This window comes from Megalopta genalis, unplaced genomic scaffold (assembly GCF_051020955.1).
Source record: "Megalopta genalis isolate 19385.01 unplaced genomic scaffold, iyMegGena1_principal scaffold0020, whole genome shotgun sequence".
In the NCBI taxonomy this organism is placed as follows: Eukaryota; Metazoa; Arthropoda; class Insecta; order Hymenoptera; family Halictidae; genus Megalopta; species Megalopta genalis.
The window spans coordinates 527,979-1,428,591 of record NW_027476090.1 but is presented as its reverse complement, the minus strand read 5'-3'; the positions used below and the strand labels follow the sequence as shown (position 1 = coordinate 1,428,591).

Sequence of the window (900,613 nt, the reverse complement as noted above, 5' to 3'; positions counted from 1 at the left end):
AAATGTGTATTAATAACCGTTGTTGACGATACATGATTGACATCGATCGAAGATTTTTTTTTATTTTTTATTTTTTTTTTAGTTGATTACATAACATTTTTTTCTTACTTTGTGCCATAGAATATACTGAGAAAGTTTGAACATTAAAACCTAGGATACCCTGTATAAATTAGCTATAAACTCGATCGACTGCAACGAATGTTGGCTCACGTCAAAAAATACGTCTCGCATTTTACGTCGAGATACAGATGAATATATACGTATATATACATATAATATATATACAGGGTGTCCCAAAAATGTCTCGCAATCCGAAAGTGGCGGGTTCTTCAGGCCATTCGAAGCAACTTTTTCCTTTAGAAAAATTTTCTCCGAAGCACCGTTAACGAGTTACTAACGAAGAACAGTGACCAATGAGAGGCGAGCTCGGCTGGCGCGAGGCGACCGAGCCAATAAGCGGAACTGGGCTTCGCGCGCTGATTGGCTAGGCCGCCTCGCGTCAGCCGTACTCGATTCTTATTGGTCGCTGTTTTTCGTTAATAACTCGTTAACGGTGCCTCGGAGAAATTTTTTGTAAAGGAAGAACTTGCTCCAAATGACTTGAGGAACCCGCCATTTCCGGATTGCGAGACATTTTTGGAACATCCTGTATACACATACATTAAACTTGCTTTGTTATGGGAAAGCATAATCACCACCCTGCTCCGTGCCTTTCTATAACATTTCCCGATATTTTTTTCTTGGTTGAGATATACCACCGGTGTAGAATCTTTTAAGATTTTTTAATTACAGAATTCGTAAAGGAGGGCAGTGTTACATGTGTTCAACGTTACTAAATACCTTTTTCTTTTCCAAACTTAACTTGTTAACTATAACTTGTTTTATAATTGTACCAAACGATCGAATTTTTGTCGAGATGTTAGAGTGATTAGTTTACTAGACAATTGTTAAAAAAAATTGTTTTTAAAAATTGTAATTGCTTCGGACGATAACAAAATTGAAAGAATGATGGTCTTTTTCGTTAGCTTTCGTTAGTTGTAGTTTCGAATGATGCGATCTTAGCGTTTGACCCGGGCTTGTAATGAAATTTAATTTTTAGTTAAAACAAAAATTAACTTAAATTACGTTAAAAAATGCGTCTTCCAGATATCTCGGTGACTTGTAACACGTGCTGAAAAAATTCATTGAAATCGACTGACGCATATTACCGGAAATTAAAGGGGAGCGTCGATTGACAAAAGTCGGTTGCGGTGATTTTCCATTGAAATTCGCGTCGAACGTCGGCAGATATCTTGTTTTAAGAATTACACCGTTCGACAAAATCAAACTTTTCTTCTAGGTTCCTATAGCCATCACCCTCAGTTTGTTAAATAAACGAACTTTTGTAAAAACCCAAAATTTTCGACAAAAATGAGGTATTGCATGAAAAGTAAAAACGTTAGAAAGTTCTAATCGGTGTTAGAAGATAGAGGAGAGTTTCCCGAATATAGTGGAATGCAATTTATTAATTGTTTTTGGTCCTACATAGCAATAAATTAATGTCAAAGTTTAAAAAAGCGTCGACTTGAGCAGTTTCTGCGCAATATTTTTGTATTTTTACGAAAAGTTTTGGTTCGGCACGAAAACTCTACCCAGGATCGGATTCTGTAGACATTTCTAAAGAAGAAAGGGCCCGATAGAAGTGTCAGAACGATGTACATTTTGAGTAGGTCGAGAAAATGTTCGTCGGCGACAAGTACACGATATTTTGCCGCCATGTGCTTCGCTGCTCACTTCTCTCTGTCCGACAGGGCCGAAGCTATGCGTAATCAACACCGATGGAGGGATCCAATGGGGCACCCACTTAGCGTTTGGGGCGTGCCATTTTTTTTAGTACCTCAATGTGCTGTCTTCTTTTACATATTTTTATGGATAATAATCACCAACCTGTGAATCATAAATTAAAAATAGAGAAATAATAAAAGAAAAATAATGAACAAAAAATATTCATTTTATTCTGAATTTGTTCGAATTACAAGTATATCATGTATACAGTTATCATTTAAATTATAGCGATAATACGATCATGAATAAATAATCATTTTCGAAACGTTAAACTTCTTGAAACATATCGTTAAATATATATTTAAATATTTATTTAATTATATGGCGTAGGAGTCAAAATTATACTAGTGTTAGAATACTTTCGTTACCAACTCCAAATACTCTGGTGTGATTTTTTGTGTGAAATATATCACACTTTGGTGATTATTATCAACAGAAATATGTAAAAAAAAACAGAACATTGAGGTACCAAAAAAAATTCAAATATTATTTACGAAAAGTGGGTGCCCCATTGGATCCCTCCATCGGTGTTGATTACGCGTAGCTTCGGCCCTGTCGGACAGAGAGAAGCGAGCAGCGAAGCTCATGGCGGCAAGACGTCGTGTACATGTTGCCGTCGAACATTTTCTCGACCTACTCGAAATGTACATCGTTCCGACACTTCTATCGGGCCGTTTCTTCTTCAGAAATGTCTACAGAATCCGATCCTGGGTAGAGTTTTCGTGCTGAACAAAAAACTTTTCGTAACAATACAAAAATATTGCGCAGGAACTGCTCACGACGACGCTTTTTTAAACTTTGACATTAATTTATTGCTATTTAGGACCAAAAACAATGAATAAATTGCATGCCACTATATTCGGGAAACTCTCCTCTATCTTTTCACACCGATTAGAACTTCCTAACGTTTGTACTTTTCATGCAATACCTCATTTTTGTCGAAAATGTTGGGTTTTTACAAAAGTTCGTTTATTTAAAAAACTGAGGGTGATGGAGCAATTCGGTTTTCGGATTCTTGTTCAGGGAGTGAAGCTCTATAAGAATTTCACAGTGGCTATAGGAACTCAAAAATCGTATCGGACAGTGTTATCAATCGTTCAACGGCTCGACTGTAGCGCGTCTCGGCAAGAAGAAACGCTTGTTCGACGTGTTCCAGAGGGTTCGCGCAACCGGCCACGAAATTACGGGTCCCGTTCCTCGCCGATTGGAGAACGGAAGTTTGACGATCGGCGAACGAAACGCTCAGCTTCCGGCGGATACGTGTCACCATCACGTCGGTTTGCCGAAAAGTGGAACGCGGTTTGCCGGCCGCGCGCGGCATCGTTGTCCGAGCGATTCCACAATGAGCCTGTCTCCCAGGAGGACTAAGCACTTCCGTTGAACCTCGCGGAGATAATTTGAGGTTTTCGGCACCGTTACTTCATTAAAAATGAACAGAAACGGAATGTCCTCTTGTGCTTGCTGCGTTCTAAATTTCAAGCCGCCGCCGCCGCCGCCGCGTTTCTGTACGCGTTTCTGTGCCTACATATGCAGCCGCGGTGACGTTCCGTCCATTATGTTCCCTCCATCCGTCCGCCGGTAATTACGCCAATCCATGACGGTCCATTATAATCGTCCGACGAACGTGCGCACGCGGTATGTTTCAACGCTTGTCAGCCGTTTAACAAGTTGGATCTCGATTCGCCGCACCTGGCTGATGCGTTACGGCTAAGTTTTTTTTCAAGGATACTCGCCGCTCTGCAGCAGAGTCGTCGTTCCGCGCCGGAAACTTCGGCTGAGAAAAGCAATTCAGAGGACTTAGCAACGAAAAAGGGCTCAGAATTGAGTAAATAGCATCGGGAATCATTTAGCGTCAGCTTCTTAACATATTGCTGTTCATGTGGCACTTTAAGGATAAACACGTTTTCATGGGGGTTTTCCTATGAACTATGTGATATAAATTTCTGCTCGACACTAACAACGTATCGAAAATAATGGACTGAATTGCTACAATTATACGGGTACTTTTGTCATAAGAGGAAAGTAGAATAATCGAGTAATAAATATTGGCTTGGCAACTAAGTAATTGCCGATTTCAATTATAGATGTCTCTCACTCCCATTTTTATGATATCCGTAAATGTTATATTATAAAATTATTATTATTATTATTATGTTATTTGTTATTATCCGTGAACGTTCACTTCTTCCATTTTTAATTATTATCTGTCGTTATTTTTCTTTAGTTTTATTTCACGCACGTTGTAGTGAATCCCAAAATAGCAGAAATCAATATTTCGAAAGGCTCAATATATATATCTCTTTGGTAATTATCAATCATGTGGGTGGGTTTTTTAAAACACGTTGACTGTTAATCTAACGATCATAAAAATGGTATAAAACCTAGGCATTTTATTTGATTGCATCGAAATCAAATAAAAAATGTTAACTGAAATGTTACATGAAACGAAATTAAAATCTGTTTATACTGTTTATACTGTTGATCTAACGATTGTAAAAACTGTATAGAATCGAGACATTCTATTTAATCGCATCGAAATTGTAAGTTAATCGAAATATGCAAAAGTAAAGTCTGTTTATAATTTTCGATGTTAGAAGATTCGTTTATCGATTAAAAGAAAACAGTATTGTCGCAATACGTCAAAATTTAACATATGCATATGAAACAGTTAATACGATAACAAATAAATTGAAAGTTCCAATGAAGTTTCAAAAGTTTCAACGAAGAGTCTGTTATTCCTTTAGGTTTACTTGATTATGTTGTACCTTTTTAATTTATCTCACTTAGAATCGAATCAAAACAACATTTTGTCAGAGACACATCGATAATATTCGACGGTAGAGCTTCAGTTTTATTTTAATAATATGAAAAATCTGTGCGATCAATGTATCTGCATAAACGCATTTGCTGTTACAAAATGCTTGTTATTATATTGGATTGGCAACTAAGTAATTGCCGATTTCAGTTATAGATGTCTCTCACTCCCATTTTTATGATATCCGTAAATGTTAGATTATAAAATTATTATTATTATTATTATGTTATTTTTTATTGTTCGTGAATGTTAGCAACTGGACAAATTGAAAGCAGCGGTCAAGGAAAAGCGACCAGAATTGGTCAATCGTAAAGATGTCATTTTCCAGCAGGACAATGCTAGGCCGCACACGTCTTTGTCCACTCGGCAAAAATTCATGGATATTGGTTGGGAATTGATGTTACACCCACCATATAGCCCTGATCTCGCGCCATCGGATTACCACTTGTTTCGATCCCTGGACAACGCCTTTCGTGGTAAAACTTTTAATGACGACGACGCTGTAAAATCTCACTTAACTCAGTTTTTGGCCGAAAAGGATCAGACTTTCTACGAGCGTGGAATTTTTAAGTTGTCAGAGAGATGGCAAAAGGTCATCGAAAAGAAATTTTGTATTTCATTGAACAAATCGGCAATTACTTAGTTGCCAACCCAATACATTGAAAGTGTATACAGTAATGTCTCTCTAATTGACGCTCAGATTGTCCATAAAAATGGACAATTTGAGAAGAGGAGATACGATTAATTCGAGTCTTGCGTCTTGTTTTTATAATTACCGATTCTCAACAATTATAGAAACGAGGCGCAAGACTCGAATAATCGTGTATCTCCTCTTCGCAAATTGTCCATTTTTCTGCACAATCTGAGCGTCGGTTAGACATTATTACTGTATGTTGATAACGTAAAAATACGGAAGAAATATATTTAATTCAACTGTTTCGGGAGAAAAAGGAAGGAGATCGTTGCGAACCGCGATTTTAGAGGAGAATCATTTTTCTGAAGTCTTTGCCAACCAATTTGCTTGATTCGCAAATTCCAACACAGAATATTGTCGACTATGAAACAACAAATAACATCATAAATTCGACTGTTCGACTGAAAAATCTGACAGTTATCCTTGAAGGAAAAAGTACCGAGAACTTGTTCACGCGCCGGTATGTTCAATAATAACAGTAGCTCATCGAGCGAGTTTACAGACGGTTTTTAACGACGATGATACAATTAATTGATAATTAATGAATGATTAATAATTTTGTTTTCCCGCGATCTATGCCTGAAAGGCTCTTAAGAACTTGGTAAAACGGCCATTAAGTGTACGAAGCCTACAAAACAACACTAAATTATTCATTAAGGTGGAACAAAGCCTGATCCGATAGATTCTATCGTCTTGCAAAAGCGTTCTCACGGGGCCAGGTAACCGTGAAATCATTCGCAGTGGAAAGTCTGCCGTTGGATACGAGCTATTACACAGTTAATATTTTAATCATTGGGAATCCGAGACTCCATTTCAGGATTAATCATCGATCCGTGCCTCTGGCATCGTCCGCCGTGGATATCTGAGTGCTTGTGAACCGGATGGCACTCAGTACCCACTGAATCGAGTTAATCGATTTTATTTTTTTTATTTTTTAGCCCTGAAGTAGGCATAGTGATCTCACGGAACTTCGCATTTCTTCTGATTAGATGTAGCAAGCAGCGATGATCAGATGCACCACCGTGTTTCCAATGGCCGTTGGCGGTACATGTGTACTCTGTAAAATAGTAGTCGAGATAAAAGATACACACATCTCGAAACGGTGAGCAGCATTAGTTAATTTGAAATACAGTTACTCGCAAAATTGAGCGTACACCTTTTGAAACGCAATGATTTTTTAACATTGGATTTACGGAGCACGGAAACGAGCTGTTTTATGTTAGTTTATTAAAGTAACAATGAGACATTTTATTCGGATTTTTAACAAGCGTTATTGCAACATTTGCCGCAAGTAACATAAATGCAGCTTTACGATATGAATTCATCGTAAATGAAAAAATTAGTGATCCGTCATTTTGACGGGTGAATACGTGAATCTAGTGTTAAAACCGGACTAACCGACTTGAATTTTTTTTTTTAGATGATAGAGGGACTAGTCTACTAGATGGTGATCAAAATGCTTTTTTCAAATTTTGCTATTACTTGAAATGACAAAAACAAACATAAAAAACCCTCGTGTTTTAACTTTTTCATCTGAGCCTATAAAATTTATAAATATTGATAGAGTAAGTGTAATAATATTAATATATAATATAATATAATAATAATAATAATAATAATATATAATATAATATAATAATAATAATAATATAATAATAATAATAATAATAATAATAATATATAATATAATATAATATAATAATAATAATAATAATATATATAATATAATATAATAATAATAATAATAATAATAATAATATATAGTATAATGATATTAATAGAGTAACTATTTAGTTTTGTGTTAATATAAATATTAATTCGAAGTCCTCATTTGTTTTTACAAACATGTACAATAGAGGGATTCGAATTATTTTATTTACTTTTATACTAAAGGAAATATTAATCGAGATATTTGTTTGATCTAACACGCAAAATGGATACGAAGTTCCATTAAAAGATTGATTTGTTTACGTACTCTGGATCCAGATGTGGTAAAATTTACTTTCGGAATAATCAAACATTGAAAATAAAATGAATTGTTCTTTAAAGAGAACGAAAGGATTTTTAACACTAAACCCACCGAACGATAGATATGATTGCCGTGCGTTGTCTCGTAAGTATGACAATACTGAATTTACTTAAATATTTCATCATTTACATCACATTTATATTCGTATGCTCGTATTGAGAGATTTATACGATCAATTTCAATAAACGAATCTTTTTAATGTCAACAATCTTAAGACAACAAATGCTGGTCAAAATACTCGGCAGGTTTAGCGTTAAACGGTCACTTGGAGGTATTTGTCAAATTTAGGTTTAGTTTAGGCATTTAGAGTCTTGTACAGCATTAATTAATTAGAGCTACACGCTTCATTACGACAGGCGTCGATCGCCTTTTGTATATTCTCCTCACTATACGAACCATGTATGCTCTTCGACATGCTCTGGTAAAAAAGAAGAACACTTGCGGTTTCCGAAAATATGATCTCACCCTTAAATCGACCTAGGACGATTTAAGAAACCGCGAGCTGGTATCGCGTGGAAAATTTTTCGACGACTGTCGAAATAGTTTCATTGGAAACACTACATTGGAACACTACATTAATAATAATAATAATAATAATAACAATAATAATAATAATAATAATTTTATAATATAACATTTACGGATATCATAAAAATGGGAGTGAGAGACATCTATAATTGAAATCGGCAATTACTTAGTTGCCAAGCCAATATTTATTACTCGATTATTCTACTTTCCTCTTATGACAAAAGTACCCGTATAATTGTAGCAATTCAGTCCATTATTTTCGATACATTGTTAGTGTCGAGCAGAAATTTATATCACATAGTTCATAGGAAAACCCCCATGATCGCACAGATCGCACAGATTTTTCATATTATTAAAATAAAACTGAAGCTCTACCGTCGAATATTATCGATGTGTCTCTGACAAAATGTTGTTTTGATTCGATTCTAAGTGAGATAAATTAAAAAGGTACAACATAATCAAGTAAACCTAAAGGAATAACAGACTCTTCGTTGAAACTTTTGAAACTTCATCGGAACTTTCAATTTATTTGTTATCGTATTAACTGTTTTATGTGCATATGTTAAATTTTGACGTATTGCGACAATACTGTTTTCTTTTAATCGATAAACGAATCTTTTAACATCGAAAATTATAAACAGACTCTAATTTTGCATATTTCGATTAACTTACAATTTCGATGCGATTAAATAGAATGCCTCGATTCTATACCATTTTTACATTCGTTAGATCAACAGTATAAACAGTATAAACAGATTTTAATTTCGTTTCATGTAATATTTCGGTTAACTTACAGTTTCGATGCAATCAATTAAAATGCCTAGGTTTTATACCATTTTTATGATCGTTAGATTAACAGTCAACGTGTTTTAAAAAATCCACCCACATGATTGATAATTACCAAAGATAATTACCATATATATATATATTGAGCCTTTCGAAATATTGATTTCTGCTATTTTGGGATTCACTACAAGGTGCGTGAAATAAAACTAAAGAAAAATAACGACAGATAATAATTAAAAATGGAAGAAGTGAACGTTCACGGATAATAACAAATAACATAATAATAATAATAATAATAATAATTTTGTAATATAACATTTACGGATATCATAAAAATGGGAGTGAGAGACGTCTATAACTGAAATCGGCAATTAATTAGTTGCCAACCCAATACATAAAAATTCGACCTATATTTTTGAATATCGCTCTTTATAAATTCACTCGCACAAATACCGTTCGTAACAATCAGCTGTAAAAAATATTGTTCATTCGAATACGAGCGTTTCTAAACAATAGCGTACTGTTCCATATTGTGTACTTCAATTTCTTCATCGTCCGGATTTATTGAACAGCTGATTCAATGCCTCTATTTTGGAAAGAACATTTGAAGTAGGCGTTTCAAAATAGGGACAATCAATCCGAAACACGGGAATACGATATAAAAATGCCGTTTCATATTAGATGCACGCTCGTACAATCTTGGCAATCTTTTACCTTACATTAAATACTCGTATTTTAATATTCAACTCTTCCGCGCAGTATCGCAGTGGCCACGACATGATCGTTCCACTGATTTCGACCGAGTAGGAATCGAAAGACTGTAACAAGAGGGATCGGGCGATATCGAAGGGGAGAGGAACGGTTGAAATTTCCTGTCGGGTGCGCTAATGAAAGCTGTCGCGATAAAGTCTGGCCGCTGCTTACTCGATGATACCGTTTCGCGGAAACGTGCTTGTGCGGGAAACGACTGGATTCCATAAAGATCCGAGTTTGCACGGTGTCTTCGATGCGTCTCGCGTCGTTACGCCAAAAGACGCCGGCGCACATCGCGAAACTGGGCTACGCACGTGCAAATGTACCGCAATAATAATTGTTTCCTTAATTATAGGCTCGTTGTACGTGCGTGTGTACGTTCATTGCTCTTTTTTTCACGAGCACTCGTACTCCGCAGGCTGGAGCACCGTCTCTCTCTCTCTCTCTTCGCGCAAAGGAAGATCACGCGATGGTCCGTCGTCGTCGTTGCGAGCGATTCGCTCGCTGCCATTAGCGAGCGCTGCCGCGAAAACGGCACGCTGCCGATTGGCGTCGGGTGTCGTTAAATAATTTCGCTTCTGACATTGCGAACGAGCGCCAGCTGACGCGCGTGTACTCGAAATCGCCTCGGGGTACTAATTATGAGAACCAAGAGCTCTATTGTAACTTTAAAAGCACTCGAGATTGGGCGCGATTTCGCGCGAACATGGACAAAAATGGCACCCGATATACAGTTGCCCGTAAAAGTGTTCGTATACCGTTTAAAACGCAATAACGTTTTTTTAGAACTGGACTAAACGACTTGAATTTTTCTTAGATGCTAGAGGGAGACCGGTCACTAGACCATAACTGGAATACTTTCTCTAAATTTTGCTACTCCTCAGAACGACAAAAGAAAATAAACGTTCTCACTATTTAACTTTTTTTTATCCGCGGATCTCGGTAATTTATGTCCATGTTGAACAATCCATCGAAATTGATCGATCTTTCGTACGAGCTGTAAGCAATTAAGGATCGCGAGAATCGCAGTTTCGTCCCGATTTTGAACAGTTTTTGACCGATAAGTGCGAGAAATCTGCAGCTTTTCAAATTTTTTCAACGCTGATAACTTGACTTCGCGTAAAACGATTTTTTTAGATGAAATTTTCAACCCTTACCGAGATGAGAGTTTCCCATTTCCTTTAGTCATTCTAAACAATAGCAAAATTTAGAAAAATTCTAGTCGTAGTTTAGTAGACGGATCTCAAAAATTCAAGTCGTTTAGTCCAGTTCTAAGAAAGTTATTGTGTTTTAAAAGGTGCGCGAATATTAATCGGAGTCGTTGTATAATTTGCTTGAAATCAAATAATCTTCCATGTTAACGTTTTAACACGTTCCGTGCCACGTGTACCATCGATGGTACACGCTTGCATGTTTACTTAGTGAACTGAACAAATTGTTTACAAGAAATTTAGAACCGAAGAATCAATTTCCACCGCAAGAATGGGCGTTGATAAGTTTTTGTTACGTTGTTATGTGTACGAGAATTAATAATTGCACGTAATACATCAAGTTTTAGTAAAATATCAAAGTGTGAAGATTCGAGTAAAAAAAGCTCGGCAAGCGGAACGTGTTAACTTACAACTGGATAATGTTGAAAACATATGGTGGCATCTGAAAAAGATAAGGTAATGCTGATTTCTTGTTGTTTCTGAGCATCGTCGAATCTGTTTAATAAAATTAGTTTAGCAATCTCGGTGTTGTTTTGACATACAATGACTCTAATATGAGTCGTTTAGTCCAGTTCTAAAAAAGTTATTGCGTTTTAAAAGGTGCGCGAATATTAATCAGAGTCACTGTAAATGAATAATGTTGAAAACATATGGTTGGATCTGAAAGGGATGAGGTAATCCTGATTTCTTGTTGACCGAAAATATTTCTGTTAAATAATCGGGAAAGCCTGAAAAATGGTGGTTAATCATAAATGATGTACCCTTTGTATGTTTATGCAGCCATGTAATCTTGATATGAATGATTCGCAAATTAATCTTCCAGAATATAAATTGCTCAGGAAACATCTGTACGCGGTAGTCGAGCATCTAGATACTTGTGAGACATATAGGTTTGCGGTTGGAGTTTATGGACCGTATGGTAGTGGTCCTTTGAGCTTTGCACATCATGTGCATACGAGTTTCAATCCACGTGCCGCACCAACAGATGTACGTGTACTGCCGTCTGACAAGGATGATACTATAACTATTATTTGGGCTGCCAGTTGTCATGTAATCGATTCGCCTATCGCATATACGGTGAGTTTTTTCATTTTGCGATTTTGTTAACAATACATAAAAAAACATAGATGGAATATGTTCTTCTATTAAAAGTGAATTCTACATAATGTGTGCGAGGTTTACCTTATTGTTTTAAAAAGTTACCTATCTTCGTCAAATTGCTTTAGTATAATACTTATTTATACAGTGTATGGTTTAATTCGGAACACGTGAATCTCCTGTAAACTCTTGCAAAAATCTTTCAGACAAAACTTGTGTGATGTGGTAGTGCAAGAGGAGACGGAGGGTAATACACAATTGCTAATACAAGTGCATTGTTGTTATTTTTGTTGTAGATCACTGTCACTGAGCTAACGTTGAATAAGCATTTTGCGGTAACTCTGCCACCAACAGATAAAACAATAATGAATCACACGTTTAATTCTATAAATTATGGCAGCACGTATAATATAGTTATAGCCACGGACGTTGAAAATGCCGTGCCAAGTCGACCGGTCATCTACACGGCCATTGCGATACCGCCACCCCATCAGCTGTTGATTGTACCCGAGAAGTCGGCGTACGTTCTGTTTTGGCAGGAGCATGATCTACCTGGAGATTTGGAGAACTCGAAGTACCATTATGAAATTTTAGTGATGGAAGGATCGAAAAAAATGAACGAATCCACTGCTACAATCTTCAAGGTTCATAACGTGTGCGAGGCTTACCTTATTGTTTTAAAAAGTTACCTATCTTTGTCAAATTGCTTTAGAATAATGCTTATTTATACAGTGTATGGTTTAATTCGGAACACGTAGATCTCTTGTAAACTCTTGCAAAAATCTTTCAAACAAAACTTGTGCGATGTGATAGGGCAAGAGCACACGAAGGGTAGTTCTTACAGTAATACACAATTGCTAATACAAGTGCATTGTTGTTAATCGCCTGTCGCATGTACGGTGAGTTTTTACAAATTAAAGATCGTAAAAATTGCAACTTTAACACGGTTTTGACAAAAAAACTGGAAGATATCTGCAGTTTTTAAAATCCTTCAGCGCCGAATTTTCAGTAAAAAACGGAGGTTTTTAATTTTTTTTTTTCATTCCAAGTAATAGACAAGTAGACTGGTCTCTCTGTCATCTGAAAAACATTCGAGTGATTTAGTTTAGTTAAAAAATGTTCATTTTGAAAATGTCATTGCGTCTTAAAAGGTGTACGAATACTTTTGTATAGGCCGCTTTTTTTGGATTCTTGCATACCGTGCTCACGGATTTGTAACAATGCCGTCGTGTAAAGATGGTACCGTTTGAAATAAGGATATTAATCCTTCCGAATGAAAGTTAACGTGTAATGGTTTCATTGAACCTTCTGGAAATGTTAACTCGCCTGTACTTCCGGTGATCAACTTCGACGTAAGAATTTCACGTGAAACGCCAGCGCGTTCCGAAATATTCTTGTTCTACTATTATTATTACTGTTAATTATAGTGTATCAGCTGTCCAATGGAACGTCTATTAAAATGATTATGCAATGGTCACGCCCGTTGCGCGCGGTATATCAGAGCAACAAGTAAATAAATTTATAATTGATAGGTGCAAAACGCAGCTTCGTGACTGGCATCTTAGCCAGCTGACTCGACTCGTTGGGTTCCTGGTTGCAGTCGACGAGCATTTGCACTACAATTAAACAAATGTTCCATTTGTCTAAACGTGATGCTCTAACATCTACGTTTCAAATGGAAGTTGATAAATGCTTGTATTGGGTTGGCAACTAAGTAATTGCCGATTTCTTCAATGAAATAAAACTTTTTTTTTACTTGGAACGAAGTTTAATCTGTAATGTATTTTCCATTTTGTTCGATGACCTTTTGCCATCTCTCTGACAACTTGAAAATTCCACGCTCGTAGAAAGTCTGATCCTTTTCGGCCAAAAACTGAGTTAAGCGAGATTTTACAGCGTCATCGTCATTCAAAATTTTACCACGAAGGGAGTTGTCCAGGGATCGAAATAAGTGGTAATCCGATGGCGCGAGATCAGAGTTATATGGTGGGTGTAACATCAATTCCCAACCAATATCCATCAATTTTTGCCGAGTGGACAAAGACGCGTGCGGCCTAGCATTGTCCTGCTGGAAAATGACACCTTTACGATTCACCAATTCTGGTCGCTTTTCCTTGACCGCTGCATTCAATTTGTCCAGTTGCCGACATTCACGGATAATAAAAAATAACATAATATTAATAATAATAATAATTTTATAATATAACATTTACGGATGTCGTAAAAATGGGAGTGAGAGACATCTATAACTGAAATCGGCAATTACTTAGTTGCCAACCCAATATTTCAAGTAATTAGCTGCTCGACTCGAACGTCAGTACAGCGAATTATACACGTTTGTTCGTGTTCTTCCCAAAAAATAATAAAATCGTTATAACAAAATCGTATTTATAATAATCTTATTTATTTGTGTTCGTTATCTTTTATCTAAGAATATTCTTTTATAACGTCTTTTTTAAGTTATTGCATAAAATTGAATATTGTATCTACGCGTAATTTGAACAAATAAATGGAAGGATAAATAACTACATTAATGAACATTGACACTTTGATAAATATTGACGAATATTGACACTTGTACAGCTCTATTTGTTTCAAGTATCGTGTGAACAGTAATGTAAACAATGTTGTCAACATATGAAGTTGTTCATTTGTTTCAGTCAAATATAATCTCGACTTATTGTCTCTTTTGTGAAATAATACACGGTTCTATGAATTAATAGTCGCCTTATTTTATATACATTTTTAAACATAGAAACACGATGAAAAGCATTATTTTCCACATTTTTTTTTCTTATTATTTCCGGAAAAGTATCGTTTGTTATAATTTAAATTGCTTTGTCACAGGATCAGTGCCAGCGGTCGAACTATCTCGATCTTATCCTGCTACATCGTAAAACATGCGTGTACGTAATTCATGAAGCCTAATTACACGCTCCGAGTTCTTCGATGTGGGTGGAAACACTAAAACAATCGAATAAGACAGGATGAGCTATTACGGTTCGTTAATGTATAATTATTCAAATCAGAAAGGTGTTTACACAGGTATGGAATTCATATTTTTATTACTAATAGTATTAATAATAATAATAATAATAATATATATATAACATATATAATAATATTATTATAATAATACTAATAATATTTTTACTAGCTTACTACTACTTTTACATATTTTTATAATATATTATATATGTATTATATATATAGTATAATGTATATATATATATATATATATATATATATATATATATATATATATTATATATATATTATATATATATATTATATATTATACATTATATTTACATATTTTATTATAATAAAAATCGCACAAAAGGCGATTCAAATTCCATCTCCGAAAGCCTTCCTTTTCAGCGCTTATTCGAAATGAAATCAATTATATGATCTGAAAAAATTAATGTAATTGTTTCGAAAGGTTAGTAGCAAAGTAATCAGAATTTTATAAAAGGATTCAAGCAAAATAAAAATAAAGTAAGAACAAAGTAAAAACAACGTAGAAACTGTCCATATAAAAAGATGCACTTTTCACTTGCTGCAACAAATAGTATTTCTTGATTAAAACAATTCATAACGTTGTCATGTTAAGTTGGACATTACGTATGTAACAATTCAATATTATAAATTTCAACTGTCACGAATAGACTGCTACTAGATTGCTTTAAGCAGCGAAGATTGATTAGGGGACAAAAAATGTGACAGCTGTTTTCCCCGGAAATGATGAGAAAGTTATGAAAAACACGGTCATAGGTGAGTGTGTGACCGTGCTTATGATCTTATTTAATTGCTATTTTTCCTGCTCGTTCCCATAAATTACATCGCGTAGAAACTCACGTCAATTATTATATACAAAAATTGTTGATCATCGGTGTTTCGAATAAAGTAGGTCTTCGTGGTAATTCTCGACCATTTATAATAAACGAAAATTAATCGTTCACAACAAATATCCTCGCAAGTAATATTTATGAAACAATGTAATTTTGTATACAATTATTATAATACAAAATAAATGATACAACTATAATACAAAATAATAGAAAATGTGATTAATATAATATTGTTATCAGAAAATTATTCTTCGCATTGGTGTTAACATTTCAAAGTAACGAATACACTGCATAAATGTGCAAGGGCTGCGCAATGTGCCTTTTTGTCTCACGAGATCTTTTCTCTAATTGTCTACGTGTTTCTGTATTTTATTATTTCCATATTTCACTTTTGATTATAGCAATCAGATAATTTAGATTTCGAGATCACATTCGCCGATGGAAACAATTAAAATGTAAAAGCGTTTTTTTTCGCAAAGGCGGCATGCCATAAAAAAATATCTTATATTTTTTATATAGATATTATATATAATATATTATTATTATATATTATATATAATATCTTATATAGATATTATATATTATAAATAATATATAATGTAATGTTATATTATATATAATATATAATATCTATATGAGATGTAAGAGATATATAGATATATATACAATATATATATTGTATATACAATATAAATTGTAAATACAATATATACAATTACAATATAATACAATACAATATAAAATATAAATTGTATATACAATATATATATTGTATATATATCTATATATCTCTTACATCTCATATAGATATTATATATTATATATAATATAACATTACATTATATAGTATTTATAATATATAATATCTATATAAGATATTATATATAATATATAATAATAATATATTATATATAATATCTATATAAAAAATATAAGATATTTTTTTATGGCATGCCGCCTTTGCGAAAAAAAACGCTTTTACATTTTAATTGTTTCCATCGGCGAATGTGATCTCGAAATCTAAATTATCTGATTGCTATAATCAAAAGTGAAATATGGAAATATATATATATATATATAGAGAGAAAGAGAGAGAGAGAGAGAGAGAGAGAGAGATAGAGATATAAGAGATATAAGATATATAATATATAATATCTCTACTTAAAGAATAAAGAAAAAATTATGCGAATCGAAGTAAAATGCCGTTCAACGAAAATAAAATTCATATCGGTCCGTAATGATCAGTGCAGACCGTACGAGCATTAATTAGGAAACGGCCGATGCAGTTCCGTGTAGCGCGAACTATGTATACCATTCGGAGTGATTTCAACGCTTGTACAGACGGTTATGTCGTTTCTACAAGTCACGGCACAATACGATGTCGATAGTTTCGCAATGCATTATTGTTAACGGTATCGCCGTAACTATACGTTCGGCTTAAACGATCCGCTGACACTAACATTTCTGTTAGAGCTTTAGCCTATTAACCTTTCACAATCATGCGTAATATTGAAATTACGTCTTTATTACTTGCATCTTCCAGGCCGCGGTTCGTCTTATAGCTAAAGCTCGGCGCAACATTTTCTCTCGTTCCTTCAACTTCTGGTAAGCAAAGAATTTGTTCGTTGCGATTTTCTAGTATTTGTCACGTAATTTCGTATATTATATTTTTCACGTATTTTCCACACCATTTTTGCATCGTACATATTTCGTTCAATTATTCCTTAATTATAAGGAATATAAAAGCCATTTTTTTAAATGGCAATTTTATGTGCGATTTGTTCATTTAGGAGAAGAATTGGTATTGTTATATGATATGTTTGACATGTAATTGTTGTTATGAGATGGGTAATGCGTTCAGATATACGCTAACTAACTAACATTACCAAAATTTTCTTCTTCTTTGTTTTTTTCATTTCAACGAAGTTCGATCATAATCGTTCCACAATCATATAAACTTTGATAAATATCTAAATTATGATATATAAAAATCGACGTATGTATTTATCTAAATTATGACGTATAAAAATCTATATATGTATTTATCTAAATTATGATATATCAAAATCTTCTTATTATTATCTAAATTATGATATATCAAAATCTTCTTCTTATTATCTAAATTATGATATATCAAAATTTAGATAAATACATATATAGATTTTTATACGTCATAATTTAGATTTAATAATATCTATGTATGATATTTAAACATCGATGTACGTATCTATCTAAATTATGATATATCAAAATCGATATATGTATCTATCTAAATTATGATATATTAAAATCTATATATGTACCTATATTAATTATGATTAACTAAAATCCATATATGTATTTATGTTGATTGTGATACATAAAAATCTATATCTGCACTTATATTAATTACGATGTACAAAAATCGATGTACGTATTTATCTAAACAATGATACATTAAAATCCATACATGTATTTGATTATGATACATAAAAATCTATATATGCACTTACATTAATTACGATATACAAAAATCGATGTACGTATTTATCTAAACTATGATGCATTAAAATCCATATATTTATTTATGTTGATTACGATACATTAAAATCTATATACGTGCTTCTATTAATTACGATACATAAAAATCTTGCGAGCGGATAACTTAGCAAAGAAAACAGTTCTGTATAGCTTGTTTAATATGCTAATGAACGCCCATCTTCCCAACGGGAACACGGCACATGCTATGCTCGTAGAGCGAAAAACATCCAGGAAACTTGTATATAGCGAGCAAATACGCATACCGAGTAACAATGGCGTGTTCAATGGTAGAATGATAATGGACTTGCGTCACGGGAAATTAGTCCGTTACCAGGATTAATTAACGCGTAACAACGTAAGCGCGACAGAAACGACAATTTCTTACCGTTCACGACGGTTTCCGTCACCACTTCGGACATCTTCCTCTCGAGCGACTTTCCTCAATTAGAAATCACGCGGATCGTAGAACTAGCGGGATCGAGAGTGGCCATCGTTTCTTCTATCTCTTTTCCCCGAAGAATTTTAAGCAAAATTATGCCGACGCGCTGAATATTTTATCAGCGGAAATGTAACGGTAAAATATTTTCGTCTTTACAACTACGTGATTTCGTGCGTTCGACCATCACGCCATTGATCGCGATTTGCTTTCTGCGAACCTTCTGCTGTTTATTAGTTTGCAAACAAACTAATAAGCTAAAGTAAGACTCCAAAATAGTCACACCGTGCCACATGGGTTCATGAACGCGCTTGCAGCTATTGCAATATATTATTCTATAGAAATGTCCCATTCGTGCATTACCGTGCATCAAAAAGGTGGGACATTTTTAATTCCGCCGCGCCTCAAAGAGTTAAAGAGGTATGACAGTATGTTTCACAAAGGAATGTAACTTTGGAATTTTGTATCCATTCTTCGCTATTTCTACTCACATTTTTTCTACATATTCGTCGTCGTCGACATATTCGAGTGAAATTACGTTAAACACTTTTCATGTTTGTGTTCCTCTCTGTCAAGGTTATTTTGTCCCCCTCTGTCAGTAAACATTCGACTGATCGTGTAGAAATGTGAGTGTTTACTGTTGTTAACCTTTTAGGTACGGCTGAATTCTGCGCGAGGCTATTTTCTCTGGACGGCAGAGTCTGATATGTACTGTACAGAGTCTGATACTGTATATACAGGGTGTCCCAAAAATGTCTCGCAATCCGAAAGTGGCAGGTTCCTCGGGCCATTTGAAGCAACTTTTTCCTTTACAAAAATTTTCTCCGAGGCACCGTTAACGAGTTATTAACGAAAAACAGTGACCAATGAGAGGCGAGCTCGGCTGGCGCGAGGCGATCGAGCCAATGAGCGGAACTAGGCTTCGCGCGCTGGTTGGCTGGGCCGCCTCGCGTCAGCCGTACTCGATTCTTATTGGTCATTGTTTTTCGTTAATAACTCGTTAACGGTGCCTCGGAGAAAATTTTTGTAAAGGAAAAAGTTGCTTCAAATGATCCGAGGAACCCGCCATTTCCGGATTGCGAGACATTTTTGGAACACCCTGTAGACTGTTGTAAATCGATGTGAAGACAAAGGAAGTGTGAAACAATGCATATGAAGACGATTATTTGGTTCAAACGATGAGCGAGTGAGCTACCAGAGCAAGCCACTATAGTGGCGCGTCGTTCAGAGAGATGACATCCGCGAAAGTCACTATAGTGGCGTGTCGTTCTAAAAGATGATATCCGCGAAAGCCACTATAGTGGCGCGTCCTGCCTAAAAGGTTAAAGGTGATACGTGACTTATCCAAAGACTTTTTTTCTACTCGGCCAACAGCCGGATTGGCAACCGAAGATAAGCGCGAACAAAGGCCCGCGGATTCCTAGAATCGTACAACTTCTTCTACTCTATTAGACGCTCTAAAAGTTCAAGGTTGACAGCTGCGATAGATTCCATGGAAAGCGAACCTGAACGAAATTTAGACTGAACTCACTGACAGCGAAACAGGTTTTCTTAACCCTTTACACTCCGCTGTCCCCTCTCGTGGGACATCGTAATTCTAGCATATCACTCGGATGTCCCCTCTCGTGGGACATTAAAGTTTGTTACTGATTACGGGGAATTCAGTTATTTCAGCGCAACTTTTTCAGACATGCATGTTTCCCTGAAGTTTTCTCTTGAAATGGCACAAGAAATCAAATCAAAATATAGTAAAATTACTAAGATATATACAAGAAATGTCAGCAGGTTTTGACGAGAACGTGAGAGGCGTGCTCACGACGGTCCGAGCACTTCAAAGGCGCCATTTGAAAAGAGCGATAAGGCAAGTTTGTAGAAGAAAGATCGGTATGCGAACATAGCACGCACCGTATAGTGAGATTTATAACCATAAAATCTGGAGGAAAAGATTTTCAAAGCTGAACTCAGTCTGGTTTGAAGCATCGAGCGGTATAGATAGATCTAACGAGTGAGAAAATCGGAAAAGTGATTCTTCTCTTGGTAAATAAATTGTTTGGTAAAAGTTTTTTTGGTAAATATCATCTTGTGAGTTAGTAATAACGATTAGAAATTTTCAACCTATGTATTTTTTTATATTTTTTATTGGAACAATGGCAAAACGTTCAAACACGAATGAGTCTCATGGCACAAGTAGTAGCGAAGATGAGCTCCAGATAGACGTTTATACAGATATGTTAGAAAGACTCTAACTGTAGAAGGTTTTCTTCTACAGTTAGTCTATCGTTTCGATAGCAGCGATAGTGATATCGTCCAAGCAACAAGGCGACGAGAGAAAGAGTTCGCATAGATAGCGATTACAACAACGAAACAAAATTATAAAACAAACAATAACAAAATTATAAAAAATAAAATATTGATATTTTTGCAAATTTCTCGATTTCAGCCAAATTCATATAAGTCCAATATCATTATAATATGTTAGTTAGTTCCAAAAGCATACTAAATAATACGAGGGTCTGTAAATGCCCGTTTCTGCCGAAAAGTGGCGCTGAGTAGCTGGTAGCCAACGTCCAGAATGGTTCGGAGTGCTAAGGGTTAACGTTCCTCTGTCTCAAACTCGTCGAAGTTACAAAGATTCTCTCGCAGATTCTCTCACAGCAGACGCTCGAGCGAACATCTCAATTCAAGCAATCGAATGCCCGCTGCGATCGAAACAACAGAAGGTCTCGATAAATCCAGGGTCCCGTCATTCTCCCAAAGCAACGCGCGTCGATCAGTTTCAGAGCTCGGCGGATTGGACCGCCGAGGAACGGGGTCGTCGCCGAAGGAAGGGGCCCGAAAACGGTTGCCGAATCGAAGCGACCGGAAGTCACCGGAGGAACCGCCGCAGAATCGTCGGTTAGAGTTTCTGGCGCAGCCTCGAGCCAACGGAGGACGAAAACGCCGACACGAATCTCCACTTTCGAGGAGCGGTATTTTATTCGCGAGAATGGTGTTACCGGTTAAACGAGAGAATCGTGGGAACAACGTCGTGGCTAGACGAAGAAGACGAAGAAGAAAAAGATGAAGAAGAAGAAGAAGAGGAGGAGGACAAAGAGAAAGAAGTAGAAGAAGAAGAAGCATAAGAAGAAGAAGAAGAAGACGAAGAAGAAGAAGAGGTAACAGAAGCAAGTTAGCAAGCGAACTAGTCGGTGGAGGAGGGCGAAGGAAGGAGGTGAAAGAATACGGGCAGCCAGTAGGGAGAAGGTCTCTGCGACGAGGATATCGCTGTATCGCGAGCACCAAGGACACGAATAGGCCTCCGCGTGGTTGCTTCGAAGCGAAAGAAGGGATATCCGAGTCCCCACTATTAAATGGCTCGACTTCGACGCAGGAAAGGAGAAGCTGCATCGGGGGCGGCGGAACACCATCCAGCCTCAGTGCTATTTCAACACTCGACAGGCGTCAGCTAGGGGAGCGGATAGAGTGTGGTTCGTGCGATCTCTTTGGGCGACTATCGACCGACAGGGAGCCGTCTCTTCATTCTTCTTCAAGCCGACTATTCGTCGGAGAATCGGAAAGAACCTTGGGCGCAGGGAACCGAGAAGCTGAGACGAAGCAACGGCGATAAAACTCCGAGAGGCCAAGATCGTCGCTTCGAAGCGTCGCGATTTCTCGCGAGACGAAGCAGATCGAAACCGTTTCGCGCGGAGAATCAAGTTCGAACGATCGTTCGGACGAAAAAGGACACCGACGCGAGACGCGAGAGTAAGATCCGCGCGGAATTTCGGAGCGAAGAGTTCGAATCGCAGGAAGGTTTACGCATTTTGTTCCCGAAATTGCATCGCGCGGATGTCTCGTGGGAATCTCGGGCGGAGGTAAACGGCCACGAAGGTAAATGGGAAGTGATACGCGAGACAATGACCGAGGAATAACGGCTGGACGGGGAACAATGAGGGGATCCGACGCGCGTAAAAGGTAGAGAGGCGCGTGTAAATCAAGGAATCGGTCCCAGCGGCGCATCCAGAATTGAAGGTTTCCTCGCGGTCTTATTAGAGCACGAAGCCGAGGCGCGCGCGCGGACGATGCAGCGGCGGCACGCGATCGTCGCGAACACGTGTTCTCGGTTTCCCGCCAATTAGTATCGGTACGCGTGGAAACGCGAACGAGCCGAACGAGAATCGCAGCCGCGGTTAATTTGCCCGGGGAATCACGGTCACAGGGACGCCCTGTCGTGCTCGGTGATTAAGGACGCGGCCCAATCGTCGACGTCGGTGATTAAGGACGGCCAGGCACAGGGATCCTGCTCGCGAATTAGAATGGCGTCGTTGCTCCCGTGGTTCCCGTCCATGCCGCACCTCGGACCGTGACGATCCGGCGATCCTAATCGCGGCCGACAAAAACCCTTACGGGAGACTCGGCACCCGGAACCGCGGGAAAAAACGGGCCCCGGCGTCGGCGTCCGCTTGTAAAAGGGGCGCCGCGCGGAGCCGGCCGGCAAAAAGGGAGAAGAACAGGGTCGCGTTTCTGCTATCTGCGAGCCGTGAAATTGGGACCTTGCGCTCCGCCGATGAAAATTTCGGTCGCCGCCGTTCGGGAAAGACGACGCCGGACGCGGACGCCGGAGAAAAAAAAAGAAACGAAGTCGACCGAAAAGTCGTTAAGTCGCGCGGTTTTTCGGCTGGCACCGATGATGGATTTTTAAACGGCAGAGACAACAGCGAACGGATTTTAGTAGCGGCTTCTGGGGCAGAAGCCTCGCTCGGCGAGTTGCGACGACACCGGAGACCGGAGCAGAGGTTTCTCCGATGCGTTTTTTTAGCGAGCGCGAAGCGGATCGCGGACTCTTCGTTATCGATGCAGATCGAACGGCTTCTTTCAACTGTTATCCTGTTATTTACGAGTGAATCGGAGGGAAGAGATCGTTCCCCGAGTGTGAGATCGTTTTTTTCGGAGACGAACGTCGACTCGACACGAATGTCCTTATAGAGCTTGAAATCGTAACAGTGATATATATAGATAGACCGAGGAAAATTATAGCGACGATAAGAAATGAGGAGAGCGCGTCCCGCGAGAAAATATGCAGAACACGCAAACAAGAGCGCAGCGACGACGAGAAACGTTTGGAATTGCGATTGAGAAAACTGGAGCATAATATTTGACGACCCGTGAAAACGGATAATAATTATACGGAAAATACGTGCCGAGAGGATACAACATGGCGGATCAATACGTGGATTAAAAAAGGAACGATCGTGATAGGATCGAAGATCTGGACGATAGAAGACGATCGTTGCTTTGTGTTCCGAAGGAGAGGAATACTCGTTACAAAGTAAGAATTTAGCGAACGTTTCGTAATTGAGCCGTTTATTTTGAAAGTGGCATAAGTCACTTTACCGTAATGAAAAGTGGTGATTTTTTAATGTTTATACGAAATTATTTATGCTGAGAAAAATAGCAGTATGCTGAGGTAACGAATACAAGTAAATCTTCTCGAAAGTTAGCATCCATATTATTATAAATTATTATAATAAATTATAAGTTATATAATAATAATATTATATATATGTATATTAATATATATATCTATATATATATATATATATATATATATATATATATATAATATTATAATAAATTATTATTATAAATTATTATAAACGCAAACCCTTAAATATATCGACTTCAAGACAAAGTGACTTATGCCACTTTCAAAATAAACGGCTCAACTCTTGTACCTTTTTTTCAGCTAAATGGCGCCGTCAATTTTCACGTTTCAGACGACGCAAAATTTGTTTGTTTTTTCTCGTTATCGTGTTCTATCTCGGCGGATTTGTTCGAAACGTGAGAACAGCGCGTCATCGATCGCAGTAACGTGTATAATAAAAATGAAAAATCCATATTGCGGGAGTACGTTTTGTTTAGAAGCATATTTAAAACGCGTACGAGAGTTAACAGAAAATAGAAAGTTCGATTATTGGGTTGGCAACTAAGTAATTGCCGATTTGTTCAAAGAAATAAATTATGATTATATATATTATAATATTATTATTATAATTATATAATATATAATTATAATAAACTTGGTTACAATCAATGGACAATATTATGAGGTACTCTAAAAATTAATCTACTCTAAATATATTATTACAATAATATATATTGTTATAATATATTGGGTTGGCAACTAAGTAATTGCCGATTTGTTCAATGAAATAAAAAATTTCTTTTTACTTGGAACGAAGTTTAATCTGTAATGTATGTTCCATTTTGTTCGATGACGTTTTGCCATCTCTCTGACAACTTGAAAATTCCACGCTCGTAGAAAGTCTGATCCTTTTCGGCCAAAAACTGAGTTAAGTGAGATTTCACAGCGTCATCGTCATTAAAAGTTTTACCACGAAGGGAGTTGTCCAGGGATCGAAATAAGTGGTATTCCGATGGCGCGAGATCAGGGCTATATGGCGGGTGTAACATCAATTCCCAACCAATATCCATCAATTTTTGCCGAGTGGACAAAGACGTGTGCGGCCTAGCATTGTCTTGCTGAAAAATGACACCTTTACGATTGACCAATTCTGGTCGCTTTTCCTTGACCGCTGCATTCAATTCGTCCAGTTGCTAACATTCACGGATAATAAAAAATAACATAATAATAATAATAATAATAATAATAATAATTTTATGATATAACATTCACGGATATCATAAAAATGGGAGTGAGAGACATCTATAACTAAAATCGGCAATTACTTAGTTGCTAACCCAATAGAAGCTGGCATTTCAGCGCAAGTATCTTCTTTCGAGGATACTTATCGCCACCGCAAAAAAAGAAAACGAAGATCGGTTTTCATTCGGACGATTTGGACGCGATCGAACCGCTTAGAGATCTGCGATCGCATACCGCGAGATCTTGGAAAACGTCGAAGACCAGTCGTTGCCAGCAACTTGTTGTCGATTGAAATAACGAACGTTGCCAATGAACGGAATAATTTACATTTCTAACCTGTTGGCGATTAAAGCCGACGAATTTCACCGGTGATAATAAGAGATAAATGATCGACCGTACGGTTGAATGGGAACAAGAGATTGGCTAGTTCTCTTTAAGAAAAATCGTCTATGATTTTGTATATAATAAATTTTATAAAATTTTATATATAATATTTATTATATTATATAATTATTATATATATAACTATATAAAATTATATAATATATAATATATAATATATATATTATATATTATCCTAATTTCTTAAATATATATATATATATATATATATATATATATATATATATATAAAATATAATTTATAATTATATAATAATTATATAAAATTATATAATTTTATATAACGACTTACGTCGTCGTGTCGGAGCTCGTCCCCGTTACAGTGAATTCTACCTCATTAGCGCTCAGGTTCCCTCTAATGATTGCCTAATGATTCCCTAATTCAAATTGCGCAGACATATGGACAATTTGGGCAGTGGAGACACGATTGCTCGATTAATCATCGCCTCGATTTTATAGTTGTCGACAATCTGTACCTATAAAAACGAGCTGCGAGGCTCGAACAATTTTATTAGGAAGAAATTAGGAAGAAATTAGGAAGAATTAAGAAGAAATTAGGAAGAAGTTGGAAGAAATTAGGAAGAATTAGGAAGAAATTACCGTAAATCTGACAGGGATACGCTGTTTTCGTTCCGCGAAGATTGGAAACGTAAAGATGCCAGTATATCCCGATATAGATCTGACAGATAACGACGGTTTTGCATACGAGGTCGATTCCGCCGGCCGGAATGGAAGCAACGGAGACCGTAAAAACTCATAACCCGCAACGATTCCGCGAAATGTAGGTGGACAAGGGAGCAGGAAGTATCGCGGGCCAGTAAACCGACCGATAGAAAGCATGGGAAACGTCGGGCCACGGAGTATCGTTTTCCTTATCGGCCACGGTGGAGGATAGCCGATACTCTTCTTCGCGGCTCGCCGGCAATAAAGTATTCCTAATCGGGCGATTTTATTGAACGAGGCTCGTCTAACGTTTCAGGAGTAGAAAGCGATATCGTCTACGACACCCCGACGCGGAGGCCTAGGTCAGCCCGGCGGGATCGTGTGACATTATTGTTACGCCGGTCGCGGCCGAAACGTCCAGCAGGATCGGCACGAGCCCGCAGAAATAAGGTCGATCGCATTCCCTTGGCCTCGGTGCTGGCGAACAGAGGAGGCTGCCCGCAACATTGCGGATGGTCACGATTCAAAGTGGGTGAGTTTTAACAGCATCGTGGACGCCGATGCTCCAATCGGACACGGACACGTTTCGGGAACGAGCAGATCGAATTCTTGAACTGTGGACATTTCGTATCGGACGAAAAGAAATAAATGAACAGCGATGAATAGCGAATGTAGATGAAAAGCGAGTCTGGTAACTGGGTCATAACGGTGATATATACAGTGCTGGATATATTATATTTCTGCGCGTTTTTCGTTCATTTATCGGACATTCTGTTTACTACTTACCGTTCTCGGAGAAAATGCACACGTTTACAGGTAGATTTGCGACTGTTACGTTTTTATTTAGCTTTCGCTGTCGAAAAGAGTAATCGGGTTATTTATAATTATATATTTATTTATAGTTATATATTTACTTCTAATTATATATAATCGAATTATATGTAATCGGATTATATATAATCGTATTATACGCAATCGAATTATAATTATTAGAATTATTAGAATTAGAATTATCGATTATAATAAATCGAATTATGTATAGTATTATACGTAAGCGAATTATATATAATCAAATTATACGTATTTGAATTATATATATATATAATATATATTATTATAATTATATTATATGATTATATATATATATATATATATAATTGAATTATACGTAATCGAATTATATGTAATCGAATTATACGTGATCGAATTATATATAATCGAACTATCAGGATATGAAAAATAAATTATGCTTAATAGAGCCGTATCATTTTCGGTCCTGATACGTGATTTAAGGGATGAAATCAAGGATAACATAGAGAGAAGATGTAAAACTGTAAACAAATTGTTTAAAGTTCCGCAATATTTTAAATACGCCTATCCCCCTCTGTCTTTTTCTCAAATACGTTTGTAGCTCATGTATAAGCATTTCGTTTTAAAAAAGCGTAGAACCATAATTATCAAATATCAATCTAAAACACATCCGTGATATCTATAAACATTTGCATTGCTTTTGTTTGACACGAACATACCGGACAGCTGTTCATGTATTTCGTCGTGACTAAGTGAACGATAATGGCGCGAATGAAAGAACGAATCATCGTACCTTCGAGAGAAGAGCTGTTAAATGCAATTTTAAATTGAACAACGCCGCGCCGTTTCGCTGAAAGACGATATTTCGCGGTTCGTGGAAACGCGCATTAACCGGCACATCATTAATTACGTCGCTTCTAGAACGAAAGAAGAAGAGTGTTTGTAGACACAGTGAACGTGCTATCATTGGCTCACTGACGATCCTCCATGAAATTCTGATTAGACTGCCTCTAGCTACCATGACCACTGCACTTTTCCGGTTGAATTTTTTTTACCTTAGCGCCTGTTTACTCTGCGAATGAGACTAATCGATTTGGCTAATCGATTACATTTACATTTAATAGACCATTCCTTTCGAGCATTGACAGTTCAGTTCTCTTTTTTTTGTATTCGAATTCGAAGGAATACACTTTCCTTGAAAATTCGGAGACCTTCGAGTTTAAAATTTAGTATTTCATTGGTAGAATATTAGGTCTACCGGAAAGTTCTGTCCGTTTAAGAAATGAAAGGAAATAATAGACTTTTCATAAATTTAGTAATATTTATTGTACAATATAATTTCCGTCGTTACTTGAGCCGTTTATTTTGAAAGTGGCATAAGTCACTTTGTTTTTAAGTCGAGATATTTAAGGGTTTGCGTTTTAACACGTTTCAAAATATGGATGCTAACTTTCGAGAAGATTTACTTGTATTTGTTATCTCAGGATACTGATATTTTTCTCAGTATAAATAATTTCGTATAAACATTACAAAGTCACCACTTTTCATTACGGTAAAGTGACTGAAGCCACTTTCAAAATAAATAGTTTAGAAAAATGACTGACATATATTAATTTTGTCCGACGTATTTTACCGAAGTGATGTTTTGGAAGGACAGTGATTTACTAAAATTGTTGAATAAAGTACATATATAATAATAATTTATACCATGAACATATTTAATATAAAGGTTTGATTTAAGTATTTTTTATTTTAATATTCATAAAATACGAAAATAATTAGTACATTTTGAAACATAAGTATAAGTAATTTATATGAAAATACATCGGTTCAATTTAATTTTCGTCATCAATAGGAGTGATTAAGTCCTCGGAAATCGTGTTTTGTTTCAAATTTTTCAAATAACTGTGGTATAATATAATATAATAATATAATATAATATAATATAATATAATATAATATAATATAATATAATATAATATAATATAATATAATATAATATAATATAATATTATTATTATATTATATATTATTATTATTATTATTATTGTATAATATTAACTGCACTATTCTCTTTCGCACTTATAAAAATAAGTCCAGTGATCACAAGTTTTTTAAAAATACTGAGAATAATTCAAAACAATACTTCACACACACTTATCACACGTTTCTATTTCTTTTACACTAAGCCCCGCAATTAATTTCCTGAGTACGGCGACTTACGCCACTTTCAAAATAAACATGTTTGTTATACCGTTAATTAGCAAAACTTCTCTCGAACAAATGTCAATAGTTCTCAACTTATTGATTGCAAATTTTTAAAAAATGGAAAGATACCGTTCAATTGTAGTTAGTGTTACCATTAACTCTATTTTTTTGAAAAAGTGACTTATGCCACTTTCAAAATAAACGGCTCACTTATGACTTCTGGCCAGCGTGATGGCAATTTATGTGTAACATTTTTCAATAATATATGTCCCAAATGAACATGTGCATACCTATCGAAATTTGCAATGACATTATCGGACGGTAAACCTAATATAACATTCAGAGAGTGCTCGGTAGGTCTGAGAAAAACCTTTTCCAACGTTTTCGGAGACTTTTTAATTTATGTAGTATTCGTATGGAAAGATCTACAATAATTTCTCCCTAATTCGCGCTCAGATTGCGCACAAAAAAATGGACAATTTGCGAAGAGGAGATACAATTATTTGAGCCTTGCGGCACGTTTTTACAGTTACCGATTGTCAACGACTATAAAAGTGAGCCGCAGTGCTCGGTTAATCGTGCCTCCTCTTTCTATTTTTGTGCGCAATCTGAGCGCTAATTAAGGAAAAATTACTGTATCTTCAGTTTTCCATACGCTATGTCATGTACAAAATAAATCAACACCACGTTGTGAAAACAAAAGTTTCGGGCTTTAGAATGGAACTAATTGCTAATTTTATAATTTCGTAAAAAAGAATCTTGTCGTATCCTGTAATAATAAATATAGATCTATTGTTATCAAGATTTATTATTTATTGTGTATCGTGTAACAATAAATCTAGATTTATTATTCATTGTGTATCGTGTAACAATAAATCTAGATTTATTATTTATTATATATTATATATACAAGATTCTTTTTTACGAAATTATAAAATTACCAATTAAAATTTAGATCTGAATACTTTTAGGAGACACGGCGAAAGTATGGAGCATACAAATTTGTTGCACGCGCATTTATTCATCTTAGCAACATCTTCCGTCCTAAAATTCGTTCTGCGACACACTTTTTCTCAACCACGAAGACAAACCGTGAAATGCTCATTCGAATGCTGGTCATTCGAACAAATAAATGCAACAGCTATTTTGCAAGCATACATTTGTGTCACCGTAGTTTCCTTCTTGAAATCATGCTATTCGCACGACTGATAATACATACAACGTGACCGAATAACTAAGGTGAGAAGTTTATTGCATTCTCTTTAAAGGATGTTCCCTACATTTCAAGATGTCATTTACAAATGATGCATCGGCGGAGACACGCGTCAAACTTGGACAGCAACGAAACTATTTCCTCTATGACATTACGAATGTCCTCTGCGAATGACAGTTCGATAAAATTTGCTAAAGTTAACCCCGTTCGTTTCTCTCTCGTTCGAGAGCATCCTGTTCATTCTAGGACAAGATATACGATTCCGCGGGGTCCATTTTATTTGAAAAACTGAAGATGCATGAAAGCATCCTGGATGTCCTGTTCGAGAACGACGTCTACTGCGATTTCTCTTCCGATGTTCCCGACAAACGATGAGCTATTAATAATGCTGTACGATCACCTACTTCATGAAAAACTACATTGTTTTCTCCTTCTTGTAGAAATTCTATTAGAAAATTAATCAATCATCTGTTATAGCTTGTGGGGAAAGTCGGCGTTGCAGCTTACATTCTCTGATGCGCAAAGATTTATCAACAGAACTTTTTTTTTTCGTGAAAATTATTCGTCTCCTTGACATTCGGGGTTATATTTTGTTCGACCTACTAATATATACATTAGCGAGATATCGATATCATTTATAATTAGATCGCAGATTTTTACGAGATGGTTTTAATGAATTTACACGAGGTACAATTAAAACGATATTTCTCTACTCCGAGAAAGATTTTATCGCACTCTAAAAGAGATAAATATCTCGTTATTTGTTGTCGATATTCTTCTCGGTGCAATTTAAAAAGACCAAAGGTGCAATAATCGTACAAAATTGAACTATTCGATTATAACTATTAATGAGAAAATTTTGCATCGACAACGAACGATAATAACGCGCCGAGAACATTTCAAAATTTCATAGAATCAATTAAATTAAATTAAACTTGCAAAGCACACAAAGGTATATGACATCGATTACTATTTCAATATTCTTGCCTCTTGCGAGTCTTAATGAAATTAAGCAATTTTTATGGATTAGCATAGAAATTAGATTTTAAATAATTAATTCAAATAATTATTTCTAAATTTATATTTAAGATAAATTTAATAAATAAATAACTTGATAAATGATTTAATAAAATAATTTAATATATAAATGAATTTAAAATAAATTGGTTTAAATTAAAATGTAAAATTTTTCATCAATTGTAAATAATTTCGCCACCCGCGTACGGGTGACGCGACAGTCGAAGCGTTAAAGATCAATTTTAAACTAGCACTCTCATTCGTCTATTTTTCTTAACGGGTTATACATCGAGTGGTACTTTACAATTAGCCAGTGCGACATGTGCAAACGTCCGCGATGTTTGAACGACGCTAATAACGTCAACCATGAACAGAAACACGGAGTCAGCATCACTTTTTCCTTCATCGGCGTCGCGCCTTCTCGCTTCCTCGAAACTTTCGTTCTCTTCTCGATCAATGACCCCGCCATTGCCATTGCTACGCCACACACACACACACATACACATACACACACAACACACGCGAGACGATCCGATATTTGACAAGTTTTTACGTCGTCACCCATACTCGCAGAGGAGCAATCACAACTGGTTAACGATCGGCTCTGATTTATAGCTCGTTATTAAACTGCGGATATACAGGGTGTCCCGATGTGTATCTGGAAAAGAACGTCGAACATTTTCAGACATAGGAGAAAACCGAAAGTCAGCGAATCCGTTGACAATTGAGCCGTTTATTTTGAAAGTGGCATAAGTCACTTTGTTTTTAAGTCGATATATTTAAGGGTTTGCGTTTTAACACGATTAAAAATATGGATGCTAACTTTCGAGAAGATTTACTTGTATTTGTTATCTCAGGATAGTGAGATATTTTTCTCAGTATAAATAATTTCGTATAAACATTAAAAAATCACCACTTTTCATTACGGTAAAGTGACTGAAGCCACTTTCAAAATAAATAGTTTAGAAAAATGACTGACATATATTAATTTTGTCCGACGTATTTTACCGAAGCGATGTTTTGAAAGGACAGTGATTTACTAAAATTGTTGAATAAATTACATATATAATAATAATTTATACCATGAACATATTTAATATGAAGGTTTGATTTAAGTATTTTTTATTTTAATATTCATAAAATACAAAAATAATTAGTACATTTTGAAACATAAGTATAAGTAATTTATATAAAAATACATCGGTTCAATTTAATTTTCGTCATCAATAGGAGTGATTAAGTCATCGGAAATCGTGTTTTGTTTCAAATTTTTCAAATAACTGGTATATTGGGGGTATATAATTAAGCAAGTCCATCATGTTTTTGTATTTTGCCGAAGAAACAGGACGAGCTCCAGCGTATAACGGATCCATTTCTATTTGTGAATAACGCCTAGGGTCTTCCTCTTTTTGGTGACAAATCCAAAGTTAGAAATTCATCTTTTTCATCTAAAGTTAGTTTATAAAACATTTTATAGCGATCTGCTGGCGGGTCTGGAGGTAGCCGCCACATCACTATAATATAATTTACAAAACTGCACTATTCTTTCGCACTTATAAAAATAAGTCCAGTGATCACAAGTTTTTTAAACATACTGAAGATAATTCAAAACAATACTTCACACACACACTTATCACACGTTTTTATTTCTTTTACACTAAGCCCCGCAATTAATTTCCCGAGTACAGCGACTTACGCCACTTTCAAAATAAACATGTTTGTTATACCGTTAATTAGTCAAACTTCTCTCGAGCAAATCTCAATAGTTCTCAACTTATTGATTGCAAATTTTTTTAAAATGAAAAGATACCGTCCAATTGTAATTAGTGTTACTATTAACTCGATTTTTTTAAAAAAGTGACTTATGCTACTTTCAAAATAAGCGGCTCAATTAGCGATTGGAGTCGTTGGGTCATCGATTTTGACAGAACATTTTTTTGCGAATGTGGAGAAAAAATAGCACAATTGCAACACGTTTCTATCGATCCAGTGATCGTGGATGTCGTAAAGATTAAATGAACGATATCTTCGTAAGTATTGAGTATTTATGAAAGTGGGAAAATATGGGTCCACTCATTTTTACTCCAGTTTCATCCGAGGAAAGTTCTATCGACTCAATGACCCAATGACCCAATAGAAATGGGTCGATCTTTTTACACAAGTTGTAAAAAATAAAATAACATACAACAATAATGATAATGATGTTTAGCGTACAAAAATAATGATAATGATATTTAACGTACAAAAATAATGATTGAATCATTAAGCTTTATTTTACGCTGCAAACAATCGTCTCAACATCGTTTCATCAATATCGTTATTACGTTTCAAAATAAACGAAATGTTTCTCGATTCATTCTTTTTAATATTTCTTAAGTTTCTTAGCGAAAACACTGTTTTAATTTTAGTTCGTGTTTCGTGACGAAACCATGTTCTAATGGATGATTGTTTCATTGTTTCTTCAGACAACACTGCTTTTGTGGTAAAATTAAGTGTATATATTTTCAATATCAATTTCTATAAGCAAGTTAATTAACGGGAAAGCACAAGAAAATGTCTCTTTACTGTTGTAATATTTATACAAATATTTTATTATATATATATAATTATTAATATATATAATATTAATATATAATATATATAATTATTTATTTCCTAAGAAAGGTACAATGGTTCGATCGACTTTTTCAGCTGAACTTTCGAGCTCAAAACTTTTGAGCTTTGTTTTTCCCTTTTTGCGTATTGCGTTACACACACATTTGCATTTTTCATGAAAATTAAGTTGCTCACATGGAATTAAAAAAATAAACGTTTCTGTTCCGTTGTATAACGGAGCAATTTCGTTAAAAGTCGTTTCCGCCCTCTACTCAAGTATTTCCTTTATGATCCACAGTTGGTCACCAAATGTCATTTCCCAGTCGTCTTTTTTAAAGGTATGCATGTTCCACCGAGAAAAGGCATTTTCCGGACTATTGTTCGCTACGGCTAATTCTTGGGACACTCGGATTCTTCGTGTGCGTCACCCGAGGGTGCGAGCACTACCTGCGGGGACCCTTAGTTCGGAGCGGTCACTTTCATAATTTTGCAAACCAATCAGTCAGGACGACCGTTTCCCTCGCTCCTCGCAAGAATTGAATAATCCACGAATCCGACTATCTCAATTTTAGAGCACACCCACACCGAGTTTACCTCCGAGAACACACAACACACAACAGGCAGTCTACCATCAACCCGAACGCAAAACAGTCTATTCGCTGAAAAATCTACTCTGAATCGGTGTTATGTTTGATATTCAAATATATTACAAGTTAAAGATAAAAAAAAGGAAACACAGCTTATTATCCCTACCATCTTAAAAAATCGTAGGGAACCGCGTATATCAAATACGCGGAAAAACAGTTTCTGTTTAATAAGTCTTCGAAACGTAATCCCCCTTTTTGTACTGGCTCCGTGGGTCTTGTATAACACGGTTTCACACGACGCGCCATTTTCTAGGAACCTGTCTACCGTGTTACAGGAGGGTTACCTGTAATTAAGATCTTTCACAGACAGAAAAGTGGATCACAGAGTTCCAGGCGAATTTGCTTGCCGCCGGTAGGAAGTTACGCCACTACAAAGTAACATAATCGAGCTGTTAATTAGTCAATCTCGCCGGCTCCTTGGACCGAAATGGAGGAAGAAGGTATAAACCGCTTATTTGCGAGATCGAGACCGACCGTCCGTTGACTGGTTTCGATCGGCATCGGAATGTTTTGATCGATAACGGTGCATGTCACGGAAGCGTTCCCGTTCAACGATGCGTTGCTTTTAATTATTTATGCTTGGTCTTGACTTAATGCCGCGCAACAGTACGTATCGACTAGTTTGGACGTGCCAGAATATTTGCTGTCACGGTGACTTTTCGCGCGATATTCACTTTCCGGCCGTATACTTTCGATTAATCTTGTCGAAGAAAGAAACAGTTGCCGCATTTCTCGGCGCAAATATCGCAAAACACATTTGTTAGCCTGGAAATAGAAATGTAATTAAGACGTTCACTGCGCAGACTTTTGACATATCGCGGAATATCGACGTTCACTTCTTCCATTTTTAATTAAATCTGTCGTTATTTTTTTTTAGTTTTATTAAATAGCAGAAATCAATATTTCGAAAGGCTCACACACACACACACACACACACACACACACACAACCTCTCTCTTTGGTAATTATCAATCATGTGGGTGGATTTTTTCAAACACTTTGACTGTTAATCTAACGATCATAAAAATTGTATAAAACCTAGGCATTTTATTTGATTGCATCGAAATTGTAAGTTAACTGAAATGTTACATGAAACGAAATTAAAATCTGTTTATACTGTTTATACTGTTGATCTAACGATTGTAAAAATTGTATAGAATCGAGGCATTCTATTTAATCGCATCGAAATTGTAAGTTAATCGAAATATGCAAAATTAGAATCTGTTTATAATTTCCGATGTTAAAAGATTCGTTTATCGATTAAATGAAAACAGTATTGTTGCAATATGTCAAAATTTAACATATGCATATGAAACAGTTAATACGATAACAAATAAATCAAAGTTCCGATGAAGTTTCAAAAGTTTCAACGAAGAGTCTGTTATTCCTTTAGGTTTAGTTGATTATGTTGTACCTTATTAATTTATCGCACTTAGAATCGAATCAAAACAACATTTTGTCAGAGATACATGGATAATATTCGACGGTAGAGCTTCAGTTTTATTTTAATAATATGAAAAATCTGTGCGATCAATGTATCTACATAAACGCATTTGCTGTTACAAAATGCTTGTTATTATATTGGGTTGGCAACTAAGTAATTGCCGATTTCAGTTATAGATGTCTCTCACTCCCATTTTTATGATATCCGTAAATGTTAGATTATAAAATTATTATTATTATTATTATGTTATTTTTTATTATTCGTGAATGTTAGAAACTAGACAAATTGAATGCAGCGGTCAAGGAAAAGCGACCAGAATTGGTCAGTCGTAAAGGTGTGATTTTACTCCCACCATATAGCCCTGATCTCGCGCCATCGGATTACCACTTATTTCGATCCCTGGACAACTCCCTTCGTGGTAAAACTTTGAATGACGGTGACGCTGTAAAATCTCACTTAACTCAGTTTTTGACCGAAAAGGATCAGACTTTCTACGAGCGTGGAATTTTCAAGTTGTCAGAGAGATGGCAAAACGTCATCCAAGTAAAAAAAAAATTGTATTTCATTGAACAAATCGGCAATTACTTAGTTGCCAACTCAATAGCAGGAACGGCTTCCTTATGTGGATAAATCGGAATTGTCCTGATCTTTCTTTTCGCAAAGCTATCCTTCGTTAACGCGTTCCATCCTACTAATACCGTAGTTTCACGGATGCAGTTTACGTCTCTTAATAACGAGCCTGCCGTGTCGTTGATTAACGACAACGGGAATCGTTGGGTCTCTAATCATCGGCGGTGAAATACATTTAAGCCTCAGTTCTACGCGATTTACCATTTCCTCTGTTTCTCCGTTTTTCTATGTGGAACAAAACACACATTGTAATGTGGCGGAAGATGTAAAAACTAACTAACCTATTTAACACGTTTATTTGCTACATATATTGTTTTCGATGAGCGCGGAGGCTCGTTCGTAGATCACGCGATATGTTCGTCGTTGGTAGCTACAATGTAATAAAATTATTATTTGTGCCATTATTACAAACGAGAAGTCGGAATTGTTCTATACAGGGTATCCGAAAATTATTGTACAAGCGAGAAATGAGGGGTTCCTGAGGTCATTTGAGGTAACTTTTTCCTTAGCGAAAATGCAATCTGCGGCTTCGTTTACGAGTTATTCACGAAAAACAGTGTCCAATGAGCGATCGCGTGCGGCTGGCGCCCCGCCCTCGCGACCACTGTCGCTGTGTTAGTCGGCCGACGTGACGAGGTATTGACCGAAAGGGCGGAGCGCTGGCTGCGGTCGCTCTACGATTGGTCAGTGTTTTTCGTTAATAACTCGTAAACGAAGCCGCGAATTGGATTTTCGCTGAGGAAAAAGTTATCTCAAATGATCCCAGGAACCTCTCATTTCTCGCTTGTACAATAATTTTGGGACACCTTGTATTTATAAGACTCTAGTATAGTCACAATTTTAATTTTTTTTTCATTTTGTCAATTAATAAGCGGTTCTCATTATCAAGTATCAGTCTTTATTGTGAACAAAAAAAATGGTGAACTGTTCTAATTACGATGGTTTATTTTTATGTGACAATACAAACATTTTAACGATGTTTAAAGAGAGCGAGACGCGTTTAACGCGTCGATTTTCTCGATGACTGTCTTATTTATCTTCAAAATTAATGGCCTGAAGGAAAACTTAACTACAACACGCGATTGCGTGTACTTTACTTTCTTCTTTCAGAGAGAAAGACTTTTCTTGTGAAGAAAAGTTAGAATGCAGATTTCGTATTTAATTGGGACAGTGAAATAATTTCGCAGTTCATGTCATTCGGTACCTTATAGTACACATGACATATGATCATGTACACATTACAATTAAGTTTCATACGTTGTATTTCATAGATATTTGTTTTAACATTCGTCGAGAATTCCAGCCAGAATTGTAGCCATTAGAATATTTCCTTAAGTACACTTTTTGTTCAGACTTGAAAATATTGCTAAATTTAGTAATTTTGTTATTAATAATAGTAGCAAAAAGTTCAATTAAGGTAATGATACTTAACAGAAATAACGAAGAAGGGGGGAAGACCTATAATAATATAATTTTATATACTTAAAAAGAAGCAAATAATTTTCAATACAATTATCCGAAGGTTTATTTTTGTAATATCCTGACACCAAAACAATCTATTTTCTAACAATTTCATTCAAGTTTTCTGCCAGGTGATAATCTACCTAAATAATACGATGATTAGGTGACAAAACCATTTAGATGCCAGAATATTGTAAAAAATAAACATGCGGATAAGGGAGTCTCCACTGTTACTAATGGCTTTCGTGCAATTACATTAGAAATGATCAAGCAAAATTATTTACGCAATTTTCGCACAAATATTTATATAATAATATAATATTTATAATAATATAATATTTATATAATATTTTTTTTAAAAGGCGAGTTAGGATACGTTCATAACACTCGATATCATAGAATTTGGGTATCATTTCAAGAAGATATCGTCGGAATACAATAATTGCTCTGCTCGCGGCTCGTTTTTATATTAATCGGAATATAAAATCGAGTTAATTAATAAATAAAAAATAATAAATTACGATATATACGAATAAATATATAATAATATATATTATTATTATTATTATTATATTGCTATTATTATAATTATATTATGTAATTATATTATATATTATTATTATATATATTATATTATATATAATAAATATGTAATAATAAATTTATTTATAATAATAATAATAATAATAATAATAAATAATAATATTCGTAATAATATATTACAAAGAGAGAAGAATTTCGTTGAGAAAATTAGCAGTTCACCCGGTATACATCGTCGAACGAACGAACATTCGTGAAACATCGACGTTCCACGAGTATTCTTGTAAACGATTCCAATCGAATTAGTTCGAGACGCTCGGATATGAGAGTTAATAAGTCTTCTCGGCAAAGAGAGAAACGTCGAGATTAATACGCATTCTTTATTTTCCAGGCGGTGCACACTCATGGAAATGGTCTGGCGACAGTAATGTCGATAGGCATCGTTTGCCAACAGATGGGAAAGGTATCCATAGCCGTAAGAAGTGCCGCTATGTCCCACATAGAGCCACGTTTGACTACGATTCTGGGACGGTAAGCACGTTCTCCTATTATATCGTATGTTCGTACATTTTCCGGATGATGATGGTTCCTGCCTGTTTTTCCGCGTATTTGATATACGCGGTTCCCTACGATTTTTTCAGATGGTAGGGATAATAAGCTGTGTTTCCTTTTTTTTATCTTTAACTTGTAATATATTTGAATATCAAACATAACACCGATTCAGAGTAGATTTTTCAGCGAATAGACTGTTTTGCGTTCGGGTTGATGGTAGACTGCCTGTTGTGTGTTGTGTGTTCTCGGAGGTAAACTCGGTGTGGGTGTGCTCTAAAATTGAGATAGTCGGATTTGTGGATTATTCAATTCTTGCGAGGAGCGAGGGAAACGGTCGTCCTGACTGATTGGTTTGCAAAATTATGAAAGTGACCGCCCCGAACTAAGGGTCGCCCGCAGGTAGTGCTCGCACCCTCGGGTGACGCACACGAAGAATCCGAGTGTCCCAAGAATTAGCCGTAGCAAACAATTGTCCGGAAAATGCCTTTTCTCGGTGGAACATGCATAGCATAAAAAAACGACTGGGAAATGACATTTGGTGACCAACTGTGGATCATGAAGGAAATACTTGAGTAGAGGACGGAAACGGCTTTTAACGAAATTGCTTACTACGGGTGGTCTGGAAATTCGGTTGTTTTGTCCAAGTGTATAAAATAAGCTATTTCTTTGGGCCTTCGGTCCCTGGGTTATCCACATCTGGCAAGTTTCGTCTTTCTAGGGACGTGGGCGGCCAGCAATGTTTGAATCGAGGACATCGTATTTCCTCGCTTGATTTATAAAGATTTCGTCATACAACGGAACACTGCCAGTCAACTTCTTTTTACACCCTTGCATAAACTGTCGGCCATGTACAGGAAATTCTGCCTAATTATCGCTCAGATAGCGTATTATTTATTTTATTATTTGCGTATTATATTGTGTGTTTTTAATTCAATTATTATACGAGCCTTGCGGTTCTTTTACGTAGTTACCGATTGTCAACAACTATAAAAAATGAGCCGCGAGGCTCCAACGATCGTGTCTCTCCCCTTCCCAAATTGTCCATTTTTCTGCACAATCGATTGGGCAATTAGTCAATTAATGGGCAATCGTCGATTAGGGAGAATTTACTGTATATCTAATGTTCTCCCGCTCTTTATAGAAACGTATTTAATTGTGTAAGTTAATTCTGAATCGTTCTTGACTGCAATCTTCGAATCTATCGTTCTCTTTATTAGCTAGACCCGTCAAGAGGCTTTCCAGATGAGAGATCTGATTTGATAAACACGGAGTAACGGTTTCGTTTTCTAGCAAAAACATCGTCAGACACGTATCTGTCTATCCATATCGATCGGGAAATATGATAAATTAATTAAAGTCATATGCTAGGACTTAACTATTCGTCGTTCTTTAACGGCTACAGCTGGCCAGATTATAATATAACATAAATATTATAAATATATATTATATTATATATATTAAATATATATATAAATATAATAAATATATATTATATATATAATATGTATATAAATATAATAAATATATATTATATTAAATATAAATATAATAAATAATTATTACATAATAAAAAATAAAAATAAAATAAAGTAAAGTAAAAAAGCTTGTTTAAACTTTGTGTTCTACAAACTTCTCCTGCGATTAAACATTTCGCAAATCGTGGGATTTAACACGTTGGTTGTTTCGTTGGTCAAACGGACATATATTGTATAATAAATGAAACGAATGAAGTAACTATTATTGTTAGGAAAAAGAACAAACGTTTATTGTTAACTGATGATCGTCGGAGTGGCAGCAGAATTATAGAGACACGGTGTTCTTGAAGAAAACAGTTGTATTTAGAAGCGTCTTGAAATAATCTTTTTTTCCGAGGGATAGATTCTTTATCATACAATGGAAATTGTATTCAGTTTGTTATCGCACAATGCGCATAATAGTAACTGTTGTTTCGCGAACGTGTTAAATGCATCATCGAAGGAAATCGCGGTAGCCAGTTGCATAAATAACGGTAAAGGAGCAGAAATAAACTAGGTTCCCTTCCGCGAAATAAATTATAGAGGCAGAGAGGAGGCTGCCTTCGGGCGTCGCGTCGTTTGCCACATCATTTTTCTGCGTTGTTAACGTCAAAATAGATAATTAGCGGATTTCCACGTCTGCCGGACAGGTTTGCGTACGCGTCGCCGAGTGCCGGAAGCGACTGTCCGCCTCCACTTCGCCACATTAGCGCGATTTCTGTGACCGCATACGTTTCGGCCGAACGATTCTATATGTATACCTTCACCGCTCGTTCGAAACAAGTTTCCTCGCCGGTTTCCGTCCCTTTTTCATCGTTTAACCCTTTGCACTCCGCTGTCCCCTCTCGTGGGACATCGTAATTCTAGCATATCACTCGGATGTCCCCTTTCGTGGGACATTCAAGTTTATTAGTGGTTACGGGGAATTCAGTTATTTCAGCGCAACTTTTTCAGACATGCGTGTTTCCCTGAAGTTTTCTCTTGAAATGGCACAAGCAATCAAATCAAAATATAGTAAAATTACTAAGATATATACAAGAAATGTCAGCGGGTTTTGACGAGAACGTGAGAGGCGTGCTCACGACGGTCCGAGCACTTCAAAGGCGCCATTTGAAAAGAGCGATAAGGCAAGTTTGTAGAAGAAAGATCGGTATGCGAACATAGCACGCACCGTATAGTGAGATTTATAATCATAAAATCTGGAGGAAAAGATTTTCAAAGCTGAACTCGGTCTGGTTTGAAGCGTCGAGCGGTATAGATAGATCTAACGAGTGAGAAAATCGGAAAAGTGATTCTTCTCTTGGTAAATAAATTGTTTGGTAAAAGTTTTTTTGGTAAATATCATCTTGTGAGTTAGTAATAACGATTAGAAATTTTCAACCTATGTATTTATTCATATTTTTTATTGGAACAATGGCAAAACGTTCAAACACGAATGAGTCTCATGACACAAGTAGTAGTGAAGATGAGCTCCAGATAGACGTTTATACAGATATGTTAGAAAGACTAACTGTAGAAAGTTTTCTTCTACATTATATATATAATATATATATGTAATAATATTATGATACTATATTATTATATAGTATTATATATTATTATTATATTATATTATTATATTATTATATAGTATTATATATTATTATTATATTATATAGTATTATATATTATTATTATTATATTTATTATTTTATATACGTTACTACAACGCTTTCCACCCACACTCCCCGTTTCGTATTATCGAAACGGAAGTGGATCACTGGGTACACAGCAACAGGCTTGGACGTGTCTCTTTGCAACAAACACTGTGTTTTTACTTGTTCGATGATCTCTATCACAAAGAAGGTATTCTCGGAACCGGTTCCTATCGTCGATGCTGCGTGATCGCGGAGGGAACCACGATCTATTTCTCGTGATCTTAGATCATAGGTCTAGTTCGGGTAACCTTTTGAGTGACACGAAATTCTCAAAAATAATAATTAATAAATAAATAAAATATATATAACATATATAAAATATAATAAAATAAAATATAAAAATAAATAATATAACATATTAAAATATAATATATATATATATATAAAATATAAAATATTAATATAATTATATTTATATTTCGTTCCACGAAACTACTAATCTGCCTATTCAATCGTTAAACTGCGACGATTACGATGATCTTATTTTACTTTTTACGATTGTTTGCATGAACTTAGAACATGCTAAAATGATGTATAAAACTGTAACTTCATTGGATACTTGCTTTTTTATTATTATTCGCGTCCACAAATTGCCTGCTTGTCGAGCCGTTACGAAAGTCTCACACCTCTTAAATTGTTAATGACCCTCGATAATTTATTTTACTGCTAAACGCGTCTCTTTAAACTACGAGAATATGTGTCTCAGACATAACTTTTCGAAATTGTTCGACGTAGGCAAATACTTTAATGCTAAGAAACATGCATTTCTCGTATTTCTCTCGCTTGGTTTACCTCGATCGATCGCCAGTTGATTCGCTTTACAGCCAATAAAGTAGACTTCATTCTCCGAAATAATATTTTTTCTTTTTTTTTTTATTGTTGTTTCACCGTGCCGAAGTCCACCGGCTCGAGAAAGTTATCTCTCACGGTCAGCAACTTCCTGATCGCTCTAGAAAACGTGTGTATATTTTCTAGAATCGTTCGATCGTCTATCAATTTGACTTCTTATTTCGTTTGCTACCGCTGCCCGGTTTTATGTAACCCCAAAGATCTGCGAGAAATTAGAATTAGTTCTAAAACTCTTTCGTTAGCAACCCTTGTTACAGATCAGAATAAATGTCTTATTGTTACCGTTATAAATTAATATAAAACAGCTGGTTTTTGCGCTCCGTAAATCTAGCGTTAACTTTGCAGAAATGTGCGAATTACAAAAATGCGCGAATAATGTTGTTCCCATTTAAAACAACATTCTGTCGCAGTTCTCTACTGTTTTTTCGTAATGTCCATTTTTGTGCACAATCTGAGCGTCAATTAGGAAGAATTTACTGTACCATGTTTCTCGAACGAGCCAATGAGTTCTCACAAGACAAACGACATTAAGAGACATAATAATAAAAATTAAAAGACATAATCTATTGAAATGGACCATTCCACGTTCAATCTAAATCGGAGGAAGCTGTGATGTTTCTTAAATTCGTTACAAGAACGTGACACCATCTTCCTCGTATTTAAAGTTGTTCCTTACCTGCTGGAGTCATTGATAATTCTGAAGGTGCAATTCCACGTTTTCCGGTGTCCTTCCACACGATATCATATCCCTCTAGGACAATTCTCCTACCTCAAATAATCGCAACTAAAACAAACCCTGCCCTGCTAAAATCGTCGATAATTCAAAAGGTGCCGTTCCTCGTTTTATTGATATTACAAAATATTACTTAAAAAATACGGTAAAATATTCCACTAACAATCCAGACAATTCTTTTGCCGAAAATAACCGGCTTTAAAATGAATCCTATCCTGTTAGAATCGTCGATAATTCAGAAAGTGCCATTCCACGTTCCCTTGATATTAGATAATATTATTGCATAAACCCGGTTAAATGTTCCTTCTAGGAAGTCAAACAATCTCTTCTAACGAAAATAACCGGCTCTAAAATAAACTCTGCCTTGCTAGAATCGTCGATAATTCAGAAGGTGCCATTCCACGTTCCCTCGATATTACAAAATATTATTGCGAAAACCCGGTAAAATGTTCTTCTAAGAAGTCAGACAAATTCTTCTGTCTAAAATAACCGGCTCTAAAATGAACCCTATCCCGCTAGAATTGTCGATAATTCAGAAGGTGTTATTCCTTGTTTTATTGATATTATAAAACGTCATTGCAAAATCATGATTAAACGTTCTTCTAACAATCCAGACACTTCTTGATCGATCCAGAACATTGTTGCAAAAATCCGGTAAAATATTCTTCTAACGATCCAGAGAATCTTCCTATTGAAAATAACCGGCTTTAAAATAAACCCTGCTGTGCTAAAATCGTCAATAATTCGGAAGGTGCCACTCCGCGTTTCTTCGATATTATAAAATATTATTCCAAAAACCCGGTGAAATATTCCTCTAACAATCCAAACATTTCTCCTACTAAAAAAATAACTGTCTCCAAAATAAACCCTGCTCAGCTAAAATCATCGACAATTCAGAAGGTGCCGTTCCACGTTTCCTCGATATTACAAAATATTATTCCAAAAAATATATTTATATAAATAAATCAATATAAATATATTTATATACATATATTCCAAAAATATATATTATTCCCAAAACCCGGTAAAATATTCCTCTAACAATCCAAACATTTCTGCTACCAAAAATAACCGTCTCCAAAATAAACCCTGCTCTGCTAAAATCATCGACAATTCAGAAGGTGCCGTTCCACGTTTTCTCGATATTACAAAATATTATTCCAAAAAATATATTTATATAAATAAATAAATATAAATATATATATATATATATATTCCAAAAATATATATTATTCTAAAAACCCGGTAAAATATTCTTCTAACAATCCAGAGAATCTTCCTATTGAAAATAACCGGCTTTAAAATAAACCCTGCTCTGCTAAAATCGTCAATAATTCGGAAGGTGCCACTCCGCGTTTCTTCGATATTATAAAATATTATTCCAAAAAATATATTTATATAAATAAATCAATATAAATATATTTATATATATTATTCCAAAAACCCGGTAAAATATTCTTCCAACAATCCAGACAATCCTCCTACCGAAAACAATTACCCCTAAGAACAGCCCTAGTCACATAAAATCATCGATAATTTCTGAATCAGGTGCCCATTCCATCTCAGCTAGAATAGCCGTCGCCGCTCGATTTGTTCGGAAAAAACACGGTAGAATTTTCCTGAAACGTGTCGAAGAATTCTCGCCGCGGCCGTAAAAACGCGTGGCCGAGTCGCACGGTGATGTTCGGACGCGGCGGGCCCCATTCGGTGCTGGTCGTTCTGCGAACCGAGAAATGCCCGGCGCCCTGTGGACGCCTCGCCGTTGGGCCGATCCTCCCCGTGGCTGTGGCCAGGTTCACCCAGTTCCCGGCCAGATCGGCCAAGGTAGTCACGATTATACACGCTTTAGCATAAGCCCGGCATCGCGCGAAGGTTATTCAACCCGAGCAGATCTCGTTCGTATCCAACAGAGTAACGGGTTCCCGATGACTCGTGCATGAGGCGCCTTCTCCTCCACCTTCCTAGATTACCCGGTGGCCAGCTGCGTGCACGCGGCCAGCCTTCCCCGACGTTCACGGCGAGGACTCAGTCAGCCGTGCACCATTGTCGAAAGATCGTCCACCTGGACGACACTCGCGGTTCTGTTCGCGTCCCTTCAGTCTGTCGCCGCGCCTCGAACTCTCGATCGTCTTCCCGCGATCTCGTGTGTTTATCACAGTTCCCTTATCTTCCCATTATTTTCCGGCCGGGACCCGCCGCGACCCGTTGCATCGATCGATTATTATAATTTCGCGCCGCGCTTCCGCCGTGCACCCGCGGTTCAGTTTCTCCCGTCTCTTTATCTCTCGCGTTCGTTATCCGTGTGTCCGGTGATTAAATGCGGTTTCAACGTGGCCCTTGAGCGTTCGATCCAGGTAAGATCCTTCCTGTCATTCACGCGAACTTCAACGATTCCGGGGAAATTCGTGATAGATCGTCCTGATAGATGCGCTTTGATCGCGTTCTCCACGATTATTCAACGGAACTGCGACGGCTTGCGGCGGCTTAATTCTCCGCGCTCTGATCGAAAGTTTATGTAAAAACATGGGAGGCCAGGGAAAGGTGATTAATCGAGAATCGGCGGATCGGTCAATCGACTGGAAAGGTGTATGGGAAAGTCCGCAATTTCCTGTATTCGTTGTCTTCTTGCCACTGTATCTTTGCTACTTCGGTGTAGTTTTTATCAGTGTATTTTTCGTAGTTTCCGTCGTCGCCGGTTAAATAATTGCGATATGTCTTTCTTGCTTCTTGGTTTTAGGGCGATGATTGTGTTATGGATGATAGGAGTTTTGCTCTAAAAATTCATTCTTGTTGCAGCATGTTTCGCTGAACTGAATTTTCTCAGGAATTTTAGGATCTAGAGGTGTTCAAAGGTGTTTCTCTCGTCCCAGAAGTTCTTTCCGTATAATAATTTTTTTTTTTAAAGGTTTAGTACCTCTTAAGCGTTCACATCGTGTATATTGATTTTAATTAAAAGGTAATTTTATATTTAATTAATGGGTAATTTTGAATTTAATTAGAAGGTAACTTTAAGTTTAATTATAAAAGGTTGTTTTTTTTAAATTTAATTGAAAGGTTATTTTAAATTCAATTGGAAGGCAATTTTAAATTTAATTGAAAGGTAATTTTAAATTTAATTGAAAGGTGATTCTAAACTTAATTAAAAAAGTAACTTTTAAGGTTAAATTAAAGGTACTTTTAAATTTAATTAAAAGGTAATTTTAGATTTAATTGAAAAGTGATTTTAAACTTAATTGAAAGTTGATGTTAAATTTAATTAAAAAGTAATTTTAAAGGTAAAATCGAAGGTAATTTTCAATTTAATTAAAAGGTAATTTTAAAAGTAAAATAAAAGGAACTTTCTGGCAAGAGATCCTAGGCAAACCTAACCGATTAAAATTAAATTCGTCTCTTTTATTTCATTACTATGATCTATTTTACGAAAAATATAGTACACGTCATAATAGCTGTACCGTTCGCTCCTTTATTACAAGTGTGACGTAACAAGGGGTGGCTCTTTATTACGACTTCAGTCATCTTCTTTTCTTCTCCAAAAAACAACGAAATAGATACCTCTTGAACAAAATCGTTATTGATACTATTATTACTATACTATTATTATAAATACTTATCTCATTTCCTCAATCACACTAAAATAATTCTTTCAAATATCGCATAATTTTCCTTATCTTCTAACATACTACGAAATCGCATCGCCTCGAAACTTCCCAATCTCCTACCTCTTATTTACGCTCTTGCAAATTGCACATTAAGCCACCATTCACTATACTGCGATCGCTTTGATAATGTTCTCAGCTCACCTCATTCGTCACCGTCGAGACGACGGTCCTTCCCAAAATCATCTCCTTCGATCATCTTCTTATTTATCCTTCTTCCCTCCCCCCGGGCTCGAGGAATGGCTCGCCGGACAAGCGTCCGGGAAAATTCAAAAGCCTCGAAAACGCGTCGACCCCGAAGACAAGCGAACCGAACGAAACGATAATGTCGCGAAATTCGCTGGAAACGCGGCCCGCCGCGAGGAGGCACCGTGACGGAAGGCTTTGCGGCGGTTTTCATCGGGCGATCGTTCAAACGGCGCTGTCATTTGCGACACATATTAAACATTCTAACGGTACGCCTAGAAATGATACACGGGTCAGTCGCATCGGACTTGTGCAATGTATTGAGTTGGCAACTAAGTAATTGCCGATTTCAGTTATAGACGTCTCTCACTCCCATTTTTATAATATCCGTAAATGTTATATTATAAAATTATTATTATTACTATTATTATTATTATGTTATTTTTCATTATCCGTGAACGTTCACTTCTTCCATTTTTAATTATTATCTGTCGTTATTTTTCTTTAGTTTTATTTCACGCACGTTGCAATGAATCCCAAAATAGCAGAAATCAATATTTCGAAAGGTTCACACACACACACCCCCCCCCCACCCCCCCCCCCACACACACAACCTCTCTCTTTGGTAATTATCAATCGTGTGGGTGGATCTTTTAATACACTTTGACTGTTAATCTAGCGATTATGAAAATTGTATAAAACCTAGGCATATTATTTGATTGCATCGAAATTGTAAGTTAACTGAAATGTTCCATGAAATGAAATTAAAATCTGTTTATACTGTTTATACTGTTGATCTAACGATTGTAAAAATTGTATAGAATCGAGGCGAAATTAATTAATTAATTAATTAAATTAATTATTCGCATTAATCGCATAATTAATTAATAAGAAAAATTAATTAATCGCATCGAAATTGTAAGTGAATCGAAATATGCAAAAGTAGAGTCTGTTTATAATTTTCGATGTTAAAAGATTCGTTTATCGATTAAAAGAAAACAATATTGTCGCAATACGTCAAAATTTAACATATGCATATGAAACAGTTATTTCGATAACAAATAAATCAAAGTTCCGATGAAGTTTCAAAAGTTTCAACGAAGAGTCTGTTATTCCTTTAGGTTTAGTTGATTATGTTGTACCTTATTAATTTATCGCACTTAGAACCGAATCAATACAACATTTTGTCAGAGACACATCGATAATATTCGACGGTAGAGCTTCAGTTTTATTTTAATAATATGAAAAATCTGTGCGATCAATGTATCTGCATAAACGCATTTGCTGTTACAAAATGCTTGTTATTATATTGGGTTGGCAACTAAGTAATTGCCGATTTCAGTTATAGATGTCTCTCACTCCCATTTTTATGATATCCGTAAATGTTAGATTATAAAATTATTATTATTATTATTATGTTATTTTTTATTATCCGTGAATGTTAGCAACTGGACAAATTGAATGCAGCGGTCAAGGAAAAGCGACCAGAATTGGTCAATCGTAAAGGTGTCATTTTCCAACAGGACAATGCTAGGCCGCGCACGTCTTTGTCCACTCGGCAAAAATTGATGGATATTGGTTGGGAATTGATGTTACACCCACCATATAGCCCTGATCTCGCGCCATCGGATTACCACTTATTTCGATCGTGCTAAAACTTTTGATGACGATGACGCTGTAAAATCTCACTTAACTCAGTTTTCGGCCGAAAAGGATCAGACTTTCTACGAGCGTGGAATTTTCAAGTTGTCAGAGAGATGGCAAAAGGTCATCGAACAAAATGGAAAATACATTACAGATTAAACTTCGTTCCAAGTAAAACAAAATTTTTTATTTCATTGAACAAATCGGCAATTATTTAGTTGCCAATCCAATATGCATGCGTGTACCGTGTACAATGTCTTCTGACACGATGGTCGACCCCGTGGCCGACGCCGCCGCCGCCGTTCACGTCGCCGCATGCAAACCGAGGACTTAAAAGACCGATACCCGGTACCGTTACTGGACACGATTATCAACGACTGAAAAATGCAACGGCACGGCAGGAAAAAAAAGGGAAGCGAAGAAACGGCCGAAGCAGCGACGATTTTACAGCGTTATTCAGATTCGAACGGTTCAACGGCGGCGCGTAGGTTAATCGCCGTTAAACGGGAATGGTTCTTTCCGCACCCGTGTGCCCTGGTCCACGGTCAAGGTCTACCGTTGACCTTGGGCATCGAATTCTCTCATGGAGACTCAGCTACGATGTTTTCCGATGTTAGGAAAAGCGAGATACAGGCGTGTCGAGACAAAATTTGTAACCGAGCATAATTCTGTAAATAATGTTTGATTCCGGTGAAATGATGCGTTGACGGAATTGCGTAATGCAGTTGTGCGAACGAAATGTGTTTTCTGCTCGAGAAAAGCGTCGTTTTATTTCAATTTGATATCACCGACTCGTACGTTTATTCGAAATACCTTTCAAATGCAGCGGATACATTTTAAATGTAGAAAATTTCTTCAATTTTTTGATGTCTTTCTGTAACTTGATATCTTACGTTTTTGTAACAAGAACACAATCCGATGTACATTTGTTGTTTGGTAATTTTTTAGAATATTATTAATTAAAGTAGTTTAGCAAAATTTTATTTCATGTAACACTGGTCAAAAGTCGGAGCGAAATAGAGAAATAATAAAGGAGAGTGAATTGAAGTAAAATATTAAATAAAGCTGTAATTATTAATTAGCTGCGATTATTTATAATTTATACAATAATATAAATTATATGTATTATTTAATTAATTATATTATATAATATAATTAATCAAATCATATATTATATATATAATATTATGTAATTATATATTATATATAATACAATATAATTATATATTGTATATAATATATATATATGTATAATTATATATTATGTATATAATAACTTATAATTAATTAGCTAGCTCGGTAACTAATTCGTACCGAATTTATTAAGAGGGGAATAAAACGCGTCAGTCACATAATTATCGAGGGAGGAAGGAAACGCGTGCTAAAAGGAGATAGGTAATAAAAAAAAGAATAGTACGCAGACACGTTTATATATGTGATGAATAAAGAATCACGGGCCAAATAAGGGATCTGTTCGAATATATCGATGGATCAGTTTAATCTGGTCTTCCGGAACGGTTCGAACTGTACAACGTTTCGCCAAACGGCCGCAAATTTTCCCATCTTTATGCGACCTGCGTCGTTGCCCGAGCGATCGATGTATGGGAATCGAATACGAACGATCGCCTCGATCGAGACCTTCGTTCGCAAATCGACGATAAAACATTCGTCTCGCGGTTGCACTTGAAAATTCTTTGTGAACCATCTGCGTCGACGATTGCGTCACGCTTCTTCCGTCGATCAGGGCGGAAGAATTTTCGGCACGTTTGCAGAACCTTGGTTCTCTCAGCGCGGCATTTGTAGTTATTGTTCTGCCCTCATTTCGCGTTTTTGCGTCGAACAGATTCACGATACTAAGCTTTTATGGCGGATTTCGACGGCAATTAGAGACGGTCAGGGAAATTTCTCTCGGGAACGACGAACTTCGGGATCGAATCGATTGAGAGAGGACCGTTTCGAGCAGAAATTTTGAACCTTTGGTATTTCAGATTTCTTTCAATTACGCTGTGTAAGTTTTAACTTCGTTTTGTTTTTCGAAGATTAGTAGACGTGATTCTTGTAGATTTTGATACGCCGAGCACGAAAAATTTGAAAATTGCGACGATTCTTTCTGCTTTGACTGGAAAAAAGGCTATTTTGTACGAGTGATTTCCACGTAGAACGAATCTGAAGGCTTTCAGATAACATTATATTTTCAGATAACGTTATAAGGTTTTAAACCCTTAGCACTCTGAACCATTCTGGACGTTGGCTACCAGCTACTCAGCGCCACTTTCCGACAGAAACGGGCATTTACCGACCATCGTATTATTTAGTATGCTTTTGGAACTAACTAACATATTATAATGATATTGGACTTACATGAATTTGGCAGAAATCGAGAAATTTGCAAAAAAATCAATATTTTATTTTTTATAATTTTGTTATTGTTTGTTTTATAATTTTGTTTTGTTGTTGTAATCGCTATCTATGCGAACTCTTTCTCTCGTCGCCTTGTTGCTTGGACGATATCACTATTGCTGCTATCAAAATGATAGACTAACTGCAGAAGAAAACCTTCTACAGTTAGTCTTTCTAACATATCTGTATAAACGTCTACCTGGAGCTCATCTTCATTACTACTTGTGTCATGAGACTCATTCGTGTTTCAACGTTTTGCCATTGTTCTAATAAAAAATATGAATAAATACATAGGTTGAAAATTTCTAATCGTTATTACTAACTCACAAGATGATATTTACCAAAAAAACTTTTACCAAACAATTTATTTACCAAGAGAAGAATCACTTTTCCGATTTTCTCGCTCGTTAGATCTATCTATACCGCTCGACGCTTCAAACCAGACTGAGTTCAGCTTTGAAAATCTTTTCCTCCAGATTTTATGATTATAAATCTCACTATACGGTGCGTGCTATGTTCGCATACCGACCTTTCTTCTACAAACTTGCCTTATCGCTCTTTTCAAATGGCGCTTTTGAAGTGCTCGGACCGTCGTGAGCACGCCTCTGACGTTCTCGTCAAAACCTGCTGACATTTCTTGTATATATCTTAGTAATTTTACTATATTTTGATTTGCCATTTCAAGAGAAAACTTCAGGGAAACACGCATGTCTGAAAAAGTTGCGCTGAAATAACTCAATTCCCCGTAACCACTAATAAACTTGAATGTCCCACGAGAGGGGACATCCGAGTGATATGCTAGAATTACGATGTCCCACGAGAGGGGACAGCGGAGTGCAAAGAGTTAAATGTCTTTTAACTAAGCTAAAATCAACAAGTTGAAATCTGTCTGCACACTGTAACAAGACTTCCTCCCATCGATAATCATTAGAAAAGTTAGAATTTAAGCAGGTTTATTTACTTTTCTGGTGAAAGTGCGAAATATCAAATTACTTTCGCGTGTACCGCGATTAAAGTTGCAAGCAGTCATTGCGATTTTCTATTCGATTTTGACCATATTTGATGAAATCGCTTCAGCTCACCGGGAACATGTGCTGAAAAACAGATCAACTTTCTTACTTCAACAGTGTCATATGGACATTATGAAACGGTGAAAGTACGGACCACTTGCACAAATTAAATAGTACAAAAACAAAGATCACAGTTGTGTTCAATATCTAAAACCGAAAATAAAGTCATCGAGTTGGTCGATCATATTAATGCTATAATTTACATAGGCTTAACCAAATTGTATTTTGTGAACTAACGAGAACGTTCATTTAATTCTTTTAGTTCGTGCTCTGCGATAAGTTGTTAAAATAATTAGTTTATCCTTGCATTTCTAAATGTTGTCTTCAGAATGATGTCAGAGTTAATGAAAACATTCATTTAAACCTGTTAGTTCATGCTAAGTATAATAAGTTGTCAGAACAATTGGTTTAGCTTTGAATTTCTAAACGTTGTCTTCAGACGTCTGCACGCACGCATAATTATTTAAAATGGCCAATACTTTGGATCCTGAAGCGCGGAAGAGGTATCGATTTATCGATGCAACAAATTTTTCGCAAAGTAAATCTCCAAAAATTTGATTCTGGTTACGAAAAACGGGTTTCCAGTCGACCGTGCGCCGCAGCACATTAACTTTGACCTCCGCAATTATTTCGAATTTAATTTCTACGCTAATCCATAAAAATTTCTGAATTTTATTAACACATACAAAAGGTAAGAATGTTGAAATATTGGGTTGGCAACTAAATAATTGCCGATTTGTTTAATGAAATAAAAGATTTTGTTTTACTTGGAACGAAGTTTAATCTGTAATGTATTTTCCATTTTGTTCGATGACCTTTTGCCATCTCTCTGACAACTTGAAAATTCCAAGCTCGTAGAAAGTCTGATTCTTTTCGGCCAAAATCTGAGTTAAGTGAGATTTTACAGCGTCAACGTCATTAAAAGTTTTATCACGAAGGGAGTTGTCCAGGGATCGAAATAAGTGTAACATCGATTCCCAACCAATATCCATCAATTTTTGCCGAGTGGACCAATTCTGGTCGCTTTTCCTTGACCGCTGCATTCAATTTGTCCAGTTGCTAACATTTACGGATAATAAAAAATAACATAATAATAATAATAATAATAATTTTATAATCTAACATTTACGGATATCATAAAAATGGGAGTGAGAGACATCTATAACTGAAATCGGCAATTACATAGTTGCTAATCCAATAGCAATCGATGTCAAAGAACTTTGCTTTGTGCGAGTTTCTAATCTAATCGTTTAAGATACTTTAATTCTATGAAATTTTGAGACGTTTTCGGCGCGGCCGTCGATGCGTTAAGCAGTCGAAGATGGAGATGCAGTTTCAAGAGTGCTTTAATTTTCTGTTACAGTGCCAAAATGCGGAAGAATCTGGTGAAGATTGTGGTGGTCCTGCTGCTGTGTGGCTCGGGCGGGGCCAGGCCGCAGAAGACCGGTAAGTTCCGCGATTTCTCGCCGATGCAAAATGCGATTCCGCCGATGAGAACCTGACCCCTCGATCGAACGGGTGTTTGAAAAGAAGCGGCACCGAAGGAAACGGTTGCAATAGCGAAAAAAAGAAGAGAACGCAGTCGTCGGGGAGGGGCCACCGTTCGTTCGGTCGCGATTCGGTCGACGCGAATGCTGTCGATTTCCGCGAAAGTCTCGATTCAAGCATCGAAATTAGCCTCTAATCAACCGAAGCGCTTTGCAATCTGTGCTGATGATTCCCTGCCGAGATCCTGCTAGATTGCGGAAATTGGTGTGAACGGGAGAGGTCGGGCGATGTTTCAGCTTCTTCGATGTTTCTTTTGGCCAGCGATCTCCGCTCGGAAGCCAAATAAAGAAAATCAGAGCTCGTTGGAAACTATTTATTCCTGGTTTTCTGCAAGGTTATTTATACACCTTGAACTTCCGAGCTCCATAAAATTCGAAACTTTTGAGCTCTCGAAAGATCCGAGCTTGCAAGTGTGTGAACCACCCGACAATGTTCTTAAATCGAAAATTGACCAGGCTTACGAATTCTTCGAGTTTTTAGATCTGTAAAGTTACAAGCTTCGAAAAACTGAAATTGTAAATTCTCGAAAATTTCAGTTTACCAAATTCTCCAGCTTTTTGTTTATTTATTAAGCTATGAACGCCTTACGGGTTGCATTGTTACAAAATTAATTAATACAGTATTATTGTATTATATTATATACATATATTATAAAATATATTATATATTATACTATATATTATTATTATATATACAATAATAATAATAATAATAATAGTAATAATATTATAGTAAGTTATTACTTACTATAATAATTAATTACAAAATATTATATGTAATATATAATATATTTTATACAGTTCAGTGGCATTTTTTTGTTAAAACATCCCCTTTCTCGTTGAAGTAGATCCCAACGTGGACAAATTTTCCAGTTCCTGATTTATTCCATTTCAATTTATTAAACCGTTTACAATTAGTCTCTTGGCATATTAAGCTTCCAAATTAAGCTCAAATCGTCGAGCTTTTCGAATCTTTTTGCGTTCAGCTTTGTAAACTCTGGAGCCGTAAGCTTTGCAAGCTCAGCCATACATTTCTAAATAACCATGTGAGCTGCTGATCTTTTCGATTTCCAAGTTACAAATCGCGATCATACTCTCGGCAAGTCGTCGAACCTTGTGCTTCTGTAATTTTCTCTTCATCGTAAAGTGGAAGTGTGCTACCCTGAAGCAACAGTTTCCTGTCGATTACAATTTCCCCACGTTTATCGTGTCGAGAGCCATGCCCGGGGGAAATACGTCACGGGACACGTGATTACACGAATCGAACCGAACGCAGATTGCACGTTAACGAAACTTGCAATGCTCTAAGCGGAACTATTGTTGCGCCCGTTACGCCTGCTTCGATTCCGGTTCTACTTCCACAATGTTACAAAATTCAATTTCGTAACCAGGAACTTTCCTTCTTCGTCGGGAATTAATCGTCTCGCAATTTTTTCAGGCTGATCGTCAAATCGTTCGCGTTTCTAAGTAATCATCTCCAATAATATCCGATCATCGAATCAGAATAACGATTCAGTTTCAATCGTAAACACATAATTAATGTCAACAAATGAGCATCTGAATGAGCATCAAATGAACAAACATCTAGTGTTTCTTTTCATCCTCTGGAATCAAAAACGAACTTCCATCAGAATATTAGAAAATCTAAAGAACACAAATCGACCTTCTACCTTTATTTACCAGATCTCGCGTTGTCCTTTTGTTTCCACCAAACAATATACTAACAGAAGATAAATCTATATCTCAAACATTATTGCCCTATTAATCCATACATTTTGATCAAGCGAAAGTTCGACTATTTTCTGTTGCCAGGCACTGCAAATAGTTCCACCACCTTCTAATTAGTATGCAACTTAAATGGATAGACATTAGAGCGTATTTCCAAGCAAGTTCTTCGCGTATTTGAGCCGTTTATTTTGAAAGTGGCATAAGTCACTTTGTTTTGAAGTCGATATATTTAAGGGCTTGCGTTTTAACACGTTTAAAAATATGGATGCTAACTTTCGAGAAGATTTACTTGTATTTGTTATCTCAGGATACTGATATTTTTCTCAGTATAAATAATTTCGTGATTATAAGTCACGTGATTATAAGTAAGTATAAATAATTAAGTGATGTTTTGAAAGGACAGTGATTTACTAAAATTGTTGAATAAATTACATATATAATAATAATTTATACCATGAACATATTTAATATGAAGGTTTGATTTCAGTATTTTTTATTTTAATATTCATAAAATACAAAAATAATTAGTACATTTTGAAACATAAGTATAAGTAAGTTATATGAAAATACATCAGTTCAATTTAATTTTCGTCATCGATAGGAGTGATTAAGTCCTCGGAAATCGTGTTTTGTTTCAAATTTTTCAAATAACTGTGGTATATTGGGGGTATATAATTAAGCAAGTTCATCGTGTCTTTGTATTTTGCTGAAGAAACAGGACGAGATCCAGTGTACAACGGATGCATTTCTATTTGTGAATAACGCCTAGGTCTTCCTCTTTTTGGTGACAAATCCAAAGTTAGAAACTCATCTTTTTCATCTAACGTTAGTTTATAAAACATTTTATAGCCATCTGCTGGCGGGTCTGGAGGTAGCCGCCACATCACTATAATATAATTTACAAAACTGCACTATTCTTTCGCACTTATAAAAATAAGTCCAGTGATCACAAGTTTTTTAAACATACTGAAGATAATTCAAAACAATACTTCACACACACACTTATCACACGTTTCTATTTCTTTTACACTAAGCCCCGTAATTAATTTCCTGAGTACAGCGACTTACGCCACTTTCAAAATAAACATGTTTGTTATACCGTTAATTAGCAAAACTTCTCTCGAACAAATCTCAATAGTTCTCAACTAATTGATTGCAAATTTGTTTAAAATGAAAAGATACCGTTCAATTGTAATTAGTGTTACCATTAACTCGATTTTTTTTGAAACAGTTACTTATGCCACTTTCAAAATAAACGGCTCAAACAATGATCCGTTAGCATAGCAATCTTTGAAAATTTGTTTCCAATATCGCTGAATTGTGAGATCTCGCCGTCAACGATCGTTTCAATCGAATTCTTCGATTTTCCAGGTGAATCTTCGCAAACTGCGAAACCGATCGCCGACCAATGGAAACCCTCCAGCACCCCGGCGAACACTCAAGACATCAGGTACACTTGGAACTCCGGAATTAGCAGAGTTCCATACATTAATCTCTATCACGATAACGTTAATCATACTTCTACCGTTCCCGAGGTAAGTGTCGACAGGTCGACGGAACAGTTAATTCGTCGATCGCCGAGAAACCGATTCATACCGCTTAGCGTCGAGGAATCGAAAGTTCGATCGAACAATTCTCTCCCAGCCGTTGCGAAAAGCTCCGAGAAACCGGTTAGGTCTAACCAGCGACCGTCGAAGATATTCGGGAACGAGGATCGAAACGATTCACCGAGACTGAGACACTTCTTTCGGCGGACAAAGGGCCCGTCCGTTTTGCGCAATTTCACTTCGAAGTCCGGTCACGAGCTCGGCCAGGTTCGATCCTTGGGTCCGAAGGTTTCGAAGCGTTTCGACGGTTCCGCAGGGGACGGCGGGTCGCCGAGAAGGACGGAAATCGTTCTTGACAATTCACCGAAAGCTCCGACCTCGGCCCGCGATCCGGGATTCCCGGACCGAGCGGCGGAGATCGCGCTCGCGAACCGCGCCGAGGTCGAGCCGGCGATCGAGTTCGATCACGTTGCGGCCATCAGGAAGATCACCGACTCGTTGACTCAGCAGAACGCCGGGAAACCGTCCTCGAAAGCCGGCGATCGCGTGGTTTCGGCTGTCCAATCTGCTGCGAGCCCGGCGCCGCCTCCTCGGGCCTCGATTCGTCGCTCGAAGCCCCCGAACTCGAAGAACAGAATCAAGGTCCGTCCACATTCGAGTCAGAGCAAAAAAGGTGCGAGCAAGCACGGCTCGAAGGTTCGCAACAAGAGCAACGCTTCCAGGCCTTTGCATTGGAAGAACTGGCCGAACGGGGCTATCCAAACCGCGAGCGACTATCAGAATTACGAGAAGTATACCTCACTCGTGGAGGACCTGAAGCCCGAGGAGACGGTGAAGCAGCCGGTCTCTCAGCTGGCTAGCAATCACCTTGTGCCGGTCGCGAGCCCCGATCTCCAAGAGATCGTTCACTGGTTGAAAATCCCGGCCTTCGTGACCAACGGTAGCCACATTCTGGAGAGTAACGAGGCGAACGGCCCAGTCAGCGTGGTCTTCGACCCGGTCTATCAGAACCTGCAGCCGAACAAACCGTCGAGGCCGAGCACCGTTCAGAGCTTCGGACCTAACCCGGTCTACACTCTCGCTCCTCGGCCGGTTTACACGACCGAGAGGCCTTCTGGTTGGTTAGGGAACGCGTCCCTCAGAAACAAAACCCAGAGCAGTTCTCAAAGCCAGATCAGTCAGGTGAACGTTCTTCATATTTCGAACAGCGACTCGCGGAAGCCTAACAAAACGGTAGTTGCGACCAGAAGACCTGGGAGCAACGGTCGACCCGGGTCGCTGGCATCTCCAGCGATCGAACCTTATTCTTCGTCGGTCGGCCCGACGCAGTTAGCTCCTTCCCCCACCGCGAAACCAGGCCCCAACGTTCACATAGGTTTCACTTCGCACGAAGAGGAGACCAAAGTACCCAACCAACAAGCGGAGCTCCAACCTCCGTTGGTCACCTACGATCAAAGATGCCCGACGATTCTCATAAATTCCTACACCCGTATCAATAACACCGTTCAGAGCAAGGACGGCTGCACCGACCTGAACATCATCATAAATTCCCACGTGTTCAACTCGAACACGTACAAGCCTACGCCGCCGCCTCTGGACCAGGTCGACGAGAATCTTGAGTCAATCGACAAGTACGACTCTGGTTTACCCGTTTACCAGGCCGATTCTCAGGAGAGCCACGGTCCCCTGAAAGACCCGGTGACCTCTGTGTCCGAAGGTACCGATGGTTCCAACCTGCAGGTCTACCAAGGCACGCACATTAGCATCCTAGGCTCTGGCCCAGCCAGCGAAGCGACCCCGGTCGAGCCTCCAGAACAGACGAACGAGTTGTCGAACGATAATCCAGACACTTCCGTCGCTTCCCCAGATGTCGAAGCAGCTGGCGAGTCGAGCGACGACCCTGGCGTACAGTCTGTAGCTCAGCCGGAAGGCGAGGCGCTGAACAGTCAGAGCTCCGGCTCTTCTTCGGCTGCGCCTACGAGCTTGACTGCCACATCCTCTCCGGCGTCCAGCCAATCCGACGATGACGACGACGACGACGACCTAGACTTGTCCCCTACCGGTATTATGGAGTCTATAGCATCCGTGTTCGCTTATTTCACGTACGTGAACCCTCTGCACTACGGGTTCTTCAGCATTGCCGCCGCCCCGTTCACCGCTCTAGCGGCTGGAATCCTTGGCATGGTCACTTTCGCGTTCCCCTGGTTGTTCCCCAGCTCTTTCGGCTTTCGTCGGTCTAATAACGACGCTGTCGAATTTTGGCGCAACGTCGAGGACGTGATTGGCCAGTCCATGGAGAAGTATGGCAGGCTGAACGAGTGGAAGAGCAGGAAGAAGAAGAGAAAGAGATGAAGGGTTCGCTGGGGATAGTTAGGTTTTTACTCGACGGAGGTCTCGAGGGATTCTCCGAAGCTAGGAGGATTGCTTAGAGTGTATAGTTGTTAGGTCAGCTTAGTGTAGGGGTAAAGATGTCGGACGATGATGCACGTTAGGAGATGCGTCGCAGCGATAGGTCGACAGCTCTGCGTCGGTGTCGCCGGTGATCAGGGCTTTCGTTTCTCTTTCTGCAGGCCGTGTCGTTGTCCTAGCTTTTGTGCTTCCTTCGAATTTAACGAGTCGGCTGATAAAATTGATCCAGGAAACGTGGGAGAGCGTTCCGCGGGCTTCGAGCGCTGTTTTTAACCTTCTAGGCACGACGCGCCACTATAGTGGTTTGCTCTAGTAGCTCACTCGCTCATCGTTTGAATCAAATAATCGTCTTCGTATGCGTTGTTTCACACTTCTTTTGTCTTCGCATCGATTTACAACAGTCTACCAGGGTGTCCCAAAAATGTCTCGCAATCCGGAAATGGCGGGTTCCTCTGATCATTTGAAGCAACTTCTTCCTTTACAAAAATGGTCTCCGAGGCACCGTTAACGAGTTATTAACGAAAAACAGCGACCAATAAGAATCGAGTACGGCTGACGCGAGGCGGCCCAGCCAACCAGCGCGCGGAGCCCAGTTCCGCTCATTGGCTCGATCGCCTCGCGCCAGCCGAGCTCGCCTCTCATTGGTCACTATTTTTCGTTAATAACTCGTTAACGGTGCCTCGGAGAAAATTTTTGTAAAGGAAAAAGTTGCCTCAAATGGCCCGAGGAACCCGCCACTTTCGGATTGCGAGACATTTTTGGGACACTCTGTATATACAGACAGAATATACAGTATCAGACTCTGTACAGTACGCATCAGACTCTGCCGTCCAGAGAAATAGCTTCGCGCAGAATTTAGCCGTACCTAAAAGGTTAACAGCGTCGGAACGCGTCGAAGTAATCTATTTGTTGCTGTTTGTTAAATATTGTTTCTTTCAGGTATTATTATTTATTTCCGACCGAGAACGGTCTTATGCGATAAGGATTGCAATTTCAGAGGATAAACATTGACCTCGCCGAACTTAGCTTTAAAGTTACCAGCTGATATTTCTACGAATTTGCGGTTGGATGGATTAGACGCCGGTGGAACAGTATTAACGAATCCGAACGAGTTCGTGTTGTAATACTGTTTCGTTAGCTCTTTTATTTACGTAATTACAGTCTTGTTTAATTTAATATTAACGTCGTTCTAGGGCATTGCCAGCGTTTGCGCCAGTGAATTGTAACGAAAATAAAACATTCGAACGAATAAATTTGCATTTTTTTCTTCGCATCACCAGTGAAGTTATAATTTACTTATAGCACTGCGATTTGTTGAACACGTTCGTTCTCATCCGTTTCTTGTTGCTGCGGCTTGATCCGTTGTTGTGCGAATGGTTGAACGTCAACACGAAACCTAGATAATTAACTTATAAGTAAATATATATATATATAATATATAATATATAATATAATATAATTATATATAATATATAAAATATATATAAATATATATACTATATAATATAATTATATATAATATATAAAATATATATATATTATATAAATAAGTAAATTGTTTCTTCAAGAATGGAAACCTGAGGATAGTAAGATATTTTTAGAGTGAGATCGTTCGTTTCCTTTATAATAAATAAAACCGTATGACAAAAGATATTAGTTTATCACGTTATACAAGGAAATTGTATCAATTAGACAGAAGGACGGATAAGGTTTGACGCTCCTGTATTCCCGAATGTCCCGTGTTCAGTGATAGTGTCACGTTCAATACGTACTCATGAAGAAAAATCTAGTACAAAAGTTCATTTCGTAGAATTCGATCGTTATAGTTATCGAAGATGATGGTTTGATCTGAAATCCTAGATCTAAAACCTTGATGAAGTTGAAGTTGCATAATAATGATCCGTAAAATATGTTATTAGAAAATTATATTTACTGTTCGATGCTTGTAATAAACGTTGTATTTTTATGTTTTAAAGTTTCAATAATTTTGGATTTCTAAATATTTTACTATTAAATCAATATCGTCAACTATCATTTAATAATTTTGGATTCCTAAATATTATGCCATTAAATCAATATCGTCAACTAACATTTAATAATTTTGGATTTCTAAATATTTTGCCATTAAATCGATATCGTCAACTATCATTTAATAATTTTGGATTCCTAAATATTATGCCATTAAATCAATATCGTCAACTATCATTTAATAATTTTGGATTTCTAAATATTTTGCCATTAAATCGATATCGTCAACTATCATTTAATAATTTTGGATTCCTAAATATTATGCCATTAAATCAATATCGTCAACTATCAGTTTCCAGATTATAAATTAGACGACGCTTGATTATTATTGCGCAGGGTAGAGTTTAATAAAAATCTTTAAGCTAGTGGATAACAAATATGCTGTAACGAGGATAAAAAAATATGTTGAATAGGAGAATTAAGGTCGTTGCCCGTGTAACAGCCTGAACGAGACCATAACAGCATCAACACATTTATTTACTCATAATTTATTCATTTCATTCATCCACATTTTCTATTTGTATTATGAACATATCTACTATTTTTCCTATTTATGTAATGAATACGTTGATGCTTGGCCAATATCATTCAGATATTATGCAATTATACGAGAGATGTCCTTCAACCATAACCTCAGCACACGTTAGCAAGCGTTTGCATGTAGCGATTCTGCTATAACAATTAAATTCGACAAGCGTATTATTAGCTTGATTAAACAATTAAATTTTTGATGCGAACGAGAACAATGGTGTGAAATCAGAAAACTATTGCACTTGCGAAGGTACTTCATTAATTTCAATATAGAAATTCTTCTTTCGTTTCATAAAGTAATCCTAATTTCTATTCAAAATAAACATTGAGAAAAGAAGAAAAAAAGAGAAACAGATCGAAGGATTTTAAATCAAATAATTCTTCGAACATTGTTTATATAATATCGCTTCTACTTACTACATACATACTTGATCTCAACACTACATATACTTTACTTCGTTCATGATTTGTAAGTGAGTTTGGTAACTCGCATAATGGTCTAAGTTCGACAGTAATTACTAGACTGCGGATTTTATGCATTTACGAAAAAAAACAAAACAGAAAGCAAAACAACTACGATATAGTACAAATATTTAAAGAGTTCAAACACACTGCTGCATTACCTTCAACTGATTCAAACAACTAAAAATAAAATGCAGTTCTTGAACTTTGCAGTCAACGCAGTAAATTTGTATGTTGCACGGAAACCCGCGGTTTAGTAATTGAATTACTATTCAAAATAAAACAAGTTAGAATAGAATCCTTCTGACACGTTGACAGAAACGAAAAGGTAAGGAACAACCAGTACCTTCTGGTCTCTAGTGAACAAGCATCTACGACGTGCAGAGTGCAGAGCTTATAACCCTTTGCGCTCCAAAGTATTTTCCACCTTTTATTTCAGAATTTGCTATAATCGAGCATACTCTCGTACGTAACGTTGCGACCTAATTAGAATTAAAAATATTACAATTAGTAGTATTTACAATCCTAAGTGCCGCGCAATTGCGTAATTTACCATGAATATAATATAATATAATATAATATAATATAATATAATATAATATAATATAATATAATATAATATAATATAATATAATATAATATAATATAATATAATATAATATAGTATAATATAGTATAATATAGTATAGTATAATATAGTATAATATAGTATAGTATAGTATAGTATAGTATAATATAGTATAATATAATATAGTATAATATAGTATAATATAGTATAGTATAGTATAATATAGTATAGTATAGTATAATATAGTATAATATAATATAATATAGTATAATATAGTACAATATAGTATAATATAATATAATATAATACAATATAATACAATATAATATAATATAATACAATATTATATAATATAATATAATATAATATAATATAATATAATATAATATAATATAATATAATATAATATAATATAATATAATATAATATAATATAATACAATACAATAATTATATAATATAATATAGTAATTATATAATTATATTAAATAATATAATAAATAATAATAGTATACTAATTTATTCACGAATATAATGCGAATCATAAAAATGAGCTATTAATACCAATCGACATAGGAGCACAAAGGGTTAAAACTACAAGTCCACCCATTCGACCGAGCGACTAATCGAGAAAAATTTCATTTCAGTATGCCGCAGAATGACGGTCAACGCCACCTGAAGGATCTACAGTACATGGACCAGTCCCTGAGAACGGTGGCTACCCAGCTGCTGAACGTGACCAACCCCGAAGATGAGAAAACCGTCGGCAAGATCATAAAGAAGAGCCCGAACGTCCAGAAATCCCCGGAGAAAGACGTCGCTCCGTCGAAAGAGATGACAGTGAACATAGGCTTCGGAAGGCCGGTGAACTCGAAGTTCAGCTTCTTCGAGGCCAGCCACCCAGGTCACGCGATGGCGATCACCGAAGAGGAACTCGAGAAAGAGCTGAGCTCGACGCGTTTGATGACAGCGTACAAGAATCATCCGACGACCACCGGCGGCATCTCCACGTGGATCCTGCTGAATCCTCCGTCGACTACGATCAAAACAATCGATGTAGACAAGAAGTCGAAACAGACCACAGAGAGCGACAAGACGACGACGACGAGGCCAACGACAATGACGGAGAGGATAGACGCGACGGAAAGGGTGACGGAGAAGGTGACGTTGCCTGTCTCGACCATGCTCGTCACGGAGGAACCGCCGAGCACCAAGAAGATCGTCCTCCTGAGCACCACGAAGAGGACAGATCCGAAGGCGGAGAAGCCTTCGGAGGCTCAGGCAACCCTGAAGCCTCCTCAGACGACTCTCAGTTTCGAAAACAAAGAAACCACTATCAGCGCCACCAAGAAGATCCAAACTGTCAGAACGACGCCGAAGCCCAAGTCCTCCACGTCCAAGCCGACCGCGCTCTCGAAACCATCGATCCTGAAGACTTCCAGGCCGAACCAACCGGTCCGTCCTAAGCCAGTAACGAGGAGGACCACGCCGAAGCCGGACACCCTTAAAAACGACACCGCCTCGTCCGCTAAGATCGAGAAGGTCACTTTCAGACCTGTCCAGATGATCACAGTTGCCAAGAGCAAGCCGGACAGCACCGAGAAGCCGATGTTCGTGACGAAGATCAAAGCGTCCGTTCTAATGGACACCCAGAAGGCCACGACGCCGGCGCCTGTCTCCTCGACGATCAGCCAAGAACCGGCGACGACGATGAAATCGATCATCTCAAGCACCAGCAGCAAGCCCGCGGAGATCTTGACTAAGCTGAAACCGATCGGCACCAAGAGCAACGTGCTGAAGGTGCAGCTGAAGAAGCCCGCGGAGGACACTAAGATCGAGATCGAGCCTATCAAAGTGAACGCGCCGGTTTTGAAGATCGAGAAGGTCGAGAAGGACAAGAGGCCGGAGGTGGATACGGAAAAGGACGCGTTGAACGATTCCCAGATAGACCTGAAGTTCGACTTCAATCCCGAGTTAACGAAGATAAACACGGACACGGAGACGTCAACGTCGACCGCCGCGACGGTGTCGTCGACTACGAAGAGGCCTAGGCACAGCTCGAAGCGGAAGAAGAACAAGAGCCGAAGGAGGAAACCGTCCGCGTCCACCACCACGATCAGCCCGCTGACGTCCAGCTCGACGGAGCTCGAGCTGATGACGCTGGATCCGGCCGGCGAGAACGGGATCCAGGAGTCGAAGATCGCGCCGGAGACCAAGGTCTCCGTGAACAGCACCAAGACCAAGAAGAAGCAGGTACAGAAGCCTATCTCCACGCAGATCTACAACTTCCTCAGCCGGGAGGTGATGCCCAGCTTCGGGATGATGTCTCTGGTGGGCCTCGGGCTGGGCCTGGCGTCCTACTTCCTCTACCCGTTCGGCGGGACCATCGCTCGGAGGAACTACGAGGTCGAGCCGAAGTACAAGTACAACCTGGACGAGTACGGCGGGAACTACGGGCAGAGCGAGGAGGAGGTGCTCTCGAAGGTCTTCCAAGGCATGACGACCAACGACGACAACAAGTACCCTGGCGCGAAGGACTACGACAACTACTATCAGTACCAGCACTACGACGGTGGCTACGACTCCCAGACGACGAAGAAGTACGAGCAGAGGTACACCTCGTCGCCCGTCTACAGGCCGGAGAACACTGGCTCCGCTCTGAAGTTCAGGAACACGGATTACAGGTATCCGGACGCGCCCAGCACTCCGAACTATTACGAACGGCCGAAGCACACGGAGTACGCGGCTGGACAGGCGCCGTCGGAGCCAGCCAATCGGCAGTTCGTCGTCGGGAACGTGCCGAAGGAGTATCCGTCGTACGAGGAGAAGGCCCCGGCCCAGCCGACCACGGGCAAGCTGGCCAGCTACGAGCCCACGGAGAGCGGGCCGCTGAAGTTCGATCATGACATCGATCAGAACTTCAATTTCAATAGTCCGGTTCAGAGCTACGGACAGGTGCAGACAAGCAGGCCCGAAGAGGCTTACGAAGAGGTGGAGATCACGCCGACCGCGGTGGCCGTGGAGCACGGGCCCAGATCTCTGAAGTCGAAGAGGTCCGTGGACGGTTCTGCCGACGCCTCTCCGATCGGACATCGTCGATCGAGAGCGAGAAGGGACTCGGTGATCCAGGTGATCCCCTCGAAGAGGGAGCTGGAAGAGGAAGAGAAGGAGGAAGACCTGAGCAACGAGATCCTGAACATCATCGACTCGGCGTTGCCCGGGGAAGAGGACGGGAAGACCAGACGGAAGGAGACCGAGATATCGGAGGAGCTCGAGGCGAAGAAGAGACGGCAGAAGGATGAGGAGAGGATCAAATCGACGGCTCAGGCGTCCACGGAGTCTAGCGTCGACGTTTCCAGCCGTTCGACCGGTTCTTCGACGTTGCAGGAGGCCACCGACTCGTCGATCTCTTCGTCGCCTTCCTCGAACGCCGATCCCGGCAGCATCTCGACGGAGGCCTCGAAGAGCACGGAGCAGAACAACGTCGAATGGATCGACATGACCACGAAGACGCCGGAGGAGCAGGACGGTTTCAGCCTCTTCGGCTTCGTGAAGAAGGTTGCTGAGATCAAGTTCCGGCTTGGGTTGACGCTGCTGAAACACGCCAGCGAGGGCTTCGCCAGATACCTCGGCCACGTGCAGAAGAGGATCAACGGCGAGGAGTGAAGGACCTTCGGGGAGCACGGACAATTGAACTCGAGAGTGGTTCCGATTGGTGGAAACGATTCAGGGGTTTCGGCGAGACAGGGCCGCCTCGATCACGCGCAACGAGCACGTCCCGAATCGATTTAGGGTGTTAACATCCCCCAGCCACGATTTGTCTAGCATTTTATCGCTCGAGAAACGCGTGTCGGGGACGCGCGATTGGGTGGCAGGTGATCTGTGACAGAGTCGATTTCTTAACCTTTTAGGCATGACGCGCCACTATAGTGGCTTCCGCGGATGTCATTCTCTCTGAACGACGCGCCACTGTAGTGGCTTACTCTAGTAGCTCACTCGGTCATCGTTTGAATCAAATAATCGTCTTCATATGCATTGTTTCACACTTCTTTTGTCTTCGCATCGATTTACAACAGTCTACAGGGTGTCCCAAAAATGTCTCGCAATCCGGAAATGGCGGGTTCCTCGGATCATTTGAAGCAACTTCTTCCTTTACAAAAATGTTCTCCGAGGCACCGTTAACGAGTTATTAACGAAAAACAGCGACCAATAAGAATCGAGTACGGCTGACGCGAGGCGGCCCAGCCAACCAGCGCGCGGAGCCCAGTTCCGCTCATTGGCTCGATCGCCTCGCGCCAGCCGAGCTCGCCTCTCATTGGTCACTGTTTTTCGTTAATAGCTCGTTAACGGTGCCTCGGAGAACATTTTTGTAAAGGAAAAAGTTGCCTCAAATGGCCCGAGGAACCCGCCACTTTCGGATTGCGAGACATTTTTGGGATACCCTGTATATACAGACAGAATATACCAGTATCAGACTCTGTACAGTACATATCAGACTCTGCCGTCCAGAGAAATAGCCTCGCGCAGAATTCAGCCGTACCTAAAAGGTTAATGCTAGAGGAACTACTGCCCGTTTCCCTTCCAGCGAGAAGGGAATATTCTAACTAAAAATATTATTTATTCCATTGTTAGCCGATCTTGGAGTCGGCGCGACAATCGATCAGCCGAGGATCTTTCTGATCGAAGGACAATCGCGTCTTTCGCTCTTTTTAACAAAGCGCCGCGGAGGAGACGTCGCAAGAGAGAATGGTAGGTAAATATGTCCATTGTTGTCCATAAATTGCCCTTTTGCAGGTTCTTCTTTCCTTTAAAAAAAACTGTACAGACGATCGAAGCTTTGGAAACGAAGCGTTGGAAATTAATCCACGATAAATCGATCCGTTTTTGGGACTGGATCGTTGTGCCTGCATGCCAATTATGCAACGTTATGTCTTATGTCGTGCGTGTGAAAATGACACCATGTTCTAAAGAATGTTTAATCAGAACATTTTCCTGTTTCAGAATCAAGCACGCTTTTTTTCTCGGATATTTTCTTGTACCGTGAATAGCAATAAAAATACTTCTCTGTTTCTCTCTGTCGCGTTAGATGAGCCATTCTGTACGAAACGACGTCTTTCCTACATTCTACAGAGTGTCCCAGGTTTTAATGTTCAAACTTTGTTAGCGTATTCTATGGCACAAAGTAAGAAAATAATGTTATGTAAACATAGGTCATACAGAGCTTTATTAAGAAGTTATAACAAAAATTCAGAATAGGAATAGTAATCAACTTGCTGTTACTGCGAGCATCGGCTTGAATAGATCAGCACATGCCGTGTGTTTATGTAAGCTGTGTTTATCAATACATTTCGAAATGTATTAATAACCGTTGTTGACGATACATGATTGACATCGATCGAAGATTTTTTTTTATTTTTTATTTTTTTTTTAGTTGATTACTATTCCTATTCTGCATTTTTGTTATAACTTCTTAATAAAACTCTATGTGACCTATGTTTACATAACACTTTTTTCTTACTTTGCGCTATAGAATATACTGACAAAGTTTGAACATTAAAACCTGGGACATCCTGTATAGTCGTCAAGGAAATCGGTTTTCGCTGTTTTCACGCGTAAAGAATCGTGCTCTGTATTTCCTTTCAAGGATCCCGAAATTTTTCCTTCGCGAACGATTCATCGAACGAGTGCTTTTCTTTCTTCCGGCCAACGGGGAATCAGTTGAAGGAAGATAGACGTTCCTCGACGAGAGAACGACTAGCTTTAAAATTTGATAATTAGGGAATAGGATTTCTCGCATGGGATGCGATGCGACGCGGCACGGCGAGCCGCCGCGCGTTCGGGTCCGCATTCTACGCAAGCATTTCGAAAGAACGCACGAACGGACGAAGGGTTTTCGAAAAACTTCCGGCGAAAAGTTCTATTTTTTGATTAGGAACGCGAGTTTCTGTTTTCGACGTCTCTTGTTTCTGGTACTTATACGTTTTATTAAGTATTTTTAAGCGAACGACGAAATATACGAAACACTGTAAAGTATATTATAAATAAATATATTAAATAAATAAATAAATAAATATAATACGTGCTTCCGTATGATATCCTGGCGCGTACGTAAGGTATGTTATGAAAATACACACAGCATCTCTCTCTCCGTTCGATTCCGTCCACGATACACACTGACGTATTATCCTTCTTTCGAGAATTCACTGAGAATCAATATTATAATTAGCGGTGTTAATTTAACGCTTCGTAACGAGCAACAAGGGTTAGCATATGCGAAACGAAGAACGCTGGATCTACGCACGTGCATCCTCTAGTTTTGCTTAAAACAAAAAATCACGCAGGTAACGCGTTCGCGTTCGTGTAACACGAGCATATTCCGATTGCTTGCTTCGTCGTGAAACAATATGAAATTTCGTATGAAACGTTTGATCATCGAACACTGCGGAATCGGTGGTACGATCACCGATAAATTCGATCAAGGAACAACATATCCTTTCTATTCATTTAAAGCGGTTAACGAGCGATGCAACATTAAAGAGAAGATCAGCGAATGGCGAAGAAAATTCGAAATGTTTTGCTCCGTGCGAAAGGAGTTTCGAGTATTTCGAGGCGATTACATTTTCCGGTGATGATGAGTTCAGCGATGAGATTAAAATGGGACCCATGATACAGAGTTTCTCGGTGATTCGAGGCTTATTTCTCCATCGGAACGTTGCCGTTCTTTTCCGTGTTATAAGGAAATTCTGTGTTCTGTGTCGTTGATCGCGCTGACGAAATTGCCACGGAATTTTAAACGCGTATCTTACACCTCGTTTCTCTCGTAAATTAATCGATCGCGATATATTACAAGCTCCATGATCATCGCCGAACACCGGGACTGTTCGTTCTTCTCCATTATCAGAGATTTGTTTGCCCTATCTTAGCCTCGTTCCTCGGATTCGTTTATTCGCGGGGACACGAATATGCATCATTGTGTCACGATGATCGAGCAGTCTTGGGTTCGCAGAAGATACGTCCCTCTTTCGACGGCCAAGTATCATTGGTATCATCATCGCCATTGTTGCCGGTAATATTCCTGAAGAGAACAAAATTGGTACATCAACAAATTCTTAATAAAATATTAATTATGTAATACACAAGGTGGGACATTTTAAACAGGTCACCTGAATAGCTCGCTTGTTTTTGAGGAAAGGAGAAAATGCATTAGACGAAACTCTTACTTGGTATCGGGAGGCTCATATATAATCTGGTATTACCAATTTTTTTGCAGGTAGAGGCGTCAAGGCGATATGAAGGTCAATTCTGTTTTTTTAAATGGAACAGCAAGTTTTTTTTACTTACATTCTGATAGAATGTTTCGAGGCGAATACAATGAACTATTATGAAGGTCATTCAAGGTCACCCAAAGTCAACTGCAAGAGAAAATAAATTGTCTCAGAGTGCTTTTCGAATACTTGTGTATCACGTGTGTGTATTACGTGACACGGGTCACAAAAGATAAACAAACATTCGATCACATTGTACGCTTATCTGTATCCTCAAACGTTATTGATAATTTTAAATTATCTGTTTTAGAAAATAATTTGAAGAAAAATTCAGAGATTTATACATTTCAGCGAAGCAGTAGAAATGTCGTAAATATTTCTGGACTTTTCGTACTAAATGTCGTATGGTCATAGTGTTGTGGTCGTTGCATTGGACTTGATCTTAGCTTTTACATTATGACGATAAAAATTGCACACAAGTAAATAGATGACATTATTTTTCGATTAGATTTATAAACAAATTTGTCTGATTATTTGCCATTTTACTGTATTTTAGCTTTGCTTTTCTGTGTCACTTTGGGTGACCTTGAATGACCTTCAAAATAGTTTATTCGCCTCGGAGCACTTTATCAGTATGTAAGTGAAAAAACTTACTGTTCCATTAAAAAAAACAGAATTGACCTTCATAACTCCTTGACGCCTCCACCTACAGAAAAATTGGTAATACCAGATTATATATATGAGCCCCCCGATACCAAGTAAGTTTGGTCTAATGCATTTTCTCCTATCTTCAAAAACAAGCGAGTTATTCAGGTGACCTGTTTAAAATGCCCCACCCTGTATATAATGTATAAATATATATCATATATATATAAAAAAAACAAACAAATATATATATATACATATAATATATATTATGTTATAACACAATAATAATATAATATTATATAACATAATAATAATAATACATATTATACATATATAATATATAATTATCATAAAAAATAGGAGCATAATAAAAATTACTAAAAGCATGGTACAAAATTGTTAATAATAGTATTTTACACTTTGCGTTTTGTATTTTGTAATTGTATTTTATAATAAGTTCATTATTCTGAAATTATTTTTCCTCGCATTAATTTCAATTAGCAAGATTTTAAGAATCATCTGCATTGATTTTTATAAAATCTTCTAAAAGGATATTACTATATATATATATATATATATATATATATAGTAATATCCTTTTAGAAGATTTTATAAAAATCAATGCAGATGATTCTTAAAATCTTTTTATAATTTCTTAAAATATTTTATCGTTTTATATATATATATATATATATATATATATATATATATATATATACACACGCAGATCCGTAGTTTACGAAGTATGTAAATTATTTTTTGTTAAGCACTTTATGTTTTTTCGTTTCATGTACTATCACTTAAGACACCTATGAAACTGTACTTTTTGCGTGTACACATATCTCTTGATTATGCGGACTATTGATTTACCACTTTTGTTACACATTCCCGCATTACCAAAACGGTTTTTCAATAGCCATAGCAAAACACAAACGACGAGTTAGCTCGCTGTCTCTAGTTAAGAGCGTACGAATTAGAAACTGAATGCAGTAGAGCCTTGATTATGCGAGCTAAATTACAGTACTGTATATTAATCTGTATCGTAAAACTCTTTGCACGTAGGTTGCTTTAGATCCAATTGCTTCGAATACGTGAAACGTATTCGAACAACAGAGTATATATATATATATATATTCTTACACGGACGTTCGGATTGTCGAGGTTCTATTGTAATCGGTTTACCCAGTCTTCCCTATTGCAAAATTCTAAATAAATAGCGACAGACCTGCACCGACAGCCGCCAACACCGCCGAATTAGATGGCTGATTGCCGAGCGTATTTCTGATCGGCCTCCTGTTGAAAATGGCGGGCAGCGTCTGTCTTTCCTGCTCGTACTCCTTCCGGCTCTGATCCACGCTCTTGAAGGTCTTCTCCACTTCGAGCAGCCCTCCGTGAGATGTGGTAGTGTTCGTACCGTTGAGTGACGGTAACACCGTCAGCCTGACCTAGGAAAACGATACTTCATCAAGCGACTGCCATCGTCGGACACTGTTCGTACCGATCGCATCGACGAACAAGCATTCGAACAATAAAACTTTAATAATGGGCCAATGGCAGGTTCGAAACTTAACTGTCGACCTTTGAACTTTCGGAATTGGAAAGTCAATAGGAAACTGATCTTGAATGAGATTTCTGGTTTTAGATGATTTAATGATAGATTTAATGGGATTAAACATAGGTTTAATGGGCCAATAGCAGATTCAAAACTTAAATATCGACCTTTGAACTTTCGGAATTGGAAAGTCAATAGGAAACTGTTCTTGAATGAGATTTCTGGTTTTAGATGATTTAATGATAGATTTAATGGGATTAAACATAGGTTTAATGGGCCAATAGCAGATTCAAAACTTAAATATCGACCTTTGAACTTTTGGAATTGAAAAGTCAATAGGAAACTGTTCTTGAATGAGATTTCTGGTTTTAGATGAGACTCCTTGTATGCTATAATTTTCACAACTTTCTTATTTCATTGTTTTTCATAATTTTCTTATTATAGTTCTTTATTTTTATAGTTCTGTATCTATCGAGCACTGAAAGCTCCACTAAAAGTAGTACAATTGCTTCACAAAAAAAAATAGAGCTGGAAAAATTTTATTTCAAATAAAAATACGAAAACAGCTATTCGAAACAATTGATTTCGAACCGTCATGCTATTATTTGAAAATATAAATAATATTGATACATTTGAAACAAAAGCAATTTCAAATAATCAATTATTTCTTTGTTTTCTTATTTCAAATATGACTAAAGGAATAATCCTCCAAATAATATGCAACGATGAAATTCTTTACTTTAAGAAATCGTCGCATTTAAAAGGTTTTAGCTTCAAAAAGATTTAATCCAAAGAAATCTCGACAGCAATCTTCGAGCAACTAATTTTCTTAGTCATTGATTGTCGAGGTTCTGCCTAATTCTGCCTGATCAACGCTCAGACTGCGCACAAAAATGGACAATTTGGAAAGCGAAGATACGATTATTTGAGCCTCGCGGCTCGTTTCTTCCCAAATTGTTCATTTTTGTGCACAATCTGTGCGTTAATCAGCGAGGATTTACTGTATTTCGACCAAGCACCACGATAGATTCAACGAAATCGTAGCGTTTGCGTGATTAAAATTATAATATGCAACGAATCCAACCATAAGTTTCGCGCCGAAAGTTCGCTAGACAAGCTTCGTATTGTCGACAAAATCTTCAAGATCTAGCCTAACCTGTCTCTTCGATGTCATCACGGCGATAGCTGGATCGTGCTCCTCTTTTCTACCTCCGACGACCTTGGTACCGTTCGTTGACGACGGCGTTGCGTCGATCTTGATCGATCTCTGTCTGGATTTCGAGTAGCCCCTGTTGGTAGACAACAGGACCCATTGTCCGTCGCTGTTCCCGGGATAGCTCTGAGGATGATTGTTCACGTATTGATACTGGGAGAAGCCGGGGCTCTCGGTGGTGGGCCGAGGACGATCGTCGTAGCGATTTGGAAAATCATGCCAATCGTTGTTCTCTTCGGCTTGGTTCTTATCGGAGTACCGATCTAGAAACTGGTAGCTGGGCTTCGTGGGCTGCGGCGGCCTGTTCCAAGTGCTGGGAAAGTTCGCCGGACGATTGTCCGTGATTATGTCGCCGTTCGGGCGGTCGGTGTACTTGTTCCAGGATGGCCTCTCCGGCGGCCATTTCTGCGCCTGGTTCCCTTCGTTCTTGTCCGGATAATAGGAGGGACGTGTGGTGGTGAGCTTCTGCCACGGCTTTTCGTTGCTCGTCTCCGGCCACGTAGGCTTCGGTTTCTCCTGGTACCTGGAACATGCACGGTTCGTTAGAACTGGGGTAGGCGTCCCAGTTTCCATACCTGTCCCAATTTCCGTGACAACGGATTAAAAATGTATAGAGAAGGAGAAAGTTTTATATGTAGATATTTTTTATAATATAAAACTTTCCCTTTCCTGTACGTTTCTAATCCGTTTCTAAACCGGACACGGAAACTGGGACGTCTATCCTATCAGCTCTGGGATCGTTATGCGAAGTAAAATGCGTTCGCGTGTATTGCCAGAAATTGCAGTTAACGCCATAACCGTCGAACTAGACGAAATAATTGGTCCTTGATCTTTTTCTAGAATTTAAGCTTGACATTATAAAAATGTTTCTATGAAACATTTACTTTATATACAATTCCAAGTACTTTGAATATATATTTTAAAAATATTGAAGTAGGTTAAAGTACTTTAAATATATATTTTAAATATATTGAAGTACTTTAGTGTACTTTAAATATATATTTTAAATATATTAAAGTAGGTTAAAGTACTTTAAATAGTAGTATATTAAAGTACTTTAGTGTACTTTAAATATATATTTTAAATATATTAAAGTATTTTAAAGTGCTTTAATATGTTTAAAATATATATTTAAAGTAAGTAATTTAATACATTAAAAATATATACTTAAAGTACTTTAAAATGCTTTAAATATATATTTTAAATATATTCAAGTACTTTAAAGTACTTTAAATATATATTATAAATATACTAAAGTAGTTTAAAGTACTTTAAATAAATATTTTGAATGTATCAAATTACTTTAAAGTACTTTAAATGCATATTTTAAATATATGTGAAAGTATTTTAAAATATATTTAATCTTGTCGTTGTTATAAAACAATATCGCGTTTAGGGCTCAGTAGTTTTTAGTGTCAAATAGAAATTAAATTCGATTGATCTATATGAAACACGAGTCACTGTATAAATCAATAAGAACGGTTTAGCAGTGGTTAGAAAATAGTAAAATATACAATGAATATTACTACAACGATATTAATCAACTATTGCAATGTCAATATATTAAAATGATATACGGAATCCACCTCATTAATTCTTTACCATTGTGTCAATTTTGATATCAAAGGTCAGACTATACTGTAGAAATGAGGGACGGATGAATGTTAAACAATCCGAAGTTTAACCCTTAGCACTCCGAACCATTCTGGACGTTGGCTACCAGCTACTCAGCACCACTTTTTGGCAGAAACGGGCATTTACAGATCCTCGTATTATTTAGTATGCTTTTGGAACTAACTAACATATTATAATGATATTGGACTTATATGAATTTGGCTGAAATCGAGAAATTTGCAAAAAAATTAATATTTTATTTTTTATAATTTTGTTATTGTTTGTTTTATAATTTTGTTTCGTTGTTGTAATCGCTATCTATGCGAACTCTTTCTCTCGTCGCCTTGTTGCTTGGACGATATCGCTATCACTGCTATCGAAACGATAGACTAACTGTAGAAGGTTTCCTTCTACATATCTGTATAAATGTCTATCTGGAGCTCATCTTCGCTACTACTTGTGTCATGAGACTCATTTGTGTTTGAACGTTTCGTCATTGTTCTAATAAAAAATATGAATAAATACATAGGTTGAAAATTTCTAATTGTTATTACTAATTCACAAGATGATATTTACCAAAGAAACTTTTACCAAACAGTTTATTTACCAAAAGAAGAATCACTTTTCCGATTTTCTCACTCGTTAGATCTATCTATACCGCTCGACGCTTCAAACCAGACTGAGTTCAGCTTTGAAAATCTTTTCCTCCAGATTTTATGATTATAAATCTCACTATACGGTGCGTGCTATGTTCGCATACCGACCTTTCTTCTACAAACTTGCCTTATCGCTCATTTCAAATGACGCCTTTGAAGTGCTCGGACCGTCGTGAGCACGCCTCTCACGTTCTCGTCAAAACCCGCTGACATTTCTTGTATATATCTTAGTAATTTTGCTATATTTTGATTTGATTTCTTGTGCCATTTCAAGAGAAAACTTCAGGGAAACATGCATGTCTGAAAAAGTTGCGCTGAAATAACTGAATTCCCCGTAATCGCTAATAAACTTGAATGTCCCACGAGAGGGGACATCCGAGTGATATGCTAAGGGTTATTTAGGTAGTGGCTATAGCATTCGACGGATGAAGTTTCACTCTTAATAAGAATGAGTAGATTACCATGGCTTATTATTTTCATAGATTGGCCTAACAGCATAGTCAGAGGCCCACGGCTTTCCCATGCCGGGTTTCTCCCATGGCTTCACTTCCGGCCAGGGGCGTTGAGTTGTAGCAGTCGCCTGCCACTTGGAAATCTTGCTTTTTGACCAAGGAATTGCTTCCAGAGTGACCCAACCGTTTCGATCTTCGTACGAGTTTGCACCGTAGTACTTGTTCCTCTTCAGGGTGTCGTTCAAACCTTCGGTTAGCTGAAACCGATTTTACGAGCTTAATCGCGGTTCCAAATCTATCCAGGCTGTCCGCAACATGCAGATTGTGCATGTAGAGAAAATGATTTTCTCGTTTTAACAAAAGAAGTTTTTCTTTTTAATAAATGATAGATCGTGTTCGGCAGACCATCTAATTTTAACGAGGAAGCTTTTGCGTTTAATAATTACAACGGGGATCTAAATGGAAGTTAAAAATTGATTAACTTAATTGTCAGAAGCGGACATTAAATAAAAATGTACTTTTTCCAATAATTTTGATAGGTCGAAAATAGTGTAACAATATTCTTAAACTCTCCTCCCCCCTTTCACAATTTCGTATTTCATAATCGTACTAACTTAATTGTCAGAAGCGGAAATTAAATAAATATGTATTTTTTTCGACAATTTTGATAAGTCGAAAATAATATAACAATATTCTTAAACTCTCTCCTCCTCTTTTCCATAATTTCGTGCTTCATAATCGTACTAACTTAATTGTCAGAAGCGAACATGAAATGAAAATGTACATTTTCCAATCATTTTGATAGGTCGAAAATAATATAAAAATATTCTTAAACTCTTTTTTCTTCACAATTTCGTACTTCATCTGTTCATCTTAAATGCCCTGCTTTTATTAAACATTGTTCCAACATTTCTCATGTGGATCGATGGCAAATAAATATTTAAAAGAGAAACAGTTCTTCTCATTTGACAAACTTTCGTAGCCCGAATTTTTGATCAGACGGTCCCCTATCAAAATTCGATTTCTATTTTACAGAATCTCAACTTCTGGCCCAGTTCAATCATTTTTGCGCAATCGTGGTCGAAACTGTCGACCCGAGTGTCTTCCACCGAAACGTCGTCAATAAACCAAAAATCTTACCGCGTCTTCAGCTGACGTAGTGTTCTCCACGTTCGCGTCGAACTTAGTTTCGTGGTCATAGCTGACACTGGTCGGATGCGTGGTAGTGTCGTCCACTTCCAGGAGCAGAGGTTCTGCTGCAGGCTTCACGATCCTGAAGGGATACTTCGGATACTTCTCGGTGCTCCCTTTGATCCTGTTCGCGTATTCCTCGAGAAACTTGTTCAGCACGTCCGGATTGAACGTGGACGTCTCGAACACGTTCTTGTGCTCGTCCTCGAGCTTGATGTCCTTCGTTCTCCTTTCGTCGTCGGCCCGGAAGCTGCGCAGTTGGCTCGACGGAGCCGCCATCGAGTCCTCAAGGATTTCCGGACTCTCCATTCTTGTTCTGAACAGCTCCGACGCGTTCGTCCTCATCTTCACAAAGTATCTGGTGGCGCATTGGCTGCCGCTCAGGGTCAAGGTCACCAGGAGCAGGCAGATCGCTCCTCTCGGCAGCATCTGGAACGGAAGAGGAAAGTTGGAAAGAAACGCTTGCACTTTCGAAACTTTCCGGTCCTTTTCACTTTTTCGCGAAATCGCCGAGAGACTTGCACGTTTAAAATTTATTTATAGAGCTGTCCGGGGAACCCGAAGAGCGCCTTGACGCCTTTATTACCGGGCTGCGCGGCGTTCGCAGCTTTCCTTCTTGTGTCTCTATGTAATTAACTCGTACACATTCGCAACGGGGATAGTTACGCAAAAGATCCTCGGCAACCGCTGATACTTCACCTAGTTTCGGTTTATATACCTTCTTTTATGTTTTAGAGAAACGAGCCGTTTATTTTGAAAGTGGCATAAGTCACTTTTTCAAAAAAATCGAGTTAATGGTAACACTAATTACAATTGAACGGTATCTTTTCACTTTAAGAAAATTTGCAATCAATAAGTTGAGAACTATTGAGATTTGTTCGAGAGAAGTTTTGCTAATTAACGGTATAACAAACATGTTTATTTTGAAAGTGGCGTAAGTCGCTGTACTCAGGAAATTAATTGCGGGGCTTAGTGTAAAAGAAATAGAAACGTGCGATAAGTGTGTGTGAAGTATTGTTTTGAATTATTTTCAGTATTTTTAAAAAACTTGTGATCACTGGACTTATTTTTATAAGTGCGAAAGAATAGTGCAGTTTTGTAAATTATATTATAGTGATGTGGCGGCTACCTCCAGACCCGCCAGCAGATGGCTATAAAATGTTTTATAAACTAACGTTAGATGAAAAATATGAGTTTCTAACTTTGGATTTGTCACCAAAAAGAGGAAGACCTAGGTGTTATTCACAAATAGAAATGGATACGTTATATGCTGGATCTCGTCCTGTTTCTTCAGCAAAATACAAAGACATGATGGACTTGCTTAATTATATACCCCCAATATACCACAGTTATTTAAAAAATTTGAAACGAAACACGATTTCTGAGGACTTAATCACTCCTATCGATGACGAAAATTAAATTGAACTGATGTATTTTCATATAACTTACTTATACTTATGTTTCAAAATGTACTAATTATTTTTGTATTATATGAATATTAAAATAAAAAATACTTAAATCAAACCTTTATGTTAAATATGTTCATGGTATAAATTATTATTATACATGTAATTTATTCAACAATTTCAGTAAATCACTGTCCTTTCAATGCATCACTTCAGTAAAATATAATACGTCGGAAAAAATTAATATATGTCAGTCATTTTTCTAAACTAATTATTTTGAAAGTGGCTTAAGTCACTTTACCGTAATGAAAAGTGGTGATTTTTTTAATGTTTATACGAAATTATTTATACTGAGAAAAATATCAGTATCCTGAGATAACAAATACAAGTAAATCTTCTCGAAAGTTAGCATCCATATTTTTAAACGTGTTAAAACGCAAGCCTTTAAATATATCGACTTAAAAACAAAGTGACTTATGCCACTTTCAAAATAAACGGCTCAAATACGCGAAGAACTTGCTTGAAAATACGCTCTAATGTCTGGCCATTTAAGTTGCATACTAATTAGAAGGCGGTGAAACTTTTTGCAGTGCCTGGCAACAGAAAATAGTCGAACTTTCGCTTGATCAAAATGTATGGATTAATAGGGCAATAATGTTTGAGATATAGATTTATCTTCTGTTAGTATATTGTTTGGTGGAGAGAAACAAAAGAACAACGCGAGATCTGGTAAATAAAGGTAGAAGGTTGATTTGTGTTTTTTAGATTTTCTAATATTCTGGTGGAAGTTCGTTTTAGATTTCAGCGGATGAAAAGAAACACTAGATATTTGTTAAACTTTGATACTTAGAATAATATAATTATATTTTCTATAAATAAAATTTTAGTGACGTTATTGAAAATGATCTTTATATAATAATATTAATAATAATAATAATAATAATAATATAATATATATTATTATAATATTATTATATATATTAATATTTACTAATAATTTACTAATATTATTAGTAAATGCTAATAATTTACCAATATTATTAGTAAATGCCAATAATTTTATATTATATGTGCATGGCTCGGTGAATAATATCGTTCAAATAATTTCTTATTTTTCAATTCAAAGTTTATCCATCCAGAAGCTATATTGTAACGTATTTAAAAATTACAATCTTCGTTTATCAAGACAATTATTATAAATTATAATCTAGAATTGTATAAGTTACGTCATACTTAAAATTAAGACGTTTTAAAATTAAGACAGTCTTAAAATTACAGGCACAAGGATCTGCTTTTTCAAGCCTACAAAAATATTCACGAATGCCATTAACATATTAATAATTGTTACAATAGAAACAAATACCGTTACGATAGCGTTTTCTATACTCTCAACAAAATTGTCCAACAATGCAATAATTGTGGGAACACATATCAACGGTTCTTATTGTACTTTCCTTCCTACAAAATGTTCTTGTAACGAGCTTCAGATTTCCTTCCTACTTTCTTTTTTAATGACATATCCCCAGACGCACTAAAGTTTCTTCTCATAATTTGTATACCTTACTTATTTTATTACTGATTTCTCTATGTATGCGATAGGCCACTTTTCCAACGTGAAATCACAATATTTCCAACTACTGTACTCGTTTCGTTACCTTTAACTAACCATTACTATTCAGTCGTAAAGTATTTACTTTACGCGTCGCCAATTAAGAATACACTATGAGCAATTTAATGGTACTCTTATTATTATACAAAACATAAATACTCGAGGCATGTGCCGTTTTATTTGTGTTACGGAGAAGCTTATATTTTGTTATTGATTCTTTATCTTTATGTTTACGAGAATGTTATTTATTCTACTTTTGCATTAATTGATCATTTACTTCGATCGATGTTTTCTTCTTTGAGTATACAGCGTATTAAAAAAGAAAGTTGTTTATAGTACGTTACTATTCCACTATTTATAGTGCTCACTGAGATACATCGATTGTGAACAGAGAAATTGATTGAGAAGTACGTTCAATATTGTCAGCATAAGATTATTATACCAGCATCAAGATGATTTGTTTCGCGAATGAAAATTTAATAATTCAAATCTACTTTGTCATAGCAAGTAGGTCTTATTATATTAATTGTTATTAATAATTAGAGGTTTTATTATATTAAGAGGTTTTTATTATATTAATTATTATTTTTATTTGTGCGATTTATTTTTATGGGAACACTTAAAAGCAATGGTCTATTCGCCACCCATAAATAATGTGGAATAGAAAATACGTGCATGTAAATATGTATGAATAGAAAATACGTGTCAAACAATAAGCTAATACTTGCAGATCTATGCCGATCAATGATCCGCAGGTGTGAACTTTGCATTGCAACAGAGTTATTAACTATTACTATTTCTTAGAAATTTAGAATCTTATTTTGGCAACGTTCTTTTACCAGGAAACCGCCCTTCTAGAGTGACGAAACTTTGCCGGTTTGGTTAGAATGTGATTCGAAGGAGCTCGAGAATTATAATGTTGCTAATTAGACGTGATTTTGTTGTAATCTTTGGATATCGCGGAGGACTTGTTAGCCTTTCGCAGAAAAGTTTCGGCGAAACTTTCGCGGAGAGGCTTTAAGAAACTTTAGAAAATTTGAGAGAACTTTAAAAAATCTTTAGAAAATGATTTTAGAACAGTTCAAGGATGTCTTTGCATTATTTGCAATTTATTACGGTTACCAAAAAGGCAAAAGACATTCACATGGAAACTATATTCTTTACAATTATCTCAGATAATTTTTATTTTGCACGATGATCCGCGTCATATAGTCACAACTCGAGCCGTATATAGTAGTATATCGTATATCGTATTATAGTTAATTTAAATTTAAATAGTTAATAATAATAGTTAATAATAAATAGTTAATAATAATAAATTTAAATAGTTAATTTCTAAGTTATATGAAATACTTAGGGCGTCAAGGAAAGTTTGTATTATTGCATTTATGCAAAATAAAAAATGTCGATGCTAGTCTAACAACATTATCTCACTTTATCGAATATTCTTGGATACCGAAAGTCGTTTTCTGTCGAAAGGATTCACTTTTGGTCCCATATTGATTCAACATTTTTTACTGGCTCGGGTGATTTCTATAGATCCTTAAAGTCCGAATCACTCTTTTTAACCATTTGTACGATATAATTCAGTATCAATAATGTTGGAACTCACTAAGCATATTATTGATATATTTTCAGGCACGAGGTTCGCGTTGGCTTTCGTTTTAAAATCGTTTTCAGAGCAATAACAATCGAAATTACAGGCTACCGTCACTTGTTTAGAGAGAACGACTTGCTGAATCGCGAAGCAAGTGCTTTGAACTTCTTCCAAAATCAATTTTCTCTCTCACGTTCCTAAATGTACGTCTCGAGTCGTGACTATGACGCGAATCATCATGCAAAATGAAACTTATCTGAGATAATTGTAAAGAATATAGCTTCCATGAGAATGTCTTTTGTCTTTTTGGTAACCGTAATAAATCGAAAATAATACAACAACATCCTTGAACTCTTCTGAAATCATTTTCTAAAGTTTTTTTAAAGTTCTCTCAAATGTTCTAATGTTTCTTAAAGCCTCCCCTAAAGTTTCGCCGAAACTTTTCTGCGAAAGGCTAACAAGTCCTCCGCGATATCCAAAGATTACAACAAAATCACGTCTAATTAGCAACATTATAATTCTCGAGCTCCTTCGAATCACATTCTAACCAAACCGGCGAAGTTTCGTCACTCTAGAAGGGCGGTTCTCCTGGTAAAAGAACGTTGCCAAAATAAGATTCTAAATTTCTGAGACCGGTTTGTTCTAGGATAACCCTTTTAGTAGCCGACGGTCTATATATCCTTTAGAAAAGCGAACGTATCGGGTTTCGGGTACTAAAAGGATTAGCAACGTACAGCTAACAAAGATACGTCCACGTTCTCGGGAGGGGTGGGGGGGGGGAAGCAAATTGACCACTGTGCAGCACTGACCGTGTCGTTGATGGTCGTCGAACTTCCTGGCTAGGTCCAGCGCCGACTCTCGATCACGTGAACGATCAGGATCGGTTTCGGTACGGCCCGTTGGACACCGGAGATCCCGTTTCGAGGATCACGGAACGACGGTGTGCGGCACCGGTGTGGAACGAGTGCGTGTTTCCGCTCGACCTCGACTCTTCAAGGTCCGAGATGGCTCTGTCGCCGAGACGTTGCCCTCGTTTGCTTTTAATCCAGGTCCCCACTTCGTGGTGACTTGGTCCATTTTGTGTCTCGCTCTGTGCCAGCCAGTGCAGCCGGTCGACGCCTCGCGCACCTGGTCACCTGGAGAACGGACACAGTCTACAGTCATCCTTCTCTCCTATCTTGGGATCTATTCTTTCTTCTGTGCCCGGCTCCGCTGATAATTGTTCCGACAGCGGGAGAGGATCCGATCAGGCAATCGACGCGGCTCACGGCCGCCTACGATCTGGATCTCGGTTCATCTAGATCGTGACAAAGAGGAGGAAGTCTTCCGATTTAACTTCTAATTCATGCGGAACACATGATTTATCTTCAAATTCGTGCGAAACACATGATTTAGGTTTACATTATTGTGAAACACACGATTTAGCTTCAAACTCATGCGCGAAACACATGATCCAGCTTCAAATTCTCTCATCGTCGGGTTTACCGGTTCTTTAGTCTCCCGATTGAAATATACGATTTACTTGTTTTTTTTCCTGTTTGTTTGTTTAGCGCAACAAGATAGAAGAGTCGATTCTGTAAGAAGCAGAATTTATACGAATTTTCTTTACTGATCGTTTTAATTAGTCAAAAGTAATGCGGTAATGTTCTTGATATTTTTTTAACGTCTTCACAGTTTTCGGTTTCATTTTCTCATTCTTGTCGCAGATCAAAAAATTTACTATTCTTGTTATACATGCTAAAATAAATAGATACAATTTGCTGTTTTATATGTGCTAATTTTTAAGTATCCGAGAGAAGATATGAAGAATTTCGAATGGTTATTTGTATTATATTCTTGTGTCATATTATTAGTTGATTTAGAAATTTAAAAATCGCCTCGGAATGCCAATATTGGAATGAAGGAGAACATTGTTGTTGTTCTAACATTCTGACAAAATTTGAGTATCGATGAATCCGATCTTTGCGATATTTCAATCCTCAAATCCAATGCAAAATTAGAATAAAAGAGAACATTGTTGTTGTTCTAACATTTTGATAAAATTTGAATTTTGATGAATCCGATCTTTGCGATATTCCAATCCTCAAATCCAATGCAAAATTAGAATAAAAGAGAACATTGTTGTTATTCTAACATTCTGATAAAATTTGAATTTTGATGAATCCGATCTTTGCGATATTCCAATCTTCAAATCCAATGCAAAATTAGAATAAAGGAGAACATTGTTGTTATTCTAACATTCTGATAAAATTTGAATTTTAATGAATCCGATCTTTGCGATATTTCAATCCTCAAATCCAATGCAAAATTAGAATAAAAGAGAACATTGTTGTTGTTCTAACATTCTGACAAAATTTGAATTTTGATGAATCCGATCTTTGCGATATTTCAATCCTCAAATCCAATGCAAAATTAGAATAAAAGAGAATATTGTTGTTGTTCTAACATTTTGATAAAATTTGAATTTTAATGAATCCGATCTTTGCGATATTTCAATCCTCAAATCCAATGCAAAATTAGAATAAAAGAGAATATTGTTGTTGTTCTAACATTCTGATAAAATTTGAATTTTGATGAATCCGATCTTTGCGATATTCCAAACCTCAAATCCAATGCAAAATTAGAATAAAAGAGAATATTGTTGTTGTTCTAACATTTTGATAAAATTTGAATTTTGATGAATCCGATCTTTGCGATATTTCAATCCTCAAATCCAATGCAAAATTAGAATAAAAGAGAACATTGTTGTTGTTCTAATATTCTGATAAAATTTGAATTTTAATGAATCCGATCTTTGCGCGATATTTCAATCCTCAAATCCAATGCAAAATTAGAATAAAAGAGAATATTGTTGTTGTTCTAACATTCTGACAAAATTTGAATTTTGATGAATCCGATCTTTGCGATATTCCAATCTTCAAATCCAATGCAAAATTAGAATAAAAGAGAACATTGTTGTTGTTCTAACATTCTGACAAAATTTGAATTTTGATGAATCCGATCTTTGCGATATTCCAATCCTCAAATCCAATGCAAAATTAGAATAAAAGAGAATATTGTTGTTGTTCTAACATTTTGATAAAATTTGAATTTTGATGAATCCAATCTTTGCAATATTCCAATCTTCGAATCGACATTTGGATAACTAGTAAAAGTTTGAAGACCAATTACAGCACTACCATTATTTCAATAATTAGCACGCAATAATTAGAACGTTTCTGAGATACCTCGGGCATCTAATAAATATCGAGAACACGGAGAAATCTCATATCGAAATAGTTTAGCGAATCCTCTTCGTGCCGATCTTCGAATCCCTCGATTCTCGGCGACGTAAGAAAGAATTTCAACGAATGGAAATACGTTTTTCGCCTCGCGAGTGCTGCCTCCGCGGTGTGAACCGTCGTGAAAAAGCCTGGATTCGTCACGCACTAATTGCACCGGCGTGGACAATCAACGGCTGCTTTACACGCTGGTTTTTCTGGTTATGATTTGGAGTGTCAGTCATCGTCACCGAGTTGTTCCTAATTCCTCGAGAACTTCGGATTTCCTCGGATAGAAACCCGTCCTTTCGAACCAGCTAGAAACTGCTCCACCCTGAAGAAAATCGTTGGACGTCGTCGAGGTTTGTCGCTACATTTTTTAACCCTTTGCACTCGAGTGGTGCACTCCGAGGCAGCGCTAAAATTGTTAATTCACGTTCCAAGATGATTTTTATATTAATAAAGTTTAAATTTAACAAATTGTTAAAAGCATAACTGTCATCACAAGTCGTCGTAAGACTCAATTTCACATGCATAAAATGCACTTTGTCGTGTAAAATGGAAATACCGTAAGGCAGGAAAATTATTTTAAATTTACAGTTAAAATGGCTTCGAGTTCAAAGGGTTAAAGGTAGTGTTCAACGTATTTTTGAACATCGATTCTTTTGCTTATTTATTTAATAAGCAAAGTATATTTGCGATTAAATTGCGAAGGTCGTACAAGGTCGTTCGAAGCTAAAACCGGGACCGTCAAAAGTATAGTAAAAGTATTCAAACTAACAGTCTCTCTCTCTCTCTCTCTCTCTCTCTCTCTCTCTCTCTCTCTCTTGTACACAACTTGAATGAATGAATTTGATACTGTTGTATTTGTTAGAAGACCAGTTTCGCATAATTTTCCAAAATTATTATTACTAAACTTTGACCGTCTATTGACCGTCGCTATTTAGATCACTGCATTCGTCTCTCGAAACGCTATATCGGAACATAAATAATAAAAAAGACATATCGTTTCATTAAATAAAATCTCAGCTCTACACGCAAGGCTGCAATAAACGCGATGAAACAGGCAGAGGAATGAAAATTTTATCATAAAATAGAAAATAATTAAAATCGTATACGGAAATGAGCAATAAAACGAGTTGTGCAAATTACGAGAAGAAACTTTGGTGCGTCCGGATGTGTCGTTAAAAAAGAAAGTAGGAAGGAAGTCTTGAAGCGGGTTGGAGGGAAATTTTGTAGGAAGGAAAGTGCAAGAAGATCCATTGATAAGAGTGTCCCTGCAATTATTGCAATTGTTAGAGAATTTCGTTGGAATATTATAATAATAAAATAATATTAATTATATTATATACATGTTTATATTATAAATATATATATATATAATAAATAATATAATATAATAATATATATATTATATATATTATATTATTATAATTATTATAATATAATAATAATGTATTATATATATATATATATATTTATATTATAAAAATAATATGTCGTTCCAATATTTCTGTGAACTCGAAGAGCTTCATACTTCGTTACGAACCGCCATTATGATTTATTTGCAACGAACGTCCATGTTCTTTTGCATCGTTCAGTTAATTTAGAATACAAGGCGTACGTTGTAAAAGTAAAAGTATTGAAAATCTGATCTTCAAAATTCTATTTTGATTAATTAAATTCTATTTTTCTGCGCGAATGATTTTGAGAGCTGTCGCAGCACTGTGTCACAGCGAAACAGCGAATAGTAAAAACAATACAATAATGGTAACAGAGTGATTAGAATCCGTTTGACAGGCCAGCGTCGTCCATATAATTGGCGTTAGGCGGAGTGTCCCTACAATTATTGCAATTGTTAGAGAATTTCGTGTTGGAATATTATAATAATAAAATATTAATATCATAAAAATAATATTAATTATATTATATATATATAATAATATTATATTATTATATTATATATTATATAATATATTATTATAATATAATAATAATTATATTATAATAGAATATTAATATTATAAAAATAATATGTCGATCCAATATTTCTGTGAACTCGAATCGCTTCATACTTCGTTACGAACCGCCATTTTGATTTATTTGCAACGAACGTCCACGTTCTTTTGCATCGTTCAGTTAATTTAGAATACAAGGCATACGTTGTAAAAGTAAAAGTATTGAAAATCAGATCTTCAAAATTCTATTTTGATTAAATAGCGAATAGTAAAAACAATACAATAATGGTAACAGAGTGATTAGAATCCGTTTGACAGGCCAGCGTCGTCCATATAATTGGAGTTAGACGGACGTGAGATCGTAGGCGAGTTTTATGGCCAATAAATCATCGATTCGACCCTGTTCTCGCTGTAGGTGGCGCGGACCGACCGCGGGGATTCATTCGATCGTTCTCATGATTTTTGCGCTTTCTCGGCCCAGAAACCCATGGCTACATTTTTTGTTGTGCGTAGCAACACGCCGCCGTCGAGAGATTCTTGCTCGTTCGCGCGAGTGAAACGAACGTTTCCGTTTTACGAGCAGCTTCCGACCCGCGGGCCGGATTTTCACCGATCCCACATTTTTGCCATCCCGACCCACAAAACTAGGCTGCGTTCCTCTCTGTTATACAGCGCCCGTTCCGATTTTTATCGCGTCATTGGCTCGCGCGCGGTCTTCCTTTCCACCAACGGAAATCATCGAGGCTTTTTGCGTGGAAAATTGCCGGCTGCCGTGGTGGAATCGTGTACCATGACGGTTGGTAGGCGAATTCGACGATGGAAATTCTTCGACTGCATTGTACAACACCGCGGTTCTGTGGCAAATCGTCGTTTCTCTTCGCCTGGCATTAACACTGGATTTACGGAACCCGACGAAATGACGGGTCACTAATTTTTTCATTTTCATTATTCATATTCGTATCGTAAAGATACACTTATCTGTTATTTATTCAATCTTATACGTTACTTATGGCAAATGTTACACGATAACGCTTGTTAAAAATCAGAATGAATGCCTTATTGTTACCTTTGTAAATCAATATAAAACAGCGTTTGGTTTTTGCGCTCCGTAAATCTAGCGTTAACTTTGCAGAAATGTGCGAATTACGAAAATGCGCGAATAATGTTGTTCCCATTTAAAACAACATTCTGTTCCAGTTCTATGACCGATCTTTCCGACGCCATAGATTAGAACCGGAATGATTTTGTTCATTATTTCGCTACTTTGCTTTTGCGACAAAATATTCCTGTGATAAATCGTGTCATTCCACTACTTTTTTTTCGTAATGTCCATTTTTGTGCACAATCTGAGCGTCAATTAGGAAGAATTTACTGTACCATGTTTCTCGAACGAGCCAATGAGTTCTCACAAGACAAACGACATTAAGAGACATAATAATAAAAATTAAAAGACGTAATCTATTGAAATGGACCATTCCACGTTCAATCCAAACCGGAGGAAGCTGTGGTGTTTCTTAAATTCGTTACAAGAACGTGGCACCATCTCCCTCGTATTTAAAGTTGTTCTTTACCTGCTGGAGTCATTGATAATTCTGAAGGTGCAATTCCACGTTTTCCGGTGTCCTTCCACACGATATCATATCCCTCTAGGAAACCAGACAATTCTCCTACCTCAAATAATCGCAACTAAAACAAACCCTGCCCTGCTAAAATCGTCGATAATTCAAAAGGTGCCGTTCCTCGTTTTATTGATATTACAAAATATTACTTCAAAAATACGGTAAAATATTCCACTAACAATCCAGCCAATTCTTTTGCCGAAAATAACCGGCTTTAAAATGAATCCTATCCTGTTAGAATCGTCGATAATTCAGAAAGTGCCATTCCACGTTCCCTTGATATTAGATAATATTATTGCATAAACCCGGTTAAATGTTCCTTCTAGGAAGTCAGACAATCTCTTCTAACGAAAATAACCGGCTCTAAAATAAACTCTGCCTTGCTAGAATCGTCGATAATTCAGAAGGTGCCATTCCACGTTCCCTCGATATTACAAAATATTATTGCAGAAACCCGGTAAAATGTTCTTCTAAGAAGTCAGATAAATTCTTCTGTCTAAAATAACCGGCTCTAAAATGAACCCCATCCCGTTAGAATTGTCGATAATTCAGAAGATGTTATTCCTTGTTTTATTGATATTATAAAATGTCATTGTAAAATCATGATTAAACGTTCTTCTAACAATTCAGACAATTCTTGATCAATGCAAAACATTGTTGCAAAAATCCGGTAAAATATTCTTCTAACAATCCAGAGAATTTTTCTATTGAAAATAACCGGCTTTAAAATAAACCCTGTTCTGTTAAAATCGTCAATAATTCAGAAGGTGCCATTTCGCGTTTCTTCGATATTATAAAATATTATTCCAAAAACTCGATAAAATATTCTCCTAACAATCCAGAAAATTTTCCTACCGAAAATAATCGGCTCTAAAATGAACCCTATCCTGTTAGAATCGTCGATAATTCAGAAGGTGCCGTTCCACGTTTTATCGATATTGCAAAATGTTATTGCAAAAGCGTTTGACTCGTGAGGACTCTTTGGCTCGTTCGAGAAACAGAGTACAGTAAATTCTCCCTAGTTGACGCCCAGATTGTACGAAAAAGTGGACAATTTGGGAGGAGAAGACATGATTATTCGAGCCTCTCAGCTCGATTTTATATAAACGTTTTTACATAGTTGTTGACAAGCGGTAACTATAAAAACGAGTCGCTAGGCTCGAATAATCGTATCTTCTCTTCCCAAATTGACCATTTTCGTGCAGAATCCGAGCGTCAATTAGGCAGAATTTACTGTACAGTAAAGTCTCCCGAGTTGACGCTTAGATTGTGCACAAAAATGGACAATTATTTAATTATTATTCGAGCCTTGTTGCTCGTTTTTATAATTGTTGACAATCGGTAATTACAAAAAAGAGCCGCTAGGCTCGAATAATCGTATCTTCTCTTCCCAAATTGACCATTTTCGTGCAGAATCCGAGCGTCAATTAGGCAGAATTTACTGTACAATAAAGTCTCCCGAGTTGACGCTTAGATCGTGCACAAAAATGGACAATTATTTAATTATTATTCGAGCCTTGTGGCTCGTTTTTATAATTGTTGACAACCGGTAACTATAAAAAAGAGCCGCGAGACTCAGAATAATCCTATCTGCTCTTCTGAAATTGTGCATTTTCGTGCAGAATCTGAGCATGAATTAGGGAGAATTTACTGTACAATAAAGTCTGAGATGCATCCAGGTGTCCAAGACTGGCATCTTGGCCGATAGGGGGTTGACTTCCGCTTTGACGCGCCGGCAGGAATTTTTCTCTTCCGATTCCGGTCTGTCGTTGCGGTCGGCTGGCCTACTCGAATCTGGAATTGGGTCGTTCGAGGCGTAGATAACCGCGAACACGAGCATCGCGAGGTCGGGCGCCGCGAAAAAAAAAAGAAGAGAAGAACCGACGACTGTCAAGCGTAGGGAACGTATACTTTCATTGTCGGCTGGCTGGAACGGAAGGGGAACGACAGCGGTCTTCTCACGAGGCGAGTTTGCGCGGCGCTCGCACCTTCGGGACGTTACTTTGTTGTGCCGGAGAAATTCAGCCGAGGATTAAAAGGATTAAGAGGATTTGAAGGATTACGACGCACGCGCGTTCTCGCGGGTCATTGGCTTCTGATTGACAGCGCCTTGCTTGCACGCATGACTAATATAAGAAAAGAATCAACTGGCTTGTCGGTGCTTGGAAGTCGACTGTGATTTAAGTGCGTCTGTGATTTAAGTGTGCTAGTTGATCAGTTATCAGTATATTTTTTCATACCATTATCGACGTTATTAAGCGAAGAAGTGAATTTTCTTGCAATTGGTGCAGGCCGTTTTTTAGTTTGTAGAAAGATCGGCGGCGTGCTTGTAAGTATTTCTTGATATAAGTAAACATATAAAATAAAATAATTAATAAAATAATAACGAAACATATAAATAATAAATTCTTTATATAAATAAACAGTGTATTTCTTTGCATAAATGTATACATTATATTTTAGAACATCTTTACCGTAAAGTGCAATAAATACGATATATTTTGTTAATATTTTCTAAAGTAACGGATACTTTTTGTTGAAAACTTGTTAATGCAAAATGCTTGCCAAAATGATAAACGGTTTTAACAGTTTTTAACTATTTATAAGAAAAGTTTTTGTTTAATTGTATATCAGATATGAGACAATTCGCGATTGTTCATGACAATGTGACAGAAAATTCTTGTACACGTATGTCCGCCGTTGAGAATTGAAAATTATATTGTAGAAAAATTGTGAGTGCTATACCATCTTAAGAGTGAAGATTAGATGTATTATAAATTAAAGATTGTGCTCTCGAAAAAATGGCCTTAATTAAGTTTACACAATTACGGTACCACAATTATTATATTACCACATAATATTATAGTATATTATAGTACCACATTTATATAGTATAGTTATATTATAGTACCACAATTACAAATTTTTAATACAAAACAGGCAGCGATTTGACTACAGACGAATTGAAAATTCTACCGATTAATTTATCATAAATGAATGATGAAAAATTGTACGAATTCTGAGTCTCGCAATTCGGATTAAGCGCACGTTGATTTTGTTCCCTTATCCAATTATGAATGTCTTGCAATGCTGAAACGGTGTCGGTGTCGGATTTACTTACTTTGTTATGTTCAGGATCACTTCGTATTAGGAACCTGAAATCAAACCAGTGGAACGGCTTTTCGGTCAGAACCTGTACAAAGGCATTATCTCGCATCTAATGCGCCAGCCGTCATCCAGTTTTCTTCGTCTGACTTGACCTCGCCGTGAAATAAGGTCAGACTCTCGCCGCTCGTTGATAAAACTCGCCTTAGAAAGTCTTTTCACCCCTATTCGTTCTTCGCTTAGATTCTGTGAAGCTGTAATAAACACGTTTTTGCTTCGTCGCGGTGCTTCCTTCGTGGAAATCCTATTTTACTTTGTTTTTATCGTTCCTTGTTATTCTCCTGGTCGATTCCTAGCGAAAACTGCGATTTGCCACTTCCTCCGATTATTCTGACGTAATCATTTAATCTGTTTCTGCTTGATGTATGAACAGATTCTCGTGTGCGTAAATACATTTTACATTTTAAGGGAAAGATTTGAATGTATAAATACATTTTAAGTTTTATAGGAAAAATGTAAATGTATACATGCAAGTATAAATACACTTTAAATTTTAAGGGAAAAATATAAATATATAAATATAGAAAGAAATACAGTTTAAATTTTAAAGCAAAAATATAAATGTGTATACACATAAGTATAAATACGTTTTAAATTTTAAGGGAAATATATAAATGTATACGTATAAGTATAAATACGTTTTCAATTTTAAGGCAAAAATATAAATGTATACACATAAGTATAAATACACTTTAAATTTTAAGGGAAAAATATAAATGGACAAATATAGAAAGAAATACAGTTTAAATTTTAAGGGAAAAATGTAAACGTATACACATAAGTATAAATACATTTTAAATTTTAAGGCAAAAATATAAATGTATACACATAAGTATAAATACACTTTAAATTTTAAGGGAAAGATATAAATGTATACGTATAAGTGTAAATACGTTTTCAATTTTAAGGCAAAAATATAAATGTATACACATAAGTATAAATACACTTTAAATTTTAAGGGAAAAATATAAATGTATACATATAAGTATTATATAAATACGTTTTTAATTTTAAAAGCAAAATATAAATATAAATGTATTTTAAATTCTAAAGGAAGAATGTTTACCCTAATAACAAACGTGAATGAAAATGAAACTATCACTTCTTTACGTGTTTCAGACAACATACGACTGCCCGGCAAAAATATTATATAAATAAATATGTATACTTCCACTTAAAAAAAAAATTCCGAATGTATGCATCAGGCCATAATTTATAGATGAAAGATATTGAAAAAATTTCTAAACAAATTTTGATGTAACCTAATGAAAGTGATATTGTCTTCATGTGTGCACCAATGGTTATGAACGTGGTGTAGAAGAAGAAAACAAGAATGTAAGTTTCCATGTCTTTCGTTACACCGATTTATATTCTTATGTTACGCGATTGCGATATGTTTAAATGTTTTCTTCGACCAAGTTGATAATGATATATCTACAGAATCATTTCGAATCTTCTCTAAGAAACAGTTGATCTCTTCTTTAGCAATTTTATTACTCAAAGCCTGGCAATGACTGACGGTTTCTACTTCAATCAAGATATCTGCAGGCTCGCGCGCGCGCGCGCGATGGAATTTATTACTTAAACGAAATTCTTCTTTAGTTACTCGCTTGTTATTGCGAGTCTGAAGACATCTGGATATTTCTGCTTTGATCAAATCTCTGTAGGTTACTCGGACAGGCATATTGCATGTCAAACATCCAATTAGTAGCAAGTGTGTAAATTCTAATTATCCGAATGTTTCAAGGAACTGTCCAGCTAATGCGTTTATTAATGTAAGAATTAACTAGGTTATTTGGGCGCAAGTTGCTAAATGTCTACTGATTACCTGAATCATAAAAATAGACTTTGCAACGATCGTTGGTACCATTTAAATTGTATGCGGAATAGTTTTTACATCATTGCAACCATAATAGATATCCAATCTGTTCTGCGTCTATATTATAACATATTATATAAATATAATACACATATAAATTTTATCTATTTTTAATTTTAGAATTTTTCAAATTTAATTTTAAAAACGCTTTATATATATATATATATATATATATTTTAGTACATATTAAATTTTATTTTATTTGTTGATAATATAATATAATAGATATAGTATATATATAATATTAATATTATATTATATTAAATTCTAAATTATATAATATATTATATAATATTATTATTATATAATTATATAAATATAATATATAATATAATATATATTATATAATATTATTGTTTGGAATTGTTCAAATTAAATATAAAAACTCAAGCAGCACTGTCAATTATTTCGTATATTTCGAAGAAAAACTAAACGTTTTACAAGACGTCCATAAGTTTCCTAAAAATGGTCGCCATTCTTACAGAATTTCCAAAATCGTCACGGTGTGATTTAATGACTGGATTCAGGAACTGAAAGTTTACTCCTCTCTTTATCGGAACATGTCGAACAGAATTTATGGACTGCGAAATGAGAAGAATACGCAAAAGGCAGTTGATGCCTATTGTAATAAAAGATATGGCTTGAATAAATGATTGAAATTTTGATTGAAATCGGTCAACGTTATTATGAGCTATAAACGATTAAATATCGCGAGGATAGATGATGAAAAATTTTCAGTATATATATAAGATACCGTGATCTACGAAACATATTTGTATATATATATAAATGCATAATTATTATTCTGTACAAATATAATGTATAATTGTTCTTCTTAATAATATTAATAATAATAATAAATTCCTAACAATAATATTCTTCTTAATGATGATAATCTTTTTAATAACAATATTCTTTAATTAATAATAATTTTCTTACTAATAATATTCTTCTTCATAATTATAATTCCTTCCCCACTCCACCAATTTGCAATTTTTATTATACAAAAATATTTCAGACGTTGTTAAACTAGTCTTTCTAACATCTCAAAAAAAAGAAAAAACGAAAAAATCAATTCAGATCATTTGGTCTAGTTGTAGAAAATGAGCAGAATTTAAGTAACCGCAACGATTTCCGTCAAAGAAACCTCAATCGCTTCATGTTCTAAATGACTGACCCATTCTTTCGTAACGAGTCTCTTGATTACACTATGATTTCCTAGTCATCCGAGGAATATTCAGCGAAACGGACCAGACAGTCGCTTCGGTTCTTCGAGTGTTCGATTCATCGAAGCGCGACGAAGTCGCATCATGAAGATCGCTTGTCCACAGTCTTCGGGGAAATGTTCTCTACAGAGAAAGTGGGAATTGACGGGGCTTACCGGGAATCCGATTTTTTCCGGCGTGAAAAGTGTCCCAGAAACATTGGATCGGTCCGCGGCGTTCGTAGGCTAAAACGGTCGAGGCCGGCATCTCTCTGACAGTAAAAACGTTTCATTATTACCGCGTGGACTTTCCTTGGAAACTGGTTGTCGATGCGTGAATATCCCATCCGACATCTAGGCTATCTCTCCTCTCGTAGTTATCCTCTCTTCCCTGCTTTTCCGGCCACTTTCGTTCCGACCTCGGCCAAATGACTCCGCGCACGTCACCGCTGACAACTCACCGACAGTCCCATCGGTCTGTTGAACACGAAACGCCGGATTGTTTAGTGAAATTCTAAGGGAAAACGTATTCGCGCACGATTTTCACCGTCGCGATCGATGTCTAGGCTGCTTCCAACCCTTTCACTGGCTCTTACGTGGGCGAGTCTGACCAAATTCGGACTGGCGTTTCGCTTCGATCTTGCTCGCAACTCACAGTTCATTTAACAGTTCCTTACGGAGATAGGCGTTTCTTCGGAGACAATGAACCGAATGTTTTTTTAACCCTTAGCACTCCGAACCATTCTGGACGTTGGCTACCAGCTACTCAGCGCCACTTTTCGGCAGAAACGGGCATTTACAGACCCTTGTATTATTTAGTATGCTTTTGGAACTAACTAACATATTATAATGATATTGGACTTATATGAATTTGGCTGAAATCGAGAAATTTGCAAAAAAATCAATATTTTATTTTTTATAATTTTGTTGTTGTTTGTTTTATAATTTTGTTGTGTTGTTGTAATCGCTATCTATGCGAACTCTTTCTCTCGTCGCCTTGTTGCTTGGACGATATCACTATCGCTGCTATCAAAACGATAGACTAACTGTAGAAGAAAACCTTCTACAGTTAGTCTTTCTAACATATCTGTATAAACGTCTATCTGGAGCTCATCTTCGCTACTATTTGTGTCATGAGACTCATTCGTGTTTCAACGTTTTGCCATTGTTCTAATAAAAAATATGAATGAATACATAGGATGAAAATTTCTAATCGTTATTACTAACTCACAAGATGATATTTACCAAACAATTTATTTACCAATAGAAGAATCACTTTTCCGATTTTCTCACTCGTTAGATCTATCTATACCGCTCGACGCTTCGAACCAGACTGAGTTCAGCTTTGAAAATCTTTTCCTCCAGATTTTATGATTATAAATCTCACTATACAGTGCGTGCTATTGAAGTGCTTTGAAGTGCTCGGGCCGTCGTGAGCACGGCTCTCACGTTCTCGTCAAAACCCGCTGACATTTCTTGTATATATCTTAGTAATTTTACTATATTTTGATTTGCTTTCTTGTGCCATTTCAAGAGAAAACTTCAGGGAAACATGCATGTCTCAAAAAGTTGCGCCGAAATAACTCAATTCCCCGTAATCACTAACAAACTTTAATGTCCCATGAGAGGGGACATCCGAGTGATATGCTAGAATTACGATGTCCCACGAGAGGGGACAGCGGAGTGCAAAGGGGTAATCGTTTCACTCGACGCTCGATGTCTAATATTTTCGATCCGATATAGTCTCAGTCGAAAAGCTGTTATTAAAACAATTTTTCAAACGCTACGATCGATCGATAACTGAATTTGGATTCGAGGCGTGCGAGATTTTAGAGAAACGATTTTTCTGTGACATCAGGTTTGTTAAGGTCTGTCAGTGTTATTTTTTGTCAATAATCATTCGACAGTTTCAGTTGATTTGACGTGCTCTTACTCTGTTAAGGGTTGAAATTCAGCCTATGGCAGGATTGATAGCATGATCTACAGTGGCCCACAAAAGTGTTTGTACACCTTCTAAAACGTAATAACTATTTTAAAAACATAATTAAATGATGTAAATGCTTTTTTTTAGGTAATAGAGGGTCTAGTCTACTATACGATGATTAGAATGCTTTTTTTTAAATTTTGCTAGAGGCATTCTTTAAATTTCCGTTATTGGCTCAGATAAAAAAGTTAAAAAGCGAGAGCTTTTTCATTTATTTTTGACATTCCAAGTAATAGCGAAATTTAAAAAAAGCATTTTGGTCATCGTCTAGTAGACCAGTTTCGCTATCATCTAAACAAAAATAAAGTCACTTAGTCCAATTTTGAAAAAGTTATTGCGTTTTGAAAGTGTACCATCACTTTTGCGGACCACTGTACATACGATTAACGCGTTAAGAAACTATCTTTCAACCCTCACGCGTTAAGAGAATTTTCTCAGATCTATCATCAATTCGAACACGATTCGTGAAATTATTATATTAAAATTCGTCGTGAGATTGTATTCGTGCAGATTCGATGAAACAAATAGTTCTTTTTTTCGCAACGTTATTTTTCGGCCAATATTTCTCTTCGGAAATATCGGGTTGGCAACTAAGCAATCGCCGATTTCAGTTATAGATGTCTCTCACTCCCATTTTTATGATATCCGTAAATGTTATATTATAAAATTATTATTATTATTATTATTATGTTATTTTTTATTATCCGTGAATGTTAGCAACTGGACAAATTGAATGCAGTGGTCAAGGAAAAGCGAGCAGAATTGGTCAATCGTAAAGGTGTCATTTTCCATCAGGACAATGCTAGGCCGCACACGTCTTTGTCCACTCGGCAAAATTTGATGGATATTGGTTGAGAATCGATGTTACACCCACCATATAGCCCTGATCTCGCGCCATCGGATTACCACTTATTTCGATCCCTGGACAACTCCCTTCGTGGTAAAACTTTTAATGACGATGACGCTGTAAAATCTCGCTTAACTCAGTTTTTGGCCGAAAAGGATCAGACTTTCTACGAGCGTGGAATTTTCAAGTTGTCAGAGAGATGGCAAAAGGTCATCGAACAAAATGGAAAATACATTACGGATTAAACTTCATTCCAAGTAAAAAGAAATTTTTTATTTCATTGAACGAATCGGCAATTACTTAGTTGCTAACCCAATACATGAAGTTGATATCTGCAGTGAAGTCTGGAAAAAAAAGATACGTGGAGTTGATTTATTCTTTTATGCACCGAAAAACATTACCAATTTCTTGAAACTTCGTTGTTTTTTTTCTAGATAAACAGCTGTGAAAAAGTTGTTATATCGACAGTGAGCGTCGGAAAATGGAGAATGGAAGATCGCAAATGAAAGAAAGAGCAACAGAGAAGTGAATTCGCTTCTCCGGAGGTGAAGAGAGAGAGGAGGTAGTGGACACACAGATAAGGGGGAGGTGAGGTTGCAAACGTAGACACGACGTTGTAGCAAAAAAAAAGAGTGTGCTTAGCACAGATATCATGAATTTATTTCGTTCGATGAATGATAACGACAAGTCTGTCTGATGTTAAGATTCGACCGGTGATCGCTGTCCACTTATGGCAAGTGCTGCGGACCGTAGTTGTTCTCAGATGTTTGCCAGCGACTCGAACGTATTTATTCACAAACTAGAAAGTTATACTTCGAATGAGATACGAACTAATATATAAGGTTGAAGATAAATATTTGCAAATATAATTGTTCACGTTTTTAAACGATATTAATAGAATCTTATGGCAAAAATCTTTAAGTATAATTATTCACATAAGATTTGGCATAAAATTCTATTAATATCGTTTAAAAATGTGAATAATTATATTTGCAAATAATTATCGTAAGTATAATTATTCGCGTAAGATTTGCCATAAAATTCTATTAATATCGTTTAAAAATGTGAATAATTATATTTGCAAATATTTATCTTAAGTGTAATTATTCGCGTAAGATTTGCCATAAAATTCTATCAATATCGTTTAAAAATGTGATTAATTATATCTGCAAATAATTATCTTAAGTATAATTATTCGCATAAGATTTGCCATAAAATTCCATTAATATCGATTAAAAATGTGAATAATTATATTTGCAAATAATTATCTTAAGTATAATTATTCGCATAAGATTCGGCATAAAATTCTATCAATATCGTTTAAAAATGTGAATAATTATATTTGCAAATAATTATCGTAAGTATAATTATTCGCATAAGATTCGGCATAAAATTCTATTAATATCGTTTAAAAATTCCTTGGAATAATTTTCTACGATACAAACTGTAACATAACTGCAAAATATCAAGACAACTATAAAATATCTAACTAGCAACGTCGCGGAAACACGTGTCTTATCCTCGCGTTCGCTAAATCACAGAAACGTATTTGTAACATTATTTTCGCGTAATTGCAACAATTACGAGGGGGCTGAATCGAAACTGGCCAGAATAATCGTCTGTCGCCGTTGTCATTGTACCCAAAAGACACCTTGAAGAAGCCACCAGCGAGTCACGAGGACACGCAGCTCCGTAAACTATTACCTCAGACAGAGGCCCAGAGCCCATGCTGACTGCTGGAACTAAACGTATACTTTGTCAACGACAATTGGAGTGAGTCCTAGCGATTAACGAGACGAAATCGCTCTCTCGTGTTCACGCTTTTTAAAATACCTGTCGCGAGTTAAAGCCTTCGAACGAGCGAACGAACAGTTTAGTCGTAACAGTCGCACCGCGATGGAAACGACTTCGTCTCTCCTCGTCGCTGCCGCTCGAAAATAGAATCCCTCCGACAACATGCATTTTCGTATCAACGCTTCAACGCTGTTCTCGTTGTATCTGTTGCTGAACGCAACCTCGGCTTTCGCGAACGACCGCAAAGCGCAGCAGAACGAGTCGCAGGACCGAACAGCGAATCTGCTGGAAGACTTCTTCGAGGAGGCCCCCAGCGAAAACGAGTTCGCCGCGGAATCTGCCACGACCACCGTGTCCTCGACCAGCGACGCCAAGCCCGAACAGTTCAAAATCGTGATCACCGAAGAGAAAAACATCTCCCGGCAGTTCACGCCGAGCACTCACCTAGGGGAGATCACGGAGCCGAGGACAAGCGCGAATCTGTTCAACAACGTCCATCACATCAAATTCGAGAACGAAGTCGACTCCGGCATCCAGCAGCAGCAGCCGTTTAAGAACGTCCAGCTGGTCTACGAGCCGGTCAATCAGCCGATCGGAACGGACCACGTGAATCATCAGCGTTACCAGAATCATCAGGGTCTACAGAACTTCTTCGAGGCTTACGCCGGGTCGTCCGAAGAGGGCAAGAAGGGTGAAAACGTGCCGAGTAACTACGTGAAATTCCAGGACAGCCCTGTCGAGGTTCCGCGGGTTCATTACGTCTATAAGAATCAACCTCTTCAACATCAGTTCGTTCATCCGATCGTGGAAAATGCCGCGGCGTACCCCGCCGGCCTTGGTCAGCAGCAGGCTCTGCAGGGCTTCGAGAAGCCGGCAAACCTGCAGAACTGGCCCGTAATTTTTGGCAAACCGTCCAAGTTTCAGATCGACCCGCAGAAGTATGAATTAGGGGGCTATTCGAGCGCGGAGACGTCGAGGCTGCCGTATCTGGGCGTCCTTCCCGAGCACCAGAACCAACGGCCCGACCTCCAGGATGCGACCGCGCTGAAGAAACCGAATGACGGAGTCGTTTATGTCCAGGAGTCCACCTTCTTGAGGACCAGGAAGTTCCCTTACACGTTTTACCAGCCGGAAGTCGGATACCATCAGATTGAGTTCGTGAACGATGATCAGATGATGTTCCCAGATAGAAGGAGGTACGTCGTTTGCTCCCTGTATTCCCCTTTAATTCAAATAATATTCAAATAATTCAAATACTGTTCAAATGATTCAAATAATATTCAAATGATTCAAATAATATTCAAATGATTCAAATAATATTCAAATGATTCAAATAATATTCAAATGATTCAAATAATATTCAAATGATTTTCAAATAATATTCAAATGATTCAAATAATATTCAAATGATTCAAATAATATTCAAATAATTCAAATAATATTCAAATAATTCAAATAATATTCAAATAATTCAAATAATGTTCAAATAATTCAAATAATATTCAAATAATATTCAAATAATTCAAATAATATTCAAATAATTCAAATAATATTCAAATAATTCAAATAATATTCAAATAATTCAAATAATATTCAAATGATTCAAATAATATTCAAATGATTCAAATAATATTCGAATGATTCAAATAATATTCGAATGATTCAAATAATATTCAAGTAATTCAAATAATATTCAAATAATTCAAATAATATTTGAAATATTCCGCAGAACAGATGCTGTTGCAATGGAAATTTTTCGGTGTTTACTTTTTCGTGAAATATTCAACATTGTTGAAGTATTTCTCGTTGCATAACTTCATTCTTTCGTTCATTTAGATCTGCAATTTCATTAATATTTTGTATCGAACGTGTCCTTTCGTTTTGAAATCTCCATTATTGAATCATTTGGATTCACTTATGAATTGTGCATTTTTTAATACTGTCCTCATCATATATCTCTCTCAAACTTTAATTCTCATTTTTGCGACAATTTTCTCTCTCTCTCTCTCTCTCTCTCTCTGTCTTCTTTGCATTCTTATATTATTATCCGCATATGTCAGAGCACTTCGAACTGGAATATTAATCAAAGACAGTTGATTGATACTAAATTTGATATGCCGTTACGTTATTATGTTATCTGTCATTATTTATATTACATCATTATAATTTATATTATTTTATATTATATATATAATATAAAATAATCTATATAAAATAAATATAAAATCTATAAGCATCGAAATGATAGATAATAATATATATTTAATATATATATATTTATATAATATATAATAATATTATATATTATTATTATATAAATTATATAATAAAAAAAATTATATAAAATATATATCAAATATAACAAAATTGTATAATAACAGCCGGTACACCCTTAAATAAGACTATTTCTTGCATACGCAATAGACGTGCTGATATAATATTAAAATTATATCATAATATATTAATAAATATATATATTATATATATATATATATATATATATATATATATATATATATATATATAATATAATATAGAATAAATAAGAATAAATATATAGAATAAATGTATAGAATAAATATAGAATAAATATATAGAATAAATTATATATTATATTATATTATTATCTATCATTTCTCTCTCTCTCTCTCTCTCTCTCTCTCTCTCTCTCTCTCTCTCTCTCTCTCTCTCCCCATACTTACAGATTTTTATCATGCTTATAAACAAAGAAATTGTTTAAAATCAGCACGTCTATTGCGTATGCAAGAAATAGTCGTATTTAAGGGTTTGCCGTCTCTTTTTGTCGCGGATTATAATTACCGAATCAAATATTTGTTTCGCACAGTTTTCACCCTAGTATCTTCGATAATTTTAAGATCCGCTAGAAATTGAAAATCTTCGCGAACTCGGATCTTGAATCGGATTCGAGAATAAAAAATATTTCAGAATTTGTAGAAACGAAATCGTTAAAGCTTTGGAACTTTAAGATGACCGAAAATTCTTCTAGGCCCAGAAAATTCTCAGCGCCGTAACTTCTCTCTTTTAAGTACTAGTTGTTACTCTTCGATGTTTAATCTTCTGGTTTCGAAACCCATGGAAACAACTTTCTTTTCCGAGTAGCTTGAAACGCATGCATGTAGACATATATAATAGAAAGTATGTGCTCCCCGACGAAACGAAAACGGCACGCTTTAAAGTGATTGCCCCCGTGCTTAGTCACGACAAAGCACTAAATCTCGCCAATTTTCTGCACGTTGATCTTGAAAAATACCCTACAAATTAACAGGTTAATTGCCGGCGTTCTTTTCATTAATCCGCGTTAATTTGCAGAGTTTCACCATGGAGGAAGATCCTGCATTTGATTGGCGCGTTTCTGCCTTTCGGCTTGCTGCTCGCCGCGTTGACACCGAGCGTCGTCAGGGTCGAAAATGTCACGTGAGTGCCACCTTTGTCTTTTCGTCAACGAAACGCGCTCGCGATGTGTCAGCGAATTTCCCATAGAGTTCGCCACTGTCATCGTTTCCCCGAGGATTCGAGTTTTAACAGTTTCGCCGTTCGCGTTGACCGCCGAATCGCAACCCCTATCAAATTCTCACGAAAATAATAATTTTCGAAATCATCTGAATAATTGATAATAAATTCTCAAAATAATTTTGTTCGCGTTGTTTAAGGATATACACGCTTACGTGAATAATTATAGACACCAAGTAACCGTGTTTTTAGCGATATTTAAACGGAAACTTGACAAAACACCGTATTTGTATATTTTTATATTATACATATATTTATATTATAATATATTATACATATTATTGTATAATATATACAATATTATTACATATTATTATACATATTATATATATATATATATATATATATATATATATATAATATTATTACATATTATTATACATATATTATATTTATATAAATAATAGAAAATAGAAATATACGAATATGATATTCTGTTAAGTCTTCGTCTAGATTTCTGTAACAATTGAAAAGTATGGTGGTATATAATAAGTAAACTAATATAATAATATAATAAACTAATAGATTGTACTATTCCCACTCAATACTTATAACTTATTTAGGTATTTGATATTTTTAAATTTAAATGTTTTGATATGAAGTTATCAGACTGATAAATAAATTATTCCTGTTTCATATAATGTTCACTCTAAGAAGATTTATTATAAATTGAATGTTGATTAATTGAACTCGTATATATATATATATATATATATATATATATATATATATATATATATATATAATATTATTATATATTATATATATATTAATTATATATATATTATATATATATATTAATTATATATAACTCGTTGATAGGCAACAATAATAAGTGAATTAATATTTACACGGTAACGAAAGCTTCATTAACATAATTCGTAAACTTAATCGATATTTAAAAATTTTCGATAAGATATGAAACGTTAATTATCTATATCTGCCACAAAAGTTGCTTTCAGTCCATAATTATACACATCGCTGTATTTCTCTTCAAATCCTATCGAATTCTACAAGGTTATATTTATTATTCAAGGTTATTATCCTACTTGATAATGTGAAACAGTGTCAAAGTAAAACATTTTTTAGTTTTCATTTTGTTTCCGATGAACGGAATATTTTTGTCTTCGACGCCCCTTTTTTCTCCAATTTTGTTTCACATTTTCTTTAAAATCCACAACATAGTACATCATGTATTAAGCCTTTGCGCTCGAAGCTATTTGAATTCGAAATCCAAAACTCGTTTTCTGATCTACAGTATTTCTATTTTATATAATTTATTGGGCTCTATCTTATATTTATAAAATATTAACATTAATATTTTAATATTAAGCTTTAATTAATTAATATTAATTAATATATATAATATAATATTATATATTATATATTATTAATATATATAATTATAATATATATATATTATTCATATTAATATAATAATAATTTATATATATAGTAATAATAATAATTTATTAATATTATATATAATATTATAATATATTAATTAATATTAATTAATATTAATAATAATATTATTTAATTATTTCATATTAATATTATTAATATTAATAATAGTTTATTATTTAATTATAAATTTTTAGTGACGCCTCGAGTTTAGTCGCCACTCGGGCGTAAAGAGTTAACACACTATATTAATTTTAAGCAGTCAAAGGGTTTGAAGTTTATAAATAAATAAGCTTTCTATTTAAAATTTTCACTTTCACGAAATTCTACCAACGATATCTATCGACACATTGAAATAATAAAAACACATTCAATTTACGAGGTGACCCAGCTTCTTGCAGCACCATGTGATTTGACCAACGTACTTCTCGCACGTGGTGTTATCATTTTATACAAAAAAAAGGTCGATTCCTTTTGATTGGTTGCACGAGTTGACCCTTAACGGTATTCGAGTACCACAATCATCGTCCGTAGCTTAGTCATCGTGTGGTACATCCCCAGCGAACGAGAGATCATCGTGCAACGATGGAACGGCGCGGGTCGCGCGGTTCTGCATACGCTTGACTCGGAATCAGACACGACTTGAATTTGAATTTTCATTTTATCCAGCCAGCCCAACATCGTCCTATCGAAATGGAGGGTCGCTGACCTGCCAGTGGAGCACAAGCAGGCACGAATTGCTGAGGGACACACGAACGTCTGCGAGGAGAGATCAATCTGCGAGCTGATCTCGGCCGGCGGCAGGCCTGGATCGAGCGTGTTGCAGAACCTTCTATGGAACCTAGCTACTGGGTAATTCCGACTAGAAATTCTGGAATTGCAACTGGCCATTGCAGAACCTTCTGCGACCAGGATCGCGAGAAAGTGTCTCGGGGCGTGAATGATTCTGCACAGTTGCTTTCACGGCTGTTCTAGTTTGCATCCTCTGCACCTTTGCGAAATTTATGCGTGTCCGCGAGATAATCGCTGGACCAGTTAGAGCGCACGTAAGAATCATGGTAACGATAATGGCACTGGAAATGCTCTAAGGCTACGGGGCATAGATACAGTAAATTCTCCCTAATTGACGCTCAGATTCGACGCAAAAATGGACACGATTATTCGAGTCTCGCGTCTCGTTTTTCATAGTCGTAGACAACCGGTGATTGTAAAAAAAACTAATATAACTGCACTAATCTAACATAATCCCGTGGGAAAAAGTATTCGCTCAGAACTGAGCGTCTATCGTTGTAATTACTTACATAGGGTGTTTCATAATTGTAACATCTGGGAAAGGGTGATTCCTGAGGTGATTTGAAGCAAGTTTTTCCTTAGCGAAAATGCAATCCGCGGCTTCGTTTCCGAGTTATTAACGAAAAACAGTGACCAATCAGAGGCGAGATCAGCTGGCGCGAGACGGCCGAGCCAATGAGCGGAACTGGGCTCCGTGCACTCGTCGGCTGGGCCGCCGCTCGCCAGCCGAGCTCGCCTCTTATTGGTCAGTGTTTTTCGTTAATAACTCGTGAACGAAGCCTCGGAGAAAATTTTCGCAAAGGAAAAAGTTACTTCGAATCACCTCAGAAATCGCCCCTTTCCAGTTGTTAACGTAATTATATTATCTAACAAAATATTTCAGTCATTTGGTCGAATTTTGTAAAAAGTTATTGCGTTTTAAACGGTGTCAACACACTTTCCGACGCGACTGTACTAAATACATACAATTTTAACACTACGAAATTGTAGTTTTCAAAGCCTACGCGCTTAGAGAATTTTCTCAGATTTCTGTCGTCAATTCGAACACGATTCGCGAAATTATTGTATTAAAATAGAATTCGTCACACGATTATATTCGTGCAGATTCGCTAAAACAAATAGTTTCCCGCGGTACGTTTAAACGATTTCCAACGGCTCTGTTTAAACATCGAAGATTACTTTTTCTCCACGAGGATGCTTCACTAATGTACACACGACCGGCGCGCAATTCGAGATAATTAACGCTTCGACGTGCACAGGAAAGGAAGGACTAATTTATTCGCACGTGTTTCAATTGGTTTGCTGTTGGAAAGCCGATACCTGAAGTCCTCTCTCTCTCTCTCCACTCTGACTAATTCAAGCGGTCGTTAGAACTTCAGCGTATCCTCTTTCGAAAATCAAACCACAGGTTTACCGTTGTGAATACATACATTTATATACAGTTGCGGACAAAATTGAGTGGACAGACAGTGGAAATGGTTATAAATAAAAAATTTAGTCGAACTAGTATTATTACTATACACACAAGTTCTGTATATTACATATCCTTATGGCACATAGAACATTTTGTGCAAAACTCAAGTTAATGTTTATACTTTTGCACACAGAAATCGTACTTAACGGCAAAGTTAGCAAATTTCTCAGGGACAAAAATGAGTGGACATCTAACAAAGCGCAAAATTAATATTTAGTATGCCCCCGTTTGCTTGAATTACCGCTTCCAAACGTCGTGGAAAACTGTTTATTAGGTTTTCAACATAATCCTTGCTAATTGCTTCAAATGCTGACTGTAAACTTTGAAAACAGTCGATCTTGTTATTCCGTTTGTCCAATGGTACCTTCGAGTCCAATTCACTCCATAAGTTTTCTATTAAATTCAAATCTGGACTCTGTGCGGGCCATTCAAGTAGGTTAATGTGAGAATCCTCGAAAAATTTTTTGCTTTTCTTCGCTGTATGTTTCGGATCATCATCTTGAACCAAAACAAAATCTTCGTCGAGTCCCATTTTTACAACAGCTTCTCCTAAATTTTCGCTTACTATATCGATGTACTTGTCGGCATTCATTATTCCATCGATTGGGACTAAAGTGCCAACACTATACCAAGAGAAGCATCCCCATACCATCAACGACCCTCCACCAAATTTAATCGTTGGCGTTATAAACGGCTTCTTATATGCTTCAGTCTTCTTCCTCCACACTTTCTTCGTCTTCTTTAACTGCCGCAACTCAAATTTACTTTCGTCAGTCCACACTACATTTTTCCAGAATGACAGTGGCATGTTAACATACTTTTTTGCGAATGCTAAACGTTTCTTCGCATTTGCTTGATTAATATGTGGCTCACGTCTAGCTTTGCAGCATTTTAACCCAGCCTCGTGTAATCTCCGCCTTATCCTTTTCGATGACACATTTAATTCTAAGGTTTCTTGAATATTACGCGACGCGATGCTTGGATTTTGACGACATTGTCGAATAATTTGACGATCTTCTCTTACAATGACACAACGTTTCCGACAGCGACCTCTTAAATTTTCCACTGTATTGTGTGATAAATATTTTTTATAAATTTTTTCCACTGCACTCTTTGATACTCCGTATTTTTCTGCTATCACACGATAACTTAATCTTTTGGAACAGTCCGAAGCAATCAAATGTCGAACTTGATACGAAATTTCTTTTCTTCGAGACATTCTGTCAATTGTTCTGCTTTGTACAAAGTCTATACTTCAATTAAATACGTGTGCAGATGTTTTGTTTACGTTTGCAAGTATTACGCATGGTGAATAGCTATATCCTACGTTTGTTTATGTTTCTCGTCGGAATAAGTCGACTGTCCACTCATTTTTGTCCCTGAGAAATTTGCTAACTTTGCCGTTAAGTACGATATTTCTGTGTACAAAAGTATAAACATTAACTTGAGTTTTGCACAAAACGTTCTATGTACCATAAGGATATGTGTAATATACAAAACTTGTGTGTATAGTAATAATACTAGTTCGACTAAATTTTTTATTTATAACCATTTCCACTGCCTGTCCACTCAATTTTGTCCGCAACTGTATATGTGTACATATTTTTCTCAAACGCCGCCGTTTTCGATTCCCGATTTAGGACGTCTTCTCGAGTGGCCAATGAGAACGGTCTCCAGGACGTGTTCGAGGCGGTGAAGAGGAAGGACTGCACGAAATTAGCTTGCCGACGTTAATTTCTCTCTCGTAATTAGAAATCGCGGCGAACGCGCGGGGCCACGGCCGAGGAAAAATCGAGACGCCGCGCGCGCGTCCGATGAAATCGAGGTTGAGAATCCCAGGAAGAGACGGCTCGCTTTTTTCGGTGTTAATTTCGCGCGATCGGACGTTAGAATCGTTAGCTGGGAGCTTCCGGTCGCAACTTCTGGTTCTCTCGATGGAACGGCGGCCGAGAGAAAAAGGGACGAGGAAAGTACCCGAAACGGCTCGGGAAAGGGCGGGGATGGCCAGATGAAGAGATTATTCGGGAATTCTTCGAATGAGTCGCGTGTGCGTCTGGCCGGAGCAAGTGAAAGTAGTTGACGAAGAAGTGGGTCGATGTTATTCTATGCCGCCTCGACCCAGGAATTTATGTCTCCGCGATGAGATACGGGTTATCGGCGACTGCAGCGAGCTTTCACGTGCATCCCGTGCATGCACTCGCCGCCGCCGCGCGAACAACAACCGTCAAGATATCGAGATCCTCCCGTGAAAATCCATCCCCGCCCCGGGCCCCGCCTGTACTCCTGTTGTTCCCGTTTCGAGCGATTTCGACGCTGGAAAAGTGAGCCGTTTGAAAACGAAATTGATAAATCATCGTACGAAACTTTCCCTCTAATCGTTCGACAACCGTGCTCGGAGGAGCGGCTTGCAACTTCGCGGTCATTTATGCGTCAAGATTTTATTATCTCATATTAACGTGTAGCCTGTCAAATTCCTGATCCGATCGCATGGGATTTGTTGTAATTTTAACGGCTTGTTATTTATCACCAGCGAAGTTCGAATGCGCTTTACATTGTTCCTTGCGTTGATGAAATTGCAAAACAGTGGAATGAATTTATGGATACTGGTACATTGTTATTGGCTTAGTGAAATCGTTGGGGGATGAAATACGTTTCCGTTCGACTACAGTTTCCTGCGAACTACATGCGAAATAGGTTTATTTTTCATAAACATTCACGCAACTGGAATACATTGCAAATGCGTATAATTCCGATTAAAAAGACATCGCCTTTAGTTTCAGATTATGGAATTGACTCAACGTAATCATGTACTTTATTAACAGCGAAAGAATATCGAATATTACCGAGCTTGTTTAAGTTGCAATTTAACGATTCTATTATTTCATATTTGTATTATTTTACATTTGTGTTATCGTGATTTCAATGCTAAAAAAGGAAGAGTTTAATGTGAAAATTAATAAACGATTCTTCTGAAGATCTTCGTTTTCAGAAATGCTAGCAGAAGTTAATATAGTTTATAGTAAATAACCTTAACGAACCGTTCGAATTTTATTGATGAAGCATTTAATTTGCAATGAAGAAATATTGAACAACTGTATGTTTATCTCATTATTTTGCAGATTTCAATCCTTCACTTGCGTTCAAAAATTGTAGATTGCAGAGACTTTAGGAAATTCGCAGACCAGTAAATAATTGTTAAAACTTGATTTTCAATCATTGCTAAAAGGAATATTTTACTTTTTAAAAATTTCGACGTTCCAATTTGTGGAATGTGTATTTTTAATTTAATTTTTATATATGTATATGTATATATATAATATATTATAATATATATAATATATACATTATATAATATTATATATAATAATATAATAATATATATAATAATATAATATAAATATAATAATATAATAATATATATAATAATATAATATAAATATAATAATATATTATTATATATATTATTATATATTATATAATATATTATTATATTATATATATACAAATATAGTTATGTATATGTATAGAGCGATTGGAGGGAAAAGGAATCACAGTCTAATTTCGAACGAGACCCGAATTTCGGGTCGCGAGCGAATGCTTGCTTCACCATTTTCACTTCAAGAATGTACGACAGCCCGTGCCGATTAACGTATAGTTTTTCGTAGACTGATTAATGACAGCTTGCGGACTCATCCAAACGCAGTCAGATTATGAACTCGTCGATTAACCTACATCCGTTTTCCCACGACCTATCCTCCCAACCGTGGCGAAATAACTAGGATCTGGCACAAAGATTACTACTACTACCAACATTCATTTCGACAATTATCTAATTTCATGGACTTTTTAGGTACCAGGTACCAAAATAATATCCTTTCCATTCTGCATAATGTTCATATAATTAACACATTTTTAAGTCGGAATTTCACATTCCTTCGAACTTCGTCATAACCAAATATCACCGTTCACGAAATCGAAATTAACGAACGTTTCTTTCTATTTAAATCCGATTAGAGAGTGGTGTTACTGCTACGAAAGAACGAAGATGTTTTAATCATTGTAGAGCTATAATAGAACAACTGGGTTTGTTTTCAGGCATAATTACACTTTATATTTATCGAATAAGACATATACATTTTTTGTGTGTGTTAAAAAGTAAACAAGGTAAATGACTAAGGAAGATTTTTTTATTCAAAGATAAACAAAGTAAAAGAATGGATAAAATTGTAATATACTTTATTGGGTAAATATAAATTTAATTATCTACGAAAATAACTCAAAGGGATAACAATTGATAATCCCACAGTAACTGGCTCCACTACTCTACTGAACCCATATTCGAATCATATATATAATATAATATAATATAACATAACATAATATAATATAATATAATATAATATAATATAATATAATATAATATAATATAATATAATATAATATAATATAATATAATATAATATAATATAATATAATATAATATAATATAATATAATATAATATAATATAATATAATATAATATAATATAATATAATATAATATAATATAATATAATATAATATAATATAATATAATATAATATAATATAATATAATATAATATAATATAATATAATATAATATAATATAATAAATATAATAAAATAAATATAAATACTAAATATAATAACAAAAAAATAATAAATAATAAATATAGCGTGAATGCAAATTGTGTAATATCCAAAAAAACGATATAATATCATTAGAAATATATCAAAATCATTATCAATACCATCTTTCGAAACTCGACAACTTTTTAAAATTGGACCAATTGTCTTGGATATTTACTTATGCCAGACAGACTGGTTTACTGGACAATGTACAAACAGATTTTCGCAAAAATTGCGATCAGCTGGCACGACAGGAAAGATGAAAGAAATGATGATTCATCAACTCTCTTCTCCGAGAGCTTGGAACGAAAATTGAAACAATTACTTTCGAAAGTCAAGCATCTCCGTCTAATATCAAGCAAAAAATCAAGTCATTTGATCGAGTTTGATAAAAAAAAAAAAAGAAAAAATTATCGCGTTTGTAAAGAACGTCCGAGCATTATCGTGTATCGTTCGAGAAGCATAACTGCGGCATATCGCCGGACTAGATACATACTTCGAATTTCACTAACGCCGCAATTACGACGTAGTTGCTCAACGCGAAGGAAAAAGAAGAGCCGGAATAGCAGCGAAAAGAAAGTCCAGCAATTATACCCGTTTACTTCTCCCGTTAGAGCCGACCCTTCTCTCTCTCTCTCTCTCTCTCTCTCTCTCTCTCTCTCTCTCTCGCCTCTAATAAACACACTTTCGGAGAGACGGTGGCGTGCAGCTCGCCGGATCGGTTTGCGTTCGCGTTACGCGAGATCGAACCGTTTCAATGGCAACGAAAGTGAGCCACTTTTTATCGAGCGGGCTCCACTTTGACGGGAGAGTGTCTCGGGGCCACGGTCGAGATCCACGGGATCGTAAAACGGAAGGAACGGCCGGCCTCCGGTTTCCGGTTGCCGCGAGCGACAGCTGTTTTTAACGAGCGACCGGCGCGAAATCATCCGGATCGCTGAACGCCGAAGAACGCTTCGACCCGCCTCTGACGCGCGATAAAACCGCGGCAAGAACGCGAACGAGAGATTCCTAACCGCGATTAGGGTTTCTGGGACGCCAGATTCATCATTTTTTTCTTTCTTTTTTCTTTTGGTATCGGCCGGAACAATTCCGCGATTTCCACGTTTCCGTCGAATCGATATCGTCGTGCGATCGTCCTCTTTCGTACACTGCGAGCCAGAAATCGAAATTCGATTCGCGCAACCTTTTTCTTTATGAAATTATCACTGTTTAGAACAGGAGTGTCAAACTCGCGGCCCGAGATGAACATTTTTGCGGCCCAGTTAATATATCCGGCGCAAAGTAAGAATAAAATAGAAATAGTCTCAGTCAATAAAATTTCTCCCGACATAGGAAAGATAGTATTAGAGATATATATGTTATTGTATATTATATATATAGATATATATTATTATTATATATATAATATATAATATAAATATAATAATATAATGATATATAATAATAATATATAATATATATATATATATATATATATATATATATATATGTATATATATATATATTATATATTATTATTATATATATATATATATATATATATATATATATATATATATATATGTTTATTACAATGTACTAGTCAAAATAAAAATATTTGTTTGTATGAACATTGATTTTTTTTTTGCGGCCCACCTAAAGTTAAGCATTGTTCATTTGGCCCAAGTTAGCTTTTTTGAGTTTGACACCCCTGGTTTAGAATATCGACGATTTGCCAAAAATCGGAAATTTAGCCTCTGTGCAAGAGTGTTTAAGAGTATTATTCCTTGAACAGGAAACAAATATAAAAGAAAGATTATATTTATAATTTGATTTCAATGATAAATTAGATCAACAATGGAAATTTATATTTCAATCATCGTCAGTATTTTTACAGGTGTATCTAGGAATTTATTTATTTATCTAGGAACGGTGACGAAAACTTACAATGGTCTGATATCTTTTATTTTATAAGAAACTTTACGATTTTGGAGTGGTTCCTTAATATTAATAATATTATTAATAATAGTTCATTAATAGTCGAATGATTTTCAATGCCTAGTAATATGTCAATTAAATGTCCAATAAAAAAATGTCCCAATTAAATGTTCGATAGTATGTCAGATGTGCTTGACGAATGTTCTTTGTTAACGCTTCGCAAAAGACAACTTGAAAAGAATTTAAAATGAGAGTTCCTCGAAAACTGCTAAAAACCAGGAGAGCCCACAATTATCGAATCCGATAATGGATTTCTCATACTGAATAGGTACAACTCCATAACAACTTTTGTCAATATCTGAAGTAGGTTCGTAGAAGCAGTAACATATTCATTCAAGTTCGAGAACCCTAAATTCTTCGAATAAGGACATCAAATCTCGTTCTCTTGATAACCGAAAAAGAAAAATTTGACATAAAAATTAAATGAGGTTTCCTCCTTTCGGTAATAGATTTTTAATATTACGAATATTATTACAAATAAAATGAAATTATAATATATAATGTGTGCTATAAATGTACAAATTTTCACAGTCTATTGGGTTGGCAACTAAGTAATTGCCGATTTCAGTTATAGATGTCTCTCACTCCCATTTTTATGATATCCGTAAATGTTATGTTATAATGTTAATTATATATTATATAATTATATATTATATACATTATTATATTATTATTATTATTATTATTATTATTATTATTATATATTATTTGTAAATGTTATTTTTTTATTATCCGTGAATGTTAGCAACTGGACAAATTGAATGCAGCGGTCGAGGAAAAGCGACCAGAATTGGTCAATCGTAAAGCTGATATTTTCCAGCAGGACAATGCTAGGCCGCACACGTCTTTGTCCACTCGGTAAAAATTCATGGATATTGGTTGGGAATTGATGTTACACCCGCCATATAGCCCTGATCTCGCGCCATCAGATTACCACTTATTTCGATCCCTGGACAACTCCCTTCGTGGTAAAACTTTTAATGACGATGACGCTGTACAATCTCACTTAACTCAGTTTTTGGCCGAAAAGGATCAGACTTTCTACGAGCGTGGAATTTTCAAGTTGTCAGAGAGATGGCAAAAGGTCATCGAACAAAATGGGAAATACATTACAGATTAAACTTCGTTCCAAGTAAATAAAAATTTGTTATTTCATTGAACAAATCGGCGATTACTTAGTTGCCAATCCAATAATAATAAAGTTTCCTATTTACCTGTTCGATCTTCGTTAAAAAGACATTTTCAAGTTGTTAAAGCTAATATCCAAGATCTAATGAAATTCAATGAATTGAACCGTTAATTTTGGATGCCTAAATTAGTTCCTCATGCGTAACTCTTAAATTATCATACTACGATCCAAGTTACAGTATTTTAACCCTTTGCACTCGAAGCTATTTGAACTCTAAATATAAAATCATTTTTCTAACTTATAGCATTTCTATTTTATATGACCAAATACATTTTATGCACATGAAATTGACACTTGGAACTCGCACAACGGTTACACTTTAAACAATTTTTTAAATCTAAACTTTTTTAATATAAAAGTTAAAGATAACTTTAAGAAAGCGTGATGTAACAAATTTTTGTGTGGTGCCTCAGAATCACCATTCGAGTGCAAAAGGTTAACAGAACTGGGAGATTCGATCGAACAACAGAAACACAATTTTTCGTTTTTACATTCGAATGTAGATTTATTATTTTTAATTTAAATCGAACGATTCGAATGCGAATTCTTACATTCAAATTTGAGCTCGTCCAACTAATTAAGGATATAATTATCTGATCTGTAATAAAACGGAAGTTTAATCTTTTAAAAAACGAATAAATCGTTCGAATGCTAATTTTAGCACCGAGATGAAAAAACGAACACATAGATACAAATATTCGCGCCTGATTTATCTAGATTTTTTTATCGACACATTCTGTTGTGTTCCAAGTTTTGTATTCTCATTTAAGCATCTCTGTTCTCGCAAACGGGTTTATAATTTGTCCATTTAAGACTTCGAGTGTCTGCGTTTTTGCCGAGATGTATCCTGCAGGATTCACAGATCATTGCATATTTTAATCTCTCCTTGAACCATGTCCGCCTCGAAAGGAATAACCGAGGAGAAACATTGATCGTGGTATCCTAACCTGCATATCAAACCATCTCGAGACACGTTGTTTCCCTGGCCTTTTACGGGACATTAACTCGAAATTATCCTTTCTACACTTATTCTCCTACTTTCCATAATTGCAGAGTGTGCAGATACTTTATTTAAGGGGTTGTGCTCAGTTAGGAGTATTAAAAAATGGCGTGTTTCGGAGATTTCATTATTAAAATTATTCAGACCTTGTTCCTTCGTTTGAAACATCGGGCCTTTTTTTTATTACCGATTGTACGTTTTTTACTTAATAATATGCAGAAATGTGTGAGTTATGGCAGTTCTCCGGATGGCTTTCTAAAAAAAGACATACTCCACGTTGGTCGGTTTCGCTCGGTCTACGGTTATCTGAAATCATGTACGAAAAATATTTCTTTAATTGGTAGCCTAATCTTGTCCTTGAACAAAGGATTTTTCGTAATATTGTTTTCTTTTGACAAGATAAAAGGCGTTCAAGGTGAGAGTTTTGATTTTTGATGAAAGATAGCTAGGTTTTAGGTTATAAAAAACCAAAATACTCAACAGAAACAAAATCCTTCGTTCAAGCATATGTTTTTTGGATGCAAAAAGGATTGCAGAAAATTCGTACAAATCGATACAGTACTTTTTTCGATATATCCCGACCACCGATATCGAAAATGCAGTCTCGAGGAAAACTGAAAAATTGAATTTTTTAAGATTTCTCACTGAACATGACCCCAAAATAGAGAATAGAAAATTTGGAAGAAGAATATGTAATATTTGATATCTTTTAAGTCTGTACAATAGAAAGAAGTATATGAATAAATCGAAATAACCTTGACAAAAGAGTATACCTGATTATAACAATATATAACATATATTGTTATATAATATATAATAATAACCTTGACAAAAGAGTATACCGAATTATAACAATATATTTAATTGTATAGGAGACTACATGACAATTTTGAGTTACAAATGAATGGGTAAAGCTTGAAAACTTTTGAAAATTGTTTAAGTTAACTTAAGCTATACATGGTGTTGATATGGCATATATCTTTTGTATACGTTATCATTTATAATAATCAATAAAACTGTGTACAAAATATTTGGTTATTGATTCATTTTGATTTTATATATTTAAAAAAACAGGCTTCAATGACATAAATGGTGGAATAGAAATTTAAAAAAAGAATATATTACTAGTTTTCTCACTCTTTTTAATTATACGATAGCAAGAATTTTATATATATATATATATATATTTATATAAATAAAATTAAATATATATATATATATATATATATATATATATATATATATATATATATATATTTTATTATTTACGTTGTTCTCGAGACTTAAGCCTGGGTTAAATTCAAATCGAAGTTCTAAATGCTCCGTGTTTCTGTGTTCCATCTAATTGAAAGTGAAACTTACGTAATGAGGATGTACAAAGCGCGTCGGAAGAAACGGAAAAATTTGAATTCCAAATAGACGAATAATGAGAAACACCTGTTTCTCCGGCCGAAGAATTTCTGTAGACGGGCGAAGCGCCCGAGGTGGAACATTTTCTATTCAAATTGGACAAAACTCACGTTCCGCGTACATAAACGAGAAGAAACCCTCGCGTGTCCTATTTACCCCGAAATGGAGACGAGCGGTCGGAAACAGCGCGTCGCTATACATAACAACAGAAACGATGACAAAAATGCTCGAAAAGAAATATTTGACCTCTTCACGGTGTTCATTGGTACTTTCACTTTCATCGAGCTTTCTACGCGGACTAAAAGACAATTTTTCCGTATAAATGAAAATACAAAACTTGGAACACAACAGAATGTGTCGATAAAAAAATCTCGATAAATCAGGCGCGAATATCTGTATCTGTGTGTTCGTTTTTTCATCTCGGTGCTAAAATTAGCATTCGAACGATTTATTCGTTTTTTAAAAGATTAAACTTCCGTTCGATTACAGATCAGATAATTATATCCTTAATTAGTTGGACGAGCTCAAATTTGAATGTTCGCATTCGAATCGTTCGATTTAAATTAAAAATAATAAATCTACATTCGAATGTAAAAACGAAAAATTGTGTTTCTGTTGTTCGATCGAATCTCCCAGTTCTGTTAACCCTTTGCACTCGAATGGTGATTCTGAGGCACCACACAAAAATTTGTTACATCACGCTTTCTTAAAGTTATCTTTAACTTTTATATTAAAAAAGTTTAGATTTAAAAAATTGTTTAAAGTGTAACCGTTGTGCGAGTTCCAAGTGTCAATTTCATGTGCATAAAATGTATTTGGTCATATAAAATAGAAATGCTATAAGTTAGAAAAATGATTTTATATTTAGAGTTCAAATAGCTTCGAGTGCAAAGGGTTAAAATACTGTAACTTGGATCGTAGTATGATAATTTAAGAGTTACGCATGAGGAACTAATTTAGGCATCCAAAATTAACGGTTCAATTCATTGAATTTCATTAGATTTTGGATATTAACTTTAACAGCTTGAAAATGTCTTTTTAACGAAGATCGAACAGGTAAATAGGAAACTTTATTATTATTGGATTGGCAACTAAGTAATCGCCGATTTGTTCAATGAAATAACAAATTTTTATTTACTTGGAACGAAGTTTAATCTGTAATGTATTTCCCATTTTGTTCGATGACCTTTTGCCATCTCTCTGACAACTTGAAAATTCCACGCTCGTAGAAAGTCTGATCCTTTTCGGCCAAAAACTGAGTTAAGTGAGATTTTACAGCGTCATCGTCATTAAAAGTTTTACCACGAAGGGAGTTGTCCAGGGATCGAAATAAGTGGCAATCCGATGGCGCGAGATCAGGGCTATATGGTGGGTGTAACATCGATTCCCAACCAATATCCATGAATTTTTACCGAGTGGACAAAGACGTGTGCGGCCTAGTATTGTTCTGCTGGAAAATGACACCTTTACGATTGTCCAATTCTGGTCGCTTTTCCTTGACTGCTGCATTCAATTTGTCCAGTTGCTAACACTCACGGATAATAAAAAATAACATAATAATAATAATAATAATAATTTTATAATATAACATTTACGGATATCATAAGAAAAGAGAGACATCTATAACTGAAATCGGCAATTACTTAGTTGCCAACCCAATATATTGCTTGCATTATTCTGCCTCACGTTCGGGAACGGGACTTGCCGCACAATATGCGATTTATTATGTTCGACAATAATGAAATTGGATGAGTGTGTGTGTATAACGATTTCTGTTATTTTGAATAGCAGACCTGGTAACATAATATTATTTGAAATATTATTTCGAGTAACATGTTACTTTACTTCATAATTATTTACATGCTTGTGATCACTTTCGGAATATGGTTATTTGAAATATTATTTTCGGTAACATGTTATTTTATTCTAGAATCATTTGAAACGGCCATTTCAGGTTATTGTGAAATGCTTTTTGGAAATTATGTTTTATTATGTCTAGTTTATTCTAACATCCTCATTAACATTTCTGCGAGATAAGAGGATCAATCTGATTATATTAATTAAACGATTAGTCTTAAATGCGACACATTTTTCTGAACAATATTTTTTATTATTATTTATTAATATTATGTTTTGTTATTAACGATATAATTATTATCAATCAATGCATAATGTATATAATAATAATAATAATATACAAATAATATCAATGATACATAATAATAATAATAACGATCAACAATATTCGACAAATCGACAAGTAATTAAACTATTTGTTCTTATTATTCACTTTTGGAAAATTCTAGTTCTATCATTGGAAGACGTTTATTTACGTTTATTTACGTTTATTTACGTTTATTTACGCGATTCACGGTTTTCGGTTCCGTCCGATTAATTCTTAACGTAAAATATTTTCGATAAATCGGCGGATCGATCGAGCCAAGATGCAGTTGGATGTTTGTTCCAAGGGGGGAACAGAATGGCGATCGTAGTGCTTCACGTGGGTCGTTCACTATGAGGACGCGTAGGTTCGTCTTCGAGGTATGTCAAGGAAAACTAGTGTGCAACAGAAGACGACGACCGATATTGGAAAACGTCGAGAGGCCTTCGTCGATCGTATCGAACACAATGGGACGAGCACGCGTTCATAATTCTTAATGGCGATCGCGTCGCGGAGGCCGCCGAATTCTATCGAAGGACGCGCGGATCGATCGACGAGGCGTCAGACGAACAGGCTACGCTGTAACATAGTCGCCGGCACAAATTTTGCCCGATACCGTTTTATTCAGCGACAAATACCCAGACGCTGTATTCAATCTTTTTTCTATGGAAGCCAAAAATGTTGACAGTTCGAATTCTTCGATCTCTTCGAAGGCTGACGTTGACAATTCTAAAAATATATTTGTTTGAGCACGTTGAATGCCACAACGTTGCCCATGCAATTGTCAATAATAATAATTATTTGTTGCTTCTTTTAATAAGTTTAATAAGTTTCATTTTTTTTAACTGCGACTGCCGTCAATCGACGACGATACGATTGGATATACAATGAAGCCTTAATTCGATGACGGTGACATTTGAAAACTAACTAAACAACGTTGCATTCGCAAATTCATACAAGTAAAATAATTACCAAATTCACGAAATTGTTAATTACCTTCCCGATTGTTGTATTATTATTAAAACATTTCTATATAGTCATTAACACATTCGTACATCATCACATTTGGATCCTAATTGAATCAATAACGCGCTTTAATTAATTTCTCTATTTATAATAGAGAATCTCTCTCTATTTATAGAAGATTTATAGATTAATAGAATCTCTATTTATAAATTTCTCTATTTATGAAATAAAGGAAAAATTCTTGACACACTATGTTTGGACAACGAACGAGCCGATGCGAACGTGTGGAACAATAAAATTGCATTTAGAGGCGGTTCGATCAATGCGATCGTTTTTCCATAAAGCGATAAAAAGGGGGGAAGAAACAGTTAACAACGATTTTTAACGGTATCTTCTTCCTCCCACAAACTACATCTCAATTCATAGATTCCGTTGCCGGTGCTGGTTCGCCTACTGATCCATATTACACGACACCTGTTGTTCACCGTTCGTATCGATCCAGAGAAACGCACGGAGTCAGTGGTTCGCGTCAACAGGTCTGCCTCTTCATATTTAATTCGCATACCTCGAATCTCTGGCGGCGTATAGAAGCCGTGATTGCGTAAACGTTTCCTTCCTGCGTGACTGTCCGGTCGCCCTTGGATAGCGAAAGTCTACAAATTTTCACTGCGACGCGATTCTGATCTTGAGGGATCGTTTATGTTTAGTGACGGCGATTGCTCAGTGATTCCCGTTTTATGGACTGCACGCGCGTTAGCCAACCAGCAATCATTTATTATAATAGTACTATAATAATACTGCTATTATATAATAGTACTATTTAATATTAAATTATCTATAATTTATGTTATATATTAATTATAATAATATAATAATATTAATACATATAATATATATATATATATATATATATATATATATATATATATATTATATTATATTGTTAGAATTAATATTATAATTTAATAGTTAATATCATATATAATTAATTTATAATGTAAATTGTATGTGTATATAATAATAATAACATATACAGGGTGTCCCAAAAATGTCTCACAAGCTGGAAATGGCGGGTTCCTCGGATCATTTGAAGAGGTTTCTTCCTTTACAAAAATTTTCTCCGAGACATCGTTAACGAGTTATTAACGAAAAACAGTGACCAATAAGAATCGAGTACGGCTGACGCGAGGCGGCCCAGCCAACCAGCGCGCGAATCCCAGTTCCGCTCATTGGCTCGATCGCCTCGCGTCAGCCGAGCTCGCCTCTCATTGGTCACTGTTTTACGTTAATAACTCGTTAACGGTGCCTCGGAGAACATTTTTGTAAAGGAAAAAGTTGCTTCGAATGGCCTGAGGAACCCGCTACTTTCGGATTGCGAGACATTTCTGGGACACCCTGTATATAAGGGTGGGGCATTTTAAACAGGTCACCTGAATAACTCGCTTGTTTTTGAAGATAGGAGAAAATGTATTAAACCAAACTTACTTGGTATCGGGGGGCTCATAATCTGGTATTACCAATTTTTCTGTAGATGGAGACGTCAAGGAGATATGAAGGTCAATTCTGTTTTTTTAAATGGAACAGTAAGTTTTTTTACTTACATTCTGATAGAGTGTTTCGAGGCGAATACAATGAACTATTATGTGTGAATAGTTAATATATATATTATTATTATATACACATATAATTTACATTATATATACTAAAGAATCAGTTTAACTCGGAATTGTTTCCATGGATCCTTTTGCATCCAACAGGCCTTGGTATGCCACAATAAAATTAAAAACACACACAAAAATATAATCTTGAATCTCTTAAAATCGGCACTTAAATCGGCTCTTAAATCGTGCTTTAATTTTCGAAAATATAGTTGATGTTCTGTGATGCCCTTGGTGCTGTTTGACGCAAAGGGAGCTCTTTCTTTGTGGTGGCGGATCGGGTATTTGCAAGATTTTTATAAATAGATTCATCGTGTGTGTGTGTGCGTGTGTGTGTTCTCGTAGTGCTTGATGCTTTTTAAAAATATTTTTAGAACTCGGTAACGGCGAGTTGTAGTTGCAAGGCGATATATCCGGAGGAAGGTCGAGGAAGGTCGTCGGCTCGGTGTCAGCAAGTTACGTGCCAATAGCCACTTTCCTTTTCGCAGGAGGATGTTCAAATGAATTGCGAGATGATGATAATTCCATTACCATTTACAACTTCCCGATTTCCTGTTTTCCTTGTTTCTTCCTGGTTTTATTGTCTCAGTGACGTTCGTGCATTGCGGAAGGAACTATTTTTCTCGGAGAGCTTGTTACGTCTTTTTCTATTTTTTTTTCCTTTAGTGAAGATGATAACTGGCAACGAGTAGTGTTTATGGCAACAACTTTGAAGGCGGAAAAACATTAGCAAAAGAAACCAAGTTGATCACAGTAGCGATTAGATACAATAAATGATCAGTTCAAGCTATTAACAAATCCATAATGAGTTCTATGCGATTCTGGTTAAATAAAAAGAATGTTTTCTAAGACATCGAGCTAGAAATCAAGCTTTCCAAGAATCTCCGGACAAAAACAAAGAAATTGTTAATTAATGTTATCGTAAAATATTGATTTTACATTTTGCTCAATAGTAGAATGTATTATGCATTTATTCGGTATTTCTTCTGATACGTTAAAAAGATTAAACGATTGATCGAAGATTTTGCATTGAATCTCTTCCGCATCCATCTGTTATCTGTCTTCGTATGCCAACAGAATTCGACCAAATATTGAAATTAATTAATAAATTGGACCAAATTCGATCGAAATCTTCCAACGAGGTAAGCGAGCTTGAAGTTAAGCACTTTTGATTGAGGACTGACACACTGCGCGAGTTAATTCATCGCTCATTCTAACACAAATCACTGACTCATCGTCCAACCAGGTATGCACTTGAAATAGCGAACAAGTGTTACAATACACCGAATAGTTTCTGTAATCGCGCCGTTTCGTTAACTGTTCCAGCGCGAATTAATTCGCCGCTCGTACCGACGACTTCAACGAATTCGATAATTATACGCACGGCATCATACATAATTGACACGCTTGCTTGTATCATTGACGTGCGACAGCTACGATATCGAACTTCGCGAAAAGAAAGTCCGATTAATTTCGCGCACGTTGTTATTCAAATTAATAACGCACAGTGCGTTATTTATAGAGGCTGCGACTTCTCTTCGGTAAATATCGTTCATATTTCACGAGCGAAATACGTTTTATCATATGTTTAAACTGTAATATGTTGTAATACGTTTAAATAGTCAACTTAAGCGTTTTAGATAAAAATGGATAAACGAGATACGAAACAGCGAAAACTTGAAAGTTTAAAAATACCCCAAAATATTAACCCTTAGCACTCCGAACCATTCTGGACGTAGGCTACCAGCTACTCAGCGCCACTTTTCGGCAGAAACGGGCATTTACAGACCCTCGTATTATTTAGTATGCTTTTGGAACTAACTAACATATTATAATGATATTGGACTTATATGAATTTGGCTGAAATCGAGAAATTTGCAAAAAAATCAATATTTTATTTTTTATAACTTTGTTATTGTTTGTTTTATAATTTTGTTTCGTTGTTGTAATCGCTATCTATGCGAACTCTTTCTCTCGTCGCCTTGTTGCTTGGACGATGTCACTATCGCTGCTATCAAAACGATAGACTAACTGTAGAAGAAAACCTTCTACAGTTAGTCTTTCTAACATATCTGTATAAACGTCTATCTGGAGCTCATCTTCGCTACTGCTTGTGTCATGAGACTCATTCGTGTTTGAACGTTTTGCCATTGTTCCAATAAAAAATATGAATAAATACATAGGTTGAAAATTTCTAATTGTTATTACTAACTCACAAGATGATATTTACCAAAACAACTTTTACCAAACAATTTATTTACCAAGAGAAGAATCACTTTTCCGACTTTCTCACTCGTTAGATCTATCTATACCGCTCGACGCTTCAAACCAGACTGAGTTCAGCTTTGAAAATCTTTTCCTCCAGATTTTACGATTATAAATCTCACTATACAGTGCGTGCTATGTTCGGATACCGATCTTTCTTCTACAAACTTGTCTTATCGCTCTTTTCAAGTGGCGCCTTTGAAGTGCTCGGACCGTCGTGAGCACGTCTGTCACGTTCTCGTCAAAATCCGCTGACATTTCCTGCATATATCTCAGTAATTTTATTATATTTTGATTTGATTTCTTGTGTCATTTCAAGAGAAAACTTCAGGAAAACATGCATGTCTCAAAAAGTTGCGCTGAAATAACTGAATTCCTCGTAATCAGTAATAAACTTTAATGTCCCACGAGAGGGGACATCCGAGTGACATGCTAGAATTACGATGTCCCACGAGAGGGAACAGCGGAGTGCAAAGGGTTAACAGCGTTAGTATTGTATATTTTGTTTCAGATATTGCAAGCATATCATCTGATCAGGTATATAACGGTATCAAGCTTTATTGTTCATCTTTCTAATTGTTAAAGACTTCGATACATAATCTATATTTTCTGAGGAAAATATTCTTTGCACAAGTGGCTTATGTTTGTTACTAATCTTTGTTGTTTTAATGTCCCACGAGAGGGGACATCCGAGTGATATGCTAGAATTACGATGTCCCACGAGAGGGGACATCCGAGTGATATGCTAGAATTACGATGTCCCACGAGAGGGGACAGCGGAGTGCAAAGGGTTAAATTGTAATATGTTGTAATACGTTTAAATAGTCAGCTTAAGCGTTCTACATAGATAAAAATGGATAAACGAGATACGAAACAGCGAAAACTTGAAAGTTTAGAAATACCAAAAATATTAAAGTTTAAAGATATTTTTATAATATTTTCGGTACACCAAAATTATCGAGAGAGTGCACACGTTCACATGTAACCTCCTGCGCTTTGAAATTGAACAATTCGCTAATAAGGTCTACGGGGTGTCCTAAAATTATGATACTTTCCGGAAATGAGGGGTTCCCGGGGTCATTTGAAGTAATTTTCTCTGCAGCACAAATGAAATCCGCGGCTTTGTTTGTCGAAAAGGTCGACTTCAAAGTTTGCTTGTCTTTTTAGGAGTAGCTTAACATTTTCTTGTTTTACACTGCATTGAATAAAAAATGCCGTTTCTTCGTGTCTTCTTACTCATTAAAAACTAAACGGAAGATTGTCATCTTTTCACGCAGAGTAATCGACAATACCGCGCTGCGAACCGTGCAGTCCCAAATTTCAGATCGCGCCGAGAACTTTTCGAGAAAAAGAAAGAGAAGCTCGTAGAGAAAAACGAAATGAAATCGCCGCCCAGTGACAACGCGGGCCTGAAACAGAATAATTGAGGGGGCCGTGTAACCAAAGATTTCGCCGCGGGCAGGAGGTTACGCAGGTGTGCATCGTCTTTGTCGCTGTCGAACCGATGGACTTTCACTGGCGGGTCTCTGAACCCGTCCAGCCATCTTAGCGACGTCTTTTCCGGCCCGGCCGGGCCCGACTTGGCGGGTCGTTGTTCGTGAACTTGAAAACCAGGCTTGGCCGGCGAAAAGTTTCGCTTCGCGCGCACCGACCTTTTTCTACTACGACAACCGCCACGTCGCGATATAATTGTAATTATGTGTATGTATATATATGTATATTATAACGTAATATAATATAATTGTTGTTATGCATATGTATATGTATATTATAATGTAATATAATATAACTGTAATTATGCATATGTATATGTACATTATAATGTAATATAATATAATTGTAATTATGCATATGTATATTGTAATGTAACATAATATAATTGTAATTATGTATACGAATATTATAATATAATATAACGTAATATAATAATATAATATACATTATTATAATAACAATATATATTGTATATTATATAATATATTGTTGTATATATTATATAATATAATTGTAATTATGTATATGTATATTATGATGTAACATAATATTATATAATTATGTATACGAATATTATAATATAATATAACGTAATATAATATAATTGTAATTATGTATATGTATATTATAATGTAACATAATATTATATAATTATGTATACGAATATTATATTATAATATAACGCAATATAATAATATAATATACATATCATATACATTATTATAATAATATTATAAATATATATATATATATATATTACCAGTTAAATATGCTGACACACTTATACCGCCAACGTTTTCTAGCTGTAGTTAGAATTTGTGTAGTTGCAATTTGTAGTGTAGTTGCAATTTAAAATAGTAAAAACTTTAAAAGAATTTGAAAGTGCCACTGTGTATTGTATGAATACGATCCGCTAAGATTATTTAAAAAAGGAAAGATCTCTCCGTTTAGTTTCTATTTGCTCAATAATTATGGTTACATGGCGGAACTTAAAAAGTTACAAAATCACATATCCGCAGTTTTGCGGATTTTCGTGAAACTGAATTAACGATTGACAAATGTAAGAAAAGAAGTAGAAAATGTTCGATATATTTTTGTTAAGTATATAATTTGTTAAAATCTTAGTTCACACCGTTATAGATTTTTTTGTTTGAAAGCCATGTACTTTCAATGAAATTTTCAATCTATTTCAATTTGCAAAATATAGCAAAAATAGCACACATTGCTAACTTTTAAAGTTGTTTTTATATTCTTCTCATGGTGGTTATGAAAAAGATATCTGACAAATACGCTTTCGAGAACTAACATTTCACGAAAAAAGCAGCCACGATTATGCTAATATTTACCGAATAAATTCTCAGTTACGGTTATTTGGCACTTTCCCCCTAATTACCTTATTATAGGTCAGCGCAAGAAATTCTCGACGAGTATACAATTCAGAAGCGAATATTTCCGTAGCTGTATTCGGTCGAAAAGCGAACACACTCGTTCGCGATGAACCGTTGCATTTGCTTCGTTACATTTTTTTATTACGAAAGAGACTATGCAATGATTTTCTACTGAATAAGTTACGTCGATTCTATCGCTCTCGACTGTTCTTTTCCATGTACAATGATTCCTCGGTGAAAAGGATCGGCACTTTCATAATCGAAAAATTAGCGTCACGAACGCATTGTTTACAGCCGAAGGCTGTGATTAGAGTGGGTGCGTTTTCTATGGTATACGTATGTCCCAACTGTTCGCCGGACAATCCTAACAAGCGATAGTTACGGTGGATGCGTGTTCTGAACGCAGATTAGTCTGTCATAACGTTCAACATGGATACGCGATCGATGATATTTATTTCTTAGAAAGTTAATTTTTCAAATTTCTCCCTTGAGCGACGAGTATGCGAATAAACGATGCATTTGATTCGAGAACAAAATTCGGAAAAATACGTATACTCTATATAACCTTTTAGGTACGGCTGAATTTTGCGCGAGGCTATTTCTCTGGACGGCAGAGTCTGATACTATACATTCTGTCTGTATATACAGGGTGTCCCAAAAATGTCTCGCAATCCGAAAGTGGCGGGTTCCTCAGGCCATACGAAGCAACTTTTTCCTTTACAAAAATTTTCTCCGAGGCACCGTTAACGAGTTATTAACGAAAAACAGTGACCAATGAGAGGCAAGCTCGGCTGGCGCGAGGCAATCGAGCCAATGAGCGGAACTGGGCTTCGCGCGCTGGTTGGCTGGGCCGCCTCGCGTCAGCCGTACTCGATTCTTATTGGCCGCTGTTTTTCGTTGATAACTCGTTAACGGTGCCTCGGAGAAAATTTTTGTAAAGGAAGAAGTTGCTTCAAATGATCCGAGGAACCCGCCATTTCCGGATTGCGAGACATTTTTGGGACACCCTGTAGACTGTTGTAAATCGATGCGAAGACAAAAGAAGTGTGAAACAATGCATATGAAGACGATTATTTGGTTCAAACGATGAGCGAGTGAGCTACCAGACCAAGCCACTATAGTGGCGCGTCGTCCAGAGGGACGACATCCGCGAAAGCCACTATAGTGGCGTGTCGTTCTGAAAGATGATATCCGCGGAAGCCACTATAGTGGCGCGTCGTGCCTAAAAGGTTAAAGAATTAAAATGTCAATTATTTTTTTTTTAGAAACGGAGTCTCGAATATGATATACATCTTGTAAGTCTAATGGAACGACGCATATTTCGATGTAAAAAATGTAACATTCGATTCCACGTTGCACTTTAAATGTGCAACATTTGTTAAAATTATATTAAATATGTTTGAAGTAATTTTTTCCTTCGCGAAATTGCAATCCACGGCTTCGTTTACGAGTTATTGACGGAAAACAGTGAACAATGAGCGGCGAGATCGGCCGCCTTGCGTCAGCCGAGCTCGCCTCTCATTGGTCAGAGTTTTTCGTTAATAACTCGTAAACGATGTCTCGGAGAAAATTTTTGTAAAGGAAAAAGTTATTCCAAATGACCTCAAGAATCCTTTGTTTCCCGGAAGTACCGTAATTTTGGGATTTCCTGTATAATACTCGTTTGCCTATTTACTAAATATACATTAACACAAAAGATAAACATTACTTCGAATATGCTAATACATTAATCAGAATAAGTATTGCTATTTTTATAAATTAATACAAAATACAATGTCGGTGCTCTGTGAATCTAGCGTATTTATTAATTAGTGGATACAATACCTCTAAACGTTAAATTTTCGTCGGCGCATTTCTGCAGAGACTGGGCAAAATATTCACGATCCTTGAATCGCAAGTGCAACCGTTCGCGTAAATACCCGTTTATTCGGTTGCTCATGCGTGACCGGATGATAAGATCGACACATGGATTTGTCAACAAACTCATCAACTGTAACCGCAGTCTAATGTGCAGCTCATTGCCGATTCGGGCACACACCATACGACCGTTTCCAGCGATTCGCACGCGAGCCGGATGGAAACGTTTTCTTCTCCTTTTTCTGTGCGCTAACGCGGTGAAAGTGGCGAAGGAACGAACGATCATCGGAATCGGCTGGATACGCGATTTTTCATCGCCGAGTTTCTTCGTCCATAGCAATCTAGATTCATGTCAGTGGCCTTAATAATACTCGCGCGTTGATTACGGAAGAGGATTCCCCAGTCTGTGTAAGACCGGCTTCGTTTGAAACGCGAGGAACAACAGATCGGAACGCGGCCGGCATTCATTTTGATCGACAGGTGAATGAATCGACGACTTTTTAATTAAAGCTCGATTGAAATTGTAACGTTAATCTTTCGGCGAATTGTTGCGTACGAGCTAATCGTTTACAATTAGCGTGGTGCCGGTAATTACTGTGACAGAGTTATCAAGATTTTGGTCTATGTTATGACGATTTGTATGAGTATGTATGTAGTTTTGTAATTGCTGTAATTGAGCCGTTTATTTTGAAAGTGGCATAAGTCACTTTGTTTTCAAGTCGAGATATTTAAGGGTTTGCGTTTTAACACGTTTAAAAATATGGATGCTAACTTTCGAGAAGATTTACTTGCATTTGTTATCTCAGGATACTGATATTTTTTTCAGTATAAATAATTTCGTATAAACATTAAAAAATCACCACTTTTCATTACGGTAAAGTGACTTGAGCCACTTTCAAAATAATTAGTTTAGAAAAATGACTGACATATATTAATTTTGTCCGACGTATTTTACCGAAGTGATGTTTTGAAAGGACAGTGATTTACTAGAATTGTTGAATAAATTACATATATAATAATAATTTATACCATGAACATATTTAATATAAAGGTTTGATTTAAGTATTTTTTATGTTAATATTCATAAAATACAAAAGTAATTAGTACGTTTTGAAACATAAGTATAAGTAATTTATATGAAAATATACATCAGTTCAATTTAATTTTCGTCATCGATAGGAGTGATTAAGTTCTCGGAAATCGTGTTTTGTTTCAAATTTTTTAAATAACTGTGGTATATTGGGGGTATATAATTAAGCAAGTCCATCATGTCTTTGTATTTTGCTGAAGAAACAGGACGAGATCCAGCGTATAACGGATCCATTTCTATTTGTGAATAACGCCTAGGTCTTCCCCTGTTTGGTGACAAATCCAAAGTTAGAAATTCTTCTTTTTCATCCAAAGTTAGTTTATAAAACATTTTATAACCATCTGCTGGCGGGTCTGGAGGTAGCCGCCACATCACTATAATATAATTTACAAAACTGCACTATTCTTTCGCACTTATAAAAATAAGTCCAGTGATCAGAACTTTTTTAAAAATACTGAAAATAATTCAAAACAATACTTCACACAGACTTATCACACGTTTCTATTTCTTTTACACTAAGCTCCGCAATTAATTTCCCGAGTACAGCGACTTACGCCACTTTTAAAATAAACATGTTTGTCATACCGTTAATTAGCAAAACTTCTCTCGAACAAATGTCAATAGTTCTCAACTTATTGATTGCAAATTTTTTTCAAATGAAAAGATACCGTTCAATTGTAATTAGTGTTACCATTAACTCGATTCTTTTGAAAAAGTGACTTATGCCACTTTCAAAATAAAAGGCTCAATTAATAAGTTCGCAGCTACGCGTATGCGGTTACGCGATTCGGATCGTTTATAAAGGGAACGTTTATTAAATACCAGTCTTTTGCAGCTCGTATGCCTATCATCGGAAATTGTTTCATAATCGGTATTCGCAGGCTTGCGAAATGCAAGTGGAATATCATTTACTGTTATAGATCATGTATAGTGATTATCCCAGTCTATCGTCATTTTAAGTAGTTGCTTTATTTATTCAGCTCGTTTCGATCGACTTACTTATTTCGATTATTTTGTATCTGTTTCCATATATTTTATCGGCGGAAATAATAGCATGCGCGTGTCATCTTTAATTTCTCTTCGCATCATCTCTTTATTTTCTTTATTTTCTTTACTTTATGTTCTTTATTTTCACTTCTCTTTACTCCATCTCTTTATTTTCTTTATTTTCTTTACTTTATCTCCTTTATTTTCATTTCTCTTTACTTCATCTTTAATGTTACAACATACGGATATTTCGAATAACATATAAACTTTGCCTTGCGTGGATCGTTTACATGTAACCTGGATTCGCACGATCTCGATGAATTCTCCCAGAACAATTTAATTTCAGCCAATTAACGCATAAAATTGCATTATAACCTTATCGGTTTTTAAAACCTGCAATAAATTCTTCCTAATTGACGATTGTGCACAAGAATGGAGAATTTGAGAAGAGGTGACGCGATTATTCGAGCCTTGCGGCTCATTTTTATAACTCGCCGATTATTAACAACTATAAAATGACTGAAAATTGAGGTAAATATTGATAAATGCGAAAGTATAATGTTCACCTTGAAAAAATGTCACGTCATCATATTTTTATATTTTGGTTGAAATTATTACATTTTTCAACATGGCCGTCACGAGATCATCTTTTCAATGTGTCAATTCTTTAATTTTTTATTAGCATGTAAACTTAATCTCTTCTGGTAAAAACAGCTGTTTTGTTTCTTCAAATTGATGACATTTTTACGATTGTTAATATACGCTATATTTTAAATAACAGTTCATAGTTCACGAATCGACAAGATTTTTTTAATTCACGAACTAAAAATCGTTATCTAAAATATAGCCTACGAGTTTCTGAAAATATTAATAATTGTAGAAATGCCGTCTGTTTTAAAGAAGAAAACAAGTGTTTTTTTCCCGAAGAGATCAAGTTTACATGTTAATAAAAAATTAAGCAATTAACATATCGATAAAATTATATCCTACATCGTAGAACACTCTATGCAGAATATCTCCATGAAATTTGGAGTAAATTAGACGCTTATTTCCGTCGATCTCGTAACGGCCAGCTTGAAAAATGTAATTAAAAAAAAAGCAAACAGAATTTATCTCCCTGATAAAGTAAAATTTTTTAAGCTGTACCTTCAGTCGCCAGACGTTCGATTTTCGAAATATAGCTTTGGAGTATCATTCTACACCGGGGTGTCAAACTCAAAAGCTAACTTGAGCCAAATAAACAATGCTTAACTTTAGGTGGGCCGCAAAAAGCAAAAAATCAATGTTCATAGAAACAAATATTTTTATTTTAACTAGTACATTGTAATAAACACACACACACATATATATCTCATATATATATATATATATATATATATATATTATTATATAATATAATATAATATAATATGTATATAATATAATATATAATAATAATAATATAATAATATAATAATTATTATATTATATATAATATATATAATAATAATATATATCTATATACATAATACATAATAACATAAATATCTCTGATACTATCTTTCCTATTTCGGGAGAAATTTTATTGGCCGAGACTATTTCTATTTTATTTTTACATTACGTCGGATATATTGACTGGGCCGCAAAAACGTTCATCTCGGGCCGCGAGTTTGACAGCCCTGTTCTACACATTTGAAACTTTGGGAAAATAAAAATATCGATATTTTTTAGCCGTTTGGGTGCCCCCCCCCCCCCACCCCGCAGGGAAGCATTCTCTCGCCAGGAAACGGCGAACAGTTTCCCCCGAACGTTGACAGATAAACAGTGAAAAACCGAGGGATCCGACAGCCGAAATTCGTTCGATCGCCGTCGACGGGTCCGTCGACAGTTCGGAAAACGTACCGATCGATCGTCGGCGACGGTGGACGTCGCGTCGGAAGAAGGCGAAGGCGAAGGCGAACGCGGGAAGTAGGTCGGTGAGAAATGTCGGTCCTTCGTCGGAGACACGAGGAGCCGCTGACTGAGCGCCTTCGTCAGTCTCGCGAAGATATTCCGGGAGTCAACAGGTGCGTAGGAGCAGGCCGCCTCTTTCTGCTCTTCTCATTTCCTTCCTCGTCGTGCCCCTTTTTTTTTTCTTTATTCGAACGCGACATCGATCGCGACCGTCCGCGAATTTCGTTGCTCGCCCGCGTGTCACGCGGATCTGAGAGGACCGGCCTCGCTCTGTGTCTACTACCCGTCTGCTCCGTCCCATTTTTTCCCCGACCGCCCCGGTTTTTCTACTTGCACCCTTCCGCACCCTTGCGCGATCATTGGATTCGTCGTGACCCGGGGAACAGCGTCGACCGAACACCAGGCCACAGGACACGGGAAAATGGACAAGCCTAAGGTATTTATCCCGCGACACCGACGTTTCTCTGCTTCGACGAGGCTTCTCGCATCGTTTCATGCCTTTTTATGCTCGCGTTTCCTGGACCTTCGTTTCGCTACCATCTCGAAAACGTGTCCGCGAAAGTTCTGTCGAACTTCTGTTCGAGTTCCTGTCCGCTCGGAACTTTTTGCGCGTAAAAGGAACGTCGATTAGGGAGTATTTCGTTGAATTTAATTTCGATGGGTTATTGTATGCAACGTTATTATTATTATTATTGAACTTTTACGTACAGATTCGTGGTTCATGGTTTACGGGAAACATTACCGTAAGTGTGTTAGTTCCTGCGAGTCATTTTACGCGAGGAAGTTGCTCGATTTAGGAATTCTATATAATCTACCGTCGATGGCCGCGAATGGATGGTACTCTTTTACGAGCCGCTTCGTCCTTAATTGTTCAAAATGGTGTCCGTAGCTCATGAAAATCGCTGGTCTATTATAACTGGACTGCAGGATTTCTGTGCAAAATAAGAATCGTGTGAGTCAATTGCTATTTTCCGATGAAAATGTCTCTTCTATTTCTCTGATTTCAACCCTTTGGACTCGACCGGTGACTCTGATTCACCGCTGAAAATTGTTACACGATGTTTCAGAATAATTGTAACGTTGTCAAATCTGTTTATATTTTAACGCTGGATTTACGGAACTTTTAATTTACTATCGTTCGTATCGTAAGAATACATTTATGAGTTATTTATTCAATTTATATCTGTTATTTATATTCAATTTTAACGCTGGATTTACGGAACTTTTAATTTACTATTATTCATATCGTAATGATACATTTATGAGTTATTTATTCAATTTGTATCTGTTATTTATTCAATTTATATATGTCAAAAATGTAAATATAATAAATATATATGGCAAATGTAAAATCAGTATAAATGTCTTATTGTTACTTTTATAAAGCAACAGTTTTTTTATGCACCGTAAATCTAGCGTTAAAAACTGTCGAAAGTGTAATTGTTGCACGAGTCACAATATTCAATTTCATTCATATAAAATGCACATAAGTCATGTTAAATGGAGAAACTATTTCGAATTTGGAGTTAAAATGGCTTCGAGTGTAAAGGGTTAATATGTCGATTATAATATAAAATTAGCTTTAAACTCTATTAACGTTGTCGCGGATCTGTATTTAGACTGGCCTTGTCTGTCGAAGCTGCATAAAATCCACGGTCCGACTGCGAGTGCATTAATTCTTGTAAATTATTATACGTCGCTTCGTCGAAAATCTAATAATTTATTGTCGCTAACGGGGTGCGTAGATAATTTCTACGCGCAGTCGCGTTTGTAATGATCAAAAATATCATTACAATAACGCGATCCATGCCAAACGATCAAGCAAAATCATTTCTATTCTGTGTTCAATTTCGTGCACATTTCGCGCACAGGTGTTTGAACAGTTTCGAGCAACAAATTCAAATTTCCTACCTCCATCGTCGCCTGGCTGATTGATCGAAAGGTGATCCATTAATATCTGTCAAACGCTCGTAGGCCGGGATAGTTCGCGAATTTTCAGAGAACATAATCATATTATTTATAAACGTTCCCTTTATAAACGATCCGAATCGCGTAACCGCATACACGTAGCTGCGAACTTATTAATTGAGCCGTTTATTTTGAAAGTGACATAAGTCACTTTTTCAAAAAAATCGAGTTAATGGTAACACTAATTACAATTGAACGGTACCTTTTCATTTAAAAAAATTTGCAATCAATAAGTTGAGAACTATTGAGATTTGTTCGAGAGAAGTTTTGCTAATTAACGGTATGACAAACATGTTTATTTTAAAAGTGGCGTAAGTCGCTGTACTCAGGAAATTAATTGCGGAGCTTAGTGTAAAAGAAATAGAAACGTGTGATAAGTGTGTGAAGTATCGTTTTGAATTATTTTCAGTATTTTTAAAAAAGTTGTGATCACTGGACTTATTTTTATAAGTGCGAAAGAGAATAGTGCAGTTTTGTAAATTATATTATAGTGATGTGGCGGCTACCTCCAGACCCGCCAGCAGATGGCTATAAAATGTTTTATAAACTAACTTTAGATGAAAAAGAAGAATTTCTAACTTTGGATTTGTCACCAAAAAGGGGAAGACCTAGGCGTTATTCACAAATAGAAATGGATCCGTTATACGCTGGATCTCGTCCTGTTTCTTCAGCAAAATATAATAATGAATTTGCTTAATTATATACCCCCAATATACCACAGTTATTTGAAAAATTTGAAACGAAACACGATTTCCGAGGACTTAATCACTCCTATCGATGACGAAAATTAAATTGAACCGATGTATTTTCATATAAATTACTTATACTTATGTTTGAAAATGTACTAATTATTTTTGTATTTTACGAATATTAAAATAAAAAATACTTAAATCAAACCTTTATATTAAATATGTTCATGGTATAAATTGTTATTATACATGTAATTCATTCAACAATTTTAGTAAATCACTGTTCTTTCAAAACATCACTTCGGTAAAATACGTCGGACAAAATTAATATGTGTCAGTCATTTTTCTAAACTATTTATTTTGAAAGTGGCTCAAGTCACTTTACCGTAATGAAAAGTGGCGATTTTTTAATGTTTATACGAAATTATTTATACTGAGAAAAATATCAGTATCCTGAGATAACAAAAACAAGTAAATCTTCTCGAAAGTTAGCATCCATATTTTTAAACGTGTTAAAACGCAAACCCTTAAAATCTCGACTTCAAAACAAAGTGACTTATTGCACTTTCAAAATAAACGGCTCATTTTAGCATCGGTTTGTTTGCTCTACTTCGGACAGTTTTCACTTTAAGCACCGAGGATCTCGCGCGAACGATTCTATCGCGGCTGCAACGCGTTGAAGTTTATTATCATTTTCATCGTGCTTCGATTCGGGTGCGAGAACCGCTATCAGCGCACTCGTTCCGCACTCTAATTAACGCGCGCGCAACCGACACGATGCTAGGTCGAAAAAAATGCTGTTGTTTCGAAACTCGACGCTAATTATCATTTGCTCTGCACTCGTATCCGAGTGAAATAACACGTCGCTGTTATCAATGATTCATGCTCGGAGAAAGTGCACGCTCTGTCTGGAATACGAACGCGGGTATAAAGCTCTCCGAAAGAAAAATCGAAATGCGACGGGTTCGTTGTTGTTCGTTCGTTCATTCATCGGAGGCACGGCTTCCTACGAACCTGGGATGAATCAATATCGCTGCGAAATTCGACGCGTGGGATGAAAGAAAGTTCTTTGTAATTGCATCGATGATACACGCTCCATTGTGACGCCTTTCATTCCTCTTTTCCGTGAGACCGTCTTCGTGGTTTTTTCTTTTTTAACGATCCTCGTCTTCCTCGACGTCGATCCAAAAGGTCTCGGCGAATATTCTAGCTAGCTTTCGCATAAATTGGTCAATCTGTTCAAGGTTATGCTTGCACGTTGCTGTGCAGTTTCAGTTTAATAGAAGTGACCACTGCAGAGGAGAAACGCCATTAATGTGGTCAGGTTATTTAATTTATTTTTCTTTATTTTTCTTTATTTATTTTTCTTTCTTTATTTATTATTTATTTTTCTTTATTTATTTATTATTTATTTATTTTTATTTATTTAGTTTATTTTTAAATATTTTTTTACTATATTAATCCTTCCAGGATTCACAGAAAAAGAACAGCGAAACTGTGCATCGAAGTTCGAACTCGTAAACACATCCGCGTCGAATTGCAAATTAAATTTCTATCGAATTCGTGTGCAGATTATTTATCGACTGCAATTTAATTTAATTTAATCGTTACCTACATCAAATTTCGAAGCTTCGAATTCGCTATTTAGGAAGTATATACGAAGCTGATGAATATTTGTTGGCCAGCGAAACGATCGTTCGTCGTTCAATAAAAAAAATATACGTCCGAGCTGGAGAAATTAATTCCCGAGAGGGTTACACGATAAGTAAGATTATGCGGGCAGTTACAAAACGAAACGACGAGTTCTCCGTATCGGTGCAACAGAATTTCGTTGTAACAGAATTTACGAACAGAAACTGCCATAACACGCGGACCGACGGAACATATTAGCTAACAGAAAATTCCGCTAAGATTCATTGAAAATCGCCGGGACGAAAGTTTCGACGTTTGGTTAATGATCTTGTATCTGATCGATCGTGAAATCAGCCTAGATCGGCGCCGATTACGGAAAAATAGCCGAGCCCACGTGTAACCGGTCGCGGTTCTCCAAACGAGCCGTTCGAGCATGAAATCGGGGGTGATTCGTGAATTATCGGGCTTATGGGAACATGGAAAATTGCAACATCGTTCGGACTAATGAACGGTGCACGATTAACGTGCATATTACGTCGGAGGAAGTGCAGAACACAACGACGACTGGCCCCGTTCCGTGTCACACTGTATTTCCGCTCTAGAAAGCCCGCGGACGTTAATTTCGCGACGATTAATGTATATCCATCTGTTTTTCTTCATGCGGTTTTTGTCCCTGCCCGCGATTTTTACCCGCCGTCTTTGTCGTCCCGCTCGTATTTTTTCGCTAGACCCCGTGACAGGCTAATTAGAATCGCCGGAAACGAATCCTTCGTTTCCACGTGTGCTCGTCGTGTGGGCAAGTCAGACAAAAATTAGTTAGCCTTTCTCATAATTATCGACTGAAACTGGTCGATCGAATTCGTGGTCTTCGATGTTCTTTGAAAACTTTGTTGCCTCATTCGAAAATGTTAGCATTATGCAAATAACCAGACGATAAAATCTGTTCGCGAAAAATAGTGCATGGAAAATTACAACATCGTCAGGAGATTACGTAGTTTTATTATAATTGAGCCGTTTATTTTGAAAGTGGCATAAGTCCACTTTGTTCTTAAGTTAAGATATTTAAGGGTTTGCGTTTTAACACGTTTAAAAATATGGATGCTAACTTTCGAGAAGATTTACTTGCATTTGTTATCTCAGGATACTGATATTTTTCTCAGTATAAATAATTTTGTATAAACATTAAAAAATCACCACTTTTCATTACGGTAAAGTGACTTAGGCCACTTTCAAAATAAATAGTTTAGAAAAATGACTGACATATATTAATTTTGTCCGACGTATTTTACTGAAGTGATGTTTTGAAAGGACAGTGATTTACTAAAATTGTTGAATGAATTACATGTATAATAATAATTTATACCATGAACATATTTAATATAAAGGTTTGATTTAAGTATTTTTTATTTTAATATTCATAAAATACAAAAATAATTAGTACATTTTGAAACATTAGTATAAGTAATTTATATGAAAATACATCAGTTCAATTTAATTTTCGTCATCAATAGGAGTGATCAAGTCCTCGGAAATCGTGTTTTGTTTCAAATTTTTTAAATGACTGTGGTATATTGGGAGTATATAATTAAGCAAGTCCATCATGTCTTTGTATTTTGCTGAAGAAACAGGACGAGATCCAGCGTATAACGGATCCATTTTTATTTGTGAATAACGTCTAGGTCTTCCTCTTTTTGGTGACAAATCCAAAGTTAGAAATTCATCTTTTTCATCTAAAGTTAGTTTATAAAACATTTTATAGCCATCTGCTGGCGGGTCTGGAGGTAGCCGCCACATCACTATAATATAATTTACGAAACTGCACTATTCTTTCGCACTTATAAAAATAAGTCCAGTGATCACAACTTTTTTAAAAATACTGAGAATAATTCAAAACAATAATAATTATCGCACGTTTCTATTTATTTTACACTAAGCCCCGTAATTAATTTCCTGAGTGCAGCGACTTACGCCACTTTCAAAATAAACATGTTTGTTATACCGTTAATTAGCAAAACTTCTCTCGAACAAATCTCAATAGTTCTCAACTTATTGATTGCAAATTTTTTTCAAATGAAAAGATACCGTTCAATCGTAATTAGTGTTACCATTAACTCGATTTTTTTGAAAAAGTGGCTCTTATGCCACTTTCAAAATGAACGGCTCAATTATCATAGAGTTCTATTGTTTATATTTAAATTCGTAGAAGTTTCTATTGTTTCTATCGTCAAGAATTCTTTTAATGCGAGGTTCCGATCTTCAATTTTTTTTTGTTTAACGTCCTCAAGGGCTTTTAACATTCTGAATATTTGTTTACAAGATTTTCTAGTTTGCTGAACTGCGGCCAATGATTTATCGAAGATTGAATTAATTTCATACAGCAAGAAATTACGTAATGTCTGAATCGAAGCAAAAGAACTTGTACGCAACGTTCAATTGTCTTGCATGGAATTAAACACTGGTACTAGGTCGACAACATTTTTGAACAAATTTTATATTAAATATTTTATATTAAATTTTAAATTTTTAAATTAATTTTATATTTAATAAAACTTGTTAAACAAACCTGTGTCGGTTTAATCATAACAGGTTCGGTGGAAACTTTATAACGTTTCGCGTTACGAAATAATGATCTTATTTTTTAAACAATCGTAAGCATCTCTGTTTGATTGATACATGTTTGGACAGCTATATCAATTTTTTAAGATCATCTATTAAATTTATATATTCACAAAAATTCCCAGTTCTCTGGACATACAAAAGTGACCCACAAAAGTGTTCGTACACCTTTTAAAACGCAATAATTTGCGTTTAAAACTGGACTAAGTGACTTGAATTTTTTTAGACCAAACACAATGAACCACACGATGACCAAAATGCTTTCTTTAAATTTTGCTATTATTTAGAACTCGTTTTTCAACTACTTTATCTTATAAAGAGTTTCTTATTTTTTTTGTCATCCTAAGTAACAGCAAAACTAAAAAAAAACGCATTTTAGTCATCGCTCAGCAGACTAGTAAGAAAATAAAAATCTCGTTTCTTAACTTTTTCATCTGAACCTATAAAGAGTTTCTTATCTTTGTTTGTCATCCCAAGTAACAACAAAACTAAAAAAACTCATTTTAGTCACCGCCTTTTAGTCCCTCCATCGCCTGAAAAAGAAATTCAAGTAATTTACTCGAATTTTAACAAAGTTATTACGTTTTAAATGGTGCACAGACACTTTTGCGGGCCATTGTACTATTGGGTTGGCAACTAAGTAATTGCCGATTTGTTCAATGAAATAAAAATTTTTTTTTTACTTGGAACGAAGTTTAATCTGTAATGTTTTTTCCATTTTGTTCGATGACCTTTTGCCATCTCTCTGACAACTTGAAAATTCCATGCTCGTAGAAAGTCTGATCCTTTTCGGTCGAAAACTGAGTTAAGTGAGATTTTACAGCGTCATCGTCATCAAAAGTTTTACCACGAAGGGAGTTATCCAGGGATCGAAATAAGTGGTAATCCGATGGCGCGAGATCAGGGCTATATGGTGGGTGGAACATCAATTCCCAACCAATATCCATCAATTTTTGCCGAATGGACAAATACGTGTGCGGTCTAGCATTGTCCTGCTGGAAAATGACACCTTTACGATTCACCAATTCTGGTCGCTTTTCCTTGACCACTGCATTCAATTTGTCCAGTTGCTAACATTCAGGGATAATAAAAAATAACATAATAATAATAATAATAATAACAATAATAATAATAATAATATTAATAATAATATTAATAATAATATTAATAATAATATTAATAATAATAATAATAATAATAATAATAATAATAATAATAATAATAATAATAATAATAATTTTATAATATAACATTTACGGATATCATAAAAATGGGAGTGAAAGACCAACCCAGTAGAATTCGTAACGTCTGCTTTCGCATAAACTCAGTCGTGTCCTTTTCGAAGCAACGCCGGCAAGATTTCGCAACCGCGGCAGCTCGCCTCTCGAACGGCACCCCAGTAACTCATTGTCTTCGACAATGTACAATTATGAAGTATTTAAGACCTCGACAAAAATCGCGTTCGAATCGTAAAGTTCACAGAGAGCCGGAGATCCTCCTCGTCCGATAACCGGCGTTCTCTCCATCCCCCCTCCCCCTTTGCCCGGCGGCGCGCGCGCGAATCAGCAAAAGGGTAAGAATTTCCGCGAGGTCGCGAGTTAAGGTCAACGAGACGGCCACCGAGAATTTCTGCGGAGGATCGCCGATCGAAAGTCACCGGATTGGAAAAAGTGGATCGTCCCGTGGCGGACGCGTGCTGTCCATAGACGAGCGAGCGTGGATCGTGATCGTGATCGCGCGAGCGCCGCGATCGTGTGGCCGCTTGCCGGACAAAACGTGCCCGGGGAAAGCATGTCGTTCCATTTCACTTGTCGACGGATCGGCCGCCGCGGCCTCCGGTCCAGTCGGCCGCTTTATTTCGGTCCGGTCTCTCCGTCCTTTTGTTCATTCCTCTCTCGTTCGAAAGTCATTCCCCGGCTATATTCCTTTTTCTCCCGTTTTTACTACGCGCGCCGCGCTCGCCGGTTCCGCGAACCAGCGAAATCGTGGAAAACCGGACGCGACGCGGCTTTTTCCAGAGCTGAGCGAGGGGGATTCCGCGGTGACGTTGATCGCTGCTCCCTCGCGGTTTGATACCTTCGCGATCCAGCGAGATCAAATCGTCGCGTCGATGGGATACAGTAATGTCTCCCTAATTGACGCTCAGATTGCGCACAAATATGGACAATTTGGGAAGAGGAGGTACGATTATTCGACCCTCGCGGCTCGCTTTTATAGTTGTCGACGATTTTGTAACTATAAAAATAAACCGCGAGCCTTGAATAATTGTCCAATAATCGTCGAAAAATTGTCCATTTTCGTGGACAATCTGAGCGCCGATTAGAGAGACATTACCGTATTCATTTGCGACGATTTTATAGGCTTTCAACTTCGGTCGCATTATTTTCGGAGGTTTTAGAGAAGTCTGTCGAAGTTGCCTTCGTAGTCTGGCGAAAGAAGAAAGTGGGGGGAAATTAATTGTTGCCGCGCGTGCTTCTCTTTATAACGAACAACTTTTGATCGGAACTTTTTTTTATGCAACGTGCAGTTTACAAGAAAAATTACTACGCATTTGCATCATTCTTTTTTCTCTCGAGTCACTTGCGAGATGAGTTTTATTGCAAAAGCGTGTATTTGCCTTGAAAAAGAAGGTGAACGGCATATGCATCGTGCGAGAAGATGCGTGTAACATTCGCAATTTATTTATTTACAATAGTTTCAGAAAAACGAGGTAGAAGAACTTCATCTGCGAAAGGATAAATTTGATTCGGAGAAGGCTGAATATAACTTTCAATCGGACTATTGTTATATTAACAAAAAGCATGGTTTTTCATTTAACGCTAGGACTGTGTTAAAGAAACGCGAAAGAAAGGATTGAAGAAAATTGTTGAAAGTTGCAAGAATGGCGGCTCCTTGAAAATCATCCACGAGAGGCATTTTTTAAATTTATTATTTATTATTAATAATTTATTATATTATTATATTATTATTATTATATATATATTACATTATTATTATTATTATATATATATTATATTATTATTATATATATAATAATAATAATAATAATATAATAATATATATATATATTATATTATTATTATTTATAATTTATTAATTTATTTAAAGACTCGGATAAAAAGACGTTATGAAGCGAGTTTTTTATTTATCTTTTCTAAATTTTGTTGACATTCCAAGTAATAGCAAAATTAAAAAGAAACAATTCAAGTCACTTAGTCCAATTTTAAAAGAGTTTAAAGAGTTTTGGAAGGTGTAGGTGGGGGGAATAATTTTGTGAGTAGCTGTAGTCTGTTTCCTCGTGAATACAAAATCGATTGTTATACATCGAGTAATTCAAGTCATGGTTCTGAATTAAAATGTGGCAATCAAACACGCTTAACCCACATTCGGCTATCTTCCTTCAGATATGCGGAATCGGGAAAGTGACTTTTACTCAACCCGCAACACGTTTTACGATATGCGAAACGAACTGCTCTCTTTATACATCATTTTTCCATTCGCGAAACTTCGCGGAAACTGTCTCGCGTTGTTGTTTATCATTCGCAGCATTGTAAATCCCTTTAACGCACAATTTATAATTTAATAGCAATTTGTCCAAAAGATATTCGTGCGGTATAAATTTAGTTCGAACAATTGGTTCACTGTGGGGCCCATTGTTTCGCAAAATCATCTCCTTTATAATGTAACATATTAACGCTAGATTTACGGAGCGCAGAAAACAGCTGTTTTATATTAGTTTATAAAAGTAGCAATAAGACATTTATAATATATATAAGAATACAATAATATATAATATATACAATATAATATATATAATATAAAATATAATATAATAATTATATTATAATTATATATTATCTTTATTATATTTATTATAATTATATTATATATAATATATAATATATATAAGAATAAATGTCTTATTGCTATTTTTCTTATTCTTATTTAAAAATAGGAATAAATGTCTTATTGCTAGAAACGCGAAGCGCTTGTTAAAACAAGCGTTATCGTAACGTTTGCCGTAAGTAACATATATATTGACTAAGCAGCTCAAATAAATAACGATATGAATAATCGTAAATTAAAAAAAATTAGCGACTCCGTAAATCGAGCGTTAATATCGAATACAGAAAGTTCTGTTCCGTTATTGCATGACGTTCTCGAAAGTGAACAGATAATTACAAACACGTTGCTTCCACCTTATGATTCATTAGAGCACCGTTGTGCAGCTATTACTGCATCGCAGAGTGCACCGGATACCTTGGAAAGACCGTTTGTTTGCTTTTTGTTCTCGTAGAACGAACTTTCCGGTTTGCACAATAGAACGTCCACAATTGCTTCACAAGTCAAAGAAACGAAATAACGAACTTGATATTTAACAGCTACTTATGTGGCTGATGCTAAAGTGCAACAAGTCGGCGTAAAGTTGTTAGGGAAGTTGTAAAAAAACGTCGAACGAATCGAAAATTAATTGCGCGTGTGCTCGAAAGACAGAAAGTCTCCGATGTTTGCGGTTTGACAACCGCAAATCAGAACGGAGAAATTCTTAGACGACCGAAGTAACTTCGTCTTCCCGTGTTTGACATTTAATGTAATTGACTTATTAATACACAGTGTTTTTCTGGGACGTCTTTAATGGCGCTGCCACTGTGTACAGCGAGAATCGTAAGGACGAAGAGACGGAAGCGAGATGGAACAAAGAGATCCGGAGGACATCTCGGCATTGATTCGGTCGGTCTCGCAATGAATAAATTCTCCACTTAATAATAGAAAGTACCAACCGGTCGGTTACTGCATCGCTATTTTCTAATCTCGGGAAAGAATGCCGGCAATTTCAGCGAGCTATTAAATTTCTCTCGCCGCGATTACCTTCTCAGATCGAGCAAACCCTCGATTCTCTCGTTACGATCGGTTCAGTTCCGGTAAACTTTTGTCATGCAACAATATTTTCGGCAAGATATATCTAAAACTTTGTCATAAATATTGTGAAATATTCTACTCGAACTCATACATTTCGTTCGACAAAATATCCACGTTTTGGGAACTTTTTCAATAAATGTTCATACGTAATAAAGTTCCACGAGAACAAATTCCTTCTGATCGTTTATTAAAAAATATATTTAACGAAAGTAAAAAAACATGACCAAAATTATTGTTAAATATATCTAAAAATAATTGTCGAACATTATAACAAATGCGAGATAATATTAAATTATTATTCTGCTTATAAAACCAAAATTATCATTAAATATATTTCACAGTAATAAAAAAACAACCAAAATTATTGTTAAATATATTTGACAATGATAAAAAAAAAAAACCAAAATTATTGTTAAATATATTTAGCAATCATTTAATATTATTTGGCACTTGTTACAATGTTCGACAATTCTCTTTGATTAATAAAATATCTGTTCCTGTTACAAAGAAACACTTTTATGTTTGAATTTGATTAATTCTAGCGATTATTTGGCAGCGTTTAAATCATATCTTGTACATTTGTCATAAATTTTTAACAAAGTATCTACGCACTTTTTGCTATATAACATATTAGTCTTATATAAGCCATTTATTTTGAAAGTGGCATAAGTCACTTTTTCAAAAAAATCGAGTTAATGGTAACACTAATTACAATTGAACGGTATCTTTTCATTTAAAAAAAATTTGAAATCAATAAGTTCAGAACTATTGAGATTTGTTCGAGAGAAGTTTTGCTAACTAACGGTATAACAAACATGTTTATTTTGAAAGTGGCGTAAGTCGCTGTACTCGGGAAATTAATTGCGGGGCTTAGTGTAAAAGAAATAGAAACGTGTGATAAGTATGTGTGTGAAGTATTGTCTTGAATTATTTTCAGTATTTTAAAAAGTTGTGATCACTGGACTTATTTTTATAAGTGCGAAAGAATAGTGCAGTTTTGTAAATTATATTATAGTGATGTGGCGGCTACCTCCAGACCCGCCAGCAGATGGCTATAAAATGTTTTATAAACTAACTTTAGATGAAAAAGATGAATTTCTAACTTTGGATTTGTCACCAAAAAGAGGAAGACCTAGGCGTTATTCACAAATAGAAATGGATCCGTTATACGCTGGATCTCGTCCTGTTTCTTCAGCAAAATACAAACACATGATGGACTCGCTTAATTATATACCCCCAATATACCACAGTTATTTTAAAAATTTGGAAAAAAACACGATTTCCGAGGACTTAATCACTCCTATTGATGACGAAAATTAAATAGAGCTGATGTATTTTCATATAAATTACTTACTCATATAAATTAATTATTTTTGTATTTTACGAATATTAAAATAAAAAATACTTAAATCAAACCTTTATATTAAATATGTTCATGGTACAAATTATTATTATACATGTAATTTATTCAACAATTTTAGTAAATCACTGTCCTTTCAAAACATCACTTCAGTAAAATACGTCGGACAAAATTAATATGTGTCAGTCATTTTTCTAAACTATTTATTTTGAAAGTGGCTCAAGTCACTTTACCGTAATGAAAAGTGGTGATTTTTTAATGTTTATACGAAATTATTTATACTGAGAAAAATATCAGTATCCTGAGATAACAAATACAAGTAAATCTCCTCGGAAGTTAGCATCCATATTTTTAAACGTGTTAAAACGCAAACCCTTAAATATGTCGACTTCAAAACAAAGTGACTTATGCCACTTTCAAAATAAACGGTTCATATTCGCTTGTAGAACACACTGTCGAAGTAGATACAGAAAAATACAGTCATCCTGTATATTAATTGCATTTAGAGTTCGGTATTTCTAGGATCACCTTTGAACCGCGGCCAAGAAGTCACGGAATCACACTGCAACCGCTGCACCTCCATTTATAGATACTGTTTAAGACGAGCTAAAAGGGAACATCGGCGGGAGAAAGTTCAGCGACTTGATAAGACACAAGTTCGCGGACCCTTCCCTTTTCTGTTCGATGTAACCACTCACGTAGAAAGTGCGCGATTGCACTTTTTTTTAATGGCCTCGAAAGCCCAGCCGATGATCAAGGATACCGCTAAAATGTGCACCGCGCGCTCTGTCCGTCCGGCCGTGCCCGAAATATCCTACTTTCGAATCTTCGGATTTCGAAGTTGAAATTAAGTGGAAACGGCGCGAGAAACAAAAGTGGGTCACGCGTAAGACGGTGCACTATTTACGGTGTTCTTCGCACGCGTTACATACGCTCGCGATCGAGGAAGTCACGGTGGACTTCCGGTAGGCTCATTACCATCGAGGCGCAGCCGCGTAACGCATTAGGCGTTACATAAAACGAGTTTGTAATTAACGAACTCGCATCGCGTTTCCTAGATCGACTTAACGGTGCCGCAGAGCTGTCCGAAATAGAAAGACGAGACACTCGAAGTAAAATGGTATTTCGAACGAGAAACGAAATTTCGGTAAATAAATTTTGTTTTCATAATGTAAACCGTGTAAAATAAAATGTGTTACTTCGATGATCTAACATGTAAAATGTAAAATAAAATATGTTACTCTGATAATCTAATGTATAAGACAAGACATTTTATTTCGACAATCTGAAACATGGAATAAAATATTTTATCTTGACACAAGATTTAAAAAAAAACTCTAACACTTAAAATACGATATCTTATTTTGTTGTTCTAAAACAAATATAAAAAATATTTCATTTTGATAATATGAAACTTAAAATACAATATCTTATTTTGATGGTCTAAAATACAAAATAAAATATCTCATTTTGATAATCTGAAACTTAAAATACAATATCTTATTTTGATGATCTAAGCCTTGAAATATAATATCTTATATGTATATTTTGATGTCCTATAAAACATAAAATAAAATACTTCACTTTGATAATCTGAAACATAAAATACAATATCTTATTTTGACGATCTAAAACATAAACGAAAATATATCATTTCGATAATCTAAACCATAAAATACAATATTCATGTCAAAAGAAACACTATCCGAAATAATATTTTAAACGATGTTTGCAATAAGTAAAATATTTTATTCTCAAAAGTATAATTTTGCGGATACGTAAAATATCCTATTTGCAAAAATGAAATATTTAATTACTATCTACGATTTAAAATAGTATTTAACTCCAGATCTGCTGTGTCAGATAAAATTATACAATGGAAAAATTAAACTGGATCAACTTGGATTTTTTATTAACGTAATTCCTTTCTGATGAAAAGGATTTTGGCTATTGACATCAAAACCACAAGATAAAATTTATCATTGTACCTTCAACCTCTCTACCTTCTACAATCCCAATCAAAAATAATCTTTCTCGATATGAGCCGCTTTTTATTTTGAAAGTGGCATAAGTCACTTTGTTTTGAAGTCGATATATTTAAGGATTTGCGTTTTAACACGTTTAAACATATGGATGCTAACTTTCGAGGAGATTTACTTGTATTTGTTATCTCAGGATACTGATATTTTTCTCAGTATAAATAATTTCGTATAAACATTAAAAAATCACCACTTTTCATTACGGTAAAGCGACTTGAGCTACTTTCAAAATAAATAGTTTAGAAAAATGACTGACATATATTAATCTTGTCCGACGTAATTTACTGAAGTGATGTTTTGAAAGGACAGTGATTTACTAAAATTGTTGAATAAATTACATGTATAATAATAATTTGTACCATGAACATATTTAATATAAAGGTTTGATTTAAGTATTTCTTATTTTAATATTCATAAAATACAAAAATAATTAGTACATTTTGAAACATAAGTATAAGTAATTTATATGAAAATATATCAGTTCAATTTAATTTTCGTCATCGATAGGAGTGATTAAGTCCTCGGAAATCGTGTTTTGTTTCAAATTTTTCAAATAACTGTGGTATATTGGGGGTATATAATTAAGCAAGTCCATCATGTCTTTGTATTTTGCTGAAGAAACAGGACGAGATCCAGCGTATAACGGATCCATTTCTATTTGTGAATAACGCCTAGGTCTTCCTCTTTTTGGTGACAAATCCAAAGTTAGAAATTCATCTTTTTCATCTAAAGTTAGTTTATTAAACATTTTATAGCCATCTGCTGGCGGGTCTGGAGGTAGCCGCCACATCACTATGATATAATTTACAAAACTGCACTATTCTTTCGCACTTTTAAAAATAAGTCCAGTGATCACAACTTTTTTAAAAATACTGAAAATAATTCAAAACAATACTTCACACACACTTATCACACGTTTCTATTTCTTTTACACTAAGCCCCGCAATTAATTTCCTGAGTACAGCGACTTACGCCACTTTCAAAATAAACATGTTTGTTATACCGTTAGTTAGCAAAACTTCTCTCGAACAAATCTCAATAGTTCTCAACTTATTGATTGCAAATTTTTTTTAAATGAAAAGATACCGTTCAATTGTAATTAGTGTTACCATTAACTCGATTTTTTTGAAAAAGTGACTTATGCCACTTTCAAAATAAACGGCTCATATGTTACAGTAAAAATGTCGTAACGTTTCAGTTATCGTTTCTCCTGTGCCTCTTCGGTCTGGCAGTGATAGTCTCTGCCACGGCGGACGTACCAAAGCCCAGCTACGCCCGGACGATGTTGAAAGTGTCGAGGAGTCTTCCAGGGGAGACGGAGGAGCTAAAAGTGCGCACAAGCGAAGGCAGCGTGGCCACCCTGATCGTGAAACGACGAGAAAAGACAGTTCCTGAAGAGCCGAAGCTCCGTGAACCGGCCATCAAGCCTCTAGAAACGCAGAAGCCGAATCTCGAAGCGAGGAACGCAAGCTCTGTCTCGCTAGAGACATCGAGGTCCAGCAAGAACGAAACGAAGAACAAGGAAGAGGTGAGGAAGCTGGAGGTAGCTCAAATCGAGCAGCTTAGGGCGAAGTTGTCGGAGTCGGACAACAAGAGAGTACCTCCGAGCACGGGGAACAGTTCCAAGGAAGGGAAGCCGCTGGTCTCTGAACGAGAGCAGGCGGTCAGCGAGAAAAACATCGATTATGGCAACTGGACGCCATTGGGAACCGACGGCCGAGCGGTGCGCATAGAAGAGTCGACGACGGAAGAGTATCAGAGCTGGAAGCCTCTTCCCAGCAGCCTGAAAAGTAACGCGGAAGAGAGGAATAGCTACGCAAGGTTCGACTCAGCGTTTCCAACCAGCGGGCTGCTGCTGATGAGACATTTCCAAGACAGAGTCCAGAGGAATTTGCCTATGAACGATCAGTCCGATGAGACTACCCGGTACACGTTTCTACCTCATCAGGTCCGACCGACCAGGACCAACCTAGGCGCGAACCTTTCGAAGAACAGGGACGCCAAGAACGTGCCGCCGGAGGTGATCGTTCGGTCGGAGATCAACGTGAAAACTTCGCAGAAGAGGATGCCGATGACCATCGACAGGGACGGCACGCCTGTGATCCACGGCAAGAGGGTGCCGGATGAGCCCATCGACAAGCTGCAGACCTGGCGCAATGCTAGAGTGATCAACAACAAGCTGATACGCGATGGCATCGCTGCTGATACCTTGGACCCTTCTACGAGCTTCTATCAGACGGAGAATGACCAGAAACAGGGGTTCGAGAGGTTCTTCAGGAATGTTAATAAAAGGTAAATAAAGAGTGGACGAGATTTGTTATAGGGATATTGATATTCTTTAGTAAAAGGGGTTATGTATTCTGTTAAAAAAAAATTGAAAGTTGGTATGATGGAAGAATAAGAAATGAAAAGACAACTTCTTGACGAACAAAAAAGTTCGTCTTACTTTCTTTTTTTTATGAAAATTGCAAAATAATAAAACGCATAAGTATACGGTGATATTTGCATAGGGATAGTCAACTAAAATGTTATAAAAAAAACGAAAATATTATACTAATATTGTACTAATATGCTAATATTAATTGTACTAATATTATACTAATATACTAATATTAATTGTACTAATATTATACTAATATGTTAATATTAATTGTACTAATATTATACTAATATACTAATATTAATTGTACTAATATTATACTAATATGCTAATATTAATTGTACTAATATTATACTAATATGCTAATATTAATTATATTAATATTCTAATATTAATTATACAAATATATTAATATTATACTAATTATACTAATATTTTATATTTACATCTTTCGCACATTTCGTTTGAAAACTGCTGAAATTATAAAGATTCTTTCATAGAAAATAGTAGAATAAATTTGTTAATCCAAGCATACACTGTAATAAAGGACTAAATAAATATAATCTCGTCATTCTTGCAAAGCAATACACGTTAGTTATTTATTTTTAGGCGCAGTCAAGTTTAGTGTTTTTATGAAATTGTTGCATTAAAATCTATAAAAATATTTTATCGATTAACAAAACGCGAACGCGTAACAATTTGTGGAAGTAATTTTCTCATCAATATCTTAAACTCAATAGTTCATTACTTTATGTCAATCGGTTTGTATTAAATAGTGCATAAAAGGTCTCAAAATTATATACTCGAGAAATCAATATATTTATTAATATGATATACTAGATATTGAGATACTAATATTATTAGCATCTGTATCGGGGGGTCAGCGAATGAAAAAATTACATTGCTTCGCTCTAGTAATTTTTTACTAGTTTCCTTTCGCTAGTTCCCAAAATTTTCGCGCGTTCATCAATTAACTTCCGTACGAATTGTCTGTCAAATATTTGCCGACTGAACCTTTTAGGTATGGCTGAATTCTGCGCGAGGCTATTTCTCTGGACGGCAGAGTCTGATGTGTACTGTACAGAGTCTGATACTGTATATACAGGGTGTCCCAAAAATGTCTCGCATTCCGAAAGTGGCGGGTTCCTCGGACCATTCGAAGCAACTTTTTCCTTTACAAAAATTTTCTCCGAGGCACCGTTAACGAGTTATTAACGAAAAATAGTGACCAATGAGAGGCGAGTTCGGCTGGCGCGAGGCGATCGAGCCAATGAGCGGAACTGGGCTTCGCGCGCTGGTTGGCTGGGCCGCCTCGCGTCAGCCGTACTCGATTCTTATTGGTCACTGTTTTTCGTTAATAACTCGTTAACGGTGCCTCGGAGAACATTTTTGTAAAGGAAGAAGTTGCTTCAAATGATCCGAGGAACCCGCCATTTCAGGATTGCGAGACATTTTTGGGACACCCTGTAGACTGTTGTAAATCGATGCGAAGACAAAAGAAGTGTGTAACAATGCATATAAAGACGATTATTTGGTTCAAACGATGAGCGAGTGAGCTACTAGAGCAAGCCACTATAGTGGCGCGTCGTCCAGAGAGACGACATCCGCGGAAGCCGCTATAGTGGCGTGTCGTTCTAAAAGATGATATCTGCGGAAGCCATTATAGCGGCGCGTCGTGCCTAAAAGGTTAAAATATTCGACGTACCGGTTGTCACAGTATCTGAGCAAATAATTCCGCGATTTCCGAGTTAACGCCACAGTTGGCAGCAATAAATTAGCGACAATGTCACCAGGTACGGCAAGGACATTGACGAGGATGGTAAGAACGTGTTCTTCGAATGGGACCCGACGAACTACAAGAACGAGGCCCTGAAGGCGGAGGTGTACGAGCCGCGGAACGACAACTATCGCGCGAGCGTTCACAAGAGGATGCTGCACCCTGACGGGGTGGCCGTGTATCCGGTCTCCCAACTGTACACCCCGGAGAGCCAGAAGATCGCGCCGGTGGCGTTGAAGCCGGGCGCGCGGGCGCCGGTCCTCCAATACGCTCACCCGGAGTTGGGCGTGCAGCCGGCCAAGATCCTGAAGAACGAGAAGAAGCGTCCGGACAACTTCCCGGAGAATCAGTACTCGTTCACGGAGCAACGGCAGAAGAAGAAGTACGTGTTGAACGACAAGAACATCGTCGACAGCTACACGACGAAGAACTACTACCCGAACCAGCACTTCTACGGGCTGAAGAGGCCGAACGAGCCGCCGTTCTGGGTGAAGATATCCGAGAACCTGAGGAGCCAGTTCTCGAACGGGGTGGAGAAGATGTCGCAGCTCACCCGGCCGGTCATCGACCCTCTGGTGGAGGCTACGCACAAGATCTCTCAGAACCTTGGCCTGTCCAAGGGCAAAGAAGCTCAGGAGAAGATAGGCACCGTCGCTACCGGCAGCAGCATTCTGATCCCGGCGTTGGGCCTCGTGGCGTCGGGCGCTGCTCTGGGCATCGGGGCGGTGGCAGTGGGTAGATACCTTGACGTCGACGTTCTGAAGCGGTCGAACGACGAGATCGGGGCCGAGTTGGATTACCAGAGGGCTCTGGACGCTGATCAGCCGTTTCCAAGCAAGCTGGACCAACCGAACAACGGGGACACCATCGGGGAAACGGTTTACTTCCTGGAAAACGCTGCTCGGACCGAAGACGCCGGTCAGAGAGCCGGTGGTGTCGGGTCTTCGAGCAACGAGAACGGCGTCCTCGTGATCCTCCAGGAGGATCAGAAGAAGGAGAAGACAGAGACCGAGGCGAAGAACAGAAGAAGACGGAGCATCGACTATCTGGACGTCTTCCAGGCGAACGGGAACCTGAGGAACCTAGTGCGGAGCAAGCGTTTCCAGCGGAAAGGCTCGGACTCCATCGGCGAGATCGTGGAGATCGATCTGCCGGCTCGAGGCGGGAGCATCGACGTGACCGAGCTGGTCATCCCGAGGAAGACAGCTTCGAGTGAGAGCGCGGGGAAGCGTGATAAGGAAGATGCGTCGATTCTGGTGGTCGAGGACGGCTCCACGCCGACGCAGCTTTTCAAGGATCGGTTCGACGCCGAGGTTTCCTATGGGAACGACAAGCTGTTGGGCGGGAACGACGTCGGCCGGGAACAGAGGAATTCCGTGGACGGAAGGGACGAGAGGAGAAGGCGAAGGAGAAGCGTGGACATCGACCAGGAACTGGAGGACGCTCTTCAGAATCTGGAGAACGCGGAGGTGGCCGAAGTGGGCCACATCGACGGTGACTGGACCAACACGCCTTGCGCGAAGAGGATATTCTGCGACGCGATGATCCAGAGAGACTCCGACGCGGTCATCATGATGGAGAAGAAAATGGCCGCGCTTCTGGGCCTGTGAGTACTCGGATGTTCTGTTTTTCATGGTGGCTGGTTTCTCTGTGGGAATTTCTTTTTACGACGTGAACCGACCGGGCCGCGTATTGCAAAATGGGCAGACGGTAATCTCGTTGTTCTATGCTGGTGATATAATAATGTTGCCCTGGTTAGCATGCAGTTATGTAGCTGACTATGTTTGGCCGATGGATAACGCGCTTTCGTTTTCACGGAAACGGGCAAGCCGATGGGGAAAAAGCGGCACCGAATTTGGTGCTAGGCTAGGGAATGCCTTGGGGAGTTCTTTTCTTTGGCGTATTTTCATTAAAATGGCATATTCAATATTTTTTTATAATATAATAACTAAAGATAATTCGACTCACGTGAAGTGGAAGAAAATACTTGGACTAGAAAGAATATTTTTATGCTAGTGTATAACGATTTTTTCATCAAAGATTATGAAGATTGAAACAGAACGGTTTAAACAAATCCAATTGGCTATGATCGTCGTAAAATAAGGAACCATTATAATTATTCGAAATAGAAAAACGAGGAACATTATCACGCATGATTTTGAAGCCATCACATTTAAAGCTTTCAATATACAGTCGTAAGTGGACTGTGCATCTCTTAAGGGTATATATTTTAATGTCAGTTTTTTCAATAGAGCGTCAATCACTTTGTTTTTCCGCGTATTTGTTACACGCGGTTCCCTACGATTTTTTGAGATGGTAGGAATAATAAGCTGTGTTTCCTTTTTTTTCTTTAACTTGTAATATACTTGAATATCAAACTTAACACCGATTCAGAGTAGATTTTCCAGTGAATAGACCATTTTGTGTTCGGGTTGATGGTAGACTGCCTGTTGCGTGTTGTGTGTTCTCGGAGGTAAACTCGGTGTGGGTGTGCTCTAAAATTGAGATAGTCGGATTCGTGGATTATTCAATTCTTGCGAGGAGCGAGGGAAACGGTCGTCCTGACTGATTGGTTTGCAAAATTATGAAAGTGACCGCCCCGAACTAAGGGTCGCCCGCAGGTAGTGCTCGCACCCTCGGGTGATGCACACGAAGAATCCGAGTGTCCCAAGAATTAGCCGTAGCAAACAATAGTCCGGAAAATGCCTTTTCTCGATGGAACATGCGTACCATAAAAAAAACGACTGGGAAATGACATTTGGTGACCAACTGTGGATCATAAAGGAAATACTTGAGTAGAAGACGGAAACGGCTTTTTACGAAATTGCTTACTACGGGGGGTTTGGAATTTCGGTTGTTTTGTTCAATTATAAAAAATAAGCTATTTCTTTGGGCCTTCGGACCCTGGGTTATCCACATCTGGCATGTTTCGTCTTCGAGGACATCATATTTCCTGATTTATAATGATTCATATATTATATTTATATATATTGTATATTATATATATATTTATATATTATATAATAATAATATATTTATATATTATATAATAATAATATATTTATATATTATATTATATATTATCATATTTCCTTGATTTGTAAAGATTCCGTCATACAACGGAACACCAGGTTTATAGTGATCTTGATGATGAGTCTTTCCATAAAATCACAATAGACAGATCTGAGCAACCATACGGGGATTATTAAAAATAATATATGTAATCTAATCTAGACAGATTGTTAATTTATTTGAAAAATGATAGATCGTATTTTAAGGAATCGAAAATGTTTTATAACGTCGATTGTTATGATTAGCATGTTTTCCATTCACTTAGCGACCACGAAAACTCGACGAAATCGTGGCGATTTATTTAGCAATGCCAGTGCTAAGAAGTTAACATTTACGTTTAATTCCCTCCTCGAATTTCACACGTCGCGATCAAATTTGATCCATTCGATCGATTAGCGTAGAAATCAACTTTCAGGTTATCAAATAATTCTGTTAGCTAATTGCGAGAAGTATGACGGTCAACGTGTCAATTAACACTACAGTCTTGGAAGAAATCATCTATATTTGGGTATCAAAATTATTCTCCTAGATATGGAATGTAATTTCTGCGCTGATTTATTTTTAATAGCGAATTTTTGCACGAGAGAACCGACAGTATAATTAACATCATTTTTAACTTCGTACTTCTTATTTTATCGCGTAAATTGCTTTGTCATGTTGGTTCTTAAAATCGAAATTCGGGTACCAAAATTATTCCCCCAGATTTGAAATGTAATTCCTGCGCTGATTTATTTTTAATGGCGAATTTTCGCACGAGATAATCGACAAAATAATTAACATCATTTCTAACTTCGTACTTCTTATTTTATCGCGTAAATTGCTTCGTCATGTTGGTCCTTAAAATCTATATTCGGGTACCAAAATTATTCCCCCAGATTTGAAATGTAATTCCTGCGCTGATTTATTTTTAATGGCGAATTTTTGCACGACAGTAATAATTAACATCATTTCGTACTTCGTACTACTTTTTTATTTTATTAAGCAAATTTCTCCGTTACGCTGGTCCTTGAAATCGCAATTCGAATATCGTAAAGGAAACACAGTCGCCTCAAAGAGTATACTAACGGAATAAGATATGTTGGAATTACTCAAATATTGAAAAAAAAATTAAAAAGAAAAGGAATTACTCTCAAGTTACTTAAGTTACTCAACTATATTAAATTTACTCAAACTTCTTACGATCTCTATTACAGTATATGCTTGGAAAAGAAAGGAGTATATCAACAAATCAAAATCAATATCAGCCCCAGAACAGTTTCCATTTATTGTTTGTCATTTTTAACAATATATAAAAAAGACGCCTGAAACAATAAACCCGGATCCATGTTGAATCTAAAACGATCTCCTTAACTCGTCGCTATCGCTGAATCTGTAGATCGTTCGAAGCGTGCCGCAGCTCTTTCGAGACACAGTCCAATTTTTTTCATCGGCGAAACACGGTCGAGAGAAAAAGGGAAAGGCAAGAAATGTTTTCGCGGCGGAAGAAGACGCAACGCTGGCTATTAGGAGCAAAACCGTCTTCCTTTGATTCGCGGCGCGCGTTCACGGGCTTTTCCTAACACGCGGGCCTTACTGTACGTGACGCGATACGCGCTGCATGCACGGAGTGAAACTGTGCTAAACCGAGAGGTAAAAGTCGAATCAGTCAGTAGGACGTCGTCGGCGAAAGCTGGAAGAAAGTTATCTGTTTCTCGCTACGGTTCCGTATGACCAGCGCGCCGGCTCCTCGATTTTTCGCGCCTCCCCTCGCCGATTCTAATTTTATGCACTCAGGCACATGTTACGGCAAAGTTCTCCATGTCGCCGCGTACTCGCGTACACGCGAACACCGGAGGAAGCCGGATCTGTCGTGGTTTCACTAATTTTTAACTTATCCGACTTTCATTCGATGCTTCGATCGGTTTCCGCCGTTTATTAACTATTTGGGGCACGGCGGGATTAAAAATCGTGGGATTAAAAAATGTCCCATCTTTTTAATGCATGGCGCGGGACATTTTTAGACCCGACTGAAAATATTGCAATATTTATGTTTCTATATTATGTGATTCCTTTGTTAATGAAAAATATACCAGTTTTGTTTAATTAAAAATGCGATAACATTTCTGTGCAACGTGGGTCTATTCTATTTTCTGATATCCTGGGCCCCGAAGAGTTGGTGAATGGAGGGTTGATCGCAAACTGCGATGTAATGTGCATCTGATGGAACTATAAACAAGATTTACAACTCATTGCTTCTTTTTTTATTTATTGAGCTATGAACCCTCCTTTATTTATTGAGCTATGGAGTTATTAGCAATATATTTTGTAATATATTATTATATGATATATAATTGTTATATAATAATATTACATAGTAATATAATAATAATGTATTACATATCAGATATTATAAATAATAATATATTACTATGTAATATATGACATAACCTTGACATATCAGATATATATATTATTATTATTTATATATCTGATATGTAATACATTATTATTATATTACTATGCAATATTATTATATAACAATTATATATCATATAATAATATGCATAATATGTAATAATATATACATGTAATATATCATATAATATATCATACAATATTATTACATATTACTTTGGATACATGAAACTTATCAAGTACTGTATCTAACGCTTAAAGCTCTATATCGTGCTTTTTAAGGAATTTAATAATTGTTAACAATGATTGAATGTATGGGTTATCAAGTTGATAAAGTATAGCATTCATAGCATTCATTTCGCAGTCATATAGTGAGCTACAACTCATTGTAACAGTATTATACATATCACCTGAATCTAGCATGAACAGCAAACAGTTTCCCCTGACATTGAAAACGTCGAAGTTCCTGCCGACGAAACGACAATTACAACATCGTTTTCCGTCTTCCGCAGGTGTTGCAATTAACACGTTAAACACTACGCTACCGGTTAACCCTTTGCACTCCGCAGTCCCCTCTCGTGGGACATCGTAATTCTAGCATATCACTCGGATGTCCCCTCTCGTGGGACATTCAAGTTTATTAGTGATTACGAGGAATTCAGTTATTTCAGCGCAACTTTTTCAGACATGCGTGTTTCCCTGAAGTTTTCTCTTGAAATGGCAAATCAAAATATAGTAAAATTACTAAGATATATACAAGAAATGTCAGCGGGTTTTGACGAGAACGTGAGAGGCGTGCTCACGACGGTCCGAGCACTTCAAAGGCGCCACTTGAAAAGAGCGATAAGGCAAGTTTGTAGAAGAAAGATCGGTACGCGAACATAGCACGCACTGTATAGTGAGATTTATAATCATAAAATCTGGAGGAAAAGATTTTCAAAGCTGAACTCAGTCTGGTTTGAAGCGTCGAGCGGTATAGATAGATCTAACGAGTGAGAAAATCGGAAAAGTGATTGTTCTCTTGGTAAATAAATTGTTTGGTAACAGTTTTTTTGGTAAATATCATCTTGTGAGCTAGTAATAACAATTAGAAATTTTCAACCTATGTATTTATTCATACTTTTTATTAGAACAATGGCAAAACGTTCAAACACGAATGAGTCTCACGACACAAGTAGTAGCGAAGATGAGCTCCAGATAGACGTTTATACAGATATGTTAGAAAGACTCTACCTATAGAAGGTTTTCTTCTACAGTTAGTCTATCGTTTTGATAGCAGTGATAGTGATATCGTCCAAGCAACAAGGCGACGAGAGAAAGAGTTCGCATAGATAGCGATTACAACAACAAAACAAAATTATAAAAAATAAAATATTGATTTTTTTGCAAATTTCTCGAATTCAGCCAATTCATATAAGTCCAATATCATTATAATATGTTAGTTCCAAAACCATACTAAATAATACGAGAGTCTATAAATGCCCGTTTCTGCCGAAAAGTGGCGCTGAGTAGCTGATAGCCAACGTCCAGAATGGTTCGGAGTGCTAAGGGTTAAACATTTATGCGAGAATTTAGTATTAAAGATCCTTGAATAACACGAATTTATTACATTCGAGGGGCGCGCCAAGTTTTCTTCGACGCGATCAAACGAAATCGGTCGCCTCCGAAAGTTCATCGATCTCCGCGAACGATTGATCGATTCCAACGTCTTCTCTAATACCTGCTGATCCCTCATCCCGGCCCGATCCGATCGACATGAGCGTGATTCAACGCCGGCTTTCGACTCGACCCGACGTGACGGCGACTGTTTTTTTTTCGCCGCGCGATTTATTAACAAGCTGAAACGACACCGTCGCCAATTACAGAGGCATTAACTTATTCCGTCGGCTATCAATTATATCGCTTGGCCGTCGCGCCGCGCCGTTTTGTTCGACGGGCGACGCTGCTCCGGGTGCTTTCTAATGAATTTCTATCGGCCATTAATCGCTCGCCGTTTGCATACCTTCGCAGGATCCAGCCGGGGGCTGCCGTCCAGGTGTCCAGCCACTTCCAGGAGGTCATGGATGCGGTGCGGAGGCACGATTGTTCCAGCTTTCTGTGTCCCCAGGCCAGGCCCGGCAACGTGTTCTTCTAAATCCGTCGCCCCGGGGGCCGCGCACGAAACCGCCTCGATCGTGGAAAGCGACGCTGATAAATCGTTCGCCGTTCGCGGTGAAAGCAGGCCCGGATGGCGTTTTATGAGATCCCGAACGAATTTGATTCCCTTCGGCTGGCGGCTTCTTCCGCGTGATCCGACCGGCGTCGACGTTGCAGACGTCCAATTCGGAGCCCGTGCTGCTCGGATTCCGTCGGATCTTCGACAACTGGCAGAAGTCTTTACAACAGTAGGACACGGTGTTTCAGAATGTGCGTTCTTCGAGAACCGATGGACTGGATGATCGTTCTACGAGATACTAACTCGAATTATTTAACAAAATTCACCGTAGTTTTAGCTTTTACTTTTTTTCTTTTTTAATGAGATCTTTCTGGCATACAAACGATTATTTTCTTCGTCGTTTCAGTTTTTTTTTTTTAATGAGATCTTCTATGAATATGTCTGTGAAATTAAGCATGGGAGAGTATAGTACGAGTACTAATCGTACGAGTTAGTGTCACACGATTTGTGAAATTTTCTTTGCTGCTTTTCTCTAAATGAATATACAGAAATTTCGTTCACATTTTACCTTAACTCGTGAACACAAATGAACGACTTGGGAAGAGGAGATACGATTAGTCGAGCCTTGCGGCTCGTTTTTATAGTTATCGTTGGCAATTGTAGCTATAAAAACGAGTCTCGAATAATCGTATCTTCCAAAGTTATCAATTTTTATTTACAAGCTGAGGGACAATGTGACAGAAATTACTGTACTCTGTGAACCGACAGAGTGACATTTATATTCCAGGAATATTTTACGTTGATTTACTATTTATACAGAGTATCCGAAAATTATGGTGCTTCCAGGAAACGAGAAATTCCTGAGGTCATTTGAAATAACTTTTTCCTTTACGAAAATTTTCTCCGGGGCATCGTTCATGAGTTATTAATGAAAAAACAGTGACCAATGAGAGGTCAGCTCTGTTGACGCAAGGCGGGCGAGGCCCAGTTCCGCTGATTGGCTCGGCAGCCTCGCGTCAGCTGAGATCTCGCCCTCTCATTGGTCACTGTTTTTCGTTCATAACTCGTAAACGGAGCCTCGGATTGCATTTTCGCCGAGAAAAAAGTTACTTGAAATCACCTCAGGAATCCCTCAATTCCCGGAAGTAGCACAATTTTGGGACACCATGTATATCGTTCCACTTTTGTAATTGTTTATAAATTTTTTATTTAATTATAAATCGTACTGATTCGCCTTTGAAGTCGTACATACCTTTGAAATACTGAAAGATTAGGAGATAATTAAATGCGAAAATTGAAATCAATTTTGTGAACAGGATAAATAATCCTTGAAGGGTAATTGAAAAGTGTCCTTATAAGTAGACTCTCCACAGCTTGAAATCATGTGCACTATATTCGGTGAAGCTGTATACTTTATCACGACAAACTTTAACTGCCGTCTGCCTACTTTCGTCATTTCACTGATCGTAAATTCTATTGGACACATTATGGCACAAAAAGGAACGAACTTTCATTTTCTAAAATCGCACTTCGAGGACATAGAAAGCTATATTCAGTTATATTGACTTATATCAACTTATATTAGCCATTTAGAAAACTTTCTGCCCGCCTAATCTTTAATCTGTCGAAGAAATTAACGTCGACGTATTCCGTTGTTCCAAGCGTTTGTTTCTCCTTTCGACTAGCATGATCAGTGAGAATTCAGAATCGAGAAGCAAGATTATATTATATTACATATTTGTTGCAAGATGTTGTATTACATAGCTAATAACAATAAACTAGTTTATAGCGCACGATTTAGGCGAACAACAGTACGCGTTCGATAACTTTCCCTTGCGTTTAATACGCGTCTGGCATTCAGGTCGCTTGAACTAATTAAACTCGGTTAGTCACATTCTGAAACACCGTGTGCACCCGAAGGGTGCCCAAACTTCATGGGAACTTAACGATAATAATTTAGCCGAAGTCGGAGAAGCTACGGAAAGAGAGAAAGAAGAACGAAAGGAAATGGTCGATTCGATGAAATGCGAATGTTTGTTACGCATCGATTGTCTGACGTCAAACGTTGATACCGCGACGTCGCGTTTGTATCGAACGATTATTATTAGGCGGTCAATTATATACCGTTTGCTGTCGTTCTTCCTTTCACGATGTTTTTCGGAGAAGAGATCACGGACCTGGTCTCGAGCCAAAAGTGTACATACCTGCCACTCTATTTAATATCATGCCTAAGCTACTAATTTTAAGATACCTTAGAGAAATAAGGTTCAGGATCGAGAAAGGCGATCGATTCGAAGACTTCCGAGAGGCCTGGGTAGCCTAAACTTGACCTAAACCGTTCAGCCGGCAGATTAACCTTTTAGGTACGGCTGAATTCTGCGCGAGGCTATTTCTCTGGACGGCAGAGTCTGATGTGTACTGTACAGAGTCTGATACTGTATATACAGGGTGTCCCCCAAATGTCTCGCAATCCGAAAGTGGCGGGTTCCTCGGGCCATTTGTAGCAACTTTTTCCTTTACAAAAATTTTCTCCGAGGCACCGTTAACGAGTTGTTAACGAAAAACAGTGACCAATGAGAGGCGAGCTCAGTTGGCGCGAGGCGATCGAGCCAATGAGCGGAACTGGGCTTCGCGCGCTGGTTGGCTGGGCCGCCTCGCGTCAGCCGTACTCGATTCTTATTGGTCACTGTTTTTCGTTAATAACTCGTTAACGGTGCCTCGGAGAACATTTTTGTAAAGGAAGAAGTTGCTTCAAATGATCCGAGGAACCCGCCATTTCCGGATTGCGAGACATTTTTGGGACACCCTGTAGACTGTTGTGAATCGATGCGAAGACAAAAAAAGTGTGTAACAATGCATATGAAGACGACTATTTGATTCAAACGATGACCGAGTGAGCTACTAGAGTAAGCCACTATAGTGGCGCGTCGTGTCTAAAAGGTTAAGTTCGCGCGACGCGACTCGAGCACGAGATTCGGGTCAAATTTGAGTTTCCCAAATGGATGTCTTCACTTTCACTCGATCGCCTGGTTTGCCGACGCGCGCGATCCACGTTCATTCAACGCCGTGAACGACGCGCGACGGTTCGAATCGTTTAACCCTTCGCACTCGAGTGGTGACTCCGAGGCACCACGAAGATTGTTACACCACGTTCCAAGAAAATTTTTATAATAACGAAGCTCACGTGTAAAGAATTGTTAAAAGTCTAACTGTTGTACGAGTCACGAGACTCAATTTCATGTGCATAAAATGCACTTTGTCATTAAAATGGAAATACCGTAAGTCGGGAAAGTTCATTTAAATTTTACAGTTAATATGGCTTCGAGTGTAAAGGGTTAACTCGCGCGGCGCGTTCCGACGCGGAACATTGTTGCAAATGATATTTATTTCGTTCCCATTTCACGGAGGGCGTTCAGGTTTCTCGAAAAAATGCATCGAATGTACGTATAAGTTTAGCAATAAATGTGTTTTTTTACAGTATCTTTTGGAACGGTTCATTTCGCTCGGTACCCTTTCGGAAGAAACGTTTGAATAAAACATGTTTGATTATCCTGTGTATCTTTGTCCTGTGAAGCAGTTTTTTGCGACTTATTTGTGCGTTTCGGTTTCGCGAAACAATCGGATGACACTCGTACGTGAAATTCTATAGGGTCATGCTGAAGGATCCAGTTACAATCAACAAATCCGTGGTGGATTCAGTGAAGAATAATTTCTTTCAATATCATTAAAAGTCATTTGATTTGTAAGCTGAAAGAAAAGATCGTCTTCGGTTTATAACGAAACGAAACATTATTATTGAATTTACTATTTTCCAAAGGAAATACAATGTATTTGTTACGTGAAATTAAATTAGAACCGAAATCCATAACTGAAATTCAGAACCAAAAAATAACAGTTATAGTATCGATATAAAGATTTTTCCCCAATTCGTGCTCAGATTGCACACAAAAATGGACAATTTGGGAAGAGTGGATACGATTATTCTATACATTAATAATTAATATTACTACATAATAATTATTACTATATTATTATTATTATTATATAATTATTATTAATATAGAGTACGATTACTCTATATATTAATAATTAATATATACGATTATTATATATATTTATGTTTTAATAGTTACCGATTGTCAACAACTATAAAAACGTGCCACAAGGCTCGAATAATCGTATCTCCCCTTCCAAAATTGTCCAATCTGAGCGCAAATTAGAGAGAAATTATTGTATTTCACTATCACTGCTATCAAAACGATAGACTAACTGTAGAAGAAAACCTTCTACAGTTAGTCTTTCTAACATATCTGTATAAACGTCTATCTGGAGCTCATCTTCGCTACTACTTGTGTCATGAGACTCATTCGTGTTTGAACGTTTTGCCATTGTTCCAATAAAAAATATGAATAAATACATAGGTTGAAAATTTCTAATTGTTATTACTAACTCACAAGATGATATTTACCAAACAAACTTTTACCAAACAATTTATTTACCAAGAGAAGAATCACTTTTCCGATTTTCTCGCTCGTTAGATCTATCTATACCGCTCGACGCTTCAAACCAGACCGAGTTCAGCTTTGAAAATCTTTTCCTCCAGGTTTTATGATTATAAATCTCACTATACAGTGCGTGCTATGTTCGCATACCGATTTTTCTTCTACAAACTTGCCTTATCGCTCTTTTCAAGTGGCGCCTTCGAAGTGCTCGGACCGTCGTGAGCACGCCTCTCACGTTCTCGTCAAAACCCGCTGACATTTCTTGTATATACCTTAGTAATTTTACTATATTTTGATTTGATTTCTTGTGACATTTCAAGAGAAAACTTCAGGGAAACATGCGTGTCTCAAAAAGTTGCGCTGAAATAACTCAATTCCCCGTAATCACTAATAAACTTGAATGTCCCACGAGAGGGGACATCCGAGTGACATGCTAGAATTACGATGTCCCACGAGAGGGGACAGCGGAGTGCAAAGGGTTAAAGGCGCAGGAAAGTGACAAAGACGGTGTCATCTTAACCCTAGAAAGATAACCATATGACAACGTACGTAAAAGATAACCATACGCTTTAGAGGCGCATGCTTTTCTAAGGCGTCAATTTTATACTAACAATGGATATTTATTTAAGTTAATCTAGTCATTTTAAAGGTTTGGCATTATTGTAAAAATAAAATGCATTTATATTATATTTTTTTATATTTTAAGTAATTTTAAACTTAAATCACTAGACCTCTATGAAAAATTAACAAAAATCAACAGTCTTCGCAGGCGCCTCTGCGACGTAGGTTATCTTTCTCGGGTTAAGGTGCATCGATGCCGATAGGAAAAAGTTCTCCGACGATCATAGTGATAGTTTTTACACAGTTTTTACATAGTTTTTACACAGTTTGGAAAATGAGAGCGTCTCGTTTTTATAATTGTTGACAATCGAGAAGACGAGAAATCGAGCCGTAAGGCTCGAATAATTTCATTGTCTCTTCCAAAGGGTTAATAACTAGTCCCAAAGTAACACAAAATAACCTAAAGAGAGCCAATGGAATCGTCGGCAGAGTCTACACAACACAGTAAAAAAAACCTTGAAATCACGTGTCAAGGAGAGTCGCGGCTCATAAAATTTTCGTTTCGTTTTCCAGCGGCACCAGCCGTAGTTAAATGGTTAGGCGAACGCAAATCGTCGAAAACTGTGCGTATTTATACCGATGCAATCTCTTGGTCATCGCGTACTAAGTTTCGCAGTTATTGTTTCCAGACTTTCACGTTCTAGACTAGTATTTCGGGCACGCCGGACGGACGAAAAGAGTTCGAATTGCAGGGTAGCTTACCCCCGCGAACTTCCAGACTGTCGCTATCAGAACTTCCCATCGGGAAACGTTTTCGTGCGAGAGAACGAATGCGTAATGAAGCTCCTGTTTGGTAACGGGTTGCGCGCAATCCGGCACTCTAGTTGTCGAAACATCCTCGGTCTGCGAGCATTCGTGTAATCTGTACGCGCACCGGGAAATCCTTCGTAAAATTCCGGGGCTCCCAGGAGAATCTCAGCGATAGAGAATCCTTTCGATTATGGTCGAATTCAACGGCAACTTGCGCGAGTTCTGAGTTCCTGGAATTAATCTGGAGAACGAAGCGAAGAAGAATCTTACGAGAGACTTGTGAGATTATTGGTTCGAATTTAGTATTATTATTAGGTCGGTGCACGTGAAATGTCAGATTTCGTTTATTCGCGAAAGCTTCTTTTTACTGATCTCGTCATTCTCTTGTTTCTCGCATAATGCGCTTATTTTTATTTTCATGTTAACGTAACGCGCTTATCGCGAGAGTTTATCGGAGAGTTTTCTGGAGAATAATTTGCTAAAATCGTGCATTTGTGCGGCTTTTAAAGTAATTTTTGGCAAACATGGTATATTCGTCTAATTTCTTTATTCGCCTGGATATAAACTTGGCAACAATGTCGCAGCTTACTGTAATTGACAATATGAACACCATTCTTCTTACTCTCCGAAAAAATCCGAAATTTTATACGCACCAATCCGATACTTATCCAAGCTCAAACAGCGTATCTAATCACAGTATTTATGGATTCTAGAGTATCAAATTGTTGCCTCTGATCGGGAGCTTCGTAAAATCCACTAGCAACATTGCGAATATTTTGCGTTTGGAAATCAACATTCGCGATCGCAATGGGACGAAATCATTGAAACGTGTCCATCGATCGACGTCGATTTGAATGTTACAATGGATTATGCAATGGGATGGACCAAATACAATTTAATACTACTGGGCGTGTGGCCAGAGCCGAGGTCAGAGCATTCGCAGCAAATATCGTCACTCGTGTTCTGGTCGACGGTCTTCGTGACGGTGATGTTCGTCACCGCGCCTCAAATGGCCTATCTGGTCTTAAGGTCGACGAATCTCGACGAGGTGATCGAGAATCTGTCGATCAACGTGCCCATTATGTTCGCTTTGTCGAAGCACGTCGCCCTGCGTTATCACAGGAGGGGTAACCGAAAGTTTATTTGCCAAACTGTTCTCTCTAATGAATTTAAATAATGCTCTAAATTAGGCGTTGCAAATTGCCTTGACATTTTGACGGAGATTAATGCAGATTAATGTTAGATTTTTCAATTTTTTTTCTTCTGTTAGCTTTGGATAAAAGCGAGACTTATCTTTAAATGCTTCAATTTAAAATCTTAATTTATTTTCCAAATTCATTATTTCGTAACTTTTAGACAATAATATTTATTATTTGATAACTTTTAGGTAATTACTAAAATTGTAATTAATCATTACGTAAAAGTTATCAAATAATATATTTGATATATAATAATCAAATAATAATATATATTGTTTAAATAAGAGCAGATTTTTGAGTTTGGGATCCCTCTAAATATAGGGGGGGGGGAATACTAAATATAGTATTAATAGTAAGTAATCAAATAATAATATATTATACTAAATATAGTATTCCCCCCCCCCCACCCCTATATTTAGAGGGATCCCAAACTCAAAAATCTGCTCTTATTTAAACAATATATATTATTATTTGATTATTATATATTATATATAATGTATTATAATTTGATTATTATATATAATAATAATATAATATAATATATTATTATTTGATTATTATATATTATACATATTATTTGATAACTTTTACGTAATGATCAATTACGATTTTAGTAATTACCTTTATTAATAGAGGAAAGTATTATAGTCAAATTCGAGAGTACCACTTCGTTTATTAAAAATCCTTATTGAATTTTTAAAAAGTTATATCTCGAAATAAATACCCAGAAAATCACCTAAAAGATCATCTAAAAATTTCGGCTACAATTAGCAGCGTAGCAATGGATTAAACTGACAAGGGAAGCTTGACAACTCGACAATTTTTAAAACCCTGAATAAATATAATTTTAATACCCTGCATAAATATGGTCCATGCGAAGCTCACAATGGAGACAATTCTACAGGGTGTCCCAGGTTTTAATGTTCAAACTTTGTCAGTATATTCTATGGCACAAAGTAAGAAAAAAATGTTACGTAAACATAGGTCATATAGAGCTCTATTAAGAAGTTGTAACAAAAATTCAGAATAGGAATAGTAATCAACTAAAAATAAAATAAAAAATAAAAAAAAAATCTTCGATCGACGTCAATCATGTATTGTCAACAACGGTTATTAATACATTTCGAAATGTATTAATAAACACAGCTTACATAAACACACGGCATGTGCTGATCTATTCAAGCCAATGCTCGCAGTAACAGCAAGTTGATTACTATTCCTATCCTGAATTTTTGTTACAACTTCTTAATAAAGCTCTGTATGACCTGTGTTTACACAACATTTTTTTCTTACTTTGTGCCATAGAATACACTAACAAAGTTTGAACATTAAAACCTGGGACACCCTGTATATTTACGTAACTTGTTATTCAAGCCCTTCGTGAAGATAACTATATTCGATAACTTGCTTGATTCAAGTAAGTTGTAGAGCTGTTATCATTTTAGAATTGGCACTGTTAGTTCGCGAAATAGTGGACAACTGGTCCGGACCGCTATCGAAATCGGACCGTCAATTAATGTTGAAGAACGCAGAGATAAGTCGTTCGATATCCATCGTCTTGTCGAGTTTCGCCTACACGATGTACTTCGCGTTCGTGGTCCTGCAAGTGATGAGCAGCATCCAGGACTCTTCGAAAGCCGATTTGAAGGGGCTTCTACACCCGTCGATCTTTCCTTACGACACCGGAAAGAGTCCGAACTTGCAGATCAGCTGGCTGGGTCAGTTCATAGGCTCCGGATCGATGGCACTTTGCTACTCCAGCTTCGACACGTTGCTTGCTATCCTCGTGCTACACTTGTGCGGACAATTATCCATTCTCAGGAACGCTCTGGAGGACCTGGCCAACAGAAACCATCAAGCGAAATTCAAGGAAAGGCTCGTCTACGTCGTGCACAGGCACAATGAGCTGTCGAGGTTTGTAATATTCGTTAAATAATATAATATATTATATTAATATAATATAATTAATTAATATTCGTAATATTTCTTTCATGTATTTTTAACACGGTCATGGCAACGTTCGAATCCAACGTAGCCCCTGGACCGTGTCTTTATTGCAATATTGTGGTTCAGTGTATATTTCATTCGTTTGTATCATAAGAAACGATCGCGTCAAATATGTACAGAGCGTCCCAAAATTATTGTACAAGCGGGAAATGAGTTCCTAAGATCGTTTGAAGCAATTTTTTCCTTTACAAAAATGTTCTTCGAAGCTTCGCTTACGAGTTATTAACGAAAAACGCTGACCAATCGTAGAGCGAGTGTGGCCAGTGCCCCGCCCTTTCGGCCAATGCCTCGTCGCGCCAGCCGTCTAACGCGGCGGCGGTGGTCACGTGGGCGGGGCATCACGGTTTTTCGTTAATAACTTGTAAACGAAGCCGCGGATTGCTTTTTCGCAAAGGAAAAAGTTACTTCAAATGACATTAGGAACCCCTCAAACAATAATTTAGGAACATCCTGTTATATGACTATGGTTTCCAGGTTTGGATACTAGATTCCAACTTTGGGAAGCGGGGGACGTGTTCCCACCTGTGTTCACAGCAAAAGGAATTATGCAAGAAGTAACAATTTTACAATTAGACAAACGACCTATATAAATTTTGTCGAGATGTTAGAAGGTCTAATCTACCAGACAATTGAGGAAAAAAATGTTTGTAGAAATTGCGATTGGTCTAAATGACAAAAATAGTAAGGAAATGATATATTTGAGACCATAACAAAAATTTAAGCAATCAAATTACCACGTGTTCAGTGCCCTAAAAAACAATATTATCAGAAATTAGACAATCAAATAACAATGTTTATAGCGTGGCTCCGAATTGACCGAACTGGCTCGCAGCTCGGCCGAAAACATTTGGAGTAGATGTGTTAAACTGGTGAAAAAAGATATTTGACTTTGATATTTTGCATTCAAGGTTGGCCGTGATACTAGAAGAATGCTTTAACGTGATGCTGCTCGTGCAAACCATGATGTGCACGGTGATGTTGTGTATGACTGGATATCGTTTGATAAGTGTGCGTCTATGGAATCTATTGGGTTGGCAACTAAGTAATTGCCGATTTCAGTTATAGATGTCTCTCACTCCCATTTTTATGATATCCGTAAATGTTATATTATAAAATTATTATTATTATTATGTTATTTTTTATTATCCGTGAATGTGAGCAACTGGACAAATTGAATGCAGCGGTCGAGGAAAAACGATCAGAATTGGTCAATCGTAAAGGTGTCATTTTCCAGCAGGACAATGCTAGGCCGCACACGTCTTTGTCCACTCGGCAAAAATTGATGGATATTGGTTGGGAATTGATGTTACACCCACCATATAGCCCTGATCTCGCGCCATCGGATTACCACTTATTTCGATCCTTGGACAACTCCCTTCGTGGTAAAACTTTTAATGACGATGACGCTGTAAAATCTCACTTAACTCAGTTTTTGGCCGAAAAGGATCCGGCTTTCTACGAGCGTGGAATTTTCAAGTTGTCAGAGAGATGACAAAAGGTCATCGAACAAAATGGAAAATACATTACAGATTAAACTTCGTTCCAAGTAAAAAAAAATTGTTTACTTCATTGAACAAATCGGCAATTACTTAGTTGCCAACCCAATAAATATTAATTATTTTTTCCTGAAAACATGAAAACGTTAGTTACATGGTTTTCTTTTAGTCTATCGACCACGAGGAGGAGAGAGTACCTATCTACGTAATGGTCTTTTGTTTTATGCACGTGATATCCACGATGCTACATTTTTTCACTTACTGCTTCGTGGGTGAGATGCTCGTTCGAGAAGTAAGTAACCAGGTTATTGATTTCAATTGCTGTACAAGTGAACAAAGATAATAACGAAGATAATAAGAATGAAATATTTTGTACGGGGTGTCCCAAAAGTCGCTCGCAATCGGGGAATGAAGCATTCCTAAGGTCATTTCAAGTAACTTTTTCCTTAGCGAAAATGCAATCCGCGGCTTCGTTTAGGAGTTATTAACGAAAAACAGTGACCAATGAGAGATCGCGTGCGGCTGACGCCTCGCCCTCGTGACCACTGCTGCTGCGTTAGACGGCCGACGCGACGAGCATTGGTCAAATGGGCGGAGCGCTGGCCGCGCTCGCTCTACGATTGGTCAGTGTTTTTCGTTAATAACTCGTGAACGACGCCTCGGAGAAAATTTTTGTAAAGGAAAAAGATACTTCGAACGACCTCAGGAACCCCTTTTCCCGATTGCAAGTGACTTTTGAGACATCCTGTGTACATAAAAGTAGTTAATGCATATGTTCTAAATTTTAAACTTCTAATCGCGAGCGTTCGAATAAAATTTTGCTGTTATTATATTATACTACAGAATAACATTTTTCTAATTTCTAGAGTACCGGAATTGCTCAGTCAGCGTACGATAGTATCTGGTACGATCTACCGCCGAAACAAGCAGCTATGATGATTATTATAATACATCGGGCAGGAGTGTCGTTAAAGCTAACTGCTGGAAAATTTAGTCCTTTCTCCTTAGAACTTTTTAATTATGTGAGTTACCAACAAAGCGATACAAATAAATACTGTTATAATTTACGACGTTACATGTACTATTTACATTAAGTATATCGAAAAGATCTGCCTTGTTTAAAAATCAATGCTTCACAGAAATTCATCGTTTTATTCCATTTTAGAGATCGTGCAAGCGTCACATTTCTGATAACAAAAAATGAAGTAGTGTAACATTTTTTATGAATGAAATTTTCTTATGAATTTTGTGTACAGAAGTTTATTTTTTAAAAAATAGATAGTACTTTTCAGTAGTCCTAATATTATTAATGTTTCGCTGTCCTAATATCAAGTCTTAATTAAGTCCTAATATTAAGATATTGAAAGAGTTACAGGAATGTAAATTTTCTTCTAGGTTTTAAAAACTTCCGCCGGATATCTGTCGGTTTTACTGGCAATGAAAGATTAATGCATAAGGATAAGTAACCCTTAATTGATTTCCAACAAGTGTTTTGATATTTTTCGTGTGAATACATAAACACTTATGTATTTCATATAATTGTAACCGGCAGAAGATAAGATTGCATCGTTAACGTCATGATTTACTCACTGTTTCCAAATTTGTTCAATTTTCGGTTGCATAAGCTCCCTTGTATCTTGTGTGTGCAATAAATTATGTCCTCTTGTAACAAAACAAATTCTATTTCTTCTCGAAAAAAACGAACAGTTACGAAGATGGTTGTATGCATAGATTAAAATAGAGCACTCTGTATCGTTATAACTATTCACCTGCATTTAAGAAATTTTAATCAACGTTTCAGTTAATTCGAAATACAGCACATTTTCCCAGTAATTGCGGCTTTTACGATGATCTTGGAACAGTCTAGCTGCTCGCAATGTCAGCGTAAGAACTGAAACGCACATTTCGTAAACGTACATCGCGACTTTGAGAACTTCTGATAGCATTTCTTCTCCGCGACCGTTCCAAGTTACGTCTATCAATTAAATGCATGCATAGGAGAGTGCACTTCTCCGAAAGTTTCGGGGTGTCTTCAATAATCGACGAAGTTAAGAGCCATTGCAGGCGAAGTTACAATCGATTGGTAATTTTTTATCATCACGATAGAAGGAAACTATCGAACTACGTGAGAAGCTCCCTCCTATTTGACTTCGTACGCTTATTCAAGGGGGTGGTAACCGACTTTCTTACAAAAAGAGAAAAACGAGCATGCGTCCTTCGAACGAGCCGCGCTTACCAAAAGGCTCTGAAATTCCGTGGCGGTCATTTCGTCGCATAGTCTTCGCGGGAGTAGTGTCGATGGATTTCGAACGGGGTATGTAGTTGAATTTCTAGCTTTCTCGGCGACACGACGATATTTCGACATTTAGCGTACTCAGCGAAACATTTTTTGAATTCCGAACGAAATTTCGAAAAATATGTGCAACGACGTTCGATGATCCGTCAAGTACCAAAATTATGAAACTTCGCACACCGGTGGAGACTCGAGAAAATTCCAACATTTCCTTCATCCCGAAATATTTTAAGAACGGCGAACGTTGTGAGAAGAAGTTGCATCGTTTTATCGTATAACTGTGAAAATAACTTGGAAAACTGTGTAAAAAGATTTGTTGAACTATACACGTTGAAATACCGTCGGACAAACATATCTTTTTTAACGTTGAAAATCATAATCATCAAATGACAAATCAATTGTAGCATTTTATTCTTAACAAGGTGATCTCAAAAAAACAATGCAACAGTTTCATTTATTTGCATGATAGTTATGAATATAAAATTTATTTATACCATTTATATAAACAAACCCGAAGGAATTCCACTAGGTGTAATCCAGTAAATATTTTTCAAAAATAGTAGGCAAAGAAGGCGTATTTAGAACACCATGAATTTAAAAAAGAAAATCGTTTTACACAGTTTCGACTTTCTTTCGTATCATAAAATAACGTAATTGTGCAGGGTGTCCCAGAAATGTCTCGCAATCTGGAAATAAGAGGTACCTAGGGTCATTTGAAGCAACTTTTTCCTCAGCGAAAATGCAATCCGCGGCTTCGTTTACGAGTTATTGACGAAAAACAGTGACCAATGGGAAATCGCGTACGGCTGACGCCCCGCCCTCTCGACCACTGTCGCTGCTAGATGGCCGACGCGACGCGGCATTGTCCGCAAGGGCGGGAGCGCCGACCGCACTCGCTCTCCGATTGGTCACCGTTTTTCGTTAATAACTCGCAAACGAAGCCGCGGATTGCATTTTCGCTAAGGAAAAAGTTGCTCCAAATGACCTCTAGAATCGCCCATTTCCGGATCGCGAGACATTTTCGGGACACTCTGTATTCATTTACATACAAATTGCCATTGCTTTTCGAGATTGCAGTACACATTACATTTATTCAGTTTGTCATCTCGCTGAAAGATGATATGTATCTACTTTCAGGTATTTATAACGAACTCAAAGAAACGTAATTCGATCAACGAATGTGTTCTTTAATAATGCTCTCCGATATTTCCATAGATTTAAGAGACGCGATTGGGTGGAATCGTTTCAATCTGCGTATAGTTGGCATCTGGCCGGAGCCGGCGATGCTGCACGAACGTATAGCAGATCTTCGTGCATTCGCGTCCGTCTTGTTTATAATGATCTTTGCCACCATATGGCAAAGCGTGGATCTGTTTATGGTGAACAACGACCTCAGTCAGATCACGTCGATCTTGTCGCTGGCCAACATACCAGCATATAATTCGGCCATTAAATTACTTTTCGTCTGGTATTATCGAAAAGGTAAGTCTACGGTGTGATCACGGTGTAAGATGGAAAAGTGAATCGATTTCATCCCTACTCCTGTGGTTTTGAAGCTTTTCGTTTGGTACACAGAAAATTCTCCCCAATTCGCGCTTAAATTGAGCACAAAAATGGACAACTTTGGAAGAGAAGATGCAATTATTCGAGCCTAGCGGCTCGATTTCTCGTCTTCTCGATCGTCAACAATTATAAAAACGAGACGCTCTCATTTTCCAAACTGTGTAAAACCACTATGTAAAAACCATCAGTATGATCGTGGGAGAACTTTTTCTTATCGCCATCGATGCACCTTAAGCTGGCACCGTCTTTGCCACTTTTCTGCGCCTTTAACCCTTTGCACTCCGCTGTCCCCTCTCGTGGGACATCGTAATTCTAGCATGTCACTCGGATGTCCCCTCTCGTGGGACATTCAAGTTTATTAGTGATTACGGGGAATTCAGTTATTTCAGCGCAACTTTTTGAGACACGCATGTTTCCCTGAAGTTTTCTCTTGAAATGTCACAAGAAATCAAATCAAAATATAGTAAAATTATTAAGATATGTTTTACTAAGATATAAGTTTTGACGAGAACGTGAGAGGCGTGCTCACGACGGTCCGAGCACTTCAAAGGCGCCACTTGAAAAGAGCGATAAGGCAAATTTGTAGAAGAAAGATCGGTACGCGAACATAGCACGCACTGTATAGTGAGATTTATAAACATAAAATCTGGAGGAAAAGATTTTCAAAGCTGAACTCAGTCTGGTTTGAAGCGTCGAGCGGTATAGATAGATCTAACGAGTGAGAAAATCGGAAAAGTGATTCTTCTCTTGGTAAATAAATTGTTTGGTAAAAGTTTTTTTTAGCAAATATCATCTTGTGAGTTAGTAATAACAATTAGAAATTTTCAACCTATGTATTTATTCATACTTTTTATTAGAACAATGGCAAAACGTTCAAACACGAATGAGTTTCATGACACAAGTAGTAATGAAGATGAGCTCCAGATAGACGTTTATACAGATATGTTAGAAAGACTAACTGTAGAAGGTTTTCTTCTACAGTTAGTCTATCGTTTTGATAGCAGCGATAGTGATATCGTCCAAGCAACAAGGCGACGAGAGAAAGAGTTCGCATAGATAGCGATTACAACAACGAAACAAAATTATAAAACAAACGATAACAAAATTATAAAAAATAAAATATTGAATTTTTTTCAAATTTCTCGATTTCAACCAATTCATATAAGTCCAATATCATTATATGTTAGTTAGTTCCAAAACCATACTAAATAATACGAGGGTCTGTAAATGCCCGTTTCTGCCGAAAAGTGGCGCTGAGTAGCTGATAGCCAACGTCCAGAATGGTTCGGAGTGCTAAGGGTTAATAGTAACAGAAATAATCTAGACGACCGATTCAAGAGAAACACTCTGTGTGCACTTATAAAAAATAACCTTATAACATCCTTGCGCCTAAGTCACGGTCTACCAGAAAGCCTTACTGGCGAGTCTTTTGGCAAGCCTAAGACGAAATGCTCGTCTTTTTCCCCCCGTCTCTTCCATTTCGTATCCACAACCGCCGAATCTTATTGTTTATAATAACCAGGCGTTCCTTGATACGTTTTCGCAGATCTTCAACCGCTTATTAAATCATTTTACGACGACTGGCACGCTCCGAAGACCGAGGATGAAAGAAAGACGATGGTGGACAGCGCTAAGCTCTGCAAAAATTTATCTATCTGGTGCACCGTTTTGACACAATCAATGCTAGTCGCATACGTCGGCACTCGGTCGTTCGCGATAGCCACGTGCGACGTAAACGCGGTGCAAGAAGACCATTTGACCATCTATCCGGCCTACTATCCGTTCGACATGCGACGAACGCCGTTTAGGGTGGCCGCAAACGTGGGCCAAGTAATCGCTGCCTACTGCGCTCTCATTCCGTACACTGCCGTTGACATTTTCATAGCCACCCTCGTGTTGCACACGTGCGGCCAGTTCACGAATCTGAACAAGAGGCTGGCAAAGCTGATGGATGGCCGAAACGGGATCAGAAAATCCAGCGACATCCGGGAGGAACTGGCTTCTATAGTGAAGCGACACGAGCACTTGAACTGGTGAACAACAGATTAATAGTATCTAAATTAACGTTAGATTTACGGAGCACAAAGAACAGCTGTTTTATATCAGTTTACAATAGTAACAATAAGAGATTTATTCGGATTTTGTAACAAGTGTTATTGTAACGTTTGCCGTAAGTAACATATACAGGGTGTCCCAGGTTTTAATGTTCAAACTTTGTTAGCGTATTCTATGGCACAAAGTAAGAAAAAAATGTTATGTAAACATAGGTCATACAGAGCTTTATTAAGAAGTTATAACAAAAATTCAAGATAGGAATAGTAATAATCAACTTGCTGTTACTGCGAGCATTGGCTTGAATAGATCAGCACATGCCGTGTGTTTATGTAAGCTGTGTTTATTAATACATTTCGAAATGTATTAATAACCGTTGTTGACAATACATGATTGACGTCGATCGAAGATTTTTTTTATTTTTTATTTTTCTTTTAGTTGATTACTATTCCTATTCTGAATTTTTGTTATAACTTCTTAATAAAGCTCTGTATGACCTATGTTTACATAACATTTTTTTCTTACTTTGTGCCATAGAATATACTGACAAAGTTTGAACATTAAAACCTGGGACACCCTGTACAGTAATGTCTCCCTTACTGACGCTCGGATTGTCCACTAGAATGGATAATTTGGGAAGATGAGATACGATTTTTCGAGCCTTGCGGCTCGTTTTTATAATTGTGGACGATTTATAATTATAAAAATAAACCGCTAGGCTCGAATAATCGTATCTCCTCTTCACAAATTGTCCATTTTTGTGCGCAATCTGGGCGTCAATTAGAGAGACATTACTGTAAATTGAATAAATAGCTCACACATAAACGTGCCTTTACGGTATGAATAATCGTAAATGAAAAAATTCCGTAAATAAAAAATTTCGTAAATAAAGATTCCGTAAATCTAGTGTTAAGTGGCTGATCACGGCTCGCATTAACATTTCGACTGCCACCTAACCAGCCTTAGAAATTCCACGAAATTAAAGTAAATTCGTTTAACGAAGTTAAAGTTAAAAATTTCATATGAAAATTTGCGATTCTGAACGCACTTTCTGGCTGTGACTTTTTGTTGTGGGATAACCATTTCTGAAATTTTTATTATTGCAATTTGTGGTCTTTGTCACTTCATGGACGACGATTCAAGTAAAAGAAATTTTTATTCAATAAATTGTCAACAATTTCGAATGTAAACTGTTTATGGTCCTATGAAAGAAGTAACGAAAGTCATCGATGACGTTGAACAGCCAATTAATTCCATTATTATAGTAATAAGGTAACAACGTAAAATTAGGAAATTGTTATTTATAATAATAATAATAATAATAATAATCATTCTTTTTTACCAAAGGGTTGCCGGCAGAATTGACGGATGCTTTAGCTTGCTGCTATTCGTGCAGATGCTACTCAGTACCGTCGAAATATGTTTCCAAGGATTTCTATTCTTCAATGTAAGTTACTTCGATTGAGACAAGTCGAATGATTCTAATTGTGCACGTTCGATCTGGGCTTGCAGGTGATACTTAAAAGCAACGATGGCATGCTAAACTTTCAAATGCTGTTTTTCGTGCTTTTCATATCGTTTATTATAGTGCATATGTACGTTTATTGTTACGTGGGTGAATTACTTCGTGTCCAAGTGAGTTTTTCTATATTTCTGCATTTTTATGTTTTCTATATTTGAGCCGTTTATTTTGAAAGTGGCATAAGTCACTTTGTTTTTAAGTCGATATATTTAAGGGTTTGCATTTTAACACGTTTAAAAATATGGATGCTAACTTTCGAGAAGATTTACTTGTATTTGTTATCTAAGGATAGTGATATTTTTCTCAGTATAAATAATTTCGTATAAACATTAAAAAATCACCACTTTTCATTACGGTAAAGTGACTTGAGCCACATTCAAAATAAATAGTTTAGAAAAATGACTGACATATATTAATTTTGTCCGACGTATTTTACCGAAGTGATGTTTTGAAAGGACAGTGATTTACTAAAATTGTTGAATAAATTATATATATAATAATAATTTATATCATGAACATATTTAATATAAAGGTTTGATTTAAGTATTTTTTATTTTAATATTCATAAAATACAAAAATAATTAGTACATTTTGAAACATAAGTATAAGTAATTTATATGAAAATACATCAGTTCAATTTAATTTTCGTCATCGATAGGAGTGATCAAGTCCTCGGAAATCGTGTTTTGTTTCAAATTTTTTAAATAACTGTGGTATATTGGGGGTATATAAGTAAGCAAGTCCATCATGTCTTTGTATTTTGCTGAAGAAACAGGACGAGATCCAGCGTATAACGGATCCATTTCTATTTGTGAATAACGCCTAGGTCTTCCTCTTTTTGGTGACAAATCCAAAGTTAGAAATTCATCTTTTTCATCTAAAGTTAGTTTATAAAACATTTTATAGCCATCTGCCGGCGGGTCTGGAGGTAGCCGCCACATCACTATAATATAATTTACAAAACTGCACTATTCTTTCGCACTTATACAAATAAGTCCAGTGATCACAAGTTTCTTAAAAATACTGAAAATAATTCAAAACAATACTTCACACACACTTATCACACGTTCCTATTTCTTTTACACTAAGCCCCGCAATTAATTTCCTGAGTACAGCGATTCACGCCACTTTCAAAATAAACATGTTTGTTATACCGTTAATTAGCAAAACTTCTCTCGAACAAATCTCAATAGTTCTCAACTTATTGATTGCAAATTTTTTTAAAATGGAAAGATACCGTTCAATTGTAATTAGTGTTACCATTAACTCGATTTTTTTGAAAAAGTGACTTATACCACTTTCAAAATAAACGGCTCATTTATATATACTCGTGCCTAGCATACGTTCATGCTTACGTTCATACTAATCGCACTAGAAATGTTCACTTTTTCGTATGTTTTGATAATATTTGGGCGGATCTGGCGCATTGAACGTGATTTCGAGAGTCATTCCTCTCCGTCTCTCATCCACAGTTTTTGAGTAAACTTCAAAAAAAGTATATTGCTGATTAATTCTAATAATCGCTATCTGTTCCTTCTCTAATTACTTTGATCTCCTTAATTATACATATACTGCGTTATTTCGATTGTTTTGACCGAAAACCACAAAATAGTCGAATTGATACAAAAATTTATCCACCGTTATACCTGAGTCAGAAAATCAAATTGTAAGCAAAAAAAATATGTTCAACGGTATTTAATTATTTGCAACGAATTTGAATCATGTTCTGATGCGTTAGAAATTAAAAAAGAAAAGAAAAACAGATTTTGTAAAAGGGATTTTTAGGATTTCAAATGATTTTTGAAATTTGCAGATTTCAATGATCTTGAAATATATTATCTTTTGACCCCTCCAACCGCGGGCAGCGTGGAATTCGCTTCCTAAATATATTGTAAAATTAAGTAAAAAAAAGCTAAATTTAAAAAGATTAAAAATTTGTTTATTCCTCTTTTTATATCATTTTTTTAATCTAATTCTTAAAACGCATCTCTGTGACAAATAAAACCAGCCCGCTATTTCATACCGAAAAATCAAAAATTCGTCCGCGGTTGGTGGATATAATTTAAGATTTAACCTTTTAGGCACGACGCGCCACTATAGCGGCTTTCGCGGATGTCATCTCTCTGGACGACGCGCCACTATAGTGGCTTGCTCTAGTAGCTCACTCGCTCATCGTTTGAAGCAAATAATCGTCTTCATATGCATTGTTTCACACTTCTTTTGTCTTCATATCAATTTACAACAGTCTACAGGGTGTCCCAAGAATGTCTCGCAATCCGGAAATGGCGGGTTCCTCGGATCATTTGAAGCAACTTCTTCCTTTACAAAAATGTTCTCCGAGGCACCGTTAACGAGTTATTAACGAAAAACAGTGACCAATAAGAATCGAGTACGGCTGACGCGAGGCGGCCCAGCCAATCAGCGCGCGAAGCCCAGTTCCGCTCATTGGCTCGATCGCCTCGCGCCAGCCGAGCTCGCCTCTCATTGGTCACTGTTTTTCGTTAATAACTCGTTAACAACTCGTTAACGGTGCCACGGAGAAAATTTTTGTAAAGGAAAAAGTTGCTTCAAATGGCCCGAGGAACCCGCCACTTTCGGATTGCGAGACATTTTTGGGACACCCTGTATATACAGACAGAATATACAGTATCAGACTCTGCCGTCCAGAAAAATAGTCTTGCGCAGAATTCAGCCGTACCTAAAAGGTTAAAAAAAAGGACTCGTAGAATAGATGATGAGTTGGTGAAATATGTTTCAGAGTAGCAACATGGCTATCGCTGCCTACGACACCAACTGGTACAACGTAGCACCGCCAGAAGCCAAATGCCTTATATTCATCATGCTAAGATCTATGCGACCACTTTGTCTGACTGCAGGCAAATTCGGTATCTTTTCCATGGAAATGTTTAGCACCGTAAGTCTCACCCAATCACAATAATTGAGTAATAAGTCTGTTCGCATTTCTTATAAATACAGGGTGTCCCGAAATTATTGTACAAGCGGGAAATTAGGGGTTCCTGAAGTGATTTGAAGTAACTTTTTCCTTTACAAAAATTTTCTCCAAGGCGTCGTTCACGAGTTATTAACGAAAAACATGGACCAATCGTAGAGCGACCGCAGCCAATGCCTCGTCGCGTCGGCCGTCTAACGCAGCGACAGTGGTCGCGAGGGCGGGGCACCAGCCTCGCGCGATCGCTCATTGGTCACTGTTTTTCGTTAATAACTCGTAAACGAAGCCGCGGATCGCATTTTCGCAAAGGAAAAAGTTACTCAAAATGACCTAAGGAATCCCTCATTTCTCGCTTGTACAATAATTTTAGGACAATTTGTATAAACATCGTCGGTGAAATTCGGTGTCGATGAAAACATTCTCGCTGAAATAATTGTTCGTGATTTCAAGGTAAAATGAAAACGAATATTCCAGTAATATTTAAACATTTTGAACTCGAACAAAGGCTACTTACTGATGCCGAAGAAGCGAGCATCCCTAGGCGATCCTTAATTTGATACGTCCAGCTGTTATTTTATCGCTCAAAGGGAGCAATGTAGTTTCAAACGTCACTATTGCGAACGAACTTATTAGTCAACCCGATATTTCGCGATGAACTACGAAGGAACAGATGCTTGAGAAATCACCGATCCCATCGTTTCAGATCCTAAGAACAGCGATGGGCTATCTGTCGGTACTCGTCACAGTGTCGAGCTTCGACGACTGATCGCATCCGTTGAACGCGATCCCAGAGTCCCGTAGTTTGAATCACTACGATGCTATTTACAAAAGTTCACTAACCCTCGCACGCATTTACAATGTTAGCTATCGGCTCGGGTCTCTCTCTCTCTCTCTCTCTCTCTCTCTCTCTCTCTCTCTCTCTGCGCGATGACAAACGAGAGTTCCCCTGGCAAAAACTGACCACCGAACTTTTAGTTCCACGCGCATGTATCTCTCCGTCCTTCGGGCCGTGCGGAAAGAGTTTTCGAATAACAGGGTAGACCTCCTGGCGAACTTTCAGATTGTGGCGATTAGAACTTCCTATCGGGGAAACGTTTTCGTGCGAGAGGCACGCGAATGCGTAATGAAGGTCATCCCTGGTAACGGGTTACGCGCAATCCGGCAGTTCAGTTCACGAAGTATCCTTGGACAGTAACAAACCGCGGATAGATAGTAGAAATCGTTCGAACACGTTTTAAACTTAAAAAAAAGGAGGATCCTCTTCGTTGCGTTCGAATTTAATAAAACGTTCACCGAGAGCTGCCTTCTATGAGACGAATTTTTCAAATAAAGCATAGCTAATTTCCTATCGTGGGATACTACAGTGTCGTTGTCGTTTTATAGTCTTAGCAGGATGGCTTCCCGAGCGTTGACGGATTGTTCATTGTTGTATTAATGGAATAATCTTGATTATCGTTTCGAGCATTGAGAACAGTAAAATCGATTTAATATACTACGAGCGACGTTTATTCCTCGAGACGATCGCGGCCGAGTTTGACGAGCAATCGAAACGTGGAAATATGGATTTCGCGATGGGATGGAATCAGTTCAACTTGACTCTGCTCGGCGTGTGGCCAGAACCAAGGGTGACCTCGGATCGTTCCCGTCGATTCACGTCTTTCGTGTTCTGGTCGACGTGTTTCGTGACGTTCACGTTCATCTGCGCGCCGCAGACGGCGAATCTGATCTTGAAATCGACCAGTTTGGACGAAGTGATCGAGAATCTGTCGATTAATGTGCCGATCGCTTTTGCTTTGGCCAAGCAGATCGTTCTACACTGCCACAAAAAGGGTAAGGGTGGCAAAGGGTGGGCACTATTCAAATAAAATATAATTCAAATAATTGTTTACGTAAAATTTTTATTTCATTTGTTATTCGGTCTATCACTGTGTTTGAGATAATTAATTGAAATAATCAATATATTCGACAAATATTGGGTTGGCAACTAAGTAATTGCCGATTTCAGTTATAGATGTCTCTCACTCCCATTTTTATGATATCCGTAAATGTTATATTATAAAATTATTATTATTATTATTATTATGATATTTTTTATTATCCGTGAATGTTAGCAACTGGACAAATTGAATGCAGCGGTCAAGGAAAAGCGACCAGAATTGGTCAATCGTAAAGGTGCCATTTTCCAGCAGGACAATGCTAAGCCGCACACGTCTTTGTCCACTCGGCAAACATTGATGGATATTGGTTGGGAATTGATGTTACACCCACCATATAGCCCTGATCTCGCGCCATCGGATTACAACTTATTTCGATCCCTCGACAACTCCCTTTGTGGTAAAACTTTTAATGACGATGACGCTGTAAAATCTCACTTAATTCAGTTTTTGGCCGAAAAGAATCAGACTTTCTACGAGCGTGGAATTTTCAAGTTGTCAGAGAGATGGCAAAAGGTCATCGAACAAAATGGAAAATACATTACAGATTAAACTTCATTCCAAGTAAAAAAAATTTTTTATTTCATTGAACAAATCGGCAATTACTTAGTTGCCAACCCAATAGTTGCCGATCGTTAACAACTGTAAAAACGAGTCACGAGGCTCGATTAATTGTTCCAAAATTGTCCATTTTTCTTCACAAGCTGAGAGACAATTCGAGAGAATTCGCTGTACATTGTCACGTGTCGCCTAAATGGAAAAATAACAAATTAGCTCCGTGTTTTAACGCGTTAACGGAACTCTTACGACAGAATACTCGTGTATTCCAGGATGCATTTTTTATGAAAATCGAAAAATTTTTTATTTCATTGCACAAATCGGCAGTTACTTAGTTGCCAACCCAATAGATCGCTTTCGAATAATTTATCTTGCAAATAATTTTGTTATTTGATGTGGCAGTGCAACATACCAAACAACAATTTCTTGTAATAATTATGTTCATTATTGTCGGTTTTGACATTGTTATATTTATTACATTATTATCATTATATAGTTATTATGGTTATTATTTGGTATATTAATATATAATATATAGTATATATTAATATCTTAATATATTAATGATTATACTATAATATATATAATATATTATATATTATATTATATCATATTATATTATATTATATCATATCATATCATATTATATTATATTATATTATATTATATTATATTATATTATATTATATTATATTATATTATATTATATTATATTATATTATATTATATTATATTATATTATATTATATTATATTATATTATATTAATATATTATATTATATTATATGTTAGATTTACTGTAAACATTGTTTGCCACGTGAAAGAAGTACATGTTAACGTATATATCACTCGTTATTTTGCATTACCGTTTGTAACGACGAGATTATTTGCAAATATTGTTATCTTATATGAGGTAAGTATTTGTCGTTTTCACTTGTTATCATTATTTCAAATAAAAAGTGCCCATCTGTGCTACAGAGATATTCGCTATTCGATGCTCTCTCATTTGATTAGGCTTCGTCAGTGGTCGCTGACACGTAGTATACATATGATATCGTTATCTTCGGTTCTGCCGTAATGCATTTTATACGCGTTTTTAATACCTGAGCAAAATATAATAATACCTGAGCATTTAGGAAAGGTGTTAAACGACAGACGCAATAAAATATACGACCGTCAAAGTGTTTAGAGTCCTCTAAATGGGCAATTGGAGTAGGACAATCGCCTACTTTCTACTTATTTTCTCGCAAAGTGATCATCGCTTACAATTCATTTTTATTCTTATACGTTCGTTGAGATGAAAATACACAGCGCATTTTCATTCTTGAAATCGTTGATCTCGTAAACGATTACATAGTTAAAAAAACAATAAGCTTGATCAAAGTCGTAACTGAAGATTTCGAACAGAATTTATAAAATGTGCACGTTAACAATTCTTTAGAAGAAAAATAAAATGTTTCACTCATCGATATTTAGCAATCGCAGTGAATACGGACATGCAATAAATATAGTTATGAATCTCGAAGGCGGCCAGAAAAGAAATTACAGGACAAGTTAATACATTGTAACAAAATTAATACATTGTGACAAAACTACAACGCGTTCTTGATATATTATAGTTTATATTAGCTATGTAGCTTATATTAGCTATAATAATAGATAATAATAATAGCTCACAATATTAGCTAATATTAGTTATAATAATAGCTAATAATATTAGCTATAATAATAAATAATAATAATAGCTTATAATATTAGATAATATTAGTTGTAATAATAGCTAATAATATTAGCTATAATAATAGATAATAATAATAGCTTATAATATTAGATAATATTAGTTATAATAATAGCTAATAATAATAGCTAATAATATTCGCTATAATAATAGATAATAATAATAGCTTATAATATTAGCTAATATTAGTTATAATAATAGTTAATAATATTAGCTATAATAATAGATAATAATAATAGCTTATAATATTAGCTAATATTAGTTATAATAATAGCTAATAATATTAGCTATAATAATAGATAATAATAATAGCTAATAATATTAGCTATAATAATAGCTAAATATATAAAGGGTGTCCCGAAAATGTCTCGCAATCCGGAAATGGGAGATTCCTGAGGTTATTTGAAGCAACTTTTTCCTTTGCGAAAATTTTCTCCGAGGCTTCGTTTACGAGTTATTAACGAAGAACACTGACCAATAAGAGGCGAGTGCACGGAGCCCAATTCGGCTCATTAGCTCGGCCGTCTCGCGCCAAATGATCTCGCCTCTGATTGGTCACTGTTTTTCGCCAATAACTCGTAAACGAAGCCGCGGGTTGCATTTTCGCTAAGGAAAAAGTTGCTTCGAATGACCTCAGGAATCCCCTACTTTCGGATAGCGAGATATTTTTGTGACACCCTGTATACAAAGCTAATATTAGCCTGCAATTTGTTCATTTTCCTATTATCAGAATGGAGAAAATTTCCATGATTACTATATTGCGTTTCTGTTACCATCTGGTCAAGTTGCTATTCTTCTAGCGCTGACGTTCTTGGTCAGTCAGATATTGCACGACTGGTCGCAGACACTTCCGGATTCGGATCGCCATACGATGCTGAAGAATGCCAGATTGAGTCGAATGATATCCATCGTTTGTTCCACTCTGACCTATATAATGCTTTTCGCGTTCGTGTCGCTGCAAATCTGGAACAATGCGCAGAGCGCTTCCGAGACCGATTTAGGAGGCCTCCTGCACCCAGCCAGCTTTCCCTATGACACTAAGAAGAGTCCTAATTTCGAGATCACCTGGCTAGGACAGTTCATGGGCACCGTGTTGACGGCGATCTGCTATTCCTGCTTCGACACGTTCCTGGCCGTCCTCGTGTTGCATTTGTGCGGGCAACTGTCTGTTCTAAGAAACGCTCTCGAAAATCTCGCCGACATCAGCAGCAAAAACAGCTCCGTGAAGTTCAACGAAAGACTCGGCTACATCGTGTACAGGCACAACGAGCTGTCGAGGTTCGTATCGTTCGGTGACGCTCGACCATCGAACCTGCAAGAAATATTTGCCATGGTTTGCCATTTTCTTTTTTTTATACAGCATGTCTGGTTTATATGTAAATGGTAAAATTTATTATTATTTATTAAATGGTAAAACGCAATTATCTTACATTGCTTCGTAAAAATAAGGAACACATGCCCGTTAAGATATTTTTCTGATTACGTAAGAAAAAGAATGTTTAAGTTAGACAGGCAGTAATTTTTGGTATTTTATCGTGTTATTTAAAAAAAAACGGAGATATTTCGGGCGAAAAGAAAGAATTTCCCGTGAATGAATCTTTACAATTTTAGTAATTAGATATTAAACAATTTTGAATATTAAAAATGCAGAGAGGGAATAAATTATAGCAACCTTCAATTATCGTATTATTATAGCTGTTAAAAAATGGATTGCGAACATGTACCTTAAATGACGTTGTGTAGAAAATTGATGATAATTTGACGTGATATTTAATAAAAATAATAATATTTTATTATTATTATGTTCTTTTTATTATATTATTACTTATTATAATATATATATATATATATATATATATTATAATATAATATTTTAGTATCATATTATTATATTATTGTATATTATTATGTTATTATTATTGATTATTATATTATTACTTATTATTATTATATATATAATATAATATAATATGTTAGTATCATATTATTATATTATTATAGTATTATATTATCATATTAAAAATAATTATATTAAATATTTTGCTACTTGTATAAAAAGGATTGTATTATATTACAAGTAGCAAAATATTGAATATTATATTTTAATATAATAATATAATACTATAATAATATAATAATCAATAATAATGATAATAACATAATAATATATAATAATATAATAATATGATACTAATATATTATATTATATTATATATATATTATAATAATAAGTAAAAATTGATTGAAATAATAAAAATAAGAAAATAAATAAGAAAAATGGATTGTTTATTCCAGATTCCGGAATCCTCGTTATCTATTAACACTTTTAACAATGTTAATAGAAAACGAGGTTTCCGGAATCTGGAATAAACAAACCATTTTTCAAAGTGTCACTGTACATTACGCAATAATAGAGATTGTTTCGAAATATTTTCACGCGATTTTGAGACTTTTCATTGCAGGTACGCCGTGATTGTGGAAGACTGCTTCAATCTGACATTGCTTGTGCAAACTCTGATCTGCACCGCGATGTTCTGTCTGACTGGATATCGTATGATAACCGTATGTTTCAGGAAAATTATATCAACTCGTCGTTTGATTGATCGACAAATGTTTGTTGCATGATCTTTACTGTTTTGTTTTTTGTAGTCTGTAGATCAGGAAGAAGAAGACGTGCCCATTGTAGGGATGGTATTTTTTATCATACACGTGATTTATACGATGCTGCATTTGTTTATATATTGCTATGTGGGAGAAGCGCTCGTTGGCGAAGTAACTAAAACTCTTTAACTATTCTATAGCTAATTATTACCTATTTATTAATTTATTAAATTAAATTGGTGCAGAAAGAATGACCACATTCTGTCGCCTTGGGTTTTACAAATACCTTTTTCTCGCGGATCGTACTGGATTATATCGCTTTGTTGTTTATCTATGTGAAAAATCATTTGTAAAAACATTTGTAAAACACAAAGTAATAGAATTCGTCCAGTTCGTAAAGTTAAACGCTTTAAATGTTTCTTCAAAGTTACGCAATTTTATACAAAAACAAACGACAAATTTTGTTAAATGCGTACCGTCTTTTTTGTTATTAGAAAAACGAATTTTAGTTGTTTTTTTTTTAATAATTAATGAACAATAACAGCACTACAAATTCTAGAGTACCGGAGTTGCTCAGTCTGCATACAACTGCATATGGTATAATTTGCCGTCGAAACAAGCAGTATCGTTGATTATGTTAATACGCCGATCGAGGATATCGTTTCAAATAACCGCCGGCAAGTTTAGTCCCTTCTGTCTGGAATTTTTCAACGCAGTGAGTTCAAACGAGGCAGGACCGCTAAATATCGATAAGTAATCGTTTACTTCTTATTGTGTAATTGGTAATTATAATAAAGAATTATAAAATTTCTTTTAGGTATTGAGAACTTCCGTCGGATATCTGTCCGTGTTATTGGCCATGAAAGAATAATCAAATAATAAAATACGTAATGAAAGATAATAGTAAAACTCGTAAATACGTTTATCTGCATGATTTATATCCATTTCAAAAATAAAACTGTAATGAGCATGGTATATATATATCCCAAAGTAATTCAATTAATACTAAAAGAAATGATCGAGTAATTAACATAGATACTCACTGAGGTGAAGATGAAGATAATGAAATCGAATAAATTTTCACAATTGTTCAATAATAATATGGTATATACATAAAATATTTATATATATATATATTATTATATTATATTATATTATATATATTATTATATATTATATTATATTATATATATTATTATATATTATATTATATTATATATATTATTATATATTATATTATTATATATATTACATTATTAATATATATGTTATATTATATTATATTATATATATTATTACATTGTTCACAGCAGTCATTCAGCTTTAAAGAATGTTAAGAACAAGTGAACAGAGTGACATATATAATATTAATATAATATTAATTTATGTTTTCATTTGTATATTCATTATATTATTGAATTGTTACATAACTCCTGTCGCTTATCTACAACTTTATCATGGAAATACATCTTCCTTGAATGTTTAGAAGTCCACTAAAAGTTTATTTTATTTTAAATCGAGAGCTTTGCAGCATCTAATTTAGCCTTGAAACATGAACGACTGAATGCCAAGTCATAATTGTATTTGTACAAAAAGGTACACAAAATAAAATGAAAAAATTTTACTGCGGTAATTCTCGGTTTTTGTCAATTGTTTCATAATAATTTCAGTTTGCATAATAATACGCAGTCTGCTCGCGTATCGTACAATGCAATTATACAATTTATCGGTTATTTATTATTAATTTAATTAATATATTAATTTATTATTACAATACATCAACAAAATTATTTGCACTATACCTAGAACCAGATGAAATAATTTCGCAGTGCTTTTATCGATGCCTTCGTTCAATTTGCAATGCCAACTTGATTATACGTAAAGAGATCTCTTTTACGTGTCACTTTTTCTCGTAATTTTGAAGAACGCCGTACCATTGCATATTTGAAACGACGCGTTCTATTTATGAGAAACCCTCGGATCACGATGTACTTCGTATTCCCTTGTTCGTACTGATCTAGAGATGGGCGATCATCGTGCCGCGAAGAAGAACGCGTTCGAAAAAGAGCATGCGCGAGAGGAGTAACAGAGGAGGTGGCAGCTTTTCAATAAAAGAACAGCTATCATTTGGTCGAAAAACTTTCCAGCGATGGTCTCGAGATCGGTCGAAAAGGGTCCGTAAACTTTCTTTCCACACGGCTCGATAGTTCTCCTTTACCTTTTCTATTCTCAAACGCCCGTAGACTTGAGATACGTGTACGGATGGAACTATTACACGATGAAATACATGGGCATCTGGCCGGAGGAAAGGCATTGGTACCTGCCATCGAGCTACGTGATCCTGATCCCGGTTCTAACGACGCTATGCTTCTGCTGCATCCCCCAGACCGCCAACATCCCCGTTGTTTACAGCGACATGTACATGCTGGTGGAGAATTTGTCGATGGCGAACATCTCGATCACGATCTCGATGCTGAAGACGACCATCTTCTGGGCTAACGGGAAACGTAAGTACACAAGCAGACATTTATTTCGCTGTTCGGAGCTCGGAGAACGACGAATTTAGCAATACAGCAGTCAATTTACGTTATATAAAAGGCGGTTTCTTCGACGATGTAGAGTAAAAAGTATTTCAACAACTTCGGAAACAATTTCGAAGGTTTATTCGACGATGTTAAAATTAACAACGGACATCGTTTTGCATTTTAACGCTCTGTTCGTGCGACTACTTTTGCATGTAGGGCCGATAATTGCCGATTTTAGTTATAGAATACAGTGTCTATATCTAGCATATTTCTTGCTTTTCAAATAGAAGTACTCTTTTGTTAATAGAGTAAATGCTCAACCAAATGCCCAAATGCCCTCCTTTTTTCCCTTATTATTAAGTCGTTGCATAATTAGTAGATTAATGGAGCAATTAATAGAGCCTTGCAAAGACATTTATTCAATGTATCAAGCACAATGACCGATAATAAACAAAACAATGAACGAAAGTTCTGCATTAATTATTGGGTTGGCAACTAAGTAATTGCCGATTTCAGTTATAGACGTCTCTCACTCCCATTTTTATGATATCTGTAAATGTTATATTATAAAATTATTATTATCATTATTATTATGTTATTTTTTATTATCCGTGAATGTTAGCAACTGGACAAATTGAACGCAGCGGTCAAGGAAAAGCGACCAGAATTGGTCAATCGTAAAGGTGTCATTTTCCAGCAGGACAATGCTAGGCCGCACGCGTCTTTGTCCACTCGGCAAAAATTGATGGATATTGGTTGGGAATTGATGTTACACCCACCATATAGCCCTGATCTCGCGCCATCGGATTACCACTTATTTCGATCCCTGGACAACTCCCTTCGTGGTAAAACTTTTAATGACGACGACGCTGTAAAATCTCACTTAACTCAGTTTTTGGCCGAAAAGGATCAGACTTTCTACGAGCGTGGAATTTTCAAGTTGTCAGAGAGATGGCAAAAGGTCATTGAACAATATGGAAAATACATTACAGATTAAACTTCGTTCCAAGTAAAAATAAATTTTTTATTTCATTGAACAAATCGGCAATTACTTAGTTGCCAACCCAATATTTTTCGAAGAAAGATTATAGTTTTAGGTGTTAAGCTTTTTTTTATTAAGTTTTGACTATTTTTAGATCTCCAGCATTTCACGAGCAGTCAAGAAAATGACCATTTTTAATCATTCGGACGATAATGTCTTAAGAGAGAAAAAATTCTCACAATACCCTGCAATAATTATATAATATTTTATTTGAACAGATTCTACACTGATAAAATGAATTCATATATTATATTATAAGATTAAAAGAGAGATCTATTTTCTCTTCCAAAATTAAAAGCAAAATATATTGTACATTATATACTATATATACAATATATAATATATGCAAAACATATTTACATTACATATTTTAAAACAAAACTATACTTGCTTCGCGAAATGCATCGGAGCTGCATAAGAACTCGTCACTGAATTAAATGTGATTAATATTCCAACAAGTTGAGTGCCGAAAATCAACCCCAAACAGTTCCCAGAAAATCCAAGTAATTCGTTCAATGAAACCGAAACAAGAAAGTTAAAACTTATCATGGAGTATAGCAATTTAACCCTTCAGCATCCTAAATATCCTAGCCAAGTTCGGTTCGTACGAATACATGAGCCGTTTATTTCGAAAAAAAGAAAAAAAAAGTGGCCTAAGTCCATTTATACTTATATTGAGATATTTAAGGGTTTGCGTTTCAATGCAATTAAAAATATACGAACGGGATACTAATGAGTCATACTGCTTAAATGTATCTAAATGAGTTTTTGAATTCATAATTTAAGTATTTATTTAAAATTTATAGTTCCCATTAAAATTATATATAAATATTATTAAGTGAATTATACGCGTTTTCTTACCAAGAATGGACTTGGGCCACTTTCAGAATAAACGGCTCATATTACAATAAAAATGAATTTTTCGAACCGGTCGGAACTTCGTGTCAGCCATAAGCGATGAAAAAAGTTGCACTAAACAAAATTAAACAGTAACAGTCAACGTATAAAACGCTGAAACGTTCGACTGCAAAACGACGGGCCCAGATAGAACACCGTCAACCTTTTCGCGATCCGCTGTGCTTAGTTGTACCGATCACGTGGTCGATCCACCGATTGATTTCCTCATTTGCAAGCAATAAAGTCTCTGCTGAAGTGCATGGCCAGCGACTGGAACCGGCGGTTGAGTTCCAGCGACCGCAAGATCATGACGGACATCGCGAAGATCACGAGGAAGACGATCCTGACGAGCACCGTGGCGGTCAACATTATGGTGATCGCGTATGTCGTTCGGTATACGTTCATCGCGATGTACACGGATCGCAAGCTGTTCTTCCATGCCTACTTTCCGTACGACGTAAAGGCCAGCCCGAACATTCAGCTGACCGTCGCCGCCCAATTGATAGGCGGCATTTATGCTGCTGGCTGCTACACGGCGGTCGACACCTTCATCGCCATGCTGATCCTACACGTGTGCGGACAGCTGACTATACTGAAGCATGACATCATGAACCTCCGAGAGGACGGGGACGAAAAGCTGCGGGTCGTCCTGGGGAGGATCATTGAGAGGCATGAGTATATTAACGCGTCAGTATTAAGAAATCTACGGCTTCATTCTTATTGTCATACTTATGAGTCCAGAAAGAAGTGGATTAGGTTATCCATTTCTTTAACCTTTTAGGTACGGCTGAATTCTGCGCGAGACTATTTCTCTGGACGGCAGAGTCTGATATGTACTGTACAGAGTCTGATACTGTATATTCTGTCTGTATATACAGGGTGTCCCGCAAATGTCTCGCAATCCGAAAGTGGCGGGTTCCTCGGGCCATTTGAAGCAACTTTTTCCTTTACAAAAATTTTCTCCGAGGCACCGTTAACGAGTTATTAACGAAAAACTGTGACCAATGAGAGGCGAGCTCGGCTGGCACGAGGCGATCGAGCCAATGAGCGGAACTGGGCTTCGCGCGCTGGTTGGCTGGGCCGCTTCGCGTCAGCCGTACTCGCTTCTTATTGGTCACTGTTTTTCGTTAATAACTAGTTAACGGTGCCTCGGAGAACATTTTTGTAAAGGAAGAAGTTGCTTCAAATGATCCGAGGAACCCGCTATTTCCGGATTGCGAGACATTTTTGGGACACCCTGTAGACTGTTGTAAATCGATGTGAAGACAAAAGAAGTGTGAAACAATGCATATGAAGACGTTCTGAAAGATGATATCCGCGGTAGCCACTATAGCGGCACGTCGTGCCTAAAAGGTTAAAGAAACGCTAAAAACATTCGGTCGATTTCGTTCGACGCGACGGTGTTTTAACTGATATCTTTGAAAAATAAGAATAAAAAGAATTGCATACTTCAACATAAATAGCTTGGTAGGCTAGAACAGGGCTCGAAATTAACCGGCACGCAGCGTCCGGACCGCGAGGGCTACGCCTCCTGGTTCCCGTCGCGCGTCTCGCTCCCTGTGGGAGCCACTTTCGACTCGCAGTGTGTAGGTGAGTAGTATATATGTGTGCGATCACCGGGGAGCGAGACGCGCGACGCGCGACGAAATCAGGAGGCGTAGCCCTCGCGATCCGGACGCTGCGTGCCGGTTAATTCCGAGCCCTGTTCTAGCCTACCAAGCTATTTATGTTGAAGTATATGCGATTCTTTTTATATCCAGGGTTTAAAGTCGTATAATTATGTGAAATATCGGTTAGGTTATAAAGAAAACGATAAATTGTTGAAATATTATAGCGAACGCAGATTACAAGGTTATTTTCTTCCTTATTTACTATTATTTCTGATATACTTTTATTATTATTTATTGTTTTACTTAATTAACACTTTTATTTAATTTTTATCATTATTATTTATTCTACTCTATTATACTTTTATTATTATTTATTATCGTAGTTATTTCTTCCATTTATCTATTCTATTTTCTTCCTTCATTAGTGGATATTCCGAAATAATGAGAAATAATTACAGGATTAAACTGAAAACTTTTAGCAAAATATTCAGTAGAATTTGTTCACTTTTTTTCCAATAGAGATTATCGCGACCATATGTTGTGTTAGATTGAAAAAACGGAAATGGATTTTGTGGGTGAAGGTTCGCGGGAACAATAGAAAACTGTTTCAACGCGATGCTGCTGCTTCAGATGCTCGGCTGCACGCTGCAGCTCTGTTTTCAGTGTTTCCAAGTTATTATGGTACGAACAATGGTACCTATTTATGAAACGAATGTGGAATACGACGTATGGAATAACAGTGAAGAAATATTTGAATTGCAGACATTCAGCGACGAAGACAAGAATCTTATGTCCGTTCAAATCTCTTTTCTGTCGATCTATGTAGTTTACATCATGGCACAGTTATACTTGTATTGTTACGTAGGCGACAGACTCACAATTGAGGTACGTATGTTTCAACAAATAAACAATACTTCTTGATCAGCCTGCAACATATTCTCGAATACCAGAAAATAGTTGAAAATGTATAACCTTAGAAAATTGTAGAAGCGTCTGAGAGTCGAGTAAAAATTTTTATGCGATATAAACGTATCGACGACTAATTGATTTAATTGTTCATTCGACTTTGTACGAGTAAACGAACAGCATCGATGCGAAGCATTTTTTGTTAGAGATGCTGCACGATTCAAGTTCATTAAGATATTGTCACTTTTCTACAGGGAAGGGAGATAGCCAACGCAGCGTACAACTGCGCATGGTACAATCTGTCGGCTAATAATGCCAGGCTATTGATAATTATCATGTGTCGTGATTTATTACCACTGCGGATCACAGCGGGCAGGTTTTGTTCCTTCACTTTGCAGCTTTACTCCGAAGTAAGTAACCGTGCTCTAAAATTTAGTAATAATTATTATATTATATATTTGTTTATATTATAATTGTTATATACAGGGTGTTCCACAATTATTTTACTAGCCGAAAATGAGAGGCAACTTAGGTCATTTGAAGTAACTTTTTCCTTTGCGCAAATGCGATCTGCGGCTTTGTTTACGAGTTATTAACGGAACACACTGACCAATGAGAGGTGACGGCGCGCAGTTCGAGAGCCCGCAGCACGAGGCTTTGACAGATGGTCGGGACGGACTCGAGCCGCGTTCGAAGTATTGAACAAGTCACGAAGCGAGAACTTTCCGGATTTTTTTTACTACGTAACAGTGATATTTTTAATAAAAACGCTGTCCACCTTTACTCTAGTACGTCTGAAGAATATTTACTAATTTTTCGGATCCGAAATATTATGACGGCCGTTTTAATTTTCTAGTGTGCATGACACTTTGTGTGTAACCTTGACATATCAAGGTTACGTCAAGGTCAACATATGAAATTTTTAAGCAAGGTGTACAGTGAAGATTAACAAAGTACGTAAATGATATTTTAATTTAAATAATTCCGTGTCCGAACACAGTTCGACGAATGATTCGCAAAGCTAATTTAATAAATAATAATCGTGTTAACGGACGTAAGGGATATGTTTGTTTAGAGAAATATGAAGAATATTATCAATAACCTTGACATAACCTTGATATGTCAAGGTTATGCCAAGGACATATCAAGGCTATATCAAGGTTATGTCAAGGACATACCAAGGAAGTTACTACAAATGACCTCATCTACCCCACATTTTTGGCTGTTAAAATAATTGTGGAACACCCTGTATACAGAATTATGGTATGGTAGAATTATGCTTACCCCAAAATTATGGCACGTCCGGGAAATGAGAGGTTCCTGAGGTCATTCGAAGCAACTTTTCCCTTAGCGAAAATTGCAATCCGCAGCTTCGTTTACGAATTATTCACGAAAAACATTGACCAATGAGAGGCGAGCTCGCCTAGCGCTAGGCAGTCGAGCCAATCATCGGAACTGCGCTTCCCCCACTCGTTGGCTCGGCCTCTCGTGCTAGCTGAGGTGATGATCTCAGGAACCCCTCATTTCCTGGAAGCACCATAATTTTTGTACACCCTGTATATATACAGTTGCGGACAAAATTGAGTGGACAGACAGTGGAAATGGTTATAAATAAAAAATTTTAGTTGAACTAGTATTATTACTATACACACAAGTTGGCGACCGAGCCAATGAGCGGAACTGGGCTCGCTGGTTGGCTGGGCCGCCTCGCGTCGGCCGTACTCGATTCTTATTGGTCACTGTTTCTCGTTAATAACTCGTTAACGGCGCCTCGTAGAAAATTTTTGTAGAGGAAAAAGTTGCTTCGAATGATCCGAGGAACCCGCCACTTTGGATTGCGAGACATTTGTGGGACACTCTGTATAATATAACAAATATAGAAATATGTATACAGTTTCACTTGAAGAATATAAATCAGTCTTTTACTTACCATAATATTTGCCTCTTTGAATCAAGTTCACAATGCTTTTCTGTAACTCTGCATTCTTTCGAAGATCCACTTGTTATGTCAGTTGTACATATTTTTTTCTACGGTTAAAGGATTTCAAACGTCTTGTCTCGATCGGGAAAATTGCTTTTATGTTTCAGATCTTAAAAAGGTCGATGGGTTACATTTCTGTATTGTACACAATGCAGAACAAATAGAAGAAATCATTTTAAAAATGCCGTTCCGTTTTGCTATGTTTCTGTTCTCCACAGTCCAAAGGAAATTCGGAACACTAAGAATCAATTGCGTTAGACACACGTTCATATAGAATTGTATTTAACGTAAAATAAAGTACACACCGCGACAAAACTATAAGACAATCCTGAATTTCTAGTGTTTCTTAAAACCAATGTGCCTTTCTCGCACAGTTGTTGATTTTGGACGATCACCGGGGTTCCTTTTAACGTATCTTTCTTTATTTTTTAAACAGTTATGAATTGTACAATGACTTCTCCTTAATTGTATAGGCAATTTTTCGCACTGAATAGTTTTCCTTCTTTAAATTGTTAATGGAGATCAATATAATTAACAATTATATATATAGAGATATATATATAGAGATCAATATACATATATATATATATATATATATATATATATATATATATATGGATATCAATATAATTAATATAATAGCAATATATAAATAGCAATGGATATCAATATAATTAATATAATAGCAATATATATTGCTATAATATATATAGTATATAGTAGTATAGAGTATACACAGTATATAGTATAAAGCAATATATATATAATATATATTGCTATTATATTAATTATATTGATATCCATATATATATACATATATATATATATATATATATATATATATATATATATATATATATATATATATATATATATATATATATGTATATTGATCTCTATTGCGCACACACACACACAACATCACTTTAAATACTGCGATTTTAAATAGCGGCGACTGTCTTGTAATTTTGTCGCAGATCGAGTTACATGTTTGCATTTTTTGTCTCAGCTTTCGAGACCGTTGACTCTTACGTATTTCATACAGCTGAGAGCGATATGCTCTTATAGAGTGTAAACAATACTACTACGACTGAAAGAAAAATAAATTTCTAAGAACACATTCATTCTCGCATAGAATTTTTCATAATTTTCGTGAGCCTTTTATAATTTTGTCACGATGTGTATATGCATAGCGTTAAAGCAAGCGTTAAAGAATTGAAAAATGATCTCACTACCTTATAGAGTAAAAATTGTTAGTTCAGCTATAATTAAATGTAACGAACTATTCTGTGCATCTGAACGATCTACAATATTGCGTAAAATTATTATTTCACTTGTTTTTTGGTTCATTTATTAGCAGCATTGTAAGTAGTTTATAAACAATTGCTTTTTTATAACTTACCTTACATTTCTGCCCAATCCAAATAAACAACAGGTTTCTTAAAACGATTAATAATAATTAAATTGTTCTAGGTTAAAAATTAATATTATTAAATATTCTAGAACTTTTTTCCAACATTTATATCGCCGTGACAAGTATTTACCACGCTCTATTAACAGCACTAAACCGAATGACAATCGATCGAAAACATTTTGTAATTATTCGTGAAATGGAAAAGACGGAAGTTTTTTTATCGATGGTATTATGGACAAAATGAAGTATTTGGACATTTTTTTTTTTAATTTAATTACAAGTGCTATAAATATGGGTATACGTACAGTTTTAAGTTCTATCAAGACAGTGATCCTAAACACAAGGCCAGAATTGTACAGGAATATTTATTAAACAATTGTCCAAAAGTACTGCATCCTCCTTCTCAATCTCCTGATTTAAATCCAACTGAAAATTTATGGGATCAATTGGACCGCAAAATTCGTACAACAGCTACAAAGACAACAACAAAGATAAAACAACGTTTGTTAGACGAATGGAAACGGATTTCGCCGGATTATTTAAATAAAGCTATCTGTAACATGCCCAAGCGATTACATGAAGTAATAAAACAAAAGGGTCAACTGACAAAATATTAATATTATGACAACACGATTAAAAAGATTTTCATTTTATATAAAATCAATGTAATTCATTCACTGTCCGAATATTTCTGCGACGTAAAATTTTGTCACAATCTTGTTTATCGCTTATTATACCAAAAATCATGTGGAATAAATAAACAAAATTTATGTTTCTACTTACTTTGAGAAGTGCTTTATTATATGAGAAAACAATTGATTCAATAATACTGTCTTAAACAATAAAAAGCAGCAATAATTCTTCTAACAATATGGTGTCCGAATATTAATGCGAGTCACTGTACATCGAAAGCGCGGCGATCGGGACAATAAGATGGAAAGTTCATGGCAAAGCATGAAAGTATGAAATATTAACGAGCCCCATCGTAGCATGCGTGATCTGCGCGACAACTATGTATCGAAGGCTCGAAGGCTATTATTTTTTCTGCCTGCAATTCTATGCCAGGGACTGCTCCTGAATATCGAAAAAACCTTGGGTGCATATTTGATCAGCTTTTGGCTTATTTGCAGTCGATTGCTTATGGAGGAATCGAGGACACGCGAGCTCTTTGCGTCGGTGAATATTTAATATCAAACCATTCACGATACTTCAACTGCACCTATTCCTACAATAGTCGGCGCACCATCATCAAGTCGAACTGTTGTAGTTCCCGTGTTTCACTGTCAGTTCTCATGCAATCAATTATGCGATCTTGTGCGTGCCATTCTCGTAATCGCGCATTGAAATATTTAGGATCTTGGAATCTACGATACGTATCCCCGTCTATAAGTAGTCCGGACATGTAACAAATGAGCCGTTTATTTTGAAAGTGGCATAAACTACTTTTTCAAAAAGATCGAGTTAATGGTAACACTAATTACAATCGAGCGGTATCTTTTCATTTTAAAAAGATTTGCAATCAATGAGTTGAGAACTATTGAGATTTGTTCGAGAGAAGTTTTGCTAATTAACGGTATAACAAACGTGTTTATTTTGAAAGTGGCGTAAGTCGCTGTACTCGGGAAATTAATTGCGGGGCTTAGAGTAAAAGAAATAGAAACGTGTGATAAGTGTGTGCGTGAAGTATTGTTTTGAATTATTTTCAGTATTTTTAAAAAACTTGTGATCACTGGACTTATTTTTATAAGTGCGAAAGAATAGTGCAGTTTTGTAAATTATATTATAGTGATGTGGCGGCTACCTCCAGACCCGCCAGCAGATGGCTATAAAATGTTTGATAAACTAACTTTAGATGAAAAAGATGAATTTCTAACTTTGGACTGTCACCAAAAAGAGGAAGACCTAGGCGTTATTCACAAATAGAAATGGATCCGTTATACGCTGGATCTCGTCCTGTTTTTTCGGTAAAATACAAAGACATGATGGACTTGCTTAATTATATACCCTCAATATACCACAGTTATTTGAAAAATTTCAAACAAAACACGATTTCCGAGGACTTAATCATTCCTATTGATGACGAAAATTAAATTGAACCGATGTATTTTCATATAAATTACGTATACTTATGTTTCAAAATGTACTAATTATTTTTGTATTTTATGAATATTAAAATAAAAAATACTTAAATCAAACCTTTATATTAAATATGTTCATGGTATAAATTATTATTATATATGTAATTTATTCAACAATTTTAGTAAATCATTGTCCTTTCAAAACATCACTTCGGTAAAATACGTCGGACAAAATTAATATATGTCAGTCATTTTTCTAAACTATTTATTTTGAAAGTGGCTCAAGTCGCTTTACCGTAATGAAAAGTGGTGATTTTGTAATGTTTATACGAAATTATTTATACTGAGAAAAATATCAATATCCTGAGATAACAAATACAAGTAAATCTTCTCGAAAGTTTGCATCCATATTTTTAAACGTGTTAAAACGCAAACCCTTAAATATATCGACTTTAAAACAAAGCGACTTATGCCACTTTCAAAATAAACGGCTCAAATATGGAAAATGGGCAAAAATAAATCCGATTGATAGTTATACGAACGTAACTAATGAGAAATCGTATTAACAATCGACGATTATGATTAACAAGTAACACAGCAGTTAGGATTGAATAATAATTGAAGTAATTCAAGCAAATATAATCAGTGGACTGACACAATTGAACATCGCGAGTGATTAATACAATCACGTCATTAACCATGATATGATCGCGTTCTTGATTATGATTAATTTAGAAATTTGATATTATACAGGATGTACACGCTATAATTGTCCAGCGAGAATTCGAAAACGATTAAAGATGAAGGTGTTTAATTGTACTTTATAACCGATATAGTGGTGTTTATTGATTTTTTATCGAAGTTATCTATTTATCTTCGAGTCGTTGTAATTTTATCTTTTCAAAGAATTCATATACAGGGTGACCCATTTATATCGATCCAGTCAAATATCTTCGAAACCATCGGTGATACTAAAAAATATTTCAAACTTTATCTTTTCAAATTAGATCGTATATTTTTTTTATTATACTAGTCAATTCAGCTTAGCATTCTCTTCGTGAAAGTATTGAGGTATTTATTGCGAAAAATTATTGCTTTTATATATATATATATATATATATATATATATATATATATATATATATATAAAAGCAATAATTTTTTATATATATATATATATATAGAAGATGTTTTAATATTAATATCTTTTAGAGACATGAGTAAATCTTCGCGTTCATGCTGAAGATCGTATTTTTGAACAAATGCTTTAGATAAGTGAGTGCTAACATTATGTATTAAATAAAGAAATTTATGTGATAATTTCTATACAAATTAGAGAGAGAGAGAGAGAGAGAGAGAGAGAGAAAGAATATTTGACACGTCAATAAAATATTTTTTCGTCGCACAGTTATTAATATAATAGTTAATAATATAATATATATATATATATAATATAATTATTATACATATTATTATTATATTATTATTATATAAATTATATTATATTATTATTGTATGTATTATAATATAATATAATTATATTATATATTTATCATTATATTATATAATAAATATACAATATATAACAATTAATAATTAATAACATAAGAATGGAATTGAACAGATTTATTATGGCAATTGCTCGTAAATCCCGACAAGGTTTGCCTCAGTTAATAGACCGTAACAAAAAAGAATTCTGTCATATACGACTGACGTCATAGTCGAAGCGTTAATTCATTCGGCATATTTTGTTATCGCAACCCGTCCTCTGACCCACAAATTGGGAAATCGCGGCGAAACCAGTGCCCGTTGTTATCGTTACGTTAACATGATTGATGCAGAGCGTGCAGGCAGATGAAACAGATGGCTGACGTTGTGTTAAAGTAAAAGTTCACGGACGCCGGACTTTCACCGCTTATTTCCGTCACCAGCGAGGAAAGAAAGAAAGAAAGAAAGTGCCGCGGCTTCTCTAATAAACGTTATTAATGATTGTGCGTGGGTCACCGTCGGAATAGGAGAAAAGCAAGGGGACGCTTGTTAACCCTCGGTTTGATGCACATGAATGACAACGAGCAGGCTTCACGGTACGCCGAGAGAGCAAACCGCCTTATAAAAATCCCCGAACTTGCCGACCACGGCGTCACTTTGTTTCCTCGCGTACAGGACGCACCCTTGCGACAAAGGATCCCCGGTCCGTGTTCTCGCTCGGTCTGCAAACGTTATCGATCCCTCGATAAGCACGAATTCATCGTCGACGCGCCCGAGATTCTTCGACAAAATCTAGCTCGACAGAGAAGAATGACGTTGAACGCGAAGTTCCTGATAATTATGGCGTTAGTGGCTTACGGTGTTCTCGGACGGACCACGGACAGCAAGTATGACCTTTTTAAGGAGACCTACAACAAGAAACACGGCGGTTCTATGCTGATGGAAATCGCGAAGGAGCTTGTGCAGAGGTCGTCGAGTACCAGTCAAGTAAGTGCTGCGACGTGCACTCGCTGCAGAAAATATGAACAATAAATGTACAACGTCCTTGCAACAAATGAGCCGTTTATTTTGAAAGTGGCATATTTAAGGGTTTGCGTTTTAACAGGTTTAAAAATATGGATGCTAACTTTCGAGAAGATTTACTTGTATTTGTTATCTCAGGATACTGATATTTTTCTCAGTATAAATAATTTCGTATAAACATTACAAAATCACCACTTTTCATTACGGTAAAGTGACTTACGCCACTTTCAAAATAAACGGCTCAAATAATTGCGATTCATGATGAAAACACTTACAATCACGAAAACACCGGAACGAAAAATATTGAAATTATAACTAATAAACTATCTGGTGAACTGCGGATTTTTTTGTTATTATAGCACGTGCAAAGTAAAATATTTACAAATATATTATATTAATATTATATTAATATACAGGGTGGGGCATTTTAAACAGGTCACCTGAATAACTCGCTTGTTTTTGAAGATAGGAGAAAATGCATTGGACCAAACTTACTTGGTACCGGGTGGCTCATATAATCTGGTATTACCAATTTTTCTGTAGGTGGAGGTGTCGAGGAGATATGAAGGTCAATTCTGTTTTTCTAAATGGAACAGTAAGTTTTTTTACTTACGTTCTGATAGAGTGTTTCCAGGCGAATACAACGAACTATTATGAAGGTCATTCAAGGTCACCCAAAGTCAACTGCAAGAGAAAATAAATTGTCTCAAAGTGCTTTTCGAATACCTGTGTATCACGTGTGTGTATTACGTGACACGGGTCGCAAAAGATAAACAAACATTCAATCACATTGTACGCTTATCTGTATCCTCAAACATTATTGGTAATTTTAAATTATCTGTTTTAGAAAATAATTTGAAGAAAAATTCAGAGATTTATACATTTCAGCGAAGCAGTAGAAATGTCGTAAATATTTCTGGACTTTTCGTACTAAATGTCGTATGGTCATAGTGTTGTGGTCGTTGCATTGGACTTGATCTTAGCTTTTACATTATGACGATAAAAATTGCACACAAGTAAATAGATGACATTATTTTTTGATTAGATTTATAAACAAATTTGTGTGATTATTTGCCATTTCACTGTATTTTAGCTTTGCTTTTCTGTGTCACTTTGGATGACCTTGAATGACCTTCATAATAGTTCATTGTATTCGCCTCGAAACACTATCAGAATGTAAGTAAAAAAACTTACTGTTCCATTTAAAAAAACAGAATTGACCTTAATATCTCCTTGACGCCTCCGCCTACAGAAAAATTGGTAATGCCAAATTATATGTATATATATGAGCCCCCCGATACCAAGTAAGTTTGGTCTAATGCATTTTCTCCTATCTTCAAAAACAAGCGAGTTATTCAGATGACCTGTTTAAAATGCCCCACCCTGTATATTAATATTATATAAATATAATATTTTACCTTTGACCGAGAGTGCGGAGTATCGTAAATATGTGTTGGTAGAATATCGGTGCGAGTCAGGAATGACTCAGGCACAGGAGACCACGCTTCGGTAATCGGATGATTAATTTTCGACAAAATCAATGTTTCTTCCATCCTGATTTTCGTAGGGTAATCTATGAAAATCGAAATTTCTATTAAGATCTGAAGTTCGATGAGAGAGAGATAAGCTGAATACACCTAATGTATTGTATTAGTATTGTATTAGCGATTCCAGAGAGAATGAAATCCTTCACAGAAGTGATAATTGCCGATATTAATTTCTCAAACACTTTTGCTGTTCAATAGGTACTGAATCTAAACCTGTCAAACCTGCTGCTTCTTTTGCTGCTGAAAGCAGTGGTATTCGGTGCTGGTTACTTGGGGCACAATGGCAACAAAGGGCGCGAGCTTGAAGAAGGTTAAAACCATAATAAAAATTATGGGTTATTTCACATTATTTTACTATTATTATGGAAACAATAGATAATCTGCGGATATTTCTGTAAATTCATGCTTGTATCGAATAATTGGCGAACAATTTGCCAATGTTTTCAGAGTTGTTCCAATTTGTAGCATTTTCGAGAAAAGCATGTCTTCATTTTTCACACTTACTGTATCATGTAAAAACATCTCAAAACAAAAAAATGGGAGATGCATTGTAAAATTAGAGGATTGAAGCTTTAAAACGAGTGCAGGTTTATTGTTGCACGAAACTATTTTACGAAATTATTATATGCGACGAAAACGTTCTATTTTGTGCCACTGTGCTTGTTCTAATCAGTTTCATTATTGAATAATTTATTTTCCAGAAAGTGTTTTGTCTGAAGGGGAAATAGCTTTGGCTCTGGGATATTTGATGGGCGACACTTGTTTGTATAGAGCGGCCTGTGAAGATCCGCACGTTGCGAAGGAATACCTTGGAGCAGCAGAAATGCTCATCGAAACTGTAAAACTATTGCCACAGTAAGTGATTCCCTAGATCAACAGAAACGTTACTCTTTATTCGATCCTATACGAGTTTACAATAGTTTACGTAATTCGAAGTTAGGACGCATCAATCCATACAGGGTGTCCCAAAAATGTCTCACCTCAAAATGTACTCTTTAATGTAACTTTTTCCCTAAAATTCATTTTTATGGCTACAAATGAAATTAGATCAGGAAACAGAATAAATCATAATTTCAAGTTCGCACTAACCAAAGAAGGTTAACCCTTAGCACTCCGAACCATTCTGGACGTTGGCTACCAGCTACTCAGCGCCACTTTTCGGCAGAAACGGGCATTTACAGACCCTCGTATTATTTAGTATGCTTTTGGAACTAACTAACATATTATAATGATATTGGACTTATATGAATTTGGCTGAAATCGAGAAATTTGCAAAAAAATCAATATTTTATTTTTTATAATTTTGTTATCGTTTGTTTTATAATTTTGTTTTGTTGTTGTAATCGCTATCTATGCGAACTCTTTCTCTCGTCGCCTTGTTGCTTGGACGCGATATCGCTGCTATCAAAACGATTGACTAACTGTAGAAGAAAACCTTCTACAGTTAGTCTTTCTAACATATCTGTATAAATGTCTATCTGGAGCTCATCTTCGCTACTACTTGTGTCATGAGACTCATTCGTGTTTGAACGTTTTGCTATTGTTCCAATAAAAAATATGAATAAATACATAGGTTGAAAATTTCTAATTGTTACTACTAACTCACAAGATGATATTTACCAAAAAAACTATTACCAAACAATTTATTTACCACGAGAAGAATCACTTTTCCGATTTTCTCACTCGTTAGACCTATCTATACCGCTCGACGCTTCAAACCAGACTGAGTTCAGCTTTGAAAATCTTTTCCTCCAGATTTTATGATTATAAATCTCACTATACGGTGCGTGCTATGTTCGCATACCGATCTTTCTTCTACAAACTTGCCTCATCGCTCTTTTCAAATGGCGCCTTTGAAGTGCTCGGACCGTCGTGAGCACGCCTCTCACGTTCTCGTCAAAACCCGCTGACATTTCTTGTATATATCTTAGCAATTTTACTATATTTTGATTTGATTTCTTGTGCCATTTCAAGAGAAAACTTCAGGGAAACATGCATGTCTCAAAAAGTTGCACTGAAATAACTGAATTCCTCGTAATCACTAATACACTTTAATGTCCCACGAGAGGGGACAGCGGAGTGCAAAGGGTTAAATTACCATTTACTCGTATTATGTTGCAGAATACCCTCCATAGAGGGCAAGTACGAAAAAACAATGGTGGAATTCCGGAAGGCCATTGAACACGGTGTAACGGACGGTTGCCCGCCTGAATATACTTGTAAAAAAGATAACATCAGAAACTTTCTGAGGGATGAATGAATATATGACGTCAACCGTGATAAAACATTTCTGAGTACGAAGACGATTACATGAAAAATAACTATTTAAATGAATAAATTATTATCCGAAAATAACCTCCGTTGTTAGCTGTTTGATTGAATGAAAAATAATTTCCGTTTTTATCGTACTTCATGTTAGCGTAAATTATTTAATAAATTATATTCGTAGTAACCATCAGAGTTAACCTTTATTATACTATTTATCCATCTTCGTTGTTTTGTAAAAATTCAATAATCTTTGATTACAAGCAGCTGCAATTTTTTACGATTCGATCAGTAATCGTGCAAGTCGAGATTGTTTCATTATATATTCTTTTGCAGTAAATATACCAAAATTACAAGAGCGATTACTCATAGTAAGAAAAATTGCTTAAAAACAGATGCTAAGTTTCTGAAAAATCAAGTAATCTTCGTAAAATCAATCAAAATAAAGCTTGAATATCTCAAAAAATTTAATAATCACATTCCAATTTTAACAGCTTACGTATTACAATAGTAGCCAACTTTTGCACACTAGAACTCAGCACAAAAAAGATTGTTTAGTCCCTATGTTTCGTTCCATTATTTCGTTTCCATTCCTTATGAAAAAATATGAAAAAATGCAGAATAGTGTTCGAGAAGTATATGTATATGTATATATATACAGGGTATCCTAAAAATGTCTCGTAATCCGGAAATGGCGGGTTCCTCAGATCATTTGAAGCAACTTCTTCCTTTACAAAAATGTTCTCCGAGGCACCGTTAACGAGTTATTAACGAAAAACAGTGAACCAGCCCGGTTCCGCTCATTGGCTCGGTCGCCTCGCGCCAGCCGAGCTCGCCTCTCATTGGTCACTGTTTTTCGTTAATAACCCGTTAACGGTGCCTCGGAGAAAATTGTTGTAAAGGAAAAAGTTGCCTCAAATGGCCTGAGGAACCCGCCACTTTCGGATTGCGAGACATTTTTGGGACACCCTGTATGCACAACAACTATCAAGAAACATTGACATAACCATATCAAAGTCTGTATTTAAACTTTCGCATTATTATACGTTTACTCAGTCACTGTCATGTTATTTGCTTCGACTACGTCATCGGTAAATATAATACTTAGTTTACAATGTGTATTCGGAGTTAAATGAATAAGGCCCTTTGTTCTCAAGTTCACACCGGTCAATGGCGGAAGAAGGAAGATCGTAGAGAATAGATTTTCTGTGAAGTTAAAGCTCTCTTTATTTGAAGTATATGTATATCTGTATTTAATTACATGGTTGTGTTATCGAACGAAACTTCAATGGAATTTTATATGCACAAGCATTCATCGAGGAGTAACAACGGGACAGTGTATATCGCTGTATTTTCGCAGAACGTTATCATTCTTTGTCATGTTGCGCAAGGAACTTCCATCGAGCCTCGGTGGTCACAGGAGAAGTTCGAATTAACCGAAACGCTTATCCCACAAGTCTTTGAAGGTGGTCCTGTAAAAAGACAAACGTCAGAATCCTCGGCAATTCATCGATGCGCAGAGATTTAGCACGAGAATAGCCCGTGTCAATAGTAAATCTAGATAATCAAGAACGTGCTGCTTCTAGATTATTTATAAACTACTTACAATGCTGCTAATAAACGAACCAAAAAATAAGTGAAATAATAATTTTACGCAATATTGTATTGGGTTGGCATCTAAGTAATTGCCGATTTCAGTTATAGATTCGTTTATCGATTAAAAGGAAACAGTATTGTCACAATACGTCAAAATTTAACATATGCATATGAAACAGTTAATACGATAACAAATAAATCAAAGTTCCGATGAAGTTTCAAAAGTTTCAACGAAGAGTCTGTTATTCCTTTAGGTTTAGTTGATTATGTTGTACCTTATTAATTTATCGTACTTAGAATCGAATCAAAACAACATTTTGTCAGAGATACATGGATAATATTCGACGGTAGAGCTTCAGTTTTATTTTAATAATATGAAAAATCTGTGCAATAAATGTATCTACATAAACGCATTTTCTGTTACAAAATGCTTGTTATTATATTGGGTTGGCAACTAAGTAATGGCCGATTTCAGTTATAGATGTCTCTTACTCCCATTTGTATGATATCCGTAAATGTTATATTATAAAATTATTATTATTATGTTATTTTTTATTATCCGTGAATGTTAGCAACTGGACAAATTGAATGCAGCGGTCAAGGAAAAGCGACCAGAATTGGTCAATCGTAAAGGTGCCATTTTCCAGCAGGACAATGCTAGGCCGCTCACGTCTTTCTACACTCGGCAAAAATTGATGGATATTGGTTGGGAATTGATGTTACACCCACCATATAGCCCCGATCTCGCGCCATCGGATTACCACTTATTTCGATCCCTGGACAACTCCCTTCGTGGTAAAACTTTTAATGACGATGACGCTGTAAAATCTCACTTAACTCAGTTTTTGGCCGAAAAGGATCAGTCTTTCTACGAGCGTGGAATTTTCAAGTTGTCAGAGAGATGGCAAAAGGTCATCGAATAAAATGGAAAATACATTACAGATTAAACTTCATTCCAAGTAAAAAAAAATTTTCATTTCATTGAACAAATCGGCAATTACTTCGTTGCTAACCCAATAGATCGTTCAGATGCACAGAATACTTCGTTACATTTAATTACAGATGAACTAACAATTTTTATTCTATAAGATAGTCAGATTATTTTTCAATTCTTTAACGCTATACATGTACACACCATGACAAAACTATAAGACGCACACGAAAATTACGAAAAATTCTATGCGACTTAGAAATTTATTTTTCTTTCACTTGTAAACACTGCGAAAAGAGATTTTTATTTCCAATTGTTGTTATTAGGCGTGCAGTGTTTAAATTGATATTGCGTGCGCAATAGTTTTTGATTATACAAAATGTCGCACGGAAACAAACTAAATGCAACAGAGATCAATATAATTAACAATTTAAAGAAGGAGAACTATTCAATGCGAAAGATTGCCCACATATTAGGGAGAAGTCGTTGTTCAGTTCATAATTTATTCAAAAAATCAACAACTATGCAAGAAAAGAGACAAATTTTAAGACATACTTCGAATTCAACAGTACGGCAAATAGCAGCGGAATCCGGTGTGGGAACGAGTGTTAGGACAGTGCAGAGAATAATAAAGAGTCTAAGCATTTAAAAAGAAATAAAATAAAGGAACAACTATATCCTTGTTGATATATCCCTCCTGAATGAATAGTAGGAGACATTTTTGGGGATTATTTTAAGGAATAATTTATATAATTTATAATAATTAATTATATTATATTATATATATATATATATTATAATATATATAATATAATATATATTATTAATAATATTATTAATATATTATATTATTAATATATTATATTATATATATTATATTATTAATATATATTATATATAATATTATAATATTATATATTACATTATATTATAATTTATAATAATTAATTATTTTTAGGAATAATTTTTAGGAATTGTTTAGGAAATTACTTACGTGCGACAGAGACAGATTCCATTTTCGCAGCGTCCACCAGCTTTGCCCATGGAGAGACAATTGGCAGCGCAAGCACTGTGCTCGGCAATTCCTTTGATCGAGAGAAGATCGCAGGTCACTCTTCTCTGCCTAACAGCACGTTCTTCTACTGCTCCGGAGAATTCTAGTGGCTCGTACTCCTCCTCTGGAATTTGTCAAGCATTTTATTCGTTAATTATTCGGTCGCTGATCTTATTTATAATGATTTATTTATTTCCTTAAGGGGGAAGACTTGAGTAAACCGTTAAAATAAGCCTGATCTCCAGCAATAGTTAGACAGATATTATTGACTTTTCAAGATATATAAATTTATTTTAAAAGACTCAATTATCATATATCCGTAAAATGCACTAACAACAAGTTCGTGCATAAAATGGAAACACTGTAGGTCAATATAATATAATATAGTTATATTGAAACTACCTTAGAAAATTACCTTAGAAAGAAAATACTTTTGCAATATAATGGTTTATTCAAACCGTTCGAATAGCGTACAAAATATTTTTTGTCCACAATGAGAGGAGATATTTAGGTGGCCTTATTTAGATGGACCACCCTAAATGGCGGTGTAGGTTTATACATAATAAATATTATGTGCAATTATTTGAGAAAATGGAACTATATTTGCAGTGGAACAGAAAAAGTTACGTGCAATTATAAATATTATGTGCAATTATTTACGAAGATGGAACTATATTTACAGTGGAATAGAAAAAATTCAATTACCAACGGGGATGGCCACGACAGCGGCAGCAGCCAAGAGCACAAAAGTAGCAAGAACGTAGAACTTCGCCATTTTGATTTTAGGCAGGTTTTCCTTGTACTCTGAGGAGATGCTGGAAGACTGATGATGGATGCGAAGATTTGGCCGCTTTATATACAGTATTCTTCTCCCGATATAGCGTGCCGGGTAATTCCCGCGTCAAATATGTACACAGTCGATACGAAAGGGAAAATAAAGAAATTAAGCGATTGGCGTGCGTAGTCATTCAGTCGTCTTTTATGGTGCAGCAGACACACCAGGATATGTAAAAATTCCCCGTTCTTCCCCGTTCTTCTTTGTTACGTTTATCTCCGGGTTTCCCGGCAGCAGTTTGATCAATCGTTATCTACACTGTAACATAGAACAGGCATCAGCGAGTCATTTTCGACCTCGGGTCACTGTAACTGTAATGCAAAATCGTTTCTCGTGTGAGGCACGTGTCATGGGTCAGATTTGGCCCACGGGTCGCTACTCACCCATGCTTGAGTATAGAAATCTGTACAATGTTAAGAATTTTGAAAAGCTAAAAACTCTAGTATCAAGCTTGTCAAACCCTACTCAAAATATCGGCAATTATTTACTATGTATCAGTTTACATATTTAAGGATTTAGATGAACCTTTAATATCTCACTATACTTCCTATATAACAAAGCAAACCCTACTCGAGATATTGACAATTATTTTCTGTGTATCAGATTACATATTTGAAGGTTTAGATAAACTTTTAATATCTCGCTGTACTCCCTATACAACAAAGCAAACCCTACTCAAGATATTGACAATTATTTTCTGTGTATCAGTTTACATATTTAAGGATATAGACAAACTTCTAATATCTCACTGTACACCCTATATAACAAAGCAAACCTTACTCAAGATATTGACAATTATTTTCTGTGTATCAGATTACATATTTGAAGGTTTAGATAAACTTTTAATATCTCATTGTACTTCCTATACAACAAAGCAAACCCTACTCAAGATATTGACAATTATTTGCTGTGTACCAGATTACATATTTAAAGATTTAGATAAACTTTTAATATCTCACTGTACTTCCTATACAGCAAAGCAAAAAAGATTTCTATTTATTATTATTATTATTATTATTATTATTATCATCATATATCTTTACTTCAGCCTTGCAACCATGAGATTTGAATTTGGTTTTCAATTTGCCAGTCTTATGCAATGGATTTCTATTTATTATTCGGTAGGAATAAATATTAAATATACTGCGCATCTCAGAAGTCTATTTTGAAAATCCACTTAAAGGTTGAAATTTGTTCAATAAAATATTGCAGTAAAAAAACAAGTGACAATAATACAATTTTTAAAAATTTTTCCTTTAATTTTAAATTATCATGTTTGACAGAGTAAAATGGAAAGCATGCTTTGTCTCCAACTGGAGCAGAACGTACGTAAGTGTGAACAAGATAGCCTCAGCAGATAACCGAAGTATAGTTGCTGACATCGTCTGCAGAGATTTTTCGTTATCCGACAAATGTTTCTTTATTTCTTCTCTTTCTGGCCGGAAACTCGACACCAGCATCTCGTGTCGCAATCGAAAGCCGCTAATAATCAATTTACATCGGTTCTGCTTCAATCGCAGTAATCATGCAACCAGGGTCGATAATGCTACTTCAATGGGTACGTTAATCGAATAAAAATTGTATTTCACTACTTTCGAAGAGCAGAATTTTCCATTTTGTTGTAAATAATTGTGTACTTTGTTTCAAAGAGTGTTCGTAAACTCGACAAACAATAGGAAAAGAATAACGGTTTTAATTATCTTCTTTGCAACTTTTGGTAGATCAAGGTTATGCACAGATATTTGAATAAAATTGAATTACTCATAATTGAACTGTTCACTTAAGTCGATATTAGAAAATATTATATTATAATATTAGAAAATAATTTCAGTGCTCGATGATAACGTATCTATAGTAATAATAATAATAATAATAATAATAATAATATAATTTATAATAATATATAATAATACATAATAATAATAATAATAATATAATAATAATAATAATAACGTATCTATAATATTTGGAAATCGTGAGAAGAAATAACATTAATATAAATAAATGTCTGTGTTAATTGCAAGATGCTCTTTTTAATTCTCGCTAATTATCATTTAATGTTACAAATTTAGTATACATAATGCATAGTATACTATGCATAATTATTGCATAGTATTATACATATAAAAATGAAGAAACGAATATGCGTAATAAAAAGCGAGCCATAAAATTTAATATAAATTTAAGCTTTGGATAATGTTTATTATTATCGCTAACTTTATACTCAATAATTTTACTCGACAATCTCGATAATTTTATTCCCTTAATAATCGTATCTTGATTATTTCGTTGTAACCTTTCGATGTTGTTAAAGAAATCATTTTTTAAATATCTAACACTGAATATGTAAGATTAAACTGTTAAGTACGTAACTAAATGACAAAAGTAATTAAAATAATTTTGCTGTATTGTTTTTCAAGCATTTAGCTTCATCTAATTGTTTTTATAGGGGCTTTTATTCGTATAAGATAACATTAAGTATCATTTTTACTATCCAATACTTTCTCTGTATATGAGCCGTTTATTTTGAAAGTGGCATAAGTCATTTTTTCAAAAAAATCGAGTTAATGGTAACACTAATCACAATTGAACGGTATCTTTTCATTTAAAAAAAAAAAAGTGACTTATGCCACTTTCAAAATAAACGGCTCATATTATGCTACAAGAAAAATTATAAGAACAGTTTAGTTAGGTAGTTTCGAATGAAGTAACCATTTATTTCACACTTTATGAATACTATAAACATTCTATAGCCTTTAATTTTTCTCAGAAATAAAAAACAAATGATATTCTTAATTCATTTATCCTTCCATTATTGATAGATTTGTACAATTCAAAGAACTGTATAATATACAAAGTAAAATCGAAGCCGACGTTCTTCGAGCCTCGCGTCTCGCCTTTGTGGTTACCGACATCTCGTGAGAGAGAGAGAGAGAGAGAGAGAGAGAGAGAGAGAGAGAGAACAAAACTCTGATCGAGCAAAACTACCTGGAAAGGCAGCGGCCAGCACCGGCGGTGTACATTACAATAAATACATTGTAATGCTAGAATAAAACCGATGACTTAACTTTTTTATTTCTAATTGTTCATACATGAAAATTTTTTTAATATATTGATCAGATTTTTCCAATTAATATGATACCAAACACGACATGCTTTAGACCATACTTATTCATTATACGTAGCAAGTAACTTACTTTAGTTGCGACAAAAAAGCACTATGAAAACCGATTATTAACATATGAAATATTAAAGGCAACGACAAAGATGGTATTATATACATATGTCGTTCGAAAGAAAATATCAGTGAAATTATGTTATTCGAGCCTATTATATTCGACGATGGGAAGAGGAAGTCATGGCTATTAGATGACAGCAAGGGAGAGTCCATAGCAGGGGTGTCAAACTCAAAAGCTAACTTGGGCAAAATAAACAATGCTTAACTTTAGGTGGGCCGCAAAAAAAGAAATCAATGTTCATAGAAACAAATATTTTTATTTTGACTAGTACATTGTAATAAACATATATAAAGTTAAATTATTGTTTACGTCCTGATACTTGACATCTCTTCTCTGATACTATCATTCCTATCTCGGGAGAAATTTTATTGACCGTCTCGGTCAATACTTTCAAAATTTCTAATTCACATTTCTATTTTATTTTTACTTTGCGTCGGATGTATTGACTGGACCGCAAAAATGTTCATCTCGGGCCGCGAGTTTGACACCCCTGATCCATAGCTGTTAGATGACGGCAAGGGAGAGTCCATGGCTGAAAGTTGACGGCAGGAAGAGGTCATGGCTCGATTCAACTACAGTCTGAGGACAAGCCTACGCTATTCAGCAATATTCCACAAAAACGTGAGACAATGTGGTCTCATTTTAATTAGAAAACCATCAGCAATATATTATATTGTTACGAGCCGAGGGTCAGGCAGGTTGGGTGGCCGGAGGTTGCATGCAATTGGAATTTTTGATAGGGGTGCGTAGACCAGCCGATGTTTATTTCGACACGGGTGGCTACCTTTAAGGTTAGGATGAGGTGTTTGGAGAAACTGGTATTAGGGTGCTCCGTAACTTTTGTAAGGAAAAGAAATAAAGATATATCTCGAGCGGTAAAGATATACCTTTGTAGGTTATACCAACTACTGCTTCGAAGTAGGAGATGGAAATAATTAAACTTGTAACCAAAGAAACTGGTGAAAGCTAATTTACTACTCGTTTTGGGTTGTATAAATGAGCCGTTTATTTTGAAAGTGGCATAAGTCACTTTGTTTTTAAGTCGATATATTTAAAGGTTTGCGTTTTAACACGATTAAAAATATGGATGCTAATTTTCGAGAAGATTTACGTGTATTTGTTATCTCAGGATACTGATATTTTTCTCAGTAGAAATAATTTCGTATAAACATTAAAAAATCATCACTTTTCATTACGGTAAAGTGACTTGAGCCACTTTCAAAATAAATAGTTTAGAAAAATGACTGACATATATTAATTTTGTCCGACGTATTTTACCGAAGTGATGTTTTGAAAGGACAGTGATTTACTAAAATTGTTGAATAAATTACATATATAATAATAATTTATACCATGAACATATTTAATATAAAGGTTTGATTTAAGTATTTTTTATTTTAATATTCATAAAATACAAAAATAATTGGTACATTTTGAAACATAAGTATACGTAATTTATATGAAAATACATCGGTTCAATTTAATTTTCGTCATCCATAGGAATGATTAAGTCCTCGGAAATCGTGTTTTGTTTCAAATTTTTTAAATAACTGTGGTATATTGAGGGTATATAATTAAGCAAGTCCATCATGTCTTTGTATTTTACCGAAGAAACAGGACGAGATCCAGCGTATAACGGATCCATTTCTATTTGTGAATAACGCCTAGGTCTTCCTCTTTTTGGTGACAAGTCCAAAGTTAGAAATTCATCTTTTTCATCCAAAGTTAGTTTATAAAACATTTTATAGCCATCTGCTGGCGGGTCTGGAGGTAGCCGCCACATCACTAAAATATAATTTACAAAACTGCACTATTCTCTTTCGCACTTATAAAAATAAGTCCAGTGATCACAACTTTGTTAAAAATACTGAAAATAATTCAAAACAATACTTCACACACACTTATCACACGTTTCTATTTCTTTTACACTAAGCCCCGCAATTAATTTCCTGAGTACAGCGACTTATGCCACTTTCAAAATAAACATGCTTTTTATACCGTTAATTAGCAAAACTTCTCTCGAACAAATCTCAATAGTTCTCAACTTATTGATTGTAATCAATTCAACCAAATTGAATTGTAATCAATTCAATCAAATCAACCGTTCAATTGTAATTAGTGTTACCATTAACTCGATTTTTTTGAAAAAGTGACTCATATCTTGGTGGGTTATACCAATTACTGCTTCGAAATAGGAGATGGAAATAATTAAACTTGTAACCAAAGAAAACTGGTAAAAGCTAATTTATTACCCGTTTGGGTTTTACAAATGTATGTAAGTGTTCGCGGACTCTAACGCGCTCTCAGCTTTTCGCACTGAGTCGGCGGGGGCTTCTCTCTCTGATTTGATATCTAATTACCTATTAGATTGTTCGAAGGAGAATTGAAACTCGATCACACTAGCGTTTCCACGTCGACGAATGACTCGAAACTAGCCCGATTCCCGGTCGCGTTTGGGCCCTTTATATAGTCAGATTTTCTCTGGAAAAATGGTAGTGAAAATGGTAGACGTTCGTCGTCGTACCCCCTTGGAGGTACTCGACTCACGATATACAAATGTACCCTCGGCTGACTGGCGCCAGCCTGACGTATGCCTTCAGAAAGGAATATAAAAAATTCGTGGGAAGATTCTCCGCACGTTACAATGTATTATATTCAGCAAAGAAGTCATGTCATTGTATTATGAATTCTCTTCCGCGAATTTGAGTCAAAGGAGTCGCGGCGTAGCCAGAAAATACATAGATTATAGAAATTATGCCAGTACGATAGACATTATTGTAATACTAATAATAATAAGGTACGTCATCTAAAGATTAAATAAAATCAGATGGACTAACATCAGAATTTGATTAAAAAGTAAAATAATGTTTTAACGAAAATAATCATTTTATTTATTTGTGTAAAATGTTAACAAAATACATGGTGTACACGAGCAACCCGTTAAATTAAACAGCGATAATTACAGAGGTGGAGCTCTAGAGACGATGCGGTACAAAAGAAGAGAGGGGTAATGGTATCTGTTCACAAGCTGGCTGTCTTGCCGAAAACACTGAGCCTCATCCCGGACTTGCGGAGACCTTCGGTCAGTCTTCTACCAAGGTCAACGTCCACCTCGGAGAAGTTCTTCACTGCTCTCTCTGCGATGAAGGTGGACGCGTTGCGCAGGCTGCTCACCATGTTGTTCACCAGCCTGGTCTTAGCATCAGAGTCGAGGACTTCTCTCCAGAATGTTGTCGCCTGGCCAAAATCGTCCTCGTTCTGAGGTTCGTAGCGGTCCACGTCTCCGCTCACATAGAATTGTGGCGAGCGAACTGCTGGACACTCTTTTGGTCCATTGAAGCTGTTCGGATAGTAATTTGGAGCGCCGCCTTGATTATACAGCGGCATCAGGCCGTCACGTTGATAGTTCATCGCCGAAATTGCCTAGAAAATGACAAGTTCCGTTGTTTCTATTCGAAGTCAACATTGAGGGTAGTAGGCATTTTTTTAGAGTCAAGGTGTGTTCCGTTGTATAACGGAATCATTATAAATTACGCTTGGACAAAACAACCGAAATTCCAAACCCCCCGTAGTAAGCAATTTCGTTAAAAGCCGTTCCGCCCTCTACTCAAGTTTTTCCTTTATGATCCACAGTTGGTCACCAAATGTCATTTCCCAGTCGTTTTTTTATGGTATGCATGTTCCATCGAGAAAAGGCATTTTCCGGACAATTGTTTGCTACGGCTAATTTTTGGGACACTCGGATTCTTCGTGTGCGTCACCCGAGGGTGCGAGCACTACCTGCGGGCGACCCTTAGTTCGGGGCGGTCACTTTCATAATTTTGCAAGCCAATCAGTCAGAACGACCGTTTCCCTCGCTCCTCGCAAGGATTGAATAATCCACGAATCCGACTATCTCAATTTTAGAACACACCCACACCGAGTTTACCTCCGAGAACACACAACACGCAACAGGTAGTCTACCATCAATCCGAACACAAAATGGTCTATTCGCTGAAAAATCTACTCTGAATCGGTGTTAAGTTTAATATTCAAATATATTACAAGTTAAAGATAAAAAAAAGGAAACACAGCTTATTATTCCTACCATCTCAAAAAATCGTAGGGAACCGCGTGTAACAAATACGCGGAAAGACAAGGTGATTGACGCTCTATTGAAAAAACTGACATTAAAATATATAACCTTAAGAGATGCACAGTCCACTTACGACTGTATATTGAAAGCTTTAAATGTGATGGCTTCAAAATCATGCGTGATAATGTTCCTCGTTTTTCTATTTCGAATAATTATAATGGTTCCTTATTTTACGACGATCATGGCCAATTGGATTTGTTTAAACCATTCTGTTTCGATTTCCATAATCTTTGATAAAAAAATCGTTATACACTAGCATAAAAAAAATTCTTTCTAGTCCAAGTATTTTCTTTCACTTCACGCGAGTCGAATTATCTTTAGTTATTATATATATTATAAAAAATATTGAATATGCCATTTTAATGAAAATACGAATATAGTTCTAAATTTTGTCTAAAAAAAAAAACTGAACTAGTTAGACAATATTTGAAAATCCCACAAAATTTCCAAATGTTAATCTTTTGCAGTGTTATATTAACCCAAATTCAACATTCACTGACGCACCATCTATCATACTAATTTACATTACATTCGTGAACAACACCGCAATTACATGGTATGTAACAACAATTGTAGAATTTCTCAACTGTTGAATAAATGATTAATTTTATATAGCATATTCTGAAATAAAAAGGAGATTGCAAAGGGATATATCGATTTCCATGAAATCGCATGAGTTACAAATGGCATGCAAAGAAAAAGAAATCGAGAAATTACTTTGTATGGACAGTTGACGGGCAATTGGAGATGGTTAGGGCCAAGACGATGCCTGTGAGTGTCTCCGTAAGCGAACAGACGGCCTTGCAACATTTTGTCAGGGCTCGGTTCAATGCCAGGTACCATGTGAGCAGGGTCAAAGGCCATTTGTTCCACGTCAGCAAAGTAGCTCTCAGGATTCCGATCCAGCACTAGCTTACCGACGGGGATAAGCGGGAATTCCTTGTGCGGCCATACCTATTGCATTTGAAACCAAGAATTTGTTCATTACTCTACTCTGACGTCATCCTATCCAGGTGTAAAATAATACTTTTCGTTAAAATGCAAATACAAAATGTGACTGATGATGACTATTCTTGCGGAACAACAGGCCGAATTTAAATACATGAAACTACATGGCTAAAAATACATTTGGATAGTTTTTCAGATGTCAATTGTAATATCAGATTGCAATGAAAATGATTGAATAATTATTAACCCTTAGCACTCCGAACCATTCTGGACGTAGACTACTCGGGGCCACTTTTCGGCAGAAACGGGCATTTACAGACCCTCGTATTATTTAGTATGCTTTTGGAACTAACATATTATAATGATATTGGACTTATATGAATTTGGCTGAAATCGAGAAATTTGCAAAAAAATCAATATTTTATTTTTTATAATTTTGTTATTGTTTGTTTAATAATTTTGTTTCGTTGTTGTAATCGCTATCTATGCGAACTCTTTCTCTCGTCGCCTTGTTGCTTGGACAATATTACTATCGCTGCTATCAAAACGATAGACTAACTGTAGAAGAAAACCTTCTACAGTTAAAGTCTTTCTAACATATTTGTATAAACGTCTATCTGGAGCTCATCTTCGCTACTACTTGTGTCATGAGACTCATTCGTGTTTCAACGTTTTGCCATTGTTCTAATAAAAAATATGAATAAATACGTAGGTTGAAAATTTCTAATTGTTATTACTAACTCACAAGATGATATTTACCAAAAAAACTTTTACCAAACAATTTATTTACCAAGAGAAGAATCACTTTTCCGATTTTCTCACTCGTTAGATCTATCTATACCGCTCGACGCTTCGAACCAGACTGAGTTCAGCTTTGAAAATCTTTTCCTCCAGATTTTATGATTATAAATCTCACTATACAGTGCGTGCTATGTTCGCATACCGATCTTTCTTCTACAAACTTGCCTTATCGCTCTTTTCAAATGGCGCCTTTGAAGTGCTCGGACCGTCGTGAGCACGCCTCTCACGTTCTCGTCTAAACTCGCTGACATTTCTGGTATATATCTTAGTAATTTCATTATATTTTGATTTGATTTCTTGTGCCACTTCAAGAGAAAACTTCAGGGAAACATGTATGTCTCAAAAAGTTGCGCTGAAATAACTGAATTCCCCGTAATCACTAATAAACTTGAATGTCCCACGAGAGGGGACATCCGAGTGATATGCTAGAATTACGATATCCCACGAGAGGGGACAGCGGAGTGCAAAGGGTTAAAGCTTTATCTGAATACACCCGCCAGGTAAATTCATCATCAGTCGATGATCGAATGCCTGGGGTTTTTTTTTCATTGAAACTGTTGCACATAGCAAGAGCATAAAATTTAGATGCAACTATTCCTGTTAGTATTCAATTGATCCAGTTTCATAGGCGATCTGTTTGATCCCTGATCGTTCGTAGATCATTACCTTGGTCACGTCGAATGGATTCCATTTGAAGGTCTTCGCCTGGCTGGCAGTCATAACTTGAATGTAGAACGTCCAGCTTGGACATCGGTTACTGGCGATCGCGTTGTAAAGGTCTCTTATAGAATAATCGGGATCGGTGCCGCTCAATTGCGCCGCCTTCTCTGCCAGAAGGTTCTTGATACCTTGATCAGTCTGTATTAAATAACATTTTCAGGCAAAAATATAATTATAAGATTTCCTGAATACAGAATAATGCATTAAATTGATGCAATTGAAACGGTGAATTTTTTAATTATTCGTACAAGTTTTATTTACTAACTTCGTTATTCATTTGTTCCCTTACAAATTACTTAGAAGATTTTATTCTTAGCATTAAAATCCTTAGTCCGCGATATAATATACTTCAGAATTTATCTATCGGCAGTTTTCTACTAATTATTTCAAAATCGAAGACCAACAGTTAAGAATTTAAAAAAAAATTGTTCACTAGACTAATCTCTTCCATAATCTATGAAATTATTTAGATTAATATGATGTGTAATAAGTTCTTTTATAAATTATTATTTGACTCATTTGTGGTTGAAGTGTGGGACATTCCCAACAACAAAATGATACTTGATGATTTTTTATGATTTTTTTTATGATTTTTGATACTAAGATGATTTTCTTGTAGTTCAATAATATCCGGAGATAATTTAGATACCTCCCTTATCCAAAGAGGAAAAACGATCATAACTAACGAGAAATACAAACACACTAAAATAATTCCGACTGCAAAGAGTTAACAGAAAATTATCGAACTTCTTTTACCACATAGCTTGGTCATTGAAAAGCCTATTAATAGGCTCCCAGTAACTATTGGGTTGGCAACTAAGTAATTACCGATTTCAGTTATAGATGTCTCTCACTCCCATTTTTATGATATCCGTATATGTTATATTATACAATTATTATTATTATTATTATTATGTTAGTTTTTATTATCCGTGAATGTTAGCCACTGGACAAATTGAATGCAGCAGTCAAGGAAAAGCGACCAGAATTGGTCAATCGTAAAGGTGTCATTTTCCAGCAGGACAATGCTAGGCCGCACACGTCTTTGTCCACTCGGCAAAAATTGATGGATATTGCTTGGGAATTGATGTTACACCCGCCATATAGCCCTGATCTCGCGCCATCGGATTACCACTTATTTCGATCCCTGGACAACTCCCTTCGTGGTAAAACTTTTAATGACGATGACGCTGTAAAATCTCACTTAACTCAGTTTTTGGCCGAAAAGGATCAGACTTTCTACGAGCGTGGAATTTTCAAGTTGTCAGGAGATGGCAAAAGGTGATCGAACAAAATGGAAAATACATTACAGATTAAACTTCGTTCCAAGTAAAAAGAAATTTTATATTTCTTTGAACAAATCGACAATTACTTAGTTGCCAACCCAATAAAATGTCAATGATTCGCCAGGAAAAATAGAAATTCTGTTAAAATAAAAAATTAAGTATTCCTCTTTTCTCTTATTATTTAAATTAATATAAAATAGACAATGTACCTTGTAGTGGAATTTGCAGTAGACCATCTCGTTTTCAGCGTTTACCAGCTTGAATGTGTGGGATCCGTAGCCGTTCATGTGACGATGACCATCGGGTATACCACGATCGGAAAACAGGAACATGACTTGTTGCGTCGTCTCTGGTCTCAGAGAGATGAAGTCCCAGAACATGTCCGCGTCCTGTAAAAAGAATAGTTTGTCGATTAGACAGATCAATTAGGCAGATCGCATTTAAGACTTGAAGCATAACGTCAAATACAGTGTTACTCGAAAAACAGAAAACCTTGGAGATTGCTGCTTTTTTACCAGAGAAATATTTTATAATTTCTGCATTTGTATCTCATAATAGAAAATTAATTTTTGTCTCAAGTTAGTTTAAAAAGCCATATGCGGTTGACGTATTAATAGGTTTTGTTTAAAATGAACATCTTGATTCAGAATTTGGGAAAATTCTTTTACTGTAAGATATTAAAAATGTGCGATTAAAACGCGAAATATGTGATTTCCTGCTATGAAATTTATTAAGATTTTGCAATGAAGCAATTACTTACAAGTTGTATGATATAGTACTATTTAATAAGCAATTTGTTTAAAAAAAAGGGCGATTAATTTTTCTGAAAAGGTATGCAATAATCATGTTCATTTTAAGTAGTTAACTCTAGTTATGACTCCTTAGATAAAATAATATACTCTTTTCAACTGAAAAAAGTTATAGAGAAAAGTTCCAAACATATGTTATCTTTTTAATCCATTTTATCTTTTTATCCATTTTAAGTGGAGAAGTTGTCTGAAGAGAAGTTATCTAATCAGGTATACTGTGATCGCGCAATAATTATGTATGCGTTGTGTAAGTCAATTCATTTAAGCTATTGGAGAGATTTTGTTATAACCAATTAATCATGTTCACCGGTCCGTATTTTCTGTACAACACTCTAAATGCAAAAGATACATTCGATTAAAAAACTGGACAACCATACGTAATTGAAGATAACGAAGCCTGCGTATGATTCAATCTGGAGATTATCTTCGAAACCAAAGGTAGAACATTATACTTGCAGATTTTGAAAACAGGAATGTAAAGGATAATTGAGAATTACCTTCAGGTGGGTAGCCGGGTTTCTCTTCTGGGTGTGGATGAAGCTAGGGAAGAATATTGGGTCCTTGATGAAGAAGATGGGCGTGTTATTGCCGACCAAGTCCCAAATGCCCTCCTCGGTGTAAAACTTCAGTGCGAAACCGCGTGGATCTCTGAAAGTAGATTTCAGAGACAATTAAATCGTAGACAATTAAATTGCAGGTCAAATGATGATCGACTTGTCGACAGACTAAACGATTCAAGGAATAATTTCCCTACAACGTACACTAAATAATAATAATATTATTAATATTATTATTATAATATATTATATATAATATTAATACTATATATGTAATAATGATATATAATATATAATAATATTACAATTGAAAGCAATAATTTACTTTTGGTTAACTAATATATTATTATATATTATTATATTATATATAATAATAATACTATATATAATATATAATAATATTACAATTGAAATATATATTATATATATATATATATATATACTATTATATTATTATATTATATTTATATTATAAATAATAAAAATATTATTAATATTATTATTATATATTATATATAATGCTAATACTATATATATATAATAATATTACAATTGAAAGCAATAATTTACTTTTGGTTAACTAATATATTATTATATATTATTATATTATATATAATAATAATACTATATATAATATATAATAATATTACAATTGAAATATATATATTATATATATATATATATATATATATACTATTATATTATTATATTATATTTATATTATAAATAATAAAAATATTATTAATATTATTATTATATATTATATATAATGCTAATACTATATATATAATAATATTACAATTGAAAGCAATAATTTACTTTTGGCTCAGATTTATTCGAACAATGCACAAGATTGTACACTACATTATGAGAGTTTAAAGAAACTTAATAAACAAAAAAAAGCTGCCATACTAGCGTCCATAAAAGATACACGAAATCGGAACAACTTGTTCAATAACAGGTGGAAAAGACGATTTGTTACAGCACGGTTTTATAACATTTCGTAAAGCCTAGTTAATAAAAATCAATTTTCAAGTTCGATAGAAGGATTATAGTCTTGTACGAATGACGTAACACTTGAAGCGTTAAAACAGAATTCATTGTTTATTTTAAGTACAAACAGGCGATGAAAAAAGTATCACTCTAACCGGTAATAGAGTGAAATCCTCTTGGTTCGTGACGAACAATGTTTGCCAATGTCACAAGCCCTGATTGCAAATTGGCGTAAATAACGAATTGAGTCATCCGTTGAAGCACGGTTCAGGATAAAAATCTCGCAATCCAGTGATTCATTCGAAACCATTGCTTCGGAAAAGAAACTTTTCTTTTTAAAAAGCGACACGCTCGGTCGCGTTGCCGTCGGTTTTATCGCGTATTTCCGAGCGAATAAATCAGCTGATTCGAAGCGATAGAGCATCGGTGTTGACATCTCCGCGACTTTCCGTGTAATGGGCCGCATCGCGAACAACCACGGTTTTTATCGTGATATCTCGATTTTCTATAATGTTTTACATGTAGACTCTGCAATGGGTTTTGGAACTTTCGAATTTACTCATTGAAACGACACGCTGAATAACCTTCCCACGCTTTCAATATTTAAGCGATTAAGTGATAACAGAGTTGTTCGTTAATTTATTCGAAAACAATAGAGCGCACGTTGCAAACGGTTTTTCTATTTTTTGGTTTGAATAACTCTGGATATATTTGTATATTTGCGCCGGTATTTATGTTGACATCTTTCCTTCGTCTAGGGACAGACAAATAGTTAGGGAAGTTAACAAAAATCCGTTTGTTAGTACCAGAGAATAGAAAGAAAATTGTTAATATTAGAATATATTAATATATATTAATTATTATATTATCCGGTTATTTATAATCTATACATTTTATTTTATATAAACTAGTTATATTTTATTATATAATATTAGAATTACGACCATATTATCATATTATTACATAATATTAGACCATATTAGAATTACGTTATTATTTATATATATAAATAATATATATATAAATAATATATTTTAATATATATTTATATTATTATTTATATATATTTATCAAATTTTTGTATGAACTTTAGTCATTGATTGAACATTTTTTATATTATATCTTTTGTGTACGTATATGGATTCATATTAAACCATACATCATGTTTAGAAACGTTCATGATATATTTGCATGTATGATCGTAAATTTTTACATAACAAAAAAATCTTGTGTCGATTATTTCGATATTTAAAAATGAGACCTCGTATCAGAATTCGTGTCTACTTATCACTTATTCACAAGTAACATAACCGATGCCATAGAACTCTGTTTTTTTTTTTAATGAGAAAAAAACATAATTGCACAGCTTGGCAAATTTTGATCATTATTACCTGACAGTGTCCGCTGAGCCAGACTCACCGCCAACAGTGGAGAATCTCACGGCGATGGGGGTGCGTTTCCCGATGCGGGAAAATACCTTCGCCTTACTGTACTTCGTGATGTCATGGGTAACTTCGAAGTACCCAAAAGCACCTGCGATCAAGAAAAAAAGAACACGATATAACGACTTGTGTCAAAATAGTTATGGGAAATTTTCTGGGCTTTTTCACTCTAGATATTCAAGCTTTCCTGTTCAGAGTTTTCTTCACAATATATTTTTATTTAACCTTTTAGGCCCGACGCGCCACTATAGTGGCTTGCTCTAGTAGCTCACTCGCTCATCGTTTGAACCAAATAATCGTCTTCATATGCATTGTTTCACACTTCCTTTGTCTTCACATCGATTTACAACAGTCTACAGGGTGTCCCAAAAATGTCTCGCAATCCGGAAATGGCGGGTTCCTCGGATCATTTGAAGCAACTTCTTCCTTTACAAAAATGTTCTCCGAGGCACCGTTAACGAGTTATTAACGAAAAACAGTGACCAATAAGAATCGAGTACGGCTGACGCGAGACGGTCCAGCCAACCAGCGCGCGAAGCCCAGTTCCGCTCATTGGCTCAATCGCCTCGCGCCAGCCGAGCTCGCCTCTCATTGGTCACTGTTTTTCGTTCATAACTCGTTAACGGTGCCTCGGAGAAAATTTTTGTAACCGAAAAAGTTGCTTTAAATGGCCCGAGGAACTCGCCACTTTCGGATTGCGAGACATTTTTGGGACACCCTGTATATACAGACAGAATATACAGTATCAGACTCTGTACAGTACACATCAGACTCTGCCGTCCAGAGAAATAGCCTCGCGCTGAATTCAGCCGTACCTAAAAGGTTAAAGTGAATGAACTATCTCGAATTCCAAGATTTCGAAATGCAGTTGTCTGTGTAATTCTTGAATCTTAAATAATTATTAGATCGAACACAACTTTTGTTTACATTGCTTGGAGTCTGTTTGCTTACTGTTTTCTAAGATAATAATTTAATTTTACTGTTACGCGTTCTATTGCTCTGGCTATCCGAAGTTAATAATTGAGTGTAGTATGAAAAATTGCTGACACTAGATTATTTTAAAAAAGCAGTGGTCTACAGGATGTCCCAAAATTATATTACTTCCAGGAAATGAGGGCTTCCTGAGATCATTTGAAGTAACTTTCTCCTTAGCGAAAATGCAAACCGCGGCTTCGTTTGCAAATTATTAATGAAAAACAGTGACCAATGAGAGGCGAGCTTGGCTGGCGCAAAGCGCTTTCGTTCATTGGCTCGGCCGCCTCGCACCAACCGGGCTCGCCTCTCATTGGTCACTGTTTTTCGTTAATAACTCGTAAACGAAGCTTCGGATTGCATTTTCGCTGAGGAAAAAGTTACTTGAAATCACTTCAGGAATCCGTCAATTCCCGGAAGTAACAATTTTAGGACACCCTGTATAATAGCCTTTGCATGTAATAAAACGCTATTTCTCGGCCTCACTTTTCACTTTTCTTCAATTTCGGTAATGTTAGTTTACGGTTGTCGATTCGTGCCATAAACTCTATCGCGTAGTGAGACAATAATGTTTAACATAAAATTTGTTAGTTCTTGGATTTATGGCGAAATATAGCCGAGCGTTTTCCGATGTAAATGTTCGATACCGAGAAAACTGTTTCCATAATGGGACGCGATAAACATCGAACATTGCGACGAGAATGTGATAAGTTAACCCACCTGCTCCCTTCGCGTGCACCACGCGCTCCGGAATCCTTTCTCTGTCGAAGTGCGACATTTCGTCGAGATAAACAAAATCTTGGATTAGCATGGGCCCGCGTGGGCCAACCGTTAAAATGGCCTTCTTCTCGGCGATAGGCGCGCCACTTCCGGTTAATAGCACCGTTGGACATTCTCCCTACGGAAAACAGGAGATCGTTGAGATAAGAATAAAACAAATTAGCGATTTCTGATCCAACATTATTTCATTTTGGAAATCTCCTACTTTCGATCGGTATTGATAATCTTACGAATAGTTTTCGTGCACTCGCGACAACGTATTGTAATCTTTATTCGGGTTCTATTTTCGTATCCTATGCACAATTTATGACGCGACAAGTATAGGTATAACTGAGCCGTTTATTTCGAAAGTGGCATAAGTCACTTTGTTTTTAAGTCGAGATATTTAAGGATTTGCGTTTTAACACGTTTCAAAATATGGATGCTAACTTTCGAGAAAAATTTACTTGTATTTGTTATCTCAGGATACTGATATTTTTCTCAATATAAATAATTTCGTATAAACATTAAAAAATCACCACTTTTCATTACGGTAAAGTGGCTTAAGCCACTTTCAAAACAAATAGTTTAGAAAAATGACTGACATATATTAATTTTGTTCGACGTATTTTACCGAAGTGATGTTTTGAAAGGACAGTGATTTACTAAAATTGTTGAATAAATTACATATATAATAATAATTTATACCATGAACATATTTAATATAAAGGTTCGATTTAAGTATTTTTTATTTTAATATTCATAAAATACAAAAATAATTAGTACATTTTGAAACATAAGTATACGTAATTTATATGAAAATACATCGGTTCAATTTAATTTTCGTCATCAATAGGAGTGATTAAGTCCTCGGAAATCGTGTTTTGATTCAAATTTTTCAAATAACTGTGGTATATTGGAGGTATATGATTAAGCAAGTCCATCATATCTTTGTATTTTGCTGAAGAAACAGGACGAGATCCAGCGTATAACGGATCCATTTCTATTTGTGAAGAACGCCTAGGTCTTCCTCTTTTTGGTGACAAATCCAAAGTTAGAAATTCATCTTTTTCATCTAAAGTTAGTTTATAAAACACTTTATAGTCATCTGCTGGCGGGTCTGGAGGTAGCCGCCACATCGCTATAATATAATTTACAAAACTGCACTATTCTTTCGCACTTATAAAAATAAGTCCAGTGATCACAACTTTTTTAAAAATACTGAAAATAATTCAAAACGATACTTCACACACACTTATCACACGTTTCTATTTCTTTTACACTAAGCCCCGCAATTAATTTCCCGAGTACAGCGACTTATGCCACTTTCAAAATAAACATGTTTTTTATACCGTTAATTAGCAAAACTTCTCTCGAACAAATCTCAATAGTTCTCAACTTATTGATTGCAAATTTTTTTTAAATGAAAAGATATCGTTCAATTGTAATTAGTGTTACCATTAACTCGGCTTTTTTGAAAAAGTGACTTATGCCACTTTCAAAATAAACGGCTCAACTATGAATTGCAACGTTCAGTGATCTCGAGATCGTCTTGATGTATGAATAGAAAAATCGATACTTAACGCGGTAAATCTTTGGATTAAAAATGTCCCATCTTCTTGACGCATGGTGGGACATTTTTAGAACCCGGATGATGAAGCATTAATCCTTTGCACTCGAGACTATTTTTTCATTATTATATGAGACTATATTTTCATTGGTTTTTTTCAATCTACAGTATTTCCAATATATATAATTATTTTTATTTGATGCATATGATACGCGTACACTTATAGAAGAGTTCTATTCTTCGACAACTTATCAAAACAGACAAATTTTTGTCATGTGAAAATACTTTTGAAAATAGTGTAGCAATTTTTAGCGTCGCCTCGGAGTCGCCAGGGTTTAGATTGCAAAGGGTTAAAGTGACAATGAATTGTTCATAATTTCCCAGTTTATTATTTTTCTTCGTCTGTAATATTTAACTCTGATATTAAATAATATTTTAACCTAATCTAGTATTAATTTAATATCAATGTTCGTTCCGTATAATGCATACATGCCGTAGGTTTTTATTAAACGCTTGACGTTCCTGTCGTTCACACGCTTGTATTGCTCAACGAAAGATACTATTTCCTTTATTGATGTTCAATCAAGAAGATCAAATATTAACAAGTATAAAGTAGCGTAAACGTTTTATGGGGAAGAAGTGATATTTATATTTACCGAAGATTTATTGAGAAGATTCAAGATCATTTACCGAAGATTCGAGAGATCCATACTGCGCAAGATATGGACCGTGCATTAATGTTTATACAAAATTTAGATTTATTGGCAATAGTATAAAAACGAAATAAAACAATATCCCGTGCATTTTTCATTATTTCTGCAAATCGAAGCCTACTATTTCAATAAAAGTATTCAAACGCGAACACGCTGTACAGTAATTTCTCCCAAATTCGCGCTGAGATAAAAATGGACAATTTGAGAAGCGGAGATACAATTATTCGAGACTCGCTGCTCATTTGTTATATTGGGTTGGCAACAAAGTAATTGCCGATTTCAGTTACAGATGTCTCTCACTCCCATTTTTATGATATCCGTGAATGTTATATTATAAAATTATTATTATTATTATGTTGTTTTTTATTATCCGTGAACGTTCACTTCTTCCATTTTTAATTATTATTTGCCGTTATTTTTCTTTAGTTTTATTTCACGCATGTTGCAATGAATCCCAAAATAGCTGAAATCAATATTTCGAAAGGCTCAACACACATACACACACACACACACACACACACACACACACACACACACACACACACACACACACACCTCTCTTTCTTTGGTAATTATCAATCATGTGGGTGGATTTTTTCAAACACTTTGACTGTTAATCTAACGATCATAAAGATTGTATAAAACCTAGACATTTTATTTGATTGCATCGAAATTGTAAGTTAACTGAAATGTTACATGAAAGGAAATTAAAATCTGTTTATACTGTTCATACTGTTGATCTAACGATTGTAAAAATTGTATAGAATCGAGGCATTCTATTTAATCGCATCGAAATTGTAAGTTAATCGAAATATGCAAAATTAGAGTCTGTTTATAATTTTCGATGTTAAAAGATTCGTTTATCGATTAAAAGGAAACAGTATTGTCACAATACGTCAAAATTTAACATATGCATATGAAACAGTTAATACGATAACAAATAAATCAAAGTTCCGATGAAGTTTCAAAAGTTTCAACGAAGAGTCTGTTATTCCTTTAGGTTTAGTTGATTATGTTGTACCTTATTAATTTATCGCACTTAGAATCGAATCAAAACAACATTTTGTCAGAGATACATGGATAATATTCGACGGTAGAGCTTCAGTTTTATTTTAATAATATGAAAAATCTGCGCGATCAATGTATCTACATAAACGCATTTTCTGTTACAAAATGCTTGTTATTATATTGGGTTGGCAACTAAGTAATTGCCGATTTCAGTTATAGATGTCTCTCACTCCCATTTTTATGATATCCGTAAATGTTATATTATAAAATTATTATTATTATGTTATTGGTCAATCGTAAAGGTGTGATTTTCCAACAGGACAATGCTAGGCCGCACACGTCTTTGTCCACTCGGCAAAAATTGATGGATATTGGTTGGGAATTGATGTTACACCCACCATATAGCACTGATCTCGCGCCATCGGATTACCACTTATTTCGATCCCTCGACAACTCCCTTCGTGGTAAAACTTTTAATGACGATGACGCTGTAAAATTTCATTTAACTCACTTTTTGGCCGAAAAGGATCAGTCTTTCTACGAGCGTGGAATTTTCAAGTTGTCAGAGAGATAGCAAAAGGTCATCGAACAAAATGATTAAACAGATTAAACTTCGTTCCAAGCAAACAAAAATTTTTTATTTCATTGAACAAATCGGCAATTACTTAGTTGCCAACCCAATAGTTACCGATTGTCAACAATTATAAAAACGAGACGCGAGGCTCGAATCGCCCATTTTTGTGCGCAATTCAAGCGCGAATTAGGGCGGAATTACGGTAATTCGAATCTACGAGTCTTCGCTACTTGTTCAATTGGCGAGGACTGAGCACAGAACTGTTTAGAGATCACTTGTACATAATGAGAAATTAATGCGAGTCGCCAGTAGGCAAACAATTACGCACCTAACTACTTCAACGGAAAATATTCAGTCCCACGGAAACCGTAAAGTATTGTGAACGGGAGCTGATGCGTAATATTTTCCTAGCATTTTGCATTGCACAATGCTTGCGCAGATAATGTAGGTAGCATGAAATAGTAACGAATTACGCAATCGATTTGTGAATTTCAATTTATCCGTATCGAACGTATTCATTCACGTTGCAGAGGATATTGAACGTTGAAGCGAAAGTTTCGATCGAATTTAATCGATAAGGATATACCAAAATTGTTAAAAACGTACCCGAAAACATAAATGCGACTTGAAGCACACGATACTCTATCGTTCGGTAAAATTAAACGTTGAATAGTTAATTCAACGGTTGAAAAATAAATATTTATTACCGCCAGATATAAATACAGAACTACGCGAATCAGGTTCATAAATATTTAAACAATGTGTCAGCCTTATTGACCTTCCTGTTTAGCGCTCGAACAGCGAAGGTTGACTTAAATTTTTAGTTATTTCAGTTGGGTCTAAGAAAAGGATAACTGCGTTTCAATGGCACGGAAATGTATTGAAGGAAACTTGGTAATTATTTATTTAGATTGATAATAATGGCATCTAGAACGCTACAGTCAAATTATACAATACTATTCGAGGATATTTTTCCATTGTTCGAAATGGTTCGATCCATCAAAAGATGTAACTAACTAATTTATATACAATTATTTACAATTATTTAGAATTTATACAACTTTAATAATATTCGTTTATATTTTTCAACGAATTTTCTTGAACCGTTAGACATAAAAATCGGGGCTTTCAAAAAGTTACGACTTTCTTGAAATAATTTCTGTCATCTGTTTTCCCCTAAGATGAGTGTTTATTTACAAATAATCAAAATTACCTTTTAATCGTCGAAGAAAAAACTCATCAGCATCGATGCATCTCCGTCATGTTTCAAGCAGTTGAATTAATTGCAGGATCGAACTCCGTTATTATAATGTTGATGCAACGAGGGAAAAAAGCGGCGGGAACAATAGTTTTAATACAGTAAATTCTCTCCAATTAATATATAGGGTTAGCAACTAAGTAATTGCCGATTTCAGTTATAGATGTCTCTCACTCCCATTTGTATGATATCCGTAAATGTTATATTATAAAATTATTATTATTATTATTATTATGTTATTTTTTATTATCCGCGAATGTCAGCAACTGGTCAAATTGAATGCAGCGGTCAAGGAAAAGCGACCAGAATTGGTCAATCGTAAAGCTGATATTTTCCAGCAGGACAATGCCAGGCCGCACACGTCTTTGTCCACTCGGCAAAAATTGATGGATATTGCTTGGGAATTGATGTTACACCCACCATATAGCCCTGATCTCGCGCCATCGGATTACAACTTATTTCGATCCCTGAACAACTCCCTTCGTGGTAAAACTTTTAATGACAATGACGCTGTAAAATCTCACTTAACTCAATTTTTGGCCGAGAAGGATCAGACTTTCTGCGAGCGTGGAATTTTCAAGTTGTCAGAGAGATGGCAAAAGGTGATCGAACAAAATGGAAAATACATTACAGATTGAACTTCGTTCCAAGTAAAAAAAAATTTTTATTTCATTGAACAAATCGGCAATTACTTAGTTGCCGATCGTTAACAACTGTAAAAACGAGTCACGAAGCTCGATTAATTGTTCCAAAATTGTCCATTTTCCTTTACAAGCTGAGGGACAATTCGAGAGAATTCGCTGTACATTGTCACGTGTCGCCTAAATGGAAAAATAACAAATTAGCTCCGTGTTTTAACGCGTTAACGGAACTCTTACGACAGAATACTCGCGTATTCCAGGATGCATTTTTCATGAAAATCGATCGTCCACCAATCATAATCGGTTTCGCGGCAGACGATAACAATCAAGTTGCAAAATTATCGCGTGGACACCGTCGTTCAGTTTTTTATTTTTTTCGTAACATAATGAAATGAGTTTTTTTTATCGCAATCATAACGCATTCCGAGGCCTCGACACGGCGACAATCATTGTCGTTCATCAGCCTATATATCGCGGGACACCTAAACGTCGGTCTTCTATTTGTGCATCGTGAACTATCGCGTAATTTCTGCAACTTCTGCAATTCCGCGGAGCATTGCGCGCGCTGAGACCGTCGATCATTTCACGTTTGAATTATCCGACCTTGGTAAACACAAATGGCTGGAGCCACTCGGATGTTTATAAACTTATGACAAAAATTAATTGGTCAAATACACACACACACACACACACACAAAACTAAAAAGCCATTTGAAGAATTTCCGGACGCTGTTACATCATCTTCGATTAATTAGAACTGTTGAAAGGAAAATAGAAATTTTCATGTAATTTATATTTCTTACAAATAACTTGCTTGACTTTTATTTCGCAAAAAGATCCACGATCTACAAATGACGTGCAGAAAATACGAAACGTTTTGTTCGTGTAAACAGCAGCTACTACAATCTAATTACATAGTCGCATAATTGTGGATCGAATAATGAAATTGCTTTTTTTTGCGATGAACGATGATCGTTACGCCCCAGAAAACTAGAAATTAAATAAAGCAGATATATAGTATTACATAAGTTGATTAGGTGCACGATGCCACCTTTTTCTTTTTATCGCAAAGCTGTTTAAGTTTTTATCGCAAAAATTGACTGTACAATTAGATAATCGTTGCGGCCTACAGATAAACGTTGGAACGAAATACATTTTACTATCTTATTTCATTATCTATTTATATGAGCTCGTTGATTACATTTTTCGTCTTCAAGGTTTCAATCGTGCGCGACATTGGAATTTTCAGTGGTTCGAAACTCTGGACGTTCAAAAGTTCCAATGTTCCGAAATACAAATTGAACTTTTACATTTTTCATCTTTCTGATTTTTTAACATTCAAAATTTTAGACATCTGCGATCTTAAAATCTATAAATTTTCAAACATTTAAGCATTCAAAAATAAACTTTCAAGTTATTATCTCATAGCGAATATAAAAATTTCTGAAAATTAGATCGGAAGTGTTTGTTTTATCGGAATAAATAGATTAGATAATTTATTTCTCAAATAAAAATTAATTTTTAGTTTTTTCCTATTCGATCTTAATCTAATCATAAATTTTCTAAATTTAGTACCTATTATCAATTATATTATTTATATATTATTATATATATTATTAATATATTATTATATTCAAGATCCACTTATTTTTTATGTTATTTAGTGTTTGTTTCATCGGAATAAATTTATTAGCATAAACTAATCATGTAATACTAGATCGATTCATAGTTTGCAGGTGAAATAAAAAGTAGCGGCCGTAAACAAAGCAAAAACATTACGATATTATTTTCAATTTGTACAAATATTTAAAAAAATGAATTTTTATACAACTTCTGCTTCTTGAAATTGTCGCTGGAAATTTTAGTTTCGCGCGAACATGCGCGGTCTGCAGAAATAAATTAGGCGATTGTTACAAGTAGTTACAAGTAGACGAATCGAAGAGCCATAGTGATCCACTTGCAAGCATGATTGTGCAAATGTAGAATGAGGTACGTAGATGTGTCTAACACTGAGAATATTAGCGGCTCGTCAGCGCAACCTACGCGAACAATTTTTCAAAGTTTTCACTTCTCAACGACCGTGTCCTATTCCTTTCACTGTAGGAGGAAGAAATTCGCACAACCCGACGCGTAGATTTTATTCCAAGCCAGATACTTCTCGTCGACCAAAAAACCGACTTTCCCCTATTGCACGACTCGCATTTACCATCTAAATGGTATAACACGCTTAGCGACGGTACACTATGAAAATGGAAAGTTGCGACATGGACGCCGAGCGAAGATTTTTTTATGGTGTATTGTCATCACGCGGAAAACGTCGATAAGAACGGCAGAAGGATGCCGATAAAATGCTGAAGCATTATGCAAGGTATTATCGGCGACAAGATCTGTTCTGACGACAGAAATTTCTGTTGCAAGCAGTATTGTGAAAGAGCGAACGTCAAACGTTGCACCGTTCTGATAACACTGTCCGACACGATTTTTGAGTTCCTATAGCCACTATGAAATTCTTGCAGAGCTTCACTCCCTGAACAAGAACCCGAAAACCGAATTGCTCCATCACCCTCAGTTTTTTTAAATAAACGGACTTTTGTAAAAACCCAACATTTTCGACAAAAATGAGGTATTGTATGAAAAGTACAAACGTTAGAAAGTTCTAATTGGTGTTAAAAGATAGAGGAGAGTTTCCCGGATATAGTGGCATGCAATTTATAAATTGTTTTTGGTCCCACATAGCAATAAATTAATGTCAAAGTTTAAAAAAGTGTCGACGTGAGCAGTTTCTGCGCAATATTTTTGTATTTTTACGAAAAGTTTTTTGTTCAGCACGAAAACTCTACCCAGGATCGGATTCTGTAGACATTTCTGAAGAAGAAACGGCCCGATAGAAGTGTCGGAACGATGTACATTTCGAGTAGATCGAGGAAATGTTCGACGGCAACATGTACACGACGTTTTGTCGCCATGAGCTTCGCTGCTCGCTTCTCTCTGTCCGACAGGGCCGAAGCTATGCGCAATCAACACTGATGGTGGGATCCAATGGGGCACCCACTTTTCGTAAATAATATTTGAATTTTTTTTTAGTACTTTAATGTTCTGTTTTTGTTTACATATTTCTGTGGATAATAATCACCAAACTGTGATATATTTCACAAGAAAAAATCACACCAGAGTATTTGGAGTTGGTAACGAAAGTATATATTCTAACACTAGTATAATTTTGACTCCTACGCCATATAATTAAATAAATATTGAAATATATATTTAACGATATGTTTCAAGAAGTTTAACGTTTTGAAAGTGATTACTTATTCATGATCGTATTATCGTTATAATTTGAAATGATAACTGTATACATGATATACTTGTAAATCGAACAAATTCAGAATAAAATGAATATTTTTTGTCCATTATTTTTCTTTTATTATTTCTCCATTTTTAATTTATGATTCACAGTTTGATGATTATTATTCATAAAAATATGTAAAAGAAGACAGCGCATCGAAGTACTAAAAAAAATGGCGCGCCCCACACGCTAAGTGGGTGCCCCATTGGATCCCTCCATCTGTGTTGATTACGCATAGCTTCGGCCCTGTCGGACAGAGAGAAGCGAGCAGCGAAGCACATGGCGGCAAAACGTCGTGTACATGTTGCCGTCGAACATTTTCTCGATCTACTCGAAATATATATCGTTCCGACACTTTTACCGGGCCGTTTCTTCTTCAGAAATGTCTACAGAATCCGATCCTGGGTAGAGTTTTCGTGCCGAACAAAGAACTTTTCGTAAAAATACAAAAATATTGCGCAGAAACTGCTCACGTCGACGCTTTTTTAAACTTTGACATTAATTTATTGATATTTAGGACCAAAAACAATTAATAAATTGCACGACACTATATTAGGGAAACTCTCCTCTATCTTTTAACAGCAATTAGAACTTTCTAACGTTTGTACTTTTCATGCAATACCTCATTTTTGTCGAAAATTTTGGGTTTTTACAAAAGTCTGTTTATTTAAAAAACTGAGGGTGATGGAGCAATTCGGTTTTCGGATTCTTGTTCAGGGAGTGAAGCTCTACAAGAATTTCATAGTGGCTATAGGAACCCAGAAAAACAGTTTGATTTTGTCGGACAGTGTAACAGGAACACCTCATGCGCCGATCATTTTCACAGCAATCGTCAATATCATCCTAGATAAACTAATTTGTAGAAGTGTCACTCCTAGCTTCAGATTAGAGAACGATATTAGAAATAATCCAGCAAACACTTCCATTATAAGCTGGTGTAGAGAGTGTGTACAGTAAATATTCTCTAATTCGCACTCAGATTTTCCAGAAAAATGGACAATTTGGAAAGAGGAGATAAAATTGTTCGAGACTTGCGACTCGTTTTTATAGTTACGAATTGTCAACAACTATAAAAACTCAACTATCAAAGCTCGAATAATCGTTTCCCCTCCTCCCAAATTGTCCATTTTCGTGCACAATCTGTGCGTCAATTAAGGAGAATTTACCTTAGAATCCATTCAAAAAGTCGATTCATGTAGCAATAAAGATCTTCTCACTTGCAGTTTACAAAATTTGCACGAATTTTGCAATTATCGGATGTATCGTTTACGCAACGTGAACTTCGACAAATTTATCTCATATATTCAAAATGTTCGAAGATGATATCAGACAAAAAACAACTGATTAAATTCTCTGACGATCGACCATTCGTTCTTGGACCTGTACAATAAACCCATTCATTGCAAGAAAAATGCTTAATTAATTGATCGCGAATTTTTAGTTGCCACTGTTCGAACAATGAGTCCTTCAGAAGCGAATGCAACAAAGTGCTCGTTCAGAAAGAAAATTTTCGATTTCGTGATCCGTGATGGACAAATCGCATGGGAATTCGCATTGTAATCGCGTTCGTTATTGTTCTCAAATTAGTTTTCCGGTACGTCGTAACTTCACAGGTAATTAACATCCTGGGAAAAAGCTACAGGTGATTGATGGCTACAAATTTTACGCGTTTATGATAAGAAAACTGAACGGATGAAATACAAAATTGTATAGACATGATCAAAATTTAGGAAAATTGTCACGTTATTTTTGAGTTGTTTAAATTATCAATAGAAGAAATATATTTTCGCTTTTTAAATTAAAAATTGTGAATATGAATTTCCGTAACAACACCAAAAACACTTTTAATGTGAAAGTATGCATAGAAATATAATAATAATTATTATTGTTATTATACATATATTATATAATAATACTGTTTATTATTATTATTATTATTATTACATTATATTGTATATTATTGTTATTGTTATTATATTGTTATTATATAATAATTCGTTAAAACATCGTTATGTGTCGAACAATGCAGATGCGATATAGAAGAGATTTTATTATCGAAACGATTTTATTAATGATTATATAGGCCGCTATCTTGAGAAAACAAAGTGCTATCTTATTAACTTCTCGAGCGATCAAAGGCCACAGTGATTTAACTTTTATTCGATAGCCCGTTGAATTTTGATTGTAGATCGTTTATTTATTACCGCACAAATATAACCGTGAAAAGGGAACGGTACATTGCGAAATATGTAAATCGAATTTTTCCTATTTCCATTTCCGCTCATGTTTTACTTGCAAGTAGAAACTTATTCGGTGATTCGCGTAATAAATATTCACCATGTCTTTCAGAGTAATTTATCTACGAGCAATTTCGATGTTTTGAACGCTTAATTTCTGGATACTTGGTAGGAAAATTGTGTGGAAAAAAAATTTCGTTCGTTTTCAATTACCAAAATAAATTTTGCGCTATGACTCGGCAAAGTAAAATTATTTTATACGTTGATAATCAATTAAATAAATAAATTATCATGAACTACTATAAACTACTAAACTACTATAAACTACTAAACTACTATAAACTACTAAACTACTATAAACTACTAAACTACTATAAACTACTATATACTACTACATGCTATATATACTATATACTACTACTATAAACTAATATAAACTACTATAAAGTACTATAAAAACGGTGCCGCAAGGCTCGGATAATCGTATCCCCTCTTCCCAATATGTCCATTTTTGTTTACAAGCCGAGGGACAATTGGGGAGAATTTACTAACAAGATATACGTTATCGTTCTTTCCGCGTTTCTAATAAAACAATTTCCTGTTTTTTATTGTTTGTCGTATCTATTCCTTTCTTTTCGGCATTGGGGTGACGCCCCACATGTGGTAAAACATAGATTATTTCAGGAAACCGCACCGTTCCACTCGAAGTCAATGTAAATGTGTTTAAAACGAGCTAATAATAGTAGAATCAGCAAGGTTAATCATATTCCTCGCGTTCTCAGGCATTTCACGGCGCATTTCTACCTACTCGATAGCGCGTCCGTTGTTTTCCGCTTATCCGTGTATCGTGCAAATCACCGCAAGCTGATGCATCTTTTCCATGCATGATGAAACCGATAGGTAAAGCTTACTCAATGATAACGCCGGTAATCGACGAGTAGCATTGCAACGCGAAGAAACCGGATAAGAATAGCACAGAGAGTTTGTAATATAAAGTATCCAAGAAGCACGTCGCTGAAAGACGGAGTATCGAGGTAGCGTCGAATGACTTTGTATTTCATGACTGCATGATAACGTATATGCAAGTAATTATTGTCCGATCGTCGATCTCGAATAGTGATTTATTATTGCGTATACAGATATTACGTTATAAAGTAAGGCAATTCCTATTTGAGCCGTTTATTTTGAAAGTGGCATAAGTCACTTTGTTTTTAAGTGGATATATTTAAGGGTTTGCGTTTGAACACGTTTAAAAATATGGATGCTATAACTTTCGAGAAGATTTACTTGTATTTGTTATCTCAGGATACTGAAAAAATTTAACCATTTTTCATTACGGTAAAGTGACTTATGCCAGTTTCAAAATAAACGGCTCATTTTGGAAGAGATATTTTCAGTAATAATAGTGATAGAGGCAATGTAACGAGCGTTGTTTGCATATTTATTGCATTATTATTATTTATGCATACTTTCATTACTTATTCTTCTTCTTATTAGTATTATTCATTATTTATTATTTCTTCATTATTTTAGTTAAATTTTTAGGCCTGGACATGATTCATTTGAAATTCGTTACACAATCTAGTCACAAAATTGAATTTCTTTGAATTGTTAGACCGACTCATTCACTAAACAATAACTAAACAAAATTTTGTGAAATTTGAAAATTATTGGAGTGACAAAAACAAAATGTATGTGTAATTATACGGAATACTTATTAATATTATCATATTTAGTTTGGAAACTCAGAACGAGTTTAATCGAATACAAATTGATTTGCTTGGTTGATAAATTTACTACGTTGAGAATAATATAAATTTATGAAATTTATTCAATAAAATATACATATATAAATTTTGTCTAATGCAATACGTTGATAATAATCAGGCATTAGGAACAGCATTAGGAACATTATTATTATTATTATGTATGCTCTAAAAGTGACATCGATGAGAAAAATAAATTGAAGCATAATAATTAGTCACGCAACAGTCGTTGTACGATATATATATAAATTGGGACTGTAATATGATAGAAAGCAATTACCAATTATATCTGCAACGAAGTGAGATTTAAGAAACTGGAATTCCGCAGAGAATTGCATCGCTTAGGAAATGTTGCGTTCGACATGTAAAGGTGCATCGAGACCTTATATAATAGGAAGTTTTCTATTCTTAACGTATCGAGAATGATTTAACCAGATTCTCTCCCGAGGCGATGGAGTTTCGAATAAAATCACAAATTTTCTCTTCCATCTCAGGAATTGTTATCATTATACTATTAATTTTTATACAAAATGAAAATTGTTTGTACTGATTACAGGGGACAGGTGCTAGAGAGGCATAGATTTCGTTCTTTAATTATTTTAATAAGATAAAAATAGTGTAACAATATATATTTTCAAATTCTTTTGATGTTTCCACTATACTTTGTATTTGAGCCGTTTATTTTGAAAGTGGCATAAGTCACTTTTTCAAAAAAATCGAGTTAATGGTAACACTAATTACAATTGAACGGTATCTTTTCATTTAAAAAAAATTTGCAATCAATAAGTTGAGAACTATTGAGATTTGTTCGAGAGAAGTTTTGCTAATTAACGGTATAAAAAACATGTTTATTTTGAAAGTGGCATAAGTCGCTGTACTCGGGAAATTAATTGCGGGGCTTAGTGTAAAAGAAATAGAAACGTGTGATAAGTGTGTGCGTGAAGTATTGTTTTGAATTATTTTCAGTATTTTAAAAAAAATTGTGATCACTGGACTTATTTTTATAAGTGCGAAAGAATAGTGCAGTTTTGTAAATTAAATTATAGTGATGTGGCGGCTACCTCCAGACCCGCCAGCAGATGGCTATAAAATGTTTTATAAACTAACTTTAGATGAAAAAGATGAATTTCTAACTTTGGATTTGTCACCAAAAAGAGGAAGACCTAGGCGTTATTCACAAATAGAAATGGATCCGTTATACGCTGGATCTCGTCCTGTTTCTTCAGCAAAATACAAAGACACGATGGACTTGCTTAATTATATACCCCCAATATACCACAGTTATTTGAAAAATTTGAAACAAAACACGATTTCCGAGGACTTAATCACTCCTATCGATGACGAAAATTAAATTGAACTGATGTATTTTCATATAAATTACTTATACTTATGTTTCAAAATGTACTAATTATTTTTGTATTTTATGAATATTAAAATAAAAAATACTTAAATCAAACCTTTATATTAAATATGTTCATGGTATAAATTATTATTATATATGTAATTTATTCAACAATTTTAGTAAATCACTGTTCTTTCAAAACATCACTTCGGTAAAATACGTCGGACAAAATTAATACATGTCAGTCATTTTTCTAAACTATTTATTTTGAAAGTGGTTCAAGTCACTTTACCGTAATGAAAAGTGGTGATTTTTTAATGTTTATACGAAATTATTTATACTGAGAAAAATATCAGTATCCTGAGATAACAAATACAAGTAAATCTTCTCGAAAGTTAGCATCCATATTTTGAAACGTGTTAAAACGCAAACCCTTAAATATATCGACTTAAAAACAAAGTGACTTATGCCACTTTCAAAATAAACGGCTCATTTATTTCTTTACAAACTCATTTTTGTTATAAATGCCTAAAATCCGCAGTCTAGTCGTCATTATTCTAAGCGACTGTTTCGTTCACACAGAGAATCGGCATCTTACAATCAACGGCATACCACCTAGAAATGATGTTTCTTGAAAAATTTTAAATCCCTTCTGATTTGCAATCGAAACGAGAGTGGCAATCAGCGTAAAAATAATACTAATGGAACACTATATAACGTTCAGTTGTCTGCGACGATGTCTCTCGTTACGAATTAGCTACGCGTTTGAACGAGGCATTTTATGGAAATACGGCAACGTGGCAAAATATCGATAAACAGTATGGTCGCGATAATTTATGCGGATTGCTGTACATGTACTTTAACCTTACCGACGAAAGCGTTCGATAAAAGAGTTTTACGGTCAGTGTAAATAGAAAAGGCAGAAATTATTATCATAACAACGCACGGAAACCAAACTTTAACTATAACTATAAACTTTGTTTATAGCATTTGCAAATGTGCTCGGTGCTAAACACGCTAAAAAGCTCGGTCGAACTGTAACTAAATTCTTCTATAATGTTTTATACAAAATGTCCTGCACTTCCTGAAGTGTGATCATTATATATCACCGTTTCAATGCGACGCCCTCCTTTTATAACGCAAACTAGACATCGACGAGTTATCGAATTTATTGTTGATGATTTCAGTTGATTATGATTTCGTGTAATCTCTTCGCAGACGACGTTGATTCCCGTAATTAATTTGCCTCTGGTAACGTTTCGTTATATAACGTTTCAGTCTTACTTTTTACTCGTTAAACACACTCCCGAAGTACGTACGGAAAAATACGGGACACCCTGTATAAAGGTAGCCTACAAAAATCAAAATTCGTGCAATTATTTGCAACATAGTTACGAATTCAGACAAGAATATTAAAAATAAAGCTGACTGTAACCGAACTAACGAATACTATATCCACGTAAAACAATTTTTCTAAACAATCTATAAACAAAAAAATGACTATTTCCTCTGTCAGTATCAATACAGCATATCACAAACGAACGTCTCGACAACGGATCGTCACGCCGATCGTTTCTCAAACGAAAACATCGCCCACTCATGGCGAAACAACTGTGTACAAGCGGGGATCTATAGATCGTTCAATTCGTGGCGCTATTTTACCGACCGAGTGGCGCACGTAAGAAGACAAATAACGGCGGAGAGATGAGAAAAGGAAAGAAAATAGAAGCGCGAAGGGGATAGAGGAAAGCTGAAACGGAAAAGCATAGCCGATTTACAGGAGAAGAGAATTACCTTCGTGTTCTTTTTGTAGTCGTTCAGCTGCTCGGAGGCAGGATCTCGTTTGGTAGCCATGGTGTCGTCGTTCTCGGTGTCTTTCTTGCAGCAGTATCTCCTTAGGGACAGCCGATTTAGAGCCAGTGTGGACGAGAGTTTCTTCGGATGAGGCACACCAGTTCGCGCGCCACGTTCTGAACAGCAACTGATCAGCCGCAATAAGAACGGACTTTTATCATCCCGGCCGGCCGATGGTGTGTGGTAAACCCGACGCGAAACGACGGCGTTGCGTGTTGACGGCCGAGCGGTCGAGACCACCCGAACAAGTTCAACGAGGCCCGAGCTTCTCTTCGACATTCTTCGGCACGGTTCGCCCCGTTCGCCGCTCCACCCACAGCGTCTACCCATCAGACACCATCGTTTATTTACCTTCTGTTTACACGTTCTACGTCTCTACAGTGCCGGACAGAAAGATAGCACACTGTAAAATTAACGGAATTTTGATTCATTTACAATTGAGCCGTTTATTTTGAAAGTGGCATAAGTCACTTTGTTTTTCAGTCGATATATTTAAGGGTTTGCGTTTTAACACGTTTAAAAATATGGATGCTAACTTTCGAGAAGATTTACTTGTATTTGTTATCTCAGGATACCGATATAATTTTCTCAGTATAAATAATTTCGTATAAACATTAAAAAATCACCACTTTTCATTACGGTAAAGTGACTTGATCCACTTTCAAAATAAATAGTTTAGAAAAATGATTGACGTATATTAATTTTGTCCGACGTATTTTACTGAAGTGATATTTTGAAAGAGCAGTGATTTACTAAAATTGTTGAATAAATTACATATATAATAATAATTTATACTATGAACATATTTAATGTAAAGATTTGATTTGAGTATTTTTTATTTTAATATTCATAAAATACAAAAATAATTAGTACATTTCGAAACATAAGTATAAGTAATTTATACGAAAATACATCAGTTCAATTTAATTTTCGTCATCGATAGGAGTGATTAAGTCCTCGGAAATCGTGTTTTGTTTCAAATTTTTCAAATAACTGTGGTATATTGGGGGTATATAATTAAGCAAGTCCATCATGTCTTTGTATTTTGCTGAAGAAACAGGACGAGATCCAGCGTATAACGGATCCATTTCTATTTGTGAATAACGCCTAGGTCTTCCTCTTTTTGGTGACAAATCCAAAGTTAGAAATTCATCTTTTTCATCTAAAGTTAGTTTATAAAACATTTTATAGCCATCTGCTGGCGGGTCTGAAGGTAGCCGCCGCATCACTATAATATAATTTACAAAACTGCACTATTCTCTTTCGCACTTATAAAAATAAGTCCAGTGATCACAACCTTTTTAAAAATACTGAAAATAATTCGAAACAATACTTCACACACACTTATCACATGTTTCTATTTCTTTTACACTAAACCACGCAATTAATTTCCTGAGTACAACGACTTATGCCATTTTCAAAATAAACATGTTTTTTATACCGTTAATTAGCAAAACTTCTCTCGAACAAATCTCAATAGTTCTCAACTTATTGATCACAATTTTTTTTTAAATGAGAAGATACCGTTCTATTGTAATCAGTGTTACCATTAACTCGATTTTGTTGAAAAAGTGACTTATGCCACTTTCAAAATAAACGGCTCAATTATGACCAAGATTTTGTTTCTTGCAAAAAATATCGTTATAAACATACGCAAGTGAAATAAGATTGAATTATTGTCAGTCTGGACAACTTTATTTAGAAAGAAAAGAATTTTTCTAGGGATACAAAAGTGGGACAAAATGATATAAACATTTGACTATAAATCATGTATAGCAATAAATCAAGGAATGATATTTAATGCTCAATATTTTGTGGATCCTTCTTTGCATTTATTATAATAGTCATCATCATCTTTGGCAAAGATTTATGGAACTTTTTTCACAGGTTTTTGCTCTAATTGCTCCTAAGCGTCTTGAATATACAGGGTGGGGCATTTTAAACAGGTCACCTGAATAACTCGCTTGTTTTTCAAGATAGGAGAAAATGCATTAGACCACACTTACTTGGTATCGGGGGGCTCATATAATCTGGTATTACCAAGTTTTCTGTAGGTGGAGGCGTCAAGGAGATATGAAGGTCAATTCTGTTTTTCTAAATGGAACAGTAAGTTTTTTTACTTACGTTCTGATAGAGTGTTTCGAGGCGAATACAACGAACTATTATGAAGGTCATTCAAGGTTACCCAAAGTGACACAGAAAAGCAAAACTAAAATACAGTAAAATGGCAAATAATCACACAAATTTGTTTATAAATGACCTGTTTAAAATGCCCCACCCTGTATATGTATATTTTTTATCTGGCGATGTTTTCTTTTTTTTTTTTTCTTTTTTGAAATTATCTGCAATTTGCATGTACAACTCGGTTAAGATTTCCGGTAGAATTTTCAACGATCTGACCTTGCTGGACAATCAAAAATTTGTCTCGACATTTGTTTCTTTCAAATAAAATTGTTTAGACCAGCGAGATGCAATTTTATTTCACTTGCGCACGTTTATAATATTTTGCAAATTTATTTAGAAATATTACCTGTTGTTGTAATGTTAAATGTAATGTGCTATCTTTATGTCCGGCACTGTCGAGTCTACAGACGCCGTCGGAGAGCACGCGCGCGCGCGTTAACACCTTTCACAACGGAATAACCGTTACCTAATTGGACCAAATGATTTGGATGCTTTCTGAAATGTTAGGCCAGAGACGATTTTACGGAGGAGTAAAAAAAGTTTTTGTAAAAATCGCCTTTGGTTGGAATGGAAATTGAAGGTGTCGTATTCTCAACTTAATTATCTGAATCTGTAACGAAAATTTAAAAATCTCCGTTTTGCAGATCTCGCTGACTATGAAAATTTCATCGAAATCTAGATTTCTTTTTGGTTGAAAGTCGTAAAAAAAAAACAGATTTCGTTGAAATTACCAGTCTAGATTACAGTGTACGAATAATTATAGACTCGAAGTAACTTTTACATTTTTAGCGATATTTAAACAATAACTTAGTAAAAAATATCATATTTGTACATTTCTATATTAGAAATAACAGAAAATAGAAACACACAGATATAGTTTTCGTTGGTTCTTGATTAAATATCGGTGAAAACGTAAAAGTTATTTCTAGTTTATAATTGTTCACAGCACAGCAGATTGCCTACTTTCGCTGAGACACCCCTTGTATATTTAAAAAAGAAAAACTTCATAAAATATCACACCGACATGATTTATTTGTATAAAAACGATTTATCCGAATTGTCTCTGAAATGTCGTTAGAACTAAAATCTAAAATAGCTCTCGGTTACATAAATAACTCCATAAAGAATAGAACAAAGAAGAATGTTAATTATTTTCGCTCGATACAAAATTCATTGTTGCTGAAATCAAACAAGAATGTTACTAATTTTAATTGACTGTTACGTGTTATTATCGTGCAATTACAAGTGCATACACGTCATGCATAAATGCACAATGATCTGCAAGATAGTTATCAATACCACATGTCTGCGAGGCTTATCATCTCATATTTCTAGCGATACTGGAAAAAACAAATGTTATACCAGATCATAACACTCGACGCAACATCAAAAAAAATCAATGTGACTTCCTTCTTATATTAGGTCTACCGGAAAGTTCTGTCCGATAGTGTCACTTCAAGTTTCAATCCATATGCACATGTTGATTTGAGACATATATGACTATTTATCATTGCATTTACACACATGTACTCTCCTACATAAACTGAAACAAAGATGTCTCATGTCATTATTAGCGAGACGCGGTCGTGAAAACATGGCTACCGATGATAATGCCAGACCACATGCTGCTTTGGCGACTCGTCGGAAAATTGCAGAGTAAGGCTGGCAAATTCTGTCGCATCAACCATGCTCCCCAGACCTAGCATCCTCCGATTATCACTTGTTTCTCTCTTTGCAGAACTTTTTACAGGAAAAAAATTCAAAACTGAAGCTGATGTCAACCAAGCACTAGTCGAGTTCTTCGCCTCTAAAAATAAATCATTTTTTAAAAATGGCATTTACAAGTTGCCATCGCGCTGGCAAGAAGTCATAAGTAACGATGGAAAGTATGTTCCACAATAAATATTATTAAACGTATGAAAATTGTGTTATATTTCAATTCAAAAACGGACAGAACTTTCCGGTAGACCTAATATTTCGAAATAGTTGAATATAATACAATATTGTTGTCACACCGCGAATCAAATAATTAACCAGATTAATGAAATGAAATCAGAAATGCTAGAAATATTATTTGTTAACAAAACACACGGTCAAAGTGGTGTAATTCAGAGTTCAACATTTGCAGCGTTGATTCATCGTAAAACTCTTAAAATGCAACGCCGCCGATGTTTCGGAAACCTTTGCATAAAAAATACCTATAAGTATGTAACTTAATAATTAATAATATAACTCACACTGCCTCGTGTCCCGACTTTTTTTTACATATGTGCGTGTCGTAGAATAAATAATTTATCGTAAAAAAATGTGTCTATAGTTGACCTTAAACAATTGTGTTTAATTCGCAGCAGATGGACATTGTTTGCGAAGTTACTCTTTGCATTACGGTTGAATCATCCATGGATACACATTCGATTCATCAAAAGTAGAGCACGGTTCTATTTCGTTCACTGTTCACTTTGGATGTTCATTTTGGAAGAAGTGCGGACGAAAATAATATTTACGTTTTTCACCGCGGATGGATCATCCGGGATGCGCATCCAAAGTGCAACGTCGAAATTTACCCTAACATGCATCGAATGAATGAAACTCAGAAAAATACAGTGTCTATATCTAGCATATTTCTTGCTTTTCAAATAGAAGTACTCTTTTGTTAATAGAGTAAATGCTCAACCAAATGCCCAAATGCCCTCCATTTTTCCCTTATTATTAAGTCGTTGCATAATTAGTAGATTAATGGAACAATTAATAGAGCCTTGCAAAGACATTTATTTAATATATCAAGCACAATGACCGATAATAAACAAAACAATGAACCAAAGTTCTGCATTAACTATTGGATAGGCAACTGAGTAATTGCCGATTTCAGTTATAGACGTCTCTCACTCCCATTTTTATGATATCTGTAAATGTTATATTATAAAATTATTATTATCATTATTATTATGTTATTTTTTATTATCCGTGAATGTTAGCAACTGGACAAATTGAATGCAGCGGTCAAGGAAAAGCGACCAGAATTGGTCAATCGTAAAGGTGTCATTTTCCAGCAGGACAATGCTAGGCCGCACACGTCTTTGTCCACTCGGCAAAAATTCATGGATATTGATTGGGAATTGATGTTACACCCGCCATATAGCCCTGATCTCGCGCCATCGGATTAACACTTATTTCGATCCCAGGACAACTCCCTTCGTGGTAAAACTTTTAATGATGATGACGCTGTAAAATCTCGCTTAACTATGTTTTTGGCCGAAAAGGATCAGACTTTCTACGAGCGTGGAATTTTTAAGTTGTCAGAGAGATGGGAAAAGGTCATCGAACAAAATGGAAAATATATTACAGTTTAAATTTCGTTCCAAGTAAAAAGAAATTTTTTATTTCATTGAACAAATCGGCAATTACTTAGTTGCCAACCCAATAATTATGCAAATTTCCGAGTTCGAAGTTTCCGGTTTTAAGGGTCGAGATAACGTTTGCAACATCGTTAACATTGGTATCTGTACATCTTAAAACTGTGTGTTTTCTGTTCTCGTTTCCATAGCGAGAAAAGTTTGCCCCCACGTTGCGTGCTTAAGAAATCGACGATCTCTCGTTGTTACCGCAACGAGACGTTCTTTAAAATTGGATAAAAAGAATTAACAGAACAGCGTTACGCAAAACGGAGAAAATATTCGTTGCGTTAGAGGAAAAGGAAAACTCGTGTTCACCGAGTTCGACGATGAAACAACTGAAATTACGTTTGAACACGCTTATCTGCCGAGCGAAACTTAAATTGTGCACCGTTGCAGCACAGAATGGACACTGCCGTTTTCGATCGGGTGAAAAACAAAACACTTAGGGAGCAACCATGCGTTAAAACTGTTAACCGATGCAAACTTGCGCAGAGAATTCGCCACTGTACGATCTTCATTAAATTTCTGCTCCCAAATATTTGTATTGTGTTATTTAGAAGGTACCATATTTGCGTCCGTATTGATACCGTTGCATCTTTCCTTTGCCACAGCGAATTGTTATTAAACGAATTACACGATACATGAAGCATCTGATTTATCTATCGATACTCTAAATCCTACTGATACTGAGAAAATTGACGATCATGACGCTTTGATGACGTAGATGGTTGACACAATTTTTCGATCAAGCTCGAAAATTAATTTCGATCACAAACCCACAGGTAAATCAAACTTTACTCAAAAACAAATACAAATGTAATTGTATGTGAGTCTTTTTTATACTATTGAGTGAGTTGTTCCGATTTCGTTACTAATAATCGAGTAGTACCGTTAAATGGAATAACAGTTTGATTACCAACGTCAAGTAAATGAAAATGTTTTAGATTTTCAATAGTTTTAATTATATATGAATCAAATATGACATTAGTAAATTTAAGATATTCATAACTTCAATATCATTGTTTAAAATTCTGCAAATGTAAGAAGGTATTCTAGTGTGAAACGCCTGATCGCTAGTGTTTTCTCCGAACATTTTTTTACAGAAATACTAAAGCGCCGTTCGCAGTAAAAACTTGAAGTATATATTTATACATATTTCAATAGCATATCTAATTTTTCTTTTATTTTCTTTTTTTTGAGAAAAAATAAATATTCATGCCACTTCGTGTCTTCGTATACAGTAGCCTATTTAAAAAAAAAAGGTCGTCTTATGGCGTCCACGATTCGGGCCGATCACAGCTTATCTAAAAAAAAGACCATGGAGATTCTTAATCCAATCGATTTTTGAAACTTTCACACTAGGATACCCGCTTAGAAAATATTCGGTGAATAGACGATTAATTATCAACGGTGACATCCAGTCACGGGAATTGACGTGAAAAGATTATAACAATGATTTTCTAGCAACATAATGGGTTCTAGTGCATACCGAACACGCTGAGAACGGGTTCTACTTTATCTAGATCCGCAAACGTGGTTCGAAGCACCGTTGTCCCGGAGAAACTTGTTGGTTAACCTATTTCTTCACAATATCGTCAAACACGAGCAGAGCTCGCCGAACTATTTTATACTGCGCTTCGTGTATTAAAAGCTTCAGGTCACTCACCAGAATTCGGGCATGGAATGAAGTTGGTAGAATCATGCACAAAATCCACGACAGCAAAATAACTATTGATAAATTATTTGGGTATTCAACGATTTCTAATACGAAATTAATGATTAATTATGATTATTACCTCGTCAGATAATTAATACAATCTGCTTAATTCACTTCAGCAATCTTAAAGTCGTCAATCTAAGTTAAACGTTTTATTTAGTAACATTCGAGGTCTCTCGGATGTCCGGTTCTTTTTTCTTTTTGTATCTATAACGAACTTGGAATATGCTGTAAGATAATTAATAGTAATAGATTTAGTTGAAAAGCTTTCCGGTTTGTTTATGCGCCTAATGATAAAATGGAGAAAGACCATTAGCGTCATCTGCTATGAAATTCCCAAGATTTACGATTACGTTGCGTCGATAAGGTAGGAAATGTGAATATCATATAATGGTAAAAACATTTGTTTTTCTAAAACCACAGACCTAGCCTTAGAATCCGTACAGACATTGCATGCAGTGCTATTTTTTGTCCCAAGCTCTGAATTACCGATTTTTTACAAAATACATACTCTGATACGATATCAGAACGATATATAAGGATATGGAATATATACATATACATTCCATATTATGATATATATATATAAGGATATGGAATAGCAGCATGACGAATAAGCTAATGGAAATAAGGAAGACAATGGAAGAATAAAATATTCTAAAGAGATTACGGGAACATGGACGAATAATTATAATAATATCAGAGGTAATGTTATAAACGACAATTAATCCGAACAAAACAGCAGGCAGAGGTATGGTACTGGTAACAAATAACAATAATAATAATAACAACCATATAGAAGTGGAAAAATGTAAAGAAATGACTTGTATATAAAATCTATATATATTCTATAATAATATAAAATCATTTAATAAATTTAAATATTTAAAAAAATTTTAATATTATAATATTATATAATAATAATATAATTATAATATTATATATATATTATATATTATTATATATATTATATTATAATATTATAATATTATAATTTAAATGAATATGTAGACTATATTATAACATGGGCATATTTAATGAATATACGAACTAATGGGCTTGAAAATTTTCGATCAGAATAATCAGAATAATCGACACTCATTGGTCAGTATTTTTGTTAATAACTCGTAAACGAAGTCGCGGATTGTGATTGCGCTAAAGAAGAAATTAGTTCAAACGACAACAGAAACCGCTCATTGCCCGATTGAGAGTAACTCTCGGGACACACTGTATAATAGCATAATCGTAGGAATCGAAACTGTCAAAACAACTGTAATACATTAATTCTGCCCAACTAAAACAGTTGCCCATAATTCCCCTGTTCAATTGGTATACACGATTTTATCACGTAACGTTGCAATATATGAAAAAATTATGGTTGTTCAAATCTTACCCGATCTAGTAATTTTACATTAGCTTGAATACCACCAGCGGTCCAAATCGTTTTCGAGTTCGAGTCACAAAGAAACACATCGTCCAGGATTATACCAGTGGAAGTCTAATGTTCGAAAGAATATCAGATAGGCACAATGCAGCGTGTATGACATCGAACGAGAGCTGACTTTACTATTTTTACTGGCCGACAGGAAAGGACAAATGTTTCTTGCAAGGGTAAAGCTAATGAAATCGATCGATTGTAGACGGATGTCCATCATTTCAGTTAATTGCGATCACTTTGTCGATGAAATCGTAAGGAAAACTGGAAAGCGTGAATAAACGATGGACACCGAGGTGAAGTCGGACTTCACCACAAATTCTCGTCGCAGACAATCATTTCTATCGGACGAGATGGACGTGTTCCGAAAGAACTTCAGTACTTATTGTTCTGTGTTGTGCTTCGCCGGGCTCTGGCCCTACGCTGATAGTAAACTAGAAAAGATTCGGAGAATCGGTTTTTGTCTGCTTATCCTTTGTTGCATAGGAACCCAGGTGATCGAGTGTCGTCTTGAAATTTTTACTTTACAATAGAAAATGTTGCACTTACCGCGTAAATGAAAAGCGAACACGCGAACTGAAATAATTAAAATTTTTACCAAGGTTGTATATACCTACAACTTGTTTGTGAAGTATGGTGGTAGACAGTTTGCAGAATTAAATTTTTGGGAATTTATTTAGCGACGAACAAGGTGATAACTGGTTTATTTGGTATTAATTTGGTTTATTGGTATCTTTTCTTGGCTGCAATATTTATGGGGAAACGCGTTAACGACAACGAAATTACAGTTCAATGGATCGATTACTCTATTGGACCCTTTCTAACCCTAGTAAAATTAGGTTTATATAATATATATGGCAACAATTAATTTTTGAAGCTAGGCGAAAAATACTGTCATTCACACATAGTGATGCAGGCAGGGACCATATTAGTAGGTTCGACTATTAATATTACAGTATACAACTGCCAACTACACCGCGGTAATGGAAACTATGTATTTCCTGTGAAAATATTAATCTTTCACGGTATAGGAAACACTGTAGTGGCATTAACCTTTTAGGTACGGCTGAATTCTGCGAGGCTATTTCTCTAGAAGGCAGAGTCTGATATGTATTGTACAGAGTCTGAGCCAATGAGCGGAACTGGGCTTCGCGCGCTGGTTGGCTGGCCCGCCTCGCGTCAGCCGTACTCGATTCTTATTGGTCACTGTTTTTCGTTAATAACTCGTTAACGGTGCCTCGGAGAACATTTTTGTAAAGGAAGAAGTTGCTTCAAATGATCCGAGGAACCCGCCGTTTCCGGATTGCGAAACATTTTTGGGACACCTTGTAGACTGTTGTAAATCGATGTCCAGAGAGATGACACCCACGAAAGCCACTATAGTGGCGTGTCGTTCTAAAAGATGATATCCACGGAAGCCACTATAGTGGCGCGTCGTGCCTAAAAGGTTAAGAATTACTATGTTACAGTTCGAGTGAATTTTTATATTACTAAATTAACTAAAAGTAAAAATACTCTTAAACCATTGCAGATCAGAAGTTTTATTGCTAGATTTTTTGCTGAATATTTTCATTTATTCATGTTTTACACTCTAACTGACAAAAATGAAAATACGAGAATTTTCGTGCACCATCCGCAGTGTGTTGTTTCCATGTGCACAATGAAAACAATCGTTTAGAATAAAAGTATTCGAATGTTCAGATTCTGAAAATACAGATAGCTTTGACCGCAAAGGACTAAGTATTGAGATGTCACATCGAATCACAAACTTTAAAAATCAATTTTACCAAGATCAAAAATATAATATAGGATTATTGAAAGCGATTGTAATATTTTTCAGATATCGACTCTAAATTCGGTGGAACTATCACTTTACAACATACTTCTGCTGTTATCGTACACCTGCCCGATGATATTGTATTTTGTACGATACGTTGGTTTTCTCTCCATCTTTCCAGCAGTAAGTTCGAAAACACGCGACCCTCGTTTTCGTCGCATGGAATGAAAGAACAATACATCAGTGAAATTATTACATCCGTTAAGCACGATCATCGTGACATAACGTTGTCTTTTCGTGTGTCTTCAGATAAAAGATACGTTTCGAACTATCGAGAACGATTGGATTACGATAAAAGATCCCGTCGAAGTGAGTCTGATAATGAAACACGTTGCGCAAGCACAACGCGTAATCCAAGCATTTGTGGGTAAAGATTCTTGTCTCTTGATCTAAATTACGTATACAGGGTGTTCCACAATTATTTTAACAGCCGAAAATGAGGGGTAGCTGAGGTCGTTTGAAGTAACTTTTTCCTTTGCGAAAATGCAATCTGCAGCTTTGTTTACGAGTTATTAACGAAAAACACTGACCAATGAGAGGTGACGGCGCGATGTTCGAGAGCCAGCAGCACGAGGCTTTGAGAGATGGTCAGGACGGACTCGAGCCGCGTTCGAAGTATTGAACAAATCACGAATCGAGAACTTTCCGGATTTTTTTAACTACGTAACAGTGATATTTTTAAGAAAAACGCTGTTCACCTTTACTTTAGAACGTCTGAAGATTATTTACTAATTTTTCGGACCCGAAGCAATAAGTAATTTAACCGTGACGGCTGTTTTAATTTTCTAGTGTGCATGACACCTCGTGTGTAATATATGAAATTTTTAAGCAAGGCGTACAGTGAAGATTAACAAAGTACCTAAATGATATTTTAATTTAAATAATTCCGTGTCCGAACACAGTTCAACGAATGATTCTCAAAGGTAATTTAATAAATAATAATCGCGTTAAAGGACGTAAGGGATATGTTTGTTAGAGAAATATGAAGAATATTATCAATAAGATACTCACCCATTTAGTTGTAAAGTGAAAGTGCCTGCCCGGTGTCATCCTTCTGTTCGTCGCCGTCGGATACATGAAGTAGATTTTACAACTACATGAGTGAGCTTTGCGAATCATTCGTTGAACTGTGTTTGGACACGGAATTATTTAAATTAAAATATCATTTACGTACTTTGTTAATCTTCACTGTACACCTTGCTTAAAAATTTCATATATTACACACGAGGTGTCATGCACAATAGAAAATTAAAACAGCCGTCACGGTTAAATTACTTATTATTTCGGGTCCGAAAAATTAGTAAATAATCTTCAGACGTTCTAACGTAAAGGTGAACAGCGTTTTTCTTAAAAATATCACTGTTACGTAGTTAAAAAAAATCCGGAAAGTTCTCAATTCGTGATTTGTTCAATACTTCGAACGCGGCTTGAGTCCATCCCAACCCTCTGTCGAAGCCTCGTGCTTTTTTTTTTTTTTTTTTTACATGGAGGTAATCCCTTTACGGATATCCCGCCCCCTCGTGGGAGAGGCAGCAGGATTATGCGGGGCTCCAATGAACTGTTCGACCCCGGAAGGGGGGACGACCAGCCACGACTACCCGCCAATTCCTCCATGTCCATCTCGCGGGCTTTGCAGGAGAGTCTGGGATCCGCGTCGGCATGCCTACCAGACTCCCCCACCCGTCTTCATGCAATCCCGGGGTACTGAAGGCACCACCTATACCTCGTTCTGTCGAAGCCTCGTGCTGCGGGCTCTCGAACTTCGCGCCGACACCTTTCATTGGTCAGTATTTTTCGTTAATAAATCTTAAACAAAGCTGCAGATTGCACTTTCGCAAAGGAAAAAGTTACTTCAAACGACCTCAGCTACCCCTCATTTTCGGCTGTTAAAATAATTGTGGAACACCCTGTATAAATGAAACAAATCTGCTTATACGATATCGCCATAATTTTACGTGTAACAGTGTCGAAAAGAAGGATTCGATGCGGCTGATTTATAGACGGGCAATAAAATTGTACCATACTACTTTGTATTAAATGAACACTTAATATAGCTGTATTAAATTGCGCAAAATTGAAATATGAAATATGAACACCAGAAACGATATTGCTTATGGTTCGCGGTACGACTTTATTAGTCCTCGCAAGACGGGACGTTTATGACCGCGAGCGTCGTACTCGGGAAGCTTTGTTTGTTTTTAATCGGCCGGACTCGAGTCTCTCGTTTCGTGGAAGTTCAGTATTGCGACTAACTTGAGGCGAATAAGAAGGGATCCTTTCTGTTAACGAGGGGAACGCGTTTATCTTATTTCTATGACAGCGTAGGGGAGTCGGTGGGGATCGAACCTACACTTTTCTCAGCGGACTTCTTCTGGGCAATGGACAGTAGTTTCACCGATATGAAATTTATGTTTACCTGCCAATGGTAGTCATTCAGTACGATTCGCAGGCAAACGTGAAGACGATGTCGGTAAAACGAGTGACGATTAAAACATTGTCGGTTAATTAATATTGCTGGCAAAGTCAATGTCGGTGAAATGGTGCGCGCGTTAAGGCATTCTTCGTGAAATGATCGTCGTTGATTTGATACAAATCCGACTAGATACATGCCGCAGAAATAAATTAACTAAATCATGTTGTGTCAGAATGATACTAAAGCAGCACCGTTCCAAATTCTAGTTTTGTCGTCTATACTAGCGGTCTTCATAAGTGTGATAATACTGGCTCCTACGGTATTGCGCTTGAAGTATCAGTTACGTTACCTGCGCATGTTTGGATTTTTTTACGATAAGAGAAGCCATGAAACTGATTTGGTTTCCGTTCAGCTGGTAGTGGTAAGCGCGATGGGTCTGATATCGATAGCAGGTACGGAATCGACCCTCACTGTTCTTATTTCCTACTTGTGCGGATTGTTCGAAATCTCCAGGTAACGTCGACAGAATTTTTGCCAATTTTGCACTGACCCTTTCCCCTTGGTTCAATTTACAACATCGATCATTGATCACCTTTCTACATGACTGCTAGAAAACAACACAGCATAAAGTTGCGACTGTGTTTACGTATTAAGAGAGTATTCTAGTGTGAACTTTTGAAAAAATCAATTTGTTTTTTTTTGCATTTTCTTAAAGGATATAGTTTCAAAAATACTAATTAGATATACTAATACTAAAATATACTAAATATAGATATACTAAACTTTAAAGGCATTTCCCCCGAAACTATGTTTTTCAGAACGGTGTCCATGATATCTCAAAACCTACTTGACCAATTGAAAATTTGTATTCTTTTCTATTTTTTAGACGTACGAAGTTTAACAAAATGTGCAAAAATCGATAATGGTATTTCAAGGTACAGTAAATTCTTCCCAATTGTTCCTCAGCTTGTGAATAAAAGTGGACAATTTGTGGAAAAAGGGGATACGATTATCCGAAACTCGCAGCTCGTTTTTATAGTTGCGGCTCGAATAATCGTATTTCCTTTTCCCAAATTGTCCAGTTTTATTTACGTGCTGAGGGACAATTGCAGAGAATTTACCGTATCCCTACTTTTTTAATTACCGATTTCTTTTCTTTTCTTCTAGTTCCTAACGTAGACAACATTCATACTAATTAAGGAACTATCGCGTTTTCTATTTCAGACAAGCGGAATGGCCGGAATCATGAACACGTGAGACGACCTTTTTTAAAGGCGACTATGTTTGAGAGTATGCAGTGCCGTTCTAACTTTTTCTTTTTGCTCCAAAAAATTTTAAAACGTCGTTCAAACACGTACAAATAAACCTTGTCACTTTTACTGCCAAAGATATAATAGTTTCATCGCAAAAATTTCCCTAGCGAAGTTAAGAACGCACGCACTTCACGCTAGAATACCCCCTTAAAGCAGAACTTATTTGTAAGCGATTATTTATACACAGTATTGTAGCAATACATGCATAAAAAGTACGCTAGCAAACGAAACAACAAATCAATAGAAATATATACAGTTGCGGACAAAATTGAGTGGACACAGTGGAAATGGTTATAAATAAAATTTATCGAGCCCCACTTCCAACGGGCTGTCGCTCAACGATCACTTACTGACGGGGCCGAAGTTGCAGCGAGACATCTTCTCGGTACTGTTGCGCTGGCGAGTCCCGCGATTCACACTCAAGGCCGGCATCGAGAAGATGTTTCGGCAGATCCGCGTGCACGAGGAGGACGCGGATCTGCAGCGGATCTTATGGCGGTGCGGGCCCGACCAAGAGCTTCGCGAATTCCGGTTCACCACCATCACATACGGGACGGCCTGCGCCCCATACCTAGCTCAGCGCGTCCTACTGCGGCTCGCCGAGGACGAAGGAGCGCACTTCCCTCGTGCGCGAGCGATATTGCGCTCGAATTTTTATGTAGATGACTGTTACGAGCCGAGGGCCACGCAGGTTGGGTGGCTGGAGATTGCATGCAATTGGAATTTTTGATAGGGGTGCGTAGACCAGCCGATGTTTATTTCGCCACGGGTGGCTACATTTAAGGTTAGGATAATGTTTGGAGAAATTGGTTTTAGGCTGCCTCGTAACTTTTGTAAGGAAAAGAAATAAAGTATATCTCGAGGGATAAAGATATATCTTTGTGGGTTATACCAACTACTGCATCGAAGTAGGAGATAGAAATAATTAAACTTGTAACCAAAGAAACTGGTAAAAGCTAATTTATTACTCATTTTGTGTTGTACAAATGTATGTAAGTGTTCGCGGACTCTAACGCGCTCTCAGCTTTTCGCACTGAGTCGGCGGGGGCTTCTGATTTGATATCTAATTACCTATTAGATTGTTCGAAGGAGAATTACGACTCGATCTCACTAGCGTTTCCACGTCGACGAATGACTCGAAACTAGCCCAATTCCCGGTCGCGTTTGGACCCTTTATATAGTCAGATTTTCTCTGGAAAAATGGTAGTGGGGGTGTTCCTATGTGGTCCGATTCCAGAAACGTTCGTCGTCGTACCCCCTTGGAGGTACTCGACTTGCGATATACAAATGTACCCCCGGCTGACTGGCGCCAAGCCTGGCGTATGCCTTCAGAAAGGGATATAAAAAATTCGTGGGAAGATTCTCCGTACGTTACACGACGCTCTCTTCTGCTCTGACGAGGTGGAGGAAACGATATCCTGCCGTGACAAGCTCACACCCTTCCTAGGGCGTGAGGGTTTCAGACTCGGAAAGTGGGCAGCCAACACCCCTCTGGTGTTGGCGAGTAGCCAGAAGTCGGCGGCGGTGGACCTCACGACTGTTGGGTGTGGATCGGAGTCCGGACTCCGACTCCTTCGGGTTCACCGTCGCCCCGAACTCCGCTCCGTCGGTCACGAAGGGAGCGGTCCTATCGGTGATCGCGCGGCTGTACGATCCGCTGGGCTGGGCGGCGCCGGCAGTAATTAAAGCCAAAATGTTGCTGCAGGAGCTATGGTTTGTGGGGTGCGGATTGGGACGCTCCGCTCCCGGAGAGCTCAACCAGGCGTGGCGCGAACTCGTCGCCGAGTTACCGCTCTTATCACTTTACCGACCGGCAGTCGATTAATCGACTTTTTGTTCCCAGCGCTTACCGACCGGTAGCCGATTAATCGACTTTTATTCTACAGAGCTTACCGACCGGTAGCCGATTAATCGACTTTTTTATTTTCCGTTAGATTCGATTAGGTTAGACTGACAAGTAGCAAGCAGCAAGCATTTCTTATTTTGTATTCTGATACTCGTTGCTTTGCACTGAAAGCACCCATATTTTTATACAGTTTATAAAAATTTAGCCTTCACGATGAATGGAAGGGATAGTGTTGGTGAGTTTTATCTCGATGATCTGTCAGATTGTCTTCGCTGCTCTGATGATTTAAATAATAACGTTGAAGACAGCGGCTAGAATATGCGGCTGAGTGGCCGGTGAGAAGGGCATAGGATTCTCGAACCGCTACCGGTCGGTAAAGTGTTAAGCGCTGCACGTGTGTCACGCTGGTTTGGCACCTATCAATACTCTCGCGGGGGGGGGGGGGCGATACGAGTTGCACGGTTTCGCGGACGCGTCTTCGCGCGCGTATGGTGCGGTGGTGTAACTGCTAGCGCGATCGTTCCCGTGCGAACCCTCGGGAACCCAGGTGACTCCCGTCACCTCGCGGACCAAGGTCGCTTCCCGTCAAGACAGTCAGCATTACGCGTTTGGAGCTTTGCGCGGCGGCTCTTCTGGCCGAGCTGTTGAAACGCGTCGCCGACGAGTTCCTCGAGGATCGTCTCGAGATCCACGCGTGGACGGACTCACGCGTGGTGCTCGCGTGGTTGGCCCGGACGCCCTCCACGTGGACCGTCTTTGTGGCAAATCGCGTGGGCCGCATACGCGAACTGTTGCCGGGCACGCCGTGGCGTCACGTGCCCACTCGCGACAATCCCGCGGATGGTGCGTCTCGAGGACTGCTCGTCGGCGAACTGGTCAACCACCCCCTGTGGTGGACGAGACTCCGCTGGCTATCGGGACCGCGGTCCGGCTGGCCGCAGCCGTCGTGCGAAGCTCCCGCGATCATGGAACAGGAGATGCGTGTCCAGACGGCTCGCGTAAGTGGCGAGGAGGAGACCCCTCTGGCTCCCCTCCAGTCCAGCGTTTCGTCCTGGGCGAGGCTCCTGCACGTCACCGCCAATTGTTACCGGTTTGTCGCGGCCGTTCGTCGAAGGAAGAATGGTCCCTCGGATTGCAGTATATGGGGGATGCGGCAGGCACGTTTCTTGTGGCTCCGTTGGCTGCAGGGTAACGCCTTCGCATTGGAGATACGAGCCGTCGCGAAATCCCAACTCGTCGGGCGATCGTCGCCCTTGCGGATAACTCGCCCCGCGCGTACGACGAGAAACACCCCATCCTCCTCCCGAAGCACCCAGTGGTGGATTTGCTGGTGGCGGCTGTACACCTCACGGCCCTCCATAGTGGACCCCAGCTCGCCTTGAGCGTGCTGAGGAGGACGTATTGGCTCCGGGGGGCCCGAGATACGGTAAGACGAGTAACCTGGACGTGCGTAGCTTGCGCAAGGCATCGCGCATCTTCAACGTCTGAACTCATGGGCACGTTGCCCTTATCGCAGGTAAATCCTTCGCGGCCTTTCTCGCACGTGGGCGTCGACTATGCGGGCCCCCTCTGGACCCGCATGGGGAAGGGTCAGGGTTATCGGGCCCAGAAGTCGTACATCGGGGTGTTCGTGTTCTTCGCGACCGGCGCGATCCGCCTCGAGCTAGTAAGCGACTGCACCACGGCGGGCTTGTTGGCTGCACTGCGGAGGTTCGTCTCCCGTCGGGGTCGGCCCTCTGCCATCTATTCCGACAACGGAACGAACTTCCGCGGGACCGCGCGGGAGCTCGCGGCGATGGTCCGGGCGGTCCGCGACTCAGCCGAGGTATCGGCCTTCCTCGGAGAGGCCGAGATCGAGTGGCATTTTTCCTCACCCGGAGCCCCGCATTTCGGCGGTTTGTGGGAGGCCGGGGTTAAGACAGTAAAACGCCATCTAGCCAGGGTTGTAGGTCAGCACACCCTCACCGTTGAGGAGATGTGCACCTTATTGTGCACCTTCGAGGCATGCCTCAATTCCCGCCCCCTCACGTCGATGTCAAACGATCCGACGGACTACGCGGCCCTTACACCTGGGCATTTCTTGACGGGCGCCCCCTTGCTTGCGCTTCCGGGAGAACGTTCGCCGGACACCACCGTCACCCCCTTGTCCCGTTGGCAAGGGGTCGAATCCATGCGCGCCAACTTTTGGAAGCAATGGGACCACGAGTGTCTCCACACGCTGCAGGAACGTAGCAAATGGTGGCATTCCGAAAGGAACCTGCAGGTGGGAGATCTCGTGGTTCTTCGCGACGCGAATTGCCCACCGGCGTGTTGGCGGCTCGCACGCTTGAAGACGTTGCACCCCGGTGAGGACGGCCGAGTTCGAGTCGTAACCATCCGCACTGCCAGCGGAGCAGCTCGTGCGCTTGCCAGTGGACATGCCCGCTGGACCCACCTCAGGATCGGAGCAGCAACGAAGGGAAAGCGAGCGTACACGGCGGGCGATGCGAGCTCGCCATTAGACAGTTATTGTCTATTACATGGAGCACATGGGCCGTAGCCAGTTCTGACCGGGCGAAGCTGATCTAGCTTATGCCGATCGATGGAAAATCAGCGGTGAACAGTTGCGAGGGGACCGGGACGTGGATCCACCGCGCCTTCACTGTTAATTCATTAGGCCGGGTACACAAGACCCAGTCTTGACTCCGTGTCGGCTTCAAGGAGTTTTGTGTATATTTTAAGTTGGATAGGCCGTGTTACCTACTCCAACTATACACATGGCTTTGGTATATCAGCCGCCCGACCGCGGTGGCGGGTGCTCGGCACCGCAAACCACCGCTACGACAGCACTAACAATTATGCAGCGTGCAAGGCCGGCGAGTGACAATCGCCATTAGACAATAAGATCAGCGGAGCTGAGGCAGGCGGAATGTTCCGACCGGATCGCGGCCCGCGGGTCAACGTACGTTCGACATTCGGTGTACGCCGTTTCGCCGTTTTTGTCAAATAAACGGCGAGGCGGCAAGACAATAACACGATCGACGTACGTTGGCCCGACCGTCAAACGCTCGCCTCGGCTGTAAAGTAAACGCGGCGTTTTTGCCTTGCCAAGGCAACGACCGGTCTTCGACACCTGACGATGCTTCCCCTTGTGAACATCGGCCAGGTGTCTATATATACTGCCGCATATTAAGTAACGATTGGTATTGTTAACGATCTCCTGCGAGGTTTCAATTCAAGTATTATTCTGCACCCTTGCGCCCATACGCTGATCGAAGCCGTGCTTCAATTTTTATACACAAATTTACGTGGACTCCGACTCTGTCCACTCAATTTTGTCCGCAACTGTATATGTCAAGTTGATCATTTCAACGATGATAGCATATTTTAATTTTTCCAGTTACCGAATGGAAACTGCAATCCAAAATGCGATACAGTCGGGTTCACGGGAACCGTTAAACGTGCAACCAGCTATCGAATTACATCAACGATCTCTTCAGTTAGTATCATAATACAGGTATTGCATTAACGCTGGCGTATTTCTCACTGTACTGTTATTACGTCTTTTGCCTGTCCTGCATTTGTCGACGGTCAACACGCTGGAACGTTGTGAATTCGTAAACGAAGAATGACCGTAAGTCTCACGGACGACATGATGATTTCATATTTAGTGGCGATCGTAGCAGTTATTATCTCGTTCGCTGTCAATTTATACCGTGTAAGCATTCTTAGAAGTGAGCAAGATGGATTCCAGAAACGATCTATGATCTGATATGATGAATTTCCAACAAAGGAACATATTCAACTTACGCAAGCCGATTTTAATGAGACTCCCGTTAGGTATAGTTCTTAGAAAAATATTCTACAGAGCATAAAACAATAATTTTATTTAATTGTGTGACTTCTATTGTAGATGAATTATGTCTATGATGATTTTAGTCGCTTAGGGAAACTTAAGAACAATTTCTTTGTTTAAATAACATGTGAGAAACTTCGATTTCTTTTGCCTCTATCCCTACTATTTTAATCTATTTTCCCTAATATATTTTAACCTATTTTAATAAAACGATTCGTTTTTGAAATTCGAATATGTTCCTTTCCGCGTGTCAGTTGAACAGGGAATAGAGTAAAATGATTTTTTTATGTGTGACAGTTTCTTCTGGCTACAAATAATATGGACGATTATGAAAATCTTTTCTTCTCTGGGAATATACTTCTATTACATTTTGTAATCATGTTCTTAAACAATTATAGTGGACAGAGATTGATAAACAGTAGTGTGCACATTTTCGACAAAATGTGAGTACATATTTATATTTATAAAATATTTTTGTCAACAATGGTAGAAAAAATGTGATCGAGTTGGTACGGCAGAATAGAACTGTCCAATGATTGCGATATAACTTTGAATTGTCACAGCCACCACGTTTGCTATTGTAACGTCAGAATATCGTGTGGTTTGTATTCAGTGATGCTTGCAAGTAATTGTGAATATATGTACAGTTGCTCAGCGCTTTGAAATTATTAAAAGCCATTTATTAAAAGTCTTGTTCAATTGCTAGACTACCTCGAACAAATATTTCAATTTGAAGTACTAGTTCATCGCTCTTATTAAAAAAAAACCTTTAGTTGAACAATTATTCACAACTTTAAATCATTCGATGCAATTATTAGAATGCTTAATTGAAGGGTAAATCTAAAGTTGTCAATAATTAAATAAAAATTTTCTTATATAGTAATATAACTAACAAGTAAATAATGAGGTATCAATGTTCCATAAAACAGATGCAATTCGTTATGGTACGTCTTACCAGTGAAGTCGCAAAAACTATTACTATTCATATTGGTGAGAGGTATAAAAGAAGTGCGGTGTGATTTAGCTGGTTTGTACACTCCGTCTTACCAGGGATTTTCGATGGTAATTCATAGTACTTACATCCCCGTAACCGGACAGCCAATCTTTATGCAAAATAAAAAGTTCCATCATTGATATCGGAGAAACAGCAGTTGAATAATAATGTATTTTTTCTATTAGTAATTTTAATCACTTGGAAGTCATATGCCTATGCTCTTATATTTTATTACAAATGCTTAAAGATCGGCGGTCTACTCGGAACCCTATTATTAATTTCAAGACTCATAAAGTTGCCCTTTCAGATGATGAGCTCGTCTTTTTCATATTTTACTGTTATCTATTCGACTCAGTAAAATATTCTGAAATGTTGGCCATAGCAGTAGTGATTGTGAAGGATACAAGTTGTAGAAAAACCAAAAATACTCGATTTTGTGATTTGAAAGTTGCCGAGTCGCTATAGAAATGGTGTATAAGTGTAAAATATGGTCGTTTGGCTTTGGAATTGCTTTTAAGAAGAAAAAGCATTTTCTATCTATGCGAAAAAGAAATTGAAAATTAATGAAGCAAATGAAGATGATGTGAAAGCAGATATAAACGATGCTATGGCTCCAGATATAAATGATGCGATGGCTCCAGATATACTGATGCGACGTCCATCAATAAGTGCCGTTTAAAATAATTGGTAAACGGTTTACTTTATGAAAAAAGCGTCAAATGTATTTTTCGTTTTTTTTGTTTACATAGAATGCGTCATTGAAAGGTCATTTGAAGGTTATTTTAATTCTTTTAAATAGGATGCTGTATTTTTGTTTCGCGCACAATGAAAGATCGTAAAGAAACGAATACGACCTATGTTCGTGACAATCGCATTTTCTTCTCTCAAATGGTTAATCAATAATCATTATAAGGAGGATGTAAAGAAGTGTCTGGCATATGCCGGATGCTTATGGTAGCTGCCGGATGGGGGTACGTTAATTGTTCCTACAGTTCATGGAATCGAATAAACAAATGTAAGGGATTATTAATTATTCCTAGCAGAATAATTGACGATATAAATAAAATGCATAAAAACAAATAAAAATAACTTACGCTAAACATTCCAATTTACATGTTCTCATCTCTTTCAATCCTTCTTCTTTCATACCAATACTGTTTCCAAGTACGACATTGTTTATCTGAATTCAATACAATCCACAGTTTACAGCCAATTTGAATATGAATTATTCGGTTGTAAATACCCATCTGCAAGAAAAAGTGTATAAAACAATTCTTCAACTACAATTTAAATATTTGCGCCGTACACTTACGCTTATTGCCTCCAAATAATTTTCGGCACTCGTAGTTGAAAGAAGTATACAGGATATTCGCTTCATGCTGACGTGTCTATTACCGTCGATAACGCAGATAAAGGAAATGATAAGGGTGTTCAAGGTGCCCCCAAAGCTAAGACAAAAAAGTCCATAACATATTATTGGTCACCTCTATTAAATTCGTTATGTATACAGATTGAAATGTGAAATTAAAATTGTTACGTAGCTGTTAATACACACATTCTATTATTCTATGATTGTTATTAATTTGTGAATTTAAATTTTCACGAACGGAATATGTATTACCGGCATGTAAAAATTTGGCTCTCTTTGGTGTATGGACGAAAATGGCGACTAAGAATCGAGAGAACCAACGTAAACGAAAGTTTCGGGAAAATGGAAGTGATGCAGACGGAGATACTGATAGTGAGTATTTAGCGAATCATACTATTATATGTATATGTAGCGAATCACTTTCAACTAGTAGGTCACTATATTATTAAAAAAATATAATATAAATTATTATTATTATTAAATAAATATAATATAAATTATTATATATATATATATTATTATTAAATAAATATGATATAAATTATTATATATAAATTATTATTATTATTCAATAAATATAATATAAAATTATTAAGTAAACGCGGAACGATGATTTCAACTGAGAAGATGTCACGGACACAGTCATAAAAGTGATGTACCATTCATGAAAATTAGGCGTGTTTGCGCAAAAATGAGTATCATATAAGTACAGAGCTTGTATAAAAAGAGGCTAATTGTACTAATTATGATGGAACTTGGTACACAGTTCTATGCAATGCCAAGCATTTAATCGAACGAGTTACCGCCTATGGCCAAATATTCCAAACATATAATGACCCATATTCCGAGTATGGCAAATATCAAAATACACATAACACCACGTTGTTTCGATTGCTATATACCTATCTGACGAAGATAGCCCGGCTTCTCAGCGCGCATTTCCATGCAGTGTCTCTTGCCGGCGGCCGAGGATGCTGACGGCGTGCTCGAAGAAGAGTTGGTACTCTCCTCGGTCTCTTCCGGTTCCTCCACGTCGATTCTCAAGCCGGAGGACGTCGAACACTGTACCGTGAAACGTTTCGAGACCCCTAAGGACACTTCGTCATAGTCGGACAGACGATTTCTCACTCGAAATACGAGAAATAGCAACACATGACGGCGTCAAAAAATTCAGAAAGGGTCCGAAGATCGATGTAAGAATCGGTTCAGAGGTCGAGGTCAAGATCGATATGAACAGAAAATTTTGGTCTCTTGTGACAATTATTTACAATAACATTCCTCCGTAACTGTTCCATTTGAAACCGATACACCGAGTGTATGAAAAAATAGTTGGAGGAAAATATAGTTGAAAGGTTAAATAGTCGACATTTAGCGCAATTAGAGATAAATTTGTCCACATTATGTTGGACTTAAGCTACAAATCCATGCGAAATAGAAGGTTTAGCTTCAAATTCATGCGAAACACATGATTTAGGTTTAAATTATGGGGAAACGCATGCTTTAACTTCAAATTCATGCGAAACAAAAGATTTAGCTTCAAATCCATGCGAAACAAACAACTTAGCTTTGTCCAAACCCACCGATGTTTCACTTCGACAACATGATGGCTAAATATTACAAAATCGCAGTCACCGATTCATTATCAATTCTCAGTTCGTACATGTACAAAACATGACCAAGTATGCTTATTTCGAAGCTAAATGTACAAAACGGAAAGGGAACGTCATTAAAAAAATGCCGCATACTGTTTTAAGGCATTGTCAAGTAATGAACGTATAGACCGTCTTCTTGGTGAACATATTAGGTCTACCGGAAAGTTCTGTCCGATAGTGTCACTTCAAGTTTCAATCCATATGCACATGTTGATTTGAGACAAATACGACTATCTCACTTTATCATTGCATTTACACACATGTACTCTCCTAAATAAACTGAAAAAAGATGTCCCATGTCATTATTAAGCGAGACGCGTTCGTGAAAACATGGCTACCGATGATAATGCCAGACCACATGCTGCTTTGGCGACTCGTCAGAAAATCGCAGAGCTAGGCTGGCAAATTCTGTCGCATCCACCATACTCCCCAGACCTAGCACCCTCCGATTATCACTTGTTTCTCTCTTTGCAAAACTTTTAACAGGAAAAAAATTCAAAACTGAAGCTGATGTCAACCAAGCACTAGTCGAGTTCTTCGCCTCTAAAAATAAATCATTTTTTAAAAATGGCATTTACAAGTTGCCATCGCGCTGGCAAGAAGTCATAAGTAACGATGGAAAGTATGTTCCACAATAAATATTATTAAACGTATGAAAATTGTGTTATATTTCAATTCAAAAACGGATAGAACTTTCCGGTAGACCTAATATTTCGAAATAGTTGAATATAATACAATATTGTTGTCACACCGCGAATCAAATAATTAACCAGATTAATGAAATGAAATCAGAAATGCTAGAAATATTATTTGTTAACAAAACACACGGTCAAAGTGGTGTAATTCAGAGTGAAATAAAATAATTGGAACGCGTTGCTTAACCCGTTCAACATTTGCAGCGTTGATTCATCGTAAAACTCTTAAAATGCAACGCCGCCGATGTTTCGGAAACCTTTGCATAAAAAATACCTATAAGTACGTAACCTAATAATTAATAATATAACTCACACTGTCTCGCGTCCCGACTTTTTTACATATGTGCGTGTCGTAGAATAAATAATTTATCGTAAAAAAATGTGTCTATAGTTGACCTTAAACAATTGTGTTTAATTCGCAGCAGATGGACATTGTTTGCGAAGTTACTCTTTGCATTACGGTTGAATCATCCATGGATACACATTCAATTCATCAAAAGTAGAGCACGGTTCTATTTCGTTCACTGTTCACCTTGGATGTTCATTTCGGAAGAAGTGCGGACAAAAATAATATTTTCGTTTTTCATAGCGGATGGATCGTCCGGGATGCGCATCCAAAGTGCAACGTCGAAATTTACCCTAACATGCATCGAATGAATGAAACTCAGAAAAATACAGTGTCTATATCTAGCATATTTCTTGCTTTTCAAATAGAAGTACTCTTTTGTTAATAGAGTAAATGCTCAACCAAATGCCCAAATGCCCTCCTTTTTTCCCTTATTATTAAGTCGTTGCATAATTAGTAGGATTAATGGAGCAATTAATAGAGCCTTGCAAAGACATTTATTTAATTGTTATCACTATACTGCTGATGTTTATGCAAAATGAAAATTGTTTCTACTGATTACAGGATACAAGTGCTAGAGAGGCATCGATTTCGTTCTTTAATTATTTTAATAAGTTAAAAATAGTGTAACGATATATATATTTTCAAATTCTTTTAATGCCTTTTTTCCCTTATTATTAAGTCGTTGTATTGGAAATGGGTAGATAAATAAAAGTAAAACGCAGTGAATTAAACTTATCCCTTTTTAGTTTATTAATTTGATGTACGAGGAAGGACCGTCTTTACTATCCTGATTGCTCCAAGAGACTGAAGACTATTCACAAAGACGAAACCGAAAACGTCACCCAAAGACAAAGAGCACTCTGTTCTATATACATATGAAATCATTGTTTATCTAATGGTACTCTGGCGAGACTCTCGGCGTCGATTCGTTTTTGTAACTTATATGCTAGAAGGAAAAACTTCTGAGTATTCAAAAGAGAGAAAATAATCCAATACGTTGCATAATTAGTAGATTAATAGAGCAATTAATAGAGCCTTGCAAAGACATTTATTTAATGTATCAAGCACAATGACCGATAATAAACAAAACAATGAACGAAAGTTCTGCATTAATTATTGGGTTGGCAACTAAGTAATTGCCGATTTCAGTTATAGACGTCTCTCACTCCCATTTTTATGATATCCGTAAATGTTATATTATAAAATTATTATTATTATTATTATTATTATTATTATTATTATGTTATTTTTTATTATCCGCGAATCTTAGCAACTGGACAAATTGAACGCAGCGGTCAAGGAAAAGCGACCAGAATTGGTCAATCGTAAAGGTGTCATTTTCCCGCAGGACAATGCTAGGCCGCACACGTCTTTGTCCACTCGGCAAAAATTGATGGATACTGGTTGGGAATTGATGTTACACCCACCATATAGCCCTGATCTCGCGCCATCGGATTACCACTTATTTCGATCCCTGGACAACTCCCTTCGTGGTAAAACTTTTAATGTGATAATGACGCTGTAAAATCTCACTTAACTCAGTTTTTGGCCAAAAAGGATCAGACTTTCTACGAGCGTGGAATTTTCAAGTTGTCAGAGAGATGGCAAAAGATCATCGAACAAAATGGAAATTTATTACAGATTAAACTTCGTTCCAAGTAAAATGAAATTTCTTATTTCATTGAACAAATCGGCAATTACGTAGTTGTCAACCTAATAATTATGCAGATTTCTGAGTGTCTGGTGCGTGCTTAAGAAATCGACGATCTCTCGTTGTTACCGCAACGAGACGTTCTTTAAAATTGGATAAAAAGAATTAACAGAACGGCGTTACGCAAAACGGAGAAAATATTCGTTGTGTTAGAGGAAAAGGAAAACTCGTGTTGACCGAGTTCGACGATGAAACAACTGAAATTACGTTTGAACATGCTTATCTGCCGAGCGAAACTTAAATTGTGCACCGTTGCAGCACAGAATGGACACTGCCGTTTTCGATCGGGTTAAAAACAAAACACATAGGGAGCAACCATGCGTTAAAACTGTTAACCGATGCAAGTGTAAAGCAAGGCTACCCTTAAACCTAAACATAAGATAAGATAAGAACTTCTAAACACTCACCCCCTAAAAACTCTATACAGGGTGTCCCACAATTATTTTAACAGCCGAAAATGAGGGGTAGCTGAGGTCATTTGAAGTAACTTTTTCCTTTGCGAAAATGCAATCCGCGGCTTTGTTTACGAGTTATTAACGAAAAACACTGGCCAATGAGAGGTGACGGTGCGAGAGAGAGAGTCCGCGAGAGAGTCCGCAGTACGAGGCTTTGACAGATGGTCGGGACGGACTCGAGCCACGTTCGAAGTATTGAACAAATTACGAAGCGAGAACTTTCGGGATTTTTTTTTACTACGTAACAGTGATATTTTTAAGAAAAACGCTGTTCACCTTTACTTTAGAACGTCTGAAGAATATTTACTCATTTTTCGGACCCGAAATAATAAATAATTTAACCGTGACGGCCGTTTTAATTTTCTAGTGTGCATGACACCTCGTGTGTAACATGTGAAATTTTTAAGCAAGGTGTACAGTGAAGGTTAACAAAGTACGTAAATGATATTTTACGTAAATGATATTTTAATTTAAATAATTCCGTGTCCGAACACAGTTCGACGAATGATTCGCAAAGCTAATGTAATAAATAATAATCGTGTTAAAGGACGTAAGGAATATGTTTGTTAGAGAAATATGAAGAATATTATCAACAAGAAACTCACCCATTTAGTTGTAAAATCCACTTCATGCACGGAAATGTGTGCAGGAGGATAGTGCATTGACCTCGTACAATGTATGATGAACTGCACAGCTGATCTGTATCCGACGGCGACGAACAGAAGGATATCTCCAGGCAGGCAATTTCAACATTTACTTTCACTGCATTATCACTAAACACTGATCACTTATCAATAATATTTATGGACCAACTTTCCTGGGTTAATATGTATGGCCCTGAAAAGAGCCGATTGTTTTATGCGACGCGTTCGAAGTTCATATCGTTAAGAACACATACCGCGTTGACGGGATAAACTGCGGAAGACTAGCACGATGGCTGACAATGTTCGCGTTCGATGGAAAACAGTTGAAATTCGCTCGTAGGAGAACGAAACACAGTCGGCCATCGTGCCAGTCTTCTGCAGTTCATCTCGACAACGCGGTACATACGTGTCGTTAACAGTGAGAACTTCGAACGCGTCGCATAAAAAAATCGGCTCTTTTCAGAGCTATACATATTAACCCAGGAAAGTTGGTCCATAAATATTATTGATAAGTGATCAGTGTTTAGTAATAATGCAGTGAAAGTAAACGTTGAAATTGCCTGCCCGGAGACATCCTTCTGTTCGTCGCCGTCGGATACAGATCAGCTGTGCAGTTCATCATACATTGTACGAGGTCAATGCACTATCCTCCTGCACACATTTCCGTGCATGAAGTGGATTTTACAACTAAATGGGTGAGTTTCTTATTGATAATATTCTTCATATTTCTCTAACAAACATATCCCTTACGTCCTTTAACACGATTATTATTTATTAAATTAGCTTTGCGAATCATTCGTTGAACTATGTTCGGACACGGAATTATTTAAATAAAATACCATTAACGTAAAATATCATTTACGTACTTTGTTAATCTTCACTGTACACCTTGCTTAAAAATTTCATGTTACACACGAGGTGTCATGCACACTAGAAAATTAAAACGGCCGTCACGGTTAAATTACTTATTATTTCGGGTCCGAAAAATTAGTAAATATTCTTCAGACATTCTAAAGTAAAGGTGAACAGCGTTTTTCTTCAAAATATCACTGTCACGTAGTAAAAAAAAAATCCGGAAAGTTCTCGCTTCGTGATTTGTTCAATACTTCGAACGTGGCTCGAGTCCGTCCCGACCATCTGTCAAAGCCTCGTGCTGCGTACTCTCTCGCGGACTCTCTCTCTCGCACCGTTACCTCTGATTGGCCAGTGTTTTTCGTTAATAACTCGTAAACAAAGCCGCGGATTGCATTTTCGCAAAGGAAAAAGTTACTTCAAATGACCTCAGCTACCCCTCATTTTCGGCTGTTAAAATAATTGTGGGACACCCTGTATATAAGCCAGCCGAACCCGAATAAACCAGTTATTCTGCCGGAACCTCTATGCGTGCCAACTTCATTCTCCCGAAACCTTTTTCGTAGCGTATGCGTACTTTACTTAAAGTTCGGCGCAAGGACTAATTATCAGAATATCACGATCGTGTACTCTTCAGTATAGTAATAAGCAGTCAGTGAAAGCTTAGAGTTCTGCGTTAGCTCATTTTTACGTGTCGCGTCCCGTGACACAAGCTTGTGCAGAGAATTCGCCACTGTACGATCTTCATTAGATTTCTGCTCCCAAATATTTGTATTGTGTTTTATACACAATATATTTTATTTGTGTATTTAGAAGGTACCATATTTGCGTCCGTATTGATACCGTTGCATCTTTCCTTTGCCACAGCGAATTGTTATTAAACGAATTACACGATACATGAAGCATCTGATTTATCTATCGATACTCTAAATCCTACTGATACTGAGAAAATTGACGATGATGAAGCTTTGATGACGTAGATGGTTAACACAATTTTTCGATCAAGCTCGAAAATTAATTTCGATCACAAACCCACAGGTAAATCAAACTTTACTCAAATACAAATACAAATGTAATTGTATGTGAGTCTTTTTTATACTATTGAGTGAGTTGTTCCGATTTCGTTACTAATAATCGAGTAGGACCGTTAAATGGAATAACAGCTTGATTATCAACGTCAAGTAAATAAAAATGTTTTAGATTTTCAATAGTTTTAATTATATATAAATCAAATATGACATTAGTAAATTTAAGATATTCATAACTTCAATATCATTGTTTAAAATTCTGCAAATGTAAGGAGGTATTCTAGTGTGAAACGCCTGATCGCTAGTGTTTTTTCCGAACATTTTTTTACAGAAATATTAAAGCACCGTTCGCAGTAAAACTTGAAGTATGTTTATACATATTTCAATAGCATATCTAATTTTTCTTTTATTTTCTTTTTTTTTTGAGAAAAAATAAATATTCATGCCACTTCGTGTCTTCGTATACAGTAGCTTATTTAAAAAAAAAAAAGGTCGTCTTATGGCGTCCACGATTCGGGCCGATCAGCTTATCTAAAAAAAAGACCATGGAGATTCTTAATCCAATCGATTTTTCAAACTTTCACACTAGGATACCCGCTTAGAAAATATTCGGTGAATAGACGATTAGTTATCAACGGTGACATCCAGACACGGGAATTGACGTGAAAAGATTATAACAATGATTTTCTAGCAACATAATGGGTTCTAGTGCATACCGAACATGCTGAGAACGGGTTCTACTTTATCTAGATCCGCAAACGTAGTTCGAAGCACCGTTGTCCCGACGAAACTTGTTGGTTAACCTATTTCTTCACAATATCGTCAAACACGAGCAGAGCTCGCCGAACTATTTTATACTGCGCTTCGTGTATTAAAAGCTTCAGGTCACTCACCAGAATTCGGGCATGGAATGAAGTTGGTAGAATCATGCACAAAATCCACGACAGCAAAATAACTATTGATAAATTATTTGGGTATTCAACGATTTCCAATACAAAATTAATGATTAATTATGATTATTACCTCGTCAGATAATTAATACAATCTGCTTAATTCACTTCAGCAATCTTAAAGTCGTCAATCTAAGTTAAACGTTTTATTTAGTAACATTCGAGGTCTCTCGGATGTCCGGTTCTTTTTTCTTTTTGTATCTATAACGAACTTGGAATATGCTGTAAGATAATTAATAGTAATAGATTTAGTTGAAAAGCTTTCCGGTTTGTTTATGCGCCTAATGATAAAATGGAGAAAGACCATTAGCGTCATCTGCTATGAAATTCCCAAGATTTACGATTACGTTGCGTCGATAAGGTAGGAAACGTGAATATCATATAATGGTAAAAACATTTGTTTTTCTAAAACCACAGACCTAGCCTTAGAATCCGTACAGACATTGCATGCAGTGCTATTTTTTGTCCCAAGCTCTGAATTACCGATTTTTTACAAAATACATACTCTGATACGATATCAGAACGATATATAAGGATATGGAATATATACATATACATTCCATATTATGATATATATATATATAAGGATATGGAATAGCAGCATGACGAATAAGCTAATGGAAATAAGGAAGACAATGGAAGAATAAAATATTCTAAAGAGATTACGGGAACATGGACGAATAATTATAATAATATCAGAGGTAATGTTATAAACGACAATTAATCCGAACAAAACAGCAGGCAGAGGTATGGTACTGGTAACAAATAACAATAATAATAATAACAACCATATAGAAGTGGAAAAATGTAAAGAAATGACTTGTATATAAAATCTATATATATTCTATAATAATATAAAATCATTTAATAAATTTAAATATTTAAAAAAATTTTAATATTATAATATTATATAATAATAATATAATTATAATATTATATATATATTATATATTATTATATATATTATATTATAATATTATAATATTATAATTTAAATGAATATGTAGACTATATTATAACATGGGCATATTTAATGAATATACGAACTAATGGGCTTGAAAATTTTCGATCAGAATAATCAGAATAATCGACACTCATTGGTCAGTATTTTTGTTAATAACTCGTAAACGAAGTCGCGGATTGTGATTGCGCTAAAGAAGAAATTAGTTCAAACGACAACAGAAACCGCTCATTGCCCGATTGAGAGTAACTCTCGGGACACCCTGTATAATAGCATAATCGTAGGAATCGAAACTGTCAAAACAACTGTAATACATTAATTCTGCCCAACTAAAACAGTTGCCCATAATTCCCCTGTTCAATTGGTATACACGATTTTATCACGTAACGTTGCAATATATGAAAAAATTATGGTTGTTCAAATCTTACCCGATCTAGTAATTTTACATTAGCTTGAATACCACCAGCGGTCCAAATCGTTTTCGAGTTCGAGTCACAAAGAAACACATCGTCCAGGATTATACAAGTGGAAGTCTAATGTTCGAAAGAATATCAGATAGGCACAACGCAGCGTGTATGACATCGAACGAGAGCTGACTTTACTATTTTTACTGGCCGACAGGAAAGGACAAACGTTTCTTGCAAAGGTAAAGCTAATGAAATCGATCGATTGTAGACGGATGTCCATCATTTCAGTTAATTGCGATAACTTTGTCGATGAAATCGTAAGGAAAACTGGAAAGCGTGAATAAACGATGGACACCGAGGTGAAGTCGGACTTCACCACAAATTCTCGTCGCAGACAATCATTTCTATCGGACGAGATGGACGTGTTCCGAAAGAACTTCAGTACTTATTGTTCTGTGTTGTGCTTCGCCGGGCTCTGGCCCTACGCTGATAGTAAACTAGAAAAGATTCGGAGAATCGGTTTTTGTCTGCTTATCCTTTGTTGCATAGGAACCCAGGTGATCGAGTGTCGTCTTGAAATTTTTACTTTACAATAGAAAATTTTGCACTTACCGCGTAAATGAAAAGCGAACACGCGAACTGAAATAATTAAAATTTTTACCAAGGTTGTATATACCTACAACTCGTTTGTGAAGTATGGTGGTAGACAGTTTGCAGAATTAAATTTTTGGGAATTTATTTAGCGACGAACAATGTGATAACTGGTTTATTTGGTAATAATTTGGTTTATTGGTATCTTTTTTTGGCTGCAATATTTATGGGGAAACGCGTTAACGACAGCGAAATTACAGTTCAATGGATCGATTACTCTTTTGGTCCCTTTCTAACCCTAGTAAAATTAGGTTTATATAATATATATGGCAACAATTAATTTTTGAAGCTAGGCGAAAAATACTGTCATTCACACATAGTGATGCAGGCAGGGACCATATTAGTAGGTTCGACTATTAATATTACAGTATACAACTGCCAACTACACCGCGGTAATGGAAACTATGTATTTCCTGTGAAAATATTAATCTTTCACGGTATAGGAAACACTGTAGTGGCATTAACCTTTTAGGTACGGCTGAATTCTGCGAGGCTATTTCTCTGGAAGGCAGAGTCTGATATGTATTGTACAGAGTCTGAGCCAATGAGCGGAACTGGGCTTCGCGCGCTGGTTGGCTGGGCCGCCTCGCGTCGGCCGTACTCGATTCTTATTGGTCACTGTTTTTCGTTAATAACTCGTTAACGGTGCCTCGGAGAACATTTTTGTAACGGAAGGAGTTGCTTCAAATGATCCGAGGAACCCGCCATTTCCGGATTGCGAGACATTTTTGGGACACCCTGTAGACTGTTGTAAATCGATGCGAAGACAAAAGAAGTGTGAAACAATGCATATGAAGACGTTTATTTGATTCAAACGATGAGCGAGTGAGCTACTAAAGCAAGCCACTATAGCGGTGCGTCGTCCAGAGAGATGACATCCGCGAAAGCCACTATAGTGGCGTGTCGTTCTAAAAGATGATATCCGCGGAAGCCACTATAGTGGCGCGTTGTGCCTAAAAGGTTAAGAATTACTATGTTACAGTTCGAGTGAATTTTTATATTAGTAAATTAACTAAAAGTAAAAATACTCTTAAACCATTGCGGATCAGAAGTTTTATTGCTAGATTTATTGCTAAATATTTTCATTTATTCATGTTTTGCACTCTAACTGACAAAAATGAAAATCGTTTAGAACAAAAGTTTTCGAGTGTTCAGATTCTGAAAATACAGATAGCTTTGACCGTAAAGGACTAAGTATTGAGATGTCACATCGAATCTCAAACTTTAAAAATCAATTTTACCAAGATCAAGAATATAATATAGGATTATTGAAAGCGATTGTAATATTTTTCAGATACGGTCTCTAAAATCGGTGGAACTATCACTTTACAATATACTTCTGCTGTTATCGTACACCTGCCCGATGTTATTGTATTTTCTACGATACGTTGGTTTTCTCTTGAACTTGCAACCAGTAAGTTCGAAAACATGCGATCCTCGTTTTCGTCGCATCGAATGAAAGAACAATACATCAGTGAAATTATTACATCCGTTAAGTACGAATCATCGTAACGTTAACGTTGTCTTTTCGTGTGTCTTCAGATAAAAGATACGTTTCGTACTATCGAGAACGATTGGATTACGATAAAAGATCCCGTCGAAGTGTGTCTGATAATGAAACACGTTGCGCAAGGACGACGCGTAGTCCTAGCATTTGTGGGTAAAGGTTCTTGTCTATTGATCTAAATTACGTATACACAATTACGTATTCCACAATAATTTTAACAGCCGAAAATGAGGGGTAGCTGAGGTCGTTTGAAGTAACTTTTTCCTTTGCGAAAGTGCAATCTGCAGCTTTGTTTACAAGTTATTAACGAAAAATACTGACCAATGAGAGGTGACGGCGCGAAGTTCGAGAGCCCGCAGCACGAGGCTTCGACAGATGGTTGGGACGGACTCGAGCCGCGTTCGAAGTATTGAACAAATCACGAATCGAGAACTTTCCGGATTTTTTTTAACTACGTAACAGTGATATTTTTAAGAAAAACGCTGTTCACCTTTACTTTAGAACGTCTGAAGAATATTTACTAATTTTTCGGACCCGAAATATTATGACGGCCATTTTAATTTTCTAGCGTGCATGACACTTTGTGTGTAACCTTGACATATCAAGGTTATTTCAAGGTCAACATATGAAATTTTTAAGCAAGGTGTACAGTGAAGATTAACAAAGTACGTAAATGATATTTTAATTTAAATAATTCCGTGTCCGAACACAGTTCAACGAATGATTCGCAAAGCTCACCCATGTAGTTGTAAAATCTACTTCATGTATCCGACGACGACGAACAGAAGGATGTCACCGGGCAGGCACTTTCAACGTTTACTTATCAATAATATTTATGGAAGAAACTTTCCTGGGTTAATATGTATGGCTCCGAAAAGAGCTGATTTTTTTATGCGACGCGTTCGAAGTTCTCACTGTTAATGACACGTATGTACAGCGTTTTCGAGACGAACTGCAGAAGACAGGCACGACGGCCGACAGTGTTTCGTTTTCCTACGAGCGAATTTCAACTGTTTCCCATTGAACGCGAACATTGCCAACCATCGTACTAGTCTTCCGCAGTTCATCCCGTCAACGCAGGAAAGTTGGTCCATAAATATTATTGATAAGTGATCAGTGTTTAGTGTTAATGCAGTGAAAGTAAACGTTGAAATTGCCTGCCCGGAGATATCCTTCTGTTCGTCGCCGTCGGATACAGATCAGCTGTGCAGTTCATCATACATTGTACGAGGTCAATGCACTATCCTCCTGCACACATTTCCGTGCGTGAAGTGGATTTACAACAAAATGGGTGAGTTTCTTATTGAGAATATTCTTCATATTTCTCTAACAAACATATTCCTTACGTCCGTTAACACGATTATTATTTATTAAATTAGTTTCGCGAATCATTCGTTGAACTGTGTTCGGATACGGAATTATTTAAATTATAATATCATTTAGGTACTTTGTTAATCTTCACTGTACACCTTGCTTAAAAATTTCATATGTTACACGCGAGGTGTCATGCACACTAGAAAATTAAAACGGCCGTCACGGTTAAGTTACTTATTATTTCGGGTCCGAAAAATTAGTAAATATTCTTCAGACATTCTAAAGTAAAGGTGAACAGCGTCTTTTTTAAAAATATCACTGTTACGTAGTAAAAAAAATCCGGAAAGTTCTCACTTCGTGATTTGTTCAATACTTCGAACGCGGCTCGTGTCCGTCCCGACCATCTGTCAAAGCCTCGTGCTGCGGGCTCTCGAACTTCGTGCCGTCACCTCTCATTGGTCAGTGTTTTTCGTTAATAACTCGTAAACAAAGCCGCAGATTGCATTTTCGAAAAGGAAAAAGTTACTTCAAACGACCTCAGCTACCCCTCATTTTCGATATCTGCTTATACGATATCGCCATAATTTTACGTGTAACAGTGTCGTAAAGAGAGATTCGATGCGGCTGATTTATAGACGGGCAATAAAATTGTACCATACTACTTTGTATTAAATGAACACTTAATATAGCTGTATTAAATTGCGCAAAATTGAAATATGAAATATGAACACCAGAAACGATATTGCTTATGATTCGCGGTACGACTTTATTAGTCCTCGCAAGACGGGACGTTTATGACCGCGAGCGTCGTACTCGGGAAACTTTGTTTGTTTTTAATCGGCCGGACTCGAGTCTCTCGTTTCGTGGAAGTTCAGTATTGCGACTAACTTGATGCGAATAAGAAGGGATCCTTTCTGTTAACGAGGGGAACGCGTTTATCTTATTTCTATGACAGCGTAGGGGAGTCGGTGGGGATCGAACCTACACTTTTCTCAGCGGACTTCTTCTGGGCAATGGACAGTAGTTTCACCGATATGGAATTTACGTTTACCTGCCAATGGTAGTCATTCAGTGCAATTCGCAGGCAAACGTGAAGACGATGTCGGTAAAACGAGTGACGATTAAAACATTGTCGGTTAATTAACCCTTTGCACTCCGCTGTCCCCTCTCGTGGGACATCGTAATTCTAGCATATCACTCGGATGTCCCTTGTCGTGGGACATTCAAGTTTATTAGTGATTACGGAGAATTCAGTTATTTCAGCGCAACTTTTTGAGACATGCATATTTCCTTGAAGTTTTCTCTTGAAATGGCGCAAGAAATCAAATAAAAATATAGTAAAATTACTAAGATAAATACAAGAAATGTCAGCGTTTTTTGACGCGAACGTGAGAGGCGTGCTCACGACGGTCCGAGCACTTCAAAGGCGCCATTTTAAAAGAGCGATAAGGCAAGTTTGCAGAAGAAAGGTCGGTATGCGAAATAGCACGCACCGTATAGTGAGATTTATAATCATAAAATCTGGAGGAAAAGATTTACAAAGCTGAACTCAGTCTGGTTTGAAGCGTCGAGCGGTATAGATAGATCTAACGAGTGAGAAAATCGGAAAAGTGATTCTTCTCTTGGTAAATAAATTGTTTGGTAAAAGTTTTTTTGGCAAATATCATCTTGTGAGTTAGTAATAACAATTAGAAATTTTCAACCTATGTATTTATTCATATTTTTTATTAGAACAATGTCAAAACGTTCAAACACGAATGAGTCTCATGACACAAGTAGTATTGAAGATGAGCTCCAGATAGACGTTTATACAGATATGTTAGAAAGACTAACTGTAGAAGGTTTTCTTCTGCAGTTAGTCTATCGTTTTGATAGCAGCGATAGTGATATCGTCCAAGCAACAAGGCGACGAGAGAAAGAGTTCCCATAGATAGCGATTACAACAACAAAACAAAATTATAAAACAAACGATAACAAAATTATAAAAAATAAAATATTGATTTTTTTGCAAATTTCTCGATTTCAGCCAAATTCATATAAGTCCAATATCATTATAATATGTTAGTTAGTTCCAAAACCATACTAAATAATACGAGGGTCTGTAAATGCCCGTTTCTGCCGAAAAGTGGCGCTGAGTAGCTGGTAGCCAACGTCCAGAATGGTTCGGAGTGCTAAGGGTTAATATTGTTGGCAAAATCAATGTCGGTGCGCGCGTTAAGGCATTCTTCGTGAAATGATCGTCGTTGATTTGATACAAATCCGACTTCATACATGCCGCAGAAATAAATTAACTAAATCATGTTGTGTCAGAATGATACTAAAGCAGCACCGTTCCAAATTCTAGTTCTGTCGTCTATACTAGCGGTCTTCATAAGCGTGATAATACTGGTTCCTACGGTATTGCGCTTGAAGTATCAATTACGTTACCTGCGCATGTTTGGATTTTTTTACGATAAGGGAAGCCATGAAACTGATTTGGTTTCCGTTCAGCTGGTAGTGGTAAGCGCGATGGGTATGATGTCGATAGCAGCTACGGAATCGACCCTCACTGTTCTTATTTCCTACATGTGCGGAATGTTAGACATCATCAGGTAACGTCGACAGAATTTTTGAAAATTTTGCGCTGACCCTTTCCCCTTGGATCAATTTACAACATTGATCATTGATCACCTTTACACATGTCTGCTAGAAAAAAAACACAGCATAAAGTTGCGACTCTGTTTACGTATTAAGAGAGTATTCCAGTGTGAACTTTTGAAAAAACCAATTTGTTTTTTTGCATATTCTTATAAAGGATATAGTTTCAAAAATACTAATTAGATATACTAATACTAAAATATACTAAATATAGATATACTAAACTTTTAAAGGCATTCTCCCCGAAACTATGTTTTCCAGAACAGTGTACATGATATCTCGAAACCTACTTGACCAATTGAAAATTTGTATTCTTTTCCATTTTTTAGACGTACGAAGTTTAACAAAACGTGCAAAAATCGATAATGGTATTTCAAGGTACAGTAAATTCTTCCCAATTGTTCCTCAGCTTGTGAACAAAAGTGGACAATTTGAGGAAAAAGGGGATACGATTATCCGAAACTCGCTGCTCGTTTTTATAGTTGCGGCTCGAATAATCGTATTTCCTTTTCCCAAATTGTCCAGTTGTATTTACGTGCTGAGGGACAATTGCAGAGAATTTACCGTATCCCTACTTTTTTAATTACCGATTTCTTTTCTTTTCTTCTAGTTCCTAACATAGACAACATTCATACTAATTAAGGAACTATCGCGTTTTCTAATTCAGACAAGCGGAATGGCCGGAATCATGAACACGTGAGACGACCTTTTTTAAAGGCGACTATGTTTGAGAGTATGCAGTGCCGTTCTAACTTTTTCTTTTTGCTCCAAAAAATTTTAAAACGTCGTTCAAACACATACAAATAAACCTTGTCACTTTTACTGCAAAAGATATAATAGTTTCATCGCAAAAGTTTCCCTAGCGAAGTTAAGAACGCACGCACTTCACGCTAGAATACCTCCTTAAAGCAGAACTTATTTGTAAGCGATTATTTATACACAGTATTGTAGCAATACATGCATAAAAAGTACACTAGCAAACGAAACAACAAATCAATAGAAATATATACAGTTGCGGACAAAATTGAGTGGTCAGACAGTGGAAATGGTTATAAATAAAATTTATCGAGCCCCACTTCCAACGGGCTGTCGCTCAACGATCACTTACTGACGGGGCCGAAGTTGCAGCGAGACATCTTCTCGGTGCTGTTGCGCTGGCGAGTCCCGCGATTCACACTCAAGGCCGGCATCGAGAAGATGTTTCGGCAGATCCGCGTGCACGAGGAGGACGCGGATCTACAGCGGATCTTATGGCGGTGCGGGCCCGACCAAGAGCTTCGCGAATTCCGGTTCACCACCATCACATACGGGACGTCCTGCGCCCCATACCTAGCTCAGCGCGTCCTACTGCGGCTCGCCGAGGACGAGGGAGCGCACTTCCCTCGTGCGCGAGCGATATTGCGCTCGAATTTTTATGTAGATGACTGTTACGAGCCGAGGGCCACGCAGGTTGGGTGGCCGGAGGTTGCACGCAATTAGAATTTTTGATAGGGGTGCGTAGACCAGCCGATGTTTATTTCGACACGGGTGGCTACATTTAAGGTTAGGATAATGTTTGGAGAAATTGGTATTAGGCTGCCTCGTAACTTTTGTAAGGAAAAGAAATAAAGTATATCTCGAGCGGTAAAGATATATCTTTGTGGGTTATACCAACTACTGCTTCGAAGTAGGAGATAGAAATAATTAAACTTGTAACCATAGAAACTGGTAAAAGCTAATTTATTACTCATTTTGGGTTGTACAAATGTATGTAAGTGTTCGCGGACTCTAACGCGCTCTCAGGGGGCGATACGAGTTGCACGGTTTCGCGGACGCGTCTTCACGCGCGTATGGTGCGGTGGTGTACCTGCTAGCGCGATCGTTCCCGTGCGAACCCTCGAGAACCCTGGTGACTCTCGTCGCCTCGCGGACCAAGGTCGCTCCCGTCAAGACAGTCAGCATTCCGCGTTTGGAGCTTTGTATGGCGTCTCTCCTGACCGAGCTGTTGAAACGCGTCGCCGGCTAGTTCCTCGAGGATCGTCTCGAGATCCACGCGTGGACGGACTCACGCGTGGTGCTCGCGTGGTTGGCCCGGACGCCCTCCACGTGGACCGTCTTTGTGGCAAATCGCGTGGGCCGCATACGCGAACTGCTGCCGGGCACGCCGTGGCGTCACGTGCCCACTCGCGACAATCCCGCGGATGGTGCGTCTCGAGGACTGCTCGTCGGCGAACTGGTCAACCACCCCCTGTGGTGGACGAGACCCCGCTGGCTATCGGGACCGCGGTCCGGCTGGCCGCAGCCGTCGTGCGAAGCTCCCGCGATCATGGAACGCGTAAGTGGCGAGGAGGAGACCCCTCTGGCTCCCCTCCAGTCCAGCGTTTCGTCCTGGGCGAGGCTCCTGCACGTCACCGCCAATTGTTACCGGTTTGTCGCGGCCGTTCGTCGAAGGAAGAATGGTCCCTCGGATTGCAGTATATGGGGGATGCGGCAGGCACGGTTCTTGTGGCTCCGTTGGCTGCAGGGTAACGCCTTCGCATTGGAGATACGAGCAGTCGAGAAATCCCAACTCGTCGGGCGATCGACGCCCTTGCGGCGATTCAGCCCATTTCTCGACGAGGCAGGATTGCTCCGCGTGGGTGGGGGGGGGGGGGGACGTCTGGATAACTCGTCCCGCACGTACGACGAGAAACACCCCATCCTCCTCCCGAAGCACCCAGTGGTGGATTTGTTGGTGGCGGCTGTGTACACCTCACGGCCCTCCATAGTGGACCCCAGACGAGTGACCTGGAGGTGCGTAGCTTGCGCAAGGCATCGCGCATCTCCAACATCTCAACTCATGGGCACGTTGTCCTTATCGCGGGTAAATCCTTCGCGGCCCTTCTCGCACGTGGGCGTCGACTATGCGGGCCCCCTCTAAACCCGCATGGGGAAGGGTCAGGGTTATCGAGCCCAGAAGTCGTACATCGGGGTGTTCGTGTGCTTCGCGACCCGCGCGATCCACCTCGAGCTAGTAAGCGACTGCACCACGGCGGGCTTCTTGGCTGCACTGCGGAGGTTCGTCTCCCGTCGGGGTCGGCCCTCTGCCATCTATTCCGACAACGGAACGAACTTCCGCGGGACCGCGCGGGAGCTCGCGGCGATGGTTCGGGCGGTCCGCGACTCAGCCGAGGTATCGGCCTTCCTCGGAGAGGCCGAGATCGAGTGGCATTTTTCCTCACCCGGAGCCCCGCATTTCGGCGGTTTGTGGGAGGCCGAGGTTAAGGCAGTAAAACGCCATCTAGCCAGGGTTGTAGGTCAGCACACCCTCACCGTTGAGGAGATGTGCACCTTATTGTGCACCTTCGAGGCATGCCTCAATTCCCGCCCCCTCACGTCGATGTCAAACGATCCGACGGACTACGCGGCCCCTTACACCTGGGCATTTCTTGACGGGCGCCCCCTTGCTTGCGCTTCCGGGAGAACGTTCGCCGGACACCACCGTCACCCCCTTGTCCCGTTGGCAAGGGGTCGAATCCATGCGCGCCAACTTTTGGAAGCAATGGGACCACGAGTGTCTCCACACGCTGCAGGAACGTAGCAAATGGTGGCATTCCGAAAGGAACCTGCAGGTGGGAGATCTCGTGGTTCTTCGCGACGCGAATTGCCCACCGGCGTGTTGGCGGCTCGCACGCTTGAAGACGTTGCACCCCGGTGAGGACGGCCGAGTTCGAGTCGTAACCATCCGCACTGCCAGCGGAGCAGCTCGTGCGCTTGCCAGTGGACATGCCCGCTGGACCCACCTCAGGATCGGAGCAGCAACGAAGGGAAAGCGAGCGTACACGGCGGGCGATGCGAGCTCGCCATTAGACAGTTATTGTCTATTACATGGAGCACATGGGCCGTAGCCAGTTCTGACCGGGCGAAGCTGATCTAGCTTATGCCGATCGATGGAAAATCAGCGGTGAACAGTTGCGAGGGGACCGGGACGTGGATCCACCGCGCCTTCACTGTTAATTCATTAGGCCGGGTACACAAGACCCAGTCTTGACTCCGTGTCGGCTTCAAGGAGTTTTGTGTATATTTTAAGTTGGATAGGCCGTGTTACCTACTCCAACTATACACATGGCTTTGGTATATCAGCCGCCCGACCGCGGTGGCGGGTGCTCGGCACCGCAAACCACCGCTACGACAGCACTAACAATTATGCAGCGTGCAAGGCCGGCGAGTGACAATCGCCATTAGACAATAAGATCAGCGGAGCTGAGGCAGGCGGAATGTTCCGACCGGATCGCGGCCCGCGGGTCAACGTACGTTCGACATTCGGTGTACGCCGTTTCGCCGTTTTTGTCAAATAAACGGCGAGGCGGCAAGACAATAACACGATCGACGTACGTTGGCCCGACCGTCAAACGCTCGCCTCGGCTGTAAAGTAAACGCGGCGTTTTTGCCTTGCCAAGGCAACGACCGGTCTTCGACACCTGACGATGCTTCCCCTTGTGAACATCGGCCAGGTGTCTATATATACTGCCGCATATTAAGTAACGATTGGTATTGTTAACGATCTCCTGCGAGGTTTCAATTCAAGTATTATTCTGCACCCTTGCGCCCATACGCTGATCGAAGCCGTGCTTCAATTTTTATACACAAATTTACGTGGACTCCGACTCTGTCCACTCAATTTTGTCCGCAACTGTATATGTCAAGTTGATCATTTCAACGATGATAGCATATTTTAATTTTTCCAGTTACCGAATGGAAACTGCAATCCAAAATGCGATACAGTCGGGTTCACGGGAACCGTTAAACGTGCAACCAGCTATCGAATTACATCAACGATCTCTTCAGTTAGTATCATAATACAGGTATTGCATTAACGCTGGCGTATTTCTCACTGTACTGTTATTACGTCTTTTGCCTGTCCTGCATTTGTCGACGGTCAACACGCTGGAACGTTGTGAATTCGTAAACGAAGAATGACCGTAAGTCTCACGGACGACATGATGATTTCATATTTAGTGGCGATCGTAGCAGTTATCATCTCGTTCGCTGTCAATTTATACCGTGTAAGCATTCTTAGAAGTGAGTAAGATGGATTCGAGAAACGATCTATGATCTAATATGATGAATTTCAAACAAAGGAACATATTCAACTTACGGAATAGAGTAAAATGATTTTTTTATGTGTGACAGTTTCTTCTGGCTACAAATAATATGGACGATTTTGAAAATCTTTTCTTCTCTGGGAATATACTTCTATTGCATTTTGTAATCATGTTCTTAAACAATTATAGTGGACAGAGATTGATAAACACTGGTGTGCACATTTTCGACAAAATGTGAGTACATATTTATAATTATAAAATATTTTTGTCAACAATGGTAGAAAAAATGAGATCGAGTTGGTACGTCAGAATAGAACTGTCCAATGATTGCGATATAACTTTGAATTGTCACAGCCACCACGTTTGCTATTGTAACGTCAGAATATCGTGTGGTTTGTATTCAGTGATGCTTGCAAGTAATTGTGAATATATGTACAGTTGCTCAGCGCTTTGAAATTATTAAAAGCCATTTATTAAAAGTCTTGTTCAATTGCTAGACTACCTCGAACAAATATTTCAATTTGAAGTACTAGTTCATCGCTCTTATTAAAAAAAAAAACCTTTAGTTGAACAATTATTCACAACTTTAAATCATTCGATGCAATTATTAGAATGCTTAATTGAAGGGTAAATCTAAAGTTGTCAATAATTAAATAAAAATTTTCTTATATAGTAATGTACCTAACAAGCAAATAATAAGGTATCAATGTTCCATAAAACAGATGCAATTCGTTATGGTACGCCTTACCAGTGAAGTCGCAAAAACTATTACTATTCATATTGATGAGAAGTATAAAAGAAGTGCGGTGTGATTTAGCTGGTTTGTACACTCCGTCTTACGAGGGATTTTCGATGGTAATTCATAGTACTTACATCCCCGTAACCGGACGGCCAATCTTTATGCAAAATAAAAAGTTCCATCATAGATATCGGAGAAACAGCAGTTGAATAATAATGTATTTTTTCTATTAGTAATTTTAATCACTTGGAAGTCATATGCCCATGCTCTTATATTTTATTACAAATGCTTAAAGATCGGCGGTCTACTCGGAACCCTATTATTAATTTCAAGACTCATAAAGTTTCCCTTTCAGATGATGAGCTCGTCTTTTTCATATTTTACTGTTATCTATTCGACTCAGTAAAATGTTCTGAAATGTTGGCCATAGCAGTAGTGATTGTGAAGGATACAAATTGTAGAAAAATCAAAAATACTCGATTTTGTGTTTTGAAAGTTGCCGAGTCGCTATAGAAATGGCGTATAAGTGTAAAATATGGTCGTTTGGCTTTGGAATTGCTTTTAAGAAGAAAAAGCATTTTCTATCTATGCGAAAAAGAAATTGAAAATTAATGAAGCAAATGAAGATGATGTGAAAGCAGGTATAAACGATGCTATGGCTCCAGATATAAATGATGCGATGGCTCCAGATATAATGGTGCGACGTCCATCAATAAGTGCCGTTTAAAATAATTGGTAAACGGTTTACTTTATAGAAAAAGGGGCAAATGTATTTTTCGTTTGTTTTTTTTGTTTACATAGAGTTTACATGGATTTTAATTCTTTTAAATAGAATGCTGTATTTTTGTTTCGCACATACTGAAATATCGCAAAGAAACGAATACGACCTATATTCGTGACAATCGTATTTTCTTCTCTCAAATGGTTAATCAATATCACTCTATAAGGAGGATGTAAAGAAGTGTCTCTGGCATATGCATACATTCCTAGTAGAATAATTAACGATATAAATAAAATGTATAAAAACAAATAAAAATAATTTACGCTAAACATTCCAATTTACATGTTCTCATCTCTTTCAATCCTTCTTTTTTCATACCAATACTGTTTCCGGTACGATATTGTTCATCTGAATTCAATACAATCCACAGTTTACAGCCAATTTGAATATGAATTATTCGGTTGTAAATACCCATCTGCAAGAAAAAATGTATAAAACAATTCTTCAACTACAATTTAAATATTTGCGCCGTACACTTACGCTTATTGCCTCCAAATAATTTTCGGCACTCGTAGTTGAAATGAAGTATACAGGATATTCGCTTCATGCTGACGTGTCTATTTTTCGTGAACCGTCGGTAACGCAGATACAGGAAATGATAAGGGTGTTCAAGGTGCCCCCAAAGCTAAGACAAAAAGGTCCATAACATGTTATTGATCACCTCTATTAAATTCGTTACGTATACAGGTTGAAATGTGAAATTAAAACTGTTACGTAGCTGTTAATACGCACACCCTATTATATTCTATGATTGTTATTAATTTGTGAATTTAAGTTTTCACTAACGGAATATGTATTGCCGGCATGTAAAAATATGGCTCTCTTTGGTGTTTGGACGAAAATGGCGACTAAGAAACGAGAGAACCAACGTAAACGAAAGTTTCGGGAAAATGGAAGTGATTCAGATGGAGATACTGAAAGTGAGTATTTATAATGACAGTTATTATTAGTTACATATGTTTTCCAACTTATAACATTCCTTGTAAGCCGAAATTACGGGGTTAGAATTCATTGTTTACATAGTTCTAATTTGAGGTTAAGTCAGTTTTAAATTGATTATTATATTGAATTTACTTAATAACTTTAGGATTATTATTATATAATATATGTTATACAAGAACTACTCTAACTCAGAGTGATCTTAGATGAAAGAATTGCATTTTTATATATAAATATGTATTACCAATTACTAACCTGCAAACAGATTAAGTTTTAAATTTATTAATTTCTTTTTATTGTAGAAAGTATTAAATTCATGAAAGGAAATTCGGAAGCACCACGATTGTGTCCTTATCTAGACACGATAAATCGCCAATTTTTAGATTTCGATTTTGAAAAGTTATGTTCTGTATCATTATCCAGGATTAATGTATACGCTTGTTTAGTTTGTGGAAAGTATTTTCAAGGTAGAGGTACTAATACTCATGCATATACACATAGTGTGGCAGAAAGTCATCACGTATTTCTTAATCTGCATACTTTAAAATTTTATTGTTTACCTGACAATTATGAAATAATTGGTAAGTTAATTCTCTTATTACCTTATGAATTAATCGAAAGATATGCCAATATCAAATAATACACAATTCTTATCTAGATTCATCATTAGATGACATAAAATATGTTTTAAATCCAACATTTGATAAAGCGCAGATTGCTCAGTTGGATAAAAGTGATAAATTATCGAGAGCTATAGATGGGTCCTTATATTCCCCAGGTATTGTGGGGATGAATAATATAAAAGCAAATGATTACTGCAATGTTATTCTACAAGTGAGTTTTACTTATATATATATATATATAACTTTCATAATTCATAATGATAGAAAAACAAAAATTATGTTATTTAGGCACTTTCTCACGTCACACCTCTAAGGGATTTCTTTTTAAGAGAATCTAACTATTCTCATGTAAAAAGACCACCAGGTGATTCTTCCTACCTTTTAGTTCAACGATTTGGAGAACTAATGAGAAAACTATGGAATCCACGTAATTTTAAAGCACATGTCAGTCCACATGAAATGTTACAAGCTGTTGTTTTGTGGAGTAAAAAAAGATTTCAGTTTACAGAACAGGGTATGTAATTTAATATCTTGATGTAAAAATGTTTATAAATACATTTAATCCTATAGATTAAATTGAATTTTTAGGTGATCCTATTGATTTTCTATCATGGTTTCTAAATGCTTTGCACTTAGCATTGAATGGCACAAAGAAACGTGATTCTAGTATAGTATACAAAACATTTTTGGGACATATGCGTATATATACTCGAAAAATCCCACCGCTTGAATTAGATGAGAATCAAAGGAGCGAATTACTTCATACCGTAGAATATGGTGAAACTGTAACAGAGAGTCCGTTTTTATATTTAACATGTGATTTACCTCCCCCTCCTCTTTTTAAAGACCAATTTACTGAAAATATAATACCCCAGGTAAGTATGTAAGTATGCGCACATGAAATGTATATGTACATCAAAATCTACATCTCTTTCATTTTGGTAGGTAAATTTGTATACACTACTGAATAAGTTTAATGCAGTAACTGAAAAAGAGTACAAGACTTATAAGGAGAATTTTATGAAAAGATTTGAAATTACGGAACTTCCTCCTTATTTAATACTTTATATAAAAGTAGGTATTATTTTAATATAACAGATTGTAAAATTAATCGCTATGCTAACATTAATATTTCCTTTCAGAGATTTACAAAAAATACGTTTTTCGTAGAAAAGAATCCTACTATAGTAAATTTCCCAGTTAAGTAAGTCTTTGTAACATCTTTTATATATATATACGTGAGAAATAATACATGGTGCCAATTTTTATGTATGCATTACTTTCAGGAATGTAGATTTTGGAGATATTTTAACACCTGAAGTAAAACAGAGACATCCTTGTACAACATATGACCTAGTCGCAAATATAGTTCATGACGGTGAGCCTGGTCAAGGAACATACAGAGTTCACATTTTACACAGAGCAACTGGTCAATGGTATGAATTACAAGACCTACATGTAACTCAAATTCTGCCACAAATGATTACATTGACTGAGGCTTATATCCAGGTAAAGTTTTATAGTCATAAATGTTCATGTAAATACTTTAAAGCGATATATTTTTTACTAAATATACATCTTTTCAGATATACGAATTGAAGAAAGACGTAAACATCGAAAATGGTGAAATTAAAAGTAAGAAATCTATATGATAGATACAATTTTTTAAATAAATTGTTTCAATTTTTCACCTTGCATTTTTATTGATATCAAATATCAACTATGTAAACCGTACCACATAACAGCAAACACTACCCAAACATTTCACTTTAAATTTTCGTAGAACTCTTGTATTACAAAATATACATAATAATTACTTATTGCACTTTAAGTTGTTTATATTTTGAAGATGCTTTTAAAATTCATTTCACTTATTGTAATTGTTTTTAACAGTTAATTATGTAAAAATGTTCGTATATGCGCTAGGCATTTAAAATTATTTATACAGATATTTACAGTTTAATGACTTATAGGTTATTCTACGTATGTGTTAGATGTTATAACAAATTTTGGTCCTTTTTATATAGTTGAAAAATTCAACTTTTTGCATAAATATTTCTTGACTATAATACTCTGGGTATTGCGCGTGGTAAATGTTCGAGCTTATATTCACCTTTGAATCAGGTATATACATCTTACAAACAACATACAAAAACAGTCACACAGAAAACTAAACTTTCTCCGGAAGTACTATCTTTAATAAGACAGAGTAACCAAGCGTCTAAATTATAACTAATTGACAAAACCTAGTTATCGAATTTCACTAATACTACTATAAATATTTTTCTTGTTCAAGATATATAGTTCGATCATATTCAAAACATTATTCATAATCAATTAATACCATTAATAATAAGTACATATGTATCTTACTTTCCCAACATAAATGGTTGGTCCAAATATGGCTACACACTCTCGCCTATGTTATGCATCTTTCGAATTATAATCATCAGCAACAGAGTATCGAATAACTGTCGGTCATGTCGCGAATTCCAATAACGAAGATAATAAGGAATATGAATGCAACTTGTTGATATACGGATGCATATTTAGATAACGCAAAATTAGACCAGCAGATTAGAAATTAATTTTCAAATCTGAAACAAATAATTGTATCGTTCACGTACAGGTGACGCTGCAGTCATATATACCTGTGAGCTATGAATCGCATACTCAAAATTTCATAGAAATCGGTTAAATACAAGGTGTACATAGATATTGAACGATGTAAAAATGTACGGACGAAACTGTCGAAAATCGCGACAAAACTGAGACCTTTGCAATATTTAATCGTTCGAAGTTTATAACAACGTCCAACAATTTCGTTCTTTAAGATGCATACAAATAATCAAGTCTTGCAAAACGCATTCTTGAAATTTTCATTATAAGCTCTCGGATAAGAAAGTTCAAAAATTTGAATTTTTAACTTTTTCTATCATTTTCAATCAGTTACAATATTTACAAAAATTTATTTAGACATTGGTCTAGCAAACTACTTTCCTCTCTCTCTCTCTGACATCTCAACAAAATTTCAGTTAATTGATCTTATTCAGTTAATTTTCTCAGAAATATTTCAGTTAATCGATGTTATTATTTTTATGTGTAAAATGAAAATATTTTAAGTCGAGCGACGATCAAACGTAACACAATTACGAGAATGGAAGAAAGAGATGCGAAGACAGGTGAAACCTGTCTATTTTTATGTGTAAAATGAAAATATTTGCAAAATTTCAACCTTTGGAGCGACCGGTTTGCGATAGTTCAGCCAAAATGGTGCAATTGGCTTTTTGATTTAACACGGTCTAGAAAAATTACTCCGATTTTCTTTCCACACGATTTCATTCGATTAAGCTCAGTTAAAAATTTATTTAATTTAAATTTTCAGAACAATCAAAAATTCCTTAGCTTTTTGCGTGATACAAATTTAATGAAGAAATTATATCACACTTTCGAGAGTGTATAGTGTGACATTGAGTTTATACGTATGTGAACATACAGAGCAAAAAAACGATAATATTAATGTCATGTAATTTTTTTACACAACTTTAGAATGTGTCTACCGTGTGAAAACAGAATTGGGTGTATTTAAAATACGCATAAAATGGGTATCTCTAATAGGATACACACGTACCCCCATGACGATTCTTTTTCTACCGAGCGGAACTTGGCGAGACGCCGATCGAGCCGAAAACTGGCGAAAACTGGCGAACTTAGCCGAGAAGATCGGAAGCGTAAACTGGAAGTAGAAGTCGCGTCGACAGTGGGAGAAATCGCTCTGTGGAGGGGAGTCGTCGGAGTGTCGCGTCGCGGCGAAGCCGAAGCGAGCCGGAGTAGAGTCACAGCCGGCCACGCGAAACGGTTATGAGCGTGCGTTTTTTCTTTTCGTCTGCGCTTCGTGTTTTTCCACCTTTTTTCCCGCCGCCCGCGCCGCGCCGCGCCGTGCCTTTTGTTTTCGGAGTGCATGTACATCGAACGCGCGACGTGTTCCGCGTATTGTTCATCCCGCGACGCGCGTTTGTGATACTGACGTTTCACCTCGTCCCCTGGTTCATTGCCGCGAGTGTTTCTGTCTCTCTGTGTGCACGTTGTGTTGTCCAGTGTGTTCTCAGCACGTGGATTATCGCCGGTGGGAGCGACGCGCGTACAGAACGGTGAGTGTCCTGGCTCTCCTTTCATTCGATTTTTCCTTCCCCCGGTTTTTAACGAGAACCACGAACTTCTCTGCCGCAAAACTGTCTGCCGAGTTGTGTCACACAACAGGTGCGGAAGCAGTCGGTGACGAACTTGTTCGTATATACCGGCCGAGAGGATGATCGTTGAAGAGGTTTTGGAAAATCGGTGCCAGCTTGCTGCCGGTAACGGTTCTGTCTCGCGTAAATGGCACCTGACGGAGAATCCCTTATCTTCTATAGAGCGTTCCCGCGTTACTTTTGTATCGAACTCGAATTCTCGATACGCAAGAGCACTCGAATATGCGAATCTAACGCATCAGTTAGACGGGAATGGTATCGCGAGCCGTCGAGAGGACGATTTCGTTCGAATATAAACAATATATTATTATAGATATTATATAATAATAATATTTAATAACGGCTACGGGAAGTTACATAGATGTACACAATGCGAGAGCAGGAAAATTCTATTTTATATCGCTGAATAATTCTTGCTTGTATTTCTGAGAAACTCCCGGTGTGTCCACAGCCTAAAGCCGTTTCTGCATTTTTTGTCACACTCTTGGGGCCTGTCGCCTCGAAGCCAGATAAATTGGGGATAGGGCTGGAGACCATGACACCCCAGCGTGAAACGTAAACCAGACCTCATTACGGACATTGAGGCATTTCAGACTTGCGTTTTATCCAACATTCGTACGCAATTTTTTTTTTATTTCATCGCATACTTAAAAATCTATAAATAGTGTTTCATATATATGTATGCAAGTATATATTTTAATTTGGATTGGAGCGAAATAAATTGAGAGTAGAGTTGCGCATCGAAGAATTAATATTTTCAATACGATGAATTAATGCTTGTGATCGACAAGACTTTATTGTTAAAAATTTGATTGTTTTTAGTCGATCGTAATGACACAACGCTAAAAATATGTATACTGCAATGGACTACGGCTTTAATAAGTTTTGTAGTCAAATATTTATTATCATACTTATTTAATTGGCGATCAAATTCGTAGCGAAGCAGCACCAGACAAATAAAAAATGTGAAAGAACAAATAAATAGCGGAATAGTTGTTAAAAAATTAAGTTGTTTAATTAAATAAAACTGTAAATTGAATAAATTGGAAGGATTACAAGGAATGATAGATCTAATTACAAATTTAATTAAACCGTGAAATAATTACGATTAAAAGTCAAGTTGTTTAATCATAATAGTTAATTACTAACTATCTACAACATTGTCGAAGAGGATATAATTACGTTATATAATAAATGTAGGATTTTAATACTTGTGATTGACACTTACGTTAGTAATTAAAGTACTCAATGATTTTTCAACCGTTCTTTCTAGAATTTTCAACAGGCATTTTCATGCCGTATATGTAACTGAATACGAAATTGTCGAATGCTGTTTTGTAACTGTTTAATGAGAAACACCGACGGTACAGAATTTACACGCAAATAGGAACGAGATACCCGGTTATTGACGTAGGGACTACTAATTGATTTCGCACGCTTATCGGTAGTGCAGCACGACCGAGTAATATTATTGGGTTGGCAAAACTAAGTAATTGCCGATTTGTTCAATGAAATAAAAAATTTTTTTACTTGGAACGAAGTTTAATCTGTAATGTATTTTCCATTTTGTTCGATGACCTTTTGCCATCACTCTGACAACTTGAAAATTCCACGCTCGTAGAAAGTCTGATCCTTTTCGGCCAAAAACTGAGTTAAGTGAGATTTTACAGCGTCATTATCACATTAAAAGTTTTACCACGAAGGGAGTTGTCCAGGGATCGAAATAAGTGGTAATCCGATGGCGCGAGATCAGGGCTATATGGTGGGTGTAACATCAATTCCCATCCAATATCCATCAATTTTTGCCGAATGGACAAAGACGTGTGCGGCCTAGCATTGTCCTGCTGGAAATTCACACCTTTACGATTGACCAATTCTGGTCGCTTTTCCTTGACCGCTGCATTCAATTTGTCCAGTTGCTAAGATTCGCGGATAATAAAAAATAACATAATAATAATAATAATAATTTTATAATATAACATTTACGGATATCATAAAAATGGGAGTGAGAGACATCTATAACTGAAATCGGCAATTACTTAGTTGCCAACCCAATATATAAAAATTCTACCTATATTTTTGAATATCGTTCTTTATAAATTCACTCGCACAAATACCGTTCGTAACAATCAGCTGTAAAAAATATTGTTCATTCGAATACGTGCGTTTCTAAACAATAACATACTGTTCCATATTGTGTACTTCAATTTCTTCATCGTCCGGATTTATTGAACAGTTGATTCAATGCCTCTATTTTGGAAAGAACATTTGAAGTAGGCGTTTCAAAATAGGGACAATCAATCCGAAACACGGGAACATGATACAAAAATGGCGTTCCATATTAGATGCACGCTCGTACAATCTTGGCAATCTTATACCCCCCGAAAAGCGTCCCATAATAGGGTCATAATATTCAATATTAATAACCATAATATTCTGGTCGCTTTTCCTTGACCGCTGCATTCAATTTGTTCAGTTGCTAACATTCACGGATAATAAAAAATAACATAATAATAATAATAATAATAATTTTATAATATAACATTTACGGATATCATAAAAATGGGAGTGAGAGACATCTATAACTGAAATCGGCAATTACTTAGTTGCCAACCCAATACTTGTTCGAAATTTGTGGAACAAGCAACGAAGTTTCTTGTTTCAAATGTTATAGCATAAATATACAGTTTTACAATAAATTGATAATAAAATGATGTACTTGTTACTCGCGGTTTTCAACACAGTTTTTCCCGTGTAAAGATGGATCAGTAGATGTTTTGCAGATGAACAAAATTCAGAAAGACTATGAATGCAATCAAAATAAGTATGAAGTTCTTTCGCCAGATACGCGAGCCTCCTGCTTGGTTGAAACTGACCAAACGGTACCAGTGTAACAGAAATACACATCGCGCTGAAAACGAAATCAAATAAAACGTTCCTCCATAGAACAATGAAAAGAAAACCGTTTGGATTAGGAATGAGAAGCACGTACCTACTGGGACATAAATCTCCTATTTCCCTGCGCAACGAAATATTAATTATTATAATGTACATTGTCGCAATGATTCTAACCTGAACGTACGGCATTTAATTTTTGGAGTTGTGCGAAAAAGAACGATTTGAATACCATTCGAAGATCCGAAAATAAAATCTCTCCAAAGAATTGTACAAGTTAAGTTGCACTATGTGGAAGAACCAATAACAGCTTAGGGGAATATCCTAACGAACTATGTAAGGGGACCGGTTCACTAATTTAAAAAGATCGATTATTTATTTTGCTTGAATCGGTAATAGTATACGTCGAGATTATATCTTTTAAATTGTTAGACAAGTATTACAAGTGTAGTTAATAATTACTAGTTATGTGTTAGATGTCACGAAATGTTAAAATTATAATGTTAATATGTGATTCAGTATTTTCTACGTATAAATATATTAGTTTAATCTCGGATATATAAATTATCTTTAAGTAACGTCCATATCAATTTTCGAATCACGGACACGATCTAGCCGTTTTTATCTAACGACGAAAATATTTTATCAGAACATCGTGTCGCAACAAAAAATATCCACGGAGTCGTCGGCGACCATGTGTTTTACATCTGACCATAGATTAGTGTTACTCACATGTGACCCATGCGACATTGGAACGTCTTGAAAATCATTTTATGGACATTTCGTATGTAATGACGTAACAGAACACACCTCGGAGAACAATAGCTTGCCAGGCAAACAAATAAACCGCGACGCGATGCGCAGAGCGAGTTTTGACACGTAAGATGATTTTAATATTTATACGTTCATAAGACACCGATTCCTGAGCGGTTAAAGCGGAATGCTTGCGCACAAAAAAACGCAATTAACACTTACCCGTCCAACGATACCAACTATGGCGCCATGTAAACATCGACAGTTTTCATCGCCGGTGGCACTGTACATTAAGTGTCCGGTGTATTTTCACGGGTACAGCTTAGACCTTTTTATACTTGTTCAATGTGCAATATTTACTGTGCCTACGTTTCTACTAGCACGCTACATATGTTAAATGAATCGAAGCCATACACGGTAAAAGGGCACATAGACAGTTTTGTTCGTGCTCGAGGCTCATTTGTCAGTTCCTCGCTTGGCGGTCGTACTGTCGCGAAATATTTTTGTGGATTATTGAATCCGCGAGTTAAATTAGAAAATCTAATTTAGAAGTGACAAAATTGATTTGCAAACTTGATGTAAAGAATTGAAGAAATTAACACGTTTTGGAGCGCGAAGTTGTTTAACACGTGAAGTGCCGAAATTCAACCCCAAAAGTGTCTACCAAACCGAAGCAATTTAATGGATGGAACTGAAATTAGGAAATGAAAATTTATCATACCAACTCTGCGTTCTAAATGCGAATTGCGTTATGTGCTTGTACAATTCAATTCGTTCGATTATATTACAATCAAAATGAATTTTGAAGATTAATAAAAAATTAGTGTCACTCCTTTGTAACTTACGAGTTGCTCAACGATTAACGATGTTCCACTAATTTGATGATCGTGAATTTTTTATGCGTAATAGATACGCGACAGAATATTATTTTTGACGTATTTTAAATGGTGGTCACTCAAAGAGTTGTTTGCGAAAACCACCTTGGAGAAATAAATAATTCTTCCGATCCTTAATGATTGATTTCAAATTCTGAGAAAATATTCCGAATAAAGCTATTTTGCAGCTTTATTATCGCTTTCATCTCGTGTAAATTTCTGGGGCATTAACTGAGAAAATAAAAGGTAAAGTTTCGTCTGGTAGAATAGTGGCGCAGGGGTAGTCCTGTGGATTGACCAATTTGCTCTGCCTTCGATTTGTTTCCTGGTAAAATTAATTTGATACTTCTCGAATGAGACATATTATACATTTTCTATTAAAAAATAAACAAAATAAGAAAATACAAAAATTGAGTACATCTTATTCTCGAGAGATATGAAATTACTTATGCCCGAAAACAAATCAGAGTCGTTGCACTCGATCACCCCGCAGCAGCCAACTTAACTATCCCAACGTAAAGATTATTTTATAACATGCTGTGACAATTTTCGGTGGCGCCTGCGTTAAGGGAGATCGAACGACAAGAATAATTTCGCTCGCATCGGTTGAGCCGTTTATTTTGAAAGTGGCATAAGTCACTTTGTTTTTAAGTCGATATATTTAAGGGTTTGTCTGAACAGGAACCGCGCACTATATGCAAGCATTTCTACTTAATACACCACCCACGTCTAAGACATTCCGCAAGAAACTCGCTAATAACATCCTCCACGGTACGGGAGTTCCAATCCCTCGAGTTTGCAAATATGTCCCTCAATTCGATGACACGGGGTTTAGTTGTTGCTTCGTACGTCGGTGTTCGTTAGTTCAATTCGCTGAGGGTGAGAAACGCCGGGACACGTATTCTGCGTTTAAATAATCGTATTCACTTCTTTTTTTTTAGCAATACGATACCTTTTTCTTGGCACGTTAGTCGTGTACGATGGTCGCGATTGTTTTTAACGAACTTGAAACTTCGTTTTTATGGCAATCTTGGTAAACCAAACTTTGTCACTCGCGTTAAACTTAAACACGTTCGCGCCTATTTTTTTCGAACCGTGTTTGTATCAGCGCCACAGTGCGGCCTTCCCTCGCAAAGTATAATGTAGATAACTAAAAAATTATAATGTTAATGTGATTCAGTATTTTCTACGTATAAATATATTAGTTTAATCTTGGATATATAATTATAAATAGATAGATATAAAATAGATATAAATAGTAAATATAAATAATAATATATATATATATATAAATAATATATAATATATAAATATAAATATATATTTATATAGTATATAAATATAAATATATCTATGAATAAATAGATATAAAAAGATAATATATAATTATGTAGATTAGATAATAACAAAAAAATTTGTTTGATTGCCTTAGGTGCTGATGTGCGTCTCCAACCTTTCTTCTCCTAGAATATCTTAAGAAAAGCGTCCTCTTTCTACCGAGTCTTTCTCATTGAGCCGCCATTTTGTATTCTTCTGAAAAATATAACATTCATTCGAGTAGCCAAAGATACGTATAATAAACCCTCCAAACCCCGTTTGTATTGCTTTATACGGATTTTGTGTCGAAAAGAGCGTTATTTTTCGAGCACTGAAAGGGATGATACAACCCTTTAAACAACGAATCGCAATTGCCACATTATATCCGGTGTTCTAAACCGGGTTGCCGGCCGATTTAAGCGAAACTCCGAACAAGCCAGGAGGCAGAGAACGCGCCGGACTCCGCGGAACGTCTTCATTCTAATTCTAATGTTCGCATAGTCCGGTTATTCTCGTGCGCGCGAGCAATTCGGAGTCATGCCGGCGTGCTGCCAATGCCGTGCACCTTCCAGTAACCGTTCTGAATACCTGTTTCACGCGAACCTCGGAAAAAAAACTGATTGCGTGGCCTCCGCGGAAGAAAGGAATGAGCCTCAACGTTCGCCGTTTAAAACGGTAAGGGGGCTGGGGAAGAGAGGACAGAGTGAAAGGGAGGTGGTACTCGTTGCCTCTCGAAGAAGCCACGAGTTTCGGATTCCTAGCGTCTCGTTTTCTGATCGCGGCATCGCGTAAACCAGTTTCCGTACACGAAACAATCCTCGATGACGATGACGGATCGGAAGTGCGGCATCGGCATCGCGCGCCGCGAAACCGCCATGTTCGTACACCCCTTGCGGCGCACAGTGGCACGAAACACGATTTATAACTGAGCCGTTTATTTTGAAAGTGGCATAAGTCACTTTTTCAAAAAAATCGAGTTAATGGTAACACTAATTACAATCGAACGGTATCTTTTCATTTAAGAAAAATTTGCAATCAATAAGTTGTGAACTATTGAGATTTGTTCGAGAGAAGTTTTGCTAATTAACGGTATAACAAACATGTTTATTTTGAAAGTGGCATAAGTCGCTGTACTCGGGAAATTAATTGCGGGGCTTAGTGTAAAAGAAATAGAAACGTGTGATAAGTGTGTGTGAAGTATCGTTTTGAATTATTTTCAGTATTTTTAAAAAACTTGTGATCACTGGACTTATTTTTATAAGTGCGAAAGAATAGTGCAGTTTTGTAAATTATATTATAGTGATGCAGCGGCTACCTCCAGACCCGCCAGCAGATGGCTATAAAATGTTTTATAAACTAACTTTAGATGAAAAAGATGAATTTCTAACTTTGGATTTGTCACCAAAAAGAGGAAGACCTAGGCGTTATTCACAAATAGAAATGGATCCGTTATACGCTGGATCTCGTCCTGTTTCTTCAACAAAATACAAAGACACGATGGACTTGCTTAATTATATACCCCCAATATACCACAGTTATTTGAAAAATTTGAAACAAAACACGATTTCCGAGGACTTAATCACTCCTATCGATGACGAAAATTAAATTGAACCGATGTATTTTCATATAAATTACTTATACTTATGTTTCAAAATGTACTAATTATTTTTGTATTTTATGAATATTAAAATAAAAAATACTTAATTCAAACCTTTATATTAAATATGTTTATGGTATAAATTATTATTATATATGTAATTTATTTAACAATTTTAGTAAATCACTGTCCTTTCAAAACATTACTTCAGTAAAATACGTCGGACAAAATTAATATATGTCAGTCGTTTTTCTAAACTATTTATTTTGAAAGTGGCTCAAGTCACTTTACCGTAATGAAAAGTGGTGATTTTTTAATGTTCATACGAAATTATTTATACTGAGAAAAATATCAGTATCCTTCTTCTCGAAAGTTAACATCCATATTTTTAAACGTGTTAAAACGCAAACCCTTAAATATCTCGACTTAAAAACAATGTGACTTATGCCACTTTCAAAATAAACGGCTCATATATGTTGTTTAACTCTTGTTCCATCCTTCAACGGAATTTTCGGGCTGCATCCGCCTAACTTTCTCCGGGACGAATTACCTTTTCCTTTTATCCCTAAAAAACATTTATTGACGGGGAATCTTCGGCTCAACGAGACAAATTAACAGTCCTTCAACGAACGACGTGCAAACGACAAAAGGTCATGTTCGTTAGGTTTTCAATTTCGTAGAGCCTTCTTCCTTGCAATTTCTAAGTTTATGATTTTCGAGTTACCTGCTACAGTTTCTTGCTATCTGCGGCACTGTGTGCTACGTCACTTTACATCCCCTTCCATCGCGTCACTGGCCAATCAATTTCTAGTCTTCTGTCCACGAAACAGTATAAAAACTCGAAACCGATTCTTCTTTTGGTCTTCTTTTGGTCACTTGTCGGTTCATCGTCATTTAATCTTTAGTCATTCGTCGGTTGCCAGTTGCTCAGTTCACACTTGTTCAGTCAGAATCTTATTCACGCTTGTTGAGCGGCACATTCTAAATCAACCAAACAGTTGTCCCTTTTTTAATGAAACGGACAACGATATCGATCTACTCCGTCGCGCAGCGTAATCGGCTTTACGACCCGAGAGATAGTTTAAATTGCGGAGTGACGATGTCGGGTGCTAATACGACGCACCCAAAACAACCCTTGTACGTGGTTTAACCCGTTGCACTTGAAAAGCAACTTTAACTCGAAATCTGAAATAGTTTCTTCGTCCTATACTATTTCCATTTCATATAACTTGCCGCATTTTATGCATACGACATTGAATTTTGTGACTTTAGCAACATTTGCATTTCGTAATGTTTTTTCAATATAAACAAATTCGATGATGTTAAAGTTATTCTGAAACGTGCTATAACAATTTTTGATATCACCTCTGACTCGCCACTCGAGTGCAAATCGTTAAACCTTGTCTGCCGTGTCACGTATACGATGATGGAATTACTTTCGCTGGGTTCTGAAAATTAATTTTAACGCGAATCCTTGTTACATTTTAATTCGACGAAATGAAATACCTCATCTTCACGAAATCTTTAAGGCTGTCCGTAGCGGTCGAAGAGTTAAAATAGCGTCTTTAGGTATGTATGCAGCGTGACGTGCAGCTCTTTAGGTCGTTTGACCGTGTTTCAAGCGGTTCGATCGGTTGACGATCGTCGCCGATCCGCAGCTACCTGTGTTAAGTCGGATCAGTTATGTTCCACGATCCTTCGTTGACTGTTACACTCCGCTGTACGGGTTGTTTCAATCTCTTTCCAGGCCATTTTACAATTTCGCGCGAAACTGCGAGGGGAAGCTACCCTCAATCCCTCCGCCGCTTTTTAAGCGCGCGACTTCCCGTTCGTGGACGCAAACGTGTCAAGGATGGAGATCATGGCTGTAGTCATCTACGTGAAACAGCCTTGAGGCACTTAAATATCGATTGAGGATGCAGGAGTGCATCGACGAATGCTTCCTGCCGGTGCAATTTAATCGCGTGCAGGCCCGCAACACGCCTAGATCATTGTTTTGTTTCTTACGTTCTCTCTCTCTCTCTCTCTCTCTCTCTCTCTCTCTCTCTCTTCCCCACCAACCTCCTCTCTGTGTCATTTGATCGCGCCTTATTCTTTTTCCAGTCTGTTTCTATTCCTTATTAACCCCTTAACGGTTATGCCCGCGTATGCCATGGGCGCTCTAAATGAACAAGGCATAATTTTAAATCGTGTATACTTTATTAAGTTCGTAACCGTTTCGTTCTCTTTGCATGCACAAATGCTTCTATCGCGAGGGGTTAGAAAGATTTTAATTTTGTTTCTACGTGGTCCAGTGAAAACAACTTTAAAAGTTGTTTTAGTTTATTGCAATACTACGTACAATTACGATTTAACACAATTTAATACACTGTACAACGGCAACTGTCTGTTACTTCCCTAATTAGCCCGAAGCATTTAATTTTCCCGTCGAAATCTCCATTCGCGTTCTTTTCCCAGCCACACTCTACGCTTTCGCTAATATAAAATGTCGAGCGACGATCAAACGTAACACAATTACGAGAATGGAAGAAAGAGATGCGAAGACAGGTGAAACAATTAAAAGCATTTTCATCGTCAAACGAGTATTCGACATCGTAATATTTAATCAATTCACCCTCCTGTACGCTCAATTCTGCAACAATGAGGCATGTTCCGTTTCTTCAATTTTAATAATGATCTTTATTCGCGAAGAAATTTTCCCATTTTTTTGTTTTTTAACCGAGCAAACGAGGGTTTCGTAGCCTGTGTACGTTATAACTCGGAAAAAATTGTTCATTTATTGGGTTGGCAACTAAGTAATTGCCGATTTCACAGTTATAGATGTCTCTCACTCCCATTTTTATGATATCCGTAAATGTTATATTATAAAATTATTATTATTATTATTATTATTATTATTATTATTATGTTATTTTTTATTATCCGTGGATGTTTAATAAAGCAGAATCTTTAATATTAATGACCGTAGGTAGAAAAGCAGAAGAAAGTAAGATTTAGAAACAAATCTGCTGAACACATTACTTGCCGGAAGCAAGTCTATCTATAAGCTTCTAAATAACTACGTTGTGCGTTCACACGAAGTTTGATTTTGATACTTTCATCGCTGTTTTTCACCAGGACGTAAGAAAAGAAAGTCCAAACTCCCTAAATTGAGGGAACAGTGTAATATTTAAAATGGACTTACAATATTTAAAATGTACTTGCAATATTTATAATATACTTGCAACATTTAAAATAATGTTTTCTAATCTCGATGCACGTTTGCATGCTCTGATCTATCAATTTGATATTTAACTCAAAATTTACACGCACGGACCGATGAGAACGTTGAGATTGCTGAGATTACTATGTTTTACAATTTGATTAAAGCTTCTCAGAATACTCGCTACTGCATTTCAATGGATTATTAGCGTTTTATCTCTCACTTTACCTTATGATGGATTATTATTCAACACTTTGACTGCCTCGCCAGTAACTTCAAAATTTCATAAAATCACAGTATTTTATTCGATCGAAACAAAATTAATTACTTTGCCAACGATGTTACATTTTTCGAAACCTAATAGAAATAAAAAGCCATAACAGATAAGCGTACAAATTGATTTTCAATTCTGAGCAAATAGTGAGTGCATGATGAGTCTAAAGTCAGCCAAGTGTTTTGCGAAATTATGTTCCATCTGATGTTTGGTAAATTTGTTATATCGTAATGCTGAAACTTTTAATAACGATATTAATTTCATCGTGACGTCTGTATGTAGTAATTACCGTTGCTAATCGAAAGCTGTTCTTTTCGGTTGGCAACTAAGTAATTGCCGATTTCAGTTATAGATGTCTCTCGCTCCCATTTTTATGATATCCGTAAATGTTATATTATAAAATTATTATTATTATTATGTTATTTTTTATTATCCGCGAATCTTAGCAACTGGACAAATTGAATGCAGCGGTCAAGGAAAAGCGACCAGAATTGGTCAATCGTAAAGGTGTGATTTTCCAGCAGGACAATGCTAGGCCGCACACGTCTTTGTCCACTCGGCAAAAATTCATGGATATTGGTTGAGAATTGATGTTACACCCGCCATATAGCCCTGATCTCGCGCCATCGGATCACCACTTATTTCGATCCCTGGACAACTCCCGTTTTAATGACGATGACGCTGTAAAATCTCGCTTAACTCAGTTTTTGGCCGAAAATGATCAGACTTTCTACGAGCGTGGAATTTTCAAGTTGTCAGAGAGACGGCAGAAGGTCATCGAACAAAATGGAAAATATATTACAGATTAAACTTCGTTCCAAGTAAAAAAAAAATTTTTATTTCATTGAACGAATCGGCAATTACTTAGTTGCCAACCCAATAAATAGTTCTCGGTAATACTTGAAACGATTCCAATTTGATTATTAATTCCAGTTGTCGACCGATATTCGGGAATTCATTTACGCGTGGGATGCTATTTATTGCACTACACTTGTAATGAGAGCTTCCTCCCTGTTCGTCGACCAGTGGGCATTCTGTGTCGGTCATGAACGCGCGTAGGTTACCCGTTCCAGGCACGCCGCTTTTATTTGGAACCACCGGGTTTACAATTTATCCTTTACCGGTGTATTCTCGATAGCAAAAGAAAAAAAGAAAAAAGAACGAAAGAGGAAGATCGCAAGCCAGTTGGTCCGAGATGAATTCGCGATACCTGAAAGCCGGTCAAAAGACGATAACAATCGGCGCATTTTACCGTGAAACTCTTGATTAACGCAGCGTCGACAGGATCGTAATTAAACGCGGAGGAAGAAAGTCCGGTTAAACGTGGCGTCTCTTTTTCCATTCTTCAATGAAATCTCTCCTCGTCGCAGGAAAGCATTTATTGTTTCCTCGGCGCAGGAAGCCGCTCGGCACGGGAAATGAATCTGCATCGGAGAAAGTCTCGCGGGTTCAGTTGTTGTCGCGAGTGTGTCTCGATATTCTCTCGTATTCTTCGACGAACTAAACGATAGGATACACACCGTATGTAACGTATACAATATACACTGTACACTTACCGAGAAAAGTGCATGTTTTTGTGTATAGCAAACCTTTTAATATATGATGCAAAATATTGCGTCGACGAAACTATTGATTTCATTTGCTTTTATATTTTAGTTTTTAACTTTTATATTCTATTTTTGTATTCTTTATTTTCTTCGAATCTTCTTCATGTTTATTATTTCTTTCTATTTGTCGTATGAACTAAATAAAACGATATGTACTTTTAATTTAATATAAGATGTATACAAACATTCATTTATAGGTCATTGTATTCATTTCGAAAGGCTCTAGCGAAATGTGAATAAAAAATTGGGTCATCCCATTTAGAAAAACAAGTTTGATCTTCGTATCTTCTCTACGTCCTCACCTATAAAAAAATCATTGACATCATATAATGTAGCACTCGAAATCAAACAACTTTTGTCTGACACATCTTTTTCTGTTGTCAAAAACAAGCGAGTTATTCAGGTGTCTTGTTTCAAATTCCCGACCAGGGTGTTTAAAAAATGTCTCGCAATCCAGAACTGGGTGGTTCCTGAGGTCATTTGAAGTAACTTTTTCCTTTACAAAAATTAAGGGGCATAATACCGAGGCATCGTTAATGAGTTATTAACGAAACACATTGACCAATAAGAGGCGACCTCGGCCGGCGCTCTTCTCGTCGCGTTGGTCATCCGACGCAACGGCAGTAGTTGCTAGGGCGGGGCGTCAGCCGTACGCGATCTCTCATTGGTCACTGTTTTTCGTTAATAACTCGTGAACGAAGCCGCGGATTGTATTTTCGCTGAGAAAGAAGTTACTTCAAATGACTTCAGGAATCCTTTATTTCCAGATTGCGAGACATTTTTCGAACAGCCTGCATAATAAGCTTCCTCATAATTTTGGCATGTAATGTTCAAATTAGCGCGATTTTTACAAATAAATCCATTAATAAATATTATAAATCGTCGCATAATCGAGTCAGTACGACTTGACCGTATTCCGAGGGTGAAGTATCACAAGTCGATCACCAAGGAAATGCGTTTCTTTGCTGAAAAGAAGAAGCATCGTTAGGGAGATGCATAGTCGGCAGGTAGGAACAGCAGGCGGGCAGCTGTTGCAGCGTGACACGCGTGCATCTGCCTATAAGTGAACGATTAAGACACACGGTGGTTGCCGCAACAAGGTAAATTAGGTTACGCTGGTCACGTTCCTCGCGGAAACGATGAGTTTCTGCGCGAGATGCTACCGCGGCTCGCGAGTTTACGGGACTTGCGGGAGCTGCTCTCCTCGGTTCCCCTGAACAGTTAGAAGTCGATGGTCCGATCAGAATTCCACGCAGAGGCGTATATTATAGCTCGTCCGACCGTGACTTCAACGACGCAAAAAGATCGTTTGGTTTTGCGGAGAATTGTTCTGTAGAAACTGAAACTGAATACGTTGGGTCCTGGGGGATCGTTGGCGGAGTCCAGTGCCACATTTCTTAACCGGATGGCTGCTTGAGTACACCCGTTATAACACGAAATGTTGCCATTTCTGTGACGAGTATACTCGTCAAAAACAACTAGCCGGTTAAAAACGATATACATAACATATGTTTTGATATTCTTTATGAAAGTATTAGGTCTACCTATCAATAACAACTTACTTGTTTGCATTACAATAATCATTTTGTTACTATTTGCACAGGGCACAGCAACAAGACATTCATTCTGATTTTGTAACAAGTGTTATTGTAACATTTGCCGTAAGTAACGTATAAATTGAATAAATAACTCATAAATGTATCTTGACGATACGAATAATCGTAAATTAAAAAATTAGTGACCCGCCATTTTGACGGGTTTCGTGAATCTAGTGTCGAAAAAAGTTTAAGAAATATCCAGCGTCAAGCAGAGAAGGCAACGAAAGTTATGCCGAATCTAGATCAACGATAATCATGAAGTGTCGAGAAGAGATACAAAAAGAATTATGTGAGAAATAGTACAGTTAAATAATAATGCAGTAATTTCTCCTTAATTCGCGCTCAGATTGCGCGGAGAAACGGACAATTTGGGAAGAGGAGGCACGATTATTCGAGCCTTGCGACTCGCTTTTTATATTAGGTCTACCGGAAAGTTCTGTCCGTTTTTGAATTGAAATATAACACAATTTTCATACATTTAATAATATTTCTTGTAGAATATACTTTCCATCGTTACTTATGACTTCTTGCCAGCGCGATGGTAACTTGTAAATGCCATTTTTAGAAAATGATTTGTTTTTAGAGCCGAAGAACTCGACTAGTGCTTGGTTGACATTAGCTTCAGTTTTGAATTTTTGTTCCTGTAAAAAGTTTTGCAAAGAGAGAAACAAGTGATACTCGGAGGGTGCTAGGTCTGGGAAGTATGGTGGATGCGACAGAATTTCCCAGCCTAGCTCTGCGATTTTCCGACGAGTCGCCAAAGCAGCATGTGGTCTGGCATTATCATCGGTAGCCATGTTTTCACGATCGCGTCTCGCTTAATAATGACACGAGACATCTTTGTTTCAGTTTATTTAGGAGAGTACATGCGTGTAAATGCAATGATAAAGAGAGATAGTCGTATATGTCTCAAATCAACATGTGCATATGAATTGAAACTTGAAGTGACACTATCGGACAGAACTTTCCGATAGACCTAAAAGTATTTTATAAAAGTATTATACTTAAGCAAAATATGAAGAAAATCAACCCACCCCCCCCCCACACACACACATTTACAGCATTATTATAGTAACTTACATATTTTTCAAAGCGATTGGTTAATGCAACGCAAAGATCCTAATGTTCGCATTTGTTTTAAGCCTAGAACGGTCCTTTGGGGTTGCCGGCGATCCTATAAAATTATTAATTTGTCTGCAAACGTGTAAATAAATATAACAATAATAGTATTAGTATTTATAATAGTTTTAGTATTTTATACTAAGTTGTACTTTAGTATTATTATAATAGTTTATCCTGGATTTTATCCTGGACCTTGGAATATCTTCGTTATTTTTGCTGATAGGTGTCAAAAACTCTGTCACAATTTTGCTGAGTTCAGTGCTGCGAATAATTATTGTTCATGTTTTTCTTTCTCTTAAGGCCATTAATTTTTCAAGTATTAACGGTCGTCACAATTTTGTTGCACATTGTCCCATTTGTTTTTCTTATAATGCTGCACTACGGTGTACATGAAGACGAATTCAACGACCTCTGACACTGTGACTTTGAATTGACCACACACACACACAACATAAACCATATAATATAATATAACTATAACAAAAATGAATTTTCAAGTTCGATATAAAAACTGTGTCCGTTCCATTCGACTGATCCGGTGCTCGAAGTTTCAACTGACTTTTCGCAAGAAGATGAAACGTGTGTCAAAAATGAACGGTTCATATCTTGGGGGCTGTAAGATGTAGAAAAGCACATTTTCTTTCTTTTTCTTTTTTGAGTAATTGAGAGCAATGTCAGCCGGATTGCTCGAAGAGGGACACGCCACGTTTGGAACTTTGAGGCACGTGGTGAGACACGTTTGAAACGGGAGAATGTCACTCGAGGCAAATCAACTCGCTCGGATAACGATCGCGAATAGGTTTTCCGTTCGAGTTCCCGTGTTTTACCGGCGCGTCGCGTCGTCTTGTGGACGAAATCTAAAGTCGTCTGCGAACTAGGGCGCACTAGCGTGGAATGCCTTTCGTAAATTTTGAAATCTAGGACGGCCGTCTAAAGGGTAAACTTCTTCTTTAAACGGCGAGGGTGGACCGCAGAGGTGCCGGGAGGCCCGCGTTTGCATAACAGAGAAATCGGCGGGTCTGCACGCGCATAATCGCGCCGCTAAATGAGCCAAACATTTGGTCCAATATGCTTCTGCGAGTCACCGACACGACGCGAATTAACGTTAGAATTATCCTAAATGAACCGCGGATCTGTAATCGAAAGAATCAGATGTGCTAATATTGTCGGAAGTTCTAGTGATTTATATCGAGCATCGAAGTACTTGATTTTGCACAATAATTAATTTGATTTTGAACAATAATTCATTTGATTTTAAGCAATAATTCATTTGATTTTGAACAATAATACATTTGTTTTTGCACAATAATGCAAGGAACCGTTCTTAAAAAAAAGAACGATACATGACAAAGTCTACTAATTTGTTTTTAACGTTGTATTATATGTACTGTAAAATATTAGAAACACTTAAATCGACTGTATATAGAGACGTAACGTATTTTAACACAAGTAATAGGGATTGAATAAAAACGAAAGCTTTTTATTTTTTATTCCAAGTAATAACAAAATTAACAAAATGTATCTTAGCCATTGTACAGTAAACTTGCCCCTCCAACATTTAACAAAAATTCAAGTCATCTAGTCCATTATAATTGCAATATAGTATTTGTACCCTAACTTTGTACCCTGCAATGTATTTGACATATCCGTCCATGTTAGAGTACTCATACATTTCGCTACTGAGTATTTTATTTAACAAAAATATATTTTAAAAATATATAAAAATAAATATAATATATAAAAGTATTTATAATATATATAATAATAATATTGCAATTATAATATATATATATAATAATTGCAATTATATAATATATATAATATATATTATAAATAAATATAAATATATAAAATAAAAATATATTTCTCTGAAGAATTTGCATAATAATATATATATGAAGATAGAATAATAACGTTCTCGAATTTCTATAACGTTTTCCCTGTTCTGCGTTTCGCCTATTTATTTCTTTTTCTACATATAGATGCACAAAATACACATTCTAGTAATAAAGTAGGTCATATTGGTGGGAGATGTTTTGAAAATAAACAGAGCTGGAAGTTGAAACGTTTTTATGTACGTTCGTCATTCTCTTCCGTAACCAGAAGTTTCTGTAATGAATCACTTCTTCGTTGAGAAAAAAGAGCAACGTTTGTTATTAATTCCTTGCAAATTTCGCTTGCTTATTTTATGGTATCGATTTATTTCAGTTATAGATTTTACAGATTATATAAACTTCAGATTTTCATAGTAAATTTTCCGGTCTTCGTCAAATTCATTGGTTAGTGTTTTTCGTTAATAACTCGTAAACGAAGCCGCGGATTGCATCTTCGTTGAGGAAAAAGTTACTTCAAACGACCTCGGAAACCTCTCATTTTCTATTTGTCCAATAATTAATTAGACGAACAGCGGCGCCAATCAGTTCCGTTTACGCTTAGCGTAATCGGCTTTACAAACCGAGAGATTTTTTAGAATCGCTGTATCTTGATTTTATGGTATTTCGGAGGACGCGCCAATCGACGCAGCTACACAATAAATCGTGGCAAGCATAATTAATAACGCGTAATTAACAACTACCCCGGAAGTTAAGCGGAGGTTCAGACATTGTATTTCCATCTTTTATCCATGACGGAGGCGACCCATGCACGAAACGTGGTTACTTTTACGATGGACAGGGTATATCATCGAGAGTCGGGGATCAATTAAAATGCCTGGAGTGCAATGTTTCCGACGTGCCCTGTCGCGATCGCATCCACAAGCTGGAACAGGTAGAACAATGAGATGAAATGCAACAAGCTGGAAACAAGCTGGTCCCGTCGGTCTACGTCGCTCGTACTTTCGGCGGCTGTTTTGTCTTTCCGCGCGATGATTAGAACCGGAAGGACATGCGGAGTCGTCGTGACTCGCGCGAATTCAATGCATTTGGTCACGGTGCACCCTCATTTACGTAATGCACTACGAGAAAAGGACAATGCCGTCTGGCGCTCCTCTCGTTTACGATTCGTTGCGCGGGAGACGCGAAAAGAAAGATTACAGGGTTGCTTGTTCGTTCGCTCGCACGCTCGTTCGCTCGTTCGCTCGCTGGCTCATTCGTTTGTTCCTGCATCGTTACCGCCTTTCGAACGCGAAATCTCGCGAGAGCTCTACGATCCCATCGAAGTCTCGCGTGTACCGGCGTAATCGCGTATTCTGCCGCGAATTCAGAAACCAAACGCGCCCGCAGATTGTACGGGCGCAACGGCGCGACACGATCACTCAATTTCTCTGGAGACTTTGTTTCCGAACATTTTTCAGAGGCGAATCGAACCTCGACGATCTACATATATACATACAGGGTGTCCCAAAAATGTCTCGCAATCCGAAAGTAGGGGATTCCTGAGGTAATTTGAAGCAACTTTTTCCTTAGCGAAAATGCAATCCGCGGCTTCTTTTACGAGTTATTAACGAAAAACAGTGACCAATCAGAGACGAGATCATTTGGCGCGAGACGGCCGAGCCAATGAGCGGAACTGGGCTCCGTGCACTCGTTGGCTGGGCCGCCGCGCGTCAGCCGAGCTCGCCTCTTATTGGTCAGTGTTTTTCGTTAATAACTCGTAAACGAAGCCTCGGAGAAAAATTTCGCAAAGGAAGAAGTTGCTTCAAATGATCTGAGAAATCCGCCATTTCCGGATTGCGAGACATTTTTGGGACACTCTGTATATTTGCGCTCAGTAGATGCAACGGCGAAATTGTGATTAATTGAAAAATTGAACGAGCTCGACGAGATGCCGAATGTGCTGCTCGATTTTTCGGAAGTTCTGGGGAAAAATAGAGAGGAGAGAATGTTCAGTTCGTAGAATCTAAAAAGTTAGTAGAATCGAAAAGTTATTAGAATTTCAAGATTTTTATGTTATTTTTGACAGTGCCTTGGGATTACGTAGCTGTATTTCTATTGGGTTGGCAACTAAGTAATTTCCGATTTGTTCAATGAAATCAAAAATTTTTTTTACTTGGAACGAAGTTTAATCTGTAATGTATTTTCCATCTTGTTCGATGACCTTTTGCCATCTCTCTGACAACTTGAAAATTCCACGCTCGTAGAAAGTCTGATCCTTTTCGGCCAAAAACTGAGTTAAGTGAGATTTGACAGCGTCATCGTCGTTAAAAGTTTTACCACGAAGGGAGTTGTCCAGGGATCGAAATAAGTGGTAATCCGATGGCGCGAGATCAGGGCTGTATGGTGGGTGTAACATCAATTCCCAACCAATATCCATCAATTTTTGCCGAATGGACAAAGACGTGTGCGGCCTAGCATTGTCCTGCTGGAAAATGACACCTTTACGATTGACCAATTCTGGTCGCTTTTCCTTGACCGCTGCGTTCAATTTGTCCAGTTGCTAACATTCACGGATAATAAAAAATAACATAATAATAATAATAATAATAATTTTATAATATAACATTTACGGATATCATAAAAATGGGAGTGAGAGACATCTATAACTGAAATCGGCAATTACTTAGTTGCCAACCGAATATTTTGCAAAGCGAACTTAATGCAACGTGCCATATGGAAAGGTAGAAAATCAGACGATAGAAAGATAGAAAGTAAAACGATGGACGTAGATTGATTTTTTTATGAGGTCGCCTTAAGTTTTCTATCTATTTAAAATGGTAGTGCACTACGATTTAACACCTGATTTATGCAGGTGATGCAAGTTGTAATTATTTTGCATCGAAATCTGCAGTGAAGAAGTGTAGTAAATCAGACCCAATGTACACTTCATAATCAATTAATACTAATCAACAAATACGAAATAGCTGATACGTATCTGTAAATATTTCTGTCTTTTTTTCTGTTGTTTGCGACAGGCTAAACATGAAACACATCACAGAAAAACGAAATTGAAAAAGAACTCGGATGCTGTTATAGAAAAATGGCTGTTTCAGAGATGCTCCATGGGGAGAGTCTATAAAATAATTTTATAAAGATCGATACATAAATAATTTGTAATAAAAATATATATATATATATACATATATTACATGGATAATTGTATGATATTTATATATTATTGGATGTTTAAATAAGACGTATATATAATATCTTTTATTAAATGTACAATATAATAAATGCTTAAGTATTTATTATTTATTATTTTAAGTACATTATTATTTAAGCTTGTTATTATTCAATAAGCGCGTCCTTCAATATATTTACAATAACATCTTCTATCATTAACTTGCAAAAAATTTCTGAAATGAAAAATGTGACAAATTTTAAAAGAAAACTACTCGGATACTAAAAGTGTCGCAGACAGACGTTTCGCAAAAAGTAGCAACGACTACAACAGTTATCCACCGGTTTTTGGATCCCAGAAAATAATCCGAAATTTGTTGGACGGTATCGAGCGAGCGTTAGAAGATAAAAAATGCTCAGGTAATAAGGAAACTGGCCGCCATCGATTAAAACGCTACACGATTGCCGCGGTGGTTCGCAAAGCGTTGGACATAGTTCTTTGACCAGGGTAAACGGCTTACCTTGAATTTCAAATCGATAATCGTTAGCCCCGGGACGTACGGCGGCGCGAAATAAAAGTTCTTACGTAATTAGATTCATCGAGCCGCCTCGAGATAACCTCGGGAGCATCGGTAAAAATCGAAATCTCGACCCGTTCGACCCGGCGAGGGCGTTAACATATTCCGTTTCCATTAAAATGCAAAGATTGTTTGGGAGACTTCACGGGAGAATTTTCGCAGAGACCGTCTCGTCTCCTCTGGCTCTCCACGGCCTTCGCTTTTTCAACGATTTATGTGGAACGTTCGAAGCGGCCACGTAGCACAAGGAAAATTCGGGTTGTACTAGCGGTGCTCTGACATCGTATGAAGTTATAACAGAGATTTATATCCGTGCTGGGAAGCTTTATAAGCGAAATATGTATATACACGCAGACTTCCTCCTGTTTACCATGTAACAAGGAGATACGGGAACGGACGACTCGTACAGACGCGGCGCGTGTTGCTACCGAACTTAATCCCTAGGGTTAAAAACCGATTTATGTGGAACACCAAACTTGTATCTTACGGTGATAAATTACAGGTGTGTACATGTGTACGCGTGTCTATTAACCTTTCAGGTACGGCTGAATTCTGCGCGAGGCTATTTCTCTGGACGGCAGAGTCTGACATGTACTGTACAGAGTCTGATACAGTCTATTCTGTGTCTGTATATACAGGGTGTCCCAAAATGTCTCGCAATCCGAAAGTGGCGGGTTCCTCAGGCCATTTGAAGCAACTTTTTCCTTTACAAAAATTTTCTCCGAGGCACCGTTAACGAGTTATTAACGAAAAACGGTGACCAATGAGAGGCGAGCTCAGCTGGCGCGAGGCGATCGAGCCAATGAGCGGAACTGGGCTTCGTGCGCTGGTTGGCTGGGCCGTCTCGCGTCAGCCGTACTCGATTCTTATTGGTCACTGTTTTTCGTTAATAACTCGTTAACGGTGCCTCGGAGAACATTTTTGTAAAGGAAGAAGTTGCTTCAAATGATCCGAGGAACCCGCCATTTCCGGATTGCGAGACATTTTTGGGACACCCTGTAGACTGTTGTAAATCGATGTGAAGAGAAAAGAAGTGTGAAACAATGCATATGAAGACGATTATTTGATTCAAACAATGAGCGAGTGAGCTACTAAAGCAAGCCACTATAGTGGCGCGTCGTCCAGAGAGATGACATCCGCGAAAGCCACTATAGTGGCGCGTTGTGCCTAGAAGGTTAATAGAATCCGTGTAATTCTTTGTACATGGGTACACGTGTATCATCCGTGAATTATCGTGACAACAAAAAGGAGTCGGCGTTTTTTATTGTTCGTCTGTTCGAAACTGTTTCGGTATAGTGTATTGTGATATCTCCGGTATGTAGAATTTTTACGAAAGAGATTTTTAGGCCTCCGATGTTCTCTTTCGCGACATCGGGAACCGAAAGGTTTCTGTTAACAATGCAAAAAGAATCGGCCGCCAAGATGTGTCGATGCGGCTTTCGATACGTTATGTTGTTATATAATGCTATAAATTGTTAAGTGAGACGAAACCAAATTATAAAATTCTTTTGAATAGTTTTTAGTCGTTTTTAGTTTCTTTTACGTTTTTTTAATCAATTTTAAATGGTCATAATTTAAGCCAATATCCGAGATAATGTTGCAGTCACCGTATTTACCATTGCAACACCCTTATTTTACGTTAACATAAAAGAAAATATATATACAGGAAAGTAAATTTAAAAAATATACATACAAAAATATTATACTGTGTCCCAAAAATGTCTCGCAATCCGGAAATGGAGGGTTCCTCGGATCATTTGAAGCAGCTTCTTCCTTTACAAAAATGTTCTCCGAGGCACCGTTAACGAGTTATTAACGAAAAACAGTGACCAATAAGAATCGAGTACGGTTGACGCGAGGCGGCCCAGCCAACCAGCGCACGAAGCCAGGTTCCGCTCATTGGCCCGATCGCCTCGCGCCAGCCGAGCTCGCCTCTCATTGGTCACTGTTTTTCGTTAATAGCTCGTTAACGGTGCCTCTGAGAACATTTTTGTAAAGGAAAAAGTTGCTTCGAATGACCTGAGGAACCCGCCACCTTCGGATTGCGAGACATTTTTGGGATACCCTGTATATATAATTTTAATTGGTAAATATTACAACTATAATTAGTGTACCAACTGTTTCTACAATTAACTTATATTTCATAATTTCGGACTCCTTTATGCTCGTGAAATGTAATTTCAAATTTCGAAACAAAGTGCGGTTTCAAAGTCGCAATCATGTTCGCAGCGACCTAATATTTTCGCGTTCAGGTAGCAGCATGCCTCTCGCGTCGTGCACAACCATCTCTCAGACACCCGCGTCTAATCTCTCGTTCAGAGCAGTTTCTGCCACGAAAGAACGCAATCTTCTGCTTTTCTTCTCGGCGGTGGTGTACTTCTGAACCCCGGTCGGATGTCGTTTATCGATCGTACAGGTAGCAAGCAATCTTCGAGGAATCGGCGCGCATACGTCGCGTCACTTGTACAGCAATCCTCGACAACGTTTCGCTAGCAGAGATTCTTTTTATTTGCAGGGTACGTACACTCACACACGAAAGTACTCGAACGCTTACGTTTCTAACATTCAATTAATAAAATATATGTGTTAAACTGAAGCATTTGATATAATATGACACATATACCAAGGGATGGGTCTTAAAACTGCGTAAGCAAAATTAGAAAATAATTCAACAATATATAGCGTTTTTACAGTACATTGATTGTAAACACGTACCATAAATGGCTCACAAAAGTATTCGAACGAAACAATTAACAGTTATTTAAATTGAACGATTAAAGGTTTTAATAGGAAATTGATCCACCTTTTGTTTTTATAACAGCCCTAAGTCTGTTTTCCATTGAGTGGACCAACTTAGAAGTAACATTTGCATCCATCGATTGCCATATTTCAATAATATTTCGTTTTAACACTTCTTTCGAAGTAATGACCGTATTTCTTAACCATTTTTCTACTTCATCTCATAAATGTTCAATAGGGTTTAAATCGAGACTTCGCGGTGGGGATGTGGCACCACGTGTGGAACGTTATATGTATAATACCCATTTTGTGACTATTTTAGCGGTATGCTTCGGATCATTGTCAGACTGAAACCAATAATCGCTAGGTAAATTCAATTCTGATACAGTGCTTTTTAAATTCTCCTGCAAAATTTTTAAGTATTTCGAATGTCCATTATCCCATCGATGAACACAAGGTTTCCTACTCCACTAGATGCCATGCAGCCCCAAACTAATACAGATCCACCATTATGTTTTATAGTCGGCCGTAGATTTCGCGGTTCTAGTTCTGTGTGATCCAAGAAGAAAGCCATTTATTAGCAAGAAAAATAAAATTGTACGTTTAAAATTCGTCGAAAAAGTTATTTATGAAAATAATTCTTTCTGGGACGAAGTATTATTCTCTGATGAGAGTAAATTTAACGTTTTTGGTAGCGATGGACGTAAAAGTGTTTGGAGGAAAAGGAACACAGAATTAGAACCGCGAAATCTACGACCAACTATAAAACATAATGATGGATCTGTGTTAGTTTGGTGCTGCATGGCATCTAGTGGAATGGAAAACCTTGTGTTCATCGATGGGATAATGGACACATTCGAAATACTTAAAAATTTTGCAGGAGAATTTAAAAAGCAGTGTATCAAAATTGAATTTACCTAGCGATTATTGGTTTCAGTCTGACAATGATCCGAAGCATACCGCTAAAATAGTAAAAAAATGGGTATTATATAACGTTCCACACGTGGTGCCACATCCACCGCAAAGTCCCGATTTAAACCCCATTGAACATTTATAAGATGAAGAAGAAAGATGATTAAGAAATACGGTTATTACTTCGAAAGAAGTGTTAAAACGAAATATTATTGAAATATGGCAATCAATAGATGCAAATGTTACTTCTAAGTTGGTCCACTCAATGGGAAACAGACTTAGGGCTGTTATAAAAGCAAAAGGTGGATCAACTTTCTATTAAAACCTTTAATCGTTCAATTTAAATAACTGTTAATTGTTTCGTTCGAATACTTTTGTGAGCCATTTCTGGTACGTGTTTACAATCAATGTACTGTAAAAACGCTATATATTGTTGAATTATTTTCTAATTTTGCTTACGCAGTCTTAAGACCCATCCCTTGTTATATGCGTCATATTATATCAAATACTTCAGTTTAACACATATATTTTATTAATTGAATGTTAGAAACGTAAGCGTTCGAATACTTTCGTGTACGAGTGTATTTCTGAATCGGGAGCAAGACGTGTGCGTGATTTTGTGCTTTCCGGTAGGCACACTTATTGTTAGTGTTATACGACGACCTCCGAGTGCCGGTTCTGTCAGTCAGGTTAACACCGCTCTAGCGTCTAGCATCGATCGAACCAACCCATTTACGACTTCTTAGTTACCGTCCCGATTACCGCAACTGCAATGACACTTCTATAAGAAGTTATTAAACCTTTGTGTAACGACGTTAGGCGCGAAAACGAATTGCTTTTCATGCCGGGATAAAATTAAAATTTTAAAAGGAAATTATAATTATTAATGTAAATATTATATTATTGTAATTATTAAAATATATATTGTTCAATTATTTTTAGGAATAACTTTTCGCACTTCTCGCTATTTGAACTTTAAATTAGAATTTTTATTTGATTAAAGAAAGTATAAAATATGTTCCCTCTTCATGAGACAGTAAAAACAATAACGATTAGAAAAGACAAAATGAATTATCACACGTCTTCACGATTAAATCGTATCAAGTGGAAAATAAAAAACTACTTGCTAAAAATAGCAAAAACATAACAAATGTTTTGCAATTTTTTGATCGCCTTTAAACTAGCGTGATTGTTTCACTCGAGGTCATTTAAAGGTCATAGTGCCGTAGGTCATTAGATTCGTCTCGATATGCACTAGAATGCTGTATCATAAAAAATAGGCGTTAATACGCAAGAAATGACGATGACCTTTAAAACTCGGAAAAAAGTAACCTTGAAATAAAAAACCCATCGATCGCAATATTCCTATTTGAACCAAACAAATTTGTTACCACACATTTTTTTCGTATAAACAAAATTAACGAAGATATTTGAATGTGCAGGATAAAAGAAACACCCTATATACTCTTTTTAACCAGTTAGCTGGTTTCGACGAGCACATTCGGCGTGAAGAAACGGCAACATTATGCTGTTACGACCGGGTATACGTACATACTCTTCAATAGCAACTAACTGGTTAAAACGTCAAACTGTCAAACGAAGTTGCGCCTTCAAACGAATAATGTGAAATTAATATACCTCGCGTTTCCTTAATAATAACTTATTCGGAATTCTGAAAAAAACGAGCACCTTTGCAAATTTAATTGTTTTTCGATGAACGTGTTTCACAAATGTGCCGTTTATTTTGAAAGTGGCATAAGTCACTTTGTTTTTAAGTCAAGATATTTAAGGGTTTGCGTTTTAACACGTTTAAAAATATGGATGCTAACTTTCGAGAAGTTTTACTTGCATTTGTTATCTCAAGATACTGATATTTTTCTCAGTATAAATAATTTCGTATAAACATTAAAAAATCACCACTTTTCATTACGGTAAAGTGACTTGAGCCACTTTCAAAATAAATAGTTTAGAAAAATGACTGACATATATTAATTTTGTCCGACGTATTTTACCGAAGTGATGTTTTGAAAGGACAGTGATTTACTAAAATTGTTGAATAAATTACATATATAATAATAATTTATACCATGAACATATTTAATATAAAGGTTTGATTTAAGTATTTTTTATTTTAGTATTCATAAAATACAAAAATAATTAGTAGATTTTGAAACACAAGTGTAAGTAAGTTATATGAAACTACATCAGTTCAATTTAATTTTCGTCATCAATAGGAGTGATTAAGTCCTCGGAAATCGTGTTTTGTTCCAAATTTTTCAAATAACTGTGGTATATTGGGGGTATATAATTAAGCAAGTCCCTCATGTCTTTGTATTTAGCTGAAGAAACAGGACGAGATCCAGCGTATAACGGATCCATTTCTATTTGTGAATAACGCCTAGGTCTTCCTCTTTTTGGTGACAAATCCAAAGTTAGAAATTCATCTTTTTCATCTAAAGTTAGTTTATAAAACATTTTATAGCCATCTGCTGGCGGGTCTGGAGGTAGCCGCCGCATCACTATAATATAATTTACAAAACTGTACTATTCTCTCTTTCGCACTTATAAAAATAAGTTCAGTGATCACAACTTTTTAAAAAATACTAAAAATAATTCAAAACAATACTTCACACACACTCATCACACGTTTCTATTTCTTTTACACTAAGCCCCGCAATTAATTTCCCGAGTACAGCGACTTATGCCACTTTCAAAATAAACATGTTTGTTATACCGTTAATTAGCAAAACTTCTCTCGAACAAATCTCAATAGTTCTCAACTTATTGATTGCAAATTTTTTTTAAATTGCAATTAGTGTTACCATTAACTCGATTTTTTTGAAAAAGTGACTTATGCCATTTGCAAAATAAACGGCTCAAATGCGTATTTCTCGCAGATTTTTCGGAAGCGAGATCATTTTGAAGGGAACACGGTATCGCGACGCAGAAAAGAAAAGACCCCGTGGTTGTTGCAGGGATCAGTAGTTCTTGGAGACGTTGCAATTACCAGGCTGAAATATTTCCAAGTTTTCTTGCTGGCTGCGCGGATTTACTGAAACGCGACCGAAGAAAAAAGAATTCGCTTCCGTTAGCCTGTCCTTCTAGCCGCGATCTTGCTTCGAGGTAACCCATATGACGAGCCACCCATACACACTAGCCTTCCCCGCGTCTGTATGCACAACTTGCATAAGTGCACGCGTGCACTCCGGAAACTTTCATACATGGGATTCACGAGCGAGGCACGAAGGGCTCCGTCGGTGCAGCTCCTACCATCGCTGTGGAAGCCAATCGATCCGTACTTTCGTTCTCGTCCGTCGACTCTTTCTTCAAATAGACATCGCGATGCATAACTTAGCGCTGTTTAAAGGTTGCATCGTTTTATTGCGCGACAGGCTCTCGTATAACGCGATTAATATGCTACGCGTTGCGATGATACGCGTTACAGGACATCGCGTTACAAGAAAATTATTCGTGTATAATACGAATAATATTGGAAGTTTCAGAAGTCAAACATTGCGATTCTACTTTTCTTCGAAGATGAGTTATGCAGTGCAAGTAGTGCATTGTTATTGTAGGATCTTCCGGTCGAATTGTTCATAAATAAACGATATACAGTGTCACGGAATTGGCTGAAAAAGTAAAAGATCATATAGTTAAGTATTAATATTAATTTATTTTATTCAGTCATAATAAAAATTGTGCTTCGCAGTATTAGCGGCAGTGTTATTTTTGTTACAGCTAATTTGCAAAATCCTTATTTATCTGAATTCAAAGGTTAATGGACTCGTATTGATTGCCTTCTGAACCGTCCATTATAATTGGTTAGGAGCTTTAAATGTATGTGTTTTACTGAAATAAGTAAAATTCTCGATACCATGCGAATGAACAAAGAAATAATTCACAAATTCATTATACAGAGTTGTAATTAGTTAAGGGTAACTTTCGAATTACTTTTACGCTATTATATGGAAACAGAAATGCATGAGAACCATACGATTTGGAAGAATGGAATAAACAATAATTTTTCGCAAAACGCAATCGATATCTTCTATAAATAGACTGCGGATTTCATACATCGATAACAAAATTGAACAAGTAAAATTTAAAAGAATAAGAATTTTAAAAGAATTAAGAATATCAATATTTTATTAACCTACTAATTATTATACTATATCGCTAAATTAACAGAGAAAATTTTTATTTTGCATACGGATGTGCAATCGACCTATAAATACAAAGAAACGTGATAAAAACATGTATTGTTTTATTGTTGCACAACTATAGCGCCAGAACATAAAATCTAAATCGAGAAGAATAAGAAAAAACATTTCTCCACGGTTCAAAGTTTAAAAAAATACGTTCTACGCGTGTTTAAACACGAACGTTTGTAGAATAACAGATTGCAAAAAACATGTTTTAATGTACCAGTATAATAAAATCTGGTGTTCCAACGGAATAAAATTGTTGTCGCAATACAGCACTGAGATAACCATGCAACTTTTTAGGAAACGCTTTTACGAACTTTTAATTACAATGAAAATATTACAAGCTGAATACTGTATACGCGAGGAACAAACAGAACGGAAACATACGAGTGGGTTAGAATCATAGTGGCGCGGGGTCACATTTTCTTCGTTGTGCGAAACAAGGAGCGGTTTATTGTTTACTAACGTGTCCATTGTTTATTCATCAAATTTATTTTTAAGGTAATTTAGGGCTAAGTTAATTTATAGCAAGTTTATAATTCATTTCACTCGGCGTTTTAGCACATTAAACACATTTACATGACATTTTAAGAGACAAGTCAACATTTTCGAAAACGTGACTTACGCCGCTGTGATTCCAACCCACTCGTATGTAGATGTTTTGGTAGAAGTAACTTTTGTAGAGTTAAATTGGACCCACTATGTATTTCGATTTTAATGGCCGCATTAACGATCGAAGCGCGCGCCGTTTAGTCACGGTTCATCCAAGAACTCGGTACATATTCATAAAATGCTTGAATGCACATTACAGTTTACGCTTCGTTCGCGACGTAGTATGATAAGTAACATTTGAGCCGTTTATTTTGAAAGTGGCATAAGTCACTTTGTTTTTAAGTCGATATATTTAAGTAGGGTTTGCGTTTTAACACGTTTAAAAATATGGATGCTAACTTTCGAGAAGATTTACTTGTATTTGTTATCTCAGGATACTGATATTTTTCTCAGTATAAATAATTTCGTATAAACATTAAAAAATCACCACTTTTCATTACGGTAAAGTGACTTGAGCCACTTTCAAAATAAATAGTTTAGAAAAATGACTGACATATATTAATTTTGTCCGACGTATTTTACCGAAGTGATGTTTTGAAAGGACAGTGATTTACTAAAATTGTTGAATAAATTACATATATAATAATAATTTATACCATGAGCATATTTAATATAAAGGTTTGATTTAAGTATTTTTTATTTTAATATTCATAAAATACAAAAATAATTAGTAGATTTTGAAACACAAGTGTAAGTAAGTTATATGAAACTACATCAGTTCAATTTAATTTTCGTCATCAATAGGAGTGATTAAGTCCTCGGAAATCGTGTTTTGTTCCAAATTTTTCAAATAACTGTGGTATATTGGGGGTATAGCGTATAACGGATCCATTTTTATTTTTGAATAACGCCTAGGTCTTCCTCATTTTGGTGACAAATCCAAAGTTAGAAATTCATCTTTTTCATCTAAAGTTAGTTTATAAAACATTTTATAGCCATCTGCTGGCGGGTCTGGAGGTAGCCGCCGCATCACTATAATATAATTTACAAAACTGCACTATTCTTTCGCACTTATAAAAATAAGTCCAGTGATCACAAGTTTTTTAAAAATACTGAAAATAATTCAGAACGATACTTCACACACACTTATCACACGTTTCTATTTCTTTTACACTAAGCTCCGCAATTAATTTCCCGAGTACAGCGACTTGCGCCACTTTCAAAATAAACATGTTTGTTATACCGTTAATTAGCAAAACTTCTCCCGAACAAATCTCAATAGTTCTCAACTTATTGATTGCAAATTTTTTAAAAATGAAAAGATACCGTTCAATTGTAATTAGTGTTACCATTAACTCGATTTTTTTTTGAAAAAGTGACTTATGCCACTTTCAAAATAAACGGCTCATTTGATTAAGCCATCATTGGGTTATCGCGATGGTGTCACAGTTACACCGTAACTGTAACTGGATCGACGACGTAAATCGAACCGTGTCGATTTTCATCCAGCCAGTTCCTGACAATGTCTCGATTAGAAGTAAACTGCGAATATTATCCATTTATTATCACTTAATCCAGTTAATAATATTTAATCAATTTCCACTTCTTTCTTCTTGTTGCAAACTGTCTCTCATTCTCGTGTCTCGTCAATTCGACGCTCTCAAATGTACAAGCTATGATAAATATGAAAAGTATCAACAAATGTTTAATTAAATTTTTTAATTAAAAATCTCATTCTCGAAATAGAACGGGATTCTATTTAAATTCTCGCCAGATTTATAAATTGGATTTTCCCGTGGACGCGTGATGTTTAAACGAAAAATTTGCGTTACACGTTTCTTTTTTTTTTTACTTGTTTTTTGGCACGTAGAACAGCCGCCTACCGAGTGTACTACGCATGTTTCATTCGCAGATAGCCATGTGTTCGTGTACCGGTTAAATTATTAAATTTAATTTTCTGGAAAATGAGACCTTAAAAGAACAAGTTTCATTTTCTTCCCACATTTTCTGTTTATATACAGTTGCTTCTTCCCGCGTTGCATCTTACATATTTATTCGTTCGAAGAATAACAGAAATATCTAAAAAAAATAAACAAATATTAACAATTTTTCAATCTAATTTAAATTTTTTAAATCTAATTTAAATCTAAATCCAAACTTGCGATGTTACATCATTATTTTAGAGGTTACTCCGAAATCTACGAGAATCACATCAACGATTGCGTTTTCTTCGACTTGAATTCATCGACAGCATGCATTTGGCGACACTATGAAATCATTGACACTCGTTTTCTGTTAGATTTGGGTTAACTCTGACATAACCAAGACCTGATACTGACCTAACCAAGACCTAATCCTGGCCTAATCAAGACCTGATCCTGGCCTAACCAAGATCTAATCCTGGCCTAATCAAGACCTAATCCTGGCTTAACCAAGATCTAATCCTGGCCTAATCAAGACCTAATCCTGGCTTAACCAAGACCTAATTCTGACCTAACACAGAATGACTGTCGACGATTTTTATAATGTAAAAAACTATTTTTGTAATATAAAAAATTGATGAAATTTTACCATTTTAACATTTTACCAACGTCTACTGAAATAATAAATCTCGTTCTCCATGAACCTTCGACGGTATTGACCGGTTTGCTGTCAAGCATTTTTACTTCGATCTTGAGCAAAAAGATAAAGCGATTTTTCTTTCACAATAGAACCACTATCATAATACACGTCGTATATACCTAAATCCCCTTTTAATTTCCCTTGAAATGTCCATGAATATATAGGGAAAGCGACGAAGAGTCTCGTCAATGTTTCATATGTTATAATAAAATTGCCGAAAATAGCCCTTATTTTAACAGTTCGCTCGAGACTGCCCTCTCAATGCGAGCCGCACGTACGAGCAAATAAAATGGGAAAATTGCTATCGAAACAGACGCATTTTCCGCGGAATTATGCGCGGTCTGAAATCGTAATAAAACGTGGTCGCATAAGCAACTATTGTGACCCACAGCCTACGTTTTCCGTTAGACGTTAGTATCCGCACCACCTGTCTTAGCGTGCGCTCTTCCCCTTCTTCCGTTATCTTTCGCCTTATATCTGATCATGCTCTCTCTCTCTCTCTCTCTCTCTCTCTCTCTCTCTCTCTTTCACTTTCTCATTCTCTCTTTCTCCGTTCGCCTGTCTATCCGAACATGTGTATTCCTTTTATCTTCTCTCTCTCTCTCTCTCTCTCTCTCTCTCTCTCTCTCTCTCTCTCTTCTGGCCATACCCGCCGCAGACAGTCAACGCCATTCCTCTTCCAGTCTTCCTTCCTCCTACGGTCTATCCGCTGCCATATTCGCGGCCGTTGTTACACCTGCGACTTTAACCGTTTGCATACCACGAGCCACTTTTGCGCTCTTCAGATTTTCTGTCGAGAAAAGCCAGGGCATTTGGCCGAAACAGACGACTTACGGCCCACCCGAAATTTGTCGAAACGTGCTCAGTCTTTCGGACGCATGTATACGTCGCGCGTCGCATCGCTGTCAGTAATGCAATTTGCATTTTGTTGTTACCTATTCTAAATTAATAGTATATATATTTTCATTCGTAACGTTTTATTTTACGTTTCACGGCTTTTTTCGACACATAATCGAAGGAGCGGTATTGCGCTCTTCGGCGCTTTTCGATCCTGTTTTTTCAGAACCATCTGGTACGCAAACGGTTAAAGGCACCCGGCGATTTTATTTCAATTGCTCGTGTACAGAGTTCCTGTCGCACGGCGAACCTGGCCAAAAATCGGGCGCATCCATAAGTCTTGCTCGAGCCGTAGTAAACCCTTCGACCGATGGAAAGCTGGCTTGTCTCGAGTGACGTCGGTGTTCCCGTTTTGCATTTGATGCGGTACAATTTCTATGAGACGTTACAATTTCGTCTCAACTTCCTCCTGTAACAGTTTCTTCACAGTTACAATTGCAAGCATCCCCCAGAAGAGAAGGAAAATTTATAATTAATATTATTAACCCTTTGCACTACTCGAAGCTGTTTTAACTGCGAATTTGAAATAATTTGTCTGACTTACAGTATCTTTTAATTTCTACGACGAAGTGCATTTTATGCGTATGAAATTGGTTCTTGTGACTCGCGCAACAGTTACGCTCTTAACAATTTTTTAAATCTAAACGTTGTTAATATAACAATTATCTTAGAACACGATATAATAAATTTCAATGGCGCCTCAGGGTCAACACTCGAGTGCAAAGGGTTAATTTGTATTTAATTTATTATTTCATTTGTTTTGCTTTTATCATTTTAAAACGTGAAAGTGCCTCACGTAAGACGGTTGCAACGATCTTTTATGTTTCTTTTTTGTATTTTACAGAACGTTTTATTCATCCTTCATTATCCATAAATGAACTTCTTTCATTCACACCACTCCCTGCTTTCAACGGTTCAGTTTGAGGATCGATGAGAAGGTGATTTGTTCCGACTTAAAAGAACGGAATAACGTTCATATTGAACAGGTTGTTATTGAAAATCTCCGTTACGAGTTGGACAGGTCAAAGCACGGCAAGGTGATTAATAACGATGATGATAATCATCGAGAAAACGTGGCAAAATATACGTCGTTACCAATCGAACTGGAGGATTTGTGTGTACAAACATGATCGAGCCTGTGCGGTTGAAATAATACTGTACTGCGTATAAACACGTTGGAAGTAATCAAATTAATTTTATGCACGTTGGTGTGCAACGTCATAGTACATAGTATAATAATTATATATAACTTTAATTAATAACTTTCGTTTGCTAAATTATTCTGCGAAAGAGACAGCCGCGCCTCGCGAAATATTAGGTCTACCGGAAAGTTCTGTCCATTTTTGAATCGAAATATAACACAATTTTCATACATTTAATAATATTTATTGTAGAATATACTTTCCATCGTTACTTATGACTTCTTGCCAGCGCGATGGCAACTTGTAAATGCCTTTTTTAAAAAATGATTTGTTTTTAGAGCCGAAGAACTCGACTAGTGCTTGGTTGACATCAGCTTCAGTTTTGAATCTTTTTTCCTGTAAAAAGTTTTGCAAAGAAAGAAACAAGTGATAATCGGAGGGTGCTAGGTCTGGGGAGTATGGTGGATGCGACAGAATTTCCCCAGTCTAGCTCTGCGATTTTCTGACGAGTCGCCAAAGCAGCATGTGGTCTGGCATTATCATCGGTAGCCATGTTTTCACGATCGCGTCTCGCTTAATAATGACACGAGACATCCTTGTTTCAGTTTATTTAGGAGAGTACATGCGTGTAAATGCAATGATAAAGAGAGATAGTCGTATATGTCTCGAATCAACACATGTGCATATGGATTGAAACTTGAAGTGACACTATCGGACAGAACTTTCCGGTAGACCTAATATTTGAACGAGGAAGATGAACGACGAAAAATACTTGTTAATTTCAAGGATATTTCACAGGATTTTGTAATTTCTTTACGTATGTTTGATACTCTGTCGAAAGTCAGGAAAATGTATTGCGCATTCAACTGAAAATATTGTAAGAGACTTTGGTGCATTTCAATACAAAAATGAAGGATAGTAAAACACGAATTACATATACAGTGAATAATTTACGTATAATTCTAGATCATCACTTCGGAAGACTCACCTTGTATATTCTCCAGTAAAAAGATAACAAATCGAACGAATAAATTGTTGTTCATCCTGTTAAAGAAACAATAACACAGGGTGGGGCATTTTAAACAGGTCACCTGAATAACTCGCTTGTTTTTGAAGATAGGGGAAAATGCATTAGACCAAACTTATAAAAAAGAGACTGAACTTATAATTATAATCTGGTATTACCAATTTTTCTGTAAGCGCAGGTGTCAAGGAGATATGAAGGTCAATCCTGTTTTTTTAAATGGAACAGTAAGTTTTTTTACTTACATTCTGATAGAGTGTTTCAAGGCGAATACAATGAACTATTTTATGAAGGTCATTCAAGGTCACCCAAAGTCAACTGCAAGAGAAAATAAATTGCCTCGGAGTACTTTTCGAATACTTGTGTGTCACGTGTGTGTATTACGTGACACGGGTCACAAAAGATAAACAAACATTCGATCACATTGTACGCTTATCTGTATCCTCAAACGTTATTGGTAATTTTAAATTATCTGTTTTAGAAAATAATTTGAAGAAAAATTCAGAGATTTATACATATCAGCGAAGGATTAGAAATGTCGTAAATATTTCTGGACTTTTCGTACTAAATGTCATATGGTCATAGTGTTGTGGTCGTTGCATTGGACTTGATCTTAGCTTTTACATTATGACGATAAAAATTGCACACAAGTAAATAGATGACATTATTTTTTGATTAGATTTATAAACAAATTTGTGTGATTATTTGCCATTTTACTGTATTTTAGCTTTGCTTTTCTGTGTCACTTCGGGTGACCTTGAATGACCTTCATAATAGTTCATTGTATTCGCCTCGAAACACTCCATCAGAATGTAACTAAAAAAACTTACTGTTCCATTTAAAAAAACAGAATTGACCTTCATATCTCCTTGACGCCTTCACCTACAGAAAAATTGGTAATACCAGATTATATATATGAGCCACCCGGTACCAAGTAAGTGTGGTCTAATGCATTTTCTCCTACCTTCGAAAACAAGCGAGTTATTCAGGTGACCTGTTTAAAATGCCCCACCCTGTATATATTGCATTGCTTTAGACATTTACGCCTGTGTGTGTGTGTGCTTTAGACATTTGCTTAATATGAATGACAAGATGTTTCGATATATACTTAAATAAATATACTTAAATATACTTTATTATGTTATACAAAGTGTTCGTGTTCCAAACTATTTTTCACAAAAGCTCAAATAAAGAGAAAATATTAAAGATATCTCGAGAATAGAAAAGGATGAGCATAAAAAGATGTTAATACAATATTCCGCAGCTGCATCCTTTTTGCTTTTGCAAGCCTCGACATAAACGTCTCCTTTTTCGCGGCGACAATTAGTCATGCAAATTATAAATAATTTACTGTTATTTCAATCGCATCTTTTAAGAACAGTATAATAAATTAACTTTTACGCAATAAACAATGTGGTATAACGAACGAGTAAAATTCGCAGCCTACGCGTGTCACGTGACGTTTAACTTTAGCGACTGACACACAAAGTGACGACGCTGTTCATAATCCGCTGTTTATGGCAAGTTTTTAGAAATCCGACCTTCGAATTTTTCCACCTACCGTGCGTAACGTTGCGGGACGCAGCGAGTCCTACGCGTGCGACGTGTCACAACCTGGTTCGCATAAATCAATCGCTAAAACGCGTTTTAATCGCCAGGCCTCGTTTACGCTCGCACAATAGATACATATAGTTATGTTAATTCGACCGCTGGAACGGTTTACAAACTGACGAATGCGAATCTGGCCTCGCAATGAATGGAACACGCGTGGTTGGCCGCAGATTATCTTTCATTGTCTCTACTCTGTCGTAATTAATAAATGCAACTCGAATGCTATATTACTAATCAGCGATGAGAGAATCGTGTTACGCAATTCATTTAGTTTATTGTAATTGTTTAAATGAAATGTGATCGAGAAGAGTGAGATTTGAAATGTGATCGATTGTCTTCTTTCCCCTTTTTATTTTAAGAAGCTAATTCTATTAAGTATATTAGTATATTTTATATAGCATTATTATATAATATTGTTACTGTTAGTATTACTATTAATAGTATTACTAATACTATTAGTATTATATAATATTATTACTATTAGTGTTACTATTAATACTATTACCAATACTATTAGTATTATTAGTATTATTACATAACACACTATTACTATTAGTATTATTAGTATTGTTATATAATATTATTACTTTTAGTATTACTAATACTATTAGTATTATTAGTATTACTATTAATACTATTACTAATACTATTAGTATTACTAGTATTACTATTAATACTATTACTAATACTATTAGTATTATTAGTATTATTATATAATATTATTACTATTAGTATTACTATTAATAGTATTACTAATACGATTAGTATTATTAGTATTATTATATAATATTATTACTATTAGTATTACTATTAATAGTATTACTAATACTATTAGTATTATTAGTATTACTATTAATACTATTACTAATACTATTAGTATTATTAGTATTACTATTAATAGTATTACTAATACGATTAGTATTATTAGTATTATTATATAATATTATTACTATTAGTATTACTATTAATAGTAATACTAATACTATTAGTATTATTAGTAGTATTATATAATATTATTACTATTAGTATTATTAGTATTATTATAGTATTATATAGTATTATATTATATAATAGTATGTTATGATATTAACGTGACATGCAACGACATGCATTTGTTCGTCAATAATTGTTGAGATACGCAACGGTATTAAAACATTTACAAGTTGCAATACTTTAATTCTACAAAGAGCAGAATACGCTATTATTGCCACTATTATTACACCGGTTCCGTCAATATATTGATCCATACACGGAAAAGATGCACGAATAAAAGTTTTTATTGGCACATTGGAAAGGTGCTCTTCGGCGTCTGATAGGACAATTTATTATGGATGAAGTTCAGATACTGCGAACGGTCGCTCGAACTATTTTCGGTCTAAAATATTGAAATAATTTATGGCACGCTGTTTCCCAATACCCGCGAAGCCCAGAGACAGATATTCCCTAAAAATAAATCCTAAAATGAATAGCAAATTGTTAGTTATTTTCTGTTACAATTCTATTTGATTTTGACTCTCATATCTTACGTTTATACATATTTATCACTTCGTCAACTTTGTCTAATTTACCATGAAACTTTTTCCAAATGTTTCAATTCTTTATCTTATATTTCTTCTTTTAATGCAAATCATGCAATAAGCGATACGAGCTCGTGCCATACCGACACTGATTGTTGACGCGTTACGAAAGAATTTCTATTCCCAGAACTAAATATTATCAATCGACCATGAATCATATCCTGGTTTGGTCAATGCGTGTACAATTCGGCCTAGAATATTATTATATATACAGGGTGTCCCATTTGAAGCAACGCGCTCAATTATCTACCGCACTATAGTTCGTTTCAAAAAATCTGTCGAGTGAAACTTTTGCTGGATGAACGTGTTATCGAGATTTCAAGATGTCCATGATCTCTTTTTTATTTTTTTTCTTAGTTTTCAAGGCTATAGAAAAATGTAAAATGATTAGAAATGACATGGGTTCCTTCGAAATTACAAGGGTCACGAAAAACACTTAATTATAAGTATTTAATTAGAATTAATTATATTATAATAATTAAACGCGTAAATTATGAACGAGATAATAGCCTAAATCGCCGAAACTTTTTACGTAAATTGTGATCAACGTAATAGCGTAGATTATTAAGAATCGCTTCCACGAATTTGTCTAGCAAATAAAGTTTTAATAATGTTGCCGTTGTGTGCTTAGCTTCAATTCCTGCCTAAATTTCCGACCTCGTGAGAGCACGGTCTAGGAGAACACTTTCGAAAGCTTTCGCAAATTGATCGCTTTTCTTGGTTAATAGCGAAGCAGCAGCTAAGGTTTCCAGGCTCATGAAAAATTGAACGCGGCACAATATTGGGTCACGGTGCACGCGTTAAGAAACACACCAGTCTATAAGCTTTTCATACGAAATAGCCACTCGTTTCGAGTGTAATGTCTTCTTAACATATTCAAGAAGTTGTGCGCGACCTCCTTCGACTCTTGGCTTCTTCAGTCTTCAGCTTCGCTTTGAAACTTCAGTTATCGGATTGCTCGATAATTATCGGGAGAATTTTTCCATAGAATACGAGATACAAACGCGAAGCTTCAAAAAAACCCTTCGATTTATGTTTATTTCGTTCGTGTTTATTTTTAGTTGAAAATGAACAACGAGATGCATTCCCGTGCACTTTCGCTTTTCGATATTAACAAAGATGAAAAATTGTTGTTTAATTTTATATTTAACTTTATATTTAATTAACGAAACATATTAAATTCTTTTATTGACAAATGAACAAAATAAAAGACTTAACCCTTTGCACCCCGCTGTCCCCTCTCGTGGGACATTCAAGTTTATTAGTGATTACGGGGAATTGAGTTATTTCAGCGCAACCTTTTCAGACATGCATGTTTCCCTGAAGTTTTCTCTTGAAATGGCACAAAAAATCAAATCAAAATATAGTAAAATTACTAAGATATATACTCACGACAGTCCGAGCATTTCAAAGGCGCCACTTGATGGATTATTATTCAACACTTTGATTGTCACGCCAGTAACTTCAAAATTTCATAAAATCACAGTATTTTATTCGATCGAAACGAAATTAATTACTTTGCCAACGATGTTACATTTTTCGAAACCTAATAGAAATAAAAAGCCATAATAGATAAGCGTACAAATTGATTTTCAATTCTGAGCAAATAGTGAGTGCATAATGAGTCTAAAGTCAGCCAAGTGTTCTGCGAAATTATGTTCTATCTGATGTTTGGTAAATTTGTTATATCGTAATGCTGAAACTTTTAATAACGATATTAATTTTATCGTGACGTCTGTATGTAGTAATTACCGTTGCTAATCGAAAGCTGTTCTATTGGGTTGGCAACTAAGTAATTGCCGATTTCAGTTATAGATGTCTCTCATTCCCATTTTTATGATATCCGTAAATGTTATATTATAAAATTATTATTATTATTATTATTATGTTATTTTTTATTATCCGTGATTGTTAGCAACTGGACAAATTTATAATCATAAAATCTGGAGGAAAAGATTTTCAAAGCTGAACTCAGTCTGGTTCGAAGCGTCGAGCGGTATAGATAGATCTAACGAGTGAGAAAATCGGAAAAGTGATTCTTCTCTTGGTAAATAGATTGTTTGGCAAAAGTTGTTTTGGTAAATATCATCTTGTGAATTAGTAATAACGATTAGAAATTTTCAACCTATGTATTTATTCATATTTTTTATTAGAACAATGGCAAAACGTTCAAACACGAATGAGTCTCATGACACAATTAGTAGCGAAGATGAGCTCCAGATAGACGTTTATACAGATATGTTAGAAAGACTTGTGACAGTGATAGTGATTATCGTCCAAGCAACAAGGCGACGAGAGAAAGAGTTCGCATAGATAGCGATTACAACAACAAAACAAACAATAACAAAATTATAAAAAATAAAATATTGATTTTTTTGCAAATTTCCCGATTTCAGCCAAATTCATATAAGTCCAATATCATTATAATATGTTAGTTAGTTCCAAAAGCATACTAAATAATACGAGGGTCTGTAAATGCCCGTTTCTGCCGAAAAGTGGCGCTGAGAATGGTTCGGAGTGCTGAGGGTTAAACGTGTCTTGTTCGATGAATGTTAAGTTAATTGTTCCCGAAAACAAACCAAAGGCACAGCCAGTTGGTTATCCCACAGTAACCGGCTCCACTGTCCTGTTCGCGTCTGTTTCGTTCCGATAATTTCGACCTTACTTTTGCCGGACCGTATACGATCTGTATAACAATGTCGCCAGTTTGAAAACGTTGTTTATGTAGAGTCGGTGCAACCGTGCTAAATCTCTGCGAAAGTGGCGTCAAGCGATGGAGTACAATGGCGCGATGAAATTGCACAAGAAACTTAGAGCCCTACTGTCGTTGAGCACTCTCCGGAACTCTGGGAGCCAGTTAGCGAAAGGCGAAACGAAACTCGAGGATAATGTTCCACTGGCTCGGTTCGAGAGCCATCCTCGATCTTATCGAATCCCGCTGGAAAACCTCGAAACGAGTTCATCGTTCGGTGCCGTGCATTACCTTCGAGGGGTCCTTGCTTCCGGCCAATTGTACCATTCGATCGCTTCCGGTCTCACGCCTCGCATAACTTCTCGTCACTCGCATCATCTCCTCCATTTCCTACTACGCGGGTCTTGTCGTTTCACTGTTCGCCTATCGCGCGAATTTTCGACACTTTCCCGGCGCATATTTACCATTCGACGCGCGAATGCGAAAGGCTTTGACCGACCTCGGACTGAAACTGTCACACTGTTACCGTTGATGCAGTTAGGTCGACATCGTGATTACAAGTAACCGGATATTTTCGTCGTCGATAACCAGTATCGGCGATAAACATTTGTTACGGTTGCTTGCAACAATCGTTGGTGAGGCGGACTTTATTTCGGCTGGTCATTAAATAATTATTTATAGTGGAAATTGATCCTAGCTGCTCGTTACAGTTGTTAGTAGAGTGCAGATCTTTAGATAAAAATGCTGAATAAAAATTATGTACATCGATTGCAGTAAACAAGAAATTCGTTGACATTTATTCCCGTTTTGAATAATTTTAATGAGTCATGAGTAATATAATAAAATTGTTGAATTCTTCCGTGTCACTGTTTTGGATCTCAACTATTCAGTTTTGTTATAAATGCGTAAAATCCACGGTCTAATTATTAGTGACGCGAATGCCAGTCATGTTAGAGATTTTATTTTATCTATTAATGATACATATATATTTTTTAAACAATTGTTAATGAGGAAAATCGATTTCGATTGTGCATAGCACACACTGATCAGGTAAACTATTTCAATTGCTCATAATAATTATTGATGTTGCAAATACTATTCAAGCTGCTGATAATAGTTATTGGTAGTGGAAATTGATTTCAGGTATTCATAATTGTTATCGACGATGCACGCACTAGTTCAACTGTAAATAACAATACTTGTTGCTGATAAAACTTTATTTTCATAGCTCGTAACAAGTATTAGCGATGCAAACACTCTTCGAATTATTAATAATAGTTATACATGATGGAATTATGTTTTGGTCGCTCATGATAGTTACTGATGACGGTATCATTTAATCTGCTGGTAATAGTTATCGATGATGAGAATTTACGCGTCGAAAACTTTTCGTTTTAACATTTCCTGCAGACGATTTATTCCCGAATTGAATCTCAACTGTGATCAAATTTTATTCTCCAAATGCGAATCGAACGGAACGCCCTGTATACGTACATCTTCGTTCAATTTCGCGTGGCAATATATCCGTTCATTTTCCGGTCGAATATTTTTTCTCCAAATCCTGTTAGGATATAAGCGCCTAATGTAATTCCGTAAGCGCATCAGTGATGAAAATTTATTAATTTCGTTGGATTCGACGAAAAATTCTCGTACGATGATGGGGGATGAAATTCAATTCAGACTTCCATTATACCATTACGGTTGAGGATATGCCTATACAGGGTGTCCCAGGTTTTAATGTTCAAACTTTGTCAGTATATTCTATGGCACAAAGTAAGAAAAAAATGTTATGCAAACATAGGTCATATAGAGCTTTATTAAGAAGTTATAACAAAAATTCAGAATAGGAATAGTAATCAACTAAAAAGAAAAATAAAAAATAAAAAAAGATCTTCGATCGATGTCAATAATGTATTGTCAACAACGGTTATTAATACATTTCGAAATGTATTAATAAACACAGCTTACATAAACACACGGCATGTGCTGATCTATTCAAGCCGATGCTCGCAGTAACAGCAAGTTGATTACTATTCCTATTCTGAATTTTTGTTATAACTTCTTAATAAAGCTCTATATGACCTATGTTTACATAACATTTTTTTTCTTACTTTGTGCCATAGAATACACTGACAAAGTTTGAACATTAAAACCTGGGACACCCTGTATGCTCGAATTTTACGGCAGATGGGATTTAGCGGTTGCTATATCGGTTGAAAAAAGGTTAGCTAAAAAATTGTGATTCCCCGTGCGGGGGTGGCCGGGGGCGGTTGTGGTAACGCGTTCACGCATTAACGGCGTGTTGCATCAATTTTCGTGTAATTTCATGGCAATTTCCTGATCCCTTCCGAAATTATGTCGGGGGAAAAGGTTCGGGGGATGTTTGCGTCTTCGAATTGGCGCCCTCTCTTTTAGAGGGGGTGACCAAGGTGACGGGAAAGACCGATTATTGCTTTCCGTCGAATAAATTTACAAACGGTTGCCGAATCTCTCCGTTAATATAAACAGTCTGTCGCTCGTAAAGATCACCTTCAAAGCAGTTTAGTTTAATTAACGAGCTGAAACTGAAACAGTAAATATCTTATATAAATATCTTCAGCATGTTTTTATATTAAAAATTTATTCTAACTGACATCTTCTAATTAAATCTACAAAACTTCTGATTAAATTTTTATTAATAGCAAAATAAAACTTAATTTTCTATTTAGAATCTGTTATAATTAAATTTTAAATAGAACATATACCATAATGAAATTTTAAATAATATATATGTATAATAGAATTATTTCCACCAATATTTAAGATTTGTGATTATGATCCTTTCTATGAAAAATCTATTATAATTCAAATTTATAATAAAAATTCATTATAATTACCTTTTAAATAAAACAAATACATACTATAATTAATTTCGATCCTATTTAAAATTAATTATTATCTAAATTTCTATGGAAAGTCTATTTTAATTTCTATTTCTATTAAAAATAACTTAAAATTTCTAATTTAATTTATATTAAAATTATATCAAAATTTAAATTTCTGTCAAAAATCAATTACAAATATTTTTTTATGCATATTGATACATATGTATATTGAATCGAATAAAATTGTATTTAAGTATCAAGTTTATTCGAAAAACAGAAAATTAAAAATAAGCATCGCTTGATCTATCACTTGATTGATATTAAGATAATTAGATCATGATATATACAACGCATGAACGTATTTTTATCTGTCGACACCGAGTCTTCAATTTCACGACAGTCGTAAGGGGTTATTAAATGTACGACAGATTCGCGAGATTGCATGTTTACAGGCTCGCGTTTCACCCGCAGAGGGTTTTCCTACATGGTTCATTTAAATTCCCGTTGCCGCGCAACTGGAAGGTCGTAGACGAAAAGGAGTGAAATCTTAATTACGCACCTGTGCTTGCACCTTTGACGTGAAAAGGGGGTGATGCTTTAATTACAGGGTAAGCCGACGCGCCATATGCGTGTTTATTACTTTCATTCGTGCTGCATTGCCTATCGTTTTCACGAATGTGGAGACCCTATCGTCGGCTGGTTTCATATGCCCTTTTTCCTGCTAACAATGGGGATTACTCAATCGACGCAAGCCAATTCCTCTGCGTTTTTAAACCCTTGCCGCGGTTTGCCGAGCCCGCCTCGGCCGATGGAGATTTTTACTAATACCCCGTGAAATATGAATGTTATTCCGTTCTCTTAACCTTTTAGGCACGACGCGCCACTATAGTGGCTTTCGCAGATGTCATCTTTCAGAACGACACGCCACTTAGTGGCTTTCGCGGATGTCATCTCTCTGGACGACGCGCGTTTGAACCAAATAATCGTCTTCATATGCATTGTTTCACACTTCTTTTGTCTTCGCATCGATTTACAACAGTCTACGGGGTGTCCCAAAAATGTCTAGCAATCCGGAAATGGCGGGTTCCTCGGATCATTTGAAGCGACTTCTTCCTTTACAAAAATGTTCTCCGAGGCACCGTTAACGAGTTATTAACGAAAAACAGTGACCAATAAGAATCGAGTACGGCTATCGCGAGGCGGCCCAGCCAACCAGCGCGCGAAGCCCAGTTCCGCTCATTGGCTCGATCGCCTCGCGCCAGCTGAGCTCGCCTCTCATTGGTCACTGTTTTTCGTTAATAACTCGTTAACGGTGCGTCGGAGAAAATTTTTGTAAAGGAAAAAGTTGCCTCGAATGGCCTGAGGAACCCGCCACTTTCGGATTGCGAGACATTTCTGGGACACCCTGTATATACAGTATCAGACTCTGCCGTCCAGAGAAATAGCCTCGCGCAGAATTCAGCCGTACCTAAAAGGTTATGTCGGAATTCTGTGTTCCCTTCCGAACAATATTTAACCCTTAACTGCTACACGCATTAACATTTATGTAACCACTGTTTTACTGTCTCACGAATCGTTCATGTTTTTGCGTTGTTATTGATATAATATTGGTAAATTAAAAATCAAAATCAATTGTTGTTAACTTTGCATGTCCAATAATGAAGAGGCCCAACTTGGACAGTTCGATTGTAACTGTCAACATCTGTCAAATGTAACTGTAAATTGTTTTATAACGCTAACAACATCGACAAATGTTTATATTTAATGTGTGGAACACCAGTGCAACAAATACGAAAGCCAGATAAAATGAAAGCAGTTCGAACATTGATCAACAAGTCGACTGCCGCGTCGAATTCAATTTCATTACTGTTCAGAGTTTATTACATTACGGTTTGCAGAAACAAAAAGGAATTTTTCATTCTCGGTTTCGCTAAATTCTTTTACTTTTTTAATCAATAATATCGATTTAATCAGTAATATCAGTAGTAATATATATAATTATAATAATATCAGTATATAATAGTAAGTAATATCAGTATATATATATATATATAATATCAGTAATATCAGTACACTTGAATCAGTATTATCGATTTAATCAATAATGTTGAAAAATAATTGCAAAATACGATTAGTAAATTACAGTGACACGCGCGGTATTAGTCTGAAATCTATTTTGTGTGCCGTGAAATGAGCGATTTTTAATTTTTGGCATTTTTTGGTATGGTGTTTCGGCAGACATCCCCTACGCCAGGGGTGTCAATCTCGCGGCCCTAGATGAACATTTTTGATGTCAAGTATCAGGACGTAAACAATAATTCAACTTTATATATGTGTTTATTACAATGTACTAGTCTCCTTTTTTGCGGCCCACCTAAAGTTAAGCATTGTTTATTTGTCCCAAGTTAGCTTTTGAGTTTGACACCCCTGCCCTAACGCAAAGATGTTCTTGCCCACCCGAGTCTCGTCCCGAGCACTCTTCCGTTGTTTTCGAGGGATGCCGCGTGCGTTGTGGTGTGCGAGGAACCGGAAGTGGTCGGCTAAATATGCGCGAGCACGTATCAGCACGGCTCATTGTCGCTGGAACAACGACCGCCGGAGAGTCATTGAAGTGGCATTAAATCGCGTGACCCGTGCACGACATTCTGTCACGATCGACCATCGGCGGAGATCGATCGCGAGCCGTGTCGGGGGCCTAACGTAATCATCGCGTAGCATTTCCACAGGGAAAATATCATTGCTCATGGAATTCTTCGAATACGCGATCAATGACGACGCAGTTCTTCCTCGAAAAATCGAATCGCTTCTTCTTACCGAATAATTTTACTATAACACAGGATCGGTTTATATATAATCGCATGATTACTCGAACAAGTTGAAAATCGGTCAGTTTATAAATTTATATATATATATATATATATATATATATATATATATATATATATATATAAATTTATAAACTGACCAATTTTCAACTATATATATATGTATATACAGGGTGTCCCGAAAATGTCTTGGAATCCGAAAGTGGTAGGTTCCTGAGGTCATTTGAAGCAACTTTCTCCTTTGCGAAAATTTTCTCCGAGGCTTCGTTTACGAGTTATTAACGAAAAACACTGACCAATGAGAGGCGAGCTTGGCTGGCGCGCGGCGACGGCTCATTGGCTCGGCTGTCTCGCGCCAAATGATCTCGCCTCTGATTGGTCACTGTTTTTCGTTAATAACTCGTAAACGAAGCCGCGGATTGCATTTTCGCTAAGGAAAAAGTTGCCTCAAATGACCTCAGGAATCCCCTACTTTCGGATTGCGAGACATTTTTGGAATACCCTGTATATATATTTATAAACTGATCAACGATTTTCAAATTGTTCGAGTAATCATGCGATTTTCGTTTCGCTTCTCGTTCGCATCGGTCACGCTATTGCTCGTTCGTTTTTTATGTCGCACACACACGTCGTCGTGCATTCTGTTATTATTCGCATGAATTTTTCATACTCGTTTCTTTTCCTATTCCAATGCTACAAGACCGAAATCTGTTTCGAGTCGAGTCGGAATACGAATCGATTTGCATTTCTCTATACTTTCGGTTTTCTACGGTCTTGTGGTCCGTCGAGCAATTCCCTGCTGTCAAATTTATCAAATCGAAGGCAATCTCGCAGTATTGTCAGATATTGTTATAAATTAAATATAGGCTGCTGCGGTTTCAGATATTCTTAGCTGAAACATTGTTATTCCGAATTTTTATCGATTTAATTACGAATATTAGAAAACATCTTTTTATCGCTAAAATTATTCGGGAAATTGAAATTAAAGCGAACGCGATATTTTTTAATTAATTTTTTAATTTCTTTATGATTCTACTTTGTATACATAAGTTAGTATCGTATGTTAGTATCGTAATTTAGAAAATGATGGCTTCTATTTTTAAAAAGATAACTCGAATGCGCGACACGTGCAAATGTTACTTTCCACAATTAAGCAAAATTACACTTCGCGTTAAAAGTTGATTCACAATCGAACTTCTATGCTCCCGAAAGAAAATGAATGATTAATAAATTACACAAACCGGTCGATAAGCCTTTAAACGTAATCATGCTGTATCTGGTTCACAGCTGAATGTTGTTATTAAAATGTGAATCTCGTTGCAGTTTAAGCTGAAATAATAACGCGCGAATGATATTGCAGTGGACGCGCTTTGATGAAATTCGAATATAATAGAGTAATTAAATCTCTATTTGATTTTCATATTCATCAATTATTGCATAATAATAACCGCTTGATCAAGAGAGAACGGTAAGTCTCAAAGCTGATAGAAAAACAAATTTTCAAATCATTTATACGTACAGAGTCTTGAAACTTGATTTATATCATTAGGTTAAAAAATTAGTTTTACTAATTAACTTTACTAAAAAAAAATATTCGTTCATCATAAAATAAATTTATATAGCAAAAACGACTTCTAGTTTCGATAGAATTTTTACAAGATCTTTTATTTTATAGTGCGAAAATCAAGACTATCAGAGTGAATCAAATCAAAACTTATAATTTAGAAGTTATTTCTTTCTGCATAAAATAATTTTAGCCAATACTGTACACTGTACATTTAGTGATCTTACCTTCAAGATTATATCTAAGATAGCTACCGACGATTCGCATCGCTTAAATAAGAAAGTATTTCCACGGAACTCGTCGATCGATTGAGACCATATTTCTTTTCCTGTTCCAAGACTCGCCAAAGAAATCAGATCGAGATCAAAGCTTTCGACGATAAAACCTCAGACAGGGGAAACCGAGAGGGGGGAGGAGGAGGAGGCAAGGTGCGCAAAAGGTAAAAGGCGTGGATTCTTTTGGGCGTGTTTGCCAAAAAGTATTCGAATGCGAAACTCGCGCGCACGACCAGGCTCTTCCTTTAATTGCTTCCGGCCCCGAGACCGTCACCATTTTAACAGATACACTCGCGCAACCATTCATGGAATCGTTCGACACCGGTTCCTCGATTGTGCGTCACTTTGTCGCCTTTAGTATTCCACGGTTTCATTGATATTGCTGCGAAACTTTTCTGATCATTTAAGGAACTAACAAAATTCGATTTTGAAACAATTGTTTCTGGCGAACAATCTCAAAAATATTTCGTTGAAATATTTGTAGAATTCCTTCTAATATTTAAAAACGGAAAAAAGCTTCCTTACAGAAGCTTGAAAGCAACAACAACAAATAAATCTTAGAGTTACATATTTTCATGACTATCGTTCTTGTATGTTTTCAGAATTTTTGTGAGGTGCGTTGCCACTTACAAAATTAAAAATCAACACCTAGCTGTTTTACGAAAGAACAATCCACTCTGCGAGCTTTTATATTTCCTTCATTGAGTAAGTACAACACGACGTTTCTAAATATTTATTTGTATTTAGTACATTTTGTACGACTAAACTTTTTAACCCTCTGAATGACTAAATAATGCGTTCTCCATCTGTACAATTTAAAGCGTTCTACGGAATGTAAAATGATTTAGTAGTTGTTCGTTAATCGAGACGGAAGAAAAATTGTCTTATTTTTACCTTGCGTGAAGAAGAATCAAAGCTTTCGAAATCCTCAAAAATATGAGAATGATCGACAATTTTTTCGTTTCGACGAGAACACGTTCTCATTAAATCGTACAAATTTATTTTTCTACGTATTTTAATCTAATTGGGAAAAAATACCGCAGTAAAGCGTACACCCGCAGTAATAGGCACATTCATTTTATACGTTTTCCAGACTAATTTACCGTCGCTATTGTTTTATTTATTTCATTCGTTGAGCTATATTTGAGTCGTTTATTTTGAAAGTGGCATAAGTCACTTTTTCAAAAAAATCGAGTTAATGGTAACACTAATTACAATTGAACGGTATCTTTTCATTTTAAACAAATTTGCAATCAATAAGCTGAGAACTATTGAGATTTGTTCGAGACAAGTTTTGCTAATTAACGGTATAACAAACATGTTTATTTTGAAAATGGCGTAAGTCGCTGTACTCGGGAAATTAATTGCGGGGCTTAGTGTAAAAGAAATAGAAACGTGTGATAAGTGTGCGTGAAGTATTGTTTTGAATTATTTTCAGTATTTTTAAAAAACTTGTGATCACTGGACTTATTTTTATAAGTGCGAAAGGGAGAATAGTACAGTTTTGTAAATTATATTATGGTGATGTGGCGGCTACCACCAGACCCGCCAGCAGATGGCTATAAAATGTTTTATAAACTAACTTTAGATGAAAAAGATGAATTTCTAACTTTGGATTTATCACCAAAAAGAGGAAGACCTAGGCCTTATTCACAAATAGAAATGGATCCGTTATACGCTGGATCTCGTCCTGTTTCTTCAGCAAAATACAAAGACATGATGAACTTGCTTAATTATATACCCACAATATACCACGGTTATTTGAAAAATTTGAAACAAAACACGATTTCCGAGGACTTAATCACTCCTATTGATGACGAAAATTAAATTGAACCGATGTATTTTCATATAAATTACTTATACTTATGTTTCAAAATGTACCAATTATTTTTGTATTTTATGAATATTAAAATAAAAAATACTTAAATCAAACCTTTATATTAAATATGTTCATGGTATAAATTATTATTATATATGTAATTTATTCAACAATTTTAGTAAATCACTGTCCTTTCAAAACATCGCTTCAGTAAAATACGTCGGACAAAATTAATATATGTCAGTAATTTTTCTAAAGTATTTATTTTGGAGGTGGCATAAGTCACTTTACCGTAATGAAAAGTGGTGATTTTTTAATGTTTATACGAAATTATTTATACTGAGAAAAATATCAGTATCCTGAGATAACAAATACAAGTAAATCTTCTCGAAAGTTAGCATCCATATTTTGAAACGTGTTAAAACGCAAACCCTTAAGTATATCGAGTTAAAAACAAAGAGACTTATGCCACTTTCAAAATAAACGACTCATTTCTTGCGAAGAAAATTGGGCGCGGGAACAGTTTTCTTTGCCCCTGTATATTGACTCGGGCCCACGCAGCCGTCATTCATTCTCATTCTATTTGGTAACATAAGCGCGTCCGGTGACATACGAACGGCGCGGTGCGGTGCGGCGCGGCGCGACTCGACGGCGCGGGTCGTAGTTCCGTAGCGAAGACAATTAAGTTTCCTACGGCACGGCGGCAGGTGCGCGAGCCTGGAATTCGATCGTAGCGCAGGTGAGTTCTGCTCGCGTGCTACTCTCTTGGCGACCTCGCGTGCTCCTATTGAAACCGACGCATTATCGATTCGTTAGGGGAGGTTCACGGGCCATTGTACACCGAGCAGAGGGCTAGCTTGCCTCGCGACGTCTGTTCGGGTATTTATAGAACGCGACTGGATTTTTTTTAAACTTTTGGCAAGGCAACCCGGATCGAGGTTTTCGGATCTGCTCGATCGGTGGCTCGGATTCGCAAGATTACGTGGCGAAATAAATCAGAGATTCGACAAAACAACAAGATCGTATTTATGGAGATATTGCTCGATTTTTATTCAACGAAATAAATCGGAACAAATAGATATACAGTAATGTCTCTCTAATCGACGCTCAGATTGTCCACGAAAATGAACGATTTGGGAAGAGGAGGTGCGATTATTCGAGCCTTGCGGTTCGTTTTTATAGCTACGAATTGTCAAGAAATATAAAAACGAGCTGCGAGGCTCGAACAACCGTATCGCCTCTTCCCAAATTGTCCATTTTTGTGCGCAAATCGAGCGTCAATTTGGGAGACTGTATCTAGTAATTATCGGCAAAAGCATCTTCACAATCTTAATAATTATAAGTGGTTGATCCAACTTGGTTGTTCCAGTGCTGCTTTTGTTTATTTAACAGTAGATTTACGAATTCTGCCAAAACGACAAGTTGTTTTATTCAAAATTGTACAAATTTTACACATTTTATACAAAATTTGTTAGTTGTAATTATTCTTTTTTCGTTCAACCAGGAGTATATTAGGGGATTGTATATTAGAATGTATATTATTATATTATTCTATTATAATATTATTGTATTATTATATTATATAATATATTATTGGGAATATATTAAATCAGTCGTTTTTTAAAAAGTTCGTAGGTATTATGAAATATGTCACTGTGCATGTCGACAAATCGTAGGTATAGTATAATAGTATAATAGTAATAACAATAGGATATAGTTTAATAGTATAATAGTAATAACATAATAGCATATAGTATAATAGTAATAGCATAATAGTATATAGTATAAGTTTTTCATCGAATAAAGTAAACGTTGCTCGAAATTTATCAATAGTCCGACGAATAAATTGCTCTGATGGACAATTGTGTATACCATAAAGTTCACAAAGTGCTCTACAAATTTGGCAACACTGGAACACTGATTCCGGAAATAAATTTCCACGATTTGTAAACGTTGTGTCGTGGCTTCGGTTTTTCCACGATGATTCGTCAAAGCTTACCGAACTAAAATGTCGAAACAAAATGTTATATACCAACAGTCAAATGTCAGACAACCTTATCGAAAGTACTATCACTCTAAAAAAAAAACACGCTTTGGATATTTTTTTAACGAACCTAGAAACGTTTGGTGTCCAATGTTTTAGTTCACTGTATTTAGTTTTGGCTCTCTCTAGTATAAATAATATATATATATATATATATATATATTTATATATTATATATTATTTTTTATATATATTATTTTATATATTATATATATAATAGACCGTCTATGGTCTATTCGGTAAATCAAAGTTCATTAAGGCATCGAATTTCCAAAAGAAAAACAAAAACAAAAAGTACAATTAAAGCAAAATTTACATTCCCGGCGGGAAGCTAAACCGAAAATGCGGTGAAATGTTCGTGAAGTTCAGTTTTGTCGGTGAAACTGCATGGACTTTGAATAAATGAAGCGGGGTACGTAATCGTCCGCATTCTCGATTCTACGATATCGATTGGCTTTGGTATTAATATCGCGTCACAGCTAAATGCTCGAAAAAAAATGCAGACTTTAAAGTTCGCAAACAGTGAATGAATCAGATTGTCGCTCGAAATTGATTAAACTAGTAAAACGAAACTGCATAGATTGTATCCTGGTTTAACGGCATCGATTTGCTTCGATATTAATACCATACGAGCCAGCAAAATTTGTTGAAAAATGTCGTCTCATTTATTCATGGACATCGATTAAAAGTTCGTTTGTATTTTATACATCGAATAGCGTTTCGGAAAGATTAGAGTGACAGATAAATCCCTTTCGTTAATTAATTACGTGAATAACTAAAGGATCCATACCGTTTGCAAGATAAAAATTATACAATAATACTTTTAAAATATATAACAAATAAATAATAAAAATATATGATAACGCACGCACGCGCGCGCGCGCGCGCACGCACACACACACGCACACACACATCTAATAAGTTTAGATTAATACAGTCAATTCTCCCTAATTGACTCTCGGATTATACACAAAAGAGGAGATACGATCTTTTTTATAGTTTTTATACTTGCCGATTGTCATTTCCTCTTCCCAAATTGTCAATTTTTACGTCAACGTTCTCAATATCTTCTACTTTTGACACTGTTTTAAATTTTGCCTACTCATGCTTGCCCTAAATGCATAAAATCCGCAGTCCAGTTGCAACGATAATAGCTGTCATCGAAACAGATCCTTGTTGCAATCGCGTTAAATAAAATGGAACTATGACATAATATTTATGGTCGAGATGTATACGATCTAGGATGCCATAAAAATATGAGTCGTTTATTTTGAAAGTGGCTTAAGTCCGTCCATTGGCTCGGTCGCCTCGCGCCAAGCTGATCTCTTCACTCATTGGTCACTGTTTTTCCTTAATAACTCGTAAACGAAGCCGCGGACTGCATTTTCGCTAAGAAGAAAGTTACTTCGAATAACCTGAAGAATCACCTCCTGATTAATTGGGCATTGTTCGAATAAAATTATACTTTGCAAATATTTCAAATAATTTTTTCGAATATAAAATTTGATTCGTGTAATATTTTGTAATATCCAAATTCAATCTCGAATAAAATTGTATTCGAAATATTGCTGGAACAAAATTTGATCCGAAGAATTTATTCGAAATATTTTGTCGAATATAAAATTTTATTCGAAGAATTTCTCCGATTGAACCGTTTATTTTGAAAGTGGCATAAGTCACTTTGTTTTTAAGTCGATATATTTAAGTAGGGTTTGCGTTTTAACACGTTTAAAAATATGGATGCTAACTTTCGAGAAGATTTACTTATATTTGTTATCTCAGGATACTGATATTTTTCTCAGTATAAATAATTTCGTGTGAACATTAAAAAATCACCACTTTTCATTACGGTAAAGTGACTTGAGCCACTTTCAAAATAAATAGTTTAGAAAAATGACTGACGTATATTAATTTTGTCCGACGTATTTTACCGAAGTGATGTTTTGAAAGGACAGTGATTTACTAAAATTGTTGAATAAACTACATATATAATAATAATTTATACCATGAACATATTTAATGTAAGGATTTGATTTAAGTATTTTTTATTTTAATATTCATAAAATACAAAAATAATTAGTACATTTTGAAACATAAGTATAAGTAATTTATATGAAAATACATCGGTTCAATTTAATTTTCGTCATCAATAGGAGTGATTAAGTCCTCGGAAATCGTGTTTTGTTTCAAATTTTTTAAATAACTGTGGTATATTGGGGGTATATAATTAAGCAAGTCCATCATGTGTTTGTATTTTGCCGAAGAAACAGGACGAGATCCAGCGTATAACGGATCCATTTCTATTTGTGAATAACGCCTAGGTCTTCCTCATTTTGGTGACAAATCCAAAGTTAGAAATTCATCTTTTTCATCTAAAGTTGGTTTATAAAACATTTTATAGCCATCTGCTGGCGGGTCTGGAGAGGTAGCCGCCACATCACTATAATATAATTTACAAAACTGCACTATTCTCTTTCGCACTTATAAAAATAAGTCCAGTGATCACAAGTTTTTTAAAAATACTGAAAATAATTCAAAACAATACTTCACACACACTTATCACACGTTTCTATTTCTTTTACACTAAGCCCCGCAATTAATTTCCCGAGTACAGCGACTTACGCCATTTTCAAAATAAACATGTTTGTTATACCGTTAATTAGCAAAACTTCTCTCGAACAAATCTCAATAGTTCTCAACTTATTGATTGCAAATTTTTTTTAAATGAAAAGATACCTTTCAATTGTAATTAGCGTTACCATTAACTCGATTTTTTTTTTAAAGTGACTTATGCCACTTTCAAAATAAACGGCTCATATGAGACTTTATTCATTGCTTCTTACACTTTTCATAAGTTCTATTTCCGTTTACGCGATACTCCCGCAAAATTGTTCGTGTTAAACGTTACGTTTCGCATCGATCAGTCGGGTGCACATTATCTGAAACACTGTTCTTATCAGATTCAATTTCATTTTACGTAACACTTGGACATAACATTATTCGTACCACACTTTATGTTGCGTATCGATCAGGCGGACGCACATTCTCTGAATACGCGCATCAAGCCAATATATTGTACAATGGCATTATTGCGTTCCCCGTGTCGATAACTAATATTCGCTGATTATTGGACAGCGCTATTGTTCTGGCTCTTTGTTTAAGCGCACTTGTAGTTGCATTGTGCTTGCACGATGTATCTACCTTGTTCTGTCTACTCATGTTCCAATAAAGAGACTTCAGCGATTTCAGGAGTGCATTCTTGCGACGGGGACCCCCAAGGGCACTTAATTAAAAGTTCGATAATTGATCGTAATCTCATCGAGGCTCTTCATTCGAGTATTCATTTTACATGCCCTTGTATTACAGTAATAATTCGGGCATCGAACTCACCCACACGCCGAGGCGATATCGACAGTTCTGTCGAAATCTGTGAAGTTTTTGGTAATTCTACGTATTTTATACCACGAGCAGGGATTCATTACGTTGGACGAGCGTCATTTTCGTGCTGTCTAAAATTATTTGAAAAATTTGTGCGCTGCACGCACGTTTGTATCTGAATTTATCGAATTTGTGTAGCTATGCGTGGTTAACTATTTTCTTAAGAGAAACGAATTTGTTGTTTCAAACAACACCAAAAATCTTTACATCGCGCATATATTTATGTTCTATTTAACTGAATTTCTATCGGTATTCGAAATTAATTATTTTTGAGAAAAAAAATGATTTGTTGCTTCAGAGAACCGTCATTTCCGTACTGCAAAAAATTACTTAAAAATCGTACGCTACAAACATATTTACACTTCAGCCGATTGAATTTGTATAAATATTTTATTATTTATTATTACCTCAGACAAACGACGTTCTAACATCAATGCGCGTTTAACGCACGAATTTGATTGCTCAGAACCATCGTAATAACGCAAATTTTGGGAGTAGCAGCTTGTACCCGCGAAACGAGTTGAAATAGGTTTGAAAAATATGTTCTCTCGGCAACTGTTACGCGACAGATGCGTACGAAAGAAAGCGAAAAAATAACAATAGCCTCTATATAACACTTAGTGGTATTCGGAGAATAACGCAGCAGCGAACGACAGGGCAGAGAGAAAGCAGAGTTTCATGGCTCGTTGGATAGAATTTAAAGTAAGGTGGACATAGCAGGACATGTTGAACCTTACGCAAGTCATCGTCGAAAATGCGAGGAACTATGCATTTTTAATTACGCGCGATACAAAACAAGAATTACCTACGCTTTTATTCCATCATTACCCGTTGCGCGTAACATTTGGTGAGCGTAAAGTAAACCTCTGCATTGAATATGTACCGAAACGAGTACCGCAAGTAGACCGCGCATTTTTTGTACTAATTTAAGCTTTTTATACCAGTTAGTTACTGTAATTACGTTGCGTACGTTTGATTTTCTTCATGTTTCGTTTAAATGCAACACTTTTACAAAATACAGTAATGTCTCTCTAATTGACGCTCAGATTACCCACAAAAGTGGACAATTCGGGAAGTGGAGATACGATTGTTCGAGCCTTGCGGTCCGATTTCATAGTTACGAATTGTCAAGAAATATAAAAACGAGCTGCAAGGCTCGAATAGTCGTATCTCCTCTTCCCAAATTGTCCATTTTTGTGCGCAATCTGTGCGTCAATTAGGGAGACATTACTGTATACGATTTAATACAGAATATCAAAGCATGCAGTAAAGAAATGACAATGTTTTGTGTTAGGACGAGTGTTAGCATTCCTAACAAATTAACTGGTTAAGGAGTAATCGATGAAGCAGCAAGTTCACGATGGCTTTAATAAAGATTCTAATTACTAAAGATTCTATTACAGTTTGATGAAATTTGTATTTCATCATATTATTACACTCTGTTACAGTTTTTGATGAAATTTTTATTTCATCATATTTTATTCACTAGAATTTTTAACGAATGTGTGAAGATCTGCAGAAAACATCAAACGTTTCACTCTTATTGAAAGATTTTTTGAACTACACGAAGAAAAAGAATGGGTCGATTTGTTTGAATTATTTCTCGTGATCAAATTGTAAATTTTCAAACATGTTACCAAAACAACCGAGTTTCTGCAAGCCTTTTGTTATTTGAAATGAAACAGTTCTTCTAAAATCCTGTCTCGAGATATTCAAAGTTGAAACTTCTTCGTTTGAGGCCTACACTCAGACACTTATAAAAATAAAAATTTCCACTTTCATTTCAGATACGCAATTTTTAACACTCATTGCTTCCGTCCATCTTACTTTGAACATGCAGTAATGTCTCTCTAATTGATGCCCAGATTGTCCACAAAAATGGACAATTTAGAAAGAGGAGATACGGTTATTCGATCCTGCCGGTTCATTTTTATAGTCACGAATTGTCAACAACTATAAAAACGAGCTGCAAGACTCGAATAATAATCGTATCTCCTCTTCCCAAATTGTCCATTTTTGTGCACGATCTGAGCGCCAGTTAGGAGAATATTACTGTATTTTTCGAATACATCGAGGTCAAAAAGTTTCAATGAAACATTATTTGTGCACGTCTTTGCTCTAATTTCATGCAAACTTTTATTGAACACCATCAGTTTCTAGGAATAGATCCCGAGCAATGAGTACGTATCACTGACTTCCGTGTGCATGTTCAGGTTGAATTATGCTGGAATATCGTATGGTCAGAATGTAGAACAGAGGGACGGCTTGTTCTAGAACGTTAATGCAGTGATTTTGATAGGTCCCGCGATAAGTCAGTTAGGAGCATTTGAATTCCGACGGTGTTTCAGTGACAAATGATCAACGATGATCAGCGGTGATAAATGATTAAACCGGTCACTGGTGGAAAGATGAAGGAGGGCGAAGCAAGCTGGAAAGCGTACGGTTTCGGGTAATTGCTTCGCGAGATAGTCCACGGGAAAGAGGTAAATACCGGTTTGATTGATGATACCTATTCTCCGTATCCTACCGTTACACGCGATTTTTCGCGCCGGTGGATGTTCGAACGCTGATTATCAATGTAAACTTGTCATTATTCTGATTAGGGTTTATACATGATTCGACTGTTCAAGATACGATTCACCCTTGAACCCGGACCATTTTTACAACTTGACGACGTGTATGACGATTTTGAGCTTTATTCGTCTATTTTTTAACAATTTTGTTGTTCCTAGTGCAACAATCGTTTGTTTAAATTGACAAACTAAAACTCCTGGGCGAAAGGTATTCAAAAACCTTCCCAAACGCGATAACTTTTTTAAAATTCAACTAAATTACTTTTTCAACATTTTGATGGCCACTGGAAACATCTCGTAAATTGTACAGCAAATTTATATGGCATACCACCAGGATTTCCAGCCGAAATATTAACGTTTTTAATTGAATCATTTTTACACAGTACTTGTAGAATCGAAAATTCATACAACTAGTTTTAAAACGGTATTCAAATTATGCAAATTTTGCTAAACAAATCGTCTTTTAAACTCGAGTTGTTGAAAGCTGTGTAAAAAATATTGCTGCCCCGGCATCCGAGAAATAAAATAGAAAGTGATCGAGGCGAACAAGAGGTCATATATTGTACTTGATAAAACGTTGCAAAAGTTGCGCGATTTAAGTAAAAAATTGTTCGGACTATTACACGCACGCATTTGTTGATGCACGATCACCACCGAGAATAGAAAATCATCGTTAATGCGTTTCCTTGAAATGAAATTTCCGCTGTCATCGTGCGGAAAGCATGCATCACGGAATGCGCCGCGGTTCCGAACTGGCTACAAAGCTCATTATAATCGCATTTATTTCTTTATATCTTTCCTTTATTATCGTTAATTTTTGCTGCATTTATACGCGGCTCGGTTTATTACTTCTTGTAGCCAGATAAAAAACTGCTACGCGATGATGCCCCTACGATAAAATCGTGGGGTCAAGCAAATCGAGCCTAATAGAAAAATGCGCGTGTATGCAACGACGATAAATCGAAGTTTCTGCGGACTTATTTTTCAGTGTATTCTCCGATACGCATGCTCGAAAGAATTGCATTGGATTGGCAACTAAGTAATTGCCGATTTGTTCAATGAAATAAAAAATTTTTTTCACTTGGAACGAAGTTTAATCTGTAATGTATTTTCCATTTTGTTCGATGACCTTTTGCCGTCTCTCTGACAACTTGAAAATTCCACGCTCGTAGAAAGTCTAATCCTTTTCGGCCGAAAACTGAGTTAAGTGAGATTTTACAGCGTCATCGTCATTCAAAGTTTTACCACGAAGGGAGTTGTCCAGGTATCGAAATAAGTGGTAATCCGATGGCGCGAGATCAGGGCTGTATGGTGGGTGTAACATCAATTCCCAACCAATATCCATCAATTTTTGCCGAGAGGACAAAGACGTGTGCGGCCTAGCATTGCCCTGCTGGAAAATGACACCTTTACGATTGACCAATTCTGGTCGCTTTTCCTTGACCGCTGCATTCAATTTGTCCAGTTGCTAATATTCACGGATAATAAAAAATAACATAATAATAATAATAATATGTAATAATAATATAATAATAATGTATATAATATAATAATAATAATAATAATTTTATAATATAATAATAATAATAATAATAATAATAATTTTATAATATAATAATAATAATAATAATTTTATAATATAATAATAATAATAATAATAATTTTATAATATAATAATAATAATAATAATTTTATAATATAATAATAATAATAATAATTTTATAATATAACATTTATGGATATCATTAAAATGGGAGTGAGAGACATCTATAACTGAAATCGGCAATTACTTAATTGCCACCCAATAGTTTCTTTACTCTATTTTTTGTCCACGCACACTTCACTCGTTAGCGCTTTGAAACGACGCGCGATTTGTACGCGAAGATTTTGAATCGGATTTCTTCCAACAGATTGTTAACACGTTACGTTACGACGACTATTTCTTAAAAATCTACGATTTATCTTTTCCGCAAGGATCTACGAGGAGTTTTGATTATGAATGAACGAGCAATCAAATCAAATAAGATCTTTTTAGCCTGAAACTTCGTGTGAACGCAACATAGTTATTTAGAAGCTTATAGATAGACTTGCTTCCGGCAAGTAATGTGTTCAGCAGATTTGTTTCTAAATCTTACTTTCTTCTGCTTTTCTACCCACGGTCATTAATATTAAAGATTCTGCTTTATTAAACTCAATTTTTTTTTTGAAAGTTGCAGCGAGCAACGCTTTCCATACTTTGAAATCATTAGATATTCCTCTTCGAAAGTGCATTGGAAACAGTAGACTTTATATTGGCATGGTTTTTTTTACTTCATTCTACTTTTCCTATCGTTTTGTTTTGTTTTCTTTTTTTTTGCAAAAGCTTTCCACTTTGCACAAATCTTAATCTATATCTCGTAATTTGATTAATTTTGTACATTTAGTGTAGAATAAGAATTGTGACCAACAATGAGATATTTATATTTTGCTGAGTAAGTTAGAATAAGAGTTGAGGAACAAGCAAAAACTAGCTTTTTTGAGTTCATTCAGGTTTTACATATTTTTTTACCTTCCATTGAAATATATGGATAATATTATATTTAATACTCAGAGTTCAGAATGTTTTAAAGCACTCTGAACGTAAATAGGTAAACATACAAATATTAGTACGAAATATATTTTAATTGATTAAAATTAAATTATTATTAACTAAAATATATACATGTATATTAATATATTATTATTAATTAAAATTGATTATTACAACATGTTTTGAATATTATGAACATATATAATTGAATAAACATATATAATTGTATAATTGCTGATCTAAAAAAAGATAAAGAATTTTTTTCTTCAATATAAGTCTGTGACCACAGTCTGCACCAAAATAACGTAGCAATCTTGATTATGTACAAAATGTTAACATCTCGTATTGCAGTTATCGATTTTTAAAAATATTTTTCGTCTTTGCTATATTGAAAAAATAAGCCAAAAAAAGAAAATGAACGACGAAGGTGAAGAAATTGTGTTCTTGTGGTAAACTGCGCACACGGTCCAGAATACTTGCGCTCGTAGAAAATGAGAGAAATTGATTTTTTGACGGTTCGAAAGGCAAATTGACCCTTAAAAGAAATTGAAATTCACCGGCGAAGTTTTTCGATGGAATGAACCAGCGTTCGCGGCCAGCGTACCTGCGAAGCGGTTGAAGTTGATCAGAGGCTCGGCTGAAAGTAACGTGAAAACGGGATATCCCCCGTGAAAGAACTCCGGGAGATACGATATTGCATGCGGAATATACTTTTCTAGCCAGGAAGGAGAAAATAAAGGGAACGCTGCTCTTGCCATTTCCTGGACAGAAGCCATGTATCACATGGTCACGGGCGTTGCGTACGTCGTGGACAGCAAAAGACAGCACGGAGACCAACACACGGTCACAATTGAAACGTGAAACTTGCCCCGCGAAGCTTTAGCCGTGCTCTCCTCGATTATGGGGATGTAATATCGATTCTACGAGCGTATTACTCGACCGTAGGCTACTAGGCTCAGACCGTGTGCTCGACCATCCTTGACATATCAGCCTTCCGTTTACTTAGGACGACGAATTTCCGCACTCTTTAAACCTATCCGATCGGGCGAGCAATCTTTAATGGAGTATTAGGTTGATTGCGGAAGATAATGCGATCGATTTAGAAAGCCAACGACCGAGGATGAGGTATCCTTAAGGCTGTTGCTCGACGTTATTAACTCTGTTCTCCTGTTTGACCAATTGATCATCCACCTTCGGTTCACCGTCAACTATTGGAAATATTATTAACCTTTCGCCTCGAGTGGCGACTCTTAGGAGACCTTAAAAAATTGTTGTATCACGTTCGAAAATAATTTTCACGTTGTTAACTTCGTATAAACGCGATTTAACCCTTAGCACTCCCAACCATTCTGGACGTTGGCTACCAGCTACTCAGCGCCACTTTTCGGCAGAAACGGGCATTTACAGACCCTCGTATTATTTAGTATGCTTTTGGAACTAACTAATATATTATAATGATGTTGGACTTATATGAATTGGCTGAAGTCGAGAAATTTGCAAAAAAAATCAATATTTTATTTTTTATAATTTTGTTATTGTTTGTTTTATAATTTTGTTTTGTTGTTGTAATCGCTATCTATGCGAACTCTTTCTCTCGTCGCCTTGTTGCTTGGACGATATTACTATCGCTGCTATCAAAACGATAGACTAACTGTAAAAGAAAACCTTCTACAGTTAGTCTTTCTAACATATCTATATAAACGTCTATCTGGAGCTCATCTTCGCTACTACTTGTGTCATGAGACTCATTCGTGTTTGAACGTTTTGCCATTGTTGTAATAAAAAATATGAATGAAAATTTCTAATCGTTATTACTAACTCACAAGATGATATTTACCAAAAAAACTTTTACCAAACAATTTATTTACCAAGAGAAGAATCACTTTTCCGATTTTCTCGGTCGTTAGATCTATCTATACCGCTCGACGCTTCAAAACCAGACTGAGTTCAGCTTTGAAAATCTTTTCCTCCAGATTTTATGATTATAAATCACATTATACAGTGCGTGCTATGTTCGCATACCGACCTTTTTTCTACAAACTTGCCTTATCGCTCTTTTCAAATAGCGCCTTTGAAGCGCTCGGACCGTCGTGAGCACGCCTCTCGCGTTCTCGTCACAACTCGCTGACATTTCTTGTATATATCTTAGTAATTTTACTATATTTTGATTTGATTTCTTGTGCAATTTCAAGAGAAAACTTCAGGGAAACATGCACGTCTCAAAAAGATGCGCTGAAATAACTAAATTCCCCGTAATCACTAACAAACTTTAATGTCCCACGAGAGGGGACATCCGAGTGATATGCTAGAATTACGATGCCCCACGAGAGTGCAGAGGGTTAAACGTTATTGTAAGTGTAACTGTTGTATGAATCACGAGATTCAATTTTGTAAGCGTAAAACGCACTTTGTCGTGTTAAATGTTGGTACTATAAGTCAGAAAAATTACTTTAGTTTCACAGTTAAAATGGCTTCGAGTGCAAAGGGTTAAGTGACTGAAGAAAGCATTTCAGTTATTGTCTAGTAGACTGGTGCCTTTATCGTCTAAAGGAAATTCAGGTCATTCGGTTCAGTTATTGCATTCAGTTCAATTTATTATTTTAAAAGGTGTGCGAACATTTTTGTGGGCCACTGTACATACACTTATGATATCTAGACTATGTAAAATAACCTCCGTTCAGACTGGAATGAATTAATTGAATTTTTTTTTAGATGTTAAAGGGACTGGTTTACTGTGCAATGACTGAAACGCTTTATTTTCAATTTTACTATCGCTTGGAACACGAAATGAAGATGAAAAAACTCGCGTTTTGAAAAGGTTATGTTTTGTGTCCCATGCGGTAGAAGATTTATGAATTTTTTCAGACTTTTCCGATGAGTAGAACAGAAAAAATAGCGCATCATTTGCTACTTCCCCTCCCCCACCCTACCACTGTGGTGGGGACAAGGACTTAAAAATTGAGAGGGTTTTCAATCGATGGCTTATTAAAACATTGAGAGGGTTTTTTAATAATATTATGATATTATTATTATAATATTATGATAATATATAATATAAATATTATATAGATAATATAATAATAATAATAATATTATTATTATAATATTATAATAATATATAAAATTGAAACATGCATGTCTCAAAAAGGTGCGCCGAAATAACTCAATTCCCCGTAATCACTAACAAACTTTAATGTCCCACGAGAGGGGACAGCGGAGTGCAAAGGGTTAAAAACTAAAAACAAAATGGTAAAAATACAGCAAGGAGAAAAATGTGATTAGAAAAACTACTCCAACGCAAATATAAAAACAGAAAAATAGGAATTGTTTACAGAACGTAGTGCTATCAATTGTCACGCGCCGACGTTCACATAAAAATGAAAAATACGCCGAGCAGAAATGGCGCAGCGGTTGCGATCGGTGCATCTGCCGTAAAACAAACAAAAACAAAGCGCAAGTTGGTTTTTTAAATCGTGCCACGGTGTCGGTATCCAATCCCGAAAAGATTCTATCAAAGAGTAAGGTGTACCAAATTTGTCTCCTGATCAATTGTTGTCGTTAAGTGTTGTTCATTAACAATTACTTAGATTTTTAATAGCATCGTCGTTGATAGGTTAACTGACAAAAGCGGATTAATTTGTCTTGAAAGTCTTCTCGCACATTGTCATAAAATTATGCACAGAAATAAGAGGCTACATATATTTATTTAATCAATCTTCGTCGATATTCGAACCTCGATTAACCAAGTTAGTTGTTGCTATTTCTTTGAAAAGCGTATGTGTGGCTGTTACGATACACGTTTAATTAGGTTGTAATGAAATAACTGTTTTATTTTACAATTTTATTATTAACGTTTATTTACTGAATTATCGTAATCAGTTAGCTGTTTACGACGAGTATACATATGGTTAATTGACAATCCAAAGAGACACGAACAAATATGTTTAAAGTTTAATTTAATTTTGAATTCAATCATAAATTGAAGTTGAACGAAATTTTTACAGAGTTTTGTGTGTATCAATCTTGAGATAGTTCACGAAAAAGTAAACACTAAAATTTTTACAAGGACTGATTTTATTCTTTTAACCATGACAGTACCAGCGGTTGAGTGTTCACGTTTGGGAGACCCACGTTTGGGTCCAGGCGGACCCATGACCTTATGTATACATTTTACACTAAAATTTAGCTGTTATTATCGTCATTATTATTATTATCGTCATTATTATTATTATTATTATTATTATTATTATTAATATAATAATTATTATTATCTTACCGTACTTTTTTACATAGTACATAAAATAATAAAAAAATTTAATAACAATAATAAAAAATTGTTATACTGTACACAAAAATGGGCAATTTCGGAGAATTCACTGTACTGCATAACCATGGAAATCGAAGCGTCCGAAATGCGAAAAGGCTTTCCGGTGGCTGAAATATTGAAAAAGCTTCGAGTGGACGAAATTCGAGCACCTTGCCGCAACAGAAATGGTAATGACTTCCACGAACGTCGCAGCTCTCCCGCTCCTACCGGTCTCCATTTTCATTTTCCGATTCGTAGGCAAAGCGACTACCGGTAATAATAGAATTCGTTCCCTCCGCGCGATTCCGTGAATTCGCCTGACGCTTTCCTCTTTAAAATTCATCCGCAGTCCACTTGTCCCGATAAAGGAAAAGACGCGAGCGATGAGCTGTTCGCATGGTTTCGCGGCGATGATCAAGCTATAATTTATTCGAACTACCTGCGTCGTGCCGCCGCGCCGGTTGCGAGTTTCCTGCGCCGCGAGTCCTCAGATTACACGCCTGCGAGTCGACGGACTTACAAGCTGCAAAAAGACGGGGAAAAGATCATTGAGTATGCTCGTAGCAAGCAATGCCCGCGTAAATGGTGATCACTAAACTAGTTCTCCCCGATAATGTCGGCTCGCGTGGTTGGTCTCGATTTTCTATGCGAGATTCTATTCGTCCTTGGTTTCTATCCGTCCTTGCATTCCTTCGGTCTTTTTCTTTAATTTACATTCGTTTCACCAATCTGAAATAATATTTTTCCAACTGTTGCTCCACTGACTTCGTTCCGGGCAGGGGTAAGCGAATTGTTTGCGCTTCGTGTTCGGCGAATGGCGTTTGCGACGAATCTTGTTGCCTGTTCAGGCGCTTCAAAAATTATTGGGTTGGCAACTAAGTAATTGCCGATTTGTTCAACGAAGTAAAAAAATTTTTTTTACTTGGAACGGAGTTTAATCTGTAATGTATTTTCCATTTTGTTCGATGACCTTTTGCCATCTCTCTGACAACTTGAAAATTCCACGTTCGTAGAAAGTCTGATCCTTTTTGGCCAAAAACTGAGTTAAGCGAGATTTTACAGCGTCATCATCATTAAAAGTTTTACCACGAAGGGAGTTGTCCAGGGATCGAAATAAGTGGTAATCCGATGGCGCGAGATCAGGGCTATATGGTGGGTGTAACATCAATTCCCAACCAATATCCATCACACCCTTACGATTGACCAATTCTGGTCGCTTTTCCTTGACCGCTGCATTAAATTTGTCCACTTGCTAACATTCACGGATAATAAAAAATAACATAATAATAATAATAATTTTATAATATAACATTTATGGATATCATAAAAATGGGAGTGAGGCATCTATAACTGAAATACGCAATTACTTAGTTGCCAACCCAATAATTATATATGATAATATTATAATAATAATATTGTTATAACATATATAATAACATATAATTATAATATATATTATTATAATAATATTTTTAGAGTAGATCAATTTTTAGAGTACCTTATAATTTTGTCCATTGATTATAACCAAGTTTATTATAAGTATATATTATTAAATTACATTATTTACAATATTATTAGAATCATTGGACAAAATGATGAGATACTCTAAAATTTTTAGGAATCAACATTTCACCTTAAATCGGATTGTGTGCGAAAAATTACGTGTTCGAAAAATCTGTAGCCATTAAACATGACCGAATAACAAGGATCATTACCAATATTTTAACATTGAAGATTAATATTTGAGAATATCTTAAACGGATAATTAAAAATAACATAATAATAATAATAATAATAATAATAATTTTATAATATAACATTTACGGATATCATAAAAATGGGAGTGAGAGACGTCTATAACTGAAATCGGCAATTACTTAGTTGCCAACCCAATAATTTATTTGTATATTTTAGTAAGCTTTGTTACGTATATTAATTAACTTAACTTACTTTACTGTAACAAGCGTACCACAGTTTTGCAACATTTCGTTTAACCCAACGAACCACCTGCACGCCATTTTCCCCAAAAAACTGTAGCGTATTCTGTCAATTGCGAAACAGCTAATGCAAATTATTCTGAATCCATTCTTTGACAAGCACGTTCCGTTTGGTTTTGACATATAATAATAGTAATATTTTCAACGCAGCAAAGAAATTTACTATTTTCCATAATTTATGGAGATACGTATACCGGGATAGTTTCAAATAAGGATCAAACAATTTGTGGAAATAATTCATCGAATGCTGAACGACATTGAATATCTCTTAAACTATTGATTTTATCAAAGAATATGTCCAACGAAATTTGTAGTTCTGGAAAAACTGCGTTTTTATGTCCCAGCGAATCGAACGATTTTCGAAGAAGATTCACAACCCGATAATTCGTTAAATAACGTTGCCGCGATGTCGGCAATGTTTACCGTATATTATCCCCGCAATTTCCCGTAACACTGTCGCGTTTTCCTTCTTTTTCTTTTTACGAAATAATACATAATGCTTGTAATAATGCTTGTTTGTCGCATTATGTTCCACTTGATTTTGCAACAAGTCGCGACAACGCGACATTTTCTTTCATTTTATTCGCATCGATGCAACTTTGATGGACGATCGAAGGAGTACAAGACGAATTTAAATCATGGTTTTCGATGAACTATCGGTGTTTCTAAATCGAGCATTGTGTGTATTTTATAAGCCTGAGAGTGTTAATCGAAATCGCTGTATGCATTTGATAATACAGTAATGTCTCCCCAATTGACGCCCAGATTGTCCACAAAAATGGACAAGTTTTGAAGAGCAGATACGATTGTTCGAGCCTTGTGGCTCGTTTTTTGTGGTTATCGATTGTCAATAACTATAAAAACGAGCCGCAAGGCTTGACTAATCTTATCTCCTCTTCAAAAATTGTCCATTTTTCTGCACAATCTGAGCGTCAATTAGGGAGACATCACTGTACCCGGCATTTTGTATCACCGAAATTTCACCGAATATCACGAAAACCAAACAAAAATTTCGTTTTACCGAAAAAAATGAGAATAAAATGATTCGCTGTCGCGACGTGCATGCTACAAATTTTTGTATCGAAAATCTAACGAGTGATTTCGCATCGCGATTTAAATTATGTGCTTTTCCAAGCAGCTAGGCAATGTTCGAAACTCATGCCGCCATCTGGCTGTTATTTAAGCCCTGTTCACCGTTGAAAATGAACGATGTTTTAATGAATGACGCCACTAGCCACAGATTTATTGAATTTGATTAAAAATTTTGGACGGAAATTTTGTTCGAACGCGTCTCAATGGAGATTACCTTACGGAAACCTGATCGAAAAATACGCGATCGCTCATACATGATCGATGCGACTTTATAAGTCGCGATACCTTTTTTAAAAGGTATACAGGGTGTCCCAGGTTTTAATGTTCAAACTTTGTCAGTATATTCTATGGCACAAAGCGAGAAAAAAATGTTATGTAAACATAAGTCATATAGAGCTTTATTAAGAAGTTATAACAAAAATTCAGAATAGAAATAGTAATCGACTAAAAAAAAAATAAAAAAAGATCTTCGCTCGATGTCAATCATGTATTGTCAACAACGGTTATTAATACATTTCGAAATGTATTAATAAACACAGCTTACATAAACGCACGGCATGTGCTGATCTATTCAAGCCGATGCTCGCAGTAACAGCAAGTTGATTACTATTCCTATTCTGAATTTTTGTTATAACTTCTTAATAAAGCTCTATATGACCTATGTTTGCATAACATTGTTTTCTTACTTTGTGCCATAGAATACACTAACAAAGTTTGAACATTAAAACCTGGGACATCCTGTATATGGCCCATATTTCGGTGAGAATTTCGTTTGCTACCCCCTCTACCGCCGTTGACAGGGGTAACGACCATCGCACTGTTATCCATCAAAATGACAAAACAAATTATACGCCTGGCCAGCTGTATCGCTTGCATAGAAAGTGCATTAACAGGCGGACGAAAAATATCAAACGAATATCCTGCGAGAGAAATGCAAATAATTTCTGTAATGAAACCTCAACGAAAACAGCGCTTCCTTCGCCCATTAGTAGCCTACAAGTGCTGTGGCAAGAATGAATTTAGATACAAATGAATTTCTAAACCATGGGCGCAAAAAAATTGTGTCACGCGTATGCGACGCGACGCAGCAATCAACGCGTTGACGCCGTACAAGATCATTTTTTACTTATTGTTCGCGGTGTTGCGCCAATACCTCTCGATTTCTATGCATACGACGGTCCCCGGCGCAGTTATAGTAACCTTAATCAATCCGAAAAAAAGGCGCGGCATCTCGTTGCAAAAAGGGGGACCTAATTAACTAGTTCTCCTTGGAACATTCGTTCGCGGCGAAAAAGATAATTGAAATAAGGCAGCCTTAATTGGAACACGCGGTATTACCCCGAGCAGACGCCGAAAGAATCGGGCATATTTCGATATTAACAGTTCCAGAGCCGCGCCGGTCCTGACTGGCCGAGTTCATTTGCGTCTAAATATACCGACTCGGGAACAAGTTCTGCACGGCGTCGTTTCGTTCCGACGTTTTCTATAATTCACGGTCCCGATCCCCGTGACTTTCACGTTAATACGACGACGACGACGGCTTACTTTTATTTCATGCCGAACGACTTCGCAACAACGTAATACCGCTTCCGTCGCGTCCTCTCTTCACCGTATTCTTCTTCTTCTTCTTCGTCTTCGTCTTCTTCTTCTTCTTCCTTCCCTGTAATACCGCCCGCTTTTAGCCGCGCAACTGGTTCGCGATGCGTAAGCAGCGAGTATCGCGCTAGCAATTTTGAGGTAATGGCGCTCCCCGCTGCACTTCCGCTCGGTTTCGCTCGTAACGACCAACTTAACAATTTTCCCCGTTCAGTTCCAATATTTGCGCAACACCACGTAACAACAGAAGAGGCCCGGCCCAACGAACATCCCCAGAAATTATCAACGCCCCGAGCATGGCCGCACTCATGGAGTCGTTTACGCTGGCCCCAGGATTCGACGAACTTCCGAAACATATACTCGGGCTGAATTAGAATTCATTGCGGAGAATTCGTGCGGAGGAAATTATGCTCCTATGTCTGTATATTTATACGCAGTGTGCACGCAGTGATCCTTCTCTAGAGGACTTCTCGAGAAATTTTATAATTGATTATTTTTCGTTTCTCGAGAGATCACAGTATTTCTCGAGGAATTTCGGTATTTCTTGAGAAATTTATATCTAGGAAAATTTGTACGAATTTCGTTTATTTTATAACATATTTTCGGAATTATTATTGTATAGTGGTCATTCTCGAGATATTTTATAATTGGCTATTTTTCGTTTCTCGAGAGATCACAGTATTTCTCCAGGAATTTCGGTATTTCTTGAGAAATTTATATCTAGGAAAATTTGTACGAATTTCGTTTATTTTATAACATATTTTCGGAATTATTATTGTATAGTGGTCATTCTCGAGATATTTTATAATTGGTTATTTTTCGTTTCTCGAGAGATCACAGTATTTCTCGAGGAATTTCGGTATTTCTTGAGAAATTTATATCTAGGAAAATTTGTACGAATTTCGTTTATTTTATAACATATTTTCGGAATTATTATTGTATAGTGGTCATTCTCGAGATATTTTATAATTGGTTATTTTTCGTTTCTCGAGAGATCACAGTATTTCTCGAGGAATTTCAGTATTTCTTGAGAAATTTATATCTAGGAAAATTTGTACGAATTTCGTTTATTTTATAACATACTTTCGGAATTATTATTGTATAGTGGTCATTCTCGAGATATTTTATAATTGGTTATTTTTCGTTTCTCGAGAGATCACAGTATTTCTCCAGGAATTTCGGTATTTCTTGAGAAATTTATATCTAGGAAAATTTGTACGAATTTCGTTTATTTTATAACATACTTTCGGAATTATTATTGTATAGTGGTCATTCTCGAGATATTTTATAATTGGTTATTTTTCGTTTCTCGAGAGATCACAGTATTTCTCCAGGAATTTCGGTATTTCTTGAGAAATTTATATCTAGGAAAATTTGTACGAATCTCATTTATTTTATAACATATTTTCGCGGAATTATTATTGTATAGTGGTCATTCTCGAGATATTTTATAATTGGTTATTTTTCGTTTCTCGAGAGATCACAGTATTTCTCCAGGAATTTCGGTATTTCTTGAGAAATTTATATCTAGGAAAATTTGTACGAATTTCGTTTATTTTATAACATATTTTCGGAATTATTATTGTATAGTGGTCCTTCTCGAGATATTTTATAATTGGTTATTTTTCGTTTCTCGAGAGATCACAGTATTTCTCGAGGAATTTCGGTATTTCTTGAGAAATTTATATCTAGGAAAATTTGTACGAATTTCGTTTATTTTATAACATATTTTCGGAATTATTATTGTATAGTGGTCATTCTCGAGATATTTTATAATTGGTTATTTTTCGTTTCTCGAGAGATCACAGTATTTCTCGAGGAATTTCAGTATTTCTTGAGAAATTTATATCTAGGAAAATTTGTACGAATTTCGTTTATTTTATAACATACTTTCGGAATTATTATTGTATAGTGGTCATTCTCGAGATATTTTATAATTGGTTATTTTTCGTTTCTCGAGAGATCACAGTATTTCTCCAGGAATTTCGGTATTTCTTGAGAAATTTATATCTAGGAAAATTTGTACGAATTTCGTTTATTTTATAACATACTTTCGGAATTATTATTGTATAGTGGTCATTCTCGAGATATTTTATAATTGGTTATTTTTCGTTTCTCGAGAGATCACAGTATTTCTCCAGGAATTTCGGTATTTCTTGAGAAATTTATATCTAGGAAAATTTGTACGAATCTCATTTATTTTATAACATATTTTCGCGGAATTATTATTGTATAGTGGTCATTCTCGAGATATTTTATAATTGGTTATTTTTCGTTTCTCGAGAGATCACAGTATTTCTCCAGGAATTTCGGTATTTCTTGAGAAATTTATATCTAGGAAAATTTGTACGAATTTCGTTTATTTTATAACATATTTTCGGAATTATTATTGTATAGTGGTCCTTCTCGAGATATTTTATAATTGGTTATTTTTCGTTTCTCGAGAGATCACAGTATTTCTCGAGGAATTTCGGTATTTCTTGAGAAATTTATATCTAGGAAAATTTGTACGAATTTCGTTTATTTTATAACATATTTTCGCGGAATTATTATTGTATAGTGGTCCTTCTCGAGAAATTTTATAACTGGTTATTTCTCGTTTCTCGAAAACTTTAAATCTAGGAAAATTCGTGTGAATTTCATTTATTTCATAACATATTTGCGGAAATATTATTATACAATAATATTTATTAGAATCGTTGCAACTTTATCGTATACGACGACAGACATTAATGTTCACAGATGGGCCCAGAATTGCGTCGCCCATATACGAGCAGATTAGCATCACAGTGGCGTAAGCGACATTTTCGAAAATTGTCCACAAATGCCAAAATATTACAAAGAGACAACTGAAAACAATTACGAAGCTATAATATAAACGATCAATTAACTTAACCCGAAATTACCTTAACGATAAATTTGATCAGCGAGCAATACAGTAATTTCTCCCTAATTCGAGCGATTATTATAGTTGTTGGCAATCGGTAACCATAACGCCGCTCACATGTGGCTGACACAATTCTTCTGTTATTGCACTAATTTCTCGCTATCGTTTCCTTGGTCGTTGCGCGAGTATCTGACAGAAACGCGTTTCCGGTCTGGCGGACGAACGTTGGAACAATGTTCGTTACCTACGCAAACGAAAGAAGCAACCGTAAAAATGGGATCCCTTTGTACACACATCGGCTGGCACCAAGTGTCGAGGTAAAAAGTCGCTTCCGTTTGACCATCTGCCGATTTCAGGAGGGAAGCAGCGTTCTCCCTGCTCGCCGCGAACTCTCATACGAGAGGTCGCATAATTCATTTTACACCGGGCAAAAGACCAGCCTTGGGAATTTGTGCAATCTCGTCAGGATTGCGCGCGTTCGCGCTTCTCCCTTTCTCCTTCTCTGGCTCTCTTTGACAATTCCTACGGTCCGTGACCGGGCGACACATGGCCAAATGATTACCATCATCGAAAACATCGCACCTCTCGCACGTTGTTCCGAATTTCTTATTCCGAGGATACCTTTCGCGGTGAAAGAATGTTGAATACGGTAATTTCTCCCTAATTCGCGCTCGGATAGCGCGCAAAAATGGACAATTTGGGAAGAGGAGCAATGCGCACGTTTTTATAGTTATAGATTGTCAACAACTATTAGGTCTACCGGAAAGTTCTGTCCGATAGTGTCGCTTCAAGTTTCAATCCATATGCACATGTGTTGATTTGAGACATATACGACTATCTCACTTTATCATTGCATTTACACGCATGTACTCTCCTAAATAAACTGAAACAAGGATGTCTCATGTCATTATTAAGCGAGACGCGATCGCGAAAACATAGCTACCGATGATAATGCCAGACCACATGCTGCTTTGGCGACTCGTCGGAAAATCGCAGAGCTAGGCTGGGGAAATTCTGTCGCATCCACCATACTCCCCAGACCTAGCACCCTCCGATTATCACTTGTTTCTCTCTTTGCAAAACTTTTTACAGGAACAAAAATTCAAAACTGAAGCTGATGTCAACCAAGCACTAGTCGAGTTCTTCGCCTCTAAAAATAAATCATTTTTAAAAAATGGCATTTACAAGTTGCCATCGCGCTGGCAAGAAGTCATAAGTAACGATGGAAAGTATATTTTACAATAAATATTATTAAATGTATGAAAATTGTGTTATATTTCAATTCAAAAACGGACAGATCTTTCCGGTAGACCTAATATAAGAAGCGAGTCGCAAGGCTCGAATAATCGTGCCTCCTCTTCCCAAATTGTCCGTTTCTCTGCGCAATCTGAGCGCGAATTAGGGAGAAATTACTGTATTATTATTTACTGTACTATTTCTCACATAATTCTTTTTGTATCTCTTCTCGACACTTCATGATTATCGTTGATCTAGATTCGGCATAACTTTCGTTGCCTTCTCTGCTTGACGCTGGATATTTCTTAAACTTTTCTCGACACTAGATTCACGGAACCCGTCAAAATGGCGGGTCACTAATTTTTTAATTTACGATTATTCGTATCGTATAGATACATTTATGAGTTATTTATTCAATTTATACGTTACTTACGGCAAATGTTACAATAACACTTGTTACAAAATCCGAATGAACATCTTGTTGTTACTGTGCCCTATACAAATAGTAACAAAATGATTATTGAAATGCAAGCTACAAGTTTATGTATTTATATATAAATGCAAAATGCAAGTTGTTATTGATATACAAACCCGGAGCTATTAACTACACTTTTTTGTTTAGTAAGCACCGACAGATGGTTCTTTGCACAAGATGGTTCCGTTGTTTTCTATTTGCAGACAACTTAAAAGGCATTTACTTTGATATTTCAGGTTGATGGTGCTGCCAACTGCCATCAATACTGTTATTGGTTACCTCAGAGTCATTGCATAGTTAAGCCATATGCGTCATCTTGCAAAAAGATCAAAATTATTTAATAAAATAACGATGCACTAGCACGTGACCTGAAAGTTACACGGTCCCATAGATGATTAATATATTGGGTTGGCAACTAAGTAATTGCGTATTTCAGTTATAGATGTCTCTCACTCCCATTTTTATGATATCCGTAAATGTTATATTATAAAATTATTATTATTATGTTATCTTTTATTATCCGTGAATGTTAGCAACTGGACAAATTGAATGCAGCGGTCAAGGAAAAGCGACCAGAATATTATGGTTATTAATATTGAATATTATGACCCTATTATGGGACGCTTTTCGGGGGGTACAAGATTGCCAAGATTGTACGAGCGTGCATCTAATATGGAACGCCATTTTTGTATCATATTCCCGTGTTTCGGATTGATTGTCCCTATTTTGAAACGCCTACTTCAAATGTTCTTTCCAAAATAGAGGCATTGAATCAACTGTTCAATAAATCCGGACGATGAAGAAATTGAAGTACACAATATGGAACAGTATGTTATTGTTTAGAAACGCTCGTATTCGAATGAACAATATTTTTTACAGCTGATTGTTACGAACGGTATTTGTGCAAGTGAATTTATAAAGAACGATACTCAAAAATATAGGTAGAATTTTTATATATTGGGTTGGCAACTAAGTAATTGCTGATTTCAGTTATAGATGTCTCTCACTCCCATTTTTATGATATCCGTAAATGTTATATTATAAAATTATTATTATTATTATTATGTTATTTTTTATTATCCGCGAATCTTAGCAACTGGACAAATTGAATGCAGCGGTCAAGGAAAAGCGACCAGAATTGGTCAATCGCAAAGGTGTGATTTTCCAGCAGGACAATGCTAGGCCGCACACGTCTTTGTCCACTCGGCAAAAATTCATGGACATTGGTTGGGAATCGATGTTACACCCACCATATAGCCCTGATCTCGCGCCATCGGATTACCACTTATTTCGATCCCTGGACAACTCCCATCGTGGTAAAACTTTTAATCATGACGACGCGCTGTCAAATCTCACTTAACTCAGTTTTTGGCCGAAAAGGATCAGACTTTCCACGAGCGTGGAATTTTCAAGTTGTCAGAGAGATGGCAAAAGATCATCGAACAAAATGGAAAATACATTACAGATTGAACTTCGTTCCAAGTAAAAAAGAATTTTTTATTTCATTGAACAAATCGGCAATTACTTGCTTGCCAACCCAATAGTTAGACATTATTATACAATGTCCACATTATGCGAGCTCGAACGACAACATATTTTCGGATTTAGCGAATTTATATCGGGCGCTATTGCACGAAATAAATTGTCGATCCTGGTCTCGAGAAAGCAGGTTACCCTGTATGCGAACAAGCGCACGCGTCTTGCCGGGGTTCTGCGCGTGGAATGCATGCGTACGCCGCGCTCTGGAGGACGATAATAACACGATGAGAATTATCCCACGCATCGCGGTTAGGTAGACCGGGGGAGAGTAGCTGGACGTTTTCTAGTTCCACGCCCGGTTTCAACTCGATTTTCCTCCCCCTTCCTCCCTTTGGCGGGACTGCGCATCGCGGACGACACTCGTGGACGGCTACCATGAAATACGTACAATAGTTATTACGGTAAGTTCGATGCCACGCTGAAGGATCGTTCCCGCTTTTCCCTTCGATCAACTTCCCGTGATCCGCGTGAAAACACAAACTTCCTTGGCTCCGTTACTCTCGTGTACTCCTGGAGACACGGTGAATTTTCCGCCAGGCGAAAGGTTGTTCGCTGTCAAAAAGGCTTATTATTATTATTATTATTATTATTTTCGACTTCGTATATTTTTTTGGTCTCGTATTGCGACGCTTGGCGAGGAAACGATGCCCGAAAAATTTGATATCTTGGACGAAGAGAACAACCGGTAAGCCGAATCGCAATGATTCAATATTTGTTATCATTTTAACAAGTTCGCCAAATCCTTTTATTCGTATACCTATATTTTATTCGTCTATCTGTTTAGAGAAACTTTTGCGTAAATGTAAATTTTGCGAAGTTAAGCCTAGTAATGGTAAATATGAAAATAATGATAAATTAATAATAGATGCGATGCAACAAACGATGCAGCTTAGCCTTGCATTTTTTAAACAGAATTTAGGACGAAAAAACGCTAGACTGCGCGCCGAGCAACACCGTCGACCGAGAGATTCGTGGAAAACAAGATTTATTGTTCGGATAAACGTTGATAAAATGCAACGAAAACAAATGGATGCATCTTAAAAAATGTATGGCTCGGCCGTGGCTCTCGCGCTGGCTGATCTCGCTTCTCATTGGTCACTGTTTTTCGTTAATAGCTCGTAAACAGAGCCGCGGATTGCATTTTCGCTAAGAGAAAAGTTGCTTCAAATGACCGGAGGAACCTCTATTTACGAGACATTTTTGGGACACCCTGTATAGTTAGCAAAGAAAGAAAATTCTTTGGTAAAGAGTTAATTGGTTAATTAGTAATTAATAATTACCGAGACTGCCTTCGAATTCCTCGACTGTTGCTTGAAACCTCTACCAATTACTGAACGAATGCGATTCCGTGTACACATAATTCCTTGATTCGCCGCTTATTACCACTGAGCTGTTTGTTTATTTAGCCGTAACGAGCAAAATAAAAAATAAATAAATAATATATATATAATATATTATATTATTATTATTTATATTATATTATTACATTATATTATTATATTATATTATTATATTATATTATATAATAAATAAAGCAAAATTCATCGAGTACGCATAATTATTTCAGACTTGTCCAGGCATAGCTGTCTGTTAATTATTCTTGTAACCGATCTAAGGAAATCGAAGGAATCGTAAATTTGTACGCGCCATCGTGCGTGTAATCAGCGGAGTCCCTCTTTTATTTATGACCGCGTAATAATTCATCGAATGTGTTCGAGGCATTGCCGTTCCGCGATTGCTATAAAAGTTGGAAAACTCCCCGCGGTTAAAATAGTTGCACGTATAACGTCGGTTGTTGAGGTGATCGCCTGAAAATATGTTGAAATTGCATTAATTAGATTCCTCAAGTTTCTTCGATGAAAAGGACGAAAGAAAACGAAACTCGTAATAGCAAACCTGCTGCGACAGAAATAATAATTTTAAGTTCTAATATTAAGAATTTAGCTACGACTCACGAAATATTCACGTATAATTGCAATTAGCAATAGTTGCATTTGCTATTATATATATATTTTCTTATATATATATTTTATATATATTATGTATATTATATATTTAATATATTTAAATTAAATATATTAATAATAATATATGTAATAATATATTTATATATATTATTATATATATTTTTTCATTTATAAAGAAGCTAATAATTTATTTGTTTTTATTATTGCATAATTTATTCGCTAGAAGTCGATTAAACGTGTGACTTGTTATTTACTATGATATTTTTTTACCATTTGTTCATTTCGGACACGGTCACGTGGCTTCAAAGTAGCACATTTCCAAATCGTCCTAAATTTTTATCATCGTTTCCAATTATTTTGTTCTTTGAAAATAAATCATTTTTACAGAATTTAGTGTACACGGTATGTACTTGAATTATGTCACTGGACACTTTTTTTATCTCTCATATTCTTTGGGTGATGTTCAATCGAATAAGTTGAGTTTTTGTTTCATTTTTTATTTACGATTTCGGTGGAGTTCGGTGTTCGCTTTGATCGTATTTTAAAGAACGATGCCTTACATTAATAACATGATAAAAATTGGCTGCTGTTAGCTGTCAATTAGAGAAATCATCTAATAATAATGCGAGACGCTTCTCATTCATCGGCCGATTATTCAATTGGATCAACTTAATGATGTTAACTCCGCAAAACATTGTTGTTCTTGAATATCTTTATTTTCAATTATTATCTCTTTTGGGTTATTTCGATGATATCTAAAGAAGACAATTTGACGATAGATAACATAGATGTTATCTAAAGAACACATTGTTGTCCTTGAATATTTTTATTTTCAATTATTATCTCTTTTGGGTTATTTCGATGTTATCTAAAGACGACAAAAGTCAGTCATTGTTGTCCTTGAATATTTCTTATTTTCAATTATCATCTCTTTTGCGTTATTTCGATGTTATCTAAAGACGACAAAAGTCAGTCATTGTTGTCCTTGAATATTTCTTATTTTCAATTGTCATCTCTTTTGGGTTATTTCGATGTTATCTAAAGACGACAAAAGTCAGTCATTGTTGTCCTTGAATATTTCTTATTTTCAATTATCATCTCTTTTGCGTTATTTCGATGTTATCTAAAGAAGACAAAAGTCAGTCATTGTTGTACTCGAATATTTCTTATTTTCAATTATCATCTCTTTTGCGTTATTTCGATATTATCTAAAGAAGACTAAAGTCAGTCATTGTTGTCCTTGAATATTTTTTATTTTCAATTATCATCTCTTTTGCGTTATTTCGATGTTATCTAAAGAAGAAAAAAGTCAGTCATTGTTGTCCTCGAATATTTTTTATTTTCAATTATCATCTCTTTTGCGTTATTTCGATGTTATCTAAAGAACACAAAAGTCAGTCATTGTTGTCCTCGAATATTTCTTATTTTCAATTATCATCTCTTTTGCGTTATTTCGATGTTATCTAAAGAACACAAAAGTCAGTCATTGTTGTCCTCGAATATTTCTTATTTTCAATTATCATCTCTTTTGCGTTATTTCGATGTTATCTAAAGAAGAAAAAAGTCAGTCATTGTTGTCCTCGAATATTTTTTATTTTCAATTATCATCTCTTTTGCGTTATTTCGATGTTATCTAAAGAACACAAAAGTCAGTCATTGTTGTCCTCGAATATTTCTTATTTTCAATTATCATCTCTTTTGCGTTATTTCGATGTTATCTAAAGAAGAAAAAAGTCAGTCATTGTTGTCCTCGAATATTTTTTATTTTCAATTATCATCTCTTTTGCGTTATTTCGATGTTATCTAAAGAACACAAAAGTCAGTCATTGTTGTCCTCGAATATTTCTTATTTTCAATTATCATCTCTTTTGCGTTATTTCGATGTTATCTAAAGAACACAAAAGTCAGTCATTGTTGTCCTCGAATATTTCTTATTTTCAATTATCATCTCTTTTGCGTTATTTCGATGTTATCTAAAGAAGAAAAAAGTCAGTCATTGTTGTCCTCGAATATTTTTTATTTTCAATTATCATCTCTTTTGCGTTATTTCGATGTTATCTAAAGAACACAAAAGTCAGTCATTGTTGTCCTCGAATATTTCTTATTTTCAATTATCATCTCTTTTGCGTTATTTCGATGTTATCTAAAGAAGACAATATAGTCAGTCGCACGGTATCGATAAGTGTCGCGGGCTCGTTCGTTTCGCGGAAACGGCACAGAAGCCAGCCGCCCGGTAACCTAATTCGCGTGAGCCTGATTTCCGTTTCATTCGTTGCGTTATCGCGTTAATTGCATCGGATCGTCGACCGTCCCAAGGATTACGAACGGAATAAACGAACCCGACGAAAATGGTTGGCCGCGATTATAATTAGATCGCAGCGGACTCGGCTGTGCGCGGCCGAGCGCAGCTTTTTATTCCTGTTTGGCGCGTGCGAACCGCGGAAAACCGAGTCTCGCGGCTGTGGAAAACGCAATAATCGACACTCGGTTGGGAAAATTCGCAGTAATACGGCGAGAGCGGCCCGGTCGCCGTATCTCGCTCTGTGAATCCTGTGCAATTCCGCGGACCGTAATGGCTCTTAGAAACTTCGCCAACAATAGACAATGTGACTCGGTAACGCGCGGCTTATTTGGTGCAGGCTGCTCACGACTGAGACAGTTAGCCAGGCGTTTCTTCCTCATTGAACCGCGATGCTTAATTGTTTCGTTGCTTTTACAACGAAAACGTTTGCGCGGAGATTTTCACGTCTCGTTGTCTGCCGGCCGATTCTCTCGAGCTTGACGGTTTACAAAAGCCGTACCTTCTTTCAGAGTTTGCTCCTCGTGTCTCGATAATCCACGAACCCGGAGTTTTAATTTTCGATTAGAAACACTTTCATTAAAAGCGGATACGCGTTTACGGACTAGGATGTGTATGTTTTTGCGATCTACTGGAAAATGCAGGTAAAAGATCCATTTCTTTGCAATAAAGAAAAATTTAAAATATGCGAGTTCGCAGATTTGAAAAGTGGATTTCTTAATGTATGTCCCATACTTCGATTTCTCCAAACTTTTTGGATCCGACGCACAGTGGTATAAAAGCTCGAAATCATGGTCAAAATCCAAAAAAATCGAAGTTGCCGTTGGGGAGTTCTTGACTTACGGATTGGTTAGTTTAATGATGCGCCCGTGTGTTGGGAAAAACGAAATGACCCATACTTTTAAAACTGAATGGCAATTACACTTCGAATTTCGAGTTTCTCGGGCAGTCATTACTCGTGAGCGAGAGCGACAGTACGAAGTGAATAGTTTAAAGCGTGTACGTTTTTGTGGAAGTGTTTTTTTTTCAGTTGTGTAAAATGGATATTGTTCCTGGTAGTAAGTACAACATTTTGTACCGCCAACATCTCACGAATTGTTAACTATTATATTAGTAAATCGATAAATTATAGATTCAAATTATAAGAGCAAATGGAATGCATTTACTGTAAAGTTATAGTCGAAACTTTTGCGGCCTGTGAGGGCCTGCTTTCAAATTTACAGGAGCCATAGTTTACAGTTTCATCTAGCTGCACTTAAAAAATTGGCTGCATCACGTTGCACTGTTTTCAGTTACAACCATTTTCGTGAGTCAACGTACGGGAAACTGTCTCGTGAGAGTATCTAAGACAGAATAACTTTCTAAAAATCGTGCCAAATTGCTTACATTGTTTTGAGATGTTAGAAAAAACACTTTATTAGGCAATGTCGAAAATTGTTTTGAAAAAACATGAAATTTGTTAGATTGAAAAAAAATGTTTCAATTTTTGGTTTTCTATTTTTAGGAACTCGTGACAGTCGATACTGTCGAACTAGGAAAGAAGCGTCCCTTATTATTAAAGAAAACTTAAATAGTGACAATAATTTAATAATAGAATATTTTAAGCAAAAAACAAGGGAACTGTATACAGGACCTTTGGCTTCGTAGCCGATCGACCATCCCGCATAGCCACGGAACCTTCCTCATTTCCCAATTTTTCAACAACCCATCCGCCATATCTGATCCGCTATTTTGTTCTTGGAATTTTTAAATTCAGATTCGTAATCAGGATTTCCGAAGGTATATGTTCACCAATTTTTGTTAAAATCAAGTCATTTTTTTAACAACCCATCCGTCATATTTGATCCGCCATTTTGTTTTTGGAATTTTTAAATTCAGATTCGTAATCAGCGACCATGAAGACCCTTACATACAAATTTTCAAATAAATCCGTCACTATTTCTTATTTTGACCATGATTTCGAGCTTTTATACCACTGTGCGACGGGACAAAAACAATTTGAAGAAAATCGAACAAAGAATTGGAATGGAAAAACTTACAACGAGCTGTAATGGAATGCATTGTCTTTATCGAGGTGATTCGACGAAATACTAAAAGGTTAATTTAAAATAATAAAGTTGTAGTAGTATGCGATTTTTGCGAAGTTTTTCTAATCTGATAATATAGGGAATCCCAAAGATGTCTCGCAATCCGGAAATGGCGGGTTCCTGAGGTCATTCGAAGTAACTTTTTCCTTTACAAAAATTTTCTCCGAGGCATCATTTATGAGTTATTAACAAAAAAACACTGACCAACAGGACGCGAGCTTGGCCGGCGCGAGGCGGACAAGTCAACGAGCGCACGAAGCGCGGTTCCGCTCGTTGGCTCGGCCGTCTCGCGCCAGCTGATCTCGCCTCTCATTGGTCAGTGTTTTTCGCGAATAACTCGTAAACAAAGCCGCGGATTGAATTTTCGCTGAGGAAAAAGTTACTTCAAATTACCTCAGGAATGCGATTGCGAGACACTTTTGAGCCATCCTGTACAGTTCACGAAAATTAAAATTTCAATACTTTCTTCATTCCTTGATCAATTTTCTTGAAATTTGATATGAAGCAAACTTTATACATGTGTCCATTTGCAGTAAACGATTTATTGCAAAATCTTAGACGCATCGCTTGATTTCAACGAAACTTTTTTTATAAACAGTGAGGGTTCGAACACTTATATTACCGAATGTACATATATCTTCCTTTATTTTCATCCATGTTATGATTTAGGAGAACAACGTACATATTTAATGGAATATTTACGAAATCTTGACCACGAGTCCGACTCGTTGTTACAGTGCAAAAGCTTAAACATAAAACATTTTCTAGTGAGAATACTTTTACTGAAACACTTGCATCACCAATATTTCGACAACAATCGATGCAACGGTGGAAACCAACGTGGACCGTAAGAGTAATTAGCGTTCTGTGTCCGGCCGTTCTTGGATCGCAAGGTCCCGGGTCAAGTGGCCAGAGGAAACGACGCTATTCCCAATATTTGCAGAGGGGAATCGAGTGACACGGTTTCTCAAAGACGGTTCTATCGTCCGCGATTTTTAATACTCCGCGAAACTAACATACAACCCCGGGGGCTATGCGCAACTTTTTTTTTGGCTGACGAATCCCGCGAGGATCGGAAGCGGGGAAAGCGCCTTGAGAGCAGCGAGCGCAAAGGGTGAAGAAAGGGTGGCGACCCTCTGATCTCTGGCGTACCCTCTTTCCCGCCCTTCCTGCTCGAGCTGCGTCGAGTCCTCCAGCCGGAAGGGCACATGCGACAGGTACTTCGTTCGCGTGGAGTGCGGCACTTCGTGTACACTTTAAAGTCGCCGCCAGGGCCGCACTTTGTTCCGTTCCTAGCTAAACTTTTATTTTACTAGGAAATCACGATCCGCGGTGACGCGCGCCGCGACGTTTCGACGACCTACGAGTATTTCACTCTTTTACAGTGGAATACAATTATTCATTCCGATGGAAAGAACGTGTCATTTTTGATATCGTTTTCAACGATTCTGTCGGTGATAATAAGTACAAAAAAGACTTTGGAACATATTGGGTTGGCAAGTAAGTAATTGCCGATTTGTTCAATGAAATAAAAATTTTTTTTTACTTGGAACGAAGTTCAATCTGTAATGTTTTTCCATTTTGTTCGATGACCTTTTGCCATCTCTCTGACAACTTGAAAATTCCACGCTCGTAGAAAGTCTGATCCTTTTCGGCCAAAAACTGAGTTAAGTGAGATTTGACAGCGTCGTCGTCATTAAAAGTTTTACCACGAAGGGAGTTGTCCAGGGATCGAAATAAGTGGTAATCCGATGGCGCGAGATTAGGGCTATATGGTGGGTGTAACATCGATTCCCAACCAATATCCATCAATTTTTGTCGAGTGGACAAAGACGTGTGCGGCCTAGCATTGTCCTGCTGGAAAATGACACCTTTACGATTGACCAATTCTGGTCGCTTTTCCTTGACCGCTGCATTCAATTCGTCCAGTTGCCGACATTCACGGATAATAAAAAATAACATAATATTAATAATAATAATAATTTTATAATATAACATTTACGGATGTCGTAAAAATGGGAGTGAGAGACATCTATAACTGAAATCGGCAATTATTTAGTTGCCAACCCAATATATTGTATATGTAATAGTAATTTTGTAATAATATATTACAAAATATATTGCTAATAATCCTGTACGGGGTTTCATAGTTTGATAAATAAACAAAAAAGAGATCTATTTCTTTGGATAGATCGTTCATTCGTTGCAATAATTGTACAATTTAAATGATAACAAATCATTTTAATGAAATTATTTTAATGCTCTAGCACGAATAGTAATTATTTATTGGTCACATTGTGTATGTAATACGAGCTTCTGCCAACTATAAAGGTGTGTTTGTGCAAATCTGTTTAACAAATTCAAGGGGCGAATGATATCTGCGTCTGTGCGTATGGTTAATTATATGAACAAGTTTCGACATTAGTGAATTTTCGTGGCGTTGGAAAATGTCACGCATTTTTCAACCCCTCCTTCAACCCCTTAACTTAACACACATTTCTTATTATTTCATTTTAAGGCCAGAATCGTGAATCAATGTTCCAAAAATAACAGAATAATAATAATAATAATAATAATAATAATAATAATTTTATAATATAACATTCACGGATATCGTAAAAATGGGAGTGAGAGACATCTATAACTGAAATCGGCAATTACTTAGTTGCCAACCCAATATTTTCGGTCTTCGTAAAATTCTTCTCTAAAATAGTTGCCAAAAGAACTTCCCGTAGTTTTTACTAGATATGCCATTGAGTTCAATATATAGGGTGAGCCTCGTAACACGACGACCTCGAACAGCTAATAAAATGTTCGTTGCACGAGAAAATGTTTCAGACGAAAGTTGCATGGTTTCCAAGGGTGCATACGTGTAGAATTTAATTATATACTGTGACATAATCACGTAGAATAACTACTTTCCAAAGTAACAGAAAGAGCGAAGAATTTTTAATATAATATTGATTAGAGTCTCGGTACTACTCGATTAAGATTCTAGTATACTTAAAAGAACTGCTTTTTTGACAAAATATTTACAAGTATTTCACACTTTGATTCGACTAATTACGTTTGATTTAGAATCTCGTAATAATTATGCACAATAATTACTTTCCAAAGTAACAGAAAGAGCGAAGAATTTTTAATATAATATTCATTAGAGTCTCGGTACTATTCGTTTAAGATTCGAGTATACTTAAAAGAACTGCTTTTTTGACAAAATATTTACAAGTATTTCACACTTTGATTCGACTAATTACGTTTGATTTAGAATCTCGTAATAATTATGCACAATAATTACTTTCCAAAGTAACAGAAAGAGCGAAGAATTTTTAATATAATATTCATTAGAGTCTCGGTACTATTCGTTTAAGATTCGAGTATACTTAAATGAACTGCTTTTTTGACAAAATATTTACAAGTATTTCACACTTTGATTCGACTAATTACGTTTGATTTAGAATCTCGTATTCAAAGCGAATATAAAATAGAGACTCTCTTATTCGAAGTTTTATTTTTGTAATATTTCGATAGCAAAACATTCTATTATTTATAAATTTTATACAAATTCTCTACTAGGCGATAATCTATCTAAATAATACAATGATTAGTTAATGGAACGTTTGGATACCAGAATATTGTAAAATTAAATAAGGGAGTCTCTATTGAATTGCAACGTAGTCAATAATATATAACAATATAAATAATATATAATATAATAATATATTTTTGTTGTATTGCAATTTCAAACATTTTTGTTGCAACATTTAGACATTTTCCGAAAGTAACAAACAATTATATACATTTATATAATTATATTCGGTTAGCCAGAAAATCTTGTTGTTTAATCTGTTAATACCGTGGTTATATTACTTAGAAAAATAAATGTTATAAATAAATGGAAATATACATTGTTATTCTATGTCACCAAAGAGTAACATCATCGAATAAAATGAGCAATAGCTATATTTTACAAGACTGGATTCACAGTCGAGTGAAATTATTCTTTAAATTAAAAACGTATTATGTTAACAATGAATTAACAATGCACCATGTGTAACGATAACTAACGTACGACGATGTAAGTACTCACACACGTAAATCGTCTTATTTCATAGCACGGAACTTCGCGGATTAAACTTTGCACGCATATCCCGCGATTCTGCTCCGACCACAGAAATTAGATAACGTCGCTATCGTGGAACCTAATTTCGCTAAGAAAATTGATGACACCGGCATTCTATATGCTCGATAATCCAGAAGAATACGCTGATAACACTTGGCATCGCGAACACGCGATAAGCGCGGAATACACACACATTTCGTTCGGCTCGTTCCGGCAACAATTCTTTCCGCCGTGAATCATCGACGAGCCCCAATGCATTTTAATTAAAGCCGAGAGCGTATAATTTGCATAAATTATATCGAGGCGACGTGTTTATTAATTTTCTTATTATTGAAAGTGGTCCGCGCGCTTCGATATTAATGCCGCGAACAAATCGATATTGGATTTACAAAACCCGGCCCGATGTTAAACACCCGCGCGTTTCTCGGGGTGAAAATTAATTCGCTGTTTGAAGAAAGAGTAAACAGATAAGATAGCGTTGTCGCTTCTTCTCCTCTGTTTTAGACGGTTGCCCATGCTAGACTCTGGTTCTTAGATCGAAATTTTTGTATCTTGATAAAGTCGTATCCGTAGTTGTAAGAAATAATCGTAATATTTATATTATGAGTATTGTTTATATATTGTTACTATAATCATCATAATAAAATTATTTATCATGATAAATAAAATTGTAAGAAATAATCCGTGGGTATACAGAAATAATATAATTATTAATATAATCATAATAATAATAATAATATATATATATATATATATATATATAAATCTTTTTTGAAATTATGATTATATTATTATTATTATATATAATAATATATATTAATAATAATAATAATAATAATATACAATAATATATATATAATAATAATAATAATATATACATTATATTATTATTTATATTTATATTATATTCGCAATATATAATTATAATTTCAAAAAAGATTAAGTGTAAAACAATTGATTATAAATGGAATTGTAGGATCTATGCAGTTCAGTTTCGCTTTTTTCTTGACGGACAATTCGTAAAGAGATATCATTCTTTCAATAACAGCGGAATGACGGCTATTCTGGTAGATATAATGGAACAAATTACCGACACGGAGAGTTCATGCATCGAGTCAATAGGGCACAGATTTATTTCAAATTACAACCAGCCAACAAATCAAATTACTGTTATCTCATAAATTTGTTATCAATCCAGCGTTATTCCAACGATTCCTAAATCAATTGATGCATTCGTATAGTAGTAGATTCGACTTTGGATTGCGATATCTTTTTTACTGGAAACATGCTAACTGCATTCACGAGAAGCACATTATTCTCACTTTTCCGACCGATGCGATGTGTTACAGCGGTGAAAAATATCGAATTTCAGAACAAAAACGCGATTCATCGTGAATTATTTTCGACTGATTTCATAACAGAATTTAATTTCTGACAGGCAACGGCTCTGTAGTAAAATATCGTGAATATTGTGATCCCGGTTAAAAAATGGCCACGTAGAAAGATCATGCAGGATCATAATAATAATAATAATAATAATAATAATTAATAATAATAATAAATGAAGATGCATCCTAACAGTTCGAATAAGATTTAATGGAAAATCAAAATAATAATTAATATAGAATAAAATCTCAGATATTTGTTTCCTCCGTTGCTAATAAAATTGTCTATAAAAATATTTGTTACCGGTAAATATGGTATATCTATAAATCGAATTATTCAATTGAAATATCTTGTTTCACATTTTTCTCCTATTTTCAAGAAGAATTCCACTACGTGTCTTACCCGATAAAAACAAAAGACAAACTGGGTTTTTCGAACAATACGACCGAGACACGCGACATTGTTATACGACATTGCACTGCTCGCGTTGTCAATTTGAATGGCGACCATAGAGCGTGCTTTATTTGGTTTTTGTCGAATTGCAACAATTTCGCCGTTGTGGGACAGCAAATTAGAACGTAGCCTAACCCCGTGCCCTAATTGAACGTCGCGCAGCAACAAAATCGTTGCCGTCCGATCTAGAATCGTTGTATCAGCGACTTTCTAACACGCTCGTCAACATCCTTGAAGATACGGTTTACGTTTGGAATTGCGATAAAAGCCGCAAGAGCATCGTTCGGAGCGGCGATAAAAGCTGCGGAAGACTTCTTTCTCTGGTTTGTTTAGAATGGAGCTGCGCCAACGACCGCGAATTCCAGACGTTTAACACTTTAACTGCCACGCAACAAGCTTAAACATTTCATGAAAGCATTTTCGGTGAACCAAATCAAATTGGAAAAGTTGCACGATTCGGATCCTAATTAAATTAGGGAAATGCGATAGGTTGACGTAAAAATTTATCTCGAAACCCGAGCAAATAACCCTTTTGCACTCGAATGGCGACTCTAAGGCGCCATTCAAAATTGTTATATCTCAAAATAATGTCAACATTATCAGACAGACAGTGGAAATGGTTATAAATAAAAACTGTAGTCGAACTAGTATTATTACTATACACACAAGTTTTGTATATTACACAGATCCTTATGGTACATAGAACATTTTGTGCAAAACTCAAGTTAATGTTTATACTTTTGCACACAGACATCGCACTTAACGGCAAAGTTAGCAAATTTCTCAGGGACAAAAATGAGTGGACATCTAACAAAGCGCAAGATTAATATTTAGTATGCCACCCGTTTGCTTGAATTACCGCTTCCAAACATCGTGGAAAACTGTTTATTAGGTTTTCAACATAATCCTTGCTAATTGCTTCAAATGCTGACTGTAAACTTTGAAAACAGTCGATCTTGTTATTCCGTTTGTCCAATGGTACCTTCGAGTCCAATTCACTCCATAAGTTTTCTATTAAATTCAAATCTGGTCTCTGTGCGGGCCATTCAAGTAGATTAACGTGAGAATCCTCGAAAATTTTTTTGGTTTTCTTCGCTGTATGTTTCGGATCATCATCCTGAACCAAAACAAAATCTTCGTCGAGTCCTATTTTTACGACAGCTTCTTCTAAATTTTCACTTATTATATCGATGTACTTGTCGGCATTCATTATTCCATCGATTGGGACTAAAGTGCCAACACCATACCAAGAGAAGCATCCCCATATCATCAACGACCCTCCGCCAAATTTAATCGTTGGCGTTACAAACGGCTTCTTATATGTTTCATTCTCCTTCCTCCACACTTTCTTCGCCTTCTTTAACTGCCGCAACTCAAATTTACTTTCGTCAGTCCACACTACATTTTTCCAGAATGACAGTGGCATGTTAACATACTTTTTTGCGAAAGCTAAACGTTTCTTCGCATTTGCTTGATTAATATGTGGCTTACGTCTAGCTTTGCAGCATTTTAATCCAGCCTCGTGCAATCTCCGCCTTATCCTTTTCGATGACACATTTGATTCTAAGGTTTCTTGAATATTACGCGATGCGACGCTTGGATTTTGACAACATTGTCGAGTAATTTGACGATCTTCTCTTACGGTGATACAGCGTTTCCGACCGCGACCTCTTAATTTTTCCACTGTATCGTGTGATAAATATTTTTTATAAATTTTTTCTACTGCTGCACTCTTTGATACTCCGTATTTTTCTTCTATCACACGATAACTTAATCTTTTGGAACAGTCCGAAGCAATCAAATGTCGAACTTGATACGAAATTTCTTTTCTTCGAGACATTCTGTCAATTGTTCTGCTTTGTACAAAGCCTATACTTCAATTAAATACGTGCGCAGATGTTCACGTTTGCAAGTATTACGCATGGCGGATAGCTATATCCTATGTTTGATTATGTTTCTCGCCGGAACAAGTCGACTCATTTTTGTCCCTGAGAAATTTGCTAACTTTGCCGTTAAGTACGATTTCTGTGTGCAAAAGTATAAACATTAACTTGAGTTTTGCACAAAATGTTCTATGTACCATAAGGATCTGTGTAATATACAAAACTTGTGTGTACAGTAATAATACTAGTTCGACTAACTTTTATTTATAACCATTTCCACTATCTGTCCACTCAATTTTGTCCGCAACTGTATATTTAAAAATACTGTGCAAAGTGTAATCACAAAATTCAATATCAAATGTACAAAATACACTGGGTTATATAAAATGGAGATACTATAGGTCGGAAGAACTATTTTGGATTTCGAGTTAAAATGACGTCGAATTCAAAGGGATAAGCTTTTAGAAAGTTGAAAAACGCGGGCCACCCTAATATTACGTACGTTTCGTGTATCGATAGTCTTTTCTACCTTAATTATCAATTCTGAAAAGCAACACGCGAACACGCTCTTACGTTGCATACTGCACACGATAGCCGAAAGTATTTTGACGCAAGTACTACGAATGAATTAGTAACATCGAGGAAAGGGGAACGCGTTATCGCGGCCCGTATTTCACGTTTTCATTGCGTTACACGGGGATATTAGTTGGGGGATGGTATGCAACGCAGCGTAGATTGCGACGATGCACGAAACGAGGGACGCATAACGTGTCGCGGTGTGCAGTCGCACACAAACGGTTCTTTGTGACACCGAACACTGTCCGCAATATCGTTGATAGCATCTCCCGATTCAATCTCGGCCGACTCCCTACGGTGTAGACGCGGCGACAAACTGCTGACAAACACGGACCGTCGCCGTCTCCTAATGCCAATCATTACGAAACCCAATAAAGAGCGTAGCAATACACGATTATGCCGTGCCGAACACTTTGACGCGCGTTCGAAGCTTCCGAAACCATGAAATTTCCACGAAATCGAGGTACAAGAGACTCTAATCTTGAAGTTTTCGCCAAGCGATGTGGATCGAATTAGGCGAAAACGTTAGGATAAAATGTCGAAGCTCTAAACATCATCGGCGGAGACAATCCAATGGAAGCGAGAAGAAAATGAAGGATTTTTATTCGGAATCAAAATTGTCGGAGTTTTCCTCTTTTAACCCTTAGCACTCCGAACCATTCTGGACGTTGGCTTCACGTCGGCGCCACTTTTCGGCAGAAACGGGCATTTACAGACCCTCGTATTATTTAGTATGCTTTTGGAACTAACATATTATAATGATATTAGACTTATATGAATTTGGCTGAAATCGAGAAATTTGCAAAAAAATCAATATTTTATTTTTTATAATTTTGTTATCGTTTGTTTTATAATTTTGTTTTGTTGTTGTAATCGCTATCTATGCGAACTCTTTCTCTCGTCGCCTTGTTGCTTGGACGATATCACTATCACTGCTATCAAAACAATACACTAATTGTAGAAGAAAACCTCCTACAGTTAGTCTTTCTAACATATCTGTATAAACGTCTATCTGGAGCTCATCTTCGCTACTACTTGTATCGTGAGACTCATTCGTGTTTGAACGTTTTGCCATTGTTCTAATAAAAAATATGAATAAATACATAGGTTGAAAATTTCTAATTGTTATTACTAACTCACAAGATGATATTTACCAAAACAACTTTTACCAAACAATTTATTTACCAAGAGAAGAATCACTTTTCCGATTTTCTCACTCGTTAGATCTATCTATACCGCTCGACGCTTCAAACCAGGCTGAGTTCAGCTTTGAAAATCTTTTCCTCCAGATGTTATGATTATAAATCTCACTATACAGTGCGTGCTATGTTATAAAAAGGGTTAATAATCGCTCTATTTGTCATAGCATGTCGTAGCATATCAGGGGCCTCAATTTTGTACTGCGCCTCGGGCCTTGGTACACCTTAATCCATCACTGCTCAAATTCTTATGTCTTTACAATTTCGTTCTTGATCCAGTCAATTTCGTAAAGAAAATCATACAATTCGCAGTCTACGTTATCACAACCTCCAAAGACATTAAATCGGCGATAACTTCTTAACCTCTTGCACTACAATTTCATTCACAACCAAGTTAATTAGCATTTCTTCGTATTTAATAATTCCTCTACTAGAATGAGACAATTTTTTTTTTATATATATTTAGCGCAATAAGATTTGGATTTTAGGAAAAGGCGAATGGTAAATAATTTTTGCTTCTTTTTTATCTGTTATTCTGAATGTACATATTCTATTATATATAAATATCTACTTTATATCTACTTTCTATACATAAATATGATTATTTCAACATTTCAGCATACTGCAAACATAGTTTCGGCTCAATTTGGAGCAATAACTTCTTCGATTTTTGTCCCTGGTTCGAGGCACTGCGTCGTGTGCCGAATAAATAATAAGCGATCAAGTGGTAATTAATGAGTTCCAATTAAAATTGTATTTATGTATAACAAATAAATCTAAATAATTTATCTAAATAATTTATTTAGATCGGTATAAATAATAAGTAATCATTTTCCTCTGTTATTTGAACGTCCAAATAGCAAATAATATTTGATTTAAATAATCATTTATTTGAACGTTTACTTGGACCGTTGAATTTCAACAAATAGATTGAACATAAAAATCAATTTAACAAGTAGTTTTTTATTTATCACCTGATGTGATGATTTAATCGTTAAAGTATGCGATTTTGTATCCTGTCCTTTCTAATCGTTATTGTTTTTACCGAGTTGAATCAGTTAACGCAGACATTTCATAAATAGAGAACATATTTCATACTTCTTCTTTAATACTAGATTTACGAAGCACAAAAAAAACAACTATTTTATATCAGTTTATAAAAGTAACAACAAGACATATATTCTGATTTTGTACAAATGTTATTGTGTAACATTTGCCGCGAGTAACGTATACATTGTATAAACAACTCATAAAAGTATCTCTACGATATGAATATAATCGTAAATTAAGAAATTAGTGATCCGTCATTTTAACGGGTTCCGCGAATCAAGCGTCAATTAAATAAAAGTTCTAACTGAAAGTTGAAATACTGAAATACTTGAGCCGTTTATTTTGAAAGTGGCATAAGTCATTTTTCAAAAAGATCGAGTTAATGATAACACTAATTACAATTAAACGGTATCTTTTCATTTTTAAAAAATTTGCAATCAGTAAGTTGAGAACTATTGAGATTTGTTCGAGAGAAGTTTTGCTAATTAACGGTATAACAAACATGTTTATTTTGAAAGTGGCGTAAGTAGCTGTACTCAGGAAATCAATTGCGGGGCTTAGTGTAAAAGAAATAGAAACGTGCGATAAGTGTGTGTGAAGTATTGTTTCGAATTATTTTCAGTATTTTTAAAAAAGTTGTGAACACTGGACTTATTTTTATAAGTGCGAAAGAGAATAGTGCAGTTTTGTAAATTATATTATAGTGATGTGGCGGCTACCACCAGACCCGTCAGCAGATGGCTATAAAATGTTTTATAAACTAACTTTAGATGAAAAAGGTGAATTTCTAACATTGGATTTGTCACCAAAAAGAGGAAGACCTAGGCGTTATTCACAAATAGAAATGGATCCGTTATACGCTGGATCTCGTCCTGTTTCTTCAGCAAAATACAAAGACACGATGGACTTGCTTAATTATATACCCCCAATATACCACAGTTATTTAAAAAATTTGAAACAAAGCACGATTTCCGAGGACTTAATCACTCCTATCGATGACGAAAATTAAATTGAACCGATGTATTTTCATATAAATTACTTATACTTATGTTTCAAAATGTACCAATTATTTTTGTATTTTATGAATATTAAAATAAAAAATATTTAAATCAAACCTTTATATTAAATATGTTCATGGTATAAATTATTATTATATATGTAATTTATTCAACAATTTTAGTAAATCACTGTCCTTTGAAAACATCACTTCGGTAAAATACGTCGGACATTTTTCTAAACTATTTATTTTGAAAGTGGCTTAAGTCACTTTACCGTAATGAAAAGTGGTGGTTTTTTTAATGTTTATACGAAATTATTTATACTGAGAAAAATATCAGTATCCTGAGATAACAAATACAAGTAAATCTTCTCGAAAGTTAGCATCCATATTTTTAAACGTGTTGAAACGCAAACCGTTAACACGTTCCGTGCCACGTGTATCATCGATGGTACACGCTTGCATGTTTACTTAGTGAACTGAACAAATTGTTTACAAGAAATTTAGAACCGAAGAATCAATTTCCACCGCAAGAATGGGCGTTGATAAGTTTTTGTTACGTTGTTATGTGTACGAGAATTAATAATTGCACGTAATACATCAAGTTTTAGTAAAATATCAAAGTGTGAAGATTCGAGTAAAAAAAGCTCGGCACGGAACGTGTTAAATATCTCGACTTCAAAACAAAGTGACTTATGCCACTTTCAAAATAATCGGCTCACTTAGCGAATAGTGAAAATAGTGAAAAAAAAATAGTGAAAATAATTATTCCCATAACGAAATATCATTCGATATAATAGACGATGCCGAATTCTGCTACTACATATCTATCATCCTTGCACGTCCAGCAAAAGAGAAGAATATCAATACAGAAACGCGATACAATCCGATCGAATCAGGCAGACATCCTGATCGGCCAAACGATTTGGAAACGTGTAATCCAAGATAATCCAAGTCTGGCCAGTACGGCAAGTATATTCCGCGCAGCCGACTATCTTCTTTATTAAAAACTTCGAAGGTTAGACGGAGAAGCATCAGCATCAGCTTGTATCCGATTGGAAAAGTTTCGGAAAAACTCGTCGACCGCGGAATACGTACGCCGACGCGCGACGAGATGAGACGAGACGAGACGGGACGGGAGGACTTCCACGAAGCCCCCGTCTTCGGTTGGGTCTCCACAGCTTGTCTTAGCTTAGGCTTGCTCGCTTCACGCGGTTTCGAAAGCGTCTCGTTACGCAAATTATCCCAGATTTCTAGGACACTCGGTCTCGAAGCGACGCTCGCCCCCGTCGCGATCTAACGCGGCTATCGAACGTAAGTCTTTGATAGTCCGGCAAGTCGAGGCTCGACCTCTGAAGAGATCCTTGGCCTACTACGACGCGTCTGCATCGCTGTCAACATAATAAGCCGACGCTACCGTTACCATTAACGCTGGCTAACGTATACACCGGCCAGCGATTAGAAACGCAACGACCGACCTACGCCACCATAATATACGCACATCCTCATTAACGGGGCGGCGCGCGTTCCTCCCTGCTGGCTATCTACGCGGCTCTCCGGTTTTTCTATAACATTTTATTAATTCGACTTTGCACGCCCTCGTTGCATCTCGACAAACACGGCGCTACGGCACGATAATAACGAAACGCTCTGCGATTCTGCACTGCGATGATGTTAGGGGTTCCGCGCGTGCGAAACTGTTGAATTCCGAATTGGAAGGAGAAAATCGGCGAGTATTGTTTTATTGGTGAGATCGAGTCACGGGACGTTTTATTGTTTATCACGTCCAAGCATTATTCGAGCGAGAATTAGAGAGATATTATTAATGTGATAGTTGTATTGTTATATATATAATATGATAGTAGAGTTGACGATGTTTATTAAATATATTTATGAACAGAGTTGATCACATTGTTCGAATAAAATTTCTTATGCGAACAATCCGAATAAATTTGTTCGAATAAATTTGTTCGGATAAAATTTTATTCGAACTATCCGAATAAATTTGTTCGGATAAAATTTGATTCGAACTATCCGAATAAATTTGACTCGAATAATCCGAATAAATTTGTTCGGATAAAATTTGATTCGAACTATCCGAATAAATTTGATTCGAATAATCCGAATAAATTTGTTCGAATAAAATTTTATTCGAACTATCCGAATAAATTTGTTCAGATAAAATTGATTCGAACAATCCGAATAAATTTGTTCGAATAAAATTTGATTCGTTTAATCTTTCGAATAAATTGTTCGGCATAAAAGTAGCAGAACTTTCAAATTCGCGACAGACGCAAACTTTTAATCTTCAGGATATTGGTATGTATAATTAAAAGTTCTTCGATTTTGTGCGATTATGTTTCGCGAACTATCGTCTGTTTTTCACGTGGACAATTTTCGAATAAAAAATATTAAATAGCCTATGAAATAACTTTGACCGACTCCGTCGACCCTTAGCAATAAATTATAATACATAGACACTCTACATATGTACTTACATACACTCTATTTTACACAATTTTATGATTTGTTCATAGTACGAATTCCATATGTTCCTAATTTGTAAAATTAGAATGCATTCTTAGCCCATTTACCTGCTATTATTGATACAATATGAGAAAAATCAACTAGAAATGCATTCCAATATTTCTTCAGATGCATTAACAAATTAAGATAACAAATTATACTTGCACGTCTCTTATGCATGTCATACAAACGACATCGATCGTAAGTAAATAATAATTTTTGAAGTTCGAACAGCAAACTTCTTGAAACATATTGTTAAACGATAGAGATGTGAAACTATGTAGTACCAAAAATTGGAAAAGAATTCATTTTTATAACTTTTTAACTTAATTTTATAAGGCGTCCGAATTCTTTTTGTATTCTTGTCAATTACGGAGGTAACGTTTTATACTAAATCGAAAGTTTGTCGTACTTTCACATATACTATATATTCTACTATATTTATTTAAATATATGACGTATAGTATATATTATTTAAATATAGAAGTTAAAATTATACCAGTATTCGAATACTTTTGCAAGCAACTGTATATGCAATTGAATATTAACTTTTCCTCAATAACATACATAAAATATTGGGTTCTTCGCTCTTTCTGTTACTTTGGAAAGTAATTATTCTACGTGATTATGTCGCAGTATATAATTAAATTCTACACGTATGCACCCTTGGAAACCATGCAACTTCCGTCTGAAACATTTTCTCGTGCAACGAACATTTTATTAGCTGTTCGAGGTAAAAACTACGGGAAGTTCTTTTGGCAACTATTTTAGAGAAGAATTTTACGAAGACCGAAAATATTGGGTTGGCAACTAAGTAATTGCCGATTTCAGTTATAGATGTCTCTCACTCCCATTTTTACGATATCCGTGAATGTTATATTATAAAATTATTATTATTATTATTATTATTATTATTATTCTGTTATTTTTGGAACATTGATTCACGATTCTGGCCTTAAAATGAAATAATAAGAAATGTGTGTTAAGTTAAGGGGTTGAAGGAGGGGTTGAAAAATGCGTGACATTTTCCAACGCCACGAAAATTCGCTAATGTCGAAACTTGTTCATATAATTAACCATACGCACAGACGCAGATGTCATTCGCCCCTTGAATTTGTTAAACAGATTTGCACAAACACACCTTTATAGTTGGCAGAAGCTCGTATTACATACACAATGTGACCAATAAATAATTACTATTCGTGCTAGAGCATTAAGATAATTTCATTAAAATGATTTGTTATCATTTAAATTGTACAATTATTGCAACGAATGAACGATCTATCCAAAGAAATAGATCTCTTTTTTGTTTATTTATCAAACTATGAAACCCCGTACAGGATTATTAGCAATATATTTTGTAATATATTATTACAAAATTACTATTACATATACAATATATTTGGCAACTAAATAATTGCCGATTTCAGTTATAGATGTCTCTCACTCCCATTTTTACGATATCCGTAAATGTTATATTATAAAATTATTATTATTATTATTAATATTATGTTATTTTTTATTGTCCGTGAATGTCGGCAACTGGACAAATTGAATGCAGCGGTCAAGGAAAAGCGACCAGAATTGGTCAATCGTTAAAGGTGTCATTTTCCAGCAAGACAATGCTAGGCCGCACACGTATTTGTCCACTCGGCAAAAATTGATGGATATTGGTTGGGAATTGATCTTACACCCACCATATAGCCCTGATCTCGCGCCATCGGATTACCACTTATTTCGATCCCTGGACAACTCCCATCGTGGTAAAACTTTTAACGACGATGACACACTGTAAAATCTCACTTAACTCAGTTTTTGGTCGAAAAGGATCGAACTTTCTACGAGCGTGGATTTTCAAGTTGTCAGAGAGATGGCAAAAGGTCATCGAACAAAATGGAAAATACATTACAGATTAAACTTCGTTCCAAGTAAAAAAACATTTTTTATTTCATTGAACGAATCGGCAATTACTTAGTTGCCAACCCAATACATTGTCTACATTTTCCGTAAACAGTGAAACGGTAACGCGCATCGATCTTTCCCAAACTTGATAGCAGACACATTATCGTAGCATGCGAATGCTGAAATGGAAATCTGTATGCATCAAACCCACCGCAAATAGCTTTGAATCCACAACACCGAGGACGATGACTGGTACTATTTAGAGAATTAGTACCGTTTGGTTAGGCATTTGTTGATGCCAACTCTCTAGTTGCGAACACATTAAGTAGTGGATAGCGCAACGAATTCTAACGCGATTTTCCTGGGAACTCGTGATTTTATGTGCGACACCATACGAACGAAACGGAATAGAATTCGCTAAAAATGTTAGTACATTGCGATTTGGCTTGGCAAATCGAGGAATCGTCGATGCTTCCTATTAGGACGGGATTTTTCATTTTCTATTTAATTTGTTGTGCACGCAATAACGAGATTTCGGGGGAAACGACCATGGTTCCTTATCGCAAATAATTTGATACGATTCTAATAAATTACTTTTTATGTTTTTTTTTCTAAATTGTGCACAATGAAATGCACTCTATCTGGCATGCATTTTCAATATTATTTGCGATATATAATAATTATGTTTAAATAAAGAACATTGCCAATTATTTCTACAGAAGTCAGAATGAATTGGAAAACGTTTCTTTCAACTAATGAACCGTTTATAGCACTTCCTTAATTTTTATTTGCGACAGATAATATCATATAGATAGTAAAAATTTGTATAATCGCAGCAGAATCTTCGAAATGTGTCTACATGTTCTATATTGAAACTAAATGCTGTATTTATTCGTGGATTTACACGCAAAAGAACAATTTTCTGTAATAGTTGCAACATTCAAGAACTACGTAAATATTTATTTCTTTTTTTAAACGTGAGTTGACAATAGTGCAACAGTATTTCTAAATTCCTAGGTATATTAAATAATATACATATTGAATTAAAATAGAAAGAAATATTAAAAAATATACATATAACACTAAACAATAGAGAGTATTTCTAAAACCTAGTTGTAACGAAACAACTTATAGATACGATTACGCAACAATTGCCCACGATATACGCGAGAAACAGCGAGGATAGAAAATTTAGTTAAATACTAATATGAACTAATTTTAGTCCAAATTCCGTTCCCGATTATTTCCGACTGGACAAACAGATCATGATATCGAACCGTGTTACGACGGTAATTACTCGTGCTCTCCCAGCGTTGGTCCTACATTCGGCGTCTTTAACGAGGCGCGTTAACCAGTCACCGGTAAAAATATCTTTATATAGAGGGTGTCCCAAAATATTCGCTTAAATGGGCCGATTCGTGAGACGATTTGAAGTAACTTCTCCCTCAGCGAAAATCTTCTTCGTGGCTTTGTGAACGAGTTATTAGCGAAAAGCGCGGACCAATCAGAGAGCCAGAACGACTTACTTACCACGATGCGACATTGGTCGGAAAGGCAGGGCGTCGCCATCATGAAAATCTCGTTTTTTATTTAAGCGTATTAACACTCAGTCAACCGAATGGGAAGATCTCGCTATTTTAAATTCAGTCGATTGATGACCGAATGGCGAAATGAAATTATAGAAATTATAGAAATCTAATTTTTCAAAATTAAGAATGATTTCTTAATTTTATTCAGATTTGCAAGAGGTACGAATGTACCTTAATTGAATTGAACACTTTAATTTTATGAAGTTTTTTAGGTTTTTGGCGCGATCATGAATGTGTTAAGATTATTTAATTATACACATATATAATAATTATAGTTATACATATATATAACTATAATTACATACATATAAACATACATATATATATATATATATATATATATATATATATATATATATATATATAACTATAATTATTATATATGTGTATAATTAAATATATATATGTATAACTATAATTATTGTCATGAATGTGTTAAGATTATATAGTTATACACATATATAATAATTATACGTATATATAATTATTATATATAATCTTTCCAATCTTTCCGAAGATCCTGTGTCTACCATGCAGAGATGCTACACGGCGAATAATGCATATTAATGTCTACTGCACCGACAGGCTTGCAGAATTGTCTATTCGATGTAATAGGTATCGTCGCCTAAAGTTGCAACGCGAGCTCGAGAATCATTGCCCTTCTAAGAATAAAATTAGCGGTGCAGGTGTATATTTCAGGTTCTTATGTTACAAACGGTACAGGTGCGATCTAGCGGCCAGTACCGTATGCCTGGAGTTCAGAGTTTATTTAATGTCTTTGTACGGAGAACGTCGCACAACTTCGACGAAATCATATGAATGCGTAAAGTTTAAACACCGCGTAAATTACATATATATATATTATATATTATTATATATATATAATTACTATTGTACTTACTTATATACATATATTATTACTTATATATACTCACTTACTATATATAGTAAGTAAGTATATATAAGTAATAATATATGTATATAAGTTTTTTGTATTATATATAACTGTATAATATATAATTACTATACAGTAATTCTATGTATAGTAATTCTCTTATTCTATGTATTAATAATTAATATATATGATTATATATATTATAATGCATATTAATGTTTTAATAGTTACCGATTGTCAACAACTATAAAAATGAACCTCAAGTTCCATTTTTGTGCGCAATCTGAGTGCGAATTAAGGAGAAATTACTGTGCATTGCCGTTGTTTCACTGTAAAAACAATTCAAACAAGAGTGACGAGTTGAGTGATTTTGTTTGTCGTTCATTTAAGCTTTATTTTGGCACCCGCGTACCCATTTGCTATAATCCGTTCAACGATCTTCGGTGTTCTTCTAAAACTATCAAAAATCGCTTCGATTTACACTGTCACTGATTTTCGCAAAGGTAAATGCTCCGAATTACTCACTTGGTTGCCGGCATAGAAATTGCAACAGAAAATATTACGATCGACAAACAATTTTTCTCGAGAGCACATTTCCCGAGATTTTGTCACTTCGTTGCCATGACGAATTTCATAATCCATAACATCTCACGTGTCGTTAATAGCAGCAATAATATTCGAATCAGAATTGGGCAAAATAATTGTATTCGGATGACGGCTAAAAAAATAAAAAATGAAATCAAATAAAAAACGAATTCGACGCTATCGAGTAAAAATTTATCTAGATAAAAATTTATCCGAGTGCAATTCGATTCGACGCTATCGAATAAAAATTTATCCGTGTGAAATTTATTTTGAAAGTGGCATAAGTCACTTTGTTTTCAAGTCAAGATATTTAAGGGTTTGCGTTTTAACACGTTTAAAAATATGGATGCTAACTTTCGAGAAGATTTACTTGTATTTGTTATCTCAGGATACTGATATTTTTCTCAGTATAAATAATTTCGTATAAACATTAAAAAATCACCACTTTTCATTACGGTAAAGTGACTAGAGCCACTTTCAAAATAAATAGTTTAGAAAAATGACTGACATATATTAATTTTGTTCGACGTATTTTACTGAAGTGTTTTGAAAGGACAGTGATTTACTAAAATTGTTGAATAAATTACATATATAATAATAATCTATACCATGAACATATTTAATATAAAGGTTTGATTTAAGTATTTTTTATTTTAATATTCATAAAATACGAAAATAATTGGTACATTTTGAAACATAAGTATAAGTAATTTATATGAAAATACATCAGTTCAATTTAATTTTCGTCATCGATAGGAGTGATTAAGTCCTCGGAAATCGTGTTTTGTTTCAAATTTTTTAAATAACTGTGGTATATTGGGGGTATATAATTAAGCAAGTCCATCGTGTCTTTGTATTTTGCCGAAGAAACAGGACGAGATCCAGCGTATAACGGCTCCATTCCTATTTGTGAATAACGCCTAGGTCTTCCTCTTTTTGGTGACAAGTCCAAAGTTAGAAATTCATCTTTTTCTTCTAAAGTTAGTTTATAAAACATTTTATAGCCATCTGCTGACGGGTCTGGAGGTAGCCGCCACATCGCTATAATATAATTTACAAAACTGCACTATTCTTTCGCACTTATAAAAATAAGTCCAGTGATCACAAGTTTTTTAAAAATACTGAAAATAATTCAAAACAATACTTCACGCACACTTATCACACGTTTCTATTTCTTTTACACTAAGCCCCGCAATTAATTTCCTGAGTACAGCGACTTATGCCACTTTCAAAATAAACATGTTTGTTATACCGTTAATTAGCAAAACTTCTCTGGAACAAATCTCAATAGTTCTCAGCTTATTGATTGCAAATTTAAAAAAAATGAAAAGATACCGTTCAATTGTAATTAGCGTTACCATTAACACGATTTTTTTGAAAAAGTGACTTATGCCACTTTCAAAATAAACGGCTCGTATATTCGATCGAATGAAAATTCATCCGATTGAAAAAATTTCCGTGCACAGAGATATTCTCCTGCATTATCGAAGTTTCACCTTATTCGTAAATCAGCGAATTTAGGGCCGAATATTTCGACAAGTCCCCGCGTGGTTCTTACTTTAATGAATGACGAGAACGTTAGCAGAATAGAACCCTCGACCGTTTCTTACGGTGTGCAGCCCGCGTTTTCTTCCTTGACATTCCGTTTCACGCGAGTCGCCGTGCATATACGGCCACGGACGAGTTGTGAACGAGACGCCGGCTCAGCAAGTTTCTTTTGGGAAGGAAGAAAGAGCGGCGCGGGACCACGGGAAGATGAAGAAGCGGAGGAAGAACAAAACGAGAAACAGGAGTCCAAACAGATACGATGTGCAAGGTCGTTGTAGCCCGTTCTTCTCCCGAGTCGAATACTTGTGCTCCCTTCGCGACGTTTCCTGCGATCGTCGTCCTTTTATCGGCTCCACGGTTCCATTTTCTGCCTCGGTTTAGATTACGAAAACGATTTTCCGGCGATCTATTACCGAGACACTGCATATCGCGATCCTGCGTACGAAATGTCGGGCTTTTTCTCATAATGACAGCACCTATGGTTCCGTTTTCTGTGATATGAACATCATATGGACGCCTCAGACGCCTCAGAAGACAATTACTAAAGTAGTTGGTTAACATTAAAATTTAGATAAATGAGGATTTTGCAAAGTAGCTGTGAAAAATAATAAAGCACAGTTTTAATTCTAGGATAACATAGAAATGAATTTAACCGGAAGAGAAGCAAAAGAAAAATGTCAATGTTTGTTTTTCTTCTGGAAGAAAATTCTTTTCCCATTGAATAATTTTGTTTAGTCATTTCGTGGTCGATACAAGTCACTATTGTTTATTTGCGAAGAAATCGTTTACAGTAAGTTCTCTTCAATAATCATTCAGATCGTACAGAAAAATTTGGGAAGATGAGATACGATTATTCTATATATTAATAATTAATACATAGAATTATTCTATATAATCGAATAATCGTATTTCCTCTTACGAAATTGTTCATTTTTGTTTACAAATTGAAGAAAAATTAGGCAGAATTTACTGTGAATCTTAAAGTTCGAATAGCTGCACTGGTTACAGTAATTTCTCCCTAATTCGCGCCTAGATTGCACACCGAAATGGACAATTTGGAAAGATGAGATACCATTGTTCTATATATTAATAATTAATACATACAATTATTCCATATGTTAACAATTAATATATACGATTATTCTATATATTAATGTTTTAATAGTTACCAATGATCAACAACTATAAAAAGGCAGAAACAATCGTATCTCCTCTTCCCAAATTGTCCATTTTCGTGCGCGAATTAGGGAGAAATTACTGTCTATCGCGACATGTGGCTGGATTTGTATAGAGAAGGAGACACTGGAAGCTCGTCGGTTGATTAAACGGAGGTCTGCCGAGTTCGGAAAAATGGCTGTTTACGATCGGGAAAGGTTAATCATCCGTGAATGATGTCTCGAAGGCTTGCAGAAAAGTTCAGCAGACAGCGCATCGGAGATTAAAACTGTCTCACCGAAAAACCATTGTTGCGAAACTCGGTCTCCCCGCACAGCTTATTATCGGGCTCCGCTTTTTCCGTCTCCGTTTTCAGCAGCGACCCGGACGGCAAATTCCCATAGGCCTCCTCTCTCCGTTATAAACGCGATTCACCATTTTAGATCCCGCAAAATTGCGTCCCGTTCACAGAATCGTCGGACCTGGGGAAAAAAAAACTGATGGTCGCCCGGCTCTTCGCCGGCTGAATTTCCCAAGCCGCTGGCTCTATTGTCGAAACCAGATATTATTTCCAAACCGCTGTCTATTGTTGATCAAATCGCAGGGGGACCGAGACCGATAGTTCGATAAAACGATCTTTCAATGCGTTCTCCATTCGCGTCTGTTTAAAACTGTTAGTCCGGGTCAGGACTCGAGTTCGATCGTAATTTAACGGTGAACTTTTGTAAACGTATGTTGTTCGGTAATGCTTCGATATATTTCTGTACGATTTCTTTTTCTATTCTAGGTCGACTTTGAATATTAATATACTTTAATTTCGGTTTCAAAGTTCGATATTAGCAGTTATTTTGTGGCTCGTTGAATTAAAACTCGGAACAGTTATTTCTCAACAGGTATTTTCGAGCGAAATTTAATTGCTTGTGCTATTTTTCAATTTAATTAGCATTAATCTTGCTATGACAAAAATTCTTGCCAACTATGGCAAAAATTCGTACTTCATTGTTAATTACAATACATAGATAAGTACGTAAATATTAATTAAATGTTCTAAGAAGTGGTAAAAGAGAAAAGGTAAAGGTGAAAAAGAAAAGCTATTTACTTCGTCGAAAACTTCGGACGTCCCGTTAATTGGCACAGTAATTGACATGTTTGCCCTAATACGAATAAACCATATAAATGTTTTAATGTTATAACAAATATTATATACAGTACATACTATACATATAATAAGTTCTTAGAGTTTGTAACGGGTGTCTCACTTCGAATTTCCGAATTTTGCCTTCAATTTGTCGTTCCTGCACACGTAATCGTCCAAAATGGCCGATATCGTATGGATTCTAAGCGAAAATATAACACTTCGAAGATCGAAACACTTGGCCATGGGAATCGGATTTCCAGTCCACTTTTACGCCGCCGCGAATAAAATCGTTCAGCATCGATCGTTTCCCTGAAATCGTTCCGCCGGAGGCGGATGGCTCGATCCGCAGTCGAGCAGCCGCGACGCAAGGGAAAAAGACGATACCGTTAGAAATTATGAATGAATCGCGAAATACGCAGGATGAATTATAAGCGCGACGGAAGCCGCTTGTTAAGGCGTGCTACACCTGCAGACAGATGCAGGGAAATGATAGTGAACGCGAACTGGAAATAGGCTCGACGACCTTTCGCGACCCGATCCGACCCGATCCGATCGGAGGTCGATTTAAATCAGGAACAGGATGGCGGAGCGCTCGATACGAGACGAAAACAAATGCTCGAAGGAAGAACCGTCGATTTCTTGGTTCATTCGCCGACCTTGGGCGTGTAACGTCACGCGAGTAACAGCGTCTACCTAACTGCCTTGGCAGAAGGCGAGTCGAGGACGCGAGCCGCGTCGTTGCTCCGGTATTCGCCGCGCGCCTCCGTTGGATCCCAGCCACATCGATATCTGTTATCTTTTGTAAATCAGACTTTGTAAATCAGGGTCAAACTTTATACAGAAATTTAGGACACTCTAATGCAAACAAATTTGTCCTCCGAAAGCGTACTCGTTTCCTTCTAAGAGACACAACGAGGAGCGAAATTGAACCAATGAACGTGCTTTTGTAGAAAATAATATTGGGTTGGCAACTAAAAAAAAAAAAAAAAAGTAATTGCCGATTTGTTCAATGAAATAAAAAATTTCTTTTTACTTGGAATGGAGTTTAATCTGTAATATATACAGTTGCGGACAAAATTGAGTGGACAGACAGTGGAAATGGTTATAAATAAAATTTAGTCGAACTAGTATTATTACTATACACACAAGTTTTGTATATTACACATATCCTTATGGTACATAGAACATTTTGTGCAAAACTCAAGTTAATGTTTATATACTTCTATGTAACATATAACATACTTTTGCGCACAGAATATACTTCTATGTAACATATAACATACTTTTGCGCACAGATATATACTTCTATGTAACGTATAACATACTTTTGCGCACAGAATATACTTCTATGTAACATATAACATACTTTTGCGCACAGAATATACTTCTATGTAACGTATAACATACTTTTGCGCACAGAATATACTTCTATATAACATATAATATACTTTTGCGCACAGAAATCGTACTTGACGGCAAAGTTAGTAAATTTCTCAGGGACAAAAATGAGTGGACATCTAACAAAGCGCAAGATTAATATTTAGTATGCCCCCCGTTTGCTTGAATTACCGCTTCTAAACGTCGTGGAAAACTGTTTATTAGGTTTTCGACACAATCCTTGCTAATTGCTTCAAATGCTGACTGTAAACTTTGAAAACAGTCGATCTTGTTATTCCGTTTGTCCAATGGTACCTTCGAGTCCGATTCACTCCATAAGTTTTCTATTAAATTTAAATCTGGACTCTGTGCTGGCCATTCAAGTAGGTTAATGTGAGAATCCTTGAAAATTGTTTTGGTTTTCTTCGCTGTATGTTTCGGATCATTATCCTGAACCAAAACAAAATCTTAAACTCAGTCTAACCTTGACAATTATTGTTCTAAAACCTGTAAAGAAAAAAGAAACGGTCGAATTCTACAAGAGTACAACTTAGCTCCAATGTAACACACAACTATATTTCATATTTCTTCTGTGTTCTGTTACAGGTCCTGCGACGATCAGCAGGTGGCACAGTGAAGCAGAAGAGAGTGACAATTCGATATGACAATAGAAAGATAGAAGACGCCGCAGACCCTGACGAGATGTCCTACGATGGTCGACGTTTAAACGAACACGTTACTGCCGATCGTGCACGGATGATCCTTTGATCGGCGACAAACGCGAAAGTCGTTCGTAACGAAAATGAAACGTTCCGCGATGATTAATGACGCGAGACAGTCGGCAGTTTAAATGACTGGAAAGAGGTCGGAAGGCCCGTAAGAGTGGCCAGGTAGTCGGAAGCGGCGACCTTTCAGTGGCGATGTCCAGAAAGAAGTCCTTTATCGGGACAAGGGAGGACCACGCTGATAAAAGGATCGCAGAGTAGTCTATAGGTAGGCTACTATGACGGACTATTTGGATCCGCATTTCGTCAGGGCTCTTTGCCGCGATCCGGAACGTCGGACGCTTCAGGTAAGTCGAACTGTACACAGATTACTTGTATTATACTTACGTTTCCATTAACCCTTTCCACTGTAAAAATGTGTCGGACTCGCGACGAAGATTTCGTGTACATGTGGTGGATCACGCAACCTGATCGGCTCGATTTATTCTAAAATAACATGGTTTAAGGACTCTGTCCGCTGTCCCATCTCGTGGGACATCGTAATTCTAGCATATCACTCGGATGTCCCCTCTCGTGGGACATTCAAGTTTATTAGTGATTACGAGGAATTCAGTTATTTCAGCGCAACTTTTTCAGACATGCATGTTTCAATTTTTCAATAAGCCATCGATCGAAAACCCTCTCAATTTTTAAGTCCTTGTCCCCATCACAGTGATAGGGTGGGGGAGGGGAAGTAGCAAATGATGCGTTATTTTTTCTGTTCTACTCATCGGAAAAGTCTGAAAAAATTCATAAATCTTCTACCGCATGGGACACAAAACATAACCTTTTCAAAACGCGAGTTTTTTCATCTTCATTTCGTGTTCCAAGCGATAGTAAAATTGAAAATAAAGCGTTTCAGTCATTGCACAGTAAACCAGTCCCTTTAACATCTCGAAAAAAATTCAATTAATTCATTCCAGTCTGAACGGAGGTTAGTTTACTTAGTCTAGATATCATAAGTGTATGTACAGTGGCCCACAAAAATGTTCGCACACCTTTTAAAATAATAAATTGAACTGAATGCAATAACTGAACCGAATGACCTGAATTTTCTTTAGACGACAAAGGCACCAGTCTACTAGACAATAACTGAAATGCTTTCTTCAGTCACTTAAGAAGGTTTTCTTCTACAGTTAGTCTATCGTTTTGATAGCAGTAATAGTGATATCGTTCAAGCAACAAGGCGACGAGAGAAAGAGTTCGCATAGATAGTGATTACAACAACGAAACAAAATTATAAAACAAACAATAACAAAATTATAAAAAATAAAATGTTGATTTTTTTGCAAATTTCTCGGTTTCTCAGCCAAATTCATATAAGTCCAATATCATTATAATATGTTAGTTAGTTCCAAAAGCATACTAAATAATACGAGGGTCTGTAAATGCACGTTTCTGGCGAAAAGTGGCGCTGAGTAGCTGGTAGCCAACATCCAGAATGGTTCGGAGTGCTAAGGGTTAAGACCAAACTTTTTGTTAATCCTTTCCACTCGAATGGCGACTTAATTTTATTAATCGAATTTGTTCATATTTGAAGAACTGTTGAAAGGATAACTGTTGCAAGAATCACAAAATAAAATGGAAATACAGTGTGCCAGGAAAACTGTATTAAATTTTGCGCCGAACTTAGCTTCGAGTGCAAAGGGTTAACTCTTTATTCCCCGGAGTTGTCAATGTCACGTTCAGTTTTTTATAGGTTGATCTACAATTTTTTTGTGCCCCTCCTTTAGGGGATGCTGAGACGAATTCGACAAGTACCATAAAATATAGTTGTTGTTTTTTTAGAATAATATAAACCTCCTATAAAAAACTTTGATAATTTCGAAAAAAGGATTGACAACAAATTTGGTCAATTCAGGAAACATTTTGAGCTAAAATAACGTGGTTTAAGAAAAGAGCTATTTCGAAGTTATCAAGGTTTTTTATAGGTGAACCTACAATTTTTTTCATTTAGATTCTGAAAATACTACAGGGTGTCCCAAAAATGTGAATGGGTGTCCGAAAAAGTCCAAGAAGCTCCGATTTCCGGATTTTCGAGACATCCTGTATTTGTTATAGTGCTTGTCGTCTCAACATCCCTTCAACGATGGGTACAGAAAGATTGTAGGTCAACCTATGAAAAACTGAATGTGATCTTGATAACTCCGGAGGGAAAAAGGGTTAACCACAAATTTGGTACAATCATCTTTAAAGCTCTCCTTAAACCATATTATTTTAGCTCAAAAAGATACCGATCGAACCACTAGCAACAGAATAAATTGAGCTGATCACATTGCGTGGTCCACCCTGTATAATCCACAACCGCTGGAAAAATGTATTCGAACACCTTTTAAAACGCGAGAACTCTTTTTAAAGCTGAGCCAAGTGACGTGAATGTTTTTCCATGTTAGAAGGTTTCGGTAACTTCGGTTATGCTTGTAACTCGTGACAACGTTAATCATGCAGCATGGGTTCGCCGCATATTATCACTTTGATTTACGCGACTGTTATTATGCGAAAATAGCAAATTCTCGATTTCATAGTAATCTTCTAATTACCGTGAATTTTCTACACGGGGTCGTTTCAAGGTCCGCGCGTCCACATGTTTAAAATTCATTTATTTATCAGCTACGATAACGCGACGATAAAAAATGTGTCGTTACTAAAAATAACCTTGAAGAGAGAAAACCTGGGTCGCGAAAACCTATTTTTTCAAACATCGCTTCGTACGTGCAGAAGTAAGGAAGATCATGAAAGGCGCGAGATATAAATGAACATATCCGTGTTTCGTTTAATATTTTGTTTAAACTCTTGCAGAAGTATTTCTCGAAATTCATTATTGGCACGGCGTACTGTATGGATTCAAGATTGAAAGTATAATTAAAGACCTCGTTAAAAGCATTTTTTGACACACGTGGGAAACGTGTGTACGATGCTCGAGAAAAATGATGAATATTCTGAAAATTATTAAATAACGCAAGCCATGTTCCCATGTGCTTCTATTTACATGAGAATTAATCTTTCACACAGAAGGTACACGAACAACTGAAATCGCGTTACCATAAATTAATGGAGCCAAGAAAATGCAGTTTCGATGCTTAATTTCTGGCTCGTACCATCTTTTTCATCGGGTTGCCTAACCCAGGCCGTTCTTAATTTAGTTGGAAAGTAATTAAATGTTTTTGCAAGAAAGATCTCAAAAGCCTGCATATTTTTGTCGTCATGAATTTGTATGAAGAAAAAGTTGCGCGCTGTATGAATTAGATTTCGAATGACTGCCTTAAATTACAACCACGCGATTCGAATACAAAAACAAGTGTCTCCGATTAACTTTCGCCGTGCGAGGCGCGAAAGGAAGAAACGTGCGTTTAATTAAAATCGCAAACTATAGGTTTCGATGATGTTAACTGTTGTAGAATGAAAGGATACTCAAAGGCACTTTATTTAGAGTTACAAATTCTACTCCAGAACATTCGCGTATCCAGTAAAATAAGTGATGGTGGTATATTGCAAAACTACAGAGATACAGAAATCTGGTGTTGGTGAAAATCCCGAGGTGGCAACCTCACGGTTCGGTGTCTACTTTTGAACTATCGTCTGGGCCCACCTGGGCCTCTGTAGGCAACGGCTCACCCTCGCAAGGGGCCATAAAACTGTTAGGTGGGTCATCGTTGAAATTCCAACATTAACATTTCACGGTAACAATTTCCTTCTGTCTCCATAGAAAACAGATTTCCCGATTAAATGGGAATTTACGCGGACCGGAAGATTGCGTAACTAACAAATAAATACCCACCGACTACGGCCGTAAATTCGATGAGTCGTTAAATCAAGTATAAAATATAAATCCTTATACGGTAGTATAAGCAATAGACGAGCAATAAATCGATGAACTTGCGAACAATAGGGACTATACATATTATAAATGCATTTGACTATTCGAAGAACTTACAGCATTAATTTTGCCAACGGAAAAGAGTAATTGCCGATTATATTATAACGTCAAGATAATGGCATCGTTCAACATGACAATGCGTGTAATTAAAAAAATAAATGTAATTAATACAGCAGTATAATTTATATTCGTTTTGAATGCTGTAATTTATAATATGTAAAAATGTAAAATATAATAATATAATATAATAATAATAATAATAATATAATAATAATATAATTAATTTAATATAATATATTATAATATATTATAATATAATACAATACAATATAATTTATATAATAAATAAAAATAAAATATAATATGTATAAATAACTTATGATATGAAATAATGTAATCAATAATAATTTGTAATATTATAATATTTTCATATATCTTACTCGAATAGATCTATACAAACTACTATAAATACTTCAATTTATAAGAGTTTCACTTTAAAGAAATCTAACATGTTTACAACTTTTCATTCCATCATATTTCATTATTTATAACCATAACCCCTTCCATTGCAAGAAATAGAAACTTTACACGAAAACTAAATGCAAAGTTTTCCCGCCTTAATATTATTAACTGACTGCACTTCAATGATAATTTAAATAAATTATAATTAAATAAAATATAAATAATTTTAATTTAATAATTATAATAATTATAATTATAATATAATATAATTATAATAATGATTATAATAGTAATTATAATTTAAATAAATTATAATTTTAATAAAAGTTAAACTCAACCTGAACTAATTAAACTCGATTAATCATAATTTCATTTGTCTCATCTCGCTTCCAAGCCTAAACTGGTTTAAGCCGTTTCTGCACCGAACGGCTTATTTCACAATAACGCGTATTGTCCTTTTCGTTGTCCGTATAATCCGCGAATTTAAGGCTACGTATGCACCAGCCCAAGGTGCATTGGTGCACCGCGTTTACAGTGGCCGAAAGGTTAAAGGGCACCATCAATATCCGTGAGTAGAGCCGCTTGAACTTTCGAAAGGTACAACCTGCTGTTTCTTATGTTCGCATAATCATGTCGGACTCCGACGCGCATCGCGTCGAAGAATTCCTATACTGAAAAATTGTAATATCTCCGGCGATTATGTTGATCCCGAGAATGCTCTTCGTGGTTTCAGTGCCAATTAGAAGAGCGAGGGTTAAAAGGGTTCCGCCAGCGTTCGGTTCGGCGATTACTTTCGATGAAGGTAGACCCTTTGATGGGGTGGCCGAAACGTTTCGTTGAAAATGAAATTCTTCAATTTGTCTAGAGTCGAATAGCATTTCAGGCTGAATGTTAAACATTGTATTTTAGCGCTACGTCGAACACATATGAGTAGATTAGAGGCATAGCTGCGTAAGTCACTCCGTGACTCATTGTGAGAAACAAGGAATGTTATTCTTGCTAACACGTGTATTTCTTTTAGCGGCCAAATTTATTGTTCAGTTAATTCAGGGTTGAGTTAATTTATAATTTAATTTAATACTTTATATTAATACTAATATGGTATGTATGATTTTCATTTGAAGATTTTTTAGATAATCTTGTAGTCTATTCCAAGACGATAATATACTTATTATAAAGTATCATATATTATATTATATTATATCATATTATATTATATTATATTATATTATATTATATTATATTATATTATATTATATTATATTATATTATATTAAATTATATTATATTATATTATATTATATTATATTATATTATATTATATTATATTATATTATATTATATTATATTATATTATATTATATTATATTATATTATATTATATTATATTATATTATATTATATTATATTATATTATATTATATTATATTATATTATATTATATTATGTCATATCATATCATATCATATTATATTATATTATATTATATTATATTATATTATATTATATTATATTATATTACATAGTAATAATAATAACAACATAATAATACTAATCTATAATTTGATACTTCATAATTTATTTCACTTGTCTTTTTACCATTTTGGCACGTATTGATTACATTTGACGACATAAGTAAAAATTTTCGAAACTGTGGCTCACGTCGCTGTGATTCTAATCCATTCATATGATCGACACAATTTCTCTATTAACCTTGAAATTTCTCATTTTCGTTACAATCTTGTTAAGTCATACTTTAACTAGGGCCTATACACAACGTAGCGGAATTGCGAACGCAATTGCTATACTAAATCTTGTCTTTTTTAATCTTCTAGTCTTGAACAAGTCGTTCCGGTTTCATGTATCTTCTCATGGATACCGAGAAGCAGCAGTTAAGATGTTAAATGAATGAAACAGAACAGAGAGAGAGAGAGAGAGAGAGAGAGAGAGAGAGAGAGAGAGAGATTAATAGTAGCGAGAAGTTTCGTGGACCTAATGGGCCTCGAAAGACGAATGAAATAAACGCAGACGTTAAAGGATATTAATCGGATTAGCTAAGAGAGAAAAGAATTCACGTTTTAATGCGAACGAATTGTGTTTATTTTTGCAAGCGCGTCTCCGACAAGGTAATTCCTCTGTCGTAGAAATAATTCCTCGCGAAATTAGTCGGACGCTAATTCCGATTTTTGAAATATCGCCGTCGTTTGAACTGCTGCTGTTATTTACAGAAGAATTAAACCGTAATAAACTGCGACACCAACCCTCTACTTTCGCGATCCATCGTTCATTATCTTGCAACTTGTTTTACATGGCGCGATAGACGAGAAACTGAAGAAGACACGTTTTCCCCTCGAAGATGCTGCAAATTGTAACATCTCCGAGAACACCGGAAAATTGTTTTCGTAACTGAATCTGTCTGGCATTTTAAGAGTCCCCTTCGCAACGATCACCTGATGTAACTTGATGCGCGATTCTTTTTAGTCGTTTCACGAAGCCGAAATGAGAATTATTATCATGATATTATATCTATATGTAGAATTATATATTATTATATATATATTAATAATAATATATAATATAATAATACATATATATATATATATATATATATATATATATATATATATATATATATATATATATATATATAATATAATATTATAATATTATATAATAATAATATAATATATAATATAATGTATATATACATTATTATATATATTATTATTATATATTATATCTATATGTAGAATTATTATCATTATCATTATATTCTATACGAAGCTCCGCATAACGATTAAAAGCGTCGTCAAGTTCGACGGGATCGTTGCAAAGCTTGGATCTGCAAATTCACGGTAGAAAAATCACGAAAAAAATTTTCGAAATGTCTTTAGTTTGCCATTCGCTATGTCGTGCAAAAACGTGTTAACCCTCTATGGGCCCATGTAACTTTCAAGTCGCAAGCTAATATATCCACATTTTACCAAATAGTTTTAGTTTTTTTCACAAGATGATGTATACGTCTTGATTATATAATGCCTTTGAAATAACCAATAACAATATTGACGACGGTTGGCCGCACCATCAACCTGAAATGTCAAAATAAATACCTTGCAAGTTGCCTGCAGATAGAAACCAGAGGGACCATATTGTGCAATTGAGATTATTTGTGCTTTTGTCGGTATAATAGTATAATAGTATAATAGCTCTGGGTTCGTATGTCAATAACAATTTATTTATTTGCATTTCAATAATCATTTTGTTACTATTATAACAAAATTTGTTACTATTATGTATATGATACAGTTTTGTAACTTTCAGGTTACATTGGGATATTGTGGTAGATTTTAGTGTATTTAGGATAATAGTTGTACTTTCTTCTATTTTCAAATTTATATATCAAATACCCCCAAAATGTGGATACAAAATCATGTAAAAATAAAAGAGGAATTAGAATTAGACGCATTAGCGGTAATAGATCCGAAGATTTTTTATTAGATTCTGAGTCCGATGAAGATCATCCAGTAGCATTTATCAGACGACGCATAAATATTATTGACAGTGACGATGAATTTAGTACCGAATTATCATCGGATGAGGAAAATTCAGGACCACAAAAAACTATTTGGCAACCAGTTCCAAATGCAACGTACATCAATTTTTAACGCCAAATTCAAACTGTTTTATGGAATTTCACGCTTAAGCATTTATGCACAGAAGTGGAAACATTGTAAGCCGTTGTTACTTTAAAGTTACAAATTGAATTAATTATAATAAAGTTGTTTAAACTGTTAAATATTTTTTTAATTAACGTATATAGGTTTATAATAATAGATTTTCCGTTGCATAAATTTTTTTATATTTAAGGAAAAAATTCGGCCCATAGAGGGTTGAAGAAAGTAAACGATTTGTTGGAAAAGTGGTGATGCAAAAGCTTCAAAATGAGCTCGGATTCAATATTGTACGATTCTTGTTTACGAAATTGTAGGAGCTTAAACTTTCGAACAGTTTAAATGCTTAATAAACATCGTGAATTTTCCAAAAATTAAAAAGTGTGCGAATCGTTCGGCGAAAAAGAAACAAAATAAATGTCTGATAAAAGGACGCAAATTATCCGAAAAAATTGAATTCGACGCTATCGAATAAATGTGCGATCGAATAAAAATTGATCTAGACAAAAATGTATCCGAATAAGAGATTTGATTCGAGTAAGAATTCATTCATACAGGAATTTATAGATAATTGATTTGAATAAAAATTATAGAACATCGCAACGTTCGCATTATCGTTCGAATAATTTTACAATCGCTATTCGAATAAATAGATCGATGAATAATTTATGATGACCAACGAATGATTGTTATTCGAATAAAATATTCGACCGAAGAGTATTCACTCGAATAATTATCTTAGACTTAGGGTATTCACTCGAATAATTATCTTAGACTTAGGGTATATTCACTCGAATAATTATCTTAGACTTACAGTATTCACTCGAATAATTATCTTAAACTTAGAGTATATTCACTCGAATAATTATCTTAGACTTAGGATATTCACTCGAATAATTATCTTAGACTTACAGTATTCACTGGAATAATTATCTTAAACTTAGGGTATTCACTCGAATAATTATCTTAGACTTAGGGTATTCACTCGAATAATTATCTTAGACTTACAGTATTCACTGGAATAATTATCTTAGACTTAGAGTGTTCACTCGAATAATTATCTTAGACTTAGGGTATTCACTCGAATAATTATCTTAGACTTACAGTATTCACTCGAATAATTATCTTAAACTTAGAGTATACTCACTCGAATAATTCTCTTAGACTTACAGTATTCACTGGAATAATTATCTTAAACTTAGGGTATATTCACTCGAATAATTATCTTAGACTTAGAGTGTTCACTCGAATAATTATCTTAGACTTAGGGTATTCACTCGAATAATTATATTAGACTTACAGTATTCACTCGAATAATTATCTTAAACTTAGAGTATATTCACTCGAATAATTATCTTAGACTTACAGTATTCACTGGAATAATTATCTTAAACTTAGGGTATATTCACTCGAATAATTATCTTAGACTTAGGGTATTCACTCGAATAATTATCTTAGACTTACAGTATTCACTGGAATAATGATCTTAGACTTAGAGTATTCACTCGAATAATTATCTTAGACGTAGATAATTATCATAGAATATTTATTCGAAACGATTCGTACAATGAAAAAACTCTGATACGATCCGCACGGAAACGAGAGAATATGCTGGCGAGCGCTGGCTAAAAATCTGCGGACGTCAAGGTGTGTAAACCGACGATGTATTTTCCCTCCGAATTCATTACTGCGCCAGTAATTTCTAATTGGGAGATTTACGAGACGACGCAATTATGGAACGCGTGCACCGGGGGCCGGCCGGTTTGCATTGCCCGGACAAATGCGGAGTCGCCGAAATTCAGAGAAATCCGAGCACAATGCGAGTCTCAGATATTGTACGAGTTATCGATCCGGGACCGGTGCCCCCGCTAGTTTTAAACAAATAATGGCGTCTATGCCGACGGCTCCGATCGGGGAATATAATTGACAAGTTTTTCTTTTTTTCTTTTTTGTTCGGTTCGTTATTGTCTGTGTCAGAACGGAACGAGCCCGGCTAAAAGTCTTTGAAATATTTTATTCTCGCGCGCGTCTCGCGTACAATCAGATTTCTCGATATCAGATACGAACGATTCCGTAATCGTCGGAACACGGTTCCGCCTCTGTTCCGCGTGATCGTTTCGATTAACGCCGGCTTTTGGAAATTTCGGAAATTTGATTTTCTCCTTTGCCGTGGAATGTAATTCAGCACGCGTTCTATAAAACAGAAATGGCTTTATAATTATTAGGTCTACCGGCAAGTTCTGTTCGATAGTGTCGCTTCAAGTTTCAATCCATATGCACATGTTGATTGGAGACATATACGACTATAATCATCAACCTCGTAATTGGATTTTTATGCAAAATAAAAATTGTCTGCATCTGTTGCGAGAAATAGAAACAATATAGGGTAGATTTCCCTATTCCCCACATTACAAAACGTGTAGAAAAAGAAAAGTTTCACATATAAATCGATGATCCATACTTTTTTATTATGTTTACCTATCAACATGTAAGATTCAGGGAGAGGTATCACTTTGCATATAAAACTTTTCTTTTTCTATACTAAACTGGGACATCTATCCTAGTCAGTTCACTCTTTCTTTAATCACTTTAACAGATTAAGGATAAGAGTTTGGCATTTTTCAGTTCTTTTAACCTTTCTTCTGTTTTAAATCGCAACCGTCCAATTTTGTCATAAACGCATCACAGTCTGCCCGTAATTCTGTCATTTCAAAATATTAAGTCTACCGGAATGTTTAACATTTTCAAGATTTATATGGGAAAGTCGTTCAGTACCGATTGCTCCACGTTCTATTATTATGTCTTGGGATCAAAAGAACAAAATTAAAATTTTACTGTTTTAGTGTTTTTGTAAAATTTAACGATAATAACTGAAAACGAACAAGAACGCGAAAATTATCATCTGAACGGAGTGAAAAATTGTCGTTCAGTACCGACCGGATCATATTTTTAATTTTAACCGATTATAATGTTAATAATAAGACATTCAATCGTTAGGATAACGTTCAAGCTTTGTTTTTATTAGGTCTACCGGAAAGTTCTATCCGATAGTGTCACTTCAAGTTTCAATTCATATGCACATGTTGATTTGAGACATATGCGACTATCTCTCTTTATCATTGCATTTACACGCATGTACTCTCCTAAATAAACTGAAACAAAGATGTCTCGTGTCATTATTAAGCGAGACGCGATCGTGGAAACATGGCTACCGATGATAATGCCAGACCACATGCTGCTTTGGCGACTCGTCGGAAAATCGCAGAGCTAGACTGGCAAATTCTGTCGCATCCACCATACTTCCCAGACCTAGCACCCTCCGATTATCACTTGTTTCTCTCTTTGCAAAACTTTTTACAGGAACAAAAATCCAAAACTGAAGCTAATGTCAACCAAGCACTAGTCGAGTTCTTCGGCTCTAAAAACAAATCATTTTTTAAAAATGGCATTTACAAGTTGCCATCGCGCTGGCAAGAAGTCATAAGTAACGATGGAAAGTATATTCTACAAGAAATATTATTAAATGTATGAAAATTGTGTTATATTTCGATTCAAAAACGGACAGATCTTTCTGGTAGACCTAATATAAAAAGCGAGTCGCAAGGCTCGAATAATCGTGCCTCCTCTTCCCAAATTGTCCGTTTCTCTGCGCAATCTGAGCGCGAATTAGGGAGAAATTACTGCATTATTATTTACTGTACTATTTCTCACATAATTCTTTTTGTATCTCTTCTCGACACTTTATGATTATCGTTGATCTAGATTCGGCATAACTTTCGTTGCCTTCTCTGCTTGACGCTGGATATTTCTTAAACTTTTCTCGACACTAGATTCACGGAACCCGTCAAAATGGCGGGTCACTAATTTTTTAATTTACGATTATTCGTATCGTAAAGATACATTTATGAGTTATTTATTCAATTTATATGTTACTTACGGCAAATGTTACAATAACACTTGTTACAAAATCAGAATGAATGTCTTGTTGTTACTGTGCCCTGTACAAGTAGTAACAAAATGATTATTGAAATGCAAACAAGTACTTTCCGGTAGACCTAATACATGCTTCGTTCTTCTCGGTTTTAAGACGAACTTTTCACAGATTCTATGGCGAAAGAGTGTTTTATAATTGCATCGTTGCTTCTGTTTTCAGTGGGAAATACTCTCGGTTTTTGTACTCGTTAAAACGAGACGAGAAATTTACTGCTTTTTTATGCGACATATTGCTTATATCTATGTTATTGCAAATATATTTGCTTGTCGATATAGCATTATTGTATATTGTTTCTGGCAGGCTTGCTTTTTATATTGTAAATAGATGTAGATATTTAAATTGCTGATTTTCGAAGAAATAGATTGAATACAGAAATCAATCTAACAAATAATTTTTTATTTGCCACCTGATATGATCTAATCGTAAAAGCATGGGATTTATTTTGTCTTTTCTAGTCGTTATTGTTTTTATCCGATTGAATCGTGTTAGCTAACGCAGACATCTCACAAAGAGAGAACATTTTATACCTTCCTTAATTAAATAAAAATGAAAATTGAAAGTTCAAATAGCGAAAAGTATTAAAGTTATTTCCATGATTAAATATAATTCAATATAAATAAACGTTGAATATAAGAGTTGAATATAAGAGAGTTAAAAATAGTAATCGTTAATAAAAGTAAGTGACTGCATTTACTGTTAATTCAATCGTGATCATTGACCACGACCACGTCAGGTCAAGCGTAATCGTTGAATCATTAATTAGACAACATTTGGTGCAACTTTGTTCGAAAGTAGTACGCAATTTAGCGGTCCTCATTAAATTGTCCAATTAATCAAATCCTTGTTAAAAGTTGAATTACCATTTAATTCACATTTTTGCAAAAAGAAAAAAAGATGATCGATATCGTGTTTATATTTATTTGAACACCGTAATATCGACAATTAGCACTAAATTTACGGAGCACAAAAAACAGCTGTTTCATATTAGTTTATAGAAGTAACAATAAGACATTTATCCTGATTTCCAACAAGTGTTATTGCAACATTTTCCTTAAGTAATATATAAATTGAGAATAAATAACTCATAAATAAATGTATCTTTACGATACGAATAATCGTAAATTAAAAAATTAGCGATCCGTCATTTTGACGGCTCCCGTAAATCTAGTGTTAACATCGACGATAATTCAAGAACGGAGACAAACGCACGCGAGTTCTACGCTTCCGGAACACTGAATCACTGTTATTCCAGGAAACTGTAATATTTAATCTATCGTTTACACGACAGTCTCGATTCACTGTTATTCCAGGAAACTATAATATTTAATACTATACTTATATACTATACTATACTAAGTAACTAACTTATATAATTTACTATATATAATATACTATAATATATAAATATATATAACTCTCTCTCTCTCTCTCTCTCTCTCTCTCTCTCTCTCTCTCTCTCTCTAACTTATATAATATACTATACTAAGTAACTAACATATATAATATACTATAATATATAAATATATATAACTAACTTATATAATATACTATACTTATATACTATACTAATATTTAATACTATAATATTTAATCTATCGTTTACACGACAGCGCCGGGTTCTTCCAATTTCTACAGATCGTAAATCCCATTTGGAGCACAGCTAAGCAGCCAAGCGGCTGTGAAAAAAAAACAATATCGAGCTGGCAAGGCTTAGAAAGCTGCCAGGCATTTTTCGCAGCGAGAGATCATGAATATTCCAAGCTGCCGTTTGATTAGCAAAATAAGCGTACTCCTGTTTCAATGGTTGAACAATCCGCCTAGTTAGCATTCGCGTTTGTTTGAGATTATTTCCCTCCCCACGTTCCCCCTGCCCTAGGTTGAATTTAAACGAGCTGTGCAGAATAAACCGGGAAGTAGGAATACATTTTCCGCAATATTGCAGGTGAGCTGCCCATTTTCGTTCCGTTTCTCATAAAATGCGCTCGACGATTCATAGTGACTCACCCATTTATGTACTCATGTAATTTTCGTCGTAACAGTTCGGTGTACAAATTGTTGCGCGATTCTCCTCTATTTCCCCTGGCTTCCTTTGTTTTAACATTTTCGCCCGTTCATGCTGCCACGCCTAGTTTCAAAAGGAGAATTACAACTTCTTTTTCGTATTAATATACTATTAAAACTGTATAATAATTACGCTCACGATTGAAACAGATTTTTTTTGTACAAGTAAGATATATTTCGATTAGCATTATATTGTTAACGAGGAACGTGATTCCTTAATTCATCGAATGTGACCATTGGAAACTTACATTAATTCAGTTTTATTAAGTTTTAAATTTTGGCTACGTAGCAGCTAATTTAAGTTAATTAAGTTAACTTAAATGAAAATTTAAGATTATAAATAAAATTTTGTTTCGAAGTATGTAGTTCGATCGATGTTCGAAGTATGTAATCGCAGCGAATTTTTACTCGATTTCGAACGCAATCGATACAATTACGCGGCGCTCTCTAATTATTAGTCGTCTCGCAAATTCCCGTAAAATCGAAGTAATTTAATTAATGATACCAAACGTGAAAAGGTAAAATCGATCGCAGTGAAAAGGCTACCTTAAATCTTTCGCATTTCAAGAATTCTAGAAAAATTCAATTTGTTCGATTTGTGGAGAAAGTACAATTTGTTGAGTATCAATAACGCAATAACAATATAATATATATATATTATATTATAATATTATAATATATAATATTATATAATAAAATAGAATAGAATTCAGAATATAATACAGTATAATACTATAATAGGCTTTAGGTCTTAGCTTTTAACTGAAGAGAATGAGCAGGAGAAAATGAGAGAGAAAATAATGCGCGTCGTTTCATGGTATAAAGATATTAATAATTCTATTAACACTGGATTTACGGAGCACTAAAAACAGCTGTTTTATAAAACAGTAACAATAGGACATTTACCCTGATACATTTGCCGTAACTAACATATACATTGAACAAAATAACTCATAAATGAGCCTCATAAGTCACTTTTTCAAAAAAATCGAGTTAATGATAACACTAATTACAATTGAACGGTATCTTTTCATTTTTTTTAAATTTGCAATCAATAAGTTGAGAACTATTGAGATTTGTTCAAGAGAAGTTTTGCTAATTAACGGTATAACAAACATGTTTATTTTGAAAGTGGCGTAAGTCGCTGTACTCAGGAAATTAATTGCGGAGCTTAGTGTAAAAGAAATAGAAACGTGCGATAAGTGTGTGTGAAGTATTGTTTTGAATTATTTTCAGTATTTTTAAAAAACTTGTGATCACTGGACTTATTTTTATAAGTGCGAAAGTATAGTGCAGTTTCGTAAATTATATTATAGTGATGTGGCGGCTACCTCCAGACCCGCCAGCAGATGGCTATAAAATGTTTTATAAACTAACTTTAGATGAAAATGATGAATTTCTAACTTTGGATTTGTCACCAAAAAGAGGAAGACCTAGGCGTTGTTCACAAATAGAAATGGATCCGTTATACGCTGGATCTCGTCCTGTTTCTTCAGCAAAATACAAAGACACGATGGACTTGCTTAATTATATACCCCCAATATACCACAGTTATTTGAAAAATTTGAAACAAAACACGATTTCCGAGGACTTAATCACTCCTATCGATGACGAAAATTAAATTGAACTGATGTATTTTCATATAAATTACTTATACTTATGTTTCAGAATGTACTAATTATTTTTGTATTTTCTGAATATTAAAATAAAAAATACTTAAATCAAACCTTTATATTAAATATGTTCATGGTATAAATTATTATTATATATGTAATTTATTCAACAATTTTAGTAAATCACTGTCCTTTCAAAACATCACTTCGGTAAAATACGTCGGACAAAATGAATATATGTCAGTCATTTTTCTAAACTATTTATTTTGAAAGTGGCTCAAGTCACTTTATCGTAATGAAAAGTGGTGATTTTTTAATGTTTATACGAAATTATTTATACTGAGAAAAATATCAGTATCCTGAGATAACAAATACAAGTAAATCTTCTCGAAAGTTAGCATCCATATTTTGAAACGTGTTAAAACGCAAACCCTTAAATATATCGACCTAAAAACAATGTGACTTATGCCACTTTCAAACTAAACGGCTCAAATGTATCTTTACGTTACGAATAATCGCAAATTAAAAAATTAGTGACCCGTCATTTCGACAGTGAGTTTCGTAAATCTAATGTTAATAACTGAATAAGAGTGAATTTCTCAGCAAAAAGTCAGTGTTCAAAATCACTGTCCTGAACAGTTCGCATCGGCCAGCGAATCGAAACGAAAATGTTTCATCAGTTTCGTCGTTTCTGCTACGTATAGCAATTGCCACTGGATTTTCTGCGAGCAATAAATACGTGTCAAGGGCCATAAGAGATGGGCAGGAACGCAGGAAATAGTTCTCTTACCTTTCTATGATACATCTGAATGGTCAATTGAGCAACTTGACAGGCTTCATGCCAGGCTATCGAGGAACCTCGCTCGCAGCGGCGGAGCTCAATTAAAGGTTCTGCTGATTCAGATGAGGAAATTGTCGATTTGTTGCACTTCGCCGCAACATAGTTTAGCAACACCTAACACCGAGACCTATAGAACATCCGAACCTGTTCATTAATCTTGCGGAACACGAGTTTTTCCTCGGACAGGTGTCCACTCTACGGATTGCAAAAGCATCGTCGACCGATATTTTAATGTGACATTTGGGTGAGACCACTTTAATCGATGAATTGCTAGAGTTTTAAGGGCTTTAGCCCCTTGACCACGTCTTTGAGACGCATCGATTGTGCCATACGTCGTGCCTTTGGGTAGGGATGCATTTTTCTTAAAACATATTTCAATAAACTGAATTTCACTACGTTAAAACAATACTGTTTATATCTTAATATCATATTTAATATTAATATAAAACATTTTTCTCGTATGTGCACTCATCTGAAATAACCGTTTCAAGTAATTCTAAAATAAAATAACATGTTAGTGAAAATAATATTTGAAATAATATTATATCAAAAGTGATCGCAGGCATGTAAACAATTATGAAGTAAAATAACATGTTAGTGAAAATAATATTTGAAATAATATTGTGTCAAATGTGATCGCAAGCATGTAAACAATTATGAAGTAAAATAACACGTTATTCGAAGCAATATTTCAAATAATGTTATGTCAAAAGTGATCGCAGGCATGTAAACAATTATGAAGTAAAATAATTTATTTTACTTATAATATAATAATTTATTATATTTTATTTATTCGAAACAATATTTCAAATAACGTTATGTCAAAAATGATCGCAACCATGTAAACAATTATAAATTAAAATAACATGTTACTCGAAACAATATTTCAAATAATATTATCTCAAATATGCCGAGGTCTTGTAACAGGTACCTTTACCCTATATGTACGAAACATCGTTTCTTTGATATAAATCTCTTATTGCCTTTTCGAATTCAAAAGTTCACCAGCCTCGAGCATAAAACTCGCTACTAAAAGTACTGTCGTCGTCGTCTCTCTCTCTCTCCCTCTCTCTAAAAAAAAAGAAAAGAAAGTTACAGTTTACTGTTATTTATATCAAGGAACACGGTAAAGGAATATTATCCGTTTGGGGTACGGGAATAAAATGTTTACTTTCGGATTGCTCTCCCAGGCAAATGGCCCACAGCGCGACGCTTAAGCGGCCTTTGAAAATCTTATGAGACGCGCTCGTAATTTCGCTTCATACGATCCATACGCGAAGGTCGTCCAGTGTTCGCTCTACTTTTCGTGTGAAAAAAAAAGAAGGGCGGTAAAGTTCGAGCAGGGCTCCCCTCTTCTGGAACGCTCGCTGCGTTTTGGACACCGTATGCTGCGCCCATCATCTTGCATGTGCCCACGGTATTAAATTATGGGGATCGTCTTCCAGGTTGACCATCGACGAAGTTCGACAAACTTCGGCGCGATTTCCAACGGAAAATCGGCAGCGTTTTCTGCGAATTTTATGGAGAACGCATTTCCGAAATAACGATTTATCGTCGCGAGCGATGAGAAATGAAATCGAAGTAAAGTGTTTTTTAAAGTCTTCTAAATTTTCGTTATGGGCTCGAATCAGAAAGTTGGAAAAGGCATCATTTTTTTAATTCTTTTGTCATTCCAATCAATTGCAAGCTAAAACATTTGTTGTGTACTCCTTTCGAAGGAAACTCTAGTCGGTCTAACGCGTCTCAAAAATATTAAGGTTCTTTGAATCAATTTGAAAAAAGTTATTCCGAAGTATTAAATGAAATAAAAGTTAATATTTTAAACAAATCTTAGTTATTTCAATTTTTCCTTATTTTATATTGTACGAAGCATATCTGTCTTATATTTTCGTAATTCCATGGATATTAAATAATTCTCAAAATTCTACAGATTTTCGTTATTTCAGTTTATTTTTACCTGCTTGAAAATAAACTCAAATAACGTTTTAGGTTCACCGCTTTACCGGAAGTCAAAATAAAATCCAGCTCGACGAAGAATTGTTCTCTGTTAAAGTTTTCATTTTGCTACCATTTTTTCCAGAAATACATAAATTACGACCCTGGAGCAACTAATGCTACTATTACGGAGTACAAAAAAAACAGCTGTTTTATATCAGTTTATAAAAGTAACAATAAGACATTTTCCCTGATTTTGAACAAGAGTGTTAGTGTAACATTTGCCGTAGTGATAATCGTAAATTAAAAAATTAGTTTTTTCCTTTTTATTTAGAATAGAGTATCTTTACAGTCAATTCCTTCATGGAATTATGAGCAAATTTGTTGGCGATTTATTGCGACATGAGAAGTAACTTGCATGGTTACATCAGATAGATGCAATGATAGATATAATGTATAGTATAATTATATATTATATAATATATATTATATAGTAATTATAGTATTATATTATAGTATTATATATTATATAATATATATTATAGTAATTATAGTATTATATTGTAGTATTATATATATTATAGTAATAAAATGTATAGTATAATTATATATTATATAATATATATTATATAGTAATTATAGTATTATATATATTATAGTAATAAAATGTATAGTATAATTATATATTATATAATATATATTATATAGTAATTATAGTATTATATTATAGTATTATATATTATATAATATATATTATAGTAATTATAGTATTATGTCATAGTGTTATATATATTACAGTAATAATGTATAGTATAATTAGTATAGGTTATGTTATGTCAAGGTTATTCTAATGTTAAGCACAATGGAATGCGAGAAACGAATTTCGTTCAACGACAATTCCGTAAGATTCAACGTTATTTATCGTCGGACTTCCGAGAAACATAATAATATTCTCGACGTAAATGGGAGAAACAACCGCCCCCCCCCCCCGTTTCTCTTTAACGATCCACGAGTTATATCGATACACAGCTCGACTGTTAATGTTGATTGCGGCTGGCGTTAGCAAACAATCTAGACGAAACGGCGCGGCGTCGTGAAGTTTGCGAGTTTCGGTTAAACATACATCGAAGTAGACGGGTGAATTTGATTAGAAATTTAACACGATGTTGCCAGGATGTAGGCGGCGCAGCGATCAATATCTAACAGAGCAATTGATATAAACTCGCTGCCCGTAGCTCTACGTAAAACCGAAAGGTGAAGATACGTGTTTCCGGCTTAAACGAATATCTCGAATCTTCATATTAGACACGTGGAGCAATTGCGCAAAAAACGAAGATAAATAATAGTATCTTTGTCTGCTTTAATCGTTCCGATTAGTTGGAAATAATGCACGTACATCAAATTAAATGTGAGAATATACTTTTATATTTGTTACATATTCTCTACAATGATACGAGTAAACAAACGCTAAAATTGTGCAAATACTATAAATTGCGCAAAACGAAGATAAATAATGGGATCTTTGTATTTTTTAATCGTTCCGATTAGTTGGAAATAATGCACGTACATCAAATTAAAGGTGGGAATATACTTTTATATTTGTTACATATTCTCTACAATGATACGAGTAAACAAACGCTAAAATTGTGCAAATACTATAAATTGCGCAAAACGAAGATAAATAATGGGATCTTTGTATTTTTTAATCGTTCCGATTAGTTGGAAATAATGCACGTACATCAAATTAAAGGTGGGAATATACTTTTATATTTGTTACATATTCTCTACAATGATACGAGTAAATAAACGCTAAAATTGTGCAAATACTATAAATTGCGCAAAACGAAGATAAATAATAGGATCTTTGTATTTTTTAATCGTTCCGATTAGTTGGAAATAATGCACGTACATCAAATTAAATGTGAGAATATACTTTTATATTTGTTACATATTCTCTACAATGATACGAGTAAATAAACGCTAAAATTGTGCAAATACTATAAATTGCGCAAAACGAAGATAAATAATAGGATCTTTGTATTTTTTAATCGTTCCGATTAGTTGGAAATAATGCACGTACATCAAATTAAATGTGAGAATATACTTTTATATTTGTTACATATTCTCTACAATGATACGAGTAAACAAACGCTAAAATTGTGCAAATACTATAAATTGCGCAAAACGAAGATAAATAATGGGATCTTTGTATTTTTTAATCGTTCCGATTAGTTGGAAATAATGCACGTACATCAAATTAAAGGTGGGAATATACTTTTATATTTGTTACATATTCTCTACAATGATACGAGTAAATAAACGCTAAAATTGTGCAAATACTATAAATTGCGCAAAACGAAGATAAATAATAGGATCTTTGTATTTTTTAATCGTTCCGATTAGTTGGAAATAATGCACGTACATCAAATTAAATGTGAGAATATACTTTTATATTTGTTACATATTCTCTACAATGATACGAGTAAATAAACGCTAAAATTGTGCAAATACTATAAATTGCGCAAAACGAAGATAAATAATAGGATCTTTGTATTTTTTAATCGTTCCGATTAGTTGGAAATAATGCACGTACATCAAATTAAATGTGAGAATATACTTTTATATTTGTTACATATTCTCTACAATGATACGAGTAAATAAACGCTAAAATTGTGCAAATACTATAAATTGCGCAAAACGAAGATAAATAATAGTATCTTTGTCTTTTTTAATCGTTCCGATTAGTTGGAAATAATGCACGTACATCAAATTAAATGTGAGAATATACTTTTATATTTGTTACATATTCTTTACAATGATACGAGTATACATAATTATGTAATGTTATTTAATCCACTTACCGTATTTCTCATTTACTCGTTTTTGTATAGATGCATGAAATGCGCAATTGAAATGCTCGTAAGAAGTACGCAGTTTTCAGACACTTTTCTTTTAGCATTTATCCATTTCTTTTTTCCATTTCCTTTTTTACCTTTCAATTATATACGCAAATGTTTTATTTAGAATTTTATGTTTTATGCGAATACATCGAATTAGAAAAGAATAATAGAGAATCGACTTCCTCAATCTGCTCGAAGCAAATTGCTACGAATAATTAAATAAAATTAATTAAGTAAAAATAAATAAAATCTTTTTGCTGCATATTATTTCGAGGAGCACAATTATCCTTTTGAGAAGGGAGATTCCCACAAAGCTAACTCATATGAATATTTCTCAAAATAAAATCTCATTGCTGCATATTATGTCGAGGGGCACAATTATCCTTTTGAGAAAAGAGTTTCCTACAAAGCTAACTCATATGAAGATTTCTCAAAATAAAACCTCTTTGCTGCATATTATTTCGAGGGGCACAATTACCCTTATGAGAAGAGAGTTTCCCACAAAGCTAACTCATATGAATATTTCTCAAAATAGAATCTCTTTGCTGCATATTATTTCGAGGAATACAATTAACCTTATGAGAAGAGAGTTTCCTACAAAGCTAACTCGTATGAATATTTTTCAAAATAGAATCTCTTTGCTGCATATTACTTCGAGGGGCACAATTACCCTTATGAGAAGAGAGTTTCCCACAAAGCTAACTCATATGAACATTTCTCAAAATAGAATCTCTTTGCTGCATATTATTTCGAGGAATACAATTAACCTTATGAGAAGAGAGTTTCCTACAAAGCTAACTCGTATGAATATTTTTCAAAATAGAATCTCTTTGCTGCATATTATTTCGAGGAGCATAATTATCCTTTTGAGAAGGGAGATTCCCACAAAGCTAACTCATATGAATATTTCTCAAAATAAAATCTCATTGCTGCATATTATGTCTATTATGTCGAGGGGCATAATTATCCTTTTCAAAAGAGAGTTTTCCACAAAGCAAACTCATACAAACGTTCCTCAAAATAAAATCTGCTGCATATTATTTGCAGCTTCTCTTGTCACAGTTTCAATAAAAAGAAAAGCATTGCCGTCACGTCGAACGAATCGGCGTTATTTTCACGTTCGGACAACATTGTTTGCAATGAATTATTTCGAACCGTTATTTCTCTATTTTCATTTCAAACGAAATGACGCGAAATGCCGGTAGCGAACAACGTGTCAATAAGTTTTACGCTTTACCTTTGTTCCGTTTCCCAGCATTTATTGGCAAGTGTACGTATGTTACGGATGATAAGCCCACGCTAAACCGGGTGTTGTTACGAAAAACCATGATATCGATTTGGCCTGCCTACGCCAACGATGCCATTGCACGCGAGTGCCCACCGCCGTGTTTTGTGCATGACGATGCCAATTTCTGTAATCTTCGAAATTATCGGTCCAAAAGCACCGTGATCTCTCTCTCTCTCTCGGCCTCCCTAATGCAGCGAAATGGGCCTGGCGACCATGGCGCCGGCTAAGATAAGGGAGCCCGTAAGGGGGTTCGCGCCATCGTTGCACCGGTCTTTCCCTGCAATCTAAGGACAGATAAATGACTGTTCCACGAAAATCCGAAACTAAATACCCTGCACCGAGGGCCGGACCACCCTCGAACCGGGGACGCGGTGCCGGAAAATGCACTGCGGACACGCTTCTCTTCGAAACGACCCCGCCGCTTTTTCTTAGCCCAGCTATCTCGCGAAAACAGGTGGTTAGGAATAGCACGACCGTGCGCTCTCCGAAGCTGCGTTAAGATTCCTCGGTTTCGTGTTATCAGAATTTCATATGACGCGCCGCGAACGCGTTTTTTATATCGTCACAGGGGAAAAAAATATTGTGACCGACTGAAATATAGATGCGTTTCCTGGAATTCCTTTTTGACGAACCGTTGCGAGTAAATCAGTTTTTCATACCGGGTGTCCCGGGATTTTCCGGTCGGACGGTATCGGCATACTCTGCGAACGAGAATAGGAAGAAAATATCGCGTAAACACGTGCTGAGAAATGGTCGTACTAAGATTATGATATTTTAACATTATTATTATTAATATTATTATTATATTATTATTATTATATTATTATTATATTATTATTATTATATTATTATATTATATTATTATTATTAATATTATTATTATTGATATTAAAATTAACCTTGACTATTATTTGTTTATTTATTTACTCAGTTCGCGCTGTAATGGTCAAATAACGAAGGAAACTATTTTACTGTTTTTTAGAACCGTATACAGAGGGTCCCTGAAAGGTATGTACAAGCAGGCACCACGTGATTCCTCGTAAGAAAGCATGGAAAAAATATAGAATAACTTTTTCGAATTAGAATAACTTTTTTATTCGCCTTATAATCGCAAAATCGTATGTACAAAGTGAATTTGCAACCTTATTTTTCCCGAAAACTGTGTCTCAAGCAAAAAAAAGTTATTCTATATTTTTTTATGTTTCTCTTTTTTTACCTGGTGCTCGCTCGTACACACTTTTCAGTGACACCTTGTATATGGTCATAAAAAACAGTGAAATAGTTTTTTCAATTACAGTGGGAACTGAATGAATAAATAAATAATAGTCAAGATTAATACGAATTCGACAATCTGAAATGTATTGTAATCTTTGTGCAATCTTGAACAGAAGAAAAAACAAATCTTGCACATAACATTTCTCAGTCTATGTTTATGCGACATATTTTCTGATATAATTCTTTTTAAAAATTCAATAGCGATTCTTCGAAATATTTCTTTCATTTCTGATATTGTGTACCGCTGATAGCCGTTCTGCAACATACTAAATTAAACATAATAAATTACTTGTTGTATATTATATATTTATATATATTATTTATATATTTATACATTATTTATATATTTATATATTACATATTTTTGTAACTAAAAGATAGTTTTCTACTCCCTACCAGCATTCATTATGTCGATATTAGCAATATCAATAATCAAAAAATAAATAAATCAATGCAAGTGGAACGCAACAGATGCTGGCACGGGTCACGCGAGACTCGGCCGCTATGAAAGGTATATACAGGGTGTCCCAGGTTTTAATGTTCAAACTTTGTCAGTATATTCTATGGCACAAAGTATGAAAAAAATGTTATGTAAACATAGGTCATATAGAGCTTTATTAAGAAGTTATAACAAAAATTCAGAATGGGAATAGTAATCAACTATAAAAAAAATAAAAAATAAAAAGAAATCTTCGATCGATGTCAATCATGCATTTTCAATAACGGTTATTAATACACACATTTCGAAATGTATTAATAAACACAGCTTACATAAACACACGGCATGTGCTGATCTATTCAAGCCAATGCTCGCAGTAACAGCAAGTTGATTACTATTCCTATTCTGAATTTTTGTTATAACTTCTTAATAAAGCTCTATATGACCTATGATTACATAACATTTTTTTCTTACTTTGTGCCATAGAATACACTAACAAAGTTTGAATATTAAAACCTAGGACACCCTGTATATTTATGGTCCGTCATGGGAGGTTTAACCTTTTAGGTACGGCTGAATTCTGCGCGAGGCTATTTCTCTGGACGGCAGAGTCTGATATGTACTTTACAGAGTCTGATATTGTATATTCTGTCTGTGTATATACAGGGTGTTCCAAAAATGTCTCGCAATCCGAAAGTGGCGGGTTCCTCGGGCCATTTGAAGCAACTCTTTCCTTTACAAAAATGTTCTCCGAGGCACCGTTAACGAGTTATTAACGAAAAACAGTGACCAATGAGAGGCGAGCTCAGCTGGCGCGTGGCGATCGAGCCAATGAGCGGATCTGGGCTTCGCGCGCTGGTTGGCTGGGCCGCCTCGCGTCAGCCGTACTCGATTCTTATTGGTCGCTGTTTTTCATTAATAACTCGTTAACGATGCCTCGGAGAAAATTTTTGTAAAGGAAGAAGTTGCTTCGAATGATCCGAGGAACCCGCCATTTCCGGATTGCTAGACATTTCTGGGGCACCCTGTAGACTGTTGTAAATCGATGTGAAGACAAAAGAAGTGTGAAACAATGCATATAAAGACGATTATTTGGTTCAAACGATGAGCGAGTGAGCTACTAGAGCAAGCCACTATAGTCGTCCAGAGAGATGACATCCGCGGAAGCCACTATAGTGGCGCGTCGTGCCTAAAAGATTAATACATGCTTTTACGTGACACACAAAAATAAACGCCATCCAAATTGAAAAATTGAAAATCACCTTCACGTTTCTTTCGCATATTTCTAACTACGATCATTTGAGCAACTAATTATTCGCGCCTTGCGTCTCGTTTTCATAATTGTTGACAATCGGTAACTATAACAAACGAGCTGCAAGGCTTGGACAATCGCATCTCCTCTTCTCAAATCGTCCATTTTCGTGCGCAATCTGAACGCGAATTAGGGAGAAATTACTGTACCGCGTACCAAAATTGGAAAATTTATTTATTTCTCCGCATCTCACGATCCCCGTTTCTTTCGACTCCGTTTTGGACCCTCCTGCGCTAGAATATCGTTTGCAAGATGTCTTCCGGCGTCACTTCCGACGTTAGGTACACCGTAATCGTGTAATATCGATTATGACGAAGGTCGTCTTGCATTAACGTACACGCCGCGCGACGAGGGTTTAACCCTTTGCACTCGAAGCTATTTTAACTGTAAATATAAAATCATTTTTTTTAACTTATAGTATTTCTATTATACGTGACAAAATGCATTTTATGCGCATGAAATTGTCTCTTGGGACTCGCGCAATAATTGCACTGTTAGCAATCTTTTAAATCGAAATTTTCTTAATATAAAAATGATCTTGAAACGTGATATAACAAATTTTAGTGGTGCCTCAGAGTCACCACTCGAGCGCAAAGGGTTAATCATATCGTAACGATAACGTTGTTCGTCCGCTAAACTTGGCGTTACGCCGATGAAAGTTCGTACGCGCTTTCTATGGAAGTCGATCGACGGGTTCGTCGTAGATCATGCGTAGAAATTATGTTCTTACTTCCCCCGATCCCTTACATCATCGGTCGGTTCCGCGACGTCTTGCTCTATCGGACGCCCAAAGAAGGGTTGTACACTTTCACCGGCAATTTGGCAATCCTGGAACAGACTTAAGCCTTATTAAAATAAAAAAAATGTAAAATATAGATAATACAAATAATAATACACACGCGTTGGTGTACATTATTTGGTATATTATACTATATATATATTATACTTTTGTACATATTATTTGAAGTAATCAGTCTATTAACTTATTTGAACGTTCGAGTAATTTGTTTCTTTATAGTATGTATTCGAAATGTATAGAATGTATTCGAAATAATTTTCTCATTTTATCTTTTATTTTGAAAGATATTTTTTTTAAACGAAATCTCAAATATTCTATTTCCATCGCGCCAACGTCGTCGACGTCTTCGTTTGCTACGACGGTACGCGTACACTTTTTAAAGCAACATCTGCTTTGAACGACAAACACGGTAAAACTGCAAATATTCTCTTATTTTTAATATCTATTTCGTTACACAATTATTTAATTCAACATCTTACATCAATTCGCGTCGAATATCGGAAATAAAAATTCGTTTGGATGCGCTAAAAAATCAAGCTACTCTTCGTAGCTATTTTATTTGTGAAATAAAAATAATAAAGCATTCGACATAATCTACTATTTTAAATGCTTATTTGAGCCGTTTATTTTGAAAGTGGCATAAGTCACTTTTTCAAAAAAATCGAGTTAATGGTAACACTAATTACAATTGAACGGTATCTTTTCATTTAAAAAAATTTGCAATCAATAAGTTGAGAACTATTGAGATTTGCTCGAGAGAAGTTTTGCTAATTAACGGTATAACAAACATGTTTATTTTGAAAGTGGCATAAGTCGCTTTACTCAGGAAATTAATTGCGGGGTTTAGTGTAAAAGAAATAGAAACGTGTGATAAGTGTGTGTGAAGTATTGTTTTGAATTATTTTCAATATTTTTAAAAAACTTGTGATCACTAGACTTATTTTTATAAGTGCGAAAGTATAGTGCAGTTTTGTAAATTATATTATAGTGATGTGACGGCTACCTCCAGACCCGCCAGCAGATGGCTATAAAATGTTTTATAAACTAACTTTAGATGAAAAAGATGAATTTCTAACTTTGGATTTGTCACCAAAAAGAGGGAGACCTAGGCGTTATTCACAAATAGAAATGGATCCGTTATACGCTGGATCTCGTCCTGTTTCTTCAGCAAAATACAAGGACATGATGATGGACTTGCTTAATTATATACCCCCAATATACCACAGTTATTTGAAAAATTTGAAACAAAACACGATTTCCGAGGACATAATCACTCCTATCGATGACGAAAATTAAATTGAACCGATGTATCTTCATATAAATTACTTATACTTATGTTTCAAAATGTACCAATTATTTTTGTATTTTATGAATATTAAAATGAAAAATACTTAAATCAAACCTTTATATTAAATATGTTCATGGTATAGATTATTATTATATATGTAATTTATTCAACAATTTTAGTAAATCACTGTCCTTTCAAAACATCACTTCAGTAAAATATGTCGGACAAAATTAATATATGTCAGTCATTTTTCTAAACTATTTATTTTGAAAGTGGCTCAAGTCACTTTACCGTAATGAAAAGTGGTGATTTTTTAATGTTTATACGAAATTATTTATACTGAGAAAAATATCAGTATCCTGAGATAACAAATACAAGTAAATCTTCTCGAAAGTTAGCATCCATATTTTGAAACGTGTTAAAACGCAAACCCTTAAATGTATCGACTTGAAAACAAAGTGACTTATGCCACTTTCAAAATAAACGGCTCATTTGTTACATTATTTCAAATACAATGTGCCTGATCCTGTCTCAAGCATTCCATTTGAAGTTTTCTCAAGCATTCCAGTTTCGATGAACTGAACATTGGCAAATTTTCACGATTCTCGCATTTTGCACATAGATATCGATTTTAGTGCACCGAATGCAACAACGGAAAAGTTCCAAAAATTTCAATCTGTACACATAATTGCTCCATCTATTTTTGGGCAGCACTGAAAGGTACTAATATACGTCCATCGCGATAGTGAGTCTCGTTCTTGATTGCACGAAACGTAGGAAAACGTGACGGCAACGTGTGGCAGTGAGGTATTGTAAAATGATTCCCTGGTGCAACGTCGTAACCGAGGCGAACAATGCTCCGCCGACAATGCCAGGCTATTATTGCGATTGCTCCGAAACTACGTTTACTTATTAATTTTTTGAAAGACTTTAATTAGGGACGCTTGGGCAACCCGTGGGAAGCGGTCGCGGCGAATCAGTCGCTATTGAAAAATTCGAGGCCCGTACGCGTGACGTATAACGGAAATAATTGTGGAAGAATGTTCCTTCTCTCGGCGACGGACACCGTCATTCTACGGCTTCCTGGCATGCTTCATTGACCAGCGCGAAATGCAACTATTTTAAAGGCGTGCAGCAGGCGAGAAATAACAAGAGCAAATCCCGAAAGATAAATCGTCAATGGACTGCGGATCTCGTGCATATTTTATAAAAGTGACTGGGCCAAACGCAAAACTGTAAATGAATTTAAGAATATTTTTATACCATGTACAACTTGCTAAAATGATTAAAAGATTAAATAAATTTAAATAATTAAAAGATTGTTTTTATCTAACTTACGGTTCTTACAATTTTTATTCTGCATTAAACTATTAATTTGAATTTTGTAATTCCATGGTGGGTCTTTTGAACATTCAAAAGACTATACGTCTATACTACAACGCTATAATTTATATTAATATATAATTATATTATATATTATATTATTACATTTATATAATATTAATATATAATTATATTATATATTATATTATATTAATATTTTATTATATATTATATTATTACATTTATATTATATATTATATTAATCTATAACGCGCTATATAATTTATAATTTTATATTTCGAAGATTTATATCTTACAACACGAACAGAAAAAGGTCCAACATATTTGTTATATTTACAAGAAAAATATTATGAAATAGTATATAAAATAATGAATAAAAAAGTAGATTTCGTAGCGAGAATAATAAATTGTATCGATTCTATTTTGACAAAAATTGAATGCTTGTAGAATTGAAAATTTTGTTGTCATAATTAAATATCAAGATGTCTATTATTTAGGTAATTGACGAGTGTGATCCATTTCTCTCTGCTACAACTAATAATCCAAAAAAAAAGTAGATTTCTAAACGAGAACGATGAATATGGCGTTATTTAATTTTTAATAAAGTTCGAATGATAGCAGGGTGATAAATGTTTATTTCAATGATTTCGTGTTTTGCTAATTAATAAATGCGATTCTTGCAACTTCTCGAAATTCAAGAATGCCTAAATAACCTTTTACGAATAATTGCATTTACTTTCGCTTGTTCACTTGACCAAGCAACGCTTACGACTGATCCCCTTTGTCTTTTCAGGATCTACAGATCATATACTATGGTCTGTTAGGTCTGGAAGCATTGCGTCCGTGCAGGGATTCCATTCTTCGAGGACTTTGCAAAGTTGTACGCTACGAAAGGCATCATGCGAACCACGTGCTCTATTAGTAAGTATTTTATTACATATCAAGTTATATTATAATTACAATTTATATAATTTATTATATATATAATAATATACATAATAATAATATATAATAAGATTAAATAAATAATAATTATGTATATATATATTATATACTTATATAATTACAATTTTCAATCGTTTCAATCGTTTCGCATGTTTTTACTTTTTGTCTTTTATTGTCTTAATTCTCTTTCGTTAGCCTCGTTTCAAGCAAGATATATTTGACCATCGTCCATCCAAAGATTAATGATTGAGATTTATTAATAAATCTTCACACTGCTTTCCTGCTGGCGAATAAATCAGTTCGCTGGCTTTTCACCGACAGATTTCTGTCGTATCCGGAGAAGATGGCGTGTAAAAAAAAAATCTGCAGACAGTTTCTTTATCGACAGCATTTTTCTTGTCACTTACTACTTTATCGACGTGTTTCCCTTACGTACCATAGACGAGATATCAGAGTAGACCCCGGGCACCGTATGGCGTTTCGTGTCACGTGTTCTGAAATACCGACGTCGCTAAAAATCGAAGGTTTTCTCGCGCCCTCTACTGAAATGGAACAGTCAGGTAGGGAACTACGTAAGACTGCAGCACAGAAATTTCATTTTTATCTTACAGTGTTGCCGACTCTAAGAATACGGTGTACAATGTTTGCTGCGCGAGCACGAGACTTTCCAGCTCGTCGCATCGTCGAGGCGAACATTGTACAGCAAATATATTGTATCTATATAATTATTATATTATCTGTATAATTATTCTGTCACCAAACATTATTTTATAAATATCGAGAAGCTCGTAATATCGCAAAATCTTGTAAATTTAATTTTGGCTAATAGACTTTGACCAGTCCACAGTCCTGTTATCCTTTCTTATGAAAACAGAATTAAGAAAGAATTTCCAAAAAGTTTTGAAAAGATATCTTAAAGATGTCTTAAGATATCTTACTATATTTTGAACAATGTTTATTGTAACAACAGTATCAAAATTGTCTGATTGTTATCATTTCGTAATGTTTACTTTACGTGCATATTGAGATCACCAATACATAGTTCTGCAAATTATTTTCGGCATTTTTATTATAACTTCTATTTATATATTAATAAACATTACTTGGCCTATAAAGCAACTTTCTACTATATTTCTATTTTTTTTAATAAATTTTTGTCATCATCTCTTAATATAATATATAATATATATAATAATATATATATATATATATATATATTATTATTAATTACTATTGAAGATTATATTAAGATTATATTATATTATATTAATATATATATATATATATATATATATATATAATATAAAATATATAATAATATAATATAATATAATCTTAATATAATCTTCAATAGTAATTTGGCTATCTCGTATACATTATTTAATTGAATTATTGTGTTTAACTATTTAATTTAATGATTGAGCAATAATGTTAATAATTCGATCAAAATATTTCAGCACCGGCGAATTGGCAACGAGCTGGTATATCCTGCTCTCCGGTTCTGTGTTCATCGATGGATCCATGTTCCTGCCCTGCTCAAGGTAGGATTTATATAAACAAATTCATTTAAGGAATAGTTGCTGTTTTTATTACGTTTGTTTATCTAACACTCTTCGCAGTTTCCGTTTATAGACGAACAGATTGGAAGAAAAATGGAAAGTTACATATTTCCCTTTATTTTTCTTACACGAGAATAAAATACAACGTATTTCAATATGTTGGTAACACTTGATGACAAGCATACATATAAATAACTATGCGTATAAAAATGGATAATTTGGGAAGAGGAGATACGATTGACGATGACCTAAAATTACACGAATGCTAATAACATTCAAACTTACAGGCCACATTGTCATGCATTCAGTTCTACAGGATGTCTCAGAATCCCAAAAATGTCTCGCAGTTCGGAAATGTAGGTTCCTCAGATCGTTCGAAGCAACTTTTTCCTTAGCGAAAATGCAATCCGCGGCTTCGTTAACGAGTTATTAACGAAAAACAGCGACCAATGAGAACCGAGCTCTTGGCTGGCGCGAGGCGGGCCGAGCCAGTGGGCGGAACTGCGTTTCGTGCGCTCGCTCGTTGGCTCGGCCGCCCTGCGTCAACCGAGCTCCCCTCTCATTGGTCACCGTTTTTCGTCAATAACTCGTAAACGAAGCCGCGGATCGCATTTTCGCTAAGGAAGAAGTTGCTTCAAATGACGTCAGGAATCACCCGTTTGCGGATCGCGAGACATTTTTGGGACTCACTGTATATATCGCTTTAGTGTTATTTTTTTTATTATCCCAACTTCTCGAAATAGACGCACAAGTTGATTTATGTGATCGGCTTTCGGTCTCGTCACTTTTCTTCATTCTCGCTCGTAAGATTTACATTTCAAATATGGCTCGAACGGCATCGCAATAAATTGTGCAGCAATTTTTTCCATGCCCCGGCGACTCCTATAAACCACTTTTATCCTGCTCGGGGGCTCACGGTATTCGAAGTTCCGTTTCAAATACAACCAAAAGTTCTACTATAAATCGCTGCCACCGGAGAACGCGCGCTGTTCAACCATATATAGATCGCCTCCAAAATTTATTGCCATTATTGCCGTGGAATTTATTTATTATGGATGTTTCCCACAGTGAAGTTATTCGTTTGCTTTTCTCTTGTTCTCAATATCTGGCGGATCCGTCTTTCGCGAAGGAGCAGCCGCCGAGATAGGAATCGATTGCAGCACATCTATTTCGAAGGAAACTGTATGTGTACCAGGTGTTCGTTAAGAGTGCACGACACTGTACGCGCATCGCAATTTTATATTTTTAATTGTATTTGGCAATTGCAGTTAACGTTAACAACTAGATTTACGGAGCGCAAAAGACCGCTGTTTTATATTAATTTGTAAAAGCAACAATAAGACGTTTATTCTGATTTTTAACAAACATTATTGTATAAAATTTGCCGTAAGTAACATATAAATTGAATGAATAATTCGTAAATGTATCTTTACGATATGAATAATTGTAAATTAAAAAATGTATCATTAGTTCCGTAAATCTGGTGTTAAACGACAATCTATGTAATCCTTCGCTGTCTATCGAATTTCGCAACGTTATAAAACGCGATTAATTTATCGACTCATTATTAAACTGAAAATTATGCAAAATAAAAAATAAGGTAAAGAATGAAAATTTCCTGTCAGTTGCAACAAACAGAAACCGGATAGAAATTTCTTTCCTTGATCGTTCTTAGTCGATCGATCATTATAGACAGATATTATCATTTGAATCTTCCTTCGATCTTAAATATTAATTTTTTGCACGTAAACGCACAGGTAAAATTTGCAGTATGCTTTTTTTTATTATTTAATAATACCTATATTAATAATTATATTATCATTTATAATATGATTTATTTATTCTTATTTTTTTAATAGAATTTCAATGAGAATAGGGTTAATATTATTATTAAGTTTATTGGGGATTAATGTTTATCCAGTAATATTGATGGGTTGATCTTCAAGTTCTAATTATTCAAGATGGCGACGATCCCGGTAAATGGGACGAGGATCGATGAGGATTATTCATGGTAGACTTAAATTCAATACAGCACGCATAAAGTTCAATTTCAGATTTTGCTTTCTGTTTTAATTAACTAAATTAATGGCAGGGAAAGCACGGTTCCACATAGCAATCGCTTTTTTACGTTAATCTGTACACGATTCGGTTCACACAAATACGTATAGTCTCCAATGATTGGATCTAGTAATTTGATAATCGTGGTAAATAATTTTGACGGATTTATAAAGATCGACGATGTTGTTTGTCGAAACTTTTCAATGAATTTTCGATCAAAGATAATACTCTACGATTCGAGAAGTATGAAAACAAGCAAGCGGTCGTCGGCCGGGGCTGTCCCGTCGACATTCATTTTTAATTCTTGGGCCACGGTGTACATTACACACTCGTCGATCCTGCTCGTAAATCGTCTCGAGCCAGGGTTACGGTCGCAGTTTTCTCTCTTTGTGTCCCTCGGAAATTCTCATTAATCGTGTAACCTCGATCCATCAACGTGCGTACGTGTGCGGAACATTGTGAGAGTAAATGTATTAGATAATCTACTTTTAATGAAATTCAATCGCTCTGAAAAGGAAAAGTCAATTTTCACTGCCATCAATTTAATGGATACGTCTTTCCTCTCCCCTCCCCACCGCCCCATGGCTTCGAACATTTACCTCGAAGCGGGCTTCCACCTTTGATCAGGTATGACCGATTATCAAACGCGACAAAATCGAGGCATTGACGACGATCGGCCGATTTTACCGCTTGCGCTATGATTTCTTTCACAGCTGCATTGAGCATACAGCAGTTCGTTGTCCGTAACCTTTTAGGCACGACGCGCCACTATAGTGGCTTCCGCGGATGTCATCTTTCAGAACGGCACGCTACTATAGTGGCTTCATTTAGTAGCTCACTCGCTCATCGTTTGAACCAAATAATCGTCTTCATATGCATTGTTTCACATTTCTTTTGTCTTCGCATCGATTTACAACAGTCTACAGGGTGTCCCAAAAATGTCTCGCAATCCGGAAATGGCGGGTTCCTCGGATCATTTGAAGCAACTTCTTCCTTTACAAAAATGTTCTCCGAGGCACCGTTAACGAGTTATCAACGAAAAACGGTGACCAATAAGAATCGAGTACGGCTGACGCGAGGCGCCCAGCCAACCAGCGCGCGAAGCCCAGTTCCGCTCATTGGCTCGATCGCCTCGCGCCAGCCGAGTTCGCCTCTCATTGGTCACTGTTTTTCGTTAATAAATCGTTAACGGTGCCTCGGAGAACATTTTTGTAAAGGAAGAAGTTGCTTCAAATGATCCGAGGAACCCGCCATTTCCGGATTGCGAGACATTTTTGGGACACTCTGTATATACAGTATCAGACTCTGTACAGTACACATCAGACTCTGCCGTCCAGAGAAATAGCCTCGCGCAGAATTCAGCCGTACCTAGAAGGTTAACCGAGCTGCTGTATTTTCCTTCGACACAAGTGGTTTCTTGCATGCTTTGCGTGAAAAAAAGACTATTTTCATCTAAACGACGGTTAATTGTCCTGTTGCTAATATTTTTTCCAGACACAGTTGATTTTTCATTTCAGAAGCAATGTAAAGTGGATTCGACTTAGAAAGTCTTGCAATTCGACGATCTAGTTTTTCATATGTTCTTCGCGGTCTGTTCGTGGTGACGTTTTAACAGTTCCATATTCGTCGAATCGTTTTATAATTTTGGCGATAAGTCACTCTTTTAACAATAAAGCAGAATTAATGGAAACACAATCACGAAAATATGGTCAGAAATACCGACTGAGTTTTGTGTTCGATTAATTGAATCTGTACCATGCAGATGCAATGCAGTCCTCAAATCCAAGGGTTATCCAACATCTTATTAGACTGTTATGAAAACTACAGACATTGACACATCGTTGTTTTTCATTTAAAGTGATTATATAACATCAGCGATGTATGTTTCTTAACTTGTTTTGTCCGTACATTCGGTTAGTCGCCTAACGTACATGCGCGACCGAACTATTGTACGCTCGATTCACGCTTCCTACGGCAAACTAATGACGTGGAAGGGTCTCTAGTAGTCTTAGAGAACTTTATTTTTTGTGTTGCACTCTCTGCGAGCGCTGGTGGAAGAATGCTCTTCCAACGCTGGAAAGTCGTGGAAGAGCACCGTGGATGGGGGTAGATTGTTTATTATTGGTCAAGGCACGAATCACCCCTTGGAGGGGGGTGTCTGCCTTGACCCTTGTTGGGGCCTGAGAGGGTTTCCCCAATGGTGGGACCTTTTTATGGCCCTTGTCTCTGGACGCAACATAACTTATCTCGCGCAACTTTTGCCTTATTTCTTCGATTCGATTTAATTGTGGCTCTCGTACAAGTATGTTTGAGAAGAAATTCATTGATCATTGATGTATAGGTTGCTATCTCATTATGCTATTTTTAGTTCCAACCTATGTATCTTAGAAGACAGAGAATATACCGAAATGTATCAAACGACTACGTTGTTTCTTAACTTTTGTCAGTAAGCGTATGTATATGTATTATATACGTATATGTATATATGTATTCGCGATAAAAATTTCAGTCTCGTGGTATTCCCAGAAATATGCTTCGGGTATAAACATGCAATTCGTTTGCACAACACATCCACCAGAGTTCTAACGTTAAATAGAATTCGCCATTGTTCACGGCGGCATAACAATTGCCCGACAAGCGAGTGTCTCGTTGCGTCGAGAGCGTGAAAGTTCAGTTCAATTTGACATCTAGCTTTCTTCAATTTCCATTAGCACGCTGATTCATTCGATGCATCGACAACCGACTGCACCGAACGAACGTTCTTCGCATAAAGGTGCATACTCTTGTCGAAGTCGCTCCACCTCGAACATGTCTTATTTGTTTCATTACCGTTTCTCGACAGCCTTTGTGTTCAAAACGCAGATCTCACAATGTGTGCACCAGCACTTCACACGTTCCAGGCTCCCACAGTGTAAACAGAAAAATTTTGCTGACGAGCGTCGGGCGTGGCTCTGTTTCCCTCTTCCGTTGCTCCTCGATACAGTTCTCCCTTTCTCTCTCTCTCTCTCTCTCTCTCTCTCTCTCTCTCTCTCTCTTTTTCTCTTTTGTCCCCCCTCCTACTCAACGAAGTAAGAGCCTCGGCTCTTGTTCTTCGCTTGCCTTTTTCTTTATTACGCTACGTAGCCATTCAAAAGTTACTCTCAGATCTCAAATGACTGGTGGAACGATCGTAGGTTTAGCGATTGTCAGACTCGATTCTTTTAGAATTATTCGCACTCATAGAGAATTTAACAGTTTGATTGTCACGTTGGTCATGTACAGGCTGAATGAAACTGCTAAAACTTTTAAAACTTTTTCGTTCCGGCGTAACATTTATTTTTTGACGTTGAACTGTTCTGTTCTAAGAAAACAGTTCCAAATCCACTGAAACTTGTATTCCATGTACATTTGAGCCGTTTATTTTGAAAGTGGCATAAGTCACTTTGTTTTTAAGTCGAGATATTTAAGGGTTTGCGTTTTAACACGTTTCAAAATATGGATGCTAACTTTCGAGAAGATTTACTTGTATTTGTTATCTCAGGATACTGATATTTTTCTCAGTATAAATAATTTCGTATAAACATTAAAAAATCACCACTTTTCATTACGGTAAAGCGACTTGAGCCACTTTCAAAATAAATAGTTTAGAAAAATGACTGACATATATTAATTTTGTCCGACATATTTTACTGAAGTGATGTTTTGAAAGGACAGTGATTTACTAAAATTGTTGAATAAATTACATATATAATAATAATCTATACCATGAACATATTTAATATAAAGGTTCGATTTAAGTATCATTTATTTTAATATTCGTAAAATACAAAAATAATGAGTACATTTTGAAACATAAGTATAAGTAATTTATATGAAAATACATCGGTTCAATTTAATTTTCGTCATCGATAGGAGTGATTAAGTCCTCGGAAATCGTGTTTTGTTTGAAATTTTTAAAACAACTGTGGTATATTGGGGGTATATAATTAAGCAAGTCCATCGTGTCTTTGTATTTTGCGGAAGAAACAGGACGAGATCCAGCGTATAACGGATCCATTTTTATTTTTGAATAACGCCTAGGTCTTCCTTTTTTTGGTGACAAATCTAGAGTTAGAAATTCATCTTTTTCATCTAAAGTTAGTTTATAAAACATTTTATAGCCATCTGCTGGCGGGTCTGGAGGTAACCGTCACATCGCTATAATATAATTTACAAAACTGCACTATTCTTTCGCACTTCTAAAAATAAGTCCAGTGATCACAAGTTTTTTAAAAATGCTGAAAATAATTCAAAACAATACTTCACACACACTTATCACACGTTTCTATTTCTTTTACACTAAGCCCCGCAATTAATTTCCTGAGTACAGCGACTCACGCCACTTTCAAAATAAACATGTTTGTTATACCGTTAATTAGCAAAGCTTCTTTCGAACAAATCTCAATAGTTCTCAACTTATTGCAAATTTTTTTAAAATGAAAAGATACCATTTAATTGTAATTAGTGTTACCATTAACTCGACTTTTTTGAAAAAGTGACTTATGCCACTTTCGAAATAAACGGCTTATTTGTGCATAAACAGAGAATTTTTACTTTTTCTGAAATGGGGGATAGTTCTGGTTGGAATTCTTGTTGCAGTTATTCTGCCTTGAAAAAATTGAAGTACTTTCAAACAAGTTTATCCTTTAGCATCGAGGGTAGTTGAGACTTCCAAAGGCTTGATTTAAATGTAAACATAGTGGAATATTAGGTTGATCGGAGACTTAAAAACCCGTTTCCAGGTCAACCGGCAGGAGCAATGTTCCTGCTACGCAATAGAATTTGTGGCAATTTCTTGCGGAAAATACAGTTGATCAAACAGTATAACTACGAACAAAAGATTCGCGTTGTTAAAAAATTTTTTGCTTTTTATGTGAAAGCAATGGCTTCTGGTAATATAATTTTTAGATTGTGGATTTTATGTTTGTGATTTATTAAAATTATTATAAAGAAGAAAAGTATGTTCTCCTATGTTTGGCTCCTATGTTTTGCAATACATATATACAGACAATTTTTACACAGATATTTATGTATGTATCTTGGCAGAACTCTATCATTTCGAGCAAAAACCATTATAATGTAGTTTTCTTCAAAATCAGAATTTCGACGTTGTTAAAATTTTTGATTTTTTTTTAAAAGCTTGACTTCGAGATACAATTTGAAAGTCACTGTTACAAGATACTGAAAAGAAACAGTCGGTCATCGGAGTACTATTGTGGAAATAAAATCAGGTGTCCAAAAGACTGCTGTCTCGAGACTATTTTGGTCGGAAAGGTATTTCCTCTCGAGCATTTTAAAGCAATATGAGTAATGAGAAACTCGATAACGTGATACAGGTCGGAACATTCAATCTAGTTTAGACTGCGTCGCAGCTCTTGAAGCATTCGATCTTCTTCGTGTTCCCAATTGTCAAACAAAAATCATTAATCATTAATGCGACTGAGATACTAGAACGAGCTTTTGACTCTGGTTGTTCAGTGTAAAAATGTTGTCACTTATTCTCGTTAACGATAATTATTTATCTAATGATAAATAATCTGACAGTAGTTTATCTAACAATAGTATGAAACTGCGTTCACGTTTTCTTTATCAAGAGAGATCTTTATCACATTATACAACCTGTTTCGTGGCAAGTATAATCATTTATTGGATACGCGGATTAACCTTTTAGGTGCGGCTGAATTCGGCGCGAGGCTATTTCTCTGGACGGCAGAGTCTTATATGTACTGTACAGAATCTGATACTGTATATTCTGTCTGTATATACAGGGTGTCCCAAAAATGTCTCGCAATCCGAAAGTGGCGGGTTCTTTAGGCCATTTGAAGCAACTTTTTCCTTTACAAAAATTTTCTCCGAGGCACCGTTAACGAGTTATTAACGAAAAACAATGACCAATGAGAGGCGAGCACGGCTGGCGCGAGGCAATCGAGCCAATGAGCGGAACTAGGCTTCGCGCACTGGTTGGCTGGGCCGCCTCGCGTCAGCCGTACTCGATTCTTATTGGTCGCCGTTTTTCGTTAATAACTCATTAACGGTGCCTCGGAGAACATTTTTGTAAAGGAAGAAGTTGCTTCAAATGATCCGAGGAACCCGCCATTTCTGGATTGCGAGACATTTTTGGGACACCCTGTAGACTGTTGTAAATCGATGCGAAGACAAAAGAAGTGTGAAACAATGCATATGAAGACGATTATTTGGTTTAAACGATGGGCGAGTGAGCTACTATAGTGGCGCGTCGTGCCTAAAAGGTTAAATTTCTATCTAAAGAGAAATAAGCTTCACTTATTCTCTACAGTCTAGTTATTTTCTCGCTTACATTTCCAATACAGAGATTACTTTAATTCCTCTCGAACGTTCGATTTCTCTTTAAAATTTTCTAGAACATTTGGCTATCAAACAAGATATACAGGGTGTTCCAAAATTACATTACTTCCGAGAAACGAGGGCTTCCTGAGATCATTCGAAGCATCTTTTTCTTTAGCGAAAATTCAATCCGCAGCTTCGTTTACGAGTTATTACCGAAAAAGAGTGACCAATGAGAGATCGCGTGCGGCTGATGCCCCGCCCTCGCGACCACTGTCGCTGCGTTAGACGGCCGACGCGACGCGACATTGTCCGTAAGGGCGGAGCACCGGCCGCACTCGCTCTCCGATTGGTCCACGTTTTTTGTTAATAACTCGTAAACGAAACCGCGGATCGCATTTTCGCTAAGGAAAAAGTTACTTCAAATGACCCGAGGAATCTCTTATTTCCAGATTGCGAAACTTTTTTGGCACATACTGTATAGTATTCGGTCCGAGAGTCGAAGCGAGAAGGAATTGATTCCCGGAAGTTCGTGAACCGTGCTTAAATTACGCAAATCTGGAGAAATCTATTAGTCGGACTGTACGCGAATATCTAGATCGGAACGACCATATTCATGTGTCTCGCTCTCATAGCGATAATAATCATTTCGAATACCTCTCATTCTTAGGGCGTACTGTACGCGATCGGACCGAATCGACAGCCACTGAAATTTCACGTATCCCTGGCTAGGCCGTCTAGCTACTGGATTCGGGAGATCGTTAGCCAAGGATATGCATGCGAGTATACGTCGCGCGCCTTGTCCTCAGCTTCGACCCGAACGGAGTAAGCGGGTCAAGCAACGACTCCGGCGTATCCTCGCCTGAAAACATACCGCTAGGACTCGGAGACCTAACCCAGATCTAGACGAAACTCTCCGGCTTAAGGCGTAGCGCATTGCATCCTTCTCTGCGCCACGATATCTTCACCTTTACGCCGCTTTTCTTTTTTACTATCGTGCCGACCTCCGCCTCGCATACATTTCCACTTACTCGCCTCGGTTAATCTTTTACATTCATTCGCCAGCTCCTCGGCTGGAACGGGAATAGAAAATATCCGGGATACACTCGGCGACAAAAAGACCGCGCAACCTATAAATTTGTTGTACTCCTTTTTATCTGACACTTTATCTACCGGCAATTTTCTGTAACAGTCATTTTAACGCGGAACGCACCGTCGCTAGCTAAATGACCGGTTTCTGATTTTTACCGAGTGAACGCAATCTTGTAATTATTATACGATCGTTCAAACCGGTCGCTTTTAGCGCTCGATACGTTCGGTGTGAAGATCGGGGATCAGCGGTGTGCGGCGTCTTAAAAAAAATTGACAATTTATTTCGATCGGTATTATTTGTATGAGCCGTTTATTTTGAAAGTGGCATAAGTCACTTTTTCAAAAAAGTCGAGTTAATGGTAACACTAATTACAATTAAATGGTATCTTTTCATTTTTTAAAAATTTGCAATCAATAAGTTGAGAACTATTGAGATTTGTTCGAGAGAAGTTTTGCTAATTAACGGTATAACAAACATGTTTATTTTGAAAGTGGCGTAAGTCGCTGTACTCAGGAAATTAATTGCGGAGCTTAGTGTAAAAGAAATAGAAACGTGTGATAAGTGTGTGTGAGGTATTGTTTTGAATTATTTTCAGTATTTTTAAAAAACTTGTGATCACTGGACTTATTTTTATAAGTGCGAAAGAGAATAGTGCAGTTTTGTAAATTATATTATAGCGATGTGGCGGCTACCTCTCCAGACCCGCCAGCAGATGGCTATAAAATGTTTTATAAACTAACTTTAGATGAAAATGATGAATTTCTAACTTTAGATTTGTCACCAAAAAGAGGAAGACCTAGGCGTTATTCACAAATAGAAATGGATCCGTTATACGCTGGATCTCGTCCTGTTTCTTCAGCAAAATACAAAGACACGATGGACTTGCTTAATTATATACCCCCAATATACCACAGTTATTTAAAAAATTTGAAACAAAGCACGATTTCCGAAGACTTAATCACTCCTATCGATGACGAAAATTAAATTGAACCGATGTATTTTCATATAAATTACTTACACTTATGTTTCAAAATGTACCAATTATTTTTGTATTTTATGAATATTAAAATAAAAAATACTTAAATCAAACCTTTATATTAAATATGTTCATGGTATAAATTATTATTATATATGTAATTTATTCAACAATTTTAGTAAATCACTGTCCTTTCAAAACATCACTTCGGTAAAATACGTCGGACAAAATTAATATATGTCAGTCATTTTTCTAAACTATTTATTTTGAAAGTGGCTCAAGTCACTTTACCGTAATGAAAAGTGGTGATTTTTTAATGTTTATACGAAATTATTTATACTGAGAAAAATATCAGTATCCTGAGATAACAAATACAAGTAAATCTTCTCGAAAGTTAGCATCCATATTTTGAAACGTGTTAAAACGCAAACCCTTAAATATCTCGACTTAAAAACAAAGTGACTTATGCCACTTTCAAAAGAAACGGCTCATATATATAATTATTTACATCGATACTATTCTTCTGAAATTGTCATTATCGTGCTTCTTTTACGCGCAGCATTATCATTGGAAAGTCTATACAAGGTGTCCCAAAATTATGTCAACACCCGGAAAGGAATGATTCCTGAGATCATTTAAAGTAACTTTTTCCTTTGGGAAAATTCAATCCGCGGCTTCGTTTACGAGTTATTAATAAAAAAAACACTGGGCAATCAGAGGCGAGCTCGCCTAGCGCTAGGCGACCAAGCCAGTGGGCGGAACTGGGCTTCGACCGTTCGTTGGCTTGGCCGTCTCCCGCCAGCATATCTCGCCTTTCATTGGTCAGTGTTTTTCGTTGATAACTCGTAAACGAAGCCGCGGATTGCATTTTCGCTGAGGAAAAAGTTACTTCAAATCACCTCAGGCATAATAATATAACCTCCTTTCCGGATGTTATTATAATTATGGAACACCCTGTGTAATTGGCTGTCAAATCAATAAGATTTATAAACAAAGTTAATCATGCAAAAATCATTTTGAAAAATGATACAGCTATTTCTAGCGCTGCCTCGGGCTCGTTATTTGAGTGTGAACACTGCCATGCCGGCCATTTCAGCCGATTGTTGACATCATGACGACTCTTTGACAGGAAATAATCGAACAGACGTAGACACGCGTTACACCGAATATAAAATCTTGAAATAAATTTGCTTTCGTCATTGTCCCAAACGAACAAACGTCGGTCACTTTTAGCGCTCGGTAGGTTTACAATTAGCATTAAGGGTGTGCCGTCGTTCTGTCGCGGAGTGTACCGCGGTCTCGCTCGCTCCGACACCGTTTCCCATTTTTACGCTGATTCGCGCGCTCATTCTACTCCGTGCCCATTCATTCGCTCGCTTTCTCTCACGCGCATTGGCGTACTCGCTCGCGCTTCGGTGTTCCTTACGCTCGCGCCGCTTCTTTCATTGCGCCACTGTCACTGTCTTATCCCGTGGGTGGGGAGGCAAGCCGGCTCACCCTCTCTATCGTCGCACAACCTTACCCCCCTCCCCCTCCCACTCTTTCGCTCCGGCAATCGTGCCGAGAATTTACGAATCTGGCCGAACCGCATCTCGGTGCAGCGACGAGGAACAGTGGTTTCGGAGTAAATGCGGGATGAAGAAGGACGGTTGCATGAGTTAATAAACGGAGACCGGTTGCCGGGAGCGACGGAGAGGCCAATAGGGAGTAGTAACGTAGTACGTGACCGAGGGAGAGCACTTCAGAGAGTGGGAGAGAGGAGGAGGGCCTCGATTACAGGGCCGTCGGAAGGCCGGAAATAGCGGGCGCCTTCTAACGTTTCTGTCAGTCCTCTACACCTGCTTCTTTTTCTTATATTTCAGTCTATTCTGTAAACGTATTAGCACAGATGTTGTCACAAATGATAAGCGGAAAAGGTGTTTCAGATGTTATTTGACTCGGACGAGAATGTCAATATTTTCGAGAAATTGTACTCTTTAATTCTTCTGCGCACATTCATTTCACTTTGCTTTGCAGTTGCTTCTGTTGCAAAGCAATTTTTGCATTAATTTTATTCGTGTGAAAAAGAGAGGTTAATGTGTTTACAGATAACGATGCGCATGTTTGTAATATTAAAATATCGGCGGCTCTTTTTCATCGATGCTGCTTTTCGTCGTTGAATTTTATGCAATATTTTTATGCATTATTTTGTCTCCAATAATGTCAGCCACACATTTTGTATATAAGTAGGCTGTGGATTTTTGTGCAAAATAAACATTTGTCAAGACGTTTGCGAGGAACAGAGATTAAATAAAATTAATCGTTTTTGTTTTATTAATTTTAATAAATAGTGTGACTATATTATCAATTTTTTCCTACGTGTTCACAATTTTCTGTTTTCGTTGCACATTTTTCTCATAAATGCATCAAATCCGCCGTCTAGTTTACAAGCGATATTTTCTACGACATTTTGTTACGATCGTTTATTACTAATGAAATATTAACGTTCGCGAACTATTCGATAAAAATACAGAGTCCGCGAATGTAAATCTTGCGGACCACAGTCGAAACGCGTCGTGCGTCACAAGTAAAGGATAAAACTAAATGTGAGCACAGGGCATTGAATCCTAGGTAAATTTATCTCCCATGAACTAGTTCGCGCAAATTGAAAATCAATACCGCGAACGATTTTATACGGTTGGAAATAGAATAAAAATCACAAAATAGGATAACGAAATTCATTACTGGAGTGCAGTGCCTCATCCGGCATTGCATACGAGTAATCCACGAAGATAAAGACGGCACACATATTTTAACGTTACCCTATTGCTTCATTTTTTAAAGATTTCCAATCGGCCTAATTTTTCTGTGTTGTATTACGTTGCCATAAGATGTAACTGCTGGCAGTTACATCGGTGCTGACTGTAAATCAGCCAAAGATGATACAATTGAATCAGTTATTTTAAATCTATTAATGAATTTATGTTCATATATAAATATAATATATAATAATAATAATATAATAATATTATAATAAATATATAACATATAAAATATAAATATATTAATAATATATTAATAATAATATAAATATATATATAAATATAAATTAATAATAATATAAATATATTAATAATATATTAATAATAATATAAATATATATATAAATATAAATTAATAATAATATAAATATATTAATAATATATTAATAATAATATAAATATAACAAATATAAATGTAAATATAAATATCTAGTAATAAATATACTGTATACTAATGAGTTTTTGCCGCGGAAATTATTGCTAAATTATCCATCAGAACATGTACATTCTATGAGCTAGTAATGAATAAATAAATTATCGTGCAATGAATAAATAAAGAAATAAATTTGAAACGGTAGAAAGAGATTAAAAGAATTCCAGAACTTCTCGAAATAATCACAACAAGAAAGAAATATCTATTTCGACGCTGCGCGATCCGGGGATTAAAAACCAGCTGCTCCAATAATTCCGTCCACGATTATTTTCGTGAAGTCTGTTCGAAATCTCGCCGAGGCCAATTAAACTGGAAAACGAAAGGAAAAAGTTCCCGGTCGAAACGAATATGAATACCGTGAACCGCGTCGAATATGGTAAAGGTACCTATTATGAAACACCGCTTAATTGTAATTCCTTCTTGAAACAGTAGCACAAATAATAAAATAAAAAATAGACAGAGCATATGAAAGTGAATGTAAAAATTCGTCCTATATTTTTGAACTTTGTTCTTTCTAAATTCGCTCGCGCAAATACTGTTACATCAAAATCGGCTTTAAAATAAATATTCAAATACGGGTGTTTCTATGCAAGAACATACTGTTCCATATTGTGTACTTCAATTGTCCCCGTAGTCCCTAATTATGGAACAGTTGGTACCCGTGTTTCATATTCAATTTCATTTTCATTTAAAACGCCCGTTCCAAAATAGGGGCATCGAATATGGAAAACGGGCAGATGGTTCGAAGACGGTGATTTATATACAGGGTGTTCGGAAAATCGTGGTGCAACCGGCAAGGGGGTGATTCTACCTGCGAAAATAAGTCGAGAAAGGAGAATAACATTTTTTTATTTAAAGCTTGGTTTCTGAGAAAAATTAGGTTGAAAAAGTGATACCATTGAATAGAAATCAACTGCCGCGTCTGGTCATGAAATGCCGATTCTACTTCTCGTCGTATTGCTACAAGCCACGCGAATTTGACGCATCTTTCAACTCAGTTTCGTTATTTAATCATTCGACTAAATGCAGACGTGCGATAATTATAAATTGTCTTGTTTCTGAAAAATTATTAGAACTGAAAAGTAGCTTAAAATTGTTTCCACCAATCACCACGTCTGTTTAGCTTGTTGAACCCACTATCGAAGCGTGTGTTCATGTATCGAATTATTCTTAAAAAAAAGATAATATAAATGTTTAAATAACTCGCGAATCACTATTTAACCCTTTGCACTCGAAGCCATTTTAACTGTAAATCTAAAATAATTTCTCTGACTTATAGTATTTCCATTTTATACGACAAAGTGCATTTTATAACAATCTTTTCTTAATAATTTTTTTTTTCTTTTTTACAAGATAATGATTTTTTAAATCTAAGCTTTGTTCATATAAAAATGATCTTAGAACGCGATATAACGATTTTAACGGTGCCTCAGAGTCACCACTCGAGTACAAAGGGTTAACATTTATGTTCAAATATACATTCGTTTCACTGTACAGCGACTAAATCTCATCTGACATTCGAAAACTTATAATAATAATAATAATCAAAAAAAAAAGAAAAAGAAAGTTCCTTCGTCCATTTTTTTTATTTTTCCACTAACCTTCATTGCGATGGCATCGCACGCATGCCATGCGAGCGGTCATTAAATTGAGCCGTTTCTTTTGAAAGTGGCATAAGTCACTTTGTTTTGAAGTCGAGATATTTAAGGGTTTGCGTTTTAACACGTTTCAAAATATGGATGCAAACTTTCGAGAAGATTTACTTGTATTTGTTATCTCAGGATACTGATATTTTTCTCAGTATAAATAATTTCGTATAAACATTAAAAAATCACCACTTTTCATTACGGTAAAGTGACTTGAGCCACTTTCAAAATAAATAGTTTAGAAAAATGACTGACATATATTAATTTTGTCCGACGTATTTTACTGCAGGGATCTTTTGAAAGGACAGTGATTTACTAAAATTGTTGAATAAATTACATATATAATAATAATTAATACCATGAACATATTTAATATAAAGGTTTGATTTAAGTATTTTTTATTTTAATATTCATAAAATACAAAAATAATTGGTACATTTTGAAACATAAGTATAAGTAATTTATATGAAAATACATCGGTTCAATTTAATTTTCGTCATCAATAGGAGTGATTAAGTCCTCGGAAATCGTGTTTTGTTTCAAATTTTTTAAATAACTGTGGTATATTGGGGGTATATAATTAAGCAAGTCCATCGTGTCTTTGTATTTTGCTGAAGAAACAGGACGAGATCCAGCGTATAACGGATCCATTTCTATTTGTGAATAACGCCTAGGTCTTCCTCTTTTTGGTGACAAATCCAAAGTTAGAAATTCATCTTTTTCATCTAAAGTTAGTTTATAAAACATTTTATAGCCATCTGCTGGCGGGTCTGGAGGTAGCCGCCACGTCGCTATAATATAATTTACAAAACTGCACTATTCTGTCGCACTTATAAAAATAAGTCCAGTGATCACAATTTTTTTAAAAATACTGAAAATAATTCAAAACAATACCTCACATACACTTATCACACGTTTCTATTTCTTTTACACTAAGCCCCGCAATTAATTTCCTGAGTACAGCGACTTACGCCACTTTCAAAATAAACATGTTTGTTATATCGTTAATTAGCAAAACTTCTCTCGAACAAATCTCAATAGTTCTCAACTTATTGATGGCAAATTTTTTTAATATGTAAAGATACCGTTCAATTGTAATTAATGTTACCATTAACTCGATTTTGTTGACAAAGTGACTTATGCCACTTTCAAAATAAACGGTTCAAATATAGCTCAACGAATAAAATAAATAAAACAATATCGACGGTAAATTAGTCTGGAAAACGTATCAAATAAATGTACCTATTACTGCGGGTGTACGCTTTACTACGGTATTTTTTCCCAATTAGATTGTTGTTCTCGTCGAAACGAAAGAATTGTCAATCATTCTCATATTTTTGAGGATTTCGAAAGCTTTGATTCTTCACGCAAGGTAAAAATAAGACAATTTTTCTTCTGTCTCGATTAACAAAGAACTACTAAATCATTTTACATTCTGTAGTACGCTTTAAATTGAGCAGATAGAGAATGCATTGATACCGTTCAATTGTAATTAGTGTTACCATTAATTCGATTTTTTTGACAAAGTGACTTATGCCACTTTTAAAATAAACGGCTCAATTGTTGACCGCGCTTTGAAAACGATTCGAGCAACACCGGACACGAGTAGCACGTGATCCGGGGGAGCACCGGTGGCCAGGAACCGCTGGCTACGACACTGAAAGAGTACAAGAGAGAAAGAAGGGGGAGGGGACCTCACCTACAGAGAGAGACTCCAGTCTCCTCGAGTATATCGTGGCGGTTGGCGAGTGTTGCGATTAATACCCGGCTGCACCCGCGAGTCGCATTCCAATCCCGGCGATTCCCATCCGCACGGCCTCTCTCCTCCAGGAAACCGAACGGGGATCGTTCCTGGGAGAATGTGGAGGCGTCCGCGAAACGGCGTCGGCTTCGATTCAGGCTAACTCGATCGGCTGACACGGGACAACCGAGTCAACGGGTGTCGCTTCTGTCTACGTGCGTCTCTCTCTCTCTCTCTCTCTCTCTCTCTCTCTCTCTCTCTCATCTCTCCCTATTCTGTCCTACGTGTTCGTGAACGTGTCAGTGTTTATGGTGTCGGTGGTCACTCGTGCACGCGTCCAGCCCGGTGTGTCACTCGATGCAGCGTGTCTTAACGATCGATTTTCGGGATAAGAAAGAAAAGAACGTGGCCGTTCCGGCACTGCACGTGCGCGCCGCCCGTCCCTCGCCCCTCTAGCCGACGATCCCCTTTCCCCAGCACTCGAGAACGCGGCGCGAGTAACATTGCGAGGGCGAACGCGGACACCCTTGGACCTCTCGTCGGCCGAACTTTCGTCGCGCCTACGCGCCCGGTGACGTCACCGCGCACACACGTCCCCAGTTTGACCGTCATCGACTACGCGCCACGGAAAACTACGAGAGAGAGAGAGCACCGTAGTCGGAGAACAAGCCGCGAGAAGCGACTCGCCCATGTGCTCGATACGCCGAACTTCGGCTTGTCGCTGGTTGCACCGTCGTTGTTCGCAGCTAGAAATCTCTGCATTATATCCAGTCGCCTTCGACACGCGGACGTAACACGAGGCCGAAGAAGAACCGAAGTGTTTCCATCGGCGTTCCCAGCTGGAAGTTACAGCGACAGAATCATCGCAGTGCCGAGTGACCGCGATCGCGAAACCGTTGTCGCGAGGCGAACCGATCGATCCAACCGGTGCATCGTCGGCGACGTCGAATCGCGCGGTTGCCGACGAACAAGAGTGAATCGCGTTGCTTTCACGGATGCGAGAGGATCACGACGTTGCTCTCTGTCCGGCGAATCGTCGAGCGACTAGGTTTGTTTCGGAGTCCAGAGCGAATTTTTTAAGCGGCTCGAACTCGCTGGGCCGTCTTCGACGGGTGTTCCGACGAAGATTGGAAGGAGAATTGGTCGCGGAGGAAGGCGACGATTACCGAACGCTCTTTCCAGAAGGGAAAGACCCGAAGGGGGCCGGGTTTCCGGAGATTCCCCGAGGCGCGGCGTCGAAAAAAAGTAGCGCGGATCAGCGCGACTCGAGGAACTCGTTTCGCGGGTACAAGGCCCCGAAATCCTGAGACCAGTGACCCGTGCGCGACCATCGGCCACCGGCTAAGCCCGTCTCGACCGTCCGGTTCTTATTCTCGGCATCGACGATCGGTTCCCGATCCGGAGTTACGAACTTCTTCTCGCTGTTTACGGAGACGCCCGCGCGATCCGCTCGAGGACAAGCTATAGAGTTGCCTGGGCTGCACGGTAATTGCCATTCGCTTTCACCTAAGATGCAAGCCGGGGCTCGGCGGGAGCAGGCTGTTCCCCGTAATAAATCTAATAATCGAGGCTAACGGTCCGCAGTGTGTCGGCGAGGGAGGAGGAGGAGGAGACCCAGGTCGGAGAGCGGCAAGACAGTCGTGTCGCACTTGGCGTCGTCGCGGAAAGGACGGGCTGCGATCCTTCGAAGGTTGCCGAGGGACACGTGACGACCGTTTACGGTGGGCCAGGAGACGCGTCGCGTTCGAGATACCTCGGAGCGGCTGGCAAGCGGCGGCACACAGTCGAATTCGGTCGCTCGAGGTGAATCGGGCCGGAGCGAGTTGGAGGAGACACCGTTCCGGAGAGGAGAGGCTCGTTCGCGGGGACTCTTGCGGACGGATTCGGACGGTGAAAGTGGCGTGGGAATGTTCGAAAGTACCGCGGCGAGGCGAGAACGCTGAACAAGAAGGAATAGAAACAGTGAAAAGATATCGGGCTTGCCGAGTCAAGCCTGCTGGTTTTCGCAGCCGTGCGAATCGGTGCGCCGTGTACAGTTGGATCTAGAGCCGGTCGAGCACCGGCGAACTCTATCCACCATCTAGGATAAACCGGGACACGTCCGCGATGCGTTCGCCGCGAGCTTCCCGGTTCTGAATCGTGTTCGAAGCGTGGTTCTCACCTGAGCGCGGTGTCCGAGGACGAATTTCAAGCGACCAGGCCCGAGGTAACAGCCGGCAAACTGGATGCTCCAGACGGTGCCTCGCCTTCCGCGACTCCGCCCGACATCACTGTCACCCAGGATGACCGGTGAGATTCTTAATCGTCAGCTCGATCGTCGTCGATCTCGATCTCGGTCGTAGGCGACCGGGGCTGAATCGAGGAGAGACGCGTGATAGACCTCCGACTAACAGCGTTCTAACGAAATCTTGCTGTTCTAAACTTGCAGCCTCGATGAATGCCCCACGGTCAAATTTCACTCATTATCCGCCATTGTCCCATTTTTTGGGACTCCACTTTTTCAAAAGCTTTTCTTTTAAAGATTGCAACTTCTGAATAAAATACAGGCGTTAATGTAGCGAGGATATGCTCCATTCGCGTGCTCCATGAAAGTATTAACTCTTAGCACTCCGAACCATTCTGGACGTTGGCTACCAGCTACTCGGCACCACTTTTCGGCAGAAACGGGCATTTACAGACCCTCGTATTATTTAGTATGCTTTTGGAACTAACTAACATATTATAATGATATTGGACTTATATGAATTGGCTGAAATCGAGAAATTTGCAAAAAAATCAATATTTTATTTTTTATAATTTTGTTATCGTTTGTTTTATAATTTTGTTTTGTTGTTGTAATCGCTATCTATACGAACTCTTTCTCTCGTCGCCTTGTTGCTTGGACGATGTCACTATCACTGCTATCAAAACGATAGACTAACTGTAGAAGAAAACCTTCTACAGTTAGTCTTTCTAACATATCTGTATAAACGTCTACCTGGAGCTCATCTTCATTACTACTTGTGTCATGAGACTCATTCGTGTTTGAACGTTTTGCCATTGTTCTAATAAAAAATATGAACAAATACATAGGTTGAAAATTTCTAATTGTTATTACTAACTCACAAGATGATATTTACCAAACAATTTATTTACCAAGAAAAGAATCACTTTTCCGATTTTCTCACTCGTTAGATTTATCTATACCGCTCGACGCTTCAAACCAGGCTGAGTTCAGCTTTGAAAATCTTTTCCTCCAGATTTTATGATTATAAATTTGTCCAGTTGCTAACAATCACGGATAATAAAAAATAACATAATAATAATAATAATAATAATAATAATAATAATTTTATAATATAACATTTACGGATATCATAAAAATGGGAATGAGAGACATCTATAACTGAAATCGGCAATTACTTAGTTGCCAACCCTTTCGAATTAGCAACGGTAATTACTACATACAGACGTCACGATAAAATTAATATTGTTCTTAAAAGTTTCAGCATTACGATATAACAAATTTACCAAACATCAGATGGAACATAACTTCGCGAAACACTTGGCTGACTTTAGACTCATTATGCACTCACTATTTGCTCAGAATTGGAAATCAATTTGTACGCTTATCTATTATAGCTTTTTATTTCTATTAGGTTTCGAAAAATGTAACATCGTTGGCAAAGTAATTAATTTTGTTTCGATCGAATCAAATACAGTGATTTTATGAAATTTTGAAGTTACTGGCGAGGCAATCAAAGTGTTGAATAATAATCCATCATAAGGTAAAGTGAGAGATAAAACGCTAATAATCCATTGAAATGCAGTAGCGAGTATTCTGAGAAGCTTTAATCAAGTTGTAAAACATAGTAATCTCAGCAATCTCAACGTTCTCATCGGTCCGTGCGTGTAAATTTTGAGTTAAATATCAAATTGATAGATCAGACCATGCAAACGTGCATCCAGATTAGAAAACATTACTTTAAATGTTGCAAGTATATTATAAATATTGCAAGTACATTTTAAATATTGCAAGTTCATTTTAAATATTGCACTGTTCCCTCAATTTAGGGAGCTTGGACTTTCTTTTCTTACGTCCAGGTGAAAAACAGCGAGGAAAGTATCAAAATCAAGGAGAATGAAAAATAATAATAATATATAAAATAAAATATGCGAGAGATCGCATACACGATTTGTAAATTGCAAAAGCGACAACATCGCGAAATAAAAATACACAATTTAAAAGAAGTTAAATTTTCATCGATGCACTTCTATGGACAAATTGTCCATTTTAATGCGTAATCTAAGCGCGAATTAGGGAGGAATTACAATATTAAATGGCTCCTTTGAAGTGCTCGGACCGTCGTGAGCATGCCTCTCGCGTTCTCGTCAAAACCTGCTGACATTTCTTGTATATATCGTAGTAATTTTACTATATTTTGATTTGGTTTCTTGTGCCATTTCAAGAGAAAACTTCAGAGAAACATGCATGTCTCAAAAAGTTGCGCAGAAATAACTGAATTCCCCGTAATCACTAATAAACTTGAATGTCCCACGAGAGGGGACATCCGAGTGATATGCTAGAATTACGATGTCCCACGAAAGGGGACAGCGGAGTGCAAAGGGTTAACACTATGCCGTCCGGTGGCACCACGCTGGTGCCATGCAAAAACTATCTGTTGTATGCCGGTGGTACCACTTTGGTGCCATTTTAAGAAACTGAAATAACATTTGAACTATATTTCTTGGGTGTTAAAAGGCAACAAACTAACTATAGCATTGTGCTCATTTAACTAAGAATTAAGTACGAAAACTTCTTGGATGACTTAGCTTAATTTTAGGAATTTATATGACCGCCATCTCCGAAATTTTTTTTTAAATCTAAAATTTCTAAGCTATTATGCCGACGTGAAACAAAAGAATCGTATCTAAGATCTGCGGACGGCATAGTGTTAAGATTTCCCGCTATTTTGTTTGAAATCATTGTACACTTCAGGTTGGAACTAATGATCTCAATTTAATCTTCTTTTTTTTTTTTGTATTTTTGAATTGCGGCGGGTAATGAGTTAACAATAGATTTACGGAGCATAAAAGCTGAAGAAACTACTCTAAAACTAAAGAATCATTTCACATTATATGGCGACCATAACAGAGTAAACAGGGTTTTTTCTTTTTTTAAATGTTAACATCTCCTGAGAATAGTTGGATTTCTTTTATACCCTAGAGTGCTTTGAACGTGTTGATTGCGCCGTTTTTTTCGGCTCCTATTGTCAACAGGTAACTTGTAATCTATTGTTTGTTATCCGATGGGATTTCTTCTTGTGGATCAATAAATATGAAATCATTAAATATTAAATTTTAACGTTCCATTTAGACATTCCAGATATCCAATACTTGCGGATCCCAGTTTATAAAAAAATCTCTCGCTTTATCGGATCTAATAAATAACTGAGATAACCAGAGTATGAAAGGCAACGCTCATTAGAGTCTAAATAAAAAAATAAAAAAATAATTTGTGTTTGGCATTTCGGACATCCTTCGCGAGAAAAGTCGGTCAGAGTCGTCTGATCACGATCTACCGATTCTACTTCGTCTGAATGCAGTAAATTTTTCCTAATTGACACTCAGCTTGGAAACGAAAATGGACAATTTGGGAAGAGGAGGCACTTATTATTCGATCCTTGCTGCTTGTTTTTATAGTTGTTGACAATCGGTAACTATAAAAACGAGTCGCAAGTCTCAAATACTGTAATTTCTCCCTAATTCGAGCTTTTAGATTACGCATTAAAATGGACAATTTGTCCATAGAAGTGCATCGATGAAAATTTAACTTCTTTTAAATTGTGTATTTTTATTTCGCGATGTTGTCGCTTTTGCAATTTGCATATCGTGTATGCGATCGCTCGCATATTTTATTTTTTACATATTATTATTATTATTTTGCATTTTTCATTCTCCTTTTGATTTTGATACTTTCTTCGCTGTTTTTCACCTGGACGTAAGAAAAGAAAGTCCAAGCTCCCTAAATTGAGGGAACAGTGCAATATTTAAAATGAACTCGCAATATTTAAAATGTACTTGCAATATTTATAATATACTTGCAACATTTAAAATAATGTTTTCTAATCTCGATGCACGTTTGCATGCTCTGATCTATCAATTTGATATTTAAATCAAAATTTACACGCACGGACCGATGAGAACGTTGAGATTGCTGAGATTACTATGTTTTACAATTTGATTAAAGCTTCTCAGAATACTCGCTACTGCATTTCAATGGATTATTAGCGTTTTATCTCTCACTTTACCTTATGATGGATTATTATTCAACACTTTGATTGCCTCGCCAGTAACTTCAAAATTTCATAAAATCACAGTATTTGATTCGATCGAAACGAAATTAATTACTTTGCCAACGATGTTACATCTTTCGAAACCTAATAGAAATAAAAAGCCATAACAGATAAGCGTACAAATTGATTTTCAATTCTGAGCAAATAGTGAGTGCATAATGAGTCCAAAGTCAGCCAAGTGTTTCGCGAAATTATGTTCCATCTGATGTTTGGTAAATTTGTTATATCGTAATGCTGAAACTTTTAATAACGATATTAATTTTATCGTGACGTCTGTATGTAGTAATTACCGTTGCTAATCGAAAGCTGTTCTATTGGGTTGGCAACTAAGTAATTGCTGATTTAAGTTATAGATGTCTCTCACTCCCATTTTTATGATATCCGTAAATGTTATATTATAAAATTATTATTATTATTATTTTTTATTATCCGCGAATGTTAGCAACTGGACAAATTGAATGCAGCGGTCAAGGAAAAGCGACCAGAATTGGTCAGTCGTAAAGGTGTCATTTTCCAGCAGGACAATGCTAGGCCGCACACGTCTTTGTCCATTCGGCAAAAATTGATGGATATTGGTTGGGAATTGATGTTACACCCACCATATAGCCCTGATCTCGCGCCATCGGATCACCACTTATTTCGATCCCTGGACAACTCCCTTCGTGGTAAAACTTTTAATGAAAATGTCGCTGTAAAATCTCACTTAACTCAGTTTTTGGCCGAGAAGGATCAGACTTTCTACGAGCGTGGAATTTTCAAGTTGTCAGAGAGATAGCAAAAGGTGATCGAACAAAATGGAAAATACATTACAGATTGAACTCCATTCCAAGTAAAAAAGATTTTTTATTTCATTGAACAAATCGTCAATTACTTAGTTGCCAACTCAATAGAAAGCATGGGGGGGTGGAATATCCTGTTATAATACCGAAAATGTCAGAACTACTTGCCGGAGTGGGTCAACTTCGCGTTAATTTTATCGTCGGCGATATTTTTAACAGAACTCATGGGTAGCGTCTTTCGACAGAAGGAGTCACCGAGTGAAAGCATTTCATTTTCTTCAATATAATACCGTTATAATAGACTACGTAGTATATCTACGTAGGAGACTTTGAAAATAATTTGCTATAATATGTTTCTCCGTTTTATGTCTTTACAATAATTTTATAATTTCCGTGTTGCCATCTCCCGATTTTCTTTCTTCCCCGTTCTCTCTTCTCCGACGTTTTGACAATTTTATTTTCCGTCGAGATCAGTTGCGATTGTTTATAATTAAGAAGTAAATCGCATATTCGCGTAATCGTCATTATTCATTCGTGCAGCATCACACGGTATTATTCGATCAACAGCGAAACCGATTTTTCAATCGTATTTTTCCGCGACTGTGGATTTGTCGGGGCGCTGCATTCGAAATGTAGATAACACCGATATTTATATTTTCCATTGTTCGTGAATATTCATATTCGTGCTCCGCAATAAATATAATATTCGGGTTCGAGGCAGCTGAATAAGAACGTAAGTTCTTCTTCCGATAATATCGCGATATAAGTTAACAACAATATAATATTATTTCTTAATGCTTCGTAATATTTTTACTGCAATTAATATTCCACGAACGATATGCCGAACGCCTACATCCTTATTTCTTAGCCGATTTATTTTTGTTGTTGCTCCACAGTTAACGTACATTTAATTTCAGCCCAGTTTCGAAACGGACGCGAACGAGCAAAGGGACGACATTAATGAGAACGTGCGAACCCATAATTTGCACTTCGAAGGAAATCGAAATGTCAAACGTAACAAGTAGACTCGCGAAGTGGTGGATTATTAAAGTGAAAAATAATGACCGTGTCAAGTGTGCGTACTAATTGAGAAAGGAATGGTTGGAATAGAGAAACTGCCGATAAGTTGTTGGTCGCGAGCTTGCTTGCGGCAACTGTGCAAATGCAGCGAAGTATTTGATAGCAATTTCTGCTTGGTTCAATAAGTTTTTCCAAATTATAATATGTGGAATCTGAGGAAATCGAAATCTCCTAATTTCTAAGTAAAGAAATTCTAATTAAAGAATTAAAATCTCCTACATTCAAACATAAAATAAAATAACTTAAATATAATCTAAATATATATTTATATATTATATAAAAAATATAAATATATATATGATAAAAATATATAAATAATATAATAAATATATATATAATAAAAATAAATAAATATGTATATAAATATATAAATAAATATATAATAAATAATATATATATATATATATAAATATATAGTTATATATATATTATATCCAAGTATATAATATAGGATATAATATAATCAAAATCTTAAATATAATCTAAACAATTTAATACGGAATATTTCACGTTATTACATTTCTGTTGTATAATTATTTTTACCAAGAACTGATCACGGTAATTGAGGCAGAGTAATTAGATCGGTGTACAGAAATTGGCACACGGTAATTAGATCAGCGTACAGAAATTTACATACAGTAACCAGAAAATGCACTTATCCGAGGTCTTGCGGGACCCCGTGACAAAAGCTATATAAAATCATCGGGACACGGCCTCCGTGAAATCGAAGTCGATTAGCCTGTGCGCGGCTTTATAGAATTATCGATTGCCGAGGTTTTCGGGCGGGCATTGTTGTTTCCGCAGCCTGTCATGATTGTGTACACGTGACACAGGATTGTCAATACTACGCGTCATGATTCAATCCTCTGCTCGATAAACGCGCGAGCAAAATCGCATTACGGCGATGCTTTGCGATCCAATGAAAATCCTCGAGCCCGGATAACGCAGCACCGGAACCATTGCTTCTCGACAATGATCCGCGCAAAATGCATCCTTCGGTCTTCTCGCTTGATCGGCTCTCGCATTTTTCATCGAGGCGACCGCTACACATTAGCCTGAATAAAACTGTGTGAAATGGAAATAAAATAATAGCCGCGCGAATCGCTCGCTTGCTTCAACCATTTCGCGGTCCAAAGTGTAATATTTCATTTGAGAATCTGTTACGACTGTTATTGAATTTCCTGTAATAATCTATATTTTGACGTACATGTACTTTCTACAGTGCGGCATATTTTTTTTGGACACTTTTAGGATGACGATCGTTCCACTTTTGAGAATCCTTTACGATTGAAGGAAATATTTAGCTTTTAGATGGACCACATTATACATGTATACAAGATGTCTCAAAATTATGGTACTTCCCGGAAATGACGGATTCCTCAGGTCATTTGAAGTAACTTTTTCCTTTACAAAAATTTTCTCCGAGGCATCGTTCACGAGTTATTAACGAAAAACAGTGACCAATGAGAGGCGAGCTCGGCTGCCGCGAGACGGTCCAGTAAACGAGCGCACGAAGCCCAGTTCCGCTCATTGGTTCGGCCGTATCGCGCCAGCTGTATCGCGCTTCTCATTGGTCGCTGTGTTTCGTTAATAACTCGTAAACGAAGCCACGGATTGCATTTTCGCTAAGGAAAAAGTTTCTGCAAATGATTCCAGGAATCTCCCATTTCCGGATTGCGAGACATTTTTGGGACACCCTGTTTACAATCGATGCGACGTTAATATTGTTCAGAACATTCCAGCAATTCTGAAATTTGTTATCTTGGGCAGAAGTGATTCACTGGAAACTTGATTTTTGATGTATTTCACATAGCTGTCTTTAAATTCTGGAATTACGAGACATTCTCAGACATTTCTGTAATTAATTGTGAGACATTCGTCAGAGACAGTGCACAGACGCTGTCCCTAAGGGGCTTATTAATATATCGCTCGAATGCACGAGTTCATTGTACCTGCTGATGAACCTCGCGTGGATAAACAAAACATTTTTTTTATAAAATTCCTGATATGAGCCGTTTATTTTGAAAGTGGCATAAGTCACTTTGTTTTGAAGTCGATATGTTTAAGGGTTTGCATTTTAACACATTTAAAAATATGGATGCTAACTTTCGAGAAGATTTACTTGTATTTGTTATCTCAGGATACTGATATTTTTCTCAGTATAAATAATTTCGTATAAACATAAAAAAAATCACCAGTTTTCATTACGGTAAAGTGACTTGAGCCACTCTCAAAATAAATAGTTTAGAAAAATGACTGACATATATTAATTTTGTCCGACGTATTTTACCGAAGGGATGTTTTGAAAGGACAGTGATTTATTAAAATTGTTGAATAAATTACATATATAATAATAATTTATACCATGAACATATTTAATATAAAGATTTGATTTAAGTATTTTTTATTTTAATACTCATAAAATACAAAAATAATTAGTACATTTCGAAACATAAGTATAAGTAATTTATATGAAAATACATCAGTTCAATTTAATTTTCGTCATCGATAGGAGTGATTAAGTCCTCGGAAATTCAAATTTTCAAAATAACTGTGGTATATTGTGGGTATATAATTAAGCAAGTCCATCATGTCTTTGTATTTTGCTGAAGAAACAGGACGAGATCCAGCGTATAACGGATCCATTTTTCTGTTATATTATTATATTATTATTATCACTATAATATAATTTACAAAACTGCACTATTCTTTCGCACTTATAAAAATAAGTCCAGTGATCAGAACTTTTTTAAAAATGCTGAAAATAATTCAAAACAATACTTCACGCACACTTATCACACGTTTCTATTTCTTTTACACTAAGCCCCGCAATTAATTTCCTGAGTACAGCGACTTACGCCACTTTCAAAATAAACATGTTTGTTATACCGTTAATTAGCAAAACTTCTCTCGAACAAATCTCAATAGTTCTCAACTTATTGATGGCAAATTTTTTTAATATGTAAAGATACCGTTCAATTGTAATTAGTGTTACCATTAACTCGATTTTTTTGACAAAGTGACTTATGCCACTTTCAAAATAAACGGCTCATATATTCATCCTTTTGTCAGTCATATTAGGCTGACAAAATTATACCTTATCGCAGACTCTGAAAATTTTCTCCCTTTTTTTTTGAAAATTATGACTTCTATTATTTTGGCCAAAATTCGACCGATACTCTTTCGAAAATTTTTTGAAACACAATTTTTTTTTCATCCAGTGGTATAAGTTGTTTATGTCCGCTGCAGCTTCATTTTGATCGAACAGTTTTAAACGACGGAATCTTTACGCTTTTACACGGACTACAGCGCGAAAGTTTCTTTTATCCTAAACGCGTTGATGCGGCGAGAATTCTTTTCGTTCGATTACATAATTATAGTTGTTCTGTATCGGCACATTGATGTAACCACTTTCAAGAGAAGCCTTTATATAAACGATTCACGTAATTCTTGAGGAAGAAAGCAGCTGGTTTTATGGAACGTTATAAAACGTCGTGACCCATCGATCGTGTTTACTCTTAACATTTTTTTTAGCATAGACCTCTTACCTTGTGTCTTTCATCGGCTTTGAAATATCCGTGCGCTTTTATTGTGAAAATTCTAGCGTAACAAAGCATTACTAAACTTCGAAATTTTAACCTCAAAAACGTTTTACATTTTAATAGCAATAATCGTACTGTTATTATTTTTACAATGTTATGCTACAAACTGCAATGCAAATATAGTATTAAATTGATTAAATATTTAATAATAAATAAATAAATTGTATATTATTAATATTAATAACATACACACACAATTAAATATATTTGTGAACAGAACTTTGACAACACATTTTAAAAGCTTAGAATACAGAGGAAACAAGTAAAAATAAACATGGTAAAAAATAGTAAAAAAGTAAAAATAACTCGAACAAATATATTGGAAAGAATTGTTACCTCTTTCAGCTCTATTTTTGTCGCGAAGCCCGCCGTTCGAGCGTTAAACAATTGTTACATTCCCATTCGACGGTTTCCAACGAATGAATTACAATTACGTTACGTTTGTTACAAAATTGTAATCGAGACACCACGCGAATTTCAACGCGGCGCAATAATCGTGGCGAATCGTATCACGGTATATTTCCGTCGATTAATTGACCCGCAATGGCGGAATTCACGAAACGATGTTCCCGAATCGCATCAAGGGAGATCCGAAGTAGTGGAACCAATTCTATTTTCATTAATTCCACGTGGCATCCTCGATTTCCTATTTCGATAAAGGGTGCGCCGCTACCCTCGCGAGGGTTCCTGTCAGTTTTTATAATTAAATTTCTCGGCAGGGGAAAACCGTTCACGGACGATACCCCCCCCCCACCCACCCCCTGCTACGACATCAGAATCCACGTTGCTTTCGACTATATTTTAATGGCATCTATCCATCGACCATTCCTTTGGTAACGTTTATAGAATCACTTATCGATTTCCTATTGGTCACCGGAGCCCGCGTGTCGTCTCACTTCGTGGCCAATGTTTTCTGACGACTTGGGGCGAAAAAGGATAGAGGAGGAAGGAAAGACGTGGGAACACGTAGCAACCTATACGTGCGAACGCGCGCGCACAGTTTTCTTCAAAGCGGGGTGAGAATAAATTTAGCCCCCGGAATTACAGTCTAACGAGAAGATTTCATTCTCCCATTCATCCATTCATTCGTACGCTTTGTATTCCCCTGGAAGCTTATCATTGTCGTGTTTGAATGAAACTGTAAATACCAATTACAATTATTGGGTTGGCAACTAAGTAATTGCCGATTTCAGTTATAGATGTCTCTCACTCTCATGTTTATGATATCCGTAAATGTTATATTATAAAATTATTATTATTATGTTACTTTTTATTATCCGTGAATGTTAGCAACTTTAGAATGTTAGATAGTTTCTTCGCTGTTTTTCACCTAGACGTAAGAAAAGAAAGTCCAAGCTCCCTAAATTGAGGGAACAGTGCAATATTTAAAATGAACTTACAATATTTAAAATGTACTTGCAATATTTATAATATACTTGCCACATTTAAAATAATGTTTTCTAATCTCGATGCACGTTTGCATGCTCTGATCTACCAATTTGATATTTAACTCAAAATTTACACGCACGGACCGATGAGAACGTTGAGATTGCTGAGATTACTATGTTTTACAATTTGATTAAAGCTTCTCAGAATACTCGTTACTGCATTTCAATGGATTATTAGCGTTTTATCCCTCACTTTACCTTATGATGGATTATTATTCAACACTTTGATTGCCTCGCCAGTAACTTCAAAATTTCATAAAATCACAGTATTTGATTCGATCGAAACGAAATTAATTACTTTGCCAACGATGTTACATTTTTCGAAACCTAATAGAAATAAAAAGCCATAACAGATAAGCGTACAAATTGATTGTCAATTCTGAGCAAATAGTGAGTGCATAATGAGTCTAAAGTCAGCCAAGTGTTTCGCGAAGTTATGTTCCATCTGATGTTTGGTAAATTTGTTATATCGTAATGCTGAAACTTTTAATAACGATATTAATTTTATCGTGACGTCTGTACGTTGTAATTACCGTTGCTAATCGAAAGCTGTTCTATTGGGTTGGCAACTAAGTAATTTCCGATTTCAGTTATAGATGTTTCTCACTCCCATTTTTATGATATCCGTAAATGTTATATTATAAAATTATTATTATTATTATTATGTTATTTTTTATTATCCGTGAATGTTAGCAACTGGACAAATTGAATGCAGCGGTCAAGGAAAAGCAACCAGTGTGTCATTTTCCAGCACGACAATGCTAGGCCGCACACGTCTTTGTCCACTCGGCAAAAATTGATGGATACTGGTTGGGAATCGATGTTACGCCCACCATATAGCCCTGATCTCGCGCCATCGGATCATCACTTATTTCGATCCCTGGACAACTCCCTTCGTGGTAAAACTTTTAATGATGATGACGCTGTAAAATCTCGCTTAACTATGTTTTTGGCCGAAAATGATCAGACTTTCTACGAGCGTGGAATTTTTAAGTTGTCAGAGAGATGGCAAAAAGTGATCGAACAAAATGGAAAATACATTACAGATTAAACTTCGTTCCAAGTAAAAAAAAATTTTTTATTTCATTGAACAAATCGGCAATTACTTGCCAACCCAATACAATCCCGTTGCTCGATGTATCGTTTTGGTTCCAAGCTTGCATTCCCATTTGATTTACCGCTCCGCTTCAATTTAAACATCGATTTCGATTTATTCCCCGAACGCGGTTCAACCAGTTATTTCCGCTTTCTATTTAGATTTTACGTTACCGAGATCGTAAATATATTTCTGACAGAACGATCTGCGGTTTCGTGCAGAAAATTCTTGCAACCTTGACTGCTCTCTCTCTCTCTCTCTCTCTCTCTCTCTCTCGCTCTCTCTATCTATCTATCTATCTATCTCTCTCTCTCTCTTTCTCTCTCCCGCAGCCACTGTTCTTCCCTTTCTGACAAAGAAATTTGCTTAATGTCGTCCGCAAAGCTTTCGGTTCAAATCACGTCACATTTGATAATCTTATCCGCTTTTTATTTACTGCTATAAAATTCGGGTTCTGCAATGTTAGTCTGCTTCTGGCCATCTTCCATTTCATCGTGGAAACGAAGGAATTTATTTAATAAGACCGAAATCTAGATGGTTATAGCGTATCACAGTAGTTTGTCCCGGAATCTTCTTTTCAGATCTCGTAAATATAAATAAAAATCGATTCACTCGCGTGTATCGCGACAAAAATTGGTTTTCGATCGAACTGAACCTACGGAGCCCGATGAAAAGACTGTATTTATTTAGACATTTCGACATTTTTATTATAGTGTAAGGTAGAGGAATCAATTGCTGTGCCCTGATTGTGGACTTCGGAAGCTCTTGCTAGTAAAGATAACTTTAGCAATGTAATTGGCAATTCTTGAGAATTTAAAGGTACATTTCAAAGTTCCTTTTATCGATATAAATTTTCCCATGGAATAAATATCGCACCTTCTCTGTGAATATTAGGATGAAAGAAGGAAGTTTTGAAGACAATTACTGTGTACGTATAATATACGAAGTCAGTTACTGTGCTTCAATTATTGTGTGCCTATAATCTACAAACTGAGTTTCTGTGTTTCAATTACTGTGCTCCCTCCCAAAAATACTGTGCTTTAGTTACTGTGCTCTCTCACTCTTGGTCTTGGTGTTAATTTTAACCTTAAACTCATTATTTTGTCTTAACGCGCCAAAAACCTCAGAAAATTTAATAGAATTAAGGGATTTTATTCAGTGAAGTTCAAACTGCAAAGCAAAGTTATACGACATCAATTACTTTTCCAACTTTCTCGGCCTCTTGTGAATCTTAATAAAATTTAGAAATTGTAATGGACTATAGTGTAAAAATTAAATTTTAAATGAGTATCAATATTGCAATTATGATACACTTTTTTAAATACCAATTATGATATATATACACAGTTGCGGACAAAATTGAATGGACAGACAGTGGAAATGGTTATAAATAAAATTTAGTCGAACTAGTATTATTACTGTACACACAAGTTTTGTATATTACATATCCTTATGGTACATAGAACATTTTGTGCAAAACTCAATTTAATGTTTATACTTTTGTACACAGAAATCGTACTTAACGGCAAAGTTAGCAAATTTCTCAGGGACAAAAATGAGTGGACAATCGACTTATTCCGGCGAGAAACATAAACAAACGTAGGATATAACTATTCGCCATGCGTACAAACATCTGCACACGTATTTAATTGAAGTATAGACTTTGTACAAAGCAGAACAATTGACAGAATGTCTCGAAGAAAAGAAATTTCGTATCAAGTTCGACATTTGATTGCTTCGGACTGTTCCAAAAGATTAAGTTATCGTGTGATAGCAGAAAAATACGGAGTATCAAAGAGTGCAGTAGAAAAAATTTATAAAAAATATTTATCACACGATACAGTGGAAAAATTAAGAAGTCGCGGTCGGAAACGCTGTATCACTGTAAAAGAAGATCGTCAAATTACTCGACAATGTTGTCAAAATCCAAGCATCGCATCGCGTAATATTCAAGAAACCTTAGAATCAAATGTGTCATCGAAAAGGATAAGGCGGAGATTACACGAGGCTGGATTAAAATGCTGCAAAGCTAGACGTAAGCCACATATTAATCAAGCAAATGCGAAGAAACGTTTAGCTTTCGCAAAAAAGTATGTTAACATGCCACTGTCATTCTGGAAAAATGTAGTGTGGACTGACGAAAGTAAATTTGAGTTGCGGCAGTTAAAGAAGACGAAGAAAGTATGGAGGAAGAAGAATGAAACATATAAGAAACCGTTTATGAAGCCAACGATTAAATTTGGCGGAGGGTCGTTGATGGTATGGGGATGCTTCTCTTGGTATGGTGTTGGCAATCGATGGAATAATGAATGCTGACAAGTACATCGATATAATAAGTGAAAATTTAGAAGAAGCTGTCGTAAAAATGGGACTCGACAAAGATTTTGTGTTGGTTCAAGATGATGATCCGAAACATACAGCGAAGAAAAGCAAAAAATTTTTCGAGGATTCTCACATTAACCTACTTGAATGGCCTGCACAGAGTCCAGATTTAAATTTAATAGAAAACTTATGGAGTGAATTGGACTCGAAGGTACCATTGGACAAACGGAATAACAAGATCAACTGTTTTCAAAGTTTACAGTCAGCATTTGAAGCAATTAACAAGGATTATGTTGAAAACCTAATAAACAGTTTTTCACGACGTTTAGAAGCGGTAATTCAAGCAAACGGAGACATACTAAATATTAATCTTTGCTTATTAATCAGCGCTGAATCGATTTTTTTCAAGATAAAATGAGTGATCTCTGGTTAAGACTAGCAGTCCCTTTATATCCGAAATGTGCGAAAGCAGTTGGCACAATGCGCCGCAACAGCGACGAAACATGATCGATAGATCAGCCACGGATCGGGTCGGTTACTGTTCCAAATACGGGGACGTTTTAATACCGGAGGTTAGCGAGAAACGGTGCTGGACGCGCGCCAAAGGTCGAAGAGTCGCCCGAGCCGGTACAACTGTCTTCCCTAAGGTGATCATCAGCCACGGTCCGGTGTCAAAGAAGATTCTGTTTGCAGGGAATAGTGCGGCGTTGATTTTCCCCCGGCCGTCTAAGCAATATCGCGCGGGGCATTTTAATTTAGTTAGAGATCGATGTGGTGTGTGGAACAGCATGTGCCGCCGGCAAACAAGCTTCTCCCCGGGGTGTGACCCTCCTTCGCGTTTACGCGGTCGCATTCTAGCTGCGTTACCCTCCTATGTACATATACAGGCTGATGAAGAACGCGCGCAACTATTATTAGAGAATCCAGCGAGTCTTTCAGTTTTTAATCAGCGTTGCGACGGAGATCGCTATCGAAATCGGCGACCATAAGATCGCGGCTCACGGTGCTGCTATTTTTTCGACGAGTTCGCCAAAATGATACTTTCGAAGTATTATACATATGTACAGTGACGTGCAAAAGTTCTCGGACACCTCTCAAAACGGTATAACCTTTTTAACCCTTTGTACTCTAGTGGCGACTCCGAGACGCCATTAAAAATTACGTCGCGTCTCAAAAGTAATTTTATTAACGAAATTTGTTTATATTTAAAGAGCTGTTGGAAGCGTAACTGTTGCATGGGTTGCAATATTCAATTTCATATGCAGAAAATGCAGATAAAATGGAAAAACCGTGGGTCGGAATAACTATTTGAAATTTTTCGTTCATTCGGCTTCGAGTGCAAAAGGTTAGAACTGTTGTAAACCACCCGAATGTTTTCATCAATTTATTGTTAGTAGTCCTTCGTAACGATTGCTAGCTGCGCACAAAAATTGCAAATGTTTAAGTAACAATGTTCTATCTGGCTGGCACAACTTTCTAACGCTACGTTCTATTGGGTTGGCAACTAAGTAATTGCCGATTTGTTCAAAGAAATAAATTATGATTATATATATTATAATATTATTATTATAATTATATAATATATAATTATAATTATATAATATATAATTATAATAAACTTGGTTACAATCAATGGACAATATTATGAGGTACTCTAAAAATTAATCTACTCTAAATATATTATTATAATAATATATATTGTTATAATATATTGGGTTGGCAACTAAGTAATTGCCGATTTGTTCAATGAAATAAAAAATTTCTTTTTACTTGGAACGAAGTTTAATCTGTAATGTATTTTCCATTTTGTTCGATGACCTTTTGCCGTCTCTCTGACAACTTGAAAATTCCACGCTCGTAGAAAGTTTGACCCTTTTCGGCCAAAAACTGAGTTAAGTGAGATTTTACAGCGTCATCGTCATTAAAAGTTTTACCACGAAGGGAGTTGACCAGGGATCGAAATAAGTGGTAATCCGATGGCGCGATATCAGGGCTATATGGTGGGTGTAACATCGATTCCTAAGCAATATCCATCAATTTTTGCCGAGTAGACAAAGACGTGTGCGGCCTAGCATTGTCCTGCTGGAAAATGACACCTTTACGATTGACCAATTCTGGTCGCTTTTCCTTGACCGCTGCATTCAATTTGTCCAGTTGCTAACATTCGCGGATAATAAAAAATAACATAATAATAATAATAATTTTATAATCTAACATTTACGGATATCATAAAAATGGGAGTGAGAGACATCTATAACTGAAATCGGCAATTACTTAGTTGCCAACCCAATACAATTTATATGCAAGATCGTAGCCTTCGTGGAGGACAATGTTAACCAGTCGAGGTCACAGTCGAGGTCGAAAGTAAGCGAGCAACTCTCGCGAATTATGGTCATCTAATGAAACGCTTTAACACAGGATGAAGTAATCAATTAGGAAGAGTTTACACCAGACCTGGTCGAATCTCTTCGCGAAGCGCGTGTCTTAGTTGTGCATAAAATTCGCGGTCTACTTACGAATATATAAAACACGTTGATTTAATAATAACCGAGCGAAGAAGCTTTCATTTTATAACCCATCTCTTTGCATTACGCTCTCTTTCACAGCTACGTGGATTAAGTCGCCTCTTTGTCACTATTAAATTCCTATATGAGGGAGAAAATTAATATTAATTTCATGGCAGGTTTTGCTTTAATGTTTATACACTGATAATAAACCGTTTATTTAGCAAATACAAGATTCTTATATGTATATATGCTAGATTTTATTTATTATTAATTTCTAAACGGAACAATGTTGAGGAAATTATAAATTATTCTTAGTCCTTCTAATACCTGGATTACGTAGAAATAACTTTTTTATTTAGCATGTACATAGATTATCTGTTCTAAAAAAAAATATTATAAATAATAAGAGAAATAATTTAGTAATATAAAAAATACATAAATTATATATTACTGTATTATTTCTCTTATTATTTATAATTTTTTTTTTTAAACAGATAATCTATAATAATTTATTATTATTATTATTATTATTATTTAATATTTATTTATTTATTATATATGTATATATATATATTATTTAATATTAATTTATTATATATATAATATTAAATAATAATAATAATAAATTATTATAAATATTATTATAAAAAAATGAAAAACATGTGTTGCTTTACAAGAAGCAAGGTTGAATTTATTTAGACCGCTCCCAATTTTTATTATTATATAACATATGCTTGAATCAAGAAATTAATTTTCATTTAACCTTCATTTCCGACGAAAGGATTCTTGCAATTTCAGCAATCTCAAAACGAAAACTACGAACTCGGTCATTTCGGCTGGCACGGCGGGTTCGGCGTTGAACGCGTTCGTTCACCTTCGTTCTTTTCGAGACTCTTCAATTTAAGTGCGACTTGCATCTGCATTTCTTGGATTGTATGAATGAAGAAAAAAACAAAAAAACAGAAAAAGAAAAATCAAAGTCGCAGGGAAACACGCATCGGGGAAGTGGCTTGTCGAACGAGAGAGAGCCGGATGCAACTGCATCTCGGCCGGGATTACGTTGCGCGTGCACGCGAGGCCCGAGAGGATGCAGTTGTGCAGGCGCGCAACTAGAACCCGTCTTACGAGCCAAGGCTATCGAGTGCATTCCGCCGGTGCCCTTCCCGCCGAACGATTTCTTCTAAGCTTCTAATTTTCGCGATTCGATCGTTTTATGGCCGGCAGGTTCGCGGAATCGGGGCCGCACGGTTTCTTTCCTGCTTCGTTTCCCCGCAACGGTATTTTCCGCGTTTTCAGCCACCCAGAGGAATGCACTTGTTGCGGAGATCGACGGTTAGACGCTTCTCCTCCTGGCTGCCGCTGTTGCATCGGTTTATCGGACGCTTACGCGTGGCGGATAATACGGTGACTCGAGAAAGAAACTGGCTCCTTGAAACTTGAATTCCCGAACATCGGAAAATTATTTACGATTATTTCGTAAGAAAGTGGACACGAGTGAACGGCGGCTCATTTTCAGGCTAGAGGGATACTACTTTCACATTTCATCGTTTATTTTTCTTGCGCGATGTTACGCGTTGGCGGGAGAAACCGAAGAATTTCGCGGAAAGCGATGCAAATTATCGTAATCGTTTTTGAATGTACTGGCAAATTTTTGGGGCGATTGAATTCGATATTGATTCGAAACAGTATCAAGGAAGGGCCTGATGCAAGACCCGTTCTTTTCTTAAATCATAATTTTCAATTAAAAACGCTTTTGTTAAATGTAAATACCCCTGTTTAGAAACTAAAATATAATATTTTTTCACAGTCTGGAAAATACAGGAATAAAAATTCCGTTTCTACGTATAGTAACGGGATTAATTTTTTAACTAGGTTTTTGAAATTCATTTTTGTGAATAATACACATAATATAATATATTAAATAAATTGAATGTTAGTAGGATTTATAGAATACAAAATAGCTGATATTATAATATTTCCTATGGATAAATTTTCACGTTCTAGTTTCGGTGTCATTGATTAAATGACTTTGATATTGCGTGAATTTTTCGAGTTAATATTAAATAACTACTTATTGTTAAGTAAATAACTTAACGTGTTCGGGAATTTTGAGGATTACTCTTTCAATCTGTTATGGTATATATAACTAGTAAATCGTAAAATTCATAGAATGCACTATACAATAGGCTTTATGAGAAAATAATTATAAACTTAGCAATTATAATCGAACTCCTTCAAAAGGTTTTCTCAACGTATTTTACAAATATGGTTGCCCACACACGATGCTGGATTAATCTGGACACCAACGAGTGTTGATTTGCAGAATGAATTGCTCGAATGAATTTTTTAGATAGCAGAATATTTTGATATCAGGAAATCACAAAAAAGAAACCTCCAGATAAAAGAGTCTCGACCGTAATTGGTGCTTTATTGTATGAAAATTCAAGCCAATTGAGGTCTGCAGGCTAAAATCAAGCTCATAATTTCGACTTTTCATTTCTATACCCTAATTGTCTGCAGCGGCCAAGTCGGCAAGTTCCGTTCGCCTAAGGACCATTGAAATAGAAGCTCGCATTTCCCGCGGATATAAAAGTTATTTATCCGCAATGCAGGAACGACCATTGCCAGAACGAATCGCGCAGTGTATCGCGAATTAAACTGAAAGGACCATAATAGCGTTGCAGCGCCAAGAATTTCGAAATTTTCTGGGAACGGGAAAAGGTCAAGGTTATGTCTCGTGTTTCTTCCTTAAAACGTTCACACTTTTTCAAGAGAAAATTGTTTATTAAGCTCTTCGTTCGTGTCCGAGTAACGAATGGGAAATCACTAAAAATTACTAAACGACTATGACTAAAAACCATTTGAAATATGATCAAGGTAGTGTGTTGTACTCTCAAAGTATTATGTTGATACGAGCAATGATATTTATTATACACGAATTGTTCGCAAAACGAAGCGAAAGAGTACGAGGATTGCTTTTGCACCGAGTTAAAAATTAATGGGACCGTCGGATAAAAATTAATTAAAAGTTAAAATAATGATGTGGCATTATAATCTCTCTGTTTCGTGGAGTCGGTGAACTTTGTCATAATCGCTTTTTTAATAGCGACACTTAACACTTTAATGGCTGCACGTCTACGCAGTCGAACGTCGCCAGGGGCCGACAATATTTGAGCCGTTTATTTTGAAAGTGGCATAAGTCACTTTTTCAAAAAAATTGAGTTATTGGTGACACTAATTACAATTGAACGGTATCTTTTCATTTTAAACAAATTTGCAATCAATAAGTTGAGAACTATTCAGATTTGTTCGAGAGAAGTTTTGCTAATTAACGGTATAACAAACATGTTTATTTTGAAAGTGGCATAAGTCGCTGTACTCGGGAAATTAATTGCGGGGCTTAGTGTAAAAGAAATAGAAACGTGTGATAAGTGTGTGTGAAATATTGTTTTGAATTATTTTCAGTATTTGCAAAAAACTTGTGATCACTGGACTTATTTTTATAAGTGCGAAAGAGAATAGTGCAGTTTTGTAAATTATATTATAGTGATGTGGCGGCTACCTCCAGACCCGCCAGCAGATGGCTATAAAATGGTTTATAAACTAACTTTAGATGAAAAAGATGAATTTCTAACTTTGGATTTGTCATCAAAAGGAGGAAGACCTAGGCATTATTCACAAATAGAAATGGATCCGTTATACGCTGGATTTCGTCCTGTTTCTTCAGCAAAATACAAAGACACGATGGACTTGCTTAATTATATACCCCCAATATACCACAGTTATATAAAAAATTTGAAACAAAACACGATTTCCGAGGACTTAATCACTCCTATCGATGACGAAAATTAAATTGAACCGATGTATTTTCATATAAATTACTTATACTTATGTTTCAAAATGTACCAATTATTTTTGTATTTTACGAATATTAAAATAAAAAATACTTACATCAAACATTTATATTAAGTATGTTCATGGTATAAATTATTATTATATATGTAATTTATTCAACAATTTTAGTAAATCACTGTCCTTTCAAAACATCACTTCAGTAAAATACGTCGAACGAAATTAATATATGTCAGTCATTTTTCTAAACTATTTATTTTGAAAGTGGCTTAAGTCACTTTATCGTAATGAAAAGTAGTGATTTTTTAATGTTTATACGAAATTATTTATACTGAGAAAAATATCAGTATCCTGAGATAACAAAAACAAGTAAATCTTCTCGAAAGTTATAGCATCCATATTTTGAAACGTGTTAAAACGCAAACCCTTAAATATATCGACTTCAAAACAAAGTGACTTCTGCCACTTTCAAAATAAACGGCTCATTTATGTGTATTCGTGAAATAATTCAGCATGTGCTAACATGCACGTAAAATAAAAGAAAGAACAACAACGCCAATAACAACACATTTAGTACAACAATTTTAATACTTTTCCTTTGTGCGATAATTGTTAAAGCGATCGCCTACATAATTATTAATTAGTAAAGCAATTAACTACATAATTATTCATTATTAATCACATGTTGCGTGAGCGGCGATTAAAGTGTTAATAACAAAATTAACATTAAGATATTATATTTTAATTCCGAACGTTGAATTTTAGCTTGCAGTTACATAGACAAACCGAATTGGCCAGCGATAACAATATTATTGCAAATAGTAATATCTGCTCAGTAGACAAATATACGAACGACCCAAAAAGTTATTAAAATCTTCGATTAAATGATTGATTCAATGGAATGTCTAGTGAGCGCAGCGTACACGAAGCAGATATTCATTCGATCATCTTTGCCTAGTAATTCGTGGAACACGAGGTCTGACGTTGTCATGCAACGAAGCCACGTGACTCTTTAATCACGTCGATTGCATCGTCTTCAAATTTTTCCTCCACTTCCTAGAATCTGAATTTTCTTTCACTCGTATAATTATCTTAACCGTTTTTATCCGTACCCTCGCTACAAACGACTAGAAACTAAAATCAGGAATCGCGAAACAAAAAGTTCTCTCTCGCCACGAAAGAATTTCTGTTGGAACGCGCGTGTGTGCGCGCGTTTCGTGCATGAAACGATCTGTTTATAGTTAGTTCAGTCATCGTAGAGTTAATCGAGCATCGGAGCGCAGTCGGTTGCTCTCAACTGTAGTCTCCCTTTGTTGAAAGTCGTTCTTATTTATCGACACGTGACGCGCGAATTTCACAAAGCTTCTCGATCGATCTTTTTAAAATCTTTTGAAATAGTTTTGCACAAGCTTGTCTCGTCTACGATCTCGTAGAATAAAAAGATAAAACTCGGAGACGGCTGCAGTTGCACGAAGATATCGCAAGAAATAATCTTTTCAGATTACCGAATGATTGCTAAAACAATTCTTAACATTCTACGCTACATCTGATATTTGAACAAACAGGTTCGCTTGGCGTTGTCTGTCATCTTCGACGTAATTGCAACTGTTATTCGTGCTCGATTGTCATCCGATGCACCGTCTATAATGTCACCGAACGTCGTTCCGAAGCAGCGAAGCTCATTAATGATTGACTCATTTGAGCTCATTTGATTAACCGACAGAGGGTATTTATCGATACGCAAATTGAATCGGCGGCCCGTTCACACGGTTAATCAAAGAGCGTGGCTTAAAATTTCATAATTGAGCAAGATGAAGCGCGACAATCTCCGCGGCCACGTCGACAATTCCATCGAATTAGTTGGCTCAATTTATAGTCGCCCACGTTATCGGTTCCACGCATTGCGCGCCGTGCCCGCGTAATATTTCGAGGTCGACGTTCTCTGCAGCTTTCGGTATTCCACTGTCACAGCCGGGACTCCATATATTCGAGGGTGTGCTTAACCCTTTGCACTCCGCTGTCCCCTCTCGTGGGACATTAAAGTTTATTAGTGATTACGGGGAATTCAGTTATTTCGATTTCAAATTCAATAAGCAATCGATTGAAAACCCTCTCAATTTTTAAGTCCTTGTCCCCACCACAGTGATAGGGTGGGGGAGGGGGAGTAGCAAATGATGCGCTATTTTCTCTGTTCTACTCATCGGAAAAGTCTGAAAAAATTCATAAATCTTCTACCGCATGGGACACAAAACATAACCTTTTCAAAACGCGAGTTTTTTCATCTTCATTTCGTGTTCCAAGCGATAGTAAAATTGAAAATAAAGCGTTTCAGTCATTGCACAATAAACCAGTCCCTTTAACATCTCGAAAAAAATTCAATTAATTCATTCCAGCCTGAACGGAGGTTATTTTACTTAGTCTAGATATCATAAGTGTATATACAGTGGCCCACAAAAATGTTCGCACACTTTTTAAAATAATAAATTGAATTGAATGCAATAACTGAACCGAATGACCTGAATTTTCTTTAGACGATAAAGGCACCAGTCTACTAGACAATAACTGAAATACTTTCTTCAGTCACTTAACCCTTTGCACTCGAAGCCATTTTAACTGTGAAACTAAAGTAATTTTTCTAACTTATAGTACCAACATTTAACACGACAAAGTGCGTTTTACGCTTACAGAATTGAATCTCGTGATTCATACAACAGTTACACTTACAGTAACGTTTAATCCTTTGCACTCCGCTGTCCCCTCTCGTGGGACATCGTAATTTTAGCATATCACTCGGATGTCCCCTCTCGTGGGACATTAAAGTTTGTTAGTGATTACGGGGAATTGAGTTATTTCGGCGCAACTTTTTGAGACATGCATGTTTCCCTGAAGTTTTCTCTTGAAATGGCACAAGAAATCAAATCAAAATATAGTAAAATTACTAAGATATATACAAAAAATGACAGCGAGTTTTGACGAGAACGTGAGAGGCGTGCTCACGACGGTCCGAGCACTTTAAAGGCGCTATTTGAAAAGAGCGATAAGGCAAGTTTGTAGAAAAAAGGTCTGTATGCGAACATAGCACGCACTGTATAATGTGATTTATAATAATAAAATCTGGAGGAAAAGATTTTCAAAGCTGAACTCAGTCTGGTTTGAAGCGTCGAGCGGTATAGATAGATCTAACGAGTGAGAAAATCGGAAAAGTGATTCTTCTCTTGGTAAATAAATTGTTTGGTAAAAGTTTTTTTGGTAAATATCATCTTGTGAGTTAGTAATAACAATTAGAAATTTTCAACCTATGTATTTATTCATATTTTTTATTAGAACAATGACAAAACGTTCAAACACGAATGAGTCGCATGACACAAGTAGTAGCGAAGATGAGCTCCAGATAGACGTTTATACAGATATGTTAGAAAGACTCTAACTGTAGAAGGTTTTCTTCTACAGTTAGTCAATCGTTTTGATAGCAGTGATAGTGATATCGTCCAAGCAATAAGGCGACGAGAGAAAGAGTTCGCATAGATAGCGATTACAACAACGAAACAAAATTATAAAACAAACAATAACAAAATTATAAAAAATAAAATATTGATTTTTTTGCAAATTTCTCGATTTCAGCCAAATTCATATAAGTCCAATATCATTATAATATGTTAGTTAGTTCCAAAACCGTACTAAATAATACGAGGGTCCGTAAAAAGTGGCGTTGAGTAGCTGGTATGTCCAGAATGGTTCGGAGTGCTAAGGGTTAATATTGGGGAGAGAACGGATCGAGAGCATTTAATGTTCACGGATTTATTGGCGACAAGTACGAACCAATAGTAGAATTTAAAAAACGGAATAGAATGAAAAGACCGTTCGTTTGGCTGTCTTTTTTGTAAAGATTGACAAGGTTTAAGCTGTTAATAATTATGTAGGTGATCGCTTTAATAATTACCACATAATGGAAAAATATTAAATTTGTTATATTAACCCTTTGCAGTCGGAGTTATTTTAATTGGAAATCCAAAAGATGCTTTCTGATCTGCAGGATTTTTATTTTACATGATTCAGTGCAGTTTATGCATCTGAAATTGTGCCTATTGGCAAGTACAATAATTGCAATCTTAACAGTTTTTTTAAATACAACGAATCTGGTACTGTTACAATTATTGAATGGAAAATGGTATAACAATTTTTAGTGGCGCCTCAGACTTGCCGCTCGAGTGCAAAGGGTTAACCCCTTGACATTGGATTTTCTTCGGAGTTGCTGCGATTAGAAACTTTTCGATTGCAACTTTTTCTTTGAAGGGAAAGAAAATTGATGCTTATTACGTGTCTAAATTTGCTTGAAAAAATGCTTAAATAAAAAATTATTATTATTATATATTTTGACGACCAATTGGACTCGTCAAAGTACGGCAAGGGGTTAAATAGTAAAATTTTTTATAGAAACATCAAATCAAAGCGGTGTAATTAGAAAAAGGAAACCGAAACTGCGAATCGCAGTGATTATTTCTTTGAACCTTTTAAATTCTACAAATGCCAATTAATTAATGCGTTAGAAATTCGTTCGTATAACGGAAGACAGAAAATACAAAACGACGTTTTCGCTATGCGAAATCTTAACAACGATTGACTATAACTATGGCTATGACTATGAAATCGTAAGTGTAAAATCAAATACGAAATGGTTTCAAATGAACGTTTTAAATGATTGCCTCAATTTGAATAGAATTTGGTATAAAAGTATATTGATACAAATTCTGTGAAATGAAAATTTGTTGTCGCGACAGCACTATAATTAGCAGCAGGCTGTACCCTCATTTACCACAATCATTCGAAGTATGTATGTACTATCCAATTTACCTATATACGATGTACAAATTACACCGATTATTTTCTGTGCAATTTCCATCAACTTTTCTTTCTGCAATATATGTTTTACGTTTTAAGCTCGTTTGTAGCGCATCTTTATGCAAAATGAAAATTGTTCATGTCGATCGTAAGAATCAGAAACGTAAGAAAAATGAATCTATTCTTTTAATAATTTTACTAAGTCGAAAATAGTGCAACAATGTTATTGTATTCTTTTAATGTTTCCAATATTTTGTATTTCACCCACTCGTTTTTCTTTCATTATAAATGCATAAAATCCGCGGTTTGCTCGTTATGTTACATGTACATTATACATGTATTTAATATAATATTATGTAACATATTACACAATGTAACATATTACGTATTAATTATATGTTATATTGCAATATAACATTATAACATAAAAGAATGACGAGGTTTGACGTAAACAAATGAAATCGAAAAGAGACGATAAAAGAACTCTATCGTTGATGGCAGAAACCATGAAAATTATATTTTGGTAATATCGATGTTATTTGTTTAACTCTGGTGTGAGCAGCAGTACTAACTTTCACGTAAAGAGAACGGAGAAATGAAAGTTGCACGTACGTAATAAATTAAATGTATTTAATGATTCCATGAAGGAAAGAAGCAACAAGGAACTTTGGTATTAAAGGGGATGTGTTGAAACAACTAAATTCGTGATTCTATTGTACATATTACATGCACAGTACATAGTACATAGTACATAGTACATAGTACATAGTACATAGTACATAGTACATAGTACATAGTACATAGTACAATAATTCATTAACTTTTTAAGGTAAATCTTTCTAGTGCCCGCACAATTCAATTAATTTCTACCTATCTTAGCGAATAATTATAAGCTTTCTTCGAGTACAATGGAATCCATTTTACATTCCAGTATTCATATTTACAACACGTACATGCACGCTTAAATGAATTACGTAAAAAGAAGCGAGCAACAATTATTCAAATTCGATTATTAAATTCGAATAATTTTACAATTCCCATTCGAGTAAAGGAGGAATTATTCGAACAAATAGATAGAATAATTTGTTATACGAATAACGAATGATTGAGTCGTTAATTTTGTAAGCGGTGAGTCAATTGAGTCAATTTTCGAAAAACACCGAGCTAGCTATTATAATGTGCACGTTTCTGCGTTATGTATAATTTGTGATTTCAGCAAAGTTACTTTTAAGACGCAGTAAGCCTCAGAAACATAAAAAAACATTGTACTACCATGTTATCGGTTAACAATATTTTCAAACTGATTAAAACGCAAAATCCTTAAATATCTACGTTTTAAAATGAATAGATTTAGGCCACTTGCAAAATAAACGGCTCAATTGTTATTCGGGTGAAATATTCGACTAGAAAGAAATCCTACGAATAATTATTCTTGATATAAATATTTATGATTTCGACTCCGATTCGCGTCTATTCGCATATTTTCCTTCCGCGCATCTCCGTTAATAATTCCCTCGTAGCCGAACCAGCTGCCGGTAGCGTTTTCACACACACACACACACACACACACACACACACACACACACACACACACACACACACACAATTTACACTTTTCTTACCATTACAACATATACAGGGTGGGGCATTTTGAACAGGTCACCTGAATAACTCGCTTATTTTTGAAGATAGGAGAAAATGCATTAGACCAAACTTACTTGGTATCGGGGGACTCATATATATATAATCTGGCATTACCAATTTTTCTGTAGGCGGAGGCGTCAAGGAGATATGAAGGTCAATTCTGTTTTTTTAAATGGAACAATAAGTTTTTTTACTTACATTCTGATAGAGTGTTTCGAGGCGAATACAATGAACTATTATGATGGTCATTCAAGGTCAGCCAAAGTGACACAGAAAAGCAAAGCTAAAATACAGTAAAATGGCAAATAATCACACAAATTTGTTTATAAATCTAATCAAAAAATAATGTCATCCATTTACTTGTGTGCATTTTTTATCGTCATAATGTTAAAGCTCAGATCAAGTCCAATGCAACGACCACAACACTATGACCATACGACATTCAGTACGAAAAGTCCAGAAATATTTACGACATTTCTACTGCTTCGCTGAAATGTATAAATCTCTGAATTTTTCTTCAAATTATTTTCTAAAACAGATAATTTAAAATTACCAATAACGTTTGAGGATACAGATAAGCGTACAATCTGATTCAATGTTTGTTTATCTTTTGTGACCCGTGTCACGTAATACACACACGTGACACACAAGTATTCGAAAAGTACTCCGAGACAATTTATTTTCTCTTGCAGTTGACTTTGGGTGACCTTGAATCACCTTCATAATAGTTCATTGTATTCGTCTCGAAACACTCTATCAGAATGTAAGTAAAAAAACTTGCTGTTCCATTTGAAAAAACAGAATTGACCTTCATATCTCCTTGACACCTCCACCTACAGAAAAATTGGTAATACCAGATTATATATATATATGAGCCCCCCGATACCAAGCAAGTTTGGTCCAATGCATTTTCTCCTATCTTCAAAAACAAGCGAGTTATTCAGGTGACCTGTTTAAAATGCCCCACCCTGTATACATATATACTTGAAAAAATTGCCATTTGATTTAACCAATGACTCGCGAATAGCATTTCTCGCGAGAGAAGGACATCCGAGTGCGAAAGGTTAAATTCGCCGGATGGTATAACCGAGGACGTTTCACTGCACTCTCCGCGTTGCACTTTCGCTGATCCAGTAAGTGGACCCGGAATCGCGGTCTAGTTGCAATGTCCGCATACCAAAGTGGCCCCATTAAAATTCACCGACGCTTCAGATTCGCTACGAGCCGCGTCCTCGAATGGTATCGTCGCGATAACTGGGCTGTCCGTGAAACGCGTTGTCCACGTGGCCGAGTGTCCTCTTCGCGGTCTGTTGGCGCGGCACGCAGGTACATACCGCGCGCGGTTAACAACAAGCGCGGGGAGCTGCTGCGTCTCGCGTGGATAATAGGAAAAAACGGCCGTTGGAAGGGGGAAACGGTGAAAAAGTTGGCCGGAGGGGTCTCCCGGGCTATTGTCTCGCGCGATCATATGCTCTGTTGCCTCGCGTTCATATTATCCTCTGCTGCCCTTTCGGGACTCGCTGCCAGGAGGCCCTTGGGACCGCCGAATTCGATGAAATGTTTGCCGGCACTTGGGGCCCCGAGCACCTTTTCACCCACTGTAAAATATCCTTTGTCTGGCTCGAGTGCCTTGCAACCGATTGCAAACATTCGCGGATCCCCGCCAACCGAAAGGATTATATTGTTCTCTCCTTTTGTTAATTATATCTGCTCTCTCTCTCTCTCTCTCTCTCTCTCCCCTTCTCTTCTCCCCCCCTCTCTCTCTCTCTCTTGTTAATTCCTGTAGGATTTCACGCCGGATATTGCATATTGTTCCGGGAGATAAGGGCTGGCTAGATGTATACAGCGGCTCTAAAAAGTATAGTAAATTCTCCGTAATTGACGCTCGGATTGCGCACAAATGTGGACAATTTCGGGAGAGGAGATTATTTTTTTTTAATTAAAATAAGTAGTTCTTTATTCCCTGCTACCTTTCATTATGTCAATATTAGCAATGTCAATAATCAAAAAATAAATCAATCAATGGAAGTGAAACGCAATAGATGATGGTATGGGTCATGCGAGACCCAGCTGCCGACCACTATGGTCCATCATGGTAGCTCGTTGCGGCTTGTTTTTATAATTGATGACAATTCGTAACTATAAAAACGAGCCGCGAGGCTTGAACAATCGTACCTCCTCTTCCCAAATTGTCCATTTTTGTTTCCAAGCTGAGCGTCGATTAGGGAGAATTGTATTAAACTGAACTGTATTATTATTATTATTAATTAGAACTGTATTATTATTTACTGTATAGTTACTGTATTATTGGTTGATTGATTATATTTGATTATATTACATTGATATATATAATATAATATAATATAATATATAATATATTATATTAATATATAATATAATACATAATTTGATTATATTATATTATTATTGTATTATTAATTTCCGATTTCAACGGAAATATTCTTAAAGTCTTTTATCACATGCGTGTTGGTTTTAACCCTTTGCAGTCGAAGCTATTTTAATTCAAAATCCAGATGTTCTCTGGTCTACAGTATTTCCATTTTATATGATTCGATGCACTGTATACATATGAAATTGAGTTTATTGGAAAGCACGATAATTACACAATTTTAACAGTTCTTTTAAATATAACAAATCTGGCATTGTTACGATTATTTCGAAAAATGGTAAAACATTCTTTAGTGGCGGTATAACATTCTTAGACTCGCCACTCGATTGCAGAGTCACGTTGCACCACAAGATCATTGGACAGTTAATCGTTTCCGCTTTTCAGGATCGGCCACGTGCAATCGGATTTCCGTGATTCAATGGGAAGTTTCCGCGGCGATTTGTCCGCGAGAGCGAAAAACGAGCCGCGAGACGAGTTTCGCGAGGGTTGTTGAAGCGGAAACTTTTTTAATATAAGGATCCAGGCTAACTGTTTACCACCCACGCATACCCCCTCTCTGTATCTTTCTCTCTCTCTCTCTCTCTCTCTCTCTCTCTCTCTCTCTCTCTCTCTCTCTCTCTCTCTCTCTCTCTCTCTTCTCATCTTTTTCCATGGAAACTCCGCCCCTCCATCAGAGTTGTCTACAGTTAATAAAAGATCTGTTGGCGTAAGAATATATTTGACAAAGAATGATTTACATCATTTATAAATTATTTAAATCATTAAGTCGTTCTTCTCCGTATACTTACACGTGTAATAATAAATTGTCTAATATACATATGTAATAAATTGTCCAATACACATGTGTAATAAACTGTCCAATACACATGTGTAATAAACTGTCTAATACGTATGTGTAATAAATTGTCCAGTGCACACGTTTAATAATGAATTGTCTAATATACATGCATAATAATGCATTGCCCAATGCACTCGTACAATAATAAACTGTCTAATGCATTTGTGTAATAATAAAGTAATCGACGCGCACGCACGACAACATATTGTCTATTATTGTATTATAGTAGGAAGAATTAATTCGAGAAATTGTTCGAATAAAATTTGATTCGACAAATATTTCGAATAAATTCTTCGAACGAAATTAGAGAATTCGTTTGAAATATTATACGTGTCAAATTTTATTCGAAAAAATTATTTGAAACATTTGTCGAGTAAAAAATTTTATTCTAATTTAATCGAGGAGCGATTCTTCAGGTCATTTGAAGCAACTTTTTCCTTAGCGAAAATGCAATCCGCGGCTTTGTTAACGAGTTATTAACGGAAAAACAGTGACCAATGAGTGACGAGATCAGCTTGACGCGAGGCGGCCTAGCCAATCAGCGGAACTGGGCTTCGTGTGCCCGTCGGCTCGGCCGTCTCGCGCCAGCTGATCTTGCCTCTCATTGGTCACTGTTTTTCCGTTAATAACTCGTAAACAAAGCAACGGATTGCATTTTCACTAAGGAGAAAGTTGCTTCGAATGACCTCAGGAACCCTTCATTTTTTTGGACACCCTGTATATCGAACCTGATCTCGTCTTCGGTGACACGCAGCGAACGCGCTTTAAATCGCGTAACTATACCCGCAACTTTGGTACGCGCTGTACCCGTCCTATTATTTTGCAATCGCGAAGAACTTTTCACCGTTCGCTCCTTCGAGAAGAAAGAGCGGTCGATCGGTTCGAGGGATCGGTGGCGAACGATCGAGTCGAGGGAACTTCTCAATGGCCACTCGACGACTCTCTTACCTCTCGAGATGGCTCGCGGATCGCTCGAATGTAAATTCTAACGCTCGAAAGTCGGTCCATATCGGCTCCTCGAGCCTTTTAAAGAGCCACCCATTCCCGCGGCCTGTCTTGTTAATTGGGGGTTGGGGGGAGGGAGGGAGCGAGAAAGCGGCGGTCTGAGGTGGGTCGAAGAGGGGGGGGGGGGGGGAACGCGCGACGCGAAAATGAAAAAATTTCGTATTCAAAGAGCTCTTTGTCCGAGGCAGCGTTTCCCCGGCCGCGTGATCCACCTTTGACACGGATACGGATACGGCTACCGGTGCCGAAAGTTTCCGTTTTAATTACCAGGCCGGCCTTTTTCCCCCTTCGTTTCGACGGTATTAGGGGAATGAAATCCGTTGGCGAACGCGCTGTGCCGGTTTTTGAACGCGGTTTATCAACTTCGACCCGAAAATCTATTTGTGCGAGACGTGCTATGCGATTTATGCAAGGTGAACAATCATCCATGAGAAGTTAATTTCATGACACAGTAATTGATGTTTGAATTTTTTTCTTTCTCTCCTTGGTATGTTAATGAAACACAATGATCGGGCGTGGAAGTTTAAAATCGAAACGATATATTATGATTAAATATTTACATATTTACAATATCTTTTCACGAGCTTCTTACACAGTATTGCTATAATTATGTGTCTGGAAGACGTCGAAGTCGAAAATAGAGGGGACTTCGAATCAATTAAAAATGTGTTTTTAATGACAGAATTGTATCATCGACTTGACGGTCAACTTGTTCGTAAAGTCGAACCTCTACGTAACTTAAAATTCTCTGTAAAACACCTGTGAATACCTTCTTTACTTATTGAACGAGGTATTGTAGTATAATTTTTCTTAATTTCCCGAAAATTTTGGAAATTTGTTTCAACTCTTTACGCCTTTACGCTGTAATATGAGCCGTTTATTTTGAAAGTGGCATAAGTCACTTTGTTTTTAAGTCGATATATTTAAGGGTTTGCGTCTTAACACGTTTAAAAATATGGATGCTAACTTTCGAGAAGATTTACTTGTATTTGTTATCTCAGGATACTGATATTTTTCTCAGTATAAATAATTTCGTATAAACATTAAAAAATCACCACTTTTCATTACGGTAAAGTGACTTGAGTCACTTTCAAAATAAATAGTTTAGAAAAATGACTGACGTATATTAATTTTGTCCGACGTATTTTACCGAAGTGATGTTTTGAAAGGTCAGTGATTTACTAAAATTGTTGAATAAATTACATATATAATAATAATTTATACCATAAACATATTTAATATAAAGGTTTGATTTAAGTATTTTTTATTTTAATATTCATAAAATACAAAAATAATTAGTACTTTTTCAAACATAAGTATAAGTAATTTATATGAAAATACATCAATTCAATTTAATTTTCGTCATCGATAGGAGTGATTATATCCTCGGAAATCGTGTTTTGTTTAAAATTTTTTAAATAACTGTGGTATATTGGGGGTATATAATTAAGTAAGTCCATCGTGTCTTTGTATTTTGCTGAAGAAACAGGACGAGATCCAGCGTATAACGGATCCATTTCTATTTGTGAATAACGCCTAGGTCTTCCTCTTTTTGGTGACGAATCCAAAGTTAGAAATTCATCTTTTTCATCCAAAGTTAGTTTATAAAACATTTTATAGCCATCTGCTGGCGGGTCTGGAGGTAGCCGCCGCATCACTATGATATAATTTACAAAACTGCACTATTCTTTCGCACTTATAAAAATAAGTCCAGTGATCACAAGTTTTTTAAAAATACTGAAAATAATTCAAAACAATACCTCACATACACTTATCAGACGTTTCTATTTCTTTTACACTAAGCCCCGCAATGAATTTCCTGAGTACAGCGACTTACGCCACTTTCAAAATAAACATGTTTGTTATACCGTTAATTAGCAAAACTTCTCTCGAACAAATCTCAATAGTTCTCAACTTATTGATTGCAAATTTGTTTAAAATGGAAAGATTGTAATTATTGTTACCATTAACTCGATTTTTTTGAAAAAGTGACTTATGCCACTTTCAAAATAAACGGCTCATATCGCATCAGGCTCGTCTTTTGAATCGATATAAAATTCTGCCCTTCTATTGTAAATATTTAAACATTGAAATAAATATTAACGTACGACAAATATAAATTATTTGCCTCGCGTGCAGAATTTCTCACGTAACTCTTTCATGGAAATCTTTCAAGTTCGTTGCAAGTGAAATGACAATACGTACAACGAATACGTAAAAGATAAAAATTAATTCGAATCGTTCCGAGAAATTATGTGAATTGGAGAATGCCCTAGTCTGCGGTACAAGCTATAATTTAAACAACTAAAGAGAACAATAAAATGTTAAGTAACATGACAAGAGCGTAATAGAATGCTCGCGAAGTTTCGGACTACATAATTCGTTCAATGTATGTTTCATCAAAAAATTAAAGTTTAAAAGTCGATAGTTTTGTTTTGCTAGCGAGCAAAGACAATTCCTCTTTCAACTCGTATTGCAATTCATCGCGGGAGCTGTGCACTTTCTTGGAACAAAAGGAAATTGTGTGCGCGGCGCACTGTATACAGATAGATATATATAGTTGTCTTCTTCGTGCTAACGGATTCTCCGCTGACGGAAGTAATAGAGGGGTATAATTTTCCGAATGAAACACATTACTGCTATCCCCCGAGGGCATTATAAGAGTAATTTCTGAATCATGAAAACTGGGTATCAGGAACAGAGGTAACTACGGTGCATTCGTCTGTTAAGCGTTGTAATTGAGAATGCCTGGCCGAGTTATTTTCCTAACGACGAGGTCGGCGCGATTTTCTTGATTGCGTTTAAACGTTCTCGCTGTGTACCAAGTTTTCTACGGATAAGAAATCGCTTTAACGCACTCGCAGGTTTGAATTGGAGATTCGTAAAACTTTTAAAATCATTGTTATTTATACCAGCTATTATATGTATATTCAATGGGAAATGTTTGAAGATTTTGTAAGGCAAAAGTATTTAATTATGAAATATATACCTCAATCGTGACCTACCTTCTTGGTAAATGTAAAAGTAATGAAATTACATTAATTACGAATTACGATATAAATAAATTAAAATACAGGAGAAAATGCGCAGAAGAGAGAAAAAACATAAAAGATGTATCTAAATTCTTCAAAGTTCTGGGCTCTGTGATTTAAAGAACTGCATTTCAATTATTATTGTATTTCGATTACACTGTATTTCAATTACATTGTAAATATATTGTATATATATATATATATATATATATATATATATATATATATTGTATATTTTATATATTGTATTCCAATTACATTGTATTTCAATTACATTGCATTTCACACTTACACTGCATTTCAATTTCATTGCATTTTAAGTACATTGTATTCCAATTAAATCGTATTTCAATTACATCGTACTACAATTACATCGTATTTCAATCACATTATAATATTTCAACTGCATTGTATTTGAACTACAGTCGCGGTTAAAATAATTAGCAATTGTATGAACTACGAATTTTAAATTATGCAAATGAATTACAACGTATTTGAATTGCCATGTAATTGAAAAATAATGTAATTAAATTGTGAAATTGCATTACAATATAAATTTCATTAAAAAATTGAATTACAACTCTGGTCTAGAAGAAGTAGTGACGTTCTTTTTCATAGGGAAAGTCAATTCGCCCCTTAAATGGACTTAATTACTCTGCTCTCTCTAATGCAGAATCGTGAAAAGCGACGAATACGTTCCGAGCCAGAATTCCGAAGGTATTTTAATGTGAATGTCATTTAACGGTACAACACACATACCATCTTAAAGTTAACGTTCGAAAGCACACATCGCGAACACGTCGTTTAAATGATCTGCCAGCCGTTTCCAGCGGATCCGGGGAAATTCGTTGACATTCCTGGAGAATTTTCTGCCTCGAATCGTCCTGTGATGTACATTCTTCTCTGCACGAATTTTGCTTCGTCTCGCAACAAAAAATTCAGCACTTGCGCTCGCAATCGTACAATTACGATGACGTTAATTTTTCAATTATACGTCACCAATAATTGCAAACAATACGTTATAAGTCTATAACTATAATCACAAACGACTTGTTCGAATTGATCATTTTGGAACACACGTGACACTTTCACGATCGTCCGTTATTAATATTTACTTGGGTAGCCTAACGTCGTAGAGTGGCTGTACACAATTTTTCAACGCGACGGTATAAATTAATAGCTGAACGCGTGTATTTTGATACGATAATAAAGGCTTTTTTTTATGGAGCGTTACATAGTGTAAAAAAAGAAATACCTTGAAAATAGCTTTTTCATTGATCGTCGCGGTAGCTTCTCCCTTAATGCTTCGTTAATATTCCGAGCAGCTTCCCGCCCTAATCAGAGTTGATATAATATCGCATAAATTTTCATGTTCTCCTATTTTCATTGTGGCAGCAAACGTAATCTTTGGTAAACAGTTCGAACAAATAGACAAAGCACAAATCGGTGGATAGAATTTTATGCCTAAAATTACGCTTAAGAAATAATCGCTTGCAGTTCGAGCCGACGTCAACCATAATTACTGTTGCTCAATCCTAACGCAAAGCACTCAAAATTAATCCTTTCGTAGATCACAGTCATCTTTTCAGAAATCGGATTAATCCTGTCGCAGCCTTCGTTCTCCTTTTCGCAAATGAAATTCACTCTTTTGCAAATGAAATTCGCTTATTCGTAATTATTTTTGTTACAATAAAGTTGACGTGAAATTTAAAAAATCTATAAAACAGTTTCGTATATTTATATATATACGATACTTATACTTATACTTTATATATATATACGATATTTATATATATTCGTATATATATAATAAGTTTCGTACGAATTGTATAAAAGTTGTCATCTTTGAGCGGATTAATTTTATTTGTGCAAGCAGCTGCATTTGATTTGTAAAAGGACGAATGAAACCTGCAGAAGGGTGAAGTCGATGTTCAAAAAGCTGACCAGAGTTTGCAGAGGGATTAGTTTGCTTTGCGAAAAACTTGAACGGAACTTGCAAAAGAATGAATTAGATTTGCGAAAAGGTGGATAGAATTTGCGAAAGGATTGGGGTGCAAAGAGGTGAATATGATCCGCGAAAGGATCGATTTCGATTGCGGAGCCCGTGGTTCGCGCGACGAACCTACCACCGTAATTTATCAGCGAACAAACCCGCAGCCTCGCTTCAGAAAAATCTGAATATTACACTGTTCGACATGATTTTTTGGTTCCTATAGCCAGTATGAAATTCTTGTAGAGCTTCATTACCTGAACAAGAATCCGAAAACCGAATTGCTCCATCACCCTCAGTTTTTTAAATGAACAAACTTTTGTAAAAACCCAAAATTTTCGACAAAAATGAGGTATTGCATGGAAAGTACAAACGTTAGAAAGTTCTAATTGGTGTTAAAAGATAGAGGAGAGTTTCCCGGATATAGTGGCATGCAATTTATAAATTGTTTTTGGTCCTAAATAGCAATAAATTGATGTCAAAGTTTAAAAAAGCGTCGACTTGAGCAGTTTCTGCGCAATATTTTTGTATTTTTACGAAAAGTTTTTTGTTCGGCACGAAAACTCTACCCAGGATCGGATTCTGCAGACATTTCTGAAGAAGAAACGGCCCGATAGAAGTGTCGGAACGATATATATTTCGAGTAGGCCGAGAAAATGTTCGTCGGCAACATTACACGATATTTTGCCGCCATGTGCTTCGCTGCTCACTTCTCTCTGTCCGACAGGGCCGAGGCTATGGGTAATCAACACCGATGGAGGGATCCAATGGGGCACCCACTTTTCGTAAATAATATTTGAATTTTTTTTAGTACTTCAATGTTCTGTTTCTTTTTCACATATTTCTGTGGCTAATAATCACCAAACTGTGATATATTTCACACAAAAAATCACACCAGAGTATTTGGAGTTGGTAACGAAAGTATTCTAACACTAGTATAATTTTGACTTCTACGCCATATAATTAAATAAATGTTTAAATATATATTTAACGATATGTTTCAAGAAGTTTAACGTTTTGAAAATGATTATTTATTCATGATCGTATTATCGTTATAATTTAAATGATAAATGTATACATGATATACTTGTAATTCGAACAAATTCAGAATAAAATGAATATTTTTTGTTCATTATTTTTCTTTTATTATTTCTCCATTTTTAATTTATGATTCACAGTTTGGCGATTATTATCCATAAAAATATGTAAAAGAAGACAGCACATTGAAGTACTAAAAGAAATGGCACGCCCCACACGCTAAGTGGATGCCCCATTGGATTCCTCCATCGGTGTTGATTACCCATAGCCTCGGCCCTGTCGGACAGAGAGAAGCGAGCAGCGAAGCACATGGCGGCAAAATATCGTGTACATGTCGCCGACGAACATTTTCTCGGCCTACTCAAAATGTACATCGTTCCGACACTTCTATCGGGCCGTTTCTTCTTCAGAAATGTCTACTGAATCCGATGCTGGGTAGAGTTTTCGTGCCGAACAAAGAACTTTTCGTAAAAATACAAAAATATTGCGGAGAAACTGCGCACGTCGACACTTTTTTAAACTTTTACATCAATTCGTTGCTATTTAGAACCAAAAACAATTAATAAATTGCATGCCACTATATTCGGGAAACTCTCCTCTATCTTTTAACACCAATTAGAGCTTTCTAACGTTTGTACTTTCCATGCAATACCTCATTTTTGTCGAAGATTTTGGGTTTTTACAAAAAAGTTCGTTTATTTAAAAAACTGAGGGTGATGGAGCAGCTCTACAAGAATTTCATAGTGGCTATAGGAATCCAGAAAAAAAGTTTGATTTTGTCGGACAGTGTTATCGGAAACGTGGCGTGCCAGCAAATTCGTTCTCTGACCATAGGAATCATCTCCTCCCCGGCCGTCGCGAGTTCACTCTTTCGCCGACGGTTCTGCATAAAACCGAGTCGATTTTCCGGTCCCATTCACGGCGGCCGCACCGGCGCGGCATAGTTCGCGATGAAAATAAAAAGCAGAGAGGACCGTGATTGTTCGGAGCATGACACCGGAGCTACGACGAGACGCGTCTCGCGCTAATGGCAGCGCGGTGTAAGCGCGCGCGAGCCAAAGGTTGCCTCGCCTGCAGGCGTGCCTCGACGCGAATCGGCACACCGCGCCGGTGGCATCGGCGATCGTCCGAGACCGGCATAGTTGCGGGATAGAACATGATACACTATAAAACGTCCGCGATGGCTCCGTAGCCAATCGGCCGTTTCGCTGCACCTCGATGCACGTTACTTTGTGCGCCGCGGCGGCTCGCGGCGCGACGATGCACGCGACGAGACGGCTGCACACAACGCTCCCGTTGCCGTGGGACCCGGGATTCCTTCGGGAATGCACCGCTGCAACATCTCCGCGATGCACTCTGCCAGTTGAATTTGTTTCAACAGTAGTCGCTGTCCCAATTTCTGATCAATTAAGGGTCGCTCGTACAGCATTTTGTAGTATGAACAGAATGTAAAAGAAAGTTTTTTTCTGACAATAACTGAAAGCTTTTTAGGTACTTTTACGCTATTGCAGATTGTTAATTTCTATCAATATTTTAGAAAACCGAAATTTGAAGATGCGCCGTCATTGTATCAATTCCTGATCATCCGGTTCACTGAATAACTGAAAGCTTTTTCTGTACTTTTATGCTGTTGCAGATTGTTAATTTGCATCAATATTTTAGAAGACAGAAATTTGAAGATGCGCTGTCGTTAGGATCGATTTTTGATCATTCGGTTCACCCATAATTTCTGATCAAAGCAGATCGCATTTGCAAGTATGTATAATAGGTATGCAAAAGTGGTGCACGAGATTTATGATCCATCGAAAAATCTAAACAAAAGTCAATTTAATCAGGGGGCATATTTTACCATTTTATCTTTAACCCGTCCAACGCCGCGTCGGTCAAATATGGTTAAATAGCAAGAAGATTAATTTTTGATCAATTTTGAAAATTCATTTGCATTGTAATATATTCGAACAAACTGGATTTGACTAGGATGTTTCGGATACAAAGGATCTAATATCATTCGATATGATCAATTTTAACTTTTTAGTTTCGGTTCGATTAGTTAAATTGTTTTGACTTTGCGGAAATTTTTAGTGGCCGATTGCGAGCACTGAATGTGTTAAATATAGAAAAAATGTATTTTTTTATTAGGTACTAGAGTTTTAACAAGGGTTAAAACTCTAGTACTTTTAGTACTTACTTATTACGTAACCCTTGTTACGTAATACTTAATAAAAAATATACTTTAATATACTGAATGTGCTCTATTATCAAATTGACTTTTGTTTAAACTTTTCAATAAGCGATCGTTTCAAAACCCTCTCAATTTTTAAGTCCTTGTCCCACCACAGTGATGGGGGTGGGGGTAGCAAATGATGCGCTATTTTTTCTGTTCTACTCATCGGAAAAGTCTGAAAAAATTCATAAATCTTCTACCGCATGGGACACAAAACATAACCTTTTCAAAACGCGAGTTTTTTCATCTTCATTTCGTGTTCCAAGTGATAGTAAAATTGAAAATAAAGCGTTTCAGTCATTGCACAGTAAACCAGTCCCTTTAACATCTCGAAAAAAATTCAATTAATTTATTCCAGTCTGAACGGAGGTTATTTTACTTAGTCTAGATATCATAAGTGTATATACAGTGGCCCACAAAAATGTTCGCACACTTTTTAAAATAATAAATTGAATTGAATGCAATAACTGAACCGAATGACCTGAATTTTCTTTAGACGATAAAGGCACCAGTCTACTAGACAATAACTGAAATGCTTTCTTCAGTCACTTAACCCTTTGCACCCGAAGCCATTTTAACTGTGAAACTAAAGTAATTTTTCTAACTTATAGTACCAACATTTAACACGACAAAGTGCGTTTTACGCTTACAGAATTGAATCTCGTGATTCATACAACAGTTACACTTACAGTAACGTTTAATCCTTTGCACTCCGCTGTCCCCTCTCGTGGGACATCGTAATTCTAGCATATCACTCGGATGTCCCCTCTCGTGGGACATTAAAGTTTGTTAGTGATTACGGGGAATTGAGTTATTTCGGCGCAACTTTTTGAGACATGCATGTTTCCCTGAAGTTTTCTCTTGAAATGGCACAAGAAATCAAATCAGAACATGAGAGGCGTGCTCACGACGGTCCGAGCACTCCAAAAGCGCCATTTGAAAAGAGCGATAAGGCAAGTTTGTAGAAGAAAGATCGGTATGCGAACATAGCACGCACTGTATAGTGAGATTTATAATCATAAAATCTGGAGGAAAAGATTTTCAAAGCTGAACTCAGTCTGGTTTTGAAGCGTCGAGCGGTATAGATAGATCTAACGAGCGAGAAAATCGGAAAAGTGATTCTTCTCTTGGTAAATAAATTGTTTGGTAAAAGTTTTTTTGGTAAATATCATCTTGTGAGTTAGTAATAACAATTGGAAATTTTCAACCTATGTATTTATTCATATTTTTTATTAGAACAATGACAAAACGTTCAAACACGAATGAGTCTCATGACACAAGTAGTAGCGAAGATGAGCTCCAGATAGACGTTTATACAGATATGTTAGAAAGACTAACTGTAGAAGGTTTTCTTCTACAGTTAATCTATCATTTCGATAGCAGTGATAGTGATATCGTCCAAGGAACAAGGCGACGAGAGGAAGAGTTCGCATAGATAGCGATTACAACAACAAAACAAAATTATAAAACAAACAATAACAAAATTATAAAAAATAAAATATTGATCTTTTTGCAAATTTCTCGATTTCAGTCAATTCATAAAAGTCCAATATCATTATAATATGTTAGTTAGTTCCAAAACCATACTAAATAATACGAGGGTCTGTAAATGCCCGTTTCTACCGAAAAGTGGCGCTGAATAGCTGGCTTGGAGTGCTAAGGGTGAAAATCTGAACTTGGATAATACAAAAATTATCGTAGAATGTAACATGATAATTTTAGTGGTGCCTCAGAGTCACCGATCAACTGCAAAGGGTTGAAAAACGAGGGTTTTCAATTGCTTGAACAAATAGCAAAATTAGGAAAAGGACATTCAAGTCATTTGGTTTAACTTTAAAATAATCATTACGTTTTGAAATATGTACGAACTATATCTATACAAAGTTACATCCCGGAATCCTTTTTAGGGTTTGCATCCATTTCAGACTCGCCGAAGTTAGAAAGCCCTCGACGAATATGAAAAAATGCATGAAAAGCGATGCCGCAAGAAAAGTGCAGCTCGGTAGCCGCGAATATAATTGCCAGCACGGTTGTCCAGTAGCCACGGCATTCCTCGTTCGAATTCTCTATTCGTCGACCCATGGAAGAGTTCCCGTTGCTTCAGCCGTTGGGTGAACGCGACGTTGTAATCGTATTAGTCGTTTGATTGTCGGCAAAGGGTGTCACCGTGAAATATGCGTTCGGGGCTAACATAGAAACGGTCACGTTCCGACGGGCTCCGGGCCGTTCTTTCTTTCGTTTTTCCGCTCACGTTCCCGTCGCGGGCTGTCGAAAGCAGAACACGAGCGGTGTCGTCCCCAATTTCGTTTTCGCAGCCCGCGTTCGTCGCGTAAACCGGCTCTCCTTTGTTGGCCGCGAGGGCGCCGATCGAATCGGGAACGTAGCTGTTCCGTCCTTCAACGGAATTTTCGTGCCGCATCCGCCGTCACTTTTTCCGGGACGAATTACCTTTTCTGTTTATCCCTAGAAAACATTTATTGACGGGGAATCTTCGGGTCAACGAGACAAATTAACAGTCTTTCAACGAACGACGTGCAATCGACAAAAGGTCACGTTCGTTAGGCTTTCAATTTCGGAGAGCCATAGCCTTCTTCATTGCAGTTTCTAAGTTTGTGATTTTTCGAGCTGTCTTCTGTCCGGCAATAAAGTCATTTCTGCATTTTCGAATAATGCACACCTTCATCGGAAGCATTTTTTATAACAGGGTCGCTAGCACGCACCGCTTCGGACGCCCGTCCAGGATTTCTTGCTACGTGCTACGTCACTTTACATTCCCTTCCACCGCGTCACTGGCCAATCAATTTCTATTCTTCTATCCACGAAACAGTATAAAAACTCGAAACCGATTCTTCATTTAGTCAGTTGTCACTTGTCAGTTCATCGTCATTTAGTCTTTAGTCATTCGTCGGTCACCGATCGGTCGGTGTCAGTTCAACTCAATTCATTCTAAGCAAAGTACAATTAGTCACCCCAGTGTTAACCCTTAGCACTCCGAATCATTCTGGACGTTGGCTACCAGCTACTCAGCGCCACTTTTCGGCAGAAACGGGCATTTACAGACCCTCGTATTATTTAGTATGGTTTTGGAACTAACTAACATATTATAATGATATTGAACTTATATGAATTTGGCTGAAATCGAGAAATTTGCAAAAAAATCAATATTTTATTTTTTATAATTTTGTTATTGTTTGTTTTATAATTTTGTTTCGTTGTTGTAATCGCTATCTATGCGAACTCTTTCTCTCGTCGCCTTGTTCCTTGGACGATATCACTATCACTGCTATCAAAATGATAGACTAACTGTAGAAGAAAACCTTCTACAGTTAGTCTTTCTAACATATCTGTATAAACGTCTATCTGGAGCTCATCTTCGCTACTACTTGTGTCATGCGACTCATTCGTGTTTGAACGTTTTGCCATTGTTCTAATAAAAAATATGAATAAATACATAGGTGGAAAATTTCTAATTGTTATTCCTAACTCACAAGATGATATTTACCAAAAAAAACTTTTACCAAACAATTTATTTACCAAGAGAAGAATCACTTTTCCGATTTTCTCGCTCGTTAGATCTATCTATACCGCTCGACGCTTCAAAACCAGACTGAGTTCAGCTTTGAAAATCTTTTCCTCCAGATTTTATGATTACAAATTTGTCCAGTTGCTAACATTCACGGATAATAAAAAATAACATAATAATAATAATAATAATAATAATAATAATAATAATTTTATAACATAACATTTACGGATATCATAAAAATGGGAGTGAGAGACATCTATAACTGAAATCGGCAATTACTTAGTTGCCAACCCAATAGAACAGCTTTCGATTAGCAACGGTAATTACATCATACAGACGTCACGATAAAATTAATATCGTTATTAAAAGTTTCAGCATTACGATATAACAAATTTACCAAACATCAGATGGAACATAACTTTGCGAAACACTTGGCTGACTTTAGACTCATTATGCACTCACTATTTGCTCAGAATTGAAAATCAATTTGTACGCTTATCTGTTATGGCTTTTTATTTCTATTAGGTTTCGAAAAATGTAACATCGTTGGCAAAGTAATTAATTTTGTCTCGATCGAATAAAATACTGTGATTTTATGAAATTTTGAAGTTACTGGCGAGGCAGTCAAAGTGTTGAATAATAATCCATCATAAGGTAAAGTGAGAGATAAAACGCTAATAATCCATTGAAATGCAGTAGCGAGTATTCTAAGAAGCTTTAATCAAATTGTAAAACATAGTAATCTCAGCAATCTCAACGTTCTCATCGGTCCGTGCGTGTAAATTTTGAGTTAAATATCAAATTGATAGATCAGAGCATGCAAACGTGCATCGAGATTAGAAAACATTATTTTAATTTTTGCAAGTATATTATAAATATTGCAAGTACATTTTAAATATTGTAAGTTCATTTTAAATATTGCACTGATCCCTCAATTTAGGGAGCTTGGACTTTCTTTTCTTACGTCCAGGTGAAAAACAGCGAAGAAAGTATCAAAATCAAGGAGAATGAACAATGAAATATAATAATAATATATAAAATAAAATATGCAAGAGATCGCATACACGATTTGCAAATTGCAAAAGCGACAACATCGCGAAATAAAAATACATAATTTAAAAGAAGTTAAATTTTCACCGATGCTCTTCTATGGACAAATTGTCCATTTTAATGCGTAATCTAAGCGCGAATTACGGAGGAATTATAATATTAAATGGCATTATAATATATAAATTATATATATCTTAGTAATTTTACTATATTTTGATTTGATTTCTTGTGCCATTTCAAGAGAAAACTTCAGGGAAACATGCATGTCCCAAGCAGGGAACATCCGAGTGATATGCTAGAATTACGATGTCCCACGAGAGGGGACAGCGGAGTGCAAAGGGTTAAAACCATTCTTCATCAACCTATCATCCGTATCACTGGAAAGAGTCATAGGGAATCGCGCAAACTCGTTGTCATACAAATTTGAATCGGAGACTTACGACCTCCGTAGATCTAACAGATTCACTGTTCGATCTCACCGAGAAAACGTGAAATAACAGTAGCTCTGCGATCGTAGCTGCGACATCAGCCCCCGCGCGCGCGCGACAATAATTGAGAACAAGTTGGCAACGCGCGATAATTGGAAATAAGTCGGCGACGCGTTCCCGCTTCGATTCATGGAAAATTGATCCCGGCCGTCGCGAGTCTCCGGGACGAGAGACCTCGGCCCGCTCCGTTTAATCTCCGCGTGTATAGTCTTTGTTAATGAAGTTACGATCGTGCCGCGCGACCCGGTTAATCGCATCAGATTAGCGGGAACCTTCGAGGTCGCGGAACAATGGCCGGTTGCGAGCGGAATTATTGCGAGCGGACTACTGCTGCTGCTAGAGATAGCTGTAATTCCTTAAATCCGATCGAATCGCCGTTTTGTGGGGCAACCGTCGGTTCGGCCTGCTAATTAGCTGGAGAAACCATGGGAAAAAGTGCGTCGGATTTTCATGTCGGAGAAAGTATCAAGGAAGGATGCGGCGCGAGCGAACAATCGCGATGAAAAGGCAACGAAACGCGCGAGAAATGGAGAAGCAGAGGCGTATTTTGCCGTGACAACGGTCGTTTAACCATTGTCGCGTTGATGCTGTGCTCTTGTTACGATCTTTTTCAGCGTATTTCCCCGTGGAACGTTCGTCCTCGTTTTTACATACATTTGTCAGCGTTTTTTTATGGGCTTTTATACGCGGCGTTCGTTCGAAAATGTTAAGTGTCTCGGAAACATCTCGTTTCTGGGGAAAATGTTAAATACAAAAGTCGCTCGATTTCAAGGGGGATAAAATCATTTTTTAACGTGCCGAACGTTGTCTTTCGGTTCGCGAATAGTTTGAGAAACGTGGTCACGTGTCATGTTTCACGTAATTCTGAACAAATAATCAAATAAAGTTAAGTCTTCGAGTTTTATTTTTAATTGTAATAATTTTTCGGTGCGTAAAAATTCTTTTTCGTTCACGAAAAACGATCTCTTTTCACTTAATTGATTATCTTCCAAACAAGGAAAGAAAAGAAAAAAATAAAAACATTCGAAAGGACTAAGACTAACTTATAATTTCATTAAACAATGCTCAATTAGAATTCGAAACTCGGTTATAAATAACATCGAACATTGTCACGTAGCAATCCTGTACTCGTTAAATAAACCATCTGGTTTAAAGCGAGAAAGATATCTGGACTTTTGCGAGAAGTCTGACTTTTGAGAATTTCTGTCAATTTTCATTCGAATAAGAGGATTTGTCAACTGCAAATCTAATGGAACAACTTCGTTTTCCAGAAGAAGAATCGTTAACTGTGAAATTAATGAGATGCCTCAAAGAAAAATTGTCAATTGAGTGTAGCAGAGGTCATGATAAAGTTCAAAGCAGAATCGTTAATTGACTGTGAAACTGATGAACATTATCAATAACCTGTTCGTCAAATCTGACAAAATTCTTGGCGATCCGCTATTCGAAAGGTTATTCGTTGGCAACACGATGTTGAAGACATTTTGACCTTTCTCCACATTTTTATTATACAGGGTGTTCCACAATCATTTTAACAGCCGAAAATGAGAGGTAGCTGAGGTCATTCTAAGTAAATTTTTCCTTTGCGAAAATGCAATCTGCGGCTTTGTTTACGAGTTATTAACGGAAAACACTGACCAATGAGAGGTGACGGCGCGAAGTTCGAGAGCCCGCAGCACGAGGCTTTGACAGATGGTCAGGGCGGACTCGAGCCGCGTTCGAACTATTGAACAAATCACGAAGCGAGAATTTTCCGGATTTTTTTTTACTACGTAACAGTGATATTTTTAAGAAAAACACTGTTCACCTTTGCTTTAGAACGTCTGAAGAATATTTACTAATTTTTCGGACCCGAAATAATAAGTAATTTAACCGTGACGGCCGTTTTAATTTCCTAGTGTGCATGACACCTCGCGCGTAACATATGAAATTTTTAAGCAAGGTGTACAGTGAAGATTAAGAAAGTACGTAAATGATATTTTAATTTAAATAATTCCGTGTCCGAACTCAGTTCAACGAATGATTCGCAAAGCTAATTTAATAAATAATAACCGTGTTAAAGGACGCAAGGGATATGTTTGTTAGAGAAATATGAAGAATATTATCAATAAGAAACTCACCCATTTAGTGAAAAAAATCCACTTCATGTATCCGACGGCGATGAACAGAAGGATGTCACGTTGACAGTATGTTACACGTACATACCATCTGTTAAATAAAATTTATACAGTGTGTTCGGAAAATCGTGGTACAACTGCCAAGGGGGGTGATTCTACATGCAAAAATAAGTCGAGAAAGCGGAATAACATTCTTTTTATTTAAGGCTCTGTTTTCGTGAAAATTGAGTTGAAAGATGCGTCAAATTCGCGTGGCTTGTAATACGGCGAGAAGTAGAATTGGCATTTCATGACCAGTTGCGCCAGTTGATTCTCATTCAATGGTATTGCTTTCTCAACCTAATTTTTCTCAAAAACCGAGCCTTAAATAAAAAAATATTATCCCTCTTTCTCGACTTATTTTTGCAGGTAGAATCACCCCCTTGCCGGTTCTACCACGATTTTCCGAACACCCTGTATATAGATCACCGTTTCCGAACCATCTACCCGTCTTCCATATTCGATGCCCCTATTTTGGAACGGGCGTTTTAAATGAAAATGAAATTGAATATGAAACACGGGTACCAACTGTTCCATAATTAGGGACAACGGGGACAATTGAAGTACACAATATGGAACAGTATGTTCTTGCATAGAAACACCCGTATTTGAATATTTATTTTAAAGCCGATTTTGATGTAACAGTATTTGCGTGAGCGAATTTATAAAGAACAAAGTTCAAAAATATAGGACGAATTTTTACATTCACTTTCATACGCTCTGTCTATTTTTTATTTTATTATTTGTGCTATTGTTTCAAGAAGGAATTACAATTAAGCGGTGTTTCATAATAGGTACCTTTACCATATTCGACGCGGTTCACGGTATTCATATTCGGTGTGAATTTATAAAGAACAATGTTCAAAACTGTGGGTCGATATGTTATTATTTATTTATTATTATTATTTTTATTTTTGCAGTTAGAACCACCACTTTGCCGGTTGTACCATGATTTTCCGAACATCCTGTATATTGATAGTGCCAACTGTCTACTCGTGCGCATTCGTCGAACTTAATCGAAGATTAGGATTAAGCCGAATTAAAGTGTATTACGGCTGTTTCGATGCTTACAAAGATATGAAAATGAGACCTGTTATCTATGATTGGAGTTAATAAATCCAATTTCGTCTTGTATCCATCTGCATCTCGTTTCGTTGCGTTCAAGTTTCGTTAGCCGATTAATTATTTGGCTCGGCTATTTGTTAACTTGTCGAGTATCGTTACACGCGCGCGATTACAAATATCGACGACTCTCAAATTGTGAGTTCTCGCGCAAATATGTAGTTTATTTAGCGAAATAACGAAAACCGATTTCCATGTGCTCCGTTATAATTACAACAATTTCGTTCCTCAAGTTCCCGACTGTTCCGACAGATTCCATTCATCGGTTAGAAACGGACCGCGGAATTTATGCGTTTATGAGAAAATTGTGCAGCTGTTTCTGAGCTAGCAGAAAAATTCGAATAATTACAGGCCATTAATGGCTCCTGTTTCTTCGAGGTAAATGCAGAGGATTATTATTTTGCATGATATTCCGCAGGCTAGTTGTAACATTACTTCTGATAAAAGTAAAATGAAAACACAGTAGAACTTAAGTTATCTAAATTAATCAGAACCTTCGTTGGTTCGTACAATAAATTATTGCAATGGCCTTCGATTAAACTGTTTACATGCGAAGCATAAATGCATGAACATCTACCATTACGTTCTATTTCCCTAAATTTGTAAGAAATACTCTTGAAAACTACACAATACTGCTTGCAAAACAGCAATATGAACTCTGGGAGCTTTATCTTCTAAAAATATCAAATCCTCTTTGCGCGAACAATTGTAAATAAATTGATAAAAATTGTAACATTAAAAACGTTTAATAATGTTATTATTAAAAGTAATATCAATATATAATGTATTATATTATATATTATTATTATAACATATTATATTATCATAATATTATATGTATATTGTAATATTATATTACATATTATAATATTACAATATATTATATTATGATATTATATATTATATTATATAATATTATTATATATATTATATTGTAATATTATATTACATATTATAATATTACAATATATTATATTATAATAACAATAATATATTAACGTAACATTTTATCGTATTAATAATGTTACAGTTCTCTCGTCCCGCGGAGTTGCGGTAAAACGCGAAAAAAAAGTCAGGTTGCTGTCTCTGACGCTACACAAACGTCGAAAAATGCCGCATAATCCTCTCGCCAGCATCCGGAACGAAATTCGCTTGAAGGAAAATGAAGGAAATCCTCCGAGCGACCGGGTATCTCGGTCTCTTTCGTGTTTCTACATGACGGAGAATAATTACAGGGGATTAAAACGAGGACGAGGAAGAACCGGGGAGATGTTGTCTCGTTGCTTCTCGTTCGCTTGGCTTGCGTTTATTTTTCTCTTCCCTTCCGATCATTATCATTCCCGCGAACGGGATCCCGATTTTTCCAAATAAACCGTTCCGATAATTAAGGAAAACACATGCCGCAAGGAAAAACGACGCGACTCGCGACTTGCAACGAATTCAAGTCGACGCGTTAATTGAGCCGTTTATTTTGAAAGTGGCATAAGTCACTTTTTCAAAAAAATCGAGTTAATGGTAACACTAATTACAATTGAACGGTATCTTTTCATTTTAAACAAATTTGCAATCAATAAGTTGAGAACTATTGAGATTTGTTCGAGAGAAGTTTTGCTAATTAACGGTATAACAAACATGTTTATTTTGAAAGTGGCGTGAGTCGCTGTACTCAGGAAATTAATTGCGGGGCTTAGTGTAAAAGAAATAGAAACGTGTGATAAGTGTGTGTGAAGTATTGTTTTGAATTATTTTCAGTATTTGCAAAAAACTTGTGATCACTGGACTTATTTTTATAAGTGCGAAAGAGAATAGTGCAGTTTTGTAAATTATATTATAGTGATGTGGCGGCTACCTCCAGACCCGCCAGCAGATGGCTATAAAATGTTTTATAAACTAACTTTAGATGAAAAAGATGAATTTCTGACTTTGGATTCGTCACCAAAAAGAGGAATACCTAGGCGTTATTCACAAATAGAAATGGATCCGTTATACGCTGGATCTCGTCCTGTTTCTTCAGCAAAATACAAAGACATGATGGACTTGCTTAATTATATACCCCCAATATACCACAGTTATTTAAAAAATTTTAAACAAAACACGATTTCCGAGGATATAATCACTCCTATCGATGACGAAAATTAAATTGAACTGATGTATTTTCATATAAATTACTTATACTTATGTTTGAAAAAGTACTAATTATTTTTGTATTTTATGAATATTAAAATAAAAAGTACTTAAATCAAACCTTTATATTCAATATGTTCATGGTATAAATTATAATTATATATGTAATTTATTCAACAATTTTAGTAAATCACTGTCCTTTCAAAACATCACTTCGGTAAAATACGTCGGACAAAATTAATATACGTCAGTCATTTTTCTAAACTATTTATTTTGAAAGTGGCTCAAGTCACTTGTCCGTAATGAAAAGTGGTGATTTTTTAATGTTTATACGAAATTATTTATACTGAGAAAAATATCAGTATCCTGAGATAACAAATACAAGTAAATCTCGAAAGTTAGCATCCATATTTTTAAACGTGTTAAAACGCAAACCCTTAAATATATCGACTTCAGAAGAAAGTGACTTATGCCACTTTCAAAATAAACGACTCAATTGTACCGTAGCATACAGGATTTGCACATTCATCGCGGGGGGGAGGGGCAAATTCTAGACTCGAAAGAAATTCTGCAATTTGAAGCACTATCAATAAGAAGCATCGACGATTTATCTCGGAAGCGAGAACACGCGACTTACGGCGATCTTCCTCGCGGCTCCGATATTAATTCCGACGCGTAAACGGCGGAGAACTTGAACGCCACGCGATCATAGAACTCGGCTGAAACTATTTTGTCGCGATTCCGGCGACGCCCGTGGTTTTAATTAACCCTTTGCACTCGAGTGGTGACTCTGAGGCACCGCTAGAATCGTTATATCACGTTCCAAGATAATTTTTATATGAACAAAGTTTAGATTTAAAAAATTATTATGTTATAAAAAAGAATAATAAAGAAATTATTTTTAAACAATTATTATAAAATGCACTTTGTCGTATAAAATGGAAATACTATAAGTCAGAGAAATTATTTTAGATTTACAGTTGAAGTGGCTTCGAGTGCAAAGGGTTAACTTTTCCACTAGCCGGCCAGTTTCGCGACGCGCCGGAATGCGCGCATTAATTCTCGGCTGCTCGCGCTGTTCCACTTGCGCGGCCGTGGATAAAAGTTCTTGGAAAAGCTTCGATGTAACCGCGACCACCGAGGCCGTCTCTTATTTTATGAAATAAATCTTTGTTCGCTCGGTGGACGCTGCCCTTTCGCGGGACCAAAGCCAAGGACTGTTTTCATTGAGCCGCGATTACGTTGACAATTATCATCTCACGTCTCGCAGTTTTCTATCGAGTGAACGCGCGTTGTTGTGGCATTCGTAACCTTAGCGGGAACCGCTCGAATCGATTATTCGCTATTTTTCGAAATTATTTTAGAAAAGTCGGAGAGAGAGAGAGAGAGAGAGAGAGAGAGAGAACTGTCTCTCTCATCGATCGAATGGTTTTCTGTTTTAAGGACTATTGTTGATGATGGAGTACCGTTGATCTTAGTTGACATTTTATTCTATATTATTCTATATCTTAAATGTTATTTTAAATTATTTTTTTTGCAATCTGACATATAAATACCTAAATATATAATATACAGGGTGTCCCGAAAATGTCTCGCAATCCGGAAATGGGAGGTTCCTGAGGTGATTTGAAGCAACTTTTTCCTTTGCGAAAATTTTCTCCGAGGCTTCGTTTACGAGTTATTAACGAAAAACACTGACCAATAAGAGGCGAGCTCGGCTGGCGCGCGGCGGCCCAGCCAACGAGCGCACAGAGCCCAGTTCCGCTCATTGGCTCGGCCGTCTCGCGCCAAATGATCTCGCCTCTGATTGGTCCACTGTTTTTCGTTAATAACTCGTAAACGAAGCCGCGGATCGCATTTTCGCTGAGGAAAAAGTTGCTTCGAATCACCTCAGGAACCCCCTACTTTCGGATTGCGAGACATTTTTGGGACACCCTGTATAAATACCTAAACAGTCGCAGTCTACGTGCAACAAATATTTTATGAGAGTTTTTACAGGTCGTCGTGTTACGCGACGCGTCCTGTATATTAGAAACAATATACTATAAACAATGTACTGTAATTATAATTTTATTGTACGAGGACAGTTTGATCGAAATGTTTGTGACACACCGACATAAGGTAGTCGAACTGTAGAACAATAAAAGAGGAATTATCTTTTGTTGTACAATATAATAATACTGTGTGCATTACGTGAAACACAAATGCAGGATACACAATAAAATATACGATTCATTATTTAATATCGCGTGCAGCTGGACCTGAAGATATTCGGATCGTCGACTCAAGCTGGCAGTACAGATTCTTGCGACTTCGTTCCGTATAAATCATCTTCGATAAAATTCTGTTTCACGGGAAGATCGCCGGTCTACAAACAACATTAACAGTTACAGGGACTCCGACTCGCGATAAAACGACTCCGTAGTATGTACTCGTTCCATTAAACGACCATAATGAAGTGGAACATTTGAAGTAAGTATTCACGTTACTTCCTGCTCCGACTTGCAAAACCAGTTGCCCAGGTGATTATACATATACACACACATATATATATATTCTCCTGTAAACTCTGATAATAAATAGACTTTTTCAAACGGTACTAATAAGGAAAATAATAATTATACTCGCAGAAAATTGTCCGAACTTTCATTCTGCAACGGTTTGCGATCTATATTGCGCGAACTATATTTATAATTAGGTGAAAGTTGCGAACTACATAGTGGTCATCTGAATTATACGCCGTGAAGTAATTTATTGTTACTATCATTTGTGACGTGCATCTGTGCCCCGATACGCCATCTACGGTTTCATTTCACCCAGAAATGTACGGAGATCGGAATCGAAACCGGCAAATCTGAGAATACTAAAGTTGCGATTCTTCGTTTCTACAGAAACTCGGGGCAACCGGCAAAAAAGACAGCGGCTAGCATGCCGTACATTAATATGAACACATAATAATGCTAGGGTAAAAACGATGACTCGACTTTTTTATTTTTTATTTTTTGCCACGATTCGAAGGCAATTCGGAGACAGCGTGACACGATCCGAAGGCAATTCGGAGGTCACAAGCCACAATTCGAAGGCAATCAGATAAGTTTTTAACATACGCGTCTTCATTTTATAAAGAGTTTTTTAACGGTGGGTAAAATTAATGGGGAAAACATTTCTCCCCATTTTAAAATCGGTGATTGTCGTATTTAATTATTTTTTTATTTAAGTATTTATTAATTATTTTTATCATTAACGCAATTTGCCAGCACACGAGGCGGAAAAAAAATGAAAAGATGTGGAAATTGTGCTAAACGCCGCATAGAAAATAGTACGCATAATATTTGTACCATGTGCAATGTTCATCTTTGCTTCGCAACCAAAAGAAATTGCTTTGCAGAATATTATAGCTGAATATTAGCACATCATTTTGTATAGTAATTTTATTTCATAATTTCGTATTATTCTAGTTAACATTTTGTTACAATAAACCAAGAAATAAAAGACATTGCACAACAAGCCTAACCATAATTTTTGTTACAACCATAATTGCAGTCCATTGGGAAACATATTTTCCATAAAATTCCAAAGAAAAACTATACACATTGTTATATATTTTTCTCATGATATTTATTTATTTTACGTGTGAACAAACTAAAATACATAAATAAACAGTTACACGCTAATATTTACTCTCGACAACCTTATCGCCCTGTGTAACTGTTAAAATAGAAAAATTGAAAATATAATTTTGATCACAATCGCATAGAAAAACTTGTTGGCTTGTGTCGATTATGATAATGCATGTTTTAACGAATAAGCTTTGTTTGGGCAAGCATTGTGGTCAGGTTAACCCTTAAATGCATATTGTTGCCAATTGTCTCCACCAGTTGTCTGCTGACGAGAGTCCGCGTCCTCGTAGTAACTGGTAGCTCCTGCATGGCTTCGCATGTGGGAGCGCGCTTATTGAGCGTATCTCAATTCCGCGCCCATGGGGGCCGTGTGGATAAGCCTTTGGGCAGGTGCTGCACGTAAAATCACTAGAGACTATGTTGCCAATTGTCTACATTTCAGTTCCACTTAATTTTATTCAAAAACCTGAGTATGTGCGTTTCCGAACACACGTTGATAACAATAGACAATAGAGCATGTGTGAAATAAAAGATTTGACATTTACTTTTGGCGAGTAAGTTATATGTTTTTTGACATTTGAATGTGGTGGGTGGGCAACCCTCAATGTGTTACTTGGAGAGATATTTTCTTTTCTCGAATTTAAAAATTGCTTTGTGTCACAACAAAAATCGCAATTGCTTTGCTGCGTTTAATTTATAAATAATATGAAAATTCCTATACTAATAGATAATATAAATACATGACCATTTGTTTACGTCTACAATAATTTTAGTAATAAACGAATATTGTTGCCAAGAGTCTACATACAACTTTTTTTCAAAATAAACACTCAATATTATTACCTAGATATTTTTATTTATGTTTTACGTAACCTATGACTACATTCCTATGAAAAACGATTTTAAAAAATTCAAAACAAACAATCATGCATTTAAGGGTTAAAGGAACCGCTAAAAGTCGGTTATCTCGTGCGTGACAAACTCTACATACGCAAACACGGTCGTTCGATGACATCGTGATCAATGATGACTATCGTAATCGGATTGAAGATCGATAATTGTTGCGGTTAATATTAGGTTGGCAATTAAGTAATTGCCGATTTCAGTTATAGATGTCTCTCACTCCCATTTTTATGATATCCGTAAATGTTATATTATAAAATTATTATTATTATTATTATGTTATTTTTTATTACCCGTGAATGTTAGCAACTTTAGAATGTTAGATAGTTTCTTCGCTGTTTTTCACCCAGACGTAAGAAAAGAAAGTCCAAGCTCCCTAAATTGAGGAAACAATGCAATATTTAAAATGAACTTACAATATTTAAAATGTACTTGCAATATTTATAATATACTTGCCACATTTAAAATAATGTTTTCTAATCTCGATGCACGTTTGCATGCTCTGATCTATCAATTTGATATTTAACTCAAAATTTACACGCAGGGACCGATGAGAACGTTGAGATTGCTGAGATTACTATGTTTTACAATTTGATTAAAGCTTCTCAGAATACTCGCTACTGCATTTCAATGGACTATTAGCGTTTTATCTCTCACTTTACCTTATGATGGATTATTATTCAACACTTTGACTGCCTGGCCAGTAACTTCAAAATTTCATAAAATCACAGTATTTTATTCGATCGAAACGAAATTAATTACTTTGCCAACGATGTTACATTTTTCGAAACCTAATAGAAATAAAAAGCCATAACAGATAAGCGTACAAATTGATTTTCAGTTCTGAGCAAATAGTGAGTGCATAATGAGTCTAAAGTCAGCCAAGTGTTTCGCGAAGTTATGTTCCATCTAATGTTTGGTAAATTTGTTATATCGTAATGCTGAAACTTTTAATAACGATATTAATTTTATCGTGACGTCTGTATGTTGTAATTACCGTTGCTAATCGAAAGCTGTTCTATTGGGTTGGCAACTAAGTAATTGCCGATTACAGTTATAGATGTCTCTCACTCCCATTTTTATGATATCCGTAAATGTTATATTATAAAATTATTATTATTATTATGTTATTTTTTTATTATCCGCGAATGTTAGCAACTGGATAAATTGAATGCAGCGGTCAAGGAAAAGCGACCAGAATTGGTCAATCGCAAAGGTGTGATTTTCCAGCAGGACAATGCTAGGCCGCACACGTCTTTGTCCACTCGGCAAAAATTCATGGATATTGGTTGGGAATCGATGTTACACCCACCATATAGCCCTGATCTCGCGCCATCGGATTACCACTTATTTCGATCCCTGGACAACTCCCTTCGTGGTAAAACTTTTAATGATGATGACGCTGTAAAATCTCACTTAACTCTGTTTTTGGCCGAAAAGGATCAGACTTTCTACGAGCGTGGAATTTTCAAGGTGTCAGAGAGATGGCAAAAGGTGATCGAACAAAATGGAAAATACATTACAGATTAAACTTCGTTCCAAGTAAAAAATAAATTTTTATTTCATTGAACAAATCGGCAATTACTTAGTTGCCATCCCAATAGCACTCTTACTTCAAGGAGAACTTAATTCACGGTTAATACGACGCGATCGATCGGTGTTCGATGAAGTCGTGGAGAGGAGCACGAGTAACGGAATATGTGCATCGGCGATGATTTCGCGAAATTATCTCTTTGTGGGTTGCCGGGATGTGTGCCAAGTTTCCAGGACTGGAAGTGACATTCGCTCGCCCCACTTTCGTAGAGCCCTTGAACTCCTTTTTGAGTTCCCACGCGATCGACGGTGTTTGCACGATCCGCGTCTGTCTCTTGATAGATCGTCTTTCAACCAGAATGATTGCATTAACCCGTGCTCGCATTCGCCTAATCTCGTCACTCCTCGCAGAACATTTTGAACTCGTGCGCAAATGTTCTTCGATCGTTCGCTATCGATTTTCACCAGTTTCCTACTGCTTCCGCCGTGGGCCAGTGGAGCCGGTTACTGTGGGGTGACCAATTACTGTGCCTTTAGTTTGTTTTCGGGCATAATTGACTGCACATTCATCGAATAAGACATGTTACGTTTTTTTATTCTCTTATTTTCTTTATCTTTTTGGATTAAGTTTATATTTATCGAATAAGTCATATTACACGTCTTTTTATTCTCTTATTTTCTTTATTTTTGGATTAACTTTTCATTGGTCGAATAAGACGTGTTACATTATTTTTATACAGAATTAAACAAAATAGAAGAATAAACAAATTTGATACGTCTTATTCGATAAATATATAGTGAATTATGTCCGAAAACAGATCAAAGGCACAGCAAATGGTCACCACGCCGCAGTAACCGGTTCCGCAGTCTATTCTCGAAATTCGCTTTTCATTCAGGAAAGTTCAAGCGTTATTAATTGATATTAGTTAACCGTCATTATTTTTTTATTTATCCAATACTTTGAACACCGCGTTGCGTCATGCTAGGCGGGCATTAAATAAAAACATTGCCGTAATTAACTGATTCATTCCGGGACGTTGCACTTTTATTTTTATAACACTTTTACTAGACTGTGCACACCTGCCACCGAAATTGTTAACAAGCGCGTGGCATTTCTGGTTGCATCGAATATATCATGTTTCCCTATATCCCGATTGTTTATTTAACGAGTGTTCCTTCATATTTTTATACGGCGATTTGTAACAATTTCATAAAACTCAATTTTCAAAAGCTGCCAGAAGCAATGGCAATTCCCTTCCGATTTCTCAGCGAAGAATTTCATATGTCATTTTTTAAATTATCGATAGATTTCCGTGACCTTTTCCCATTTTTTAATTCCCACCGTTTCCCACTTTCGACGAATGTTCGTGGTTTTTGGGTTAAAAAATTCGTTTGGAGCTTCTTTAGTATCTCGAGTGGAGATTCGAATGACAGCCAATTTTTCAATACGTGGGCGTTTTCAAGGTTATTAAAAAGTTATCTTGCATTTTTTTTATCACGAACCTAGATTTTTTATTCCGGAATCATATTCTACGTGAAAAAAATGCACAACTCTTGCTCGAAACCTTTTTTTTTGGAAGTTCGGCATTTTTTAAGATACTTAGCTGACTTTTCATGTCTATGTCTAAGATAATTTCGCTTTTCTATTAAAAAATGAGAACGTTACTTTCTTCTGGAAGGCATTTTATTTCATTTAAGAACATCATATTACAACAAAATGTTTCAAACAAAAGTTGTGCATTTTTTAACGTAGAATATAATTCCGAAATAAAAAGCCTAGGTTAATGATTAAAAAGAAAAAAAAAACAAGATGACTTTGAGTTAACCTTGAAAACGCCCACGTACATATTAAAAAACCAGCACTGCCGTTTAATTCCCTACTCGAAATACTAAAGGACATGTATCAGTTTTTTCTTCTTTTTTTTTAAATCACGTGTCCACGAGATTTCTCTACAATCCCAACTTAAAGGGGACACCCTGTATATACCGGTCAGGAAGTAGTCCACGAACACCTGTTGTGTGTTCGTGGGTGTTGCGCGACATCCATTGGTGAAAGAGACCTCGACCAGATCACGATTACTGTGATCGTGATTACTACAGCCGATGATGAATTAGCCGTCGACTAGTCCGCGACACGCATGATCCCAAAAAACCGAAGAATCTTTCAGCCACGCAGAGCCGCTTAGCACTCGACTCGCAACGAAGCGATCAGCCGATCGGATCGGCCGAAGGATCTCGGTGCACGATGCATGCAGCAGGAGTGCAGCGCGCGCGAGATAGCTCGAACTTGTGTAGCCTTGCGCGCAGGAAAGTTTGCTCGATAGTCGAGTCGTGTTCGTGTGGGTCCGAGGGAACGAATAATGTGCATCGCGGCAGCAGGCCGCGGGCTAGAAAGTAGCCGGCGACTTATTGCGTTTTCTTGGGCTGCAGCGCGCATATCTCGGTGCAGCGAACAGAGCGCCTCCTCGGGCCGGCTGCAACGGCATTCGCCGCGAACAGGACCGCCGCCGCTCTGGAATCGGACCACGGCGGCCTGCGGTTCCCGGGTGCTGTTAACATTGACACCGCGGAATCCTCGACGCGTTCTTATCCGACATCGCGGACATTCTTAAACCCTTTACACTCCGCTGTCCCCTCTCGTGGGACATTGTAATTCTAGCATATCACTCGGATGTCCCCTCTCGTCGGACATTAAAACAACAAAGATTAGTAACAAACATTAAGCCACTTGTGCAAAGAATATTTTCCTCAGAAAACATAGATTATGTATCGAAGTCTTTAACAATTAGAAAGATGAACAATAAAGCTTGATACCGTTATATACCTGATCAGATGATATGCTTGCAATATCTGAAACAAAATATACAATACTAACGCTGTTAACCCTTTGCACTCCGCTGTTCCCTCTCGTGGGACATCGTAATTCTAGCATGTCACTCGGATGTCCCCTCTCGTGGGACATTCAAGTTTATTAGTGATTACGGGGAATTCAGTTATTTCAGCGCAACTTTTTCAGACATGCATGTTTCCCTGAAGTTTTCTCTTGAAATGGCACAAGAAATCAAATCAAAATATAGTAAAATTACTAAGATATATACAAGAAATGTCAGCGGGTTTTGACGAAAACGTGAGAGGCGTGCTCACGACGGTCCGAGCACTTCGAAGGCGCCATTTGAAAAGAGCGATAAGGCAAGTTTGTAGAAGAAAGATCGGTATGCGAACATAGCACGCACTGTATAGTGAGATTTATAATCGTAAAATCTGGAGGAAAAGATTTTCAAAGCTGAACTCAGTCTGGTTGGAAGCGTCGAGCGGTATAGATAGATCCAACGAGTGAGAAAATCGGAAAAGTGATTCTTCTCTTGGTAAATAAATTGTTTGGTAAAAGTTTTTTTGGTAAATATCATCTTGTGAGTTAGCAATAACAATTAGAAATTTTCAAGCTATGTATTTATTCATATTTTTTATTAGAACAATGGCAAAACGTTCAAACACGAATGAGTCTCATGACACAAGGAGTAGCGAAGATGAGCTCCAGATAGACGTTTACACAGATATGTTAGAAAGACTAACTGTAGAAGGTTTTCTTCTACAGTTAGTCTATCGTTTTGATAGCAGTGATAGTGATATCGTCCAAGGAACAAGGCGACGAGAGAAAGAGTTCGCATAGATAGCGATTACAACAACGAAACAAAATTATAAAAAATAAAATATTGATTTTTTTGCAGATTTCTCGATTTCAGCCAATTCATATAAGTCCAATATCATTATAATATGTTAGTTAGTTCCAAAAGCATACTAAATAATACGAGGGTCTGTAAATGCCTGTTTCTGCCGAAAAGTGGCGCCGAGTAGCTGGTAGCTAACGTCCAGAATGATTCGGAGTGCTAAGGGTTAACCCTCGCCGAAAGTTGCAGCATCCCGGCCGGACGCGTTGGAAATAGGTCATCGTGTTATTTTCAACCTTCGATCGGCACCGTTTGCGCGAAACAATCGATCCATCGCTGTCCCTGGTGCTGACCGGACAAATGCACTCTATTCTTATAAGTTCCGAGCGACGACGATTTGTTGACCCGTCGCGCGGTGCTCGCTTTCCATTCAGAAAGCGGAGAACAGTCGGCTTTGAAAAATATCCCTGTAATGCATAATTTATTCAGTCGATTAAACGTGTGGCTTATTATTTGCTATGATCTTTTGTACCGTTCGTTCATTTTGGACACGGCTGCGTGGCTTCGAAGTAGCCCACCTTCCAAATCGTCTTGAATTTATATCATCAATTTATTTATTTAAACAAATAATATCATGCATATATATCATAATATCATCATCATATATCATAATATCTTCCAAACATTAGTTTATTTATATCATAATATCATATAATGTCATTATATCATGATATCATTTATTTATATCATCAATTATTTTGCTCTTTAAAAATAATTTTTGCAGAATTTAATGTATGTACTTAAGTATGTATGTGTGTATGTATGTACTCAGTATGTACTTAAATTACGTCACAGGACACTTTTTTATCTCTCACATTTTTTGGGTGATGTTCAATCGAATATGTTGAATTTTCATTTCATTTTTCTTTTTTTAATTACGAGTTCGGTGGAGTTCAGGGTTCGCTTTAGTCGCATTTTAAAGAGCGATTTGTTACGTTAATATACAATAAAATTAAAAGGGATAAGAACTTTTTGACAACCGTCGATAGACAGACAAAGTGTTAACCATCTACCAGGTTTACGAATCATCAAAAGCAATTTTATGTTTCTTTCCAAAAGTAAAAATAATATATTTATTCGAATTGTACAGCGATTTTTATAATTTATCCCGAGCACAATCTGGAACATGCAATCTTGCATTGCAGATCTATTGGGTTGGCAACTAAGTAATTGCCGATTTGTTCAATGAAATAAAAAATTTTTTTTTACTTAGAACGAAGTTTAATCTGTAATGTATTTTCCATTTTGTTCGATGATCTTTTGCCATCTCTCTGACAACTTGAAAATTCCACGCTCGTAGAAAGTCTGATTCTTTTCGGCCAAAAACTGAGTTAAGTGAGATTTTACAGCGTCATCGTCGTTAAAAGTTTTACCACGAAGGGGGTTGTCCAGGGATCGAAATAAGTGGTAATCCGATGGCGCGAGATCGGGGCTATATGGTGGGTGTAACATCAATTCCCAACCAATATCCATCAATTTTTGCCGAGTGGACAAAGACGTGTGCGGCCTAGCATTGTCCTGCTGGAAAATGACACCTTTACGATTGACCAATTCTGGTCGCTTTTCCTTGACCGCTGCGTTCAATTTGTCCAGTTGCTAACATTCACGGATAATAAAAAATAACATAATAATAATAATAATAATAGTTTTATAATATAACATTTACGGATATCATAAAAATGGGAGTGAGAGACATCTATAACTGAAATCGACAATTACTTAGTTGCCAACCCAATAGAACAGCTTTCGATTAGCAACGGTAATTACAACATACAGACGTCACGATAAAATTAATATCGTTATTAAAAGTTTCAGCATTACGATATAACAAATTTACCAAACATCAGATGGAACATAACTTCGCGAAACACTTGGCTGACTTTAGACTTATTATGTACTCACTATTTGCTCAGAATTGAAAATCAATTTGTACGCTTATCTATTATGGCTTTTTATTTCTATTAGGTTTCGAAAAATGTAACATCGTTGGCAAAGTAATTAATTTCGTTTCGATCGAATCAAATACTGTGATTTTATGAAATTTTGAAGTTACTGGCCAGGCAGTCAAAGTGTTGAATAATAATCCATCATAAGGTAAAGTGAGAGATAAAACGCTAATAGTCCATTGAAATGCAGTAGCGAGTATTCTGAGAAGCTTTAATCAAATTGTAAAACATAGTAATCTCAGCAATCTCAACGTTCTCATCGGTCCGTGCGTGTAAATTTTGAGTTAAATATCAAATTGATAGATCAGAGCATGCAAACGTGCATCGAGATTAGAAAACATTATTTTAATTTTTGCAAGTATATTATAAATATTGCAAGTACATTTTAAATGTTGCAAGTTCATTTTAAATATTGCACTATTCCCTCAATTTAGGGAGCTTGGACTTTCTTTTCTTACGTCTGGGTGAAAAACAGCGAAGAAACTATCTAACATTCTAAAGTTGCTAACATTCACGGGTAATAAAAAATAACATAATAATAATAATAATAATTTTATAAAATAACATTTACGGATATCATAAAAATGGGAGTGAGAGACGTCTATAACTGAAATCGGCAATTACTTAGTTGCCAACTCAATAGTTTCACAGTGTGCAAACATTTCATGTTATATACTATTTTACGTGTACACCGTGGGCTATAACAATTACGCTGCTAGAATGAGTTGGTTGCTGACTATTGCCGAACGGATGTCCGGAAGCTAATTCTCATTAAATAAAGTGTTGCAATTTTCTTGCGATGACATCATGCACGATGCAGGATAACTGCTGTGGGAAAAATACGAACCAGTAATTATGTATAAGTAACGACTAGACTGCGAATTTTACGCGTCTGTGATAAAAATAAGTAGGCGAAACAGTTGGAAAATTTAGAGTATTTCAGGGGAAAGAAGGAAACAAATTTTCCTTAATTGCAATATCTTGGAGTCCCGCTGAATATTGCCATTTTTTTATAAATATTCGCGATCTAGTAATAGCCAATTACAACAAAAATAATTAATAATAATAAATTATTATATATTATTTGGCGGCTGCGCCACAATTATATAATTAAGAATAATAAATTATTGTGTATTATATAATTAATAAATAATAATCAATTATTATATATTATTTGATGGCTGCTCCGCAATTATGTAATTAATAATTAATAACAATTAATTATTATAATTATTATATATTACGTTGGTCGTTGGACTTATTAAAATAATATGGTTATACATCGGACATTGGATCGCAAGAGATTAATCCTTTACAATTTAATGTCCGATAAACATTACTGTGTCGTTTAATTAATTATTATATATTACTTATTAATTACATATACAGGGTGTCCCACAATTATTTTAACAGCCGAAAATGAGGGGTAGCTGAGGTCATTTGAAGTAACTTTTTCCTTTGCGAAAATGCAATCCGCGGCTTTGTTTACGAGTTATTAACGAAAAACACTGGCCAATGAGAGGTGACGGTGCGAGAGAGAGAGTACGCGAGAGAGTACGCAGCACGAGGCTTTGACAGATGGTCGGGACGGACTCGAGCCACGTTCGAAGTATTGAACAAATCACGAAGCGAGAACTTTCGGGATTTTTTTTACTACGTAACAGTGATATTTTTAAGAAAAACGCTGTTCACCTTTACTTTAGAACGTCTGAAGAATATTTACTCATTTTTCGGACCCGAAATAATAAATAATTTAACCGTGACGGCCGTTTTAATTTTCTAGTGTGCATGACACCTCGTGTGTAACATGTGAAATTTTTAGCAAGGTGTACAGTGAAGATTAACAAAGTACGTAAATGATATTTTACGTTAATGGTATTTTATTTAAATAATTCCGTGTCCGAACATAGTTCAACGAATGATTCGCAAAGCTAATTTAATAAATAATAATCGTGTTAAAGGACGTAAGGGATATGTTTGTTAGAGAAATATGAAGAATATTATCAATAAGAAACTCACCCATTTAGTTGTAAAATCCACTTCATGTATCCGACGGCGACGAACAGAAGGATGTTTCCGGGCAGGCAATTTCAACGTTTACTTTCACTGCATTATTACTAAACACTGATCACTTATCAATAATATTTATGGACCAACTTTCCTGGGTTAATATGTATAGCTCTGAAAAGAGCCGATTTTTTTATGCGACGCGTTCGAAGTTCTCACTGTTAACGACACGTATGTACCGCGTTGTCGAGATGAACTGCAGAAGACTGGCACGATGGCCGACTGTGTTTCGTTCTCCTACGAGCGAATTTCAACTGTTTTCCATCGAACGCGAACATTGTCAGCCATCGTGCTAGTCTTCCGCAGTTTATCCCGTCAACGCGGTATGTGTTCTTAACGATATGAACTTCGAACGCGTCGCATAAAACAATCGGCTCTTTTCAGGGCCATACATATTAACCCAGGAAAGTTGGTCCATAAATATTATTGATAAGTGATCAGTGTTTAGTAATAATGCAGTGAAAGTAAACGTTGAAATTGCCTGCCCGGAAACATCCTTCTGTTCGTCGCCGTCGGATACATGAAGTGGATTTTACAACTAAATGGGTGAGTTTCTTATTGATAATATTCTTCATATTTCTCTAACAAACATATCCCTTACGTCCTTTAACACGATTATTATTTATTAAATTAGCTTTGCGAATCATTCGTTGAACTATGTTCGGACACGGAATTATTTAAATAAAATACCATTAACGTAAAATATCATTAACGTACTTTGTTAATCTTCACTGTACACCTTGCTTAAAAATTTCATATGTTACACACGAGGTGTCATGCACACTAGAAAATTAAAACGGCCGTCACGGTTAAATTACTTATTATTTCGGGTCCGAAAAATTAGTAAATATTCTTCAGACATTCTAAAGTAAAGGTGAACAGCGTTTTTCTTCAAAATATCACTGTCACGTAGTAAAAAAAAAATCCGGAAAGTTCTCGCTTCGTGATTTGTTCAATACTTCGAACGTGGCTCGAGTCCGTCCCGACCATCTGTCAAAGCCTCGTGCTGCGTACTCTCTCGCGGACTCTCTCTCTCGCACCGTCACCTCTCATTGGCCAGTGTTTTTCGTTAATAACTCGTAAACAAAGCCGCGGATTGCATTTTCGCAAAGGAAAAAGTTACTTCAAATGACCTCAGCTACCCCTCATTTTCGGCTGTTAAAATAATTGTGGGACACCCTGTATATTATATATTATATGTATTATATATGTATATATTATTATATATTAATTATTATATATTACTTAATTAAAGACACAGTAATGTTCATCGGACATTAAATTGTAAAGGATTAATCTCTTGCGATCCAATTTCCGATGTATAACAATATTATTTTAATAAGTCCAACGACCAATTTTCGTGACCAACGATTTTATTTCGTAAGCGAATCTTTATCATTTATACTAGATGTCGATATGTTTAAACAGGCTTTTCTTGTTTGCAAAACAAGCATTTTGTTTTTCTTCAATTTCATCGATTCAAGTGCGGGCCTGCCGGAGTACGGTATAAAAATATTTACATATCGCAAAAGGTTAAAAGGTCAACGGAGTTCTATGTAGTATGAAAGGTGTTTCAGTTTAGCTCACAAGGGAATCCCCCATGACTGTAACACGCTGATTTTGATGATTCTTTCCACAAAGTGCTTGATAGGCCTAGCTAAGAATTTAACGGTTCACATACTTCGATCATGCTAGTTTCTTTATTTTAAGCGAGGAATCGATGCTTTTATCCAAATCGGCTCTTCTACGCGAAGCTTTATAAATCGTAAACGGTAAATATAATAATATCCAAAAGTAGCTCTCGGATAAAAGTTACATCACACTTTTGAACTTAGATAATTTTTTTCGAAAATGAGAAAAATTTTAAATACAACTTTTATTTTAATTATCATATCTGTGGATATCACATTTGTAGTTTGCGAATTATAAGCACTCGCAGTCATTCAAAAAAGTCTCCTTACGTCTTTCGAAACGCGATAACTTTTTTAAAATTGCGCTAAATGACTCGAATTCTTTTTTAGATCACAGAGGGCCTAGTTATGCTAGACAATGACTAAAATACTGTTTTTATAATTTTGCTATTTCTTTTTCTTTAGCACGCATTTAAATTACCGAGATCTGGAAAGTGCATTTCTTAAACTTTCCTTATAAACTCGGATAAGAAAGTTAAAAGATAAAACTATTTTTCATTTTTCTTTCTTTGTCATTTTAAGTAATAACAAAATTATAAAAAAAAGTCCCTTAGTCCCTCTGTCATCTAAACAAAATTCAAGTCATTTAGTGCAGTTTTAAAAAAAGATGTTACTGGGTTTCGAAAGGTGCACGAAGACTTTTTTGACTGACTGTACGTGGAAGGGTTGCTTCGAATAAGTGGATCGATTTCTCCCTTATAATAAAAAAACGGGCGCGATGGAAATACCGCAGAATTGTTACGTAGGTCTAACGAAGACTTGTGCAAAGTTTTGCGAAAATCAGTGCCTATCGATCGTCGCGGTTCCCCTGTCAATATATTAATTAAATAAAGTAAATTAATTTTAAGTTAAAGTTTAACGAAATCTATTATTATGGAGATAATTGTTATGTCGCAGTTGCCCGACAACCTCGAATGTTTTATTAACAATACGATTCAGCCAAGAAATGCAACTCCCAGTCGGGTTGAGTCAGATCCGCGGCAGGGGCGCCGCTGTTGAATTTCGGGTCGGTGGAATGAGTTCAATCATGTTTTATGCAAAATATTCGAGATCTATTTAACTATCGACGGCACAAATGCGTCTCGTACTCGCGATCGTCCAGTGTTGGAGTAAGAAAAATGTCTGTGGATTCTTAGAATGTGGGTGTATATATGAGCCGTTTATTTTGAAAGTGGCATAAGTCACTGTTTCAAAAAAATCGAGTTAATGGTAACACCAATTACAATCGAGCGGTATCTTTTCATTTTTAAAAAATTTGCAGTCAAGAAGTTGAGAACTATTGAGATTTGTTCGAGAGAAGAAGCAATGAGAGCGAATGCAGATGACTGGTGCAAGTAATACTGAAGTCATGCGAATGGGAGAGTTGCATCGAAACGCAACAAAAAGTAACGAAAATATCGTGATAGAAGAATCTTGTTACGGTCACTATGTTCCATTATTATGGAATTTCTTATTATGGTCACTGGCCCAGGCGCGTTCAGATTCGCACGAAAATCGCAGGAATTTCTCTGAAATCGAAAATTTAATCAAATGCAGCGGGATTTCCATTTCTTCTCGATCCAGTGAATTCGATAGCGGCGGTAATTAAATTTCATTTGATCTTCGGGGTTATATCTAGCAATCGTTACCCCGTTCACGATTTTTGCAAATAAATGAACGTACGTATTTTCGTACATTTTCCTGTTCGGTTTGCAACGTTGCATTTATTTTCCACCTAAGTTTTAGAAAATGCATAAATTTTCGCGTCAAATATTAAGTTTCGTGTACGATCGTCGTTTCTCGAGTATAAAGTGGATATTTAATGAATAAAGATATTTTTTTGTGGGACCAAAAAAATCGTATTTTTTAATTATTTCGTAATAGACAATATTCAGAGTTGGAATTCACAATTAGAGCAATCTTTCGAGTGCTATAAGTTGGCAAGAAATGAGCCGTTTATTATGAAAGTGGCATAAATCACTTTTTCAAAAAAATCGAGTTAATGGTAACACTATTTACAATAGAATGGTATCTTTTCATTTTAAACAAATTTGCAATCAATAAGTTGAGAACTATTGAGATTTGTTCGAAAGAAGTTTTGCTAATTAACGGTATAACAAACGTGTTTATTTTGAAAGTGGCGTAAGTCGCTGTACTCAGGAAATTAATTGCGGGGCTTAGTGTAAAAGAAATAGAAACGTGTGATAAATGTGTGTGAAGTATTGTTTTGAATTATTTTCAGTATTTTTAAAAAAGTTGTGATCACTGGACTTATTTTTATAAGTGCGAAAGAATAGTGCAGTTTTGTAAATTATATTATAGTGATGTGGCGGCTACCTCCAGACCCGCCAGCAGATGGCTATAAAATGTTTTATAAACTAACCTTAAATGAAAAAGATGAATTTTTAACTTTGGATTTGTCACCAAAAAGAGGAAGACCTAGGCGTTATTCACAAATAGAAATGGATCCGTTATACGCTGGATCTCGTCCTGTTTCTTCAACAAAATACAAAGACACGATGGACTTGCTTAATTATATACCCCCAATATACCACAGTTATTTTAAAAATTTGAAACAAAACACGATTTCCGAGAACTTAATCACTCCTATCGATGACGAAAATTAAATTGAACTGATGTATTTTCATATAAATTACTTATACTTATGTTTCAAAATGTACTAATTATTTTTGTATTTTCTGAATATTAAAATAAAAAATACTTAAATCAAACCTTTATATTAAATATGTTCATGGTATAAATTATTATTATATATGTAATTTATTCAACAATTTTAGTAAATCACTGTTCTTTCAAAACATCACTTCGGCAAAATGCGTCGGACAAAATTAATATGTGTCAGTCATTTTTCTAAACTATTTATTTTGAAAGTGGCTCAAGTTACTTTACCGTAATGAAAAGTGGTGATTTTTTAATGTTTATACGAAAATATTTATACTGAGAAAGATATCAGTATCCTGAGATAACAAATACAAGTAAATCTTCTCGAAAGTTAGCATCCATATTTGGAAACGTGTTAAAACGCAAACCCTTAAATATCTTGACTTAAAAACAAAGTGACTTATGTCAAGGTTATGTCAAGGTTATGTCAACTTTCAAAATAAACGGCTCATATATAGTGTGAATTTTGGCTGCGTCATGGAGGGGAGGGTGGATGACGTGGAGGCAAATGCGAAATGCCGACATCCGGAAAAGTGACGCGACAAGGGCTGGGTTGTTTGAGGGTCAGTTTGGTTTGATGAGTAATTTGTTGTGATGTTCTTACTGATTAATCGGGATGAGTGTTGGAGTTAGAGATAGGCGGGTCGGTATCTAACACCGCATCCCTGAAACTCGGAATTCAATGAAACGGATGTCGCCTCGTGTTATGTTCCGTCGGAGGATTGTCAAGAGCACCGGGGGGGATCGTGTTTTGCACGCAAAGTCGGTTTGTAATCTAACTCGGCGAGGTTTCCTCGTTTGAGGGGTATATCGGGGCTTGGAATGTCAGCCTTGGACACCCAACGGTGAAACTGAAACTGGACCTGAAACTGGAACTGGAACTGGAACTAGTCGCCGCGAGGAGGGGTTCTGTCCTTCTCTTTCCGTTTTCATCCGCCGAACCACCTCGCCCCGGAAATGACAATCGAAACAGACTCGGAAAGCCACTTTGCGACCTCTGCAAGATCAATTAGCCACTGATTTAGTGGATCAGGTGGCCGCGATAGTCATACTTAGCGATTAATTCTGCGGTTCGTTTATTTTGAAATTGGTGCAATTTTCTTTTTTCTTTGCACAGGGAGTAGGTGACAAGCTTTTTGTGAATCATAATTTTTTTTAACTAAAAATTAATCTGTAATATAATATTATATTATATTATATTATTATATATTATATTATATAATGTATTATATATTGTATACTAATATATTACTTATATATATATATAGTATATTATATATATTAAACTATAATATAATATATATTGTACTTTAATATAATATAATATTATATTATAGTTTAATTTATATATACATATATATATATAATATTGTTAAATTCTTGTTAAATTCTTTATTGTTAACAGACGATATATTTCTTATACCACGAAACTCCACTTTGTCACATGGTAGATTATTTTCAGTATACTTTTCTATAAACAGCGACATAAAGATCATTTCCTCCTTCGTCCCACTTGTCGAGTTATTAGCATTTAAAGTTGTCGTCGGTGTCATGGTATCTGTTTACTGGGGTGTACCGTTAACAAATTATAATAATTGATAATAATTATAATACTGGGGTGTTATAATAATTGGGGTGTTATTATAATTAATAATAATTATAATAATTGATAATAATTATAATTTGTTAACGGTACACCCCAGTAAACAGATACCATGACACCGACGACAACTTTAAATGCTAATAACTCGACAAGTGGGACGAAGGAGGAAATGATCTTTATGTCGCTGTTTATAGAAAAGTATACTGAAAATAATCTACCATGTGACAAAGTGGAGTTTCGTGGTATAAGAAATATATCGTCTGTTAACAATAAAGAATTTAACAAGTTTTTCTCACTGCATTCAGCATAATTTTCGAACGAATTATTCTTATTGTTTGTTGATTAAATATGTGATTTCTTATCACAAAAGATTGCTCTTCGCATAAAAAAACAGATACATACATTAAGTAGTATCGTCAAAATAATTCAAAGAAGGAAGACAGTTTTCACATATAAAAATACTGTCTTTTAAAACTTTCTAGCTTCGAAACGATTATATTATTTAAAAAATTTCAACCGTATTTTATTAATTCCTCCATTTTTGAGGAAGCAAAATGCCGGACATTTAAAAGGTAAGAAGATATCGACAGTCGAAATAACAATTTCAGAACAATTAAATAAAACAGTTCTTCGATCTTCATTTTGCCGAAACAAAATTTTCCTAATAAGCAAAGTAATTAATATAATAATTATTTTGTCACGCTTTGAAATTCACGCGGTAATCGACCATCGATTCCTTTCCAGTTTAATTCCCCGTCGGTAAGAGAGCTGCCGACAGAATCTAGATCCGATACGGAGGAACGTTTACGTACGAACGGTAAAGCAGAAATCTGTAAACCGAGTATTTCACTGTGCCGCGACGTGCCTGCAGGTCTCGCCACGGGAACTTGCGCGGATCGAATAACTTCAACGATCTGTCCCTAACATTTTGCTGGCCCTGACATTTGTCCTCCGTTGCGGTTGATAAATTTTTTTCGTTGAAAAAATATCCCAGATAAATCGATATTAAAATAGCGAGGGGAGGATGCCATAGCTTATCTGCGAACTAGACGCTCCTCTCGGCGTAGCCGTGCCAGGCATCGAGTGCTCGTCGAGTGCCTTTAGAAAACTCGGGACCCCTCGCGCCAGGACGGGACTGACTCACAAAGCCGCTTTTCACGATGTCGCTTTTGCCTTCCGTTCGCGCGCAATAAAAGAAAAAGAAGAAAAAAAAATAGTCTTGGACCACCGTATGTTCTACGGCTACTCGAGACCCCCTCGGAGTCGCTCAGTTTCGAAATTCAATGCGTCCGACACGAGAGAGGCGAACGCGCGAGCGACTCTCGTTGCTCGGAAATTTCCCGATTTATTGGCTACGCACGCACTTCTTGCCCGCTTTTTCAACGAAAGACTTTTCACCCCCAGTCCCACCTTCTTCCTTCGTTCTTTCTTCTTACATCGAGACTTTTGCAACGGTCTCGCGAATCGATTTCATCGAATCGAGATTCTTGTCTCGCTGAGCAATTCTTTTCCAGTAGGGAACACAACGTAGAACGTAATCTAGTTCAAGTTTCAAATTATTATTTAGCTTTTATATCGCACACGTGCTGATCAAATGACCCATTTCAAGTGCCCATTTGATTTTATTTATTTTTCAGTGTAATAGTTTTTTTTTGATAATTCTGTGATGAATTTGTGCGATTTTTCCAACGAGAGGAAAACTTCGAATTATTTTCATACAAATTTATTATATGCTTATATATAATATTATATATTTATATCTTATATTTATGTTATATCTTATATTTATATTATATTTTATGTTTGTATTATATTTTGTATATTTATTATATACAATATTATATATTTATATATTTCAAGTGTCTATTTGATTTTATAAGTATAATAGTTTATCCGATAATACTCTAATGAATTTGTGTGATTTAGAAAGAGGTTTCTAAAGGAAGGAAAGCTTCGAATTTTAACAAAAATTTATTATCGTTTAGATGACGTCTCCTTAAAAAGTATAAAAAGCTGTTAAATTCTTATTGTAACCATTTTGTGACGCCTAACTGCAGTTTTAACGATGCATGTATAGATAAATAGAGAAACAGTTCTCTCTACAGAGACTCACAAGGACTGTTCTCACCCTAAAGAAACAAACTGTGGCCGACAATACAAAGATAACTCTGAACTTGTTTTAAGGTCCCCAGCAAACTTGCACGGGTCCAAAAAGAATCGGATTTTTCTGGTTGGCCAACTCACCTTGTTAGTATGATTTTCGTACTGGTACGTAAGTTCGACAGTCAATGTATTACACGGGGGGAGTCCATCGAACAGCCATCCTGTTCCGATAGCTGTGACGGGTTCTCGGTCCGTGTAACTTCCTGAATAGCTTGTCCGGCAGCCAACCAATTAAAAAGTTTCCCGAATTGACTCTAAGCGCAGAAAAGTTTCCTGACCTAGAAGGAAAATGCCCAAACATGCGATTCGTTTCGAAAGTTCGACCGTTAACTCTAGCCACGGTCTCCGACGAACGGGTCCGCGCCGAAACTTGCGCGGCCATTGAAGTTGCACCAATAGCGAGGCTCTCTCTCTCTCTCGCTCTCGCTCTCTTCTTCCTCGAGGTTCTCACACGGGGGATCGCTAAGCCGACTTTGAGCACACTCGACGCCCGATCCCATTATGCCAAGGAAAAATGCCTGTCGAAAGAAAAGATCCTCCCTCTCGCGTCGGCGACGCCGCGCCGCGGCCGTTTCTCGGCCGAGGGAAATCCAGAAAGGTTTCCAAGTCCCTAATATCGAAGGCAGGGCACGTGTCCGCCATCTGCATCCCGCAGGAGTCACCCTTCCCTCTTCAGGAATTCCCGTTCCCCGACGGACGATGCCCCGGCACGCTTCTCTCGCCGCGATATACGAGACCGAGTAAAAAATTATCCGCGCTTTTGCTGCAAAATTGATGTTAACCTTTAGCACTCCGAGCCATTCTGGACGTTGGCTACCAGTTACTCAGCGTCACTTTTCGGCAGAAACGGGCATTTACAGACCCTCGTATTATTTAGTATGCTTTTGGAACTAACTAACATGTTATAATGATATCGGACTTATATGAATTTGGCTGAAATCGAGAAATTTGCAAAAAAATCAATATTTTATTTTCTATAATTTTGTTATTGTTTGTTTTGTTGTTGTAATCGCTATCTATGCGAACTCTTTCTCTCGTCGCCTTGTTGCTTGGACGATATCGCTATCACTGCTATCGAAACGATTGACTAACTGTAGAAGAAAACCTTCTACAGTTAGAGTCTTTCTAACATATCTGTGTAAACGTCTATCTGGAGCTCATCTTCGCTACTACTTGTGTAATGAGACTCATTCGTGTTTGAACGTTTTGCCATTGTTCTAATAAAAAATATGAATAAATACATAGGTTGAAAATTTCTAATTGTTATTACTAACTCACAAGATGATATTTACCAAACAATTTATTTACCAAGAGAAGAATCACTTTTGCGATTTTCTCACTCGTTAGATCTATCTATACCGCTCGACGCTTCAAACCAGACTGAGTTTAGCTTTGAAAATCTTTTCCTCCAGATTTTACGATTATAAATCTCACTATGCAGTGCGTGCTATGTTGGCATACCGATCTTTCTTCTACAAACTTGCCTTATCGCACTTTTCAAATGGCGCCTTTGAAGTGCTCGGACCGTCGTGAGCACGCCTCTCACGTTTTCGTCAAAACCCGCTGACATATCTTAGTAATTTTACTATATTTTGATTTGAATTCTTGTGCCATTTCAAGAGAAAACTTCAGGGAATCATGCATGTCTCAAAAAGTTGCGCTGAAATAAGTCAATTCTCCGTAATCACTAATAAATTTTACTGTAAGTGTAACTGTTGTATGAATCACGAGATTCAATATTGTAAGCGTAAAACGCACTTTGTCGTGTTAAATGTTGGTACTATAAGTCAGAAAAATTACTTTAGTTTCATAGTTAAAATGGCTTCGAGTGCAAAGGGTTAAGTGACTGAAGAAAGCATTTCAGTTATTGTCTAGTAGACTGGTGCCTTTATCGTCTAAGGAAAATTCAGGTCATTCGGTTCAGTTATTGCATTCAGTTCAATTTGTTATTTTAAAAGATCTGCGAACTTTTTGTGCCCCCCCCCCCCTGTACATACACTTATGATATCTGGACTAAGTGATATAATCTCCGTTCAGACTGGAATGAATTAATTGAATTTTTTTCGAGATGTTAAAGGGACTGGTTTACTGTGCAATGACTGAAACGCTTTATTTTCAATTTTACTATCGCTTGGAACACGAAATGAAGATGAAAAAACTCGCGTTTTGAAAAGGTTATGTTTTGTGTCCCATGCGGTAGAAGATTTATGAATTTTTTCAGACTTTTCCGATGAGTAGAACAGAAAAAATAGCGCATCATTTGCTACTCGCCCTCCCCCACCCTATCACTGTGGTGGGGACAAGGACTTAAAAATTGAGAGGGTTTTCAATCGATGGCTTATTGAATTTGAAATCGAAATAACTCAATTCCCCATAATCACTAATAAACTTTAATGTCCCACGAGAGGGGACAGCGGAGTGCAAAGGGTTAATCGACCTAGCGAGAAGACCGGGAAGGTTATTCGGCGACTCAAATCGGTCACCGTGCGTCCAACAGTTAGCTAGGACCAGAGTTGGGCGACATTTTATGCCAATGACAAGCGGGAGATAAAGATTAACGAATAAAATTGCATTCAACGCTGCCCGATAAATTTATGTTTATGTAATCGGATATAATAATATTATATAATACAATATTACAATCTTACAATATATACAAATATATAATATACAATATAAAAAATAATATACAATAAAATAATAATAATATACAATATATACAATATTACAACGATATTATACAAATTTAGAAATTTTTAAGAATAAGAATTCGTTCGAATAAGATTTTACTGAAATACGGAAAATAAAAGATCGATTTTTATAGAAATTGTAGAATATAAAGTGCTTTCTTTTTCATAGTTTTTCTTGCTTTGTTTATCTACATTAGATTATCAGTGGTGCTGTTAATAACCCTATTGACGCGTCCATTTTAATATTCCGAGGCCATCGATAAGTTTACTATTATTATTTCGATTAGATAATTATTACTATTATTATTAGAAGATTATTATTATTATTATTCATGTTACCTTTATTATTTTACAGAATTCTTCATCTCTCTTTTGTTCTTCTTCTTTTCTTCTTTCTTGCGTTTTTTCTTCTGCGATACGATTCTATGTTTCCAATGTAATATACTCGCAATGGACTCGGCACGTTTATTAGTAAATAATATAATTTTGACTCACATTTTATTATCAGCCTTGCATATGTATTCACGTATGCATACGAAGGCTGCGTAGGCCGTAATACATCGTTATATCCGGTCTTCCGTTGGAAAATCCTCCCGCGGATGCTTCACGGTCGCCGGGTATTTTCCTGGAGAAGGTCAGAGGCAGGCTTATTAACTTCTTTCGATGAATGCGTCTTTTCGTACGTGGCTCTATCGATCGGATTCCTTTTCACCTTGCTCGAGGGTTGTTTCTCCATTATTGACTGGCATGTTTTCACGTAATCACGCGCTGTACATCGCACCACGGTGTACCGTCTGATTCCATTTTTATTTATTTTATAAGATAGAGAGAAACAGAGAGAGAGAGAGAGAGAGAGACGGTGAGAGAGAGAGAGAGGGTGAGAGAGAGAGAAAGGAGTGAGAAAGAGAGATACGCGAGCTGAAAAGACCGGCGAGAAATACGCGCCGCAGCACAAAGATGGCACCCTCGGCGAACTCAACATTTTCGTCGCTCAAACGTGGAAAACACAGTCAGTTGCTTGCAATAATAATATAATAAAAATTTCATTCAAAATTAATAATTTCTAATAATTATTAATAAAAGATTATTCTTTCGCTTATATTGCTCCGGATTGGCACTGCAGCTACCTTAAATATTTGTTAAAAGAATGTATTTAGTTGTTTATATATTAGATTAGTTGTAGAAGTTGTGCGAAATTCGAGTAAACCAAGTCTGTCATTGTTATAAAAACAATACACGATAAACAATATAGAACTGAGTGAGTTGAATTTTCTTTAGATAATAGAGGGACTGGTCTGCTATAGACGATGACTAAAATGCCTTTCTTTTTTCAATTCTGCTATTACTGAGATGACAAGAAAAAATAAAAAACTCTCGCTTTTTTAAACGTTTTTAAAAAATTTTAAAAATGCCTCTCTACTGCCCGCTCTACAAACTGTTATTTTCGTTATTTGTCGCTACCATTGCACTATCGTTTATCATGATTATCTTCGCTGAATTAGAAATTTCACACTGAATTAATCGAATAACTGAATCTCAATGTTTGCTTTCATATATATATATATATATAATTACTATATTATTATTATATAATATTATATAATAATAATATAATTACTATATATATATATAGTAATTATAAATATATATATAGATTTATATAAATAGATATAGAATTATAAATATAAATAGTAAACCTATAGTAATATATATTTACTATTAGTAATATAGTATATATATACTATATTACTACATAATATGTAGTACATATACACTATACATTGTATTAAATTATAATATACTATATATGTCCTATATTTATCTATATATTGTATACTATATTATATAAACAAATAAATAGTAAAAAAACTATTATATAAAATTAAAAAATTATGTATTTTATTATTTATTAAATTATTATATTTAATAATGATAAAATTATTAAATGAATAAATAGTAAATGTATATTACTATATGTTCACTATATATTACATATTGTATATATAAAACTATGGTTGAAGTCTATTTTTTGTTTTCCGAATGAATTTTTTTTGCTGGCCGAGGTCGAGAAGTTTCTCGGACTCGTGAACACTCGGTGATCTATTCAATAAATCACGGCCTGATTTCTTTTTCACCCAGTTTTCCTTCGCGGTTATTTCGTGGCTCTGGTATCGACAGGCTCGTTATATCCGACATGGGATGCAAATTACGCGGAAAGTTCGCAGCAAGCGTTTATTTAGCAGCTGCGCCATAACATATTCATAATTGAATGAAATTCGTTCGATTTGGCAATAATTCAATGGTTAGGCGTTCTCGCGGTACATTAACACAATCTCTAAATTATGATAATTGGATCTCTGTTTATATGAACCTAGAAACAATTATTATTAGCTATTCATTGGCTAGGTTAACAAGGCCGTTGTAACTGTTTTAACGAAATTATTGCGTTTGGTATCAAAATAGTACTTTCACTTATTGTTAGAAATAGTTACAAAGAAACACCGGTTTCATTTTTATCATTAATACACGTCATTAATGCAGTACGATAAATTAAAAAAATACACGATCTTAGGTATTTATTTACTTCAGCGGCTTTGCTGAATTTTGGCTATTCGAGTCTGTTTTTAGTTAAATAATTTCACTTTATTATCACTGAAACAAAGAAGTGATCACAGCAGCTCGAACAAGTAATATAGTTCTTGATGTTGTTATAAAACGAAAATATTGTTATCATAATAGTTATCGGTGATGTTCTGATCATAAAGAGCATCGTATTGGACTTGGTATTATAGGTATTATTATTGAATTAGGTATTATTGAAATAGGTATTATATTATGGAATTTGACCATTGGACGTTTTACTTTCTTTTGTTAAGAGTTTAACCTTTTAGGCACGACACGCCATTATAGTGGCTTTCGCGGATGTCATCTCTCTGGACGACGCGCCTAGTAGCTCACTCGCTCATCGTTTGAACCAAATAATCGTCTTCATATGCATTGTTTCACACTTCTTTTGTTTTCACATCGATTTAGAATAGTCTACAGGGTGTCCCAAAAATGTCTCGCAATCCGGAAATGGCGGGTTCCTCGGATCATTTGAAGCAACTTCTTCCTTTACAAAAATGTTCTCCGAGGCACCGTTAACGAGTTATTAACGAAAAACAGTGACCAATAAGAATCGAGTACGGCTGACGCGAGGCGGCCCAGCCAACCAGCGCGCGAAGCCCAGTTCCGCTCATTGGCTCGATCGCCTCGCGCCAGCCGAGCTCGCCTCTCATTGGTCACAGTTTTTCATTAATAACTCGTCAACGGTGCCTCGGAGAAAATTTTTGTAAAGGAAAAAGTTGCTTCGAATGGCCCGAGGAACCCGCCACTTTCGGATTGCGAGACATTTTTGGGACACCCTGTATATACAGTATCAGACTCTGTACAGTACACATCAGACTCTGCCGTCGAGAGAAATAGCCTCGCGCAGAATTCAGCCGTACCTAAAAGGTTAAGATCTAAGAACAAGAATAATTTGACATTCTTAAACAAAAAATTATTGTAAAGTGATTTCTGCGATTTCTCATTTTAGCGATAAAATGAAGCAATTTAACTAACAACGATAGGGAAATTGTCAAAGTTGAGAGATTATTCACAAATCATTGCTAATTCTGTTATTAATTTACTGATACTTTTAGTAGATACTAGTTTAATAATTTCGTATTGTTTCTCTTTCAGGTAAGCGGAAATCATACGTCCTATTTATAAATGGCGACTCAACAACGTTCACGCAAGTATACGTAGATTTAGAAGATTAGCAATTTCGTCGAGTTTGAGAGAATTGAATGGGGGAACTATGAAATGTCCGCTACATAAGAGGCACGCGCGACGAGGACAAAACCAATGAATAATATTAAAGTCGGATGACTGTCGTGAACCTTTATAGGTACATACATCGTTGCAGCTAACAAGTTTTCCTAAAAAGCTAACAATACTTTTTAAAGGTAAAAGGTACGAGACAATAGAGCGTCCCCTTTCATGCCATACAACTTCTTCCCTTTTTTGAAATCAAATGTTTGATTTCTAATAAATTATATAGGAAAAATATATGATAATTTATAATAAATGATAATTCATCATTTAGCATAAGATAATTATTAAGGTATTTTAATGTTTTCGTTACACCTGCTGTGCTACTTTGCCAGACTTGCAATATGAACTAAGTTGATTATAAGTACAATTACTTTAAAAAGAATGTTAACTCAAGAGAATAAATTAATGAAATACGGAAGTCCTAATTCTCTTATAAGTTCACGTTATACAGAATGTCCCATAATTATGTTAGCACCCGGAAAAGGAGGATTCCTGAGGTTATATGAAGCAACTTTTTCCTTAGCGAAAATGCAATCCGTTGCTTTGTTTGCAAGTTATTAACGAGATCAGCTTGGCGTGAAGCGGCCGAGCCAACGAGCGATCGAAGCCCAATATTCCGTCCATTGGCTCGGTCGCCTCGCGCCAAGCTGATCTCGTCACTCATTGGTCAGTGTTTTTCGTTAATAATTCGTAAACGAAAAGCCGCGGATTGCATTTTCGCTAAGAAGAAAGTTACTTCGAATAACCTGAAGAATCACCTCTTGATTAATTGGGCACTCATTATTCGAATAAAATTATACTTCGCAAATATTTCAAATAATTTTTTCGAATATAAAATTTGATTCGTGTAATATTTTATAATATCCAAATTCAATCTCGAATAAAATTGTATTCTAAATATTGCTGGAACAAATTTCGATCCGAAGAATTTATTCGAAATATTTTGTCGAATACAAAATTTTATTCGAAGAATTTCTCCAATTGAACCGTTTATTTTGAAAGTGGCATAAGTCACATAGTTTTGAAGTCGATATATTTAAGGGTTTGCGTTTTAAACACGTTTAAAAATATGGATGCTAACTTTCGAGAAGATTTACTTGTATTTGTTATCTCAGGATACTGATATTTTTCTCAGTAAATAAATAATAAATAGTTTAGAAAAATTACTGACGTATATTAATTTTATCCGACGGATTTTACTGAAGTAATGTTTTGAAAGGACATATATAATTAATAATTTATACCATGAACATATTTAATATAAAGATTTGATTTAAGTATTTTTTATTTTAATATTCATAAAATACAAAAATAATTAGTACATTCTAAAACATAAGTATAAGTAATTTATATGAAAATACATCGGTTCAATTTAATCTTCGTCATCAATAGGAGTGATTAAGTGCTCGGAAATCGTGTTTTGTTTCAAATTTTTAAAATAACTGTGGTATAATATAATATAATAATATAATATAATATAATATAATATAATATAATATAATATAATATAATATAATATAATATAATATAATATTATTATTATATTATATATTATTATTATTATTGTATAATATTATTATAGATGCGCAAAAAAGCATTTCAGCTGCTCTAATATTATATTATATTATATTATAATATAATATAATTTACAAAACTGCACTATTCTCTTTCGCACTTATAAAAATAAGACCAGTGATCACAAGTTTTTTAAAAATACTGAAAATAATTCAAAACAATACTTCACACACACTTATCACACGTTTCTATTTCTTTTACAGTAAGCCCCGCAATTAATTTCCTGAGTACAGCGACTTACGCCACTTTCAAAATAAACATGTGTGTTATACCGTTAATTAGCAAAACTTCTCTCGAACAAATCTCAATAGTTCTCAACTTATTGATTGCAAATTTTTTTTTAAATGAAAAGATACCGTTCAATTGTAATTAGTGTTACCATTAACTCGATCTTTTTGAAGAAGTGACTTATGCCACTTTCAAAATAAACGGCTCAATTAATTCTGTCTACTATAACACTCTGATCTTCCCCACATTCGACGCTAATGTCTACTTTACATTGCAACCTTACATTGAATATCATAACTTTATCATATAATAATTTCTATTGTATAATTATTAATGTTATAACTTACATTTATAACGTTACGTTAGAACTTCGATATCTGAACTTTCGATTATTCAAAAACGTTCTACACGTACCTAAAGCGTCTTAGTAATGATTTCATTTATCCGTTTAATCGAGTAAATTATCTATTATCGCAAACCCGTCATTTCGTCGCAGCATTGTAACACCAGCGTTAAATCGAACATTCATACTGTGGATTCGTGGCATCTGACGACGGCTGTAGTCAGCTGCAAATCAGTAACATCGATCTTGCAATCTGCCGGAGCCATCGCGAGACCATATTTGTTACGCCTTTCCTGCAACACTATCGAGTGGTCTCTCGAGCGAGATGATCGAACCACGATGGCCTCTCGTAAGGAACAATCCGGCCGCGGCGTGTGCTTCTCGATCGATGAGTTTCTCGACGGTGTCCCTCTGCGTATCGGGGACAAAAGAAAAGAGAGACTTTCGTAACGGTACTGTCACTGGTAGCGCAGCGCGGCTAAGGTCTAGTCTAGACAGTGGCCAGGTCGATATCTGGCACCTCCACTATTCAGGGACCTGCGGAGCATGGTCGTGGAACGAGTACCAACACACCATGAGCACTGACTTCGGACGAAAAAGGTGGTCACGACGGGGACGAGGGTAAAGTGGATTCGCGACAATGTTGATGGTCCACCGTGTCTCCCTTTATGCGACGGCTACGATCGAACACAGCCTGTTCAGAAAAAAAAGCTCTGTCAAACTTTAACAACTTGTCCGCCGAGTGGCGAAACTATTTTAACGAAAAATCATCACGTTCGCGCCGGTTTGCTGCCCCTTATAGTGGACGTTCGGTCAAAATTGTGAACAGGTTTGTGGAAAGAATTACGTACTTCGACGTTGAACTTGGAAATGAATGGACGCTCAGATTGTCCACGAAAATGGACAATTTGGGAAGAGGTGATACGATTATTCGATTCTTGTGGTTCATTTTTTATAGTCACGAATTGTTAACAGCTATGAAAACGAACTGCAAGGCTCGAATAATCGTGTCTCCTCTTCCCGAATTGTCCATTTTTGTGTAGAGTCTGGGCGCCAATTAGGGAGACATTACTGTATTTCGAGAAGAAAGTGTCGATTGAATGTTTCCGAAAGTAAATTCTCTCGAATTGACCCTCGACTTGTAAACAAAAATGGACAAGCTGGGAAGAGGAGACCGATTTTCAAGAATTATAGAAAGAAGACGCTCGTTTTTATAGTTACCGTTTTTCAAGAATCATAAAAAGGAGCCATCCATTTTTATTGTTATCGATTATCAACATAAAAAGATAATGACAATTCAATTTGTTGTTATAGGGTGGGACTCAAGTAATCCCGCCATGCCACACGGGTTCATGAAAGCGCATGCAGCTGTTGCAATATTTCGAGGCGGATCTAAAAATGTCAGTCAATTGTATTATCGTACAATAACGACGTCCGTCGTTTCGTATATTGATTTTCTGTCATCGATATTGTGCCATTCGCCCGTTATAATAAATTAATTCTGCAGAATATTAGAACTACAGTAAATTCTCTCCAATTGTCCCCCGGCTTGTGAACAAAAATGGACAATTTGGAAAGAGGAGACACGATTGTTTGAGCCTAGCGGCTGCTTTATAAAATTCTTAATAATCGATAACTATAACAATGGATGGCTCCTTTTCATAATTCTTGATAATCGGTAACTATAAAAACTAGCGGCTCCTTGTTACAATTCTTGAAAATCGATAATTATAAACATGGGCGCTCCTTTTTAAAATTCTTGATGATCGATAACTATAAAAATGGATGGCTCCTTTTTGAAATTCTTGATAATCGATAACTATAAAAATGAATGTCTCCTTTTCAAAATTCTTGATAATCGATAACTATAAAAATCGATGTCTCTTTTTCAAAATTCTTGACAATCGATAACTAAAAAAACGAGCGGCTCCTTTTTACAATTCTTGACAATCGATAACTAAAAAAACGAGCGGCTCCTTTTTACAATTCTTGAAAATCGATAACTATAAAAACGAGATGCAAGGCTGGAATGATCGCATCTCCTCTCCCCAAATTGTCCATTTTTGCGTAGAATCATGGCGTCAATTAGGGAGAATTTTTTGTATTCCACTGCGATGCAGACGAATCCGTGTGGTCGACGCTTTGTTCCGCTCTGTCCGTTCCGCGCCGAAACGCTGATACTAGACCTGTATCGGATCTAATCCTCGATTTGAAACCGTGCGATTTAATTGGTCCCCAGCGTGCGTTCCAAAGGAAAACAACTAATTGCATCAGCGAAACGTTTCTCAGTTCGTTAAGCTAACGACACGACGCGGACTCGACGCGACGTTTCCGCGAGTACGGAGATGATGCGCGCCGGAGATTATGAAACACGTTGTTTCTGGATTATGACATCGAGAACTGACGCAGAAAGAAACCGGAGCGAGCGTGCAACCTGACCGAGTGCACCGGTGCATAGCAACTGGATCGTCGGATAAATTATCAGGGTTTTCGTAATCAGGGACCGAGCGTGCTCTCGGTGATGCGAGCATTAAATCCGACCGCGCCGGTAAAAGCTGCGAAATATTTTGTGCTTTGGCGTGTTTCAGCGGAGCTACGGCGATAGTACGATTTCAGTCGTGTTCATGGTTCCGCAAACATAATTCTTGCGAAACGAATTTTCCAAAATTCGTCCGAACGAGTTCAATTCTTTCGGGATGATAGTATTTCTTACCTATTTTATCTAACGAACTGGTCTTTCTAAAACATCGTCTCAAAACAAACAAAAAAACACAAAAGGAAAAATTCAACTCGTTTGATCCGATTTAGAAAAAAGCAAGAAAAAGTTATCTTTTTACTTGCTTCTATTAGAACCGAAGTATTTACTTATACCACACTACTTACTACAATTTTTCGCAAAAGCGTGTCCAAGGTGAGAAAAACCTCTTACAAATAAATTTATTATTTTAACAAATAATCCGTAAACAAATTATCCATTTATTGTTACGGATTTTTTTACGGTCCATTTTTTGCGCGCAATCCGAGCGCGAATTAGGGAAAATTGCTGTATTGTTTTCCATACGTTCAGCTATCTCGGAAAGTAAACATTGTATATTTTACACAAATGTTTTCGCACAGATGTTTTCAGTCGATTTTTGGCCAGTTTTCGAGTCTAGATATTCGACCACGCGACCGTGTCCTGATTCGCGCGAGCACTCGAATCCAATTTAATCGCGTTTCACCTTAATTCCGTCAGGCATACGATTCGCAGAAATTCGTCGCGAGCTTGATCGCCAATTACTACTTTGGCATCCTGTTTAACGAAGCCGAAGACAATTAACGTTAGTGTTAATGAGGTCTGATTGGCGGACGCAGTCGTCGTCGTCGCTTTCGGCTGACAGGCGCCGGTGAATCGATTATAATAGACGAAATTTCTCTGCTAGGAACACTGTTAGTTTGCCGAAGAGACGTTCTATAATTTGATTGTTCGATTATTGAAAAGTTAGAATGACATGGTGAAAGGATACGAAATAAAGAACTGAAAACTGAAACTGTTTTATTTTGGTTATTACACTACCGTTACGCTATTACAATGCATTTAGTATAGTCCTCACGCGACAAGAAGGCACCTTTGCGTTTACGTTCCCCCCTCTTAATAGCTGCCCCACTGCCACAGCTATTGGTCGCTATTGATCGCCGTCGATCTTTGTCGCCGTCTTCAGCCAATAGCGATCGATAGCTGGAACAGTAGGGCAGCTAGTAAGAGGGGGAATGTAAACACAAAGGTGTCTTCTAGTCGCGTAAGGACTATAAGGTAGATGTTCCAATTACCGAGCCTTTAAACCAATTTTTGCTTCGCCGAAACTCTCATTAAATAGTAGAATTTTTATTTAATGCGCTAAAGATACAGTTGCGGACGAAATTGAGTGGATTTAGTCGAACTAGTATTACTACCATACTCACAAGTTTTGTATATTACATATCCTTATGGTACATAGATCATTTTGTGCAAAACTCGAGTTAATGTTTATACTTTTGCACACAGAAATCGTACTTAACGGCAAAGTCAGCAAATTTCTCAGGGACAAAAATGAGTGGACATCTAACAAAGCGCAAGATTAATATTTAGTATGCCCCCCGTTTGCTTGAATTACCGCTTCTAAACGTCGTGAAAAACTGTTTATTAGATTTTCGACATAATCCTTGCTAATTGCTTCAAATGCTGACTGTAAACTTTGAAAACAGTCGATCTTGTTATTCCGTTTGTCCAATGGTACCTTCGAGTCCAATTCACTCCATAAGTTTTCTATTAAATTCAAATCTGGTCTCTGTGCGGGTCATTCAAGTAGATTAATGTGAGAATCTTCGAAATTTTTTTTGGTTTTCTTCGCTGTATGTTTCGGATCATCATCTTGAACCAACACAAAATCTTTGTCGAGTCCCATTTTTACGACAGCTTCTTCTAAATTTTCACTTATTATATCGATGTACTTGTCGGCATTCATTATTCCATCGATTGGCAACACCATACCAAGAGAAGCATCCCCATACCATCAATGACCCTCCGCCAAATTTAATCGTTGGCTTCATAAACGGCTTCTTATATGTTTCATTCTTCTTCCTCCACACTTTCTTCGCCTTCTTTAACTGCCGCAACTCAAATTTACTTTCGTCAGTCCACACTACATTTTTCCAGAATGACAGTGGCATGTTAACATACTTTTTTGCGAAAGCTAAACGTTTCTTCGCATTTGCTTGATTAATATGTGGCTTACGTCTAGCTTTGCAGCATTTTAATCCAGCCTCGTGTAATCTCCGTCTTATCCTTTTCGATGACACATTTAATTCTAAGGTTTCTTGAATATTACGCGACGCGATGCTTGGATTTTGACGACATTGTCGAATAATTTGACGATCTTCTCTTACAGTGATACAGCGTTTCCGACCGCGACCTCTTAATTTTTCCACTGTATCGTGTGATAAATATTTTTTATAAATTTTTTCTACTGCACTCTTTGATACTCCGTATTTTTCTGCTATCACACGATAACTTAATCTTTTGGAACAGTCCGAAGCAATCAAATGTCGATCTTGATACGAAATTTCTTTTCTTCGAGACATTCTGTCAATTGTTCTGCTTTGTACAAAGTCTGTACTTCAATTAAATACGTGTGCAGATGTTTTGTTTACGTTTGCAAGTATTGCGCATGGCGGATAGCTATATCGTATGTTCGTTTATGTTTCTCGCCGGAATAAGTCGGCTGTCCACTCATTTTTGTCCCTGAGAAATTTGCTAACTCTGCCGTTAAGTACGATTTCTGTGTCCAAAAGTATAAACATTAACTTGAGTTTTGCACAAAATGTTCTATGTACCATAAGGATATGTAATATACAAAACTTGTGTGTATAGTAATAATACTAGTTCGACTAAATTTTTTTTATTTATAACCATTTCTGCTGTCTGTCCACTCAATTTTGTCCACAACTGTATATTTCGACTTTTCAGACATTTCTGATTTTAAACATATTTTTTTTGCATGATAAAAGTTAGTGATGTAATAATGTTCTTAACGAAATAAGAGAAGGTGTTTATGACCATAATTCCGTGCCCTTCCAGGAGCTCTTCTACGCCTTTCAAAAAGACTCTCGACCGAACCGTAAATTTGTTCAGTCTTGAAATATCGCCGTTAGCTGTTACATCGAAATAACACTGGAAATTTTGCGCATCGCGTGTTTTATCTATTCAAGAAACGCAACGAACGCAAATGTATCTTCTTAAACGTTATCATTCTCCATTCGCTTGCCACGCGACGATGAACAGCTTCTTTTAGTCCGCCGGAAACCTAAAAAATTTCGTAAAATTAAAGTATTTCATTCGATCAAACAGAAATTACGAAGCAAACTTATATTGCATCAAATGCTTCTTCAACATTCGTACCTTTTGCAAATCTTAATTAAGCAGCCATTTTTAATTTCACGTGGAAGATTTCCCTAATCGGTCATCAATCGACTGAATTAAAAACGGAAAGATCTCCCCAATCGGTCATCGATCGATTGAATTCGAAACGGGAAAATCTACCCAATCGGTTGGCTAAGTGTTAACATTCTTTTTATCGAACGCCTCGATCATACTACCGCAGATTCCGTCGCGTTTTTCGTAGTTTGAAAGCCGAGCGAACGACACGCTTCTATTTCCTTTTCATTGCACGCGCCATTTTACGCGTTCCTCTTTTACGATTTCTCTTATTTCAAGCCGCGCCGCGGAGGGGAACGGTTACAAGGCAGGCAGAAAATTGTCCACAATTCACGTCAACCTTAAAGGACACCATACTTGTCGACCACTCCACGCGCGCAACGTCCATGCAAAACGCGCGCGGTATGCTCGGCTGCGGGCGCGGGTCCTCGCTACGGGGACATTGTACTCGTGCCGTTTGAAAATTTGATATCCCCACGTCGTTCTATCCGGTTGTATGGGTGGCCAGGAGTTTCCGCCGTGTTTTTTTTTCTTTCGTTATTAATCTACGGGGCCTCGTGAAATTCATTGCGACGTACAGCGACGTCCAAAAGCAGCCGGGCGCATTGCACGATGCTCCAGCGAAATAATAAATAATCACAAAGAATCTCTTGCACAGAGTGTAGCGCACTGCTTCTTTCGGATACGGAAATTCGATCAAATTTTAACCAAATCGAAACAGTTTAGAGTTCGTGACACCGAAAAGGCAACGTTTTTCTTAGAGCGACAAAGTTTTGTAACGCGCGTTTTCCCAGCGGATTGCGACGGTCTCTGTAAAATAGCTTAATCTTTTAGGTACGGCTGAATTCGGCGCGAGGCTATTTCTCTCGACGGCAGAGTCTGATGTGTACTGTACAGAGTCTGATACTGTATATACAGGGTGTCCCAAAAATGTCTCGCAATCCGAAAGTGGCGGGTTCCTCGGGCCATTTGAAGCAACTGTTTCCTTTACAAAAATTTTCTCCGAGGCACCGTTAACGAGTTATTAACGAAGAACAGTGACCAATGAGAGGCGAGCTCGGCTGGCGCGAGGCGATCGCTCGATCGCGGAACTGGGCTTCGTGCGCTGGTTGGCTGGGCCGCCTCGCGTCGGCCGTACTCGATTCTTATTGGTCACTGTTTTTCGTTAATAACTCGTTAACGGTGCCTCGGAGAACATTTTTGTAACGGAAGAAGTTGCTTCAAATGATCCGAGGAACCGGCCATTTCCGGATTGCGAGACATTTTTGGGACACCCTGTAGACTGTTGTAAATCGATGCGAAGACAAAAGAAGTGTGAAACAATGCATATGAAGACGATTATTTGGTTCAAACGATGAGCGAGTGAGCTACTAGAGCAAGCCACTATAGTGGCGCGTCGTCCAGAGAGATGACATCCGCAAAAGCCACTATAGTGGCGTGTCGTTCTGTAAGATGACATCCGCGGAAACCACTATAGTGGCGCGTCGTGCCTAAAAGGTTAATTGTTTTCAATTTCGGTCTACGATGCAGTGTAATCCCCGTTGCTGCGTAAGGTTGTCCGTCTTATAACCGCAGATTGCGATTGTCCTCCCTAGAATTGCACCCGACACGGTTATTTTTGCAATCGCACCGCGAAGCAGTGAGAGCAAATGCAGATGACTGGTGCAAGTAATACTGAAGTCATGCGAATGGGAGAGTTGCATCGAAACGCAACAAAAAGTAACGAAGATATCGTGATAGAAGAATCTTGTTATGGTCACTATGTTCCATTATTATGGAATTTCTTATTATGGTCACTGGCCCAGGGGCGTTCAGATTCGCACGAAAATCGCAGGAATTTCTCTGAAATCGAAAATTTAATCAAATGCAGCGGGATTTCCATTTCTTCTCGATCCAGTGAATTCGATAGCGGCGGTAATTAAATTTCATTTGATCTTCGGGGTTATATCTAGCAATCGTTACCCCGTTCACGATTTTTGCAAATAAACGAACGTACGTATTTTTGTACATTTTCCTGTTCGGTTTGCAACATTGCATTTATTTTCCACCTAAGTTTTAGAAAATGCATAAATTTTCGCGTCAAATATTAAGTTTCGTGTACGATCGTCGTTTCTCGAGTACAAAGTGGATATTTAATTAATAAAGATATTTTTTTGTGGGACCAAAAAAATCGTATTTTTTAATTATTTCGTAATAGACAATATTCAGAGTTGGAATTCATAATTAGAGCAATCTTTCGAGTGCTATAAGTTGGCAAGAAATGAGCCGTTTATTATGAAAGTGGCATAAATCACTTTTCCAAAAAAATCGCAATGAATAAGTTGAGAACTATTGAGATTTGTTCGAGAGAAGTTTTGCTAATTAACGGTATAACAAACATGTTTATTTTGAAAGTGGCGTAGGTCGCTGTACTCAGGAAATTAATTGCGGGGCTTAGTGTAAAAGAAATAGAAACGTGTGATAAGTGTGTGTGAAGTATTGTTTCGAATTATTTTCAGTATTTTTAAAAATGTTGTGATCACTGGACTTATTTTTATAAGTGCGAAAGAATAGTGCAGTTTTGTAAATTATATTATAGTGATGTGGCGGCTACCTCCAGACTCGCCAGCAGATGGCTGTAAAATGTTTTATAAACTAACTTTAGATGAAAAAGATGAATTTCGAACTTTGGATTTGTCATCAAAAAGAGGAAGACCTAGGCGTTATTCACAAATAGAAATGGATCCGTTATACGCTGGATCTCGTCCTGTTTCTTCAGCAAACTACAAAGACATGATGGACTTGCTTAATTATATACCCCCAATATACCACAGTTATTTTAAAAATTTGAAACAAAACACGATTCTCGAGGACTTAATCACTCCTATCGATGACGAAAATTAAATTGAACCGATGTATTTTCATATAAATTACTTATACTTATGTTTCAAAATGTACTAATTATTTTTGTATTTTATGAATATTAAAATAAGAAATATTTAAATCAAACCTCTATATTAAATATGTTCATGGTATAAATTATTATTATATATGTAATTTATTCAACAATTTTAGTAAATCACTGTCCTTTCAAAACATCACTTCGGTAAAATACGTCGGACAAAATTAATATACGTCAGTCATTTTTCTAAATTATTTATCTTGAAAGTGGCTAAAGTCACTTTACCGTAATGAAAAGTGGTGATACTGAGAAAAATATCAGTATCCTGAGATTACAAATACAAGTAAATCTTCTCGAAAGTTAGCATCCATATTTTGAAACGTGTTAAAACGCAAACCCTTAAATATATCGACTTCAAAACAAAGTGACTTATGCCACTTTCAAAATAAACGGTTCAAATGTAGACAGAGATTTTAGAAAAAACATGTTCCCGTTTTTTCAGCAACCATCGAATTAAAATTCTGTGGGTCATCCAAATTCTATTAGATTCTAGGTCGAAAGGAATAGTGCAAAAAGTATTACGCCTCGACAAGGTCGCATAATCTTCTCGATTCGGTAATTTCAACATTTTCTCAGCTTACCAGACTTTCTTTGGTTCTCTCGAAAAATTTGAGGTTGCAGTCGATTCTGAGAAAAAACGGGGCATCAGTTTCGCTAATTTTCCGCTGCACCGAAAAGTGTGCCTAATTCTCGTAAACGACGAAGCCTGGTCCTTTTCTCTGGTCAATTTACCATACAGAATTGTTCATTAGAGATTCACAATTCCCGTGTTCCCAAACCTCTTTAAACTCTTCCACTGCCGACGTATTAGCGCGTTCATCTATTTCACGTGAACGCAGGTGAAAGGGAACGAAGATTCGCGTGCATTAAACATCGAACACGAATATCCACGGAATAATGCACGCGAAGCCAAAGTGTTTCATAAATTCCAAGCGAGAAAAGTGTAGCGCGAAATTTTCATAAATAGCCGCGAAAGTGAGCAGTCTTTTATGAAATACCTGTTACGCATAAAATAATGCCGCGAAGCGGGGGAAGGGGGACGCACAGGAAATGTTAAAGGAGACATCGTAACAGATTATTACCGGATTTCACGCAATCGTCACAATTACGTCTTTTTCGCATAGAACTGATTACGTACGTTCACGTAAAACCTTGCGAATTATATCCAGTCCGCGCTCGTGTTGCATAATGATTTCACTGAAATGATACGCTGAAAATGATCAGGCCATTTTCTACTTTTTCTTTAATTGTACCGAGGCAACACAATGCACTGCCAAGTTACGAATCCGCTGGTTTTCACTGTTTTAGCAATTTTACGAATTTAAATCGCGTGCAACGTAGAATTCGCGTTCCAAATATTACATAAAATTGAACGCGAATTAAATTTAGAAAATTAAAAATTTTGTTATCTTTTTATTTTGTTTTCGTTTCTTCTCGCATATTCTTTTTAATCTAATAGACTTTTCAACGATCGAGCTTTCTATAGAAGAAGCTCGACAGTTGTCTTTTAAATAACAATTTCCGAAGGAATTATTACCTTGTGCGAGTCCAAATAATCCGTCGAATTATGGTCATGTAATTAAAAAATTTCCTACTTTTGAACTGCAATTATATCATTTAGGAACTATTAAAAATCTGCCAGTTCGACAAAGAAGTCTGTACACCGTTGCATTTATTTTAGTTAGCACGTCGCGCAGCAAAATATTGTAAATTCATTAGCATTTGCACGACCAGAACGTTTTGCGAAATTATTCACGGAAATGTGAAATGAAAGCTCATTTTCGTTTCATAGAAATTCTACGATTTCATTCGACAAATTCTTGCGTACTTTTTCGCGAAGTTCGTTCTAGCTCGATGATAATTCGAGATTCTAATTTTCTATTGTAATCATTGTATTCCTGAAATAAAATTTTACTCGAAGACTTTATTCGAAATGTTATTCGATCATTGTTGGCATTCTGCTTCGAATCATCTGCTTCGTCATCGAATCGTGTACAACGCGATTTATTATACAAATCGATAAATATTTAGTCCAGCATTGCGCCGGAAAAAATCACATTGTCCGAACATCCACGAGCTCCCGATTCATTCGAACAACCGAATTGCATTCTCTCTTTTTGCAATGACACGCGTCGCGCGACCGAGCTCCGCCCAATTACCGTCGCCAGTAATTATTTTCGGAAGCGTCATATCCCGCCAGCCGAACGTTCGAATTCATTAATGGCACAACGTTTAAGACGTTCGTATCGATTCGACGGTTCCCTATCGTGATTACGTTGCTCGAGGATAATACTCCCGGGAAGAACGATAGCGAAGCGATTCGACGTCGCTCGTTTACCCGACGCGGAAGACCAAGGAAGCGGAACCGGAAGCGGCTATCGTTAGGATAAAAAGGCGAAGCACGCTAATTAAGCCTTCATTAATGAGGGAACCGGTGTAGGAGTGTACGACGGGGAGATGTTCTGTAAGGCACCGACCGCCGATGCCGCAGGAAAGGTTCATCGTCTGCTATTTTGTCTAACCTTTTAATAGTACAGGACGTTAAAGTGGCTCCGTAACGTCTTGGGGGGAGGGGGGATGGCATCGAGAGCTGAAATTAACATTACCGCAATCTTTTGATAGTTACTGTCTCCGGTTACGGTTCCGACGTTCTTCCCTTTCGTTCGATTTGATCCTTTAAGCGCGGCCATCGCGATCACTGATGGAAACACAGCTTTTATTTTATTACGTCTCAGCGAGTCACGAAAAGATTAGGGCACTTTTTAACAGGGACTAAATTTCGAGAACATTGATACAATTGACTTGAATTTCCTTCGAATTATTGCAGCATCTATTGGGTTGGCAACTAAGTAATTGCCCATTTTTATGATATCTGTAAATGTTATATTATAAAAAATATTATTGTTATTTTATATTATAATATAAAATAAATTTGTCGAATATAAAGTTTTATTCAAAGAATTTCTCCAATTAATTCTGTCTGCTATAACACTCTGGTCTTCCCTACATTCGACGTTAATGTCTACTTTACATTGCAACCTTACATTGAATATCATAACTTTATCATATAATAATTTCTATTATATAATTATTAATATTACAACTTTTACATTTACAACGTTACGTTAGAACTTCGATATCTGAACTTTCGATTATTCAAAAACGTTCTACACGTACATAAAGCGACTTAAGACAATCTACATCGTCTTAGTAACGATTTCATTTATCCGTTTAATCGAGTAAATGAGTAAGTAATTGCAACTGAGTAATTGCCGATTTCAGTTATAGATGTCTCTCACTCCCATTTTTATGATATCCGTAAATGTTATATTATAAAATTATTATTATTATTATTATTATTATTATTATTATTATGTTATTTTTTATTATCCGTGAATGTTAACAACTGGACAAATTGAATGCAGCGGTCAAGGAAAAGTGACCAGAATTGGTCAATCGTTAAAGGTGTCATTTTCCAGCAGGACAATCCGCACGCGTCTTTGTCCACTCGGCAAAAATTGATGGATATTGGTTGGGAATCGATGTTGCACCCACCATATAGCCCTGATCTCGCGCCATCGGATTACCACTTATTTCGATCCCTGGACAACTCCCTTCGTGGTAAAACTTTGAATAATGATGACGCTGTAAAATCCCACTTAACTCAGTTTTTGGCCGAGAAGGATCAGATTTTCTACGAGCGTGGAATTTTCAAGTTGTCAGACAGATGGCAAAAGGTCGTCGAACAAAATGGAAAATACATTACAGATTAAACTTCATTCCAAGTAGGGGAAGACGCGAATTACTACAATTTGAAGCATACCAAGCGTGCTACGAGCACACTAAGTTTTTAATTGTGCGCCTATTACGGTCTTCGCCGTTACGGAAATTATGAAAATGTTTTGCCTGAGTTTCATAGGTGAACTTTAAAAAATCAAGCGTGTCTCTCAAAAATACCGCTGCATCGTTTTCAATTAATTCGAATAATTAAGAAAGGAAATTGCAAGTGATGCGAGCGATACTCATTTTCCAGGAAAAGAACAAATCTGACTAAGTCACCGAAAGCTGTTGCATGGTTTTCCTCGTATATATTTCCCAATAGTTTGCTAAACAATCGGCGACAAAATGTTGCCAAGATTAGAACTGGCGAGAAAGTTAAAAAACACTCGTATTTTTTCATTCGTAATCTTATTGATTTATACAGTATCTATAAACATGTTTTACACGCGTACGGTTCGGATGACAATGGTCCATTTTTCTTCGAAAATGAGTCACGCAGTGCACACACATTCTTATCATTACAGTTCTTCCGGTCGATAAATTGATACGCTTATATTGAGCATGGGATGACTAAAAAAAAAAAATTGTTCAGAGAAAATTAGTTTCTCTAGAAAGAAACGTTACTCTTTTGTTTCTCTTCTGTTTAAGTTCATTTGTACGTCATTTTATAATAAGAATCGCGCTTTGCAATCTCAGTGGCATTGTGTCATTCTTTTTACAGCTAAATTTTTTTCACAGCTTAATAATAATTTGTACAGCTAATAAATCCTCGTTTATCTCAATTTTATGATTAATAGACTCACAATGATCGGCTTTGTGAACCGATGCACGCGCGTCGTCTCGGAACGCATCTCCGATGAAAATCGCCGGCGGCTTCTAAAACACGAACGATAATCTCGAAGTATCATCGCTGCATACTTTCGCTGCAAAGACGTAACATGCTAACAAAGGGTAGCATGTTCGAGATCGGGGTAATTAAATTGTTACTTCGAAGCACCTTGAAATTGATCATCGTTAAATAATTTCCGGGACGCGATCGCGGCTGTAGATACCGCCTCGCTTGTAAAGAAAAAAAAGAAGCGTTGTTCCCTTAGACATCTAATTCATACGACGAGATAATTAATTTCCTCTTTCTCACGCGCGTTTCATTCCTAGCCGGCTGATCGGAGATCATTCGAAACCAGCGCGGCGCGGCGCGGCGTAAATCTCTTCGCCGGCTTTTTCTCAGGTAGAAGAATCCGTTGGCCAACGCCAATTTCGCGAAGCGAGAGAGCGTACACATCGGTCTGATTGCCCTGACACACGAACGAACTGTAATCATCGGCCTGATTGCGATAATATTTGCCCCACGCAATATTCTAATGCGACCTGCGGTTTGTTGCGCGTACACACGCGCGCGCGCGCCCCCGTGCACGCGTGCAGCCTTATCTATGCGCTTTGTCTCTATTCGAGAGAAATTCGTCGAACGATGCGTGTTCGATAGGTTATCTCCCATTTTCACAATCGGGAAGGCTCTTGAATGTGCGAAATTTTCTTAACATGTTCGCTTCTCGAGTGCGTCGTGCGCAGGCTTCGGCGTTATCCAGATGAATCGGTTAAAAAATAATCGTTAAAATATAATGTACATACCTTTTGTAAAGAGCATATATTTATTATAAAGGGAATATTTTTATTCCGAAGAGAATGTATTTATTATATATAGAGAATATCTTTTTATTGTAAAGAGAAGGTGCTTATTATAAAGAGAATATATTTATTATAAAGGGAATATTTTTTTATTATAAAGAGAATATTTTTATTATAAACAGAATTTATTTATTGCAATCAGAATATTTTTATTATAAACAGAATTTATTTATTATAAACGGAATGTATTTAATATAAACAGAACATTTTTATTATAAAGAGAATATTTTCATTATAAAGAGAATATTTTTATTATAAACAGAATATATTTATTGTAAAGAGAATGTATTTATTATAAACAGAACATTTTTATTATAAAGAAAATATATCTATTGTAACGAGAATATTTTTATTATAAATTAATAAATTATTATTCTCCAAATCCGCAGCTCGCAGATTCTATTCAATTTTGGTACACTGAATTATTACAAAAATTAAATTCTAAATTTGGACAAATAATATCGTAATTGATACACAAGCAAGCCGTTGGATAATTCGTTAACGAATAGCATTTAAAGAATACTGAGCCAACGCATTGTTTCCTGTATTCTGGAATCCGTGAAGCAGAGTTTACACGTCAACAAGATGGTGTTCTATCGACTCATGGAACATGTGTAAGCTATTCGTGACAGAAACGGTCCATTTGAGCACCTGCGTGGTACGCGAGGTGCATTTCATACGGTATTGACACGAATTGCAAGGATCATTTCAGCCGAGAACAATGAATCCTCTTTCGGTAGCGGAGACCGACTCGTTTTAATGAACATACTCGTAAAAGGCGCTACGTCGTCGTGTAACGATACGCGAGTTTCGCGATGACGCGTGCGAACGAGAATCCATTCTCATCAATAATTCCCTGGAACGGGGTTTCCCCCGAAACAACCTTTTCCGTTATAACTTCGTAATCATAATAGAACCGATGTCCCTGTGTCATTGAAACTTTCTTTCAGATCCAAGAAGTTAACGAGGAAAACCATGCAACAGCTTTCGGTGACTTAGTCAGATTTATTCTTTTCCTGGGAAATGAGGATCGCTCGCATCACTTGCAAATTCCTTCCTTAATTGAGCCGTTTACTTTAAAAGTGGCATAAGTCACTTTATTTTTAAGTCGATATATTTAAGGGTTTGCGTTTTAACACGTTTAAAAATATGGATGCTAACTTTCGAGAAGATTTACTTGTATTTGTTATCTCAGAATACCGATATTTTTCTCAATATAAATAATTTCGTACAAACATTAAAAAATCACCACTTCTCATTACGCCACTTTCAAAATAAATAGTTTAGAAAAATGACTGACATATATTAATTTTGTCCGACGTATTTTACCGAAATGTTTTGAAAGGACAGTGATTTACTAAAATTGTTGAATAAATTACACATATAATAATAATTTATACCATGAACATATTTAATATAAAGGTTTGATTTAAGTATATTTTATGTTAATATTCATAAAATACAAAAATAATTAGTACATTTTGAAACATAAGAATAAGTAATTTATATGAAAATACATTGGTTCAATTTAATTTTCGTCATCAATAGGAGTGATTAAGTCCTCGGAAATCGTGTTTTGTTTCAAATTTTTAAAACAACTGTGGTATATTGGGGATATATAATTAAGCAAGTCCATTGTGTCTTTGTATTTTGCTGAAGAAACAAGACGAGATCCAGCGTATAACGGATCCATTTCTATTTGTGAAGAACGCCTAGGTCTTCCTCTTTTTGGTGACGAATCCAAAGTTACAAATTCATCTTTTTCATCTAAAGTTATTTTATAAAACATTTTATAGCCATCTGCTGGCGGGTCTGGAGGTAGCCGCCACATTACTATAATATAATTTACAAAACTGCACTATTCTTTCGCACTTATAAAAATAAGTCCAGTGATCACAATTTTTTTAAAAATACTGAAAATAATTCAAAACAATACTTCACACACACTTATCACACGTTTCTATTTCGTTTACACTAAGCCCCGCAATTAATTTCCCGAGTACAGCGACTTACGCCACTTTCAAAATAAACATGTTTGTTATAGCGTTAATTAGCAAAACTTCTCTCGAACAAATCTCAATAGTTCTCAACTTATTGATTGCAAATTTTTTTAAATGAGAAGATACCGTTCAATTGTGATCAAAAGTGACTTATGCCACTTTCAAAATAAATGGATCAATTATTCGAATTAATTGAGAACGATGCAGCGCTATTTTTGAGACACGCTTGATTTTTTGAAGTTCACCTACGAAACTCAGGGAAAACATTTTTATAATTTCGGTAACGGCAAAGACCGTAATAGGCGCACAATTAAAAACTTAGTGTGCTCGTAGCACGCTTGGTATGCTTCAAATTGTAGTAATTCGCGTCTTCCCCCATTTATTGAGTTGGCAACTAAGTAATTGCCGATTTGTTCAATGAAATAAAATATTTTTTTTACTTGGAACGAAGTTTAATCTGTAATGTATTTTCCATTTTGTTCGATGACCTTTTGCCATCTCTCTGACAACTTGAAAATTCCACGCTCGTAGAAAGTTTGACCCTTTTCGGCCAAAAACTGAGTTAAGTGAGATTTTTCAGCGTCATCGTCATTAAAAGTTTTACCACGAAGGGAGTTGTCCAGGGATCGAAATAAGTGGTAATCCGACGGCGCGAGAACAGGGCTATATGGTGTGTGTAACATCAATTCCCAACCAATATCCATCAATTTTTGCCGACCAATTCTGGTCGCTTTTCCTTGACCGCTGCGTTCAATTTGTCCAGTTGCTAACATTCGCGGATAATAAAAAATAACATAGTAATAATAATAATAATAATTTTATAATATAACATTTACGGATATCATAAAAATGGGAGTGAGAGACGTCTATGACTGAAATCGGCAATTACTTAGTTGCCAACCCAATATTTCCCCTAATCGGAGCATTATGTTCGGAACGGTTCGGAACAGTTCGGTGGTAGTAAAACACGCGTAACGTTGGTTGACAATTCCTCTAATTTGCAAGGTACATTCGAAATAGAACGTCGCCGGAAAGGGTTTGAAATTTCCAGCTGCATAAGCTGTGACGCCCGCGAGTTTCGACGACGGAACTGCCGGCAATTTGAAGGGAAAAGCTCCGCGGGGCCACAGGCTCTCCTCGTTTATAAGTTACGGTGCGCATGCATAATGGCAATTTCATTTGCACAGCACAAGGTATTCTTAATGTCTTTTAATGAAATGTGGCGAGGAAGAATTTCATTTCGTCCGTGTGCCAGCCGGCCTTGAGGAAGCAGCGAGATATCTCGCGTCTGAAATAAGTGAACCGTCGGAAATGAGAGAAGGAGGAGAAGAGACGCCTTGAAAAAAGCTTCCGGGAGGAATACCGACGGCAACGATGTGTTTTACAGCTTTGTTCGTTCAATTACGCCTCTCATTCTATTACCCGTAGCAAAACTTTCGAATAGAAACGCGTCGGTGAAGCGAAATTTCGCCGATTGTGTGCGCCGTCGACGCAGTCTTAAACCTGGCATTGCTCGCGACGGGTCTTTTGATACACGGAAATTGTACTAATTAGTTCTTTCAATGATTCCGAGTCTATAGTCATGCGTTATCGCAAGCAATGTAATCTCCAGCCGCGTAATCGTTTGACTGTGACGACTGTACCCGGCAATATTTTTTGTTACGAGGACTTACTATGTCGACGAACATTTTTCATCGAATTATTGCAACATTCATCTGGACAACAATTTATCCGAATGGGAATTCATTCGAATAAGAACTCACTCTAATACGAATTTATTTGTACACGGGAAATAATCTCTCTCTCTCGATCTGAATAAAAATGATAGCATTTAAGGGGTTTTTTCATAGCTATTTATATTCCTAGTTACAATTAATTCTTTTTCAAATGTTGCTTTGAAAAGTTTGTTACTTTTGGATAGATTGTTCATCGATGCATAACTAATTTTTCTATGAACAAAAATAAACAGAGTCAACGATTGTTCACATTATTATTCGAGCAATTTTACAATCTTTATCCGAATAACTTATTATAATACGGAATTATGCGAATAATTTATGACGAATAATAATATATAAAATAATATAGTACATAATAATATATAAATATAAAATAATAAAATAATAATAAAATATAAAACAAAATAATAAAATAATATATAATATAATATACAGAATAATCATTACTCCGATAAAATGTTCGCCACAGAAGAATTCATTCAGATAATTATTTTAAATAAATATTTATTGGTATAATGGCTCATGTTATAATTACGTCTGAGGGAAAATCGCGGAGGATTCGTCAAAATTTCGATTCCTCTGGTATTATAATATGCGGACGCGTGGACGACCAGCGAGAAAATTGAAAGCGGGTGACGTCGCGGCGGCCTTGAAAGGAACTTTTGTCCGGGGCGCGGCAGCATCCTCTGCTTAATCACTTTTTTAATTGCTCCTTGCGGTGACGACGCCCGGACAGGGCCAACACTGTATCACCGGAAAAGCTGGCAGACATTTTTTCCAGTTTTTTTTATTGTCGTTTCGTTCGCGCGAGTTCCCCGAAACGACCGAAACGAGGAAAGCAAACAGCGTCGCGGAAGGCTTTCGCGTATCTCATTTTTTCCTCCCCCGTCGGTTTAATCGCGGACCCTTTCGCTGGAAGTTTTATTTGCATTGGAAAATTTACTCGTTTCCCGTACGAAGCCCGGAACCGTTCCCACCGTTCCCTGCGTTCCCGAAGTGACAGCGGATTCACCCTTTCTGCCAGCCCCTACATCCCCTCCGTCTCTCTCTCTCTCTCTCTCTCTCTCTCTCTCTCTCTCTCTTTTACACGCACGCACACACACACACACTTTTTTCCGTTTCCAAGCATTATGGTGAACGACAAGCACGCTCGAAGTTATTTGTGACTGGGAGTTATTAAATTTCGTGGACCCGGGGACTGCGTCGACCGAAATGAATTTTTTCACTCATTTCGTGCCCGGTCGCCGTGCGTTTTTTGAAACCTATAAAAGACTGTAAGCCGTGCTGTGATATTGAAGCTTATAGGGTAATCTGCACTGTGAAACGCGATGTTTTAGACTTGTTCCGGGATCCTTTTCACGGTGAAACGGAAAATCATTTTATCAGGCTTTCGCGAGCAATTTAACCCCTTGTCGTTATTATTTTCTTCGGAGCTATTATTCGTACTACTTTTACCCTGTTAGTTTGCTAATGGAAGGAGCATAATTAAAAAACAAGTATTATAGTTGTTGTCTAGTAGATTAGTTCATCTATTTTATAGGTTATATCGTGGTTTTAATACACACTTTCGTGGGCCTCTGTGTAATATATATATATATATATATTTTATTTTACTCATTCTTTTTGCATCGTTTTTTTAATGTTTTCCTTGCTTCTCTCATTCTTCGTATTTTCCTTTTCTTTCAATTTCCTTCTTTTTGCTTCTAACTTGTTTTTCTTGATTTCTGCAACTTCCTCCTCTTTTCTCCTTTTTGCTGTTAATTTTACTTGCATTGTATTTTCTTTCTCCACTAATTTCTTCTTTTTGCTTTTTGCGATTATGTCAAGAGTTATGTCAAGACTTATGTCAAAACTTATGTCAAGACTTACGTCAAGATTATGTAAAGACTTATGTCAAGCTTATTTGAAGACTTATGTCAAGGTTATTTGAAGACTTATATCAAGATTATATGTAGAATAGTTTGTGATAACTGTAGTTAAATAAATAGTTTGTGATAAAAAATTGTTGCTTCATTAATTATACGTATCCAGTAGAAATAATATATTTATTATTTAAATAATTATTTAGTATTATATTCTTGATAGTTTGTGAAGATCTGGTGTTCGCTAGGAACCGTAGTCAGATTTGTTCTTTTCCTGGAAAATGAGAATCGCTCGCATCACTTGCAATTTCCTTTCTTAATTATTCGAATTAATTGAGAACGATGCAGCGGTATTTTTGAGCCACGCTTGATGTTTTGAAGTTCACCTATGAAACTCAGAGAAAACATTTTTATGATTTCAGTAACGGCAAAGACCGTAATAGACATGCACAATTAAAAACTTAGTGTGCACGTAGCATGCTTGGTATGCTTCAAATTGTAGTAATTCGCGACTTCCCCTCATTTATTGGGTTGGCAACTAAATAATTGCCGATTTGTTCAATGAAATACAACATTTTTTTTACTTGGAATGAAGTTTAATCTGTAATGTATTCTCCATTTTGTTCGATGACCTTTTGCCATCTCTCTGACAACTTGAAAATTCCACGCTCGTAGAAAGTCTGATCCTTTTCGGCCAAAAACTGAGTTAAGTGAGATTTTACAGCGTCATCGTCATTCAAAGTTTTACCACGAAGGGAGTTGTCCAGGGATCGAAATAAGTGGTAATCCGATGGCGCGAGATCAGGACTATATGGCGGGTGTAACATCAATTCCCAACCAATATCCATCAATTTTTACCGAGTGGACAAAGACGTGTGCGGCCTAGCATTGTCCTGCTGGAAAATGACAACTTACGATTGACCAATTCTGGTCGCTTTTCCTTGACCGCTGCATTCAATTTGTCCAGTTGCTAACATTCATGGATAATAAAAAAATAACATAATAATAATAATAATAATAATAATAATAATAATAATTTTATAATATAACATTTACGGATATCATAAAAATGGGAGTGAGAGACATCTATAACTGAAATCGGCAATTACTTAGTTGCCAACCCAATATTATGTCTCAGCGAGTCACGAAAAGATTAGGTCACTCTTTAACAGGGACTAAATTTCGAGAACATTGATACAATTGACTTGAATTTTCTTCGAATTATTGCAGCATCTAGTTTACTAAACAATCGGCGACAAAATGTTGCCAACCCAATAATATAGATGGCCAGAAACGGTGCGCTGGTGATAACTGGTATATGTATGCAATCTAGCCTACTTGACTCTGCACGTCTTTTCGGCTGCAGCTTACTAAGCAGTCGAGAACGAGGGCATAAAGCAATTGCTTTGCTCTGATTGGCTGACGGGTTATCGTTCAGACAGGATTCGCTGTGGATTGGATGCGCAGCAATATGGTGGGGATACTAGCGTTTGCTTAGAGAAGTAAGAAAAACGTGCAAGGGATGTTACTGTATTTGTATTTGTTACATGTTCCATGTTTGCTTTGCCGTTTCACTCGAATATTGAGGACAAATTTTTATCTTCGATTTGACGGAAATTAGTGATTTTTATATTTTGTAAATTTGTTTTGGAATTTTCCTCATCAGTCTGACTAGTTATTATGCAGCAAGGGATTAATGAAATTCGCAAGCTTCTAGAGAAGTTACTAATGCTGAAATATGATGTTTTCTTCAATTATTCCACTGAAATTGTTTAAAAGTTGTTTTCTAATTAATGCCAAGATACCAACATTCCCTGCGGAACCATTAATGAATTTAATATCAAACTTCCGCTGTAAAGAGTTCTACTGTTATCGTTACAGAACTTTCGTTATACTTTAACTAACCACCCTCTATTAATCAGTTTCCGTGGGTATTACTCATTAATGATGAGAAAGAAAAAGAAATTTGCATGGAGAAGTGATCTTTTGTTGGTATCAAATAATTTGTTTTGGTTAATCGACCAAATGTAGTCAGATGTTAATGTGATTAACTGTGTAGTCAAATATCTCATGATAATTATTTCGTTCAAATTGAAGATTTCTATATTCGTTCTTACTCTATTCTTTTTCCATATAAGACTGCAAATTATTATACAAATAGATATTTCTGCATGTTTTGCATCCATAATAATACATCTTTTGGCTTCATTATTGCCTCTGTTTTCTGATTTTCTCCCTAACTGACGCTCAGATTGTGCACAAAAATGGACAATTTGAGAAGAGGAGATACGATTATTCGAGCCTTGCAGCTCGTTTTTATATTTGTTGACAATTCGTGACTATAAAAACAATCCGCAAGGCTCGAATAATTGTATCTCCACTTCCTAAATCATCCATTCTTATAGACAATCTGAGCGTCAATTAGGGAGACATTACTGTATTTCGAGAAGAAAGTCTTGATTGAATTTTTCCGAAAGTAAATTCTCTCGAATTGACCCTCGACTTGTAAACAAGAATGGACAAGCTGGAAAGAGGAGACCGATTTTCAAGGATCATAAAAAGGGGCCATCCATTTTTATAGTTATCGATTATCAAGAATTTTAAAAAGGAGCCGCTCGATTTTTTAGTTACCGACTATCAAAAATTATAAAAACGAGCCGTGAGGCTCACACAATCGTATCTCCACTTCCTAAATCGTCCATTTTTGTGGACAATCTGAGCGTCAATTAGGGAGACATTACTGTATTTCTAGTTTTATAAATGCCCGATTATGTTTAAATTTGGGTTCTGGTGTGGCAATGGCAATAGTTCAACGTTGCATCGAATTCTGACAACCAATTTACCATTCATTATTATTGTTATACATAATACATTACAATATGTACCGTTTTGTTAGGCTTTCTGGGTTGCAGGGTTGTTGCATTCTAATATATTTTCAGTATTACGTCAAGGATTATTTTCACGTTTGACGTAACAAAATAACGGAGAGGAATTCGTTATTCGAAGCAGCCATCGAAGATAAATTCATATTATTTGGATGCTCAAATAACGGTTCGAAATGAACGATGCCAATTATTGGGTTGACAACTAAGTAATTGCCGATTTCAGTTATAGATGTCTCTCACTCCCATTTTTATGATATCCGTAAATGTTATATTATAAAATTATTATTATTATTATTATTATTATGTTATTTTTTATTATCCGTGAATGTTAGCAACTGGACAAATTGAATGCAGCGGTCAAGGAAAAGCGACCAGAATTGGTCAATCGTAAAGGTGTGATTTTCCAGCAGGACAATGCTAGGCCGCACACGTCTTTGTCCACTCGGCCGAAATTGATGGATATTGGTTGGGAATTGATGTTACACCCGCCATATAGCCCTGATCTCGCGCCATCGGATTACCACTTATTTCGATCCCTGGACAACTCCCTTCGTGGTAAAACTTTGAATGACGATGACGCTGTAAAATCTCACTTAACTCAGTTTTTGGTCGAAAAGGATCAGACTTTCTACGAGCGTGGAATTTTCAAGTTGTCAGAGAGACGGCAAAAGGTCATCGAACAAAATGGAAAATACATTACAGATTAAACTTCGTTTCAAGTAAAAAAAATTTTTTATTTCATTGAACAAATCGGCAATTACTTAGTTGCCAACCCCCAATAGTTGTTCTTCTTAATTTCATCTGAATTCAAATTTGCCCAGGACTCAGAATGAAGTCCATTCGACGATTTTAGCCCACCGTGCGTTGTCGTTCGGCGCTGTGCGCATGCGCGTCGCGGGCGTCGCGTCGCGAGAGCCAGCGCGGGAGTGGCTGGCAGTAGAGTTTCGGACGCCGCGACGCGCGCTTCGGGATTGCGAATTCGTGTGGCACACGCTGCCTCGACTCCGTCCGTGGTGTAGTAGTGGATTTTTGTGACTGTCATTCGATTTCATTCGTGCCGCGTGCACGTGCCCATCCAGCGATTACCCCAGCCGAGCGAGACACTCTCCGCGCAACGAGATCGGCGATATCGTCGACGGTTTGTTGACACGTCCAGCGGCGGTGGCCGATGTGTTTGTTTTCCGGTGAGGGCAGTGCAATCATCTGTGGATTAGCCGGAGAGAGCGGAGCGGACAGGTTATTTCGGCGGCCGGACGCGCACCTTGTGTGCACTCCCGATCCGTGAACCAGGCTCATCGATCGCTGCTTCAGATTATATTTACCACGGCGACGACGCCGACGACGACGATGACGACGACGACGACGGAACGAGAAAGACGAGCCGAGCTCTCTCTCCCATGATTCCGCCGCGATAAACCATTATGCGGGGCCGTTCCTGTGAACAGCCGCCTCCTCGACTTTGAATCGTGGTAATTCTACGTGCCTCTTTTCAAAGAGAAAGAGCGCGGGCGCGGCGGCGCTGCGCAAATGCGCGTGCCGCGGTAATTGAAGAAACACGAACGCGTGCAATATTTGAAAGTGGACGGCCGGAGGTCGCCGTTGTTTACCCGTTGTCGAATTCGAGACAGGGGTTGCTTTCGTAAGCTTCTACCGTTTCTTCGATTTTTCCGGGAATTTCTTCGTTGCGTTGCTGATGAGATTAAGTTGCTCGCGATTCTAGTTTTTTTTTTTTTTATCAACTGGGTCTCCGCTGTTCGACTTTTGTGCGAGCGATCGGTGGACAATTTTTCTTGTTTGAAAAATATCTGGATATTTACAATATTTTATTTTATATATTTATAAATCGTTGTTATAGATATTCATATATTTTTCAAACAAGAAAAATTGTATATATAGATACAATTAATAAATCTATAGAAAAAAATAAAAGATATTAACAATATATAAATCTACAATATATATATATATATTGATTGTAGATTTATATATTATTAATGTCTTTTATTTTATATATATATTGATTGTAGATTTATACAAGGAACATTAAGCACTGAAGTTTAGATACTGGGACGATTCGAGTCCCAAATTGTAGATATAGCTACTCGAAAATTTCGTTCTTATCAGGGAACATTCATTTTTTAAGGGGTAGAAAATTGTGTAATACTAATAGCGCAGGCCTGTTTACATGGAAATTATGAAAAAGTTAAATACGTTGTTCATCTCAGTTTTAGTGTTTTAATTATTGGACAAATTGTAGAAAGTACACCTAATAAAAAGCATGCCGAGAATAGAGCTTACAAATGTGATGTATTTTGGAGGATTACAGGTGTTTTAATATCTAACCCTAGGACTAATTTAAGTGTAAATTTCCAGAGTTGTATTTCGATAATTTGCTTGTATCAAATTTGGGATTTCTCGTATTTTAGTTTCAAGGGTTTAAACTGCATTCATAATCGAGTCGGTGATACGATGCGGAAAAAATAAAATTCTTTTATTTACGGCTAGAAATTCTGAATTTGTTCAGTATTTTAAGATGTCTATATACTTTTTCGTGCTATTATTTTAGCTCAAATTACGATAAAATCCAACAAGATTCGAAAATCGCGTTGAATTATCCTATTACTTACGAGTTTGTTAACAGATTCTCAAAAGAACTTTTAAGAGTGATATTTTTTTGTCACTGAGAGAACGACAGTGTGCAGAAAAATTGATTTCCATAAAAATACTGCATCGGAAGATTGTAGTTTTTACTATGTTCACCGAGGAACAAGTGACGTCACTAGAATATGATTTACAATTACAATGATTTACAATTAAGCTATCGCTTAGTCAAAAAGCTCCGCAGGATTCAAGTTACTCCAGCTGTGTTCCGAAGGTCTTTTCCGACCGAAATTTACATTTTCACTTATCTAACGACCATGATCTATTATTATTTATTATTTGACGACCACGATTGTGTAACATTTTCCGATCTCTACCTTTTCTCTGAAAGGCGATTTATCATTTTAAAAAAAAACCGTAGGAAAGTAAACTAAACGACGAAGTCACAGAGACCATGAAAGCAGAAATTGTGCTGTCTGCGAGTACCAATCCAATTCTGGATCGCGATAAACCTTCTCGCTGTTCCGATTTGCGCGTGATTTTTCTTAAAAGGCTATTAGAAGCGGTTCTCGACTTTCTCTCTCAATTATCCTAAATGGCAGAGCCGCGCGTGTTTGTTCCCTTCGTATACATATGTAGGTAAACGATGCAGGTTCTTTGTCAATGCCTCGGAGCGACGTTGTTCGTACATTTCTCGCCGTGTTCGGTCAAGATTTTCACTTTTCAGAATGTGCACGACTGTGTACTCGTACTTGGAGAGAGATGACAATCGGATAATGGAATTTGAAAGGAACCAGAACGGGATAGCAATGTTTTAGGATAGCAAAACAATTACTTTTCCAACGCTAAGTTCTTCTCATTCAACATTTTGGTTGCCAGTCGTATTACGATTAACACAATTTTGCTGTCAAGGTTATATTAAAAATAAAAATAAATAAAATAAAATGAATAAAAATACATTTTTATTACAAATTACAATTATTTGTTCGAGATGGTGTATGAAGGCTGGACGAGCAACTGCTGCAATGAAAGTGGTCTTTTTTATTTTTACTTTATGAGTAAATTGTTCTTTGTTTACTGTAATTGTTGTAGTTTTTGGTGTAGCAATTAATATGCGTAAATTTTGAAGACTGACAATATATTTAACGCTAGGACTACCAAACCAGCCGAGATGACTGGTTTCAGATTTGTTGTTCTATAATACTTGGTGTTCTAAGAATATTTCTACGGAAAAGTTCTAGATTAACTTTTTCATTAAAACTTATGTCGTAACAGACATGGTACGCAATTCAAAAAAAATTCGATCTTGTCATTGTTATAAAATAATATACAGTGGCTTGCATGAATATTCTGTTTTAAAAGGTGTCCGAATATTAATGCGAGTCATTTTTCTCACATTTTCGTGTAAGTACTGAAGTACTTCCCAGAATTCATGGAAAGAAAATTCGTTGGAAAAAGCAGGATTGATTCGAAAAAGTATGAAGCATATATGTTACAGCAGAAATTCATTAAACGTCTTGATTTTGTCTATGTAACTTGTTGCTAGAGAATTTATCAAACGCAATTAAAACCCGCATGTAACACGGTCGATGTTCCTAATAGTCGCTGTATTATTGCATCCCTTCGGGCTATTGGAGAGAAAACTAATGAACTCTGGTATATAATACGCATTTCCACAAAACATTGCGAAAGTTCGTTCGTAGCTTTCGGTGTGCACATGCGGGAATATATTTCACGGCTGAAAATATGAGCAGAAAATATATTTAGCAATTTAGTTGATGCCGATTCCAAGAATTCGTGTCCCTTAGTTTACTTCTAATCACGCGCACAAGATTATATGAAAATCGATTAGTATTCAATAAGAAGAATTAGAAAGATTTCAACCGTTGCCGTAAGTGAAATCAATAAATATTTGCCTCGCAATATTGTTGTGCGATTTGGATTGTCAATTTAACCCTCAGCGCCACTTTTCGGCAGAAACGATTATTTAGTATGGTTTTGGAACTAACTAACATGTTATAATGATATTGGACTTATACGAATTTGGCCGAAATCGAGAAATTTGCAAAAAAATCAATATTTTATTTTTTATAATTTTGTTATTGTTTGTTTTATAATTTTGTTTTGTTGTTGTAATCGCTATCTATGCGAACTCTTTCTCTCGTCGCATTGTTGCTTGGACGATATCGCTATCACTGCTATCAAAACGATAGACTAACTGTAGAAGAAAACCTTCTACAGTTAGTCTTTCTAACATATCTGTGTAAACGTCTATCTGGAGCTCATCTTCGCTACTACTTGTGTCATGAGACTCATTCGTGTTTGAACGTTTTGCCATTGTTCTAATAAAAAGTATGAATAAATACATAGGTTGAAAATTTCTAATTGTTATTACTAACTCACAAGATGATATTTACCAAACAAACTTTTACCAAACAATTTATTTACCAAGAGAAGAATCACTTTTCCGATTTTCTCACTCGTTACATCTATCTATACTGCTCGACGCTTCAAACCAGACTGAGTTCAGCTTTGAAAATCTTTTCCTCCGGATTTTATGATTATAAATCTCACTATACAGTGCGTGCTATGTTCGCATACCGATCTTTCTTCTACAAACTTGCCTTATCGCTCTTTTCAAATGGCGCCTTTGAAGTGCTCGGACCGTCGTGAGCACGCCTCTCGCGTTCTCGTCAAAACCCGCTGACATTTCTTGTATACATCTTAGTAATTTTACTATATTTTGATTTGATTTCTTGTGCCATTTCAAGAGAAAACTTCAGGGAAACATGCATGTCTCAAAAAGTTGCGCTGAAATAACTGAATTCCCCGTAATCACTAATAAACTTTAATGTCCCACGAGAGGAGACAGTTTTTAAAAGAAAAAATGTTGCAAAAGTGTCCCAAAAATGGTACATTGGCGGATAACGGGTTAAGCAAACCAGTGTGTTAATTAAAGCTTTTTAATCTTATTGAAAGGAGAATCTACTTCTGTAAGATGAAGATAATGATTCGCAGATCAATGATAACGGGAACGAATAGCTAATTTGAAGGAATATTTTCGTCAGTGGGACACTCGATTCGCGGTTGTTCAAGTTGTTCGTAGCGGTTCGAGAAGCCGTCGCGACCCGTGGATACCCGCGTTAGGTCGCAGCAACCGTTAAAGGGTTAAAATTATCTCGAACAGTCCTAGTTCATAAGGTAATAAACAAATATATTTTAGTTTGCAACTCTTTGAAGGTTACTCTTATTACCCCGTGTGAACTTTATCAAAATTAGTGGGTTCAGATTGAACGCGTTTTCTGATCACGAAAGTTGATCGTATTGAAGAGTATTACACATAGCATTACATATTTGATTCGATGTCTCTACATCGTGTAACGATATATTTTTTGTTTCACGAACGTATTCGCAGAGGATTATATGGTGGCATGAATTATGGATTTTAAAGTACTTACATAATTGATGCAGTTTGTAATTCCGATTAAATGTACTGAAACATTTATGTTGCAATGGAAATCATTAATTCAGGATGTATTTTAATGTAGGTGTGCAGAATTAATCGACATTCAAATTCAAATATCAGCTGGATTAAATGGTTTGTAACCAACCGCAAATTAGTTCTGTTTCGTAGGAAATACGGAATTCATTGAAATATACATATATACATATATACGCGACTCAGTTTTATAAATCATAGTGTCTATCTCCCCTGAAAAATCCAGGTTTATATTGCAGTATTTACCAAAATTTTAATATCCAAAACGGAATTCAGCAGATCGCGGAAAACGTCGATCTTTTTGTATTTGTGTAAAGTAGTAAACAAATATCATATAAACCACAAACCACATAAAAATCATATAAACCACAAACAGTGTTATGCAAAAATCGGAAAATTCTTTCCCAAGAAATATTGCCATTTTGTGTTACTCTTGCAATAATTATTGCCCCAAAATGTGCAAAATATTGTCTTCTCTTCAAATAGAGTCAGAAATCGAATGTTCGTAGATGTGATCGAACTTTGTACTTCAATGAAATCAATTATTTTGAAGTAACATTTCATATCGAACGAGTGACGCGAATAAAGTAAAAAAAAGTATTTCATGCAGGACGTTAAAATAAAATCTCTGGTACGAGCAGTTGGATAATTCGAGTCTTGAATAATGGGTGTTTGGATACGGGAGACCGTACGGTATCACTTTTGTTTACCCCCTTTTCCCATGAACGATGGGGCCCAGCGAATGAATGACTGACGAAATCGAGCGTATCGGAAAGACACAAAAAGCCCATGGCGGGTGGGCTAAAATAAATTGTGGAGTATCGTCTATCGTTCGCCTCGTTCTCTGATTGGCGGTTTGTTGAACAGCGGAATTCAGCCCGGCCCGAAGGGGATTTTCACCGGAACGTATAAATGATGAAACGATTCGAATTGCCAGGACGCGCGCGTTCCGGCGAAATATCAATCGATAGGTAATTAATCGCGCGACGGGAAATTCGAGACCGGCCGTTCGAAAATAAATTTCGGATTAATATTATCCGGTTAAGGAAATTGTATCGAATTTATTTCGAGGATCGCACAATCGGAGAATTATTTGTACGTTTAAATAATTATAATTTTTGATCGGATTTGGCCGCGTAATGTTGCGAAATCGAACTTCGGTGTGTTCGATCGATCGGTATATTTATTGTTGATTTATCGCCGTGACGACGCGTTGCTTCTTTTTTTTTAGCTTAAATAATTGATAGACAATAGACGCTGTTCTAATTTGATATTGAATCATTTAAGAAACATATGTGTGATTTGCAGTTACTTTGTTATTTCGTGCCAAATAGAATTATCTGAATAATTCAATACCAACGCATCTTTAACCTTTTAGGCCCGACGCGCCACTATAGTGGCTTCCGCGGATATCTTTTAGAACGACACGCCACTATAGTGGCTTTCGCGGATGTCATCTTTCTGAACGACGCGCCACTATAGTGGCTTGCTCTAGTAGCTCACTCGCTCATCGTTTGAACCAAATAATCGTCTTCATATGCATTGTTTCACACTTCTTTTGTCTTCACATCGATTTACAACAGTCTACAGAGTGTCCCAAAAATGTCTCGCAATCCGGAAATGGCGGGTTCCTCGGATCATTTGAAGCAACTTCTTCCTTTACAAAAATGTTCTCCGAGGCACCGTTAACGAGTTATTAACGAAAAACAGTGACCAATAAGAATCGAGTACGGCCGACGCGAGGCGGCCCAGCCAACTAGCGCGCGAAGCCCAATTCCCCTCATTGGCTCGATCGTCTCGCGCCAGCCGAGCTCACCTCTCATTGGTCACCGTTTTTCGTTAATAACTCGTTAACGGTGCTTCGGAGAAAATTTTTGTAAAGGAAAAAATTGCTTCAAATGGCCTGAGGAACCCGCCACTTTCGGATTGCGAGACATTTTTGGAACATCCTGTATATACAGACAGAATATACAGTATCAGACTCTGTACAGTACGTATCAGACTCTGCCGTCCAGAGAAATAGCCTCGCGCAGAATTCAGCCGTACCTAAAAGGTTAAATGTTTGAGGCAAAATTATTAATCAATATACGTTAGTACAATATTCAGTGAAAATCATATTTCATTACTTTCTTCAAATAAATTGTTATTCAGAAAATAAAACTTTAAATGCCTTTTCCTTTAAACTTCATTATTTCAACATACAGTAAATTCTTCCTAATTGACGCTCAGATTGGACAATTTGGGAAGAGAAGATTGTTTTTTTAACTAAAACAAATAGTTTTTTATTTCCTACTGCCTTCCTTTATATCAATATTAGCAATATCAATGGAAGTGAAACGCAATAGATGATGGCATGGGTCATGCGAGACCCAGCTGCCGACCACTATGGTCCATCATGCGAGGGCTAATGCGTGTTTTTATATGAAATACAAAAATAAACGCCGTTTATAGTAGAAATTCTGTTTCTTTCATGCCTTTCTAACAACTACGACCATTTGAGCAACCAAATTTCTCCTTAATTTGCGTTCAGATTGCACACAAAAATGAACAATTCGGGAAGAAAAGATACGATCGTTCGAGCCTTGCGGCTCGTTTGTTATAGTTATTGACAATCGGTAATGATAAAAATGAGCCGCGAGCCTCGAATAGTCGTACCTCCTCAAATTGTCCATTTTTGCGCACGGACTGAGCGTCAGTTAGGAAGAATTTACTGTATCTCGGTTTTGAATTAGGGCAGCGACATGGCTGTTAACGAATGCCACGTAACAGGACAGGAACTATCAATGAAAAGACCCCAGATCCGTGTCCATCGCTCCACATAACCGAGCTGCCAGAGCAGAACACCGTGTTTCTAAAGCGAGGGACTACCCGTGCGCTATATTTTAGGGCATTTGGACAACGTCTCGCGCACGATTCTTGTCGAAGAGATAACTTTAGCTTCTCCATTTAGAACGTAAACATCCAGTCAGCAGCTTCAGTTGTATCTCGAGCCGGCGAAGCTTAAGTTGCATTACCAGTAAGAGCCCAGGGGCGTGTGTATCACGAGCGTTCTTTTACGATGCTGATCAAATAAAACAATTCGAGAAACGTTCTGTCAGGACAGTTCGGCAAAATGTTATTCGGACGATGGATAAGAGACGAGGATCAACGAATAAAATTTCACTCGACATTGTCCAATAAATGAGCCGTTTATTTTGAAAGTGGCATAAGTCACTTTGTTTTTAAGTCGATATATTGAAGGGTTTGCGTTTTAACACGTTTCAAAATATGGATGCTAACTTTCGAGAAGATTTACTTGTATTTGTTATCTCAGGATACTGATATTTTTCTCAGTATAAATAATTTCGTATAAACATTAAAAAATCACCACTTTTCATTACGGTAAAGTGACTTGAGCCACTTTCAAAATAAATAGTTTAGAAAAATGACTGACGTATATTAATTTTGTCCGACGTATTTTATCGAAGTGATGTTTTGAAAGGACAGTGATTTACTAAAATTGTTGAATAAATTACACATATAATAATAATTTATACCATGAACATATTTAATATAAAGGTTTGATTTAAGTATTTTTTATTTTAATATTCATAAAATACAAAAATAATTGGTACATTTTGAAACATAAGTATAAGTAATTTATATGAAAATACATCGGTTCAATTTAATTTTCGTCATCGATAGGAGTGATTAAGTCCTCGGAAATCGTGTTTTGTTTGAAATTTTTTAAATAACTGTGGTATATTGGGGGTATATAATTAAGCAAGTCCATCGTGTCTTTGTATTTTGCCGAAGAAACAGGACGAGATCCAGCGTATAACGGATCCATTTCTATTTGTGAATAACGCCTAGGTCTTTCTCTTTTTGGTGACAAATCCAAAGTTAAAAATTCATCTTTTTCATCTAAGGTTAGTTTATAAAACATTTTATAGCCATCTGCTGACGGGTCTGGAGGTAGCCGCCGCATCACTATAATATAATTTACAAAACTGCACTATTCTTTCGCACTTATAAAAATAAGTCCAGTGATCACAACTTTCTTAAAAATACTGAAAATAATTCAAAACAATACTTCACACACACTTATCACACGTTTCTATTTCTTTTACACTAAGTCCCGCAATTAATTTCCCGAGTACAGCGACTCACGCCACTTTCAAAATAAACATGTTTGTCATACCGTTAATTAGCAAAACTTCTCTCGAACGAATCTCAATAGATCTGAACTTATTGATTGCAAATTACAATTTTAAATTGTAATTAGTATTACCATTAACTCAATTTTTTTTTGAAAAAGTGACTTATGCCGCTTTCAAAATAAACGGCTTAAATGTCCGAGAGAATATAAATATATTTAGCTAACAATTTTTCTCCGAATAAAATTTTATTCTTATTCGTCCGAATAAGAAGATAATTGTTATTGTAATTATTATTTCTTTGTACAGAAATTCCTTCGAAAACTAATCGATTTTAATTAGAATTATGCATAGAATATACGCAGCGTTTTTTTCATAATTTATTGATGAGTTTCTTCCATTTTAATGTTTAGTGTTCACTTTCACTTTTGGGTAGATCGATTATTGATGCGTAAATAAATAATCGTTCTTCGATTGCGAACGAAGTCATCGTATATTCCTGGATTCATGTTTGTAACGCATACATACATATACGTGTATGCTTGAAAAAGTGCGTAAAGAACGGTCAATAATTATTATACATATATACAACGCATTATGATTCGAATAATTTTACAATCTCCATACGAATAATTTATTCGAGAAAATACGAGGAATTATCCGCGAGCAAGTAGATAGAATAATTTGTTGGGAACAATGAATAATTGTTTTATTGGAATCAAATATTCGACTGAAAAGAATTCATTCGAATAATTGTTTTAGATATATATAATTATAGTATATAATATTTATATTATATATATTATTATATATATTATAATTATAAATATATAATATTTATTCGAAACAATTCGAGTAATGCCCAACTCTGCTGTCAGATACTAGGTTAACGACTCCGTGGAGATTTCTACGCGAAAATACAGTGCATTGTCTTCGGTGCAAATAAATTATACTCGCAATCAGCATCGTTCGTCATTTTCCATGTATTCAGTAATATTCGCCACAATTGAATGTATTCAATAATATTCGTCACTTCGAATGTGTTCAGTAATATCCTCCATTTTGGATGTATTCCGTAATATTCTCCATTTCGGATGTATTCCGTTAATATTCTCCATTTCGGATGTACATTAGTAATATTCTCCATCTTCAATGTATAGCGTCTCTAATTAATATTCGGGCGCCTTTTAAAGCGCAATAACGTTTTTAAAACTGGACTTAGCTGCACTTAAATTTTGTTTGGACGATAGAGGGAGCCGTAACTAGAATGCTTTTTTAAAATTTTGTTGTTGCTTAGAATGACAAAAGTTTGAAAACTAAAAAGATTTTTGTTTTTCTTTTTTGTCATTCCAAGCAATAGCAGAATTTAAAAAAAGACATATAAGAGACACAAAGAGACTTTATGGTCTAGTATACTGATGCCTGTATGGTCCAAACAAAAAATTCAAGTCGTTTGGTCCAGTTCTGAAAAAGAGTTCCTGCGGTTTAAAAGTTGTACTAGTATTAATCGGAATCACACACTGTATGATGCATTCAGTAATTGTATTCGGCATTTTATAAAACTGCGGACGAAAACACAAACAAAGTTTCGTTTCACCGAAAGAATGAAAATAAAACGTTCCCGCGGAGAATTCTATGCAAAAATAAAGTGCATTGTACATTTCAGCGAGAACGCACCGTATTCAGTAATATTCGCGATTTTTGATCGCAGCGAGTAAAGGGAAGCGAAACTTCGTTTCATCAGAAAAATTGGTTACTGCTTATTCATTGCGCCAAAAAGGTAGAAAAAAGTATAATAATTAGAAATGTTTGCACTCCGTTGATTTCGTCGAACAATATCCTGCGAAATATCAAGTATCAATTTAACGCTAAACCTTTGTATCTAACTTATAAAAATCTTTTTACAGGAAATGATTGAATAAACTTCTTAATTTCGGCGTACGATATCGCCAGAACGGCGTAAAAATTAAATAAATCTTGTCGTTGCTATACAAAAACGCACATTAGTCACTTTTAACGACTCTGCGTGCTTGATGTTAATGAAATCGTGCCATGAAATTTATATATTGCAATATATAATAATAATATATTGCCGATATTGCGCATGAAATTGTGCAACAATCTTTTCAAGATTTTCGGAATCTTCGCTTGAGAAATGTGAAAACAGTAAAAATTACTACGAGTGGGTTCTCGTTCGCAAACAGTTGCCTCCTTTCTCGTATTTATGCAAGAATTCGTTGTCTCACAGTATTCCCTCTTCGAAGTTTTCTTTTCGCAGAGGTCTGCACGCAGAATCCTAGAAAGCGGGGAATGGAATGTAAATCACGATTCGTGGATCATTTCCTTCGCGCCGGCAATGAAATATATCTGTGCGAACGCGAATTTTTCCTGGTGCACTTGCATTTCGGTGCACGGGGGCCGCGATCTTTGACACGGGTGACATTGTTCTTCTTTTCGAGGCTGCTGCGACGATTCCTTCTTTTTGTTTGGTCGCGACATCGTGTCGTGGAATCCAATTAATTGCGAATACTTTCCATCTCGCCATAATATAACACTGTCCAAAACGATTTTTGAGTTCCTATAGCCACTATGAAATTCTTGTAGAGCTTCACTCCCTGAACAAGAATCCGAAAACCGAATTGCTCCATCACCCTCAGTTCTTTAAATAAACGAACTTTTATAAAAACCCAAAATTTTCGACAAAAATGAGGTATTGCATGAAAAGTACAAACGTTAGAAAGTTCTAATCGGTGTTAAAAGATAGAGGAGAGTTTCCCGAATATAGTGGCATGCAATTTATTAATTGTTTTTGGTCCTAAATAGCAATAAATTGATGTCAAAGTTTAAAAAAGCGTCGACGTGCGCAGTTTCTCCGCAATATTTTTGTATTTTTACGAAAAGTTCTTTGTTCGGCACGAAAACTCTACCCAGCATCGGATTCAGTAGACATTTCTGAAGAAGAAACGGCCCGGTAAAAGTGTCGGAACGATGTACATTTTGAGTAGGCCGAGAAAATGTTCGTCGGCAACATTACACGATATTTTGCCGCCATGTGCTTCGCTGCTCGCTTCTCTCTGTCCGACAGGGCCGAAGCTACGCGTAATCATCACCGATAGAGGGATCGAATGGGGCACCCACTTAGCGTGTGGGGCGTGCCATTCTTTTTAGTACTGCAATGTGCTGTCTTCTTTTACATATTTTTATGGATAATAATCGCCAAACTGTGAATCATAAATTAAAAATGGAGAAATAATAAAAGAAAAATAATGAACAAAAAATATTCATTTTATTCTGAATCTGTTCGAATTACAAGTATATCATGTATACATTTATCATTTAAATTATAACGATAATACGATCATGAATAAATAATCATTTTCAAAACGTTAAACTTCTTGAAACATATCGTTAAATATATATTTCAATATTTATTTAATTATATGGCGTAGAAGTCAAAATTATACTAGTGTTAGAATACTTTCGCGTTACCATCTCCAAATACTCTGGTGTGATTTTTTGTGTGAAATATATCACAGTTTGATGATTATTATGCACAGAAATATGTAAAAAAACAGAACATTGAAGTACTAAAAAAAATTCAAATATCATTTACGAAAAGCAGGTGCCCCATTGGATCCCTCTATCGGTGATGATTACGCGTAGCTTCGGCCCTGTCGGACAGAGAGAAGCGAGCAGCGAAGCTCATGGCGGCAAAACGTCGTGTACATGTTGCCGTCGAACATTTTCTCGATTTACTCAAAATGTACATCGTTCCGACACTTTTACCGGGCCGTTTCTTCTTCAGAAATGTCTACAGAATCCGATCCTGGGTAGAGTTTTCGTGCCGAACAAAGAACTTTTCGTAAAAATACAAAAATATTGCGGAGAAACTGCGCACGTCGACACTTTTTTAAACTTTGACATCAATTTGTTGCTATTTAGGACCAAAAACAATTAATAAATTGCACGCCACTATATTCGGGAAACTCTCATCTATCTTTTCACATCAATTAGAACTTTCTAACGTTTGTACTTTTCATGCAATACCTCATTTTTGTCGAAAATTTTGGGTTTTTACAGAAGTTCGTTTATTTAAAGAACTGAGAGTGATGGAGCAATTCGGTTTTCGGATTCTTGTTCAGGGAGTGAAGCTCTACAAGAATGTCATAGTGGCTATAGGAACCCAGAAAAAAAGTTTGATTTTGTTGGACAGTGTAGTCAATGGAGTTCAAGTCTACAGTTTGATCGAATATTACACGAAGTCACAAGAAAACTGGTAGACCGATAGTTGAACAGACCAGGTAAAATTGGATCATTGATCCTGATGTTCTCAAAAGCAGTTCTACATTCGACAATTTTTCTAATCTTGGATCTAACCTTCGTTCTTTCGCTTCATAACGTTCCCATTTTAGAAATTAACAGATCATCCATTAGCCCATTTACGAAAGAATCCGTTGACTAAAGTTGAACAGAATGCACTTACACGATCGAGAACAACTGGAATCGCGACTAATGGCATCGCGTTCTAACGCAACTTTCCATTGCTAGCATTGAAAGAATCGTCGGAAGAAAGTATCATTCTCCTTCGTACAGAGCCGCGATTCCAATTAAAATCCGGCGAAAGCACTTTCTCCGTGGATTTAATTCGGAGTGGAAGTTTTACAAGCGTTGTTTGAACACCGGTAATGGGGAGAACGGAAGAGCGACGAGGGAATCGCGTTCGAAATCTCGAATTTGATCGCACGGTCAACGAATCAACGCGATCATTTTATATTAATTCTCGAATGTTCACCGGCGGAGACGAAATCATTCCGCAAACTGAAACTTCGCGGACGAGATTCTCTTTCCGGTGGAGGTAGCAATACCGCTGTTTTTTTCCGCATACTTCAGATTTTTACTAGACTGCGAACTTTCGTGTATTTAATCTGCATACGAATCGGCCGGAAATTGTAAGGTGCGAAATTTTATATATTTTTTCTATAGCTGCAGTGCAATTATTATTAGACCGGTGATCGTGATCAGAAAATCTTGAGGCGTCTCAAAGAAATTGGCGTTCGAAGTTCCACAAGAACTCTTTTCTCACGAATTTCTCTAGTTTCAGTTTCGTACGTTCGTATCTTTTCTTTTATCAATGCATCGAATCTGTAGCATAATTATTATTAACCTTTACAAATCGTAATATTTATGCGTAATTATGTTCACGTGTATTGTGTATTACGTTGAGAATTAATGTTATCCAGATACGTTGTACGCATAAACTGATTGATCTAAGGCGATCTACATGCTACATGCGACATATTTGTCGCACAAATCGGTGTAAATTTAATCGAGAATTTTGATCGAATAGCTAGCTGCCCTGCTATCCGAATTATTTATTATTATTATTATTATTATTATTATTGTTTTCAGTCAGTTAATTTTTCTTATAAAAACTGTGAAAGTAATGGAAAGACAAAGGGTCCGGCGGATATTTTTACTGATATATTGAAGAATTATTAATGGAAACATAGAAATGGGTGCCCGTTCATCCACATAAGGGTTGAGCTGCGTTTCTCCTTGACGTGGAACGCATGCCGAGCGGGAAACCGCTGGAAAATAAGTTCTCTTCGACATCTCCTTTTTCCGTTCACTCGATACCTCATCGTGGGCTCAACTTACGGACGCGTCCCTGCGTCCGGCTTCGGAGAAGTACAGGAATTTTCTTTCATTTTTCTTTTTTTTTTTCTCTCCAAGGTCCGACGATTCTACGTATCGCGTTCTCCTTGTCTCGCAGACTTTGATTCCGAGATCTTTCGCCACTTTGTGCATAATACACCGGACAGAAATCGTGTTGGTTCAGTTACCGGGTTTCTTTTATGACGGATATTGATGTAAATATTTTGTACCTCGATCGCGACGAACTGGAGTCAAATTTTTTACTCGCATCGCGCCACATTTTTTTTGTGGATTAAGAATAGTGTAACGATATTTCTAGAATCTTCGTAGAACTACGAAAATATAACGGTATTTCTGAATTTTATGTGCAATTACGAACGTAGAATATTTTGGAACTTTTCGTGGAATTATAAAAATATAATAACGATTCTATTGGGTTGGCAACTAAGTAATTGCCGATTTGTTCAATGAAATAAACAATTTTTTTCACTTGGAACGAAGTTTAATCTGTAATGTATTTTCCATTTTGTTCGATGACCTTTTGCCATCTCTCTGACAACTTGAAAATTCCACGCTCGTAGAAAGTCTGATCCTTCTCGGCCAAAAACTGAGTTAAGTGAGATTTTACAGCGTCATTTTCATTAAAAGTTTTACCACGAAGGGAGTTGTCCAGGGATCGAAATAAGTGGTGATCCGATGGCGCGAGATCGGGGCTATATGGTGCGTGTAACATCAATTCCCAACCAATATCCATGAATTTTTGCCGAGTGGACAAAGACGTGTGCGGCCTAGCATTGTCCTGCTGGAAAATGACACCTTTACGATTGACCAATTCTGGTCGGTTTTCCTTAACCGCTGCATTAAATTTGTCCAGTTGCTAACATTCACAGACAATAAAAGATAACATAATAATAATAATAATAATTTTATAATATAACATTTACGGATATCATAAAAATGGGAGTGAGAGACATTTCTAAATGAAATCGGCGATTACTTATTTGCCAATCCAATAGATTCTTCGTAGAAATACGAAACTACTACGCAATATTCGTATTATTATTTAATACTAATGTATAGAGTATTATTATAAAATATAATATTATTTTAATATATACATTATAATATGTGTATAATATATAATATAATATTATAATGTATATATCAAAATATAGTATTATTACAAAAACTACAACGATATTTCTATTATTATCTAATACTATATACATTAGTATCAGATAATTATTATTGTATTTTTATAATTCCACGAAGAATTTTCTTTATCTTTATATAATTCCAGCAATTGTAAAAGAAAAACTCAGAAACCGTTTTCACCGAATTAGTAGTTTCGATGTTAAATGGCTAAAATCTGTATGAAATATAAATTACAAGCATTTGTTTCCTTCAGTATTCTTCTCCAAGAACTATGTCTGCGCCAGTAAAAATTATCGTATCACAATTTGAAACCATCTACACGTTATTAAAATTAATATGCAGTAGCAGCAAGTCGCAATCTAACAAAAATTTATATTCACATATTAATTAAGCTGTGAAATATAGGATTTCCCTATATATCGCGAGAAGAGTCATGGAAACAAATTTTCAAAATAAAAATCGTCCAATTGTAATTAACGTAACGGTTTATTTTATTATTTTAATAACTATATTATATACTAATAATATAATATAATATACTATATACTATATACTAATAATTAACGTAACTCAGCTCTCAACCGTTTTAATAACCTATATAAAAAGAAGTAAAAAGAAATAAATTCTATAAAAATATTCACAAATTCTTCTATCGTCTTTGCAGTTTCGTATCTCACCTACTATTTCTTATCATAAATGCATGAATATAAAATCGGTCTAGCGATTGGAAATTTAGGCGACGATATTTCGAATTCGAAAACATGCGGCGTGTTCTTTTTCGCTGCAACCGCAGACAAAATCTTCCAAAAAAAAACAGCCCTGGACGACGCGAAGCAAGTCTTCCGCGTGTCGTCTTCTATCTTCTCGGATCACAGATCCGAGAATTTCGTGTTTCTTTCCGCGGTGGCGAAGACGCGGCTGGTGAAAGAAAAGTTGCTCGTACTTAGAGCGGCGAGCCGCGATTGTTTCGTACGCATTGTGTTTCGCGAAGTAGAGTTTGCTTTAGCGGAAAAGCTGTCCTGCTGAAAAGGCGACCGAGACTGTTCCGTTCGGTCTTTCGCGAGGCTGGGAGGTTCCTTCGCGTGCGCGGAAAAATGCTCGGTTCCCAGCTGGTCCCTGTTCTTCGATCGTCGACGTCGAGACGAGAAAAGGCTCGAGTGAGAATTCAGCCTCAGTCCTAGTCGACGCGAACCGAAATTGCCTGCTCGCGGGACAACAGTGCCGGGGAAAAAGGTGTTTCGTAATCTTCCCGTTTTCGCGTCGACGCGACGACCGTTCCGCGGATGTTTTCTTATCCATAGAAATCTGCGGGACAATCGGAAACTTGCGTTTAGCGGCGGCCCATGTAAATGTTCACGGTGCTTACGTGTCCGCGGGGAAACTGCCGTGTTTTCTTTTTCCACGTTGCTTTTTTTAATTGCTCTAATGGGAGAACTTGGAAGACAGAAATTGTCAGAATAAAAAAAATGGACATAGCGTTGTGTGCACAACTGGTTCGTACGGCCTTACGAACGCTCCAATCTTGGAATTCGCTTTCTGAATATTTTGTGAAATTTCGCAGGAAAGACTAAATTGAAGAATTTTAAAATCTTAAGAATTGAACTTTTTAATTGAAAGATTTCTTTCGTTTATCTTTTTATATCCTCTTTAATCTAATTTCTGTATAACGTATAAAAGCCCGCGATTCCCTACAGAAAAATGCGATAAATTTATTATTTATAAAGAATGATATGAAAATTAACAGGTAAGGGAAGATTGTTTTAGTAATTTATATCGTCGTGTTTAAAGTCCAAAACACCGAAAAGCATTCTAATTATATGTTTTATAGCTATGATATAATAATGTATATTGTACGAGAGATGAAAACGATAGTCACTTTGTTTTGAAGTCGATATATTTAAGGGTTTGTGTTTTAACAAGTTTCAAAATATGGATGCTAACTTTCGAGAAGATTTACATGTATTTGTTATCTCAGGATACTGATATTTTTCTCAGTATAAATAATTTCGTATAAACATTAAAATATCACCAATTTTCATTACGGTAAAGTGACTTGAGTCACTTTCAAAATAAATAGTTTAGAAAAATGACTGACATATATTAATTTTGTCCGACGTATTTTACTGAAGTCATATTTTGAAAGGACAGTGATTTACTAAAATTCTTGAATAAATTACATATATAATAATAATTTATACCACGAACATATTTAATATAAAGGTTTGGTTTAAGTATTTTTTATGTTAATATTTATAAAATACAAAAATAATTAGTACATTTTAAAATATAAGTATAAGTAATTTATAGGAAAATACATCGGTTCAATTTAATTTTCGTCATCGATAGGAGTGATTAAGTTCTCAGAAATTGTGTTTTGTTTCAAATTTTTAAAATAACTGTGGTATATTGGGGGTATATAATTAAGCAAGTCCATCGTGTATTTGTATTTTGCCGAAGAAACAGGACGAGATCCAGCGTATAACGGATCCATTTCTATTTGTAAATGACGCCTAGGTCTTCCTCTTTTTGGTGACAAATCCAAAGTTAGAAATTCATCTTTTTCATCTAATGTTAGTTTATAAAACATTTTATAGCCATCTTCTGGCGGGTCTGGAGGTAGCCGCCACATCACTGTAATATAATTTACAAAACTGCACTAGTCTCTTTCGCACTTATAAAAATAAGTCCAGTGATCACAACTTTTTTAAAGATACTGAAAATAATTCAAAACAATACTTCACACACACTTATCACACATTTCTATTTCTTTTACACTAAGCCCCGCAATTAATTTCCTGAGTACAGCGACTTACGCCACTTTTAAAATAAACATGTTTGTTATACCGTTCAATTGTAATTAGTGTTACCTAAAGATTTTTTTGAAAGAGTGACTTATACCACTTTCAAAATAAACGGCTCATTTTTCTTCGAAAACTATAGATTTAACTACACATTTAACTTCTCGAGCACATATTCTCCACATTCGTTACTCTTTTTTTTTTTAGTTTTTCTCTGTATTCCATTTGAAATGAAGTTAAAGTGAAAAAAGTAGAAAAATCTATCCGTTTCGGCTTATTAACGAAACGAGCGAGTTAGTTAATTCAATGAAATAATGAATTATTACGAGCATTTAATACACCGCGATGGGTTTGCCTTTGCAAAACGGATCAACGCGATTTGCATTACCGAACGCGGCACCAAAATCAATGTTTACACTTCCGGCGAGTGTAAACGAATCCCAATGTTGTCCAGAACGGGTGCAATAATTGGTTAGCCACGGAACCCTCTCAATAAAATCGAAAATTGAAGAAAAACCACAAATTGAATCGGTCTGCTCGCGTTCGCGTCGGGTCCGCTTGTTTACCGTCCACAGAAATAATTACAACAATAAGCGTAATCATTCACCTGACGCGTTGTGTGCTCGTTGGAGCCGCAATTAATTACACCGTGTCCACAAAACCTATTTTGCGTTTTAAATTAAACAACGCGCGATTCTTGTGCAACGCGCGTTGAACGCGAGAATCATTTCATGCTTCTCGAGCTTCTAAAAGACTTAAAATTTCGAAGGTAGGATTTAACAGCGCATTCGAAATACGCTGTTAAAATTAAAATGTTGCATAAAACGATTTTCGTAGATTTTCTTAAACGCGAGAAAAAATGTTACGAGTTCAAATTCAAGTAAACGAGTAAAGATTAAATTGAAGAAAAGATAGAATGAAATTAATCGAAAAAAATTAAAAAGAGGGTAAAGATTGGAGGACGACTTTTAATGTTTTTTAACAAAAATTATCTCCTACGTCCTATATTTTCTGTGTAATAATTTCTCAATTTTTACTGTATAATCGTTGCAAAATTAATTCGGTAAATTGTGATAACAGAAAGAATAATAAAATAATAAAAAGAAAATAGTGACAAACCTGTCTACACGATCGTATAATTTCATTAAAAACCAACGCCGTCGCATTTGGGAAAATGCGCTTACAAAATCCAGTCAAAATATTCCTGAAAGCATAAAAAAAAGTACATCGTCGGCGAATAAAACAATTTCAACAAAGATTCGTTCGCGCAGCTTCCGCGAAAAGCGGCGAGGAGAAAAGTTCGAAGTAGAATGTTTTCGAAAAATAACGTTGGCAAAATTTGAAAATCGCGATTCTTCGAAACGGCGAACAACGGACAGATACGGTTCGAAAAGCCGACGAGTGCCAGGTATCGGTTGTTCGGACGCGGAAAAATTCGTTGCATAGCGTTATTGCGCTGGGGCTGACACGAGGCGTTGTTTCGGGCCGCGCTGTGTCCGGCGGGAGGGCAAAAGGCAGCGCGCGGCCGCGTATTCAGTCGTGTACGAAGCGAAAAAGCAAGAGAAACGAGGAAGCTGTGCAACGACGTGTAACAAAACGCGAACGTGGAGGGATATCCTACGTGTATAACTATGGTCCAACACGGTGATTCTTGCCGTTTATGGACGGCCGGTGCACGGTCCGGCCGGCACGAAATTATTGGAGCAGCATGCACGCCGCGGCCGGGATAGCTGTAACGGCGAAAAAAAGAAAAAACGAAAAATGAATTACGGGGTCACAGAACCGCTTTCTACCGAAACGACAGACGAATCTGAGAAACTTCTGCTAACGGGTATCGTTCGGAATTGCGGGAACGATATATATTGCGGACGTGTTCCGGCCGTGGAATATGGCAGCTGGGAAATAAAAGCATTTCACTTGGCGTGCTTCTATTTCATCGATCCTGCCGAGCTTCTTAATTCTTAATCGATAATTTATAGAGCGTAATCTCGTTCTAGTAAGGTTGGAGACAGACCTCCCATTTAGAGCATGAGTTTAGCGTCACCTAAATTGTCCATTGTGTTTTACGCTTCTCGAGACAAATTTCTAAAAATCGGTGGAATTTTTGTATAAAGTAGTTTTCGACAGAAATGCATTAAAATCAGTTTGTCAAGATCTGATGGAATATAACAATTGATAACCTCGATAATTATAATAATTATCAACTCCTCGATAAACGAGGAGCCGTTAGCGTTAGAATTAAAAATTGCAAGTAACTGCATTGTTGAAATGAAATTCCTATTCCAAGGTCGTATTATATAGTAAGGTACATAGCTGGTAATTATCGAAACTCCATTGTAATCCTAGAATTGCTAAATATTAAGGTTGTCAATTATTAAGTTTGTCAATTATTAAGTTTGTCAGTTATTAAGTTTGTCAATTATTAAGCTTGTCGATTAAGATAATTGTTGCAATAAGTTGATAATTGACAAGGTTAATAATTGACAAACTTAATAACTGACAAACTTAATAATTGACAACCTTAATATTTAACAATTCTAGGATTACTTATTATATATTACTGATTATTATTATATTATATTATAATATAACCTTGGAATAAGAAATTCATTTCAACAATGCAATTACTTGCAATTTTTAATTCTAACGCTAACGGCTCCTCGTTTCAATCGGATCACTTGTAAAAGTTACTCGATTAACGTTATTAACAGTCGACAAACTCTTAGTTGAATATTACTTTTCTAATTGTTATTTATGCGGTATTCGTATTTACTTATTCGTATTTTTAATTATCTCTTTGGCAAATGTGTCGCAATCGTGTCGGCGGCGTCACTCGCGCTTCCGGTGATACCTTATTGACTGGATTTTGCAACACTGCTGTCCTGCGTCCTCTTTTTCTTCCGTAGAAAGCATCGTGTTCACCTAATTAACACGTTCCATAAAAGTTCAATAGAATTAAGGCCCGGCAAACCGAGATTCGGGACGCGCGTAATTGCAGCCGTTGTACAATACAATACGAAAGGCGGTAATTATTTTAATGACGCGTCGTTCGTGCTAATAGCGGTGAAGAACTTTTTCTACAGGTTCTGTAAATGTTGCATAAAAGTGGGGAATCTCCATTTTACGCATAATTGCAAGCGGCGATGTGTGTGCACCGAGAGTGAGTCACGCGATCGGCATGGAACAACAGAGTTTCGTTAGAGTCGGAAAACATTCTAAATGAAAAAATTTAATGCTATAATGCACCAGAACGGTGCGAACAGAGCTTCTTTTTCTGTTGCGTGGTTCTTTCAGGCAGATCGATCTTCCGAAATACATCCTGCGCACGAAGGTATCGGTGGCAAAATCGTGAAAGAAATGTATTAGGAACTCGTTTCAAGTTGATAAAACAGAATACAGTATTGTCTCTCTAATTGACGCTCAGATTTTGCACAAAAATGGACAATTTGGGAAGAGGAGGTGCGATTGTTCAAGCCTCGCGGCTCGTTTTTATAGTTACGAATTGTCATCAATTATAAAAACAAGCCGCAACGAGCTCGAATAATCGTATCTCTTCTTCCCAAATTGTCCATTTTTTTGTGCACAATCTGAGCGTCAGTTAGGGAGACATTACCGTATAGTGAAAAATAGGACATCGATTGCACTGTCCGACACGATTTTTGATTTCCTATAGCCACTATGAAATTCTTGTAGAGCTTCACTCCCCAATCAAGGATCCGAAAATCGAATTGCTCCATCACCCTCAGTTTTCGAAAAAGAACGAGCTTTTATAAAAACCCAAAATTTTCGACAACAATGAGGTATTGTATGAAAAGTACAAACGTTAGAAAGTTCTAATCGGTGCAATTTATTAATTGCTTTTGGTCCTAAATAGCAATAAATTGATGTCAAAGTTTAAAAAAGTGTCGACGTGTGCAGTTTCTGCGCAATATTTTTGTATTTTTACGAAAAGTTTTTTGTTCAGCACGAAAACTCTACGCAGGATCGGATTCTGTAGACATTTCTGAAGAAGAAACGGCCCGATAGAAGTGTCGGAACGATGTACATTTCGAGTAGGTCGAGAAAATGTTCGTCGGCAACATGTACACGACGTTTTGCCGCCATGTGCTTCGCTGCTCGCTTCTCTCTGTCCGACAGGGCCAAGCTATGGGTAATCAACACCGATGGAGGGATCCAATGGGGCACCCACTTAGCGTGTGGGGCGTGCCATTTTTTTTAGTACTTCAATGTGCTGTCTTCTTTTACATATTTTTATGGATAATGATCGCCAAACTGTGAATCATAAATTAAAAATGGAGAAATAATAAAAGAAAAATAATGAACAAAAAATATTCATTTTATTCTGAATTTGTTCGAATTACAAGTATATCATGTATACATTTATCATTTAAATTATAACGATAATTTATATTTAAATTTTAAAAATAAAAAAATATATAAATAAAAAAAAAAAAAATAATCATTTTCGAAACGTTAAACTTCTTGAAACATATCGTTAAATATATATTTAAATATTCATTTACTTATATGGCGTAGAAGTCAAAATTATGCTAGTGTTAGAATACTTTCGTTACCAACTCCAAATACTCTGGTGTGATTTTTTGTGTGAAATATATCACAGTTTGGTGATTATTATTCACAGAAATATGTAAAAAAAAAACATTGAAATACTAAAAAAAATTCAAATATTATTTACGAAAAGTGGGTGCCCCATTGGATCCCTCCATCGGTGTTGATTACGCATAGCTTCGGCCCTGTCGGACAGAGAGAAGCGAGCAGCGAAGCACATGGCGGCAAAATATCGTGTAATGTTGCCGACGAACATTTTCTCGGCCTACTCAAAATGTACATCGTTCCGACACTTTTACCGGGCCGTTTCTTCTTCAGAAATGTCTACAGAATCCGATCCTGGGTAGAGTTTTCGTGCCGCACAAAGAACTTTTCGTAAAAATACAAAAATATTGCGGAGAAACTGCGCACGTCGACACTTTTTTAAACTTCGACATCAATTTATTGCTATTTAGGACCAAAAACAATTGATAAATTGCACGCCACTATATTCGGGAAACTCTCCTCTATCTTTTAACACCGATTAGAACTTTCTAACGTTTGTACTTTTCATGCAATACCTCATTTTTGTCGAAAATTTTAGGTTTTTACAGAAGTTCGTTTTTTTTTTTTTAACTGAGAGTGATGGATCAATTCGGTTTTCGGATTCTTGTTCAGGGAGTGAAGCTCTACAAGAATTTCATAGTGGCTATAGGAAATCAGAAAAACAGTTTGATTTTGTCGGACAATGTTATAGGTTAGAACGTGATAAGTTATTTTCAGACAAATCGTAACGTTGATTGTATGTATGTTCACGTGATTTTCATTTCGTAAACTTACGAATAGACCGCGGATTTTATGCGTTAAAAAATGATTTGGTCCAATATAAAACAGTAAAAATATTTAAAGAATTTAAGAATACATCATTCTCATCTCATTAAAATGATTAAGAAATGAACTAAATGTCTATGTATCTCATGTATCTTGCAATCAGTGCAGACAATTTTTATTTTGCATAAAAACCTGCAGTCTGATAATAATAATCTTAATAATCTTTAAATAATCTTAAGTGGGGGAAGCGAAATCGATCAGAAAAGTCCATCAAAATGGATCAACTTTTGGCGAATTTAATTTAGTAAAGTTACAAAATTATTGGAATACGTCGGAACCATACTTAACACTACATTTACGGAACCCGTCAAAATGACGGGTCACTAATTTTTTTAATTTTCGATCGTTTATATGGTAAAGATACATTTATGAGTTACTTATTCAATTTATATGTTACTCACGGCAAATGTTACGATTAGAATAAAAAATGTTAAGAATTATTACTTTTATTACTTTTATAAACTAATATAAAAACAGCTGTTTTTTGTGCTCCGTAAATCTAGCGTTAAGCCATCCGAACAAACGAAAGGAACACGCGTTTCTCATTGATCGATTAACGCGATTTCAGTGTCGGTTCATCGATTTCCGTCTGCGAGTCGGAGAAACGTCGTCGAAAAAGGACGACAGCGCAACACACTAAATAGGGTTTAGGCCAATGGCTCGATAACTAGGCGACAGAGCGTACAGTCCCGAATCCGTATAATGGAATTGACTCTCGAACAGAGAGTGACAGAGATTCCTAACAAGCGGCAAAGTGAATTTCATCGGTCCTCGAACTCGATTAATTCTGCTCGTTTCGTCGACGGGCGCGCACCAGCGTCATTCGAATACGAGACGTCTGCCGACGTCGTTGTTCGAACGATCTTGATACGCAGATAATTGTCATTTCCCCCGGAATTTGTCGTAACTAGAAATATTCGCGCGACGTTCTGCCCTTGATTCCTTGATCCCGGCGCGAAATTTTGTCCGTCCCGAACGAAACGCGTTTACGAGAGACGAGCAGACGGCGCGTCTCCCCATGTCGCAATTAGCTTGTTCACCCTTTGAACGACGCGAAGCCGCTAGAAATTCGTCGGTTCGCGAACACTCGAATCGCACGAATGCTGGTTGATACGGGGGTTTTATTTTCGAAATACTTGGTACGTACAAAAAAGGAATCGGACTGGATACTTCTGTGTATAATTAGCTGGAGTATAATTAGAGACACGAAAATGTTGGGAGTCGCGATGAACGTTGAGAGGCGCGGATCACGATTAAACACTGCGGATTTTATGAACTTTTGACGAAGATGACTAGGTCAAACATAAGATTGTAGATGTGAGAAGATTTCAGGATTCGGTAGAACTCTGTTTATTGAAATTAAATTTCGAGTAAAAAAATGCGCGATTTAGTGAAATATTATATAAATATAAATATTTGAAATATTATTTCAAATAACATTTTATATTATAATTATTTGTTTTGTTTGTAGTTATATTATAATTATTTGTTTTTTTTTTGTAGTTATATTATAATTATTCGTTTCGTTTATAATTATTTTATAGTTATTCGAAATAATTATTGGAAATAATTATGAAGCTTTTAATGTTTCTTTTTGGTTTTTACACGATTTTGCTTGAAACAAATTATTCCGAACAATCTCATAAAATAAAAACTTTTGGAAAAGTTTATTTAAACGAAAGGCAAAAGACAAAAGCAAAATTAGATCCTTCGTCTGTCCCTCTAAACAATTAGGCAGAATTATGTTAAAACGATCTTCCTTACTTTATTTTTAAGAGAAAAATCGTTAAAGAGTAGAAATCGTGGCAACTCATCGATCCGAATAGAAGAAGAAAAAGTGTTTTGATTTTCTTATTACCGTTTTCGTCATTTCATTTACAAGAAACATATTTTCGTTTCGGAAGCGTAACGCAAACTTAACGAACAGCCCCGGGACCGATTCTCTCCCCAGTTTCTCGAGTTTCCATCGAAAAGAGAAACGTGGTCTTCCGTCACGTGTTCCGGATCAGTGACAAGACTTCTTTTTTCCGCGACACCCGGCCAATTAAGCCTTGGAAGTGGCGAGCAGGGTTATCCTCTTGTTTCCTGTCGAAGGATGAACACATGTGGCCAGGTTCCAGGAAGTATTTCAAGCTGTCCAAGCTATCGCTTCTTCTTCGCTCACAGTTCCGAATCACGATGTTACATAAAGTCGACGGATGCGCTCTGCTTTCACTTTTTCCCCTCGCCAGTTAATTACGAGCGTTTATTGACTGCGGTACGATACACAGATTAAATCTACTATGTTCAGCTTTTATTGTAGAATACGAGCCGTTTATTTTGAAAGTGGCATAAATCACTTTGTTTTTAAGTCGATATATTGAAGGGTTTGCGTTTTAACACATTTCAAAATATGGATGCTAACTTTCGAGAAGATTTACTTGTATTTGTTATCTCAGGATACTGATATTTTTCTCAGTATAAATAATTTCGTATAAACATTAAAAAATCACCACTTTTCATTACGGTAAAGTAACTGAAGCCACTTTCAAAATAAATAGTTTAGAAAAAAGTGATGTTTTGAAAGGACAGTGATTTACTAAAATTGTTGAATAAATTACATATATAATAATAATTTATACCATGAACATATTTAATATAAAGGTTTGATTTAAGTATTTTTTATGTTAATATTCATAAAATACAAAAATAATTAGTACATTTTGAAACATAAGAATAAGTAATTTATATGAAAATACATCAGTTCAATTTAATTTTCGTCATCGATAGGAGTGATTAAGTCCTCGAAAATCGTGTTTTGTTTCAAATTTTTTAAATAACTGTGGTATATTGGGGGTATATAATTAAGCAAGTCCATCGTGTCTTTGTATTTTGCTGAAGAAACAGGACGAGATCCAGCGTATAACGGATCCATTTCTATTTGTGAATAACGTCTAGGTCTTCCTCTTTTTGGTGACAAATCCAAAGTTAGAAATTCATCTTTTTCATCTCTAAAGTTAGTTTATAAAACATTTTATAGCCATCTGCTGGCGGGTCTGGAGAGGTAGCCGCCACATCACTATAATATAATTTACAAAACTGCACTATTCTCTTTCGCACTTATAAAAATAAGTCCAGTGATCACAAGCTTTTTAAAAATACTGAAAATAATTCGAAACAATACTTCACACACACTTATCACACGTTTCTATTTCTTTTACACTAAGCCCCGCAATTAATTTCCTGAGTACAGCGACTCACGCCACTTTCAAAATAAACATGTTTGTTATACCGTTAATTCGCAAAACTTCTCTCGAACAAATCTCAATAGTTCTCAACTCATTGATTGCAAATTTTTTTAAAATGAAAAGGTACCGTTCAATTGTAATTAGTGTTACCATTAACTCGATTTTTTTGGAAGAATGACTTATGCCACTTTCAAAATAAACGGCTCATATCCCGTATTCTTGAATGTTCTCCGATCTAGTATTGCTTACAGATTCGTGAAAACATCGTTTATGCTGCATTCGAAATTAGCGACCCGCGCGACTCGTGAGATCTCATCCCCTAAATTTTGATTAATGGGACATGTACCCTAACTTTTGTCTCATAATGGGCACATTATTGTTAATAATCTACTAAGTATGGTTTATGTTCTTATGTTTATGGTTTATGCTCTTTTATTTAGATAGATATTTTATTTCTTCTTCTAAGAAATTGTTATAAACGAAAGAATTCTGATCATTTTAACTGTGAAGAAAATGATACACAGGATTCAGTTATTTATGTTTTATATTTTGATATAATTTTGTTTATTAATAAAGACAGGAAAAAAGAATATGCTGTTACTTAATCTGCATGATAATTTGAAAAAGTAAGAAAAAAATTTGGTATAACATCTTTTTTATCCAGGGCTCCGACTTTAAAGTTTGTTCATCTTTGTAAACGATTTAATAGTTAATTTAATTGTTATCTAGAAAAACACAGACGACGCTCTAAATTCTTTACAAAGATTATCTCTTAATTTTTTCACGTAGAATCACCCTCTGCTGTCGTTCCAAATAACTTCGGTAATTTCCTAGTCCTCAAAATTAGCAGTTATATTCGCCTGTGCCGTAAACTTTAGGAAGTTTTTAAAGTCTTAAAATAAATAATTGACCCTTAAATAATTGAGCGTCTATATATCTCCGTCAATGTTCATCCGATTACAATAAAACTTTCAGAAAAATATTCTGGAAATATAACATGTACTTCTAAAAACAATCAAAACCCAGGAATTGATATTTTTGAAAATTTCTAACCGAGCCCACAACCCCTCAAATGTTTTCACCGTTTTGTATCTTATCTATTAATATTTGTCACGAATGCATCCAAAATCGGCAATCCAGCGATTAACAATCAGCGAAGTCCTGTAACGAACGGTCTGCCTACTTCGGTGCTAGCATTTGTCGCATTTCTGCTTAAGCATCTCGCGGTAATCAAGCCTCGGATGCGCGGCAGAAACCGCAAGCGATCGTCCCTTAATCGGCCGATGATAATGATAGATCGTGGCGCGTAGCCAGGCGCGCGGAACGCGCTCGTCGTATCATCGATTTTCACAGCTATTTCTTTTTTCCTCCGCGCCTTTCCCTGCTGGGTCAGTGCCCTGTCAAGGGAGAAGATCCGCGCTCGAGCATGAAGACGGATACATCGACGATCCGCCGACGGTGTTCGTAAATATTTGCAACCGTAGGCTCGTCAGCTTCGCGGGGGGACAGGGGAACGAGCACTGTAAAAATCGCGGCTAACGTAAATATTTGGGATACATCGAGGCGAGACCAAACGATTTTCGACGGTGACAACGCCAGGGGCTGGCGGTGTCCCTCTCTCCGATTCCCGGTGGAACCTTCCGATTCCGACAATCGATTCGCACTTCACTGCGAAATCTGGGAACAGTCGGTTCGACGGCTCCTATATTCGTACAGGGAAATGTGGGGCACCATCGGACTCGTGATGTTTATTTTTGTTGCTAAAAAAAAATCCACGTGGCGAGAAAGCTTTTGACATCGCTGAATATCTTGATTAGACGTTACAGAATAAAGTTGGTTTATAATTGGTAACGTTGGCTGTAAGTGAAGATTTTACGCGAAGAATAATTGCATGAAGAATTACGTGAAGAAGCCTCGTTCGCGTAGAATGAGACACGAAATTAAGTAGTGAGTTTATTTTTTGTTTTATTCGTGTTAACAGATTAGAAATAATACGTTTAAATATAAATAGAAAATAATAGAAAATAAAATAGAAAATAATAGAAAATAAAATAGAAAATAAAATATAAAATAAATAGAAAATAATATAAAATAAAATATAAAATAAATAGAAAATAATAGAAAATAAAATATAAAATAATAGAAAATAAAATGTAAAATAAATAGAAAATAAATAGAAAATAATACGTTAAAAATGATCGTTTGCAAGCACCCAGTGCTACCATAAATGCATAACAGTCCACAGTCTAGTGATATCGAGAATGTAATCGCGATCCGCAGAGTGTTACCCCAGATTTATCGAATTCCTATGTTCACGTCACTCAGCTGGCCGTAATATAAACGTTATCTATTTTTTATTCATTAAAAGTTTCGACCCCCTTGCATGTCCGTTGAGGTATGCGACTGGCTTGCCAAGCAATTACCGAAGGTGTGTTAATCAATCCTAGGCTTTGAATGTCTAAATATAGGGAGGGGACGTGCATAATAATATGAAAATTGTTCACTAATTTTCCTCGCTCTTCTTTTGCCCGTCCAAAGCTGCCGACACGATCGTACGTATTTTCTTGATCAAATTTCCATAACACAAGAATCGTCGTTTCTACAGTTTAATCGAATTATGCGGCGCGTCCCTCGCAACGATATTTATTTATCTTGCGTTTACCGTACGGTAATGTCAGTGAATGTCACTATGTTTCATTTCTCTATTGCCGTGGAATCCTCGGTTTCATAAAATTTCAGATTACGCGTGCGTGTAATCTTGCACGAAATTGAGAGGCAGGTTCATTTCCGGGAATTATTAATTCCTGCGTCGTGGCAAGCTTCACCGTGAAATGAATGACGTCGTTGCGGCAGATAATTTCCATCGAAATTGTGGTGATTTTCAAAGCGACGTTAAGCCACGGTTTCTCGAGAAATACTGAATATTAAAATTACTTTTCCCCGCTGTGGAAATAAATATTGTTGCGAGACGAAGTGTTCTCCTTGATTAATAATTCATTTATCGAGTGTCGACGATATATTCGTTGAAGCAAGTAAATAAACCTTTATATTGCAAATTTTCTATTCACATCAAATTACTATTGTTGCATCGAGTACATTCAATTATCTTTGAATCGCTGTAACAGAACGCGAGTAAAACGTTGCAACTTGTCACATCTGATTCGTTTAGAAATGAAATGTCTTGATTACTGTCAATTATCATTCTTTTCGAAATCAAATGATTTCATCGTTGTCAACCGTCATTCTTTTAAACATAAAATCTTTTCATTATTAAACTTGACTCTCATTCTTTTGGACATAAAATCTGTTCATCGTTGTCAACCGTCATTCTGTTAGAAATAAAATGTTAAAATTGTTGTCAACTATCGTTGACAGTTTAATCGACGTTTTCCATTGGCAGCTGTTCACGCTTCACGCAGTTCGGCGCGCATACGTTGATTCGGAATGATCTGCTGCATCATGTTCTCAATAATTTCATCCCTTCGAAAGTCATTAGCTAAATGTTCGCGTCACAGAGAGCCCCGCCGCGTTCGATTTCTATTTATTAAACAAATCTATCATCCGTGTAGACGTCTCTGGATAAACGTCCCTTTCGGCTCTACCAATATTCCGGCGGCCATTTATGGTCCTCGGACTGCTCCAAATAGCAGCTGGGTCTTGGAAGCCATGCGTGTAGTTTGCAAGGCCAGGATCAGAGTATGGAAATCGCTTTTGGAGTACCAGCTGCGAGCCGTGCTGTACACGTACATGCTTTCACACCAAACCTCCGCGTTGCTCTCAAAAGCGAAAATACATACTCGCGTTTCTCAAAGAGAAATATTAGTTTTAACAAACATCGCGCGAACGGACCGTGGTCTCCTATGTGAAATAAAAATTGTCCTTCTTTAAATCTTTGGGGCGACTGGCCAAGACTGTCAATTTTATTACCATACGGTGCACATTTTTCCAATTATTTAAGTCTTTGACGCATAATCTAGTTTCTGAGGAAAATTTATCTAATTGTTTTTACCGCTTAATTTACTTTTCGTACATTCTATACTGCTCAATTTAATTTTTTAATGTTTTTAACGTTCAGTTTACATGTAGGTTTCTCATAAAACCGCGCGGCGTGTAAAGGGTTGAACATCACGCACACGTGGCATCAATTGAAAACGAATTGATACGATCTTAAACAAAAGCTTCGTTAGGAAAGTCTCCTCAGAAAAATTATTCAACAATCGTTTGATCACGTTTGAAGCAAATCGATGGCTATTCGCGATGATAAAGCGGATTGTGGGAACAATGATAACTGGACTGCGAATTTGATGCATTTATGGTAAAAATATACAGATACAATTTAATGCAGTGGGGACAGGTGAAATGAATTTAGCCCATTATCCACCTTAGTTCAAAAATACAACAACAAAAATTAAATTTAGGTTATTAATTTCAACTTGAAGTTTACGATGATTCGAAACAAAATAGCGGGCGTTCTTGATACTTTCACGGAGCACGTGACATGTTCTCTCTATTTTAATGCCTGTATTTAATTTAGAAGTAGCAGTTTTTAAAAGAAAAAATGTTGTAAAAGTGTCCCAAAAATGGTACATTGGCGGATAACGGGTTAAGAAAACCACTGTGTTAATTGAGCCGTTTATTTTGAAAGTGGCATAAGAGTCACATTGCTTTTAAGTCGAGATATTTAAGGGTTTGCGTTTTAACACGTTTCAAAATATGCATGCTAACTTTCGAGAAGATTTACTTGTATTTATTATCTCAGGATACTGATATTTTTCTCAGTATAAATAACTTCGTATAAACATTAAAAAATCACCACTTTTCATTACGGTAAAGTGACTTGAGCCACTTTCAAAATAAATAGTTTAGAAAAATGACTGACGTATATTAATTTTGTCCGACAGTGATTTACTAAAATTGTTGAATAAATTACATATATAGTAATAATTTATACCACGAACGTATTTAATATAAAGGTTTGATTTAAGTATTTTTTATTTTAATATTCATAAAATACAAAAATAATTAGTACATTTTGAAACATAAGTATAAGTAATTTATATGAAAATACATCGGTTCAATTTAATTTTCGTCATCAATAGGAGTGATTAAGTCCTCGGAAATCGTGTTTTGTTTCAAATTTTTTAAATAACTGTGGTATATTGGGGGTATATAATTAAGCAAGTCCATCATGTCTTTGTATTTTGCTGAAGAAACAGGACGAGATCCAACGTATAACGGCTCCATTTCTATTTGTGAATAACGCCTAGGTCTTCCTCTTTTTGGTGACAAATCCAAAATTAGAAATTCATCTTTTTCATCTAAAGTTAGTTTATAAAACCTTTTATAGCCATCTGCTGGCGGGTCTGGAGGTAGCCGCCACATCACTATAATATAATTTACAAAACTGCACTATTCTCTTTCGCACTTATAAAAATAAGTCCAGTAATCACAAGTTTTTTAAAAATACTGAAAATAATTCAAAACAATACTTCACACACACTTATCACACGTTTCTGTTTCTTTTACACTAAGCCCCGCAATTAATTTCCTGAGTACAGCGACTCACGCCACTTTCAAAATAAACACGTTTGTTATACCGTTAATTAGCAAAACTTCTCTCGAACAAATCTCAATAGTTCTCAACTTATTGATTGCAAATTTTTTTTAAAATGAAAATGTACCGTTCTATTGTAAATAGCGTTACCATTGACTCGATTTTTTTGAAAAAGTGACTTATGCCACTTTCAAAATAAACGGCTCAATTATAGCTTTTTAAACTTATCGAAAGGAGAATCTACTTCTGTAAGATAAAGATAAAGATTCGCAGATCAATGATAACGGAAACGAATAGCTAATTTGGAGGAATATTTTCGTCAATGGCACGCTCGATTCGCGGTTGTTCGAAGCGGTTCGAGAAGCCGTCGCGACCCGTGGATACCCGCGTTAGGTCGCAGCAGCCGTTATTGTTCGTAAACGATTTCCACACCCTGGTCGCAGCGTTGTCATGCGCGGCGTAGACGCTACCAGCCTCTGCACGCAGACACGTGGAAATTGATGGGTGCAAGCACGAACGACGTGGCGCACCCCCGCTATCGTTTCATCCGTTGATTACCTAACTGACTGCGCGCGGCCAGAAGCCTACGGACTGCAGCACACGTACTTTCTTGTGACACGGCGAAACCGTGTGTAATCCGTGGGTCGTTATTAAGAGGCGATTTAATTGCGAATCGATTCGCAGCTTCGAACGGAAACTGGGGTGCCGTCGATGACGTTCCGTTGGCCATTTCGACCGACGGCTTCCATTGGAATCTGCGCGGCGGACGTTCTCGGCGGACTGGAGATCATTTGTACGCTCGGGGCATTGTTGGAGAGCTTGATTACTGACTTTACGAAGTCCGGGGCAACGGATTCGGAGGAGATAACAGGAACGGAGTGTTGCCACGCGGGCTGTCTAAAAGGTGACGCCTATAAGCGTCAGACGCAAACGGTCGGACGTATACTGAGTGTACCAAAATTATTGTACAAGCGGGGAACGCGGGGTTCCTGAGATTCCTGAGATCATTTGAAGCAACTTTTTTCTTAGCCAAAATGCAATCCGCGGCTTCGTTTACGAGTTATCGACGAAAAACAGTGACCAATGAGAGATCGCGTACGGCTGACGCCCCGCCCTCGCTACCACTGTTGCTGCGTTAGACGGCCAACGCGACGCGACTCGCTCTCCGATTGGTCCATGTTTTTCGTTAATAACTCGTAAACGAAGCCGCGGATTGTATTTTTGCTGAGGAAAAAGTTACTTCAAATGATCTCAGGAACCCCTAATTTCTCGCTTGTACAATAATTTTGGGACACCCTCTATGCGTTCGCCGTTTGTGATTAGATGCGCGTTCGCAATCTTTTCGTATTTATTAAAGTGCTAAAATTTAAGTGCGACGCAAGAGCTAGTGCTCAATGTTATATGTAACAAAATTGAGAAAAAAGTGTTGTTGAAATAGCTTCTAGCGCAAAGAATTAATATTTCGAATGTATCAAAATTTAAGATCTACAATGAACTCATAATTTTTTCGTTTCTATAAAAAATTCTCCATTTCTTTTTGTTTCTATAAAGAATTAATAGCTTCTGCTCTTTTGTAAAATAAACAAAATAATCTTTATATAATCAGCATTATATAGCCGGTAATTGTCCGAACTTTCACCGATACTTTCTTTTCAGTAGTCGCGTTAACAATAGAGTTATTAACAGCTACCTACGTATCACGGAAAAAGATGAAGTTTCCTGTACACCTCCGTCAAAAAGTATTAGAACACCTGCTGATTTAGTATAATTCAATATAATAGTATAAATTGTAACTTTTCATTCAATTCAGGTGATGTTTTATGTATAGTATTGAGTTTTATGGCCTCGAAAGTACATATTAATTTTTCAAGTGCTTGTTACTTATGCAATTGGTTCATCCATTTATTGCATTTTGTTCGCTGAAAACGTATGCCGAGTACATCTCACACGATATGTTCTAAATATGTGAAACGTACTACCAAATTGCGTGGATCAGAAATAATACGAAAACTAACAAAACGGATGCCGAAATTAGTCTAAGAAGTAATTACGAATTATAAATAAATTTGACGTAATTTTTGTTGACTCGTCACAGTTCGGTGTAATTAATTTTCGGAAATAAATTGAAGAAATTACAACGATTTCTTATCGGTTTCTCAAATTTACTGAATTTTCTAGAGGTGTCCTAATAGTTTTGTAGGCGATTATACGTAGCATTTCGTTAAAGTAAAGAGCTCGATGAAATTCACAAGATTCATTCAACCGGTAAGCACACTCTGATATTCTCGAAGTGATAAATGAGCCGTTTATTTTGAAAGTGGCATAAGTCACTTTTTCAAAAAAATCGAGTCAATGGTAACGCTATTTACAATAGAACGGTACCTTTTCATTTTAAAAAAAATTTGCAATCAATAAGTTGAGAACTATTGAGATTTGTTCGAGAGAAGTTTTGCTAATTAACGGTATAACAAACGTGTTTATTTTAAAAGTGGCGTAAGTCGCTGTACTCAGGAAATTAATTGCGGGGCTTAGTATAAAAGAAATAGAAACGTGTGATAAGTGTGTGTGAAGTATTGTTTCGAATTATTTTCAGTATTTTTAAAAACTTGTGATCACTGGACTTATTTTTATAAGTGCGAAAGAATAGTGCAGTTTTGTAAATTATATTATAGTAATGTGGCGGCTACCTCCAGACACGCCAGCAGATGGCTATAAAATGTTTTATAAACTAACTTTAGATGAAAAAGATGAATTTCTAATTTTGGATTTGTCACCAAAAAGAGGAAGACCTAGACGTTATTCACAAATAGAAATGGATCCGTTATACGCTGGATCTCGTCCTGTTTCTTCAGCAAAATACAAAGACACGATGGACTTGCTTAATTATATACCCCCAATATACCACAGTTATTTTAAAAATTTGAAACAAAACACGATTTCCGAGGATTTAATCACTCCTATTGATGACGAAAATTAAATTGAACTGTTGTATTTTCATATAAATTACTTATACTTATGTTTCAAAATGTACTAATTATTTTTGTATTTTACGAATATTAAAATAAAAAATACTTAAACCAAACCTTTATATTAAATATGTTCGTGGTATAAATTATTATTATATATGTAATTTATTCAAGAATTTTAGTAAATCACTGTCCTTTCAAAACATCATTTCGGTAAAATACGTCGGACAAAATTAATACATGTCAGTCATTTTTCTAAACTATTTATTTTGAAAGTGGCTCAAGTCACTTTACCGTAATGGAAAGTGGTGATTTTTTAATGTTTATACGAAATTATTTATACTGAGAAAAATATCAGTATCCTGAGATAATAAATACAAGTAAATCTTCTCGAAAGTTAGCATGCATATTTTTAAACGTGTTAAAACGCAAACCCTTAAATATCTCGACTTAAAAACAAAGTGACTTATGCCACTTTCAAAATAAACGGCTCAAATATTAAACGAAGTATTCGATTATTTATGTCGTAGGTTCTCGGATAAAATGAATCGTTAAATTATACATGGTTGATGAAAAGCGTTTTGGGATTTATGGGATTCGTTCGAATCGACTACGTTCGTTTGATTGAAATAAGCAAACACGTGTACGCGTCGTCGGGAGCCATTGTAACCGTTCGAATAATCCTTCAATTCCTTGTTTAACGTCCTATACAATTCGCTATCGTGTCATTGTATACCTGTTCGTGTACGGACCAGGCCTGTAGAACACATATTATATTTCCACCGAACATGTATTTAGGGTATTATGCAATTTGTATCCATCTCAATAAGGAGTACAACGTTGTTTGAATGCTTTCATGTCTCCGCGTGTACGCGGATAGCCGGGTTTCGTTCTTTGTGGAGGGTCGTTGAATGATCCGGCTAATTTTAGAGGGTGAAACGCTTTCAACGATGCTCTTTGGGAAACATTCTATTTACCATTACACATCAAAATGGGCAAGGCATACTTTCTGCCGGTGGTGGTCGTTCCGCATTAACTCGCTAACGAGACTAGATGTGGAACAAAATCGTAACGACGCTGCTTTCTGTAAACGTTAACGGTATTACCGCACACCTTTTGCTCGCACAATTACTGCTGCATTCCTCTTAATTGCATGGTCTTGTAAGAACGTCGCAGTTTATTAATAGAAAATCAGCAGATAAACTAAGCTAATATTATTGTTCCAACGCGATGCCACGAACTGTTAATTATATCGTAATTGTCACTAATAACGATTTTACGCATTTGCGATAAAAATGAATAGATCAACTACGAAACGTTCGAAGAATTGAAAAAACACAATCACATTAATTTTAGCTCAAAAACTCTCTGTATCTTTTAACACCAATTAGAACTTTCTAACGTTTGTACTTTTCATGCAATGCCTTATTTTTGTCGAAACTTTTGGGTTTTTACAAAAGTTCGTTTATTTAAAAAACTGAGGGTGATGGAGCAATTCGGTTTTCGGATTCTTGTTCAGGGAGTGAAGCTCTACAAGAATTTCATAGTGGCTATAGTAACTCAAAAATCCTGTCGGACAGTGTAATTAGAGATAGAAAGATACGTCCGCGTGGTTTTTGCATCTAGCAATTAGCGAAGGTAATTTTTATTTCGCAGAAAGAATCCGCAGTCTGCTAATAACCTTGCAATCGATGCGACATTGAGCATTTATAATACAAAAGAAAGAATCGAGTTTCTTGCTGAGATAGATAGAACATTTTTTTAAACCAGCGATGATAGTCGCTTATGAACGAAATTAAAGAGACGTCATAATTAACGTAGACACGAGAAGCTGTAATTACGAGCTGGATTTTCGGTGGCGACAGTATAACATTCGCATTCAATAATTCGAGTATTAATTCTAATAGCGCAAAGTATTTTACCAACTGACAGCTGACTCGAATTCTGTGTAAATTATTTTACCAACTAATTCTTTTGATGCTAAAGAAATTTTATCTAGAAAATTGCTGCCAGTTGATTTACGCCTGAATTAATAGCTGACTCGATAACTCATTGATATTAAATTAACCTGAATTAATAGCTGACAACGAATAAATTTTGATTTAACACTGTCGAATAAATATCCAGTCGAATCATAAACATGACACAAAAATAAGTTGCACATAATTCGAAGAAGCGTAAAATATGCGATTAAAATGCATGTTTTCAAAATTTTATCTGAAAAATTACTGCTAATTGATTTTCGCCCGAATGCCGGCCTTAAAATTTAACCGTTCAATCTCATAAAAAAATGTCCTATGAAAGCATACTACGATTCTCGTAATTGTTAACCTTTTAGGCACGACGCGCCACTATAGTGGCTTCCGCGGATGTCATCTTTCAGAACGACACGCCACTATAGTGGCTTTCGCGGATGTCATCTCTCTGGACGACGCGCCACTATAGTGGTTTGCTCTAATAGCTCACTCGCTCATCGTTTGAACCAAATAATCGTCTTCATATGCATTGATTCAAACTTCTTTTGTCTTCGCATCGATTTACAACAGTCAACAGGGTGTCCCAACAATGTCTCGCAATCCGGAAATGGCGGGTTCCTCGGATCATTTGAAGCAACTTCTTCCTTTATAAAAATGTTCTCCGAGGCACCGTCAACGAGTTATTAACGAAAAACAGTGACCAATAGGAATCGCGTACGGCTGACGCGAGGCGGCCTAGCCAACCAGCGCGCGAAGCCCAGTTCCGCTCATTGGCTCGGTCGCCTCGCGCCAGCCGAGCTCGCCTCTCATTGGTCACTGTTTTTCGTTAATAACTCGTTAACGGTGCCTCGGAGAAAATTTTTGTAAAGGAAAAAGTTGCTTCAAATGGCCTGAGGAACCTGCCACTTTCGGATTGCGAGACATTTTTGGGACACCCTGTATATACAGTATCAGACTCTGCCGTCCAGAGAAATAGCCTCGCGCAGAATTCAGCCGTACCTAAAAGGTTAAGCAAAAAATCGGAAAGCATGATTCAATCTGTAATCGACAGGACAAATTCGATTCAACGAATTGAGTCGCGTGAGAATTTTTTCGTTGCATCGTACGAGCGCAGTCGGACGCGTCGAACAGAAGCGTGAAAAACGTGAGATGACTGATGAAGACGGCATTCTAGCCTTGAGAATTCGGTTAGAGAATTCTCTATGGTTCCCCCCTATTCAAATTCTGGCCGTATCTCGGCCCGATCGCGGCTTTTCCGTCGGTTATTACTAGACCGGAGGCGGTAGTCCCGCAAATCCATTTAAAATTAAACCATCGCCTAACAACGAGACGACCTATCGCCGTCCACCTTGTATCTCCCGCATGCATTGCTCATCCCTATGCACTGGTGTGCATCGTGAATCGCAGATAAATGAGGCCGGGTGATCGATGCGCGTACGCTGTGTCGGCAAATCAGATCGGATCATTCGACAGCGATATTCTCGAGCGTGAAAAGTAACCGATCTCCAGTCGGCTGATAAATTCGTTTTTGATTAATTAGTGTTGCTTTCTCGTATCCGATGCCCGTTGATATCGGGCATCACGCGTGTTTCATTATTAAATCAATTTCTGAAGTTGTGAACTGTTCGAAGCACGCGATCCGAGAGTTATTCGAATTTGTTTAATGAAGTTGCACGTGTATTTCCGAGAAAGCTCTCGTCGTCGCGCTGATGCTCCGTAGCATCTGTAATCGCAAATTTCTAGATAATTTTAATAATCGCGTGTAATTTAATTTGTAAGGATTCGTTGGTTTCGCAGTTTCCATGAATTGCTGGCTAAAGTATTTATTTCTAATTGTCGCTGATATGGTTGGAGATATTATCGAACAACAAAGCTAGCGAAATACCGTATCTCGCGGTTGAAATGACAATGATTTTATCATTTTCGGGGCGTCAACGATTTGGTTATCCGATCGGTTTCAAAGCCGACAGTTGTACAGTTTCGTGGATAACGTGCACATTTTTCATTAAATGCCTGGAGATTTTCGGAAATTTGAACTCCGTTTGCGTCGTAATTGTTGAACGAATATAGCTTCGAAATAATACAAATGTGTCGCTTCACATCTCTCGATAAGATAAATTCGTTCTAAACGATGTGATACATTTTTTATAATGTAAAAAGCAATCTCATAGTGTTGGTCTTGTTGTCGACAGAATAGAAAATATTCTACATTAAATTTGAGTATTTTTTTAAATAATATGTTTTACAACACGAATCAAATCAAACTGTTCGGAATTTTCGTTTATAATGTCACACTTGAAAGATACACATTTTACAACAAATTCAAGCAAAATCAAATGGGTAAATTTTGATCTTTTTTGATTCTTTGGATTTTATCTATCTTTTTAGCATAAATAACATTGCGGAATTGCGGGTGACACAAAATAAAATCTTAATAATTAGAATATTATTTATCATTTTCAAAATATAATAAAACATATTATATATTGCTGTTATATATATATATATATATACAATTTTATTGTTTTAATTAAATGTACTAATAAATAAAATTTTTTTAAAATTTTATTATAGGAGATAAATGTATATATATAAATATTTAACTAATTATAGTTAAATATATAACTATATTGTTATATATTGGATATTTAATAGTAATATCCATATATATTGAATAATTTAATAATAATGTATATATACATATACTGCATGTATATTATTATTATTATTATTATTATTGTTATTGTTATTATATATTATATGTTATGAGTTATATAATACATATCCAAGATATCTAAGAATAATTATAAACAGCATCGAAGTTTATAAAATCTTGCAGTTTAGTGATTTTTTAAGATTTTTATCTGATACAAATTATCTGGCATAACAGGAAAATCGCAGTCCAACAAATCATCAATCACAATAAAACAACTGTAGAAACGTAAATTACGTTGTACACGCCTTGGTGCTATTTCGATTTCCATGGAAACCCATTTCTATGCAGGAAGGCTCGGGTTTGTATGCACCGTGCACACACCGTTATCGTCGATGAACCGTTGCGACGACGATACACATTTCTGAGCTGATTCGATTCGAATTGTCACCGGCATTGCAAATTACTTCCAAATCAAACCGCTTCCTAATAAAGGTCGCAACTGTTCGATTCGCGTGTAAATGTCAGGTACCCGCTTAATTAAATGGCAGAACTGAGTATCGTGTTAAACACGGTGTGGTAACGTTCCAATATCTCCATGCGTATGCAACGAACATCGATGCAATTTATTATTATTCGAGCCTGGAATATTGTTCCGAACGCTGTACGCTGTAAGCTCAAAGATGCTCGATCGATTCTTTGACGGTTGATCAAACCGAGATACGTAAATTTATATTTATTAAATTGATAGAGATCTCTTGCTGGGAAAAATTGTTAAATATATTCATTTATTCCTATTTATTCATTTGTTTAGATAGTATTTGCCAAAATACACTCTTGAAAAAGGTGTTCGGAACGAGAATTTTCGCCCACTAAAATATTTCACGTTAAAAAATGATACAAGATGCTATTTATTCTTATTAATGTATACGTTTTTGGAATTTTAGTTTTTTTTTGTTTTTATTTTTATTTTATATCTTATATTTAATATTTCTTGGTACATATACTTGAACGTATAAAAGAGAACAATTGATCTACATAATCTTGTTAAACAATTTTCTCCATTTTCATTTCACATTTTAATTATTTGTTTAAAATAGGAGATTGTGAATAAAACGCAATTCATGAAATTATAAAACGATCAACTTCATCTTGTTATACAATACTCTCCATTCTCATTTCACACGTCAATTATTTGTTTAAAATTGGAGATTATGAATAAAACACGATTGGTAGAAATGAAGCGTGAAACCAAAATGAACGAATATTAACAAAAAATATTTTGTGGAACTGTTTCGAAGATGTGTCCAAGAATCGAAAACAACATTTTTGATCGAGATCGATAGGATGATCGAGAAGCAACAAAACTAACAGTACATATCTAAAACAAAAGATGAGTGAAATTTTACAGAATATAAAGAACGATAGTTACGGTATATTAGACTCGGTGTGTGTTAGAATAGTCCTTAACCCTTTGCACTCCGCTGTTCCCTCTCGTGGGACATCGTAATTCTAGCATGTCACTCGGATGTCCCCTCTCGTGGGACATTCAAGTTTATTAGCGATTACGGGGAATTCAGTTATTTCAGCGCAACATTTTGAGACATGCATGTTTCCCTGAAGTTTTCTCTTGAAATGGCACAAGAAATTAAATCAAAATATAGTAAAATTACTAAGATATATACAAGAAATGTCAGCGGGTTTTGACGAGAACGTGAGAGGCGTGCTCACGACGGTCCGAGCACTTTAAAGGCGCTATTTGAAAAGAGCGATAAGGCAAGTTTGTAGAAAAAAGGTCGGTATGCGAACATAGCACGCACTGTATAGTGAGATTTATAATCATAAAATCTGGAGGAAAAGATTTTCAAAGCTGAACTCAGTCTGGTTTGAAGCGTCGAGCGGTATAGATAGATCTAACGAGTGAGAAAATCGGAAAAGTGATTCTTCTCTTGGTAAATAAATTGTTTGGTAAAAGTTTTTTTGGTAAATATCATCTTGTGAGTTAGTAATAACAATTAGAAATTTTCAACCTATGTATTTATTCATATTTTTTATTAGAACAATGGCAAAACGTTCAAACACGAATAAGTCTCATGATACAAGTAGTAGCGAAGATGAGCTCCAGATAGACGTTTATACAGATATGTTAGAAGAAGAAAACCTTCTACAGTTAGTCTATCGTTTTGACAACAGTGATAGTGATATCGTCCAAGCAACAAGGCGACGAGAGAAAGAGTTCGCATAGATAGCGATTACAACAACCAAACAAAATTATAAAAAATAAAATATTGATTTTTTTGCAAATTTCTCGATTTCAGCCAATTCATATAAGTTCAATATCCTTATAATATGGTAGTTAGTTCCAAAACCATACTAAATAATACGAGGTTCTGTAAATGCCCGTTTCTGCCGAAAAGTGGCGCCGAGTAGCTAGTAGCTAACGTCCAGAATGGTTCGGTGTGCTAAGGGTTAAGAGTTAAGGATTTTCAACTGCACGGTAAAGGACAAGTCGAGAGCAGCGATCCGACTACGACAGAACCGAATGGTCGATGATTATTACAGAGCGGGGTAAGAAAGTAGGTAAGAAATCGAGCCGAGACCAGTCGAATAGAATCGCTGGCCAAATTGAATTTCATTTCGCCGGAAGTTTCAGCTGAAACCGGTGCGACGCGTCGCAGTATCGATCGGCCCCAGCCAATGGCAATCGTTTTAATGCGAATCGATCACACTTTCCGCGCGAGTTGTAACTCTGTGTTATCTTACCGGCCGACTCGGCAACGTTTCACGATTGGACTCGCTCCAAGCTGCACTTGAAAGAAAACTCGCTTCGTCCCCTTTCGATCGCTGCAATAAACCAGAACCATGATTCTATTCTTTTATATAGTTATGTAAATAATAGTTACGCGTGATCAAATTAAATAAAATTAACTCTTGGCCATCTGGACAGTACTTTGGAGACCGATTACTGGCCGATGAATCCTCTATCGCCAATTGCGTTGCCGAATGTTTCGAATCCGTCTAATATAATAATGATAGCAAGTGCACTCAAATGTTTAATTATTCCAGAATAATAGATATAGTAAATTGTGCCTAATTGACGCGCTGATTGTACACAAAAATGGACAATTCGGGAAGAGAAGATACGATTATATATTCGAGCGATTATATTACATTAATTTGTATATTAATATAACATAATATTAATATTATGATAATATAATAATAATATTGTTATAATATAATATTAATATTATAATAATTATTATATTAATACGATTATTGCTTTTATAGTTGTTGACAATCGGTAACCATAAAAACGAGGTGCAAGGCTCCAATAATCGCATCTCCTCTCCCCAAATTGTCCATTTTTGTGTACAATCATCGCGTGAATTAGGCAGAATTTATTGCATTTTCACCCTTTACTCGTCAAGGGATGTCATTTTGTCTTCTCCCAGAGCGACAAAAACACTCCTTTCTACACCAAATTTGTGAGAAATTCGAGAATCTGTGTCTCATACTATTTCACGGAATTCAACTGTATGCGTCTTCTTTATGGTCTCGTTTCCTAGAGCAACAAAAACACTCCTCGAAATTTCGAAGAAATCGAAAACACTGTCGATTGATTTATCCACTGAACAGCTCGTATGCAATTATTTATTACTTCGAGAATTGTAGAAACAGAAAAGCAGGGGCCAAGAATAACGGTAGCACTGCTGATATTTACGATAAAAATCGATAATCGTAAAAATGCCTAGAAAATACAAAAGTCAAATAATTACATTCGGTGTCGCGAAATTGACTTGTGCTCAATAACCCTTAGCACTCCGAACCATTTTGAACGTTGACTACCAGCTACCCAGCGCCACTTTTCGGCAGAAACGGGCATTTACACACCCTCGTATTATTTAGTATGCTTTTGGAACTAACTAACATATTATAATGATATTGGACTTATATGAATTGACTGAAATCGAGAAATTTGCAAAAAAATCAATATTTTATTTTTTATAATTTTGTTTCGTTGTTGTAATCGCTATCTATGCGAACTCTTTCTCTCGTCGCCTTGTTGCTTGGACGATATCACTATCACTGCTGTCAAAACGATAGACTAACTGTAGAAGAAAACCTTCTACAGTTAGTCTTTCTAACATATCTGTATAAACGTCTATCTGGAGCTCATCTTCGCTACTACTTGTGTCATGAGACTCATTCGTGTTTCAACGTTTTGCCATTGTTCTAATAAAAAATATGAATAAATACATAGGTTGAAAATTTCTATTTGATATTACTAACTCACAAGATGATATTTACCAAAAAAACTTTTACCAAACAATCTATTTACCAAGAGAAGAATCACTTTTCCGATTTTCTCACTCGTTAGATCTATCTATACCGCTCGACGCTTCAAACCAGACTGAGTTCAGCTTTGAAAATCTTTTCCTCCAGATTTTATGATTATAAATCTCACTATACAGTGCGTGCTATGTTCGCATACCGATTTTTCTTCTACAAACTTGCCTTATCACCCTTTTCAAATGGCGCCTTCGAAGTACTCGGACCGTCGTGAGCACGCCTCTCACGTTCTCGTCAAAACCCGCTGACATTTCTTGTATATATCTTAGTAATTTTACTATATTTTGATTTGATTTCTTGTGCCATTTCAAGAGAAAACTTCGGAGAAACATGCATGTCTCAAAAAGTTGCGCTGAAATAACTGAATTCCCCGTAATCGCTAATAAACTTGAATGTCCCACGAGAGGGGACATCCGAGTGATATGCTAGAATTACGATGTCCCACGAGAGGGGACAGCGGAGTGCAAAGGATTAACAACGTTAGTATTGTATATTTTGCTTCAGATATTGCAAGCATATCATCTGATCAGGTATATAACGGTATCAAGCTTTATTGTTCATCTTTTTAATTGTTAAAGACTTCGATACATAATCTATGTTTTCTGAGGGAAATATTCTTTGCACAAATCTTCTGGTTTGTTACTAATCTTTGTTGTTTTAATGTCCCACGAGAGGGGAAATCCGAGTGATATGCTGGAATTACGATGTCACACGAGAGGGGACAGCGGATTGCAAAGGGTTAAGACGTAAAATACAATGCAAGATTGTCAATGTCTGTGTACCTACGTTAAGCGTACATCCGCCATTGCGAATCGCGTACATCCTTCCCGTCAGTTGCACACACGTGTTTGTTTCTCCGCAACTTGCCAAAATTCGAGGCCACGAGAATAATCGATCGTCGCGGCATCCTCCAAAACGTGCCACGAGAACGGGCAAGATTACAGTATATGCCTAATGTTACGGCCCTAGAAGATCAAATTTTACTTCCGTTACTACTTCCTGTTAATGTGTACGTTAAAATTTCGAACGTTTAATTGAATGCACAGAAGATTTAGATTTTTACGAAAAAATGTCGTGATTTTTATATTATTTATAACATGAAATATAGCTACTCAAGATTACAGAATAGACATAAAGGGAAAAGTAAGCGTTTCTTTGTTAGATTTAATCATTTTCGTGGGCATCGAAAAAGTTGAAAATACTGCGACAACGCGATAACTAGCCGCCAGACAACTACCCCTTAGCAACGCCCCTATTTCACGTATATCGCACACGTACGCAGATACACCATTCTGCCATCCAATGGAAATGTATACGGTGTTGCGTTTGGTTTATATATATTTTTGGGCAGCAACAATATTATTCCATTTAAATGTTTCAAATTAGAGCCAATTATGATTATAAATTATAATATATAATTATATATATTATATAAATATACAGGGTGTCCCAAAAATGTCTCGTAATCCGGAAATGACGGGTTCCTCGGATCATTTGAAGCAACTTCTTCTTTTACAAAAATTTTCTCCGAGACACCGTTACCGAGTTATTAGCGAAAAACAGTGATCAATAAGAATCGAATACGGCTGACGCGAGGCGGCCCAGCCAACCAGCGCGCGAAGTCCAGTTCCGCTCATTGGCTCGGTCGCCTCGCGCCAGCCGAGCTCGCCTCTCATTGGTCACTGTTTTTCGTTAATAACTGGTTAACGGTGCCTCGGAGAACATTTTTGTAAAAGAAGAAGTTGCTTCAAATGACCTGAGGAATCCGCCAGTTTCGGATTGCGAGACATTTTTGGGACACCCTGTATAATACAGTTATAGAAATGTATAATTATAAGTATAATTGTATATATAAATGAAACTTTTATACAAAATTTTCACTGCAATTCTGTCTACCATACTATTGACTTTATGTAACAATTCGTCGTTGTTTCAGATTTGTCATTACACAATAAATCAAAAGAACAGTCTTTTTCAAGGCGATCAGACTTGTACTGAAAAATGTGCAGAATTTAATGATTTCTGTTTTAATAGATTACGTCTGTTGTTAAATGCTTGTTATTATCTCTCGAATTATTAATTTTCTCAATATTATATGGTAACATTGCGTTAAGCAAAATATTTCGAGAAATCCATTGATTTGCAATGATAATGTTTTAAAAGTATTTGGCATCGCTCATATTGAAGGGTTGAGAACAGCCTTTAAAAGCCTTTTAAGAGTTATAGACGAGTTTAATCGAACATCTTGAAATGCATCGACATTCGAAGAATAATTCGAATGGCGAAGCGTGTGTTCTTGATAAGAAATCGGGACCGTTCCAGTGTCGCAATTTTGTACAATCGTGTGTTCTTCTCTTCTGCATTATTTTCCGGCGGATTCGAACGTCGATCTAGAACGGATCTTTATTCGATTTGTAGACGCTCGAGGCGCCTACGGCGTGCTCCATTTCCATCCGAGAAAGTTTTACCCGGCGGAGGCAGTGACAGATGGAAATCGTTGCTGAGACAAAATTGAAATCGAGTGGCAATACCATTAGAAAGGAGTGGCAATACTTTGAGACTGCGCGTCGAATTGTCTCTATCCCTGTTGAGACATATAAGTTCTATTCCATTCCCGTGAAAAAGCTCCCCTTTGTCGCAAGACATTTCCATCATTGTCAACTGATTTATCCGGTCCCGTTCGTTTCTTTCAACGTCCTGTACACAAGGAATACTCCGCTGTTCGATTTCTTTAAAATACGATTGTTAAAAATACTTGCAATTTCCTACGTTAACGGCGGCGGCCGTAAAAACAAAATCATGGCAGCTTGGTTGAAACTTTAAAAATAGAAATGATAAGATTTATTATAGCAGTTGCTTTTGCAACCTTCTCATTTCACAGTGTTGAGCATCGTTTAGGTGAACGATGATTTATTTTAAAAATTGATCCAAATAAAAAATGATTTGTTATTTGGAAGTTCAGATAAAAGACAAAAATAATTAATTAATATTCATATAGATCTAAATAAACTGTTTAAGACAATGAAATTTATTTTTTTAAAATAATTTCTCGATAATTATTTATTATTTGCCTTTCCCTAACATGGAAATAAAGAATAACATTTTATTTGCAAATAAGAAATAAATTACTCGTGGGATTATTCAAATGATTTTTTAATTAAATAAAGAATTTAATTATTCTGTGCAAATGAAATATTGATTCAGTTTGTTATTTATTATTTAAAATAAAATTTTCCCAACTCTGTTCATATTTTGAAGATCCTAATCAAGTAGTTTAGTCTACCCTATGACTATTTCATAGCTAATTGCAGAAAATATTGGGTTGGTAACTAAGTAATTGCCGATTTGTTCATTGAAATAAAAAATTTTTTTTTACTTGGAATGAAGTTTAATCTGTAATGTATTTTCCATTTTGTTCGATGACTTTTTGCCATCTCTCTGACAACTTGAAAATTCCACGCTCGTAGAAAGTCTGATCCTTTTCGACCAAAAACTGAGTTAAGTGAGATTTTACAGCGTCATCGTCATTAAAAGTTTTACCACGAAGGGGGTTGTCCAGGGATCGAAATAAGTGGTAATCCGATGGCGCGAGATCAGGGCTATATGGCGGGTGTAACATCAATTCCCAATCAATATCCATCAATTTTTGCCGAGTGGACAAAGACGTGTGCGGCCTAGCATTGTCCTGCTGGAAAATCACACCTTTACGATTGACCAATTCTGGTCGATTTTCCTTGACCGCTGCATTCAATTTGTCCAGTTGCTAACATTCACGGATAATAAAAAATAACATAATAATAATAATAATTTTATAATATAACATTTCCGGATATCATAAAAGTGGGAGTGAGAGACATCTATAACTGAAATCGGCAATTATTTAATTACCAACCCAATATAATAACAAGCATTTTGTAACAGAAAATGCGTTTATGTAGATACATTGATCGCACAGATTTTTCATATTATTAAAATAAAACTGAAGCTCTACCGTCGAATATTATCGATGTATCTCTGACAAAATGTTGTTTTGATTCGATTCTAAGTGCGATAAATTAATAAGGTACAACATAATCAACTAAACCTAAAGGAATAACAGAGACTCTTCGTTGAATCTTTTGAAACTTCATCGGAACTTTGATTTATTTGTTATCGTATTAACTGTTTCATATGCATATGTTAAATTTTGACATATTGCGACAATACTGTTTTCTTTTAATCGATAAACGAATCTTTTAACATTGAAAATTATAAACAGACTCTAATTTTGCATATTTCGATTAACTTACAATTTATAACTAAACTAAATTACAATCAATAACTAACAAATGCGATTAAATAGAATGCCTCGATTCTATACAATTTTTGCAATCGTTAGATCAACAGTATAAACAGTAAAAAAAAGATTTTAATTTCATTTCATGTAACATTTCAGTTAACTTACAATTTTTATGATCGTTAGATTAACAGTCAAAGTGTTTTAAAAAATCCACCCACATGATTGATAATTACCAAAGAGAGAGATTTTGTGTGTGTGTGTGTGTGTGTGTGTGTGTGTGTGTGTGTGTGTGTGTGTGTGTGTGAGCCTTTCGAAATATTGATTTCTGCTATATTGGGATTCATTACAACTTGCGTGAAATAAAACTAAAGAAAAATAACGACAGATAATAATTAAAAATGGAAGAAGTGAACGTTCACGGATAATAAAAAATAACATAATAATAATAATAATTTTATAATATAACATTTACGGATATCATAAAAATTGGGGTGAGAGACATCTATAACTGAGAAATCGTCAATTACTTAGTTGCCAACCCAATAATTCGCTAATTATCGAAAATAATAAGCGAATAATCCTGGAAATATTGTTTCAAGCAAGAAAATTGTTAGAGTCCTACACCATTTGGCAAAGAATGTTTTTGATCATTCTTGACTCGAATTTCAATCTCTCTTGATAATTGATATATTCTCACACGTTTTCTATGTAACAGCAATTCACTAGGTACACAAGTTTTTCAATAAAGACCCTGAACGTTTAATTAATGTATGTCTGCCACCGAGAGTGGTACTACGAAGTACCGTCAAGACATAACGGGTTTTCCTTTTACGACTTTACCTTCTCGCCTGAAATCGGAAAGTTTCCTTAGTTAGTTCGTGATTTATGACTTCAACCAACTCACGGTGAAATATTGTATAAACAGTCTTCACCATTCTTTCGGAGTAATGAAATGTTAAAAGATTAAAAGGAGATCCTTACGCCACGTGGCGGTCTTCACTCCGATTATTTTCGTTATTTCTTCGTTTATAGGGGCTATCATTTATATTCGGACGCTCTTCGATCCAGAAACGAAGAGCATTTCAAAAGACTCAGAACACCGAATATTATATATTAATATATTATTATATTATATATTATAATATATTATTATTATTAGTATATTATTATTATTAATATATTACTGAGTACAATGATTTCCATAAAATATAGGATAAATTTGAAATGTGAAATAGAAATGAATATAAGAACATTCAAATATGTACTATACAAATTTAATTTATCCTATTTCAATTTTATACATTGCATCTGCAATAATAATATAAATAATATATATCTATATATATATATATATAGATGCAAATTTATAAAAAAATTATGAAGAGAAATGAGATTAATCATTAATTCTACTTTTATTGTATTTCTCGTTTTAGCACTTTGATCGAATGAAAAAAACTACAGTATTCGTTCGTTGTAGGATACCTCATTGTATTAACCGTTCCATGTTATTGATATTTCTTCTTTACAAGTCTCCATAAATGAAATTATTTTTGTCGAAATTAATCGAAGATCAAGAAACGTACTCCGTCATTTCAGATCCAATTACACGAAGGGTTATAGTAACATCATAAAGTAAAAGAGTATAAAGAAAAAAAAATATAAATAATAAATTATTTATTACGCATTCCGAATATTAATGGGACTCGCTCGCTGTACATTCAGATGTCACTAAACTGTTCGATTCGAACATTCGTATTCCGTTGGTTGCGAAGTATGGACGAAGAACGAGCGCCGACTGCGAAATGCGGAGGGAACGAAACGGCACGGTCGAAAAGGAGAAGAAAAGCGAAAAAGGAAAAGGCAAATCGATGGGAGGAGTGAAGAGTCGACTAACGGTGAAATCCGCCGACTTTATCTTTCCCGTTAAGCCGGCTGTTCAGTCGCGTTAAGAAGAAAAATGGGATTACCTTCCTCGCTCCTTCTCCCCCCCCCCCCCCCCCCGGCTTTCACGATTATAAACCGCTGAAAATCTCCATTCGGAACCTGGCCGTCGCGGCGCTCGCGAGACGCTATAAAACGCGCGTTCCACCCCGCCGCCATTCGCAATCTTCCGCCGTCTGTTTCCACTCAGTATTATTGCTTTCCTTTTCTTTCCAGTCACCCTTTCTTCCCGGAGAAATGCTTCACCCCGTTTCCGAACCAACCGTCGCAATCAACCTGAAACGCTCGCGAATTTGTTGTTGTAAACGGCACTTATCACCTTTCTTCCGGCAGAAAAAAAAAATTGGATTTCGACGCAGACATCGAATGACAAATTGTAAAGCCTTCCCACCTTTCGTTAAAAATCGAGAACTGAAAGTGACTTACGCGTGCAGTTTTATAACAATATGATTGATTTTATGTAGATTTCTTGCCAGTTTTGTTATAATGTAATGCTTGAATTAAGAAATTATACTCTTATTCCCTAAGAAAGATTCTTTACAATTTGAAGAATTTTTAGATAACAAATGCGGTGACTGTTTGGTTCAATTTTCGGTTCCTTGGATTTGCCACACAAGGACAGGTAAATTATAATTAGCTTATAATTATACATATATGATTATAATAATATAATAATATAATATAATAAAATAATATATAATAATTATAATAATAATTATAATATATATATATATATAATATTATATATAATAATATAATAATTATTATAATCATATGTATAATTATACTTATATAGTTATATAAGCTAATTATAATTATTAAAATAATATATTATTATTTATGCAGGGTGTCCCAAAAATGTCTTGCAAATCTGGAAAGGGAACATTCCTGACGTCATTTGAAGTAACTTTTTCCGTAGCGCAAATGCAATCCGCGGCTTCGTTTACGAGTTATTAAGGAAAAACACTGACCAATGAGAGGCGAGCTCGACTGGCGCAAGGCGGTTCCGTTCACTGGCTCGACCGTCTCGCGCCAGCCGATCTCGTCTCTCATTGGTCACTGTTTTTCGTCAATAACTCGTAAACGAAGCCACGTATTGCATTTTCGCTAAGGAAAAAGTTACTTCGAATCACCTCAGCTACCTCTCATTTCTCGCTTAAATAATACTGTTGCATAAAAGTTTATTGTTGTAATGAAATGTAGTAAAAGTATTGTTAATTGACAAAATTCGTCGCGTTTGATTAGAACTGTTTAGGAATCTGGCATGAAGCAAAATCGTGGAAAGTAAGGAACATTACACAACTTAAAAATGTGTGATTTTTCCGCCAAAGGAACCTAACGAGAAATTATAGGTTCGAGCATTGTTATTATATTGTACTATTCGTATTTCGATAAAGGAAAACTATTATAAATTTGATGCTTATTTGCACACTAATTTCTTTGTTTTCCTTTCTGAACAGAAAGGTTTGCATATCGAACTGCTCGACTTTCTCTGTGTCAGTTTGATGTAAGGTGGGGTCAAATGAAGGTATAAAGAAATGAGAAAGAACGAGGATGAAGTTTTTGCATTGGATTCCCCGAGGTGCATTTAAATTCTGTAACTGCAAGTTAAAATGGAATTCCACCGAACCGAACTAATTGTATCAAGCGTAAGTTACCGAGTAATTACCTGGAAGTTAAGTGCAGTTTAAAGTTGCTAAGTACACGGTCGCCTAGACAATTAAACGGTACAATGAATCAGGATGAAGTTCGATTAATTGTGCTACGTGAATTGTGCATACACGGTAACACGTAACATCGAGATCGAAGAACACTTTTTGGGAGTATTTAAAATTTCCAAGAGCGTGCGCAATTTCGGTCAGCATTTAAATAATAACCATCATTGATATTTCAATTTCAAATGAAAAAATTTGAAATTCCAAACCATTTTTACGAATTAAGTATTCAACGTCGCATGAACCACTAGTATCAACAAATCTAGAAATTAGTATGATATATTAGCATGATTATATTATTAGTATGATATATATATATTATATATTAGTATATAATATTAGTATGATATAGTTATAGTATAGTATATATAGTATATATAATATAGTATAGTTCATAGTATATATATAGTATATAATATAGTATAGTATATATACTATACTATAACTATATCATACTAATAATATCATACTAATAATAACTCTTTTAATACTTTAATACCTTCTTGATAATTAAATAGGATGGTCAAATCATTGGTGAAATCAATGTTGAATTTTCTTATGCTGCAACTTCTAAGAAACAAGTGTATTCATTTTTTATAATTAACTAAACGTTAATTATAATGTACAACATAAGTACTTGTGCTAAAATAAATAAACTTAGAAATTAATTAATTAATTTTTGCGTTAATATATTTTTATTTATTTTATTTATCGTAGCATCTGCATTTATCATTAATAAAATTACGAATAGTTATAAACAAGATTCGTTTGATGAAATACTTTCAACCAGGGGTGTATTAGACTTATCAAAGTCCTTGATTCATGCCATAGTAACTTGTTCTTTTTTCTTTCGCGTTGGCATCAAGCATACTAGAGCTGTTCAGGGAAGATTGTACCAGTTCGCGTGGATTTTATTAATACCCTGACTAAAAATATAGTCGTGGTCAGTCTTATTATAGACGGTGTATTTACCATGGGAGGTACTCTGCACGACTGATACCAGCGGGATATTACATCGAGTACAATAATGAAAAAATCTTCCGCGCAAGTCCGATGCTACTTTCTTTCATTTTTTTTTCTTTTTTACCGTGGAGAACACTATTCTGTTCTGAATTTGTCAAATTTTAACTGAAAAGTTCAACCGAAAACAGTGACCAATGGGAGGCGAGATCAGCTGGCGCGTGACGGCCGAGCTAACCAGCGGTCGAAGCCGCTGGTTTATATAATAATATATAATATAATATGTGTATTATAATATAATAATAATAATTATTATTATATATATATATATAATTATAAGCTAATTATAATTATTAAAATAATATATTATTATTTATGCAGGGTGTCCCAAAAATGTCTTGCAAATCTGGAAAGGGAACATTCCTGACGTCATTTGAAGTAACTCTTTCCTTAGCGCAAATGCAATCCGCGGTTTCGTTTACGAGTTATTAAGGAAAAACACTGACCAATGAGAGGTGAGCTCGACTGGCGCAAGGCGGTTCCGTTCACTGGCTCGGCCGCCTCGCGTCAGCTGATCTCGTCTCTCATTGGTCGCTGTTTTCTGCTAATAACTCATAAACGAAGCCGCGGATTGCATTTTCGTTAAGGAAAAAGTTGCTTCAAATGACCTCAGGAACCCCTCATTTCTCGCTTGTATAATAATTCTGGGACACCCTGTATTCGTCACGAAGTGACGGCAACATTTTATGTACCGACGAGTACGCTCGTCAAAAACGGCTAACTGGCCAAGTCGATACCGTAAGGATGCAACCTTCGCCCTAAGTCCTGGGACCCTACGCGCAGTTTGACCCAGTTACCGGCTTTGCGAAATCCTTTAGGACGAACTCTTCGCCGATTCACAATAGGGCGAGAACAGTAAATATGATCCCGACGGACAATGGGCGCATACGGGGGACTAAACTCTTCCGGTGTCCCCCACATAATTAGGATTTTAGGGCCGTCTTTAACGCGGAGAAATCCGGAGATTCCCACGGAGAATTAGTTCGCTTTTAGAACCAGTTTCTTTGGGTCGGGAAATCAGCGTACCGGCGGCCGTTTCGAACGAGCCTAATTAAAGGAAACCTGCTCGCTAATCCTGGGACCGTTATACTCCTTTCGGGGGAAAGCGTCCCCCGATCTATGAAACGAAATCACGTTGCGCAAATCGGTATTGAGCGAAGCCTTTAGAGATTCTTGATTAAAGTTGGACGTCAAGTCGTAAAGAGATATAACACCTTTGTGGTATGAAAAGCTTAATGTTCCCACAAACGGCGGTTTAAGCCGAACCGTGCCGTAAATTCAGCTTCATTTGGACCGTTGTACAATATGAAAATGTGATGGTGACTGAAATGGCCTTTGGTGTGTCGACGGTAAGATGATAGTTGTCCGTAAAAGATCGAGAAACGACAAACCACGTTTTAATCAATCGAGTTTTTATAAATCATGTTTTATACCGAGAATTAAGTATTTAATATGTATAACAATAAGATATGAATAGAGTATTATATAAATAATAATGCAAATAATTAAATAATATTCATATAAATGGTAATAAAAATAATTAAATGATATAAACACAAATGATAATAAAAATAATTAAATAATATAAATACAAATGATAATAAAAATAATTAAGTAATATTAATATAAATAGTAATAAAAATAATATGTATAACAATATTCTTATTATACTTTTTTCAAGTTATATTATTTTGATTCACACCACAGCCACATTCATACTAATTAAGAGGACACTTCATTTTGTTATTTCGTATTACCAGAACACAATAATACATATAATAATACGTTTATTTCTCTACACGTGAATTTTCAATAAATCTGCAATAAGAATTCTCGTTATTTTTGTAAAATAAAATAGCAGATTTTAGTATTCTGTTGATCCAGTGTTGATTGACTATGAACACAAAATGAAATCTTTGAAAATTCTCCAGTTGCGAAATAATTATTACGTTCATGTCATACATCTCCCTGAACTGAAAAACTTTTGTTAACAAAGTTTCTCGATACCACCAAAAGTAACAGAGATACTTTAGGTGGCCTTCTTTAGGTGAGACACCCTGTATATTCAGATATTTAATGATTCTTACTATAACATGTAACATGTCCAAATAATTAAATTTAATAAACGAGCTCTTCGCAAATGAAATTTTATAATATCGATAGTCAACAAGCAATAAATAAATTATAATATAAATTTTTGAAAGAGATTAATTTCAACTAGAATTCTCAAAAGATAATTCGTAATAAGTGAAATTGAATCAATTGAAATACTAAAGCAGACACAAGTATTGCCAAATGAATTTCTATTATTGTTCCTATCATTCAATTTCAATGAAAAATATCTTCAGAAACGTGCCGATAATTAATATTCGCAAGCGCATTAAAAAATGCATTCACCGACCTCGTTCTTATTAAACAGACAATGCTCTCCTACATTTTAGAACGACGCAACAAAGTGCATATTAACGCTGCACTCACTGGCAACCGGATATTAAAAGAACCTTCGAAACATTTATTTACATAGCTCTTAGCCATTTTTTCGCAGAAAATTTCCGGAGACTGCAAATTCCCAGCAATGTAAAGTAGATTCTGAAAAAGTAGCAAGTTGGCTACGTAATGGGTTAATATTGAATCGAGGATAAGCCTGGAACAGCATACCACTCGGCAGGATTTATCGCCGCCTGGTGAACCACATTTTCTCAGCGGATTCAATCGCCTAATCGAATCGACCTGGAACACAGACGCGGCCACCAGATCTGCCATCTGGCCGGGCTTTCGAAGTCTAACGAGCGTTTTTTTACGCGCGCCCGTCCGTCCCAGCGTTCGACCTGAAATCGATGTTGGTTCATCGACACTGGAACGAAGTTTCCACAGACTCGAAAGGTCAATTCGTGAACGCGGTGACATCCGTCGAAACGTCCGCGGCGCGGCGCCGGGTGAAAGTGGACGCGTCGTAAATGTTACGTCGGTTACGAGATGCACGCGTGTGCAGCAGCGCCCTGGTGCAACGTGCAGTCGTGAGAGAACGACCCTGGCTCGCCTTGAGAGCATCGTATCCATTGAGAACCGACGAAGTTCCCACGACGTGGCCCACAGAGGTGCCACCGGAGTACCTCTACACGAAGCGAAGTTCAACGTACCTCCGGTCTATTCGATATTTTTCCCTCGTGGATCATGCTACGGCAGGACGAGCGATTTTTTCGAACGGTATTCGCAAGCATTCTGAGATTTTATTAAAAAATATATTCAAGGATTTAACCCTTTGCATTGCGATTTCTTTCGCAGCTACGTTGATCGGCATTTGTTTCCCGCTAATAAATTTCTAGACGAGGAAGAACATTTATATTTGAGCCGTTTATTTTGAAAGTGGCATAAGTCACTTTGTTCTGAAGTCGATATATTTAAGGGTTTGCGTTTTAACACGTTTAAAAATATGGATGCTAACTTTCGAGAAGATTTACGTGTATTTGTTATCTCAGGATACTGTGACTTGAGCCACTTTCAAAATGAATAGTTTAGAAAAATGACTGACATATATTAATTTTGTCCGACGTATTTTACCGAAGTGATGTTTTGAAAGGACAGTGATTTACTAAAATTGTTGAATGAATTACATATATAATAATAATTTATACCATGAACATATTTAATATAAAGGTTTGATTTAAGTATTTTTTATTTTAATATTCATAAAATACAAAAATAATTAGTACATTTTGAAACATAAGTATAAGTAATTTATATGAAGATACATCGGTTCAATTTAATTTTCGTCATCAATAGGAGTGATTAAGTCCTCGGAAATCGTGTTTTGTTTCAAATTTTTCAAATAACTGTGGTACATTGGGGGTATATAATTAAGCAAGTCCATCGTGTCTTTGTATTTTGCTGAAGAAACAGGACGAGATCCAGCGTATAACGGATCCATTTCTATTTGTGAATAACGTCTAGGTCTTCCTCTTTTTGGTGACAAATCCAAAATTAGAAATTCATCTTTTTCATCTAAAGTTAGTTTATAAAACATTTTATAGCCATCTGCTGGCGGGTCTGGAGAGGTAGCCGCCACATCACTATAATATAATTTACAAAACTGCACTATTCTCTTTCGCACTTATAAAAATAAGTCCAGTGATCACAAGTTTTTTAAAAATACTGAAAATAATTCAAAACAATACCTCACACACACTTATCGCACGTTTCTATTTCTTTTACACTAAGCCCCGCAATTAATTTCCTGAGTACAGCGACTCACGCCACTTTCAAAATAAACATGTTTGTTATACCGTTAATTAGCAAAACTTCTCTGGAACAAATCTCAATAGTTCTCAACTTATTGATTGCAAATTTTTTTAAAATGAAAAGATACCGTTCGATTGTAATTAGTGTTACCATTAACTCGATTTTTTTGATAAAGTGACTTATGCCACTTTCAAAATAAACGGCTCATTTAACTCGTTCCGTGCCGAGCTTTTTTTACTCGAATCTTCACACTTTGATATTTGACTAAAACTTGATGTATTACGTGCAATTATTAATTCTCGTACACATAACAACGTAACAAAAACTTATCAACGCCCATTCTTGCGGTGGAAATTGATTCTTCGGTTCTAAATTTCTTGTAAACAATTTGTTCAGTTCACTAAGTAAACATGCAAGCGTGTACCATCGATGGTACACGTGGCACGGAACGTGTTAATCTAGTAAATCTAGGCACGCAATAAGCATAAATTTTCTTTCTTTTTCTCGAAGAAATGATTGCAATCGAGAATTTTCCGGTCGTAGGAACCGTGAAGATAATTAGACGGCAAGTGGATGCGAATCGAGCCGAGCATCGTCGAACGGATCTGTTGACAATGCGAGTCCGTCTTCCATCGATTTTCCCGTCGATTTCCCAGCCGACCGGCGGAGCCTCTCGCGTTTTTTGCTACGGTCTCTCATTTCCTGAAATTGCTTGCGGGTTCCGGGGCCGATGAGTCGATCAGTCCTCGGCAGCCGTGCGGCGAACAGGGAATCGAAGAATAAATCATCGCGGCGAACAAGCGCGCTCGCGCGATAGAGCAAGAAACACATTAGGCAGGAGGAGATCTAATATTAGAGCAACAGACCGATGGGATGTGGATCCTCTCGCGGTGGGTCTCGGCGTGAAACATTATCTCATCCCTTTCGTGGCACCGCAACCCCTTCATCCATCGGTCCAACAACCTCTCGTGACCGTATCTTTCGGAACGTGACGATGGAATCCGCGGCGAACACGTCCGAACGGACGGCTCACGCGATCTCTTCTTCGTTCTGCATAAGAGTCTCGTTGCTGTTTTACGCGACTTCGTCGCGGAGGAATCGCGGGAGTGAAACGAGCCATTCGATGCAAAAACAACATAACCCGGTTTAGGCTTGCCGGCGAGAAACGACAAATGAAATGCCTACTTTGATTGGGGCCACTTAAATGCGTCACGTTACTTGCGCCTCTGTACGCTCCTGTGTTTACAGAGTAGCGGAGTTGGACATTATGCGAACAGCGTTTCGAATAAATTCTTCGAATAAAGTTTTATCTGAATAATGATACGAATAAATTTTTCGAATGAAGTTTTATTCGATTAATGACACGAATAACTTCTTCGAATAACGTTTTATTCGATTAATGACACGAATAAATTCTTCGAATAAAATTTTATTCAATTAATGACACGAATAAATTTTTCGAATAAACTTTTATTCGATTAATAATATGAATCAATTCTTCGAATAAAATTCGTTTCGATTAATGACATGAATAAATTTTTCGAATAAAGTTTTATTCAATTAATAACACGAATCTATTCTTCTAATAAAGTTTTATTCAATTAATGACAGGAATCAATCTTTTTCGAATAAAGCTTTATCCGAACAGCATTTCGAATATAGTCAATTATTCGAATAAAGTTTTATTTTCGGACAACTTCTCAAATATATTAACCCAGTGAAATTTTATTCAAATAAATTTCTATTCGAATTAATGTTCAGCAATACTACGCAAGATTTTTGAATTTACGGTTTCGTTCTTTAATCAATAATTACTTATTTGGACCTCATAATTGATTAATAGGTCATTTTGTTGATATACAATGATGAACAAAACATTTACTAGAACATTTATTTTCTTTAGCTATACATATATATTTCATATAACTTAGTCGAATAAAGAATTATTCAAATAAATAGATTGAATAATACATGTCGAATATACGAATAATCGTTATTCGAGCGAAATATTCGATTAAAAAGAATTCATTCGGATAATTATCTTAGAAAAATATTTATTCGAAACAGTTGAAAATAATGTCCAGCTCTATTTCGTACTACACTTTCCTATCATAATCGCAAAATCGAAGACGAATTAACCTACTTTATTCTAACCTATTTTATTCTATTTTATTTAACATATTATTGATTAATAAAAAAATTAATCAATTATTAATTAGTAACAAAAATATACCTACGGTTACATTTTCTCGGAATGAACACCTGAACATGTTGGCAGAGTTCATCAATTTCGATCTGGGACACCCTGTACATTGGCATATGTTGTTTATAGAATGATGTTCGCTTAAAAACGCAGCTGATAATAGTCAAACTTGTCTGCTTAAGAGGGTAATGATTCTCTATTTGAATCGCAGTTATGACTGCCACGAATACAATCATCAAAGAAATTAGTGTGCCATAGTGTTACAACGTTGCGTGTTTGTACTGTCGCGCTGAGGAACGTACGCGTTTTATAATACTATACGGAAATTAGCTTCAACAATGGTAATCCGGCTCCCTAACTCGCCTACTCTAGCTATCCCCATTCTCGTTATGTTTTCTGTTATTACCGCGCGCGCGGGACCGTCCAACAGAACGCTGCTTTCGGATGAAAAATACGATACTTGAACTGCACGAAGAGGTCCCCAGAGATATTAAGTTTCGTGGAAAATGTTCTAGCTTGTAATTTGCGAACTTTCTGCGGTCTTCGTTTCGTTCCAACTGGCCTGTATTTATTTGACCATTTTCTGTGCGCACATCGCAGTTTCATCGCATTACAAATACAGAAAATTCTCCCCAATTTTCCTTAAGCTTCTAAACGAAAACGAACAATTTGAGAAGACGAGGTACGATTGTTCGAGCCTCGGGGCTCATTTTTATAATTGTTGATTGCCAGCGATTATAAAAACGAGGTGGAAGACTCGAATAATAAATAATGATGGAAAATAATCTTCCCAAATTGTCCATTTTCGTTCGCTAGCTGAAGGAAAATTAGGAAGAATTTACTGTAATTTAAAATCTAGTGAACGAAGTAGCATGATTATACTGTTACATTTATATCGATATATTACTATTATGTAATATATAATAGTAATATAGTAATATAGTAATATATAATAGTAATATAGTAATATAGTAATATATAATAATAATATAATAGTATATAATATATATAATTGTACATGGATATAAATATTTATATCGATGTATTACAGTTCACAAGTTAGTTAAAACATTTTCTGCAGATTCGCTTGGTTCGCGTGCATCGCATATGCAATTGTATCGTTTAATTATGTCCTACAATTTTGAACCTAAAAGCATTCATATGCTACGCGAAGTAAACTGCAAACCAAGCGTGTTTACTGCTGTCAATAGAGTTTTAAAATGCTCCATTTTAAATCTTTCGCGAAGAGCAAATCGAATTTACCAACTGGACAATTTTTTGCAGTAAAAATAGAACGGTCATGTCGTTGCTAATTTGTCGTTAATTTGCTAACTAGCGTGTATTACGTCAACGATTCGACCGTTCTGACAAAAATATAACTGATCACGCCTAGAATAATCTATCAACGCATAAACGTCGCAAATGCATAAAAAGATCCGCGGTGTATTGGGTTGGCAACTAAGTAATTGCCGATTTGATCAATGAAATAAAAATTTTTTTTTTACTCGGAACGAAGTTTAATCTGTAATGTATTCTCCATTTTGTTCGATGACCTTTTGCCATCTCTCTGACAACTTGAAAATTCCACGCTCGTAGAAAGTCTGATCCTTTTCGGCCAAAAATTGAGTTAAGTGAGATTTTACAGCGTCGTCGTCATTAAAAGTTTTACCACGAAGGGAGTTGTCCAGGGATCGAAATGGTGGGTGTAACATCGATTCCCAACCAATATCCATGAATTTTTGCCGAGTAGACAAAGACGTGTGCGGCCTAGCATTGTCCTGCTGGAAAATGACACCTTTACGATTGACCAATTCTGGTCGGTTTTCCTTGACCGCTGCATTCAATTTGTCCAGTTGCTAACATTCACAGACAATAAAAAATAACATAATAATAATAATAATAATTTTATAATATAACATTTACGGATATCATAAAAATGGGAGTGAGAGACATGTATAACTGAAATCGGCAATTACTTAGTTGCCAACCCAATATGTTCGAGAGCAGGAAAATCCAACAACACAATAGAATTCCATACACTTCGGTTTCGCTTTCTCTCGAAAAATAAAAACGACCGCGTATAATCGAGAGCATAATAGAATATTTATTGCTAGATCGGCGCGCGCCTTCTTTTACGACCTAGAGTACTAGAATATTTATGGCCAGAACCGAGCACTTTCGAGATGTGGTCTTCCCGCACAAAGACAAGTGCCTGGATCGATGCTCGGTCGTGTCTAGAGTTATGCTCGGCCACAGAATTTGTCGATGTAAACTGGAGTCAGAGCAGAGCGACTGCGACCGAATGATTCAGAGGTGCACGGGAAGTGCATACACCACAGTGGCCACCATGTAAAGCCATAAAGCTAGTCGCCGCCCTCGTTTAACCAGGTTTCCACCGTGTTAAGCGTATGAAGCGGCTCTTTGTCGGCTGGAAATCTGCGGCTCTCCTGCACCGTTCGCTCTCTTTCCTTCACCCTCTTTTTCTTTCTCTCTCTCTCTCTCTCTCTCTCTCTCACTATTTTTCTATACCTCTCTCTCCCGCTTTCTCTCTCTCGCTTTCTTTGACTATTTTTCTTTAACTCTCTCTCTTTTCTTTCTATTTTTCTTTACCCCCCTCGCTTTTCCTTTTATTTTTCTTTACCTCTCTCCCTCTGTCTTTTCTCTTTGACTATTTTTTGTTTAACTATCTCTCTTTTTTTTCTCTCTGACTATTTTTCTTTACCCCTCCCTTCCTCTCTCTTTTTTCTCTCTGACTATTTTTCTTTACCTCTCTCGCTCTGTCTGACTATTTATCTCTACCCCTACCCCCCCTCTCTCTCTTTTCTCTCTGACTATTTTTCTTTACCTCTCTCTCTTTTTTTCTCTCTGACTATTTTTCTTTACCCCTTCCTCCCTGTCTCTTTTTTCTCTCTGACTATTTTTCTTTACCTCTCTCGCTCGCTCTCTCTCGCTTTATGCTCTGTATCTCTGTCTCCCGGACTAAACCACGCTCTTGTTAACGGAAATGCACGCATCGCAATTCAGGACGCAACCATAAATACGAATAAACGTGCGCAGCAAGGCGCGTCGAATCTCGATTCCTCCTCCCGGGGCGGTGGTGTGCGGGGGATGCAGCCACCCTCTACGCGTTCGCAGCATCGCCGGGCTGGTGCAACAACGCGGCTAATTCCGCTGGCACCGTCCATCGGCTTGTATATGTATATGTATACACGTTCGCCCGTTAAATCGCCTTTGACGACGCGGCCGATTCCGATTCCCGAATCCGATCCCAGCTTCGAAACATGATTCCGCCGTGGCGCGGCTACCCGTGAGCGATTCGCGAATCGCTGCGAAACGGATGAACCTATTACCAGCCGACCAGCTCTGGATATGGATTTGTTGGTGAGATGCACGGTCGGAAATGACGGAAACCTAGGGGTTGGTTAGGGAATACGGTAAATAATCGCCAATTGAGCCGTTTATTTTGAAAGTGGCATAAGTCACTTTGTTTTTAAGTCGATATATTTAAGGGTTTGCGTTTTAACACGTTTAAAAATATGGATGCTAACTTTCAAAAAGATTTACTCGTATTTGTTATCTCAGGATACTGATATTTTTCTCAGTATAAATAATTTCGTATAAACATTAAAAAATCACCACTTTTCATTACGGTAAAGTGACTTAAGCCACTTTCAAAATAAATAGTTTGGAAAAATGACTGACATATATTAATTTTGTCCGACGTATTTTACTGAAGTGATGTTTTGAAAGGTCAGTGATTTACTAAAATTGTTGAATGAATTACATATATAATAATAATTTATACCATGAACATATTTAATATAAAGGTTTGATTTAAGTATTTTTTATTTTAATATTCAGAAAATACAAAAATAATTAGTACATTTTGAAACATAAGTATAAGTAATTTATATGAAAATAGATCGGTTCAATTTAATTTTCGTCATCGATAGGAGTGATTAAGTCCTCGGAAATCGTGTTTTGTTTCAAATTTTTAATATAACTGTCGTATATTGGGGTTATATAATTAAGCAAGTCCATCATGTCTTTGTATTTTGCTGAAGAAACAGGACGAGATCCAGCGTATAACGGATCCATTTCTATTTGTGAATAACGTCTACGTCTTTCTCTTTTTGGTGACAAATCCAAAGTTAGAAATTCATCTTTTTCATCTAAAGTTATTTTATAAAACATTTTATAGCCATCTGCTGACGGGTCTGGAGGTAGCCGCCGCATCACTATAATATAATTTACAAAACTGCACTATTCTTTCGCACTTATAAAAATAAGTCCAGTGATCACAAGTTTTTTAAAAATACTGAAAATAATTCAAAACAATACTTCACACACACTTATCGCACGTTTCTATTTCTTTTACTCTAATCCCCGCAATTAATTTCCTGAGTACAGCGACTTACGCCACTTTTAAAATAAACATGTTTGTTATACCGTTAATTAGCAAAACTTCTCTCGAACAAATCTCAATAGTTCTCAACTTATTGATTGCAAATTTTTTTAAAATGAAAAGATACCGTTCATTTGTAATTAGTGTTACCATTAACTCGATTTTCTTGAAAAAGTGACTTATGCCACTTTCAAAATAAACGGCTCAATTGTCTCTCGGTTTGTAAACAAAAATGGACGATTTGTGAAGAGCAGATACGATTGTTCGAGTCTTGCGGCTCGCTTTTTATAGTCGACTGTTATCGGCGATTGTAAAAACAAGCCGCGAGGCACGAACAATCGTATCTCCGGTTCCCAAATTGTCCATTTTTGTTTGGAAGCCGAGGGACAATTGCGGAGAATTTCGCCGTATTTGTTAGGGTGTTCGCCAACCGGAGTTGGCCAAAATTCATTGAATTTACTAATTACGGGGAAGAATCAATTTTTTGATTTGTTATTCACGAATGACTATTTATTCGAATAAGAATACGATTTTTCTACGATATTTCTTTTACGATACTACTCGAAAAGAATTCATTCGAATTAGAATGAAATTTCGATTCGCTATTTGCGAGTGACAAATAATTGTATTTGCACATGGAGACATCGTAAATTGAACAGAAGAATCTCGATTCTTTGACAGCCACCATTCTTTTTATTTATATTGTATTATCTTTTATTTATATTGTATTTTATATTATATATTATATATAATATATAATATAAAATATCTATATTAATATATTATAATAAAAATTGCCTCCGATGATTGCACAATTCAGAAGTTAGATAGACATTGATTTCTGTTCTTCATAATTTTGGCGAGTTGGAAATAATGCGACAGTATTTTCTAATTGCTTTAAAGTTTTTCCAGTTATGCAATTAACATACTCATTCCTATCATAATTGTATTAAATCCGAAGTCTAGTGATAACTGCAAAATAGCTTTTTAAATGTTTCTGTGTCGAATTGTATGGAACAATTGATAACAAGGTAAATTATTAGAACAATTAGAACGATTATAGTTTAATGAAAATCGAGCTTTCGTTATTTATTGTTCCACAGTTTTTCCTGGGTAACACTTTTCGTCGATTTTCAACCCTCTTTCAAGAACATGGAAAAATTGATTTTCATTTATGAAAGTCTGGCTCATTAAGCCGGAAGGTCTGAGACATTACAGATTGATGGCTTTAATAGGATAGCGTGTTAAATATAACAAAAAATGCTCATCAAAAAGAGTAAAATAAGACGTGACCAAAAATATTTGTCCCGGGTACTCGATACGTGTTATTTATGACTAGAAAGATTGTCGATGGCACAACAATACAAAATTATTTGAGATAATCTTGTGATAAATTATTTGAACAGAAATATTACTTGTCTCTAGATCAGTTTATTATACGGAACACACAATATCCAATATAAAATTCTATTATTGACACAAAATTCTGTTATGCGAATAGCATTAGGAATACGGGCTTCTGTATGCATAATCTCACATATACAGGTTCGGTACAACTTTAACAAACTATTTGAACATTTTTTATCTTAAGCAATTTAATACTTTACTTGGCTACTTGTAAAACAAAAATAAGAATCAATCGAACGACAGTAAATTCGCCGTAATTAATGCTCAGATTGTACACAAAAATGGACAATTTGGGGAGAGGAGACACGATTTAATAAATATTACGATCTAATAACCTTAAAAATAACCTCGCGACTCGTTTTTACAGTTACCGATTGTCAGCAATTATAAAAACAAGCCACGAGGCTCGAATAATCGTATCTTCTCTTCCCAAATTATCCATTTTTGTTTGTAAGCTGAGAGACAAATGGAGGGAATTTACTCTATGTGCGAATTATCTGTGCAATCTGAGCGTCAATTAGAGAAAACTTGTCCTGTAACTCTGATCGACACGATTTTTGGGTTCCTATAGCCACTATGAAATTCTTCTAGAGCTTCACTCCCTGAACAAGAATCCGAAAACCGAATTGCTCCATCGCCCTCAGTTTTTTAAATAAACGGACTTTTGTAAAAACCCAAAAGTTTCGACAAAAATGAGGTATTGCATGAAAAGTACAAACGTTAGAAAGTTCTAATTGGTCTCAAAAGATAGAGGAGAGTTTCCCGAATATAGTGGCATGCAATGTATTCATTGTTTTTGGTCCTAAATAGCAATAAATTGATGTCAAAGTTTAAAAAAGTGTCGACGTGCGCAGTTTCTGCACAATATTTTTGTATTTTTACGAAAAGTTCTTTGTTCGGCACGAAAACTCTACCCAGGATCGAATTTTGCAGACATTTCTGAAGAAGAAACGGCCCGATAGAAGTGTCAGTACGATGTACATTTTGAGTTGGTCGAGAAAATGTTCGATGAAATGAGCTTCGCTGCTCGCTTCTCTCTGTCCGACAGGGCCGAAGATACGCGTAATCAACACCGATGGAGGGATGCAATGGGGCACCCACTTTTCGTAAATAATATTTGAATTTTTTTTTAGTACTTCAATGTTCTGTTTTCTTTTTTACATATTTCTGTGGATAATAATCAACAACTGTGATATATTTCACACAAAAAATCACACCAGAGTATTTGGAGTTGGTAACGAAAGTATTCTAACACTAGTATAATTTTGACTTCTACGCCATGTAATTAAATAAATATTTAAATATATGCTTAACAATATGCTTCAAGAAGTTTAACGTTTTGAAAATGATTATTTATTCATGATCGTATTATCGTTATAATTTAAATGATAACTGTATACATGATATACTTGTAATTCGAACAAATTCAGAATAAAATGAATATTTTTTGTTCATTATTTTTCTTTTATTATTTCTCCATTTTTAATTTATGATTCACAATTTGGTAATTATTATCCATAAAAATATATAAAAGAAAAGACAGCACATTGAAGTACTAAAAAGAATGGCACGCCCCATACGCTAATTGGGTGCCCCATTGGATCCCTCCATCGGTGTTGATTACCCATAACTTCGGCCCTGTCGGACAGAGAGAAACGAGCAGCGAAGCACATGGCGACAAAACATCGTGTACGTGTTGTCGATGAACATTTTCTCTGCCTACTCAAAATATACATCGTTCGGACACTTCTATCGGGCCGTTTCTTCTTCAGAAATGTCTGCAGAATCCGATCCTGGGTAGAGTTTTCGTGCTGAACAAAAAACTTTTCGTAAAAATACAAAAATATTGTGCAGAAACTGCGCACGTCGACAATTTTTTAAACTTTGACATTAATTTATTGCTATTTAGGACCAAAAACAATTAATAAATTGTATGCCACTATATTCGGAAAACTTTCCTCTATCTTTTGAGGCCAATTAGAACTTTCTAACGTTTGTACTTTTCACATGTAATACCTCATTTTTTTCGAAAATTTTGGGTTTTTACAGAAGTTCGTTTATTTAAAAAACTGAGGGTGATGGAGCAATTCGGTTTTCGGATTTTTGTTCAGGGAGTGAAGCTCTACAAGAATCTCATAGTGGCTATAGGAACCCAGAAAAAAAGTTTGATTTTGTCGGACAGTGTAATTGGTTCTTATAAAGTAGTTGCGGCATCTTATTTCGAATAAACGTTCCCAAATCCCGAACGAGGCTTCGAAAATTCGAAAACACGTCCGGTATTAGTTTGCAATTCGTAGGGCCAACATTCTTCCCCACCGAAAATCGTTGCCTAGCAGATACGCAGAAGAGAATGATGGGAATGGTGCTCGTTAGCAGGAGCTGTGAGAGAATCACAGGATCGCCGGGATTAGGGCGCGTTGGCAACAATAGCCATAGTCACACTGGGTTAGGACTGTTGTCCTTGTATGACAAGGATTCTCTCTCGACTGGCCTTTTTTTCCAGTCGCAGACTTTCTTGGATCTCTTTTTATCTCCCCGTTCCTTTGTTCGCGGCTGTTTTTACCGTTTTCTCCGATCGCGCGACTTCTTCATTAGTTTGCCGCATTCTAATCGTCCTGCGCCACTAGAAATCCGACTGTGCGGTGTCGCGGCTCGCGTTTAAAAAACGAGATTCTATTCCATTTTCCGTGCAGATAGTAAATTCTTCTTCGACATGAAACGATAGCAACTCGAGAAAATAAATAGAAAATTATAGAAATGAAAAATCATAGAAATGAATTCCTGTTTTCTATTTGCTTGATATTATTCTTCTTTCTTTCCTAATTATGAGAACTTTTGGCATATTCTTGAGATACGTTATTATTATTTAAATTACGTTATTTAAATTCTATTATTCTGTATTATATCTAAATGCTATAATTATATATTACGATCTCAATAAAATGTGACGAACGAAGACAACGACTGGAACAATGAAAAATTAGCCGAAACCGAACCGAGATAATTACTTTTACGTAAAAGAGAGTGTCCGATATTGTCAGATCCGGTTGAGACCGACGAAAATTGTAGATAATAATAGTAACGGTGCTAAAAAAAAATTGCAGAAAGATTGAATTTTTTGCGTCCATTAATGTTTTAGCTATTTGTATCTATATATGTTTGAAAGTGCATGTAATCTCATCTTTTATTCAGTCTTTTTGTTCTGTCAATAGAAAACAATACAATAGAAAATAATATAGAAAACAATAAGAAATAATAATAATAATAATAATAATAATAACAATATAGAAAATAATATAGAAAACAATACAATAGAAATATTGGGTTGGCAACTAAGTAATTGCCGATTTCAGTTATAGATGTCTCTCACTCCCATTTTTATGATATCCGTAAATGTTATATTATAAAATTATTATTATTATTATTATTATTATTATGTTATTTTTTATTATCCGTGAATGTTAGCAACTGGACAAATTGAATGCAGCAGTCAAGGAAAAGCGACCAGAATTGGTCAATCGTAAAGGTGTCATTTTCCAGCAGGACAATGCTAGGCCGCACACGTCTTTGTCTACTCGGCCGAAATTGATGGATATTGGTTGGGAATTGATGTTACACCCGCCATATAGTCCTGATCTCGCGCCATCGGATTACCACTTATTTCGATCCCTGGACAACTCCCTTCGTGGTAAAACTTTTAATGAAAATGACGCTGTAAATTCTCACTGAACTCAGTTTTTGGCCGAGAAGGATCAGACTTTCTACGAGCGTGGAATTTTCAAGTTGTCAGAGAGGTGGCAAAAGGTCATCGAACAAAATGGAAAATACATTACAGATTAAACTTCATTCCAAGTAAAAAGAAATTTTTATTTCACTGAACAAATCGGCAATTACTTTGTTGCCAACCAATACAATAGAAAACTGTTTGATAATTATTAGCTTCAGGTTAATCAATTAAATTTATAATAAATACGTAAATTTACACGAGATCTCACGATTAAGATATCTGTAAACATTTATCATGTAAACATGTATTACGTAGACTGACTCTGAAGATACATTTGAAAGGGAAACAGTATCTCTTTCCCATCCGATCGAACTCGGCGAACTGAAGGGCCAACCCAATACCTTCGAATCTAATTACTTACCGTCCCATTGCGACAGAAAGTACGTTCCCTTAACGATGTAAACTCGTTTACGACGTTGGCCAGTCGTTTTTACTTGGACAGATAGGAAATGGATCTAGCGACCCCGGAGGATTGGCAGAAGGATAGCGCGGCTGTGTTATCCTCGTGCTCACCTTAGAGAAATAGAACGGAGGTGTCCTCGTTCGAATCTTGTTGGATTTGGATCGCAGTTCTTTACGGAGACCATTAAAGTTGGTCCAACGAAAATAATTACACTTTAACTGGTTCTGCGCGAAACCTATTGCCCAAGTTTCGGCTCGTTTCGGAAATGGTATTTTCAAATGGTATCTTCTTCTCGCGATGAAATAACAAATACGCGAACCTTGCAAATTTTGGGAGATTGTGAAATTTTCAACTTCGTAAAGTCTTGAATTTTAAGGTTAAAATAAATATAGACTCTTTTGATTATAGCGGTATATTGTCGCTTTAGAAACATTTTGAAGTTGGCTACCGATTTCAATGAATTTTCGCAGTAATCAAACGATATTTTGATTCCATAGAAATTATTGTAAATAAAAATGCGTTTCTCTTATATATAGAAGTTGTGTGCATTATTCTAAACAAATTAATGTTTCTAACATTATTCTTTCCTTAGACAGGATTTCGTAGCAGTTGACTATTTTTCACGGTCTCCGGCAACGATCCGTAAAACGTATTGTTTTTCAGTTTCATATTTTGCGAGAATCTTATGATAATCCTGAACGAGTTCGTCACCTCTTTCCGCAACGTAATTCGCAACAACTGTCTCCTCAAGTTTTTCAATCCCACTTTTGTAACTGGAATCATCCGTCCCTGTTGAAAGGTCTTCGGCGGGAAAATCGATGCTGATAGAAAATCTCATGAAGAAAGTTTTTGTACCGGGAATTACAAAAGACGAAAACTCGATGTTCGTAAAGGAAGAAAAGTGATTTTGTCGCAGAATATACAGCTGCGGACAAAATTGAGTGGTCAGACAGTGGAAATGGTTATAAATAAAAAATTTAGTCGAACTAGTATTATTACTGTACACATAAGTTTTGTATATTACATATGCTTATGGTACATAGAACATTTCGTGCAAAACTCAAGTTAATGTTCATACTTTTGTACACAGAAAAAAATCGTACTTAACATCAAAGTTAGTAAATTTCTCAGGGACAAAAATGAGTGGGCTATATATGTATAGTCTATATACAGGGTGTCCCGAAAATGTCTCGCAATCCGGAAATGGGAGGTTCCTGAGGTCATTTGAAGCAACTTTTTCCTTTGCGAAAATTTTCTCCGAGACTTCGTTTACGAGTTATTAACGAAAAACACTGACCAATAAGAGGCGAGCTCGGCTGGCACGCGGCGACCCAGCCAACGAGTGCACGGAGCCCAGTTCCGCTCATTGGCTCGGCCGTCTCGCGCCAAATGATTTCGCCTCTGATTGGTCACTGTTTTTCGTTAATAACTCGTAAACGAAGCCGCGTATTGCATTTTCGCTAAGGAAAAAGTTGCTTCAAATGATCTCAGGAATTCCCTACTTTCGGATTGCGAGACATTTTTGGGACACCCTGTATATATACTATACATATACTTGCAAACGTAAACAAAACATCTGCACACGTATTTAATTGAAGTATAGACTTTGTACAAAGCAGAACAATTGACAGAATGTCTCGAAGAAAAGAAATTTCGTATCAAGTTCGACATTTGATTGCTTCGGACTGTTCCAAAAGATTAAGTTATCGTGTGATAGCAGAAAAATACGGAGTATCAAAGAGAGCAGTAGAAAAAATTTATAAAAAATATTTATCACACGATACAGTGGAAAATTTAAGAGGTCGCGGTCGGAAACGCTGTATTACCGTAAGAGAAGATCGTCAAATTATTCGACAATGTCGTCAAAATCCAAGCATTGCGTCACGTAATATTCAAGAAACCTTAGAGTTAAATGTGTCATCGAAAAGGATAAGACGGAGATAACACGAGGCTAGATTAAAATGCTGCAAAACTAGACGTAAGGCACATATTAATCAAGCAAATGCGAAGAAACGTTTAGCTTTCGCAAAAAAGTATGTTAACATGCCACTGTAATTCTGGAAAAATGTAGTGTGGGCTGACGAAAGTAAATTTGAGTTGCGGCAGTTAAAGAAGGCGAAGAAAGTGTGGAGGAAGAAGAATGAAACATATAAGAAGCCGTTTATAACGCCAACGATTAAATTTGGCGGAGGGTCGTTGATGGTATGGGGATACTTCTCTTGGTATGGTGTTGGCACTTTAGTCCCAATCGATGGAATATTGAATGCCGACAAGTACATCGATATAATAAGTGAAAATTTAGAAGAAGCTGTCGTAAAAATGGGACTCGACGAAGATTTTGTTTTGGTTCAGGATGATGATCCGAAACATACAGCGAAGAAAACCAAAAAATTTTTCGAGGATTCTCACATTAACCTACTTGAATGGCCCGCACAGAGTCCAGATTTAAATTTAATAGAAAACTTATGGAGTGAATTGGACTCGAAGGTATCATTGGACAAACGGAATAACAAGATCGACTGTTTTCAAAGTTTACAGTCAGCATTTGAAGCAATTAGCAAGGATTATGTCGAAAACCTAATAAACAGTTTTTCACGACGTTTAGAAGCGGTAATTCAAGCAAACGGGGGGCATACTAAATATTAATCTTGCGCTTTGTTAGATGTCCACTCATTTTTGTCCCTGAGTACGATTTCTGTGTGCAAAAGTATAAACATTAACTCGAGTTTTACAGAAAATGATCTATGTACCATAAGGATATGTAATATACAAAACTTGTGTGTATGGTAGTAATACTAGTTCGACTAAATTCTATTTATAACCACTTCCACTGCCTGTCCACTCAATTTTGTCCGCAACTGCATCTCTTCGGTTGATTTTCTTTTTCCCTTTCTTCACTTTAAGTTTTTGGAACTAAGTACCAGAGATGGTTGGCAAATTTTTTCGCAGTAGCCTTACCGATTTCTGGATCAATATATCCTGATAACTCATCGATCTTCGCATGAATGAGAAGTGATAAAGCGCTTTAATTGCTTCCGATGATAGAAATCAGGCTCGAACGTACACTCGTGCAAAAAAAAAGAAACGCACATTCTTCTTAAAGAGTTCTTCTCCCTATGAGACAGCTGAAATTGATTTCGAAAGTATACATATGTCTTGGACGCACAAGTTGCCTTTGTCATCGACCTAGCATGACTTACAGCACCTGCTATACGAAACGATATCCCGTTCTTCGGAATGCCGCCAAGAAAGGTAATCGTTAACTCCGACGATTCTCGGTAATCATCTCGCTGTTGTTTTTGCGTAGAAAGATGGTGTTCGAGAAATTCAGGAATGGTAGAGCGGACGTCGTCAGGCACTTCATTGCTACCAGTTGTGTCAATCTTTTTGTCGAGTTTCGTCCAGGTTGCGCCCAAGTTGCGCCCATCAGTGAGTCGAAACAGCTCTTCTAAACTGACTGAAAAATGTGACGACGACGACAAGGAAGGTACAACGGGTCACGGTTGAACAATTTTTCTGGATTTGTACAGGCTCCATTTACTCGACCTGCGTTGCTTGCCGTCGTATCACAGCAAAGTGCCTGAATTTTTACGGTTATACCCCCACCTCTCCGCTGCTCTGTAAACAGCCGCGGTTTGCTCTTCTGCTGAAGATGTTGGGATTTCAGGGACTCCAAACAATTGCTCCTTCCCTTGAAAAGTTACCATTGTTGCCAGTCTATCAACCTTTCCAAAAACTGTGAGTGCTGAGAGCAGCTCTCCATCTCAGTGTAACACTAATTCTTGGCAGTCGATTAGGTTAAATTTGTGCTGAATTTCTCTGTGCCTCGCTTCCCTAAATTTGTTTCTAAGGTGTTGAATTTGGTTAGAAAATTGTATAAATATAATTATAAATAATAATAATAATAACAATAGTATAATAATAATATAATAATAACAGTATAATAATAACAAAATAGTATGAATTATTATACTATACTATATAATACTATATAATTATTATATAATAATATAATATATAATATAAATATAATTATAAATAATAATAATAATAACAATAGTATAATAATAATATAATAATAACAAAATAGTATAATAATAATAATAGTATGAATTATTATACTATACTATATAATACTATATAATTATTATATAATAATATAATATATATAATAATATATAATAATTATATAATACTATATAATTATTATACTATACTATACTATTAAGTGTAAATAATAAATAATAATAGTATAAAAAATAAGGGCGTCCCTACTGTACAGTGAACTAGTCGCTTTATTGTAGAGAACAATTGGAGTCGTTTAGTCCAGTTCGAAAAAAGTTATTGCGTTTCAAGTGGCGTTCGAACAGCGAACGATTCGAAGGTTATTGAAATCGAAGAAACTTCCCCGAAGCTGCATACTTTCTGGAATATTTTTAAACGCAATATATCGTTTGCATGTAAAATCGCAGGATCGTCCTCGGAAGTTCGCGTGGCCGGGATAATTTGTGCACGGTATGATATTTCATCGACGCTTCGCATCTCTCTGTACGAAACGGCTGAAAATCAATAGAACGTTCTTTTCTCGTTTCGCGCAGCCTTGGCGCATTTTAATATTCCCGCGATTATTGAACGCGATAATGAAACACTTATCGGCTTACCGGACGGGACCGGCGGGAGGCTCTTCGTTTCGCTGAAATAATGTCTAAGGACACCGCGCGACCCGCCGAGCTTCGCGAAAGCCAACAACCTGTTCCCTTAAGTCCCTTAAAGAAAGACCCGCCGAAGCAAATAGAACGCCGAATTCGGTTCCCCCCTGAACTTCTTCCCCGGCGAAGTACACTTTTTCTCCAAATCCACTTTTAAGAACTTAAGAATCCCGCGGAAGAACTTCACTGTTACGGACTCCGAAACTTTTTACGGCGCCAAGTTATTTCAGCCGTGCCTTGTTAACTCGATAAATTCGCCGGGAAATGCCGGGCTCCGGCTAAGCTCCGGCGCATTTAAAAACAAGTACATTCGATAAAGACGCCGCGTTATTGACGCGACCGAGAATCGAATGCACCGCCGCCGAATCGAAGCAGTTTATTTAACGCTAAAAGCGTGAGGGATGTGTATATGCTGGAATTGAGAGACTCGAGCATTTCTCATGGAAAATTTTTAAATAAAATCGGTTCAAGATTTTCTTTCGACCATTTTTTCGCAACGATTCTTCGTAATCCGTTATTTCAGCCTTTTATTTTGAAACTGGAGATACGATTATTTGAATTTGATTATTTGAACCTTGCAACTCATTTTTATAATTGTTGACAGTCGGGAACGCGAATCAGGGAGAAATTACTGTATTTAAAACAGAACATAAAATTTCACTAGTGTATTTTCCGTAATTCTTAATCTGAAAATAAATTGTTAAAATAATCGGCGTAACGTGAAACGAGATAACGTGAGCAATCATAATAATTCATTAATAATTCATTAAAAAACTGTACTGAACTGTAGATTCATAATGTTCGTTTTAAATTACCAAAATCATTAAATTTTACAATATGATTTAGTAAACTAAATTGTGTTAACAAGGTCTGACAGCATTTTTATCTTATTTCGAGAACGTGTCACTTTGTTTTTAACACTTTATCGTCCGGTCGTGGTTGAGGCTGCCACTCAGTAAGGACTGGCTTAGTCGCGCGCGCATTTGCTCCCAGTACCGGCTAAATTTTCGCTATTCATTGTGTTGTGCTTATTCCTTTAAAAATAATAATAAATAATAATTATTATTATAATTATAATTCATAAGGATATGGGGAGGTCAGCATACAGGAGGTCAGCTACTAACAAAACAGTAAAGAAGCGAAAACCGTCGATAGCTAAAAGTCGATTAATAGGCTATCGGTCGATAAGCATTGGCAATCGAAAAGCCGATTAATAGGCTAGCGATCGATAAACATTGGCAATCGAAAAGCCGATAAATAGGCTAGCGGTCGATAAAGTGTTAAGTCGAAATATTTAAGAGTTTGCGTTTTAACACGTTTAAAAATATGGATGCTAACTTTCGAGAAGATTTACTTGTATTTGTTATCTCAGGATACTGATATTTTTCTCAGTATAAATAATTTCGTATAAACATTAAAAAATCACCACTTTTCATTACGGTAAAGTGACTTAAGCCACTTTCAAAATAAATAGTTTAGAAAAAAGTGATGTTTTGAAAGGACAGTGATTTACTAAAATTGTTGAATAAATTACATATATAATAATAATTTATACCATGAGCATATTTAATATAAAGGTTTGATTTAAGTATTTTTTATTTTAATATTCATAAAATACAAAAATAATTAGTACATTTTGAAACATGAGTATAAGTAATTTATATGAAAATACATCGGTTCAATTTAATTTTCGTCTTCGATAGGAGTGATTAAGTCCTCAGAAATCGTGTTTTGTTTCAAATTTTTCAAATAACTGTGGTATATTGGGGGTATATAATTAAGCAAGTCCATCGTGTCTTTGTATTTTGCTGAAGAAACAGAACGAGATCCAGCGTATAACGGATCCATTTCTATTTGTGAATAACGCCTAGGTCTTCTTCTTTTTGGTGACAAATCCAAAGTCAGAAATTCATCTTTTTCATCTAAAGTTAGTTTATAAAACCTTTTATAGCCATCTGCTGGCGGGTCTGGAGGTAGCCGCTACATCGCTATAATATAATTTACAAAACTGCACTATACTTTCGCACTTATAAAAATAAGTCCAATGATCACAACTTTTTTAAAAATTCTGAAAATAATTCAAAACAATACTTCACACACACTTATCACACGTTTCTATTTCTTTTACAGTAAGCCCCGCAATTAATTTCCCGAGTACAGCGACTTACGCCACTTTCAAATACCGTTATTTACCAAATTTCATACCGTTAATTAGCAAAACTTCTCTGGAACAAATCTCAATAGTTCTCAACTTATTGATTGCAAATTTTTTTAAAAGGAAAAGATACCGTTCATTTGTATTTAGTGTTACCATTAACTCGATTTTCTTGAAAAAGTGACTTATGCCACTTTCAAAATAAACAGCTCAATTGTCGGTGAAACGTTAAGCCGGTAAAAGCTAAAATAATTTCACGTTGTAAATCACGTTTTAAACGATGAAAACGTACGGTGAAACGAAAGGAGTTTCAATTAGGATTATTATGTCGAATTGACGTTTATAGCAAGAAATCGATACGCGTTGGTAAACCGCGAGAAATTTCGTTGACAAGTTCCTTCTTTAACGATGAAAACCTGTGACAGAAAGAGACGAGCTCTAAAAAGCGTGAGTATAAAATATTAAAAAAGAAAAAAAAAGAAGAAGAAAATCAGAAACTCGGCATTGAAACACTTTTCAACGGTTACCGTAAAAAGCTCGATTTCGGTAGCGGAGCCCATAAAACAAGCGGAACGAGCGCGCACTAGCGCGTTAATAAGAATATAAACGTTCTAATTAAAAAAGTTCCGCGTATCGTGCTCGATAACAGAGTTTCGCGCTCCAGAAAAACTTTTTGTTGCGGAATAAGTTCGAGATCGCCTCGAGCCAATTGTGTGAAAGAGCAGCTCGAAAAGCTGACCGATATAGATTCTCCTAATTTTGTTCGCGCGACGGACTCGCTGCAACTAGCGGCTTTTATCGTTTTCTCTCTGTTACGCCGTTGCATAACACACCAGACGGCATAGCGGACGGATAATTACCGAAGTAACGGGTCATTCATTTCCGTGGGGAAACTTCTGGATGAAATCGCTAGGATTGCGCGGGGAGACTTCATCGAGGTCGTACGAACGTTATCGTTGATATTATGGCACTTTTATGGGAGAAAAAGATAGCTGGCGCCGTTAACAATATTACGGGCACCGGATTGCTGATAGCGCTGAAATAAAGTTACATTACCTTCCATCGGGGAGGCGTTTGATAGTCGCGTTTGCACTTACGGAACCGTTAGATCATACTTCGTACGTTCGCTGATTTTTATTTCATTTTGCTGGACGCTGAAATTTATTAGCCGAGTTGCTTGTTCCGCTGATGCGCTCGTTATCGGTGCCGCATGCGCATGTATCTGCGATGACCTTGATCACCAAGCTCGTATAAGCGAAATTGAATCAATTCCAGTAGGGTACAATTTAATTACAATGAATTTTTCTTAGAAATTTGTATTTTTGCAGATTGTTAATAGATAGTTCTGTTGTAATTGATTTTAAATAGGATTGAAATAGATTGGAATAGACTTTTAATACAAAAATTTGTTTATGATTATATTTTCGACCGAAATTTTTTTAAATTGTAACAGATTTTTATAGGAATTTCTTTTTATAGGAGTTTAAATGAAAACGCGAATTGCAAATAAATTCAATAAATTCAAATTAATTGATTTTACGTAGGAGTATTCGTTATAACGAATTTTTGTCACAAATTTCGTTACAATGAATCTTCGTTGTAAATTTAAATTGCAATAGATTCTCACAAGAATTTAAATAGAAATTTTAAATTCTAGTGGATTTTTATAGAAAAGTTTGTAATTCATTTCAAGTATGAGTAAAATTTATTACAATTGATTTTTAATAAAAAATTTAATTATGATAGTTTGTTAATAGGAAATTATACAATAGATTTCTATAGGAATTTCTACAAGAAATTTTGAACCCTTGATCCAGTTATATTTTTAAAAAGTTATCCTATTTTAATATATATATATTAAATTATAATATACAGGGTGTCCCAGGTTTTAATGTTCAAACTGTGTCAGTGTATTCTATGGCACAAAGTAAGAAAAAAATGTTATGTAAACATAGGTCATATAGAGCTTTATTAAGAAATTATAACAAAAATTCAGAATAGGAATAGTAATCAACTAAAATAAAAAATAAAAAAGAAAAAAAAATCTTCGATCGATGTCAATAATGTATTGTCAACAACGGTTATTAATACATTTCGAAATGTATTAATAAACACAGCTTACATAAACATGTGCTGATCTATTCAAGCCAATGCTCGCAGTAACAGCAAGTTGATTACTATTCCTATTCTGAATTTTTGTTATAACTTCTTAATAAAGCTCTGTATGATCTATGTTTACATTAAAACTTGTACCTGTATATATTAAATTATAATATATATATATATATATATATATATATATATATATATATATATATATATATATACTATTATGCTCTATATCTATACTATACTATACTATATATATATATATTACTAATATTTATAACCCCGTAAAAAGCACGTTCACTTTGCGCCGTGTTTCCTCACTTTTCGTTTCTCACAAGATCGCGGATCGTTTCGTCGCTGAAACGGGCTCCAACAGAATTCAATTAATGTTCCATTACCGTGACAAGTAAACTTCCGCGTAGCTGTTCCTTGCACACGTTATCTCGGCGTGGTAATCTGTTCATCAAAGTCGCTGCGGCGCGTTCATTTAGCGACCCTAAGCCGAAATTCCCATAAAATGAAAGAAGGAAAACGGGAACACGGTCGACCGGCGCGGCGTTCGCCGGTGGAAAACGAGGAGTGGCGCAACGAGGCCTCTCCGAACAATTAGAATTAATAATCTAGCAGGATCGGTGTACCGGAAGACACGGTCCGTGTATTCCGGTTGGAAATTGAAGTTTCTTCACCGTCGTTCCAGCTTATCGTTCCTCGGAGTATTCGCGGTCTCACGTGTTCCTCCACGGATACTCCTCAAAGCCTCCTCCTCGTCCTGCATGCGAATTGTCCTCAGACAACGACGACGACTGTCTGAGCGAGTTGCACGATGAACTTTTCATCGCAATGATCCCTGCCTTCCTTCCGAAACTTGCGACAGGGAAAGAACGAGTCCGAGATTTCGCCGAGTTTTCAGCGTTCAGATTTTTCTCTACGCAAGACGATAAAAATTTATTTCTTTATAGTAATTTTTAATAATTTTGTGCTGTTTTAAGTCTCATCTAGACGATTTTCTCACGAATGTATAAAATCCGCAGTCCAGTTGTAATGTATATAACTAATTGCTTAATTAACTTTATATATACAAGAATATGCAGAACTGAAAGGTGCCCGTGAATATGCAAAGCATACTAAAATTGTCGTTTATTATTAAATAATATACTAAATTTATTATACAACGTGTCCCGAAATTATGGTATTTCCAGGAAATGGGAGGTTCCTGAGATCATTTGAAGTAACTTTTTCCTTTGCGGAAATGCAATCCGCGGCGTCGTTTACGAGTTATTAACGATAAACGGCGACCAATGAAAGGCGAGCACGGCTGACGCTCCGCCCTCGCGATCACTGTCGTTGCATTAGACGTTTTTCGTTAATAACTCGTGAACGAAGCCGCGGATTGCATTTTCGCAAAGGAAAAAGTTACTTCAAATGACCTCAGGAATCCCTCGCTTGTACAATAATTTTGGTATACCTTGTACATGATATACCAACGCATAATACCATTTATGTAATCGAGTCCTACGAAAAAATGTGCATGCATAAACTTGCGCGGTCTAACAACAAGTTGTTATTATATTTCGCAGACTGTTCCAACGTCCATACTATCAAATTCCTTTTGGACGGCTCGGTGGTACGCTAATGCGACACAGGGCTCGACAAAGTTCTCATTATCGCGACGATTCCTTTTATGCCGAAAGTTCCGGACAATAAGAGCCGCTCCAGCAAACGGACTCGCGAAACTTTTCATTATGCCGGCAACAAACACGTTTCGTCGTGTAACTAAGTTTCGGCCGATAAATGTTCGACATATACGTTTCCTTTATCGTTGCCGCATAGGTTGAAAAAGCGAGTTAGCGAGGTTAACAATGTAGGTTAATTGTACTTTGCATAGATCGATTAATACGTTTAGTATCGGCAATATCTCGCGGACGAAGTGGTAGCCCGGCCTCGAATATCTCGCATTCTTCCGAAAGTAAACGACGTTCCTCAGGTATTCGCGAATTATTTCAGCCATCTCTGTCGATTAATCGCTGGGGCGCGAACTTCCCTGCGAGTTCATATTTTTATTGACCGATTGAAAAATAACGGAAATAAGTGAGCCGTTTATTTTGAAAGTGGCATAAGTCACTTTTTCAAAAAAATCGAGTTAATGGTAATACTAATTATAATTGAACGGTATCTTTTCATTTTTTAAAAATTTGCAAACAACAAGTTGAGAACTATTGAGATTTGTTCGAGAGAAGTTTTGCTAATTAACGGTATAACAAACATGTTTATTTTGAAAGTGGCGTAAGTCGCTGTACTCAGGAAATTAATTGCGGGGCTTAGTGTAAAAGAAATAGAAACGTGTGATAAGTGTGTGTGAAGTATTGTTTTGAATTATTTTCAGTGTTTTTAAAAAACTTGTGATCACTGGACTTATTTTTATAAGTGCGAAAGTATAGTGCAGTTTTGTAAATTATATTATAGCGATGTGGCGGCTACCTCCAGACCCGCCAGCAGATGGCTATAAAAGGTTTTATAAACTAACTTTAGATGAAAAAGATGAATTTCTGACTTTGGATTTGTCACCAAAAAGAAGAAGACCTAGGCGTTATTCACAAATAGAAATGGATCCGTTATACGTTGGATCTCGTCCTGTTTCTTCAGCAAAATACAAAGACATGATGGACTTGCTTAATTATATACCCCCAATATACCACAGTTATTTAAAAAATTTGAAACAAAACACGATTTCCGAGGACTTAATCACTCCTATCGATGACGAAAATTAAATTGAACCGATGTATTTTCATATAAATTACTTATACTTATGTTTCAAAATGTACTAATTATTTTTGTATTTTATGAATATTCAAATAAAAAATACTTAAATCAATCCTTTATATTAAATATGTTCATGGTATAAATTATTATTATATATGAAATTTATTCAACAATTTTAGTAAATCACTGTCCTTTCAAAACATCACTTCAATAAAATACGTCGGTGATTTTTTAATGTTTATACGAAATTATTTATACTGAGAAAAATATCAGTATCCTGAGATAACAAATACACAAGTAAATCTTCTCGAAAGTTAGCATCCATATTTTTAAACGTGTTAAAACGCAAACCCTTATATTTATATATCGACTTCAAATGTATCTTAAAAATTCCTGGCAGTCGATGTTCACAGAAGTGCCCCCTCCCCCCTTAACTGATTGTTTTCAAAAACTATTCGCACAATCGTTATAACAATTGAGAATAAACTGATCGAACGAACTAAATGTAATTACGCGGAACTCTGATTTGTGCAAGCTGCTTGGAAAAATTCAAGAGGTATCCGGAACAGACGATTTTTATCAAAGCCCCGTTAGCAGTTATTTCAACATTCTCGCGCCGCGGTGAAGTGTTTGCGAACACGTCTGTGTAAACCCGGCCTGTAAAACTTCCACGGAGACTGCTTGGAGATCGCCGTATAAACGCCGTTGCGACCGGTAGACAGGTGGGGTAAACCTACAGAAAATTTCCGACTTCGTGGACCCTATAGTACCTGGAACGATACGAGAGCACTCCGTAAGTGCAACCTGTCACCGAGTTTCTAGTAAATCCCTCAGGGTACCTCGAACCTAGAAATACCTCCCCGTCTGACTCACAAAGGAAACCCCGAAGGCTTTTATAGGTATATACATACTTTGAACTCGACGACGAATCAGGTAAAGGGATCATTCGAAAATACAGAGAACCGTACTTTTGCATTGGGTCGAGCGGACAAAGTTCGTTCCACCTTGCGATTAAAAGGATAATCCGGTTTGCCAACTTCGAGACGTCGATATTTTCCCCGTTTCGCTTCAATCGATAGTAGCGCACGCACGAAGCAGATTAATAATTAACACTATTGAATAATAAAAAATAATACAAAAATTAAAAATTAAATAATAAAAACACTATTTAATAAACCGTGGTTACGGGTTAAATGTATTTTTTTATTAAATGTTTTCAGTGATTCGTGAAATTTTATTCCCTTCTTTTTCATGCGAATTTATGTACTTATTATAAAATAATATGAATTCATTGCTATATAAAGAGTTCGAAAAGTATCAAAGTTTTACATTATATTCTTTTTACAATATAATAAAAATCGAATAATAAAGTATAATATAATAAAACTATCTGCAGTAGCATTTTACAAGTTATAACAGCAATCAATGGCTTTTATTTAAAAAAAAAAAAAACAAAAAAAAAACGAGAACGTCGAGATCTTTTGACTTCAGCCTTGACGGATTATTGTTAACGCTTTCTCTTGTCGGATTATTATTAATACTGCTCTACTGAATATTCTTTCCGAATCTATATTTTGAACATATTTTTTGCATAACTCCGGCAAACGGTTTAATACATTTCCCTTCACTTGCAAACAGAAGTATTAAAATAAATTTACTTTAGATAAATTTAGTATATAAATTTAATTTCGATAAAGAAATATCTAAAAATTCATTTAAATTACCGTCCAATATATTTGCCACTCTCATCGAAAACTAACTATCGACAATGTAAGCAGAATAATCGATAATTTTCGATAGCGAAATCATAGCACTGTCGAGTAGTTTCCCTCTCTTCTACCGTATGCGAACTGCCAGCTGGAAACGCGCTGTTATCTGTTCTCGTCGAACAATGGCCCTAATCTTTTCGCGCATTCGATTCGAAATGAAATGTCAGGCTGGCAACGTGCTGGCGGCAAAGGGCGAGTCAAAAGGTACATTTTTATTTCATCCCCAGTCAATTTGTCGGGTACAAAGGAATTTCGCCTCTCGCGCGCGTTTCTTCGTTGCAACGACGACGACGACGACGACGACGACAAGAGGAAGACGAGCCGAGCCCCGCTTCTCGAGCGCGTGTTCAAGAGGTTTTGCAAGCTCGCTGCATTTCTATACATTGCTCGGCAAGGTCTACCTACTCGTACCTTTCCTCCTTAAATCTATTCCTCCTCAGGGACCTCTTATGCACTTCACCGTGCTCCGTTACTAAGACTTTTCCACGGTGTGTCCCCGAGTAATCTCTGTGTCTTTCGGATTTCTGCTTCCCTAGGCCAGACGTGATCCCGGGGACACGTGCGCGAACAGTACCGACCAAGTCTTCTTCTCGTCCGCCTCTTTCCCACGCGGTTTTCCCGACTCGGTCCTTGTTCTTGCTCGAGGATCAGACGTGCGCCGCGAACGTGTCACGTACCGATCTACGGCTTTCGCTCTAGAATCGCTGAAAATATTTAAATTTATCGGGTACAGCCGGTCGCGAAAGTCCTTGTCGCGTTACAAGGATGTTACAATCCCCGACGAAATGGCAGCACGTTGGCGTGCTGTCTTTAACACGTTGAATGCCACGCCGGTTTTACAGAAATTGTCCGTGGCGCCACGTTGAATTTTCTTTTATGTGATACATATAATGTTGAAATATTATCTGCAATTGATAAGTTACAGTGTATAACCATGTTTGACATGTTAACTACGACAGGGGTCACTGTTTGAATTGACGATGGTAATAATACAAAATTTTAGATATTAACATTTGTTTTAAATTATACAGGGTGTCCCAAAAATGTCTCGCAATCCGGAAATGGCGGGTTCCTCGGATCATTTGAAGCAACTTCTTCCTTTACAAAAATGTTCTCCGAGGCACCGTTAACGAGTTATTAACGAAAAACAGTGACCAATAAGAATCGAGTACGGCTGACGCGAGGCGGTCCAGCCAACCAGCGCGCGAAGCCCGGTTCCGCTCATTGGTTCGGTCGCCTCGCGCCAACCGAGCTCGCCTCTCATTGGTCACTGTTTTTCGTTAATAACTCGTTAACGGTGCCTCGGAGAACATTTTTGTAAAAGAAGAAGTTGCTTCAAATGACCCGAGGAACCCGTCACTTTCGGACTGCGAGACATTTTTGGGACACCCTGTATATATTCCTATCAATTTGGGCGCGCGGGTGGCCCCCATGGCGTCACCGCCAAGTTAAGTGCCGGTCACCGGTGACCCCCGTGGCATTCAACGTGTTAATTTGTTCGAGGTGGCACAGATTTTGTTTTTTGGAATTGGAATTTCATCTGAAATCGGGTCATCCATTTTGACTTTCGCTCTAAACGACACGGACAGGTGAATTTGGAGGGTTAATAATAATATCGCGGTTAATAACATTTTTAATGATTAGCGTTAATTAATAATTAGCGAGGAAAGGAAGCTTATGTGTTTATACGTTAATATTAATAATGATTTATACGAACGTGAAAAATGATATTACATATTATTATACGTAATTACGTATTATAATACTACTAATATCGTCATTTACACGTGCAAACAATTTATGGTTTTATATAAATAAATATAACGCTGATCACCGATTTCCAAAATTTTCTTGCATTATGCATAGAACGTATAAAATATACATGCATAAAATACGCTTAAATTCCTTGTACTACGCAAGAAACGATCTTCTTAACAGCCGTGTTAATTAGCGTTTCTTTGCCAGTAGTACATTCGTATAAGAGAGAAAGAATTTATATTTATTGTATGCCTTGAAATAACCTTGAAACATTGATAAGAGAAGCGCAGAATTTTCTGTTGATTTAAAAGACGCGAATATCGTCGATATTTAGTGGATTATTATCCAAATATTTGGTGATTATTATCCAAATATTTAGTGGATTATTATCCAAATATTTAGTGGATTATTATCCACATATTTAGTGGATTATTATCCAAATATTTAGTGGATTATTATCCAAATATTTAGTGGATTATTATCCACATATTTAGTGGATTATTATCCAAATATTTAGTGGATTATTATCCAAATATTTAGTGGATTATTATCCACATATTTAGTGGATTATTATCCAAATATTTAGTGGATTATTATCCAAATATTTAGTGGATTATTATCCAAATATTTAGTGGATTATTATCCACATATTTAATGGATTATTATCCAAATATTTAGTGGATTATTATCCACATATTTAGTGGATTATTATCCAAATATTTAGTGGATTATTATCCAAATATTTATTATCTTTGTAAAGTTACACTGCGAGGTAACCATAATTTTGTCTTTAATATTCGAAATTTATTCGATGTACATCTTTGCAAATGACGAACATTTATCAATAAATAATTTCATAATCATTGAATGAAATTCATATCTTAAAAGATAAGTTTATAGATTCTCGCATTATTCTTTGTTCGTGGCAAATGGATTACTATAATTCTCCTAATACGATTTATTAATTTTATTAAGTTCTAACGAAGAAGATATATTAATCCAATTTCCCATTTTTATAGTTTCTCGAGCGATCAGCACAATCGAGAACAAGCTTTCAATATTTTTAGAATAAGATAATAAAATAGAAAATCAGAGTTAGTAAAAAAAAAAAGGTGTTCGAAAAGTTGTCAGAATTATTTTTATTTCGCTTAAGTATCGTCCATGATGAAACAAAGTCCCAACAAAGTTTACGCTCGCACCAATTCATTATAAATATAGCACTCTGTTTACGAATAATAACCGCTTTCCTGAAACTTTTTAACGTCCCTCGAATATATTTAAACTATTATACTTTCCGCTAATAAAGGAGACCTGCAGCTGACACATTCGATGTATACCGAGGTGCAGAAATTGTTTCGAGAAAAGTAGCTGATCGGCACCAGATATGAAAGCCACACACGAACAAGGAATTATTTTCAAGCTTGTGAAAATCATTGAATAAGTCTATAAAATTAATCGGAATAGTATATTCATCGTACGAAATTTTACAAAAATAATTATTCGTTAATTATTATTATTTATAATTATAAATAATATTATTGAATAATATTAATAATAATATTAATATATAATATATAATTAATAATATAATATAATATAATTAATAATATAATTAAATAATAATATAAATAATATTTTTATTTAATTATTATTATTATTTATAATTTATATAATATATATATTATTATTAATTATTCGTTATTCATTGTTCGAAATTTTACAAAAATTTCATTATCCATTATTGCAAATAAAACATAAATTCGGAACGATCTAAATAAACTAACGTTTATGGTTATTAATTGATTGAATATTTTAATGTCAGTCAGATCCTAAACATTACATTTCCTAAGAATGTTAAGATCACACTTTAATATAAATAATTTTAATTACATAAACATTCAAATTATTGCATACAGATCGAATTGCTTTGAGTTTTCGAAAACATGTTAATTCGAATTCCTGTAAAGTCGAGAATTAAGAACAAGAGAATTAGATGTACTAATTATTAGATTATACTAACGAATGAGTTGCTTTCAAAGGTTTTATCAAATCATACTATTGGGTTGGCAACTAAGTAATTGCCGATTTGTTCAATGAAATAAAAAATTATTTTTTACTTGGAACGAAGTTTAATCCGTAATGTATTTTCCATTTTGTTCGATGACCTTTTGCCATCTCTCTGACAACTTGAAAATTCCAAGCTCATAGAAAGTCTGATTCTTTTCGGCCAAAATCTGAGTTAAGTGAGATTTCACAGCGTCATCGTCATTATAATTTTACCACGAAGTGAGTTGTCCAGGGATCGAAATAAGTGGTAATCCGATGGCGCGAGATCAGGGCTATATGGTTTGTGTAACATCGATTCCCAACCAATATCCATCAATTTTTGCCGAATGGACAAAGACGCGTGCGGCCTAGCATTGTCCTGCTGGAAAATGACATCTTTACGATTGACCAATTCTGGTCGCTTTTCCTTGACCGCTGCATTCAATTTGTCCAGTTGCTAACATTCACGGATAATAAAAAATAACATAATAATAATAATAATAATAGTTTTATAATATAACATTTACGGATATCATAAAAATGGGAGTGAGAGACAACAATTACTTAGTTGCCAACCCAATATATACATTCGAATCGAAGCAGCAAGTCAATGCAATTTCGACTATTGTATAGTCTTTTCGATAGATATTATATAAAGGTATGCGCTCGCGCGCGCGATAGGTATTTGTGCATGATCTCAGTTGTTCCTCGAACATTTCGCTACTCATTGCTTCGGAACTGGTCGACAAGTCGTGACAAATCGTTGCCGTGCTGGATACCTTCGAAACATCCGCAGCAGTCTTGGGCCGAGCCATGGGAGAATAGTATAAAGGAATAAACTCAAAAGAAATCGAAGAATGGATAGGTTTTGGACAAAGATTAGAACCTAACCTATTAGCTGAGGATTTAAAGATTTTCTCCGACTCATTTTTCGCGTACCATTGCTTCGAAAAATGATCGCGTCGTGAATTGCTTGCGCGGGCACATATTTCACTTCAAAATTTTAACTTGAGATTTTGTTAATGACAAAAAAAACCACATGTGGTTACATACACAATATTACGTCTACTTAAAGCTATTGTATATTCTATCTATGTAATTTATGACACTTGTTCTCCGACAGGTTTCGAAAGAAATATGTAATTTAAGTATTCTGACAATTTATTTTTAATTTTAAATCAAATTTTATCTTATTGTTAAATCGTGTCTTCAGAAATGTCCGAATCAAATTCGTAGAAGCTAAAGGCGTTCTCATAATAATAAAATTAATTAAAATACACAAATAACGTAGTATCTATACATTAAATTGCTCGCTCTTCGTACAAGTGGAGAACTCAATTAAAGCAATGTAACTTTCTTCAAATAAAGCTTTATCTAAATGTTAAAGTCTCCGTGATCTCGAACAAACAAGTTTTTAACTGACGGATTGTTAAACCGAACGGCGATTAAATGAATAATTCAACTTTTCGAATTGTGTGCAGCTTCGTTTGCTTGAAATTATCCCAACCAGATTTCGTTGAAACGCGTCTTCCACTGTGTGTATATGATTAGATAAAGTGTACCTTACAAGAAAATCTTCTCTGGTAACGAGGAAGAATATTAGTAAGATCGCAACGATCTCCGCGTAATTACTACGGCGCGCGATGATAAATTGTACAAGTTTAATGCTGAGTACAAACTGAAAATGATCTCTGCTGTTATAAATATAACGTAATGGTATAAATAAATATTATTTACAAATATATATTATGCAAATGAATAATATTATATTTATATATATCATTTATTATATTTATATACAGTACAATATTTATTATATAAATATATATGTATAATATTTACTATGTAAATATATATTACACATAAATAAATATTATTTTCTTATTACTGTTATAACATAATAGTATAAATGAATATTGTTTACAAATATATATATATTATGCAAACGAATAATATTATATTTATATATAACATTTATTATGTTTATATATAATATTTATTATATAAATATATATGTATAATATTTACTATGTAAATATATATTATATATAAATAAATATTATTTTATTATTGCTGTTATAACATAATAGTATAAATAAATATTGTTTACAAATATATATATTATGCAAACGAATAATATTATATTTATATATAACATTTATTATGTTTATATATAATATTTATTATATAAATATATATGTATAATATTCACTATGTAAATATATATTATATAAATAAATATTGTTTACAAATATATATATTATACAAACGAATAATATTATATTTATATACAATACAATATTTATTATATAAATATAAGTACAATATGTACTCTCTACATAAATATATATTATATAAATAAATATTATCTTATCATCGCTATTATAAATACATCAAAAACAACGTAAATATAACTACTGTCTCGATCTCTCACAAGGTTTTCCTCATTATGTATTCTCTATTCTTTAACGACTTTAAGTAAAGACGATCGTTCTCGTCTTGTTAACGCATTTGTGTCTGGAGATCGCTTACATAAAAATTCGAGTGCTATTAATTTTCGACGGTAGAAATGTTGCTTCCAAATGGTTGTTCCACGACGCCACTGGCTCTGGATAAATTCGAACGGCGCTGTTGTATCTCTTGGGAAACAGCGTGCAACGGCTCGAAAATATTCGCCGGTGTTTCCGCGATCGAGCGTTCAGTCGAGATCACAGTCGATCGGTTACCAACGCAATTTCATCGGGACATTATCTGGGAACGATCGGGCCCGTTCGACGGCGGCGCTCTCTCGAAATCGTAAGGAGGATCAAAAGACTTATCGTGCGACGCGACGCTTCCATCCGCTCGACACTCGATTCCTTTATAGCTGTCTCGGATTTTATCGCGAACGCTTCCACGGTGCCCCTTTCGTGTCCCCGCGACGGTCGTTATCGGAGCTCTGCCGTGCAAACGGTCAAAATTGATAAGCGGCCGAGACGCAGGAAGCGAAAGGTCGGGGCGCCCCGTTATTTGCGATGCAACGAGCACCTCCGGGCACTGCGATACAGCGAAAACAGATTAGTCACGTAATAAAGTCGTGCCCCGTGTCGGTCCCGGTTCGAGGGATTTGGTGGAGAGTCGAAGAGAGAGTGGCGAAGAGAGGCGCTTCTCGACTTTGTCTGGCGACTTCGTCGACGGCTTCGTCGTCGGCATCCTCGGGCCTCGTCGAGCCGCGCCGCGAGAACTTGGCCGCGAATCTTCCCTCTCGTCGCAATCACTTCCGTTACGCGGCCATCACACGGAAACGCCGGCATTTCTAGTTCGACGTAATCGCGATCGGAACCGAGCGAGAACGCCAACAACTCTCGAACCGCTGCTGCCGCCGTTATTCCTCTCGCTCGTTGCGGGCAGAGCAGGGTGATTCCTTAACTCTCGGTAATCAAAATTTTCTTTACCTTTTTAGACCTTTTTAGTCTTATTTCTGTAAAGTTCATCATTGTAATACCAGACAATTGTGTTTGACAGCGAAATAAAATCATTCAAGTTTGTAAACTTTAACGCTATTTTTATTTTCTTCATCTCATCTTTTCATCTCTTATAAGATCAGGAAAAGAGAGATTCTGAAACTTTGCGGATATAGTAAATTCTCTTTAATCGTCCCTCAGCTTGTAAACAAAGATGGATAATTTCAGAAGAGGAGGTACGATTGTTCGAGTCTCGCTGATCGTATCTCCTCTCTTCTCAAATCTTCCAAATTGTCTGCTTTTCTTTGCAAGCTGAGGGACAATTGGAGACAATTTACTGTACGTAGATATGCACTGTAAATTCTCCCAAATTGACGCTCAGATTGTACACAGAAAAGGACAATTTGAGCGTCGATTAGGGAGAATTTACTGCATTGCGCAATTTTTTTTTTCTTTTTCTTGCGTAAATTCACTTTATTGGGTAGAAATTAAGCCTCGGATATTCTCGGCTATTTTTTATTTTACTACTATAGTCCGCAAACGGTGCAACATAGAGAAGATGTCTTGAAACGAAAATCACGTTTTCGTCAAAATCTATCATGTGATATACGATTTGTTAATCGTTCGATCAATTGGATGAAAGGTTACAAACGAATGGTCGACATATTTGTTTACTTTTCTGATTTTTCACGTTTATTTATTCATTCCAGAATTTGTTTAATTGCCGAGTTAGGAATAATCCCTTATCAGCGAGAAAATAATGTCTGCTGAAAAGAAAAGTTGCGTCAAAGTTTGCAAATTTTAGCGATCTCGTTTCCTTGTCAAGCACACAATCGTGTTTTGTTATTTTGGAAATATTGTTAAACGTTTTAAACCGAAAGACAATGCCTTAAATGAATAACGACTAATTTTACGTGTTACTTATCAAATAAATAACTATTCAAATAACACTAAAAATTCACCATTAGCCCTTAGCACTCCGAACCATTCTGGACGCTGGCTACCAGCTACTCAGCGCCACTTTTCGGCAGAAACGGGCATTTACAGACCCTCGTATTATTTAGTATGCTTTTGGAACTAACTAACATATTATAATGATATTGGATTTATATGAATTTGGCTGAAATCGAGAAATTTTCAAAAAAATAAATATTTTATTTTTTATAATTTTGTTTCGTTGTTGTAATCGCTATCTATGCGAACTCTTTCTCTCGTCGCCTTGTTGCTTGGACGATATCACTATCACTACTGTCAAAACGATAGACTAACTGTAGAAGAAAACCTTCTACAGTTAGTCTTTCTAACATATCTGTATAAACGTCTATCTGGAGCTCATCTTCGCTACTACTTGTGTCATGAGACTCATTCGTGTTTGAACGTTTTGCCATTGTTCTAATAAAAAATATGAATAAATACATAGGTTGAAAATTTCTAATTGTTATTACTAACTCACAAGATGATATTTACCAAACAATTTATTTACCAAGAGAAGAATCACTTTTGCGATTTTCTCACTCGTTAGATCTATCTATACCGCTCGACGCTTCAAACCAGACTGAGTTCAGCTTTGGAAATCTTTTCCTCCAGATTTCATGATTATAAATCTCAGTATACAGTGCGTGCTATGTTCGCATACCGATTTTTCTTCTACAAACTTGCCTTATCACTCTTTTCAAATGGCGCCTTTGAAGTGCTCGGACCGTCGTGAGCACGCCTCTCACGTTTTCGTCAAAATCCGCTCACATTTCTTGTATATATCTTAGTAATTTTACTATATTTTGATTTGATTTCTGGTGCCATTTCAAGAGAAAACTTCAGGGAAACATGCATGTCTCAAAAAGTTGCACTGAAATAACTCAATTCCTCGTAATCACTAATAAACTTGAATGTCCCACGAGAGGGGACATCCGAGTGATATGCTAGAATTACGATGTCCCACGAGAGGGGACATCCGAGTGATATGCTAGAATTACGATGTCCCACGAGAGGGGACAGCGGAGTGCAAAGAGTTAAATACGGAATTTCAGAGACAAGGAGAAATAAATCGAATCTGGATTATTATCTAAGAAAAGTATTTGACACGAATTTTTTCATCGGGGATCGTCTATATCGAACGAGTTGGAACATCCCCTAAATGTACTTCTTATCTCCAATTTCGACGATTCCTTTTACCTTTTTTAGTTAGAATAGACGACGATAGACTGTTTAAACTACACGAACATAAAATAAAAAAATGTACAAACGAACAACATTTAATTATTTTCGGGAGCGGCTGCTCCGAAGCGTTCAAAACGCGGGCAAGCCAGTAAAAAAACATCGACAAAAATCGATTATTATCTGACATTTTCTGCAAGGAATATTCTGGTCCGCGATCGAAACGTATTCCAAAACGATTTACAAAACTTCAGAATTAAGTCGAAGCTCGCCTAGCTCGAGCATCGACTTCGATGCACGCTTGGAACGAGCACTTTGCGACCGCAGCCGCGAGACCTCGGAAAGTTAATAACCGATCACCTTATCAGCGTGTGTCCGCGGAAGTTTTCATCGAAATAAGAGCGATCGCCGGCTCCCGAGCAGAGAATCGCTGACTTCCTTGAAAGAAAAGACCGCGGCGATCCACGTGGATCCAGAAGTTACTCCGTCGAGAACGGATGAACTTGGGAGCCGTTTCCCGTCGTCGTCGTCGTCGTCGTCGACCTGAACGCTGATCGATGAGAAGCTAGCCTGGCCCACGGATCCCCACGGAGAAGCAGTTACCATAACTTGAAAATTCCAACTGCTTTCAATAGAGCCAAGCGCCAAATGCCGACTTAAGACCTCCGGCGAGGGATTGCGGGGAAACGCAACGCATATTCCCGGCGAAGCGGAGAGGAAGCATTGCCAAAGAGGAAGTCCGTGCGATGTAGCCGAGCGGGGGAGGACGAATGACGATATAAAGACGCGAGCGCGGAGAGAGGATGGAGGCGAAGGAGGTGTGGTTCGAGTCCTGGCGGATGACCGAGGGCTGAGCCGAGGATGCACAAGCACACCAGCCAACTGCGCGGCCCCGGCGGCCCCGGAACCGGACACCATGTTGCTAACAGGGGTCCTGTCAGAAGATGGAATAGCTTCCACGGCGGTGGCGCGAGCAATTTCAATGACACCGTCGGAAATGGCAATCTGCCCTCGAGCATGATCGCCAGAGCTCCCCAGGAGCCGTTCAGAGCCGTCCCGAAGGCCGTCCAGGCCCTGAGGAGCGAATCCGTCGATAGGAGCCATCGCGTTCAACCACCGCCGCCGCCCGCATTCCCCCGAAGACGATTCTCCGTTTGGTGAGTTCGAAAGCTATTAATTTTTATGCCGGCCGCTAATTGAATCGGTTCCTACCCTAACAGAGTCAAAAGGTATAACCGTGCTAATGTCGCGTCGCGTGAAAATCGACGAATTCGTTCGGACATTTAAATCTGCTATAGTAAATTCTACTAAAATAAAACTACAGCAAATTCTCCCTAATTGACAGCTTGGAAACGGAAATGGTCAATTTGGGAAGAGAAGGTACGATTATTCGAGGTTAAACTATATAGTAAATTTTACTAAACTAAAAACTAGAGCAAATTCTCCCTAATTGACAGCTTGGAAACAAAAATGGTCAATTTGGGAAGAGAATATACGATTATTCGAGGTTGAAATATATATAGTAAATTCTACTAAACTAAAAACTACAGCAAAATTCTCCCTAGTTGACAGCTTGGAAACAAAAATGGTCAATTTGGGAAGAGAAGATACGATTATTCGAGGTTGAAATATATATAGTAAATTCTACTAAACTAAAAACTACAGCAAAATTCTCCCTAGTTGACAGCTTGGAAACAAAAATGGTCAATTTGGGAAGAGAAGGTACGATTATTCGAGGTTAAAATATATATATAGTAAATTCTACTAAACTAAAAACTACAGCAAATTCTCCCTAGTTGACAGCTTGGAAACAAAAATGCCAACAACTATGAAAACGAGCCGCAAGGCTCGATTAATCGTATCTCCTCTTTCCAAATCGTCGATTTTTGTTTCCAAGCTGCGTGTCAATTTAGGGAGAATTTACTGTATATCCATGCCAGTAATTAATTCTATGCGGGAATAATGATTGATAAATATTCTTCAGCGTTCGTAGAATGTATTTTTCGTAAACAGAATTTTATTATTATTTTATTATTTATCCAGCTTAGTACATTCCGTGCCAAGAAGGCTCGGCGATATTTTAAGATCAAGTGGCAATCGCACAAATTATTGAACCATCAAATATTTAATTTGTTTTTAGAATTTTTTCACTTGTTGTTTAACTGCGCGAATACTTTCTACGCGTCTGTCTGTTTGTGCTGATATTTTTCCAATGCTTGAAGGGAAAGACATTTTGTTTACAGAAAATGTACACCATAAAACGTGTAAGAATATTTTAGTAATCATTGTTTTCTCATAAAATTTATTACTATGGTATTGATATAGATAGTTTTGCTTCCAACTGATCACTGCACGAATACTTTCCACACCGACTGTATATCGTTCCGCGTGGACGCATTTCGCGTATTGTTTCTCCTCGGATTTCGCGTGACGCGACATTAGTATGTTTCTGAAAAGTAACGCGACGTTCGAACAGTGTCCTGCGTATGTCATCCGTTAGAAAGAGATCAGGATCGGCGTCACGCTGTTCAGTCACGATTTCACGTGACACGAGGTTAGTATGTTTCTACCTTTACGCTCACTTAACACTTCCACGGCGATTCTTTTCACGTACGCGTGAATTCGCGGAAATTTCAATTGCAAAAGGTCGATTCAGCGCAGGATTTTTCAAGAATTTATCGTAATTATTTTATCAGCATAAATTAAAATATAATTTTATTATTTATATAATATAATTTATATATAATATATTATATAATATAATATATATAATATAATATAATATAATATATAATAATATAATATAATATAATATAATATAATATAATATAATATAATATAATATAATATAATATAATATAATAGATAATATAATATAATATATATAATAATAGTAATAATATATAATATATATATATAATATAATTTTAAATATAATTTTATTTTATTTAGTTTTAAATTTAATTTAACTAATATAATTTAATTTTATTCGGATTCGCGAGAGGTAAGAATGCTGAGGAAGCAATTCGTTGTCGTATAACTTCGCTTTGCAAGTTTAATTCGATCGAATAAAATGCTTTGTTCATACTTTTTAACGATGATGCAAGTAAAATGGATATAAAATGATGGAAATTTCCACATTATTTTCTGAACGGACGAGTCATTTCCGACGCACGATGGTCTCTTTGAGACACTTTATCTTCTCGATGAGTATAATACGAGACGCAATCGTAAAGAAATTAACCTTAAAAGAACCGGTCAAGGTCAATTTTGCGGTCGACTTTTTTTTTCAACAGATCTTCACCGATGCGAACGCGTAGAATCATGCTACGAAGGTCGTGACATACAATTCCTTGACACGTGGTACAGTTCTGTAAAATTTCAGACCTCTACCCTTTCGCTTAAGGGTAATATGGGGTTGGCGCAAGCTAAAACTTCACCTCCTGTTTTTCTTCGTTACTACGAGACTGCGGATCTCTATGCAAAATAAAAATGCCCTGTATTTCTTTTCATTGCAAAGTGTAACAACGTTGTCAAATTCTTTTAATATCCATGCCGATCAATTTTTGTCAGAAATGCATAAAATTCGCGATCTAGTTGTTACTTAAGATGTTTAAAATAAATGAAAAATACGATTCTTCACGTTTGGTTTACTAGGTCCTTGGTGGAAGTACAATCATTTCTCCCTAACTCGCGATAAATAATTCTTATAATCGTACAAAAAGCGCAACAGTTTAAAGAAAAAAACGAGCACTCCATTTCCCCCTTCTTTATATGTATTTATTTACGAATTAACTAGCATACCGCACGACACGTAGACAAACATTATTAACAAGATTTGTAAGTCCCAGGATGATCGCAAAATTACATACGTTCGCTATATGTATGTGCCATGTAATAATATGATAAGTAATGAGGTAATTAACTTGTTGATTATAATTAGATGGATTCGGGACAAATGACGAACGAATTAACCAAAAATATGAAGATACAAAAATTTACGAACACAGATGCGTTAAAACGAATTAATTAAGATTGATGTGCACATTCTGGATGTGCAATTTTTATGATAAATCAAGTGCAGTGTTGAGAGAAACCAGCATGTTGTAATTTATAATTCTTTCGCGATCGCACTGTGCCGTGATTAATTGTATTCGAGATTGAAAACACTGCGTCATCAAAATATTTCACAATCAAGTAAGAAAGTCAACGAGAAAAACGGATAAACAGACTAAATAGTTTAACACGTTCCGTGCCACGTGTACCATCGATGGTACACGCTTGCATGTTTACTTAGTGAACTGAACAAATTGTTTACAAGAAATTTAGAACCGAAGAATCAATTTCCACCGCAAGAATGGGCGTTGATAAGTTTTTGTTATGTTGTTATGTGTACGAGAATTAATAATTGCACGTAATACATCAAGTTTTAGTAAAATATCAAAGTGTGAAGATTCGAGTAAAAAAAGCTCGGCACGGAACGTGTTAAACAGTCACGGTTACGGTTTTTGATACACATGTAAACATAGTTGCAGGGTACATGTAAGATACGATCCGACTACCTTGTTACCATATGCATTGTGTCTACAAAAGATAAAGCAAGGAAAAGTGTCACAGCAGAGAATTCCAGCTTCTAATATGTGTATTTTTCCAACTCGCTTATACGTTTTTTTCCAAACGCGACTTTAGAAGCGTAATGCGTGCGTGTCATTGTAATAAATAGATTTTCACGAAGTTTCTGGTTTATCGCATATTTTGCTACTTTCATTGTTATTATGTGATAATACGATAATAGTACTTCTTTTAAAAAAATATTCAGATCAAGTGATAAAGCAACATGTTATTTCAATGTTTTAAACATCACCGCAGTTGCTCGTTATCCATTGACTTCATCAAAAAATGTTCGAAACAAAATTTATTGTATGTAAGGAACCTAATGAGGTGAATAATTTTATTAAATTAATAATTTGATTGAATAATTTGATTTTTTAATGCCTTGTATTTTTTGAGATAACAAATTGACTTAAGTACTTTTTTTTAAACTCTCGCCCTATATTTTTCTTATACAAAGCCCAGAATTTCTGAAGACTAATTGTTCTAATATGTATAAATTGCTGATTCCACGTATTTATGATGCAATTAAAAAGATAATAAAAAAAATAATAAAAATATCAGAGCAACATATGAGCCGTTTATTTTGAAAGTGGCATAAGTCACTTTTTCAAAAAAATCGAGTTAATGGTAACACTAATTATAATTGAACGGTATCTTTTCATTTTTTAAAAATTTGCAAACAACAAGTTGAGAACTATTGAGATTTGTTCGAGAGAAGTTTTGCTACTTAACGGTATAACAAACATGTTTATTTTGTAAGTGGCGTGAGTCGCTGTACTCAGGAAATTAATTGCGGAGCTTAGTGTAAAAGAAATAGAAACGTGCGATAAGTGTGTGTGAAGTATTGTTTTGAATTATTTTCAGTATTTTTAAAAATCTTGTGATCACTGGACTTATTTTTATAAGTGCGAAAGAGAATAGTGCAGTTTTGTAAATTATATTATAGTAATGTGGCGGCTACCTCCAGACCCGCCAGCAGATGGCTATAAAATGTTTTATAAACTAACTTTAGATGAAAAAGATGAATTTCTAACTTTGGATTCGTCACCAAAAAGAGGAAGACCTAGGCGTTATTCACAAATAGAAATGGATCCGTTATACGCTGGATCTCGTCTTGTTTCTTCAGCAAAATACAAAGACACAATGGACTTGCTTAATTATATATCCCCAATATACCACAGTTATTTTAAAAATTTGAAACAAAACACGATTTCCGAGGACTTAATCACTCCTATTGATGACGAAAATTAAATTGAACTGATGTATTTTCCTATAAATTCCTTATACTTATGTTTCAAAATGTACTAATTATTTTTGTATTTTATGAATATTCAAATAAAAAATACTTAAATCAAACCTTTATATTAAATATGTTCATGGTATAAATTATTATTATATGTGTAATTTATTCAACAATTTTAGTAAATCACTGTCCTTTCAAAACATCGCTTCAGTGAAAATACGTCGGACAAAATTAATATATGTCAGTCATTTTTCTAAACTATTTATTTTGAAAGTAGCGTAATGAGAAGTGGTGATTTTTTAATGTTTATACGAAATTATTTATACTGAGAAAAATATCAGTATCCTGAGATAACAAATACAAGTAAATCTTCTCGAAAGTTAGCATCCATATTTTTAAACGTGTTAAAACGCAAACCCTTAAATATATCGACTTAAAAACAAAGTGACTTATGCCACTTTCAACATAAACGGCTCATATACACCTGCTCTAATTATTAATAAAAGGATTATATTAGCGCTTAAATTTTATTCGTCGCAATTGATGCAGAAAATTTGTATTTTTCATAAAAATCCAGTCTAATTACACGATTGATAATTACGTGATTGATCAAATTATTAAACATTTGTTATGAGATATAACGATAATACTTCGTCGCTGTTACCCGTAACAAATAATAACGGATCAATTCGTAGGACACTATTAGGAAGATCAGCGCTCATCCGACGACCTCCCAAGAAAATTCTTCGCGATATAATTACTACGTAGCAATGTTCGACCCGGCGTTCAACCGGCGAATCGATATTCTCTCCGGATGCGTTACATGGGGGATGAAACCAGCTCGAAATCGGCGCACGCTGACGCGACGCCGCGTCTTTTATTGATACGTCGTCGTAACGAAAATTTATTCGATGTATAAATCACGGTAACACGTTCCCAGACGGACGTGCGTTACAATCTGAATATATTTCAATTAATCTCCATAAAAGCGGGACGCGACCGGTGCGCCGCCGCGTATCTTGGCCGCGCTCTCCCATGCCATTTTTATCGTGTACCCTTGACGGCTGTTACAGCGCCAATGCGTCGTCTTTAGAATTTTTATCTGGCGAGGTCTACAACGAATTCCGCTACTTTAGAAGAAGCGTATTCGAGCGGTACTATCCGAAGGCTTATTATTATCGGAGACCGGCCGCTGGACGCGAATTTATTACGCGGCTGCGTTTTTCGTTCGACGCGATTTTAGAAAACCCCTTCGGATTTTAGGTTCGTTTTTACATTTTTCTGCGTAGCTAGTAGTTGTTACGAAAACTGATAATAGCAATCTTTTTTATTTTGCATTTTAATTGCATTATAGCCTTCATCAATCATTTTTTACTAGGTTCAGTAACGTCTTAACCTTGGACCGACCCCATGGGGTTACAGGCAACTGGGCCAGAAAAATTGTTAAGTTGCCTGCAAACGTGTAAACAAATGCTAAAACATTAAGGTCATATATTACATAATACAAATATATATATATAAATATATGATACTTTTTCGTAATAAAATTATCAATTTGATCTATCTTAAACTTAAAAAAATGTATATATATAATATAACATGCGATATAACATTATATAATACATATATATGTATATTATATAATGTTATATCGCATGTTATATTACTTGTTATATATAATACTAAAAATAACCTATAATACGTAATGATACTTTTTCGTAATAAAATTATCAATTTAATCTATCTTAAAACAAAGCAATTTTCATCTTGACATTAATTCAGGTCACATTTATTGTAAAACTGTAAAAACGACTGTTCAAATATGGAATAAAAATTCTCAAAATACCGAGAACTGCACAAAATTTCCCTTGAAACTTAAAAAAAGAACATTCGATAAAAAGGATCAGAATTTTGTCGGTGAACAAATTTTATTCGATCTTTTATTTTCATTTATATTTCGCTTACCGAAATTCCCTTATTAGCAAGCAAAGTAAATCTCACGTAGCAATTATTGCACATCATCGTGCGCAACTAATCAGTCCTAGGCGCAATGATCTGTCCCACGGGGTCATGGGAAGTCAGTGGCGCAACCGGTTGACAGTTTCATCGTTTTGCCATGTCGGGATACAGTTATTCCGCTAATAGAGAAAGAAACGCCTAGGAGGCGTTGGGTGTAACGGTGCCGACGGAAATATTTCATTAGGACGGGACCAGATACCGGGCCCGATGAAATTGAGAACGTTATTCGACAGCGTGGACGAACGTTCCGGCATGCGAACGCCGACGAATGAGACGGCTTAACGGGCGCATTTCGCGGACGCGGTGCCACTTTCCGAGGGAAATTACGGCGAGTCTTCCTCGGAACTGTGTTTCGGGAAACCGGGACAGAGGCGGAGAAAAGCGGTCGGACAACGGCTCTCATCGATCTTGTTCGCATTGCAGCTCCGTACAGGTTCCGGCAGAATAACATTCGTTAAAACGTGTTGTTCGCTGTCGCATACGGACGGTCACGGGACTGTCGGGACAGTTTCTAAAACGAAGCACGATTCTTTATAATTTGGGCTAAGCGATCTGAATATTTTTCGGGATGTTTGTAAAATCAAACAATCGCTGTTGATCGGGACGATACGAAAATTAGAATAGTGAGGAGCTTGCAACGAAAATTGAAGCATTCTGTTTTTTAGATCTTGGTCATCGTACTGAAAGTTCGTTGAAATCGGTTAATGTTATCTCGAGCCGCAAACAATTAAAATTAGTGAAAATCGCAGTTTTTCACGATTTTTTTCACATCTAAAGATTTTGAAATTGTCTCAAGTGAGATCTACAAAATGCATTTTTTTAAATTTTCGTTATAGGCTGACATAAAAAAGTTAAAAAACGCCAGCTTTTTATTTTTATTTTCTTATCATTCCAAGTGCGAGCAAAATTAAGAAAAAATATTTTATCTAAGAGGCTAATCTTTCTGTCATCTATAAAAAAAATTCAAGTTGCTTGGTTCAATTTTGAAAGAAAAAAAGAGTGTCGCAATGTTTTCCTGACCGACTGTACACGCGTCGGGCATATATGGCTGACACTTTCAGGATAACTGTGAAATACTGAAATAATGTTATCATTTCTTGAATAAAACACCTTAGGCACTTCTTGCCCATAGGTCAGAGTTATTTATTAAATTAAAGTATTAACACTCAGTATTGTATTTAGATATTATGGCATCAGCGTAATGTGTCAAGTTAAATATTCTGTTACCTTTACACATATATTTCATAATAAATAAACCTATTATTCGAAATATACTGCAAAATAAAATATGCAAAATAAAAATTGTCTGCAACAATTGTAAAAGATAGAAGCGAAATATGATATATATAAAATCTTATTGTTGCATTTATGGCAAAACTGATAAGTGAAATAGAGAACAATATGGACGCCAGTAGAATTTAACAAAATTGTTACCTTCAATCTATTGAAACAATTATAAGAAGAAATACATTCGCATTTCGCTTCAATCTTTTGCAGTCGTTGCAGACAATTTTTATTTCGCATAAAAATCCGCGCTGTCTACTTATCGGACGCGATTCTCTGTAGATAAAAAGTGACAGTCATTTGTGAAATCTTTGTGAAAAAGCAGAGAAACGAGGACGCGTTTAGTATTTAAATTGAACCCGGACCTAACGCATTCCACGATTTCTTTTACAGCTACGTTGATTAGCATTTCTTTCATTTCCCTAATAGAACGAGACAATTATTGCTGCTCGCGTGTCTCCAATTCACTTTTGTTTCCACAGTTTATGCCAGTAGTTAGTTTATGTTTCATGTTTTCATGTTTCATGTTTGTGTTAACAGAAGAATTAAATTTTCTTGCGACTCAGAAAACGAATGAATTAGCATTTATAATTATCGTGTGATAATTTATTATTTAGCATCATTTAGCATGGACAAATAATTTAGCATTTATCTGTGAAATCGGTCATGAGTCCGGTTCGTTGTCGTAGTCAAAAAAAAATAGTAAGATTCATAACAACTATTCATGGAACGGTGTCCAGCGACGATAATATGTTTATTTGAAAGTGGCATAAGTCACTTTGTTTTTAAGTCGATATATTTAAGGGTTTGCGCTGATCTTCCTAATTGTGTCCTACGAATTGATCCGTTATTATTTGTTACGGGTAACAGCGACGAAGTATTATCGTTATCTCATAATAAGCGTTTAATAATTTCATCAATCATGTAATTAACAGTCGTGTAACTAGACTGGATTTTTATGAAAAATACAAATTTTCTGCATCAATTGCGACGAATAAAATTTAAGCGCTAATATAATCCTTTAATTAATAATTAGAGCAGGTGTATATGAGCCGTTTATTTTGAAAGTGGCATAAGTCACCTTGTTCTGAAGTCGATATATTTAAGGGTTTGCGTTTTAACACGTTTAAAAATATGGATGCCAACTTTCGAGAAGATTTACTTGTATTTGTTATCTCAGGATGCTGATATTTTTCTCAGTATAAATAATTTCGTATAAACATTAAAAAATCACCACTTTTCATTACGGTAAAGTGACTTGAGCCACTTTCAAAATAAATAGTTTAGAAAAATGACTGACATATAATAATTTTGTCCGACGTATTTTACCGAAGTGATGTTTTGAAAGGACAGTGATTTACTAAAATTGTTGAATAAATTACATATATAATAATAATTTATACCATGAACATATTTAATATAAAGGTTTGATTTAAGTATTTTTTATTTGAATATTCATAAAATATAAAAATGATTAGTACGTTTTGAAACATAAGTATAAGTAATTTATATGAAAATACATCGGTCCAATTTAATTTTCGTCATCAATAGGAGTGATTAAGTCCTCGGAAATCGTGTTTTGTTTCAAATTTTTAAAATAACTGTGGTATATTGGGGGTATATAATTAAGCAAGTCCATCGTGTCTTTGTATTTTGCTGAAGAAACAGGACGAGATCCAGCGTATAACGGATACATTTCTATTTGTGAATAACGCCTAGGTCTTCCTCTTTTTGGTGACAAATCCAAAGTTAGAAATTCATCTTTTTCATCTAAAGTTAGTTTATAAAACATTTTATAGCCATCTGCTCGCGGGTCTGGAGGTAGCCGCCACATCACTATAATATGATTTACAAAACTGCATTATTCTTTCGCACTTATAAAAATAAGTCCAGTGATCACAACTTTGTTAAAAATACTGAAAATAATTCAAAACAATACTTCACTCACACTTATCACACGTTTCTATTTCTTTTACACTAAGCCCCGCAATTAATTTCCCGAGTACAGCGACTTACGCCACTTTCAAAACAAACATGTTTGTTATACCGTTAATTAGCAAAACTTCTCTCGAACAAATCTCAATTTGTCTCATCTTATTGATTGCAAATTTTTAAAAGATGGAAAGATACCGTTCAACTGTAATTAGTGTTACCATTAACTAGATTTTTTTGAAAAAGTGACCTAGACCACTTTCAATATAAACGGTTCATATGTTACATCCGCGTTCTCAAATATTTGTTCACTTTTTACAACGTCGTTAGCACACCTCCACATCTCCGCGATTTCCAATCACTGCGTATCGACGCGAACGCCGTCGATTTGATATTAGTGTTGACATCGCGGCATTTAGCGCACGCATAGATTGCATAACATCGATTAAATACCCAGCTTCGTTTACAAAACCAATAGGCGCTCTAATGCTTTCGGATGGCGCGGTCGCGGCGCAGCGCCGTTTAATTTGAGGCGACGGTGATGAATGTTATTAGAGTAATGGAATGTAGCCGATTTTAGGGTAGCACGGGACCCGACGTTAATGTTCCGCGGCCGTGTCCATACATCTCAACGGATTGTGGATCCCGCATTCCGGCCACAGTTCCCGCGGGACCGGGGATTTTACAAGATTTCGTTCAACTGTCGCGCGAAGCGTCGTTAAATTTAACATCCTCGTCGGAGAACTTAACGATGATGGAATCGTCCAGAAACGCCATCTTAAAATGTGAGCCCGGCTAATGTAGATTTAATTCTAGCTATTCGACGTTCGCGTTAGTTCGGAGTTCCTCCACGCCGTATCTGATAGACCGACGAGAACCGTGAATACACCGAGAAATAAAAACTATATAATAAAGACCGATAAAAATCTTATATGCCGACAGGTAATGGGAAGCACGGCAGTCCCTATAAAAAAAGGGGGATAGTAATGTTCGTTGAAAATGAGTCGAGCCCGTTAAAGTTTCAAGTCCCTGTTGTCGCTAATGCGCGGATCTTTATGCCTTCAGGAAATGTGGAAATTTTTATTTCATTTTTACATTTCATATTTGGAGAACAGCGTGCAGAACAACGGAACTACTTATCTGACAGATTTTTATGCGAAGCGACGATATTATTTACGTTAATTTGAACAAACGCGAATCGTTTTTGCCGATAGTTTCGCTGTGATAGTTTCGTCAGTGTTTCGTTTATTTATTTTTAGTATAATTACGTGAAATGTGTACGGCTGCTCGTTAGTACGAAAGTTACTATTAAAAATACGCTTCTCCACGCTTTTAGGACGAGATTCATTCTGCATTTTTCCAAGGAAGATTATCTGCGCTGACCGGCGTTCTTCGGTCGGTTTAATCATCTTAGATTAGAAGGCTAAGTCATATAACCGTTTCACCTTCCGAGCCTAAGCTTTGGGGAGCCCTTTCAGCCTAAGGTCGAAGCCTTAGGATAATCTTAGATTTTAAGCTTATCACGTGTGCCACACAGCAGACAGTAAAATATTAAAGCCAGCCTTTTGTTCGATTCTCGATTTTCTTAACAACCATATCTCCTTCCGAGATATCCTGCTGTAATTCAATTCAACAAGACACCCTGTATGTTTGGTTATCATTTTGGCAACTGTCATGTAATGTCAGTCGCGTGTTTCTTGAAGATATTACCAGTTGATGTATTCAACGTCAATTTGTTATCATCGTTTAGAAAAATAGAAAAATGTGAAACAGTATTAAGCTAACATTTTCATGTTAACGAATATTAACATGATTAAATTATAACATAACTAATATTATATATTAATATTAGTCATCATTAATATTATATTATAGTCATTATATATATCTTTATAGTCATCATTAATATTATATTATAGTCATTATATATATTTTTATAGTTATTATTAATATTATATTATAGTCATTATATATATTTTTATAGTCATCATTAATATTATATTATAGTATATATACATATTATAGTTATTATTAATATTATATGTATATCAGTCATATATTAATATGATATATATTAACATGATTAGTATTATATTATTGTCGACATTTTTAAAAGCGACACCTTTGATTTTGTGTATCAAAGGATTATGAATGAAATATTGCATGGTATTGCAATCGCGAGTAGAGCGCTGGTTTTCTTTTGAACCCATCTGGAGTCGTAAGTTCCAGGTGCCCCTCGTAGAACGCATCTGCCTCTTGAATCACCGCTGATGTAACGCGGTTCCCCGCCGAATTAATATTGGTCAATTAGATCAAGATGGCAGAGCAGCGGTCGAGCGTATGATTGACAATTGATTGAAACTTGCGCGCAATTGAGCTAAAGCTACGGCATCAAAAATTGCCCTAAATCCAGATGTACTAATATACTAACCCAGATCTAACTTGAATTTAATTTTAACTTAAAAATATACAGGGAGAGTTTGTTCGGAGTGACGAGCTTGACGACACGTTTCAAGGATATCAAGATCGATGAGAAATCGCTATAACAAATAGCTACCCTCGATTTTTATGATTGATCTCCAACGATCATTCACGGACGGCTATAATCGTGTGACTGTGTTCTAACGACTGTTTGGGTATGACTGTCTGCCTTCGAACGCCCAGAGGAAGCGTCTTTTTGGTGAGTTCGAGCGATGACACCTACTGCCATGTAGAGGAATCGTGTTGATATAGTGATAGAAATATTTGTATTGTGGGGAGGAATGTCACGAATGGGAGACTTTTATTTGGCTGAAGATATTTCTTATTTTTTGCCACGATTCGAAGGCAATTCGGAGACCACATGCCACGTCACAATTAGAAGCCAATTCGGAGGCCACGCGCCATTATTCGAAGGCAATTCGGACGCAATTCGGGAGCCACGTGACACGATTCGAAGGCAATTTGGAAGCCACATACCACGCCGCGATTCGAAGGCAATTCAGAGGCCACGTGACACGATTCGAAGGAAATTCGGGGTCTACATGACACGATTCGAAGGCAATTCGCAGACAACGTGACGCTATTCGAAGGAAATTCGGAGACCACGTGCTATTATTCGAAGGCAATTCGGAGGCCACGTGACATGATTCGAAGGGATGTTCGTTAACAACTCGTAAACAAGGCCGCGGATAGCATTTTCGCAAAGGAAAGTGTTATTCCAAATGACCCGAGGAACGCCCCGTTTCCGAATTGCGAGACATTTTCGGGATACCCGGTAGAATTATAGAGTATTTAGTATAAATATACAAATCTGAAGTATTCAGCGCACGAAAGTCCAGCAAAATCACTTATCCATCGTCGGGTCGCCAAGAAGGGATCGAAAATCTGTCGGCCAGTGTCGTCGCAAATGACAATTACCGTCACGCAATGCTCCGCGTGGTTGTATACCGCGGAAAATTGTATTCGATGCGGACAACGTCCGCCGGCTTCTCCTTCATCTGGCAACCCCAATTTCAGTTAACCCTATAACATCGCGGCGGCGGGTGCCCATCCCGATGATTATAATCGTTTCGCTATAGGCGGACCGTGGCGGCCTGTCGCCTATGCCATCGTCGGGTTTCCTTCGTCCTTCTTGCTGCCTTCTTCTTTTATTTGCCGAGTGAGGTTCCGACGCGCGGCGTGTAGCCTCCGATCGAGATTACGTCGTCGATGATTGATATTCATGTTGATTTGCGGTCTCGAACCGATCCCGGAGAACCGGTATAATTAACAACGTACACGTGTGGAACGAATCGTGGTCGCAGATCGTTGCTCCTCGACGATATACGGGCGCAAGCGGGCGGTTTCTGGTAACTTTGGCTTTCTGACCGACATTGAACTCGAAGCACTAAATGTTTGCGCGTGTTCTTTATCTTGGATCTCCGTGTACACGGTGTACTCGAATATGTGGGCACCGGTTTAGCCGAGAATTCAGCGTATTAATCCTTTGCACTTGACGCCAAATTAACGCAAGCATTTAACATAGTTTTCTCCGACCCACTGTATTTCCATTTTGTATAACCTAACCCATTGCATACGTAAGAAAATTGAATTTTGTGACCGATGTAACAGTTATCTTTTCAATAGTCCATCAAATATGAACAAATTTGATTGGATAAGATTATTTTGAAACGTGACATAACAATTTTTAATGGCGCCTTGAAGTCGCTATTCGAGTGGAAAGGATTAACAGGTTGAGCGCCGCGGCGGTCACACGAGGGTGACACTAATTTTTCACCGATTTTGAACATTCATTTTCATTGTACTATGTTCAAACAAACCGAATTCGACTAGGATGTTTCGGATGCGAAAGAGTTACAGTGTCGTCCGTTGTGATAAATTTTCACTTCCTAGTTTCGCTTCTATATTTTGTCATGTCTTTTCGTCCTGTACTATGTATACGTAAATATAAATTTTGTTATGGGATATGAAATGCAACTCTCACAATTTAATCACGTTTAACTTAATTTCTCCAACAAATAAATCACATTCTCAGAAATTTTTACTTACGTCTTCGAATGTAATCTATACATGCGAAAATATTAACCCTTAGCACTCCGAACCATTCTGGACGTTGGGTACCAGTTACTCAGCGTCACTTTTCGGCAGAAACGGGCATTTACAGACCCTCGAATTATTTAGTATAGTTTTGGAACTAACTAACATATTATAATGATATCGGACTTATATGAATTTGGCTGAAATCGAGAAATTTGCAAAAAAATCAATATTTTATTTTTTATAATTTCGTTATTGTTTGTTTTATAATTTTGTTCTGTTGTTGTAATCATTATCTATGCGAACTCTTTCTCTCGTCGCCTTGTTGCTTGGACACGATATCACTATCACTGCTATCGAAACGATAGACTAACTGTAGAAGAAAACCTTCTACAGTTAGTCTTTCTAACATATCTGTGTAAACGTCTATCTGGAGCTCATCTTCGCTACTACTTGTGTCATGAGACTCATTCGTGTTTGAACGTTTTGCCATTGTTCTAATAAAAAATATGAATAAATACATAGGTTGAAAATTTCTAATTGTTATTACTAACTCACAAGATGATATTTACCAAAAAAAACTTTTACCAAACAATTTATTTACCAAGAGAAGAATCACTTTTCCGATTTTCTCACTCGTTAGATCTATCTATACCGCTCGACGCTTCAAAACCAGACTGAGTTCAGCTTTGAAAATCTTTTCCTCCAGATTTTATGATTATAAATTTGTCCAGTTGCTAACATTCACGGATAATAAAAAATAACATAATAATAATAATTTTATAATATAACATTTACGGATATCATAAAAATGGGAGTGAGAAACATCTATAACTGAAATCGGCAATTACTTAGTTGCCAACCTAATAGAACAGCTTTCGATTAGCAACGGTAATTATTACATACAGACGTCACGATAAAATTAATATCGTTATTAAAAGTTTCAGCATTACGATATAACAAATTTACCAAACATCAGATGGAACATAACTTCGCGAAACACTTGGCTGACTTCAGACTCATTATGCACTCACTATTTGCTCAGAATTTAAAATCAATTTGTACGCTTATCTATTATGGCTTTTTATTTCTATTAGGTTTCGAAAACTGTAACATCGTTGGCAAAGTAATTAATTTCGTTTCGATCGAATCAAATACTTTGATTTTATGAAATTTTGAAGTTACTGGCGAGGCAATCAAAGTGTTGAATAATAATCCATCATAAGGTAAAGTGAGAGATAAAACGCTAATAATCCATTGAAATGCAGTAGCGAGTATTCTGAGAAGCTTTAATCAAATTGTAAAACATAGTAATCTCAGCAATCTCAACGTTCTCATCGGTCCGTGCGTGTAAATTTTGAGTTAAATATCAAATTGATAGATCAGAGCATGCAAACGTGCATCGAGATTAGAAAACATTATTTTAAATGTTGCAAGTATATTATAAATATTGCAAGTACATTTTAAATATTATAAGTTCATTTTAAATATTGCACTGTTCCCTCAATTTAGGGAGCTTGGACTTTCTTTTCTTACGTCCAGGTGAAAAACAGCGAGGAAAGTATCAAAATCAAGGAGAATAAAAAATAATAATAATATATAAAATAAAATATGCGAGAGATCGCATACACGATTTGCAAATTGCAAAAGCGACAACATCGCGAAATAAAAATACATAATTTAAAAGAAGTTAAATTTTCGCCGATGCTCTTCTATGGACAAATTGTCCATTTTAATGCGTAATCTAAGCGCGAATTAGGGAGGAATTACAATATTAAATGGCGCCTTTGAAGTGCTCGGACCGTCGTGAGCACGCGTCTCACGTTCTCGTCAAAACTCGCTGACATTTCTTATATATATCTTAGTAATGTTACTATATTTTTTGATTTGATTTCTGGTGCCATTTCAAGAGAAAACTTCAGGGAAACATGCATGTCCCACGCAGGGAACATCCGAGTGATATGCTAGAATTACGATGTCCCACGAGAGGGGACAGCGGAGTGCAAAGGGTTAAAAAGACAAGTGAAATAAATTGAGAAGTCGCTATAAATTAACTTAACTCGAAATTATCTTAACAATTTTTTTTGGTAAACAATAATGCTCCTCGTTCGTCGCAATGTGGATAATATTGTGATTTGCACCACTATGATTCTGATCCACTAAGTTGTCGCTCTGAGTTTCTCAATTTGCGCGAATGAATTTTTTAAAAATATCCAAAAAGTTCGTTCTATTTCGCGATTAACGCTTTATTTGCTGGAAACCTGTTAATAGGCTGCCTGAACCATGTTTATCAGAGAAGTTCGATAATTTCCTTTTAAATAATTCCGAAAAAAACCTGTTCCCTTCCACCCAACTAATTCGAAGGATTATCGGCCAGATTATTGTAACTTTCGAACAATATTTTAACAAAATTCTGAACCGTTGATTCTCGATTTTACAACAACCATTACGAAATCTCCGGTAGATGGGCTGTTAAATCGACGACTGAGTTACCCTTTCAAAGTTGCATTTGCAGTGTAAATTGCAGGGACGATGCACCGATCAAGCAGCAGAGACAGCAAAATGTTTCGTCCGAAATGCTTCGATGAAAGCTGCAATGAAAACCTGTTTTTACAGGAAAATAACCCATTCACTGGATCATAGACCAGGTGAACGAAGGACCTAGAGCTGCCAGAGGAACTACCTTGACCCGCGGCAGCTCGTGACCTCGAATACGGTCGCGTAATCCACGGTGGGGATCGGAAAATCTTCTGCCGATTGTTGAAGACACGCGCGTTCCCCTCGCGCGCGAATGCGTTGGTCGCTCTTGTTAGGCTTGTCCACGGTTGTGTGCAAGCCGAAGGAGGACTGGGATGGTTGCAGGTCGGGTCAAGAACCTTGGGCAACCTTACGGCTCCCTGTTCGGCATTTCTCAGTCGGTCCTCATTCATCGCGCGTTCAGGATTGATCCGCGACTGTCGATATCCACTTCGTTCGCGTTACCGTTGCGGCTCCGGCTTTATGCACGCCGCGCCGCGCTGCACCGCGCTGCACCGCGCTGCGCCGCGTTGCACCGTGGAAAAGCACGCGTCGATGCCGATTCCAGCCGAGCCAATCGCGATCCTCGCTTCGGTAAGCCGCTAGGCAACACGTTACACATTGCAGGGTTATTTTTCTCTGCGATCTCTGAGACCGTGGCGAGGCGAGCCTGGATCGGGTTAATTAAGCCGATTCCCTTGCGGCGGCGTTTAAAAAACGCGCGCGTGTCGGGGAATTCGGAACAAGGGAATTTAGAGTAGCACGATTGTCTTTGCTCTGCTTGCTGAAACGCCGCCGCTTGACGGGCAGCCCGCCTTCGCAGAAATTACCGGTCGCCTAGGCAAATTCTTATGTCCTGTCTCGGCTCGCTAACGAGTGTTCACCTCTGTAATTGGGGGCGTAGATACAATAAGGGCGTGAGATCACCTCGAACCCCTTTTTGTACGCGTCGACTCGATGCGCGCGTTCTGCGCTCGAGAGGATATTCTTGTGTAACGGGTTCGAAACACGCTGATCTTTTTGTTTTGCGTGAATCGGAAGTAGAATGGGTCGGTGTTGTGATTCATGTTTGGCAACCCTAATCCACTTATGGATAACGGTAATTGCGATAAAACAGCAATTAAAGGAGTCGTGCCGGTTACTGTGGGGTGACCAACTGCTGTGCCCTCGTTTTGTTTCCATGCATAATTAATCGGTCTGTTTATCGAGTTAGTCGTCTTATATTTTTGCGTTCTTTTATTTTATTTATTATTGATGTTGATTGTGTCCTAAAACAAATCGAAGGTGTATCGAAAAAATAAATAGATATTATTCGATTTGAAAAGAAATAAAATAAAGGTGTGCAAACATTCAGCATGTCTTATTCGATCAAAATAAAACTAATTATTCCCGAAAACGAATTAAAGGTATGTTGAAAAAATAAATGAATCAGTTTAAAAATAAATAAAATAGAAGTATCCAAAAATTCAGCATGTCTTATTCGATAAATATAAAGCTAATTATGCCAGGAAACGAATCAAAGGTGTATTGAAAAAAATAAATGAATATTATTCGATTTAAAAAGAAATAAAAGTATCAAAAAATTCGGTATATCTTATTCGATAAATATAAAGCCAATTATGCCCAAAAATAAATCAAAGTCATTATTTAACTGGTTATTTTAATTAATCCGAATTAACCTTCGGACAGCGAATCATTTTCACAAATGTACTTATTGACCATGTTTTTTGTTCACGAGAATACTTCAAAGAATTTTTAAAAAAATATTTTTGGAGATATTTCTCGCAGACTTATTAACATTTCTGTTTCTAATGCAACAACAACCTGTTTCATTTGATTGTCGAGAATTGAGTGATTCAGTGAGCGATTCGAATACTCTGGGTTAAAATTGACTCGGTCACCGCTTGGCGAGAGTTAAGAGAACACTAGCGTTGGGATAATGGAACAGTTGCTTAGTTACAGTGCTAGACTCGATCCTTTCGATTTGTGCAATAAATTCTGTTGTATATTAATCGATTTACACAGATCTGTTCAACACAGTATTCAAATATCGATTAGGAGAACTGTATATGGCTTCATTATCGTATCTCCTCTACGCGATTATTTTAAGGTCATTATATCATTCGATCAAGTGAAAATTGCTTTAATTACATGCAACTATTTCACGTGGAAATATTGTTACGATATAATTAAATTGGATGCAGTTTATCCTGATGTACGATCATTATTGCGGTTCGCTTTGTTCGCTGAAACTGGCTTCATGTTTTATATTGTGTGAACATTTGCCCTTTGTAAACTCTAATCGTCCACAAAGGAACAAATTCCTCCCGTTAACGAAACATTTTCCCGCGAAAAGTGACCTATTCCGAGCAAGAGTTGCATGCCCGTCGTGCATTAATTACGTTAATTAGAGGCGAGATTCTGCGGGAGCCTTGGAAGTCATAATTTATTAACACAAATGGATTAGCGACGACGGTAGAGTGTACAATGCCGAACCAGTGCGATAATCAACGGAGGCCGGGACAATTTGTAAAAATCATGAATAATAATGAAAAATTGTACAAAGTGTTTCACATTTATCTTGTAATTCTGCGAACACAGCGTACACATGTTTAATATATAATTAATAAAATATGCATATAAAAAATATAAAAAAGTATAATATACAATTAATAAAATATGCGAAAGTAGAGACAGATGTTTAATTTTGCTAAGATTTCAATTTAAATTATCATGAAGAAAAGCTTAGAAAATATTGAGAGTCTTGGCGAAATAAAAACAACAAAAGCATTCAGCAAAAATTGTTATAAATGTTTACGAATTAGACTACTGTTTTATCTAATAAAGTTACATGTTACAAAGTTACAGACGATTTCAATGACAAATATTATTGCAGTTTTCATTACACATTGTCCATATTAAAAGTGTATTAACAATTGGTAAGTAAAATTGCGAAAAGAATTTTACTTAATAACGAATTGTTTAAAATACTGCTTTTGTGAAACGCACAACTTACAGACAATATTTGTTTCTACGTCCTACGATTTCCGTGATAAAAGAATTTTCAGCTGCCAGCTTCGAGGGCTGTTATCACCCCTTTAATGTTATCGCCTAATATTTTTCTGAAAACTATCTCCCACGTAAGTTTCAACAAAATCGGCTTGTTTAACTTGAATATATTCCGTTGAGAGCCATATGACGTGTACTACTTTCAATAATGAGCATTTTAAATATTCTGTTTATACAATTCTCTCGTCAATTAAAATTATCAGCTTCACTGGGACATGCCGTCGCGATTTTTACAGAAAAGCTATAGTTATAACGAAAAAGTTACTTCAAATGACCTCAGGAACACACCCCCCCCCCCCCCATTTCTGTATTACGAGACATTTTCGGTGTAAAATATACACCCTATATATTTTAAATGCTTCTAATATTCGTCAAATCAATGAAATATTTCAATTAGTACCTATCTAATTTAATGCAGAAATAAATGAGCCGTTTATTTTGAAAGTGGCATAAGTCACTTTGTTCTGAAGTCTGAAGTTGCGTTTTAACACGTTTAAAAATATGGATGCTAACTTTCGAGAAGATTTACTTGTATTTGTTATCTCAGGATACTGATATTTTTCTCAGTATAAATAATTTCGTATAAACATTAAAAAATCACCACTTTTCATTACGGTAAAGTGACTTAAGCCACTTTCAAAATAAATAGTTTAGAAAAAAGTGATGTTTTGAAAGGACAATGATTTACTAAAATTGTTGAATAAATTACATATATAATAATAATTTATACCATGAACATATTTAATATAAAGGTTTGATTTAAGTATTTTTTATTTTAATATTCATAAAATACAAAAATGATTAGTACATTTTGAAACATAAGTATAAGTAATTTATATGAAAATACATCGGTTCAATTTAATTTTCGTCATCAATAGGAGTGATTAAGTCCTCGAAAATCGTGTTTTGTTTCAAATTTTTGAAATAAAAATATAAAATAACTTCCTCTTTTTGGTGACAAATCCAAAGTTAGAAATTCACCTTTTTCATCTAAAGTTAGTTTATAAAACATTTTATAGCCATCTGCTGGCGGGTCTGGAGAGGTAGCCGCCACATCACTCTAATATAATTTACAAAACTGCACTATTCTTTCGCACTTATGAAAATAAGTTCAGTGATCACAACTTTGTTAAAAATACTGAAAATAATTCAAAACAATACTTCACACGCACTTATCACACGTTTCCATTTCTTTTACACTAAGCCCCGCAATTAATTTCCCGAGTACAGCGACTTACGCCACTTTCAAAATAAACATGTTTGTTATACCGTTAATTAGCAAAACTTCTCTCGAACAAATCTCAATTTGTCTCAACTTATTGATTGCAAATTTTTAAAAAATGAAAAGATACCGTTTAACTGTAATTAGTGTTACCATTAACTAGATTTTTTGAAAAAGTGACTTAGGCCACTTTCAAAATAAACGGCTCAAATGACTATTTCCAACGAAGCGTATGTGACACAGTTAAGAGAAATATTTACAGTATTTGCAAATATTTGTTATTACTTAATTGAAATATTTGTATCCAGATCTGCTCAGGATCTTTGCGTGATCGTATGAGATTTTTCTTGATCCACTAGGTGGCCGAAATTAATTCGAGGAGCGCCGTAACGACAGCCGTGGATCGAACATCTGCCGATGTCTCGTTCCCTTGAACGCGATCGCAACATTAACGCTCAGATACCACAACAATGGACGTATTTACACAAATGCAAGAGGAAGCACACCCTCCCATTGAGATATTATGCTCGACGCGCGGCCACGCCAGAATCGGCCACCGTTCCGCTGATAAATTGCATTTCGCCGATGACTTCCGTGTCGATGCGTCCACTCTAGGCCCCCCCGTCCGGATTATTATTGTTACGGCTGTTATGGCTTTTAACCATTCAACGAAGGGCGTACACGCAATCTCTCGACGCTGTTTTATTTCCCCGTGTCGTTGTTAAACCCGTGAATCGAGGCCGAAATTCCCAAACGGCAATTATTTTGCACTAATCACTGTTGTCGGAAAATCAATCTTTTGTTTATTAATTAATTATTTATTAAACATTATTCTCGTTGCGTGCATAATATATTTTTAACAGTTTTAGATAGCTGACTTTTTGGTACATGGCTTTGCAAAATTGTGAAATTCCGCTTGAAAGTTGAATTGAAATAAGATTATGGCTTTAACTAGGTTGTTAAACAAAATTATATATATTATATATTAATAAAATTATTTATACTTATAATAGTAATTATTTAAATCATTTCTAGAGTTATGCAATTCCCCAATTTTGCATAACCGTACACCGAAAATAAATATAAATATATATAAAAATGGATAAATTTTGTTCAATTTGTACAGTACCTTTTATTGTTAGGTGACCCATTGAGATCATTTAAAAATTAGTTGCGATAAATACTATTGTACAGAACTGCTATGCAGAAGATTATTGTTTCTGTGATATTTATTAACAGATAACGCGCAATTCAAATATCGTATCATCAAACTAAAAGTTTGACGGCAAAGAATTTCTCGAACTGCAAACAAAAAATTGCACTCACAATGATTGGCTTGTGAGCCAAACGTATGACGTCAGGAGAGAACTCGATTGGACGGTTTCAACAATGTTCCGATGGTTTTTGTTGCAGCTTTGGAAAGCGGACGGGTGGCAGTGCCAGGAGACCTAACGAATGTTTCGTTCTCGAGTCCTCTGAGATGATTGTTGTAAGTATAATTACCGTTACATTTTTTACACGTTGCCGATACTACAGCGCAGACATAAACATTAGTCAGCAGCAAACAAATTATTATCGAATTGTTGCTAGTGTTTAGAAATTCACACGTCTTATGGAGATATGACGAAATAGAAGAAGCCAGAAATTGGTTATTAAATAGTCAATTTTTTTGGAGAGTTTTTGTAACACTAGGCGTAAAACTGAGTCGCATCTAATCTGTTTTTTGCTACTTTGCACAATTGATACAACTTTCGAATAAAAAATATGCCAACGTTGCTTCACGAATTCGATGCATCGTGGAAACGATTAACTGTACGCTAAGATTAAGATGTTTGGACATAATCTTATAAATGAACTGCATATTCAGCACTGTATGCTTTTCGAACTCAAAGTTTACGTTGTCTCTGATGAAGGAACTGCAGCAGCTTACTCACTTGACACGGTCTCATTTAATTATCATCTGTTCGGGTCACTACCTCACCGTTTATAACTAAGGTGTCCCATTTTAATCTATAATATACATATGATGTACATATATATATATATATATTAAATATATGCATTTATAGTTTGAAAAATATCTACTATAAATGAATAAATAATAACAATATAATAATATATATATTATTATATTGTTATTATTGATTCAATTTTACAATAATATATATTATATTGTTATATTGTCATTATTTATTCATTTATAGTAGATATTTTTCAAACTATAAATGCATAATGTATATACTATATATATTATTATACTATATAATATATAATATATATATTATTATTATAATATATATTTTTATATTGTTATTATTTATTCATTTATAGTAGATATTTACAGTAGATATTTATAGTATATATTTATATAGTATATATATATATATATATATAGTACTATACTATATACTATACTATATATAGTATATATTTATAGTAGATATATATATATATATTAGAAAATTGAAAGGTTATGTCATTAATATATGTTATTAATATATATTATAATGTTATATATTATATATTAGGTCTACCGGAAAGTTCTGTCCGTTTTTGAATTGAAATATAACACAATTATCATACATTTAATAATATTTATTATAGAATATACTTTCCATCGTTACTTACGATTTCCTGCCAGCGTGATGGCAACTTGTAAATACCATTTTAAAAAAATTATTTATTTTTAGAGGCGAAGAACTCAACAGCTTCAGTTTTGAATTTTTTTTTTCCTGTAAAAAGTTTTGCAAAGAGAGAAACAAGTGATAATCGGAGGGTGCTAGGTCCGGGGAGTATGGTGGATGCGACAGAATTTGCCAGCCTAGCTCTGCGATTTTCCGACGAGTCGCCAAAGCAGCTTGTGGTCTGGCATTGCCATCGATAGCCATGTTTTCACGATCGCGTCTCGCTTAATAATGACACGAGACATCTTTGTTTCAGTTTATTTAGGAGAGTACATGCGTGTAAATGCAATGATAAAGAGAGATAGTCATATATGTCTCGAATCAACATGTGCATATGGATTGAAACTTGAAGTGACACTATCGGACAGAACTTTCCGGTAGACCTAATATATGTATATTAATAACATATATTAATGACATAACCTTTCAATTTTCATTTAACTTAAAAATCGGAAAGAACTGATTTTTTTATTTAACAGAAAATTTCGCACTTTTTATTTTTACAATGTCCCACAATTTGCGATCTTCTGACACGTTTTTTCACCTAAATAATAAATATTTGCACCGCAAAGAGGATAGGAAGACGTGAAATGAAGGAACTGTTCGCAGAAATGTACAGCCGTCTTCGACGCAAAATAAAAATTTCAACGACGACGTCTCGTACCAGAACTAAAATAGAAATGCACCGCGCATTTCTCTGGATTATTTATCGTAATCGTGAATAAACATTTGCGAACTGTGGAATACCGGGCCACCGAACCCCATAAATATTTCTACGAACAACGAACGACAGAAATTTCTGTTTTTCCGGACGGTTCGTCCCATATTCATCGATGCAGGCATTGCAGGCAGGCAGGCAACCCCCGGTGAATCGCGTTGCAGCCACGTTCGCTAACTATTCCGGATACAGTAGCGATATCGCATAATGAAAGACAATGCTGTCCAGACTGGAGACACAGCCTGCTAGACAGTTAATCAATAGTTCCTCTCCTGAGTGTTATGCTCGCGTCGAGTTTTCGAGACTGTGCACCGCTGCACTTCCCGATTCGTCCTATCTACTTTTGCGATTGCCGGTTGTTAATTATTCGAAGCGAATTTGACCTAATTAATTCGATCGAATCGGTCGTAATTTCCTAAAACAAATTGCCAGCGTTTACTTTCTCGAGAGAGGCCAATAACATTCGAGGTTAAATACGTGTTGTACGAATTATTGAAGGGGAAAATGCATTTTAACTTAACGCGTGTTGCTTGCAATAAGTGCGGAACATTTTTATTTTGCACAGAGATTCGCGATCTATTAACACTCGAACGGCGCATCTTTTTCACAGTGATGTAACCGAATGATGTGATCCCGGTCATTGATAACTTTATTTAGCAATTTCTTTGCAACTAGTCCTTCGAAATGCACTAAAACTAGTACAGAAAAAATTCTGTAATCAGTTCTCGGTGCTAAAATGAAGCCCGTCGTTCGAGTGTTAATTTCAAAGCTGATTTTTACGTTATAAAATGTAATTATTGAATTTGATATTTTCCATATATATATATATATATATAGAATAATAATAAATTTCCATATATATATATGGAAAATATCTCAATAAAAGTCGAAATAATACACAGACATTATTAAATGGTTTTAATCTCTCAGCTGATTCAAATATTAAAAAGCTTTCTCATCTCTCAGCTGTTTCAAATATCAAATTATTTTATTATATATAGTAATTATTTAATAATGTCATTTAATAATGTCTGTGTATTATTTTCGACTTTTATTGAGATTTCGTTGAAGGCAGAACGAAACTTTTAATAAGTGACTGTTGTTTGCAACAAATGTGCAGACAATTCTTGTTTTACATACATAAAGATGTATAGTTATTATTATTATAATAACACGTTTAGCAATCACGACAATAAACGTGCAGTTGTATATATACCTTACTGGAAGCTTTCGGTATAAGCTGAAATAAAAAAAAAAAGAAATAGTTTTTATACGAGCGCTCGCGTAACGACGAAGTCTAACAAAACTGGAATGGAAAAGTTTTGATGGCTTTTTGCATGCAGGTTGACAGAACATGTCAATGATATTTGAGAAACGTCATGCGTGTTTCCCGTTTATTTTACACTATTGTCACTCATCCGTAGATAACGGAAATATTTGTGCAGATTCAAAAATGATCTTTTTCTCTTAAAAAAACCTACGAGCTTGAAAATACAAGGACACTGTAAAAATAATTAATACAGTGGAGACATACGTGCAAGTTTTTATTTTTGTACATGAAATTCAGTAAAATACCACGAGCAAATTACTTTTCCCCAGAAAATCGTATCGATGCGAATAATATGAATTCAAATCCATATTTTTTTGAGTGCATAAAAATCCTCACTCTGGTGATTAATGTTATAAATCCGGACTTTTAATATTACATATAACAGGGGGCTCGCGTTCGAATAAAATACGTTTTACATCGCAACGCGTTTCATCATTTATAAACGACGAATGTAGAGGAATCGATTTAATCCCTAAAAATAGATTTATGTTCTCTTCTTTTTTTTTCTGTTTCATTCATTTCATTCCGTTCTATCGAACATATTTTTCATTTTACAGAACATAAACTGTAGTTCACGAAACTTTCCAAACAGACGTTCAATTTGTAGATTATAAACTCCGCGAGGTCACGGATAGCACGTCTCGATTGCCATACTAAAGTTAATAACAGAAGCGAAGAAATTTATCACTCGATGCATTTGCTCTCGGAATCGCAGTTGCTTTAATCGAGTTCAGCCACGCACGAAAATCACGGAAGCTAATTCCGATTATCCAACTGCGGCCATTTTGGGATTCGAAGTTCCCGGGAAGTTTCGCGACAACGATAAACTGTTTCGGAATCCCCCCCTGTTCCCGACGATATTTGTTCCGAGCCAGCAGAATACGGAATCCGTGATTCGTGCTGCCATCTGCATTCCACTTCCCTGTTTTACCGACTGCGCGTATCCGTAGATCCCGTGGATCGATAGTTTCGAAACTGTTTTGACTGGCTACCGATCAATAAGATATTATTTTTACTATATTTTTACTATATTTTTTACTATATTTTTACTATATTTTTTTACTATTGCATTGAAAATATATCTTAATTCTCGCTAATTCTTTTATTCAGAATAAGAGTAAGCAATTCTTTTATTAGAATGTCAATTCAAGTAACTGGTTTATTAAAATAACAAACTTAATTATAAAACAGTTAATCTGATTAATAATTGTAGCTCGTTACTTATTATTAATAAGCAATTCTTTTATTAGAATGACAATTCAAGTAACTGGTTTATTAAAATAACAAACTTAATTATAAAACAGTTAATCTGATTAATAATTGTAGCTCGTTACTTATTATTAATAAGCAATTCTTTTATTAGAATGACAATTCAAGTAACTCGTTTATTAAAATAACAAACTTAATTATAAAACAGTTAATCTGATTAATAATTGTAGCTCGTTACTTATTATTAATAAGCAATTCTTTTATTAGAATGACAATTCAAGTAACTGGTTTATTAAAATAACAAACTTAATTATAAAACAGTTAATCTGATTAATAATTGTAGCTCGTTACTTATTATTAATAAGCAATTCTTTTATTAGAATGACAATTCAAGTAACTCGTTTATTAAAATAACAAACTTAATTATAAAACAGTTAATCTGATTAATAATTGTAGCTCGTTACTTATATTAATAAGCAATACTTCTATGAGAATGACAATTCAAGTAACTCGTTTATTAAAATAACAAAATTAATTATGAAAAAGCTGATCTGATCAACGATTGTAGTTCGTTACTTTTTATAAATTATTGTAAATTTGTTATATTAACTGACGAGTACCAATCGTTTGACTAAATCATGACAATTAATAATGATTAGTATATTATTATTTTATTATAAGTTATAATCTTTGATCAGATTAATTTTTTTCCAATTCTGGTTTATAACAATAGAATGGAATTGTTGTAACTGCGGTAAATAATTTTTGCAACTCTTTTTTTATCTAAATATAGGTCATTTTTTAAACATTTTTTAACATAGAAAAACAAATCTTGCAAAACTTGAACAACTCCTAGTAAAATGTTGAGACCGCTAACAATTTCCAACATTTGTCGCGATTTTAGTAAAACCTGCAAGAATGCATTTGCAAATTTTGCATACGTATTATTTCTTAACATATTTCACACCCTAATATTGATTATAATAATATAATTATCTCGAAAGAAGAACAGAAAATGGTGAAAAAAAATTGTAACTGGTCTCGATATTTTAGCCAAGAACTGTACTAAAAACGATTCAAACAACTATAAAATAACAACGTTGTAAATTAATATTAAAAATAATTACAAAAGAAAGTCGGACAACAACAGATTCAACACAGATTTACGAATCGTGTAACTTTTCTTTAATCCGGAGAAGAAAGAAAATAGTATCGGTTCAAAGTCGATTTGTCCCGACGATAAATAACGCACTCCAAATTCTCCGGGAACTCGAAATATTTATGTTCGCCGCGATATAAATCGATTCCCGAAAAATGGAGAAACTTCGGCCATGAATCATCTCGGCGCAGTCTAAAACTCACGGAAACTCGTTATCGGCTGACAACCCGGCGACGATAAGACGATCCGAAGTCGATCAATGAAAACGTCCAAGTATGTAACTCGATTTCGACGACAATTCCTCGAACGGGAGAAACGACAGAAATTTTTCGAATGGAGATGACCAATCGGGCGTGCACCGGCGCTCGACGATTTTCATCGAAATCGAATATACTGCTACTCCGTCAAAAATTCCAATTTAATAACTCGACCACAAATGTATCGACCAGTTTTATAAAACGATTAGTGAAACAACACGAGAACAGAGGACGTATTCGACGAAATATAAGTGCGATAAGCATCGTAATAATGCCGATAATAATCGCAATAATTGCAATAATGCCGAGGCTGAATTTCTTTTTATTTAATTTATTTATATTATATTATATTATATTATATTATATTATATTATATTATATTATATTATATTATATTATATTATATTATATTATTTATATATTAATTTATTTATGATAATATTTGTAGTGTTACACGTAGTGTAATATACAATATTACATTTTTACACTATCTTTTTTAATCTAGGCCTCTTAAGTTACTATATAATTTCGCTGAACGATTTTGTTTCTTCTAAGTGTGACATAACTTTTGCTGTTTGTTTGTAGTTGTCCAAATTATTCGTTTGATAGTATTCTGCATTTTTACTTTTTTCTGATATTGTTGTACACTGAACATTATATTAGGATGTGTTTAGCCGTAAACTCAGTGTTACAGTTACAAATTGGTCGAATTTTTATTCAATCAATTTCAATCAATTTTATTCAACATTCTCGAAATAAAATATGCGAAACCAGTCGTTTTGATCGACACGGTAATTTCAAAACAAAAAATAAATAAAAAAATAAGTAACCATTTCGATGTCTACAGTAGATACCCTAATTTATTAGATGAACCGCCTGAAAAATAATAATAATAATAATGACGATTTGCAATATCTAACTAGGAAGTATCGAGTCATTGCGATCCACCAAAGCTACAACACATCGAAACGTATGACAGACACGTGTAGGAAACGCCGACATGTGTCGAAACAGTAAACCGCATAATAGAATAATGCAAAATGTTAGCTTCGAACGAATACGTCAACAGTTATGACGCCATTGTGATAATAATACACGGGCGGATCGTCGATAAATACATCATTCAAAGAAATAGCATTTCGCGTTCACGAAAAAATAGAGAAAAGAGAATTGTTGTACTATTGCGTTGGCAACTAAGTAATTGCCGATTTGTTCAATGAAGTAAAAAATTTCTTTTTACTTGGAATGAAGTTTAATCTGTAATGTATTTTCCATTTTGTTCGATGACCTTTTGCCATCTCTCTGACAACTTGAAAATTCCACGCTCGTAGAAAGTCTGATCCTTTTCGGCCAAAAACCGAGTTAAGTGAGATTTTACAGCGTCATCGTCATTCAAAGTTTTACCACGAAGGGAGTTGTCCAGGGATCGAAATAGGTGGTAATCCGATGGCGCGAGATCAGGGCTATATGGTGGGTGTAACATCAATTCCCAATCAATATCCATCAATTTTTGCCGAGTGGACAAAGACGTGTGCGGCCTAGCAATGTCCTGCTGGAAAATGACACCTTTACGATTGACCAATTCTGGTCGCTTTTCCTTGACCGCTGCATTCAATTTGTCCAGTTGCTAACATTCGCGGACAATAAAAAATAACATAATAATAATAATAATAATAATTTTATAATATAACATTTACGGATATCATAAAAATGGGAGTGAGAGACATCTATAACTGAAATCGGCAATTACTTAGTTGCCAACCCAATAGAATACAACGCTGCACTCCAACGAAACAATAAAATGCTACAAAACGAACGTACATTTCGTACATTACATAGATTAAACGCGGACCAAACTGCGTACCAAATTTCGAATTTTATGCTAGAAGTGGTATAAATGTGCCATAAAAGCGTGTTACAATCGAAGGCGATAGTTGTATAATAATTTTGTTGCAATGAACGTTTCTTAGAGTGCTGGTTTTTTTCTCGCGGACTTGCATGATGTAAGTAAAAGATTCATGGTTCTGTTTGAATTATTTATGTTTCATAACATTACAAATATGGTGTAAGGTGTTCTTTGACAAAAGAAATGTTTAACAGTATCGAACGTTTAATCGGAATCCACGCTTCGCAAATGTACGGTTGTGTGTATATGTTTGTGCGGTCTTTTTTATGCGATTTTCTGTGCGATTTTTCTGTCCTGTCTTTTTATGCGATTCTTTTTGTGTGATTTTTTTCTGCAATCCCTATCTACTAAACGAAAAGAGATTTATTTGACTGTATTTATGTACCGCATAAAAAAATCGCATAATAAAGGTCCGACTGTATTTCTAAAATTGATATATTCGTCTTTTGAAACCTTCATGATTTCCGTAATTTTAAAGACATTTTGCAAGATCTTGCGAAATCTTTTTCCACAAGAATCGCGGATTATAAAAATGTCGAAAATCGGAAGCGTGAAATCTGCCACGCATGAATGTTTTCAACGAGCTTCTCATGCTTTAAGCTGGAGATTGATAAAACCATGATTTGGTAAAATCAATTTCTCGAGATGCAGCCGTGAAAATGCAAATCCGCAGTTGCAGTAGCTCGTGACATTGTTGCGGTTCTCGCGAGACTTGGCACGTCGTTGAGGATCATGCGAAGGGTTTTTATGAATGAACAGGGGGAACAGTTTTGAATAAATAAAGGCACGGAGCCCGGCGACTGCAGCTATGCACTTTGGATTACGCAATACCGTTGTCAGTGTGCCGTGGACGTGTGCACACAGGCTGCGCCAACTTCCTGTTCTTGTCGACTTCAATCTTTTTCTATCATTATCTCGGTTTCACGGTGGACAACGTACCATTATGCGGTATCGTTCGTTTAATTGCTATCTGGACAGTAATTGTATTCAAAAGTTTTCGAATGGTTTTCTTGAATTTTTTTCGTTCAGTCGCTCCACGTGGATCCTCCATGGACGCTGCCCAATAGAAAGTTAGCACGTTTCTCAATTTTTATAGCATATTTTCAGAATATTTTTAGAAATATAACGTCTTTTTAGTACGCATTCTCGTATGAGTATCGTAAACTACGAATAAAATTGTTGAAGTGCAAACTAGTGTTACTAAATATTATCTGAAGTAACGCATTCTTCAATTTTTTAGCACATTTTCAGAATATGTTTTGAAATATTATACCTCTTTTGTCGTATGAATTTTATAAAATAGAATTAATAATTTCGAAAGTGTCAAGCTTGCGCTATTAAACTTTATTCAAGGCATTGCGTCCTCTAATTTTTATAAAATAATTCCAGGATATGTATGTTTAGAAATATAATATAATAGAAATAATAATAATAATAATAATAATAATATATATATATAAGTAATAATATAAATAATATAATAGAAATATAATGCCACATTCGAAGTGCAAACTGGTATTATCAAACTTCATTTAAATATAAGTACAGCGGGAAATGCGGGATTCCTGAGATTATTCGAAGTAACTTTTTCCTTTACAAAAAATTTCTTCGAGGCATCGTTAACGAGTTATTAACGAAAAACAGTGACCAATGAGAGGCAAGCTCGGCTGGCGCGAAGCGGCAGAGCGGCTGATCTCGCCTCTCATTGGTCAGCGTTTTTCATTAATAACTCGTAAACGAAGCCGCGGATTGCATTTTCGCTAAGGAAAAAGTTACTTCAAATGATCTCAGGAATTCCCCATTTCCCGGAAGTAACATAATTTTGAGACACCCTGTGTATACACTGCCGCTGAAATGTTTAGAGCACCTTTCACCGTTCCCAGCTTTACAACTTTATTAGGCTGTAAATGAAATCCTTGGATTTACGATGCTAATTTATCATTTCATACACGGTGAATTTCTTTCGCGTGGTAATTACAATCTAGGTAAGCAGTAAAGGGTAGCTGGTAATGATTAAAGATTGTGTAATCAACTCCGTGGGATCAAATATAGCACAGAAAGTTAGGAATTCGTTTACGATCCGACGTGATATCACTTTTCTAAGAAGTAACTAACTCGACAGACATGCAATATTTACTTGAAGTTACGCCACAATTTGTTTTCTACAACGTTATAACGTTTTCATAATCGGTGGAACATATTTGTTTTCTCAAGGAACGCTTGTGTTTGTTTTTAATCATAATCCGTCTCACAGTTTTATCCGTGTCGAGTATTATTGAATCATTAATGGAACAAAATTTTACGAAGTTTTATTTCGTTTCTTTTGTCAAAGCATTTGCAGCTCGAGTCAAAGGTTATTTACACGCGCTAAGATAGCTGTGCTCAGACCTCGAAAACGATACACGAATGTTAACAGAATTTCATGTTTGTTCTGTGAATTAACACTTCGACGAGTAGAACTAGTTGTAAGCTTCAATGAGACTAATTCATTGTGCACGAAGTATAATACATTGCCACGAGTTATGGTTCAAAAGTTGAATATCATTGTTACAGAAACAAAAATGTTACATCAATCATGAAACAATCTAAGAAGATTCTTTGTGATTATTATTCCTGCTAGACATGCTGAAAAATTATAGTAATCAGTACGTTTATCAACGTTTATGACAATAATTAGACTGCTGATTTTTATGCAAAATGGAAATTGTTTTCATTAATCACAAGAGATGTAGAAATTAGACATTTATTTCCTCTCTTTAATCGTTTTAACGAGTTCACAGAAATACGATAATATTTTCAAATTGTATAAATGCGTTTGCTATTTTCTATTTCGTTATAAATGCATAAAATTCACGGTCTAATAACAACATAGCGACGATCTAATTAGATTTTAGCATATCACAGTCGCGCATTTCTCTGACAACATTGCCGAGGGTATGTTTCAGCAGCCCTTGTTCCGTCACGATCAATAATAATTATCAAAAGAGTTTGCGGTAATCAATATTTAAATGATTTATTTAACACGTTCCGTGCCACGTGTACCATCGATGGTACACGCTTGCATGTTTACTTAGTGAACTGAACAAATTGTTTACAAGAAATTTAGAACCGAAGAATCAATTTCCACCGCAAGAATGGGCGTTGATAAGTTTTTGTTACGTTGTTATGTGTACGAGAATTAATAATTGCACGTAATACATCAAGTTTTAGTAAAATATCAAAGTGTGAAGATTCGAGTAAAAAAAGCTCGGCACGGAACGTGTTAACAGCATATTCACATGTTCGTCGTAAACAAAACTGTGCTACATCATGCGAAAGGATTTCGGATAAGACGAACGATGATTCGCGAATGTCATTGTTTCGCGAGATTATAATAGTTGAAATACTGCGAATTTGAGAAAGAAATCAGAGATACGTTTCGGCGCCACTGTATGTGTACTTAATGTCAGAAGCAACCAGGTCCACGGTGAAAAAGCCTGATGATCGATGCTCGCATTGTCGCTTCGGCATCGAGATAAATCTTTAATTCGTTGACATGTCTATCGAGTCTCGAGCAGAATCAGAGCCCCGTACAATGGGCCGCAGGGATGGAGAATATTATAGTGGATTTACGATTGTGTTCCGCGTAATTCGTCCGGCCGATATCTCTCCGATTCAACTTCCAATGACGGATTACGCGGAAATCCATTCGGTTTCTATACGTATATATGGGAGCAGACCAACGAGCAGCCTCGCGTGGTTCACAGGGACGATTACGCGAGGCGCCATCGACAAGTAAATTCTAATGACGGTCATTATATGAGCCGTTTATTTTGAAAGTAGCATAAGTCACTTTTTCAAAAAAATCGAGTTAATGGTAACACTAATTACAGTTGAACGGTGTCTTTTCATTTTAGAAAAATTTGCAATCAATAAGTTGAGAACTATTGAGATTTGTTCGAGAGAAGTTTTGCTAATTAACGGTATAACAAACATGTTTATTTTGAAAGTGGTGTGAGTCGCTGTACTCGGGAAATTAATTGCGGGGCTTAGTGTAAAAGAAACAGAAACGTGTGATAAGTATGTGTGTGAAGTATTGTTTTGAATTATTTTCAGTATTTTTAACAAAGTTGTGATCACTGGACTTATTTTTATAAGTGCGAAAGAGAATAGTGCAGTTTTGTAAATTATATTATAGTGATGTGGCGGCTGCCTCTCTCCAGACCCGCCAGCAGATGGCTATAAAATGTTTTATAAACTAACTTTAGATGAAAAAGATGAATTTCTAACTTTGGATTTGTCACCAAAAAGAGGAAGACCTAGGCGTTATTCACAAATAGAAATGGATCCGTTACACGCTGGATCTCGTCCTGTTTCTTCAGTAAAATACAAAGACATGATGGACTTGCTTAATTATATAACCCCAATATACCACAGTTATATTAAAAATTTGAAACAATACACGATTTCCGAGGACTTAATCACTCCTATTGATGATGAAAATTAAATTGAACTGATGTATATTTTCATATAAATTACTTATACTTATCTTTCGAAATGTACTAATTATTTTTGTATTTTATGAATATTAAAATAAAAAATACTTAAATCGAACCTTTATATTAAATATGTTCACGGTATAAATTATTGTTATATGTGTAATTTGTTCAACAATTTTAGTAAATCACTGTCCTTTCAGAACATCATTTCGGTAAAATACGTCGGACAAAATTAATACATGTCAGTCATTTTTCTAAACTATTTATTTTGAAAGTGGCTTCAGTCACTTTATCGTAATGAAAAGTGGTGATTTTTTAATGTTTATACGAAGTTATTTATACTGAGAAAAATATCAGTATCCTGAGATAACAAATACAAGCAAATCTTCTCAAAAGTTAGCATCCATATTTTTAAACGTGTTAAAATGCAAACACTTAAATATCTCGACTTAAAAACAAAGTGACTTATGCCACTTTCAAAATAAACGGCTCATATGTGTTATATTATAAAAAAAAATCACTAGAATAATTTTCTTCAAAAAAGCATTTGCATATTCCTCATTTAGAAGCTTACAGGTATGTTTTCGATAAGTAATGCATTAATAATGCCGAATGGACGCTGCAAGTTTTTAAACGGTAATCACTGGTGCGTCAAAAAGTTTCAGTTTACCCTCTGGACTTGCATCAAATATCCGCGTTCATCGTCGTGCTCGTCGCATTTCATGGAAATCGAGGAAAAATTGATACCGAAATGGATATTTAATACTTGAAAACGGCGATACATGCTTCTGTCGGTGCACTGCGTCATTCGAAAATGTTATTATTCGCTCCGTGACGTCCAGGTTTATTGCATCCCCTATCAATCGGATCGGTTTTCATCTTGGCCGCGGATTTTGTGACGGATAATCGGGCTAATTTAACGTGGATGCTTCGATTAACTATTCAGATGACATCCGCCGGTACAAAATCAAGGAATTGCGAGAGTGCGTGCGAATCGTCGTTGTCAGTAGACGACAATTTTCGAACCATTTATGGATTGCTAACGCAAAAGTTAACAGATGTTACATGCAACAGAATTTAAAGATGCTATTACATCGCCTCGAACTTATTGAAATTGATATGAAGAAAAAATTAATCTGTTTAGATTTTAAATTTTAATTTGTACAAATTCTAAATTTTATTTTCTACAAAGATGTGCAATCCGTTGATGGTGCTGTGGGAATAAACAACAGAGATTTACAATACCAATATGTAATATGTTATACGTTAAATTAATCCTTTAAAACCTCTGTTGTTTACTCAAACCCTCAACTTTATCAAATGTTTAAATGTTTAAATTAAATATAATTTTTGTGTCTACAATGCTAATATGTTATATGTTATTTGTTACGTTAAATTAATTCTTTAAGACGCAAAAATTGTATTTAATTTAAACGTTTAAACATTTGATAAAGTTGAGGGTTCGGACTGTAGAGTTTTTAGAAATTTCATTTAACGTAACATATAAGTTATTAATATAGTAAACGCAATGATCATATCAACAAATGGGAATTTACGTTTAGAGTATACTTCGAATTTCGATTTACACAGGTCAGGCACAATTTACAGGGTGTTCCAAAATCGTGGTAAATAATATGCAAATATATATTAAACTTTTGTCTAATACATTTTCTTGTCAGATCGCCGCAAGTACATTGAAAAATCGTGAAAACTCGGTACACTCTGTATATCTGAACGGATTAAAAATAACGCACTGTTCATAAATCCAACGTCGCAAGTAAATAATTATTATCCATGTCAGGACATGCTGTCATCGCTAATTCCCTTAGCGAGATTAATTGCAAATATAGTTCGAACGAATGAACGAACGAACGAACGAACGAACGAACGAACGAACAAAAAATAGCTCGCTCTTTACCGTAAATTTCAACATAACTTGTCAGAGAATCCAATAATATTTCCGGAAATAGAACATCGTGCTTGATAAAGGTAGCGATTTATCGATTCGCAATGCCAGAGACACGGTGTCTCCCTTTCGTCGTCGCGTCGCATCGCATCAGATTTCCGTCCGTAATTCCTGCGAACATATCCCATCGACGCGATCGTGACACGAAGCACGGTATCGAGGCATCGCGGAGTTCAGTCATCGGTAAAAGGATTTTCCTTCCCCGGAACGTCGGAAGTAGAAAAATATTGCAACGACGGCAGTCGATGGCCGGGATCTCGCTGCGGCATAATGACTAAAGCTGGGCGACGTCTCTCTGTGACCTGCGCCACGAATTGGACGCACGACCTCTGACCTTCCTTTCTCTCTCACCTTTCAATCCGCCACGGATCTTCCTCGTGCCTCTTTCCTTTTTCTCGCATCTTATTTGCCGGATCTGTCTCCGCTCGTTCGCCCCTGGCGCTGGATTCGTCTTAATCTCGCGCGGAATGCTTTCGACCACACGAACTGTAGACAGTGGTTTTCTTAAAACGCGATTTTTGCTGAGCAAAATTTATTATATATTTATTATATATTTATTATATATTATATATTATATATTATATATTTATTATATATTTTTTATATTTTGTGTTGTCCGTATCTATTTACGATTATTTATTGGCTTGTTTGCTCGTATAAATGAGAATGTGGAAGATTTCGGAAATGTTAGTGAATAGGTGAATAGTTTTATTATTATTATTATTATTATTATTATTATTATTATTACTACTATTATTTATCATAAATATTTTCTTCTGTAGAGAATTGCTTTTTAAGAAGCGTCTATTATGTTTACATATATTGTACTTCATAAAAAACAGTATTATTCTAAGCTTGCATGTATACAATATTTGCAGATATACGGGGTGTCCCAAAATTATTATACAAGCTGGAAATTAAGGGTTCCTGTGATCATTTGAAGTAACTTTTTCCTTAGCGCAAATGCGATCCGCGGCTTCGTTTACGTAGAATTATTGCTTGTCGTAGACCAGGGCTCGGAATTAACCCTCACGCAACATGAGAATCGTGAGGGCCACGCCTCCTGACTACCGCCGCTCGTCTCGCTTCCCGTGGCCGCCATGACGCTCAGCTTGGAAACAAAAATGAACAATTTCTGAAGAGAAGATGCGATTATTCGAGCCTCGCGACTCGTTTTTATAGTTACCAATTGTCAACAACTATAAAAACGAGGCGCAAAGCTCGATTAATCGCACCTCCTCTTCTCAAATTGTCCATTTTTCTTTCCAAGTTGAGCGTCAATTAGGGAGAATTCAGTTTCCACAGACTGCTTGTCGAGTTCGTTCGCACTGTCCTACTTCGTTTGCTACACCTCGGTGTTTTTTACTTTCTAGTTAACGACAATATTTATGTTGCCCGGTACAAATTGGCGAAATTACCGTAGCCACGGTGGTATTTCATTTAGAGTTCGGCAACTGTTCTATGGTAGCGGAAAATTCACGCACGGACAAATCCATGTAAATTACTTAACACAATGGGAGGATCCGCTTATAATTATTCCTCATTAATATCCTGACGTCGAAAGCGCTTCTGTTACGAGAAGCGGTTTATAACAGGCTGTTGATTTAATTTCGATGTTTCGCCCGGCGATGTGTCTGAAATGCAAATGGAAGGTGTCTCTCTTCTTTCCCAGACTATGCAAATTTCATACTACGCCGTAATTAGCCGACGCGACGTAATAAGAATTTGTTGTATTTTTTTTTCATTAGGTAAGCAGAGAAGGCTCTACTGACCCGGAGAAATTGTTCTCGATGAACGTCTGCAGAGAAAGTGCGTGACCGATATGTGGAAATTAATTTCCATGCAAAGTCGAGCACAGTAAATTCTTCATAATTTTCCTTCGGCTCGTAAACAAAAATTGGGAACAGGAACAATACGATATTATTATTAGTGATATACGATTATTCGAGCCTCCTCGTTTTTATAATTGTCGACAATCGGCAACTATAAAAATAAGCAGCGACACTAGAATAATCGTATCTCTTCTTCCCAAATTTTCTATTTTTGTTTACAAGCTGAAGAAAAATTATGGAGAATTTACTGTTCTTCCTTGGTGCATTTTTATGAAGAATCTTGATTATTTTGCTTATTAGCACTACAACTGCAGAACCAGTCGCAACTTCTTTACCAACAAAATTTGTACAGAGTGCAAGCAAAATAACAATTCCATTGTCATAAACACAGGAAATTGGTAGTTCTAATTTCGAATAATAATATTACATTATTACAGGTATATGAAATAAATAATAATAACTAAATAATAACTAAATAATAATAACAATAAATAACCATATATAAAAGGTATTTAATATTTAACAGAATTTAATATTTTCAAAATTAACTTGCATTATACGCGTAATATATACAAACAGTTAACATTTAGTTTATTTGTATGTTCCTGTAAGAAAAGTTACAATTAACGGCAAATCTCTGATTTTCTGTCAACATTCAAATGAAGTTTGCCCAATCGTCGACAAACGTTTCATAACTTTCGATAGATCGATTGCATGATTGCGACATCACATGATGGTGATAGAGAATTTGTTAATTTCATCTGACTCAATACATGAGCCGTTTATTTTGAAAGTGACATAAGTCACTTTTTCAAAAAAATCGAGTTAATGGTAACACTAATTACAATTGAACGGTATCTTTTCATTTTAAAAAAATTTGCAATCAATAAGTTGAGAACTATAGAGATTTGTTCGAGAGAAGTTTTGCTAATTAACGGTATAACAAACATGTTTATTTTGAAAGTGACGTAAGTCGCTGTACTCAGGAAATTAATTGCGGGGCTTAGTGTAAAAGAAATGGAAACGTGTGATAAGTGCGTGTGAAGTATTGTTTTGAATTATTTTCAGTATTTTTAAAAAACTTGTGATCACTGGACTTATTTTTATAAGTGCGAAAGAATAGTGCAGTTTTGTAAATTATATTAGAGTGATGTGGCGGTTACCTCTCCAGACCCGCCAGCAGATGGCTATAAAATGTTTTATAAATTAACTTTAGATGAAAAAGATGAATTTCTAACTTTGGATTTGTCACCAAAAAGAGGAAGACCTAGGCGTTATTCACAAATAGAAATGGATCCGTTACACGCTGGATCTCGTCCTGTTTCTTCAGCAAAATACAAAGACACGATGGACTTGCTTAATTATATAACCCCAATATACCACAGTTATATTAAAAATTTGAAACAAAACACGATTTCCGAGGACTTAATCACTCCTGTTGATGACGAAAATTAAATTGAACTGATGTACTTTCATATAAATTACTTATACTTATGTTTCAAAATGTACTAATTATTTTTGTATTTTATGAATATTAAAATAAAAAATACTTAAATCAAACCTTTATATTAAATATGTTCATGGTATAAATTATTATTATATATGTAATTTATTCAACAATTTGAGTAAATCACTGTCCTTTCAAAACATCACTTCAGTAAAATACGTCGGACAAAATTAATATGTGTCAGTCATTTTTCTAAACTATTTATTTTGAAAGTGGCTTCAGTCACTTTACCGTAATGAAAAGTGGTGATTTTTTAATGTTTATACGAAATTATTTATACTGAGAAAAATATCAGTATCTTCTCGAAAGTTAGCATCCATATTTTTAAACGTGTTAAAACGCAAACCCTTGAATATATCGCCTTAAGAACAAAGTGACTTATGCCACTTTCAAAGTAAACGGCTCAAATGAGTCTTGATTTCTTTCAGCGGAGAAATCCGTATGACACATTTCATTCTTTCGCTGGCAACAAACATGATTTACTAACTGGATCACATCCGTTGGATACTTAACGCGACGGCACCGCGTCAGCAAGTTGATTCATAACAAATCGTTGCTGCGCGTTCGGCGACGGTTCTTCGTCGATGAGCTCGCCGAGATTCATCCGTACGGAATATATATCTCGGTCAAAGATTCACGTCGAAATGGGATCTTTAAAATATGTGGAATCGCGCGCGGCATCAAATAGAATAGAAGATCGCGCTTGAAATCGAACGTTCAACGGTGCGATCAGAGTCGTACTTGTTGATCGGTACGCCGGGCGACTAATGAAAATTTCAAAGCGGAAATATCGAGGCTCTTCCTATGGGCGTGTTAAATTCACTCGACATGCATATTTAAACGGGAAGCCACTCTCCGTTGGAAACGAAAACGCGCTGTTTCCAACTGAAAGTAAAACGAATCGTATCGGCGGGTGATCGTTGGATGCATCCGGAACGCGATCAGTTCACCGTGAATTGCTGTCGAATTTCAGAATTTCTAGACTCTGTGAAGGAGACGCTCTCATTTTCGTGAATGCTTTTCGGAAAATCTGAATGGAGAAAACGTTTCTTACAGCGACTAGAAAATCTTTTGCGGAACAATAACACGATCAATAACTGTTTCATTGTTTTGATCACTTCCAGTACTAATTGAGTTGGAATGTAATGTAATAATATAGTAATATAATAATATAATAGTATGATAGTATAATAGTATAATAATATAATAATATAATAGTATGATAGAATAATAATATAATAGTATGTTAGTATAATAGTATAATAGTATAATAATATAATAATATAAAAACATAACAATATAATTAATATAATTCTATATCACTAGATGGTAAGAAACTACATAAGCAACGTTTCAAATTTTCAAAGTTCAATTTATTTTCATTTCCATGAATTCTGTTATAGAAATATGGGAAGGAAATATAAAAATAAAAAATAAAATATGGAAGATATGAAATTTCTTATGTCGACTAGGAAATTCCTTGTGACGAACCTAAAATAATAACACAGTCAATTTTCTCTTGATATGCACGTTCTCTTGCATTCGACAAGCTTGCATCTAGCATACGGTTAGCAAGATTGGGGGGGGGGGACCGCAAATATGATGAGTAGAATATCAGCGTGAACCAGAAATGACTCCGGCACAGGAGGCCGGCCGCACTGTAGTCGGAGGGGTTGATATTGGCAAGCCGGTAATTATGCACTGACGAAATTACGAAACCGCAACTATTGTAATTTTCAAAATGGTCTACAATATTATCTGACCACGTAACCGTGCATCGTCGTTATTTAGATTGGAGTGGAGTGAGTCACCCTATTGTGACACATAATATGTACTTTGTTTTGTTCACGTGCTTTATTTGCGATGGTTTAAGCAAAATATTATTTTTACCGATATTAATTCACGAAAATTAGTATTATTATTGGCATCTCTTCGTTTAATAATTTCATTAAATCCGAGAGCATATAAGTTGTAAAAACGATATAAAACCATAAATTCTTCTAATGTCTACGCAAGTTCGTGTTTCATCTACTCATTTCTGCCATAAGCGCGTCAAACCTGCAGACTGATAATCAGATTCACGGAGAAACATCAAATAACCGTTTGAACTTTCAATGTTGAAGCAACTTGTAAAGTTGTTTGGCCGAGAACAGAAATAAATTTCATCCACGCCACGCTCTGAAATCGCACGTGGCATCGAACGGAGTATAAATTATGAAAAACGGTGATTATGATCGGTGATTATGATCCTGTTTTCTCTTTTCGTGGAATGGAAACGAAAATTGTGTTGAAAACACAATTTGATACGGATCTGGGAAAAATTGTTGAACGGTGCGACCGATGCTTTCCAGCTTATAGTTTTTTCAAGTTACTTAACAAAAGTTTAGGGATATTCAATTATTAAATGAACTAGCATAAAATTAATGATGAATTGTTATACATACATACGTCACAAAAACGTGCAGAAATGATGGATCCTCGCAGAAAATACTCGATCAAAAAATTGTAAATAATATTATCAAAAATATTATCTAAATTATTTTTATGTTAGCATAAAAATTCAGAAAATTATTATTATCATCCTGTAAAAATATTACATAAAATTAGTATTATTAACAATAATATTAATATTATATTATTAATAATAACAATGCTTTCATCCTTTTATCACGAATAAATTGAGGACTCGGCAAATTTTATTAAATAAGGTTGTGTCTCCTGAAATCGTGTTTCAAGATATCCAGATAGTATTATGCAGAAATTTTATTATTATATTTTTATATATTTATTTACACTGTGAAACAAAACAACGTCAGAAAGACAATTGCTTTAAGTCAAGAAAAAGTAAAAAGCTCTAAAAGAATTGCATTTGCAGCACAAAAATCTAGTCGATTCTTCGAAAACTTGAAAGTCGTGATTTATCATAGTAATCGCCACGTTGATTCGTTAGATTTTCTAAATTACAGTTATCAAAAATTCGCTGTAGAGTACTTGCTTGAAACCTGAACACGAGACCAAGCCTAATCCTGACCAACCTTACCAGGGGATAATTATTGGTATTTATTTTAAATGTTTTTCTCGACGATTCCCGGTCGTGGATCGTTCGATGGACCGTGTCAGCGTTCCGTTAATAAGAAGAAACCCGAGGCAATTCAAGTAGATCATTGTGCAGGATGCGGGCCTTAATTGCGTAACGGGCGTGCTCGCTTTATCCTTCGATACGAGCCAGCCAGGGCGCGCGACGCGACGACAGATGCATTTTTCAAGAAGCTTATCGTCGCTGATGAATCGACGTCGGGCGCCTAACCGTAGCGTCACCGTCTGGACCAGACCTCGCGGAATTATTCAAGTCGAGCATCGCACGACGAAACTGTGGAAAATCTTGCGATCAACCCTTTAACGGGCGAACATTTTCATCTGCAGTAAGCAACGTTAATGAATGTTTGGACACTTTTTAACACGTTCAGCACCGATATCGACCTCTAAAATTCGCACAAAATCGAATGGATGATTGAATGGTTGATTAATGAAAAATTAAAAATGATTCCTTAATTTTATTAAGATTTGCAAGAGGTACGAATGCTGTAGAAGTAATCGATGCCATATAAGTTTGCTTCATAATTTTTGTTTAATCCAATGAAATATTTTAATTTTATGAAAATTTTTGAGGTTTCTCTAGCGCGGTCGTAGAAGTGTTAAGATAATTTAGAGTTATATTAATCTATGGTATTTTTTATATAAAATGTGATTTATATTAAATGTGTTTTTTGTTATTCCAAGTAATTGCAAGATCGGGATAAAGTGTTTTAAACATTGTCTAGTAGCCTGAATCACCAAAAAGAGAATTAATTTGTTAAAAAGTCATTTAGACCAGTTTTAAAAAAAGTTATTACCTTTTAGGTTCTATGAACATTTTTATCTGGTCTAACATAGTCCAAAAAAAATTTTAAGATATCCGAAGCATTATTAAACCGTTTTTTTTAGAATTTTCATGGTCACCTTCAAGTTTTCATATTACAAGAATTACAGGACTGTATTTATTTAGACATCTCGTTATTTTTATTTTTATTCTTTCGATTCAGTCATTTCCTACGAAAGACATAATTCTAACAATTCGTAAAGAAAATATACGACTCCGTTCGTTTTGACCGGCGGTAGGTTTAGTGTTAAAGCGAATTAATAAATAATTTGTGAAAAGAATTTCTCAAAATGTTCTCTGATATTCAATGGCGCCATTTATGAACCGAATGAGTCAGAATCCAACGTGCAAGAAAAAAACCAAGAACAAGATGAATGAATGCGAATTATTCCATTAGGAGGTCAGGCCAGCCTTAATTAATAGCGTATTTTGTGTACGCTAAAAAAACGAGCCCGTTCATGCTCGTCGCGTCAATGGCTGGGTTTCGCGCAGCGTGGAAAACGCTGGACGTGTGTTTACGTAAGAGACTAAGCAACCGTGCATCGCCACATCCGTCATGCGTAAGCGTTCACGGGCAAGAATTCGCTATGAGGATCTCCCCGTGCAGGAAGCTCGCATAAAATTGACTCCGTGACTCGGCCGACCATGTCGTTAGCCATAAGTCCGACTTCATTCACCTGAAATCCACTAAAAAATTTAATGAAATCAACACTTTGCGCTCGAAGACATTTCTTAGATGAGCCGTTTATTTTGAAAGTGGCATAAGTCACTTTGTTTGCGTTTTAATACGTTTAAAAATATGGATGCTAACTTTCGAGAAGATTTACTTGTATTTGTTATCTCAGGATACTGATATTTTTCTCAGTATAAATAATTTCGTATAAACATTAAAAAATCACCACTTTTCATTACGGTAAAGTGACTTAAACCACATTCAAAATAAATAGTTTAGAAAAATGACTGACATATATTAATTTTGTCCGACGTATTTTACCGAAGTGATGTTTTGAAAGGACAGTGATTTACTAAAATTGTTGAATAAATTACATATATAATAATAATTTATACCATGAACATATTTAATATAAAGTTTTGATTTAAGTATTTTTTATTTGAATATTCATAAAATACAAAAATAATTAGTACATTTTGAAACATGATTATAAGTAATTTATATGAAAATACATCAGTTCAATTTAATTTTCGTCGTCAATAGGAGTGATTAAGTCCTCGGAAATCGTGTTTTGTTTCAAATTTTTTAAATAAAAATATAAAATAACTTCCTCTTTTTGGTGACAAATCCAAAGTTAGAAATTCACCTTTTTCATCTAAAGTTAGTTTATAAAACATTTTATAGCCATCTGCTGGCGGGTCTGGAGGTAGCCGCCACATCACTATAATATAATTTGCAAAACTGCACTATTCTTTCGCACTTATAAAAATAAGTCCAGTGATCACAACTTTGTTAAAAATACTGAAAATAATTCAAAACAATACTTCACACGCACTTATCACACGTTTCCGTTTCTTTTACACTAAGCCCCGCAATTAATTTCCTGAGTACAGCGACTTACGTCACTTTCAAAATAAACATGTTTGTTATACCGTTAATTAGCAAAACTTCTCTCGAACAAATCTCAATAGTTCTCAACTTATTGATTGCAAATTTCTTTAAAATGAAAAGATACCGTTCAATTGTAATTAGTGTTACCATTAACTCGATTTTTTTGAAAAAGTGACTTATGCCACTTTCAAAATAAACGGCTCAGATCATTATTAACGACTCGAGCGGTATTTTTCTCTCTTGATGTAGTAATTAACGCTTCGAATAAAATATGAAATGATATAAAATATGAAAATAATTGCACAGTAGCATAAATTGTTAATCTTGAAAGTCCGTACAATTTAGTACAATTTTAGAATTCAGGTATATTTTCTGCAAATTCTCCAATTCATTGGTTTCAATTTGGCTCGTATTATTACCTGCGCAACTGCATAATTTATCGTTTATTTTTCTCATGTTTCACTCCACACATAGATCTTTTAATTAATCTTCTTGGAAAACTCGTAGATACACGTCAATATTGTCAGTAAATAATAAACGCCGCAACCAACTCCTTATGTAATACTTCTTGATCGATTCAACTGCTTCGTCCATTCGCTGAAGCACTAATGTTACGTTGGTTGCGAGATAAACAATTTCTGCAGCACTCGTTTTCTTTTCACGCTCATGGTACGTGTCCTAAAATGTAAACACTGTCGCGTACGTGTTGGAATATGTACGTGCGAACGTATACAGTTTCATTAATCTCTGTGTAATAATACTTCTTCACAGTCATATTCTCCTTTTACCGCTGTGAATTGATCCTTTCCTAGACTCGCATTCACCTTTTTACAAATAAAATTAATCGTAAAATCATAAAATGTCATTCAATTTTTCAATTTTATATGAGTTTTATTACAAACAATTGCGAATAAGTAGATTCTATTTACAGGAAGGCGAACAAGACCTGCGAAAGGGTTAATTTTATTTGTAATCTATTTCCTTAGAAATAGATTAAATAAATTGTACTTCCAGGTAAAATATCATAACTGAACTGCGAATTTTTATGCAAAATAAAAATTTCCTTTCCTCTTACAGCAAGAGGAAATTTTAACAAGTTACACATAAATATAAATAAATCCTCAAATTCTTCTGTCTTTTTGTATTTTTGTATTTTTACCTAGTCATTCTTCTCAAAAATGCATAAAATCTGTAATCTAATCATAACTGAAAGAACTCAAGCTGTATTGCCTGCTTATTTTATCGCATACATTCTGTATACAGGGTGTCCCACAATTATTTTAACAGCCGAAAATGAGGGGTAGCTGAGGTCATTTGAAGTAACTTTTTCCTTTGCGAAAATGCAATCCGCGGCTTTGTTTACGAGTTATTAACGAAAAACACTGGCCAATGAGAGGTGACGGTGCGAGAGAGAGGGTCCGCGAGAGAGTCCGCAGCACGATGCTTTGACAGAAGGTCGGGACGGACTCGAGCCGCGTTCGAAGTATTGAACAAGTCACGAAGCGAGAACTTTCCGGATTTTTTTAACTACATAACAGTGATATTTTTAAGATAAACGCTGTTCACCTTTACTTTAGAACGTCTGAAGAATATTCACTAATTTTTCGGACTCGAAATAATATGTAGTTTAACCGTGACAGTCGTTTTAATTTTCTGGTGTGCATGACACCTTATGTGTACCATATGAAATTTTTATGCAAGGTGTACAGTGAAGATTAACGAATGATTTGCAAAGCTGATTTAATAATAAATAAGGGACGTAAAGGATTTGTTTATTAGAGAGATATGAAAAATATTATCAGTAAGAAACTCACCCATTTAGTTGAGGATGCATTTGCTGGCTGAAATTCATGATGTCGAAGGGCACTGACCTTGTACAACGTACAGCTGATCTTTCACTGCACTGTCACTAAACACTGATCACTTAATTAATCACTGATAATCCGAATCACTTGTGGATATTTAAGAAAGATCACTGAGACTCGTTCGCGGATAATCGTTTATTCGACGCGTTCGTTCGGAAGTCGACGTTTCACTGCCAAAAAATCGAGGCCTCGACCGTGGGCCCTTGTCGTTCGTCTTTCGGCCGTCCGAGGAAATAACACCCGATACTATTTTCTTCGAAGCGCAGGGTACCGCCAAATGAAATAAACAAGATATGCAGAGACGTAAACTGTGTCCGACCCGCTGTCACCCTGCGCTCTTAGAACGTAATTAATGGCCGTGCGAAGAAAATGGTATCGAGTGTCATTTCCTCGGACGGCCGAACGAAGAACAACAAGGACCCACAGTCAAGGCCTGAATTTTTCGGCAGTGAAACGTCGACTTCCGAACGAACGCGTCGAATAAACGATTATCCGCGAACGAGTCTCAGTGATCTTTCTTAAATATCCACAAGTGATTCGGATTATCAGTGATTAAATAACTGATCAGTGTTTGGTGACAGTGCAGTGTAAGTGAACTTCGCAAATAACCATACCGGAGGTTCCACCGACAGTATCCCTCGAATGTTGCGGTCATCGACCTGGGATCAGCTGTTCGTTGTACGAGGTCAGTACGTACGAGTCAGCAAATGCATCCTCAACTAAATGGGTGAGTTTCTTATCGATAATATTTTTCATATTTCTCTAAAAAACAAATCCTTTACGTACCTTAACGCGATTATTTCGAAAAATTAGTGAATATTCTTCAGACGTTCTAAAGTAAAGGTGAACAGCGTTTATCTTAAAAATATCACTGTTATGTAGTTAAAAAAATCCGGAAAGTTCTCGCTTCGTGACTTGTTCAATACTTCGAACGCGGCTCGAGTCCGTCCCGACCTTCTGTCAAAGCATCGTGCTGCGGACTCTCTCGCGGACCCTCTCTCTCGCACCGTCACCTCTCATTGGCCAGTGTTTTTCGTTAATAACTCGTAAACAAAGCCGCGGATTGCATTTTCGCAAAGGAAAAAGTTACTTCAAATGACCTCAGCTACCCCTCATTTTCGGCTGTTAAAATAATTGTGGGACACCCTGTATTATATCCAGCACTCGGATAACACTGTTCGACACGATTTTTGGGTTCCTATAGCTACTATGAAATTCTTGTAGAGCTTCACTCCCTGAACAAGAATTCGAAAACCGAATTGCTCCATCACCCTCAATTTTTTAAATAAACGAACTTTTGTAAAAACCCAAAATTTTCGACAAAAATGAGGTATTGCATGAAAAGTACAAATGTTAGAAAGTTCTAATTGGTGTTGAAAGATAGAGGAGGGTTTCCCGAATATAGTGACATGCAATTTATGAATTGTTCTACGCCATATGTAATTAAATAAATATTTATAATATATATAATTATATATTATAAATATTTATATTATATTAAATTATTATATATTAAATATTAAATTAATTAAAATTATTATTAAATTATATTGAATATTTATATTATAAATATTTAAATATTATATATATACAAAATTAGAACAAAAATCTTTTCGTAAAATATTGCGCAGAAATTGCACACGTCGACACTTTTTGAAACTTTGACATTAATTTATTGCTATTCAGGACCAAAAACAATTCATAAATTGCATGCCACTATATTCGGGAAACTCTCCTCTATCTTTTAACACCAATTAGAACTTTCTAACGTTTGTACTTTCCATGCTATACCGCATTTTTGTCGAAAATTTTGGATTTTTACAGAAGTTCGTTTATTTAAAAAACTGAGGGTGATGGAGCAATTCGGTTCTCGGATTCTTGTTCAGGGAGTGAAGCTCTACAAGAATTTCATAGTGGCTATAGGAACCCAGAAAAAAAGTTTAATTTTGTCGGACAGTGTAATCAATCGTTCAGGCAATTGGAAATTCGGATAATCGACGTTCAGCGGAAAATATAATTTCTCAACGCGGAGACAAGTCGCGTCGCGTACACACGGTCGGCGGCGCGGCCGTCGAAACGTTAAAAAATGACTCATTCGCCGCAAGTGAGACAAGGGTAGACCGCGCAGAAAGTAAAAGGAGCGCCGACAAACAACGGATCTCTCAGTTGGTTGTCGCGCATCAATTATAGAAACGGTACCCGGTTGATTTAACGTGTCCCGCTCGCACAAAGTGACTTACTGCGCGAAATGTAAATACGGTTTTATAGTTCCTCGTGGTTAATGGTCCCTGAGGGGGCGACAAGTCTTCGCCATAGGTTCGCACGTAAAAACACGCAACGGTGTGCCTCGCCGCGGCGGCTTTCGACGGAATGGAAAGAGGGAAAAGAAAGTTTAAGGAGGCTGGCAGAAGTTCGCTCTAAAAATAAATCGCTTGCCAGACAAAAATGTAGTAGGCCTGTGACGCGGCGAAGGTATTCCTCGTATTTCTCTCGTTTTCCTTATTTTTGTTTCCCCGATCGACAATGTCCACTCGTTCCGCTGTTTCGGATTCCGCGACTCGTGCAATCATCAAACTATTCTCGATGATTTCGCGAAGTGTAGTGCAAACTATCAACTACCAGCAAAGTTGGACAAATTTTATATATTTTAAAGAATAAATAAAAATTATGTTACTATTATATTATATATTACCACTACTAATTATATTACTACTACAAATTATATTACTATTTCATTTGCAAATAATAATTATGTTTTCTATTTAATTGGAAAATCACTTAAATAATTCTACAAATAATTTATTATTTCTTATTTGCAAATAAAACACTACTTTTTATTCGAATTTCAACGGAAGATAAATAATAGGTCGTTTCTGCGTTCCTTTCGTTTGTTGTATATTATACAGTGGATATTTCGTACATTAGTTTTGCAAATAAAATGTTATTTTTTAATCGAATTTAGGTGGAAAGCAAGTAATAAGTAAGTTCTGTTTCATTTTTCGGTTGATAAATTTTAATTTTCATTTGTTGTTTATCGAAGAACTCGAATCTTTCTTTGTGATCTCGTGATTCCGGACTATGACGTATGCTCGACGCGTTCTGTTGAATAAATAATAAGCAATTAAATGATAATTAATAAGTAACAACTGAAATTGTATGTATAAATAAGAAACCAATTGCATTGTTTTAAATAAATTATTTAGATCCGCATAAATAATAAGAAATTATTCTTGTCTTTTTATTTAAACTTCCAAATAACGAATAATTTTTATCAAACATCAATCGACGCATTATGTATGAAAGTATGAATTATGCATAGACTTAAACCAAAATATACAAATTAATAATCGGACGGTTATTTGAATTACCATGGAAAATTATAAACCTTTAACAAGATAGTTTTGGACATCTTTTTTCGAAATATATATTATTCTAAATATATATTATATTTCACACGCGTTCACGAAAACATTGGTTAAGATGTTAAAAAAATTGATAAAAAAGTGCAATAAAGCTCGACGACTCGTCGAAAGTCACGTAAGTCAAACATTTAGACGACTTTTAAAAGACAACGCATCGAAATTCCGGATAAACCCAATCAAGGAGTCAATTTCACGTCAATCATGTTACCTACATAGAATTGCGACCGGAATTGCACGGGAGAGAAAAAAATTAATCGGAACGGAACGAATGCCGCTCCGGGTTCAGATAGTACTTATGCTTTGTTGGGAAGATATGATTGCGTTTCCGCGGAATCCGTTATCCTTGATTAATTAAAGATTCTAGGAATCGTTCAGCAGAGCAATCATTCTAAAATGATAAACAGCCGATCTCAGTAAACTTGACTCCAACGAGGTCCCGCAATTCAATCGCGGATAAATGATATCTGGATGACCTTTTTTTCTCAAACCTGAAGCTACCAAAAATAGGCATGCTAGTAACAAATGCAATGAAGCCAATATGAAGATTCCGCGCGCAAAATTGATTTTTCCTTTCTCGGCGAGGTTTTAAATTGCTGTTATTGCGGTAGGATTGTCTCGAATCCAGTAGAATGAAAATTAAATATCATATTCATATTTCAAAGCTAGCTATCGTAAATTCTCTCCAATCGTTCTTCAGTTTGGAAACAAATATGGACAATTTGGAAAGAGGAGATATAAAAAAATCTATTGGATTGGCAACTAAGTAATTGCCGATTTCAGTTATAGATGTCTCTCACTCCCATTTTTATGATATCCGTAAATATTATATTATAAAATTATTATTATTATTATTATGTTATTTTTTATTGTCCGCGAATGTTAGCAACTGGACAAATTGAATGCAGCGGTCAAGGAAAAGCGATCAGAATTGGTCAATCGTAAAGGTGTCATTTTCCAGCAGGACAATGCTAGGCCGCACACGTCTTTGTCCACTCGGCAAAAATTGATGGATATTGATTGGGAATTGATGTTACACCCACCATATAGCCCTGATCTCGCGCCATCGGATTACCACCTATTTCGATCCCTGGACAACTCCCTTTGTGATAAAACTTTGAATGATGATGACGCTGTAAAATCTCACTTAACTCAGTTTTTAGCCGAAAAGGATCAGACTTTCTACGAGCGTGGAATTTTCAAGTTGCCATTCAAATGGAACATCCTGTGATGTTAAACATTGGTCAAGTTAAATATTGGTATCAGCACAATTTGCGACCCGGTTTACTTGCACGGTTAAATCGAAACGGAGGGCGTTCCATTTCCCTTTCTTTTTTAAAACCGCGCGTCCGAAGACAGGCATCATCCGACGGGTCCGGCTAGACCGTCCGCATTCAAGGCTCTCTGACACAACCTTTGCTTCCTTTCTCTGCGACTCGTGTCGTCTCGTGTCACTCGTTCCGCGTCTAGCGCACGAAAACACTCGCACCGGACGGGCGGCGACAGAGAACTGGCAGCAGACCTCTTTCGAAACTGTGCTCGAACCTCTTGTCATTTATATTTCGCCGCGCTCTTTGTGCCGCGCGTTTCGCGGAACATCGGACCGTCATCTATGCCCACCGGAATCCAATTAATATGACACATTAGCACCGCGTTTCGTGGACGTTGATTTTCATCGTTTTACGAGTCGCAATCGTTTTAAGCTCCAGCAACTGCGCGCGCCGATTTTAACCCTTTGCATTTGAACGTTTTATGCCAAGCCTAAGATTGCTTTCTTAATCGCTTTTTTCCTGATCATGATTATTTTTTATTTATTTATTTTTAATTACAGTACATGATTACGTTATGCGAAATTTTTTATCTAGTATTACTGGATTTGCAATATAAATGCAAATATGTAATACATTTTCCATCATAATACGTAAACAAATATGTAATGCGTGTATCAACATAATGAATAAACGGGTAACACATATTCTATGTACATACATACGTACATAACTGACACATATTTGAACGTAATACATAAACAAGTAACGAATATTTCAATGTAATAATAAATAATAAGAAATTATGTACGAAAATATTTGCAAAAATCAAACATCGATAAAATATTGTTCACAAAATATTTAAAAGTATTCAATCCGAAAGCTTTTCGGATGTGCTTCAATCCATTGTTAATATGCACACATAGAAGGTTGCAAAATTTTTCGAAACCATTTCGTAAACTTCTTCTGTGCAATCGTTTAAATGAAATGTGTTCTGTATCGAACGAAACACATCCATTTTTTTATCATTGGATGACGAACGAACCTATTTCTGAGGAATGTGCCGATTTGTCCTCGACCGCGCATCTACAAAACCATAATTACAATTACAAATGCAGGCTGCTGCAAGAAAATTTTGTATAATAATGTCGAGGACTGTTCACAAGAAATAGTTTTCCGTAGGAATCCCAATACACATGTTTTACCGTTTCCGAGAAAAATTAGGTTGAAGAGAATCAAACGTATACAATAATAGGTCCTCAACGGTGTGTAACTTCGAGAGACAATAAAACCGAATATACGATAAGTAATTAAACCATTTCACAATCAAAATAACAAGCTCGAATTTTTATCTTTGAGTATCGTCGAAATTAAAGAGTCAGGCTGCTTGGTTTCCCCACCTAAGAAAGCATAACACTTAGCACACCGAACCATTCTGGATGTTGGCTACCAGCTACGCAGCGCCACTTCTCGGCAGAAACGGACATTTACGGACCTTTGTATTATTTAGTATGGTTTTGGAACTAACATATTATAATGATATTGGACTTATTATATGAATTGGCTGAAATCGAGAAATTTGCAAAAAAATCAATATTTTATTTTTTATAATTTTGTTATTGTTTGTTTTATAATTTTGTTTGGTTGTTGTAATCGCTATCTTTGCGAACTCTTTCTCTCGTCGCCTTGTTGCTTGGACGATATCACTATCACTGCTATCAAAACGATAGATTAACTGTAGAAGAAAACCTTCTACAGTTAGAGTCTTTCTAACATATCTGTATAAACGTCTATCTGGAGCTCATCTTCGCTACTGCTTGTGTCATGAGACTCATTCGTGTTTGAACATTTTGCCATTGTTCTAATAAAAAATATGAATAAATACATAGGTTGAAAATTTCTAATTGTTATTACTAACTCACAAGATGATATTTACCAAACAAACTTTTACCAAACAATTTATTTACCAAGAGAAGAATCACTTTTCCGATTTTCTCACTCGTTAGATCTATCTATATCGCTCGACGCTTCCAACCAGACTGAGTTCAGCTTTGAAAATCTTTTCCTCCAGATTTTATGATTATAAATCTCACTATACAGTGCGTGCTATGTTCGCATACCGACCTTTCTTCTACAAACTTGCCGTATCGCTCTTTTCAAATGGCGCCTTTGAAGTGCTCGGACCGTCCTGAGCACGCCTCTCCCATTCTCGTGAAAACCCGCTGACATTTCTTGTATATAGCTTAGTAATTTTATTATATTTTGATTTGATTTCTTGTGCCATTTCAAGAGAAAACCTCAGGGAAACATGCATGTCTCAAAATGTTGCGCTGAAATAACTGAATTCCCGTGATCACTAATAAACTTTGCTAGAATTACGATGTCCCACGAGAGGGGGCAGCGGAGTGCAAAGGGTTAATCATCAATAGCACATTAAAGCTGAAACCTGAATTATTGTTCCAGATTTTAAAAATTTTCTTTCGAGTCTAGGACAATGAAAAAAAATGAAAACCAATGAATTTAAAGACCCAGGTCGCCGGCCGCGGTAATAAAAAATACCTTAACGGCTCGCAGTTGTCTGGGAATTCGCATTCTGTGGCTCAAATTATTTCAGCGTCGTTTCAATGTTTTAGGTTATAGTATAGCAGGTCGTTGAACTCGTCTCGGCTAGGATACTTGCACAAGGATCCGCAGTCCATTTACAATAGTTTTCAAGAATGCGTACTGGCATAGATATACAGTTGCCGGAGGTGAACAGAACAATGAAAACGGAGCACGGAACGTATTTTCCTTAATATATCGGTAGAATAGCTAGAATCTCGGAAATTCCTGTTATCGCCGACGATAAAATGTAATTAAAGAAATGACTCGAGTTGTTGGCGTGAATAATCCGGAACGCTCGCCGCAAGATTTCCGGATATTTCTCGAGCAATTTACTGGAAGCACCGGAACTAAACCTGGGAGGAAGCCGTATGCTTTCACCGGCATACCGAGAATCCCTCGATTATCCTCTTAATTTATGAATCACTCGCGAGAAGCGATTTGCAAATAAACGTCGCGTACAATAACTTCGATTCGATGAAATCGCAAACGCAGCGTTTCATATCGTGCGGATAAATGGCAAAATTGTTCAAAATTATTCATAAAAAAAGTGAAATTCAACGAAATAGTTATCGAGGTTTTTATAAGAAACCCTACGGTTTTTTTTTGTTTACGTTCTGAAAAAAAAACTGTAAGTTGTGTTGCTGCCGAATTCTTCTCAGCATCCCCTAAACGATGGGTACAAAAAAATCTACAAAAAATAGGTATAAAAAACCTATAAAAAAATTGAGAGTAACCTTGACGATTCCGGCGAAGAAAAGGGTTAGCAAAAACTTTGGTACAATCATATTTAAAGGCTCTCCTTAAACAATGTTATTTTAGTGCAAGAAGTTTCGAATCGAGTCATTAGGAATAGAATAAATTAAGCTGATCACGTTGCATGGTTCACCCTGTATAGAACGAAAAGTTTATCACAAATGTATTCAAAGAAACTGGTCCCAAATTAATAAAACTCGCAATACTTCATTCCACCAGCGCGCAGCGACGGAGTTTCAGCCGCTTGGCAGTTTCTTAGGCCGTTAATTAACTATTACGCGCACAACCGGCGAGAAACTTACACTTTGTCGACGATGTCAACCCTTTCACTTACCGGAACTCGATGATGGATCTTTATGCAAATCTTAATTTTCATAGATTATTCGAGAAAAACCAGATTTAAGGATTGATTACAATTAATCGATTAGAAAATTTCTTATGGCAAAAGTAATGTTGAAATGTTATTAATTTTTGTTAATATACAGATTCTTTTGTGTCCCAAAAATCCGTGGATATCATAAGTGCATAATGTAGTATTAAAAATATTTTCTTATAATATTCTATTCTATAAATCTATAAATTCTAGGACAATAGAGTATTCAATTTGTTGTTCTGGCAGAACGTTATATTAATTGCAAATATTATTTTATTTCCACAATATGTGTATCTATAATGTAGAGATGTATAATAGAAATATAATATAATCTCCAATATAGTGTATAATTTATCCTATAATAATCTTAAATATTGATGATACTAGATTAGTGTTTTATATTGATAAAAAATCAATTAGTAACGATCATGTTTCACGGATTTTACTTACATGACGTTGGATTACATTTTTTGACCGTTAAAAATATCGAACATTTTATGATTTGGGATTGTCGTCTGCACGACAAATTGTTACTGTAACCTTAATTATACAGAGCAAAGTCGCCTTAAAGCAGTCAATATCTACACAATTATTTAAATACAAATATTGTGAGGTCGTACGAAACAAATTTGACCTTCATTTGCCCTGTACGCGTCCACTTACAGAAAAATGAATTATGTCATCTCGTGTCCCCCTCGAAACCATTTAATTTCTATGGGAAACATTTTTCATGCGGTGTGTAATTAACGAGTTATTTTCATTTATAGATGAAAATCGAACACCCTCTATATGTATAGTTGCTTATGCAACAATGCTAACATTACATAACAATGTGTATACTATATTTGTGAACACAGATATTAGATTATACACTAACATTATATTATTCGCTATCTACATAAATACATGTTACACAATTCCAAATGTTTAGTCATGTAATGTAGGTTTATTTGTTAAAAAAAAAGAACGATGAGCAGACTGCGCTGACATAAACGTTAATGAGTTCAGTGAGAAAGAACTGTTCCATAAGAAGTTGTTCCATAATTTATTGAATTATGGCCGTTCGTATGGCATTATGGCCTTCGACTTGAACACGTACGTTATCACAAATTTTCGCTGCCTACCTTCATTATTAAATTATTGTATTAAATGTGACGCACGTCTTATACAATAAAATATTAAAATTATTCAACGTAGACAAGTCATGGAAAATCCTTGAATACAATGCTACATACTATGAGCGTAAATAACGTTGCGTATAAGATTTACAATGACTACAGTAATGTCTCCCTAATTGTCGCCGATACGATTGTTCGAGCCTTGCGACTCGTTTTTTATAATCGTTGACAATCGGTAACTATAAAGACTAACTGCAAGGCTCGAATAATCGTATCTCGTCCTCCCAAATTGTCCACTTTTGTGCACAATCCGAGCGTCAATTAGGGAGACTTTATCGTATCTTTTTGTACGCCACTAAAACGTAGCGTATAATATGAGCCGTTTATTTTGAAAGTGGCATAAGTCACTTTTTCAAAAAAATCGAGTTAATGGTAACACTAATTACAATTGAACGGTATCTTTTCATTTTAAACAAATTTGCAATCAATAAGTTGAGAACTATTGAGATTTGTTCGAGAGAAGTTTTGCTAATTAACGGTATAACAAACATGTTTATTTTGAAAGTGGCGTAAGTCGCTGTACTCAGGAAATTAATTGCGCGGCTTAGTGTAAAGGAAATCGAAACGTGTGATAAGTGTGTGTGAAGTATTGTTTTGAATTATTTTCGGTATTTTTAAAAAAGTTGTGATCACTGGACTTATTTTTATAAGTGCGAAAGAATAGTGCAGTTTTGTAAATTATATTATAGTGATGTGGCGGCTACCTCCAGACCTGCCAGCAGATGGCTATAAAATGTTTTATAAACTAACTTTAGATGAAAAAGATGAATTTCTAACTTTGGATTTGTCATCAAAAAGAGGAAGACCTAGGCGTTGTTCATAAATAGAAATGGATCCGTTATACGCTGGATCTCGTCCTGTTTCTTCAGCAAAATACAAAGACATGATGGACTTGCTTAATTATATACCCCCAATATGCCACAGTTATTTAAAAAATTTGAAACAAAACACGATTTCCGAGGACTTAATCACTCCTATTGATGACGAAAATTAAATTGAACCGATGTATTTTCATATAAATTACTTATACTTATGTTTCAAAATGTACTAATTATTTTTGTATTTTATGAATATTAAAATAAAAAATACTTAAATCAAACCTTTATATTAAATATGTTCATGGTATAGATTATTATTATATATGTAATTTATTCAACAATTTTAGTAAATCACTGTCCTTTCAAAACATCACTTCAGTGAAAATACGTCGGACAAAATTAATATATGTCAGTCATTTTTCTAAACTATTTATTTTGAATGTGGCTTAAGTCACTTTACCGTAATGAAAAGTGGTGATTTTTTAATGTTTATACGAAATTATTTATACTGAGGAAAATATCAGTATCCTGAGATAACAAATACAAGTAAATCTTCTCGAAAGTTAGCATCCATATTTTTAAACGTGTTAAAACGCAAATCCTTGAATATATCGACTTAAGAACAAAGTGACTTATGCCACTTTCAAAATAAACGGCTCATATTGCGGTGGTAATGAGCATGTGAAAGGGACTGTTAGAAAACTGTTCGGTAGACGAAGTGTCCAAATCGAAATGGCTCGTATCTGAAACTCGTGATCGAAGATATCAGAAACTGGTCGACTTTTGCCAAAAAGTCTTGCCGGGCTCGTCGCGCGGAGCTTTCTCCGATATTCGCGCTTGGTAGATAACACGGGCGCAACAGAACGATTTCGCAATCGCTTTAACAATAAAAACGGCGCATTTAAAATTCCGTTGGGGCAACGAGAACGCCGCCGTTGAAGCGTACACGCTCGACCCAGATATCTTTTTCCTCGGTGCACGACTCTCTCGATACACCTGTGCAACGGACAAAACCTGCGCCGGCACATCGACACACGATGCATCGACGGAACAGGCCAACACTATCGCAACACGCTCCGTTGATTATGGGCTACGCTTTGCCCGTCGTCGCATAATACACATTAAAGATTGCCTCTGCCATCGCGCTCTATCCCCGGATCCGACGTGTCCTCCCTTGTCGAACTGAAACGGAACGCGTTAAGGTTTGCTCACACTGTGCGAAAGTGCGTAAAATGCGGTCGGAATTCAATGCCGGAAAATGATACAGTAGAACGACGATTGTTTGAACTAACTGGGAGACAAATTTATTCGGAATACAATTCGAACAGATCTGGGCTATTCGAAATGAAAATAAGAAATAACTATTTGAAATAGTTCACGTCGAAAAGCATTATTTTGAACGCTGTTATTTGAAAGTAAAAATGATATCGATCCATTTGAACTGATAGCAATTTCAAATAATGAATTATTTGGTTACTTTTTATTTCAAATATGACAACAGAAGTAATTCTCAAGATGATGTATAACAAGAAAATTTAATCTAATATTGTCGTGAAAGAAAACAATTGTTCCGCTGTTGCGGAAGATGAAAGAGGGGTGTTATTCTTCAGAAACATGTTTCTTATTATCGGATAATCGTCTAACATCGTCGTGTCGGGACTTTTGTCTTGCAGAAATGTCACTGAACATGTCAGTAATCTCAAATAATTATTGCAAATAATTCTAGAATAAAATAACGTGTTTATTTAGAATAATACAGTAGAGACTCCCTTATTTTCACGATATTCTGGTATCCGAACGTTCCATTATCTAATCATTGTATTATTTCGATACGTTAACTCTTAATAGAGAACTTGAATAAAATTTTTTTAGATGTGATATCAGAATATTACGAAAATAAATCTTTGGGTAAGAGAGTTTTGTACTTCAAATAATGTCATTTCAGACGTGCCCAGATTAAAGCGAGCTTTGTGAATGAAACAACAATTGTGTTCTGATTAAATGGATAACGCTTGACTGTCGACAGCCTAAAAAATTGCGTAAACTAAAGAATGCTATTTAATTAAATTAAAATTCCAAAGTAATGTTGTACGATATCAATCACATTTTCGACACACTTACGTTCTGCGAATCTTAATAAAATTATAATAGATAGAAAATTATAATAGATTCGCGTACAAATTAGCATTCAAATCTCATTTACATAGCGGAGCTATGTAAACGAATTATTAAACCTTTGCACTCGAGTGGCGACTCTGAGACGTCGCTAAAAATTGCTACACTGTTTTAAAAGAATTGTCACATTATTAAATTTGTCTGTATTCGATAAATTGTCAAATAATAGAGAGAAGTTTTTTCCATCAGCATACGTATTCAATTTCAAATGTATAAAATAAAAACGTTGGTATCAAATTTAAATGCTGTAGGTCGAAACAAATGGCTTCATTTTGGAATGAAAATAGTCTCGATTGCAAAGGGTTAAATCGTCAGTCATTACGTTCGTCAAATAATATCGGCACTCGTAGTTTCTCATTGGCCGATTTTTGTCTACTACTCTCTTTGCTGACTATGTTAATTTTCCAATTTTCCAATTCACGATTGCTTTCAATCTCGCACGCATTATAATCCGTAAAATTGCTAATTCATTAAACGCATACGATGTAATGTACCAAAGTGTAGCAGCAGTCTTTGCAATTAAACATCTTAGAAAACCTCGAAGATTCCCACGTCGTTCTCCTCGGCAAGCAACAAACGCATTAGCAAATTCTTTCGGTAATGTCTCTTGATTGGTTCAACGACTGATCGGTCCATTGGCTGAAGCACCGACGTTACATCTCAATGTAACCTTTTAAAGCGAAGAATTTCAACATGATCTGTTGTTCGTTCCGTAGATCATTATTCCCATTAAATTGAGTATTATATCATTTTTAATGGAAAATCCAGTAAAACGAAATCGACGATTATTATTTGCGACGATTATAATTATACAACATCGCGATGATTTCGCGACAATTTCGTTCCATTACACGGAGTATTAAAACATCGCGCTGCGCATTGCACGAGGACAGCTCTGTTTAGTGTCGTTCACCCTATTTCAAGGCGGGTTAACCCTTTGCATTCCACGCTGCCGGCAGTGGCAGCGGCACGCCTTTCGTTGTTTTATCGGCAATGCTCGTAATTGGAATGGCCGGGATTGAAACCCTATCAGAAATTGAATTAACGCTAAACCCAGCACGGTCAAATGGCCGATTCTTTGTCACATAATTATTGGAATTATGAGAAGTCTTTCCCATGGGACATTATTAAATAATTATATAAACACGGGCTAGCATCGAATCTGTGCAGAATCGAATCATCTTTCCAGCACTGTAAAGCAACGCGCATCGATTAATTTTAACTAAAAAAGCGTTGTCTTCAACAGACGAACTATATCGATTCCCTTTTTCTTGACAGAGCGAGGAAGCTTCTCATTAATTTGTAAATTTCAGAGAATAGGATTTCTAACGGAATAATTTCTAATAGAAATTAAACGATTGATAGAATCGCTTAATAATTTCGCGGAACAGAAAAATGAGGAATTAACGCAGTTTCGTGTCATTATTGTTGCTTGCGAGCCATACAAAAACTTTGCATTTTCCATGAAGGTTCACAATATAGCTGTAACATCCTCGCATTCGCATCGTGAAACGGATAAAAGCCAATTCGGAATTACTTAGTCATCCATCAGCCAAAGTATTCACACCGCAACAAAGAGCAGGAGGAAACAAAGGAAATGGAGCATAAGTGTGCTATGTGTGTGTGTGTAGACGTGATGGTGTAAATGGACAGGAATGCCGATCGGCCATGTAACGCTCGCGTGTGAACAGGTATCAATCGTTCATCGATGCCACGACGACAGACAGTGACGTTCACCTATACTCGTATATAAATCAAATTTTCAACTTTCTATTCACACTTATCTACGTTCGCGTACTCGTGCGTGCGGCGATGCGACGCGTACTCGCGTCCTGCGTTTATGAAAGAATGAAAAACAGGCTAAATAATAGCAGAGCGTTCGCCGTTTTATTATTATCGATCGAGGTCAAGGAATTACACGAATTAGCAATAACAAAAACTGACCTCCCGCTTTTCTCTGGCGAGTATAAATCTTTGGTAAATGTTTACACCAGAGATAGATCGTTGTCTTTAATGCGTTGATTGCCGAACAATTGTCCTTGCAAACAATAAAATAACAGTAATTTAGTCGTTGTATTCGAAGCTCCATAATTAAAACTTGCGGAAGAGATTAATTCTTTAATTTCCTAAAATCTACGATATTTCAAAATGGCTTCTTAAATTATTCTGATGATCAACTGTGAACTGGAGCACGCTCGAAAGAGTCATCGTTAAAACATTAAAACCAACAGGAAATTCTGCACAGATAACTCATGCACTAAATAACTAGGCTGCATATCTCTATGCAAAATAACACTTTTCCAAGACGATTGTAAGAAACAGAAATTAAATCAAGACGAATTGTTTCTCTTAATAATTTTGATGAATCGAAGATAGCGTAGCAATATTATTAAAATTCTTTTAACGTCTTCGGAATTTTAGATTTCGGCTAGCCATATTTTGGTAGAATAACGAACAGAATTTTGTTCGTACAATTTATTCGAAATATCCGTGCGAATCATATTTTATTCGAAGAATTTATTCGATATATTTAGCGAATCGAATATTAAAGAAAATAAATATTCTAGTAAATCTTTTGTTCGTTACATATCGTCAAAATTGCCTATTAATCAATTATAAGGCTGAGATAAGTGAAACTGTTGATTAAAGAGCAAAACTGTAAATCCATTAATATATCTCAAATGTTATCCGAATTAAACTTTATTCGAATAATTTATTATACTCGAAATGCTATTCGAATAAATCCGAATTAAACTCGATTCGAATAATTTATTATACTCGCAATGCTATTCAGAATATTATTCTGAATAATAATAATAATAATAATAATAATAATTCATTAATATAATAATGATAATTATAAATAATAATTATATTATTATTCAATCAATAATCTAATAATTATATAATCTCTAATAATTATTCATTCGAATAATTTATTATACTCGAAATGCTATTCGGATGAATCCGATGAATTTGTTCGAAACGTTGCTTGAATAAAATTTCATGCGAAGAATTTATTCGAACAATGCCCAACCATGCCCGCTTAACAACATTAATTAGATTCCGTGGAAACGTTTTTCCTCAATTTTGTCCATTCTCCCGGTGAAATTGATCATCGCGCGCTGGATCGCTGAAATGTCATGCTGTGCCCTGGCACGGAAAGCACAGACGTCTTCGTTGCACGAGCCGTTTGGCAATGTGTGGTGGTGCACGTGACACGCTGAAAAAAGAAGAGCAGATGAAAAATTAACATCCGCGGAGAAGATAGCGGGCTTATCGGCAGCATGGGAGACGAGCGGCATCAGTCGCGTTTCGTCTGTCGATTCGCCTAGACGGAACAACGCGATGTACTGTACATACGTGCATGTAGATCTAACGATCGATGCATATTGATCGCGCGCGCGCCGATTGTACCGTAAAGTGTCACCTCGTTGTTAGGCTTGTGGATTCGATGTATTTATGGCATACGCAGAACGTAGTTTCCGTGACCGTAAGGAAAAACTTCGCATTTCGCTTTATCAATTTCGAAATACCGTTCAAAGTTCTCAACGCTAATTCTTCTTACCGGCGACGTCTCCTCGTTCGCTCTTTGTTGCATCAATGTTGTTTTTCGTTCGCGTCGTGTTTTCTTGATCATTCTATGGTCTTATAATTATTCTGAATGATAATGGACGGGATAATAATAATCGAAGCGCATTTTAGGCTATGCATAATTCCGCCTCTTCATAGCGTAGTTACGTTGTCGTTGTGTCGAGGAAGAAAAGCGTTGTTCCTTAATCTACTGCACTAAAACTTCGCGTCAGACTCTTTATTAAGATATCGAAGAAAATCTGCTAACTATCGATGATATTCGTACCTTTGAAATTAAAGTAAGAGTATAGTTTCCAAGTATAGCAATCATGGGTGCTAAAATATAACACAGTTTGTAGCAATATGGCTACTAGAAGCAGTAAAGAGAAAGAATTATTCATTGGATTAAGAAGGGGATGAAAAGTTTCCAAATGGTAAAATGTTTAAAACAGATTTGATTTTAAAGCAAGTGAAAAGTTTTTTTGATTAAATGTTTAAGACAGATTTATATAGAGATAAACAGATTTCGATGGGCGCCTAATTAGTAACAAATTAAAATTGTTGCATGGAGATTCTGTAAATATATCGGGAGATAAGCAAAAGAATTTGTTAAGTACGTTATTGGTTATTGATCCTGATGTTACGTCGTTTTGCAGTCATTTATTGAACGAATTAAAAATAAGATACGCTGACACAGATTCAAGATAATATGATGCAGAGAAGAGGACAAATTATTTTTTATCTTTCCTCGTTCGTTTGCGGTCGCGTATTGTTTCGAATGAAATTATAGTTGGTACTAAACTATATCGTCCTATTCCAGAGAATTAAAATAATAAATAAGCAATAAAATAATAAACAATTGTTTAAACGAAACTTGAGAAACTGTAGCTTTTTACGAGAGATCGGAAAGGAAGCTTGTTCTTGAAATATACCAATTGTTTATAAAAGCTGCTACTACACATGTATGAATTTTACATGAAAATTGTTTTCTCACTTCGTATCGATAGTAACAATAATATTTCATGGTTTCATGAAATCATACATACAACAATCTGCCGATTAGCGATCGTATTTAACTGACATATCCGAGTAATCACGAGTATAAAAAATGATACACGGTCCCTAAGAAACTCATAAAAAAAAAAGGCGGTGTCGTACGTGTCGTATCGTCGATGATGATGCGTAAACGCCGGCAGACTGTTTAACCACTCATCTGCATCGATCTGTTCTTAAGATCAATTTTGTATGCGTTTCTATCGATCACCCTGGGTGCAGTTTTTTCGGGCAGGTTGTTTTAAAATTATTCTAAAATGTGCGAAATTTATGAATATATTTCGCAAGCCTATAAAATAACCTAAATCGTAGGAGAAGTATTTTTGTTGCAAGATGTAAAAATTGCCATTTCCTTATGACGCGTATGCACGTCGTTCACAGCTAAAACAAGAAAAATGGCGAATCGACGATATTCCGATTATTATAATCGACTGTAGTCGACTATAACTCCAAGGTTATAACACAAGGTTATAACAATATCATGCGGTTAGTAGGTTGACGGTTTCGTTCGAAATATTAATTTAGCGGCTGATGATGCAACGAGCGATGCAACAGTGATTCCAGAAAACGGACCGCGAGGCTTTCAATTCGCGCGAAACGCGTCCGCAATCTAGTCTAGACATCGCAACCTCCTCGTCACTTTTCCGAAGAAAAGTTCGGTTTATGCTCGGTGCTTTCCTAGTCCGAAGTGAACGCGTGGTTGAGTTTAGGCCGACAGACCTGCCGTTGGATATTTCGATGGTTCTCTGCTGATTATGCGGTGCAATGTGAACGGGTTGCATCGCGGAACACGGTGAACAAAGATAAATCTTGAGGTTATTTATTTTTAACATTCCTTAGGATCAGTCGCTTATGGTTCAAGAAAATTTGTATCTGAGATCGTTTAATCGACCATCAAAATTTTATTAGTGCACCGAATAGCTTTTCGCCTAATCATGGTCACGCGTCGACGCGAAAATCAGCGAATTAGTTGTCCGTCGAAACAAGACTGCGGAAAGTAATCTTCCGGAATTTCAATCTCATTCCGCTTTCCTACGACGCTCATTTATCCTCCGTTCGTGTTATCTGCTCGATCAAGTGCAATTTTAGAATAGTTATCTGAACAAACCGCCGACTAAGAGAACAAGAGCCCTTTGTTTTCCTCGAATTGCAGTTGAATTCGTCGATTCATGGCTGCCACTGGAATTATTACACGATTGCGTCATAGGCTTCATTCAAGTTCATTTTGATTATGGTTATTGAACCGAGTGGATTGTTATCGTGACTGCTTTCGAGCGTATACTCTTCAACCTACAAGTACGTATTATCTGAGAAACAAACCAGTTCGCCGTGGTTACTTTCGATTGTGTTTCACGAATTTACACGAAAATATGGTCGCGTTCCGAACGAACTTTTCTAATCGCGTTGAAAATTTTAATATTGTAGAGAGTAGGAAAATCGTGAAAATTTTACTCTAAGACAATTTATACACGTATTAAATATGCTGCATCAATCGCTTAAGGAGAAAATAAATCTTCACTGAATCATTGCTGCGATTTTGCACGCCATTGCATCCCCTAAATCTGCACCCAAGTCATCCTAGTAAATACAATAATTTCTCCCTAATTCGCGGTCAGATTGCGCACAAAAATGGACAATTTGGGAAGCGGAGACACGATTATTTTTTTTATTTCTTTCATAATCAAATATCCTTGTGGCTCGATTTCATAGTTACCGATTGTCGACAACTATAAAAGCGAGGCACCAATAATCGTGTCTCCTCTTCACAAATTGTCCACTTCTGTGCGCGATCTGATCGCGAATTAAGGAGAAATTATTGTGTCCAGAGCTGCGAACAGTTTTCGAGCGTGTTTAGAAACATAAATGCTCGCTTAGTACTGGCAGGGGTGCGCGGCAGTATTGGATATGATGCAGTGAATCATGGTCATGAGGTTGATGATCATGTAACTGCATATCACGAGCCCTAGTAACAACACAGTTCACCGCGCTATATTTGTACGCACGGTAGACTGTAACCAGAAAACAACTCTTCTTATAGTTGTGTCTATATTTTGATCGTGCGCTTCTTATTGTTAGCACCCCCTTCGAGAACACGACCGCGCATCAGTAACTCTAAATAATCTGGCCTAATTAATATGTAAATGTTTGTAGCGCTCAAGGCTTTTAGCGAGCTTCGTTATCTTTCGTTTCACCTAGAAACTTCGATGCATTTTCGAAATGTATAGGAACACGTACACTACATATGAGCCGTTTATTTTGAAAGTGGCATAAGTCATTTTGTTTTTAAGTCGGTTTGCGTTTTAACACGTTTAAAAATATGGATGCTAACTTTCGAGAAGATTTACTTGTATTTGTTATCTCAGGATACTGATATTTTTCTCAGTATAAATAATTTCGTATAAACATTAAAAAATCACCACTTTTCATTACGATAAAGTGACTTAAGCCACTTTCAAAATAAATAGTTTAGAAAAATGACTGACATATATTAATTTTGTCCGACGTATTTTACTGAAGTGATGTTTTGAAAGGACAGTGATTTACTCAAATTGTTGAATAAATTACATATATAATAATAATTTATACCATGAACATATTTAATATAAAGGTTTGATTTAAGTATTTTTTATTTTAATATTCATAAAATACAAAAATAATTAGTACATTTTGAAACATAAGTATAAGTAATTTATATGAAAATACATCGGTTCAATTTAATTTTCGTCATCGATAGGAGTGATTAAGTCTTCGGAAATCGTGTTTTGTTTCAAATTTTTTTAAATAACTGTGGTATATTGGGGGTATATAATTAAGCAAGTCCATCGTGTCTTTGTATTTTGCTGAAGAAACAGGACGAGATCCAACGTATAACGGATCCATTTCTATTTGTGAACAACGCCTAGGTCTTCCTCTTTTTGGTGACAAATCCAAAGTTAGAAATTCATCTTTTTCATCTAAAGTTAGTTTATAAAACATTTTATAGCCATCTGCTGGCGGGTCTGGAGGTAGCCGCCACATCACTATAATATAATTTACAAAACTGCACTATTCTCTTTCGCACTTATAAAAATAAGTCCAGTGATCACAACTTTTTTAAAAGTACTGAAAATAATTCAAAACAATACTTCACACACACTTATCACACGTTTCGATTTCCTTTACACTAAGCCGCGCAATTAATTTCCTGAGTACAGCGACTTACGCCACTTTCAATATAAACATGTTTGTTATACCGTTAATTAGCAAAACTTCTCTCGAACAAATGTCAATAGTTCTCAACTTATTGATTGCAAACTTTTTTAAAATGAAAAGATACCGTTCAATTGTAATTAGTGTTACCATCAACTCGACTTTTTTGAAAAAGTGACTTATGCTACTTTCAAAATAAACGGCTCATATATGTATGTATGTACTTCTCCGATTAGCTTAATAATTTGCTTCTGGAAATTTTGGACGGTATTCGCGCAGTGTAAGCGCTGTGATTCTAACCAATTCGTGTAATACGAGGAGACTATAATTGATATTAACACGGGATATGGTGCAATAAACATATACAATGTATAATGAAGTCGACAGAATTCTAAGAATCTAAGACAGAAATCTAAGAATGATAATAACGAAAGAAAAGTTCAGTGAAGCTTTTGTTGTTTACCATTCGATGATTAAATTTGAACCCTTTGTTTACAATAGAAACGATTTTTAATTATCATTTACATGTTGTTACAACATACTTGTGCTCAATTCTGATGTGCGACTACTATGTATTTAGCAGTGGAACACATAGTCAAATAATTTTTGTGTTTCCTAAAGTCTCCCTGTTCTTTTTGCTGATTTCTCGTAATTATTTCATATCAATGAAACATTTATTGTTTCATACGATTTTGAAAAGTGTATAAATTTCGGTAATTATACTTTATATGCTTGCTTTTCTTCATAATTTGTTTAAATACAACACGTTTGTAAAATATATAATTCAATAAACAATATCAAAGTAAATAGGTGCAAATAATTATAGACTTGAAGTAACTTGCACAGTTTTAGTGATATTTGAACAAAAACTTAAAAAAACGTTACATTTGTATATTTCTATTTTCTATTATTTTTAAATTATTTTCTATTATTTCTAGCATAGAAATATAAATAGAAATATAATAGCTTTGATTTCGTTAAAATTACGTAATGGTACTTTTTCGTAACAAAATACTAAATAATAATACTGTTAAAATCATTAATGTTAATAATAATACTGTTAAAATCATTAAAATGTTAATAATAACATCCACACTACAATTACAGTAGTAGCTTGCATACACTTTTCGCATGGTATTAAAACAGCTAACTGGTGCAACAATAATTTTAGTCGTTTCGTCATCGTCGAGATCGACGGCCGTGTCCGTTCGATTCGCAGCCAAACGTATCCGGAACGGATCTCAAATCGCGAGAAAGAGAAGCGGATTCTCGGTCGTCGGGATGCATCGCGTCGGGAACGGAATTTCACGGGTGTTTCTTGCGACGAGTTTTTCGTTGGCCGGTCGCGTGACGCCAATGGTGCCGAGACGAGGGGCCGCAGGAAGAACCGAAAATAAAGTAGACAGGCGCCGGAGAAACGCGTTTGAATATGCGTGCTCCGCGTCGCCAGCCCTCCGATGTTTGTCCGCGGAGGTCCGACCGGAGGAAATTTTTAGCTCGTACATCCGTGTAGCGACCGTACAAATCCACGGTAATGCAGCCCCCGGAGACAGTTCATGCGGCTGCATTCGTCACTAGATTTTTCCTTCCTCCGTTTTCGCAGGCCAAGAGCGTTGTTCGTCTTAATAATTCTCCGCGCGGCCCAGCCGCCGCGCCCCGCCGCGCACGATGCTTTAAAACGAGAAATCTGGCCGCGAACGAGTCTCAGTTCCGATCATTTTCCATGCTTTTTGTGTTTCTAAATCCTCGAGGATCGTACATTTGGCTATTATTTGTTCATGAAAATTATTTAAACGGAATAACCTGTATACCGAAGTCGACAGTTTCTCTTCTGTCTAGAAGGGTGCCATTTAGCGGTCGATGTTTTCTTTTCTCGTAATAGGCGATGCTCAATAAAAATACATAAATTGTATCATAAATTTCAGAGATTTTGCAGAGAAAGCTGCGTATTTTTATCAGGAAGCGTAAACAAAATAACTCGAATAATTCCGTTTTAATTTTAAGTATTTCAAATTTTTAGAGAGAACAATTCTGTGGAGTTATAATTATCATTAATCCAGCTTATTTTCCATGACTTATCTGCTTTTAAGTTGAAACGTAGTTTTGAGCGGTCAGACGCCCATTTTGAAACACTGTTGAGCGCCGCCGCCGCCGCCGCTCGAGATTGTCGTGTAAATATTTTAGGGAAATGTTTCATAAGGGCCACCCTACTCTCCCACTCGTGGCCACCGAGGAATTTTTCTCTCGCGCGCACGTTTTTCGTGATCAGCCGGCTGGCTGCTCGTTTGATTCGCTCTTGATTGCCTCATCAACCCTTATGTGGGCGGGTTAATTTCTCTGGGAATTGCTTCGGGGATTTAGATGTGCTTTCGTGCGGCGAACCGACTCTATTGTCTTGCTGTCGAAGAGTTACACTGATTTCCTTCGCCGGTTCGTCTTTCGTCTTTCTTTCCTCGAGCGTTCACCGAAATGCAAATGTATAGTCAAAGAAATATCTACTCTTTACGTTATTTATAATTCTGATCACATTGCCGGCACTTCGATTATATTTATATTAGAAATTACGTAAAGATCGCGGTGTATCAAACTCTTCGTACATGTTTATGTTTACCAGAAATGAAAATAATCAATAGACTCTGCGAATTTTATGCATTTATGACAAAATAATAATATGAAATAAAATAATATAAAATAATAATCTTATGAAAAAATAAGATTAGAAGAATTAGAGTTTCAATGCGTTTCTTTCATTCTAATAAAATTGTCACAAAATTATTACTACAAATATTGTTAAAAATATTAAGATGTTACTAATTGGCTCTTGCGTCTTACAACGATTGCAACAAATTTTTATCTTGCATAAAAGTCCGCAGTCTACCTACTGTGCATTTGGACTCGCTTTTTGTTATCCGAAGCACGTAATTTCGTGCACGAGAAAGTCGCGTAAAAAAGGAAATTGGGTATGCAATATCTGCTGAATAAACAACGCTTGCCAAAGTCATTGTGCGTATACATGTAAATATCCATAATGCTCATCCCTGTAATTATTCCTTTAGAGCGGCTTAACATAATTATCCAACGGATAATCATAACCATAGCCGTATTATCCGATCGATACCCTTTGTCATTCCCACGGATCAACGTCTGACGGCGAGCATTGTTATATGTATAATGCACGTAATGCATTATACGCGACAGAAAATAGTGGTTAATATGACTGATTAAAATGTCGATTTCACGTTAAATCTGATACACGAAAGACGGTCGACGATGCAACGAAAGAGGGAAAATCAGAGTTCGAAAATGATTATTATTCATCGATCATTATTTCAGAGAAAATGACAGATAATCGTTTCAGATAACGAATTGCTTGAAATACTGTATTATTTTCATTTTACAAATAATACGAGAAAACTAATTTTATTACGGCTTGCAGACGCATAATTTGTGTTTCCTTTAATATTATAGTTCGACTGGCAACTCAACGATCTCGAACATTACTTCATTAAGTATACATTACTTCAGTTTTATAGAAATAAATTATTCAAATTAATAAATTATTTAAAAAATAGATTACTCCGACTTTATGGAAATTAAATAAATTACTTAAATTTTTTTTATAGGGATGAAATAAATTACTTCAATTTTGTAAAAATTAAATGGATTACTTCAATTATGTAGAAATTAAATAAATTTATTCAATTATATGTCCATTGAAACCATTAAAATTCAACCACAAAGTCGAAGCAATTTAATAGATCGAGCCGAAAACTAGAAAGTTAAAATTTATCATAGCGAATGATATTAGAACTCTTCAGCATCCGAAATATCCTAGTCAAATTCAGTTCGTTCGAATATATTACAATCAAAATGAATTTTTAAAATTGGTCAAAAATTAGAGTCACCCACGTATGACCGACGCGGCGCTCGACACGTTAATACCAAAATAGATAATTATTATAATTCAGAAAATCTCTAAAAGCATTTTTGTTTTTCATTTCAAGTACCTCTTTCAATCGTTCCCTCGACCCTCAAATAGGTCGGACCTCGCAAGTGGATCGCTCGCCATTTTTCGGACCGAGTCCTAAATTTTTCCCAGATATACGGCGACGTTATGGCGGCGTCGCTTTCTACACGTGTTTGAGCATGTGTTACGGCTCCCGGTGCTCGTAAAAATCACATGCAGCTAGAATTTTGTAAGGACTTGTTTCGGCGCTAAATGGATAGGTTGCGGCGCACCGTTTACTTCCCCGACACTTTCTTTTTATAGTTGCAACGTAACAACACGCCGTAAACTTTTATGCGAACGTTGTAAATTCTCGACGACTGGAGGTCGCAAAAGTTACGAAAGAATAATGAGAAATATTGTAATATTAGCTCGACTTTTTATTGCTTCGTTTGATTTATTTCTCTTTTATTTTTGCTTCTTTTTATTTTATTTACTTCGAACCCTTATTTATGTAGTGAAAGAAAAAAGTTGTTTGTTTCGGTGTCTCGTAGCGAATAGATACGAACAATAGATTCTATCTAGCTGCATCGAGAATTATTTATGACTCGAGCTAATTATAATGCTTGAATTTGATACGTCGACTGCCGAACGACAACCCCCGAAACTCTTGCAAGTAGTTCAGTCGAGGAAACTGAAAGTAGAAAGTTAAGATTAATCTAAATGATTGCCTTTTTAATCCTACTGCTTGCTAGAAATCCTAATAATATTTAGTTGCTTGAATATTTCGTAATAATAATTATTTGCCTATCAAATGAACTAATTTTTTGTCTTATCTTTTATTTTTGTCTATCGATAGATTTTTATTCAAATAATAAATCGTCGAGTGAAATTAATAACTTCAAATAATTCATACAAAAGTAAAAATTAATTCAAATAAAATAACAGAAAATATCATCGCAACTTCTTAGTGCTTTTAAACGATTTAATTAACTCGAACAAGAATTGATTTCAAAGTGACTTATTTCAATTGCACACAAAATAATGTCATTTTATATTTATTGTCGAATGAAAATAGTAAATCAATTCAAATAAATTATAATTCCTGGTCAAATAAAATATGGCGAATCCTGTTCTATCATGATAATTTAATCGTGATATTATACAACAGTAACATTAATTTTGAGGTATTTTAATTGGCTAAGAATCTGAATAACTTATGAACACTCGGCACGAATGTGACACAATCGCACAGTGAATAAAATTCGTTCGACCAAAGGAACTGAATTATCCGAACAATAAACACATCTACCAAGTCGTCGAAATACCAAAATGTTCTGAGGTTTTAGGGGACTCGGACACCGCTAGGCATTCTGAATTTCGCGCATAGGATCGGTACAAATATAGATAGCCGGTGTTATTTCGGAAAAGTAATTTTTCCCGGCGGGCATAACTTACGTAAGCGAAAGTAACTCAGCGTGCAAAATTGGACGTTTTGCCCTGTGTGCTATTTTTCATTCCCAGGAGACACCTACGATTTTTTTGCCACCGAAGAAACCGAACAGAGCGTCATCGCTACGTAATTCGCTATTGCTACGTTTTAATTTTAGTCGCTCGCGAGATTTCTTTCCATTCACCTTATTTAAACAGGCCGTTCTGACGCGACAGTTGAGAAATTAAGCAAATGTTAGGAATTTTTTGTCAGTGTCAACGAGAGACAGACTGACAGACGATGACCCCATTTTTTTCTGCTCATTATTGTATGCGAGAGGGGCGAAAGACACATTTTTTTATTTATTTACATTTCCCGACTTTGTTGTGAATTATTCTGCCATCGAAATAGTTCATGGGAACATTTATGTCTCGTTGATGTAGAAAATTTCTCGCGAACAATTTATTTGAGAGCTGAAAAAGTTATTGGAAACCATAAGAATATTTCTGTTCGCATCAGTTTGGCTGAAACATACCTATAACTTGAAAAAAATAAGAGAACTATTCACGTTTGAATTTTATTCTTGTCGTAATGAACTCATCAGTAATTAAAATCTAATTGATGAAAGTTCATCAGACATTCCAATCATCTTTAAATTATCAAGAAGAGTTTCCTTTGTCAACTGAAAAATAACTCATTGTAAAAAGAAAATAAAGATGCTATTAGAGCTTGTTAATTTATACCTTTTCATGCGTTTTAAAAATCTGCACATTAAACGGACGCTTAAAAATTTTATTTATTCAAGTTCATCCATCTCTATGATCTCAATGACCGTAAATTAAAATATTCGCTATTAATCATTGTGATAATTATGTACGGAAAACGAGAAAGATCGGCCATACTCTCCGATGAAAGATAATATTAGCAAACAAATTTCAGGTTTGTTTTGTAAAAATATTGTTATTGCAGAAATCTCGTTATTCATCGACCTCGTTTACGTGTGTCCGGCAATTACTATGACACGGATAGACCGATCCGGATGAAACCTTTTACATCTTGTAGAGGATGTTTCTGCAGTGACACCGTTTGCAAAAATTATTTTCTGCGCGATAACTGTGTAAGATAATAAAAACCATCTTACATCGGCACGCTAATATTTCCTCCATTAAAAACTTCTATATTCTACACTATAAAGTAATATACTTTTTAAGAAATGTAGATCGACTTTAAGGTGTTCTGACTACAGACCAAAGAAATTTGTTTATTTATTAAATAGATCGATGATTTTATGCATTTATAACGAAATGGTCAAGCGATGTATGAAATAACAGTTAGATTGAAAGAATTAGTAAAAATGGTAAATATGTGGAAGGAACAGTACATAAAAATAGTAAAATAAAGAGCAAATTAGTAAAAATGAAAAATTTATAGAAGTTTTAATCGATGCAGTATGATAATCAAAATTTTCATCAACATTTCAATGAATGTTCATTAGATTTATTTTTCAAAACGTAGGTGATAGTTTCGGATAATATCATGTTCCGTTGTACAAACCGAATTTTTAAGACAACAATTAGATCAATTTTTTCACGCGTTCTTGATTGAAACAACGTTAAAACGTTATTATCGCGAATGCGGCAATCAAAATTTTGATATCAGTAAAATATATTTCTCAAAGAAATAGCAAATTTTTCAAAATAGAATACTATCTCATCGATTAAAATTCCAGAAATCATTAAATGAGAATTTACGCGCTTTATCGCGTCAAGTTCAATTTGACGAAATTAATCAAAAGCTGTACATAGAAAGCTGATTTTTTGTATTTACGACAGAAATGAGCAGAAGAATATTAAAAGAATATGAGTCCATCAACAGGTTACTTTCTAATTCGTTAAAATTCTCGCAAAAAGAAAACGCGTAATCGTTTTCTTTCTCTTCGTCTCTAAGAAAGAACCGCGGTCTGAGAAGAATTTTTGAAAAAACTCCGCCGAAAATATAAAATCACGGATAAAATAGTTTTCGTACTCGTCGGTCGCCGTAATTTCCCCCCGTTAAACGATGTCCCATTTTATACACACGATCAGTCAGCGGACACCGTTGTAACGATTTCCTACGTCACTGCGTGCGTAGTCACGTGACGACCAGTCGAGTCACTCTTTGGCCCTCAAGGATCGTTCACCACGATTCAGTTTTATCGTGACCCGCGCGCGCGATGTGCCGGAGACGGAGCGCTAGATCCTCTCTGATCCAGACTGTCGCCGCGATCCGGCGTTCCATTTGGGGAAAGTCCCGTGATCCCCTGTCCGCGACGCGATCGCCTATCGCCGATCAATCGTCGATCCTCTAGTGATACATCGGTAATCTATCGGCGACGTTCCATCCAAAGTGTACCGTCCGAACGGGGACAAGAGTGTCTCTTGGAAAGTTTTTACTTTCGACGCGTTCCGTTCCGTTCCGCGAGCGAACCGAGCAAAAGTCTCTACGTCAGCCTTGGTCACCGTTCACGATTCCAATCCGCTCCACATTAAAACCGAGAAACACCGTGAAAGTACGTGAAAGGGCGATTCCGGCGGGACCGATAGTCCCCGATGATTTCCGCTCGCCGTTCGATCGCCGATCGGTGAAACGACGGCGTTGATTAACTATCGTTCTTCCAGTTGCCCGAACGTTGCAAATTATCCGCGATCGCGGTACTTCCAATTGCCCGGTCTTCGTAGATCTCCGGGCCATCATCTCGACCGCCGATCAGTGAAACCGCGACGACGGACGTAATTGTAAATCCTTCTAGCCCGCGGATCGCGAGGTGTTCCCGTGATCTTCGTAGCTCTCGGATTCTCGGTGACAGTGCCTCCTCGCGTTTGCGAGCAGAGTTTATCAAAGTGAATTACGATGGGACCGGGATACAGTGGTCCGTGAACAGTGTCGAATCAACAAGATGTTGAAACACATGAATCGAAGCGGGCGACCTCGAGTCGTCGCCAGGAAGAGGAAAGGTCGTTCGTTGTCCAGAAGCTGGCCCGGCACTCCCCGGCCCTTATCGGTCGTCTCCAACGAGGTAAAGCGACGTCTTTCGTAATTAAGGAAGCTCTTTTATCATCGCTGTCGCGTCTCCGTATCTTCTTAACGGCCGCGGTCGGCTTTTCGATTGCCTGGCTCTTCGGCGACGGGAAAGAGCCAGACACCCGTGCCGAGGCGATTTACATACACCGCGAATATTTCTCGGAACTATTTACACGGAGATCCGCGTCGAGTTACATCTCTCTCTCTCTCTCTCTCTCTCTCTCTCTCTCTCTCTCTCTCTCTCCGTGGCTTGTTAAGAAGTCTGTTTACGCTGCACGAGGTCTGGTGATTCACGGCTGAAATCCCATTTCTCTGTTCGATCGTCTGCTAGTAAGTAGTGCGAGCTTTCTTTCGTATTTTTGGAAAGCCGAATGCAAAATACGACCGCGGTCCGACGTACCGGGTGTCGAGAAATAAAAGGGACCGAGGACTTCAGCGAGTGCTTATGTTAGCAATGAAACATGCAAGCAGTTTTTAACGTTAGATTTACGGATTTACGTCAAAGTGACTGGTTATACTGATTTTTTAATTTTAGTCTGCTAGACGATGGTTGAAAAGTTGCTTTTTTTTTCTTTCAGTTTTTGGTGAAAATCGTGATGAAACTTGTGATTTTTGCGATGTTGAATTTGTTTTAATTCGTAACAACGTGAACGAATTTTGATGAAATGCGTATAAGTTAACGATTTAAATTTTCGTTGTAGGCTCAGATAACAAAGTTAAGAAACAAGGGATTTTTATCTTCTTGTCGTTCGAAGTAATAGCAAAATTTCAAGAAAAAAGCATTTCAGTCATCGTTTAGTAGACCAGTCCCTCTATTATCTAGAAAGAATTCGAGCCATTTATAGTTCAGTTTTAAAATAGTTATCGCGTTTTAAAAGGTATATGAATACTTTTGTGGGCCACTGTATTTAAATGAACGTACAAAATGGTTTAAAGTAACAATAGTAAAAATGTGTATTCGGGCATGTATCGAGATAAAGATTAATAATTATTGAGGTACAAATTATTATAACTAGTAGACTAAACGTGATCAGATTGAAATATTAATCGTTTCTTAAACCCGAGCACACAAAAGATCACACGTTCCTGAAGTTGTCTTATCAAACGCATAAATTATGTGTAGTCATCTATATGACTTTTCTTTCGTAACTACACGTGCATTAATTGTTTTATCTATGTGTAAACGTTGAAATCTATTAAACGTTTTGAATATGACTCATCTTCATAGTTACCGATTGCCAACAACTATAAAAAACGGGCTACAAGGCTCGAATAGAAATAATAAAAAATAAAATAAAAATAATAAATTAAATTAATAAATAAAAATAAAATAAAAATAATAAATGAATAAATAAAAGTAAAATAGAAAAATAAAAAATAAAAATTGTTTATCCAAATTGCGAAATGTAGGAGGTAAGCACATGCTTCTTTCTGTCCTTAATTATTTTAATAAACATTTTTAGTTTCTTTTAATATTTTCACTGTTTCAAATTACGTCTGCCTATTTTTGCCATAAATGGATAATAGATAACTACGACTATAAAGTGTTGCCGACAGCTTAAGTCTATAATGATGCATAATTCTTAATTCTAACAATAACAATGACGAACTTGGACTTACTGAAACTCCGTACGGTATTTATATATAACAATACGTTCGCGAACATTTTTATAATTTCAGCAAAATAAAAACTCGGTCAGAAACCGGTCACTTCGATGAGTGTGACAGTTCTTCCGCCAACACTTTCTCTACCGGAAGTATATTAATCGAATTATTAATTATTCTGCTGTACTAATGTACATAAAAGAAATCTGACGAATCTTTTTCCACATGATGCATAAGAAATGATTGGATAACGTACCTGGAAACGACTCGTTGGTACACGATTGATACAGTCAGTATCACTAAACAATTTATTAAGAGGTTCACAGCTGTCAATAACAAACTTTCGGACGCTATAAAACGATCGGCGTTAGATAACGCGTCGATAGGCATCCGGTAAATAAGATACGACCTTACGACCGCAGGAAGAATCGATTCGGCTCGTTAACGTTCCAAGATATCTGGGACGCGTTCAGCAGAGATCGCGGATGGCGCGTGGACGAACTTAATTAGAAGAAAACTCGCGCGTAATTGTGCGTCGACGGAGAAGGAAAGTTTTCGTTTCGACGGTTATCCGTGGAAATCGATAGCCGATAAAGTAATCCCGCGGTCGTTAAGGTTTATTGAAAACGAAATGGAACGGGTCGGTTTCCGTTCCGTGGTGAAAACCTCGTTGTTATCGCGCGTGCGCGCGCGCGCGTGCATGCGATCGCCCACGCGGAGTCAAGGGCCCACGCAGAGAGCGTGAATATACAGGGTGTCCCACAATTATTTTAACAGCCGAAAATGAGGGGTAGCTGAGCTCATTTGAAGTAACTTTTTCCTTTGCGAAAATGCAATCCGCGGCTTTGTTTACGAGTTATTAACGAAAAACACTGGCCAATGAGAGGTGACGGTGCGAGAGAGAGGGTCCGCGAGAGAGTCCGCAGCACGAGGCTTTGACAGAAGGTCGGGACGGACTCGAGCCGCGATCGAAGTATTGAACAAGTCACAAGGCGAAAACTTTACGGATTTTTTTTACTACATAACAGTGATATTTTTAAGAAAAACGTTGTTCACCTTTACTTTAGAACGTCTGAAGAATATTTACTAATTTTTCGGACCCGAATAATGTGAAGTTTAACCGTGACAGCTGTTTTAATTTTCTGGTGTGCATGACACCTCGTGTGTACCATATGAAATTTTTATGCAAGGTGTACAGTGAAGATTAACGAATGATTTGCAAAGCTGATTTAATAATAAATAAGGGACGTAAAGGATTTGTTTATTAGAGAGATATGAAAAATATTATCAGTAAGAAACTCACCCATTTAGTTGAGGATGCATTTGCTGGCTGAAATTCATGATGTCGAAGGGCACTGACCTTGTACAACGTACAGCTGATCTTTCACTGCACTGTCACTAAACACTGATCAGTTATTTAATCACTGATAATCCGAATCACTTGTGGATATTTAAGAAAGATCACTGAGACTCGTTCGCGGATAATCGTTTATTCGACGCGTTCGTTCGGAAGTCGACGTTTCACTGCCAAAAAATCGAGGCCTCGACCGTGGGCCCTTGTCGTTCGTCTTTCGGCCGTCCGAGGAAATAACACCCGATACTATTTTCTTCGAAGCGCAGGGTACCGCCAAATGAAATAAACAAGATATGCCGAGACGTAAACTGTGTCCGACCCGCTGTCACCCTGCGCTCTTAGAACGTAATTAATGGCCGTGCGAAGAAAATGGTATCGAGTGTCATTTCCTCGGACGGCCGAACGAAGAACAACAAGGACCCACAGTCAAGGCCTGAATTTTTCGGCAGTGAAACGTCGACTTCCGAACGAACGCGTCGAATAAACGATTATCCGCGAACGAGTCTCAGTGATCTTTCTTAAATATCCATAAGTGATTCGGATTATCAGTGATTAAATAACTGATCAGTGTTTGGTGACAGTGCAGTGTAAGTGAACTTCGCAAATAACCATACCAGAGGTTCCACCGACAGTATCCGTCGAATGTTGCGGTCATCGACCTGGGATCAGCTGTTCGTTGTACGAGGTCAGTACGTACGAGTCAGCAAATGCATCCTCAACTAAATGGGTGAGTTTCTTATCGATAATATTTTTCATATTTCTCTAAAAAACATATCCCTTGCGTCCTTTAACACGATTATTATTTATTAAATTAGCTTTGCGAATCATTCGTTGAACTGAGTTCGGACACGGAATTATTTAAATTAAAATATCATTTACGTACTTTGTTAATCTTCACTGTACACCTTGCTTAAAAATTTCATATGTTACACACGAGGTGTCATGCACACCAGAAAATTAAAACGACTGTCACGGTTATACTTCATATTATTTCGAGTCCGAAAAATTAGTAAATATTCTTCAGACGTTCTAAAGTAAAGGTGAACAGCGTTTTTCTTAAAAATATCACTGTTATGTAGTAAAAAAAATCCGTAAAGTTCTCGCCTTGTGACTTGTTCAATACTTCGATCGCGGCTCGAGTCCGTCCCGACCTTCTGTCAAAGCCTCGTGCTGCGGACTCTCTCGCGGACCCTCTCTCTCGCACCGTCACCTCTCATTGGCCAGTGTTTTTCGTTAATAACTCGTAAACAAAGCCGCGGATTGCATTTTCGCAAAGGAAAAAGTTTCTTCAAATGACCTCAGCTACCCCTCATTTTCGGCTGTTAAAATAATTGTGGGACACCCTGTATAACGAGGACGGCCGGAAGATAAAGAGGAAGGAATGCGAGAAGATACGTTGATCGTTTGTTACGGAGGGATCCATTGGCGATCGTCGCGAGAAAGACGAACTCGATGAAATTTTCGCACGGATCTCGCGTTTGCGAACCGTTTGTCGCGATCCTCGCGGTTTACGCTGCCGATCGGCGACCGGATCATCGCCGAGAGCCTGTACGATCATTCGTTAAAATATTCGGGACAACTTTTAACACGGAATAACGTTTTAACGATTGACCAATTTCTTTTTCTTTTTTCTTTTTACGTCGGAAGCCCTTATTTTACTGAACAATGTGTTTACAGTTTATCGCAATAATTACAGTTGTAGCGACGAAAAAGATGGAAATCTTGTGTTTTTTAACAATCAAAGAAAATGTAATCCTGGGTCGTGATTAACTCAGCACGTGATCGTTCATTCCAAATAAATCCAAATAATTAATTTCAAACGTTAGTGTTTCGACGAGTAAGAAAGAGTAAATTAACCCTTTGGGTACATTCGACGAATCCGAATCGCTACAGGAATTAAATATTATTTCAAATAAATATAAAAAAAAACGAAATAAATATTATTTCAATTCCTGTTAATTAAAGAGACAAGAACGTATTCATGTTAAATATTATTTCAACATGAATACGTTCTTGTCTCTTTAATTGCGCCTTGCATGTCACTGAATTTACGAATTCCTGCATCAACAAATCTATTGTTTTCACTGGTTACATGCTACAAGATAGACGAAAGGATTAAACGTGATCCACATGCAATTATTTTTTTAAAATTAAATGTGTGCCCGAGTGGTTAACGATTAATTAAATTGATCAGTTAAAAGCAATCAATCGAAACGATTGAAGAAGCAACGAAACGATTTTCAACTGCTCCTTTGTTTGCGGCAGATGCATAGACAATGTTTATTATAAATCTAGTCTATTATAAATCATTCATTGATGATTACAGATTGCCAGATATAATTGGTTATATTATAACCAATATATAATTTTGGTTATATCTGGTTATATTACAACCAGATATAATTGGATCAATTTGATTAATAATTATAATATGATCACCACGATTACTCGTCGCAGTCACTTGCAAAAGTAACCAAAAAACAATCGACTGTCCTGGCACAGTGTCAGGGCAAACGATTGCTAAACGTCACATGCCAGTAAAAAAGCCAAAGGTTCGCAGTTCTCTGTGGCAAGGTGTGGGACAACAAGCCACGTTAGCGGCGCGACGTCATTGTTGACCGAATCGATTGTTTGTAATCCGTGGATTACGTAACAGAAGACACGCGAGCGCGGATTTTCCGCGGTGGTTGTTTACTGGTTGCGTCACGGAGACGCATTTTGTTTTCGCGAGGCTCAAATTCCGCCAGCAACAGCACACGCGCGCGAACACACACACACACACACACATATATACGAGTGTGTTTATATACTTGCACTCTACGTATTATAAACTCGAATGTACATAGTACATAATTCGCGACTCGGTAAATAGACCGTAGCGTCTGATCTATTTTGTTTCCATTCTGCGTTGCTTTTTACGCGATCGCGTGCGCGTGTTTCATTGGGAAATCGGCGTTTCGAGATATCGGAAACGCGTGGAAATCGGCACAGTTGACACGTCAACTAACGGTAATTATTCAATACTGTATCACTATACATTGGGACCTCATATAATAATGTCCTCATGTACAATGAGGACATGTGATTTATGAATAATTTTATTCTTTATTCAATTATGAATCCATCTGTATTAGTGAACTTTTCAATAGCAACAACGATTTCAATCGTAGAACTAGAAGACACTTTGGACGATTTGATCTCGTGATTTCTTTTGTGATTCAATTTGAAGCTAGATTTTGAAGCTTCTTTCTGACGCGACACTGATTGGTTTCCGGTGGGTAAAACGTTATCAATCACGTGATGGCTATAGTCGGTATAACATAAATGCTAACTATTAGAAATTACTTAAAACCTGCATTCTATTTACATATATATATATGAACTAATTGAAATACGAATGTGTGTATAAAATATTCTAGCAAACTATATGAGATGAAATAACACGAAATAAAATTGTTTCAATTAATTTATAATAATAGTGTAACCTCTGGCGCTAGCACTAAATATTTAATTTAACTATCTAAATCAAACTTTCATTTGATTAAATTTAATGTTTATATTATTACATTTTAATTTTTTAAATCTATTTCTAGATAGGGCTGAAAAATGTAGAAATTTATCGTTCCTTTCGATTTTAATTATTTCAAAATAATACGATCATGTTCTTACGTTTATCTGACGCTTATAAATTCTTGTGTTTAACACCAAAAAATTATTGAATCAAGAACGTAATTAAGAATACCTAATGATATCTGTTTCATTATAATATATGTTCTTACGCTTTTGATAACACATGACATTACATCATTTTCGTAAATCTTTCACAATTTAAGTAAAGAATTTCTTGTATTTCTGGAGCGTGAGGCCATATTGACGTAATATTTTCGGTTGTTGTTTGTCGATTATCATGTTCAATGCAAGCCGTGTTTTTAATGTTTCGCAAACGTTTCCTACCAGATTTATGTCAAATAAATCTTCGGACCACGATGGAACTTAAATGTTATAAATATATATTAAAAATATATAAAATATTAAATACATAATAAAAACATGTAAAAAACTGGAGAAGTAAGTTAACAATAGTGGAAACATAAGTCGTATATCTTTCTATCTGGTCATTATAGCCTGATCTCCGCTGCATCTTCTCAGCTTTCTGTATCGAATAGAGAACAATTTAATGTTGTGAGAATTTGCGAGAGAAGGCCTGGATTAAAGTCGGATCGGCTTAATTTATAAATGCCCGGCGTCGTCGAGTACACGCGAACTCTCGATAGCACGGTTCAAGTTTTGAATTCTCCGAACGCCTGAGCCATTGCTGTTTTCGAACGGTCAAGGATTTTAACATTCCCCAACGAAAGAATGGTATTCCTTTGTGCATCGCGTTGCACCAAACGACGCGAGCTGTTTCTGCAGATTGCACGAGATGATGCTTGAAGCGTCAGCCGTTCGATTTTGTTTTCGTATTTTCATAAATCCCATTAACACTAGATTTCCAAAGCGCTAATTCATGCTATGTGTGTAAAACTAATGAGAATATATTTATTCGGATATTTAGCGATTCTTATCGTGGGCTAAGATAATGATCTTACTGAACAAATTCTCAATAAATTTAAATTGTCGATTTCCAATAATTTAACTGTCAATTTCCGGGACGTGAAGCGCTGTTTTTTGTTCACACTGCCCATCGTCCGATCATGATACGTTGACTCCCGTTCGTCGACCGGTGGAAGTACTACTTTTATCCCGAAATTGGCTAAATATTCGCTTCTAACAATCGAGTCGCGAGGGAGCGGTTCTGTGAATGGCGAGTATAACCGACGTATCTACCGGAAGTCCGGCCTACAGGTTCCGGCCCGCGTAGCACTCTCATCTCGTTGTCTCGCGTGCATTTTTTCTCTTTCTCTCTCTCTTTTTATGCTCGCACATTGACGCAGCTGCAGAAGTCGAGTGCGACTGCAGGTGGAACCGAATTAGATTATGAACACGGCGTCGCTTGTTCCATGCAACACGACGAGTCTTTGCCGATCTGGCGCATGCCGTTTGAAAATACTCGGCAATTATTACACCATTTTCTAATAAGCAGAGAACAATTCGATTTTCTGCTTGATAGTGTAGCTTGGCAATGTATGTATGTACTGCTGATCGAACGAAGCCGTTTGTCACGCGGATTTAACACTAGAATTAGAGTCCTAAACGCGACTGGCGTATATTGTTTTGTAACAATGCCAAGACTGGATTTATTTCAACTTCGTATGATTTATATTTTAATAGATACTTCAATGGAGAAGTGTGCCTGGAAATTTCTTCTAGAAATATTTGTATAAAGACAGGAACTGTGAAAGAAAAAAAATCGGAAACCAGTCATTTTACTGGCTTGGTAGTTCTAGTGTGGATGAATTTATAAAATTAGGTAGATGAGGTTTAAAACAGCAGTAAGATTGAAAGAACGGAGAATACATATATAAAATTCTAAATATGTATTTGTAAATCGCGTATTTTACTGCTACTGGATTTTATGCATTTGAGAGAAAAATGAGAATTTGAAACAATGCACAAAATTAAATAATTGGAAGATGCCAATATACCATTTTCAGTTTGTTAAAGTTATCATCGAAGAATATAAATCTCTAAGCGACTCTTGATTTTTGTAACAAATGCAGACAATTTTAATTTTACATGAAAATCTATAAGTAACTCTTGTTTTCTGTAACATATACAGACAATTTTAATTTTATTTTAATAAATATCAGCAGTCTACGTACCATTTAATTCCAAGCGACTGTTTCATTAAGATAAAATTTCGAAATATTCTGTTACATAACAATTTCAGGAGATATTATTTGATTTTGTGACTCGGGGTACTTTGTTGTTTGATAGTGAAAATTACTATTGCTGTTAACAAAGTAAAATAAATCCCAAGCTCTGAATCGTAGGTTCCTTTAGGATAAAATACATTTCTGTTTAGCTCCTCGATCACGTAACTAATCCACAAAATTGTTGTCTTACATTTTGCAATGTAGTGATTCTTGTTATTAACATATTGCAGAAAAAAACATATCAATGTATAGTAAAAGCGAATAAAATAACGTCAGTTCTTCTTTCACGTTTTTTCTAATCTACAATGACTCCAAAAAGCGACTCCAAAACTTTGAAAGAGATAGATAAATACAAAAATATTTCAGATTTCGAGAGAGCATAGTACATTAAAGCTTATGTACATAATCAGTGTATGTATAATATTAGCATACGTGTAATAATGTTTGCACGTATACAAGTGAATAAAACTAAGCTAATAAGCAAATGGAGTAACAACCACAATTGTAGTTGCAATGGGGGTATTTTAATCTGCTACTACTTTATACTGACCTAGATGCAATGGAATGCATAATATAAAACGTCGTAACAGTAGTGGTGCGACTAACATCGTTGACCTTGTATCTAGCATTGTTCGACATATTCTATAATTCTTTTTATTGCCTAATTCTTGAATTTTTAGTTAATTGCATCTGCCTCTATTTATATAATGCCTAAAAACGTTGATTTACCGATGACTTTAAATTTAGAAATTTTAGTTCAATCAACGAAGATCTTAATGCGACAAATCGTTTTATTTCAATCGGTTTACATCTTTAAAATAAGAAAGACGTCAAGACTAGTAGCTTGATTAAAATTTCTACTCAATAAATAATTTCCGGACTCAAAGTCATGCGAAGTTCAGTCGATTCGTCTCGACGTCAGGTTCGAACTATATGTTGTCGTTTAAAAAAGTCACGGTGACCTCAAAATTATCAGAAAAATTATGATAAATCCAGATAAAATCATAAATAAAAGACAAAAATTTCAAATCCATTCGATTTAAGAAGCAGCAAGTAAAACATTGAATAAAGTTTCTCAGACAAGACACGTGTGGTACCTGATCAACCGTACTAATCGCTCACCCCGTACAATATCGATGATACCGGAGCGCTTGTGTAATGGTGGATTAATAAAAAAAAAACTTATGCAGCGTATCTCAATCGAGACTGTGCACTAAACCGATTGCTAGACTTTTAAGGTTAAAAAAGGTTGTCCATTGCAGTGTCCCATAAGTCAGAAAAGGCGAAAGGTTACCATGAAATAGAAAATGCAAGCGCAGGTAGTCGCCGCATTGATTAAATTATCGGTAACACGTGATTTGCGCGCAGCGCCGAGTGGTTTTATTATGGTAAAAAACGCGAAATTCCGGCGGCGAAATAATCATGCTTCTCTCATTTGTATTTTTGCAGATTGACTATCCGGAAGTGCATGGAGGAAGGATGCATCGACCACCGCACCCCCATCCCATAACTGACCATCGACAGGTCAACCTGGTCTTCGATGATACGGTAAACATCTGTTTTTTTTTTGTTTTTTTTTTTCGTGAAAATCTTTTTCTGCAGGTAGAAAGCGAACCTTCGGTTCGTACTCATTGTATCCACTCACCCTGATCATCCCTTGTTCGACCCGAATTCCTGCACGTCGAGGATGAGTTGTAAATAGATTCAATTTCGAGTCTACTTCGTCGTACCCGGCCGAGGCTATCCGTACTACCAGTCTTTTAGTTGCTCGAAAACAGGAACGTTCAATAACTGTAATCTCGTCCCAGAATAGACGCATCTATTAGTTACGCGCTCAAAATTTCGCGTATGATTTCTGTGAGAAAATTGCACTCCGCTACGATTCGAAAGATTCGTTCGACACAAAAAATCCTTGAAGTCTTTCGTTTGTTTATCTTCAGCAATAGAAACGTTCCAATCAGTAAAGATTATATGAGCCGTTTATTTTGAAAGTGGCATAAGTCACTTTACCGTAATGAAAAGTGATGATTTTTTAATGTTTATACGAAATTATTTATACTGAGAAAAATATCAGTATCCTGAGATAACAAATACAAGTAAATCTTCTTGAAAGTTAGCATCCATATTTTTAAACGTGTTAAAACGCAAATCCTTAAATATATCGACTTAAAAACAAAGTGACTTGTGCCACTTTCAAAATAAACAGCTCATATGTTTAAAAGAAAGTATAAAAGTCATTGTTATATATCCTATTTTCTCTTTAGAATTACTGTTCTATCTACTGATCAGATATTTAAGCCTCAAACTGTGATAGTGGCTGTTTTGTGTTCTGCTTAGTTTTGGTTTCTTGCAAGCTACGTAGTAGATAAAATATTTTTCTTTGCCCTGCGTAAGTAAAGTTCTTCAGTGGTGGCACCTATGGGTATAAGGGCAGATATACAAAAAGATATGAATTCCACAACATTATTAGAAACAATGAAGCTGCGCATGTTGCCTCGTGCAGCTTCATGTTGCTTCATTTGCAATGAAGCCTCATGCTGCATATTTTGAAGTTGAAGAAAAAGAAAAGGAGACCGATGAGATTAATAAACCCCTAATTAATTAATAAACCTCTACCGAGCACTAACGCCATAAAAGTTAGAAGATCGAATTCATTTAGATTTGTAACCGATAATGTAATTTATTCGAGCATTTCCCATGAAAGAATCTGAAGAGAGTCTCCAAAGATATTATTTTAATAATTATACATAATGAGTAAGATGAATATTTATAATATTTATAAAGTAGGAGTATCGTTAATATATTCAGCAACAATTTTTACTATTAGATACTCGTATAGTCACAATTTTAATTAATAAAAAAGAAGTGACGCCGCATTTGCGCCAAATCATTCTCTGCAATTAATTGCGTCATTCTCTGCGTCCTAATTCATACAACCATGCATTCGCGCTCGCCTTATTACTACTGTATTTATAATTTATACGTCCACGCACCGGTTCTGTGGCTCCTACTTGAGACGCGTGTTGGACGCAATCGAACCCGTATCGCACACGTGTATCGGGGCGCAGATATCCTCGTGTGAAACGACTCTTAGTGTTAACGTAGGTGGATACTGACCCACGACGATCCGTTTTGATCAGGAGTGAAATGCATGAATATCAGATGCGACATGACAAGAAAGGCAGCCGTCATTCGCCGTTAGGTCAGAGCACGCATTTTTGCCAATCATTTATCTCGCATCATCGACCGGCACGAAAGAAAGTTTAATGTAGTCGATCCGTGACGTATACAGGAGACACCCACGTGCTTTCGCCAATTGGATGAAATGCAAGCCGAAGCAGAAGAAGAGAGTGTGAGCGTATGTGTGCGCGTGATAGCGAGAAATAGAGAGAGAATAAGAGAGAGAGAGAGAGGGGGAGAGAGAGAGAAAGAAAGAACTGGAGCTAACGTTGAATGCGTAGAGTCGTAGAAGTTTTAAAGCAGTCTCTACCTCGTTGCACTTTCTCATGCATTTCAAATGCACCTACGTGCTCGCCGACTGAGAGAGAAGTTTTATCAGTCCGTGAATTTTCTTATTTACATCGACGTGCATATAGGGAAATTTTCCTGGGTAGACGAGTAAATAGCCGTCGCCGTAAAACGAGAAAGGTTTTCCTTCGGTCGAAAGTGGAACGCACCGTGGAACATGATTTGCACGTGTGTGTACTGTCGAAGAAAATTTATTTCTTTTTTATGCGCCGTCTCCACGATGCGCATGCATTCTGCTTTCATTGAGATATATTTTGCGCCGATTTTTTTCATAAATGCATAGAGTAGAAGATAACAGGATTTATCCAACGAGTCTGCTTCACAAAATTCTATCATCGTGTTTATTATTCCCTCTTTTCGGATTAGAATGAACAACAGTTTTCATTTATTCGCAAAATTCTTTGTCCCACCTGCTTCGAGCCTCTCAAATATGAAAGAGTGTATTGAACAATTGTCTCTTATTTTACAAAAACACGAAATACAAATTTGTTGCATCAGTTCCAAGATACGGCGACTAAATAAGCATTAATTTCTCCCTTTAATAGTTCTCATAAGTGATGTCCTACGATTCTTAAATTATTCGTTTCTATCATAATAAATGTGCAGTTCAATAAGTAAACAGCAAGAATCTTTTTACAACAAACATTTTACACTGTATACGCTTTCATCTACATTCACTCATCAAGACAGATTTACGATTAATCTGACTGGCAAATTAATCCTGTTAACTTCCCGTCCTATTGCCTACGACACAGGTGCATTTACGATAAACGTGTAAAGCCCAGGATGTTCCACAATTACTTTAACAGCCGAAAATGAGGGGTAGCTGAGGTCATTTGAAGTAACTTTTTCCTTTGCGGAAATGCAATCTGCGGCTTTGTTTACGAGTTATTAACGAAAAACACTGGCCAATGAGAGGTGACGGTGCGAGAGAGAGAGAGAGTCCGTGAGAGAGTCCGCTGCACGAGGCTTTGACAGATGGTCGGGACGGACCCGAGCCGCATTCGAAGTATTGAACAAATCACGAAGCGAGAACTTTCCGGATTTTTTTTACTATGTAACAGTGATATTTTTAAGAAAAACGCAGTTCACTTTTACTTTAGAACGTCTGAAGAATATTTACTAATTTTTCGGACCCGAAATAATAAGTAATTTAACCGTGACGGCCGTTTTAATTTTCTAGTGTGCATGACACCTCGCGCGTAACATGTGAAATTTTTAAGCAAGGTGTACAGTGAAGATTAACAAAGTACGTAAATGATATTTAAGGGATATGTTTGTTACGTAAGGGATATGTTTGTTAGAGAAATATGAAGAATATTATCAATAAGAAACTCACCCATTTAGTTGTAAATCCACTTCATGCACGGAAATGTGTGCAGGAGGATAGTGCATTGACCTCGTACAATGTATGATGAACTGCACAGCTGATCTGTATCCGGCGGCGACGAACAGAAGGATATCTCCGGGCAGGCAATTTCAACGTTTACTTTCACTGCATTATCAGTAAACACTGATCACTTATCAATAATATTTATGGACCAACTTTCCTGAGTTAATATGTATGGCCCTGAAAAGAGCCGATTGTTTTATGCGAGATGTTCGAAATTCATATCGTTAAGAAAACATACCGCGTTGACGGGATGAACTGCGGAAGACTAGCACGATGGCTGACAATGTTCGCGTTCGATGGGAAACAGTTGAAATTCGCTCGTAGGAAAACGAAACAATGTCGGCCATCGTGCCAGTCTTCTACAGTTCGTCTCGACAACGTGGTACATACGTGTCGTTAACAGTGAGAACTTCGAACGCGTCGCATAAAAAAATCGGCTCTTTTCAGAGCTATACATATTAACCCAGGAAAGTTCGTCCATAAATATTATTGACAAGTGATTAGTGTTTAGTGATAGTGCAGTGAAAGTAAACGTTGAAATTGCCTGCCCGAAGACATCCTTCTGTTCGTCGCCGTCGGATACATGAAGTGGATTTTACAACTAAATGGGTGAGTTTCTTATTGATAATATTTTTCATATTTCTCTAACAAACATATCCCTTACTTCCTTTAACACGATTATTATTTATTAAATTAGCTTTGCGAATCATTCGTTGAACTGTGTTCGGACACGGAATTATTAAAATAAAATATCATTTACGTAAAATATCATTTACGTACTTTGTTAATTTTCACTGTACACCTTGCTTAAAAATTTCATATGTTACACAAGAGGTGTCATGCACACTAGAAAATTAAAACGGCCGTCACGGTTAAATTACTTATTATTTCGGGTCCGAAAAATTAGTAAATATTCTTCAGACGTTCTAAAGTAAAAGTGAACTGCGTTTTTCTTAAAAATATCACTGTTACGTAATATAAAAAAATCCGGGAAGTTCTCGCTTCGTGATTTGTTCAATACTTCGAACGCGGCTCGAGTCCATCCCGACCATCTGTCAAAGCCTCGTGCTGCGGGCTCTCGAACTTCGCGCCGTCACCTCTCATTGGTCAGTGTTTTTCGTTAATAACTCGTAAACAAAGCCGCAGATTGCATTTCCGCAAAGGAAAAAGTTACTTCAAATGACCTCAGCTACCCCTCATTTTCGGCTGTTAAAGTAATTGTGGAACACCCTGTATAACACGGATGTTACGGAAAATTTCTCGTTTTACGGTTTGCTCACAATTTTGAGACTTCGCCGAAACGCAGCTTGCGCTGGTGAGATGATCCACCGAAGTCCCCTAACGAGTCTCTGGAATGCATATTGGTCGCATGCACTGGTATGCCGTTGCCTCTCCGCTGAGTAGGAAGAAACTGAATGGGAGAGGCAATTTGGAAAGTCTGCGGAGCAGGACAAAAGGAAAAGTGAGGGCACGACATAACGGGTCGTATAAATCATCCGTCGGGTCGGCCAGTGGCCTTTGAGCAGTTACTATCCGCTGTTGGATGCTTTGAACAGACCGGTACCACTCTTCTCTGTGCGTTTCCCTCCACTCTCGATCGTTCACCGATTGACGATTGACCGACCGTCGACTCCTTAGGCTTGATTCACACGATCGTCCTTTTCCTTCGCATCCAACGACGACGACGACGACGACGACGACGACGACAATGACGATGGATCGACCCTGAAAATCTTGTACCCGAACGCGGCTGAAATATTCTGCATAATGTTGCTGAGCTCGTAGCAAGGCCCAATGAATTACTGGCCGATGCAACGATCGAGAGTAGTCGTCCTTGTTGCTGCCGATAAATATTCATGGAAAAATTGTATCCACATAGATCCGTCCGATTGCTACTCGCTAGACAATGCATTCTTCTTCCGTCGCTCGTTCGTAAATCGGAGAATCATCTTCAAGATTGGATATTTTCCTTTAGTTAAAAAGCTTCCTGTAATTTTCATAAAAATTTAAGTGTAGCCGCTGTTAAAGAAGATTAGGACACTTGTAAGTTCCACAAAAACGAAAATTCTCTCTTGACGTAAGAAAACCAAATGCGAATTTTAAAAGCGTTTTTCTCGAGTTCTGTTTACACAGCTGCTACGAAATTCCGAAATTATTTGGACAAGGTTGATGCATAATATGATACAAATAATAATACAGCATAGTTTTCCTAGAATACGAGCTTCACGAATACGAGCTTCGTAAATACGAGTTTAACCTAGTATGGAGATGACACGCAATAACATTTTTTCTAATTCATGCAATCTAACAAATTATTAGGAGTAGAATCTTATATTTACCTTTTGTAGATTCGTGAGATGGCGTATTGCGATCATTTTTCTAGAGATGCGGAAGTCGGAGCTCGGTGGAAAGATTTGTAGGAATATTTTGTCCAGAAAGAAGTGTTTGTTTAATTGCACAGTCAGAAGCTACAGGTGGGCCCCCCAGCGCGCGTCTCCCTCTAATGCGACGGACCTGAAGCTTGCCGCTCGGTCGAGTCCCGTGGTCAGGTCACATGACCCTACGCTTTCGAAGGGAATGCCGGTGACTGGACGAAGGGTGGGGGAGGAACGAGAGACAGTCCTATGTCCGCTACACCGCTAAGCTGACGGCCTACGACATGGTCAGGCCAGACGCGCCACGAGCTTCGTAAACGCACACATAAAGAAGGTCACGTCGCGTTACTTGTGTACGGCGTACGGTCACATATGCGCTCGCGAACGAGAAGGTGCGACCTGCGCGAGTCGAGTTGAATCGAGTCGAGTCGAGTCGAGTCGGGTCGAGTCGGGTCGAGTCGAGTCGAATCGAGTCGTGTCGGATCGTGGTGAAGTATAACTGTGCGACAATGTGGTCGGACACTGTTTGTTTTCTTGGTTATTCGTCGTGATAAAGAACTCAACGGTGAAGCGTGCCTAATAAGTGCCATTAGTAAGGGTAGGATGGACGCCTTCGGCATGTACCAAGTGAGTCTGGACAGACGATCTCCCGCGGCTCAAAATGGCCTTGGTTTATCGGAATGCTTTCCTCGTTCACGAGATTTCCCAATGACGGTTCGTGTTTTCCGTAAACGATCGTGGTTGATCACTGCCAGATGATTATCGTGATGTGACAGATGTCATGATGTTTTTGTTTAGATATATACATACGTGCCACTATTTCTGTCTCTGTCCTCCTGTGTCCGCTCGATGTTGTATGTGTGATGTCATGTCTGAAAACCTAACCTAACATACGAACAGAGTCTGTACACCCATCACGCCCATTCCTGGTACTATTCCGTAAACGAGCTCCGCTCGTGGAACTCGTGTTTTTTGTCTTACATGATTCTCGATCCCGTTTTCTTTTCAGCGTCTTCCTGCCGATTGACAGATCGATGTCGATCTATAGATGATATCTTGCACATTAGTCCTGTAGATTTTTTTTCTATTGTTAAAGAAAAGCTCCGATTAAATGGTTTATCAATACATTCTTTTAAGAGGCATTATATTATTATACGTACACGAGAATGTTATTTCTTTGTATCACTGTTGTTTAGCATGAATCTTAAGGTATACATATATCGTTATTTCTACAGCTACAGGATAGAATAATAACACATTAATAATATCAATCTTGAATTATACGTTTTAAGACCTTGAAATGATTTTTTAAATAGTTATAATTACGCTGCAGGAATTATGATACAATAAACTTGTTAATTCATTAGAGTGTTTGTTTTCTATGCAGTTTTCTCAAGGCCTGACTGGCAGGCCAGAACTCTACCAAAAGTCTAACAGAAGCAGCCATTCAAGCGACACAAGCTCAGCATACAGTGGATCAGATACAATGACATCTGTACAAAGTTCATTGGATGCAGATCCAGATGACGTTGATCTGTCGGGACTCGTTGAATCCATCGTGGATAGCGATGAAGAAGAGGATCTGGCAGAGAGCATGGACGTAAGAGTTGATTATAATACTTTAAAAACTGAAATATAACTTTAAAATTTAATCTAAGATTAAAATAACTATTGTTCATTCTTATTTTCAGAGCCTGACTGTTCGTGATCCGGTCAGAGAATGTTTAGAGAAAGATCCTATGGAAAGAACGGAAGACCATATAGAGACACTGTTAGAATTTACACAACAGTTAAAGGCCTTTACAAACATGACTTTAGCAGTAAGAAGAGCGCTGTGCGCTGTAATGGTATTTGCTGTGGTAGAACGTGCTGGTATGATAGTTTTGAATGATGGTGAAGAATTGGATAGCTGGAGTGTGCTTATCAATGGTGCTGTAGAAATTGAGCATAGCAATGGAGAAATTGAACAACTACATCTTGGTGATAGTTTTGGAATCTTGCCTACTATGGAAAGATTATTGCATAGAGGTGTTATGAGGACGAAGTATGTAATATTCTGCTGTATTAATCTATCTAGTAAAACATTTACAATTAAGTAAACGAGGTTTCATGAAAAAAATAATTCTTCTTTTAGATGCGATGATTGTCAATTTGTATGCGTCACGCAAGCAGATTACTTCAGAATTCAACATCAAGGTGAAGAGAATACTAGGAGGCACGAAGAAAATGGAAGAGTCATTCTAGTAACAGAATTAAGGGGAGCTCTCGATGGTGGAGCACGTAGGGGTCATGTTGTTATTCGTGGCACTCCTGAACGTTTAATGTTACAACTTATAGAAGAAAACAGTATTACCGATCCCACTTATATAGAAGACTTTTTATTAACTCATCGAACATTTATTGATAGTCCCTTATTAGTTGCAAGTCAATTGTTAGAATGGTTTGATCAAGCACAAGTCAGAGACAGAGTGGCCAGAGTAGTGCTTCTTTGGGTAAATAATCATTTTACAGACTTTGAAACTGACCCATCTATGATGGAATTTTTAGAAGCTTTTGAAACTGGATTAGAAAGGGAAAAAATGCAAGGGCAACAAAGGTATATTTAACGTGACTTCGTCTTATTTAAAATTTATGATTACTAAAGTGTGTGTGTGTCGTTTAATTGTATTTTCATCACTTACAGATTATTGAACATTGCCTGTGCAGCAAAGGCAAGAATGCGTAATGTAACATTAGCAAGACCCAGTAGAGACGAGGTCTTGCATTTTAATATTTTGGGCGGTTACGAAAAAGGTTTTGGGATCTTTATCTCGAAAGTCGACAAGAAGTCGAAAGCGGAGGATGTTGGTTTAAAGCGGGGCGATCAAATTTTAGAAGTAAATGGACAAAGCTTCGAGCATGTGAGTCACGCCAAAGCTCTAGAACTTTTAAGGGGCTCTACTCACCTCAGTATAACAGTGAAATCCAATTTACTTGGTATGTGATCATTATTTAAAAATTACAATTGCTTATTATAATTCTTTTATACGAGCGATAAATTACTGTTGTAGCGTTTAAAGAAATGCTTCAGATGCCAGATGATTCACCGAGGCCGCGGGCAAGAGCAAACAAACCCGAAATTTCAAAACTCCCAACGGATCCGCGTGCAAGGTTGTCCACGCACGTGGATCCAATCACCGCTGTAAATCCAATGAACCCACTAGTGGGTGGTGTTCCGTTATTATCTGACTCCAACATCTCTCCAATCAAAGATGTTAAAAAGGAACATAAGGGATTCATGACGCTTGGGCCAAAAAAGAGATTGCAGAGAGCACTCATAAAAATGAATATACTGCAAAAGAATACTATTAAGTAAGTCAAAGAAAACATATCGTGAACTTCTAGTTAAAAATTAATTATAAGACGTGTTGTAAAAAATGTAATTTTCTTTTATAGTGACGGTGTACATGCAGACGATTCACTTGCGCCTCCTCATACACCACCAGGAACAGGTCTCGCTCAGACCACTACTAACCTATACCATTCTAAGAGTAATCCTGATCTAACTTCGTTATATTGTTACGATGACTTAAGAGCGCCGGACTATCCCGAACACGTTTTGAAAGTTTACAAAGCTGATCAAACTTGTAAATACCTTCTTATTCACAAAGAAACAACGGCGCACGAGGTAAACAGATTCTTCTTTGCGAAAAAATGCAGACAGTTTAGAGACATCCACTTCTATGCAAATATACTACGTTTTAGGTGGTAATGCTTGCTCTTCAAGAATTCGGTATAACCGAGAGCAGTTCAAATTTTTCCCTGGCCGAACTTAGTGTCGGGGAAGGAGGCATGATTAAGCAGCGTAGGTTACCAGATCAGATGCAAAATCTTGCGGAAAGGATCGGTTTAAGTTCTCGATATTATTTAAAAACGAATGGTATATCGGAGACACTTGTAGCCGACGAGCAAGCGCCTGAACTGATTCGTGAATCTCAGGTTCATTTCTTACAATTAAACGCAGTTGAAGTCGCCATTCAATTGACGTTACAAGACTTCAGTATATTCAGGTAATGGAAAATCTTAAGTTGCTCAGGGATATTGAAAACTCATTTTCATGAACATTCTAATTTTAGGCAAATTGAATCTACGGAGTACGTGGACGATTTGTTCGAGTTGAAAAGTAGATACGGAGTGCCTATGCTCAGGCAGTTTGCTGAACTAGTCAATAGAGAGATGTTCTGGGTTGTTACAGAAGTTTGTTCTGAACACAACCTTGTTCGACGTAGTAAAATAATAAAACAATTTATAAAAATAGCTCGTGAGTTTCCAATTTATCAAATTTCGTCGACGATTATATGAAAAGTATTCAATGTTCGTCTTCGTCACCAGGTCAATGTAAGGAATGTAAAAATTTCAACTCCATGTTCGCGATCGTGTCTGGTTTGGGTCATGGAGCTGTTTCAAGATTACGAGCATCTTGGGAAAAACTGCCAAATAAATATCAGAGGCTATTCATTGATCTGCAGGAGTTGATGGATCCCAGCCGCAACATGAGCAAGTACAGACAATTGGTGGCGTCCGAACAAACACAACCTCCCATAGTAAGTCATCGATTTATGTTTGTTACGATACATTAACATTTGTTGCGTTTCCTGTCAATGACTTTCATGAAATATTTCGTTCACTTTATAGATTCCGTTCTATCCTGTAGTAAAGAAGGATTTGACATTTATTCATCTCGGCAATGATTCCAGAGTGGAAGGTCTAGTTAATTTTGAAAAGCTGCGAATGATCGCGAAAGAAGTAAGATCTTTGACAGGCATGTGTTCCTCCCCCTATGACTTGTCAATAATGCTGGAAAGAGGTGGTCAACCACCTAGTTCCGCTATGGTCGCGTTAAATCAAATGACCACTGGCAATCAAGGTAAAGCAATAATAAAAAAATTAAAATACCATCAAGAGTATATCACGATTTATTTTCGCTAACAGTTTTGCATTGTCCAGGCGGACAAACTGCAACTGTTAAAAGGCGGAAGAAATCGACGGCTGCGCCGAATCCGAAGAAGATGTTTGAAGAAGCACAGATGGTCAGGAGAGTGAAGGCTTATCTTACGAACATGAAAGTAATAACGGACGAGGAACGATTACATGGTCTATCCGTGGATTGCGAACCTCACGCAGGAGCGGTCGCAGTGGCTGCAGCAGTACCTCTCAGCGCGGGCAGAGGAAGAAGGCATCCTTCTCCTACTCTATCCACTACAAGTAGCGCTAGCAGCACCAGTGAAGGTAGAAAGAGTATACAGGGTAAGAGTTAATTATATAGTACGATTTAAAAGAGTTGCGCAGTTTCCAAAAGTATCATCGATGTTTACAATTCAAGAAGATTTATTTCTCAGATAGATCCACTTTACATTGTACCATCGCCTAATTATTCTACACCCGCAGGTACAAAGTTTGGAGCCGCATCGCCGCAAGCAGTAAGGAAGATACTTTCGCTCTCTGACCAGCATAAAACTCGCCCCTATCAGCCGAAGCATTGCGTACCGCCGCTTCCAGTGCCAGGATTGACCTTGCATTCCAGTGGACCTGAGCCGAGTCCTGGTGCGCCCAGGAGAGTAGGATCCGGTAGCCGAGTTTCCACGCACGAGCGATCCCATAGCGACACACCTTCCAGTTTATTGCCGCCTGTCGATCTCAGCGCTGAGAGCAGTAGCGTGACCAGCCTGAGCAATCTGCAACCCTTAAGGAAAACGTTGACCAGTGGTGAGTTCGTCGATTTTGATACCGAAGAAAATGGTTCGATACGAGATGGTGTCTCTGTCGGTTCGACGCGCACTTTACACACGTGAATATTTTACAATACTAATGGATACTCAGTGTACTGTACTTTTATTTTCTCTATATTGCTAGAGCTTTAGACAATGACACCACCTACGGTGCGCTTCTTTTTACGATCCTTAGTTATTTCTTGTTTTTGAACGTGCTATGTTTTGATGCGAACACGATGATTAGCGGACACATCTCGTGAAGTGCCATCCTCGTGCACCTTCATTGCTCGTGACATTACACCTGGCCGGGTCTCGGCAACGAGATACTCTCTCATTTTTTCTGCACGCTGCACAGCCGTTTACGCAATTCATAAATGTTCCATGTTATATTTAGCTTCTCCATTTTTACACGCATCTTGTACGCCGATTATCGTAGCTCGCGCTTCTTTCCAATCAATATTATCGTCCCAAGTATATACCTATATATATACATGTATTCTATACATATATGTGTATATGTATGTACCGCGGTTCTAATCCCAGGGCGACGCACGTCTGGCTTTAATTTAGATCACCCTCCATGGGACATACGGATGCGTGAATGATTACCTTCTACGATGCCACTTAGAAGATTCGATTTTATTATTTATAATCTGTTAATGGTAAGCAGTTCTAAACGATTTAGAATAGTAGCCTCAATTTTTACTCGCTGTACGATTCTTTACATCTGAAGTAACGATCATAATGTAGGAGACACGTTAGTTGAATACATATATCGCTCCAAGGAATCTTCTGTCAATTGTGTTTCATTTGTAGAAAACATTACATCGTTTTGGTTCAATAATAAGTTCTCTCACAAATTTTCGAGTTACGTTTGTTTCATTTAGATAAATTTAGCGATAGCGAAATTATTGCAGTCATATCTCAAACCGAAACTAACGGGTTACAAGTTGTTGTTGTTAATATTATTATGATTATTCATCCAGATCATTGTGAACTGATGATGATGATCGAGAGAAACGGAAAGATATGCGTTGGAACTAATAACAGAATGATTTATTGTAACAACGATTATTGGTATAACACTTCTGTTTATTTATTCTCACATTTTCATAAGAACACGATACGTATACTTAGCATTCACACATTTGATGACTGGTGTGATCGGAGAACAGAATTTTATTACGGTTTTGAAAGTGATCAGAAAAAAGTGTGAAATATTCGAAAATGAGGAACAATTCTGAATCGTAGATAATATCCAAAATTATGTACGTGGATTTTCGATCATTTTTCTTGGACGAGTGCTTTTCCACTGCAGGATGCAATGCTAAATTGGTACCGTAATAAATCGAATAAATGTATCGTTGAACATATTACGATCAGAAATTCCAACAGACTCGTATGAAGCTCAATTTAACGTAACATCTAGAAATAGTTGATTGTCGCTTGCCGAACGACGATCCAATCCAGTAAGCGTGCACCGCGTATTCGAAATGGAACTGAAGCGAGCTAATGCGCGTCGGAGTCGAGAAGCTTTCGAAAGCTTTGATCGGAATTATTTGTTCGAGGCAGAGAGTGCGACAAGAAAAGAAAGAAAGAAAGAAAGAAAGAAAGAGAGAGAGAGAGAGAGAGAGAGAGAGAGAGAGAGAGCGTGAGCGAGAGAAAGAGTCACGGATCTCAGTGACCATGTGATTTAATGATGATATCGGCTAATAATTAGATAATTAGCAGTTAGAGGATGCAGCTGGGCGAAACTGGGCATAGAATCTGTAGTGATAGAAGTGTCTTGGGGACGTGTGCGTAGGTTCGGTGACGAGCAGTGACAGTGGTCATAGTACACAGCTGGACAGCCATAGCGGAAGCAGCGTAGAAGCTGGTGGCAGTCCACCGCCACCTCAAAGACGGCACTCCGCCATGCAAGGTACGTAACGATATAGAGAAACTCCACCAAGATATCCACAAGCTCGTGATCATATACCTTTCTTCTTAACCTTTGTCCGCTCCGTAGATCGTAGATTAGAAGGTAGAAGAAAGAAAGAACCTGGAGTGGTCCATTGTTGAACTTCCTTTCAGAAACGTGCCGTTTTTGTAACGTTTGGTAAAAAAAAAAAAAATGTGATCGTAGCTATCTGGGCTGAGCCGTGGAACTAGGAAAAGTCGTATTTCCCGTTTGGTCACGCACGAAGGAGATGTTGACACGCTCGAGAATTTTGCTTACTTATGAATTACATTTCAAATGCTCGTGGAACATGTTATCCGGACGATTTTTCTTAATAGTCTATGCGCTATTAGGGTATTTTCAAACTAAAATATTCCAGGGAATTAGTATATTCGTTCAAATTGCCATGAAAATGTATTTCCATGTGATTCGATGATCATCTACACAAAAAGTAACTGAAAGTGGAACAATTGTAGGGATACCTTAGTGCAGATTTATTTGTCGTATTCAGTGAAGACTGTAAATATCCTGAACATTCACTTTAACTTAAAGAAGAAACTCGAATCCTTTATTTCTTCATACGGTACTTATAAAAATTTGCTATATTTTGTCGTTTGAAAGATATGAATTTTATAGGTCACTTCTATACAGCATACTTCGTGCCTTTATTTTTTAATCGTCAATAGTCTATCTCGTAACGTGTTGAAGGTTAAATTAGATTTTTAAATAGTGAAGACACTTTTATATTGGTATCCAGGGGTGTACAGAAACCTGTATTGATACCGATGCTCTCGTGTCATAGAGAAGCAACACCCTTACTACTACCATGTTGACACAGTTGAGTTGCATAGGGGAATATATCCTTTATGGCTAGCATAAGTCTATGCATTTCTCCTGTTACGTTCGATTGATTCAGCATGGTAGTGTTGGGGACAGCGGTTCTCTTTTCATCGTGAAACTTTCAAATCAAGTAAAAACGTTATTCGTTATACGAATTCTTGGTAACGGCTACATGTGAAGCTTGTGTACAATTCGTAGATCAGAAAGTAAACTAGAAACTACTCAGCATTTTCTCGAAGAATTCGTTGCGAAACGGAAACACGACTGACCCCAGAAGCGTAACTCAAACCAAAAATACCACTCTGAATCGGCGAGCTGTCATTTAATGTCCTGATTGAACACACAGTAAACTGCGTGACTTTTTTCTTTTTTCCCTACTGATCAATTGAGTGTTAATGTCGAGTCTATGCTTGCTAACACGTGACCGTAATGACTGTTACTGTTTGATTTCTCGAGAGGATTTTTAGTAGTGTGTGACACCGTATTGTCATTGGTAGCCAAGTAAACGTGAATGATCGATTTGAAACAGTGTCATATTTGTTGTACATCTGTCGACAAGCGTAAACCAAGCTCTCCTATCAATTTCGATCTCTTTCGTTTTCTTTCATTTTTTTCTTTAGTTTTCAACGTTCACGTTCCCTGATATCATTCGTGGCCTCGATCAGATCGTAACGTCGAAGAGATACGTATGTCCTATGGCCACTCACCTTAATTCTCCTCAATGGTCTACGGTAGCCAAGCGAAAGCTCTCCGTGATGCCGAAGGGAACGATATACATACATCGTCTTCTAGCAGTCTCTCTTTGTTATCGTTTAGTCGAGCCTAGCCGTGCTTATAGCCGCTTTGTATCTCGGAGTTACATTTGCTTCAGTACATTTACCGCTTCAAGCTTCCTTTAAGAAACTCGCTTCTTTGCGCAACGGCCACTTTATGCATACGCATAGATATGTAAATATATGTATACATACACGTGTATATATACATACAGTTCGAATTCTCGCGGATCCTTGTATATTCGTATCACGCGGCACGCATTACAGAAAACTATCTCCCATCCGAGTGTTTCTATCAAAATAGAAATCTAGCTATCAGAATATCGACATCCTGTTTCTTCACGCCTTCTTTCGTTTGGTCCCAACATTGTTCGCCGCCTGTCCACGGTTCGATCGGTGGCAAACCCGATTTCGACGATTTAACCATTGTACATTTTGTAAAAAAAGAGGAATAGAAACGAAAAAAACACCATATCGTATGTGGCCTGTGTGTGGTGCAGGGTCTGTTTTGCGAGGTGGTGCCCCTCCGTTCCCTCACGCGGTAGCAGTGCTACCTCCGCTTCCTGCGAACCACAACCAGAATCACAACCATAATCATCATCATCATCACCACCACCACCACCACCACCAACATTATTACGATCATCACCATCACCAACCCCAAAATCCTCAAGGTGAGTCCGCGACTGTCTTGGCCTGTCTTTCAGTTTCTCCTATGCAAGTGGGCTGTGTGGCTGGCTTCTTCTTCTTCTTCTTCTTCTTCTTCTTCTTCTTCTTCTTCTTCGTCTTCTTCTTCGTCTTCTTTTCACAGAATACGCTTGTTCGATCGCATTGCTTCCGATGAACACAGCGCCGCATGCCTTAGAACAACTCTTGGTGACGGATTCGGCGAGCTTTAACCCTTTCGGTCTTCGGGAGATCTCGTAGCTGCATCTCTCACGCTTACTCGAACGTTTGCTCTCGAACATCTTCGGTGAAGCATCGCAAGGGTTAGAGTGTCCATTACTAATCTTTGAATGTTTGAAAGTAGTTCATTAATCTCTTCGGCACGGTGTTCGTTCACCGCGATGCAGACACATCCAGGCGGTTGTTGATCACGGTCGACGATTGCACCCTGCCGAAGATGTTTGCTAATTCCATGTTACCGCCGGAGGCAACGCGTATCAGGTTTGAACTGTTCGTTGGTGTTCGTGTGCCGAACGCATAAACTCAATTCGTACTAAGAATTCTGCTTGTTTCGATGAAAGTTGACGCGTGCACGTTAACAACCACGTGAGTATGGTCGCCTTGCTTTCTCTCCGTGTGCCCGTGTGTTGTTGTTGGTGGTTGTTGCATCGTGTGTGCGTTCTCGATCGTGCGCCGTTCGCGATTCCGTGACTCCTCAGGATTATCGGAAGACCGAGGGGGCTTCTTTTCAGGGTATAATAACTGGTTTTGCTGTGCTTCTCTCTTCGCGGGCAGATCCAGCAGCGAATAACGGGTGTGTTTGTTGTACGGTTTTCTCTGAAACTCGTTCATCTGTCGCGAACGGGCGTTCCGAGCGAGTACGATGGGTCCCGTTACGAGATTGTGCCGTTTCTTTCGAGTCGGTGAAAATGTCAAGTGTGTACAACCCTTTTACATCTACCATGCAGTCGTCGAATGATCGTCTTGCTATCGGCAATTTTTCTCATCGAATAATTCTCCAGTTCGTTGGAGAGACATTTTTCTGTATCGATAGCAAACTTACTTACATAGCATACTATTCGTGTATGCTGAAGTCCGAGCTCATTGGAAACTAAAAAGTAGCAAGAAACAGATGCAAATGATCTCGAATATTCCAGGCATTTGAATAAACTAATTTCGGGGAAGATGCCTGGACAAAGTTTCATTCGTATATTTCTATCGAATTAACGTGTTGCACTTAAATATTTTTTCAAGTTTACACACAGTTTGTATAATGTCTCCCATTATCTTACCGGATAAACAATTACACGTTTCGCAGTCTTTAAAAGCTAAAAGTCCATTGATATTTTTGGTAATTATTTAACGAATTCGATGATTTCTTAATACGTTGTCAAGACCATCACCATGGGTCTTGTTTATCAAAAAATTATTATTAGGTCATTTTATAGTAAAATTATGTAGCAAAGTATGCATTTCATACTTAACGGCCTAACGATAAGAATAGCGGAAATTATACAAAAATTATATAATCTTTCATGAACGTCATCCAAGTAAAAGCAGATGTGACCTTGAAAAGATCAGCATCAGAAAACTGTGACATTTTCTGTTGACAGTAGGGTGGTGCAAAATCGGACCACCCCTTGATCCTATTTGTCGCGATAATACTTGATCCGATCGTCAAGTATCATAGTGGTTAATTTCGTAAAAATTTGAAAGCTCGAAGAACTATCAGTTCAAACCGACGACGACGATCCATCAGATCGCTGGTATCTACCAGTAGGAGGTCTACTAATTGAGACGATTTCGTACTCGACCAGATCGCATTCGCTCGGAAATGGCGGTGAAGTAGTTAGCGGAGGATTGGGGGAGAGAGAGAGAGAGAGTAATGTTGAAGATCTAGGAGAGGGCGGTGTGTGAGAGATCGAGAGAAAGAGAGTCGAGGGTTTTCAGGTTGTACGGGATTAGGAGTAGGCGTGGGTCTCGGAGTACCGGCGGGACTTCCTCCTCCAGGCACGACAATTATAACGACGATGACGACCATGACTACCATGACGTCGATGACAACGATGCGTCCAGGAGTCGGTGGCACTCAATGTCGTCAGCCGCCTGCATACAAAGTCGCAGCACAGATGGCAAGGTTGCACAGGCTTGGTCGTGCACACAGTCACGAAGGTGTTACCTACAGGACCGAGCACGAAGATGGTACAAAGCAAACACAATCGCTACGTACATTCATCCTATTATCTTACTACGTTTCTATTATACGTCTCTTTCTCAAATTTATGGTCCTCGAGGCTTGCGCCCCCCACCGCTCTAGCAGCGGGAGTGATACTGAATTGATTTCTGTTTGAATCAATGTTCGATTCTTGGTCGAACATCATGAAATTTTTGGAAATGCCTGAAGAATTGGAAAAGGCTGGAAAGTGTGCTGAAGATAGTATGGATACTGATGCACTCTAATAATGTCCTCATTAATGAGAATTTACTGATTTCAAGTTGAAGCATTTTTATATTATTTTACTCAGCAATCAAGTAGGAATGTCTCTGTTTAAAGAAAAAGAATTAAAGAATTATATTACTAATTTGAAAGTAACGTATCAGCGTTATTAAATCCTTTCAAATAAATGCATCAAATCTGTGGCCTAGTTATGTTGAATAAAACTTAGATTCTATAAATTGTATTTCACAGTTTCCAAGTATTTCTTAGCGATAACAAATGTTGTTCATCGATTGATGATTTTAAAGAGGAAATTTTATCATAAACCCAAGTTAAAGAGAAGAGGATAAATAAATTTCAATTCTCTGAATGGTCATGGGTCTTGAGAAATTGCTGATAGTATCTATACATACTTTGCTACCATTTTTTTAATGTCGCTATTGTCAATCAGTTACATGACTGTTGAATAATACTGTATCAGTCTCAACGCTAACTGCGGTCGATGCACGGAGAAAAATGTTAATCGCAGTTTTTTTATTTGTCGCTTATGTGCCACGTGGGATCGATATTCCTTTGTATTTTTGCTTTGCGTTTTCAGACGTGTATATTAACATCCGCTTTTCTCCCTGAATCCTTTTGCAATTACTGATAGCTTAATCATTATGTACTATATACAGAGTGGTCTTTTCGACTTGTATAAAATGTTCCGAGTAAAAGATAATCAGTTTTCAGTCGACCACAAATTTCAGTGTCAACAATTTCAACAAAATATTACTTGAATCGAAAGCTACGTTTCTAACGATTTTACCAATGAAAATGACTTTTTATTATAGTGTACAGATCAACGTAACTTGATTTGCATTTTTAATTATATTCTAATCAAATAATTGCGTTAAAATCAGGGAAGAGAGAAAAGACCGTATCAGTTTGTATCACGTCTGAAACGAGTTCAATTTGAAGGATTTTTTATTTTCGAAAAAACAGTATTGCTCTGAGATCCGCCTCAAGTAGAGATTTTTATTATACCGAATAAATGACTCGACTGCGGATACTTATGCAAAATAAAGATAGTCTCCATTGAGCGAAAAGTTATCAGCATATTTCTTGCTGATGCTTCATTATTGTCACAAATGCATAAAATTCCGCAATCAAGTAATATCTTTTCAATAATAGCGCAGTATTGCTTCAATTCGAACTTATTTTCAATAACATTTTTCACCGTGACAATGTTGCGAGAATAGCGATCCTAGCTATTCGTAGCTGGATTCTTCCAGGCTGTAACTTATTATTTCCTACAAATCATTGAAACTTCATTTCGGTATCCGCTTTACACCGTCCAAATGGAAAACAACAACAATTACACATTAAATATGTCACAATTACACTGTCACAATCTCTCCAGCTACTTTCGAGAGAACCGTCCGCGTGTGCCACTTAAAGAGTACAATAATGTGTATGTTTGGACGATTCAAGCAGGGACCGTTGTTGTTCTGTTATTTGTTGTACATGCTCCGATAATCGCTGCTTGATAATCGCAGCAAAATATGTAAATAATGACACATCCGCATTCTCCACTTGTACATTCCGCAATGTGCCTGTTCCGTAACACACGTTTTAAGCATAACCCGTGTTCCGATTTTTGTTTTTCTGCTCTTACGATTCAGCATCGTTTGCCGCACTCACCCCCATGCATAATTACGCATTTTTACGTTAGACCGACTTGTTTTCTGTATCCACACGAGTTATACACTATGTTACGTGTCGGCGGTTGTGCACTCACTGGAAGCTTGCCGCAGTTTATCTAGCGACTTCAAACGGATTTCAATAGTCTATGTACGTGTTTATATTATAAATATATACATATAGTTTCCTCCCTCAGCGTTACCTTATTCTTCGTTGCCGGGCATGCCGAGCTTGCATGCGTTCATTTTGCACGTCACATTTTAAGAATTCAGTTTTTCTTTCTCTAGTTTGAAACGATTCGATTACTTAAGAGGAGGAGTAGATTACGATGAGCGTTTCTAAGGGCGTGCTGTTGAATGGTATCCTTGAAGTTATAGTTTATAAATTATGGTTTGTTTCAGAAAATTGTGCCATTTTAATTACTACTGAAACACACGTGTTCTGTAATGAGAAAATTCCTGTTTTATGGGGGAAAGTGAACGTGGCTGGTACAAAAAGAGACTATCAATTTCAAGGTGCTTTATCGTTATCGAACTTTTTATAAAATATTTATCTTTATGGACATTAGTAATTTTTAACGAAATTTTAATAAGATATTTTACAAAAAGTTCAGTAACATTAAAATATCACAAAAATGATTGTCTTTTTTTCAGCAGTCACTCTAGCTTTGCTGCTTAACTGGAGCAAATGTAGACTCAACATACAAGTTTGAACTTGAATTCAATATAGATTTGTCAAAACAGAATAGAATAACTACACTGTTATCACTTTATATAATATATCAATTGCTTAATTTTGAATAATAGATATTAGAGATTTAATATTTGAACCAGCTTCCATAGAGATTGATTCATTCTATTGTGTAAAACCAATCGATAGTATAATGAGTTATAGTAGTCACAAATCTGATATATTTTTTAGTCTACATATAGTAACTGATTTTTATATATTAACATATTTACACATTCCATCCGTTTTATTTTTCTTTCAAATATTTCAAACTCGGCTGCCTGTGTACATTACTTGTCTGTGTTTTCTATAAGTAAAAGATGTTATCAAAGCTTGGAAGCTTAAAATCTGAACACGAAGACTCCAGCGTCCAATTCCGACAATATTCTCGCGAGATTACAATTTCGGTAGTAATGTCTAAGCACAGATATTCTCCACATCCGAATTTAATTCTATGTAGCTACTGCAATTCCTGGTTTCTATACACCTATTTACGACTGCAATGATTTCACTGAACCTTGTACAGAAGGAGGTCGCCATCTGTAAGTTCCACACAAGTGTGTTCTTTTTAATGTCTGTAATAATGAATGCGCAGGTATCAGTGTTAAGATTCGGCTAAGGTAGACGACGTGAGTTGGCAGTCAGACCCAGCGTCTGCGTCTGACACGACTATAGCAACCGTCCAAATTTTTCAGATGACGAGGACGCCCAAGTATCGGCGGTCTAATCGATCTGTGACACGGAAGGAGTTCCAGTCATCCAATCCGTCGTGTCATCATCAACTTGGTCTTTCCCCAAAACAAAGAAAATAAATCCATTCGTTGCGAGTCGTAAGTACCGGACCAACTAATTGTCCACGTGAACAAGAAAAGGAAGTCGGTACGGGTCGTGGAATTCTGGACCTCTACGAGTGTCCCGAAGGCGACTGTATTCATCGGAGGACGTCAAAGACGAAGGGTACAAAGGCATACGGACGAATACGGACCGATACGCACAGCATTTCCCAGATGTTTTTGCATTCGAAGATCCCGGAACTCCGAGAAGCTTTTGGAACGCGGACCTGGAGTGCTCGTCTTCCATAATTGCAGGCAAACGAGAATCTCGGGAGCTATGCTAGAAAAAACGCGGGAGAAAGAAATCTACGGAACGTGTACCTCGATGGCTTGCAGTGAGGAGAGGGAACAGCGAAAAGACAATGACGACTTTTCGATCGGACTGATAGCGAACGTTTGACTGTTGCACGCGACAGAAGTTCGCGGGACTAAGACGCGAAAGAAAACAGACGTAAAGTAATATTCTATATACATAAATGTGTAATAAATCGAGTCCAAAGATGTTATATATACCGCGTATCGCCGCAGGGAGTACGAACAACGGCGAGTCCTGTATTATATACTTTTTAGGCTAATCCCAATCACGACCCCCCCCCCTCAACTTGTAGATTAAGCATAACTTGGTGTACATAGTGTAGCGTTTAATCGTAGAGTGTAATTGGCGAGAAAGAATAATTACGAGACAGAGACGAAATTCAGTGCAAAGCGGATCGGATACGCGCCCCCCAAAAAAGACCCTCGAATCACCCGACGCGTCGATGTTGAACTCTTGACCTGTTTACGGATCCAACGTCGACCATTCTTCTCTTTCCGTTTCGGATTCGATGTATACAGCGTCTGCCGGTGTAGCGAGCGTTTTTTTTTTAAGGTTTTAGTCACCACGTTTCCGAGCTTCGTCCTTTGTTATCCTTGTCGCAGGAAGAACGAGCGGTCTCAAGCCGGCAGAGCACTCGACGCAGTTTCATTTCGCTTTGACTGGCATTCCGGTTTGACTGGCATATGTCGAACGCGTTCATGGAAATTTCGTAATCGTTGGGAGCTCCGATTTTTACGGTTTCGATGTGTGTTGAATTTTACCGTTGACTCGATCAAGTACAAAGTATTTTTCAAAGACTAACACGAGCGGCGTTTGAGAGATAGGTACGGGATCGAAAGTACTGTTCCTGGACTTTTGGAATTCTTATTAAGGCGGCTACGGCGCGTGTAGCAATCGTAAGTGTGCGTGTTGGACGTCTAATTATGTATGCGGATTGAACGACGAGGAAGTCAAATGATTATGTAGTGAGAGAATGCGTGCGCGCGCGTGTGCGTGTGTATATGTGTGAGAGAAATCTTCAGAAGATCGATATACAACAAGGTATTAGCGTTTCAGGATATATACGAGATGACGAAAAGCAAAGTCTATATTATAATGCATCGCGTATGCTCAACTTATTTTTACTGCATGTATAAACGGAAACGAATTTTAGATCTGGCTATAAACTGATATATATATATCTCGATATTCTCGATTCGCTCTGCCGCCGATCGAAGATGGACGCTCCGACGGCGACTCGTCGAACTCATATTTTCCGAAATTTTATCAGTATCACGGTACGTCTTAGTTTTATATAAATATATTATATAAATATATAAATATGAATATACCTATATGTATATCCGCGCTATACGAGCAAGAGGAAAGGAAAGAAAGAGAGAGAGAGAGAGATGCGAGTGGCGCAGGATCGGAAGTCCGCCATGACGTAACGAACGATCGTCACGGAATTGGCAAGACGACGGACCACCGAGACAGATGATCGCGTTGTCGTAAATGAGGCGAAGGTGGTGCGCGCGGCTGGTTTTCTCGTCGAAGTAATATCGTTTCTCTTCGCCCGTTTGACTCTTATCTTATCGTAAGAATGCTCGGAAAAAAAGAACAGAAAAGAAACTGATTAAATTCGTATTTCTCGTCCGTTTGTATGCACAAGCCGCTCGAGTCCTTTGTCGGCGAGAACCAAGGGAATCGTGGACTTCGTGTGTAGGAGAATGAATGCGGTCACCGGAGTGGGCCTAACCGTCGGAAGGCACATCTCCCGCGAAACTGGTCTGCCAGAAAAGGCGCGCAGAAGCGGAACAGAGGCCTCGAGGATCGACGCGGCGCTTCAGACCTCTTCCGCCGTTGTTAACATTCCACCGTGTCTTGCCGTGTTTCGTGGCCGATTATGCTTCCCCGAACAGACTGCTTCCACGGACGTTTCATCGATATACCACGTACTGCCCCCCGAGCCGAAACGATAGATAAACACCCAGACACCTTCGTACACCGTGTCGATCCTCGACCACGTCCGTCGTGTCTCGGGGACACGAGGCGGCGACTCGTCTAGAAAACGATGGCACCGTTCCCTGACACACCGCGGACTCAGTGACATTTACTGCATATTCATATTAATATCTCTTTGTACATATCCTAACGACTTTTAAAAATATTCTTAATCCAACGTTCTCGCAGAAACTGTTTAAATGATTGTATTCAGCGTTCCATTGACGCGAAAGCTTTTTCCGTGATCCGAGAGTAGAAGGGGAACTAAAACGAAGTAGACCGAGGAAACTACCCACCTTTTCTTTCCGTTCGTTTCTCTTTCGTCGTACACACACACACACACACACACACACACACACACGCACACTCTTTGCGTTTCTCACACTGTAACCGGCTGTAGGAGATCTTCCCTCTGTTCGTATCGTCGTAGCAGTTCATAGACGCGACTCATTCCATGGAACATTTTGCCAACGTATTCGCGGAGCAACGCGGTTCCGTTACCACTTTGATCTATCAGCGTTTCAATAGATCGAAGTCGAACGCTTTTCCATCCTCTGCCATGCGGATCGATGAGCCCCGATCATGATCCACGCGGGACAGTGATCAGTGTTCACCGGACCAACGAGATATCTTTCATACCGGCCACCATGTGTAGTTTTCTAAGCTGTGTTGAACCGACGAGCAATAATGTTCAGCCGTTTGAGACGGATGATCAAACTGAAGGGAACGCAAAGAGTTTAAGAGGGACGGAAAAAGCGTTCGAAACGGAGAGAGTGAGAGAGAGAGAGAGCGTGAAAGAGAGAGAGAGATTCGTCTTGAATTGCAAAGATTCAAGCCTTTTTTCCCCTAATTTTACGAGAATGATTCACCTTGTCGTAGTGTTCGTGTAACTGCGAGCCCGTGAAAAAAAGTTTATCCGAGAGTAACGAAAAATAGCGTGCGTGAGAGAGAGAAAGAGAAAAAAAAAGATACAATATGTGGATAAGCCTTGAACTTTCTTCTTCCACGACACCCCTGTATTCTTTTATTTTTATTTATACTCCTTGCCCCTTTTTCTCCTATTGTTTTAATTATTTATACAAACCTCGAGAATGGAGCGACTGCAATTGCGGTCCAAACCGCGAGTTACACGAGAGAAAAAATGCAGGAAACTTTTTGTATTTAATTTGTTTAATAAAACTTGGATCATAGTACAACATTTCGACTGATTTGGTTTTAAAGCACACACGCATGCACACGAAAACACATATACACACACACACACGTTTCCCCACGTTCTTTTTTGGCTCTGTTGGAAAGCGTTGTTCGCTGTCCTATTTTCTTCGCCAACTCTTGTTCGCTTATCATTATTTCTCGACGAAACGGAAAATTGAGACAAAACAGTACAAACCAGAAATGATTTCTAATGGAAAAATGGGAGAGAGAGAGAGAGAGGGCGAGAGAGAGAGAGAGAGAGAGAAAGAAACGCGAGCGAAGTTCTGCGGAAACACGTTTGTTAACAAACATTTCTCTTCATTTTGTACATAAACGCGTATCGAACGCGCATCTTTCGCGTTTTCACCTGATTTCTCCTTTTTCGACAAATCTCTTTGTGTACGGTATGTATCATTGACTTTAGTAGACTCTTCTGTTCTCGATTCTTTCAATTACATAACGACAATCGTGAATCACTTTTCCCGTAGTTCCTGAGAATTCTAATAAAATCGTAGATATTTTATGTGAAAGAGTTTTGCTTTAAACTATCCATCCATTTAATCGCTTAGTTTCTATTGTTATTTTAATGTTACATTGAAACGAAGTTATTAAAAAGATAGCTTGTACACCAACTTTTTTTAAATGAAATAACAAACTCAGAATTTTATAGATTAATTTCTGAAAAGTTGGTCAAAAGCTGTTCAAAGTTGGTCTTAATTTTATATAAATATCGCAATGTTAACAACGTAATCGAGTAATTAATTAGATTGTGGTTTGAAACCGTTAATTTCGAACATACATACACGCAAAGCATAATAAAATTATCGTGTCCAGACTAATTATGTAGGATGCGACGGCGAAACTTTTCTCTATGCTATAGATAATTTGATTTCCTATTTAATTGCATCAGTATTTATCGAACTCGAGCAATGATTGTAGAAGTCAATGACAGATGCCGCACGCGAGAGAAGAATCCCTGGGAACGAAACTGTTGGTGATATACTGCTACTATTTTGTACGATACAATGTTTTTGTATATCTGTCTACCGTATGTATAGGAATAAAGTCTACCGATTATAATATGTGGTTAAAATTGTATCGAACACGTATTAAACGATTTGTAGCGTGACGGACACAAACTCCGATTGTATTTACCAAGAGTCACACATAGATGTTGTTCCCATTAATGTACACCTGTAAAATCCCAGTCGAACAATATATAAGCTACTAAAGGATTGGTAAAGGGTTCATTGTACTTTATTCGTAACCCGTTCTCCCCTGGCGTAGAGCAGCGTGATATTTTTGCCAAACTAGCCACATACGTACATTGTATACTGCATCAATTGTCTCTTGTTTTATTAATCGAAAATATATTTATACATTTCGGTGCATAGCTTTAGCATCATACAAATTTAATGTTTTTAGACTTTTAGATGGAAACGTATAAATATCGACAAAACGATTCGAAGGTATATAATGACAATTAAGCAAGAATACTGATACCGCACAGCTGGAATCATCAAACGATGATAACACACGAGGCTTCGTCGAGAAAACATTTTGGAGATGTACTATAGCAGGTTAATTATAACAGTGGGTGCTTTCTAATTCCGATCCTTTATAGTCACTACTGCCTCGGTGGATATTTCGAAATGGTTCACTGCACCGAGATCAGAACAGTAAAATATGAGAAAGACGAACTCATTAGCTGAAACAGAAACATATTGAACTGTGGACCGCGGTTAATTTTGATGAGATCACAGTTGGACATTATTCGAATAACATTTTGAATAAGATTTTATTAGAATAATTTATTCGAATAAAATATGCCCAACTCTGACAAGGGAAGGCCCACAGTGTTAACGCTCACTTTTTGATGAGATTTGGTAGAATGATAGAGCTTGTAAAGCTGAATCCAATGATACCCGATTTGGGAGGTAGGCGATTTATAGTTCTTGAGATAATTAATGTTAATAAATAATGCTAATAAAAGGCCAGGAAGTTGCGCTGGATTACGCAGCAAGGCCCGCGCGGCAAGAAGTGGGGGGTGCTCCGCATGATGCGATAGCCGGGGCATCCCCCACTTCTTGCCGCGCGGGGCCACGCTGCGTAATCCAGTGCGTCTTTCTCACCTCGTATTAGCAACTTTAACATTAATTATCTCAAGAACTATAAACCGCCTACCCCCCAAATTGGGTATCATTGGATTCAACTTTACAAGCTCTATCACTGTACCAAATCTCATCAAAAAATGAGCATCAACTCTGAAGACTTTCCTTTCTGAATCAGTTAAAAAAGTGATGAATTACCATCGAGAAACCCTCGTAACATGGAACGAATAAACCAGCAAAATTATATTGTACTTCTTCTATACTTCTCATTAACAGGAATAACAATAGTTTTTGCGACCTTGGCGGTATGCAGTACCACAACGAGTTATATCTGTCTCATTGAATAGGATCGTTTAATTACTTCCTTAATACGTGTACTTTCTTATCAGCAGTGGGAGTTTATTCAATTATCCGCAATTCTATTTACAGCTATTGATTAATTTTTTAATGTAAATTCTATCCAATCGATTGGAAGTCGCGAATAATTCTCCCACTATTATCGGATTGACTCGGTTTCATTTTCTTCAACGTCGTTAAAAAAATTTCATTTAGCCCTCGCACGTGTCCCAGACATGATTGCACAAAAATTATCCTAGGATAATGCTTCGTCCATTTTCGTTTAACATTTCAAAGCAACATTATGGACTTCGCTTTGAATTTCATAATTTAAAGAATTCCATTTTGCAAAATAAACGAAAAGAAACGATAATTTCATTATTTAGTAACAGGAAATGGACGGAATTGTCGCACTGTGAAACGCTCGAGGGTTAGATAAAAATTACGAACTTACGTTTCATGGAAAACTTCGACGCTAGTGCTCACCAGTTTCTGGCCGCTATGATTATCTAGGAACATAATTAAAATATGCGACAGCGTGAGGGATGCAGAAAAGAACAGGTTCTCCACGTCGTCCGCGTTCTTAGCTGCCAGAAGAAGCTGTTACATAGTGAAAACAGTTTTGTTACGATCCATTCGCTGATCTAACTCAGAATAATCTCAAGCGATTTTCGAATCCTTTTTACTCACTTCCGGCAATGCTTACACGATATAAGTTCACAGCAAACGAGAGGACGACTGCCACGATCGCCATTAAATACGAATACGTCATGCATTTGCCGAGCTGTGCGGCCAACCTTCATTAGCAAATTTATGATACAAAGACACGATAAAAATATAGCAAAACATACACCAACAATGTTGTGTTCTAATATCTGAATGAAGATACTAACTCGACAGCTCGTTGGTGTATTTGTATGGCTGATTGTATGTCTATTTGTCTTGATGAAGTAGAATTTGCCACATCTTTGACTGCAGCGTGCACTCGATGACTGAAGAAATAAACATAAATGGACGATTTTAATATCACTCTTTTGAATGATTCACTTTCTGTATATTTACATAATATCAGTGAATAAACATTTGGCAGGTATAATCCTACGATTGATTGAAACTCGTTGTTGCTCTATTCGCGAAACAGATGCAGTTATTCAAATATGCTTTATATGAATATTCTTATTCATATTGGGAAAGAGCTGCGTGGCTGATTTTAATTTTCCTTGGCAGAATTGATTGCATATTCTATAAACCAATTAAATGAATACTATTATTTTCTATTATGCTTGAACTTGCATGTTGATTTTCGATACACAATAAGTCATATTTCGACGCCGCATTGTTCACGGATAGATACAAAATATTTTCTGCTTTAACCCGACATTGAGAAGTTACGCAAATGTATAATAATCCGAATGTAACACAAACGTATTCAAAATTTAACTACAACTGTCGAGAAAGTATCTTTTATTTGATCTAAATATGTCGGTGAGCATACAGAGTGCAATTTTTTTCCTTAACGAAAATGCAATCCGTGGCTTCGTTCAACAGTTATTAACAAAAAACGTTGACCAATGAGAGACGATTTCAACTGGTGCGACGGTCAAGCCAATGAGCGGAACTGGGCTTCCTCCGCTCGTTAGATCGGCCCGTCTCGCGCCAACCGAGCTCGCCTTTCATTGGTCACCGTTTTTCGTTAATAACTCGTTAACGATGCCTCGGAGAAAAATTTTGTAAAGGAAAAAGTTGTTTCAAATGACCTCAGGAATCCCCGATTTCCCGAAAGTACCATAATTTTGGGACAATCTGCATATTGTTGACAAAATTATGAGTCGATATAATCGTGTCAGTGAAATAATTGTCGCTGTAATCGTGTTGGTGAATTGATTGTCAATGAAGTGACTTGTCAATGAGGCAAACTCAGAGCTTTTATTCATTCTTATTCTTAAAGTTCAAATGTAAGATATCTTCACACGTAATGAGTATTGTCGGTATAGTCGAAGTATGGATCGGCTAATTGTTGCTCTATGTTAACCAGGAAAACTTGTATCAAAAACGGTGGCCCAACGACTGCGACTTCTTCTTATTAGAACACGTCAGGTGTTCACAGAAATACGGAAGTCATGAATGAGTATTACAGTGAAATTTTATAAATTACATCGAATTGTTTATTCTCGCGTCATATGCTAAACGCAGCCGTAGATGTTTGTGAATTAATTTGCCACGCGCATAACAAGTGACCTCCTATTGTAACGACCTCTTAATACTACGACTACGACTTTCCCCGCGAAACTGTGATAATGTAGTTCTTTTACCGTGCCACTTGAATACCGTTGTAATTTTTGCGCCACATTGCATGAATCCGCTCATACAATGTGCAAAAGAAAAGAAAGCAGTTGTGGAAAGTGAAACTCTCTAGCAGACATGTAGAATGAGGGTTGACGGTGCTGTAATGATTCTTTCTGTCGGTATAGTGGGCTCGTACGCTCTGAATAGAATGAATCTGTATACGAAAGGATATATGAAAATAATTGTTTCAAACGTACCTGGTGATTTCAAATAATCCACACAAATAGGCAGAGAAAACGGCACCCGACGCTTCCGTACCTACTAACGCTAATTGACCTAACACGCTTACCAATACAAGCTGCAGGCCAACCCAATCAGTTTGTGCGTTCTCCTCGTTATAAAAGAACCCAAACATGCGTAGGTAACGAAGCTGAAGTTTCGAGTGTAGTATTGTAGGGACCAGTATTGCCACAATTATATAAGCTGCTATCAGAGCTGCTAGAACTAAAATCCGCAACGGTATTATTTTATTGTTATTCCTACACGAAATAAAATTTCATTAATTAATATCTATAGAATCGAGGTACGTGAGAAAGGCAACGTCGAACGAAATAATAAGGCAAGTCTGGAAGAGTCCGATCGCTTTTTGGAAAAAGAATCATATTGCTGTGGGTTTCCACAATTTCATTGTATTAACCAAATTACAGCAATGTTTAAGTAATTTAATATATATACATAAACAACATTTTGCGTCGAAATAAGATATACAGAATGTCCCAAAAATGTCTCGTAATCTGGAAATGGGGGTTTCTCAGGTTATTTGAAGCAACTTTTTCCTTAGCGAAAATGTGATCCGCTACTTTGTTTACGAGTTATTAACGAAAAACATTGACCAATGAGTGGCCAGCTCTGTTGGCGCAAGGCGGGCCGAGCCAACGAGCGAGAGGAGCCCAGTTCCGCTCATTGGCTCGGCCACCGAGCGCCAGCTGATCTCGCCTCTCATTGGTCGCTATTTTTCGTTAATAACTCGTAAACAAAGCTGCGGATCGCATTTTCGCAAAGGAAAAAGTTGCTTCAAATGAGCTGAAGAACCTGAAAGTACCATAATTTTAGGACACCCTGAATATTAGTGAAACTTTGAGATCCGCCTAAATCTTTAAACGCAATTTGCAAGATTGGGATACGGTTTCGCGACAATTGCAATACATAATCAGTTATTACTTTATTAAAGAGTTTTCCGACTTTTAGTATAACGCTATATGGCGTCGTCGTTTCGAGATATTTACACTAGCCTGTCTCCTTGCATAAAATTGAAACAATTTCTTTGATCAACTTCGAATTTAAAAGTTAAGTTGTATGACATAAATCGCATAAATCACATGGTTATATTATACAGGGTGTCCCACAATTATTTTAACAGCCGAAAATGAGGGGTAGCTGAAGTCATTTGAAGTAACTTTTTCCTTTGCGAAAATGCAATCTGGGGCTTTGTTTACTAGTTATTAACGAAAAACACTGGCTAATGAGAGGTGACGGTGCGAGGGAGAGGGTCCGCGAGAGAGTCCGCAGCACGAGGCTTTGACAGAAGGTCGGGACGGACTCGAGCCGCGTTCGAAGTATTGAACAAGTCACAAGACGAGAACTTTCCGGATTTTTTTTACTACATAACAGTGATATTTTTAAGAAAAACGCTGTTCTCCTTTACTTTAGAACGTCTGAAGAATATTTACTAATTTTTCGGACCCGAAATAATATGTAGTTTAACCGTGACAGCCGTTTTAATTTTCTGGTGTGCATGACACCTCGTGTGTACCATATGAAATTTTTATGCAAAGTGTACAGTGAAGATTAACGAATGATTTGCAAAGCTGATTTAATAATAAATAAGGGACGTAAAGGATTTGTTTATTAGAGAGATATGAAAAATATTATCAGTAAGAAACTCACCCATTTAGTTGAGGATGCATTTGCTGGCTGAAATTCATGATGTCGAAGGGCACTGACCTTGTACAACGTACAGCTGATCTTTCACTGCACTGTCACTAAACACTGATCACTTAATTAATCACTGATAATCCGAATCACTTGTGGATATTTAAGAAAGATCACTGAGACTCGTTCGCGGATAATCGTTTATTCGACGCGTTCGTTCGGAAGTCGACGTTTCACTGCCAAAAAATAGAGGCCTCGACCGTGGGCCCTTGTCGTTCGTCTTTCGGCCGTCCAAGGAAATAACACCCGATACTATTTTCTTCGAAGCGCAGGGTACCGCCAAATGAAATAAACAAGATATGCCGAGACGTAAACTGTGTCCGACCCGCTGTCACCCTGCGCTCTTAGAACGTAATTAATGGCCGTGCGAAGAAAATGGTATCGAGTGTCATTTCCTCGGACGGCCGAACGAAGAACAACAAGGACCCACAGTCAAGGCCTGAATTTTTCGGCAGTGAAACGTCGACTTCCGAACGAACGCGTCGAATAAACGATTATCCGCGAACGAGTCACAGTGATCTTTCTTAAATATCCACAAGTGATTCGGATTATCAGTGATTAAATAACTGATCAGTGTTTGGTGACAGTGCAGTGTAAGTGAACTTCGCAAATAACCATACCAGAGGTTCCACCGACAGTATCCCTCGAATTCGTTGTTCGTTGTACAAGGTCAGTACGTACGAGTCAGCAAATGCATCATCAACTAAATGGGTGAGTTTCTTATCGATAATATTCTTCATATTTTTCTAAAAAACAAATCCTTTACGTACCTTAACGCGATTATTTATTATTAAATCAGCTTTGCGAATCATTCGTTGAATTCTGTACGTACACGGAATTATTTAAATTAAAATATCATTTACGAACTTTGTTAATCTTCACTGTACACCTTGCATAAAAATTTCATATGGTACACATAAGGTGTCATGCACACCAGAAAATTAAAACGGCTGTCACGGTTAAACTACATATTATTTCGAGTCCGAAAATTAGTGAATATTCTTCAGACGTTCTAAAGTAAAGGTGAACAGCGTTTTTCTTAAAAATATCACTGTTATGTAGTAAAAAAAATCCGGAAAGTTCTCGTCTTGTGACTTGTTCAATACTTCGAACGCGGTTCGAGTCCGTCCCGACCTTCTGTCAAAGCCTCGTGCTGCGGACTCTCTCGCGGACCCTCTCCCTCGCACAGTCACCTCTCATTGGCCAGTATTTTTCGTTAATAACTCGTAAACAAAGCCACAGATTGTAAATTCGCAAAGGAAAAAGTTACTTCAAATGACCTCAGCTACCCCTCATTTTCGGCTGTTAAAATAATTGTGGGACACCCTGTATAAAGTACTATGTATTCATCTTTTATAGATCCAAATTAAATTACAATAGAAAGATATGATGTGTAGATTAGCGTGAAAATTAATTTTCAGTCAAATTGTTAAAATAGTGTGTACTAAATTTTTTGATCACGGACAAACTATTGGAATATATTATTATTTCACTTGCAGCATGTTTGTAAGATGTTTTCTTGGTATCAATAATTCGATACATTTCTGGTATGGCGTAAAGAAAATCCGTCTATTAAATATCTGTATTTACCTATGTATGCCATGATAACACGTCTCGTTTCTGCCATATGTTTCATAAACATCCCCAGTTCGAGAGGATCCTTCATTGTACTGTAATCCCTTCCAATACTTTCGAACACGGCTCGTATCTAAAGTCACGTGACAAGTCACATTAAAATCGCAGACGTAATAATATGCTTAGAAATTCAACAATTAAACCGGCGTTTTCTCCTGTAATGAAAAGAAGGCTGAGGCGTTTTCGAAAACTTACTTCGGAAATATTCATCACAAACCACGAATATCGTAGAAAATATAGTATCATCGGAAAGCTGTACGATAACATTATAAGTGCATTGTACAGCGTCAATTCAGCCGTTTTTAACGTTGTTGCCTAGAAAATGATTAATTTTAGTAGATTTTAATATTAACGAGAACAAAAAAACATTTTTCACTGAACAATCTGAACAGTCCCACTCCTGTTTTTCTCCAAGAGAAATCCAATATCAACAATGAAACTGTCTTTTCGAGGTAAAAACTATTTTTGGACGAACTTCGAACTTCGAAGTTATTTACGTTACAATTGTTGTTTCATTGGTTACAAATACTAATTGTATCATGTACAGGGTGAGTCATTCAACTGTTTCGCCTTAATGTTTCTTGTAAACTACATGTTGCATAAAGTTGTTTCTTATAAAGACGAGTGTTACACGGTAACAATTAATTTCTTGCTATTTTCCTTTCTTTATCAAAATATGATAAAAATAACCTTGACTTTTTTTTTAACTATATTGTGCAACATTTAATGGTGCCACTCGAAAGCCAGAATAAAAATACAGAATAAAAAGTTATCGAAGTGCAACGGTTCAGAAATTAATGATTATCAAGTTATTATTCTTTAAAATGTTGTCCATTATATACATACACGTGTATGAGTGTTTCATATTATAGTCAAGCGACTTTCGTATTTTGATAAAAAAAGGAAACTCGCAGGAAATTAATTGTTGCGGTCTGTGCTTCTCTTTGTACCAAACAATTTTTGTACGAAATATATATAATATATTATATATATAAAAATATATATATATATATATATATAATAACATATATATAAATACTATATAAATAATATAAATAATAATATATATAAAAACTATATAAATAGTGTATATAATTTTTTATACAATATACAGTAATGTGAATGTGTCAAACGACTTACCCTATATATTGCAATTGTGCATTGAAATTTAAAGAAAAGTCAAATCATCTGACAGCTACTATTTTGTATTAACTCAATGTTTATAATGTGTAGAAATCGTGTAGTTAAAAAACATGATAGCCAAATTAATATTAATCATTAATTTGAGACACTTATCTGCACTCATTGTTTCCGTAATTATACATATAAAACACTATTGGAAAAAAAGTTTGACGATGGACAATAAAGTCGGCAACTTATTTCTCGTTAGATAAATTTATCAGAATTTAATCAAACTTTTCTGTCGACGAAACGCCGCATTGCAAGTTTAATATTCATTACCTGGACCACTATACACGAGATAATGAGCAGAGTAAACGCCACCCTCTGTATTCTCGTTAGTAAAGACTCGTCATCGGGCCAGAGTCCAGTCATGCACAACACGAAGCAATAAGTACTATAGCTCTCTCGAAACACATCCATCTCGCTCGGTAGTAAAGAACTTTATGCGCATGGAATTTTGTAGCGACGTCTGATTACACCTCGGCATTATAGTTTATACATGCTGTTCAGTTTCCATCGCGAATTCGAAACGGAATGGATCGTAAATTACACTGATCGTAGATTTCCGCTCGGAAACTATAAATGTTAAAAGAATCGATAATTGCAACGCTTGTTCCCTGTATTTTTTCTGTTTTGCCACGGTGGGGACCGGCAGAAATTACTTCGCTGGTTTCATGTCGCAGCTAATGTGTATGAACGCGTTTTTCTTAGAAATATTATTCTTCATCGGACATGACTCAAGAATGATCGGTGTCTTCGGTGAAACGAAGTATTCCTAGTGAAGAATAGTGCTTTGCGAATCCCAGTTTATGGTACGGAAATATTACCTTAATACACTATATTCTAATGTTAGAGTAAAAAAATTAATGCTTGTTTGTTTCTTCATATCTGTCTCGTATAATAACAGATTTCTTAAAAATTTTATAAATATAAGTGACAATTATTATACATAAATGATCAAGTGGTTGTCCGAAGCTGTGACGAGTCCCGTTCGTCTTAATTTGGCTACGTTCTGGCCCTCTTTTTGTAAATTATTAACTTTCCGCCAGCGATACGGGTCACTAGATTTCAGACGAAATTTGTATTGTTTACAAAGACAAATTTTTTCAGTGATCCATATTGCCGTTCACATCAGTCTCTTTAAGTAAATTAGTACATTTATTTCATACATATTTCTTTCTATTCTAGTGTAGTAGTAAATTTTAGTAGTAATTGTTATTATGTAATAATAGTATATTATTATATTAAATATATTATAATATATATTATATATTATATATTATATATATATAGTCCCTATGTTTTTTATAACTTAGTATCACAAATACAGTGGAACGTAAATATTCATTTTATATGTTCCGTAACTTCTTGATAATTTTAATAAATTATTTTTCAGAAATTTTATTTCGTCCTTGCAAATTATTTTGAGTTCCAGTCTTCGAAATAATGTTTAACGTTATTTTACATTAATCAATAATTCATTGAAAAAAAACTTTGCAGACGATATCGATATAGTAATTGAGTTTACGTTGCGATACACAGAAATGATCGCACTGGTTTCTGAACCAATTTGTGGTTGTAAGGCCCGGATTTAACCAATCGCGGATTTTGATTCCTGTCTCGTTATTAAATGTCGCCCGTTAAATTAATTTTAGGCAATTGGATCCGATCGGAGAAGCGGTGGTTGCGCGTTTTCGAATGCGTCTAAAATAAGAGTTCGCGAGACGTGTGATGATGCGACTCTTTACTCTGGTTGATCGCGAGACCGTCGAATAACTTTTCTTGAAGCTTGAAGAAAGCTTGGAGAAGCCTGCGATGCCTTCTGATGAGTTTTTTCGGGAATTCGTATGCCGACCCCCATCTAGTTTACGACACGTCACGGCTATTGAGAAAGACGAAACGGAAGGTTGGTCGCCATCGAATGGTCGCCAAATGTTAAAAAAGTCTTAAATCTCAAAAGTAGCCTTTCGTCATAAACCCTGTCGGCGAAGACTCCACGGATTTTATTCCTGTGCGACGAAACAGTAATATTTGTAGGCGATCGGAAAAGATGAGGGAATGGAAGAAAAGGAAGGGAAGAAATAAGGCTTTCGTCCAGTAAGGCTTCCTAGCTACGCCTATGTAAGTAACGTGTCATCCAGAATTATACAAAAGAAAGACTGACATTCGAAAGAATATTAGACCGACGCAGTGTTTTCTTTTTTTTACTGACCGACAAAAATGAACAAACTGTCAAAGAAGAGGTTTCATAAATGTTTCACAATGTTTCTTGCAAATTAAATCGATCGATTTGAAACGGATGTCTACAATTTCGTTCGTTTACGATCACTTTGCACGTACATACATACATATGTACATGCATTCATAAGGGAAACTGGAAAGCATGAATATACGATGACTCCGTAGTGAAGTCGTACGTCGCCACAAATTCTTTTCGCAGACAATCATTGACGTCGTGCGAGATGGACGTGTTGCGAAAGAACTTCGATACTTAACCCTTTCGGTACGAGCGCATTCTCCGCCGTGGTACTCCCACTGTACGGGGTGCCGCGCCGAAAATGAGCACATAACGCAGGGTCAGTCCACTTTTGTACGAAGATTTTCTTAAGCGTTAAGTAATGATTGTACCTAATCCGTTTCTAAATCTTTTGTTTCCTATAAACATTCTGTAAAGGGCCTACAATATGTTAAAATCTACGAACAAGTTTCGAAGAAAAATGTAACCTGAAATTTTTTAAATCAATTCAGATCAAACGACAATTATACCTGTAGCTGTTTTTTCGGAATCCTTGTAAGAAAAGACTTTATCCGTTTGAGTCCTAGGAATTATTCAGAAAACACGGTCGAAAAATGCCAAATAGCATGATAGCGCTGCTTGGGACTCAAACGGTTATTAGAATGTGTATATATATATTCGAGAGAGAGAGAGAGAGAGAGAGAGAGAGAGAGAGAGAGAGAATATATATATATTTCTAATATGTTAGAAATATGGCTTACATGGATGCCAGGTGTATTCGGCACCGGCCGCCGTGCCCAGGGCGGGGGCCCTAGGCACCCTCATTGAAAAGCGGCCGTCGTGACGAGGCGGTGCGGGGGACTGCTCCCCGCACCGCCGAACCAAGATTATTCATGGGGGAGGATAAATCTCCCCCCGGGACGTGGCCGGCCAGGCGAGGGGGAGCCGCGGTTGTGTTCGTTAAGAGTTCCCGTGGCTCCCCCAGTAATCGCCAGCGCCCTAGGCCGCCGTGGGGGTTTTAGCGGGTCAAACCTCGCACTACCCCCGTCCCGCCCCCCCCGGGCGGGGCGGGGGTGTCTGGCCAGCAGATCTCCCCCACGAAAAAAAAAAAAGAAAAAAAAAAAGGTGTATTCGGCACTCGTCCATATTGGTCATCAGATGGATGCCGGATATATCCGGCGCTCGGTCACACAGGTGACCAGATGGATGCCGGATATATCCGGCGCTCGTACCGAAAGGGTTAATTGTTCTGTATTGTGCTTCACCGAGCTCTGGCCCTACACGCTGATAGTCGACTAGAAAAGATTCGGAGAATCGGTTTTCTTCTGTTGATATTTTTCTTTATTTTCTAGCAGGCCGCGCAATGAACTTGCCTGGAAATTTGTCTTTTTTTTACAAAATAAACAGTGGCACCTAGCCCGTAAATGAAAAGTGAACACGCGAACTTAAAAATACTCAACATTTTTACATCTTTTTAAAATGACAGTAGACACTTCGCAGAACTAAATTTTTGGGAATTTATTTAACGACGAACAAAGCGATAACTGGGTTGTTTGGTACACATAGGTGCATACGTTGCACTGTAATTGTTTAGCTCGATGCCATGTCTACATTTATGGACCGTGATATTTACGGAGAAACGTGTTAACGGCAACGATATTACGGAATTATAGTTCAATGAATCGATTACTCTTTTGGTCCCTTTCTAATCCTAGTAAAATTAGGTTTATACATTTATATTCATAATAATATTTTTTTTTATAACAATATTTAAAGCTAAGCGACAAATACTATACATTCGCATATGTATAGCGATGCATGCAGGGAACCTGTTATTTAAATTCAGGATACCCTCGACTATTAACTTTGCACTCGAGAGGCGACTCTGAGGCGTCATTAAAAATTGCTATACTATTTTTCATAATCATTGCAAGAGCATCAGACTCGATTATAATTAAAAAAGGAAACTGTTAAAATTGCATTGTACTTGCCAAAAGGTTCAATTTCATGTGCATAAATCGCAATAAATTATATAAAGTAGAATTACCGTAGATCAGAAATCACGTTTTGGATTTCGAATTCAAATAACTTCGACTGCAAAGGGTTAATGTTACAGTATGCAACTGCCCAACTATTTCCTGTGCAAATATTAATCTTTCACGGTCGAGGAAACACTGTGGCGGCATTAAAGATTACTATGACACAATTCGAGCGAATTTTTACATTCCTAAATTCATTTCTATGCATAGAATAAATTGAGCATTTAAAACGGTATAACTGAATGCTCTTAAAACATTGTGGACTTCTTAGATCAACATGTAGGGTGTCCACTTGAATTTTTTCATGCGACATCGCTCGAGTTCTCTCCGTGTTTTGCTATAATTACGTTTCGAAGTATATCCTCTTGACGAAGTTTTCTTTGATCAGGGCTTGTAGATCTTCGTGGAGTTGGTTCACTGTCGTAGCCTGGATTAGAAGACTCCATTTCTCCGATTCTTAGCGCAAATTTTCGTTCACGGTGCACAAACAGATACCGGAGGATGCTTACTCGATCGAACAGTTCGTCTGCTATCAAAGACTCGCGTTTGCCAAACGCGGCGGAAACACGGAACGTCACACAAAATTTGCTATAACCTCGCCAATTTTAGAGATATCGCAATAAAATTTGCAAGATACATTTAGAATGGAATGAACAAATTTTTACGCAGGAAGGGCTTAGAGTACCCTTGGGCCGTCAACAACTATAAAAACAAGCCGCAAAATTCCAAAATTCTCCATTTTTGTTACCAAGTTGAGGGTCATTTAGGGAGAATTCACTATATTGGGTGAAGCGTGCGAACGCGATGAAGAAGAAGGCGAATTATAGAGAGAAAATACTGTAATTAGAGGAAAATACAGCAGTGCGAAAATGGTAAAGTAAGAAGAAAAAACACTGAATTTTATGAACAAGTACTTATAAGTAACACAATTAAATATCATACAGAATAGGAGTTGGTAAAGTTAAAAGGAAAGTTGTAGCAATTGAAGCCCTCTAATTCTGATTCGTTATTTAATAACTACTGCCTCGGTCGCCATTACGAAATGGTTCACTGCATCGAGATCAGGACAGTGAAATACGAGAAGGACGAGCTCATTAACTGGAACAGAGACTTACTGAATCGTGGACCGTGGATTAACGGCATACGAGATAGAAATACGATGATTTACCATCGAGAAACCCTCGTAACACGGAACATATAAACCAGCAAAATTAAATTGTACTTCCATCATACTCCTCATCAGCAGGAATAACAACAGTTTCTGCGATCTTGGCGGTATGCAATACCATAACGAGTTATATCTGTTTCATTGAACGGCGTCGTTTAATTACTTTCTTAATGCGTGTACTTTCTTATCGGTAGTGGGAGGTTGTTCAATTATTCGCAGCTCTGTTTACAGCTATTGATTAATTTTTTAATGTAAATTCTATCCAATCGATTGGAAGTCGCGAATAATTCTCCCACTATTATCGGATTGACTCGGTTTCATCTTCTTCAACGTCGTTAAAAAAATTTCATTTAGCCCTCGCACGTGTCCCAGACATGATTGCACAAAAATTATCCTAGGATAATGCTTCGTCCATTTTCGTTTAACATTTCAAAGCAACATTATGGACTTCGCTTTGAATTTCATAATTTAAAGAATTCCATTTTGCAAAATAAACGAAAAGAAACGATAATTTCATTATTTAGTAACAGGAAATGGACGGAATTGTCGCACTGTGAAACGCTCGAGGGTTAGATAAAAATTACGAACTTACGTTTCATGGAAAACTTCGACGCTAGTGCTCACCAGTTTCTGGCCGCTATGATTATCTAGGAACATAATTAAAATATGCGACAGCGTGAGGGATGCAGAAAAGAACAGGTTCTCCACGTCGTCCGCGTTCTTAGCTGCCAGAAGAAGCTGTTACATAGTGAAAACAGTTTTGTTACGATCCTTTCGCTGATATAACTCAGAATAATCTCAAGCGATTTTCGAATCCTTTTTACTCACTTCCGGCAATGCTTACACGGTATAAGTTCACAGCAAACGAGAGGACGACTGCCACGATTGCCATTAAATACGAATACGTCATGCATTTCCCGAGGTTTGCGGCCAGCCTCCATTCGCAAAATAGTGTCAAAACACAATAAAGGTGTAATAATACATACACCGACAATGTTATACTAATATCTGAATGGAGATACTAACTCAACGGCTCGCTGATGTATTTGTATGGCTGGTTGTATGTCTATCTGTTTCGAGGAAACAGAATTTGCCACATCGTTGACTGCGTTGTATACTCGATAACTGAAGAGATAAACATAAATGGACGGTATTATAATTATTTCTTTGAATAATATGCTTCCAGCATGTTTTGACGTGTGATATTAGTGGATAGACATTCTGCGGGTAGAGCTGTGAATAATTTGACCATATTATCGCATTTTTCACGAAAGCGATGTATTCTTATTTTTATTAGGAAAAAGCTGCATAGAGCAGACCATAGTTCGTTCTACAGTTTTTGTTGACAGTTAACTGTACTTTTTATACATTAATTAAATTATATACATTAATTAAATTAATATTGTTACGTATAATAATAGACTTGACAGGTATTTTTTTTTATTTCAATAATTGCAGTGCTGTGACGTTTTGAACTTATACGTTAATGGTAGTATATGTATAATATACGTAATATTAATATCTGGGAACAAACTCAAACTCAAAAACTCACTATCGGTAAACTAAAAGAAGGAACTCTAGTTACAAGCTAAACGGGGTTACCTTGAAATCATCAATAAATATTTCACCGACAATTATTTCATCGATATGATTTTGGCGACACCGCATTTCACCGACATTGTTTATGTAACAATATGTGACAAATCACCGACATATGTTTACACACGACATATGTTACTATCGACACTTCGTGTACAAGAAATGTTGGCCGATAATATAGCCGTATAAAATAGCCGTTGCCGATAATACAGGGCGTCTCAAAAGTATCGTATTTTCGGAAAATGGGGAATTCCTGAGATCATTTGAAGCAACCTTTTCCGTAGCGAAAATGCAATCCGCGGCTTTGTTCACGCGAGTTATTAACGAAAAAACAGTGACCAATGAGAGGCGAGCGCGTGAACTGCAAGGTGGTCGTGTGAGCGAGCTGCCGAGGATAGCGAAGGATTCGAGACGCGTTCGAAGTAATGGACAAGTTACGAAGCGTAAACTTTCCGACTTTTTTTTACTAAGTGACAGTGATATTGAAAGAAAATCGCTGATCATCCTTATTTTAAAATATTTGAAGAATATTAACTAATTTTTCAGAGTCGAAATAGTAGGTAGTTTAATCGTGACAGCCATGTTAATTATTAATTGAGCCGATTACAGTGATGCCAAAGAAATTTTTGTTTCAAAGTAAAGGAAGAAAGAATTCACAAAATACTAAAAAATCGTGAAACTTACACAGAAATGGATTTGCTTATAGCAAATAATGTAGCTTTACAATTCGATTTATAATTAATGAACTAATGAATTAATATACTAATGTACTTCTTTCTCGCAAGCACAGTTGGATTCAGTTAGTGATTTCAAGATAACCCGTTAAACGACGCAAAGGACAAGGGGAATCAGCCTGAACCATTCCACTTTTTGCAATCCTGAGTCATTATTGGCAAAGTTATGCGATGGACAGACGACGTAATTAGGTGAAACGGTCGCGCAACAGTTGTGGTCAGTGAAATGTTGTAGCAGTTCATGTAGAATGAGTGGTTACAGTGATTCAGTGATATTTTCCGTCACGAGAACGGACTCGCGCGGATGCGATGCACAAATGAAAATCTGAAGAAATTGCTTCAAACATACCTGGTGATCTCAAATAATCCACACAAGTACGCAGCAAAAACAGCAACTGACGCTTCCGTACCTACTAACGCTAATTGACCCAACACGCTTACCAGTACGAGCTGAAGGCCAACCCAATCAGTTTCTGCGCTTTCTTCTTTGTAGAAGAACCCGAACATTCTTAGGTAACGTAGCTGAAGTTTCGAGTGCAATACCGTAGGGACCAGTATTGCTACAATTATGTAGACTGCTAGCAGCACTGCTAGAACTAGAACACAAAACGGTTATTCTTACACGAAATAATTCCATTAACCCATTCACTGCAAACGAAGGTCTTTTGAGAAGAAGATTATTCTCCAAAACATCATTTTTTAAACTCATAATTGAGCACGACCTGTCAAGTCAGGACTCGGAATTAACCAGCATGCAACGTGAGAATCGCGAGGGCCACGCCTCCCTCGAGGGCAACGACTCCTGTCGCGCGTCTCGCTCTCCGATGATCGCCTAAATGCTACACACATACACACATATAAAGCAACAGGCTCACACGGCCGAGGCGTTTTGCGTCAAAAAGGGCGACCACGGGGAGCGAGACGCGCAACGGGGATTAGGAGGCGTAGCTCTCGTGCTCCTCACGTTACGTGCCCGTTAATTCCGAGCCCTGCCTTAAGTTGTACTATAATGTCAACTTGTCGCTAATAAATCTCCGTGAGTTAACGCTTCGATTGCCGCGCAAACAATCACAAACATTTTGCAAAATTGATGCACTTTGTTTGATCAAGGTATAATTGAAAAGTTAAATTGTATAATACTAATTACTTTTTCAACATTGTTACGTTTCACGAATCCTGATTAAATTATAATAGAATAATAATAATAGATTAACGTAAAATTTAATGTTCAGACAAAATGTTAAAATGGTATGTGCTACACTTTTTTTCTTATCACGGTCGAACTATTTGAAATATATTACTATTTGAGTAAAATGTTTACTTGGTAAGTATAATTCGATACTGTTAATAATATAATATACTAATATATCAAAAATAACGTAAGTGATTTATTTTGTTTACTTGTTTTTTTCACTGTTAGTGCAAAGAAGACTTCTCTATCAAATATGTTTACCTATGTATGCCATGATAACACGTCTCGTTTCTGCCATATGTTTCATTAACATCTCCACTTCGAGAGGATTCTTCAGCGTGCTGCAATCCCTTCCAATACTTTCGAACACAGCTCTTATCTGAAGTCACGTGACAGGTCAACATTAAAATCGCAGACGTAAATAATTCAATAGCGTTGTTTATGTTACTTCGTACATTAGAAACGAAGAAAGTGAGACGATTTCCAACTTACTTCTGAAATGTTGATCACGAACCAAGAATATCGTAGAAAATACAATATCATCGGAAAGCTGTATGACAACATTATAAGTATATTGTACAGTGTTATTTCTACCGTTTTTAGCGTTGTTGCCTAGAACATATTTCATTGATTTTTAGTAGATTTTAATAATAAGTGAGAACAGTGCTTTCCATTAAACAATTGGAACCGTTCTGTCCTCTAAATATAAAACAAATTGAATATTTATACACACACGATAAAACTGTCTCTTTGAAAGGAACTATTTTTGTAAAAAATATTCGAAGTTTATTGAAAAATAATTGCCGTTTATTTTACTGATTAGAAATGCTGATAGTTTTACACTGCATATTTTAATTGTATATTAGAAGCTGACAATAATAAATAGTCAAATTATTTTATAGTTACTGTTGTGAATTACAACAATTTTTTTATGCATAACCAGACGAGATCATGTAATGATCACACGCACTAGAATTAATAATTAGATTATCTATATGGGATAAATTATTATACGGAATGTGGTGAATGAAAAAGTTTGACGATGCACAATAAAATAGTCATCTAATTCTTCACAAATATCATATATAATCTTTTAGTATGAACGTTGATCGAATGTGGTACAAATATTTTTTGTGTGAATAAAGTAATGGAGGAAATTTCATGGCGAATTGAATTCTTTAAATGACATATGTACTATATTTATATTAATTACATAAATATATAATTAATGTCTGTGCATCGTTAATAAAGTATGCATTACAAAACAAAGAAATCTCATTTTTCAGTTGTAGAAACATTATGGTGTAAATAAAATGTACATCACCTGAACCACTATACATGAGATATTGAGTAGAGAGAAAGCTATTCTCTGCACTTTTGCTAGCAGGGATTCGTCATCGGGCCAGAGTCCAGTCATGCACAACACGAAGCAATAAGTACTGTAGCTCTCTCGAAACACATCCATCTCGCTCGGTAGTAAAGAACGTATGCGCATGGAATTTTGTAGCGACGTCTGATTACACCTCGGCATTATAGTTTATACATGCTGTTCAGTTTCCATCGCGAATTCGAAACGGAATGGATCGTAAATTACACTGATCGTAGATTTCCGCTCGGAAACTATAAATGTTAAAAGAATCGATAATTGCAATGCTTGTTCTCTGTATTCTTTCTGTTTTGCCACGGTGGGGATCGGCAGAAATTACTTCGCTGGTTTCATGTCGCAGCTAATGTGTATGAACGCGTTTTTCTTAGAAATATTATTCTTCATCGGACATGACTCAAGAATATCGGTGTCTTCGGTGAAACGAAGTATTCCTAGTGAAGAATAGTGCTTTGCGAATCCCAGTTTAAGATACGGAAATATTACCTTAATACACTATATTCTAATGCTAGAGTAAACAAATTAATGTTTGTTTGTTTCTTCATATCTGTCTCGTATAATAACAGATTTCTTAAAAATTTTATAAATGTAAGTGACGTTTATTATACATAAATGACCAAGTGGTTATATTGCTGAGAAGCTGAGACGAGCCCTGTTTGTCTCACAAGTATAATATTTTGTCTGAAACAGCTTAAGATTCTTATGTCATTTATTGTATGTTATGTTCGAACTTTCATTCTTGGATAATGCAATTAAGATTCATATATTTTATTTATACCGACGATGCGAAGGGGTATCCTTGTATCATTAAACGAGTTGTTCTGATTTCGAGGGTGGAAGTACAAAAGTAATTTTGGACTGTTTCGTTTTTTCTTATTATTTATTGCACATTATTCGTGTCTAGTGATCCACTTCGATAATGTGACCATGATTGAAGAATGCAGCATCTGTCATAGATGTGAGAAAGCAAAAATTACAAAATTTTCTTAGATTTGGGTACTTTTCAATGGAATTTAAATTATATTTATAAATAAGGTGTGGTATTTCCGGATATTCGTGTGAACATAAAACAACAGTAATTGCGAGAATTGCAGCAATATTGAAATAATAAGCACAAGCACGAACAGCCATAATAAAAAATACATTTAACGCCTTTTGTTATTACGATAGAGTTAGAAGCATCTTTATAGAGGTAGACGAGTCACGGGAAATTGTGAGGAGATACGATTATTCGAGCCTTGCGGCTTGTTTTTATAATTTTCGACAATCGATAACTATATTTATTTATTTCATATATATATTTTTTATTGTTACCAATTTACAGTAATTTCTCCCTTATTTCGCGCACGGATTGCGCACAAAAATGGACAATTTCGAAAGAGGAGATACGATTATTTTATATATTAATAATCAATATATACGATTATTATATATATTAATGTGAGGAGGTGGGGGATCGGCGACGGGAAGAAAGAATCGAACCCGGTTAGAATCGGACTACTTTTATTTACAATTACGCCGGTACAAAACTCGCGATGCTCGCGTACCGTTCCCGACGAGGGTTCTTACCGAACTGTCCCATTCGCTCACCGATGCATCCCATCCAGATCATTCTTTCTCATTCTCACGGTACGCTTTCACTCTATCCTGACTAGACGCATTCATTCTACGCGACACTCAAACCAATCGTCTAGACATTCGCTCGACGCTAACGCACAGCATGCAGCCCGGTCCATTCGTCCAAACATTCTTTCATCTTAAAACTAAACACATGGCGGAGACGTGGCGCCGGCTTGTCGCCGCCACAAATGTTTTAATAGTTACCGATTGTCAACAACTATAAAAAACAGGACGCAAGGCTCAAATAATAAAAGCTGAGAGTCAATTAGAGAAAATTTACTGTACTCATTAATTGTTGTATTTTTGTATCGTTAGGAAAGCAAGAAATTTGTCTAGAAATTTTACATAATATTGGTGATTAAACGTAAATGTGACCTTTTTAGTATAAAGTCATAAAAAAGTTGTACAACGTTGCGAGTGATAGGGGATATATTTTTAGAAAATTCGGTAAGATTGTGAGATTCTAGCAAAACATGTGTGCGAGGCGTGCAACAAATGCCCAACAAATACCCAAATGGTGCAGTGAAAGTGCAGTGAAACAGCGACATTTAAATGGCTAAGTCACGTAATTAGAACTTCATTTTTTTGCTCAATTATAACTTATACTCACCACTGTTGTAACCGTCACTTTGAAATATTTCACTTGGTTGAATACAGAAAAGTAAAATATGAAAAAGATGAGCTCATCATCTAAAACCGAAATTTCTTTTAATATTCTTCAGTTTGAAGCTAAAGCTAAGTCTTAATAGAGTGTAAACCCATCATGAATTACCATCGAAAAGCCCTCGTGGCACGGAGAGAATAAACCAGCCAAATCGTATCGTGCTTCATTCTTTGTTCTCATCAACAAGAATAATAATAACTTCTGCGACTCTGGTGGTATACAGTACCACAACGAATTGTATCTGTTTGATAGAATTGCTGTTTATTAATTTATGAAAATGGTATTTTTGTTATGTATGAATTCACGTTCGTTTCTTAATTTAGTCTTTAACTGAATCTGCATTCAACACATTTAAAATTGCAAACATATATCGAAACATGGACGAACCGCAGGAATAGATTTAATGATAAATATATTCGTTAACTTTCATTTGTTTTTGTTACAAAATGTTATTACCAGATGGTGGATATTTATGCAAAATGACACTCGTGATAACTCTTGTTATTTAACTTTTCTATCTGGGCATTGTGACGTTGCAATTATTTTGCACACGTTTTTGCATATGTCGTGCATATAGTTTACATATTAATATTGCATATAGATCCGCTATTTAATTATAACTGTTACGTCAATTCAGTATAATGTACTCTAATGTCGACGAAAGAAATATGTTTTAAACAAAACGCTGCCACTCACGTGTCGTAATTCACCTGAATACTGCTGTCCATCAATTCCTGCCCGATATAATTATTTAAGAACATGATTATTAAATGTGTTATTACCAAACCCGCAGAGAGAATAAGATTTACCACATCTGTCACATTATCGATTGCTAAAACAAGCTGTCGCATAGACAAAAGAAAAGCTGTTTTACCATGTTCTGATCGACAAAAGCATGGAGCAGAGCTGTTCAACAGGCCTCGCGGCGGGCAAGGTCAAAGCTACGGTCTAAGGTCAAGGCCACTGGCCAAGGCAACGTGCAGGGAAAGAAAGAGCGATATGTTTACGTTTTCATGCCAGCCTTCAATTTTACAGGGTGTCCCAAAATTATTCTACAAGCGGGAAATGAGGGGTTCCCGAAGTCATTTCAAGTAACTTTTTCCTTAGCGAAAATGCAATCTGTGGCTTCGTTTAGTACAGCCGGCGCTCCGCTTTTGCGGCCAGTGCCGCATCGCGCTGGCCGCCTGATGCAACGGCAGTGGCCGCGAGGGCGGGGCGTCAGCCGTACGTGATCTCTCACTCGTCACTGTTTTTCGTTAATAACTCGTGAACGAAGCCGCGGATTGCATTTTCGCTAAGGAAAAAGTTACTTCAAATTACCTCAGGAATCCCTCATTTCCCACTTATACAATAATTTTGGGACACCCTGTATTTCACTCAATCTCGACGTAACCCACAATCGATCACAGTCTTCAGCCAAGTAAGGTGTCATTACTGGTGGGGAGTCCCACGAGGAGCTAAGGAAGGGACACTGTTGACCTTGAAAGTAGAGCCTAGAACCCGCCAATTGGTGTTTCTCCTGGACTGGAATTCGCTGCCCGTACGGGCAAGCTGTTGAACAGCTCTGGCATACAGGATCGCCATGAATAAGTCTTGGAATCTTCTTACTCACTTCTAGTAATGCTTACACGGTATAAAGAGATAGCGAATGAGACGATAGATACTGCGATAGCAACTAAATACGTCACCGCAAACTTCTCCGTTAGATATTTAAGCAGCCTTCGTGCACAAAGTTCGGAGGAGTTGACCATCGATAGACGCAATATCCATAAAACATGTGATAAAATTGTATTGACTTGTGTACCATTGTTAATGACAAACATATCTGTACGAAGATACCAACTGCACAGCTCGCCGGTGTAAATCCACAGACGGTTGTATGTCTATAGGCTTTGAAATGGCGACAGAGTTTATCACGTTGTTAACTGCGTTCTGCACTCGGTAACTAAAAAAAAAAATATGGATATATCGTCGTTGTCAAAATTATTGAAAGATTTTACTTTTTATGTATTGACACAGTATGAGTAGGGAAACGTAGGAGAATTACAAATGCTTAGGAAAAAGGAAATATCGATAATATTAACCGGGCCAATTATGGAATTAAGTAATTATAGCATTATACCTAAACAATTATGGAATTAAAAAATAGTAAATAATACATAAAAATAGTAGAAACATTCACTCATTGAAACGTATTACGTTATTATTCTTAGGGTATGCGCCGAGTTTGAATAAACTTGTGTGTTAGTTGGTAGTAGTTTAATATAATAATTTGTGCAATTATGGGCGACTGGTGCAAGTAGTAAGCATAAAATTCAGTCCTCTTCCGGTGGATCAGAATATTTTTCTCTAGAAAAAAAATAAGAATAAAAAAATCAAATTCCATTTGACTGCCCTGCTTCCAATTATATGAACAAATTTTTCAATTTTAGTGAACACACAATACAGAAAATTCTTTCCAGTTGTCCCACAACATGTAAACAAATATGGACAATTTTGGAAGAGGAGAAAAGCAGAATAAGAAAGAAAGAGAATAAAGCAATTAATGAACCCTGATGAGAAGATATCTTATGAAAAAAATAGACGAAAGAAAGCCGCATTGGAAAGTGAAATTTCCTCGAAACCCATGCGCATGAGTACGCAGTGTTATAGTGAATGCTGCTAGCATCATAGAATGGTGCTGCAAGTGGAATGAAACAGCGAATCAATGAAAATTATAGAAACAATTTCTTCGCAAGTACCTGGCGATTTCGAACAGACTACAAAAATAGGCGGTATAAATGGCGAGTGACGATTCCGTACCTGCCACCGATATGAAACTCATCACGCTTACTATTACGACATGAAGGCAAATCAAATCGGTATTTAGGCCTTGTTCACTCACAAAGAATCCAAATACTCGTAAATAATACACTTGGTATTTTGAATGTAGTATTGTAGGTATCATTATTATTGTAAACGAGAAGACTGATAACGCACACGCTATGGCTAGAATATGAAATGATATGTTAGTCTTGTTCTTACACAAAATGATTTTATTAATCGATTTATAGAAGTATGTATCTCTTTAATCAAGACAGCTCTTTGCTCCAGTTTCTGGAGCAAAGAGCTACGGAAAAACGGTAGCTTCTTCTGACACGTTATGGTACATTGTAGAAATCATAAAATCAGATATTTATAAACAATTCTAAACAATTACCTATATATACGAAGACTAATCGTCTTCCCTTTTGTATGTGTTTCGTGAACATACCCAGCTCGACAAGATTCTTAAATGATTTGAGGTCGTTTTCATAATTATCATACAGAGATCTTAGCTAAAGCCACGTGAAAAAACAACGTTATATTTATGATAGTTGAGCTTAACAAATATACTGTACTCGGTTCTCCAAGAATTGGCAGGAAATGTGAACGAAGGGTTCTCGAAATCGATGCTATGATCCTACGGCCGTAAATGAACGGCTATCGACTGCGATCTTCGATGTTCAACATGAGCTTCTTTCCTACTATGTAGCGATTTGTACCTAATTAGTAGTAATAAACCTAATTAGTAATTTCTCCCTAATTCGCGCTCAGATTGCGTACAAAAATGGATAATTTGGGAAAAGGAGATACGATTATTTATGGCTTGCGTCTCGTTTTTACAGTTGTTGACAATCGGTAACTATAAAAACGAGTCCAAATTGTCCATTTTTGTGCGCAATCTGAGCGCAAATTAGTGAGGAATTACTGTATTTCGTTTCAGCCCTGGTCTGATCGCGCATTTCTCGCATATTTTGTATATCGTTTATATTTCCTGTCAATTCTTGGCGAACAGTACAGGTACAATCTTGTCTTTTCCATTCGATGCGACAAAAACGAACACGGCGTGTTTTAGGAGTTACCGTTGGGAAGTTGACCAGAAAACTATGGTATCGTAAAAGACATAAGAGCATCGGAGTGCTATACGATAACGCTGTAGCTATATTGTATGACGTTGCTTCCACCGATCCCATTGTTGACAGCTGAAAAATATTTCATGTATCTTTAGTAGTTTTAAATTTTTTGGGAAACTACATTTGATAAACTCTTCGATGAGCTACTTCCTCGTTGATTTCAATGATACTAAAGTAGCTTGAAAAATATGTATAATATAATATTATTGTGTTTAATATACAGAGTGTACCAAAAATGTCTCGTAATACAGAAATGTGAGGATCCTGAGGTCATTCGAAGTAACTTTCTCCTTAGTGAAAATGCAATCCGCGGCTTCGTTTACGAGTTATTAATGAAAAACAGTGACCAATGAGAGATCGCGTACGGCTGACGCCCCGCCCTCGCAGCCACTGCCGCTACGTCAGACGGCCAGCGCGATGCGGCATTGGCCACAAGGGCGCAGCGCCGGCCGAGCTCGCCTCTTATTAGTCACTGATTTTCTTGAATAACTCGTAAACAAAGTCGCGGATTGCAAAGAAGTTATTAAAATTGTATTTAGCTTGTATAATCTTCCTTTCTTAAATGCATTTAATCATTTCGAGTCTCATCTGCAGCAATATCGTAGTAATAAAGAATATGAGAAGAATTTATCTTACAACCTCAATTCAATTTGTACTTCAAATGTAAATATGCAACTAAGGTGTGTTGAAGTCTTTCAATAGTATTAAACGGAATGATGCGACAGTGCTACACTTTTATAAATTCGTTGTTCCAATGAAACAGTCCAAATGAAACAGTCCACCTTCTTGTAAAAAGAAATATTTCGCCACTGATTAAATCATCATTACCTGAATTCCTATAACTGCGAGGGTAAGCAACGTATAACCTATTCTGCAGATCGTTCCAACTACAGATTTGCCATAGGGCCACAGTCCAGTGTAAGATAACAGCACACTATAGGAACTGAAGTTCTTCCGAAGCATGTCCATTGTGCCCGGTATTGAAGAACGCGAAGTCTTCGTAGTAGCGTTCGATTTCACTTCGGCTTCATATATTTCATTTATGCCGCCTCCTTTCCGTTTACATATTTAATTCAAAATGATCGCGTTTATGCCACATTATAAGCCCTCCCCTGAAATCGATTGATCTCTGCAAGCTTCTGGAAGAAACATTTAACGTTAAAAATGTATAAATCATTCTTTTCCTATGTTTGCTTCCCCTGTTTGTTCCCTCTAGCGAAAAGAGCCGAGAATACTTTTTCTCTTAGCGAGATCCTTCAAATATTATTCGAATAAAGTCGCCCCATGAGAATTATTCTTTATCGTGAAACACCGTCAGTGCGACAAAGTTCCTTCCACTATTGAATTAAAATTATCGAGACTTCCATGTCGAAAGTCATTTGAATGGTCGCTGCAATACTAAAGCAGTTCTGTAATTAAAACTTTTAATGTTTCAATTATCTTTGAAAAGTGGCTAATGGAATGTTTAATGATGAGCGGCGGATGCAATGTCCGACGGACTATTATGAATGCAGTTGCATGATATTGTGCTGACAACGATGTCGGTGTGAAAGAAGAATGCTTGTGAGAGGTGAGTACGTATAGGTGTGTGTATTTATTATACACATACATATTATATATTATATAGCTTAAAACTCTGTAAGCAATTTACACTTTGCTGTATGCATTTACCGACCAAGCTATTTGATCGCAGGTACTGTAGGAAGAATGTTCACCATATGCGCATCTGGCAGCTGTTATAATCGTGGTGCGTGTGTGAGACCTTTCTTTGGGTCCTCATTGTAGTACATTGTAATACATTGTAATACACGTAATTGTATATGATCAGTGAAAAAGGTAACGTATTATTTTGTAAGTTGTTTCCAGTATTGCAATAGAAATAACTTTCCGCTTCAGGAGGGTAATTATTCAGATCCACAAGATCTTTTTCAAGATCATATCTTCTGTAATTTCGAGATGAACGAAGCCTAGGAGATCATAGAACTGAACGAAATAACAATTCAAAATAATGAAACATGAATTTAAAGTATGTTTATTTTAATTTTCATGTATACAAGTATTACCACCCTGGAAGTAACCATTTACATATTTACTCCAACGGCACGGTGCTGTAATGCTTATAGGCTTTGTAAATCATATGCATTTCACATTCTGAAAAATCATTTCGGAAGTCAGACTTGTGACATTCAATTTTTGATATCTTGGAAATGAGTGCACTAGCCTGCAACATGGTAAAGTATAATACTTTTCAAGCCAACGCGTTGTTCTCTTTGTAGCTATTTTAGAGATTTGTAATTTGAAAGTTCATTAACGTAAGTGTGATCTTTTTTATATAAGTTCCAACTTGCGCATTATTCGGTCCATAAAAAATTTGTATAACGTTGCAAGTGGTAAGGGATACGCTATGAAGAAATTCAATAAGACTGTGAGATTTTAGCATCATGTGTGCGAGGGGATTAACAAATAACCGATTGAATTATCATATTTCATAATTTATAAATACAATGTTTCGTGATCAGAGTTTCAGATTTACATCAGTGACTTTCTGCAGTGAAACAGCGCCATTTAAATGATCAAGTCACGTATTTAGAATTTCCTTTTTCGATTAATTATAATTTATACTCACTACTGGCGTAACCGTCACTTTGAAATATTTTACTGGGTTGAATATAGAAATGTGAAATATGAAAAAGATGAGCTCATCATCTAAAACAGAAACATTTTAATATTCTCAGGTTTGAAACTGAATGTTAGTGTTAGTAAAGTATAAACATCTTGAATTATCATCGAGAAACCTTTGTAACACGGACTGAATAAACCAGCCAAATCATATTGTATTTCATCCTTAATTCTCATTAACAATAATAATAATAATTTCTGCGACTTTGGTGGTATACAGTATTACAACGAATTGTATCTGTTTGATAGAATTGCTGTTTAATAATTTATGCAAAAGTCATTCTAGTTATGTATGATTTTACGTTCCTCTCTTAACTAACTATAAATCGAAGTTATAAATGAATATTTTGTACATTTCCTCTTCTCGCAGTATTTTCTAAAAATTTGAGCTAAGTATTTCAAGCTTCTCATGTGAAACGAATTGTTTTAATATTACGTTGCTCAAACAGAAAATTCGATAAATTATAACGTCTGTGAAACTGTGCCTTCCAGATTGGCGTAGCAATTTACTCCTGACAAGTTATTTTATTTACTTAACAAGTAAATATATAACTTTGACAAGTTATTTTACTATTATAACTATCGCGTGAATTCAGTCAAATTTATTATAACGTCGATGAAAGAAATATTTCTTGAATAAAAAGCTGAACTCACGTGTCGTAATACAGCTGAATACTGCTGTCCTTCACCCCCTGCCCGACATAGTTATTTAAGGACTGACAGAAAAAATAAGGTTTTCCATGTCTCTCATATTATTAGTTGCTAGAAGAAGCTTTCACACATACGCACACACATACAAAACTGTATTATTATGTTTCAATCGACAAAAGCATAGAGGCTCACCATGGATGATTCTTGGCATCTTCTTATTCGCTTCTAATAATGCTTACACGGTTTAAAGCGACTGCGAATGAGTCGATAGATAATATGACAGCCAGTAAATACGAGATTGTAAACTGCTTCGATAATAATAATGCTTACACGGTTTAAAGCGACTGCGAATGAGACGATAGATAATATGATAGCCAGTAAATGCGAGATTGTAAACTGCTTCGATAGATATTGAACCATCCTTCGTTTACGAATTTGTAACGTTCAGAGGAGTTGGCCATCGATAGACGTGATGTGCATAAAACACGTGATAATGTTATAAGGAATTTCATACCATTGTTACTGATGTATCTGTAAGAAGATACCTACTCAATAGCACGCCGGTGTACTTCCAAAAATGGTTCTAGGTCTATTGACTTTGAAATAACAGGATTTAGCACTTTGTTAACTGCAATCTCAATTCGGTAACTGAAAAAATAACGATTCATTAATATTGTTAAAAGGCTATTGTTGAAGGCTTATAAGTTTCTATTAGTTTGGTTACTAATGTGTTTGTAGTATGCTATCAGAATCGAGGACGCTTCAGGAAAATAGTAAGTTTAATTTAACTCAACTTAATTTAATAGTGATTAGTGATTTAAATTAAATAGTAATTAGTAATTTAAATCAAATAGTAATTTAAATTAAATAGTAATTAGTAATTTAAATCAAATAGTAATTTAAATTAAATAGTAATTAGTAATTTAAGTCAAATAGTAACTAGTAATTTAATTTAATAAGTAATTTAAATTAAATAGTAACTAGTAATTTAATTTAATAAATAATTCAAATTTAATAGTAATATAGTAATTTAATTCAATAAGTAATTTAAATTCAACAGTACCTAGTAATTTAATTTAATAAGTAATTTAAATTCAATAGTAATTTAAATTTAATTTAGAAGTAAGTAATATTAAAACCGGACAAAGCTTGGTGCAATTATAGACGATTGGATCACAATAAAAATTTTCTATAAGAAGTAGCAAAATATTCTTCTTGACCGACTTCTTTGTGATTCTATTCAAAATGTAAATTAGAATACAATTTTATAAAATGTCACATAGAGAATGAATGAATGAATTTTGGAAGAAATTGTTACACAAATATCTGGCGATCTCAAACAGTCCACAAAAATAGGCGGTAAAAACAGCGAGTGACAATTCCGTACCTGCCATCGATAAGAAACTCATCACGCTTACTATTACGACGTGAAGGCAAATCAAATCAGTATTTAGGCCTTGTTCACTCACAAAGAATCCAAATACTCGTAAATAATACACTTGGTATTTTGAATGTAGTATTGTAGGTATCATTATTATTGTAAACGAGAAGACTGATAACCCACACGCTATGGCTAGAATATGAAATGATATGTTAGTCTTGTTCTTACACAAAATGATTTTATTAATCGATTTATAGAAGTATGTATCTCTTTAATCAAGATAGCTCTTTGCTCCAGTTTCTTTCTTCTGACACGTTATGGTACATTGTAGAAATCATAAAATCAGATATTTATAAACAATTCTAAACAATTACCCATATATACGAAGACTAATCGTCTTCCCTTTTGTATGTGTTTCGTCAACATACCCAGCTCGACAAGATTCTTAAATGATTTGAGGTCGTTTTCATAATTATCATACACACAGAGATTTTATCTAAAGTCACGTGAAAAAACAACGTTATATTTATGATAGTTGAGCTTAACAAATATACTGTACTCGGTTCTCCAAGAATTGGCAGGAAATGTGAACGAAGGGTTCTCGAAATCGATGCTATGATCCTACGGCCGTAAATGAACGGCTATCGACTGCGATCTTCGATGTTCAGCATGAGCTTCTTTCCTACTATGTAACGATTTGTACCTAATTAGTAGTAATAAACCTAATTAGTAATTTCTCCCTAATTCGCGCTCAGATTGCGCACAAAAATGGACAATTTGGGAAAAGGAGATACGATTATTCATAGCTTGCGTCTCGTTTTTACAGTTGTTGACAATCGGTAACTATAAAAACGAGTCCAAATTGTCCATTTTTGTGCGCAATCTGAGCGCAAATTAGTGAGGAATTACTATATTCCGTTTCAGCCCTGGTCTGATCGATTTCTGGAGAATGTAACACTATAACAAGACAGGGCGAATAGAACATATAGGGACACTTGTGCCATTTGTGAGATCAATTGAACGTTCAGCAGTTGAAAATATCACATTCATGACATTTATATTGTAGAAATTACAAAATCAGATATTTTTTATCCGAGATATGCTATATTTTTACTGCTACTTTTATCGTTATCTTTACATATATACATGAAAATTAAACTTCTTCCCTTTTCCATGTGTCTCCTGAACATATCCAGTTCGACAGGATTTTGAAGTGTGCTGAGGTTCTCTTCGTAATTTCGATACACAGTGTTCCGTCCTTCAACGGAATTTTCGGGCTGTATCCGCCTAACTTTCTCCGGGACGAATTACCTTTTCCTTTTACCCCTAAAAAACATTTATTGACGGGGAATCTTCGGCTCAACGAGACAAATTGACAGTTCTTTAACGAACGACGTGCAATCGACGAAAGGTCACGTTCGTTAGGTTTTCAATGTCGAAGAGCCATCGCCTTTTTCCTTGCAATTTCTAAATTTATGATTTTCGAGCCATTTTTTTCCGGCAATAAAGCCACTTCTGCACTATTGAATAATGCACTCCCCTTCATTGGCTGCATTTTTTATGACAGGGTCGCGAGCACGCACCGCTTCGGTCGCCCGTCCAGGGTTTCTTGATACCTGCGGCACTGCGTGCTACGTCACCTTTACATCCCCTTTCATCGCGTCAATAGCCACTCAATTTCTAGTTTTCTGTCCACGAAACAGTATAAAAACTCGAAACCGATTTTTCTTAAAGTCAGTAGTCATTCGCCAGTTCATCGTCATTTAGTCCCCAGTCATCGATCAGTTGTCAGTTGCTCAGTTCACACTTATTCAGCCACAATCTTATTCATTCTTGCTGAGTGGCACACTCTAAATCAACCAAACAGTAGTCCCTTTTTAATTAAACGGACAACAATATCGATCCACTCCATCGCGCAGCGTAATCGTCTTTACGACCCGAGAGATAGTTTATATCGCGAAGTGACGATATCGGGTGCGAATACGACGCATCCAAAACATACAGTTTTCATCTAAAGCCACGTAGAAGCTTGATTACAAAGCTAAGGCATCGTAAAAGACACAAGAATATCGGAATGCTATACGATAACGTGATAGTTATATTGTACGATTTAGCTTCAAATCCATGCATAACAAACGATTTAGCTTCCAATTCATGCGAAACATACGATTTAGCTTCAAACCCATGCGAAACAAACGATTTAGCTTCCAATTCATGCGAAACATACGATTTAGATTAAATCCAATCCGAAATATATGATTTATCTTCAAATCCATGCGAAACAACGATTTAGATTTAAATCCATGCGAAACAAACGATTTAGCTTAAAGTCCATGCTAAACAAACGATTTAGCTTAATATCCATGCGAAACAGACGATTTAGCTTCAAATTCAGACGAAATACATGATTTAGTTTAAATCCATGCGAAACAAACGCTTATCCTTCAAATCCATGCGAAACAAACGATTTTGATTCAAATTCATGCGAAAGAAACGATTTAGCTTCGAATTCGAACGAAATACATGATTTTGCCTCAAATCCATGCGAAGCAAACGATTTAGCTTCAAATTCAGGGGGAATATATGATTTAGTTCAAATCCATACGAAACAAACGATTTAACTTAAAATCCATACGAAACAAACGATTTAGCTTCAAATTCGGGCGAAATACATGATTTAGATCCAAATCCATGCGAAAAAAACGATTTAGCTTAAAATCCATGCGAAAGAAACGATTTAACTTCAAATTCAGGCGAAATACATGATTTAGTTCAAATCCATGCCAAACAAACGCTTATGTTTCAAATCCATGCGAAGCAAACGATTTAGCTTCAAATTCAAGGGAAATATATGATTTAGTTCAAATCCATGCGAAATACATGATTTATCTTCAAATCCATGCGTAACAGTCGATTTAGCTTCAGATGCATGCGAAACAAACGATTTAGCTTGAAATCTGTACGACACAAACGATTTAGCTCCAAATCCATGCGATACAAACGATTTAGATTCATATGCGCCTTCGTGCCGAGCATTCGGGGTGAGCTTTCAAGACACACGAATGCGCATTCGGTTAGAAAGAGAAAAGGGTGAATTCACGAAGAATCCAATATATTTTCACTTCCGATGCAGGGAAGAATCTAGGGCACGAGGATAATGGGCTCGGTATAATCACGCGTGAATATGTAAAATTAACTATATTATAAAAATTGAATTGATACAAATACTTAACGTAGGACTACGAGCTAGCGAAATACAACTGTATTTATGATATAGAAATAAACGTAAGAAATAGTAACGCAGGAATTAGTAACACAAGGAGTAGTAACGTAAGAGATAGAAACGCAAGGAATGGGACGCGAGTGCTCTCCGGAGACAACTGGTCTCGTAGGAGGCTGGAGCAAGAGGGAGCGGACGGACCCCACTCCGGGGCCTTGTCGGTCGACTGAGCTCCGGGAGAGTGGTGGGGAGACAGTAGAGTGGGGCGCTCTCTCGGCGGAAGAGTGGGGATGTCGCGGAGATGTGAGTGTGTGTGTGTGTGATGCAGGCACTGGCCGCGCATAGCGCGGCGCTTTCGGAATCGGATGATGGGTGGAGAAATGAAGAGCGCATACAGTGTCGGTAAATGAGACAGCATGGGACGAATCTAATGGTTGGCGCATGATGGTAAGGTCGATAAGTATTAGCAGTCGGTGATACAGAGTTATGTATTTATTAGTATGTGATGTAGGCGTATGTCGTATGGGTAGGAGAATGGAGTATAGCATAGGAGAATGAGATATAGCTTATGATCAAAGTAGGAACGGAATATGTCTTATCTATTCGCAACACGTCGACGGACGTTACACCTCCCCCCTTCCGAAAGAAATATGATGCAATCATTTATCATCTTCGTCGGAATCGGCGAACAACGATTGTTTCTTATAACTAATATAATTTTCGCATGATTATACGAATTTCTTATATTCATCGGGGTTCAATTTTGTGGGTTCACATGCGACCACATCTTTCAGCGCAACACACTCGGTTGGGGTGGTTTTTGGGGTCACTTCACTTTCACTGTTTTTGTCTTTCAAGTACAAGCAGAAATGGTTTAGCGCACTGGAGTTTGCTGCCAGGAGTTGGATGCTGCATCCGTACGCTGCGTGTAGGGCGATTCCGTTGAGCACCGTGTTGATGCAGAGTTTGGTTAACTTCACGACGGTATAGATTCCAATCAGGCCTGCCATGACTGAGCCAAATTTGGTGAAACCCTCCCATACTCGTTTTCCTGTAGATTTTGCGATTTTTTGCAGCGTCGTCTCGTCCATGAGATGGATTAGTTTGACCGTCCCGTCTGCGTAGGTACGGCCGGATGCACCTTGAGTCAGTGCGTTAACGACAGCTGTTCTTTCTACTGGAAACATGATGTGATCGTTTAACTTTTGGATGTCTTCCTGGGTGTATATTCCGCCATTAGCGAGGTTAGCCGGGTTGGTGTACTTCCAGGTAGATGTCGTTATCGGTTGAAATGGTGGTGGTGGTATGCTTTCTATAGGCCGTTGCGTCAATTTGTACCACGTACCATGTATTCTGTAAATGGATGGGATCAGCTCGTTACAGATCCACTTAGTTCGGTTTTCACCATAATACGAGTCCGGGGTGTTAGAAAGAAGGAATTGTTTTTGTAATTCACTGGAAGTTCATCGTAGCACTCCTTTGTTTTGCGGAGTGAGCATTGTACTGGGATACATTTTACTACGTAGATAACCTCACCGGTCTGTATGGCCATGAATCCTGGTTCTTTCGTGAGAGTGGTAGCGACCTCAGCTGGTGATGTGTGAATCAGTGAAATTACATTTTTCAGCACCTGTCGTTCGAGTCTGCACTTTTGTTTCATAATGTCCGGTATAGCGACAGGATCTGTAATTTAAGGTGCTTTTCGATGTATACGAATTTAGTGTTGACGTACGTAAAGATATCCAGGTTATTGATCTTGGTTCTTGATATAGATTTGAATTTCCCTTCTTTAGTTGTTTCTAAAATGAGGAGCTTGTGGTGCTCTGTTTTGGTTAATGTGTAACCGCAAATTTGTTCACGCCCGGTACTGGTTAGAGCAAACGCCGTGTCACCAGAAGTGACTGTGTAGACTGGAGGATCCTTCGTTGTTTTTATTGAAGATCTTTGTGGCCTTACCTTCGAAGAGTACGTCTTATTTGTTAAAGTGACACCGGTAAGCTGGACCAGAACGTAAAGCTGTCTTCGTGGTTCAGACAGTATTCCTTGTTGAGTGAGCAGCGGTGTCCGGAAGGTAAGTGGATTTCGTTTGTCGATAGTTTCACAACCGCGTTGAAGCTTCTGAGGGTTACCTTTATTATCGCTTGGACTATTATACCGTTCCAAGTACCGTATGGGTCGCTGTATGTGGTGCCATTGCAGGATCTATCCTGGAGGATTGAGCCGGCCAGTATGATGCTTCTAATTGCTGAGCTATTCCCCATGAGGCCCGCAATCTGTGTAGTCGGGGGCAGGATCAGGACTCCGGAGTCGTGCATCGTCTTGCAGACATCTCGAGGTGTGTTAAAATGTATTGTTGGCGGCCATTATTTACCACCGATGTATGGGAATGCATCCCGCAATAATATATAGTACGGTCGACTTCAACTTTGCAGTGGAACGCTGCTGTTTCCTCAAAATCTACCACTTGCAGGAGTTGGGCGGTGGTTTCCTGCGTAGTGGGTTTGGTATCGGTGAGCTCGCATCGAGGCTTATCGACGGTCGAGAACGTGGTCACGTTCAGGGTGGAGCCACCACAGTCGTAACCAATGAGTGCCGTGGCTGATTGGAATACGGTGAATATCAGGAGAGACGTTATGGTGTGCATCGTAGCGGAGTTCGCGAAAGACTGATGCTGTTGCTGGAGCGCGCTCGCCGTCTTGTACTGTTGGGTGTCTCCGCTGATGGAGAAAGGGGAGGTGGGTCACATCACTGACGCACGCTGTATTTTACTTATTGTTCTAGGGGCGTGTTTAAGTTTATTCGTGTGCATGATACGGGAACCCTTTTTTATTTGTATGCGTACATTCTGGTTACTCATGCATTCCAACACTCGATAAGGGCCGGTATATTCATCATCGAACTTGCCCCGTTTGAGCTCTTTCAGGAGGAATACGTTATCTTCAACGGAAAATGACTGTACATTGGTCTTACGGTCGTAGTATGCCTTCGATCTAAGTTTTGCCGCGTTCTGATTCTCGCTGGCTCTCGCCACTGTATCCGAAATTTTTGTTTGAAGGTTGTCGAGAAGCATCGTCGGAAGCATCGTGCATAGATGCGTTTGCCGACGGGGTCCTTGCTACAGTACCGAAGACTAACTCGTGTGGTGTGAATAATGTGCCTTCGTGGACGCTTGTGTTATATGAGAAGGTTGCGAACGGTAGCCATTCGTCCCAATTTCCTTTGCAAATATATTGTTTTAAGTATTCAGTGAGAACGTGGTGAGATCGCTCGATCGAACCGTTGCTCTGGGGTCTAAGTGCGGAATTGTGAGACCTTAAAACGCCTGCCGACGTTTCTCATTAATAAACTCATAAAGTTGGCACCTTGATCCGTCAGGATTCGGCATATAAGATTCTGCGTAAAGGCGTCTGCGGTCTCAATAGCGGTTGCGCTTTTTAAGGGAATCGCTAGGGAGTACTTGGTCAACAAGTCTTGCATGGTGAGGATGTAAGAATAGCCGTTAGGAGAGGTGGGAAGTGGGCGGACGATATCCATAGATACCTTTTCGAAGGCTTTGCCCGGTGTATCGGTGATGGTCATTGGCTGGCGCGTCTTGGTCCTAACTAGTTTCTTACGCTGACACGAGGGACACGAGTTCAAAAAATCTTGGACTTCCCTTTTCAAGGTCGTCCAGTAATACTTTTCGCGAATTCTGCGGTAGGTTTTTGTAATGCTTTTGTGACCTGCAAAGGCCGAGCAGTGGTTCTCGGTGATTATGTCGCGGCGTTGGTCAACGGGGGGAATAATTACTTCGTTCGCGCATGCAAAAATTTGTATGTTAGTCGAGGCAAACAGATCCAGCAGAATTCTTTGTATATTTATCCAGCTCATGTCGTCAATGGTGGTTTTTGATAAACTAAATGGATCGAATTGTAATTCGGTCGCGACGTCGAGGAATGATCATAGGGCGTTTAATATATTCTCATATGATGCGGCATTGTAGTCGGTGCGTTTTGTCGGGAGCAATATTAGTTTCTTATTTCCGGAGTTTAATATTTTGGCGCGTGATAGGGTGAGATTCGACGTTTGTGGAGGTTTTCCATTCGCGAACAAGTCCACTGCGCCATCATCTATGGGATGTCCATTTATGGTGGTAAAAATGACTAAGTTGTCGTTACGCATTATTAGTCGGTCGTGTGTATGGATGATGGTTCGTTTGTTTGATTCCGCTGGCGTATTGTAATTCTCGATAAGAGCTCCGTCTTCGTCAGAGTCGGACTCCGACGCAAGGCTGGACGTATGGGCTCTCTCGGTGGGCAGTTCCATAGATGAGGAGGGGGATAACTGGATTGCGGGATAATGCGTCCGCGTTGAGATTCGTTTTTCCGGACTTGTGTGTGATTTTGTAGTCAAACTCCGCCAATTTGAGGCGCCAACGGAGCAATCGCGATGTAGGATCCTTCATTGAATTCAGGCTGACTAAAGGCTGGTGGTCTGTGATTAAGTTAAAACGATGGCCGTAAATGTATGGTCGGAAGTATTGTGTACAGTAGATTATCGTCAGACATTCTTCTTCTTCTCGATGGTAGAGTAATTGAGTTCCGCGCCGTGGAGCAATCTCGATGCATAGGCGATCGAGTGATCTCTTCCCAGTTCGCCCTGACTAAGCATTCCTCCTATCGCAAAATCGGACGCGTCTGTCGTAACGTTGAATTCTTTTGAGAAGTCAGGATACTGAAGCAAGGGTTCCGTCGTTAGGATTTCGCGGAGAGTGCAGAAGGCTTTCTCCTGCTCGTGCTGCCAATTAAATTTTGCATCCTTCTTTAGTAAAACGGTTAATGGTTTTGAGATTTGTGAATATTTCGGAATGAATCGGCGATAATAACCAGAGAAGCCCAGGAACTCTCGGAGAGTTTTTACATTTTTCGGACGGGGAAATTCTTTGACCGCTACAATCTTTTTAGGGCAGGGCTTAATGCCGTCTTCGCCGATTACGTGGCCGAGGTAAGCCACTTCGCGATGTAAGAACCCGCATGTGGAGGGTTGTGGTTTTAGGTTTGCCTCTCGCAAGCGCTGGGCTAGTTTATCGAATTTGGATAAATGACTATGTCATCCAGGTAGACGAACGACTCGGTACCTTGGAGACCATACAGCACACTGTCTATTAATCTCTGAAAGGTGGCCGGCGCGTTTCTTAAACCGAAGGGCATACCCTTAAATTCATAGTGGCCGTACGGTGTCAAGAATGTCGTTTTTTGCACATCTTCTGGATGCATTCCGATTTGGTGAAAACTGCTAGCCAAATCGAATACGCTAAAATATTTGGCGCTTCCCAGCTGGTCCAAGATTTCTAATATGCTTGGCAGAGGGTAAGCGTCCGGGATGGATTTTTCGTTGAGCGCTCGGAAGTCTATGACCATTCGCTATCTCTTATTGCCTTCCGCGTCGGCCTTCTTAGGCAGGATCCACAGGGGGCTACTGTACGGGGATTTTGAAGGAGCTACAATGTTTTGGTCTAACAATTCCTTCATCTGTTTGTTAATTTCCTCCCTGTGAATCGGCGGGTATCTGTATTGTTTTACATGCATTGGAATTTCGTCGGTTGTAATTATTCTGTGTTTTACGGCACTGGTCTTTCCCAAACGTTCCTCTGGGAGATGGAAAAGGTTGTGGTGCTCATGAATTATGTTTTCGACATGAGTTTTCTCCATCTCGCCGAGGTGATCCGTACTTATTATGTCCATGATCTCTCGGTGTCGCGAAGCAAGAGAACGAGAGCTAAGGTTAAAAATTGAATTGGAACTTGAATTAGAATTAGGATTGGGACTAGAAAAATTTTTGCGCGTTTCTGCGGTATCCGCTACCTTTTCCACCTCCACCAGCTCCATGATCGGCATGGGGAGATCGATCGATTCGCTCGTAGTATTGACGCATTTTATGTACGTTTTTCCGCCGGAGATTTTTGCTAGGCAATGGGGAATCAACACACCCGGTGCCAGCTCCCGACGACTGATGTATCCCACCTCGGTGCCGATGGCGTTTACCGCGATGCATGCGGATATTCGCGATCCGATTTTACACCGTTCCTGGGTAGTGAAGGGAAACTCGTTTCCCTGCCAAATAAGGTTTCTTTTACCGTACGAGATTTCGGCTCCGAGGGAGAGGAATGCTGAACCCAAAATATAATCCGCGGGGATGGGGAAAGAATCTGAGACCACATGAAATTCGACCGTAGAATCCGCGATTGTTAACGTGGTTGATCCCAGAGTCGCGACCACGCCGTCGGCGATGCCCGAAATATTAATTACGTCAAATGTGTCAATGATCACGTCCGGGTTAAGTAACGAGGCCTTAATTACGTTTAGCTCCGCGCCGGTGTCTACCATTACTTTGACTGTATTCGTAAGCTCGGGAAGCGCGACGATTATATGCGGTACTGCTGTATCAGGTCTCAACGCGATTCGGGAAACCAGTCGGCTACCATTGTTTCCGATTCGTCGTTTGAGATCAGGCGGATTCCTTGGTTCTTGCGCGTTTCCTCCCGATGGTTGGACGGAACGATCGGGAGGTTCTGTCCGTTTCCCGACTGTTGTTGATCTCTCATACGGTTATTATTGTATTCCCTTTTTCGGCACTCGTGAATATCGTGCCCGGGCGCCCTGCAGTAGTTACAATATTTACTGTAGACCAGGCTGCTATTGTTACCGCGCGGTGCGTTATCTCGTTGTTGGGGCGGCCTATAAACATGGCGGTTGGTTTGTTTATACTCCCGCGGACGTGACCGCTCGGAAAAATTTTCGCTCAGCTGGCGGTTACTCCCGTGTTGGGTTACGTCGCGATACGACACACGTGGTGATGAGTAATCAAGTCGGCGCGTTTCCTCAGAGTATCTTTGTGTCGTTCCGGCCTATAAGGGTAAAGCGAGCGATATCGGTTGTATATATTAGGACGACTATCCCGGCGGTCTTCGGAGAATCGGACTCGCGTATATTTGATCTCCCGTAATATTCTTTATCTGCCTCTGCTTCCTAGAAACAGTTTATCGCTGTGTCGAATAGTTTGTTCATCAAAGGCTCTCTCGACAGAGAGAGGCCACCTGTGGTGAAAATAGATGGTCGGAATATTGCCGTCAAGGACTGTGTGCGTTACCTTGGCGTGCACTTCGACTCTGGACTGGGTATTCATTCCCATGTCGAGTATTTGAGTGCTAAGTCCTTGCGAACGTTCAACGCGCTAGCAAGGATAGCTAAATCGAACTGGAGACTGGGATGCGTACTATGTACCGCGGCTTGTTTGTCCCAATCGTCACGTATGCTGCCGCGGGCTGGGCAGACCGCCTTACCTCTGGGACGAGTAAATTGCTCACCATAAGGTAGGTGTGTTGCTCCGCATAATGATGAGGCCCTGATAAAGCATAAGGTCTGTGGCATGTTCTTTGTACAACATTGTATACAGGGCGTCCCAAAAATGTCTCGCATTACGGAAATGTGGGATAGCTGAGATCATTCTAAGTAACTTTTTCCTTTGCGAAAGTGCAATCTGCGGCTTTGTTGACGAGATAATATAGTAAAAGTGACTGTCTGGAAACATCCTGTTTCCCATCGGACGCAAACATTGTTCGATCAGCTATGCAGTTCATCATACATTGTACGAGATCAATGCACTATCCTCCAGCACACATTTCCAACCATGTAGTGGATTTACAACTAAATGGATGAGTTTCTTCATAATATTCACATTTATAATATTAATATTCATATTCTTCATATTTCTCTATCAAATAAATCTCTTACGTCTTTTAACACGATTATTATTTGTTAAATTAGCTTTGCGAATCGCTTTGTTAATCTTCACCTTGCTTAAAAATTTCATATGGTACATATGAGGTGTCATGCATACCAGAAAATTGAAACGGCTGTCATACTTATTATTTCGGGTCCGAAAAATTAGTAAATATTCTTCAGACATTCTGAAATAAGGATGAACAGCGTTTTTCTTAAAATTATCACTGCCACGTGGTAAAAAAAATATCGAAAGTTCATGCTGCGTGACTTGTTCATTGATTTGAACACGGCACAGAGTTCCCCTTCAGCTGTCAAAATCAGTGGTAAGAGCACATAGCACTCGATCGATTGACCACGTTGTGTTTCGCGCCATTGTGTCTCATTGGTCGGTGTTTTTCATTAATAACTCGTCAACAAAGCCGCAGATTGCACTTTCGCAAAGGAAAAAGTTACTTAGAATGATCTCAGCTACCCCACATTTCCGTAATGCGAGACATTTTTGGGACACCCTGTATGTTGTATGACTTCTGGCTTGGGAGCTCTTGCTATTTGGCTTGAGCTCCCCAGTTCACGTTAAGCGATTTTTCCGATCGCTTTTCGTCGGCGGAACATGCTACAAGGCAACACTCCGCTGGACTCAGGAATACATGAGATGTAACCAATCCCCTGGGCAGTCTTGACCGCAAAGTGGCACTTGTGCCTTAGCCACACTTGAGCCTCCACGAAGCGCAATCAGCCCCACTGTGTCGCGCGGGTACCGCTGGATAGCTCGCGTTCTTAGAATGCAGCGAACAGAATGAAGTGTGGTTGAGATGAAGAGGCAGCCTCTCCGACTAATGCCTCCTGGGATCTGAGGGGGCCCTCTCCTGCGGGGGAGACGTCCTCAACACGTACCTTTGGCCTCGGCTGCGGCTAGATGGGAGGCTGGACGAGAAAAGCAACACTGGTCCAGTCAATCGGCTTGGAACGATCATACGCTTCGGCGAGTGGGTTCTGCTGGGCGAGGACGCGGGCTGGGCTGAGCAATCGGCCCAGCCAGCAGGCTATATCCGAGGCGTAGCCCTAACCAAGCCTAATGGCGGGTTCCAAAATGTGTGGGTCGGTGGTGGCCGGGGAGCGCACTGGATGAAAAGTAGACACTTATTATGGGTCCAAAAATTGCAGCAACTAAAACCAGAAAGACTGTCAAGCGTTCTAAGTCGACGGGACCAGCTCCTACCCGGAGTGAAGCCGTCGCCACAAGCGCCGGGGCTGCGGCAACAGCAGTTAGCCCCGCGTTTGTGAAAAACATGGTGCCCGGGATGGTGATCAACATCGCCAATCCTCGCGTGGCCCTTGAGAGGTGCGCGACACCCACGCGAGCAGTCTCGTTGAAAACCGAGGCCACGGTCGAAGGTACGCTGGAGACCGGTAACGTGGTGGTCCCACCCGCGTCGGGAGACGACTCCCCCGGCCGCAAGGCCGGGAAGGGGAAACCTGTTGAGGACCCTGCAGGTGACGGTTGGAAAACCGTCACCCGTAAGTCGAAGCGAGCCAAGCCGGACGCACCCACCGTCAGGGCAGCAGAAAACCGGGCCAGGAGATCGAAGGGGACGATTTCCGGGCGTAAGGTATGGCCCCTCGATCTCGTAAGAGACGAAGCCAACGTCGAAAGTCAGCAAGGAGTCCGGGTCGAGGATTCTTGCTGAGGTTGAGGCACTCGACGAGCTGGTCCAGGAGCTTATTCGACGGAATAGCTTCGTCGAAGGGCAGTTCGCCTCGGTCAGGGCGGACCTAAAAGCGTATCCTGCCGTAGTGAGTGCGATGCGACCTGGGCCGTTCAAGGCAACTCTCCCGAAGACGGTCTGCAATGCCGCGCAGGAGGCTTCCCGCCAAAGGAGAAGGGACAGAGCAGCGTGATTACGAAGAAGACTGTTCTGTCCCTCATCAAACCAGCGAAGGAGGCGATCCGTGTGAAGTCGGTCCGACGCATCCACTCCGGTGGCATCGTCGCCGATGTAACGCTGACCCTTTCCGCCCCACTCTCAGTCCCAACAAGAGATAAGACGCGGGTATAAATAGGGAGGTAATTATGCGCGCAGCAGTGATTGATTGACATTACAACAGTGCTTCAAACCCTGCGTAACAGCCGAGACCGACCGCAAGGAGGACCTAAAGGCTTTCGTTGGTAATAGCAAGCTCAAAAAAACGGGACTGTCCGCCTCCTTATCCACCAAACGGTTTACGACATCCCGAGAAAGATGGGTAAGAAGGAAATTGCCTCCAGTTTCTGAAGGCAAAATCTCTGTAAAGCGACACAGGAGATGTGCCTTCGGGAATTCGAGTCAGCTATATGGCTGGCAAGACCCCGGAGACAGCCAACTGGGTCGTGGCCGTCAATCCACAGATTCGTCTGCGGCTGGAACAGAGGGGTGGCCGGGTATACCTTGGGTGGAACTCCTGCCGAGTGCGGGACTACATTCGAGTGACCCGATGCTACCGATGTCAACGCTTCGGGCACACCTCGAAGCGTCGTAAATTCAAGGAGGACGTGTGCGGTCACTGCTCAGAGAAAGGGCATACCTGCACCCTCTGTAGCAGGAAGAGCAAAACTCCGGTCTGCTCCAACTGCAAGGACAGAGGGTGGGATCATAAACACAAATTGCGGGACCCGGCTTGCGCTTCCTATCAGGGAGCCCTAGTTCTGGAGATGTCTCGGATCTGCCTTGAATAACGGGCAGAAGTGGACTCGTCCACTCCGCCGTTGTACGACATGTTGGGCGGACTCCCCAGGGTTCGCTCCCTCGGGCCAGGCTGAAACCCCTCTTGCGGAGATAAATGACTTAACACTACTCCGTCAAGAGTGTCTGGATTGGGTTGGACTCGAGGTGGTGGTGGGAGTAGCACGTTGTCTTCCCCTGTTACGACAATGAATGAAAACAGAGCCAGACCATCGGCACATGTCGCGAGAGTGGCCAGTATAGTCCACAAAGGACCCAGGCATGGCCCATCTCTCAGAGTCTCAACACGACGACAACATTAACTGTGTCGAATAGTTTTTGTAGAGGGTAGTGCTCGATGTGACGGATTGTATATTTTAATGTGGGGATTACACCATTTAGAAAACTATGCTTCGTTAATGCATCTATGTTCGCGATGTCTGGTCGTGCTCTGTCGCAATCAATTATCGCGGACCGAAGATCCTTTACCCTAGCGATAAAGTCTAAAATATGTTTTCTTTCATACGAATATTGGCCATTTCCCCTTTGTAGTGGTCAATTGTGTTAGATGGGCCGAAAACGGTTTTAACAGATCTATCTTCTACGGCGGTGTATGCTCGGCCTTGTAGTTTATTAATTATTAGTTTAGCGAGTGTAGATTCTGACTGAGCCGCCACGAGATCGCGAGCGCGGCGACAAGCTCGCGTGAATTTCGGGGACCGTATTGCACGCGGCGTGCATCGTTATTCCCGTGTTTTCGGAATTTGACCCGGTGGCGGGAGTCGTTCCCTGGTAATCAGTTTGCGGTCGGGGGTTAAAGATTCCCGGTATCATACTTCCAGCTTCATCGCTGATTTCGATTACCGTGTTGTCGTGACCCGTGATTTTACAAGATTTCAACATTTCTAGCTCCTCGCGCAACGCGTCGTTCTCTCGTTTCCATTCTTGCTGTTGCTTAAACATTTTCTCCTGAGCAATTTTGACCTGAACCTGTACCTTTTCACGTTTTTCATCCAGTTTCGCGCTTTGGTTTTTTATTTTAACTTCCTCGAGTTTTAATTGGTTTTCGTATTCCACTAACTGTTCCGCGTTCTACCAGAAATATCGGCTTGTTGTGAACGCGTGCTGGCTGCTGGCGTTGCCATTGTGTACGTTGCGCGATCCCACCGCTGCCACCAAATTTGTTACCTCCCGCGGCGCGTTTCCCGAAAATAAAACTATTCTCGCGGCTACCGCAGATATAAACGTTATACGCAACTTTTAGGGAAATCACGAGGGCCACGTGCGATATAAACGTATCAGCACTTACCTAGCGTTCCAACAGCTCGTTTCTTGTTTAGCGGTCGGTACTTGTTTCGACGGAGGTCTGTCGCTGGAATGTCGTTGATGTTGTGAACCACCGGTTCCACGTGGATGGAGATCAAGGAGGGCCAAGCGTTTTTTTACCTCTGCTGGGAACAGCGCGTTGAAGGTATGCCTCGATGAAGGCCTCGCTAGGATCGTGATGTAGGTTGCGCGCAATGTACGGGCGCTGGTCCAGTTCGCGGTTCAGCTTCATTAATTGATTACGGCGACCGGACCGTTTCGGCATACAGCGTCCAACACACCCTTGCAGAAACTGTTCGTTGTTACGAGGATGCGCCTTCGTGCCGAGCATTCGGGGTGAGCTTCCAAGTCACTTCATTTCATTTCCATTGCACATTTCACTTCAAATGCAGGCGAAACAAACGAATTAGCTTCAAATCCAAGCGAAGCACATGATTTAGCTTCAAATCAATGCGATGTAGAAGGTTTAGCTTCAAATCCATGCGAAGCAAATGATTTAGCTTCGAATACTTGCGATATAAATTATATAGCTTCAAATCAATGCGATGTAGAAGGTTTAGCTTCAAATCCAAGCGAAACACATTATTTAGCTTCAAATTCATGCGAAACACATGATTTAGCTTCAAATCAATGCGAAGTAGAAACCTTAGCTTCAAATCCATGCGAAACAAATGATTTAGCTTCAATACTTGCAATTTAAGTGATATAGCTTCAATTGCAGGCGAAACAAACGAGTTAGCTTCAAATCCAAGCGAAACACATGATTTAGCTACAAATCCATGCGAAACAAATGATTTAGCTTCAAATAATTGCGGTATACATGATTTAGCTTCAAATGCTTGCGAAACAAACGCGTTAGTTTCAACTTCATGCAAAAAAGATTATTTAGTTGCAAATTCATGCGAAACACATGATTTAGCTTCAAATCAATGCGAAGTATAAGGCTTAGCTCCAAATCCATGGGAAACAAATGATTTAGCTTCAAATACTTGCGATATAAATGATATAGATTCAAATGCAAGCGAAACAGACGAGTTAGCTTCAAATACTTGCGTTTTAAGTGATATAGCTTCAAATGCATGCGAAGCAAACGCGTCAGCTTCAAATCCATGCGAAACACATGATTTAGCTTCAAATTCAAGCGTATCAAATGGTTTAGCTTCAAATACTTATGATATGCATGATTTAGCTTCAACTGAATGCGAAACAAACGAGTTAGCTTCAAATCCATGCGAAACACATGATTTAGCTTTTAATCAATGCGAAGTAGAAGGCTTAGCTTCAAATCCATGCGAAGTAAAAGGCTTATCTTCAAATCCATGCGAAACAAATGATTTAGCTTCAAATCCATGCGAAACAAATGATTTAGCTTCAAATAATTGCGGTATAGATGATTTAGCTTCAAATGCGGGCGAAACAAACGAGTTAGTTTCAAATCCATGCCAAACACATGATTTAACTTCAAATCGATGCGATGTAGAATGTTTAGCTTCAAATCCATGCGATGTAGAATGTTTAGCTTCAAATCCATGCGAAACAAATGATTGAACTTCAAGTACTTGCGATTTAAGTGATATAGCTTCAAATGCTGGCAAAACAAACGAGGTAGCTACAAATCGATGCAAAACACATGATTTAGCTGCAAATCAATGCGAAGTAGAAGGCTTACCTTCAAATGAATGCGAAGTAGACGGCTTACCTTCAAATCAATGCGAAACAAATGATATAGACTCAAATACTTGCGATTTAAGTGATATAGCTTCAAATGCTGGCGAAACAAACGAGTCAGCTTCAAATCCTCGCGAAATACATGATTTAGCTTCAAATTCATGCGGAACACATGGTTTGGCTTCAAATCCAGCGAACAACATGATTTAGCTTCTACTCAATGCGAAGTAGAAGGCTTAGCTTCAAATCCATGCGAAGGAAAAGGCTTATCTTCAAATCCATGCAAAACAAATGATTTAGCTTCAAATCCATGCGAAACAAATGATTTAGCTTCAAATCCATGCAAAACAAATGATTTAGCTTCAAATAATTGCGGTATAGATGATTTAGCTTCAAATGCGGGCGAAACAAACGAGTTAGCTTCAAATTCATGCGAATCACATGATTTAACTTCAAATCGATGCGATGTAGAATGATTAGCTTCAAATCCATGCGAAGGAAAAGGCTTATCTTCAAATCCATTCGAAACAAATGATTTAGCTTCAAATCCATGCGAAACAAATGATTTAGCTTCAAATCCATGCGAAACAAATGATTTAGCTTCAAATCCATGCGAAACAAATGATTTAGCTTCAAATAATTGCGGTATAGATGATTTAGCTTCAAATGCGGGCGAAACAAACGAGTTAGCTTCAAATCCATGCGAAACACATGATTTAACTTCAAATCGATGCGATGTAGAATGTTTAGCTTCAAATCCATGCGAAACAAATGATTTAACTTCAAATACTTGCGATTTAAGTGATATAGCTCCAAATGCAGGCGAAACAAACGAGTTAGCTCGAAATCCATGCGAAACACATGACTTAGCTTTAAAGCAATGCGACGTAGAAGGCTTGGCTACAAATCCATGCGAAACAAATGATTTAGATTCAAATACTTGCGATTTAAGTGATACTGCTTCAAATGTAGGCGAAACAAGTGAGTTACCTTCAAATCCATGCGAATCACATGACTTAGATTCAAATCAATGCGAAGTAGAAGGCTTAGCTACAAATCCATGCGGAACAAATGATTTAGATTCAAGTACTAGCGATTTAAGTGATTTAGGTTCAAATGTAGGCGAAACAAGCGAGTTACCTTCAAATCCATGCGACACACATGATTTAGATTCAAATCAATGCGATGTAGAAGGTTTAGCTTCACGCCAATGCGAAACAAATGATTTAGCATCAAATACTTGCGATTTAAGTGATATAGTTTCAAATGCAGGCGAAACAAACGAGTTAGCTTTAAATCCATGCAAAACACATGAATAAGCATCAAATCAATGCGATGAATAAGGTTTAGCTTCAAATCCATGCGAAACCAATGATTTAGCTTCAGATACTTGCGATATAAGTGATATAGCTTCAAATGCAGACGAAACAAACGAGTTAGCTTCTAATCCATGCGAAACTAATGATTTAGCCTCAAATCAATGCAAAGTAGAAGGCTTAGCTTCAAATCCATGCGAAACTCATGATTTAGCTTCAAATCAATGCAAAGTAGAAGTCCTAGCTTCAAATCCATGCGAAACAAATGATTTTACTTCAAATAATTGCGATACATGTGAAATAGATTCTAATGCTGGCAAAACAAACCAGTTAGTTTCAATTCAATTCGAAACACATGATTTAGCTTAAAATTCATGCGAAACACATGGATTAGCTTAAAATTCGTGCGAAACAATTGATTTAGCTTCAAATACCTGCGGTATAAGTGAGTTAGCTTGAAATGCACACGAAACAAACGACTTAGCTTCAGATCCATGCGAAACGAATGGTTTAGCTACAAATACTTGTGATATACGTTAGTTACATACAACTCCATGCGAATCGCATGATTTAGCTTCAAATAAACGCGATGTACAAGGTTTAGCTACAAATCAATGCGATGTAGAAGGTTTAGCTTCAAATCCATGCGAAACCAATGATTTAGCTTCACATACTTGCGGTATAAGTGATATAGCATCAAATGCAGGCGAAACGAACGAGTTAGCTCCAAATCCATGCGAAACACATGATTTAGCTGCAAATCAATGCTATCTAGAAGGTTTAGCTTCAAATCAATGAGACACAAATGATTCAGCTTCAGATACTTGCGATATAAGTGATACAGCTTCAAATGCAGACGAAACAAACGAGTTAGCATCAAATCCATGCGAAACACATGATTTAGCTCCTAATCAATGCGATGTAGAAGCTTTATCTTCAAATAAATGCGAGAGACAAGACGTAGCTTCAAATTCGTGCGAAATAAATGGCTTAGCTTCATATACTTGTGACATACATGATTTAGCTACAACTGCATGTGAAAGAAACGAGTTAGCTTCAAATCCATGCGAAACTCATGACCTAGCTACAAATTTATGTGAAACACATGAGATCGGTTAAAATTAATGCGACACACATGATTTAGCTTCAAATTCATGCGAAACATATGATTTAGGTTTAAATTAATGCGAAACACATGATTTAGATTCAAATTCATGCGAGACTAATGATCTAGCATGAAATCAATTCGAAGTAGAAGGATTAGCTTCAAATCCAAGCGAAACACATGACTTAGCTACAAATTTATGTGAAACATATGAGATCGGTTAAAATTAATGCGACACACATGATTTAGCTTCAAATTCATGCGAAACATATGATTTAGGTTTAAATTAATGCGAAACACATGATTTAGCGTCAAATTCATGCGGAACACATGATTTAGCTTCAAGTTAATGCGAAACAAATGATTTAGGTTTAAATTAATGCGAAACACGAGACTTAGCTTCCAATTCATGCGAAACACATGATTGAGGTTTAAATTAATGCGAAACACATGATTTAGCTTCAAATCCACACGAAACAAATGGTTTAGCTACAAGTACTTGCGATACACATTATTTAGCTTCAACTGCATGCGAAACAAACGAGTTAGCTTCAAATCCATGAGAAACACATGATTTTGCTGCAAATCAATGCGATGTGGACGGTTTAGCTTCAAATCCATGCTAAACCAATGATTTAGCTTTAGAGTCTTGCGATATAAGTGATATAGCTTCAAATGCAGAGGAAACAAACGTGTTAGCTTCATATCTAAGCGAAACACAAGATTTAGCTTCAAATCAATGCGATGTAGAAGGTTTAGCTTCAAATCCATGCGAAACAAATGATTTAGCTTCAAACACTTGGGATATAAGTGATATAGCTTCAAATGCAGACGAAACAAACGAGTTAGTTTCAAATCCAAGCGGAACACATGATTTAGCTTCAAATCAATGCGATGTAGAAGGTTTAGCTTCAAATCCAAGCGAAGCACATGATTTAGCTTCAAATCAATGCGATGTAGAAGGTTTAGCTTCAAATCCATGCGAAACAAATGATTTAGCTTCAAACACTTGGGATATATGTGATATAGCTTCAAATGCAGGCGAAACAATCGAGTTAGCTTCTAATCTATGCGAAACTCATGATTCAGCTTCAAATCAATGCGGAACAAATGATTTTTCTTCAAATACTTGCGATACAAGTGATACAGCTTCAAATGCAGGCGAAACAATCCAGTTAGCTTTAATTCCATGCGAAACACATGATTTAGCTTAAAATTCATGCGAAACACATGGATTAACTTCAAATTCATGTGAAACATATGATTTAGCTTCAAATACTTGTGATATACATTATTTAGCTACAACTACATGCGAAACAAACGAGTTAGCTTCAAATCCATGCGAAACACATGATTTAGCTGCAAATCAATGCGATGTAGAAGGTTTAGCTTCAAATCCATGTGAAACAAATGATTTAGCTTCAGATACTTGCGATATAAGTGAGATAGCTTCAAATGCAGACGAACCAATCGAGTTAGCTTCAAAATCCATGCGATACACATGATGTAGCTTCCAGTCAATGCGAGGTAGAAGGCTTAGCTTCAAATCCATGAGAAACAAATGATTTAGGTTCAGATACTTGTGATATAAGTGTTATAGCTTCAAATGCAGGCGAAACAAACGAGTTAGCTTTAAATCCAAGCAAAACACATGATTAAGCTTCTAATGCATGCGAAATACCAGATTTAGGTTCAAATTCATGCGAAACACAGGGTTTAGATTCAAATTCATGAGAAACAAATGATTTAGGTTCAGATACTTGCGATATAAGTAATATAGCTTCACATGTAGGCGAAAAGAACGAGTTAGCTTCAAATCTAAGCGAATCACATGATTGAGCTTCAAATCAATGCGATGTAGAAGGTTTAGCTTCAAATCCAAGCGAAACACGTGATTTAGTTTCAAATCAATACTTAAATGTTTTTTTCAACAAATCGATCGTGTCGTCAACGTAATTTTTTGTTGCCGATGATACGCAGGATTTGAATGACTTCACTTTTTAAAAGGAGCTGGAAAGCTATGGCTTTTCAGCGTATGTTTATTTTATAATAGTTTTATAAAATTGATTCATTTAGAGTGGGATCTTTTCCACTGTGATCGATGTTCCGGCCCGATCATAAGAATGTCACTTTTTTTTTTCACAGCGGCCTAGGGCGCTGGCGAATAGCGGGGGAGCCACGGGAACTCTCAAAGAACACAACCGCGGCTCCCCCTCGCCTGGCCGGCCACCAGGATGGAATGGCGGTGGCCGGCCGCGTCCCGGGGAGGAGATTTATACTCCCCCCATGAATCATCTTGCTTCGGTGGTGCGGGGGACCGCACCCCACACCGCCTCGTCACTCCCAATCTGGGGAGGACATCTTTAGTTGGCGGGTGGCGGGCGGCGGGCAATTAAACCAGTAATCTGGTACACCCGCCGCCCGCCTATTCTCATCTGCTCGGGGGGGGGGGGGGGGGCTCTAGGCGTGGGCGCACACGCCGCACCTCCCGCTCGGCAGCCTCCTTCTGCAGCATCACCTCTTCGCAGAAGGCGATGGCTACCGCCCATTTTCTCGGGCTCTCCAGCATGGCCCCAACTAAGCTGGAGAGAGCGAGGTCGCGACCAACTTCCCTTCTTAGTACTCGGCGCAGCACTGAAAAGGCGGGGCATACCTCCAGTGTATGCTGCGCCGAGTCCTCCTCCGCGCCACAGTGGTGGCACACCGTCGTCGCTTCCCGACCGATGCGACACAGGTAGACACCGAAGCAGCCATGCCCGGTGAACAGCTGCGTCGCACGGTAGGAGAGCCTGCCAAACCGCCTCTCCCGCCACGAGGTAAGAATGTCACTGCCCGCTCGCATAATTAATGGCCTATTTATATCTGTGTCTTATCTTTTGTTGGGACTGAAAGTGGGGCGGGAAGGGTCAGCGTTACATCCCCCGTCCTAGACCCAGCTTGCTCCTGCGAGGTGTTAGTTTTACCGTAGGGTTCCTTTCTTGTGAGGGTGGTTCATATCCCGGTGGCGCGTTCAGCAGTTCTTGAGTGGGTGCGTTCGCGTTATAAAATACCTGGGGTTCTAAATTTACATAGTGTGTGATTTTGGGGCTGAAGATTTCGATACATATGTCTCTGGGAACGAGTTTGCCTAATAGTGAAAAAAGTCCGCAACGGTAAAAAATGTAGAGTATGCCTATAGTTCTGCCTAACTTGTTCGATATTTTGTTCGATCTGGTCTAAATTGTTACTGAGTGTTCTGTATGTGTCGATTTTTAGTGTGCCGTGGATTGTAGGTATTTTGTCAGGAATTAACTGCATGTCAGATTTCAAAAATGGTAACGTATCGTTGGGTCTGTAAACTACTGTTTGTTCGAACTCGTATGTTTTTGCAACATCGGCGATGTCGAGCAGCAACGCGTAGTCCCGTCGGCCGTCCAGCATCGGGGCGCCAGGTCTCTGGCTTTGAACTCCGTTGATACCCTGCGCTAGTATTTCGGGTGTTAAAAGTTGCGTATCTATGATTCCATGCTTACCCATGGTGATAGCAGTCAGGAGTGTGGAGGTGTCGTCTCGCAATCCTTGCGTTATGTGAATCATGGCTTCCAAGGCCCGCACCTTCTGGATCTGTTGTGTATTATTGTTGAGCACTTCGATGAGCGAGTCGTAGTTCGTTCTGCTGCCTCTGTTAGCTTCTTCCAGCAGTACTCTGATTACTGCTGTCTGGCTTGGTATGCTGCTTGCCAATTTGTGTTGTCCGTCATAAATTTTATCCATTTCTTTATGCAAATTTTCTAAGTCATCGTTGTCGAGTGTGCCGAAAAGGGATTTGCTGAGCGATCCTATCGCGTTTATCAATCCTCGACGGTGTCTTAGATCCCTTCCTTCGAGTGTCTGTATGGTCTGTATTTGCTTGTGGGTGTTCTTCATTATCTGCCTCAATTGATTGAGTTCTCTCATCTCTTTACAGTTCCCGCATCTGGTTCTTAGTGATGATAGCTGGCCTTCTACCTTCTCGTAGTCCTTTCTGAGTTCGTTGGTGTCAAATATCGTGATGATATTCCATGTCTCGTGGTATATTCTAGCCGGTCCCAGTTGTTCTACGTAAATCGTCGAGTCGTTCAGTGACTCGATACGAATCTCGGCTTGTACCAGGAAGAGGCTCGTCAATTGAATCAGGGCTAGTAGCATCTGTAACAGAAAAGTACGGCCGTATGTTATCCGTATGTGCCTTCTGTAATCGTCCATTGACTTCCAAGGTGACGTTGTTGTTCTCCGCGTGGAAGGCCTCAATGCGGTAAGGGCTTTTCCATGTTTTGGTGAGCTTCCCTCTTGCCACATGGTCTTTGATCAACACTTCATCTCCCTGGCGGTATACCGGGTGTGTACGTACACGCTTGGAATCATGACGTTCTTTACTGCGTCTCTTGCACTCCTTTAATCTTTCTCTTGCGGCCTGAATCAACTGGTGGTGTCGTTTCCTCCATTTGGTTACCAAGGTTTCATAGGTTGTGCCTGGAGTGGAGCTAACTGCTGATGGTACGTTAGCCGTTTGTCCAAACGTCAGTTCGAAAGGTGTCCGTCCGGTAGATTCGTGGACACAAGTGTTGTAGGCGAGTGTGATGGGCTTTACAACTTCGTCCCATTCGAGTTCTGTGTGCTCCGCTGTGGCTGTTTTTAGAAAATCTTGAATCACTGCATGAGCTCGTTCAAGCGATCCGTTGCTCTGTGGGTGCCAAGAGGTTGTCTGGATATGTTGTATCCCGAGATTCTCCTCAAACTCTTGCATTACCTGGCCGATAAAGTTTGCACCTTGATCGGTGAGTATAGCTTTTGGTGTTGAAAATGTGTATACATAGTTTTCGAGTAACCCGTTGACCACGTCTTCTACTCTGGTCGCAGTGAGGGGAACGAGTATGAGGTATTTCGTGAGCTGATTCTGGATGCTGAGGATATGTCGGTTGTTTCTCCGTGTGACTGGCAGTGGTCCGAATATATCCATAGCGATTTTGTCATTAGGTTGTAGTGGTGTATCTGTAATAATGGCGGGGTGTGCGAATGGCGTACGTTGTGTTTTGTTGCCTTGACAAACGTCGCAGGTCGTAATGTATCGCCTTACATCCTCGTCCATTCCTCTCCAATCGTAGTTCATTTTGATTCTTCAAAGTGTCCTTGTTTCCCCAAAGTGTCCACTTGTCGGCGTACCATGATTTTCTGAGATGATCAGTTGCTTTTCTTCTGATGTGAGCCTTGTGTTTCGCTTGGTTGGGACAGCGGTTTTCTTCTTTTCTTCAGCCGTGAATTGCAGCATCGCAAACAGGCGGTCTTGCTCTCGCGGCGTGAACTGTTCGGAGATGGTGATATAGATTTTGTTTCTCCGCTGTTTCCAAAATGAGGCTTCGTGAAGGTAATTAATCCACGCTTCCTCGTTGAACATTTCTCGTGGGGTGAGAATCGCGTCTTGCTTGTCAGTGGCCACGTAGCTGGCCATTGAAGGCGTCTCGACTGCCTCCCAAGCGACGAACCGTGCCCATGGGGTTGAACTCTGTTGTTGTATGAGTTCGTCCAGTTCTTCATTGGTCATGTTCACCCTGGACAGGGCGTCGGCGGCTTGGTTTTCTTTGCCCTTTTTGTAGTCAATCTCGTAGTCGTAGCTCTCGAGGAGCAGTCTCCATCTCAGCAATCTTGATGATGGGTCCTTGACGCTCATCAGCCAGACCAGTGCCTTGTGGTCGGTTTGAATTTTAAATTTTCTTCCTAGCAGGTACTGTCTGAGGCGACGTATCGCCCATACGACGGCGAGCATTTCCTTTTCTGTTGTCGAGTAGTTAATCTCGGCAGGTTTCAGCGTTCTCGAGACGTAGCAGCACGGGTGTCCTTCCTGTGAGAGGGCTGCTCCGATACCATACTTGGATGCATCGGTTGTCAAAGTGAACTGCCTCGAGAAATTCGGGTACCGTAATACCGGGCTCTTCGTGAGGTGTTGCTTTAGTGTGTCGGATGCGTGTTGGGATTCTTCTGTCCATTCCCACTGTTTGTCCTGCTTCGTCAGATCTGTGAGAGGTTTGGCTATTTTGGAGAAATCTTTAATAAACTTCCGATAATATCCAGCCAAACCGAGGAAACCTTTACTTCCTTTGGTGTACTGGGATGTTTGTAGTTCCTGAAAGCTTTTATCTTGACTTCATTCGGTTTGACACCATCTTTGGTTATGGTGTGTCCGAGGTATTCCAATTCGGGTCGCAAGAGTTCGCATTTATCTGGCTGTAACTTTAAACCGGTGGCTCGCAAGCGCTCCAGTAGTATTACCAGATTTTCGTTGTGTTCTTAGATCGTAGATCCGTACACCACTATGTCGTCGAGATACACGAAGCACGTCTTGCCAATTAAACCTCGTAAGGCTTGGTCCATCATCCTCTGGAACGTGGCGGGCGCGTTCTTCAGTCCAAAGGGCATGCGGTTGTATTCAAAGTGCCCCTCGGGTGTTGAGAAAGCCGTGTATTTTTTGCTTTCTTCGCGCATTGGGATTTTCGCGTTTCCCAGATGATCGAGAATATCTTCGATGACGGGCAGCGGATAGGCGTCTTGTGCTGTTCATTCGTTTAATCGACGAAAGTCTATGACGATTCTCCATTTTTGTTTTCCTGTTGCATCGATCTTCTTTGGTACGACCCAGAGCGGAGAGTTGTATGGCGACTCAGAATTCGCGATGATTCTTTTGTTCATCATTTCGCTCACCTGCTTCCTGATCTCGTGCTTGTGGGCTTCCGGTGGTCGGTAGCTCTTAATGTTGATCGGTCTCTTGTCCGTCAACTCTATACGGTGCTCCGCTAGTCTCGTCTGTGGGAGTTCATTTCCAGGGAGGTAAAACAAATCGGAATAGGAGGCCAATATCTTCCAGATGCTGTATCTTAGGTCGGCTTCTATGTGTTGTAACCGTGTATTGTCTCGTAGGAGTTTGATGCGTCCGGCTATGCTGGTGTCGTTATTCTTCTGGTGGCCTTCTTTTACGTAAATCTTCGTAACTCGAAACGTGTCGTCAGTGATCTCTCTTTCGGAGTCACTGGCGTTTGTCACGTATGTGGGGATTTGTCCGTTCTTTGCTTCGTGAAGCGAGAGGTCTCCAGTAATTAAATTTTCGCATAACACGATGCCGTTCTTGGTAGGCGTCGTAACGCAAACCTTAACGCTCGTGTGTGCCGGGATCCAGCTGAAGGTTCTCCTTGGTTAGTTTCCAGTTGTACTGGTCGAGGAATGGTAGTCCGACTATCCCGTCTTCCACCAATGGGCATTCTTTAGTAATGACGTGAAATTTGGAGGTCTTACCAAATATGGTCAATTCCAATGCCTCCCTGCAGGTGTAGTTGCTGTTACCCATCGCGAATTTCTTTACCTCGGCGTACCGATGATAAGCTTGGGCGGCGTTTTCTTTCATTAGGTTGATATCTGCGCCGGTGTCGACTAACATTCGTCGAGTTCGGCCGTTGACCCGAAACCATATGCTCCGAAGTGTTGTTCCGGATCGATTGACGCCTGGTTTTCGTTGACCGACTCTTCTTCGATTGTTTCTGTTTTGGTTGCTCGATTGCTCGGTGGCGGTCTTTCTTGGTCTGTACGTAGCCGAAAATTCTGATGTTTATGGAAACAGTCGGCCTCAGTATGTCCGTATCGTCTGCAATGTGTGCATTGCGTTGTTGCGGTTCGTTGACCTTGCGTTGACTCGGATGGTCGTGATCGGACTGGTGGACGAGGTGTCGGTTGTTTAGTTGCAAGGTCTCGTTGTTGATTCTGCTTTCTCTCGCGGTTGCGGAGCTCGATTGTGGGCGCCTTTGTACGTGCCTCCTTGATATTACGCGGCATCGCGTCTTCCACGCGGTTGGCGAATTCTTCGCGCAATCCATTGATGTAGGTTCGCACAGCAGCTTCTTCCTCGATTTGCAACACAATCCTGCGTTTAGTGGGTAATCTGTGCTCCGCTTCGATGGTATAGCGAAGTTCATTCCACTTTCCATTATACCTCTGGGAGTATGAATTGACCGATTCTGCATCTCTTTGGCGGATTTGTCTGAGCCGTGTTTTATAGATTTCGGTTGAGGCGGCTCCTGTAATGTTGCGTCGTAACGTGGCATACAGGTCATCGTATGTTTCGATAGTTTCAAATCGAATGGCGTCCCAGGCGTTGTCTTTGATTTTCTCGGCCAAGATTAGGTCAAGCAGTATGCATGGTCGAGTTGCTCGTGAGCGGGCTCTTCTTACCTGGCGGATAAAGTCCTCGACTCCCATATCACCGGTGCCTCTTATTTCTCTAATCGTTCGTATTGATTCGGATGGGCTCATCAACTCATTGTCTTGGTATGTTGACTCACCTGGTGTGGGACGTTGAAGCGACGCGTTATCTATCCCTCTGTTACCTGCCTGTTCCTCGTCCGATCTGACGTCACTGGCTGGTTGCTGGTGTGTCGGGCGTGGCTGTTGGACAGGGCCTTCGTCCTCTGTTACCAACCCAAGAGTTCTTCTTCCCAGGTCGTCTATTTTTTCTTGGCGTTTGCGGTTCTCTTCTTTAGTGTAAATCGCGAGTTTAGTAATCATTTCGCGTATAGCTTTCATCTCACTCTGCAGGCTGCGAGTCTCAGCCTCTATTGGCGATGTGGCTCGTGACATTTTCGGTGGTGTAGTATAGAGCAGATGTACTCCGGTATTCGAATCGTAATCGGTTTCGGTATTCGAGCTCGTGGAAGATAGTATGGAACTCCGCGGTTCGCGATAGCGTTTAAATAATGAGTCCAGGGTTTTTACCTTGCTTGAGGTGATTCCTGATTCGGCAGGGGATGCCCTGCTGCTGCGTAGTGGTCCTTTTGCCTGTTTTGTGTTTCGCTCTCCGGTTCTTCACACAAAGATCCGTGCCGCTGATCTCCGTAGATTGATCGTAGCAGACGGATCCTGGCATGATCGCCAAATTGTTACGCAGTGTTTAAAGCACTTGTTTTTTTTTAAAAGGAGCTGGAAAGCTATAGCTTTCCAGCGTGTCTTTTATTTTACAATATTCCACAAATTAATTCACGCCGGTCTGGGACCTTGTCCGCCGCGCACAATATGTACCTCCGGATTACCGATTGTAATGCCAATCAATCACTGCTGCGCGCATAATTAGCTCCCTACTTATACCCGTGTCTTATCTCTTGTAGGGACTGAGAGTGGGGCGGGAAGGGTCAGCGTTACATGAGTGACGCGAAATATTCGAGTACTCGTGCGGAACCGGGTTCATTTTTATGTAAATTAAAAGAATCAGAAAACAAGTGCGAAAGTGAGAGAATGTCACGTGTGCCGTATAGAGAAGCCATCGGATATAGAATATGCAGTTAACATTGCCAGTCAGTTTGTGGATTCGTATGGCGAGGAACATTGGCAAGCAGTTAAGAGAATAGTTAGGTATTAGACGGGTACTCGCGATCATGGGATAGTGTTCGGAAAGACTGGGAGTTCAGTTCAACTTGAAGGATTTACTGATGCAGACTATGCAGGATGCACAGAAACTCGCAAGTCAAGAAGCGGTTTTATATTTATATTGAACGGTGGACCAGTTTCATGGTCGAGTAAACGACAGAGCGTCGTTTTTCTTTCAACTACCGAAGCCGAATATATTGCCCTAACATGTGGCACACAGGAAGCTCTTTGGCTTCGCCGCATTTTGTTGGAATTAAAATTAACATGCGAAGCCGTGCCAATGTTTGTGGACAATCAGTCCGCCTTTAAATTGTCGAAGAACAATGAATTCCACAAACGGTCTAAGCATATAGACGTCAGATTTCATTTTGTACGCGAGGTCGTCAAACGTAAAGAAATCGAAGTTTCTTATGTGCCATCTGAAGAACAGCTGGCAGACATCCTCACAAAGCCCCTCTCTAAATCACAGTTCTGCGTCTTGAGAGAAACATTAAATGTGCTCGGCGATTTAAAATAAGTGGGAGTGTTGAAGGTTGTCCCTGCGACGGACGTAATATTTTAAATTAGGGTATTACATTGTTGTATGATGAGCTGCGTCGCATCTAGCGAGAGAGTGCGACGACTGTCTACTGTCTGCGTTGCCTTTTTCTTGAGGATCCAACGGCCAAAAATGTTGTCTTTTAGTTAGTTGCCTGCGGACGAGCGAGGTGTGTAGTTGTGCCTACCGAACTATCACCCTTAATATCGATTAGCTTTATGTGTGTTTCGTTTTCGTTTTTTTTCAATAAAAATTAACTCTGTTACAATTATTTGCGTGGCCTGTAACAATTCAACAATTGTAAACCGAGGACTGTGGAGTCCAAACAAGTAAATCGTTTTCGTCTCCTTACGACCTCCGGCAGTTATTTTGTGCCGTGCGCAACACATGCAAAACAAACGATTTACCTCCAAATCCATGCGAAACAAGTGATTTGGCTTCAAATTCATGCGGAATACACGATTTAGCTTCAAATCCGTGCTTCGCCGGCTGCTACACGGAGTGGCCGAGCTTCTCGGACCAGTTTGAGTCTCTGGTCGTGAAGAACCGGACTCATCACGATGTCCAGCGACTGCAGTACTTCAAGGGTGCTTTAGAAGGAGAAGCAGCGTCCGAGATTCCTCACTACTCCGTAACAGCGGCGAACATCGCGTGGGCGGCCTTGGTCAGAAGGTATGACAGGAAGCGGCTGGTGGTCAGTGCGCTCCTTGTCGAGCTTCCTAGCCCTTGCGCCGCTCACCCGCGATCGCGACGGCAGCGGTCTCGCTTTGCTGCGTCGTCGCACTAACCAGGCGTTGGTCCAGCTGCGAAATTTGGGGCGGCCGGTGGACCACTGGGACGACTTGCTGGTCCACCTAACGGTGGAAAAACACGACCCGAAGTCGAGAGAGGCGTGGATACATGAAATCTGCGCCGCCGTTGATCCACCCACGTACGCCAGCCTCGATGAGTTCCTGGAGCTCGGTTGCTTATTTGTTTCAGTTGAACATTCTTATTTTTAATTGTAGCTAAAAGTGGAATATTCAATTAAATAAAGAAGCGAAAGAAACGTAGGTCTTGTAATTATTAAAATATTAATCTGCACACTATATAAGTCGGAAGACGGTTTTGTGATTTATAACCTATTAATTTCATTAACTACGAATCGGCGATACCAAAATCGACAGGACATTGAAAAATTAATGGAACAATTCGATAGTTAGATCGATAGTCTTTCTAACCAGAAGAATGAAAACGTCGTTAGATCGTTAAGTCTTTTAAAGCCGACCAAAGAGTCGTGTATACTTGAGCGGAATGTACCAAACCTGTTTGATGTGGTTTGAAAAAGTATCGAAAGGAATCATAAAAATGTTGTAAAACCTGATAATTAGAAAATTTAGAAAGCTATATAAACCGAGAAATAACGATGAATCGTGGTTCGGCATTGAAAGGGTTAAGAAAAAGGAATTGAAGTCGAAAGCGACGACGAAACGACATTCTTGGTCGCCGATTGTATCGCGAGGCTCGTAGTTGTTTCTTCCATTGATCTCTTTACAAGAGCGTTAGTCCGGAAGAAATCCGCTCGGAAAGGTCGCCGCGAATGCCAAGCGTGGAAAAACGAAGCAGACGCCGATTCTCCCCGCGGTGCTCGCTACCGTAAATTCGCATCATCTCATCGCGGATCCGGCTGCTGCTTTATAATGAGGTGCACGCACCTCTCGAACGTCTACGGACTAGTTGGTATTTGTTTCTCGTCAGAACTTTGCATACGGCCGTGTGTGTCACCGCGACGTTGCAGTATGCAAATGGCCGCGTAGAGGTGCATCGAGAGTCAGCGCGGTCCGTCGTCCTTCTGCCAAGATAACCAGGATTACCGATCCAAGGCGCGTCAACTTATAAGGATTTCTCCCCCCGCTGAATCGAAAATCCTTCTTTATACGACTGCCATCCGAGCTTTTCATTCTTCAATATCTTCTTTTCTCTTTGTGCCGGGCGCGATCACCTCCGGAATAAGACGGTTAATTATCGCGACCGCACTTCCACGGACTTCGTTTGACGACCAAGGGACTCGCGAAATCCGTGAGGTTTACGCTGCTGCGTCGTCAGATTTGCGCATGCCGCTTTATCGTGTCAAATCGCGGATCTTTGCGCAAACAAAAATTCGTTCGAAGCGGTTACATGAAACAGCAGCTGATACCCGTTTCTGCTATTGTATTTAGTTGGTCCGGCGCAGCATTCGTAATTCTTTCGAGGCATTAACGGGGTTTGTTCTTCGCGCGCTCATTTTTCTTAGGAATAGGTAGAATCCGCAGTCTAAATTTATTCTTCGCGTCTCGAACGTGCTCCAAACGTGCAGTGTTTCAATCGTGTCATTCAGTTACACCGCTCCCACCGTTCAATTTCAATTTGAGACTGTTCTGTTGAGTTCAACAAGATAATCAGTGCCGTGCGGAAGTTGAGCAACTGTGTGGCTTTGACGAGTCTGGCAATTTCATTGGAATAGCATTGTTTGATAAATACAAGATGTTTATTCAAGAAACGTTGTTACAGTGGTGATTCGCGCATCCTAGTGTGATATATGTATATGTATGCACCTGAACGCGAATATGTCTATCTTAGCAGCTGTTTTTTCCGTCCGTTTCTTGGGCTTCTTCAGTGGACCGTATCTAACGTTATAATTATCGAATAATTAATCGAACTTTGTTATTCTTCTATTCTGTTTAGTTTTGAATAAAATATTTAATATTCTTTTATTTTGTTTATTTCTGAATAACAAATTTAATATTCATTTATTTTATTTATTTTTGTATACAACTATTTAATATGCATTTATTTTGTTTATTTCTGAACATCAAATTTAATATTCATTTATTTTGTTTATGTTTGAATATAAATATTTAATATACTTTTATTTTGTTTATTTCTGAATAACAAATTTAATGTATTTTATTGGATAAATATAAAATATAAAACAGTTATGCCCGAAAACAAACCAAAAGCACAGCAACTGGTCACCCCACAGTGACCCACAGTTTTGCGTATTCTAGTCGAAAAATGCCAACAAATACGAGATCAGGGACTACAAGAAAATGTTGAAGAGAAACTACAGACCAGATAGTCTCAGTAATTAAGGTACCAAGTCCGTACGATATTTTCCACTACTAACGACTTACTTTTGACATTTCTTTTTTCTACAGCTGCGACTCGTGGCTTCGAACGTAGAATAATGTATCGAATGGTCGAGTATCCGAATAATCGAAGTTCCGCAGCATGACTCGACTGGAGGTCCGCGGAACGGAAGACCTGTGCCGAAATTGATCTGGATTCGTGGTTTAGGATCGAGTCGGACGGCATCTCTATCTATCACCGGCGAAATATCCAGCCATCGGGCCGGCCTTGCGCAAAGAGGGCCGACTGGAGCACAGAGGCCGGTGTCGCGTGAGATTTACAACGATTAATTCAAGCACGCCAGCTGTGTTTCCTGATCGCGTTGACGCCACCTTTGGCGCGGTGGCTCGTCGCCACGAGAAGATCGGGGCCAACTTCAATATTTGAGAAAGCCTGGAATCCCGGGCGCACGTTATCGTGTTCGGGGTTACAAGGCACACAGAAATCGTGCGATCCTCTCCGCACCGCTCCGATCCGCGCCGAGTCCCCGCACGCGCCCGGTGCAACCGTTCCGTCCTTGCTCGCCTAGGCTCCTCCTCGCTGACTACCGAGATTTACAATGAGTTTCCGGTACAAACTGGAAGGAAGTTTGCTCGCGCCAGACCGCTCGTACCAACCTCGCTACATAAACGTTATCGCTGACGTATCGCGCATTCGGATCTCAAACAGTCCTTCCGCCAATGCGGAGACGCCTTCGTCGCGGCAGTACGCAAAGAGACGCGGACCTCTCGCAGGCTGCACGCCGTCCCCGACCGCAAAAATATATTGTTCCGCTCGAACGGACCGACTCGATCTTTTACTTCGACCCCTGACGGCGAACGAGCCATCCCGCGCGACCACACTCTTACTTTTTTTTCGAGCGTTTCTCACAGTGGTACCTTTTCTCAAAAGACTGGCCAAAAGCGCAATATTTGAGATATACAGCAGCAAGAAGCCCCTATGATACATATGCTGCATAGATTTTGGAGTAAAAAACGCCGCTTGAAATTTTCAAATGTCGTGCCTGGTTACTGAGATGTAGACCGTCAATGTTGCCGTGCTTTGTAATAGCTCACAGGTGATAATGAGATGTTAATACGTAAAGACAATTTTAATCTGCAACGAATCGATTGTAGAATATTTTTAATCGTTGTCATATTACAGGATGTCCCAAAATTATGATACCTCCGGGAAATTGGAGATTCCTGCGGTCGTTCGAAGTAAGTTTTTCCTTGGCGAAAATGCAATCTGTGGCTTCGTTTACGACTTATTAACGAAAAACAATGACTAATGAAGGACGAGCTCGCCTCTCATTGGTAAGCATTTTTCGTTAATAATTCGTTAACGATGATTCGGGGAAAATTTTTGTAAAGGAAAAAGTTGCTACGAATGACCTCAGGAATCTCTAATTTCCCGGAGGTACCATAATTTTGTGACACCCTGTAAAATGTAACGGTAGAGGAAAATCAGTGATAATCACCGAAAGACCTGCTCTAACAAAAATTTTGGCTTACAGTAAAATATCAATTATGATATCCATTCGAAAGATTTTGCCCGTTTTTGATCATTTTTAAGATATTCAAGTTCCCCATGAACAATGTTAAATATGTTTAAATTAAGATCATCATATTAATTTTTTATTCTAATTATATGATCATAGCTAAGTATCAGAGATTTATTGATATTTACGAAAGATTAAGTTAAAAATCATGCTTGTGTCATCAGTGATTGATTTCCCATTTTGTATTTTGCATCTTGGATAACACATTCGAATTCAGCAACCTCGGAAACATAAGAGTGCCTATTTTCATAAACATCGTACGTTGTTGTGAAATCTGGCCAACTTGTTTGCAAAAGATACCACCGTGTAGCGTTTCGTTATCCTCTCGCGTCGGACAGTAAAATGCCGACTTAATTGATTATGACAGCATTTTTCATTTCGTGAAATAGCAGCGAGAATTGTGTATAAATTACAGTCGAAGATTCAGCAAAGTGTGCGACACAGTGTACCAATGCTGTTCAACATTTCTAGCAAGTTGTCCTGCAAGATGCACGTTGTTACTGCACAATGTTACTTTCCTCCGGGTTCCTGTAGTCTAAACATCTTTCGAAAACATCCATTTAGGTGTCAAATGATCGACTGCTAGATAGAAACTGCGTCCCCCCCGTGTCCGCTACCTTGTCGTGGTGGGGGGGCTTCGTGCCCTAATGATCCTCAAGGCTGTGCCGGCGGGGATTTTATTCCCTGGCAGGTTCTACCTAGCCGGAGTGGCTTGAGGTGAGGGGCCAACTAAAGTCGGACACATACCGTAAACCTGTGGTCATGTTTTACAGGAACGGGGGTCTTGCCTTAACCGGCCGGACCGCGAGGATGACAACCTCTCTAAAAAATCCCTAGCCCCAAGCAGTGTTGCGCGGTGAAGAGGGCGTAGCTGGAGTAAGCGCCAGCTATGGTTGGTGGGTGCACCAATCGTTAGCGGACAACCCCGGGGTACCTGGCGACCCCCCGGGCGTATTAGCCTTCCCCGGGTATGGCGGCTCTACCCGGGGTGACCTCCTTTCCGACCACACTCGTGGGATGAACTATGGATTCTTCTTTTTCAAAAACAACCGGGGAGGGGGGTAACGAGCGAGAGGGAGAGGCGTGCGAGCCAATCGTGCGCCTAGAACGATATGTAGAGCCGGTGTCGCGGAGGCTTTCTGCCAGACGCGGCACAAAGAGGCCTGCGGAGGGCCTTGGCGACTGCGACGGGGGGGGGGGGAGGAGTCGGACTTCTCCGTCTCCTCCCACCACTCGTCGCAGAGCGTTCCGGGCACCTCCAGGAGGAAACGGGGCCGGCCACCGACGACCGGGGAATACGTTGGCCTCCAAGAGGCCAAACGCAGACAGGCTGAGGCTGATAGAAGCCTCATAGCGGGCATTTTCGACCCGGCTGCCCCGGGGCCGAGGCCTGCGAGATCCAGCGACCCGCTGCCGGATGAGGTTGAGGTCGCTGCGGATTTCCGGGGCCGCCCGACGCGTGACGTTGTGGCAGCAGTAATGGAGTGCCTGGGCGATGTGGCCAGAATCTCCAGTGCTGCGACGGGACTGAAGGCCAGTGCGGTGCGGTCCCTCCGGACGGCGGCCCTGAGCAGCCGGGTGGGCGTTGCGGAGCTGGCAGTTCGGTCGGCTCCCAGCGCCACCCGGCTGTTGGAAGCCGAGAATGCCCAATTAAGGGAGCAGTTGGCGGAGTTGCGGGCTGAAGTCGCCCGACTCCGTCAAGCGGTGGAGGCGGGGCCGGCTGTTGCCGGGATGGCTCCGCCGCTGCCCCCTGGTGGGGGCAAGGGATTGCTGCCGGATATCGGCGCTCGGGGGCCCCAGTCCCCTGGGCGAGGAGGGTCCTCGCCCCCACCCGCGGCTGTGCCAGCAGATTTGCTGGCACAGATCGGCTCCCTTATCGATGCCAAATTGGCATCGTTCAGAAGGGAGCTGGTCCCGCGGGTGCGAGGCCCACGATCGGCGGCACCCGTGCCGTCCGCCCCACCCCTGCCGATGGACAGGAGGGGGGGAAAGAAAAAGGGTGGCAGTGGGGGAGGCACTGTGGTCGCTAAGGCGACACAAATGCAGCCCGCCCCTACTGTTGCGCCGCCCTCCACCACACCTCCAACTGAGGTGTGGTCAAAGGTAGTTGGCCGGAAGGCCAAAAGGGCGGCTGCCGCAGATAAACCTGCGGCAGCTGCCAAGGCTGCTTTGACCCAGAGGGCGGCGAGGCGGGTGGCACCGGCTGCTCCCAAAAGGGCTCCCCTGCCGCCGCGTCCGCCCCGCACGGCTGCCGTTACTCTAACGGTACCGGCCGGCGGGGCGATGACTTACGCCGAGGCGATGGCCACTGCCAGGTCCAAAATAGACCTGGCAGAAATTGGCATCGCCTCGCTGAAGCCGAGGAGAGCGGTGACGGGGGCAATAATTTTAGAGGTCCCCGGAGCTGATGGAGCAGCCAAGGCCACTGCCCTGGCCTCTAAGATGGCTGACGCGCTGGCAGGGACCGGCGTGAAGGTCGCGCGCCCAATCAAAAAGGCCGACCTTAGGGTGCGCGGCCTGGTCGACTCGACCACGCCGGTGGAGGTCGCTGCAGCTGTCGCCCGTGTGGGAGGGTGCGACCGGGGGGATGTGAAGACCGGCGAAATCCGGTCTTCCCCCTCTGGTTTGGGCACCCTCTGGGTCCAGTGCCCTGCTGCGGCCGCACGCAAAGTTGCGGTCGCCGGCAAACTGACAGTGGGCTGGACCCAGGCGACAGTGGAGGCCCTCAGCGCCCGGCCCTTGCAGTGCTACCGCTGCTTTGGCTTAGGCCACACGAGGCAGCGGTGCACTGCGGCCGAGGATCGGTCCGGCTGCTGTTTTGGGTGCGGCAGTCAGGACCATAAGGTGGCTGGCTGCACTGAACAGCCAAAGCGCCCGCTTTGCGCGGGTGCTGGCAAGCCGGCCGGCCACCGCCTCGGCAGCCGGGCGTGCCCTGCCAGCGCGAGACGCGGCAGAGGGAGCAGGGGGAGGAGAACCACGACGGCCAAGGCGGCAGCCGCCATGGCAGCTACTAATACAAAGGATCCGGCACCCAAGGATGCCGCCGTTGCGCCCGCGGGGGCGGTTGGGGCTGATAAAACCCCAGACGCCACCGCTCCCGCGGCGGCGATGGAGATTGAGGCGCCGGAGTAATGAGGCCTACTGGCCCTATTATTCAGGCCAACCTGAACCGCTCGATCAGGGCACATGACCTTTTTGTGCAATTCCTGGCCGAGCGGGGTGCCGGGTTGGCCGTAGCGGCGGAGCCGTACCGGGTCCCCGACCATCCACATTGGATGAGGGAATTGGACGGCTCCGCCGTTATAATATGGGCAGGCCGGCCGGGGTCCCCGGCGTGCTCCGTTATCGAGCGCGGCCGGGGGTACCTGGCCGTTGTCTGGGGCGACACCGCGGTTGTGGCGATCTACGCACCTCCGAGGTGGTCCCTCGAGGAGTTTGAACAGTACCTGGACGTGGTGGGGAGATGCGTCTCTCGCTGCCAGCCACGTCCGGTGCTGGTCCTGGGGGACTTCAACGCCAAGTCTTCAGCTTGGGGTTCCCCCAGGACGGACCCGAGGGGCCGGGAGGTGCTTGATTGGGCGGCGGGACTCGGGCTCTGTCTCCTAAACACGGGCTCGGTTCATACGTGCGTGCGGTATAACGGGGGGTCCATCGTTGACCTGTCATGGGCAACGCCCCCGGCCGTGCGCCGTATTACGGGGTGGAGGGTGGCGGAGGAGGTCGAGACGCTGTCCGACCACAGATACATTGTTCTCGGCCTCTCCGCCGCCCCATCGACGCCCCGACGTCGCCCCGCTGATGAGGGATCGCCTCAGCCGCGGTGGGCGCTGAAGCGCCTCGACCAGGACGCTCTGATGGCGGCAGCCCACGTCGTGGCCTGGCCGGCAACACCGGCCGGGCCAGTCGACGGGACAAGGGAGGCCCATTGGTTCCGGGGCGCAATGACGTCGATTTGCGACGTCGCCATGCCCCGGGCCAGGGTCTTCCCGAGGAAGGCGGTGTACTGGTGGTCGCGCGCGATAGCGGATTTACGCACAGAGTGCGTCCGCGCGCGACGCCAGTACGCCCGCGCCCGTCGACGACGACGTTCCGACGTGGAGCTGGCTATCCAGCTGTATGGGCGATACAGGGAGAAGGTGGTCGCCCTGCAGCTGGCCATCAGGCAGGCGAAGAGCCAGGCCTGGCGCGACTTTCTCGGGTCTCTGAACCGAGATCCGTGGGGGCGCCCATACAAAATGGCGATGGGACGTTTACGTCCCTGGGCGCCCCCTCTGACGGAAAGCCTGGATCCGGGGATGCTCGGACGGGTCGTGGACGCGCTATTCCCCGTCAGCGGGGAGGCGTCCCGGCCCGTCCCTCAGCTAGAGGGACATGAGTGGTCCCCGGATCTGGAGGTCGCGCCGGAGGAAATGGCCGGGGTAGTCAAATGGCTTCGGGGCAAGAATACTGCCCCGGGGCCGGACGGTATCCCCGGCCGGGTCTGGTTGCTTGCCATGAGCGTCCTGGGCGGGTGGCTCAGAAGCCTCTTCTCCGGGCTCCTGAGGTCCGGGGTGTTCCCGGACCTCTGGAGGAGAAGTCGGATGGTCCTCTTAAGGAAGGATGGGAGGCCTGCGGATTCTCCCTCCGCGTACCGGCCCATTTGCCTCCTGGACGAGGTGGGCAAGATCTTTGAGAAGATCATTGCTGCCCGCCTCGCCAGGCACCTGTCCCGCGTCGGCCCCGATCTGGCGGACTGCCAGTTCGGCTTCCGGGAGGGGCGATCGACGGTCGACGCAATCGACCGTCTAAAGTCCCTCTCGGACAATGCCGTGGCACGGGGCGGGGTGTGCTTGGCGGTGTCGATCGACATCGTCAATGCGTTTAACACCCTGCCCTGGTCCGCCATTAGGGAGGCCCTGGTTGAACACCAGGTGCCTCCCTATCTGAGGCGGGTGATCGGGGCCTACCTGCGGGACAGGTGGGTGGAATACCCGGGCCGATACGGGACGATACGGAGGAAAGTGGACTGCGGGGTCCCACAGGGGTCCGTGTTAGGACCACTCCTGTGGGACCTGGGATATAACGCAGTCCTGGAGAAGGCCTCCCTGCCCGACGGTGCCACCCTTGTCTGCTATGCGGACGACACGTTGGTGGTCACCGTCGGGGACACCTTCGAGAGGACCATCCGACGAGCGGAGGTTGCGGTGGCAGCCGTTGTCGCGAAGATCCACGATCTGGGGCTGAAGATGGCCCCGGAGAAGGCCGAGGCCGTCTGGTTTGGACGGCCTCGGTCGCGGCCACCGGCCGGATCGTGGATCTGGGTTGGAGGAGCCTGCGTCGAGGTGAAGTCCGAGATCAAGTATCTCGGACTGATCCTCGACAGCCACTGGAGATTCGGGGCGCATTTCGGCCGCCTCGTCCCCCGGGTTGAGAGGGCGGCGGCCTCGCTCGGCCGCCTGTTGCCCAATCTCGGGGGACCGGATAACATGGTGCGTCGCCTATACCTAGGCGTGGTGCGGTCCATGGCCTTGTACGGCGCCCCGATCTGGGCGCCGTCCGCGAGGGCAAGCCGGCGCATCACTTTGTTGTTGCGCCGGCTTCAGAGGCAAATGGCCCTTCGCCTCATACGGGGTTACCGCACCACGTCTACCGTGGCGGCGCTTGCTCTGGCGGGAGAAATTCCCTTCGAGCTGCAGGTGGCGATGCGCGCCTATGTTTATAGGCGCATATGCATCGCTGGCCGGGCTCGGGGGGACCCGCCGGAGCAGGAGGCGGTCCAGTGCTTCGAGCTCCAGGCCCGGGGACTTGCGCTCGCCAGATGGCATGCGGAGCTTTGTTCCCATGCCGGCGAGCGCGTCCCTGGGGCTCTCCTGCCGCACTTCACCTCGTGGCGGGAGAGGCGGTTTGGCAGGCTCACCTACCGTGCGACGCAGGTGTTCACCGGGCATGGCTGCTTCGGTGTATACCTGTGTCGCATCGGTCGGGAAGCGACGACGGTGTGCCACCACTGTGGCGCGGAGGAGGACTCGGCGCAGCATACACTGGAGGTATGCCCCGCCTTTTCAGTGCTGCGCCGAGTCCTAAGACGGGAAGTTGGTCGCGACCTCGCTCTCTCCAGCTTAGTTGGGGCCATGCTGGAGAGCCCGAGAAAATGGGCGGCAGCAATCTCCTTCTGCAAACAGGTAATGTTGCAGAAGGAGGCTGCCGGGCGAGGTCGTGAGCGGGACCGACTAGCTCGGGGACGGCGTGTGCGTCCACGCCTCGAGCCCCCGAGCAGCTGAGGGTAGGCGGGTGGCGGGTGAACCAGCTCTTGCTGGACTTAGTGCCCGCCGCCCGCCAATAGAAGAGGTCCTCCCTTGTTGGGAGTGGGGGGTGACGACTCGCCTCTTCTTTGAGGTGACTCGTCGCCCCCCCCCGGCGGCCGCCGTGCCCAGGGCGGGGGCCCTGGGAACTTCTTTGTGCGGCCGCCGTGACGCGGCGGTGCGAGGTGCGGCCCCTCGAGGGGGAGCCACGGTAGTGTTCTACAAGAGTTGCCGTGGCTCCCCCGTAATCCGCCAGCGACAGGCACAACGTCCCTAGGTCGCCGTGGGGGTTTTAGCGGGTCAAACCTCGCACTACCCCCGCTCCGCTCCCCCGAACCGGGCGGGGGTGTCTGGCCAGCTGATTTCCCCCACGTTAAAAAAAATAGACTTAGATGCTCATTTATCCCAGGGCGTAACGGTTGACCCAGCGGTTAAGTAGGCGTATCGCAGCATTTGAACAAAAACCAAGCCGAGAAGCAAAAAGGGCAGGGCTTCCGACAAGAAGTCAAATTCAGAAAACATAAACCCGTCGTGTTTACAAGTATAAATTTATTACGACACGGGGACAATGATCACGCCGAAGGAATAAATCTCCGCCGGCTGTCCACTGGTTAGTCAACATTTGTCATTGACCCAGCACTTATGTTCCGCGGTCCGATATCCTTGCCCGTTTTATTTATCGTTCCAGTGAAAGCGAGCGTTGACGTCTCGGGCCGGGTAAGTGAATTATGAATTCAGGAAATAAGGCGACCGCCCAGGAAATCTATCGATCGATCACTGTCCGATCCCTCAGGATCAATGCTCAATCCGTGTCTGTTAACACGCGTTTCCACACTGATTTCGTCTAATCCCGCCCTCCTTATTTTCGCAACTTATTCTCTTATACTGCTATTAATCTTTGAAATATGCCCTGTGGGAACCATGTCCCAATTATGTTGTCAAAGAAGTAGTAAGAAAGTGTTCAAAATTATGTACATTATGTAAAAGAAGAGACCGGGATTACACATTCTAAAGCCCACGGTGCCATGTATCGGACCAATTACTTCTATGCAAGTATGCACCACTATACAGTAAATTCTCCCTAATTTTTCTTCTGCTTGTAAACAAAAATGGACAATTTGGAAAGAGGTGATACGATTATTCGAACCTTGCGGCTCATTTCTATAGTTGCCTATTGTCAACAATTATAAAAACAAGGTGCAAGGCTCGAATATTCGTATCTCCTCTTCCCAATTTGTCCATTTTTGTTCACAAGCTGAAGGAAAATTAGGGAGAATTTATCGTAATCAGTTATGACGCGCAATTAGATCGCGTTCCATCGACCATCGTATTTACATCAATCTACGATTTAGAATAGAAAAAGTAGGACAAAATATTCGTCCCAATTTGTACATTTCAAACGAAATTTCCTGTGCCGATTTCGAGTGACTCTACATTCATGAAAAGCGTCATAATAAACAAGTCAACGAATCTTCAGAATATCGCTTCGGAAGCGAACGCAAATTTTTAACCAAAATCGAGCATTCACAAGATATGACCCTGTGCGACTTTCTTATATTTTGTAAACTGAAATTCCCACTTGGAGAAGACATTTTGAATCGATTGAAGCCATACAGGAGAATTCGCAGAAGGGATTGAAGAAAAATCTTCTTCAGCGTTTGGAAAATGTTATGAAAATTGGCGGAGGCGTTAACGTATTTTGAAAACGACGAAATAAATTTTCATGAATAAATAAGTAGTTTGCGTTTCATTTATAAATTCCGGGTACCTTTTTTACACAGTGTACGTTCACCGAAAAAATAAATCGAGCAAGAACCGAGGATCATTCGCGACTGCGCCAAATATATCATTGTTTGAATTAGCTGTTTCAACAGATAAATTTCGAATGACAAGATTCATCGTCGAAAGCACGGTATCGCAAAATAATAGTGTCGGTTCCCTTCTCGTTGGAGAATTTTCTGCATAAACACCCATAATAATAAAGTTAATACATACTTGCGATTCGAGCGCGGCAAACGAGATAAACCGCCATAGCGCCGCGTCTTATAAATATTGTTCCGATAGTCCACAAATAATAAAGCATACGGGTCAGGGCGCAGATGAGCCGTTCGGTTGTCAAACAAGCACGGCGCGTAATACTTCGCGTGTAATAAACTGGCCCTTCGTCCTCGCTCCGGTAACGAGATCGCGATCCCCGGCCCGCAGCTTCTTCATTTCCATTTCCCTCGTCGCGCGACATTCTTCACGAACTTCACAATCCCGGCCGTTGAATTTATTCCGCAATAGAGTCCGCAGAAATACGATCCGCCGGCTCGCGCTGATTCGAGGGCCGCGCTCGAAATCGCGGAAGAGTTAATTAAAGCCTGCCACGCGGAGAGACGTATCCAGCTGTGGCGTCGCATTCCTCTACCTGAGCGCGGCCGCTAGCAATAAAACAAGTACCGTTCCTAATCCTCAAAATTCCCTAAAAAGCACGCACCCCTAATAAAACAATTCTCCTCACATCTGGACACCTCGACCCGCACGGAACTTTCCCAACTTTCTCTTTTCCTACGAAAGTCCATCTATTCCTTTCTTCCCTTCCAGTATAAAACAGACAAACGCGCAACTCCAAAAAGCTCAGTCTGTCCGAAGTCGCTAGTCCTACGACACCACGCTAGTCGCGCCCGCGCTCATCGATAGCAATTCAATAAACTGTATTCATAGTAGCCTTAAACACGCTCTCCGATTCGCTTACCTTCCCTTCAGTGCTAAAATTGGTGACCCCGACGTGATTTGAAGCGAATCTGACGATACGCCAACGCGATTGAAAAAAGTAACGTGTCCACCATAGTGCGCGAACTGCCTTCGAACATAAAGAAAATGAACGGGAACAACTTCCTCGGCAACCTCGGCACGGCCAATGGCACTCCAACAACTACAGGCAACTCTAGCGCTGTGAACCCTACACACATCGACCGCGTCGCCGTTCGGATTCCTCCGTTTTGGCACAATGACCCGGAGATGTGGTTTTGCCAGGTGGAAGGACAGTTCGCTGCAGCCGGGATCGTCGCGGATGAGACGAAGTACCACTACATCGTGGGGAACCTGGAATCGAAGGTCGCCCAAGATGTCCGCGACATCATCACAAATCCGCCATCCTCAGATAAGTACGCCAAATTAAAAAACGAACTTATCAAGCGTCTCAGCGCGACACAGGAGCAAAAGCTGCGGCAGCTCCTAGAGCACGAAGAGTTAGGGGACCGCAAGCCTTCGCAGTTCTTGCGTCATTTAAGAAGCTTGGCCGACAACACGGTACAAGACGAGATTTTAAAGCCGCTGTGGCTCTCGCGCCTGCCGAGTCAGTCACAATTCGTGCTCGCGCCGCAGAACGACCTTTCGGTTGACAAACTCGCGGAGCTCGCCGATAGACTGACGGAAATCCCGACGACGCGAGGCCAAATCAACGAGGTACAGCAAGTGCCGCAGACCCTCGACACGTGCTCGCTCATCGAACGGCTAACGATATCGTTCAACACCAAGCTTTGCGAGATGGCGAACACGATGCGGCAGGAAATCGCGGCGATATCGCGACAACAAGACCAGCGTGGGAATCACCGAAATACGCGCTCACGCCCGCGTTCGCGTTCGCGATCAAGATGGCAGCAGAGACCCGACGGACCGTGTTACTATCATTCGAGGTTCGGAAAGGACGCGCACAAGTGCGCTCAGCCTTGTTCCTTCTCCTCGGGAAACTCTCAGGGACCTCGTTAATGGCGGCGAGCGACTCCTGCCCGACCTCGCGCCGCCTATACGTCACCGACGCCGCGACCAAAGTGCAATACATGATCGACACGGGCGCCGACGTCTCCGTATACCCACGAAAACGCGTTCGCGGTCCGCGAGAAAAGTCGGAATACGAACTGTATGCTGCGAATAATTCGGTGATCACTACCTACGGCACGATCCCGATCGACCTCAACCTCGGATTGCGTCGCCAGTTCTCATGGAACTTCATCATCGCGAACGTCGAAAAACCGATCATTGGCACAGACTTCTTGTACCACTTTGGTTTGCTAGCCGACATTCGCAACAATAGGCTAGTCGACAGTACAACGTCGTTAATTTCGCTCGGGAAACCCGCAGGAGACGAGGTGAGCAGTATCAAAGTCATCGTTGGTACGTCGAAATACCACGAACTGCTCTCGCGTTATCCCGAAATTACGCGACCGAAAGGTTCACTTTCGATGAGGGATATCAACCACTCCACTCGGCATCACATCCGTACGACGCCCGGACCACCGGTATCCTGCAAGCCCAGAAGACTTGCGCCGGAGAAGTTGAACGAGGCCAAACGCCAATTCAACGAGATGATCCGCGCCGGCATCGCACGACCATCGGACAGCCCGTGGGCCTCGCCTCTGCACATGGTCCAGAAAAAGAACAGCGAGTGGAGAATATGCGGAGACTACCGACCCCTCAACGCCCGAACCATACACGACAACTACGCGCCACCCAACATCGAAGATTCGACGCAGAATCTCCACGGAAAGAAAATTTTTTCCAAAATCGATTTCGTGAGTGCGTTCAACCAAATTCCGGTCGCCGAAGAACATATTCCGAAGACAGCGATAATAACGCCATTCGGCCTCATCGAGATGTTGGTCATGACGTTCGGCCTTCGCAACGCGGGACAAACGTTCCAGAGGTTCGTCGACTCCGAATTTCGCGATCTCGACCCGGCATATCCCGATTCAAGATTCAAATCCGTCCTCATCAAGTATATAGACGACTTCCTGCTGGCTTCAGACGATGAAGAACAACACTACGAGGACCTGCAAGCACTTTTCGAAAGAATAAAACAGCTCGGCCTTGTGATCAACCCAGCGAAGTGCGAATTCGGCGTTTCCCGGATAGATTTCCTCGGATACAACCTATCGGAAGCAGGTATACGCCCTCCGGAAGAAAAGGTCGAAGCCATAAGGCAGTATCCAAGGCCGCGTACTGTAAAGCAGCTTCGCCGCTTCCTCGGGGTAATCAACTTTTACCGGCGTCTAATCCCTCACGCAGCGCAGACACAGTCACCGCTAAATGACTTACTGCGTGGGAACGTTAAAGGCAAAATGCCGATAACATAGACTCCGGAAGCCGAAGCTGCCTTCGAAAAGTGCAAGAAGGACTTGATCGAGGCAACCCTGCTCGCCCACCCGAAGAACGACGCACCACTCGCCGTTGTCACCGACGCCTCGGACACCGCAATCGGCGCAGTTCTGCAGCAGCTGATCGAGAAAGAATGGCAGCCCCTGGCGTTCTTCTCGAGAAAGCTTAGCTCCGCCGAACAAAAGTACGCAACGTACGACCGCGAGTTACTCGCAATATACGCGGCGGTGAAACATTTCAAGCATATGGTCGAAGGAAAAATCTTCACGATTTTTACCGATCATAAGCCACTCACATATGCTTTTCACCAAAAGCCCGAGAAGTGTTCACCCCGCCAAACACGTCATCTGGATTTGATCAGCCAGTACTCCACCGACATCCGACACGTAGCCGGAAAGGATAACATCGTAGCCGACGCGTTATCCAGAGTTGACGCACTCACAGCAACGATCAATTTCGACCGATTAGCCGAATCGCAGCAAGATGATCGCGAGCTGCGATCGTTCCTCGAAGACACCGTCAGCGGACTCGAGCTGAAACAAATTGTCGTACCTGGATCTCAAGCGCCAGTGTATTGCGATCTGTCAACCTCCAAGGCTCGACCCTTCCTCACGGCACCGTTTCGCAGGCCCGCCTTCGACTCCCTGCACCAGCTAGCTCATCCAGGCATCAAGGCATCGGTGAAGCTTACGACGCAAAGGTACGTGTGGCCCTCCATTAAAGCAGACTGTACGAGATGGGCACGAAGTTGTATTCCGTGCCAAAGATAAAAAATCTCGCGCCACACATCGGCACCAGTCGGCCTGTTCACACTGTCCTCAGCTCGGTTCGAGCACATACACATCGACATCGTCGGACCACTTCCCATGTCCGAAGGATTTAAATATCTGCTCACCTGCGTCGACCGTTTCACCCGATGGCCGGAGGCATGGCCCTTGGAGAACATCGAAGCAACAACAGTCGCTCGCGCCCTATTCACCGGTTGGATTTCCCGATTCGGCACACCGCTCAGAATTACATCGGATCAAGGACGACAGTTCGAGTCACACCTATTCAAAGAGTTGAACGCTTTGTTAGGTACGACTCATCTCCGCACGAGCGCATACCACCCCGCAGCCAACGGACTCGTCGAGCGCCTGCACCGCCAACTCAAGGGCGCTATCAAAAGTCACGAGGAGGAGCGTTGGACACAGGCACTACCAGCAGTATTGTTAGGCATACGATCTGCCTGGCGAGACGACCTCAGCGCATACGAACTCGTATACGGGGAAAACATCCGGCTCCCTGGCGAATTTCTCGCACCTCAAAATTCGAACCAGCAACAGACGAACCAATTCACCTCCGACCTGAAGAACAAGTTCGCGCATCTTCGCCCAACAAACGGCACAAGGCATGGCCGGAGATCCGTCTTCATTTTCAAAGATTTAGCATCCTGCCACCAAGTGTTCGTCCGGAACGATGCCGTCAAAACGCCGTTACAAAGGCCATACGAAGGACCGTATCGTGTCGTAAAAAGGCACGAACGGAACTTCATCATTGCTATAAAAGGAAGAAACGTCAACGTGACGATCGACCGATTGAAACCAGCCTACATCATGCACGAAGATAGCGAACAAATACAACAAACTCCAGATCCACACAACACACAGACGCCACACACAGACACCAGCAGGAACGGAACAGAAAATCCCGAATCACCAGCGACAAATCAACGACGGTCCAACCGAAAAGTTAAATTTCCAGATCATTACGGCCTACCAATCAGCAGCGAACATATCTTCGATTAACTTCGCCCACATTCTCTCCGCTACACCTTCGACAGGAGACATACAATTTAATTTCATCCATGATCCTCGGAACCAACATTGTAAAATACTCAGAGTACACAAACAACATTTTTCTTGCACAAAAACACTAACGGGGGAGTACTGTGGCGTCGCATTCCTCTACCTGAGCGCGGCCGCTAGCAATAAAACAAGTACCGTTCCTAATCCTCAAAATTCCCTAAAAAGCACGCACCCCTAATAAAACAATTCTCCTCACATCTGGACACCTCGACCCGCACGGGACTTTCCCAACTTTCTCTTTTCCTACGAAAGTCCATCTATTCCTTTCTTCCCTTCCAGTATAAAACAGACAAACGCGCAACTCCAAAAAGCTCAGTCTGTCCGAAGTCGCTAGTCCTACGACACCACGCTAGTCGCGCCCGCGCTCATCGATAGCAATTCAATAAACTGTATTCATAGTAGCCTTAAACACGCTCTCCGATTCGCTTACCTTCCCTTCAGTGCTAAACAGCAATCTCTCGGTCGCGCGTAGCTAATCTCGAAATTTCGAAATAAGCCTCGAGGCGAAACCACGGGATTAGCGACGCGGCAGACCCGGGTCGACAGTGAAGAAGAATAACGATCTGGTCGATGTCCTCTCTCTTTCTCTCTTTCTCGTCGCCCCGCGCCGCGCCGTTTCGCGAGCCGGATCGGCGTTGTATCGGTCGAACCAGTTCCGAGCGGAACAAAATTACGCTCGAATTTCACGGAGCCGCGTAAACGAAAGGCGCGTGTCGCCGATGGACGGAGAAAGAACGCCGGCGGAGCTTTTTACGAGTCATAAAGCCACTCGTGCTTCTCACGAGCCGCTTCCGAAGAGCAGAACTCGACCCTCTTCTGCTCTTTCCTCCCTGGTCCTCGACCTTACGCCGGCTAACTGATAGTAATGCCACTTTTATTGTACAATAACTCTTAAACGGCGCGATAAAACGTCCCTTTATGACGCCAAAAATGAGCCAGTTCGATGCGCGGGACTCTCGGCCGTTATTCGGGTGACTGTCCTCGTCGGGCGAGGATCGCTTAGTAATGATCTATTTTGGAGGAACGTTTCACTCAATTACGAACTCGTCTCGATGTCTGTACTACTGTAACAATTGTCCCGAAGACAGACTATTTTATACTTCTAGTAATATTGTTTCAGAATTATTACAACCACCGGTTTCACATTTTCTATTTTATAATTATTCAAATCGTGAAGCTGCTTCCATTGAAAGTCGTTGAATATATTTCTTTATTCAGCCACACACTGTCGTCAAAATTCTGATAAATATTAATCAATTTAATCTTGTGATTCTTATAAGGTAATACACACATACATCGGTTCACTTTTAGACCTCGGTACGACCTCCGTACGCCAAAATAAAATTACATAGGGTTCGTTTGCAGGTGGCACAAAGAAACATCGGAGTCTCAATTCCAGAACAGTGCAGATTGACTTCCTATGAATATTTAATCAATCGTTGCAACCGGCAATTAAATAAGAAAGATAATCAATAACCCTGGGAAATATTTATATCGCCCGGTGCTGCATCGAATCGTCTCATATTCAACACGAACTCAATGCAAAATGAAATTGCAATCAGCATCGAACCGCCGACAAGGAGTCACTCAATATCTCATTAACATTCAATCTATTCTTAAATTGTTGCAGAATTGCCTCTGCAGATGGGTTGCACTAATGCAATTACAAAATGCACTATCAAATCGGCTAATATGACGTGGGTTTTACCACGATTTTTAGGCAATTTATAACGTTATTAATCTAATTAAGAGCTAAACGATACTCGAAGCGATACGGCTCGCTACATCTCCCGGTACCCAATGGAACTATGTTCCGTTCGCCATCGCAATCGCGTCGCTCACCGGCTATCCGGGGCACCATTTTTTCCGGCGCACCATGCGATAGCTTCGTTAATACGTGATGAATATTAATTATTTGCCAACGGAGGCGACTGGCACGACGACAAGGGGGGTGCCGGGTACGCGACCGGTACCGTAATTTGTAATCTGACGGCGTGAAGCCGCGTATCCACGCGGTCCGCTGCGTGCTCTCTGCATCGACGCCTGCCGTCGCTTCGTTAACGTGTAATAAACCGACGTGCGAGGACACGTTACGTGACGATGACAAATTTTTGTCGAATCGAGGAGCTCTGCACGCCATTCCGTTGCTCGCCCTCCATTCCCGATTTAAAAAAAACAAAACACGCAACGTGCTAAAAACGCACATTTCAGACATCAAAGGAGAACGATTTTCGTGCGAACAGAATTCACCTGGCTGTATTATTGCTTTTTAGCACTGATTTACTGTATAATTTTTTCCATTAACCCTTCGCGGTACCATTCACTTCGAAAGCAAATGCTTAAATATTCACAAAAAAACAAGTTTTTATTCTAGCTTAAAGAACGGAACAACATTCATGTTTAATAGGTTATTGCTAGACGTTTGCATCGCAAGTCAGTGATATTGCAGAGATTCTATAATACTTGTGCATCGTTCGGATCAATACGTTTTTTATTAGATGTTTTACTAGAGAAATATACAAGGCAAGTTTCATTCTTTGATCGAATCACAATTTTGTTCAAACAAATTTCCTTATTCACTAATTTAACAACTTTGAACTAAATTATTTATTTACCATAGTAGTTCGTGTGGCTATTGACAATGCACGTCTTTTCTTTCATCCGTCAAAGAATCGCACGAATTTCTTGGACAATCTAATATAACTATTGTTTGATGTTATGTAAATAATAAGTGCAAATAAATATCAGATAATATAAAAAAAAGGAACGTATGAGGGAAAAAAAGAACGCTTTATCCGTATTCCAAATTAAACATTTCCAATCCGAGAATCTGCGATCATGTTTTAAATGAAACGTGAAGAAGAAATTAACCGAAGCCGAAACAAATTCGCAAACTCGAACTAAGAGAGAGAGAGAGAGAGAGAGAGAGAGAGAGAGAGAGAGAGAGAGAGAGAGAGAGAGTGCGAGGCTGAAGCATTTCGGCCCCGTTATCCTGCGAAAATCTAATAATTGATTCGCAGATGAAGAAGAAACGCGCGAAAACGAACGAGGGCAGAAGAGAAGAGGAAATTGAAGCCAGTGGAAAAGCGGCAGAAGGGAAGGGAAGCTGGAGGATGGAAGAGGAGAAGAGAAGACAGCAACAACAGCAGCAGCGGCGGCAGCAGCACGGGCCAGCAGTTGGTGCTCGGCTGTATTTTAATTATACCGCAGGCTGCGCGAGAGCCTCGTCCAATCTCGTTGCTCCTCTCTCTCTCCTTCCTCTCGCCTTTCGGTCCTCATCTCTCCGTGGCTCTTCTGGTTTCGCAGGCCGGCCACCGAAACGCCAAGAAACAAAAGCAAAGGAACCGAGGACGGCCCACCGCTTCAGCCCCTGAACCGTGCAGCTCCGCTCGTCTTATCGCCTCCGTTCGTTTCTAGCATTTTGCTGTTTCCTTTCTTCAAAGAATTTATTACTCGGTAAAAAAGAGGGAACGCGTCTTTACGGATTATACCGAAAGTCGCGGGAAGCAGAGGACTAGAGCCTTGCGGAATTTCTGAACGCAAATTCTGTTGGGTCGTTATGTTGTTCTACACATTTGAGGAGTACAGTCTGTGTTCTTCAATGGAATTGAATGGAAACTCCATTCAGTCAACTCTTTGCTAGACCAAATTTTAAAAAGTATATGTATACTTTAGATAGGTATTGTGTAGACAACGGGATTATTACTAGGCTACCTATCTCTTTCGAAAATAAGAGGATTCTTCATCAAGTTCTGATGACATATTTGCAGTTGGTATTAATCGCGTCATCTATCGTGTAACGATAGGCGAAACGATAAGCGAGACGATATCGAGTCTCTCGTGAAACTTTTTTCTGTGCGAATATCCTGCTTCCTGTTTCGGCAGCCGTACAGTAAACACATATTGCATTATATATAAGAATGAAATTTCGAAGTCATATTTACACATGATTGAACTTCGAATGGGACGAAAGAAAATGGTCAGAAACCAAGATAATTTGAGACCGGAGGACCGGTTGCGCGAATGTTGCGAGCGGTACGCGGTCGATCGATTATGAATCACGCTCAGATAATTAGGCCGGTCGGATGAATGATCCAGTCGCCGCAGCGGTATTCCGCAATGAATCCTCGTCTATTTCTGTAGCCACGGATGAGGCGACCTCCATTAGCAGCTATTAGCTTCCCCCGTGTTTGAATTTGTCCCGACTGTCATTCGCGGACCGAATCACATCGGACCGGACCTGACACGATTGTCTCTTCCGCGAGGGACATCGGATGGTCCAATTTGGAACGTTTTCCGCTGACGAATCCCATCACTCTTCCATTTTCTTATACCGCCTAATGGGATTCCGCTGTACACATTGCTTCCCGATCTTAATTGAAGGAATAGAGATAATAGCGTTCCGGAGTAAAACGTCCAGAAATACGGAAATTAATTCGACGAACAGTGTGCTTTCTTCCCGCCGTTCTACATATTCATTCTCTCGTTTCGCCTCTACTGGCGAGCCTTCTTCGTTGATACTTCCCTCTCGAGTGATATTTTAGGCAGGCCCTAGCGCGTCGTTCCTTAATCTCGACACGTTTTCCTTCCACCAACAGAATTCATTCGTACATCAAACTGCGGATTTGATGCATTCGTGACAAAAACGAGTAGAGTAGAACTTCATTTGTGCGAACTCGACGGGAGACTGCCATGAACCGGATAGGTTCATTACAAGTCCGCGGATTATCCATGCTATTTGTTACTTTTCGTTGAAATAACCGGATTTCGCGTTCTGGCAAATGGATTTAAACAAACACTTAACTCGTTTCTCAAATGATAACAATATTTAAACCCTAGGTGGTCACGTAATTGGAGCAACGCTCGACGATATAATGGGTCAGATAAAAGAGTTCAACAGAAGTTCACATCGGGCAATGCTCAAGATTTCGTTCCAGTAAATCGAATTCGGATAATGGAGTTCTACCATAGCTGCTAAAAACTCGAAGAGAATACAGTAAGTTCTCCCTAATCGATGCACAGATTGTACACAAAAATGGACAATTTAAAAAGCAGAGATACGATTATTATTTGTTACCGATTGTCAACAACTATAAAAACGAGCCAGAAGGCTCGAATAATCATATATCCTCTTCCCAAATTTTTTCTTTTTTGTGCACAATTTGAGAGTCAGTTAGGGAGAATTTACTGTACCTAAGTGATTCCTGTTTCTTGCAATAGAATGACTTGATTCCGCACAACGATGTACAGTCTACAGTCATTACAAATTACGAATGTTCCAGAATTATATACTTATCACCGCAGTAGAAAATTCATTGCGTCACGAATTTTCTGTTTGTTTGGAACCTTGAGAAAATATCTCTAGAAATCCGGGGCAGTGTGCAGATCGCTGTCCTCGTACAGCTGTTGGAACATCTTCGTGTTTCCCGCGGAAATTGCAGCGACGCTGGTCAAATGGTTGACAAACCGAGCCGATGCGTGATTCGGAGACCACTGACGCTGTGCCTCGCTTCCGTGCAAGTTTACAAGTCCGTCCGGTGCGTGATTTATCGTTTTTTCATGAGCGAACCGCGCCGCGTTTGATACGACGCGGGTTTCCGATTGAAATATCTGGACCGAGATATTCTTGCATGAGCCGGGCGCGGGCAATCACGAGCGTCGGGTATAAATCTTCGTTGAATTACGGTATACGTAGTCGGCGACGTACCCGCGGCGTAAAAACCAGCGACAGCTCGAGAGCGGGAACGCTGCGCTGAGCCAAGCCGAGCCGAGCCGAGCCGAGCCGCACCGCGTAGCGCCGCGCCGCGTTCCGCGCGTGTGTGGCAGGGCTTATTATTTCACGGTCCGTGCATACTCATTATACGCGCTTTACATGGCGGCCTGTTACGTTTACTGGCCAATTTGATGGTGAGTTGCCTCGTCTCCTGCCATCTGTTCGCCTCGGCAAGCAGACAGTCTCGTCCGCGGCTTTCTCTGGATACCGCCCACCAACGATCCACCGCTATTCAACTACCGATCCGAGATTTCTATTGATCATTCTACCAGGCTTTGGGATTAACCGATCGAAGACTGAGCATTTTATACGATCAATGGTATTCTTTGTAATCGAAAAAATTTCTTTTCTAAGTTTTAAGAGTTTTTTTGATACTTTTATCTATCGCAACTCTGCTGTTAATCGTTGATTAGCAGTCGCTTTATGTTGTTCTGATAAACCGAGATTGAAAGAACTCTCCTCATTTTTGTTTCTGAGACCAGACTTGAATGAAAATTTATCTAGACAAAAGTGTATTCGGATAAGAATTTATTCGAATAGGAATTTATTCGTACAGGAATTCGTATGGAAAATAATCGATTTGAATAAGAATGATCGAATGGAAGGCGTTCTTTTCATAGTTTATCGATATGTTTCTTGTCGTTATTCGAATAAAATATTTGACTAAAAATAATTCATTCGGATAATTATCTTAGATAAATATTTATTCGAAACAATTCGAATAATAATCAACTCTGTGTGAGACAATGATTAATGCAGGTTTTGTGCGTTCCTGACAAAAATGAGAATGGTGCAGTTTAACACAATAAAGTATAATTTTAAAAGCATTTTAACAATCGCTTCTTTAAATTCGCTTGTGTTCGCTCTTACTAAACGTTGATGTATGAATTTTTCACTTTGTTCAATTAACTGCAGCGAATATCTGTTTTAAAAAAATAGTTCAACGCTTTAGATTATCGCGCGTTTCCATTTTCTTTCGAACGAAGAGTTTCGCGACACGAGCAAATTTCGACGGTGACCGCGGCGAACGCATTGGCGCTAATGCGTTCATTAAGTCTATAAGAAAGATTCATACGAGCCGGTGAGAGAACAGGGACTTTTTTCCCGGCGAAGATGAATCCGCCGACTGAAAATGATATACAGTGGTTTGGCAAGGTGATACGTGGGATCCCTTTCAAGCTTGTCGTCGTCGGTTGTCGTCGCGCTCTCTTTACAACGCTTCTACAACGCGGTCGACATCAATCTCGTCATTAGTCTTCCTTTTCCTCCGTCTCTTCTCGCTGGAGTGTCTTGCTAGACTCTCGCTGAAGTTATTGATAATGTCACAGAACCTCCGACTGCAAGCCATCCATCCTTCATCCGCCTCGACTGGACGAACCGTTATTCTGCGATAACTTCTGCCAGATCGCAGAGCGGCGTTTACTTTTCGGTGACCTATTATGATTATCGTGTCATCGCGGGAATCTTTTAACGTCAATGGAGAAACGATCGGCGAATCAGAGCCTCGACATTTCGAACTTTCTCTTTCGCGCTAGTGTCACATGACGGAGCTTTCTGCGTTTATGGTGATCAAAATAATCGGTGGAAAGCAATAAGTGCAATATTTAGTAATTGATACCGAACATCAATATGATCAGCAAGGATAAAATCATAAAATGTTACGAATTCGGACAGGACACGCTAAAGTGTCACGATTATATGTACAGTGGCCCACAAAAGTGTTCGTACACCTTTTAAAACGCAATAACTATTTTAAAATCGAACTAAATCACTCGATTCTTTTTTATATGATGGAAGGACTAGTCTACTAGATGATGACTGAAATGATCTTTTTTTGAATTTTGCTATTCCTTGGAATGGCAAAAGAATAAAAATCTCTCGTTTTTTAACGTTTCCATCGGAGTCCATAACGGAAATATAAAAAATGCCTTTCGTAGATCTCGATAACTTATACGCGTGCTGAAAATTTCATCGGAATCGGTTAACCCAGAGTCGATTTCTTCCAGTCTGCAGATTTCTTCCAGGTTTTAGTCAAAAACGTGATAAAACTACGATTTCTGCCATATTTAATTTGTTGTAATTCATAACAACGTCAAACCATTTTCGATAAAATTTTCAGCATGCATATAAGTTACCGAGATCTACGAGCGGTATTTTTAAAATTTCTGTTATAGGCTCAGATAAAAAAATTAAAAAACGAGTTTTAAAAAATTTTTTTTCTGTCATTCGAAACAATAGCAAAATTCAAAAGAAGCATTTTAGTCATCGTTTAGTAGACTGGTCTCGTTATCATCCAAAAAATATTCAAGTCACTCGGTCCAGTTTTAAAAAAGTTATTGCGTTTTAAAAGGTGTACGAACACTTTTGTGGGCCACTGTATTAATTAAAAGAGACAGAAGCCGCCACTACACTAAACATTTTTCTATTCACATTTTTCTCACCCTGTATAGATCTTTGATACGCTCGATTTTAGAATATGGATCTGTGTTATAGTCACCCTGCTTTAAAAATCACATTACATTAATCGAGAGCGTACAACATAGATTTGTCAGGATGGCTTTTTATTATATAAATACACCAATATCAATTTACTGCCACGACTATACCCATATATTGTCAGATCTTACACATAGCATCATTAATCACCTGATCATGTCATCTGAAATTCTACGATTGCTTTCCGCATTCCCTCACGTTGCCTTAAACACCGTTTCCATTTTGTTCCTCTGACTCATTGGACTACATTCGGCAAATATAGTTATTTAAATCGTATATGTATAAATGCTAACGCTTATATTGACTCTTTAAAAGCTCTGTCACGAATGTGATACTACAAATCAAAATTTTCTTTAACCTCGTAGCATCCGCTTTTATCTCACTCTTATGTTATTGTTTAATCATCAATTATAAACATATGATGTTGTTATCCTTGTAACAATCGGTGTATATGCGCGATGTTTCCAAATGGAATTAACTTGAACGAAGTCGCTGGTTGTTTTTATGTACACTTTAATATTACAGTACAGCTATGGTCTTAGCGATACGTTATTTGCGTTCTATCTGCGTTCTTAGAGTTCTACGAGTTCTGGAAGTTCTAACAGTTCTGACTAACGTTCTAGGTGCCCTTCCGCTTGTCACCTCGGTTTTTTTGTTGATTGGTGGATGCTGGGTTTTGGTGGAGGAAATGAAGCGTTTTTGATTGGAGATGGGTGTGTCGGAAGGAACTTGAAATGAGGAGTGGGAAACTGTTCGAAAATTCGGGTTGTAATTTTTCCGTTTTGTGAAATATGGAATTTATGAGTCGTGTTGTCCGTTCGTCGGGTCGAAGGGTATTTTCGTTCGGATGCATTTATTACTGTCACAGGTATATTGCTTAATTGCTCAAGGGATGGCCAGGGACGTTCGACCTTCGGTGTTGCCGTCGCAACAATCGGATTTAATCTGTATATATTAAATAAATAATAATAATAATTTTAAAAATCACGATTAAACACCTACTGTACAGTAAAATCTAAAAATAGCAACATTGCCAATAAGCTAGCAATAGATGCGACGCTAAACCAGGAAAAAGATATAAATGGTGGACTGGAATTCATAGTGAAACCGAGCAGAGGGTGATCCTACGTGAAAAAATAAGAAAGAAATTTGGTATAACATTTTTTTATTCGGAGCGCCGTTTTCGAGAAAATCGACTTTATTTAGTTTCTTCATCTTGGTAAAGGATTCAGTTGTGGCCCATTCTTCTACCCCAAGTGTTTCCATTCAAGTTTACAAACATTGACAACGATGGAAACATTCTGTTTGCTACTCACGTAGTTCGCAACAATTAATGTTTGTAAACACTATCTCGGACGGAGGCAACTGCAGTAGAATAGACACTTAAATCCTTTACAAAGTTGTACAAAATTTAAAGTCGATTTTCTCGAAAACGAAGCCCTGTATAAAAAAATGTTATACCAAATTTGTATCTAATTTTGTCCCGCAGATTCATCCTCTGCTCGGTTGTACTACAAATTCCGACCTATTCTCTATAGGAAAACAATATATGAGTAAAAAAATATTTAGTAATATTCGATGCGGTTTTGTTTAATTTGTAATTTACTACATATTGGATACACCTTTTTTATTCGATTTTCTAGCACCTTCTTAATTTTGCTGGATTACCTATTCATCTATTCCTCTAGGGCTCCCATTAATTGTCCTGTCTTCGCGGAAACTACGATCAGAAGTGTTCCCGATAGACTAAGAAAAAAAGGGGGGGCACAAGAACAGCTGGTGAACGAGTGAATACCAGAGGAAACGAGTTCCCCGCCCTGAGACGCCTCCTGTCCGTCACCGCGTCATCCCCCCCCCCCCGCCCTACTGTCTCATTTTATTTCCCAGCGTGACCTCAACGATTTTCGTTCCGTCCCCACCCAGCCACCTACCTGGACATAATTACAATTGACGAAACAACCGCGTGAAACGTATCTTTTCATTCCCCGTCATCTTCTGTTATTAATTTGCTAGATGGATTTGATCCTCGAATTCCGCGCTTGACAGATTGAATCTCGACGTTCGAGTCAATCTATTAACGTTTCTAATTTCCTCTGACGACAGCGTTTCGTAGTATCCAAGTAAAAAGAACTTGTGCATTATCACGCTCTAGTTGACAATTGTATCAGTATTCGCATACACCGAGGAATTTGCATTTAGCATACTAATGTGGCCGTTACTAGAATCTGTGCAAGAATTTAATCGACTCCACTTTGCTCCTTTTGTAATGCATCACTTCAGGCTTTCCTCTGTAAGGTTCCATGGTGCTTGACGCTTTAGCATGAAACGCTTATCATTAACTCGATTATCATTGCACGTATCTTCACTAATTATACAGTCGCAGCAGTTTATAATCTTAAAATGATGGATATCCTGCATACACGCCATCACAAAACAGTTTATCAGATTGCGGATGTCCGTGCAAATTAAGATAACTCAAAGTTTCATAGCAAATATGTTGTAAAAGAATGAAGAGAGGGCAAGCAAAAGAAGATGCTTCGAACGGCCAACGAAACTACTGCAAAACCACAATGACATGAACGACTTGAGGCCGGACCTTGAGGTCTTTATTTAAACTCTCAAGTGAATCTAACCTCTATTATCTGTGCTTACTGAATACTCTTGATTATATGATGGCGTGTTCTATGTGGGTCACTGATATATAATATTTTGCTCTTATGTATGTATATGTGCATGAGCACAATTTATGCCAGAACAATATACCATGTGTATATTCATTTTCATAATGCAAGATACATATTCAGTATAATAAAACATAATAATAAACATTGTGATGAAAATTTTACTGTCCGTCTTCATAGAATTAAATACAAAATTATCTTCTATCATACTTCCTCTCGTAATAGTTAACCAATAGCCAGATATATTTTGCACTCTAAATGACAACAATGAACATTCGAGAATTCTCGTGATTGATCATAAGCTCTAGAACAGAAGAACGGGAGAGTTTTCGTGATCCGTTCGCAACGTGTTATAACGTCAGTGACAATAATTAAATTTCATCCGAAAGCTTTGAGCTTGCAAGTCGCTTTGAATTATTCAAATATTGTGCTGTCTGAACTGTATCAGATTTTGGTTGTGCTTCAAACCATTTATTAGCTGTCGTTGACGCTGCCAGTGCGGCATTGTCAGTAGGAGTTGACTCGGTATAGTTACTGTAAAACGTTTAACCGAAATAAGTAACACGAATAAGTAAGTTGCACCGAATACAAGATACGAACAAACCGACCATTGTTTACGGACATATCTATTACCCAAACTATATGAATGATGGGAATAGCATCGTACTTCGATTAACTGAACAGCCATGTTCCCCGAACTGTTCACATGAACGAGGTTCTAGCGTAGAACCAAGGAAGCACGATCTTCTCCGACCGACGAATGCTCTGTAGAAGAGTCGTGCTATGATTTCCTAATAAAATGATCAAAGGATCGTTGGAGGAGCAGTATCGAAGTGTTCCAATGATCAGGAAAGACCAGCAAAGCCCGGGGTGCAAAGCTGAGAAAGAGAGAAGCAGGCGATTTTCGTTCCAGGATAAGCCGTCTGGTGCCCCTCGATTTCATGATTTAGGGGATCGCCTCGAAAGTACCACTTTTATGCCATTCCGCTACCAGCCGATCCCACAAGTCATTTCCACACTTAGGCATTAGGAGAAACGAGCCGAGCCGAGCCGAGCCGAGCGGAGCGAAGAGCCGAAAGGGAGGCGAAGCGGCCGCGCGAGCCACGAGCAGGCTGTCCGTGTCCGTGGACGGATCACAGCTGCGCGCCACGAAATTGCAGCTTACAAAATCGGCCCGGGAATCGTTTCGACCGTTTAATCGCGGTAATGGTAGCCCACGCGACGGAACAAATTTTCCGGCCGCGAAGATTACGATGCTTCGCACGCCGGATAAAAGTTGCTCGCCGATCTTCGGCCCGTCACTGTCGCTCGGCTATGATTAGGCGAGTTGTTACAGGGGTATCGTCCGCTCCTATGCTACCGTTCGCGCCCCCCTTTGCCCACTCCACCGAACGGACGCACCTCGTGTAGTTTTATTTATCGGATATCCATAGACATCTAAGAAATATCGTCTATTTGCGTTCAGCCGCGCCGTACTATTAACGTCACACGCCGCGATATTTATCGCTAGACAACGAACGTTATAAATTCATAACGCGGGATAAATTCACCTCACGTCCGAGTGCGTGAAACGTAATGAAATAAACCCCCTAGCGGGAACAAATAGAACTTTTATGCTGGTACCGAGTTAATAAAATCCTTGATTTACGAAACGGCGGTTTCGCTCACCCGGCCACCGCTCTGAAAATTTATGTAAACATTCGCGGACGTTTACTGCTCCTGTTGACGGGGAAAAAATCTAATGTCATGAGGCACTTAATAAACGTCGAAATTGTCGCGTTTATAGACACCCGAAGTGTCAGAGATTTACTGAAAATCATGCTCGAAGCACGAGAACAGGCGATAAGATAACTGCTTATCGATCACGTCGGTGAGATCGACCGCGGAAAGTTTCCCACAATGCTGGACGAGACGGGCCTCGAGCTGAATCGTGGCTCGCAAAAGATTGCCAAAAACGAGCACGAAGAGGCGAAAACTGAGCTCGGGGATGATCCCGCAATTTTCCTAAAGCGATTACGCGTGACACAGTCCACGTTTTAGCGCGACGCGGCTCATTGCCGATGTAAACAAACTCGCCGGACAAATCCGCAAAGTCGCTGGACCTTCTGACGAAGCAGAAAGCCCGCCTAATGATACGGTGCCGGCTCTCCGGGCTGTGCAGGCGAGCAGCGAGAGAAGCAGAAGAGGACGAGAGGATCCGAAAGAGAAAAAAAGAGGAGGGCGCGTCGGAGGATCGGTTTCTTTTCGACGCGAGGCCGCGGATGATCAGCTCGCCCTCGATGGTCGGCGGGGTGATCAAAGATCCCGGGCTTGTGCTCGTAAGAGCTCGTAGGAGCTCCGGCTGGGAGGCAGAGCCGGGACGAAAAAGAGAGAACGTGAGGGAAAAAGGACGGAGAAAAATCGAAAAAATATTGCGGGTGTCGGGGCTGCCGGTGGAAGGAGAGAGAGGAGGGAGAGAGGTGCACCGGAGGATCATAGGGTGAGGCGACAACCCGTGACCAATCTGACACTAAATCAACTGACGCGCGCTTCGTGCTCGATCACCTGCTCGCGTACCAGCCCGGAGCCTGTGTAAACGATATCGCGCGATGCGAATACGCTCGAGAAAGTATCAGGTGAAACGGGGCGTCGCGCACGATTCGGTCGGGGCCGGGGCTCTCGTCGACATTTTGTTTCCTGGGAGCAACCGGGCTTCCAATTCGTGGCTCTCGCGTTTCTTCCGATACATTGACAAATTCGAATCGGTTGTCTAGGGTACCTTCTGATCCGCACTTTTGTGCTGTATGTTTCTTGGTTTTTGCGTGAAATCTTACGTTGTGTCTGTAGGCCATTTGTTTTCGCATCTCTGTGCCGTATCGCTTTGGCTTACAAATATCAACGGACAAGCGCTGCATTATTGCCTATACGTATACAATTATGATAAACAACGGCGAGACACAGATAGGAAGCTTTTGATTTTAAATTTAATTTCGGTGAATGAATGCAGCAGAGAAATTGCAAACAACCATGGCAGAAAAGTACATTTTGAATTTCTCTCTTTTGTAATTTCGTGTTTTAATTGGGTTATTCATAGCAGGAACACAAAAAGTTCTAAGCGCAATCAACTTCAATGACATCGATCATATTCTTCATTCCTGTTTATTCTTCATTACCGTTGCTTTACTATTTGTACACGATGCAAATAATTATGATGTTGGCTTCATTTTACCACAGTTTCAAAGAAAAAACTTCATTATAATTAAATATTATAGTAAAAATCTATAAAAATTAGTTCTACCCCTATCTAAAATCAATTACAATTTAAATTTCTATTAAAAATCTATTACAATTTAAACTTCCATTAAAAATCTGTTAGAATTTAAATTTTCTATTTGTCCGTTATAATTGCGTATGTTGATGCAAATATAATATATCAACGTTCATGCTTACTTACGGATGATCAAAATGAACACAAAAAATAAAGGATGTCTTATCTGTTGTCTCATCGTAGCTACTGTTGTAGCATAGATCGTATTGTAGCAAAGACCGTGAAGCAAATAACACATTTTACGCACAACAATTGCACGATTCTCCAATTATCATTCGAATTAAGAATATGCCCTTCTCTGACGACGCCTATCAACCACCTTCGCGCGTTCGAACACCCTATAGAAAAGTTTGCAAACACCGCTAACAAGCCCGGTATGTGTGCAGATGGGACTGTGCTGGGAAACATTCAGCGCGCCGTCCATTTTATTATTCCCCGCGCGAACCCGTGTGCGAGCAGCGCGGAATATTACCAAGCTTCAAATATTTGCCCGCACGTTCATACGGAATTCCCGGTCGGACGGAATGATAACCGACCGCGTAACATGAATATCGGCCCGCGGATGCGTCCGCCATTTTCTTCGTTCTCGTTCAACCGCACGGAAACGTTAATGCGTAAATTATGGAAAACGAGCGCAGCCGAGGCGAGCGCTCGCGAGCTGGTTTCAAATTGAAACGGGACCGGGCCTTGTTAGGGCTGATCTTACTCGCGAATGAGCCAATTCCTGCGCCTGGCTCGGCTACCAGATCACCTTGTCGCCGCGCCGGCGAGCAAGAAGCAGGAAGCACGCGCTGTTGGCCGAGGACGTGAAATCGGATCCGCAGTTAATGAATCCTATAGACGCTGTTTTACGGAGGCTTGTAAAAGTTAATAACGAGCGCCGTATTATCTCGTTACACCGTATACGACGCAATCCTTTGGAAACATGATTGAATTTATTTCGAACGGAATTAAATACGAGTACAAACCGTGCCGAGTCGATAACTTTTTCAACGGATCAAAACTGAGACATCCAACAGTCCCATCGTAAGAGCCTCTTACTAAGAGGTCGCTAAACTTCTTGTCCGGATAACAAATCTGCGCAACTCCGAGCCGAATTCCCCGATCCGAGACCGGGGTTGAGCCATTGCTCACAATTTGTCGGCCATTACTTCAACATACAACTAATATTATTTACAAAAAGGCGCGATAGTGTTGCGCCGGAAAAAAAGATACCGGCGGGAGCACAAACCGCGGCGTTTATTAACCGGCCGACGTATGCATCATCGCGGAGCGGAGGACCGGTGCGCATTAAAGATAAATTTCGTCGGTAAATCAGCACTGGCCGGGATGTATGCTGACAATCTCGGCCGCCGTATAAACCGTAATCGACGTTTATTAATCAGAATCCCGGGGTCCGTTGTGGGACAAAAAGGAGAAAGAGCAAAAAGTAGACCGTCCCCGTTTAAACGATCGCGGCGATCGTTCCGTTCCGCGGGTGAAATTTGTCTAAAGCGCGCGCACCGCGACACTTCATCGTGCAGAATTATGGTCGGTTCGTGGCCGGCGTCGCGTAAAATATCAGCACGATCCTTGAGCAATTTGAAACGTAAATAAGCTCCGCGGACTTTGTTTCTTCCCTCTTGGACCCTCCGATTCCAGCAATCTTCGGCTGCACGCTGCGCCGCGAAAATTACAAGCGTCGTCTCCCGCGGCGCTTCGCGTCGTCGCGTAGGTCCGCGGCCATCCTCATGGATTATTATTGCCAACCAAACGAAAATGAATCACGGGATACCTCAGGGCAGACAGTGGTCCCGGTTTACACGCGATTCCGCGCAATTCGGCCACGCCAAGGAACGCAGAAGCGTTTCGCGTGATCGTCCGATAAATTAGGGTACTCCAGTGTCTTTACGGACTCGCCGTTCCGAGTATTGCTGTGGGAGGAATTATTATGTTGCTCGATGTAATTTGGGTTTCGATGGGAATTAATAAATGCCCGGATCAGCTGCGGTTCGGTTCGGTCGTAGGAAAAATTGAAATGATTAGCGCTCGATATCATCGGCTCGCGTTTCGTGGATTTGCGAGTTTGAGAAGATTTTGACACGATTTTGATGAAATTTTTCATTGAGTTTAGTGCAAGAGCAGATTACTCGATGGGGAACCCTGCGGTCCGATTATACAAGAGTTTTGTCGGTAAGAGACCTTTTACTCCTTGCATTGTGCTTTTTGAATCGCAACTTTGAATTCAGAGATTCCTAGTTGTTGAAACTCTTAATCGTTCCATATTCTGCTTCCTATACAGTTATAAAGTAACATGAAATGATATTATCATGACGTGTGTACCCTTGCGACCACTGTACACGTGGTCTTTTCAAGCTGCGGTGACGCTGCAAAATACTTACACACCCACACTTCTCCCGTAATAAGAACTCAGACACTTGCTAACCCTTCAGTTTCATCGACATTATCACCTTCATCAACATTGGCAATTGTGTCACCATCTACATCTTTCACTGTCTCAGAAAATCATTCGAATCCAAAGAGAAAAATGGGCTATAAGTTTTTCACTGGATTTGTTTTTGTATAGTGTTGTATATTTTTAATTAGTTAAGTTCTGTTTCTGTTTGTGTTCGGGTTATTTTAGTTGCAATTTAAAGATTAAAGTAAGTTACGTTTTTTGGTTTTTATTTTATTTAAATATAAATTAGGATATTACGTTACGTTCGATATAAAACCAGATTTGATTTGAATACATTCTTTTGGATGTTTTAGTGATATGTGTATTGTTTTTTTCTTAAACTGTAGACTTCTTTTAGTAAACACGTTAGACATGATTTCTCTTTCGGCAACGCGTGATCGCCGTACGTTTCAGAAATTTCGAACGTAATACCAACAACGCGGCGTGAAAAAACGCATTCGTTCAACCTGCCGCGATCAATAATAGGCACAACGATAAACAATCGTCTTTACAGAAGAAACTGTACGAAACACATGATCGCGGGTCTGATCTCGCGGGAATCGAAGGGTGCAAGGGCGGCGGAGAGGCGAGATTTGTCAAGCAGACTCTCACTAATTTTAAGTGACGCGCAATGAAGGCGTCGACGAGTGTATCTCACGGAGTAAGGAGGGTTATTTATCGTTCTGGAAATTGCGAGGAGCTTCTGCAGAGTTAATATTGTCAGAGTATAATTCTATCTTTATAATAACGACGATATTTTCTCGCGGACGAGTCCGAGCATATTGCCGGTAGTTTATTTTCTGTTGGAATTTGCTAATTGTTTATTTACTAATAATGCAATACAAATATGATACAGTGTTTAATAAAGCATCTAGCGGATATAAAATGTACTTTGTTTGAAGAAGAGTGACTGTATGTGAAGTCGCGGAGATACTGTCTGACTGATCGTCTTCTAGGCAGACGAATGCCTCTGTAGTTCTATGGGAAGTAGCTTCTCGCACTGGAACTTGCAGTCCTTTTATACTATTCCTTCAGAAGGTCGGGCTTGTATCTGCATTTATGAAGCTCGGGGTTGTACCTTTATTTATTGCCCCTGTAGACATGTGTGTGTGTATGTGTGTGAGTATCGTTGTATATACCAACACCCTTCCTCAACGATAATCATACCAGCCGTAATTTATTGATCGATTAAACCACATTTTTCAGACATATTCTTTAACTTTATTCTATTTAAGGCCTTGGTTAACATGTCCGCTGGCATCTGGTCTGTGGGACAATATCTGTAGTCGACAATTTCTTGATTCATCAAATCCTTTATGAAGTGAAACTTCGTGTCGATATGTTTTGTCCTGTGGCTGAATTTCTTATTGAATGTGAGCTTAAGGCAGCTCTGATTGTCCTCATATATAATCATTTTTTCTTGATTGTTCCCTAAAAAGTCTTTCAGCAATCGATATATCCATAAGCCTTCTTGTGTTGCCTCAGCTAGAGCGATGTATTCAGCTTCTGTTGAAGATAATGCAACACATGTTTGCTTCCGACAGCACCAACTTATAGATGATTCGAAATACTGAAACAAATAACCACTATTTGATTTTCTATCGGTGCGATTTTCAGCCCAGTCTGCATCAGCAAAACCGATGAGCCCCTTCTGTCCATCTGCTTGGCCTAGCCTCAGTTTATAGTCTTTTGTTCCTTTAAGATATCTAAGAACACTTTTTGCCTCTAGCCAATCATGAGCTGTGGGTTGCTTATTATGCTGACTCAATATTGTCACGCTTGCTGCTATATCTGGCTTCGTGTTGGCGGCTAGATATAATAATGCACCAATTAATTGCTGATATCTCTCACTGTTAGGCATTGGTGTCGTATCATCTCTTGATTTTACATATCCTGGATCTAGAGGAATGTTCGATGTTTTTGCATCCTGTAAACCAAATCTGTCAATTAATGTTTCTATATATTTAGTTTGCTTTATGCAATAAAATCCTTGATTATTCTTTCTAATTTCGATGCCTAGATAATGCTTTAAAATTCCAAGATCCGTGAGATGAAACTTCTTTTTTAAAAATTCAGCAACTTCATTTATTTTATTGGTATCCTTGGCTGCAATTAAGAAATCATCAACATAAATAATCAAGTAGATAATATCTGTTTTATTTCTTTTCGTGTACAATCATGAATCCGTATTGCTTTGTACAAATCCAAATTTCTTGAGCCAATCATCTAATTGGTCATTCCACACCTTCGCTGCCTGCTTTAGTCCGTAAATGTCCTTCCTCAATTTACATACGTGGTCCTCTTTTCCTGCAATAATATAACCTTCGGGTTGCTTCATGTAAATTGTTTCTTTCAGTCCTCCATTGAGGAACGCTGTTTTGGCATCGAAGTGTTTTATGGTCATGTTTTTTATACCTCCTATTGTTAAAAGGGTCCTGAAAGTAGTTTGTCTTACCACTGGAGCAAAAACTTCGTCATAATCGGTGCCATATTTCTGTGAAAATCCTCGTGCAACGAGCCTTGCTTTATATCGCTCGACATTTCCTTCAGCGTTTCGCTTTCTTTTAAAAACCCATTTACAAGTAACAATGTCCCCGTCCTTTGGTTTTGGCAGGATCTCCCATGTGCCATTTTCCTTTAATGAGTCGATCTCTTCGTCCATAGCCTTTTTCCAGTAGTTTTTATTGGATCCAGCTAAAGCCTCCATTATGCTCCTCGGTTCATTATCTTCAGCTTTCACCATGTTTAATGTAGTCATGTATCGGTCTGGCGGTACACACCTATTTGATCTCTCGGAACGTCTGCATTGATCAAGTTGAGTTTCATGATCAATCTGTCCAATGTATGTAGTATCGGTCTCATCGATAGATTCTATACTTGATTGCGTATCTGATGCTTCTGATTCTTCTTGGTGATATTGTACTTGTTGTATCTCTTTATGAAAATCTGTATTTTCTGAAAGAATTACTTCATCACAAGCTGTATGAGTTGGAGATTCTTTTTCGGTTATTTTATCGAGAAAAGTTACATCTGGACTGGTTTTCACTCGATTTGTCTTTAAATCTAAAAGCCTATATGCTTTAGATTCTTCCGAGTAACCAACGAATGTATATTTCTCGGCCTTATCATCCAACTTTTTTCTTTGTTCTTTATGCACAAGAACATATGCATCGCAACCAAAAATATGTAAGTTGCTTACATCGGGCTTCTTTGAGTACCGTAATTCATATGGGGTTTTTTCTTTTGCTTTTGTCGGCAATCTGTTTTGTAAGTAGTTAGCTGTATTTACAGCTTCACCCCAATATTTTTTTTCGAGATTTGCATCGAGTAGCATGCACCGTGCCATTTCAATCAATGATCTGTTTTTTCTTTCTGCCACTCCATTTTGCTGTGGTGAATAAGGAGCCGTATACTGCATCTTGATGCCTTCATTGTTTAAATACATCGTTTAGTCCTCATTGATGTATTCCCTTCCTCGCGATCAGATCGTATTATTTTTGGCTTCCTTTCAAACTGCGTCTTTACCGTATCAATAAACTGTTTAATGAAGGACTCGGCTTCATTCTTTTGACTCATAAAATAAACTGTTGTATACCTGGAATAATCTCATCTATAAGAGTCAATAAATACCTTTTCTGACCTGGCGTTACTGTCTGCATAGATCCACAAACATCTGTATGTATTAAATCTAATACTGCACGTGATTTATTGCTGGATTCTTTGGGAAAAGTTTGACGTGCCATTTTTCCCTTTATACAGCATTCACAATTTTCCCTTTTTCCACAGTCTCTTACCTGAATACCTATGGCTAATCCTTTTGTCGCCAAATCCTTAATTGCACTTAGCTCTCGGTGCCCGAAGCGCCTGTGCCACACATGTTGGCAATTGTCCCCATGCTTCGTTTTTATGGCTTCATTTGCTGCGCAGGCCCTTTCAGCTGTTTGTACCTGGTATAATTCCGGGGAAAGCCTTGCTATTGCCTGTAATTCCCCATTTTTGGTTATCTGGCACTCATTTTCTTCAAATACAAGTTTATAGCCTTCTTTTGTCAGCTTTTTCACCAATAATAAGTTAGATCCTAGGCCCGGTACGTACAGGACATCGCGCACATTTATTTCAAAGATTTTTCCATTACTAACTGCACACTTTATGACACCTGAACCGATGCCTTTCACATCAGCGATATTCTCATCGTCGGCGAGCCGTATATTGCCCTTTTTCTTCGGATCTATATGATTGAAAAAATCCATGGTTTTTACCATATGACTCGTAGCACCCGAGTCGACAAACCATATATTTTCTTTATTTTCTGCAGCTTTCACACGGAAACACGTTTCACCTGATATTTTTTCATCTTTCACTAAAATGCAGTAATCTTGAGAATGATTCTCTGAATTTTCATGTGACACTTTATTTGCTTTCTCTTGTTTCTTCTGCCAAGCCTTGTATTTTATGCATTCAGATTTGAAATGTCCAGGTTTCTTACAGAAAAAGTAACTCTTCTTGTTCTGCGTCGCACTTCCATTTCCTTTATGTATTGTCTTCATGGCTGTATCGTGACTCCGGTAACTCTCTTTTACGTCTTTAGCTCCACAGCTTCTTCTGTACTCGTCAATCAGCTTACTCTTCACGAATTGAGATGTTAAGTCCTTTTCAGGCCTACTATCTAATGCTGTGGCAAGTGTATCGTATGACTCCGGAAGACTTCCTAGTAATATTGCCGCGATGAGCTCATCTGGCAAATCTAGCCCAAGAGCTGTCAACTGGTTTATATTATTTGACATTGAAGTGATATGCGCCACCATATCACCGTCTGCTTTTAGCACAGCTCTACATATTCGTTTGAGTAACAATACCTTGCTTGTCAATGTTGCCTTTTGGTGGTATCCTTTAAGTGCGTCCCATGTCTCTCGTGCTGTCTTGGCGTTCCTTATGTGCAACAGCTGATCGTCTTCTACGAGAAGTCCGATCGTTGCACGTGCCTGATCATCCATTTGAGACCATGCTGCATCCACCGGCGTAGGCATTTCTTCCTTGAATTGAACGACTTCCCAAAATTTTTCTTTAATCAGCAGGAGTTCCACCTTATAACTCCATACTGCGTAATTTCCACCGTTGAGCTTCTGGATGGCAAATCGAAATCCTGCACCGTCTACCATTGTAGAATAAACTTTATCACTTCACCTTTTCTTCACGACAATAAAATTGGTTGCTTCACACCTTTTTGTATTATCCTTATTACACTTTATACACACTAGAGACTGGGCCCATAACCTGTTGGAATTTGCTAATTGTTTATTTACTAATAATGCAATACAAATATGATACAGTGTTTAGTAAAGCATCTAGCGGGTATAAAATGTACTTTGTGTGAAGAAGAGTGACTGTATGTGAAGTCGCGGAGATACCGTCTGACTGATCGTCTTCTAGGCTGACGAACGCCTCTGTAGTTCTGTGGGAAGTAGCTTCTCGCTCTGCTCCGCTCTCCCCGCTCCACCCCACTCCGCCCCGCTCACCAACGCTCTGCTCCGCTCTGCTCCGTTCTGCTCGGCTCTGCTCTGCTCTGCATACGAAACAAAAGATTTAGCACTAAATTTGTGCGAAACAAATGATTCAGATTCGATTTCATGCGAAACACATAATTTAGCTTCAAATGTATGCGAAATACATGATTTAGCTTCAAATGCATACGAAACAGACGAGTTAGTTTCAAATTCATGCGAAACACATGATTCAGCTTCGAAAACATGCGAAACACATGATTCAGCTTCGAATTCATGCGAAACACATGATTTAGCTTCGAATTCATGCGAAACACATGATTCAGCTTCGAATTCATGAGAAACATATGATTTTGCTTCAAATTCATGCTAAGCACATAATTGTGCTTCAAATCTATTCGTAATACTTGATTTAGCTTCAAATGCATGCGAAGCAAACGATTTAGCTTCAAATTCATTCGGAACACATGAATTAGCTTCAAATTCATGCGCAACACGTGATTTAGTTTCAAATTCATACGAAACATATGATTCAGCTTCGAATTCATGCGAAACACATGAATCAGCTTCAAATTCATGCGTGACACGTGATTTAGTTTCAAATTCATGCGGACCAAATGATTTAGCTACAAATTCATGCGAAACAAACGGTTTAGCTTCAAATCCATGCGAAGCAAATGATTAAGCCTCAAATCAATTTGAAGTAGAAGGATTAGATTCAAATCCATGCGAAACAAATGATATAGCATCAGATACATGCGATCTAAGTTATATAGCTTCAAATGCAGGAGAAACAGACGAGTTAGCTTCAAATCCACGCAAAAACACATGATTAATCTTCAAATCAATGCTATGTAGAAGCTTTAGCATCAAATCCATGAGACACAAATGATATAGCTTCAGATACTTGCGATACAAGAGATATAGCTTCAAATGCAGACGAAACAAACGAGACAGCTTCAAATCCATGCGAAGCACATGATTTAGCTTCAAGTCAATGCTATGTAGAAGATTTAGCTTCAAATCCATGCGACACAAATGATTTAGCTTCAGATACTTGCGATATAGGAGATATAGCTTCAAATTCAGACGAAACAAACGAGTTAGCTTCATATCCAAGCCAAACACATAATTTAGCTTCAAATCAATTCGAAGTAGAAGGATTAGCTTCAAATCCATGCGATACAAATGATTTAGCTTCAGATACTTGCGATATAAGAGATATAGCTTCAAATGCAGACGAAACAAACGAGTTAGCTTCATATCCAAGCGAAAAACATGATTTAGCTTTAAATCAATGCAATGTAGAAGGTTTAACTTCAAATCCATGCGAAACAAACGATTTAGCTTCAAAAACTTGTGATATAAGTGATATAGCTTCAAATGCAGACGAAACAAAAGAGTTAGCATCATAACCAAGCGAAACACATGATTTAGCTTCAAATCAATGCGATGTAGAAGGATTAGCTTCAAATCCATGCGAAACACATGATTTAGCATCTAATCAATCCAGTGTAGAAGGTTTAGCTTCAAATCCATGCGAAACAATTGATTTAGCTTCAGATACTAGCGATAAAAGTGATATAGCTTCAAATGCAGATGAAACAAAAGAGTTAGCATCATATCCAAGCGAAACACATGTTTTAGCTTCAAATCAATGCGATGTAGAATGTTTAGCTTCAAATCCATGCGAAACACATGATTTAGCAACAAATCAATCCAGTGTAGAAGGTTTAGCTTCAAATCCATGCGAAACAATTGATTTAGCTTCAGATACTAGCGATATAAGTGATATAGCTTCAAATGAAGACGAATCAAACGAGTTAGCTTCAAAATCCATGACAAACAAATGATTTAGCTTCAAATCAATGCGATGTAGAAGGTTTTGCTTCAAAACCATGCGAAACAAATTATTTAGCTTTAAACACAAGGGTTATAAGTGATATAGCTTCAAATGCAAACGAATCAAACGAGTTAGCTCAAAAATCCATGCGAAACAAATGATTTATCTTCAAATCAATGCGAAGTAGAAGGCTTAGTTGCAAATCCATGCGGATCAAATGATTTAGCTTTAAATACTTGCGATATAAATGATATAGATTCATCTGCAGGCGAAACAAACGAGACAGCTTCAAATCCAAGCGAAACACATGATTTAGCATCAAATACTTGCGATATAAGTGATATAGATTCAACTGCAGGCGAAATAAACGAGATAGCTCAAAAATCCATGCGAAACAAATGATTGATCTTCAAATCAATGCGAAGTAGAAGGCTTAGTTGCAAATCCATGCGAAACAAATGATTTTGCTTCAGATACTTGCGATGTAAGTGATATAGCTTCAAATGCAGACGAAACAAACGAGCTAGCTTCAAATCCATGCGAAAAACATGATTTAGCTTCAAATCAATGCGATGTTGAAGGCTTAGTTTCAAATCCAAGCGGATCAACTGATTTAGCTTCAAATACTTGCGATATATATGATATAGCTTCAAATGCAGGCGAAACAAACGCGTTAGCTTCAAATCGTTGCGAAACAAATGATTTAGCTTCAAATACTTGCGATATAAATGATATAGCTTCAAATGCAGGCGAAACAAACGAGTTAGCTTCAAATCCATGCGAAACACATGATTTAGCTGCAAATCAATGCGATGTAGAATGTTTAGCTTGAAATCCGTGCGGAACAAGTGATTTAGCTTCGGATACCAGCGATATAAGTGATATAGCTTCAAATACAAACGAAACAATCGAGTTAGTTTCAAATCCATGCAAAACACATGAATAAGCTTCAAATCAATGCTGTGTGGAAGGTTTAGCTTCAAACCCATGCGAAACCAATGATTTAGCTTCAGATACTTGCGATATAAGTGATATAGCTTCAAATGCAGAGGAAACAATCGAGTTAGTTTCAAATCCAAGCGTATCACATGATTTAGCTTCAAATCAATGCGATGTAGAAGGTTTAGCTTCAAATGCATGCGAAACAAATGATTTAACATCAGATACTTGCGATATAAATGATATAGATTCAAATGCAGGCGAAACAAACGAGTTAGCTTCAAATCCATGCGAAACATATGATTTAGCTGCAAATCAATGCGATGTAGAAGTTTTAGCTACAAATCCATGCGAAACAAATGATTTAACATCAGATACTTGCGATATCAGTGATATAGCTTCAAATGGAGGGGAAACAAATGAGTTAGCTTCAAATCCATGCAAAACACATGGTTAAGCTTCAAATCAATGCTATGTAGAAGGTTTAGCTTCAAATCCAAGCGAAACAAATGATTTAACATCAGATAGTTGCGATATAAGTGATATAGCTTCAAATGCAGGGGAAACAAACGAGTTAGCTTCAAATCCATACAAAACACGTGATTAAGCTTCAAATCAATGCTATGTAGAACGTTTAGCTTCAAATCCATGAGACACAAATGATTTAACAACAGATAGTTGCGATATATGTGATATAGCTTCAAATGCAGACAAATCAAACGAGATAGTTTCAAATCCAAGCGAACCACATGATTTAGCTTCAAATCATTTCGAAGTAGAAGGAATAGATTCAAATCCATGCGAAACAGATGATTTAGCATCAGATGCATGCGATCTAAGTGATATAGCTACAAATGCAGACGAAACAATCGAGTTAGCTTCATATCCAAGCGAAACACATGATTTAGCTTTAAATCAATGCGATGTAGAAGTTTTATCTTCAAATCCATGCGAAACAAATGATTTAGCTTCAAACACTTGGGATATAAGTGATATAGCTTCAAATGCAGACGAATCAAACAAGATATTTTCAATTCCAAGCAAAACACATGATTTAGCTTCAAATCAATTCGAAGAAGAAGGAATAGATTCAAATCCATGCGAAACAAATGATTTAGCATCAGATACATGCGATCTAAGTGATATAGCTTCAAATGCAGACGAAACAATCGAGTTAGCTTCATATCCAAGCGAAACACATGATTTAGCTTTAAATCAATGCGATGTAGAAGTTTTATCTTCAAATCCATGCGAAACACATGATTTAGCATCAAATCAATCCAATGTAGAAGGTTTAGCTTCAAATCCATGCGAAACAAACGATTTAGCTTCAAAAACTTGTGATATAAGTGATATAGCTTCAAATGCAGACGAAACAAAAGAGTTAGCATCATAACCAAGCGAAACACATGATTTAGCTTCAAATCAATGCGATGTAGAAGGATTAGCTTCAAATCCATGCGAAACACATGATTTAGCATCTAATCAATCCAGTGTAGAAGGTTTAGCTTCAAATTCATGCGAAACAAATGATTTAGCTTCAGAGACTAGCGATATAAGTGATATAGTTTCAAATGCAGACGAAACAAAAGAGTTAGCATCATATCCAAGCAAAACACATGATTTAGCTTCAAATCAATGCGATGTAGAAGGATTAGCTTCAAATCCATGCGAAACATATAATTTAGCATCTAATCAATCCAGTGTAGAAGGTTTAGCTTCAAATCCATGCGAAACAATTGATTTAGCTTCAGATACTAGCGATATAAGTGATATAGCTTCAAATGCAGATGAAACAAAAGAGTTAGCATCATATCTAAGCGAAACACATGATTTAGTTTCAAATCAATGCGATGTAGAAGGTTTAGCTTCAAATCCATGCGAAACACATGATTTTGCATCAAATCAATCCAGTGTAGAAGGTTTAGCTTCAAATCCATGCGAAACAATTGATTTAGCTTCAGATACTAGCGATATAAGTGATATAGCTTCAAATGCAGACGAAACAAAAGAGTTAGCATCATATCCAAGCGAAACACATGATTTAGCTTCAAATCAATGCGATGTAGAAGGTTTAGCTTCAAATCCATGCGAAACACATGATTTAGCATCAAATCAATCCAATGTAGAAGGTTTAGCTTCAAATCCATGCAAAACAAATGATTTAGCTTCAGATACTAGCGATATAAGTGATATAGTTTCAAATGCAGACGAAACAAAAGAGTTAGCATCATATCTAAGCGAAACACATGATTTAGCTTCAAATCAATGCGATGTAGAAGGTTTAGCTTCAAATCCATGCGAAACACATGATTTAGCATTAAATCAATCCAATGTAGAAGGTTTAGATTCAAATCCATGCGAAACAAACGATTTAGCTTCAAAAACTTGTGATATAAGTGATATAGCTTCAAATGCTGGCGAAACAAACGAGTTAGCTTCAAGGCCATGGGAAACACATGATTCAGCTGCAAATCAATGCGATGTAGAAGGTTTAGCTTTATATCCACGCGAAACAAATGATTTAGCTTCAGATACTAGCGATACAAGTGATATAACTTCAAATGTTGACGAAACAAACGAGTTAGCTTCAAATCCAAGCGAACCACACGATTTAGCTTCAAATCGATGAGAAGTAGAAGGCTTAGCTTCAAATCCATGCGAAACAAATGATTTAGGTTCATATACTTGCGATATAAGTGATATAGGTTCAAATGCAGACGAATCAAACGAGTTAGCTTCAAATCCAAGGGAATGACATGCTTTAGCTTCTACTCAATGCGATTTAGAATGTAAAGCTTCAAATCCATGCGAAACAACTGATTTTGCTTCAAACACTTGGGAAGAAAGTGATGTAGCTTCAAATGCAGACGAATCAAACGAGTTAGCATCAAAATCAATGCGATACACATGATTAAGCTTGAAATCAATGCGAAGTAGAAGGCTTAGATTCAAATCCATGCGACACAAATGATTTGGCTTCAAATCAATGCGAAGTAGAAGGCTTAGCATCAAATCTATGCGACACAAATGATTTAGCATCAGATACATGCGATATAAGTGATATAGCTTCGAATGCAGGAGAAACAAACAAGTTAGCTTCAAATCCATGCAAAACACATGATTAAGCTTCAAATCAATGCTATGTAGAAGGTTTAGCTTCAAATCCAAGCGATACAAATGATTTAGCTTCAGATACTTGCGATATAAGTGATATAGCTTCAAATGCAGGCGAAACAAACGAGTTAGCTTTATATCCAAGCGAAACACATGATTTAGCTTCAAATCAATGCGATGTAGAAGGTTTAGCTTCAAATCCATGGGAAACACATGATTTAGCATCAAATCAATCCAGTGTAGAAGGTTTAGCTTCAAATCCAAGCGAAACACATGATTTAGCTTCAAATCAATGCGATGTAGAAGGTTTAGCTTCAAATCCATGCGGAACCAATGATTTAGCTTCAAATAATTGCGCAATAAGTGACATAGCTTCAAATGAAGACGAATCAAACGAGTTAGCTTCAAAATCCATGACAAACAAATGATTTAGCTTCAAATCAATGCGATGTAGAAGGTTTTGCTTCAAAACCATGCGAAACAAATAATTTAGCTTTAAACACAAGGGTTATAAGTGATATAGCTTCAAATGCAAACGAATCAAACGAGTTAGCTCAAAAATCCATGCGAAACAAATGATTTATCTTCAAATCAATGCGAAGTAGAAGGCTTAGTTGCAAATCCATGCGGATCAAATGATTTAGCTTTAAATACTTGCGATATAAATGATATAGATTCATCTGCAGGCGAAACAAACGAGACAGCTTCAAATCCAAGCGAAACACATGATTTAGCATCAAATACTTGCGATATAAGTGATATAGATTCAACTGCAGGCGAAATAAACGAGATAGCTCAAAAATCCATGCGAAACAAATGATTGATCTTCAAATCAATGCGAAGTAGAAGGCTTAGTTGCAAATCCATGCGAAACAAATGATTTTGCTTCAGATACTTGCGATGTAAGTGATATAGCTTCAAATGCAGACGAAACAAACGAGCTAGCTTCAAAACCATGCGAAAAACATGATTTAGCTTCAAATCAATGCGATGTTGAAGGCTTAGTTTCAAATCCAAGCGGATCAACTGATTTAGCTTCAAATACTTGCGATATATATGATATAGCTTCAAATGCAGGCGAAACAAACGCGTTAGCTTCAAATCGTTGCGAAACAAATGATTTAGCTTCAAATACTTGCGATATAAATGATATAGCATCAAATGCAGGCGAAACAAACGAGTTAGCTCCAAATCCATGCGAAACACATGATTTAGCTTCAAATCAATTCGAAGTAGAAGGATTAGCTTCAAAACCATACGAAACAAATGGTTTAGCTACAAGTACTTGTGATACATATTATCTAGCTTCAACTGCATGTGAAACAAACGAGTTAGCTTCACATCCAAGCGAAACACATAATATATAATCAAGTCAATGCGATGTAGAAGGTTTAGCTTCAATTCCATGCGAGACACACGATTTAGCTTCAAATTAATACGAAGTACACGGCTTCGATTCAAATACATTCGAAAGAAATGGTTTAGATAGAAATACTTGAGATATACGTTATTTAGATTCAACTGCATGCGCAACAAACGAGTTAGCTTCAAATCAAAGCGATACACATGATTGATCTTCAAATCAATGCGAAGAAGAAGGCTTCGTTTCGAATCCAAGCGGATGAAATGATTTAGCTTCAAATACTTGCGATATAAGTGATATAGATTCAACTGCAAGCGAGACAAACGAGTTAGCTTGAAATCCATGCGATACACATGATCTAGCTTCAAATCAATGCGAAGCAGAAGGTTTAGCTTCAAATCCATGCGAAATAAATGATTTAGCTTCAAAAACTTGTGATATAAGTGATATAGCTTCAAATGCAGACGAAACAAAAGAGTTAGCATCATAACCAAGCGAAACACATGATTTAGCTTCAAATCAATGCGATGTAGAAGGATTAGCTTCAAATCCATGCGAAACACATGATTTAGCATCTAATCAATCCAGTGTAGAAGGTTTAGCTTCAAATTCATGCGAAACAAATGATTTAGCTTCAGAGACTAGCGATATAAGTGATATAGTTTCAAATGCAGACGAAACAAAAGAGTTAGCATCATATCCAAGCAAAACACATGATTTAGCTTCAAATCAATGCGATGTAGAAGGATTAGCTTCAAATCCATGCGAAACACATAATTTAGCATCTAATCAATCCAGTGTAGAAGGTTTAGCTTCAAATCCATGCGAAACAATTGATTTAGCTTCAGATACTAGCGATATAAGTGATATAGCTTCAAATGCAGATGAAACAAAAGAGTTAGCATCATATCTAAGCGAAACACATGATTTAGTTTCAAATCAATGCGATGTAGAAGGTTTAGCTTCAAATCCATGCGAAACACATGATTTTGCATCAAATCAATCCAGTGTAGAAGGTTTAGCTTCAAATCCATGCGAAACAATTGATTTAGCTTCAGATACTAGCGATATAAGTGATATAGCTTCAAATGCAGACGAAACAAAAGAGTTAGCATCATATCCAAGCGAAACACATGATTTAGCTTCAAATCAATGCGATGTAGAAGGTTTAGCTTCAAATCCATGCGAAACACATGATTTAGCATCAAATCAATCCAATGTAGAAGGTTTAGCTTCAAATCCATGCAAAACAAATGATTTAGCTTCAGATACTAGCGATATAAGTGATATAGTTTCAAATGCAGACGAAACAAAAGAGTTAGCATCATATCTAAGCGAAACACATGATTTAGCTTCAAATCAATGCGATGTAGAAGGTTTAGCTTCAAATCCATGCGAAACACATGATTTAGCATTAAATCAATCCAATGTAGAAGGTTTAGATTCAAATCCATGCGAAACAAACGATTTAGCTTCAAAAACTTGTGATATAAGTGATATAGCTTCAAATGCTGGCGAAACAAACGAGTTAGCTTCAAGGCCATGGAAACACATGATTCAGCTGCAAATCAATGCGATGTAGAAGGTTTAGCTTTATATCCACGCGAAACAAATGATTTAGCTTCAGATACTAGCGATACAAGTGATATAACTTCAAATGTTGACGAAACAAACGAGTTAGCTTCAAATCCAAGCGAACCACACGATTTAGCTTCAAATCGATGAGAAGTAGAAGGCTTAGCTTCAAATCCATGCGAAACAAATGATTTAGGTTCATATACTTGCGATATAAGTGATATAGGTTCAAATGCAGACGAATCAAACGAGTTAGCTTCAAATCCAAGGGAATGACATGCTTTAGCTTCTACTCAATGCGATTTAGAATGTAAAGCTTCAAATCCATGCGAAACAACTGATTTTGCTTCAAACACTTGGGAAGAAAGTGATGTAGCTTCAAATGCAGACGAATCAAACGAGTTAGCATCAAAATCAATGCGATACACATGATTAAGCTTGAAATCAATGCGAAGTAGAAGGCTTAGATTCAAATCCATGCGACACAAATGATTTGGCTTCAAATCAATGCGAAGTAGAAGGCTTAGCATCAAATCTATGCGACACAAATGGTTTAGCATCAGATACATGCGATATAAGTGATATAGCTTCGAATGCAGGAGAAACAAACAAGTTAGCTTCAAATCCATGCAAAACACATGATTAAGCTTCAAATCAATGCTATGTAGAAGGTTTAGCTTCAAATCCAAGCGATACAAATGATTTAGCTTCAGATACTTGCGATATAAGTGATATAGCTTCAAATGCAGGCGAAACAAACGAGTTAGCTTTATATCCAAGCGAAACACATGATTTAGCTTCAAATCAATGCGATGTAGAAGGTTTAGCTTCAAATCCATGGGAAACACATGATTTAGCATCAAATCAATCCAGTGTAGAAGGTTTAGCTTCAAATCCAAGCGAAACACATGATTTAGCTTCAAATCAATGCGATGTAGAAGGTTTAGCTTCAAATCCATGCGGAACCAATGATTTAGCTTCAAATAATTGCGCAATAAGTGACATAGCTTCAAATGAAGACGAATCAAACGAGTTAGCTTCAAAATCCATGACAAACAAATGATTTAGCTTCAAATCAATGCGATGTAGAAGGTTTTGCTTCAAAACCATGCGAAACAAATAATTTAGCTTTAAACACAAGGGTTATAAGTGATATAGCTTCAAATGCAAACGAATCAAACGAGTTAGCTCAAAAATCCATGCGAAACAAATGATTTATCTTCAAATCAATGCGAAGTAGAAGGCTTAGTTGCAAATCCATGCGGATCAAATGATTTAGCTTTAAATACTTGCGATATAAATGATATAGATTCATCTGCAGGCGAAACAAACGAGACAGCTTCAAATCCAAGCGAAACACATGATTTAGCATCAAATACTTGCGATATAAGTGATATAGATTCAACTGCAGGCGAAATAAACGAGATAGCTCAAAAATCCACGCGAAACAAATGATTGATCTTCAAATCAATGCGAAGTAGAAGGCTTAGTTGCAAATCCATGCGAAACAAATGATTTTGCTTCAGATACTTGCGATGTAAGTGATATAGCTTCAAATGCAGACGAAACAAACGAGCTAGCTTCAAATCCATGCGAAAAACATGATTTAGCTTCAAATCAATGCGATGTTGAAGGCTTAGTTTCAAATCCAAGCGGATCAACTGATTTAGCTTCAAATACTTGCGATATATATGATATAGCTTCAAATGCAGGCGAAACGAACGCGTTAGCTTCAAATCGTTGCGAAACAAATGATTTAGCTTCAAATACTTGCGATATAAATGATATAGCATCAAATGCAGGCGAAACAAACGAGTTAGCTCCAAATCCATGCGAAACACATGATTTAGCTTCAAATCAATTCGAAGTAGAAGGATTAGCTTCAAAACCATACGAAACAAATGGTTTAGCTACAAGTACTTGTGATACATATTATCTAGCTTCAACTGCATGTGAAACAAACGAGTTAGCTTCACATCCAAGCGAAACACATAATATATAATCAAGTCAATGCGATGTAGAAGGTTTAGCTTCAATTCCATGCGAGACACACGATTTAGCTTCAAATTAATACGAAGTACACGGCTTCGATTCAAATACATTCGAAAGAAATGGTTTAGATAGAAATACTTGAGATATACGTTATTTAGATTCAACTGCATGCGCAACAAACGAGTTAGCTTCAAATCAAAGCGATACACATGATTGATCTTCAAATCAATGCGAAGAAGAAGGCTTCGTTTCGAATCCAAGCGGATGAAATGATTTAGCTTCAAATACTTGCGATATAAGTGATATAGATTCAACTGCAAGCGAGACAAACGAGTTAGCTTGAAATCCATGCGATACACATGATCTAGCTTCAAATCAATGCGAAGCAGAAGGTTTAGCTTCAAATCCATGCGAAATAAATGATTTAGCTTCAGATTCTAGCGATATAAGTGATATAGTTTCAAATGCAGACGAAACTAACGAGTTAGCTTCAAATCCATGCGAAACACATGATTTAGCTGCAAATCAATGCGATGTAGAATGTTTAGCTTGAAATCCGTGCGGAACAAGTGATTTAGCTTCGGATACCAGCGATATAAGTGATATAGCTTCAAATACAAACGAAACAATCGAGTTAGTTTCAAATCCATGCAAAACACATGAATAAGCTTCAAATCAATGCTGTGTGGAAGGTTTAGCTTCAAACCCATGCGAAACCAATGATTTAGCTTCAGATACTTGCGATATAAGTGATATAGCTTCAAATGCAGAGGAAACAATCGAGTTAGTTTCAAATCCATGCGTATCACATGATTTAGCTTCAAATCAATGCGATGTAGAAGGTTTAGCTTCAAATGCATGCGAAACAAATGATTTAACATCAGATACTTGCGATATAAATGATATAGATTCAAATGCAGGCGAAACAAACGAGTTAGCTTCAAATCCATGCGAAACATATGATTTAGCTGCAAATCAATGCGATGTAGAAGTTTTAGCTACAAATCCATGCGAAACAAATGATTTAACATCAGATACTTGCGATATCAGTGATATAGCTTCAAATGGAGGGGAAACAAATGAGTTAGCTTCAAATCCATGCAAAACACATGGTTAAGCTTCAAATCAATGCTATGTAGAAGGTTTAGCTTCAAATCCAAGCGAAACAAATGATTTAACATCAGATAGTTGCGATATAAGTGATATAGCTTCAAATGCAGGGGAAACAAACGAGTTAGCTTCAAATCCATACAAAACACGTGATTAAGCTTCAAATCAATGCTATGTAGAACGTTTAGCTTCAAATCCATGAGACACAAATGATTTAACAACAGATAGTTGCGATATATGTGATATAGCTTCAAATGCAGACAAATCAAACGAGATAGTTTCAAATCCAAGCGAACCACATGATTTAGCTTCAAATCAATTCGAAGTAGAAGGAATAGATTCAAATCCATGCGAAACAGATGATTTAGCATCAGATGCATGCGATCTAAGTGATATAGCTACAAATGCAGACGAAACAATCGAGTTAGCTTCATATCCAAGCGAAACACATGATTTAGCTTTAAATCAATGCGATGTAGAAGTTTTATCTTCAAATCCATGCGAAACAAATGATTTAGCTTCAAACACTTGGGATATAAGTGATATAGCTTCAAATGCAGACGAATCAAACAAGATATTTTCAATTCCAAGCGAAACACATGATTTAGCTTCAAATCAATTCGAAGAAGAAGGAATAGATTCAAATCCATGCGAAACAAATGATTTAGCATCAGATACATGCGATCTAAGTGATATAGCTTCAAATGCAGACGAAACAATCGAGTTAGCTTCATATCCAATCGAAACACATGATTTAGCTTTAAATCAATGCGATGTAGAAGTTTTATCTTCAAATCCATGCGAAACACATGATTTAGCATCAAATCAATCCAATGTAGAAGGTTTAGCTTCAAATCCATGCGAAACAAACGATTTAGCTTCAAAAACTTGTGATATAAGTGATATAGCTTCAAATGCAGACGAAACAAAAGAGTTAGCATCATAACCAAGCGAAACACATGATTTAGCTTCAAATCAATGCGATGTAGAAGGATTAGCTTCAAATCCATGCGAAACACATGATTTAGCATCTAATCAATCCAGTGTAGAAGGTTTAGCTTCAAATCCATGCGAAACAATTGATTTAGCTTCAGATACTAGCGATAAAAGTGATATAGCTTCAAATGCAGATGAAACAAAAGAGTTAGCATCATATCCAAGCGAAACACATGTTTTAGCTTCAAATCAATGCGATGTAGAATGTTTAGCTTCAAATCCATGCGAAACACATGATTTAGCAACAAATCAATCCAGTGTAGAAGGTTTAGCTTCAAATCCATGCGAAACAATTGATTTAGCTTCAGATACTAGCGATATAAGTGATATAGCTTCAAATGCACACGAAACAAAAGAGTTAGCATCATATAGAAGCGAAACACATGATTTAGCTTCAAATCAATGCGATGTAGAAGGTTTAGCTTCAAATCCATGCGAAACACATGATTTAGCATCAAATCAATACAGTGTAGAAGGTTTAGCTTCAAATTCATGCGAAACAAATGATTTAGCTTCAGATACTAGCGATATAAGTGATATAGCTTCAAATGCAGATGAAACAAAAGAGTTAGCATCATACCTAAGCGAAACACATGATTTAGTTTCAAATCAATGCGATGTAGAAGGTTTAGCTTCAAATCAATGCGAAACACATGATTTTGCATCAAATCAATCCAGTGTAGAAGGTTTAGCTTCAAATCCATGCGAAACAATTGATTTAGCTTCAGATACTAGCGATATAAGTGATATAGCTTCAAATGCAGACGAAACAAAAGAGTTAGCATCATATCCAAGCGAAACACATGATTTAGCTACAAATCAATGCGATGTAGAAGGTTTAGCTTCAAATCCATGCGAAACACATGATTTAGCATCAAATCAATCCAATGTAGAAGGTTTAGCTTCAAATCCATGCAAAACAAATGATTTAGCTTCAGATACTAGCGATATAAGTGATATAGTTTCAAATGCTGGCGAAACAAACGAGTTAGCTTCAAGGCCATGGGAAACACATGATTCAGCTGCAAATCAATGCGATGTAGAAGGTTTAGCTTTATATCCACGCGAAACAAATGATTTAGCTTCAGATACTAGCGATACAAGTGATATAGCTTCAATTGTTAACGAAACAAACGAGTTAGCTTCAAATCCAAGCGAACCACACGATTTAGCTTCAAATCGATGAGAAGTAGAAGGCTTAGCTTCAAATCCATGCGAAACAAATGATTTAGGTTCATATACTTGCGATATAAGTGATATAGGTTCAAATGCAGACGAATCAAACGAGTTAGCTTCAAATCCAAGGGAATGACATGCTTTAGCTTCTACTCAATGCGATTTAGAATGTAAAGCTTCAAATCCATGCGAAACAACTGATTTTGCTTCAAACACTTGGGAAGAAAGTGATGTAGCTTCAAATGCAGACGAATCAAACGAGTTAGCATCAAAATCAATGCGATACACATGATTAAGCTTGAAATCAATGCGAAGTAGAAGGCTTAGATTCAAATCCATGCGACACAAATGATTTGGCTTCAAATCAATGCGAAGTAGAAGGCTTAGCATCAAATCTATGCGACACAAATGATTTAGCATCAGATACATGCGATATAAGTGATATAGCTTCGAATGCAGGAGAAACAAACAAGTTAGCTTCAAATCCATGCAAAACACATGATTAAGCTTCAAATCAATGCTATGTAGAAGGTTTAGCTTCAAATCCAAGCGATACAAATGATTTAGCTTCAGATACTTGCGATATAAGTGATATAGCTTCAAATGCAGGCGAAACAAACGAGTTAGCTTTATATCCAAGCGAAACACAAGATTTAGCTTCAAATCAATGCGATGTAGAAGGTTTAGCTTCAAATCCATGCGGAACCAATGATTTAGCTTCAAATAATTGCGCAATAAGTGACATAGCTTCAAATGAAGACGAATCAAACGAGTTAGCTTCAAAATCCATGACAAACAAATGATTTAGCTTCAAATCAATGCGATGTAGAAGGTTTTGCTTCAAAACCATGCGAAACAAATTATTTAGCTTTAAACACAAGGGTTATAAGTGATATAGCTTCAAATGCAAACGAATCAAACGAGTTAGCTCAAAAATCCATGCGAAACAAATGATTTATCTTCAAATCAATGCGAAGTAGAAGGCTTAGTTGCAAATCCATGCGGATCAAATGATTTAGCTTTAAATACTTGCGATATAAATGATATAGATTCATCTGCAGGCGAAACAAACGAGACAGCTTCAAATCCAAGCGAAACACATGATTTAGCATCAAATACTTGCGATATAAGTGATATAGATTCAACTGCAGGCGAAATAAACGAGATAGCTCAAAAATCCATGCGAAACAAATGATTGATCTTCAAATCAATGCGAAGTAGAAGGCTTAGTTGCAAATCCATGCGAAACAAATGATTTTGCTTCAGATACTTGCGATGTAAGTGATATAGCTTCAAATGCAGACGAAACAAACGAACTAGCTTCAAATCCATGCGAAAAACATGATTTAGCTTCAAATCAATGCGATGTTGAAGGCTTAGTTTCAAGTCCAAGCGGATCAACTGATTTAGCTTCAAATACTTGCGATATATATGATATAGCTTCAAATGCAGGCGAAACAAACGCGTTAGCTTCAAATCGTTGCGAAACAAATGATTTAGCTTCAAATACTTGCGATATAAATGATATAGCTTCAAATGCAGGCGAAACAAACGAGTTAGCTCCAAATCCATGCGAAACACATGATTTAGCTTCAAATCAATTCGAAGTAGAAGGATTAGCTTCAAAACCATACGAAACAAATGGTTTAGCTACAAGTACTTGTGATACATATTATCTAGCTTCAACTGCACGTGAAACAAACGAGTTAGCTTCATATCCAAGCGAAACACATAATATATAATGAAGTCAATGCGATGTAGAAGGTTTAGCTTCAATTCCATGCGAGACACACGATTTTGCTTCAAATTAATACGAAGTACACGGCTTCGATTCAAATACATTCGAAAGAAATGGTTTAGATAGAAATACTTGAGGTATACGTTATTTAGATTCAACTGCATGCGCAACAAACGAGTTAGCTTCAAATCAAAGCGATACACATGATTGATCTTCAAATCAATGCGAAGAAGAAGGCTTCGTTTCGAATCCAAGCGGATGAAATGATTTAGCTTCAAATACTTGCGATATAAGTGATATAGATTCAACTGCAAGCGAGACAAACGAGTTAGCTTGAAATCCATGCGGTACACATGATCTAGCTTCAAATCAATGCGAAGCAGAAGGTTTAGCTTCAAATCCATGCGAAATAAATGATTTAGCTTCAGATTCTAGCGATATAAGTGATATAGTTTCAAATGCAGACGAAACTAACGAGTTAGCTTCAAATCCATGCGAAACACATGATTTAGCTGCAAATCAATGCGATGTAGAATGTTTAGCTTGAAATCCGTGCGGAACAAGTGATTTAGCTTCGGATACCAGCGATATAAGTGATATAGCTTCAAATACAAACGAAACAATCGAGTTAGTTTCAAATCCATGCAAAACACATGAATAAGCTTCAAATCAATGCTGTGTGGAAGGTTTAGCTTCAAACCCATGCGAAACCAATGATTTAGCTTCAGATACTTGCGATATAAGTGATATAGCTTCAAATGCAGAGGAAACAATCGAGTTAGTTTCAAATCCAAGCGTATCACATGATTTAGCTTCAAATCAATGCGATGTAGAAGGTTTAGCTTCAAATGCATGCGAAACAAATGATTTAACATCAGATACTTGCGATATAAATGATATAGATTCAAATGCAGGCGAAACAAACGAGTTAGCTTCAAATCCATGCGAAACATATGATTTAGCTGCAAATCAATGCGATGTAGAAGTTTTAGCTACAAATCCATGCGAAACAAATGATTTAACACCAGATACTTGCGATATCAGTGATATAGCTTCAAATGGAGGGGAAACAAATGAGTTAGCTTCAAATCCATGCAAAACACATGGTCAAGCTTCAAATCAATGCTATGTAGAGGTTTAGCTTCAAATCCAAGCGAAACACATGATTTAGCTTCAAATCAAAGCGATGTAGAAGGTTTTGCTTCAAGTCCATGCGGAACCAAAGATTTAGCTTCAAATCCATGCGGAACCAAAGATTTAGCTTCAAATCCATGCGGAACCAAAGATTTAGCTTCAAATAATTGCGATATGAGTGATATAGCATCAAATGCAGACGAATCAAACGAGTTGGCTTCAAAATCTATGCGAAACACATGATTTAGCTTCAAATCAATGCGATGTACAAGGTTTAGCTTCAAATCCATGTGAAACAAATGGTTCACTGTCTCATAGTTGTGATATACTTGATTTAGCTTCAACTGCATGCGAAACAAACGAGTTAGTTTCAAATCCAAGCGAAACACATGATTTAGCTTCAAATCAATGCGAACTAGGTGTCTTAGCTTCAAATCCATGCGAAACAATTGATTTAGCTTCAAACACTTGGGATATAAGTGATATAGCTTTAAATGCAGACGAAACAAACGCGGTAGCTTCCAAACCAAGCGAAAAACATGATTTAACTGCAAATCAATGCGATGTAGAAGGTTTAGCTTCAAATCCATGCGAAACAAATGATTTAACATCAGATACTTGCGATATAAATTATATAGCTTCAAATGCAGGCGAAACAAACGAGTTAGCTTCAAATCCATGCGAAACATATGATTTAGCTTCAAATCAATGCGATGTAGAAGGATTAGCTTCAAATCCATGCGGAACAAATGATTTAACATCTGATACTTGCGATATCAGTGATATAGCTTCAAATGCAGAGGCAACAAGGAGTTAGCTTCATATCCAAGAGAATGACATGTTTAAGCTTGAAATCAATACGATGTAGAAGGTTTAACTTCATATCCATGCGAAACAAATGATTGAGCTTCAAATAATTGCGATATAAGTGATATAGCTTCAAATGCAGACGAATCAAACGAGTTAGCTTCAAAATTCATACGATACACATGATTTAGCCTCAAATCAATGCGAAGCAGAATGCTTAGGTTCAAATCTATGCGGAACAAATGATTTAGCTTCAAATACTTGCGATATAAGTGATAAAGATTCAACTGCAGGAGAAAGAAACCAGTTAGATTCAACTCCATGCGAAACACATGATTTAGCTTCAAATCAATGCGACGTAGAAAGTTTAGCCTCAAATCAATGTGAAGTAGAAGGCTTAGCTTCAAATCCATGCGAAACAAATGATTTGGCTTCAAATTCTTGCGATATAAAAGATATAACTTCAAATGCAGACAAAACAAACGAGTTAGCTTCACTTCCAAGAGAATCACATGCTTTAGCTTCAAATCAATGCGATGTAGAAGGTTTAGCTTCATATCCATGCGAAACAAATGATTGAGCTTCAAATACTTGCCATATAATTGATATAGTTTCAAATGCAGACGAAAAAAAACTAGTTAGCTTCAAAATCCATACGATGCACATTATTTAGCTTCAAATCAATGCGAAGTAGAAGGTTTAGATTCAAATCCAAGCGAAACACATGATTTAGCTTCAAATCCACGCGAATCACATGATTTAGATTCATATCAATGCGATTTAGAAGGTTTAGCTTCAAATCCATGCGAAACAAATGATTGAGTTTCAAACACTTGGGATATAGGTGATATAGCTTCAAGAGCATGCGAAACAAACGAGGTAGCTTCATATCCAAGCGAGACACGTGATTTAACTTCAAATCAATGCGATGTAGAAGGTTTTGCTTCAAATCCATGCGAAACAAATGATTTAACATCAGATACTTGCGATATAAATGATATAGCTTCAAATGCAGGCGAAACAAACGAGTTAGCTTAAAATCCATGCGAAACATATGATTTAGCTGCAAATCAATGCGATGTAGAAGGTTTAGCTTCAAATCCATGCGGAACAAATGATTTAACATCAGAAACTTGCGATATCAGTGATATAGCTTCAAATGGAGGGGAAACAAATGAGTTAGCTTCAAATCCATGCAAAACACATGATTAAGCTTCAAATCAGTGCTATGTAGAAGGTTTAGCTTCAAATCCTAGCGAAACACATGATTTAGCTTCAAATCAATGCGATGTAGAAGGTTTAGCTTCAAATCCATGCGGAACAAATGATTTAACATCAGATACTTGCGATATCAGTGATATAGCTTCAAATGCAGGCAAAACATACCAGTTAGCTTCAATTCCATGAGAAACAAATGATTCAGCTTAAAATTCATGCGAAACACATGGATTAGCTTCAAATTCGTGCGAAATAAATGATTTAGCTTCAGATACTAGCGATATAAGTGATATAGTTTCAAATGCAGACGAAACAAAAGAGTTAGCATCATATCTAAGCGAAACACATGATTTAGCTTCAAATCAATGCGATGTAGAAGGTTTAGCTTCAAATCCATGCGAAACACATGATTTAGCATCAAATCAATCCAATGTAGAAGGTTTAGATTCAAATCCATGCGAAACAAACGATTTAGCTTCAAAAACTTGTGATATAAGTGATATAGCTTCAAATGCTGGCGAAACAAACGAGTTAGCTTCAAGGCCATGGGAAACACATGATTCAGCTGCAAATCAATGCGATGTAGAAGGTTTAGCTTTATATCCACGCGAAACAAATGATTTAGCTTCAGATACTAGCGATACAAGTGATATAGCTTCAAATGTTGACGAAACAAACGAGTTAGCTTCAAATCCAAGCGAACCACACGATTTAGCTTCAAATCGATGAGAAGTAGAAGGCTTAGCTTCAAATCCATGCGAAACAAATGATTTAGGTTCATATACTTGCGATATAAGTGATATAGGTTCAAATGCAGACGAATCAAACGAGTTAGCTTCAAATCCAAGGGAATGACATGCTTTAGCTTCTACTCAATGCGATTTAGAATGTAAAGCTTCAAATCCATGCGAAACAACTGATTTTGCTTCAAACACTTGGGAAGAAAGTGATGTAGCTTCAAATGCAGACGAATCAAACGAGTTAGCATCAAAATCAATGCGATACACATGATTAAGCTTGAAATCAATGCGAAGTAGAAGGCTTAGATTCAAATCCATGCGACACAAATGATTTGGCTTCAAATCAATGCGAAGTAGAAGGCTTAGCATAAAATCTATGCGACACAAATGATTTAGCATCAGATACATGCGATATAAGTGATATAGCTTCGAATGCAGGAGAAACAAACAAGTTAGCTTCAAATCCATGCAAAACACATGATTAAGCTTCAAATCAATGCTATGTAGAAGGTTTAGCTTCAAATCCAAGCGATACAAATGATTTAGCTTCAGATACTTGCGATATAAGTGATATAGCTTCAAATGCAGGCGAAACAAACGAGTTAGCTTTATATCCAAGCGAAACACAAGATTTAGCTTCAAATCAATGCGATGTAGAAGGTTTAGCTTCAAATCCATGGGAAACACATGATTTAGCATCAAATCAATCCAGTGTAGAAGGTTTAGCTTCAAATCCAAGCGAAACACATGATTTAGCTTCAAATCAATGCGATGTAGAAGGTTTAGCTTCAAATCCATGCGGAACCAATGATTTAGCTTCAAATAATTGCGCAATAAGTGACATAGCTTCAAATGAAGACGAATCAAACGAGTTAGCTTCAAAATCCATGACAAACAAATGATTTAGCTTCAAATCAATGCGATGTAGAAGGTTTTGCTTCAAAACCATGCGAAACAAATTATTTAGCTTTAAACACAAGGGTTATAAGTGATATAGCTTCAAATGCAAACGAATCAAACGAGTTAGCTCAAAAATCCATGCGAAACAAATGATTTATCTTCAAATCAATGCGAAGTAGAAGGCTTAGTTGCAAATCCATGCGGATCAAATGATTTAGCTTTAAATACTTGCGATATAAATGATATAGATTCATCTGCAGGCGAAACAAACGAGACAGCTTCAAATCCAAGCGAAACACATGATTTAGCATCAAATACTTGCGATATAAGTGATATAGATTCAACCCGCAGGCGAAATAAACGAGATAGCTCAAAAATCCATGCGAAACAAATGATTGATCTTCAAATCAATGCGAAGTAGAAGGCTTAGTTGCAAATCCATGCGAAACAAATGATTTTGCTTCAGATACTTGCGATGTAAGTGATATAGCTTCAAATGCAGACGAAACAAACGAGCTAGCTTCAAATCCATGCGAAAAACATGATTTAGCTTCAAATCAATGCGATGTTGAAGGCTTAGTTTCAAATCCAAGCGGATCAACTGATTTAGCTTCAAATACTTGCGATATATATGATATAGCTTCAAATGCAGGCGAAACAAACGCGTTAGCTTCAAATCGTTGCGAAACAAATGATTTAGCTTCAAATACTTGCGATATAAATGATATAGCTTCAAATGCAGGCGAAACAAACGAGTTAGCTCCAAATCCATGCGAAACACATGATTTAGCTTCAAATCAATTCGAAGTAGAAGGATTAGCTTCAAAACCATACGAAACAAATGGTTTAGCTACAAGTACTTGTGATACATATTATCTAGCTTCAACTGCACGTGAAACAAACGAGTTAGCTTCATATCCAAGCGAAACACATAATATATAATCAAGTCAATGCGATGTAGAAGGTTTAGCTTCAATTCCATGCGAGACACACGATTTTGCTTCAAATTAATACGAAGTACACGGCTTCGATTCAAATACATTCGAAAGAAATGGTTTAGATAGAAATACTTGAGGTATACGTTATTTAGATTCAACTGCATGCGCAACAAACGAGTTAGCTTCAAATCAAAGCGATACACATGATTGATCTTCAAATCAATGCGAAGAAGAAGGCTTCGTTTCGAATCCAAGCGGATGAAATGATTTAGCTTCAAATACTTGCGATATAAGTGATATAGATTCAACTGCAAGCGAGACAAACGAGTTAGCTTGAAATCCATGCGATACACATGATCTAGCTTCAAATCAATGCGAAGCAGAAGGTTTAGCTTCAAATCCATGCGAAATAAATGATTTAGCTTCAGATTCTAGCGATATAAGTGATATAGTTTCAAATGCAGACGAAACTAACGAGTTAGCTTAAAATCCATGCGAAACACATGATTTAGCTGCAAATCAATGCGATGTAGAATGTTTAGCTTGAAATCCGTGCGGAACAAGTGATTTAGCTTCGGATACCAGCGATATAAGTGATATAGCTTCAAATACAAACGAAACAATCGAGTTAGTTTCAAATCCATGCAAAACACATGAATAAGCTTCAAATCAATGCTGTGTGGAAGGTTTAGCTTCAAACCCATGCGAAACCAATGATTTAGCTTCAGATACTTGCGATATAAGTGATATAGCTTCAAATGCAGAGGAAACAATCGAGTTAGTTTCAAATCCAAGCGTATCACATGATTTAGCTTCAAATCAATGCGATGTAGAAGGTTTAGCTTCAAATGCATGCGAAACAAATGATTTAACATCAGATACTTGCGATATAAATGATATAGATTCAAATGCAGGCGAAACAAACGAGTTAGCTTCAAATCCATGCGAAACATATGATTTAGCTGCAAATCAATGCGATGTAGAAGTTTTAGCTACAAATCCATGCGAAACAAATGATTTAACACCAGATACTTCCGATATCAGTGATATAGCTTCAAATGGAGGGGAAACAAATGAGTTAGCTTCAAATCCATGCAAAACACATGGTTAAGCTTCAAATCAATGCTATGTAGAGGTTTAGCTTCAAATCCAAGCGAAACACATGATTTAGCTTCAAATCAATGCGATGTAGAAGGTTTTGCTTCAAGTCCATGCGGAACCAAAGATTTAGCTTCAAATCCATGCGGAACCAAAGATTTAGCTTCAAATCCATGCGGAACCAAAGATTTAGCTTCAAATAATTGCGATATGAGTGATATAGCATCAAATGCAGACGAATCAAACGAGTTGGCTTCAAAATCTATGCGAAACACATGATTTAGCTTCAAAACAATGCGATGTACAAGGTTTAGCTTCAAATCCATGTGAAACAAATGGTTCACTGTCTCATAGTTGTGATATACTTGATTTAGCTTCAACTGCATGCGAAACAAACGAGTTAGTTTCAAATCCAAGCGAAACACATGATTTAGCTTCAAATCAATGCGAACTAGGTGTCTTAGCTTCAAATCCATGCGAAACAATTGATTTAGCTTCAAACACTTGGGATATAAGTGATATAGCTTTAAATGTAGACGAAACAAACGCGGTAGCTTCCAAACCAAGCGAAAAACATGATTTAACTGCAAATCAATGCGATGTAGAAGGTTTAGCTTCAAATCCATGCGAAACAAATGATTTAACATCAGATACTTGCGATATAAATTATATAGCTTCAAATGCAGGCGAAACAAACGAGTTAGCTTCAAATCCATGCGAAACATATGATTTAGCTTCAAATCAATGCGATGTAGAAGGATTAGCTTCAAATCCATGCGGAACAAATGATTTAACATCTGATACTTGCGATATCAGTGATATAGCTTCAAATGCAGACGCAACAAGGAGTTAGCTTCATATCCAAGAGAATGACATGTTTAAGCTTGAAATCAATACGATGTAGAAGGTTTAACTTCATATCCATGCGAAACAAATGATTGAGCTTCAAATAATTGCGATATAAGTGATATAGCTTCAAATGCAGACGAATCAAACGAGTTAGCTTCAAAATTCATACGATACACATGATTTAGCCTCAAATCAATGCGAAGCAGAATGCTTAGGTTCAAATCTATGCGGAAGAAATGATTTAGCTTCAAATACTTGCGATAGAAGTGATAAAGATTCAACTGCAGGAGAAAGAAACCAGTTAGATTCAACTCCATGCGAAACACATGATTTAGCTTCAAATCAATGCGACGTAGAAAGTTTAGCCTCAAATCAATGTGAAGTAGAAGGCTTAGCTTCAAATCCATGCGAAACAAATGATTTGGCTTCAAATTCTTGCGATATAAAAGATATAACTTCAAATGCAGACAAAACAAACGAGTTAGCTTCACTTCCAAGAGAATCACATGCTTTAGCTTCAAATCAATGCGATGTAGAAGGTTTAGCTTCATATCCATGCGAAACAAATGATTGAGCTTCAAATACTTGCCATATAATTGATATAGTTTCAAATGCAGACGAAAAAAAACTAGTTAGCTTCAAAATCCATACGATGCACATAATTTAGCTTCAAATCAATGCGAAGTAGAAGGTTTAGATTCAAATCCAAGCGAAACACATGATTTAGCTTCAAATCCAAGCGAATCACATGATTTAGATTCATATCAATGCGATTTAGAAGGTTTAGCTTCAAATCCATGCGAAACAAATGATTGAGTTTCAAACACTTGGGATATAGGTGATATAGCTTCAAGAGCATGCGAAACAAACGAGGTAGCTTCATATCCAAGCGAGACACGTGATTTAACTTCAAATCAATGCGATGTAGAAGGTTTTGCTTCAAATCCATGCGAAACAAATGATTTAACATCAGATACTTGCGATATAAATGATATAGCTTCAAATGCAGGCGAAACAAACGAGTTAGCTTAAAATCCATGCGAAACATATGATTTAGCTGCAAATCAATGCGATGTAGAAGGTTTAGCTTCAAATCCATGCCGAACAAATGATTTAACATCAGAAACTTGCGATATCAGTGATATAGCTTCAAATGGAGGGGAAACAAATGAGTTAGCTTCAAATCCATGCAAAACACATGATTAAGCTTCAAATCAGTGCTATGTAGAAGGTTTAGCTTCAAATCCTAGCGAAACACATGATTTAGCTTCAAATCAATGCGATGTAGAAGGTTTAGCTTCAAATCCATGCGGAACAAATGATTTAACATCAGATACTTGCGATATCAGTGATATAGCTTCAAATGCAGGCAAAACATACCAGTTAGCTTCAATTCCATGAGAAACAAATGATTCAGCTTAAAATTCATGCGAAACACATGGATTAGCTTCAAATTCGTGCGAAATAAATGATTTAGCTTCAAACACTTGGGATATAAGTGATATAGCTTCAAATGCAGACGAAAAAAAACGAGTTAGCTTCCAAATCCATACGATGCACATGATTTAGCTTCAAATCAATGCGAAGTAGAAGGTTTAGATTCAAATCCAAGCGAAACACATGATTTAGCTTCAAATCAATGCGATGTAGAAAGTTTAGTTTCAAATGCATGCGAAGCAAATGATTTAACATCAGATACATGCGATATCAGTGATATAGCTTCAAATGGATGTGAAACAAATGACTTAACTTCAAATCCATGCAAAACACATGATTAAGCTTCAAATCAATGCTATGTAGAAGGTTTAGCTTCAAATCCTAGCGAAACACATGATTTAGCTTCAAATCAATGCGATGTAGAAGGTTTAGCTTCAAATCCATGCAGAACAAATGATTTAACATCAGATACTTGCGATATCAGTGATATAGCTTCAAATGGAGGAGAAACAAATGAGCTAGCGTCAAATCCATGCAAAACACATGATTAAGCTTCAAATCAATATTATGTAGAAGGTTTAGCTTCAAATCCATGCGAAACAAATGATTTAACATCAGATACTTGCGATATAATTGATATAGCTTCAAATGGAGGGGAAACAAATGAGTTAGATTCAAATCAATGCAAAACACATGATTAAGCTTCAAATCAATACTATGTAGAAGGTTTAGCTTCAAATCCAAGCGAAACACATGATTTAGCTTGAAATGAATGCGATTTAGAAGGTTTAGCTTCAAATCCATGCGGAACAAATGATTTATCTTCAAATCAATGCGAAGTAGAAGGCTTAGTTGCAAATCCATGCGAAACAAATGATTTAGCTTCAGATACTTGCGATGTAAGTGCTATAGTTTCAAATGCAGACGAAATAAACGAGCTAGCTTCAACTCCATGCGAAACACATGATTTAGCTTCAAATCAATGCGATGTAGAAGGCTTAGTTTCAAATCCATGCGTATCAAATGATTTAGATTCAATTTCTTGCGATATATATGATATAGCTTCAAATGCAGGCGGAACAAACGAGTTAGCTTCAAATCCATGCGAAACACATGATTTAGCTGCAAATAAATGCGATGTAGAAGGTTTAGCTTCAAATCCATGCGAAACAAATGATTTAACTTCAGTTACTTGCGATATAAGTTATATAGCTTAAGATGGAGGGGAAACAAATGTGAGTCAGCTTCAAATCCATGCAAAACACATGATTAAGCTTCAAATCAATGCTATGTAGAATGTTTAGCTTCAAATCCAAGCGAAACACATGATTTAGCTTCAATTCAATGCGATGTAGAAGGTTTAGCTTCAAATCCATGCAAAACAAATGATTTAGCTCCAAACACTTGCGATATAAGTGATATAGCTTCAAATGCAGAGGAAACAATCGAGTTAGTTTCAAATCCAAGCGTATCACATGATTTAGCTTCAAATCAATGCGATGTAGAAGGTTTAGCTTCAAATGCATGCGAAACAAATGGTTTAACATCAGATACTTGCGATATAAATGATATAGATTCAAATGCAGGCGAAACAAACGAGTTAGCTTCAAATCCATGCGAAACATATGATTTAGCTGCAAATCAATGCGATGTAGAAGTTTTAGCTACAAATCCATGCGAAACAAATGATTTAACATCAGATACTTGCGATATCAGTGATATAGCTTCAAATGGAGGGGAAACAAATGAGTTAGCTTCAAATCCATGCAAAACACATGGTTAAGCTTCAAATCAATGCTATGTAGAAGGTTTAGCTTCAAATCCAAGCGAAACACATGATTTAGCTTCAAATCAATGCGATGTAGAAGGTTTTGCTTCAAGTCCATGCGGAACCAAAGATTTAGCTTCAAATCCATGCGAAACAAATGATTTGGCTTCAAATTCTTGCGATATAAAAGATATAACTTCAAATGCAGACAAAACAAACGAGTTAGCTTCACTTCCAAGAGAATCACATGCTTTAGCTTCAAATCAATGCGATGTAGAAGGTTTAGCTTCATATCCATGCGAAACAAATGATTGAGCTTCAAATACTTGCCATATAATTGATATAGTTTCAAATGCAGACGAAAAAAAACTAGTTAGCTTCAAAATCCATACGATGCACATAATTTAGCTTCAAATCAATGCGAAGTAGAAGGTTTAGATTCAAATCCAAGCGAAACACATGATTTAGCTTCAAATCAATGCGATGTAGAAGGTTTAGCTTCAAATCCATGCGGAACAAATGATTTAACATCAGATACTTGCGATATAATTGATATAGCTTCAAATGGAGGGGAAACAAATGAGTTAGATTCAAATCAATGCAAAACACATGATTAAGCTTCAAATCAATACTATGTAGAAGGTTTAGCTTCAAATCCAAGCGAAACACATGATTTAGCTTGAAATCAATGCGATTTAGAAGGTTTAGCTTCAAATCCATGCGGAACAAATGATTTATCTTCAAATCAATGCGAAGTAGAAGGTTTAGCTTCAAATCCATGCGAAACAAATGATTTAACTTCAGTTACTTGCGATATAAGTTATATAGCTTAAGATGGAGGGGAAACAAATGTGAGTCAGCTTCAAATCCATGCAAAACACATGATTAAGCTTCAAATCAATGCTATGTAGAATGTTTAGCTTCAAATCCAAGCGAAACACATGATTTAGCTTCAATTCAATGCGATGTAGAAGGTTTAGCTTCAAATCCATGCAAAACAAATGATTTAGCTCCAAACACTTGGGATATAAGTGATATAGCTTCAAATGCTGGCGAAACAAATGATTTAACATCAGATACTTGCGATATCTGTGATATAGCTTCAAATGGAGGGGAAACGAATGAGTTAGCTTCGAATCCATGCAAAACTCATGATTAAGTTTCAAATCAATGCTAAGTAGAAGGTTTATCTTCAAATCCAAGCGAAACACATGATTTAGCTTCAAATCAATGCGATGTAGAAGGTTTAGCTTCAAATCCAAGCGAAACACATGATTTATCTTCAAATCAATGCGAAGTAGAAGGCTTAGATTCAAATCCATGCGAAACAAATGATTTAGCTTCAAATACTTGCGATATACGTGATATAGATTCAACTGCAGGCGAGACAAACGAGTTAGCTTGAAATCCATACGATACACATGATTTAGCTTCAAATCAATGCGAAGTAGAAGGTTTAGCTTCAAATCCATGCGAAACAAAATGATTTAGCTTGTGATACTTGCGATATGAGTGATATAGGTTCAAATGCAGACGAATCAAACGAGTTAGCTGCAAAATCCATACGATACACATGATTTAGCTTCAAATCAATGCGAAATAGAAGGTTTAGCTTCAATCCCAGCGAATCACATGATTTAGCATCAAATCAATGCGATGTAGAAGGTTTTTCTTCAAATCCATGCGAAACAAATTATTTAGCTTTAAATACTTGGGTTATAAGTGATATAGCTTCAAATGCAAGCGAATCAAACGAGTTAGCTCAAAATTCCATGCGAAACAAATGATTTATCTTCAAATCAATGCGAAGTAGATGGCTTAGTTGCAAATCCATGCGAAACAAATGATTTAGCTTCAGATACTTGTGATGTAAGTGCTATAGCTTCAAATGCAGACGAAACTAACGAGTTAGCTTCAAATCCATGCGAAACACATGATTTAGCTGCAAATCAATGCGAAGAAGAAGGCTTAGCTTCGAATCCATGCGGAAGAAATGATTTAGCTTCAAATATTTGCGATGTAAGTGATATAGATTCAACTGCAGCGAGACAAACGAGTTAGCTTGAAATCCATGCGATCCACATGACATTGCTTCAAATCCATGCGAAGAAAATTATTTAGCATCAAACACTTGGAATATAAATGATATAGCTTCAAATGCAGACGAATCAAACGAGTTAGCTTCAAAATCCATACGATACACATGATTTAGCTTCAAATCAATGTGATGTAGAAGGTTTAGCTTCAAACCCAAGCGAAACACATGATTTAGCATCAATTCAATGCGATGTAGAAGGTTTAGCTCCAAATCCATGCAAAACAAATGATTATCTTCAAACACTTGGGATATAAGTGATATAGCTTTAAATGCAGACGAAACAAACGCGGTAGCTTCCAAACCAAGCGAAAAACATGATTTAACTGCAAATCAATGCGATGTAGAAGGTTTAGCTTCAAATCCATGCGAAACAAATGATTTAGCTCCAAACGCTTGGGATAAAAGTGATATAGCTTCAAATGCAGACGAAACAATCGAGCTAGCTTCAAATCCATGCGAAACACATGATTAAGCTTCAAATTAAGGCGATGTAGAAGGTTTATCTTCAAATCCATGCGAAACAAATGATTTAGCTTCAAACACTTGGGATATACGTGATATAGCTTCAATTGCAGACGAATCAAACGAGTTAGTTTCAAAATCCATACGATACACATGATTTAGCTTCTAATCAATACGAGGTAGAAGGCTTAGCTTCAAATCCATGCGAAACAAATGATTTTTCTTCAAATACTTGCGATACAAGTGATATATCTTCAAATGCAGGCGAAACAAACCATTTAGCTTCAATTCGATGAGAAACAAATGATTTAGCTTCAAATCCTTGCGGAACACATGATTTAGCTGCAAATCAATGCGATGTAGAAGGCATAGCGTCAAAACCATGCGAAACAAATGATTTAGCTTCAAATGCAGCCGATACAAACGAGTTAGCTTCAAATCTATGGGAAACAAACGTGATAACTTCAAATCGAAGCGAAACACGTGATTTAGTTTCAAACCAATGCGATGTAGAAGGCTTGGCTTCAAATCCATGGGGAACACATGATTTAGCTTCAAATCAATGCGAAGTAGAAGGCTTAGTTGCAAATCCATGCGAAACAAATTATTTAGTCTCAAACACTTGGAATATAAGTGATATAGCTTCAAATGCAGGCGAAACGAACGAGTTAGCTTCACTTCCAAGAGAATCACATGCTTTAGCTTCAAATCAATGCGATGTAGAAGGTTTAGCTTCAAATCCGTGCGAAACAAATGATTTAGTCTCAAACACTTGGAATATAAGTGATATAGCTTCAAATGCAGGCGAAACGAACGAGTTAGCTTCAAAATCCATGCGAAACAAATTATTTTTCTTCAAATACTTGCGATACAAGTGATATATCTTCAAATGCAGGCGAAACAAACCATTTATCTTCAATTCGATGAGAAACAAATGATTTAGCTTCAAATCCTTGCGGAACACATGATTTAGCTGCAAATCAATGCGATGCAGAATGTTTAGCTACAAATCCATGCGAAACAAATGATTTATCATCAGATACTTGCAATATAATTGACATAGCTTCAAATGCAGACGAAACAAAGGAGTTAGCTTCATATCCAAGCGAAACACATGATTTAGCTTCAAATCAATGCGATGTAGAATGATTAGCTACAAATCCATGCGAAGCAAATGATTGAGCTTCAAACACTTGGGATATAGGTGATATAGCTTGAAATGCAGACGAAACAGACGAGATACCTTCATATCCATGCGAAAAAAAGGATTTAGCTTCAAATCAATGCGATGTAGAAGGTTTAGCTTCAAATCCATGCGAAACAAATGATTTAACATCAGATACTTGCGATATAAATTATATAGCTTCAAATGCAGGCGAAACAAACGAGTTAGCTTCAAATCCATGCGAAACATATGATTTAGCTTCAAATCAATGCGATGTAGGAGGATTAGCTTCAAATCCATGCGGAACAAATGATTTAACATCTGATACTTGCGATATCAGTGATATAGCTTCAAATGCAGACGCAACAAGGAGTTAGCTTCATATCCAAGAGAATGACATGTTTAAGCTTGAAATCAATACGATGTAGAAGGTTTAGCTTCATATCCATGCGAAACAAATGATTGAGCTTCAAATAATTGCGATATAAGTGATATAGCTTCAAATGCAGACGAATCAAACGAGTTAGCTTCAAAATTCATACGATACACATGATTTAGCCTCAAATCAATGCGAAGCAGAATGCTTAGGTTCAAATCTATGCGGAACAAATGATTTAGCTTCAAATACTTGCGATATAAGTGATATAGATTCAACTGCAGGAGAAAGAAACCAGTTAGATTCAACTCCATGCGAAACACATGATTTAGCTTCAAATCAATGCGACGTAGAAAGTTTAGCCTCAAATCAATGTGAAGTAGAAGGCTTAGCTTCAAATCCATGCGAAACAAATGATTTGGCTTCAAATTCTTGCGATATAAAAGATATAACTTCAAATGCAGACAAAACAAACGAGTTAGCTTCACTTCCAAGAGAATCACATGCTTTAGCTTCAAATCAATGCGATGTAGAAGGTTTAGCTTCATATCCATGCGAAACAAATGATTTAACATCAGATACTTGCGATATAAATGATATAGCTTCAAATGCAGGCGAAACAAACGAGTTAGCTTCAAATCCATGCGAAACATATGATTTAGCTGCAAATCAATGCGATGTAGAAGGTTTAGCTTCAAATCCATGCGGAACAAATGATTTAACATCAGAAACTTGCGATATCAGTGATATAGCTTCAAATGGAGGGGAAACAAATGAGTTAGCTTCAAATCCATGCAAAACACATGATTAAGCTTCAAATCAGTGCTATGTAGAAGGTTTAGCTTCAAATCCTAGCGAAACACATGATCTAGCTTCAAATCAATGCGATGTAGAAGGTTTAGCTTCAAATCCATGCGGAACAAATGATTTAACATCAGATACTTGCGATATCAGTGATATAGCTTCAAATGCAGGCAAAACATACCAGTTAGCTTCAATTCCATGAGAAACAAATGATTCAGCTTAAAATTCATGCGGAACACATGGATTAGCTTCAAATTCGTGCGAAATAAATGATTTAGCTTCAAACACTTGGGATATAAGTGATATAGCTTCAAATGCAGACGAAAAAAAACGAGTTAGCTTCCAAATCCATACGATGCACATGATTTAGCTTCAAATCAATGCGAAGTAGAAGGTTTAGATTCAAATCCAAGCGAAACACATGATTTAGCTTCAAATCAATGCGATGTAGAAAGTTTAGTTTCAAATGCATGCGAAGCAAATGATTTAACATCAGATACATGCGATATCAGTGATATAGCTTCAAATGGATGAGAAACAAATGACTTAACTTCAAATCCATGCAAAACACATGATTAAGCTTCAAATCAATGCTATGTAGAAGGTTTAGCTTCAAATCCTAGCGAAACACATGATTTAGCTTCAAATCAATGCGATGTAGAAGGTTTAGCTTCAAATCCATGCAGAACAAATGATTTAACATCAGATACTTGCGATATCAGTGATATAGCTTCAAATGGAGGAGAAACAAATGAGCTAGCGTCAAATCCATGCAAAACACATGATTAAGCTTCAAATCAATGCGATGTAGAAGGTTTAGCTTCAAATCCATGCGGAACAAATGATTTATCTTCAAATCAATGCGAAGTAGAAGGCTTAGTTGCAAATCCATGCGAAACAAATGATTTAGCTTCAGATACTTGCGATGTAAGTGCTATAGTTTCAAATGCAGACGAAACAAACGAGCTAGCTTCAACTCCATGCGAAACACATGATTTAGATTCAAATCAATGCGATGTAGAAGGCTCAGCTTCAAATCCATGCGGATCAAATGATTTAGCTTCAAACACTTGGAATATAAGTGATATAGATTCAAATGCAGACGAATCAAACGAGTTAGCTTCAAAATCCATACGATACACATGATTTAGCTTCAAATCAGTGCGAAATAGAAGGTTTAGCTTCAAATACAAGTGAAACACATGATTTAGCTTCAAATCAATGCGAAATAGAAGGTTTAGCTTCAAATCCAAGCGATACACATGATTTAGCTTCAAATCAATGCGATGTAGGAGGTTTAGCTTCAAATCCATGCGGAAGCAAAGATTTAGTTTCAAATCCATGAGGAACCAAAGATTTAGCTTCAAATAATTGCGATATATATGATATAGCATCAAATGCAGACGAATCAAATGAGTTGGCTTCAAATCCATGCGAAACAAATTATTTAGCTTCAAACACTTGGGATATAAGTGATATAGCTTCAAATGCAGACGAATCAAACGAGTTAGCTCAAAAATCCATACGAAACGAATGATTTATCTTCAAATCAATGCGAAGTAGAAGGCTTAGTTGCAAATACATGCGAAACAATTGATCTAACTTCAGATACTTGCGAAGTAAGTGATATAGTTTCAAATGCAGACGAAACAAACGAGCTAACTTCAACTCCATGCGAAACATATGATTTAGCCTCAAATCAATGCGAGGTAGAAGGCTTAGCTTCAAATCCATGAGAAACAAATGATTTAGATTCAAATACTTGTGATATAAGTGATATAGCTTCAAATGCAGACGAAACAAACGAGTTAGCTTCACATTCATGCGAAACACATGATTAAGGTTCAAATCAATGCGAAATAGAAGGTTTAGCTTCAAATCCAAGCGAAACACATGATTTAGCTTCAAATCAATGCGATGTAGGAGGTTTAGCTTCAAATCCATGCGGAATCAATGATTTAGCTCCTAATAATTGCGATATAAGTGATATAGCTTCAAATGTAGACGAATCAAACGAGTTAGCTTCAAAATCCATGCGAAACAAATCATTTGGCATCAAATCAATGCGAAGCAGAAGGCTTTGATTCAAATCCATGCGAAAAAAATGATTTAGCTTCTAACACTTGGGATGTAAGTGATATAACTTCAAATGCAGACGAAACAAACGAGTTAGAATCAAATCCAAGCGAAACTCATGATTTATCTTCAAATCAATGCGTTGTAGAAGGTTTAGCTTCAAATCCAAGCGAAACACATGATTTAGCTTCAAATCAATGCGATGTAGGAGGTTTAGCTTCAAATCCATGCGGAAGCAAAGATTTAGTTTCAAATCCATGAGGAACCAAAGATTTAGCTTCAAATAATTGCGATATATATGATATAGCATCAAATGCAGACGAATCAAATGAGTTGGCTTCAAATCCATGCGAAACAAATTATTTAGCTTCAAACACTTGGGATATAAGTGATATAGCTTCAAATGCAGACGAATCAAACGAGTTAGCTCAAAAATCCATACGAAACGAATGATTTATCTTCAAATCAATGCGAAGTAGAAGGCTTAGTTGCAAATACATGCGAAACAATTGATCTAACTTCAGATACTTGCGAAGTAAGTGATATAGTTTCAAATGCAGACGAAACAAACGAGCTAACTTCAACTCCATGCGAAACATATGATTTAGCCTCAAATCAATGCGAGGTAGAAGGCTTAGCTTCAAATCCATGAGAAACAAATGATTTAGATTCAAATACTTGTGATATAAGTGATATAGCTTCAAATGCAGACGAAACAAACGAGTTAGCTTCACATTCATGCGAAACACATGATTAAGGTTCAAATCAATGCGAAATAGAAGGTTTAGCTTCAAATCCAAGCGAAACACATGATTTAGCTTCAAATCAATGCGATGTAGGAGGTTTAGCTTCAAATCCATGCGGAATCAATGATTTAGCTCCTAATAATTGCGATATAAGTGATATAGCTTCAAATGTAGACGAATCAAACGAGTTAGCTTCAAAATCCATGCGAAACAAATCATTTGGCATCAAATCAATGCGAAGCAGAAGGCTTTGATTCAAATCCATGCGAAAAAAATGATTTAGCTTCTAACACTTGGGATGTAAGTGATATAACTTCAAATGCAGACGAAACAAACGAGTTAGAATCAAATCCAAGCGAAACTCATGATTTATCTTCAAATCAATGCGTTGTAGAAGGTTTAGCTTCAAATCCAAGCGAAACACATGATTTAGCTTCAAATCAATGCGATGTAGAAGGCTCAGCTTCAAATCCATGCGGATCAAATGATTTAGCTTCAAATACTTGCGATATAAGTGATATAGCTTCAAATGCAGACGAATCGAACGAGTTAGCTTCAACTCCATGCGAAACACATGATTTAGCTTCAAATCAATGCGATGTAGAAGGTTTAGCCACAAATCAATGCGAAATAGAAGGCATAGCTTCAAATCCATGCGACACAAATGATTTAGCTTCTGATATTTGCGAAATAATTGATATAGCTTCAAATGCAGAGAAAACAAACGAGTAAGCTTGAAATCCAAGCGAAACACATGATTTATCTTCAAATCAATGCGATGTAGAAGGTTTAGCTTCAAATCAATGCGATGTAGAAGGTTTAGCTTCAAATCAATGCGATGTAGAAGGTTTAGATTCAAATCATTGCGATGTAGAAGGTTTAGCTTCAAATCAATGCGATGTAGAATGTTTAGCTTCAAATCCAAGCGACACAAATGATTTATCTTCACATACTTGCGATATATGTGATATAGGTTCAAATGCATACGAAACAAACGAGTTAGCTTCAAATCCATGCGAAACACATGATTTAGCTACAAATCAATGCGATGTAGAAGGTTTAGCTTCAAATCAATGCGATGTAGAAGGTTTATCTTCAAATCGAAGCGACACAAATGATTTAGCTTCACATACTTGCGATATATGTGATATAGGTTCAAATGCATACGAAACAAACGAGTTAGCTTCAAATCCATGCGAAACACATGATTTAGCTAGAAATCAATGCGATGTAGTAGGTCTAGTTTCAAATCCATACGAATCAAGTGATTTAGCTTCAGATGCTAGCGATATAAGTGATATAACTTCAAATGCAGACGAAACAAACGAGTTAGCTTAATATC

General features: G+C 37.0%; 18 protein-coding genes and 7 long non-coding RNA genes across 52 annotated transcripts; 14 read left to right on the top strand and 11 right to left on the bottom strand.

Annotated features, from left to right (window-relative positions):
- The first annotated feature begins 11,420 nt into the window (after nt 1-11,420).
- On the top strand, nt 11,421-12,604 carry LOC117224719 (uncharacterized). The gene is made up of 2 exons (XM_033477827.2): nt 11,421-11,717; nt 12,035-12,604. Exons 1-2 carry the CDS (start codon nt 11,436-11,438, stop codon nt 12,494-12,496), a joined length of 744 nt encoding a protein of 247 aa, XP_033333718.2. The 5' UTR covers nt 11,421-11,435; the 3' UTR covers nt 12,497-12,604.
- An 8,395-nt stretch (nt 12,605-20,999) lies between these two features.
- LOC117224738 (uncharacterized) lies at nt 21,000-70,017 on the top strand. Of its 2 annotated transcripts, XM_033477851.2 has the most exons (6): nt 21,000-23,853; nt 26,573-26,788; nt 39,213-39,352; nt 54,486-54,568; nt 57,769-57,847; nt 64,589-70,017. In XM_033477851.2, exons 3-6 carry the CDS (start codon nt 39,249-39,251, stop codon nt 67,605-67,607), a joined length of 3,285 nt encoding a protein of 1,094 aa, XP_033333742.2. In that variant the 5' UTR covers nt 21,000-23,853; nt 26,573-26,788; nt 39,213-39,248; the 3' UTR covers nt 67,608-70,017. The 2 variants fall into 2 exon arrangements, with proteins under 2 accessions (XP_033333742.2, XP_033333743.2); XM_033477852.2 differs by lacking the exons at nt 21,000-23,853; nt 26,573-26,788; nt 39,213-39,352 and adding an exon at nt 46,171-46,520.
- LOC143260818 (uncharacterized) lies at nt 57,852-61,606 on the top strand (the record flags this gene model as incomplete). The annotated part of the gene is made up of 1 exon (XM_076527432.1): nt 57,852-61,606. A coding segment is annotated over one exon (2,445 nt), but the record flags the coding sequence as incomplete, so codon positions are not given.
- LOC117224759 (uncharacterized) lies at nt 69,973-84,169 on the bottom strand. Of its 2 annotated transcripts, none has more exons than XM_033477883.2 (6): nt 83,954-84,169; nt 78,482-78,961; nt 77,351-77,598; nt 74,563-75,142; nt 73,080-73,299; nt 69,973-71,016 (listed from the first exon to the last, which is right to left on the bottom strand). In XM_033477883.2, exons 2-6 carry the CDS (start codon nt 78,959-78,961, stop codon nt 70,856-70,858), a joined length of 1,689 nt encoding a protein of 562 aa, XP_033333774.2. In that variant the 5' UTR covers nt 83,954-84,169; the 3' UTR covers nt 69,973-70,855. The 2 variants fall into 2 exon arrangements, with proteins under 2 accessions (XP_033333774.2, XP_033333775.2); XM_033477884.2 differs by having other exon boundaries at nt 70,889-71,016; nt 73,080-73,294.
- A 16,755-nt stretch (nt 84,170-100,924) lies between these two features.
- LOC117224722 (uncharacterized) lies at nt 100,925-111,029 on the top strand. Its single transcript, XM_033477830.2, has 4 exons — nt 100,925-102,050; nt 104,185-104,289; nt 106,459-106,641; nt 109,696-111,029. Exons 1-4 carry the CDS (start codon nt 101,017-101,019, stop codon nt 109,787-109,789), a joined length of 1,416 nt encoding a protein of 471 aa, XP_033333721.2. The 5' UTR covers nt 100,925-101,016; the 3' UTR covers nt 109,790-111,029.
- Nucleotides 111,030-134,100: 23,071 nt separating this feature from the next.
- Nucleotides 134,101-164,563, top strand: LOC117224737 (uncharacterized). The gene is made up of 4 exons (XM_033477849.2): nt 134,101-134,517; nt 150,504-151,597; nt 153,479-155,068; nt 160,939-164,563. The coding sequence occupies exons 1-4, from the start codon at nt 134,503-134,505 to the stop codon at nt 161,060-161,062; spliced, it is 2,823 nt and encodes a 940-aa protein (XP_033333740.2). The 5' UTR covers nt 134,101-134,502; the 3' UTR covers nt 161,063-164,563.
- Nucleotides 164,564-165,753: 1,190 nt separating this feature from the next.
- On the top strand, nt 165,754-182,883 carry LOC117224748 (uncharacterized). Its single transcript, XM_076527446.1, has 13 exons — nt 165,754-167,247; nt 167,670-168,083; nt 169,601-170,069; nt 171,071-171,170; nt 171,828-171,950; nt 172,525-172,680; nt 173,816-173,972; nt 175,167-175,433; nt 177,061-177,547; nt 178,914-179,013; nt 179,079-179,201; nt 181,847-182,002; nt 182,742-182,883. The coding sequence occupies exons 2-13, from the start codon at nt 167,819-167,821 to the stop codon at nt 182,802-182,804; spliced, it is 2,466 nt and encodes an 821-aa protein (XP_076383561.1). The 5' UTR covers nt 165,754-167,247; nt 167,670-167,818; the 3' UTR covers nt 182,805-182,883.
- On the top strand, nt 182,816-198,447 carry Or115 (odorant receptor 115). Its single transcript, XM_076527445.1, is given in 12 exon segments — nt 182,816-183,868; nt 187,069-187,546; nt 188,731-188,830; nt 188,918-189,040; nt 189,429-189,584; nt 189,687-189,756; nt 191,113-191,376; nt 193,570-194,020; nt 195,525-195,624; nt 195,706-195,828; nt 196,104-196,259; nt 197,938-198,447. Coding segments are annotated over 12 exon segments (2,349 nt in total). The 5' UTR covers nt 182,816-183,597; the 3' UTR covers nt 197,995-198,447.
- A 4,639-nt stretch (nt 198,448-203,086) lies between these two features.
- Nucleotides 203,087-207,832, top strand: LOC117224723 (uncharacterized). Of its 2 annotated transcripts, XM_076527431.1 has the most exons (5): nt 203,087-203,406; nt 203,486-203,797; nt 205,579-205,690; nt 206,082-206,235; nt 207,502-207,832. In XM_076527431.1, the coding sequence occupies exons 2-5, from the start codon at nt 203,621-203,623 to the stop codon at nt 207,638-207,640; spliced, it is 582 nt and encodes a 193-aa protein (XP_076383546.1). In that variant the 5' UTR covers nt 203,087-203,406; nt 203,486-203,620; the 3' UTR covers nt 207,641-207,832. The 2 variants fall into 2 exon arrangements, with proteins under 2 accessions (XP_076383546.1, XP_033333723.2); XM_033477832.2 differs by having other exon boundaries at nt 203,087-203,797.
- Nucleotides 207,833-208,847: 1,015 nt separating this feature from the next.
- Def1 (defensin 1) lies at nt 208,848-212,076 on the bottom strand. Its single transcript, XM_033477826.2, has 3 exons — nt 211,932-212,076; nt 211,167-211,350; nt 208,848-209,117 (listed from the first exon to the last, which is right to left on the bottom strand). The coding sequence occupies exons 1-3, from the start codon at nt 211,999-212,001 to the stop codon at nt 209,078-209,080; spliced, it is 294 nt and encodes a 97-aa protein (XP_033333717.2). The 5' UTR covers nt 212,002-212,076; the 3' UTR covers nt 208,848-209,077.
- Nucleotides 212,077-218,167: 6,091 nt separating this feature from the next.
- On the bottom strand, nt 218,168-245,325 carry Cat (catalase). Its single transcript, XM_033477841.2, has 8 exons — nt 244,972-245,325; nt 228,684-228,861; nt 226,941-227,082; nt 224,497-224,647; nt 223,400-223,579; nt 221,851-222,042; nt 220,153-220,389; nt 218,168-218,723 (listed from the first exon to the last, which is right to left on the bottom strand). The coding sequence occupies exons 1-8, from the start codon at nt 245,308-245,310 to the stop codon at nt 218,322-218,324; spliced, it is 1,821 nt and encodes a 606-aa protein (XP_033333732.1). The 5' UTR covers nt 245,311-245,325; the 3' UTR covers nt 218,168-218,321.
- An 8,685-nt stretch (nt 245,326-254,010) lies between these two features.
- On the top strand, nt 254,011-267,088 carry LOC117230086 (uncharacterized). Of its 3 annotated transcripts, none has more exons than XR_013035088.1 (10): nt 254,011-254,256; nt 255,603-255,722; nt 255,849-255,966; nt 258,279-258,525; nt 264,551-264,649; nt 264,778-264,868; nt 265,304-265,449; nt 265,936-266,068; nt 266,308-266,687; nt 266,800-267,088. XR_013035088.1 is itself a non-coding variant. In XM_076527425.1 (9 exons), the coding sequence occupies exons 1-9, from the start codon at nt 254,047-254,049 to the stop codon at nt 266,356-266,358; spliced, it is 1,215 nt and encodes a 404-aa protein (XP_076383540.1). In that variant the 5' UTR covers nt 254,011-254,046; the 3' UTR covers nt 266,359-267,088. The 3 variants fall into 3 exon arrangements, 1 of the variants encoding a protein (XP_076383540.1); XR_013035089.1 differs by having other exon boundaries at nt 266,308-266,721; XM_076527425.1 differs by having other exon boundaries at nt 266,308-267,088.
- Nucleotides 266,696-267,797, bottom strand: LOC143260816 (uncharacterized). The gene is made up of 2 exons (XR_013035093.1): nt 267,095-267,797; nt 266,696-266,986 (listed from the first exon to the last, which is right to left on the bottom strand). It is a non-coding gene; the product is annotated as an uncharacterized LOC143260816 (long non-coding RNA).
- Nucleotides 267,798-274,921: 7,124 nt separating this feature from the next.
- On the bottom strand, nt 274,922-277,283 carry LOC143260815 (uncharacterized). The gene is made up of 3 exons (XR_013035092.1): nt 277,095-277,283; nt 275,779-275,927; nt 274,922-275,710 (listed from the first exon to the last, which is right to left on the bottom strand). It is a non-coding gene; the product is annotated as an uncharacterized LOC143260815 (long non-coding RNA).
- A 122-nt stretch (nt 277,284-277,405) lies between these two features.
- LOC143260811 (uncharacterized) lies at nt 277,406-290,042 on the top strand. 2 transcript variants are annotated; one of them, XM_076527424.1, is made up of 9 exons: nt 277,406-277,630; nt 279,019-279,138; nt 279,267-279,384; nt 282,890-283,136; nt 287,889-287,987; nt 288,116-288,206; nt 288,334-288,479; nt 288,968-289,100; nt 289,340-290,042. In XM_076527424.1, exons 1-9 carry the CDS (start codon nt 277,421-277,423, stop codon nt 289,388-289,390), a joined length of 1,215 nt encoding a protein of 404 aa, XP_076383539.1. In that variant the 5' UTR covers nt 277,406-277,420; the 3' UTR covers nt 289,391-290,042. The 2 variants fall into 2 exon arrangements, with proteins under 2 accessions (XP_076383539.1, XP_076383538.1); XM_076527423.1 differs by having other exon boundaries at nt 279,267-279,390.
- LOC117218899 (uncharacterized) lies at nt 289,728-295,041 on the bottom strand. Its single transcript, XR_004489910.2, has 4 exons — nt 294,959-295,041; nt 290,246-290,390; nt 290,048-290,180; nt 289,728-289,970 (listed from the first exon to the last, which is right to left on the bottom strand). It is a non-coding gene; the product is annotated as an uncharacterized LOC117218899 (long non-coding RNA).
- On the top strand, nt 290,458-293,017 carry Usp39 (ubiquitin specific protease 39). The gene is made up of 9 exons (XM_033467638.2): nt 290,458-290,685; nt 291,007-291,285; nt 291,363-291,538; nt 291,616-291,841; nt 291,916-292,202; nt 292,273-292,401; nt 292,470-292,531; nt 292,614-292,836; nt 292,914-293,017. Exons 1-9 carry the CDS (start codon nt 290,580-290,582, stop codon nt 292,977-292,979), a joined length of 1,554 nt encoding a protein of 517 aa, XP_033323529.1. The 5' UTR covers nt 290,458-290,579; the 3' UTR covers nt 292,980-293,017.
- A 115-nt stretch (nt 295,042-295,156) lies between the features above and the next one.
- LOC117218896 (rap guanine nucleotide exchange factor 2) lies at nt 295,157-766,013 on the top strand. 19 transcript variants are annotated; one of them, XM_033467621.2, is made up of 23 exons: nt 295,157-295,478; nt 344,496-344,598; nt 402,806-403,271; nt 432,856-432,983; nt 434,465-434,548; nt 675,743-675,818; nt 739,789-739,887; nt 747,023-747,235; nt 747,327-747,679; nt 747,770-748,231; nt 748,319-748,611; nt 748,686-748,986; nt 749,071-749,302; nt 749,380-749,684; nt 749,751-749,935; nt 750,007-750,218; nt 750,310-750,541; nt 750,607-750,921; nt 751,063-751,380; nt 753,190-753,306; nt 755,438-755,611; nt 757,554-757,805; nt 761,148-766,013. In XM_033467621.2, the coding sequence occupies exons 3-23, from the start codon at nt 403,203-403,205 to the stop codon at nt 761,177-761,179; spliced, it is 4,452 nt and encodes a 1,483-aa protein (XP_033323512.2). In that variant the 5' UTR covers nt 295,157-295,478; nt 344,496-344,598; nt 402,806-403,202; the 3' UTR covers nt 761,180-766,013. The 19 variants fall into 19 exon arrangements, with proteins under 19 accessions (XP_033323512.2, XP_076383533.1, XP_076383534.1 ...); XM_076527418.1 differs by having other exon boundaries at nt 295,158-295,478; nt 750,622-750,921; XM_076527419.1 differs by lacking the exon at nt 755,438-755,611 and having other exon boundaries at nt 295,159-295,478; nt 750,622-750,921.
- On the bottom strand, nt 696,117-700,082 carry LOC117218900 (uncharacterized). The gene is made up of 2 exons (XR_004489911.2): nt 699,278-700,082; nt 696,117-697,981 (listed from the first exon to the last, which is right to left on the bottom strand). It is a non-coding gene; the product is annotated as an uncharacterized LOC117218900 (long non-coding RNA).
- On the bottom strand, nt 740,994-745,742 carry LOC143260813 (uncharacterized). Its single transcript, XR_013035090.1, has 2 exons — nt 745,600-745,742; nt 740,994-745,247 (listed from the first exon to the last, which is right to left on the bottom strand). It is a non-coding gene; the product is annotated as an uncharacterized LOC143260813 (long non-coding RNA).
- Nucleotides 766,014-766,017: 4 nt separating the features above from the next.
- Nucleotides 766,018-774,886, bottom strand: LOC117218901 (uncharacterized). 3 transcript variants are annotated; one of them, XM_076527420.1, is made up of 10 exons: nt 774,600-774,886; nt 773,334-773,453; nt 773,094-773,211; nt 769,861-770,015; nt 769,538-769,725; nt 768,119-768,217; nt 767,932-768,022; nt 767,680-767,825; nt 767,088-767,220; nt 766,018-766,486 (listed from the first exon to the last, which is right to left on the bottom strand). In XM_076527420.1, exons 1-10 carry the CDS (start codon nt 774,738-774,740, stop codon nt 766,436-766,438), a joined length of 1,242 nt encoding a protein of 413 aa, XP_076383535.1. In that variant the 5' UTR covers nt 774,741-774,886; the 3' UTR covers nt 766,018-766,435. The 3 variants fall into 3 exon arrangements, with proteins under 3 accessions (XP_076383535.1, XP_076383536.1, XP_076383537.1); XM_076527421.1 differs by lacking the exon at nt 769,538-769,725 and having other exon boundaries at nt 769,769-770,015; XM_076527422.1 differs by lacking the exons at nt 768,119-768,217; nt 769,538-769,725 and having other exon boundaries at nt 769,769-770,015.
- Nucleotides 774,887-779,416: 4,530 nt separating this feature from the next.
- Nucleotides 779,417-785,595, bottom strand: LOC117218895 (uncharacterized). 2 transcript variants are annotated; one of them, XM_076527426.1, is made up of 9 exons: nt 784,613-785,595; nt 783,781-783,900; nt 783,550-783,667; nt 782,446-782,692; nt 780,790-780,888; nt 780,608-780,698; nt 780,356-780,501; nt 779,764-779,896; nt 779,417-779,693 (listed from the first exon to the last, which is right to left on the bottom strand). In XM_076527426.1, exons 1-9 carry the CDS (start codon nt 784,817-784,819, stop codon nt 779,643-779,645), a joined length of 1,212 nt encoding a protein of 403 aa, XP_076383541.1. In that variant the 5' UTR covers nt 784,820-785,595; the 3' UTR covers nt 779,417-779,642. The 2 variants fall into 2 exon arrangements, with proteins under 2 accessions (XP_076383541.1, XP_076383542.1); XM_076527427.1 differs by lacking the exon at nt 779,417-779,693 and having other exon boundaries at nt 779,859-779,994; nt 784,613-784,819.
- On the bottom strand, nt 784,401-791,906 carry LOC143260812 (uncharacterized). The gene is made up of 10 exons (XM_076527428.1): nt 791,720-791,906; nt 790,841-790,960; nt 790,156-790,273; nt 789,698-789,944; nt 788,800-788,901; nt 788,585-788,675; nt 787,653-787,798; nt 787,065-787,197; nt 786,903-786,982; nt 784,401-785,619 (listed from the first exon to the last, which is right to left on the bottom strand). Exons 1-9 carry the CDS (start codon nt 791,858-791,860, stop codon nt 786,932-786,934), a joined length of 1,149 nt encoding a protein of 382 aa, XP_076383543.1. The 5' UTR covers nt 791,861-791,906; the 3' UTR covers nt 784,401-785,619; nt 786,903-786,931.
- On the top strand, nt 791,842-793,118 carry LOC143260814 (uncharacterized). Its single transcript, XR_013035091.1, has 3 exons — nt 791,842-792,461; nt 792,585-792,727; nt 792,788-793,118. It is a non-coding gene; the product is annotated as an uncharacterized LOC143260814 (long non-coding RNA).
- A 7,150-nt stretch (nt 793,119-800,268) lies between these two features.
- LOC143260817 (uncharacterized) lies at nt 800,269-801,699 on the top strand. Its single transcript, XR_013035094.1, has 3 exons — nt 800,269-800,893; nt 801,022-801,157; nt 801,255-801,699. It is a non-coding gene; the product is annotated as an uncharacterized LOC143260817 (long non-coding RNA).
- Nucleotides 801,700-900,613: the final 98,914 nt, after the last annotated feature.

Coding starts and splice junctions, on each gene's coding strand:
- LOC117224719 (XM_033477827.2), top strand. CDS start 11,436: ATGAATGATTCGCAAATTAATCTTCCAGAATATAAATTGCTCAGGAAA. Junction 11,718..12,034: donor ATTCGCCTATCGCATATACG/GTGAGTTTTTTC, acceptor TTTTTGTTGTAG/ATCACTGTCACTGAGCTAAC.
- LOC117224738 (XM_033477851.2), top strand. CDS start 39,249: ATGTCGATAGGCATCGTTTGCCAACAGATGGGAAAGGTATCCATAGCC. Junction 54,569..57,768: donor GGCCAGGCCGCAGAAGACCG/GTAAGTTCCGCG, acceptor TCGATTTTCCAG/GTGAATCTTCGCAAACTGCG. Junction 57,848..64,588: donor GCGAACACTCAAGACATCAG/GTACACTTGGAA, acceptor ATTTCATTTCAG/TATGCCGCAGAATGACGGTC.
- LOC117224759 (XM_033477883.2), bottom strand. CDS start 78,961: ATGCTGCCGAGAGGAGCGATCTGCCTGCTCCTGGTGACCTTGACCCTG. Junction 77,599..78,481: donor CTACGTCAGCTGAAGACGCG/GTAAGATTTTTG, acceptor AATCGGTTTCAG/CTAACCGAAGGTTTGAACGA. Junction 75,143..77,350: donor TATGAAAATAATAAGCCATG/GTAATCTACTCA, acceptor TGCATGTTCCAG/GTACCAGGAGAAACCGAAGC.
- LOC117224722 (XM_033477830.2), top strand. CDS start 101,017: ATGCATTTTCGTATCAACGCTTCAACGCTGTTCTCGTTGTATCTGTTG. Junction 102,051..104,184: donor ATGTTCCCAGATAGAAGGAG/GTACGTCGTTTG, acceptor GTTAATTTGCAG/AGTTTCACCATGGAGGAAGA. Junction 104,290..106,458: donor GTCAGGGTCGAAAATGTCAC/GTGAGTGCCACC, acceptor CATTTTATCCAG/CCAGCCCAACATCGTCCTAT.
- LOC117224737 (XM_033477849.2), top strand. Junction 151,598..153,478: donor TTCAGGAATGTTAATAAAAG/GTAAATAAAGAG, acceptor CAATGTCACCAG/GTACGGCAAGGACATTGACG. Junction 155,069..160,938: donor ATGGCCGCGCTTCTGGGCCT/GTGAGTACTCGG, acceptor ATACCTTCGCAG/GATCCAGCCGGGGGCTGCCG.
- LOC117224748 (XM_076527446.1), top strand. CDS start 167,819: ATGGATTATGCAATGGGATGGACCAAATACAATTTAATACTACTGGGC. Junction 179,014..179,078: donor AAGGATTTCTATTCTTCAAT/GTAAGTTACTTC, acceptor CTGGGCTTGCAG/GTGATACTTAAAAGCAACGA. Junction 182,003..182,741: donor CCATGGAAATGTTTAGCACC/GTAAGTCTCACC, acceptor CCATCGTTTCAG/ATCCTAAGAACAGCGATGGG.
- LOC117224723 (XM_033477832.2), top strand. CDS start 203,375: ATGCACATGAATGACAACGAGCAGGCTTCACGGTACGCCGAGAGAGCA. Junction 203,798..205,578: donor GGTCGTCGAGTACCAGTCAA/GTAAGTGCTGCG, acceptor GCTGTTCAATAG/GTACTGAATCTAAACCTGTC. Junction 205,691..206,081: donor AGGGCGCGAGCTTGAAGAAG/GTTAAAACCATA, acceptor TTTATTTTCCAG/AAAGTGTTTTGTCTGAAGGG.
- Def1 (XM_033477826.2), bottom strand. CDS start 212,001: ATGGCGAAGTTCTACGTTCTTGCTACTTTTGTGCTCTTGGCTGCTGCC. Junction 211,351..211,931: donor TGTCGTGGCCATCCCCGTTG/GTAATTGAATTT, acceptor GACAAATTCCAG/AGGAGGAGTACGAGCCACTA. Junction 209,118..211,166: donor GGAATCTGTCTCTGTCGCAC/GTAAGTAATTTC, acceptor GTCTTTTTACAG/GACCACCTTCAAAGACTTGT.
- Cat (XM_033477841.2), bottom strand. CDS start 245,310: ATGTCGAAGAGAAGCTCGGGCCTCGTTGAACTTGTTCGGGTGGTCTCG. Junction 228,862..244,971: donor ACTACAAAAAGAACACGAAG/GTAATTCTCTTC, acceptor TGTTTTCCGTAG/GGAGAATGTCCAACGGTGCT. Junction 227,083..228,683: donor GGTGCACGCGAAGGGAGCAG/GTGGGTTAACTT, acceptor TCTTGATCGCAG/GTGCTTTTGGGTACTTCGAA.
- LOC117230086 (XM_076527425.1), top strand. CDS start 254,047: ATGGACACCGAGGTGAAGTCGGACTTCACCACAAATTCTCGTCGCAGA. Junction 265,450..265,935: donor GTGCACATTTTCGACAAAAT/GTGAGTACATAT, acceptor TCCATAAAACAG/ATGCAATTCGTTATGGTACG. Junction 266,069..266,307: donor CTTACCAGGGATTTTCGATG/GTAATTCATAGT, acceptor TTGCCCTTTCAG/ATGATGAGCTCGTCTTTTTC.
- LOC143260811 (XM_076527423.1), top strand. CDS start 277,421: ATGGACACCGAGGTGAAGTCGGACTTCACCACAAATTCTCGTCGCAGA. Junction 279,139..279,266: donor TTCTCTTGAACTTGCAACCA/GTAAGTTCGAAA, acceptor GTGTGTCTTCAG/ATAAAAGATACGTTTCGTAC. Junction 279,391..282,889: donor CCTAGCATTTGTGGGTAAAG/GTTCTTGTCTAT, acceptor TCCAAATTCTAG/TTCTGTCGTCTATACTAGCG.
- Usp39 (XM_033467638.2), top strand. CDS start 290,580: ATGGCTCTCTTTGGTGTTTGGACGAAAATGGCGACTAAGAAACGAGAG. Junction 291,286..291,362: donor TGACAATTATGAAATAATTG/GTAAGTTAATTC, acceptor ATTCTTATCTAG/ATTCATCATTAGATGACATA. Junction 292,203..292,272: donor CTGAAAATATAATACCCCAG/GTAAGTATGTAA, acceptor TCATTTTGGTAG/GTAAATTTGTATACACTACT.
- LOC117218896 (XM_033467618.2), top strand. CDS start 652,773: ATGCACAAGCACACCAGCCAACTGCGCGGCCCCGGCGGCCCCGGAACC. Junction 747,680..747,769: donor AGAGGTGTTATGAGGACGAA/GTATGTAATATT, acceptor TTCTTCTTTTAG/ATGCGATGATTGTCAATTTG. Junction 749,303..749,379: donor AAGAAACAACGGCGCACGAG/GTAAACAGATTC, acceptor ACTACGTTTTAG/GTGGTAATGCTTGCTCTTCA.
- LOC117218901 (XM_076527420.1), bottom strand. CDS start 774,740: ATGGATGTGTTTCGAGAGAGCTATAGTACTTATTGCTTCGTGTTGTGC. Junction 768,023..768,118: donor ATACACCAACGAGCTGTCGA/GTTAGTATCTTC, acceptor TTGCTAATGAAG/GTTGGCCGCACAGCTCGGCA. Junction 767,221..767,679: donor GTCGAAGTTTTCCATGAAAC/GTAAGTTCGTAA, acceptor TCAATGAGACAG/ATATAACTCGTTGTGGTACT.
- LOC117218895 (XM_076527426.1), bottom strand. CDS start 784,819: ATGCCGAGGTGTAATCAGACGTCGCTACAAAATTCCATGCGCATACGT. Junction 782,693..783,549: donor TGTTATCATGGCATACATAG/GTAAACATATTT, acceptor TTTGTGTTCTAG/TTCTAGCAGTGCTGCTAGCA. Junction 780,699..780,789: donor ATACATCAGCGAGCCGTTGA/GTTAGTATCTCC, acceptor TTGCGAATGGAG/GCTGGCCGCAAACCTCGGGA.
- LOC143260812 (XM_076527428.1), bottom strand. CDS start 791,860: ATGGACATGCTTCGGAAGAACTTCAGTTCCTATAGTGTGCTGTTATCT. Junction 788,902..789,697: donor AGTCTGTTCGAAATCGCCAG/GTACTTGCGAAG, acceptor TTTTTTTTTTAG/TTACCGAGTGCAGAACGCAG. Junction 788,676..788,799: donor TTACACCGGCGAGCTGTGCA/GTTGGTATCTTC, acceptor TTGTGCACGAAG/GCTGCTTAAATATCTAACGG.